This window comes from Anticarsia gemmatalis, chromosome 11, assembly GCF_050436995.1.
Source record: "Anticarsia gemmatalis isolate Benzon Research Colony breed Stoneville strain chromosome 11, ilAntGemm2 primary, whole genome shotgun sequence".
NCBI lineage: Eukaryota > Metazoa > Arthropoda > Insecta > Lepidoptera > Erebidae > Anticarsia > Anticarsia gemmatalis.
In genome coordinates this window covers 4318938-5472370 of record NC_134755.1, presented here as the reverse complement: position 1 = coordinate 5472370, position 1153433 = coordinate 4318938, and the positions used below count along the sequence as shown (strand labels likewise).

General features: G+C 33.9%; 24 protein-coding genes across 39 annotated transcripts; 12 read left to right on the top strand and 12 right to left on the bottom strand.

Annotated features, from left to right (window-relative positions):
- Nucleotides 1-71773: 71773 nt before the first annotated feature.
- Nucleotides 71774-73085, top strand: LOC142976807 (uncharacterized). Its single transcript, XM_076120375.1, has 4 exons — nucleotides 71774-71836; nucleotides 71910-71984; nucleotides 72333-72492; nucleotides 72892-73085. The coding sequence occupies exons 1-4, from the start codon at nucleotides 71774-71776 to the stop codon at nucleotides 73083-73085; spliced, it is 492 nt and encodes a 163-aa protein (XP_075976490.1).
- A 108815-nt stretch (nucleotides 73086-181900) lies between these two features.
- LOC142976717 (uncharacterized) lies at nucleotides 181901-188275 on the top strand. The gene is made up of 6 exons (XM_076120233.1): nucleotides 181901-182121; nucleotides 183344-183549; nucleotides 183825-183960; nucleotides 184608-184741; nucleotides 187205-187364; nucleotides 188177-188275. The coding sequence occupies exons 1-6, from the start codon at nucleotides 182073-182075 to the stop codon at nucleotides 188257-188259; spliced, it is 768 nt and encodes a 255-aa protein (XP_075976348.1). The 5' UTR covers nucleotides 181901-182072; the 3' UTR covers nucleotides 188260-188275.
- An 85-nt stretch (nucleotides 188276-188360) lies between these two features.
- Vps4 (vacuolar protein sorting 4) lies at nucleotides 188361-192768 on the bottom strand. The gene is made up of 2 exons (XM_076119849.1): nucleotides 192632-192768; nucleotides 188361-190677 (listed from the first exon to the last, which is right to left on the bottom strand). Exon 2 carries the CDS (start codon nucleotides 190657-190659, stop codon nucleotides 189337-189339), a length of 1323 nt encoding a protein of 440 aa, XP_075975964.1. The 5' UTR covers nucleotides 190660-190677; nucleotides 192632-192768; the 3' UTR covers nucleotides 188361-189336.
- Nucleotides 192769-193560: 792 nt separating this feature from the next.
- Nucleotides 193561-196786, bottom strand: LOC142976655 (saccharopine dehydrogenase-like oxidoreductase). Its single transcript, XM_076120145.1, has 7 exons — nucleotides 196532-196786; nucleotides 195593-195780; nucleotides 195260-195389; nucleotides 194836-195022; nucleotides 194097-194496; nucleotides 193809-193900; nucleotides 193561-193684 (listed from the first exon to the last, which is right to left on the bottom strand). Exons 1-7 carry the CDS (start codon nucleotides 196701-196703, stop codon nucleotides 193585-193587), a joined length of 1269 nt encoding a protein of 422 aa, XP_075976260.1. The 5' UTR covers nucleotides 196704-196786; the 3' UTR covers nucleotides 193561-193584.
- Nucleotides 196787-197758: 972 nt separating this feature from the next.
- On the bottom strand, nucleotides 197759-206483 carry LOC142976669 (saccharopine dehydrogenase-like oxidoreductase). The gene is made up of 7 exons (XM_076120163.1): nucleotides 206163-206483; nucleotides 202016-202203; nucleotides 200544-200673; nucleotides 200042-200225; nucleotides 199404-199785; nucleotides 198596-198687; nucleotides 197759-198225 (listed from the first exon to the last, which is right to left on the bottom strand). Exons 1-7 carry the CDS (start codon nucleotides 206332-206334, stop codon nucleotides 198126-198128), a joined length of 1248 nt encoding a protein of 415 aa, XP_075976278.1. The 5' UTR covers nucleotides 206335-206483; the 3' UTR covers nucleotides 197759-198125.
- Nucleotides 206484-214319: 7836 nt separating this feature from the next.
- On the bottom strand, nucleotides 214320-215261 carry LOC142976554 (putative peptidyl-tRNA hydrolase PTRHD1). The gene is made up of 2 exons (XM_076119985.1): nucleotides 214870-215261; nucleotides 214320-214582 (listed from the first exon to the last, which is right to left on the bottom strand). The coding sequence occupies exons 1-2, from the start codon at nucleotides 215056-215058 to the stop codon at nucleotides 214391-214393; spliced, it is 381 nt and encodes a 126-aa protein (XP_075976100.1). The 5' UTR covers nucleotides 215059-215261; the 3' UTR covers nucleotides 214320-214390.
- A 232-nt stretch (nucleotides 215262-215493) lies between these two features.
- Nucleotides 215494-215973, top strand: LOC142976508 (U6 snRNA-associated Sm-like protein LSm8). The gene has a single exon (XM_076119917.1). It carries the CDS (start codon nucleotides 215640-215642, stop codon nucleotides 215928-215930), a length of 291 nt encoding a protein of 96 aa, XP_075976032.1. The 5' UTR covers nucleotides 215494-215639; the 3' UTR covers nucleotides 215931-215973.
- Nucleotides 215974-216498: 525 nt separating this feature from the next.
- On the bottom strand, nucleotides 216499-227694 carry LOC142976630 (solute carrier family 25 protein Shawn-like). 2 transcript variants are annotated; one of them, XM_076120101.1, is made up of 9 exons: nucleotides 227495-227694; nucleotides 227254-227414; nucleotides 226997-227159; nucleotides 222763-222885; nucleotides 221847-221945; nucleotides 221372-221478; nucleotides 219253-219334; nucleotides 218354-218564; nucleotides 216499-217263 (listed from the first exon to the last, which is right to left on the bottom strand). In XM_076120101.1, the coding sequence occupies exons 1-9, from the start codon at nucleotides 227586-227588 to the stop codon at nucleotides 217209-217211; spliced, it is 1095 nt and encodes a 364-aa protein (XP_075976216.1). In that variant the 5' UTR covers nucleotides 227589-227694; the 3' UTR covers nucleotides 216499-217208. The 2 variants fall into 2 exon arrangements, with proteins under 2 accessions (XP_075976216.1, XP_075976217.1); XM_076120102.1 differs by having other exon boundaries at nucleotides 218354-218552.
- Nucleotides 227695-228176: 482 nt separating this feature from the next.
- On the top strand, nucleotides 228177-253914 carry Men-b (NADP-dependent malic enzyme b, mitochondrial). The gene is made up of 12 exons (XM_076119699.1): nucleotides 228177-228380; nucleotides 237374-237548; nucleotides 238300-238458; nucleotides 239488-239669; nucleotides 241630-241810; nucleotides 242708-242836; nucleotides 248721-248903; nucleotides 249211-249433; nucleotides 249704-249846; nucleotides 250222-250392; nucleotides 250750-250873; nucleotides 251738-253914. The coding sequence occupies exons 1-12, from the start codon at nucleotides 228352-228354 to the stop codon at nucleotides 251896-251898; spliced, it is 1860 nt and encodes a 619-aa protein (XP_075975814.1). The 5' UTR covers nucleotides 228177-228351; the 3' UTR covers nucleotides 251899-253914.
- A 449-nt stretch (nucleotides 253915-254363) lies between these two features.
- On the top strand, nucleotides 254364-261448 carry LOC142976385 (NADP-dependent malic enzyme-like). 7 transcript variants are annotated; one of them, XM_076119693.1, is made up of 14 exons: nucleotides 254364-254561; nucleotides 255857-256010; nucleotides 256383-256541; nucleotides 257046-257227; nucleotides 257364-257544; nucleotides 258094-258222; nucleotides 258635-258817; nucleotides 258924-259146; nucleotides 259419-259561; nucleotides 259793-259963; nucleotides 260316-260439; nucleotides 260565-260721; nucleotides 261129-261180; nucleotides 261309-261425. In XM_076119693.1, the coding sequence occupies exons 1-13, from the start codon at nucleotides 254533-254535 to the stop codon at nucleotides 261145-261147; spliced, it is 1854 nt and encodes a 617-aa protein (XP_075975808.1). In that variant the 5' UTR covers nucleotides 254364-254532; the 3' UTR covers nucleotides 261148-261180; nucleotides 261309-261425. The 7 variants fall into 7 exon arrangements, with proteins under 7 accessions (XP_075975808.1, XP_075975806.1, XP_075975807.1 ...); XM_076119691.1 differs by having other exon boundaries at nucleotides 255848-256010; XM_076119696.1 differs by having other exon boundaries at nucleotides 254386-254477.
- Nucleotides 261449-284384: 22936 nt separating this feature from the next.
- Nucleotides 284385-669163, top strand: Sol1. 2 transcript variants are annotated; one of them, XM_076119660.1, is made up of 15 exons: nucleotides 284385-284652; nucleotides 340015-340073; nucleotides 403105-403177; nucleotides 437544-437724; nucleotides 514063-514289; nucleotides 552443-552599; nucleotides 555686-555745; nucleotides 563037-563125; nucleotides 568752-568874; nucleotides 569785-569856; nucleotides 666754-666940; nucleotides 667271-667461; nucleotides 667787-667994; nucleotides 668314-668561; nucleotides 668877-669163. In XM_076119660.1, exons 2-15 carry the CDS (start codon nucleotides 340047-340049, stop codon nucleotides 668942-668944), a joined length of 1911 nt encoding a protein of 636 aa, XP_075975775.1. In that variant the 5' UTR covers nucleotides 284385-284652; nucleotides 340015-340046; the 3' UTR covers nucleotides 668945-669163. The 2 variants fall into 2 exon arrangements, with proteins under 2 accessions (XP_075975775.1, XP_075975776.1); XM_076119661.1 differs by lacking the exon at nucleotides 284385-284652 and adding an exon at nucleotides 307699-307836.
- Nucleotides 438686-453215, bottom strand: LOC142976376 (myosin regulatory light chain, smooth muscle). Its single transcript, XM_076119662.1, has 6 exons — nucleotides 452831-453215; nucleotides 452070-452170; nucleotides 450719-450863; nucleotides 449523-449642; nucleotides 447064-447203; nucleotides 438686-438889 (listed from the first exon to the last, which is right to left on the bottom strand). Exons 1-6 carry the CDS (start codon nucleotides 452864-452866, stop codon nucleotides 438718-438720), a joined length of 714 nt encoding a protein of 237 aa, XP_075975777.1. The 5' UTR covers nucleotides 452867-453215; the 3' UTR covers nucleotides 438686-438717.
- On the bottom strand, nucleotides 530385-532419 carry LOC142976583 (uncharacterized). Its single transcript, XM_076120013.1, has 3 exons — nucleotides 532288-532419; nucleotides 530937-531131; nucleotides 530385-530525 (listed from the first exon to the last, which is right to left on the bottom strand). Exons 1-3 carry the CDS (start codon nucleotides 532336-532338, stop codon nucleotides 530475-530477), a joined length of 297 nt encoding a protein of 98 aa, XP_075976128.1. The 5' UTR covers nucleotides 532339-532419; the 3' UTR covers nucleotides 530385-530474.
- LOC142976730 (uncharacterized) lies at nucleotides 535211-539556 on the bottom strand. The gene is made up of 3 exons (XM_076120253.1): nucleotides 539429-539556; nucleotides 538331-538612; nucleotides 535211-536494 (listed from the first exon to the last, which is right to left on the bottom strand). Exons 1-3 carry the CDS (start codon nucleotides 539471-539473, stop codon nucleotides 536294-536296), a joined length of 528 nt encoding a protein of 175 aa, XP_075976368.1. The 5' UTR covers nucleotides 539474-539556; the 3' UTR covers nucleotides 535211-536293.
- Nucleotides 661232-666065, bottom strand: DNAlig3 (DNA ligase 3). Its single transcript, XM_076119659.1, has 5 exons — nucleotides 665994-666065; nucleotides 664187-665911; nucleotides 663723-663876; nucleotides 663072-663335; nucleotides 661232-662090 (listed from the first exon to the last, which is right to left on the bottom strand). The coding sequence occupies exons 2-5, from the start codon at nucleotides 665783-665785 to the stop codon at nucleotides 661345-661347; spliced, it is 2763 nt and encodes a 920-aa protein (XP_075975774.1). The 5' UTR covers nucleotides 665786-665911; nucleotides 665994-666065; the 3' UTR covers nucleotides 661232-661344.
- A 1619-nt stretch (nucleotides 669164-670782) lies between the features above and the next one.
- On the top strand, nucleotides 670783-834127 carry Cad99C (cadherin 99C). 5 transcript variants are annotated; one of them, XM_076119701.1, is made up of 32 exons: nucleotides 670783-671095; nucleotides 716314-716350; nucleotides 739001-739050; nucleotides 774927-774985; nucleotides 813396-813487; nucleotides 816547-816612; nucleotides 816801-816979; nucleotides 818198-818320; nucleotides 818651-818890; nucleotides 819242-819391; nucleotides 819718-819936; nucleotides 820198-820392; nucleotides 820717-820854; nucleotides 820984-821133; nucleotides 821625-821739; nucleotides 822788-822990; nucleotides 823320-823460; nucleotides 823640-823763; nucleotides 824051-824211; nucleotides 824637-824810; nucleotides 825255-825464; nucleotides 825823-826071; nucleotides 826370-826465; nucleotides 826726-826879; nucleotides 827206-827501; nucleotides 828623-828850; nucleotides 829242-829504; nucleotides 829902-830120; nucleotides 830451-830598; nucleotides 831243-831345; nucleotides 831670-832009; nucleotides 832646-834127. In XM_076119701.1, the coding sequence occupies exons 5-32, from the start codon at nucleotides 813400-813402 to the stop codon at nucleotides 832734-832736; spliced, it is 4863 nt and encodes a 1620-aa protein (XP_075975816.1). In that variant the 5' UTR covers nucleotides 670783-671095; nucleotides 716314-716350; nucleotides 739001-739050; nucleotides 774927-774985; nucleotides 813396-813399; the 3' UTR covers nucleotides 832737-834127. The 5 variants fall into 5 exon arrangements, with proteins under 5 accessions (XP_075975816.1, XP_075975817.1, XP_075975819.1 ...); XM_076119702.1 differs by lacking the exon at nucleotides 716314-716350 and adding an exon at nucleotides 697462-697514; XM_076119704.1 differs by lacking the exon at nucleotides 716314-716350 and having other exon boundaries at nucleotides 821625-821649.
- Nucleotides 834128-838551: 4424 nt separating this feature from the next.
- LOC142976363 (zonadhesin-like) lies at nucleotides 838552-868082 on the top strand. 2 transcript variants are annotated; one of them, XM_076119645.1, is made up of 42 exons: nucleotides 838552-838683; nucleotides 840635-840826; nucleotides 841352-841546; nucleotides 841974-842168; nucleotides 842406-842600; nucleotides 842900-843094; nucleotides 843463-843657; nucleotides 843901-844101; nucleotides 844321-844503; nucleotides 844751-844942; nucleotides 845284-845475; nucleotides 845707-845898; nucleotides 846178-846378; nucleotides 846634-846816; nucleotides 847134-847325; nucleotides 847679-847879; nucleotides 848216-848398; nucleotides 848686-848880; nucleotides 849052-849252; nucleotides 849531-849713; nucleotides 849987-850181; nucleotides 850537-850728; nucleotides 850903-851106; nucleotides 851323-851508; nucleotides 851840-852016; nucleotides 852362-852553; nucleotides 852853-853056; nucleotides 853373-853564; nucleotides 853865-854056; nucleotides 854817-855017; nucleotides 856014-856196; nucleotides 862248-862442; nucleotides 862782-862985; nucleotides 863934-864101; nucleotides 864408-864593; nucleotides 864878-865072; nucleotides 865406-865600; nucleotides 865931-866098; nucleotides 866471-866659; nucleotides 866932-867129; nucleotides 867472-867666; nucleotides 867978-868082. In XM_076119645.1, exons 1-42 carry the CDS (start codon nucleotides 838611-838613, stop codon nucleotides 867983-867985), a joined length of 7758 nt encoding a protein of 2585 aa, XP_075975760.1. In that variant the 5' UTR covers nucleotides 838552-838610; the 3' UTR covers nucleotides 867986-868082. The 2 variants fall into 2 exon arrangements, with proteins under 2 accessions (XP_075975760.1, XP_075975761.1); XM_076119646.1 differs by lacking the exon at nucleotides 840635-840826 and having other exon boundaries at nucleotides 838564-838683.
- Nucleotides 868083-869023: 941 nt separating this feature from the next.
- LOC142976364 (SCO-spondin-like) lies at nucleotides 869024-872673 on the top strand. Of its 2 annotated transcripts, XM_076119647.1 has the most exons (6): nucleotides 869024-869138; nucleotides 869416-869604; nucleotides 870231-870425; nucleotides 871415-871615; nucleotides 871838-872005; nucleotides 872174-872673. In XM_076119647.1, the coding sequence occupies exons 1-6, from the start codon at nucleotides 869069-869071 to the stop codon at nucleotides 872368-872370; spliced, it is 1020 nt and encodes a 339-aa protein (XP_075975762.1). In that variant the 5' UTR covers nucleotides 869024-869068; the 3' UTR covers nucleotides 872371-872673. The 2 variants fall into 2 exon arrangements, with proteins under 2 accessions (XP_075975762.1, XP_075975763.1); XM_076119648.1 differs by lacking the exon at nucleotides 870231-870425.
- A 7913-nt stretch (nucleotides 872674-880586) lies between these two features.
- LOC142976367 (serine protease inhibitor swm-1-like) lies at nucleotides 880587-890069 on the bottom strand. Its single transcript, XM_076119650.1, has 4 exons — nucleotides 889892-890069; nucleotides 886732-886911; nucleotides 882729-882913; nucleotides 880587-880814 (listed from the first exon to the last, which is right to left on the bottom strand). Exons 1-3 carry the CDS (start codon nucleotides 889953-889955, stop codon nucleotides 882729-882731), a joined length of 429 nt encoding a protein of 142 aa, XP_075975765.1. The 5' UTR covers nucleotides 889956-890069; the 3' UTR covers nucleotides 880587-880814.
- A 5000-nt stretch (nucleotides 890070-895069) lies between these two features.
- On the bottom strand, nucleotides 895070-901081 carry LOC142976365 (uncharacterized). Its single transcript, XM_076119649.1, has 6 exons — nucleotides 900951-901081; nucleotides 899283-899468; nucleotides 897734-897931; nucleotides 897141-897365; nucleotides 895818-896015; nucleotides 895070-895245 (listed from the first exon to the last, which is right to left on the bottom strand). The coding sequence occupies exons 1-6, from the start codon at nucleotides 901051-901053 to the stop codon at nucleotides 895229-895231; spliced, it is 927 nt and encodes a 308-aa protein (XP_075975764.1). The 5' UTR covers nucleotides 901054-901081; the 3' UTR covers nucleotides 895070-895228.
- Nucleotides 901082-914216: 13135 nt separating this feature from the next.
- On the top strand, nucleotides 914217-920389 carry LOC142976368 (venom serine protease inhibitor-like). 2 transcript variants are annotated; one of them, XM_076119652.1, is made up of 4 exons: nucleotides 914217-914376; nucleotides 916923-917105; nucleotides 917913-919066; nucleotides 919416-919598. In XM_076119652.1, exons 1-3 carry the CDS (start codon nucleotides 914295-914297, stop codon nucleotides 917915-917917), a joined length of 270 nt encoding a protein of 89 aa, XP_075975767.1. In that variant the 5' UTR covers nucleotides 914217-914294; the 3' UTR covers nucleotides 917918-919066; nucleotides 919416-919598. The 2 variants fall into 2 exon arrangements, with proteins under 2 accessions (XP_075975767.1, XP_075975766.1); XM_076119651.1 differs by lacking the exons at nucleotides 914217-914376; nucleotides 916923-917105 and adding an exon at nucleotides 920056-920389 and having other exon boundaries at nucleotides 918916-919066.
- Nucleotides 920390-924280: 3891 nt separating this feature from the next.
- LOC142976747 (venom peptide CtAPI-like) lies at nucleotides 924281-925296 on the bottom strand. Its single transcript, XM_076120277.1, has 3 exons — nucleotides 925180-925296; nucleotides 924662-924850; nucleotides 924281-924342 (listed from the first exon to the last, which is right to left on the bottom strand). Exons 1-3 carry the CDS (start codon nucleotides 925256-925258, stop codon nucleotides 924317-924319), a joined length of 294 nt encoding a protein of 97 aa, XP_075976392.1. The 5' UTR covers nucleotides 925259-925296; the 3' UTR covers nucleotides 924281-924316.
- A 27143-nt stretch (nucleotides 925297-952439) lies between these two features.
- On the top strand, nucleotides 952440-1010245 carry LOC142976706 (suppressor of lurcher protein 1-like). Its single transcript, XM_076120216.1, has 15 exons — nucleotides 952440-952660; nucleotides 961816-961855; nucleotides 979769-979841; nucleotides 984334-984514; nucleotides 1002812-1003041; nucleotides 1004018-1004174; nucleotides 1004458-1004517; nucleotides 1004732-1004820; nucleotides 1005281-1005400; nucleotides 1006412-1006483; nucleotides 1007009-1007195; nucleotides 1007723-1007913; nucleotides 1008448-1008655; nucleotides 1009411-1009646; nucleotides 1010117-1010245. Exons 2-15 carry the CDS (start codon nucleotides 961823-961825, stop codon nucleotides 1010185-1010187), a joined length of 1908 nt encoding a protein of 635 aa, XP_075976331.1. The 5' UTR covers nucleotides 952440-952660; nucleotides 961816-961822; the 3' UTR covers nucleotides 1010188-1010245.
- Nucleotides 1010246-1014207: 3962 nt separating this feature from the next.
- Nucleotides 1014208-1063989, top strand: LOC142976397 (uncharacterized). The gene is made up of 86 exons (XM_076119728.1): nucleotides 1014208-1014297; nucleotides 1015560-1015591; nucleotides 1016183-1016210; nucleotides 1016425-1016492; nucleotides 1016972-1017013; nucleotides 1017110-1017145; nucleotides 1017655-1017690; nucleotides 1017934-1017960; nucleotides 1018475-1018510; nucleotides 1019248-1019274; nucleotides 1019485-1019520; nucleotides 1019948-1019980; nucleotides 1020469-1020495; nucleotides 1021277-1021312; nucleotides 1021584-1021619; nucleotides 1022102-1022128; nucleotides 1022632-1022664; nucleotides 1022842-1022877; nucleotides 1023486-1023512; nucleotides 1023963-1023998; nucleotides 1024231-1024266; nucleotides 1024603-1024629; nucleotides 1025354-1025389; nucleotides 1025743-1025775; nucleotides 1026307-1026333; nucleotides 1026699-1026734; nucleotides 1027106-1027141; nucleotides 1027671-1027706; nucleotides 1028228-1028254; nucleotides 1029339-1029374; nucleotides 1030015-1030050; nucleotides 1030299-1030334; nucleotides 1030816-1030851; nucleotides 1031507-1031530; nucleotides 1032002-1032037; nucleotides 1033053-1033088; nucleotides 1033417-1033443; nucleotides 1034510-1034545; nucleotides 1034865-1034900; nucleotides 1035291-1035317; nucleotides 1035876-1035911; nucleotides 1036330-1036356; nucleotides 1037023-1037058; nucleotides 1037394-1037409; nucleotides 1037725-1037792; nucleotides 1038132-1038173; nucleotides 1038581-1038616; nucleotides 1038898-1038933; nucleotides 1039153-1039179; nucleotides 1039748-1039783; nucleotides 1040424-1040459; nucleotides 1040874-1040900; nucleotides 1041395-1041430; nucleotides 1042079-1042114; nucleotides 1043085-1043111; nucleotides 1043869-1043904; nucleotides 1044290-1044325; nucleotides 1044983-1045009; nucleotides 1045567-1045602; nucleotides 1045797-1045832; nucleotides 1048661-1048687; nucleotides 1049243-1049278; nucleotides 1049734-1049769; nucleotides 1050119-1050154; nucleotides 1051069-1051095; nucleotides 1051239-1051274; nucleotides 1051381-1051407; nucleotides 1051626-1051661; nucleotides 1052284-1052310; nucleotides 1052539-1052574; nucleotides 1053214-1053249; nucleotides 1054155-1054181; nucleotides 1054491-1054526; nucleotides 1055117-1055152; nucleotides 1055498-1055524; nucleotides 1055813-1055848; nucleotides 1057482-1057517; nucleotides 1058123-1058149; nucleotides 1058332-1058367; nucleotides 1058819-1058854; nucleotides 1060967-1060993; nucleotides 1061632-1061667; nucleotides 1062209-1062244; nucleotides 1062760-1062795; nucleotides 1063126-1063152; nucleotides 1063480-1063989. Exons 1-86 carry the CDS (start codon nucleotides 1014231-1014233, stop codon nucleotides 1063522-1063524), a joined length of 2943 nt encoding a protein of 980 aa, XP_075975843.1. The 5' UTR covers nucleotides 1014208-1014230; the 3' UTR covers nucleotides 1063525-1063989.
- Nucleotides 1063990-1153433: the final 89444 nt, after the last annotated feature.

Below are 1153433 nucleotides of genomic sequence, written 5' to 3'. Positions count from 1 at the left end.
TTATATCGTTTATTGTTTGTTTTTTGCGGGAGATTTAAGGGATGAACGTTTGTAGAATGGGTTATTACTTTAAAAGCGGACCTGATAGTGGGACAGGGAACAGTGAATTGACTATTAAAACGAATTGAAGTTGTAAAACATTCCAGTGGAGTTTCGATTACGAGCAAAAAAAATCTGACACAATAAAAAATTGTCACACGAAATTTCTGTACAAAAGTCATTGCATTGAAATATTTTTTGTGTTCAAACAACACGTATTTCTGTGTATCCTCGTGGAGATTGACTGTGCGAGCATTTTAACAACAAATGGCGGGGTTCATTTTGAATGCAACGTTCCCCTCGTGAGCATCAGGGTGGCTCTTATGTAGTGATTTCATCTGACTCGCTGTCACGTCTAAGGCACGCTCCGAGTTACAGACGGAAACTTATTGTGTTGGAAGGATCATGTCGCTTAAAAAATGTATATGCTACGTCAAAATTTGGAAGGCATAAAGACTTGGAGGTTTTATGCATGGTAGCTGCGAGTTAATGGTTTGAAAAGTGTTTTTTCATTTGGTGTGCATTCATATCTGTTTCTAATAAATTTGACTGTACTGTTAGACAAATCATTGTTGGAACACTATAATAAACATTCATTTAATTTTGAATACAATTCTTTTTATAAGTATAAATGGTTTAGTTAGTTACGTGTACTTTCATTAAACATTCAATATAACGATGTTAATATCACACAATGTCATCTATTTAAAGCTATCAACATCTAAAACAAAACTATAAAAGTAAAAAGCGTCTTTGCACCTATTTGAACGAACCACTTGGAGTAAAAGTCTACGAGGCATGAAGGCGATAGACTAATAACGAGCCGGCACATTTGCGCCATGCCAATATCACTTTAAGCTTACTTGTGAGTGCAATAATACTGCACAACTTAGATATTTTTGTTACGTGCCCAATGCAATGTGCCTTTGAGCATTTCATAATGTCTTGAATACACATGCTTTGTTGAAACACGAAAATACAGTGAAGCAAACAATTAGCACGTGTAAATGAAAGCGTTTAGAAAATGTTATTTTGCTGGGAAATATCATGGTTTAGTTAACTTGATACTAAAATAAATACCACCCAGAATTTTTCCGTGAGACCGTTTATTAAACCTACATTTCCAAATGGAAAAAGGCAAAATTATACTTTAAATATGTATTAACAGTAACATTTCCCAATTAATTTCAAGTATTTTTTTTTAAATACATATCAGTATTTACAATAATTTCTCGAAGTTATGATTCGAAGATATACGCATCACAGCGTGTACACTAAGTTTTAGAACATTTAGAACGTCTTTGCAATGACTTTGTATTGTCTTTCCAAATAATTGGTTTACGATAACCATTTTCAATGTTAGTCACGTCTCAAGACCAAACAATATACAGAACATTAATAAAATACGCCGAATTTCGAACCAATAAAGTTGTACATGTTAGAAAAAAAGGCTGAATAATCACAAGTCGTGAACGTGTTTCTCTCCATATTGATGGCCCAGCGATTTTTCTAAAATGGCAACATTTCTCTGAAATAACGTTTAACGATATTTTTTACCTTTACCTATTTATTCACCCTGGCAGCACAGAGCAGTCTCACCACCCACTATTGGTTTGAAATATATTCTAAGCCGGTTAATAAAGTTGCTGAGACAAGCATCTCTTTGAATTATAAAATAATGGCTTTCGTTCGTACCGTTATAAAAATATAAAATACTGGTTGGTGCGACTGCACCGTGTAAAGAGATTTTACGCCGTAAAACTCGGTTAGTTCAGCTTGGAGTGGCAACTTTGTAAGGTTAAGTACTAACACAATAATATTCCACACTATAACTATTTCTAACAAATAAGACCTTTCTCTAATTGACTTATACACAAATTATTTAAATCAACCGTTTCCATTTTGACCTTCGTTATCCCCACAATAAAGCGTCAGTTCAAACTACTCAAAATATTTTACACACATTAGCTATTTAGCTGCGAGTCCCTCGTTAACTCTTTCAACGTGGGACAATTGAATTAGAACCGCAGAATACCCCCATATCCTTTGGGCACAATACCTGCCACCTATAAGGCATCCACCGCAATTATTCTGTATGAGAGGCGGAAAATACACATCGCTTCCATTAGTACGACAATACGCTCTCAGTATGGACCCTAACCGTGACTACACTCGCTTTAATTATTTATATAGAGAAGAGTGCCTACCTGTGTTCGCCCGACACTTGAATGACGCGCTTCATTCAAATTATCGTCCGTCTCACAATTTATGTAATATTCCAGTTTAGACGTAATATGGTTTGTTGAAATGTTTGATGTTACATTGGCTTGTTGATTACACTGAATTCTGAAATAGCGTTAATCGATTTTCTGTCTCAATGTTTAGAGCTTCTGTAGGGTTGATCACTGATATATTATTTTGCTTTTATTTATACCATACACAATATTCACTTAACCCATTGCTTTTATATATAAATTTATTATGGAAATTAGTTCAATGCGTCAAGGTACTGTCAATACGTTTTAAAATAGATTGTCAATTGTTTTGCTAAAGCGCTACTTGAAATAAACAAACATTGCCTTGATTCTCTACTGCCTTCGACTACCGAGAACCGAACTGTCATCGAGAAATTTTGTGTGAAAATCTGATCAGCGCCTCTGACGGGTGTCGTAGGAAACATTTTGGCAGTACATTCTAAATGTCAAAATGTCGATAGCTAGCCGGTTGTTGGTAGTCGATAGTGGTAGAGAATCGAGGTACATAAACAAACACGTAAAGAAAAGTACTGTCAAACAACTGTCAGCATAAACTAGCGACGTCACGCGAACTCATTTAATATACACCATACATGTTCGAACACATGCATATTTGTACATAACTCTCGACGTGACAGTGACGAAGAGCAAAATAGATGTTTCCACATGACACTCCATCTCGTGACGTCGGCGCTTTGTGTCTGAATCTAATAATACCATGCAGTGGCCCACATTGTGGCCTCCTCACCACAAATAGTTTGTCAACCGAATCTATCGGAGGCCGTTGTTGTGCACCATTTATTTCGACAGATTATTTCAGATTGTCATATATGGGTCGTGCTAATTGGCAGCTTTGATTTGAATATTTAACTTAAAATTTTAGTTTGTAGTCTAATATAGATCGGTAATATTTCTGTTATTATTCGATATTTTTCAAGTACTACTTTATCGGAAAGATAAATAGAAAATACTAGTCACTTCTTCAATTTTAAATATGGCTGACGTAAGCATAGATCAATAACAACCCTGAGTAAGATCTCTGCAGTGAATGGTTATATCGTAAGACTAACACTTCAAAAAAGGCTGCTAAATAATTCCCAAGTATTCAGTAGTAGATCATGTTGAAGTTTTGCGTTTAACAGCTACATAAATTCCAGATCCTTGGGCTATCTCCGGAGCTGCCGACGTCGAGAGTCCTTCATCTGAATTTAATGCTTACACATAAAATCTTATAGGCAAACTAGGACCAAGCTTGGAATAGAAATTGTGACTTTAGTTTGACTTCCGAGAATCTATGAGGCGTTTTTTGGATCTGACTTTAACAGCAATAAATATTATATCGCCAGACATCCTTGAGTAATACGCTTTATGCCAGAACGCACAGTGAATAAATAAATAAATCGAATTTAGTACACAAATTAGGTAAAGAAAAATTTTATCGGTTTTTCTACGAATATAGCCAAAAGTGTAGGACTACGCATGGACTTGTTTTTAAATTGTTATTGTAATAGAATTAAATAAAACCACTGCCTCTGTATTTCGCATTTTTCAAATGTCGACCTTATTCATCCAAGACATTATTTAGCTTCTATGGTATAGGAATAGCAAATACCGGAGGACAAAATTAAATAGGGTCCCTAACCGTCCTCACAAAAACAAAGGCCTATTCTTGACAAAATTATACATACGAGAATTTGTTATAATGTATTGCGACGCCTACGCTTCTCGACTTATTTCCCTACTGTATAAAGTCAACTAACAGACCCACAAAATAGTTCAAAACTATAATTTTATACCAAGCAAGAGCAAGCTTATCACCATTGTGTTAAACAAAATATGGAAATACTTGAAGGAACTGCTGAATGTCACCAAACTAAAAGCCTCGTAACTATACGTGTATATATAAATTAATGTTGTTCCCCAGACGATGCGTAGTAGAATTATCAACTACACTTGTTAAACTAGCCGGGAACTAGGCCTTTGTATAATCTGTCCTATTAACGTCAAAATAAGGTTTAATTTAGGTCGTCTTTCTCGCAGATCCGTCTTACCATTTTGTGAACAAAACGTCACACGTTTCCCTTGTTATCACATGATACTTTTCTGTAAAGAGAGCGTCAACTTCGCTGCTCTTCACTTTAATAACTTCCAAACAAATTGGTTTAAGTAGAATCTTTGAAATAAAATTTTCTTGGATAATAACATTAATGTAAACGAAGGGACGTCCAAATGATTAGGGTTATTGAAGATGCGACCCTCATTATGTGTAATAATGTTAGTATTATATTAAATCTGCTAAGGGATGTGTTTGCAATTGGAAATTACGTTTATTAGCTTTGAAAGGTCATGCGTATCGTAGTGGGAAAACAGTATTAGTTATGTCACCCAATTTGTCTAGGCTCCGAGCCTGCGGGCATTAGAAAATAACGTTCCATGTTGATGTTTAATATTCCAATATTTCTGCCATTTTCAGAACTTTTGCCGATGCGATGCTGTGATTACGTAATTTGTTTTTAATGTAGATATTGAGATACGTTGATAACGCCATTTGAATTTTAGTAAAATAATTGGCATCTGGAATTCTGGACAAATCCAATTTTAAGACGGAAACGTGTAATAAGATGATAAATGATAAGAACAAATGCAACTAATGCACGTTTCAAGACAGGTAAATCAAGATCTCTTTTCTAAGAACAAATTGGTGGATTTCGTTATCAATTGTTTTATTGTAGCGTGCTTGTATTTCCCTTAGTTTCCACTGTAGTACTAACAAGTGAACACATGTTTCTAAGTATAATCAAATCTTGTATTCAACGTTTACAATCGGTCCACATGCTCCCGGGTATCCGGTACATTCTCAAAGAAACAAAACGGCTCTAGAGCCGGATGTGCCGTGATAAGGAAACCGGATGCCGATCCCTGGCTAACGAACAACTAGTAACGACCGACCAGAAACACTTGACCTCCACCCGTCTCTCCAAGTGGCCTGTAATTTCCTCCTTAACCAGCATTAAGAACGGCAGGGCGGCTCAAGGTAAATTGGTTAGCTCTATCTACATGCTAATATAGTGTAGACATGGCAAAGTGACGTGAAAGCAAACTTCCTTTGATACTTCACCCCCTTAAGAGTGCTCGGCTCTATAATGCAAAAGTTATTTGAGAGTTAGAATATTTTATGGAAATAAAACACTACGTGGAGTGATAATCGAAAACTTTGTTGACAATACTTTATCGCAAGGAGTACAGTGGCGTTTTTACCGGAACTCTTCCATCGACAAAATATAGTCTTGTTTTGCAATCGTTAATCGCAGCCATAAATGTAAAAAATGCAATTTCAGAGTTATTTGGCATTACCTAGAACTGCAATTTAATGGCCAATACATCGCCTTCAAGCACCAATTTGGGCTATTTTGCTCTGCGCACTTCAACAAATTGCACACGCGAATAAAAATAAAATATTTTATACGGTCCATATTCAACGTGGTTCCTTCATCGCATGTTTTACACAAAATCTAATACTTCTTACTTAAGAATTAACGATAAAATATTCTTGTCCAAGTCAACCGTTTGTGACTTAAAAATAAAGATTACACGGGATAAAACGACTTTTGATAAAAAAAGCCCGCTTACTCTTTAGAAAAACCATTTGCGTGGGAATTTCGTCTTTAGCTATTGAATATTAAGGTCTATTTTATTAGGGGACCTTCATTAAGTAGTTTGCATACGGATGCAGTTCATTACACGTAAGTACTGTGTAATGAAAATGGAATCTCTCGGGGAAAGAAACTGGAAAGTAGCGTAATGAATCTGTAATTACCGAGCTATATTGTGTTGGGGTTTGTATTTTATATACCTTCGGGGGTTGTACAGCAATTCAAGTAATCAAATGTGATAATAAAATTAACCGTTACAAAGCATATTAATATAGCTTTTGTGTCCTGATAACGTCTTTCATGTTTTGGACGCAGAAATTTTGCATAAATATGAAAATAACTCCATGATGCGTTTAATAAATCCCGGATATAGTGCAGCTTATACACATGTGGTTATTAATCACACCAGTTTTTTATGAGTAGTCTAATGAAGGCGGAAACCAGGTTTCATTGAACCGTCCAGTTATCATTTCTCTATCTTAAAGAGAAAGTGAAAAATTTACAGTGTGACGGTTCAGTTTCCTTTTATTTATTCGTTTGAAGGTACAAAAAATGTATGGCTAAAGTTGGGACATTTATTTACCGAACACATTTACAAATTTGAAACTGGCTGATAAATTGAGATGAGAAAGAATCGGACGCAGCTGTCTGGTTCAATAAAAATTGCGAAGGTCACTGAACTCGTAAATTGAATGCTTTTACGGTGATTGATGATCTATTAATTAAACGTTTGACAGTTTGTATTTTTTTCATGGATGGAAACCAATTCAAATTCAAATGGAGCTTTACAAAAACGCTCGGACAGTGTTCCAATAGAAAAGGTTGAAATACGTTGGTTATATCAACCAATACTCACCAATTTTAAGAACGATACACATACTATACTGATGTCATTTTAAGTCGACTTTTTGTATTTTCAGGTTTTGGCACGAATGCCAAAATGTAAAAACATTTTTGTTTCTTGGAATCCTGAAGGTGAAATAAAACTGTTTGCCGAATTCTGTATCAAATGTTTCAAAGTCTGGAAAGTTATCAAATTTAGCCGAAGTTTTTTACCATTGCAGTGGCTAAATCTAAAGTAAACATGAGAACAAAACATCTCAAAGTTTTTGTATAAAAGAGCGTTTTATTAAAATATAATATTTGGCCGGCGGGGGAGTCGAAATGAGATGATTTAAAAACTGAGCAGAAACAAAAGATATAAAAACATAAGGACTATTGAAGAGGAAATAATCAAAGGGTGGGTCTCAGTCCAACCCGTGGGAAATTACACATGAAAGGCAAACCAAAATGTCTTGCGATTAAATCTGTCTGTACCCGCATTTCTGTCCCATCGAGTCATTTAATTGAGTGGAAATACTGAACGTTTGGGGTCGTGTTCCAATTTAGTATAAATTCAGTGAACACGTGTTTATAAATTGCAGTCTATTTATTTAATATGAGAAAGCTAATGTTTCGGTACTAAAATATGTGGGGTCTTATGGTATTGTCCACTTATAAGTAAATTGAATGGGATAGCCTTAATGTTAATATGCTACCCGGCTCTCTCTTAATCACGCATATTTAATTATTTTATCTCGAATGTAATACTCTATTTAGGATAAGCTTCTTTAACTTTGGTTCGTTTAATATCGAGTACCTTGCGCCTAACGCTTAGTTCTCGATTATCTCAGAATAACTAGATAACTTTCTAAGGAAATCCCACAAAATCCCTGTTCACGAAACTTGCTAATTAAAAGCACTACATTCCGTTTACCTAAAAACTTTCCATTCAAGTTCAAACCAAAGTTTTGGGATTAAACTTGTACTTTTGCGAACAGACAACACACGTCTGTGTTTGTCTAAAAACTTACTAGACTTAGTTTGAAACTAAGAACAAGGTTTTTTATGTTCGAGACCCAAATTGGCAAAACGGAGTTCACAAACTAGGTATAATATGTTTCGTAATTTATTACGATGTTTTTTCGTCAGTCCGTAAAAGAAAATTAGATGATACGAGTTTATGTTTCACGTTAGAACAGGCAAGCTAGAAAGTTTACCGTTATCGACTTAGAATAGCGAAGCTTGGTAACTAGTAAACGTAGGTTTTCTTTTTATCATAACGCAACAACACTGGTAGGAGCGGATTGATCAGGCTGTTTGCAATTAATTTGGATAAACGTAAAATATCAACCTTTTATTTTAAACACATGATTAAGTATCCTCCTTTTCTACACTACGTTTTCTATGGAAGAACGGTTAATATAAATTTCCACAACTGTGACTTGATATGAATTATGTACTGGAAAAGTCAAAATGACGTTTATGGCTACCATTCATTAAAATAGTAGTTACGTGGTTTTAACTACATTATCTTTACACCGTCGTTATATGACTTAATAGAAAACATATAAAGCAGAGATAAACATAACTCTTGTGGATACTTAGTTTAGTCTAAAGCGAAGTTTTAACGAGTTCATACATATCGTAAACTAAAACATCTTCATTGTTTAAAGGTATTATAAAATAAATCAGACTTGAAAGACATGAATGTCACTTAAGCAATTATTTTTAACGTATAGTTTAATAGAGTTTGTCGTTTGAGAATAGCCTTTGTTTTTAACCATACATCTAAATATCTTGTTAACTGAACTCAGGTTTTTGGGAATTAAACTCAATACTGAAAAGCTTTAAGATTAATTTTAAATCCATTTATTGGAGAATTGTGGTCCATTGTAATGTTTTGCACATTCCTCTGCAGTAATGTTTTTATTTCTACTTTAAACTCACATCCTTTTGAGTTTGTACATTAATTATCAAAACTTTTGTCACATAGCTGACACACGCATATCAATCTATACTAATATTATAAAGCTGAAGAGTTTGTTTGTTTGTTTGTTTGTTTGTTTGTTTGTTTGTTTGTTTGTTTGAACGCACTAATCTCAGGAACTACGGGTCCGATTTGAAAAATTCTTTCAGTGTTAGATAGCCCATTTATCGAGGAAGGTTATAGGCTATATATCATCACGCTACGACCAATAGGAGCAGAGCAGCAGTAAAAAATGTAACAAAAACGGGAAAGTTTTGACCCATTCTCTCTTTTGTGACGCAAGCGAAGTTGCGCGGGTCAGCTAGTACTTTATATTATTCAGAAGATAATAAAACGGACTAAAAAAACGACACACATGTTGACGAGGGCGATACAATAAAATAGTTTGATTAGATTTAATACTTTTTTAGCATTCAAATTTCCGATCGAGGGCGGCGCTTTGACGAAAAGTTTCTTAGAAAAGGAACGTCTTCACTATTGTATAAGAAAGGATGCCCTAACAATGTGTTAGACCTTGAGGTAGACTTCTGAAGAGAATAATTTTAATAAGGACCACGTCTGGAGGTTAGATCTTAGATTTGTACGTGTGTCGCACTTTTTACCTCATGAATATGTAAAACTGCAATAAAATACATAATCAACGTGAAATTGGTATCATAACTTGTTTTTCTAGTACATTTAATATAACGCGCTCTGACACAAATATAAAGAAAGTTGCTGCAAGGACTTTAACAATGTCAGAAGGGTTATGTGAGATCAAATTCAGCCAATCTTTTTACAAATTACATGAATATTTTTTAATGAAAGATGTGCACGAAAAAAGCTAATTAAAATGTTTATCAAAGTCAAGTATTCAGTTTTCAATGAGAACATAAATTCATGCAATATAATGGAAAGCATTCTCTCGGAACATGCTGAATACGAATTACAATTTCGATGTAAATAGCTATAAGAACGAAACATTCATTAAAGGGACTGGCATTTCCGCGTCCTTTCCCAGTGAACTGAGGAGACACTTATTACTTTTGCCAGATCAGCACAATAGATAAAGAAGAAATATTTACGTATTTTGCAAGGAGCGCAAAGTAAAAGCTTTCCGACTCGTATTGACAAACCACTCTAAGTGAACGTTTATTCGGTGGTAAGACGCCAGGTAACATGTATCTGCGAAATACGCTTTCAATGCGCCCTTGGGATCTTTTCCAACAATTTGTACAGCGTTTTCAATACACAAGCACTTTTGTATTGAAAGCAAAAACATTTCCATCTCCGAAAGACCACCCCGAGGTAACATTTATTTTGGAGAAACATTTTATGTTCGAGTAAAAGTACTATTAAAGAGTAGTCTTAGGAAACAAGTTGCGGCATAAGTTTGGTCTAGAGATTACCAACACGTTTCTGAAGAAAGATATTAAAAATCAATCTATTTTAATTTCCATGAAACACGAAAAAGGAAAATTAATATTTTTCCTCGTCCCTAATTGCTTCTGACCGTGTAAAAAGAGCAGATGGAGTGCACGAAGTGTAATATAAAATGAATTTCAATATTTACCCGACGAGCACTCGGAATGCGTTTGACTTTATCGCAGATTATGGATGTGAATTTTAAATAAATTGGATTCAAGCTTCGCCTACTGATACGGCGGGAGAGATATTTTTAATTTCATGTTGGTGTTTATTTTCACAGCAATATTTGTCGCAGTCATTACGATTCAATATCATGCTGATGATGGAATTTTTGTTGAGTACACTTTTCATGCTCGGTTCGTGAGCTTGCCTGTATTTGAGACGCATCTTGATTATTTTTATAATGATTCAAGTTTGAAACTTTCATTTATTTTTGAAAAATATTGAAGTTACTTACGTCTCTAGTCCATACTTAAGTACGAAATTAAAGTGCAATTTTGAACGTTTTTCTTTTCATCGGAAGCTTCACTTCAGGACCGAGCGAAAAAAGGTAGTAAAGATGAACAAATAAAGCTATTAAGCGGTCTTGTATGCCTTTTAATTTTGAATAGATCGTTACGAACTGGGGAACACAAAACGCAAGGGGACCTACAGAATAGAGCTTTTCATGCACAGGCACACCATTTAGAGCGTGATTTATTAAAATAGTCACTGTACTGATTTCTGAATTTTAATTTATAATTTTTATATTGTTAACTTTTAATAGCTTAAAGTTCGTTGCTAACCTTGCGTTTCTATGCTAAAGAAGTGTTAGTTTTCACAATGCTTTGAGAGTTCGGTCTTTAATAATTTATTTATTCTTTATTGCCAATATCAATATTACAACACGAAAATGTCACTAAAAGTTGAAACTTCAAATTACGTTGCTCCAAACAGTAAAATCAACTTTGAAGCCAATCTAAATTCGAAAAGACAAAAATGCATTTCAATAACCTAATTCCTGCAATCTCCCGTACATTTGAATTTCTACGTGAAAGGGGAATTGGAGCGATTTAATATTACGTTCTATAATAGAATTCCGTTTCCCATATCCGTAGGCCAATTGTCTAAATCCTTATTTCCTCTCGTCCGTTCTCACAATTGAGGTTCTAATTAGAAAGTCCTTACTGGCTGAGTTTACCTGGATTATCTTCTGCCTCAATGTTCTGTTTCGTCTGGGCCATTGTATAAAACGCCTTGGGTGTTTGCCAGATTAATGAGATATGCTGATCCTTTTAAAGAGAAACCGTTGATGCTTATTTTTTCTGACGAGGTTTTTTTATGTTTGTATTCCAGATAGTGTTACGAATAACCAGATTTTTGTATCTGAATATAAAATTTGCTTTTATTTACTAAGTGACTCGACGAATACAAATTTTGTACTTACAAGTATATTAAATTTTGTCGAGCGCAGTTTCTGAAAATAATAAATATATAATGTACAGTACAGTGTACAAGCTTACAGTTGTTTGACCTTGGAGCAACGTACGAGAACATTTGTCGCATAGACAGATTCGCGGCGAGAAAGTAATACCACAGAATACTTTATGAAATATGCTGATACTCACTAAGGGTTCTTACTTATTAAAATATTTATGTTATTATAGAAGCAAAAGCTGTTGGTTGTATTTATTTATTTATTGAAATACTAGATTGTTTAAAGATTAAACTAGTTGAATAAAAAATATTTTGACCATAATTTTAAACTCAATTTGTATTCGCAAATATCCTTGGCACAACAGTCACGACTAATCTAATCAATAATCAAAATACAAACACAAATTCGCCATCACACGTAGTTTCAAACAAAACAGAAGAAAATGGAGTCGGGATTTCACAAATCGTTACACTTACTAGAAATTGAAACGAATGAAGCAATAAAAGCTTCTACGGACTGTAGCAATAGACGATAAATTCTCGTGTACCCACTCACCAGGAAGACTAACGTGACTAAACTTAAAAAATATACATCACGCCGATAATCCACTAAAAGGGTATACCTACGTTTATAGCTTTTGTATTACCATACAAATGATTCTGTCGACAGGGAATTGGTACTTTGTTGTGCTGTAAGGTGTAACCGTAGCGGACGATGGTTATCGAAAGTTGACATTATTTTATGTAATGTTCTCCTTTTTGGTTAATATAATATTTTTTATCGTGTCTAAAATAGCAGATTAAGTAATGAATCATCGAACGAAATTATATCCGTCACCAACATAATAATATTAGGTCGGGGAAAAAGTCTTTTCGCATTATAGTATGTATGAACTTATAAAATCTCTTTGGCTTCAAGAATCACTAATGAGTACACGGTTCATTAGGTTTCTTTCAGTGAGCTCGTGAGGTACCTACCCAAATATCGAGCTTTTTTGTTTAGAGAAAAGATTTTAAGTTCGTACCTACATAAGTACTATAGTGCGAAAAGACTTTTTCCCCGACCTAGCGTGTACATTATCATATAGGGTACAAGATATTAAATGTTGTCTTGCAATGATTAAATCAATTGTAGGTACATATCAACAAATACAATATTACATTGGAATATTGATGTGTTTAAACTGTGTATTTCTGTTACAGCAAAAGCTCTCACGAATTTGACGTTCAATATTCGATATACACCTATGAAACACGGTCCATTTGTACTGTGTCCAGTACATCCTACGAGTAACAAATATTTGTGGTTACGAAGCACTGCACCACTTTGTCTGATTCACAGGATTTGAACCCGGGCTTTTAGAAGCTTAAGCGTTTCTAAGCGAACCAAGTCCGAAGAGGTAGGATTAAGATGGCTACCTTTACTCGTAGGTATCTACTTCTTTGTAGGTATGTACCTACAGAAGTTAATTATAAACATTCATATAATAGTGTCATTAAACATTCATATAATTCATATAATTGTCTTAATTATGTTTTCTGTGTTACCTACAATGACAAAATTTCGTTCTATTTAATTTCAAAAAACTTTGAATGCTTAGTAATATAATATAGCTACTTACGAACTAATGATTGATCTTTCCCAAAACAAAAAGCAATTTACCATACAAATCATGGCACAAATATCTTTGGAAGATAGCCAATGTTTACTGGATCGATAATAAAGAGTTTGATCTCCTCGAAAAGACCGCCGGTGAAAGTTTAATAGCAGACTCAACAACACACTGAGCCGAACCGCAAGCATTAAAAGTTTCATAATAACACTGATTGCCGAGTTCCGTAAAGGAATTTAGACAAAGGCGAATTTAATCTCAAGTATTGATCAAAATTGTAAACAGATACAAGCGTACATTCCTCTGCAACGTTTGCTCTGAACATACTCTCTGAGAGTACGTTCTAGTGATGCGGTACAACTTTTGATTTAACTGTAGTAGTTTTTGTTACGTGCATTTAATTCATTAACAATGCATCTAAATACCGGTTACTAAGGAAATTATTTAAACGTAGGCGTTGTTTACTAAGTTAGTGTAAAAGACAGTAATTAATGATGTAAGTAGTAGTAGTCACAAAAGTAGTCGCTTTGATATAAAAGAGATGTCATCTTAAAAAAAAACATCGCATCACAAAGTCGATTCGATAAAAAGACAATCGATTTGAGTGCTCGTAGAATCGATTCGGTACCACGGTAATTGCGCATCGCTTAGAGAACGTTGTTCCCGACGTGTAATGCGATAAGCTGGCCCTCGCTTCAGGATTCCCCGCACGTTTCGAAGCACATTTTCACATACATCTCGATAAACGATAAGGCAAATAACGAGTTACGATACACGTGACAACAAACGATACAAAAGACAAATAGCCGTTTTATTGTTACTGGGAATCGAAAACAATGAACGAATACGATTAAATGAAAATGTCCTCCAAAATAATATCTGACAATACACCACCTTTCTATATTTACCTATCTTTACAATAATATTTTGGGCCTAGGGCCTATTTTGCAGTTAATGGATAAGTGTTTAAATAATTATCCAATAGTTAAGTGACAGCAATTATATATTATGAAAACAACCGTCGAAATTCCACTTAAGTATCCGAAACTTCAGATCGATCAAGACTCAAGATTGTTGCTATTTCTAAAATTATGTATATGAACATCATGAAACAATAGTACATTCTAATTAAAAACATTATTCTTTGTTGACTCCTAAAAACTATCAATAAAATTTATACATAACAAGCTGATCCGGCAAACGTTGTTATGCCATAAAAATTTTAAAAAAAGTGTCACTTAGGGGCATGCAACATAGATGTTGGCCGATTCTCAGACCTACTCAATATGCTCACAAAGTTTCATGAGAATCGGTCAAGCCGTTTCGGAGGAGTACGGTAACGAAAACTGTGACGTGAGAATTTTATATAATTAGATATTGTAGTCTCTACTTACCCCTATCAAATAAACATTTCAATGACTACTGACTTTAAAAACATATTAAAAAAGAGTGGTTTTACATAACTAATTACGTTAAGTCTCAGGCGGCCTGAATATTGGAAAATGTAACCATACTTTTGCAGTAGATACGCGGTAGTGTAATAACGTTGCCGCCCCAAAATTAATTAAGAATTATGGATAATTAATATAGTTTAATATTGCACCAGCGTATAATGTTTTGTTTTACAGAAATTAATAACTGCTGCATGATACGTTATTAATAATAAATAAGAGAGTTTTATTACGGAATAACTACAAAAATGTATGAAATAAAAAACTATCTCGTGCTTTTTTAAGTGCTCAATTCTCAATTTACCGCTAAAGAAGCTGGATATAGTTTTGCCATTATTTATTTGTTGAAAGCCGTCTATTTCTTGAACTAACGACCGGTCTTAACTAAGACTGTTTGTGTATGATAACCCGTAAAATAAGAATGCCATTATTTAACATCGCGCTTCTGCCAAATGTACTTAACTTCAATACGAACTTTTTACCCTAATCTCTTTGATAGTTTTTAATATATTATTATTTGATACCGCTTCTAACTATCAAGGAATCTGTCAATAAATCAATTTCTAAAATTCAATAATAAATAATATACTTTTCTACAAAGCAGGCATTTGCCCAAAACTTTATACGAAACCCATTTGTTATTCGAAAGGAAAACGAAAAATAATTTGATTCGAAGAATGTTCCACCTTTTTTGGTTACTTAACAAGCTTGTATTGATTTATGATAATGTCCAATTTTATTACGGGATTTTGTTTAACGTGAGTTGTTTATTGTAGGAAATAAATATTATCAAAAGCGAATTAAGTCTCAAGTAGCAAAAGGTGTGGTTGAATTAATCCTTGAGGACACATTCTCCGTGACTATCCCGACTCTGGAATTGTGCTCATTCTATATCAAATAGGAACATTCATTTTCCACAAAATGCAGGTTCATGAATAAATAAATTAGATTTAACGATTATACCTCTTTTTCTGCATTATCTAAAAAAGCCTTCTTTGTTTTCTGGTTAGTGGTCAACGTAATGTCAAAGTTGTTTAAACAACCCGAAGGTCTTTGACAATTTTATGTTCGAAAATGGAAAGGCCACCCATCTAAGGAAAGTCCGCTGTAAAGATTGCTTAACCCACAATCGTTTACTAACCGGTGAGTGCAACTACTCTGTACTTAGATAAAAAGGTGTGATAATAGTTATGCAAACTTCTTAGCGGCTATTTAAGATATTATACGAGGACAGTGTGTACTATTTTGCAGTAAGACCGCAATAAATTGAGTTTATCGGTTTGCTAGCGCGCCCTCTAACGGAAATGCGTTTTTCTAGACATAAATGCAAATCCTTGTAGCATTTTTTATTCTATGCATTTATTTGTAGTTTACAAGTTAAACAAGGTACGTAAAATAAGACTTATAAATTATTTAAAATTCAAGCAAACGAACATAAAAACTAATTAATTATCACGTGTCTTTGAAGCACGATTGAATGAGGATGTTTCTAATAGTTTAATTAGTTCTCAGTTGTGATCACATACCCGAGATCCTAATTATGTCAGAACAATACCAATTTGAGTTATAAACAAAAAAATACGACGTCTTTCGAACGGTTCTCATATTAACGAAATTATATACTTCAAAATAAGATATATTCCAAACACTTTGTCTGTCAAGCATATTCTCTCAGCTGAAGATATGTTATCTGCCGTCAGTCAAGTTGATAAATGCCTAGCACTCGTGTATCCAGTAGTTACTGTTAATCGTATCGCTGGCCCCAGGACACAACATTTTAACGTCAGACTATGATATTTTTCGCTAAAAAATATACGGCAAAATCATTCTTCTGTCCTGGTTTACGCTGAAAATGAGATATAAAGTATTGTGAAATTTTGAAATGCTTCTGTTTGTTTCGTCTAATTGATTAAGTTTATAAACCATACTAAAATAATTATACTATAAAATCTACCTGTAGCGAAAGTTATACACAAACAAGAAATACAAGTACAATGGAGATATCTAAGTACTTTTTAATAAACAGAGCATCTAGTTTACAGTTTCTAGCAACAACAAACGAGCACCTAATTAATTAGCTAGCTTGAAATAAAGAACTAAAATGGCGGAGGTTCTACAATAACAGAACAGATAGAAATTATTCCGCTGACTGATCTGCAGCTAGCATTCGCAAACGATGAGCAGTCGGGAGCTAATTAGAATAATTATCCGACTCATCGATTAACCGGTTGGAATATTTCATAGTGCTGAAATTAATGTTTGGAATCCAATGAATAATGTTTGTTTAAAATATTATCAGGAGTTATAATTAGGGGAGCATTTTTTAAATGGCAAATGTAAATAAACGGTTTAATCAAGGCTTGTTATTAGCAAAATTAAACACATGGTAGTACGTATGGTTAATTATAAAATGTATGGAAGTGTTGGAATAACATTTCAGAGACAGTAAATTCAAATAGCGTTACCTAGTGTAAAATAGCGAGATGCTTGTTTCGGTTGGACGATATTATTTGGAATTACGGTGGGTAGGAAATGATTTTGCATCCCATTACAGCGAAGAGTAAATATGTTTCGGTTAATAATCTACACATTACTCATAGAAACAAATACATTTATGTCATAGGAATATAATTTATTTATAAACTAGTACAATTATGAAAAGTGACTCAGTATTTTTTATTTCTGTTTTAGACACAGAAATATTTTCTCTAAAAATATCGAAACGACTGTTAAAAATATAATGCAAATGAAACAACAAGGTTTAAAACCCTACATGTTTTAAAAGAGGCACTCTGCATTGTTAAGGAGGTACTTTAAAAGTCCTTTTAACGGTCTTTATACTCCAGTAAACATAATATAATATATGCTAACTCACGGAAGCACGCATAATAAATCCTATTTTGAAAACGCCAAGCTTAACTGAAAGTAGATTAGAGCAAAAAGTAGAGTAATGGGTTTCGCTTCAACTTCAGGTTTTATCAACACGCAAGTTAAAACAAACAATACTAGAGTTGGTTGATTTCGTTCTATTTGTAATTTGTGTTAGCCAAATTCTAGAAAAATCATACATTATTTTAAAATTTTATTTACACTATACACGCACTGTAATATAAAAGCTTAGTGTGTTATAAGAATCATAATAATTTAGAATATCATGCTGTAGTTTCTGCCTACATCATACCACAACACGAATTAAACAAAACCTATCGCAGCATTATCAGTAATTTAACTAATCTCACTATGGATAGTGTGTTCTATCCATATTCGATTACTACAGGATGAAATCACATATATCACAAGATTTCTACGAATTTGATTCATACATTTGACAAAATTAACAGAAAACAAGTCTATTAACAACATTTGTAAAACGCAATGAATGTGTCCAGCGGGCTTATCACGTATCTCAGTTGACAGCTAGTGTACGTCAAATTGATGGTCACTATACAATACATTGCTGCTCTGATGTTACGTGTTAATCGCTATATTCTAAGAGAGAAAACAATGTACAGCATAGTGGCTGTCAAATGTTTGACAACTGAGATACGTGATAGCCCCCCAGCTTCCCCAAGGCTATAAACAAGGTCTGACAATAAAACCGTTCAATTGTGAGGTCACGAATGCAGTGAGGCTTTAAATCCTTATCCAAACGTCAATGCTGTTGCCGGATTTGTCACTTTCGTGGACGTCTGTTGGGCCACGAGGGAAAATCGTAAACATTCGCTATTCGTGATGGAAACCAAAGATCATAGGTTACAAAGTGAGTTTGGAAATGGATTTAAAGTAACGATAAATACTTATTTTAGTAATAAACGAGGAAAAAGGCAATGTTCTATCATAACATGTGGTCACTTGTACCGTTCAACTAATGATAATGATAACTGAATCTCTCAGACCGATTTCAGTTATGGCGACCACTTCAACTCCTAATTACTTGAGGCTGAGGCGCCCGGCGATTGTAAATATAGGTAGCCAATTTAGCTGAACATTTTTTTTAAAGAATTCGAGATATATAAATTGACTGTATCCGAACAATGCTGTAAAACATCACAAGGAACCTGCATCCCTGAGAGTTCTTTACACAGTTCTTGAAAGAGTATCAAGTCTATCCGAATTCGTTACTCGACTCAATCTCGCAGTGTATTTACTACTTCAATTCAATTCTTCCTAAACAAAATAGAATAGAATAGCACGGCAATAACAGTAATACAAAACGAACTTTTGGCTCAACGATTTACAATAATTTGTCCTAAACGACCACTTACGAAGCTACTCACCCATACATTTACACAAAATAGTTACATTACTTTTGCCAAATAATTTCTTTGGGTATATTCCGTAATCCGAAATACGTTTGTAAATCGTTTCGATTACTTTTACGTCTGACTGCAGATGATATCAAGTATTGAATATTATACCAATAGGTACTTTTTTCTAAGGCAGTGTCTAAAATGTTAGTCAAAACTATTTGTTTCAAAGAATTAAATTTAAGAACTTTGCATACTTCTGAAACAAAGTCCTTTAAACGCCGTCAAGAAGAAATACACACAAAAGGAGATTGTATTTAAAAAGTTTCATAGATATAAAACTTTTGAATAATGTGTATATGGAAGGTGTCATCGGTACTCAAATGAAACCAAGTTCTATATCCATAGGTGTGTGATACCATTATTTACCTGTCAGATTAAACAGTACTATAAATTAATTAAAACACATTAATTTTACCACGAGTATTAAAATATTTAAACACATCGGTATAAAATAACCTAATTAAAATGATTCAACTATTTTTATCGGTAGTAAATCGTACAGGGAATTAATTATACTAGTTCCCGTAATTGCAGCCGTTAGGTAATTCCATTGTGCAGTTGCCATGAAATATTGAATCGATTAAGGTGGCATGCGATAGGTGTTCCCGTAAACTATTAATTTGTCAACAAGCAGGCCTATGTGTCTTTGTTTAACCAGTTTATGCTTCAGGTTTGCTTTAAGGATTTCTTTCCAGAAAGAGTTTAATAACATAATTTGATGCTGAAAATTAAGTAAGGTTTTATGTTTAGAAAACTTTAAATTAACACTGACTTACTGAAATACATAACACTATTTTTAGTTTTTATATTGCATAGATTGTTGTTTTATTATTAGATCTATACTAATATTATAAAGCTGAAGAGTTTGTTTGTTTGTTTGAACGCGCTAATCTCAGGAACTACTGGTCCGATTTGAAAAATTCTTTCAGTGTTAGATAGTCCATTTATCGAGGAAGGCTATAAGCTATATATCATTACGCTACAACCAATAGGAGCAGAGTAGCAATAACGTTAGTGTTACAAAAACGGGGAAAATTTTGACCCATTCTCTCTTATGTCACGCAAGCGAAGTTGCGCGGGTCAGCTAGTAATTAATAAAGCTTCAAGCTTAGTATCCAATAACTATTAGACAAAACTATTATTACAAAAAATAATTTAAATCTAGAAAAACTATAATCACTAAGGTAGTTAAATACTAAAGCAAACTATTCATTTAGGTGTTTGTTACGAAGCCGATCTATCACGGGCAATACGGCGAGGCACGTCATTCCACTCTAACCTGACGTGCAACGGACCTTGATTGCGGTTTTGACGCAGATGACGTATATCCGAAAAGCAAATGAATCAACCTCTAGTTTGTATCAGCGATCTTTCAAAGTAACCGGAGATACGACGTTTTGTTTGCTATCCAGTATCGCAATTTTCTATCGTCGGAACTAACGAGTATCAAAAATTTTACATTTATAATGTACTGTGTAATTAGTTCCTGCGGCACTCACTAGGGGCGCTGATCGGATTTCGTACAGAAATTATTGATGGTTGGCGATAATCGATATCGCGTTACACATAGCCTTGCGTTTCGATATTTTTTATTGTAATTACTTATGAATTTGATAACAAAATGTCTCAAAACATCAAGTGTTTTGCAATTTTATTATATCTTATTGATTATTTAAAATAAAACTTAAATTACTTTATTACCCACTTATTCACGCAGCGTATCTATATAAAGGGTCATATAATTTTACATAATTCAATGGAAAGACAATTTAATCAAGCTTTAACACGAGCTGCGCTTTTCACAGAATAGAAGTTATAACTAGAACTCAATTATTTTAATAGACCGGAATCAATTTTCACATTAATAAAGTATTTTAAAACAGACACGCTTCATAAAAAAAACAAACGAGTGATCAAATAGAACATTTTTTCTATAGCATGCCTCTAGTTAACCACGCCTTTGTCGGCACTAACTACAGTTTTTCAACGTTATAGCTTTGTAATATCCCCAACACCAATATTATCACATTAGCGTGAACACGCAAAAACCACCATCCGCGGTTTTAATACCGTAATGGCGTCTGGACACCACCCTTAATTCAGTTTTCTACTAGTCAATTACTAACCGAGCATTGCACTGGATATCTGAATAAAACATTTTTAATTAGCCATTCATTTGCAAAGTAACTGTACTCGGGCTTATTAATGTAAGTCATAATTCGGGGTAATTTTAAGATGAGTCCGTCGTTTGCTTCTGTTTGCTCTGAGACTTTTACAGTTGTTAGTCGGATAATAAATGTCGCTTTTTGTAAATTTGTAAAGTAGAAATACAAATACCTTTGTTTAAAAAAATATTTTACAAAAATGGAGATACAAATCGTAAAAGTGTTAGTAAAAAGTTTCTATCATCACTGAAAATGGAACAAATATCTATTCAGCACAATGCTTTATATAAACAACATATAATTGCCCCGTTAATAGATATGCGCTAGTCAACATCGATACGGCGTGCCAATAAAACTACACGACCTGATAAAATCTGTGCCTACCAATATATCCACGTGAATGGAACACAAACATACCGTCCATTGTGTTTTGCCTTTGTTCCTCTGCCGTTAAAGGAGATCCTTCACAGCAGTAATTGATACAGACACACCATTCCTATGCACAAAATCCAAGTACCCTACCTATTATAGGCAGATAACTTCTCATTACTATCAGATAAATTGTTTCCTAGTTTCCATTGTTCTAATAATTGCCGACCGGGAACCGCGGGCAAACAATGCCGACGATTATTATCACGATACTCGTGAAAATCTCATTATCTCCAGATATCTCGCGTTATTCTTCTACGCCCTTTGTCTATATGTGCGCATCACAAACAAACGGGAACTAATGGTAGGCGATGCGGTTTTATTACTGTTTGGACGATCAATGTGAACACGGAACCGCTGTCTTGCATAAAACTAAATAGATAACATGCTTTGTTTTCGTTTAGAATATCTCTTTAACACTACTTGTTTAATACTTATGGGCAGAGAAAACGTTATCATTTCTTTCAGAGAATTTTCTATTAACAGTAACTCATAATGCCATCAAAAACATTCTGTAAAAACCTCAAGTCTCGCCGTAAAAAGTTGTGAGATCTGTATAATACCAAGTCGATTAATCTATTTAGTCTCTACTTAAAGGACCTTCTGTCTTAAGTTATTACGTATGTTATTATCATGCCAATTTAAAAAAAAATACCTCTAAAACAAATAGACCGACCTGGCCATCGCATGATTTGATTATTAGTATGTATCACACTAGACAGCACGACGAGAAGTTAATGCTCCTGAAATGTTAATGGCGAATTTGTGTTTTCTTGCGATGACCAAGTCGATCTATGTATTTGTTTTAAAGGTATTTTTTTTAAATTGGCATGATAATAACATACGTAATAACTTAAGACAGAAGGTCCTTTAAGTAGAGACTAAATAGATTAATCGACTTGGTATTATACAGATCTCACAACTTTTTACGGCGAGACTTGAGGTTTTTACAGAATGTTTTTGATGGCATCTCACTTCTTTTTGTAGAGCGAACATAAGTCCAATTTGTATGGAAAGACGTTATATTTTTTCATAATTCAACATATTTTCCTATGGGAATGTTGTTCAGTTTCATGGGCTAAACACCCTTACCCACCCTATACCCCCTCCCGTTATGCCTCATATAGTATGTACCTATTTACACCTATTTATTTTATTTTCTACAGTAATAATAATTCATTAACTGCAAATGTAACCTTGTAATCTTATACATTTATATGGGATTACAAAGTTATTGTTGCAGTTGGTGTATTTAGAAAACTGGACCGAAATTAGAAAATATTGGATTTTTCCCATGATTAAGACACTAAACCCTATTTGTATTCTAAATTTTAAGCTTCTAAGTCTGCTAGAAGTACCTTAGACTTTTGATGATCGGTGAGTCAGTGAGTCAGTGAGTCAGTGAATCAGTGAATCAGTGAGTGACAAAATTCAAAATTTTAACAAGTTGTCATTCTTAAACTACTGGTTCAAATTGACTGAAATTTTAAACATACCGTATTTATACAATGACTGATTAGTTGCTGAAAATCCAGGCTTCTTGTTTTATCTACAACGAAATTATAGGGGTGTCAAAAATAGCCCGAATTGCTTCGAGAAAAGGATGTTACGGCCGTGCCGCTTTTTTTTTGCTCGACTTGCGGGGGCACTTCCGTGCCCCCAGATTTATCGAAGGGTATTTTTAGATACAGCCATCTAAATCCTTTTAAAATTCTATATTTCTTCAAATGTACTCGAGACGGGGCCTGACCATCTAGATATTTCTATTTCAAACAGTAATTTCATTTTGTACGGGATACCTACTATATCCACTCAAAGATGGCAATTTGAATTCCTAATGGATCAATAACTATCTGAGTTTTGTCTTTGTCCTACAAAGCAAGTCTCAAAGGAATTTGCTGTATTTGCCTTCAATTCCCTACAAAGAAAATGAAGAGAATTTCTGAGGAATTCTCAATTGAAATTGACAATTTAGATAAATGCCTCGACTTGCTTAATTGCGATTAAAACGGGGCGTTTAGGAAATAAAATTAATGGCATCAAGGTGTCAGGGTTTACTGCAACTTTAAAACATAATGGCGTGGGCATTACGACATTTCATGTCCACTAAAACGTTTCTATTAAATTGAAGACTTTAAATAAATTCCTTTTGTATCATACTAACGTTTATAAAGATATGAAATGCTTTCAGAATCACTATAAAAGTTCAAAGTAGTTGGCTCCACTATCGATCAGAGCCCCGGGGCAGTTACCGCATAAACCCTTCCGAGCAAGTCATGCAAAAACGCTTTCAAATCGCCAACTTAGATATGACGAGAGCAATTTCCCTACTGACATAAAACACAGGAATAGCTTGAGTCTTTTTTCACGCTAAATTGAACTAAAAGGCTTTCAGTAGCAGACAGAGCAGGATGCGGCCGTCGCCGGACTTCCGGCTTTACGTGCCTCAGACTTTACATGCAGTTTTTCTCTCGTCCACTCTTATTTATGGTCCTCTTGAACGTTCCTAGTGGTGAAATTTTGTTGAATCTTGTCTAGTAACTTTAATATAAAGCGGTCGACTTTTTGCGTTGAATTGACCTTCTAAGAGAACAAAGAAGGCGGATTGAAGCTGGCTTAACTGGATCGAGAGGAAGAGAAGAAAGAGATGGAAAAAAGAAACTGCGGTTAGTGATGACGATCCTCAAATAATGTACCAGCTTCATGTACCGTTTATGAGCGCCATTAATGAGTGGAGATATAACAATATGACGTTAACTTTTTATATAACCTGTTAAATATTAAAATTTTGCGTCGCACGATGGTAAAATTAATATGATACAGAATATCATTGCCACGGGTCGGCTGGTGCTGCCAGGCCGAAACGTCATACAATCAAAAGTAAACACCATTATGCACGATCTGTGAATATTTTTTTATCTTACATTTTTGGTGGTTTTTAATTTTATTTGTTTTTATTTTTACGTTGCATAAGATAACTTTTATTTTTTATTGTTTTTCATAATGGTAATGTTATGTTATAATAACCTTTTATAATAATAATATTTTATAATAACATTAGTACATAAAATTCGTTTCAAGGTTTGAAAATATAAGTGGGTACACTATTCGGTGTTTAACAATTGATGTAAGTATAATGAATACCGGTACTTTAATTATATTATTAAGCTTGCTTTGCTCATTAATTTAGATTTTTAGTTTTATAGTCATGTCCGTTTAAGTACATTATTATATTTCAATCTATATGTATATGAATGTATATTATTATAACTTACTCTTGTTTAGCACATTAATTTCTGTCTTTATCAATACAGATTTAGCAACTACTGGCTAGTTGTTTTGTTTGCATTTGCGCTAACTAACGGCTAAGTCTAACAAACAATCTGTTCGGTGCACTTCAAGACGAAGTTGCTGTTGCTTCATCGGACTTATGCCGTCTATTGATAATCTACGATTTAATGTTTGCTCCAAATAGATATTGATGACAATTATTTTTATAATAATAAAATAAAACAAAATCTGTTAAATAGTTGATTATTTAAAGATGTCAATTAGCTTACGCACTGTTATTGTATTAGTAAGTTTAAATATTCAGAACATAAAAAAAGTTAAATTATACAATTCTCAATCTATTAAGTCTCTATTATCTATAATATCTCTCAAATCCTCTTCCTTTAAATAATACCCGCAATAAATTATACCACGGTGTCAGTTGCAATGAAATTCTGATGCCTATAAATAATACACGTACCAAACGATACTCATCTGCCCAACTCCTCGGGGAAATAAAACCGCGATGTTACGTTCACCCTTCGCAAAATATGAACATGTTTATATCCGACCCTTTATACGAAACCAAATATTACAAATTAACCTTCGCTATATTGTAATAACCCAACAAAATTTAACTAACATAAAACTGAAGCAAATGCAAAGTTATAATAATACGGTTCGAATGGAGTTCGTAACAAGTTGGAAACGACTGGCATGAGCCTTGTCTGTTTTAGGCAAATTGATGTCATAATGAAAACGTAGGCAATCCAACTATAGTAATTGCACAAACTCATAATTGGGCCTTCAGTTAATATGTAGGGGTGCAGGAAACTTTCCGATTCGTGGTTCCGATTGAACAGATAATGATAGGCTTTATGTGTAGGAAAATGTACCTTTTTATTTTGTTCGCTCGTTATCACAAATTGTGGTCACGAACAAATACTATACGATAATTGTAGGTGCTTTGACAGCAGACGTGCAACGGCTGACATACTGCTGATATGCAAATCGCTTGGCTAAAAGTCAATGACGAGCTTCAAATGAGTGCCCGTTAAGTTTATCTACTAAAAATATAAGACATGGAAACCGTCTTTGTTACTTTGACAATATATGTAACACGTGCTATGACGTAAATAAAAACTTGTGTCTTTATATTCTTTCAGATGGCCAAAGAAAAACAAAACAGTGAAGCGTGTAATCAATTTCGTACAGAATGCTTATATTTTTAGCCTAGATGCAGTAGAGGGCGCTCAGTAGCGCTCGATAAAATCGTCTGAGTGGACTCTAATTAGACTGGAAAATAAAAGTCTTGTAACGTGAAAGTTTTTCGTGTGTTACAAAATACAGTGTAACATCTGTCTTCATAGAATCGCTTGTAGATCGTTACGCTACATAAAACTAATTTCCCGTGAAGCCCACGAAACGACACATTCCGGGAGAAATATGTTGTCTTGAAATATATTACCTTCACTTCGATGATCTTTATCTTGTAAGGAATTGTCGCCTGATATTTTACTGTTCGCATTGAATAACTGAAAAATCTGGATTTTATACCGTAAGTTCTAGGTCAATAATAAATATGAGGCGCCCATAGCCAGTTGCGCTTACCGGATATGGGTTAAGCAGCCACGGTCATTCCATAGATGGTTAACTGCTCAGTAATATTTAACTTGATTAACTTTGACACTAGGTTGACCACCAACCAATAACATAGAACAAAATAAAAGAAAAAAGAGCTTTTCCATAGAGAACTGTCAATTCTTTCAATAAGATTTATTATTTTTCGACTATATTATAGAGCATAATTATATAGCCACCATCGAGATCGTTGACATTTATTCATAATATTAACCAGAGCATTGACATTTATTTGTATTGTTGAAACCCTGAAACTAAACGATTTTTATTTTCTACGAACCTATTTGGAACAAAACAAAAGTGAGCCTAAAATATATTTTGGTGACAGCTTAATTGGTAAAACTTTTATAACATGTTTTAGTAACTTCCATGAAATGTTAAATTGCTTGTCTAAACATGATAAAGTAATTTTGATGTTTGTCCCATATTGTTTTAAATTCGCTACTGAACATTGGTTCTGAATTATTATTGGACTCCCTCCATTTCTACCTGTATTAAAGATCTAGAATGATATATTTTTTGTTATTTTTTTCAGGATTGCGTTATGCATATTATACAGAAAATGAGAAAACCATATTGCTTAATTCTAACAAACATGTTTCTGCGCTTTAGTTAGGACTAGAATATTTTGTAAGAATGCAACTGGCATGAGTGTCTAACTGTCTACAACAATAAGCAATCTTCCACCCTTCTTACTAATACAAAGGCCGTATTATATTCCGTAACCCCAAACGCAATACATTACAATCTTTCCTCGACAATAACGCGTAACAATACACGTGAATGTTTTTGGCGGCTCCCTATTTTCCCGAGAACAATTAGTATTCCGTTACTGCTTCGTAGCTAATTGGATTGTTAGTTAAATTGACGTCCAAACACTGACAGTACCGTCAGCAAACGAGCCATTAAACAACGCACACTTTAGCGGATAGTTTAATATACGCACAATAAACTAAAATTGTTTTTATGCATAATGAATGTGAATTACTTTGTGGCGTTCAAATATTAGATTACGGAATATAAATTTTGATTTAGTTTGGTTGTTTTGCAAACCTTTTGCAAATATTCGCAGAATAAACATGGATAGTATTATTTTTGATGCGTCTGAATTTCGAGAACTGGCCCTTCTCATAGTTTGATTTCTGCAGAATCAATAATTGGAAATTCTCAGTAAGAGTTTTATCAACATTATTTAATAGTACTCAAACCTCGGTTCTGTCTGTTTTGTGAAAGCTGGAGAATCTATAAGAAAATGATTGAAAAACGTGTAATTTAATTAAAGAGACCATTGTTCGCTGTACCGCGTATTATATTACATCACTTTGATATTACTGCAGCAATATTTATTGTATACACTCAGGCGAAATAATGCACGCTGTCGGATTTTGAGTGAAAAACGCATGGTGTTAGGGCCATTGGGAGAGCAGGCGTTAGTTAGCTAGGTTTAGTTTGGCGCTCGTAATGGATATTTAGCTTAACGTTAAAGTATCAGTGGCTATTCAGTCTAAACGGCTATCAGTACTAGTGACTAAACCACAGACTGTTATTATAAGCTTCCACGTGCAGATAATTACCATAACGCCATTCAGGCCGTTACGCTTTTGGCTTGCAACTTAATTATCTTACTGGCCGAAATTTCCAACGAAACTAATATTTAGTCATTATCAGTCTTATACAATTGACAACCATGTTATGTTTAAATAATCGAGATTTGATATTGATAATTTATATTCGCCACTTTCATTTTGTTTTTGGTGTCTTCATCGTCATTCCTCTTTACACCACTCAACTAGCTAGTCGACCTTGATAAGTAAAGTATAGATAGTAACATTTTTATGCTGAGAATTTACATTTTCAGAATTCCTAAACAATACTTACTATGAAACTTATATTTTATTGATTAAACTTTAAAATAACTATATACTGAAATGTTCGTTTTCTATATGTCCTACCAAGGCTTTTCACAGAATTCTCATCGCATAATATACAGGCTTCCTAAAAACTTTGTAGCTATATATTCTAAGCCAACCGTTAGTCAATGTCACAAGTTTGAGGCGACATCTAACGACGTTATTAACAAACATACCTCACAAAGTTACAGCTTCTGTAAATTATCCAAACACTAATTTTCTCTGTCTAAAGGGGCTTAAATTATGTGTCTGTTTATATGAAATTGATGGAGAGGCGTCAAAGGATTGTGTTCACGGTCGGTAAAGTTGGCAACGTCGGTGTATCCACACAGGCAATTTAATAAGAAACATATACGCACAAATAAGACGTTTTCAAGCAAGTTTATGGGAAGTTAGTTGTTGTTTCACTGAATAATTATGGCTAGAGGATGTATGTTTGTATTTGTTAAGTTTTAATAGGTACGGAAGATCAATATAAGCACCAATACTTGGCTTGCTTCATGTAAACTGGATGAGAAGAAATGAAAATAACGAAAGTATAATTAACAAATCACAAAGCAATTGCCACACAGTAGGGTACACTGTACGGCAGTAGTAGGTTTAGTACTGATTTGATAAACATTTATTTGTATATAAGAGTCAGTACATTGACATCATTTTGATCTGTCCATATCCACGAATTATTGAAAATAAGTTCAAAGCAAAAGTTAAAATAAACTTCCAAACAACAATATCTATTCAACAAAGGCAAACAAACAAACACTAACTCCACAAATTGGCGCTTAAAAATAAATTTCAAAGCAAAAGACGCAAACGCTAAACGTTTAGAAAGTTTTTCTGTTGGCAGCACTGTCGGCTCAGTAACAAAAGCGGATAAATCGGTCGAGAATACCATGCATTGTATTCGTATTAAGTGTGAATAGACGCCGTTGCTCGGGACGACAAAAGCATCTCTGCGATACCCCGATGTAGGAAACATAGATAGTGCACACAATGAGACAATGGTTTGTAGAAATTTCGAAGTGTAGCTCTAGTGATCTTGTTAAACGTTTGTATCATTGATCTAAGTGTAGCGACGCACCGAAAGTTCGGCTACGATAAGTCCGGCGCTACGCTTAATGCTACGTAATTTTGGCTGCTGTGATCGTGTGCATATAAGCGTGTTAAACCGAGCTCTGGCTAAACTAAAGGTATACTAAGGTAGGTAAAATTGGGATAGCTTAAAAAAAACACTTTTATTTGAAAACGCCCCATTTTCGATATTGGTTTATTCACCTACGCTTTCTGTCCAAAATGATAGTAATAGGCAATTAAAAGTAAACTCGGTTAATTTCAGCTCGTATTCAAAACTTTAATTGTTATTTTCATGTAGGCATCCTAACAGTTTTTATACGCCTACTCTCGTATATTTAAAGAATACATATAACTACCAGTCTGCTAAAACAATCAAATGCTAAAACAAAACATTTTAGTTCGTAGAAAGACAAAAATAAACCACTTTATTTTCTCTTCAATGTTATCAGAGCTCTAAAAATAGTACACAAGGTTGAAAGCCTTATAACGATCCGACAATCTCTTGTTATGGATTCTAATTTGAGTTCGTTAAGCCAATAACTCTACAGGCAATCTAAGAGGCTGCTTTGCCGATAGCTCTTAGACTTAAGTTGTACACTAATAAGACTGGGAATGTCGTTCAAGTGTTTTGACTTCTGAGTGCTTTGGTTCACGAGCTCGTTTGCGTTAAACTGTCTATGTTTGAGTCTTTCCTAGAATATTCACATCGGTTTAGGTAGGGTAAGATGGTTGATGGATGTAACGGTGGGTAAAGTAACAACTGACATTAGGATGTTGGCAACTTATTTGGGCTAATTAAAACCAATACTTATCTCCGATTTCAACAACAGACCAATTGTTGTAATAGATCTAATCTTATAGATAACTAGCTGACCCGCGCAACTTCGCTTGCGTCGCATAAGAGAATGGGTCAAAATTTTCCCCGTTTTGTAAGATTTTTACTGGTATTCTGCTCCTATTGGTCGTAGCGTGATGATATATAGCCTATAGCCTTCCTCGATAAATGGGATATCTAACGGTGAAAGAATTTTTCTTATCGGACCAGTAGTTCCTGAGATTAGCGCGTTCAAACAAACAAACTCTTCAGCTTTATAATATTAGAATAGATTAGTATAGATGTAGAATGTTTACTGTCATAATTTTATTCTCACTCATATTGAAAATTTCAAACGAGCGCAATTATTAGCATTCCTGTTTTTTATGAGTTCTTTTAATGCCATTATTCAATTAGAGCCTACAAACACAAGGCATTTAAACAATTACGAACTATAAACATAAAAAAATAAATATCCATTTACCTCAGTTTACGACTGCTGCAGCGTTTATTTTCTATTCAAATTTTGCAATGAAAACAACGGGTTAAGTGAGGGTAATAAATTACTATGTTTGTGCACGAGTCATAAGAGTCAAATAGCGGAAACTGTTATGGCTCTGGTAGTCAGACTAAACGATAGGTTTACTCTTTACCTTCATGAGCACTGGATTTCAACGGAGCGGAAAACAAACGTACTGCACTGGTGGTTATAAAAAAATATGATACCTAAGTGTATTTTCACTGGGTAGTAATTGCTTAGAGCTTTTTCATTAAATGGCAACCAACTATTTTAATAAGTATATTTTTATCGCTAATGATCATCCCGTTTCAAAGTTTAGACTCCTAATTGCTCGTAAGCCTTAATAACAGTTGTTTTAATCGGCATCAACCGAAGCCGACTTTTGACTGTCTCGGAAGCATGAAGAAGCAGTTCTATGAAGTTCGCGCACCAAGAGTTGCTTAACCTACCGATCGTTTGCCGAACGGTCACTGCATTTGCGCTATTTAAAAATAGAACTAGGTTTCCATAGAAAAATACTATAGCAAAAATGTTGATCAGTTAAAAAATGTTTAAAACCTTTTCCAGTTAATCTTTCTCCTTGTAGTCTACGTAGTGAGAGGAGCGGTGAAACCCTGGAGGATTTCCTGCTAATGCAGTCGATGCTGGCTACTGGGATAGCTCTAACACGACAAAATCACCCGTTCGCAGGCAGGCCAAGTGAGGATCACGCTAAAGCTCTTGGAGAACAATTTGATGGATTCTCGAAGCCATTTTGGATCTTCGGTTAAATGGAGGATCTTAAGCAAATTGATGATTTAACTTGGGCGCATTTGAATGGACCATAGTTTGAATCAGAAATATATATTTCATTGCTTATTACTACGTATTACAGCGTAACAAAGAAATAATGTGTTTTAATAAAAATATATATAATAGTGTTCTGAGAACATTTTTGATATTGACAATAGAATGTGGCGCTAATATGAATCACAACATTAACGCATTACTTCATTTTGTTTCAAGACAATCAATTAAAGCTCTATTGCTATACGTAAAGATAGTTTTAGCATTACACCAAACATATTCCATTATCTAGTATTTACTTCCATTTAGACAAACGTAAACTCAATGTACGTTCGAACAGACTGGCTTCTGTACTTTGTGACACTCGAGTAGTCAAACAGTTACACTGTACATTGTGTATTAATATCAATCTATTGAACATTCAACCGGCAATTTGGTAAAGTAGATGCAAGATACAACTATAATTGCTAGGAATGTTTGTAGTAATCTAAGAACGTTGGGAGCCTTTTAGGGTAAAAGGGTCAAAATCACCCGCTCAAAATCTTGCTTAATATGGCTTGATACGAGTACAGTCCACTGTCATTTGAATAACATCAGCTACAAAGATTGAGATCAAAATTACATTGTGAAAAGATCAAATTGAGGTCATTACTACAGTATAAAAAATATACAAGTCACTCTTTAATGCGACATAACCGGCAAGAATAGGGTTTTAATCGCTACATGGAGTAATCTTGAAGAACGGCCGATAATAATTAAAACAAAAACCGATTCTCCACAGTGTCAAGTATCAAGTCTATCATTTAAAATGTATCGCGAAAATAGTTCCTGTGGCGCCCGCTAGAAGTGCTCATCAGATACTCATACAGAGTGTCTCGATAGCCGTTGTCGATAGTGTTCGCGCCACTGAAAGGCCATGCCAATATAATATTCAGTACAATATCTTGCTAAGATAAATGAATTATCACAGTCCTCACCGAATTCCCTTCGATCCCATAACTTCATCAAACTGTAACGAGATACCCACAAAAGCGATTTACAATAAACAGTACAATAACTCCACGAACGATTAATAATAGTTGGCACTTTACCAACTTGCAAAACGGTCGATACGAACCACTTTAGGTCCAAAGCCATGCTCTAGTTTGTTGTCTTAAAGCCATAAGACAACTTAAGACATTTCAAAGTGCTCTCAGGGTGAACGCTGGACTTAAGACCGATCTTACCGACGATACGAAGTCGAAATTGTAGGGTACGTGAATATAATGAAGGTATTTTTGAGACTATAAATTAAAAGGATCGTTTCTTGGTGGACATTCATATCCGAGCCAGCAATTGAATCGGCAGTTTTTATAGCGAATTAATCAAATGGAGATATTCATCTAATTTTTTTTTACCCGTTACCATCCCACTGCTGGCCAAGAGTCTTCCCCAAACAAGGGAATGTTTAGACGTTGAATCCACCAGAAGCCACCTGCGCTGGCTAAGTGCAGGTTGGGGTCTTTGCATGCCCCCAAGAAATGCTTTAAACTAATTTTAGGTAAGCAAGGTTTCATTACGAAGTTTTCCTTCACCGTAAAAGCAAGTCATCATTATTTCTAACTTCCGAGTATTTGTATTTAGATATAGCCTTTTTATTCAAACTTAAGTAAGATGAACATAGTAATTACAGTGTTAGTAATTGCAAACCATAAAACTACTTTATTTATAACTAATTAAATAAAATATTAAAGGTTAAAATAACAAGGAATATTTCAATACACAGTTTAAAAAAATCTCATTCAAAAGACGCTTAGTAAAAACAAAAAACATTGAACTTTTCCAATATCAAACTGTATTACTGAAGTAATAACAGTTTATACTACTTTCTGTGGGAGTATTATAGTTAAATTAAGTTTAAAAGAAAACTTGTCAGCCTTCGCGTAGGCTTTGTTTAAACAAACAACATTTAATTTTCTGTATCGAATATAGAGAGGGTTTCTTTGTAAGGATCTGTTTTGTTTGTGATTTTTTGCAACATATACATGCATACTGCATAGTATCAAAAGTAGGGAATAGTTGTATACAACATTTTATAAATAAGACAAAAAAGATCTAACGATTTTATTTCATTTGGCACATTACGTAAGCATTTAGAAATTTAAGACACAAGACATATTTTTAGCTCAATTAAATTGATTATAAGACAATGCGTCTAAAATATTTACCTTTGTTACGAGCTCAAAGAACAGACTTTCCTTCAAATAAAACGAAATGATTGTGTTTTTTTGTGGTAGTCTCTTTTTGACAGCTAATTAGATCATTAGTACCTATTTATTACACTAGAACAAAACTAAAATGCTGCATAATCGTAGGCATACTAATAGTGATTCACTAAATTCATTTCGAGTGGACGTTGTCGGCTCCATATTCGGTCCGATTTGGAATCTCATCAAGTGCTTAAATTCAAATTATGACGTATTTCGGCTTTTTAATGTTAATGAAGTTGCGGGAGAGGCTTAGTTGTCTGAACATCATAATCTACGTATATTTTATGAATGTGTGCGTGGAAATAATTAAATGAATGGCGGCCGTGGTCATTATTTTCAGTAATGCGACCCGAGTATGCATTTATTTCCGCTTTAAATCTGATTTATTTGTATACGCAGCGATAAAACATTTATTTTGGACTAGTGGATTCAGCAGGCATGGTTCTATGCTGCTTGATTCCTGTGCAATAAACTTTTTCTACACATTATGATTATTTACTCAAGCTAGTTCACTCACCTTTAATAAAACCATCATTATTCATCATTATATTATGCCTAGTAGAGGAAACGCATAAAAATGTGTAAAGCAGTGTTTGAGTTTGACGCGACGTTTAAAAGTTATAGTAAAAGCAAGACGCGATAGGTGACCATGGTTAATGTGAGTTTTTTTTATACAGAGCAATAATAATATAACTAAAATCTGACGCCAAAGGATTAGTGAATGCGTACCAAGACTTGGCACTTGCCTGTTCTTCAAAGACAGATAATATCAGCAGTTTAACAACACTGCCAAGTGTGAAAACGACTATACTAAAATCTCCTGCCTAATTACAAAGCATGTTTAAAACACAAACATATAAAATAGTACGAAGATTAAAGATTATATAAGAAACTCTTTAAGTTATGACAGTACCTAACTTACAATTTATGGCTGCATTTGAAGATTCAAATGACAAATTCTTGAGATCTAGCGATAGGGACTAAGTCATAATAACTAGTGAATACGCTACCAGTCAGAGACGGTACTTTAAATTGATTTATAAGCTCCATTACCATATTACTCGAAGTCTCAACTAACATATTACAAATTTCATATTAGAACTATGAATTAATGTGACAGTTGAAAAGCAGTTTGCTTTGTTAAATATAACAGTTGTATTTTAACTCTTTGCAGAAAACGCATGAACAAACATTGCACTACTTTCGTAATAAAATCTCGTAATCTCGGAAAAAGAAGGCATGCACCTTTTTTAATTACAAACGCTTTAGCACACGCTCCACGCTTCCCGAGTGCGGGGAGAAAATTCACAATGCGATTTAAAACTAAAAGTACTATGGAGGTGCCACCAGGGTTTAGTCTACTAAAACACATTTTAAAGATAATTGCCATGATAGTGCCAATCCCAGTTATTTAACTGTAATCTAGATTTAATTTTATGTAAGATTTTCATTTCGCTTATCTCTCAGGAGCTGGAAAAAATGTTCGGAGAGACTGAGTTTCTTCCCTTAGCTCAGATCTGCTTCGAAAAATTCTTCGTTAATCTGCGTTATCGCAATGTTGATACAACTTTTATCAGATACCCTTTTCACTTCTATTTTATTCTGGGCGGGTAAGGTAAAATAAAAGATTCGTTCTACAAGGAAATATGTTCTTCAAAAAACAATTTAAGGTCGTCGGTCCCGGATATTATGAACCTCAATGACAGTTGAAACGGGGAGTCAGTGCCCTCAAATGTCATGTCATATAAAGTACATCGTTATCCCTTTGGTTTTGCGCGGATAAAATGTGTGTTGACTAAAAACGACCGAAAAGAGAAAGTGCTATCCCATAGATTGCGCTGTCGAAAAGATAGCACAATCCGAAATCATTCATAGGAATCTTTTTACATGCAACACTTATGTCGTATCATAAATTCACCACACAATATTTAGTGGCCATAAAATAAATTTTGCGTATCGAAAACTGCGGACTTTTCTAGTTATGTGTCGGTTTACTCGGTGGGGTGGCCATTAGGAGATTAAAACAGAGACACACCTGTAACGCGGTGCAACGAAACCGCAACTCGACTGCGCCTGTATCCTGCCGTAAAATATGAATACCCTCCGCTTACATTTGGCGGGTAGGCTCAAATGTACCGAATTATTTTGTATGCTGCTTTAAACTCGTGTATAATTTGTTTTTAGGATGTGGTAATATGCTACTCGGAAGTAATTTGGCTAATTTGCGGTAACGTTCTGCTGGAAATTGTAGAACATAAGAATTAGAAATTAGGACTAGTAAAGATTAGTAATTGTCAGATTAATATTTCATGGGAGTCTGAATTAATAGATTGTCCCTGTTGATTATTTTCACCTACTCTTAAACAGCGTCATAAGGAAATATCTTTATTTTTAAAGCCACTGTTGCGTGAATTGACATGTTATTGTTAAAGTTTGACAATTTAACGTTTAGAAACAAATGCTAACAGAACGCGCTAGGGGCGCGATTTGTATACGAATATAATATCGATAGCGCCTATCTAACACACTCACTAGGAGTTCGTAATCGATACAATAGTGCCGAAAGTTGGTAGTCGCGCTACAATTTACAGCAAAACTGATTAAACGCGTACTAGTTTACACTTCACTGAGTGTAAATAAACACACAGATTCGTTAATAGAACACCATTTACCGCCAGATTATGCTCGAAGGCAGTGTAAAATCGAATCTAATTCAAAAGCTATAATTAAGCCACAAATTGAGTCGTAAAGAGATAACTTGGTAGATAGCTAGTATACATTACGGTGACTACACACCGCAGGCACTAAAATAACGTTTTGAAACATCGATAGTATCAACCTCTAGTTTAACGAGTAAAATAGTGTTGTTCGACATTGTTATAATGTTAGAGAATTGATTGTTATCACAATTAGGTGCCATTTCCAATAATCACTGTTGTGATTCCAATCGTAACAACTGTGTTTACGATAGTGATTATAGAATTTGTTTAAATAATTAACTTGCGCAAATATCAAACACAAAATAACAGCAATAAAAAAATAATTTCTAAATAAAACACTGAAAAGTCCAAGACTTGTTCCGTGTAGTGTCGTGTTATCAAAATCGTAGTGATTTTATTTTCTGATCATAGGAAATTGAATCTTTCGTATCTATACTACACATATATAAATGTCTTAAATTCTAACTAAATATTGACCGGCGTGTTTGGTACATGTCTGCACTTACTCGCAAAATACCAAGCAATTTAAAAACATTATAATTGCTAATATCCTACTGAGCGATGTGTAAGCATCATAACGTACTAACATGGTGTTACCACACAAGACCAGGGTACATATTTAATCAAGCCGTAAAGTTAACTACGTCAATAAAATCGCGTTATCTGACGCATGTAAAATTGAGTGCCACGTAAATAATATATTCTGTATATGCGTGTTAGCTGTATTTTGAATTGGTTTTGAAGGTATATTGTGATATAAGAGTTTACCCTGCTACATACAAATCTCTGGTGAATTGTCAAACTTACCAACGGGTAGACGGTTCAGTAGCACGATTCTGTACCGTCAAGACTATTGAGTATCAAGAGTTTGCCATTTAAAATTTACTTTAAAAAATATTGCTAATAGGGCCTGCAAGAAGTGCTGATCAAATTTACATACATAAATTCTTGATAGCTGGTTATGGATAGCTGATAGTGTAAGAAAATCGCATTACAGAAGTCTTGGCTAAACGACTGCTGCTTATATAACTTTTTTTTAATTCACTGTTTGTAATATAAAGGTATATTTCTCGTAAGTATATTATTCCCATGAAAGTCAGGTTTAAAATATACCCCCAATTCACGGCATACAATATAGCTGTCGCCAATATTGCAGTATTACAACATTAATCAAGAAATAAAGTCTAAGTTTCCATTGTTCCGGACGGTAGAAGTTGTATAAACCAAGAAGTCAATATAAAAACGCCTGTGACCTCGTAAAAGTTAATTGAAGGAAGTGGCCCATTTCATGACGAGAACAAGGCAAGTATCCAATTTAGTTTTAGAAAATTTATGTTTGACCTATAATTACTAGTTCCACTACAAATATAGATAACTCCATGAGTTGGCAACTTCTGCTGCAATCATAATAGCTTGAGGGGTGCCAAAAGCAATACACATTAGAGAAATGTTAATATTCTTACTCGATACCTTGGATCGGGGTCTGGAAAATGTAGCGTTAATTTAAAAAATAACTCGCAAATTAATGAATAACAAATAACTTGAAATAAAAAAGATACTCACCGAAAAGCTAGCGATGAGGTTAATTATCCGGTACTTGATAATAAACGCCACTTGTCTGTATACAAAATTGTATCATATAAAATAACGTAATTGACCTTTTACATAACCATTTGTTGCCGTTTTAAAGTAGTGTTAAAAAGGCACTCCATTTCACTATGAATTGTAATAACCTTTAGAACTTTAACCCATAAATAGGAAGGTTTAAAATCAATACCACGTTTTTTCCAGATTTTACGAAGTCACAAAACGATAGGTTTTATTTTGCTTCGACGCAGTATATTACAATCTGGAGTAGGTCTGGAACGGAAACCTTCATTTGGGTAAAAGTTTTTGCCTTGAACCTTTTTCGCGTTTTACCCATGTCTATAAACTTATAAAACAAGTAAGTTATCAGCAGAATATTTAGTTAGAATATTTTTTTTATATTCTTAAACATTTATTTCCATAAATTAATCAACAATAAAGTTATTGCACTATATAACAATTAAGTAACCCTTATTATTAAGCCAGTTTCATATTGAGCATGTGCTTGATAGGTGATAGATAAAAAGATAACAAATGTATAAACAAAGCTTTTTAATATTCAGCTTAAGAATCTTATACTAAAGAGGAGTGGGAAAACAGGACATTAACATTAATTTTAATAAGACGGCATAAATATCTTAACTGAATTCTTTGACTACGTATCATTATCAAATAAACAATGAAATTAGTATCAATTGGCCAGTATAGTGGTACTTTTTTATTTCGAGCACAAAAAAGAAAAACTAGTTGCTATCAATAACCATTAATAACAATCAGGCTGGCAAGTGACAGAGGTTTTCCATTATGCCCTATTCTATGCCAAGTTTGTACTCACACCTAAATAGTTTCCTAGAGTGCTCTATACTTGCTTGCACTTATTTTAGAAACTAGATATATGGATTATATGGAGCATCGGCTTATAGGATCGAGTTGCTACCGAGAATTTTTATCATCCATACGAAGAACCTAATATTCATAAGCGTTAATCGGTCTATAAGTGTCGTATATAGACAATTTTTGTTTATTTTAGAAATGGCTTATTTTCTACCAATTAACTGCGAATGAACTCTTTTATTGTGGCAAATTCTAAACATTATTTTGACATCCAGCAGAATTGCATAAAAGAAACTTAACATCGAACAAAACCCGCAATTGAACAACTATTGATGAAACATTCGTCGCAATTAAAAAACATAATTTATTTAGATCAACACTAGACTTAAATCTGCCTAATTAGTAACAGCATTAATACTCAAGTTCTCGACAGACATGCCCCTAAACATCACCTAGTACCACACACGTAAAGTCATACACGATATCACTTACGTATGTAGGAATACAATTAGTAATTGGGCTTGTGCCTAGTACCTGCTAACGACCAATACCAACTGTAGTTGTTTACGTGATCAGCACAATGTCGTAAGCGACACACAGTTGACAAGCACAACACACATTTTGGAACTACGATTATTGCTCGCTGTGGTTTGTTGATAAAAAGTTATTTATGAACCATTGTTTTTTTGCAGATTTATTTAGCTTAGTTGTCAATTTATTACCGGATGGGTAATATTTTGAATGTTTTGTCATAGCAAAATATGGTTTATTGCATAGACTAGTATAAATCTAAAATAACGATATTTGATTCGTAAAATATTTTATAGTGATATAGCGTATAGCCGATGCAGGCTAAAATAAAGTGGGATTAGGGACATAGCAGGTGCCAGAAGATAGTCGGCGGTGACGCAGAAGGCCATAACGGAGATAGCAGGATGCTTTGAATGTGTTCCTGGATAAATGGCCAGACGCAACAATCGACCGAGGGGATTGGAAATCCAAGGGAGAGGCTAAATGTTTTAATATTTTACAGATATTTTAGTGTAAATATATCAATTTTCAATTGTCTGTTCTAAATATAGGTTTTTGAATGAATGAGTTTTAGAAACTTTCGCAGAGACTTTTAAAAGCCATTCACAATTAATTTTAGAATGATAATATAATTAACTTCTAATTAGTATTTTGTTAAACCAAATCATGTTGGCTAACTTTAGAGACAATGTGTCAGAAAATGAGAACGTTAGGGATTAGGTCCCAGTGTCAATCAGTGGTGGCTTTGGTAATCTTGCTTCGTAATTGTGCCAGAAATCCAATTACCATGCGATTCAGGATTAATCAGACGCCGACATTAATATGTCTGACGTTCTGACTGGCTCCAAATCGAGTGTGCTGTCAAGCTAAAATCACTGACAATTACACGAAATGAACAACAAACTGTAGTACATTTTTTTAGTTTATTTTTTAAAATAATTTAAAAAATTGCAGCTCAAAATGTTATTGCGTTCAGTTTTAAAGTGATATTGCTTGTTTATTTCCCTTGAGAGTGGAGCAGAGTGTTTCTTTTTTGAACTTTAAAAGTATATTGTTCAGGTGTATTATGTGTAGTGCTTTTTATTAAACTTGATAAGTTAGTAATGTAATTGGTTTTATAAATTTGTTTCAAATTTTAAGCTAAATTTTACCTTGCGTCTCACTAAGTTATTACTTAGTGAAAGCATTGATTATTGCCTACTAAGGCATGAAATTGAAATTATTATTTACAGTAGACATTTATCATCCACAGCAGTAAAATAAAAACGTGCATTAGTTTACATTCGTTAAACAGCAACGACGAACGACTTAATTATAATGTTTTTTAATTCAGCGAAGCAAAAACAAAACGTAACTTATTTCTAATTAAATTTACATACGTTATCATTATTTGTAAGAACACTACAGATTCGTCTTCAAATAAAAATATTGGTTCTTATATTTCTTCGATTCGTCTCGACCAAAGAAAAATCACTTTGAAAATCCTTAATGATCTTCTTATAATCTGCCAACATTATTTCGAGTGTACAATAAGAGTGTTTCAATATTTTTCGAGACTGAAAAGGACCTTGTTCCAATTTCTTTGGAGAGCTTAGCAGTCATCAACGTCTGTGAGTGGCAAATGAGAGCAAATTCAACGTAGATGTCAAACAAGCCGACTCAAAGAGGCACTAATGAGTCCCCAATTCAAGTGTTTCGGTATTCAACGTCTTTGTTGAGTGAATGTACCTGCGACGTTCCCAATCAGTCTGCCATCGTTACCTAATTAGTGTTTTCATGTGGAAATAATGTTGTAAGATTCTCTATTTACCTTTATTTTGTAAGAAAACATCTTTCTTTTCTAAGAATTCTCAAGTCAGTGCGCTGTGTGTAATTAAAGGTTTTGTAGCTTTCAATAGATAAATGTTAATATTTTGTTTTATTCTTGTATCTGTACTTTTTAATTAGGAATACTCGGAATTGAATCTTTTGAACTTATAGTCGCTTATATTCATTAGACATGAAGCCGACAAAAGAACGAGGTAAAGATAATTTTGAGAAACAGAGTACAAAAGTTCCTTGCTTGAATTATTCAATTCTATCTAACGAGCGATTTTAATTATTATATAAGAAAACTGTAGGCTTTATTAGACGTTATATTTTAATTCGATTATCAAATACAAAGAACAAAACACTTAAAATAATAACAATCCTAAAAACAAAGCGGAAAAATTCAAACAAACAACAGACACCGTGTTAAATAGAATTTGATGAAAAGCTTAGAATAAACAGGACACAAGTGCAGGCGGAAATTAAAGGGACCCGACCGTGTCCGGCCGTTGTTCGTTGTACACAATCGCTATAGAAAAACAACAATATCCCGAACAAACAATCCTGATTAATGTTTTGGATGGAACACGATGAAATATAAAATAATGGTTTATTAAAAACTATTGCCTGAGGTTAGTTTGCTATGAGATCCACCGAGAACGTTTGTTTAGGACTAACGATGATAACACTGTTGTATGACGGAAATATGTTGTTAATTAAAACAGTTTTAAACTTTGCTTGTATATTTGGTATAACATCATTGGGGATTTTCCCTCGAGAGGTGTGCAATGCAGACGCTTTGGTACTATATTATGTTGGAAACCTCATGCATACCTCACGCGAAGATTACTAATCTGGAGTAATAAGCAGTTGTAATAATTACACTTAAATCATTTTGGATAGTTTGGTTTCTATATGATTTTTAGCCCTATTCGAGTCAATATTCGTCAATTCTTATAAGACATTCTTGTCATGAACGCTGTAGACGGTTCGGAATTTTCTATACAAAATCTGGCGTCAAATACTCGTAAACAAACCTTTATGGCTTTTATGGTCTCATACTAATTTCAATATGTCATCGAAACATGGTACGCTAAACAAAAATAATAGCTACAGAAATTGTGCTAAGCTCTAGTAAACATATGTGTCAAACATATATTACTATGATTCATAGTTTGGCTGCGGCAAAATTGCTTTAACGTTTAATAGGAATAGCGTAAACTATAGCCCTCTAGCTGTAGCCAAATACTGTGTGAAACAATATTTATTTGAAATTCGTCTCTTCCAAAATGACAAATAATAAAATCAGTATATACCGAAACGGGACATTGTGTCAATATTTTTCAGGAAAATTCGCAATAATAAATTTAATACACCATTTTTCGTGCGGTACAGTCCTTAAGCATCTAGTTGCGTTTAAACTAGACGATACATTAGGTACTGACTTGGGCTCCAAAACAAATATTGTCTCTTGCTAGTCTACGCACCCAATTCATTATCATAACCGGTCATACGGTTTATAGATCGCATTCCTTTCTAAAACTCGCGAATAAACACAGGCTATATATTTCCAAGTACCACAATAACAGCGATCAGAATGATACCAATAATGTGTAAAGGTTACCGCACTAACCATCTGATGATTAGTTTTCCGGAGGTCGAAGTGACCCGAATACCCTTATGTATTGTGATACACATTCTCTTGTAATTAATTTAGAACACTTCACATAGCCATAAATACATAGATCCTATTCAAGGAACTGCGAGAGTGGGTACACTGAAGGCTTTTAAAAGGCACTTAATCAAACGCACGTAAGTACACACGCCGCTAATCACGCTAAATGAATTTCCCCGCCGCCTCCCTCCAAGTATATAATGTAATATCTCAAAGTAGGTTATGTGTTCTACTAAAGCGTATTTTGGCCGGTCTTACAGTTCCTTGAAAATATTTTTTGAGATAGAGTAGTCAGAGTAAAATATAATGTAGATCTCAGATTCGCAATTGGCATATGGTGTTAGGTGCACAGTAATTTTCTGTCAGCACGAGAAACTGTATCTTTCTAACTCATTTCTTAATGAAGAATATTTAATGAAAAATTTATAAATGAGGCGGTTTGAATAATGAGCTTACAATGTCTAGACAGGGGATAAAGACGGATTATTTCAAAAAGCAAAAATTATTTCAAACTTAATCCTTTATTCTTGATTTCCACCTTAAAACCCGTCTACAGCAACAATTTCTTTAAAATCTCTGCGACAATTTGTTTTCATTTTCAGAAGTACAGACGCTTTCAGTAAGGAACGCATACAATGCACTTAAATCAAGAGATTGGAATCTTTAACACGTTATACAGCCAGTAATGGTATGCACTGAGAACGTAAGGCAACAATGTCGTAACAGTTTATGACGTAATCATGCTTTATCAGGACTCGCAAACGCGGCCTGCAATAAGCATAGCAACTACCTACAAGATACATGTATGCCGGTAATTGCGGACCGTGTTACTATGAATCTGTTACACTGCTTGTGCATAATTGATGCATTTACGGCTGTTCGTTATAATGTGATGCTATGTACATGTAGGTATATATGTAAGGAAATCGTAACGTAATAAATAGATTATGTTAACCTATTATATTATTTCTATTCAAATTGCAGTTTTCATTGCTAATATTTATCTTCTAGGTGAGAGTTTATTGACTTTTTAGCCTTTTACATCACGCATCCGAAGAATACCGTTTTTATCGTTTAAGTTGAGAATAAAGCCTGCTTTATGATAAGTACCTTCATCAAACAATCACAATGAAATTTAATCCGAACCAACAACTACATACCAAAAGCTTCCTTTCAACTGAAAAATCAATCGCAAATTTTCAGCGCGCCGCTGCACGCAGTAAAACAAACTGAAAAAGCAATACGTCCAACACCTCGACCAATTTCAAAACGACTCTTGACTTTTTTGACGTAGGCCAGACACATCATTCGACTATCATAGCCTGCAAAATTGAACTGACGTTAAAAAAAGCCAGAGCCAGTACTAGAGGCAATATTTTTTCCAGTGCGTCGGGCTTTCCGGGAATTATTCGTTCGTCACAAAAACACAACAGACAGGATTAGCTATAAAAATAGGTATGGATAAATCCTTTTATAGGTTTGCACAATGATATCGAAATCCCGAAAATGTCATGCATCATTCATCTGACGAATTCCGATTTGTTGTTTATATTTCGCGCAAAACATAGAATTTTATGTAGGTAATCTTTTAGTTAGCATAAATTATTCTTTTCTTGCATTTAAAAATATTCTTAATAGCGGATAGTATCAAAATACCTGGGACGTTTTACTTTCAGATCGCATGGATATTTTGTTATGCAAATTCATATAAAAGAATCTCGAATTACGTGCACTATTCGAGTAGATTTTATTAATGTTCATATTACTTGTATCAAAATTACACATATTACTGACGCACACTCAAAGCACAAGATTGAAATTACCTTAGAACAGCTATGCAGATATTACCACATATTAGGCTCGCAATTTAGTATAATACCACAAGGTTAATATTAGCGCAATATGGCTAGATAGTCCAGTCATTATAGTAAGTTCACCTCGGAATTCGAGATACCCAGCTGTAAGTCTGTAAATACTTGTATATTGACACCCTAAAAGTTGTCTCAAAACCTACATATGGTAGGGTGTACGCAACTATAAAATTTCAAGGTCCAAAGTCCCAAAAACCGGTTTTTTGAGCTTTTTTTGTAAATATCTCATTTCCTATGGAATTTTTGCATTCGTATTCATTACCAATATTGTACAGTATAAAATTCTCTACAAATTTTGTTTGAATTTTTTTTTTTACGGTGAACCGTTTTCGTGATAGAGGGCGGAGAGCGCGCGGTCACAGGATCATTTCAAGTCAACCGGTGCCTCCGGTCGAAGATGCGCCATATAATAATATAGTTGATGAACTATCGATAAATCAATGATTATAATAATAAATAAATTTAACCCATTACTGTCCCACTGCTGAGCAAGGGTCTTCTCCCGTAATGAGGGAGGGGTTAGGCCTTGAGTCCACCACGCTGGCCAAGTGCGGGTTGGGGACTTTGCATGCCCTCAATAAATGTATTTAACAAATTTTATTCATGCAAGGTTTCCTCACGATGTTTTCCTTCACCGTTGGAGCATGTGACAATTATTTCTAATACACACATAACTTCGAAAAGTCATTGGTGTCATCATTTTCTTCATAATTATATTAAATCTATATCTTTTCAATAATACTGATTTATTTGTTTTTTTTTCATCATGTAAGAAGTTATTAATATTAATTAGGTTAAAATTAAAATATAGTGCCTATATTTTCATGAAAAATTCTGCAATTACATGGGCAGGTAAGTGTTGATAAGTTAATTAATACTGAATAAAAAGTGGATAGGTTATGAAAAAAATGATAAAAAATAATGTAATAGTTAATAGAAATTGACAAATATTTATTAATCATTGATTTATCGATAGTTCATCAACTATAATATATATGGCGCATCTTCGACCGGAGGCACCGGTTGACTTGAAATGATCCTGTGACCGCGCGCTCTCCCCCCTCTATCTCGAAAACGGTTCACCGTAAAAAAAAAAATTCAAACAAAATTTGTAGAGAATTTTATACTGTACATTATTGGTAATGAATACGAATGCAAAAATTCCATAGGAAATGAGATATTTACAAAAAAAGCTCAAAAAACCGGTTTTTGGGACTTTGGGCCTTGAAATTTTATAGTTGCGTACACCCTACCATATGTAGGTTTTGAGACAACTTTTAGGGTGTCAATATACAAGTATTTACAGACTTACAGCTGGGTATCTCGAATTCCGAGATTCTTACCTAATTTAAGCTTAATTGACTGCACTAAGATAATATTGTGATTCAATAAGTGATATTTAAATATCTCAATGTTCGCTGATCGGCTGCTTCATATTCAACGGCTCGGCTCCTAGCAATCATGGACACTCGTAAAACCTAACGATATCAGATTTTATCCCTCCACAGAGCTTTAATAATAATCTCCAAAAGATTTAGGGTAAACGCTTGATCTTGTCAAGTCGAAGCTTAGCGCCCTATTGAGAATGTAATACTTTGGATTTTGCGGTAAATTGGACCGAGTAATTTTGTTACGCCTACGTGTAAAAACGTTCCTCAGAAAGAAGTTCTGCATTATGCGACAAAAAATCTAGAAAATTATATTATTCAGGTGAATACTTTTAGAGAAAATTATTATTAGCAATGGAGAGCCCAAAAATAATGGTGTATTTTAAAAACTTTTATCATTACGGTTGTTGAAAAAAACCTAGGGTGGCGCCTAACGAATTAACTTTTTACATTAAATCTTTTTATTAACAAAACTTTTTATTTTCTGCCTCAATTTTTGTACTTTGAATGTACAAAGTCGTTAGTAGTGAGTAGCTTCCCTCTAATTTTACTTTTGGAAATTCTAAAAGTTTCTACATGGGTCTAAAGTAGGCTTTCTATTTAGCGTAGGCACCACTCTTAATTTTAGTCACCAAAATTGAATTACCTTCGAAAGATTACTGGGTTGGGACAAACATCCTTTGAATTAAGATTAATCGCTCAGTTCCAGAGTACATGTAAACACTTTCAACGATTCACCTTTTTCAGGGCCTAATTTATAAATGTCTAAACTGGGGACCTCTTGAAATGTCGCAGCTCACGAGTCTATTGAATACACCCACTCGAAGTCACGAGCATAAATAGGTTGGGTTTATCACTCGCTTCACGAACGTGTGATTTTAATCCTCGGAAAATAAAAATTGGTTACAACGAATGTGGAATATAAAATTGTCGGCGGCGCGAGAGCTCATTGCCCGGGATATCACATTTCATTCGCAGGATATTCACTCGAGGGCTATTCGGAACTCTCTTGGCTGAAATAACTGTCGCATAATGTTGATATAAAACGGTGCCGCGACTTCAAGGTAAGTGACTCGAATTCTGCAACGCCTTTGCTTTGATTTAACTAGTTTCTATGACACCTCGGAAGCCTTTACCGTGGGATTTGAGCGCGTTGTTTATTTTAGCTATTCAGCTTTGAGTTCCTTTTTCGCTTGGATGGAGAGGAATAGTGGTGTTGGAAAGATATTGCGCTCAATGGCTTTTACGAGGACTCTTGATGCATTTTCTGAAATGAAACTGTTATCTGATGGGTTTATTCGTGAACTGTTTCGCACTACGTTATGTGTCGGTACTGTTTGCTATCTACTTCATTATCAACAATGTGACTATGTACTTTCCTGCATCTCCTTATTTTAACTGTGATGTGTTCTGAAAAAGTGAAAATATTGACGCTCAAGCAAATTACAAAATTTAAATACAGTTTACCCTCACGCAACTAATAAACATAAAAAACACATTCCTACATGCTGTTTTTACAAAATTATACAATCGGGAGCCACTAATTATTGAAAACATCTGCCCCGACAAAGGCAAATTAACATGAAACGTGCCCATAATTATTTGGGGCACGATTAAAAAAACTTTCACGAACGTTCAGATTCTGTTTACCGTTAAACAGTAACAATAAATACATTCGGGCAGGTGTAGAATTGTACTCAGGGTGGCCATTCACAAAATTGCTTTCTACCAATTTGCTGTCTAGTCCCGTGTCTCATTAGGGTAAACTAGGATGTTGTTCTTTTAAATGGCAACATTTCGTTGCCAGAAAGAACTAAGCAAGAAGTGATTTAGCAAAAAATCGCATATCCTAAAAATACATTATATTTACAGTTTGCCATAAATAAACTATTAAGACTGTCATGACAATAATATGTAATTTTCCACATTATAAATATAGCCTAACACTCTTTCCTAGAATTCTTCCTTTATGTATAGGGTCGACCTGCCTAGCGTACATCAAATTGTCAATATCAATTTGTAAGACGCGTGACGATTGACTAATTGCATAATTAGCAGATCTAATCAGTAATCCTGTCATCATTTAGATGGAATCCATTAATATCGAATTGGTCTAAATTGAAGATTAGCAGTGATCTTAATAGTGTCCTGGAAGCTATCAAGAGGCTTGTTGTGCATTATATATTATATGTTCTTTACATATTATTATAGGCATTGAGCATTATACTTGGAAGGGATTGCAAAGTGTAATTGTCGAAAATTGTAAAGTAAAAAAAATTATACTACATTTAATTTAGTTGAGCAATCCACAGATATCTTGGGAATTACCACTTTCTAAATTATATCCAGGAGTTCCAGACTGAAACTCAATTTATTCTAGAAAATTCAATTTAATCTAGTGAAGCCTCACAGTAATATTTCTCAGCCAGAAGACATCAATCGAAGGGTTGTAAAGTAAAGGTGAACGGAGTCGGAACGATAATGAAGCCATCTATTGCTAAATGATACGGAAAAACGAGATTAGAATTCGCCTTTGATACCAATAAAAAATAAAGCTTTCTTGTGCAACGGCCCAACTCGGACGATTGTAATCGATATAGCGAAATAAAAAACCTTTTAACTGAACGTTCGCTTATGGCTCCGCGATGAAGCGTTATACATTTCATTTTATTATTCTCGTGAAATTCATTTTCACCTTAAATAATATTGCCGAATATTCCGGGTGAAATTCTGCATAAAATTTTCTACCACCATCAATTAAAAGGTCCCCTTCATATTTTTATAGTAAAGTGAAAAATGTTTATCTTAGGCTACGAGGCCACCAGCCACAATGTTGATAATGTATTTGTTGCTACCTGCTCTTTAATGAATGCCATACAATTTACTCGCAGTATATATGCCTGTTCGAACGAAATAGACATCATCAGGAACAATATTGCGCCTTGAGTAATTAAACCGCGCAACATAGCGCTGCAACAGAGTTTCGACACAGGTTTTATGTAACCAAAGCTAACAGGTGAGAGTCTTCCAACCTCTCAGGAATTACAACTGACGGAACAATTCGGAACTGGCCCCCGACATGCATAGTTTAGGACACAACTTGTTCGTGCCCATGTCTGAATTTTGAAGTGCCAACTATCCGGGCGTGAATAGTGGAAGCGGTTATCCGCTTTTAGTTACGCCATTCTTATGGATCGTGTGGTTGCTCGTAAAGTTTGTGAGCCACTTTATTGCGGTAAACATAGAGCGCGTAATCCCTAGAGGAGCAATGAGCAGGTAACTGCGGTGGCCAACTTTAAAGCTAATATTAGTTCAGCTAGGGCACCGGAAAATGGGTAGTGCAGTGATTGGCCGTGGCACAGAACGGACTCTCAAATGTCCAATCAGAGAGCGGCATCGACTCCAATTAAATTCGATTGAATGGGAAAATTCTAGCGCCGTCAGGCATTCTGTTATTTGTAAACTTATAGAATGACGCAATCAAAACGTTGTTGTGCTCGGCAATACAAACAAGCCAGTTGAACTTGTTATAAGCATTTATTGGTACAAGTATTCGCTTAATTGTGTTTTTGTTCAGTTTATACCTGTACGAGTAGATGATTTATACACGCTTCTGATCGTATACAAATATGGCGTTAGGAGAAATATCTAATAGAGAGAAATAATAATGACAGCACAGTTTATCAGGACAAGATTCAAAACTCCATGGAAACTTTTATCTCAGAACATTGTTTTACCTTCTTCTGGGTTATTTTTCTCAAAAACTACTATTCCACAACCTATAAACAGCTCTCACTCCATTAAACTTTCACGAGTCATATTAAAACGCATACACACTTAGGCAACAACACTTCAGAATTACTTTAACCCGAAAACAAATTCCAGAACTATTTCCGTGCACAATTAACAACATTCTGGGAACAGAACGAATTACTTTTTTCACCATTCCGGTAATCGTTACATTTATTAGGTGTGTGTGCAGGTCTCGACGCCGCTATAATTACGCGACCACAATTGGAGGAAGGGGGCGACGCAATTAGCCATTTCAGTGGAGGAGGGTCGTTGTCACTCCAACTCTAATGACTTCAACTAGTTCCACTGCACGCTGGGCTGAAACGACTTTTTCCAACCGTTCTTCAGCTACAGAAATGTAATTTAAAACAGAGATTCCAACTTTGATATAATTGACTGTTGAGACTTCCGCCGCTCATAAAGTTAAGGTTTTTTGTAGTTGTGAAATGTTTTACAAAATGTACATTTTATTGCTTGCCTGTTTATTAAAAAGAAAACTAGTGGGATGAGTTATAAAGCTAGCGTATGATTTAAGCTAAAACCAATTAGTTTCGTGTATAATTTAGAAACTGCCAACGGTTGTAATAATTATTATTGATTATTAAACAAACAAATAATTTTAAACGTTACACATAATATTATGGAGAACCTCATCGTATGTAAAATACATCAGATTTTATGAACGTTTATTGGATTTTTTATCGCACCAATAACGCGAGTTTAATAAAATAGACGTTAAAAAGAGCAACAAGGGAAAACAAAACAGAACCCTTCCAGCAACTCCCTTTATGAGGTTTAATATAAAAATACAATATTATGAACACAAAAACTGATCGACAATGTTCCTAAATTGTTTTTTGTTCGTTACGTTATTTAACTCGTTAAAACCTTCGGGGCGATCATTAGTCTTTATCATGTTGCGTCTGTGCTCGTTTGGGTAAAAAAAAATATTTCCACCGTACATTGTTCCAACTGAAATTGCCTCTGGAAATTGAACAAACGAGTTTGGAACTACCTTCACGGATGTTGGTGAACACAAATTAAGCAACATTTCAGATGCCATTTTTGTTGTTGAAAGTACAAACTGGGGGTTGAGCTAACGTCCAGAAGTTAGTTTACGACTGTTCGGAACAAAGGTAAAGTTGTTGGCTGTTGCTATCTCGATTCTACAGTTGTTTTCACTTTTCCTGCTATCGACGAGTTCGCACACATGAGAATTTGTATTGGCCAATAAAACTTATTCCAACTCAAATATACAAGCCACGTATCGTTTTGCTGCTACTGCTTTTATAATTTGCCTATCTGAGTTAATGAACAAAAGTTAAGAACTCAGCAGTCGGTATCATGTTTGCGAATGTGCTCCAAAAGTTATATTTAGGTAAGTTTTTTTCTTTTTGTATGTATAAATTAAACGAGTTTATCCGTCACGATTTTTTGGTACTGTAGTTTTAATTCAACAAAAACGAACCCAAAATATAAAAGTTAAATATTACAATTTCACCTCACGCTCCAAAACTAAAGCGACAGAGCACAAATTGTGTTAGTACCTCTTAAAACAACAGACAGCAATAAAGTTTTGGGTCGCGTGCTAACTTGTTCTCCCACTATTTAGGATAAGTAGTGACAAATTGTTAGTCTGCCCTCTATGATCGCCGCAACTATTCATTATCCCGAGCCTACCTCACATTCCATAAGATAAATGAACGCCAGGTGCACAATAATCATGCTTTAATATTCTCAAAGGTAGGTACAATCCCCTGTCTGTGTCAATATTAGGCCTGATATAGGCGAGCTCTCGGCAGTTTCAGTCAGTAAAACTGTCTAAAACCCTTTGTAGCCAACATTTGCAATACGCGGTAAAAGCAAACACTAGCTGCAACGAAAACAAAAAACGAACGTTCGAACACTTTTCGAGAATAATTGTAACACAAACATTCCGTTTACCGAAGAGTGCGGTCTATAGACCACCAGAGTGAATATTTATGGGAACACTATGGACAATCAATGATACGTTGAGTTGATTTATTTAAATCTCATTCAATTCTCCAGTGAGCTACAACAGTGCACATGTTGCAAAGTAAACCCCTTACTACTCGTAGAGCCAGTCTGATTGCCAATTTATTGAGTCGTAGAGGTCCTTTATCTTGGATGTCCACAACCTGGATCAAGTTGACACAAAGACAAATTGTGACCATTCGGTAATCCGAGCTTATTGCCCATTGATGGTCGTTGCTAATGCCTCTGTAAAAAATGAGGTTCGTGAGAGGAAATATGTGGACGAAGTTAAGGGTCTTTTAATGTCGCGTGTGAATTAGGCTTTATTTTTAGAACCGCCTTTATGATATCGCTAAAGATTTACTGGGGATATTTTCGACTGTTTCTTATTATATTTCATGTAAAAGGTTGGATATAGAATACAAAACAGAATCATTTCCTTTGTTCTGACTTAAAATAATTTTGACTCTTTATTGCAATTAAGCTTACAGTTACGCCAATAATAATAAACCCTAAAAAAACATAAAACAGAAATAATAGAAAAATTTAAAATAAGTGTTACATCTCCCTTGGGTTATTGTCACCTCCCTTGGGTCAAAAAGCTTTCGCTTGGCTTAGATCTTCATAAACAATATGTATACACTCTCAAATAGAAATAAAACTATGACGTCACTAACCGCAAACATGTAAAACGTGTTGGCTGTCTGATAAGCTAATGCACATGTTATTGATGATTTAAACTACGCCAGTGGTAAAAATACATTGTTTTTTACAACTCTCGCAAATACACATACTCGAAGAAAAGTACATAGTAAGTGTAAAAGTCGTTCAAAGTTGTATACTACTACATAGTAGGGCTACAATTTTGTATGCAATATGTGAGGTGTGTTTACTAGACCATTTCTATGCGGAATAAATTAGGTATATATGTTACTGTAAAAGCCCGGACTGTGGTAAATCCTAAGATTTTCCGGTAAAACCTAAGATTTACCAACTCTCAATGGTAAAAGCCCGAACAATTCTTTTATTTCGAACTTTTACCTCTATTCACTTGATAAATCTTAGGATATACCTCAAGGGCAGGTAAATGTAGCTAATATAAAATAATTTAATAGTTATAAAGAAGGATTTTTGGGCAAACCGACATTGATAGGTTAGGTTAGAAGGCTGAGGTGGGAGCGAGCGAAGCGAAGCTCCCACCTCAGCCTTCGTGGTTATTTTTTTTTTAAACCACCCAGAAGGAGGAGCCCCGCGAAGCGGGGCTCCGGCGACATCTTCAAACTCTCATCATAACTATGTTACGGCATATAATTATATCCCTAGCAATATCATTATATTACGGCTCAAACACATTATAATATGACTTTATCAACTTTTACCGTGTCATTATGTAACTCCTAAGATTTGCCAATTAAATGGTGGTAAAAGTTCGAAATAAAAGAACGTTCGGACTTTTACCATTGAGAGTTGGTAAATCTTAGGTTTTACCGGAAAATCTTAGGATTTACCACAGTTCGGGCTTTTACAGTAACATATATAACTGTATCCGTCTTCTAGGCGAGTCAAAAGTTAACGAATAATTTTAAACTTTATAGTTCAAAGCGTTTCAATGTAGATTGCCATAGTAAACTTACATTACGTTTGTCGACCAATAGTGATAAGGCTTCAATATAACAATTTGATAAACAAAAATGCCTTTAAAAATGAAATCATTTTTTGAATGATGATGATGATTGATGATTGATGCAGTAAAACCCATATAACATTATGTAATGGGTAATAATGTCTTTCCCCGCATGTCTAACGATTGTAGCTTAAAATATTTGAATATTGCGTATAGGTATAATTCAAGCGCAAATTTAATTAGTGTATTAGATTAAGATTGTTGTCACATATTTCCTAATCTGCAGTCTGTTGCTATGTCTATTCAATAAATTAAAATAATTATCCGCATATCTTCACATATGGTAAAGCTAATTCGTAATATTGATGAAACTACTTAGGTTTCAAGTTACGTCACGTTTACCGTGTTCAACTCCAACACAATCACAAGATATTCCGAACTCTAGTTATAAACCTATACAAGTTTCTCTCAATAGGCATAGAAATCTAAATTGGATTAGTTAACTGCTGTTGGAAAGTCATACACGTAGTTGGAATACGTACAATTTGGACTAATATTGAAACTAGTCATTGTTTTGCGATTATGCTCGCTTCGGGATTCGTGGACCGAGCTATTCGCATATTTTGTAACAGTTTCGTCACTGTGCTTGGATCAAACAGAGGTGACGATAAAGATTTATTGCGTGACTGTGTACATACGACGTTCCAATTAGTGGTGGATTAACATCCATTTGTAACTATATTATGAGGCTAAAACATTTTTGTTAACGATTTTTTGGAATTATTAGATCTAAAGTAATGATTTTTAGTAATGAACAATAAATACATTTTAATTTCCCTTCTTGAATCGCGAGTTCCTTAACTGAGTTCTCTGGTTCATTCAGAGTTTTATTGTACTCAAAATTATTGTATTTTCACACGGTCAGTAAAATATACTTGTTACTGCTATTTCGGAGCCCTGAACTTTAAGTAATCTAAATTGGAGGCCGCTATAAAACTGAAGCGCGTACGTGTTTCGTTTTTAAAACCCGCGGAGCCTATTTAAAGACCAAACTACCGAACCTTACAAAGCCTTGCCATCTAACTTATTTAATCTGTAGTAGCCTCTATCCCATGTTCATTATTTATTTTGCCTCGAGCCTCGCTTACCCTCGGGTTACTTTGTTATTACGTGCACAACGGAATAAGCCTTCATGTAGACAACTTTGGTATTTTTATATTCAAGTATAGTATTCATTCATTCATCGTATGGTTAGTTAGCTCATTGTCAAAGTAGTTTAAGCCGCCAGAAGATTAAGCTACTGTCTTCTTAATTGATACTTACCTGGACCGATTTCTACGTAACCTCCAAAGCATTCACATACAATTTCCCACACATAGCATGCCCGCTCTAAGGTTGCTTAGCCCACGGATCGTTTACCAACCAGTGAGCATAACTAGCTATGCGCCTCAAGCTCTTATAGTTAACAATTGGCTTTGTATGCAAGCAGCTAGGGATTAAAGGCTATAATTTATGAATATTGGATCTTGAAACAATTAATCTATTATGTACGAATCTATAAAAGCCGTTGATCGAGCAGGATAACAAGATTTTTTATAAATATAAACATTTGTCAAGACCCTAAGCATGTAGAAAAATAACTATCGTAAAGTAAGTTCCGAATATTTGATGTGAGAGGATGAATTTCGCAACTACACACAATTAATTCTTTTACGGAAAAATCAGGTAAGAGTTCTTCAGACTTTTATCCAATTTCCCATATTTTAATACATATAGAAGCGTATTTCTCAGTTTATTGAAAAATATTCTATTCCTAGAACCCTTATCATTTCCGCCGCCTACATGCAAGATATTTATAAATAATAAGCATAATAGTCTGAAAATAGTAAGGAGACATCAATAAGTTCAGTATTTCCTGTATCTTTTGAAAGCTTTCTCTTTATAATATAAGACAAAGAGTTCTGACTTACTCTTGGGTATTCTGAATATATCTATTCTTGGATTTAGATTGTTCAAGTGATTTCTTCTTTGTTGAATGTATGAAGGCAATTCTTAAGTGATATATAAAAGCAACGAGTTTGTTCTAAAGCATTTCAAATGTTTTATATAACATACAATACAATTGTGTAATACCCAGTTTAATATCACTGTTAAGATGGTTTTTTGTCATTAGAGTACAAAGTAAAGTGGTTTAGACACCTTTTAAATTGAATACATACATTTTAAATTTATTTATTTGGCGAAAAATATTTAATTGCAGGGTACAAGTATCAAAAATCAACACTTAAAAATAACTGCGAAAATATTAGCCCAAAAAAAACCTTTTACGTTAATCCTAAAATGTACCATTTTAATTTAACCCTAATACTATGAAACACAATATTAATTAAATTCTAATACTAACACAATGAAACTCCAAAAGCAAAAGTTTTCCAATTAAAATGTGAACAAAATTACCGGCCGCAATATTTTCCTAGAACACTGACAATAAAGAAAGGTTATACCTGAACATTAATACACGAACTCAATTAACGGAATGTACACAAATATACAAACAAGTCGTGAAGAATGAAATGAAGTTTCTCCATCGTATAGGTAATTAGAGAGTAATAATTGAAGCGCCGGGCTCCATATCATTATAATGAAAACTAGTGTTGTACTCTCAAACGAGCTTCGTTAGTGAGATCGTGAACGAATTAATGATGTAACATCGTTGCTGTCTACATCGTTTTAATGCGGTCTAATTATGTTCCTGTCACTGAATATTGCTGTAATCTTAAGGCGTATGTACACCCACTATGTCTACATACAACGTTAAATTGAGAAGCTTGAGAAAGATACTTGTAGTGTTTCTGTTGAATGATTGTTTTTAAGATCATGATCATTGGCAAAAACTGGCGTTTGTAATAGTTATAGCAAAGAGTACGAGAAAGTTTTACGTGTACCGAATTAAAATTGTGTTTTGTTTCGTGTACATCGCTCATATCTTAACTACAACAATGTTTACCTAAAAGAGAAGTGTTTCTGTGTTAAAGTTAATTTTTTTGCATTTGAATGTGTCGTAACGAAAACAGGACACTAACAAAAATACAACAGAAAATATTAATAGCACAACTTCGTGATACAATCTATCTTCACCTTTGTATCGTTTTGTTAATTGTTGCGTGTGGAAGCAATTTTTATCATAATCCGCCGCAATATGAAGTAATAAAGAGATAATTAATGAAAGGTGTTTATGTTTCCGTTATGTTGGCTAGAATATGTCGGCCATTTATCCGCCCATGTAGCCGAGGAATACGAACAATATTATTGTGACGTTTGTACGAAGTGACGCTATAATCTGTTAACCTTTGTCGTACATTCTTGTATGACACCTATTCCGCTAAATTATATTATTTCTTCTTCAATGCTCATGTACCTATTATATTATATAAATATAAAATTTTGTTACTGAATTAAATTTTCTGTCTGAGTTCTGTCTAAAATGGTAGACTATTATTTCTGTAAGTCACTAAATGGTTAAGTTACTAGTTACTGGAACAAAAATAGCTATGACCTTTACAAATACCTTTTTAGCGCAAAAACAGAATACTTCAAAGAATTCGTTTATCTTCCACGTCTAACTCTTTTACACAGTTATTTCTAGGTAAAACGACTTTTCGAATAAAATTACGTCTGACTTTAACTCCGGTCATAACAGTAAACAATTGTAGAGAACAGTGCTTTTTATTTACAACCAAATGCGCATAATTTAACTATAAGTTTTCGTACATGCCGCATCTCTAGTAACCCTGCAATGCGGACCACGTCACTTGAACATCGTCCCTGCCCTCCGGCTATTTGCGTCCTTGGCGATTGTACCAAGTTTCGGTACACTTTTGAACTTTGCCAACTATAAGCAAGTTCCTTCATGTGAACACATTATAAAATTATGTTTGTGTGTTATACTGTTACTTTCAACTATAGAAACTATCGATGTACTAGGGTTTAGTTGAGAGGTTGTTGATATTTATTTATTTTGACTTATTTTTACTTACGATTTTGTATAATAGTACTTATGTTTTATGTAACGATGTATACGAGCTTTTATTTTCTTCTACTAAAAATATTTTTTGTAAGAGTAAAATGAGAAAAAAAACATAATTTTCTACGCAGTGGAAATATCTACGTATCTTTCAACTGGTAATCTAACTTGGCTTAGTAGACGTTAGCACTAAGAGTTACATTCCACGAGATTAAATCAAATCTAGCAAAGTACCGCCATATTTCGCGACCGAGGCTCTACAATTCTGAGAAATTGATAAACTTTTTCAGTTCCAACAGAAAATCTCATTACGTAGAGGAAAATGTATTAAATTTAACCAACATTTTTTTGTCATTCTCAGTAAAGTGATAGTTTGTTGATCATTATAAAATTCTACTTCGCCCTATTCACAGACACCTGCGGAATATCAACAGAAATGTTTATTGAAAAAGTTATATCCTGTCTGCAGAGCTCACGATGCTCCTCCATATTGGAAAAGTTATGAAACATCAAAATATAGAACATCTTCATATTGTTGTGCCTTTAAATTTTGCATGTTATCTGAGTACGAAAGAATAGGAACAACTGGTACATGTTATGATGGATTCTGGGAATAACTTACTTTGCAAATGTTGAGTTGCAAAAGGAATCAAATTTTGAAATACGACTCGGATTTTGTGCAGTACATTTTATGGTTTTATTTGATATACAATCTCGTATGATGACAATTATTTTGTAAATTGCTCTGCTATATTATTGTCAAAGCATATATTGGGCTGCTTAAATCATCATTTTATAAACTCATATTTGTATACCCGTATTGAAATACTATAGGCTGCTATAGTAATAATGAAAATTATTTAAGGACTATAACAAGATACATGAGTCTAAACACGTACAAATTGAATTACGTGCTGGCAAAAGAAGACTCGACGACAACTCTCAAACGATCTTATTGTAATCGAAGCACGCGTAAAACGTTGTTTTTCGGTAAATATTTTCTTTCACATTCGTCGCCATAAGCAGCATATCTACTAAAAGCTTTTTAACTTCTCCTGACAGATAAACGATTCGAGGAATCGCAAATCGTTACGTTTTATCATTCAAAGAAACATCTGCCCCTTGATCGTCCCAATTTCCGAGGGAAAGTTACTTTTTTATTTGAAACTTTCAGGAACTTTTAGGCAACGGTTGGTATTTTATGATGGCTTAATTTCTTACGATGAGATTAGTATTTACATAATGCTTTATGTTTCGTTTTTGTGAAAGATTTACACCCGTATTACATTTTATTATTAGGCTTTTTAGAATTTTGTTTGAATAACAAGTGGAGGTTAAGAATGTTGTGAGAGAAGAGTGGTAAAATGGCGCATTATAACTATTTACTAATACGAAATATTGTTTATTCGGTTGATAAGTACATATTCTGTTGCAAATGTTCTACTTATGTCACAATCCGAGGCCCAGCAGACAGGCGTAACTAACTCTACTCAACTTAAAAGTAGCAAATTACTATATAGTCGTCACACAGTAACGACAAGATCGGAAGTAACTAAATAATATAGATTTCAAAAAATATAAAAATAAATTCTTTCCACGTGACAATTACCAAAAAAGTATTTTCCAATTTGAATATTTACATATTCGTATGTATCTGGCCTCAAGCAATCTGTTCATGCATAATATTCATGACAAACTCAATTAAGCGGAGTGCAGACAAGCCAATTGCAAGTGTCTGTCCTATGCTTAACACTGTAATGGACATTACGTCGCGATGTTATAATTGTATTAAGGCTGCTATGGAGTATTGTTTGGGCTCTAATATTATTTGAAATAAAACTTATTATAGAGCTACGAGCTCTTGTTTTTTGTCATTTACCGACATTTCACTGGGTTTGTGAAATTTTGTTTATAATCATGTTACAAAATTAAGTCTTCACCAACTCGGAAACAAATTAAATAAAACGCATAAAGTATGAGAACGCATTACTATTGTAAGTTAAGTACTTACATTTATGTCTGCACATAAAAGTAAAAAAGTTCTTTCAGAAATCGGAGTGCATAATAAAAGAATAAAAGAAGTGCTTGGCAAAGAAATTTTTTCTGCATAATTTGATTGATAGCAAACTTTAGCAGCCTTTTTATATCAGATCTGCCATCACCAGATTCATTAAGCATCCATACTCAGTTGAACATCGGCGGCTAATCGAGCGCAACGGTATTAATCGACTAACGATGAGTAAAATTAAGAGAACTTTTACACGATCCGTTTATCCGACTTTTGGTCATAAAAGGGTTATCTCAGTAATTTATTATTATTCAACAGAAACCCATTAAATCAAGTAAGTTTTTCAACAAACTGATATGCCACAATGATCTTTAAAACATAGAAAAAGCAATGTCTCTTGTATGTCATCGTAAAACTACAATACAAGAAACTCGTAGCTCAAATGCTACGCCGTAGCACGATCTACAAGGTGCTACGAATATCGTAGAGAATTCAATTACTTCGTATTTGCTATTTCTTTTCAGTTAACCCGTAAATTATTCGCAGCCTCAGACAATAAAGACAGTCTTTTGTAATAAATATAAAGAGAATTTTCTAATAGAAAAATGTCAGTAACCATATTTTGTGGGTGAAAAAGTCCCTCGTGGCATAATAAGTATGACATAGCACGATATAATAAATAATATTACTGTCTGGGTCTTTGTTGGGAATTTTTTGGTCTGAAACGTGACTAATATGTTGATGTTATACTATTCATAAGTGATATTATTAACTGAGTTGGATAAAACATACGCACTAGCGAACGGTCATTCGAGCGATTAATTGCCTGAGAGAATTCTAGAGAAAAACCTTATCGCATTTAGTTCTTACAAAATTATTTTATTTGTATTGAATACCACGCTGTAAACTATGAGTACATTGAATACACATTATTTTCTTGAAAGTTGCTTAGTATTACTTTCACATAAGAAAAATATTGTTATTCTTCATAACATTACGTATTTTTTTGGACCAAAAGACTACATTCAGATTTTTCGTGATGCAGGCGAAATAACTGCAATTTCAAATTCTTTGAATATCTCGCTGTCCTGCCAAAATCTTTGTGTTTTTGAAAGCTAGTGCGTAGACTAGTTAATCTGTACGTGCTTATATTAACAATGGATTTGTCTGAGCCCCTCAAACTGATTGAATTCTGGCTCAGTGCTTTATTAAAGATAAGAACCTTATTCTCAATTTTAAGCCGTTATTCTGATGAACATTTTCAAAATTAATATCTATTTAAATACAAATTATATTTTTCATATATCCAATATAATATGACTTTAAATTGATTTTATATTCAAAGCTCTTTTCCTGAAATTAAACCTTGTTCATTAACATGTCACGGATATAAAGTTAAAAATATTTATGATAATAATTGAACTTACATCATTTCTGTTTGTCAAACTAGACCTAATTCCATACACTTAAGCTCCTGTAGAAAAAAATAACCATATGACTATTTTGTTACGGCAAGGCAACATTGTAATAATATGCCTGTATCACTCCCCGCGCTTAATCAGATAACACATTTTTACGACATACGCGGGTAGTTCTAATATTTTCAGGATCGCTTACGTGTTTTATCTTTTATCGCTATAATTGAATCTGTCGCAGGTCTACGTAATCCCTTATTGTTTTTCTCGAACAATCACCAAACTGAATCTAATTTCTACTCGATAAATAAGATATTTGTAATGGAATCTTCTAACTAATGAAATATTTTTCTATCACAAGTATCCTTTCTAAATATAGAATCCAATTCATATTGTCAAAGTAAAGCGAGGAACATCTGAAATACGTTGGGTTTCAATCCAATTTTATTTCAATTTATAGTGATGGAGTCTAAACCGGTTACATTTTTGCTCTATTGCTATTTGTTGTGTCAAAGATAGTCGCGTTGTCAATGTGATAATTGACGGCAAAAGTATCTTAAGGTAAATAATTTATACACAAGGAAAAAAGCCCGGTTTCACTATTTTTTGATGGCTATTAGCTTATCAAGTGAAATTTTCCGAGTGGTATTCACATCTATTTCTTGGTCACTTTACTTAGTAATTACAAGATCAAGCACGCATGCCTGAATGGGCTCTAAAAGGTTATAAATATTTAAAAAAAACGGAAAAATAAACTCATAAACAATACAAAATTAAAAATCTTGTAAAAACACATCATTTCGTAAACATAAAGCTTTCCCTCATCAAACAAACTAGTAATAAAATAAAAATTTAATCGAAGGAAAAAGTAATTACATTATGAAAATATATTCTAAAAATGGGTGTATATTTTCTAAGCGCTGTACGCTTCAACTACTACATAGCGCGTCACTGGGTTTTAATAAAATTTCACATTTTATTTTCACTCTAATATTTTGAACTGATATTGCGGTATACTTGTTTTGACACTACAAACTACTGACGCAATTTCAATACATATTCGTGTAGTCTGGTTAAAACAGAACTAACATAAAAACCTATTACTAACCCACTAAAAGTCACGGGTCTTCTCCCGTGATGATAGACCTTTAAAGACGTCTCTCATACTAACCACCTGGAACACAATAAAAAAAAACTATTCGCGTGTCAATGTTTCGTTTCCAGAAACTTCAAAACACAATTTGCTTAGTCATTTGCTCCACACTAGCCTTCGTAACCTTGTTAGATTATAATCTGACACCAGTATACGTGGGAATAGTAAGGTTAGAAGGATAAACTCCGAAATACCAGTCATAAATCTGTTCCGCGCCTTAAATGATGTTCCCTAGAGCAGCCCCAAACATAACACCTTACTTTAACATCATAATATGGGGTTATAAAGTGTAACACACAGTATGATGATATTTATTATTATAATACGCGTATAAAGTCACGAGGTATTCTATTACTGTAGGAAACCAAAACTTGTACTATACAAAAACAGTTCTTGTCCGTCTTGTATGATACTAATATAGTTTCTGCCAGCTTTTAACCTAAAAAAAGACTTCTTTTCCAAGTTAATAATGTAGATTTCTATTTCGAAAACATTTTTTCATATCGTGTAAGTATATTTAGACATTTTATTTAATACATCGGCTTAAGATCTATAAATAAAACATTTATGTAGGAATTACATCTGTATTCATATTTATGTATAGCTCCACCAACGCATGTTTCAAAATTACAACGAATTACTGGAATAAAACAACAATCACAACTCAAGATACAAACAGTAAACAAAGTGATCAAGATAAAAATAAGGACACGATAAAATAAAAGCAAGGATTTAAAACACTACAAAAGCATAACACAGCCACAGAATAACAGTGGAAATAATAGTTCAATACTCTCCGGACAGTATTGGATGACTCGAGACCAAACCTTCAATCGCAGTTGACAAGCAAACCTTTGTGAATGTCATTAGCGCAGCAGGGAGCCGAAAGCTTTGACAACTGACCCTAACCTCAGCTTACCTGTTACACTCGCTGTATAAATCAAACTTCTATTCGGTATTGTTAGTGTGGTACGAAATTTAGTGCGTTGTTAGTATTACCAGTGGCTAATGCTCTTCATGTATTTGATAATTATTTATTATCCAGGAGGCTGATAAGGCACCATCTAGTATCGCAATGAAATCTGAATAGCTGGCAAATAAGTGAAATTCAACTATGATAAAAAGCATTTTTTATTGATTTAAATTAAGTGCAATATGAAGAGGAAAGGCCAAATCACCAAAATGCTATCGAAGATATAAATCCACAGGATAATTTTTTCGTCTCTAACACTTAACGGTAATTGATCGAGTATCTAGAATCAAAACTTGAAGATTTGTATGCGAGCCAAGTGGATATTTATGGTAATTTATGTCACCGATCCGGTGTTCAACTTTTAGAAGCTCCAAATCGTATTTAGAACAGTTGAATGGAGCCATCGTTATAGATCTGCAGACAAAAAGTCTTCAACCCTCACAAATTTTATCTACAAAGTTCGAGCTCAGCCGTTAATGGCTTGTGACTCTGATACCTGCATTTACGAAGTGTTGTGATGGATTCAATATCCATTAGTTTCATATTACTTTATTTTCCCGGATTTCGACAAATAAATTCTGTATGATGTTGCTTCGATTTGACGATTTATTTCTGGAGAATGGGTGCTTTTAAGGGTTTACCCGTCAATTACAGTACAACAATAGAAAGAATGTGAATATATGTATATTTTATTGATTTACAGATAGAGATAGGCAAGTAGGTGGGACTGGTGTAATGACGCGAGAATTGCTATTAATTCTGTCAATGTTAATTGAATGATTAAGCATTTTTCTTACTGCAGATTCAATTCAACATCAACGTAAAACAACTCCAATTGTAATAAGATCTGAACAAACTTACGTTTCAAAATGTCGTGTCGATTTCATTGAAATGCAATCGCTTAAAGTCAAAGTCACCTCGAGTAAACTTTATCGATGTCAATACGTTTTTCTGAAATGGAAATCGTAACCGCCAGCCACCATTGTGTCAATAGTATCCAACGTCCAAACACAAATGAATTAAATCAACTCGTAACAAAGGAAAACCTTTTCCCATTAGGCGAAAGTAAACTCTAGTAATTGAGTTTGAATTGCTTTAAAGATTTATTCCCACTATGTTTGTGTACCGGCCTATATCGAAAAATTAAACGGTCCCCCACATTTTAATTGAATTCTAATTGAAAAAGGGCGACCTTACCGGTGAAGAGTGAATTTAATTTACGAATATAAAAGTGTAAAGAATAATGAAAACGCCCAGAGTTTGCGTTTGCCGATAATCGATAAACTGTCTTTTGATAGCCACTTTTTATTTTGAGAAAATAGGAAGCGTTCTCGGAGTGTTGGCAGCGAAAATTGCTGTTGTATTTTTAATTAAAATTTAAAGAAGAATCGTTCCAAAATAAATAAAGTCCATTGTTAACATACGGCCTTACCCAAACTTTGAATGTTGTAGCTACAAGACGTAGTACCAAAATATTCTCAAAGGGACCTTATTTCAAAACTGTAAGTAAACTCAATTTCACAATATATCAAGAGTGTCTTGAATTACGTTACTTATTTAAACAAGCCTTAATTAATTTCGAAACAGTACACCTGATGAAGGAAACAGGAAGGCCGCCCGCTTTAAGCTAATTCGACTAAGGAAATTACTTGATAGAATTTCCCTAGGCAACTACTGGCTACTGGCAACCGATAAAGCAATCTATGCGGTATGTACTATAACCACTGATGCAAACGAGGGGTCGTTGAATTGCAACCGCGAACCGGAAAACGCAGTGTAGACGTAGTTAATCCAACGTCTAGGTGCCAAGAAGCTGGCTTCAAATAATGTAGCTTTAGAACTAGAACGTAGTAAGTAGTCTCGTGTTAATTAATCCTTACGTCTTTTAATTGTGAGGTTCACGTTTAAAATGATAAAATACATGTTTTTAACAGAAGTGTGTGTTTTTTACACAATGCGTGCCAAGTTTTTGGCTTTTAGAGCTAGTTGATTGAAAACACGTCAATCTTAATCTTAGAATACCGAGATTTTCGTCAACACACTAGCGAAAGTAAGACGATGATAAATCTAGCAACTGCTCGACTTCTACAACTTTTAGGCAAATAATGATAAACTTTGTTTGTGCCTACCCTTACGAACAAACTTGACTACTTATAAAATTAGTTTGATTGATGGACACTTTACTAATGTCCAGAGTTAGTAATTCGTCGTCAAGACTGTTAGCTCAGCGCAAATTGTACGAAAACATTTTACTATAATTGAAATAGATTTGTCAGAGCACATGAGTTTTCCAAATATGATTTATAAAATTATTTCATTTTAGCAAAACGTAACGTAAGTTACGTAAACATATTTATTACCTCTACACACGCATACTAACGCATAGGCTATAATTGTCTGTTAACTAAATAATTTTACGTAATTTGATTAAGACTGAACACTTTAATGTAAGTACTAAATAAATCCACATGATTCATTAAAACTCTTATCCAAACTTGTAATAAAATTTATCATTTCGCAACCACTCATAAGTTTGTTTGCACGGACACAAATCACGGTAAAAGCGCATTCCCGTTTGGATTTTTCAAGCACCGTGATCTATCATTTAAAAGCTGCACTAAACCAGTCAGTCTTAATAATTAAGTGGTAAACTCAAAGAGGGGAGCTTGGAACGTATTTTCTTCTATCTAATTGTTCACGTATGTCTAATAAGGTTCTTTAACGTGGGTATAAAATCCGTCTGTAGCCATGGTATACGTACAATTTTCCCCTCACGCTTCGTCTAACCGAACAATCAGTGTAAAAGCTTTTATCTCTTCTCTATAAATATAAATCATGTCTGTCTGGCTCTCCTATTACTTTAGAACTTGCATACGCTTAACGTCTCGTGATACGTTTAGTTTGACGAATGCCAAAGTTTGAATATTGTTAAAACTTCTTGATGTATTCTGTGTGCGTTGCGTCAGAAGTTGTGATGTGGATTTTGATTTACTGCTCAGTAAACAGGTCTATATTATAAGTATGAAATAGTATTACTTACAAGCAAAATAAAGTAATTACGCTATCTGAGATGATAATTTAAAGAAACAATGTGAGGTACTTAATTAAAAATAGTACACCCATTCACCAATCTACCTACCTAACCTTTTTATACCCAGAATCCAAACAGTATGACTGTTTCATTAAAATTGAATCAGAACATTTTCAATATTTCGTACATCAATCCCCGAATTCTTATTAATTCATCGAAGTCTTTGTGGGATTTGTCTGATGGATGTCAGTCATTTCAAAATAAACTCAAAAGCTATGAATCCGAGTGGTTCTATTCTTAACCACAAACCTTTGCTGCGAATAAACAGGTCCCATTAAACCTTTGTTCGTAATGTTTATGCCAAACAAAGGAAATAAAATACTGAAAGGTTTCGACCCAGTAAAAATAATGAGTGGTATTATTAGAGCATCATACAGGTACCTTTTTAATAGAAGTATGTTTCTATCTGTTATAAAACATTGTTTAATATTACTGGAAAAGATTTTCTAGAAAGGTTTTTCTTTTCACCTCACTTAAAATAATGATGTTGAAATGGGTTTTTGAGACAATAATTCGTGGGAGTAGTTTCTTACGTAGAGCAACTACTAATTAGGGCGCCTCTGATATTTCTATTCTCCAGGCTCCAAGTTAAAAAAAATTTGCCTCTAGATGAAATAAAAAAAAATTTAACCCATTAATGTCCCACTGATGGGCAAGGGTCTCCTCCCGTAATGAGGGAGGGGTTAGGCCTTGAGTCCACCACGCTGGCCGAGTGCGGGTTGGGGACTTTGCATGCCCTCAATAAATGTTTTAAACAAATTTTTAGGCATGCAAGGTTTCCTCACGATGTTTTCCTTCACCTTTGGAGCATGTGATAATTATTTCTCATACACACATAACTTCGAAAAGTCATTGGTGTGTTGCCTCGGGTTTGAACCTGCGACCACTTGCGTGGGAGGTGTCAACTTATACCACTCGGCTATCACTGCTCTATAGAGGAAAACATGTTTTTTCTTAATGATGTCAAAGAAATAAACACGGGCGCCTAACTAGTCGTTGATGAGCAAAACCAAAGTTCAGAGTCTAAAACGCTCAAAAAAAAATTGCAAAATTAAAACTTCTCTTCAAACAAAACAAAAAGTATACTTACGTATGTGTATTATACAGTATACACGCGTGTATACTCACATAATGACTGTACATCTAACCACAATGAGTTCCTAATAGATGTTTACCAGACGACATTACCTCTCAAATCTGAATTAATTGAAAGGGTCGATACTCAGCGTAGCAACGAACAGAAATCGTACTGATTTATTATGTAAGCAAAGTTGTACGGAATTTGAACAGGATTTGCATATGTAACGTGAAATTTTGTTGGTAAAGTACCGACCTCTGTAGATTCTATGTTATTTATTGCTATTTGGAAGTATAACATTACCTAAGTTTTATTTGGAGCGTAAAGTACGTAGTATTGGAATTAAATTACTTTTGCTGTTCGCGGTTTACGTTATATTTGTACACATGTTCGAACTTATTTAAATTGGAGGTAACATTACTGAGGAACCGTATTGCAAATTGAATGTCTTGTTTGACTAATAGAAGTATAATGACTATACTTGTTTTAAACTTACATGATCAATTTCCCCAAAATTAGTAACGAAGGGTCCCATTTTACGACTGTTATAGCTAATAAGACATATTTTTCGCCAAAGTACAGAGAAAATAAATGAACATTTTAAAGTAAAGTGTAGGCGAGTTCTATGTTTTTATCAGTGCAGATATTTTTGTAGATATGTGATTGATTAATTTATATGTTAAGCAAAACTTTTGAAATTACAATTCAACCCATTTACCATTTTCTATGTTTTCTATTTCCCTAGTTTACTTCCGTACAAAACTAGCACAATAATCTTATAAAGAATCCATAAACTAACACTGGGATTGTGTCGACTGCCCGTGAATCATAAATATCGAATGGTTTGTGGAGATTTACGACGTGAATCGGGGAAATTTACTTCATTTTCTGTATAGTCACGGAAACAAAATATAAACAAAGGATTTCTAGGTTTTACCTTTCTCAACGCTAGGAAAATAATCTGATTAGACATTAAAGAAAACTGTTCATGTATTAATCTTGAAACTCATAATCAGTATATGAGATAGTCATAAGAGATAAGATAGTCAAAAGACCTTAAATTACTTATGTTGCTCCATGATCTACAAAATAGAACTATGGATTGACACAAAGTATTCTTCAACCCTAAAGTTACATGACGTTCGAAAACTAAGTTATTTAAATGGGCATCTATGTGGCATTTTAGTCTATATTACTTTATAATTAGTTACACGGAATTGGTAAGACAAAAAAAATCCATAATCTAGTTCTTTAACTATTTAGTAACCACAGACCACAAACCTATATTAACATTTTTAAGATGGTCTTGTCAAATACACTACTCTTACAAAAAAATAAATAAATTGTATTAACAATCTTATCAAGAAATCCAGTTGTCATGAATAATAAACATTTATTTATCAGTTTACTTCATTTAGTAAACATAATTTAAACTTGGCTATAAACGGCAGCATATTAAATGGTTGAAATGCTGTCACAGTGATAAACGATATAATTCAGAGATAGTAAATGAAATTCACTCAAATCAAAATTATTTGTATTTCAGAATATATTAACTGCTAATTTATAACATTAAATTAATATATACAGAAGATAAACAGTTTTATATCCATCTACTTGTTATTCATATGAGACTAGCTGATATTACGAACATGGAATGAACATTAGCAGGTTTCAAATATACCAGAGTAGAAGCAAAACATATCGACGACATTTGTTATAACATGTCTATTCAAATCAGAGCGCTTCGACATCGTAAATTCTCATTGCTGAAACAAGAAAACATAAAACATTTTTCTTTTTTTCAACAAAATTCAGAATGATGTATGCGATAAGTATAATATTCTTTCAGCATTATTATGAAAAGATAAAAATCTAGCTCCGAGCCTGATTTCAGAAATCATAAAATATCTAGATACCAAAGTAAGATACACGGCTATTTGCAGTTTATCATTTATGCAAAAGCTTAAAGTCTACTGAATAGGATTGGAGTATCACGGTATTCATAAGCTACGGGCTTACAATATTTTGCCGTCGCTGCATATGCATTTCTGCAATTTTTAAACATTTTACATTAGTGTTCACATAGAGCTCGGACTCAAAAGTAATAACTTTTTCACTCGTAATAGAACATAATAAACCGCGCGTAGTTAAAATTTTGAAAATATAATTTAATTAGCTGCTACTTGTTTAAATAAAGTCATGGTATTTTCTGTTGCCCTCAGACATTTAAATACATAAAAACATACCCGCAATCATGATGACTGTATTACATATATGCGGTATTATGTACTACATGTAAAACAAATGTTCAACGCGTGTTTCGGCATATTTTTGTACTGAAAACATGTGATTTTATAGCAACAAGGAAAATGTTTAACCTTTTCATAGCCATACAAATAGTAATAACAAAAATGCTTATTAATGAGTTCTTCATTCACAGAAACTATTAATATTTTTCTTAGTGGTGCATTACTGATAATTTTTTTAAGATTGTTATTGGCCAAACTTGTATTTAAATTACTCAAGCTACTGAAATACCTTTTTAAAGCGACTGTTAATTAATAACAATTAGAGAGGCGATATCCTACTACCATAAATATTGTATAAAAATCTGATCTGCGCCTTTACGTTTTAATATAAATCTCTTGATACTTAATATTACTGACTGTAGAGAATCGCTCTACAGTACTTACAACCAAATAACTAAACCCAAGTGATGAAATCCAAGCAGTAACGTTATACAATCGGGGCCCACGCCTTTTGCAGCGACGTTTGATGAATGCGTCTGCTCGTCTGTACGTCGCGTTGTGTGAATATCAAACATCATATAATTGCACACGGTCCTATACGCGATACAACTATTAAAGTGATATTGATTTCTGCGGTATTGAGTCTGTAATACGGTTTGATGTTTACAGAATTGCATGTAATATCCTGTATTGATATTGATATTGTGAAGTATTGATTTATTGCCTTAATAATATTTATTTGCAATGTTCAATAAATGCCTCGAGATATATGCATAGTTATTGAAACAGAGATAAAGGTTCATGATCTTACTAATATGTTGTTTGTCACGCAAATAGTTGACGATAAAAAGCACTTTGAGATAAGATTGATACAATATATTATTATGTATATGTTCTTTACCTATATCATAGAGTACATTTTCTACAAAAAGTGTAGTTTCATGAAACCCACAATTTTAGAGGGAACTTACTTGTAATATGACCTCTTCAATATTTCAATTCATTCACGTAATTAACCTCATCAAACAAATGAAATGAGAAATTCATGTCTGATCGTATCAAATCAAATCAAAAACCAGTCAGTCTTCAAACAACTTTTCTGCTATAACAACATGTTCTACGTCAACGATTTTAAAATATCACCAGCAGTTAAACCTAACAAATATACAAAACCTGAGTTTATTAATATGCTAAAACCGAAAACACCGTCAATTGATTTGCAATACTCCTTAGTTGTCGCTGCAAAGCCGTTAATAATCTTCGCATCTTTTTTCGGAACACAAGTTATTCGATACGAGAAAAACGACATTAGTAAGACAAAATGGTTGAACAAGTTCTACAGTTTGTTAGCTGTTGTAGCGTATCTTGCCATCGCTTTATTAGTGAGACCTGCAAGCTGGCGATACACAAGGGTAGATCACCCATTAAACATCCTGACCAAAACTTTCGGAGTTGTCAATATCTTACAAGCAATTTATTCTACTTTTATTATTTCATTGTTTTATTCCAACGATTTAGTTCGTTTATACAAAAAGATTGACGAAATTGATAATCATTTTCGCTCCGCTAAATATGTTTTTAAAAGGAGACGGATAATATCAGTGTTGTTTCTCCTACTACCTATTATTCAAGCGCAAGGCACATTCTGGATGAACAAGTTTCAAGTACAAAATCTTGGAGGACTTTTAACGTTGTTTTTAGTAACGCTTCAAGGAGCGGAAATTTCTTTCATTAGCTTAAATATTTTTATAAAACATCTGAACCTGAATAAGATATTGAGGAAAAGAGTTGAGTTGACGATATCGCATCATAAGGACGTCGTGTTTCGAGAAACTGCTGGCAACTATATTATTAACGTAAGTGCACTCTGAAATGGTAATAATTATAAAATTAGCTGTCTATAGCTAATTTTATAATCCTGCGCCAAAATGTCTTAATTCTAAGGTAAAATGCGTGTCCGCGTTTATTCCTGTATTCTATTATTATAACTACATCTGATAAACAGATAAGTATACCAAAGGTTTTAAGGAACCTCCGCAGATAGATAGATACTTTACTTATTCTTTTTTTATATTACAGGTTATCACTAAAGAGCCAGTCATTATACAAAGGAATAATCAGAAGTACTGTTGGTTTGAATTAATGCAAATATACGACAAATTAGCTGACTCCGTTCAACTTTTTAATAAAATATATAGTGGTCAGGTAAGTTTATTATTCAGACAACATTAACAACATTTGATATGAATAGTATACTAAATCATTTTTCCTTTTCTAGGTATTTATGATGTTCTTCGCCTGGCTGCTGTGTACGTTACTTATATTTTGTCGAATAGTTTCACCCTTTATTAAGGTAAGTTAACAGTATATGTTCAATGCTACAAGGACTTATTTATTTTCACTCATATTTTTTCCTTCAAACTGACACAATGGTAAAGCGATTGCCATGTTTACACATAATTCATAGGAGTTAAAAAATCATGATTGAAAAGACTTCGTTAGAACACGCTTGTGCGAAAGATTTTTTGTTTAAAATTATATCGTTCCCGTGACAAACGAAAAATACATATTATGATCGATGTCTATGAAATTGTATTTGTGACATAGGTACAAACGTATTTCACTAAAATAATACAGTTACAAAAGTACCGATAGTATCTTATTTTTGTTATCATTATTTTAATAATGTTCTTTATTTCAGAACACAAATGGCTTTGTATATTCATTCCACAGTGACATCTACGTGTACGCGTGTTTTAACTATCGCCCACTGTTCTTGGCAATACTTTGCCAGATGTTCATCATAGAAAGGAACAAGACTTTATCATTGCTGTTACAAGTTTTATTGGTGCCAGGAAAAGGTAAGATATTTAAATTTATTTAATGATTTTAAATGATTAATTAATTTGTTATTGATAATAATAATATTCAGATTTTTAGATCCTGTTCGTGAACGTTCTTAGGTCTTTCTACGTAGGTAATTGTAGCTTAATGTTTTACTTATAGCACTAATCGTATCCATCTACTATTTTCAATAGCTACAACTTTTTCTACTTTTGAAGCGATCTGATCTTACACATTGTTTATATCATAAATTACTTGATCGTAAGAAAACGGATGACATAAAATACAAAAAAATAGACATTCAAGTATATCGAACTTTGAAAGCTTAGATCCAGTATGAAGCCGTACAAGGTCATTAAGAAGATAGGTCACATGGCTGCCAAAATACATTACATTTACTAACGCTTTTTTTTCAGACGGCGCGTACTTTAACCAAGTGGAAACAATGATAATGTTAGTCAAAGCCCGAAAACTAGAGATTTATGCAACAGAATTCACAATAAACATACCAACTGTCATGAAATATGGAGGTCAAATAATATCGTTTACATTAGTAATGATACAGTTTTTCTATAAGAATGTATTATTCGAGAAAGCCCACACTAATTAGGAGGAGTATTGTTCAATTTCTGTGAATTATTCATTCAAGGCAATTGTGCTTCGACTTCAGACGAGTGGTTTGACCTTGACCTTGTATTGTTTGGGCTTATCTTATTCAAAGCCGGTGTTTTCTTAACTTAAACAAGGATATAAACAGATTTTTGACAAACATTTTAAGTTTCTGGAAGTGCGCTAGTTAATAAACGTTAACCGTTTAAACAGTTTTTTTGTTTTAAGATACTACCAACAGTTAAATTCAACGTTGATCAATTTTAAGTAAATGGTTCTAAAATATATGAAAAACAAGTCAATCAAAACGTTATATTCTTTTACCAGAGATTATTTTTTTATGAAAAAATGTAAGACGACTGCACTTAAAAACTTAAAAGGTTACTAATAACAAACCTGTGTAAAAATATTTTCTCTACAAAGATTAGACTTCGTATTGAGTATCATAATCATAACACAAAGCAACAATAATGTTATCCAATTAAAATTCAACCATCTCAGTAAGTTGGTTTGGGTAACTGACCCCGTCAGTATTTTACGTACAATTCTCGAATTGCTTGTCATTGACAATGACAGCTAAGCAAATAATTGACCTTCAGGCATCTCATAAATTTTCATAGTCGCTCAAGTGGTGAGATACTTTGCAAATTTCCACGAACACTTTCGCAAGTGACAGCCTAGAAATATGATTTAGTCGAAACCACGCCTTTTGATGTTCAACTCATTGAACATTATAATAGTTAGACGTACCGCGCTTGATTAATTATAATAATATTCGATAATTATTAATCAAACGTAATTATAGCTACTGTCTTAGTTCTAATCAATGATAGTTACGTTCATTTGTGGATGAAACGACAATAAAAGATTTTTTATTTTATTTATTTCTGCAATAAAAAAATAATGGTGTGGTTTTTACTTTGCTAATAATAATTTAACATTGCGACGCATGATAGCGGTAAAAATATTTTTTAAATAAAATTACTTAGCCTTGAAATATAAGCCCCAAAAATTTCTGTGATAATAAACATTGGCCAGAAACACCAAAGTTAACTCAAATTGATGAATATTATAGTAACACTCAAAAATGTAATTATTAATATGAAAAATCCGAGTTAGATTGTATCAGTGAATCAACTAATATTTTATAGAAAAGTCGGGTCTATCGAACAAGATGATAATGCGTGTTGCTAATCTTTTATTAAAATATCTTTTGATAACGAGGACATTTTTTAATTCTGTGTCTGTTCTAAATAATAAAAAAGTATAATATTAACGACAACTTAAACTTCTCTGTACTAAATAATAAATAATTAAATATTAGTTATTGGATATATTATGAAGACGTATTTAATCAAATAGCTCGCTGTATCCATCTCAAAACTATAGTTAATTTAATTGCATACTTGCAAACTAATTAGCAGTTTGAAGACTAATTAGCGCAATCGATTGTGTTACCTACTGAATTGTGGTCAGTTTTGAATAAATTAGGATCAGCCAATTATTTGCGGTTATAACTATACACACAGTAAACCTTTGTTATAATACAATAGATTAATTATTTTATCATCACTTCATTATTTATAGTAAGAGAAAGATAGTATCTTTAGTATTTTATAGTTTTAGTAAATATTTCTATATCTTTAGTTTTAGTAGAAAAGTTTGTTTAACAAAAGTAGTTTCGTTACGGATTTTTATTTCACATTCAGCATTTTCCATCCTACTCGAGGCAAACTTATTTCCAGTCAAACATTCCCGTGTACTTTTTGTATTTTTAAATATAATATGCCAAATGACATATAAAAGAATCACTGCTAAAATTGCTTGCGTACACAGCCAATATAACTTACGTCGAAACGTCAAGAAATTGCAATTAAATAAAACTCATATTATTAGCATTAATTTTAATATGAGAAAATAATCACGCACAATCATAATTAAAAGATCTTTATTAAGCATTCAATTGAATTCAATGTTAAGCTAATGTAACACAACGTAACTTCGAAAACCAGTGAAATGTTACCTGACTACCGTTTTTTCCACAGCTCACATTCTGCAGCCAAGTGGAAACCATGATAATGCTCGTAGTGTCCCGAAAACTGGAGATATTAACGTGTTCACGTTAACGTACCGACTTTCGTAAACCACGCCATCGAATTATATCTGATATTTTTTTATCAAACTGTTTTTATGTGATCAATAACAAACTTGATTGCTTTCCATTGTTCATTTCTAAAATATTAGAAGATAATTGTTAAACTTTCACACATATTGATGCCTTAAATCAAAGTTTACCATTAAAATTAACAAAGACAGAGACCAAACCCTGGTTTCTATTTAGTATTTTATTATAAAGCATTACCATTACAACTAAAAGAATAGATGAAAAATAACGTACGTATTAAGCTTCAAGATTATAGACAATTTACCTCCATAAGTAGCTTAAATAATAAACTACAGGCTCATATAAAACAGTTATTACGAGTACGTCAGTGTCTTGTCTATTTAAAGTTACTTAAGTTGTTACTTGAACATGACACAACGCAGTTTAACTTCCTATTTTACTTCATGTTATAAACAACAGCGTTCTACTTTATTTTTTATCCATAAAACATGTTGAATTAATTATGTAGAGCGTAAATTATGCGGTTATTGTGTGTAATAACGATTTAATCGACGGTTATGACTTTAAACATCTACATTATTAATACCACTTCCACGGGTTACTGTCGCCACTATACACGGGTCCCAGAGCGTCGGGTGATTGATGGCCTGTAAAATATAAAGTACGTTATCCTCTAAACATGGGAACATACTTAACTAAATTGAAAAATTGTGAAAAATGACACCAGTAATTCGCATTTATGATGTTCTTTTTCCTTAAAGGGTAGGGTGTCGATGTATGTTCTTGCATATTTGATAAAACTCTAAGATATTGCACTCAAGTTTTTAACATAGCAACATTTTTTAAGGATAAAAGTTGCCGTAGTAATTTTGTTAATATCTAGCTAAGCCACCTAGCTAATTCTTCGTTCTTATCATATTCTTATTAACCGTACCTTAAAGACAAAAATAACAGAAATGATTAGCCAAATCAATTGAGCAACACATTTAGCAACTAAATTTTTATCCATGAAATTAAATGGGCTGGTATGAGTCAAAGTTAGAATATACAGGCATTTTCTATATCACTGAAATCGCTTTATTTTGCGTGCATCGGACATCCCTTTTCATATTATTAATTTAGCATATATATAATCGGTCTTTGACAGCCACAAATATTATTATTATACTTCTAGTTTTACCACAAAACATGGTAATATTTTGCATTCAAATTAATTTAATCGACGCTCTGTGGTTTCATGCGATAGCAGAAATAATTAATATAAAATTTATTTTCACGTTGAATTACTGAACTGTTCGGTGAATTATTGCTAATAGTGCTTTGTGGTGGACCTACATCTACGATATTGATATTAGTACACGCTTAATTGCTTTGTTAATTAAATAAAAGATTTGATATACTTTGCTTTTTGCAGGGAATTTTCCATTTCCCTCAATCTTGAATACTCTGTATATAGAAACAAAAATGTATATAAAAAAACAGTATGAATTGTATATTTTTTATTTCTTTCCTTTTGCTTGCAACGTACTGTTGAAAACTTTAAAGTAATGTGTCTTTAAACTACATTTCTCTAGTCTTATTCTACCCACCAGCTTATTAGCTAAAAAGAATACCCACAAACAGTCTAATATTATGTCACGTTAAAATACCCAAATAAAAAAGATGTTGGTGGAAAATAACTATTGTCATGCACAGTGCATAGGGCACTTGTTAGAATCACTTAAGTTTACCACGGCATTTACTTTCAAATAAAATACGTTACTTATTGCTACATCACAGACTGAGTTCTCAGTTTAAAACCCAGCCATTCAAAACGAAATATGTTTCATAATAACTTGTAAATACTCTTCCACACTTGCGGCTTTGCGGATTTTCCACATTCAACTTCACATTGTGCATTCTCACAAGCTCTGGTATTTTAACTTACATTCACAAAAAGTATTTGTACGTGTACTAACAAAACAGTATTGTTTAAAGGTCTATAACTAACTATATACTTGTTGCAAGGAAACGTGGAAATTTACGCTTTGTGAATATTTCGAATGCCATTTGAAACGAGTTCTAAAATTCGTTAAAACGTTTGTTGTTACTACTCTTTGTGCTCGAATTAATTAATTAATGAGATAAGTGGAAATAAATTTCACTGTTCGCCTTTCCTTCACTGGAACGACTGAAATGTTAGAAGCATAATTTTGCAACTGTTTATCTTGCTCTCAACAATGTCGCTTGCGTAACTATCGCTGGGGTAATTAGTAAAACCTTGTCTAAACGGCTAAGTAGAAGTAAAAGAATTGTGGAGTGGAATTGCATCATTATGCAATAGGTATTCAATGCATTGCTTTAAAGATTAAAATATGTCAAATGATCTTAATTTGTATTTCAGCGCAAGTAATATTAGTTTTTTCGCAAAAAAAATAACATAACATCGACGTTTATTCTTTAAGCAAATAATATAGTTGCTTTTTTCTACATTTTCTTTTGGAGTAACTTCTATTCCATCAACCAAGGTAACGAAACGATCACTCAAATATAAGACAAGAGGTAATTCTGTACATGAAACATATACATAACAATACATCTGAACGCGTCAGACTATCGCCTGCGAAACGTATGGTAATCGGATGACGTATTCAATTCTTCGTAAGTGATGAACGATCCGTTCCGAGCTCATGATTCAATGAATGAAAGCGATTCATCTTCGAGCTAACACCGTAAAGGCGTTTGTGTTTAGATCAAACAGACGATACATACATATACCTTTAACCTATATGGTAACGTTCACAGGTGTATATCAAATAGAATATTGTGTTAATTTTTTTATAGAATCACGTTTGTCAATCACCAAAAGACGGAGGCAGAAATATATTATTGTCTTGTCGTAGACAATAGACTACAAACACTATATACTATGAACAAAATTAATTATGAATATGATGTCATGTAAGTACAAGAGGCCACGTACGTTACAGTAAAATTCTTAAAGTTCGGGCTCCTTCTTAAAACCTTTATTAAACCGAGATTATCGATATATTAGAAAATCTATATCACACCCAACCACTAACCCTTGTAGTTGTTAGCTCTCGCATACACTTACATACTGCCATAGACTTACATAAATAGTAGTCTACTAATACTAAAATTAAATATTCAACGCAGTGTGCGTGCAATAATTGATCATTATTATTTTAGTTCCAGGTATAATGGGCACAAAGAGATTTTGTAATTATACTCGTAATTAGTTTGCCAGTAATTTTAGTACACAAATATTATTAATAGGTAACTGGGTGGTAATTCCTTAATTAGATTATACCATGGCTAAAAACTATTATTTCTATAGACTACATAATATAATGTTTTATCCAGGAAAACCTACAACACCGCCAAGTTTCATTTAAACCTGTTCAGGAGTTTAGATGTGATTAAGTAACAAAAAAGAATCCAAGCATCCAATCTTTCGCGATCATCATGTTATTAGTATAGAATTAGACATGGCGAAGAAAACTTGCAGTGAAACCATTTCTAATCAACTTTGTCACATCATCGATGGCAGGTAGCTTCAGGTTAGATATGAACGTTCTTCGGCAAATAAAAATTAAACTTAGACTAAATTCTCGGATAAGAATGTAAAACCGGGGACATTTTAAAGCTCATGGATTGATGTTATATGAGTAAATGACGTCTCATTTACTCATATAACATCAAAATAATATGTATGTACCTTAAAACGTGACGCTAGACAGGCGTTATATTACAACCTTACGAACACGACTGTGTATCGAAAGTAGGAATATAGAGTGAAAGGCATGTAAAGTAATTAAAAAGAAAATGTCTATACAACTTAAACTCTTTTCTAAATCGTAACAAAATACAACCTTAATTAGCTTTACGCATGAGCATCGATTAGCTTATCAGTTGTTTTAATAATTATTTCCGATCATTTGTCTATCAAATATGTTATGCAACACTCAGCCATTAGCTATGGTGACTGGCACAAAATTTTCTAAAACGTTTATTTCGCTACTGATAAGCTTATAAAAGTCTCCTAGCAACCAATTCTAACCTCTAGCAAGGCAGACTTAAAAGAATTTCAATTACATTACCCATTTCAGAAAAAAAAGGTTCCATGAATAGATTGCCTATGCGAAAATTTGATAAGATGTAGAAAATGTCGGTCCTCTAGACAATGTAGGCATATTTCTGAATAGTGTAAATATTTTTCAAATAACTTTTTATTGTATAACTAAAATAAATAACAATAAAGTTACAATATTTTTCCAATTTACAGTTTTCACAAAGACTTATTACAAAACTTTGTTTATTGAGTAAATAATTTTTACTACAGGCTTTTGAAATTGAATCATTTTAATATAAAAAAATTGTGGTTTGGAAAAAACAATAACTGCTGATAAACGATCGCAAGCATCAAAGCCGATGACTTTTCTATACTTCAATCTGATATTAGAATACTTTTATACATTTCTTTAAAATTTATATTTAGTATAACTTTATCTATCTATTTTTTAAGAATCGTACCAATTGGCTTCTTTGGCCTGTGCCTACTCCTATGGGAAAAAGGTCTGATATTATTTATGTATGGTATTTCTATATTTACGATACCTTTGTAATTCTTTTAGATACTATAGTATAAATATCGTATTTATATCAACGCTATAATTAAATATACATTTGATGTTTCGTGCACACGTCAAAGGTAATTTTACGCCTTTCATTTCACTCCTATATTTATTCAGTCAGACGTGAATTTGATAAAATTACAAATTCATTCAAGAGGCTTTCACGTTTGGCTTGTTATGTGTCAAATCATAGTAACGAGATCGGTATTTATTTTTAAACAGATATAAATAGACGATAAAACAAAATGTCATTTCTAAATTTTGCTTTTAATTTATTGAGTGATATTCTCTGTGTACAAATGAATGAATATAGAAGAACTTATACAACTATCATAAACGCTGGGACGAGTCAAGAAACACTACAGAAAATGTCGATGGTGTCTTGCAAAATAGTCAGGTGTGTGGTACACGTAACCGGCAGTCTTGTATGACAAGATGTAGGTATGGATGTGAATGTGGCAAGTTTGTAAAGATCATACCAAGTGCCTTTCTTTGGTCGCTGATTAGATACCCCTAAGGGCTTAAAAGGTGTGATTTTGTGTATGTATATATGTATATCAGTGTCGTTTCTATATATTTAATTTCTAAATACATGATGTGTCATTATACGCAAAGGTACGATAGTACAATATTAGTATAACTTGTTACAACCATAATAGAACATTATGATGTCTCAGACGCTATTCTTGGGTCAGATATTATAATATTCTCAGAAGTAGCAGACACTCTTCTCGGTAAATCGCAGTGTAATTCTCGCTATTATATGATATCTGTCATGTGTATTCAATTCCCCACAAGAATTGCTATTGGTCTTCCGAGAAATGGTTCACCTACAAATCGTACTTAATAGGACCCGCAAAGAAAATAAGTTAGTTTCTAGAAAATCGTTTGAAAACTCTCAATCCAACATTGACACTAATAAAATAATAATAATTGTATTATTAAGGGGCTGATATTTACAACTAAGCGTTCTCCGATGTCGGTCTATCGCTAGCTATCTAATTAACAGTTTGATGTTAATATACCTGCAATAAAAATAACAAAAATTTGATAATCTAATCCTCAATTCCAATAAATACATTCAAAAGTCTACTTATTCTAAAACAGTTCCAAAAAACATCAGTCTATATTAAAAGCAGGTAAAGTGAATATGAATAAGGACGTAGGTAGGTGACGATCGCGATAGGTACAGTGTAGTGGATTGAAGCGATTCATCTTACTCGCGTGCCAATACTGACACCGGAGCTTACGGTAGCCAGGAATTGGGTGGAAATAAGAGACTAGATTTACGAATGATCGTAACTGATGGCCCAGTAACTGAATCATGCAGTGAAAAATTGAGTTTTTATACGACTGTGCAGGTGTGGGATGGATTTGAAGAGCAATTTGAGTGTCAGTGTGAGTAGTTTATTTATTGCTTGCATCGTATAGAAAATGGCAATTGTTTGTACGTACTTTTTCAGTAGGTATTTTACTGCTGGTTTACGATTTCTCTCTATTTACTGCGACCAACATAGAGAATAACATTATAGAGGTATGTATACTCGCTTCAAAATGTATAATATATTATTCCCAACATAAGTGAAAGCACAAGCCGTGTGTTCATTTTTAAGTACTTATTCCTATATCGTTATCTTTTAGTTATGAAACATTATAATCGTCTAGACACTTCTTGTAGCTGTATTATATGTGACCAATTTATTAAAATATATTAATTAAAGGACTAAAATACTTAAAATATTGTATCCAAAATCACATCCTTTAAGCCTCAGAACTAATTATAGAGATCAAAACCCATGCTCTAATCGTCAATGTATCGCTGTATTATACAGGTGTTCGTGTGCCTGTCAAACATAGTTCGCGATTACCAATTAACCTACCAATCAATCGGTATAATTGGAGCAATATCTCCTAATTAAGTAGTTTGGTTTCAATAGGATAGGTGCAGATTCCGGGTAATGATTGTATAGTTTCTACGTATAGAATATATCCCCCAAAACATTTGATTTCGAAATGCTATTAACTCATGGGACAGACATTTACGTAACTAAATAAAATCAGCAAAATTTTACTACAAATATTAAAATTAAGTATGTTAAAAATAAACGCGCAAGCAAATCCGGTAATGGAGGCTAGTAATTGTATAAAGCTTCTTTCCATTAAACTTTAAAAACCAGGATTTAAAGTCATTAAAAAAGACAAGCCGGCTGAGTTCCTTCCGCCGGATCTTTCCAGCCGAAGTCACGTTTCCGCACCGGGGAGGCTTAAAAAAATATTGTGTGCTTAAAAGAAAAATATACACAGAAACTTTTACAAGCATATGAATAAATAAACAACGTTATATTTGTAGAAATAAATGGGAATATATCGGTTCACCCCGCCTGTTGGCCACTCTACTACTGAATGGATACTCGTACCCACCTGCCAGCGCTACTGAATAGTCGACGGGTCAGAGTTCGCGCGGCGATCGACACAAGCCCCTGAATAGACACTGGATAACCCTTTCACGAACAACCAGTCAAATACGAGATAAAACCCTGTAAAGAATTGCCTCTCTTCGCCCCTATTAATCATTTCACTTGGGCTATAAAAATACGCTACAATTTTGTTGGTAATATTTTTTGTTTAAACATAAATGTAATTTATACTCCGTAATTTTTGGTTATGCTTGCTATTTTTCATTTGATGCCACTGGGGATTAAAGTTACTATGCTTTGAAAATATTTTGCCAACATTTTGTGAGAATATGTTTGATCTCAAGGAATGCTTATACATATGACAAAGACTAAACATATTTGAGTGATAGCGAAAGAAATATATTCATTTCACATCATACATATTACATATCCGCTACATATCACAAACGTATCCTGAAAATCAACTTGAAGTATTTCAGACAACACCCTTTGAGTCGTTTGAGAACGTAAAAATGAATAAATAAACAGACATCTACATGGAATGGAACAAATTTAATAAATTGGGATACAATACTTCAAAGAACTCAACTTTCGTATATTCCCTGCGGCTTAGTTGTTCAATATTTTGCTCGTTTTGTTTTCATATGCTTGGTATTTTTGTTTTGTAGTTTTAATAACTTTCTCTCGATATTCTTTTCTAGTTATAATAACGAATAATTTATAGGTATACAACTTGCAAACTATAAATGTATGCAAAGTAAAATTCATTGGAAACCTGTGTTGCTTGTATTACAGCACAATTTCTAAGCAATACAGGTTACAAAATATCTCTAAACCTTCCCTATAAATGTGGATTCATTGGAACTCCACCGGCGTACACATTAGAAAATAACCTTTAATTCCAAATACCGCGCAAAACATTTAATTACACCCTGTGCCTTATTGAAAAACATTAAGCGTGCCTACAGCACCGACGATTCCCTTTGCAATTCCAGAGATGTCATCAAATCATAATGAAAATTTACTTTTTAGCCCGAAACGGCAATCAATCCAAATTAATTCGGTGCGTGATTTGCTTGTCAAACAGATTTCGTTCAATATGACTCCACTCGACTTGCGAATTAATTGAAAGAGGGTGACCACAGATTTGATCCGGCTCCCTCCCACCGTACAAGCGATAAGACGTGAGCGAATGACTTGTAGTTTTACGAAACCAATCTCTTATCGTGCATTAGAGGGGGAACTTCCTTTGTTTGTGCGATAACAAGATCTTTTTGACGATTAGAGCAACGAAAAATTCGAACAAAGATTACTTAATTCCGATTGCATACTTCCGATTTCGTTTCACGCTTTTGTCATTATATATGTATGTACGTGGATTAAACTCGAGTACACTCAACAGATCTTACATCCTTTTCTTCAGTTCACAGTTAGATAGAGAGGTAAGTGCAAATGTAGCACAGCACCGGCATCAATTACGAACACTCGTAATTCGTCGCGCTTCCCACTTATCGCTTGTGAGAGCAATCCTCAAGTTCGTATTTCCTTTCACGTGTGATTTCCCCGGACGCTCCTTATAGGCTGTTACCTACTACAGGTAAAAGCGATTCCAACTTCATAAATACTTAGGTACATCTTACATTATTCGATTACTTTTTGATTTATCGAATTCTGCTCTCGTAAACCGAAGCCGATAAAACGGATGGTCGTGTTCGGGTAAAAGGAGGAAGAGTGATCCGTACATAAAAGATGTGCGTAAAATATTGGCTTTTAATAGGAAAAGTGTACATGCAAAGTGCTTTAGAATATTTGATAGTTGAGTTTTTATCATTTAGACTGAGGAATGTAAGAAACTTTGCTTGGGATCATTATTGTTTTTCAAAAAAAGATAACACATATTTATTGCACATTTTTATTGCCAAACCTCTGCCATAATTTTTATTTCGTACAGCGATAACTCGATACATCAATACCTATTCCCATTTACACGTATCACGTTACTATTATAGCAGTTCACCATGGTTGACTAGTTTATAAAGTTTTTATTGACTTAAAGCATGTTCATCATGAATATTATGCATAAAGCACGGAAATGACTTAACATAGTTTATGGACACAGTTTACTTTAACATGATGCTATTAACTGTGGGCCGCAAGGCATCAAGGCTCGCTCAAAAGTATTATCGGAAAATTATATGCCCAGTATCAATAGAGGTTGTTTCAGGTTCAATATTTTATTTTTACGCAACTACACCTATTGTGAAATATCAGAAATGCGATTTTCTTTATTATGGTTTTTCCGAAGGCTTTTTACTATTAAAATTTTAAAATACGCCTATAAATTCGTTCGCACAGCACCCGCTAGAGGGAGTCGATAAAGTTTTCTTACAAATTTTAATTTTATTGACACTTAGGCAGTTGTTGACTATCGATAGTGGAAGAAAATCGCACTACTGAGTGTTACCGCTTTAGATAAGGATGAAAATAGATATTCTATTACACGCTATCCGCTTTGCTCATGACTAAGAGCTACAACCTAAAACAGTTGGGCTAAGATAATGATCTCCGGAATGGAGGGGAGGGCTGTGGATTACTTTTCTCAATCAGCGCGTCGTAATAAATATTTGATGACTAATACGGAACAACATTAATATTTAACTAATTGCGTCTCTTTGTTCTCGTTTGTGTTCGGTTTTAATTTCAATTAATGATTTAATTCTTGAGATTGATTGTTGAAAACTTTTTAATGTTTTCATTTTATACTTAGAGGCATTTTGTAAGGCGTACCCATGAGACGTACACAGTTAAAGATGTTTTATTGTTCAAAGTTCATCGGGATTGTAAATAATACGACACAAAGTCAAGCAAACAAAGGTAAATAATGGTGATACAACACGAAAATTAATTAACCAAAGTTTCTGTAAAAACTTGAGGCTTTAAATGTTTTTTTCATTTAAACCACGTTAACTTCCTAAGAACGCTTACCAAAACGGTCAATAATCCATAGCTTCAAAAACACTTAAACCGTTGAATATTAAACGATCAGTTACTGCTATGAATATTTCTGTAAGCTAAAGTGGCAGTGGGTCGGTCAAGCCGGCTGAAGGAGCGATGGCCGTTAGCAGGCGGATCTTTAAGTGGACACTGCAGACCGTCAAATGCAATTCAAGATGTAGTGAGAAACGGCCAAGTTATTAATATTTCTCAGTCTGAGTTAACGTTAAAATACATACAGTCCGACCGTATTTACTTAGCTGAGATTTTTTTTCGTAAATATTTTGCTGGTGCACGGCTACGTAGGTAATAGATGTTTACTTTTGCCAAAATTATTTTTTTTGCAGATCATTAAAGCTTTCACATACTCCATCCCCAACAAGTATATGTTTTAGTCCCGACACAAAATGCTACTATTACAATATGTATTTTTTAAAATTGCGACTAATTGTTACGTAATTATTCTTCTAACTCTATAACAAATTCTAACCCTCCACTTAAATCTCACATCAGCATGAAAAGCGCATGGAACACATATTTTCCGGCGAAGTTTCTTGCTAATTATCTTCTCAACTTCTCGATTAACGAACTGCGGCACTCTTCGCAAAGGCGGGAGTAAATTACATACGTCTAACTTCATTACCGCACGCAAGAAACCCTCGCAAATCGACGTGTTACGTACTACGTGGTACTATGCCGCTAAGTTATTACGGTTGGCTCATCAACACTGAATTGAGTTCTTCTTTTAACACTTGACGAGACTAGGGTTAAAATTCGTATTGTTTTGCATGTATTTTAGGACGTTTAAATAGTTTTACAATTTCATGGCGCCTGAGTCTTGAAACTAGATGGCCACCCAATACCGATGAAGCATTATATAGCGACGCGTAAATTCAAGTTCAATATATTTTGTAATTACCTCTGTGATTTTAGGTTATAGCGATTTTATCTAGGATGATATCAATTATTGTTTTAAGTTCTACCTGGATTTAACCACCTTATTAATTTAATTAATTGCCGAACGAAGAAAAACTACCGATGTCCACATTAATTAAATTTTATAAAACACAAAAGGTCCGATGCATTTATTCAATAAACGAAGTGGTTTGTCAGTACAGCCTCGATACTTATTTAACAAAACATAAAAGACTGCAACAATAAATAATCAAAAATAATGAAACCACCTACAAATTAAAGTCATTTTTCACCAACTCCATCAGCATACGAAATAGCCTTTCCAATGAAACTTGTATTCCATTGTCATTCCAATTACTGTCGGGAAGTTAAACATATACAAAAACCAATTAAATTCATTCGTATCGAAAATTAATCCAATTAATGTATAACGAATGTTCGGGACTCGATGCACTTGATAAGTAAACTATTATAAGCACTGACGTGCCTCTTGTAACAATTCATATCGAAGTTTTTTACCCACTCATCCTACTGAAATAAAATAAATTGTTTTTGAATTTTATATTCGAGTATGTTTCAGATATATTGGGATTATTCGGTTTTTACGGCAACTGTAATACACATGTAAATGCTGACTAGAATATAAAAGAAGATTAATTGCTTGTAACAAATACAAATAAAATTTCTAACATTTAGAATTTTTTTTCGTTACAAGCTATTAATCTTTTATTATTTAAACTAAATGACCAACAATAAAAATCTATAACATAATTTTATATCCTTTGCTGACACCAATTAACGCTTATTCAGGTGTTGATGAAAAGCCTATCTGTATTTCGGCTTACATATTCCCAAACTCGCTGTTGACTAGCATCCCAGATTCAAGGCCTAACTTCTCTTTAATTCCGAGTAAAGATCTTTGCCCAGTAGTGGAACCATTTTAGGGAAATTTTATAATTTATTCGGAAATTGTGTTAAATATTCATTGTAGATTAAAAGTCATTTAGAAGATAAATACTTCAAAAGCCAAGACCTTAAAGCTTCTGTTGAACGTTCATTCTGTCACTTCAAACTGCAAGGCAGCCTCGATAGCCTTTTCACTAAGGACACTCGCTTTAATATTGTCTTACCGTGATAAAGATGTCGACCTGCAAGGTGACTTTATTCGCAGAGTCCATTCACTTAAAATGAAACTGTCCCGTCTTAATACTTGTTTTATCGATAAACTTAAGTTTAATGTGAGTAGTTCTATGGAATGTAACGTAAGTTACTACTTTAAAATGCGTTTCGTAAGATACATCGCCGACTATTATAGGTTTGGAAAGTTGTTCAGTATGTAATGGTTAATTCTTTGGTGGAGTTGCTGGCATTCAGGTATTTGATTCTGGTTTATTGATTTTTTTTTTACTAAAACGACTCCGCTATCAACAAAATATAGATGGTAGCTTTCTATATTCGTGGAATGTCCAATGCTTGATGCAATGCTTATGTTAACTTTATTTCAGCGATGATGATATCACCTGAAATGATTATGGACAATATTCTGTTGAAAATTGTCTTGTGTTGTCTGTTGAGAATTCTGTTGAAATGTCAGAATTGTATTTATTTTAATTCCCGCATTACCCTTTACAACAAGCACAGGACCAATCTTTTTTATTTCACAAAAACAGTAACTGCACTGAATAAGTAACAAACCAAAAAAATAACAATGCAGACACAGTGTCGTAGTTGGAAAACCCTTAAAAGTGAAAATAACGCGTCCTCCACGTAACCCCGCATTTTCAACTGGGCATCACATTACAAAGCACAAAAACCGTGCCATTTAAATAAAAGCTTTTACGTCGAATTCGGATGAAAATACCATTGTTTATTTTTAAAATGTAGTATATTTTGTTAGCCGTTAGTTACGTACATCAAAGTTGTAAAGGTACATTTTTCATAGCTATGAGGATCATCCACTCATGTTAGCGGAGGCAGAAATCATAACATATAGCCGGCACGCGAACATAGAGAACATCATTCATAACACACATTCCGCTGTAACCAAGCACTGTGTGCTTTACAGGATAATAAAACCCGTCAAGTGTGAGTGCAGATTGCGTGTTCCGCACTAAACATTTTTAGTCAAAATGACAGTTATTGTTCCAGCAACATTTTATATTTCACTTCTGACACTTTAATGATACTTATTCATTAAAAATGATGATGCATACGAATTGTACAAAAGAGCAATTAACACCATGTTATTTTGTATTGAAATATTTTCCTTTTAACCTATTTTTATCTATCTATACTAATATTATAAAACTGAAGAGTTTGTTTGTTTCTTTGTTTGTTTGTTTGAACGCGCTAATATCGGGAACCACTGGTTAGATTTGAAAAATTCTTTCAGTATTAGATAGCCCATTTATCGAGAAAGGCTATAGGCTATATATCATCACGCTACGACCAATAGGAGCAGAGTACCAGTAAAAAATGATACAAAAACGGGGAAAATTATGATTCTTTTATGTGACGCAAGCGAAGTTGCGCGGGTCAGCTAGTTCCTTATAATTTAGTTTCCCACAGCACACTGATCGCTCAATATAAGCATCAATGAATAGAAAAACAAACACGGGTAATTGTTTTTACCCAAACAGATTGTCCTAACAGAACTATACTAACTCCACATACAAGTGTATACTTAAAGAATTTAATCCGTTCTTGAAAGTATTCCGTGAATCTCTGCAACGCTTTATTTTTCTAGCGTTCCATTCAACGAGGTCCACGTCTCAGCTGTTTAGTTTCATTTCAACGAAAAGCTCAGTCGAATATAAAATTCAAAACAAAGAATGATACTGTAATGTAGTAGTATTTTAAATTGTATAAGCTCTCACCAACAACAAGAGTTCAGATTGAAAATATTATTCAACAATGTTTGAGCTGAAAGTCAAATACTCGTGGTAATTGAATGCAAGTGGTGGATTTTACTCTTGATTCATTGTTTTTAATACATTTTCGGTTGTATGAAATTTATTTTTCGTCCACGGCAAAGTGGCAAGAGTGTTCAACATACTGTTCTCTTTGCATATGAAGAAGATGGTATTGGTTTTTATGAACAGAAATAACATAATAATATTGGTCTAGCAAATGACTGTTTCAGATCTGGATGAACTTTGTATAGAAAATATAAAAAAACATAAGGCTAGCTAGACTCTTTACACAATTTTGTTAACATTTGTTCTCCTTAAATATTTCTTAAGACAAACTGGACAGGTTGAATTAGGTCAAGGCTTAAACGAGGTCCGCAAAACATAAACAATCCTTCTTCGAATCAGAACAATAAACAATCCAAACAAACACGATAAAACGATATCTCGAAGGCTGTTGTCTTACGAATCTCGCGTTCCGCGGCACTCTCCATATAATTCAAGGCTAATTAAGTCTTGAGAGGTTCTTACAGAGACCAAGTGAGTGGAAGGTGGTAATTACGGCCCCTTCCTCAGTGTTTCATTAAAATTTCACCTTTACGTCGAGTAATGAGTCGTTAGCAAAACTCTTTGATGCATACTAATTGTATTCGCTGAAAGTAATTGTAATTAAAGATGGACGGTGCTAACGATGCAGCTGTAGTTTGAACTTTATGCTCGCGATTGCTTGAGTGAATCTGGTAAGGCCAAGTTACAAAAGACAAGTCGCGTTACTATTGCTAAACGTAAAGTTTTAAATAGAAAAAAATATATCTTAACTATCACATATTAACCGACTTGTGTGATTAGAATAGCTGTAAACGAACGTAACACATGAATGAAATCGGATCTGTTCCAAATGTATGTTCCATAACATTATTATTCCCTAACAGATTTCCTAATAAATAATGTATGAAACGTTGACCCAAAAGCCCTTTAAAACCAGCGATGAATGTTCGCATAAATCGATAACTGGGCAAAACAAATGCAAAAAAGCTACACAAAAAACGGTGTACACGTCCAAAACACACACCCAAAGCGATATTTTCAACTGATAAATCCCCAAGGGTGACTTGTTCATCTTCCGCTTCACTAGTAACAGAGAAAACAACTCGCAAAAAATATATTTCAAAGCCCGAAATCTGCGCCATCAAAGAGTATTATCGCTGGCTCTATCATCCACATTTAAATATTCATTTAAAAGCTTTTTCTAGGGGATGTCACGCGTTTAACCCGAAAACTCACTCTAAATTTAATAACGCCCTTTATACTGAAATTTAAACGACAATTTCTACTCTCACCTGGCTCAAAGAACGTTAATTGCCCTTTTCTAACAAATTAATAATAGCAAGACAAAAAGAAAAAATCATAAAATATGCTTGATGTATTTAAAAAGGTTTCTTTCCTTGCTTCATAGCGAACTAAATACAAAGAAGAGTAAAAACGATTTCTAACAGTCATGGAGCTTCTTGAAGTCGTTATAATAAGAAAAGGTAATGGCCTCTGTTTAATAAAATGTTCTTAAGTACTGGAATTAGTATTTAAATTACTCTTGTCTTTATTGCTCTATTCGTTCAGGCACTTCGAAATAAAACGTTCATTCATTTAATAAAAGCTATAAATAAATATACTCTGTAGCTATAAATAGCAAGCCTGGTAAATATTCATACGAGAAGACCGAGTTATAAATGTTTAAGGTTTGATGTAATAATATGCGCAATCATCTTCGCAAGCTTCAGAACATATATTTTGTCTAGAAAAACGTAGTAAACGCATGAACAGTGAACAATGTAAACAAACTTTTCAAAAGTGGGTTGATTTCGTTTAACAAGTAAAAGCAGCCGGAAAACCAAGGCTGCAGGCGGCCGTATTTATTAAAATTCACCCAACGTTTCGCGATACACCTTGTTTAAGCGGGCAAACAAAAAGGCAATTCCTATTATCAAAGGAAATATCAAAGGGAAAGAAAACATTTTAATCTAAGAAATTCTTTCGATTCGACCCGTGGTAATACGATATCTACTCGAAACGATTATCAGAATACATACAAAGTGCAAACTTTGTTTGAAGTGGAATAGAATATAGCTCTTTGTTCTCCTTAACCCGATATCCGTTTACGTCGTCAGGCCACACTCTACTTCCGCGCCACTTAGTTTTCTCAGAAAATCCCATAACGAGTATTTCAGTAATACGATTCAGTTGCTTTTACTTTAAAAGCATTCAAATTGTCAAGCGAAGTAAACTGAATTTCATGGCTAATAAACTCATGAAATATAAACCAGTATTTTTGAAACATATTTTCAGAGTAGGAATTCTGAGATTTATCTTAGTGACGTTCGTTTGCTTGAGAAGGAAAAAAGAGAGGTATTTCGTCGTCATATTTAATGTAATTAAATAAATTGAAGAAAAGTTTATTACGGAGAAAGATGTTGAGATGTAAAACTTATTCTATTACCTAGTACGGGCCTGCTCATTATTCGAAACATGCTCAAAATTTTCCAAACTTTTACTTGGGCTCCTCAATAATGGACTTTCTACGACTGCGTCTACCTTTCAAAAAAGAAGAATCGCTGAATTTGGGCAACATTAGACGCTCCCGCACCATTAATTCCGAGCAGAAGTTAACTTAGTTGGAGCGTACAAATTACATCAGTCTTAGTTTAGTAACACGGAAATGTTGGCGGAATTCTTTAAGAGGCGTACGTATCTACATTATTCTGATGTCGAAATCCAAGAATCGAGTAAATCGAGTCTACAGATAATTCGTCTCGTAGGCCGTTCGATCGACCTAATTCGGGGAGATCTCATTCGGCTAATGGCCGTAATGTTTCACCTGAGCGCGTCTCCAGCAGTGGATTGAAGTATTTGTTCAGAGAATGATAGCCTTAGAATTAAGGTTAAGGAAAAGTAAGAAGCCAGTAGGACGACGATTTATGGTTAAGTACTTTATTGGCAGATGTTAGACATTGAAAGGTTACTTGAGTGGAAATCTTTTGACTGCATTTATATAAGAATAGTTAAAAAATTTCGAAAATAATAGAGTAAAAGTTGAGGATTGTTGTACGTATATAATGTAAAAGAGTTTTAATACAATATTCCTCAAACATATTTACCCCTTATTTATAAGCAACTTGCGCTAACTCAACAAAACCTAAATCAAAGCAACGGATATTTGGTTCGATAAAGAAAACGTCGAAAAACTAACTTAGAAGCAAATCTCGTACCGCTGAGGGCGGCAATAAACATTCTTGGGAAAACATGCCCCAATATGAAGGTATTGAACTTTCCCGTCTTGCTATAATAATTTACATGATTTTATGTTCACGTACATGAAACAACGCCCGCCGTCCGACGCCCGACAGTAGCGAAACCAAACAAAGGAATATCCCTTCATACGATAGTTTACTATGTTTGGGTTCCAGCTTTATGCACTGTACCATGAATATTTTATTTTACGTGACCAACATCTCTATTGCTTGTTTAAGCTATCGCGAGACGCGAAAATATTTGTTTATATAACTTTTGGCTGATTTATGTATTTATTGGGATTATGTTGCGGGCAGATGTTGTTGATGTTGAGATGAGTAGGCGGTTGTATTTGCATAGGATCGAGTGTAACGACCGTTTGATTCGAGTGGGCCACTTCCCACGCCCGCTGAAGCAAGCAAGGGTTCTATGAGTTTATATCTCAAGGTCAGTTTGCGTTGTACGAATATAATGTCCTTCTAAGATAACCATTTCCACGTAATGGGTCGTAGGGGTGTTTAAAGACACGGCCAATGTTCATTACAGAACGCTTACGAGGTAAGTACCTAACATAATGGTGTTGGCTAACGTTAGAGTATATTACTCTCTTGAGGAGTTATGGAGTGTCCACCTCTTTATACAATATTGAGGACGCAGGTGTAACGTTCTCTTCTTATATTAGTTTCAAGAAAATGTAAGTAAGACAATGTTAGCTACGTTCAAACTAACATCATGTAATGCATCTGTATTTCATCGAGTCATAACATTTTTGTTTTCCAAATGAAACAAAAATACAACGATAGAGTCCACAAGTACGGAGAGAACATCTCATCTCACCTCCGTTTATTTCTCTTCGTATTTTATTTCACTCGTGTAGTGTTAGTTTTCAGGTTTTATGTCTGTGGCAGGTTTACACTTAGCTTTACTAACAAGCACGTTGAAGTTATTGACTCAACAAAACCCAGGTATTCACTGTAGTAGTGAATTACGGCGTTGTCTGACACTGCAGTTCCTGTTAACGCGCAGATGACCACCGGAGTGGTTTAAGTGAGGTAAGTACTACAACCCCTCATCGTTACGTCAGTCAATGTCGACGGAAACGCTTATCCATTGAGCCTGAATTAGGTGTGCACGGGTTCCTAACACTTAATTGCTATCCAAATATTCACTTTAGCTGAAACAAAGCAGTTGAAAGCTCGCGTGATAACAAAACTAACCCAAACCAATGACCCAATAAATCGTCACCAGCCAGTTTTAATTACAAGCTAAACACACGTTAATTGTCATCGGGGATGTTAATACGTATTCTGATAGCGTCACAACTGAATATGAATGTATGTTGGTATAGAAATTCCTGTGGCTAACAATAGTCGTAATTCCGCCGTCGCTCGGACGCGGCCGGACGTGGGAGCGAATACGTAATGACATCCGATGGCCACATTTGTAATTTTATTACCACAGAGCCATTCTTGTTATGGTAATTCTAATGACTTGGCCCTGTTACAGCCGTGAGTTGGTGCAATATTGCACGTCGACGCTTCACCACCTAAATCTTTGCGTGTGAAAAGATGTTCTGCTTTTTGTGTAAGTGGTCGTTTCTTGAATGTTATGTTGGCAGTTTTATTCTTTGGCTTGCTTGTTCTATTCACTAGAGGGTTAAGACTACTTTACTAAGGTTAGGTAGAAGTCGTCTTTGTTATTTTAGTTTGGTCAACTTTCTGAATAGAAACATTATTTTAATTTGCGTTTATTTACACATAGTTTCTCAAAATATGGATAAGGATGTCATAACATAGTACAACGTGAAAGTGATAAATCATTGAGTTCTTAACTTTTATAAAAAATTACTGATTCGCATTTTAATTCTGGAGTCAAACATCTCTTAAAAAGTTTCACAGATATTTACACTTATAACAATACGCAGTAAATCCTGATTAGTGGCCGTACACTCTAACATTCTGGCTTTGGAATTAACATAATGCATTTGACCGACGTATGACCTTTTAGTAAACCAGTGAATAAGCTATTATCAGAGACCACAAAGCATTGTGTAGCGTAACGACTAGTAAATGGACAAAGGTTATTCCATATGAGCGTAAATGTAATTGTTTAGACGCATATTCGGTACAATATATTTTTTTATAAATAACAACAACAAATAAAAATACACTTCGTATTTTTTATAGGTGAATTTTTCCTTGAAATAATTTCCTTTGACGCTATACAAACCTTGTTAGAGCAATGCCACATACATTTTATTTTTTTGCTTTTGATTGCAGCTGTATTCGTGTCTTTGTACTAAAAAACTACTCTCGAATGATTTCTTCGTGACTCATTTATCTTATTCTAGAAATCTCTATACACAATTCCAAGTTTCTTAGTCCTGCGTTGATATTACGTAACTTACGCAAACATTCACTTTTCCAGGTTCCTCTTAAAATACACAAATAAATATACGAAGAAAATAAGAGACGTAGAAACTTGAAAGCAAACAGAATACAAAGCAGGTCTAGGTATAATCCGAATAATGACAGTAGGAAAACAATTTTATTATTCACAAACACTATCAAAGAAGTTCCGGCTCGCCGAAATTATTTGCATCAGAAAGAAGGTAGTGAGAACTACTTGTTTCCTTCAAGTACACTTTGCGAACTGAAAACATCCGAAAGGTATTTGGATGCAGATTGTATGTTTTTGTCTGGATAATGTATGTAAGTAGATTATTGTTTGTGAGGAATATTTTGTCCAGTTTACGCCCTGTTTGCGAGGCCCTCGCCCTCTTGGGATGTATGTAGGAATCTAAAAGGATTCAGTCAAGTATTTAGGAATGAATTATGCAGACGTGGACACGTAATGTATGTACATAATATTATTTTGATATAATAATTCTAAGCTACATATCTCAAGTAACTGAACATTTTCTTTTCTTAAAAATCAACCACTTTATTTGGAGTAAAACTTGGCTGCTTCGGCTTGCTAATATGCGAAAGCAGTAAAAATCAATATTTGGCAGATTTGCATTCAAAACCAGTCGTAAGTATTCACTATCGCGGTATAACATTCGATTTTGTATAAAAGAATTGGCAACAACTCAAATCTGGCGTCGGTCCCAGGATAAATCTTCAAATGTACAATATTAATATAGGAGTAAATGGAGAAATTTATTATGGATGAGCTATGAACCTTTGCGGTGTTACCGTCGGATTTTTTTCATTACCAACGGTTTTAATTTTCAACGAGCACGCCTTTTGAATCGCGATTCTATTTGATAAATATGAAACCATTTTTATTCAATTTGAACGTACCTTTATTACAAAACCTACCAAGATTCATTCTTTGTTTAATTCAATTCTATTTTCGAGTTACTACAATTTTATTTCGACGTCATTACTTTACAATATTTAGGGTGATTCACAAAAGCCGTTGAACGTAAAAGATCAAATAAGCTTACCAAATTGGTGATTAGTCTATGCAATAACTTGATAAAAGCTCAATGAACTGAAATATTAAATTTAATATTATTTCTCACTTAATTCTGATGAAAATACTATTTCAAAGGATTAATCTTACAAGCTTGACCTTTGCAATTTCATCTAAATTATTAAGGTATTTCAGGCGTCTAGGTAGTTATTCTAGTGCAGAGAATTAATGAAGTCTCAAATTGAATTCAAAATACTGCATACATTTTAGCTGGACTTTATTTTCAAATTCATCTTTCAATTTACATTTTACAGACAACTGCATTGTTATGAATAATTTCTTCAGTCTTCAGAGCGCCGTACAACTATTATTGTATTCGGGTTTTGTTAAAATTTTAACGATGAATCGCGCTTTCATCAACTTGTCAACTACATCTTTACGTTGATCGGCTTTCTAGAAAATGGGAGTAAATGTGACAGTGTGATCGCAATCCCAAATAATCCTAATTCGCCACGCGTTCGTTTAACTTAGATCACAGTTTCGTAGAATTTTACATTCATTTTTAACGTAGTACAAAATGAGGAGCCTCTCCACAAAGCCATCAACTGTATTTTGTAGCTCAGCCGTTTCCAAGAAACTTAGTAACGAGTTGAAGTGTTTTCAACCGCAGATTGTTTATGCTGAGGTTGTCAGGTTACTACTAGTAGTCTATCACAAGTTACTTAGCTGGTAATCCACTAACATTTTTTTGCAATCTTTTTCTCTATTATGAAAGGAAAATTCGATTTATTTCGGTTTTTTTTTTCCCGTAGCGTGATGACAAACTTTCGATATTAACACGTCACCTGTGTGGAGTGTTGGACATTTAGACAGGCTTGAAAAAAACAGTTTGTCATATAGGGGCGCTGTATATTTTCTAAATAAAATTGCAGTAGTGACCCGATAAATATAGTATGTCCAAAATGTATTTGTTAACGTTGTATTTGAGTATTTCAAAAGTCGTATGAAATAAAATAAATAGTTAACATTTACCAAACACTAAATAAATAAATGTATTCTTACCTGTTTTCGGCATAAAGACGCGAAAGACGCCTCAATTCTCTTAAGAGACTAGTTTTGTTTATACCAAACCTGTGATAAACAAACATCAACACAGCGATCAAAATATAAGCTCCTTATTTGTACTAAAACATAGAGGAAAATATTCCCTCAAAACGTAATCCTACCAAAACACACTCCACTCACTAAAGTATGTTTCCATGAGATGATGTTACCATAAAGTAACATTAAACAAATCTACGTAAATAGCAGAGAGTAAGCCACTTACATTTTATGGGCCACCATCCACATCACAGTAAATAGTTGACAGTTCGGCTGTTAGTTGAGACTCAAGTTAGTTGTGGAACTTATTTGAAATGAGTGTCTCATCATAACCAGCGGAAGAATCAAAGATGAAAGGTCGGCCGCTCGTTCTCGAGGGATACATTGAGACGTTTCCAATTTGTAATAAACTTGATCGTAACAAATCTGAAATATTAGAAGGCATTGTAAATTGGATCACGTTTTACGTCTTAGAGGAAAAATCTTTGGGGATTTGTGTTCCATTTCTTGTATTAAATCTGTATAACTTCTGATAGACATTTAGCGAACTTTTTTTGTAACAAAGTGTATCCATAAAAGCCGTGGAATAATTTAAGTACTGACGGGCCCGGCTCTAACTATCGACATTTGAGCAAAGTATCTCGGTGAACCCAAACAAATTCCTGCGCGACTTCTTATTGAGGGCTGAAACGACGATCGCTATCGACTTATTATACAAATGGCCGATATCTGAGCAACAGTAACAATATCTTACCATGAAAAATTACGACTCAATAGTGTTGCGGTCTCTCTTGGCTCCGTTTTGCAATAAAATCGGTGCCTCATAGACCATTCCCTATATTTGTGATTCTCGACGTGAACTCACACTGATCTTTTACACACGAACCAATTTTGTTGAACACAGTTTTGGGGGAGAGATGATGTATTGTGAGAATATTTTTGCTCGGGGCAAGCGCCAATATTTGATATTGTTTGATATTGAGTTGACAAAAATATGCGTTTAATATTCGACCGCTGCTATGGATGTAAGTGTCTGTTATTATAGTAATGGTCTGCTGTAGAATATTTTGATCGGTATTTATATGGAGGTCTTTGCTCTGCAGTACACTGACCTGTGCTGTGTTTAAGTACGTAATATCAATAAAGGGTTTAGCGCTGTCGCTGACAGCAAAGAGATAAAATTGTAGCCTGAAGCGTATTATACACGACGCGGCAGAATGTACTATATACCACTGATTGAACTCTAAAATTACATAAAAGGTTTTACAGCAAACAATTTTCCGCTATACAAGAGAAAATACCTATAGCGTTGTATTATGAAACAATACATGGTTGAGAAGGAACTATTTTAATTTCTAAACTCGACTTCAATGATACTGTTAACACGGTTGTCCAAATGGATTCAGAGGTCAAAGTTATATCGTTAGCCTGCGTGTTCATTGTGCAGTAGTGGTAAGCAGTTAAAATAAATACGTCGCATTTAGAGCGAGCACAAATGTTTGCACTTGTCTAAAGAGGTTATGCCGCTAAAGCTCTTATATAAAAATGTATGATATTTTGCTGCTATAGCAAATCAAAACGGGAAATAATTAAATATATTTAGGTAAACCTATCTCTCACTACTTTCCACTTGATTTCATATCTGTATGAAAGTATCGTAGCCATAGTAGTTACGCGGTTATAAAGCCTTATGGATTGACTACTCTCATGTGGTTTGTGCACATCTCATGGCTGTGCACAAACCGTGAGAAGCATTCGTTTTAACAGCACTTGTTCATGATAGTTTCAAACCTAAAAGTGGACTTGAAAATACAAAAACATTTTCGAACACAACAGCGAAAAATAGAGTTAAAAAATACACAGCGAATTTCCAAAACCAATAAACACTTTGCTCAAGTATTCACTAAAATCCCGTTCCGAAACCAAAACCCTTTCAATCAAGCGAAAGTCTGTTGGAACTTTTAAAAGTAATCTATTGAGAGCTCCCACTTATCAATTAATAGCAGTGGAAAGCGATGACTGAGCACAGCTTAATCTCTTTCTGCCGTCTCACTGCTCATCTATTAGCCTAATGGACCGGCGAACCTCGACGACGTAACGAATCCAATATAGTTCTGCTGAGTATTAAAACAAAAACAATCCCATCATTTTTTACTTCGAAAATATCAGGGACAAATCTACTTAATTTGTCCCCCCTTTTGGGGAAAAACTGCGACCCTTCTTACACGAATTTTGTTTCCTTTTTAGCGAATAACGTGATACTATTAGGTTGTCTAACTTTCGGTAAAGTTCTGCTATGAAATTAATTTCGTATGCGGCGTAAGTGTCTCGCGCGTTTTTATATTCAGTTTAGTTTCTGCTTTACAGTTTGTTTTAGCCTATATGTAATTAGGATTAAATGTTTTAGTCACGCAAAGTTTAAAGTGTCACCAATATTTTTTATTAACGGTGGGTTTATGCTATTTTAAATTTATGACGACACTTAAAACAAGTTTTATTAGCACTAAATAACAGAAACATAATGCGCTAAATCACGTGAATGTACATGATTCACGAGTCCAATTATAAGTAAGTACTTTGTTTTAGTAAACCTAAATAATTGTCCATAAACCAAATTTGTGTCTTAAAAAACACGAGTATACATTTACTTGAAAAGCTTATGATAAACGATCACACGTAAGTCATTTTCCCGGCCAACTATTTCCAAACACTATTTGAACAAACTCTCATTACGGGCGATGACACAGGCTATGGAAGTCGTGCGTAACGTAACTGGCGAAACAACGCCACTGATTCCAGACATCGCGTCCATACATCATCTCACTTCAGCGGCTTTGATTGATGTTCCCGCGCAAATACTCGCGTCATTGTTATCATTGAATACTCCGTCTAAGTTGTGTTTACATCTGCGCGTGATTTCATTTGTGATTTATTTCGTTCTTTCATTTTTGAATAAAGGGCGTTACGGCTCGTTTAACTCGCAACTCTAATCAGTTACGAAAACGATTCTTGCTATTTTATTTTTATGTTTTTACGAAAAAAAGAAAGTCTGTTCGAATCATTTCTTTAATCTATTACTGATATTATTATTTACGAATGAACATACATATTTACACATCGAAAATATGTTCAATATAATGCTGAAGAGGCATTTTCAATCAACGAGATAGGTTATACAACACTTAGCATTCATAAATCGTAAATTGGAATCTCGCTACTATTCTAAAATAATGTAGTGCAATTAAAAATATATTACAGACAAAGTATCCATTCCATAAACATGATTCCAAACGTTTTCCCCAGATATTTATTACAAACACACAATTACATACACAGCGCCTAATGGTCCCTATGAGAGTAATCACAATTACAATCCAGTGCCAAATACTCCTTCAGAACTCATTTGCTACAGTTACCAATAAAGTAGTACTTCTGTATAATAAAACTGGTATTCAGACGTATTTTGTTAGCTGGTAACCGACCCCTGTATGTTTGGGAATAACGAAGTAAGGCTAGCTCGAAATAGACACTTTTTCTACCGCCTTGAGCGACGTTTTTGTGTTAGAGAAAGTATATGAATAGAATTTTCGGTGACGCTTGAGCTTAATATAGAACCTTAAATTATTTTCATAAACCTTTTTTGTAATATTATGAGTAAAGACATCTTATTTATGTACAAAATTATTTTTGGGTTGGAGTACAATATTACATTAATAGCACCACGCCTATAATACTTGAAGGTATATGTATGTATAAATGTATGAAATACGTCAGCGTTTCATTATTTAGTATTTTAGCAAACATTTGTAATACAATTTAGGAAAACCTAAGAGCACTATCGCCGATCTATGAAGCGACCCCATCCCTTCGTGATCTGCAATGGTATACACTTTCACCTAAACATAGAAACAGAACATTGTAGACAATAATAGGTCCTACACTTTTTGGTTACAATTAAAACGTTCCATTCTTCTTCCATACGCTTTGTCTAAAACGATGGCGAGTAAACTTGGTAACATCAGAATCGGCACTCAAAACTTTACCTTTGAATTTCAATACCTTAATAGTTGCTTTGTGAGTACAGTTATTAGGACGACAAAGAAAATAAATTGCTCATTTGCAAGTTTATTTCCTTCTTTGAATATCTGCACATTGCACGTTGCAATTGAGAAATAAGAACGTTCGTTTGTGATAAATGTTGGTATAAGGAGGAAAAAGAAAATGGTTCTGTTTGCGAACTTTATACCTGAGTAGGACTTGTGTTGAAATTGTTGCTGTGATTTGCAACTTTGTATGTTGTTTCTTACGAACATACAAAGTAATATTTTGTGTTTATATTGATTTTCACCTAAACAGAAATTCTAAACTAAGATTTACTTACAGGTCAAGGGTGACCTGTAAGTAAATCTTATTTTTGAATTTCTTAAATTCCAAAAGCGAGGTAATACTCATTAAAAGGAGTGGTCAGAGCGACAATTATAATAGTTTTAGGGTCCAACAGCTTTTTGAATATTTCGGACCCATCAGAAAATATTAATAAGCCATATTCATTTTATGTTCTTATAACATCCACAACATCCTTAAAAAAAACATTTGCCATCTGTGTTACACCAAAATCTAATGATTTCACAAAAAAGGCAATGAAAATTAATCGCCCGTTTTTCCCCATAACTGGAAAAAAATACAAAAAGAGAGACATAAGCATTGATCGATTGATGAAACCCGCTGTCCGTTGCATATCCACGATTGGGCGGCATTTCACTCAAAAATCCAACTGGATAAGGAAAACATTCCACGTAGAAAATGCCTTTTCCCTATCCGCAACCTGATTCGTAGTTACCTATATTTCTTTGAACCCCACGAACTGTCATAACTAAAAGGTAAACTTTACGAAGTTACCCGAAGCAGTCACGCTATAATAAATAATTATAACTTGTCAACGTTCTGTTTGCTCGAGTTATTAGGTAGTAAATATCTACTTATATTTTACCCTGGCTAAAACGAAATTCTGAATTTATACACATATATGTATGTATAAAGGACAACAATTCTTTACCCACACAAAAGCATAAACTGCACAAAACTACTTTGTTGCACCTGCCGATGTTCGACCGAACTGAAACGTATGTCATTTGCGTGAATCTGATGACATTTCAATCGGACTAAGCTTGCACTGGTGGTGCCCATACACAGAATCAAAGTTCCGAGATTTGTGCATTAGCCAAATTCAGTAAGGAATGTGTTTCGTACAATCAATACCTATTTACTGCAAATGTAAACAAGTAACCGCTTTCGTATTTACTAACTGATCTTTATGAAATCGTAACTTTAATACATAATAATTGATATTACACAATAATTTGAATTTGAAATAGGAATAAGAAAATATGAAAATTGCAATTATAATATTTAAGCAATATAAATTTAGAATAATGTGTATATTATATAGAAGCTAGAAACTAGACATAATGTTAAAATTTAAATAACTTACCTTACTCTACCCTGTAAAAATTGCAATGCCTGAAAAAGGCTACTAAGTTTGTCACTACCCTAATATAAGATCCTTTTGTATACATATATAACTTAGTAAGCAATAAATAATTTGAATTTGAATTTGAATTTGAACATAATATGTACGTATTTATGTAATATCGTATGTAAGTATCTATTACAGTACTTTTACGACCATTCTACAAAACTTACATGAAATCGTTTCTTAAGAAAGAACACAGTCCACCGTTTTTTTAAAACATTTCACGTGCGCACACCTCTCGAGATAATACTAGAAAGAAGAGCCATCTGCCCTCAAAATAGTATAAAACACTACGAAATGCCGGAACTGCACATGCACTTTCAATATTTCGGCCTTCCCAAAGCCACTATATATCTCGTAAGTTAAATTAGGCCCGCCGTATACTACAGGGAAACATGAAATACGTATTTGTTTGTGCATAGCTTTATACGGACACCTGGCGTGTGAAGTATCGTTATCTGACTACGTTAGGTCCAAAGCGTGTTCACGCATAATAACACCGACACGTGATATTAGTAGCTTTTTTATTTTTAGCACGTTTTATCAAGCCTTTTTTTAATGAGGATGAACATTTACATTTTTAATTTCTTCCTGTACATTTCGTTCCATTTTGTAGGTGTAAAGAAAGTAAGTTTAAGTTAAAATGTTTTCCAACACATCTATTTTAAAAGACCTTTCGTCGCGACTGAAAAATATTGCAACGTGTAACTAAAATTGGTTTTAATCTCATAAGGATGGCCGCTCGAGAATGCCCCCGTTGGCCACATATGGGATTAACGCCGAACGTCCGACCCGCCCGTCGTATTACCCGGCCAGTTTACGATTATTACGATGCACTTACAACTCTTAGGGGCAGCCGGCCGCCTGTACATGGCCGCTTTATAGCAATCATTAGCCTGTGCCGATCAATGGTTCCCAAACTTATTGCTTCTTTTTTGCAGCTTAATTTTAAATCAACGTACTTTTCAGCTTAGGGGATTTAGCAGCCAGGATAGATTTTGGAACTGTTTTTTAAAAAATACTTGATTAATGCAGGCTGTTTGGTCATTATTTAACGAACGTATATAATGTAAGTTTGTAGATCGTATATTTATAACGATCTAAAGTTTTGATCAAACCATTTCGAAGTAGGTTAACTTACCAGGCAAAATTAATCACTCGTTGCTGCAGAATTGTGTTGACATTTAACACAACATTTATCATACGTGCCTGGTCAGTGACTCTACACCGCTTTGCATCAAATTCTTTCACAGGGTATGTACATAAATAAATTGAATACACCAAGTACTTCAAAATAAAATTTCTTATTAACACTTCTGCTGCCACAAGGCAACTGGTGTTTTTCACCATACAACTAAATAGATCACGTACCCAAAAGATACTCATACAAAGAGAGATTCAAAACTACCCTTATTCGTTGATTTCAGTATCGATTTTATAGAAACATCTTTGAGAACCACTGGAATTCAATACGCATCGATTCACAATAGTTATCGCTAGCTATTAAACGTGTGTGGACTAAGCCTGCCACAAGTGTACTAACTAAAGTTATATCATAAATATTAATAGGCGATCTCTATATTTAATCCTCAAACCGTGATCACTATGCGATAGGCTGGCTATTACGCAACACGTCTGCCAAACAAGCTCCCTATAGTAATAAAATTTAATAAGAAAAGTTTTACTGCTGATCTTAGATTGGCAGATGCTAGATAAATAATTTGTTGAGGGTGAATTTACTGTATTTTATTTATAAGAATAGATAAGAGTTATACTCGTAGCAGCATTATTTTTTGTTGAATATTTTGGACTCAAAAAAATTCGTTTTTCGATATGCAAACCAGGACTTTGCTTCAACTATGTCTAATTTCAAAGAGCTATATATTTTCTTGGAGAAATCTGACTAGAAAAAACTAGACTAGAGATTAAACGCATTGAGAATACAAACTCCTACCATAAAGGACCGATTACAATTTTATAAGAAAGGGATACATTGTTAAAAAAATTACCATTTACAAATGTTTAATCCTTTAAGTGGTTACAATTTAGACCCTACTCGATACAGAACCTACGACATCAAAACATGTTCAATCTACCAATGGTACCAATCGCAGCGCATCACCACCCTCACACACTTACTCGATATTCAATCATTAAAACATTACAAAAGAATTATTACTATTATAATACTCCGTACAATCGTTCTACAAGTCATGCTTCGCTTTATCCTTAGAAACGATAAATTACCGAGTGTCAGATATCATGGTCATTTGGCATGAGACTGACCTTATCGCGCCAAATATCATAAATTACTGTATCTTCTACTAACATTTATATCACTAGGATTATTGTGACATTGAAATAAAGCATAAATCAGCCTTGTCTAACACTTTTTGGCTACGCTTGACGCTCAATAAGAGGCTTACTACGATAACTCGAATTTCTAGGTTTGTTAGCAGATTGCGTATTCATCTCTGATCACAAGTCCTAGTTCCATAGACAGAGCGTTCGAGACCAATTTACTTTTCACCAGAATCGAGGTTCAAAGGTTTCTTTAGGGACGTAGATCACTGAAAACTGGGTCGTTGAATTCTGTATCCCATTTTCTCTTTCAAATACAAGTCGCCAGTCCGAATGTAATGTCCTACTGTATATACAGTACATGTATTATCATGCATATGGGTAATTCAGACAGTCAATGTATTCCAAACACGCATACAACGTATATAAAAAAGTATATAAAAAACCTAATAAAGTTTACCCACCAGTCATATATCACGCTGTATACGATGGCATAATCTATGAATAGCCGAAAGCACAACAGTAAAAATAACGAGCTGATAAATTTTACTTCGGAAAAATCAAAATAACAAAGTACAATAGCTTATTTTCCACTACGATCCATTAATCAAAGTAGGTAAACACGAAACGTCACGGGAACACACATTTATCACTATCAAAATCTGAAAGGAGTATACAAATATTGTATGTATTTGGAAAATATGACTAGTATATTGTATAAATAAATAATTATAAATCACGGTTCGTTTTGTACTTAAAACGGCCCACTTCTATTAGTTTTAGTGTCTGTCTGTCCGTCTGTGTTACGGACTATTTTCTCCGACACTGACTAAGCAAGTTTGGGACAGATTGAAGTGGTACGGTCACTAACCACTTATCGAAAAATAGAATGTTGGAGATTCAAAGGGAAGGTTAATGTGTGTCCGATAAGTTTTAGTCTATAATTATAGGCAGATTTTATAGATTTTATAGTGTGGGATTTGCCTTTGACAACTTGACTAAATATGTGCTACATACCTTATAAAAAGTGTAGGTTGCCAGTATTATTTTAAATTTTGTATTGCCAGTATTACACACAGTTTTCCTACCACTTCTGCAATGAAAGTAAAATAATAGTTTATAATACTAATTAGCTACTAAGCAAACATACGTAATATATGTATGTATTTACATGTTGGTAGTTTTATTTTTTGATTCATGTAGAACATGGATAGTGCAAAGCTCAAATTACACTTGACATTTTTTAACGCAGTGCACTCATAAATTCTAGCCGCGCAGAATAATTTGATAAAGTTTAGTTTTTCATCAGGTTTTCGCCGTAGTGCGTCATATGTATAAATTTTCATTTTGCAGTAAAAATGCTCATCTCTATTAAAAAATATATCATGTTATACATTCATAACATACGTATCACGCCTGTTATATCCAAAGGTGTAGACAGATGTTTATTAAATAGAAACGTTTTTTGCCTACTGCAATATTAGTACCATGAAGTAAGAGGGGAGCCTGTTGCCATGTAACGGGCATATACCCAAATTTTAGGCAGCTAGAAGAAAGATTCTAATATAAATTTTAAAAACCAGTCGCACTTTTTCATACCCGAGAATCAAACCACAGGTACCCGCAGTGGCAGCTATATATCATGTTAAATGATATTTTAATTGAAACTTTGTATTATAATCTGTTTTAGCAGTCAAAGGGATAATTACCCACATCAGGGTTGACCACATGACATAGGTTAAGAACCACTGTTTTGTGGTTTTGACCACACGCTTACAAACGATCAAATCCCATTCAACGATTTTATATATTCAGATACCTCTATATACTTTTGTAAACATCCAAAACCAATACACCAAAGTGCTTTACCGAAAGCGTTTTAAATCTACGACTTGATAAAAATATTTTTCTTTTTATTCTTTTTCAGGTAAAATATGATTCTTTTACCAAAGTTTGGGAACAAAGTTATTGAGCGTTTCTCGAAGAAAAGTATTAGATAACTGATTTAATTGAAAGTAGAACTCGAACGGTCTAAGAATTTTATATCTATAAAACTTGGACGCTTTTTTGGGCTAGGACGCTTAGGTAATAAAAAACGGGGCAGCAAAAGCTAGAAGAGTACCTAGAAAACAAGAAATATTTAATTAAATAACATCTTTTGTATCAATATTTCGGCATAGTATACACAATATGTATACTATGCAAAGCGATGAGCCGCAAGTGCGCCGGCAGATGCGTCGCACCGCGTTACATGCCTTTGGGCTCGCCGCAACTTCGTGACGCACTGATGAGGCCAGGCAGTGAAGCCGCAGCCTGGTTGATAAAAGCAAAAAAATTTAAAATATAGCCACAAATAGTGCATGCCACAAGCCTGCATGTTGTCTGTCTGTGTTTGTCTTGATGGCTTTATCTCGATTCTCTACTACTATCGACTACCGACGGCCGGCTTGTCTTTGAGAAAATTTGTATGAAAATCTGATCAGCGCCTCTGACGGGCGTCGTAGGAACTATGTTGGCAGTACATCCTAAATGTCAAACTTTTAATGCTCGATAGTACCGACTGTACAGAATCGCGCTACAGGTCTATAATAAACTTTTTTACTATAGGAAATCAACTCGACAATAATTATTGTAAAGATTATAATCTTTGACACGCTTTGTGGTAATGTGTAACCAAATCGATCAGTCTTTTTATATTTATTATCATATCAAGCTATTGTAATCTTTGCTTTAACTTTTAACCCTCGGAAAACATTTTTTTAAAGCATTCATAGATCTAGCATATCCTCATCTCTAAACTACGTTATCGGTAATATTACGGCACGGCTATGTATCCTCCCAGAGGAATGTTTTGTGATAATTACCTTGTATAACTAGCCATCGGCTAATCAAAGCAAAGCAAAGTTGATAAGTTTTTAAAAATAAATTGTAATCCATATCACAGAAGATAGAGAAAAAACTGTACATCAATGTTTATTAAAACTGAAATACGATTCCACGAAAATAGTAAAAACCACCAGTGAAATTACGTTTCATTTCATACAATCTTTTAAATTCGACGTATAACATTCGTTATTTAAAGCATTGAAACTGACCTGAATTACCTGCATTTGCTTTTCACCATTCAAAAGTTTTCAGTAACATTTTCGTTGGCCATTCAACATGTATCCCTATACACGGGTTTTTATCTTTCAAACTCCCAGCTTTTTTGTTGGCTGGCCTCGCAGGCTCGCACTCTGAAAATAACCAATGCATATAAAATGATTCATGGTCTCAGCGTAGCCGCACAGCGCTGCATATCTGCGCTCATACGGCCACATTAATTACAACACGTAAACTTTGTATTATGCAGCGTGGGGTTAGAGCTTTTGTTGTTTCAATTTTCAACGCGCCTCGTACCGTAAATATTGTTGTCGCGGTATTGAATACAACTTTATCTGTGTACGTTATTACTTGTGTAAATATATGCCTTCAATATACTCGTACTGAAGCTTAGTTGTGTGTTTTATGAGGATAGTCTACAATGAATGTTTTAAACTAGGCATTGTACATATAATATACTCTGTTTTAACTTGGATGTTGTTATCGTGAAAACAATTGAAGTAGTAATATTTAAGTTTGGTAGTATATTTTTTTTTATTAGGTTTCTAGACTATAACATACTAAAATAAGTACTTATGTATTTTCAGTAGGTACTGGTTATTTACATATCACTTAGGTACACGTATTACTGTTGGAAAATAATACACGTATTTTAAATACCTCACACACCTAACACGCTTAGAATAAGCCAAAAAATACGTTGTACGTACATAATTGAGCGTATCCTCGTAAATCCCCAATCAGTATGGAAACAGAATGTACGGATTATACCGGGGCAAAAACGTAATAGGATAACATTCCGAGATATAGGCAGTACAGAACGAACCTGTATGTAATATTCTGGGCTAAAAGCCTTAGCAAGACAACGTTTTCTTACAACAGTAGGCGAAATACTAAAAATCAGTGCGTGTACAGCCCTCTATAAAAATAAACGACTCCAATTTTCCTCGTGTGTTCCCAATAAAAACATTAGCGATCGTCGGCGCGTGAAATTTCCTTTTTACATGCGTGCCTACACCGAAGGAAATAAATCTACGTATGTACTTAATGATATGGTTTTGAGAATACGTATATTATTTTTATTACTGTATTTAATTTATTAGTTACGTGCTAGGTTATAATTAAAATAAAAACGAGTGGTTTGTAGTCAGTCAGCGGCAAGTGTTTTTATACGACTCCCTAAAAGGCCTGCGAGGTTATGAGCTCTCAAGAAAATGGGCCTCACTTTTATTTTATATTTTTCATTTTATTTTTTACGAAGTAATTCACTTTATTATCTAGATTATATATCATGTTGTCAACCGTGGAGCACTTAAAGTGTTTTTATTGACTTCTAATGTGATATTTGTTCAAAGAACATCAAACATTGCTTTTTTTCCAATCTCTCTTTCTTCTGACAAAAAATAGAATCAATGTTCTCAGTGTGCTGATGTTAAGTAGTTTAAAAAGTAAACTTTCTATTTCTTTGTTTATATCTAGTGTTGCAAACATTCATTGAACTCAAAGGCCTAACATCTCCTTTAATTCTAGGGGCCACCTCCCCGGCACTAAGACAATTATGAATTTCGTTTATTCTTACTATTTATTTACTCCCAACCAGTATTTATTCTATGTTTAATAAATACCGACTACTATAAATACATAGGTAAGCGATGTTCAAAGTTACACTCTCAATAAAATGAGCACTCTATTTCGTTTAATTTAAATCGATTTAACTGCAAATTGGAATTTGATTGGATGTGCCGATCGTGGCGAGTTTAAACGAATTTTTGGACTACCGGAAACCGTAATAGTACTCCCAAACGAAATGCTTGGTCGACGATTAATTTTCATTTATTTGTATTTAAATCACTTTTTCATTGCTTTAATTTAACTGATAAGTTATGAATTAATTATTTTGAAAGATGCATCAAAACTGCACTACTTCGAAATACTTATAGTGATATGTATTTCGTAGAAAAAAAATTCGGAGCTCAATGATAGTAACTAAATTCCCCAGGCGACATAAAATATTTTTCTTAGAAGCCCTGCTTGTGGAAATTTCACATGAAAAATTAATTTGTTGACCAACTGAAAACTGTGCTTAAAATTATACGAGGAATACCAATAAGACCACATTACCTTCATCGAAAACAAAAATATTTTAAAACAACTGCCATAAAACATTCTACTCACGTCAAAACCGTATAACGTTACGGCAATATATCGAGTTTTCCGTTTCATTAATATTCACAAAGTTATAAACATTAACGTTTCCACTCGAACAGAAATCCTTGCGAGCAAAGTTTTCACATTAAGAAATGACAAACATTTAAATTCGTACATAAACTATTCACAAACAAATGTCCACGTAAATCTACGTAAATTTGGGAAGGTTGATGGTAGGAGCGGAACTTCAAAGGATGTTATGCGGAGGGGCGTTTAGCGAGGCCAGATGGAAGTCGGGCCGCGGTCAGCTTCATTTCCGAACGCGGACCTAGATCAGTCGGCGCCCACAGGGTTGACGAGATCTTACTTCACTTATTTATGGGAGGCTTTCTCTGTGGTTTGTTTGGATGAAGTTGCAATGTACCGGATAGTTATAACACCGTTGAATTATTACTTTGTATTGAGGAAACGGAACCGCTTGCGTTGTTACTTAGTAAGTGAAATGTTATTTTGATTTCTTCTGAGTTGAGCCTTTAGGGGAACGGACCTGAAGTTTCAAAAGGGTTAGCCAAATCCGAAGACTTTCTTTAAGGTTGTGCACTATATCCATTTGAGTACCTATTAACCTATAATATTCCCATTACGTACAAAAAGCCTTTCAAGATTTTACTATTTTCAGCTTACTTACATTTATTTTATGAACGTAAACGGAATACTAACAACAACTCATAGTCTCATTCACTCTTTCACTCAAAAGTCTTTATTTTTACAGCGGCAAAGTTGGTTGTTAACAAAGCTAGTTTTAAAATAATTGCAATGGAAACTAAAGGTAGAAATTGTGTCTAACTCGCTCAAACTCCAGCGTAACACAAAATAGTTTTAAATTGAGTAATGCATATGACACCTCGTGTTGCTCTAAATATATTCCATTTATCATAAAACTAAAAAGGTAACTCCTTGATGTATAAGATTAGTCATTATTAATTATTTGTAATGCATTTAACTTATATTGGCCTATTAAAAACTAAAAACTAGTATTGATCACAGTGACCACGACTGGTGTAACTCGGTCAAAACGGCTAGTAAAAAATTAGGTAGTGTAAGCCTTGAAATATTAATTGTACTTAACAACTGTGTGGAACTTAATAATAATCCATAAAGACAGCTATCAAAAAGTCTCAGCATCATAATTTAACACGTCTTGACATTACACTTACAATTATACCTCTCGAAAATCAGCAATCAATCATTAACATACCACAAGCTTCAATTGTGTTGATTGGACAGCCCTAGGTAACTAAACTGGGATGTCACATTAGAGCCTAAACCCGTAACATATTGTAAGCTATCCGTCGACAAATGAAGCGTTGCGGTCAGCCCTGCGCCTACCGAATACGAGCTTCCCGCAAGAACCAATACTGAGACCTATTTGTGACTGGACTAATGTTTTTCGTGTGAACACGTATATGTAAATATGTTTATCTGTCTGTAGCTATATAGCGTGTATCGACAGGCAGAGTACAGGGTACTGGTGAATCTGCAGTATGTATGTCAACTAATCAATAAATACTATGTATTGTTAGGTAAGCGATTCTTATTCAGTACATAAGCCATAGGAAATAAGACAAAATTTAAGTACTTAAACCATAAGTGCTGTAAGAGTAATACTACTACTAATAAACATTGTATTATTGTAGCGATTCCTATTCAGTGCATCCTATTCCTATTCATGCTCTCTTTTTGTGTAGCAAGTGGTTAATTCCTTGTCAAAGTTGATCAAGCTGTTCAAAGGCATTTCATTTGGCTCATGTCCGCTGTTTTAATATGTTCCGATTAATTTTCCATGACGTGTGCGCACACGTTAACAATGATGGAAAATTAACAAATCGTGTTTATGTCTTTTATTAATCAATGTTTAAAATTTAACCAATGAAAGCTGGCTTTACAATTTATTATTTATTTCAATCGTAAAACTATATTATTTCTGCGCAATAAAAGAAAATATAAAGTAATAAATACAAGCGTAAAACAAAATAGATAAAGTAATGTGACAGAACTGTCACGTTTTATTTCTTCTCTTAGGCGCGTCTGTATCGTATCTCCTTTCTTATACAAAAATAATATCATTTTCACTAGCAAAAGTACAAAAGCCAAAGTCTGGGCAACAATTCGCACGTATCTAATATCAAGAACATCAATATAACTACGAACTTATTCGCCGTGCAAAACAGAAGTAATAAAACATTTTCCGTGGAATTCACGGCGTTACCTACAAAGAATTCACTCTAAATATCAGAAGAGCCAGGCGTCACCGTAGAAAAAGCTCGGTGCGAAATAATTTCACCCGTCGCCTCACTTGACCTCACTCAAGTCGATAGTGCTCGTTGACGGACTATCCCTCCTCTCCCCCTCGATGTACGCCATAAATAAATAAGTGTCTACCCCACGAACACTTGGAGGTGCTGCGGTTTATAACTCGTACTCCACTCCGCTATAAACTTTGTTACGATGCTGTCACTGTTACATCACTTCAACTATTTCTGAGCGATCGCGGTTCAAGTGTTGGGTGCGCTTCTTATTTTTAGATTACTGAATCGGAATGACTCGTTTTATTGCAGACCGGCGAGTGTAACTGCTCGCTCGTCGAACATATTTTTATTACCGTCCAGCTTTCGATGTACCTGTTTTTGAAATAATAAATCCTTTCGTGCCCACTATATTACCTAAACACGACGTTAAGAAAATCAACATCGCACTAAGACGTGTATTTTCTTACGAAGTTAGACAGAGCTTGAGCAGAATTTCTGTAGTTGTTTTAGGCATCAGAGGTCGAGCCTAGAGTACAAAGTCCAAACATTGAGTAACTAATGAGAAACGCCTGAGGCGTCTCAATAATATTTGTCTCGGGCCCTTTCAAGCAGTAGACACAACTATAGCAGCTTAATAATTCAAATTGAATGTAAAAAAAAACAAACTTGCGTCTAATTTTTATACCACAAAGCCGCTGATAAGAATTACTTATGCAAATTGTTAGTAATTTATATTTTCTGAAAAATAAATTGAAGTAGACGCACGTAATTAAGAACCCTCTTTGTTTAAATAAAATTCACTACATTTCTAGAAATATTATATTTTTAAACAAAACATTGAATGCTTAAGCTGTGTATTGAATCGTGAGAGCTTGTAGCTGAGTAGCACTCTCAGTTACCCACGGGATCGGCTACGAAAGAATCATACATACAACAAAGAACTTCCACTCGGCGTGTAAGTCATGAACAAGAAACATAATGTAATTTTATAAAAACGTTCGCCACGTCGTGAATGTGAGTCGAATAACAATGTTCAACTCCCTCATCACGAGTTCACAGCTTATCAAATTTGTTGGCCAGCACAGCCTTTATTAAGTCTCTAGAGATTTTCATTAACTTTATATCTCAGAAAGCACGATAGAGTAACATTACACTTCACATAAAATGTAATTGTTTTAGTCAGAAAAATATAACGGAAGTTATTGAGCCCCGTTGAACATTAAATTTAAATTATTCGAGAGCCTATTATGAACGTTGCCGTCCAGTGGTATTTTATTAAGTTAATAAGACTTAAGTTAGGAATAATTATCTTTATAAAGTTTTAATTTTAAACATTCCACTGAAGGATCGTTATGAATAATATATTCTGTAGTTTATTGCTGGCTGCTTTAATTATAAATAATGTTTCAGAGAAACAGATGAACATTGCAAACGATATAAACTAACTGTAATATCATCAATCGAATTTGGTTTTGCAATAAACTTGATTAACGTCGTTAAAATATTAAACCTGAATTCATGCAAACAAACCTATTCGTGTAGTAAAAACTTCTTTAACATGTAATTGATAAATATTTCATTTCATTTAAAACGTAAGTGCCTAAATGCCTGACTTATAAAATAAAATATCAGTTCATTCAAAAAACTAATTCGATTATATTAATAATAAAAAATTCTAAAAGCTGTTTTGGAAGCCTAATAACATTTATTAGAAATAAGTCATCTCAATTTGTTAAAAGCATTTACGAAAACATAATTTCATTACAAAATGTTTGAAAGAACTATTTATACCTTAATGTGTTTTTCTTTCGTAACAAAAACAACAAAACCACCAATTACTTACAACGTTTTACTAAATATAAGATTTTCAATTCATGCTAAAAACTAATTTGAACTATGTAAAATTTCTCATGTAAAACAATGCTATTCATTCAACTTCTCATAATTATATGCCAACATTTGAAACAAACAAAGGCAACTAGAGAGCCTGTTCTTATTATACTATACTAACACATTATTCAAGCAGGCGACGCGTGTAAGCCAATGTTCTTGTTCGTATAGATGCTTAATTAAATGTCTAGACAGTCGTTATTACGTAAACAGAGCAGCGAAACCAACCATTCAAACATTTGAAAGTATAAAATGGAGTTTGTACCGACAAAAGTAAGCCTGAATCAACATCGGCTGCCAATATAAATACAGTCGAAAAAGTTTCGAATAATTAATATTGCTTGTTGTTTTCCGATAAAAAGTTTTTATTTTTTCTCTTTTATCATCGTAATAACAGCTTTCTAAAATTCGTTGAAAGCCTTCGTTTCTTACTTTAATAAACAGACAGAGGGTGAATGTTGTACTTGCCCTGTGTAGGCGGATACGGTGATATCAATATAATTTAATTAGTATCTTACCGCCCCTCAAGGAAGCCCAGGGCAGTGATTGATTTCAATGTTGATTTCCGAAACCTTACCCTCTTTTTGCCTGGGGCAATCGACGGATGAAAGATACGATAACCATAGTAGGTATACCACTATACATACTGCGCAAAGACGCCGACGAATTATAAAGAAAAGCTTCCGAATATTGGAGACAATTTTTTAAGGATTTTGACCTTTGTAAGCTACAAAAAGTACTAAGATAATTAAAACAAAAAGCCTTTAACTGTCATGGAAGATGTGATATATTTTAAGAATTACTTTCAAACTATTTCATAAGATCTAAACAAGACTGTGATAAGGCATCTTATGTCACGCAGAGAGTTGATAAGGGAGACAAAAAACGTCATAAATCAGCCGTAGTCACTGATAAATGTGCGGAAAATACGTTTAATTTGCGTGTATGTGCGTTGTAGGCGATGAGCCAGCAAATTGTTAATATTTATAGTCGTACGTGTGCCAACAGACTGTGTCGCCGTCCGCTCCCCGACCAAAAGAAAAGAGTAATTAAACGGATATCCTCCGTTTAGAAATATAGTAGGGTTGCACTTATGATGCATTGGCTGGGTGAAGAGGTCGACTTCCACGTTCTTCAATTAATTCCGTTCGCTAACTTTAATGTATAGAACGTTGAATATGCTTCAGGTATCGTTGACTTGCTGAGATTTCGTTGCGTGAAACTGTTATTTTCTGTATACAAATAAGAACGAAAATGTAACTTCTAGTTGAAGATTGACCCGTAAATTTCAATGGAAAGTATAATAAATACATTAAGTCTGTTGTGTAATTTTGCTACGTAAAATATCGAATTTCTGATCAGAGATGAAGGTGAAAATTTAGAGTAATTGGACGTAGTTATGAAAGAACGTTCCAATCCACAAGGTGGTCAAAATTGAGTTTTTGAGCCCAAGCTAGGTATTTTGGATCGTCCTATCTAGTGGTGAAGACACTGACTCTTTTACGACAATAACTACTGAAATAATTACACGGTCTAAATGATAAAACGTACCAAAAGATCTAAATTGTAATCGTATAACGTGACATTACATATGGATCGTACTATTTTTATTTGTTTTGGACTGAATGCAATAGAAATAACGATCCAATCCATCTTGAAACGTTTTAAAATAAATATTTTTATAATAATTTTAAATCTTAAAAAGTGACATTCCATTTGGATCGTTATATTTTATTACATTTTGGACTGAATAAAATAAGAATAATGACTCAATCAACTTGGAACGTTTTTAAAAATAACAATTATAAATGAAAATTCATTTGGATCGTACTGTTTCAATACGTGTTGGACTGAATAACATAAAAATAATGATCCAATCATCTTGTTTGTTTTTCTTCTTCTTACTATCTATTTCTTCAAAACATTCCATGTAGGTACTTTATATATAACGTGACGATAATAAATTCATATTGGTAAAAGTACCGTAAAACGGGGTGAATAGAATTCGCGGGGTGAATAGAAAAAAAATCAGGAAAATTTTCAAGTTTTTTTTAATATTTGAGTACTTCTCGTTGAAGAATTTTGTTCAAATTTTAAATGATTACACGGCGATATTACTTCTCTGCGGTGTTATAATTGTTTAAATTGATATTTATACCCAAAAAATTGCTTCAAAGTCTACCGTCCTTGAATACCTTAATATCGACCCTCAAAACTTTGGATTTAAAGTGGGATTTCTTTTCTAATGAGTTGTTTGGAGTGTTTATGTCTTTAGGTGTATATTAATTTATAAAGATACAATATTGTTAATTGAAGAAACGTTTTTAAATCTAAAAAATATGTTTAAATCATGGAAATAGTATTTTTTTTGTATAAACGGGGTGAATAGAATCGTTTGAAGGGTGAATAGAACTACAGTATGGGGCAAATGGAAACATAGCAGGGTTCAATAGAAACGCGTAAGAGGTGAATAGAAACGAGTGAGGGGTCAATAGAGATTAATAAATAGGGTTGTCAAAAACTGTAAACAAAATTAACATAAACAATGAAAAATTAATAGTCATTAATCTTCTGAACTTCACAATTATCATTGTATCAAAGTTATAACGGCAAACTACTGCATATAGTATGAAAGTTAGTTAGGTTATCTTGCTTTATTTTTTCAGTTAAAGTAATTATCAACGGTTATTTAAATTTTTAAACACACAACCTCCCTTTTCAGTATGTTGGATAAGTCGTCTTTGGCAGCCCTAACAGTTTTTCCATTCACCCCTTTGGTCGTTTCGATTTACCCCTATCGCTGGGTGAATAGAAAATGACCATTTTTTAAGGAAAAATCGTAAAATTATGCATATTTTTGGACAAATATGGTTTTAGCTCTTTCTTCATGGCGCCGGACATGATATAAAAGAACCCGACAATAAAAATAACAAGTTATTCGCAACAAATTTTTAGGACAAAGTTGAAAATCGTTTCTATTCACCCCGTTTTACGGTAAACCTTAGTCTACCTATGACCCCAAACGCTGTGGGTTAGTCTCTGAGTACCCCGATCCCCGAAGCCCCCGTCCCGGAGTGCCCCAATTTATTTTCGTCTTGTGGAAAATCATCACAATAAAATTTACATTCACATATTTCACATACATCACATGTTATCTATATTAATATTATAAAGCTGAATGAAAAGAAGAGTTTGTTTGTACGAGCAAATCTCAGGAACTACTGGTCCGATTTGAAAAATTATTTCAGTGTTAGATAGTTAATTTATCGAGGAAGGCTATAGGCTATATATCATTACGCTACTACTAATAGGAGCAGAGTAGCAATAAAAAATGTTATCTATACTAATATTACAAAACTGAAGAGTTTGTTTGTTTGTTTGAACGCGCTAATCTCAGCAACTACAGGTCCGATTTGAAAAAATCATTCAGTGTAAGATAGCCCATTTATCGAGGAAGGCTGTAAGCTATATATCATCACGCTACGACGAGTAGAAGCAGAGTACCAGTAAAAAATGTTACTAAAACGGGGAAAATTTTGACCCATTCTCTCTTATATGACGCAAGCGAAGTTGCGTGGGTCCAGCTATGTATGAATATTTCTTAAAAAATATGTTTTAATAATGTTTCATTGTTTTACTTATGTTTTAGAAAATATATATATTAATTACCAAAATATAGCAATTGTAACATTTTGGAACGTTTTTGCAAATTAAGTTAAAATCTACTTCCATACATTAAGCCTTTTTTCAAAAACGTTCCAAGTGCATTTTTTTCATAATTTGTATGAGAAATATGAATAAATTTTAGTGACAAGTATATTTAAAAATAAAGTTTTTTTATATAGTTGCAGTGATACATACTACTTAGCTGTACTCGCTACCAAAAAAAAGCGTACCACAAAATTACAAAAACGCGATTTACTCATTTTGACCTGCGTGTGGATTGGAACGTTCTTTCATAACTACGTCCAGGACGTAGTTATGAAAGAACGTTCCAATCCACAAGGTGGTCAAAATTGAGTTTTTGAGCCCAAGCTAGGTATTTTGGATCGTCCTATCTAGTGGTGAAGACACTGACTCTTTTACGACAATAACTACTGAAATAATTACACGGTCTAAATGATAAAACGTACCAAAAGATCTAAATTGTAATCGTATAACGTGACATTACATATGGATCGTACTATTTTTATTTGTTTTGGACTGAATGCAATAGAAATAACGATCCAATCCATCTTGAAACGTTTTAAAATAAATATTTTTATAATAATTTTAAATCTTAAAAAGTGACATTCCATTTGGATCGTTATATTTTATTACATTTTGGACTGAATAAAATAAGAATAATGACTCAATCAACTTGGAACGTTTTTAAAAATAACAATTATAAATGAAAATTCATTTGGATCGTACTGTTTCAATACGTGTTGGACTGAATAACATAAAAATAATGATCCAATCATCTTGTTTGTTTTTCTTCTTCTTACTATCTATTTCTTCAAAACATTCCATGTAGGTACTTTATATATAACGTGACGATAATAAATTCATATTGGTAAAAGTACCGTAAAACGGGGTGAATAGAATTCGCGGGGTGAATAGAAAAAAAATCAGGAAAATTTTCAAGTTTTTTTTAATATTTGAGTACTTCTCGTTGAAGAATTTTGTTCAAATTTTAAATGATTACACGGCGATATTACTTCTCTGCGGTGTTATAATTGTTTAAATTGATATTTATACCCAAAAAATTGCTTCAAAGTCTACCGTCCTTGAATACCTTAATATCGACCCTCAAAACTTTGGATTTAAAGTGGGATTTCTTTTCTAATGAGTTGTTTGGAGTGTTTATGTCTTTAGGTGTATATTAATTTATAAAGATACAATATTGTTAATTGAAGAAACGTTTTTAAATCTAAAAAATATGTTTAAATCATGGAAATAGTATTTTTTTTGTATAAACGGGGTGAATAGAATCGTTTGAAGGGTGAATAGAACTACAGTATGGGGCAAATGGAAACATAGCAGGGTTCAATAGAAACGCGTAAGAGGTGAATAGAAACGAGTGAGGGGTCAATAGAGATTAATAAATAGGGTTGTCAAAAACTGTAAACAAAATTAACATAAACAATGAAAAATTAATAGTCATTAATCTTCTGAACTTCACAATTATCATTGTATCAAAGTTATAACGGCAAACTACTGCATATAGTATGAAAGTTAGTTAGGTTATCTTGCTTTATTTTTTCAGTTAAAGTAATTATCAACGGTTATTTAAATTTTTAAACACACAACCTCCCTTTTCAGTATGTTGGATAAGTCGTCTTTGGCAGCCCTAACAGTTTTTCCATTCACCCCTTTGGTCGTTTCGATTTACCCCTATCGCTGGGTGAATAGAAAATGACCATTTTTTAAGGAAAAATCGTAAAATTATGCATATTTTTGGACAAATATGGTTTTAGCTCTTTCTTCATGGCGCCGGACATGATATAAAAGAACCCGACAATAAAAATAACAAGTTATTCGCAACAAATTTTTAGGACAAAGTTGAAAATCGTTTCTATTCACCCCGTTTTACGGTAAACCTTAGTCTACCTATGACCCCAAACGCTGTGGGTTAGTCTCTGAGTACCCCGATCCCCGAAGCCCCCGTCCCGGAGTGCCCCAATTTATTTTCGTCTTGTGGAAAATCATCACAATAAAATTTACATTCACATATTTCACATACATCACATGTTATCTATATTAATATTATAAAGCTGAATGAAAAGAAGAGTTTGTTTGTACGAGCAAATCTCAGGAACTACTGGTCCGATTTGAAAAATTATTTCAGTGTTAGATAGTTAATTTATCGAGGAAGGCTATAGGCTATATATCATTACGCTACTACTAATAGGAGCAGAGTAGCAATAAAAAATGTTATCTATACTAATATTACAAAACTGAAGAGTTTGTTTGTTTGTTTGAACGCGCTAATCTCAGCAACTACAGGTCCGATTTGAAAAAATCATTCAGTGTAAGATAGCCCATTTATCGAGGAAGGCTGTAAGCTATATATCATCACGCTACGACGAGTAGAAGCAGAGTACCAGTAAAAAATGTTACTAAAACGGGGAAAATTTTGACCCATTCTCTCTTATATGACGCAAGCGAAGTTGCGTGGGTCCAGCTATGTATGAATATTTCTTAAAAAATATGTTTTAATAATGTTTCATTGTTTTACTTATGTTTTAGAAAATATATATATTAATTACCAAAATATAGCAATTGTAACATTTTGGAACGTTTTTGCAAATTAAGTTAAAATCTACTTCCATACATTAAGCCTTTTTTCAAAAACGTTCCAAGTGCATTTTTTTCATAATTTGTATGAGAAATATGAATAAATTTTAGTGACAAGTATATTTAAAAATAAAGTTTTTTTATATAGTTGCAGTGATACATACTACTTAGCTGTACTCGCTACCAAAAAAAAGCGTACCACAAAATTACAAAAACGCGATTTACTCATTTTGACCTGCGTGTGGATTGGAACGTTCTTTCATAACTACGTCCAATTTAGTAGTGCTATCACAAATCACCTTATACTTAGGGCACTACTTATATATTGAGCCTTGACGAATCTGATTGTTTTAGACCCCATTTGGTGTTTTCATCGTAAAGTTTGACCTTTTTGACTACTACATTCTGAAGAAAGTTTTTAAATCTGTAATGAAAATATTTTCAATATCGTCGATTTAAAATAGTAAGTGTGCGGGAAAATGGCATTAACATGTTAACATTTTCGTACAAATATTTTTTACGACTTTCGACGTGACTTATAGAAACAGTCGTGTCTATATCGACTTATTTATTATTTTAGTGATAAAGTCTGATCCTTTGAAAATTTATAACGCCAATAAATGGAGTTCTATCATGATTATTTTTCCCTCACCACTGAAATTCCTGAAGGTCGTCCAAGGTCACTAGTTGTGTCCGGAAAAATCGATGCTGTGCAAAAATTAATTATGCATTTTGGTTTCCTGACACATCAATAGATCGATACAATCCTAAACATTATTTCCACTCCTAAATATAAAATATTTTGAGAGAACATTTCCGATTAGAAGTTTTTTTCTAAATTAGCCAATTTTTTTTCTACAAGAATTCGCAAAGGTACTCGCGCCGATTAGTGCGAACAAATGCTTGAAAATTCTATCGTGTTGCTTCAAAATACATGTACCAAATTGTGATAGACCACAGATTTAGGATTTATGCGTATGAGCCGAAAAATAGACGCGAGTCGACTTTATGGATGCTTTAAGATGAACCAAATCCAAACAAGTTATTCGCGCTCGACTTCGAAACAAATAGTTCCTTGATTTTTTATAAAAACTTTGTCACGGCCCAAAGTGTCTTTAGAAAAATGCAGAATGGTTAATTCTTATTGATTTACAATCAAAAGTTTACCGAAAGACTGGTTTAAAATATGGAAAAATCACAAAATCCTACAGGTCGAGTTCCATAATGAAAATGCCCGCCCTAACGCATCTTGTTAAACAACCGGCTATTATGTGCACGAAAATAATCGAATAAATTAGTTTCTCGCCATACACTACAGTTTGACATCAAATAACTTTATTTAGTTCCAAAACGTCAAGAATAAATAGCATTAACTTTGATTTTTCATCGGCACAAGAAACAGGTTACGCTTTTAAACACCCTGTTTTTGAGAGGTCTTCGGGAAAGAAAAAAAAATTAAAAAAAAAAAATTCGATCGGTTAAAAATCTATCTAGATCATGCATAAGAATGCCCGAGAACACGATAAAGTAGTTTTCACTCACATATTTACCGTTTTTCATAGTTAGGCTCAAAATATAAGTAGTGGCCCACGTATTAAGAATTTATAAATTCATATAAAACTGGATACTTCTATGCACCACGCTAGCGGTAAATATAAAATAGTCAGAAACCTTTCAAGTGAACAGACCAACGAAATTGAATATTCAAATTGCATTACAATTCTTCGAGTCGCCAACCAAATTCAGTTGCATTAACCTCATAAATAATACAAACGCAACAAGCTCAAGTTCTAGTTAATTATTCCCCACATGATTACCGGCTGCCGTTTGCCGATGGAATTAGCTTGAATTTTCCATAACCTCCTACCATCTAATTATACCAAGAATTTACCTACCTTAATAGCTGTAATTTACCCTACTTAAATACCTTTTCCAGTATCGGTATTCCATTAATTCCGGTCTTATTCTGTTTGCATTAATTCACACAATTTTGTTCAGAATTAAACGCGAGGACAGTCGGCATTTCATTTCCATATAGACAAAAATTCCATTACTTCAACGATGACGAAGGCTCGGCGTAAGTAGGATTCTACTTATAATTAATAATTCCATCCAGCCTTTATATATTTTATATTTGTATTTATATGAAACACCCTCTAAGTATGCACAAAAACATTCAAAAGTAAAAAATACAGCATACTATGTTCTTTTCGTGTTTTAATTCACACTTTCGACCAATGAAATGTCTGATTGTCTCCAGATAAAATTACGTATAATTTTTTAACCATGAAGTTTTAATCCAATAACAAATTCAACTCAAGCTAAAAATTCAATTTCCCATCTAATTCTAGAAAGAGTTGTATAGCACCTGGTTTCTACAAATACGTGTTTAAAGTATAAATTCTTGGATGCATCGGGAAATTTTCTTGAGCAACATCAGGCAACACACGTACCACCTAGTTACAGAACTGGCACGATCAGAGAGCAAAGATAGAAGTGTTCTGTGAAGTTTAGTGCGTGACCAGCGATTTCTTACTAGCAAGTGTTGGCTTGCGCTAGAGTTCGAGAGAGTTCACCACCAATTGAACGAGAAACGTTGCACTTTGTAAACGTCAATTGCAAGCTAGTTCGACGTTATTTTGGAGGGATTAATATTACGAAGACGATGCTAGAATCGTCGTTTATTTGTGTTGTGCAAGTTAAATGAGTTTTGTTTATTTGTCTTGGTTTCGTTCAGACGAAATAGTTTGGTTTATTGCGTTTGCTATATTGGTCCTGAATCTTGCCGTATTGTTTAAATGCTGAGCATATGACCTATGCTGCACAAATAAAATGGAATTTGATGAATCCTAAGAAGGCAATAAAGAAAAATCGTATGTTTATATATTATTATGTATGCTTTAACTGCTGATACTATAATTTACGACTATACTGTAATATCATTTTCAGATGAGTACTCACAGTAAGTATAAAAATCACATGTAGAATGAGTTAAATATAGAATACTAGTCTTTTTTAATGTCATCGAAAGAAATATAACTGTAGCCGCCAGTATTTTGTTCCAGTAATAACTGTCATTATTATAAATACATGGATTGTTGACAATGTAGTGACATGATGACCTCAACGATACCCGGACAGTTATTGGTCTCATTCTGGAACATTAACACGCACTGTGGTCAGGTATTATTATAATTTATATACGATTTACGAAACCACTTTTTCACGTCTGTGGCTTGGCGGCTTCAGTATAAATCTTTCATGATACCAAACATTTAATAATTTATTAAAATTCTCACTTCTACTACTTTTTATATTATAAATTGTAGTTTTAATATTCATTATTTAGGTATCTCTGTGTAATTTAAGCATACGTTTTCATATAACTTAATGTCTTCATTTGATATCAATAATAATCGACACATCGATACATCGATACAAATCTATACTAATATTATAAAGCTGAAGAGTTTGTTTGTTTGTTTGTTTGAACGCGCTAATCTCAGGAACTACTGGTCCGATTTGAAAAATTCATTCATTTCAGTGTTAGATAGTTCATTTATCGAGGAAGGTTATAGGCTATATATCATCACGCTACTACCAATAGGAACAGAGTACCAGTGAAAAATGTTACAAAAATGGGGAAAATTTTAACCCATTCTCTCTTATGTGACGCAAGCGAAGTTGCGCGGGTCAGCTAGTATACAATAATTGACTTTATAGACAATCGAATCATGTCAAAATTTTGTTTCTACACAAGTACTATGGGCCTAAAGGAAAATGCTCGGAAAAGGCAGTAAAGAATTACAAAATGCATCCACGCAGTACGCATTCACAGTTCAAAAACGGCCTGCAAAAATTCTCAATCTAACGGCACCGGTCTATTGAATAATCACAAAGAGAGCAATTGAGTGCTGAACGCGACTGAATACAATTTGATTGACACTCACCCTTTCATATTCGTTGATAGACGTCACAGTCACGCATGCCAGTGACGTCACCGCGGCCATTTTGTGAACGTCCATTATGTCTGACAAATCATGTCCGTTGGAATTTAAAGCAATATTTGAATATTTCTATAACGATTTAGGTATGCGTGGCACTAGCGTTGAGTAAAAGACTGACGGTAGTGCGATTCTCTACAGTCGGTACTATCGACTATCAAGACTTTGACATCGAGAATGTACTGCAAATATAGTTCCCGCGGCCCTCGCTAGAGGCGCTGATCAGATTTTCGATTATTGATAGTGGATAGTGGTACAGAAGAAGAAAAAGACAATCGCGCTACGGTTCTTATAGGAAAATCGATTAAGTCATTTTAGATACGGGTAAATAATCTTGCGACATACGCACTGCAATTTACTGTGTACAACTTTAAGCTTAACATTTGTACTTTGCCTTGCATTTAACCGATAGCAGTTGCAGTCATTAATGTGATTTTGAACTTTCGATGTTAGAGTAGGTATCAAGTATTTATCTACTAAACGTCAATACAGTTGAACTGATTCGTCTGAAAGTGGTTTCTAAATCAGGTTAAATACCTGAGTACTAGCACTATGTGACTTTTCATACAAACATTTTAAGTACTTATTGGACAGAACTACTGAATAAATATTTCATTCGACATTTATATACGTAGCTACCTATGTAACAATGAAATCGCACCATTGAAAGACTTATAGTGGCGGCTGGCAGATTTTAATAAATGTGTGTAACTGCACTAAAAACTATATTTTAAATGCTTTATATCACCCATCCATTATACTCGCGGAGGCATATAGTGTAATCCGGCTGGCAGATATGCACAATGTGGTTTTCAATGTAATTAAACGTAGCTTTTTTTACTTAAATTCAATACTAGTATGGCGTCATAATAAGATTATCTTCATTTCATTAACCGTAGTACTGTAATCCCTCGCTATTAATTAAAACGAGCACAATTAAATTTAATATTTCTGATACATCCATTAACACTTATTACTGTTCTGTAATATTTACATTTCGCGTTTACGTTTGGTTAATACTGTTGATGTTGGATTTCGAAATATTCGTATTGGAGAGCAATATTATGAAGAGAGTTCGGTAATACGTTAGTGCTCTAGCGTCTAATTGTACATCGAAATAACATCGCACGAGTCTAGCGAAATGTACGATTTTATTGGATTGGATTTATACGCTGTAGTAGTAAAGTTCTGAAATTTGTATAGTAATTTACGCTGAATATAAAAAATACCTAGCTTCCTATGACATATAAAAATACAGGAATTAACGCAAACACGCATTTTAAGACGCGAGACAAAGCGCTGAAACCTCGGGCATTCTAAGCTATACAATAATAAACGTGCAACACGAAAGTTTAAAAGTTGTATAAGCCAGTATAAGCCATAATTACCTATTTCACAATTTCAACCACGCGAACGCAGTACTACGCCGCAATTATCTAGCTGCAATCTCTTTAAGAATACAAAAACTACGACATCTAAATTAAGATTTCACTTGCAGACCTTCACTCTAGAATTTCAAATAAAAAATTATAATAATAGAATAGCTGGCCGTATATTCTCAATGTTGGAGAGCTACTCAAGAGGTGGGTACTCACACGTCGGCTGTGCCAACGACCAGTGCTCCTTGAACCGGCCACTGGCCAACCCACTTCAACTTCCCAGAACTTATATGCCTTTGGGAATATTCTACTGTTATTTAAGTTATTCAAGCAATTTATCTTGTATATCTTGTTGTAATTTCTTCTGCTTAGTTTGTTTTATCTGCAATTATCGGATTTCTATTTCTATTAAAGTCTTGTGTGTATATTGCATGTGTAATTCGTTACTTAGAATACAGTATGAAATTAGTTCTGAAGTTTGGATTCTGTTTCTTAGCGTTTTTTTATGTATTGATAACAAACCTATCTATTACAGGTTTACACAAAGCAATTTAAAATACGGGACGTAAAAGGTAGAGAAAAGTTTGCTCTTTAACAACAAAAAATGAAAATCTGATCAGCACCTCTGACGAGTGTCGTAGGAAACATTTTGGCAGAACAGTCGATAGTAGTAGAGAATCGAGCTACAGATATTGAAAAACTTTCGGATGTAACATACATTAATACAAGTTCGATACTCAATGATACCGTTACATGTACGACAACTGAACAAATAGGAATCTTCGGTCGACACACATAGTTTATCTCCTACATTAATAAATAAACTACTTTTCGTTCCGGAAAATGCGCAGCTCCTTCGGGGATAGGCCCAACCGAAATCCTTGCGGATCAGCGGATAAGTTCCTCTAAACATTCCTGTTTGAAAATCATAATAGTGTACCTGACAACTAAAACATATAACACAACAAATTTTAATTAAAACCAATTATACGGTACAAAGTAACACAAAATAATCCCCTGTAATAGACAAATTTGTTTTGAAACAGCGAATATTGTAATAGTAAATGAATTATTTACTCAAACAATGATAGAGCTGAACGGAAAATCGGTAGTAATATTAATTTCGACTAAACGTCCATCGAAGATGTGTTTGACAGCACAATTTTGTTAGATATTACGCTGAATAATAGATAATTCAATATTGGTTTACGTCACAGGGGATTATATTGCTAACATGCTAACAATGTTTACACAGTACATACAATGTATAGAAAATTCTACAATTTAAATAGTCAATATTTTTCTATATAATGTGCCAAGCTACCTAAGGTGTTGGCTGTAATTTCCGAGCTCGCCAAGAGGCAATTGGCAATAACAGTTTAACGATATTTTTATGCAGATGAATTTTGCAGTCCATTACCTCGATATGAATCCCTAGCGGCCCCTAACATCTAGAATATCGTTCCGTTTTATTCGATCCCATTACTCAGCCATGGACGTAAACAAACATCAATTCAAAACGGCCTTACGAGCCAAAACAACCATAATACATCTTCCAAACAAAGGGATAATACTTTCGCTTTCAATCCAATCACAATTAGGTAAGTAACCCATGTAATTACTTAAAGTCGGTAGATCTATTCCCCCAACAAAAAGAACCTGGACGTTTCATCGGTTACAAAGGGAATTTCGCCAAACTTCATCAAGGGTCTAAAGGAAAAAGTTAGATTCGAGAAAAGGGAAAAAAGATTTGACCCTCTAAGTTGGGCCACCTGACGTCCAACAGGGAAATGTCTTTATCTTATTTGCTGTTACTTCGACTTACCTACATGTAACGATCGAAGGAGTTGGGATGTTGTCACTGATGTACCGTAACGCCCGAAACGTAATAGCATTGTTTGACCGTTATTCTAAAGCCCTCTTTTGGGATCTTTCTTGGACATCTCACGTTTTTTTCTATCCATCAAAGCTCAAGCTTAAAGAAAAAATGATAAAGGACCCGCTTCAACTTACGTCTTGCACTATGATCGATCTAATACTTTATTCCTCCTGCACCGCCATTCTGCACTGAATTATAAAATACAGAATTCTCACTTACTTTAGTGCAAGTGTAAAAAGTTGAAATGCCTGAGAGTTTTAAACAAGTTACGATTCAGATAAAAACAGACGTTTAAAATTCGCTATTATAACTAAAACCGTTCCCGGGAAGTAAGTTATAAACATACATAACAATAAAAAAATAATTACTTCAAAGTTATACTTATATTTTTTTTATATTGAAAATGTAGATTGAGTAGTATTTGGATTGATTGTTTAACATTTCAATCGTTTTATGGAAGAGCGCAGTCTTCAACTATAGATATTATTTGGTTAAAAGGAGATTGCAATCATAAACTTTGTAATTTCAACCATTTACTGCAATTAAATTATAACTTTTGTTAAAATTATAAGTTGACTCGTTACAGGGACCAAAATAATGCTAATTAACGGTGCGATAATTATCAATGAAATGTTACTAGAATAATTTTCCTATTTTCTAAAATTTCAAACGTTTATTAAACGGGCTTATTAAAACTAGCCTCAGTTCGATAATGGGAATGTTCTGGGAAAAGTAACGTTAGGAGTTAATTGCAGCGCTTTGTGCCACAATTCCTAGACTCGCAGTAATTGCGATGAAATAAATTATGGTAAATAGCATTCCCTAGAGTTTATTGCTCTATTACTGAAATTGGAAAAATTCTACTTTGGAACATGAGCGTGCTAGTATGTATTTTATTAAGCATATTGATGTTTTGTTGCAATATTATATAGTATGTTATTCAAAGGCGTGATTTAAGTACCTAAGTACTTTCAAAGTAAAATGATCATATCAGTCGAATATGAAATTATTGAAAGAAAAGCGTAATCTAAATGTTTTAATATCCGAGTGTTACGTCAGTCAACTGAATACTGCCAAAATATCAGTTACATTATATGACATCACACTAAATTTATTCACAGACACATAAATCAGTAACAGCCCCCTGTACACAAAGCAAAAAAAAAAAGAAAAAAAATTGAACATTATTCAAAACATTTTATCAATAAACGAGGCATTAACCGCAAACAGTATCTGTGCACAGTCCATCAGGCAAAGGAAAATAAGCATAAAGTAAAAGAAAATAAGTACAAAATACTTCCTAAAGCGGGCATAACGTAATTTATTTTGTTTTGATGTTGTTCGTATAGGTTCGCTTTGAGATAAGGGAAACTTTCGCTTGGTAAAAGTAAGCAATCAATGTGGTGTTATTAATGTCTTTTGTTGTACTCCATTGGTTACGTCGTTTGTAGCGTATTAAATATTGAAGTTACGCGTGCTGGTTTTCAATTTTTGGAGGAAAATTTGTATAGCACGCCAGCTGCAGATAATAGCAATATTTAAATCAGTCGCCTCTTCAACAGTAAATACGCTTACATGATAAACAAACACAATAGACGCGAAATAAAAAAAAAACACTATCACGCGTCTTTGTCACCTATTTCATTCTGTTGAAATAAGCTCTTTTGACAAAATTGATTTCTTTTTTAAAAAGACTCTGATAGAAACGTAATCATATAGGTGGAATGTGATAAAATGGGGTTACACTAGTACATTTACAGACATTAGAGTAGGTGTTGATTAAATTGGTGTAACACTTTGAGCTAAACTTTAAAAGGCTAATTTTATAAATCTTTGAACTTAAAATACCCACACACAGCTTTAGATCACTCAGCCATCGAAGAAGTTCATCTGAAATACTCCCACGGTGTCTGGCAAATTATAAAAACTACCTACGTAGCTCCTGCGAAATAAACATAAACAATTTTATAAATATTGGAGATCTTAAGGTAAATAATAAAATTAGAAAAACAGAAGGATTTTGATCTTTTGCCTGTCATACATTTACAATTGAAAAATCAGTTAGTCTGAAGTTTAGTGGGCATTTACTTTCGTTATATATTACAATAGGTATTAGGCCATGAAATTATTGATAATTAAGTTTGTTATACATAATCTGGATTCAATTTACTGGGTATAACAATTTGTCTAAATACTGTTTTACAAATAAACAAGTTTGTTGGTCCGTCTGTTACGGTTTAACGCCAAAGCCGCTGGGCCAAATATGATGAAATTGATCTGGTTAGGTTTGGGTTAAAATAAGCTTAATAATTGATGTTATTTTTTTCAAGAATCGACTTAAGTTGCAGGAATGGGGTCGATACATATATTAGCAGTGATACCTTTCGAAATTTAATCGTAATTCGTTAAAAGTTCTTTGCAAGGTCCTTCAGGTTGCGAAGTCTGGAAAATTTCGAATTAAAGTCTAGAGGTTATAGATTCCGTTTGTACTGAAAGTCTTCGCTAATAGTTGTTATTTGTTGTTGTTTAGATTTATCAGTTTCATTACTGGAACAGAGATAAGTTTATAATGCTAAGAGCTATGCCAGACACTACAAAACAAGCGAAGAAGTTCAATACTAGAAGAACGATATACTTAGTTACTAGTGCCCTCATCAAGAGGAATCTCAGCATTTTTTCATTTCACTTTAAATCGGACAATGATCCCTTCGGTCAACATCAAAATAGGGAAACGAATACTTTGTCTGACGAATACTAAATTTCTGACTGTCATATCATTATATGATGGTCAGAAATTTAGTCGGTGAACTGCAGGAAATCCAAGCAAGCAGTGAAAATATTTTGTTGGGATTTATTACTACTCTATAATAAGAGCCTAATAACATTTTGAAATCCATTTGATGATAATAATTTTGGGAATTAGATAATTCTGTTTATTTAGCTTTGACTAATATTAATTCTGGGTAAATGTTGAATGTCATTTCTGGCTTAGCAATTCCATCTATTGTCGCATTCCCAAAACTAATCTAATCCAACACACTCAATGTACTAAATATCGAAATTCTGATAATAAATCATGACAATTTATTGTACAACGAAAGCTAACAGTGATCACAGTATGTAAACGAAGTAAACAGTGTTTATAATATGCAAATGTAATCGATTTGCTGTTCATGTTAATACTGAATGCTAATTCTCATATTTGTAATAGTGTTCACGTTGCAGGGCTTATTGCGTTCGTGTATTAAACCAATATTGTAGACATAATGCACTGTATATGTCTTGGCTAATGGAAATACGATATGCAATAAGTACAGATACATAATAGATTACATTAGTCCACATTAGAACAAGATATTAATTTAACAGTATCGGTACTACATCGGAGCTTTTGGTAACTCACGTCTAATTGAAATGTATGAAACTAAGGCATGTGTTAGACCAGACTTAAGCATGTGGGCCTCAGAAATTTATTCTAAACGTGTATTTTTCATCATTTTGTTCTCTTTCCCTATCAAAGCAATCTTGACTACAGAAAAACAAAGCTGGAAAAATCTTCCATAATTTTATGGGCACATTCAAAGAAGTCTCGCACAGCGGTGCTTATAATAATATCGTTATACTAACTACATGTTTTATGGCTGCACCACACTGGAAGCAATAACATCATTAATTCAAAATCTCACGCGTAATGGATACATTTGTATGCGTGGTATAATACAACAGGATTGTAGGCACTGCAGTCAATGTATGGAAATTTATTTCACAGGCCTGTAAAGTTTTATAACCGCGGGGTTATGACTGAGTTTATTCGAGCAGATTTATTAGTGACCCACCTCGACCCAGGAATCGTAATCTGGAACGTTAATTCAGCTGTGACTGCGTGTCACTTTATGACGGTTAGATCCGCTGTCGTGTTGTCGTAAGCCGGAGGCGTTTTAGTGTTAACTCGTATTTGAGTGGCCGCTTTAAACGTGTGTTCGAGTTACCAATTAAGTTTATAGAGGTGATTCCCGTGTGGGTTTTGATTTAGTTTGATATTGGTCTCTTTGTGGTACGAAATTAATGTTTATGCAATAACTTTCAACTATATGTTAACGATGACTTGCTGTAGAGCAATCCCAAAGCGAAATAACCTGCCACGCTAACATGCCTAACTTTGAATTTGAAGTATATACTTAGGCAACAAATTTTCCAGTGCCCAAGATTCTCATCTATTTTCAGTAACAATTGCTAACGAACCAAAATATTCGCGGCATCCTTCAAACGAGCTACGAAATCAGTTTTCAAATATTCTCTGTTCTTTGTCGCATGAAAATGTCGATGCAATTACAAGCACCTATTGCCGCAATGACGCACACACACACAGACATATGTAAAATTGTTTCGAATTGTACTTTGTCTCGTACATTTAAATGTGTTTCCTCCAACCCTCTACGAAGGGGTCGAGATAATGTAAAGGACAAAGAAAAGGGAGAACAAATGGCATGCATTGTTGAAATTCTCAGTTTCGTATGAGTTACGGACCCAGTGCGAAACTGAGATGAGAAATTGCTGTCTTGAGAGTGGGAAATGTGCATCTGTTATATAATAAATGTCGTAGCTCCGGTCCCTTACTGCGTCACAAGTAATAGAGCTTTGAGGAATGTAAAGATATTTTATCAGTCGATAAATACAAAATTAATTTCTCGTGTGCGTTACAAAGCTGTGTACATGGAATATAAGTCAAATACTTCTCTAAGAAATGCCAGTATGAATAACTTGTAGATGTTTGCGATATATAGTGCAGTAAATAAACAAAGTTTTATATCACAAACTATGCATGCAACTGTGCATCATATTAGTACAAATTACTTACCTTATATTACCTTTGTTTACTTTAACTATACCAGTGTTTTAAATACTTTACGTGTATCATTCTCTTTGTAAAAGCTTGTTCGTAAAACATCACAGGTACTTACTTTTTTATCCTTTATGCTGCTTCCCAAAACAAACTAGATAAATGAAATAACATTATATTATTGTATTTCAGTGTTAAGAAAACCAACACTAAAAAAATAGTAGACGATTTTACTTTAATCAAGCGGTTTCCATGTTTGAGTTTGAATATGCGTGTGCGTGTGTCCGTGTGTATGATGCGTGTGTACAAGTTTCCCTTCACGTATGGGAGCAAATTAATGAATGAAGTAACTTCAGGGCGTAATTAGTGAGTAATATAGTGAAAAGTTACAGTTTCAAAACATCATTATATCTAACTAATTTGTTGCGCTTAGTGTGGATAATTTGAGGTTAGTTTATTTTTAGTATAACGTAGTCTTTTCGTGACTACAGCCTATAGCGTATTTAAGTTTTTCTATTTTTGTGTTTATTGGTCTATCCGTCAAAACTCATCAATACGAATATTCAAATTTATATTGTTTAGAATCCAAAAAAATATATATTTGGAAGCACATAGGTCCAAGAATTTTAACTAGTAAATACATCAATATATTCTATATCTATTTATATGTTATATGGCGTGTCTTTAATCGCATTCACATCAAAGTGCTTATTAAAAGTTCAAAGGGACGTATGTCAGTCGCGGTCGTGCCGTCAACTAATTACACAAGTACGTAGAGTCAATCGATGCAACGATGCGTGCACCGCCGTTTGATCGGTCCACCCCGTGGCTCCGTGTAATTGCTATTAAACGTGTATACAGCATTACTATAAATAAATGAAGTGTATAGAAATAGTGGTAGGCTCTGTAACTAAAGAGAGCTAGAAAATAGGTGTGTTTATTTAAATTGCATGTTTTTCCACGCTATTGTCTTTGTATTGGTTGTCGCAACTTCAGTTCTAATAGGAAGGAAATAATTGTTTCATAACTTATTTTTATAATAACTACATGTCATAGAATAAAGACCCCTCACTACGTCCGTCTATTTGTCTGCTCGCGATAGACTAAGGAAACAAATAAACGGATTTTGATGTCACCAATTTTATTTTAGTGGTCACCAATAAATAGTGTGAATCTTGAGGATGATTTTAGTGTTAATTTGTCAAGTTAAGCCCCCTTCAAAAATTTGTTTGCTAGTCTTAACTAAAACTTTGCCTTGCTAATCTTTACGGTTAAGTTAATGTTTTTTAGATTGGCAGTTGCTTTCGTTATAAAAACCACATAAATTTATTTCCGACGTTTAGTTGTTTCTAACAACGGAAAATTGAAAGCAATTGAATATACGACTCATAAATTATAATGTTATATGCATTAATAAAAGCCATGCTAGGTTTAACCTTTAGTATTATAAGCCTATAAAGGTGTTCGGGCCTTTGCCAAGTCAGCAGTATTGGGGCACATGCTACAACAGCTGTAAGAAATCCTTAAAAGAGTGTATAATCCAACGAGTTACTGGAGAACCTTGTAGGCAAGGTTCGCTGGTTGCGGAGGTCTTCAAAGTATAATATTTAGAGCAGCAGTGACCCGCAGGCTTATGCAGCTGATAGTGAACCGTTTGATATAGCTACTTGTGTTTATAAATGTACAGAATTATGAATAATATCGGTCATAAATTGTGCACGTCAAGGCTCTCTACTAAGTGGTTGGACTATAGTTTTGATACTACTCGTTTTCCCTTTATACTCCAGTCACAAATATCAAATTCATATCTTTTTAGTATACGTATGGGACTGTTTTGCAACGTGCATGCGTTCTGTTTTGTTTACCTATTCTGTTTCGTGACTGCCACCCTGTTCTCTTTGAAAAATAATAGGGACGATAAGATATCCCATTTTGTTTTTTATTTATGCTCTTTTCAAAAGTTTTGTATCAAACAAACGATACATGCAATAAAATGGTTGAATGATAAAGGAGTTTTCTTTTGAATTTTATTTGTTTATATTCCTATGCTACTTTTTATGTAAGAATGATTTATTTTGTAGTACGTCTATATTTCTTTTTATAAACTTAAGTGCACGTAGCATATTGGAAAATAATTTCTTTTATAATTCCAATCGAAACAGAAGACAGAAGATCACTTCCATAGCATTTACCACCAATGGATTTGGTGGGATTCTGCAGGAATTGCTGGCTCTAATCGAGTGGAACAATTGAAAGATAAACATGAAATACTGCAATGCAATGAGCCATGAGGAAACCGTTGCTCAGATTTATAAGAATGAAAGAGATTTTTGAAAAACAAGTCTGACGTTTTCATACAACTTCTCCAGCAACCAGTACTGAGCTGCATCCAGCGTTAAAATTATCTGGACTTCATTCATCTATTTTCTAGTGCCAATTGTAGCACCATACGTTTGTACGCATTACCTACGTATCTACATATGCAAAGCTCATAACACTTAATACTACTAAATCATTATTATAACATTGTTTCATGGAAATATTGTCAATTAAAAATTGCAAGCTGTGAGTTTCTTGCCGTTTCTTCTCACGAGCATAGCTATTCCGAAACGACGGTAGATTTAAAAAACTATGACAATTTCAAATACTTGTTAAAAGTTTATGAAATAAAACATATTTGGCTACAAAAGTTCTACTCAAAGCAAACGAAGAAATCCGGCAGCTCATAAAACTGTGAACTACAAGCCATAAAATCAAAACTGATAAAAACTCACAGTTAAATATTCGACTATAAAACTCTATGATTCAAATAAACTTGCCCATAAAAGCTAACTAGTCATCAGAATAAAGTTTTAATATTTATCGTGAACAAAGCAGAACCGAGTATCGCGTGTTTCAATTTCAATTGAATAAAAAATAAACTTTTACTGTTATTAGTTTTGTATGTATTAAAAGGTATTAGCTTCTCAATTACAAGTATTCAAAATGGATATATTGTTTTCGTTCATACATCAAAAATAATGGGCGTTAAATGAAATTTTGCCCCGGAGATGTTATCAATATATGAAATTAATTAATTTTTCCACGGTTATATTTCGCTACCCATTAAGTTTATGAGTGATTTTTAACGAGGCTTGAAAACTCAACTCAACCAAAATTTTAATTTTTTTAACTTTTTTTATGATAAATAATTGGGATGAAGTAGCTCATTTATCACATTTTTCTTACTGGCTATACTGGGTTTGACTTAACGAATTAACGATTTCAAACAAAACCATATGTCAAAGACTGATTTGTTTGGAATCTCTCATTGTACCTATATAGTATAGTCGAACCCTAAACACAACCACAAAACAATAGCATAGCACTTCATAAAGACAGATCATTTAGATACAAAAACATTTTCTCGCATAATTCAGTTCTATTATTCCGTACGTTATCAGAGTATCAAAACAGCGCACATAACACTACAGAACATTTATCTCTGCCATAGATCGTCCCAATAAACGATTAAGGAAGGATTTGTGTTTATCGCATAGTTTTTCCTCCCAAAAGTAAATAGGGGTCGTGAACTCCGCGTTTTACTATTTGTATCCGAACGTGTTCTTGTTAAAGTCACCCGAAGTAATAAAGTTTCGAGTTTAAAGAGCACATAAAATAAACCGCTCCTGTATTGGGTATAAAAACATTTGAACAACAGGGAGTTCATCATTTACTTTATTGTGCAAACTGATGAAAGTAATGAACGATTTCGACAACTTGTTTATGATTAGTGACAGAACCCAATGTTCGTATATTGTATCTTTCCAAGATTCAGAATAAGTATTCGTTTACACACTTTTTATCTTTATATAGAAAACCTTTTTCTTTCTTAGCCAAATACGTGTCCTACTGCTAAATAATATAATAATAAGCATCCACTTTATTGTTTAAAATTATCCCCATCGGCAAGATAACCTAAGAAATTGATTCAATCGAGTATGAAGAATCTAATCATACACACACATCAAGTAAACAAATCTAAAATATAACAGTAAACTTGAATCTAACTAAACGGTCTAGAGTTACGCTACCATCTTAGATTCATATCAAGTCATAAACGTCAGACGTGCAACACGGCATGTTATATGAGACATTGCAGTGAATTATCTCGAGAGGATATTACCATCATTACTCATTAGCCATTGTCGCTATTGTCTGCGCTGTCCGCAAATGTACGAACATAACTAGTTATGTCATATCTGGAACTTGAATGTCTTCAATGAATACAATAAATTACGTATCTACATGATATTTGTCAGTACACGAATCAAAGTATCTTGAAAATTATCATCATTATCATTTGTTGCAGATGATTAAGCGTCAGGCAAAATAAGTGCACTTTCGTTCGTGTCTCAAAAATGTCAGTAAAAGGTAAAGTATGTTGAAAATACTTCTACTTATGGTGAAAAATATCTTAGTAGATATGAGGATATTGATAGTAAGAAAATATTAGTTTGATGATTGCAGAAAACGACTGAATGCATTAGTAATGCATTTTGTTACACAACGTATATTAACTTTTGCGTTGCATGTTTATTACTACTAAATGCTAAATAACTAAAAGCATGTAGTTAGATATACTAGCCGAACATTTAACAAGCAATGTTAAAGTCCACGCAAACAAAAAAAAACCCAACAGTGTAAATTTCATTAAAAATCTACATCACTCTGGGTAAATAAGAAGAACTATAAAGATCTTTTAATCTTTCTTTCCCTATTTTCTTTTTAGTTTCTCTGACTTGACTTAACGACTGCTGTCTTAATTGACAACAACCGGGATCGAGTATTACGTGTCTTTCGAAGCTAGTGAGATCTTCAAATTCAGTTTTGATTTCAATTAGCATACTATTGAATACATATCCAACATTTTATTTCAGTATGAAAGTAATGTTTTATTCGTAAATACAATTTTGAAGTGGCTTTGTCAACTACAAAACACCCCTAAAACACTTTTTTACTTCATGCTAAAGCTTTCTTATGACAACCTTTTTAATTTAAAGTTAGAACAAGTGTTAATTATTACTAAGACACACATTATTTCGAAAAGTATTTCATTGGTGTGTTGCTTTGAGTTTCAATCCCCGACCAAGTTCATGAGGGGCAGAAAATGAGCAGTAGGTACTCAAAATTATAATACCATACATCAGCACACGTTAAGCAAAAACATTAACGAAACAGCCCACTTAGGTCACGTATTTCATCTATTTGAAACACGCCATTAGAACCGCGCTCTAACTGTATTAAGTAACCATTACCTCCCACTCATAACCGTAACGATCCGTTCTTCGAAAGTTATTAACATTGATTCTAAGTAAATGCCACAAAAAGGTCTAAAGTACGTAATAAAAAGGCCATCAAACTTAAAGCACGTGTGACGTAATACATTCGATACAAATGGGGTCGTTACCTGGTCTAAATTGCACACATTTTAGCGAGGACATACTGATATGAACGGTTCTTCATATCGTGCGCCTTTATCCACGCTATTTGCCTCGATGCTACGTTCAATGGTTTTTGAAGAGCGCGAGATAGTTTGTATAAGAAAGCTTGGGTCCTATTCACTTGTTGGCCTTTTCATTGAACTATCTTGAATGTAGGTTAAGTGGGTTGTGCTTAAAGAATATCGTTATATTATTCACGCGATCATTATGTCGTTCAAGGTTTCGGGATTGTATATTTATGCGTAAGTTTGCTTTGTAAGAATTAAATTTCTTACTATAATGTATTTAATTGATGTAAAACATGCTTTAGTATGTAAGTATTGTAGGTATCTGTGTATTGAAAGATATCTTTGTATTACTATGTCCATCACAATTTAAATTGTTGCCATTGTCACTTTAAAACTCAATTCAGGGAACAGAAAAATATAACACAGTATGTATTATCCGAGAACCGAACTCACGACGGCACCGCCATTGATTTACAACAGCGAACGGCAGCCAAGAAATACATGTTTGGCAAAACATACTTTAACTAAATCAAATTGGTTTATCATATCCATAACCATTGAACACAATCGGACTATGAACTGATGCAGTAAACCAGGACCACAGGCATCAAAATAAATTAATGTAATATGTTTTCAACCGCAATGATTTACTTCACGGCCTGATTAATCAACAGTTCCATTCATACAACAAGGAAAATCAACTTTAAAAAGTTAAATTTGCCATAAAGAGACAACTGTTTTAAGTTGTCAAATAAAAACTTAAGAAAGTACATACATAATAATATCACGCATGTTATACCCGAAGGTGTATGCAGAGGTGTATAAAATATATCCACATTTCGTCTTCAACCGTTTAATAAGGAGCTAGCTTGCTGCCATTATAACGGGCTCATTACCAATTTTCGGGCTACTATTAAAAAAAAATGGAAAATAACTTTGCCAAACCCGGGAAGAAACCTGAGATCTCATGAACAGCAGTCGGATACACTAAGAAAACACGCCACAGAACCAATCAAAGTTTAAAAAATGTTATCCATATGCAGTTAAAAATACAACAACTGTTATATTTTTATCATAAATAAACATAGGAAAAAGCCAGTTTATAAACGCATAAAAGTTGTGCGACAATATTGTAGTCACACCTCGGAGCGTATTGTGCTAACTCCCTCATTACCTGTATTTGCAACTAACACAACTTTTGTTATGGAAATGTTTACGATACCAACAGTCCGTAGTTTCCGCACAAATAAATATATTTACCGTCTGAGTTGGTAGACTAATCTGCAAGGAAGCTGGAACTTATTCTGATGTGTATTGCAACTGCAGTCTAAATTAGGGATGCAAACGATACGTCGATATTTCGAAAACGTTTCAACCGGAAAACCTCCATGCTTCAATTTGAAGACATCGGTGTATTGACGTCTTTCTAAATTATGTTACAATAACTATGTTTTTGGAAAGAATGGTAGGTTATCTACTTAAACTTTTGTTATTCAGCCACTCTTGGTATACAAATAATGAGTGGAAGTACCTTTTCTCGCTTGCTCGTGTCATTTGTTTTCATAATTGCTTTGATGCATTGATGTTATTTTCTACGACATTTCTCCTTAAAATGCCGATATATCGATACATCAATGTTTTTCATCCCTAGACCAAATAAACTTCGTGTAATCTAGATACCTGAGAATGTTGAGGATGTAAGGAATACAGCAACAGAGAAGCAACTGTCGATATGCTTCAGTAATGCACAAGGTAGGTATTTAGTGTATTGGTCGAAGAGAAATTTAGTTAGTGACACTATTTGGTGTGAAAGATCTTACGTAGTTCGGCAGATGCTGTATTTTGTACAGTGTGTATTCAGTAAGTGAAAATGCTCTCAGTTCTTGAGGTATATAAAGTAGGAAAACATAAATATGTGCAGAAAGTAAATGGTCTATTTAAAGTACCTATATCTTTTAAATTTATCCACGAACAATAAACATGGTGAAACCTTAAAAGAAACGAAAAAGAAGAAATTTATTCTAATTAACGAAAATGCAATTAACTTTGAATAAGGGCAACAGAATCTTAATGATGATCTAATTATTCTATATCTCGTGCACCTTTTATATCTCATTTTAAAAAGGAATTCTTTTACAAAAATAATGTCTTTGTTATAATTATCTATTCATTTGTACTTTTTATATTAAGTTGATGGCAACAATTTGACGGGATTAGGCGATATTAAGCTGAATTCTATAATTTATAGGTGACTAGTGGTGAGACTAAAAAGAAAACAAATGCCAAAAAAAACTACAAATGGAAACGCCGAAAGCGGACGCTCTAGAAATGCATACACATCTTATTGTCTTGCAAAAAGATCAGGTGCGTAGTACTCGTAACCGGCAGTCCTGTATGATAAGATGTATGAAGCTTAGGAAGTGTGTAAGAAGCGTACAAAATGGCGTTCTCTGATCTTTGCCTACCCCTATGGGAGGATTTTTTGTATGTTGTCTATAAGCTAAAAAACTGGCCATTAGTATCAAAATTAACACGATCAGGCACAATTTCAATTCAATATAATGTTAATGTCTAATTTTGTCTAAAGTATATTCAGTATTCTCTGATTTAAAATTCAACCCACGCCGTATTCTAAATGAATTACAAGCTAATCAAAACTTTCGCTCAATGTATTCTACCACATTGAAATTTTCCTGTAATTGTCAAACTTTTAATTGTTATTACCGCAATTAAAGTGGTAAAGTAAAGTAATTAAACTATCTTAACCGAAAAAATATTTTTTGTAATTTTGTTGTTTTAGGGCCACTATTATAATCCTCAATCAAGGATTGTTTTCCCGCGCAACAAATTTCTAAAAAAGTCCATCCACAAAACGTCTATATTTTCTTGGTATAGAATAAAAAGATCGCGGGCAACTAAGCTTTAATTATCATCTAAAATATTTTATCTCGTATTATAGAGTTTAAATGTATATTGCACAGAAAAGCATTGTTGTGTATGCTCTGATAATTATAGACCATATTAATAAACTTAACTTACGTAATGTTGCATAAAAATAAAATAAATATCTATAGAACCAATAGCACGATTCTCACATTTAAAATGTACTGGTTGTACATTTTTTTTCGGTAGCTAGCGGGTTGTCGATAGTAGTAGGAAATCGCGCTACTCGTCAAGCTATTAAGTTCTATACAAGCGGCAAGCGGTTTTTACTAGATTCAGTAAAACTGACAATTCCGTACCAACCTTTATTAAACTTTGAGCAACACAAGCTTTGCTTGGTAAAGCGTTATGCGTGAATAACTAAATGTATGCGTCCGGCAGAGTGTGAATACAAGCGCTATTTTTATACTAGCATACCGTTTTTCTACAACTACCCTATTTTATTAAACAATTTAAACCCAAGCCTACTTTTGTCCTTTTAAAATAAAGAGGTTATGCTTTAGGGATATAATTCAGAGAATCAAGTTATAAAGTTTGGACAATAGACGGTCCTACAATCTGCCTCCAGCCTAAATAAAACAAGACTTAATTATAATGTTTTTGTATGTTCTTACCTCATTATCATTTTGTTTGAAGCCTGTTATTCTTATAATAATTATAGAAAGTAGGAAACTTTAATAACTATTTACTTTAAATGAATCAGTTTCATTAAGATGTGTATGATCTTAACAGAGAGCCTTGCCATGCACGATCTATTAAATTATAATAATTGGTTTGAGTATTTCCAAAATAAAATAGCTTTATCATAAAGATCACAGTCAGCATAAGCCTAAGACTGACTGTTAGCCCTGAATCTTGCATACAAGGCGTTCCACCAAATTTTTGTCTACAGTATATTCAGCTTATCTTTTAAGCAAAGACCTTTAATGATTCGTCATACTTTTAAATAATGAAATATAAATACCAGAACTATTGAAATGTTGTATTCTTCAAAACTCAGTATACTACAGTCACCCCTCATTTCGCTCTTGAAAAACAATAGCCACTGCGGTAGAGCTATCAAATAAAAAAAAAACAAACCATTCTAACGATCGGAGAAAACAACAATTCTAAGAGAATACGAGCTCTTAGTAAGCTTCTCGCATTTCTAGAAACACTATTTGTAGTAATATAATATTTGCAGTAATGTGTATTGTTGTGGGTGTCGTGTTCCTTTATTCTCTAGCCAATAATGTGGGTGTATGTCAATAGAACGTTACGAGTACGAAGAAATTGTACACATAGCGCATTTTATATCGCATTTTTAGATGTTAAGCTTGGAAATTCTTCCTAACTTTGCTGCAACTAGTCTCAAGTGCCACTCCTGTATCGACAATGGGAGATATACAAAACGCACCTTAAGAACAAATTTCTGGTAAGCAAATTTAATTAACACCAAAAATCTGAATCGTACATTCAGTATACTAAGTATCTTTACTTTACAATGAAATACATGTATCACAAAATCTCAAACATATTATATTCAGCATGACACACAGAACTCCAACGACCCAATCTAGACAACGATCAGGTAAGCACCAACATAACACGAATCAAGCACCTAGCTCAGTGTTAGGCAAGTCTAAAGTCACCTTGGAATCCCAACGACGACGGTAGCTCTCGGTGACAATGTAGCGCTTACAGCAAAGGCCTAATCTACTCTCGCCTTGGACAATGTAGACGGCATTAATCAAGGCATATCTAAGCCTTTCCTATCGGACGGTGCCACGCTTTGATCTCCACAATCCAATACGTTTCCAATACTATTACAGATTCCTTGCTAATGGTAGACGGATAAGGAATATCCTTTGAACCCGAGACAGACGGATGTTTGAGGACTCCGCTCCCATTATGTTTCTAATCCTTTCTATTAGAAACGATCTGTTATCGTGTGTCGTTTGCAAGTTTCTCTAAGAATATCTTATATGGATACGTAATCTTGTTTGTTGGAGGTTGTGAGGGATTTTGTAGACACAACTTTGACAGGTTTATTTATTTTTCTGACGTCAACATTATAACGGTTTTTCGAAAAAAATATATAGATACGGCTGTAGCTTTTGCGATTACATTTTGTTTTGTGTAGCAATCCAGTTTATCAAGTTACTGCTGCTCAGCCTAGATCGTTAAAGGAACAGGAACTGCCATGATATCTCTTCATGCAACGATCAAATATTTGAGTGATCTACAACTGCTCTGCTGCTACTCGCATATTCAGTTTCAAATCTGAGTGCACCTGAGTTAAAACGGATTCAGAATCCTATTACATTGTTTATTTTCTTTGTTCAAATATTTACAAGAAAAGTATTAAAAATACTTTGAATAGAGTTTATCTACCCTAAGGATAATAATTTAAGGAGGCTTTGGTCAACTCATCCCGCTTGATCTCATCCCGCGGGATGAGTTGTCCTAGAACAATTTTTGAATCGGACGACTCATCCCGCTGATATATTTTACGATTTGTATAGACTTGAAAAAAAGTGGTTTACGCGCATTGGGGCTAATTCTCAGTGTGGCAACCGACTCGCTAATGAACTATAACTCATTATGGCCACTGCCCCTTTTGGCTACTTCTGAATAGAGCTACTTCTTAAAATGTGGAATTGATTACGGAAGTAAGTACTACTACTAAGTCTAGTCAACAAGTTTAAAAAAAATTACGTTTTATTTCTTAATGAGTGTCCCAACATATATAATAGTCACCGCGACACAAGAGCAATTCTTAGAGCGGGAGTTGTCCTTTCGAATCCCACCCGGGACAAATCTTTGTGATGAGCACGAGTATTATTTTGTTCTGAGCCTGGTTGTCAATTAATCTATATAAGTATATATTTAGAAGTATATGAGTATGTTTATCAGTTATTTGGTTACCATAGTACAAGCTCTGCTTAGTTTGGAATCGAATGACCGTGTGAGAGCCCAATGATATTTATTTATTCATTTATTTAAAAAGAAAGGAAATAAAATATATCGATATTATAAGTGAGTAATAATATTCATCAGACATTTATGAATATACAGCTTATAAACACAAAAAGAATATTTATTTAACCTCATCTCCTACTGTAATAAACTTAAGACCACATTTATAGCAACACTTTTGTTCACGAATGTACATATATTTCAAATAATACAGTACATTTTTACCTTTTCTTTAAAGCGGGATGAGTTGACTAAAGAAAAATAATAAAAATATTAATGTGGACAACTTATCCCGCGGGATAAGTTTTAAGTGGGATGAAATGACCAAAGCCTCAATTTAAGATATATGGGAAAGATTTCAAATACTAAATTCTCGATAAATGTAAGCAAAATATGATCAGGTCGATAATCTTAATGATTTGTATTGTACTGTATGTATTCATCGAAAATTTAATTTAATCATTGTCGGCCTTCGAAAAAGTAATCTAGTTACCAAGTGTTACATTGACCTGTGTTACGCAACCAAAAAAAGAATGTTCGCGGGAAGAAAACAAATTGTTACAAGCATTCCGTATGCCGCGGTGGATATTAAATTCTTTCTCTTTTGTTACTGTCGCTTCGCTTATTTTGTTTACAATTTGCGGAAAATTTTAGACGCAAGTCAACTTTTTGTCGAGTTTGTGGGATTTTAATTTGTGAAAATGCTTGCTTTGAATAAATTTCATTTTGGTAAAGTGCCTACAACTTTCGTAATGAGTCACTTTTCGCCGCAAACGTTTGTTAAGAATCTAATTATTTCATTCATTTAACTCGCCTTATTTGTCTTTCCATTTGAGAACTGCCCTTAAATGATTAGAATATCCAACTTCGTGTTTGTGAAATACCCGAAACATTTATATTTGTGAAATCGTAAATGTCGCTGATATTTTTACTTTTATGTGTTTGGTAAAATTCCATTTCCAGGGAACTGTATCTGGTACTAACTTTTTCTAATAACCGCGTACATTTATAGCGTATTTACGAATGGTGCGGAAGAAGTGAAATCGTAAAAACGGGCGAGTTGAAGTCAGTTCGCCGGTAAACTTTGATAAGTTCCATGTTGAATCCCACGTACCCGTTAGTAATAAGTTTACTAAGCATTTTCATCGAGAAAAAGCCAATTTTATCTGCACTATCGCGATTGGTATTTTTTGTTGAAATGATTTTATACAGTCAGGTTGTCAATACCGCTGGTGATATTTTAATCTGTGTATAGTATCATTTTAAAACTATATTTGTTTTCAAAAATAAAATACTATTATTTTCAGTACATAGTTGGTTGCTTGAACATACTTTAATTATATAATATACTCAGAGGTGATTGATGATAAAATAATTCTCCAAAGAATCAAAACATTACATTTTAAAAGACTCAAAACTTTTGAGAGCGATTTTATTCTTTCAAAACATCTGAATAAAAAAGCAGATGAATCGCTTTCTAAATGTAAAATTGTTTTAAAAAACTTTTACGCGGATCCCTCATCAAAACATTTATTACGCTGTGAAGGTTACTCGTACCTAATTGGTTTTTGAGAACTTTGTAATTCAATTTAATTTCTTAATCTAGAAATTTCTAAAAGAAATTAGCGTCTTAACGCACAAAGTTTTTACGAGTTAGCTAGATTTGCATACCTGAATACTAACTTAAATGTATAGGCATTTTAGTTTTAAATGGAATTTAATAACATTAATGCATCTCTGAGGCACCCAACTTAGATTTAAAATATTTTAATACTTCATAAAGCGATCGAGAATTTAATCTCTCAAGAAGATGGCCGTGACGGGTATATATTTTTATTATGAGCTTCCAACATTCTGTATAAATAAAAAAAGCCTAGTAGTACAGTAAAACTGCCAATAGGCTGTACAAACAAAACCTTTGTCCCATACAAACAAAGGTTGGCAGACATTTCCAGCCGTTCCCGGCCACTTTAATTTAAAAACAAAAAAGAAAATCCCCAAAATACAATTTCGTTTATTTTAAAGTAATTTCAATTATCGCACAAAACGGGTTATTGTTTATTTTACAAAATAATACAGTACGTGATCCTTTGTACAATCTGCTTTTAGAATTTCAGAATAAGCTTGTTGTTTCAAATAGATTAGAATAATTACTATTGTACAATTACTTAGGTACAGCTATCAGTCAAGCCGACGCCGACGCCACCGCCTCCCTTCGGCGTGTGACACCTGTCAAAACAAAAATGTGTTAGCGTTGTTACAATATGTAATGGGAAAGGGTGAACGCCTGTATAGAAATATAGGCAGAATAAAAAATTAATGCTTTAGCTGTCGCGATGTTTTTTTTTTTATTTCAGTACAACATTTAACGCTACCAAAGCCATTCAGTAGCGCGTTCTTTACAGCCAGTACTGTCGAGTATCGAAAGTTTGACATTTAAAATGCACTGCCAAAATAGTTCTTGCGACGCCCGCTAGAAGCACTGATCAGATTTTCATACAAAATTTCTCAATAGCCAGCCGGTTGTCGCTAATCGACATCGTCTTCTGATTAAGTCGTCAAAGCGAATTAATATCTTTCCTAAAGTATCGATAAAGTGAGTAAAAATATAAGTTAGAAATCGAATTCAAATAATCCAGAGGTCATCGCCTAACTGGTGCTGCAATCAATCATAGCCGTCACTGAGATTTACGTAAAGTATAAAATTCAATTTTGGCTTGACAGCACGCTCGCCGACATTTCGTCAGGCGAATATGATATCATGACCATTCGTTACGATATTGCACCAAGTTTAATGAAATGTGCGAGATACGATATTACGGATTTGTGGCTGCAACGTGCAAGGAAAATAAATGTTCCTGGAATATTTTATATTACTTATTGAATTTACGTATTCAAGGGTGATATGTGCGGTTACACGTTTTAAATCTCATAATATTTTATACCCTTGTACGGTTCACAATGTTTAATGTGTCAGCTCAACGTTCTGAATCGTAATTTTTAAGCTTCCACTTTTTGTTCCATTGTTCGTCACGGCTCATCTTATGTAATTTTCCAGTTTTTGAAATGTTAACTGAAAGCTAAACCCAAATAATCTTTAATTTTATAAAAATAATTCTTATTAAAAATTCTGCACTATTATTCAATAAACCTGAGGGAAAAAATGTCCCTAAAGATTTTGCATTTGATTAGAAATGTATTTGTGAAAAATTGTATGACATAGAACAAATAATGAAAACATTATTTCATTGGTCTCGCTTTCGTGCAGATTTCCCACGGGGAGGTGGGTGATACAATCACAAACCACTAGAGTGATGTGATGTATTTTTTCATTTTGTTGTTCTACCATCGACATTGTTTGTGCGAAACTACAAATTAATATTTTTAATGGATTTTTTTTATTTTGATTTCCCCGGCGATATGAGATTACGCATTTCAACTTTCAAGTGTCATTCAATATTTTTGTAAACTATTACAATTAAAATACGCAATTCATATCACCGGCTGCTGTAACTAATAAGGCTCTTAGTGCCAAAACTAAATTGCAACATGTACACCAAAATCGTATTTGATTATGAATTCAGCGTAATACGTAGAAATCGTAGACGCGTAGACCCGGTAGCACGCCTACGAAATTCGTAGACCATTCTCGTAGCACAAAATTATTATACTACAACTGAGCGTATATCACAGCAGGTATGCAGAGCAACATATTCCATTGGGTATGTATCAAACGAGTCGTAAATCTCCCCTTCAACACATCAAGCTTTACTACGCTCCATATGTTAATTATTACGCGTACGGCCCTATTATGAGTTATTAAAAGGATCGTCTGCATAATAACGGTAGAGAGCCGTTAATAGAGATTTCAGGCTCAGTTTGGACGAGATTTGATAACATTTATTTCATTTGCTTTTGAGTTGGATCACTTTGTTATCACCAGCCTGGATTCATCTATTGCAGATGATTAAGGTGGCGTGGGGGAGAATTAGTGCGACTTCGAATGCCTCCGTGGCGCAGTGGTTAGAGTCGGGAGGTCGTAGGTTCGATTCCCACACGGAACAATTATTTGTCCGATTCACAAACAATTATTGTTTCGGGTCTGGTTGTGCTTCAATTCGTGCGGGAGTTGTCTTTAAAAAAAAACCGAAAAAAATGTGCGCTTTCGTTTGTGGCTTAAAATGCCTACGCGTTGTTATACTAGTGTGTTTATTTTTACAATCATAATTGTTCTGGTATAATTTTGCTATAATATGTACATGTTTATATCTCAGCTAACAAGCACAGACGACATAAACATTCTGAGCTGATAGTAAAGGTATATGTAGCCAATACAAACACAGGGGTCAGTGGTCTGTCATAAAGACTGGCAGTAAAACCACTGACGTACGAAATGTAAGGTGTGGCTCCCAATATAGGTGACCCGTTTTTATTACCTATTGAGTTGTCTTGGTTATAGGAATTCTACTAACGCGTCTGGATTCTAGTAGTATCAACACTGTTTAAATCACATGGAACTATACCAATTTTTTTGGTGTAAACATTAAAAACTATAAAATTATTCTAAGCTTCAAGGTGTTTTACTTAACCTGCCCAATACTTAGCAACATCCGTGAACCCAGGACTGTTTTCTAGAATAGGCAAGCCCTTTTTTAACTGGGGGAACTCTTCTTGAAGATACACAACTCTCACAGGGGCTGAAAGTCGCGAGAATGGGCCTAGCTGATTAATAAAAAGTATTAAACAAATTACTTAGCATGTCCCCATTATTCACTATGACACGTTAACGACAAAGTTACTAAAAGTCGTGTCACTTCTGTCATATTTGTACTAACTTTATAGTGATGTTTGTAATAGAAGTGTTGTTTAAATAAAAAGGGTCGTTATAGAGTGGACACGCATGTCCGTAATCGGTTGCTAAGAAACATTATGGTTTTAATTTAAAACTTTTATTACTTTTTAACTGCGTGGTGTGTTAGGAATTTGTTTCTCACACAAATTTGTCTGATTTTACTTTGAAAACGTCAATTGTAGTTATTGTTATACCACAAAGCTAAATTAAAGTTTTTAGGAACCTCTTTGAAATCTTCATTAACAAAATCGATGGAGTGCTCGGAAATTAATAGCAAGGTATCTTACTAAAACGGTCGTCAATGATACCACATTACATTTATCTTAATTTGTAGACCACAATAACTTACAATAAGTTTCTCATGCGTCATATTCCATTAAAATACAGACGCGTTTACCTATATTACACAAAATTGATTATAACCGATTACAGTAGCGATAACAAATATTTTCATAGAAATGCTTTCATATAGTAATGAGTTAGTGTACGAGTGAGTCGATCTAACACGTAATGAATAATTGATGTAGGCTTTTGATCATCAAATCATTATTATGTACGTACAAGCAATATCGAATATGTAAATTCGGTGCGTGACTGATATTTACTTAAGCACGTACTCACATTGGTTATGACTTCGTTCGGGAATCTATTTTTGGAATTGGGTTATGCAAACCTTGTTTTGGGAAATGGTTAAACATTTGCATATTGGTTTTTAACTATTTTTTCTTTTCGTTGTACTTCTATAAACGCAGTATGGGCCTAATTTTAAGTTTAGTAGAAATTTTGCAATAAAAAAACACGGTATTCCGAAATAAACTTGAGTGACTTCTTTTTCTACAGTCACAAGAGAATCAAGTGACACCAAAAGTCCAAATCTCATTGAGAATTTCAACAGTTACTCAACTCTTCATCCAACCGCGAAATAAAACTCAAAACTCGAAACTTATCAGGCTCGCTCTCAGCCGCTGTTGAGCCAATTGGGAAGTCAAGCGTAAATTAATAAAATCATAAATAAAAGAACATTGCCCTTTAAAGTTATTCAGACACACAATAAATCTCCAAGTTGAAGGATCCTTATAAAATATCGTTTTAATCTCGGCCTTAATTTGCTCAACAAATCACATTTGGAATTTGTTAGGAAATTTAATATAACAGCATTCCCGATTAAAATTTAATTAATGCTGCTTCGAACCGCGTTGTTTTAACAGTAATTTGGTCTTCAATATTTTATTTTCGGTAAAAGATACACAAGCGAGGCCTTAAAGCAAAGCCTTTCAAGTACAATAATGTATTGAGTATTTTAAGCTACCGTCGACTGTACCACGCAAATGAATAATATTGGCATCATGAGAGAATTAATTGAATACCTTTGCCATTGATTCGATACAGAAGGTCGGATTATTTAGAAATTCATCAAACGCATTGGTCTAGTTGATACCGAAGAACCTCTTGATATTCTAGACATTGAGTTAAACAAGGTTATGGAAATAGACGTGCCGACCTAGCACAATTCTCTATCATTGGTAGGTACTATCAACTACCGAGAGTTTGACATTTAGTATGTCCTGCAAAAGTTGTTCCTTCGGCGCCCGCTAGAAGCGCTGATAAGATTTTCATACTAAATACATCGATAGCTAGCCGGTTGTCGGTAGTCGATATTGGTAGACAATCGCATTACTGAATCGTCAAACAATAAATGATAATCACTAATAAGAACATCATGAAACAAAACTATTTCAAGTAATTTATATGATATATGCTAACAAAGCCGAAGAAGTGAATAAAGAGCGATTTAATATAGAAGAAACTTTAGGTGTAGATGTCGAAACTGCAAACCATGTACAAGAACGCAGTTTAGGTATGGTTTCACGGATCTTAGTACGTTCACCGGTATACATTATGTATGTACTTAAGTGCTTTAGTGAAACTACTGCCACTTTTCACTAAACAACTCTGAAATTATATGCTAAACTGGTGCATAAACCTTATTTAACGGCACAAATATGGGCAAATAAATAAGCAACCCCAACTTCCAAGTTCGTATGGCAAGCAAAAAAACTTCAACATATTACCATACAAATGCCCAAGTTTATACATTTTTTACCCATTAACTGTAAAAAATTGGACATTTTACCCTCCTAAATAAGGAAGGCTGCGGTCAATGTTTGGTCCTTTTTTAAGGATTGCTATCATCAATAAAATTTCTACCCTCAAAAATATTAATAAACTTCGTCCCTTGATGCTTCACTGACCCCTTGTAAATTAAAATTACTCGAATGTTTGTAGAAGTTATCTTGTTGAACGTATCAAAAAGTTGATAACAACATATTTGTGTGAATGCCGAACATGACAACTTTCCTGAATTATAAATGTTGATGTGAAAATTTCCATCATTTGTAAATCGGTGAGCGTAAATAATATTTTCTTTACTTACAGTTGATGGTTTTTTGTGACTTCTCCTTCTTCCAAATTACTGTTTAGGTATACAAAATATATATAGTTTAGTGAAAATTTGCTCAACTCCTAATTATGTTTAATGAGTTTGCGACCGGTGTGCGTGAGTCCCGCAGATTACGCAGTAACCGATCTCTCATATTTAGCAGATTAATTAATTGGAAAACCGATTACGTATAATTTTAAATAAACACAACACGTGTTCACAGTTCTGGACACTTTAAATACATTGTGTACATTCCCCAAGGACTAAACTCTGTGCCATGCTGTTAGTTAACTACATAAATCAAAATTTTTAACACGAATTATTTTTGGATTGCACAATGGTTGCCAGCATATTTGAGGCAGCATACAATTTCTCAGATAAAATTATTTTACCACCGGGAACGTATAATTTTTAGCACCCGCATCTCGAACAATTCTCACATACGCGAGTCCACAATAAACTCGAAAAGTCATGTCTCAAGCGCTGTCAACGAAAGAAAAGTTTAGATTTAGAGGGGTCTCCAAGTTGGGGTGTTTTCAACTCGCACGCTACAGGAGTACTTGGAGAACTTAGCCAACTTCTGACACCTCCGTCGAGGCCTCTAACGTTATTTACAAGACGACTCGAAGAACCTATTCAAAGGATATTCTATTAAGGAGTTGTTGGAACTTTATTTTCCGCGCGAGGGAAGGTAATCAGTAAGATACGACAACGTTACGCCCGATCGCATTATTCCACGGATTCAGTTACCTTAAATGCCGAGAATTTACGTTTTTGATGTTATTAAGTGAGCAATTATAAGTTGCGAGGATTACGTCTAAGAGTTGCGAAGTAAAGACAAAGTTCACAAGTGGGATGAACTAGGCTTTTATGTACGACAATTTCTCTCGCCATTTTGTTTGTGAGCAAACAATTTGATAAGAATGGAAATGACGCGAGTGACAGCCCGCTTTAATTACTTTTCTTTTAAGAACAACTCGTGTAGAAGAAATTAATTATTCATGTTTAACTCACGATAATTCTATAAATATAAGTTAATGTTTGAACAAGAACAGGTTTAAGCTCCTTTTAAACAAAGGGATTAACGAAAATTCATCTTTGTAGAATAATATAATGACTGAAATATAAACTTGCCAGATATAATCGTTGGTAAAATTATTTATTTCACATTTTAAGGCGTGCGAAAGGATTCAGCGATCCAAACAAGTTCGATATCAAAATATGAATGCGAGAACAAGGTGGCCAGAAAGAAATGTGGAAACAGAATTTTCCCGAATAATCTGAGCTGCGTATTTTACTTATTTACTTTAGTTGCTGCTATTATTTCCGTCGGTCTTACAGAATACTAAAATACCAACAAAAAAAACGGGGGTTTACTTAGTATTTATTCAAAGCGGTCCTGTGGCGGGTTCTCGGTCGTAAAAAATGCTCTAAAATGGAAGAAAATGTACGGACTTAAATATTCACTTTATAGAATAAAACATTATTAAAACGTTGACTGAGGCTTGTTGCAAAAATTACACAGTACAACGTCTATTAAAAGCATCCGGCCCTCACATAAAGGAATACTTTAGTTAAATAGAATTAGTATTCGTGTAAGCACATTGTGGAATATATTAAAGCTCCACTTAAACGGGAACATCTTTCAGCTTACACTGTTCGGCAATTAATACGAGTACACAAAGTAGTGGTAACGTAAGCACTCTAACAAAGCATCGCTTCCTTGAACACGTTATTATCGTTCGGTATTTAGCTGAATCAGCCTCCTGTAACAAAAGTACAGACGCCGTTAAGGGCTAGGGCACACACACCTGATACGACAACCACTTAGTGAATAGACTGTACACAAAGCACACGTTCTGACTAAAATATTCAAACATAACACGCAGTGAAACCGCAGGTGCGAGCGGAATTTCATCAATTTTGTATGATTATGATACCTCTTCCCCTCTCATATATGGAAGCCGGTAAACACATATTTTACCGAGCGACGCCGTTTGCCTGGAAAAAAACTGAGAAAATGGGTTAATGTCGTAGACAATGAACAATTTGTGTCTACTTAGGCTCAATTGTGATTTAATACTTAATACTTTGGAAAATACTTCACGAGCAAACAGCCGTATAAAAGTATTTTATGTAGTGTGCTCTAAGGATATAATATTATTACCCCGATCGTTTTCTGCCGTCAATATCATGAGGCTATTTATCGTTAATCCGCCAATATCCATCTTTGTATTAATGATATCGATATCTCAGCAATAACATATCTGATGTATTTGATTGTGGCTATTTTCGTCTTTAATCAATAGCAAAATTCCTAGAGGCTTGAACACATATAATCAGTATATCAAGACTCACGTGACATGAGCACCCTGATCCCCTTACCTACAAAATTAAATGTCGACGAGACGTAGCCAATGCAGGAGCACTTAGTTATAAAAACTTCAGCAATATTTTACACTGCTTATACTTATACAAAGAAGTGTCTAGCACTTAACAGTGTAAGCCACGAAGCGGTATAATTCACAATTCTTGGCCAAGTTTTTCCACAATCCGTCACAACATCCCTGTGCGCGGCTCCTAACAATGCGACGGTAGCTGGTTGGCGTCTAGCCAGACACTCGACACATCTAGTGCCCACTTTACTGCGCCGGCGAAACTGTGTGACCGTAGTCATACGAACTGTGAGTGGTCGCCGTCCCAACCTTACAAATCACAAGATGGGGTTACGTTTTAACAAGATCTGAAGGCGAGTTGTTTACTAAAATGTACGGTCGAGTGGCTTGCCAAGCTAATTGGGAACATAAAACCTAAGCGGAAGAGCGCTTCGTGCTGAAAATACTTTTGTTTGCTAGAAAAGTTTTGACTAAGGTACCAGGTTATCATAGTCGGTAGCCAAACTTATTGTGCTGAATTTACAAGGAATGGAAATGCAAACTTTTTATTATCAACGTCATATACAATACTGCGACATATTGTCAGTAATTTCCAATAACGACAAAGAAATTTCTTCTGAATAATTCATTATTACATTATGAAGTTACAAAAGAATAAAGCGAATATCCAATTTGACGTTAAACTACCTACGAATTTCCGCACTCAATTATTCAGGAAAAAGAACGTAAGTGGGGAGGGAATTTTAAATTGCACATAATGCAATATCGTGTCGAATACTTCAAAAATCTCTCGTGGGGTGATAGTGAGGGGTACTGTGGTATTCCCAGTGACTAATCAAGTATGACGTGTTATAATATCATTAAATTGAACCCCCTACGTTGCGATATTATTAACTGCATTTACCATTGGATAATTACAATATTATGACGTCATCATGTGCCAGTGTTTGAGGAAGGATTTAAGTCAATATTTAATTTGTTATTAACTGCACTAGTTTCTAGTAAGCTAAGGCATAATTATCTTTCTTCCTAATAAGAGAAATTATCAATAAACTTGGGTACAGCATTCTGGATAAGTAGCTATATACTGTTAACTTTATGATTTATTTCATTATTTTGTAACTTTGTTTTGCTAGTTTTCACCCACCGCTTAGTTAACGAACATAACTCAATAAACATAAACCTAAACATGTTATAATGATTGTAACATAACAATGTAAATGGCTTTACAGTAATAATATTTTACTGATAATTGGATCTCGCAATCATCGCAAATACACAAACAGCCAAGTGGTCAGTGACCACGCCTAACTTGCCTAACAACACTGATCATTTACCGATCTGATAACGGTTCGCCGAACTAACAAAGTTAGCAAAACTGCGCAATAATATTATATCTATCTAAGTACTTATAACCAATACAAAGTTCTCTCTGAACGGATAGGCTTCTCAGAAAACTCCATGGAAACCTTTTACCCAAGCCCTTCATTATTCCGAAAATATTTTTTAATTTCAGCATCGCCGATCAAATTTTCGTTATGATTCGCTAAACGTTAACAATCTGTTTTCCTTGTGAATTTTCTGCGCCGAAGGACATTTTCATCACGTCCTAAGAAGCTTATCTTTAGTAACAGCGTACTGTAAAGGGACTCGGGTTTCATCCGAGATCACCAATTTCTTACTTGATTGGGCCGCTTGATGGCTTTTAGAACAAAGGACCCGATCAGAGCTGCAACAAAATATGTTATACATACGTCAAGCGGATCCCTATAAATCATGTTGGACGGACTCGCTTTATACTGCAGAGTCGCTTTTTACTCGTAGAATATTGAAGCAATATGAACATTTTGTAGAAGGTGGTTACCTCAATATATTTTATTAAGTTGAAGTAAATGTTGTTGGACGTACTAGTAGATGAAATAAAAAAATCAAAAACATTCGTTTGTATCCACACAACTTTGATTAACATACTCCGTTTTTTGCGTCGTAATAAACAAACTACATCCAGCACCAACGCTTTCTACAAAATAATCGAAATGGCCTCAAAAAAATAAACTTCACCGAAAACCACAAACCAGATACAGAGCCAAAAAAAAAACCAATCCGTTTCTATCAAAAATTGAGATTAACATTTTAATACGAATGCGGATAGACTAGTCCGTCGACGCGACCCCGCTTGCAATATTTTCAAATGAAAACTTGCAGGGATAGTGGACAGGCTGACATTCGTCAATGTACACAATGCCTTTTGTAAATTCCCCGCGTGCTTTACCAATCGCAAACGTATGTACATTTCACCATCCTAGATAAAAGAGAAATTGAAAATTCCGGTCAAAGTTTTTACTCAAGCACAACCTTTTGAACGTCTGACACGCGCTAGTTATATTTGTACGAGTCAAACAATATTTAATAAACATAATAGGATTTATTGTCTTTGATGTGGATGAATTAGTGTGTCATTACGCGCACTTTTCCAGTGGATATATCATAAGTGCGATTGATTTCACGATCAGTGATTTTGTCTCATAGTAAAGCCAGTTTTGGAATAATGTAACTATAGTAGGGCCGCTGAATAATTACCGATTTGACACATGACAAATTGACAATACTAGTGAAGTGACTGAACCAGTGACCCTAATATCATTTTGGATCAGTTTGTTTTTAAATATTCTAGTATAGAGTGTAATTAAATAAAAACAAAACCAATAATAGTTAAAGACACAAGTTCTTCATTAAGTGGAGTATCCTTGATGAAATAAAATAAATATCCATATTCCTTACTCCTATATTCCATCAATATTTCTTGAAATGAAAATCATACCTATTCCAATTAATTCGGACCGAATACTATTAAGCACATCACTATGAAAACAAGACGCACGAATCCGCACCATGTAACTTTGTGCAAGCGCGCCAAAGAACAAAAAATAAATGTTTTCACATTATTTACAAACTATTTTAAGTTTTGAAACAGTGTTTATTGGAAAATTACTTAATTCTGATATTTTGACATAAAGTTTTATATTAAAGAGGTATTCTAAATCATTCGCCAAATGTGTCGCTCGTGCAAGGTTATATCGATTAATCTATACTAATATTATAAAGCTGAAGACTTTGTTTGTTTGTTTGTTTGAACGCGATAATGTCAGGAACTACTGATCCGATTTGAAAAATTCTTTCAGTGTTAGATAGTCTATTTATTGAGGAAGGTTATAGGCTATATATCATCACGCTACGACCAAAAGGAGCGGAGTAGCAACGAGAAATGTAACAAAAACGGGAAAAAATATGACGCATTCTCTCTTATGTGACGCAAGCGAAGTTGCGCGGGTCAGCTATTTAAAGAATAATCTGTCAAATCGGTAATAACTCAGCGGCCGTACTATAACTTCATTACAAAAGTAAAACCAATAAAATATATTATTAAGCAATTTAACGCAAAATAACTACAGCATAAATTATACAATATACTTAGCATTCATGCACATAAAATGATAAATATTTGAATACTAACCCTTATCCGATCCAGAATAACATAAAAAAATAAACCTTTTAGCATAAACAATGCGAAAGGGGGACATCGATACATTTCTCTTACCCTATTCACGACCCATGTCACAGCGCCAAGCAATTTCTGCAGCCGAGTGAGAGAAGCCCTTAGGCGACACTATAAGTACTTCACATAATATAACAAAATTGAGCATTTCGCATAACAAGTGGGCTTGCTGAGGTACTTCTCTATTGTTACTTGACAGCTTCCCCCTCATAGTTGCAACTGAGGGAGCGGAGAGTAAGAAAAAACATCTGATATTCAAAGTATGACACGGAACTGCTGTCTAATTCCAAGGTGACACATTTGGGGTATTTTAGAGCTGCTGTAGAATAGCTGTTAGATAGTAAATAAATTAAGCCAAGACAAGTCCATAATTTTGTGTCACAAGAAGTACAAAACTAACAACTAAATAAAACTAGACGAAAATTAGTTCTGCGTTAACATATATTTCGGACACTCAACAAAATCAACTTTTAGAAAATTCCCAAGTGGAGCCGCGGGCAAAAGCCAGTATTTTTAGTAAAAAAACCACTCAGAGGGATAATAAAGTACGCGGTACTGGTATATTTCGCGCAATGCAGTTAAATTAAAGGCGATTAACACTGCACTCCGTCGTATTCGAAGCCTCACACGATATTTATACAGCTCACATATTGCTTGATTAAATTACACCGGCAAGGTAATACATTTTTATTTTGCTTTTAATACTAATGCTAATGAATTAGCATCTAATGTAACGAAGTTCTAGTTGTAGTCACGCTACCGTACTGCGATAATAGCAGCAGTACGGTTATTTATATGTAAATTATTTTAATATATTCTCGTATAATTCATACAGAGATTATATTTTTACATGAATATTTCCAATATACGGCACGTGTAGCGCATTAGTCGAAAGTAGGCACTACGTTACCGACGCTTTCGAATAAAAATCTCCATTTCAATTAAGTACCGAGATAAAAACAATTGAATTGATTATTTCTTACCCCGCGCCATAAAACCCACTTCGAGCCCATCAAAGGGTTAAGGAAACGCCATGAAAAACACTCCCTGACATGGGAACCGTAGATATCTTTTAGTACAATATGCACTTCATCTTTTTTATCAGAATACGTAAAAAGGTTCCACCGATATCGACGAAAAGGGGTTTTTACGATCCATGGGCGAACCTGTATACCACGACTAGTTTCATACACGCGTCTATGTATATCTATGACAATATAATAAAGAGGAAGACTTTTTGTATATACGAGGAAATCTCCGAAACTACTGAACCGATAGTAAAAAATATTTCACCAATAGAAAGCCATGTCCTCGAATACTGTACGCTACTTTTCAGGGGAAATAGTTGGCATACCACGGGATATTTCGCCATACAGTCGGAATAGTTGGGAGAATCTAGTATATTATACGGTGCACGTTTATGCGTCCCGACGTTTTATTTTGCACGCGTTTCAAACCTTTTAGAAACTCCGAATGTAGTGTGTCCGAGTGCAACGTTAGATTTTTCTACCTTTTTTATACAAACTGAAAGGCTACAGGACACTGTTATTTGTAAATATTTGATTTTTCCTTTCACATTTATTTCTATGTGAAAATTCCTGTGATTGCGAACCGTATAGTGCCAAAGTGGAAATTCGTTTGATTATTTTCTGAAAAAACGGAGTATTTGCATATACCGATTATGTTTACGTTGCTTGTTCCAAAGAGTTGTTGGTATTGTAAGCCTTCTTTTTTAAAATATATGTAATGAAGGTTTGCTTAAAATATAGTACGGACTCCGATATAGCAAAGGCGACTGTAGACATCATTTCCTTCCTACTCACGAACACAAAGAAGGACCTGAATCGGGAAGAATATTTTAAATCGAATTACAAGATTTACCACTTCACAGTAACATACATTTTAAGTGATTTTTCATAAATCCTTTCATCATTCTTTCCACGTGTCCCCGGGTAGTGGCGTGGCCTTTCATTTTTATATCGACCTTTTCTTTCACCCGAGCTCTCCTCATTCCTTATGCGGTCCGCGACCGTGACTCCACACATTTTTCTAAGCACTCCAATTTAAAATATGTTTTCGAATTCAAATATTTTTGTTACTAAATCTTTGCTCGCGACGATTTTACAGAAAAATAGTGATGAAAACGGTTTTCATATTTAAGTTTAGTTGAATCTTCGAAATGCTTATAAAAACTAACCGACTGCTACGTATGCTGTTCCTTATCTCTGAAACAGCATTAAAATACAAGTACACCTAGTCCTTAAGCATATTATATAAAAGTTAAAACCTATCTCGCATTACAAGCTCAATCTCACCGACACGGCGTATTCATAATCAAGATTTACATTTTCTTATGAAAACCGGTAATCTTCCAAAATTACCTCCCACGTTACCTTACATACAACGTTTCGTATCAACATAGGCGTTAGGAGTAATGAAAGACCACCGTTTCTAGATAATTGCCAAGATATGGGGACAATCCGCTTTATCGCAACAACTATCTGCAAAGATATATTACATCTGTTGATGAAGCGTATTTCCTTCGAAGCAAGGGGCCGCCTTCATTAGTACAAAGTTATATTTTATCTTGATTTAGGTTTGAATTCACCGAACTAGTTTGTGCCAGTACCTCGATCGCCGCTTTGATAATTTTGATCCTTGTGAATTCGCCTTAAAACATCAAACGTTCGAGCCTAATTGCTATCAAAATAAATCTCTACCGTTACCGTTTATATCAATTAAAAGCTTTGCGTTTCTTCGTCATTATGAATCTGTTTAATAGAGCTTTTACCGGATAATTAAGCATCTGAAGTGAATGGATATTAAAAGATATTGGATTGAATTTTGATATTCCTATTCAACACAGAAATTATTTTTAGAGATTAGCATTTTCTTGAATATTAGAAATACAAAGTGATTATATTTGATTGAAAATATTTTTTTATGTTATAAACGGCTTCAAATACTTACCTAACAACTAAAGACCTACACAGGCTTTAAAAAGCTGTTTATTTCCCTGCCAAGTATCGTCTACTATCGTAAAATCATAAAACAAAATTCAATACAGAGCCATAACATTCGATTGTTAGTTCATCAATAACAGTAAACAAACAACTGGCATCCTTAAAATAAAAGTACCAAAACCAAACAAGTGTACCACTTTGCCGTGTTTTGAACGATACGACGAAATACTAACGACGATTGGAGCGGATTTAAATTGAAATCAAACACGAGTTGCTCTGAATATAGCTGAGATCAGGTTGATCTGCAGTCAGACGCCAATTAACAATGTTGACGTAAGCATTGGTCCTCGATGCTCAAATACTCGCTCCAATGAACTATGTAATCTAGATTGGCTTATAAATGGTATATGATATTGAATTTATGTTTAAGCCCAGATTGGTTCTGCGTTGTGTTAATCGTATTAATTTTAAAACGCAATCAGTTTTGGAAATATCTGTTTTGCATTTTCGCCGGATTAGCGTCTCTTGATTAAGGTTTTGTCTGCTGGGGCTTGAATAAAAATAGAATATGATCAATTACACTTTGCACACCATTCAATTACAGCTTATATTAACCAATTCGTGATATAATTATGCAAAAGAGTACCAATTTACGTGGTGGTTAAAAAAACAGTAATAAGTATGAACAAATTCCTTGTAAATAACTTATAACTTCAGCGATTTTCTTGGCTAATAAATTTTGAACACGTAAGAACAAGTTTTCTTATTGGCGACAACAGTATTTTTTGTCTCATACATAGGCATTATCATAGACTTGTACACAAGCACAAAACAGCTAGAAGCAAATAACTTATATAACACATCAAAAAGTCACAAACATAGTCATCTATCATACTATCATCAAAGTAACTTCGAACTAACATCAGAACTGCAGGTTTATGCTTATTGGTTATAACATAAGCTATCTGGTGATCACATTTCTTGGATTATGACCGCGTAAAACTTAGTACGTATACCTTATTAAACTTACGTAGTTTCGTATGAAACGATATTCGTGTATTCAGTGATCGTAGTCGTAATAGTATTGGTATTATCAGATGGTACTAGATATTTAATGGTTGTATCTGCTATTCTATAAGTGGTACTTAGAAAATACGGCTTGCGTAACTGTTATGTTTTGTTTTTGCTTTTATTTTTCTTTTTTTGTTAATGTAATTTATTTGTTTGATGGTAACTCTGATCATTTATTTCGTTCAGGACCTTTATTACCACAGTTTAAAACCCTAATGCCAAGTTGCTATCTTAGTAAATACAGTTACAATTTAGGATTTTAGCCATTAAAAGTCTTTACTCGTAATAATAGAGTACTGTCAGACATCACAAAAAATGTTTATGACGCTTTCGAACTTTTCTTAGAATCATTATTTATATTTACTTCCGTATGTTTTGAAAGCTTTCGTCAACTTAAGGATGACAACACTTATCTCGAGAGGTCTTTTAATAAATTACGTAATAAATTGGAAGTAGGTATTCCCATAGCTACAAGAGCGAGAACGATACTCACAGAAAAACACCGAATAACAAAAAGAAAAATTATATTTAATGCGAAGCAGCCGTTTTCCATGACCTCCTTGAGCGCCAAAAAGCGTTAAGAGACCCTTTGTGAAAGCCTCCGATGTATTTTTTTTTTATTATTTTTCTTTGTCTCGAACCTTCAGAAGTACGCCTCGTCTGTTAAAATAAAATATTCGACCCGTGAAATAATTGCGGCAGTAATTTTTAGCCCTCATTTAGCAACGTTTTATTATTGCGGGAGACAAAAAATAAGTGGCTCTTCGTTAATTCGGGATAATTATTAGGCGGTCCGTTTTATGAAATGGCACGTGTAAGGAATATAATGGAAAGTAAAGAAAGAAAGCATTTTTTTGAAAAATGTTTTGCTTTCCAAATTGGCGTGATAATTAATGAGACGGAATAAAAAAACGTGGATAAAATTTACATAGGACGGCCAACCGGGGACGAAAAATATTGGATGACTCTATTTTGAATATTACAAAGGTGTTTTTTACGTATTCAATGCAAAAAAATTGGTTATTTTTTCAAGGTGTAGTTAAACACGTGAATTTTTCAGTTCTTGTACCAACTTTTTTGTTTTAGTGCGTGCAGTACGACAGTCCTTTTAACATTTTTTCCTGGGACTCAAGTATAGTTTTATTGTTTACTTGCCAAAAACATCCAGTATGATTTTGATGAATGCGCCATCTATGAACTGGCACTTGAACTATTGTCGGTTTTGAAGAGAGACTACAGTTGCATGAAAGAAAATGTTTGCTGTTGAACCCCCTCCTAGATGGCACTGACAGACACAGACTGTGGCATGCAACATTCAACGAGCCTACAAGTTAGGGAAAATCGTCAATAGATGTCGCTCATAGCCTGAAAAAAAATTGATGATTGAAAAATTTTGAGAATTTAATAAATTATGCTAGTACTTCTAAACAAATAAAAATTATCAAGCCATTCATAACCAATTATAGGTATTAGATTCAATAATAAAATATATTAAGTAACTTGATATATGTACCATAATAATGTTACAATTTATATCCAATCCTCTTTATATTCTACTATGATAGATCAGACAGCTTTGCGACATTGTCTTCGATTTTCTAATACAATAATTTTACAAAAATATTCATCACAAAAATGATCTAAGATAATCTCAAATTAATATCATTCCTATTCCCTAGTCTGGGTTGTTGAACCGCACAATGCAGTAACTTATTATTGAAATGTAGCGAGACGGACTGAAGGATATCTCAACTTTAATCGAGTTGTGCGAAGCATTATGCTTGCATTGCAATGCCTCCTAGCACACCACAATTGGATCCTTGATAGGATTACGTACTGCTCTTTGCTAAATGAAGCGTCTCTGTTCTGAATGCTTAGGTTACTGTGACCGTGTTATTACTGTTGTCTTCATTTGTAATTTACAGTAAGAAAAATACTGTAAGTAAAAAGATTAAGAGTAATGCCCAGTTTTAGATATACATTTAGTGGTAGTTTATGTATTCGATAGCCGTATTGGTTCAATTTCATCGTTTAATACGAAACCTTATTTTTGCGTCCTTTTAGGCCTTGCAACAAAAATTGCTAGACAATCAAATTTGAAAAATCTATAGATATAGGTATGTTTGTTTCTTATTCTTTGGTTTTTTAAAATTACGCGTGTGAAAGACCTTGTAAATAACGTTACGAACAACATATTAACGTTTATAAAAAGGCTACTCTTAACTCCGTCAGCGATACTAGCCAGTTTCAAAAAAGTAAAGCGCAAAAGACATACTTTATTCTCTTAAGAGCGTCGGCATGCAGTAGCTACATACATTTGGTGTAACTAACGAGTGGACACTGAACTTGTTCCCCGGAGGATCCCACAGGTCAGCTTCGTTTTAGCCCACACTTTGTGAAATTTTACTTTGTACTTAATTTCAGAAGCTCTTTGCTTTAATAGGAGCCGGGTCGAATGTTTAAGTGTAAAATAGTGCAGGATTTCTTATCCCCTTTCAGTTAAGTACCTTTGTTGCTAAGCTTGTTACTTTTTAACGCTGCCATTTATGTGTTAAGTTATTAACGGGGTCTAAATAAAAGCGTAGATAAGTACACATTTACACTCATATCCTGTTATGATAAATTGACACAAACATTAGATATTAGGAAAAAAATCATTTGAATTCTGGACTTCTAGTTTTCATACTGCATGCACCTATCGAATCTAAAACTCTGTCCTGCAAATCATAATATAATAAATAAGATATCCTAGACGAAACTGCGTTGAACAATAATGCGTATCGTCCAATTCAACAGCAAATTAAAAATAAAGAAAAATATTCTTGTACTTATACTTTTTAAAGAAAATTCCTCAACTACACCTTATTAGTAGTACAAACAGAAGTAACAGATACTTTACAGTTGTCGAGAGATCCTATTGAGAGTTGATTGGCCCTCAATACTCACAATAACAGTAATTGCAGCTCTCTGACAAAGAAAACAATGGGATTAACTTTGTTTACTTCAATATCAGTTCCTTGGAACACTTTCTTTGAGTTGTTTTTATAGTTTACATCGATTTAATCATGGTTTTGTACAAAACTATTTAGTAACTAGCCTTTGCCTTCGTGTTTTTACGATTAAGAGCAATATTTTGAATAATTAGAATATTTTTTAAGATTCAGAATTTCGGATTTTCGGTTGTCGGATTTTTTGAGATAGATAAGATTTTTACTTACCAAACTCGGACATTATTAGATTAAATCTACAGCTATTTGGTTCATTGTGCGACAATATTTTACATTTATCACAACAACAAAATAAATAGCAAAACAAAAAAATCTTATCGGCATCTTATTTCTTTGCAACTAAAGAATTCGTGTAAAAAAAATCTATAGAAAATATCAAATAAACTTTTAATATTAGAAACCGTATACAATCATGAAATTTCTTGGAAACATGTAACAACATACAAAATCGGGATTAAGTTCAACATCGTGGTATGACTACGAATATCATTTTATACTACGCGGAACCGGAATCCTGAACACACATCATGCAGTTATACAAGGATTTCCCTTAATATACTTATATGCATATAATATACACAATACCTGAATTTATGTACCTCTATGATAAAGTAATTAATGTTTAGTAATCAATAATTTGGCCGAGAAAAGAATATATGTACTTAATTATGTTTATACTTATTTATGATTCTATTATAAACGGTTAAATAGGTCTTAATGATTTAAGCGGTGTTGGAATTTAAAATGTTGAGTAAATCTCGCAGAAGGCTATACTCTCACTAATATGGTTCAAACAATTTCTTCAAAAGCTAATACTATATGCCTCCATAATTTCCATGCAAGCATTAATAATATTTCTCCTCGCTCACCTCACTTACAATGCAACACACAAAATGACATTACACAAGATTGGGTTTCCAACTAACAGCCCCCATTAAATATTACCGAGCACATATGCTTCCCTCCATAAACCAGGCGATATTTTCGAATACAACGTAAGCCGGTTGGTACACAGCGCTAAAACGAAAATGCGCTCACGTGGTCCTACGTAAACAAATTGCAATGTATGTAAACATAGGATGGTAGTGCTCGGGGCGCGCTACACCACCGCGATTTTCGTCAATCGCCTAAAACAAAGAGCCGGGGTGAATATTAAAGGGCCGGCGACACTCAAGCGAGTTTTTCATCAGGCGACGAGACACCACTGAGCCGCTTTCAAACCTTTCTTTTGAGATCCCGCGCAAGATTAGGCACTAGTTCTTATGGTGTGACCGTAGTGATGTGACTTTGTCACATCTAAGTATAGTTTGCGGTGTCGATATTAGTTTCAGTTTGAAATTACGTCTACAACATAGACTATTAGATCGACTAGCTTTTAGACTAATGCGTTTATTATGTGTATTTCAAATCGATTGTTAATTTATGCAATATTATGCTTACCACTAATCAGTTTCAAACTATCATTGTCGATCGTGGAACGTCGAAAGTCACGATCATATCATCAATACCAGAGGAGTGACATCAGTGTTTTTCGAAAATTTGGTAAAATATAGAAATTCTACTTTGACTGTCTCTGTGCTCTGAGCCGTATTATATACCAATTGCATCGATCAGGAGGTCCATACTATTTCACCACGCAACGTGCATTCTTCTAATTTCTATCAAAATATTTCATTCAGCTGTTGCAGCTCGGTAATGTGCCCGCCTGCCCGGTATATGGAAACCATTTGAAGTTTGAAATATGAAACTATCGATAATTCAATGTTCGCTTGGCCATCCCTGCCTCGTTATTGCACGTCATCACTAGTGTAGCTCGCGACGGCACTCGACACCGCGATGATTCAGCATGCTCAATCCAAAAGGCTTTTACGATTCCTCTTTCATTCTCACCCACTGAATTCGACTCTTCCCACGCAGTTTCAAACGTTTACAGTGACAAACCAACCTAGAAAATGTTAAAAAATGTCTTTTGAAATAATAGTAAAAATCATTTTTAGTATCTAAATTTTTTTAGGAACTCCAATCATAGCTTATACTATATTAACCAAATAAGTGATAAACGTACTTAAATAATTCAAAATACATAAGTACTTATAAATATAAATTTACAACTAGGTTCGTAACAAATACTCGTCCTTTTTACACAAATACATATTAGCATAGAATACATGCATTGCTGATCAATTAAAAACCAACTACAAAATTAGCTCAAAAGCAACAATTTCTTCAATATTGCCTATTTTATAAATAAATGCATTTTACGAAAATTTTATAACATATAATTTTAATTAAACCAAAATTGGGCAGACATTTTATCGAAAGTGCACTTAAATAAACTCGCACAAAGTTTAAATCGTAAAATAGTGGACGAAATGCAGTGTAGCAAAGAATAGCAGTGGTTTTGTACAAACTGACGCAAATTGGGTGAGTTGGGACCGTTTTGCAGTGCTAACTGAACTTTGTTACAACACAAAAGTTTCACACTGACCGACCAATTTAAGTTCGTGACTTACTATTGGGCAAATCCCTCTTAGTGGACCTTAAACGGTTTTTACGGTTCAGTTTGTTTAGTTCCAGAGATTTCGGGCTTTGTTTCCTTTATCGGATTTACCACGTTGAAAATCTATTGAAAATGGATGTAGATTTACCGTCTGGTTTTTAGCACTATACTGATTTAAGTCTATCAAATTGTCTATCACCTTACACCTATTTAAGATCTTGTTAAAAGTTAGGTACTTACTAGATTAACATCATACCATTTTGCTTATGCATTACCTATCTAACAGCTAGGTACTTCAAATCCAACCGTTTGTAGTCCCCAGAGTAAGATGCTCTGTAGCTTTATACGTAAACAGAAACACAAATATTTACACTCAACAAATTATGCCCACGCAAATTCCATATCAAGAAAAAATCTTAATAAATATAAACATCAATCAAGCGAGTGGTATGGGGCCAATGAAAAATGGCGATTGCCATTAAAATGTAAACGCACAATGAAACACGCGACGCTCTACGTAATTACAACGTTTAACTTGCATCAATCATCTGACGGATTTCTGTTTCGTATTTATTACTTTCTGTATTCTTGTACTGTTGAAACTGATTTTATTGTATTGTAGCTTGATAAAGGAGATCGGCAGATTTCGTACAGCTAAAAGTTTGTGTTGTTTCGTAACAGAATTTGTACCACTTATTAAGGGGACTAAGTCACTTATTTTTATTTGGGAGTATTATTTTTAGAAGTCCGGATTAATTAGAAAGTATTTGTTTATTTAAATAATAATTTTTGGTCCATGGCTTATATTTGTTGACAACTAAAGAAAAAGAAATGCGAACGGCAGGTTTATATGAAGAATTCGTACAGCTTATAAAATGTCATGTTTAGGTTTACTTTTTGTTTTTATTGGTAGCTAATATGATAGACAAGCTTATTTTAAAATTCTTATATTTTTAAAAGTTGGGAGGTAAAAGTTATGTCCATTTTTAGAAGCCCCGATAGTTCGCTAAATTGCTCACATGCTGTCAAAACCACAATTCAAAACAACAGCAAATTGGCGGATGCGTAGACGTCAGACGAAAAGTGACGTCTCATGAAAGGAGATCGGCAGATTTCGTACAGCTAAAAGTTTGTGTTGTTTCGTAACAGAATTTGTACCACTTATTAAGGGGACTAAGTCACTTATTTTTATTTGGGAGTATTATTTTTAGAAGTCCGGATTAATTAGAAAGTATTTGTTTATTTAAATAATAATTTTTGGTCCATGGCTTATATTTGTTGACAACTAAAGAAAAAGAAAATTTCATGAGACGTCACTTTTCGTCTGACGTCTACGCATCCGCCAATTTGCTGTTGTTTTGAATTGTGGTTTTGACAGCATGTGAGCAATTTAGCGAACTATCGGGGCTTCTAAAAATGGACATAACTTTTACCTCCCAACTTTTAAAAATATAAGAATTTTAAAATAAGCTTGTCTATCATATTAGCTACCAATAAAAACAAAAAATAAACCTAAACATGACATTTTATAAGCTGTACGAATTCTTCATATAAACCTGCCGTTCGCATTTTGTTAAAATAACAAGCGTCAAATATCACATTCGGTTCCAATTCGTTGCAGCAATGGTCATACGCAGTCTGCATGAGAATGATTTGGAGGTATCTACTGCTGCGGCTAAAGAGATTATATTAAGTTAATGCAATATTCTTCGTGAGTTTACAATTCGAAATATTTTTGTTATATCCAGTAATTAATTCGCTTTATATAATAATACATATATTATAATCACGTCACACGTCACAGGTCGATGCATCGTTGGGTAAACAAATAAGGTAAGATCACGTTTAATACCCGCTACTTTATAATATATATGTGTACAAGTCGCAAGAGATTAAAATCGCTTCACGTACACTACCTTTAATTACCTAATACCTATGTTAATCTAATTCTCATTTAAAACGGTTAGTGTATTTCTTATAATATCATATATCTTTGTTTTAATATAGAGTTACCTTACGCACGACATACAATTAAGCCCTTAGCTTTAACGATCGTTCAAACATTCAATAAAGTAAAATTTATTCATACTTACACAACTTTACAATAACACTATTATAAAATAAACAACGTAAAAAAACAGTAAATTTCCTTGAGAAATTACTACAGAACATACCTTAGTATAAATGGCAAACCACACGTTGAAATGTAGGTCAAACCATTGCATTGAATTAACGTAGGTGTTAGAGGTGCTGCACTAAAGAGCCTTTGACTTATGGCCTACCACGTCAAAGGAATGCACTACCTACTGTCAAGAGTGATTAATGTATGGAGCATTGATGCATTTGATGCCATGTATAGTAACTCGTCTTATAGTAATGATATACGATTAAAATCATCGCAATTAGTTATATTTTTTACATCTTTTAAGAGCACCAGCTCTAGGTTTCCAGGAAGCCTTCTCCGAACGAATTAGTCTGTGTAAAAAGATTTCCCGGTGTAAAAAGTATCCGTTGTGTTAATCCAGATTAAAGTCTGTATACCATTATCAATTATAATCCGCTTAGTACGTTTAGCGTAAAAATATGCAATCGTAGTGGATGTATCCTAGCTATGTTTAATTGAACGAAGATTCTATCGTTTTAAAGATTTTACTGTAACTGCTTTCGCAGAAGAGCTGGTCTCGTAGAGGACTTTTTGCAATCCTTTTGCAAAATTAATTTAATAAAAACTCACCACTGTAATCCGAGCAAACATTTTATTGAATATGTAATCCGATTGTAACTTTTAAACTGTAACGTTGCAAGATAATTTTATGGGGAGTGGAAGCGAACATGCATTTTTACTTGGAATGCTTGACGTTTCAGCGCAGGTTTTATTGGCCATCGTCGCAATTTGTACACACTGATTTATTATCTTTAAAAAATCAAGAAAATGAAAAGTTGAAAGGAGGAGGAGAGTATTTGATGGGTACATAAACAGCTTACTATGTATGTACTTATACAACACATAACTTAGGATTTTTTCCCCAGAAAATCATTTAGCGCGATCAAAGTCGCGGGCTCGTAAATGCAGAAAGTTCGTACTCAACAATTTAAATTCACATCCATCAAGACTTATCCAACGTATTGTAGCAAATCCTAAGCTGCACACGTAGTAGCAAAACTTGTTCTAGGCACGCAACTCAAACAGTATCACAGTCGGTATTAATGTACCGTGAAGCAGTCAAACTCCGACCTAAGTTATTCACCAGTTGGTGCAAGGGAGACATGTCTACCTTCGACAAGAACTCCTCAGAGAACGGAATCGTGATCATGAATTATGAATACCACGCGTAAGTCTTGTATAACTTGTGTTCTGTTAATATTAGCTGTGTATATTTGTATTTTGTAGGAAGTCATACTGAAATGATTGAGGTAGATGTCTACCTATTTCATTGTTTAAGACAATGGATTATTGACAGCTGGAGGTATCCGGTATCAGATTTCGGGTGGTTTGCCGGTGCTGTACACAATTAGAAGAAAATAGATTCATTAATTGCCGGCTCGAAATCGAACGCATATTTGTATTAACAGATTTTCTTTGTGAGGTACTCCGTTACTTACGTTTTATATATGAGTCAAAAATCTTTAGTAGGTATTCTTAACCATTTCGTTAGCCTGGATACCAATGAGACTAAACAGTCTTGGTTTTGTTTTGGTTTAAAATATACGGCTTTGAAAACTCAAAGCCGTAAATTTTCAACCAAAAACTTAACATTTAACCATCAAAAGGTACAAGCAGTATAATGAATAAACCGCGACAGTATACAAACACTCAAACAACGTCACGTCGAAATGAAAAGCGCTTAAATGCATCATTAAAATTAAACTGCATTTCAGGTAGTATTACCGGGGCTATTTAACGTGCACATTTGCACATCACACACATTGCATTGGAACATGACGGGCGCTTCTGTCGGACAAGCGATTTGTGAACAAAGAAGTTAGACGGCTACCTACGGTTCTTTTCAAGTATTCCTCTATTATGTGACACACGGTTGCAAAAAGTGCATGAGCTGAGACTGCATTTGTATTGTCTTTGAAACTCGTTCCTGTCTCTGAAATTTGATGATAGATTGGTAATAGAAATTGCTCCGATTTATAAAATTGCAGAAATGGAGCCATTTGAAAGTAGTTTAGTTTTCACAGCGGGTGTCATATTGCGCAAGTATTTGCTCTACAAGATAATTTGTTCAACTATAATTAGACTCAGAAATAACATTCATTCAAACCGACGATTGTCTGACGGTCATTCTGAATTCTTTCATAAATACTTCGTAGATTTTATTCTATGTAGGTCCACAATTCACACCTTAAAACAATAGCAGTATTTTACATACAAGTTTAAACGTCCGTCTGTATCCTACTGAGTGGCCGAGCGCCCGTACAAACTTCACCGCCAATTTGTTAGCACCTCACAAAGCAACCTCTTTTAATATTATTTCGAGAGCGAGCCTTCTCAAATTAAACGCTACAATATAACATTTGCGGTATTATGAAAGCTTGAAAACTGGATGCTATGCTGCGAGCATTTGATTCTACTTTTTTGTAAAGAACGCTGAGAGCCGTAATGCGTTTGTGTATTCAGTTTAACGTCGCTGATTCAATTCGTGATGTGAGTTTTTGAACTACGCTGAGAATATAGGCCAGATATACCTCTATAGTATTTGTTTAACGAGGTTTACTATCACTGTTTTGCCTGTGTAAGCCAATACTAGGTAGTTAGTTGTAGTGTTTAAGTTGCAAAACTTTAAGTCTTTAGTGCTCAGGTTAGAACTTAGCTGAATTCTCCTTAAACTAACTGGTTTTCCCCAACAAAATAGGCATAACTTTACTTACGCTTCAATGTTCTAAGGTCCGTTCTCAGGGTATTTGAAGATAGCTTCTAACTTCCCATTATAGACGGTTATTGGTGTTTATGACAGCATGAACGGGGATTTACGTGCTCCTCGAGGCGATCATTTATAATTCTCTCAGGATACTACAGAATCTACAGATAGCGAAAAATACTCTGTAACCATTATGAGTAAATAATGCTTCTACTTTTCTTTTTACTATTAATATAATGAGATAAGGTATTCTATTTCTATGTGCCTTTTTTACCAGGACTTCTTAAACACCACATTTTTAATCGCGTGAAACGACAGAAAATTGGGTTCTTTAGTAAGTCTCAGTAACAAAAACTAAGACAAAAGCGGCTAGTGAAAAATCGTTTCTATATCCAGTCTTTTGTCCGCTAACAAGTGTCTTCCGAAGTAGCTATTAAGTACTCCAGCTCTGAACAGAGTCGTCAACGAGGGCTCGTTCCTACTACTATCCAAAGGGTCGAGAGACCATGCAAGCTTTTGTGTTTTCAACATTCATTTTCCCTGAAATTATACCACTGTAAAATGCAGGAGTATTGTGGAACTTGATACGAAAATACAAGTGGCGGGTAGATGGAATAAACATGATGTAATTAGAGGTAGAATTGTTCTGTCGCGACAAAAACTGACAGTTTCTAGTGTAGTAAGCACAATGGAGGTGCTAAGTGCCGACCGACGCGACGCTGTAGTTTTGAACTCGATGAAAGCGTATCTTTTGGGATCGGTTTAATGTAGTTTGTTCTGCTATTCTTATATGCTATTTTGTTTCATCACTCACGAAATAGAAACCGTTATTTAATATAGTGAGAGTATATCGGAAAATCGATCCATTTGTTAAAGAAACCACTGCATATAAATTATACAGTGGTGACGAAACAGACACCTAACGTTGTGAGTATGTAACTGGCGAACATATTTGTAGAGATTTCGATTTTATACATTGTTTTATCAAAATTTGCTCCTATTTATCCCCGCAGCTACCATGGCAGGTATACCGGCTAAATGAAACCGCTAAAATCAAGCTGACGAAGCGCACTCAACGTGACCGCAGACGGACTAATGTTGATACAATTTAAATGTGTAGAGTAATATCAGGCTTCAATAATACTCGCACCATTAACTCCTGCGGGATAGGCAAAGTTAGCTTGTACGCATCTACAAAAACTACATGCATTCGAATAACCACTTTCTCTTGTATGACATACAGTTCATTTTTATTGGACACATCCTTTTTGTATCAAGTGTAGTACTCATCCAGAATATCATAACAACCTTTGGCTTTGTCATTAATATTCACCGCTGTAGGCTTTAAAATAGGGTCCAAAATCGTATGCGAGATTTACACAATATACCAAAACAATTTATTCTATTTCATGCGAGTACAAATTGCCGACAGTTAGGTTAACTGTTGCTCGCAGTGCTTTCTATCTCTGCTATTGTGTTTCCCTCTGATTTATTACAAAGCATATTAAAGCAAAAAATCTCAGATGTGAATTTATGAAACGCCAAAATTACTAGAGCATAATACATCATTCAGGACGAAACTTGTCAATATTTATTTTATTTGATTTATTAAACTGAATTGAGGTAAAATGAGTGTACCTTATATCTAAGTAGCTTATTATTTAAGTATGACTTCAAGTTAGATGCTTAACAGATTTTAACTCATGATTTCTTGATAGTCGACATGACGTAGAAAAATAAAAAATCGCCGCTCTCTATCATTTTGTGTCATGTCTGTCAATACATGTAATTTATCTCTTTATAACCATGGTCTATTGTTTAAAAATCAGTTCGACTCAACTTACAAAAACCCCTTTACATTTTATACTCAACTGAGATAAAATTGCTGAGTCTCTCAAACCTAAAAACTATCGGAACATGTATAAATCACTTGGCAAAACGCATCGATTGCGGCAACGTTCCGTAACACAAAGCTCCGTTGCTTTCAACTGTAATACACGAACAAGTACAATACACGGTCGAATAAACATTCATCAATGTTTGCATCCATTAATACCGGCACTACAACTCAGGATTCATCCTACGAATCGCATTCTACTAAACTGAGATTGTTCCCTCAGGGGTAAACATCGTATTGGCTGGTATATCCTTGCATGCGTCTTCTACGTTTTGATTACAGAAGATGTATCGATTTTTGTACTAGCTTACCTTGTAATTCCGTGCCTGAAAGTAAATCAACTCATTTTTTTTTTTTTTAAAGATGAAAAAACAAACCTTTTGAACTCCAAGTATCTGAACAAAAATGAAAAAATTCCACCAGAAAATTCTTCAAAAGTTTCTGTGAGTTGTTTGTTTCTGCAGATAAAAGTTTATATAAGTACAGCTATTAAAGGGCACGTAAATCTTTGAGAACTAAAGATAGCAAGTTAAATACATAACTGGCATTAAACTTGAAATTGACGACGTTTTCATTACCCTGTATCAATTCAAAAGTATCAATCAACATTTTATGCCGCGATATCCCGTTTATTGCATCGCTGGCCGTTGTGAACCAATAAAACGGCCTATTTTATGTTGAAATTTTATGAGCAATATTTTATAAAAATAAATAAAATACACAAGAAAAATTTATTCTCACGTAAATAGTGTTTATGGGCTTATTTAAAAATACTATTTATTGCTTTAATGGCTAATGGGAACGACTCATTTTCGTTAAAAAGAAATCGATTTTTGGGTCAATTACGAAAAAATTTCCTGTTTACTACTGGTACATTTTCATAATTACTGATTCACCTAGTGAAAAATAACGTGCAAAAATTCTAGCACAAAATATGATATTGGAAAGGAAGTAGAATTTTTTATGCATCATGTGACTTGCATTCATTTACATTAACGTGCCTAGCTTGCTAATGTTTATGGTTTGAAGTCACTCGATGCATTTTTAAACTAGTTTGTTTTCGTTAAATATGATTGGTTTAAGTAAGAAAGTAGGTAGGACAATGTAAAGACAAAATGTTAAAAATGAATACAAAACTTACAAAAACTAAAAAATCCATCAAACAAACATACAAACAAATAACGCCTTTTGCGTAGGTTATAGACCAAAGAACCAAACCAAATTATCCCATATTTTTCCATAGAACAGTTGTTTAAAACCAGTACACCTTGCTTAATCTACTAGAGCTCATACACAGTATACGTAAACATGCTAAACAATCGCACGCTGATAGGTGAAACCATTCAAAAAGCCATGTTGTACGGCACGTGAGGTTGCGCACGATGGGCTAAGTTTAATTGAAGTCGGTGTGCCGCAACGCACCACTCAACCGTTTACCTACTAAGTGTTGAGGTAATGCTGACAGTATGTACATGTATATACTTTGTGTACGTCTTTAACTAGTTAACAATGCAAATCTGAGACGGGTTTAGTGAACTATGCAATTTGAAGACGTAAAACTACTAACTAAAGAGATTTTAAAGATGGTTGTTCTTCTCTTAGTCGAATTTGACAGATATTAAACGTAAATAATACTGCATTATTGTCAATTCGGAAATGTTTTTGTTTTTCTGCGAATAAAATAACGATAGTTACCAATGCCCAATTACGGCATTTTTCGGAGAAAGAAATCGTCGAAATATTTGCAAACAAATAACGAAGTCATCATCTTTGTAACTTTATATTTATTCTGCCAGTTCCAATTGATTTAAATACGTAACGTGTAAAAAATATAATAATCTTAGAGTATTTAATTATTGATATGTTCTGTCCTGAAACGTAATACACTTAGTACTTTCAGATAGTTAACCTTAACTCAAGGATAGGCGTAACGGTTCACATTAGTCTTTTAAAGATCTTTTAGCTCTAAAGATATTTTACCTACAAGTGATTGAATGATAGTTGAGTGATATTTCATGAAACTGTTATTTTATACAATTTTACTTTTAGTCCTTTATTCGTAACCACCCTGTATATTAAGGCTGCTCTAACGACTTAAACCTCTAGATAAACGTCGTTTAACCAATTCGATCGATAAAGTGACGGCAAATGAATTAAAAATCTGTCAATAAGTTAACCGATACTTATTTGGAATTGGTGAGATCGCCCATACATCTTGCAATAATTAATTTCTAGTAGCAACTGACAAAAAAGAGTTGTCATCAAACAATAACACTGTCTAAACCTTTATTAACTTCAGCGATTTGTAAATGAGTTGTTTAAAGCAAATAATTTTATGTTGAAAATTATACAAACGGGAAAAATTCATCATGCGTTTCACGTTTGGTTAAATTGTCGACCACAGACCAATGTTTTGTGTGTTGGGGAAATAATTTCGACAATCAGTGAATGTTATTGGTTTGATTTGGGTTAAATTACGGAATACGTCGCATTTTTGTTAAACCTAAAATGAATATTTGTTTATATTAATGCGATTTCTATTTCATTGCCGGTATTTTACTATTCGGGGAGTTACGGGGTTAGAAAAAGCAGGAAATGATAACTATCGGCAATAACAAAAGTGTAGGAATAGGCCTATACATCTGAATAATTTGTACAAGTTGTCAATAATGTTTCCTTACATTAAGTATGCATTATCATCGCAACAATTTTTCTACCACAAAAGTATAAAAATAGATATTTCTATGTATTTTTTCAAGCTAAAAGTATTTTGATAAAGGTATAGCCCATGAGACTGATCTTCAACTCTTCCAATTCATCAACGGCTATGCGAAGAGTCCCTTCAATGTAGAACGAGTAATCCCGCAAAGTGGGACCCTACAATCACATTTATTTTTGCATCAACGAGATGTTGACTTTTTATTTTATTTCAGTCTACACTGTAGCCTTTACTTAATAGATCGTTTTATCAAGTGCACTTATTTATCTACTTGTTATGAGTCGTATCGTAATAAGGGCATTTTTTTATTTTGTTTGAGAAATTTTATATTTTATATAATCTTACGAAATTAAGATTTAAATACGAGCAATTGGCTCTTGTATGTTGAAGCTGTTTATAAATACGTTTAAGGAATAGTAAATACTCCCTTACATAACGAATTCTATGTGGATATTTTTGTTTCAAAAGTATTACAGATGTAAAAAACTTTAACCGAAAATCTGAAAGACAAAAAAATTTTACTTGGTTTACCAAAATTCGAGAACAAGATCCAAAACATGTTTTTTTGTACCCCAGCCTCATAACTTTGGAAATTCAATTGAGCGCCGTGCCAAAAGCGTGTGAATCTTCTTACTATGCGAGATCAAATTAACAGTGGTGATAAAGGCGAGGCCATACCAGCCTGTTACACCGCGAAGCACGAGGCATTCCTTTGTGTCGCGACACAAAGAACAAGTCAGCTTTATTGAAACTGCTGCTAGATAAACGGCTGCCTTTATAATTTTCTTACCGTTGCCTTTGAAGTAAGTTTGTTTACAATTATTTTGTTTTTTACTTTGTTTGTTGAAGAGAAATGGAATTTTAACTGTAATACGCTGTTATTGCATTGAAAGAAACCCTTTAAATAAAATAGTAGATATTATATGAGATATTGAAACACTGGCGCGTAGCACAGATAAGCTGTAAAGCCGCGTAGCATAAACGTATGGGCCTTGCACGTAGTAACGGCGCGCAGAGAGCCACATATTCAGCCGCTACAATACGAAACACTACACATATGAATATCAAAAATATAAATACAAAAAACATCACTGGTAAACTTAAATCTGGGATGCGAAGGCTGCTGTACAATAAAGTATTAAAAAAAAGCAATGAGGAATACAGTTACGTCACAGCATTAAGTAAGTCGTCCATTTTCCAAAATCTTTCTACATAATCGTTTACTATCAACGGTTTTTAAGTAGGAAACACAGATTCCGTATATACTGGCATGTATAATCCCATCAATAAATGTAGAACAACACGAAATCAACACAATAGGTTTCAATCAAAACACATGTACGGTCAATCCGGAGAGCACAAAGGTCGCATACGTTTATGTTATTAGTCGTTGATTACATTATACATTCATCGGAAGCCAGATTTACGTAAACAGCTTATTATGCGGTACCTCGCCCGAAATTGCATAGCACCATTCAAATACAGCGGGCCCCTGTGATATTCACGATTTAATTTACGCCCAAAACTCAGTTTCGGGCTTTATTTTTTGAACGTGTTTACGTGAAAAAGGTTTTAATCAATTTACATTATTAAAAATGTTAGGACGCATTATTAAAGTATGGTCGTGACATGAATTCGTGATCAGATTACACGATCCTATCAGGAAGTTGATTAATACAAATTAGGTGAAAGTTAACAGAGTATAGACTACGTGAAACGCTATTTTTTGTCCAAAATCCGTATACACGAAATCCAACAGCCAGCGCATAATTAATTTCATGTTATTTTGCAAACTGCACTTGAGTCTTATTGATAAAATATTACTCAAGGACTATTTTAGCAAGGTATGTTTAACAACTCGTTGGCAGTATCTAAATATAAAGGTAGATACAAAGGGATTTTATAGCTCAAAAGTACGTAAGAAACAAAGTCGGAAACGACATTCTCCAATCTTTCTACCCACATCAGTAACAATCGTGGTATTACTTACAATCTGCGTTTTATCGCTACGTAATAAATATAATATTTTATATCTATATTTTCAATTTAATCCATAAAATTTGATAAAGTACAACGCTCAGCTGCACTCCCCACGTCCATTAATCATTGGGCAATCTAACGACCACACAAATGTTTTGAATAAATGAATTCATATGAAATAGAGTACCAAACTATTTCGTATAGTGTTTATCTATGGTGCATGTAAAATAATACTTTGTTGACAAAGCTCGTCCCGTCTCAATGTAAATAATATATTTTTAGTGTTCACCTGTGACGTGATAAGTGGCGCCCTCTGTCTCGATATTGGTTCAGGACGTTCAACTCGGCACTCATTGGTCAGTAAGTGAGAAAAATATGAAAACTTTGGCGTTGACGATCGTATCATTCCTGTTAATAGTCTTCCAACAACTTGACTAATTATTCTACCATCCATAGGCTAGCAGAAGAATTCTATAAAAAAATACATAAATAGATAGATTCTCGCGTATTGGTTGAATATTGTGGAGTAAAGAGTATGCCATCAAAACATTCTGTAAAAACCTCAAGTCTCGCCGTAAAAAGTTGTGAGATCTATATAATACCAAGTCGATTAATCTATTTAGTCTCTACTTAAAAGACCTTCTGTCTTAAGTTATTACGTATGTTATTATCATGCCAATTTAAAAAAAAATACCTCTAAAACAAATAGACCGACCTGGCCATCGCATGATTTAATTATTAGTATGTATAACACTAATCAGCACGACGAGAAGTTAATGCTCTTGAAATGTTAATGGCGAATTTGTGTTTTCTTGCGATGACCAAGTCGATCTATTTGTTTTAAAGGTATTTTTTTTTAATTGGCATGATAATAACATACGTAATAACTTAAGACAGAAGGTCCTTTAAGTAGAGACTAAATAGATTAATCGACTTGGTATTATATAGATCTCACAACTTTTTACGGCGAGACTTGAGGTTTTTACAGAATGTTTTGATGGCATCTCACTTCTTTTTGTAGAGCGAACATAAGTCCAATTTGTATGGAAAGACGTTTTTTTTCATAATTCAATATATTTTCCTATGGGAATGTTGTTCAGTTTCATGGGCTAAACACCCTTACCCACCCTATATCCCCTCCCGTTATCCCTCATATAGTAGGTACCTATTTACACCTATTTATTTTATTTTCTACAGTAATAATAATTCATTAACTGCAAATGTAACCTTGTAATCTTATACATTTATATGGGATTACAAAGTTATTGTTGCAGTTTGTGTATTTAGAAAACTGGACCGAAATTAGAAAATATTACATTTTTCCCATGATTAAGACACTAAACCCTATTTGTATTCTAAATTTTAAGCGTCTAAGTCTGCTAGAAGTACCTTAGACTTTTGATGATCGGTGAGTCAGTGAGTCAGTGAATCAGTGAGTGACAAAATTCAAAATTTTAACAAGTTGTCATTCTTAAACTACTCGTTCAAATTGACTGAAATTTTAAATATACCGTGTTTATACAATGACTAATTAGTTGCTGAAAATCCAGGCTTCTTGTTTAATCCACAACGAAATTATAGGGGTGTCAAAAATAGCCCGAATTGCTTCGAGAAAAGGATGTTACGGCCGTGCCACTTTTTTTTTGCTCGACTTGCGGGGGCACTTCCGTGCCCCCAGATTTGCTTGCATTCAATCGTAGAATTTATCATAAATTATCCGTTTCTATCTAACAGAACATGAAGAAAGAAACAATGCTAAACGACTAAGCCTTCGAACGGTTCTACAAGAACAAAAAAGTCGCCTTGCAGCATACAATACGATTTCCATTGATATCCTATAAAACATAAAAGAAACTATATTCCAGCATTTATGTATCAAAAGGAGTTAAAATAACAAAGTCTGGTCCAATTTAAAAGTGCAGGCAGCAGTGGTAGAGGCAGAGCTTCAACTTGAATTTATTGGTGCCGAGAATTTTCCTTTGAACTCGGTAACGATCTCCTCGGATATATTTTTGCATAATTTTCTTATCTTTTTTATGTCAAATATGAAGATATTATTTTGCATTTCGGGATACTTAAGCTAACGGACTTTTTTGATTATGAATAAGATAATAATCTTCTGAAGAAACGAAGAGATATGCATAAGATTCTTAGAAGAAAAAATCTAATACTTTTCACAACTTTTATTATTCATTATACTCTACCAGTAATCTACGTAGTATTCGCCTACCAAATGGTCTACGGTTACGAAGAAGAAAGACTTTCAAACTGAAGTCTGTATTGCTGTAACGCTAAAGGAAAACATCGTAAGAATATCTTGGATAGCTGAGAGATCTATAGACCAAAAAGGAATGTAATATACCCAAATTAACGCCCGGTGAGCTTGTCTCTTAAACTAGGAGGAGAGCCAAGCAGTAGGACAGATGTGTGCTAGATTTACATAAACCTAATCTGTAATAATTAACTAATACCCAATTCACAGAAGCTTTAATTTTGAAACTTTGTCCCTACAGACGTCAACGACTTTTAAACAGTTTAAGTTTTTAATTACCGCTATAACTATCATAGTTTTATTATAATTAATATCGGCTAGTGTTCAGAATTTACTGTTCAAAATTAAAGAAGACATTTTAATTGTCAATTAATTTTAATTACCAACATATTACAATGGTAATTTTGCGGTCGCCATTTTCAGCCACAAACATTTTTAATTATGTTTATCCAACGCTTTATTACAATGGAATTAATGTTTAATTAAATTACGAGCAAAATTTTATGTTTTAATAACAGTCTCGGTGACGGCTTTATTCTCTGAGTTTGGTTTTAAAATCATTGTTAATCTTTTATTGCGTTTTATTAAATAAATTGAATGATTGACTATTTTGTTCATGGAAATAAGGCACGAATTGAACTGTCTGTATCGATTCATATCATTTTCATATCGTTTAGATATAAATAGTTAATTCCGAGGAAAATATACCAGGAAATGTTTGGTGCCCCCGCGGTCATGCAACAAATACATTAGCTATGTATTAGTAAACAAAATTAAATCGATTATGATAGATGACATTAAAGTCATTACTTATATGTTCAAATAAATATTGTAATCCTTTACATATTATCAAAATAGGAGCTTAAAATAATATTGCAATACAAATAATGTACCAATTGTATTGATCAAATAACTTGCGCAATCTAATATTCTCCAGTTTAAATATTCATCCTGTGATTTCTAATTGCAGCGAAAGGCTACAAAATGTATGCAGTCGTCGTCACGGGCTCGTTCATTGATCCCGGCGAGAAGAGAATATCAGTATTGCTATCATTGTACGGTGCATCGCTAAAACTGGCTTAAATCAATCGATTAGTTACTGCAATTAACCAAAGATTTATTTAAAACTTATATATTTTTTCTAATATCATAATTATGTGAAACACAATTATTATCATAATGGAAGTTAAAACTTTTAACGTAAAAATCACGAGAATAAGTTTTAGTCATCAAAATATGTATATCAAGCCAAAAACAAATTGCGAATTTCATTCTTTCTCTGCCGTAATGAGACCAAATATCTGTCTGAAATAACTTTACAGCGAGGATGTTAAAATTAATTTATTATTCCTGTATGGTACTACGGCAGCTCTACGTTCGTAGCCTCTCGTAGCTTCTCACGCGGCGTAGCAACAGTTGCATTCGGTACGTGCTACGAAACGGGCGTACACCAACGGAATACGAAATTCTACGAAAGTTGCAGATTAAAATGTGACCTACTTTAAATCGTAGTTAAAAATACTTCGTAAAAGTTCGCGAATAGATCTAAAGTTCAACGAACTCTAGTTATGGAGGCTTTTTCAATATCTGTCGTGATGAACAAGTGAAATATGAGGAATCTGCCTGTGTTTTGTTATTTTATTTTTGCTTACATAAAAGGTAAAAGTATACTACAGATCATAAAGTGTTATACGACTTATGAGTCCGTGTATATGTTTTATGATAAAAAATATAGGCTTATAGAAATATTTTCCTTCATAATGGATTATTTAGCAAGCACTACAAATGCAGACAAAATAACACTGTATTTAACTGTATTATCAATTCAGTCATCTGTGATGTATTCTCTTTTGTAATAAGTAGGTCTATTGCATTTTATGAGTTCGTTAATTCTTACTATCGACGAGTGGGTGCAATTAATTTTCTTTCAACAGTACGTTACAGTAACTATTTGAACCCTATGCAATTTAAATCACGTAATGTCCTCGCATGCATTCCAATGTATATTTTTACTTTACTTTTGGTCGTGCATGGATTTTGATGGTTCCATTTAATATAAATAATAATCTATCACTCAATATTATTAACGATGTCGCCCGTCCGTCTATCTGTTCTCGGCAAAAAAAACATGCGGCTTTTACCAATAGACAGAGCGATTTCCGAGAAAGATTTTATCATTCGTTAAGGTTACTTCGGTGTAACCCGGGGCAGGCCGCTAGCCTCTTATAAAATAAATTCGAATATGCGGTTCTTAAGATTATTTTCTATACAAAGCAAAGGCATTGTTAATACGGTTATTATTTATTCTATCCTTTGTTACGTTAGCTATAGTAAAACCTGAGACATTCACTGTACCTCGCTAGGGATTCAACGTAATCAACTTACATACCTGTTGTTTGCGATGTGCTAGTAAATGTTTTTTATATGCTTCGAGTTCGTGGTTATCTGCGAGTGTAAAAAATATATTTCGTATGAGCTCGCCTTATTATACGGTGCTGGAAATAAAGTCCGCTGTTTTGTGCGGCTTTTTAGATTTGCAACACAGAGGTATAATAATATGAAAGAAATCTTATTGGTATTTTTAAATAAGAACAATATTTCGCAGATTTTATAACCCTTGCGCTCGGTTCTTGTATCGTTAGTAAATGCGTACAGTTACTTATGTATTAAATTATAGTAACCGGAGTTCAACCTTAGGTTTGGAAGGAATACGAAGCGTTGTGTAAAATCGTATTTAGACATTATTGTCCCTAAGTACTAGGTTATTCAAATGTATAGCGGCCAGTCTGTTGTCCTTATTAAGCGACACTTTTCCTACTGGATTATTGTATACAGGTAATATTGTTAAGATTACAATTTTAACAAATAGTTTTATTGACAGTTTGCATATGTCTCCGCGTGGTCGGCATAGCAGTTCCTAACTTAAAGCAGCGAGGAGAATCAGCCACGTTGACTTGCGACTATGACCTGGAGGGAGGCAGGTTGTACTCAGTGAAATGGTACAGGGATAATGAGGAATTCTACAGATACATGCCTAAACTGAGGCCGCCGCAGCATGCACATAAGTTGGATGGAGTTAAAGTTGATGTGAGTCCTATATCTCTACTAATTTAGCGACTATATAATTATAATAATATGAGTACAAACATAAGCATTTCAGTGAAATGTCCCACAAATTACTGTACTTTCAGAAATGGCTGTTATTTCTCGTGGTGACAAATAAGGCATGATAGTGACGACTACTCTTTTTTAATCTTCCTTATTTATTACAACCATTAACCGTTTAAGAATGGGTCACACATTGTAAAATTATACTTAACTAAAGTCTTTTAATTTATTATGTATTTAATGTACCTACCCAGTTGGAAAAGTCCACGGCGAGACGCGTGCACCTCAGGGAGTTGACGTTGAAGTCGCGAGGGTTATACCGGTGTGAGGTGTCCGAAGAGGCGCCTTCCTTCCATTCCGCACAGGCCGAAGCTTTCATGGAAGTTTATTGTAAGTCTATAAACAGTATCTTTAATCTACCACAACACTATTTGCTTTTCTAATTTATGGGGCCTGAGGTTTACTACTCAATACTAAATTACTCTATGTATTACCTCGATACAAACTCGTATACCTAATTTATGCCGATTATACTAAGCAATCGTGAATTTAAGATCACCAAGGTTCACTGACGTAAAAAATATTGACCTGCGATTGGACCAAATTCCATTCAACCAAATTGAAACACAACGTTACGACTGGAAACGTCACATCTTATTATTCACCTGCGATAAAGTAATTCTCGTAAAACGATTCTTTAATGGGCGTTGACACAGGACCCCTTTTGGTTTCCCGTTAAAATGTTTACATAAAATCCTTAACACCTATCCAAATAAGGTTTGCTTACAAAAACAAAGAGCACCCACAGTCCAATTTGAAGGATTCTTTATTCTAATGGTGCTAAGTATGTTTCTAGGGGTGAAACAGATTGATGTAGATACGCAGATACTGTTTTACATTTAATTACACATAGACTACCTACGGAATTATTTCACGAAGTTTCAAGACATAAATAAATAATGACTTTTAAAATGCCTATCAGGCGTGATATTGTGTAAGTATGTTGTTAAATAATATTTTAATTGTTTATATTTCAGACTTTCCTCGAGAAACTCCACGCATCACGGGTCACGAACGTGCTTATCAAATGGCAGAGCCTTTGGACGTAAACTGCTCTTCAGCCAAGTCTTTTCCTGCGCCAGATCTGCAATGGCTTATTGATGGGCAAAAGGTATATCGTGTTATCTTTAAACTTATATTTGTTAACAAATGGTATGAATAAGTATTAGGTGCTCATTTACGTAGTTGACGAATTTCATACGATTTATGAATGAGTAGAAGTACCTACCTAAGTAGTGGTAATTAATGAGAGACGAAACCCAAATATATTTATATATTAACCAATAGATAAATCTGAAATTCGATCATTTATGAAGCGATGTGAGAATAACGTGCGAGTTAAAATAAAAAGCAATATTAGGAAATTGTAACCAACACAGAACAACTCTTGATATGGTTTTTTTATCGCCTCTTATGACGCCCGTGGGAAATCGAATGGTTTATTTGCAGCTGAGACCATAAACCCCCATATATTTACCCTGAAACCGTACCATTATTCATTATATGGCATTGGCGGCTATTCTTATTATGAAAATGATTGTGATAGTCTTTCACAATAACTATTATGAAGATGGGCATAGCACCTTGTTCACAAGCTCTTCTACTTTTGCCTTTTGGTGAAAATGCCGGAGGCGACGTGACGCTTTGATGGCTTTATTTACTTAAAATACATTTTTGGAACCCTTTGTCCTTAACCTTTTCACCGCCACGGACGTTAAGAGACGTAAAATTGAAAATCGCTCACGACGCCATCGACGTGATAGCACGTCAAAAATATCACTTTTTTATAGTTCAAAACAAACATACAACAATACGTTTCAAGTGTTTTCTTTCTCCTGTTATTATTACCTAAACATATTTATTACATTATTACACAAAGACATATAATAATTAGACAGTTGTACCTGAAAAAAAAACAAAGTAAATCATCATGCAAAATGTATAAATTTAGCCCGCAAATCCACGCCACAGACGTGAAGACGCGTCAACTAGTGATGTGCAAGGAAAAGGACTACAATCTAAACACTTTATGCAATATTTCGAAAACAAATTGAAATACTTCACTCCTTTCTGAAAAAAAAAATTTTTGTCTGATATGTTTTAAATTAGATTCAATACAAACCTAAATATGTAATAAAACTACCATATCTAGTGATAAACTCATGACTAAATAAGTGCAAATCGATCATTTTGTGGCAACTCTCGCGCATCTCTATTAGCGGAATCCCTTACAGTGCTTCGTACGCCACTGACGGAATCAGACGGCGCGCTCTGACGTCACCCGCGCTGCTGGACACTCGTAGTGTTGTTGCAATACGTTATTAATAATAGGTACATAAATTCTTGTGTATAATAAATTTTTCGTACACCATCTGCGCCACAAAAATGTCTTCAAGTCAAATGACGACAGAAGAGCTGTTGAGAGTGTTAGAAGGTGTAGAAGATGATGTTACATATTCTGAAGCAGAATCTTTAAGGAGTGACGATTTAGAGGTAAGTTATTGTTTGAATACATTAAACAAACAATAAAGGTATTATTAATGTTGTAGGACTAACAAAAAAACACAGTTATCATGCCAATACGTACTATCTATGTTTATTGTACCTTTTAGGTATAGTTACTACTTTTGTCGTTATTCAATATTAGAAATATGTTATCACTACATAGTATATTTGTATGCTTAAATCTTTAAAACTACGCAACAGATATTGATGCGTTTTTTTAATAGATAGAATGATTAAAAAGGAATGTTTTATGTATAATATTACATTCAAGAAATAGTGGAGAAATATTGTTATTAAATACCCGTGCTAAGCAGGAGCGGGTACGAAAATTACGAAATACGATAATAATAATATTACGAAAATTTTATTTCTACATTTATTAAAATCGTAAGATACGAGTACGAAACAATTGTGCAAAATTGAGTATTGATTATAATTTAACGTATTCAGATGAATGATTAAACGTAACGATATATTATACTTCACTCCGACTTGCCACACTGGTACATCTCTAATATAAGGCGGCAAAATTTGAAATCGCAGCGCTGACCACGCCACTGGCGTTTCTTAACGTCAAAAGGTGTCGTCACAACTGGGATTAGTGCTGTGACTTTTTGAATAAAATATTTGAATTAAGTACTTTTTTTATGCAAATTGTTCGTGTATATCATTGTTATTTTTGGGTAATGAGTACTGAGTAGTGTAAAGTTGACACATGGGAGAAATTCAATAAAATTTTGTGGTACTTTTATGCAATTTTTACTCATAATATAAGAACACGTAAAATTAATCGAAGTTTTATCGATATACACTTTTCCCGTGACTATTATTTTGTAGGTATAAACGAAGGAATTTATTGCTTGGCGTGGGGAACACCGATTTTCAATATTACTCTGGCGGTGAAAAGGTTAACAAAGTGCTCGTTGGCTAAAGCAACTGCAATCCAGGTTCGATTCCCCGCCGTCGTTATGTGACTTTATCAGCGATTCATAGTTCATCACTTTGTGGACAACTATGTCAACATGACAACTATGGATATACGATGAATTAATTTATTTTATTGTTTCAGATAACAGACAGGTCATGGCTGATCGCGTATGGAGCGAAGCCTGCGCCTCAAGGATTATTAGTGTCCACTCTTGGGCTCAGAGCTCCGACTAAACAACGCATGAGGTTGAAATGCGTCGCCACTATTGGAACACACAGACGGGAACGTACAGTTACTATAGGTAATTTAATACAGTCAAAACATAATATTATATTTAACAAACAAATATAGATAACAGCTGCTTACATCATTCAATCGTAATTGTTACGTGCAACTAAGAAAATCCGTAAGCGTATCAATAACTGAAAGACAAAAAGAGCCTTTTATACGCAGTTACGCTTCTTTAGTCTTAAGGCGTAATATCACACGACGGCCGTAACATTCTCCCATGATTTAAAGAGTAAAGCAACAAAATAATGTGTGATAAATCCATAGCACTTTATATGATTTATCGAGTAATAAAATATCACCGAGAAACGGGCAGTATATTGTAAAATGAAAAATAAGCCTTCCCTTGGGAACAGAGGCGCGTCACGCCATCTATATTACTTACCGTAAACAACATACAGTACGGCAAGCAGATAGCGGATGGTTTAAGAAGTACAGGACTGTGGTTCCTTTTTTTTTAACCTATAATTTTGTATTGAGTATTTGGGTATTAACAACTAAGTTAGCTACACTAGCCAAATAACTCGATGGATATCACACTCCAAAATGTACAGAAAACGATATCTTTTTTTTTTTCTTAAAAAGACAACTCGCGCACTAAGAATTGCTCTTGTGTCGCGGGGACTTTTACAAACATACAAGCAACGGACACAAAGCACAACCAGACCCGAAACAATTATTTGTGGATCGCACAAATAGTTGTCCCGTGTGGGAACCGAACCCACGACCTCCCGGCGCAATGGGTGCAGCGTGGTGACCTAAACCACTGCGCCACGGAGGCAGTCTATCTTCAAATTTTTTATGTCGATTTTTTATCTGTTTCAGAAATAAACTCTTCAAGCTGGAAGAACCCATTCAGTTTACTATTAGTGATAACAATGAACATTGTTTGTGTTAAGATATCGTGATAGTTCTTAATGTTATCTGCTCATTGCTCATGTAAATAAATATTCATTTTTACCTATCACTTTCATTACAGTCCTCTCAACACAATAAATAATAAACACAATATTTCAGAACATTATAATATGTAATCACTTATATTAACAATATACAAAAGAACGAACGAAAATATAGTTTAAACTATGTACGAAATTAAAAGTATATTAAGTTTTAAATCATAATAACTAAACTATTGTTTTGCAAAAATATTTTTTAAAACATGGAAGTAAAAATATCGAACATGTATGTACAGATACAAGCAATGATATAAATTAAAATGCGTGCCAATATCACAATAAAATGGTGGATCATTTTTATAATTTACGTAAAACTTGTATCAATGAGGATGTTGTAATTTACTAATGAAAATCTCTGTCTCATAACCCTGTTGCCTAATGAAATCAATGACGTTGCAATTTCTTTATTTTTTATACTTAACAATCTAAACATTACATCAATAAGAAATAATCATAGTTTGGGGGCATACATTTAAATAATTGAAATGTGAAAATCTTAGTAATTTTTTTGTCTAACTAGCGCTTGCTAATAAATACACGTAGATAAGAAAGATGAGTTACTTTTTTGTATAAATGATCAAACCAATTTAGACAAGGTTAAACATTTTCCAAGAAAATTTACGAAGGTTGCGACACGCTGTGTATATTTTACTAGTTACATGTTATCCAGTACTTTACAATATTATATTCCCTTGTCTACCTATCTTATTACTAAATTATTGCGACAAAGAAGGTGACAGCAAGATTACTCCTAGGCACTATCAGGATTATTGAATTCTTGATGCTACAAATCTGTGTAAAATTGATAAGTGACATTTCATCATAGAGTGTAAAGATTTAAGCTGGACTTTAAGAAGCGCATGAACACCAATCCACAATCGTGTAATATGTTTAGTCTACAATCTAGATTGAAAATGTTATAAAAATAAAAAGACTACATTTGCAACACATTAGGCACTGTGAATAAACTCTAATACAATACAGCCAATTAATTATTTATATTCAAATAAGTAAAATGCAATCAAGTTATCCTTCTTGGCCGAAATCGTCCATAAACTTCCTAAGCTTGACCATGTCGTCGTCATTCACAGTCGGTTTAGATATAGCTAGAGATCGGAGCATATCAGACATAGTGACGGGAGGTTCGTTGAGTTTGTCGCTCGGCACATCCATCCAGGTCATTTCAAGTGCTCCTGCATCTCCAGGTGAGCACGGAGTTAGCAGATCGTTACAAATAACAGTAGGATCAGTCGGGCTAGGGCCTGTTACTCTCTTGAAATGTGTAGCCGACTGTACTTTACGCACAGGCTGCATCAATGCATCACGGACAACGATACATATGTCAGCACCAGAATAACCTTCAGTTTTAGCAGCCAACACCTTCATATCCTGCTCAGTAAGTTGATGTGTCGTATTTCCCAAATGTAGTTTGAACATGTCCAATCGGGCGTGCTCTTCGGGCAAGGCAATGTAAATACGCTTCTCAAAACGTCTCCTGATGGCAGCGTCAAGTACCCACGGGATGTTGGTAGCGCCTAGTACTAAAATACCATCCATATCGTTGCCTACACCTTGCATCTGTACAAGAAATTCGGTCTTAATGCGCCGCGCGGACTCAGATTCGTTATCAGAACGTGACGAACAGAGGGAGTCAATCTCGTCAATGAATATGATACTGGGCTTGTGTTGACGAGCCAATTCAAAAAGATTCTTTACTAACTTCTCAGATTCACCCAGCCACTTGGAAACAAGATCAGAAGACGAAACAGAGAAGAATGTCGAATTGTTTGCTTCAGTTGCCACAGCTTTCGCTAAATAAGATTTACCAGTACCTGGAGGTCCAAAGAGTAGGATTCCCTTCCATGGTATCCTTTTGCCTGTGAATAAGTGAGGGAATTTGATGGGTAGAATAACAGCTTCCTTCAGCGCTTCTTTAGCAGCTTCGAGACCTGCAACATCACTCCACTTTACATGAGGTTTTTCTACAACAATAGCTCCTTCAAGTTTACCCTGAAGTTTTTTCTTCTCTGGATCATCAGAATCACTGTCGCTGTCACTCTTTTTGTCTTCACTCTTGGAGTTGGACTCTCCATCCTTAACTGGCTTCTTCTTCTTATCCTTTTTGAGGTATTCTTTGAGTTTCTCAGCTCTGTCTAAGTACTGTAGACACTTTGCTCTGATGCTTTCTTTAGCTCTCTCTCCCTGAGCTTCATATTTGACAGCATGAAGAAAGTATTCTACTCCATGCTCATAAAGTCTCAAGGCTTCTTCATAGTTTTTGTTCTTATCCTCTTCAGTGGCTTTGGTCACTAGGTCAATGGCCTTTTGCAGCGTATTGGATGACGCCATTGTGGACTACACAGTGACCTGAAAAGAAAATTCAGAAGGTTATAAATACCCTTTAGTAAAATCAAGGAAAAAATAATAAAGTACCCTGGCCTATGATATTTCAATAAGGCAATCTAGACTGAAATAATATTTCGGAGCCAATTTGGTAAACAACATAGGATTGACCCAGACTAAAATATAGCTCAGGTCACTGACTCATATTAGCTGCTGTAGTACACACGCCGTTGTGGCTTGTAAACACAATAAGTATGGCATGATAAGGTATGATTGTTCTTACTTCAATATTTTAGATAGGCCCCATTTAACTAAAACTTTCACATTATACAGTTGTTTTGTGCAGAGATTTTCATTGGTTATCCCAAATATAAATAAGAATCCATGACCTTGAATTAAAGGAAGGTTATCAATTTCATAAGGTTAAGCAACACTTATTTTTGTTTTTATCCATTATTTTAATGGATAACAAATTTTTATTTTATAAATCGGTTTACTTGTACTGCTTTAATGCTGGTAGCAGATACACTGACAGCGCACTAACTAGACCAATTACCAGCAATTAAATTATATGATGTCATATCACTATGTGTTTAAATGGCTAGATTAAAACCCACAAAAAACATTCTGTAAAAAATAGCCAAGGAGAGGAGCTCCTTGTTTAACTCTAAAAAGTCATGAAGTCCCTAAGCCAAGTCAAGCAGAGTCTAACCCTCTACACCGTGGACCCATATAATGCACTTTAGATGTCATCATTATAATTCCTAAACAAAGTATAATGACATGATTAAAACCCATTATTTGTAATACCACTATATGGGCCCATATTATGTGTTTGAGGGCAGCAATTTCTTTTTGATTATATTTAATGTTTAACATTTTATACACTTTCCAGTACAGGTAATTTCGAAGCGACTTTAGTTCGAAGAAACTTTAGTTAACAATCTTTAAGAAATACAATTATTAAGTTTTCTATGTGAAGCAATAAGACGTAACAAGTTAAAATTAGTATATAATTCCAGCTCTATGTTTTAACTGACTGAAGCGTAACAAACAAATACTTAAGTTGACTTTCACTTTAACAATTCTATTTAAGGAGTTACACTCTAGTGAATATCTATGTTACAATGACAATAAAAGGGATTTAACTGCATTTTGGGACATTTTCCCCACAGACCTTGAAAAATAAGACTTAATGATATTGCTGGGTGGCACCTAATTAATCCAAACATGCTTTATGATTCTAAATAATTTATAAACATAGGCTACTCACTATATACACCCAAAATTATAATTCAATCTAAAAAGGAGCTGTTAAAGTGTATATAATGGATTGGACAGCCTGTAAATTAAAGGATCAATTTGAATATGTGATAATTTTATTGATATCCGAATGTCTGATTTAAATTCATGGTAGGTGTTCGATAGTTAGATAAATTCTCAAACAGTAATGCACCAATGTGTCTAGACTGATATAAATAAACCTGTAAGTACACAAGAAATTATCTACTGAAGTCATATGAACTTGTATTGAGATTTAAAGAAAAAAATCCAAAGATGTTTTCTGTCTATTGCACTAGCTTCTGGGAAGTTACACTTATATATCAAATTTCAAGGAGAGTGAAGCAATATTTTAATGCAGTGTAATCAAAAACATAAAACTCTGGGTGTGCGATTCTGTCCTATTGTTGCGACGAAACGTGAGAATACTAATGACAAGGAGGAAAATCTGTTCAAATATTAAGAGTAAGTACATATGACCAACAAAACAAGACAGCAGATTACTCTTCCCCATCTCATTTTAAGGCTAGTTAACTAATTACTTTGCACAAGAATTCAAGGCAGATAACTGGTTCTCCTTTGCTATGTTGTTTGGCTTTAGCCAATGACGAATAAGTAGCCAAATGAGATCATGAACCAAACGGCGAAGGAATTTAGGCGTTAAAGGCAACAAAAATACGTAATGATCGTAACTCACCGTCCACAAGAGTTTTATCTTGCTTTATATAATGCAATTGTAAACCTTATTCTTTAGGAAAACACACAAATTACAACGAAAACTGAAAATTACGAAAAACTTCAATCGTTGTTAGTCATATAAAATGACAACTGGTGCTAATGTTGCCATTGTAAATTAAGTTAAAAAATATCGTATTATTTCTATGGTTAAAGATAATGGGCTACTTTGTTAACCGTCATGTATATTGCGTGATATATCGTATTTATCACGTTATTCCGTGGTATTTATAATAATAAATATATAAAGGTATAAACAAAATAATATTTTAAAATAGCAGCTTCTCATTGAAATAATATTGTAAGAATCAAAATCAATAAAATTAAACCATTTATTTAATATAAAATCAAATATAGACACTTATGATCAAGTATAAAATGTTCTGTGCTTATGATTGTCAAAAATACTGTAGGTACATTAATTTTACCGACAATTTGGAAAGAAGAAATAATCTGGCAGTCTATATAATCGCCAAATACTTATTTTTACAAATCTACTACACAACTAATTGATTAAGTAAGGAACTATATCAGCTATATCTAGCACCATTATTAACCAGCATGTATAAACGTGAGATAGCACAAAATCACATTGTGTATCCTAAGAATGTCAATATTTGTTACAAACAAGTACGTAAGTACAGTCAGCGCCAGAAATATATTTTCAGATTAATTTATTTTTCGGAAATACCTACTTTTTTGGTTTCAACGTATTTATTTATTAACATTTCGCTTTTGATTATCAAATAACACGCAGTGTTCGTATTTATTTGTGTGATGTATTTTCATTGATAAAAAATCTTTTAAAAGGTTACAAAGCAGGTTTCTGACTGTACCTAAATCAGTTCAGACATTAATTTTATTTTTTTATGACCTATAATGAAACAGCAATTCCTTTACCAAGAAGATCTAAATCTATTCATTTTGTACAACTTCAAATAAATAGCAGTCCGATGTAAGCCGATCCACTATGTCTGTCCTGTAGAAAGCAGCACCGGGCATAATGACTCCGCCACTGAAATAATTATAGTAGTAATCAGTCAATCGATTTTACTGGCAATCATTATTCAGGTTTGAACTCCGAAGCACATTATAACGTAAGCAGGTTTTTTGGGTAGCAGCCCCTAACAAATACTTACTTCGGCATTTGTGACTTTTCTTTTAAAATTGTGATTGCACACATAATGACAGCGATAGCAGTTGAATCGTATCCAGGATCTTGGCCTGAAACCTGAAAATGTAAAAAGTAGATAATTTATAATGATGAAATTTATTTTTAATTCCCCGAACTAGGACAAACTCACCTACTAAAAACTCTAAACTAATTTGTAGTTAAAGTAAAAAAACTTGGGTAATTAGTCGCTTCGCTCCCGCATAAACTTCGTGGTAAGGTGATTTACCTAGTTACCATTCTTGAGTCTACATACCTTTACTGTGATTTTCTTCGTAGGTTCACTCTTTGTATCCTGACCTATATCCCATCCTCTACCATTTAAAACAAATCTGAATTTCGTATCCTTTCTCATTTGCTCCGTAGGTCCTTTTTCCGATACTGATACGCTTCCAAGGGTCATTAACCTTGGATGGTTAATCAACAGTTTTCTGAAGCAGCTGAAGTAGCTCAAGTAATGATATAAGTACAAAACTAATATCCCAAATAGGACGCCAATTAACTGGAAAGAATATTGTACGGATGTGTAGGCCTTGAAATGCACTGGTTTCTTTTTAGTTTTCTCGTATAAATATCTTTGGGACATGTCTACTGAATCATTTTCTGTTGCAGGGTATGGAAACCATGTCCGCCCTTTGTGCCGGTGGAAAAGTGACCTGCAAACAAAATAGTTCTGGGATAAAAGTTCACCTTACCTGACTTGATTGTTTTAAGAACACAAAACTACGAGAAGTTGTTTGAAATGACTTATCTAAGAACACGTCATCATTAGACATATTAGAAGTTCTTTGATTTTTAGATTTGCTTTTGGTGAAATGTAATCTTTAGGTGAAAGGGATACAAATTATGTTCCTTAAGACTAAGTATAGGTTGAACGCTCACCACCTCACTTCGCCAGGTATATAAGAGTTACGAACAATGCGCTAAAACTTACGCCCAAAAGCTATTAATAACTAAATAAGTAGTAGTCTAGTTAATAACAATTGAGAATTTACTTATTCATCTCCTCCGGAACAAGTTCTATAGGTTTTGGAAATAATTCCTTCTTTAACGCTATGTGTTGTTTGAAGGTCTCCAGAACAGAAACCAGCGATGTCCAGGTTCCATTGTGTAATAAAAAAACTTTTGGTACAGCGGACTGCATTAACAGCTCTACGTAGCATTGTACTGTGTTTAAAGTGCCTGAAAATAATAATAAATACCAACACTCATTTTTTCTTTTCTTTTTTAAAGACAACTCCCGCATTAAGAATTGCTCTAGCGCGGGGACTTTTACAAACATACAAACATCGGACACAAGCAACCAGACCCAAAACAATTGTTTTTACTTGTACATTTAAGAAAGTACAGGTTTTGATTGGCTCTCTAGCAAAATTTACATTACCCTCGATGGCCTTTAATCCGAAGAAGGCTTCATACCTTTAAATTGTTTATCTAAGTAAATCATTCCAGCCTCCGCAGGGATGGCGACGAATCCACAAGACGGTATAATGAGAACGTTTGCATCTTCCGCAGCTTTGTGGTAGTTTTTATATAGGTTCAGGATATGCTGCACAAATAAACAAATTTCAATTAATATTATTATACTAGCATTAGGTATTTTATAACAAGGACAGCCCCCGACCTCGTCTATTGACGTCACAAAAAATGACTTTGATCAATGTTAAAACTGGTATTTGAGCGATTTAGTCATACCTACTTATATTTTGGAAAAACAACTTACAACTCCACGAGACACGAAATCGTACTTACAAACATTTCCGCCGAAATGTCCACATAGTGTGTTCCTGTTTCAATACAAGCTTTCACAATCGGTGGGCTCAGGACAGAATTGGGGCCAGTACAATTGATGACCACTTTGGCCACATCCAGCATTTTCTTCAATGACTCCTCATTCTCAATATCCACTTCTATGATCGTAAGGTTTTTAAACGCCAATCCTGTTACATATGACAAAATAAGTAGGTACTACACGTCCTCCTGGCCGATTTTCATTGAAACCGGCTAACTATGCAAAACTTTGTTTATAGTGTTTGCACAATACACAAGTACCTACACTTTTTATTGCCTCTCTCATAGCCTAAGTCGCCTAGATATAAAAATAAATTACGCGATCTCCGAGGCTTGGAGGTCTATATCCTCAACTTCCTAATTCCGTGCAAGCTGTTCAGCAAGAAATTCCTAACAGAAAAACTCTGGAAGGACTTTTTGGCCCTTCCGAGAATTCGAACCCGAGACTTCTGCGGGCCGTCCCATACAATACTGAATGCGGTACAGAGGCAAACTGGTCTGTCTGTTCATGAAAAACCATAAGGATTACCGCGCATTTTAATGGTGCACAACTGCACAGTCTAGGAATATATTTGGAAATTAATAGTTCGTATGCTTTACAAAAAGACGATTTTAACCCATTCTAGTTCAAATGCAGCCCTTGGGCCTCCTTCCGGACATAGACAGTGATTTTATTTTGTTTTGGAGCTATAGAGCGTATATTTACTCTAGCCTGTTCTAAAAAAGGCAAAAATAAAAATCAAAATGTATTAATAGGTCAATGTGACTATGGTCACATTCTGGGCAACAAACTAGTAATGTAGGGTTGAGAATTAAGTACACGAAGGACAAGGAATAATTTTTTAAATATTTATAACGCTCTTTTCTTAAAGAAAATCAACATTTTAAATTACTTATTACCCGTTTCATCTGAATTGGTGATTATTTTGTGTAACTTTTCTTTGGAACGTCCCGCAATGCCCCACGTAATATCACAATATTTTTCCTGAGTCAAACGAGCCAATTGTTGCACTGTACATTGTCCCGTGAATCCCGTCGCACCCAACACTATTATATCAACAGTTTTCTTCATCTTCGACAATATTAAACTTGATCTTGTTGACTATATTAATTTCTGTAATTAATTGTTTTTATTATTTGGCGCCTGTTGTTCGCTTGTTGATCAAATTCTAACTGGTTGTATGTTTATATATTTAATGCGGACGATCGCTGTAACCTCTGTAGAAGATTCGAAAAAAAATAACTAAGGTTCTCACACCAAGCTACCTACAACATAATACTTAAAAAAAACTCTATTTAAAGGTTCCGTACTAATTTATCAATAAAAAGTCACTTTTATTGTGTTCCCTATTAGGTATTTATTTCATTCTGTTAACATACTCTGCAAAAATAACTAAGTATAATGCTTTCACGGTTCATGAGATACCTAGAGCTTGCTCAGTCACAGACACACAGCGGAGTCTAAGTAATAGTTTTTACCCTCTGGATTCGAAACCCTAAAAATATAAAGGAAATCTTGCTCGACCAGGTTTTTAGGGTTCCATACCGAAAGGGTAAAACGGGACCCTATTACCAAGCCTGTCTGTCTTTGTCTGTCTGTCTTTCGCCAGGCTGTATCTCATAAATCGTGATAGCTAGATAGCTGAAATTTTCACAAATTATGTATTTCCACTGCCGCTATAACAAAATAAAGGGGTTCCCTTACAATAAACGTGATTTTTTTCTATTGTTTTCATCGTGCGCAAGTCCGTCTCGTACTTGGCCGTTTTTTTTAGGTTTTTGACCATAATCATTATCATATTTAATTAGGTAAATAAAAAAAAACCGACACTAATAAGTATGTGTTTCTCGCGGCCTTAAACATAAAATTATAAGGCTTTCTGTAACTTAATTAAAAATATTGTCAAATAAAAATAAGCTGTTGGACCTCTTTAAATAACTAAATAAATAATATTTATTTATTATTGTCGCAGAGAAATTATGAAAAAAGATATTTTATTATCTCTCTTTAGGAATTTGAGGAGGAGGGAACCGAGGGAGAGGGGTGTTTTTTTTATTTATATATACCTACATTATAAAGTTGTTGGAAAAATAAGCCGTTTATTTTCAGGAATCAAATAAAAAAACTTGTATAAAAATCCAAATATTATATTATATATGTAAGTATAACTACAAATAATTTCCATTGACTTATAATAGTATTTTTAACATAACTACAACATTCTCCTAAACATTAGACACTGTACATAATTGCGAAAGATGAATGAGGTACAATTTGTTTTATAGAAGGATTACAAAAATAGTTTACCTTCTCGTCATAACATTATATAAAGTTGTACATTTATTTAACTAAGAGGTATCACAAAATCACGAAACAATCCAGCTGCTGATGCTAGATTTTTTTAACACTTAAGTATAACATTAAATCACTTTTTCTTTGAGCTTTATTTTTTATCTATATTCGTATAAATTCCTCCACCAATAAGACTTGAACCTATTCATTTTGCACTACTTCAAATTTATAACCGTCATGCATTAACCGATCAACTATGTCTGTCCTGTAGAAAGCGGCGCCGGGCATAATGACTCCACCACTGAAACAAAAAACAAAGCATTAGTTGCACTATTTTCTACCATTCAAAACGGTAGGCAAACTATTAGTCAAATCAGCTACTTTATGAAATGACAAAAACACATTTTAGAATAGATATATGACATAGTAACGTCTGGTAACGTCACAGTGTCCTAATTTCGTTTGTATCAAATGAGTGCCTAATAAAATATTTCAGTCTGCAATGATTACAATTTCAACATTAATTATAAAAACAGTGCACAGCGTGAGCACTTTGAATGAACCTTTTAAGAGTACAAGTTTCATATTTTTTCGTTAACCCAGTCTTCAACTACCCAATTAGTAGGTACTTCTATGTATAAGGCATCTAGGTACCGATAAAAATTACTTACTTTGGCATGTTAGAGCCTTCCTTTAAAATTGTGATGGCACACATTATAATGGCAATACCGGTTGAATCGTATCCAGGATCTTGGCCTGAAACCTGAAATAAAATAAGAAAATTAGATTTTTGTTTATGTAATTTCAATTTCAAATTTTCCGAATTTCAGTCAGGATATGCCGTTTTTTTTAACCGCGCAGATACAAAACATTTGAACTATTTGAAACTATAGAGTCAGCAAGTCATATCTAAAAATTGTCTACCAAAAAACTAATTTAGTCATTTATATACATAAGTACATATATTTAAGTACATAAGTCCGGTAACAAGTCTTCGTAACATACACACGCGATGTGTGACGTGTATAACGTAACACCAGCCAAATGACTTTCCACTTATCAAACCATTAATTTTTCGGTGAGCGGTGTATGAAAGTAGACGTCTTCATTTTTTTATTAGTATTACAATCTACGTTAAGCAACATTTGCTAGGTATTAGTAATAAGGTTTTTACTTTTTTATAAATTGGAATCAGCTGTTACTTATGGTTAGTATAAAACTCTTATAAAAACAGTATTCAGACGTTTATTACTAGCATAATATGCTCCTAAATATGTACGTAAACTTTGCTTTACTTGTATCATGTAGTGTATAAGTTAATTAGTTTTCCGTGTAAAACAATGTTTACTTGTGTCTCAGTTAATTATCTTCGGTAAAATTTCACTGAAGGTAGGTTAGTTTTTAGATATTATACTTAATTGTATTTAAGAACTAGTAGGTAAGTGCTGAGAAGCTGCAAAAACTTTACGACCTACATACCTTTACTGTCATTTTTTTAGTAGGTTCGCTCTTTGTATCTTGATCTATATCCCATCCTTTACCATTTAAAACAAATCTGAATTTCGTATCCTGTCTCGTTTTATCCGTAGGCCCTTTTTCCGATACATAGCCGATGGTCATTAGCTTAGGAAAATTAATTAACAGTTTTCTGAAACAGCTGAAGTAGCTCAAGTAATAGTATAAGTACATTGCAGGGATTACTATAAACTGGAAGAAATATTGTACTGTGGTGTAGGCATTGAAATGCACTGGCTTCTTTTTGGTTTTTTCGTATAAATATCTTTGGGACATGTCTACTAAATCGTTCTCCGTTCCAGGGTATGGGAACCACGTCCGTCTATTGTGCCGGTGGAAGAAGGATCTGGAAGTAAAATAATTAAGTGAGATAATTATTAAAAACCCTTAACTGTTCCACTGCTGGGTAGATATTACCTCCCGGAATGATCAAAGGATTAGTCTTTGAGACCACTACGCTTGCCAAATGCGGGTTGGAAACTTTGCACGCCATCTAGATCGCTATTTAAGTACTCTCAAGCACATAAGATTTCATCAAGATGATTACTTCACGGTTAGAACAAGTGATAACCATTTCTTTCAAAGACTTCCAAACGACTTACTTATTCATCTCCTCTGGAACAGGCTCAATAGGTTTTGGAAATAGCTCCTTCTTTAACGCTATGTGTTGTTTGAAGGTCTCCAGAACGTAAACCAACGACGTCCATGTTCCATTGTGTATCACAACTTTGGGAAAAATGTTCGGTAATAACAGCTCTACGTAGCAGTGGACTGTGTTTAATGTACCTGTAAGAATTAATAAACAAATAATTAAAACTAACATACAGCATTTGCAGTTGTTCTTAGTTGCCTTTTCGTTTTCTTAGAATAAGTGTAAGGGACGAAATTGTTTTGATCAAGGGCAAGGTCTGGCGCCTTTTGACATTTGACATGTAGATACGCCACTACTTTAACGCTATCACGAAAGGTAATCATAGGATCTCGTTAAAAATTTTCGAGATTTAATTTTATTCTGGTAGATTTTTTTTTGTTTAGTAGGTTAAATAAATTTTTTAGCGACTATCTTAAACTTTATGGCCTGATACATAATCAAACGTTATTTACCTTTAAATTGTCTTTCTAAGTAAATCATTCCAGTTTCCGCGGGAATAGCAGCAAATCCACAAGACGGTATAATCAGAACATTCGCATCCTCCGCAGCTTTGTGGTAGTTTTTATACAGGTTCAGGATATGCTGCACAAACAATTATATTTTATTATTATTATGCTTACATTATCTCGTAACAAGGACAGCCTCCGACCTCGTCCGATATCGTCACAGAGAATGATTTTGATCAATGTTAAAACCGGTATTAATTAACCAACAAAGGAGTTATAATAACTTAAGGAGGTAATCTTATGTTACAACAGAGACAATTTAATAAAAAAATTGAAAATACTGGTCTAGCTGACTGACGTTTTTAATGATACCTTAATTATTATTAATCTCGTCTCGTATAAAGGCAAGGACCGCTTTAATATAACTCTGTTTTGAAACTAAAAGGAGATCCGCCTAAATCCGGTAATAGTCCATGTTTTTGACTTTGTAACTTCGATCGGTGCGTTTTGGCAGAACAAGAATGAAGCCAAAATAAATTGATATCTGAAACACCATATCGTGTTTTGGTTTTCTAAATGCGATGGTTACATCATTATCTCCAAGAAATTTGAAAGTTACGTAAAATAAAAATAACGATAACATCTTTGCAGACTTGTTTATCTAAAAACAAATAAATAAAAATGTTGTTACATAAATTGCATTCTAAAAGAATTCTTGAATAGAAACCAACTGACTGGAGGCCGACTCCAAAATAGTTGGAAAAAGACTAGGCTGATCATGAATCATGTGTTATAAACACTAAAAGTAATTTTAAGATATTTTGGCAGCTCTACTTATAAACAGCTGCAACGATAGAAATCGGATATGCCCAGCTTAGAAGTTAAAATAATTTATTAACACCGTCAGAACAGGGCTTTTGAATAGTTTACCCAGGTCAAAGACCTGATTTTTTTATATTTTGCTTTGCAATAAAGTATCAACTGTGAGCTAAAAGTCAGATAATTTTCGCAATCCAAAAACCAGTTGGCCTTCCTATAAAAAATCAGTGAAGCCCGCAATTTATTCATCTGACTGTTCTGACAGTCATTGTATGCTTATTGGTACCCATACCTTAAATAAGTGTTGCAAGCCATAAGGGCAGAATGCCTGATCAATTTTTTATTATTTGTTTTTGAAAGCGCAATAACATTTCAAAGTTTTTGACTTTGCTGACCTAGAAGTCCAAACGGTCAGTCTTTTTTTTTGGACAATTAAAACGCGGAAAATCTAAGTTCCTTAAGTTTTAATTGAGGTCTTAAGTCGTTGCTAAACAATATTATTATGCAGCTATAATAATCCATATTTTTGGCTTCCTAAATAAAAAAATATACTTACAACAAAGTTTCAAGACAAAGAAATTATATAAAGCAACTAATTGCATACTAAGTATCTAATTAATATAGTTTTTATGAGGAACAAATAATGAAATCGTACTTACAAACATTTCAGCCGAAATGTCCACATAGTGTGTTCCTGTTTCAATACAAGCTTTCACAATCGGTGGGCTCAGGATAGAATTGGGGCCAGTACAATTGATGACCACTTTGGCCACTTCAAGCATTTTCTTCAATGATTCTTCATTCTCAATATCCGCTTCTATGATCGTAAGGTCTTTAACCGCCAATCCTGAAACATGAAAGAGATAATCTACGTTAGAACAAAGATTTTAGGAATCATTTTGTTTGTTTTATCCATACACATCCACATAAATAATACATTAATGAAGAAGGCTTCTTCGAGATTTTTGGGTCACAATAAACGTAAGTAAAACTGCAAGTAACAAGTAAGTGGGTGGTAAGTACTCTCTGATTAGAATGTTACACACTTTAATCGACATTGAGGGCTCTGACCTACAATCAGACCGACAAAAAATATTGCAATCGAAACCTTCAAGACCATACGTAACGTGATTATAGTGATATTAATGTTTGGATAGAATAATTTCTCTGTGTAATTTTGTATTGTCCATTTCGTAAAAAAGTGCGTAACACATGCGTAGTTAGTTCGTCAATTTTGTCTGCGTAACGAAATGCTACACCTTCTTTACGCAATTCTGACAGTCGACTCTATTGGATGAGACAAAATTGCTGAATATATCGTCAGCTATCTGTACATTTTTACTAGAAAACTAGTTATTTCAAATAACTAAAGACCATGACACGGGCCCACGAAATTGGCTTTAGATTCTCTACTAAGTCTAACAAGTCTTTAGACTATAAATATGTATATTGTGTCCATCTATCGGTTTAACCTTTGTAGAGCTACAAATATATTATTATGTACGCCTGGGAAAGTAAATTTAGACTAACGAAGCTAATTATTAAGTAGGGTTAACAAGATATTGTGTCATGTGGTCAATAATCATTAATACAAATATAGAAAAAAAACTATTAATCAAATTGCGATAAAATATTGAAATTGTAGCAGACTCTAGATTCCTCTAGATATGGATGTTTATTCTGATAAAGTATTACTCAATTAGGAAAATTGTGTCGGTCGAGATATAAATTAATCAATGAGTAAATAAATTGCTTTTCGTAAATAGATATTGAAGAATTTTAACAAACGTATAATGTATAACTTAAAGTCACGTTTATCAAAACGAAAATATTTTAAAACGACTAAGTACCTATTACTAGTGTCTTTAGTTAGCATACAATGAATTAAATGTATTGTATCAACGTCAAACAAGTTTATAATTGTGAGGTCATTACAATTATCTCTTGTTATTTAAATTTGTTTTGATGATGCAGAGGAAACTCGCTGGCTTTAATGTGCAAGAGTTTTAAAGACAAAAAAATATTATTTTAAAGAAATATGTTATAACATAGCTTCCTGGATGGGTAAAATAATGTAATGAAAGGTAAAGATTAAATAATTTTCGTATTATAATTAAGCTGACTCAGCTTAATTAGAAACTGTATCTCAGCTCAGCTGAAACTAAAGACTGGATTGTTTTTGACACGATTAAAAAAGTTGAAAAACTAACTGAGAGCATCCACTTTTTTGAGGTCGGTTTAAAACGAGTTCTTCGCAATGGTCAAATATAAAAAGGTCTCATTGCTTAATTTTTAATCTCAACTTATTAATAACTAAATCCTGTTTTAAATTAGGTTTATGCAATCAAGAGAGTAATATTCAATGTTACACATCAATAACATTACGATCTCCTTTGCGTTTTTTATTTTATCATTATTATTGATTCCAATTTTTTTTCGATAATGCATCTCTATTTGTTTGTGACTGCAGATAAAAGAATTGTGTTAATTGCACACTAATAAATTATGTATTTAACCCACATGCCATAAATGCGGATGATAATATGAAGAATACAGAAACGTAGAGTTCTTATTTATAAATAATATATTATTATATGGACCTACTTTCATATAGGTACCTGCCATCTTTTATGAGCTTATTTTCTGTAGGTACATTTGGTGATAAGTTTTCGTGACTTCTATCAATTAGCTTGTCATGCATCATCTGGTATCGCTTATCGCGAAAGATATAAATTTATGAGGAACTAATAAAATATTAAATTTAACTTGTTTCTATTTATAGATGGGTGCTATAACTTTCAAGAGTTATAGCGCCCTTGACCGATAAAATTACTATAGGTACTATAGTAGGTGATGTATACTTGTTTACATCAAGTTGTGAATCGGTTTATAAGATAGTAGCTAATTGTGTAGCGTGTCGAACAATAGTATTACCTTGGCATTTATTGATATAATTACTCGGGTTACATTACAAGTACCACGCTTGTTTTGATTATGAAATGCTTTTAAAGTAATGTAAACAAGCGAAATTCGCTGAAAATAAAATTCGCGCGATTTCAATTCAAATAATTAACAAGATCTAAATAAAACGTGTTTCCAAATACATACAGAATAAAAAAGAATCGCTCATTATATCAGTTTCAACCGGTTTTGATCGATTTTGCGTTTAAAATACCTGATATATTATGTAGTGAAAGAGGTACCTACATGAGTTTCGTCTAGGGAAATCAGTTAAGCGATAGGGATTGAAATTACGATACCCTTTACCTATTTCCTCAACTTCTAAAAGCAAGCTGAAATTCAGTGCTGCTGCACCGAGAACGGAGCCGTTTATCTTAATAATTAATGATTTAATAAACTTTATTAACCGTAGTATTTGTTAAGTTTAATAAACGGTTATGTAAATGGTTTAAACAAATATAAGAAGAAAACAAAGTTTTTTCAGACAACGGACCGTATCCTTCGACGCAGATTTAATAAGTATCTAACGTCACAAAGTTCGAGGTGTTCTTGTTCAGAACTCGACAGTGTATGAAGCAACTAAATTACTTTTAATATGTACATTACATAAAGTAACATTGAGTACCGTTGCCAATCTATTGGTATAACTCGAAATTAATTACAAAATAATAGGCGTTACCCGTGAGAACTGAGAAGCGATTATTCTCTTATGCTTTCACTTTTTTAAACATAACGTAATTGTAGAATAAATAAGAGAGTTGGTTTTTTAGGAGCTTCTAGGGTTAATAAAATCTGATGATATGAGTTTATGCATCTTTACAAGTTCCGAAGACTTCGATTTTTGGAATGGACCTCTAGAGAACATGACATTAGTAGGAAGCACTCAAGCAGGACCGTAAAGTAATTAGTATCCTGACCTATACTACAATAAGATAAATGTTTCTTCTCACAAATATTTGTGAAACACTGCGAGAAATGCGTTTAAAAATTCCACTGACACGTGAGTGAGCGAATGAGTTCACTGACTATACCTTCTTAATTAACATGGGTACCAACCGGTTTTTTGGCGATGACCTGTTTTCAATTATAATATAAACTGTTTCCTCAAGGGTATTTAACGACATTCTTCACGTACGTGAGTATCTATAGATGATGAGAGAAAATTATGAGGATTCTTTAGGCGAAAGACATTTGTTGAAAAATACCACTTTAAAAACCTTAGACACTACATCATTAATATTTTTTATAGGTCTACTCGTAATATTAATCTAATCACGTTCGAATGCCAGATTCTTATTAATCTCGCCTCAGCCAAGGCTAACTCCCTACTTTGAATGGAACTTATTAAGTAGATATTTATCTAGCAAAACATTTTTAACATTAGGTATTATAGTTTTTGTTATTAAAAACAATTTAATTATGTAATTGCTTAACTTAAAAAACAGGTAGGTAAAGGCAAGCGAATTAAAACAACGAGTGTCTAGCACCTGGGTATGGGTTCCATTTAGTACAGATCGTTGTCTAAATACTTTTAAAAAGTTGTTGCTTTTTTATTTATAGCTACATTAAAACAAATTGTGAGGCTTTTGAGTTAAGTATTTTTATCAGATTTTTTGCGAACGAACCGACAACTTAAAATCTAGATTTTGATAAACAAAAGCCTTTTTTTGGGCATAAATTCCGTCCGTTTACAGTAAGTTACAGTGATAAATAATTAATGTTTCATACATATTAATGAGCACATACTACACTACGTAATTAGAAAGACACTTCTGATTTCAGAAAATATAGCGAATCAAAAAAGGGTATATTTATTACTCATAACAAAAGTAATTCGCGACTTACCATTCTTATTTAAATCGGCCACTACTTTTTGTAACTTTTCCTTGGAACGCCCCGCAATTCCCCACGTAACATCCCAATATTTTTCTTGAGTTAAACTAGCCAATTGTTGCACTGTACATTTTCCTGTATAACCCGTAGCACCCAACACTATTATGTCCACACTTTTTTTCATTTTTTAATCTGTAGATTTATTTTAATAATATTTAAATTGTTTATTTTTTTTATCACGCTTGTTGTTCCTTTGTGGATCACACTCGAACTGGTACGTGCGCCGTGCGTCGAATAAGTGCACGCGCGTCCAAGTTACGTGAGCGCCAGTGTCAGACAACTCCTTATAAAAAAAACTTTGTATAATACGAGTTTATTATTCCTTGACGTCAATCAGATTTACGTTTTTTTTATTTAGAAAATAGTCCCCTCTTATACTTTGGTATGTGTTTATCGTGCTAACAACTTTTAAAAACTAAATATTAGAAATGGTAGATCATATTTTGTATTTCTCTCGGTAAAGATAAGAAAGCGCATGGTGAATAAAAAATAATGTTTTTTAGAATTAAGTCGTTTTGAATTCATTGTGAGTAGATTTTATGTCTCCTTTTACTTTTACCAATTTAAATAAGCAGATAAATATATAAACAACTTGCAGGTGTGTGTCGTGAATAAAATATATTAGTGAGAAAAAATATTTGCAGATGTAAAAAGACAGGGTGTCCTATATTTTTTAATATAGAATTACAATCAACACATGTATATTCAATACCTGTTGTGCAGTAAGTTGGACCGAGAATACCTAAGTATGATATAATAAAGTAAGTGCATTGAACTATTGACTCTACTATGAAACTCTTAAAACTTCAAAAACATCGTTATACCATCTAGATGTGTCAAATATTACGTGAAATAATCCCTTACCTACTGGAACTAAAACATTTTCAAAGCCCTAACATCTAAGGGATACGGTCAGAAACGCTAGTGCTATAAGCAGTTTAAAGATTTCATCTATTCATAACATGACGCGTGAACTCCTTTAGCTAGTCTGGCCGTTACCATATCGGCACACTCACGGTCAATCACGGTTTTGTAGTAAGCCTTGAAATTCATTATGATTTAACATATAACTGAATTACTAACATAGAGTATAAAAATAACGATGTAATTGAAGGCTTGCACGCGTTTTACAACATAGAGACCTAATAGAGCTATTAGGTACATGAAACAACAATAATAACAGCTCATAATTTGTGTCTATTTTTCCAATTATGGATCTAGCTTAAGAAAAATTACACAAAACATATCAGGATCTTCATACTTAGTGACCTGCATCAGCAAACCTGGAGCAACTAGCGATAAACTTCTAGAATCCTGTGAAAATGTGTGTAAAGACTTTAGCAAACAAGACTTTGTAGTGATCTTATGTGGTAATAATGATAAAAACCCACTTCATTTACAATCATCTCTATATAACTGTATTGGTAGGCTATTACATACTAATGTTTTGCTATGTAGTGTAAAACGTAATAAGTTTCTAAATGAATCAAAATTAAATCAGTTACTTAACCATGTTGGCTCGCAGTTTTCCCACTGTACTTTTGTAAAATCAGATTATGAAGTACCTACTCAATTGTACAATGTTTCCATGTCAAGACACATAGTAAGGCACATACTACATGTTTACTACAATTATAAACATCAACAATATTTGCAGTCAAAGACACTAAACAATAGTAATTTATTATGTAATGCTAAAAAAATTAATGTTATTTCAGTGGGTACACAAACTGATTCATTCTGTCAACAAAATATTAGTACTTTAGATAATATTGGTGTTCAAACTGATCCTGATTCAGAGTTTTTTCGTTCCTAATAACAAATTCATAATATTTCATAACAATATACAGGGTTTAAGATCTAAACTGAATGAATTAGAAATTATTCTTTCTTTAAAAAATGTAGATGTACTATGTCTAAGTGAAACCTTTTTCAAAGATGATAACGCAGACAGCTTGAAATTGTCTGGTTACAGGGCAGCAGCACACTTTTCTAGAAGAAATAAACATAGGGGAGGAGTATGTATCTATGTAAAAAACTCCCTTTGTGCTCAGAAAATTGACTGGATTACAGAACTTTCGGTAGAACAGCACTTTGAATGTTGTGGTATTGCTATTCAAGAAATGAACTGGATCATTGTATGTCTATATAGAACACCAAACAGTAGTTTAGAAACATTTATGTATAAGCTAGAATTAATGTTATTAAAGTTAACTGTTAGATCTCGAAAGTTACACAAAAAAATATTTATTTTGGGAGATTTCAACATAGACACTTTAACTGTAAATACTAGAAGTATAGATTTCATAAACCTACTAAAAAAATACAATGTACACTTGACAATTGATAAGCCTACGAGGATTACCCATCACTCCGCTACCTGTATAGACAATATAATTACCAACCATAAAAAATGTAAATCTGAAGTTTGGGACTTAGGCCTTTCAGATCATACAGGCCAAGCTGTGATAATACCATGTAGTTTAAGCTTTAGAGAAAAATATTGGTACGTAGAAAAACGTATACTTAACAAGTATCACACTGAATTATTCTTAAAATATCTATCTCAAATAAGTTTTAGTGAAGTTTTCGAAGAGAATGACGCAAATTTAGCATACAATGAATTTAGCGAAATGTTTTGCATGTTATTTAATTTATGTTTTCCACTAGAACATATAAAAATTTGCCATAAAGCGAAAACAACATGGAAAACCAAAGGTATTGTAATCTCTAGTAAAAACAAAAGAAAACTTTACGTGCGTACTAAACTAAACAACAATCCTCCACTTAAACTTAATTATAAAAAGTACTGCAAAATATTTAAGCGAGTCACAAAACAATCTAAACAGCTTTCTAATATCAAATATGTCAATGACAGTGAAAATATCACAAAAGCAAGTTGGAACCTAATAAAAAGACAAACTCAGTCGACAAATGAAATTAGAACTACTATAGATAAAATAATTTACAATGAGAACACTATCACATCACCTGAGGATATAGCAACATCTTTCAACAATTTATACATAACTCAAAATTACAAGGTTTGCAGTCAGACAACATATACATCTGAGATAAATAATAATATAAATAGTATATTCTTATTCCCGGTAGATAGTGAAGAAATTATTACAATAGTAAGAAATTTAAAGAATAAGACTAGTACTGGTTACGATAACATTCCTATAAATATTATAAAAATAAGCATAGAATATACAGTGGATGCTCTAGTACATATAATAAATATCATGCTTGAAACAGGAGTTTATCCCGATAAATTAAAGACAGCCATTATAAAGCCACTATATAAAAAAGGCCCAAGGCACGACCTTAACAATTATAGGCCGATTGCTTTGTTGCCAGGTTTCTCAAAGATATTTGAAAAAGTAATTCATAATAGACTGAGCAATTTTTTATCTAGTAATGACATATTGAATGTCAACCAATTCGGGTTTCAAAAAAGAAAAACTACATCTCTAGCCATATTTAAACTTTTTCAGAATATATGGGATAGTATAAATAATAAACGGCGATGCTGCGCGCTGTTTCTAGATATGTCGAAAGCTTTCGACTGTGTGAAATATGATGTTTTATATAATCAGCTAGATAATATAGGTATACGAGGGATAGCATTAAAACTAATCGAATCATATCTAAGCAATCGATGGCAGGCTACAGAGATAGAATTCTACGATACTTCTACGAAAACAATGACTAAAACTCAGTCAAATTTTGAAAATATGTTATTAGGTGTACCACAAGGTAGTATCCTTGGTCCACTTTTATTCCTTATATATATCAATGAGCTCCCCAACATAACAAGACACCCATGTATCATGTACGCTGACGACGCCACTATTTTCATCTCTAATATCAACCTAAGCGATCAAGAATTCGAAAGCGAAATAAACAATACTCTATACACAGTAACAAATTGGCTTAGCACTATTAATCTCAAAGTTAACCTAACAAAAACCAAAATAATGCAATTTAGAAACTACAACACTAAATCAATATCCTTAAACATAAACGAACATGATACAAAAATAGAAGAAGTCAGTCAAATAAATTTCTTAGGGATCACACTAGATCAACACCTAAATTGGAAAGATCATCTCCATAAAATAAATAAAAAAATCTCCAGCTACTGCTACGTAATATCCATATTAATTGAAACTACATCTATTTCTATAGCTATGTCTGCTTATTTCGGTTATGTTTATCCGCTACTGACATACGGTGTAATATACTGGGCAAATTCCACCAGCATACAGTCGACATTTCTTTTGCAAAAAAAATGTTTAAGAATTATATATAATATTCAACCCACTGAGTCCCTTAGAACTGTATTTAAAGATAAGGGTCTACTTACACTTACAGGAATATATATATTAGAATTATGTCTATTTGTAAAAGGTAATACTGAAATATTTAATTTTAAGTCTAACACGAGAACAAACATAAGAAATAAATATAAATACAATATAAATTTGCCTATCATAAATAATGTTATATATCATAAGAGTACTTATATCACAGCTATTCGCGTCTTTAATCACCTTCCTGTGAGCATCAAAAGCTTAAACGGAAAGATGTTCAAAAATACTCTGAAGAGATGGCTAGTGTCACATGTTTTTTATACCCTTCGCGAGTTTTTCGAAACTGAAACAGTTTAAATAGTGTGTAACTTATTATAGTAATACAAAATATTATATTATATAAGATAGAATAATAAGTAAATGTACCCCTAAAAATTTGCAACACCCGAAATGGGTAACTGTTGAAACTATTATAATTATAATAATGTAACAACTATTGTACACAGTTTTTATGATGCAATAAATATATGTCTATGTCTATGTCTATGTCTATGTCTATGTCCGGGGATTTCAAGGCAAGATGGTAAGTTACTCTAGATTCAGAACACATTATTTTCCTGTTACCTTTTAAGATTGGTATTCAAAATAAAAGGATCGCGAGTAACATATTGATATTACGAGTATGTATATCCATTGTTTTAAAATACCACTACAGAGTTAAGCGGGTGTTTGCCAAGTGTCTTGGGTTCGATTTCCACACGTTATTATTGTAAGAATTATTGCGTTGCTTGGCGAACTTATGTCTGTCTGGTTATACTTACTTTTTACTGTAACCTAACTTATTGTCATATGACTAGCGACTATGTATAAGTAAGTAGGTATAGCTGTAGGTCAATTTACCTTGTCGTGTCTAATGATTGACAGATTGATAGACGTATACCTATACCTACTCTTATGTTTGACGTATCAAACCTGTAGCCCACCCTTGAACCCACACGCGTGAAGTCGTGTGCAGTTATAAGTACCTATCTAGATAATAGCTATAGCTTCTGTCTGTAGCGACTTCGTCCGCGTGAAAAGATTTCCCAGGTTAAAAAGTATGGTAACATAGGATAATTTTTACCCTACTATCCAGGTGGTTCTAAATTCCATCCAAGTCAGTCCAGTAGTTGTTTCGTGGAAGAATAACTAACAACATACATACATATTATTATCTAGGTTTATACATCCATCCACACTAACTTTCACTTAATGAATATTAGAAGGATTAAAATTTTACTTTTAATGTTCCATGCTCCTTAGCTCTGTAAGTTAGCAGACAGAAAAAGTTTCAACTCTAGTCTAATGACCTTCTATGAATGACGTATTAACTTAATTACTTTTTGCGCAGAAATAATTAGATATACCTACCTACCTGTAATTAAGTTGTTATAAAACTCAAACTAGTGGTATGCAGACTGGATTATATAGAGATTCCGTGATAAAAACAAGTATTGTTATTCGAACTTATGCTATAATAAATGATTTAAAAGTTTTGTTTAGTTTTTAACAGTACCTATTGTTATTTTCCGATTCGACAACCTGTGTAGTTTAATGTACCTACTTAATTATTGTACCTACTTTATCAATTACAAATGCTAATTGATGTGATGTGATGTGAATGTGATTTAATAGTATTTTTAGACTGAACACAGGCGGATAAAAACTTTCACCAAAATAAATAAAAAAATATCTATAATTAAATATCACGGAAATATTTAGGTATTGCTATTCTTAAAACAAGTTCTGTTTGGTCAAACCGCAAATATTTTGCCATGACTAAAAATATACATCGCTAATTACGTAAACCGCCATTTCGAAAGTAATCCGAATTAATTAGAGAAATCTAGTGCAAAAATCGAATAATGAATAACATCATCAAAAATCCTTGGTTGGTGAGGAAATTACGTTCTTAATAAGTTTTTACATTTATATTTGCTTGTTCTTATGTTTCCACTTGGATAGGTACTCCACGTTATACATCCTTATGCAGGTAGGTTTGGATATCCAAAAACGAATTACAGCGATGAGGCTGGACGTGCTGAAACGGTCTAGATTTTGCTGGAGCGCCATACAGCTCCTATTGAGCCGTCCTTGCTATCCGTGTGAGAGAAATACCACCACAATAAAGGGATAATTTGTGCTTCATTTTTAAAATATACCTACTTACATTACCTACAATTAAAGTTCATAAGCTGCATAGCGTGACTTCTGGTGGTCATCCAAACTGGATGATCATCAGTTTTCAACATTTTATATTTCAACAGGTAGGTAGGTACTAGGAGCTTGATGCGACCAGTCCTAAACATTTTTATGATTTACTAGATATTGGCCACGTATCAACCCGGAGGTCGAAGCTGTGCCAAACACGTAGTAATAGCTTGTAGAATGTAGATAGGTAGTATGTACCTAGGTACCTATTACATACATACATTACATTCATATATAGCTATGATAACTTATTTAAATGGTGCGTAAATAATATTAAGTTAAATAAAAATTAGGTTCTATTATTTATACAAGGAACGCTATAAAATAAAACTAGGTAGATAGGTAGGTCAACTACGCTAAGGAATACTAAGCGTAAATTTTGGCAGAGAACCTTTGGAGGTTCACGTACACATTGCCTTTGATGACTTTGAACTATTGAACTCTAAGGTGCGTCTTTTATTGACAAGTAAGGCAATATAATACCATACCGGAAACCTGTAACCTTCAACGAGGCACACTTAAACTTATTTGACTTCCTATTTTGTAACAACGCATCTCTTATTCTCAAGTTTATGGCCGCCAATTTCCAGCAATTAGTAAGTACCTACCACCAGATTTCGGACTATTAGTATGTAGGTACCTACCTACCTACCTATTGAGATTTTTTATATAAAATTTACGAAACAAATGCCTGACCAGGAAATCGAACCGAAAACCTCGTGATTATGTCCCAGACAGTGCTACTGTTGCTGTAAATACAGACGGGTCTTTATTATTCAAATATCGAAATATACTGAGTACGGTAACAGAAAATGGAAAGTGTCGAACTCTTTGTCGTTTCAAGGCGTAATTTAAATTCTAATGGCATTCGCAGTTCATCAGCCTATAGAATATAATGCTCTTTGTATTCAGTAGGTATTTGAAAAACAAAAGCCCGCATGAACCTGGCAAGTGGGTAGGTATTCCATTAAAATATTTTCCTTAAAATTAACAAATTTTGTGAAAGAGAGCTACGTATCTATGTACCTACCTATAGGTGCTTTCTAAGTAAGTAGGTAGTTTTTTCGCATCGACGAGTTTATTATGAACAACTAATCACTACTTGCTTATTAATGTTATACTGGGTAGGTATCGCGTATTAGGTAGGTAGGTACGCGTGAACCAATCATTTCGGCAGATTCAAGCTATTGTTAGATAACATCTGTACCTACTTATAATATCTTAAATAAATATGGTAAAAATGATGATAATTAGTTCCTTTTGTGGAGAATAAAATACATATAGGTACTTATGTCAGACATGATTTTTGTTGTCATCTGTAACAAACATATTCTAGACTTAACTCCAGAATATACCGACAATAGTAGGTACTATAACGGTTACACAATAACATTAGCATAGACAGCTTACATGTCATGATACCTACATGAAAATGTTCATACATAATATTGAATTGTTTAAATAAAAAAATAAGAAGACTATACTTGCACAATGCAGTCTAGTGTACCTAGTTTATAGTCCAAAGGAAGGAAAATCAACATTTCAATAATTATAAAAATGCATTTATTATTTTAATAAATAATTGTTACACTTAAAACTATAAATAGGAACTTATTTAGTTTCATTAATTTGAAGTTTCAATAGTTTAAATTTGCCTACATATTTTTTTACTTCTTCTTTAGGGTATGGTTTCATGGCTATACAAGTAGGTATGTTTTCAGGCTGTTCAATCCATAGTTTATGTGATATAAAATTTTCTTTTAGTTTTGCTGCTACTTTGTTTAAAGATGCTTCATCAGGTACCTGGAAACATGACACACTATAAAACAAACAGCAAGATATTTACTAAGTTCAAGAATAATTCAATTTTTTATTCAGTATTTACTCAGATACATAAGAAATACAGATATAAATGTTTTCAACACATTCATCAACGTCTCACAATAGTTATTGCTTACTGTAATACTGAGTAAGAACTGAACTGTTATGGTCCCCGCACCACTACGTCCACACTATTTCATTTAATTATAACTGTTACGTCCATAGTGATGAGAGAAAGTCAACATTATTTTTATAATTCCAATTCATACCTCTAAAACCACTTTGTGCATATTGTCCATATCATTTAGATATTGTATAGTGTGTTCATCATCCTTGTACAAGTGTAACACCGCTGTAGAAGCATGACACGCCTGAGCAACAACCGCTCCAATTGACCACCCTAATTCCTTCAGTAAATCTGTTCTTAACAGAATATACTGAACGATTGTATTCGTCATTTTAGAAATAGCAAGTTGAGAAAAGCTTTGAATTTAGAAAATTCTGAATGCACAAGAGTGTGTTTATAAGTAAACTAGTTAGAGGACGATTAGTTTATTGGAATCAAGTGGTATAATGGAAGCCCTTAGCATAATAACAATAAGTAAAAGAGTATTACAGAACAGCAGTTAGTAACTAACCTTAAAAACTAAAACGTCAACAAATCTACAAAATATCAGCTGGTCAAATTTCAACAGTAAGGACGATATTCTCGTAACTTCTACTTATTTATTGAAAGATAGAATATTTATTTGTTTGCGAAAAAAATGGTAAAAATATATTGATTCAACATATTATGTATGATTATTATGTAATTATTTCAAAATAAATACATCTATTTATGAAGTTTATGTTTTATCTATCGCAATTTCTGAACTCACAGTGTCATATCAAGTTGCTGTCACTTGTCTGGCCGGCGGTGTTGTTTTGTTTGACAGTTAAATCTCGTGAAACGCTTTTCGAAAAAGCAATCTTGTATCTGAACACAAATTGAACTAATTGGCGTTATTTTTTATTTACTGCATTTTCGTTTCGTTTGACAATGGCTTCTGGGCTCGAGAACTATGTGAATCAAACAGTGTCTGTGATAACTTCAGATGGCCGGAACTTCATTGGAACGTTAAAAGGTTTTGACCAGACAATAAATATAATATTAGACGAATCCCATGAGCGTGTGTTCTCATCATCGACTGGTGTGGCGCAGGTTGTTCTTGGACTCCACATAATTCGAGGCGATAATGTTGCAATCGTCGGACAAATTGATGAATCTATTGATAGCAGATTAGACCTTGGTAACATTAAAGCAGAGCCTTTGGGATCTATTGTACACTAGTCTATTTTAAGGATAATATGTAATAAATAAGTTTCATATACCAGTCATGTGTTTCTTTTCAATACAAAAACATTCACTAGTTGGTAAGTAAAATATGAAGTTATCTGAAAAGTAATTCCCAGTAATTGACTGAGTTAACTGGTTGTAGAACTCCTTATCTCAGAGAGCATGACTGTTGATGTGGTGTCTGACCTCTCACTGGCCAAGTTTGTTATCTGTCCTACCAGCCTATGTAAGATCTGTGCAGGTTGTGCACATGCATGGACCCTGCAAACAGTGTCCTGCACAGTGTAGTTGATTATTATGGAACTGGCCACCATGATTTTTGTCTTTTATATAATTTCATAATTACGTTATAAAAAAAAAATATTATAATTAGATATTGGATACCTCAAATTCCAAGTCATACCCATGGATATGTTATAAATTTAGCGGTAGCACCTTGTGTGGTTCAAGTGAGTCTTGAGCTTGCAAATATTCTAAAAATCATAAGGCCTGTCAAGGTATATTAAACAAATAATTGGTAAATTGTGACACAAAACCTTATCCAAAAATCAAAACTACAAAGTAATGTCAACATAAAACTTTTATTTCATTATTTACAAATTCATTGTTGAAATATTTACATACAATAATTTCTTATGTACACATCTCCAATGCTTAACAGCATTTCAGGTTCAGATACTACCACTAATATTTTAATTTTGTAACAATGCACAGTAATTAATATAACTAGGCAACTATGAGTGACAATATTAATTAGAGTAAATTTATGTGCTGAAATTGGGTGTCAAAATTGCAGCGTACATTTTTAAATACCTACTGATGTCAAGAGAGCGGTTTGCGCCGCGACAGGGACCACTACAAACAATACACGCAAGACAAAGACAGGAGACACTGGAACATTACCTTTAGTTATGTAATGGTTGAGGTCTACAGTGGCGGTCTCTTGTCTCTGTCGCGATGCAAACTGCCACCTTTAAGCACTATGAACTTCTGCCTTGTCAATTACAAAAGTGTATAAAAATTCTTATTATACCACAAAATTTTGCTACTTCTTTGTGTGTACTTTTGTCACTACATCATCTGAACATTGCTAAAAGCAATCAATTGCCCATTATCTTGATACGAATTTATTATTCTAGTGCATATTTGGTAACCATAAACAATACAAACAGCCATAAAATACTCATCAAGCTTCTTCACAGCTCTATCACATTTATTGTGTCCTAATCATCTAAAATACTAGAACTAGGTACCTAATCATTTAGGACGCGTTTAGGAATAATCGTTATTGCTTGATGTTTGTCCCATCAATATTATCTCTTGATGCCTGAAATGAAAAAAGAAACCAATAAGGGAACTTACACAATAAGATTACATGCAAATTTTGATGACATCAATTTGAAACATATGGGCATGATGCACTTAACTAAACAGGATACTTCTAAACACATAATTTACTTAACAACACTTGGGATCTTAAAACTAAATAATAATATTTTACAGTAAATATTACTAACTGTACAACTTATTTTGTGAACATATTGAAATTTTACAAATTATACAAAACTGTTTTACAATCTAACCAAGATAAAAGATACATATAAGGTAAGAGCTAGTTAGTTACTGATTGAAGATGGATAGGAACTGTACTTATTTAATATACTAGTTAAATATTAATTTTAAAGTTCTAACTATGTGTTGTATCATCTTAATACAGTTTCTACTGTATCACTTTGATTGCTTGAGGACATTATTATCAAAGTACTACAAAACTATGGAGATAAATATGGGTTTTATAAAATACCTTGACTTATTTGCCATCTGCTTTAGTTATTTCAATGGATATTCCTTGACTGAAATTAATTATAATCCATTCGAAAATGTAAAAATGCATAATAAAAAAACTGCTACGAATTACTTTTTAGAAACTTGGCAGACAACTTGCAGGCATTGAGCCAATTCTTTGAATATTAGACTGAATCTATTTTAATTTAATTTCTCTCATATAGACTAGGTTTGTTCCTTTCTTAATAACTAAAGCTTTCTAAAGCAAATTTAATGCAATATCATTGTCAAAAAAAATATTTTTCGGAAAGTCAATACTTATTTGTTTTCTTACTTTATTCATGAGCAAACAATGACGCAAATAACTAGAAACTAGATCAACAGATCAAATTAGTAATTAATTTATTATGTATAGAGTAAGTCTTTTTTTATAGTAGGCAACATTTTGCAAGTGGTCTATTGGTATTACCAACCTTTGCAATGTAGACAATATTTTTTCATATAGAAGCTTTGATATCCTGACACTGGGGTATGTGAAATCTCAGTTGTAGATGCGATGTAAACAAACCATAGCTTATATTTATTTAACTGATGATTTAGAAGCATGGTTTTGATGAATCTTGCCAAATTACCTTTGCATCTTTTCCTTGTACTTCTGTGTATTATATGTTCGGAAAAACTGCTTTCCGTATTCGAAGGTTGCGATCATAATCGCGCAGGCGGGTGCTACTTTGAATATTCTAGGTAGGAGACCTGTAAAGAGACCCCTAAACCCGTGGCTCGCGTATATAGTCCGAGCAATCTCCTTCATATTCGAGGCCCTCTGTTGAACTTTATTACCATCTGAAACAGTAACAAAATCAACAAAAACAGAAGTAGTTAGTAGGCCGATAATGAGCAGATAAGTTGTGGAGTGTGGTGATAGATATCGGCCAGTGAAATTACTATAGAAATAAATTTAAAATTTGAGACCAAAATTTTAAAATATTGAGCCAAGTCATTCCAAAGCGCAGGTTGGTTAATTTTGTTACTATTACTTTTGCTAGCATGATTTTGAAAACAGCCAATATGCATGAACAAATTAGAATATTAATATGCAGATTTTTTTGTAAATAAGAGACAAGCAGTCACTACATCAATTAGCTCAGAAAGAAAATGAGGTAGATAGACTAATGTTATGACTTTCAGTGATTCACTAGCAGAATGTTTACTAGCTGAAAACAATTAGTATAGCTGAGTGCAGAAAATTGCTTAAACTAGAATTGTTGAACATTCATTCTTTACCCCACATGGAAGAATGGTATTAGTAAGAAAAAAGTAAGCATATCTGAAACATATTTCTGATGAAGACAAATTATTAGATCAATTATAACAAGAGATATGTTTATTGTTATTGTAACAATGTTTAAAGAAATATCAAGTAATGTAGGGCTACCCTATTGTTATTGTGACGTTTAAAAAAGTTTAAAATCCCTGTTTCAAGCATAAGAGTAGCGAAAAGCTAACAAAATATTAATCGGACATTGCGCACCTGTGTATATTTCCTTTTCTCCTAATTCAATTTGTTGGTGTGTTTTCACCACGTCAAACGGAAGGGTCACGAAGGCCGCAATCTGAAACAACAAACAATCTAATCTGTATCTTATCTGTACACAAATAAAATTCAAAATACGTTTGTAAGAAAGACGGGTGAACCAATAACTGTGTCAGACGTGAAACAAACAAGATTAACACCTTTTGTCTTTAGGCGACATCTATTTTTGTACCAAGGAAATGGATCTGTTAATGCTAATCAGTGTCTTCTTCTTAATACGAAGCAGTCTTATCTCGCAGAGACTTAAAAACATACAAACAATGGACAAAAGTGCAGTCTAATCCGAAATAACTATAAATGGTTCAAATAAAAATTTAACCGAAAACAGACAATCAGACCCGTACTCACTTTGTGGATTATAATTTTTTTCTAGTGTGGGTAATGAACCAGCGACTGCCCGCGTGTTGGTAGCGTGGACATGAAGGTGATCACGCACATTTTCAACGATGATGCGACTGTTTTCCGGCCGGTATGAGTGGACCATAACATCATTAGATGATGCATTTAGTTTCCTAGCGTGATGATTCAGTTCAATTGCCATAGATACATCGGAAGTTCGGAAGTTGTTATTTGACTAGGTACTTAGACGTGGATGTGTAACACATGCAGGATGAATGACTGTGCTCAATATTTATGATCAGATTACTGTAGATAATAATATAGACCTACATTTTCCTGATTGAGGTAGGTAAGTAATAAATAGGTTCCTTTTCAAACATTTATCTGTACAATATACGACCGAAACATGGGAGGTTTATAGGGATCGTTGCAAGTGGCGTTATTTCATTTCTGCTAGCGCCTAAGGAAAAACGATGTGATTTTATGGAATACAGCCTTGTCAATCATAGTTCCGTATAACAAATATGTTGAATTTTCCTATGCATTAATAATAAGGAACTTCAATTTAAAAAAGTAATTTCTAAGAAACCACAGGAAAGTTATTCAATAACAATTAGGTAAGAATCATAATAACCTGATTCATTGACAACTTGACAAGTGAAAGGTTAAAAAACCCAGTTCCATCCTACCATCCTTATAAATATAGTGATGTCATTCATAACAACACTATATGTAGGTACCATTGTAAAATTGTTGAACATATTAAGATGAATCAGACAGATAATATATTAAGTACGGATATAAATCTTTAGAAAGGGGGCCAAAATCGTCACCAACTACGCCACAATTTAGTTTTATTATTGGAAAAGGACCAAACACTAAATTTACATGACTATAAACCTCAATTGATCAATGCCCCCCCAGTCATAAGTCTCACAAATGTCTTAGATAACTTAGATAAAGCCTTAGTAACACGTATCGTGTTATCTGCTCCGATATCTGTATTGTTTTTTACTGCTCGGATATAACTGATAAGAGTATGTTTTAGTTGCCCATAAACTTGTTGCCCTACATACTCGTAGTACAATTTGTGGATGCTTTTCAGATATTTTCTCTCCGAGTTTCTAGTGTTTGGACTACATTCGAGCAAGTATTTCAGCCAACAACTGCTGGGTGACAAATATGGGTATGCTTATGCTTATGGGTATTTTGCTATCAAATTAAGTATCACTTATTAAGTAGGTACCAGGTACCTACTCTCTGAATATTTTTATAAGCTGTAAAAGCATCAATAAAATTAAGATATTGAACAAAGGAATCTAAGATTTTGTATGTCCATATCCTTATGTAGGTACCTTTGTCAGTATGTACCTACTTACATACTGACAAAGGATCTTTATCCAGAAAAGGAACAACAAATGGACTTTTTGAAATATTTGTTTTGAATAAAATCTATACTAATATAATAAAGCTGAAGAGATTGTTTGTTTGTTTGTTTGAACACGCTAATCTCAGGAACTACTGGTCCGATTTGAAAAATTCTTTCAGTGTTAGAAAGCCCATTTATCGAGGAAGGCTATAGGCTATATAACATCACGCTACGGTCGTTAGGAGCGGAGTAGCAACGAAAAATGTTACAAAAATGGGGAAAATTTTGACCCATTCTCTTAAGTGACGCAAGCGAAGTTGCGCGGGTCAGCTAGTTATTTATACTTACGCTGCCAGCAACAGATCCACAGAAGAAATTAAACAAAAATGTATTCTTTTCCGAGTCTGGTTTATTAAATGCCTTCTTTGTTGATTCAAATGTCGTCCAATATATACCTGTAAGTATAACAAAGAACGATATGAATCACACATTTGTAATTTGGCAAATATTTCCGCTTTTGTAAATTTCGCCAGTCATGTTTATTTATAAAGAGCCTGAAAAACTGATGCTTCCGTGAAACTGAGGTCTTTGTCCATCAATGAACTACATTCTGTTATATTTATAACTAAGAGCTAATATTCTGAACATTATGAATCCTTACATTTTTTTTAAGTATTGGAAGGAAATATGATGGCAAAGGAAATGCATTATACATTTTTCCTTCCTTTAACTTTTTTTTTGCAAACAACAAAAGGACAATAGTGGCAAAGGAAATACAACATTCTTCCTATATGGTATTAACCGTTTTGAAGTGTATATTTACCTGAGAATGGTACATCTCTTAACAAAGTAGATCCTAATCCACGAAAGACTCCTCTGTAACCTTCGTTTTTGACAACCATACGTAAAGCTGTAGTAATTTCTGAAAACAAAAAATTTACACTGTCATACTTTCATGCTAATTATGAATAAAAAAATTCAAAATCATCTAGATACTAATTACTTGGTATATAACAATATCGAATATTCCTTTGTAATAACAATAATGTAATCCAGTAAACATAACTTTAAATGTGATGAACATCATTTGTTTTTCACTACTCTCTTGAGAAAGTAAAATAAATTTATCGCTAAACAAGTTTTCTTCAAGAAAACATTGCAAACTTCTTATCTAGGTAATAAATAATAGCTTCAATAGCAATAACTTGAAACTGTGAAAACTGCTATATCATTTCATATGTAGTCACAGTATCAACAATATGGAAATGATGCAATACTGAACACCTATTTCTTAATCATATTTTCTATTAGATAACTAGATCATGTACTATGATTATCATACAGTAGGTACAGATTTTAGTAACATGGGTAGTGAATGATGATGATGATGATGAGCAGATTTTTTGCATGATATTAAGACACACTTCTGAGCAAAGGTCTTATTTAATGTATTGGCATATTATTCTGTTACTATTACAATAAGTATAAAGTCATTGTAGGGTAGTCAATAACAATCTTGTACTAATGGTAAAGGAAAACATAGTGATGCAATCTTGCATGAATAAGGGTTCTTAAACTCATGTAAAGTCCTTGCTTGGTGAAACTGGAGGAATCAAGGCCTAATTCATTTCTCTTTTCAGGAAGAAACCTTTGCCAAGCAGTGGACATAAATAAACTTAAATTGTCATTTTTAAGTACAATTTCTATTTAATTTGGTACATAGAATTTGTTAGACATACCTGCATAAGTTAACTTTTTGGACTGCATCTTAGTTCTAATAAGTTCTAGGGGGCTGACTATGGTAACTGCTATTGTTCTGGCGGTTGCTCCTGATATCAATGGTATCCACATTGGCTGACCCACTGTAAATAAAAACAGAAACAATGGAGAATATTGATCAAGACAATACTAACTGAACTCCTGAATTGAAAAATGTATCATGCAGAACAAATAAAATTAACTGAAAGATATTTAAAGCAGATGGAACACAGTTTCTTTAAAGATTACACTTAACTATTACTTATTTAAAATAAAGAAAGTATGGTTAAAAATCTTAATTTTTTTTAAATTATTGTAATTAACTAGTATTAAGACTAGTGTCCTTTTTGGGGAAATAAGTAAAACAGTTTCCTATAAGAATCAAGTAAGTATTATAATATTCAATCCATTTAAGTACATGCATTATGTATAAGCCAAATCTCTTGTCAAAACATCATCTTCATAATAATAATCTCATATTCAACTAAACAAAGACTTATCTGACTGTCTGTATTTATTTTGTTAAAAAATAAACATCCTTTGTTTACATTAGGCACTTGAGAAATAATACAGATAAAAACCTGTATGACCTAATGACATTTTGATACCATTTGTTTTTATTTTTGAGAAGATAATAGTATTTTTCAAAGATTATTTCAGTTAAGGAAGTTTTTTTTGGATTTTTGAGTGTAGCTGCTTCTACAAAATTTTATTTAAAAATTATAACATGTAGGTATGAAGTTCAGAAACCAATGATTTTTTTTTCTATAAATTAAATTCCCTTTACAAGTAGAAAACATAACAAACAGGAAATCTTTCTATATAGACAATGTCAAGGGCGATAGTTAGTTCATGTTAAACTATGTAAATGAAAACAATTGGGCAGGGATTAATAGAATTCTGATCACTTCCTTTATAAGTTAACAAAGTCAAACTTTTTAAATGAAGGATTTTGATAAGTATTTTTTTGTAGCCTTTATTATTGTCCGTCTATAATCATTATTAATTCTGGTCAAGACACAATGAGGAAGTAGTTTTGAACACTTATGTATCAAAGATAAGATTTACAATATGTATGTCATTCATATTTCAAAGTAATTGGATTATACTTTTATAGAAATCTGTATAACAAGTCCAAATTATTGACACCCTATTTCACAAATCCCCAGATCACTTAGCTACATAACCATTTAAGTTTAAAACGTCTGCAACTAACCCCTATACTAAATCTTATTATAAACAAAGCAATAGATTTTTGCAACAGTAATTAATCATTTGGTACTGAAAACACAAGGATGATCTCTTTGCTACATTTGTATTGGCAATATTGAAATCATCTCCTAACATGACTCCTAAATGAAGGAAAAGTGAGTGAAATCAGACATCTAGTACAAATGCTAATATAATGAATCCCTTTTAGTAAAAACCTGTTATGTCATAAGTATTATGTTGGCAAAACTGCAACCTTGAATTCAAGGTAACAGATGTAAACAACTTTGAAAGATCTATGTATGTATGTGTACTTGCATGAATTTATACATTTTTGTATGTGTGTTGCGATAGTCTATTGTTATTTATAAATAATTGGTTATTAAATCAATGTTTAATGTTAGTAAGAAATAAATTGCATAAGTATTAAAAAATATCTAATAAGTTTTTAGTATTCTAAAAGGTATTTATTCCTTGTTTGAGTTGATGTTGTAAGAAGTGAAAGTTGATATGACATTTTACTTATAGACATATGAATATTCAAGTTATGTAATGGACCAAGATCCCAGAGCTGCCAGACCTACGTCATTTTAGCAAAGCTGAAATTTTGAGGATTGTTAGTATAAAGGGTCTGTTAAGAGGTATGCACATCCACTACCTTGAAAGCGGGGCCGTTTCTGAGGTAGCGCGGAGTGAAGGTGCGTAAAAAACGACCCAACCTACGTTATAGTAGCAAAGTTGGTTTTCAGATATGTTATTAATGATATTATGTAGAATTAAAATTGACTATTGCCAGACCGTTTCCCGGGGCCATTACTTCTGCCAGACGCCTTAAATGTTATTAAAAAATGAGGTCAACTACGTCATAGTAGCAAGCCTAAATTTTATATATGTTATTAAAGGCACAATTTTAAGACCCCCTGTATGCGGACAGACCATTCCGCAGTTCCCTTCGTCCCCTAGACGCCATTAAACTTTCCCTATGAGTGCGAGAGTAAGAGCATTAATAATACGCATAAATGAAAAACAATTGAATTAAAAAAATAAAAATTGAAAAATTATTGAATACTAGCTGACCCGCGCATCTTTGCTTGCGTCACTTAAGAGAAATAGGTCAAAATGTTACATAAACGGGTTATGTAACATTTTTCACTGGTACTCTGCTCCTATTGGTCGTAGCGTGATGATATATAGCTTATAGCTTTTCTCAATAAATAGGCTATCCAACAGTAACATATTTTTTTATTCGCACCAGTAGTTCCTGAGATTAGCGCGTTCACACAAACAAACAAACTTCTCAGCTTTATAAAATTAGTATAGATTAAAAGTACTTGGAATGTTTAGGAAGATAAGTAACATTATTTTGGGAATTATTTTAAAAATAGATATGGTTTACACTATTCACAAAAATTATGAAAAAAAAATTGTAGTCATTCATCATCATCATCATTATCTGAGCTCTTACTTCCCTCATCAAATTGAATATTTATCATCTCCACCATCGTCTTCATTGTTACTTGAATTCTCTGTAAAAAAAAATGTAGGTAATGATGTTGAAAACAGTTACAAGTAGGTATATTGAAATAATTTATAGTTAAAATAAAATACCTAATTCGTTTTCAAGTGATTCGCTTACGAAACTTGGCAATTGGTCACCATCAAACCACTTAAAATGATAATGGTTATCCTTTAGAACCCACCCTTTATTTGCTGGGCTTAAAATGCTAGGACGCTTTATATGAGCATTACTCCAGACACCCGCAATATAATTTGCTCGTCGAAATTGTTGAAGCAATTCAGATTTACAAGGAGGTAAGTTTTCAACATCATTACCTACATTTTTTTTTACAGAGAATTCAAGTAACAATGAAGACGATGGTGGAGATGATAAATATTCAATTTGATGAGGGAAGTAAGAGCTCAGATAATGATGATGATGATGAATGACTACAATTTTTTTTTCATAATTTTTGTGAATAGTGTAAACCATATCTATTTTTAAAATAATTCCCAAAATAATGTTACTTATCTTCCTAAACATTCCAAGTACTTTTAATCTATACTAATTTTATAAAGCTGAGAAGTTTGTTTGTTTGTGTGAACGCGCTAATCTCAGGAACTACTGGTGCGAATAAAAAAATATGTTACTGTTGGATAGCCTATTTATTGAGAAAAGCTATAAGCTATATATCATCACGCTACGACCAATAGGAGCAGAGTACCAGTGAAAAATGTTACATAACCCGTTTATGTAACATTTTGACCTATTTCTCTTAAGTGACGCAAGCAAAGATGCGCGGGTCAGCTAGTATTCAATAATTTTTCAATTTTTATTTTTTTAATTCAATTGTTTTTCATTTATGCGTATGAATAATGCTCTTAATCTCGCACTCATAGGGAAAGTTTAATGGCGTCTAGGGGACGAAGGGCCCTGCGGAATGGTCTGTCCGCATACAGGTGGTCTTAAAATTGTGCCTTTAATAACATATATAAAATTTAGGCTTGCTACTATGACGTAGTTGACCTCATTTTTTAATAACATTTAAGGCGTCTGGCAGAAGTAATGGCCCCGGGAAACGGTCTGGCAATAGTCAATTTTAATTCTACATAATATTATTAATAACATATCTGAAAACCAACTTTGCTACTATAACGTAGGTTGGGTCGTTTTTTACGCACCTTCACTCCGCGCTACCTCAGAAACGGCCCCGCTTTCAAGGTAGTGGATGTGCATACCTCTTAACAGACCCTATATACTAACAATCCTCAAAATTTCAGCTTTGCTAAAATGACGTAGGTCTGGCAGCTCTGGGATCTTACTCTAAAATGAATGTTTATATTGGCAGTAATAAATGTGAAATATTTCCAGGCTTAGCTTGTCAGAATATAAACATTGATAAGTACAATGCTTGTTTTAATACCAAGGTAGTACCTATACGTAATGAAACATAACAATAACAAATATTTCCTTTCACATTAAAATATGTAAACAATTTCAGTACTTACTGTCTTTGGTAGAATTATTATAATATGTTTTCATCCTAACTCTCAATTGTTCATAAGATACAAAGTAAATAACAGTACATGGAACAGCTAGAACTAGAGTAGGACTTAGACCAGACCATAACGCTGGAACACCTTCAATCTTCGCTATTTTATAAAATGCGTCCTGAAACCATACAAATCTTCTAGAGAAATCTGTTACATAAAATAGCTGATTATATACTACTGTTATATCAAGAAATAAAGTAAAGAAAACTTACAAATGTGCCATGAAAGTGCAAACGTGGTCGTGGTATCCACGCTGAGTCTCCACAGGGACATAGGTGTTCCATAAGACCATTGCAATAGAGGTAACATTTATTCGAGAGTAATGCCTTTTGCTGAGCTTGTAACCTGATTTTCACTACATCCAGAGGAGTCACTGTAAACACCACACATTGTTCTTAATTTTCCACTTCCGCATAACTCCTAAAGAAAAACATTAGACAAATTATGACTTACTGAACAACGAGGTTATAAGGGCACCGGAACATGCCGATGCCATTTGTTGGAAAGGGGTAATTCGAAACTGAGGGTCATCTTCACGAATCATCATGGCATCGGCTTCTTTTCTAACAATTAATTATAATCAAACACGACACACATCCGGATCGAAACGATATTTACACTACACTTCGGTAGCAAACCAATGTTTTTTTACGACTGACTGTCAGATGATTATGTCACTGTCAGTTATGTCAAAATATTCCATTCATAGACTTCAAAGACAATTCTATAAATAGGCTGTCGCTGAATTATCGACTAAACGAATAATGTAGTGAACAACTTCTTTCTTGATTAGTCGACTAAAACGGTAAAAATTGGACTTTAATGCAAGCTTAAAAGACACGCACAGTTTTGCACCTTGCTCAAAAATACATTTAAATTAAAGTATCTCTTTAAAGGCGACAGATGATGGAGATTTTTATTTTTATTATTAGTTTCAAGTTCAATAATAATACAAATGATAAAACTGTATTTGAAATTTAAATGATTGTAAAAAAAAAAGTGATTATCTGCCAATAAATTACGTAGGTACCTACTTTTTCATTTTCTCAAATCTCTTGTGAGTTAGAATCAATAGCGTGAAGCTAGCTGTGAGTCAAGTTCAGCTTAGTATGATGTCACAATTTTATCACAAATTATGTTTAGTAATATTCGTACAGCTCTAGCTTGAATCAGTCAAATCACTGCCACATGGATGGAGGGCGTTACTAAAATTATATAAAAATTAAAATAATATTCAGTAATTACACTTACACAAAAGCGGTGCGGTTTCCTAAAGGTTTCAGTTGTGTAGATGAGAAATATTTTTTGAAATGTTTTCCACCGCGTCCCGATCGTTATTGTGAGTACCTTTTCATTTATTTTTGGAGTTTACATAACGTGACAGCTGTTTTTTTTATATCGAATCTAAATACAAAATGTGAGTAACATAGTAATAAAATAGTTCTGTCTATGCCAGTTTAGTAAACTGTTTCATTAAGAAAAAATATGTATAGTGTTTTTAAAAATTGTAAAGCTCCGGAAGCCGCAAGATTGTTCTTGCGGCTTTCGTGTTCGTTTTCGATTTTCGATCGTTTTCTCATCCAGGAAGTGTCTCGTCGTTGCCGCGATCACCTCAAGGTCTCCCCGCTTTGTGGCATACCTGTCTTTTCATTATAAATACTGGCGTACCTATCCGCGTGACTTATTTTAAATTCGCGATACTGTATTATTGGCGTAATCGCGTTGTAACGGTAACTCCGGTAACTCCGATGTGTGCGGAAAAATAAAATATTAGCCTTTTTTTAAATGCACTTCTAGTCCCAAAACGTTAATAAAATATTCGTCACACCAAACTTTACTGTTGAGAATATATTATTTAATACAGCATTATAAAATTTCACAGACATTTGAATCTTATTATAAGCTTACTAAAATATGTAAAATTCCTTTAAATTTAACTGTGTGGGTCACAAACTTCCATTTGTTTAGCAGTTAATCATAATTTATATTTGTAATTTTGGTTTACAAATATAAATCCAGTAATAAACTTATCAGATAGTATAAAAACACCATTGCTCTATAACACACAGCTTTTTTTATGAAAGATGAATGAAAACATAGTCCATGACATATTTTCCCAGTGCAGATGTTATTATTGATTAAATAGTCACTATCTGCACCAGATTGCAGTATTGTTATAATTGAATAACTATTAAAATCAGCATACTATTATCTGAAGTACACTTCAGTTGAAATGTTCATATTTTAATAATCAAGTGTTTACTTACACATAACTAAGGAATTATAACTTGTGAAGTGTATTAGCTTGATAAATATTAAGAAAAAGCTCTTTCACATTTTGTGTGGATTTTATAATGCAATGCTTGAATGTTTCATTCAGGAACAGTGATGCTTATGTGAATTAGACAATAAATATGTACTAGTCTGTTGTTTTTTTTTTGCTGATAAGTTGCTAACATACTGTATTTTTTATTTGCTTGCAGTAATAGTCAGGAATGCCATTGTTCTAGCATTTATTTCAAAACATTATTATTTTCTAAACATCCCATACTCTGCAGTTAGCAGTATTCTTCAGAAAATTACAAGTACTTACTATTTTTAGTCTGTCCCATTATAATGTGAGTTGGCACAGTTGCAATGTGCCTTAAAATACTGTTAGTGGATTGCCAGAATAACAAAATATTTTTCAACTAAAAGCTATTATTCTGTTGTTATTTACCAACAAGACGTACCTGCTGCTGTAGACTGATTGATAAAGTCAAAACAGGTTTTTTCACCCCTAATTAATCACTCTGTCTGATAGCTGAGTTGTCTCTTGATAAGCATCTGTACAGAAATCAGTCACTGTTTGGATACTTGATTATGTGTAGGAATATACAAATCCTAGTCACAAATAACTGGTTTGGCATGGCAACAGCCAAAGATAAATTTCCTGTTTGAAATCTAATAATGTAATTCATATTTGTTAATCAGGCTAAAATATGTTGAAGCTGTTCCCAGTTTAAAATTATTTCATGCTTGTTAATGTCAGCCAATGTCAATGTTCTTTCATATTCTTTCATGAAATGTAATATTGTATCACATCATATTTTATTTATAATCCTCAGATTTTGGATAGACATATAAAAAAAGTTGTAGTTTCTCAGTGTTTGTATTGTTATTTTAAAAGTAAATGTACACATGTTGGTAGCAGACTGGTGGGCGTGGTAATTACGTGAATTACCTCACAGTGAAGATAAATTTAGATAGTTTCGCCTACATGCCATTGACAGTGTTGCTATAGACGATTTTTCATTGAGTTGTGTAGTGGGGCAGTTGATAGAGGATGCATTTTTAGCATCCTTATGCAGTAATAAATCGCCATCAGTCACTCTTCACGTATCTACTTTAATTATACATGTTCACGTTGCTCACGATGTCATTGTATAGAAGTACGTAATGGCCCAGTTTCAGGTGTTCCCCACGTATAGCCATTTGGCTAGCTTTGTTGATGATAGATTGCGGTACCTAGGTACCTGTAATAAATACATAGCCGACGTTGACGTATTTTAACTGTATCAAATCCGCTCCAGAATATGAATTCTCTTTATTCCGTGCTTCTTTAACCAGGTGGTCAGGTGCGTCGTAATCTATACTAATATTATATACTAATATTATAAAGCTGAAGAGTTTGTTTGTTTGTTTGTTTGTTTGAACGCGCTAATCTCGGGAACTACTGGTCCGATTTGAAAAATTCTTTCAGTGTTAGATAGCCCATTTATCGAGGAAGGCTATAGGCTATATATCATCACGCTACGACTAATAGGAGCAGAGTACCAGTGAAAAATGTTACAAAAACGGGGAAAATTATGATTCTCTTATGTGACGCAAGCGAAGTTGCGCGGGTCAGCTAGTTCTTAATATAACGAAAATACGAAATTGAAGTTCTTTACCGAGTTTACATCTTTTCATCTACTATAGGTGCTCAAGAATTACTTTACTATTGAATCAGCATCTGTGTATAGTTAAGGGAAATGCTTTATCACTAAATATTACGAAGACGTTGTCACTACGATACAGTTTCCTATTACAATATCGTGTTTCTTAAACTAAATGATTAGACCGTTTAGCGTGTCTGGGTGAATTATGAATGAAAACATCGTCCTGGTAGCGCGTGTGATGTTTGTATTTCACGAGGCGTCACGTAGAGAATGCTCAATCTGTGTCTATCCAGTTTGTGCCGCTATAGATTAGAGCTTATTTACAAGAGACGTGAAACGATCGAGGGGAGGCTGTCCAGTAGCAATCAAACATTTCGTCGGCACGTGAATGAATATTTGTCTGCTTATGGCAAATATTTGCAATGCTGTATGCTTCTTCTTCTTCTTAGCGTGTCGATGGCAAACAAATTATAATATTAATTTAAAATAGTGTATAACACTTTCTGTCTTGCTATACACTAAAAGAAGAAGAAGAAGCTGTATGCTATCATACGCTATGAGCAACATATAACTTTTCGAGAAGTTCGTAGTCCCAAACATACATAAAATCACGGCTTTTTTGGGTAGAGACCAGAGAACGCCCCTTGGTATGATCCTTACAAACTTGCCTTGCTTCATTCACATCCATACATCCTGTCATACAGGCCCTAAGGAGAAAAAAAATATGATACTTATGTTTGTTTAGAAAATAAACTAAAATAGGAACTATGGACTACATTGTTATGTGATGGCTAGATCGAAGTTGCAATTTGAAACTAGAGTTTACGTACACGTTATAATTATCAAGATGATCTAAGCGTTCTAAGAAATAATTTAGTAAATGTAAAGCTAACATTGAATGAGTATGGTAGGCAACGCCCCATGCGAGCTCCATATAATACACTTGCCATTTAAAACCAGTCCATTGCAAAACCGCCGCTTTGCGTAAAATAATAACTATGAGCGTTGTACATTATTTATAGCTCAAGAATCACATTAAAATCGTCCGCATCTTTGAGGAAAAAAGTTCTTCAACCAAAAAGGTCTTTAAAAGTAAGCTTTTAATATGACTCGATCCTATTATATAGTTCTGTCCTACTTGGATCCAAAATCAGATGATTTTGGGTCAATCAATACTCTACTTGTTGTAGTGTGCAGAACTTGCAAACTGCACTACCGATCGATCCTTCAAATTATGTAATGTGCCTTTTACAATAAATATCTACGATTAGAATATGCCTATAACCTAGTCAGATAACAATTTGCGGTAGGACAGAAGCCTCGTTGAATAGTAGTCTTGAACGTTGACATTGAGCACCTTCCTCAGTATCGATTACCATTGTTGCACGCCAATATCTAAGTATACCGATAATATGACGATTATAGTAGTTAGGTTTCGTATTTATAGTTCTTATCGAGTGTGTGACGTGATTTGAATGAGCTGTAGCTAATAGGCTTTGTTTTATGGCATTAGTATATGATTGGACTGTGCGTAAATTACTGGATGAACGTTGTAACTGTAGTAATTCATTGATCCGAAGTAAAAAGGAATGTTCTGAAGCATGATCAATACCTTTAAACGATTTCAATCTTTTTCCGGTCTAAAATTGGCAAAATGGAACATTTATCTTCATTTCAAGATTCAATTCAGCGTTCGGCTATTTGTTCAAAGTATTTTGACCTGTAATAACGCTGCTCCGGTTTGCTGACGTGAACCAGTATTTATCCTTCCCTTTATTATGGGATATATGATTGGTACTTTTTCCTAAGGGTCCGTTTATCGTAGTAGTAATCGCTATAGGGATGTCCAGTTTCGTTGATAGCAATACAATATCAATCGTTATTTTAAATCACTGGATTGCTACTCTCAACACATTAGTAGGGTGAAGCTACATGATTATTCACGGGCACGATTCTGATCGATAACGGCGAAGTGTTTAAGCATACTCTAGAATAAATTAGTCGCTGGAGGAAGACGCTTTTAAAACTTTGTGTCGTTGATGTATAATAAAGCAGCAAGCAAAATATGAGTACTTAGTAGATGTCGGTGTTTAGTTTTTAATTAGTTTATGTCACAGCATGAGCAAGGGCATGAAACAACGGAATGCACATTGCCATTCGACCGTGAAGGATAAAAGAATAATCATCGTTCTGTAAATCTGCAACACATTTGCGTACTCATTTGTCGTAGAATAGTTAATATAGGTATCGCAACAACTCGAACAATTTCGCTACATCATAACGAACGATTTTAAGGTCCGTTTGGAAGGCATTGCAGAGTGCGACAGCCAGGCCATTGTCCTTCAATCGTCCGATTAGTAGAATAGTCATTCGATAATCCTCTACATTTGGTCTACGTTCAGTTTGCTTTCCAAAACATCTTGTTGTGTTCGAATTGTTTGGCCACACCTATAGTTGATTCATTTGGCTTGTGTAGTAGTATGAGTTACAATGTATGGTTTGGCACGATAGTCATGTAGAGACCCAAGACGATGCACGAGATCCAAAGCATGCAATTTCGCATAGCACTGAACTTTAGATTGGCGTAGGTCGTGGTGCTAATGACACTATTGTAATATATTATTATTTTGTTTGTCTAGACACGGAATTGAATTTATGATTGAATAAATTGTTGATTCCAGCTGTCAAACAATATTTTATACGGAGTACTTTGTATGTGAGAAGACATTAAAATTCATGCCGGGATGAAAAAGCGGATCCTTCTTGGAACCCTGTTATACATACATATATAAAAGTTCAGATACGTGAAATACGCAAAATGCAACATAATTCTCTGTTATGTCCAATAAGTATCATGTGATCGGACAAAAATATCACGTGAATGCATTCAAACAATGCCTAAGAAAATTCCATTACTTTCTATATTGAGATCGTTAAATCTTCGCCTGGAACATTTCTTCTTAATTTATTTGATTTAGCTTCGTTGTTTCCACTTTGCAGCGCATTTTATCCTTCTGTTCAATGTAATAAAATTTGTCGTTAGCTGTCGGTGTGTTTTATGTGTCCAATGAAGTAAATTGGTAAATATTGGCCGAGTCTAGCTTTGTTGTTTAGTGTGAGGTCAATAGGCATTATTCTTTACTCGTAATTGCTAGTTCCTACCGTGACACAATCGCGTGACTGGAATTCGGCAGCTTTGATACATTTTTACAGCAATGGGAGTATGAGAATAACGTTTGAACTTGAAATAACACACGAAGTCTGAATGATTCAATAGATTCCATAAAATTATGAGGAATCATCAGATTATTATTGCATCTGAATTTGATTACAGAGCTATATCTAATCATTATAAATCCTAAATGCCAATGCCAGGAGGCATTGAGAACTGATAACAAAAGAGGCGTATGAAATAAGATGTTGTTATACTCTTGGCCATGCTTTTTGCGACTTAATACAGCAATAATATCTTTTCCGCCCTGATTGCAAAATGTGACTCAAAGAATAGGGTTAAATTCATTTGTTTTTTAAGAATGATTTCCATCTAAATTGTTTGTTACTTGTTACCTTTGGTGACCATACCGTTCTACTGAGGGTTATTTAATATTTAGGTCAAGGATAACAGCTACCCTTGCCAAGGGCCCTTACTTTGTTTTTGTTTTGTTCTCCCTGTCAAGTACTCCATCAAAACTTGACATCAGAATTATCTGGGATAAAAGCTGAGACCTAGATTTTAATATGCTGCTGTGTGTTTACTTTTACCGTTACAGGTATATTTCGCTCGAGTAATTTTGGTCATCTTATTACAGTTAGTTTCTCATCGAAGTAGCAAATATCGTTACTTATCTTGCTTTCCTCGCTATTAAATTCTTAAATTGAGTTAGTCTTACTGCTTAGTCCGTAGACATCTCTGCGGAATTCCTTTCTCAAGACGTCCGGTTAGTAAATGAATTCCAGCCCGGACTAAGTCTGACAGAGGTTATTTACTCTAGAGATTTTGGCATCAGTTACAATTTTTTGCGATAGTAATACGTATGTTAATTTCTCTTCGTGTTTCGTCACGGAAATATCCGAAGATCTCTTGAGAGTAGTTTTATGTTTCTACAGCCAATCATGTTGCCGAGTCAGTGGAATAACCATTAAAGGTTTATGGATAAGTGTAGATGCATTGGGCTCTAAAACAACGGAAAATTGTCTCCATAAACTGTGTCTTCCTTTAGCCCGTTTCTTGACATTTGGCTTATAATATGGGATCCGACTATTCTCTTTATTGTATTGTTTATTTCTGAGGACGTGAATGATAAAATAACTATAAGGGAATGCCTAATTGTTCGAGAATATAAAATACTATATTATTGTGCTGAATAGCGCATGAAACGAATACAATAAAAGGTAATACAAAGTAAACCACCATTTAACAGAAACTGAACATTGAAAACCGTTTCAAGAAATTGAATGTGTTATTATTGCGATATTTTATAGCCTACATACATTACTGTAAATGGCCATGTGTTTTGACTATAAAACTTATGAATGCCGGTTGTATGACAAAAGTCGATTTGTTTGAACATCTGCTGAATTACATGAAACAATACAAATGTGTAAATGATGATAGAGTTGTCAATTGAAATGATTTGATATTGACAGAAATAATTATGATATGAGTGCGTAGTACTCGTAACAAGTAGTCCTGTATTATAAGATTTTGATACATGGATGTGAATGAGGCAAGGGAAATAAGTAAGGATTGTACTTAGTGGCGTCCTCTGGTCTCGGTCTGCTATGGTTAAAGGCGTGATATTCTTGTATGATTAGGATATTCGTTTAATATTCAAGTTTCAAGATCATTTTGGTTAACCATAATTTGATGACGTCACAACGATAGAGTCACACGGTCCGATGACGTTACTCCGTGTAATGACATCACATGATTTAGTGATCACCTGTTTCTTTGGTTAGCAGTCGGGTTTATTAAAAAATAAATAGAAATAAAAGTATATATTTGTACAGAGTTGTAATTTTATTGTTTTATAACATTGATGATAATCGGATAGATAAAAAAACGGCTTTTTATTGACGTCTAGACATTAGGTAATTCGTGAAAATCTTATCAACATTACATATTGTTTTTATTGTAAGTGTGCAATTTTGCTTACTTACGCGATATGATCTTTTTAATAAATCGATCGAAATTTTGGAATAAAAATCAATGTATATTTGTCGATGATTTTCTTATGTTCTAAAACATAGACAGGCTTGAGACTGCAACTAAGTATTGAGTCATGCTAACGATTGACGCGAGAGTGATCGCTTTTGTATCTCAATACTTACTGTCACTGTTTTAAACTAATTGTCACTGAATGAGTTGACAGCAGCTACAAAAGCAATCGTTATAAACTTGGCATTGCTTTACAATAGATGGAAGCGGTTGTAGACAAGTGGTAGAGGATCAGATTTACAAAAGATCATTATATAAGCGTGGTCCAGAATCTCTGCTTACACAAACCTTTGAACTCTACTGAAGGGTGTTGATTTTTCCTACAAAATTCGTACTTTCAAGTTTTTTCTAATTGCTTTCATGGTATGTTCATTGTTCATACCCTTTTTGGTTCATGGCATCTTCATTTCTACTAAAATGCATAGCGACGATAGTTTGATTAGAATGTATTATGTTCATGTACGAAAATCGCTTGAGAACATAACAATAATATTCTTTGTGCTAAACCGTTCCAATAATATTTATTTTTATTACACTTGGCTTAGGTCCGATTGAGTTCAAACGCGATCTATTTTTGTCTAGTTTTAGTCTAGCTTTGATATCTATTTTTAAATATCGCTAAGTACATTTCTATATGTAAATATATGGACATTAATGAAAACTGATTGTGCGAAGTGTTATTGGAAAGCTTCAATTTTGATGTTATGTAATATTTCACGAACACACCGTGTCCATTTGAAGTGCAACTAAACTAAGCATTTTGATGTGTGAAAATAAACATTCATACCTACAGGTGCCTTTGATTCGGAAAAAGTAGCTGCGCAAGCGCATTCTTTAAAAGTTATTCATGCCTTGATATCGTAATCCGAGTTTGCTCGTATTTCACGAAACTGTCATTCAGCTAAAACAATGTAAAGTATAAACATTAATTCGTTTACGTGTCGAGGGGTTCAAAACCTTGGCAATTCACCAATGTCTTTTCGAATTTATGTATTTTAGAAATATGTCCTCACTTTAATGGTGACGAAAAACATTGAAAAGGAAGACTTATGTTTACAAAAAATATTTACATAGTTCCTAAATCAAGGAAAAAAACTGAATACCACATTTGAACTACGCTATTTCTTATTCCATTCAATGAGCTAAACTCAGTTTTACGTAAAGTCTTTATTTATGGTTTATCTTTTGTTTTAGATGTTGCACAAACGCTGTAGGCCCACACCGGGCGTTGGCGGCTATCCTAGCCAAGAGTTCCGCTCTCGAACCATCGTTGATGGTGTTCCGGGACTACCATGAAGTCACCGGCAACATAATCTGCCCCAATGTTGTGAGAGGCATCGACCATTTGAGAGATCCCCGGCTCAATAAGGTAAGGTTATAAACAAGCTAAAATCATTAAAGATTTAAAACTAAGAATGATTGATTGATTGAATGCAGAAATTATTTTATCTGTAAATCAGACCATGTCATTTAGCATTTTTCGCTTTCGATACGGCACAAGTAATTTGTGTGGAAATCGGAATGTAGATGCTAGTTGCCTATATACGAAAATAGCTACGTGGAATGCTCCATTTCGTTACTTTCACGTGCCCGGAATCTGATTATTTGTTTGTAATCATTTCGGTCGAAATTTTCCGAACAGCTGTTGCGAACGATAAATCACTGATAAGTGATACTGATAATAATATGCATTTTGTTCAGAGAATTTCAGTTCAAAGAATCTAGATTAAACTGGAACTAAACATGACAAGTTTTGTCACGATTATATTTAGGTTTGTAGGTGTTTTCCACTGATTTTCCTTAATGACGTTCTTGAGCGAAGTGTATAGAGGAAAACCTATCAACATACTCATTATTCGCCGTCTTTAAATCCAATTCGATTGGAACTAAAATTCAAGTCAAGATCTAGTTAAGACGTTAATAGTTTTGCCAATCAACTCTGAATTACAAATGGAATTATTCGCGCGGCGTCTGTTTCACTACCAGGCGTTTGAAAGCCGGCGTAAAGTTCCAACAATCAGACAATAATTTGTAAAAATACTGTTTCAATATTCAGAAGATCGCTTGTAATTTTTATTGTAATTATATGTAAAGGTCATTTTAATTTATGTTTGTTTTAGGGTCTCGCTTTTACGCTGGAAGAGCGCCAAGCGCTCGGCATTCACGGTCTATTAGCAGCCAAGTTCAAAACCCAGGAGGAACAACTGGATATTTGTAGGATATCCATTGACAGATACGAAGACAATCTGAACAAATATCTCTACCTCGTCGAGTTACAGGTGACTAAACATGATAAAGGTACCGTTGATTCTGTGAATCTATTTATAGAAGGGTTTGGATTCAGGGATTTTGGTGGGATAACTGGGGAATTAGACATCAAATATGTGTGGGTGGATCTGCATGGTCAATGGGTGTCAAAGGGATCCTTTACAGCGAGAGTTTTCACGGATTACTAACACTCGGACCTTGAATATGTTAAACTTGAAATGAGGATTGACACCAAACGGGTTTCCTATTTAAATTTCAATGGGAGTATTATTGATTTGGTCGACTAAGAAGACTATTTTAGCATGTTGAAGAAGTGAAATCGCTATAAATAATAAATAAACTTGATTTTAGTTTCTTAAAATAGTTTGTTGGATCATGAAACTATTAAGTGTGCAATTGGAGTAACACGGGCGTATTAAGCATGTTTATACCAATACAAATGGGTTATGTGGCTTACGAGCTATTCACAGGATAATATATGCCCATTATTCACAATTATGTAGTAAGCCTTGTTGTATATTTGCTACGTTTGACGCTGAACGTAATTTATAAATGGGCGCTATTACCTCGACAGCCATTGACATAATGTGTCTAACTTCTGTGCAAAGTTTACGGTAATTGGGACAGTTAGAGAGAATTTGCTGCTCTATTATGTATTTACATAATTTTACTAAACAAGATAAATGTTTAACAGTCAACCAAAGGATTCCCAAAGATATCATGCTATAATTTTATCGTGCATCAAAAACATTGTATTTTTTATTTTGAGTGGTTTTTTCTTATTCATTTTCACTGAACTAGATAATATGAATTCGATATATAACTGTAATTTTATTACCTGAATTAACTAAATCAATTGGGGAATAAAATCTCTTTTGAAAAAGAACAATGCAGTTATATTTTTATGCGCGTAAGCGTGACGATTGTGTAAATTGCCTTATTCATTGAAAAAGAGTACTCATCAGTATACTCTGTAGTATATTCTTAACTGTATGCTGTTGCAATAACGTCGATTTTACAGTGAAATTGAATTATTGCAGGACAGAAATGAGAAGTTGTTCTTCAGGCTGTTAGCGGAGAACATTGAGAAGTACCTTCCTATTGTGTACACACCTACCGTGGGCTTGGCGTGTCAGAGGTTCGGTCTTATCTACAGAAGACCTAGGGGTCTCTTCATCACCATCAACGATAAAGGACATATATTTAATATTCTTAAAAATTGGTAAGTGTTATCCACTTATTTGTATTAGTACTATGTGGAAATTAGATGATTTATGCGTTGAATTTATTCTGTTGTAAATATTTCCTATGTTTAAATATTTCCCTTACAGATTGAGTTCCTCTGAATTACCTGTTTGTCATTTTTAAAATTGCATAGTCAAGCCTAAAGTAAAAAAAAAAATCCTTTATTTGTTACCCGACGTATTATGTGTACAGACCGCAACCGTTTATAAACTTTTATCCTAGCAGTCCAGTCCTGAAGCATTAAGACAGAAAGTACTTCATACTTGCTTTTTTTATAATTACAATCGGCCTGTAAATTGTTCGGACGAAATTGACCAGCAAGACCTAACGTGAAATAAATTTCAACTCCACTTATTACATCCACAGGATGTAATGGGGTACTCTATTTCGAGCACTGACCGACATTTATGTTCTGTAATGGAAAAATACTAAAGTTGCACGTCTCATACTACCAAAATGTAATCAAAGAAAGAACATCTATTGACTCGAGAAGGTTCATCCAAACACATCCCTATGGTCAGATTGAAAATAGATTTAGATTTTCGGTTATCATTTATTCCATATGTTGTCATCTTTTTTGGTTGTATTAGGAATTTCTCCGAACTGTGTAGTTCTCAATAGCTTACTATATAATATATTTGCTTTCGTATTATATCCATATAATATTGAAGTAGTAATACGTAATGTGCCGCATGTTATTCTTCGATATTGAAACGTGTAAAAAAAATTCAATAACGTTATCTCAATAAAATATGATCCGCTTCACAGACTCATAAACTACCTGAAGCACCATTTTCCTATCATCTCGCGCAAGTAGAGAGCAATTGTTCAATACTTTAGCATAGTAAACACTTTTTACGATGAATGAACGTACAAGAGCTGTGTAATTCAAGTGTATTTACGAGTTCGTATCGTGTCTGCTGTTTTTTATTAGTCTCTCGATACGCCGGTTAGTCAGAAGTCAGTGCCCCAAATATTGGATTTTAAAGTATTAACGTGATGTATGTTGAGGAAAGTATATTTTTGGATTTTATTCGTGTAGTTTAAAAGATGTGTTTAGATTTTCGGTTTGGGAGTTAGTCAGTCAAAGTGACTAGAAAATCTTTTGCTTCTTCGGTAAAGTAGCAATTTAATAATTGCTTTACACTCTCCTGACAACATTATTATTCTATGCAATGTCAGGTTTACTGCAATTTACTTGTGGGCTTAAGGTTGCGCCTCCTGTATTTTGCTTAGGCGACCGCTGGTTGACGCTTCGCCGTCCACTAACGGTGGGTTGGTTGAGGCGATACGATATCATTACGACGATATGATTATTAGGGTGCGTTGAAACAAGGTGAATAATCCATTCATTAATAAACAATCTATTGAAATAATATTTTATTTGGTAACCGTTAACGTCTTATGAATGATTGTGAAGCCACCAATTCCAGTCCATTCAGCACTGAATTGAAACCGGTCTTTTAAATTAGGTTATGAAATGTTGTGCAATAGAATATTTTAGATTACACAATAATACTGATAATTGCACAATATTAATCTTTAGAAAAAAAAAGAACGAGATATTAGACGCATTACACTGACGTACATTTCTCCGATTTCATATCTACGATAATTCCGAGTATTTTTCCTAAATTAGTTAACCTGTGGCTTGATAAACTTTCCTTAAAAAAGACTCCTCCTGCACTGAGAATTTATTGCTCTTGTATCGTGGGGACTCAAACAACAAACAATGGATGCAAAGCACAACCAGACCCGAAACAATTATTTGTGGATTGCACAAAAAATTGGAATCGAACCAACAACCCCCCGACGCAATGGTAGCGGCGTGGCGACCTAAACCACTGCGCCACGGAGGCATCAATCTAAAGAATCTTCCAAAAAATGTATGGAAAATTAAATGAACATCTTATTTACAAATATACATTTTGTTATAGGCCGGAACCCGACGTCCGCGCTGTAGTATTCACCGATGGCGAGAGAATCTTGGGTCTCGGTGATCTTGGTGCTTACGGCATGGGCATTCCTGTAGGAAAGCTTTCATTGTACACCGCTTTGGCCGGCATCAAGCCGCACCAGTGTCTACCCATCACTCTGGACGTCGGCACTGACAATCAGGTAACATGATGCATTGTAACTTATCTTAATACGCGCAGTGTGGTTGCAGAGAGTGTGATTATAAGAATTTGTATGAACGAATTAGGTATTAGACTGCTTCAAAAACGATTTGTATCTTTTTATACTTTTATCTATCCTAGTATGTAGGGCTTAGGGATCGTACCAAGTAGCGTTATTTGGTCTCTGTGTATCCCTAAGGGGAAAGGGCGTGAAATAATGTATGTATGTATCCTACCGAATAACGCAAAGGAAGGTTTATTAGTTGGATTTTATGCAATATGAAGTCACAAGCTATTATTTTCATTAAGACTTATAATGTAACTGCATTGCATGCTATTTTAAACGAGGATAACTCTATTGGAGGGGTGTTATTGTAGGTAATTGTACTATCACAGGTATTCCCAATATAAAAGTAAAGGGGATTCTAATTTAAGGAAATAAAACTGGATTTTCCACTTAACATTGTCATTGGGACGGGTTTACGGATAATCCTTGAAACATTCACTGAGAGATTAGATTATCATCAATTCCACTATTTTTCCTCGTCAATTAGATACGTACGATAAGGATTTGCACGCACCATAACAAACGGGATTTATTAATATTTCCAACAGTATAAAATAGTACATAGAAACTTAGTGAGATAATTACAAGATCAATATTTTGTTCTGTAAACCTACTTTATTATTACCGTATCGTATTTACTCAATAATACGTCACAGCGACAACGAACCGCAAAATCAATGCCACATACCATTTGTAACTACAACTCAATTCGTCATACATACACGAAACTACTACTTAAAACATGTAAACAAAGTGTGAACATTTTTAGACAATTTCCTACATCATTTGATTTTAGACCTTGCTGTTTGATTAACAAGGTGCATTTTTCAGGATCTTCTGGAAGACCCATTGTATATTGGTCTGCGACAGAAGCGCGCTAGAGGAAAGGAGTACGATGATTTCATTGACGAGTTTATGGAGGCTTGCGTACAGAGATACGGACAGAATACTCTATTACAGGTGAGTTTCAAGCTAATTTCATGTTTATTTACTCATGTATTAAGATACTTGTGCGAATGCGATACTACTACTAACCAATATACGCTAGTATTAGGAGCAGAACGAATGACAGATAAAACGTGTAGCACGTTTTAGTACGTGCGTATATATTTGCGGTAACAAACACGTCATGCATAAAGTCGGTTTTTCGAATCTTCGTTTTGTGATCTTATTGTCATTACACCAGGTTTATTTCTTATAAGAACAGTGAAGTAGCTAGAGAGTCTGGGGCCCTGGATGCATAATATAAACTAGGGCCCTCTAAACTACAAAACATACTAAAAAAATGTGTCCTGAGACCCCCTGAGCTCTCTGGGGCTCCACACCACCTTAGTCATATTGAAACCACCGAATGAATCCGAAGAAGGACTACAAATCTAACAAAATTCGACAATTGTATTTTAATGTAATGATTCATATATAATTTCCTCAATTACATCGTAATGAATGAATCTTAATCGTAATAATTTACCAAGCCTATCATATCTATGTCAAAATCATATTTACCAAACAATATTCTGAGAAATATTTTTGTTCAAGTATTTACTATGACTAAATGAACATGTCACGGTATCATAATGAGTACCGTACACGTAACGTCCTCCGTATGGCAACGGATAAATATAACTTGAAGATTAACGTGCTAATGAATGATAATGCGCATTCGTGACGTATATGGTGTACGTACATTTGGTTATTGCGTGGTCAATGCGTTGCGGATTACGTATACCTTACCTACTTGATTTGAGGATTAGTTAATTTTCATTTTTAAAAATCATAATCATAATGTCAAAAAATCAAACGCAAGGCAACACACCACTGACTTTTTGAAGTTATAAATGAATCAATAATTTCTTTGTCTAACAAAGGAGTCCTTTAACGCAGTACTTGAAGGGATGCAATATGTCCAACTAACATATTTGGCCGTTTCGCCTAGCCTCTTACCGAGCAGTCATACAGTAATGGAATAAATTTATTTACCATAAAATAAGCCTATTCTCTGTAGAAGTAACAGACACAGGTTTTTTTTATCTACTGATAAGAGAACGGGGTTTTCCGTTGTAATAATTTAATCCATTACTGCTACTGTATCCATTCGTGAAACAGCTAGCAACTGCAGTTTAGATGTAGGGACTCTTTGCGAAGCTATAACGTATATAAGTTTCTTCGACTATTCGTTGCTTTTTTAATTTTACGAAGAATACGTAGTATTACTGATGTAGTAGAAGTTATTGATTGGATTACTTTACTATGCATTTTTAAAGTATTCTGATTTAATGTTATCTTTTTCCGGACTCATATGCTATTATGCAGTAATTATTTCCTAATAATAAAGTACCTAATGTTTGTTATCATTCGTTATTGTTTATCTTCCTTATCTTTTTATTGGCGTCTGTTGGTTTTTTAATGCAGATGTTATACAACAGTAAAATACCTATTGATGTAATACGCTATCTTATCGCATTTGCGTAAATAGGTGATTATTTGTATTTAAAAATGGGCAGACATTGATTTATTATTTATTTGTTTATTGTTATTAACTCGTATACATTTTACACTATGTTATTGTCTGTTATTGAGAATTGTTTTTTGTTTAAGTCATTTGAATAAGTGTTTGACTGCTTCCTTGTCGCAGTGGTTAACCACCCAAGTAGCATGGTTAACCACCCAAGTAGCACAATGGTAGAGGGAGGTCGTGGGTTAGATTCCCACACGGGAAGATTACTTGTGCCGTCCATAAATAGTGTCTGGTTGTACTTTGTGTTCGTTGTTTGTAAAAGTTTCCGCGACACGAGAGCAATTCAATTTAGATAAATAAAAAAAAATGTACAGTGAACACACAATGCATTTATATAGACGATATGTAATGCTATTAGGTCATATGACATCCGTACCGTACTGTTTAGTTAAGCACTTTTTATCATAAAGGAAAATCATGACATCCAGTCGCATGATCGAAGTTAAGAATCAGTATCCTTCTTACTTCTTAATACCCTAAAGATCACGCTGCGTATTACTCATCATGGTCATATCCGATTGTTATCATCAAAACACATGATCGATTTTCGACAATGACAGATAAGCGTTACAAGTGATTACACCATCGATAAGAAATCGATAAATCGTAATCGTTATCTTGGGATTTAACCCACTCGATATTTTCACGCCATTACTTATTTATAGAATCGATAGTTTGTTTTGAATGAACAGCTGTGAATTAGTATTCTATTCGTTTGAATGCCAAGGTCGATGTAAAACGTTACGAATCGTTTCTTTGGACTTAGATGAGATGTTTCTTTTTTAATAGTATTTTACTAGATACATTAACGTCAGAAAATTTAGGAGTTGAAGTGGTCGCCATGACTGAAATAGGTCGAAGAGCATCATCATTGCGAGATGTATTCTAGTTTTCCTTCATTCATTTATATAACTTAAAACTCTTTTTTTCTATTGTATTGAAACGTTGAGTATGTATGCTTATATGAGTTGCTTCTAAGTTAATATCTTGCAGGAAATCAAAAGCCGGCCGGATTTAATTAAATACATTTAAGACAAAAATTTAAATTAAAAAACAAAAATAGACTCGTATTTCAAAAGGAAAAAAGCTCGTAAAAATTACGAACATTTTTAATGAAAGGCTCTAAAGGACTCTGGTATTGAGACTTTGAAACAAATTAAACTTCAGTTACATGATTGCGTCACTCTTAAAACGAAAGAATGGATGAAATCTTTTTACTTTCTGTTTTGAAAGAACATAGTTAATAATTATATAATTATGAGTCAGTTGTTATATTTTCCAGTAGCTACTTTTTTTAAAAATAATATTTATTTTTTGCTAAAAGAAAATGCTGTATTTATTAATAGTATATTTTTGTGGTCGCAGACAGTTTTATCTCGTATATTTTATCAACGGAAATCAGTCGATTGACGCACTGAGGTGTGATTTCGATTACTCAAAGCACGTTTGTCTTAAGTGTATAGATAAAGTATTCCACGATATTGCTGTTGCTAATTTGATACACGTGTTTATGTCATAATATGGTAAAACGGTCGAAGAATTATTCTGTGTAGGAGTGAATAATGTAGTAGTTCTTTGTTATGAAGAGTTAAGACAATATGTAGTAAAATATTTGAATTATTCTACATTTTGAAGTATGAGACAATTTTATTTGGTTCTCAATTGCATCTCAACGTTTGTTTTGACTAGCATATAAACCTTTTGAACTTTTAAGATGTCGTGCGATGTTTTCAATAGCTTCTTTAGATTGTTTTTGTTTTGGATCTGCGGTCAGACTATCAGACAATTTTGCAGTAAGATGATTTAAATTAATCAGGAACAAAAAGCCTTTGTCTGGCATTAGACTTTGAATAATAATCCCTTTCTCTGCTTTCGTATACTGAACTCCCTAAACAGAGAAGAAAGAACTACGTCAATTTCACCAATTTCCAAATGAAAAGAAACCAAAGTAATTGTTATATGACGCACCGCTTACATAATATTGTAACAATTAATCAAGTGACATAAGTACATAGCAGGTTGGAGGCGCGCGGTGACGTAAGAACGCCGTCTGACGTCACTATGAGTACTAGGTACGGCTTCGTTTCAAGTACTCAATGAAAATATATCAGCTGCTTTTTATATGAGCATGTAATTTGTTTGAAATTTCTATTCTTTTTTCTATTTCTATGGTTAAAACGGGTATTGTCTGTTAGTCTCGCATCTCGACGTCTCATATTGTTATATTGGATTGTTTCTTAGCCACTCACGTTGAAACATTTCGTACACAGCTTGTAGACAATGTACCACACATAAGGAAAAACTTGTGTAAAATAAACTTGTCGATAAAACACATTTGTATTATAATTCGACAGCTATAGCTATTTATAAATTCGCATTTTTATTTATGGATATTGACGTAATCGTAACAAGTTTTCATTGAATAAATATCTAAATTTGTCAAACGTAAAATACCGTTGACCGCATAAGGAAAATTCTGAGCGTATAATTAAATGAACATTACACCTACGTGATCAAACTCATGCAAATGGGATAAATCTGGGAGCTTTAAGTTATAAATCGGGTCAGAAATAATCATGATTCATAAGCTGGTAATTCCCGGTAAAACGAATATAAAAACGAACTCCATCCGTTTGCGGGTATGTTGCTTGATTCGTATTAGTCATAGGTGGTTTTACTACTAGTGATTACGCAATTTAACTGTTTGTGGTAAACGCGTTGCTAATAGATTATACAATACACTATTTTAAAACATTGTTTTAGTACGCTTATGGGAAATATTGTTGTCCTCGTAGTTGTGATATTTTAATGCTTTGAATTTTAGTATCGTATTTTTTGTGATTAGGTACATATTATTGAGATTAAGTTGACATACTCTAGTCCCATAAAACGCGAGCAAACGTAATGACTGTGTCAGGGCACTATAATAAAATCTGTGTAGATATATGCTGCGAATACTTTAGTCTTACAAACATCAGGAATTCCAATACTACTTTCTTCGACATAGCAATAGAACCAAAGGCGCATAAATTACCGCTCAGACAACTGAGACCTTCTCGTATCGCCTAATTACCTGTTTCCCGACTAACTTCGAAGCTATACACATTAAAGTACTACGTAGATAGTATACCTGCGACGCGGGGGGCCATTAAGCTAGGTGCTTGGCATTTTGCCAGTTCAGCAAACTTACACTAACGTTGAAGCGAGATTTGTTTGGGACGTACCTATACATAGTTTCTAGACCCCTGTTCGTGAATTCCTAAGATATTACTGACCTTATTACAAAACTGTTTGCAAACTTGTCGGAATTTGACTTATAAAGCTGATGTAAGCTGGGGTTTATTGAATAGTAAAGCTAGATTTTAACTTTTTGAAGTCAATATTAAAGACTTTGATTTTTTTAAGCCATGACTTCCTCATTGCCGAGCAAGAGTTTCCTCCCGATCTGAGGAGGGAATAGCCTTAAGTCCACTACGTGAATTAAGTGCAAGTTAAAGGAAATGTGTTAAATTAAAGGACTTTTAGGCAAGCCCAAATTGTGATGAAACCTTGCATTCTCAATAATTTACAGACAAGCATTTTTAAAGTCAAGAAAAGTGGGCATAATGTTGCTATGCTGTGTAAATATGACATTGAATTTTAATAAGAACATTGTAAACGGTATTATAGTTAATATTGACATGAACGAATTAATTATATTACTGCAGTTCTTATTTTGCATTTTACATAGGTACTATCCAAGGATAGTGGATAGTGTTATCAATTAAGCTTAGTGACATATTTTACCTTGAATTTACATTGTATAATTACGTTTAATGACTCTAATGGACACGGCCTTTCAACTAAAATTGTTTTTATCTAGAAATGAATTGCTTCATAAACATTGTAGGGATTAACTACTTTATAACATGCTTAATCTTTTATGCTAGAACTTGTCTATCTATATGTATTAAGGATTTGAAGGATTTGTGTATACCAATTTATTTAATATTAATTTCTTTATCACAGTTTGGCATAAATGCATAACTTTTTCAGTCATTCTCAGTTCATTTTCGTTTATTTTTCGATATTGTATTGACTGTTACAAATTAAACATAAAATATTCTTTGATTTCGAAGGTTAAGCAAACGTTTCGGTTAAAAAACAAGCAACATAGATCTTAAAAATATGTTTACGAACACGCATTTAAATGTTTACGTATATTGAGTGCAGAGTGTACGTATACATACGTGAAACTTATACGCACTGTGCTATTTTGAATGATTAAGATATAAGCTCTTACAAAATGTACCCAATTATTAATTACTTACGTGTTATTGTCTACAGTTTGAGGACTTTGCGCTGATCAACGCCGGTCGTTTGCTGAAGAAGTACAGGAACAAATATTGCACGTTCAATGATGACATCCAAGGTACCGCTAGTGTCGCCGTCGCTGGTCTCATGGCCGCCGTCAGAGTCACCAAGAGGAAGCTTAGTGAAAACATCTATTTGTTCCTTGGCGCTGGATCTGTAAGTAATACACTTGCTTTCCTTATTTATATCTGCATAATATTTGAATCAAGGAAATTCATATAAATTTCTTTTCTTTTAAAATACTAGTCTTCATAACGATTCTCTCATTAAACAAAATGAAATACCTAAATAAGATTTACTGTATCAAGTGGAATTGTTTACGGATTGTTAAATGAAGGCGCTGAATATCTGAAGTCGAACCCTCGTCTTACATGCCAAACTGAAACCTTACGTAAATGAAGTCCATAGTCAGTTCTCTTAACCTGCATGCATATAATGTTAACATTTATTCAAATATTTTCAGGCCGCCAACGGTATCGCGAACCTGACAGTAGCCGCCATGGTAGCCGAAGGTCTATCAGAGAAGCAGGCGCAAGAGCGAGTGTACATGTTCGACGTTGACGGTCTATTGTCCACGAGGCGTGAGGGCGGAGTGCCCGAACACGCTAAAGTGTTTGGAAAGAACATCGAACCTGAGAAGGATTTCGAAGCCTGCGTTGCTAAGATTAAGCCCAGTTGTCTTATTGGTAAGTTAAATTAATGAAATAATACGATTAGTTATGTGGTAAGATTGGTGTAGAAGTACATCGAGGCACATCAATAATACTGACGAACTAATGCAAGCTTTACTAGCAATTGGAAAGACCTTTCATATAGAGCGTTAGTAACGTTCTGGTTATGTCGAAAAAATAATAATTGAACCTAGCACTCAATTTCGGTATTAATCATTGAATTTTACGTGGTTAATCCAGTTTACCTATTGATGAAATTTAAACAATGTTTATTTTGTTGTCTAGGTTGCTCGACAGTGGGCGGCGCGTTCACCACGAACGTTCTGAAGCAAATGGCCCAGAACACGGAGCGGCCTGTTATCTTCGCTCTCTCTAACCCCACCAGCAAAGCCGAGTGCACGGCGCAGGATGCCTATGATCATACTGAGGTGAGTTTCTGTTATAAATCAACTGCTTTAGTGCTACCATTTTAAAAATGGCCAGAAAATACATTATAATCCTTAGTATGTATGTAGGTGTAAATACCGTATTATTAGTATATATTTCTTGCCCGTTTAAACTGGATAATTTCGTTTTTATGTAACGCATTAAGACTTAACGTATTGTTTAAACAGCCAAATATTGCTTATGAGTTGGACAGCAGGGTCAGTCGGTAAAGATCTCTAAAGCTTTGTATACAGTTTTACTTGATCATGCTGCGATAGGTCTTGCGTTCCGTACGTTAAACTTTAAACCCACAGCAGAAACTAGCTTAGCGTCCAATGTTTGAGCAGTATCTGATCCTCTTTTTTATAATATTCTAGGGCCGCTGTATCTTCGCGTCCGGCTCCCCCTTCCCGCCTGTAAAGTACAACGGTAAGGAGTACCACACGGGACAAGGCAACAATTCGTACATTTTCCCCGGCGTCGCGCTCGGCGTCATCGCAACAGCCACGCATCATATACCCGAGACTATGTTCTTGACTGCCGCTAGGGTAAGTTTATTTCTTATTTTCAAGTATTTTTACATTCGCTTTCACACAGAAAATGATGATGATGCGTTTGAGGTATAGTTATTGAAATGGGTTACCATAAATCCACGATATACCTACAAAAATAATATCACGTTTATTATACCTGAAGCTGTAGGCTAAGGTGTATGAAATACGTTTCGCCAAAAACATCGTTAGTCCCATGTAATAGGGAGCGAGCCTACTGACACGTTACCAAACTCAGGGAAAACTTGAAAAGACCAATAGCACTTAGCGAAAAAATTGTGCTAAGTGCAGTAATTTATGTGTAACAAACATAATACTTGATCGATCTATCATAAATGTGTTTTGTCCTTACAGACTTTAGCTCACTACGTAAGTGAAGAGGATCTTGCCATCGGCCGCATCTACCCATCATTGGCTGAACTCAAAGAGGTGTCGGTCGCCATCGCTATCGAAGTCGCCAAAATGGCTTACGATGAAGGTATGTTCGTTATAACTTCGTTATAGTGTATGAATAGTTTTCGATGTAAACTATTTTTCTTTTCATATACTTATCAGAATTAACGTAGGCATATGAAATGCGTACGAACTCCTCTCAAAATAACATATCATTGGGAACGCAGTCCAGAACAAACTTCCTTGGTTAGTTCTGAATCGAAGAATGAAAATGTAGTAGCAAAAGAAAACCAATTTCGCCTTCGCAAACAGCACAGTATGCACTTAAGAATGTTGGTATTAGTATAAACCAATCGTAGTACCCACGGTATTGCGAGCGTTCCCTGTTTCACTGATAGCCTTTCTCTTTTGTTTATTGTTATTATTTATTATAGATCTTGCTTCAAAACTAAATGCGTCATGTCTGAATGCGGGAGCGGGCGGTAAAATGTTAATCGGATGTCAGTTATTTTATTTTTAGTATACATTTTGTTCTTTAGTTTTATTTTTTCATTTATAATTTGCATTTACACATCTGACCATCTATGCTCGATGAATGCGAGTACTTTATACAGCGAATTTTTATCTGATAGATTCCATATATTTCTCAGTTGTTACTTTTCAGTATATCAGAGATTTTCATTTTGTTAGTCTTCTTTTATTCGCTCTCACCACTTAACTGCATTAGATTATTTTGGTTTTTAGATACGGTATTGAGTTAGTGAAATAGGTAAAAATGTTGTAAAATTTACATATTATGTAGTGTTTTAATAGTTTTATATAGGTAGGAAGTAATCCAACATTGCTAGACGTAAATATGTATCTAGTAAGTATAGCCCGTTACTAGATGATCATCCTCTGCGTAATTTCCAGCAAGCATCTTCTTAAGTGACTTATTTATTTTTTCCAGGTTTGGCTTCAGTATACCCTGAACCTAAAGATCTGAAGAAACACGTACACAACCAAATGTACAGCTATTACTACGAGAGCTCCATGCCTGTGGTCTGGGATTGGAAACCTGAGGAGAAATTCAACGTCAGACCCATTCAACCAGTACCCAAGAACATCTAAATCAGTATTAGTTTTATGTTTATGTGTCAAAGGAAAAGTGTGTTGGTGTCAATCGTTTAAATACAGGACAAAATTTTAGTCACAAAACGATTTCGATAACATCTGTTCAACTAACCCGTAACTTGAAATACTAATTCAAATTAAATGGGATACTAAATCAGCCATCTAACTCAACAATTTTTACGATTGGCAACCACAACGCATAAGTTAATTTAAAAATCAAACGTTCATTTTGGAATGTTGGTAAACAATGCAATAAAGACGCGTACAGTGCACAACGCCTTTACATTTTAAATGGGAGTGTTCATGTTGTCCACTTATTATTACTGTTACAATAATTACACAAAGTATTTTATACCTCCTTATATACCTAATAATATGTATTTATTATCTGTTTCAAATTAGAAAAATGTAATGGCAGTTAGGTTTAAGGTCCAGTTACTCGAATCTCGTGTATTATTAGAATTTTAGTATGTTTCTTCAGTAGTTATAGCTTTTCGTAGATATATTTAAAATGTTAAAGTATTTCGACATAGTATTTCTACAAAAAAATCTCATCCCTTTCTCTGCCTGTCAGATATGAAGTATTTTTCTACAAAAATCACTTCTTTAATCAAATCGGAAGTGTCTTGCATGCATACTTGTATTGTAACCAGTATTTCTATACTTGTTGATAACAAATCGTTGAGTAGCTGGACTTATCCCATTTCATGTAGTGTTTCGACTGTCATAATGTGTATGTGCAAGTAGAGGGTAGTAGAGCATTTTAATGTTATAACAATGTTATCGTCTTCAGTGTGAAATAATAATTACGGTGGCCTTTTAATGTTATTTTAGCTTTGCTCACTAAATGTTAGGCACGGTTTCATTTCAGATTATTCAATGTTCGATGTCAATAGAATTTCTTTTGCACATAGTTCCGGATTAATTGAATCACAATACCAAAATATTGTATTCTACGAAATTAAAAACTAAAGATTTATTTACATACAACTGAAATTTAATTTGTCGTGCGGCGAGTTATTTATTTAGTACCATAATTTTTTTCACTAACATTATTTTTAAGTTGTAAATGATTTTTAACAGAACGAAACGTACCTACTTAAACGTTGTGAATATTTGAAATAATTACAATTATGTATACTGTAATATACGGGATGAAAGTTAAGAAAAAGTCTAGTCACCGCATTAAAATGCAGGTCATCTATTTAATATGCATTTCACATCATTATAATATATTTTAAGCATTAAAAAGGAAAAATATTAACGTGAATATTATAAAGACATTTAGAAAGTATTCGGTTAGAATGTCTAGAAACTATTGTGGAAATGTAATTAGTGCCACCATTTGAATATTTTCGATGAAGTATGTTTTTTTTTTATTTTGACGACCATTATTATTTTTTCGAGCATTTATTTTATGTTGTAATCAACCTTTTCTGTATCAATGTTTGTTGAAACCTGATTCCAAAACCCAAGATGTGGCCGAAGAACACAATGAAATATAAATCAAAGCTACAAATAACTCCAGTGTTAACTACGTACGACTATAAAATGTTAAATTTCGCATTAGTTTAATCTTGTACATTTGACTATAAATCGTTTTAGTATTATTTTTGAGTTCAGTATTTTAATAATAGTGAGACATTTTTCGCTGAGCGAAATAAATGCAATGTTTTTTTTTATTTTAAGTAGTTTTATCAGTTATTACATAACGTATCTGGTGATATTATGTGATTTACTTTGCTGTGACGATATATAGTAAAATTTATCAGTTGGTACATGTGTTGACCGAACGTTGGAATTGATGCATCTATACAAAGTTGGTCAAGTAAAGCAATATTCAATAATCAGGGCTTAATTTGTTTTACAGTGTTTTATTACGTCAATTACAATTTGTTTCACCTTGTTGATGTATTGCAGCTTTCGAGAATAACGATTACATTATTGTGTACTAGTTAATTCGATTGTTGAAGCGAAAATTATAGATGTTACTAATTAAACATGTTCCAAAGATATTGTCGTTTTAATTATTATCCTACGTATCATTCATAATAAACGACCACGCAGGAAGCAAGTTCATCTGTTACAAGTTGCAGCTGCAGATTGGATGTTGCAAGGTTCTTTGAAAGGTTCTCCTGTTACAAAAAAGTGTGGCCTACTAAACTCTATGCTGTATTTTCATTTTGAATGGGTAATGTAATACTTGCTGATGGTATATTGCATACGTAATATCTACCTATCCACGTACATTGACTAAAATTAAAAATACAATCTGTAAAAATGTATTAAGTACTATGTAGGACGATTGTTTAGACGTGTAAATTAATTTCTACGAATATTTTTGGTCTTCGTTAGTGGTAAATCGACTACAATCGAATAACTGCTACTGGCAGTAAATACACGGTCAACATTTTTTATTTTTCTAAATAAAACATATTGAAAGTCGTAAAAATGACATTTCATCAAACAAAAGGCTGAAACATCGTAATATTTTTAGTCTAATTTATAATATTTAAATTTTTATTAAGTACATACTGATTCTTCATAAATCACAGAATAAATGGATTATTGATGAGGTACTGAAAACAAGAAATTTTAATGGGAATTCTTGTGTAATGTCAGTTTCAAAAAATGTTGAGTATAATTCATAAGTTTGTCATGTAAGTACATTCTACAATCACAGTAAAATCAGTTATTCAACCACAGCAAAGTCTTTTTTCTTAGTTATCTAGAATCTAGGCTGTCTTCAGCTACCTTATTATTGTAAAAATACTTAGTAAGGAAAGCAAATAGAACTCTTATTGATACTTACTTTTCTACTCTGTTACAAAAGTTGCTACCCTAATTATAAGTTCACGGATATTTATGGGCAATAAACATTTGTAATTAGAAACGTCAATGTTTCCAGACGTCGTTAAAGCTTAGTACCTACTGTATAGGAAGTTAGGACTCTTACTGCTTTACTATTCTCGATATTTCCTGTCCTACTTGACCAACATTGAAATCCCATGTGGTAATCGATTTGGCCGTTCCTGAGACATTAAAAATCACATTTATCTTAGTTTGTATTTATGAAGTATTTAGTTTATTGTGTGTCTTTAATATCATCTATTTATATAATATATTGAATTATTCGTATTTAATATTTTTGTAACTGTAAATAATTATGTATGTATATGTTACTGTAAAAGCCCGAACGGTGGTATATCCTAAGATTTTCCGGTATAACCTAAGATTTACCAACTCGCAATGGTAAAAGTCCGAACAATTCTTTTATTTCGAACTTTTACCTATATTCACTTGATGATATCGAGATGTCGCCGGAGCCCCGCTTCGCGGGGCTCCTCCTTCTGGGTGGTTAAAAAAAAATAACCACGAAGGCTAAGGTGGGAGCTTCGCTTCGCTCGCTCCCACCTTAGCCTTCGTACCCAACCTACCCATGTCGCTATGCCCAAAACTCCTTCTTTATAACTATGTCACAGTATATAATTATACCGTGAAATAGTTATAAACATAGTTATGAAGGAGGATTTTTTTATATATCGTAACATAGTTTTTAAACTCTGGCTTGTTCGGACTTTTACCATTGAGAGTTGGTAAATCTTAGGTTTTACCGGAAAATCTTAGGATTTACCACAGTTCGGGCTTTTACAGTAACATATATACTCATCTATATTTATGTATAGTCACATGACCACATTGTTATTTATTTATAAACCTTTTTTTCAACTAAATTTTCCTCCTTGATAATTTAAACACCTACTTCATTTAATCTCTGCATCACCCCAAGGTAGACTGGCAGAAAATGCCTTAGGCATTAAGTCCGCCTTTATACAAATTGTATAAGAAGTTTAAATAAATAAATAAATAAACTAATGGACCCACTTAATTGTAGAGTTAGTTCAAGCTGTCATTTATGATACTTAGATACACATTGTTATATTAGTTGTTGCAGATGTACAAATACTCTCGCTTTTATTCGTCTGGCGCTACAATCCAGACAAAACAAAGAACAACGTGCACAGTTTTCTGCCAGTGCCGTTTATTGGGTTTTATGTCCTAACTTAGAGAGAGGTATAGACTATCTAAGAGACGCCCATCTTCACAAGGTACATATTATTATATTTATAAATGAAACCGTTGTTGAACAACGACGGCGACCAATAATTACGTAACCTGCAATTTGTCACACACAAAGTTTTTGGCGCGTGTTACTTAAATGCTGTTTTTATCTAACATTTTGGACTTACTGTTTTTCGTTAGATCGTCCGACTAAATGTAGGTACCCTCCCCTAAGGCATCCGGATTGGTCACACTCTTCTCAAAACATCCTGGGTAAAGCCGCATTCCAGTCTCCCAGAAAACAAGATTTGCTTCTCCTCTACAGTCAAATTATGGATTAAATAATATTATTTTGCCCAAAAGTTTAAACATTCACTTTGAATAGCAAACAAATTAGGTACCTACCTAAACTTTTTCAGGGTCTTGCGTTCACTTTGCAAGAGCGTCAAGTGCTTGGCTTGCAAGGGCTTCTATCAGGCGGAGTTAAGACGCAAGAAGAACAAGTGGCGATTTGTAAATACTCATTTGACAGATTCGACAGTCCTCTAAACAAATATCTTTATTTGAGCGAGTTACTAGTAAATATGATTTATATATTTTCATACATCTAATTGCTATTATTGTTTACATAGCTAAGTTGCAGTGATAGCTTTCTACGCATAGTTAGCCAAAAAGTATAGTCTGAAATATGGACAGTCGGTTTACAAACGCATTTATGTAGGTAAGTCGTTGGCTTCAGGGCCCTTATGGCAGTTTAGGTTGGACCTTATTTTGCTCACGCAGAACCGCCTACGCCTTATTTTACGTTTGTTGTTGATTTCCTAAAATGGGAAAATTCAAAAATATGCTATATATCTATTCCTAAGCCCCGATTTTGCGATTTCAGCCCACTGCGCGGCGGCGTGCATATTATGAACAAAAGGCAGATGTGTGAGCGGCGCGGCCAAGAGTGGGCAAAATCATTCACGAAAAAGCGGTTCTGCGCGATCAGGTGGGGTCCAACCCTTAAGTTCTTTGACGTAGTTGAGAGGGACTTAGTTTACCTATGTTATTATTATAGGATCTACATGTGTACATTACAGGAAATGAATGAAAGACTATTCTTCAGTTTGGTGGCTACAGACGTGGAAAAGTTCCTTCCAATATTGTACACACCGACAGTTGGTCTTGCATGTCAGAGGTTTGGACTCGTATACAGAAAACCTAGGGGTCTCTTTGTTAATATATTTGACAAAGGACATGTTTACGCAGTCATGAAAAATTGGTAAGTGCACGTTATTATGCCTATTTTCAGTTGATCCACACAAACTCTACAAATATTACGACGACCGTGTAGCGATTGCCCACGCTCTGTAAAAGTTATGAAAATAGGTTTCTCTGATTAATATTGATGATTTCAGGCCCATTCATGACGTTCGAGCCATTTGTGTTACGGATGGAGAAAGAATATTGGGTCTGGGAGACTTGGGCGCGTACGGAATGGGGATCCCGATAGGCAAGCTCAGCCTTTACACTGCGCTTGCTGGTATCAAGCCGCATCAATGTCTACCTATTGTTTTGGACGTTGGTACTGACAATGAGGTTAGTGCCACCAGTTCTTTTGTATACTGCCCAGTTGTTGGTTAAGTGCGGATGCCTTTTACTATTCGTTAATATTCTCTCTATTCGTTGCGTTAATCGAGTATGGACATTACAAAGTAGAAGAGAATTACAAATGCAAAGCATAAAAAACGTATTATTATTTATCACTTTTTAACAGACAGCAGTTCTCCTCTGACTTAATTTAATATCCCATATCTTATAGAATCAAAAGAGTGGTGATAGCCGAGTGGTATAAGTTGTCACGTCCCATGCAAGTGGTCGCAGGTTCGAACCCACGGCAACACACCAATGACTTTTCGAAGTTATGTGTGTATTAGAAATAATTATCACATGCTTCAACGGTGAAGGAAAACATCGTGAGGAAACCTTGCATGCCTAAAATTTGTTTAATACATTGAGAGCATGCGAAGTCCCCAACCCGCACTTGGCCAGCGTGGTGGACTCAAGGCCTAACCCCACCCCCCCATTAATGGGTTAAATTTATTTATTTATTTTAAAGAATGCTTGACGAACATAGCTCTGTTTCAGGAGTTATTAGTAGACCCGTTGTACATTGGTATACGGCACAAACGTGTACGTGGTGAAGAATATCACGAATTTGTCGAAGAGTTCATGCAAGCCTGCGTTAAAAGATACGGGCGAACCACGCTCATACAGGTAAAATTACAGTCATACTCTTTCATTTATCACATACATACCTATATTTCATGTACATAATATCATTAAACATAATATTTCCCGAATGACTCAGCAACGCCGTGGTCCTAGGCTGAGTCAGCCTGGGACCACGGCGAGTGCAACCTGCGCCGAAAAGTTAGGCATTTGAAGGTAAAATGCGTGTTCGCGTTAATTCCCGTATTCTATTATACATTAAACATGCAACGCGAGAGTTAAAAGTTATGAATATTTCCCGAAATCATGATTTAACTTAAAAGAGTAATTTCAACTTCCTAAGTCCAGTTCTCCGACTGGCTTACGCAGAAACTGATGATATGTGTTTGAGTTTATTTTCCTTCTCAGGCAAAAAACATGTTTTAGTATGGCTTGCTTCATGAAACAATGTTTACAGTTCGAAGATTTTGCTTTACCAAACGCGGGAACCCTGTTAAATAGGTACAGAGAGAGATTCTGTACGTTTAACGACGACATACAAGGGACTGCAGGAGTGGTAGTTGCCGGAGTTTTTGGTGCTGCTAGAATTACCAAGAAAAAAGTATCTGAAAACAAATTCCTTTTCCTTGGAGCGGGCTCTGTAAGTTGACAATTAATTTCTTTGCCATATTCATTTGAGCAGAGTAGTTACAGAAATGAGGATTTCGTACAGACAACATAAACAAATTATCGTTTATATTTTTCAGGCTGGTGTGGGCATCGCAGACTTGCTAGTCGATGCCATGGTCGAAGAGGGTCTGGATAAGAAGGCCGCTCAAGACAAAATCTATTTATTTGATATTGATGGCCTACTAACATCTAAACGGCAAAGCGGATTGCCTGCACATGCAAAACATTTTGGAAAAGACTTGGAGCCGACGAAGGACTTTGCGAAAGCTGTTGAAACTTTGAAACCAACTTGTTTGATCGGTAACATGAATTTCTAATTGTAAACCTAGGATCCCGCTGTCGACGACTGTTGCCGGCAACAGTCGCACCTAGTGTCGCGGCTTACGAATAAGTTTTGTTTGGCTATCTGACTGAAAGTGACTGGATGTGGAGTATGGACAAATGTATCAAAAATAAATAAATAAATAAAATCTTTGGTTTGTCTAATCTCTTTAAGTCAAATCTTTCGTCCCATTGTTTTTCGTTATAGTATTTTTAGCACGATTTTATAGTGTCATTGTTCTTAATTCTAGGTGCGTCTACGCAAGGCGGTGCGTTCACACCAGCTATATTGAAACAAATGGCTAAGAATACAGAACGACCAATTATTTTTGCTTTGTCAAACCCAACTGATAAGGCGGAATGTACGGCTCAAGCTGCTTATGATAATACGGAGGTAAAGGCCTTATGTTATAAAGTAAACTTAAAACGATGAAACTTTCCAAAACAAACTCCAATATGTAGCTTATTGATTTCCTAATCGATACAGGCTTATAACCTATCCAGTAGCTGAATATGATACATTTATAAAAAAGAATTGTGCCGTCCGTCTAATGTTTGGTATCTAAATAGTTTGATTTGAAAATATTTTTATTATTCATCAGCTTCAAAGTGTGTACTTTATCAGGGCCGCTGCGTCTACTCGTCAGGATCTCCTTTTCCGCCTGTGAAGTACAACAATAAAACGTATTACACGGGACAAGGCAACAATTCGTACGTGTTCCCCGGAATAGCTCTCGGAGTAATAGCAGCAGAAGTCACTAAAATACCTGATAGCTTGTTCTTAACGGCTGCCAGAGTAAGTAAAAATGATGTGTGTAAAAATAGATTCTTAAGGAAAAAAATACTGCTGAGATGATTCCATGTGTTACCTTCAAATTAAAAAAGTTTAAGCTTTTTAGACTTATTGTTGTGTTCCTATGTAGGTATTAGAGTGAAAATGTTTGACTACATCTCTTGTTTCGGAGATAGGGCTGACATTCGAATAATGAATTTTTCATAGAATTACTATAAGACAGAACTTAAAACTCTCTAAGTAGGTTGTCCGAATCTGGCTAAGGTATATTCGCTAGACGTTGGATAAGACTAAAGAGGAAGACTCGTTTTTTATTAATGTTACCATTTTTGTTAAATTAACTTTATTATTTCAGTCTGTGGCAGATATGTGTACGGCAGAAGATATCGATGTTGGTCGTGTATATCCACCGCTCAGTAACATACGTAAAATATCTTTCGAAATCGCAAAAAAGATCGTAGAAAGAGCATATAAACTAAGTTGGTACATTTTTAGTAATCAATTCAATTGTGTTCTTGTTATTTAAATGTACATATTCTATACAGTGTTTGCTCTTATTTAAAAAAGTTTTCAATGTCGTTTGACAGACTTCATCTTTTTACAGATATAGCGAGTGTTTATCCGACGCCAACAGATCTTGATGCCTTCATTCAGCATCATATTTACAAGACGAAATATTTACAATACGTCCCTGAATTATACACTTACCCTCCGAGTGAATACAAAACGAAATCCATTGAACAAATCTCTGAAGAACACAAGTTAGTATATTAATATAAGGCATTAATACACGTAGTACAATCTTAAAGTTCGTCAAAACGCCGTCTGATTTTTGTTGTCGCGCACGACCATGAAAAAAATGGAGTGTGTATGGCAGTCTGTCTGCGGCTAGCCGCTAAGACAATAGGAAAACAAGCAGCTCGTGTTTTTTTTAATTTATGCTGTCTGTTTGCTTAAAGTATGGTGGATCCATCGTTCTAGCTTATGCTTTCGAAGAAAGCTGACGTGTTATGGTAGACTATCGGCAACATTTTACCTTTTAATAGAGCCGGCCCAGTTTTCACAATCTACAGATGTAAAATAATAATTAACTTGCATGTTTAAAGTTGCTAGGCACTCCTTTAATTTGAAATAGGTATAAGAGTATTAAATAACTCCGTACTTTCAGGAAGAAATTTAGCCAATGAACCCGTGCTTGGCTATTCACGGACTGAAATGAGGTATTTTCTTTTTTATTTCTTTTCTTTTTTTTAAATACATTATATTTATTAAATTATTACTTCTTTTACCAAAAATTTATTACCATAATAATAATTTATTGATCTATAATTTATACTTTTCTTTACAGATTACTGATAAAATAAATTACATTGGAAAACGCTGTCATTTTGTGTGTTATATTACGATTATATTTGTTTTGTGATTTGTTTTATACTAACGTTTTGTCTCTTTAACAATTTCTAGTATAATTTATTCTATTGATTGAAAAAGTGCCTTTTATTTTAAAACCCCTTTTATGTTACATACACTTAAGTGTACCTCCAATAAAATAACCGTCTGAATTCTCGAACAAGCTGTAATAAAGAGTACCTACTTCGTAGTCGCCCTAAAGGAGTTGTTACCACACCAATTGACAGAAAAACACAAAGTGGGGATGTCAATCGTTTTTTTTTACCTTACTGGTAATAAAATTGACTGTAGTTGGTTATATACCGCATCCATATAATTCTAATGGATCGATAATTACTGAATTGATTATTATAGACTCGAGATAAAATATAGGTAACTTTGTTTTTTTTTTCCAAATCACACGTGAGCCACGGAACCCCATGGGCCAGCCCGGTTGTTAGACGGTACCAGCACAACATGAAATTGATTGTTATTACTTTAATGGCAGAGTTTCTTTAAAGCTCGGAAAGGTAATTTGATCCAATGAAAATCTATCTTCCATTTGCTTAAGCGTTATAAATTGATATCACGTAAAGTGAATCTAAAAGGAACTTCATCTATTCCTGTAAGATCGATTGGTAGAAAGCTGAGATTAGACTAAGGTGCAATCACCTATAGTGCAATCGATCTCACGCTCATGTCTGAGAAGGTTTCTATTATTAAAACGTTTTATTCGCGAGTGACTAGACTGTGTTGATCTTAGTCCAGACTTTGACAAACGTTGGTATATTATCTATATGTATTAGTAATAATTCATCACCGAAATGTAAGTACTCGCTTAACTTTTGAACAAACTGGGACCAGGTTATCATGGGATCGAGGCGAAAGTACTCACGGAAATGGACTCCAGGTCCGTGAAACTATTAAACGGGATAGACTTGACTAAACCCGGACGAAGTCGGGCCAGTAAGCTAGTAAAGGCTACAAAGTATCTGAGGTTAAGGTACCTACACAAAGAATTTAATCTTTGTATCTTCCAAAATAAAGCTCTAACAATTGTCTATTTTCCACCATTTAGATAAAATACGATTTAGTACAGATATTTACTTTGAACTGAATTCCACGTTCAATCGACGTATAGACGGGAATGAAAAAACCCATCAATCAATTTATTTTTGAATGAAAGTGCATCCAGCGCGGAGACAGGTCGCATCGGGAGGACGAAATATGAATAGCGAGGGTTTAGCAACTGAACCCGAATAGCGGAATATAAGCTTCCTAGCTGGCTTAGTAGTAAAACAATGCTGTAAATAATCTTTAACAGTGCCTCGCTTCGGTATAATGGTTACGGGGACTGCAACTGCGGCACTCAATCGTAAACTTTTACTTCATTGTCATATAAATTTTAAACACAACATTCTTTTGTTGAAACTTCTCCTTTTACCGTAATAAAGATTTATGGCGGCCAAATATTAAATATCTCTCTTTGTCTCTCTTAATTTCGGTAATACTTTTGCCATGCAGCAAGTTTCAACTCCAACCACATCTGTGGTCACCATTGGCCAGCAAGTGCATTGAAATAAAGTGTATTGGCTAAACGGAACACTCGTTGCGGCGAGGCTTAATGCCCTATTACCAATGAAACACCAAATATGGCGTTACATTTTAGAATAAGCAGGATTTTTTTCGATTAAATATATTTAGTTTATACCCACAGTGACAGCACCGCTTATTTCAATAAAATAAAACAACCAGCAGACACGACAATGTAACAGAATAATCTCGTGAGCACTTACATCAAAATATTCGCGAGGTATAATGCGCTGCAACTGTCCTAAATCATCATATCCAAAGGTTTTGTGTTCGTAGAGTGAAATAAACGTTACTAGCACGTACACCACGAGACAGGTGGAAAGTGATATATGAGTATTACACATTCTTTGTTCAGGTGAACTCGCGAATTCAATTTTTGCATAACAATCCCTTATATGCAGCCCGTTTATTAGAAATAAATGTTACTGTACGAAACAGTTTCACAGTTGTCGAGTTGTTTTTCGAATTGTGTAATTTTGTTACCTTGGCTCCATAAATGGAGAACCGTAGCAGACACGGTGTTATTATGTGTCAACGGCAATGCATTTAAAACAAAAATGTAACAAAGTGTTTGCACTACCTAACTCTCTAGTTAGTATTCATTTTAGTGTATTCCTATTACACTGAAGTGAATACCGAGTAAATTATATTACCAATTCGATACCTGTATCTAAACAGCTTTGCATACAATGACACATACACACTACCTATACATTATCATAGTAATAAAATATAGAAAAATAATTTGAGCATACACCGCACGTACCGCCAACAGATTGACAATTTAAAAACTTGCAAAATTCGAATTGGCCAGCTTCATAATCGAACAACCCAAAAGTTTGTGGCGCCAATTTGTACGAACAGTGGAACAAGCTTACACACTGCAAGTATAGAACATGTGGTATGTGTATATGGCATACGTTTTCGGTGGCAACGGTCCAGTGTAATGGTCTCGGCAGCAGCTGGCGCGTCACGTGATAACCGCCGGATATTGTGCCAGTTAGACGACCGACTTTGAGCCGTTCGTTGATACATGACAACTATCTAATACGACATGTTTTATTTGAGGACGTGGTTTTAGGGCCCGATCACACGTGTGGATGTAGTTTCCTAAAGAGTAACAAGTAACGACGCAGCCTGTTCCCATTTAGCACATTGCCTTATAATTAACATAGGAATTAACACGATGAATAAAACTGCATTTTTACCTCGACATGTATGTCATTTCTGCCAAGTTGCGCTGGTCAGGGTTGTAATCTGATTCAGTCATTCAACGCTAAAATTTAAGTTACGACCTAAGTAAGAACATATTAGGAGACACAGGTCTTAAACGAAAGTTAAAGGCCGCGACTAAACAATTTAAAAATACATTTATTATAATCTTGTTTAACATACTTTTCTAAAACAAATTATATTTAAACGTCACGACATCGTAAATCTCGTCACAGTTGTTGGCGAGGCGCCGGTATTTGCCCCTTATCTGTTTGAAAAGAAAATTATTGCTTTAAAACCCTTGCTGAAAAACCTATTGTTTATAAGGCAACTGGTAAATATAAAAAGCTGTATTACTCACACAAGTGGTTATAAACAGACTTGGGAATAAAACTCGGTGTAGCACGTTCTCGTTAGTAGTTATACTCCATCAAACTGAAATGAAAATTTAATCAATGAAAACTGTTACTTACACAACAAACCGAAGTTTAAGCGCCTTGAATAACATTTTCTCTTTATATTCAGTAAAGGCGAACGGCAGGTTTATATGAAGAATTCGTACAGCTTATAAAATGTCATGTTTAGGTTTACTTTTTGTTTTAATTGATAGCTAATATGATAGACAAGCTTATTTTAAAATTCTTATATTTTTAAAAGTTGGGAGGTAAAAGTTATGTCCATTTTTAGAAGCCCCGGTAGTTCGCTAAATTGCTCCGATGCTGTCAAAACCACAATCCAAAACAACAGCAAATTAGCAGATGCGTAGACGTCAGACGAAAAGTGACGTCTCATGAGATTTTCTTTTTCTTTAGTTGTCAACAAATATAAGCCATAGACCAAAAAATATTATTTAAATAAACAAATACTTTCTAATTAATCCGGACTTCTAAAAATAATACTCCCAAATAAAAATAAGTGACTTAGTCCCCTTAATAAGTGGTACAAATTCTGTTACGAAACAACACAAAGTTTAAGCTGTACGAAATCTGCCGATCTCCTTTGTGTATCATTTAACTTGACATTTGGGCTTTGTTTTGTGGTGAGGAGTTGTCACAATCTCATAAATCGGAAGATAGACCATTGATAACCTTTAAGTATAACGGCATGGGCACTAAAAATACAGGGAAACTAGGGGGCCATGAACATAAACGGTACTACAGCTATGACAAACAAGTTATTAAATAGAATCCTCCATCGTTATCTTGCACCATTTCTATGATACCCTTCGCTATTCGAGACGTACAATATTCTTTATGTTATTGACGTGCGGATATATGCGCAACTTAAATCTGAATCGCTAACAATTTTCGATAGCTTCCGTAGCGATAAAAACAAAATATCCAAATAAAACGAGTCAAATGCCGTGGAGGCGGAATAAACCGACTTCCGTAGCGGCGTAATTCTCGCACGGAATAAATATTTTTCGGAATAGATTGTTCTAGCGAAACCTGTGGTGGAGCGAAATTGAAGGTTTTTGTAACGTTTGATGCAGTAAAAAGAAAAGCTTTACACTGGAACAAAAGTACGGCATTCACTGACTTTATTCTTTGAATCTTTACCAATAATTTTAATGTGGAGGCTTTGCAGAAAACACGCATAATAATGGTAGATTTTACAAATTCTAGATTGTTATAAGCTAACCTTACAGATAGAAGCTTATATTTCATATCTATTAAGTCTCTTTCCGTAAGTGGCTAAGCTAACTCTCACTTATAATTTTCTTCTTATAGCATTTAATCGTGGTACTAATATCGCCTGCAGCTCGAAGCAGTGAAACGTCCAACGTGGCGTGGATATCGCCATGCATACTACTGTACTAAACACGGCCCCAGGGCTCGTCCAGTTCAAAATCATGTTGCGTTAAACATTGTTCAAGTACAGTGCGCTTAACGTACTTGCTTGGTAATCTATTCAAGTTAGTACGGAACTTGGTGCATTCTGTACCGTTTTTGGTAATTAATTCGGCATCATATTATCTCCCATGCATAAGATGTCTTTTACGTAGCTTTAAATAAGCAGAAATAGTATTGGATAAAAATAGACCATTTTGAGACTAAACTTATTAACATTATTCCGAAAATTTCTTTATCTCGAAAACTTGCGTATTTTTTCTTTCGAAACTTTGTGGTATGTAAATTCAGTTTATATTAAGTTGAACAGCGGTTGCTAAACTAAACTTTTGCGTACAAACAAAAACTTGAACTTTAATTTCTGTTTAACCAATTTTTACGAGTCTAATAATGTTTCTCGATAGTATGCCTGACCAGTGACCAGTACAAGCTGCAATACTTCGTCGAACTTGTAAATTGCTCCTGGTTTTGCGGTCAGTATCGTTCAGGCCGACGGCAACGGTTCAACACGTTTGCCTACAGGTACCGCGGAAACCATAAAAAATATTTCGACCAAAATGGATTTAATTATAGCTGAAAATAGTGAATTTGACTTACTCTGAGTGCCGAGTATCCTTTAACTGTCTCCTTATTCTTAAGTGTCAGTCAAATTAGCTCTATCACCGTATTATAAGCCTATGAAACATGGAGCATGCATTCTTACGGCGCAGTCTTCAAACTGGAAATAATCATAAACATAAAGTGAGTTTACAATATACATAGGCCAGACAAAAAATGTCAAGGGCACGATTGCAGAGTCTAAAGATAGCGCGTAAACGTAAGTGCAAGAAACCGCCTCTACGACTTGATCTCGAATCAATCCCTTCTCATTATAAGATTATCAAGTGTTCTAAGGGACGACAGAGGTTTTCGTAGTATTAGCCCAACTAGCACACAAGCTGCTTATACAGTCGTTATACAGCCTGATAGTTGCATAAGAGTCGTTCAAATGCTGTACAATTCTCTATAAGTTGTATACTAGCTATTTAAAAAACCCTTTAACAGCTAGGCGGGACAGTAGCCGTTTAGTAGGAAACTAATGACTTATAGTGATATATGAGCATGTAATTGCATCGCTAGACAGCCTAGGGAAGTATAACTGAGTTAATGGAATCTTCTATAACACCGTTAACTGTATAAGGGGACTTTAGGAGATAAAGGAGTTTAAACGGAGTTATGCGTTGCGCTTATAGCGCTCAAGAGCGTAAATAAGCTTTTTGTAATGCCTTAGGTTCTATAACAGTTTTTTTTAGGGCTAGTGTATTACTCATCTATAAAAGAGTTGCGTAGGTCTTTAATAGCGCCTTGAGCGTTATATCAGATATTTATATGGCTTCTGTACGGCAAATAGATGTATAAGGTATCATTCGAAACATTTTTACAGCCATGGGGATTACAGAATTATGTTAAGCACCTAAAGCGCTATAACCGAGTAATATACCTTTATACAAAAGCTTAAAATTATTATCATAATATATTTACATAGGTGCAGTGGTGGTTCAGTCTGTCAACTGTTTTTAAAGAATAAATAAAATAAAATAAAATAAAATAAATAAAATAAATAAAATAAATAAAATAAATAAAATAAATAAAATAAATAAAATAAATAAAATAAATAAAATAAATAAAATAAATAAAATAAATAAAATAAATAAAATAAATAAAATAAATAAAATAAATAAAATAAATAAAATAAATAAAATAAATAAAATAAATAAAATAAATAAAATAAATAAAATAAATAAAATAAATAAAATAAATAAAATAAATAAAATAAATAAAATAAATAAAATAAATAAAATAAATAATATAAATAAAATAAATAAAATAAATAAGATAAATAAAATAAATAAAATAAATAAAATAAATAAAATAAATAAAATAAATAAAATAAATAAAATAAATAAAATAAAATAAAATAAAATAAAATAAAATAAAATAAAATAAAATAAAATAAAATAAAATAAAATAAAATAAAATAAAATAAAACAATATATATAAATTAAAAAAAAAATCAAACTATTTTAATATTCAACGACTGACCCCTAAAAGTACGAGTAAAATGCTGGTGTGCGACCAAAACAATTATATTGAAGCACTCCTATGCCACAACTGCAGAACCTTGAGGTCTACAACAGCAAACACTAGAGCCTTTGTACAGCTTAAGCCGCTAGAGCAGATGTAACCAACTCTGAGAGGTGCTTGATCGAGACGCCATTACAGCATTTGGTAAACATATTTTTTGAGGTTATTACGATCTTTTGAAGATCATATAAATGTATAGCCTGGTAACGTTAACATTATTAAAATCATTTTTTATTACCTATAACCCTAATTAAACTATCTGTAACACTCGAAGTCTTATTTATGTTCAAAATACAATTTTCAAATCCACATATCTATATAATTTTTGCATTTAAAACTGAATATTTTGAGGGCGCATGAAAATATTGACGATAATATACATATATATTGACAGCAAACTGGAACTCGCACTTTCATATCACGTACACAAAGAAATAAAAGCGATAGACTACTTGTTATTTTCATAATCCAATCCGTAAAAATAAAATGTCTCCTCATTTGTCACTGATGATTCATTTTAATACAATATATTTAGTTTACACCATAATAAACCGACCATATTACTAATATAGAGCGTTAGCATTTATAACCGTTACACAGTAGCGCTAAAATAAGGTAAAGGTGGTATAATCGCGCTGCAAGAGCTTTTTCGAACGCTCGTGGCGCTAACCACCTCTGTACAACAGCTGGTAAGCGCCACGAAGCTGCGAAAAAGCTCTTGTAGCGCAATTATACCACCTTCATCGTATTTTAGCGCTCCTGTATTACTACTATACTACGTACTATTATAATTACTATTTACGACCACTGTAGATCCAATGTCGAGCTATAAGCTGGACAGTATGGGCCTATTTGACGCTACAAGTGATCTGTAGCCGCTTATAGAACCACTATACTTCTTACTAAGGAGCCTAAGGCGTTATAAAAATCCTTTAACCGGCCATTGTACAGCTTGTTATACCGCTTGTGTGCTAGTTGGGAGTAAACAAGCGATCTTAAAACATCTTACACAAGTGTATTAGGTCCATATTTTTGAACGCATGCATCCATGAATTCGTCTATAAAGTCAAAGTATTCTTCTCCACGTACACGCCTTTGTTTTATACCGACATACGTTGGATCTTCTAGTAGCGACTGGAAATAAAGTTTCCTATTTTATACAGAACCAAGAACTACTGCACTATTACCTGAACCTAGTATTACTTACATATCTCAATGGTCTATTTAAGCATTTTAACTGTCGACATATTAATACCAAACAACGACATTGATGTTATATTGTTCGTTTATCGCGTCATCGTAGCAGAAAACATAATGCTCTTGTAGAATTACATTCAATTAGGAACTTCGACAGCACGGGTTAAAAAGTATCATAGGTAATAAATTTATTTACCAAATCATCAGTGCCAACATCCAAGGTAATTGGCAGACACTGGTGTGGTTTAATCCCGGCTAAAGCAGTGTAGAGTGCGAGCTTGCTCATTGGTATGCCCATACCGAAGGCGCCGCGATCAGCAGGGTTTTCACGACTCAAGATCCTTCCGGTTTCGGTCACTATTATAGCTCTGATGTCACGTTCCGGCCTGTTATGTACGAGGTTTTTTATTGACCAAGAATCAAAGGAATCGTGTAGGAAGTAGTAGCTCGTAATGCAACAAAGTGGTATACTAAGATACTAGACGGATTTTATTTGTTTCCGATGATGTAATCTGGCACTCAGTATGTTTATGCTGCTCATATGTGCTGGCTATCAACTCTGCTAGTCATATACTAATTTATTACTAACTTAAGATTTATATCAAGGCTCGATACTTCTAATGCTTTGTAAAGTAATCTTATGAAAAACGATTTATCAAAGAGCTTTTAATAATATGAATCTAAAAGAAACTAAAGTACAACTACATTTTACCATTTCTTTATAAGATCGTAAACTTGTCCCTTATCGTGAATATTTATGAAGTGTCCTTTAGGCTTCTTGTAAACAAGGCCGTAGTCCTTGCAGGGTGTCGGGACAGCTGGCGTTTTAATAATAGGCAAGTATTGGTCAATATATTGACCCAGTAATGTGAAGTATAATCTTTCGTTTGCGTCCTAGAAAAAGAGAATTTATTACCAAAAATAACATAGGAAACAGGCAAGCTTAGAGCTCATCACTAGATCTAAATCAGGATAAGTCTAGAAGTCAAGAATGTCAAAATCTAAATTACAATAACGTACAAAGGTTTTATTGTTCTTTGGTCTCTGTCTAAGTGCCTACCCCTATGGGAAAAGGCGTGATTTAATGTACGTACAAAGATTCTACTTATAAAATAAAGTAAAACGCGTAAAAGTTAATATTCAAACACGTGGTACCTGTATTTCCCCCAAGTAAAGATAAGGTCGGTCTACAAACTCATTGTAGTAATCATCCGACTTGCAAATCTCCAGCTGTCGCTCTTGAGTACTGGGGTCTATTTTTAAGATCTTTTGTAATATTCTCAGAGGCTCATTGGGTTCAATAGGTACAGCGACTGCCGCTGCAGCTGCAGTCGCCGGCGGCTTCTAAAAGCAGTAGACAAATAGACCATTGACGAAGATCCCGTATTGCTGATCTTATAAAAATCTTAAGGCTCTAAATAGGATGTGGAAGTGTGGAAAAACGAGTAAGCAGTCTTTTTTCAAAAGCATGGTGTGGAAGCAATAAGTAGTTAAGAGAGGTTGTTATTCCTTTCAAGTATCTTTGTTTAACCTTCCATTCAAGTTAGCAATGTCATTACCCAGAAATGTGGTTTTCATTTGATTTACTTAACGCTAACGTGTAACTACCTCACAGTTTAAAATAGCTACAAAGTCACTATTTACCTTAGTAAGCCGTGGCTCTTTGAAATGATCGATGCCTCGTACCGCCTTCGGGCTTATAACAGGACTCAAACAAGGGGTGACACTTCTTGGACCAACCGTAGAAAAGAAAATTTGCGAAGGCTTCTGTTATATAGAACAAAGTTTAAGTTTTATAAATAAATTTTGGAGTTTCTATATATTTGTTACGTTTTTTCTTAATATCTACTTACTCTTATTTGTTGTTTTTGGTTCCGCCCTCGATTACTCTTGCCGTTGTAGCCGTATCTATATCATACGTAAACCATATTAGTAGAAATCAGATACAAGGACTTAAATATTTCGATTATAATTATAGCTCCATACAAAAAGGTTGGGGAAAAATGTCATTTTACGTTCAAACATAGTGAAAAAATTTAAACATGTTAATCATAGTTATACAACTTATAATTCTTTCTAGATAGAAAATAAAAGGAACTTACACAAGTATTCTGTGCAAAAAAGTAAACATTATCTAAAAATATATATTTACAGAAATTAAGTAAAAGACACAGCAAAATTATCTTTTGACAACTTCAATGTGATTTCATTTTCTTTGAAAAAGAACATTGTGGAAAAAAATATTGCAAGAGTTTTCTACGTCTACAAACTCTTTACTGAATTCTAATAGATAGAGAAAAGAGGAACTTTGCTCAGTAGTTAGTTGGACAATTTCTCTGTGACTGCAAACTGCTTAACAAACTACCTTTTTAATTTGCCTCATCAAACCTACTGACTTAATACTATAAATAATGAATTGTGTAGTTCAACACAATACAAGCTTATTGAGCAGGTAGTAGAGGTTTCGACCGTTACGTAAAATCATAAACATTTAAACACATCGAATTATGTAGCACTATTGATTTTATAAGTGGTTCCAAGTAACTCCTACTCAATTTATAAAACCATTCACCGATACCACTTTAGTTAATAGCTGTAAGTCCTCAACAATATCTTATAAACCTTGGGAACCATAAAACAGAAATAATTACACGGACTCAGTTGCATATGATTTTTTCGTTAAAAGTCAATCTCATGCCTATACTTAAAATAAATTAACGAATTTGGGCGATGATCTTTAACTTAATAACAAACTGCATAAAGAACAATGGAACATTACTCTGATTTGAAGTATGTGCAAATATTCCTGCTGTATAAAGATCAGAATGATTAATGTCCTAGGAGCGATGTCGGAGGATTCGCAAACCCACATGCACACGAAGATTGATGAAAGTATGAAAGGGCAGGAATACAAAGTGTGTTTAGGGCGGCATTACTCGAACATCGTCGACATATGGTGTTCTGTCCCGCGCCTAAACATCTTTTCATATGCCATAATCCGAAATAAACAGAGTTGCTGTTTTGTTTGTAACGTTTTTGCTAAACGTCTGCATTTGTTGCGGTTTATTTTCGAGCGAAATGTTTTTACCACGGAACGAAACAAAAAGTGTTACTTTCACGATGCTGTTTTGGTTTAGATGTTCTTTTTGGCATATGAATATGCAGAGTGATTGTAAAGCGTCTAGCGATGCATGGATTGAATAATCAATTGCTAACGCTGGAATGTCTGCAGACGTTTTCCACCAATACACTGTTCTTACACTATTTTTGGTTAATTCGAACTGAGGATATATTCGCCGTTAGAGCAATAAAAGACAAGATAAATAGCTAATGAATTAACCCTCAAGTGCTCATGTCCACTCCATTATCATTTAACCTTACTATTTGTTCACGACAGGTTCTCCGATTAGATTTAATACTTACGCCGAGGCCTGCAGGGTTCTGGCCTAGGGTCGACCCGAAATTTCACATACCAAATTAGTATTCCAAACTGCACCTTATCCCAACGATGTAGAATTCTAAGTCGAGTGCGGTGAATTCGTTTGAGATATAAAACCGATATCGAGAAATTTTCAGTCACGCAAACATTCCCATGTAATTAGACAAGTTGGAAAAGGAATAAGACCACCTTTTGAGAGAGCGGTTCCTGAACTTTGTGTGTTATTATAATTTGTTTGAAACCGTAGCATACGTATTTAATTTTGTGAGCAATTTATATAATTATCGGAAACTCCGTTCTGTATGCAAAATTAATTATATTAATCTGTTTGAGTATTAAATTATTTCGCTGCCTTTTACATACGTGAGTAATTTGTTTCGGAGTTGTTTAAGTCGCGTGACAGCTTTTTAATTAGCTTTTCTTGCTTTTGTTGCCTGATGTCAACAATGAAGACAGGCCGTTTTACGTGCTCCTCAAAGGATGGAGAAGCTTAACTGAAATGCCATCTAACGAGAACAAGTACAAGTTTCTTCTAGACATAATTTCTTCAGCTCAAAATATTAGTTGTAACATTAGGTCAACTATCTTACTTATAATACAGATAAGCTGGTAGCTACAATAATACAATCTGACTGGATTATATGAACCTAGACCCAGTTACCATTTTTGTTAAAGTCATTCTTTATTTTACTTTGGCCAACCGTTGTTATTTGCTTTATATCTTCCCGAGTAAAAATCTAGACCGGTTTTAAAACAAACAGCAGCAGCATTTAATTTATTTTTACATACTGAAAACCTAAAATTCTAAACTCAATAACAATTACGGGCGGGTCAACATCCAACAGGACAGTTCTTAACACCCACATCAAAAAAGTTAGTACGTAACACTAAATTATGTAACAGCTAGACAACGAACATGTATTTTTTGAAAAGTTTTCTCTGTCACGCACACACCCTACGGAATAATTAAAAGGTGGCTATGCCCCGACCAGTGGTTGCGTCCATATTAAACTTTAAAATTAATGCTTCGGTCTCCCCGGCGTAGTGTATCAACACAGAATCTCACTCAAACGTTGGGAACCCTCCGCTACCTTCATAGATGTACCATGACCGCATTACTCCCGTGGCGACTGGTGAACACTTGGATTCTTCGCATAAAGATAATATTGTAATCAGTGATTCCAGTTTGAGAACTTCTAGCAGATTGCATGACTTGTGAAGAGGTACACTCGGTGAAAGAAATGTTACAATCTGAAGGCTATGACTGGTGAACTCTTGTTATTTGGTTATCTTGTTTATCTATCTTGGTTATCTTGGTTATTGTAACACTGCGCAAAAATAAGAAAAATATTCCTTAAGAAAGTACGTACTATCGCGCTACTAATGAGAAAAGCAGTTCCTTGCTGTATTTAACTAAAGTATATAGTTAGTATACAGTACAGTTTCGAATTAGCTTAATATTACCCTAATTTTAAGTCAGTGCATGTTATTTTGTAATGTAGTCACTGCACACAACGGACGAGGCAATTTCCTTAAATAAAAATGTATTACGCGAACGCAGGAAAAGCACAAACCGTGAAAGTGAATGTTCCTTTTACATGTTTAAAATTAAACTATTGCTATGTTAAAGTCGAACAAGTCTTTATTCGAGACTGAAAAACGGAATGCTTATATATAATTACAAACAAAATCTATTACAAAAATGAGATTAAAGTATGTATCTATATCAATAATGTATCTGAATTAATTCATAAACTAAGTCCTCATTGGCTATTGCCATTTATATTATCTATTTATTCACAGAAAACTAAATATCGTAAGTGTTTTAATAAGGTAGCAACTTTCACATATTACCTTATTTTTAATGTTGTTACAGTAAAGTAAAGTAAAGTAAAAGTCAAACCTACTTTAGAATGACTACACAAAAGCCTCCCTAAAAAGAAAAGACAGCGTGTGAAAACCTAAAGGCTTAATAAACCGGCATACAAGTAGAAAGAGCTAACAAAACCTTGTTAAATTAACATTTTGTATAGTCACTGTCCGTACGTGCACGTTGAAATAATGGCGAATGCAAAATAACCTAAAACTCGAAGCTCATGGCTACGGGCAGTGTAATTATTTCCCACTAATTTGAGCTCACACGCTATTCTAGACTAAGCGAACTCGTGTTTGTAATTCGTTAACTTTATACCGTTTATACTACTATCTATGCGTGTCTTGTTCTGAGGTAATGAGGTGGTTGTAATTGTTGTACGGAGTTAGTTTCACAAACTAAATGCATTCTGAACGCATTGTCTTGTTAGTTCTAGCACCTTATCTTTCAGCGAAATATGTACCTACTGTCTTTAGGACTATTACTTAAAGTTAAGTATATTCCAAAAAATATGTCCTTGTATTTATAGAATTAAACATGACTGTGAAATGAGTATTTATTTATGCACATTTCTTATTGTAACACTACACACTACTACTTACGGGAGTTCGTTTTTTTCTCAACCAGAACTACAGGAATGCAGCCAATTTTAAGAGTTAAACACATTTTTCCCTCAGTTGGTCTTGGTCGGAAAATACCACGAATACTACTTAACGGTGCTAGAAAAGCAGTTGTTACGTTACTTTAACGAATGAAAACATTCAGGGCTAGTTTCACATTTTATGTTTAAAAGTCAAATAAGATAATATTTGCTAAATATACTGACAGCAAATGTATGAAAACCACTGTCAAAATGCAATCCGATATTTAGAAGAAGTGAAACTGGGCCTTAATGCGATAAAGCGTCGATCAGCATTGCTTTTCAAAGCTTGGTCGTCATAATCCAACTGATTTTCGTCCACTGCGAGTTTTTCTAGTTACACTAATCGGATAATCTCCATAAAGCCGATTCCAGATACTATTTTAAATGAGCCAGTGGCTTATTTAAAGTTGATGTAACTTTAAGGATTTTTCCAATTTGTTCGTTTTGAAAATCCGATCTGGGTTTGAGTTCTGCGAATTCTACAATAGTATTACAGAACGACATTCAGTTACCCACTTTATGACCAGACTATATTTTAAAGGCGATGTTTTGCAAAAACTCAGACGATCCCGTATGACAACATGTCATTGTATCTATGGATGTGAATGTGGCTAGAGAAGTTTGTAAGAATCAAATCGAATAAGTTGCGTACTTTGGTCTCTGTTTATCCCTATGAGAAAAAGGCATGATTTTATGTATGTGTATGGTACGTATAATTTAAAGAACAAACTCATATCCACATCAATTAGATCTGCAAATTATTCCTCAAGTCTCATATAAAAAGGAATAAAGACATTACAGTCAGCAAATTCACTCCTTGCTGCATTTACATTAGACAACACCAGTACTAGAGTAAGTACGGTATAGTTTCAAGCCTTCGCGTAGACTCCTCACACGTAATATAATTCAGCTAATGAAGCTCTATTTCACCACATAGTTTATGCCGCGGTTCACTCGAGTTTGCGGTTCATTTACTAACTTGCTGTCATGGGGGCTCTGTGGGGTCCGAAGAGGGTTTGATGGGTTGTAGTTAAAATTCTTTGAACCTTGAAAGTTTAAGGTGTGAAGTCTTTTAATATACATTATCTATTGAGCTGTCCACATAATGTTTTTTAAGACATCCTTTATTAATGTAGGCTTTCATTTTAGAAACTTGATTGTTTCGAGTCCTGACAAAATTCTTAGTGCAACTAATTTTAATTGTCATCATATAGCTTTTATGGTTTGCTAATTCTACAGTGATATGCTTGTTTTTGACCTATCGAGTGTCCTCTTTCGATAGGTTTACTACCAAACTTACAAAGAAAGAAACAACAAATCGAAACCACAACGTAGAACTTTAATCTTTAAAGTAATCAAAACAGAATAAGCAAAGAGCATATAAAAAGATGTTTAAACGCGAGCACACCATATGTTGATGACGGCCAAGTAATAGCGTCCTAAACACACTTTGTACTGCTGCCCTTACATACTTTCATTTATCTTAACACTTATGCATGGGCCACGAGTTTACGTCATGGGGTACTAATTATGTTGGTCTTTAGAACGTTTTTATTACTCTGGGAGCGTGTGAAGTCTTTAAACGTATGTTAATTTGGTGTGTTTCATTCGGAAACAGATTGTCACTGTATCTTCTTTTTGTCATTTCTGCAACATGACCTCAACCCAATGCAAATATCGAAGCTCTCTGTTCAAACAAATACCTTTTTACTATACCCCAAAAATAACTCGTGAACATCTGCGTATGAACAGTACCTCGATTCTCTACCACTATCGACTACCGACAACTGGGTAGCCATAGAAAAATGTTGTATAACAATCGGTTTTGCGCCTCTAGAGGGCGTCGTAGAAACTATTTGTGCAGTACATTTTAAATGTCAAACTCTAGATACATGGAAGTACCGATTGTACAGAATCGCGCTACAGTTCCGGCTCATCAACTTCTAAGCTAAGCGATATTAAACCTACGCGAGCAGTTGGTCAACCGCTGGTGGACTTCCCGCTGGCTGACGATTACCGTTGGAAAATATGATGCGACGCTGACGGTGACTGATTTGTGCTACAAGCCCTTAAATTAAGTACAATGTTAGCAAGAGTTCAGTTAAGAAATAACGTTGTGTACTCTTATTATGCATTACTCATTAGCCACCTCAATGAATTATTTTTGATGCCTCTACACCCATCATTTATATTTATTATTCTCTTTGCTATATCATAAATTATAATTAGTCTAGACATTAATACGGCGGCACATATGTAATAACTAATTAGGAATTTCAGAGTAAGATTTCTTTTTTCCACTCATGATAAATTATGTTAAAAGAAAATGAATAATTACGTACCATTAAATAATTAACTTTGAAGCAAAAGTAATATTTACTAAATATTTATTTAACTTTGCTTTTAATCCAATCATTTTAAGACAGTTGAAGGATATTTTGATACTTCGACTTACGTTGTAACGCCCTGAAATATATAGTATAAATATGTTACATAGATAGGTACCACATGTTTATAAGTTATGGTCCGATTTAAGTTTTATTAACAAGTACTTCAATATTTTACTTTGGAATGATATTTACGTTTTGGCGCTGATGTATATCGGCCGTGTCCGATCGCGTCAGGCCATCTTGAGTCGTGTTCATTCCTTTTTAAAATAATAGAGAAAAACCAAGGAACTTCAAAGTTTCAAAGAGAGTGGCAAAATTTTGTGTCCGTAGACTAACTTACAAGAGTTACTAGTCTTAAACAAATAGCTTCTTCTTCTTCTTCTGTAGTGTCAACGACTCACCATAATGCATAAATACATTTATTTATATACATATATACTCGTATTTATATATGTAGTTATACAGTTGTTGACCAGAACTTGGCGACTTCAATTGCGTTATCCGTCGCCAAGTTCAGGTCCTCAGTTGTGCAGGTTGTGGGACACAGAGGGCACTGGATCAAAGGCTTCTAAAACTGTGCTTGGCTCGTGCTTAGTTCGTTTTCGTTTGACTCCTCTAACAAAGATCCACCTTATAACTGCTAAAAATATAGGTAAGTGTAACCACTTCAATATTCTTGTCAAATCTATAGTGGGAGATACTAGACGGGCTATTTACAAACTCTATCTAGGGATACAACGTTATGCATGGCTTCAAATGTTGCTATTTCTGCTGCTGCAGGTGAGGGAGTTTACACTATGAATAGCATTCTAATCATAGACTGAAACTATGATGTTCAGTGGATATTTTATTTACGTTGCGTTTACGTCGTTGTAGTAGTAGTTAAGAATTTTGTATAAAAAAATCGCGTAGTACCTGACTCGTAAACCGAACTCGGAACGTCAGAAACGAGACAAAAAAAGCATAACAACGACCTTATAACTAATAACAAGTAATAAGAACTTTAAAATTAATGTTCTAACATCGAAATTTTGCCTCTACTGCATATCTATGCTTTTCATTCAAATCATACTTAAAGTGCTAGTTTTAAGGCTAACTTCCTCTTACGTTAACATCAGTCGCGTAATCGGTCGAGCGTATGAATATACACGCTGTTCAATGGGACACCGCACAGCGACGATGACGTGCGCGGCATATTCTATGCAATACGCGACCGACCGTGAGCTCGACCGACGTCAGCTTAGGAAAAAATCATCCTTATACTTTACCTATAGAGATTTATTTTGTAACACTTAAAAACGTTCTCTCAAGTCTGAAATGTAGGTAAGTCGTTCGAGCCCAGCCTCAGATTTCAAACATTTCAGAGTACGTGTTAAGCTGTCGACCTGACTGTTATAGAATATTTGGTACAATAGATACAGGTAGTGAAATGCCTAAGTCATTCTGACGGCTGCTTTGTGTACGGCTTTTGTTAAGCTGTTTAAGCGACAGAGGGTTCGAGTGCCAGAAATATAGAAACTACTATTCGTAACACTGGTAAAATTATATTTGAAATATTAGTTCAGTGAATTTATAGTATCTAAGTCAGACTTTTTTACGAGATGATCGATAAAAAATATTCTTTAAAAAAAGAAATGAATTCTTTAAAAAAAACAGAATAACAGGAATTGGTGAATAAAAACCATAAAATATGTTCACCTTATGTACGAAATTATGATGCCAATCGGAATAATAGTAAAAACAGATAGGTAGCTTTTATTTTTAATTCGTCTTATATTAACTTTCAACTAGTAAGAGATGTTACAATACTTGTAACTTGAAGAAAAAATCACAATTCTCCTCTAGCAGAAGATTAGCCAGTAATGACATAATCACAGAAGCAATCAACTTATTTACGATGTACTAAAATCACTTATTTATTCGACAACCCGAAATTGAACCAATACTTTACGAAATGGGTCCGAAATTAACTCATATGTTGGTTATTATTAGGCTCCATTTATGAAAATGAAACCGTCCAATTAGGGCTTATAAGTGTTTTGATATTTGTCACGAATAGGCCGGTCGTGAGTTCTTTTTGCCATAATTATGGTAAAATATTCGTGACTTGGCAACATAAAACGATGGCGTTACATAGTATAAAGGATATGTACTGCTTTGTATAGTTTATAGCTTTGATGTTAATGCTCGTATTTTAGTAGGTACTTTATGTCTTTAGTGGTAGTTATTATTTCTTTGTAACAAGCAGTGATAGTAGACAGGAATAGCCATTAGCTGTTCATGCAGAAGGTAAAGTTTCGATCCAAACTCTAATAGAAAAAAACAAGTCCAATCGTCATAGGTATTAAGTTTTAATTTTTAAATTAAATTTTTGATCCATTTTAATAAGTTTGTCAAAATCTGTGAATTCTGTTAGACCGTAGTTTGTCAGAGAAGGGACTTACCTTCTATTACTCAGAAAATATACCCATGCCCATGACCAATCTGCATGCAGCTACAAAACCCTAATATAATTGAGCTTATGAAGAAATAGTACCTAGAACAATATTTGAATCGACGTTTCAAATCAGTATCCAGTACAGGGTCGGCCTTTATTTCATGAGACGTGACATTTACGTCACGTCGCCGTCGTGGTAAATACGAGAACTTTAAGCTACAATTAACAAAGGTAGCAAAACAAATCGACTTTCAACGCTTTCTGTTTGAAATTCATGAAGATCACAATCTCAAGTAAATATTTTGATTCCTAAACAAAATTTCCAGAGAATTGTGTATCTTAACCAAAACTTATTGAGTATTTATATTCATAGTATTGTTTTGCATATTTACTATCTCAATTATTAACTGTACGAGCTGTTTACAAAATTATTCAGATTTATATTTTCTATGGGTATTCTCTACGGACTCTCTATTTTGTGCATTTACGTTTAAGGGGTGTTTAGGTCCTTATTTTCAAATTATGAATCACTAGTTTCTGCCCGCGACTTCGTCCGCGTGAAAAGATTTCCAGGGGAAAAAAGTATCCAATGTGTTAATCTAAATAATAAACAATCTGTGTCTATCCAAATCCGTCAAGCTTTTTCATTAAAGAGTAACAAATATCCTGTATGTTATAAGACTGCGTGAAGTAAATACACATGGTTTTACCTAAGGACCACACACACTCGACAACTCATACCCATCTTCAATATAGAACCGCGACAACCGAGGCAACTCACGGTAATATTACTGTATACTCATTATCAAAATATTGTTGATCAAATCGTAAATATTTTAATTAATTTACACAATAGTTGTTTATTTCGCAACCGTTTACATTGTTCAAATACAACGTTCATAATTAAACGGGACGATTCTAATTTTAAAGTTAATTTGAAATTTAATATTGTACGTACAGTTGTTTTACTTGGATTTTACCTTTAATTGCATTTTAAACATAATTAATTTTGTAAACGTTGATATTGTTCTGAAGTGTTGACGTTTTATTTGTTGGCATTTAGGATATTTGCAGAGATTTGATTTGAAAGCTACAAGATCAGAGTATCTTCCTTATTTTATCGCCGCGACTGTTCTTTAGCGTTAAATCAAGGTTACATGACGTTATGCCGTGGTACGGAAGTCGTGTAGGTACCTACTTTATTCTTTGAGGTGATTGACAGATAGTTGTTTTAAATCTAGACGGTTGTCTTCACGATAATAATAATATACTTTGCATACTCCCTCTAGAAAACCTGTCGATAAATCAATACTTGTGAAATTTCTGGACGCCGCCGTTAACATTAGTTTGACTTGCCAATGATCTGAGAAAACAATTTTTTTTTAAGTTAAAATATTATTTATGCACATATTTTTTGGTCTCTTTATTAAGCTTGTATCGATTATACCCCGTAAAGTATATAGTACATTAGTCTCAACATTATTTTTACTAACGTACAGTTAGCTTGGACTCCATAGTTTGTAATTTTTATTTTTCAAGCAAATTTAAAACTATGTACCAGTTTAAAAGATATTATACATCAACTACTTCGAGATTACGCAGTGTTTATTAATAAAGCAGTATGTTTATAAAAAATGAGCTCCCTCAGTGCACATTTTCGGTCACAGGTGATAGGGTCAGGTCAGCTAATATTAATTAGTCAGTGTTTGCGGTCAATGCATGGCTGCGTGACAAAGTGTTCGCACGAACAGCGCTGTGTTTCATATATACGTTATCATAATAGACACGCAATATATAAAATAGTAGATAAAATATAGAAAATTAATTGGTCTTTACAACAATGCTAATATTATTTTGGATAAAAAAAGAGTTATTATGAGCAATTTAATGGTTTTAATTGCGGTCGCTGGTAATTTATTTTTATCTAAAATTACGTTACATGAAAGTACCTAAATTACATTTAATTACAATTAAATGTAAAAACTGGACTATAAAAATAAGTTTTTATATTATGTTATTATGCAGTAGGCTTACTTAACTAGGATATTTCGTCAACGAAAATAGTTCGGTGATTAAGAAACACGACATTTAATTAAGTATTTGTTTTTGAAATAAGGATCCATTTTTAGTAAGACTAATTGTCTGTTTTTAAGCGAAGTAACTATTTAACCAAGTATTGCCTATTCTCGTCTGATTTACTCAGTCAGTTAAGCTTATTGGCTATAATACTCACTCTTAAAGCGGTATAAGTGGCCTTTATTCAACAACAGTTAATAAACGCGGCCTAAAACTTTAAAGGTTAATAAATATAAAATTTATAACACGAAAATTTTCCTGTTTTCCTTTTGTATAATTACCAAAATTACTGAGATTACGGTTTTAACACTAAAACGTTCGTGAACGTAGACTTTGACTTTAGTCTGTAATTTTATGGAAATGTTTTGAAATAGGCTTTTGTTCCACGTGTAAAATATTTATGAAGTTGAACGAAAATAGCGACTATTATAAATGGTTCCGATGTTACAATGTACAGGGTATTTGGGTATTTATTGTGAGAATACTTTAAAATTCTATGTATTTTATACCCAATACGTGTTTTATACTAATTATTGTTACAATTTTTTGTTTTATTAGTATCGATAACTTAATATGAAAAGTATAAACGATGATGTCAACTACTTATCTAAAGTATAAATAATGACGTCCGTGTCGTAATTACTGATGTAGTTATCACACCGCTGCCTGTGAGCGCTAGAATCTTGGGTAACCAATGATTGAATTTAAAAATAGGATGAATGTAGGATATAGAATTCCGGACCACTATCTGCACGATTGTAAACAACCTTGTAATAACACAAAATTAATCCTTAGCAGACACTGTACCTACAAAAAGCTTTTACTCCCTTCAAGACTCGAACACGGTGTCACGTACTGCCATAGCAACCACTTCAGCCATTGCGCCACATGTCACACTATCAACAAAATCACATTACTATAGTAATTTAGTACTGTACTAATGTTGTTAATTATATTCGTTGCGCTAGAAATGGATACGCCCCATGGTTAGAATTTCAGCTTATGGTCGGCTAACACGATTTAATGGTACGGCTATACCGGTCGGCTATTGTATAAAATTCCATTCAAACTTTTTATTCTATAGTGCTGTGAATTCGAATATTCACTGCGATAGTGTATGAAAAGTTTATTAGGAATTTCTGCCGAGCCTTTCTGAAATGGCCAGTGTTATATTTGAAGTTTTTTTTTATAGATATTTAAATATATTCGTTTATTAAATTCTTAGTACTTGTTGGAATTTTGGTAATGTATCCAGTAAAATACAAAATGATAGCTTCAATTAACTTAGAAAGTAAACATTTTTATATTGGAGAAAACGTGTGAGCATATTACTTTTTATGGTAAAAATGTAAAACAATTCAGACTCGTTAACCAATGTACCTTGAGACTCAATTAAATATTTACCTAATTCGGAAATCAACAACAACGGTTTCGCGATCCCCAGTTATGTACCTTAGAACAATATAAAACAGCAAATATTGAACCAAAGAGACGCGACAAAATGGTAATATATCTTATAATATATTCTTAGTCAAAACTATATACAGAGTAACATGACCTTCATCTTTCAACGAATAACTCGGTAACCTTCCTCAAGCTTTCATGACCCGTGTTCACAGTACTTAGGAAGCTTAACCCATAACGACAACTCACAGTTCACGATTCATGAGGAAAAATCCTTCAGCGACGAACAAATTGGACCATACACAGACAGGCATTTCCAAACGTAATGTGCATGTATGTACCCAAAATAAATTATATCACTCAAGCTCGGATTTGCCTACTGTAATCCAAGACGCAACTTTAAATTTCAATTCTATGCCCACTAAATACGGTGTAAAATCAAACAGCTGATGTTATGACGGATCAGGCCTGTTTGAAAATTTATCACGTTCCCTCAAGGTTAACAAAAGTCCTGTACGAATAGTTGTGATTTTTCAAACACAATAGTAGTGAAATATCTCTGAATCTAAAATCACGACTTTAGGGAATTGTAAATAAAAAGTTCGTAACACATTTCGTCCTACGCCTTTACTTTATCGATTCCGAATAGATTTAGCACTTATTTCTTTCTACTCAACTAAATTACACATAAGTCATTACTAGGTATTCCATTAGTAACCTTCATTACGCGGCTCAAATAGAAAATAAGTACTTAAAAGCCTACTAAAAGGAATGCTTGTGGAAACTCATTCAGTTCGACTCGGTCGTAGCCAGCGCACGGTCGCCTACGGCGTAGCCGCACTTCGCCGTAGCACGCTCTACGTATCGCGTGATAACTTCGTTCGATTGTTAAAATAACTGTAGTTCACGTTAATTGTTTTGGATTTATTTGTAGTGAAATAAAAAATGTAGCGGGTTAATTTTTGAGTGAATTTTTAATGAAACAATGTTGAGTGACATTAGAGGAGGGCAGTGACTGAATAGTGCACACGGTAACCTACTTAAATGCTTCGTCATAAGGGGGAGGTGAGTAATGACTTCTATATTTAGTTGCAAAATTAAATAAGTAATTGAGATTGCGCTTAAAGCGCAAAATAAGTCAGCTTAAAATTTTTAAACATTTTTAAAGTTATACTGCACCGATGTAACTATCGCCAAATATAAACTACGTACTTGGAAACGAATAAATAAAATAACATTTAATTAACGTAAATATTCAACGTCTTTCCTCATAATTAATTTTCATTTTAAAACGTGTTTTATTTCAAAGCATTTCAGCTAATGTGAAGATAAATGGCTTTAAGTAATTACTCGGATATTATACTCGCTACGAAATGAAAAAAAAAACGTCTTTTAGCGCGTTTTTGTAATAGGTTTCTCATGTATATTTTTCGGCATTTCTTTTAAATATAGACAAATACTTTTACTTTAACATTAAAGACTATTTATTCATTTAAGTCAATCTAATTTTAATGTGGCTGTCAGTGCATCCAAATGTAATTAGTAGTTTCAGTTTGCAATTGGAACAAAAAAAAATATCTGTGCCGTGATTTTTCGTAGTCTACTCATTTGCAAAAAGGAGGAATGGAAAGGTTATGTAGGCATTGGCAGTGCTAATATTTTATATCTAGCACTACCTTATAGTAATGTTTGAGTACTACGATTACTATACAACATTTGTATGAATATTTTTAACTTGAAGTATTTCTAACATTAATGTGATAGTTAAAAAATGTAATTTTAAGTGATCATGAATGATGATGAATCAACTGATGTCAATGTAGACGCAATCATATAAAACTTAACTAATGACGTTTAAAAATACAGGCTTTAAGTTTAGCTACAGTCCAAAAATAAACGTCGCTAAAGTTATAATTATTGTAAATACATTTGCCGGTAACTTATTAGTGGCATAGTACAAATGTTTTCACAATAATATGTATTACTGGTAACAACTAAAATTTCTATAAAAGCTACGTAATATAAATGTTATGAAACAGTGCTATTCATCGTAAGTAGTACCTAAGAAATAGCGATTACTACTTACAAATAGTTCTGTATACAAATGACTTGATCAACTAATGTAGAGTATATTTTATTTATTTAAACCAAAATGTATGGCTATCACAATCAGATAATTTTGTAATAACGTTTAGTACATTCTGTTGGTATTACCTTTGCGGCCAACCAATATTGTGTTTTAGTATTGTTTCATATTAATGCTCATTACATTAATATGTCAAGTTGATATTATGGATAGTGGTAATTATCTGTAAATATTGACTTTCTAATTTTGGTATCGGTTTGGTTGTCAGTTTGTTACACTAGTTATATGTAGATTGTCCGATAAATAAAATATTCTATATATTATATAATATAAATTGCTGTTCGTTAGTATTGCGTATAGTAAGAAATGCTGATTATTAGTATTATTTGTGGAAGTTCAGAGGAGGTGTGAAAGGTGAATAAATTTGAAGATGCGTGGTATTAAATTAAAACAAGAAAGCGTGAGCGGACCTGCGCGGGTCAGCTAGTGTTTCATATTATATTACAAAGTTTTATGTAATTCGTAAATTTAACTAATGTGAATAGGTAGTAGCTATAATTTTCATTTGATTATTATTTTGTCTACAGGAATACAAATAGTGATATAACCAGGACTTATCGGTTAAAATAAATACCAACTCAATGATACCGTAAATTCACAGTAGAAACTATTTTCCACACTTCATTACTATAGCTATAGAAACCTATGTCTGTTTCACTTCTATTAAACTTATGGTTTATTTGAAACTTGGCATATACTTATTATATTAACTTGTTATTAGTGTATTATTTTCTTCAATGTATACGGACTAGTATTTTTCAAAAACCTCAAAGACAAAAGCTAGCAGTACCCATAGTCTGTTGTGCCATATATTTAACAAAAGACTAGCGAATGTACGTTCGTATAACGTGTCTATAATTTCCACAGTAGTTACCACCGGTGAGTCAGCAACGCGGCGTGTAATCACGTACCTAGTACATTGTACAGACTGAAAAACTAATCAGTAATGCAGACAAACTCGTATACGATGACAGTGTGTTATATTATTAAGGGTAACGTGATGGTCGAGTTGTGAACATGTTATGACAAAGTGGTAGTTGCGTATCGCGTTTAAGTTTGATTCTTGGGTGAAGTAAAGTGTTGTTCAGATTTTCTGTTAAACTATGTATTTTTATGTAAACGACGAAGGTAGTCGCAATGTTACCAACGTTGCTTGTATGAGTCAAAGGTTCGATTTCTACGTGGGAAAATGTTTGTATGATAAAAAAAAATAGATTTTTTGACACTAACTGTGCATTGTGTGTATGTTTGTGTGTTTGTTGAAACGAGACAAAACACATTTTTAGTGAACAAGTTATTGCTTTTCAGTTTCAATCCAGGTTTAAGTTTAGCACAGGTTTCTATAGGAAGTCACGTTTTCTAAATTTATGGAGTCTACATATGTTGGAGCCAGTTCAACAGTTCAATACGGTATCACATCATAGATTAGCGCATTATGACAAACTACAATATATTACTTATACCTATATCAGAGCACTAACTCCTCAGGACCGTTTTATGATTTAACTTTATGACTAAATTCATGTCTTGGTGAAGCCATTAAAGTCAATTCCAGTTTCTATTGAGAATATGAATATAGGACGTCTAAGCACTAAAATACTTTTTATTGAGATTTTGCTAATTTTTAATGGACTTTGTAGAAATAACCAACCAATTTGTTAGTATTAAATAGCACTTGGTGAAACCGTGTTATACGATTTCTCGATATGGGAACTTTTCTCAAACCTAGTAACACATTTTTAATGCGACTCCGCCCTCTTATAGATTGTTTCAGGCAATTTTTAAACTCAGTTAGGTACACATTTTTACAAAAAGCAACAGACAACAATAGTATTCTGTTTTATGTTATAGTCATAAGTTTATGTGTGCGAAATACCTATATCTTTTATGTACTAGACTCAATATTCGAATGATATTCATCTTTAAATCTAACCAGAAACAATACAATTAACTAAACAATTGTTTGAGATACCTTAATTGTTTAATCAAAGTGAAAGCTAGATTTCTCTGCCTAACTCTTTGAATAAACAGTATTGTATTTGTATGTTGATCACAATGAAGCAATTAAGTCACCTTTGATAAATTGATTGTGAAAGACATCGACAGTTAAATTAAATTCCGAAGATCGTAAAGTGAAATCAAAGATTTTTTCCAAGTTAAGAAAGGTTTTTTAATTAACGTTTCCTCATTTTGTTTCAAATAAAAAGTTCCTCCGAGATTGAATTTCTATAGATAATTTCTGTAAAGTGGGTAGAAATATTATTTTTGAACACAAAGATCTTGAAAGTATGATATTGTACTTCGTGCTTTCGTAAGTCTCAAAAGTACACGTAACCTAATTTACTTTTGCGATGCACGTGTCAACTAATGAAGTAACCCCAAGAAATTGTACCTCGGTCTGTTATCTCGACAATCGTGACTGCTTTATTTTAAACCTGTAGGGGCTGCAGATTAAGGCAATGCAATTTATAAGAGCAAATAACTTTGTCACTTCAACAATGCCTTTTTGTCAAATAAGTCAGTTACTAACCTTTCATGACACCACTAAAATCTAAAAAGAAAAATATTTGAAAAATAAAAATGTTTTCATCGCGAAATACATTCGTTTATAATATGATCCAAGTCCTCAGACAATAGCTTCTATTGCGGCAGTAACATGTTATTTTATACTTCTAGCCCACTATAATTATGCAAAGCATCGTTTCAAGTGGTGCCGTCATACTAATTGTAAGTTTTAAACGCTCTCTAAGGTATCATAACCGTATATTATGTAGTAGTGGGCTTACAAATTGTACGTAGAAGGTACACTGGCATAGTTAACTCGATTTAACTACAGAATTGTATTAAAATCTAAGCAATTTTCTCTAACAACGATACAGTTGAAAGTACATAGTAGAGTCTGGATAATGCATTATTTCATGTTCATTAACGGTTGGGTAGGTATATGATTAGATATGTAGGTTACAGATGGCGCAATGAATGTGTAGATACTACTTGGCCTTGTATGTGTGGGGTGTAAGAAGGGAAGCGTCTCCATGCTTCGAAAGACACGTCAAATGCCAAGGTTTCAAACAAGTTACAGGAATATAAAAAAGTCAAACAACACACACTAAGTTTTTTATACATTATGTGATAATCTTTACTTTTCTTCTTACATGTAATTTTGAATTATGCTTTGATAAGAACGCGAAAAGAAAGCTGGAGCCCGTAGATTCCATTATTATACGTTTCTTAAAAATGGGTTAAATCGATAGTCGTTATGATTTATTTTCCCTACGCTAATGATATAACTGAAATGGTTTAACGAATTTCAATATAGGACGATAGATTTAATCAATAGTTTAAGAAATATGAGCGTCTGGAGACACGTATAAAGGGACATGAGTAGTCTTCAGGGAGCAGTTATCTAAATTGACATGATATACATAAGTATAAGGAAGTTTATGATTGCAAATATCAAATAAAAAAAGACATTTTGATTTAGGAATAAATGTAAGGTCACTAACAAACTACGTAAATACAAAAAAATACACTTTAGGTTTCCAAAAGAAATCGAATCCTCGATGCATTCATGGCAGTCGTGGCCAATACTCTAACTGTTGCCCTTTTTACCATATATATTTATTTATTAAAAGCGTGTGAAAATAATTAAAGAAAATCTTGTATTTTAGAATGGTCATTCCTCGAATGAGTAGACTTAAAATTTACCGATGTGATATTCGAATATGATTTTTTAACTTTTTGACAGTATTTCTAAAAATATATTATAAAAAAATATTTGAATAACAGACTCGTAGAATTAAAGAATCGAATTAATAAATGCTTTAAACTTTAGCTACATATATTTGTTTAATTAGTGCAATCTATTTGAATAAAAGTTTTTAGAAAAAACTTACGTACTTTTTAAAAGGTCAACTTGTGGCTAAGATTTTTTATTATTTTTATATCTCCTTGAAATATTTATATCACGAACGACGACACAAATGTTTATTGGCGGCATGTGTTGTTTTTAAAAAGACAACTCCCGCATTAAGGATTGCTCTTGTGACGCTCTGACATTTACAAACATAAAAACAACGGAAACAAAGTACAACCAGACCTGAATCAACTACTTGAGGTTGCGCTAATAATTGTTCCGTGTGGGAATCGAACCCACGACCTCCCAATGTAACCACTACGTCACAAAGTTTGTCATGATGGAAACTCATGCACACAAATTGCGTGGTGACCACCTAAATTATTGTGTCCCTACAGTTAGTAACCCATCATATATTATGTATAACAATCACGCATTATGCCACACACCCGAAGCCTGGACTATAAACAATAGTTATTACTGACAGACACGTTTCAAGGTTCTCTGACGTAATGCTTTTACTTCCAAACAAAAGGTAAACATAGAATATAAACGAAGCACGAAAGCATTAAAATAATATCCGGTGGCTGAAGGCTAAAACTAAATGCATAACTACTGCATAGTTTCTTTTGCGGAATCTTTGAACATACATTGTGAACCGTCGATGAAATACGTTTACAGAATTATTTACGACTATACACGCGATATGGCCACTTAAAAAGAAATCTATGTGAACGTTTTCTGTGTCTGGGAGGAGTATATAAAGACAGATTTTCGTATTTGCAAAAAAAGAGAGGTGTGATTGGTTTGGTTTAACAGTATCTAGTTTAAGAAAAACAATGCTTTTTAATCTAGCTTCAGGGAAGTTATTATATATTAAGCACTATTCTCTTCTTCTATCGACTGTGGTTATCAATGTAAATGATTATTATGTGACTTGTAAAGTAAAATTGTGCTTGGAACAAAATTAATAAAAAATGAAAAATAATAATATTGTGTTTGTGTAAGTGTATGCTCGTGTGAGTGCGTGTCCGTGTGTGCATGTGTTAATTGACCGAGTGTTGCAACAAAAACATTCAACAAAATAAATTCAACAAATAAAAACTGACCTAACTAACAAATTAGCACCAAAAACAATTCAGTAACAACATTACGAAGAGCACACAAAGCGACAATCAAATCATCCGGCCTGAGTGCTGCAAAATATTTACAACACCCCACATCGATAAGTGTTTGAACACCCTGTTCATTGAATGTTCGTTCACATTAAGTGCATGTAGCGGCACACTTTTATCACAAATCAAGAGAGACATGGACACAATGTGAGTGGTGAAACACCGTTGCAACTTGAATACAAAGGAGTTATGTTGGCACAAGCGTCTGTTATACCGAGGTGATATGGCGAATCCGGAACTGTGTTCGATATAAGCTTTTGTTGATGTGTTTATTGATGAACTTTGACTTCCGTATGTGAATAGCTAAACTAGAGTATATTAGCCAGGGATTTGCCAACCCAATAACGTCAACTAATCCAACATATTGTAAATTTTATTTTACCTTTATAGATTTCGCAGTTGAGTAACGGAGAAACAGAGATATTCGGCTGCAAATAAAATATAGTTCGTAACGTAATGTATAGGTAAATATTGAAATGTTTTGTGTCACTTTTTGTACAGATTTTGTTAATTTTACGCATTGGTAACTAGTCCACGCCAGCTGTCGCTAGGGATATGGAACACGATCGGAATTGTTTGATGACTTTATACTTCATCAGTTAAATAAACTTTTTTTTATTACAAGCTCAAATTGCAAAAAATATAAACATTACTAAGCTTTTCTAATTTCTTATAATCTTTCGTTAAATTAAATAGTGAAACAAGAATTTTTCTGCCGATTCAGCGGCCATTACGCCCCGTGGAACAGACACCCGTCTATCCTCATTCAGTGGGATCCAGACATTGCCAACGGTGCTTTTACATTGTTGATTGTTCCTGATTAAGCATTCCTTGTTTTGATATCCGCGGTACAAACTCCAGGAACCCCATTCTCGGGCAATTAACACTGTATACACATCCGTGCAATGTTTAAGATAATTTAGTCTGCCGGTTTATGGTTTATCCTATTTTATCGTATTCGCCTCAGGTCCCTCCGTTCTGTTTACTTTAGAATATTTGCTATGAAATATTCTACAATAATAAACTTCAAAGGTATACATATATTTGGGGTCGCTTTATGAATTTTGTATTGGTATAGTTGTTGTTATAACTTTGTTTTCGAAAGGTAAATGCCTAACTAGTGTGTCCGTTTTGTAAGACTATAGTTTCTGTGACCCGTAAAATTTTGTTAGTATAATAGAATGTAGGAGTAATATGATTCAAACAGAACCTGATTATTCTACTCAGCTGGGAAGGATAGGTTAGGTTACAGATTCCTTCGTTAGTTACAATTTTGTTCGAATTACGTTTGGCAGTATGTTAGTTCTCTTACAATATAAGTTCCTTTTCTTCTCTTCGTGGCAAGTTCTTTCAATAAAAATTGCAATATGTTCCATACGAATTCACACATAACTTTATCTCGTTACAGAACTACATTGAAGCAAGTTATGAGTATTACCTCAAGTCGTTGAAAACGTTGACACGTTGAATAAGTACCGCGTGTGCACCGCGAGAAAAATTTTATTTCGCATAAAAACTTTTTAACTCGTAGCTTATTATGTAAGTCGGTGGAAAAGTCGGTAGGAAAGTTGGTAAAAGCGCAGGCGTCAGTTACCTGCCAATTATGTTGCCACGATACATAAAGAGAGCGAGGTATTAGGAACTTGATACCTACTGTATATTATCTATAATTTGTACTAGGTATGCTAATGTCTTTTATGGCGTCGTCTTACAAGTTCCCTACATGTTTTTATTGGTTGTGAAATGGTAGTAAAGGTGTATGAAATGGTTTATGATTGGATGATAAACAAAGTGGTTATGAGGATGATAACTGCCGGGTATGTGACAATATATTTGATTGTTTGTTGAGAACAGTAATAGATAGAAGATACAAGACTTTTCTGCTTTACAAAGTTATGCTCTGTTACATAAATCTACTGTAATTTATCAGTTTAGTTTTGCCTTTAAATTTTAACACCTTTTATGATCTATTCAATGATTGTTAGTATAAAACAATACGCGGCCTAAAATTCAGAAAGGCAGACTTCATAAGTACAGTCTCAATTGCCACGCCGACAAAGATATCAATATCAGATACTTAACGAAGCTTTCATCACGTAAGGCTTAAAGCCTAACGATAAAAGACGTCTCATATATTAGTATAGAATTTATTTGTGAAGGGCTTTTATTATTTAGAAACAGCAAAATTATTCGTAAAATTCTATCTTCAATTCAAATGTTGCCTAGCGATTTCTTATTGATATTTATGTATATTTTTTTATTCTTACGCCTATTGTATTTTTATTGTAATTTATCAATAAATTGTTGCTGACTGCTGTAGTGCGAATCTCTACCACTATCAACAATAAACCACTGTATATCTATCGAGAAGTTTTGTATGAAAATCTAGTAAGCGCCTCTAGCGGGCGTCGTGGGAACTATTTTTGCAGTACATTTTAAATGTCAAGCTCTCTGTACTCGGTAGAAAATTGCTCTACTAAAGACAAGCCACAGTAGAATACAGGCTTTCGGTCAGCTATGGAAAGACGAAAGCTAGTATTAATTAAGCCTACAGTACACATCGCGTTCTACCCAAGAAGCGCGCAAGTTTCTACAACGGGGCGTTTATGACATTTTTTAAACTATATAGTTTACGTTTCCGACCTGCAAAATTCTAGGAACTTGTATAGTGACTCACGTATTCTATAAAGTATCAAATATCGATTGTAGGTCAACTTCGAGTTAACTCACTTAACAAGTAATAGTTTAACGAGTTGTAATTGGGCTTGCATTATTGAGATCTTATACCAGCCTCGGTATTGCAGTGCTTTGTTCCAACTACCAATCGCGTATAGCCTGGAGGTTTTAATGTAAACCTTTGTGGAACATGGATTATTTGCGAACAAAACATGGTGTGTTTTTGTGGTATGGATTGAGTTGCTCTGGTTTGTTAGTGGCAATACCATGATTTATACAGTGTAAAGTCAGCGAATAAATGTTGAGGTTATTGTATAGTAAAAACGATCATAATGAGTTATTAATTTACCCAAGAGAATTTCCCTACAAACTGAAAAACTTAGATGAAAACCTGTAAGTTTGTAGTTACTACAAAAAAGTGTAAACTCATTTCTCAAATCATATAATTAGGAAGATTTACAAGCTTATCGTTACTTCTTACTTTCAATCGGTAATTTAGTTACCAAAAAGACTACATCTTACCAATGCGGCAAAATTTTTTTAAAATAAAAATAATAAAATTGAATTTAAAAATATCAATTCGTTACCAAACACTAAAAGACGAATGAAATGAAAGAAGTTCAAAGCAAGAATATGAATAACACATAAAGAGTGCTTAGTACACAGACAACGTGAACTGCTGACCATTTAGGTAATTGTTCAACTTGTTCTATCATTTGTTTAGTTAGTACGTGGGTGGTTGGTTTAATGGCGTGTTTCCGACGATAGAATTATGTGTCTGCCTACGTAATACACGAACTTATGGATAGAGGAAATTGTGGAGTTTACACCATCGTTTCAGTGTACTACTACTGTCTAGTAGATGCTAGTGTGATTGATAACATCGTGTACAATGAATATTGTCAAACCTTTCTTAGTGAAATTTACAATATCTTGAATGAAAACTGGACTTGACTATCTCTGTGGCGCGGTTGGTAATGTTTCCGACAGCTAAACACGGGGTCCTGGGTTGGATTTCCGGGTCAGGCAAAGCGCTATTGGTATTTTCTAATTTATATGAGAATATTTCGTTATAGTAATCCGGACTTTGGTGACGTGCTTGGTATATGGCTAGTGACTTAGGGACTTACTATGTTAAATGTGAAAAGTGTTAAGGTATGACGAAATTATTCGATACACCTCTGCCTAAACCTTCGGGTGCAACAAGCATAATATTATCTATTTATTATGATACGTATAAAGCAAAGTTGTTACTATATGCAGTGTAATTTAGGACAGTAAATGTAGTCCAGGATTTGACTGTCATTACATTAGTATGCACACAATTAGTAGCACGTAACATGCAACGTTCGCAGGAAGCAACAAAACTTGCAAACGATCCCTTGCCGTCGTCGCTTTTGCTTACGTTACTTTCGACACTTTTAGCTAAGTATACTGTTTATACAGCTATAGCACCTTCACAAGGAAATAGTAATTATGTTTCTCAGTTGTAAAATTCTTATCGATTTTAAAATTATTATTCTCTTAGCAATCATTCTCATTTTACTTTTAGCAATCTTTTGGTTTTGTAAATTCAATGCAGGGAATTCTGCAAAAATGAGTCAAAAAATCATATTAATATACGTAAATTGTTTAATCTATCAGTTAAGTAGAAAGGATGGTGTTATTCGTAGAAGTGAGTTCACTTCCGTAGAGTGCAACTTTTGTGAAAGTCCGATGTCCTTAATTTGGGCTTTTGTTGTTTTAGCTTATGATTGTGATGGATTTTTAATTATTTTGGGCATAAATCGCTCGGCACAAGTGTGTACTCTCAGTAAAATTTTACGTAAATATTATACTCAATTTTTCTACAACTATCTATGCTACTTCAGTATTAATACTACTTCTCAGTCACTTGAGACTAGACCAGTTCTTTTGTTTGTCTGCCGTCGAACATTCCAAGTAGTTTATTTATAAACGCTCCCTAGAAATTACTGTTCATTGTTTCAGTTAGAAAATTATTCGTTTCGTTTCATTAGAACATTTCTTTTATTTGTTTGTATTGTGTGTTGAAGTAGTTTGTTAGCTTCTGGTTTTTGTTATCTGGCTTTTGATATTTGAATGAATAAAAGTTTTTTTGATTACAATAGGGAATTTGATATGTGCGGTAACCGAACGGCTACTGGTTGCGTAGGTTTTGAGTGAGTTGGATATAGTTTTACCTGTAGTTTTTACTATTTCTTTTTTTATAATATACAATTTAATAAAGTTATTTGATAGAAACTACGTGGAGTAATGTAATGACTCTCCGTAATAGGTGAATAATAACAGTATTTATTTATTTTATATTTCTGTTAATATGTTTATGTAATCTATGCTAATTATAATTTTACTTAAACAATTTTTTCGTTGATTCAATTACTCACGATTCACTTTCACTGTGAATAATTTGAGTGGAACTAAATGAAACTTTTCATAAAACAACTTGTCGTGTTTGCTATTTAGCAAAAAACAGAAGCAAACGGATTCAGTAAATTAAAAGAACCAACTAATTAAACAGTTTACGAAGCATTTCCTTAATGAATGAAAAACTAGGGCTGCATTTGTAACTAGAGGTAGGTAGTAGTCATGTCCATATTGTATTGACTACGCATTGTCTACGTTCGACGTTCAGTGACATCGAAAGTCGTTTACTTGTGTTAGTAGGTGTATGTATATGTGTCATGTGTGTGTATTTCGGTCGGTTTAATTTGAATTTATGTATTTGTCAGTTAGTTTGATATTCGTGTGCAGTGAATGAAATACATTGAGTGGTTTTAGAATATATACTACTAATCTATGTCGTTCCAAGGTTTACTTTTGTGCCTGTTTTATGAGATATGCATTGATTTAATTCGGTTCTACTCTAGGTTTGTGACAGCAAATGCTTGAAGACTACAGATGGACGGCAGCCACCTTTTCTTGGTTGAACCCGACATATAAAACTATTAAAGTGTATAAAACTAGAAAATGCTCAACGGCTAAAGAATATATTTATAGAGATAGAGATTTGCTCCTATTGTTTCATGAAGAAAACGTATTTTACTCAAGAATTGATAAGCGAGTATAATTAACTTTAAAAACTAAACTTTTACTTAACTTTAAGTCATATATCATTATACGTAAAGCAGGATTACATAAATTCACAAACGACTAACAAGTATAAAGTATGTGGAAGTCACTTCTTGATTCCAACATTTATATTAAACTTTCAAGACTCGAACTTTAAACAAACGAAATTATCTAAATTCAATGACTAAGTCCAAAGGAAATAAGATCCTTGAATAAATTCTAACTTTAAGATTCCTTTCTGTCTAGAGTTTTAAACAATTTTTCCTCGAGGGTTTTGGAGTATAAATTATTATTTTCTTCTTAAACAATTTGTTTTTGATTGTACATTTTGACCTTTAAAAAGGGATTTATTTACTGCTATTCTTTTTGTGAATGAATAAGGGTGTTAACACACCAATGAATCAATCGGTTTTCGATGGTAAATTGCGACACTATCAATCCATAGTTTTTACTGCGACAATGTACAATCGATTGTTGAAAGATATCAACCGATGACTTCAATCAAATAATATGGTAGTATCGCAATTACGAGTCGGTATAGTATTGTTTTAGTAATTCGCTTTACGCTAACATAAATGAGGTATTCAAGGGACCATGTTAATGAAAAGGTTTTGTTTCATACAGACAATGCACCCTAAACAAACTTATTCATTATGAGATATGAATGTTTATTCATCAATAAATTGTTCTAATAAATGATCGGCGCAAATTCGGAGAAATACTAATTGCGTGTGAACATTTATTAGAAATATTGTCTTTGTGTTCATGAAATATTTCGCAGATTCAATTGATGTATGTGCAGTGTGATATTGAAATTAATGTTCGAGTCGACAAAGAGATATTTAGAATTGTTATTATTGTATTTTGCCAAACAAAGCAATATGCATTCATCTTTAGATTTATATCAATTAAACTTTAGAAACGTCTATATTATTAATATGAATGTGAGTTTGTTTGTTCTTATTTCACGTCTAAATAATTGGACTAATATAGACATACTTTGGCACTGTTAAAAGGTTATATCCTAGGAGACGAGGTACTAACTGGTTTGGTATTAAAAATATTATTAAATATACATTTGCCTGAATTAAGGTCAAATAGATATCACCAAATAGAAGAGGGGAGATGCAACAATAACTCAATCTAAAGACCACGCCCTCAGTTGGCACTGTAATCAATCTGTGCCGTAATCACCCAAGGAGTCTTGAAGAATGCACATCTTATATTAAATCTCTCACAGTCCAACGAATCTATTGATTTTCTTACTACGGTAAAGGAAAAAAGAGGGTTTGATATTAATTTATGCTAGTTCTCTTTTTAAGTGTCATTTATGCTATCAAAAATATATCTCAGCACGGTTTGGTAACGATGACCCGTTAAGGAAAAAAAATGCAAATATGATAAGAAAAAGTGCGATTGAAAATTAAAGCTTACGATACATGTACGATACCTCATTTCTTTACCCTACGTTTCATCAACATAGAATCCGTGTTATCAGCAAGTGCAGCCGACGCTGGCATAAAGTAACGCGCCAGTGTGAAGATGTCGTGAGTGTTATTTCAAAGTACCGAAAATTTTGATTAATATGAAATAAGTAAAGACCAAGAGAGGGTAGGCAAAAAAACTCACGCAATAAGGAGACGATATTAGCAGCTACATCAGTCAACCCGTGATTACGATCTGTGTGACTTGATCGAAATGTTGGGTAAACAAAATAATAAGGTATCATAATCTTTAATTGTTCAGTCGCGCTTATGCCCCGCTGCATTTTTGTATTATGTGTACAAGATGTGAGAGTTTAAAAGTTGTTACTTTTATTAGGTATTTTATGAAGTGTACAGAGACTTAACGAAGAAATAAACGTCGGTTCCAAAAGTGAAAAACGACTTCAAGAAATCTCTTACATTCAAAAAGTAAGTAGTTTGAGTTCTGTGCATTGGTTCATGTATCTCGGTTTATTCTGTAACTCAAATAAGTAAAAATTGGATTTATTTGTTGCCAGACTTGTACAAACTTACTTGTAGTTTTATTTAAGTCTCAATACAAACTGACCGAATCGTGATTCTTAAGACAGTGCTATTGATTGGGCTAGATATGTGAGTAAAATGAAAACATTTTTGCCCGTAAAATTCTTTAACAATGTGTTTCTATTATCAATTCCAGCCACAATTTTCCCTAAGCCTATCATAAAGGCTAGGCAAGGTTTTAAAGTATTTTTTGTATTCCGTTCCATTGATTTGTTATTTAAAAATAATCTGTTTCAAAAGACAGCAGGATTAGAAAACCCCATTATTTTATCAGACTAACTGTGAATTTAGTACAAACACACACAGATATAAATGTTCCGTTTATCGATGTACAGGCTCTTAAAACAGCTACACTAACAAAGTAACTCCCCATAAAAATCCCAAGTGCTCGGCGGGGCTCTACTTAAAATTTTTAATGTAATCTCACGGATGGCATCGAATGTTGCACTCTTGGCGACTGCTGGTGGAGTACCGTGTCGCGAATATTATTAATGGATTCTAAATTGCCTTTAGAGCATACTTCCGTAGCCGCACGTGTCAATGGCGTTACTCGGCGAATGTGTTCAATTAATGTTGGTTAATACCGTCACCTGAGGGATACATTGGGTTTATGTGTACCCGTATTTTTATTGGAGTACGTATTTGAACTCAACGTTTGATTCGTAAAGCAGCTCCTTCTTAAGGAGCTGCTTTACGAATCAAACGTTGAGCCGTAAAGAAACGTTGATTCGTAAAGCAGCTCCTTCTTAAGGAGCTGCTTTACGAATCAAACGTTGAGTTGATTCGTAAAGCAGCTCTTTCTCCTTCTCTTCAGATGCTTATTCAGTTATTGCAGCTTTTTAGTGAAGCGAAGTGTATGAATTCTTGCAATCTATCTTGCTACATTGTACGAAAAATAGCATTTTTGGTTATGTCCCCTTAATAAAGGTTGTAGATCGATATTTTTCTCAATTGTTATTTGCCTTTTACTAGTTTTGATTGCACAGTAAAATGTATTTTTCTTCCATGAACCATCTCTCTATAATATGCATAACAGTGACCAGTGACGTTGTGTAAGAACTAATCGTTGCTTCGCTGGATCAAAATCGCAAACCACCAAGAACATAACACATACCGTACATACATACAATATCGCACCATATTCCGCCAATTTACCTCAATACTATAATAGACAGGTGACACATCACGATAACAGTTTATTAACTAAACGTGTACATTAAGGGCGACAGTAATTGCTATAATCATTCGCGTATATCATGATCATAACATAATAACATATAATAACGGGTGATGTGGAGTAACAACGCAGTTTGAATCGCTTGATGTGGGTGAATGGTGTCATTTGACAAATATAAACAGTTGTCGAAATTTATGCGGGTGTACTACTATACGGATGTTTTTTGGCAAAGTTTGCATTTAAATATTTATGTGAAATAAATAGTAAAATGTATGACAGGTTGCTGTGCGAAAAACAGTTTTCAAGGACTTTAAGTGTCTTTCATTTATCGTTGTCTACTTCATTAGAATTAAAACATGATTCTGACTATTGAAATGAATCACATAAAATGAATGATAGAACTAGGGGCGATTTAAGTACTGAAGATTTAACATTGCAACATTTAACACAATACTGTGTAGCGTAGTCTCTACACACGATTTCTATCTCTTGCCTCCTACTGTCCTATTACGGAGCAAAGGCCTCCAAATATGATAACAATAATATAATGTTCGCTACAAAGAAAATCGTTCAACGTAAATAACGCCAAATCAAATAATGGATCAAAACTTGTTCCAATATTGGCACAAACTTGAGCCAAAACTAAAATCAAATAATATCCGAGTATTGAGTGTTAGAATTGAATTGGAATCAAACCACGAATTCGATTTAGTTTCAAGTATTGACGTGACAATACATTAGAAACTTTCAAATAAGCAATTAAAATTTAAATTTCGGGTTGGTTTTGATTGAATAAACTCCTAAATAAATTTTCATTCAACCGGTTAACTAAACTTGAAGTATGAATTATTGGATATTTAAATTTTGTTTGAATATATTAAGGAAGTTTGTAACTAAATAATATAAGTATTTTCAGTTAATGGTTTTAATACTATTGTTTGCTTATAATGACAGCTGGATAAGTGTTACTGTTGATTAATTTTAGCCATTGATATTTGTCCTTCAAAAATGCCGATGCCACTTTACCTGATACAGTCTAAAACACATTATGTTAGAAGATTTCTAACTTGATACTTGGCAATCCCCAAGCAGACGAGACAAATCGAATTTATACACGTCGAGTCACTGTAAAAGCAAGTTTTCTTCAAGCCAACCTTTTGAAATGTAAGTACTAAACTAGTTAAAGCTCTTGAGAGTCCAGTGCAGCGAAATATTTAACATCTTTCATCCCATTGTTCGTCGGGAGACATAACCCTATGCCTTCGCAGGCAGCCTGCCAAATGCACTAAAGACACCGTTGGCGATTCTGCTCTGTCTAAATAAATTATTGTTATGTGCTCCGTTTTAATCCAATTTTACATGTACAGATTCTACGACGAAATCGTTGTTTAAAATCGGACTTTCCAATGAAATGGTTATCTGAACAGCGTTTCACCACTAACGCTTACTTAGAAGAGTATATTCTATATAGTAAATGAAAAGTTGTTGGATAGGAACGAATTAAAATTCGTAGTTATAATCATTTCTTACTTAAATAGAGATCTTTTTTGGAACAATTATTTTCAGAGTTACTCTACGAATCTATGAACAATGGACATACTTTCGTCGGTAGTAAATTGTAAAAGTATTGGTAAAACCTAACTTTGAAGGTTAGCTTTAACCTTTTCTCGACTGTTTGTTGTACATTAGAAAGAACATTGCGTCTGTAGTTGCGTAAGTGTAAACAATACTTTAATACAATTACAATTTACTACCAACATAAATAAGCATTAATACATGAGAAAAATAACATAATAAACATTTGAATAACTGTAGATAATATTTTTCGAATATAAAACGAAAATTCGTTATTCGTATAACCTACACCAGATATTTCGAAAAAATATTACCGCGTATTTTCGTTGCGTGTTAAACAAACAGTGTAGTGCGATGTCCACCTTTTGCAGTCAGCATCACGAGTTTTATTTACGCACAGGGACAAAACTAGTAGGGCCGTAATGTTTGTTCCGAATCTGAGTGTTTGTACAAGTGATTTATGTATGTAATAGCACCCGCGACACGGACTCCTACAGAGGGCGTGTGTAGTGTTTACTCACGGATATTTACTATTTATCTTTTGTTTTTATATATTTTTGTTGTTGGATTCTGTTACTAAGTACCTGTTACTACAATGTACTTAGGTACAAGTATTGTAATTGTTCTCGTTTTGGTACGCTATACGGATATATTGTTAATGTAAGTTTATGTTAAGAGTTGATAGGATCTTTGAAATTTAACTAAATACGTTCTTCAATAAAAAGTTTTGATAGAGCATAATATTATTTTTAAATAACTTTTACTACTTTATAGCCTAAAAATAAAAAAAGTTTCATTTCAAACCACTAAATGACTAAACAGTCGTCACTATTGGATTCTACGAACCGCCATATTTCAGTAAAATCTCAATGAAAAATATAACTGCGCGGTTATTGACCGAGTTCTTGGCAATCTTTATTTTCTATTTCTGTATTCAAAAGACTGTTCTTTTTTAATCGCAATCTGTCTGAATATGGTTTAATTTTTATTCATATTTAGATAATTTGAATAAGTTTTGTAAGTTTAACTAACTACCTATTCAAAATGTGTGTTCTATTTCAAATGTGTTGTCGCAAGAGTGAGAAACTGTATGTTAATATTTAATCGATTTGTATGTATTTATTATATTTCAATTAATAATTATTGAGCGCAGTTTGCGCAAAATTCGTAGGTAGTCAGTGGAAAAATGCTAGTAAACATATAATTGGGTTGAATTTTAAATATTTCTTCGACATAAAGTGAGTCACTGTTAATAAATCAGGTGTACACTTTCCCACATACTTGTAAAGTAATAAGTGGAACAGATTATAGGATGAATAAAGCAGTAAGACTTCATACAATTTCTACGTAAGAAGGCGTGTACTATGTCCATTAGTTTGGACACTTGAGTTTCATTTGAACCTGTATTCGAAATATTGAAAACATTGCTCTTAGTTTAATTCATATTTGAACATTGATTTCGTAAGCTTTAACGCTTTGGTAAGGGAAGACGAATTTCTTGATAGCACAAATAAAAAAATGCACTATTTACTTGTAACAGTGGGTTCAAGTGCAGATTTGGATTGACTTTTCTACGGCAGAGGAGAGGTTACAGAGACAATAAATACAAGTACGAAAGACGTTTGCTTCTACTCATATTATTGACGGTGAATATATCAGACTATCAGCCCCTCACAAAACCTTTTTTACAAATTCGAGGAGCTTAATACATACTTATATGAATGGAAAGAATAACAGCAGCTTACTCGAATTATTAAATTTCAAATCATATCCGACAAAAAATCTCCACGGCCTGTTACAACGTTGTATGAATGAATTCAAAATTTTCTTTTTGTGATTTTTGTAAAGCAAACGAAATCACGAATCATCAAATCCACATGGGCCGGCACAAAAGCTACTCTCACATAAACGAATACAAAAATCTTCACATCCTTTGTCGTAACGCAATCATATTCCTTTGTTTGCAAATATGCAAATTATTTTTATTCAACAGAGCAGGAGGGAGCTTTCAAACCTTCATTTGCGTGTTCCATTAATCAAAGAAATTCGACAGAATTGGATTTCTGTGTTCGTATTCTTTATCTAACGTGTCGTGTTCTGGTGTACCAAAAGTTAAGGTGTGCACAGATTTGGTGTCAAAAAAAGTTCCTGTGGCCAAAATAAAAAAGCAAAGATCTTACGCGTGAGGCCTTAGCACATAATGACTGATAAAGGTTATGCAAAAAAACCTCGTCAATAAATATAATTAAAGTATTAACTACATAAATAAATTAGAGTATTAATTATTTTTACAAAGTTGAGGAGCCACGGGAACTCTTTCTTAACGCACATATGAAGACTGCTAAACTGTTTAGTTAATCACTGACCACTAAACGTTTATCTAATTTGCGACGATGTAATCAAATCAATTGATTACAACATCACAATACCTCATCGTGGCACGTGGTCAATTGCTTCTGATTAGAGACTGCCTTCACATTACAGACGCGGAACCGCGCGTGTCGAGCTACAAGAGCTAATATGTCTTTGACTTTACGTGTCGTGTTCTTACCAACGCGTAATTACAGGAAATGCGTACGTAAATAATAAACCTCGAGTCGGGTTTCACGTTCTTTTGAGTCGAATATGTTTTTAATGGTATTCCGATATAGGTGCGTTCTTGATCTTGTTTGACGATAAGAAATATGGAAACACTCACGGAATTATTTCATTGTCCCCTTATTCTGAAGTGTTAATGGCTTTCGTGACTGTGTTTAAATATATCCGTTCCTTTCTAATATTTTATTCGAGATATATGCTTTATTCGTGCTGTAAATTACTTATCAATTTTAGATTATTCCAGAAGCCATGGAACTGGTAGATATCGTATTTTAAAATACAAATTCACATGAAAATAGACTGTGAAATGATAAGTGGCTTATGCGGCCGATGTGTGGGCTTACAATCGAAATAAATATATCATGAAGCGTTTTCGAAACCTTTGATGTGGTATTTTTCCAGTTAATATTTCGACTACATCTATGCTCAATATTGATTCCCCTTTGTCTTCAATTGAAAACTTTTTTCTGCCACTGTTGTATGAATTGAATGGCAGAACCACAAAGCAAATGAATGCGGAGCTCGCGGAACAAATTGAAAGAAAAAATACGATTCGATATTGAAACAGGGAACAAAAATATGCGCTACCGACGATTACGAACAACGAGACCATGGACTGGTTTAGTTTTTGTAAATTGCGCTTTACGCGTACATGTAGGGCGTCTTCAAGCAATACACTGGTGTAAAACTTGAAAGGCTATTCATTACAACTTTATTTATTTCTTTATTCAATTCTACAAACTTTCTTAGTAATAGGTGTACACTACACATCGGTGAATACTACTTTATACTAATGCAGTCAGATGAGTTATTCGACTGCAATTTAAACGTCTAAAGGCAATTAAACTCCAAATGTTAAATGATGTAAAAAAAATACTTAAATGACAAACAATAAAGTTATCACCTTTCATTAATTTCTGTCTTGTGCAATTGTGTAGCGCTTCAACTTCAACATAAAATAAAAACTTTCAACATATGAATAAAGAAATATTTTCATAACAACATGAGCGTCGTCACGTTTGCCAAACGCAATGAACATTTCCTTTGATACTTATTCGAAGACTACGAGTGTAGTGCATTTCGCGTCCCAACTCGACGCAAATAAATTTTCAAAGCGGCACACTTGACATTGCCGGAGGTATGCGGAATGTTGGCAGTACATTAATTAAATAAAAACTTCCTTGTATTGACCGTGTCTCGAAGGAATGTTTTGTTTTTAAGAGAGAATTCTTTCGGAGACATTCTGTGTTTCGTCTTGTAAAATGATAATATGAATCTTAAAATAAAATGTCTTTCTGAGATTTTTTGCGCAACATTGCATATAATTTTGAGTGCAATGAAATGATGTCTGCAATGGTAGGCATTTATAGAAAAACCGTTAAGAAAATTTTAGATATTTGTTTTATGGATTACCAAAGATGCGATTTGTTCAGAAAGAAATACACTGACGATGGTGACTTATTAAGAGTTGTAAAATAATATTCGTTGTACAACTGAATCCAACCAACCAAGTTGAATAACAAGGCCTTGCATGTTTAGTTTCAAAAGTAAAACTTTTAATACAATTTTTGCGGTGGTCACCATATTTTATTTGTTAAAATCAATTTGCAAGTTGTACAAACATTTTGTAAGGGAATATTCGAAATAATAATATTGTATGTGTCACATTTATAACGTTAATTGAACGCGGCTACTGATGTATTTTATGCGGTTTCGGTTAGTTATTAATTTTGCAGTCATTATTTTGTATGTTCGATATTTTGGAAACTATTTTAGTTTAGTCATTTATTTTTTGTACGTGTTTTATTGCATTTTGTGTGTTAATTGTACAGTTTATTACTCAGAATTTACTCGATTTAATCCTGTGAATTTCTGAATCAGAATATTTTGTTTTATTTGGGGACTATTTGCAATGTATGACAATGTCACCGGTTGAAGTTTACAATACAACACAAATACATTGTTTTCTATAAAATAAATAAATTAACTCCTCGATGACTCGTGACGAGTAGGGTAGAAATTATTATTAAAAATATCCTCACGAATCAATATTTGTTACTCACTTTAACCTTTAGGTCAAATATTATCTGACGGCTAGAACAACTTTGACAGTAGGTTAATCACTCACTATATAAAAAGAACAAGACCAACAATAAACGAAATCAACACACTTCCCCTGATTTCTCATACAGTGCTAAAATCACTGATTAATAAATCCTATTGTACGTAGGCGTCCACACATTCCACTTGAACAATGTTCTACTCATCGAAGAGACAGGAAAAGGTCACTACCCATTAGTACTTAGTACTGACACTACGCCTACACTTATGACGTCACGTGTCAGCCAAGGCTTATACCCTGATCAGGCAGGATTATTATTAGAACGTGACAAAGTAATTGTTGGTATAGTTTGCGATCTTTTGCCGGTTGCTCTATACACGTGGAGCTAGTATAATATTGAAAAAAACATACATCTGTACTATATGAAAATCCTTTCTTATTTAAACTGTTGTTGTACATAAATCGGATATTAACTCATAATTTTATTTTTATTTTCTTGAATTAAAGGATCAGTAGCGGGATTCTTCACCACTATCGACTAGCGGCAACCGGCTATCGAGTAGTTTTGTATGAAAATCTGATTAGCACCTCTAGCGGGCTTTGTGAGAACTATTTTTGCAGCACATTTGAAATGTCGAACTCTTGATACTCTATAGTAGGTATCAACAGTAGAGAATCTCTATCGCTACGGGTTATACTTCATAGATATATAGTATTGCGTGTCTATTTTTGACTAATGATATAAAATGCTATTTAGTAAATGAACGGAAAGTTACCACACAATATTGTTATTATATTTTACATAATTTAGTAAGGGAAATATTGACAGTATCTTTTATGAGGTAAATGTTTGAAGGTCAAACAGAATATAAGAACTGAGTAGCTCTTAAAATGTATAAGAAAAAACCGTTCAAGAGTCAGTAGGAGAAAGTACTAGCAGTCAAGTACTTCCCCCATACTTTGTTTATAAGAAAATACATATTACAGTCGTACAACATAGAAACAACAATAATTATTCGTATGGTCAAAGTCGAAGAGATTCAAACTACTCAGTAGCGATGGACATTGGACATGCCTAAGATACTCTCTAAAAACTGTTCTCATGACCTCTATTCTTCCAAACATCTTCAGTAAACCAACAAAACTTTTCTATCAAATGTATTGGATGGGTTTCTTGATAGCCAAGTTGGAAACTATGTATTCAAGCAGTTTTGGCGTAATACCCGTTTGTCTTCTTACTCTTTAAAGACATCATCACTACATGCTTAGTAGACACTTAGTAGTAGCGGTATTTAGCATAAAGATTGAAGATTGCGATGCAACGTGGCAATGCTGCTAGCATTCTAAGAATATTCCGAGTAGTCAGTGATGTAGAGAAGTACTACGATGTAAGACGCTGGCATGATGTAACGCGCCTGTGTGTAGATGTCGTTAGTGTTATGTGGCGAAAAGTGGCAATTCCGAAAAATATAAAATAAGTGAGGGTAGGTGTAGAAACTCGCGCGCTAAGGAAATGACGTTTAGCGGGTACATCAGTCTGCTCGTGAACACGACCAGTGTAAATCATCGGGTATTAATAAGGTACCGTAAACTTAATATATTAATCGCGTAATGATTAAATAATATAAATTCGATAAGTGTCTTGATTCACTCTCGAATAACGACGGTTAGCGTTTGCGTTCTTCCACTACTGACAATAAAATGCATTGCAAGGAGCTAACGTGGCCATTTAAGTTCTTTCACACACCTCACGCGCGTAATGTCTGAGAAATACTTTATATTTGTTCAGATTAATTGGAATACTATGTCCCTGCGTTCGTTCAAGTGGCTTCCGAACACGAGGTGTTAGTAAAAAAGTTTGGGAGAGGTAAGTTGCTATTATTAATTATATATTTTACTTTACTGTATTTGAGAGATAAACGATATTAGGTCATTTTCTGATACTAATAGGTGTAATTTAAAATATTTTTTTCTTGAGTTTAATTTACCTGATACGTTATCTAAATAAGTCTACTTATCAGAGAAACCATAGTCAATGATGAATTAAAACTAATAAACTTAGCGCTGAGCCATGGCATTTTGGAAATATAGTTATATCCAATAAAGTATGCATGTAAAGCATTAGAAGAGACTTGAAGCAATACACACATATTTGCAAAGGCCATAAGTAAATGAATACCAGAATTTGTGTCATGTAATGTGTGTGTGTTTGTGCAACTTAATAAAATATATAATTTGATATAGTCATGTTTGTATAATCATCATGTATGTAATAATGTTTTGTTAATTATGTAAATTGTATTATTAAAAGCATTCGTATTGCATACGGTATAAATTATAATTTAATGCTCTATGTAAATGTGACAAACCTGGGAATTTTGCAAAATTAATTAATTATTTAACTAACATCATATTATAATTGCCGGGTACATTAATTTAGGAAATTATATTAATTAGCTCCAAACTACATTGTTTGTAATAAATACATGATATTGTGGACAAAGTAATATTTAGTATTTAGTTGACGGATTTTGATATAGTTCGTTGTATAATTACTGTCATGTAGTTCAATTTTCTACTACTATCGGCTACTAACAACCGGCTGTCGAGAAATTTTCGTAAGAACTATTTTAGCAGTACATTTTAAATGTCAAATATACTATACTATCTCGATACTCGACATTATAGACCGTTCAGATTTACACTAATGAGCACCACATTTGTACCTATTTAGTAAGTTTTCAGATGGTAAGTTACGAATCTACTAAACCAAATGAAAAAGTAACTGGATTATAACAAACATCAATATACCAAGCTGTCACAATTCTTTAAGAGTAAAATATAAAATCCTTTTAAGTAGCCTTTAACGGAAGGTAAATTGGGAGCGATGCATGCACCCCTCTTACAGGGATTAAAACCTTTTTCGGTACCCAGTCCTCAATCTCGCCCATTACGGCGGAGATCCCATTGACAGCAGGGATTAAACCAAATGAAGGAGCGTATTTCCAAAAAAGGGCTCACATTTGTCCGATTCCTTCTTTAAAACAATACCAAATTTTCGTTCAGGGTCGTATCGAATGGTATTCTCGTAGAAATTGATATGTAATATTGTTGTGAGAGGTTCTCACAAACAAGATTAGAGTCGGGTACGTGCCTTGGGCCGTCAGTAAATCTAATTGTGACTCCTCGTGCCGCCCGCCGGGCGTCGATCGACGGATGAATTCACCAATGTACCCGCCTGTTATTATTTACATTTTATTTTTGATTGGAGCCTTTTCATAGATTTTGGCCTGATTCGTAAGGACATTGAACTGTTTCAGTCGTGTCACGTATTACAAATTCTGTTACTTCTAACTAGATACATTCTCAGCTTGGCAAATCTAACTCTATTTTATAAATATCTTCGTAAATTGAACATTGCATTTGTATTTTTCAATTCTATTATGATTTCTTTCACAGTGTTTATTGAATGAAATAAATACTATCTTTTAACGGTTCGTTGCTCACGGCTTTACGATATATCGGTCGCAGTTGCGATTGTAGATTATATTTTACAGTCGCACGAAAAATATTTTGAAACTACAATTACGAGGATTATAAATAAAAGCAGCCTTTGACAATTATTATTTCGGACTGTTAGCAAAATTATTTATGGCTGTTGTTAATATAGTACTTCATTTAAATGGAACTAATTTACTTGCAAACGCTGTTTAGTAGTCACTAATCTCTGTTTTGCCACTTTCCACTTTACTTTTAATGGACTCAGGGTGAAACAACATAGTGATTTAACAGCTTATAGTTTGGGGTGACAAATTTGCCGGTGAGCAGTGAGGATTATTGTTGTATAGAATTAGAAATTCTGAATAATGTATGTTAACCACAAAAAAAACTATGAGTAAATAAAATATAGTGAAAAGCGGCTTAGTAGTTGAGGTTGTTGACACGTTATGGTGGTTGTGGGGGCAATTTATAGGAAAATAATAATATTTGATTAATCTACAAAATAAGATCAAAGTTTGGATTTTACAGTTTTTCGTATCTGTTGTTTGTATAAAGTAGTGATGCAAGGTAATAATGTGTCGAAGTTGTCAAATTTAAAAGAAATATCCACAAACCTTTTTCAGCGGTTTATCCATTAGGTAGTGACTGCAGCAAATCATCACAAACTTACACATCTATAATACTACCAAAATCACCTCACCTTCCAATCAAACACATGATACGTTAAAAATGAAGTCCCTAAAAAGGTCCTAAACAAACATGCCCCTAGTTTTATGACGTATAGATTTCTTTGGCACTGGTAGGGGACGGTTGACTTACCCAGGTCACGTGATATGTGAGAACGAATGTTACAGACTAATACTCGGTGCCAAGAGGGCGGAATAAGCCTTTGGCAGTATCTGGAGATACTAGAAATAATGTGCTTGAAACTTTTGATGTACTCGTATTTAGAGGAGATTTTATTGCAATGCAACTGATTTGACTGATGTGAAGAGTCTAAATTTTGGAACAGCTGTTTTCCGATACTTTATTTCAATTGATGTATTTTCAATAATTTGTGAGCATTTTATTTGTGATTCTTAGGTCTATTAATGACAGTTTTTTATGCTGCAAAAGTTTGCCTTATTTAGAATATTTGTAACAAGATGTTAAAGTGAATAATAAATAAGTTTTCTCAGTTTTCACTACTAAGTTTGTAACTTCTAAAGTATTACTACATGATACCCATATAAGTAAGTTGCTTGATGTAGCCTAGAAAAAAAGGGTCTTATACGTGTGTTATTAATATAAAACAAACACGAAAAAACTTGTTATCTTCTTCGCCACATAACATGTTTTAGAACTTATTTAATATCCAAGCAAAAAATCTGGAAAACTTCCAAACCTAAGTTCTGAATAGATGATAACAAGATAAAAATATCCTTTTGTGGTCAGCCCTCGGGGCAGAGGTTTACAAGGTCCTTTAAAAAACTCCCGAGGGGAAAGTTCAAATGAGCGATTTTAGTACTTCACAAAGATTTGAAGGGGAGAAATATTTAAAATATAATAAAAATAATCTGCTAAAGTTACGAAGGGGGATAAATTTATGGCTTCCAATAGGCTGCTCGCGCTCGTTCCAGTTTTTCACGTGTTTAATCTTTTGTAGGTCACTTAGAGCCTAACATGGATTTGTTCAGAACGCGAGTGCTTTACGATAGACACAGATTAGACGAGGGTATTATGTTTTGTGGGCGGGTTGAAAAGTGTTCTTATTTATGGTACAAGAAACAAACAGTATTCTTGGATAAGATATTTTAAACAGACCTTTTTCTATTATTTGCCTTATCTATTTAAGTGTGCAAACCAATATTCTACTTAAGATAACTTTTGATGTTGTACACCAATATACACAAAACTCTTATCACAAAAAGCCGTTAAAAAACTGAGAATTTACTCGATACACTTGTAGTCTTAAACGTTTACACAATTTATCATCACAAAATGACATAAACGTCGTCTTTTAACTCCTCAACTAATGAAGTCTTCCCCTTTGCCACATCTAACGAAGCGACAATTCCTTCAAAATATGAACTGCGAAAGAGTTGTCACGTAGAGACTGCGTAATGTATGAAATTAATCTTAACAGTTACGCTCTCAAGTGAATTACTGAACTGCAGTGTTAAACTCGACTGTACAAAGTTAAAGTACCGTCTTTATTGTAAGACTTACTAGGTGCTGAGTGAAATAATGGTTAATGTATAATAGGAGTACTTAAAGTTTTAGTTTCATTGTAGAAGTATGATAATGTTTAACATAGTTATTTTAAACTTTTGGAAGAAGTCTTTCGACTTTATTCTCAGGTTAAAAATGTAAATGAACTTCATTAAATGAATGTTGAATGTTTCCTACTTGTAGTCGTGCAATCCATACTAATAATATAAATTGAAAAAGTTGTCTGTCTGTAACGTTTTTATGCATAAACTACTAAACCGATGTTTATATATCAAGGTATTTCAGTCAGTCAAACAAAGCGACTATTTCTATTTAAAATAACCACGACGATATAAGTCAGTACATAAATAAAAACAGATCAGATGAAAAATAGAAGCAATACATTTATCATAGAAGAACGTGATGAAAACACAACGACATTCATTTTTGTTAGTTAGTATGTATAGAATAAGAGCAAATAATATATGAATAGTATTAGATCGGTGGACTCGACCAATCAGTCAAGGAAGCCTTGCCATAGTCGGATAATCTTGTCATTTTTCCGCTGATACCTCATGTCATGGACAGGTATTATTTACTTATGGTAAAGCCCGTATTACCTACGTGATAACTCAAAGGGAAAACCTACCCAAGATGTAATCAATAAAAGGAATCCTCGATGGATGTATTGAGTCCGGATGGACGATTAGACTGTACTGGGAAATTTCACGGTAATGTGGAAATAATATAGGCAAAGTATTATATGATAGAAGAAGATTCCATATTGTTAGGTCTTTTAGGACTTTTACTATACAATTGATTACTATTTTTCTCTGAATTTCTTCTATGAAGCTTGATTGTATAGAAGTTGAATACCTTAGGTACGATGATGCGAAAATAAATACCAAAAATCAAGTCTGTTTTGTTACGCAATTTTTTTCTGTCGTATTTATTTTATTTAAAAAAGTAGCTTATATACTCGCTTGTCTTTTGACATAACACAAGATGATGTACATGTAAATACAACATATACAGCCTTCGTTGCCGTCTTTGTGTCTCTAGTCTTACAGGAAAATAATAATAATTAAAAAAAATACTTTGAAAGAGCGTTATTATTCTATTTTTATCTTTTCCACCTTTATATTGATGCCATGTTTCTATGTGATGTGCTAAATTTATACTAACAAAGATAGGTAATATTGTTATAAGTATGTACGTACGTTACCGGTCTAATAGTAGATATGGAACTAAAATAATGTTTTCCATGAACTACGAGTTTATTTAGCTTGAATACGATTTGTAGGGCGGAATATGTTAAATTGTCTGGCATGTACTGTGTTGGATGCTGTTATTTTGGTCGATAAAACTCAAAATTTATTTTTGAAACGGTTAAACAAAGTCCAATTATTACGTCATGTTACATTTTAAAAATACTCTAAAACATGCGTTGAACTGATAACTTTTTAGGAATAGAGTGGTTTGTGTTACTATAATAATGTATGTTCCAAAACTATTTTCGTAATTGTACGGTATTTAAAAATTGTAACATTTAAAATTCTATTTCAACACAGTTTGAAATGTGAGTAACATTCTAACAACTAACAATTAATTTCCATCCATGAAAATATATATCTGCAATTTCAGTCGCAAATAAAATCAATTTAATTACACACCCCATATATCTGGTTGGCTGTATAGCGAACACATTTGTTTAGCAACACGCATCGGTTCGATCAGGGCTGCAGTTAATCTCCTTAATGAATTTTCATAGACGATTCCAGTTCATGCACAATCCATTCGTGACGAACGTTCAGTGTCACTGAACAATGGGGCCGCGTATTTCAACGTGCCAGCCCTATTCTACATCGAGGGTAGAGGGTGTATTTTAATTTTAAAATTGGGGGACGATTTATTTTTATGACTTTTTTGTTTATGGTCGTGTAACTTCAGATTGAAAATAGAACTGTCTACGTGAGTTGTTGTATGTGGATTAAGATTGCAGATTGTACATATTTTTGGGGTAAAATTGTTTTTGTTTTGGAGTGGCAATTTCAGATTTCGATTGAAAGACACCATTTTTTAAAGAATATATAGGGATGTTTATTACGAAAAATGTAAGTTCTTCTGTAATCAACATTTAAAACCAGCCTTATTTTTATTACATTACATTATTATTTTTCAAACAAATAAAAAAACAAGATAAAGCGAGAATACAGTTTTGCAACCGTGATACCAATTTCTTACGCTTCCCTTGAAATTACAATATTATTACACGTGCGAACATAACGTAATGTAGGTAATGTTTATGCCATCAAAAACATTCTGTAAAAACCTCAAGTCTCGCCGTAAAAAGTTGTGAGATCTATATAATACCAAGTCGATTAATCTATTTAGTCTCTACTTAAAGGACCTTCTGTCTTAAGTTATTACGTATGTTATTATCATGCCATTTAAAAAAAATACCTTTAAAACAAATAGACCGACCTGGCCATCGCATGATTTGATTATTAGTATGTATCACACTACACAGCACGACGAGAAGTTAATGCTCCTGAAATGTTAATGGCGAATTTGTGTTTTCTTGCGATGACCAAGTCGATCTATTTGTTTTAAAGGTATTTTTTTAAATGGCATGATAATCACATACGTAATAACTTAAGACAGAAGGTCCTTTAAGTAGAGACTAAATAGATTAATCGACTTGGTATTATATAGATCTCACAACTTTTTACGGCGAGACTTGAGGTTTTTACAGAATGTTTTTGATGGCATCTCACTTCTTTTTGTAGAGCGAACATAAGTCCAATTTGTATGGAAAGACGTTTTTTTTTCATAATTCAACATATTTTCCTATGGGAATGTTGTTCAGTTTCATGGGCTAAACACCCTTACCCACCCTATACCCCCTCCCGTTATGCCTCATATAGTAGGTACCTAATTACACCTATTTATTTTATTTTCTACAGTAATAATAATTCAGTAACTGCAAATGTAACCTTGTAATCTTATACATTTATATGGGATTACAAAGTTATTGTTGCAGTTGGTGTATTTAGAAAACTGGACCGAAATTAGAAAATATTAAATTTTTCCCATGATTAAGACACTAAACCCTATTTGTATTCTAAATTTTAAGCTTCTAAGTCTGCTAGAAGTACCTTAGACTTTTGATGATCGGTGAGTCAGTGAGTCAGTGAGTCAGTGAATCAGTGAGTGACAAAATTAAAAATTTTAACAAGTTGTCATTCTTAAACTACTGGTTCAAATTGACTGAAATTTGAAATATACCGTGTTTATACAATGACTGATTAGTTGCTGAAAATCCAGGCTTCTTGTTTTATCCACAACGAAATTATAGGGGTGTCAAAAATGGCCCGAATTGCTTCGAGAAAAGGATGTTACGGCCGTGCCGCTTTTTTTTGCTCGACTTGCGGGGGCACTTCCGTGCCCCCAGATAAAGAAAACAGGTAATAACTTCGTGACCGCTGAATTTTTCCCTAATAATTCGTTTCTATCTCACAAAAGATTTTACCTTTGTGAAGATAACGAAATTTTTTATCTGATGTTTTGATATAGGGTCTTACTTAAGGGTCCTATATTGAAAATATCTCACGATACATTCGTTGCGAAACCCTAATCCTTTATAAGACTCGGAAACGATTTATCGTTGAGAATTCTCTGTAAATATTTCCCTCCAACATTCCACTACAGCGGCCTACTATAAAAACCCGTATTCACAATTCACGTTAATTTATAATCCATTGCTCTACTTCTTTAAGATTTAAAGTTACGATTGCTTCAAAAACGAAATTGGATTTGAAACTTCACTATATCTACATTTTCTTATTTTTGTTGAGCTGAGAATAGGCCGTCTGGTTCATGTTTACGTATTCAGATACAACTTGACGGTTGACGTAAAATTTGCGGGTAAGCGATTTTGAACCGTAATGCTCGAGAAATAAGGGTGTCTTAGAACTAGGGGATATTAATATCATAGTCGAGGTATGCAGACAGAGCTATTAGTGTAAATCCTTTGTTTACGTTATTTAGCACGTGAGTGTCTCTCCAATGACAATTTATCCAGATTTACGATACATACAGCTATTATTATAATTGTGCTGTTATTAAGACTTCTTACTTCTCTTTTGTTGATTTCAACTCCTTTGTTTCGAGGACCTCATTCTTTGTTCTTTTACTGTACCTATTTAATTTAGTTTACACAATACGAAGAAACGTTTTATAACTGCTTATACTCGGCACCTGTAGCACAAGAGTAATTTCGAGTGCAGTTTATTTTATTTATTAAGTGTGCTATAATTACTGAATACCTTATACTCATCTTATGCTACGGTTTTCCGTGGTTGTCATAAATGTTAACAGGACTCAATAAATCGAAGGTTGATATAAAAGACTTGCGGTTTTTAGATATTTTTTGGATTTGTCCAGAAGATTAACGAATAAATAACATAGAAAATAAACTATAATTTGAAAGACATGTGACACGGCTTACAGCTACGGCAAATGTGTCAAAACATCTGTCAAACAAGATTCCACGCGAGAAGCTAAACACTACTTACTCAGAAGAACCCAACTTCGGGGCTTAATAAGGTTTTCTTTCTGAATATTTATGTAGAATATTACACACTTATAGTCACTAGTAAAAAAGGCTCGAATTTGCTATGTATATAAACGCAAATAATATCCTTTCCTTCTACGTGAACACTATCGTGACATTTCAGTCGTATTTGCGCATCTGTACCTAAACACCTTCTTAGTATTTGAGACTCGCCTTGAATGAGAACACTTTACCTTCATCATCGCATTCCGCGCTAACCTTGAGGCATTCAGATTGTTCGAATCGTTTTCCGGCTAAGATGGCTACATGAGTACTCAGTGCTTATTTAGTGCCTTAATGTATAGTAAGAAAATCCAAGTTGTGATTTATATTGTTACTTCTTAAGAGTCTGTTAGGATTATACAAAGTCAACTGAGAACCTTATTTGCAATCGGAATATCTGAGTTAAACCTTATGTCATAATTGCAGCCTTTTTTCCAACTATGTAGGAGTTGGCTACTAGTCTTATGCAGCTGAATACAAGTATTTAACAAGGAGCGACTGGATATAGCTTTATGTACATGTCTCAAATTTCAAGGGGTACGCAGGTAGGACATTATTTAGCGGCTTGCGAGTATCTGTCGTATAGATTTATTTCGTTTTAATATTTTGCCATTTATATAATGGCACCACTCATCAGTCATAAGCAATGTTGGCAACTTGCATAAAGTCGTTAGTGTTTTCAGATCTTTATGCCTGAAGCGTATGTTGTTCGTATTACAATCTAGTCGACTGGTATTAACAATATTCTTGAACAAACAAACATGTACACAACGATTTTCGTAGTTATCATAACTGAGTTAATTTTTCGTCGGTACAGAGTAGTACATACAAATTGTCTGCTTGAAAACTTTCATCAACGTATACAGCAAGAGCATTTTCTTCTTAATTAGCGTCGGCGAGTCCATTGTTTTAACGTTCAAGGCACTTTCCATTCGCGTTCGCCTCTGTTCTCTGCCAAATGGTTTTAATTTTTTGTTTTTATTGCTATTCAGCTAATTTCTCGTTCTTAAGTTTTATGATATAATATTTCAAGTTTTTGTTAACTCTATTAAAATTATGTGAATGTTATTGCTTGGATGATTACACTAGTTTTTTCATGTTTTTCAGGTAAGTGTTTTAGTTTAGTACTTATTAAGTTACTTTTGTTGTATGCAGTTGAATTTAAATAGCAGTTCCAAGTTTTCTAGCACGTAAACAAAGTTCATAAACGTAAAGCATTTACATTGAATAGTTAAAATATAAGTGTACTAGCTGACCCGCGCAACTTCGCTTGCGTCACATAAGAGAATCATAATTTTCCCCGTTTTTGTAACATTGTTCACTGGTACTCTGCTCCTATTGGTCGTAGCGTGATGATATATAGCCTATAGCCTTCCTCGATAAATGGGCTATCTAACACTGAAAGAATTTTTCAAATCGGACCTGTAGTTCCCGAGATTAGCGCGTTCAAACAAACAAACAAACAAACAAACAAACAAACAAACAAACAAACTCTTCAGCTTTATAATATTAGTATAGATTATTAAGTATATACTATTTATACTTAAGTTTATTTATACTAGTTTTGCAGGCTCACAGAGCAAAGCTTATACGACATTCGTTTGGAAGATAAAAAACTACTAAGCACAAAAAGAAACGAATAAGGCCATGATCTACATCTGAAAGATACATCAAGCTCGAACAACGGCCAGTTACTGTCGTCCTACTTAGAAGCCACAAAACACGCACTTAAACAAATTCCTCTTAAATTTCAACAGAAAAACTTGGCTATACAAATAGAAGAGTGAGTGCAGTGCATCAGCTTCGTTTTTAGGTCGCAGGCATAGTGTGTCAACAATAGGATGCCGGGAGATTAAGAACGTAGCAAGAAATGCTCGTAGCACTTGCTACGAACATTACTACGAGGCTACGAGTAAACTTACGTGATATCCGTTGCTACGCGTGTAATGAAAGGAGTTTTTATGTCGGTTGTTGTAAGGTGTTGGTTCAATATCGTTAAAGAATTTGTAGACTATTGTGTCTGGATGTATAGGAAGCTGGTAAGGATTTCGCGAAAAGCCTAGCAGGATTAAAATAAATTATTACACTTTCTTAGGAATAGCGTAGTTTCCACAAGTGATCCTCACTTTTGACTTTGATTAGCAGTAAGCGTTTCACAAAATAATACACGCACGGCTATTTTGGTGTAAAGGTTACATACTAACTAGCCGTAATTGATAAAGGCACGAGTTACCTCTCGATACGAAAAGGGTTGAACGATAGTTTATGCTACACTTAATAATTAACTTCAAAGTAAAACAATTCATACCCAATTATTCTAGAATCAAGACTAAAACATCTATCGTACGGCCCACAACATAACCAATTAAAATATTCCGCTCGAACAATAACATAAGAACAAACTTGTCTACGTAATTTGAAACACAAACGACAGAAAATAAATAAAGGAAACAAATAAAGTGGTTTGGCAAGTCTGGTAAGCTTACAGTGGATGGGGCAATAAAATGTAAATAGCTACAGAAGTGTTAAAAGGAGTCGCGGTAAAAGTTTAGCTCACGCGAACTTAGCACTCGATAGCGTCCCTCTGAAACCGGGTAGGGCCGAAGGCGAGAGAGGCCGCGGATGAGTTTTGAGTTCGCGCTTCAATACAGTACAATGTTTTGCTTCTTAGTTGCAGTAACTGTGACGTAGTTGTTTAAATTATTATTGGTTAAATAACTGGAATCAATTGAGACGCTTCGCTGGTTATTTCTACTTGTGAATTTTTATAACATTTAGACATTATTGTTTTTTGTTTGTTTTTATTTAACTGGGAAACACAATGCATTCTTGTTTCAAGATGAATATATTGAACTTCTTGGACTTAACCAAAAATACTTTTATTTCCTCTCTTGTTATTGAATAAATATTAAAAAATCAAGGAAAAATTCCTTTCTCAATTGATAATGAACAATATTTTTTGGACTATAAATAGATCATCAAATATAGCAATTATAAGTCAAGCGTACGGTATATTAATATTATGAGACAGAATGTTTTCAACTACCTTGAAATTGAAAAGGACTTTATAAACGTTGTTGTTTCTTTGTTTTATTCATACAAAAACCTTATAAATTGCTGTTAATTGCTTTCAAAGAGAACTTTCAACATCAAAAGAAATATTTTGCTTTTGAACTCGTCAATATGTTTGTAAAATTTCTTCTCAGAGCTAAGATTGAACGGAATCTTTTACTTCAGATCAAGGGAGTTGAACTTCTAGGATTCCTTGAACCGTAATATGGAACTATGTTTAAGTTTGTTTTAGTTAGACGAAATTGAGTTTGTGTGAAAGTAAACACACCTATCTATCTATCCGACCGATTTCGGCCATGGCGACCACTTCACCTCCTAATTAAGTCGGCGCTGATGCGCACGCAGATGGCTTATATAGCCAATTTTATTAGAAAATTCACGTGTGCAGTGCGGACACGTGAGTTTACCGCTAATATAATTGTAAGCAATGGCAGCAGGTGGGCGAGCCTTTAAATCGTCGCGTTTTGTGTCGAGGTCTTTTTTGCGCCTCTCTTCGAATTCGTGGATCTGTTGTTGTACCAACCCGCGCCATTCAGGCCGCTGTGCTGCCAAACCTTCCCATCGAGAAGGATCAATGTTGCATCTCTTCATATGGCGCTTCTGCACATCTTTATACCGCAGGAGTTGTCCGCCATGCTTACGCTTACCCTCCACGAGTTCAGAATAAAAGATGCGCTTCGCCACTCTCTCCTCCTTCATTCGTGATACATGACCGCACCACCGAAGTTGTCGACGCATTAAGTAGGCCTCAATGCCACCGACATTGGCTCGTCTCAATACTTCGGTATTACGCACTCGGTCAAACCATCTAATCTGCATGATGGTACGAAGGCATTTGAGGTGGAAACGATCTAGAGTGCGTAAGTGGTTGCGGTGCACACACCACGTCTCAGAAGAGTAGAGAAGGTTTGGCAGCACAATTGCCATATAAACCGATACCTTGGTAGCCAGCTTAAGGTCGTGAGAGCAGAAGACCTTCAAACGCAACTTTCCAAATGCTGCAGCCGCAGCACTGATCCTGGAGTTGATTTCAGCATCAAGGTCACACTTTGTTGTTACTGTGCTCCCCAGATACCGGAACATATCGACCTGCTTCAGCACATCCTCACCAAGGTTAATAGTGAGTGTCTCACGTCCATGTATGTCTAGCGACATCACCTCTGTCTTTTTGACGCTGATCTTAAGGCCGAACTTACAGCATGCTTGGTGAAAAACGGACATAAGCCGTTGCAGGCCATCTGGAGATTCTGACAAAAAGCATAGATCATCCGCATACATGATCTCTGATATTACTGTATACGATACTTTACTACGCGCCTTAAGTCTGGCTAAGTTAAAAACATTACCGTCAGTGCGAAAGCGGATGCGGACTCCCTCGGAAACAGCATTCAGCACTTCTTTGACTACTACCGCAAAGTATATGACGAACAGTGTAGGTGCTAAAACGCACCCTTGTTTCACCCCACAGGTAACAGGGAAGAAATCTGACTGTTCACCGTCTACGGACACGCAGCAGTGCATATCATCATGCAGGAGCCGTAGAAGCCGCACAAACTTCTCCGTACATCCTAACTTTCCTAGCACGATCCAGAGAGCTTCACGAGGCACACTATCGAATGCTTTCTCTAGGTCAACAAAGCAGAGGTACAAGTGGCGACCCTGCTCTCTACTTTTTTCCTGTAGTTGACGCACCGAGAAAATAGCTTCGCACGTGCCTCGGTCAGGTCGGAAGCCAAACTGGGTTTCGGGCAGAACTTTTTCTGAAAGATTTTTAAGGCGGTTCAGAAGAACTCTAGCAAAGGCCTTTCCGGGAGCAGACAGTAATGATATACCGCGATATGAATTGCAGTCGGATCGGTCACCCTTGTTCTTATATAGGGCAATAATGCGAGACACTTTAAATTCGTCCGGGACTCTCTCCTCTTCCCACATACGAACAAATAGTTTCCAAACCGACATGTGCAACTTCTCGCCACCATACTTCAGCAGCTCACCAGGAACAAGGTCAATGCCAACCGCCCGCTTATTTTTCTGCTGTTTGATGGCTATGACAACCTCGTCACATGACAGGGGCTCGTCAAGCTCAGTAGCCAGAGGAAGTTGAGGTATTGTGCTGATACTATGTAGGTCGGCTGATCGGTCTACGTTGAGCAGAGTATTAAAATGTTCAGCCCAACGCTTTAATACATCCTCCTTGTTAGTCAGGAAGCATACACCATCTAAAGACCTCAAAGGCACTTTTGTTCGGATGGATGAACCAATCAGCTTGCGAACCTCGGAGTAAAACTCCCCAAGCTGGTTTGTGTCGGCAAGCAGCTGCATTTGACGGGCTTTGTCTTGCCACCACTTGTCTTTTAATTGCCGAGACAGCCTACGCAATTCTTGGTCACTTTGTTTGACCGCCGCAACACTTTCACCTCTTCGATGATATCGTTGCAAAAGCTTTCGATGTCTATCAAATGCTGCTCTGAGAGCCTCGCTATTGTCATCGAACCAGTCTTCGCTAGGCCGGTCTTTGGTACCCAATATAGCTGAAGCGGATTCCATTACATGACAAGAAATGTCTCCCCAAGCAGCATTGACCTCGCCTGTTTCATTTATGTGCAACAATTTCTCTGTTAAAGCGTCGGCATATTTCTCTCTAACCTCGCGATATTTTAGCTTATCCACGTTTAAACTCGTAGGTTTTTTGTCAGTGGATCTACGCGGTCGTCGGAGACGGAGTTTCAACTTAGTGACAATAAGTCGATGGTCAGTCCAACAGTGGGCACCGCGCATTACACGGGTGACTTGGACTTGACTGATATCTCTTTGCCGTACGATGGCATAGTCAATCAGATGCCAGTGTTTAGATCGTGGGTGCATCCATGTTGTCTTGTGCTTGGCGGCAATTCGGAACATAGTGTTCGTTATCGCAAGGTCGTATTGAGCACAGAGACTGAGTAGCAAGCGACCATTGCTGTTCATATTGCCGACCCCGTGTCTTCCTAGAACCCCAGGCCAAGCATCATAGTCCCGACCAACTCTGGCATTGAAATCGCCTAGCAACAAGATTTGCTCTCTGGTGTTTATGCTGTCAAGACATTGAGACAATTCCTCATAGAATTTGTCCTTAATATCATCCGACTTGTCTAGCGTTGGAGCATAAACGCTGATGACATTAAGGAAGTTGTCTGTATCCAGTTGAAGGCGCAGTGTGGTCACGCGGTCCGAGATGTGTACAGGACATTCAAGTCGTTTTACTAAGTGATTCTTGATGGCATACCCTACACCTGATCGACGAGGTTCAGAGGAAGGGGTACCTTTCCAAAAGAACGTATAACCACCTCCATCTTCCACCAGCTCTCCTTCATCAGCAAGATGTGTTTCGCTAAGCGCAGCCACATCCACATTATAGCGACGAAGTTCACGAGCTACTATAGCAGTTTTACGTTCAGGACAGCTATTGCCATCACGATCAATTAGCGTTCTCACGTTCCACGCTGCAAAGGTCATGAAAGTTGGGTTCATATTTTTATTTACTCTGTTACGTCGACCACGAATTAAGTGATGCGATGGCAGCCGTGGTTACTACCACCCTCCAGGTAAGGACGAACATTTTTTTAGAGCACCTTTTCTAGCTCCCTCCTCGGCTGAGCGAGGAAAGCGGTGTCTCCCTAAATAGGGCTGCTTTGTCATCCCAGGTGTTGCCGAAACCGCATTGTCGTCCCCAATTTGCAATGCGAAAGCGACCACGGCACGTACTCATGCCCCTAGGACCGCCTATGTGCAGGAATCAGACAAAGCCCAGCTTGCATCACGCCAGACCTCTCTACTTCATCCCATCGCCATAGGGCTTAACGACAACGGAGTCCATTAATCGGAAGCGGTCAGTTGCGCAGGAGATATTATAGTGCTCAGACGTACGCGCTAACGCAAGAGCACTCTCTCGTCCAACAAATCTTGATCCAATGGAACGGGGAGCCGTTACGATCGGAGAAATGTCAGATGCAGCAGTATGGCGAACAATAACAAGATCCCTATTGTCACCTTAAGGCATTCCTGCGGTTGCCTAGGTATCTTGCCACCAAAGGTGGACTGCTGTGGAGCCAAGACACAAGTTCGGGAGACGACCGAACAAGCTCAGGTGACGTTGCTCCTGAGCCCCCTCCTCCGGGTTTAGCCCACGAGCCGACGTGGTTTCCAGGGTGTGGCCGCTGCATAACAGCTTCTTGGAGCCACCGGAAGAGAGTTTGCGAGCTGTCGACGAGTTATTTACACTTGGTCACCTGGGAAGGTCGACTGACAAAGTGCAACGCAGACCGCCCACTACACCCCAACACAACAAACTAAAGGAAACTTCTGTATTCGTTCGTTAGTTGTTGATATAATATAGCTTATGGTTTCTGGTTAGTGTTAACTTAAATGTTATTACTTCTACTATAAAGGCTTTGACCAGTAGGGAGTACTTCAGAGGCAATTGATAACCAACAATTGAGTAACTTGCGATAAACTTTGCATAAAACACTTACCTACCAGCACCTCTAGTGTATTTTGCAATCTTATCTTTTCAAGTGTTTCTAATTGTCAAACACTATAATAGGTAATCAAGAAGCGATTCTTGATACTTATTGTAAATGTTCGCAGTTTTGTCAATTCGCTTGCTTGACAATTATTTTATTGTCACTTAGGAGACCATTGAAGCGGTGTATTAGAATAATTCGATGACCGGCTTGAAAGTAACTTAAACACGACGCCTAGAAAAAAGTGAACGACTTAACTCTCTACATATCATAAAGTATGCTTAAGATCTTAATAAATGATGGAATAAAGAGATTTCTAACCTAAAAATAACTCAAATTACTACAACGTTAACATTGTTCCTCAGACTGACAGGCTTTTAAACCTTTTGTCTACAAACGCTTTGTAACAATAACTTAAGCCAACACGTAAACGGTTCTCCCTTGCCGAGGAAATCCGACCACAAATGGCCTCAGAAATATAACTATAACACTTATATAAAGTCACAAATTACGAGGATCGTATTAATAAACGCTCATTATGTTATTGGATTTTATGTGTAAACTTTCCTTTATATGGTTTTGATTATTATTGCTTATAATAACTAGTTATTTATATTATTAAATGTTTTTCAAACACAGCTCGTGTTTGTATAGTTTTTGTGGCGAGATCCGTTTTTTTATGTTTAGAGGATCGCAATATGCAGCATTTGTTGGTCGTTTTAGGCCCTTTGTAAACAAGGCTACGTAAATGTTCAATATTAAACGGTTTAAGTCTTCAAGTAATTAAGTATGTTCTTTTGTTCGATAAGTTTAAAGTTCTACATCAAATTAACCTAAATGGTCAGACTGACATCGCAAAGTAAAGTCCAACCTCAAAAAACATTTAGAAATCGATCATAAACAGTCCTTATAAAAGATTCCGAACGTTTAGAGTAAAGCGTATAAAAAGTAGGAATGTAGTCTCTATTATTATTATGCGGTGTAGAAGCACAAAGCTACTGACCAACAATAATCATTTTAGTGTGTGTATAATAAATTATGTAAAACCTATGGTAAAACGTGTATTTCGGAAACACGTATTTTGTGGTTAGTGTGTATTACACCATTTGACAGCATTTTAAACCATATCATTCGCAACTGGTCAGTATTAATGTATAATACATTCGTTTAGCAGTCTGAAGCCCAAATATCCTGATAACTATCCGAACCAGAGGTTACCGGCATTCCCATTAATTGAGTAGCGGATTAAACACTAAGTACTGTTCTAGTAATTAACAGTATTAGCTAGCTACCACGATTGTTCATAGTTGCGGTATAAAGCTACTTCAAATTCATTATGAAATACAAGGTATCAAAACCAAACGTTTGTCATGAATACTGCTATTAAAATTGACACACGTGCTCTGTATAATCCCCCATTTATGAAATAAATATTCGATATAATGATCTGGTTTTTGCAATATCGATGACTATTAAATTCTGATAATAGACAGCTGAATTTAAATTATATATCCGTATCTGCAATTTTAAAAGTCAGTAATTTCTTAAAAAAGTTCCTACTTAAAGATGGGAAGATTGCATAACCTTGTATACTTAATATCAAACCGATTAAAAAAACTGACTACCCGTTCAAGTTTCAGAGCCAGTTTCACGGTGCATTGATAACCTATACGTCAGATGACCTATCTGCTAAATAAAAAAATAGCAAACATGCAAAGAACTGTTACAATTCCACTTCATGATAATATGTATCTGATTAGAAGTGGTGGAACTGGGCTTAAGTTACACGTGCTGTATTTCGCAAAGCCGTATCAATATTAAATGCAAAAACAAAGCTCATTTGACCTGATGACGTCACAGTGTATATATTTCGCCGTAAATTATACGAGGTTTAGCTCTGAGCGACGGTGTCCGTAGAAATAGTGTTGGTATATCTAAGCTTGGTAGTTTCGATACGATTCCCTTTGGAATAAGAGATGGAACTTACACGGGTTGAGTCTCGAGTTTTCTGTGAACTTTCCACGAATGTAATGTTTCGAGTTTTCCTGCTTAGATAAGCACAACTTTCGGTTATGTGTTTGCTGCTTTTTTGTTTTAGTTTCAGTTGTTTCTTGTAGTTTTTTAGATACATTAATGAGTTACGTGAGTGTTCGCAAGTTGCATTTAATTATTGAGGCTTATCGGCATATAGTTAACTCTTTTTACGAGCGTGTTGTAAATAATGCTTTCTCTGTAAATTCTAGTAGGTTTTCATATATTTTTTTATCTATACTAATCTATACTAATATTATAAAGCTGAAGAGTTTGTTTGTTTGTTTGTTTGAACGCGCTAATCTCTTGAAAAATTCTTTCAGTGTTAGATAGCCTATTTATCGAGGAAGGCTATAGGCTATATAACATCACGCTGTTATTCGGTCATTAGGAGCGGAGTAGCAACGAAAAATGTTACAAAAACGGGGAAAATTTTGACTTATTCTCTTAGGTGACGCAAGCGAAGTTGCGCGGGTCAGCTAGTATTATAATATAGCTACTTAGTTGTCGATAGTTTATAATGTTAAAAAATCGTCATTCAGTTCTTCAATGAATTTTGAGAATCACGACACATGCTTGTGACTTCATTTACGAATCGCGTTATTTAATACGATCAGCATCAAAATAACTACAAAATACCAACTATAAACTGTAAACCCATAATCAAGGATAACTAACAAAATGTCCGCGTGCACTTTCTAGTCAATTAACTCCGTTGACACAAAGCGGAGTAATGAAAATGCTAACTAAGTGAAATGTCAGGCGCATGATATATTGACGTTCAGTCCCTGTCGGCTAAAGCCTCACTATTGTTCAAAATGTAGCCGCTGATTCTGTTGTCAACTAAATTACTTTTTATTTTGTCTACTTTATTACCTAGATTTTTTGCCAGTTAGTGGCATTTTTGGATTACCTACCGACTTTTTGGGCTAACTCACTGAAAAAAATAATTCTATGTGGTATATTTTTAGCGTACACTGTTGTAAAATTCTCTTTTCCTTTAAATAAAATATACGGGTGAAAGTTACTGTTAATTGCATCTTAGACTATAGCTTGTTGCGAGAAATACCGATATGAGACGTGACAATGAGGTACAGTTTTTAACGCCATATTATTTTAAAGTAATCTCCCGTACTCTCATATCTGGAGTATTTGTGTAAGTAAAGAAACAACGAACAGTAATTACAAACAAATACATGGCAACTACTTGTGTACATAACAAATACAGTAATATGAAAAAGACTGCACCAATTTAACCACTACAGCTGTCGGTATTTCAATAAAGCTCTTTGTAAGAGTTACGCTGAAATTAAAACTAGTATAGTGCTACGAACAACAAAATCACTTCACTACCGCGCTAAAATGCCGAACGAAATGTCCCTACATATTTTGCTTTCAATTTTCCACCCGATAAAAATCGTTGCTATTGATTCGTTTCGGTATTTACGATTATGTCCGCGATATGAAAATCGTGTTTGTTTCAAAAGTATTGCTATGAATATGTTCTGTTAAACCCCTACAAATTGGAATTACTAATTCCTGCAAACAAAGTATTTATTGTAAAATAATATTTATCGTTTCGTATTGAATTGATGTTGCGATATAATATATTCAACTACGAACATTCGTTCCATTAGGCCCGACTATTTATTCGTTTACACAAACAGGTTTTTGGATAGTATTTTCGTAATTGCTTTTTTATGTATCCACGTACTCGTAGTACAGATGTTTTTTGCTAGAGTTTGAAGCGACATGTTTTGAAATATCTCAACCAGAAATAAAACAAATAAAATACAATTTTCTACTCCGGTTTGGCTATTGAACAGTAATTTTTAGAGTGATTTTTGTGATAGTAGTTATTGTATTATCAGCAAAACGGTTGCTTTATTCGAGTAATATTTTTAAACAAGATAACCGTCTACTGACAAACAAACCATACGTGCAAAAGCGTTAAACATTTATTGTTATGAATATGCCGTTTGTGTCCTTTGAATCATTTCCTTAATGGAGTGGATACAGATCAAACGATAATGATATGAGGAAAACTGCTTCTAATCTTCCGATAGAAAACACATTATATTCCTTTGTTTTCTAACTCAACCGCCAGTTAAAGCTTTACTAGCGTATGGTGCGTTTGATGCCTGTAAAGGCTATTTCAGACGTACCTTGCGACTTCAACCACACTACAATAACAACACTGGGTCGAGTGCATATTTTCTTATTAAAATGAAATACAATTTACACGTACCACATTTTGCACGTGTTTCATACTACCAAATCGCGACCACATCGCAACCACATTTTGTTGCTGCGTCTGGTTGTGGTATGGGAAAAGAAATCCTTGTGTTTGTAACGATGATGTCCACGCTGCGACAATGTTATGCGTACACGTTTACCCAACGCCAATGCATTCAGTACATTTAGCATGCATGAAAATTATCTTTTAAACTTCAAACGATTTTATAATAGTGTTTGTTCCTCTCGTACACAAGCTTAGTTTATGTTCTACTACGGATAATAAAGTATCATGACATATAGCTAAGCTAAAGTTACTTCAACATTTACAATAAAAGTATGACTGCAATTTTATCTAACGTAGTAAATGGACTACAATCGTGAACCAAATCCAATTCAACATAATCTAGCTTGGATGGCATTATAATACATGATAATATTCTCTCGAAGCAGACGAAGCAATTCAGAAAATAGAGTAGAATGGAGAAATTTCATATTGAAACTACCAACTGGATATCCAAACGGAGTTTTCTCATTTCCTATAGAATAACTAAATTATACATCGAAAATTACGTTGGCGTTCTGTTCTCAATAATGGTAATCAGATAAAACTCGTTTTGTTTGTGACATTAATTTTCAGGTTATGTATAAATGTAGAGATATTTACGAGTCTGTTGTATCCATACTTTTATCAGTTCGTAATTACATACCTATCGATATATGAAAGCGTATATTTTAAAGGCCTTAAAAAATTGAGTTTTTGCAGATTTTAATGTATTTGTCTTTAATTTTAATATGTCCTCAGTGGTTTCGTCAAAAAATCGTCTTCGTCCCTAGTGATATTTTTATATAATGTGGTCAAGTAGTTAATCCAGAATTACATATGACGATTTAAGATTCTTATATTAAAGGGCCTTTGGATAGAACTCACGGTACCCTAAAACAAATAATAGTAACTAACTAACGTGAACTTCGGTTAGCTACCGAGAAATCCCTGGCTTTTAGGTTGACTGTCTGTTAATCCTACAATCTTGGCAAAGACAATGCCTACAGATTATAACAAGTTTCCTGAAATACTGAAATATTAACAACTAAACATTTGTCTTAGAAATTAACCCGAGTTAAGTCCTCAAAGGTGTTGTATTTGAATGTAGGTCGCTTAAGTGAGGTAGTAGACGTTATTAATAATGTTGAACACCTGAGACATTTGAAAACCGTAAGCTCTTTTAGGTTTGTACTTTTATAAAAGGGATGATAGATGTGCGAGCAAGTTCGTGAACTTGTGTCTGGAAGAGCTAATATGCGTTTGCAGGAGCTACAAAATCCGGAGTAGGCCCGTCAACGGTCAAACTATCTTCGAAATCAGACGACAAGTGAGACCACTTGAAATGGTTTTGTTGTTACTAGTTATAATGTACGATTAGCTTAAGTATGTAAGTAATATGTAATAGTCGCTTAAAAATCTCCCATACAAAGCATTCACCGCTCAAAGCATTCTTTTTTAATCTAGTATATCTAACACATTGCTATACTCATAACTTTTAAACTTTCGCGTTGAATGTTCATTATACTATAGAATACGGGAATCAACGCAAAAATGCATATGGCCTCTTTTCACGCAAGTTACACTGGCCATGGACTTAAGCTGGCTGTAGGTTGAGTAGGACATTGCGATAGGAACTATAAAGACTATCACCAGTACCTACACTTTTACAACACATTGTAGATATAAATAATAAAATATTATGTCTTGGCTATTGGCTGACCAAAAAGGTCACCCTGTCATAAGTTTCAGCCGACTCAAAACAACCTAGTTTAAACTGGACCAAGGTTTTCATATTAAAGTGATGGAACGCAACTTACTGCTATGAGTAATAACACTCTAAACAAAAAACTATGCAACGTTAATATGATAGAGTGAAATTGCGTTTGTGTGTTTTTTTTGCCATATTGCCATATACCCTTAATTCATAAATACGGAATTATATATTGCGTAAAGTCTCCAACCCGCAATTTTGTAGCGTGTTCTACTCAAGGTCTATTTCCCTCCCTAGAAGAGCCCTAGCCTAGCAGTGGGACAGCCGCTGTTTAAAAAAATATTGAGTACACCTTAATTAAGGCCTAGCTGCGTCTATTTCCACAAGAAGAAAAATCGAATTGTATCCTCTCAAAGGCCTTGTCAGAATCAGATTTTGTTGCTACTTTTATTTGTTACCTCAGTTCGCCACCTATGACGAAACAAACGAAACTAGAACATACTCGTTAATTACTAATGGCTGGCGTACACCTGAGCCAGTAGGCCAGTACTATAAATAAGTCGCTCTATGTCCATTTCTGTGGAAGCGTGGCGGTGAAACGGCTTGGCTCGCAATCGGAAGGTCGCAATTATATCCACTCGTTGAGTATAACACCCTACGCTGTTACTATGGGTTTTAAGCTTTTTTGTTTTTAAAGACCAATGCAATGTTGTTGAAAATTTGTTCGCGCTCAAAATGTAATTGGTTAACAGTAATCCTTTCCGCTTATTTACTTTTCCTTTTGTGAACGGATGTATTTTTTAATTTGTTTGTGTATTGTCTAGATATAGTTTAATTGATATCCAGTTGAAAATACCTCATAATTTGAATGACGTGCGTTTTGGTAAGGTTACACGTGTCGTAATCGCAAGCCGAGCAAAAAACGGACCTTTCGTGATATTAACGCTCTGAAATCACGTCATGTTAATTAATTATCGACTAAAATGTCAAAATTCCAAGGAATATGCTCGCCTCAAATTATTCAATGAGGAAGTAAAATTTCTTAAAGAAATATTATCAGGACGGAGAGTTCCGAGAAAAGTTTCGGAACGCTTCAAATTTTTAAAAGTTTCGTGTTGACTCAACACTATGTTTAAAAATTCGAGATACATACTCTATTATTCCGAAGTTTGTAGAACCTATCGAGTTGGAACGACCAATACACTCAAACATAGAGGTAAAATTGCAGAATGCTCTTTATACAGTTCTCGTTTTCTTTTCACGTGAATAAAATCGTATCGGAAAGTTTAAATGGGCTTTATAGTAGGGGTATTGTTATGCCTGAATGAACTTTCGCACCCTCAGTATAGACCGACCGAAATAACTATGCACATGAAAAATAGCTAGTTGGATTTTATGCTTTAAACCTTTGACTTAGATCCTAAATTTATTTACGCTTTATAAGTGCTTGTCGTAGGTATACAACTGATTGGCAGACCGTAATGGCTTCGCATTTCAGTCATTATTCAGTTTTTTGATTCAGAATAAAATTGTTCTGCTATGTTTTCGTAGACAGAATTTGTTTTACAATACAAAATATCTCTGTGAAAATATAGTACATTTTACAAGTTCATACATATAAAAATGTGGTGATATATTCCTTTTATCTTGTAAATTTTGTTGTCTAAAATAATTCACTTCAATTCCCGTAGAATTTCGTATCAAAAGTAAATAAATTCTAATGGCGTGCTCTTACAGGCAGACCTTAAATTATCTGAGTAGCAGCTGAACATTTAATATGCTAATTGAAATCACTTTTAGACGGTGGAAGGCCCATAAAAAAGGTTGTAAAGCTTGTTTGAAATTCTTTGTGAGGTATAAACTTATACGTTACTATAGAAAAGAGAGTGTTTCACGTTTCCGTTTAAAACTGGAAAATGCGATGGACTTGTAATGGGCTTTAGCTGTATTACTTTACTCTTTTGTACGTTGATCACTGTATATTATACTTTAATTTATTTATTGAAAGACAAAACGTCGAACTACTTTATGGTCGCTAATTACAAAAAGTTGATGAACTATGACTGTCTATTATTAAAATATTATAATTATAAAAAATATACTTACAATTTTTTTATTGCTTAAAGACAGCATTATCGTTCTCCATATAGCCAGTAAAACAAGCGTAATCAATCAAAAATTAAAAAAAAAGGTGATACATAAAATAATCTTCATTCGAGAAACAACGAACTAAAAAAGTATTGTTCCCGAAATGATTAACCGAATCTTTTTTATTGATGGCAAACATTCAATAGGACGTTCCCTCGTAATGTATTTTACAGAGCTAACTTTTTTACCAACAACAATAAGAACTAAACTTGTTTACGATACAAACCTCTTTTGATTTTGTTTTCTTTTGCTATGTATCTTATAGTTGATTAAATCAAGCCACTGTTCTTGAGTATTTATTTGCTAGACTTATTTTTTATTGGATTCGAATTACATGGATTGTGCCTGATTATGCCTTGGAGAATCAAATATAATTCATGCAATTTGTACACCTCACTCACGGTAAATCTGATTTCAAACTAAGCTGAGCTTGTACTATTTAATATTGTTCATTATTAGTATAAATTAATGATGTCAAATATTATCCACATAAAGCGAACTACTGCTACTGTTTTAATAATATTTTATAATGAACTAAATATAACCGCTCTAATACGGTTACCAAGTCACTACAATTTACTATCAAAGTACTGTTCAAAGCAAAAAGTCAACGTTTTTGCAATGTAAGGGCGGAATACTAATATTTTATCCAAATAAAATCACTTATGTGCTAATTAACTAGCTTTTATAGAACACTGCTTCAAACACGCGACCTTTTGTCAAGAATACAAAAGATTAATTACAGTATTTATAGCAAGTGTAATTGCATATTGTTACCTATCCATCCATTCCAGTTACTTATTATTTTCTTAATGAACAAGACCTAGTTAATTAGTTTCAAGATATAAAACCGGGTAATATAAAAGGTTTGTGTAATAACATAGTTTCATTTACCCGTGTAGCTAACACGCGATCGCCACCCAACACTTTGGCCAAAGTGCGTGCTTATTATACGAAAATGGGTAGGACCAAGTGAATTTCTACGTATTCCGTTATAATGAAAGTTCTCACGCAACGATTCATCGACATTAGCAAACCTAGCCTTTAGAGCACACGATCCAACGGTGGCTATAATGTTTTAAATTGCTCTATTCTGTTCGTAATGTGGGCACTCATAAAGGCCCGTGTTGTGATTGATGTTCCTCCCTGCAAAAACTTCTTCGTTCACGATTTATCGAGTGTCGTTTGTATTAGCAATTTTCTAAAGCTTGGCCTAATTATATTTTTGGCTTTCAATGGCCGACCTAGATCTTTTTCGTGAAGTTTTATTAATGTAATTAGTTTTATTTTGCCTGATATTTTTTAGTACTTTGGTTCTGCGTCAGGGCTTAGCGACGACTTATAGTCATTCTGGTTCCGTCTAAACGACATTATAAATTAGAATATTTAAATCTTAATTTGCAGCGAAAGTGAAAAATAAACGAAATTAGCTTTACCGTTAACTTGGCGCAAAGTCGACCCTGTTAAAAGCGGACGCGAAAGGACGGGGTGTGTATAAAGGTTGGTACACATCTCTGGTGGCGGTGCGGTGAGGATTTACAATGGCACACGACACGCCTGGCTCGTTTTGCATAGGTTTAAACCTACAGAATACGAGAAAAGCATGTAAATTACGTTTACCGAGTCAAACGAAAATATTTTTGCTTTCGACGACATTATCGACGTAACTCCAATATTTGCATGCCCATTTTACTCTTTAACGCGTGTTTGGTATTCAATATTGACATAAAATGAATATTATTGAATAGTAGAAAAACTTTTGTCGTGTAGAGTAAACTTTAGGTATTCAGATACTTTGTAAAAGTTTATTCGTATTACGTTTTGCTTGGTGCTAAATATGTCGTGACTTTTGCATTGAGTGCCGTGACCGCGCGAGTCCAGTGTATAAATCCCTTAAGGTGTAAAGGAAAATCTACTAGCGACACACTAATTGGGTGCTAAAGTAAATATTTAAAAAGGTGAGCGGGAAAACGTGAGGTCTTAACTTTTCAATTACGTCAATTAAGAGTGCCGTGCGCAGCTGCGAACGGAATTATTAGGTGTAGCAATTTTTATAAAAACAATTCATTTCACATAACGAACGTTGCGATCGTGATCGTTTAATTAAGTGGCAGTTCTTAAATAACGATTCAATGCCTCGAAATATTTTTATTGCTTTATTTATTGTTCCTAGAATTTTGTTAAAAATGTATTTTGAGTTATTTTTGCACCGCGTTTTATTAAGTGCCGTAATGTAGCATGAAATAAGTTATTAAAATAATGGAACGATTAAGTAATTTTATTTAAAATTTACTACTTTTAATTAAGACCTCATTCGACCGTTAATAAAGGGGGTGGATATTTGAAAATCACGTGCAGTGGGTTCTTCTACTGCAGTGCACTTTATAAAAGCACAAAAAAGTAAATATTTCATACTTTGTTAACATAAAGTTCAAGTTCATTCCCCTTTTAAGAAATAAAGGTACTATACGTACCGTAGAACATTACAAGTAAAAATCTGATCATTTACATCAACAAAAGGCTTATTATTCACTGTCGTTCACACGTCAGCGATTGATACGAACCAATATTAAACGTTTTACCGTGATTACATTGTGTACGCACCTTTATTACTCTTCCAATGAGCCGTGAAAACATCGCTTTAGAATGTATGTACATTTTTGTTGCTGTATCCAAGGTGAAACGATTTTTTTCTATAATGGCGTATTTAGGTAATAATAGAACTGAAAATTGTAATCACTTTAATGGAGTTTTGAAGACTCAGAGAGAGTTAATTTAAAGAACGGTGTATCTGTCAATGCAACTTAATCAAAGAATCTATTTGTACAGTTATTAAACAAAAAATTCAGTACACTTTAAATTTTTTAATACTTAAGTATTTTTCCAAGTGTACTCTGCTTATACGAGTAATGTGTTTATTTGACTTACAGCAATAATTAGTATTGCATTTTCGTACAAAAAAGTATGCTTGAAACTGAGATCGTCTATACGTATTTGTGCTCGTGAATACAAGCCGGCATTGATGTTATACGCTTATTTCGCCCTAACAACTGAAATAATCCTTACAATATCGGTAATCCTTATTACAGTAATAGTTTCGTGGAAACACTGGTATTAAAGCCTAAACTGGTAACACTAAAAGCCGTTTCCATTTGACTGCGAATAAGAAAAGGATCAAGAATGATATGGTTACTACATTTTGGAGGGATTAGTTCTCTAGAGTTACTTTCTTACGAGCTTTGCTTAGTTATGTACATACATATATAAAATCACGATTTCTGCCCAGCGATCCTGCACAGCGGCAAGCAGAGGCGAGTACGATCTTTACAAACTTATTCAGATCCATACACCTTGTCATACAGGTTTGTGTCATTTAGTTATACAGTGTTTTGTCACTTTCAATTTTGATACTATTTATGAGTGGAAAAGACAAAACACAGTTAGAATCAAATCTATTGCTTGAAGCGTTGCTAAAGTAAAGCTATAGGAAAAATACATACGTAGACAATCCTCCCTTCCTTGATATCGATACCTTATAGAATTGCTATGTGCACGTACGCCTGTCAGCACTGTTCACGCAAGCAATTTGTCAGATTTGCACCCCTGCGGGAATATGCGCAAATACGATTTTTCTAGAATGAACCAACTGATTGTTTTGAATCTCTATGCATTTTTCTGATACTATTTTATAAGTAGAGTTTAATTGAGATTATTGTAAGAAAAACGAAAAGGGAAGAGTTTGGTATTCCTGGAGAATATCTTGGGATTTTTACGTTCTATGGAAAAAAGATTGAGAGTTTCTGCTGGCGTTATGATAAAACCTACGTGCAAGCAAAGACCTGAGTAGTTGAAAATAGGGTAATTTGATGTCACGATAACCCAACTAAGATATTACCAAATTTTCTGGAGAAAACACTCTAGGATGGGAGGATCCTATGATGCGTCTATATTTTTGTAAGTCCTTGTCCACTATCAGACGTAGCCTACACACCGCTATAACAAGCAGCCTAAGAGGAGGTTGCCTGTAATCACTATCAAGGGATTACAACCGGCTCGTAAAAGTGCCTAAAGAGTCTCATTTTACGACACATCTATGGAGCTTTACCACAAACTGGTAACCACAACCATTCAGGGTCACTAACCTTAGATAAGGTCGCGAGGTAAGTATACTCGTAGGCTCGTAAGGCGACGTTCATACGTTTGCCGTTTATGGCTAAGTGTTGTACTGAAAAAAGGAATGTGTGATGGCGAAGCAGCTCTCGTAACTCTTACGACACCTATACTAGAATCTAGATAATGTAGGGTTTTATATAGATTTTATGTAGAAATAAAGTTTGCTATACTTTTTACCTCGCACACAAACTTTATTACTTATTATTTTACTTATTTACTCGTCCAAAACCTAATTGTCAATGAGCTAGTCTTACACGTTTTTCTAGAATTGGACAAAATAACCAATCGTCAAACTTTGTCGCGGTTTTCTTATCACTTGAGACCATACTTTTTCGGGAAGCTTTAAGGCAGTTTTGGTACTGTAATCAAGTGCGCGTATATTAAACTGTTTACTGGCCATAAATGAGGGCCAACCCCTAGATGTTAAAAGAAACTTTGCGACAGTTTGACTGCGCCCTTAAAACCCCGTAAAATGCTTCCTTTACGTCAAAAATATCAATCTATGAACAGAACAAGTGCTTGAAGCTCGTGGCAGTTTAATCTACATCGTATTTAAGTTTCAAACAAGACTTTATAGTCAGACACGCTATTTCTTCGAAATGAAGCTTTTTACCTACTTTTGTGTACCTTGCAGTTCTGCGGTTATGTTTTTATACCTTTTATAATCTAGTGCAGAATACTAGATAGTGTTATAAGAAAGAATTTCGTTTGTACCCCGTTGAATTGCTATGTCGTTAATTACACTAATTCCGATCTCTTTTATAATATTCATTATTAGTCCGTTAAAGTTCAATTATCTTAGCAACAATGTATTTATTATTCTACTATTTTTTTTACTAACTGTATACCAAAAACAAAATTAGTTTACTGTTTCGGGAATAAAGTTATAAAAGTTCAGAATTATTTTCTGATAAATAAATTATTCGAACAATATCACAAAGCAAACAAATCCTTGAAACTTCGAACAAATATCGAAAATATAACAAGTCCTTTCCGACCTATTAAAAACAGTGACTTGATAATTTGTGGTGCTTTTGTCTTTGGAGCAACAAGCGATTAACGGAGAGAAAGGGCGTAATGACCTTTGACATTTTTCCAAATCCCCTTTTGATTAAACGTTTTCATTGTGAACCGCAACATTGTTCGTTTTATATGAAGTGATTTACCAAATTTCCTCAATCGTTAGGGCTTTCATGTCGATCGCAATTTGCGGCGGTTGCTCTGGACACGCAATACCATTGGGTTTTTATTATTTTTTAAGTGAGTTTCTTTTTGTGAAGTTACAAGTTCAAGTACGGTGTTCATTTTCAAAAGCTGTGTCGATAGCGTGTGTAGTTACTTCATAGAAGGAGTCAATGTTGATAGGTTAGGTGTTTAACAAACAATAAGTGTTATGTTTGTTATATACGAATTAAAGATTCTGAGTAGATATAGCCTACTGTATGTGGAACTTTGCAATTTTAATTAAGACCGCTAAGCTATATTTGTTGCAATAAATAGTTTGGATTTGAATAAGGACTTAGGAGGTATTTATCTAGCAAATATTATATGTTAAACACGTAAAAAGTCGGTCCCGGTTGTTGTTTACTAAGATAACAGTCGTTGAGCCATGTCAAAAGCTTTTCGGGCGGCTTAAACATTTTTAACTCTATGTTGAAAAATCTGAATAAAATAAATACAGGTAAATAATGACATCGTAATTACTTTCAATATTAAAACTTGCCGATTGCCGAGATATATCAATTGTAAAACAAGTGACTTTTAATTCAAAATAATTTTGGTGTATTTGAAAAATATTACGATTTATTCAATAAAGTATTTTGAGTTGATGACGTAGCGTTTTTGTAGGCATACGAGTATTTTATTTTCTTTCATAAATAATGGTGTCTGAGTGTTTACATATGAATGGCGTAAATGGTATTGCTTATGATAAATGATTGAATAAATGTGATTTAAAAAGTGTGCATGTGATAGAAATAATAAATGATGTTGAATATTGAGACGGGAAAGTGTTAGTGTTAGAATAAATTTACAGTACTGTGGAATTACAAAATAATAAAATGATGTACATTAACAATATACGCTTGGGTAGAAACAACTTGTGTTTACTCAACCTACCTATAAATACGAACGTATGTTCAGGCTCAATAGGTAGACGTTTGTTATTCTTTTGAACTAAAATCTATTGAATGGTTAAGTAGAACTGTGAAATGTCTGGTATTAGGATTATTACTCAGCGGAAGGTAGTAGCCATAAATTTGTAATACAAAAAAAAAATAGCAAGGTATTATCATTGTTACGGTACAGTACAGTAGATACTAATTGCTTGTCCCGGGGCTTTTTACAGAAACACCCACTCAAACCTATTAAAGGTTACAATCGGAATAACTATTACGAATAAAAATTATTCCATTTTAGCATTTATCGGTATAAGCCAACAATATCAAAAAGAGAATTTTCTAATTAACTTTTATGCAAAAAAAGGTTGTTATCGTTGTATGAAACGACGCTGGAATATAATCCAACTAATGGACGCCTGAAAAAGTAAACAGCTTACCAATTAGACGTAGGTCACAAAAATGAAAGGGGATATTATTTTAACATTTCATTCAGACTAAATCATCATTTTATATATTCTTTTGAAGGTGTTTGTACTATTTTTAGACTTCCACAAAAGACGTTTTTATAAGGCAAAGATATCTTTCCTTTTGTAGTAATTGCTCCAGATGTTTATTTTTATACTGATAATCAGCTTGTATGAATAAGCGTGTTGCAGCGGAGGCGTTAGTAGTGGGATGCCTATGTGCTTTTAGATTAAAGTGAAATGATCATTATATTTAAATAGTACATATTATTCAAAACATGACAAAATAAGCAGCTATAATTTCTTTGTAATGCAACAAGATAAACATTTGTGTAAGAAATAAACGAGTCAAAATAGAGTGCAGAGTCTGACGCTCCATAGTTACAGTCCGCCCCTCGGGAGAAAAGTAATATTAATTACGCTCGTATATCCATTAAATCATTAATAACACATAACGCGGCGTATAATTGAAATAAATCGAGTTAATAAATAAAGATAAACACAGTAATCGGTGGGTACAATATTAAGACCGTATGAAAATCATCGATACATTTTAAAAACAGATGGTAAACAATGCGAAGTAATTGTGCGATATCTGTTCGGCTGATCGCAAATAATGTCGGCCGTTTGTCATTTTTCCATTAAAATAAACGCTTCACGGTTATAAACTCTGAACATTTATTATATGTAATTTACGACCATTTTATGGTATTGGTAAATCTGCTACCTGTTCCTGTTGTAAACCTCAATGATTGGTTCCGATTTCGTAATAATCTGCGCTTTGTGTGAACGAAATTACTTTGGTAAATTATATAATTATTGCTTTTATTCATCGCTGACCCAGTTTTGGTCAGGAGTTTAAAAGAGTGAAAAGGGTTAGTTCCTAAGGGAAGTCTTAGTGCGGGTTGAAGACTAAACACTAATTAAAAACTGTTTAAACCTTTAAGATTTGTAAGATTTTATTTAACGGTTTTTAGCAGTTTATATGTTAGTATATTTTATTATTAACCCTCTACTTTGAAACACGGCTGTCTCTCAGCAAGAGAGTGCTTATGACGTAGACTGCAGACGATAAAGTGACCGTTTTATTTAACTTTGAGAACTAGCTCTTCACATTTCTTATTTTGCCATCAATTACCTAAATTACTTGATTTTGAAAAACAATAAGAGTTCTTATCTCCTATAAAAAGTCAATGTAATAAATTGTATTACAATAAGTTTATTTTTGTTCCAGGATTGGACTGTTTGAGGAGATGTTGGAACGCCATGGGGCGAAGTGGTAGTGCAATGGAGGTATGTAGCCTAAGCTTTTACAATTTAGTTATTCCTGTACCGTGATAGTTTAATTAACTTACGAAGTCGCTTTAGTAACGCGGTGGCTTTGGTTACGGTTTGTGACAAAGAATATGAAGTAAGATATGTATTTTCGTAGTGCCAGACGTGATTGTTCTAAGTCCCTCTTTTGGCTAGCTCCATTGTGTGTAGGTGATTCTCTGCACCGTTAAGCAAGTATTCCTAAGTGAGTATACTATTAAGTAAACAATATTTTGACAGCTAGCAGATTTTTGCGACTGATCTTATTTATAACTCGTCCATAATTTCTGCATATCTTTTTTATATTCTGAACTAAGAGAAATAAGATCATTATATACATTTTATAGTATAATGTACACGTGGTTTCGCCCTTAACGAGTAATATTACATTTCATTCATTCATACAAGTTTATTTCAATTACCATACAATACGTATGAAAGATGTGTCAAAGATACGACACGTAATTGGCTCCACGTGTTCTTTATTGATTCCATAGCAAGTCCTCAATTACCGATACATATACATGAACGATAATTATACGCAATGAATTCGTATCTTTTGATCTTTGATCGAGCATAATCTTTTTACAATAATTTATGAAAGTACGATGAATATAATGATTCAATAACATTTTATCAGTTGAGTTTTTACGTAATTTAGTTATCAACATACAAGTTTCACATTTATAGCATAATAGCCGCCGCTGGCTTCGTCCGCGTGAAAAAAAATCCGAGGTAAAAAGTATCCTACGTGTTAATTCATTACATGAAACTATATTAACTATAAACTACCCGTTTATCAAGTAATATCAAAATCCGTTTTATCCTTTTTGCGTGAAAGAGTAACAAACAGACACATATATCATACACACATTCGCACTAAACTGTCGTATTTATAATATAAGGTTTAGTAGAATATTATACTGCGAAAGTACAATGTTGACTTAGTAAGAGAAATTACAAATAACAAATAGTAGCAGAGCGTGAGATACTGAGAAATTAAATAAATATTTTTGATATTTAAGGTTTTCTGGAAGTTTTGAAAGAGATTCCGATAGGCGAGGGAAACCGTATGTCACAGCTAGTTATCATAAAGGTAACATCTGATAACTTCCCACGAGTATTGAAAGAGGACTGTTGCTATGTAAATAAGAAAAGATAAAAGAAAATCTAAGTAAATACTTATTGTACGGAGTGTTTGCAAATGGACTGGAAATGTGAAAAACTAACAGCTAACACCTACTAAGAATTTGGGAACTGTTACTATGCAAAAAGACGGATATTATTTGTTGTTTGGATAACTTCTAAGAAACCTTTCTTATCCTGTTTCAAAAATAATTTAATTTCCATGAAAATCAGTTACAGAGTGATTGTTTTTTTTTGGTCGAAGTATTTATGTAACCATTGATGAACATTGTTTGGTTCGTAAGATCTCAATCAAATGAAAAGATTTATACAACTTTTTTTTAACTAGAAAAAGTAGATAGGTCTTTTTATAAATAGCCTTTAATTACTGCGCGTTGCGTCCAAAGTCAGATAAAAAAAAACTGTTACGTCATTAAAAAACATAGTTATTTGAGGGCAGGTACAGTCTGCCACCCATATTAGAGAGCGTGGTGAAATCTAGCCAAATTTAACACGTACCCAGAAATGTGATAGCAATAGGTTAAATATACTATATAATCTTTTGTTTTATGCATTTTAAAATGCACTGACAGTCCTTTTATGACGACAGAAATAAGTAATTACACACAAAATGCACAAAGCAATGGAAGTCATACCTGTTACGTACAAACGACTGATGTAAAGTATATTGTTAAGTTTCACTCGCAGGCGTTCAACGTGTCTGTTGTCTTTGTAAGGAAATGAAGTCTAGCTGCACGTTATATTACGCCAAGTTCTCAAACAATGTTACCTACGCGGTTAAATGACACACGGTTTAGACTTTACTAAGAGAATGTAGTGTTTCATTTATGCATGCTTAGTCGTAGTCAAAATTGTGATCGTGTGTTTTGGAATGATGTTATTATAATTGTTGTCTACTAGATATTATCATAAAAAGAAATATGAAGACTGAACATTATAGCTCTAGAGGTTATCTTGTACTGCGCGTTGCGTCCAAAGTCAGATAAAAAAAACTGTTACGTCATTAAAAAACATAGTTATTTGAGGGCAGGTACAGTCTGCCACCCATATTAGAGAGCGTGGTGAAATCTAGCCAAATTTAACACGTACCCAGAAATGTGATAGCAATAGGTTAAATATACTACTTATATAATCTTTTGTTTTATGCATTTTAAAATGCACTGACAGTCCTTTTATGACGACAGAAATAAGTAATTACACACAAAATGCACAAAGCAATGGAAGTCATACCTGTTACGTACAAACGACTGATGTAAAGTATATTGTTAAGTTTCACTCGCAGGCGTTCAACGTGTCTGTTGTCTTTGTAAGGAAATGAAGTCTAGCTGCACGTTATATTACCGCCAAGTTCTCAAACAATGTTACCTACGCGGTTAAATGACACACGTTTTAGACTTTACTAAGAGAATGTAGTGTTTCATTTATGCATGCTTTCTATTAGTCGTAGTCAAAATTGTGATCGTGTGTTTTGAAATGAAGTAAGATTGTCATCGTCTACGTTTTTCTTTTTTCCTCTGGATATTACTGTAATAAGAAATGTTATGAATGAAGACTGAAATTTAAAGCTATCGATGTTATCTTGTATTTGAAGTATATTTCCGAAATAGAGTTCGATGCGGTTGAAAGCGACTTCCATTTAAATATTAATTTTTTCGTGCTCTCGTTTTGGCCGAAAGTTGTTTTATTTGTAACTTAATAAATGTATGAGCATGAAATAAGTATATTTTGCTCATATATGCACAATCCTTTCTGTCCATCTTGTTTTATGATTCACGATGGAAGCACCTCATTTCTCATATCATTCGGAAAACAGTAGCACGACACAATACTTCCGTAAGCACCCATAAAGTTTTACCCACAAAATGGTTTATTATCTGTAAAAGTAATACAGCATTATAGCTTTCCCCACTGTTAATTTTCTTCACATCCACTTATTCACTAGTTCGCTATTATTTTTCGACGAACACGACTGACATAAAAGTGGTCGTTACTGGCCCATTAAATGCATAACGTTGTCCGGTATACGATTTTCATAGATACGACAATAACATTCAACTTTTATGGTGTAAACACTGTGTTCAACAAAGCGAATGGATTCTGAATTTAGAATGTAGGTAGATATGATGCGGTTCGGTTTTGTTTTATTGTTTTGGAAGGGTAGGATTTCCAGCTGACTGGTCCATGATACGGAATTAATATTTTATGTCGTATCCATTTGGAAATCAACGTGCTTTTGTGGTTTGAATTTGACGTGTATAGGAGGCGCGGCTGTTTTGTTGCTATTTTATTTTGTTTTAGATACGGAAAATGCGATACGTGGGAAATCGTAGCTTAGTATTTTTAGTAGTGCTTTGAGAAGGAGATTTGAAAAAATGCTTATGAACTTTCGTGACTTTTACGTATAATTCTAGTACAACCGGTTCTTTGTGATTAATTTATTAAAATTTGCTGTGATCATATTTATTAGTATAAAATCTCAATTAATGATACCATCGATTAATCAATCTAATCTATTAATTAATGTACCAAAATTAAAGGTCCACATCTATCTTTGGAGCGGTAACACATTAATAAGAAAAAACTATCAAGAATAGCAGCAAAAAAAAGCAAATCTTAACAAATGAAAGCAGTGTAACTCGTATCAAAATATACAGTAAAGATAAAATCATAATTGAATACATCACTATCCAAAATACCAACAAAATAATCCGTTCTCTCACAAAAACATAGCTAATATGTAAGTATAATAAACTGGTGCCATTATTAAAATGTCCGCACATATTGAAATGAAAATAAAAAACAACATTACTGAGCGTACAGCAGCTTGTTCGTTGGAATAACGCCAGTTACTTATAACAAGTTTAAATGCAGTTCTGATGGGTTTTCCACTATGTTGAGAACTTGGCCGTATCTTTGCTATTCACATTCTTTTTTTACCGAAATTAGCTGGGGAGCACATCGTTTTTGGACGATATCGCTTAATCTAAAACCGATGAGTGATATTTATGTTAATTTTTTTATTATTTCTAAAATCGATTCTGATTTGCGAACTAGTCTAAACTTAAAAAGTACAATAAAATCTATACTAATATTATAAAGCTGAAGAGTTTGTTTGTTTGTTTGTTTGTTTGAACGCGCTAATCTCGGGAACTACTGGTCCGATTTGAAAAATTCTTTCAGTGTTAGATAGCCCATTTATTGAGTAAGGCTATAGGCTATATATCATCACGCTACGACCAATAGGAGCAGAGTAACAGCGGAAAATGTTACAAAAACGGGGAAAATTATGATTATCTTAAGTGACGCAAGCGAAGTTGCGCGGGTCAGCTAGTGTATAATAAGAATAACAGAACGTACGAGTATTCATAAAATATGTAGAACTCGATCGAAACGTCGACTCGGGCAAACAAATAAGTAACCGTTAATTTTTTACCGTGTTTAAGACCCTTTGCATTGTAATACTGCAACAATACTTGAAACAAAAACAGTTAAAAAAAATTGCAAAAGAATCATATCTTGATTAGTAACTATTTAATTTAATGAGATATCTTCCACAGTCTTCCGGGTAAGAGTGAAGTCGTCGTGCACCCAAACTCATTTCGACCACTTAAACTTTTCTTGTCCTTCGTAAATTTCTTCGATAGGTAGTAAGTAGAATGGACTTAAGTAAATAAAAAAAATGTTTGGGGAACATTCCTGAGATAAAATTACTCTTGAGAACTTTCGATTGGACGAAAAACTTTTTTAATATTCAACTTTAATGATCACGGTTTTCGTACGATTTTAATAGGAACGTGTACGTTTCGACGAATTCACTTTTAACATTGATGTGCAAATATGCCGAAACACGGAGGTACTCGGTATTTTTAGTATGGTTCACCAATCCATAGACAAACCTCGGCAAACGTAGCTTGCCTTGGAAATCGATCGAGTGCGGTCGTTGTAGGCCTACTTACTTAGCCACAGATTCCTCTGGAATAAAGACGGGGCTGATGATGAGCAAATATAGAAATGGTGTTTATTTGGTAACAAATTCAAATTAATATTATTTTCCGAATATAATTTATATTCAAAATAATGAAATACTTGGAAATTATTATTCGTAAGCATTGGTCCAGGAAATGTATTTACTGTAACTGTAAATCAATTTTCGTACAAAATTAAATTTATACGTAAAATTAAGCTCGATATTAATGAAAATAAACAAAGTTTACCGTGAAATCTAAATTATGCACCAACTAAGCACAATTTATTCAAACTTGACTAGTTTTAATTCATTCTTCCATAAATGGATGATGACAGGCATTGAATGTTTGAGTAATTACTCTATTATTATTTATGGATGGCAAAATCAAATGCAACAATCAGTATAAAACAAAAATGATTGCAGTGTATGCTGAATGAAGACTCATGCTTTCTTGAAAATGGCAGCGTAAATTATAATCCAGCTAATATTATCCAAAACCTTTGAAGTTGGTAAAAAGGTAAAATGTATTATTTTTGTCAAAATTCTGAGTCGAATTGTGTTGAATATTTAGGCCACACAATATATTGTGTTTACTTAAAAATATCTAGCTAGCCTTAACTGGATAGATCACTAAGTGTCCTGTTTCTATCTGAAGATATGATATTGAAACCAGCGGTTAAACTACTACAGAAACTGACTAACAGCATGCACAAAGCCGTTTTAAACTAGGTATAGTAACCCACAGTGGCTTCCATTCAACAGTGTGTAATGACTTCAAATTGGATTATCCAAGTCAGTAGAACTGAATTCGATATTTTACGCGTTACATACGAACGAAGAGCACTTAACCTAAAATCTCATATTCACGTGAAGCTTAATTGTCGGATTAATTGAGGAAAGGATTCTGTTGCGTATGTGCGTATTTGTTCCATTACTCTACGTTTAAGAGTGATGTTGTAAATAAGATTATTTACTGAGTCTTCCTGGTATATAAATATATTTGTTATTACGTAGTTTATTTGTAACGGTAGTTTACTTGTTTAATACCTATATATAAATGTATAACATTTATTTATCCATTACATTACATTACTATTATAATAATAAACCTTTATTTCGTAACGATTGATGTACTATTGGAACAAACGAACAAGTTATGCATTTAAAACTTGAAATAAAGTCTAGTCTAACACTTCTTAACACTATTGTAATCACAGTGACTGAAAGACAAAGAATCATAAATAATAAAAAAGAAACCAAAATACAGCTAATAAAGAACAACGACAGGCCTTCATAATTGAGTTGTCTATTTGGAAAAACAAAAGTACGCTGTAAGCGTGGACACGGCGCTTCTGAATTCAAAAGTTTATAAAAAGTGCTATAAAATAATGGCGTAGAGCGGTTGTCAGTGCGACATCCTCGGGCTCTAGTTATGAAACTGTGCTGAGGAAAGGAACACAGATACTACGCTGTTCCAGACACAAGTTATAGGAGAAAGATAGTATCGCAAAAAAGCAAAAGTGTTTTGTTGCTCGATTCTTTACTACTATCGACTACAGACAACCGGCTAGCTAACGAGAAATTTTACTCGAATATATGTTTAACGCCTCTACCGAGCTCCGTAAGAACTATTTTGGCAGTACATTCTAAATGTCAAAGTCTCGATACTGGATAGCATAGACTATACTGAATAGTGCTACCGCAGTCTGCAAGGTTAAAATTCTATCGTGTACCGAAGCATCGATCACGTGAATATTGAATATTGTTATTATTATGGAAAAAATAGACTACAGCAACTCAGTCAAGTCCATCTTGTTTACGTCTTTGATTGTCTGTCATGCTGCACTTAGTTTAGAAGCATTAGACATAATAAGATTTAGTATAGCTTTATTCTGATTTATTATTACACTTCAAGAACTTGTTTTAAATATAAGGATAAAATGAAATGAGGCATACGAAAAAACTCAAACTTATTTAATTTGCACCACACAGCTAAAGCACGGCAGCACAGTTCAACGTTCGACAAACGATACTCCAAGTTCCAAACTCGGTCTCGTCTCGTTTTGTTTGTCGTTAAAAAAATACCAGACCAGATGAAATTGTTGCAAAAATACTCAAGAATTTAATATTTTCCATCATGTTTCTGAGTTTGTGGAACAGTTTTCATTCTTGGTATGTTCAAGGAGTTGGTGCATTCTTCGCTGTTTATTTGCAAGACGCTTCTAGACAGTAGAGCTCACCGCTCGGAACAAGATCAGTGAGATAAGCAGCCTTTTGCGGGAGTATATTAGTTTATAGATGGCCGCTTAGTGGTATTCGAACGTATCTAACTGGAAGCTTGTTTAGACATAAGCGGTTTTAGTCAATATGATAGGACCCGTTAAGATAGCATACTAAAACAATAGTAGCAAGTATTATCTATACTTATAATAAATCAGTAGAGAGTTCAAGGTCAGGTTTTTTCCTGTCTGTATGTTACGCTGCCACGTAAAAAATACAGATTAGAATGCACTGAAATTTGGTATATGCATAGAATAAGTAGTGGAGCAACTTATAGGATACTTTTTATCGCATAAAATTTCATAGATTTTTAGAAAATTGAAAAAAAAATCGTAAAAATCGTTTTGAACCTGCGTTTCCCTATGGAGACCATAGATGGCGTTGCAATCCATTTCACAATATTCGCATAGTGAATGCGGCGCCGGCCGTATCGATAACTGTTGTCGCACCAACCAATAGATGGCGTTATAGTCTGCGACAAAGCATGTTTTTCCTTATTAATTTATTTTGATGGCTTAATTGTAAAAAAAATACTTTTGAAACAGGCTATCCATTTATTAGATTTTCAAACATAAATTTTGTATGATATATATGTTACTGTAAAAGCCCGAACTGTGGTAAATCCTAAGATTTTCCGGTAAATCCTAAGATTTACCAAGTCTCAATGGTAAAAGTCCGAACGTTCTTTTATTTCGAACTTTTACCACCATTTAATTGGCAAATCTTAGGATTTACATAATGACACTGTAAAAGTTGATAAAGTCATATTATAATGTGTTTGAGCCGTAATATAATGATGTTGCTAGGGATATAATTATATACCGTAACATAGTTATAATGAGAGTTTGAAGATGTCGCCGGAGCCCCGCTTCGCGGGGCTCCTCCTTCTGGGTGGTTTAAAAACAAATAACCACGAAGGCTGAGGTGGGAGCTTCGCTTCGCTCGCTCCCACCTCAGCCTTCTAACCTAACCTACCCATGTCGGTTTGCCCAAAACTCCTTCTTTATAACTATTAAATTATTTTATATTAGCTACATTTACCTGCCCTTGAGGTATATCCTAAGATTTACCAAGTGAATAGAGGTAAAAGTTCGAAATAAAAGAATTGTTCGGACTTTTACCATTGAGAGTTGGTGAATCTCAGGTTTTACCGGAAAATCTTAGGATTTACCACAGTCCGGGCTTTTACAGTAACATATATATTACACAAAAATGTTGTTTTACGTGGGTCCGGTGCGGTCGGGATATCCTAGATGGCAAACCGAGTAATTTCGTTCGTTGTCGTTGTTCGCCGCAACTAGCAGATGGCGTTGTAGTTTGTAACACATAACCAAATTAATTGGTTGCATTAAGGAAATAAATTGGATAGCTATGAAACAGACTATGTGGTAAGTTTTAAAAAATAAACAACGGATGATATTTAAAAAATAATTACGGGTTACGCGGTTTCGGACGTATCATCGCAAGTATACATTATTACGCGTGTGAAGAGCTCCGGCGCAGATAGGTCTGTCTGTACGTATAATAATATTCTGAATCCAGACGGGTAAGCAATGGTCAGTCTATAATAAGGTATTATATTTTACACTGTAAACTGCTACGGATACAGACGAGAGAGGAAAAGAAGGTTACCACAGGAGTTCAGGCCTGCCTGAGCCTGTGTCACATTATGTGCTCTTCGGGTCCCTTTCGTAAATAACCATTAGTTGACAAAAGAGTTGTTAGCATTTTTATGTGTAGGTGTATGAAGTGCTTCGCAATTCGCGTGCTCAAACGAATAAGCAACAGTACGAAATTCACGCGAGCGGAGCCGCACGGGTCAGCTAGTTATTCATACGCCGATTTCCCAAAGACTACTTAAGTTTGTATTTTAGTTGTACAAAAAAGACAGTACGCACATAGTATTGAACTGAACATATAAAAGTAGAAACACTTAATAAACCATTGTTTAATAATATAATAATGAGATGATTTGAAAGAGGGAATCGAACGCAAATTCTTGCAATCTAAAGTCACAGTCGCCTAAGAAAGTACAAGTAAAGTAAAGGAAATGTTCGTTGAATTTGGGTGCCTTACCGTAGGCACTCGAAAGAAGGAGTTCTTCAGTCGTCAAGAGGTGGAGACAAAATGTTGTTGAATTTGTCAGCCGACGTTTGAGTAGGGTGTTTCGTACGGGTCGCTGTTTCAATATGTATGCAGCTACTCTTAGTTATTCGTTTCACTCGACGTATCTCGCCTTTCTTGAGTGTTTTATGACCCCTCGCGAATAAATTTGGAATTTTTAGATTAATTAAAAAATAAGTCATACGCCACATTCAATTGGATACATTGTTATGAACGATGTTAGATATTCTAGCTAATTTGTATTAGTAGAAGGTGTAAAAACATAAATATGTACCGCAGTTCTCTACCACTATCGACTAGAAGCGGCTAACTATCGAAAAAAAATGTATGACAATCGGTTCAGCGCCTCTAGCAAACGTCGTAAAAACTATTTTGGCAGTACATTTTAAATGTCAAACTCTCGATATTCAATGGTTCCAATTGTGGAGAATCGAGCTACAGTTCACTATTATACTAGCAGTTGTTTACGAGTAGTTAAATTGCAGTCAACGTTATGGTACACTTACAAAGATACAAAAAAATAACACCTTTTATAACATTTTTAAAATATTAAATCAACCACATTTCATTCGATACTCGGCATATCGATGTTAAAATCGATAATAGTGTTTTAATAAAAAGGATCGTTCGAATTTTGTACTGTTTTTATTTTGGTTCCTTTGTTAGCATCAATGATTGATCAAAGCGAATCCGTGTTGTGTTTAATTGATTTTCCAATGTGTCCATTGTTCAATGGCTGGACAACGGGTTAGGATTTAACGCACTTTATAAAGGGTGGATTTTAATTTTACTGTTTTTTTAGTTCTGCGGTGATTTCAGAATAAAAATCGTTTTATTTTTCTTTACATACGTGTACTTAAATAATTCGCAAACCGAGTGCATCAGAGTTTAATTTTATACATTAAGATTATTCTAAATCAAACTACATGACTGTGTAATATGTGCTTTGTTTGCTGGTATTACTATAGTATTTGTTAAAAATACAAATTGTTCCTATTCACAACATGAATTGGACGAAGGTTTTTTGTATTATACTTACCCGCTGCGGCCGCTGCCCCTATCAACAACAGTGTTATCATAAAAAAATCTTATCCAACTCATTTTTGTAGGATAAAATCAGCATTGTACTCAACAAAACAAAAAGTAATTACAAACCCCAAAGTTCAGACTCAATGCCAGCAGCGAAAAACAAAGCACTTTTCTATATAGGTCAATAGCAGCTAATTATAACAACAATTTTCCAAAAGGGAATTACTCAAATCCACGTCAAAATTAACATAAGTGGGTACCCACTCAAACCACAAGTCCCAATTGTAGCAACAAAGGAAAAAGTTAGCCCACCCAGGGATTGCCAGCCGAGACAATTCGTCCCAATTTTGAATTCAACAGAATTACGACACTTACACAGTTTATTGTAGAGTTCTGTTTTAAGACGTTTTAGGATCATATTCGTAAGGCGGATGATTTGCTGCAAATATTATGCTCGTTATATTTCGTAATATTATACTTAATTGCAATTATTATTTTTAGATTTTGCGTTGTATGCTTATTGCCGCAACATCCGGTATTAAGGAAAAATACATGTAAAATGCATGTTCACGTTCATTTCTGTATAATATTAGTTAATTACGATTGCAGCCACATTATTCGGTCTTCGTAAAAGTGGGTCTGTCTGTTGGATGGACTTTGTCAGTTTGATTCCAGTTCATTTGATCCAGTACATAAATAAAATAAAAAAAATGCATTCCATTTGATAGGGAGAATTGAGTTAGATAGTTTCTAGGGTCAAAAACTATCTAAACCATTACGAAACAACGTCGCCTGTTGATGATTTCTTTGTCCGATGAGAATAAATCCTTATAGAGTTTATCTCAAAACTCTGTATGTAGACACTTTAAGTACAGATTTTACGATGAACGTATTACATTCAAAAGTTTACGGGAGATGTAACTTTGTCTATTTTCATATTCTGTTTATTGCTACAACATGTACAGTCATGAGCAAAAATATGTACAAACTGTTACAATTTCCATCGTACTTATTTTGTATGAAAATAAAAATTGAACTATTATTACTAGTCAACAATTAATTCACAGTGGTAATAAACAACAAATTTAATAAGCAGTAGTAATGTTACTTACCCAACCCGCACTTAGCCTAGCCTAGTGGACTGAAGGCCTAACTCCCACGTTACGTGAGAAGACTCTTGTACAGCAGTAGGGCAGTAATATTTTTTCTATAGCCATTAGTAAAAACCCTGTATCAAATGTGACATCTTTTTGCTTTTGACTGTACTATGGTGTTGTAATGTCGGACGAGCTGTTTGTTGTTTTCGTCTCGAAACCGTAATAGTTTGTGAAATACTGGCTCCCAGGATAAGTTTACAAAGTTGTGTGAAACCGTGCGTGTTTTCCCTCAGTGACTCTATTAGAAATGATTTCTCAAATACTTTTTTTGGTTGTAAATATTATTTATTGCCTGAGCGGTTGAAATAGGGCTTTGTCGGTGTTAATATTTTTTCTTTGATCCGCATTAGTTGGGAAAATATTTTATTTGTCTTGTGTTAAAATGAAGTATCTATTGACAATGAATTTACACAGCTATTAGTATACTAGCTTATAACTAAGTTGGCTAATATTATTTTATCACGATGGCAGAGTTAGAAACGAACATTCATCAGCTTTCCCAAACCATCGCATTCACACTTATAATATTATTCTTAATTTACTTATCATTTGCGTTCTCAATATAGTCCTTTAAATATTATTAGTAGCCAATAAAGGTATATTGCTAACGACAAAGTCGACAAATAATTTTTATCAGCAAAAGCAACTCGATAATAACTAGCAAATTTCGTTGAGTGAATATTCATGAAGACTGATTCAAACCAGCTGAGTCACAGCCACCTATAAAATACGGGATATATACGAACAAAAATGTGAGTTACTACCGCTATCAATTTTACCTGCAGGTATTAGGAACGAAGAACGCTCATTTCAACAGCTTTTATGGAACAAGTTATAAAATATTCCGTAGAATAAGAGAGAGAGATTTTAAAAAGGATTGTTTAGTAAGAATTTTCTATATTGATTGTATTCGATTAGAAATTTGCCGTGTAAGAACTTTAATCAATTTTACAATTTTAGATTTGCAATCATATTGTGTGGGTGCATCAATTTAGAGGCAAAAGATTGACAACAATGCGACCATAAAGTTTCGAAATCAATCTGATAATATTATCACTCATTAAGGACTAGAACCGAGTTATTTGTTTTGGTCCAAGCATTTAAGTCATCCAAGTCTTTTCATAGAACTTGAAACATTAAAAGCCTCTACAGCAAAGACAATTTAAAATTTTAATTTCGGTTTTTTAATTCACCAAAGTAAGGCTCTAGTACCATAAAATTTGATCTTGTTTTTATTACATAAACACCAGATGTTGGCATCAGTTTATGTTTTTAATTTCTTAGAGTACAATCAGTTGATGCAGACGCCATTTCTCAGATGGAAGAAGCAAATAACTTTGGAGACTTGGCGCACAGATTAATTTCCTCTACGCGATTTCCGTCTTGACTCTGCGTTGAGACTTGTTAAAACGAATAAGCTGTATTTAAATGGATAAAATTGGTTGAATCGAATTTAAAATGTTTAGTTTAAAATACAACAAAAGCATTGTAATCAAAAGTATATTTTACTAACTTTACAAAACTGCTTCACTGTTTGTGTTATCGAATTCGTTATACCGAAGTATAGTGGACAAAAATGTGTTAGTAACCATACAGAACTTTTTTGCTCGGTACTAATGAGTATCGATGATTTGACATTTAAAATGTATTGCTTTCTCCCGGCGCCCGCTAGAGGCGCCTATTCATATTTTCAGTCGATAGTGGAGGAGAATCGCGCTAGTGCTTCAGTTGTCCAGTGCTTGCGTAAGCGAAATCTCAAAACTTAAATAAAAAACGTCTCATTTTTAAAGTAATCGATACGTACAGCATTTATCCTGCGTTAGTCACACCAAGTTAAGGGATCAGGTGGCTCAAAAGTATCCACCTGTTTTAGAGAACGATATTAGTTTTGCTGGCAAACGAATAGGCAGTGCAACGTTTGCCAAATTGCAGATGACTATAAAGGACGTTCCCCTTAGACCTCGTGCACATTTTACAAACAATGTTTGTGTCTAAGCTGTATTCACGATCACTTATCCTATTTGAAGTGTCTCGAGCTGTAGTTTGTTTGGACTAGTCATATTTATTCACTGGTACTTATCAATACACGAAAAATTTGCATATATATTTGGAAATTTATTTAGGCAATGCACTGTGGGTCTACCAATGTCTTTACTTTTAAATATTACTGCTATAACTGTAAAAGTAAGTCAGAGAAGTTTAAAAACGGAGAGAAAATAAGTTAATGGACAAATTTCGTGGTGCTTGTTTTTAGATAATGCGTAGTATACATACTACACCATATACATACATACTACACGTCATTGCACAATTGCAATCACTTCCAAGCATAGTACCTTAAATAAACATAATATATTGGTTCTATATAATACCTTCTAAGGGCGTTGACTTGTGCACAGTAACATTTTCCTTATACCTACTTAATTAAGTAGCTATTTATAACACTTCTTGTAGCATTAAGTAGCGACTCAAATTAGAGTCTAATTTGGACAATGATTGGCTTTCACAAAAGCACTTAATTCTGACTTTATGTAATTAAATTAGATTTCTTCCTTTATCGTCTAAATTTTTTTATCGAAACAATTACTACTACTCGTGTTTGATATTTAGTTGTTTCTGGGAACATCTGAAGGAGTGTTATAAAGTCATATGGTTAATAATAATCTTTAGAGGCAAAATGTCAAAGATAGATTAGGAGAAAACAATCTTATTTTCTTAGTTTTACTACTACTATTATACTTACTTTGAAATAAATATAACAGTAATAATGTAACAAACAAATAATGTTACAACACTTTTCTCGCTAAACTCTGAACTGTAAAGCTACTCAACGTGCCTACTACTATACCTCTAAACTCTAAAAGATGTTTGCTGCAAAACCTATTTTGTTCATCAAACAAACTACGATGCCTATCTTTCTAACAGGCATATGAAACTTAACACACTAACCTTACTTCCTCACACAAGTAGCCTTGATGCAAGCATTAAAGCCCCAAATTGACAATCATTATTAACAAAGGATGTTGTTCGCGCTATAGACAACGGTCATTCAATTTAGTTGTTCGGAATTAAACTAGATAATATCTCAGCTTAATGGGTAAAGGAAAAGCATAAAATGTTATGGTACAACTCTGGGTGTTTGTAGGAAAGAGGATAGGTATCTTCCTGTATTAGGTATGTTGGACCATTTGGCCAGTTTCTTCAGATTGGGTTTGGTTCTCTGTACTTATGTAAGACACTTAATGTTAGTAATGCAATATAATAAGAAAAGTATTAAGCAACATTATTAATATTAGCTTTAAAATATTTTTATAGTATTTTTAACTTAAGCTAGTTTTATTTTTTTATGAAATTCCTAGCCCTATATTAATTGCGTTTCTTTAATACTTCAGAAGCTGTTTGTAAAAATAAAGGTGAACTAAATTATGGCATATATAGTTCAAAAATATTTTTATTTTTTAAACAACATCTGGTAAAAGTCGTATTGAAGTTCTTAACCCAAGATTATACAGGCCTGTCCAAAAACAAGACATAAGTTTTAGACGAACACCATCGTTGGCGGAAACTAGACGCCTCGGGCTGTTAAAACATTCAGCTTGCATGCAAATAACTTCACACTTAAGGCCGGTTGCACTGACTAACTAGAACAATAATGGATAATAAACTAAATGTCAAATTTCTTTAGCATGACGATATTATAACAATCGTTTATGGCTATCTAATATGATATGAGCATTAACGCAAAATGTACAAATTATATTATTACAATGCAAACAGATTTGAAATGTTGTGAGTATTGAAGGGTACCATGCGCTTTTATTTTTTGACGTTTCAATTTATTTACATTGAAACAATTAATTTTCAGTCAAAATTTAATTTATTTATTTAAAGGAACACCAGTTACAATTATTAAGATGTTACATGTCATAGAAACGTGAAAAAAAAAGATCGATGTCATTAAATTGCTCAATGCAGATCAGTATATTTACAATCTTAATCGCGTTACGTAAGCCAATTATTAGAACAATAACAAATTATTAACTAAAGGCCAGATTTTTAAGCCACGAAGATTTCAAATCGACTTTAAAATTATAGTTATATGGTGCAACCAACCCTTAACTGGGAATGTGCTAAGAATTCCAGTTCCAATTTTCAAACGTGGTGGCATCAGACAAAAGATTCGAGATATGAAATTTCGAGGATCCGTCTACCCTTCGATAAAGTGACTACGAATATAGCTTGGGCATTTGAGGTATTTGTCTTTCAGTCTACGGCAAATTCGAATTGTACTAGCAATTTTTCTGCCGCACGAAAGTTACAGAAGTATGAACGGAATTGTTTAAAATTGGAAAGATGGTGATAACATTTTGTAGGCACTAGAATTCTTTCTTTTTTGACGCTGAATTTGTTTTGAGGTTTGCTTTCATTCGATGAAAGTTTTTGTTTAGTATAACTCGTGTAGGTTTTCTTATATACAACGTTTCTTAGAAGTAGTCGTCATCCACGAGAAGAGAAACATTCTCTTTTTAGTTTACTAATATTTATTTATTTATTTTATATATTTTACTTTATATACAAACGTTGTATAATGGCGGACTTAATGCCAATGGCATTCTCTACCAGTCAACCTACGGGTGATGCAGAGATAAGAAGATAATATAAGATAATATCTAGTGATGTAAGCTTAGCAGTGTGTCCATCACCAAATAATAAATGTTCGGGCGATTTAATAGAATATTTACTATAACAAATGGTAACATGTAAATTGCAAGGGTTCAAGAGGGTTGCGGTTTTGGGGTAGAGCGCATAAAGTGGCGGTCAGGCGATACTGGATTCGGGTAAAATACTGGTTATAAAACCCCATGGGTTTTCACTGGTTGTACCGGACATGTTGATCATTGATTTATCAATCAGTAATTGCATAATATATGAACTAAGAAGTATATACTTGTATATTGATAAATTTTATTGCTTATATTACATTTATTTAGCGGATGTGAAACGTCCAAATTATACTAATTGCTAAGCTAGTACAGAATACATAACCCAATAATTGAGCTGAAGAGTCTCAGGCTAAGGAAAACGACAAACAAAATAAAACAATGTTTATTTCAGTCTAAAAGTACCAAAACAATAAAAAAACTCATAAAAATATTTTTAAATATTCTTCTGTCCAAAATATTATATTTCACAATACTAAAATCCAAATACGAGCTGAAAATATTTCATCTAAAATAGTGTTGAGCGTTTTAAACAGGTGAAAATTTTATGATACCCAGTAGATATAAAAGTTGGAATAAATAATAAACGTTTATTGAACAAAATATGAGCTTTACTTTTCAAACGAGCTGTTAAACTATATTTAAATTTATTGGACGATGTGAAGAGTTTATCTGCGTTGTTGTATTCGGATTTCACTAATTACTATTGTCAATTGGGAATTTTATTGTGAACAAGCGTTAAATAATATTTAATAACTATGTTAATAATCTACATAAATGTATAAAACAGGAAATAAATGAATAAATTCACGCGTTTTTCTCATAGGGTAGGTACAGATCAAGGAACGCTCCTTCCTACGATATCATACAGTAATATCAGTTAAATACGTGCCTAAATTGTTTTGCTGAATAGCGGACCTACCTGATAACCGTTGACAAACATTTGCTAATGCGTTTGCAAATTAGCCTATGTCCAAAACATTTTCACAAAAATATTCTGGAGTACACTATCGTAATACACTTCACCCTGTACTTACCTTATCAGATGGTTTCCGAAGACCATAAAAACTTCTGTACATACGTACAGTTGGTACAAATGTACGGCTCTTGGCCCACTTATCTTGGGCCATCGCTGCGAGAAGGAGAAAGTTAAATGAGGAAGAAAATCTATGGGTTGTTTAGTTGATTCCGGCTTTAGCGCTAATTCACAAACTACTTAATCTTGTTTCGTACGAACAAGTTTAAGCTGGACGGCATTAAGATCGACTCTAGATTCGACGTCGTCCGATCTCGAACGGAATGGCAATTAATTTGTTGAATGCCGTATTGCTTGCTACGATTTAAACTTGCTTCATATTTCTGCTGACTAAGTTTAAGATCAGTTTATAACTTGGACTGGATTATTTTGTTGCGAAATCGTCTTTGCTCGATAGTTTATCAATTTGGAATGTTAATAATTGTGAACTAACTTTTGTTAAAACGCAAATAGAAATTGCTTATTTAATTCTGTTTTATTGAATTTTATTAATACGTTAACGGAAGGGTTTGATAATCGCGGACCGTTGATAAAGCACACTTGTTTCATCTGTTCCATTCTTAATCCCAAGGATTACACATAGGTGCTTTGCTCCCGTTCCTCCATAGCTGAGCTTTAAGACTTGTGATGAAGACTTCTTAGGTACAAGCCTAACGGCGAGAACCCACTTCTAATACATAACTCATATCTCTAGTAAGATGTGATAAAATCAGATCCTTTCTTTTGGTCGGATATACACCACAGTTGAACCAAACACTACATGCATTACTATTCAATACAGAACATTTATGTCAGCTTAGAACTAGATTCAAGGGACATAACGTGTGCTCACCGAGTCCCATTAACGCAACTGAGCCTCGGCTTACATTACCAACTGTGGACGGCCCTACAGTCCGACGGACTAATCCCCTCTTGCCTTGAAGAGCACGTTAAGCGGTTGATACTGGTTGCTTGCTATTGGTTAAGCGTAGGCTTGTCTACAAGACCAATGAGATGTGATATTGCATTGGATTTAGTATCATTGCTAACTTAGATTTCTGAGAAATCTCTTGCATTTGATTCTCGTGTTTACACCTAATTAAATTCACATTTTTATACCACAATATTATTAAAACTAGGACCTTTGCTCGACAATAATTAAGATGAGATTAAAAAAAACTCTGGCTACTGTATCCCTATCGGGAAGACCGACTTCTTCATCTGAGGGGCAGATGAAATTGAAAAAGCTCTATAGCACATTGTGTGGCTACGGTAAACGAACCCGAAATCTCGTTAGCTGTAGTCGCAAGCCATACTCATAGAGGCATATTTATGAAATTATTGATCATCTAAAATTAACTCTAATGCTTAATTCCATAGTAAAAGCTAGTTAGCAAGTATCATAGCTAACTAGTAACCGAGCCACGTTTCAGCTTATATCGTTATCAAAGCAGGATTTAATTGGTTAATTTCCTCCCCGGAAATTGTTTGTCAATCATAAATAAGTTATACCTGGTAAGTTTTAGTCGAGTGATATGACACGATTAGATTGCTGCTTCGTGAAAGTTTTTAACGGTATCAGAGGTTTATTTATAATACATCCGTATCATATTACTAGGAGTATGAATTTCTTGGATAGTTGCATATAGATAGTGTAGTTTATAAAAATGTATATTCATTTGTAGAGCATAGTATAGTATTATAATATCATTTTCTTGAAATATTATGATTTTGATTCAGCCTGTCGCGTTTATCGTAAGTTTATTTTTGGTTTAGAAAAGAGAGAATCACATTTTTCCTTATATGAAAGGCAGAGACTAAAGAACATCACACTTACTGTGATCCATGCTTACTTCATGCTCATAACGTCCTCCGAAAATCAATGGAACGTTCAAATGAACTGCCTACTGGTAATTCAATTTCAACCAACCAAGTATATGTACTAGAACAATTCGAATGGAAAATGTAAGTCAGTGAATCATCAATTGCTGCTTGTCTTGCTTCGTATTGCTCACAAGTTCATTGAGCCACAACTCAACTGAGGAAAATTGGTTATACGAAGCACTGTGTTCGCGTGCACTGTGATTGCTTACTGAGTTATTGAGATTGCCAGTCATATCTGATGTAGTTTACCTATATCATATGGGTAAATATAGTAGGCCAAGTTGAGGCTAGATTTGCGCTATGATCGAGATTACAGTGGCTATGTATGCGTAAGCGGTTTGTCGTTTACGTGTCGAGGAATGGTGCCGTTTGAAGGCAGGTTTGCGTATTGACTGTTTGGTGCACCTGTACCTGCAGCTAGTGTAATAGCGAATATGTTTGCTGACTTGAAACTTGTTAGAACCTTTGGAGAAATCGACATTTTGACACTAAGCACGTTTTCAGAACAAGTACACATCTATCCATTTAGACAATTTACGTTACTCTTATGTTAATCGCTTGGTAGTTGAAGCAAGTAAGTAGAAAGTAGAAATTTCTTTCTAATTAATTTAAATAATCGACGGTTTTGTATAAATAGATATATGGTTGTGTATGAAGGAAAGGGAGTATGTAAGGATACGTTACCTCTAGGAAAAAAAGGCGTAATTCATGTTTGTATTTATGTATCATCTTAAATATATGCAGCCAATGGTCCAAAGTCTTACCATTCTTCCAGTTTCTTCGAGAACAAGTCTAACAAGCTAGCAACATATATTTTACCGCTGTAGTTAAACTTTGAAGTCAAGCCAAGTTATGAGTACGACACTGAAGAACATCATAAGAGTATGCTCTTCAAACTAACAACAAATAGTAGTAAATCAGGCTCGGTATATTCCAGTCTCGTCCGTGCAAAGTTTAAAGCTAACATGACGACCGGTGTTAACCAAGGAGATGTTATCGTGCCGTAAACCGCACATTTAACGGCAGGTGACAAACTTGTATTATATTACTGAAAAGTTAATTATAAAATGTAAGTTTTGGTACGATATTGTGTTGGGAAACGATCTAGTACGTATCAAATGAGCATCAGTAGATTAAAGAACGCAAAGCGAATTCACTAAACTCTGTCAATTTTTAAATTTATAAGCGTTTCTCGTAATCGAAAATGCTTTATTTTATATTAATAATTTTAAATACATTAAACGCAATTATTGTTTCATTGTCTCGAAAGTTAAAACTTATAATCGAGTAAAAATACAAGTTACTTTTTAATTAAAAAACCAGTAAAATCTCGACGAAACAAATTGCAGTGTTCTTTTAAAAAGTCGCTCTGATTGTACTCTATGGAGAAAGAGTAATAAATTGCGGTCCACTTTGTTCTTTATCTGGTCCGAGATGGCGGCTTCAAAAGGCTGCGTAATAAGGAAACGACAAAACAAGTACACATCCGGATTAATAGATTGGCTCGTTTCTACGCTTCAGTAACAATGGCCAATATCGTTCATAGGCACAATGAAGAAAGGCTTTTTGTAATTTCTTTGATTTGGTTTTACATTAATGCTTGATTAAAAAGCCTTTTAAGTTAGTTAAAAGCCAGTGTGCTGCATTTGTATCGAGTGAAGTTATTAAGAACTTTAGGCCAGTTTACAAATTATTTCTGTATAGTAGATTTATTGAATTTGAAACTGGCTTTGCTTTTTTGAGTGGCAGCTTGGTCGGTAGAGCAATTTTTGAAATTATAACCTGCAACCTCTCGATCGTAACCTTTGGATTACTAAACGCTTTTAATGTAACTATAGAAAATATTGTTGACGATGTATCTTGATAGATCCCTAAGAGGTTTATAGATGCCCTACTTGAATTTGAAAACCGTATTCGTAAAACAAAGCTCCTCAGAAATATTAAACAATTCTTTACTGTGTATCTAAAGTAAAAACGGTTTTTGAGACGAATAAGTAGCTTTTAAAAAGTGCTATTTTGTATTGAAAAATGATTTGTGAATCTGATTGATATTGGCTTTGCTTTTAGTCTGAGACAGTGTTTTGTAAGTAGATTCTAGTAATACGTAATAACTGATTCAGTTTACGACATCAAAGCGAAAACTACTTGCAATAGTAAAAGGTTTGTGAATAAAGAAAACTAATATATTTAATGTATTCTAAAACAAGAATGCTCGAATAGAATTCGCTTCGTTCTCTTTCATGATTTACTTAGTTTTTAAAGTTATTTGGTTATATGAAGATGATGATTTAGTAATTTATTAAGGCGCTTAATTTTTTTTCTAATGAAATGCTAAAAACAAGATTAGACGAGATTAATTTTAGTTTCAATATTCCCAATAAATCGAATGCTATATATAAAAAAAAGCTGATTAAATCCAAACTTTCTTAACGGATTAGTTGAAAAAATTACTTTGCATTTTTATAACAATAAGATTTAAATTAAATCAGTAATAAAAAGAATGATGATAAAGTATAATAGCGAGAATTGAATCAACTCACGTCTCGTTTAATTTGGATTGTCTTAGAAAAAGAGAATGATGAATTCGCGAACAGTCTTGCAATAAGAGGTTGTATAACGAGCATAAATTTATGAGACAGCCTTCACAAAATTACTTCCGCCCGCATTTGAAATGTTCGTATTATTGAAATTTCCCGTACAGATTGACGTTGGAATACCTGAGATTTATACTTTGATCTTTTAAGATACGCCTACGTCGAGATTGAATGTATAGAGCGAAGTTCACGTGAACAATAGTTCCCTCAAAGCCTTTCAGAGGTCACATGACAACTGATATCGTTGCCATATTATTGTCATGCGTTATTTTCTTTGAATAGATCTCTGTGGCCTATTTGTACCAGATTTCCTTTTATAAAGTGATTGTGTGTTTAAAAATAACCGCGTTGTTGCTAAGGAGAATTGTTATAGCCAAATCTTAACTCAAATTATACTTTACTAAAAATAAGGACACATCAATCTCAATAAACAAAGACTGGTTGAAAGATAATTGGTGGAAAACATTCAAAAGATCTAAAATCTAATCGGAAAGAAGGTCGAGTTGTACAAAAACAAAGTCATATCTATCATTGGACTTATAGTTTTAATTGATTCAGTCCAACATTTTTCAATAGCGAGTCGAAGTAACGAGATATAAACGCTAGGCTGACGTGACGAGGTCTCTAAGGCCTTACCTAAAAGTATACCTAAAAGAGTATAAATAATAAATTGCCGTTGGGTCTGTAATCTAGCGAAGTGGAGCCTCGAAGGAATAGCCAGAAACCTCTCATCGATGACAGTTTGAGAGGTAGCGACATTTTTAAATTGGGGCACTGTAAAATTATGCAACGGTTTTTACAAGAGAATTTCTGCGAATTATATTATGTATAAATATACGTATGTTTATCATACATAGTTATAAAAAAATGTCAATTAGACAGAGATAGATTAAGTATGAAATGATGTAAGAATGCTAGTCTGTATTTAGAAAGATAATAGTTATGTAATTCATCAACACAAATTAAAATCGAATCGAAACAGTAATTAACCGCAAAAGCGTTACAGATATAGTTAGTTTTCAAAATTTCAAACAGAAAATATGCCTTGTGACTATTTTCTCGGGCACGATGCCAAGCTTGAATTTGTACAGAGATGTTTTTTTACTTCTTTAATTTCAATTTGGATGTAAAAATCTAGCTGTAATAATTATAGCAAGTTTCAAATCTGGTAGCCGGGTCACAAAACACTGTGGCGCGGTCGGTAGTCATTTGGTAGAGTCGAATCCCGGATCGGGCAAATTAATATTGGTCTTTTTTTGTTAAAATATGGCAATAGGCTTGCCTTCTATTACATGAGACTAATATGTTTAATGACGAAACGTGGGCGTATTCCATACATGGTTTATAACTTCATGAGTAACAAGCGCGATATTGCGTGTGTATTTTTGAAAACACTTTTTATGAAATAACCTCCCTGCTACTGATCTCTAACCTTGAAATAAACTACGTAGTTTTAAAATTAATTCAGTATCCTATACAAGATTTACACCTCAGGATCTCTTTAATCCTTCATTATAACGCTCTGAGAGCGGCTGTATAAAGAATTCATACTTTTTGTACCTAATCCATCACCGTGGATTATTTTATGAACACCACTGAATTATTGAGACCGTTCTATTAATCTTAAATACGTATGCTTTTAGTAAATAAAAATGATTATTTGAACGTTTGTATGTTTTATGAAGACAATCACGTAATGTTGCGGTGTTCTGATGTACAATATTAATCGTAGATGTAGGTTTTTTAAACCAATTTTATATATTAGTTAGACTTTTATTTATCTATTATGAAGTTAAGGATTCAAGTATTCGATTTTGAGAAATTATTTTATTGGAAGGAAACTTATTGTTTCCTCAATTTGTTATCAGGTTTGTCGTTTTTGATTATTACTCGAACAGAAAACAAAATTATGAAATTATTATGACACTACATTAATTTCAAAAACGACTTTATACAAATTTTGTTTTACTAACACTCTGTATCTATACAAATAAATATACACATACCTACATTTAAATCGTGTTTCAGTTCTAATATTTAAATACATTAAACTTGGTTTCATCAAAATGTTATTTACTATATTCAGTATTAATGGTATTTCGTGTTTTCTGTTTGTTTTCTCTCAAGTAAGCTAGGCTTAAAGCCTACATAACGTTTAAAGTGAAAAGCCCGGGTTCACGAGTTATGAGAATTAATTTTCGTTTCAACACTATTACCAATGTATTCTGATTTTATGTAGAGAAATCTAAATGTTCGTGTATTTCTTGAAATGTAATTTGTATTGTTGAATTTTCGCGTTTCGACTTCGTGGTAATAAAACAAGTACAGCAGTAATATTCATCAGAATCTGGAAGACATTGTTCTTCCCGAGTTCGGAGCAAAACCATAGTGCAGAAATTTTTCGTAATCTTTATTATATTCTAGCCAATTAGCACGTAAACCTTCTTATAGATTAATGACTTGAGCTTCAACAGGCAGTAGAAATCTCAAATTTATATTTACAAATTCAAAGTTTCTTCTATAAAACCAGGCCTTCTGCATGAGGCAATGTAACAAAGAGTACTATAGTCAGATTATCTGCATAAAACAAAGCCCGAGGTAATGAATTCAGCTGAGATTCAGTGTAGCAACGATCGATATCCTTTTTGTTTATCCTTGCACGATCTACGAAACAATGTAGCCGTGATTTAGTTAGCAGCTTGCTTCGTTGCAATGTCAATGAAGTTTTGGTCTTATTGCTAGTTCGGTAATTTATATATTTAGTTTCGTGTTTTGCCTCTACCGTGTTATTGTTGTAAACAATGTAGAGTTAAGGCTATAAAATGTAGTGATGTTTTATTTTAAATTATTGTTTTTACGTTAGTTAATAGGTATATATTTTTATTGTTTTATAGCTTCACGCACTTCATGTCCGAAGGTATAATATATGTCAGAGATATGCCGTAATCTTACATACCCGAGTAGATCTTTTAATTACTTCAAGAAAAGAGAGTGGGAGTCGTAGCCTAACACCGTAGGGAAGGGGCCCTTGACGTAAATGGTTTATTATTAATTAAGTATGGATTATTGCCATAAAAACATAAAGTATTTTTTTTTTAATTAAATTTGTTCAAAAATGTATATAAAAATGAAAGTATACGTGGTATATCTACTAAAATGAAACGTAGGTCGAACAGACACTAAAGCCTCGACGTGCACCGGCGCACTGCAACAGGAATCCATTTGTCATAATTTAACCAAAATGGATTGCAACAATATATCTTCGGTAATAAATAATAGTATATTATGCATTTACACTATGAATAAACGCATCGATATTTAAAGCTTACAACAAATTTATCGTTGTAACTACGGTTATTCATTATTTTCTTGTTATTAGTAAGAATGCCCCACTAAATCACTTGTCTTTTTGGTTATTACTCCGTTACCGTCATAGCGTGATCTTAGTAATCCTATAATTTTTTTAAGGATATGACTTAGTAACGAAGTAGTAACAGACGTATGGAAGTACGGATTTCAATAATAAAAATATATAGCATAAAACCCGTGAACAGAGAAGGGAAATGCCGTAATGAATTATTAGAAACAATTATTCTTTAATTTCAAGTCCTTTCGTATGAAAATTAAATTCAAAAGCCAGTATTAGGGCGCTTACCGAGAAACGTATTACAGTACATATCTAAGCTTTATGAATCTAAGTAAGCCGTCATTATTAAGAGACGTATGTATGTTACCGCGGGTGCCCTCTAAGGGCTTGAACTGACTTGCTCAGGTAAGGGTACTTTAAAATTTTTGTTATTTATCTTCGAAGAGAATTGGATGAAACAGTGCAACTTTTTAGTGGCATGATGGCTGTAGATTGTCAATTGGGTTTAAAGGAAAGTTTTCGGGATTGTATGTTAAGATTCTGATCTTACACTTACTAGTGCTTAAGTTTAATTTTCAAAGTTTTAAATGATAATCAATATTTGGAGCAAAGAAATGAATTATGAAATGTAGGTTAAATATTAAATAATTTACTGTCAAAATTGTTCTTCAAACCCTTGCATTGATGAAGTGTAGGTACTGTAAACCGGCAAAACAACGTAAATGGTTACTATTTAAATAAATAAACTAGGCGACTTTTACCCTCCAACTATTGTCAGCACGTAAGACTAATTTAAGGATTAAATAATGCCATATGAATTGCGCAGATTTTCTACATAGTAACTAGTCTGTCCGTACCCTAAGTCTGTAACTGGGGTAAGTGTGGACTCATTAAGTCGCCTAATGATGTGCCGCTGTCTTAACTTAACCCCTTTAGTATTCTATTAAATCAACTCTGCGGGTTTTGAGTGAGAAATGCGACGTCGTTCCGTTTGCACTTTACTTGAGTTTGTTTATTGATAACTTGGATTATTTGAAGGATAAAATCTTTGAATCTATTCGCTAAATCTAGCTGCCTTTGTGCAAGGTCTGGAGTTTATTCTCGGCTCGTGATGGAATAGTTCACAGTAAATCAACTCGTAGATTGGTCATGTGTTGATGGATAGCATATATAATAAGAGGTACGATACGTAATTAACGAACTAATTATAAATGAAAAATGTTTGTTACTCGATAGTACCGACTGTTTAATATCGTGTAATAGTTCAAACTATATCAAAACTGAAACGTGGATGTATATATGAAATATCATACATACATCTCTGCTGATCATCAAGTATATCAAAATTTATGTTACAACAACCTACAAAAAAGCGACTTGTTTTGTTATTTTTCACACCGGCTAAAGGACTTTGAGTGTCACTTTATAAGCTTTAATCTAACACATTTTCCATTTACATCGACGCTGTTAATCTCTTTTATCAATCTCCTCTCATCCTTTTACGTGACCAAAGGAATCTAATTAATATGTAAATACGGCTAGCACTTAGCTGTGAATTTAGGGGTGGGTATGACCTAGAACCCTTCTGAAACCTTAATCGTGAGAGTATCCTAGACTCTCATGTTATTTTAGAAAATAAATTTTCAAGTATTTGTTACACGTGTCTAAATGTTTGTAATACAATTTAATAATCTATAACCCTGTACAGGTTAGCGCGATTTTCTACAATTGGTACTATCGAGTCACGTTAGTGTGACATTTAAAATTTATTGCAAAAATAGTTTTTACGGCGTCCGCTAGAGGCGCTGGTAAATTTTTAATACAATATTTAGTCGATCAAAATCGACCAAGGGAATATTGTATGTAGAAGAATAAATCCTGAAGAAGGTAAATTGTTGTGCATTGAAACATTTTCGTATCCGATTCATAACATTATATTTATATCATGAACAACAAACAATTCAAAACTACTCTAAACTTTAAAATAAAAGCGTAACATATAACTATCTACATGGTATAACACCTGCGTACATTTTACACGAGCTCGTGTGTGAAGTGCTAAGGGACAGAAACATTGTTGGCTTGTCCGAACTTGTTGAGTAACATAACGATATTCTACGTGAGACACCGTGCAGGGGAAATATTGTAGTCATTCGTAAAAGGACAAGTTTTATATTATTTAGAACAATGGCTTTGTCTATGGTTAAAGTGGTAAATCGGCTACGAGAATCGCGGGTTTGGTTTATACAAGGATTCTAAACCTAGTGCGGGCATCAAACCAGAGGTCTTATTATTGCTGTCGACTATCGAAAATCGGCAAGTTAATGACATTTTTTTTATTACAGTTTAATCAGCTCGACAAGCGAGGGCACTATGTACTATTTTCACAGTTATCATCATAATATGATCACTTTCAAATTTCAAACTGTGGACACTCGATAGTACCGAGTGTTGAAAATCGCGCAACATTCAAGCATACGTTTTGTTAAGAAAACTAATGAGCCGTTTTATTGAAAACTTATTTCTAATATTATATCCAAATAGTGAAAAAAACTTACTTGACGTAATATTAACAAATACTATTTAAAAACGTTACTTTGATTTATTATCATTTTTAAATAAATCAAATCTCAACTTCAAACAAACGATCCCTCAACGCACTCACATTACAATATGCGATAATGCGCATCACGATTTAAATTCACGAGCACCGAAATGATCCATTTATTATGACCATTAACAACCGTATCTCAGTGAGAATGGAAATGACGCTAGTTGCCACCAGACTACTCGTATTTATGGACTCACATCACCAGAGGTTACGAGATAATGAAGATTTAATTTTCGGTATTAACCTTTGTATGCGAGCTTATTGGACATGCGTTTATTTATTGCAAGGATTTATTGGGGTGTTGCGGAACGTTTAAAATTCTTTTGGGATTTGTCGTGGGAAATTACTGGGTAGGAAAAATAAGTGCTCAACGATCTGCTCTCGAGCTGCAACAATTTTTTGAAAGTGGGTGTCATATATTCACTTTTATGTGATCTTCAAATTTTAACCAAGAACATCCCATTTGCTATATCAATTCGTTTTGATAATCATGTTACGTTCTCGTAATTTTTTTTGTAGGACTTCTCTCGATTACTGAAGTAGCTGATACCTTCTTTCGTCGTTTGGAACTGGTGGCAGCGTTATCTTAATGATTATTTTTTACAGCCGGTACTATCAAGCATCGAGGGTTTGACGTTTAAATGTACTGCAAAAATAGTTCTTACGGCACCCGATAGAGGCGCTGTTCAGATATGTATAAGGAAAATTGTCGAAAGTAAGCCAGTTTCCGATAATCGATAATAGTAGAAAATCGCCCTTTTCAACACAAACAGCTACGTGAACTTAGCTTACAGCGTCAAAATATTTCATTCGATTGACATGTACACCGTAGAGGTAAGCTTTGTGCATAAAATAGTATCACTATATCGCACTTGAAAATATATGTCTATTGAAACAAGTCCCAGTTATATCAATATTCGAGGTAACATAGTCTTTTATTTGGTCACCGAGTATATACAGGTACCTTTTGTATTTATTTTCTGCGCGATTTTTTCCACACACATTGTACTGGGCATCTGTTATGTTTGTTAGTTATGGTTTGTTTAGACTAGCTATGTTGAAAGTCAATACTATGACACATGCGGTAGTCTCAAATGTTAAAGAAAGTTTCTTACTTTGCCATGATCAAGATTCGAGATGTTTAAAAAGCCCTTAAATAATTTGGAAATCGAACCTGAGACCGATGAGCAGTTGCGTAAATTTCGGAACAAATCACCGAGGGCTTAAAAATCGTGCCCTATTAAAACGTTTTATTCTATACCAACCTTAGGTGTCTAATTTTGATGTACTTGGTACAAGAGAAGCGATTTTCTACATATTTCTATCAGCTATTGAAAAAATGTAATCAGCTCCTGTAGCGAGCGCCGCAGGAACTATCTTTGCACAAGTACATTTTAAGTATCGGACTTTCGGTACTCGATAGTACCGACTGTATAGAATTGGGAAAGAGTAAATTTCGTAAAACAAATGTATGCCTATGTATATAAAGCTTATGAAGCAACTGCAATACTGGTTGTGGTGAGATATAGCCACAATATCTTGGTTAGCGAGCGGTTTGATACTCGTATATTATGACATTAGTACAGTAATGCAAGCTAGCCAGTGGAGTTACCTATTACAGTCTATATGGCTGTGTACAGCAACGACCGGTTCTACATAAGGCCAAATTTGGTTTAAAAACTAAAACGTAACCTGTATGTTATTCAAACGGTTGTAATTGTAAAATTGAGAGATTAATTAAAAATCAATTAGTTCCTATTAACTCAATTCAGTATTGAAGCTAAACAAGTGCCTAAAAATTCCTTCGTGATTTGGAAACAAAGATTTTAATAGTATTTTTTTTTGTATTTTTTGGAGCAACTAATCCACTTTCCATCTGCCCAGCAACTTAACTTAGTTTAATAAAATCAAGCGCCACCAATTTATATATTACGATATCGCAAACCTCGATCAAAACAGTGGTTACAAGCTAATACCTAATATATTATTATTACAAGTAAGGAAACCGTTATAACACAAACATATATTACATCCTCAAGCTTCACTTTCACATACAACCCGTTGTAAGTACGATAATTCCAAAATGAAAATACCATCTTCATGGTTCAAAGGGTCTCGTAGCTCAATGATATTAAATTCGTATAATTTATTTTATGCACGATACGTGTATTGAGTACCAAGTACCTTTTCCATTATTTATTTTTACATATTTTATCCTTTTCCGCATCACTCTTTGATTTTTGAGGAAGTAATAACCAATATGCTTAGGAGATATGATAGGGATTTTTTCAATGCTTTTCACGTTCAAAGGGATTTTCCCGTAGATTTAGGTTACACAGTTACCATACCATAAAATACATATTAATGCGAGTGAAATGTATGATTGATTTTTGAAATTGGCCTGGCCACCTCTTACTTAACTATCATATAAATATGTAGGCGTTACTGAAGCTCTAGATGGAGTTTCTCCGCGGCAATATCATATTTTACCAATAGTTTGACGTTTGGACTTATATGTATTCCTTGAAGTACATGATATTGAAAACTGTATTCTACAGAAAAATAAAAACATAATGTGGCATAATTTATCAAAAATGGTTTATGACTTCACATTGAATATGTCATTGTGTATAAATTATTACTATTAGTATAAAACGAATATTATTACATGTTACTTAGTTGTTGAAAAAAATTGTCTGCAAAAACGCGTCACGGATAAGATATCCAAAAAAAGAAACATTTACAGAACGTCACACTAGCAGAAACAGAACTGAGCTGAAAAAGCCGTTATTTGTAATTATGAAGCGTAACGAAACTGCACTGCATGTACCGGGACATTCAAAATAGAAAAACAAGTCGAACATCGTTAGGATGCGGTTACAAAGAGAGTCATAAGCTGGCATTATATTCTACATCAACAACAGTAAAATCTCAGATGCAATCAAGTCAGGGTTAAACGAGTAATGCAAAATAGCTATGAATACAACACTGAAACTACAATTTCAAATTTAGTTCATATTATGACGTAGTGACACTCAAGCTCATTAAATACTGCACTTCTAAGACTATAAGTTTTTGTTTTAAACAGAAATGATAATAAATATATCAAACATTTTACCTTAATACTTCTAGATCTACTATACATTTGCTATACTATACCATTGCTGTGTGTAGACTTTGGTATACATATAATATTCATACACAATAATCTTCCAATTTTTTGCCTAACGATTGACCGCGCCTTTATGTAGCTTGATGGAGATGTACAAAGTATAATAAAGTTCTTTCAGTAGAACTATAATTATGTTGCTCACGCGTCCACGTTTGTTTGATGACCTAAATGCGCTTTTGGATAGTTTAATTCGTATTGTGTCAACAGAGACATTAAATCCTCTATTATATTCTAAACAGGTTTTGTTTACACCCACACGTCACGTAGAACGGTCGGACAAAGATGTATGAAAATGCGCGATTTAGCTGCTTAATTTTGCAAACAAAACTACTGTACAAAATTGATCTTCAAAGGAAACCAGACTTCGAGTTTCTATGGAGAATGTATTGATGCTATATATACGTTTAGTTTTAGATCATCGAAATCACTAACTTTCGGGATTAATTGAATGCAATGTCGCTGGATTCTAAAGTTTCACTATACTATAATAAGATCAGTCGATTGGCGAACCAAGAACTAATACCGTTAATAGGTCACTTGTGGTACACTAATTAAATGGTCGATCCGTCGAGCCAAATTCGTACGATAGGGCTAAAGATACAAAGACGTCTTGAAATACAGCCTCAATATAACAAATCCATTACCAGGGAATAGTTAAATTAATCCCGGATTCCGTGTCCGATACACGGCTATTACGACCGCTTAATACTCCCAAAGTATTCTAGTTGTTTGGGCCACTTTGACTCACTGCAACTTGTCTCATTATCTTGGATTTACTTACTAGAAACACAATGAACTTTGCTAAGAACACTGTAAGTTTCCGTTCCGTATAAATAGTGTTATTATACTGTTTGTTTCGTGGTTGTGCTTTATTAGGTTTTTTAGGGATGTTTGAGATTAGTGTTATAAATGTACTGTATTCTGATGTTGAAGTGATCAGTTGAGATCATGGCATTAGATATTTTTATTATGGAACAACTAGGTGCACACTCGTTAAAAGCGATAACTTTTACAAATATACAAATAACTAACACCGACGAACCAGTACCACCACATAAACATTAGTTTCGAATGGAAATCGAACCCGTGACCTCCACGGGTAGATACGCAGTGACTAGTCAACGAGAAAATAAATAATTTATTCAACTTCATAAATTAAATTACCTCTATATTATAAAGTGACTGTTTCGTAGACTTGATAAAATATTGAATAACAACTTTGAGTACATTTAACGACACGTGTAGTGTTATAAATAGCTTTGATTAAATTCCTAATGAAAACGCCGCTTGTAATTTAAAATGGCACATTAAATAAATTAGAGAAATGTTTCGCATTACTGGAACTACTTATGCCTCTGGCAACACCTACGTAGAAATTTGTCCATAGGTACGAAGGAAAAAACCTTACATGTCATTTTTTCTTTCAAAATTCGCATGTAACTCGCTTTTATTTGTATACTACTTTAACACATTTTAATTTTTACATGATCTAATTAGGTATAATTCTAAAAACAAAAATACGCGATATATAAAACGAAAATACACGCCTTGCACAAACTATTTTTTTTTTTATAAACACGACTTTAGTTATGTTGAGAACCAGTACATACTCTATTATATTTACATAACTTGATATTTTTATTAGTTTTATTCAAAAAACAAAGATTTTTTTTCATTGATTTCTTTCTATCGATTTTCCTCTTTTAGTGATGAAATAGCATACTTTATTATAGTGATGATGTGACATTATTTAGTCATATTTTAATATATGACTAAATAATGTCACGAGTTTGGGTCACTGAACTATACAATTAATTTGTGAATGAAAAGTCTCGGCATTTAATTCTAAAGGCTATTTGTCATCATATCTCATTAGTATTTTCTTCTGAACGTAAAATCTTACCTTTTTTCTAAGGCAAAAGCATAAAAAATAGTCCTTACCTGAACCTCGAACGTCAAAACTAGACCTTTTTTATGTACACTCAGACTTCTTAAAATGTACATAACAAACCTTTTATAAGCTCCATCAAAACCCAACATTAAAGTGAAAATACTCAACAAAATGTAATCTATATTCTATGCTAAATATTACGTATTCATGAATTTTATTTTTCACCTTTACGATGTTTGCATCTCGCCTCGCAACTTTTGCTCGCTTTAAAACGACGGCGGAGAGAGAAAAAAACACAAAATCACAAACGATGCCACCCATTTCCGAGCTCTTAGGTACACCGGCCGCATTAAGAAGCATTAGTTCAGTAACAAAAGGTGGTATGACAAAGTGCCTTCCCTTCGGGGTGGGGTTGGCGACTGGCGACAATAGAGGTGTCGCTTGTTGTACCTCGAAGACCGTGTCGCACGCCACGGCATTGAACGACCTTAACGACTTAATGCATCGTCTCGTTATTTCTAGAAATGAAAGTATTCCTTGTACACCTAAAGCTTTTACTTACATTTTTGCCGCTGGTTTTCTCAGTACCTTCATTTAGGCCATGTAGTGAGATGTGTTTTGCAAGAAAAAGTTTTAGAAATATAAGGTTGAAAGATGATTCTGACAGAATATTACGAAAATGTTTTAAGGTGAGCGAGAAAAATTATTCAAAAAAATAAACACATTTATTATTGTTTTTCGAAACATGTTTTCTATGTAACGTATGTGAGTGAGTGAGGAAAAAATTCCATATAAATCAAGGTAAGTCCATCCACCAATTGCTTTTATTTCAATCGTATTGTTTCCATTTGATGAGGACTCACAGTATTGCGTTTTCCTGTTAGGTTCGAACAGAAATCAGCTTACAGTAAGTGCTCTTGAAATTATTCAGATCACTACAAAAACATCTTAAGAAACCCTACTTACATACAGAACACGATTTTTTACGTTTGGATAACATTGGTTACGAAAAAACGTTTATTTTCGAGAGAACAGGATGGACAAGGAATACTAATCTGTTCCGATGTGAGCAAACGGATCGCAAGGGCACCGGCTAGCTTGAGGCACGACAACCCATGATTAGAAATCCGGTCCGGACACCGGACGAAATGTGCGTTATTTGAATATTCTGCGGCACAGTTTTATAGCTCTCAATTCACTGTGAAATTGCAACTATCGTGGTAATTAAACCAAATCATTTATATTTGCTGCTGTTAAAAAATAAATATTAAATCATAAAATATAAATGGTTTACTCTTTTGTAATACAAACAGTCTATTGTTTTCAAAATTCACTTATGATTCAAAACAGAAACCATATAGAACGCGTAAACAAAACTTCTCTGCATTCTTTTAAAAATCGTAGCAGCCGTTCCATTTGGTATCACCTTGAGTTAATATATCATGTCCGCGAGGCACTTTCAAGTTTTTGTTTTCAATAACATACGAGCGAAGTAGACAGCTTGAAAACAAAGATATAGCTTTCACCCACATTCGCAGAAGTTTCAGGCATCGCCCAGTTTAGGACAAGTCTATGTCAAAAGTTCTTTGCCGTATTTCACAATTGGGTATTTCTAGTGTGGATCTATTCTCTTTTGTTTTAAATGTCAGTGTTTTATACGAGCCTTTGTTTCAACTTTAGATAGAGGTTGCGAAATTAATTTTATGAAACGTTAATGACACCGTTATTATTTTTAAGATAGTGTTGATAAATGTTTTCTTATTGAAATGAATTAAGTTTTATTGTGCTCTCTTTTGTTATGGGAGCGATAATATATTTTGGTATTATTTCCAAGACAATTAAATTAACTTCTATTATTACTGTGATTCAATTTTCTGGCGAAACTTAATAGTTTCGCCAGAAAATTGAATCACAGTAACTGTATTATTATACCTAGAAATAAACCAAAATTAATTCTTTCTAACTGCAAAGATTGAGTTATTCGTTAACCATGACTTAAAATATTCAATAAATAAATATGGTTACTAATCCAATAAACTCCAGTTTATTTATTATTTTACATTTTCAGTATATTTACATGCATATTTCAATAGCATAGCAGTTCGTCGTATTGAGCTGCAATATCTATATTAAAATATTTGACAAAATAAATTTATAAAATCTACTAAAAATATATGTACGTAAAGCCGCTTTGCAGCATTCTAGGAAACTAAATTGGAATTTCGGAAAATAGGATTATCGTCAAAAAAGATTAAAAATATAGACAAAACAATTAATTTATTACAGCTCTTTTTCAACTAAGCTCACATAAGCCTGATCTCATGTCATTTCACTATGTTCTATGTCACACTTGTCTTTTCTCTCCAACACACATCACAACGTCAACATCTTGGTACAACAAAAAGGCCGAATACGAAATTCCCACTCTCGACATCAATCCATCAAACATTAACCGCAACTGCCAAAGAAAGAACGTCCCAAAACCAAGAAGGCAGTTAGAACTAATTCCAGCGGTCTTGGCTAATATGTTAGTGACAATAAATAGTTATACAAGTTCCACTATTCCTTTCAGCTGAATGTTAGCGGCAGAGAGAATTATTCACAAAGTTGGCTCGTTAAACCCCCGAGACAAGGATAACTTTCTACACTGAAACAAGAAGAGTACCTACTCTTATTGTTTTGTGGATTAAAAACAGAGCTCATTATTTAATTATATAAATGTGTGTGTTTTCTGTACATATATGTCGGAGGGATAGTATCTAATGTGGCCATATTTTATTCAATCTACTCATTTTATTTGGCTTTTACTCGTACATAAAGGAAAATAGTGGAGGGCAAAGCTATTGGCAATAACAAAGCAAAATTACGAATATGCATTTTCGCATACATAGTAGTCAATTCCAATTTAGCTTCGAAAAGATTTTAACAATTCTCTTTACACAAACCGCTGAAAATATCAAATGCGCAAACAAAATGGATTACAAAGGCAATAACGAAATTGATTTTTGCATTATGACAGGCCATAATCAAAGTTTAGTCGAGCGTAAAAGCCTGCCTCTTTATTTTTCAAGAAATAAATTTCTATTCGATTTAACTGACAGTCAAGATACCCTTTCGTTTGTAAAAGATGAATGCTAACAGTGGAATTTAAACGGAACACTGTCCTTTATAAAACAGCGCAATTAATCTAGACAAAGTTGGCGACAGTGTAACACAATTATTATCCTTTTTAAGGTCCATGAAAAATTGTTCGTAATTTATTTTCGTCTAAAGTGAAAAAGTTACATTTGTTCATTGTGAAGATTATGATATAGAGCTCTATTGTTGGCCGGGGACAATATAAAAGAATTGTGTCACTGGGACGTGAAATAAATTAAGCCCTTGGCATCAAACTCTATTCTATGTACACATAAAAATAAAACTTAATTATTACTTATTTAGTTTGACGTGCTGACTTAAATAGTTCTTGATTACAAAAGTTTTCTTTGAACTGTTTCTTTTAATGGATTTTACTCGTATTGCAGATTGAAGTTAGTCAAAGTCCCATTTATATTGCAAATGTTTGGTTAAATAGGAAAAACTGCTAGAAATTGCTCTCGAGATCAGGGGTTCTGCCTTCTTAACGTTCAACCCCTTTGCACCCTCTTACCTGTTCGATTTTGATCTTCGCAGTAAAGTAAGATCAAATAAAGATTATTTATTTATATCTACTTTACGTTTGCAATCGAAAAGAATCACTATTTTATTTTCTAACTGATTTAGTACCGGAAGTTATAAAAACAGGCATTGAGATAGTAAAATGAAATATTTTGTTATACAATAAATAGGATATAGTTAAAGACACTCAAACTGCAAAAATACAAAGAAAAATATAAAGCAAAATACTTCTTTTGTCCAAAGAGCTTTTAGCTCGGAAAGTTTCAACCGAAAAGATTTCCGAGTTAGAGATTAGATTAGAAGGCTAAAACGCGGACACATTGAGAGTTTTCGCAACTAGTGACGTCAGAACAAATACATACATATACCGCTGGGGATATAGCAATGATACATTCCTAGCTTTAGTTTCTTTGGCGTCTTACTTAAAAAAAACTTAATGCAAAACCTATTATAATGTAACGTGTCTTAAACGCGATTAAAAATTAAAGGTTAGGATACCTTATTTGTAGTTGCGGGCTGACAGTTAGCCCGTGACCACGGTCGGTGCAATTCGATCGAAACGTCGGGTAAACAATTAAGGTATCCTTTAACTTTCTATTGCATTTACTACTCGTTACATTATAATATCATGTGTACAAGTCGCAGGAGTTTGAAATTGTTAATGTAAACCTATTACAAAGTTAAACGAAACGTGAGAATATTTCATGTACTTCTGCCTGAACCTTCGGCGATTACAGGCGATATACCATGAATGTCTGTACGTATGTATGTAATCTTACGTCGTTAATAGTTGTATAGCTAAAACGAAAAATATTTCGATTTATATTCGTTAGATGCTATTGTCAAAAATTCAGTCGCCAATGTTAATGGTTTATCGTAAATGTAGTCTAGCTTTGGTCGTTACTTCATATTAAATTGTAGGCACATTGAACCAAGAATCGATAGAAAAAAAGCACATCTGGGGGCACGGAAGTGCCCCCGCAAGTCGAGCAAAAAAAAGCGGCACGGCCGTAACATCCTTTTCTCGAAGCAATTCGGGCTATTTTTGACACCCCTATAATTTCGTTGTGGATGAAAGAAGAAGCCTGAATTTTCAGCAACTAATCAGTCATTGTATAAACACGGTATATTTAAAATTTCAGTCAATTTGAACCAGTAGTTTAAGAATGACAACTTGTTAAAGTTTCTGAATTTTGTCACTCACTGATTCACTGACTCACTGACTCACTGACTCACCGATCATCAAAAGTCTAAGGTACTTCTAGCAGACTTAGAAGCTTAAAATTTAGAATACAAATAGGGTTAAGTGTCTTAATCATGGGAAAAATTAAATATTTTCTAATTTCGGTCCAGTTTTCTAAATACACCAACTGCAACAATAACTTTGTAATCTCATATAAATGTATAAGATTAAAAGGTTACATTTGCAGTTAATGAATTATTATTACTGTAGAAAATAAAATAAATAGGTGTAAATAGGTACCTACTATATGAGGCATAACGGGAGGGGGTATAGGGTGGGTAAGGGTGTTTAGCCCATGAAATTGAACAACATTCCCATAGGAAAATATGTTGAATTATGAAAAAAAACGTCTTTCCATACAAATTGGACTTATGTTCGCTCTACAAAAAGAAGTGAGATGCCATCAAAAACATTCTGTAAAACCTCAAGTCTCGCCGTAAAAAGTTGTGAGATCTATATAATGCCAAGTCGTTTAATCTATTTAGTCTCTACTTAAAGGACCTTCTGTTTTAAGTTATTACGTATGTTATTATCATGCCAATTTAAAAAATTATACCTTTAAAACAAATAGATCGACTTGGTCATCGCAAGAAAACACAAATTCGCCATATACATTTCAGGACCATTCACTTCTTGTCGTGCTGTGTAGTGTGGTACATACTAATAATCGAATCATGCGATGGCCAGGTCGGTCTATTTGTTTAAGAGGAATTTTTTTTTAAATTGGCATGATAATAACATACGTAATAACTTAAAACAGAAGGTCCTTTAAGTAGAGACTAAATAGATTAAACGACTTGGCATTATATAGATCTCACAACTTTTTACGGCGAGACTTGAGGTTTTACAGAATGTTTTTGATGGCATTTTATTTTCTGTTTTCCAATATACATCATATCTAAATCTAGCTTTTAAAATTCGAATACAATTTCATTATAATCTAATTTTCGTAAATTCACAACATTTTTCTTTCATCTTTCTTCAGTTCAACGCTTGAAGTCTTTTGAAAATTGTCGTACAGGTTTACTAAAACTGTCACGTACTTAAATTCAATACAGGCGCCGTATATATTATATTAGCGCGGTTTGTACGCCCGGTTCGCGCCATCTGTCGTCCGCTTAACGAAGATTTAGTGATCCAAGCGTTGTGTTCCCAGTTATCTGCGGTTGGTTACCCTACTGTTAGGGATGAGAGGTCATGATTTTAGCATTGTGTGACGTCATCAAATTCTAATAACGGTGTCGACTGCCGCTGGAACCGGCATAGGTTATTGTTTCTTTTTAAAATTGTATGGATTCGAGTTCATATTCGTGTGCGTTATAATGTATAGGTAATATATTAATGAATTGAGCAATGTATCTTCACAAATGATGTGCTACGGATCGTTTATCTTTATGATGTGTATCAAATTTGTATTAATTATGTTCAGTGCTTCATGGACAGGTTGTATTCATGGTAGTAAATCATTTCCTCAGACATCAAGCTTTATGATAGGAATTAGTATTTAGTGAGGAGACGTCACTTGCTAACTTAAAAATAACACCAGCAGCGCGATTCTTTACATTTGAAACCAACGTACATTATTTTTTGTTAAAATAGTTGCCGGTTGCCGATAGTCATTAGTGGTGTAGTGAGAATCGCGCTACTAAAGGTTTGCCGAAAGTAGTCTGTTTCTCGAGTTTCGATTTTGTACGAGTTGAATGAAGTCTAAAAATAATGACGTTCCAAATCATAACTTCATAATATCTTTGTAAAGTCGTTGTTAACAAATGCATAAATATTTCTCGAAAGGCGAATGAATAATTACTGCGAAACCATTGTAAAACAAAACAATTCAAAGAACCATTTCCATACATTTTCATATGACTCTATAATCACTAGAAGAGATCTTACATTTTCATACAATAACACAATTATACAAAGAACAACTTCAACGCTTTCTTTGAATTTCAATTTGCTTACATTTTAGTGAAATCATTCTGAATATTTGAGTGCATACAAAACATTAATATTTACATTTGATTATACCAATTAAACGCATACACGGTTCATGAACAGTGTTTATTTTCAATTTCATAGCACATTTTATTGGAAACTAAATACAGATCGCATTTGTGAACATTCATTACGCTCGTAGTACAGTGTATAAGGCTTTGTTGATGATTGGAAATGATAGTTGCGCAACATTGTATTGCTTGCAACTATTACTGAATAACAGGAATTAGTTACCTATCTTTGTAATGGGTGACAGGTCACCAAAACAAAAGTCTGCCTTCTGCCTCAAAGTAGAACTTTCATAATAAACAGAAATTTACAAGAAAAAAATAGATTTTTATTTTTATTTGACTTGTTTTCTAATTTGATTAACATGTTATAAACTGACACTATTGAATGCATTTAAAACGCATAAGTTGACCATAGACCAAGACCATAAAGATGTGGTCTTAAATAGGATTTTGAAAGTTAAGGTACACTCACATAGAGCAAAAAAATTCTGTAAATTTTAAATTTATTTTATAATTGTACTACCAGGGTGAAATAAAATTTACCCACGTTACGTTACACAAAGTTGCTTCGTCAAAACTAAACCTAATTGTTCGCAATGTAAATGAAACTCCATAACGATTAATCAAACGGGAGTTACATAATTCGTGGCTTATAGGCATTATATCGCAATTAAGAGTTGCCGAGGCCTGTTAATCATGACGTCACGTTGTAGCTTTATTGTACCGACATTACGGCTTACGGATATACGCCAGATAATTATACTGGTAAATGCTTTGTAAATAAAGCACCTTTTTGTTTGAATTTCAGTGCAAATGAGATACTATAGAAATGTTTTGGATATCACGTATAACTACTATGTGTATGGTATGAAAATAATATGAATATTTGTTATAAAAGTGTTCTTCGTGTGAGATGCATGTATATTCTTTTGTTTTCTTTGTCATAAAGAGTAATTCTCGGGGAACACATAAAATTTATGTTTCAGAAGTATTCTACGGTAGTGTTTTGAAATCTAAAAGAACGCAACGCTTACTTAAAACCACATCATTTAGTATGAGGGAACAAAAATATCCCCTGGGAAGACTAAAAGGGAGGGTTACGGCGGAGATTTCGAGTATTTCCAAATCCTATGAAACCTCTTTCATGCATAGAAAATGAATGGAAAACACAAACAGAATAATCCTTTTCAACTGCAGTATTTAAAGATAACAAAAATAGTGCACAAAGCAATCTACAGCGCAGTAAAATTGTAGATCTTGCTACATTGTTCCACAGTCTACGCAAATCTTCACTTTGAGACGGCGCTACGCCGTAGCAGCGTAGCGTGGCTTATCAAAAAGCTGCGGATAGCAGTGTGGCAAGCCCCGGCCTCGTGTTTGCCGTAGCGTTTCCTTTGTCGCTCACTACAGATAAGCTACGAAGTTGATACAATTTCTATACAAGCGTTGTCAATGCAGTTTGTAGTTGTTTCCTTTTGACGGGCGAGTGCTTCCAAATTTAATTTGCTTGTTCATGTTTTTGCAGCCGCTGCAAGTTTTAGTGCACTTTCGTAACGAACGGAATTACTCTTTTTATTTTGTGTTAGAAGTTACGAAATAAAGTATGAGTTGGTTTTTATGACCGTACTAGTTTCTAACGAGATAAATGGTTATGATATGTAAATTATTTCACTTTAAAGTTAATATTCAGTGTTAATTGCCCTACAGCGACCTAAATTATCCAATAAAATTAAGGGCCCGTTTGCTTTTAGCACAATACGAACAAATGAAATATTTATCATATTAATAGCCTATATATCAACACGTAAACTACAGAAAAACCCTTAAATCAGTTCAGTTTTCCCACTGAAGTAATTTCACACACCGCACGCGTAAATCAAATTATTATATTCCAATAAACGTACCAAACTGTTCATAATAGCTCATGATTTCATCGTAAAACCTCACTTTATATTTGTGAGAAAAAATGTTGGGCTAAAGTCTAAAAAATGTTTCAGCTTAAGTTCCTCACGGGGTCAATAAATCCCGTTTTGTGTCTCGCCAGAACCTATTAGCTTCACTCGGTTTATAGCCAGTGTTTGGTCACTCACTGTGATAAACATACTCTTTTGTTACGTCGACATGACGTTATCTACGTTTATTTTAGAGCAAATCTGGGGGCACGGCAGTGCCCCCGCAAGTCGAGCAAAAAAAAGCGGCACGGCCGTACCATCTTTTCTCGAAGCAATTCAGGCCATTTTCGACCCCCTATAATTTCGTTGTGGATAAACCAAGAAGCCTGAATTTTTAGCGACTTATCAGTCATTGTATGAACACGGTACATTGAAAATTTCAGTCAATTTGAACCAGTACTTTAAGAATGACAACTTGTTAAAGTTTTGAATTTTGTCACTCACTGATTCACTGACTCACTGACTCACCGATCATCAAAAGTCTAAGGCATTTCTAGCAGACTTAGAAGCTTCAAATTTAGAATACAAATAGAATTTAGTATCTTAATCATGGGAAAATTTCAATATTTTCTAATTTCAGTCCAGTTTTCTAAATACATTAACTGCAAGAATAACTTTGTAATCTTATACATTTATATAGGATTACAAGGTTACATTTGCAGTTAATGAATTAACTATTACTGTAGTATAATAGAAAATAATAGGTGTACATAGGTACCTACTGTATGAGGCATAACTTAAGGGTGTTTAGCCCATGAAACTGAACAACATTTCAATAGGAAAATATGTTGAATTATGAAAAAAATAACCGTCTTTCCATACAAATTGGACTTATGTTCGCTTTACAAAAAGAAGTGAGATGCCATCAAAAACATCCTGTAAAAAACCTCAAGTCTCGCAGCGTAAAAAGTGGTGAGATCTATGTAATACCAAGTCGATTAATCTATTTAGTCTCTACTGAAAGGACCTTCTGTCTTAAGTTATTACACAAGTTATTATCATGCCAATATTAAAAATATTTCACGTTTAAAACAAATAAATCGACTTGGTCATCGCATGAAAACACAAATTCGCCATTAAAATTTCAGGAGCATTAATTTCTTTAAGATACTCATCTCAATCATTATATTCGGAAGGACCCTAGTGAGGAATTCGGTTGCTGGCCCGTCGTGCTGTGCAGTGTGGTACATACTAATAATCAAATCATGCGATGGCCAGGTCGATTTATTTGTTTTAAACGTGAAATATTTTTAATATTGGCATGATAATAACTTGTGTAATAACTTAAGACAGAAGGTCCTTTCAGTAGAGACTAAATAGATTAATCGACTTGGTATTACATAGATCTCACCACTTTTTACGCTGCGAGACTTGAGGTTTTTTACAGGATGTTTTTGATGGCATTTATTTATTTGGCGCGGTTTTGTGCTTTATGGCGTGGTTTTGAGTTAGAAATATCGATAAATTTAGATTGATGATGTTTTAGCTGTGTATTCAACTAGCGATTTAAAAGTGATGCAATTGCTTTTAACTTAAAACATACAAAGCACCATAATATAATACCAACTACAAAAGAGAAAAGGATATAACAATACCGCCTATTCGCTAAGGCTTTGACGTCAAGCCAAAAGTATTTATTTCCGCGTTGCGTTGACTAATCTCGAAGCACAAAAAGGTCTGTGATGCTCACAAATTATAGGGAGTAAATGCAATCACTCAAAGGATAACAAGGAAGGATACTCGCGCCTTCAATCACATAGAAGAAACACAATTTAGCACAACAATTTATTTGAGCATAAAATAAAATGGATAAAATAAATTCAATGTCACATTCTCTTGCCAATTTTCTGCGTGACTGGTAATCTTTGTAGACTTTTAGCACCGCTCGTGAGCTGAACTTCATATTTCTTCGTAAAGTTGTCAGTGACGATTACTCCTAAGTTCACATATGAGCTTGAACTAAAAAGATCTAATATTTTGCAAGTAGCACAACTTCACGCCATAAACGTTCACTGTTCACCTCGACTTTTACTTTATTTAGGAGTTTTTATAACCCGCTTTGACGCTGACGTGTCTTTATAAGTGTTATGGTCTGACTTTTACACGCCGTGATTTAAGTACAAAGTGATGTTGGCGTAAATTCTTTTGAAAAATATTTCTTTATAAAATGTTACCTATGAATCTAGCGTAGGTATTTATAACCGTACAAATAAAATAACGTTTGATTTGTTTATCTAGACATTTATTATACTTACCATACCATATTACTAACATTTTGTTTTCAATCCTAGAATAGAGGCGTCAATAGTATAACGTTAATTTAACTATAACAACCATTCTGTTTCTAATCGTGCGCGTAAATCAAACGGTATATTATACTAGATCTTTGCTAATGGGAAATTCAGTTTGACTTTTATTGTAAAGAGAGCGAAAACACATCCTCTAATATAGGCTACGAACAAAAAAAGAAATTTTAATTGAACGCAAAGATTGGATCTTTCCAGCTGATTCTGACATGGACTGAAATAAAATCAGATATTGGTAATCAGGCCTGTCATACCGACAAAACCTATGTAGGGCGTATTCCACGATATCGCAGAAAACTTATTTCTTTTTGCCAAGACTTAGGATTGCTGGAGACGTCTGTCGTCTCTAGGGCTTTAGTAGGACACATCTAAGGTAGTTTTTTTTGAAAAATGTTGTTCAAGGGAGCAATTTTAGCTATCCTTGAAGTTACTGTCTCGCGTTTTGCTTTATTTTTACGTTTAAAAGTAAAATATGTTGTCTGTATGACAAGTCTCTACAGATGATACTGTCAAGTTTCGAGATTTTGATATTAACAATGTACTACAAAATTAGTTCTTACGGCTGCCGCTAGAGGCGCACTTTAGATTTTGACAAATAATATCGCGGTAGCTAGCCGATTGTCGATAGTCAATAGAGATAGAAAATAGCGCTTCTTGTAACCATAGTGCAAACTTCGTTTAGTTTAGAATCAGTATAACTACGACAATATAATGTATTTAGTAGTCCAAGGAAATACTCAAAATAAATATGTGTATGTTTAATTAAAATACAAAACTGCTATAAATTATTAACCAAAATTTATTTTTGAATATCTTAATTTGTTGCTGCACTGACTTTTGAAGTTAATTTAAATTTCAATTACGTGTTCTCAGTATCCATTTCTGTGTTAACGTATCATTTAATTTCAATTAAAATTTAATTATACGTATAAAGCGTATATTTGTTTGCATTAAGAGCTGTTCATGGAAAAGATGTTTCCCGAAGTCGATTTTGTAGTTGGAATTATAAAATTTAATCTATTCATTGCACATAATATATAAAGACGGTTTGCCTTTCTATGGTGTTTCTATGAACATTTTTATGTTATTATTTCATAGTAAGGAGACACAATAATAGATAGTTCCTCAGTAGATTCAAAATTTGTTGGTGATATTTATTATTGTGCCTTTGTCTGTTTTTACTTGTTTAAATGAGAATGACGACAGGTGTGCATTTTAAGTATGTACTTTAAAACGCATCTGCTAAATCGATAACAAAGTAATGAGCTATGAACGCATGTCTATACACACGATAAAATCTTTACAATCTTGCAACTTTTCGTAGCCAACAAAAAGTGAAGATGTTTTAAACTATATTCCTAATGCAGTTAAATCGCATTGATAATAATACTCGTTCATCTATAATAGACGTTTATGTACTCACAAATTCCCACAGATGTCGTCAAGCATACATACTACGAATAACCTTTGCGCTTCAAAACAAAGCTACAATTTATCGTCACTCACTCCACTGCAGGCCACAAAAAGTGGCCAGTCATTAAACATTCATCTAAACAAGTGCACAGAACATTTTGTAAATCGGCGGCGTTTTAGAAAGATGGTAGTCATTTGTTAAATTCAACAGATCTAGGGTTCGTTGGAGTGAAGCACGCTCATACGATTATATGGTCCGTCTGCTTCAATATGGTAAGTGGCAATCGCTTTGATTCAGGTCAATGGGTACGAATAGTTTTAAGTGTTTGAGTTGCTGAGAAAGTGTTGCGGATTAATAGCCCGCAGCCGACTACTTAATGAGTGAGAAAGGCACTGAAGGCATATAGATAGACTGATTTCGTTCTTGTTAATCGTGGAATATAATAAATTATAAGGTCGTTATTTTAAATCATGACCGTTTTGCTACCAGGTGAAGCTCTGTTTCCGAACAAAAGAGACGTTTGGGAATAGGTCCTCATTGACTAAATATCGTTTTAATTGATAATGATTTCAAAGCACACTTATAATATAGTCTGTAAACTGCACAGTACATGAATAAATAAGTAATAAATTTAGCCACGAAATTGATAATATTATTACAGATATATATTTGGTACAAGTATCTCGATTCTACATAAGATCATTATACGCTAGAAGCCAGACAAAAGTACTATCAAGTAATAATATTAAGCTTCAAACTAAACAGACACACATCCAATTTACTTAGTTGTATGGTAAACTTACAAATCATGAAAGCAGTAAAGCAGCCAAGTTCAGCAATAAAAGGGACACAATATGGCGCTCAGCAAATGGCCAAATGATGATAACGTATGAACAGATTAGCGCGGTGACCTCCAAACTTTCCCACAGATATTACTAAGATATACTTCTAAACGAATGGCCGTTTATCATCCATGTAGTCACCAACGTTTCCTTTCAAGAAAATCCCTAAGTAATAAAACCACCTGAAAAATATTACTGCTCTTTTAGAAATAGTTTTTCTTAGAAATGTAAGCCGAATGGTCTTTTTTCAGACGGCCACTCGAAAAGTTAATTACGTCTGCGCCCAAATTATCCACTTGTTTCTCAAAATTGTGTTTTAATACTTATTGTAATGAAAAAAAATCAAAGAAAAATGTAATGAAAATGCTGATTCAGAGCTGTTATTGCTTGCGATATTTAAAACTTGTGAGCTTGTAGAAGAATAAGCGGCATCATTCCTTTATATATAAAGATTTATTATTGCTCTGTCGAAATAACGCGCTTTGAATTCAAGACAAATCAAATTTTCTAGTGTCTGCTTTTGAAAAAGTGCGTTTGAAATATTACATGATGTGTCTGTAGTATAAGCTATAGAGACAAATTTGTACATTAAGATTTATTGGTTCAAAATGAGCAGTGAAAGGTTCGCTGTTGAGTGGTGAAATATGTACAAAAATTCAATGGACTAAAACTTTTTTTTTCGGTTACTTGACAGTGTAGGTTTCAAAGTAAATAACTGGACTTTATAACGAATTAGTATAACAAAATCTTCTGTTTTTTTTATTCTTAAGAATTATTATTTTTAAGAGATCTTCAATACCAAATTAAACGTATATTCAAATTTTAAACAGCCTGGTATTGTATAACAAACATCCTGTTACCAACATTAAACAACAATCTAAATGACAACCAAGTTAATTTAAAATCGATGATACTAAGGAGTGAATATAACAATGGTACCAACTGTCGAGTTCGAACTTTACTCTATAACTAAGTTCGATTAACTTAGGCGCGTGTTTCGCAAGCTATAAAGCTGAGCTCCGTAGTAGCGTTTTGCTGAACTATGCCTATTATTACACAAGATTTAATATGAGGATATGCAGTGTATCAATGTAAGTGAGTGATATATACGGTGACTTTATGGCTCGTAAATTGACAATGTTTGAAGGAACGTTGTTTGGTTATGAAAGGTGTTACTTGCAAAATGATCTTTATAAATAGATTTTCGTACATAGAAGGGAGTTTTTTTTATAATGAAGGCTTCTAAAAAAATATGATTATTCAGTATAAGAAATAATATTATCGGACTTCTAACACCAGAACTGTAAAGGAAATATTGCCATATTTTTTAGAAAATACATCAATTCTGTTTGAAAACAAGCACAGCATCACAAAGCAACCCACAAAATACAACCCCATATTTCTTTCCATTACCTTTCATATTATTAACCTCGCAGAAAGTAATGGCAGGCACACCGCGCCTTTAAATCTTCGTTACGCTGACTTTCCTGCCCACATGCTGAATCCGTAAGTGTCTGAACAGCCGTCAACACTCCTAATAGTGATTAAATAACCTCGATCCACCACCGACTGAAACAAATGAGATTATTTATAGAACAAACCTTATGAGTTCAGTTGGAAAATACCAGAACAATTTTCTACGAACTTTTAATGTTCGTGTTTATTCAGGCTGTACTAGTTTTTGGGTTTAAAGCTTTAGGAAATGTTAGGCTATTAATTCAAGCGATAATGGAAGGTCTAATTGGTCTCGTTTGTTCGGGGTTGAGTAAATATTCTTTGAAATCGGATTACACGCGTTTTAAAGTTACTGGGTTTTCGAATGCTGGTCTTTAGGAAATAAGTGTAAGGACATGAATTTATCAAACAGTGACTCCCAAAGACAGCCTTTGTAACACAATTACGATGGTATAATGCTTGAAAATATAATATGAGTTAAACATTAAGAATCGCAGATTTGTGAAATATTCGAGTACCACCGCCAACAAAATAAGACAAACCTAAAGCGCGATTCTTTAGTAGTGCTGTGTATCGAAAACCGGCAATCCATTGATACATTTTGTATTAAAATTCGTTCAGCGCTCCGAGTGGGTGCCATAGGAACTTATCTTGCAGCAAAATATATTTTAAAAGTCTTAAGAGTACCGCACATCGCTTACCTAATTTAGAATTATTATGTACCTAAATTGTTATGTAATTATTAATTATTATGTAACATGTCATACGTTTAGTTTTAAAAGCATTGAGGTTTCCATTAATTTATGTTTTCATCAATCAACTATTCTAAAAGGCAGTAATCCAAACCGCAAACTATTTGTTAATCCTATTGTTTTAATCTACATGATAATGTATTATTTTATGTCGCTAATTAAATTGGTCACCGAATAAATTATTTGTAATAATAATTAGGTAAGCAAACAATATTAATTATAGTTTATTTATTCAACTTTATAATGTAGTTGTGTTGTAAATTAAATAAACATGAAATTCCAAATATTATTTCGAGTTTGTCTATTGATGCCGATTTGAACGCTGATATACAATTTAATTAGTCAGGTTTTTCACAATATGTGACATTCAGATTATTATTAAACTGATTTTATATTTGAGTGATACACAATTGCTTCGACGGTTTGCGCTCATCGTAACTGGCATATACTTAGAAAGACTTTCGCCAGTTACAATATTAGTATGTTCCAATACATTGTATTTTGGTGTTAGTCTGCCTCAGCCATATACAATTATTTTGTAGAACAATATGCAGTCTGTAGGCAGTATATTTTCTACAGCTATACGCCCTAATGTTATTCAGTGAAACCCGTTTAAAACTTTAACGTATAGTGACCGGGTGTAGAACAAAGGTTTTGATGCAATTTTAACACGAGCATGCTTAACAAATAAATTAAACTGGTGTAACCCAGTTTGTATGAAGTTTTGGTTAAAAACAGATTAAATCAGCAAAAATTACAATTGTTATTTTTATACAAACACTTTTACAATAGGTACGTGTATATTAATTGTTTTTAAATTCTGACTGTTAGCACAATGGATTAGCAAGCGTTTGACAATCATATTAAATTGCTTAAAAACAGTACCTCTAAAACACTTTAGGGGCACTGATCAGCGAATAAAAACAACATATTTTGACAGTTTTTAGTCTGTAGTAATAGGAAATCTCTACACATTATTCCTAATTTGAAGCAAATCTGAAACGAGTTTAGGAAAGTTTTCGAACACATTTCGATTCCCACACGGAACAAATATTTGTGTGAGGCTTTGAGCTTCATACCGTCGTTTCCGGTTCTTTGTGCTCTTTGTTTGTATGTTTGCCAAGTACCGCAAAACAAGATTAATTCTTAGTGCGGGTATTATCTATGAAACAAAGATTATTAATTTGAAATAATCATCACATATTGCTAGGCTAATAAATGATAATGACAAAAACTGATAGGCGATTTCATACCAACGAACCTCGAACATCTTATGCAAAATTTATCAATATATATCATACTTTAGGATCGAGTTTTTCAAGTAAAATTTAAATATCCATAATTCCATGGCCTATAAGGCCGAGCGTTGATAATCGCGCTTCTGGTAACTTTAATACTATATTATTTTCTACGATTCCTATATTCAAATTATTTACTTTTCCTAAATAGTCTTCGTTTTATATTTGTAAATTAAAAGCTTTCAATATAACGTTACAGCGAAGAAAAGTTTACAGTCCCCTTCAAGGTAATTTGAATAACTGGCAACTGGAATATCATTTCAAAGTAGCGTTAATTAACTAGTTTCCATGACGTGCAACTCGCGTGACAATGTCAAAACTCATATTTCACGTAAGTTTGTGCAAAACTTAATTTAACTTAGCGAGAGATTTTAAGACGACTGTCCTGCGTTTTGTGATAAGCTGCTGAGAATCTAGAAGTTTAATGAATCTTAAGATGAATGACTAACGTAGGTATAGGACGTAAGCACATAATAATATTTTTATAGCATTGGTAAAATGAGACTGTATACTAGTGCAATGAACATTGCTATTCCGTTTGGTGGGTGGTATGAACAATTGTTTAGTTCTGTGATTCGTAATTAGTTGTTGACCGTGATTCATATTTATTGCATAAAATCTCGCGAGCAGCTTATACTTTGGTGTGGACACTTCTTGTTCTGTTGTCCATAAAAGCAATCTTGAGTTACTCGATAGTCGATAGCGGTAGAAAATCATCCAGTTCCAAAACAACCACAATGCGATCCACATTAATTCCGATCACTGCCAAATCAAAATGCAGAAATTCCGTCTATATTACAGAATTTGAATATTACGTCACGCGGCGAGATGTCACGTTTCATCTCAATTAAGTCGAAGATTGACGTGTTTGTCCCCAGTGTATTCTGACCATTATTCATCGAGCAGATACATTCATCTCCCGCGGGACGTATGCTAATATTGTTATGATTAATTAATACCGTTCAACTACCACTGAATTGAATATTTACTATCAGGATGCTTAACCAGATTTTGAAGGTGATTAACGGGTGGTATCGATAACCTAGATTCTGTAACGGCATGTTTTGTTACTGAATATGTTATTCAAAAACGTTTGAATTGAATGACTTTAAAGACGTCCAATATGGTCAATGTACTTTCATATTATTATTAGTGTAATACTTACATTGTACTACAGTATATTCTTAAAGCTCCTCGCTCACATAATAATTTCCTTCGCGACTGTTTTCATTATTTTAAATTATATACCTGATATAATATTTTACTCGTCTTTCAACACGATACGGGTTCCGTTACTGAAAAGGTGCCTTATAAAATTTTCACAAAAATATTTGAAAAATAAATACAACAACGAATAATATAGTTATTTAACGTAATACCGCAAATTAATATATGATATTTTATCATATATCTACTTTACATTCAATTGTTTACGCAGTTTGGTCTACATTGATTAAATATTTGTTTGCTTTACCAAATTCTCGTAGGAGTGCGTTACATTAGGTACACGTCATGACAATAACATTATAGTTTATGTAAGTACAGCAACCGCACGTATTAATGGATTAGTGGGATAAAGCAATGTCACAACAGATGGTTTACTCTCGTCAAGAGAAGGATACTCAGTCTATGACTGGCTTCTTGGCGGAGTGATAAAGGTCGCCACACTTCTTCACACTTCACACGGCTTCGATTTCCGCACGGAACAATTATTTGTGCGATCCACTAATAGTTGTTTCAGGTCTGGTTGCACTTTGTGTTCGTTGTTTGTATATTTGTATAAGTCTCTGCGACACAAGAGTGATTCTGAGTGCGAGAGTTGTTTTTTCAAATAATATAAAAATAACAGCACATTAAATTTTGTATTTATAAAGAATTTATAATTTATCTCGTATACAAGTATAATAACTTGATATTTCTCGCAAAATTTGGTAAAAGTGTTTCGTAGAACTAATATTATACCTACCTACTTATTCTACTCTAAAAGACTAAGTTTGATTTACTTAGAACCTTATACTTGATAAAATAATTCAAATACTAAGGTAGCATTTATTAATTACTTGAAATACTTATCAGTGCTGAGTGCCCTCAGGATATTAGCGCGTTCTGTCTCAAAAGTTTTATAAGGCTTCTCTTTATTTTAAATCCTCTATTTAACTTTGTCCTGACATAAGTCCCTAGGATTAATGGGAAGACACTGGCAGTGCTAATACTCTTTGCGTTTTTAATCGGGCTTAGTTTGCATTTGCCTTTAATTAAAATAATTCTAGCGACTCCCTCTTCAGTATTATGATCCATTGTCTAGCTTTCAAATTGTTCAGTCTTCAGTTTGGTGGAAATTTCATTATTGACGTCTCTTGTATATTGGGTTATCAAATTACTAGGCTTCTAAGTCTTGGAACGTATCATTAGGGAGATGAGGTTGTATTGTATTTGCACAGTCAGTAACTTAAGCCATTGAACTAAATTTCATACACTTTACATACAACTAGTACAAGTACATTTGTTGATATTGCGTATTACAACCACTTCTATATACGTTTTTCATATTAAACTGTTGCAGAGTAAAAAAAAATCCTGAATAATTGATAGTTAAGATTTTATTACTGTTTTTTGTGTGTTAATTTTTATTGAAAACATAGAAGTTGCTTAAAACTTATGATTTGATACGATGCTTTAATGGTTGACATACTTTACCTCTTCAACGATTTATTCAAATTTGTTTTATAGGAACACAAAATCTTTTCAAACATTTCATGAGTTTGCGGATACGTTATTTATAACCGCGGAGAAAAGTTAAACTTCTCTTATACTTGAATAGCTATAAAACGGAATATTAAACACTTAGTTAAGATAAGGAAGTGAGCCATATCCCGCGGGACCACCTCATCCTGATAACTGAGGCTAAATGGCTAAAGTTTTTGTTTTAAGAACCTATTATTAATTTAAACAGTTCTTGTGCGTAAGCCAAAATTATGTCGAAGACTCAAATATGCTTTATTAAATGAGTCTAATGAAGTCCACTTTATTTATTTATTATTAACTTAATATACAGAGCTGTATAAAAGCGGACATGATACCAGGGGCATTCTTTGCCAGTCTAAGATAGGAAAATGCAGAAATAGCTTGAAGGTGTTTAAAAGAGGAATAAGAGTAAGTTCAAAGAAGATGTAAGGGTGCTTTAATATGTTATTTCCTAGTGATAATATGATGAGTATCTGTGAAATGCACATATCAATCAGAATTGAAACTAAACACACAACACGCACTCATGAAATATACATGTTGTTGTAATGTAAAGCCTTATAAATATGAGTGTTGCTATAAAGAATTTTGTAGTTGATTGCACTTATTTACTCTACAAAATACGTACATCTCAGAATGAAAAAGAATAGCAAGGTATTTTAAACCAATTTTATAGTTGCAAAAATGACTTTCCACCACAAACAAAGCAAAGATTGTCTTTGTAATATTATAAAAATCAGTAAACCGTGGATTCTTAAAACATTGTAATTTAACTTGTAAAGGGTTTGTGAACATTCTTAGCTGTTGTTCTACCCACATGTTAGATCTAAACTTAATCTAAACATATTAGCCTGAGGGTAAGTAATTTCTTTGCAAAAACTTGGAAAACGATGTGGGTATAGGTTTAGAAAATGTCTAGGTAATAATCTTAACTTCTTTCTACGAGATAGAAATATGAATATTTGGTAGAACACTTTGCGTCTAAAAAATCGAAGCACCTCGAAAAATTCTTAAAACGTAATTTTTCTTACGAAATGCTTATCAATATAACAAAACGTATGTACTATAAACCAGGAAATCCAAATTTGATCGAGAAAAAAGACGCAGGTCCTTTGTTGATTTATTTAGAAGTCAACGATCACACTCAACGAACCAAACATAATTCTCCAAGTACATTTAAAATGCTTTAAAACTTTTTACGTACATAAAATACAAAAGTACATTCCGGTATTGTAATGCACGAAGTGTTGCAGAATTCCGATATCGGATCTATTGAAATTGTGGATAGAAGAAATAACTCTACGACGTGCCAACAAAATGTTGCTTTGTAGCGTACTTTTAAGTCTTTGGCACTCATTGTAGTCTATTCTATTGAAATGTATTTTGCATAACATCGCGTCTGTATTATCTTGAGATAGTGCTTTTATTTGACAAGTTAAGTACTTAGTGCTATTCTTGTATCTCGTTAGTTCAAAACATCAAACTTGATCAGAACCAAAGCAAGGTTTGCTTTGGTTTGGTTTGCTTTGCAAATGTGGCTCAATTTTTTTCCCGAGTAGCAACATTTGTTTGGTACCTAATTTTGTAAATTGACAAACTTTCGCTTTCTACATATTTTTTTAAATATTGAGCTAGATAATTTGGTGATTACGTACCTAGTAGTCCTGCCATATTGTTTGGTTTAAGTTTTAAAATGATGTATGTGGGAAGAATTGGCTACAAACTGATTATAATTAGTTGATACAGCGAAAATATTCAGGTTATAGTGACCGGCATTCGCAATAACCAACTCAGAACTTGGCTTGATATTCTCAGAATTCTGTTGTACCGCAGTGTAGGACCGTCGATCGTAATTTGATTGTATATGGGTGACGTTCTATTCAAGTATGAACCGAGATACGTTTAACTACCTTTGCTCACTGAATAGAATTGCCTCTACGGATATACTGTTGAAATGCTGTAGTCTCAGTTCTAGTGAGGCGAATAATATATTATGAATTCAGTTGCTTCACTAAATTCACTGGTCGGTGATACCTGAGTGAAAGGGTAGTAAACAAATGAATAATCTTTTATTTTTTTATCGCGTTAAAGACATGTTTCCCGCATAAGCTAAATAAATAATCGGCATCTTTAAAAACCTTTTTAAAATAATAGATATTTGAGACAAGAAAATCGTTGATATTTTTATTGATAGAAATTATCTATATTGATGTTACTTTAAAAGGCCGAAGTGTGGTAAATCCGTATGATTTATAATCAACTAAAGATCATCAAATTTCCCATCTTGCGTTGATCTATGTCGGATTCCTAAATAATGGTGTAAAGTGTTATTATAAATTCTATGAGTTTCAAAGAATATTATATTATTATTCTCACACGTGTAAGAAAATCCAAACACAAAGAACTTTGATTAGACATACAATTTTTATGTAAACAATGTCTGTTCCAGGCTTTTGAGTAATTACGAATTTAATTATTACTCTTACTCGTAAAACCCTTACGACTTTCGGTGAATTAAATAAAGCAGCATTGTTTTATGATTCCCTGAATTTAGTCGGTTTATATAGAAAACGTTATTGTTTTTTATCTACGCAGTCAATTGATCTACCGTTTACACGTGATACGACTATGGGTGTTCGTATTTATTTAGTGTTGTTATGACTGACGCACGATTTAGCGGCTGGCTCTGTGTGTGTGCTATTTTCTTTAGGATGAAATCACTGAACCAAGTTTGATGCAATATGACATGGAGATAGTTGCAATATACTCGTACGCTGCTTGTTTTTAAAATACAGCTCCACTTCTAATTTTATATTTTAGCAATAGGTTTTCAGTTTGTAAGTATTTAGGTCCGCTAACAGTCAATCGAGCAATATCCTAAATGGTATCTTTGTCACAAATAAACAAAATAAAAATACAAAACACAAAGCAAACTAATTATCACGAACGCATTTCCTATACGATGCGCGATGTGATGAAAATGTGTTCGGAGTTCTCGTATTAGTACGACTCTTGTTCCAACTGTTACCCAAAACTTCGTATTTTGTTCGTCGATTCCCGAAATTGAAATCCATTTAAGTCACAGCGGTCTCTCATCATATGGACGTTGTTGGGATCAGTTAGCTATTGTCTTTTTCGTATTTCCGAGTGGGAATTTCGACAAGATTCGTATTTCAAGGGGTTTATTTCATTGGTGAAAATTAGTTGCAAGAAAACAGTTAGTTGTGGGTGTTTTGTAATAATTTGGGAATAAATGTAGGAAGAATATTCCCAGTTGTCACCCCGGCGTAGAGGGGAGAACTGAGAATATACCAGTTTTTTTATTAGAATGGCTGGATGGAATGACCTTGTAATCCGTCAGTCCACATTATTTGCAAACAATAAAAATAAACATGGTTTCCGCGATACAATCCTGGTCCAAAATATGGCGCGTTATATCGGTTTATGTAATCCTACACATCAATAAATAGTAAAGTAAATTACCAATATCTCCAGAAAACTTATTAGGTGATACTTAATTTAAAAAAACCATACACGATGAAAAAGATTTTTCAAGAGCTTAATAGTCTTGAACTATTTTTAAACTGTATTTTCTGTTCACGTAGGTGGAGGACAGAGAATGTATTTTTAGAATCACAATTAACATTTGAAACCGATTCCAATCTCGTTCCGTGCTGATTGAATTTATCTAGGATAATTCTCTTCCCACATCTCTTTGCGTTTAAGAATAATTGTTTGTCGTAGTTAAAGCACTGAAACTGATCGCTTTGGAGAAATTAATTTGAATTACTTTGACTTTTTATTCTCATTTAGCTGATATACAATTTGTTTTATACTATAAAACTAGGAATTACACATTGCGTCGCAAATATTTAACCTTTAAGGACACAAAATACAATCACAATCGAAATAATTATTTCTTCATAACTCAAAGTAGTAGAATTCAAATCGCCCAAAAGCGATTTCCTTCGCCTTAGCTCTAGTGTCGAGTTGAGAGAAACATAATGTATACGTCTTATAAGGTTTATTACAAATCCAACTAACTTCTGTGACGTAACCTCGTAAGATCCTTAGTAAGATCCTAGTCTTGAAAACAATCTCTTGATGCATGACAGCACTTGTCTCCAGTATAACTTTTTAAAGTTTGGCTTCCTATACTAAATAGTACACAACAATACACATTCTAGTCAAAAAACACAAGTATCACAGCAAAAAGCACTTCACATTAATTTGTCGGTCTCTCGTGAGTTTTCAGCTTTGGTAATAGAATTTAAACATAAAATAATTTTACAGCTGTGTTTTACAAAAGCGATTTGCATAACACCCCTGCATCACATTCAGTTTTGGTAATAAACGGAATAATATATGTAGGAAATCAAGACTTTATTATGAGCAAGATTTTTTGTTCCGCTTTTTTAGCTTCCTTTTTCAGAACAAGTTGTTCGTTGATTACGCGATTCTACCAATATCGACTATCGACAACCGACTAGCTGTCGACAAAATTGTATGAAAATCAGATCAGCGCCTCTAGCAGGGGGCTCAGGAACTGATTAAATGTCAAATTCTTGTCACTCGATAGTACCGACTTTAGAGAACCGCCTATGTGTGTGATTAGTCATTTAAATAAATTTTCCCATGTAACCAATATTTACGTAGAACGTACACTTTTGTTACTTTTACTTTCAAAAGCCTTCCGTATAAAAAAACCTAAACCTATGCGTTAATAAAAACTATAAACTTTAACAAAGTTTAGTATAAAACTAAAATTTTCCCCGGCAGCTGTTCACCAGTGCATTTGAAGCACACCACACGTTCTGGAAGTTTGTTTAGAACTAGTACGGCGCACTAAAAACGGACAAGATAAAATATTACCTCAACCCAATGTTTTATGCGCTTTCCAAGTGCATGTTTTGTTTTCTTCGGTCTTTCCAATATTTACACAGCCGGCGTATCGACGGTGCTAGTTTTACAAGTGCTTTTGCTAGTTTCGGATGCAAAGGTCTTATTAATGATATGCCAAAAATGTTTATCGACTTTTTAATATTATCGGACGAACTGTATGGTTTGTGGTGAACCTACTTTTCCTGACAAAGTCGTTGAAGTGGCAAATTTCACGACTGTTTAGTCTTTTGCAAGTTGCGGTGGACGTATTTTTATCTCATTTAATAAACTCGTATCATAAAAATCTGACTTGCATCTGAATAGAGTTTCTGTCAGCAAGGAATCATCTACAATACATAAGTAAATGTCACTGACTCCAGTAGAATACACTACTTTTACGAAAAGTATTTAAGATTCAGGAGGATTATGTAAAAGAATACTCCTTATTTATTATCACATATTTTACGTTACACACGAACATAGGTTTTGTTGTTAAAGTTTTCAACAAATCTTTTTGGTACGTTCCTTCAAATCTAAACCAAAACAAACGTATCTACGATTCGCAACACGTGTCCAAAGCCTTTGTTTGTCGGTTTATTAGCCGTTTGTAGCAAAACAATGTTTCAATTTATACTCTTTTGTTTGTTCTTTTAAATCTCACAACAAATACGGGCTGGTTCAATAACAGAACGTGTACTGTTGAATGTCAGAGCCTTTGCTATGATCACTATGTTCAGTTGTAAAGAGATCTTTGTTACAAAGTTGTCTGTTGTTTAACGTTGTACTAGTTTTAATCTCAGTGATAACAAAAGGAGAGAGACAGATGATTTTAAAGATATAAAAATAGTTTTTGATTTAAGACTTAAGATTTTAAGTGGATAAACGTTGATTGTATAGTGCCTAAATGCCTTCATTAGACAAAATACAAATTATTTTATTGTGATACTAGAAGAAAGGGTCTTCCATAGCAAACATTTATATGTTATGTCGATTACGAATAATGTGAACGTTATTCGGAGAGCTAATGTGTAGAAGTAGGAGAGCAGTGTAGGTATTTAAGCGTCAAAGGGAAAGGTGGTATTATATAATTAGTAATATATGAGGTACCTAATAATATAGGGCAATTATCATTTTAGATTGCGACTGTATTTTACTGGTGGTCATAAAAGCGTGGTCGTAGCATCTTTGCAAAACTTTCTGAACGACGTGCCATAAACCAAGACTCAAGACGTTTCGTCTCAATTTACCGTAACAACGGACGTAAAGCTATGACGTCACGACTAGTCCATCAATAACCCTCCACCTGGCACGGTATAAATGAGAAAAAGATTAATGTGAACTGTTGGTCCCAATAAATCATGAAATTCTTACCCCTTACTTATAAACGACGCTTAGTAAAGCAGCATAATAAATCCTTATTTTTCGCTCACGCCCTAATTTTCGGGTCAACATTTTTTGTTTTCCATTCAAACGCAAAACAGAGGGAAGCCACGTATTCTGTGTTTCGTACTTTGCAGATTTTAAAGTTTGAATAGAGATATTTTCGTAATATCGTTTATTATTCCTGCAGGATTTTAATTCAAAAGTAAGGCCCTTTCGGATAAATAAGTACCTTATATTCAAAGCGAGTATGCTTACCTACATATCATATCATAGCTGGTACTTTGCCTATCTAGCGTCTTCTTGCCTTGATATGGGAACTTAGCAAATTTATGGGGATCTCCGGACACGAAGAGCATCAAAGTAGACCTGAAATAATTTTTCCTAGAATGTGGGTGTAATTAACAAACTCTGTTTACATTGAAGTAATACGGCATCTTAAATGTATTCGTAATCAATTCTATTTTTAACATTATTACAGCAGTTGCTGGTACTCACATTCAATTTACATTACTAAATATAGAAATGAGCACTTAAAATATCAGTTAATTAATTCAATGTTCAGTAAGAACTCCTTAAATAGACTTCGTCACAACCTCTCCGAAATTAGTCTGAGTAAACATTTTAACTTTTCCTTAAAAATAGAAAGGTTTTTTTAAACTGTATCGTATGATTATTATAGTACTGTACCATTATTTTCTACAGTCAGTACTATTGATTTTTTGACAGTTTGACATGTAAGATGTATTTCAGAAATAGTTCCTATAGCGCCCAATAAAGGCGCTGATCACATTCTCATACAAATTATCGATAACCAGCCGATTGTAAATCGCCCACCTTTAGATAACGGTTGGATCACGCAAGTTGTTTCTAAAAAGAAGTCAACTAAACTTCAAGTGCCTGTACTTACATAAGTTTCAACACAAAGTGAATTCTATTAAAGCGTGTGTTAGGAACTTTTACTAGAAGTCGATTAACAACTTTAATTCCTGGATGTAGTGAGCCTAACTAGTTTCTATGAGAGACTTATGTTTGTGAAAGACACCGCAATTGAAACTTTTATCAAGCTGATCAGCCCTTCATATCCCATCATAGGGGGCTTTGGAGGATCTTGCGATCCTCAGTGGTGAAAACAGAGTTTTTATATGCTTCGACCATACAACTGAAGCGATTTCTCTCACTAAAGCACACACAAAAGTCGTAAATACATAAGGATAACGTAACTTCAGCGTTGCTTAAAAAAAAAAACATGTTCGCGACTGAAACTCTAACTTCGAAATAAAACCACTGACACGTGTCAGCGGGTTGGCGACTTGGTTTGTAGACAAGCAAAGTTATTAAACTTATGATGAACCAGAAATAGTAATTCAAAGCAAATTATTACCCTTGACTCTCAAAGGCTGATGTAGCCAATTACAGCAATTAACGTTTGTTTGCGACTTGTTCTAAATTGATAAACGACTCTAATATTGTGACTGTCTGGTGCGATGAAAACTTTCACCCAACTGCTATTAGCTGTGAATTCTGACGCTGTACTGATTATACGTTTGTACTTACTTTTATTGTATAGCTATGATGATAGCGGAGCGTTTTGTATGTTTTGGTATTCATATTTTTTGTCTGTTATAGAAACAAAATGTTACCGATACCCAGAGAAAAAGGTTTTCCATAATGTGACTCTAAAAAATATATTATAATTTAGTCGTAAGAAACAAAGATTGGAGACACAACGAAAGCTTTTAATCTAATTGGCATATTCAAGCATAAAACAGAATTAAACTTGCCCTATTACATATTTATATTTTAACGGCATACATGCATTCCTAAAATACACTACCATAAAATAAAATTAATTTATTCCACAAAAGCAAGGTTACCCATATTCAGAAGCGAGCAGGCCTTTATTAATGTCGTATTAATTTTACAGCACACCAACCCCTTCAACGATATCGTGATAAAGTCGTTGTTAAAATACACGAATACTAATTCACCCTCACGCGACCATTGATATTATAATAAGGCTGTCGTGTGCTGTTTTAATTACTCATAAGTGAAAAATTTTACAAGGAATCATGACGTTGATGTAGCACTTTGATTTTTGTTCTACATTAGTTTGATTGGGACTTTGTGTGGTAGGCATTTTATGAGTAGATTCTTATTGTCGGTTATATATAGATAATAATTTATAGACTGTATTTAATAGTTTTACCAAAAAGGTTACCCTAAATAATGTTTCGAACTTATTATTAGCTCATATGAGTGTATCATTTGTATTTAAAATATGATTCAATTAAAATTAATCAAATATATAGTGGAATAAATATTATTATTATGATTGAATATGATGAATTCAAACTGAATCTTTAATTAGAAGTAAGCTCAAAGTGAAATGTGTATAAATAGATCGTAATATTTGTTTTAATAAATCCACTAGGTAAATTACAAATTCACTTCAAAGGAGAAACATCGTTCATTTTTTATTATAATTTAAAAGTATCATTCATTCATTTTGTGTCAATGTAAAATATAATTATGAGCACGTCTCGAAAAATGGCAACTACGAACGTATCGCAAATTAAAAAATAATTCAGGTAAATTGTTATTCATAAAATTAATCCAGTTTTGCAGCAAACTTTAATATTAAATAGCGGAGGTGGCTAAAAAATACTTGGAACATTATTTACAGAAAATCACGAGGATATTCAACAAGAGCGGGTTTGCAGGTATAAATACAATTTTTCATTTTGCCCCGAGGTACTGAACAAAGAGGAATTTTAATGCAATTTAGTAGTCGCATTGTGACCGTAGAGCTGCTCACATTTTTGCAGAAACACGGCTTACGAAAGGTGTCATGGAGAGAAAGGACCTGAAAATAATTACTCACCCGTGTTACTGATATAAGTAAGGTGTGCATTTTTAAAGGGTAAAAGCGCCCACGTTTGTACTCTACTGTTTTTATATGACATGAAATATTTATAGCTTGAGCCTTGCCTGTTATGTTGTAATTTTTACCTCAGTTTTATGAGATTTTTTACCTTCACAGAAAAGGTGTCGTGTACGTTTGTGTTTAAAAATTGTTGGTTATATTCATGTTTTGTGCTTTAAAACCTTGCGTAACACTTAACTTTAATCTTATGGGACGTAAAAAAAACCCATTTTATGAGATACTAGCTGACCCGCGCAACTTCGCTTGCGTCACACAAGATAATATGGCCATAATTTCTCCCGTTTTTGTAACATTTTTTACTGGTACTCTGCTCCTGTTGGTAGTAGCGTGATAATATATAGCCTATAGCCTTTCACAATAAATGGGCTATCTAACACTGAAATAATTTTTCAAATCGGACTGGTAGTTCCTGAGGTTAGCGCGTTCAAACAAACAAACAAACAAACAAACAAACAAACTCTTCAGCTTTATAATATTAGTATAGATTATGGGAGAATAAATAAGTACAAGCAAGGAACAACTGTTGATATGGTGGGTTTCTGTAGCGCAATTTTACACGGTCGGCACTATCGAGTATCGAGAATTAGCCAGTAAAATGTGATTAAATAAAATATTTTTAGTTGCTCATTAAAATTGCGGAAATTGCGCTCCTGACAAAACGTCAATAGTATTGTTTGTGATAAAATCACAAACAATACTATTTTATTTTACACTAGCTGACCCGCGCAACTTCGCTTGCGTCACATAAGAAAGAATGAAAAAAATTTTCGCCGTTTTTGTAACATTTTTCGTTGCTACTCCGCTCCTAATAGCCGTAGCGTGATATTATATAGCTTAAAACCTTTCTCGATAAATGGTCTATCTAACACTGAAAGAATTTTTCAAATCGGACTAGTAGTTCCTGAGATTAGCGCGTTCAAACAAACAAACAATCAAACAAACTCTTCAGCTTTATAATATTAGTATAGATTTCAAATTGGACCAGTAGTTCCTGAGATTAGCGCGTTCAAACAAACAAACAAACAAACAAACTCTTCAGCTTTATAATATTAGTATAGATTAACATTATCGACTTACAAACAGATTTTGTAATGTCGATGCAACAGTATCAATAAATTTCTTTTAACTATATGCTTTTATAAAATGTAACTAATTTGTCTTTGTATTGTTTCAGTTGTCAGCAACGTTGCTGGTGCTCCTTCACCTTTCGATGCACGTGGTCGACGAGGGGCATGCTGTTAACCCTAGTAAGTGAAACAATTTTTGTATAAGTAATAACACATTGTATAGGTAATAACATCATAAGTACAGGTTTTTTAAACAGTTAAATAGTAAGAATACACGCATACGTAAGCCAGAAATGTGAACTATACTACCGATACCTTTACATGCCTTTTAAAGGTATAGTATGCTCTTGTAATAGAGACAATACCTATGTGCCTTGGAGTGCACAATGTATCTGAAATATGTTTACAATTGAGGTATAGGTCAATCATCAAAAAAGTCGGAGCAAACAGGCCACTGTCTAATACATAAGTCTGGTCTGAGGCTGATATTCTTAATGGCTTACAGACTGGCTCGACTTCAATTTACGCGTTGATAAAATACGTCCCAAGAAAGATTGCCTAATGTCAACACAATAACAATCGCGAGCGGAGCAATAAATAAATTATTACGTAAACAACTTCTATTAAAAGAAAATAGCAGTTCAGATTGAGCAATCTCTGAAAGATGAATATCACCGACACGTGTAAATGTTACTTTATTATCTAAAGATCCAATTTCAGGTGCGAAGTAGAATCTAATTTACTCTATAGAAGTGTAGTATACTAAGGACAAAGAATATTATGTTAATGTCCTGAACACAAAAGGCAACGCGAATAACCTAGTATACGAACCTAGGCTTACGATATAAATGTTAAAGTGTGCAATAAAATCTAGAAATGGAATAGTAAAAAATTAAATAATAAGGGTACTGTGAATTATGTGCGACTTATATTTCTAAGACCATGACTTAATAGGTTTATATCCATAATAATAGTTAATAATCATAGTTTCTAAGTATTAATGGCAATATAGATTTTACGAGGTTTTGCACTGTGCAGCCGTGATAACGTGCACAACAAGATGCTCAATTATGGTATAGGTGTACACCCACGTTCGGCCATTAAAAATGTTAGCCCTATATTAAAGTTGGCGAAATAAAAATAGAATAAAATAAAATTAAAATACAAATAGCACTTTCCCCGACATGGGAATCGAATCCACAAGATTCAAACAATATAATATATACTCGTTTATGTACAGATGTCACAGTGTTAATAGATATCTTGCCAAATTATATTATCATTCACGTAAACTAATTGTACTCAATTTGGTGAGAGAGTACACGTGTCGAGAGCTCATTAATCATTATCGACGTCAATCTTAATTTAATTCAAAATCTTATTCTTATTTGCTCAATTTCGAACAAAAGTTACATCAAAAAGTTTGAAAGTAAACTTTTAGATTTACTTCTAGTTTGATCCAATTAACAGTCTTTGTAATTTATTATACAAAGAGATTAAGATGGATGTTATTTCTTGACTCTCCACGTGTATCCTAATCTCTAAAAAAATACAGTTTTATCAAGTTTTGATACAGGTTTTTTATGTATGTGAGAAAATGTTATCTAAATGTAAGTTTTTGTAAACGTTTTAATATATATAATATTATAATGCAACGGCTCTTATACGCGATTGAAAATTTAAAGGTTAGGGTACCTTATAATATAGTTTATGTTACTGTTATAAATTAAATCGAAATATTTTATGGTTCAGCTAAAGATGATAAAACTTAGAACGGCGTCAACAATGGGGCAGAGGATTCTTGCCACGAATATACCGGAATTTTATGGGTTATTGCAAGCAAGCATTACAAAATTGTTTATTTACTCGCTTACTTTTCATCGGTTATACTTTTAAACATGGCAACTTAAATAAAAAAGAGTAAAAAATTCAAGCCCAAGAAATCATTTCAATCTTAATTTCCATACAACGCTTCCTCGAACCTTGACATATAAATATATTATCAAAACAGCGGTAGATTAGATCCCTAACCCCGCTCTTTGATACTCAAATCCCGGCTGAGCCGTGCATTTGACACAGAAACCCAGACTAGGGCAAACGCAATCATCGGGCTTAACTCAACTCCTCGCCGCGAGTAATTTTCCCTGCACAAGTACTGCGAATGTACTAGAAAGAATAATAAACAAACAAATTATAAGCGTTTTGTTTAGAACTTTCTGTTCGTTGAATATTATAATGCAGAATAAAATGTTTTTGGTTCAGACTACAAATTATTATTTGAAAAACATGTTTAAAAAGCATTTTGAAGTTTTCGTTGAATAAGAGCAGTAAAATTTATGTATTATTTGTTTATTTTTACCTCCAGTTTGCTGCGCAGTTATGCATTCAAAAATATTTTGTTTCGGGGGTTGCCTATTAGTTTTCGCAAACTATTCCTTAGGGTAATAGAAAGTTAGTTGTATTAGGCGACAACATAGCCTCAAAATTTTTTCAACGATTGTTGCACAACTTATTTCATAACCGTGGCGTCACAAACACTAGTAGACTAAAATTTCCAGTAATACACTAAACGCTTGACGTTTTGGCCAGTGTAACCTGCGCCAAAACGTCACGCATTAGGTACAATCATGTTCGCGTTAATTGTCGTTTACTATGATATAATAATATACCAACTTTAAAGTAACATTCAAGTAATTACTGTAAAGCGTTACAGCCACGGTTTAACCTAATACAAGCAAGCCGGTCTAGTTCTAATGTAGATACATAAAGCAAGCACACTCGGGAGAACCACGAAGTAAATACGCCAAATGTACAACCGTGTGAATTCAGCTCCCCAAACATTTGGGATAATAGTAAACTTAGCTGGCTTTGTATAGCCTAAGTTAAGTGAGAAGGCTTATATCTATAAGCTCGTATATGGTAGTAGTGTGAGATTTCCTCAAAGGATTTGCAGTTGTAGTGTTTGGAATAAGATGAATTGAAGTACATGTTACCAGAACTCGATTGGATTACAATGTAGATGTAAGCAATGAATGTCCAAAATGTTATAGTGAAGTAAATTCAACACATTGTTGTCCTACTGTAATAGTTGGGCACGTGTTTGTTACCGGTATACAGTTGGTGTTAGGCCTCAAGTTCTTTACGATAGTATGCTGCTAAAGCAGTTATAGTCGTTACATAGTCCTAATAATTTCATGGTACATTTGGTCACAAGCTTTAACCTTCTTTACTTATTTAGGTCTTTATTTGATTAACATTAAGGTAGTCGAACTAGCTATGGACTGCACATAACAGTCCATAGCTATTCTGCCTATCTTATGGTTCAAGGTGAATACGTAGTGTTATACTACGTCGAGTTATAAACTAATTTCACCTAATTTACCATAACAATACATTCTAGCTACTGTTCTTCCCACATTAAGCGAGGTTAATACCCGATTACATCATTAGGAAATCCGGCATACGACGGCATAAGTCTTTTTCCCTGTCAGCCTTCAGACAAGAGAATAAATATTATTATATTCCTTCCTTGTACCATGACGAGGAAATTCGTATTAAACGACGCTAAACGCCTCCCTTAAGTGGTTCTATTTTATTTTCTGTGTCGTAATAGCAATTATTTCAAGTGTTGATTTGCCCTTTTCAAGTAAGTTCGGGAATATATTGGTTGATTTCTCAACCAATGTATTTTAGGCTGAGTGGGTATTTCATGATCGCGAGCGTTTTTGATTTGATGTTTGCGATGTTTTGTTACAAAAATAAATTGTATAAATCGTCAAAGTCAAATATATTGTTATGTTTTATTTCATAAAATAACATTTTGACAAGTATTTGCAATTATCCAACTATGTATTTTGACATCTACTACAGCTTTCAAGAATCCTAAAAAAGATTTTCCGAGATTTTGTCCAACCTAAATCAGAAAAGTTATTATAAGAACACTAATAAAACTTTTCTTCATACATCGTATTACATGTTTGGAAAAAAAAAATTGACAGAATTATAAAGATAACTAAAGTTCCCTTTGAAGTCGTTTGTTTAAAAAAATATTTACGGCCAGTCTGTTTCACCGACGTTCTGTGGTAAAATAAACTGCTCACTTCTACCGCGAACAGTCAGCTGGGGGAAATGGCTTGTAGTTTTAGAGGATACCCGGTTATAAGGTTGTCGGGCCACTTATGATAACTGCGGAGTTCGATATTACTTGGAAAAATTGCGATGGCTATTACAGTTCAGTTTTCTCGTTAAAACTTCAACGGAATGCAGGTTATATCGATTTGGAACGTCTACAATTTTTGAAGTTTGATATTGTTACGATTTTTAAAGTTCGTGCTAGTTTTGTTTCATCTTATTTCAATTTTGTTTTCTATGTGTCGTCTTCGTGTAGTTATTTGATGACAAACCAAGGTGCAAAAGCTTTTTAAGTCTGTAATAAAAAGTTGTGGTGTGTTATTTTACTTTTACCGCTCTTTATTTTAATTTTACCTTTTACATTGTTGAATTTTATATAAAAGATTTTAATTTAACATTACAATTTTATGTTAATGCATTTTCACGAGACGTGTCATCAGTGATAATGGACAATGTATGGAATCCAGGACGCGACGGTCTACGCTCAAATTAATTTATGTCAAGGTTTTAATATCACGTTTTCCTGCTGTGAAAATACAAAATAATTGATTGAAACATCTCATTTCAATATACTCTGTCTTATATACTTACCTATATATTAACATGTTCCAAACAATTTAATGTTATAGCCTAATATTGTACACGTAATTCAATATCTAATCATCCATCAAATACCGACAATAATAGTCTCTAATAATATCTAATGTATCAAGTGTATTAACAGTTCGTTAAACAATATTTAACGGTATCTTACGTACACTGTTTCTGTATATATCAACAGATATTGTAAACTAATCAACGCTTCGGTGACGCAATCACTACACATTACGTATAACCCAGTAGACAGAGGGTGCCCACAACCCTATATTTCCATACAGATTAATCTTAAACAGCTTCTAGCGTTTGACTACTACACTTGAACGATTTTAGCGCCAAAACACACAAGTTAATGGATAAATTCGATAAACCTTTATCGATACGCACTGCCACTACTCTATGTTTGCTTTCTCGATGGCAGTGTTGAGCCCGTAAACAGCGTGGGCGAAGCTGAACTCGCACAGCCAGCCACTACAAACAAAATTCTCTCTTATTACACACCTCATAAAGTTCATAATGGAATATTGTGAAGTCATAATTCGACTACCATTGGTTATTACGATGCCACGTATAGAGTAAAGAAACCCTTTGCAACGTCGCATTTGCTCTGCGGTTTGTTCGAGGACCACGGTTTGCGAATTGTCGTGTCGGCATGACCTCGTGTGAATTATGGTCAGGGAAATTAAATGCTGTATTAGTAAACGAACTTGTATGGAGATCAAGAGCCGATGCACGGTTATTAACGAGCTGTTTAAGTAAGCCAATGATTTGAGCAATAATTAGTGCTGAGTTCAGTTTGGATTTCATAGCTTTGGTGAAATTGGTAAATCTATTTATCAGTAAAATTAATTCTGATTATATTAAAAGCTTTTGATATTTATTATTTGAATAGGTACGTTGATTCTTTTTATTCTTTTGATTGGCAATATCACCATGCTCTATCAACAGGAGCTCAGAGCTGTCGTTTCGTTAAAAATAATGAACAAGTATCCAATATTGTTTCCAAAAAAATTAAATAGGTCGCAACATAATTGCACTCGGTGTGTCGAAATGGGTCGTGTGCATTTTTAGTGGTGGAAAAACAAAAGTTTTATTTGAGTGGAGCGTTGAACGCAGCGAAGCCGTTTCAGCTTTTGAGCAGGTTAATGTACATCACAGAAAACAAGGGGTGCGGATAAAAAATACGAAGTGCGCTTTGTAAATGCACCGGTTATTTTGGTACAACTGCCGGTTTAGGGAGGCTTTTTCAATCGTTTTGTTACGAATGAAATAGGCTGGCGGTTTTATTGGCCAGTTTAAGTTTGAAACAAATAGATTGGAATATTTTGATGGTTTCTAGTTTTGGTTAGTTGGATATTTGGTAACATATTTATTTCGCAGTTTTGAAACCTATATTGGTATTTTATTTCATAGTCTTTTCAAGCCGTTAAAAAGACACGGGGACGAAAAAGCTATCAAACTGATAACATCTATACGTATGCCTCAAATCTTCGCTAAACAAGTCGAGACGTTATATAAATATAACTCCCCAAAATGTGGGTCAAATTTCACACACCAAAATCTATCATTTTTATAATAAACATTCTTACGTACATAACATCACGCCTGTTATACCCGAAGGTGCGTGGAGAGGTGTAATACACCCCCGTTTCGCCATTGGCAAAATCAATCCTTTGTAATAATGGGCGAGCATTATTGTCATATACCGATATAAAATTAAATAAATATCTATACTAATATTATAAAGCTGAAGAGTTTGTTTGTTTGAACGCGCTAATCTCAGGAACTACAGGTCCGATTTGAAAAAAATTTTTAGTGTTAGTTAGCCCATTTATCGAGGAAGGCTATAGGCTATATATTATAACATCACGCTACGGCCATTAAGAGCGGAGTAGTAACGAAAAATGTTACAAAAACGGGGAAAATTTTGACCCAGTCTCTCTTGACGCAAGCGAAGTTGCGCGGGTCAGCTAGTACGAAATACAAATTAAATAGAAAAGTTTTTAATACTTTGTCATCCGGGAATTAAACCCGAGACCTCACGATCGGCAGTCGAACAAACGATAGATGACGCAACAGAGGCAGACATTATATAATATTTCGGGGAGAAAAATAAAGCAATATAAGGTATAGTGTACATTCGCCGATATGGCTGTATGATGAGCGGGTCACGCTGAATAATTTATGAAGGAGAGGGTATACCGTCAGATAACCTTGTGGGCGATAAACAAAGAACTAGTAAAAGTTAGAGGGGAATAATGGATATTTGTTTATCATAACTGTACCATTTCTGAGCAATAAAAGAAAGTTACGTGGATCCTTGTGATTAATTGTGAAGGGGAGCTGATTTTGTTGTTATGTTAGTTTCAGATTAGTTTAAGGACTGTTCTGCTTCAGATTTTATGGCTGAAGAAGGTATATTTGCAACAAATCTGCTATGCTAGCTTTTCAAATGTATGGAACAGCCTTTGTGGCGCAGTGGTAAAAGCGAACGCCACGCCACTACGTCGTAAAATTGTGTGTTTAATTCCGACTCGGAACAAATATTTTTGCATTCCACATGTAGAGTAAGTTACGGGTCTGTACTTTCCGTCTGTTGTTATATGTTTGTTAAAGACACCGCTACTTAAGAACTTACTTAGAATTTTTAGCCCGGGAGGTTTCTTTTTCAGAAAAATATGCGTCAAAAGCAGATTGAACAAAACTAATTGAACTCTATTATTCGTCAATAAGCAAACAACATTCAAGTTATTGATATCGCCAAGATAGTAGATAAATATTTTGATAGCTACATTAATGAAGAGGTTTACGATACATAAACTGTCTGAGCATACTTCCCCAATAAGGGATTATGTATTTAATCCGCTGTTATATTAGTGTAACCAATACGTTGTATCTCGATCTTTGAGATATTAGAGGCTGTAAATGTGGATAATAGGTATGATAACAGGTTACTATGAATATATAGTTTTGTTCTATATTAAGCTACAGTAACGATGGTCAATAACCTTCTTGTATATGTATATGCCATCAAAAACATTCTGTAAAAACCTCAAGTCTCGCCGTAAAAAGTTGTGAGATCTATATAATATCAAGTCGATTAATCTATTTAGTCTCTACTTAAAGGACCTTCTGTCTTAAGTTATTACGTATGTTATTATCATGCCAATTAAAAAAAATACCTTTAAAACAAATAGACCGACCTGGCCATCGCATGATTTAATTATTAGTATCACACTAATCAGCACGACGAGAAGACAAGTTAATGCTCCTGAAATGTTAATGGCGAATTTGTGTTTTCTTGCGATGACCAAGTCGATCTATTTGTTTTAAAGGTATTTTTTTTAATTGGCATGATAATAACATACGTAATAACTTAAGACAGAAGGTCCTTTAAGTAGAGACTAAATAGATTAATCGACTTGATATTATATAGATCTCACAACTTTTTACGGCGAGACTTGAGGTTTTTACAGAATGTTTTTGATGGCATCTCACTTCTTTTTGTAGAACGAACATAAGTCCAATTTGTATGGAAAGACGTTTTTTTTCCATAATTCAACATCTTTTCCTATGAATGTTGTTCAGTTTCATGGGCTAAACACCCTTAGTTATGCCTCATATAGTAGGTACCTATCTAGACCTATTATTATTATTTTCTATTACTACAGTGATAATGATTTACTAACTGCAAATGTAACCTTGTAATCCTATACATTTATATCGGATTACAAAGTTATTTATGCAGTTAATGTATTTAGAAAACTGGACCGAAATTAGAAAATATTTGAATTTTCCCATGATTAAGACACTAAACCCTATTTGTATTCTAAATTTGAAGCTTCTATGTCTGCTAGAAGTACCTTATACTTTTGATGATCGGTGAGTCAGTGAGTCAGTGAATCAGTGAGTGACAAAATGCAGAAACTTTAACAAGTTGTTATTCTTAAACTACTGGTTCAAATTGACTGAAATTTTAAATATACCGTGTTTATACAATGACTGATTAGTTGCTGCAAATTCAGGCTTCTTGTTTTATCCACAACGAAATTATAGGGGTGTCAAAAATAGCCCGAATTGCTTCGAGAAAAGGATGTTACGGCCGTGCCGCTTTTTTTTTGCTCGACTTGCGGGGGCACTTCCGTGCCCCCAGATATATGTAGATAATCGGTAATACATGGTATCTAAATATAGACATATACATAGTAGATAATCCTAAGTAACGATAGTGTCACACTGTGGTTACTAAAATATACTCTTAGTTATTTTTGAATAACAGTTGTTGACAACCTCTATACATATTCTTTTTAACAATCAATACGCTGTCTAGGTTCTGGTTATAAAAAGATTATAATTATGTATAAAAGAGAGAGTTTGGTGAGATTTGTATTCTGTTCTGTACGAATGTTACAATATTGTTTCTAATGGGGGCCAGTAATAAGAGTTGCGAAGTCTCTAATTGCATTACATGCAGCGAACATAACATCTCTACACTTGTTTACGGAACGAAACTTTAAAGTGTATCGCAACAAAATTTCGTGCTCGAAACTATACAGATATTCTTAAGAAACTGCTATGGATTGCCGTCGCTTACTTTGCATATAAATTATGTTAACCCTGTTCCTTTAAAAGGATAACCAGAGGCATTCAATCAAGCGCCACCGCGGCAAACGCTTAGCTTGCAGTGCATATACTGTCGCCTCGCCTTTCTAGACGGTACTTAAGTTAAGACGGGAAACTTATCCTCCAAGAATAGCTGCTTTGTCTAAAATGTGTGGCTTTTGCACTATAATGTGATGAAATATTTCATGGTTATATTGTAAACAAATTACAATAGTGTAAGTACTTAGTTTCGAGTGATGTTTTCGTGACAATACAGCGTGTCGACTGGATGGTTAAAACAAAAAGCTGATTTTGATTTTCTAAAACAAATAACACATTTAATATTCATTAAAATGTCTCCGTCAATAATAATAATGTGTGGAAAAAACAAGTATTTTTGTTTGTTATCGGTAGTAATTTACCTTTCTGCGCAACACATTTGGGAACTTTCTTTAAAAGAGTTAATAGAATTAATCAATTCAAAACATTTACATTTCAATTAAACAAAATCAATAAAATTACTATGTAAATAAAATCTTCAGTGAGACCTTAATTCTCTGCAATTAAAGCGAAAAATCTTCAAGGAAACTGCTGATAAAAAGTCTTTTAACCGTGCTTAATTATTTAAAAAAAGGCAGGCTTATCTGCATCGAGATGGTGATGATTCTAATTACTTGGTTTCTTAAGCCTTCTAGATGTCTTAAGCGACGGTTTCTGAGCTCAACAATTAATCAGCCCACAAAATAATGGTATTGTTATGCGCTCAATTTATTATCGCTTTAAAGTATCTCCAAGCAATTCCGTTTCCTTTGTTCTTAAATATTACAAAAGGGTAAGATATTTTTTTCTTTGTCTTTTTTTAATTTAATTTACGAAGATTTTTGTTTTATTTAACGTAAATTTTGGGACGTATTTTTATTTTGTCACCTCCTAAGCTAAGTATAAACACCATATTATATTCTTGACACAAATATTTGGTTTTGTGCTGTTAGGTTCTACGATACCATTAATATAGAAAATAGATAATATATGTCCAGCTTATCGTTTGATTGCACAAAGAACATTCATTTGGTGTTTTAGTTGTTCTAGTCAATCGCATACACATCAAACAATCGCATACCACGGACATACCTTTTGCTCAACTTACACAGAAACCTAATCATTTGCGTCGGAGTAGATATTAATTCAACAACAACAATTACAGCTAGGGTGATTCAGGTAGTTTAGAGGTATATAGCGTAAAGGTACGCATACAAAATAAAGTTTTGCTTAAATCCTTTCAAGTTAATCCTGATCATATTAACAAATACATCCGTTTCTATCCCACTGCTGGGCAGGGGTCTTCCCCAAACGAGGGAAGGGGTTAGGCCTCGAGCCCACCACGCTGGCCAAGTGCGTGTTGGGGACTTTTGCACGCCCTCAATAAATCTATTAAACAAATTTTAGGCACGCAAGGTTTCATCACGAAGTTTTCTTCTACCGTTAGAGCATGTGATAATAATTTCTAATACACATAACTTCGAAAAGTCATTGATGTGTTGCCTCGGGTTACTAAAATATGATCACAATATAAAATAACAGTTTAACCCCAACATTCGCTTATCCGTTTTTAACACAAATCTGAGTTTAAGCAGCGTATATAATTAGAAATCTGGACGATATTCACCGTTATAACTCGCTAACGGTGCGCCGTCGCGTGATAATCATTAAGCTAAAAGCCTGCGGTGCTTTCGCTAATGTGTCTTCAATTTAGACTAAAGTAATCTTTATCGTGTCATTAGATTGTATTAAAATGCTTACGGAAGAATTGTATTTTTAGAAATATTTTTTCGTCTAAGTGAAATTAGCTGTAGGTTTTACTTAGCCGTCCTTTGATAATTTGTTTTTGTAATGCGATGTTAAGCTTCTTTGTTTTATGTAAAATTGCAATTTACTTTTGCTTGAATTTGTTTATGAGTAAAGACAATTTGGCTGATATACTCTCACTCGCCAAGTTTGCTGCGATCAGTCATATACTTTTATCATAAACTGCAAATGTTCTGCAGAAAGTAGCATAAAAGTATACCCACTCATCTTCGAGGGCTAAAAATAAATCGTTCACAGATCAGTGAAGCTACAAACTTCGTTCATCGAAGCTGCGTTACGCACAGTTTGGCAAAAACGTGATCAAAATATTTGCGCAACAGCAGGACGCGGATTGGCACGATTTCCTCAATCTCTGAATTGAGCAGTTAATTGGATTACGAATTTCAAGGCGAAAAGGGTAGTTCTGCAACTATTGCGAGATTGTTACATTGTCTTTGAGGATTATATTTGCATCAGAATAGAGGGGATAGACTGGTGAAACTGTAGCAGAGGTTTGTTCTGGTTCTGACATGAATTAAATGCTTTAAAGTACAAGTAAGTTGTTTGAATTCTTAATCACTGCCTCATTTTTAAAGGTCCTCCATCTGCAATAATCAAGAGCTTATTTCTGTTCCTTTTTTTTAAATACAATTCGATAGCTGAATCCCGTAATTAGCAATGTGGGATCTATTCAAATGGTTTTTGTTCCTTAAGGCGTGGTTTGTGTTGACAAATTGCGCCACAAAACCACGTGGCTGTACAATTTTTTTTGCAAGATTATGGTTTTTAGTAAAACGCGTGATCATATTGCACGTTTTTCAACCACGATTGAATTTTTGTGGCTTTGATTGACGCACGAGATAAAGGGTGACAGTTGATTTGTAAAAAATACTTCAATTTATTTTTTAATTTCAAGACTTAAATAATAAATTTATCTATGTGGTATCCCCCGATCCATAAATTCACTTTTTACTATTTTGTTACCTGCTGTTAGTACAAAGAGGCAACTAGATATAATTTCAAACGAATATTTCGAGTGACAATCAAGCAAACTTATAGATTTATTTACTCTTAGTATCAAAATGGGTACTCAAGGATACAATACCAACATTTCTACCAGCATAATCGTTGACCTGGATCGTCAATGTCAAAAGACTAAACAACAAAACAGTTTCTAAGAACACCCACTGGAACTAAAGAATACGTAATTCAAAGGTCACATCTGCGGAACTTAGCTACTTCAAGGCGGAACTACGTGACTGAAAAATAAATAAGTAAAAAGTACACAGAAAGTAACATCCTAAGTACCCGCAATTGTTTTGAGATTTACTTTATCTTTGAGGGAAAAGCTCTCAGCCACAGTGACCTGCTCGCTTAGACAAGATAACACTAAGCGGAGCAAGATTAATTGTCTAAAACAAAATAGAGCATTTCAACAGACCAATCCGTGCAAATCCTACAGTTTAACAATCATTTTAATTACACCTTCCTTTATTTTATGGCTGATTACAGTAACAATTCTTGTGAACTCGTTATACCTAATTACGTTTTCCAGTAACGAATTACTGTGGCAATTGAATACGCCGATTTCCCTCGGGATCACGAACACCGTTGAAAAAAACCGCTTGTAACAATTTCAAAATGTGAAGAGTTGGATAATGGGTGGAACTTTTTTTAATTAGGTACTTTACGTCTTTAGGGGTAATAAAAAAGGAATAAAAGTTACCTACAGCTTGTTTTGTTACGTACAAATGAATTCAGATCACTATTGTAGATAGCCTAGTTTTATTAAGTCTCTTTGCGGATAGTTGTTGTTGGTCAAAATAAGATCATAATTTCTCTTATATCTGAGAAGAATCTGTTTTAGTACTAGAACTGTGGAAGTAACTTGTGTTTGTTTCACGAAAAACTATAGGTACTATTTTATTTGTAGTATATAAGATTTTACGTTATAACGTAGAAGTAACCAAATTTTTACGACATTATAGGCTACAACGTTTTTTGAATTTTAACGTTGCTGATAGTTATGTGTATTATTATATAATAATAACATTTTTTACACTAAAAACTTTCATTCGTGTTAAAATAGGATACTCGATATAGATTAATTTATGTAATCATCAGCTGGTGAATCGAATCGAACCCTTATTTGCAAAAAAATGAATGAACGATACCAAATCTTAAAAAGTTTATTTTAGGTTTCTTACTTCAGTTCACAGTACCCTAGAAAGCGAGTAACTGCCTGTGAAGTTCGTCCACTATGAAACATTTTCAGTCCTTAGGCTGCTTAAGAATATTACTCGGTGTAAACTTTTACACCGTTTTAAAAACGCTCTGGGGCGGGAAATTAAAATATGTCAACGTTTATTTATCTATAACCTTTTAAGAAAACATGCTTGATATATTTCTTATTAATGTTAAGCTTTAATTATCCTGAAAATATTTTTTTTTGAAGAATCAAATATATAGAAATAATAATTTATTTAAATAATGGAGAGGTAAAAATTTAGAGCTCTATACTGTTTGTAACGTTGGCATTCCATAAAATTGGACATAGAGTACAATTAAATCTGGGACTAACATTTGTTTTTAGGATTCTATCATACGGCTTACATGAACAGAATCACTACGTAATAATACACGGTAATATTTAAAAATGAAATAAGTGCAACTCGTTACATCAAACCCGTCACTGCCCCATTCATTCTGCTGACATAATCCCTTCGGGCGTTGCAACAGCAAAGAAAAATATTCTACGTTTTATAGGAGGAAATAGCAAAGCGTACTTGCCTTGTTCAGTTCTTAGTAATCGATAAAAGATCGGTATCAATAGAATTTGCAATATTGCAATAAAATTCCACAAATTGTTCGGTCATGATAATGAGTGTCAAATGTATTTGCACTATTTCAACTAAAAGTGTATCCTCTGAGAATACCACATTCTAATTTATTAGTCATGTATTGTAATTTATTCGTAATTTTACTAGTCGCGAGAGTTTAAAGACAGTTAGTAGTTGTCAGTTTGACCTACGAAGCGCGTGTTCAGTACGTTACACATGAATATTTATTATTAATGATCTTATTTGTAATGTTTTCTTTATATTCCTAGACCAGTGGGTGTGTACAAAATTGTGTATTGAAGCAGATGATTGAAGTATGCCCACGGTGTTTCTGTACATATATTATGTGGGAGGCTCACTGTTTGCAGAATATATCCTGTTTTGCGTAATAATTCTGAGAACATCGACGTTATATTACCCATGAATGTTTATTTATATTATGTTCAATAACTATCAATTCGATCGTTTTGGGAATAATTTGATAGTATACATATAATTATGTTAACAAATTGATTGAAAGTAGACCTAATAATTCTCATTTTCTATTGGTAAGGTAAATTTGAGTAGCTTTGAATCATTTGGGTAACATTGAACACAACAACAAAAGTTTGCAAAACTAAAATAAATCTTTATCAATTGCGTTGGTTTCATATGAAAAAATAATCGAAACTAGCTCAAATTCCCACGATCAATGTTACCCAAATGATTGAAAGTTACCCAGGTAGACTGTACATTTGTCTTTTACTTACTTATTAGATCGTTTCGGTAATAATTTAGTAGGATACATATAATTATGTTGCCAAATTCATTGAATGTAGACCCAAGAAATCTTATTTTCTATTGTTACATCGTATTGTCCATAACACTTACATACATTTTTTATTGAATGAATTAATTCATTCTGTGATGTGTTTCTAGGTCTTATTTTAGACATTCGCAAATGCGGTTGTTGTCTTGCAAAAGATCAGGTTCGTAGTACTCGTTACCGGCGGCGGTCCTGTATGACAAGATGTATGTTAGGGAAGCAAAAAAATATATGTATTTATACACTACCACTACCGGGTACAACTAACAAAATTATTTCAGTAAGAAATTCAGAAAAATCTTTCGAATTTCGAATCTATTACCTAAAACAATACCTAGAGAAACTTTCTACCAATCAAATTGAAAATAAAAGGCAGACGGCGCCAACATAAATACGATAGTTAAAATAATCTCAAGGTTTCTGTAAAAAGTTCCTACGTTTCTAAAGGCAATGAACCCAATTAGGAACTTAAAGGGTCGCCTATAACAACCTTGGAGTCAGTGGGGCGTGAAATGTAGGGGCTCGCGAGTTAGACAACCCTGTTCTTACACAACATGTTTAAAGGTATAGACGTATCTGGGGATCACGAAGTCTATGACGGTACTTCTGCAGCGCAACTTTTTAATATAATTGAGTTATTTTTCTAAAATCCCAACCACTTCATTTTTATCAAATTCAATGACTTGAAGAAATGTAGTTATAATACGATTATGAGGTTGTCGATACTTAGTAGAGGAAAAAGAATGGCGCAGCTGTACCTCGTATTCATTACCACTATCGAATACCGACAACTGGCCGGCTATCGAATTATTTTGTATGAAAATCTGATCAGCGCTTCTAGCGAGTGTCATAGGAACAATTTTTGAAGTACTTTTAAAATGTCAGTCTCTCAGAAATCCATGGTACCGACTGTAGAGAATCGCGCTACTGTACATAGTGTACAAATAAATTGTTGTAGCTTGGACAAATACAGTCCCCTTTTTCATCGATTTTAAACAGGAGGGTCTCAATCCGTCGCTTTTTATTTAACAGTAGTCGCGAAAAACTTGTTAGTCGAACTGTCCACAATCAAAATCCTTTTCATTTTTAAACGACAAACTTTTCAACTGGTACAGTCATGTCGGCTCCCCCAACAGGCTCAATGCAAGTCAATTATTTTTCAGTACAACATAAACGTCATTTACGATAAAACGAATGGACAGCGAGTGGCTGTATGATAAATGACCCGCTGTGTTCGACGGCTGTCCTGTCATGTCTGACTTGAAGTTTTCGAATTACCCCAGAATGAGTGACGGGTTTGATAAACTACTGCTTCTTTCTTGGGGTTGTTGAACTTTTTGAAGTTTTTTTTATGACTTGTTATGTCTTTTGTTTGAGAGAAAGAGACGTGATTTTATTAATGTGTGTAGTGGTAAAATTCATCCGGAAAATCACGCCTTTCCTCTTATGGAGTTGACTTTTAACTATTTACCCATTAGGTCAACAACCTAGTTGAAATTACAGTCATTTACATAATGAAGAATGTTACACACGATGATTAAAATGTATGATATAATATTTGATCACACACGGTGAAAATACGAATTATATCGTTAAACATTGTAGCTCCTGAATAATGACCTACATTTTGTATTTCAGTCATAATATTACTAAAGTTAGTAAGCGTAGTTAGCGTATACAAAATAAAACATTCAAAGAGCTCATTTCTCTTTGAAACTAAAATAATATACAATTTATACGCGGTAACAAAACCGCGAAGGCAAAGAAAAAAAACAGCATAAATATTTTATCTAAAGCAAAGTGTACACAATAACAAACGTAACAATTCGTAATTCGCCGCAAAATTAACCGTGTACCCGCCGCGTTCTTTTAATACCCGAGCGGAACATTCTTCACCAAAAAAAACTAACTGAAATACTCCAGTGAAACAAGGACACAGAAATCCTGTAGGCACAGGTAATAAGTGAAAGTGCCTCCGCACCGCCAAATTAAATATGAATGCCCTTGTAACAGTACTCTTTCGTAGTTGAAATATAATCCCGTACCTTTTCCAGTTCATGCTGTTTTTATTGTAGTTTTTACGAGCGACGCGACAGTGATAGTGACGTGGGAGGGTTAATAATAATGCTTATAAATTTTGTATAGAGTTATACTGGTTTTTGTCGGTAGTTTATAAGTTTTGTGTCCTATTTAGTTTTGATAAGGCATACTGCGGATACGCTCTGCGATTTACTAACACTATAGTCTGGTTGACAAAATTTGACCGCAAAAAATGAGTTGACTGATTTTTCGATATCGACAACTATTTTTCAAAATGTCATAATTATAGTTGTGGTACTTTTTACTAGGTTTCGTAAATAGAAAAGGAGAGATTTCATTATTTTTTTAGAATCTAAATTTCGAAGCGTTGTTGTTAAAGTGGTTACTTTTCCGCTGCTGAATTGGATATCGCACTAAGTTTTGGTTTACACACGATATAATATTTGACTGCTTCCCCGTATCTTCTCTAAAATACTAGTGTATTGCTTTGAGCATGGCCTTGTGAAGCAAAGCGATGACGTATATTGTTAACCCGTTAGCACAACGTTTACTCAGAAACGGTTAGAATATCTCCTTTCAACTAAATATTCGGCTTCAAAAAGGGCACATCTCACATCACAAAGACAAGACATAAGCTCTTTTGAAAATTATACATAACACGTCTTCGCTTCAGTAAGTTCTTTGTTAGTATTTCCCAGAATGAGTATAATAGGAATATGATAATGTAATAGATAGTCATTCACTACTGACAAGCCAGGACCAGGAACAATACTTGTTTTACCAGGAAACATTACATTGTTATGACTAACCTAAAAATAAATACATAAATAGTCATGTTGAAAACCTGTGAATACAAATGAATGCTACTAAAAACATAATGGTTAATAATATCACGATAGGTCACTGCTTATGGTCGATTATTCTTCGTTTTATAAGAGCTCTTCTACAGTGCTGGATAGTTAGTAACGGTCTCGATAAATCTCCATACAATAAAATGGCAATTCATACTAAACCCATACTATGCTAAATAATGTCTGACTAACCTTTGCGCCTTCAAGGCGTAATCACTAATTGATTTTAACGAATTAAGGACAGTTAAAGACCCGAACTTAGGCATAGGCATTTAATTTTTTAAAACCAAAACTTATAGGTACACAATTGGAGCCACGAGAGTCAGATAATTGAATAATATAACAATCGTAATTAAAGTATATTTAAATATACTCAACTATTTTTTATATAAAAAGTAATAGGCCATAGGTATCGGGAACTGAGTCCAATGTACGGTTAGGTTAGGGCTCCAGAGCGAGGAATCTCCTGAAGATTTGGGCCGTGCCATATTATTATAATTATGTACAGTCTATATCTTCGGTATTGTTCAAACATAAAACCAAGTTCTCTCAAACACACTCATACTATTACATTCAACACAAACTTTTATTATTTCCTTAATTTCAGTCCCAAACATAGAAGACATACATTGTACGTCAAATAAACTGTTTGAATGTACCGTAATGGACAATTACATAATACGTTGTATGGCCCACCATAATTGTATGGGGGTCGTTTCAGAGCATATTATGTGTCGTCTAATGTGAACAAGTAAATATGAATGTTGTAGCGTATGGTGGTGTATTTTTATGTGACGTTTAAGTATAGGAGTGTTTTGTTAATAGAATTTAAGATGAATGTGTATTACCTATGTTTCTTAAATGTTGTGTGTGTTAGTGCCAAGCACTTTCATTCGTCTATAAGTTTTTGATGCTAAAATGATTAGTTATAACTCTTGTAATACCAAAAATAAGTCTGTGAAATAATAATAAAAACGTAGCCCGATAATGGTTTATTACCTTAGAACAAATGAAATTGAAAAAATAGTTGTGATTTATTGCGTTTTAAAATAGTATTACAAAACAAGCGATACCTAAAATATCTGTGATTCCGTAGCGGAAATACACACATCAAAGCTAAGGACATAAATCGAGAGCTATGACGACCTCTTGTAAACCAGAAACTACACAGGCTATAAAAACTTTACAACTTTACATTTAAATGTAGCTCGGAAACTTATCTTTATTATTTTACATAAAATATAATCGGTAAAACTGAAACAACGTGTAGGTACACTGTACAGTATTGTACAGCGTGTACACCTCCTAATTCCGCCACCCTTTCAAACAAATGAATGTAAAATTTTGTTACCCCACTCACAAACAAAATAAATTATGCAAGCCGTGTCCATTACATACTTTATCTCTGAGACACCCCACTGATACAAATGTACTAGAAAGAATTGCATTATGTATGGATTGACCTCGTTTTGTAACGTATATGCTCAATCTAAAACGCAATAAAAATATAGCAATTTTAGCGCGGGAACAAACAAAGTGTTTATGGCCCCCATCACCTGTAGAAAAGAAACAAGCTTACTTTTAAACGTGACTGTGTGGCTAACAGAAAATGAAACGAAAGTAAAGTTTGCGTCTATTAAGAAAATGCATACATATACATTTTAATATGTTGCAAGACCTTACACGTTAACTAACTACTATACGCCAGTAAATGTCTGTTGTACTCTTGCATACAACACTAACAGGAATAGGAAACAATAATACAAAATAAATCAACTACGCTCAACCACCCATCTAGTAAAGGAAACATCCCCGCTCGTCCAGACTGATGAATGGCCGAATGGTCCCTAATTGAATATTAAATGTGGCTGTCCACAGCCGGTCTGACAGCGGCTCAGGTCGCAAAGAGCCGCCCTAATCACGGATTACTTACCGACTTTGTGAAAAGTCATCGTCGTAGTGCGTGTTAGCACCGCCTCAACGCTTCTCGAGAAATTGGATCCATTGAAAATGACGTTGCCGGTTTTTTGGTGTTACTTTTTCGTTGTCGTTTTCTTTGTTGAGTGACGTGTGTTTTTGATTTGATCGCGATTTGTGGACGATTTTTGCTATAGTATTTTAGGTTTACTTTTTTAACGATGATACTTTATAATTATATTTAAGGAAAATATAAAAGTAATAAACTAATAGCAGGAGTTTAGAAGTAGAAATTACCTATCTGGGGGCACGGAAGTGCCCCCGCAAGTCGAGCAAAAAAAAAGCGGCACGGCCGTAACATCCTTTTCTCGAAGCAATTCGGGCTATTTTTGACACCCCTATAATTTCGTTGTGGATAAAACAAGAAGCCTGGATTTTCAGCAACTAATCAGTCATTGTATAAACACGGTATATTTAAAATTTCAGTCAATTTGAACCAGTAGTTTAAGAATGACAACTTGTTAAAATTTTGAATTTTGTCACTCACTGATTCACTGACTCACTGACTCACCGATCATCAAAAGTCTAAGGTACTTCTAGCAGACTTAGAAGCTTAAAATTTAGAATACAAGTAGGGTTTAGTGTCTTAATCATGGGAAAAATTTAATATTTTCTAATTTCGGTCCAGTTTTCTAAATACACCAACTGCAACAATAACTTTGTAATCCCATATAAATGTATAAGATTACAAGGTTACATTTGCAGTTAATGAATTATTATTACTGTAGAAAATAAAATAATAAATAGGTGTAAATAGGTACCTACTATATGAGGCATAACGGGAGGGGGTAAAGGGTGGGTAAGGGTGTTTAGCCCATGAAACTGAACAACATTCCCATAAGAAAATATGTTGAATTATGAAAAAAAAACGTCTTTCCATACAAATTGGACTTATGTTCGCTCTACAAAAAGAAGTGAGATGCCATCAAAAACATTCTGTAAAAACCTCAAGTCTCGCCGTTAAAAGTTGTGAGATCTATATAATACCAAGTCGATTAATCTATTTAGTCTCTACTTAAAGGACCTTCTGTCTTAAGTTAATTCGTATGTTATTATCATGCCAATTTTAAAAAATACCTTTAAAACAAATAGATCGACTTGGTCATCGCAAGAAAACACAAATTCGCCATTATTAACATTTCAGGAGCATTAACTTCTTGTCGTGCTGTGTAGTGTGATATATACTAATAATCAAATCATGCGATGGCCAGGTCGGTCTATTTGTTTTAAAGGTATTTTTTAAAATTGGCATGATAATAACATACGAATTAACTTAAGACAGAAGGTCCTTTAAGTAGAGACTAAATAGATTAATCGACTTGGTATTATATAGATCTCACAACTTTTAACGGCGAGACTTGAGGTTTTTACAGAATGTTTTTGATGGCATTATGTTTTCATGTCGAATGTGAATAGTATCGATGATACTATGTCATTTCAACTTATGTATTTTCCTTATTTATTAAAGAAAAACTAATAAATAACTAAGAAGGGATATATAGTATAGATATAGATAGTAGAATCGGCCTTTAACTTGACAACAGAGTCGCAAGAGTTCTTAATCAGTGAGAATAACGCGTTTCGATGCCTTAGTAACAAAAAAGCTTTAGCCCCAGTACTTTTATCATACAACTTTTAATAACCTACAAAAGAAAACGTTTCCGATAGTAAAAACTTTCTAATCAATCGGATGACCTGTTTTTACGTGCACTAACAAGATAAACTTTTTCTAATTTTAGTATGAAAGCAAGGACAGGTGTTGTTTGCCTTTATGAAAAATAATATGGCCTCGTATATTTTCTATATTAAGTTATAATAAGGATAGTGCTTTTGCCTTTTATGATCGTCGCGAGTTTCGGCCCGGGATCGTATCTCCTCTTGTTTATTGAATCTTGATACAGATGGGGAACAATAGGATTTTCAGGTCACGCTTGTTATGTTGTTATCTCCTGTCCTGTTAATCTTACATTTTGTCTTGTTATTTTGGGATAAAAATATTTAACTTTACTTGTGATATTTATCGTCGTTTTGTTATCAAAGGCTTTTTAATTATCGTAGATTAATTTTAATAACAAGGCTTAAATATTTTCGTTTGTTTCAGCTGAATTCTAAATCATGATTTTTGGTTTACTAAAACAATTATATCTAAAAAAAAAATATATGATGAGAAACTAACCATAATTAGTTTAGATACGAAGCATTTTGAATAGTTATCAGACAAATTACATTCCTGTCAAAAAAAGCAAGTTGTTGAGCAAAGGGCTCAAATGTCAGAGGAAAGGAAAGGTCAAAAAGTTTAAGTGATTACTTCAAGTAGTCTACTGAATCAGAGATATCAATTAAAATCATATTACAAATTCTAAATAAAACCTTTTCATAGTATACTTGAATAAAACATAATTATTTCGAAAATAAAACGAATGTCTCATATTATTGCGAGACTTTTCACATTAATCTAAACCTAAGATTGATGTTCTAAGAAATTTTAAATTAATTTCAATCAAAATATCCTTTGATAATGAGGTATGAAATAAAATATTACGACATAATGTTGTTTAAAAGAATACCCTATTTATGATTCAAAACAAATAACTTGAATTACTTTAAATATTGTTTTGTATAGTATTACAACTTCAAATGGTTTAGTTATAATTAATGACATTGAACTGTATAAAATAAGGTCAACTCTTACTTTGTATCAAATTGGATTACAATCTTATAAAACCCACCGATATTAAATATGCCTTTATAAAACTGTGTACTCTTATTTTTAAATTAAAAAAACAATTTACAGATACTTAAACATATTCAGCAGATAAACGAACGTTCAAACATATTTGATTGTAATAATATATCTAAATTACACTCCAATATATTTTCTAATTTTAAAATATCTGAATGATAATTCTACCCAACACCTGACGAATCAAACACAATGTTCTTCCTGATAATATTAAAGTCTTCAAATAAGTTTCGTTTCACGTGTTATCGAATTACGCAGCTTTCATTTCCAAACTTGTCGGAAAATGTGTACAAGTTGTTTAATGAGTTCGTTAATCTGACATTTCGCACTCAAAGAGAACTTTTGAAAACGTCACTTTTGAATTATCGTTGCTGAGGGCCGATTTTCCATTGTTAGATATTTTTATTGTAGGGATCAATTTTAGGTATCAAATAGACTCATTACAATTCGGTATTCATTTGATACGAATAAATGATTGGTATTTCTAATTTGTCTAATTATAGATAAATAAACTTTAGTCAGATTTTTTTTAGGGAATCGAACCCATGACCTCTCGACCATTGGTACTGGCATGGTGACCAGCAGTTCCTGATGTTTACGGGTTGGATAATATTTAATGCTCCGAATTTGCATTCAATAATAGAAAATTACCATGAATGTTATTATTCTCTTTCACATTATAAAACCAAATTAAAGGTTTAAACATTCATCTCACAGACTTATTAAAATAGTTAGTAAAGGCATCAATCCATTTAATGGGTAATATCTCTTGTCTTAGTACATTGCACATAGTCTCAGATTATAGAGATTTATCTTAAGCACCTTATCATTTCAGATTACATTAAATAAGAAGCTAAGATAATAGGGCACCTGCAAGATGGATACCTATAATTTATTAAGACAATATTATGACTTAACAAACAGTAATATTTCTTATTATCTTATACCTGGGATCCTAATTGCAAATCGTTTTTCACGTAAAGAAAGTTTAGACAAGAGAATATAATTTACTTAAGTAAATTACTTGGACTATAAATCTTACAGAATAACATCAAACTTTTACTAATTCCTTTCACTGCTGTTTGCTCGATGAAACTTAGAATTGATCACCGTACGTTGCGGTCCATTTACTTTCAGACTCTCAAATTGATATGAGACAGTAATATGCTATTACTAGATTAGCAACTTCGGCATTAGCTCCAAACGTCCTCTCTTTCACTTGCCCAGACATCGCAGAAAACTTAACGAATTCATCAAGAGAATTTGTTCAAGTCTCTCTCTCTAATCGTTACGTCCAAGATCGTGAACTACGGTCGTCGTTTATGACCAAACTTTCGGTGTTTGTGCACCGCAGACAATGCGACCCTTAAGAACACATTAACTCTGCCCCCGACGACTTTAAAACAATATGGGTCTGTGTAATGTTAATTATTTACGTGACACTCCTTAGAATGTACTGAAATTGTTATCAGCCCAACAAATTAGGGAATGATTTACGATAAGAGGTCCTGACGGATTATATGTTCAAACTACACTAATAATTTAGTTAGAGAAGTTGTTTGTTAGTCTAATTGTATGAACTAAGTTCATCAAAATGCTTCGTCTGAAACAGGTCAATTGGAATACTGACAAAAAAGTCACCCCACTTTAAAAGAAAAATATAAAGCATTTAGATTATACGCTGTAATTTAAATTGGGGTTTAGAGCAAATTAAATTGGCTTCAAAGTAAGAAGAAAGTTAATTTTATTTGTTATTTCAGACAATATGAATTACCAAGATTTGTTTTTAAGTGTAAGCGTTTCAAATGTTTGAGGAGGATGACTTATGACTGTCGCTTTTTATTTCAGTATTACAATTTACTTATCTTTGTTCAGTAGCTGAAATAAAACTAACAAATTAAAAGTGTTCCAATACAAATATAAGAAAGGGCTGCGAACGACAAAATTGTGTCGACTTTTAGAATTGTCTAATGAATATGAAAAACCTCTAAAATGTCCTGTTTTATGAATTATTTTATAAAACAGTACATTTGAACTCAATATTAATTTATCATGTCATATGATATCGCAGTTACTAGAAAGAGAGGTAGTTTAAGTCCTAATGTATTCCACTAAATTCCCAAGTCAGAATATTTTAACGTACTAAAGCGTTTTCTTCAAAACCTTGTAACAATTAATCCAGCATCGTGTATAGAGAACGATTAATAATAAAGCTGGCGAACTCACTCCAAACTGAATTTGTGTTCGAAACTAACTAAAATATAGGGATTTGGGCCACTGTAATCCTACCACGAAAGTGGTTCTGCTTGAAGATTAAGTGGTAACTTAGTTTTAAACATAACTCACTTATTGTATTAAAGGTTGTTAAGTCGATATTGTAAGTGAAAAGTTGTGTAGTCAACTGTGATAAATAATTTACATACGTTTCTTCAAGTGATTAAGGTAGGGCTTAGTTAAGTTGCAAGTTACTATCGGCGACAAATTAGTGTATTAATTTACTATTCTCTGGAGCGTGTTTAACTTTAAATATTACTTTGGTTATTTTAATAATGATATAAACTTACTAATTAATCCATAAAATAATACTTTAAGTGTGTGTATGTATGGAAGTTTTGTATCAACAAAGTGAACCATGGCAATAATAAAACACAAATTCTTTAAACCATTTTATAATTCAATCAAACCATTCTTTTAATACGGACGGTGACAATTTTTACTGAACGCCGACACAATATCACCAAGCAAATAATCATCAGGCACTACCGAGGCATCAGCAAAAGGATCCGAGTTAGTTGTTCCCGAATCACCCGAAAGACCACCACTAGATGGATAAGAATGAGACTGAGTAGGATGTACATAATTCTCTTCATATGTTACTTCTCCATTAGAATTCCAAGTCATTCTCTGTATTTGTCCATGCCACCTCACTACAACGGACGGATAAGCATCCCCTCCTTGCAAAGTCCTGAATCTGCATGGATAATTCAAAGCTGGTCTATCTTTCACATCACTAGTTGGCAACGGAATCACATCAGCCTCTTTTATCGCCACTCTCCCTTCACACAACTCACTAACTAATAGTAAAAGTAAAGGGAATAAGTACTTCATGTTGTCGGTTCAAAGTATCACTGAATAGTGTCTGGATTTAATACGGCTCGATTTCGATGACCGTTTTTAAGCATGAGATAACGAGGGTAAGAGTCAATTAACGTGTTTGTTTTAGATAAAACTATCTCTTCATACGGTCTCGGATAATGACTTTGTTTTTGTTGTGATAAAAGTATAGGTGTTGAGCTCAAATTGACACTCCAAAGCAAAAATTTCGCTGGTCTTTATTAGAAATATAACTGATAAACAAAGAAAAAGGTCTGTTACATTCCTTAATTTACTTTTACTGAATATCAAAACTTACCAAAATTATGAAAACGACTTACGAAATTGTGGCATAAAATAATGCAAGCGCACTCAGTCGTAACCTTATTGAAAATCACCCAAGTTCTATAATTCAGGCTACAGAAAATTCATCCACACCCGAGAGATTAAGCGCAGTGAGCTTGCCCCAATAGCGTGCGATATCCAATGAAACTTTAGATCGTGACTTACTATAATTCAGCCCATAAAGCATCGTGGTTCAGCAGCTAAGTTCGCCAAGCGAGAGATCAAAAGGAATCCTCCGAATGTTCGGGAAATAGTTTCAATTAGCTACGGTTTGTGCGCGAGTAAAACGCGAGATTACTGACTCAAACGGCTATGTTACAAGTTATATTGCTTTGAAGACCGACGGTATGTGGATTACTTTGTGGCAAGAACAATTGTGTTAACGCTTTGGCGTGTGGAACATAGTTATGGCGTTTCCAGAACGTAACGTAATCGCTGCAATATCTTCTAATGCTCAATTAACTTTTCACTTTCAAATGCACTCTAATATAATTTATGCCTTGAGTCTCAGATTTATGCAGCACTGTAAAATTCTAGCTCTAAAAGCAAAAACTGAAATTGCTTCTAAAACGTGCAAAAATATAAAATGGCTAATAATACGGTGCTATTGCACTTAAGATGAAAAGTTGTGGTAAGGCCAAAATATAAATCTAACGCCCTGAGGCCATTCTTCTGGCATTAACTTACCATTACACTTTTATCAGAAATCTCAAAGCTCTTTCTATGCCAAGAGCGAAAATCGCCGACTATGCAAACAAATAACCTCGTAAAATCGAAATCGATAAATATTAAATTTTATCGACACTTCGTGTCTGCAAGTGCGGGGAGTATTGACGTTGGCTTATACGTTTACTCGGCTGTCAAAAAAACAAACATATAAACCTGTATGATGACATAAAGGCCGTCCGTCTTAGTTTAAGCTCTGATCAAGATCACACTAAACGTAAAGGAACCATCAAATCCTGCAATCCCAGTACGATTGGCCAATACAATGGAACAGTACCCATAGGAACTAAGAGGCCTGAAAGCAAATAATATTTTATCTTATTTTCTCTACATTCACCAGCTTTATTCGTCATTCATTTATCGGAAAACTTTCAGAGATAACGCTTAGAAAAACGTTACGCATTGTACGGATCAGATTTTCCCTGTTTGTTTCGTCGATGTCCTTGATATTTAATTGCTCCACCGTTCGATCTTGATTAAACACTTAAGTTTGTTTGTCGGCGCTTCGCTGAATAATTGAAGACAAAGTATCTCTAGTACTTCAAATTAGTACTTCGTCACTCTAAGAAAATTGTTTTGCACTTCGAACAGTGAAATGTTCCAGTTTAAGAAAAGTTTATCCAAATTAATTTTTGATTAATTTCCTTCATTAAATTTGTATTATGTTTGTAGAATGTTTGTTTAGTCTAAATTATGTTTTATTTTGACATTAATTAACTTTATAAAACCTACCAAATTAATTTTACTAAAGAAAAGAATTTGAAAGACACTGTCTGAAAATCGGTAGCACTAAAACAATATTATTTCTTTTGTTAGAACTTCTTACCGGCAGAGAGAAAAATAAGTACTTAGAATTATGTCCGTACTAAAAGATAGGTATTATTAATTCATCGCGAACAAATAGTCCATACCATTTATGACTGCGTAGAAATATGTTTATTTTACGCAAAGAAAAAATACTTGAAAAGACCTACTGTCGAAACAATATAAAATAGACTTATTTACACTACTTCCAAGAATCCTTACATTATACTTAAAAGCTTTACTTTACCCATATTATGTTTTGTACACACATTGTACTTTAAACCAAAAACAATTGCAAAACTTGACCACATGTCGAACAGATTCTCAGCGTTAACACAAAACAGAAATGCATTTCATATACGTGCATTCAAATACATTGTATCACCGATACTCAACAATAGGATAAACTAGAGGCTGTGAACAACAACAGTACATGTTAACTTGAAACCCAATCCCACAGTTTGAAACTAACGTGTCTATGTTGTTGGACTTTGTATTGCTAAGGTAAATGTTGAACCTAGAACACCGCAATCAGGATAGCGTTATTGTTGAAGGTAAAGGAAAACATCAGGGTAGGTAAGAACAACTTTAGAGCAATTAAGGTATGTGTTAATGCCTGTATAAACAGGTAGTGGAGCCCTTATGCTCTCTGAAGATGTTATTGCAGTCAAATTATTCGGAGGATCTAATAAGTAACAAGGATCTTGAGATATGAATAAATGTTCAGTGCATTTGTTATTTATTCTATTATAGTACATTCGTTACTATTTACGAAGTAACATTAAATTATTTCGTTTTACTTACCGATTGTAATGATTAGTCACGCGGAATAATGTAATTTGCTTGTGTTGTATAAGATGATTATACAGTCTCAAGTAGCCAAAATTAATATGTGTGGGAGTTCACTTCATTAAAAGAAAATTGAATCAACCATTCATAATAAGAAAATTAAATAAAGAATTCGATACGCGTCCCAAAATACTTAATGAAACTAATAAACCAACAGAAGAGACAAACAGGAAACCATTTCGCTAAATATTGATAGATAATGATAATATTATACAAGATAGCAAAACGCTAAGGCCAGACATTTATCTTCCTAAAACATCCCCTCAGGAAGGAATTGCCGCAATTCACTAGATGGATGGAAATTCTTAATTGGACCAGTTAACTAATTGAACTAATTATGACAAGACATTTGGATAAATAATGGATAAGGCCACTTCAATCTTCAGAGGCCAGACCCCGTTGTCTCTGTTATAAACTGAGCCTTTCGAGTAATTATCTATACGTTCACGATAATTAGGAAATTGGAATCGTGTTTGGTTTATTTGATTTCAAAATTGTGGGATTCTGGTAATTGAATTTTCAAATGGGTTGTTACATTTGAAGCACGTTTTTGGGCGTAGAATTTTTTGTGTAATCCAAGCAATTAATTTCTTTGTTTTTTTTTTATCTATTTACATCATTGCCTTGCAATACGAATATAGGGAATTCGGGTTACCGTCAGAAGGTTACTGCTTGCTATTGACACTTTTAACAAGAAAATCGGCAGTTCTTTAAATTTGTTCAGTGTAATGTAATATTGTTGCGAACGTGCGGCTGAAAGGAAATTGTTTCACCTTTTATGTAGCCAAGTGGAATCAAACAGAGTTCAAGACCAAGGTCAGACGTATTTCTTAGAAATTGTTACTTTTACTTTTGGAATTTTATAGTAAACATTTTTTTTATGATTACGTTGAACGCGGAAATATCTTTAATTGTTATTACTGTATTTTTTTTAATTATATCTTTTTTAACTTTCTTACTAAGTTTACTGACTGTCTAAACAGGATTACCAGGATTATTATGTTTCTAGCAATTAAAAGAGGAATTTCTCACAAACATTTGATAATTTATGTTAAGAATGTTCTGTCCTTCATTAAATATAGGAAGCGGAAAGTAAATATTGAAAATTATTTTTACATTGCACATGGTGACTTTACGTTGCCTCACGTGTTAATAAATTAAGTAATATACTATTTACTAAACTAAATTACTAACATTAAAATTAATTCCACCATTAATTTCTAACCAAATTATTACCGCCAAGTTTATCTTGGCAGCGTGGCACCGTGAGCAACTCCGTCCGGGACGGGCCGGTGTCCGGCCAAGCGGTGCCAATTTCCGGACACAGCGCAGACCAATGATTGCGGACAGTCCGATCCGAATCACATAGAAATAGATCGCTAGTTGTAATACCTATCTGTGTGCACTAAATAAAGGAGTCTTTGGACGTGAACTAGGAATTTATTTGTGAAAATAAGACAAGATTTTTAATAGGATATGACTATAGCAAATTTATTTCGGTACAATTAATTCAATAAAAAACGTTAAATTTAAATAGATATTATGTTCTTATTGTACCAAACTTAGCGCAAATATTTACTTTAATTTTACGAATTGAAAATTTAAATACTAACCTACAACAGAGAATGGGTTTTGATGAAAATGGCTGACAGATACTTTATAAACCCTGGAATAACTAGGATTTTATTACATGCGGACGATATCGCGGTCCTCAAATGAAATGATTTTCCTTTGATGAATTTAATTTGGTCAAAACAAATATTGAATACGATCGATTATTACAAACTTCTTTCGATGATAGTTATTTCAATGAACAATACACCATATCTGGGGGCACGGAAGTGCCCCCGCAAGTCGAGCAAAAAAAAGCGGCACGGCCGTAACATCCTTTTCTCGAAGCAATTCGGGCTATTTTTGACACCCCAATAATTTCGTTGTGGATAAAACAAGAAGCCTGGATTTTCAGCTTATTAGTCATTGTATAAACACGGTATATTTAAAATTTCAGTCAATTTGAACCAGTGGTTTAAGAATGACAACTTGTTAAAATTTTGAATTTTGTCACTCACTGATTCACTGACTCACTGACTCACCGATCATCAAAAGTCTAAGGTACTTCTAGCAGACTTAGAAGCTTAAAATTTAGAATACAAATAGGGTTTAGTGTCTTAATCATGGGAAAAATGTAATATTTTCTAATTTCGGTCCAGTTTTCTAAATACACCAACTGCAACAATAACTTTGTAATCCCATATAAATGTATAAGATTACAAGGTTACATTTGCAGTTAATGAATTATTATTAATGTAGAAAATAAAATAAATAGGTACCTACTATATGAGGCATAACGGGAGGGGGTATAGAGTGTGTAAGGGTGTTTAGCCCATGAAACTGAACAACATTCCCATAGGAAAATATGTTGAATTATGAAAAAAAAACGTCTTTCCATACAAATTGGACTTATGTTCGCTCTACAAAAAGAAGTGAGATGCCATCAAAAACATTCTGTAAAAACCTCAAGTCTCGCCGTAAAAAGTTGTGAGATCTATATAATACCAAGTCGATTAATCTATTTAGTCTCTACTTAAAGGACCTTCTGTCTTAAGTTATTACGTATGTTATTATCATGCCAATTAAAAAAAATACCTTTAAAACAAATAGATCGACTTGGTCATCGCAAGAAAACACAAATTCGCCATTAACATTTCAGGAGCATTAACTTCTCGTCGCGTCGTGCTGATTAGTGTGATACATACTAATAATTAAATCATGCGATGGCCAGGTCGGTCTATTTGTTTTAAAGGTATTTTTTTTAATTGGCATGATAATAACATACGTAATAACTTAAGACAGAAGGTCCTTTAAGTAGAGACTAAATAGATTAATCGACTTGGTATTATATAGATCTCACAACTTTTTACGGCGAGACTTGAGGTTTTTACAGAATGTTTTTGATGGCATGTTTATTTACCCATTGTTAAAACTAACTACTAGTTCGAACTATAAAGAACAGTCCTTGGAGAGTCAAGGTTGTTGCGGAAGCTATTCAGTAGTAGATATTTACAGACATGACCTCGAACTTCACTCACCCTCTAGAGAAAACGAAAGGCAAAGAAGTCAAACTACTTTCATTTGAAACACCAAACAATGGGAGAAACCGGAAAACTTTTTCAATAGGTATTTATTGAAGGATACCTTTATTTACTATTGTAATCAATAGGTAGAATGTTTCTTTAATATTAGATATGTTGTTATTAAAAGGGTAGGTAGAAGTATGCCACCTATAGCTGTAGCTAAAATTCGGATACATTACGATATTCGGGTCTGCTGCTGTGAATATCCTAATAGGAGAATATAAGTTAATTTCTACCCAAACATTAAAACTGGGCCTTTGAGATAATTTGCAACATCTACGCATGTTAGTCTAACTTAATTAATTATTCATTTTTATTCTTGTACGAGTAGGTACTGGCTAAAGAGAAAACTGTTACTTGTTAAGAATGAAACGAGTAACAATTTTCTCCATAACAGACTTATCTTATACACAAAGGTACGGGCGTGTTATTTACTGATAGTATTTAATAAGAATAAGAATTTCAGGGTCGCTTGAACCGATCTGATAGGATCGTAGGGCCTGAACCGTATTCTATGAGGGCTACACGTGTTAAGATTTCGATATTTCGTAGAAAATGGCTTTTTCATTATGCGTCGTAAAACTCTTCAGAAATAATAAAAACATACCGCTAATTTAAAACTAGCTGTGAGCGTAATATACTCTTAAAATTGTATATTTTAGAAGATGTTTTATTTTTAGAAGAATTATGCTTTAATTTTCATAAATAGAAAAAATAATAAACTGTTTGCATTGAATCATACTAGAGGTGAACTTTTTGGCATTCATACATAAAAAAAAAATTAATAATCCATAGTGTTAAATCTATGGAAACATAAAATATGTGACCAGTTCGAATTTGTGGATTTAATAGTAATTGGTATCTTGATTTTCTACCAAACGAAATAATCTTCAAATGGTTTGGACTGATTGGTTAGACAGTCGTCGCACAGTTTCGTTCATCTCCGTGGCTGCTCGTGTCACCGCTTTGTCCGTTCATTTAAACTTTAATTAAGAAATGAGATTCAAAAGTAAATTATGCTATGCTACCGCTCCAGTTTTTACCAGGATATTGTGCTTCTAATATGTTACAAAGCAAATAACATGTTCTATTTACAAAAGCGATTATGTTCCTAATTGAAATGTTAAACGGGAAGCACGGATTTTCCGCATTGTCTAAACAATCAACGTATGCCTTTCGCCATTAAAATTCCTGTATGTAATCGAACAATATTGTATGTGGGGAGCTTTGTTCAAATAATTGGAACAGGAACACGATTCCAAATAGCCTTTGTTTCATTATGCGTGCATACATAACATACAATCATCAATCAGCCGAACAAAATGTCAGACGTGGCTTTCATGCTTTACCCAAACAGTCAATAATAGGTGAACTAAGTCGACTCACAATAATATCCCATCAATTCCAAAACGCTCTGTAATCAAGAAAGGAAACATTCAAACTAAATTGGAATAGTTAACTGAAACTGTTCAAGGGGTTAGTAATTTACTAACTAAAGGAGTTAACCATGTTAATGAAAATTGCTTCCGATAAGATCTGATGCCTTGAGTTATTGAATATGAGCTCTATGATGCGGATAAGAGATAGGAAGGCCAAGGGATAAGTTATGAGGAATATTTGGCGAATGAAATTAAATTTTATTAGGCACTTGGGCCGGGTACTGGCTATTGTATGCGGTCTTAACAGCTTTCAGTTTCGAAGTTGGCTTTTGATATTCGTGATTATGATGTTATAGTTTCTTGTTTTAGCACATCGACGTTATTCAAATGATTGTAACTATTATTATTCTAGTTTACTTTTACGTTAGCTCTTTCTTGTTCTCACAAAATAATTAACAAGTGTAATTTTAATTGCAACTGTTCAGCTTAAGATGCTTAAATTCGTAATACAAATTTCGTCTAGGGATCTACTCAATATACAATTTTGAACAAAATTGCACAATAGCAATTTCGTAAGTCGAAGGACTTAAATGTTCTAACTTCGCAGTTCTCGAAGAAATAGTTTAGCAGCCTCAGTGGGTGTTAGACTAACAGAAAGGTCTAGAATTTCTCACGAGTGTAAACTTACTAGTTTCTTAGATAATTACCTTTCACGTCTCAGGAGTAATCGAATGTGGGCGAATAATTTACCGCCTACCTTAGTGAATTACCACCACGATCTACGAGTATATTTGCGTCTTAAGACCTATATACTTTGGACAGTTCAATAGAAAACATGGCCACTTAATTAATGTGCTCCTTACAATATCCAATCAGGATTGCTTGTTTTCTTATTCGTAGGAAACGTTTCGTTACCTTGAATATAATTGCGTCACGGTTAACATCGATTAGTACACAAATCGGTATTTTTTTATACATTTGGTTAAGTAAACAATGCTTCTGCTACTTAAATCGTAAACTTCCCTCAGTAGGTACCTACTGTGTTTAACACTCGTCAAAGTGTTTCCATTATTTCTTGTTTTTTGTTATTCTACTGACTAATGTCTTTTGAAACAAGCTATGCATATAATCTATTACGAAACCTATAATTATTGCAACAATTTAAAATCCAGATGAGCAGAGGTTCAAATAAAAAATATTTACCGACAAAATTGCCTCTCGCTTTTATTTATCGACATTAATTTCACAAAATAACAAAGCGTAACAACTAATAAACATTCATTTTAATAACACCCACTTGTAGAGTGCTATCGGATTAACTCTCAACTAAAATCCCCCGGCTCGTTTGCGTTTATTCACTAAATCGTACAAAATCTTAATGTAAAATTGTTCTCACATTTTATGCTACAGTGGTTTTGTACATGTACATATAGCAGAATGTAAATAAACCTCAGAGAGCAATAAAGGGCGCATTCCTTACCAAACATGTCGGGATTATGTTATAACCGTATTATTCTGATATTTCACGATGATTTTTTATATAGGAGTATTGTGTATTTTACCATCTTTATTTAAGCAACAATTTTGTTGGTTCGTATTGTTTGTATACGCAATTAAAATATAGCTATACCTACCTACCTTAAACGTATCGAATCGAAGTATAATTTAATTCACAGGGATTTTTCCATCGACAAATTCACCATCCATAATAAAAATTTCGGTGTTACATCTGTCCATATTCGTATTCATATGTGGTTTGGTTTGATAAGTCATATTGTTATGCAGGTTGTACGTGCATCCGCTTCACGTCGACGTACGGCAAGGAGCGCGGCACGTTCAGCAGCCCCGACTACCCGCGCCCCTATCCGCCGCGCGTCGACTGCCTGCTCTACACGTTCGTCGCCGCGCCGCACGAGATTGTCGAACTCGTCTTCACAGACTTCGATATACACAAGGAACATCTCGAGTAAGTAATTTATGGACGTTTTCTTCAGCGAACTGTCATTACCATACCTACGTTATTATCCAACGAATATAGGAGAAGGAAGGACGATCGTTTTCGTCGTATTATTTACGCGTCGTACCTCAATTGTGTGGAAGCCTGAGTACTTTTATCATGAATTCGTTTTTTATGGTACTCGGGCATTTGGACGAATTTCTATATAAATCTTCTGTCTGGTAAATAAGTATTAATAAATATCGTAGACACTTAAAGGATAACTTATTTATAGACACTAGAGGTATTATACAGTTTTAGTAATTGATATTTAATTTACACTTAAATATTCATTAACACTTGAAACGATTTCGTAATTACTAAGATATTTAATCAATTCATTCGAACTTGGTCTGAGAGCATTTAAATGAAATATGGAAACTAACTATTTAAAGATAATGAACTATTACAATTTAACTGAAAGCTTTATTAATAGTTTCTACAAATAATTGACGTACGTCTTTAAATACTCCAAATTCATGGCGAAGTCTACAAAGTTTAATTCTACACTTGGAAACTTCTCTATTTAGCGAAATCCTGTTTGAAATTGGTTCATTACGAAGAACTTTAACTTTGCTTTCGGAACAGTTGACTGGGAATATAAATCCTTTGTGCCGTATAATGTACGATTTATCTGATATATTTAACTTATTCTTTTAAGCTTCTGGTCTACTTATATATCATAAGCTTGTGTTGAGCTGAAATTAGACAGATTCCACTCAATGTTTTAATACAATGTTTAAGATAAAACACATCAATATTTTAATAGGAGAGCATGAAAATAGCAGGACTGTAACTTTATAGATATTATTTGACTTGATAGATACAAGACATCACAAAAAAGATTTCATGCTAGCAAATAATAGCAATTGTTTCAAACATACTTGTGGAAAAGACTTTACAACATTTACAATGAAACACACTTTATAACAAACATCATTTATTTTCAAATCATTACTTTCATTATTCATTAAACTTAGACGGCTTCCTCAAGCCGGCCAGTTTGTTGCAGAATTTCACGTAGTCAATCATAGTAGAGCCGTCGTTTTGTACAATCAGTGGGGCTTCATCTAAAGCGTAGTCGGCCTCTTTAGCTGTGAACTTGTCTCCGAAGGTCATAAGGTCATGTCGGATCCTAGAAAAAGATAATATGTTAGTTGATACAAATGGAAAATATTAGAAGCAGAGATGAAATGAGATACTTGGAATACTTATGATATCTAAAACGTTAAAATGTCCTAAATATTGAAGTCTGTTGTTTGGCTCAGGAAGATATCAATTTAACAACTTATTAACTATTGAAGATGGCTTGATGATGAAAAATGTCTTATGAGCAAAATACTGGTCATAGCTACAGCATTGTGGCATAAAATTAAGTTATAGTGAAGGTTTTATATAGTTTTACTGCAATGTTGTTGATACACAGTTAGGCTTATTTTCGCCATCCATGATGATCATTCTATGATGAAACATTAGAATATAACAAACCTAAACTTTACGCACAGACAATCGATGAACACAAATAACTAGAAAAAAGCTATCAAAAAAGAGTTTCCAATATCAGAAAACAATATCTAGCTCTCAAGTAATTCGTTTCATTAAATAAACCAAGGGAAATAGCCAATCTCAACAAGCTTGGCCAGCAGAATTGCAATCGTAGTAACTTTGTTAGTTGACTAAAGCATTTTTGTACCGCTACCTACGAACCTTAATTCTCTTTTACAACTTAGTTCTTACATTCAGTCTTAACTTCTTAAGAAAATAAAGCTTACGGCTTCTAAATGAAGGTTTCACGTGAATTTACTGCTTTTGAAAGTTGCGATAACTGATTACTGAGCAGAATGTTCTGTTAATGGTTTAGAACTTTTGATGGAAGAAATTGTAAAATATTTATTGTACGTGATATTAAACCGTTGAACACAAACTATCCAATCTAATACACATTGTTCTGTTAAAGCGTTGAACCCAAATCCAGTGCTATATTTTTAATAACTTTGTCGTGATCCCTTTGAATCACTATGCAAATCCTTGATTTTTTTGTAGCAAGCAGACCGACAAACACATCAGGGAACTTAATTTACAGTCAAAATTCCTTCATTCTTATGAACTCATCTTATAAGTTTTATAAAAACTACGATCATAAAATTTAAGTTTCATCATTTCGAAATCAGTAAAACGTAAATAAAAGTAAAGTACCACAGCAATTTCTTTTCCAATCTTCATAATAATCACGAGCAAATAAAATGTATGTCGGTGAGACATTTATATAGGCCCATTGTTTATAAAACAGACAAAGAGATACGACAAAGACAGATTTGAATAATAGAAGCCGAAAAAATAAATTATATTTGTCGGAGATAAACAACTCTTCGAGACACGGAAAAATATTACCTTAAGTATATAAATTAGATAAAACAATGTATGCTTTCTTTGTAAGGGTTTGTTTATCAACGTCGTATGATAAAGAGAGTGTTTCGTTTCGCGGCTTATCCACTCGTTATCAATTTGAGTTTATCGCTATTCCGTGAGCTTTGTATGGAAAACAATTTCATCTTAATTATTTAGAGCTTAGGTACACACTTATGTTCAAGGGCCAAATTTAAAGGGGTATTGAATTTAAAATTTACAATTTAACCTACATCATATAACTGACATAGTGATCTATCAACGCACAGCCCAAACCACTGATAGATTGTGCTGAAATTTGGCATGCAGATAGATGTTATGACGCTAAGTAAGGATTTTGATCATTTTTACCCCCGAGGGGATAAAGTACGGGGTGAAATTGTATGAAAATTCTATCCTAAGTCACAAACTACGCGGACGAATTCGCGGGCAAAAATTAGTTTAACGTATACAATATCTTCGGCATATTTATTTCTAAAATAATAATGTTTGGTTTTAACGGTTTTATTCCCCGTAGAGAAGCCACCGCCGGCGCCGCTGCCCGTGCCAACCATTGTAACGGTAGTCGGTTAAAAATAAGCAAAAAGAACGATAAGAGAAGTAGATTTCAGAGATCGTTAGGCACAGATTTTAGCCGATATTTGGTGTTAAGCTTTTGTGTATAAAGGCGATATAAAAAAAAGATTATTAAACAAACAAACAAAAATTCGGTTACTAGTAAATCGAGGAATAATAATAATATATGAGATTAAGTTCGCTTTAAAAAGCTACGCTCTACCATTTTCAGTCAAAAGTTAACATGTTAAGAGGTGTTGGTTCCGCTTACATACATAAAAGTTAGAATTGTTTACTTCATACATTTTCAAGCGGATGAATTTTAGCGAAGCTTACAGTAAGAATCTGTACAACCATAGCAACCGAATAAAATATTGCTCCACGTTTAGACGTGACTGAGCAATAAACCTTTTTCCAGGTCCCGAAGGTCGGAGAACGAAACCGTGGGAAACAGCTAGTATGTAATAAATTTTATTTTAGCGTTTCACATTATCTCCTTATTGATCGGGAATAAAAGAAAACACTGTAATGGTATAAAAAGCAACGATTGTGTTCGTTTATAGTTCGGAAGTCAAAATATTTTTACGAATACAAGAGAAAATGTAGTGACATCCTCGACTTTTATGCATCTCCAATACAGAGGCTGGTTAAACGAAACTTATGTATTTTTTATAAGAATTTTAATGTGAAAATAACGATTAATTATGCAGAAAACCATACACTATATTGGTTTTCAAAAAAATTACAACTGAAATACGTAATAGCCCTCCAGGAATTTTTTTAAAAATACTCAGAAAATCTATAGAATTTTATATCTCTAGATACTAAGTTACAGGAGCTTAGTTACTCACTATTTTATTGTCACAATAGTCACAATTTGTATATCATTTATAAAGTACCTAAATAAACTATTAAAACTAAGATTGGAGCTCTAAATCCAAGCCTATAATTTGCCCTAAGAATAGCGTATAATTTAAAAAGTTCCGAAATTACGTGCCTCTTCAAAACTTTCACGTGATCAATATGATAAAGTTGGAACATTCAGATTCAGCATAATTATAGCAAAACGTTTCGATGAATAACAAACTTGTATCATTTTTATTTGCTAATTATATGTCTTTAAAAACTTTCTTCGTAAGATTTTTTTCTAAGAATATGTAAATAGTATTTTTTTAGGCTTTTCACACTACTGTAAATTATTAGTGTCGTTTTAAAAGCCCTAATGGCGTTACTTATTCGTCTTTTGGGGCACAGACTCCCAAACAGACAAGTACAAAACGTAAGAACACATAATTTTATTTTACGATCTTTTGTACGACGTACAAATGTTTTCGTATACGTTTTCTCGTCAAATTCTCCCTTAGAATTATACAAAAGCCTATCCGAGGGTTGTCGTAAAACACAGATTGCACTGAGAATTTTAATAAACCTTCGCGGTGTTCCCTCTCAAGTTTATACTCTTTTGAATTAAGTAACGTACTTACATATTAAATTATTTATCTTTTTCATTATTAGGGTACGGAATTTAATTATCAAGGCCGTTGATTTTTCACTTCGTTTTAGTAAAGCACTGAAATTATTGTTTATATACCTGTGATAGACTTAAACGGATGGACGATGACCTTAAAAAATCGATGCTGGTATTTGAAACTTTATCTATGCCTATATTTTGTCCAGTTCAAAGACGCTGTTCAAAGAGTCAAGATAATATACAGAACTACAAATAAAATCAAATTGCTTCAATAACAAATCTCAGTTCTATTTTTAACTCTAAATACTTTTCCATTCAGTAGATTGGTAAGGTCCTTTAACATTGTAACGGGAAACCCCTATTAGAGGCCCATGGTGTACAATAGTGAATTCCCATCTGTCCCCTTAACGGCGAAGTTAATCAAGTTACTTACCTGAGGGAGCACGATTTATTTCAATTTCACCAGACAATGTATTAAGGTAAATAAAATTGAATCAAGTCTCTCTTATAAATCATTTTTACTGATCTCTTACGCAATTGGAATTTGAATTTCTTAAGTGAAAAATATTGTTGTCTGAAAGACAACTGGCGGGGTAAATTGATAGCAGCTATGAGACGCTTCTCCTTTATATAATTTTATTTAACAAGGATGCTTGTTCCTTTTTGGCTTGTGTATTTTATTGTGGTATTATTTGACTTCTTCTTTTAACGTGACGAAACCATATTATTCTGTTTAGTGACTGATTGTAGATTGATGTTGAATAACAGAACTTCAAAATTTGCTTGTAAGAGTCATCTTTTACTAAGATGGTGTGCTAAATCTGGTACCTCAAAGCTATTACGTGTCACGTGACGTTATTTCTTTCGTTTCCTTTTCAGATTTGATTTATAACAGATAACAATATTGCAAGCAGGTAAATGAAACATCGGAAATAGCTCATTAATTAGGTATCCAGAAGGTACAGTTAATCTCAAAACAACGTCATACATTTGGCTACTGCCCCAGGACCGGTTTAAATCACAGCCTATCAGGTACCTTACCCCTGAATACATCATGCGAATATCTGAAAATGTAATTTAAATCTTGATTCGCAATATTTATGATTCCCCAACGTAATGTGTAATTTAAACGCTACCTTTTTATGGCCATTAAGATATAATTGTGTTATTCATTTGGGCCTAATTAAAATTTCGATGGTAAAGGAAGTTTCGCAACTGTCCATCGAGTGTGTAATTTACTGATTTTAAAATGTTCATTAATGGACGAAACAAATTATGGGTAGAGAAATTATTACCTTCTGCTAGTCGAAAAGTAAACAAAAATGCCCATCTCAGTCATTTTCAATATAAGCAAATAATTACGGTAAAAAATCTTCGAGCAGCTTGAATTACTTCTTCATTATATCACACGAAAATAGAATATTGGAATATGGAAATGTAAATAATGTAATAAATACGGTTCTGAGAAAATATTGTTTCCAGCATATAACTGATCAATTCCAAGAAGAAAGATAGTGAAATTATACTTGTTTTATTGCGTGTATGTTCCTGGCAATTTAGAATATAATAACTCATGCCTACTTCTACGATTTTGTTATTAAGATATTACAAAACTTTGGAAGTCAATGAACCTGAGTCAACCTGATGCCGTGATTCCGGCAATTTAATAACTCTATGCATACAACGTGGGTACTAGGCCGATGTGAATATGATGTTCTCTGGTAGCGTTATCGTTCACAACAAATAAGCAATGATATTAAAATTGCTTTTTGTAGTGAATGACGAGACGGCTTCCTCGCTTTGTTCCATTGTAGTTGTTTATAATAATAAACATTTAAAATAACACCCGCCGTACTCCTATATCTCGATTCTCTACTATTATCGACTATCGACTACCGGCCTGTCATCGAGAAATTCTGTATGAAATTCTGATCAGTAGCTCAATTCTCTACAACTATCGACTACTGACAATCGAACTGTCATCGAGAAATTTTGTATGAAAATCGGATCAGCGCCTCTGACGGGTGTCGTAATAAACATTTTGGCAGTACATTCTAAATGTCAAAATGTCGATAGCTAGCCGGTTGTCGGTAGTCGATAGTGGTAGAGAATCGAGGTACTGCACCTCTGACGGGCGTCGTAGGGTAGGTAACTATTTTGGCAGTACATTCTAAATGTCAAACTTTCCATACTCGACAGTACCGACTGTACAGAATCGCGCTGCTGTTCCATCCCGCGCCCTTCTCGCAACCGCGTAATATGTGTTTTTCCCTTTACTCCTATTAGTATTCGAACATTCGAAGTGGGCGGATATTATCGTACGCAATATACAAAGTTGTTTCGGGCTGAAGTTTTCTTAGTAAGTGATCGGTCAGTGTGTTTGATGTTTCCCCTGAACTTAAGGTTAATCGCGATACGCCTACATGTTTCCTAAGTAGTTAACTTGTATGACAGGCTTGTTATTTTTTGCTGTAATACTTATAAGCTCTTTGTGTTTTTACAACTAGTTGCATATCAGCACGTTCTGTTATTGGTTCTTCATTGCCTAAAAGCAGAAGTGTGTAGCCTTTCTGTAAATAAATAATCATCAGCAATACGTTTCGATACAAATTAGTTTCGATTTTCAGGTCTACAGATCCAACAGTGGATTATTGTAAGTTTTACATCAACAATAATATAAGTATTCTAAGGATTCATTCCTAAACGTAAAGCTGAAAATCCGGTCTGCGCACATTCCACTTCTGTTTGTTTAATTTTAAATTCTATACATATTATTATTGTTCTACAGTAAACAAATTTAACATAAATCAGAAGCAAAACATCAACAAACAAGACAATACCTACATATTCAAAGGCAGACGAAAATGTTTGAAAAATAAGGTAAAAAAAACTAACCTATTGTTTGTCCTAGGCAACAACAAAGCACAGTCGCTTCTGTTTTTCGATAACGAAGGAAAATAACATATGGAGATATTCGGTCACCATCACAGATGTTGGATAGACTGGATACGACAAGTTTGGTAAAGGCGTATCTTTTATTTACATAACCTAACTTTTTCGAAGAATTACGGTGAAGTTTTAGGATATTACTTTGTCTTTCCTTTTTCTATCGAAACATCGATATCGTTTCTGAAATGAAGTCGTATACTAGAAAATCGACCCTTAATCGTATGAAAATGGAATATAAACACAACCTACTCACTTTTACAATAATGTTATATTACTATGCAAAAATGTACGTGATCTTTGGCCGTTATAAGCGTCATGATTTATTAATTACTTAATAACTTTGTTTTTTTCCAAACTCTACGCAAACTGAATGCGCATTTTGATTTTCTCTCGGTAAAGGCATAGAATTTTTTTACAAAATTTGTCAACAACTGGTTTTGTAAAGTCAATCCCCCATTCATATTTCATTGCGAAGAGTTTAATCACTTTCTGTTTGTAGGTATATCTAGATATATTATTCGATATCTGTGTTGACGTCAAACAATTCAGAGGATGTAGCGCAGGTTTTCATTTTACCTTTGAGAAATTGTATCCTAAAAGACAGACGTATACAAAATATGAGTTACAAAGGTTGGATAATGTGCTTACAACTTACAGAAGACCGTATTTGGAGATAAGAAATAAGTATGTTTGTACCACACTGGTTTGTATTGATGTACCTTAATGTATTTCTTTTACTTTATTTTTATCAATATTAAGTGCAGATATCGCTAGTTCAATTGCCTATATTTAATTGCTTTATTGCAATATCCAAGGTTTTCTTTTAACCTTAGCTATTGAATTGACGTTAAGGAAAATCTTATTCATACAATAAAAAGTTTTTTAACCAATCTAATAATTTTCTATCAAAAGTGTATACCTAAAATATTTAGTAACAACATCACTACAGGTTTTGAATTTATTAACCCTCAAAAAGGTAGCAGTTACTGTTTTAATAGCGATTAACGTTTCAACTCGTTGGCGTCACTGAATTTACAAGCAGATTTTGTTATGTAAACCTAATATTTTGAAGCTATAGTGAATATTTGAAATTCATAGTAGATATTTGTTGACATTGTAAAATTAAGGTTTTATTTGAACTAAACGAATGAGAAACCTAGGCTACGTACAGTTTTGTTTGTGAGATTTATGCTTGGATTCCTACTGTATACCTGTGAAAGTTTTCAGTCCCCTACCACGCGTAGCATTCTAACTTACGGTAAAACTTATTAACTAAATACGAAACAAAGCAAGCTTGAAATCAACGTTCCCTCAGTCCCCAAGGTTCCGGCACTACGACATTTAAGTCGTCTAATCTTGTGTATCTTCAAAGTCAATGTTTGCCACACATAACTTCAAACTAACAGTTCGCATTGTTTCCGCACCGAAACCTATTCAACCCATGTGCAGGAAAAGGATAGCATATCTATATAAATTATTCAACACACAAGCGCGAAAGAGATAGATACGTTTAATCTGTGTATGTAGTTTAAGTTTCAAGTCGAACTTTATTAGCGGCCTCAATACACTGTGGATTACACAAGTTAGCCCATTCTCATAGTTGCTAAGTTATTAGTTGCGCGATGATGTAAATTCATTATTGGTTAGCTCATATAAATATTCTGGATAGTAAGCAAGTTTAGGATTTATGTTGTACTAAGGAATAACAAAGTTCTGCATGCTTAAAATAAATTAGGTTTCCTAAGATTTACTACACTACTATTGAAATTTACAGAACTAGACACGAGATAGAAACAGTTAAAAAGAAGAACGTTATGCTTACTATAAACTCTTAGAGCCAATGTCCATGATAAATCGCTCTTAGCAATCAACAATATCAATTTAATTTAATGCATTCAATACCCATGAAACGAATAAATTATAATTACCTTTCTTCAGATATGAGTCCTTTCTTATCATTATCCTCCCAACGTGATAGAGCAGACAGCAACGTTTCTTCCGAGTCCAATTCAATGGACTTGTAGCCAAGCAAGTTGACGAAACCATCAAAATCTAATGGATTTGGAGCCTAAAATAATGAAATAATATCATATTATTATACAGAAATAATTAAAATGACTCTTTTAGGAATAGTTGTTCCCTAGTTTCACCAAAAAATAAATGAAATGAACCTGAAAATGGTATTCTTAGTTATTTTATTCTCAACCGCAATGTTCCTTCATCTAGATTTCTAACAAGATTCTAGACATTTGTATCGTAACCAGAAAGTCCGTATTACCTAATTTTAATAAGGCTTTATCGAGCCGGACCTCAGTTAAAACAAATTGAACACCTTATCTGATGTTTACTGAATGTTAGGCGTATTTAATACAAAATTTAAAAATGTTTTCGACAAATATGAGGAAGGAAAATATTTACTTGAATAGAAATTATTGGGATCCTGCTTGCTGGGTGAAAATTTAATGAAATAATTAACTTGTACCAGATAATACTGGACGGAGTTTGTGAAAGCCTCTTTTTTAATCAAAAAATGTTCAAGTAAAAATGAATTACCTGTTAAATATTAGAAATACTTTGGGAAAGTTGGACTATATTACAATTGTGATCCAATACTAGTTGCTTGACTCTTGTAGTTTTGGGCAACGTTTATATCGGTAAAAGTTAAAAAAGGACTCTGCTTTGCTGTAAATAGAACTTTATATAACAAACAATGGTTAAAATATCGATTGAATAACTTTATTAAGATTCTTTGTCGTCAAATCACTTTAAGTATTGCAAAATGATGTTGATCATTCTTATTTATTTAAAGGAAACTACACAATACCTTCATGTCACATCAAACAGTTGTATAAACAAGCATAATGTATTACGACGACATACATTCATGTTCGCCAGTGACAATGTTAGCCGAATGTAATAAGGGACGATCCTGTCGCCATTTGTTATCAAACACGTGCGTGTTCCACACACATTCAGTCGCTCGAGCTTTCACTGCAGAATTAGCATTGAAGATTCATTCCCATACCAACGTAAAATTATACATACTTAAAATGTTTAATGTGTGCTCTCCACATGAAAGCGGTAATCTAATTTCAATTTCCCGAAAGGAAGCTAGCAAATAAGCTCCAAATAATCTCGACGATACGCGGAAAATGTACGGTAATATCAAAAAATCTGCAGACAGTATCCTAGACACGAGAATTTAAATTTGATCCGCAAAAACAGTAAGGGCAAATCCCTGTGACCTCGTCAGTGCGGTGGATTGACACGGGCTTAGAGGCCTCTTTCGTCAGGACCCACAAACTTCCCTAACAATACTTAAGCGGAATTAAAAGAAAAGCAAAGTTTGTATCTGTTTTAAGGCCGCCGCCTTCAGCGAATAGACTTCGTTGTTTTATTCTTATTGGATGAATTATTTTGGTGTTTGCGTTCGAGATTGTTGGCTTAGTAAATTGTCTTTCATTTTATATTTGCGTGTTCTTATTTGTTTTAGTTGGTGCTGTCGCTTTGTATATTGTGAACGAGTCAATTGAAGTCGAGTCTTTTATGAGAAAAGTTTTATGAAGATAAGTAGGTAAATATCACTCCGACAGAAAAACGAAAGTAAATGTTTGATTTATGTTTTCAAATTCACATTTTGTTTTTGATCTTTGATTTAAATTACGATATTCAAATTAGATGCGATGTACTAATCAATAGTGCCTGTACAAATAATAGCAAGAAATAAACGTAGATTCTATCAATTTGATTCTCTAAGTCGAAATCAAAATTCTGCGAACGTCTGGAACGCAATTTCAAATTAAATCTTGCGTAAGATTAGTCAATGTTCTTGAAACTTTTAGTTTGAGTTTGGTCACCTGACGGATCATTTGAAGTGGATTCAACTCAGAGATTGCTTAGTAACACAGATGTTAGCTGGCTAATAGGCTATGAACTTAGAATTTATGGATAGTTTGAGAATATTCGAACTACTAACCGCTTATAAAGCCAGATGTTGCTTAATACACACATTTCCATATAGATGTGTTGTATTACTACTGGTGTTAATTTCACTGCATTGAAATTAGGGCATGTTGTTGGTATATGTAGTGTTTGTTGCTTGGTTCATCAGTGAGACAATATCGGAATACATTGATAAATGATGAGGTGTCTGATATCACACTGATAGCATGTTGTGTGATGAGGACATAATGAGGTATGAGTGAATAATGAGAAATTGTTTAGGCTGGACATTATTTTTTTAGTTATTTATGCCTATTCGATTTTCTGTTGGACTAAGAGACTAAAATATTAGGTATAAATTCCAAATAAACAATGAAACACCTTCTTGGATGGATTTTTCTTTGGTTTTGGTTATGTAAGTTTTAGATTCGTAAATAAGCATCACCTCTGCTAACATGTTCCGAATTGCATTTTCATCAACTTTGTCACCAAGACTGACGAGGGTAGCTCGAAGATCATCAAAATCAATGCAGCCGTCGCCATCCATGTCAAATAGTAAGAACGCCTGGAAAATACAAAAAGTACATCATAAAATACAATACAAAAAATATCATTATAAAAAGTAGGCTCGAGCTAATATTTATAGGTGCCTGTTACCTATTAATAGAATACCGTATGTTTTTTACGTAAAAATATTTATACATCTTGGAACTCCATATTTTGTATTATCAGAGCGATTTATCGAATAAGTATCGAGAATTTGACATTTAAAATGTATCGACCATTTAGTCCTTACGACACGCTAGGACCGCTGATCAAGTTTCCATATAAAATTACTAGTAACGAATCGCTTCTCTTGATGGAACTCGAACCCAGAGTACCAATTATTATTGCAGGTCAGAACGTGTCTTATTTATGCTATCGTATTTGCGTTATATCGTATAGTTTATAAAGTAATTATCTCTTTTACCAACAGTCTATTATTAGCCAATACAATAAAACTAGGACTCATTAATAATGACTCTTCTAATACAATATTAGTCGTCTTTGTGACAGACATGTAATTACACTGTATGGTTTATTTTCTTTCTATTTATTGTTTCTTATTTGTTGAATAACTTATGGGTTAATTGTACCTCCGTACTGTAAAATCGAAAGAAAAGACTAAAATATTCTACGTATTGTCCACTTCGAAGCTTATTAAAATAATTAGAAGTGACTTTATGATATTGTTTCTTATGTTTGGTGTATCGTGGAGTTATGACATTTACAGCTTGATACACATACACATACTTGTACATACCAATCGTGATTTTCTAAAGAAAAGTATTTCGGTAACAAATATTCAATTGATGACGTGCAAGGTGCAGTGATTCAGATTTTAACCATACCGCTACCACAACGTTCGATTCCCACATTGAAATGAGTATTTATTTATGTAATGAAGTCTTGAAAATAAATAAGTATGTAAATTATTTAGGTTGCATTATACCCGACCACTAATTATATTTTAGACAAATATATTAAGCATAATAACGGTTGCTAACCAATAACCCTTTTTATTATTCTCCGCTTGTTTTAATAACATATATTATTATGTACGCAATACAACCAAGTACACTTCTATCCAAAAGTATTTACCTCTTTTAGTTCAAATATCTTTTGCTCGTCGAGTTCAGCTTGAACGTTAGCTGGAATGCAAAGAGCTTCCCTTGCTCTCGACGCAGAGCGAGATCTCGATGGCTGCGGCACTGTCAAATCGTTCCCACTTTCCGATATTATGGAGCTGTTGAATATATAAAACGATAATATTATGCTGAGTCAACTTCTAGAAGACTTTATTGATATCAAATACAAGGAGTACTGACTGGACATGTCATGATATTATTGTTTGTTCTACATCGAACAAACAATAATATCATGTTAAAAGTTAATTAATAATGTTGAAATTTGACCAAACGACTGTCAGATAAAATCTAGTAATTAATTTGAAAGATAAAACAGTCTCAATAGAAGTGACTTACTATAATCAAAAATGGGATTGCTTCTAAAAATTGTCTTAAGCAAGAAAAATAAACAAAACGGCCATTACAAACTCATTTGCCAATCGCGACATTTCAAAAAAAGAAACACGATTCTTAATTAAACAACAGAAATAACTTGCGGAAGTTCAAAAGTTCAGTCTCTTGCCAATTCATTCAAAAACAAAAATAGAATAAAAATAATTGACAACAAAAAAGTCGGTGTTTTCATTCAACCTAACGCGTTTTCAATCAGTCCGCAATAAAGACATTTTACGACCTCGCCAAAGCTTTTGTACGCGAATGTACGCAACGGAAATTAAAAATTACGAAATAAAAAAAGAGTGAATTTTGATGGTAGCCGTTCTATGTTAACAAAGGAGTGATTATTCAACCGAGTAATTAATATATTCAAATTGAGAATGTTGAAATTAAATGTGGTATTACCGAATAATGTTAATGGATCTTTTTTCTCGGTAATTCAATTTGAAAAAGAGGATTAAAGAACGCTCCTGAATTTTAAAATAATGTACTGATAGTGATTATTATGAACAAAATGAGAGAAAAATGTATTAATGGAATGAAATACTGAAATACGCTTTTGTTATTCATAAAGTTACTTTTAAAGGCTGTGTCCCGTTTTGTACTCGTACGCTGATAGTCGATGTAATGCCAAACATAGCCATACCGACCGCAAACATTTACTGGTTAAGCTGTCAACGTACCAATTTTACAATGAATAACACTACAGTGATATTTCGATATTTCCGCAAGTCTCGTTGACACACATAATTTTGATTAATTTATTTAATTTGATAAATAGTCCATCATATGATATCATGGATCGATGGCTTGAGAAAACCTATAAAATATTTAGACAGTTTAAATATTAAATAATAGTTTAGAGAAAAGCTATGAGAGTTTTAGTTAACTTAAGATAATAATTAATATAAAAACATTAAAAAACTTACTCTCCAGGGGTAAGTGATTGGAGGAGATTTTCTTTAAATTTCTTTATCTCTTCTTTACCATCATCAGGTTTACTGCGGCGACGCTCACCCTTTGATTTACTCTAGAAAAAATAATCGAATACTTAATGTATGAAACAAGATATAATATTAGGTACATTCAACCGTTTTAATTAAATCGGGAGAAACTTAGCGGCATCGTAAGATTGACAATGAATACGGCAATCGATACTTCTTTTAAGTTATTTATTGTCAATAGTAAAATTTCACAAAACAGTCCATAAAATAAAAGTGGGTAGCTTTTATTTTATACGAAATAATGTTTCCAACACTATAGAAGAAAATTCTTCGAAAAGTTCCTGTAACCACTGAAAAATTCCGTCGGAGGAATATCAAATGTTATGTTACTGCTTGATCGTTTAAGCTCATAAAAATAAACTTGAGTACCTACTTTATATTAAGTATCACAGTATTTCACCTCTATTACCAATATTAAACGGTTTTCTTTTGATAAAATCAGCCATTTGCTATCGGCAATAAAATATTAATTCAGCGCTCGAAATGACCGGAAAAGATAACACTGGCGACTTTTCAAACTCTCGAGTCAACTCTCAAATTTGAGAAGGGAAATTACTTACCTGTCAAAAGTTTGCTCACAGTTTAATTTACAAGGCCTCAAACCTTCCATTCACTTTGCTTACAATGTTATTAAAAATGTATTATATTTCAGTTTCAAGTAATCAGATAACTTTGAAGTGACTTACTTTTTTGGCAGAACCATTAGTATCTTGTTCTTCCATATTATAAAAAATCTAAGTCTTTTTTAATTTTGAAAGTGCGTGTGCTTCTTCTCGCGACCGAACCGACTAGAGCAAGAGTTGTTACTACATACAGATTAAGAATATTAAATTTACATTGCATTTTCCGTCAGCCGAGATAATTATTTATTTCGGACGGATGCACGCAGATTTCGAGATTAGTGCGTGATGTTTGCTTCAACTAATTAATCTTTGGGGTAAAACTGCTCTAAGATTTCCAGGTCAACGAATTGTTTGTGCAACGTTTACATGTTTCCACCTGTATGAAGCTGAGAAGGGTTGACTGCTTGTTAATGTTTGTGTTGATTGTGGCGAACGCGGCGGCAGACTGCTCGAAAATTTAACGCAATCGACGAAATGTGATATAGAAATTATTAATTCACTACGCGTATTTACTTTCGTAGTATACTGTTTGACATCTCTATGAATTCTAGAACTCAATTTTCATTAGCAATAGCAATATTGTTGTAAGTAAACACCTTATCTCGTTTAGTATTCATATTAAATTTCGTGGAGTGCGGTGTAAATCTAATCTTATCTAATCTTGTATGGATATACACGTTGGCAGGAGATCAAAAATGAATGGAGGCTATTAATCTCGGTGATATGACCAGGATAGTCAATTAAATAATATTTTACGATCCAGAGGGAAGCGTAATGATGTCAAAAATAATTTTTGACAGATGTTTTAAGCTTGACTCAAAATTTGACGTTAAACAACCTGTCTCAAATGATATGGTATCAAAGTAGAGTGGTGACAATCATAACGTATAAATTATAATTAAAATAAAATTAGAAAGTGTCCGCGTCACGAACTAAAATAAACGAGTGGATTAAATGTACGAATATAACGTTGGAGGATTGAGGATGGTACAGGTATGTTGTGAGGGATGACGTCATACATACGTCGCGGTGTTTATGGCTCTTAACGATAATCATCTGGCTGATTTTAGTGCTTGCAACTGGGTGGGCTTCCGTCTGTCACAACATTTTTACGACTCAAATATTTATTTTACATAACATTAAAAAATATTTTGGTAATCATTGCCTAAGCGCTTTGTATCGATAAATTGTGACCACTATCAAGTACAACATCGTCTAAATATTAATTTGACTTTTAAGTAAGAGTTTGGAAATTGTAACTTTTTTTCGAGAAATTTGCTTAAACGCAGACAACCATAATTTGTTTTCTTTTAACCGTTGTTAACTAATAAGTTTACAGATTATTCCAGCTGATGAAACTTGTTAAAAGTTTTTCCTTTACTAAATAACTTTGCTAAAGTTACATGTCAAGAACAAAATATTTAGAAGAAACAATAATATCATAGTCAGTTAAGCTATCAGTTAGAGAAATTGAAGTTATAAGTAATTTAACAAAGTTTGAGTAATATTCTTGGTTTCAATATACTTTTTGTTTTTGAATTCTTTTTTAAACAAAGCTGGTATGCAATCCGCGCTATGTCAGGCTATGTCTCACAAATGATTCGTACATTTTTTTTTACTTCGATAGCAGTAAAATTATAACGTTCATTTGGTTTGAAACCACAGCCAATGTAATTTAATACACTAGATTTATAAGCATACATACACATAAATCACGACTTCTTCTCATAGGGGTAGTCAGACACCGGAGAAATATAAGCACTTCTCTAATCTAACATTGTATGCAAAACCTGCATCCTAAGTGAGCTGTAATGAGAGCGAAATGTTACCACAGCATTTAAATTCCTTCCCCAAGACTTGCTAAGTAAACACGATCATCTAAATAAGGTCTGCAAAGTAAATCAACTGGCACTAGGTAATCCGCATCTCGAACAGGTGTAAGTGGGTTTTTAATCAACTACAAATGCAACGGTTTAGGGGAGTCTAAATGAGATTCTTGCAGGGCTGCACGATACCTAGACGTTAGTATTTATTTTCATTGAAATTCAAGAGGTAAAATCTAAATCTTACTTAATACAATATCATCATTGATTACTTCTATTGCAGATGATTTAAGTGGCCTCGGTCATGATTTGAACAATTTCTTTCGTGACTGAATACATAGATAAATTCACGCTTCCTTTCCCTTTGGGGTACGTAGAGACTAAAAAACTTGTTTTTCTATAATGTCTACAAACTTCTTTTGCTTCATTCTTCTTACATAGGACCACCGAATTTAATTAGTACTAAATGTTAATCAAGTTAATCAAGTTAATGTTTTTCTGTAAACATTAAATACACTGATTTGAAGTGTATTTTCTCAACGTAGTTGACTATTTATTTATATTGCGTTAGGTTAATAAATGTAATGAGAAATAGCATTCATATTAGTTTCATCTATTCATATTTTAACGCATAAAACTTGAACAGTTTTAAATACATTATGTTTTAGAAAAATGTTTTATATTAAAGCAGTAAAATATGTGCTGAAAGCTTTATTAAAATATATTACACGTATTTACAAACTATTTTAATAAGGCTATATTATGATGTATATTATGTAGGTACATTTGATTATTATAAAAACAAAATAAAAATTCATCATATTCTTTATTGTTTGTGTCAACGACAACCCTATATAAGAAGGTAACCGGTACGGCAAGGAATTGGGATTGCACTTAAGTTTCCGTGGAGTTCGAACACCGCAATTTATTTTTGTAGGACGATTGAGGGTTCTTGATATTTGCTTTCTTTGGCATCGGGATGGATGAAAATTTATACTTATTTTCTACCCTTACTCTCTTTGTGGGTTTAAGTATAATCTTTTATAATCATACGTGCGTCATTAGAACAAAAATAAGTGGCAATTAAAATACTTTTCTCATTAACAAGTATCAAAATTGTGTCAGCGTAAGTTTTAGTACTCGTTTCCTCGAATTAGTGGTGATTGAAGAACTCACGTCAGATGTGTGTCACTCAATAATCATTACTGTCCGTATGGAAACATATCTAAAACTGGAACATTTAGGTCATTCATAGGTGAAAAAAATGTTGCGTAAGGGCGATACTTGACTGATGACAGCAAAAAAATATTTGGCAATTAATAAAATCGGGCTATTATTACTAGTGCTACATTCAAACTTGAACATGTGAACCAAATATTTTAAACCTGCAAAAGTTCACATTCTTGTTTAATATATTAACCTATGATTTTCTTTTTGTTATGTATTAAATATAATTATCATTTCCTTAAACGGTGACGGAAAACATCGTGACGAAAGCTTGCACGCCTAAATATTGCTTTTTTGAGGGCATGCAACAAAAAGTTCCCATGTCGCATTAATCCAGCGTGGCGGACTCTAGGCATAGGCCCTCCCTCGCGTTTGGAGACAGTTGCCTAGAAGAGGAACAGGAACGAAGTAAAAAAAATGTAGGTCATATCATAAATATTCCTGTACCCACGTCAGTGTAACCTCATCTTTATTCACTTGCGTAGTTGGACAGGTGATTCCTAGTTTAAAATAGCATTTCTCTATTTTCTCCAGCGAGTTACATCATGCGGATATAATTAGTTGATCTTATAAATGATAGGCATTCCTCATGAAATATTTTAACAAAATTATCTTGTAAATGAACAGTGAATTGGGAATTCTTCAAGCGAGTTGCTAAGGACGATTACTGGGCTATTTTTAGTTTTATCTGTATAAATGACAGGTGACAATTTGGAAGTAATAGACCTCTTGCGCGATTCTCTTCAATTGGAACCATCGAGTATCAAAAGTTTGACATTTAAAATGTGCTGCGAAAATAGTTTCTACGATGTCCGCTAGAGGCGCTGAACCGAATGTCACACAAAACTCATCGATAGCTAGCCAATTGCCGGTAGTCGATAGTGGTATAGCGGGGGCCGGTGAATAATATTTTTTTCTTAGATGATCAATAAAATTGAACGGAGCTTTTGAGGTTAACTGTTGTAGTATTTCTGGCTATGTTAAGAAAATATCCCATAAGAAAATTATATGGGCTAATGCACCATGCAAACTTAATGGATGTTCCAAAAAATCTCGGTAAATATGTGCATGATAAGTAACAATCTTTACATGCTACTTAAATATATTATGGTAATGTTCGTCATTTTAACAAGTAAATAAATCTGACAGTAGGTACTCGTATGCGAGTGCAAGTGCTTATTTATATTGTGATATTCTTGTACGTTACAAATTTGAAAATCCGTCCTCAGAATGCGAAATAGTCAAAGAACATACATAAAAAAAAATACATTTGAATCTTTAAGAAGTCGGTGAAAATGATTATATTATAGTCTCGGTAACATTTAAGGATAATCCAAGCAAATTACTACAAAACCACTATATTTATTTCAAAGAACGATGAAAGACAAGATGTGATTGCGATAAAAATTACCAGCAGGTTAGAATTTCAATTTAGACAAGTCTTAAAACCAGCAAAATTTTAATTATTTAGTGGTAAACTGCGTGTATTACGTACACTTCAAACCAAATTTACTCACAACTTTAAACAAAATAATCACTTAATCTTCTTGCAAACATTTCTAGTTACGCAAATGCTTTTAGTTCGATGTCTTAAGTCCTCTATTTTGGCATACAACGACACTCAGAGGCATTGATGCCGTGTAATCTTATGTACTTTGCGGATTATTTAGTACTACATGTTGATATGTTGGATCCAGTACATTTTACGATGTTGCTTTTAGAATATTTACAGTGTCATCAAGAGCTTAATTGAAAATTAATGGGTGCAATGTTATGGTAAAAGGTTGGTCTTAATATACGAAGTGGTTTTTTTAGTGAATTATTCGTGAACGCTAAATTAAAACTTATACCTACACTTTATTACTAGCATGGTACTGGTCCCTAAAATAGTCAATACAGTGTACACTTTTTAATACTTATAAATCAACGATAATGGTGTATTAAATTCATTTAAACAACTCGTCTACTCCATAAAAGCTAATAATATTTTCTTCCTACAATTTGAATACGCTCGTAACCATAGCACACACATTCTCTCCCCTACCTTCCGGGTTAGGATGGAGTACCAAATGTTCCAGCTTCATGAAAAATTCCTACAATTTACTTAAGGGCAAGGTGTTGTATCGGTTACAAAGATGGCCAGGTATTCTGAACCGATCGTTTGAGGTACATCGTTCCACCCCATTGGGCAGACAATTTTGCATCAAATATTCAACACATCCGTAAAAGGACGGTACACAGTATCTCATGTAAAGGCAACGAAGCGGTTTCGTAAATAAATGAAAAACGTTTTATGAAAACACAACCTGCTTCGGAGCGATGGATACCACCTCTTTGTAGCTTCAAGGGTTCTTGTTTTCGAAATTCGAACGACATATTCCAGTGTAATGAAATAATTTGCATTGGTTTACTTTGGACATAATTAAAAGTTGATGAATGGGGCGAATGTTACGACGAAATTAATTTGCACGCAAAATTTTTATGTCGAAAATTATTTTGAAGTCAAAATTGTTTAACTTTTTTAATATAGCATATTTTGAATATTTCATATCATAAACAAACAAAAAATGCAATTAAAAAAAACCGTTCGAATACAATAAAAATTATGCAGCGAAGTAAACACCGTTCACATAAAAGAGCGTCGATTGGCGGTTTGATTACACTGGGAGCGTCGACACTGGAATCACCAGCTGTTAAATACAATTACAAACACTAACAGACACCGTAAACTGCGGAGATGTATGACACAGACGAAATTGTCCCATTTGCACTTTAGTACCGCTTAAACTTTTGTTAAAGTACACGCTCGCTCCAAACTAAATGTGTTTTCCAATATTCGTCCGTGGTGTTCGGAAAGGCGCTGCCGTGTCATTTGCCGTAATTGTACTAGTAACAGCCGCTTCGAGGCCTACCATTTCGCTTGCAACTGCTGTCCATTTACGTTAGAGCCGCAACATTCGTACAAATATTTTCCTTCTTCAACTAATTTGCTTTAACGGTAAAAGGATAGGGGCCTACCGACGCTGGTGGAATGACATTCCGTTTTGGGACGAAACCGTTCCCGGGCTCATTATCGTTAACGAAAGGATTATACCCAATTTACATTTCATCGTAGTGTTCCTTGACTATTATGTCTTTTGGCGTTGATTTCCGCGTGTCGCTCACACGATAAAGTCTTTGTTTGGATCACTGTATACGTAAGTTCCATAGCTTCTATTCATATCGGCTGTGGTACACGAGGAATTGTATATTAGGAAGCGGGTACCGTGAATGCTATTCGGTAGACAAACACCCAGCCGTATGAGAATCAATGTTTTATTATGACTCGTGTAATATCCGAGGGCTTATTCGTATTGACAGAAGAGATGTATTACGTTTCTCCAATTATGCAAAAGGTCGTTCAATGTAAAGCATAGAACGAAAGAAACGGTGATATTTCGACGTTTCCGTGATTTTGAATAAGAAATTTCGTTTTTCGTTTCAATCTGACCGGAATATCAACCCGTCTACGGTTCTTCATAAAGCACTTCATATTTGACAAGACAAGACTATTATATCATTGTGAAGAAAATATATTTTGTATTGCCTCTCCCGCTATCGATATATTTCGTAACATACAGTTTTTCATACACCCAAAAAGTTGTTATTGTGAGCCACCGGTTCTAGGTAATAAATTGACTTTTCCTTTATATATATTCACAGTTTCGTATTTCGTTCAATTTGAGTTTATTTTTTAATTCGACAAAAGACTCTCTGGTATTTCGTTTGCCCTATCTACTGCAGTTCCAAGAGATATATCACGGCATTTAACGCCAACGCTCCCTCGTGTGTCCTCTATAAGAGCGTACCTATGTACGGTATACATCGAGCTGCATAAAGCTTACCTGCGCCTTTACACCCGGTGTAAAATATTTGACGCTGCAAGCTCCAAATTTCATAAAATAAAATAGAAAAATGTTCTTGTGCTTGGGAGTCAAATTGTTTTGCTAGCTAATGCGAGAAAGCCTTTGATATGCTCAGCAGAGTTTAAAATACCTCAACTTACGGTAGAATTGAGCGTCTTTGTATTGATGCATTAAAATAGTGCATGCTCACTTGCTTATTTGCTTCAAACGAATCTTAGATAACAATAGTGAGTAACGCTATTCTATTTGTTACGGCAACAACTATATTATAAATAAACTTAAATTTAGTTACACATAACTGGACTTGGAATTAAAAAAGAAACAGGTTTCAATCAGACCATTTTTCCAGGTACGTAATAATCATAATTTTAGCTTTTTTACTGTTCAACTGTACAGTTTACAACACACAAAGGTTTTAATGTTGGAATGTCCGGGTACGGCCTCATGGGCGCAATTTTTCCTCTTACGACGACACGAGACGACGATTACTCGAGCTTAGTAATCCCTACACACGAATTTAATCTTTATTCCTACCGCTGTCTTTATTCACAGTTCATTAATTTTATCTACAACATTATTCTCTTCAAGAAAAGTACACATACAGAATTAATTAGTTACTTTGATCCTTACATTCTTTCCGGAAAAATTTAGTGTTATAGCTTAAATATAAATTCTCTACGCTCCATGGTCTATCGTTCCGCTGCAGAAATAATATAAAAAATCTCGCTTTGCTAGCGCCATTTTTCTTTGGCCGGCGCTTATTTAGCTTTAATATGTTCCTTTCTTGCTGAACCTAAAGTTTTATGAGGCTTCGTGTTTGATTCTCATGATGAAAACTTTTGAGATAGCCCGCTTAGTATTTTTGTTGGAGTTTTCGCATACACTTAGTCACTGCTTTGAAGGCAGTTTCTTCTAGTTTGTTTTCTACCTTGTTAAATTCGCACTTAAGTTTAAGATCAGAAGATAAATTTTCTTGCCAGAATGCATTAGAGTTGAAATATTTTATTTGTTCTCTTGTAGCTGTTGTACAATTTATTAGTTTAGCATCGCTAGTGAAAAGACTTCAAAGCTACCAGACCGAATTAAATGTCCCTGTTGTAGCAATAGATTCAACGTTATAGTTCAACAGGGTCACATTAACCTCCAATGCAATTTTTATCTGCTCCTAAACAAGCGACTCGTGCTTTTAAATGAAGGCAATAAAACCTGTGTATGTCACGAATGTATATCATTTTTGAAGGCTGTTCATAATGTTTTGTCTCGTATGGATTCATAAGTCAAAGTAAACATTTAATAATGTATTATAGATTTTTGCTGTCCGTGATAAATTTTATTTTGGGCAGTGGTATTCCAACAACAAACAAAATCACATATAAAAACAAAAGACATACTAGACATGTTCAAAAACAGAATTTAAGACAGACAGAAGCAATATCAAGAAAACTTGAAATCAGACATTAGATTTTGTCGGCTAATGACAAAGTCGTATAATGACAACCAAAAAATATGAGCAGCCGCAGCCCATTAGTTACACTCACTGGATGAAGTTGGTGATCGAATCGGGTTCGAATCTCATCTGATACGACAACCAAAAACACACCAGTAAAAACAAGTGTCTGTTGCATAGACGTTGCAATAACAACTAGCATAGCTCGAAAAAATCTTTTTTGGGGCCTGTCGCTTGCCAGTTGTCGTACATGAGTGACGGACGAAACGTAGCGCGTTACGACGCAGCAAACGTGACAAACTCGGTCAAAACAAACAGCCTTTCTAAAGGGCGATTTACTACCACTGTTGACTGTCTAGTACCGAGTACCTATCTAGAATTTTTTGATGGAAAACTGATAAAAATATGATCTACTACCGTATTCCAAGGAAACCATTTTTTCAAGTTCTCATATTAACATCAAACGGTCTATATAAAACAATCGTTCAGAATTTAGATCACGAAAATCACATATCAATGATGAGACTTTAGAGATAAGACTAGATTCCTGTTACGATGCATCTCATCGCACCGCATTCGCCGGTACCCAGGACAACGCCTCAGAGTGTAAACAGAATCAAAGATTTCTTCCTGTAGTTCACGCTTACTTCCAACTATGGGTGACTAACAGATTTCTCGCGTTAGATGACAATAGACGCTCCATTAATATCATGACGATGCTCCGTCCGCCTCATCACACCTCGTTAATCAAAACTAATGACAGAGATAAAAATATTTCCACGAGGATTCGAGGCGATAAATGATTACAAATAGTTTTTGCTCTGCAATTGATACCTGGATTAGAAACGTTGCGTGTTCGATTGAAATGTAGGGCTGATTGCTTTCTTTTGTTTATCGAAAGTATTTATTTAGGTTTCAAAGATTTATCGCTAGCTTTCTCTAATTGGAATAGGTGTGCAAAAATGCTAACAATTTCAAATAAGTACACCTCATTCTTGCAGAGTAACGTGTTTTATTTTGGTGAGCAGCTATTTATATTTGTTCTACAAAAATTCAACGTCTAATGATTTGTGAATTGACCGTAATAACCTAAATAGAATGATGGGTAGATTATGATACGTCAGAGTACAATTCTGAATGTACAATATTACCTTATTCAGGCCAAATATATCTAAAATCTGTGGATCTTTGGGTCCGATGGCTGGTATCCTCGCTACGAGCGGAACCGCTGTGATATAGGTTTGACAACCTTTCTTACGCCTTTCCGTTATAACTACGTAAAAAGTTCTCGGTAAAAAACCCATCTATCTTCTCAAAAAATAAAGTGATTACAGAAAGTGGATAAAACAAAAAAGAAACTTACGATCTATCCCGTTGAAATTTATTTGCCTTTCAAAAGATTTGTCGATGTTTTTGATCAGCATCGACGATCAATTTAGGAGATTCTCTATTTCAATGGTTAGAATATGATGATATAATTAAAAGGTTAGGTGTTATGTATCTGGGGGCACGGAAGTGCCCCCGCAAGTCGAGCAAAAAAAAGCGGCACGGCCGTAACATCCTTTTCTCGAAGCAATTCGGGCTATTTTTGACACCCCTATAATTTCGTTGTGGATAAAACAAGAAGCCTGGATTTTCAGCAACTAATCAGTCATTGTATAAACACGGTATATTTAAAATTTCAGTCAATTTGAACCAGTAGTTTAAGAATGACAACTTGTTAAAATTTTGAATTTTGTCACTCACTGATTCACTGACTCACTGACTCACTGACTCACCGATCATCAAAAGTCTAAGGTACTTCTAGCAGACTTAGAAGCTTAAAATTTAGAATACAAATAGGGTTTAGTGTCTTAATCATGGGAAAAATTTAATATTTTCTAATTTCAGTCCAGTTTTCTAAATACACCAACTGCAACAATAACTTTGTAATCCCATATAAATGTATAAGATTACAAGGTTACATTTGTAGTTAATGAATTATTATTACTGTAGAAAATAAAATAAATAGGTTTAAATAGGTACCTACTATATAAGGCATAACGGGAGGGGGTAAAGGGTGGGTAAGGGTGTTTGGCCCATGAAACTGAACAACATTCCCATAAGAAAATATGTTGAATTATGAAAAAAAAACGTCTTTCCATACAAATTGGACTAATGTTCGCTCTACAAAAAGAAGTGAGATGCCATCAAAAACATTCTGTAAAACCTTCAAGTCTCGCCGTAAAAAGTTGTGAGATCTATATAATACCAAGTCGATTAATCTTTTTAGTCTCTACTTAAAGGACCTTCTGTCTTAAGTTATTACGTATGTTATTATCATGCCAATTTAAAAAAAATACCCTTAAAACAAATAGGTCGACTTGGTCATCGCAAGAAAACACAAATTCGCCATTATTAACATTTCAGGAGCATTAACTTCTCGTCGTGCTGTGTAGTGTGATACATACTAATAATCAAATCATGCGATGGCCAGGTCGGTCTATTTGTTTTAAGGGTATTTTTTTTAAATTGGCATGATAATAACATACGTAATAACTTAAGACAGAAGGTCCTTTAAGTAGAGACTAAAAAGATTAATCGACTTGGTATTATATAGATCTCACAACTTTTTACGGCGAGACTTGAAGGTTTTACAGAATGTTTTTGATGGCATAACATATTTTCACATTACGCTTAGTTCTATTATTTATCATTAAATAGAAAACTTAACTTCTGAATGTATAAGACATTCAGAAGTTAAAATATTTATTTAATTTCATTAGCCAAATATAAAACAATGTCTTTACTACATGAATAATATATATTATTCCGATATAAATCTATACAATATTTTGACACACCGACCGACATTTTGTCTTCAATAATACACAAAAGAAGACACAAAATAATATAAATTTCAATAAAACAGCATTGTGAAAATACCAACAGAAGTTATTTTGATATTTCCAATTAACCAACAATAAGACGGGGGATTCACCAAAAGCGGGTTGAGAATGTTTTATTAGAGTTCCACTCGACAGAAATATTTTATTAAATATATTATTATTCCTTAACGTGACTCCATTGTGGACTAAGGAAATAAGGTTAAGCTGAATTATTTATTAGTAGCCCTGAATGATATTCAAAATAGAATAAACGCTTTTATTTAGAAACGTGTTGGTATGTAAGTAAATTTAATTTGAGAGCAAATATATAAACTTTCATAATAATGAGGATGCTTGTTCTTCAACAGAGATTTTAATTAAATATTTTGAAGTCACTATTTTTCTTTAAAATAAACGAATATAAAGAACATACTAGCTGAAAATCTGTTGGACACAGTCTTTTTTAGCGACACATCTGCGCAACGTGCGGCGCCGAACATTTCCTTTAATACGCTCGCTCTGTTATTTAAGTCACCTGACATATCTCATCACACTAATCCCACCAATATCGCGTCGTGCTCAGCGTAACACCGAATCTTCCACCGCTTGCGTTCGAAGCGCTCGCGCCGAATATACGGCAGGTGTGTCACAACATTGCAGAATCAAAACAATCAGCTCTTTTTTTTCTTTCTCCATTCTCTATTTCAATTTTGAGCTCAATAAAGCTCAGTAATTGGAAATTCATTTGATATGTATTGACAATACATTGCAATTACGAATTGTTTCACAGACTATCGAAAACAACGCAAATAACTTTCTAACACTGGATAGAAATATACAGCTTTCTAGATTTTAGTTGGCTGTTATTTTAGTTTGATTGATATGTTTTCTTCAATGCTTTAACAAGGGCAGACAGTCACAATTAGATTCGTATTATTTAAAGTCTGATTTGAAAGCAAAAGTAGTAGTTTTGGTTTAATTGTTTGTTTTAAACAGTGACGACTGTAATGTGCGTCTTAAGCGATACAGTGTCGAAAAAATTGTACACAAGGCGTCAAACGCGACATTCAACGCAAATCTTAAGAGAAAAATTAAGAAATATTTCTCATGTCAACTCAAACGTTGCAAATAAAGAAAATACATCTTGAAGGTACAGTCGGGATCAAAACAAGAACAAAACGTGAGCTTGTAAGTTACGTAAACATATGTTACGTAGTTCAGGATATTAAAACTGTTCAATTCTGTTCTCCGGTTGAAAACATTCCAACTAATATGATACGCCTTGCTGTTTTGACTTCTGTGTATTGTTTGACCGTAGCTTTACTCGGGGTTTAATTAAATCTGTTTGCTTTACAATCTAATGTGTTTGATTTGGTTAATGTTATGTTATTATTAAACGCGTTTTTCCGGTTTTGTAGCGTGTACTTTTTTGTAAATCTCTCTTCCATGCTATGAAACTCATATTATGGTAGTGGGGTCAGCCTTTTTAATCTTTGTCCTCTACTTTGTTCTGTCCTGGACATCGTTTTCCGAAACCTCACTCTCACTAATGTCTTTTAGAAATACAGTTTCTTTTATTGTTTTGAACGTCCTTTGGATCTACGATTTTTTGTAACGTAATAATACACTCAAAGTATAGAGAGATGATTACAATACTTACGTGTATTAATTAAGCGCTGTTTGTATTTCTATTCCACAACCTTGAAAATTATTGACAGTTTTCGTGACGAGTTGCTACAGAAAATATTCGAATGAGAATCGCCTTTTAAAGACAGTCTCTTTGACTACCATTGCTTGGACTACGCTAAATTGAATACCGAAATCTTAATTAAACTAGAATAAACGGACGTGTCAGTCAATATCTAAAGCTGTACACAGCAATCGTTAACGTGGTTATACTAGTCATGTTACTAACGTTGTACTGGATTTCATGGATACGGTTTCTAAAAGGAAAAAGCATGTGATCCACTGATAGTGGTTTCTAGTGGTTGTAAGCTCCACTCGCCCTACTCTATTACACAGTATTCATTTAATTTGTTTACTACCGGAATTTAATTTTAAATATAATGTATGTGCTCTAAAGCACTAGTTAAGGAGATTAGTACGCCACTACTTCTGAATATCGTATATTGCTTTTACGCAGAATGGGTTCTGTTTTTTTGAGCATGATTATACGTTATGTCCATTGTGCGAATGTTTATCGAATACTGCAATACATAAACTACAAATCATTGCGTAAGAGTTCCCTTTGAAAAATTAAAGACAACTTTACGTGTATAGAGTACGGATTTAATAACAACAATATACGTGACTTTTCTAAATAATTTCACTACTAACTAAACAAAAACAATTTCACTAAAACATTTACATCCAAATTTAATCAGCTCACCTCGTGAATAAAGCAAGCGTACCATACATTACAAGTAATTGCTTTTTCTTGACTTATGTAAAGAAATATCAAGTGAAAATGGACTTCATTTTTACCCTCAGTGTTTATGGCTCTCTAGGGATTGACAACGCGAAATATTACTCGTTTTAATACTCATCCGACTGCGTGGTAGCGTCTTACATAGATATACTTATAGTATAGATTTAATAGCGTATTTTCCTATTCCAAATCGTTTTATTTTTAAAGGGTTAGGAAATGTACCTAATCGTTTTCGAAGTATTATCTTAAGTAATGCAAGGTAGGTATATACTACTTAGCCTGGAAATGTCGTTGTTTTTAACCTATCTGAAGACTTAAGACACCAATAGTTTGACACCGCATACTTTATGAACCAAAATAAATTATTTTAAAGACAAGCTTGATAATATTATAATTATGGTCAACGCATTTTACTCTAAAGTTCCGGCTGCCATTATCTACTTTTTACTACGTTTTCTCAGTGTCTATATTTATGAGAGTGCATCAACGTTTTAAATTAATCCTGTGTGGTGCGCTAGATATTTCCTTCCTCCGATATTTTAGTTTCACAGTTTATGTTTCATCACAAGAGGTTATAACCGTATATTAGGTCCTGCTGCGTTAAGCCTAGGAGTCGGAGACTTGCCTTTTTCATAAAGATTTATTATATGAAAGCTTCCAAATTTAGGTTAAGAGTTAAGTGAGTAAAATACAATTATAAAATGCACTATACTTATTTGTAAAGTTTTGGAAGACACGAAACAAATAATCTGGATTACCCGAATGATTGTTACGTATGCCAGTTGAATGTCCATTTATAGCACTCTGTGAATTGTAAAATAGTAAAACTACGAATAGCTCTTTAACAAATGCGCCAGCCACAATCAGACTCACGTTCCAAAATATGCATTAAATTTTGTTATTACCTCTATAGGGCTCTCGAGGCTATATGAAGTTAGCTACGCATACTCTGCTTGAGCCTTAAATACAAAATTCTTGTAGTTATCATAGTAGCACTGATTGAAGCATGTCAGACACTCTTGTCCAACCATGGTCTACGGAACATTCGGTTCGATATTTTCAAAGTTCAAATTAGTTTAAACTTAGTATTCTACCCGTTTCGCCTTCAATAAAGGCCTTAACTCCATCAAATTCAAACATTTCTAGCTTCCGTTCATTCCTCACTCCAATCGTAGTGTCCCAACTTTGCAGGGTTTACGTAAGGGACAGTCCGTGACGGCTGACTGATTCCTGTTGAGAACTGGGAAATGTCGGCTTGTGTGGAGAAATATGAATTTGAACAAATATTTCGTGTATTTACTTTCGAGGCAACCCTCGAGGGACTAGATGAATGTGGCGAAGAGCTACGTAAAATGTTTTGTAGTTCCTTTTGTATACGTGTTGGTGATTTGGTTGACATTTGTGATAGTGAGACATACTTCTGTTTAACTTAGAGCTATGGGAGTACTGATTGAAGTTTTACTTAGCAGTTTTATAACATTCAAGTATATATTTAAATATTTGATAAGGTCGTGTAAAGAAAATTCATCTGCAGTAGAAAATTCAACCCCTTAATTAATAGCCTCATAGGATACCCACTTATTCCTTTAGAACGATCAACTCAAGGTATTGAGAGTATCTCATCACACTATCTAAAGGATATAACTTAGATCATGTTTGTAAATAGTAATAATATTCTTTGAAATAAATAAAAACGTAACAGTGGATGGTATATCGAATATTTCCTAAACAAAAACCGTCTCCATTCTTGCATCTCGACGAAATTAATCATAGCCACCACAAATCCTAACTATTTCCACGCAAACAAAAACAAGGCGAGCGTTTTCATAGCAACAATAACATTCAGTTTATGTAAATCACAGAGCGAGTGACTGCTAATATCCGGAGAATAAATAATGTTCTGGCGGTTTCCACAAATCCTTTTCTCGTCCTACCATAATGGCGTAATTCTGCAAGATTGTCGGTCTGCTGAAAGCGAGATGTCTGTGAATTATTGATTCAACGTCTCGTCCATTGTTTATTGCTTCAACTTATTATTATTTATACAAACAGAATTTTACCCTAAAGTGTAGGCAGAGGTATATGAAATACAGCCACGTTTTACCATAAAGTTATCTGTCCTATGTAATAGGGGGCGAGCATATAGCCACATACGTAACCTACCCGACGTTACCGAATTCCAGACTACTACTAGTATAAATTAGAAAAATACCAATAGCATTTTGCATGACCTAAGAATATACTACACTACTTAGCGGTCGGATAGTCAGATATATAAATACTACCGACCGCGCCACATATGCTGTTATTATTAATCTTTATTATTTAAAATGCTTTTGGGTAAATAAACCTTCGTCACTTGTTCTCGTTCTCGTTCTCTTCGTCACTTCGGCACCATGCGGATTTCATCATAGCTTTCGCGTTGTTTCAAAATTTCAAGTTGTCTGTGGTAAATAAAATAATAAATTTAACCCATTACTGTCCCACTGCTGGGCAAGGGTCTCCTCCCTTAATGAGGGAGAGGTTAGGCCTTAAGTCCACCACGCTGGCCAAGTGCAGGTTGGGGCCTTTCCATGCCCTCAATAAATGTATTAAACAAATTTTAGGCATGCAAGGTTTCCTCACGATGTTTTCCTTCACCGTTGGAGCATGTGATAATTATTTCTAATACACACATATCTTCGAAAAGTCATTGGTGTGTTGCCTCGGATTCGAACCTGCAACCACTGGCGTGGGAGGTGTCAACTTATACCACTCGGCTATCACTGCTCTCTTCTCTCTCTTGTCTTTAGTTTTAGTCTGTGGTAACCACATATTTATTTGAGAAGACAGGAAACAGGTTTAGATAAAGAAAATTTTATTATTTTGCTTCATTTATTACAATAATGTTTGCGATCTTCACGATCTAAACGGATTTTAATTTTTGTAGTAGAAAATAATCTCAGATTTTATACGCAAAAGAAAAAGCGTGAATCAAATTACTATAACAAAATATATAAAAATAGTGTAGCGTAGCATTCACGTAGGCTCTAGAAAAAGTACTCTGTTCAATTTAGTGGATATTGGAAGGAGGAGCCAATCGATCGCAAATTGCGAGCTAGTCGTGATAAATAGTTTTAACGTCTACTTTTCTTAAAGCTTTTCTAGAAAATGTTGTTATGCTCAATGCTTCGTACTATTGAATGTACTGAAACAGAAAGAACTGAAACGCTGCAGTGTACTGATATAACGAATGAGGTAGCTAGGTAACGAAACCAAAACCAAAAGCCGAATCTTAGATGGGTAACCATTAAACTGAAAGTCAAAAAGTGCGAAACTTGTTTACCATATCAATTGGTTATGACGACCGATTAAGGCCCATGAATGTCCACTTACGACTACCGTTTCTTATCAGTAGCGAAGATTCTGTCGTCCAGCTTAAACAAGCAAAAGCCAGATGCAATAATAAAATTGTTTATTACTAAGCCTTTTATTCTCGTCACGCAGATTTTTATAATAGTTTTTTATATTAGTTCAACCTTTGTGTATTTATACAAAGGATCACTGCCTTTATAAATGTCCCAGTGCCAATTAAATTAAATGTAATCCCTCCCTGCTTTAAAGTTTTTAAATCAAAAGACTGCAAATTAAATTCATTTTGAAAACTAATTCAATTTGGTATTCATATTTTTATATTTAAACTCAGTTTGAATTCAATTTGCATTTGAGATTTTGAGAAAACAAATAGTGAAAGCGATATGTAGGATTATTTTTCATAAAATTAATTTATTTTTTAATGACCAGTTCAAGTTCTTTGGAAGAATCCAATTCTTTTTCTTATTTTTTTAAAAGGTCAAATATAGTTATAACGTTTCAAACATTAAGCGTTCTGAAAAACAGAGAGTAAGTACCTCCAAAAAGTTTGTTGTAACTCATTACGATGCATGTGATGTATTTAATTATAATTATGTTTTGAATAGCTTTACCCCTCTCTCATATAATTAATCTTTGCATCACTGATGGTGTGTATCCAACTGGTCTAAAAAAAGTAGTAATTAAACCCCTTTTTAAGAAAAATGATAAAACAGACGTAAAAAATTATAGACCAATAGCGAAAGTACCTGTTTTTTCAAAAATCTTTGAGAAAGTTATATATAACTCCATTTATAATTATTTTGAAAAATTCAGTCTCTTTTGTAATGAACAGAAAGGGTTCCGAAAAAATACTAATATTAACATGGCACTCTATGACTTACTCTCTAATGTTATGACTTCTGTTGACAAAAGAAATCCCGTATGCGTTATCTATGCTGATATGACAAAAGCTTTTGATTACGTAGATCATAAAATTATGTTACAAAAACTGTATGGATATGGCATCAGAGGAAATATTCTAAAACTCCTTAAATCATATTTAAGTAATAGAGTCCAATGTACAGAAATATCACGAATTTGTCCTAGTACCAAAATAGAAAAAAATTACACCTCTATAGAAAGAGATTTACACTATGGTGTGCCACAAGGCAGTGTCTTAGGACCTCTTCTTTTCTTAATTTATATTAATGATCTGCCCAAAAACATCAGTAAAAAAATGATACTTTTTGCAGATGACAGCACAGCTATTATAGAGTGCACTGATCCAGATAATTATCAAAACGACATCAACAATTCCCTTACTGATATAATAAACTGGCTTAATAATAATAATCTTGTAATTAATTTAAATAAAACAAATATAATGCACTTCCATCAGCGTCTTGAGGCTCCACCAGTCAACATCACATATAATGACTGTCAAATAGAAGAGGCTACTACTACAAAATTCCTTGGAATAACAATAGATAGTAAACTTACCTGGAAACCACATCTTGAAGAAATATGTAAACGATTAAATAAAGCATCTTACCTACTATTTCAAATTTCAAAGACAGTAAACACTGAGACGCTAGTTACAGCATACCATGGACTTGTTGCCTCTATTCTCCGTTACGGCATCATTTTTTGGGGACAATCGACCAATAGAGAGCTAATATTTAAGATGCAGAAAAGATGTTTAAGGGCAATGTGCAATTTAAAATCAACAGACAGTTGTGTTCCTTTGTTCAAAAAACTTAAATTGTTAACTCTACCATGTTTATATATTCTAGAGACAGCACTTTTTGTAAAAACTAACACAAATTTATTTAAAAAGAAATCAGAAGTTAACAAAAACCCAATACGCTCTCAATATTTAAATCAACTGTGTAGTATAATACAGTGCAGGACTTCACTTCTAAAAAAAAGCTTTTTTGGTATTGCTCCTCAAATTTATAATAAAATTCCAGAACAAATAAAAGTGTTGCCTCTAAAAAAATTTAAAAAGTCGCTTCATGACTTTTTACTAAATAAATGTTATTACACCATTGATGAATTTCTAAATGATAAAATTATGTAAACTTAAGAATTTCTATTCATCAACCACTGTCACTAGTATAGGCACCTGTACCTACCCTATAGTTAATATATTATTGTCATTGTTAACACGTAAATTATTTGTTTATATAAAAATAATATTTATTATAATTAAGTTACTAATATGTTATGTGTAAAATAATTTCATTTTAAAGATTTGTATGTCATTTATGACAAAACATAGCGGACTATTTACATGTAAGATCATATATAAAATACCTATGTTTGACAAATAAACAATTTTGATTTGATTTGATTTGATTTGAAAAATGTGAAAACTTTATTTTAGGCTACATGCTTATGATTAAATTAGTATGTGAGTTTACTCTACTATGTGCTGATAGAACAAGAATTTTATTTTATTTATTGTGTATCGTTTCGACAGCGAACGTGGCATACAAACCTTTCTATTAAGTTTAGGTGTATACGTACAATAATTCACACAAAAATATATTTAAATAGTATAAGGTGATTCTCTCTAGTTCTGCATATAACAGCACTATAAAGCATTTCAACTTGTCACATTTAACCTCAAGACGTCATTTAAATCCCTTCAAACCGTAAACCGAATCCCTTTTGTAATATGCATGAGTAATTTCACTTAGAACCGAGACGGTTGCACTTGATTAATGTTTCATTACTATTGCGTTAACACTACGGTATAAACGGTATTCTGTAAGTGAATTTTGCATGCAATGCGATATTTTGTGTTGATTTGTGTGCACGGAGTTAGGTACTGCTGGCAGTGAAATGTTGATCGGACTTTGATCGGAGTGAATAATGTTTGATCTGTGTTGTATGTTTACAAATAGGATAATGGTTAGTTTATTGTACTGATTAATTCTAGATAAATCATGATATGAGGTATTTCATACTGCTGAATAATCTTTTTGTAATAATATTCGACGGAAATTCGCTTTTTTTAATTTTAGGAGCGCAATAAAACCATGACGTGATAAGCTTGAGTCAGGTCGCACTGAAGGTAACTGCAGTTACGAGTATACTTTTATATAAATTTACGTTTTGTAGTTCTTTTACCTTTAAGTATCGAATTCAGCTTATTGAATTTAATTGTTGACCGTACCCCCAACGGGAGAGTCTCAATTTTCGTGTCCAGTTCGACGTGTAGATTGTGTTGAGGTAAACCTTTTATCACTTGCTGTCGCACAAATAAGTAGTTTGACTCCAAACTGCACGATACTTTCACGATTGACTTCGTTATATCGTTTGAATCGAGTAAAGTCATCTAGCACTGAAGTATATAAAAGGGACTATCGAAGCAATAAAAAAGCTCTTTTCAAGCCACCGAAACTGTCATAAATCGCCGCTCCGGTCAATACGCTATGAAAAATCTTTTCTTTTTGCCTTTCGCCGCATGCAAATCAGAACGAAGATTATTTCACCCAAACGTCAGCCCACAACACATATCTCATATCAATGTATTACTCTGAAATTGGCTAGGAACGAGACGTTCATATTTTTATATTTCTTGTCCAACGTACTGCATAATAAATCCGTAAGATGGCAGTAGTGTGCTTCGCCTAGAGGCTGAATTGTGTGCGGCGTTATTGTATTATTAATGCCGTCTCGGCTTACGAGTCGCAGACATGTATTACGGATGAATATGAGACGAATAAAAACGGACAATGTCAATTGAACTGACGTCTAGGTGACACAGCGGTCAATCCTAATTTGAGATTTAAAGGAAACGTTTACCTTTTCGCTAAGTAAGTTGTAGTGGGTGTTTGAAACGCTTATACTTTTTATGGGAGATTCGACTCGCAAGTTTGTAACGATCATGAAACGATGTCATGCTTACTATGTTAAAAGTGAATTAAAATGATTTTGCGTGCCAGTAGCCTAATATCATGTTACTGTACCTCGATTCTCTACCACTATCGACTACCGACAACCGGCTAGCTATCGACATTTGACATTTAGAATGTACTCCCAAAATGTTTCCTACGACACCCGTCAGAGGCGCTGATCAGATTTTCATACAAAATTTCTCGATGACAGTTCGGTTGTCGGTAGTCGATAGTAGTAGAGAATTGAGCTACTGTCAGCCAGATTTTATAGTTAGCCTATGTAGGACCAGCGCTAGTACTAGACAATAAAATAAAAAAAAAGAATCTTCCTTCCGATTGTTAAAAACATCACACAAAAAGAACAAATCCCAGTACAATCAAATCCAAATAATTACTTCTTTATAATATTTACAAGGAATTATACTTATTTTCGTAGATACAAACAAACGTTTGTTTCCTCAAACATTTTATCCCGTGATTAAGCTTAGTCATAATAACATCGTACATTTCTCTAGGGATCGCCTCGGTTCCGTTCTTAAACCGAGATTGGTTCATGCACTGAATTTAAGATGCAGCCTTCGAGTTATACCTACATGAATTTTCAAAATCAATCACCGTTAATACTTTGTGACTCTCACCTGAAAGTGGTTTAGCTTACAGCGTGTCAATATTTGCTAAATTGTGCTGAGTAGATATGAAACTTTAAAGCGAATAATATTTTCTTTTTTAAATAGACTGTTTCACCCTAAGGTGCAGGGAGAGCTGTATTGAGAGAGCCTTATTGGGGTTTCGTATCCAAAGTGTATGTCAAACGGGACTCTACTACTTAGATTCCGCAAAATACCGAAGACAGCAACGACCTCGAAAAACATTAACACTATATGAGTTATAGCTACGAAAGAAAAAAAATACATTATAGAAAATAATAAAATACTTGTAACTGAACAAAGTTAAAAATAACCTTTAATTGTCATGATCCAATGTGAAGATCACAAATACGTCACGATACCTTTATTCATTGAAGCATAATTGATTCTATTGAAGGACCCAAATTATTGAACTGACTGTGCGATACGCTACTGGTATTTATACTGTATTGTAAATAAATCTTATTTCATCAGACTGTCAATTCGTGATACCTGTCTAAGAAGTTTTAATAATATTTCTATTCAAGTCTATTATTACTCTGTCGATTCATTTACGTTTGTTTTGTATTCTTTTAATGTCCTCCTAGCCGATATACGGCTACGGCGGTCAGTTTCATTGAAACTGGCCATCTGTGCAGGACTTTGTTTATAGTGTCCAAGTGTGTGCACAATACACAGGTACACTCTCTATTCCATCACTCACAGTGGATAGATGGACGGATAACCGACACGACCAGTGAGAAGTCAGGCGCAGGACCGACGGTTTTACGTGCTCTCCGAGGCACGGAGGTTTTCGACCTCAACTTCCCAACTCCGGGCAATTTGTAAGAAATTCTTGACAGAAAATCTCAGAAAAGACTTTTTGGCCCGACCCAGGATTCGAACGCGAGACCTCTCGCACGGCAGTCGCATACACTCAAACCGCGCCACAGAGGCAGTTTTTGTATTCTTTTATCAATAATATGGCTATAGACGGCAAGGAATAAAAGCAGTGCAATTTCAGAGATCAGGATGCTGAAACAAACAACCCGAAAATCTTTTCAGCTTTGCTATATCAGTGTATTTCGTTGTCTTTTAATTTTGAATCTAACCGATAGCTTTTATTCAATCAACAAAGGCGATAAAACTTACTCATAAAGAGTAATTAAAGTTAAGTATAAAATATTTTAGTATTTTTTTCTTCTTTTCTGTTCCAAAGGTAATGTTTGTTGCCTAGTCACCTAAATTCAGTGTAATCAATAATTAGTAAATCACCACATGTTTGTTTGCCACAAAGCTTACGGTAGCTAAAACCTGCCATGAATATCAAAACCAGCAATTCAAGGCGTAAGTCAGATAGTACATAGATCAATGTCAGTCCGTACACAAACATTTAGCTTCAACATATCTGTCTGAACTGTATTGAATTCGAAGCACCGACCATTCGATCAAAACTCCATTTCAAATCTAAGTTTCAATGAAATAAAAAAGAAACAATCACGATAACTAAAAACTGTATTTTTTTTCAACCCAGTTTATATAAGTCCCATTTAAGCAAAGAAAACTAAACTATTATATCACCAATGGCCTATGAAATTAAACAAAGAAAAAAAAACTACTATTTCCAATCTCTTGTAAAAGTATCCATTAGAGTCTCAAAAATTTTGCGAATTCAATTTGCAAATGCCCTCTAAACTTTAATTTAATCGTTCGGACACTACATTGCATACCAACAAAATGTCATAAAATGAGACGGTACAGAAGGAATTTTTGTATTTGTTGTGTTATGATTAAATACGCTCACGGTACACTGCCCGTTTCAAAAGTATGTGAAGCGATACAACGCAGCATTTGCCTGACCTACTCCGAAATTTTGTACGAATGTGTCTTGTGCAGACATGCATTCCTTCGCTTTCATTATTTATGTTCAAATACGCAATCTTTTACAGTTCAGTTTTGCATTTAACAACTTTTGTTCAATTTATTCCTTTATAGGTCATTCGATAGTTTTATTTGGTTTCACAAGGGTCTGTTTCTTGCTTTATTTTTATCGCGAGTAATGTTACAAAACTAAGCTATTTAGTGCATTATTTCTATGTATTGCTATACTTTTAACAAAGTTAATTTAAAAAATACGTTGTAAGTAAACAGTAAATAGATTTCTTTATACTGCATCTAAAATTGCAAATTCATATAATAAACGATCAACCCTTTCGCCACGAACAAATGAAGCGGACGTAAAAAAATACTCCGACAAACAAAGGAATTATTAGGACCCTTTTCTTGACCACATAATTTCCTTTGGCGTAATTTCTGGGCAACCGGAACAATGAAGGCGACCACATAATTAGGGAAAAGCACATAACTTGACTTATATGACTGCTTCGTAAAGTATTTGGCGTGAAGGTACTATTTTTGTCATGTCTTTCTTCATACCGGAGAGAATTAATACATTTAAGTACAACTGAAAAATAAGAAACGTATCAATTCGAGTGCCAATGGCAGTAATGGTTTTAAATTCCGAAGATGCATATAATTATCTTGGTACTCTCCTTTATTTACAAACTAGCTGGCCCGCGCAACTTCGCTTGCGTCACATAAGAGAGAATGGGTCAAAATTTTTCCCGTTTTTGTAACACTTTTTACTGTTAGGTAACAAAATTCCGTTACCATGGCAACTGTTTTAATGGCGGATATGCCTTAGCGCGACTTCGTTATAATAAGAGATATAAATAATTTTGAGAATATTTTTCGTGAAAAAAAAGCATATTTTATATCATCACGCTACGACCAATAGGAGCAGAGTAACAGCAAAAAGTGTTACAAAAACGTGGAAAATTCTGACACATTCTCTCTTACGTGACGCAAGCGAAGTTGCGCGGGTCAGCTAGTTATTTATATCTCTTATTATAACGAAGTCGCGCTAAGGCATACGCCATTAAAACAGTTGCCATGGTAACGGAACTTTGTTAATTCAATGTCATTATAATATTGATGTTTCGCGACTTCGTTGAATTTTCTGAATTTTCCCGGGAAATGCGTCATTTTCCCGGGGTAAAAAGTAGCCTATGTCCTTTCTCGGATATCAAAATATCTCCATACCAAATTTCATGCAAATTGGTTCAGTAGTTTAGACGTGATTGAGTAGCAGACAGACAGACAGACAGACAGACAGACAGACAGACAGACAGACAGACAGACAGACAGACAGACAGACAGAGTTACTTTCGCATTTATAATATTAGTATGGATTAAAGCCTAGGAATTGATCACAAAATTAACATACACTTTTTGAAACACATTAAAATTTAAATTAAGTCTAACAGTTTTCGATAAATTACTTTGATAAACGTAATCAAAATTAATCCAACGGCGTTCCAATTTAATTTCTCTAATGGCAATCTGAACATTCCCTAGGCGGTAGACACCGAGGTATTTTTTATTCTACCCACATCACAATTTCAGATAGAAAATTAATCCTCTAGGATTTCCTGGATTTCATATTTATCGCTACTTCGCCACTTTGGCCTTACGAAGGCGCCAATGTTTGGGCATCTTAGAAAAGAAATACCAACATTCGTCCGTGTTTCGTTCATATTAGTTTCTTGTCTCTGGTACAATTTATCAAGTTATGCTATAACTAATTTCAAGGGAATCGAACCATAAATAACAAAACACATTATCGGATTCCCTTGAGTCGTTTGTTTGTTTACTTTATCATTGGTAGCGTCGAATTTGATATGTGTCGGTATTATTTCATCTTCTTCTCATATTTTCTACTACATATAAATACGAGTAATATTTAGTCGATACGTTTCTTAATTTTAGCAAATGTTTGTCTTTAAATATATCCTATAGTACTGACAATAAAGTCTTTTACTTTCATAGTTTTCGACTGCATTTAGAATTGCTGCTCCTTTATTTATTTTTAAAACTTTAAACTATTCCGTATTTTCAAGAATAAACCTTTTTCTGTAAAAAATATTTTCTCAACGCGAGTAGTAAACAAGAGCGTTATAGCGGGTAGCTAATTTTTGTTTTCTTTTTTTACTAAAGTATTTCTAAGTGAAACTGGCCAATATTTTTTTTATTACTAAACTAATATATCCAGGGTTTTTTTAGTGACCTTCTGCTACGAGCTCTAAACGGATTGATACATGGACCCATTAAAATTCTGATATTAAAATATATATAAGGAAATGACGTCATAAACCATATCTTGTACATCGATCTGTCATTGTTAGATCCTCCATAGGGACCCGAAAAGGATCTCAATTTACTGAACTTTCTATAAAGAGCTCATTGATTTCAATAGACCATAATACCCATCCATAATATCTATGACTTTATCGTAGGCTTCTCTCATATTTTCCCCAATTTATACGGGTTCGCCTTTTGCGGTTTTCTGACAGTTCTTTCGCATATTCCGATTGGATTGAATTTATTTGACTCAACCCACTGAGATATTGGATCGCTGAAGCTTTAACATTTCACTTCTATTTTTAATGCTTCCGAGTTCGAGTAACGAATTCAAACCCGTATGTATGTTATAATGAAAGTCTTATTTATAAGTTTATAAAAAACATCCATGCCAAGTAACTTTGGCTAAGCCGACAAATATGAGCTTGTAATAATGGTAGAAGTTACATAGAAACCTACATTTGATTGGCTGTATATATGCCTTATATCCAAGAACTACAAAACAAGATTAAACACAATCTCACCTACTCTCTAGTACGAGTAAGTAAAATAACATACAATAAAATAAAAAAAATATACGTTTCCAGCATACCCAATTTTATGCAAAAATTTATTATAACCTTAAATTGTCAGCGTATACCCAGATTGTTTCCAAAAGCCAACACACCTACACGCTAACGTTTCAGCTGTAGCCGGATCTGTGGAATGCGCTAGCAGCAAGGGAATGCTCGCCTCGCGTCAATGGGTGCCGACAATTGGAATGTTTGTACCAACAAGCTGGATGCGGAACAGAATACACCGAGATTTTTAGTGTTCCAAACTCGAACAATGAGGAACCAATACTTTTTGTTTCACTCATTATTTTTCCTTCAAAATATTTCGACGAAATATCTGCGCAACTGAAAAGAAAGTTGTACTAACATGCTACGTGCCAAAAGATGTAGGTATAGAAAACGTGTACTAAAAGTGCGGCAAAATCGAAATGTTAGGTCTTAAAGCAGAGACCACATCTGATAAACTAAAGTTTAAAGCATTACCAAATTTAGTTAGAAAAGTTGTTTAAAGACATATTTTCACGTAACAGCGGTTTCAAATAAACTTAAAAAAATATTCTTTCTTTCCATCTAGCTCTAAAAACTTGTGAAAAAAGAATGGGTTCAACGTACATTTGCGTGATGAGATTCGCGTTGAAGGCAATTTGTCGTAGTGACGAATTTCCTTGGCAGAAAATACGAGTAGTTTTTTCCACACCTGTTCATAAAAAAGATTTGTTTACAAAGTTTCTTCTGTGTAATACAAGGTGTTATTTGCCCCTGGTGACTGACAAGATATTCCGAGACAAGTTGTTTTATATTTTATGCCGTATGTACACGAAAACTTTGTTTTTTCATACGATATGTCTGCTACATGCAGTCGACCTACATGATTATATCAAAGGAATGTCACAAATTCGCAAAGAGGATCTCTTTGGCCTTTTTTGTGACATTTTCCTTGACCGGTAAAGGAAGTGAAAATAAACATAATATTTTTACTAACACTTCATAAAGGATTCCGGCAATGTAAGGATGTATTTTGTGACAGTGTACATGTGTACACACTGAGTGCACTTGTTTTTCAGACATGATCTCTCTTTACTATAACATCTGGGGACTTAAACTTATAAAACCATGATATGTTCATTTGAGGTCATCTAAGTGACATCTATTCTTAATTGTTATTAAAGCTATACTCTCGTGCTAAATACACAATTATTTGTATAAAAACTTTAGGTCATTTTCTATTTTGATAAATTTACCAGTCCCTCGAAACGAGGATTGCTCACAAACCATAAGCCTCAAATTTGTGACAATTTGTGCTAAGTACATTTGTAAAAATACTTTTGGCCATTTTGCCTTCTTTTATCCCTACGGAAAGCGAGGCTTAAGTCTGGAAATAAGCGTTGATTTGGGTTCTAATCTCTATTACTGAATGTAATACATTTATTCATGGAAGTTTTATTTAAGTACAAAATAATATTCGAAATAGCTCATAAATATCGATAACCTTGCTCATTAAATGTTTGTTATTGATAAGTTTAGGGACATCAAACAAAACAATGTTTTTGTGTTTCAAACTTCCCTAATGAAACAAAGCTTTGTTTTTCGTAATGTGTATTTAATTTACTTACAATTTCATGAAAACCATAATAGCCTTGACCGTTTTACGCATTTTCATTTACATCAAAGGTACTTAATTTTCATTTATTAAACTTAATTCATTAGTTGAAGGTCATGGTATATTTAATTTAATACTACACCAGAAATAAAGATCTCGAGATTCCTCATATAAAATTAGCTGTTGTATGTATGAAAATGTTTGTAATTCAATAATTATATCTCCATCTGAATCCTTTTTAAATTAAACGTGCAGTCGAGGTTTACAGATTTTAGTTCCAATATTATTTAAATAGTTTTGTTATCTATGACCTATGACTATCAAATAATGCCAAGATGAATTTCACATTGCAAAACTAATCTTCAGAACTAAACGTTAAATCCATTGCAAACACGAATTGAATTACAAGTGCTAGGAATCGTGTAACACTTGTTCACTAAATGTCTAAGACACGTAGCTTCACGGGAATCTCTTAGTTATTTGACGAATGTGACTTGGAGCTGAACCAAACGGATGTGGTATACTATTTGGAGCAGCTATTCAACAGCCATTGGATCGTGCATGGCATTACATCGAGATAGGTTGTGAGAATTTAGTGTTGTTTATTGAACCGTTAGAATCTGCAAAGGCCTAGGTGTTGTGTGGAGGATGGTCACTAAGACATGTGACGATAAGTTATACATTGAAGAAATGCTTGAAATTTTATAAAATAGTCTGAAATAAACTAGATTAAACGTTCTTTAAACCAATGCTTTGCCGAGGAATAGTAATGGGATAAATAGATCCTACAGAATACAAGTGTATTTTCACCCGTCCGTGTGAGATGTTTTTTACTAATTCCTTAGCACTTTTCGTTTTTTCTTTCTACAAAACCCGTCCACAAGATTTCAAATGAAATGATAAAGAAGTTTTATTTGCGTAGATAATGATTAAAAATACTGCACAATTTGAACCAAAACATTTCGTCTTTTTGTATCATGATTCATGAATAAACTCGTATTGGTGCCATATTTTCATTAATAATACTCGTGATACCGTCTTTATCCAATATTTGTCTTTTCGCGACCAAATCAATTACATTAGCCGTCTTCCCATTTCTTTCAGTAAGTGCTCCAATCAACAGAAATTCATCGTCATTAATAAAAGTGACATTACCTCCATTATATTTCCAATATATCCTTTTGTCTTTATTACGGAAACGATTTAGATTAACGTTGAGTTCGGCTCCTCGACTATACGATTCCCGGTTTCCATGACTGTAAATTGCATTATTAATACTTGAATGAAACGACGAACTCGATCATTGTGTTATGATTGATACGCGAGAATTAGACATTAGACTTTGGATCTTTTGGGATTAGTCTTGTTAAGGTCTTGGATGTTTTTTTTTTGTGAATAAAAGCAAGGTCCTTAATTTTGGCTTGATTTTTTAGAATGTCGAAAATATTCTAAGAAAATCTTTTTGCATGCTGATTGAAAAAAAAACTGAGCAACATTTAAAAAAGTTTAAGGGTTAATTTTATGAAAATTTTATAGCGTATCACTAAAACTTCATAACTTTTATCGTGTCAACATAATAAACGATTCTTACAAAATGCGCTTTTCCGCAGTTACTAAGTTCCATGAAAAGGTTCATTTACTTTTCATTAGTACTAAAACTTCTAGAATCTAACGATCAGAAGTCCGGGCACTATATCACCCTCGGGATAAACTTGCTTCTAGGGTTCCGTCGGCAAACACGGCACTGCGGAACCGCGATAGCAGTATGAATGACGTATGACCGCGTTAGCGTTGGCTTCTCACCGTCTAGTTATTACCTACCAGCCATTCTCCACGATGATTTGAATTTCTACGTCGTAATCCAAATTGTCGCAGGGTAACATACCAGTGCATTGCTCAATTTATGCTATCCTTTGTTCACCTTTGTTTATGAAACCACTAGAATAATAAAGTCCCGTGGTTTATACAACAGAAGCATTAACTTCAGGGTGATTGTGTGCAGCACAGTTTCGACGACTTTCCGGTTTTTGCTGCAAAGTTCAAGAACTGTTTCTTAGTAGAAGATAGTTATATTTAGATTGCAAATATTCCCTTTAGCATGTTAATATATGCAGTTTTTAGCTACCACGAAACTAAAGTCCTTGGTATGTGTAAACTTCGCAAGAAATATATTTTAAAATGTCCTTTCAAACCAAGTTCGTGAAACCGATGCTCGAACATCAAAACAAACTGAAAGAAATGTATCTCGGTAATATCGAACATACATCTTAAATCTTACTTCGTAAACTTCCAAATTGAAAACATCTGGAACATTTCCAAACAAAAAAGAAAAGTGGTCGTTTCACAAGATTGCAATCTAATAATTTTGCCAAGAACCCTTCAAGCGCGGGTGGGCGACATATGTGAAATTAATTCAATGGACATTACTAATTCTTACCTGCGCAGGCGACGATAAATTTATCTGTAATAAATTCCTTGTGAACTGATTTATGTTATGTGATCTAGTATAACATAAACTATGTATATTGCTTAATGCCCTTACTAATAGAGCTGATTTATGTATTAACTGCTTGTGTTGGCGTGTGTTGGGCCAAGGTTTTGTATGAGATATTATTAGTAGGGAAATTGATTACCTGCGTAAATATTAGGCAAACATCACTCAGTGTGACTGATGATCCTCATTAATTGGGCTAACAATGTTGTTTTAAATAGCTTAGATTTATTGTTATGTGTCTTTTAACTAAGTTACAAATATTTGGAAGATCAGTTTATATCTTTCTCTTTAGTGATTGCAGTCCTTAATATTTTGAAAAAACGTGAGGACCAATGTATACCAATCGTACGTGGCCAATAATATTATACATTACAACCTTGTAAGATTTGATAAGTCAAAGTAAAAACATATAAAAAGTTTCACTTAATAAGTTTTTGATACACTTACAAATACGAATAAATACATAATCATGTTTCTGTTTTTCTATCGCTGTAATTCTACTTACAAATTTAATCCGTATTTACTCAACAAGCCGTTTACAATTTAACAGAGTTTGCAGGTCTTCGGTTTTTAAAGAAGACTTTTAACTGTTTCAAAACTTAGTAAAACTTTAACATCGTTTAACTCGTCTCTGATTTTTCAATTACAGCCGCTTTATCAGGAAATTAAGTCTTTCACGCTTGAACTGGCACCTTCGAAATTAGATTCCATTATTTAGTGCAATATTTTAAAGCAATCCTTTTATCTTTTTGAATGAAAAGGGGTTAATTGTTTCATAGTCAAACTATTATAGTGCGTCTGGTGTCAGTAAATATGTTCTTTTTACTAAAAACTACTTATATTATTAAACATGAAGCGCAGTCAAATAAAATTTTATTTACGGAAACACCACCATAGCATTAACATTAAGCACATTTTTTTTTAAATATTACAAGCAATTTTCATTGTGGGTCGTATACATGAATTCTGGTCATATCAGCTATAATATAATAAATTAGTCTTTTGTTCTATATTTAGTACAACATTTTTATTGAAACAATTTACTAAATTCCTCAAAAATATTGCACGAATAATTTATAATCGACGCTATTCTATCGCGAACGTTTTGATCCGATATTTTACGCCCCGAAAGCCTTTGAAACATTGATTAATATTAATGATTTCCTTTGGGAACTAATTTGAGTGGATAATGGATCTTTTGTATATTATGAAAAAGTAATTTGTTGGGCTGTCCGACCTACCAATTAGAATACAAAAAGCACGTGCCGGTTTTGCGATTAATCATCACATTCAGGAGCCAGTATTGAGATATCGCGTGTTTCGCTTCTATTTGAGCAGGATATTTAGGCACCGTACTGTATATAGGTATATTACGACGAAGGAAGCGTTATTATGATTACATTACTCCGTCTTAGATGATCAAGATGATGATGTGCTGTCAATATTAGCTAATTAATTGAATTTAGTTGCACCTTACGTCTCACATTTCTCTTCTATACGATTTTCTTTATACTGTACAATTTTCATGGATAACTGATATTTAAATAAGAAAATAAACCTAAGCAATAAGTCTAAATATTTCTTAAGATTAAAAGTTTTCTTTTCCTTATTCGTCCGGAGTAAAACTTACAAGCGCTCATAAAATCACAATCTCCAATCATATCTTATTGGATAAACAAAAATACATCACAAGAATTGATTGAACCGATGAGCATTAGGGAAAATGAAGTACTACAGAAAATATTTCCGATCCCATAACTAAAGAAACATTCAAGACATATTTCCCTTTTTCGTTTGTACAAATTACAAGTCAATTTCTTTAGTCCTTTTATTTGAAAGTGAAGGAAAAAACGTAAGTTGTTCGGAAAGCAGTATATCTAATCTAGATTAGTCGAACGCAGGAACCGAACCGACATACGTTAGTAAATCAAACTAAATCCATTTTCAGTAGCGAAGGATAAAGTTGGATCTCCAGAACGTTTGTATTAGATAGACTTCAAAGGACTTTTGTCGGAATAAATAGAAATTATTTCTACGCTATTTGTTCCATTGTAAGTATAATAATATAAGAGAAGAGTAATGAGTCTTATTGTGAAGCTTTGTGATTACCGTATTCTAATCAGCTTATTTCAAAATAAACGTTGACTCGTGCTAATGTAGAAATGCAAAAATGTTTGCCTTTGACGTAAATTAGTAGGGTATACGGAAAGCAGCAGCAAGTTTACACACGCTATTTTTCTACAAAACAACTGTAACTACAGCCAGTAGCGTACTCGTTCCAATCCAAAAGTTTCGTACTTATAATACGTAGCAGGAGATCACGATTGAAAACTTCGTCAATACAAACTTTTCCTTATTTATCCTCCAGGATCCTAAGGCAAAATGTTCTTACGGGAAAACGTTCACAACATTCAATTATCTAGCGTTTAAATTATACGTGGTCAAGAATCCGTAAAGTGAAGAAACTCTCAACAATTAAACTTTAGGGCACTTCTTTGAAAGTGATTTAAGTTAGAAGAATCCTTAAGAAAGCCGGTATCCCTCGCAGTGTAAAGATCCCCCCTCTGTGTTAATGAAGGAATTCCGTTTTTATTATACTGGAGTGCTCGCTGTCACATCCATCTTGCCCTTTAAAGGTCTAAGAAAAGACAAAAAGGTAAATCGACAATAGATTCCTATAAATATAGGCCTCCTTCACATTTATGGAAATATTCTTTTTGCTCCACTTTTATGTTCAGTGCTCTCGGTCTAGACTTTGATTTTATTGTTATCTAAGGACCCTGTAATAAAAGGAAAATTATTTATTATCAAAAATAGCTTGTCTCTGGCATTTTATTTGCATATTTATTGAAATACAAGGTTAGACGAATATGTTAGCAAGTTGTAAATTATTATTAAAATATTTTGAAATGTTTTATGTTGAAGACTTATATACAAACTACATTTTAAGAATTTTTGATAGCGATTTTGTAGATTTTTTACTTTATATTAAATGACCTAGATTTAGAAGTTGTGCACCGTTTATATGTCTGGTTAATCGAAATACTATCCACTTAACTAGTTCTTCAAAGTAAACGATTTATAAATACTTCCAACACAGATGCAGTGAGGGTAGACCAACTAAATTCATAATAAAGTTTACCAACTCTTAGAAAAGACGGACGAGGCTAGAGGGAAATATCTCTAGTAACCTCAACTTCAGCACAGCATAAAATATCTGACAGAATTGAAAATTGTGTTTCATTTTCAAGAAACTTTTAGAACTAAAATCTCTAGAAATCTGAAAGCTTTTCGTTATAGCTTATTGGTTGTTAGTTGTTAAACTAAATCGAATTCACCTTCGTATTTTCAGTAAGAGTTTATAAAGATAATATTTTATGAAATAGTCTGCAATTCAATCAAAAAACTTGGGTCGTCGACTCTTTGGATTGGCATTAAACGATGAAAAAACTAATAATATCAAGCTTCTGAAGGCAGACGAGATACTTACTGAAATTAAATTGGAAATAAAAAAGCCATCACGAAAAGAGCAGTGAGATTAAAGGGGAAAATTAAGAATATTTAGACGGCTACATGATTACACACAACTTTATTAATATTGCGCAACTCTGTCTAACGAACTGCATAACTACGGGTCCATTACAAACTCATCAATATGATATCTCTTTAACAATTCAAGCGCAAATCTATACCAAACCAATACACTAACAGACCCAATGATTAGAAATCCGTACGGTTAACCATTCTCTTATTAGAGCCGACCACAAATTTCGGCGCCCGACCCAGTCGACTGTTGCGAACGTCTGCAAATAGCTATGACTAACTGAGCGGCAGGTATGTGCGGCTTATTTGTGCTTGTACTGCTTGTACGGAATTAAGTAGGGATAAAGACTTACATTGCTGTTAGTCAAAATGCCAGACCAATAGATAATCGAATTGTTAGGATGTCTTAAAAAAAGGATATATTTGGAGCTGAAAAAAATATTTTAACAATAAAACTATTTTAAAGGTTTCTTTTTTCTTTGCAAGCAAATGTTTATTTTTCTGTTTGAAGTGACAATGTACATACATAGAAATATCATACTGCAAGGTAACATAAATATCATCAAGATTTTATTTTTATTTTGATCTACATGAAACGACTCTATCAAACTAATCGCATTTTGGAAACCGGTACGATCCGATATTCAGTAAATTATTCTATTGCTACTATTCTACATACTAGATAGTTAAGACGCTATTAAATTACAGCTTATGCAGTAGATAAACACCAAATAGGTAATAGGTAATGCTAAGTTAGTTCTAGGTTTCAAACAGCTGGTGCCGGACGATCCAACTAGAACCATTTGTATGTTTAATCTGACGTCTCATCCATCCTGTCAGCTTAGATGGATGTTCGTCATTCAATCATACTGCAACGTAACGAATAAACGGATTTTGTTCCTACTGGTTTCTACAAAACATCTAGCTCATGGGAGATTTATTATACCTACCGAAAAAAATGGTTACACGAAAACGAATAGTGTCTAATAAAATGCACTGCAGTGTTTTTAAAAGGCTGTTTGGAAATGATAAAATTCAGCAGTTGTATAGTTCGCTTGTAAACACTATGAATAAAAACTGTTTATATTTTTAGTCTATTTTTGGAAAGATGTTAGCTCTTTAATAAATTAGGTCGTCACTTCTAGACCGGATCTAGAGAAAACTTTATAAGATGAAGAAGATGCTTGTAATTCGATGTAAAAGTTACAAGCCACATTAAATAATTCAGCTTCCTTTTTAAATACTTTATTTTATTTTAAACAAAAAAAATGTTGAAGACTTAATAAACAAATTAGAAAAAACCCAATATTACTTTAGCCAATCCGGGAATCAGAGCCGAGACGTGGTCAGTGGTTGCATACAATAACTCTGAGACCATAGGGGCAGTATATGGGTAGGTTTTAAATGAAAGTCACGCAACGTGCAAGTCTAAAGTTAGACCTTTAGACTTTCTTTAATTGGTACAACGCTTTGAAAGCAAGCAATTCTTTTTTAAGGACCCCTAAAAGCCGTTACATTGTTTCACGGTAGCTCACTTCCAACTTTATTTCTCGTTATAAAGTTACTCCTTTCCAGTGCATTGTCAAGGATGCTTTTGTTGTTCGAAGTCGAAAGATTTTACAGAAACAAAAAACACGTAATATCTCTTAATGTTTCGTCTTTTCAGAAGGAATAAAGAGACTTAAAGCGAAGTTTCATCTTTTAGCCCTTTCTTAAAAAGTTCAAACAGAATTTATGATTGATCTATTTAACTAGCTTACTACTATTTTCTACACATAAAAACACAACAGTTTGGGAAGATGAGTATATATCATGGAGCGATATTATCCTGTCACACAAATCTATATTTAACATCGTACACTTAACAGTATTGTATGTAAGAAAGTGCGATGTCAAACAATACATAAGATTAATTTAAGTAAGATTAATATTATTTGGAAACATAATATTCAGGCAAGCCATTTGCCAGACCATTAGCCATACATAAGAAAAAAATGAATCGGTGCATTATTTTCAATGGAAATATTTTTTTTCAAATCTACAGGTGGCGAAGTAAGAATCGTTGATATATATACATACAAAAAAAAACAATAATCCGAACACAGTACCTACTCTTTTTTAAACCGTATAAATTAAAGAAAAGTGCGCGAAGTCAGTTGTTTGTTTTTGTAAAGCTCTCTAAACGTATTCATTTCTAAAGCAGTCTCTCCGTCTGCATGCCTTCGGGTTATTGGCTCTATGTAGGCCTTTCGCTGCCTCAAATGACTGCCTTGACGGTAGTCGTATGAGAAACACGCTATGGCTGCACGTCTACACCGATTTAATTAGCTTTCAAAGGTTTCAGCTCTAAGTCGTGATAGTTGATTGTACTTTTTCAAATTATTTAAAATTTTCTTAGCTTCAACTTGTGTTTGTAATGTTTCTGTTGCCTAGTTTAGGTTATAGAAGTCACTAGTCTTTTTAGACTGAGAAACCACCAAAAATGACATCTATCCCTGCTTGTAAATTGAGTTGTATCGAATAAATAAAATAAAATAGCAAGCAACTAGTTTATCTAGAAAATGTAATATTTTGCTGATAATAATGGAAAAAACTACCTAAGAAATTAATATACCAGCCAAAAAAACGAACATTTAGAAAAAATATATATTTTGAAAGGTTGCAAAGGTATCAGTAGATATAATCTACAGATAGATTATAACATCAATACATCGAGCTTGTATCCTAACACATTAATATGCGGCATTCGGCGCAATGCAATGTTCAGCAAATACACTACGGTTTGAATTAGTGTCGCTGTGCTATCCATGTATATCTGTTTAGTGTGCGCTAGTGAATTTGTACCCAGATCTGTTGCAGTTTCAGATTATTGGTTTGATTGTCTTGTACAGTGAAGGTGTTGAATATCGAGTATCTGCGGTACTGTTTGAAGAAGCGATTAAATTGTGCATCGTTTTTAGAACTGTAGTTGATGTTGTTAGATTTATTCTTCTATTCAAAATGTTCATAGTAAGGACTGTTTGGTTAAGGACTTCGTTGCATTACTTGCGTCAATTATATCTAGTTGCTTTAGCAAAAGTTACATCGTTCAGTTAGCGCAATATCCTTCCCATAGTGTAGCAAAGATCGGTGCATAAAATTATAAACGACACAAACTGGTCATCACTCATTCTTTCTAGTATGTTTTATAAGGTCGCTTTTCTTTCTAATTTTAAGTGTGATACGCTTTTCACTCGGAAGTACCGTGTAGTTATTGTCGTTGTGTATAAAAATCTTACGTAATCACTAAATAGTTAATTCAAAACATCTTCCTAATGATAAACAGATTCAGATATTCAAATTCAGAGCACACTCATTGCAGTAATGAAATGACTCACAACTAGATGTTCAGCGGTGTATTTCCGTTTCCATGTCAATCGGCCGCTCATTAGAACGAACATTAATATTCACTTGCAACGGAACCGTGTCAATGTAGATACTGTAATGATTTAATGTCTTGTATTTACCGGTGCAAGCATTTGAATTAGGAATACTATTATGATAAGCAGGCAGCTAATAAACTCACAGAGATTTTTTTTTAACTTGAATACGTTAACTTGCCCAAATAGTTCGAGCCCAAACAATAAGTAATGTATTATGTATGCACTATTAGGTAGAATTACGACTCGCAAAGTCTCGTTTTAAATTCACTCCCAAACTAGTTCATGTTCTTAGAAAAGTCAAAGTTAACTATTTACGTGTGAAAAAAAGTGAACAATTTATTGCAGATAACTTTTTGCTTTACCATCGATTGAAAACTTAGACGTGTTAAATATTTTTTACGTAACTAAAAGCCTTTATCCCGCTTTTAAAGCTATAATCCAATTCACTCCACCTTTGTATCGAAAAACCTCCATAAAAATTCTAAATAAAATGGATCACTTTTTAAAAGTGTTACATAGGAAACGATGTAGCTGAATACAGAATTTGTCGGCCATACATTTTATAGTGGAAAAAATACCAACTTCTATTCTGGCGTTTTAACGAAACTATCCGGTCAAACCAAAAGCCAGGGATATTTTTTAACATCGTTTGACCATGAAAGAACATTTATTGAAAGTTGAAGTCAAATAGTGTATTTTTTTGTATCTAGCTTCATACCAATTTTTCGAGACCTTTCAAACTTCAGACTAATAAGCGAGCGTATTGAATGTGTTTTTTAGTTGAAAGCTGGTGTTCTTTAGTTTAATAGACAATTTGCAGCATATTGTTATCAAGGCAGCAATGTATAGTGGCTAACAAAAAAAGTACACTAGTAGCGCGATTTCTTACAGTTGATACTATCGATTCGCAAACGTTTGACATTTAAAATTACTACAGCCCAATTTTCTACAACTAATTACTATCAAAAAGCTATCGACACATTTTGTATGAAAACCTGATCACTGCCACTAACTGAAATTAAAGTACATTTTTAATATCGAACTCTCCATACTCTATAGTACTGTCTATAGAAAATCGCACTTCAGATCAGATCAAATACCTGCCACTAAAAGGCCACCTGACATGCATCTCGCCTGAGGGTACTTATGTAACTAATTGTTTACCGACAGATTAGATCGATTAGTTAACCGATATTATACGAGGAATAGCAAGCTGACTCTGAAATAATGGCCCGTACGACCTGTTTGACGTGTGAAACAAACCGATGTTAATCACTATTATTATAAAATAAAGTCGCCTCGCCACGTCTGTCTTGTCACAATAATCTCAAAATCTACGAGTACTTAACAGTTTTTCATGCGGTTTTCGTAATCAATGCTGTATATAGTTAAGATTAACCCGGTAACCCGGTAACTCCCCAGCAGGTTGCTACTAACTAATGCATAATTACAGCTATCCCTAGACTATACTAGAATTTTTTTACCTCTCTAAAACAGAACTTCGATCATGGCTTATAATGATAACAATCCTTACAGAACAATTTAACGTTTATTAGCCGTTATGCATCTTGAATCATCCTCATACATTTTCCATTTACCACAGAATTAAGGGAACTATCCCTAAAGCATGCCAAAGCATACATCCTGAGAATAAATGTCTTACGTAGCTAATCCTAACAAATTGCACTACATAAATTCTCTTTGAGAAAAATGCACCGCTTTTTCTCAAATACATTCAAGTAGATTATCAAGATTGATACGTATCTATTCAAGTACAAGAGCTAAGTATGAAAGAACTAGCTTTCATTGAAACTATTCAGTATTCATAAAATGGATTTAAAAGGGAAGCTTCTAAATTGTTGTTTATTTTGTTTTCTTTAAATTGTTTCATTTTGGGATTTTTGTAATGCAGGGGGGCATCTTTTAAACGGACGAAGGGAAATCGTGTTATATAGATAGTTTTTTAGTATTATAACTCTTATTTTAAGTGACGAACACGTAAGCATTTTCATACATTTTAAATATTTATTAAAGTACGTGCTTCCATGCATGCTCCGTGTATCCATGGTGTGTTAAACATATTTTAGTAATTTCAAAGGAACTACCAAACAAAAAACTGTTTACTAAGTAAAGTACACGATTCTGTGAAATTACTCAGTAATTGCTAGCTCCAATATGACGTTAATAACATGATTTGTCCCATTCTAGGAAATGAGGAATCGATTTAATGATGGGCACCCTGACAGTCCATCTATATTTTATTGGTTCCATTCTTTATTGCGGGTTCAATGACACTCGTCACGGCACTAAAAAAGACTTATTTTTTTAATCTGTGGCCGTAGTTTAGCGTGTATCATTCCATCTTTTCATATTATTTTATCTCTTTATTTGATCTTTTATTTTTAATTTTTTTGAAAGTATTAACTCATATCGTCGCTGTAAAGTGGTGCAATAAGTGTTCGCCTGATTTAAATATCTTCAGATAGGCCTAAACTGTCTTCAATTTTACCACAATCGATAATATCACTTCACTACATAGCACCTATAAAGCAAAATCACTTCCTGCGTCTTTCGTATGTCTGTTAGTATGCTTCTGTTTAAAACAGGCAAAGCCGGTCGGGTCGCTAGTAGTTCATATTTAAATATCAATTGTTTAGAATGTAAAAATATTTTACAAGTACATTGTCATCGCAAGCTCATCGCCGGCGTTTCACATAACCATCAATGTATTGTTTTATTTATTTCGCAGCAATAATTTTCAAACGTGTTGTACCAAAAACAAACCGGCCAGTCATCTTTCATCTATGAAAAAAGAATGTCGAACTGTCACAAGGCATGACCTCACAGATGGTGGGACAACTGATTGATGGAAGTTGTCGGCCAGTGAGGACAGTCCCGATTCGATTGCTGATCAATCACAATCGAATATCCAGTTATTCTTATGGATAGTCTTTTCGTGCGTATATGTTGAGTCTTATCGATGTTCCAGTTTGTGATTTATTTGCATATCGCTTTTCGTTTACTTTTTCAAGTATAAGTAAGTAATGATTATGTTCAACGTCCATCAGTAAGTTTATAAATTGGAGTAAATTGATATCAACTGTTTTTAGAGATTCACGACTTAAAAGACGAGTCATTTTGTAGTCACTACCAATTTTAAATATTGCTATTTTAGGCAGATTTGAGCCATTGTTCTAAACTACTACTAATACACTACCATACCATACGCAGGCTTAACGAATAAAACGTATTTACTTTCAGGGCTTTACATCTCTAGTCTACGATGTACAAAAGTAATTAAATTCACAACTTTGAAATTTAATACCATCAACAACCAACTAGAAGGCCGAAAACGTAGTTACAGTAAAAGTGTTGCAACGGCACTGCAAATTGAAAACACAACTAGTGAAAACTCAACCATAACGAGATTTTGGACGAGTCGCAAAACATTTTAACGATACGAGTTCGCTTTTGAGGTAACACGTGATATACGATATTGTTAGTTACTACATTTTATTGACTATTCTCATAAAAGGTAGTTTTTTACACAGTTTTATTTGCTTCATGACCAGTACGGGGCTGGTAACGAAAAATTTGTATTCAAATAGTAGGTAAAAGGCGATGATTGAAATATAACAAACAAGCTATGCGAATACGATCACAACATCTTAAAATTGGTTTTGTGCTTATATCTACTCAGAAAATTAAATAACTTTTATTGCATACTTTTTTTAAACCAATACTCTCCCACTGCTGGGCATGGGTCTCCTCCCAACCGAGGGAGGAGTTATGCCTTGAGTCTATTACGCTGGCCAAGTGCATTGACTTTACATGCCCTCAATAAATAAACATACATACTTATGGGACTATAAACATACGAAACTGCGAGAATACAATCTGTTTATTTACAAACTCCTATTTTGGCAAGTTAGTCATTTATTCTTATTCAAATTTGTTTCATAAAAAATCTAATAATAATAATATAATTACTGCGACAAATCAATGTACCAAAATATAAAAAGAATAACTTATCAAAGTCAAAGAAAAATAAAGTTGATATACCTAACTTTGCAACGTTGTATTTGGAGACAAAGAGCCAATTACGAATATTTTTTATACATTCAATAAATTCACTTTTGGTTGAAGAAATACAGATTGCCTTTCAGCAATTATATTTTTATTGACAGACTCAGTCTGTATTATTACTCGTTGCAAAGTAAAATTTGAAATTGATATCTTATAACGACTTTAATAGGTTATTAATTTACGTTATTTTTAATATAATTAGGGCTTTATTTTAATATGTAATTTATGATCTAAGATCTTTATTTTAAGATAAAAAAGCATGGTGATCGCTAATAAGCTGTTATAACTTAACATCAACTTTAATGACTTTGTATTTTACTGTGCTGATACCGAAAGAATGACTTTTAGAATTACGATATTCAGTCCAAGATCAATCCATCATTGATACAACAATTTTCAAAAACAACACGATCGATCCTAAAACTTTGATTTCAACTACAAAATCTTTGCACATGTCGAACTTTACAGCTATCTACCAAGTACTTTCGTTGTACCGATTGTTCTACTTGAAAACTCGAAGCTAGAATTCGAGATTCAGTTGGAAAAGCAAACACCGTTTATCAGGGCGTTGATAGCAAACTTGCTTTGCAAATCTCTTGCGCTCACGATACTCAACCAGTTTCCATTCTGTTTTCAGCACTACAGATTTCCCAGTTGCATCGTTTGTCCCCAGTTTAAGAGGCAAATACCTATTCCCGAACGCATAGACGACACTGAAACTACGCTTTTAGGAATCTTATAAAGTTCTGTCTTTTAGATGGCGTCTATAAGTAAGAATAGAGAGAAGGAATCTAATTAAATTGATGTTAGAGGTTGTTTGTTGCCTTTTATTTAATAGGAAATTGTTCAGATAAGATATGATAGCTGGTTGTCAGCGGTCAATAGCTGTAGGGAATCGCACTGATGTAATGTTTGATGAACAAAATTTTGTTCCGAGAGACTAATGTCAACTAATATTTTATGCAGTGCTTTATTTTAAAAAGAAAAGAGAATAAAACTAAACTACACAATCTTTATAGTAGATATTTTTTATACCATACGAACTATCTCTCACAGTTTTCAATTTTATTCATCAAACAGAAACTTTGAACGAAACTTAAATAAGTTTGCTCACTAGACTGTAGTTAATATTGAAAGGCAATTGTCGATCTTCTATTACTTTCACACATACCTTCGTAGAAGTAATACTAAGTTTTGAAATACACACGTATTATCCACTAGTAATACTACACATATTTATGTGAGCTCATGTTTGAAACACTATGTCACTTTGCCGTGACAATAGATCGCTCCTTGAATACAAAAGGGCCACAAATCGAAATCTATAAATTTTACAGGAGAGCCAAAACAAATTTTTGAAACTGTTTTTTTATAACATTTCATATATTTATTTATTAAATATAAGATGTTAATATATCATTAGATGCGTATTTTTTAGCTCTATCTTTCTACAAAATAAACTTTGTAATAGCTGTTACCTATTATGAGAAAAAAGCATATAAGTCCCTTTTGCATTCAAAATTTGAACCAATATTATGAGAAATATGTCAAAAATTAAACACAGTTTTACAAATAAAAATGGTTAATTGTACTTTTTTGGTAAAAAAACCGTATCAAAAAGTTTAATAATAATTACTAAGTAAAACCATAACTGAATAGACCGGGAAAACATTGTATTAAACAATCTAAATGAAAAAATCTTAACTTTTTATTAAGTAAGTATAATTATTGAGATCAACTTTGTGCGTATCTTTCATTATTTAGTAAAATTAAACATCAATCATCATCATCAATCAATGGGTAACGTGACGAGTAGACAGAGTGCAGCAGGAGTATTAAAGAAATAAGATAATAGAAAAGGTTTTTGAGGTTTATAAGCCTTTATATTTAGCATTCGTGGATTATTCCAAAGCTTTTGACAGCATTACTCATTCCGCCATAGAATCATCACTCCATCCAAGTCCTACTTAAAGATATTATGTAGAATTGAACCTTCATACATCAAACTCATCAAAGCAATAGACAACAATATCATTCCAAGCGTGAAACAGGGAGACCCGCTATCTCCCAAATCATTTACCAGCACCCTCAGAGAAATTTTCAGGAGCCTGGCGGTGTTATGGCAATCAAAAGCATAGTTGTAAGTGGTAAACAGTTAACAAACCATTGTTTTGTAGATGACATAGTCCTCTTCTCTTTTTCGGCATCGGAACTCGAATCAATGCTCAAAGATCTGAGCACGGCAAACCTTCAGATTGGACTGAGTAAGAACCGTACAAAAACCCAGGTTATGACCAACAACACAAAACGTAGGGTCGAGGTAGACGGGCACGTCATAGACTATGTCGAGGAGTACACTTGCTAGGGCCAGATAACCTCTTTTAACAACCGACGGGACAAAGAGTTGGACAAACGTGTCACAAGTGCCTGAAAGAGATCCTGGTCCAGGAAAGAGCTAATGAAGGGTAACCTTCCACTGTCACTGAAGTGAAAGCTCGTCGACATGTTTATACCTACTACCCGTCCTTACCTACGCTGCCCAAACATGGTCCCTCACTAAAAACCAGAAAGAGCCAGAGAGCGATGGAGCATAGTATATTATGCATCACAAGAACAGATCACGTCCGAAATTCTATACTGCGCTCCCAAACTCGCATAGCCGATGTAAGGGAGAAGACCGCCTGGCTGAAATGGAACTGAGCCGGCCACATCCATACTAATATTATAAAGCTGAACAGTTTGTTTGTTTGAACGCGCTAATCTCAGAAACTACTGGTCCGATTTGAAAAATTCTTTCAGTGTTAGATAGCCCATTTATCGAGGAAGGCTATAGGCTATATATCATCACGCTACGACCAATAGGAGCAGAGTACCAGTAAAAAATGTTACAATAACGGGGAAAATATGACTCTTACGTGACGTAAGCGAAGTTGCGCGGGTCAGCTAGTTATCCATATGCATTCGGAAAGGTGGACCCGCATATCTACCAACTGGATGCCAGAAGATGGTCATAGCAGACGCGGGAGACTTAAATGGAGATGGCGGGATGACCTAGACGCATTTGAAAAGGACTGGTCGGATCTTGCCCCTGAAAGAGGAATTTGAAAGGAAAGGGTGCCTCTTTACTTTGCCTGCATCAAAATGTATTATTTTATTTTTAAAATTGTAACGAAAACTAAAATTATTATCATACCAAACGGTCATATTTCTGGCCTTCCCACTCTAGCACGCTAAAAATGATTATTTATTCCACACTAATTTAATGCAAAAGGGACGTATTTCAAAATATGCTACTGTTATATTACAAAATATAATAACAAATACTAGTGTTTGAATGCAAAACGGTAGTTTTCAGAAATATGGCACTTTTGTATTACAAAATATGGTAACAAATACTATAGTTAGAATGCAAAAAGGACGTTTCCCAAAATATGGCAGTTTTGTATTGTAAAATATAATCACATTAACTTGAAATTTTGCACCCAACACAGACATAACTTGGATTGTGGCACTTTTTCATGCAACTGACGAGCATTTGCGTTGAATCTCCGGGCGCATCTCACAAAGTGGCTGTTTTGCACTGACATTACCTGTCAAAGTGAGCTAATGCAAAAAGGGCAGTAAGTCAGTGCAGCCATAATATAAGCAAAAATGATGGGGGTTTTTTTTTTACTATAAAATATAGTCGGTTCAGGTGTCATTTTTGCAATAAAACGATTTTCATTTTTTTTGAGTTGTGGCCCTTTTGCATTGAAGGAGCGAGATAGGCGTTCGACCATACTGAATATTGAAATAACCGTTTCATTTAGTTCTATTACAGAATGTCTTAACTGTACTTACTGTAAAATATGTATGTAATAGTTACATGCTTGCATGATTTTGTTTTCGCAAACCTGCTTTTTATTTGATTGATTTACAACAAACGCAACAATAACCAATAACGCAAATATTAATATCACAAGCTTGTAAATACAACGATGCGTCTGTTCCATTCTTCCGTTAACCGCACGTCTTCACGGTGCAATGTAATGCAAATTCACTATAGGCTTCTGAAGGCGTATGAATAGTGGAGTTGAAGCTTCTACCATCGTCTGTCGATATTTGCTCGAAGCACGAACACAAAGGGTTTCACGTACGTCTTACGACGCTTACACGTTCCTGCGGTGTGAAATAGATATTATAATTGATTTAGTACTGAGATCGGTGGAGAACATATTAACTAATATGAAATATAACTTGGAGTAAAATTAAATGTTTTCGTGGCACATTGGTATTAAGTGATCACCATGCATGCCGCAACAAATAAAGAATGGTACATGAATTTTTGTGTTCTACAATAATAGTTATTTTGAGTCTATTTAAATCATGTGTCCGTTATTTACATGATAATATGTTTGTAATCATCCCCGTAAAATAGGACAATTCTTTAATACGTATTTTTGCTTTTTAAGTCAATAAGTAAAGAATTTTACGGTTCTAAACTGCCAAATTCATCAACGTAGTTAATCCGATATTACGCAAAATTTTAAGATCTCTCCTCAAAAATCTTCTTAGAAATCAGGGTCAGAGCCCATTCGTCCCCTAAGATTCGCACCCTGTGCCCACTCGTCCCCTGGAACTTTTGAGGGGCCCATTCGTCCCCTGAAGAATATTTATTTTTATTCATTCTTCTAATATAAGTACATGTATATGTGTAACTTAAATCTAATAAATTGTAACTAGAAGTAACCTACATAAAAATTGGCTAAAATCACCGTATTTTTTGTATATTTACCAACTACATGCAAAATCATAATAACTTAAATCTAACAAACTATAACTACAATAACAAAAAATGACTAAAATCACAATAATTATTGAAGATTAAACAAATCAACATTATTTTAGTACAAAACTAATCTTATATTTGTTTTTTCATTTTAAATTAATAATATATGCATAGCTTTTCCATGCAGTGGCCTAGTGAAATCTGATTTTCAAAAAAATGGCTAATTATGCGATTTATTTTCGCTTCATTTTCAATCGATTCAGGATTCATCATAGCTCTTTTTTCAATGATCTGTTATGATTTATTAAATTAATTCCGTTAATAAACTGTTCACAAGTGTATTATGTTAACAGTTTCTTATGTAAAATATAGCTAATTTTATCTCAGGGGACCAATAGGCACCTGAATAGGTGCCGAATCTTTAACTTATGTTGTATATATATTGGAGGGGACGAATGGGTACCTTAAAAATAATATTTTTTATTAAAATATTAATTGGTCCCCACCAGGAGACCAATGGGCACCTATGTAGGGGCCGAATCTACAACTTTTATACTAGGGGACGAATTTTAGGGGACGAATGGGCTCTGACCCGAAATCATGTGCAGAATTAGTTGAAATAATAATATGTTCTAATGTAAACTCTCTAAAAGGAGCCCGCATCTTGTCACGTGACTCGATAACCGTTTGTTCTATTAAGCTTACATCCAGATTATATTATCGTCTTAGTACGTACTCTATATCAAGATTATTATAGTATACATTCTCTATAATCGTATACCATCGATAATCAACGTTTTTCAATAGCTGCTGTATTGCTATGTATTGAAAGGTATGAAGTTCTTGAAAAGAGCATAACTTTAAGTTTGTTGCCAGTTATTTTCATTGAGCACTGCTTTCCAAACGAGTGATAGTTTAGTAAATAATCTACAATATTATATTGGCAATTCAAAATGTAAATGACTGACATTTTGAATTGTCAGTATAATAAATTCATAACGTCATGACAAACTATCTATATCTGAAAGTCTATTTGTTGAACACGATTTGCCTGTTTAATGACTGATCAAATTCAGGAAAAGTTTGGTACGGTCATTTATAAGGTTATGGGAAAGACTAGATTACGTTTTACATAAGCGTGAACAGCTTGTATTCATAATGATTTGAAGCTACATAAATATATTTTATAGAATATGGATAGCCGACTTAAACGCTATAGTATCATAATATATTTGATAAAAATCTTTACCTATTACCATCATTTCACTACTACTCATATAAAACCACGTTTATTGTAAGTGTAAAATATAAAATACATTCCTAAAGCCATTCACTCTAGTGCTTAAAGTAGAAATGGCCCGTATTTTATGGTCTCTTAATAATTTTCCTTTATTACATCACAATAGGTACTGAAGTATTTCAGCACTCGTGAACTTATTAAAATATTTATGAAGAACGGTTTTCCGTCTCTTTCTTTCATTTTTACGTCTTTAGCGAATCTTTTGATGAGAGTTTGTAACTTAGTGTTGAATTACCACCTCTTAATAGTAAAGAACAATTGCAAGTTTTTACCTAAGTGTTATATGAAGCGTCTACAAATGGGACACGTGCAAAAGTTAGTAATTAATTTAGCCCTTTTTTATGATGAAATTAACTTTTTCGGTAAAAGCCTAGCTTAAAATATTTACAAAATAAACTTTTACTTGAATACGTCCACATCCAGTGGACATAATCTTTTAGTCAGTATTACCACTTACAAAATGTTTCAAAATTATTATTTTGTTTTTAAATATCAAAATACGATTATTAAGTGAACGTTAAAAACAAATCACATAGGTTTTGCTAAAAAAAAATAACAAATATAATTGATAGGTGTTTTAGTTACATATTTTATTATTAATGTTGTGATTAATAGTCAGGTATTATTAGATGAAAGTGTAATGGCAGCACTAAAAAAAATTTTTTTTTCCTTCCGTTGTTTAGAGTGATGTTGATAATCAATTATTTTCACAATCGATTGATCGATTATGACAAATATATAATATGAAAAGAATAATCCATTTATAATAGCTTATTATTTTAAGCAATTTTATTAGCATATTTGATTTGTTTGCAATAATAATATGTACTTAAATATATAAAATAAAACCTCAAATAGCATTACAGTAATCACTGACGTTATCATTACAGCATCCACAAAAACTTCCTTAATCAAAAATATTTTTAATAGTAAGTCGCAATATAACAGTAGTTTTTTTGGTTTTTAATCTTAATAATATCGTTTAAAAAATAATTAATTCGATTATATTCTATAATCGATTATGACTTCAATTATTTCAATAATCGATTAACTGATGATTGATTATCAGCATCACTAGTTGTTTACTTTGTTGTGAACTTGTTAGTTAGCTTTGCTTGCTACTGGTGTTACGATTGCTTTCTTGGTTTATCTTCAGTTTTGACTTGCATTGCCCCCGGACTCATTGCTCTCACGTAATCTAAATCTGTTTTTTAGACATAAATAATGTAGAACAGCAATTTACATAAGTTTTTTCATGATATAACCTCAAAATATAAAATTGATCATATTTTTTTCTTGTGGCCCTCTCAAACCAAAAATCTTAATGATTCTGTTTAAGTTAAAGAAACTCTATAGTTTTAATATTTTTTCATTCATAGACGCTCCAAAACGATGTCAGGTAAAACTTTGTATGGAGACTTGCTCTTTAAATTATTATCGCATGTGAATTTAATTTTGTTGAACATTTTAGATAATAATACGTTGCGACAGTTGCATATTCTTTTTATTAAGTAACATTTATCTATGCATCATAAATCGGTTTTTAACACGTCTTCAATGAAAAAAAATTTGCGGTAAATATGTCCGACAAAAAGTGTATTGTAATTTGACTAAGACTGTTCAGATTTTGCGTAAGTTTTATTAATAAGCATTGTAGTGGCAAAGCATCACAGGCTATTCATATGTTACACCAGTCTGTTGCATACATTTTAAACCATAACATAATCGTCAGCGACCCGAGTTGAATATTGAAATTCAATCAAAATAATATTAAATATCATCGAAACAAAGCCGATCCTATTCTCAGTATAATACAAACTGTATGAACAGTGCTGCGACGATACATTAATATGCATCAAGTGCAAACTATCGCCGACCGCGATCGCAGCGCTAACGGCAAACACGAATACATCCACTATAATACCACTACTATGAAACAATAGTTACAAACTACCATACTTATTAAAATTAATAATAAAATTCGTGGTAAATAATTATAAGTATAGTATTAATAATATAATAATTTCATTTTGATTATATTTAGTTTTTAATTATACGTGAACCTCAACGTCATTTTGGTAGTCCTTTTATTATGGTTGTTTACAATTAGAGTCAAGGACTCACAAAAAAAATGTGAGTGGTTTTTAACAATATTGATTACAATTAGATACTCACTCAGAAAAGAGATTAGGTTTCTAAAACTTTCAGCTAACATATTAAATAAATTAAGTTTTTTTTTATGATGGAACAAAAATGGACAAGCGAAGTCATTTATTAACCATACAAAAATATCTTAATAAGTATACAAATTAATCTACTAATAATATTTCTAAGTTGTTTATGTTTACATTTCTCGCTTATGAACCCAATTAGCAATGAAGCGTATTTACGTCTGGTTTATTAAAGATATCTCGGAATCTATTTACGTTCTGTGTTCAAAGTAATAAATAATTAGTACTTAGGGAATGAGTTCAAAACAACATATTTTGATTCCTCGAAACAGATTGAAGACACTTAATATTATATTCTATTTAGAAATGAGTGATCGATTTAGGCTAAATTCCAATGTGTTTACTGTGTTCTATCGCAAATATTTGTTCTTTACGCTTTTTTAAATCACACTTAAGTTGACTGAAATACGCTCCAGGACCACAACAGAAAAACCGGTTACGTCGGTTATATCAACGTGAATGTGTCAATAATACTGCTTCAAATAAACTAACCAAATTCCTAGCGTTTTATACAACAGATTTATCAATAACAAACATAATACTCGAAGTAATTCAACTACAATAGTAAACGCATCGCAAACCCATAGTACCGGTTCACCGGTTGCTTTCCAATTGGAGACACGGCAGTACTATGTTACAATAGACTGGTTTACAGCTGAATTATTTCGTTCCTAGTTCGGGATTGAGGAAACAGTGTGTCGGCACCTTATCTAAGTGTCTAGACATCTGTCGGAAATGAGCGACTTAACACTGTTGTTACCTGTAAGGGTTTAAACGAATTTAAGTATTAGATAACTTGGTATTTTGTTTTAGTTTATCTCTTTTACTGTTTCGGCTTACTTGATGTAAAAGACATTATCTGATTCTACTTTTGTGGACATGTTAGTTTCGGTCAAACAAGTCTTAAATATTTTTAGAGAGCAACAACAAAATTTATCACAGTAGCATTACTGTGATAAATTTTCTACTATTCTTATAAATAATGATAAATCATCGTTTAATTTAAAAACACTCATACATAAATGCAACATTATACAAAAAGTTTGGGAAGGCCAACATGGAGAACAACAAAAAATTCTGTACGTCTTCATCTTCCTACTTTGTTGTTCTTAAGACCAAACTTTCAAAATTTTTACCTAAGATACATTTTTTACAGAAGACTTTGACTTTTTATAGAGAAGCTAAAACAGCGTGAGTTATATTTGTTTAACAAATACAAAATAGCCAAAAATAATAAGTCAAGTCGAGCCATTCTCTAGTTTGGCGCTAAGCAATGCATTGGCAACTAATTTAATATATATAAATATAGTAATTAAGTGAAATAAACACATTCATAAACTGACCGTTTGGAAGTGAACTAGGCTTGTTTTACCGAACAGTGATTACTGTTTACGAATTTTAAACGCATTGCCATTAACATAGCTAATGGTTGTTTGTTTACCCAACAATGTATATTTTGGTTGTATTACTAATTCTGTGCATGTTACAGAAACTATTATCCGAGCAATCAATCAAACAGTTGGTAATTATCGGCCACTGAACACGGCTTCGTGATGAAGCGATATACTGAGAAGTTTTGGTTGTATAGAATATGATGATCATTGTGTGGCTAAATTAGGAGTGTATCTAATCACATGACAAAGTGCGTGGATGTTTAAAACGATGTAATGAATAATAGTCTACAATTTAATATATCGAGCTGTTTTCGTCAAATTAAAAACAAACATAGAAATACCGAAGAAACGTATCAATAATAAAGGGTAGAATCTATCGCGTCGTTTTAAATTTACCATGGAACATACGATTTTAAAGTTTCTTTTTTCTAATAAACAATGCTTCTGGCTCATGCTCGTGTAAAAATCTAATTACCTTACACCATTTGTACTTTGAAATTTTCAGATATTCATTTTTATTTTTTTTAGTGCTTGCTATAAATTCATTTTTTGCTGTCGACAGCAGAATTGAATAAAAGTCATACCGGAATATTCTGATTCAATATAGTGTATGTATTTCAGGAAAAATCTAAAAATCAAATGCGTGGTACATTTTGTATTCGATCCTAACAATTTTGATTTCGGTGGGAGTATATTCACTCTTCAAAAATATTGAAAACCGTTTGAAAGGAAATCTATTATTGTTCGGAATATTCCATATCTCAATTAATACACGACCTGCGCGTGTATGTACTGTATTGTTATATCGGAGTACGATAAAAGGTGTATAAAAAGCCAATTCTCTAACACATATTACATGGTAGCTGGTTTATTAATCCCAAAGTATATCAACCTATCAAAGTCAGTTCAAACCTTTGTATATAAATGCTTTTGACATTCAAGAGCAACAAATGTTGCTAAAAAATAAATAACAAACTATCCGACTTACATTTTTTTGGCTAGTAGTAAGAAGCTATCGGTATCATTCGTAAGCACTATAGGCTAGGTACATATTCATTACTGAAAAAGCACGTGAAAATAAGTCTGTTCGGATTCATTAAATGAAGATACATAGTCATAGTATCTATTGCAATGCACATCGTTTACAAACCAATATCCACAACTAGTACATTCACAAAACTTTGTTCGCTTCCATACTTCGATAACATCCGTATTCTGCAACTTTGGCAGCACTTCTTATTAATATGCAGCAGCTGACGACGAACAGATTCAATAATAAGAAACTGATGGACGGTTACGCTTTTAGTATCGAGTTTGTTGTTCGAACGCTTGCGAATTATCGATGCAGAATATGGAGTAAAAAATATTGGCGCTTTTTGCCGTTGATGTAAATTTATTGGACGTTGGATTTCGACAAGAAATCAGAGGGATTAGAAGGTACTATCTTATCTAGGTTTTGGCCAATGCTACAGTAAATACGACCTGGATTTTATGTTTTTGTTGAAAATTTTCAAAGTAGCAACTGGGAGGTTTGTCGAGCCGATGGTCGTAGTCTCGCTATGCTTTGTACAATAAAATAATATAATGTAATAAATGATATGTTTGCCTTGTATTCTTTTTTTAAAATTTTGTACGTATAATAATTATGCTCGGCTTTCTCTTTGTTATACTGTCACTATATTCTTTATTTAATAATGTTTAAATCAACATACTAAATGAACAACTAATATACATATTTATATAATAAACAGTGCAGGTATTTAATAAATTACGCTATTAAGCTTGATCGTAGCCGTTTAAATTCTGATATCGTTATTTTGCCATTAAACTCTTCAGTGTTAAGGCCGTTCATTGTCTCCTTATCTCGTTATTTATGGAAATTGTTTTGGGCTCCCTACTATTGTTGTTCTTATGTGATGATTGTATCTGTTAAGTATCCTTTATCTCGCAGATATCTCACGTCGCGATTAAATGAACATGTTTTTAGTAGTATTATGTCGGCCTCCGTGGCGCAATGGTTTAGGTCACCACGCCGCTACCATTGCGTCGGGAGTTCGTGGGTCCGAATCCCACACAGAACAATTATTTGTGCGATTCACAAAAAATTGTTCTGGGTCTGGTTGTACTTAGTGCCCGTTGTTTGTACGTTTGTAAAAGTCCCCGCGACACAAGAGCAATTCTTAGCGTAGAAGTTGGAAAAAACATCTGAAGCGCAAATTGCCATTTGCCAATCCGAAATTATCGAGTCATTTACAAAACATACAAAATAACATGTATTTTTTATACAGAATATTATATCAAAATATTTAATTACGTGTGATTGCATTTAAGGTGCGACACGCGGCTAGATTTTTTTGCATTTGTATGCAACTCTAGCACTACAGTTGCTGTGCAGTCTAGTTCTAATTCCAAACCTTATTTCTACTTTAGGTTCTAAAAATCTCCATTATATTTTAAGAATTTTATTCGACATTGTGTTTTAGCTTTATTTTGCACAATGAACTAATATTTACCCTTTACCGGAATCCATTTAATATACAACATCATATAGTACCATATCGAAAACATACCGTCAATATTTATTTAAACAAGTAGCCTGATACTTCATAAAATTCTCTCAAAACCGTGTTACAATCCACTCACGCAATATGTCACTTTGCGTTTCAAAGCGTTAAAAGTAGAGTAGGCGTATATCAATACTTATTACGAAAAGGTTACAGGAGCCTTACATTTCTTAAAATCCTCACCCGCGTGGGCGGAACATTCTGTAGATCAAAGCTATGCTTAAAACCCCAAACAGACACGCTATTTATGTACAAAATATACGTTAGTAAATAACACATTAAGGAATATATTGCTTTCGTAAATGGAAGGAAAATTTTAGTTGTTGAAGTAGTTATATATAAAAGGTCAGGCGTGGGTATCTAATTTATTCAGACTAAAAGACAAAAACATAGAAGAATAGTTAAAAAGCTATTATCACAAAGTTCAATTTTATAGAACGTTAAACAAAATAATAAAGAAAGCTGCTATAACTGGGAAGCTATCATGTGTCTCAGTTGACAATTATTAGGAAGCCACTGCTATGCTGTACATTGTTATCCCCTTAGATTATATGCAGCCAGCTATCGAAAAAAAGTGCACTAAAATCTGATCAGCGCCTCTAGCGGGCTCCGTAGGTATTACTCTGGCAGTAAATTAGAATGCCGAAACCCCAATTATTGATTATGACAACAACTATAAGTATCTTGTTCTCTTAATATAATATCATCACCAATATAATCTCCACTCAACTGTCGATGTCATTTCCCAATATTCAAGTTCCATTTCAAAGCAATGTACGAGAAGATATGCCGTCGTGTCAAACTCACGATAATTAACTAAGCTGCTAAAGTGACCACCGCAGTAAACCAACTACATATCGAATAAAGGCCGTTAGAACCCATTTGCATCCGATATCATTTGACCATGCCGTTTGAAATTTCACAGCAGCACGGGCTTTGAAAAGGAATTGTAAATTTCGTATTATGCTAATACGTGTGCGGTGGCATTAAATAAAGCATGGATGTATGAAGCAAAAAGCGAGACTTGGAGTATGTTTCTAGTTTTCGACTATTTAGGCTACAGTTTGGACATTTCAGAGTAGATTTTGTACATATGAATACTACAATATAAATCACTTTCAATGACACATAGTATTGAACTTTTTAGGACCCATATCGATAAAATGCCAGTACCATCTATTAGCACCATAAGAAAAGTGTTTCTAACTAGTAATTACGATCTTTTGTGAAAGACAGACATTATTGAACTAATCAAATATTATTAAAAACATATTTGTTTGCAATGGATCTTGCCAAGGATACAGGAGGATTCAGCACATTTGCACTTGCGATAAAATACATTGAAAGCCTACTGGATTGCCTTTTACCACACATAACATCGTATTAAAACTGAATCTCAAAATTCCACGTAACCGATTTGCACAATATCGTACGTAAAAAAATATTATATAATTATTTCGTACTACAGATTGGTAGATAAATTAACATTATATTCCCATTAGCGATATTCAATACAACGGGCACGTATCCCGCACAGATCGATCACTGTTTGAATCTCACTCGTGGGAACACGGTACTAAGACAAATCTTTTCCGAACTCTCCACAAACTTCGTACGGACTTCGTTACATCTTGACCACGTAAGTATACGATACTTGAGGAGATTTTATTCTCTTATAATGACTGTGTGTTGTGCAATAAACAAATTAGATTTTTGTTTATGTGCGTAAATAGTTATTATTTTTTAGGACTTTAATTTGGAGTCAGTTGAAATTGTTTTGCTTCTTTTCTATTATTAATAGAGTACAATATTCTCTTAAACGGCTACACCTCTATAAACATCACTGAATGTTAATAAAAAAAATAGTTTGTGATTTAAAAAAATGTGATTTGGTACAGGAAATCATACTTTTATATATTTTGTTTAAATCCAACAAGATAAAAGTATCGAAATAGCCGCTGTCATTTACAATATTCGACGCTAACTAACTCAATGATAAGATTTGTCATACCTTCCGGAACTGCATGTGGAAGTTTCGAGCCACTTATAAGCGTTTGAGGTGTATGGCAATTAATTTCTGATACTCGGATCACTTCGAAAGTTAGAAGAGCAAACCTTGTATTTAAGCTAGGCAAAGGTATTTTAAAGTATTTACTTGCATTGTTTTATCTACATAATTCTTTATTCCTTAAAAATGCAACCAGTACCGAAATTCTCTGTCGCTATCGACTACCGACGACCGGCTAGCTATAAAAAAAAACATTTCTGACATATATACATACACATACCGCCTATACCGGGCTCCGTAAGAACTATTTGGCAGAACATTTAAATGTCAAACTCTCGACACTCAACAGTACAGACTACACATAATTACGCTACAGTAATGGTAAACTCTGTATCACGAGGACCTTCCCGGATTACTGAGGCTGAAATAAATATTGATTGTTTAAATCCGCGAAATCCAAACACAATGGCAGTAGAACAGCAACCACTACATACATTAGATTTGTTTAACTTCTATGTCTAAATGTTTAGTTTCCTCAACTCTTTTTCGCAGCTCAAATTCAGTTAATTTATGCGCCAATGTTACAACTCACCTGGCAAACTTTTAGTTAAAATTTAGCACTTTCACAACGGAAATAAAATAAAACTAAAACCTTGTTCCTAATTTATAGTTGCATGGTAGTTCATACAAACTTTAGGATGCAAGTTGGTACAACTTTATGTTCTGCGAAATTGAATGTATCCTATTCAGAAGCATGATTTTACAGTTAGGTTTATTTCTAGCCATAAGGTAATATCTTGTATTACAGTAAAGTTTGATTTAGTTCTATTTTATGCTCCAGAGTGCAGACGATGCGTGCGATTTTCATACAATTACAATCATGTTACTAGAAATACAGATTTAAATTAATACAGGAGTTATCTATAAAACTATTTTAGATGGGCATAACCATGATTATCTAAGTATATAACCCAAAGGTGACTTACTGACTGACATAGTGATCTATAAATGCGCATCCTAAACCACTGGGCGGATCGGGCTGAACTTTGGAATGCAGGTAGATGTTATGGTAATTCTACCCCCAAGGGGATAAAATAGTACATAAAAGTTTGTATGCATATTCTGTCCTAAATCACAAACCATGCGGACGACGTCGCTGGCAAAAGCTAGTCGAAAATAAAGCTTGCGGTCAATATGGTTCCTTACTTTTCGAACACGGTACTAACAGACTTACCTATTCTGAAAGCATGTAAAACGTCCAGCCATCCAACAGGCCCATGTATTGTCATGAAAATCGAGGTGGCCGTGCACCACAGACATGAGATTTGCAATTCACAGTGCATCGTGCTGGCAAATAGCCGAACGTTTGACGACTCGTGTTTGTAATCGAAGGCTTAACATGTTGTTCGGTACAACGATTAGTGTTGACGATGGTTTCCGATACAGTTGGCGCGGGGGAACTGTCCACGAAAATTGACAAAATTGTTCACGCTTTTGTTGCGTTCCGGACGGTCGCTGTTCGAAGGGCTGCATGCTACATACTAAGTGGCCGTTTGAACTCGACTGAAATTAGTTTTAGTTTGCTGTTTTTATATTTACAGAATGAAAAATTGTTCATTCTAATTTTAGTTAAAATTACATATTCATCTTCAATAAATTGATCCTAAAATATTACACTCTTATAATCATGACCATCACAAAAACATAGCACATTCATCAAATTCGATAAAATAAACAAAGTAGCACAAATATTCTCTTGTAAAAACACTCTATCTTAACGTTCTAAACAAAAATAATATTTTTCAAAGCGACATGTTTACCTCGAGCTGCTGACAGCGTATAATTTTCCTTAAGCTCGTCGCTAATCGATTCACAATAACAAAAGAAACCGTCTTGCCGTCCAGATATCCAGTTAGTTAAGTCCATTGTTTGTTTGACTCTCTCTGCCAACTAAATGTAGGTCAAAAGGATACATTTCAAACGGGAACTAAGCTGTTTTTGCTTTTAGTTCACCCCTTTCTTTGCATTCAACTGATATCGACACATTTGATTTATTATAGGGAATGGTAAATGAAAGATGAAGCGGACGTTTGCAGTTAATAGAAAATATTTACTGGTTATTCGGATGAAGGATTGTCGGAACGTTCTTTGGTGAAATGCAGTCGTGTTATATAAATTTTCTGTTGATATTTTGCGGTAATGTTTGCATTGAATTTTGAAAGCATTTTTTTTTAATTATTGGGAGCTTAAACGAAAAAAACGGCTGCCCGTAGGCTATAAGATAAACTTGTGTATGCTTGTAGAGTATTAACTGTTAATCCGATCTTTATGTAATTATTTAGCTTGTTCGTAGGACTAGGTATACACAAAGTTGTTTTGTCAGTAAGATGTAGCCTCTAGTCTAGTAGAGAAAGAAAGAAAAGCTTTATTTTATAAAGCCTTTCACCCAAACTGAAATATTAGATACTAAGAAAGAATAAAAAATATATTCTCAAAACATTAATTACTTGAAGTCTTTGAGCTTTCTACTAACAAAATCGTCACTGAATACATTGATTTCGGAAATATTTCTCTCTTTGACAGGAGATAATCTTTTATCTCCCATTTCTATTATCCGAAAAGGCAAGTTTGTATCAAAAACTTTCACCGTTATTACATTTATCGGAAGCCACAAGTGAAAGCGTTATGGACAGTTGGCGTTGACATAAAAACTATGAAATAAGAACAAAATTTTCTCACCTCAGTAAATGGTAGGAAACTTGTCATTTCTGTCCAATTGAGTTAGGTAGGGGTTCTGCCAAAAACCTGTCAACTTCAATACCGGTGAAGACATAAGAAGATTGTACTTACCTATCTGATAATACTTTTCTTCGATACGAATGGACTTTCTTGGAAAATGTGTTACTGGAGTATATTTTAAAATTAAATACAACACACTAATAAATTGTGACGTAAATAAGAATACTGCTATATCCTTATGAAAGTTAGAACATATTACAAGTCACATTTTAAGTAACATCATGCCTGCTATTCGAGAAAATGGCTACTTCCCATTTGGCATTTCTGGGAGCTTTTTCAAAATCCAAGGTAATAACTTCTGCTTTCCACTTGGGTAAATGAAATTTTTGTTTGGAAATTGACAGAATTACGTTTATCTTTACTGCTCCTTGATAAGCCGTACTTTTTGATGGTCGAGATTTTATCTCAAGACTTTGAAACTTTTAAAAACTTCAACATTAATTTCACACCGACTGTACCGTACAAAAATAACAATACTTATTACGAAATGTTTACCAAGCGCAACTTTTTAGTAGGTATTTGTTGAGGTTTACCAAATGGGAAGTAGCCGAGAAAATGCAAGCAGAGGTATACAATACTCACTTTATCAATGCCATTTATAAACATGCTAATTTCACAATAATTTTGCTGCTACACCAAAAATGTAACTTAAGGCTACTAGTAAACACTATCCCGTGAGCCAGAATGGAAATCGAGAGAAAAATATTTACTGTTAGTTTCGGCATAATTTTGCATTGCGATATGTATGTAACTATATTTTAAAGCAAATAACTATTAATAGTAAATTCTATGCATGAAATGCATGAACTATTTGTATGCACCATTTGTTCATGAATTATTGATGTTAATGAGAATTTAATTTTGGTATAACCATCCACTTGTTTGAACAACAATGTGTGTGAATAATACGACAGTGTTTGTATTGACCTAAGTACTGTAATACATATTTTATTGGTACTGGAGATTCTGTACTTACTGTATTATATTAAGTTGTGGGATAATGTATTGCTTATTTCAACTATATAGAATTGTTTTATATAAACAGACATGATTTTCTGTTACATACAATTTTAAAAGTAAAGTCCAAAGGAAACCTTGTCGGAATAATAGCTATAACCTTTGCTTTATTCAGATTCATACAATGACAGCTTGTCATACGTAACCACTTATTACGAGAACCCTGCATTTGAAATCTAAAAAAAAAGGAACAAACCACCGATATGTTCAGAATCCATGCATGTCTGATGGAGTTAAGTCACCGACTGGCCAGAACATATTGACGACATAACGGCACATATTTCCTATTTTACAATAAACATAACGGTTGAGTCTAATTTCCAAATCGCTTCTTATTTTCTCTTTCTACAATATGTTTTTAATGTTACGGGTATTAGCACAAAGAAAACTGCATATCAAAATGTAATCGCTGGTTTATAACTAAAGTTGCGATTAAATAGAAATCCTTTGTACCTCAGTCAGATTAGATATAAAACGTTTGATCAGCGTTCAACCAGACTATCTTAAGCCCTTTGCATTTCACAAGAGAAAAGAGCTTTAGTAAATAAACTGCGAATAAACTTAACTATGACTAAATAAAATATAATAATAATTTGATTTAGATATTGTTATCATATATTTTTTATTTGTTCGTTTGAAGATTGGTGTTGACTACTGAATACTCGAAATTCTTTGAATAAAATTCCGTAATTGCCAAGGTATATTTATGAAAGAATTCAGAAAAAATACTTATAAATATCCGGGCTTAAATTAGCCCAGCGGCAAACGACAGAAATGACGCGATGACACAATAACTTGCTAAAGAATAAATTCCGAGAATTTAATAACATTGTTTACCGTAAAAAATAGTACACTGAATTAATTTTTGCTTTACGGCACCTCGGTGATATTTTTCTTCTTTAAACGTTTTCTCCAAAGACCATCGATACTAAGAACTTAAAGTAAAACAGCATCGTATTTTCATTTTCTCGATATTAATATCAACACAGAAACCACATAATTTTCCCGATAACACGACTCTACGGCTTTTAATAAAGACTTGTTTTAGAACAACGTGAAAGGCCGGCTAACATTTATTTCATAAAATTGAGACACTAAAACTTCCCGGCACTTAACTTTCAATAAACGACCGTTACATAGTATTGGTTGCTCTTTTAAAATATTGCGCCCACATAGCGGTTTTCAGTTTTGCTACCTCGTTGCAGCTTTTAAACGATGTTTTTGATAGCACATTTTATTTTTATTAGCAACTGTATTTTTGAAATAGTATAACAGCCATTTTGCTCTTCATTTCTCGTGCATTCAGAAATAGTGAAATAAAATTTTGTATTTTTCAAATACTGCGAACACGTTTTTATAAAACGTTTAAATTGAGAAAATTGGTTACGATCCATCCTTTCAATATAGAAAATATGTTTGCAGCCGGAAAATAAAATAGGCTATTGAAAATGCTGACTGGTTTGTTGTTAAATTGTTTAACTTTGGGTTAATAGCAATTACGAATTTGATTAAAATTTTCATTATTAAAACAAGTATTTCACTTCTTACTATTGTCATCACTGTAGGTACTAACTACTCAGAAGGTACTAATTATGGATTCAGAGCATATCTATTTAAGCCTCTGAAATATGCCAGCAAGCTGTTTCAACTGTTTATAAACCTGACACATTATAAGGCGACACTTAAAAAAAAAAGATTTCCTACATCTTCTCTTAACCTGTTCTTCCTCTAACTTGCCATTCTCTTTGTTACAGTTGCACTCGAGGCGATTATTTGAAGGTGTACTGGGAAGTCCAGGGCCCTGGGCCGCCTGGGGCCATCAACGAGAGATCAGCATGGGCCCGAGAGCTCTGCGGGAGTAGGGCTGATGCACCTCCAGCGCTGTACTCTCCGGGCCCGTCTCTAGTGCTCGAGTTTCATAGCGGCCCGAAGCAGAATAATGCTACCGGCTTCGTGGGAACCTACAGTTTTATAGATAGAAGTAAGTTTTATCTTAATTTTATAACCGTGGACCATTAAGAGCTAGTATCACAGTTTATATTTAGGATTCACCACTTCTAAATATCTATCAGATAGTTTATCCGACGGAGCAATGAGTGATTTTTTCATATATGTATATGCTGTCACTTCAAGTAATTAACTGTGAAACTGGATTCAAATCTTCTACGAACTTATCAACTACTAGATAATAAAAGACTTTGACGAAGCGGATTAATACGTAACAAATTAAGAGTGATAATTACTATAAGATAAAGAATAATACTCGCTACTTTTAACAATATTTTAATTTCAAATAATTTTCTTCTGATGCAACAAAGCTTTATACAGTTTCTTTGTTTAATACAAAGTATAATTTATATTCCATCGGGAACACGGATATAATTTAATTCGAATGCACGGAAGAAATTCCTTTGAGTGCATTATTAACTGTTGATATTGAACGTCAATATTTGATTACGTATGGGAATTAAGCGTATTTGCGCGTTTCATTAATTCTCTGTAACCCTCGAAAGGTTTTATTGACAATTTGAAAAAAACCTATAATTTTGTCTACTGTTTCGAAACTATATAGTTATTAGCAAGTGTGAGAAAAGCGTTGAATAGTATAGTGCTTTATATTCATAATGAAGAAACCAAGACAGTAAAATTCTAAATAGTTGATACTGCCTAGTGTAGGAAATCGCGCTGTTAGCGTGCGGCTTTTGGGACGAAATGTCCAACAAAATATGCTTAATCGCATAAATTTTTGGTCATGGACATGTACGATACCATGTTAAACACATTGGAATAAGTAACTTAACCTTAGGTACGTACTAATAGACTGATAATAGGAAAACGTGAGAGGGCGTGCTTTTAGGTATGCCCTAAAAATAAAAAAAATATGTAAAACATTTCGAGTATTTCGAAATATACTGCGCCATAAGCTGTAGAGAAATTTCAATTTCCTCTTAATAAGGTCTGCAGGTAACAGAAGCCTGTCCATCGCTCCACGTCCAATCTGTTTTTAAAGCGCCGCTGACGTCACTATCGGCACTAACAAACCGACTCGCAAATCGGATAATGAAGATTTTCGCTTTGCCAATCACGGCACGCGTTTCCGTGACACGTGAATTCGTCGTTTATATCCCGTCCAAAATGCGATAAGCATGGATTAAGTTGAAGTACGGATTGCACTTCTGTTCGTAGTGTTGAAGCATAATTAGGGATACTAAAGCATAATTATCATGCATTGAAGACCTAGCTGGCTTGGCTTGAACTGAACGTCAAGCATAAACACTTATGTAAACCGAGACACGTCAGTTAAAGATGAATAACGTTAAATCTCATACGTTCTTTTAAACTTTAAGTGTAGTTACTTTAGGCAACGGAAGGACTTAGTTTTACTCAAAGTTTAATCAAATTTTTATATGCGGCCATAGTGCGAAATCAATGAATATACATAGATGATCATATAGACACACAAGTTCTATTATCAAACGAACAGTAGTCGCAACTACAAAATGTTTCGAATAAGCATCGCGACTGTAATGTCCATTTTGTGACGGCCAGCAGCTATATTGATCAAAGCAACACAGTCCGTTATTAAAATCCAATATTTATGCAAAGTGCGTGAATAATTTGTGACGCTTTTTTGTTTGTGGACCACGCAAATTGATGCGTCGGCGTGGGCTTCCCTGGAGAGTGTGTTTTCACAGCGGTCAAAGGAGACATGAAAATTTAAATACTTCCTGTTTATTTTGGTGAAGGAGTTTAATATGTGATGGCAATCTCACAGGATTTGAAGCGGAGAATAATATGCGTTAGATTATAATACATTTACATGTTTATTTGATTTATGTATGCGATGTATAGCGTAGTTTGTGAGTTGTGATTGAAGTTTATTCGTCTATACATTGTACGTCCTACTGGTATCGCCTACGAGAGGTGTGGAACAATGTTTTGAGGAATTTAGATTCATTAACTATGATGAAATAACTAAAAATAATAAAAATAGAGAAAACGTTAGTAATATATGTAGGTAATTTTAAATGTAACTACTGTTCTATTTGTTTAAAAAAAAATTAACGTCATCCAATGCAATGTTTTCATTAAGCTAATAGTTATGGTTACATTTTATGCTACAGCAATGGCGTAGAGACAAAACTAACTTTCATATAGGGGTCGCCAGCTTTAACATAAATAAAAACCAGTTAAATTGTTTGATATTTTTCCAACGGCTTCTAGTAGTTAATTAATAAAACCAGACTCACACTATCCTAAGTACAAACACAAAGTAAACATCAAACATTTCTGTCTCTGTTATATTTATACACCCTAATTTGTAATTTCTATACTCTACGTCAACGTCGAGCTACTGAGGCAGACGCCTTTACACTTAAATGCGTGTGTTAATGTTTAAAATATCAAGCCTTTGTCTTACGGTGTAAGACATTTTATAGAAGATTGCATATGTGAATCTGTGTTGAAGTGATTTTGTATTGCGGAGTTCAAATATATCTTAAGTAGAAAAGTATATACTTCACATTTATGTGAAAGACTTACATTAAAAACAACCGTTCAAAGCATGTTTAAAAACATAGACTTGTGATTTCCTACTACTATGTAATACCTTGTAGCTATCGACACATTTTATATGAAAAAGTGATCAACGCCCCTAGCGTAATACGTGAGAACTATTTTAGTAAGTCGTTTTAAATGTCAAACAGTCGCTACAAGATAGTACCGAGAGTAGGAAATTGCACTACTCTAATACATTCAAATTCGTCTTAACTATTGTCATCGATCATCCGTAGTCTATAACTCAAAGAGTATTCACCTGGCAGCCTTCACTCGCATCTTGTCATCCATCTTAGAACAGACGTCGTGACGTCACGATCGAGCCTGCAGTTGACAAGGTGCGGTGTGTCGTCGCTTTGGTTCTGCTTAGGGTGTTGACTTTCCCGGAGCAGAATCAAAGCGACCGCGTACTACACTTACGACATCAGTTGAAGATCTTCCGACGTATTTTATATGTATAGATATAAGGTGGTTATTGAAAAAAATATATTATTAAGAATGTGTACTGAAGCGCGATTCTCTACAGCCGGTACTCTCGAGTATGACAATGTGCTGTACTGCAAAAAATAGTTCATTCGCTCCCCGCTAGAGGCGTTGATCGGATCTTCATACAAAATATCCCGAAAGCAGGTTGTCGATAGTGGTAGAGAATCGCGCTAATGTAAAATTGAAGAAATTTAATAATTTTTGTAAATGTTCTTTCTTTTTAGAGATAAATTATGGTGACATCTCTACATATCTAAGTTTTGAATTTGATTGACAAGTATGAGATTTGTATGTGTGTGATAGTTCTGATTTTGTGTACCAACATCATGTATGTATATCTAAAATTTGTATTAGCGTATTATTGTTAATATTAAGTACACTAAACAAGGAAGTGTTTCAAGGTTAGACGAAAACAACCAAAATTTCTGTTCAACATAAACATTTCTAAGAAAATGTAGTATGCGAAGCAGAATTGCTGAAATTCGTAAAATACATAATGTATTAGGTGAGAGGTTACGCAATCCACCGTAATGATCGGAATAATTACCATGGCCGTTAGTATGTAAATACATGTATGGAAATGAGTAACAACTTGTGTAGAACGCTAATCTACCGTTGGCTCAGCTTAAAATAATGTCTGATATATGATCAAGAAGTATAAATCGGAATAATGAATATACAAATTAATGTGTTTCTTCGGCAGAAGCTTACTATTTGGCCACTTTTATATTAAACCCGGTTTATTTACAGTTGTCAAACCACACACAAAGTAAAGAACAATCAATATTCTTTGGATTCAAGAGCTCTAAGTAACGTTTCATACTGCACCTAGCCGCTACAAATACGTATGTAGCAAAATGTGCAAATTTTATGTCTGAGTGTACCTCTATCATATGCCTACATCTATCATGTAATTTTCAGATAGCTTAAACACATTTCGCTTTAACATAAATATAGTAAGTAAAAAGGTATAAATCCTGGCGTTTCAATTAATTCTGTCTACAAATAAAAAACAAAAACATGCCTCAAAAATGTAAAATTTCTTTACCAAATTAACTGCTGAGTTTTAATTACGTCTGACTTTAATTAATGTCCGCATGAATGTCAACAAAAGAGAAGCAACTAGTACCAGAACAACGAGACAAGAGTCACCTGAGACCTTAATTACCTGTATAATTATTTTTTAAGCACTCTTCATGATGAATAAGCTTGAAATGAGACAATAAATTGATCTCCACATAATAAAAAGTTTAATCTTGGGGCCTTTAATGTAAGGAACGTATGGACGACAAAAACCGATTTTAAATTGATAATTTTATTATCAATATCTAAATTTAAAAAGCTATCAAGACTTACTTTTCTTACCTTCTGAGACAGAAATAGCCAACTGTCTACTCGGAATATTTACGCAAAGGATGCTGAACTCAATAATCCTTCAATAAACAGCGAGCAACTCGGTTTCCCTTGCGTTTTTATATTACACTTAAACGTTTACTCTGGGCACAAAGTCATTAAAAAGTAAGCCTAACTTTCTGCAACACAGCAATATTATCTAAAAAATAACTATTGAAACATTCAAAACTGTAAACGAAGGATTGTTCAGCATTTCAAGCCTTTTTCTGAAGGATTTCTATCGAACAACGGCCTCTCTTCGCCGCAATCTCGCGACTCAATGTGAAAACAAAAGGCAGAGTGAAACGACTAAGTCCTTCCATTGTTTGAGTAATAGGGCTCCTATCGAGATGCAAATAAGAGATTTTTTATCAACTGACCCTGTGTTTGTCGGTTAAATAAAATGCTTAGTAATTGTTTATTGAAAATTTCAAACGGCTAGTTACTGTAACTGATAGTAAACCTCAATTTATAGTTTGCAGGAATGACCTCGATAAATCCACTTTTAGCACAAAATAAGGTACGTGTAAAACTAAACAGTGCAGTTGCAATTACCTATAACAAATATTATCCAAATTAAACAACGCTTCATCACATATTACATTACAACATCATTTGTAGTAACCTTACAGGCAAGGAGTCAAAAAGTACAGAAGAATAAATCTACTTATCATACAAAACGCAGAATCAGATTCATACAATACGTAATCATTGTTAACATATAACACTGAAAAGCTTTCGGTACTTCGTAATAAAATCTTACAGTAAGTATATTTCTGTACTTTCCAATGTTTTAAAGCTGAGTGAGTCCAAATTTATGAGTGGAAATTCTCAGTGAACACAGTTGTAAGCACTGCACGTATCTTTGTTACAGTTTAATGAGCTGGTTTTATATGGATTTCCTATCCGAAGCTCGTAAATACGGCGACTTTTGTACTTACTTTTGTTCTCAATACATTGTTTGAAATATATTCTTTGAGGATTATGAGTTCCGCGTATAAAAGAGTTAATCCAGATCTAATGACCAATCGTTAAGTTCTTTTGTACATGAATCGGTATTGCAGTTTTCATATTTGTTTGACAAATTTTCTTTTGTGTCATATCCGTTGAATTGCTAATTATTTGAGAGAAACAAGCATTTTTATTTGTTTTATGGTCATTAGTATTAAGTATTTTTCCAATATACATATTGTTAAGACATATCATATTTTAAGTATTTTTGAAAGCTGTGTCTGTACCAAGTACTGGTCACTCGAATGAATTTAAAGAGCACTATTTTTTATGTTATTTAACAATGTATAAAGCACAAGAAGCAGTAATCGTAAGCCATTAAATTTAGTATTACTGTTAAACATAATATTACAATGTAAATTTCTATAATAATATGTTGGTCACCTACATCAGTAAAATACACTATAGGATATTTTAAATTTACCCAGCGCGTCTAAAGTAATGTCCATTGTTCGGTCCAAACTAATCACATTAGTACATCGCAACATAATTATTCCATTAGTATTGTATCTACTAATAGTTCTGCATTTGAAGAACCACTATTTCGTATTTCATTTTTCATTTAAACCTTTACGTATTTTAGAATCGCATTTATGGATTTACTCGTCGGTGTGTAAATATGGACTGAATATCGACTGTAGCTTACCACTATTGTGTATTATTGTTATTTCTATTCGATATTTCGTGTTCATTTTATATTGTTTCTCTGTATCTACATTTACTATTTGAAACGAAATGTTTTATCACAATAGGGTCGAACAAAATAAAGAGTTTAAATTCGAAAATCAATTACAAAAAGATAGGAGCAGAAAATGTCTATATAAATAAAAATGAATCACCGAAACCTGTGTAGGTACATTCTACGGGTATAACTTTTGAACAAGTTTAATGTTTAATTTTTTTTTGTAATGATCGTGACAACGTTTTTATGGGATCGATGAGATCAAAATTCCAATCATCAACGAGATAAATATGTACTATTATCAAGACGAAATCTTGCCAGTCCGCTAGTTTATAATAAAATATTATAAGTAATCAAACACATCTCCATTCCCTCATACAACTCTGTCCCTGCAAAACTTTGATGAACTTCCAAATAAAAATCCTAACAACGAAAGATCTTTAGATAACGCAATCGCTCAGCAAATCTTCCCGGGCCTTTTGCCAGTCATTACTTAAGACGTCCCGTCATTCCTGGCTTCCTTTATCTCAAAGGGGCTCAATGAGCCCGCATCCTTATAGCCCTTCATTGCCAGTACTTTTGTTGGTTCCTCTACAACTTCCTGAACTTCTATACTTTTCAATCCGTTGCCTTAATGAGTTGGCTTCGGAACGTGGTTTGCTTCACCCATTATGTTAGTTTGCCGTCTCGATAACATTGTACGGGTTTCGGTCTGAAACTAGAATTCTTATTTACAGTTCAGTACGTTGTGTTATTTTATTTCTTTCTTTTAATTGTTGCACTTTGCTTAATGGCTCTTGCACTCTGTCATTCTTGGTTCTTGTTTACTGACATTTAATTTTAGACGATTAGTGTGATTTGAACCATATCAAATGAATTACGGCAATTTGATAGATAAAAAGTTACGCTTTTTCATAATTCTAAGTGGAAAGTACCCTGGCAGTCCTGTTTTACTAGAACTTATGACTAAAATTGTAGAAATAAAATCAAAGAAATATAAAACACTTTTGTAAAATATGATTCTTTAAATCTCTTGGACACTTTTCTTGTTCGTCCGTTGAAACGGAGCAGTAGAATCGTTTAACTGTTTAAAACAATTAGTCAGACGCTAACGAAGGTGTCTTGATAGTTGTCCGAGATGCCTTGAAAACCTTCGCTTTGTTATTTAATTAGCAGATAATTATGAAATTCTTTAAATATGAATTTTATTCGCAAATCTTATTAAGACAGTGATGTACAGTATTGGACTTGTTTTGTTGATAGAATTTGATACCTGTCAACAATGTTTAATTAAATACATAAAATAAAACACGATAAAATCATTTTTTAAGATAACTGAAAAATTAAGACATTTTTAATCAAGCGCTATGATTCACACAATAGCCTGAACAGTGTTCTGAAAGTGATAAAAACTTTAGATTTTTTCTTCGAATTTTATTGTGCTTCCACTCTCACACCATACTAGGAAAGAGTAGAAAATCTTTTCTTGATGTGTTTGGTGAGCTCCTTTTAAAGTTTGTAATAAAAGTTATCGAATCGAACATCGAATTAAATAAATAATTTTGTCGATTTTTTTATCCCAATTTTTATCATTATTACAATTATTTCTTCTTCAACCATTAATTTACTTTATCTTCAACCAGAATCTAGTACGAGCAGTATTTAAGTGAACGTAACAAATTGCCCGGCGATTCGTCAACAACACCGACCGTTTCGTCAGTTGCTCGTAGAAATACATCCAATATTAACATAAGTAATACAATATAATTTGCTTTTATTCCTTGTTGGGATACGGATCATGATTAAAGCTTCGCTTTTAGACACATATTAAGTCCGGCACATAACAGTATAGACAATTACGATTACTGCGTAGTCTTTTGCTGAGACAACGAATTGAGAAATGTAAGGAAATAAAAAAATTCTGAAGTGCTGTTTTGTGTCCAATATTTTCATAAGTATATGTATGATTGGTGGCCCAAAGCGCGATTTGATAGTTATTACTATCAAGTAGCTAGCGATTGATTTTATTTTCAAAGAACTTAATAGAAATAGTTTTTCCAAAATGCCCATATTACTTTCTATAGCTACTCGGCTATCAAAAGCTAGCTAGCAATAAGATGATGTAGCCAGTTGAGCACGCTATATGTTAATTTGGCGTTTTAATGGAATTTAATTTGCCATTTTTTCAATTAACAATTTTCTAGCTATGTGTGTAGATGAGAGTTAATAAAGTTATGCCCCATTCGATCGTAGCTTATTATTTCTTAAATGAGCTGCTAATAAAACTAAGCAGTTAAATAAATTGCCTGTACTTCAAGTTTATGGAAATAAGATTGTTTTGCTGTGTATATACTATAAGTATAGATTTATAGGACACATTAAGTTAGTTTACAAAAAATATGTTTTAACTCCCATACCCACACTCGGTCAGCATAGTGAACTCAAGGCCTAACCACCTCTGTACAGACGAGAGACCCTTGCCCAGCAGTGGAACAGTAATGAGTTCAATTAATTCTATGTTTTAATCTCCAAATAATTGTTCTTCAAAATTACAACATACCAAAACTTTTTGTCAATTTTATTGTACTAAAAGTCATAAAAAAACCTTCTGTGTTTCCTTTCAAGAAACATTTACAAATAACTTTATGCACCTCTTGTAATGAATAACAGTGCGCCATTTGAATAATATTTTCTTAGGAACTTTATAAAACGAGTGCACTATGAATACATGAAATGGTTTAGTCGCCTCCATCTATATGATAATCCAACAATCACTGGGTACAGTTTGTATGAAAATCTCGAACGAAAGCAGCCATACAGTGTAATGGATTTAAAAAGCATTTTGAATTTAAGATTTTGTCATTTTGTTAACATCTATTTTAATATGTAATGTTATCATTAACTATGCTATAAACCATACACAACACGCGGTCGTCTGATCCCTTACTAAGCACAATTTGTACTATGGTAACCTTTTTGTTTTTTTTTTACTTGGTTAATGCATGAAATTGCATCCCCAACGCCCGGGGGAGCGCTGGGGTATGTGGGGCTCTCCGAACCAGAAGGGCAAGGCCTACCCACTAAACCAATTTACTTAAACCAAAGCTTCTAATACTTTAGTATAATTTGTATAAATAACACTCTAACACACATACATCTGTCTATCATGTAAGCATTAACTGTAATCATTAATCACTAGTCCCTTTATGTTCAGTGTAGCGTACGAGAAACTCAACTTTCCACTTAGGCTAATTCACTAAATCCTATTAAATAATACCTATTAAGTTTCAACTTGCCATATATCTCAATATTGACTTATACCGATCTAATATAACGAAAAATAAATATGTGGATGCTTGTTACTAGATAATAAGTTTGATTACAATGAATATAAGGATACATTACTTGTAGGTAATGCTTCATTTGAAAAGACTCCCGCATTAAGAATTGCTCTTACGTCGCGGGGAATTTTACGAATATACAAACAAAGGACACATAGTACAACCAGACCTTTCGACACAGTGGTAGCAGCTCGGTGACCTAACCGTGACACCCACGGAGGCAAATTGAGCAAAATGGTAGTAAATACATGACGCACTCTTAAGAAGATGTATTGGGATAAAATGTTGATTCATCAAACAGCAACCTACTTTAAGAAACGTTCTGCTAGACTTCAGAATGTCTCATCTCGAATTACCCGTTTGTCTGCCATCTGTGTCCTTGTATTTGTTCTAATAAGCACTCGTAACTTATCACAGTATGGTTAAGACTTATTTCTTCGAGCTGGGAACTATGCGACGGACTTTCTGCCAACTTTGTAATGCACCCAGCAATGCCATATTGAATTCTACATGTATGGTAATAAGGTGTATTATTGTGTTTGGCAATCGCGAATTGGGCCGCTCTCGAGTCAACTTAGACAAATGTTTGTTGAGGAGTTTCCGCACCTGTGTCCGTGCTATATGTCTCTGTCGTGAGATTGCCGTGAGCTTCACTGACAATGATCGAAGGTATCACGGATTTGACCTGGCGTGTCTTCAACTTGGAGTATATGAGTGATGTTTGTTGCACCAAGTTTGACGCCGCGATTTGTTTGTTTGTAAACATTGGATTGGAAACTCTTGGGATATGTACAATTTGTAGTATGCATATAAAATTCTGAGTGACACTTATCACAAAAATATTACTAAGAAACGACGCAAGATATCAATATGCCATTTTCCAGGAAAGATACGCGACCCCACGGGGAATATTACTAATGGGGGCCGCAGTTACGTTTTTGTGTTTCAAAATTAACCATAATTTCAAAACTATCGTTCTAAAAATATTTATCTATCATGGAACGTAGGTAATTATTTTTTTACTTTCTTTCTCAAATAGTGCGGAACCGTCACTCAGCTATGTGTTCTGTCATATGAACGAGTATAAACGCTCTAAATCGATTGTTAGTTCTAATCGATGGTTATTTTCTAAATATTGGATGACTATATCTGTTCAAAATTGAAGTAACTAGTAAAAAACAAAAAAAAAAACATTTTAAAAAATGCTCTACTCAACCTAGTCAATACCCATTGCTACACAGAATTACTGATCTAAAACCATGCCTTTATTAGACAGTCATACTAATAACAAACAAAAATCATTGCATTTTCGTATTCACAGAACATTATCGCAAATCTGGTGTAAATCTATGAAAAGCCGTCGCTGGTCGATTCAAGACGCTCAAATAGGATCAGGTCAGGCTTTGTAAGGACAGCTTATCGGCAGCTGGGCTCCATGAATATTAAAACCACCTGGAGAACCCGCAACTTCAGACACAGAGAATATTCTATTAGTTTCGAAAGAATTCATCTTGTTTATTGAAGACTAAGTTCTCAAAAGCGCGAGTAATTTAAAGTGATGTATGAACCTGACGTGCTTAATCTATCGTGGCTTGTACACGATATACTAAGAAAGTGAACTATTCAGTATTTAAGTACCTTCTTACTTACGTTATTTACTTCTGATGCATTATTGTAAACAATAAAATCTTTAAGTAAAATAACTTGATTCCATTGTCTTACAAAATTTCAGTTAACTTTTTTAAGTTTTCCTCCATAGTGTGACAAAGAACGTTTTCCTTTGAAAGTGTTTAAACTAAGAAATTAATTGAGCCTTTCTGGGTCGGAGTTTTAAAGTGCTGTAAAAAGGATAAAAATCAGCCTTAAGGTTCTTGAAAGCTATATACGTAACAAATAAAAGCCTGTTAGTATGGAGTTCTCTTTCTTGTACGTAAAGAACTTCAGGACTACTTAGCACATTAGCTGACTTTATACAGATAAAATTATCAATGATCACATCATAATCCCTTGCAGCATCATTTTTGTATCTTACATAAGTTTAGCGGTGAAAGGGTTTTTAAATTTCCGTTAAATTTCAAAATTTTCAAGAACGTTCTCTTTATAAGGAGGTATCTAGAAAGTGCCTCTTTATATGCTAAGTGATGAAACTCAGCAATACGAGACTGCACTTCTCTATACATTATGTAGTGTGTTTGGTAGATACATGCTCTCCTTAGTTATGAAATATAATGTTTAGATTTACAATATTTTGTATGGTTTTTAGGATTTCACTGTTTTTATTATTATCATTTACAATAATTTTAAACTTAAAATTTTTAGCTGACCAACGCGGGGACAGTCGCATGAGAAAAAAATATTTTATCCGCGTCTTCAACTTTCCATACACAATTTTTTCAAAGTCAGTTAAATGGCTTAGCCATGAAAGCGTAACATATGGACAAACTTTAGCAGTCAGTTGCAAGATTCTCTACGTTTGGAACCATCGAGTATCAAAATAGTATCAACGATGCCCGCTAGAGGCACTGAACCGAATGTCATACAGCATTTTTCGATAGCTAGTCGGTTGTCGGTAGTCTATAGTGGTAGAAAATCGCGGTGCAATAGTATGAGTAGCGTGAGATACCTAATAAAATATATGCATAACTACAATGTTACCTAGATGGCAGCACAATGCTAGGAATGAATTATTGTACACGTAGTTATTAAGACAATAACATCCAACAATCGAGAGTGAATGAGATATCAAATCGTAATTGCAGTCACTGCTTTGATGACTTCAAATCATTATAAAAATCCTTGGTGAGATAGTTAGGTCAAGAATACTGTATGTTTTCATCAGTACCAACTTGTAATTGGTAAAATTATTGAATATAGAGGCGTATGTTTCTATTGCCATTATGCTGTTCACGTTACCAGAATCTAGGTATTTAGAAATATTCTAATACATAAAAGACCAATAGCACTTTGCTCGACCCGGGAATCTAAGCCGAGACTATGTGGTCAGCAGTTGTATACAAAAACCACCAAGCAACAGAGGGTAGATCTAACTTTAAGTAATTACTTGAAGTCGGCGAAATTATACACATGTAAAAAAAATGTCGGATGTAATCGTAGGCACTGTTCTAACTTTATCAAACGTTTGTATTATTTATCATTATTCAACTTTGAACTTGAACTAGCGTTGAGGTCACATCAAACAGATAAACGTTGTATCGTTATCAATTTGCAAATAATGTGCGTAATGGCTCACGGCGTATTTTAGTTCAATATGATAATATATAGTTACTAGCTGACCCGGCAAACGTTGTTTTGCCATAAAAAATAAATAAAAAATGTGAGTCTAAACCATTCTCAGATCCCTTTGAACACACACAAAAATTTTTATCAAAATCGGTCCAGTCGTTTAAGAGAAGTTCAGTGACATACACACTTACAGATGAATTATGTATATAAAGATTACAGACCATTTTAAGCAACTTCAAAAAGAAGAAGGCTCTCAATTCCGTCATTACCTTTTTTAATGTTCGTTCCTATTAAAATTTACGGGTATCTTCGTTTGAGTTTCACACATACACATTGAAATTAAATACTTTTGCAATATTGCGCGATAATTTTACTCAAACATGAGAAAAAATCACTGTATTCACTGCATAACTTAAAGGTGCTCATCCCAGCCGCACCCGATGTCAAAAGCAAGTCGTGACACGGAACACACAATTTTAACCATTTTGTATCCTTAGCTTAATATTTGGTGTGATGGTGAGTACCGTATGGTCGAAATAAAAAGTTGGTAATAGCAAGTCAGACCAATAAAATCACCCTGACCAAAATAGGCATAGGAATGATAAGGAAAAATTAAAAAACCACAGTATTTTAAAGAATTGAGTCTATTTTATATAAAAATATTGTTGCATTAGTTTAACTCGACTCGAGTATATAATTATTTGCATATTGTATCTAGATATGTATGGAACATTGTCTTGTTACGCAACGTTAGGCAGCTTTTTCCTTTGGTTTGAAGTTTTCGAGCTGGAACCAAAAAAAGTAATAATTAGAAATATTCTTTCATACTTAGTAGATTTACCTTATGTACAAGAGCTCGCATGTTTTAAGAGTTCTTGCACAGGTAGGTATTAAGATGATGCCAAGTGACATACATTTAGGCAGTGTGATGAACTCAAAGCCTAGCAGGTCCATCATTTAGAAAATATCCTAGCCCAGCAGTCGGGCAATAATATGTTGAATTTATTTTACTTCATGATTATTCAAGCATTGGGTCGTAAGTCAAATAAAAAATTACAGTGATATATGTATGTACCTATATATTTTATTTACCTACTACTGTAATTCTCGCTAAGTGCGGGTCGGGAACTTTGCACGCCCTCAATAAATATATTACACAAATTTTAGGCATGGGAGGTTTCATCGCAATGTTTTTTCTGTACCATTAGACCAAGTCATAATTATTTCTAACTCACACAATACTTCGAAAAGACATTGATGTATTGCCTCGGGTTCGAACCGTTGACTACTTATATGGGAGGTACCAACTTATACCACTCAAATACACTGCCTTAAGATATAAATATTTCCACTTACGGCTTTCTTTGCACTCTCCGCAAAATCATCAAAATTCTTCTTAAGGGCCTCGGGGTTTAAAGTTTTCGAAAGATTATCCATTACATTATTGAATGTATTTTTAATTTGATCCGCAACATCGGAATCGCCTCCTGGAGCGGCGGCTGGAGCATCACGTTTCACGAAAGCGTGAGCCTGCAACGAATAAATATAGATTTTATTTTAAGAGATAAAAAAAGAAGAAGATGTTAAATAAATTATTTTAAACAATATCCACCGTATCAAAAATATTGTCGCTTTCTTTTGAAGGCGTTTCAAAAGAAGTTGCTTTCCTAAAACCTTAGGGGGCTGCTCCTAAACTAACACAAATAGTCTAATAAATGCAAGTAAGGTCCCCAACGCCACTTATTTTTTTAGAATAAAAATATTATAAAAATACTCACGCTGATAACGCACAGAGCAAAAAGTAAGAACAAAGTAAGCTTTTGCATTTTGTATGAATTAAGAATCCGTATGACTTCACAGTAGAACAACACACAATGTACTGAAGCTTGCTCCCCAGAAATTTCCTTTATCTTGGCGCAGACCGGGACGCGATGTTTGCTTAACTTATCGTAATGACCGACGATCGTTCGTTCAACAAGCTAATTAATAAATGAGTTTGCAACAATCACTAATTGTCGAAGACTTCGGACTCGATCGGGTGAACGAATCTTTGTTTAATACAAGGAAAGCAAATACATTAAATATTTGTAATCTTTGTGGTTATATCATTTTAGTGTATTCGTATCAACTATTAACACTTACTACTAATACTAACAACAAAACCCATAGGATTAGTCACGTTTTTTATTGAATGAAATTCAAAGTTTTATTGCAAGGGATTTTGCCGAATCCCGTAAAAAGGGTTACCTAAAGCAACGCATGTACAGACTTAAAAAAGTATCTAAGATAATATTATTTTCAATAAGAACATAATAATACGGAGCGCTTCTCTGATTTTGGCAATGAAATTGTTAAGATCTTGATTTGGACCACTTCAAGTGAGCGCAGTCTCAATATAGTTTTATATAAGTAATTACTTCTTAACTAGTTATTAATAAATGATCACACAAATAATATCATTCCAGATTCTTTTTTTACTAGATACAACGACTCCAAATATATATTTTTCTTCGTCAGCTTTCTAATATTAAAGAAATGATCCAAAGTACCTTATGTGTAATATCACGAATCAATACAAAAAATAAGAATAGTTTATTCTTTCAAATGATATATTAGATTCGTACGTGAATGGCTTTTGTTTGTAAATTGTTCAACAGTGCATATTTATTGTTGAAGTCATTGACTGTTCAAGGTTCGAACTTCGGAACAAGATAAACTAACATCCGTCAGCTGCATATTTTATAATAATATTGTCGATATAATATATAATTTGTAATTTCTAATAAACAAATGCATTAACGTCATTCAAATTTGAGTGATGCTCAAAAGTATTTCGGTAGCCACGATACACACCAAAGTGACAAAGAAAGCAAGGTACTTATGAATTTAATATATTAAACTTGATGTGTCTGTACACTGGCAGTTCAATCCCGAGTAAAAAAAGTCTTCCTAACAACTAACTTCATAAATGAAAATAACAATTTAAAGAAATTTTAGTTATCGTTATTAAAACTCAGAACATTAATTTTTCCATTGGAAAATAAACAATGATTTGAATAACATTCTATTAGCGGCCTATTAATAGTGATTCTTGGTAGATAAAAGATGACACATCGATTCTTGTTTAATTATTGATAAATATAATTATACAGGGAAATCTGTAGAATTCCATTGCATAAGTCCGCACTCTACACTTGCTAAATTCGCAATTTCTTGCACAATAATATTTAACGTCACGTTTTATCTAAATCGTCGAAAATAATACACAAAACATACCTTAAACGGTCAAAGATGTTGTGAAATACACGTTATACTAAAAAGTCTTTAAAGATACAATTCGGGTTTTAAAAGAATTTGTACAAAGTAACCAACGAATATTTTATTCAATGTGTATGTTGCTTTATTAGGTAAACAGTACATGTAATCGTCTTCATTAAAAACTTTTATTTCTTGTTTAGTCAGCCGCTGGAGCAGGGTTGGAGATCGGTGCTGTTAAATCTTCAAACTGAAAATAAAAATACAAACAATAATTAGACTGTAAGCAGTAGTTCTTAAAGCGTAGGCTGTACTGAGTAGTCAGTAGCGCAAAATTCTACAATATCGCCATCGCTAACCATCGAAAAATTTTGTATGAAAACCAAATCAACGCCTCCAGCGGATATTTTTTTTAAATACATTTTAAATTCTCTCAATACTCGATAGTACTGACTGTAGAATCTAGCTATAGATGCCTGATTTGGTCGGTATTAAATCTTTTTGGACGGAAAGTTCCATGTTTAAGTAGCCAGCTTACTGTTAACAGTAGCATTAGTGCGTAACTGAGCAATTCTCGCTACAGTAGCTAGTAGCGAAAAACGCTTATATCTAAACACATTTTTAACTAATGATCACAATATGATTATAGCCAAACACTTACCGCCTTAGAGACTCTGTTCAAATGATCTCCTATGACATGAATCACAGGCTGCAGATGCTTTTCAAGGTTTATCTCACTGGCCATCTTCGCTAAGCTCTGGTCGATACAACCTGTCAGTGCGTCCACGTTCTTCTTCAAAGAATCTATAGGATCCGGTGGTGGGGTCTTCACCTCTCTTTTGACGAAGGCATTTGACTGTAAGAACCAATAAGCTTTTTTACTTTATTTTTTTTACTCAGAGGGAATATTATAAGACCGTATTCCTAGTACACCTAATAATGTTGTAGATTTGATTGTTAGTTGTTGAAAGATATGTATACATATCTATCTTTTTAATTTGAAAATTAAAAATCAAATTTTGCTGTAACATTACAGCACTACCGAACTCACATTTGAACAACATTGTCAATGTTGTCTGGTCGTTAACCACACAAAGAAAACGTCTCAAATTATATCCTAAGCCTCTTAAAGCAGTTTCCTACAACCCTATTCTACGAGCCCGTTTGCATTCTTTCGGCATCATGTCGTTGGCAATAACCCTAAAAGACCCGTGATAATTAACTCGGAATGACTATTAGGCGGGTTGTAGAGATGAGACCATTTCCAATGCGATCCTACGACTATTTCCATTTGAGTCCCTAGCGATCCACAAAGGGAATTTCTTTTACATCTTTTTCGAATTAGATTTGGTAATTTATATTTAACCTCTAAATTTTCGAGAGTTTGTATGTTTGAATCATACTCAATCACACAAAATGCTTAAAGGAATTATTTACCTATAATAATAGTTGTTATTAATGCGAAAATTTATCTGTTTCTTAGGCTTTTGCTTACAGTAACAGTTGCTATTACTTAAAAAAAATGACATAATTTAAGCAGTTTGCAATATGAATGAATCCATTGGATAATCTGAGAATTTTTTCATCTCAGACAATGTTAGGCAGGAAGTAATTTTGTATGTATAATAAGTTACAATGTCTTCAATTTATTTACGATGTGGTCATCTTCAATACTCAGAATAAATGTTGTTATACAACACGACTTCTCCATCACTTTTCCGAGAATCTTATCTATACTAATATTATAAAGCTGAAGAGTTTGTTTGTTTGTTTTTTTGAACGCGCTAATCTCAGGAACTACTGGTCCGATTTGAAAAATTCTTTCAATGTTAGATAGCCTATTTATCGAGGAAGGCTATAGGCTATATATCATCACGCTACGACCAATAGGAGCAGAGCAGCAGTAATTAGTTATAAGTAGTAAAATTTGCGATACTTGTATAAGAACAATATTTTCACACTAATTATTAAAATATACAATAAAGTTAGAAGAAAAGTAAACGTATACTTACATCAACAAATAATAGAACGACACAGAACAAAATTGCGTATTTTAAGAACATTTTTAAGGTAAACAGTGTCTTTACGGAGATGATCTTACTCTGGCCTTAAAGACAATAATCGCAACTGTTTATGTATGTACATGTTGACATAGGTACAGTTGTGGACAAAGTTTTTAGAAAATGATCATGCAAAGTTTCCACTTGGCAATTATAATGTACTAGAAGCCGCCCGCGACTTGGTCCGGGTGGACATCCTTCCCGTGTAAATCCCGATCCCTCGGGAACTCCGAAATAAAGAGTAGTCTATATGTTATTCTGAATCTTCAGCGACCTACATACCAAATTTCTTTGTAATCGATTAAGTAGTATTTGCGTGAAAGAGTAACAAACATCCTTACATACATACATTCTCACAAACAATCACGAATAATCTTGAAGGGAACATAACTACTTCTCAAAACATTATATTACTGTAAAATACACATAGGAGTTAGGTACCCCTTGATTTTTTTTATATAGGCTAGTTTCTTTTGGCTTCTAGGTAAGGGAACTACCCTAGTTTATTTTAGAGTTCCATTATAAACATGGACAGCAAACATGGTTATTTAAAACTAATAATGTTCATTTGCTACACCTAAAATGGTGTCTGTTACAACCTTATTAAAAACGTATATCCTGCAAATAATATATCTTTGATGAGTTTGATAACCAGTAAACATTATCGGTATTAAAATTTTTACTTATAGGCATCAAAAATATTTGAAAAATCTTCGTAATCATTTTCAAGTATTGTGCAACAAGTGTACCTACTCATTGCCTATAAGAACATTTGATACACCTTTTATGTATGACGTGTGTGAAACGAAAAAAAAACACAATCGCGAATTATGTGACTCAATAATTGTGGTGAATAATAAGACTGTTGGGAACTTGTTTATTGTGACTGGTGTTTACTAAAATAGTGTAGATTATAGTAAATATCACAGCTACATACTTCTGCTTCACATTTGCAATAATAAATCTTTTGATAGTTCCACTTATGTTTCATAACTTTTTTAACTATTTTTTTGTAATATTATTAATAATATTACAAAAAAATATTCTAATAATTAAATTACGTTGATTTGCTTCAAGTTTGATTAAATAACTTGTTCTTTATTGATATTTTTTGTATATTACATCTATCAATCAAAGCAAATTCTAGCGCATTTATAAAGAGAAAGTTACAAAATAGTTTAGTTGCCCAAAAAATTACCTTGTTTTTAGGTGTCTTGAAGTCACTTGTGTAAGAATAAGTACTTTTCATAACTCATGGTGTTAGAATTGATGTGTTTTCTGTCCTTGAACTTGCTACTGTACTTTGAACAGTAAATATTATATGTCAGCACTTTTTACTTCAATATTTATATTTTATGAGTTTGTATTTATTGTATGACTATTTGTTTAAATGTTGACGCTGCAACAGAAGTCATTCAGGCATTCAAACGTAAATAAAATATAAGACAGGATCTGTTAAAGCGAGAAAGTTGACTACAGTCTATATCTATTGTGTAATAAAAGCATAAATATTAAACAAAATGTACCAAAAACATTATATCCATGAAACTAGGGTACAGTTTAGGATTTGCATTTAAAACAATCATAATTTTCTATTCACTATAATAAGTTCGACGACGTAGAAAAGTTTCTACAAAACCCTAAACACTAGTGGCATAGAACAGGGATGATCAGAGCTGATGGAGGGAGACTTATGCCCTGCAGTGGCCACAGATAAGCTGTAGACAATAATAACGAGAACCTCTTATTTCCATAGAAACAAGCCGTGACAATAACAATCCATGTATTTAATAAAAGAAATTATAAATATCACAATGATTAAATTTCAAACGAAACGGATCGTATTCAGAAGGTATCCGTCAAATATCGTACCTATTCAGTACATTTTATTAGAAATTTTTGAGTCAATAATAAGGGAAGCAATTCAATGAGTACTTTTTATGTATGATTGTATACAATGGTAGCTACCCAGAGCTTTTTAGAAGAAAAAAATGTTGTACTTAAATAAAATTTGCTGTTTATAGTAGGATTCATTTTATACTGAAAATAATACGTTACTATTTTAAGATATCTCATTTCGAATCTGTACTGTACTAATATATATAATAGCGAAGATATCGGATCAATCATGGAATTTACGAACCTTGATGATAAAAATATGTGATTCTTTTTGTCAGCAGCACGCGCGTTTTTAAGTATCTTAGGTTTTCCTTACAGGCTAAAACTGCAATCAAAGTTTGTACACGAGCGAGCATGGATAACCCAGTCTTGATTATTAAAAAAAATTACTTTTACAACCAAAAGCTATCTTCATTGACCGTAGATTCGTGGTAAAATTAAGATACATTTTAGTCTATGCGGATTGTCGGTGACTGTTCCTCATTAATGTTCATAATAGACAAAGTGCCCTGTGGTAATTGAACAAAGGACCGGTGCGTTTAGATATTGTCGATACGAACCGAACTTAAATAGATCATGTAATAGTGATGTAACGTGATCAATAGCTATCGGTATAAGATAGGTAACTAATTGCTTCTTAATTCCTTTATGGAGTTCAAGGGACTGATATGCGTACTAAACTAGTGTGCTAGGTTCTAAAAAGTTGATGTTACGCTATTTTCTAAAACGGCTTAAAGGGCATATTTAATGCCATAGTTGTAATAATAAAAAAAGAGTCAAAAGTATATTTTTACTCTTCAGAGTATCAAGTGTTCTATAAACCAGCAGATAAAATGATATTAATTTAGGAAATACCGAACAACAATCCAAAGGAAAAGGAATCAAAATAAAGGAAATAAAGCAGCTAAAACCAAAACTAAGTTCTTGAAAGTTCAAATGAAGTAACGTCAAAAACCTCTAAAATAATAACAAAGGGTCAAGTTAACAAATATATTATTTACAATAAGTACAATTAACAAAACGACAAACATTAAGTCGAACAAAGAAATTAAATATAAGATAAATACAAGCCTTTATCTCTGCGTAAATAATATATTATAATTAGTGACAATATTAATGATGTTACCAAAAAATCTTTGACAGTCGTTTTCTCTCTCAACAATACATTATCGTATGTGCGAAGTTCAATATTAATAAACTAATTGACAACTGTTTGTATCTGCATTATTTGACATTTTATTATTGATACTAAAAGATTCATTTTTTTTCTATCAATACAATAAATAACATATTTTTTGTCTTTGTTAGAGACAGTATTTAATGTAAGAAAATATCAGGTCAGTTGTACAATATGAAATTCAATTTCAATTACAATTGTGTGCACTGCATGACATGTGCTAGTGCGGTTAGTCTTTCTAATCTTTATTCTTCACCTCAATCTATCGTTGATATTAGGAAAATTTATACTCGCTCGCGTTTTTCTAAAGTTTTGCACACAAATATGCTAATTCAAATTAATAAGCAATAAAATGTTTTAATTCTTGATTATTAAAAAATACAATATCAAATTTTAAAGCTCTCAAAGTAAACAAAAGTTCTACGTCATCAGACCACACATTTGGCCAATTATTACAATTAGAAGAGATAACATATAATAATAAGGTAAAGATAATTTTTCATTCATTGTAATACTGAAAGATAAGAGGATACAAATTTATCTAAACATAAATATTTCTTCTTAATTTTTATTTATCTGTAGATATAGTTTTATGTTAACTGTATTACTCATTAACATCGTATGAACTCTGATTAGTAACTCTAGGTTTATCTTTTTTAGTCGAAACAGTTTTAGAAATTACAATAAACTGACTTACAAATCAGTAGCGCAATTCTCTACACACGGTACTATCGAGTATCAAAAGTTTGATATTTAAATTTACTAAAAAAAATAGTTCTCCGGACAGACGCCAGGGGTGCAGATTTTTATACAAAATTTATCGTTAGCAAGCCAGAGTTATTCAGAGTTTAAAGCAGTTATTCTTTAAATTAGTTCGTTAGATTATGCAACTACGGCCTCAGATTCCGCTGTTGGCACATTTCCTTTAGCTGGTGAGGGAATAGGTATAGCTGCTATCAACCCTGGGTTATCTATAGACTCCAATGTTTCAAATTCAAGAATAATATCATCTCTGTCTAAATCAAAGCCACTGTTAGCATCATCTAAACCTCTGGCACCATCTTCTTCTTGAAGCATCATCATCTGAAAACAATGAAATTTTATTTTGCTATCTACATAGTGGTTCCAGTTCTATTATAAAAGTTGAAAAAAAAAAACAATTTTAGGCAAAGGGCCGGAGAGGGAAGTTGATCTTGGGACCTTGATATCAGCATTTTTATACACTGCCGACTGAGTCACAGAGACAGTAATATAGTAAATATTTTTCAATACCGCTTCAAAATTCCCGGAATAATGTATATTCATGTTAGTAAACAATTTTGTTATAATCAAAATACACGTATATTATAGACAATGACGATTTCCGACTAAGTTCCGATTTCTCGGAAATGATTAACTACTGTGAATGTTTATTTGTCGTCTTATACAAACATACTTACAGTACATACTTATTACCTACAAACGACAGGATTATACTCATATTTATTTCTTCTCTTATCAAACAACGTTATTAGTAAGTAAGCAAGAGTTAAACGAAGCTTTAAAATTTTGCCGTTATGGTCTAAAAAATCGTATACAGTTGCTTAATTCTTCAATCTTTACTGTCAAATACCGAAAGTTTTACATTTAAAATGTACTGCCAAAACAGTTTTTACGGAGCCCGGCAGAGCTGGTGCTAAACAGATTTTCGTGTAAAATGTCTCGATAGCTAGCCGGTTGTCGGCAGTCGATAGTAGTAGAAAATCGAGCTACAGACCTACCAATATAGTTGTCAAAACTACAAAAACATCAATCATGAGTCTTAACTCTGTGCCTAATAAATTTAACAATAAAGGTACACCGAAAGCCGAGGCAAGCCGGGAGAATGAAGCAGGGAGCTACTATACAAATTCAAATGAAGGGACTTTAACGGAGCCTGTAGTAAATTCCGAGCGTTTTATTACCGAGGTACTGGTTGACATTTATAAGCCTGCTACCAAACGTGTGCTTAATTATTTCCGTACCGGCTTCAAAGTATTGTCTTTGATGTATCTCTTGTACTACAGAAGGTTTTATCCATTGTTATGATTTTAAATTCATCGTTGGATAGAGCAAAAGTCGTTGCGGATGATCAAATGTAATTATTTTTAAAATATCTATTTACGCTGAATTATTTTTGTATATTTTTCCCTATAATTGTACCAAGACAATCATTTTAACGATGAAAAAATAACTCCTCCTTATCTATTCTAAACTTAACCTTTCACTTTTATTATTAAGCAGTTGTTTATAATAATAGAACACGACACAACAACAATTCTTTCTAAGAATTATCACCAAAATAAAGTGGGTATTGTTTTAACGACAACATTTTCAATGATTATTTCACGTACGAATAATTCAAGCTGAGTTTAAAGGGAACTACAAATAGAATAAACTGCTATTATGTGTTCTGGAAGTACAAATAAACCTTCAGTTGGTTAGCAAATAATCTCACAGGTATGTGAGTTACATCATGTATGTAGACAATAGTTTTGTTTGCTTTAAACGTTTAAGCAACTCACGTACATATTCTTCTTACAAGATTAAGCAAAATTTTACTTAATACTTTGTTTAGCACTATAGTTATTGTCTTTAACTTTCTAAACGAAAAAATAATTACACGCTCGTTAATATCTTATATTTTTGTGTTATCCAATTTTTTTTTGCGCACAACTACTATTAGGATCACTGATTCTAAAGACAGAATCCTAACTCCTATCATCACGCCGCTACAGCATTTTAATTTCCTAATAGTAATTCATATACTAGCATTCACAAACAGAAATCTAATTTACCCAATTTTTGAAATTCTTAAGACCAAAGAATATTTCAAGAAAAAATGCGTTATTGTCTACCCAATTAAAATAACTAAACTCAAATAAAACAAGCAACACTTACCATATAGTTAGCATAACTAGCAAATCCATTCATGCCCATAGTCATCATTTTCTGTTGCTTCTCCTCACTCAGCTTAGACATTATGGGAGATAGATACTTCACCATGGCCTTCTGCATTTCTTCCATAAAACCACTGAGAGCCTGTTCATAATTTGGCACGGATATATTAGGAACAGCTGAGTCGTCTGCGGATGGGGTAGCTGCTTCAGCTGTGGCGATGGCCTCTGGACCTGCTTGTGCCTGAGCAATTGCTATTGCACCAGCATCGGGTCGTGCTTGTGCCTAGAAATAAGCAAAATTAAATATTAGTAGTGTATTTACTTCATCAGCAACAATTGGGAAGAACTAATATATACTATAGTTATCGTCGCTATATTAGAATTTCATTGCTAGTTAAATAGTAGGTGTCAATATCATTATTAAAACTACAGAATTATAAGATTTTTTTTTTTTCACTTAGAAAATTTACAAACATATTTTAAAAGCACTTCCGGATTTACTAATAAGTAATATTAAAAATTATAAACAAATTTGACAGTCAGACGTACCTCTTGTAGACAAGAAGTAATGTTGAGCCACGGTATGGGACCTATTTAATCTGATTTTATATGTAGCTATATTAATTCTAATTAGTGTAATCGAATACCTAATTATATGCAATCCTATTAACCAGGATGATGGTATTATTTCATTTTTAGTATGAATAGTAATTATGGATATTGATATAGAATAATATATTACAGGGCTATGATTAACTAACTAAAGAGAGACTGCCGATTAAAACTAGATTTTTTTTATAACTATATTCTAAGAACAGTACAATAACGATCAATGCTATAATCTTTCACTTTTTTGAAGTAGGTATTTCTTTACTTCAAAAAAAGCCTTGAAAAATCTAATTTTCAGATTAGCTTTATGGAAATAAACATGACTTTTACCATCTTTTTATGGTTGGCTCACTTATTTTAAAAAGTGATGAAACTACGCAATTAAAACTTTTCCGAACTGGACTAAATATACCAACAACAAAATACGAATAGGATGACCTCTATGCGGTGAATTTAAAAACACATATGATATTACAGTCAAAATACTCACAAAATAAAATGCAGAAATAAACAACAATACTGTGAGAAACGACATCTTTGTGTTAAAGACTAAAAGAATATAAAAAATAAGGTTCCGGTGGCTCTTTATAAGTTAAAATATTATCCTTTATTACCTTCCGTGAATAAGAATAGTCACGTCTTAAATTGATAACTCTAATCTTTTATATGCGGAAATACATAGTCTCTGTTTATTGTCTGTAATTAGAGCACCTATTCTACTCTTCTTTTTATCATAGTAAAACGACGAAGTAACGACCTGAATGAGGTCTGCTTTTCATTAGATAAAGATCATTATTGTCAGTGCCAATTTCTATATGAAATGTACAGATTTTCCAAAGAAATTTGTGTACTGATTTTCTTTTTATTATCCTTTTGTTGAACATGATAATCTTATTATGAATTTTACATAGGGTCACCATTTTTTTTATGACAGGTTATGCTTTTAAACAAAAATAAATTTTCAAAATATTTTGCATTTTTTATTCGTAAAATATGGACACACGATTGAGGGCTACCTAAAACAACAAGTCGTTTTATAAACCGCAGAATGTTTCGAAACAATGATGGAAAAATATTTGTCAATGCCCAGGATATTACGAAAGTTGTTTTACGAGTACAAAAATATATAATATACATACTGGCTGTTCCATATTACATGAATAAATTATTTTAAATAATCCAAAAAGCTTTATATTTGCTTTTTCGATTTTTATATGCTAGCCACTTCAGAATCATAAATCAATCAAATGGCGCGGGGACTTTAAAAATGCAGTTGGACAATACAGTCCATTGGATGGGATTAAAACCTCTGAATAAAGGTATGGAAGCTGGCTTTTGATATCAGACGAATTAATAATTTTACGGTATTTACGTATTACGCATTGGCGTAATTTCCAGACCAGATAAATATAAATAATTTACCAATACATATTTTGGGTAATTTGTTATTGGTATTTGTATGCTTGTGAAAATTCCCGTGATATTGCTTCCCTACGCTGCGAGTTTTTAATGATAATTATTTATATTATCGATAGTGATTTCTCGCCCCAGTCCGGCGGGCTAGCGTATAGCGTGGACCCACCAGTGGAACAGATCGAAGGGTTCACAGGTTCTTCACCAATAATTTTCTTCATAATGATATAATATTTCCACTTTGCTTTAATTAATAATATACAAACACCTCGTAAGATACAAAACGTGACCGTATGGCATGTTCTTAATAACACCACGCGATAATTTAAACACGTGATTTTGATAAACATATCGCACCTTCAGAGGAAGAATGACTTATCATTAGACTTACATCACGTCGCTTGTGCCTTTATTCTACTAGACTAAGTACTTCTATTGCTTTATTTATCTTTACAATTACACGTTCTTTGTCAGTGTGTGATGTTTTCCTTAATATAAAAGACAGAGGTTGGAAGTCATTTGCTTCTTCTTACCTTATACTAGCACTCGTGTTCTCTCAGATTTTTAAATACGTTTTACGTGTTTAGGATAATATATTTTCCTTTTCGTTATTTTCGTTAAAAACATTATAATTCAGGCTTTTGCACAACTGATTAAACTGATTTGATTTTACTGTTTTCTTAAACGTATACTCTACGATAATACAATTCATTTGTATTTTTAAAATTAAAATAAACATAAACATCATGCTTTAAGCTACAATTGACTTTGAAATAAATGTCTAGAGTTGGGTTATTGTGTATCTTACTTTACTAGTAATTTATTTCAATATAAACATTGAATACCTATAATTCTACCTAATTATTTACAGACAATAAAATATAGTATACTAAGTAACGAAAAAATAAGGCCAAGTTCGTAAATAAAAGATTTCTGATCGTAACCTTGGCAGTTATACTGCGCTGGCCTGAATAACTGAGAATCGAAAATCGAAAAGTGGCTTCAAATGGCTCGTGTAAATATTTCCCGAGCTCGCTGTTGCTCGTACTTGACTTTTTTACTGACCAGCGATTTTGATTTCAAGTAGCCTGAAAAACGTCCGAGAATATTAGTTTTACGATGAACTGCCTTCGTGATTGAAATGGTTTCGAATTTGGTTCTCAAGTCAAGTTTAGGACAATTAAAATAGCAAGACATCTTCTTGGTGTGAATGGATCTTGAAATATAATTATCTGTTGCTCCCTAACTTAAGTGTGTAAATAAACTACCTCATTACAGTCGCCTAGTATCCGAAAGTTGACCGATAGTCTTGTTTCGGATTCTGTGGTCCAATATATTATGAACTTTAATTATGTCGATCTTTTTACTAGTTATTCCACGCAATGCGTGTGCAAATAAAGATGAGTACAAAGATTCCAATTCATGTAATACTACTTAGTAGTAGCAGTAAAATTGTTAAGTTATACAGCTAGTAGATATTAGTTCGTACTAGAGGTAGGTACGAACTAATATCTGTCAGATAATATAAGTATGTAAAAATACGAAGAGCAAAATACGGGAAAAACAATAATACGATACTTAAATATTGAATATCATGTCTTATTATGATTTGTGTTAGAAAAGTTTTATCCTACGAGCAATAACTCCCGAATTGAAACGACGAGTTTAATTGAACTAGCTCATAAAAGTAGAAATAATCTAGACCGAACTGTACTGAATACTATCCAGTGCTATAAAATTAGTTTTCTTTTTTGACGACCGTAAAACTGAAACGAACAAATGAGAAAGGATACTAAAACTTATATTGTGTGTTGATTTATTACTTTCTTGAATTTAAACAGATGAACTTTTCGTCATAATATGATTTTGTTTATGACCGAACTCATCATGTATAGAAAAGATATTAAATTAACAGTTATTCGTCACAATCACACGTCAACATTATTTTAATTTATACGAAGAAACAATTGACTTCACCGAAGACGCAATTTAAACTATCTCTAGAATGGTTCTTTTTCACGTTATTTTATGGGTTCCATCATTTTTAGCAGCTTACAACACGTTTATTTCAACATTTTGCAGTGCTATATTATTTGCGCTGGGACACGGTATAACCCGTTTTACAACCTCTAATTTATATTGGTAGGTAACGAAGACAAGTTCGACGTTCCGTTTAACAAAGCAATGTGCAAGCTAATACTATAATGAGACTCATCCGTAATCCAATAAAGTAAACATCAATAAACAACAAAACACCAAGCATTTATCCCGAACATTTGCGCCCACTAAAGCGCAAAATCGTGAGCAAACACTAACATAGATACACAGGCATTACTAGTTACGTAGACACTGATAGCACACGTACACTTTATTAAATTAAACCCTCTTAATATTTCAGCCGGCTCTGTATTTATTTAGGACGACTTGTTACGCCATCTACCGGTATAATTTAGTGGGAGCTGTGATTATGTGACAACTTGTATATACGACACTTCATAAAGTTGGGAAGATAAATAAATAATATAAGGTTAAGTATCTATTTTCTTGCTTGTTTTTAGGTGTCAAGTGTGACTCCACATACGTATGAGTAAAAATGTGCTGACGTACTTTTGGGCTAATAAATGTCTCAGTGTATATGCCAATAGGCTCTAGACAGAAAGCTGGTCTGAAATACGAAAATGTCCCAACATTGTTAGGACAAATACTAGAATACACTAGATTACACTGGTAGTCAGCCTGCGACTACGGTCTCGTGTTACTTATGCCGAAACGTCTGGTATTCTAAGGCAAAATGCGTGTTCGAGTTAATTCCCGTATTCTAATATCATGATAAACTATTACTGTCAGGACAACACAATGACATAACAACCAGAAGTTTGATAATATCTAATAAATAACAATTAAATCGACACTAATTACCTAACAAATGATCCACTTATAAATATACGACAATACAAATATAAGAACATAATTAAAATGTTGTGTATAATATGCAGGTTCCACCTTCATCGTACACTTATGAAAGTCCCTATTACAAACTTACCTCCACCAACCTTTTCAATGATGCATAGCCCAACATTAATGTAAACGAAACCTCCTATCTAACTATCCTCAACAAACATATCCTTACATTACACAAACTACACACCATTCCCTATATCAATACAAACAATTTACTTTTACGCACTATGGATGTAACAGATCAAAATTAATGTGGGCCTTAGCAACATTGCCACGTATTCAATATAGGCGGTACAACGGGTACAGCATCATGAAATGCTCATTAGTCGTCATTGCCAACCCTGAAATAGGTTAGGCGCGTTGTCTAAATTTGTAGGTGTTTGCGTTTGTAAGATGCGGGACTGTCTTGGTTTGAATAAGATCGTCACTTAAGTAGGATAGTAAGTGCGTAAACTGATTTTTCAATACAAAAGTCATATTATGTTTTTGTATTCATATAAATAAATGTACGAGATTAAATGGCTTATTTATTATTTAAATGCGATCAAAATCGCATAGAACTGCAGTCAGTTACCAATTTAGTATCGATATTCAAGATTGCTGATATTCCATTAACGCTTATACACATCGAACATATTTCTTTGCAATATAATGTATATCCTAGAACTTTTTTTAACATTGAAATGAAGCGCCCTTAGTCGTTATAATTCATTTCCATCTCAGAGGAGTTAAGTTGATTAAGCAGTTAAAGCAGCGGTTTTTTTCATTTATTGCTTTTTCTCGCGTTTAAATGTTTCATGGTCACGGAAGTAGCAACTAAATAAACATAGTGTTAAATGGTTTGTAAACTAATACCCTTATTCGTAACATCATTCCTTTTCTAATATTCGACAACTATAATATAACGTAATTAAATACATTGAAATCTTGCCACCAAATAAAAGTATTGTCTGTATTGTCTTTACAACATGATAATATTCTAATAACACACCTAACAAACTCATACACAAAAACTCTTTTTGTCTTTATACTTTACCGCAACTACACGTAAAAATCGGCAACAACACACAATAAAAATATTAAGTCCATCTTTTTCCCAACTCCATGGCCACCTTACATCATCATCACGTGTATCACGTACGCATAACGGATCCGATACCATATTCGAAGAGAAACGATGTTAAAACAAACTCCTTTAAGGTTGGGACGGCATGAGACATAAAATTGTGCCCGGTTTTCTTTCAAGAAAATTGAATATTCATGTACGAGATAGAAGCTATCTATCGTACAACGTTTCTTAAAGCGTTATACCGAAGCTCAATTTTATTTTAAAAGCCCCTACTTGTGGTTTAGTTATAGTTTCAATTAACTTTTTCGCGTAATCGCTTGAAGAACAATGTTCTTAATTTTTTATTTATGAACGAAAGTTATAAACGCGATTCATAATTTTTTTTCAACCTATTTTTAAAGAGTTTTTTTATCGTATATTGTAGACAAAGGCGAATCAAACAGTATATTTTACAAACTTAAATATTTAAAACGTAAATAAGTCTAAGTATTATGTTTATATTCTATGTAAACCTGGTAATTTTGAGTTCTAGAAAAATGTATTATAAGACGACAGCTCTCTTGCAAAATATCTAATAAAAACTAAAGCAATAAAATTAAAGTCGAAACATTAGTAGGGGCTTTAAACTTTCAACAACGCTAAGTCATTCATAAGGATTTAAAAATGTATTTATTTACAAGTCTTGACTCAGAATATTGATAACCCCAGTTGAGTTAAAGAATTGTTACTGTTCTAAGTTTCAGATAAGTGATTATTTATTCACAAACAATTTAGATTTGCTGAATTTAAGCCAGAAAGTTTTGATAGAAATAGATAGCACTTATAATTTCATTAAACTTTCAACGCAATATTGTATTAAGAATAACAAAGCTGCCAGTAAATTGTGTTTATTTAAGTAGATTAAAACACAATAATTATAAAATAGTCAATGCATTTCAATTTCATAATTAAATTATTTCAACTAAAGTGTAGTAAATAATTGATGTAGCTACAATTAACTAGGTACAATAAATTAAATTAGATTTAAAATTTTGCAATTAAACCAAGCAGTTAAATGATCATCAAAAATACAGGTAAAATGAACTCTGAAATCAATAGATAATGGAACAGAATTTTCCGACGCAATCAATGTTGCATTGCTATGAAAGTGGCTCCACTTCAACAAATTGTGTCGACGCGAGTCTCAATTAACTCGCAGTCATACACAGGTGTTTTATTTTAAAACTCCTATATTTTGATATTTTCCTCTGCAATTACGATACTCTGGGGAAATTACATTCCAGTATTGACTGGTTCTAATATAAGTTTCAAGAAGCACAGTAATGTATTAGATGTCGAGATTCCTGGAAGTAGATTCGGAAGTCTGAGGTTTAAATTTATTCCTCTGAGGAAAACCAGTTCGTTGAAATTCTTTTTTGAGTGTTACAGAGTTGTTTTGTGGTAATGTTACTACCACAAAGATTTCTTCCGTGTAAAATCGTTCAACTTGTTTTAATTGCAAATGTCAATAATTCGATGGAAATATCAGCCGATTGCTGATGTTTTCATTCGTAACTGGAACAGTTTTATGCCTTACGAAGCTCATATCATCAATTTAATTAATTTACTGCACGTAGCATAGCAGAGGTTAACTATAACAAAATGTTCACCTGATTTCTTCGTCAGAAGCAAAAATCGATTGCAATATTGCACTTTATCTTAACCCAACACAGACCACACTATACGTAAATTAAATTAAATCCAAAATTAAAACAAAGGAAAATTGGACATTAATCTTCATAATGAACAGCGATGGTATAAATCTGGGAGCACGTACTAGATTCGTATCATGTCGTCGCGAGCGCATCGAAGCAAACAACTCCGAGTGTCTTGAACAGGTGTGTTTGCGTTTCATTACCTCACACCGTATTGTGTTTACACTGTGTTTATTGTCGCTCTATAAAATGCACTTGATGTACACCGGTGATCTTTTTGAAATTACTCTCTCACTTGCAGGCTTTGCGTCTTTGTAGGTAGTTTAAGTTCTACTTTGTTGTTGTTTTGTACTTTGTCTCAGTTGCGGTACTTAATTTCAAGTCTTTTTTTTACTCGTTACTGTTCCACTGCTATTCAAGGGTCTTCTCCCGAACGAGGCAGGGGTTAGGCCTTGAGTCCACTGCGCTGACCAACTGCGGGATGAGGACTATGCATGTTCTTTACAAATTTGTTTGGTTAGAGCGCTAGAAGTTTTAAAATAATTGTTATTTTTTAAGTTTTGATACAGTGCAGCAGTGATATAAAGGTCAATCATTTGTCATTTATCATGATTTTGTCATTCTACTTGATACTAACAAGCAACGAAAATATAGAACACAATTGAACTACACTAAGGTACGCGATATATAATAATATAGTCTACAATTAAAATTTTAGATCAAAACATTGTCGAATTTAACATAAATATGTATTGTGGAATAAATTCACCAATTCCGTCACAAATAATTAAAATCGTTCAGAAGATAAACGCATTATAAAAGTTACAAATCGCGCTCATTAAGTCGTTTTAAAAGTAAGCAATACAAGCTCGTTACGTACAATATCGAAGTAAATAGAATATAATAACTTTCTCTTCGAATCAACAACTTCATTTATAAAGTCCATTACAAACTCTTAGATTAATGGAGCTTTGTTTTATTTCGTATCAATATTTAATGCAATTTTCAACTTGTAATAGATCTTAAGCATTTGATAATTATGGATGATATTATAGCTTGGCAGGTGTATTTTCTTATTTATTTTCTTAAAAAAAATAGCCATATACTAGCAGGAATTGAATCTAATCATTTCCTTGTTCCCTTTATTTTCATTGATGCAATCAAATCATCTTTATGTATGCTAAATATGAATAGTTTTGGCTTACATATTTATGTAATTTATTTGTATCAACAACGATCATTTATGACTATGCGCCAGCTTACTCTCCTTCTTTTTTATACACTTAATCGTTTAATCGTTGCATCACCCCAAGGTGGGGAGAAAATACCTTTCAAATTGAGTTCGCCGTTACACTACTGAAAATATAAATAAATTAGTACATTTCAACTTCAATAGCCTGCAGTAAATATTTATTACATTAGTTCAAAATGTTTCAAACTAAAAACGTTTATAATTACTTGAACATAACATGCGACGAGTGTAAAACTTTTGCATATAATTTAAAATGTTCTGTATTTAGTACACAGATAGTGTCGGCGTCAACGTTTGCTTGCTATATTGAAAAAGTAATGAAAACTCTCCCAACTCGACTCAAAACTGTGTCGGTTATTGAAAAACTATTTTTATTTTAAGCAACAGTTTTGTAAACTCAGTGTGTCTTCGGCGGCGAAAATTGTTTATGTAACTACAGATGTTATATAAAGTGTTGTTTCAGAATATTAGAGCTATTTTACGTTAAAAATTAAGCAGAAACGCGCTCTTCTTTATTTGCGTCTAGGTATTTGGAAAACGCTCTAGTTCGAAATAGGACATAATTTATTCTTGATTACAAGCTACAGTCTCAAATTTCTTTTGTCTATACTTCTTCTTCTTGTCGTATGGTTAGTGGTCAACCTAGTGTCAAAGTTGTTCAAGCCGCCCGAAGGCCTTTGACCTGGCTTAGCGACTATTATCTTATTGACAATAACCGGGACCGACTTTTTTACGTGCCCTCCGAAGCACGGAGACGCCCTGTTCAAATACCACTATGTGGTCACCCATCTATGGAATGACCGCGCCAAGGTTTGCTAAACCCACAGATCGTTTACCGGCCAGTGAGCGCAATACTTAAATTGTATGAAAAGGCACAAAAATTGCCTTTACGATGAATACCTAAAGCATAAAAAAACAAACACATTATTTTCACAAAAAATTACGATAAAAAATCTGCATTAACAATTTAAATCATACTTATTACAATGGCTACCGGCTATAAATACAAAATCGAGATAATAACATTATGCAGATATCAAAATGGTTATTTTATAAAATGGTATGGTAATCAGGAATCCAATCTCTATTCTCGTCCAATCAACTATCGTTGCATTTTAAAAAGTACAGCGTCAGCATTGCCTTTCAATGTAATATAGAAATAGTTTTCCCTAAAAATTTGTAAGATAATCATTTTTTTTTCTCCATGACAATTTTAGCTCTTGACGACAAATATTTTCAAATTTATCTGAATTAAAACAATAATCATCCTGTCGTTCTTTACTAAATTAACGGGTAAACGTTTGTTTTAAAATACTATATTGATTGATACAAATCATTAAATCATCAACAATGACCTAGAATGAAGTCTCTACTATCTTCCCTATAACGAATGTTATATTCTTTGTCTTACTCTACATCGGACGTGCTATCAAAATATGCTTTTAAGGTAGCACTCAAACATTCAGCTTAACACTTATCCTCATGCACTCTAAAAAACAAGACTAACAAAAATTGCAGCATTCGTTCAAACACTTGCGACCACTTAAAGGCGCTGCACTTATTGTACATCTTCAATAACTCAACGTCCTATGTATTTCGATTCTTTGAAGGCTCTATTTGTTCTAGAGTAAATCTCACAAAGCGATGCAACGAGAGCACTTGAGCCTGTCTCCGAAGAGCGCTTGAACTCCTACATGCACGATGTCAAATGCCGCGAAATACTTAACTATGATTTGAAATAGTGAAAAGTTGAATTTTTGTATTGGAATGGCGTGAATTTTGCAATCGGTAAAGCTGGAATACAAATTGCATACAACATGTCTTTATAATCGTCGAAATAATTCAGGTGGCAACGGATAAAGATTATTTTGGGTCGTAGATCAAGAATGACAATGGCGACATCATTTTTGGCAGAAAGATGTTCAAGTAAAGTTTGGAACTGGTTATTTTACTATCTAACACACAATTATAACGAGACAATCTGTAACAAAGTACAAAGTGGTAAGATATTTTAAATACACAATTGTCACGTATTGTGAGAAGTGAAGCAATTCATGACGCATTTGGAGGTCGCTATGATAACACCAATGCGTCACTGCAAAATAATTGCCCAATATCATATCAATCCACGACGTCATACAGTGCAATGAACTGTAGTGACATTAAAATTGATACTTATGAAATAATCGTACTCTTGAATCTTTATAACGTAAATTTGTTGAAAAATAATGAATAATACTTTTTAAGGGATCAAAGTGTTACTAAGACCTAGCTTAAACTTAACACCTAGATATGCTAAAAGGGTATTAGTTTCAATATTCAGAAAAAAGACCCTGAAGGTATTAAATAAATTTTCACGCTCCACGCAATTTCTTAAGACTTGGAATTTTTAAGAAAGGTCCCAATTTATTTGTGAAAAACGTCTGTTAAAATTATTATATCCCAGTTGATCCCTTATAAGCTGAAATATCTTAGTGAAATGGTGGGTCGCCGCAAAGATTCGTACACTTCAACGACCTTGTACGAACTTAGCTAGTTTATTCCATCAGTCCCTTCGAACCTCTGCGATAATTTTCCTTAGACTGTTCAGTAAATAGAAAATAAATTACGTACGCTATTTTTTGTTTTCGGGATTTTGATTTTCTTATAAATGACTCTGAAGAGCAAACTAATCGTAAACTTGCCGAATTTATTTTCGAGCACTTTCTAGGGAATCAACTTGTTTAGTTGTAATAGAATTTACTAATCTCATACTTACGTATATTTTTATACAGTGTAAATAGAAATAATAATTCATTGGCTTAAATAATGGCAATTGACTCACCCTATTACATGGATCTAACTTTGTTCATGGCGAATGTGGGCGTATTTTATACACCTCTGCATATATTTTATACACATCTTCGGGTATAACAGGCTTTATACAATGTATGTACATTATGTATGAATGTATGTACAATATATAACCAATAATTATCTCTTTCTGTATTTTTCATTCTTCGCTCTGCTAATAAATAATTAAACCCGAAACATTCGTAAATAATTTTCTAACAAATGCTATATAACAATGAACATTAAATAGATTACGACTTCTATTCACGTAATTTAGCTCAGCATCGACTTCGAGAACTGAAATCTGTCTTTAAATGATAAATAGTAAGAATTATCTAGAACCAAGTTTTAGTACTTTATTACAATTAACTGCTAACTTTGGTTTTGAAGTTTAGACGCATTTATAAGACGAGGTGTGGAAATTATTTATTACTTAGAAGCTGAATATTGTGCAAAGCTTCTCAAGTAAATGATTAGTATTTACTTGAGAAACATGACTTATGTTTTATAGTGATTAATAGGTATAATATAGAATCACATTTCAATCGTGGCTACTTACGTTTTTTTTGCGTTTTGCTTTTTCAACACTTAATGTTTAGATCAACAAAGTTTGAAAGTTGATGCGGTTAGTTAGATATTATTCACTTTTTTAACTTTACAGCCGCAAAAATTAATTAAAACAAGGTACAACGTATAAAAACTATTTGCTCCACGTGGGAATCGAACCCGGCGAGGTAGACAATGTCAAATTAAAAATGTCATGTATTTCGCTCAGACAACGACAAACACTCTTTGGGGACGGCTGACGAGAGCCGGCGAGAGAAAAATAACAATGTCACTGAACTTTGTATAGTTGGGAATTGAATTCAACAAGACCTGTAATTGAAAGTTGTAAATATTACATACAGACTTTTAGTCGCGGCTCTACCTCGTGGTGGTGTTTATATAAAGTGGACACTGTGGAAAGTCCACTTACTAAGGACTCTGTGAAAAGTCTACTTACTAAGGTCACTGTGGACTATAAACTTCTAGATTATGAGACTTCCAAAATGTTGTATACATTGGTATAATAGTTTATATTTAAAACGAATATTGCGACACGAATTTGTTCTCAATTGTAATTCATCTCTTTGTTCGAGAAGGTAATAAATAAGGTAAGTGTACACATGCGAACTCAATATTCGATAAGGCGTGGCCGTTGAGTGAATAAGCTGCTCCGTGACATGCCTAATCCGCCACGCGCGTGTGTACACGCACTATATTGAAACGTATTTTCTAGTAAAACATTTTTGTACCGATCAATTTATTTGAAAAATGTGTTTTGATGACGTTAAGTATAATTATCTTTTAGCTTGAAACTTTTGTTTTTAATTTAATATTTCTTAAAAATTTTCTACTCACGAAGAGTTGCCACCTAGCCTTCAGACTAATCATGAAAATTATCATTTTTTTAATTATTTCGTAAACTACTAAACGCCTTTGGTTCATGAAAAGGCTTTAGTTAGTTCGAGCAAAGAATACCTGCCAGACTTTTATATTCTTGGTATTCAATCGCAACAAATATATTTTTAGTGACCGGCAAAACATAAATGATGATTTAAATTATTCTTAAATATGTGGTGGCCTTAAGTTTAAGATTTAAACGCGAACCTTAAAATGTAGGAACTCGACATTTTTCTTCAAAATTTCTACATACAAGATTATTACATATTAAGTCGAGTGTTATGTTAGCAGTTAGACGTGCCTTAGTACGTATTAACAAAGACGACTGGTTGCCCATAATTTAATATTACTTAGTACGTTTTATACGGCGGTAAAACGTTACATTGAAATGAATAAAGAGAGAAAATTACGAGAGGAATGAAAAGTATTACTTAAGTGTTAATATTCTTTAGCTTTTGAGAAGGGTCTTTAAAGCATTTTTACTAGCTCTGGTTATAATAATATGTACTGAGAAAGTTTTTGCTCTACTAAAGTGCTTGGTTTTTTATTAAGGTAGAATATTATTTTGCTTTGAACCTGCACAATATTTCCGTGAATGGCTGAAATATCTTTCTCTGTCACAGCAGTTATAGTTATGTAAAGTAATGTTTAGGCCAATAAAACAACTTTAACAATAAACCAGAAGGAAATATTAGGTCATAATATTATGTCAGTCATTCATTTTGGTTTATACATTCAAAATTCCTGGATTATGTCGGAATCTTGGTCGTTTGGCGTCTTTAACTACTAGAAATTGTTCATATTATAATAGTTGGATTAATTTATTACCTTTTTTCCCAGGAATATTTGACACAGACGGGGTGCAGCTACCGGGCACGGACTGCGACTACCAGTTCAGTCGGTCCGGCAACCGGCCGACGCACGGCCGACTATACAGCCCGCGGTACCCGTCCATCTATCCTAACAATGTGCGCTGTTCCTATCACTTTCACGCAAGGTGAGTTGACAATGGTCCTTTTTTTTCGTTTTGAATTGATAGGATTCAGCTATAGTCATAACTTGGTCATCTTATGAGGTCTTCTACGCTGCAGAACATTTAAGACACTTCATGGTGACTTGAAATTTATCATCACTAACTATTGGCTTTTAAGACATTTCATACTTTTTTTATTCTATGCAATGTGAGCAGGAGTGGTGGGTGCTTGGTCTAACATTATTTTACTCAGAATATAATACATATACGTATTAATTATTGATACGTCGCATGGCTAAAAAACCAGTAGAGCCCTATTAATTCGGAAGACGGCTATCAAAGCTGTGAATTTACTTCGGCATTCATACCTTCATACTAAAAGTCAAAACATATGCCATAGTAGTCCCTACCACTAGCTTACATTTAATATAGGCTTTACAAAAGCCGTTATATACTATGACAGGCCAGCGCCCGTTCTACCTACAATGTAAGTTTCCCTTATCATTTACACGTCAAGTAAGTTTAGCGGGAGTCATAACAGTAAAGTGTAATGTTTACCCTTGACTTAGTGTTAGACGTAGTAGTCAGTTTGTGACCTATAAGTGGTTATGGAAGTTTTGTTCGGGTATAAACGCAGAGAGCGAAATGATTGCTTCCATACGAACGTTTTAGATAGAGATCAGACTTCGAATGTGTAGTAGTTTTGATATGTTTATGAGAGTACGTGCTGAATATTTTTTTGTCAACTTTATACGGAGATTTCCATTGATATTAAGTAGTTATTAGTAGTGAAAACAAGGGAAAATACCTTTTTTTTTTAGAAAAGACAACTCCCGCACTTGGAATTGCTCTTGTGTCGTGGGGATTTTTACAAACATACAAACAACTGACACAAAGTACAACCAGACCCGATACAATTATTTGTGCACATAAATTGTCTCGTATGGGAATCGAACCCACGACCTCCCGACGCAATGGTAGCGGCGTGGTGACCTACACTACCAACTTTATCAACGTAATGCTTGATGGTGGATTTGAGTAGAATTTTCGCGAACGCTACAAAATATCAAGCTGCTGTTTAGAAGATTCTCACTGAAATACTTCCCAGAATCTTTAAATCTGTTAATCCTGACGGTATTTTAGAGTAAAATATTTCTATTTATTTCCATTTCATTTTGTATCTTCAGTTTGTCTCATTACAGTGGTCACGTAGTAGTACAAGTGTAATCCTCTCTCTGGGTCTGCTTTTACGACGTGCCTCGTGTCTTAAACAGTCGGTACTCTACCTTTGGATAAGTACTAGGAATACTGGATTGTACTAACAATATTAGGAAAACGTTACTACGCAACTCTTCAATGATATATTACTACTATGTATTGTATTACGCAAAAAAATGGAAAAATGTTTTCAATGTTTTATAGTTGAATGAAACCTGACCATTTTCCATCATTTTATTAGTGTTTTACATCATTTTAAATTAGAATCTTTCGTACATACTTTTGGTTATTAACATAGAACCACGTAGAACAATAACAGTTAATGTCTTAAGAAAAGTTCTAAATACAACAAAAAAGCCTTAAACTTCTAAGTTTATAGTTACTTTCTATATTTATGTAGAACGTAGTTTTGCTTGTATTCTAAACTTAAACTTAGCTTTGCAAGAAAATGCAAAAGTCAGCAAGAGACTCTGTAGAGGGTATACTTGGAGTCCTAAGAGCAAAATATTTTAATTAAACCTCCCTAATTTACGTTAGAGGGGTGGGACCTGCACTATATTCTGAGTAGGTATGTTGGAAAAAGTCACGACTTGGTTTACTCGCATGAGCAAAATAATTTCGTAGACACGTAGACAAAGGTGCTGAATAAAATGTTTACAAAAAACTTACCTATCAGAAGAAATGTTGCATTGATCTTATTACTACAGGAATTTCTTTTTTATAGCAAACATGAAACATGTGCATGAGGGGAGGCTATCACGAATCTCAGTCGACTGCTATTTGAAAGCCGCCATGCTGTACATTGTTTTCTGATTTAGATTATTGTTATTAACACGTTACGTCAAAGAAGCAATATATTGAAAAGTGACCATCAATTTGATGTAAACTAGTTGTCGATAGTTGTAGGTACGTGATAGCCCCCCAAAGAAACGCGAAACATGAATTTGATGTTTCACGTTTCAAAAAGGATCTTTGGTTAACATTACAAGATATTTTGTCAAAATAAAAATTACAGTACACTTTGGACGCCCTCAAAAGTCACAACACAGACATGGTCTACTGAAAATTGCCTCCAAACCAGTCCTCAACAATAAGCCAGCAAAAACCCGACAATAACTTACTAGGTTTAAAGACCACATGTCAAGCGTAATCGCGACATGCCATAACAGAGCTGCGTCCCGTTTCCCTTGCTTGACAGTTATAACTTAGTCGTGTGATAAGCTACATGAACGTATGGATGTAATACGTTTATTGTTAATGGTGACTGTTGTATTCAAGTATATTTGCTAATGTATTTATTATTTACTAGAATTACTAGGTTCTGCACAGGAATTGGTTTAAGTATACGGTACTTAGCGCGATACTCTACAGTCGGCATTAAAAAGTATCGAATGTTTGACATTTAAAATGTACTGTATGAGTTTAAATTGACTATGTAACATTGCATTCCCCCAAGCTAAAAACATCCGTTTAACTCCTCAAAGCTTTAAATCTAAATTTACTGCAATGCATTTTTTAACAACTATGTTTTTAAAAGTAACAATACAGTAGCGCGATTCTGTACAGTCGGTACTGTCGAATATTCGAAAGTTGGACGTTTGGAACTGCCAAAATAATTCCTATGACGCCCGTCAGAGGCGCTGATCAGATTTTCATACCAATTTTCTCGATGACAAGCCGGTTGTCGGTAGTTGAAAGTAGTAAAGAATCGCGCTACTGTTCGAGAGTTCTGTAAGATTCGATTTACCTTTATACTCGGAATTTTTCCGTCCAAGCTTATTATGTTCGTAATAGAGTGCAAATATTATTATACTTTATTTTCTCTAAAATATATGTCTGTTATTTTCACAGAATCAGCACGTTGGTATTCATTTGTTACCGTTTTCTTTCAGACCAAAGGAACGTGTGAAGGTGGTCTTCGAGGAAGTGTCGCTACAGAAAGGCGATGTTAGGTATGTATCACAAAGAAATTGTTCTTGTTCGTCGAAAGCATAAAACATTTATTCATTTTATGTTATTTAGTTTAAATTGGTATATTTTTTTAAATTACTTTAATGAATTAGCTTCTGTGAACCCACAAAAAATTTATAGAATAATGACTGAATACATTTACAGCGAACAATATATTTTGACACGGTATTGAAATCAAATCAAATCTATCAAAACAGAGTTATTTCAGTAGTTAAAAATAAAACAGTATTATTCTCTGGTTTTCATTTGAACTCTAAAATACAATTGACCTCACAAATTTAAAAATAACAAAATATTTTCATATCTACCGAAATAAAAATAATTTCATACACACGTTTATTATACTAGTTGCGGTCTCGGCAACACATAAAACGAAAAGAACTCTGACATAAAACTGTGAAAACAAACTGGTGACAAATATAAATGCAGACATCAGTACCGTAGCTACTCAAATTACACTAAAAAAATTTGACTGTACATAAAACTCAGCATAAACCAACCGTTGAAAACACTCGGAAAAACATAATTCTTCAGCTAAAAATCCATCTATAAAGATAAAATTGCACGTAAAATTATTCCATAAAGTCACCGTCAATATCGGAAGACTGAGTGATAAAACTGTAGAGGTATGCGTCATAATCGAATCTTTGATCGAAAATATTGAATACGAGGACGAGCGTGCAACGTGGAGCCTGGTGTCGCCATAATAGCTCATATTTGCGAGACTTTGTAAAGAAAACTGCTCTCTAGTCGGTGTTTTATTGTTTCGTTTAATATGTTCCACGTATGCTGAATATTTCCCGGTAGAAAAACGCAATAACGCTGTCTGACTAAAGAATAGTAACCTTTATGATTCACGAAACCAATAAAGTCGAGTTTTATTTTGATACGTCACATAAAAAGTGTAAGTAATAGATTTTTTTTTGTAACAAAAAATTTAATATGCTGTGTTAATGCATTACTAATTATGTTACAGCTACAGTCAGTGAGTAGGTATGTCATTTAATCTCAATGATCACAAAATCTATTTGCAAAAATAAATGAACAAGAAATCAACAACTCATTAAAATTCACCTTTATGACCACAAATATTGTACGACCATTATATAAAATTTTACCTTCACGAGTCCTGTAAACGATTTTAAAATCCATGGTAGCAGTAATACATTGGCACGGCGAATTTTACATTAAAAACAGATGTATGAACAATGTTGTGTTAATGCACAAAAGAGTAAATTATGCAACACTCGCCACCAACCGATTACGGTTTTGGTTTTTGGCTGGTTCGTTACTACACGATTTTATTTTTTACCCGGGTTTTTGGAAGCAGGATTTAAATAGGATTGCGTGGAATAAAAAGTCGTAAGCTATGTGGTGCTATTGTATAATGCGTTCTGTTTTGTAATATACATTCTGCTTGCACGTTATTTGTCTTCCTAAAAATGCTTTGTGTAAACACCGATTAGTTATGCAGTACTTTGTCAGTTTTAATCAAATTTGAAACCGTATTTTATATGTGTAAAAAAGACAAAACACTGTATCTGGCCATCAGAGTTTATTCGACGTTTATTGGAAAGACACCTATCTTTGTAATAAAAAGGTGTAAGTACGGGTATATTAGTTTAAATAAAAAGGGGGGAAAATTTATTTGATAGAGGGCAGGATTGTCGACTTTATGAAGTTGCTATATTTTGGACTTTTGACTTGTACAGCCTAGGTTTAACTAGACAATCCGGGTGGCTTTGGGGGTTACCTATGCACTAACTAAGCTCTGTTCACAAAATTAGACGTAGAATATCTGCAGAAATTTCTGTTAGAAATTGCATTCATGGTTAAAACCTTGCGGTGGGGTCCCGGTTTCAATTTCCACAGATCGTGAAATGTTGCTTTAGCTGTGGTGTCACTTCGGCCTTACGCTTTGTTAAACTCATTCTTAGTTTTAGTCACGCTAAAATATAGAAAATTAAGCTAGACCCCAATTAGATGGTCGAATTTCATCGAACGTGTAGGGCTACAGTGAATAAGTAAGGGCATTATCGTTTAAAATGGGGTATTGAGTGGGATGCTCCGTAGCGCTATTTCCTTGGGTCAGTATTCTCGAAAATCGAGAGTTTGGCATTTGAAATTAACTAATGTACCTAACATTAGTTACTGCAGATCCGGCAAGGGGCGCTGATCAATTTTTTTATATAAAAGTCGATATTTAGCGATTGTCGATAGTCGATAATGACAGAAATTCAACATAGCAGTGCTTAAAAGTGAGCTTAATGAAATATGATGGATTCATAAATTTTTGAAACGCGATCATCTATATCGGCCTCATTATTCACTGCATATGTAAACAACTTCGGAGAATCACCGGACCATAACCAATCCCTAAAGCGAGTAACAACAGAGTTGGCGTAATTAAATTATGGTTATAACGACCGTCCAGCGCTGCCATTAATGAGTTCACCTCATAAACTATACTTGTTTCATTAACCGGATAATGCATGAATGCGCCGCTTTAGGACTCTCGTATAGGGATGAAAACTATACATCGATATTTTCCGAAAAGTATTGTTGCAATGTTTACATTTTAGCTTCGGTTTTTCTCATAAAAAAATTGTCAATAGCTAGCCATAAGTGGATGTTATAGAAGTAGGAATTCGCCCTTCTGATGACTCTATGACTACAATAAAACATAGACGTATCCATGGGATTAACTAAGATCGTAGTCCTAGTTGGTCCTATAGGGTTAACATGAAAGTATACCCTTGAAACAAAAAAAAAATACTATCCGTCCACGCATTTTAAGTAATCAGCGAACATAAAATAAAAGAAACTTCGATATAAATTGAGACTCTACTCCTATTTTTGTTGTAGCTTACAACGTGCAAGATATTTCGATACATCGATATTTTCTTTCCGATTTTTTTATCTGAAGCATCGATATTTTCGCTTCAATGTTTTTCATCCCTACTATCATAAAGCCGCAGGCTACAGGTATTTTGCATAATGTTTCGGTCAAGTGGTTAAAGTAAGTGAATTTGCTAAGTTTGTTACATGTTTACTTTGTTAAGCAGTATTTACTTGGCCTGGTTTGAGATTGTTTTAGTATGCCATAAGTCAAGGGAACCTGACCATAGCCACTATAAATATGAGAACATCGAACAAACATTGTAAATGGCAAAACGTGGGTATACTTTATGCACTTCTGCTGACAATTTCGAATATTACATGCTTGATTGCATGACATAAAATCTTTAGAACCAATTTGATGACTATTGGACTGATAAGCATCAGCGATTCCTCCATATCGCTCTATCGCGTATTTTATCAAATAGGTATCCCGACGAAAAGTAGCAGCAAAATGATGGAAAACTCTATCAGTATACTACTTATTCAATAGTTAATCCTACCAAAATGCTATGATTATACAACTTATTCAGTGGTTAACCTTAAGGAAACCGACACGATAGTTATACAGCAGAATTGTAAGAATTTAGTTTCAAAATGTAAATAAAATTATATTAATGTGACTAAAAACTCTTATAAAAGTGTGTCAAAAAGTGTGTGTGAAAGGTTTTTTAAAAACAAGCAGGATATATAGCAGTAGTAGATATACATCCTTCGATGAGCTGGCTCGCTTTACTAAGTCCATTACACGAATATACATGAAACACGGCAATATCATCTATCTAGGTATTGCCGACCGGGACGTTGAAAGGGAAATTGCTCAAACTAATCCATTTACATAGGGGACCGTAAACGAATTTAGTGGAAAACTAGGTAAAGGCTTCGAAGGTTTACAAGGTGGTGTACTTGCATACCTATTCGACATTATATGGACATCTTTGATGTAAACTGGGTACATTGGTCTTTACTAGTCATAAATGTGTCAGATAATTATTCAGAAACATAAAGAAACCTTAAGTAGGGATTCCAAGGTGGTGCTGTACTACTGCAGTTTTAGCCGCTTGGTTAACGTCTGAGTAACTCGTCACACTTAGGAAAAGTCTCAGATGATTGTCTGAGATCCCACTTTGCCTTTTATGCTTATGCAGCGCTGATTGTATACAACTACTGATTTTTATGTGGCCTAATGTTACTGCCTAACACGACTTATAATGCCTTTTATTACTTCTCTAGTGTTTAACTGAACATGTAAATGAACAAATCGATTTATCTGATAGAACCAAAATTATCTTTCAAGTACAATTTTAAAAAATACCTACCCCATTAAAATAAAAACTTGATCTAACAAAAACACTTGCCATGAATTTCCTTTTAAACGGTTTGCTGCACAAACTGCCCTGAAAATCGCAGTCCAGAGCCAAAATTGTAGGTAGTAACGACATACGGGATACTCTTGGACAGGTTAGATTACACAGATAGTGCTTGTAACTCCCCCCATTTACCTTAGCCCCTTCGTTAGTGTTACAAACACGAGTTCTAGCTCCCCGACTAAAATCCGGATAGAAAAAGAATTATTGAACGTTTTAATTGCACTCTAGAGGTAGCGTTGAAAGAACTTGCTTGTTCTTTAGGTGTGATGTAAGTGATCGGTCAAATTATATTGAGATTCTTGGTTATATTTTATATTTTTTGTTTAAGTGCTAACAGTATTACAATTTAGCATTCAAATATACATATTAACACGCTGACCCGTCGGTGTAGGTAAAAGTGTATTTGATACACCACACACTTTTCACCACAAAATTAGGAATGGAAATAAACTTTACATGTACCTACTGTTCGACGTAAACAAAAGATTTTGTAGTAATAATTAGGAGTAGTTCTTATCGCATGATTGTATGATTTGGTTGTCTGACGACAATTCATAAAAAGCATATAAGATGGAATAGACATGCACTTTTCCCAGACGGGATTCGAACTGCGAATCTTAACATATTTATTACCGATTGCACAGACGCCTTCGCTATGCCAATTTGTAAAAATATACAATTTTCTGCAGCTTCTTTAAGCTTATAATGTCAGAGCCCCACTCCAACGATACTATTTCAATATAATTTCAGAATTCCGAGTATAAATTCCAAGTCCTTATAACAACTCGGTCAAACTACGTTCATTTCTGTGCAGGAATTCAGTAAGTGCGCTACAAACTCTACTAACTGAATTAACTATAACAGGATTATTCACAGTAATATTACGTGGACTGTGTTAATAAACGGCATCTTTGATATAGAAGTAATCAGTGGAAATATTTGTTTAATTGATTGTGAGAAAGCGAATGAAAGATTATAGAAAAGCTATGGCAATTTGAATGACTTTGGTCAAAATACATGGGGCGATATTTATTTATTACATCTCTCATGTTATACCCGAAGGTAGGCAAAGGTGTATGATGTACAACTGCTTTTTTTTTTTTGTTGATTTTTTTTTTTTTTTTTTTAAAGACAACTCCCGCACTAAGAATTGCTCTTGTGACGCGGGGACTTTTACAAACATACAAACAACGGACACAAAGCACAACCAGACCCGAAGCAATTATTTGTGGATCGCACAAATAATTGCTCCGTGTGGGAATCGAACCCACGACCTCCCGTTGCAGTGGTATCGGCGTGGCGACCTAAACCACTGCGCCACGGAGACAGTCAAAACTGCGTTTGGATATTTACTATATTAGTGTCTTGTAACAAAGGGCGAGCCTGCTGCCATATACCTGGCTAATAATTGAACTTCGGGCTACTATATGTATATCTTGTCTTAGTCTAGAATAAATACATATAGTCTGTATGCCCCTGTTTAGATAAAATGGCTAGCTACAGTAACGACGATGAAAGACCATATCAATGATCTACTTCGAATATACTATCCGAAAGATAAAAGGACAATTACACGTTTAAAACACAAAACCCTCTTTTGTCTCCTAAGTCGGATAACATACGAAACACGACAACTTACTTTAACGAACGCCTCATAAAATGTACGGAGGTATGGTACTAATGCATGTCAAGAGCAGAAGTGGGCCTATTGCGTTCTCTGAAGGTTTACGCGGAAACTTGGTCCCACGCAAATATTTATGGGTACAACAATCTTGAGGAAGAAAACATGAGTATTTTTTGCTGAGATTTTCTGTTTCTATGAATATCTCTTTAAATATTACGTGGAACAGTGTAGAATTAAAAATACTGCATGGGAAATTTTACTCGGGAGATTGTAAACTATTTATATTATGGATCACCGCTTTATTTACTATCTTTTTTATATTGACTTCTTGATCATACTTATATATTCGGGAAAACTCGTCGCTTAGTAATACATTATAGCATATCCGTTATAAAACAATGTCTATAACACAAAGTAGACAGAAGAGTCATCGCAGATAGCTTATATTGTACGACGGAAGGTCTGATCTGAGTCGTTTATCCTAACTTTATGCCCTTCTTGTTGAACTTGCCCTATAACATCTAATGATTTTGCTAGCATTTTATACTTCCACGTAGTAAAGCTGACAGCATTAAATATTCTCAAACGCAGAAATTAAATTAAATCCGATAATATCGTGTTAATTATATCGCTACTTGCAACAGCAAGCCGCGGCCGCCGCACACGCTCGTCCACCGCAACCATATAAACTATTTGTGGTCACAATAATGGTTACAAAACGCTTCGGTAACAATATAAAACGTAGCGAGCTAATCTGCGGTGCTATGCTGTTAGTCGACAACGGGATTAGTGTTCGAAACTGAAAAACTGTTTTTAGGATTGTTATGTTATTTTTACTACAATCGTCGGTATTGCGTAGCAAGCCTAAGGCGTGATTTTATGGATATGTATGTTATATCCATAAAATCACGCCTTAGGCTTGCTACGCACGTATTCGGTTCGGCACGTTCGGTTCGGCAATATTTATCGTTAAACAAAACTGACTCGACTAGTTTCTTCGGCTTGTACCGATTGAGTTCATCTACACATATTCCGATTAATGCCGAACCGAATATGCTTGTCGTAAGCCTTTCTTCTATATGAGTAGACAGCGGTTTCAGTATTATATCTTCTAAACATTACAGCACCTAACTTGATGTGCTTAGGTCCGGTTTCACTTCTTCTAAGTAACTATCAGAAAACTTTTAGATGGAATTTTGTCAATTGTTTTTATATGTCATGTATTATTATCTAACAGAGTTTATACAACACTTATTAATTAACTGTAAAACTGGCCTTAAGTTGAAAAGGCGCATCAATCGTTCCTACATTATATTCGTTAAACTAAATATAACTATATTATAACTGTATTGTATTAAAATTTTTTGTGTTATGTTTCAGTTGCCTGAGACGCGCGGATATCATCAAAGTGTTCGACGGCAGAGACACCAATGCACCGACTATATCCATGCTGTGCAACGAGCTTACAGGTAATAAATAAAAATCTTCTTTACTGACAATATACAATTACTATCATATTGTAGTTTTGAGGTATAGAAAAAACATATAAATCACCTTAAAACTTAAGGTGTCACGTCCATCTAGTTCACTTCCTAAAAATAAATCAAACAAATGGCACATTTTTAGAAGTCTTTTTGAATTATCACAAATGTGTCAAGATTAGAGTAAGATATAAGTCTGACTGCATTAAATACCAATAATGTGATTAAAAACAAAAGTCACACAGAGGAGAGAAAAAACTAACATTCCATTCATCCAATTTTACTGCTCTCAATTGATAAACAAAAACAGTAGCTCAGATATCTACGTTACGTGTCAGATAGTATCCATCCAATAACCCAGCTCGTAATACAAACAATAGGTACACGTAAAGATAATTACTTTTCATTCAGCTCTACGTCAATTACAAATATTGCATTCACACACCCAAAGCGCAATTATTTTCTGAACTCGTTTTATCATTAACTGGTTTTCGTAATTATTTTTTGGAAAAATGAAGTAACACTTATCTATACATACGTATAAAATGAGATTAAATACAGAAAATTTTGACTTAAATGAAAAGTATCTCCACAAAGTTTATTTTCTATTCAATGTGATTGAATAAAAACAAACAAAAAAATGTGTAATGATTGCTATCGCATCAATCCAATTAATGTTTAACAACTGTGGATTATTTTATTATTTTAGCTTTCAAAATATCTGTTATTCAGATTCCATAATTGTTCGTTTACATTTAGGCTCATCTTTACTATTACCGACAAAATTCATAGAAGCTGGTATTTGTATACAATTCTTAGGCAATAAAAAAATACTTCACAACAGTCAGTTTTCCTATTCATAGTATTTGCATATTCGAATGGAATAAAATATTTTTACATTAAATATATCTTCAATAACAAGAAATACTGAAAGTTTTCCTTCATTTTATCACAACTATAATACGATTGTCGTTTGAAAATCCGTTTGAAGATCTAATTTCACGCGATGCGACGACGCGTGACATTGTATTGCACTCGCCGTGGCAACAATAGATTCTTCGTCTTTTTAATTTCAAACTGCATTCCAAAACCTTGGCTTTAGGTCGTTGCAATTCTATAATTTTATCTCTGTCAGTATATTGCTGTTATTCTTTTTTAATACATTTTTGAAACATTTAATGTACCTCTCTCCGTTACACGTGTAGTTTACATACTGTTACCGTAAGAGAATAAACAAAAAAACCCTTTCTGCATGTTAAGAACAGGACTTTTGTATCTATGCATATGCAATACTTTTTAGTACAACAGTAAACCATGGCATTACAATTTCAAAGAAATCATTTCAAAATATCATACTTTTATAGACTCACGATTTGCCTCGTCGCTATTCTTTTTCTTCGAGTTCTTTTTGATGATTTTAGTAGCTTTATGGATCCATGAGAACAACTTATATGGGATCTCTTACTGACTCTGCACAGACCTTATAACTATCACTCTCAAATGACTTCTACAGAGAACATTCCGTAGATCACTTTATCTATACTTCCTGAAATCTTTAAATGAAAAATACGATAACATAATGAGAAGTTATTTTAGTACGAATCCTTAAATAAAACGATAGCTTAATAGATTACTACGTATGCATTACCCCATTATTCTTGTTAATGGTGCTGGCATGAGACCAAACGGTTAAGGATGCCATAAAAATATAAGGCAACAGTTAAGGACATCGTATTTCTAATCTCCTTGAATGATGGAGACGTGCTTACAAGTTGTCACGTAAATTAGGTTTATCTAACACTCTTTGCATTTAATACAAGCCGTTTAAATGTATTTGATTGGTTAAGGTTACGTGTAACAAACAAACGCTCAAACGCAGAAATGTTCCTCAAATAATAACACTTAATAATCGCAAAATTCTTTTGTCACAATGACGTGATCCGTAGACATCACTTTCAATTGATTCAATTGTGTTTTATTTTAAATTGTTTTCCTACAGTAGATATCGTTATGCTTTGTATAGGGATACAAATGAAATTATTATAATAACAAAGGAATATTTCAAACGCTCTATAAAGTGTTTGCAAAATGTAAAGTTAGGTCATACCCGTACATACGTTCGGCAGCTTGCCATAAAAATGAAAAGCATGAAGAAAATTTTCTAAGCGAGCTCATATCATGGAGGCCTCAAGAGATTATGTGACACAGCTCGTTTGGTAGGGAAATTGCAATATTAGTTCCAAAGGTAGAGGCTATAATCATTTTTTTTTTAATTTTGTCGATCGCTAGCCAGTTTCGATAGTCAATAGTAGGAAGAAATCGCCTCTCTGGCCTAATCCTAAGGAATCGATTTAATCTATCCGAGTATATTCTACTCACAATCGTATCGACTCCGTCACCTCGACGACGTCCAACAGTTCCCTTTTTGAATGAATAATGCCACGTCAAAGCACTGACTTGAGGTAGGGTTGCCTCAGACTATTTATAGAAAAACTAAAGGACTCTACACGCGCGAGCAATTAAGGTGAAATAAATATTGATTTTATATAAAAAAGTAGCCTATGTTTAACGCTGATCTTCAGTGACAAACGATTCAGGGGTTTTGACATGAAAGCGGAACATATAGATAGACTTTAGCATTTGTAATAAATATGTACATATATATTTGTACTGCCTAATATTTACTTGTGAGAGACACATAAATATTATTTGTAGAAAAGGCAGCTAAATGTATGGACTTAATATTTAATATTACATTTTAGCGTTTCTGGTTCATACGTTTAGAAAATGTTCACTGTTATTTCATCTTAGTATTGTTTAATTTAACTTAAAAAATACTTAGCTAATTATAGCTTACCTAAGTATCTTTTATTTAAATTATGTTCTTATTTAAAAAATCTACTTAGTAGTAAAGACCTTTGCAATTAATAAATACGTATTTAATAGTTTATGTCGCATTATAATGTTACCTTAATTTAAGAGTACGTAGTTGTTAAGCCGTATTACCAAAAGTCGAAGCTATTCTTAGACATCCTTGCACATAACCTACTCGCTTCAGTTGCGCAGTGCCGTGAATGCCGTGATTCCTTCCCCGTCTGCCTAATTTACAGGTTTTATGTATTCAAACAATGGTGTTCCTTTCTTTGAAGAAGACTATAGTAAAATACCCTTTGTTTTAAATATGAAAGGTAATTAATCTTGTGAAACTGTACAGGTAATGTTGTCGAATATTGAAAGCTAATATCTCCTGCAAACAATATTAAAGAATTTATCGAGGTAAGAAACTAAATCTATATACTAATATTATAAAGCTGAAGAGTTTGTTTGTTTGTTTGTTTGTTTGAACGCGCTAATCTCAGGAACTACCAATAGACCATTTATCGAGGAAGGCTTTAGGCTATATAACATCACGCTACGGCCATTAAGAGCGGAGTAGCAACGAAAAATGTTACAAAAACGGGGAATTTTTTTTTCATTCTTTCTTATGTGACGCAAGCGAAGTTGCGCGGGTCAGCTAGTTCTTTATACATATGTAACGACTGTTATATCCGATAGTGTAGACGAAGACGTGTATGAAATAAACCTACGTTTTGTCATTACCAATTAAGTGTCATATAGAGAATTCTGCCATGTACAGGTACATTACCAAACTCCTTGCTAATATCGAAAATTATTCTAATATAAATTCAAATATAGCCGAGTGGTCGCAGGTTTGAACCCGGGGCAACACACCAGTGACTTTTCGAAGTAATGTGTATTAGAATGAACCATCACTTGCTCTAACGGTGAAAGAAAACATCGTGATTGAAGGTATGCAAAGTCAAAGTCCCCAACCCGCACTTGGCCAGTGTGGTGGACTCAAGGCCTGACCCTTGCCTAGCAGTGGGACAGTAACGGGTTAAAATTAAAAAGAAAATAATAATAAAATAGACCAATACTACTTTACTCGATCCGGGAACACACTAAATACACACAGTCCTATAATAATGTCCTCCTAGCCGATATACGGCTACGGCGGTCAGTTTCATTGAAACTGGCCATCTGTGCAGGACTTTGTTTATAGTGTCCAAGTGTGTGCACAATACACAGGTACACTCTCTATTCCATCACTCTCAAAGTCTGGTGGGACGGATAACCGACACGACCAGAGAGATGTCAGGCGCAGGACCGACGGCTTTACGTGCTCTCCGAGGCACGGAGGTCTTCGACCTCAACTTCCCAACTCCGGGCAATCTCTAAGAAATTCTTAACAGAAAATCTCAGAAAAGACTTTTTGGCCCGACCCAGGATTCGAACCCGAGACCTCTCGCACAGCAGCCGCATATACTACCGACCGCGCCACAGAGGCAGTTAAATAGTCATATATTATTATACTATCACTAAGACTTAATTAAACATTATTTCATTATCTCGATAAATTAAACAGATTATACTAATTAAATGTATTTACTATATCAACTACTATCGACAACATTTGCAATTATACAAGACCTTGACCGTTTGAAACAGTTATCTTAGCAATTAATTTGTAGTCAAGTAATCATAACATTGCGTGATTAACACTTCGTTATATTGCATGAGGTAAGACACTAATAATAATAATATACAGATAAATCTATATATTCAATCTATTCTAAATTTCGTAAGCCGGTTTTGTTTCATAGCTGCGCCCTCATAAAGCCGTATAAATGTCGATGGCCAATATAAAAAAAATAGTACCCAGTTTTTTTTATTAACAATTTTATGAAATAAAACTTAAGGCTACTGTCTGGAGTTTATGAAAAAAAACATTAACTACATGATAACCCCAAATGGTAGCTTTAAGTTAATATTTTAAGCCCTTCAAACATACCACGAAGCTACCCTATACAAGGTCACAATCAGACAAAGAAATATTAGCCGTAAGGTCAGAGAAACCTATACGAATTATTGAGTATCCACAATACATAAGTAATAAGACAGTCATACATTTATGTTTGTATAGGTCCTAATCCGATGTTCTTATTCCCTTTCATTAAGCTTTTTTCTGTTCCGAATTTACTCAACCCAAAAGTCAGTAACAATGGTTTGGGATCAACTTAGTCGGTTCATCTTTTCAATACCCCCTCTCAAAAACCCTTAGCAACAATAGAACAGCCTCGAAGTTATTCAGAACATGTTACGTACAGCTGTTTCCGTCTACAACGCAGGAACTGACGTACAAGAGAATTTCGCATCTCAAATTTCGATGTCTTTGATGCCGAATCTGGTAAATCTTTACGTAACGTGCGTTTTTGGGAATCAACACTGATCTTTTGTTGTGCTTGCTGAGAAATTGGAATTACGTGTTTAGCATAAAATCAATAGGAGAGTTGACGATTTTCAGTGCGACTCCGGGTTGTAATTTCTGTAAATAAACTAGAGCTTTATTTTGATTTTTATTTGATTTTCATATTTTATATTTACAGAGTTACCAAAAGGCAAACCACAGATTTTTTCATAATTTATAGGAGTGCCATACCAACTGCCGTAGAATTAGAAAATTCTGCGATTTGTGATAGATCAATTAGACAATCTTGATGCACTATATACTTACTTTGTTTTTACGAAACCTTAAAGGTTAATTTTGTTCCAGGATACGAGGTGCTGTCAACAGGACCGGCGCTGCTGATCCAGTTCACGGCCAACTCCGCAACGCCGGGACAAGGGTTTGCAGCTACGTTCCTCTTTCAGCCACCTCCAGATTCCACCGCTGCTGGTTTGTATGACCTAATATGAGATTGTAAAGTAAAAGGTAATAGACTAAATATGGAAATAATTCAGGCTTGGTCAAAATTAAAGGTATAAAGGACCTAACAACGGTAGGTAACTAGCAACAGTAAGAAAACGATGTTTCAATAATTTTATGTATTTGTTAGATAAATAATCTTGTTAATTCCCGCGTACATCCGTCAATACTTTAAGCATTCATTATAATACTGCAATAAGGAATATGGCGAGTAAACCTATGATTAACTAAACGCCTGACTTTAATTCCGAACTATTAAGAACTAGCTTTAATCCAAGAAATTTTGCATAGAAAATGATATTATAATTTCATCCAAGAAATTCTTCGACCAACTCCCCTTTGTATAGTAAGTGAAGAAAGAATTTCTACTTTATACATTCAGTGGAATTGGAGTGAAATTGTGACCAGCGCGTTGTAATAAGCGTCGGATCCAGTTAAATTGCGAGTGCCGCTAACATTATATGAATAGAAATGTTGGCGGAAGTCCAGCCCACCTGAGGTGTTTGCTTATTTGGAGAACGTATCTAGGAAATTACACACTAGAGATAGCAGAAAACGTTAGACTCTATTTAGCGTTTAATTTTAAAACTAAAATTGTTAAACTATCTATTCGTTTAATGCTTCTCAAGTGATTTTCAAAATCACGCACAGAAATAAAAACACTGTTTGTTTAGAGTCGAGACTAAAGCACTAGCTTTAAAAAGTTTGGATTCAACGCCATCTAGCGGAATTTTCCCAAAATGCTTAATGACACAGTGGTGCAGAAGCTGAAAATTTTCTCTGTATGAGCCAAATAGGATTGCACGAACGTAGAAGTCTTCATACTGAAAACACAGAGGGCGCTATACGCAAAATTGCTAAACTATACTATTTGTTACAGATTCAGATCGACTACTTAAGCTGAGTTTTGGAAAAGCTTTCGAGTCTCTTGGGCCCGAAGTAAGCGCCACAAGTAAGTAGAACCTTCTTTGCTATTATTAATTCAGCGGTGTTCAATATTTGATAGGTAACTGCGTGCAAACAGCGCACCTACGTAAAATAGGCAGCTATCTAATCTTGTACCGTGAACAGTTTTATGTTAGCAACCTCCAGTATTTTCTTTAGGTGTTATTCATTATGTACCCAAAGAGCGTCTTTAAAGACTCATTTTATCAAGGAGCATTTAGCAATTTTGAAACTGTTAGGCAGTCAGTAGCAAGTTTGAAACATACTATTGAAATGTTTTGCGTTTTGCTCACCAATTGCAAGATCGCCAATTTAGGTATATACTGGAAGATTAGAAAAAGAAGAGCCATTTTCAGCTTGTCGTTTGATGAAAACTGTATGTACTGTAATGGGTAAGTATTATAATTATGATTATGAAACATATTTACAACAAAACCTCGCTCCTCCAAGTTTTATTTCTCAAACCGAAAAACAATACACTTGAAACAAATGTAAGGCTAAAATTTCTTCTTTAGTTAGTAACCACAAAATCGGTAACACTTTAAGAGTTTTATAGGATCCCATTGGCTACTATCGGCCTCTTTAGGATCTAATAAAAAAGGTATTACTACAAAAGTGGTCTGCTGTGAATAAGCCAGACTTTACGAACTGATTAGGTACTTTTTTTGGTTACGAGTTACCTTGGAACATGTTGTTAAACAAAGTGACTATCGATCATCTGAAGAAAGCAAACGCACAATTCATCAAAAATAAATGAGAATAATGATGGTCAGTGGTAGTTTATGATTTCAAAATTTTGTCATTCTAATTAATTACTAACAATTATGATACCCAAAATCAAGAACGTTTTTAACGGCGAACAAGGCAAAGCAAGTTTTACTCAAAACCCTTACCTAATTATAAAACTAAGCACTCATGATTCAAAAGCGCTACTCGCAGAAACTCACAACATTTCTTCCGTCATATAAAACTAAAAGAAACTGAACATTTCTTAAATAAGTAACTGGTTCCGTGTTAAGTGAGTCTTCATAATTATCGCTGCGAAGAGCACGGCTACAAATAAAGTTTGTACAGTCATGAGCACAGGTATGGGATACACTATAAATAAATATGCGAGAGCTAAATAACCGTAAAGATACCATGGTAAAATGTTTAGGCGAGCAAAATATTGCCGTCTTTCTTAAACTTACTTTTTATTTTTTATGGCAAGATAATTTAATATTTGTAGGGATTGACTATTTTACAGAAATAAATACAGACTAATTATTATTTAATTCTACAACCAACAAAATAAACAATACAAAAGACCTTCGTTCGGATACTAAACTTTTTGTGTTTCTTGTTCGAATGCATCAAAAATTTAACTAGAACATCAGATAACTTGATGTTTTCGATCTTAAACATTGCGTTCAAAAATGTGTTGCTTTCATTTTGCTCATAACTGTACAAGAAACAAGTGGAATAAAGCTGGAACTAAAAGGTATCTTGCACATTCGGAGCGTCTTTTACAAGTTGTGTTTCGATCCTTGATGTTTTAGTTTAATGAACTGTTTACTATGAACTGTGATACTGATATTTTCGTTAGAGTTTGCTGGTAACTTTTAGCTTTTGGCTGAATTTTAACTTCTACTTCATATACAAAAATGTTATTACATGTAAATTTATTATGGTTGAAAATAATATCATAAAGGTTTTTGCCAGCTCTAATTGAAGGACTGGCTTTAACTTCTCAACTAGCGAGATCAAACTGAATCTTTCATAATCTATACTTTAGATTACGAATTATTCAATGATGGTTTAGTTTCTCCGAATAATTGATACCTCAGAGTCTAAAGTATCAATATTTTAATAAAATAAACAAAAAATGGTCTGACTTGAATTTAAGATATGATTACTATTGGCAACCTTCATTCCTGGTCACTTGCTTAAAAAATACAGTTATGGAGTTTCCTCCATAACTGTATTTTTTGCGCATTATTTAATTGCGGATAAAGATTTTAGTTAAACAAAGCACTTTTGATTCGAGATTAATGTGTAGAGTATTTTTGCAAGTGAGAGTAATTTTACGCTCTAACACAAGCTTCCACGTGAAACGATAATCGTACAAAGGCTAGGTTGGATTAATTGTACCAGCAAAGCCAATTGTATGGCTGCTGCAAGCTGCTTTTAACTCAATTGAAATTGGCTTTCTAGTAATTGTTACATTAGTCTATTAGTAAGAGCTTTTTCAAAGCGCAGCTGCAATCTGTTACAAATAAATTTTGTTTGAATGGAATGTATAGAAAAATTATCATGACCATCACAATTTTGTGTTCTGAAGTCATTGACTTCAGAACACAATCATAGTCAACGCACCTTTATATATAATTACGTGATAATACGTACATACATATAAGTATACATATTATTATTTACATAGAGTATTGCTAATAAGCATCTATTGCATTCATAAAACACGCCCATAGGAGCATTCTTGAACCAAAATAATGTTAGCGACATAAACGAAACTAATCACAGATTTTGGTTTTATTAAACTATATCATTTTTTATAGTCACATAATTTCCGCACTACATGGTTGTAAGGGTGATGACATTTCAAACATCCAGTTCAAATACCAGTGTCACATATCAATCACTCTAATATTCCGACGATTTCATAAATAAGGATTCCCGAGTTCTTCAGACGATATCAATAAGTGTGTGAAAATTTTGCAATAGGATGGAAAATTACAATATATGCCGTAGTAGAATTATAAAGATAGATTTGATGAAAAATATAGAAATATGAGAACTACACACCAACTACTGAGTGTTACATAACGATGAATTGTTTGTAACGCAAGAATTGTTTATAGTAGGATACGAAAATTAACGCGAAATAAAGCATTTTACCTTTGAATGCCTGATACCAGACAGATCAATGTAACATGCGTTGAAGGCATTCGAAGATAAAATTGTTCGCATTAAGTGTCCCATGATATAAACATGCAAGGTAAAAGTTTATAAGTTAAGACTAGATTTGTAATAAAAAACAAAATATTATTCAATAAAATTTCTCACGAGAAATGCTTTGCTTGTCCGAAAAATTCATAGGAGCATATCCTCTAGATAAAAGTCCAGGTAATTCTCAATTCCCAACGAATAAACATGAGCGTGTGACGTCAGAACTGGAAATGCAACTCCGAATACTTCTGTGCAAGTAACTGCGGTGCATGAAGTATACATAGCTTTAATAAATAATCAAACGGGCTGCAGTGGTCGTACTATCTCACACCCGGAATGGAGGCCAAGGATTTGTGGCACAACAAAATGTTTGAATTTTTAAAATGGACACTTTTAGATTTTCAAATTTAAGTTCGGATTTGGATTAGTGAGTGGTATAGATACTGACGTTCGCGATATAGCATTCGGTTTTTCGATTTGTGAATATTTTAACTAGTTTGCGGTTTAAGTATGTAGAGAAGCGATAGTAGCTATCGATAAATTTTGTATGAAAACTGATACGCTACAGCAATACTAATTGCTAGCATGGTAATACAGCACTACAGAGATCGAAGTCTAGAGCTTAAAATCTAGGCTTTTTTAAATTTCATTTGGCTTTTCGGTATTGAATAATGAAATAAAGTCAAAAACATATAAATATTGTATTTCCGCGGAGCGTATTATTACACAAAACTAAGCAATAATTTTCTTTGTTTCGTTAACTGTATATCGTTTTATTCCCCATTAGTTGAAAAAAGATACTAAAATACCAAGTCCTCCGTCAAACGAGTGTTGTCATAATTAAATTAAAATTTCGACGCGACTTGCCTCGGGGGAACACGACTAAACACACACTGCAGACTCCGTATAATGGGAATAGCGAGGAATTTAGAAAACTCTATGTATTATGTTTAAAATGCAGGTAATGTTTACTGTTTAGTTTCAAATATGTTCTAAAATATTAAATGCTCAATTTACTCATTGCTAAAATACTTTTTGACTTCTAACACTGAACTTGTCCTCTCCTTTTACTGAGTGTAGCTGTAGTGAAAGAGACTCCATATTTATACTATCGTGGATTTTACGTCGAGCATTTATTATATTTGAAATTCCTTAAAATAATTAGTTCCTTTTCAATGCGCTAAATCCTTAATGAAATTGTAAAACGCAATTCTATCAGCTCATAGTCTCTTTATTTAAATTATATTCTAATTAGCAATTTGTTCTAAGAATTTTGTAAAGTCAATGGTAATAGATTTTTCTCTCACAATTTTCTTTGAAGTAAGATATTAAAGAAATCTTCAGTGAAATGTCTGAGCTACTCTCCGGGATTTGAACTCTGAAGCCACCTGGGTTTTCGACTAATCTTTTGAAATCTGTTCTTTTGTTTTGCTCTTATATTTGTCTGGTTTTCTAGTATGACAAGTCATTGTTATTGTTGCGATGTTACGAGTGAAATGCCCTCTAGGATTGGTGTAAAATAAATTTATGAAACTTAAGTGTCATTGAACTATAATAACGCATTTTATAGTTTGTTTGTTCTTTTCAATATAAAGTTTTCATTTATAAATTGGCAATAAGCTCGCCCCCTACTACATGGTAGCACCCTTGTTAATGGCGAAACGTTGATGTATTTCATACACCTCTGCCTAAATCTTCGGGTATAACCAATGTGATATTACGTATGCAGTATGTGTGTATATTTATTTAATCAGGATTTACTTATATTTATAATCAGGCTTGCTTTAGGCATGTATTTATGGAACAATCAAAGAAATACACTGTTTACCATTGATATCGCTTCAAATTATTTTCATCGGTAAGCATAACATTGCCGTAACACAAAACTTATCACGAGATACATACATAATACATATGAATTTATATAATAATAAAATCCGGAAATAACTAGTTATTCGTCTTCATTTGTGTTATCCGCCCACTGATTAATATATCTGTTATGTTCCGTATTCGTAGTGTTGTGATACGTATCCGAAAAGTAGCCGAGTATGAGGATTAATTAGATTATATACTTTTATGTCGAAGTTCGTAATGTATTTTTAGAAATGCAATAACAGTTCTCTATTTGATGTTATTCAAAGCTTTTTCGAGATATGTAGAATAGTAAATAGTGCAATTATAAGTTGAAATTCACATTACAATACAAAGTTTCGAAACGGCGATTGACATATGGACGACCTTACACAATATTTTTTGTAACAGCAATATTTATTTTATAATTTTGCCTTAAAAATCACAAAATCACAAGATTATTGAAGTGGTGGTTTCGTGAAATCTTGTATTTAAAAATACTATAACGAATTGCAGCCCATTTTAGTTAATTTAAAACGTAGAAAAAAATGTAGAGAGCTTCAATTTGTATCTTATTTTTAATAGAAAACAAACAAAAAACAGGAGCTTAAATCAACCATCAAATGTGTAACAAAACATACATGCAGTACGTTTTATAAAGGGTTAAGAAGATATAACAGCGCCCGTGAACCTCAAGCAGAATAACGATTATTACCGGACAGACTGTAATCGGCTTTTCCTCGTTAAGATCTTTAGCGACCCGGAAATTGAATATCGTATGGAACGAACATAATTATAACGTTTTTGTTTATAAAGTTATCTTAAAGTAGACTGTTTTTGGTGAGTATATTTTTTTCATGTTGAATATTAATTAATCCTATCCTACTAATAATATAAATGCGAAAGGTTATGAGTATGTATGGATGTTTGTTACTCTTTCACGCAAATACTACTGAATCGATAACGAAGAAATTGGGTATCTAGGTAGCTGAAGACCCAGAATAACACATAGGCTTCTTTTTATCTCGTAGTTCCCGAGGGATCAGGATTTCCACGGGAAGAGTTTCCAAGCGGACGAAGTCGCGGGCGGCCTCAAGTGATAAATAAGTATGAATGGATATTGTTATCAGTATTTGAAATAACATTACGGTGAATATAGGTAGAGCTTAACAAGTTAAACTTTTGTTTTAAATAATGTTTTTGAATATCCCTTGCCACATTTCAACTAAATTTAAGCGTGTAACTGATACAAATAAATATAAATTAGAATTATTTTGAATAGTAATATTATTAAAATTATGCATTCTCTAATATGCAAGTTTACCCGTTTTAGAAACCAGCAATCAATATTGAATTAGTTACTGTTTTTATTTGCATTAACATAATAGTTTATACAGCAGCCGTTGTGGTATAAATAATAACGAATTTTGTGCTCCAATTTTGTTGAAATGATTCCTTTCAATTACAATTGTAGGTCAATTAATAATGGTTCAATTAAAACGGCTAATTATCTGTCGGTAGCATTAAATGAGGAGAATTTTATTGCAGTTAATAACAAAGTGACATTGTTCAGTGGAAGTAATACTGTTTATTGTTGCAGAGACCAACGTAATTATGTGAAACGATACTTACGTGGAGCGGTTTTGTTGCAAATTATAAAAGGTTATTTATAACCTTTATCTTAAATTTACTTTCTCATATTGATGTCCTGAACACTTTTTTTGTGTAAGGGCTAAAAGACTAAACTATAAACTCCCGGCAAAATAAAGGCAGCCTTGTAATGACCTTCAAGACTTCCAAATATTCACTAATTAACATACTTACTATTTAGCAAAGACATTTTTTAAGACCTTTCCGTTTCTATGCTTTTAAACAATATCAAGACAAGTACTTCTATTTTCAAAAAAATCAACCAAGTTCTTTACAGTGGCTATTTTTATCCGAAAAATCTAAGACGCGTCACTAGACCACATAACAAGAGATATCACAGCCAACACTTTACTTTGTTCTATTTACCATTTCGTACATAAAACGGAACATCTGACTGTCGGTCCGTTTACGACCAACAGATCCTATTTTTATTATTCGGAATCTTTTACGAAACCACAATATATGTATCAAGGCTGGTTTTGCTTTATTACCTACTTGAAAGTTTCTAGAAAAGTTTACAACTCCAGAGAAACATTTTGCTCATACAGTTTTCAACTTCGAAGACGGCAAATTAAGTCATTTTCCAAGTGTAAACGAGTACTTCTTTGAAACAAGAATTAACTTGCGCTGTGGAGTAGGCGAAGCCTAAATATGGAGTGCAACATAAAGTAAATATTTTTTTTAATTAAGTTGTAAAATTCTCACTTACTCTAATATAAACCTGGAGAATTTTATGTGATTAAACTACCTCTTGGACTGATTTTTTGAAACGATGTAAGCTATATTAATTGAAAAAGCCATCTACAATCTGAGACAGCGAAATTATCACCATAAAAACAAAAGTACATAGAAATTTGTTATTGATGGTAATAGCAAAAAAACCATCAATACCTAGCAAACATACATAGGTATATCACAGTAATTTCAATGCAAAATCAAGCCCTAGAGAACTACAACCAAACACGTTCCCAAAAAGATACGCAACAATACTGAAACCTAAACAAACTGAAAACTAGGTACGAACTACAAATCAAACAACACGCCATTGTTTTTTGAAAAACTCTTCCACCTCTAGTAATTATAACTGAAGTTGTAACAACTGTTAACACAATCATAATGTTGGCATGTTTTGTTAGCAAAAACTAGCGCATAGCAATCGCGACTTGTTGACAAAAGTTCCCGTACGGCAAAGCCACGTACACAATCACGATTTGTTACTCTGAACTTTGAATGTTTAAACAAAATGGAAATTGTTATGTTTGTTTTCGTTTGCTGTTATTAACTATGTTATTTTACTGATTGATTATTAGTTTCTAGGCGATTAAGTGCCGGTTTTTTGCATTGTCAGTTAATGTGTGCCATGTATAGCTTTAACAATTCGACTCTGATTGTGTGTAAAGCTACGGAGATTAAAAAAACGAGACGACAAAATGATTTGTCAAATAAACCATTGTACCTAATTACAGGGTGATTTTTTATTACAATCATTATTAACCCACATTCATCTATTGCAAACGATTGAAGTTCATTCATAAAACAACTAACAACTGGTTAAACGTCAAGGATCTGCTATGCAATGCAACTGTCAGACTACAAAGGTCAAGATATTTCGAGAAATTATCTTGGGAACTAGATAGGAATCTAGTACAGATAGTTTAAACCAGGTCATATGGAAAACAAAGAGAGGGTTCTCTGAGTCTAAGCGATTTTCGATATTAAGCCTACATTAAAAGCGGACGAAAATTATGGCGTAGTGATTGGGACGTAGGTTCCATTTATATTCACAACGTGTGTATGATCTGTGAAGTACTTAAATTGCTACATTTATATATCATGCCTGTTATACCAGGAAGTGTAGGTAGAGTTGTAATATATCCACGTTTCTTCGTTAACAATATCAGTCCGATGTAATAGGGCGAGTAATAATTCTGAATATACCTTGTGCCCCTTGTTTTAATGTATAAAAGTCTTCGTATCGAAAAATTCATTATTGTTCGGGACTTCTTTAAAAAAACCTTTGGTGATGGTTGTTCTAATCGTAATAATAGCTTACATGCTTAGAAGTATATCTTCGTAAATAGTAACATAATATACAACAGTAGCAACAGTGGAAGTTTGTTAGAACCGTTTGAGATACTCTTACAAAGGAACGTCTGATCTCGACAGGTCATGCAAAACTAACTCGCCAACTTGAGAAATGTTCCTCGAAAGATATTTTACTAGCAGTGCCAATTTATACCGGACACAATGAATATCATACAGTCACTTACATTTTGAAACGGAGAAACGTATGTTTTCTTTACATGGTTTTGATATACAATCATCAGTTTTTATGAATCTATTATTCGATTTTAGAAATAGGTCTATCAGCTATCGTCTTAATGATTAAGTAAGTCAAAGAATTGAAGATTTTCTGACACTACTAAGTTAAACTAATTTCCACATAATATTGGTTTCCTGAATTCGCAGAAATACGTGTACTTATTTTTCATTAACAAGAGGCCATTTACGACGAAAAAAACAATATTCAAAGGTTCTTACCTCATTTCTCCGTTCTTATACGTTTAATTTTGACGACAAAATAAATGCAAAAATGAGGAGCTTTGGATTACATTCGCGGTGTGATGGGCGGAAAACTAATTCCCACATTGTGGAAATTTTGTACATGATCTTAGATAGTCATTCGATTTTAAAAAAGTAAAATACTGTTTATACTAAACTAGTTGACCCGCGCAACTTCGCTTGCGTCACATAAGAGAATCATAATTTTCCCCGTTTTTGTAACATTTTTCACTGGTACTCTGCTCCTATTAGTCGTAGCGTGATGATATATAGCCTGTAGCCTTCCTCGATAAATAGGCTATCTAACACTGAAAGAATTTTTCAAATTGGACCAGTAGTTCCCGAGATTAGCGCGTTCAAACAAACAAACAAACAAACAATCAAACAAACAAACTCTTCAGCTTTATAATATTAGTATAGATACACAGAAAATTACATAGTTATTCTGCCTACAAAAAGTTAGAAATAAAACACTAAGATCTCTTCTCTAGTTAACAAAGCATTTGTTCTTTACATTAAAATACTCTTAACAATTAAGACAAGGCACAGACAGATAGCCAGATTCAGATTCCAAATTAATTACGACAAACTTCAATTTCACGAACTGTTTACTCCAACTTTTAAAGACTTATAAGTCTGAAAATAAATTGAAATTACTTTCAAAGCAACGACAAAGTTAGAACTTACAACTTAGGTAATATTAGACCTCAGTCAATAACTTATCCCTAGATAAAAACAAGTTGAACTCTTAATCATAAAGTTTTGTTTGGCTACGGCTGCCAAAATTGCCTTAAGCCAAACTTGGTTTAACCCTACGCGTATTTTTGGAACGGTTCGGTTGAATATGGAAAAATACAGTTCACGTGAAACATGAAAATTGAGCTTGCAATATTTTGTTTTATTCAAAAGTGACGAATGTTATGTGGAATCAACTGCACATTTCGATTTCGATTGGATAACCGCACAATGAATAGATATGAATCTCAATCAGAAGTCATTCGATGGTACAAGCCTGGAGGCTCTGCAGCTGACATTTATTGCCGTTTTCCGTGTGTCATATTCTCTTAACCGCTGCATTTCAATTAAGTGTATTTCGGATGAAGAGAACCGCAAAATTCACGTCTTAATCCTCACTGCAGTGTTTTTGGAAGTCTGACAGCTCTAGAACACTTTATAATTCGTGCAATACATTTGACTATAAGCCAAATTCGAGTCTTTAGGGTAAAGATCAGTAAAAACTCTATCGAGTCATTTTGTTTTTTATCCAAAAACTTTATTTTGAATGCAGGTCACTGTAAGTAAAAGACTCAAAAGAAACCTTTAATACAAGAATATTTCTTTGTGGGACAAAACGCACGTTGCATTTTTCAAAGATGTCGTTCCAAAGACTTTTTCATTACACAATTAACGCTGTCTTTTGATCAAGCCTGTACCTAAGTATAATTTCCAGGTACTTCATCTTCAAGTAAAAGACTTAGTTTAAAGCAACTAAAAAGCTTATTATTGTCCGTGAAGTAAAAGAAAATGCTTCTGGAACTTTCTCCGAGGTAATATTTTTGCAAGATAATTTATGTTACCGTACAATTTTAATTGGACTTACTTTCAAGTAATTTTGAGAAGAATAAAATATTTAATTTTGATTACAAAGTTTCTTTTTATAATTAAAACCATTAGAAAAATTAACTGTAACTAATTTCGTTAAAGCTCTAGAGATTGTTTCATCAAAATTGTATATATATATTAAGTTAGTAATTCAATGACGAATAGTGAAACACTTTCAGTTTTTAAATGAACGAGATCTTAATTTGATTCACTCATTTGCACAACCAATCCATTTACTCCGACTAGCTATTTTGAAATTAAATCTAAATCAAAACTGACAAGAGCGGCCTCTCTCTTATAGAGAACGATTATGAGTTAAATACCAACAAATTAGTACAATACTTAAGTTTTAACTTTTAAAGTGGCCTTGGTTTATGGTTTTTCTGCCTCTTAAATTGTATGATATGAATTAGAAACTACTATTCTCTTTTAATCATACTCTGAAACTTCGACTTTTCACCCGCATATATGTATATAATCACGGATTTTTAGCCAGAGATAAAAAACAGTGATTAAAATACTATATTTTTAAAACAATGTTACCGTATTTTTAACATCGTTACACTGTTCCAAACTCATAATATCCTAGTACCCTAGTTATTAAGAATTGAGATAAACTTGCTAGCAATTATCTGAACGTAGCGCACATCATTAAGTTTTTCAACCAATACCAAAGAAGTAATTAATGCTTATTGCTCTCAATAGAATTCTGCTCCTTTTTGTATTGAACGATTGAAAAGTGCTTTTAATTACTCAATGGAATGAAACGTATGTAATTCTGAATGCAAAAGGCTATAATGAAAAAGGTATATGTAATTGAAAAACCTTTTTCGTGTAGTATAATGTGAAGAAACGAGGAAGTGAGTAATAAATCAGTATTTTGCGTAAGTCCGAATAGAGTACGGGTAGAAATGGTAAATAAACAGAGAAGAAGTTGGTATAAATCAATCAAAACTGTTTGTAACTGTCCTTCTCATGTATATGTTGATATTCGATTAACATAAACTGCAAGGATGATTTGAAGCACGAGATACCGTCAATGCTTTTGGGATTTATCATAATATACCGCTGGTTCCTAGCCTTGTAAGTATGATAGAAAATTAGTAGGTTAACACATATATAGCTTATGAAATTTACCAACACTCTGACTGACTGAGTATTTATTTGTCGAGAATGCACGAAGTCAAATATTTGACTTTGTAGCCCCTATCATTTCACTTGCTAATTAATAGGGGTTTGCACAACCTCATTACATTTAGGAAGAGCTTTAAAGCAATTTGAACGGAGAATACAATTGTTTATATCGTCAAATGTCAACCAACTTAGGCTTCGACTTGGGCCTAAATTAGACAATATTTTGGTCAGTTTTGATGGGAAGCGACGCGCATTGAGCGATATGATTCCGCAAATTTATTGTGCAATAACCTTGCAGGTGTAAAGACGGACTTAGTTGCGATAGGACAAGATTCATTTGGTTATTCCATACAAATGAAATGCCTAAAGTCAAAAAAGTACGATACTACATTTGTTTCATTTTGCCAAGCGGCTTCAAGGTGCTTCTTAATAACATAGTAGAAGTAGAACATTCACGTACCAGCCCTACAGTTACAAACACGAGAATCGCAACAAACTTCCATACTCATACATACCCACTTTGTTTATGAGCGTGCCTAGTTTGTTTAAAAGTATATAACTTTAACTTCAAAGTAGGATGCATGATTGTGGCGTTTATTTACAACCATTGAGTGTAACTGTTTTATGTGTATACTGCTTTATACGTGGTTTTGTCTGTGCTTTTGCACTATTTGAGAATAGGAGGAGAGGTACAACATATTCGTGAAATCATGTTTGTTTAATTTGACTATAACTAATTAAATCCAGTAGTTACTAATTGTAAAATATAATGTTTCTTATTGAGTAAGTTTTATCTTTATATAATTTTATTCATTTAAATATATTAGGGCGCAGATCGGCCTTATACTAATCATGAAAGCAAAAAAATATTTTGTGTCAGTTTGTCAATACAACTAACTAGGTTTTTAATATAACACAGAAACGACTCTATGCAAATGAATTTTCATGTCATAAAAGCTTTACGACTAGCTTAAAAACTGCAATATTATTTTCTATATTAATCGTCTATATGCAAATATTGTTCACAAGGAAAGTTGCGGGCGATGGCTAGCGTCGAATAATACCATTCGTTTGAGCGAGAGTTTGTATAGTGGCTTGCAAATCATGGTAATGTATGGGCGATAAGTGACAGTGTTAGAGTCAAGCTTTGTGAAGGTCATAGGGAAAATAAATGGGTTTGTGTATTTACTGAAGCGAAGAAAAATGTTTTTTGTATTTTCTGCGTGAAACAGTTTTTGGGATTAGATGGAAGTGAGATTTGAGATAAGGTTTTGAAATGACGTTGCTATTAAGTAGCTTAGACTAACATATGTTGAATATGCATATCTATTATGTATACAATTATACATGCATACATATTATGCAATTGTTTGGCTGCATTGTGGTATACTCTTTGGTCGATAGCCCGGATTGAGTAAATCTTCCCTTCCTAGTTTTTTTTACGAAAAACGTCCGAATCTTTATTTACGATACAATACCGGTTCACATTACAGCTTTAGTAATACAATTTGATTGATTATTATATCCAACCAAAATAAACTCAATTTTATAAAATAACGTCCATACAAAGATGTTGCTTCAATTCGTTCTATTTGAAAATAAATTAACATTAGACCTACTTATTTATCTTTAGTAATATTTTGGTAAATACACGTAAGCAAAGCAAAACGGATGCCAGTTAGCCAACAATATCGCTCACGGATCCTCAGTTTACCTACCTATCTATCAGCAGTTCAGCGCATCAGTTATCTAGGTCAAACTGCCGCAGACAAGTTAAATAATTGAAATCACTTTATCGAACATCGATATTGTGGTAGCTTTGTATAGGCGGCAACTGCTAAATGTCAAAAGGTATCTCGCTGTTGTAGGTATCACGCTTTGTATTATGGAACAGAAAGCAGAAATGAAAGAAAAGTAAAGTATATATGATTCAAATTAGATAGCAGTGTTTTATAGTGAGCGATGTTGTTTTGTTTTTTGATTGTAAACAGTTTCGATGTACTCATAGTCAGCATGCATGAGCAGAGCGTGTTCATATTTCGGCGTTACTTCTCTTAGCCATTTAAAAATGTTTATACCTTCTAACCGGCATGACTCTCTCCCCACATAATTCTTACACTACTTTAATCTAATTAAAAACACTAAATATGGATTATGGAACTTTCAAGTATATCTACCGCTTATCTGAAAACCCCTTACTTATGATTATTACAACCACCGATATCATATAAAGCGATTAAGGTTAGATATACGTTGATAGGATGACAGGAGCCCTCTCGTTTATTGATTAAAAACGTAATCTTAGCTCGATCACCTACGCGTCAGGCGTATGGCAATTTCCAATATCCTGATCGCTTATTGTATCCGTATTGTATTGTACCCATCTGTTAGAGACAGTGTGTTGTTGAGTGTTACACAATGGTACGTTTTGGCACTGTTATAATTATACGTGTACAAGTTCAATGGTTCGCTGTTTCTAGGAGGTTATGGAATTGCAATGGAGAAATCGGTATAGAAATTTGTAAGCAGTCAAGGACCTCTATCTTCCCTTGTCTAATAATATTTTTTTGTATTTATGTTACTCATGTAGGAAGTTAATTATGCGTAATCTACGAAAATCTGTCATGAATAGATGACTGCATAATGTGTGTGACATTATGCTATTTAAACCACTACCGAACTTTTTTTCAAGAAAACTTGGTACCCACAATTTGACACCATCATGAGATAGTAAATGCATAGAAGAATAAATCTTTGGAAAAAATACAATCCTGTTGTTTTGATTGAACAAATATAATATTCCACGTTCCCTGTCTTGTTGATTTATTGCTGGAATCCCATTTCGAAGCAAGCCTTTGTACCTGCGAAAATGCATTCTGGAACTTTCCACTGTTCGTTTTCCATTTCGTATTCCATTTGTCTCTTTGTCGGAGTCCGTCGTATAAAAACAGCGATGGATGTGGCGCAGTCGTATTATTGGCATTACTTTGACCGTCCAATACGTAATTATGCATGGAGATTGATGGAGTGCTCTTATAGCAATCGTATTTGTAAGTGGGATTAATATTCATAAGATGGATTGTTTGGGAAATTCGTCATGGTGGTCGGTAGAAGCACATATCTCGTAGGGTATAAAGGCTATCATAGCTAAGAGGCTCTCTGAATTGAATGGCTTTGCACATATTGTTCGTATATGCATTCTATAGAGAAGGCAGTCTATCGGTACCTGAAACTATGAGCTTTGATACTTCGTTAGAAAATGGTTAACCCAAAATTGAAAAATAACTGAGCCTTTCAGGTGAAAATGCATCTAGATTTCATTTTTTTCTTCGTGTTATTATTCGCCACGAAATTATTAATAGATTAATTGCTCTAAACAAAACAAATATTTTTGTAAAGCTTCAACAAAAGTAATGAATTTATTCAAAAGAAGCCAAAAATGAACTCCCAAAATAATATAACTTTGCAACGGGAAGAAACAATAGAGACTTCCGAAAAACATTCTCATTCAAACATCTCTTTCATGTTTAAGGCGTTTGTTTATTAAAGACTTTTCAGGAGGAGATATTTTATTAATTAATCCTTTGCTGCTTCTGTGGTCTGAGTTGTGTGGTTTATATCGTCTATAACGAGGCATCAGGTTTGATTTCGAAGCTCACACACCTATAACATAGGAGTTTGTTTGTTGTAATTGCTGAAACATAGGTGTATTTCATACATCTCTAACGAGACCTACGGGATGGTTATTGTTGTTCTAAATAAATAGAACTAAACAGTAATATGCAGGCATTTCAAAACCGCAAAACATAAAAAAATATTGCAACTTTATTCCAAACAAAATTATGAAAGTTCAAATAAGTCCAACAAAAATTCCTTGACTCGATTTATTTATTTTCACTCAGCATCCTCTAGCGGATTGATAAAAACTGCAATTCTCGCCAATTTCCCTGACACCGTTCAAACCTTGTAACAGTTTCTGTATTTGGTTTGTTTTAAAATCGATGGACTGTAAATATGCAGGAGGCCTTGTGAACCAAGCTCGCAAATAGCAGGCGACTATTCTTGGGTACCGAAATATGACGTCACGGCTTTTGTCAAACGTTTGTTAATATTAAGTCACCAGAGCTTGTTTAACTATTTTGTTAGTTTCTATGTAATAGCCCGCAAATCTATTAAGATTCATAGGGTTTTCTTCAAACAAATTACACTACTTAGAATTGCTGAATAACTTAAAACATTCCTCTCCCTTTTCCTCTCTTTAAACGTAAACAAATTATTTATTTAAATGGGAAATATGCTGTTACATGTTTTGAATAATTCTCAATTTACAAAGATTATATTCATATATTATGTTTTGGAAATATTCCTTGTATTTATATGAGATACTCCCTATTCCGTATAGTTAGGGAACTGATCCTTTGCTTATAATCTTTCCCTTTCATCCACATCAAAGTATCGAAGACGTTATTAAATCTGTAAGGAAGAATGTATTAATATTGTCATACAAAGAGTATGTACATATGATCTTTTATAGATTTCAGCTGACGTTTAGTCGTGTGATGACGGAAATACACGCTTCAAAATAACTTGCATAACGTGTGGTAACAGCAGATAAAGTAGATTGGCTCCCGCGAAACACGAAGTACCTATTGAAAAAATCGTGGCAAAACTATTTATCATACTATTAGTGGTCAATATACAGTCAAAATTATGTCACGACACGGTTTAACGACTGTGACATATTATGTATAGATGGCATTGCGAAAGTCCAAAAGACCTAGAAAACAAAATGTTCATGGGAACACAGATACACAGCATTGAAAAGTTGCCATGAATTTATTGTCACCAGCGTCCATTTTTTTTTTCTCCGTTGCCTATTTTGCTGTTTGATTTCGTCACATTTCGTCTCCCCTTTGATGGAAAGCGGCCTTTACTTGTGTTCTCTTCAAAGAAACTGTGGGCTAAATCTAGAAGTAGACAAACAAATGGTATAGTGGCCGGTCCTAAACAAATGAAATGGTAATTAAAATTTAATCTCTGTCAAACGGCGCAATCGCTGGGACGTTTGAAGCCTTTTGTCGAGTGGAATATTTTACGGGCCAAGTAGTTGCTGTGCATTTGGCATCGGGACTTGTGTGCTAATATTCATCTATCTACTTGTATTATTCAATATCATTTATATAGAATGGGTTTAGTCTCGCAAAATTGGTACTAGATAAAATAAAATAAGATAACATAATACTTAATATAATGCGTAATTTTGTTTATATTCTAGAATGTGGATGATTCCAAGGTAACAAACAGAAATAATTTCATTCGATGTCATTCGATCGAAACGTTGAGTGAACAAACAAGGTATTCTTACCTTATTTTCAATCACGTTTAAGACCCGTTGCGTTATATTATTATTATTAATTTGTACTAGTCGCGAGAGTTTAAAAACGTTAATCATCCCTAATGATAAAAAATTAAATCTACTAAGAACATTGCGCGAATCTCTACAGTCGGTGCTGTCGAGACGTCGAGTATCGAAAGTTTGACATATAAAATGTACTGCCTAAATAGTTCCTACAACGCCCGTCAGAGGTACTGATCGATTTTCATTTAAAAAAAACTAGATAACTAGCCAGTTGTAGTTAGTCGATAGTAGCAGATAATCGAGCTTCAAGTCACTACACTTCCTTACCTCTTACTACGTTCACATTATACAATTGCGATGGAGTTCAGCCTTTCCGTATTTCAAGTTATATGACGCCTTCTGTGAGAATTCACAATACCTGCCAAGATTGCCAAGAATGTTGAATACGTCAGTACGTTTTATGCGACATTTACCACCACTTCTGTCTCCTTAATTCCGTCTGGTAAACATTTGTGAATGACGTCATAAGTTCAAAACTTAAATCACATGACCCCGCCTGTAAAATAAATCAAAACATGGCTCTCTTCCAAGTAACGTCGTTAGTTCTAATTTTAGAAGAAAATAAATGTTTTGGATGTAATTTTAGCGACATAATGACAGTAGTGAATATTGTGAGTAAGAGATTCGACTGTGACATTTGAAATTATTTAAACTGTGGATCTGTGGCCTTGTACGCGTGGTTTTCGCTTTATACCCGTGGTTTGAGGTATGTTTTCGGATATTCCAACTATGTCTTGGTATGTCGGGTATATCGGAACCAATGTAATTCTCTAATAGTGTATCTTGTCTTTAGGATTTCTTATTTATATTACTTTCTGCCTCTGTCAGCATTAAAAATAATGTAGAAAATAGTCGTCGTTAGTCAGTCGATTAGTTTGATAAAAAAAATACAGATCCACAACATTTTCTTTTATTTTTCTTTCCTTTTGTTGTTTCATATGACTATACATACTTGGCAACCATTCCCAGCTTAGTCTAAATATCTATTATTTTTGAAAATTCTTTCAAAAGCTATCACTAAATGAGTAGAGATATCTTGACATCTACAAAGTTTAATTAATTTCGGATGAGTCGCGCACCGTCTGATTGTGCTAGGTTAGTTACGGAACAGAGATTTTGAAAAGTATAAATGAATTTTTCTTCTTTTATTTTCACGCTAGTTATACACACTACTTTAAGATTATTTGGTAGAGGTGTATAAATGCATATAAGTGGCAAGTTTTTTCGCCAAATTCTAAACAACAAAGCCATTTTCTACTGTTGACCAAATTGCAACAGAAATTGGAAAAAGTCGGCAATACATTTCTCTAAATTCGAATTTGTGACTTGGTAATCTGCAGTTGCATTCACTTCGACAAAAAAAACAATAAGAATTTTAAATAATAATAAAAAATAAATAATAATACAAGTAGTAATAGTTCCGTTTTAAAGTTTTTTATTACGCCAACCAATCACAGAAAACATACCGGAGAGTAAAAAACTTGCCAACTTAACGTCTAGTGTGAAAAATAGCTTGAAATTTTTCTTGTAAATTCTGTACCTGCTGCGTTGTTGCGGTTTCTTTGTAGCACTGAAACTTATCTTGAAAAAAATATATGTATGCTGGTTTTATCATTCGTATGTGATATCATAAACTACTTACAGTCACATAATATTAATTTATTTGAAGGTAAACGGAATAAAACAGTAGTTTACTGCACAAGAAGCACTTAGTTTATGATAGCCTTACCCCCTGGAAGATGGACAAAATATTTTCGACTTTGAATGTACTTAATACAACAATTCCTATGCCTGCACCTTACGGCATAACACACACGAACTTATATAAAACTATACTTATTGTTCGCGACTAAAACTCCGAACCCCATACAGAAAACTACATGCAGCTATTATTCAAAGTTCATAAAGCACGCTACAAAAATAATACTCTCCTACCAGTGTCAACGCCTTAAAAAAACACATGCGACCAGCTTTGAGTGCAAATAGACTCATTAAAAAAAATCACAAACCCACTATAGGCCGCGAAGTAGAAATGAAAATGCATGAAGCACGCTTAATTTTGCGCACACTTTTATTTGTTTCACTTGTGGCTGCAGTGACATAACAGTGGTAGACCGAGGCTAGTCGAGAATACGTAACCCTGCACCGTTTTAGAATAAGCTAGTGGAGTGGCACTATGCATTGTAGACTGCCGTTTGGAGACTGAAAAGTTGAATAGATATTTAGTCATTTTTTTTTAATTTTTGTGGATATTAATGTGCGTAATTTGCGTAAAAAATAGGAACTACTGGGTGTTAACATGCTTGACTGCATTTATTTATCGCATGAATTAGTAAGCAACCATATGCCTTACTTAAATACGATTTAGATGCTTACATACATTGGACTAATCAATGTTCGGAGTATTTTAAAGCAGTAGATGCTGATCCTATCTACTTATTAAGAAACAAACGTGAAGGCGAAGAATTTAGTGTGCAATGGTGTCAACATTCTATTTATCAGAGTTTAGAGTGTCGAAAGTGCATTACAGCTTTTAGAATTAGCAAGGTTTAGTTTGCAGTTTCGCCTGTGGAATAGGAATGTAGACGATAACTCGATAAATCGTGCATCCCTTTTGTCACTGTTTGTTCGAAATCGATGTTTGTGTGGAGGATTCAAGAGTACAGTTGTGCACTTTAGAACTACTGTAGTATTGGGTTCAGGAGGTTTACATTGAATCAACGATAAACGAGTATTCGTGGAAATTTTAGATTCAATTCAAATATACGTTCTTAATTGTTTTTTATTTGATGAACAACAAAATTTTTACTGCAATAAATAACAATAACTTCATATTACGTGAATCTAATGCCATTCTTCCATTGAAATACTGTCGCTACGGTAAGCTAGATTATCAGTCGAAGTAGGGTATAAGCTAATCAAAATATCCAGGAAAGCTCAATATTACTTGCACAGTTTCTTGGAAAAGCTACCTGATCTGAAAGGCTCTATATTGCAGCTAAGATTATCTAAACAGTAAACTTTAAACTCGAGAACAATATTCAAGTATTAGTACCAAGAAAATAATTTTAAAAATGTGAATAATACATTCATTGCCTGTAGTGCGATTCTCTACAGACGATACTGTCGAGTATCGAAAGTTTGACATTTAAAATGTTCTGCCACAAAAGTTCCTACGCCGCTCGTTAGAGGCGCTGATCAGATTTTCATACAAAATTTCTCGATTTCTACTACTGATAATTCAGATGTAGTCAGACAGAGGAATATTTGTTGCAAAGAAACATCTTCATTCGTGGCTAAAAAGGCCCGTAAATCATTAAAAAAATCCTGATAAAACACACCTGAAACTTTTCCCTATCGCTTCATAGTCATAACTATCTCTCACTATAAAAGTCTAGAACATTCTCTAAGATGGCCGGTGCAGCGCCTCCTGGCTAAGTATCTGCATAATGACCAGGTGTAATATAGTATATGATTTGCACACGTGCTAACGTTGCAGTTCACTTTTAATAGCTTTTTACATCATATACGACCTTTTAAGAGTTTACTAGCTGACCTGCGGAAAATCACCCTTTGCAGCTTCTTTGGGGTAGATTTTCGAAAAAATAATACGCCTCAATTAGATAACTAACTTTTTAGCAATAATCGGTTTTGCCGCTAAGGCGCACCAGACATATACTGTCACATTTATAATATTAGAATGGAGTATTTCGGTAGCCTATTTAGGTAAATTACAGACAGTTTTTAAGAATAACAATAATAAGAAAATAGTAAATAATGAATTCTGTTAGTATAATATTCTTTAGACAAACCAGCCAATACCTAACAGAATACTGAAACTGTACATAACATACATAATATCATAACTGTAGGCAAAAAGGTGTAGGCAGAGGTTTATGAAACCCACGTTGAAAAGAAAACCAGTTACAAATTAATATCGATCTATTTTCTAGACAGCATTTACTTACCTTCAGATATCTTCTGCACCAAGCAACCTTCTTAATATTGAAACTTCACAGAAATTCGAGCGCAACAGCTATTTAACAAAACAATGAATTTCAAACGAAGCTCTGCTCAATGCTTGCAGATTATAGTGAGGCCAATTAGACATTTAAATAATTGTTTGTTTTATAAGTAGGCTATCGCTTAAGTATAATTACGTATTTAATATTGAATAACCTAAAAAAATCTTGTAGATTTAGTTTGTACGTCTATTTTGACTGTATTCTTGCTATCTATTTCTTAAGGAGAAACTAGTTTAACTATCTCTTGAACGAATGGAAGATCTTCTCACAACTTAATAGCATTGCATCACTCGAAACAAAAATGACTAGGAAATGAAGGCAATCATGTATTTTTACTTCAGTTTTTTCGACGTTACGGCACAAATAGACTATATCAGTGTCATGTCGTCTCTATCACTACAGTATCGAGTGTCGCACATTTGAGTTCAATCAAAATATATTTTGAACAATTTTAAAACTCATATTTATGACTGAAAGCATTTATAACTGCGGCATATTCACTTTAAATTAAATAAACGATCACTGCATGAACGTTATTCAATTAAAACTACAAACAGTTATTTAAATGTTTTCATTAGTATAAATAGTTTGAATTTATAAAATTGTATATATCTGACTGTCTTTTTGTTTGAAAGGTATTTTTTTTAAGACAGAAGGTCCTTTAAATAGAGACTAAATAGATTAATCGACTTGGTATTATATAGATCTCACAACTTTTTACGGCGAGACTTGACGTTTTTACAGAATGTTTTTGATGGCATATTTTTTACTCTCGGTAGAACCTGGGAAAATGTGATTTTGTTTGCAGTGATAATCAGTTCATATTATAGCAGTAGCGCGATTTTCTACAGCCGATGCTATCGAGTATCGAGAGTTTGACATTTACAATGTACTGCAACAATAGTGCTTATGTCACCCGCTAGAGGCGCTGATCAGATATTCATAGATTTTTTTCTAATCGTTTGTCGTAAGTCGTAAGTATTAGGATATCGCCCTTTATTTCTAAGTCTGGAAAATTAAGAATAATTATTTGAATTATAACCTTATATGTTCTCCTTCCAAAAACACCACTACCTATTGCTTTATTTTCGAGTTTCGCTATAGGACGACAATCTCGTCTATGCTCGGGTTCGATGCAAATCCATGTTCCCTATCGGTTGACAAAACTTCGTTTGTCAACTGCACTTACATCGAATCTTACCGTAGTGCGGCACATTTGCGGCCAACCATTCATATAGCAGCATAACATATCAACAATAGCAAATATACCTCGTTCATACTGCATACGTATTACGCAAACAAACAGTGAATTTTAAACGAATGGCTTTTGCCCGAGGCTGGATTAAATTTTACTCTACTTTTACATGCATAGCGCGATGCTTTAAGTAATTAACGTATCTTTATCATATTTGTCCTTTTCCACAAAATATGCAGTCGCGCAACTCGTGAATTCGAGATAAATATACTCCGGAATATATAAATTAAAATATTTTAGTTTGTCTGCTCTGTGAGGAAGTCGAAATCTGCCAAATTTTCAACGACTTAGTCGAGCTGTAGGTTCTATACTATTTAAAAATTTCAAAGAAATTCTACTAGCATGTGAGTTGCGCTATAGATGGAAGACATTTTTTTTTCTTTTTAGGCAACTATCACGTTTCCTTTGGCCTTTCTGCTTTATGCCCGAAAAAGCTTCACCGTCAGCAATCACAATGAATTCCTAGGTATTGGTGAATTCGAAGCTCACAGTTCAGTATTCGCGTGTAGAGAATATTGCTTTTTCTGTGAATTTTAGCCGCATCTAATAGACTCGCTCATACAGTAAACCATGGTACAAATGAAAATCTAGTCTTTGTATAATATTTTGCCATTTTGTGCAAGATAATATCCGCTGAGAACTTCTTTTAAAATAATGTCGAAATCTCTTCTAGTTTTTGAAACCAGTGGGTGGAAAATGCTGAATAGATTTCATAAACTAAACGAACATTCTGTTGAAAACTTGTGAGCATAGTTTTTGTTTGCTTAACCATGCTTAACACTGAAAAACTTGTTTCAAAGTTACACCCTCGTACACTGAGTGCCATAATTCTTTGAGTGGTAAAATTATCACGAAAAGCATTTTAAACGAAGCTATTAAAATAAATATTATGTATTGAAGGTAAACAACGAATTGAATCTACGTTATTCTTATTACCGTTACTGTTATGTTTTTAAGGATTTAAGTCTATACTTTGATGTTATAGCTACCCTAATTTCGATTGATCAAGGACTGTAAACATAGAATCTATGTATTTGAATAGAATGAAAAACCATTTTTTAGTTCTCGTAAGGGGCAATGGCCTTAAATACTGCCTTGTTAGGCTCTAGAACTAAACTCAAAAGTCATCCTTTAAACCCTGAACATTTTCAGTCCGCCAGATGGTATCTCAATCATTTAGTTTGTGAATATTAGCCCGAAAAGAGACTGCAAACTGTAATCTATTCCATTTATTAGTCCCATTTAATAGGGAGTTTGGCGTCATAATTATGCATGAGAGAGTTGATCAGTTAAACTGATAAGACTGTAAGACAGTTGTCACTACTCAAAGCGTTGATAAACTGCATTATGCATATTGTTTTGATAGACAATTTGTGTCTCTAATTTAATACACGTAAGTGCTATTTTTTCCTGAATTTATACGCTTTTAATTTTGTTTTAATCTGGTCTAAGTGGTTATTTTTAAATGTGATTAATGGTTATCCTTATGTTGGAATAGGAGCCCTCATTTTGGTGTTTATGCTGTCCCGAGAGAAGGTTGATTCAGGTGTAATGATATATTTTATAATGTCACAGAGTACGAACTTGTACATATTGCGTTTTTGTTTTTAATTCCAAAAAGCCAGTGCCAGACTATATTTAAATTTATTGAAATAAGTTACAGAAGAGAATTATGGAATGAAAATAACGTTTACTTAATTGATACGTAAGTATCCCATGCATCATTTACCTAAGCTTGCTTGACGTTCTGAACAAGGACTGATTGCACTGAACCTTATTTATAAGTTATATGTCCCGGGCTGCTGTAAACTATCCAAGGAAATTATTACAATTAACTCAGTTTTCTTATAAGTTATGTAAATTAAAAGGTTCAAAATGATATCAATTTCATCAAACAAAATCCAGTCTAAAAGAGATTACCCGTAGATGCCCATCACAAAAAAACTTTCTAAAAGCTTTCAGAACTAAACCAGAGGCATAAAAAATTCGATAACAATTTTATAGATCCACCATTCCATTATTTTTGTTCACACACTGTAAAATAAATCCGATGACAGAGTGCTAAATCGAAAATCTTACATCGGCAATAGATCAACAATTGTACCGCTCACGATCGATCCTTCAACAGAACCTTAGTCTGTATTGTGTGAAAGGAACCTAACATTAATAATAAATTTCAATCGGGGCCTTCTCATAATTTCGCAAAGTTGCTAAAATTCATAACTTGGGTGTATTTTTTGTAGGGGCATCTGCTTTGCGTATCGATTTTTTGTACAAAATGTTAATACAGGTGAACCCTTGTTCAGCAAATTGTAAAGCAAATTCTATGGCGAACAATGAAAATTCAGAGTATTGTTTTCCAATTGGCTGTTAATTACGAAAAAGTACGTCAGGCGGAAAAAAGTTTCTCCTCTCGTATTCATACATCGTTCATTAAATCAACGAAATTGTTTAATATCCATTATTGTAGCTATGTATTTCAACTACAAACCGATTGTACTAAAATAAATTCATTATTATCTATTTGTAGTAACTAATGTTATATCTCCAATACTATCTAAACGCAGTAAAGTTTGATCTATATAATCCGGTTACAGAGTTTAGGCACTCGAAATAATTTATATTATCAGAAGCGAGAGATCGTTACCAATTAATATTGGTTTCACCGCTAGAATACACATAGATCCAAACTCGATTCCTAAATAAAACATCAACGGAGAGTATACAAGTTACGGGGTACCTTCATCAACTCTAAATCGATCTTTCCTCAAGCGCACCTGACCTTTAAAACCAATGCAAGTATTGCATGCAAGAATCCGAATTCAATTTAGTATATAACAAAAAAATCTCCCGCGTGAACGTAAAAAAGTCACTCAACGAAATTGTAAATATTGAGTTAACAAACTTTTTAATTTCAACCACTCAAAGCATTTTATGCATATAAAGCCCGCGTGAACCTAACGAAATTCCTGCACCAACCTTGTTTAAAATAAAAAATACACAGCTGAACGCTAAGCCGGTACTGCGCAGTGGTCCATTTCTCCCGTTCTAGTTAGAGGGACCTTGCTCAGTCGGTGCTCACGTGTCGAGTGCTCTCGACCTTTGCCGAAGCAGTAATCGACACTGTTCTCCCAAAGCGCTTTCTTACTCGCATACATCAAACTAACAACCCACGTAAACAAATATATCATGTGAAAAGTGAAGTTAAGTTATTAAAATATTTTTTTGAATAAAAATGCAAGAGTTCTCAATTTAGTTTCCGAGCGAAAAAAGTGCGAAGAAATGATCAAGAAAACTTATCAAGGCGTGTTTTTAAGCTTCGTCTCTATATCCTTCTGCTGTCAAATCACCGAAACCATAGCGAAGAGTGCAAGTAGATTTATCGGTGAGTTTTCCATTAACTTTTTTTAAGTAATTTTCCGAACATCGTAAAAGTGTATTGACAGGGTTTACGTTACAAAAGTAACATAAATCGTGTCAATACATGAATAATAAATGATAAGGCGTTTTACACTTAGGTCTCAGAAGTGTAAATTATTTATTTACGAGCTCCCCGTGCGAGACCTAAACCTTGAATCGTATACTTAAAGCCAAGATTTAACTACTAAGCCCTCGGAGAATTTGTTTTATACAACAAGTTTTAGTAGCGCGTGAAAACGTTAGAAGGGTGAAAAACGGTAAAACCTACGTCAGTATCCCACATGGAGCATTGAATACATAATGCATACTGCACTACCCACTTACATAATATAATATCGTCTCACAAAATTTCCTGTACTGCGAATACAAAATATTTATTCTTGAACATTTGCAGCAAAATTGAACTTTGCCTACTCTGGTCATACTTTATCCTTTTAGCTTTGCACCGGCTTACTTGAAAATTGTTGAATATTGCAACGTACAAGAGCACTGCTAACACTCTTATCTCTTTGGGGAATAGACAGCAGTGGAGGCGTCGACACGACACTGCGTGCTGAAACCCAACGAATAATTTATAAGGTTTAATGAATCGTGCATAAATGTGATGGATGATTACACTAACATTTAACTTTTACTACTCACGAACGATGACGTGGAACAAAATGTAATTACATTTTCAATTCTATATTAATTAAGGAGCGAAAAGAGTTTTATGATCTTTAGATAACATTATTTATCTTCAGTTAATTAGAGCGAACGAATCTTTGTATTCTGTCGGTTTACCTACACGAAACTTTATCGTAATTATCTAAACATACCCTAAATAAATTTAGGCTAGACAACATTATAATCTCGTAACACACTAACATCAAACCTTAATGCGAAAATTCTTCCTAAATTCTCTCACTAAAAAATCCCTAATTTTAATAAACTGCCTACCTTTGAAGACACTTGACAAATGATAGGGATTTAATGAAAACATAATCAAAATAGTCGGGAGCAAGTGACGTCATCAAAGGCCGTGTTACATTATTATTTCAAATATAAGGTACAGACTCGGAGAGTTGATTTCCATGACATTTTAATTACCACCGGGAGCATCGCCACTTCATTTATAATTTACACTTTTGCATATCATGCAGTGTACGTTTCAGTGTATCATTTGTATGCTGACCGAGGGATTAAAGATGAATGTTGAATTTATACGGTTTTAGTACAATGAAACTGAATATTTCAGATTTGGTTGCGTCACAGTGATCGTTAATTGAATTAGTGTTCATTTAATTAAGTGTTTTTGATGGAAATACAAACGTTCAATTATGGAGTTTATGAATTTAGTTCCACTGTTTTGATTATGACAATGTTTTATTTAGTTTGTTGATTAATAATAATTAGTAAAATATAAATTTCAGTCCTAAATAATGAGTCAATGGTTTTCAACTAAATTGACAAAACATTTAAAGGTCTAAAATTTAAATTATGGTATTGTTTCGGTTTCGATTAGCAAAATAATTTAAACAAACACCTTTCGGGAATAAACTCAGTCTGTTTCTTAAAGTAAAGTTTCTGATATATATATCAATAAAATTCTCCGTAGTTCTACGTTAAAATAAAACAAAACTATGCATTGAAAAATAATAAAAACAAACAACGCCTTACATTTTCTATTACAAAACGATTTTATAACAAAACCATTTTCAAAGTACACCTTCAGTTAAAGTTGTTCCTATACCGGGAAATGGAAAATGTGGGATAATTTTATTCTCCATACATTACGTATATGTTTCTACGAAATCCTTGTTTTTAATTAACACTGTATATTCCATCCATACACAGGATGTGCATGAATATATTGAATGTAAATATTTAATAGTTTTGATTTTATTGACGCATACTTCGAAAGCTGAAAGCTGAATCGACTATAATTTATTTTCATATATTTTCGTATATAACTACATCTTTTTTTTCATATATTAGTTTTTAAAAGCGTCAAAGTTTGCTATTTTCAATAGTTTTTTACTTATTTCATCATGTTCTTTTTAAATTTCGTAAAAAACATTCCGCTATTCGTTTTTTACGTATTGAATTGAGTGCAATTAATTGAGCCTTAAAGTAAAATATACAACGCTATAAAAGCTTTCAGGTTTTAAAGAGGTTTTTAACGAAATATATAAAAAGGATGAACTGTTTTGACTCAATGCAGTAGTAAAGGTATAAGACTGAGACTAGTGATAACTAAGTCTCTAGGTTTGATGTTCTGTCGACCATAAGTGCTATTCAGCTAATATTCTATAATGCAATAAATCTTAAGGGTGAATGAGAATTAAAATATACAATTTCTCATCGGTTACTTGACGTTTCGACCGAGTTACACCAGTCGTGGTCGTGGTATCCCAGTGTTTAGTAAATTCTAGTTATTTGGCTATAAACTTGCCTAATGTTACATGGAACTAACACTGTAACTAACGAAACGTAGGTATATTTAAAACACCTTTTCACCATCGAGTATACCAAGAGATGATACAAAAAAATATGTGAACTAAATTGTTACTAATATTTACATAGAACCTAGAAAATACCACTCCTATTTAATTTAACTTAGCCTAATAAATACGCATTGTTATTGATTTTGGGCAATTGCGGTCAATTACATTGAAACGAAACATAATTAACAATACATACTGGTGCTTAAAATTACATCATCACGTATATGATCCAATTATTATTAATTAAATGGAGTTCTGGCATACATTGTGTGAATATCGCTTATTATTTTTGTATTTCTGTATCTTCGCTACATCGTAGTCACATCGTCTGTTCGCAATTAACTCAAAAACGGCTGAACGGATTCTCATGCGGGATTGATTTTAAACAAGGTGAATCGTCCGAACTATTTTATAGTGCAATTGAATGAGATTTATTGGATTTTTATAGATATTTTTTATTATATTACAGAATCAAGTATAATAACGTCAGATAATGTTATTTTACTATGCTTATAATTATTACTATATTTTATAGTATTTCTTCATGGAAGTTTTAAAATCGTAGTTTTCAGGTAGCTACTTTTATAGACTTTCAATTCATAGCGGGTATATTTTTGAAATAAATTTCTCTATCCAGCAAAATAGTCGGAGACATTTCTCATTCTACATTATCTGATAAATTTTATTGGAAGACTGCAGCTGTCGAACAAAAGCATTCAAGTGGAATCTGTCTCTGTAAGCTTGAACATTCAACTTATTACAATTCAAATCTTATCTTTCACTAGCTATGTGGAGCTTTGAGCGGAGTTTTTGCTACGATCGGATAATATGCATGTAATCACATACATGTATAAAATCCTAACGTGTCTTATGCGCGGTGAAAATTTGGAAAGTGTAAAAATGCTAAGTGTCGAAGTTTTGTGTGCATTAAAAATAATTATCACTTGCTCTAACGGTGAAGGAAAACATCGTGATGAAACCTTGCAAGACTAAAATTTATTTAAGGCATGCAAAGTCCCCAACCCCGCACTAGACCAGCGTGGTGGACTCAAAGATAGCTCCCTACTTCGAGAGGAGGCCGTTGCCCAGCTGTGGGACAATAACTGACGAGTTAAAAAAACGGTAATACATGTACGCTACGGTAGATATATGCAATAACATGTTGTATGCGCGCCAAATAGCAATACTTCGTATATTTTTTGTTTCTCAGATTTAAATCATAAGTATGTCTAGACTAGTAAAATATACGGCAAAGTATGCATATATTTTATGGCGATACATTTTTAAGAAAGGCCATTAATCGTACAACTAGACGAGCATAGAGACTTTGTTTATAGCTAACAATCGGTAGTTTTATAGATTTACTGGTATTTGGCTCCTTCCTGAACATTTTACATGGGAATCCTGGTGATGGATTTAGCGGCATCCGTTTGGACTGTCTCCAACTCACGTAGTAGGGGAAAGAATAGCCTGACAAAGAGAAAATTGACCGAATCGTGCAATCTTTGGGTCGATAGAATTTATCTCTAGTGTGCTTTAGTTAGTTCTAATGAAGTAAAAGGAACAATTGGTACTTAAGTATTTAGTTTTAGAAATGGTGTGTGACAGTAGAATAGCTGCAGCTGGGAGAAAGGAAGTGCTGCTGTGGCTTGAATAGGTCGGGATCTCGTGCCTAAATGTATGATCGGACAAATCCATTCGTAGAGACACTTATTGTACGTATTATGAGTATCTGACTTCGTATTCTGAGGATCTGATAGCTTATAATGAGTACTACAGGGCATTTATAGCCAATTGAGATTGCTGATCATCTAACGATGTAAACTAAGCATCCACTAAACGAAAATGGGAATTATTGGACAGGCTTTCAGTGTTTCTATATTTACAAGAATCCGCTTATATTACCAATCATTATCTAATTGGTCACTATAAGCTTCTTAGCTATTATTACTTCATTGAAAACATTCAGTAATAGAATCTTCCACATTAATATCACATTACAGACAATTATGTAGAAGATCTGATGTTAAGGATCTCATTACCGAATTATGAAAGTATCGAATTTCTCTTACTGCACATAAACATTTGATGATTTATAGTTTCTGTCAGTAAATGCATTGTAGCAAAAGTACTAAAAATCAATTAATGAAAATTGAAAGCCAAAATGATTTAGAATTGCCTTCAGTCCACCACGTTGGCCAAGTGTAGTATATTCAATAAATTTCAATAATGCAAAAGCCCTTTGCTTAAACCGGGAACCGAACTCGATATCTCCTTATCGGCAGATACCGATATGTAGAGGTTTCAATATTCCCATGCATAAATGAAAGCACTAATAGACGCCTGCCAAATAACCCGTAAAAGTATCGACATAATGTTTCGCTTACGTCAGTGTTTCAGCGCTGTAATATTAATGTAGTTTCCTAAAGTTCTAGCACCACTAGAACAAAAAGGCCTAAGTCTCAATAAGTTATTATGGAACCACGCCAGCGAAACTACTAATATTAATGCAGTTATAATGTGTTTATGCCTAAATAGGTCTTTGGCCATTTACGACCGTCTTCCTTCCTAACTACAGAGCCTGCACTGTGGTACATAGACCACTAGAATGAGATATTTTTATTTTAACCTGTAATGTTAAAAAAGCTAGAAATAGTCAATTAAAAATTTACCCACGGTTCTAAGTAAACAATGATAACGCCACTCAAAGAAATCATCAAATCCGTAGAATCATGTGTAGTAAATACCGAAAATAGTGAATGTGTAGAAATATATGACATACATCATCCTTCAAATATACTTGTTAAAACATATATAATAGATCAAGTGCCTAAACAACTACTAAATGCAGAAACATTATTCAATTTTAAATTATGCCTAAAAATATCCCACTCTCACAACACACCGCGTTTTTGATAGCGCCCGCGCCGGTCACAATTTTGCATCAAACGTGCCGTCCAGATTCTGTTTAGTGTACCGTCACTTCAAGCCAACTTAGTGTACCACATTGCTTAATGGTGCACATGATTGTCGAGTAACCGACTTACGGCGACTGCAATATTGCACTTTAATACTTATACGGCTTAACTACAAGCTGTAGTGTTTATAACTTCGGTGATAATTGTACGTCGTAATATTTCAAGTTTTAAACAGTATGAACCACGGAGTTGTGGAATTGCATTCTGTTGGGAATCGTGCAGATGATGTTAGGAGTTTGAGATTTGTATACGGGATTTGGATTGGCCTTGGTTGGAACATAAGTTTATGGAAGGCTCTATTATACATATACCCTCTTATTCATAAACACACTATTAACCTATTCTAGTTGAAACTACTATAATATGTTTTTTCTTTTTCATTTTGCTAAGGAGTTAACGAAACAAAACTCTTTATAAGCCTTCACAACTTCATATATTTTTATTAATAAGAGGGAAAATCTTTAAGTTAACATTAAATTATAATCAAATTTATTAAGCGTCTTTTTCGCTTCAAAGCCTACAAAGCAGGCGTAGCAGTTGTTCAATACAGATATTTTCACAGTATCCAATTTTAAATCATTATCACGAATTTTATTTTCGCTTCTTCTAATAATGTTTTGCATATCTAAATCGGTGGTAAACGCAGTAACTTTGATGATTCAAAACTTTATAAAAAGATTCATGAATTTGTATTTTTAAGTAATTAAAATTGAAACAAGGAAATTAAGAATTTAATTGTTGCTTTTATGTCAATTGCCTTTTTAGTGCTATTAATATTAAACTGTTACGATCTTAACACATGCATTTACAAAACACATGTTTTAAAAGTAAATCTTCCGTAGAATACATGAAACTAAAAGCAGGTATGTAGTAGTGAGTGCCCACACCTATGGCCGCCCCTTTGGGCATTCCTTCAGTGAATTACAGCCCGTACAGTTATTTATTCATTACATTTTAACTTTTGTAATCTCATTTCGTGTCTTTTTGTTTCTCTAAACATTGTGCGTTTACGATTGAATCTTTTATTTATTAGGGACTCGTGTGCTTTAGATTTAGATTTTATATCACGCCTGTAATTAAGTGAGGTATTAAACAGAAATATTAAGCAACAAAAAGAAATAATCGTTTTGCTGATCATCGTACCTTACTAAATTGTTCTTTGTCTTCGGCCTACTCCTATAAAAGCAAGTCGTGATTCAATGTGTGAAGTAACAAACCAGACTAATCACAATTTGTTGTTTTATTTTTAGAGGCCCTTAACTTTTCTAAGCAGAAATGCAAATTCCTAGTTACTATTGAGACTTTTCCAAATGGAATAGGTAACCGCAATTCCAATACCGGTATTGAGTGGCAATCGTTATCAGGAATAGCAGCTCTATACATAAAGTATCTTCACTCGATCTGTGAACCACTAGTTACTTTTTATTTTGTAAATACATCAATTGCATGAAAAGCTAATCTTATGTCTCCGGGAATTTAGAAAAAGTACAAGGCAAATGACTGTGACTATCAATTTGAGTTCCACTAGTTGTCAACTCATGTAAAAAATGCACTGCACGCATGCAGATTCAAAAACCGCAACTGTATATTGTGTGGAAATCGAACCTTTCATTTTTGAGTATAATGATAGCAGCTTGTGTGCCCTTTAACCCTAGAGCCAAGGAAAGATTAAAAGAAAAAATACTCAAATAGTCCAAATTTTAAAACTTAACACGAAGATTACTTATATCAAAGCTCGCAATCGCGATGCTATAAACCTTTGACTCTTACACTGTTAAGTAGCCCACGGCGCTACGGTAATATGAATCGAACTTGAATAATACTTTGTGCAAATCCGCAAAACCAATATTAACATGTTCATTTTAACCTCTGCGTAATAGAATTTGTACGCAAATATTTGCTATAGTGATTCAGCAAGAATATTTGTAGCACAAACAAACTTTAATCCAATAAATGGAACCGACCTTTTTGACATTGAATTGTTTTTACAAATCTAAAATGGCAGTTATTTTAGACCAGTTTTTGGCATGTGATGTTGGTTAAATGGCTTTAGTGTTATTAGAGATATTGGATTCGCTGATTACTGATTCACCGCAAATATATGCTGTTTGGTTTCAAGCGAGCTTTTTCATACATGCGGTTTCGTTTATTCAGTTCTTGATATTTTTAATATAAATCGCAATTAAAGTGTAACTTATAACCTTTTCTACATTCATGTGGTTTATATATGAACCCAAATCACCACGAGCACCTATTAACTGCCTTATAAAAGCGCTATTAACATTCAGAGATGTTAAACTGCTCTTAGATACTGTCAAACTAGAACTAAACTTACACATACGTCAACTCTAGCTCATTTAAATTACGTAGGTACAGTCGAATTCTCCGAAGATTATTTCTTAGTACACCACATTACACTGCATTCACAACTTAACATGACATGAACACAGTACACCAAAATACGCGGAACAGCGAACATAATTACTTAGTTGCCTTTTACAAGACCAACTAAAGGCTTTTGGTACATTCTGTCGGCACAGTCATTATTTCGCTCAGATGTCGTATTAATTGTGCTACGTGTTGTCGTGACAATGTGACTCTGAATGCAGGTCGCAGGTTGACATTCGTTTGTTGTTATTAATTAGCCGTTTGAAATTAAGGTTAAGCTATTATTCTTCATCAATAAAGATCTCTTCCTTTACTATAAGTAAATGATCTTACATGACGGTGATATCAATAGAGATATTGGTTAATGGTATCGTTTCTCGTCTGTAGATAAACTAAATAACAATACGACAAGTATGTATTTGTACGTTAAAAATGACATAAAATTATAAGAGATTTACTGAATTAACAAAAGCCAAATGACGTCACAGCGTCGCAAAATTCACAGCTAGGACTCGGAGTCGTGCCATGATTGTCTTATATAAACTACAGAAGAGATCCAGCCAATACTGAAAATAAATACTGACTGCCTCAAAAAGAAGGTATAGTGGAGGCGTTACACAGTATTGCGACCCTGGACCAAAACAAATGAAAATGAAAATTTGTATATAATTCTAGGTAACATTGAACAAATATTCTGACTTAAATAAAGCTTAAATACACGTATTTACGTAGAACTACAACTAGTTTAGGTAATTAACATACAACGTACCTAAAATGTTACTGACGAAAACTGAGTAAATTAATACTCTTTACTCACTTCTGAGAAAAGACGATACGTAGTACGTGGAACATGCAGCTTGAAGCCGTTTACACTAGCTTTGGTTGCACTAAGCTTTGCTTATACTAATTCAAAACACCAACTCCGAGTACACAGATGAACACTGTTGGTTTTTGTCGAGAATAATATCCGTACATACTCAAAATTCATACATCAAAAACTTATAGAAGCACTTTTCGTAGAAATGTAATCTCCGAAAGTAAATGAAAGATAACGGAATTATTTTCGAGTAAGGAGGATTAGATGTTAAGGCTCATCCAAAATACCACTCTAAATGTCATACGAATAAACGTTGTGCAAGCTCTGATAAACTTTAAAATGTTTTGTCACTTTCAATTAATTTTGAAACAGTACATGGGGTAAAAGAGAGAGAGAGAGAGAGAGAGAGAGAACTGACACGACGCTTATTTGTAAGACAGTATTTGTTTTAACATTCGCAAAAGGAGCACTGTCTGTCTAGTACACCCGCTTAAGCAGCAGAGCCAAATTTGACGATATTTGACTGGAATAGTCTGTATTTCAAGACACAAAAAAAATTAACATTCAGAGGAAACCGCGGGTGCAAGTAACTTCAAATATAATCCGGTAAATTAATACGCAGTGATGGATATTTTAATCCTGACTGGACAGTAACGATACAGTTGAACTGTTATTACGGCCCTTACCGTTACTGTCCGGCGAAGGGTTGATATTGCTAATTACAGTGATATAACTATTTCTTAGTAACGTTATAGCAACCGTTAACAGTAGTTCCGACAAGTTCCACACATCCCTTACTTTACGCAAGCGTTACTGAATGTTATTGAAACTTTTGTGGTGCATGAATATAATGTTACTATATAGCATTATTTTGTCTTCGTCGTTTGATAACCATTTCGGCCAGACTGCAACGGCATCGTTTTACCGAAATTGAGACCATAACCTTAATATTATCATCATCATTCAAAGCTTTTCTGTAGCGTTAGCTACTATAAAGTTAGGGTAATCTCCCATTTTGTTCAGTCGCCCGTGCTCCGTTCCAATCGTATGCAGGTGTACCAACAATCTTCATTATGTTATCGACCGGTTTTACCACAGGCTAACTGAAAACAAGATAGCCCAAATTTGACAGTTACCTACCTACCTATACAATAAGAAGATAATCAACTATCGATTTCCACGTCTATGAAACTCCAACAACCTGATAACCAGAACATAATACATATTATTAAACGAGTAATCAAATAACAAAGGAATAACAAAGTTTATTGAGACTAACAAAGCTCGAACTGCATTTGTACATTAAACAAAGCAAATACCGAAGATGAAGCAAAGTAAATAGACAACAAAGATTTATGAGTTAACTCGTACGAAGTTCTAAACTGTAAACCGTAGCATCCTGCTTAAATAATTCTGTGAAAAATGGGCTAACTTCCCTAAGGTTTGGGACACTCAAACATTTTGCAATGCAAATGTTGCAGAGTTTTCTAATGCTATTCATATACGACTATTCACTGCACTCGTTTGAAGATGAATGGTTTTAATGGAATTTGACTGCCTCTATGGCGTCGGTAGTATATCCTACTGTTGACTACGTGATCCCGGTTTTGATTCCCAAGTCAGATAAAGTGCTAGTGGTATTGTTTAGTTTATATTATTGTATATTTTCAAAAATAGTCCGCTATGTGGTTAAGTGATCTAATATAATTTATAGCTGTTTGAATACATGATACATGTATGATCAGATAAGATTACTTCACTGATGGTTAAACTGATCCTAGGTCAATTTTATTTAATGCAGCTTAATTATCGTTGTTTTGTAACAAATTTATTATATTAGTACAATAAATTATGACTCAAATATAATATGTACCTAACGATTTTAACTATATGCCTGATGATTTGCAACGTGAAATTCTCATCTGATTTAATGAAATCCCCCACAGACCTCGCTTGCAGCAATATAGCAATCACTAATTCACCATAAACAAAATAAATACATATCCTGAACGAAGCTCATAAAATTATTTACGTTATTTACCTCAGTTACCTGGGAAACTTTTTAAAAGCATTAATTATGGACAGGAATTAATCGCGGGAGAGACTGAAGCTGACTTAATTGCCACTACGAACTTACAAGCGATCGATAAAGTTGCTTTATAAAGTACTTGAGAATCCGTCAGACATTGTTTTGCCTAAACACGGAGGTTCGGAGCAGAAAAGCGGAGAGTATCTGCAGAGAAGTGCTTCATTGTGAACTTTTGCGTCATCTTCAGCACACATATTTCACACAATATCGTCATATTCGTAATAAATTATACATTGGAACGTTCCTAGTATTTTTTCTATCTGTTGATGGAAGCCGCATGCAAATTTGGTCCGCAGATTTTGAGTTTATTGCAAATAGAAAGACAGACTGAGGTGACTCGTTTTTATAAATTTAGCTTTATAACAATATAGTAACAATGGGGTAAGCAACTGACGGTAGCCTGTTTAATACAGCTTTCTTATCTTTGAATTACACAGAATTATTAATTATTGCTTGCGTCACGTAAGAGAGAATGTCAAAAGTTTCCCCGTTTTTGTAACATTTTTTACTGGTACTCTTCTCCTATTCGTCGTAGCGTGATGATATATAGCCTATAGCCTTCCTCGATAAATGGGCAATGAAAGAATTTTTCAAATCGGATCAGTAGTTCCTGAGATTAGCGCGTTCAGACAAACAAACAAACTCTTCAGCTTTATAATATTAGTATAGATAATCAAAATAAATCGTACATGCCAAAGCTAAATACACAGTTTTTGAGGGTTGTAGTGCCAAGTATTTTCCAAAATTAAATTGTCTGTACAACGTTACACTTTAGAATAACTAAGTGAAATTATATTATACTTAAAGAGAAAACTACTTGAAGGTATACAAACTATTTAAACTTTTGTATTTGAATATGCAAATGCAATGTTTGCATTGTATTTGCATTTTCATATTAGTATATTTAAAATTATCTCAGTCTCTTGTTTGTTGTACTAATTTTATCTTTTAACATAATTGTTGAAATTCTTTCTTACGTTCGTGAAATAATAAATAGCTGTGTAGTTTTGGTAGATAATGAAGGTACAGAATGATATAGGACAAGATTACTGGACAAAGATTGAGGCTCAATTTTGAAGTTCTATAAAGTCTTCTAAGAGCCAATGGTCTTAGCCATATAGTCGTTTACAGAAGCAATTTTCTCTTGCAAGGTTTTTTTCGAATAGAAAATCCCAATTAACGTATAATTGCAATAATAAACAATAATACTAATAAGCATTTTTATAAGCAGTAACAAATTTGAATGACTTTAAATTAATAGAGGAACACGATAAAAAGCTTTAGAAAAATGGTCAGATGATCAGTTAAAAGGACATCAATAGTGAACAGTACAGTTTAGCTTATCATTTATGTAGTACACAAATACACAATGTTCATCATCCGACAATTTACGGTCGATCTAATTGATGGATTGGAGCTGTTGCATAATTACACAATCATGTTTAATGAACTAACATAACAGACTCGCTAAACAACTGCTCACTATCATTTGTTATAGGTTTTGATAATCAGTTTTTACATGCTTTCAGTTACAAAATAACAGAGTGTGTACTTACATACAACCACGCATTTTTGCCTTTTTTCATTGGCCCTTTTAAAGCAAGCCTTCTGCTTTTCTTCAAGTAGGATGTGGTTGCTCATAGGTTAGTTAAAATAAACAAAATTTAGTTTAGTTACGCCCACCATCTACCTATTTTGTGACTGCAGTGCCTAATCATTATAGTCATATGATACACATCATTTGTATATGCGATGAAGAAAACTTACACAATTAATTTTGGAATATTTTTTACTTATAATAAAAATCTGTTTCAAAAAATTCAACTTCATCAACAAATGTCACAAACTCGGTACTCGTACCACACAAACAACTGAAATAAAAGCCTATGGAAGCAGGGCATTCCGCCGCTGCGACCTAAATTACTATGATCTACGAGTATTGGCTGCGATCCTCAGTATTTGTGCATGCAATTAGTATGCGAAACGGATCCGTGATACCGAATATAAGAACAAAAGATTCAGTTCCGTTTTCCTTATATATTCAGTTGATTTTGAGATGCTCGTCGCCAATTATTTTATTTAATAAGTAGGTTAAGCATCCTTTAGCTTGGATATCCCAGAAAAGGATAGATAAATTTTGGTTTTTGACCTTAGCATCCACGTGCTTTGAATGTGAAGCTATATTAAAGGTAGCTTGAACTTCTTTGACACTGGGTTGACTAATAGCAATGAATAAATAAACTGACAGTAAAGAACAAGCTCTTTTAAAAAGCTCCAAAAGAGAGAAAAGAGGAATAAGCAAACGAGATATCATTGAAAACTGAAAAAAAATCTCGTATACCTTACTAACATTATGATAAATATGTTGATTTTGTTCAAATATTTTCGAGTTGTTGAGTTAACAGCCGTATGTACGTTATGTTCCAATTAGGATAACTACATGTTGCGCTAAAAAGCTATTTCAGTTGCATAAAGGAGAATATTTTTACTTTTTAAGCCATATTCGAAATTATATGACGGTACCAACGACGAACTGACTTTTAACTAATGGTTTATATGTACCCAGTTTTCTTTTGGTAATTTGTCAAATACCGTTTTAAGAGAAAGCCATTGTCGATAACACAAATACTTTATTCCCCTTTTCCGTGATGGGCCAGGTAGTTTAAAAAGGGTATAAGAAAGACCAAACAAGTGACACTTGCTACGGTCCCAAAAACCTTCTTTCGCTACATTCGCATTTATATAATTTGTCACAGTAAGACGATATAATTGTGCTATCATTTCCGAGTATTCTAAATACCATTTATAATATCAATAAAATCAGCCGACAATTGTACTACAACTACTTATAAAAAAATAATTCTTTAGCAGAATTATTAGAGAAACTATTCAGCGTGATACCTTTTCTGAAGAAAATCCTTATACAGAGGGCAAAATAACTTCAGCAATCCTATTCCTTGAATGCCTTCTTGAACACGTTATATCTATGACAAATCACAGAAAGCACCTTTGAAATATTTCACGCCGTACTATCTGCATCCATATCTTGCATGCGAACCAATTTCGCATCTTTGACGTCAATACGTCTCGCTCTCTGGTTCCCAACCTCAAAGTCGTATGCGGCATCGACTTGATTGATTGAATTGCGACGTCATAACCCCCTTATCTTCGCTCCGTTTCGGAAAACTTCCTTCATACGTTCGATGTGAAGCAAATTAATGTACTGATGATATTGGTTTTAAATTTGTTTTTATTGGGTTTTTCATTGCTACAAGAATATGCTCAATAGTAGCCCAAAGTTTTGTAACATCCTCGGTGGACGACACAACCTCGGTTAGTTGAAACTAAGATTATAATTGTCGAAACGCGAATTACAAAAGATAATTATGGTATAAATTAAATCAATCCGAAAACTTTTCATGTTTTTAGATACATAATATCACAAACATACCGAGGTAGAGATGTAATACCCACGTTTCACAATTTAACAATGTTATAACCCATGTAATACTGGGCTTTATGATTAACTTATGTTGGTTAATATCAGATGACATTTTCTATCAGTGTGCGTGACAATAAAGATTTCTTTTGTGTGTAATCATAGTATCGTGCTCTTGGGGCTCTTGGGGTAGCAAACCACTTACGGCTCAATAACCAGTAGCTATCGACTTTACAAAATCTGCCTCTGGTGTATATCGAACACCAATTTTCTTCGTCCCAAGTGCTAAATATTCCAAACAAAAGCCAAACTACAGTATTGGAAGTTAGTAAAAGCGGCACTGGCTAGAAGAAAACTTAAGTTCTAGGTTCAAAGAAATTTCATAATAAAGACGTACACTTGAGTTTGTTCAACGTTAAGAAATGCTATCGAAGTGTAAAAACGGTCTCTGAAATTCACTATCGGCGAAGTATTTCACGGACCGTGAGAGCAATTTTGTGAAAATTTACAGTCCCGCTATAAATATTATCGTACAGGTTCCGTTTTTAATTTGTGTTACATATTACATTTTATGCTCGGTTGTTTTCTTTTAACCTGCGAAATGTCATGTGCAATAATATCATTTTAAACAAAGCATTTTAATTATTCATGCCCATAACGTCGTAAGCAACAAACCTGAGAGATTTTAAACAGTTTTTTTTAAAGTAATACTTAGTCCTCCCCTGTCCTATTTTGGAAATAAGAAAGTAACGTGTTAACTGAACGTTTAACGCAGTTATAGCGTCGCATGTGTTGATTCCGAGTATCTATTATGAACATGGTTTTACAATTCACAATACACATTTACATGTATAGGAGTTAGAGGTTTGAAAGTGTGACGGCCAGTCTTACCGAGGGATATCATGTTAAAGCCCAGGTAATTGGGTGTGGATGTCTGACAGGCAGTCGCTCCATGTAAAATACTGGTAATCAGCTCTAGCCATCTAGAGTCATAGTTGGAAGAAAGGCTAGTATGGTGATGAAGCTCTACTCAGTTTATGAGATTAATCTATTTATATATTTCACTGTTATTTTGTAAACGGTTCCGTATCATACATTACTTACTAGTTAGCTTTTTTGATGGGCCATGTAACAAAGAGTGAGCCAACTCCATTCGGGCACTGTGTCAAGTGTCAAGCGACAAACAGGACAGAAGTCGGTAACATTTTTTTGGCACAATTGTACAGCAACAGTTTTATCAGTGACAGTATTTATCAGGGCTCACAAACTCTTTTGAAATTATTAATATATTTTGCACGCTTATTTTTACGGAATGGAAAAATGATAATGTGCATGACATATTTTACGCTTTTCAAAATGATTTGTACCGTGTAAAATTATGACAAATCTAACAAGTAACATTTCCAAAATTAAGATAAGGATCGTTTTGACAAAAATAATCCAAAAATATATCCCATAATAGAATATAACTCTTTATAGTAAACTTTACAATAATAATCCACGATACCCGAACGTATCATAGAAGTTGGTAAAATTTCGATTGTTTATTAGGGTCATACCCACAAAACGACTTGGCTGATTAATATTGGAATCTCGCTATAGGGGAGCCCATGGTGTCCTGATATTTATGGCCTTAGGAATGAACTTCTGGGGATTTTCAGTTATTTATTACTTACCATGGTACACTCAGAGTGGATAAATTGACCTCACCATGTAATCAATAATGTCTGCAAGTTGATGTAACATACAATTTGATAAATAAAATCATAGTTGAATTTTATTAACCGAATAATATCAATTTTACCGTTAATATTATCAATATTTGTTGCCAAAAATGAACACGGTTTACTTTCAAAAACAAACAATTTTGCAATATAATATTACTCGGTAAATTCATTGTATTAATAACTAATTCTATGCGATAATAAATCGATCAATCTATTACGCGCGGAAAGCAGGACAAACTAACTTTCAATAATTTTGCTACGGACTAGTTTTCCCAATAGTATACCTACGATAGGTAGAAAATCTACCGGGTTACTATTTTAAGGTGAAATGTGGCTAGTTTCTCTCGGGTAAAGTTCACCTGACCGCGGTCGGCGCTGTCGGCCGAAACGTCGACAAATAAACGTTATTTCACCTGCAGTTTTGCCAAATGTGACGTATGGAATTTGTATTTTTTACGACTAGTTTTGTAAAATAAAATTGCTGAAATATTTTGTGTATAAAAATGTGTTATTTTTCTATCTGAAAAAGGGTAAATATTTCGCATGGTTTAAATTGTTCCGTGATATTATTTTTTGTTTACCATTACTAATATCGTAAATCGGTCAATTTATTTTATTTCATATCAAAAACGAGCTTTTTAGCAGACCTAAGGAGCGAAGAGACCGATCTATATTTCTAAGCTTTTTAACAGCAAGTACTCCGAATATAACGGGCCACTGTTTATTTAAAAAGCCACGAGAACTAAGCCACACAGTTCAGCTTCAAGTTAAGTTTAGAACATATTATATTTATAACACAACAGCCAGACATGCCTAAAACAAGTACTAAAGCTAAAGTTAAAACCTCCAATATAAATAAACATCGTCGAAATATCACAACGATATTGAATAACTTTTACGCAACAAAACCTCTTTACGAAAAAGTATTACTCGACAACAACAGTCTTGCGAAAGATCTTGTAAAGAGAGAGTCGTTACCAACTCATGTCTTCGTAATAATTCTAACTAATATCATGTAAATCCAGTACACGCATGTTGAACGCACTGTTTCCTTTCCTCGTTGATATTTCTCCTTTTATTCTGATCGTAGATTCTTATTTGATTTGGTTGTTAAAGGAAAATTGTAGTGTTGTAGCCTCGATGTAATGGAGACAATGTTTTGTATTAATAACTACTTGATGACGTCAAATATTCTTCTATTTTTGTAACCAATAGTCAAATAAACGTATATTTTTTAATTTCGCTCTAATAGACTTAATTTAAGTTATATCAGACCAAATTAAGTCCTGCGGAAAAAAAATGACTAATTTCGATGTTTAAGTTATATCCATAAATTATACAATAATAATAAAAAATGACAATGACTCTGATCAATATTGACTGTATAAGGTAATCCGATCCAAGGCGACTGGCTTATTTTCTTAAAAACTGTAATATTAAAGACTCGTGTTAAACCGAAAAAAAACGGGTTAACAAAACACAGATTAGGTTTTTCTCAAACCGTACAATCAGACGAGTCAATTGCGGCAAGAGCAGTTAGTTCGTGATGCAATTAGTTACGAGTAACGTACTGTTAATCTGTTTGGACGTAATACATTGCCTGCTAAACGCATCCTTAGTAATACTGCACTGGCCTAGTGGTCAACCGAGACTTGGATGTTATGTTTCACTCACGAGGCAAGCATAAGTTAACTATGCATCTTGCTTGCGGGAATAGTAAGATGCTCTGTAGTAGAGAAGACGGTTGCATGCAAATCAAGAGGCGCGACGCGAGTCATGTTCTTGAAGTGGGAGATGTCTTAAGAACAGACACCGCCTTCTGTCGCCTACAGGAAAAAAATACCGGTAGATAAAAGTGAAGTGAAGTCCTCATCCCACACCTGGCAAGCGGGGTGGACTCAAGGCCTAATCCCTCTCTCGTCCGGGAGGGGACCTTTGCCCAGAAGCGGGAGAGTATTAGGTTAAAAAAAATACAGGAATATTGCAACAGTAACACTTTTTATAAGAGTGATATCACTCAGGGCGCGAACAGAGTAGGGCTACAAAATTACATCAGCGCCGCCAAGATGCTGTTGTAGGCTAGTAAATTTTATTATATCTTAGACGTTAACTACTTAATTGCTTGATTTAGTTCTCCTCCGATTTTATGGTTATAAAGATTTGCTTAAGATAAATATTTACGTCTAGACTAAAAACAAACACAGCAATCCCTATAAAGTGTTTTCGCTTTTTTACGTTCATATCAGTCGCCTTACGTGTCCAAACCCAAACTAACAAGCACTCGACGGAGGCAAGGCTTATAAACAGTATTTTAAAAGGAATATTTGCGCTAAACCTATGATCATAAGTCTGAGAAATAATATCAAAAGTGCGACAAGTCTTTCTATTGTTCTCTTTAAAGCCTTAGAAGTTACGTATAAAGTTCAGCCAAAAGTGTAACTTTTAATAAAAAAGGACCGAAAAAATCTGGAGTCTTTAATGAGAGTAACAGTGATAAGAACTTTAGAGCCTTTAGAAGATAAGCCTTAAACTACTTAAGACGTCGGTCGGATTGGCCATTAGTTTAACTTTCATTGCTCCTATTGGACTCGTGTGGGTCATTTCCTTACAATAATTGTCTTGCTATGGACACTGAAGTAAATGTTACATCTTAAATGTACCGTGTACTCTAATCACTCGGAAAAAAAAAAACAAAAACATTACTTCAAACTGGATGTTATTATATACCACTCCGTCCTAATGTTCCCAAAATCCTAGACAAGCAGAGCCTTTTAGAGGCTGTTAAATCTCATAAAACATTCTCCCAAATAAATTCACTGCTAAAACCCCTGAAAAATATCTTACAATACAAATAAACACTCCGATTTGACAAATCGAAGGCCATATATTCTATTCTAGGATGGTCTCGACTGTCTGGAGAAATTCCATTTATATCAGATATTGTAACAAAGCATCATAGAGACCTAGACACTATTCCAGTTAGCAACGTTACTGTTACGAGCGCCACAAATCCTTGTCTTTTGCATCGAACTGTATTTCAAAGACAAAAGGAAGCGTTATTATTAAATGGCTGGTTGCGGCGGAACCAATTACGATTATTCTGAATGCGATTTGCGGTAACGAGTGTAAGCTCCGATGGGTATAAATGTCGGTTGTCTCTAATGGACTTTTTTGTGTTGCTATCTTTCGTTTAATCTTTGAATGCTTCTTTAGATAAGTACAAATTTAGATTAACAGCCATTAGACCACCTCTGGGTAAGTACCTACGGGTTAGTTTAAAAATTGTCGTACATTAGCTGTCACTTTATCCGAGAGATAGGTTATACGAAACTTGTTCATAAGTCGTTAAACTGATTGTAAATTATCGCCGCTGTTCATGTGTACCTAAATCGATGGTTGATTCATGGTTTTTTATTAAGTGGACCACGAATGTAAAAAACAAGGACCTGTTCTACTCTGTTGGCTTAATAACATTATAAAATCGCATTGTTTAAAGGCCCCAAAGCCTCAAAGTGCTGTAATAACGAGTTTTTACCTCTTTTGTTTTCTATAATTTTATTTCTAGATAATAAAATCTAAGGTAAACATAACACGTTTCGCAGTTCACGTAAACCAGTGTTCGCGTGATTACCTAATTCCGCACGGAGGACTGCGTTTTCAACCTGTTTACCCTAACAGGGTAAATATAGTTTCTGCACACGCTGCGTTTACCCCGCAGAGGTGGATGCTGAGTAAGCAAAGCCGCAGTAACTAAAATAGTGTAATGAAGTTATTAAATTTGTACGCTTGTTAATTATGTTAAGGAAAACTGCAAAATAAAAATGGTGTCCTAAATTTTTTTAAGTTTTTTGTATTTTAAACCACGTGGTAAACGGAAATGAAGTAAAGTTATTGGGGTTTCCCGGTAGAAAATGTTCAGTAGAAGTCCGTAGTTTGATAATGTACCTTACAAATAGCAGAAAGCTCGCTCCTTATTACATGGTGCGATACAAATATACAATACTGCGCGCAGTAATATTCTTGTGTAGGTTCCTTGCCACTTTCTACTCAGTATTTTAAGGAATTGAATTAGTGCTATTACATACAAAATGCTAGCACAGTCGTATTGTTGCATTTGTAAAATATTTTTTGAATTTTGGACTTCTAAAAATCGGTTTGACTAAATAAAATATGAGAATTGTAGAGGTACCATTTATTTCGAATTTTATTATCAAAATATGTGTACATTTTGCACCGAAATTCTTGAGAATTTCCATCCGACCGTGCCAACAATATCATTTATATAAGGTAACTGGCATGCTGCAAAAATACGACTAGTATTTTTCTCTTACGTTTTGAGACACAGTTGCGTTATGGGAGATTGGACGAAACGAACAATGGACGTCAAATAGAATGTACGAAATCTGATTCATTGAAGTGTACAAAAGAATAACTTCTTTCTTCAGACGGGATTCGGCTTGAAGTGCAAAAAACGTGACGCTTGAACGCTTAGACAGTACCAGTTTTGATTTTCTTCATATAAAAGCTAGTGGATTTGTTAAAGCACCTCTCGACGAACGAAACTTAACAAACCTACATTTTCTTTCTCATATTTATTCGATTTGCTTATCGACATTCTGCTTTGTCATACCTACTTTCTGTCAATCATAAGAAGAAGTAAAGAAATAAGCTATTTTAGGGCTGATTCTCCCACCATCGGATAAGTGCTTAAAGGGTAATTTTGTCTTTTAAACTAATTCTCCTAAATTTTAATGTCAAAATGTCATAGTAATTTCTAGGAATAAGTTTTCTGTAGCGCGTACTACGCCAGACGGTACTGTACCAAGAAATGTTCATTTGAATAGTTTATAAAAATTTGTTCCTTCGCCACCCGCCAGAGGCGCCGATCATTTTCCAAATAACCTTTGCCAGTCTATAGTCGAAAGTAGTTGGAAACCGCTCCTATTATGATGAAAATATCGAGTCTTAATTGAATTGACCACTAGTCCCATAGTATTCATTATTAGCAGCACACTTCATTTGGACAATAGTTCATTATGTGTGTGCCACGCTAGTCTAGTTAATGATTTGTTAATTAATCACCCGTATTGTGTGGTAGACAGTGTCCTTATGTATAATGAAGATAACGATATCTGTGTGTGGAGTGTATATACATTGAATACACGAACGTATTATTGTATGGTTATTGTGATAAGTGTCCATTGAAATTGTTTTACCAAAGAAGAGTGGCTTTTAAAGGATTTTTAAATCATAGCGTCTACTTGGTTTCTGTTACTAGTCGAGTATTACTGAATTCATACATTTTCTTCGTAAGACTTGACATTTTGACGCAGGTTACACTGACTTTCGTAGCAGCCTACGCCACGCTTAAGCAATGCCAACTGTTTCAAATCTTTTTGAGGGAAAAATACATTCCCAATTTTAGTGTTAATTTATTCTGTTCATAAACTTTTATGCCTCAATAACTCAAATTTATTTTGTAAATTAAATATTTTTGCATTCAAATAAATATTGACAAAATTATGTTAAATTTGTTTTCGAGATAAATTACCGTTTGAACATTAATCAAATCATGAAATAAATATATTATAACGTTTAAAGTTCTAAATAAATTGATGCTGCCTGAAAACATTTTAAACTAAAACGGGAGATAGAATTAACGCAAAACTAATTACGTTTTGTACAAATATCTAATTGGCGTTATCGATTTGATTTGAATAATTTATTGAAGCGTTATATAATTTCGCTATGTTATATAGCTTAAGCTAGGTATTGATTAAAATTAAATGTTCAAAATATTGTTGTGCGTGTAGGGAACTCAAGGCCATCTCATTACTTGAAGTGACCTTTGCCCAACAGTGGGACAGTAATGGGTTAAAGGAATAAATCATATTTTATGTTAATTGGTGGTATCTCTGGTACAATATAGAACAATTCTGACCAGGAAATCAAAATAAATATTCAAAGAAAAGTTTGCTTCTGGTAATCTTTTGGAAAAGTAAAAATAATGAGAGTTTTCGTGAAAACATTCTGAGGTAAAATTATTAAAACAGAATGCCTATAAAGATAACAGGTTTGGCAGTGGTAGTCTTTGATGTTTATTTTAATTATATAATTTACATTATTTTTTCGTGAATGTTAAGTTACGATATAAATGTTAATGTTCGAGACCGGAGTTTGCCGTAACAAAAACAAAAATTTTGGATATTGTCTTCGTAAAAATATCCAAGTTTCAGCTAAATAAATACGAAACGGTTTGTTATCTACACGAATTGTATTTTTCTGGCATAAGTCATATAATGGATAAAGTTCAAAACCCGGAATCAAACACAGACTTCTTAATAAGATCAGCCTAAAAGTAGCTGAAATAGCGACCGAGACTGTGTATTTTGATTCGGTTACAAAACCAATATTGTGTAAAATGCACAATGTGATTGAAAACGAAAATCAATCAGTAACAATCGTGCAAACCAGATTTACATATTAAAACAGATTTCCTACGTAGATACTAAAACATTTTAAAATTTAACCAATTCTAGACCAGTTCAAGTTATTTGCAGAAAGTCTATATCGATGTACGGTCTATAGTTGTATAGTTTACAGAGGTCGTAGGGTGGCGTTTTAGTTATGCATGGGCCGGTGTCCCAAACCTTTGTTAATTATGACTTGGTCGTACACTTGAAAATTGGATATTTAGGACTGAATAACAGATTTCGCGTTATTTTGTAGTGTTGCTGTATGGCTAAGGGTAGACTTCTATTGATATTGCGCAATATATTGTCACAAATTTATTGCCCATTATCAAATTGACACTGAAACTGTCACCGATATTATCTAGACACGCAGTAGCGTGTCAGCCAAGTTGAAAAAAGAGTAAAAATATTACCCAAAATAAACCTTCAACGTACCTTAACTAACCTTCTTTCGAATAATAATATAAAAAGTGCAGCAAGCCATATTGTGCAATAAGATTGTCAAAACGGCCGTAATTTATAAACAGAAATCTCGAAAAAATTATTCTGCTTTGTGAACAAAGTAATTTGCATGATAATATGATGTGCGGACTAGGCATAACGTCGGCAACTACCATATAAACTACACAACACTGAACACCGGTCAAGGGGACGGTTTTGTACTACTATCGTTTACTGCTACCGGTTAGCCATCGACAAATTTTGCGGGCGCCGCCTGAACTATTTTAAGAACAAAACTTGACAACTTCTCGAAACTAAGTAGTCACGACGACAGAAAATCGCACTACAGTCGCGCGATCCTCTACCACTATTGACTATCAATAATCGGCAAGTTATCGACAAGTTATGTATTAAAATCTAACTAGCGCCTCTAGCGGGCGCCCAAGAAACTATTTTTGCAGTACATTTGAAATGTTAAACTCTCGATACTCGAAAGTAGTAAATCGCGCTTCAATTTACAAAAGCTAACGCGAAGTAAGGTATTTTAAACGCAACGATTATTTAAAGTTAAACCTACTTCTCTTCTCCACCCATACTTCTCGTTTAAATTCGTTGCAAGTTTTAAGACAATTTAACTTTCCCTAAGATTCTGTTGGCGATTTTTTCGTTTTACTCGGAACATTAGTAGCGTTGTTTAGGCTTAACTATGTTATATTTTCAGCAGTAGTGTTTAGTAAAATGGAAAGTAGGGTCTCCTAATTTTTTAAAAGCTACTAATCTGAAAGACTCCATTTTTATTTTCTGATTCACTCTTATACTTAAACACACTAATTTACGTGTTACACTTAAAAGGGTCAACGAATGCTCTGATTCTCCTTTAAGAGCATCCTTTGCATATTCAAATATTCTTGCAGCACTCATTGGCATATTCACTATCCAACGACAGGCCATCACAAGTAATAAACTTGACATTACACTTGGTTATTTCACTTGCTAGTTGTCATCATATAACTAAATGGGTCAGCATAAAGAATTTGCAAATAAACATAAGAAAGTAATATTACAAGTTTTAAATGATTGCATTTCATAATTATTTCGATCAACCATTTTGCCTTAGAATTTTACATGTATCGTGGTCCTTGGCTGACGTGATTGTGATAGCGTAGTCACTTGGTGGCAGGTCAGTCTGCAACCAAGGCTATTGTAACTAGCGCCGAAACATCAAGCATGTCAAGGTTAAATGCGTGTTGGCGTCGACTCCCATATTCTATTAAAGACACGAAACGAGAAAGTTTAAAAGTTATGACTATAACCTGTACCGAAACGTTCAACAATCCACGCATATATTAAAATCGCTGCGTTACTAAGTCCGGTTGCAACCATTGCCAATAAAACCCACAAAACTTGTGCCGAAACGTCAAACAATCCATTGTAAATTGCATATCCGTATCCCATGGTTAATATTAGTTAACAAGGTAAGACGTTTCTATTACAAACTAACCACATCGTGTATCAATCAGCTACCAAGCAACGTATCAAAGTATCGAATATCTCGATACTCAAATATTAGGAGCTAATGCACATTGCTGCTACAATTACGTTCTATTAGCGCATGCCATTAGCAAGGTAACGTGAACAAGCCGATCTCAAAAGCATCTCAGTCGTGGTTAATAATAGATTAGGTATGAGATGCATCGCGTATAATGTAATTATTAAACTGCATGTTGGGAGAATTTTGTCAATAATTTGTGTGTAAGGTTAGAGTAAAACGAATTAAAGAAAACTGAAAAAAGTTTCTTGTCGAGAAATCTTTCTCTAAAAAGCTTTTTGGGGATATTTTTTCGTAATTAGTCGTTTCATAATAGTACTTATAAGTAATACGAAGAATAGTACGAACGGATTCTGATTACGCGGTTTTGGGTCCGGTACTTGGATCAAGGAAAATACTATTGAAATTTTAAAATCCCATTGGACTGTTCGCAGAAGTAGTTGATTTCAGAGCTTGATTACGTACCCAATAGGCTTGCCTACTTTGATATGGGACACACGTTGCAATCGGCTAAAAGTGGGCAAATGCACCTTCAAGCATACCTGGCGTATAATTATAATATTATCCAATGCCACATGCACTGCCCGTAATTTCAGTAGATGTTTACTGTAAGTATATACAAGTATTCATATACTTACGGCCAGTTTCTTCCTACATATCTTAAGTTACAGCAAAAGTATTGACTTCTATTTGACATTTATTTAAATTCGTGTAAGTATGTAACAAATTTGGCTGATATTTTTTATACCCCCATACTTTGGCTGTTACTTTTGATGAAGAAACTGGCCGTAAGAGTGAAACTATTGCAGTTTATTTAACATGACATCGTTATTTTTTCATGGGACCAATCTATAAACGCAAAAGTTAACGAGATGAATTTTAATGCATTAATTTTCAGCTTTCATATAAGCTTCCAAAGGTATCAATATCAATGCCAATCAACAAAGCTGGTCGGAATCACTCGGTGTAACGATTGTCGCCCACATCACAGCAGGTGACAGTCACAATCGCGACGTCATATCACAGATGACGGCGTTCGTGACGTCATCCGATGCACATTGTGCTTTAATGTAAACTCAATATTCTATAGAAGTTGTAGAATTATGCAAATTTTAACGGGCACATGTCTTATATAATTAGATGAACTAGTTTCTGCTCTCTAGCTTAGCTTGAGCAAAAGATTTTCCTACGATGAAAAAAATTCTTATGCTTTTTTCTTTTCTGTGTAAAAAATGTAGTCATCTGTTCAGTAGCTTTTGCGTGAAAAAATAACAAACATACATACGTCACCAACTGTTGAATTTATACACTTAAAACTTTACCTCTTGGCTCAAAAATTCCAGTATATTCTATGTAATTTCGTGTATTTGGAGACCTAAACCGCCGAAGACTTTCTAATTAATGACTTAAAAAAATACTCAAAAATCACGCAATCTAGATATCAGATTTAAATAATATTACAAGTTTGTACTACAAGTTCTAACAATGTACAAATATTCGTTTAGAACGGCCCAAGGCTAAGCTTTTTAATTTAAATTAAAAAGTCCTACCTATAAAGTTAAAGAACAGTATGAAAAACGGTAAACTAGCCCGAAGACATAAAAGAGTGCTTTTAAATTTATTTTCAAATTAGCTTTAGTTTGCAGCTCCGCCTGCTTAGTAAACCTAAGCAGGCGGCTATGATTTTTCTTGGAATGTATCTAAGAGTTAAAATCTACCTGTCTACCAATTTCTTCGAATTCAGATTAGCAGAGTTGACGTTAAAAATAGATTAACGTTCACATTTAGCTATATAGCCGGCTTCTCTTGTGTTAACAATATTATTATGTGTCTTCCTAGCACATAATCTATCTCTAAGCAAAATTTTATCAAAATCGGTTCAGCCGTTTTGTTGTAATATAAGAACAAACAAACTACAAAGTACGGATTGACCTGGTTCATACAACGATCATTTCAATAACTGCAACACTAGGCCACTGACCATTAAACAGCCAAAAATGTACTCCGGTTACATTCGTAATACTCTTCTGTCTTAGTAATCTTGCAGGTTCATTTACGTCAAAGGTATCCGCACTCGTAAGCCGAGGTAATACATTTTCAACTGGAAAAATGTCTCTAAACTGGCTTCGCCTTACCTAGAGGTATCGTAGCACTCGATTTACGTATAAATCGCTAGCTAGTCTTAGTAAACGACTATCTTACTTTATAGGCTGAATATTGAGTCTCGAGGAATTGATCGAGAACTGAATTTACGTGTGATGTTCCATTTCTTAGGTTTTATTTTTGAGTGTATCGAATTACGTGTTTATTTATACTGGGTGAAGATCTTTGACACCTCTTACATATTGGGACTTACGCTAATGATTACTTCTTTAATTTAAGCCTGGGCTTATTATTTACTTAGCATCAAACTTGTAATATAAAAGTATATTTTTAACTTAAAATTTTTTTTTATTAACTTCCATGATAAGTTGAGCTAATGACTCCCTATCCATAAATTAATCGCGTAAAAGTCTACTTAACCTCAACGATCTCTGACGTAAAACAGATTGTATCTAGACACAATTTAATAAAAGAATGTAAAAATACCCAGTATTAAAGTAAACGAATACATTTTTAAAGACACTTAAAAACATTGTATTTTTATGCTCTCTGTCGTATTTACGCCTGAATTCGAAAAATAAATATAGACCGTCCTTATCTTTGCGCGCAAATTGTACCGGCAAAAGAAAAATGTTTTATTATTCCACTCGGCAATGGAAAGGCGTATCATTAGTCGCTTTACGTAATAATCCACTGTATACAAAATTAAGTTTATATAATTCAACTCAATATAGGATTTGCATAGGTTTATACGGAATTTGCATGGGTTTTGCAGACCTATGTAAATCTAGATTGAACCTGATTGAACTTTACATTAACCCGTATAGTGGAATTACATTAACAGTGTATTAGAGGTGAATTATTCAGTTTTAGAGATTGAAATATGGGATAAAATGTACTAGAGAATGTCCAAGAACATACTTACATGGTCTTTTAATTTGTTAGTCTAAATTCTTATATTATTGAGACCACGCGGGAAAAATGCAATTGATTTTTCTTCTTTGATTTATGCTTCTTCTTCCCATAGGGGTGTGGTAGGCAGAGACCAGAGAAAACATTCAATGTTTCTCAATGGTAGCCTGGAGTTTGGTTATGTTCCCGTCAAATGGCAATAGGCTCGTCCGAGTTTATAAATGGGGAAATGTGGGTGTATGTTCATACACCTCTGCCTAAAAGGATAAATTAACCTGAAGCTCGTATTCCATCCTATTTTATATGTAATAGGCGTAGTGTCTTGTATTATTTTTCTCTGTCCAAAAAATTCTCAGCAGTAACTTAGAGATTGGAACTGTGCCATAAAGTGAAAATAGTGGCAATAAGTTTACCTTCTAACAAATGGGCTTAGCACAGACGTAAAAGTGGTTTCACACTGGGCAAATCTTTATACTTCATTTATATAATTGACATTGTACATATAGCATGGACTTAAAAATACTTGATAATTGTGCGTGAAATTCTTTTTTTATGTTGTAACGCTTAAACACTGACCAAAGTCATAAGTTTGACACAACTTATGACTTTGGTCAGTCTTGAACTTACGATCTTTCAGTTCCACCTGAACCGAACCGTCAAGCAGTTTAATGAATAAAAGTTCGCGTTAATTACTGTAAAATTTTAAATCAGTTTTTCATTTTCATAGATATATTTATAGGGATTTTCAGTATCTAAGGTACTTACAAAGTCACATCAATCTTTTTTTTCTAACCTATACTGTTCTATTGTAGGGCAAAGGTATGTTCTTCGTATTATTCCAATTAAATTTTATTCACTTGCAGCAGTAGCTTTGTGGACTTTGTGGTTTCTGTAGCTCGCCAAAATACCTGGTGCGTTTCTACAGCCTTGTGGGTACCCATATTTAGTGGAGGACGACCGCAGGCTGTTTACTTGATTTATAGCTTAACCTGGATGCAATTCTCCTTAATACCACAACACGTGTGCTTATAACATTTGCATTGCTACTTCAAGAATACGAAAATATTTGTCTCGGTAACACATTGCTGATGTTTATGAATGCAGAAATTTGTAAGGATATACGTTTGTCACTTTTTCACCCAAAAAGAAACGAATGGATTTTGATGAACGGATAGCCCATATAATGTACCTCTATAATCTGGTTAAACACGGATTATTTCCACGCGAACGAAACTGTGATTTTTAATCGGATATATAAATTCTATAAGATAAATAATCATTTACGGATTCAAAATCAATCACTCCATCTATGTGTTGTTGACTGAAAGATATGGACATGTGTGTAGCAACAAGTAGATTAAAGATAACAAAAAACCTCAAAGGTTTACAGCATTAAGCACAAGTCTGACAAAAGGGTTAAGGGTTTGATATTCAAACAATTTCCTGGTAAACTTGTAACAACTCAAGATAATATTAAAACGCTCTTCAAAGAATTGCAAATACTTTATTATTCACACCTAAATAGACTTTCTCAAGTTTACAAAGAGCTGCTAAAACGAATACGTTTAAACAAGCAAGGTAAATGAAATAAGTATTGTTTAGCCGTCTATTGAATGGTTGTGGGGAAATTAGGCTCTTTTATAATGGAACGAAAACGGTGAAAGGTCACATGAACACCTTGGTGTTACCGATCGGCGTGACTTAGCAACTGAAGGTTTCCTGCATTTATACTGTTTTTAGATGAGCTTTATCATTATTGAATCGTGTACTATGCGTGAGATATAGAATCTTATGATTAGCAAATGTAGAAGGAAAATGCTTGACTAATATGATTGACTTTAAGAATTTAAAGGAAATTTGAATACTGAACATACATTATTACATCTAAGATTTCGTTTAAAGCGTTCCTATTATGTTGTGAGATCAGATAAGCATGCAGATTAGTGCGCTGAATGCTTTCAAATAGGAACGCGACAGTACAATTAAATATCGTTCACGATTCGCTTTGTCAATAATTATTAAGGTTCGTTGGGTATAACGACAGATTTTGCCAAGACACTGGGAATAGCGCAATTCTGTACTACTGTCGAGTATCTACAACCGGCCAGCTATCGAAACATTCGGTTCAGCGCCTCTAGCGGGCGTCGTAAAAACTATTTTGACAGTACATTTTAAATGTCTCAAACTCTCGATACTCGATGATTCCAATTGTAAAGAACCGTGCTATAGTAGCGCGATTGTCTACCATTATCGACTATCAACGACTGGTTAGCTATCGAGCATTTTGTATAAAAATAAGAATCTAGCGGACGCCATAGGATCTATTTTTACAGTACACTTCAAAAGCAAACATTTTTGATACCCGATAGCACCGTCTGAAGGTAATTGCACTGCTGTAAACATAACAGAACGGCCAGAGTCGATATTCTTCCAACGATTAATTAGTAGGTGTGTCTTAATGAAAACACACCCTAAGTCTCAACTCCTACGCCGTTTACCCATTCTTTTCCATTCCCATGGGTTATTTAACTTCGCGCTGTAAATGAAAACCTCTGAATCAAAGGTTTCTTTTACAGTAGATTGTTACAGTACTCTTATTCACAATAGTGTGCGTTTTTAATTAGCACTTCGTATGAATATGAATGGATTTAATTAAAATTTTATAGAGATGAGAATATGAGTTTTTATGATGACATTAAATTTGAAAATAGTGGTATTGTGGTGTATTGTTTGCGGTTTCATGCCACATTAAAAAGCTATCAAAATACCTGTATATCTGAAGGTATATGATATATGTACGATGATTAAAATGTTTAGTATTATATGGTTTTATCTAGTGGAATTTTATGGTCAACAGGTCTTGCCAAAGTTTCTATAGAATAATGTCACACACTTATAAAGAATATCCGGCGATTTGAAAAGAGCCAGCTCTAGTTTTACCAATTTTCATTTTTGCAAATATAGAATTTTTTATTGAGTCAAGTTTCTTACTTAGAAAAGTATTTAGTTTTCTACCGAGGTTAATCTACTGACTCAATTTGAAGAGTCGGCTAACCGTCTGAGAGAAATTATTGAATTCACTGAATTAAATAACAGGTAGTCTTCAATATTCTGCAAGTAAATCGATGGGGCAAAGTACCAAGTTATTCATGTACATTGTACACCTCTCATGATTCTCAACATTTCATTATCAACACTCCCTTGTTACGTACTTCGGACCTCACCTTCGCAAGTACGATATTATTTATGTATGTTGTCCTTCAACACCCAGCCTTCTCATTTACATCCACTCTGTAAATTCTTTTTGTTAATACGTATATCTCACGAAATCTTCCTTTTTTGTTATAGACTTAAAAACGCGAGCAACGTTGATGCAAAACGCAAAAATTAAGCAGGATATAGTCAATTTTGATGACAAGAGATATTTTACATACGTAAAAATCATGTCTTTTTCTCACAGGGGTAGGCAAAGACCAAAGAATATCAGTTTGTGCTATCGCTACAACTTTTTCTTGCCTCAAACACATCCATACTTACCAACTTATCATACAGGACGGTCAGCTATTTTATAATGTCTCAAATGTGAGCCATACTCATATCGGTTATTATAAAATTAATTAAAATATCAAATAAAAAAAAGACTTAACTAGACTCGCTTACCACTAATCCGTTTGACTTCCAATACGACAGTATTTGAATAACGTTTCATTAAAAAAACATCATCACCTTACGTTACGCCACGTCCATTAACGAATAAATGCAAGAATAACATAAAACTAATTCTATATCAAACATTTCCTTTGTAAAACAACTGGGGTGTGTTGTTTTTACGTATGATTACATACATTTATATTGGAAGTATCCCCTTAGCAGCAGGTACGGGTACGGTATATGTAGGTCGGGTTTATAGATTGTAATAACGAACAGGTGACATGTTGCTAGGCCGGTGCTTCCGAACACGAGATTGACTTGTTCCTAGTTGACAGCTAGTGGGTATTCACATGCGAATGTTTACACCTAAATGCGTTTTGTTTTCTTCGAGATATTTTCCTTATTTTTGTTATTATAGGATTTCGATTACACTCTACTAATTCATATTTTGGAATATGAAAAGTACTATTCTAGTATTGATGTTTACATTAAATAAGCATTGTGAAGGTTTTGTGTCTAGCTATCTAGGTATCTACGTGACCTGCCCATAGTATGAGTGGCAGTTCTTGCTCACTGCCTTTTGATCCTTTGATCCTTCAATAACACTCATAAAATAAACCCATAGGTCCTCAAACAAATGTGTCGCAAAAAACACAAGAACGACAAAGAGAAAAAGAAAGTTATAAGTGGCCGTTGCTTTTCATTCCAAGACTTCCGTGTCTCGAAGGGCACGTTATGCCTTTGACCCCAATTGTCATGCAAACATCAGCATCGTTATGTACCGTTGAAAATAACAAAAATTCTGACAACTGCCTTAATCTTAAGTTACGACCTTGGCCAGTAGTTGTACTGTTTGCCAGTCAGTTAAAAATATAGTCGTAAAATATTTCACAAACATCCTAGACTTTTTTCAGCAACAGAGAGCAATACTTCACTCAAAACTGCCAGTCATAAAAAATTCACGCTGCCAACTGAAAAAATCTTAAAACATTTCATGTAAAGTGCACATTAACCTTTCAGCATGCATGTAAAACACCAAATATGAATGATACATAAGGGCTGCTATTTCTGACGATGTTTTGAATAAGTTCAAATGTGGAATGGTTAACAGGACGAGAGCAGTACAAATAAATAATGAACTAAAGACACAGTGAGGGCTCGTTAATTCAATTTATACGTGCCGTCCACGTGAATGTCTGCCAGTGAAGCCGGACTCCATCATGTTTGGAGTAGCACCCTGAGTGGCCGTAATTTATTTAATTACCACTAGGAAGAGGAAAATGTAGTAGCGTAACGTATATGTGTTATAAAAATATTCTGTATTTTAAAACGCGGAAGTTTGTTTCAGGTTATAGGTGTGTGTGCCATAGCGATGTATGGTATGTTTGGATTCGTCTGTTATCGGTTTATTTTTTTCACTTTTAATGGCTCTCGCGGACTTTTGCGACATTTTTAACATGCCTGTACTACAAAGCGGTCGCCGCGCTAAAGTGTCGGGGATTTTAGGCTCTTCATTCTTTTTGCCGGATCTAAAATGTTCTATCACTTTGAATTAGGACGGAGGAAAATGTGAAGTTTTATCGCTTCACGTAATTTATTAGAATGGCTTTTTGACTTAAGACATCCTTGGCCCTGATTATAAACGTCGTTGTAAATAGTTAATTAAGTCGTTCATTACCTCCCTTATTCTTTCGTAATTTAATCGACTAGAAGACGGTAGACATTTTACTTGATCACATACTACCATAACTACCAGGTAATGGTTGAAACATTATACAATACATGAGAGTAATATTAGTAAATCTATGTGTTTCTTAGAGATTCTTATGTACCATAACGTGATCTCCAATTGTCTAAACAACTTCTTAAATAAATAATAGTAACGGACGTATCCAGTTATTGATAATCATGGCAATTTCTTCAAAGACGTTGATTGGCAATTGTCACGACAATCCTATGGTTAACAAGCTATTAGCACTGTTAGCGCGTTTAGACTTTCGTAACTAGTATCACGCACTTAGGAAGACGCCGAGTCTAAACGTTTTGCAGTTATCAAGCCACTCACAGCTAGTTAAAACTGACTACGTTTCTTCGTTATATACGTGAGATAGCAAGTACGCGAAGAGAAATTTCACCAAGAAAATTGTTTTATTACATAGCAGCGTTTAGCATGACCAATTCTATTAGTGGAGTTTTTCGCCACTCATCGCTTCGCCATATGTATGAGTGCGAACATTCAACTTAGTAATTTGAATGATTACGAATTACCTGTACATTATGTATTCAATGTATACTACTATTATACAGAAAGTGGGAGGGTAGGTAATATTGTGGGTCTGTATTTATGTAAACATTTTTTTAAATAAGGCAACAAGCCATCAGTTTTTTTAACCTTAAAATTATATATAAAAGTATTCTAAACTCAAAATGTTCACAGTACTACGAAATAATTCTAAAAGCGATCGAGGGATGCGTAATTTTATCTCCGTTGACCTCCAACTTACCTTTGTATATTTTAACTTTGTTCAAACAACAGACAATTCCCGGTACTACAAAGGTCACTGCTTTCGCTTAGATTAGCCCAAAACTTGGCTATTAGCAGTACACTAGTTTTGACTTTCGGCTATCAACGCGTTTCGGAGTTTCAGTTACCTACCTACTGTAATTATCTAATTCGAATATCAGAAATTATACGGTAAACCTTATACACTAGGGTAAGCACCTTTGCTTCGGTCGTTGCTGCTGCCATTTTAGATGCTCTTTACCAAAATCAAAAGGTTTTGTAAGAACCTAAAGCTCCGTTGATTATCCCTCGTCAAATATAAGTCCCAAATAATCATTTATAAACATAATATCCTGTAGTCTCAAAAACAGTATTAAAGACTCTTACGACCTTACTTATCCCCGGTTTCTGAGGTACATTTAGCGGTAGTTTATCTACTCAATAGCGTTTAAGCTCATATAAACATGACAGTTTGAATAGATAAACAACCGCTAAATTTGCCTCAAAAACCGGGTATTTAATGCATCAGATTCAACTTTTTTCAATTACATAGAACAAAATACAACCAGCGTTTTCATACCTAGCGTAACGTAAAACTACTAAACAGGGGTCGAGAAGAAAATAGCACATTCTTTAAAATGTTAGTCGTAAATTCATAAAGTGCACTCGAGTTTCATAAATCATAATAAAGTATACGACGTACATTATATTAGTCTTCCTTAACAGTAAAACGTGAAGAGAATGAAGAAATAGTGTTTCCTCGCCTATTATTAACAACTTGTTGAGATAATATTAAATTATAAGTGTAGATTGGAAATGGACGAAGTGTATGAAAATACTTTAGTAGTTTTCAATAATTAAAATACTTAGTAAAAAAATCAGATATTCATACCAAATCTTTCGAATGTTCGTAAAAGTAATATACCTCATTTCTTTTTGACAAAGTGCCTTGTAATTATACTTATGTAATATTATGTACTTTACGTTAAACAAATAGTTCATCTACTTTTATTCTTCAAATAAACTTTGGAGCCATGATACAATTCGTTTGTTATTCCAGATATCTTTTGTCTGAGTAGGTAATTGTCTACATAAAGATTTCTTGCGATAATAATTTCACGCCAATGCAATCAGCCATTATGCAAGAAAAACATATGAAACTGCTGTAAAGGTAGGTAGGCTTCACAATACACATGCACTTATAGCACAATATTAAGCAACTACAAGTTTCGAAATACAAGACAAAACTTTAACCACATGCCATTAAAGTTCCCAGTATAATCTTACACTAACCAGTGGTATCATAGTAACAATACCATACTGCAAACGTAGCCCACAAACCGCACACCTAACTTCCTTCTTGAATTGTCACACACTATTCTCTGTACTAAGGAAAAGTTCAAACTTGTGCCAAAGTTTCCCAACTCGTTTGTGCCAATTGTAGAAGCGGCCAGTATTACGTAGAGATACGACCCAAACGTGAGCCTATTAGGCTATTGAAAGAATTATTCGCTCAATACAGTTAGTAGTTATTTAGTAATGTTTTGGATTTCGGTGGAAGTTTACTGAAAGTTTTTCGGCGCAATCTTATAAGTGAGGTTGGCGATTAGACATTGTGCACAAAATATACGAACTTAGTAAAAAAAAAATAAAGGAATGAAATATTGATAGGGATACTTAAGTACATTCTCTTTGGTCTTTTCATCTTTGATTTCCATCGACGTTGCAATTTATATTTATGATCGAATTCAAACAATCGTTCATCGGAGTAAAAAAAATATCAGAACTACATTCTTCACAAATTCTTAGAAATAACCTCATTGTTCGCAGTCAGACAACGAACACAGTTTTACTTCAACTTTTTCTAACGAGAAATAAACATCTCTGTTATTTCTTTACAATTTCCTTTACAAATTGTCCACTCAAAGCATTGCAAAAGGGGTAATATTCGCCCGGTTTAGCAATGCCTGCAGTTTGCAGCACTCACAAATGAACGTAACGCAATCCCTCCCCGTCCGTTGTGACTGAACAAGAAAGTAGATTTTCAATACGTTTTCAGACTATTGATGAATGGAATTCTACTTGAATCTTATACAATACAGCTGACTGTAAAAGTTGTACTGTATTCGCAATGGAATCGATTAAATAGCCTCTCAAGGGAAATGATTATTACGAAATGATACTTTCATGTCGGGCTGCAATAATGGACCATGTCAGTATAAATGAAATGCCCTGAGGAACTTGGCAATATATATTTTTTATGTACGAATTTAATAACTCCATTAGCGTATTAACAGTTTTCACAAATTTAGGTACAAAGTCGGCTGAAGTAGATATTTGTCACGATGTAAACTTCGTACAATGTAAAAATTCTGTAGAAAATCATAAAACAACCTCCAAAATCTTTGTTGTAAAATATACGTACGTGATAAAGTTCCAACTGTTTGAATATGACGTAAACTATTTACGATTTCAGCAGTCTTTGATATTTGAACTTACGATTTATAGTTTAAGAGCTAACCGCAACAAAACGGCGGAGGTCGCGCATCGCTAGTTACAATCCAGTCACGTATCTGACACGCGCTCAGTAATGGAAAATGTTTACTATTATTAATGTGCGGATAGTGGGGGAACTCACTTTAATGGCATAATTAACTGTAAACATGCAGCCACATTAATAATGCCTACAAATAGGCACCCAGCACCGCTTGCGGTGTCACCTGCTAAAATATTTTAATAGTTTGCAAAACATTACTGCGGTACTTTGATGACGTGATAATCTCACTGTAACTAACCGCGTGGCCTTGGTTTACCAAATTCAACAAACAATTGAAGTGTTTTGAGAAATATGTGTTTGTTGAGTGTTTAGACTCTAGAACATAGAGAATACTTGGAATAGACCAGTGATAGTAATGATAAACAGAGTTTGGAAAAGCATATTATAGACTATTAGATTAAGATAGTCCTAGAGATTTCTACGGACATATGAATATCACTATATTATGAATGGAAGGTGACAGGCATTTATTTATAAAAATCGCCACTTATAACAATAACTGATTCCTCGTTACATAACTACGTTTCCCCACACGTTAGCGTAAAAACCCGGTAGAATATAAATTTTACACGAACAATATAATCCATAATTCCCGCTGCGTACGTCCTCAATTGATGGAGGATGATATTTACTTTAGTGACAACAGTTTGTGCTCGAAAGCCACCCTTTTATTTTCAATTGTTAGAGCGCAGCCAGCATGCAAATTCGTTCCGGGATTTCGTGATTTCACACAGATGCTAGAAAATAATTAAAGAGAAAAATGCTTTTTGAAGTGATTTAAATTGCTGTTATTTTGGACAAGCTGCGTTTTAAATCTTTATTGGATACGTAATTTAACATTTTCAGTTAATGACTTTTATTTATTATTTTACGACATTCATTTCAAATCAATGAAATATTTTCAATAATGGTTATACCTATGGATAACTGATTCTAGCAATAATCATGTTATTTTTTTAAATTGGATTTCACTTCGTTCATTACTTTTATAAAGAAATACTACTGCTATCTCCTTTACTAAATTCAAACACCTTATGGGACTAATATCGAATCCAAATTGTGACGAGTGCGGCGTTGTAGATGATATTTATCATTTTTTGGTGGAATGCGTCAGGACGGAGGCTATGAGACAAGTTTTATTACGAAAATTTGATTTTAACCTAAAAAATACAGGTATATTTCAAAGCATATTATCGGAACCATTGTCAGATGCCGCCATTACTATGTTTAGAATGCTAAAGTAAGTTTATAGATGTAACTAGATTATAGCTTAGGTTACGATGGGGCTGACATGGTCTTGTATGTGACCCCAAGCCTCTAAATAAATAAAGATATAAAAAAAAAGAAAAATCTCCTTTACAAACACGATATACACACTAGATTTAATTAACTACGTATATCAAACCATATTAAGCATAACAGTGTCACGAGCACTAATATCAATTGTAATATGCAAATTTTTACTGCATGAGCTCTTTGACTATGTAAGTAATATGAAACGTACTGCAATTTTACAGACTAGACCAGTTTTTGTCGGCAACGACTTATGCACAGCTGTTGTTTCAACTCGAGTGCATATTTTCAAACAAATCCGGCTGAAATTTTTAAATCTGGGGGCACGGAAGTGCCCCCGCAAGTCGAGCAAAAAAAAAGCGGCACGGCCGTAACATCCTTTTCTCGAAGCAATTCGGGCTATTTTGACACCCCTATAATTTCGTAGTGGATAAAACAAGAAGCCTGGATTTTCAGCAACTAATCAGTCATTGTATAAACACGGTATATTTCAAATTTCAGTCAATTTGAACCAGTAGTTTAAGAATGACAACTTGTTAAAATTTTGAATTTTGTCACTCACTGATTCACTGACTCACTGACTCACCGATCATCAAAAGTCTAAGGTACTTCTAGCAGACTGAGAAGCTTAAAATTTAGAATGCAAATAGGGTTTAGTGTCTTAATCATGGGAAAAATTCAATATTTTCTAATTTCGGTCAAGTTTTCTAAATACACTAACTGCAACAATAACTTTGTAATCCCATATAAATGTATAAGATTACAAGGTTACATTTGCAGTTAATGAATTTAATTATTATTTCTGTAGAAAATAAAATAAATAGGTGTAAATATGTATCTACTATATGAGACATAACGGGAGGGGGTATAGGGTGGGTAAGGGTGTTTAGCCCATGAAACTGAACAACATTCCCATAGGAAAATATGTTGAATTATGAAAAAAATACGGCTTTCCATACAAATTGGACTTATGTTTGCTCTATTCGCTCTACAAAAAGAAGTGAGATGCCATCAAAAACATTCTGTAAAAACCTCAAGTCTCGCCGTAAAAAGTTGTGAGATCTATATAATACCAAGTCGATTAATCTATTTAGTCTCTACTTAAAGGACCTTCTGTCTTAAGTTATTACGTATGTTATTATCATGCCCATTTAAAAAAAAATACCTTTAAAACAAATAGATCGACTTGGTCATCGCAAGAAAACACAAATTCGCCATTAACATTTCAGGAGCATTAACTTCTCGTCGTGCTGTGTAGTGTGATACATACTAATAATCAAATCATGCGATGGCCAGGTCGGTCTGTTTGTTTTAGAGGTATTTTTTTTTAATTGGCATGATAATAACATACGTAATAACTTAAGACAGAAGGTCCTTTAAGTAGAGACTAAATAGATTAATCGACTTGGTATTATATAGATCTCACAACTTTTTACGGCGAGACTTGAGGTTTTTACAGAATGTTTTTGATGGCATAGTTCTTTTATCGTAATTGAAAAGAAAAAAAAAATTTCTACTCTCAATTGTTTTTGTTTGTGTGTCGAATAAAAAATATATAATTAAAAGAAAAAACCGTGAATAATTTAATCAAGAATCATATTGTTTTTTAAATAGTTTTTTAAATAATTTTTAAATAGTTCTTTTATCGTAATTGAAAAGAAAAAAAAATTTTTCTACTCTCAATTGTTTTTGTTTGTGTGTCGAATAAAAAATATATAATTAAAAGAAAAAACCGTGAATAATTTAATCAAGAATCATATTGTTTTTTTTATACAATTAAACTGTATGAATAATATTTGGGCAATATATATTTTTTATTTTGTTGATATTTTTGAAATACAAAAAAGGATTTTTCATGAGAATTCGTTAAGACTCTAATTGACTATTTCAGTCGTACGTCAATGCAATTTGATTTCAAACTTTTCACGAATTTATTTATTAAATAAAATGGAATATATTGACTGGAAAAATATATGAACATTATATTTTTTTAAAGTCAAAAGCAACAAAATACAAACAAAAAAAATGCAAAGCTTGTTTTGAATTATTTCAATACTTTTATTCGACTTTCTTTAAAAACTAAATAAATAAAAACGAAGATATGAAAATCATTGAATAATCAAATTATTCAATACAGCCTAAAACAATATTTACAGTAAAACTGAGTTCGACTAGTAATTAAACATTTCGGCTTCGATTTTAGAATTTCGAATCTAGATTTCGAAGTTTGTAGCCACGGACTTACACCCAATGCCGGTAATGGGCTGAAAACCGATATAGGCATAAAATATCTGTGGTAAATTATGAGAAATCCATTTCAAACACAAAACTATCTAGACTTTGTTCTTACACGTGCTAGTTATTATTAAAATAGGCGTAAGGGATCACCGCCCGACAGTGTTCCTTCTACTACAGATCAACGTAATAGGCACATAACACGCAACTCGACATACTACAAAAACAACGAAACTAAGGCTTTTTATCTAATTATACACCCTCAGAACTTCTCATCGTAGTCACCGTATTGTACCGCTACTTAAGTGAACAACTTCAAAAAAAGTAGTTCAGCTCTCGGTCTATTAGTTGTCAACTAGCCAGGGAGAGCGATGGTGCGAGTAATCCAATTTGAAAGTTGTGCCCGACCGACCTCGCCTCGTCATAATTAACTGGTAGCCGGGGACAATGGCCATGAATAACTAAACCCCTCTGACAGCCAAGCGAAACAACTGCCCAACGTTGCATACGTTTTGTTCAGACACCTCTATGATTTGAATGAAAAATACAACAGGTTATATCATAAAAGATACTGAGTTAGCCGTTTCATTTGTGCCGACTTCTGGGAAGTAGTTATTGTTTGAGCTTATCGGGATTCCTGCTCGTGGCTGCGGGTTTCAGAGTCACGCTTTTATAATGCGCCAACCCTACATAATGTAGTCGATTTCGATAGCGAAGCTTTGATATCAATATGGCGCAATCTCTTGCCGTTTATCACAGCCCTCGTGCTAGAGAAGAATTTTTCTAGGGAATATTTTTAGTCATGAATATTTTAGACCCATTCAGCCTTAGTTTCGGAGATGTCAGTTTAATGTTCCTTGGAAGATAGGAAAAATCATATTTTATTGAAGACGTTCACACTGTAAAATATAGGTATGTCTAGATCGATACTGAAGTGTATTTGAGTTGAGCGTCTTCGCGCTTCGAAAGTCACGTTGACATGTAGTTGGCGTTCACAGCCAACAGTTGTTCAGTTAAGTCAATCTCGTCGAGTGGCTTGAATCTATTTGACGCAACTGCATAAAGCAGGTCACTGACTAAATGCTACGGAAAAAGTTTTATGTGAGAAGACTTAATTTGCGATTATTAATTTTTTCTCCGTTTTGGCATTAACTTCTTCATATTTAGGCGTTAATCAAACTTTACCTTATACCTTAATATATAACCAACGTGCTCTCTTTTTCTCGAGCACACATTCTGCCACTACATAATTCGATAACCTGAAATCCCATTCGGATAGTAACGTTATACCTACACTGGGCTACGTAATGTCTGAAGCCCGTATAGACGATAGCAGCAAAATTTCAATACAGTACCTCTCAATCACTTGCTCATTACACTACAAACTGCAATGATAGATGCCTCAATGTTCTCCAAACACTGATTTGTATTACGCAATGGAAACTCCCAAATGACTGTTAGCACTGAATCTCGTTATATCTATGTAGGTTAAACTGAAATTTGCGAAAATGTTCCTACCATTGCAACTGTATGTTAGGACGCGATAATTTTACTACCAGTTTACTGTGCTTGAATTAATATGGAGTGCATGCGAATTGCCAGTTGAAACTGTCTTGTGTGAAATTAATGCAGATATGAATGCTTACATTTTGTTGAAAATGTATTTTATTATACATACGACAAAATACAAGAAGCACTTTGTAGTAGACCACAAACTGCAGCTGAAATGTTTTGCAAATAAAATTATGTAGCCTGTTGTAAACGGTAGAGCACTTTTTTATGAAAACTTTTCAGCATAATCTTCGTCAGTATGTCGTTTAATATCTATTTAATTCTTTTAATTACATCTCAAGATTATTTAAACTAAAGTTTAACAAACATTAAGAATTAATTTCGGTATAGGAAGTCCTAATTGTGAAGTAAAATTGAACCAAAGTATTTTGCAACACGACCACGCGATAACGATACATTTTATCTCCTCACACCTAAGGCCTTATTCCATTGAAAAGGGAACATTTTGGGCACTGATTTTGGCAATAAATCATTACCTGTAAGCCCGTTACGAGTCCCAAAGGAGTAATATACTTCCTCTGCTTATTGGTGCTAGATATAAAGCCAAAGGTTTGAATATTCACCACTACAGTTGAGACACTATAACGTAACACGGTTGTGTGAGTGCACCTTTACCGAGACTATGTACTTGCGGTACTAATAAATAAGTACAAACAAAGTGCTTCAATGTAAATACGGAACAATATAGGTAATGCAGACATATTATCTTTTGTTGCAAACAGTTTCTTGTCGGTCCTGTTCAGTAGCTCAACTTTAAACAGGTAGTAAATTCACAAACTTAAATTTCCCATGATTTTTCATTAAACATTTTGTAACAAATAGTTACTTTTTAATGGAAAACCACTTTCTTAATGCCTTCTCAATCAGTAAAATAAACAAATAAACTAGTATTTGCATGGCTATTTCGGAAAATGAAAACATCGCTAAGAAACCCTGCATGCCTAAAAGTTCTTCAGCAGATTACTTAAGACATTTTCGCACTTGGCGAACGTGGTGGACTCAAAGCCTAACTCTTCCTTCGTTCGGGAAGCGACCATTACAAGGCAGCGGGACCGTCAGTTTTAAAAAAATCCATAGTAATAACTAATTATTTAATCATAAGCCCTGCCTATATTCTCCTATACGATAGTTCTTACAAGTACCAGTCATGCGAAGACTCATGCTTAACGAAACATCCCATAGTGAAGTTGACAAGGCCACCCTATTACGTCATCACTTTCCGCTTCGATAACCAATGTGGGGAGATTTGTTGATGTAGGTTAGGGGCTTTTCAGTTTGATGTTCAAGCAGATGGGTGTTCGATAATTATTTGAGATAGTTATGGGATTGCTTACAGTTCATTGGTAATAGAATTATGATGCGTGCATGGTTTAAATAATACAATCATAGGATGTAAGACGATGTACTAGAATATGCGTTATTTTATCGTTTTACCAAATGATCGGTATCCGAATCAATTCAGCCGTTTTAAAAAAGTTAACCAAACCCAAACACTTTCAATTTAAATTGGTATGAATATTTGAAAGTTACTAAAATTGTATTAACTTTTTTCTATGAATTTTTCACTCTTAATTCAAAATTACATTCTCTACAAAGTAATTTCTCTTTACTCTAAGATTTATAACAAGTTATTTATTTAAGAAGAATGACTATATTTTTCCACAGACACTCTGGCTTTAGTTTTACAGTTCTGAAATAAAAGTTATATTGGTTGCGTAAAACTGTGGAGCCTTGTTAAATCTCTACCAACTTTATTAACTAATTCAATTTGTTACCAGGCTTTTTCTATATAACTGAGCTCGAACAGAGTGATACACTAAAATCATATAAATACTGGCTTTTTAACCTGCACTCTCCCGATATCAATCGATTTTGATCGAAGAATCGCGGTTACAAATAGTTCAGTTTGCAGAAAACACAACAACACTCGAATCCTTGTAACCACTCCTGTTAATCTATACTACAGGCAGTACAGCCTTTGAACGTGTGGGCATCGAACCTGCAACCTCCGTCGCAGTACTTGAATAACACTTTAGCCAATGTACTACAAGTGCCAAATACAGTGAAACGTAATATCCTTCTTATATTTCGTCTCTTCAGCAAATAGTAGGTACATTTGTTTGATCACAAACTTCTAGTCTATAGGGAAATCGTAACTCAATCCTTCGAACACACGCAACATCCTGTTGCCTTTCAGCCCGTCAATACTCAAATTACAGTTTCCCATTAGCTGACAAGATCAACACTGCGACATACATGTATACAATCATGAACTAACAGCTTACATACGCAGTTTACATACATACATACTAGACTGAAAAACTTGCATTGAAAATACCAACCTTTATATCACATATTTTTATTGTTATGATATTTTTTTATATCTTAGAAATTTTTGGTGCTATTTTTTTTCGTTAGCAGTGTTATTCAAGATTATAATATACATCTTTTATTTTACACTAGTCTGAAACAGATAACAAAAACTTCTAAATCATATAGCTTTGGATAGACAGCAATTGCGGGATCATAAGCCAAGGAATTTATATCATTCCGACACAAATACTACTATTGTAGTTTTCATAGTTATATTTGGTACAAACAAATATTCGTTTCTAAAATACCAACGCTACATTTTCTGTAAAGTCTCTATGTAACTGTTCTACAAAATCACCATTTGACAGACATGTTAAACTTCGAACATTCAGATATTGGACTGGTATGAACATCGTATTTTTCCACTCCTCGTATAACCTAGGTTCTAGAGCGATGTAAATGTCGCTCTCGAAATTGATGGCGGGCCAATGGGATCGAGAGTGACGCCGACGAATTTCGCGATTCAGTTCACCAACTAACACATTGACTGTAAAATTGGAAAGGATTTGAGCAAAGGTTTGGATATTTCAAACGGTTGAAATCAAATTATTTGAGTAACCTAGAAACGTCTTTAAAATTAAAGTGTTGCTTTAGAATACTTTTGGTAAAGTCGAGTCTCACTTTATTTTGTCGCTAAATAACACAATTCAGCCTGCGACCACGGCGAGTACAGCCTGTGCCGAAACGTTTGGCATTTTTTAAAGTAAAATGCATGTTCCCGTTAATGTTCGTTTTCTATTATAGTTATACAATATATGTTATTAATATTAAACATGCAACGCGAGAGTTTAAAAGTTATGAAATAACACAATTTTGAGCCACTTATTTTTGTACTGTTATTGGTCAATCTATAATCAAAACTGTTCTAGTCATCTAAAGCCCTTCAATAACACGACAACTGATATCTTAATCGTCAAACCAGAAGCAACTCTTAACACGCCTTTATAGGGACGCCCAGCCAGCCCAAATACCATAAAGCGGCCACCTATCAATGAATTGTCTGCGCCAAAGGGTGTATATATAACTCAATTGTCGTTTTCCAACCGGTGAGCGCAACTGGCTATGAGGGTTCTCTTGCCTGTTGTAACAATATGTGAGTGGTTCAAACAAGCTGCGAGTGCTTGCACGAATGCAGGTAAAACTGGAGGTCAAATAAAAGTTCCTGTACACAGTGCAAAAAACCACAAGGGTAGTTAATGTAGTTAGAAATCGAGACCTTAATTAATATTATATATGCGAAATTTTCTGTCAATCAAATTTTCTCGGCTAAACAGCTGCACTGGTTATAATGAGCCTGGACAGCAACCAAAAGCTTTTCTTTATGAATCATCCTTTAAAAGGTTGATATGAGGATAAGGAATTACAACATTATGAGTTCAAAAGTACAATATAATTTTAGCAAGTTTCTGATATATTTAAGTGCGTGTCTGACTAACATTAGGACTATTAGTGTTGTGAAACACATTAATGTCATGGGTCTGAAAAAATATTGGGCTTCTTTTTTAATGTTCGGGTTGCTAGCTAAATGTGTCCTCAAGAATGATATAAGGAGCTCTTTTTAGCATCAAATAAATCGTAACTAGACTGGCAATTCATTGTAATTTTTTTCATATTTTATAATTTGAATGCTTTCTTTAAAGGAACACTTTTATTTCTATTTAGATATTCATGATTTCAATTAATACGTTATGACTAGATTTGTTACCAGTTTCTCAAGAGAAAAGGCGGCGATATTATTCAAACATACTAAGTGTTTATATCAATATTCCACTACTGAACCCAAAAAATATCTTCCCGATCTCACGAAATCCATAAGAAAATTGCATCGCAGTATTTTAGAATACAGTTCGGCAATTTAAAATAATGTTGGCTCACTATGTGTATCTCGCATGCAGACGTGAACGGGAATCTCTTATAAATATTTGATACAGTTGAGCCGGGATATTTGCGTGTGCCAAGCAACAGCTCGAAGTAATAACGTTGAAATTTCAGAATCCGCCTTCTGCTAATAGAATTTTCATTTCTATAGCAAATCGTTGAGGACGCAGGTATAAACGGTAGACAAAAGTACTCGGAACAATGTCGGAAAGGATCGCCGATAAGATTGTTGTACCGCTTGTTCTACGCCTCACGTCTGCGGAACGTAAACGGGGTTTCAATGGACATATGGCTACTGATAACCTCGTATTTACTTTATTGTTTTATACTCTAAGTAAACATTTAAACAGCCTGCTTTTCGGCAAAGGTAATGTTTAATTAAAATCCTCGGAATTGTATAAAAAGGGTTTATTTACACTTTACCCGTTTGCGATCGTAAATGTGGAGGCAATTAATAAAAATCTCAGAGCGTACTATATTTTGCAGGCAAATGTAGGTACGTAATTAATATTTAAGCTTGTCACCAAGTTGAGCAAACAACCAAGGAAGGAAACCCACACGGTGAATAATAAATTTTGAACATGTGTGGTCCTAAGGCGCAGTGTGTTGTTTGTGAAAAGTGAACTGTGACGAAATAAACACTTTTGTTGTAAATTTGTTCCTATCCCATTCCGATCCGCAGCCATTTAGAGTCAAAAGGTCATAAGTAACTTAATTAGAATTTTACTTTTTACCTATATTCCGCTGGATTTAAAGATAGCTTTCCTTCATTGAAGCGCGTCAGACTTTCAGGGAAAGAAGGTCTCAAGTATTCTCACACTTATGTTTCCTTATGCTTTTCTTCAAATAGTTTCGATATTCACTATCTTCTATCTTTTTAAATCTAGGTCTAGTTTTCCCCTTCAATATTGGCTGATATACAAGCACCTATGACAGTTTTCGATAACATTCAGTCCAATGTTATATTCTGAGCTCGTTTATATTTATTCCATTCCCTTTCAGTTGTAAAGGTCGACGTCTCTCTATTGCCCAGATTTAGACGTTTTGTAAGGGACGCCGTAAGCACCAACGCTTTGAATAAATCAACGACGTAACGTAGAACAACAACAATATTCTCAAATTATGCCATCAAGGGTTTCATAATTGAACAAACTCACACATAAATATAAAGCGTTCATAAAACATTTACACGCTAACTTCAGGTAAGGAAGCGGAAAGTCTCTTTCCGTTATCACTGCAAAATATCAGTCGCGAGAGACTTGAACGCTCATTAAATTTTATGGCAAAATGTAAATTATTTTGTATGTTTTACAGATAATATTCAAAATATGCAAACATTCCCAACTCAGTTCATTTGAACGAGAAAAGCTCCACGCGGGTATAAATAATTAATTTGTTTTTGCACACACAAAGAGCTGTGTACTTGAGGGTTTGGAGCCTAGCTGTTGAAATTTTAAAAGGGAACATACGATAAGGCCTAAAGGCGTTTTCAGTGGTTATGAGCCATGTTTGGCGTGTTTAAAGGCGGCCTGTGATACCGTACTGCACGGCGCACTCGTTTAATACATTTTTCAAGTCGCCCTTACATGTTAACTGCGAACCTTCGCTTTGTTACTAGGTACCTTTACTACGGACATGTAACAAAACCGGTCTTGAAACGTCCACTATTTCATGAGTTAAAAATAATATTGTGTTATACAAAACACGTGACTTAGTGGGCTATTTATAAGGAACTCTCACAATAGATGTTTATTTTTAACTTTAATATTTTGATCCACAAGTACGTATCACGCTACCAACAAATATTATAATGAAGTTTAGAAAAAGTGACAAAAATCTTTCACAACCACAAATAACCGTACAAACTAAGAATAGAGATGTATCTTAATCTGAATAGAGTACCGTCAAGAGTCTAATAATATAATTAGTCGCGTAATATACTCTATTACTGTACTAGCGATTAAGGTTGGCGCCGAGACACAACACTAATTGCCAATCCATCAATATATACATCGAGAGTATGTACGAAGTATAGACACAGGTTTATTGTCAGTCGGGCTGACTAATCAGTTAGGCAACAGCATGTGACATCAATCTATCAGTTGATGACAGTTTACAATCCAGCGAGATTGTAGATTGAGTGTATTTGTACTACAATGGTGCCATAACGCTTCATAGGATACGTACATAATATTATAGTAGTTAAGGTTGATCCATTCGTCTGTTTAATATCTTATGTAGTGGGTATATGGGAATTACCGCGGAGATGCATTTTAATTTGGAACGCTGACGTTAACTATTCATGATCGCAGGATGGTGTGCGTCTTGCTGAACAGCTGAAGTGATTAAAATTATTTTATGTGCTTCTTTAACCTTGCTATTTTATAATACTTCCTTTATATATTCCATGCGAAAATAACAATAATACACGTTTTATTGAGATAGGAAGATACTTATAATGAATTCAAAACTTAACGATAAAGTCGTCATGATACTTTGTTTCTACAATCACATTCAAGAATTTTGAATATTTGGTTTGTGTCTCACAGACATAACGATAAACTTAATAAAACTTATCTAATTATAACTTCAGTCTATCTCAAAGTAATTGGGAATTCTTCAAACAACATTAGATTAAAGTGCATAAAACACACTCACGAAAACGTGCTTCCATTGAAGTTTGCTTTCTATCTCAGAACTGGGGAACTGCGTCTATCACAATCCATATTAGATTAGCCTTAATCTCAGTTGAATCGAATAAGACATTAAAAGATAAAACGCAGGTAAATTCTACGAGTATTCAGCTTTATTCAAGCGCCACCTACATGGAATTGAAGGAAAATGTACCCATAGGACGCTTTAATAATTCTGTTGTCCAACTGAATGCTTTGTTTTGAAGAGCAGGCAAATAAAAAATAATTCACTGGCTGTATTCTTATCATTATAATTACTTTTGGTTTCTTCTTAGCGTGTTCTCTGTTTATCAGTGTGATATCATATCCATGTGATACGACATTCATTTCCAACTGCGGTTGGTGGGTATTACCTACACTCATATATCGACTATCAGTACCTATTATTCTTATGAAAAAATAACAGTAGATTCCAGTTACAGCATTCCACATTGTAAAGCGCACCGATTTTGCTTTCCTACGCACCTCGTTAAATAACTCCTTTTTATGTAGTTTAATTTTTGATTGCGCTTACATGTTCGACTTCGTGAAATTGGCTAACTTCGAACGCTTCAAGCGCTTTCAACTTTCAACAAACTATTTTTCTTAGTAAAACGAAAAGCTTACGTACCTTACTGCTTTTTTCTGAACCTTTGAATGTAGACAATTGATTTTTATAGTTATAAGTTTGCTGGCAAAGCTAGTAGCGGAATGGGTAACTATTAACTATAAAAATGAAGCAGGGTCGCCGTGTGGTTTTCTCATAGAAACGCGATATAGCGATGAGAACTTTTAAAGTGAGCACACGTTCATATTAATACCCAATTTTGGAGCTAGATATTGAAACTAGAATGAAGTTTTCCGTTTTGCGGCTTGAAAACTGTGGAAATACAAAATCTAGTCAGGTATTTACCCGTATACGTTTCAAATTATTCAAGTGAGTTCGAGATCTCCTTTATCGACCTGGCATTACTATAAGGCCACAGGTGTTCTGACCTTTCTAAGACGGAATCACAATACATGTATTTATTGTACTACTTGTATATCAAGAATATTTTATAGAAAGTCTAGGTACTGAAATCTCTCCTCAGCTTAATAGATGACGAGTATGGTAGTTATTATAATTATATACTACTAACAAACATAGTAACTTACCTTCCAATTTGAAAAAAACAGCTAATTGATTTCGCATTGGTGGCGCTTGTTATGTACTTAATTTTTGTAGAAAAAAATAGGGTGAACTGTTACCTTTTCCAAAATGATTGTAACAAGGAAATAATAAAAGAATCAGCTATTACGTATAAATAAAGCACCATAATATTGTTTCCAGTCCACTTCCTAACAAGATAACGAGACTAATACACTTTATATTTATTTGTTACATTCAGGAAACATATAACCCTTTTTTAGAAGACTTTGTATGTAATCTAAGACATCCCTTCCTGTAATAATAGTTTCAACGAACGACTTCGCCATCTCGGACGGAACTTTTAATACAATGTTTGTAAAGTTCCTTTTATGTGTTAGCGTGTTAAAGAATTTCTTGAAAATGCATTTGTTCTGTATATTCTTCTTGTTTACCGTGAACGTGGATATTTGTATAAAAAATGATTCACTAAAAGTTTTCCTAAGCACAAAACTCGAGAATAGCTAGACATATTGCACATTTTAATCGTAATTACATAGGAAACAAGTACAACATTTTAACATTGATTTAAAACAAGTACTGATTACAGTCTGTAATCACGTAGTGTTGAGCAAAAGTATTGCAAAGTATTAAATACTTATTAAGAAGCAAATAAAATTAAGTATTTGTATAAATCTAAATGTCTTTTAACTTAATTACCTTCCTTTCCGTGCAACTTTCCGCCCGTAACGCAAACGACATTGATGACACTCCTTATTTAACGTTTCTATAATCAATTTCACCAATTAGATCCCGATTACTTGATCTTACGATTTCATAATTGTAAAATTGAAATGGCAGTAGGAGTGGTTTTCCACTTAGGTACTATCTAATAATGTTATGGGTAGACACAATTTGGACACAGGACACGAACACGATAAGTACAAAATATATATGAATGAAACTTAACCTCACCTGGAACATTTCTACCAACAGTTTTTACAGTTCACCGTAACCAACCGTACACTTCCACATAAATATTATAACAGCACAACTCTGCGAGTTTCCACTCGATAAAGTAGCGAGCATCATTAATCACCCTTTTCTTTACGCTTTATTTCGATCAACGATAAACAAATCACTGTGTTTTCTTGTCCAGTGTTATAAAAAAAGAAATGTGACAGACATTTTTGGAAGGAAGGCCAAGTCCTTGAAAATATTATTGTTATACCTTCCATTGGTATTAAGGCATAGTTCAATAAATTCGCTTCATTCAATGATAATGTCGAATGTATGTTATCGCCTAATATTTTCGTTTTAAGATACTAACGCCTTAATACACAAAATGACTGCGGGCATACTAGCACAGTCATAAATTGCAAACTTCAACGGCACCTTAAAATTTCTAAAAGCTTTCTTATGTATGTCGCATATTTAGAAAATATTCACATCGTTCATTCACATCAAGTTGTACTCATTCTGAGTTATTATATGCCAATAATTTTGTAAGAACCGTGTGTAAAAGTTTCAACCGACTTGTTCTTTTACGTAAAACCTAGATAAAAACTTATGACCTAGTTCCTAAAACATCCGAATTCATACCACTCCGAAATATAGATTGCAACAAGTGCTATCGACACCAGCTGTTCAACTGCACTTGTTTTAAAAGATTATAACTACACAGTCCATTCTCAACACTACCCATATTGCATGGCTATAAAATATTAACGACTTTTACGCTAGTCACTTTCGCGTTCCAGAGCGCTGGTTAGCTAAGCGGCCGATTGTTTGATCATACATTTATAGGTAGCGATATGACCACTCCGGGCCAGGCGCGCAATTAGCGGTTCAATATTGTAGTTCGAAATTTCACTCTCGTTTTGTTCTGGGACCAATTGTGAATGTTCGGAGGTGGGTCTGACCTGTATTATTGCTGTTAAAGCTCGAAAATATTGTATTATCTGTTCGAAAGTAGTGTAATGTTATAAACGACAAAGTAGGGAAGTCTACATAAATACGCAAAATGACTTCATAATTAGATATTCCTATTACTCGTGTTTTGAATACTTACGTTTATAAATTTACTTTTATCATTTAACTATGCGTTTAATAATATCTCCACATCGCCGTCTACGGCATACATGAACTTGACGAGCTTAATCTTTCGGTGCATCAGACCGTAAAATACTAGATCATATTCACAAAATACGAAAGTTTTAAGATACGTAGTTCTGAAGTAACATGTATGTTCTTCGAGTCTTTATAATTGGTATGTGCTTGTTATAGACTGCAAGAGTTTCTTCAATAATGAGACGCATACTGCAAACATACACGCTAGTTATCATAAAGATCTTTGCCATTCGTAAACATTTGCCTTTTATTTTCTTTTCCGAACCTACACAACAGTACTAACCATTAAATAATAAGAAGGTTGTGTAGGACATAAACTTGAACGGATATACAGTTTCAGGCCACAGTTCTAAACTCTCATCGAATCTTGAGAGATACTAATCGTAAATAGTAACTATTCGAACCGCATACGTCTTCACTTTGACTTGTCGTTATATTGGAACTGTGAATCAATTCAATTCCTCTTGCTATGTATCTAGTACATCACTTAATACAATATGACAAGATATATGAATACCTTGATCATATATTATTTTATGATATGATAACTTATAACCGATTTCACAGAATTATAATAATTTAAATGAATTTCTCAGAACATACGTCGTCACCTTAAGAGCTCTAGATGCTTTATAGTGTTTGTTGAATTATGAATTCAGCTCCGTTTGCTAAGATTAAAGTATGTTCCATAAAGCCTTATTTTGAGACCCATGACAGCCACTGTTGGGGGTTTCTCCCAGAATAAGAAAGGGGCTTGATTCTATCACACTGGCCAAGTGCGGGTCGGGGACTTTGCAGACCTCAAAGTCTTACATTCTCTCAGGAAATGTAGTAAAGACTTTTAGGCATGCAATAATATGTTCCTTCTTTCTGCAGTATCTAGAGACTTTAAAATCTCAAAAAGTATGGTATTTGTAGTCTATATTGTTTGTTAAGTGTGTGTAAGATTAAATTACGTTTTCACCAGTGAATATTAAATGGTAGGTAAAAAATGGTATATAAAATCTGTTTATTGCCTATAAAATGAGTTGACAGTATCATAAATACTGGCCATGCACCGCCTGTCGTGGTTGTCGCACGAAAATAAAATAAAGAATAACACATATTGCGCTGACCCAACATAACTTGGAATAAGGACACGATGGTGGTAATTATAATATGACTTAGTTATAGTATGATTTATCCCTTACAATTCCAGTTTTATAGCGGCAGTAGAAGAGCAACGTTTAAAATAGGGCGATAATAAACTCGGCTTTTTGTTTTAGAAATATATTATCAAATCATACATGCAGTTGAAATACGAAAGTTTTTTAATGTTTCAGTCAGATGGTACTGGACGCGGCTTACAGCTAGCTTTCTTGGTAAAATTATTCTAATCTTCATATTACATTTTATATTAAACATGCGAAATTGATTGATTAAAGAGTGCATCTATTCTACATACGATTTCTTTAAAAGTAGGTCCCTCAATCGCTTTTTGACCACAGCGTCAACATAGTTTATGGCTCACCTCTACTCTGAACTCTGATCTTTAAACCGTTTGCCATGCGCCCGATGCCTCTGGCGGCTAGCGTCATTGCCTTTTTACTTCACCGAACTAAAGATTGTCCCAAGGCAATATTCTCAGTGCCGCGCCAGGTGGAATCTTCAACTTATAGCGCTTTTTTAATTTAATATAAAAAATATGCTAAGATTATTCCTGTAATATTTCCATAGTTTCTGAGCTAGGTGCGGACAAACGTAATTTTATGGAGTAACAAAGGAATTAGATTACTTTTATTAGACTGGCTAGGACTTAATATAATTTTGAATTGTTCGTTTTATAATGGATAAAACCTTGTTAAGAAAATGTTTTACACTGAAGCTACATTATTTACTTAATGTTAGATCTCGAATTGAGGTACTAAGTTCGTTAATAGAAGTTTTTTTTTCTAAAAAGAAATTCTTGCTTGGTTCTTAGACAAATATTTTATTATGTTGAGATCAAATACATCACTTTCTTCTAACGTAATACAGCCGGTATTATGTTCCATTTACAGTGATACATCCACATGCGAATATCTCAGGCCTGCCGAACGCCAAAACAAAAGGACTCCACATCTTAGGCGTACACGATACAACACCGGGAACACAATAGCACGTTCTATTTCGCCTACAATTACAGTGTTCGTGTTCCTTTTAGATATTATCGGGAACTACAATAGGCACCCTTCGGTTGACATGTTCTATCGAGTGTCAACCAGATCTTTGTGTCTATTTATATCGAGTTTCAATGGTTACGTGTTTGGACAGGGAATGAAAAGCAAAGATCTCACTACCGAATTTCTCGGAAATTCTCATACTTCAAGTAGTTATTGTTGAAGGATCCGTCAAGCGTTATTCTGTAGAGTTTGTACTGTTAGCTTGATGTTTAATTTTCAGTGTAATTCGAGATTTAATATACTGTTGAAATACTTGTTATGTCTTACTTCTCATTGTTGGTTTCATTTGCTACTCGAGTTTGGTTAAGTTTGTTACGTTTATTTTGTGGAACATTGTTTGGAATTGGGTTCTCTTTGAAAATATAGGCTTACGTGGGAGATTGTACCATAATTCTTGTATGATATTATGTAAACTTTAACATAAAAAGTTTAAATTACAAAATTACTAGGTTCGCACAGGGAAGAATGCCAAATCATTAGAAATGCAAAATGAAAATCGCGGAACATAGTTTGAATTTTAACTGTCATAGTGAGAAACCGAGAATAAAATGCTTTCTTTGAAATGAATATAAACTGTTCTATTATATTGTTAGTAAACAATATTAATAGCTACATCAACAGCTTAAAGTTAAAAGCATTAAGGGTCGTTTCTGCGAAGCAAGCAATTAAATAGCGCTTATTGCTACCATTGTGATTGTAACAGGCAATTCAAACAACACTAACATTTTGACTGAGCATTGTTTGATAGCAGTTTGTAATTAAGTGAAATGATTCGCATCTCATTGTTTTGGGCTGCATCGTATACGAAAGGCTAAAAAGACGTTGAAGGAATTTGTATTATGTATTGCGAGAGTTGCAGCTGAGAACAATTTCGGAATGTTTTAAAAGATAGTATTGGTTGTTAATCTCAACGGTAAATGTGCTCTTCCCCATCTTCTGATTCGCCAGTTATAAGATACGCAAAATATACTTACTATGTTTGGAAAATGTCATACACGTAGTAACTACACAATATATTATAGACATCTACAATTACACCACAGGTGCCCATTTCATGTAGCCGTTGAGGTTTCCAGCCGTTGACGAAAATTTGATGTTTTTGTACGTAAAATACCCACAGAAATTTGGGCGTAGCATAAATTCCCTTGCGAACCAAATTAACAAGCTGTTTTTCTTTCATTTTAGTTCCCCAGTATTTTGACAGGATGTAGTTGAAAAATGTTCACGGAGAAATCACTATCTCGACGAACTCGAGACGTGAAATGTGGCGAAAAATTCGGAGTTCGTGTAATACTCGTCAGGCCTTGAGGAAAATTTTATATTCGGACAGCAAAAAGAGGAGCACGCCTACACATACCTTCACCATCATGTTCTAAACATCTAATTTAGTTGTCAAAACTTAGCGAATAATGAAAAGAGATATCAAATTGTATTATTATAAAACTTTAAAATTTTGGGATTGAAGTAGATAGATCAATCAAATCAAATCTCATCGCATGACCAGTTATTAAGTGGAAGTACTTTATTTTTAATATCTACAGTTAAACACAAAGTGAGTTAGCTCTACAAATAAATAAATATTTTGTTGAAACCAATCCTCAGATTTTAGTTTTAGCTAATTCCAATTGTTTTTCGTAGACTATTGTGATCTAGCAATAAAGCTCAGTAGCCAATTTGCTAATTGGGTTCAGGCTTTTGAGAATACCAATTTGGCTGGATTGCATGTCGCTGGCGATGGTTACCCACAGTACGATATTGGAAGCTGAGAGAGACAAACCAATTACAAATATCTAAAATCTGTACTAGTTTTAAGGATTCACTAATTTAAGAAGCACTGTTGCGTGTTTGGTTTTACGTTTTAAACATTTCATTTAAACAATCATTTGGTCATGATAAAAGGATAGTGATTGAGGTGGACACTATGGCGCTACATACTAGTACCTACATATCAAGAACGCACACTACGGTCGTGGGTTCTGTTCCCACACGACACAATATTAAGTATGTGTTTTACAACAAGTCCAGTCCAATTTTTTATTTGATTTTGTGACCATTATTTGTAAGTAAAAGTCACCATGACAAACGACTTGGCATAATAACATCTTTATAAAGTAAAACTAAGTCTCAATACAAACTCGTGCAAACGACTTTTAGCTACCTACAGATTTTCATAGTTTCACAATAGTTCAAGTATTTCAGTTAAAAAGTAATCAAGCTATTTTAACTTAAAACCGTTCGTATAACATATTCAATAACTAAGTGAGCTTAAAAGCAAGACTGTGCAAAACTTTCCCCGTTTTCCTAACTTGACGCCAGAATCCAATTTTTCTTTATTCCGTACGATCTTACGATGGTCATATTTTTCACTTTTAATTCAATATAGCAACATCGGAGCGGCATTAAAGTATTCCGCCGCTATTCCCAAATATTCTGTTCTTTCGCAATTATATTTGAATCTCCTGTTATTTAGTGTCCGTTGTTTTTGTTTTCTAAGGAGCGTTCATATTGTTTCTATTTGAATATTAGGGAACGCAATTGTAACAGAAATAAGAACACATATTTTTAAACAGCACAAAAATATAATAAATTGTAAATTTTGCCTCCGTGTCTATTCACATGTTACTGCTATCCATTCTAAGAGCATATGCAGTGACAGTGACTATCTCTCTCCAAAATGTCATCTAATATGATTTAGCAAATTAACTCGAAACCGTAATAGACAGAGTACTTAATTCACTGTATTAATCTATAATCTGCATTCGATGAATACTGGGCAATAATGATGACTTACTCTGTCTATCAGCCTTTGAAAATCACCGAAGGAATCCACATACGTAGCACTTAGAAACAAATGAATTGCTATAAACTTAATTCAACCATTACAAACATATCGCGTTCGTAAGTTAGTTGAAGTTCGCCCTCTTTGTGCAGTGCACACACGTCTTAAGACTTGAGGCCAACTTCCGAATGAATGAACACCACAATGAGGACTTAGTTCAATTGAACAGACTTTTGTAATGCGGATCTTAAATAGACGCATACTAATTAGAGGCTGTAGCTCTCTAGTTTTGTGGAACTAAATAAATAAGTTAAACTATTATAAATAGGCTGTATTTAAAAGCGTGCTTAATTGTGGTATAATAATACCTATATTATTATGAGTTAACCAATTTTTCATGAATATGATCTTAGCATTCGTGTATCCATAATATCATTTCTCTTAGGGAGAATTGAACTGCGCGTAATAATAATCCACCACTTACGGTATACTTTCTGAAAACACTAAACAACAACTACCTACAAAACTGATCGATGATCTTGAAACCCACAGTCGCGCTACGAACGACGCAATATATGACAACTAAAGTTATATACTTACCCAATTCAGTAATAAGCCAAGTGGGAATTTGGCCCTAGGTCAGCACATCGGGTCAGTGTAACTCAGAGTTCTATATAGCGGGAAAATTGGCACGATATACACTACTCTATCACTAGAGATAAATTGTCCTTAAAAGTATCGTAACACAGCATTGTAATACTAACTCGTGTATAATTGTATATGTTTATTGTTGAAGTAGTTGACCCATATAACTCTTATTTGCAACGCAAACTATCGATTTCTGTTGATAAGCGACGTGATAATGTGTACAACTGTGTTACAAAGATATTTTGAGGACGATATATTTTATACTTTACAGCTTGTTTCACTATCCCTTCATAGGCATTTGATTTTAATTCGTTTTATGTATAGATAATGTACCATAAATAGAAGTCATAAATGAATTGTGACAATGCATGTTACGTAGTCTCTGCCTACATAAATGATAGCATAATATTTTTGAGGTTTTAACAACTTATGATTATATATAATTTACCGACAATCGATTATATTACCCTTTCTTCGCCCTTAACCCTTGGCACCAAGTTCATTCCCAACATATGCAACATAAAACATAACAGGCCAATAAAGAAAGAAATTCTCTTACTATTCCTACCTATATTTACAACGATGCTCTAGAATTTTTATAACCCAATTAGGTACATTGCCAAAGCTGTTTACAAATCATTTGAGCGTAAACTCAGGAGAGATATGTACACGACCTATGCATATTGATAAGTGAAGTTATGAGTTACAGTTTTGAGTGCGCACTTGACTACTAATGAAGGAGAAACAAGTCATATTTGCCAATTTTATAGTACCTATTCGTATAATGTATATTTATTATGAAGGATATTGTGTTCTTTATTAATTAGAAACTCCTGTAACTAACCATTACTGGTAGATAAAACAAAACAGGGATAATGTAATACAATACAATGTAATATAATATTACCTATCTTATAAATAACACAGTTATTTAGTCGATGCTCCACAAAACTACGGACGCAGTTTGACTGTAAAATTTTAATATTAATATGAGAGTAACAGTTAACGAATCGTTGGTATTTTCAAACAAAATCGGTCCATATTTGTTGTAAAAATATGTGTCTACATTCTTTATTAACTTAATTATCAGGTCATAACCTTGCTTCTCTATCCGTAATCGCAAAGTAAAAAATTAGCATCAGCTTTTGGTGCATTTTTTTTGGTGATAAAGGGTAAAAACGGGACAGTATTACTGAGACTTTACTATCTGTCTATCTCTCTGTGACCAGGCTTGATTTCATGAACCGACATAGACAGTTAAAATTTTCAGATATGATGTATTTCTAGTGCCGCCACCAAACAGAATAAAATAATTGTATTAGGGGGTTCCCTTTACAGCAAATGTGATTTAGTTGCTGATTTTAAAAGTAATAACAAAGAACCTTTCCTGCGCGCATTTAATTTTATAACCATAACAAATGAGATCTAAAACATTTCTATTTTCTATTCATAACCGACATATTATTATTATACCTTAAGCTCATAACTAAGCCCGAAAACGTGTTCAGTTGGTTTTGTCTAATTATTCATAATTATTTCTAATTATAGAATGTCCGAACACTTCAACATTCAAAATATTTCAATTATTTTATTCATAGTAACTCATTTTTAATCTCCTTTTTGTGATTCCATCTAATTTCGTTTTATAAATATATCCGTTTCACCGTTTTTATCTCTGTGTTATTTTTTCTTCGTATCCGAAATTCTGAGCGGACGGTTTCTCATTACGGATATTCTGTAGTAATTAAAATGAATGCTTATTGTTATGAAATAGTTTGGAATGAAAATACATATTTTAAGGAAAAAATCTACCCTAAGTATTGTATTATAAATGCGAAAGTTTGCGTGGATGGATGAACGTTTGTATGTTTGCTACTCCTTCAAGAAAAAACTATTGGACGGATTTTAATTAAAATTGGTACATTGAGAGTTTTAAACACATTAATACAAACCGGAAAAATTGTACATTAGCGCGATTCTCTACTACTATCGACTATTAAACGGAAAATCAGCGCCTCTAGCGGGAGCAATAGGAACTATTTTTACAGTACATTTAAAATCTAAAATTGTAGATGCTCGTTGGAACCAACTGTAGAGAATGTCGCTAAAGTTTCCACAAATCCACTTTCCTCTTCAGGAACTACGCATTATGGCGTGTCTCTATTAAATTTTAACACTTCACTCAAACTTTAGTTATACAGTTAGTTAGCTCGTATAGCTGTAATGATGCATATCTTTGATCCTCAGTTGAGGATAGTTATCCTTCATCCATTAACTAGTCTCTATTATATGTCTCTCCCAATTTGTGCTTATGAATATTTGATGACAGTATTAAAAGGCCAGTCACCGGAATATATAAGGAGTTACATGAACTTCCACGAATTTGGCATACTTTTGTTAAAGATGGAAGTTATGGTTCTTGGAGTTTTAAGAGTTTTGTGGAGACGTTGGGTAGTTTTGGGTTGACATAATTTGTTGAACACCCGTTAATATTTGTTAAAGTGTTTTTGACAGTTTGACTTGAAGAGTTTACAAAAATGGTAGAGCTTGAAATTAAAAAAAAATAAAACACCCCCGTCCCAAAAACCTTAATCTCTTTTTAAAAGTGAACATGTTATATATTTACTTATAATTATTATTTATCTTAAAAAATAATTCTAATTAATTATTCTAGCGTTTCCATACAATTTAATCAAAATTAATTTTGGTTATAATGCATCAATTTATATAGAATTCAAACCTCAACTGTTAAACGCGTAACGATTAGAAATCTAATCGCAAATTGCGATGTTAGAACACAATTAGTAATTAATTGAATAAAACAGATTACATTAATTAGGTAGAGGCCGGCTACCGCGGTCGGGCTGTTGTGTGAAATGGACCGGGAAACGATACAAATTGATACTCGATACGTACACGTACACCTTTACCTAATAATAGAATTATAGATACTATGTAAGGAAGAGGAGATTGTGGCTAAGTAACAACAACCGCACAGATCGATCTCACAGGTAGAGCTATGCTTGCCAAGATTGATCTGTCGATGGGTGAACATATTATACATACAGTATTCATCCGTGTTTCGGAAGCTACGTTAACTTGTGGATCCCGGCTATAATTTTTAAAGATCTTTGAAAGTCATTACCAGTAGTCAGAAGCTTGAAAAACTGACAACCAAACTTACAAAGAGGCATCTGCGTGTTATAACCCAAGTGAGTTGTGGAGGTGCGATAAGCAGGCGCTCCATACTGGTATTCAGCTGCATCCAGTGAGACTGGAAGAAGACTCCAACATATGTAGTTGGAAGTAAGGATAAGCCGATATATACTGTGCATATAGGTATGATACGTACTAGGAGTTAAGTACGTATCGTAAGTGGTTGTGTGCTAAAAAATTTCTTATATTAATTTGATTGAGGACTAAATGGGCCACAGTTTTTCAAGTTATTGACAGTCTAAATAAATCTATATAAACTACATGACTTTATCATATATCAATTACTATTATCTATAATGTGTAAATACCCATGACGTAATTTTGTTGTCGTGTTACATCAAGCTAGGATTAAATGACATCCACGTGGTGTACCGGTATTAGTTCTCTATCACATGGCGTATTGAGCTTTATCGCTCTGACCGTTAGTTTATACATGATCACATAAATAATCACCCCTAGGGGCTAATGTCCGCAGATCTATTGCCTGGATACATGTAGGTACGTAACATACTTACTTTTATAAAACTGGAACGATCCAGGAAGTTGTGGTCACGCCGTTATCGAAGAATACCAAAATGAAATATCTAAATTTCAACAAAATATTTAAGTATCCGTTTTCCGTAACCTAGCCTTGTGTTAAGGATAAGGTTAGTTTAAAGGATAAGAAATTAGTAACCAGACTACTGAACTTTTCTTATAGCTTATTAGAACTAGAAATTCTATCGAATCTTCATCATTATTCAATGAGAGCTAGATAGAACAAGCTGTTTAACATTTGGAATATCAGACCCAGAGATGGTGTGTTAAACCCTTAGAAATCTTTGCAGAAAATACCTGCATTGCATTGCAAGTAAAGTTACATTTTTGCATGTCTTCAATTGTTTTTTTTTAGAATTCTGGCCCAGAGATTGATGTAAAGTATCAAACAAATCAAATTCAGTAATTACCTCACCCGCGCGGTTCTGCTCGTGTAGAAAGTTATATAACCTCATTTCAGCCGCTAAGTATAATTATGATTTTTGAAAAATATTGGTTTATTAAACAAGGCTGTTGCTAAATTACAAATCATATAAACTGACTCATTACAGACGGCCTAGACAGACTTTCGCATTTCTTTATAATGTTCTTGCCCGGAATTTGGTCAAGCACCTGCATCGTCAAATTTACAGAGATCTCTGGGCAGAGTTTGCTAAGATCAATTAAATATTAGCACGCTGCCGACTCACAATAGGCACTACAGAACTACCTACCAACAATGACGAATTGTTTCACTTATTTGCGAACTCGCGTCTAACTTTATGTTAAAGCAGTCTATTGTACGTATCATTGTGTGTTCTTCTGTAAAATTATAACAAGCAAAGTATCTCTGTGATTGATAAATAGGAACTGTGAGCTAGTGTTGAAGGTAATTGGCCATTAAATAAGTGCATTGCAGTTATTAGTCCCTGTTCGCACACCTGCTGCTCCGTATAGGAATATGAAGATGCTTGTTAAACTGAGGTCATAAACTACCTTTGGACCAAACTTGACTGAATTTGTTTAACAGATTTTGCTTAAAAGATAAACAAACTTTAATGCACTAATCCAAAGTAAAGAAGACTGACATGAAAGTAAAACGAAAACGTTTTGAAAAAAAATGTAATAAATCTATATAATTTTGAAGATCTGACCTACCCCCTGTTTACTTAGGTACCTATCACGTCGCCTGAAAATAACTTTTTAATATGGCATCTAAGAAGGATCCATTAATAAAAAATACTGAAGTTCCAAGCAATCCAATTCACGAACATCAAAATAAGTAATTTCTGTAAGTACCTAAAGTGTAGATAATTATAGAACTTGGCAAAATATTTGGAAACTTTTTCCAATAAACGAATATCCTCGTCTAGATACAGACAGGTAATTAAAGTTGTAAACTTTCGATCAAAAAGTACACTCAAAGGTCCATCAACGATCATTTTACGAGAGTTCTGTAAAACCAAGCTTCCTAGAATGGTAGAAAAGCCGGGATTATCATACGAGATCTTAATGTTTCGGATTCCGTACATCGACTTACTTCTCTTTTTAGTTACGGGATTTTCTATACTCGGTACTTTCAAAAGACTACTTGAAAAAACTGTGTTTGCGAAATATTCTAGGAGCGCAGACTGATAAGAGGGGCAATTTCTAACTGCTATTTTTGTCAAATCAAATTTCGTATAAATCTGATAGCAGGTGCCGTAAACTATTTCAGCACTATACTCTAAATGTCTGCAGTCTCTCTATACTCGATGGTACCGACTAAAGAAAACCACGCTATAAATTGACAACTTTTTTTAGGTTCTCATTTGTCAATAGCTAATAGGAAATGACATAATTCGCTCTAAGTCCGTTTTGTTCGAAAAATATAAGTCTGTACGCAACCCTAAGTAAAACCCATCGCGTGAATTTTATAGCAAAAGTGTAGTGTAGTCGGCAATCGTCATGTTACTCCCGAGGGTGTTACAGTCCGTTTTCAGTGTGAACGAGTCAAAAGCCGTGTCAAAGACATACGTTTGACGGCGATTACTAGCCTAGTATTTGCACGGAGGGACTTGTTATAGACTTTCGTTCGCTGTTGAAGAAAAATCACATTCACGTGTAAGATAACATACTCACTTATTACTTAGAAACGAGATATTACGTATGTAACTACTTGAATACTATAAATAACAAAAATAGCAAGCAATACCACTTATCTATGTAAAAAGAAAACGAAGGGATCATAAAATAAATATAATGTTAATTGCAAAATAATATCTGGGGGCACGGAAGTGCCCCCGCAAGTCGAGCAAAAAAAAAGCGGCACGGCCGTAACATCCTTTTCTCGAAGCAATTCGGGCTACTTTTGACACCCCTGTAATTTCGTTGTGGATAAAACAAGAAGCCTGGATTTTCAGCAACTAATCAGTCATTGTATAAACACGGTATATTTCAAATTTCAGTCAATTTGAACCAGTAGTTTAAGAATGACAACTCGTTAAAATTTTGAATTTTGTCACTCACTGATTCACTGACTCACTGACTCACCGATCATCAAAAGTCTAAGGTACTTCTAGCAGACTTAGAAGCTTAAAATTTAGAATACAAATAGAGTTTAGTGTCTTAATCATGGGAAAAATTTAATATTTTCTAATTTCGATCCAGTTTTCTAAATACACCAACTGCAACAATAACTTTGTAATCTCATATAAATGTATAAGATTACAAGGTTACATTTGCAGTTAATGAATTATTATTACTGTAGAAAATAAAATAAATAGGTGTAAATGGTAACTACTATATGAGGCATAACGGGAGGAGGTATAGGGTGGGTAAGGGTGTTTAGCCCATGAAACTGAACAACATTCCCATAAGAAAATATGTTGATTTATGAAAAAAAAACGTCGTTCCATACAAATTGGACCTATGTTCGCTCTACAAAAAGAAGTGAGATGCCATCAAAAACATTCTGTAAAAACCTCAAGTCTCGCCGTAAAAAGTTGTAAGATCTATATAATACCAAGTCGATTAATCTATTTAGTCTCTACTTAAAAGACCTTCTGTCTTAAGTTATTACGTATGTTATTATCATGCCAATTTAAAAAAAAATACCTCTAAAACAAATAGATCGACTTGGTCATCGCAAGAAAATACAAATTCGCCATTAACATTTCAGGAGCATTAACTTCTCGCCATGCTGTGTAGTGTGATACATACTAATAATAATCAAATCATGCGATGGCCAGGTCGGTCTATTTGTTTTAGAGGTTTTTTTTTTAAATTGGCATGATAATAACATACGTAATAACTTAAGACAGAAGGTCTTTTAAGTAGAGACTAAATAGATTAATCGACTTGGTATTATATAGATCTTACAACTTTTTACGGCGAGACTTGAGGTTTTTACAGAATGTTTTTGATGGCATTTATATATTTTTTACACACTCAAATGTACTTTCCGTGACCTTTAAACGATTTTCCGAATAAAAGATAGCAACTTCGCTTAGCCGTTTCGGAAATTAAACCCTAAGCAATTTTCTTTATAATATCCTAAGGTAACAAAATCCCTACACAGAAACCCGTTTCCTAGCAATTTTAGTAGAAACGTGGTGCATTCAACAAAACGGCTAGTAAATGCAATCAAATATTAAATTATCGCCTAAGGTCTCGGGCTCTGCAGCTCGGGAATATTAAGCTCCCAGTAGTATTAAGCTGACAGTTAACTGCGATTGTCAACTACATAAAGCCAAGTAACTTTGACCTGTATGTGGCATTATCTAGTTGTGCAGTTGCAGTTACAACGTCGATGATAATCACTTTGCTACTAAAACTTAGTATAATTTTAGCACACCTGCCGAAGTAATTAAAACCTTTTAACGAACATTTTGTACTTATGTAGTATGTACCTACCTATTGCAATAGTTATTTTTAATTCGAAAAAATGCGCATGAATTATGTTTTACTATATAATTATGTGTATAGATAAATACGGATAATCTGAAAATAAAGATTCATATGACGTTTTTTTGTGCAAATTTCGAATATTATAAAATTGGTAACTATTGAATAGATCTCTAGTAATTACAACACAAATAAAGAACTTTACTTACTTGACAAAAACCAATTAATCACACTTAATCAAAACCGTTTCAAGTATCAAAAACGGAATTTAATGAATAGACACTCCAACTAAACTATCAAGAACATAATTGAATTTGATTTTGAGATCCGACCTCATTAATCACTTTTACGACAGTGGTTCTATCTATTTGAAACACTGGCGCTTCGAAGCCACCTGTTTGAGCTCCTAAATGAGTTTTCACGAGATAAAACTTTCTCTTGTAATTCTCCGGGATTATTTTGTTACAAAATATTAAATTTTGGTAGCATTTATTTAATTTTAGTTAGGCTATACGAATTAATTATGTAATGAGTTCATTACACTAAATGTATTACGGTTATGATACATTTACACGAGACCGAATCTAATGTATTAAGGTTTGATTGGTTTGCTTTAATGGTAGTCCGTAAAAAGTATGGTCATGGATCCCACGAGAAGAGCACAAAGACAGGTGTCAAAAAGCATCTAATTTGCATCATATTACACAGTAATTGGGATATCTCTATCTCGTATAGCACATTTCATTGTGCTAGGCAGGTACAATAGATATAGGAATGTATTGTGTCTGCCTATTACAAAGTATGTACTAATTGCACTCGCATGCAACACTAGCAGCTAGTAAAGAAAAGCCTAGATAACAGCAAGATTTCAATAAAAACTAAACTTGTAAGTAAATATGCTTTTATTAACATGTTAGGTACATGATACATAAAGTAAAAAACAGTGATTTCATCTCCATAAATAAAGAATCAACGGTATACGCGGTATATCACAATTTCAAGGCTTAACACGGACAGGGAACTTCGCTGTATCACACAACGTTACATCATTTATACATTTCATCAACCAATCTTTGTACACATGCCTTACATCTTCAGGTAATTTTCGCTTCAACTCTCTCATTTTATCAAACGCAATAGTCCTATTTTTGTGTATTAGGAAGTCAACGTTTAATGCACGTACAGCCTTAATTACGGCGCCGCCATAAGCTATCCAATGTCGTTCGAAATGTTTCCGTTCTTCTTCAGAAAAACTTATAAAATCTGGATAGAAGCCAATCTTCTTGTTTTTAAATACATCTGGTAATGGTTTCTCAGGTACAAATAGGTATTCCTTGCTGTCTACTTCATCAATACTCATATTACTTTCTTCCTTGATTTTGAAGTCTGTTTTATCAGAAGCATCTGATGTATTTAATTTAATTTTAGGTTTTTTATCTACCTTTGTAAAAAAATCATCTAGTTTAGGTGCTTTCGGACTAGTTTTAGCCTTACGTGGACTATCGTTTACTTTGGGCGGGTTGAGTTTGTTTTTCTTAGCCGGTGGTTCGTCGTTAGCCGTCTCGGCTAATTTGTTCAACAAAGACACGTCTGTTTTTTCTTTAGATGTTTTGTATAAGTGTTTAAGTTCATCCAGATTAGTTGCTGTTTTCCAATCTTTGTCATTACGTATTCTTGTTACTCTTGGAAATCGCACTGATATCCCATCTGCTGTGTGGAGGTTTGCTTTCGTCAATTCAGTGCCTGGAAAGTAAAGGAAATATTTATATAATTAAAAGTTCACTTTGTTAACTGTCGTACTAATAAACGTCGTATGACTATTAAATTAGTTATAAAAGATTTTATCTCGTTCAATCAAATTTACAAAGTGCATATTGTATTTGAAAAAGAGAAAACACTGATTGCTAATAAGAGCTTACGCGACATATATTAGTAAGACAGATTACGTATAATCAAAAGGAATAAAAATCTATATTCTATTAATGTCCCAGTAGTAAAATATAATTGCATCATTGTCACGACTGCCCGTAAGATCGTGGGTTTCGTTTCACTGACAAAAATAACTATGTTATAAATATTTACGATACATAGTTTATCTGTTATGATAAAAAATACTGTGACTAATAATATAATTCGATTACTCATATATAATTTCTAATTACGCATTAAAATAACCATCAGAGCAGTGTTGATAACTTATGACCTTTATAATAATATAGGTATACCTAATGCATTAGCAAAGCCTACGCCCCTAGAGTGTAGACATTATTAATGCAATTTACTTAACACCATATTATTATTTAGTAGTTATGAATCATACATGGCTTGATTTCCTACTGTAAGTACTATTGAGGAACTAATGTTTTAAAAATTAAATCACTTGAAAGATATTCATGCAAAATTGCGCCGATAGCTCTATTACCCGTAGTCGTTATAAGTAGTTTTTTTTAAAGACAACTCCCGCACTAAGTATTGCTCTAGTGTTGCGGGGACCTCTACAAACATACAAACAACGGCAACAAAGACACCAGACCCGAAACAATTATTTGTGAATCACACAAATATTTGTTCCGTGTGGGAATCGAACCCACGACCTCCCGACACAATGGTATCGGCGTGGTGACCTAAACCACTGCGCCACGGAGTCAGTCGTGCAAAGGTAGTGCTTGTCTAGTACTGTTTTAAAAAGCATTATGTTATATCATAGTGAAATATCCTACTAACCAGTGATCTCCCAAACAGGTTGACTTTTAGGATCAGCAGCAACGAAATCGGGTACCATTCCTTTATTACAGTCCAGCCATGAAGGGACTTTATTACTGTCCTGGGATATCTTCACCATAAGTGGAGCTAGTTCCTTCTGTAGCCTTTCCAATGTACTGTCGTCGTGTCCCGTGTGAACTTTGGTAACGGTCACCCATTTGTTTCGGCGAGTGTCGAGACAACCCATTAGGAATACTGACATCATGCCTCCTTTCTTGCCAGTGCCTGAAAACATACAGTATATTTTATTAGTATTTATTTTCAACAGTTCATTGTGACCTTTATTATTCTTTTAAGAGTAATTTTGTGTAGTTAACTTTGACAAAACAAAGGTAATGGCCATATAAGAAGCACAAAAATAATGGTTTAGGTATAAGATGAAACTCTTGAGGTTAGAATTCTATTTAACAAATATTTGTATGATCCATAGATTGTAGTTACATGTTTGCTTTTAGCATGTTTGTATAATACAATGTGCTACATTATACATACCTAATTATTTCAATTGGGAGTCTTTTTTTCGCCCATTACCTGAGCATGTCTCAACAAATAATACTTTTTGCTTGAAAAGATGCATGAAAAGAAAGAGAGCATGATTTAATGAATACCTACCAAACCAAGCTCCTAGGACCACAAGGTCTGCTGTATCAGCCATAGCTCCATCAAAAAGATAGTCTTTTTTCACCTTCAACCAATGTCTTTTGCCCGGCTCATAGGTAGATTCTAAGTCCTTCAGTACTAGGCCCTCCAGGCCGAGCTGTAGTACCTAGAAATATAGGGAAAAACAGTTATGAAATTTTTATCCTCAGTTATTTACATTTAATATCAATTTTTTCTAGGTTTTCCCTCTGACCTTATTTGTTTAAGATAAGAATTCACTATAAATAAAATAATATAATTCTGTTACTAATTGGATGAAAACATTGAGAGTGTAATAAAATATTATTATAATTTATGTTTGTACTCAGAAAAAGGATTCTTTAGAATGCTTGAGTAATTATGGAATTAAGTATTAGTATGTTTAGTATCTAGTTATATTAAATTCAAGTTTCAAGAATAAAAAAATACAAACATACCTCAGCAATCATTTTAGCCAAGTCCGATGGTTTCTCTATCAACTTTTGTTCAGAAAACATTACATGGTTTGTCACTTCAACCATGTTTTCATATAAAATCTGCCTCCTTTTTCTTATAGGTAAATCAATCAGTACTTTTCCATTATAAAAAAGGCAATCAAACACAAACAGGCACACTTGAGCATCTTTAAACTCAGATTGCTTGTGAATACCTAATGTACCAAAAGGCAAAGGTTTTCCAGTGTTTACATCCACCATTAACACTTCAGCATCTAGTATTAAGTCCGTACCTTTAGGAAATGCCTGCGGTAAATAGTCCTTAAAGTGACTGACTTTGTGAGCCATCACAGGCTTCAGAGCTCTAGAGAAATATTTAAATTCATTACCCTTTTTATGGACTTGTACTCTTTCCCCATCGTATTTTATCTCTGAAAACATTCCATTAGGACATTTTTTCATAGCCATTTCCACGGACTTACATGCTTCGGCCAACATTGGTAGAACTGGAGTCATGATGGTCAGTTTAGCTACCACTCCTTTCTGTATTGCGTCTTTATGTTTTACAGTACTATTCTCAGACATAATCCTATCCAAAACCATATCCAGATCTCGGGATGTTTGAAAGACACTATAAGCATCAGGATGGACTCCTTCAAGAATATGTTTTGGACCTGCATTTATTCTCAAGTCACCTTTAATTAAACGAATAAGCATTTTCAAGTCATCTTCAGTGCATTTCTTAACAATTTTATTGAAATGATGTATTTGTTCCTCCTCTTTGGTCAGTTTTGATAGGTCTTCTAAGAACTGTTCTACTTTTTGTATAGTCAGTGTACTTTCAGCTGCGGGCTCAACCACTTTTGACCTTAAGAAGAATTTTTGTATAGTGTCTGCAATGTCTCCTTGTTCTAAGTGTGTTAACATATCATCATGATCTGTTCTGAAGATTTTAGAAAACAATTTGACCAGCTGCTTGCTTTTTAAATTGTAAACTCTTTTTAATACCTGCGGTAAAAGTAGCTTACACCAAAGAGTTAAGTCACCTTTAAAAGAGACATCATCTGTACCTTTTCTAAAGAAATTATTAACAACAGCCGTCTTTTCTGTGTAAGCATCTACTTTAGATATCTTTTTACACAATTTAAAGAAGGTTTCAAACTTGTCATCATCAGTTTCAACCTCTTTAGAACTGTCAATACTATCCTTACTTGTATTTAAAGTGTCTGTTGTACTAGGCTTTGGCACTGAGACATTTTTAATAACTTTAGCTGTATACTTTCCATTATTTTTTGTCGCATACAACTTCTCCATATCATTAAGCTTTTTTAGAATTAATTCTTGGTCTTCTTTACTTATGTTATCCCAGTTGCCGATGTCGTCAATAGAATCTACGCGTTTAGTCGCAGGTCGTTGTTTTAACAAAACATTCATGAAACAATCGACATGGTGCCAGGATTTCATATGCTGACCTTCGCCATAGGGACTCGCAACAAGTTTTGCCATACGTAATTCACCGCTAGGACAGTTAGCTTTACATCCTTTACACGCAGCTCTGCCCCCCTTAGCCCTCTCCACGAAGAAAGGTGCTGATTCCGTCATATTTATGCGCGTGTTTATTTACAAGCCGTCACCGTTTCACCATAGCTTTACTATTAATACACTCAAATATTTGACGCAAATAGGCCGGGAATTACACCATAACTTTGTTTCCTGTACACTGAAAATCTACGAAATTTATAAATAAATTTTAAGTCTCATTTAAAAAATACGAATAATTATATACACTTGAACTAGTTGTTACGTTTACCTACGACTTGTTTTAACTTGATTTCATCACTGAACTCGAAACGAAACTACATAACAATAATTGACATGACAAGTATGACAAATGTGACAAATATAGAGATGTACCTCAATGTAAAATAACGTCGACCTGCGATCGATAATAACAGCTTGTATACATAAAACAAATAAATTTACTCACCATTACTAAAACAATATTTGTTTACAACAATTGTAAGCGGTGCAGAGATAGTGATGAATGTAAAATATGTCCAAGATGGATAACTAACCTTGTTGTAACAGCTACGATCACTGTTCTCTCTAGCGGCTAACGTTATGACAAAATAACTAACGTTGGGCCACCACTATCGACGTTTCGTTTTACGCATGCGCAAATGTTTATTTGACACAGTGTTTATTTACGCGATAGAATTGTACAAAGAAGTGCGGCATTGTTGAAAATAGTGGAATGAAGCAATTTTAATTAATTTTAATGATACACAACTAATTGACACTAAATTATTATTCAGAGCGGCAAGCAATACCTATAGTTAACGCTCAGGTACAAGCATAAAACAAAGCTACTGATGCATTTTTAGTTGAATCACAATTGATTTGAAATAACTCTCTGTTACCTCTAGTTATGTTTATTAAAACTGTTCACGGTGCTAAATTGAGACTAGCCTTTCGTCATAATATAAAACAAAATCTTACAAATGAAGTATGTAAGTACCTATTAAACTTACTTCATCATGATGTTTAATTTGGATTTTCACTGATTCCAGCTTCATCATGTCACCAAGAGTTCAGCAGCGATGGCACGAAGCACGGCACTCTGACGTCACCGCACTACCCTTCGCAGTATCCTCCAAACACGCATTGCCATTACGAATTCTTCGGGAGAGGCAAGGAGCGGGTTAGATTAATATTTCAAGATTTCTACTTGTACAAATCTCCAGATGGATCTACAGAGTAAGTGCGGCCTATATTTCTTTTTTACGTTTTGAGATAAGTAGGTAGGAACTTGCTTATTTTCAAATGTACTTAGTTGTGGGGGAGTTTAACTACAAACTCATTAAAAAATAACATGTTTCGTCAAATGACGTACTTCGCCATACAAAGCCGTTTTTTTACTATTTCGAAAACAAATATGACTTACCGAATAATTCAAATTTGTAAAAAAATGTTTAGCACGATTTTAGATTTTCTTACAAAAATGCGTTAGGAAACCTAAATGGTTGTGTGTGCAAATAATATATGGAAGCGAAAAGAAATAAACATTTTTTTCTTAACAATTTACAGTTGCACCAACGTGGATTCGCTGCAAGCATTCGTCAACGTGGACGGACGATTAGAAATAGTGGCAACGTACTGCGGAATCGACCTCCCCAAGCCCATAATGTCGAATGGACCGAAACTAATGCTGGAATTCCGAGGAACACAATCATCAAGATATTCTAGAGGATTCAAAATATCATATTCGTTTGTAGAAAGTGAGTATTATTATTACTTCCACGTTTGAAGAGAAGTTAAAGAAATTGGAGAAATAAGTGTCTCTATAATAAGCACCTTACTATGAGCTGTTTTAAACATTCCTAATGTAATTAAGTGTTTGAACGAAAATTTCGGACCTTTAATAAAAAAAAACAGAATTAAATACAGAAGTTAAATCTAAGCCTTGTTCTAAGTAGTCTTAACAATTTAAATTTTTATTCACTACTTAATTTTTCCCAAAACATCCCAATAGTAATATACGTTTCATAATTTTACACCAATATTAATTTATTTTACTAAAAAAGCTGTTTTTCTGCTTTTCAGATTTTGGTATAACCACAGGGAGGCAGCTAAAGGAGTTTCCATGCGCGTTCGTCTATAATAGTAGTGAGGCGCGTAATGGTACATTTGCTTCTCCCAATTCGCCAGGACCTTATCCCAGGGATACGGAGTGTACATACTTTTTCCATGGCGGCGAGACTGAAAAAGTGCACCTGCACTTCACCAATTTTGATGTCGAAGGAGTTTCGCCGTAAGTTCATTAGCGTACCTACCTACTATTTTATTGTCTTGAAACGCCTCTCGATGAGCAAAATGCACAGAGTTACGAGCTAAATGAAACTGATTTGCTGATGACTTTTTAGTGATATCTGCATGCAGTTGAAAGCGTTTAACAACTTAGATGAAAATCGGTATTTTATATGAGTTTTAACGCTATTGAATAGATAAACTACCGTTAAATGTAGCTCAGAAACCGGGGGTTAGACGTTCTTACAATATTTTTACTATATGAGCTATATTAACATTAATTGTTCTGTTACATAACTGATTGAATATTTCTTTTATTACAGATGCGAAGCAGTATCGGCGAGTGATTATGTCGAATTTTCAAACTATATGACTGAAGACAATAGGTTTGGTAGATATTGTGGACAATGGAAAGATTTCCACGTAGAGTCTGAGAGAAATTTCTTCAAAGTTACTTTTAGGTCGAACGACCGCTTAGATGGTACTGGGTTTAAGGCTATGTACCAATTTTTAGAAGCCACCGACGAGTATCGAGCCCCTCCGGTACAAGATAAGGCTTCAAGTTCTCTGTGTAAGTATTTAATCATTGCAACCTCGTGAAACATCCGTAACGAACACAAAGAAGAGAGCTGGCTTATACTATTAAAGATTATTGATTTCAAACCAGTTTCAAATAAAAGACATCAGGCTCTCCTATAAAATTCAGTTCCTTTTTACCTTAGCGAATATTGTTTTAATAATTTTGTTCCATTTCTAATAAGGGCGAAGGAATTGGCGGTGGCCAATTTAATTAAACTCAATGTCGTTTTGTCGTTTGATTTTAGTAAAAGTATAGTCTTTCGCTATTATTGAATGTTTTGTTTAAGATGTTTCTTCTTTTTTTCAGGTATATCTGAACATTTTCTAATGCTGATCATCCTCGCAATACCGCTGCATCATCAACTATATCATTAAATAAAGTGATATTAGATTAAATATTATAAATAGTCTAATCCTGTATATTTTGTATAATAGTATGTGCCATTCACCTGTAATTACGTAGATATGCAATATTTTCTATAAAATCGCATTTTATGTTTTCCTCTATTACTTACCAACTAAAGCAATACCATGCGGAACACAATAAAGATTTATTCATAAAGGCACGTTGTAATGATAAAAATAAATTATTTGAATTTATTTTGACTTTTATTACTATAGTACTTATTATTCTGTGCTTTTATTACTACAGCTCAATGCTCTTAACTCAGTGTTGGAAAGAGAAATCTATAGAAATTTTAGTCGAGGCTACAAAAAGCCATTATTTTTACCTTAAAGTCATGTGTATACATAAAAATGTTTAAGATTGCTATCACCGAATCTTGGCATCGAAAATATAATTAAAACTAATCGCAATAAGGATACCTTAGTTCACTATGGCCGTATGGCCTTACCTCTCACACCTGCCTCTGTCGTTAGAGTATTCAACTGCCGCGCAAGAGGTATTGGGTTCGAATCCCGGGTTAAGAAACGTCATTTCTGAGAAATTTGTTACAAAAAAACTAGAGATTGCCCGGAGATAGGAAATTGAGGTCGTAGTATGGGTAATGAATTTTATTTATCTAACTAACATTTTTATGTAAATTGGAATGTCGTGTCAAGTCTGGGACTAAAACCAGCAACACCAATATCAGTGGTTTCGAGCTATTTACTCCTCAATCAAACATTATCCTAAATACATCAGATTTCATTATTTGTTTACTTATGTAGGTACCTATCTTTATTTTCAGCTGGATATGAATAAAAAGTCGAAACTTAACAAATTACACTCACCAATTTAGCAAGGTGCTTATTACATAATAATATGGGTATTTTGATAGCAAGATTGTACCTACATCACTTTTCGCAATTACACAAATGAAAAGACCTCAGCAACACCACGTTTGAATATAATTTAACTACAATAACACTCGTTATGTAAAATTGTCAATTCGTTAAATTAAACGTTGCTTACCTGACATCATAACGGAGAATTTCAATTAGCTTCGTATTGTGGTGAATAATTCTCGAAGACATTTTCTTCCTACTAGCACCCGGTTAAAGTTTGCCGTCGCTTAGTTGCATAATCGAGGAAATGAATAGGTTCTAACTCCTATGGCTATAGTGATGCGATTAACACGGTGGGTGTTAAAATAAATTGCGATTAAGATATTTTACACTGAGATTATTAGGTAAGTAAGTTAAGTTTGTTTAATATTTTATGTAGTAGGTACCTAAAGTTGCTGACATGTAAACAGTTACATGTCAACTACTTTACTACAAACTACTAGGTACTATGACAGCATAAGCAGTTTTTTAAGGTAGGTATCGTGGGTTCGATTCCCATAAAAGACTACAGCTAAACGTTTGTGTTAGTCTTATGGATAAAACGGAACATTTTGTCTGAGCAGTGCGCTGTAGGTTCGAAGTTTTGCTTTGTTTATTTAAGATTTGGAGAAATGCAATTAGGGAAATAAGTCATTAAAAATGCGAAACCATTAAAAAAACGGATATTGAGAGAAGCAGGCTGCAATTAACCAAATAAAATTATAATCTTAGCTATCATCTATGTCAGTCAATAATAATACTGAGTAATACATTTGCTTTACAAAAAAAAACATCTAAAATTCGATAAAAGCACTGAGGTTGCACCACTACTTTCGCCTCGGTTCATTGCTTGTCGCAAAGTTGTACGCGGCGCGTTGACAGGTGTGGCGGCGCCACCGTCGCTTCGTTTAGCTCGCTATTCACACGCGCCGTCCCCACTCCGCCTTTACGTCAATTTGAGTTCGTTCGCCGCTCTCTTCGGTGCCGGTCAGTAGGCTGTACTTTGTTATTCTCCGAGTCCGCGAAACTTTTTATCGAAGTTTTTGTAAAGTGACAGAAAAGGGAGTTACTTTGTTGTATTTTGTGAATTATACTGTGTGAAAAACGTTGCGTATTCGTTGTGACTTTGAAAAGTGTTAGGTCGGAGTGGTACTGTGAGTGTGATTGTGGTCACAGGTGTCGCATTCCTGGGGGGACGCCGACGCAGCCTCCGTGCCCGATACAGTAGGCAGGTGGACCGCTAGACAACCCTACTTATTTGTAAGTATTTCTCAGTTTCTCTACGTTTATGACAGGCTATATTTCGCGCCTGTAAGTTTTAACCCGTACAATCTACCTCCGTAGTAAGTTTATTGAAGTTAGTTTTTACTTATCAGTAAATACCTACCTAGTAAATTGGAAATCAACTAGTATCAACTAAATGCAAAACGCATTCGCTAACTTTATGTAGGTAAATATTGTCGTTAACTGGAGGTAAGTAAACAAAAACTTGATACGTAAGCATAACAATTACATCGTATAATGGTAACGATTAATAAGAATACTGCAAGCACAGCTATAACTAATGAGAATTCCGTTTTAAATTGAAATCCAGTACCTAAATCGTTGGCACAATGTTCGTAAGCCTTACTAAGAATCGCTCAGTTTGTATGCCACTCGGCCTAGTCTAGTATCTAAACCACCTAAGCCGGCTTGAGCCTACGTATCTATCTAGACAACGCAGATAATTCCAACCAGTAAATAAGACCGCAAGCCTGTTTAACACTAGATAGGTAGGTATATTCTATCGTAAACAGAGGAACAACTTTTATTAGGCCTAAACTACCTACCAGCTTTTGCCCGCATCTTCATTCGCGTTAAAAGATTTCTCGGGGAGATGTTTTTTATCCCGGGAAACCCTTTTAGATATTAAAAGTAGTAGGTACCTAACTACCTAGATAGTTTTTAAGTTATCAGTGTAGGTATCTACCTTCCTACCTAATTACCAAATTTCATTAAAATCCATCCAGTAGTTTTTTCGTGAAAGAGTTACATACGTGCCTACCTAGGTACATACTAGGTACCTACTTACATGCAACCTCTAAAACTCGCATTTATAATATTAAGTAGGAATAAGATTAGATTAAAAATGCCTCATAATGATCTGTATTAATAATAGTGTCACATCGCATCTCCTGCTTCTATGCACGCTCTTTTGACCCTATAGAAAGTGTGTTACTGTCCTCAATGTACTGTATTCATCTTAGCATAAACAGGTCTGAACTGCACTAAACGCAGTGAAAATGCAATTAAACTTTGTGTTCTGATTTAAATCCTGTAGGATAATAAAGAATGTTCTCATCGCTTTCATGTTTGAGTCCACAAGACTCCATCATCATCACATAAAGCCTAATTATTCTGCCTTTTATCTCCTGACTTACTATAGTAGGAATAGAACATTGGCTTACCTATATCGCACTTTCCGATCCTATGTCACTCTCGCCCTGCCAAGTACCGCGGACTTCCCAACATCATCCATTTGGGATAGATAGGTAGATGCTACAATATGTCCGGTACTTATTTTATAGTGTTATTTGAAGGACAAATTCGATTAAAAAATGTGCCTATAGCGCGATAATTGATAAAAAATCCGGAATGGTTTGATTCGTGGAGTACGCACGTGACGAATGTCAGCGCTCTTTAAATAAATCCTTACGTTGTTTAACCAGATTATAAGCACCTATCTCTTAAGTATACAGCTACCTATATAATTTAATCTCAAACCAGTATAATATTAATGACTGGTAGTAGGTAAATATGTAAGTTGAGGCAAACTAATAAAATCAATAGGTATCATTTGGAACTGGTTATCATTTTCGCTTTGGTAAAAACCAGGTACAGGTAGGGGACTGGCAAGTTTAAATACGTTCTACACATCTCTATCTCTCTTATTTAAAAATACAAGTTCTCTTCATATACCTACTTAGGTAGGTAGTATTATTATGAATATTATACATTTCATTTGGCGTACTCGTACGTTCTTAACTTTTATGGCACCTAGGTAGGTTCCTAACCTACCTAATTAATGTATTTGTAGAAGCTGTTTCGATAGTAGTTGTTTTTCGTGAACCAAAATGTATCTTAAACATGTTAATCTTCGACATAGGGTACCTAGGTACCTTCCTACCACCAATAGGTACGTTAGTCCAAAAAAAATCTGCTAATATTCCTTACAAAGATGGTCAATTCTTCCATTTCAAAGATTATTTTCGTGTTAATATTGCTTCAATACTCAGCAGTAGGTAATCTAAAAGGTCCCGTATTGTTATCTTGCGAAATGTTAGCACAAAGCCTTCGGCGCCAAAAGGTTACGAGTTAGACTACAAACAATTTGGTACCTACATAATTGTCTAGAGATCATAGCGTAAATATCACTATTAGTTCCCGTTCGGTTGCTATTATAGCGACACCGTAAAGGAATAGCAAAAAAAGGTAGAAAAATAGTAGGATGGTAGAAAGGCAGATACGGAGAAGAAATCAAAAAATCGTCGACTAAAATAGACCTTTCGTCACCATGTTGTCGTTTTTTTGAGGTTTGATTATGTGCAAAAACCGGTAAGCAGTTTAATTAAATTGACCGGTTGACTGATCAGAACATTACGATACTCAATCCGGACAATTAGCAGCTCTATTTTTAAGCAAGTCGAAATAAATTTATTCTTCTAAAGACTAATGAAGGAAAACATCGTAATGAAATCTTGCATGCCTAAAATTTGTTTAATATATTAATTGAGGGCATGCAAAAGTGCTCGAACTTGGCCAGTGTGGTGGGCTCAAGGCCTAAACCCTCCCTCGTTTGGAAGGAGGCCCTCGCCCTGCAGTTAGACAGTAATTGATTTAAAAAAAGACTAATAGCAGCATTGCTATTACATGCATGCAAATTCATAACTACCAATTTGTAATATATCAAAAGGTTTCTAATAGTTATTCCCGCGTGTACTCGTAGCTAACCAACGTTACGAATTACTAAGGAGAAAGTCAGAATCGTTGGATATCATAAATTTATGCAGGATTTATGTCTAAAGCTTAACGGTATAATGCTTGGGATGTCTTTATAACTAGATACTGAAATAGCAATAGTAAAGCAGACAAGATATTCGAAGCATTAGATCATATTGGTTACTTTAGGCTTACTTAGTATTAGGTTAGGTTAGGTATTTCTAATACTCATTTGTCAGTATCTTGCTTATATTGTAACTACAAACGTTATTCTATGTCAAAGGTCTTCGGGCATTGAGTTAAGATTGAAGGGCCGTGGATTTTGTGTGCGAAATGGTAATTACTTTATTGTAGAAAATACAATCTTCTGCAATTGTATTCTTTTTCTCGTAACTACCTAGGTAGGTATTTAAAGTACTAGTATTTGTACTAAACAAATAAATAAGTACAACTTATATAGATACTATCGTTTATGTCCCTTCCATTAAAAATCTTATTACGACCAATGAATTACTTTCGCGTATTGTTGAATTAATGAACCAATCTAATTAACCGTACCGATACCTAAAGGCCTAATATCTAATAGAAAGGCAATCGAAACCATAGTCAGGTGTTTAATAATTTTCGAAGGTAATTAGCATTATTTGTTCCTGTCAATTTATTAGTTGGCATAAATAAATAAATGTCAAAACTTTATCTTGTACTGGCCATTTATTGACAGGTGTAACTTATTTTAACGAATTTAATAGAGCCAGTAACTGGAATTTTATACAAACCAGCCTCCGGTTGTCGATTTGTAATTTAGTAGGGAACGGGAGCAACTAATATAGTTAGTTCTAACTTCTATAGAAGTGTATTACAAAACCACTCATTACTTCAACTGGATTGATAAAACAATGTAATGACTACAAATATTTATCTTGTCTAGGTGAATTTTCTTCAGCAAATAATATCCAGGAAACTTTGTTTTATACCAGTTGTACATAGTTAGGCAGGATAGTGTATGAAAAGTCATTTCTTTAACTTCAATACTTAGTAGATGAGTCTCGAAATATCAGAACGAATGTTTTTGTATGTTTTAAATGACAATATTTGCTACTGTTTGACATTTTGACGTCTGTACTAAATGAGTTCCTGCAGATCGGCAGCCGGCAGGTCCTATTTAGTTTTCGATACAAAAAACATTTATCGCTACTAAATTGTTGATTCAGCTGTTTTCGTTATCCCTCTCTATCTTCCGAGAATTCTTTATATTTAAAGAAAGCTCTTCGGTATGTGTATTACGTATCTCAATCGACAACTACCTCTAGTATATGTAAAATTGACGGACACTTCGTATTTTCGTAACATAATTCTGCTTTAATGCAGGTTACGTGTTCATCACTATATTCTAAGGTACATGCACAACGTACAGCATAGTGGCTTCGAAATAGTTGTCAACTAAGATGCGGGATAGCCCCCCCTTTTTTTTCGTCAGGAAAATGCATTACTGCATGTCCCGCTCCAGGGAGGAAGCGCGGGTCTGTATCGCTCGAGATGTTAGAATGTCGATGGCCCTGATGGGCTACCAACTAACTATCTTCAAAAATTAATCTATTCCATACTAATCGTTGATCGTATCATAAATTCTTAACGTTTGTTTATTACCATTATTCACGATTGTTTGCATTTGTAAACGATAAGTAAACCACGTATTACGTATATACAATAAAACAACAGTTGAATAGATCATTCTTTCAGATCACAAATGAACAATATTCTATTATGATACGTTATGTATCGTACTCCTAATTGTTTAAGAATATAATACACGTACTAAGAACCAATTCAAATTAATTAAACTGTCGTTTATAACACGATAGAACTTTAAAACATACTTTCACAATAAACAACTGAAATACGACAGTGGTTGCTAAAAGATATCTATGGCCAAGAGATTATGATCTAATCCCTGTCAACACTTCTGTCAACCATGACGCGAATCTCACGATTTAAAACAAAAATTGCCAATTAATTGATACAATCATTGCCTTCATCAATATCACGTCATTGTTTTTATAAATTTTGAAACAATGAGTATCTGTTTAAGTCTATTGTGTAAGATATAAGGTTTACACACGATCTTATCGTATAGTATTGTTGTAGTTTTTGTCCCGTGCAACTGCATTCTTACTATAAGCGTGGTGTCAAGTGTCTTTGCAAATCCTTGTAACGGTTTAGAAGTGCCATAGTTCAGTGTTGTATTAACATATTCAATTAGGATGCGGTTTGTTTTCTCAGCTGTGCAAAGAACAATAGTGAGGTTCTAACTGCTAACGAAGAAAGATTCCGTTTTTAATAAGAGGAGTATATTTAGAAGGTACTACTTTTCACTTTGTAGGTTGTACACTTTGTACACTTAAAGCTAAACAGCTTTAAGTGTATTTACCTCAACTAACCCTTAAGTGATATATTTTCTAAATTAGGAAGGCCAATGTTTGACTCTACACCAATAGTTATACTATACATGCTCAGCATTATTGCAGACGCTAGAATAAATCGAAGAATACCGTCAAAGGACACTGCTTTCTATTCTTCGCCTTAAAGAAATGTCCGCAATTTTAATTAAACAAATAAAAGTGTGTTATATTCTCACGGCGAGAATTCCTTATCTAAATACGGACAATTCTGCAAAATGTATACCCATTCGTCTCGCCTGATAAATATTTATTTCGGACCGTGTACCTGTTAAGGTACTTAATGGTTTATCAATATGCAAGTGGGATATATTTAGCTAGCGTTTCTTATGTTTGTTGTTCTGTAGATGTATTCAGGTTCCGGATTTAGTCAGGCATGACCAGATTTTCATTGTGTTGTCGAAATTAATAGTGTTTATTATAAATCAGTTTGTTAATTCGGTTATTCAAATGCCTAAACTAATCCTTGTGATATCCAGAACAATCCTAGTTATTTTAATGTTTATGACTACTGGTTTCTAAAAGTTGTATGGGATAAATTATCGCAAAGTTGACGCTCTGATAGCTTAGTCTAAATATTTTGATTCGGTCAATTTCAATTCAGTTTACGGCAATTTTGGCTAGGCTATAGCCAACGTTATGGATGGAAGTACCCGAATAGAATATTTCCATTTGAACTCAGGCACTTGGTAGTTTTTCACAGCTAAAATTGCAATATGTTTTAAGCCTCACTAAATTATTGTTAAAACAAAATTAAACTTTTTAGTACATCCCTAATCATTAGACGTTACGCGGGTAGGTAATTTAAGTAATTACTAATTAAATGGATACGTAAGCTATCTCTCGTTATTAACTTTATTGTATGCGTGTATCCAAGACTATTCAGGTAAGTTTTCTTGCATTTACACTTCAATATAGGTACTATTAAATAAATCAAATACAAATTAAATGGTTTCTCTGCGTTTGCTCCAAGACATGAGAGTTACTAATTTCTAATATCTATCTTTAAACTAAATTAGGAATTTGATGAAGAAAGTGCACATAAAATAATAAAGAAAACGTAATCTTATAGCATAAATAACTTCAGTTTTACGATCAATCTTCGTGTTTTAGAAAAACAAATAAGTGCGAGTTGGATGCCGAAAGGGTTTCGTACTCTTGTCTAAAAAATAGTTCACATAATATTATAATGCAACGGGTCTTAAACGCGATTTGATTCGTCTTTATGTACTAGTATTACTACATAACTGCATATGTGCCTTATAAATTGCATCTACCTATTACGGAGTACAGTTTTTATCATTCAGTACGGAACTCTAAAAATGTAATTAACGTTTTAATCTAAAACCTCTTACGTATTATAATAATTACTCCCATATAGCGAACAGAGACTAATAATACGCAACACTAGAATTACGTAAATGGTTTTGCAATCGCCTTCGCATCTAACAAGGGATGACCATACACCATAAAATCTAGTTATGATGCTCTCTCCCCTATCATTAGTATCCTACTGCGGATTGCACCTATCCGCACAATTAACCGGCGGAAGTACCTATACTGTAAAAGAAACTGATAGCTTTTATTGGAAACCAGTACTTTAAGTTCACTTAATCTGTAGAAGACGGGAATTTTAACTAACTAGGCTGGTAATTTTTGCTTTTGTTTATCTGAGATGATTTAGTCTTGGAGTGAGATAAGGATAGAAAAATGATGTCTAGAGCTTCCTAAGCAATACATTATTTGTGCTACTTTTAGATGCTCCTTTATTATCTCTCGTATCTGAAATTGTTTGGATACATACTTAGTGGTGGAAAGAAACTTCTAATTCTAATCTTGCGATGGTAGTTTTCCAAACTTAATATTTTGGACTTCTATCCAGTTACTTTTTATGGCAAAGCAATTTGTTTTTTGTTTCCTCAGAAAATATTACTGACACCTTCTAAAAACCATATTTGTCACCAATTTGATACAAAATTGAGTAATCTATTGCGAAAAAATCTAAAAGAAGACATCATCGTAGGTCTATTACTTTGGCCGTTGGCCCGAACAAGAAATTTGTCGCTACTCGGTTTTTTGTTGAAACAACTGTGTTTGCCAACCGGCTTCAGAAATATCTTTCGAAGTTCTTTATAAGTCAATATTGTGAACACCATAGCTAACACGTTTTTTGTAGGGACTTTGATTTTTGTACGTTATTACTTGAGTACTTTATGTGGGCATGTCAGATGCGTGGCCAATGCATTCCTCACGGATGTCGGGAATAAGAAATGGTCAATGTGGTTCGCGGTTTTTTAGTCTCGCAATGTTTCGAGGTTAGTATTACTCACGATTTAGTTCCTTGATGGTTTGGTGTGTACGTGCGTCAAAATAAATGCTATTTATTTGCCATGAGTATTATCGAATTGTTGTTATCACAAAACGCCAACTAAGAATCACACAATTTTTAAGAATACTGCTAGAATGTTCTTTAACTGTTTTTGTAGCAACAACCATAATATTATTGAATAAAAGATTCCATCTAAAGATTCATACCATAAATAATTCTAGGTCAAACCACAGATGCGAATACACATCAAAATATTTTCATAAACCCACACAAAAGTCGTGATGTGTTCATTTTTGTCGATAATGACCTCATCGCCTCATCATTTCGATTTTTAATTCCAATGATAATGATTAGACAAGAGATCTTCATCATACAGACACGTAATTATTTGATAAATTACTCCAATCAATACATGCCATAATATTACTTCATCAATTAAAGTTGTATCACACGTCTTCGGTGCGTCATTGTTCTGTCATGTTAAGGCCAATACAGACTTCGCCCTTGCACTATATACGGAGCTTCGCAACGCAAACAAGTTTCGTGATAAATAACAATAGTGATTATAAATTCGTTACTAACATTTACGAATTAGGTACGCGTAGTAATGTTCGATTGGTCTGTGGTTATTTGAGAGTTGACCGTGAGCGAAAATCTTGGTGAGAGGTAGAAATTGCTGTACCTACCTTAAAACTCGTGGAATGAATTTCTATAAAAACAGATTTTTTAGTTGTTCATGTTTGTATTTATTCTGTTTCATTTTTGACCGAAATCAAGCCACTTTACAGCGAAGGAAGAAGCTACTGTAGAATTGCGTATGGCGTAACGCTAAAAATAATTCTAATCTGTAATTCCATCGGTAGCAAGTAAAAAATAAAATATGATAGGTCAAGTTGAAACGGATCTATAACTGTAACAAATGAATCCTCTAGTTTTAAATTGAAAAGTTCGAAATACCATCTTCGTTTTCTTACTGGCTATTTATTTTTTTGTTATTATCTTTTTTATGATTTAGATATCTGACTGGCCAGAGTTATACGGTATACGACCTTTTTGTCTCTGTTAAGGCCTTGTTAAAGCGGTACTTTGGTATAGTGGTATTTCTATTGAGAAACGTTGAAGTAAAAGCAAAGGTTAATAAACAGGGCTTAACTACTAGAAACGGAATTTTTACTGCATAGAAATAAACGGGAGTTAAATTTCCATTGTTTTTGGAACTTCAAAATGACTAAAACCTCTTTGTCGTAGGAATAAACATATTTCATGACATAATTATTGGTCCATCATAAATATCAGTATAATCGACTAATAATATCTATTATTGTGATTTAGTTTACATAGATGATTTAAAGACATTCTTGAATTGAACACGGTAACAGAATAATTCCGTTAGTTCGTGCAATATCTAAGCGACAGATATCAGCAATGCATCATTAGTAAAATCGCATGCAAATCCACCGCAAAATCACGTCGTACACAAATACCTTAGCATTGACAATATATTATCTTCTCTCAGGCAAACGTCACGGAATGCAACTCGCAATCACATTGTTTTATCTGAGCTTGAAGCTTGAAGTAATCTAACCTGTCGAGGAATGTTAGGGTAGAGGCCGGCTTTTGTGGTGCTAGGAGCTCATTTATCTCACGAGACAGCTATGAGAATTGAGCATGACGTTGTGCATGTTTAGACACGCGAATCATGAGGATAGAGGGTGACAAATTAGATAATTAGTTCGTAATCACGATGTTGGTCTCCCCTACCGTTTGCGTTGTGAAATTCTTGAAAGTTAGACCTCAGCTTATAAGGGATTTTATCTTGTCGTGTTAGGTTTTGAAATTGTTAATGTTTTAGTCGGTAGTAGAGGTTGTGTGATTTAAGTGCCTGTCTGATTGGACTAAAATATTGTCACCCACGGGATTACATATATGCATTTGATTGTGATTATTATTTGATAAATTGCTTGTAATCGTGACATAGGAATTACGATCCTCGCATAGTTTTTATTGTCGACAAAAAACTAAGTCTACTTTGTCTTGATTAATTTAAACAGAAACTTGTATGCAAGAAATTTATATCCCTTGAATAATTAATAATGACTTTTAAAGTAAACTTATGCGGGGTACCAATAAACTTAAACAGTTCTAAGGTTAAAATTTCTCTTTACAAAAAATTTCTCTACACGACTATTTTAATCTTTCCATTAAGAATTATCAATAGAGAATTAACGTTAAGCTGAATAATGCCTTGAGAGACACGACTTCTGATTTCAATTGTAAACTATAAATCTAATACGACTTCGGCGTGTGTCGACCCGTTATAGACCAACAAGTTAGTAGAGAGCTTTGGATGCAAGGTTCGCGGCTTTCGACAATATACTAAATTCAGGATTTAGAACATCAGTGACCCGCAGACTTATGCAGCTGACAAAAGCCTGTTACAGTTACTGTATTTCGGAAGTAACGAGTAGCGCGATTCTCTACAGTCGGTACTGTCGAGAATCGACAGTGTGACAAGTGACAAGTGTGATTAACATGTAGTGCAAAATAGTTCCTACGGCGCCCGTTAGAGGCGCTGGTCTAATTTTTATACAACATTTCTCGATAGCTAGTCTGTTGTCGGAAGCCAAAAGTGGTAAAGAATCTATCTATAGAATGATGTCTTATAACCTAGATAAATCGTGCATGCCAGAGCTCTCTAGTAACTAGTCGGAGTATAGTAGGAGCGGCTTACCTATAAGTCCTATACTGACGGGGTCGGCTAATGTTAATATCTCTACTCTCGCCATTATTTATTTCGAAGTGAACATTTGCATTTATAAACCATTTGCTATTAGGGTTAGTTATTTTGCTCCGTTGATTGTCCCGTTGGTTTAGAACTTGAGAACGGTTGCAAGTTCTCACTAGCTCCATTTTTAACTTAATAAATTGTTATATCGGCAATCGTTGATTCAATTTTGAAACAGTTATATGTAGACTACCATCTTAATGATTCTTCTGTTAGAATATATAATAAAGATTTCTATAGCTTCTTTATGCTTTTTGTAGGTATCTTGTGTTGCTTTTAAAGTGATAATTTCTTTTTAATTACCTATCTGTTCTTAGTTCTGTTCTTTGATGCTTGTGTTTAAATTTGACTGCACTCAAACAAAACAAATTTCCCGCTTAGTTGAGCTTGAATTTCATTCGTAAAACAAACAAACCATTATTCACACGTCACCCAAATGCAGCACGATGTATTGACCTTAAGCTATTAAATAATGACTGAAATGTGGCCGTAGAAAGCAGTAAAAGGTAAATGAATGGCTTGTAAGATACGCAATCGGATGTCAGCGTCCATGAATGATGGGCGTACGACTAACCATGTACAGAGTTCATGCATTGCATGTTTACCTTGACAGGTGGTTCATATGTAACAGTCTATTTTCTTATTAGTTTCTTGTACCGTATTAGTTACAGTTGTAGCTATGCATTTAGATCTGTTTCTTGAGCTTTGCAGCTGTTGATCTGCTTCAAGATTGCTTGTGAATGTTAGCAGTTGTCATTGTAACGGTGTTATATTAACGGCGTATCCGGTGTAATAGCACCGAGGGCTATCTGTTATGAATAGTGCAAAATTTATTTTCATTAGAACCAGCAGTGTTCGTTTTTACCTGAAGATATCTAAAATAATCATTTTTGTGGTAATTACTAAGTAGTCTAGTCTTTCTACTTATCTTTCATACTTTCAAGGCTAAATGGCTGATCCAACTTAGATGAGATTTCTCAATGGGAATAGTTTTATCTCGGGAAATGGGTAGGTTTCTTATTCTTAAGACGAGTAGCCCCGCGAAGTTGCTGGAAAAAATGTAGTTCTAAACATTTAAAATTAAACTTATTAAAAACCGATGTTAATGGCCATTCTCAGGAAGTTTACTTTGCTTTCCCATAACAGTAGAAGTAGTAGTTTATGACCATTAAGTCAACACGTGTTGTTCTATTACAGTAATGTCAGCAATTTGCATCAAACCGTGTCGTAGTGACAACACGAGCGCAGTATACGTCACCTCTCTCAAAACGGTTGTCGTGACTCGAACTTAAATATTAGTTTACGTCTCTGTTTCTCAACTTACAAGCTTACAGGCTATCGGTAAGATGTCTGTAACTAGACTGGTTTTAATATATTCTATTGTGTTTATGTGTGTGCTAAATTGTAGATATTTGTTTGATTTGTGCTAAGCTTTCTTAAGTCGTCGATTATACCTGAGTAAAGTTGCCTGCTAACTAATCCGCGCTGACTCGCATTTGAATTGGAATAAAATGAAAAATAGGAAACAAAAATTTCATAAAATGCGTCTTCAACTATATCCATGATAAATTTTCTACAATCGATTTAGCGGGTAAATATGTAGTTGACAGTCAAACAGGCTTTCCTAGTTTATTAACTAGTTACTAGTATTCAAGTATAGAATTTGCTAATCCGACTAAGAGAGATGACCATTTTCCATGTAATTAATGCAACGGGAATAGTTATTTATCAAATCTAGATGAGATTTATAGTCGTACACATCGGCCTCAATCCGCATTGCTCTTAGCCATGCCTAGACATGACAACTTGTAAAGTGATTTGACTAAGTAAGGCTTATTAGAGATTCTGCCCACGCTTTCATCCACGTGGTAAGATTTCCCGGCATAAAAAGAATAATAATATGTAACATATATGTGTTACTTCAGATTCTATAACCTGTGTTCCAATTCCAATCTAACTATTCAGCAGCTTCTAAATTTAACAAAATCGTCCACACCCGTTTCTTTTTTTACTTATATGGTATAATTTCCAAGAAAAAGACTACCTTTTCCTTGAGAATGTAGGTACCTAGTGCTTACATTAATTGCGTTGTGCATTAATAACTATCGAGAAATACCGATCCATCGGAATGTGAATCATAATCATTACCGAGGGTCGCATAGTTCTCAGGGATGACAAGCAACATTGAGAAACGGTGCTACGTAATCCTAATACAGAAACAATAGCCAGTTTACCAGATAAATTATATTTAACTTATAGGGTCATAATCACAAGTCGACTTCGTAGGTGGCAAGTCTTCGATATCGTTATGTCAAGCCGTGTTATGAAATGTAGTATACGGTAAAGTACGCTTGTATTTTCTTAACTTTCTCATAGTGTACTAGTTAAATAAGCTTTCGCAGTTGATGAATTATTCATTGGTTTGCTTTTAAACGAGTGTTATGTTCTATTTAATGTTGACTTGTTGAGAATTCTTGTTATCACCTGCCAACCATTAACCAATCATTAGGTAATCGTAATATCTTAACTTCTGAGATATATTTTGTTAAGCTTGGTCATAACTAATTTAAATGTTTAGTTACATTAAAAAATATAATTTAAATTATCAAAAAAATATATGTATGTAGTAGTTTATATGAACATATAGCTGATATGAGTTTTCAAAAGATTTATTGAACTGAATTCGCAAATCAATCCACCGTGTGATGATGAAAAAAAGATGAATGAAAAAGCTCGTTGATTTGGAATTTAAAACGATGAGTAAAATCAACGGAATAATAAATCTGTTTAATAGGAAAGGAAGAAAACACAATAATCTCATGATACGCAATCAACGATGTAATATTTCATTTAATGATAGAGACGCAAATAAACCCAGAACAGCAGATAGCGAACATGTTTTTCCATCATTTGATTCCCACTGGAGTTATTTATTCACTATACTTGTTTCAGAATGACACTTTAATGGTATGCTTGGGATGATAATCGATTTCCTCTGTCATTTGTGCTGGAAAGTCACTATGATGAGTGGTCTATCTAGACGTAAATAAGTAGTTTCGGTTCTGACCATTTTGTTGTGAGACTTGCTGGCGTGTGAAGTTTTGGATAATGAAGTCGCCCTAAGACTTCTTATTTGCGAATAAGAATTAACAATTTAAATCAATCAACCGTGTGATGATTAAAAAGCTGCTCAAAATACTTCAAGTTCTTAAGTAAAAGTAGTAATACTTAAGGTTCTTAACTATTTTGTTGTGAGACTTGATAGCGAGTGTGGTTTTGAAGCACGATGTCATAGGCGATGGAAGGAATACAGAAGACTTATCCTGCTACTATCTGGAACAAATAGCAGAGAAGAAACGGAGAAAAAAGTAAGGTTTTAGGTATATTATGGGGCCATGTGTTTAGTTTGTATAAAGTTTTCAATTAACACAGTTATGGATAGGCTTGTCTATGTCAATGATTTTTGCCAGCATAGAATGTGAATCTTTAAATATGTTAAGGCATATATTCTCTCGTTAGTAAAAATATAAAGTCATTTTTTCTTTAGTCAGGTTTTTAGTGAACAGGTTAATTTAATAAGTACCCAGTTACTGTGATGTTCTCCATTAGCTTTCTACAAATTGTAAAACTTCCATCTATTTTCTTTGTCAAGCATTTGGTATTTTAATTGCAACGGATGTAATCTGTCCACAAATGCATGAAAAGCAGACACGTCGTTACTCCACAGGGTGTTATTTTAATTGGTTATAAAGTATTTTTAATTCCCATGGCTTTTTTACTTGACAATTAGGTAGTGTTATATAATTAACGTAATCAAGTAAATAAACGAGAGAGTTAGAGAAAAGGTATTTATAACAGGGGCTAAGTAGACTCTTGCATAATCTATTATGACTCCTGGATTGTATTGTGTCATAAACATTGTAATAACACAAACATCTTTACAGAAATGATTAACAAACAAACAAGAGAACACTAATCAATAGTTACTATTGAAATTAAATAGAACTCTTATGTTGGCACTGTGACATTAGATCCTAATCATCGATGTTGCTTACGGCGCGGCGGGATATTATGTTTATCCTACTCAAAAACATTTTAAAACATACATCGGAGTATTCTCAAAACATGTTCTTTCATTGTATAAACGATTTAAAATTAGGTTTATGTAGATAATACCCAATAGTACATGTGACTTAGATAAAAATACATCCTGTTATGAATTTATATAAAACGAGTCTTGTACCGTAGTTTTTATTACCTACTACGTTGGCGGAACATTGTTTTCTATAAAGCCTACTGTCTAAAATTAATTGTCAGCCTCTAAGTTCCACGTAACGTTTAACGTTTAATACTCGGAATGCACTCGATAGTAGTCGACCTCAACACCGACCGAGGACACCTTGACGATTGTACTTTTACCTATCAAATAATGCCCGTAATTTTATTATTGTTTTATACTGACGTTTGATAAATAACATGTTATTAGAACTTAAGCTGTTAGAACATGATTGTGTTTGAGATTTGTTTGTTATTAATTAATCAATCAATTATTGGCACGGCAACCTACGGCGCAGACATTCTTTGGTTAGGTAGCCGGCAGCAACTGAATAGTTACTTTGTGACTGCTTAGTGTAGTTGGTGTGTTCAGTCCCTCCGTGCTTCGAAGGGTACTAGTAGTCAATCCCTTTAGACTGAGCTATTATTTAATTCAGCCTTGTCAAAGACCTTCGAGCAGTTTGAATATTTTGAATAGATAATAAATAAATAATGATAATTGGATAGCTTATTACTTCGGTTTTGGTTATATTGGGTTAGTGTTTTAGACGGTCAAGGTGTTATTGTAAAAAGGAATACATAATGAACACACAAGTGTTAAGAAATTCGAATACACAGAATCGTTTATTTATTCACAAAAATAGCTGAATCATTATTTTATTACAACAACTGTATTAGTTTAAAATACAAACGTTTATAAAGACAGAATAATTTATTCGACCTTTTCTCATTAAATGTCAAATGTAATTTTATTTATTACATAACTTCTATCTCAGCTGCATACGTGAGAATTTCGACCTTGTCCCTGTCACACACGGTGCCTGCAAGTGTTTTTTTTGTAAGACAATCGCGCTCATTTAATTCCTATAAATAAATTCACTTTATTTCTTTCTTGCTACAGAATGGACGTTCACTAGTCACGATAAAGTATTGTTGCTAATGTTGTTAGCGGAAAAAAGGCTAGACTAAAAATAGATCAGGCTGTATTGTTGGATTCCGTTGCCAAATATTTTTTGTACCAATTGACCTTTCTGATTCAAGCTGCAATTTTTTTTGATAGGCTCTGACATGGTTAGGAAATGAGATCGATTTTTAAAATCATTTTCGCCCGAGATTTGAATAGTTTGTTTGAGTTTATTTTTAGACTTCTAGCGATTTGCCAAGTTTGAAGAATGAAATCCAGTGTCAAATTTAAACCGACTTTAATACGATGCAAATAAAAGTATATCGAATAATAACTTAGTCGATCGAAAAAATAAAATGGAGACGTCAATTCCTTTGTATTTTTTAAATAGCGAGCAACTCACGCGGCGCTATTGTGCACTATGTTTTGAACGGGTATTTTTTGCTGCGAAATAATCTCGCAGCCTCGGGGAATGTTCCATTATTGGTTTAAAATCATTAACCGCGGTATTAAGAACGAAAAAGTATTTAAGTTTCATTGGACACATTAAACCTTACTGAGCGCTTTATTTCTGCCGCTCCATAAAAAAAACTTGAACTGTCCGTTTGGATCGTGAAGCGACGGATGCTATCACTGTTGCTTCAGCAATATTCGCTGTCCTTTTTCTTCTTGTTGCATTTATTATAGTTCTCTTTCTTGCTTTGTAAGCGGTCTATGTTGATTGGGCCGTCAACCTGTTTGTATAGGTGTTCCATCAGAGACTGAATCGACACAAAGTATCCTGTGGACATTAATTAAGGGCCGCAATACTGAAGTTTAGTGAATAGGAAACGGGACGATACTAATGACAGTCTGAGACATGTTTAGTTGGAAAGCTTTTGTTGAAATTTTGTGTGGGAATGCTGGGCATAATGACATTTTTGTGGCTCAATTAATGTGTTGAGCTCGGTCGTGTTGCGCCCTTTGTTCCCAAGCATTCAACTCCACTTTCAAAGGTAAATTATGTCCATTGCTCATGTTTATAACCTAAACATGTGTTATTAATAACGTTTTATTATATATTTCGGGTTATAAAGCTTACCTTTTCATTAAAAGGGTAACATTTTAAAAGACATAATATAACCAGCCTTAAAATATTCGACTCGGAACAGACAGACATTTGCAAGAAAAAAGAGATCAAAATGTCAAACATTCTCTACACCTGACTTTAATACACCTTTTAAATTTCATTTGCTCTCAGAATGCAATTAGACCGTGTTCCGGCCCATCGATCTTTGTTTTGGGATGCCGAAGTTTTTTATCTTTAAACGTCTTTATTACAAGTCATTAGAGCTTAAACGGAGTAAAACAAGGGGGAATCTTTCAATTAACACTGACGACAAATGACGTTCGCGGCTCAACGAACAGCAACGATGATTCGGCGAGAAGGCTCACGGTATTTTATAGAGCTTCGAAAAGTGTAGAGTAGGTGTTAAATAAAAAAAACATAGGTACTTTTATTTTTTATGATTTTTTTACTTCTCGGACTATTATTTACGAAACATAAGTTAAAACGAGTACACCAGAAGTATAACATTTCAAAGCAAGTGAGTTTAAAGATTATAATAGACCTTAAAGTTCACAACAAAGCTGCAGGAACATGTTCGTTGGTCTTACACATGTCAAGAAATTCAACGTTACGTTATCTTGTCAATCATTCAAACCCTTTCTTTGAATCAAAAACATCTGCCGCATATTTTTTTACGAATCTCAAAGACGTAAGTAGCTTCAGATCTTCACTAATGATACCTCAAAATCATAAACAACAGTTTTTGTTTTGAAGCGAGACAATCGAATTTCCTGTGCCGTCGCATCTGACCGCAGAGGCTCTATCCTGCGGCTTCTTTGAATGCGCCTGCGCACCGTGTCGTATTCTCTCCCGTACCCCCCTCTCCATTCTCTCACCTACCCCCCGAATCCTCGCAACCACGGTCAACCTTTTGTTTGTTAAACGCGGTACAAAACCAACACGTACACGGAATAAGGCCTTCAATTTTTTTCTTTTTATTCTCGGCTTGTGGGCCAGCGTTCGGTGTTCCAGATCGATATTTATGTATGAGCAATGAACAACGATTACTACCTCTTATGTTGCAATTGTGACTTGCTGCAGAACTTATGCAATCCTTTATAGCTAAAACATGACGAATACATTATAATGGCTTATTATAGTGTCCAATCTGGAATGGGATCTTATTTTATCAATGTTTACTTTGTCGTAAAGTTACAAGTTAATTTTATACAGGTACTCTATACTGGTGAAGTAACTTTCAGATTGAAATATGCGCTTGTTCGAAACTATGAAACTGTCTGATCAATAGTCAAGTAATTTCATAATAATAAACATTCAACGTGTACCGATTGACGCCTTGTCAATCTATCGAGAGATTGCAAATCTCATGTTTGAATTGTTTCTTAAGCTTACGTGATTCGAGGCTATAATTTTTTGCTAGAATTATCTGGTAATTTGTAGTAAGTAGTTTCTTCTGATGAAAAGGTGTTACATTTTTATTATGATCAGAGAGTGCTGTTTAGCCTATAAATAATGGCGACAAAAACTGTTATTATGATCACTCTTCCATAGCATAACAAGTTTAATTTTGTCCAAACACTTCCCATTTCGAAATGATTAAATTATCCAGTCCGATCAACCTTTAAGCAGTCGGCTTTAGCAATAGTTACAGTTAAGATTTTTTGTAGAAAAATATTTACCGGTGTCCATTAACGGGGTTCGGTCAAAGCGGGCGACGAAGCGAATAATCGATCTGAAATAACCAACCAATTGATTGCACTTAACAATACTTATCTATCTTTCGGGACATAATTGCGACAATAAGTTATCTAAGTTATAAAGCTAGACTGGTCTATCGATAAAGCTACAAAAGATATAGAATCTAGGTCACAAACTTTTTCGTCTGGTGACCAAAATTACGCTTTGAATTTGCCTGTCAAGACCGGTTGTTATTAAATCAAGAGTCCAAATGATCGATTATATTATAGATACGAAGATTACCTTCGTGTATGACATGACATGAGTAGAAAATTATAACCACAATCTTTTAAAGGAGAATCATTGAGTTGGGAAAGTAGCACTTTCTTTCGGTATTCTATTTTTCCAAGGTTTTCTTATTACTTTGAATGCAAGATTAACCATTACTACTCGACCTCGACATTACTCTCAGATAAATGCACGCGCGCGTTCAAACTGATGATTGCTTCTGATACAATTCCGTCTATTTTCGAACTATGTTGGTCTTGAATTGCGAACTATTCTCTGCCGGAACTATCGGTTAAATCACTTCCTGTAGTTACATAAAGTCCAATTTTTTGTTACGTCTTCAATCGGTATTGTTTAAGAATTCCAACAACGCGTTCTAAATCACGACTCTTTTTGGGTGTTACATTAAAATATTAAGGCGCCTACAAATTAGTCATTTTATGACATTACCTCAGTGTCTTGAATCAGTAAGCATTCTCTCACGATTTAAATGACGTCATTTGAAATATTTTGCCGTCTGCACCAAGCCTTTATGAATGTGTTGTTTCATGCTTAGAGTAATTGCTTAGATCCCTATCATTATTGCTTCGGACGGTGGGATGGCTCCCGGCGAGTCCCAATCTCTTTTCGTGTTTTGGGTTGTATAAAAAACACGGGTCTCTGTAATCGTGGGAAGGCCTGATGACTCTGTTCCGATCACCCGCATTGTTTGAAATAACTCTATTAGATCGAAGTGTGAGTCGTTGTTCCGTAGCGCGTAGTGTTTTGATTTGAAAATATTTGTTTTGTTTGAGCTTCATCTTGCGTGATTGTATTGAGCGTACGTCATAATGAGTAGTCTACAATTTATTTGTAAATCGTTTCTCTTTACTATTCTTTCTAACTGAACATATTTGTACATTCAAAAGTTAATTTAATACTTCGGACTTGTACAACTGTACGCGTATCCAATTGCTATGCACTTTTGACTGAGCCACCGTCACAGGCAACACGCACAAGTCACCCGATCTGTGCGTCATCCGGATGTGGGTTGTACTCCATACATCTGCGGAACCTGTTTGAGACAAGCAACTTTTTGTCTCGTATCGCGACCATTTGTTTGCCATCGCGCTGGCCATTAGCTGCCTGTTAGATGTATGATAGAGGAATGGGTGGGGTTCATATAACCTTGGTATTTCGGAGAACTAAGTATGTGGTAAAAAAGGAGACTCGTGTGTGCTTAATGAGTTTGATGATTTTGATAAAAACAGTTTTAACTTTGCCATTTTAGGATTTCAACAGAATATGCTTTTTGAATGGGCGCTGCTGAGTATAAAATGTAATAAAGTCAGGGTTAATCACCAAAAACCCTGCAAGGGCCGGTGCTCGTCGAAACGAGATCAATGCAGGTAGAAACGAAAAAAAAAAACCGCTCATCTTGTACTATTCCTCTTCTGCCTTTAAATTTCATCAAACTTGAAACCGAATCGAACCACTGCCGTAACCAGCCAATCATTACGCTACACTTTCTCTGATACACATTGAAATGACAGCAGAATATCAGCTAATGAATTCTATCAAGCCTAAGATTGATGATACTACATTTTGCAACAGTCTGATCTATTCAACGATTAAGTAGTACGTAGACATCTTACTGTATTCACTATGGGAACGTTAATAGCAAAGATATCAAGTTAAATACTATTTAAAGTACTGTTCACATGTTCTATATTCCCAGTTCTCCCACGAGCTACCATTACGAGTACTACATGAACATCAATCTCCGGAACAATGGGCTTCATCGTGTATGCTAGGGTTATCGTATGCTAAATATTTGAAGTTTGAAAGAAAAATGAGAATGTGCTCTCGATTTTAACTAGCTTGTTTGTAGTAAACTTTTCGATACGATAAGATCTCCTATTCTATTTATATTTGTATCCATTATGTTAAATTTACGTCTCCATAACTTCTTAAATCTGATAATGCAGATTTCATTTTTACTTTTCTTAGATTTCGGTGCTTAGTCATAGTCATCTATACTAATATAATAAAGCTGAAGAGTTTGTTTGTTTGTTTGATTGTTTGTTTGTTTGTTTGTTTGTTTGAACGCGCTAATCTCAGGAACTACTGGGCCGATTTGAAAAATTCTTTCAGTGTTAGATAGCCCATTTATCGAGGAAGGCTATAGGCTATATAACATCACGCTACGGTCATTAGGAGCGGAGTAGCAACGAAAAATGTTACAAAAACGGGGAAAATTTTGACCCATTCTCTTAGGTGACGCAAGCGAAGTTGCGCGGGTCAGCTAGTTAGTCCTTTGAAATCATAAATCCTTTACAACTGAAAAGAAGGAAAAAGTAACGTCCAAAGAACTTTGTATGGCGGCCCTGTGCTTGATGCCGTCGCGAATTTTTCAAACCAAATCCGCTCCACGTGTGAAATAGCGTTCAGAATCGCTGATGCGTATGACTTTCGATTTTTATTGTGAAAGCTCCGTGCCGTATCGTTAATGGGTGTTTTGTTTGAATAACGAGGGTGTGCATTATTAGCACTCAGCTATTGTTTATAGTAATAGTACGTTATGTAAAATATTGCGGCCATTTAAGGTAGTCGAAGACGGTTGTGTTCAGTAGAAAGTGAAAAATACTTACATACATACTTTATTAATATCTTTCCTATTTGTTCCTCTGTGTAGAACATCAGAAACTATCTCATCAAATTATTCTACCTAAGAATAATATAATTCTAGTCACATGATTATATTTTCCAATGCTGGCGACGGTTCGTCCTTAAAGTATTTGTGCCTTATTCTTGATGGGAAAAGATTCAAACCACTTGTCGTTCAAAAGCGTATTTGTAATCCGATCGACCTATTCGACTAACATTGTAGTGCAATCGTTTCTTCACTATTGAAGATCAGATTATAGATATATTTCGATGTACTTACTATCTAACTTTGAGGATCTGTTTAAATGGCAAGTATAAAATAATCTTCTCTGTCGTCTATATTTAACTAATGTTGTAATTAAATCTGACTTCCAGAGGTCAAAATAGTAATATATTTTGATTGTATATTAAAATCTACATAATAAAAAGAATAAACAATTAAACATTCAGACACTTAAAATGGAGGTCAGGAAACGAACAAAAAATAAGTTTTTATGTTAAAAGCGTGCGCTATTGTGTTTGCTAATCAGTTTTTTCAACGGATTCTCAACTGCTAATATTAAAATTCAATGTTTTCTTTTTTGTTTAATATGCAATTCTATAAAGTTCAGCCAGTTTGATAGACGGCGTTGAAAAAACGCTCTGTCTGATGTCATTCACCGAATATAATTACTCGCAGATTTGGTAAAACCCTAATGGAGAGCAAAGCGAAGTTAGAGATATAATTTTTGTTGTTCACTGTTTTAACTTTTATAAGAAGAGAACGATTTTTTTAAAGATATATATACATTTCGACTCTCTTTTCCATATAAAAATATATTTATATTTTGCCTCGGTAGTTAGACTAGTACACATAGGTAGGTAGGTATTTCATGCTAGATCATTGCCAAGTGAATTATAAGTAGGTATGTTTAATAAGCATACAAAACTTTACTGTGTATAAAATATCGCTAAAGAAAAGATTTAAAATGCAATATTTCTTTGAATATCCTACTGTTTGTATATTCCACAACGGTGTTCATGTAAAAAGCGGGACATCGTCAACGACCGTATCTTCCATCAGTTTAAGCAAAAACGTCAAGTAAAATACAAAGTATTGACATATTAAACGGTAATAAGTTGAATTTACATAACCCATGCATATGCTAACAAGGCATTTTGTACCAACATTTGAATAGATTGTCTTTGTTTAGTTCTCCCACGAATTGCGTGTAACGGAACTGCACTAAATGGTAGGAGATGTCTCTACGTGCGAATACTCGAGTTGTTCGTGAGAGATTGAAAATGTCGAATGGTTAAGTGAGTCATTTTCCTGAGAAACAGTGTCATTGAGACTTGTGAGGCTTTTATAGTTTCTAATTGTAGGTATTGGAATAAAGTAAGGAAAAACGTAAGATGGCGTATTCTTCGAATTGCCTGGCCGTCTATAATGTGACTGCGAATCACAAGTTCCTGAGTGTATTTTTTGGGGCCAAATGTTATGAAATATTTTTGAGATTACTTCGGTGACGCACGGCTGCGAATTACCAAGTCTCGTGTTCAACTTCCAGTTTACCTTAGTTGATTTTTGTCTGTTGCAGAATCTAGAGCTCTTTAGCCACTTATTAACAGTGGTTTGATTAAGTAAACTTGCTAGTAGCAGTGAAAAATAGAAAACTTTAACAAAGTAAAGTTTGCCCTTTAGTCACGAAATGGCGAAATTTTGTTACAAAAAATCTGTATCGAATGATAAAATGAACCAAAACCGATAAAACTACTTTCTTTAAATGCCCTTGGTACGGACTTGTTTGTTAAACGACTTACTTTTTCGTATTTCTTTATTGATTTTATAATACGCGATATTACGGAAACACACACATACACATACACAACCTATATCGATATCGGTGTTTGTTTGTTCAAACACATCTGTCTAAGGAACTGTAACACCGATTCGGGAAATCCTTTTACCAATAAGTAGTTTTATAATTCCCAATTGCATAAAGTTATTTTAATTCGCAGTAGAAAACGATTTATGATATAAAGAATACAGTACCACCTACTCGAGTTCACGTTATGTATGACACCGCCTTATCAGATTTACCTCTTTCATATTTCCTAAAAATAAATGTATTTCTCCTTTATGTAAGTCTCCAGAACAAGAAATCACCCAATCCTTGACATTTGCATAAAGATTAACAAAATACACGATTTCTAAGAAATCATCAGCTATTTTGTTGTTAAATTGATAGCATCTAAAGGCTTTTAATTCTTATTCGTGAACAATGAAATGAAAGATGTTTTGAAATGAGAAAGTCAAGAAATGGCCTTGTCATTTTTGATCTAAGTAAATAATAAAGTGTTAAGAGATTTGAATGATTTCTCACAACTATCTGAGCTACTTTTGAACTGTATGTTTGTTTCGGAAATACGCAAGTATTTGGTGTTACACTTTGGCGATAGAAGGAATTCAAAATCTGTTCATACGTATTTGATCGTCCTGCCTCTAATTTTTACCACAATAAGGCAAAGAAGTTGTTAAAAATACTTATTTTTAAAATAAATCGTGCATACGTTGTGCGGAAGTCGCGGGCATAGCTAGTTGTATAAAAATGTCCATTATAAAGTAATGTTGCATAAATCTTTTCGACCTTTTTATTCATTCTCTTTTCACTTTTCATAACTCAAGTGGCATTTTACTGTTGAGTAATTTTATTTGGTTATTTATTTATTGACCTGTTTAAGCGGGCAAGGTATTTTATTATTCTTTTCTTTAAATAATATACCGCTATTGCTGGAGGTCTTGCGCGACTACGAGATTTTACAGTGGTTTTATCACTTATAGATTTTTGTGATAGATAATATACAAGTAAGTTATTATATACTTAATTTGCTTGATAAGGTCATTAGATCAAATTGTTTTGTAGCGCTGCAAGTTTGGTATATTAAAAGCTTGAAGTCGCTTTGTAATAATGAAATTATGTAACCCAAGTTTTTAAAGCCCCGGCTTACAAACGTTAATATATCTCTTTTCATGGGTCCCATGATCAATACATATTGGGTCATACATTATTACGATACTACAGGTTCAATAAACGCATCATGATCTTCAAAATAACCGTGACCAATCAAAGTACTGTTCATATACAGATATTATTAAACATCATTTACGTACAATGTTGCGACGCGTAATGATCGGTTGTTTCCATACAAAATTATTGTTTCCATGGCGCCTTTCGTAAGACCTCTATCGCTGTCATTTTGATACATACGTTAGTATGCGTATCAAGAACTTTTACTTATGTTCAAATGATATTTGATATTGATCCTTATTAACACAAAAAATTGCCTTCAACCCCAGTTCTAGACTTGAATATTTTTTAACCAGTAGCGCGATTCTTTAGAGTCGTTACTATCGAGTTTCGAGAGTGACATTGAAAATGTACTGCGAAAACAGTTCCTACGCCACTCGCTACAGGCGCTGATCAGATTTTCGTATAATATTTGTGACAGTTACCAGTGCTAAAGAATGGCGTTCCTGTAGTATAAAGTCTCCCCTAAACTTCCCCAACGGCCTCAATTTCTTTATCGTTTCCTGTCAATCATTCAAAAACTTAATTAAGTGTATCGGCAATTCCGTTTTATATTACGACCGTATTTAATGATAAGCTGATTTTGTCCATTATAGTCCATTACTAGTGCTGATTGTTTCCCTAAATATCCACCTATTGAAAGTAAAAAGTACAAACAAAAAATACAGTAAATTCTTACCTCAAGTTTGCATCGTCACTGCTTATTGGAATACGCTCTCAATATATGCTGTGCTCACATGAACCTACTTAAGTCATTTCTACGGCTTATATTTTTCGCATACAGTTAAACGGTTTAGCGTGAAAGGAAACCGGTTCAATCTGATATTGACGAAAGGGCGAAAAGAAAGGCATGGAGCATAAAACTGGGTGCATTAAATAAAAGATATGATTGTGTTTAATTTAGTTAGCAATATTTTTACGAATGCTTTGTTTATTGGGGACAAGTTTTTAAATACGATTGTCACGATAGATTCCGTGCGTTATATAACGTCTTTATTTTAGGTAAAATAGACTCGAGTAGGTACACTATGTATTGATTAGTTAAACATTTAGTACGTACGTAGTTTAACATTTCGGATAAGGGTAAGGTTCATATTTAAAAGGATAATTTCAATTAGATCCAAATAGCATCCCCACTGATGAGCTGATAGTAACAGTAGTTTTAATTACTCAGTGACTATATCTAATCGAATAAATCAGTGTACCTACCTAGTTGCATAAATCTATAAAGGTCAGTCCCTGTCAAAACAATATTAATAACTACTGCGTGTCTAAACTAATGATATCATTAATTAACTAGAGAATAAAATCTAATAAGTATTAATGAAGTTCTAAGACACGACTTCAATTATATAAAGAGGAAGTGTACCTTTTGATTCTATACTTTTTATATCCCTTGCCTTCGTTCTTAAAATGTCCCTCTAAAGAAACTATAAAACATAGAACTATTTATGTTTCTGATTAATATAACAGTACTAAAAAAATGTACTCTAGAAAAATAAACACAATATGCAGCTTCAATGATCAGGCTTTAGTATGTAGGGGATACCACACATACTCATTTAGTTTACATTTAAGGCAAAGGAAATTCATTCAGCCTCCAGTATGTTATTCTTCATGTCACTATTGCTCCATTCTCGTGCCAATAGATGGGGTGACGCCACCAATCTGATTCCCTCACGGCTGGCAACTTTATCGCTTCCGCCTCGGCACACCGCAAACGCGAGTAATAGCAGCCTTATCTGAAACAAAAGGGCCGACTACACTGTCGTGTTTTGGTGCGTTTACCCTATTTTATAGGATGTGATACTAGGAACGTTATGTTTGAATGGTCCTTGGTGTTTCGATAACAGTATCCATATTTACGATAGGCCTATGTCGGTGGAGTCGTTTTTGGTACTTATTAGAACCTTATCTTGTGTTGTCTGAGAATGTTATTTGTAACTGGACGTTTGTATGTACTGCTAGATCAAATAACAAGAGATATAACACGCTGTCTCTATCCGTTGATACATTTTTATGGTTGTAAAAATAGGGAAACGATGTACTTTTGAAATCATCATGTAGATGAATCTCGGAAGCCTTCTACAAATTCTATTATTATAATGTTGACATAATATATGTATGTTTACGGTTTCTTCTTTTCAGGTAAGTTCCTGATCAACCAATATTGACCATCACACGTCATAGTTTAAGCTTTGGTAAGTCACCATACAGCAATATTGTCCGTTATAAGAGTCAGGTTCCGTTGTAAAAATCCCACGGTTACTGAAGAAAATCCATTACGTTATTACGATGTATTATGCAAGCAGAAACAAAGTCACATCATCGAACAATGTCAAGTGTTCGCATTATAAGCGTTTACCGTTCATTGAGCTTTTACTATTAGACGGTACGATACCGACACGTACCCGACGCGCATTCCATATCGCACGGCACTTACCTTCAATAGGATAGAATTAAATCTGCAACATGCACCTTCATTTCAAGGTACCTATTTATTTTACTTGATATATTAGTAAAACCTTTATTTAGCCGCAGAATAACAGTAAGTGAGCTATTGAGAACAGTTTTTTCTCCCACTCTTTCCATATTAATTAATAACGTATTTTTTTTATTGAATAATAGATTTTGTAATGATTCAAGTTACATTGTCTTTGTCGTTTCATATAAAAACCCTTTTATCATTACGTCTAGCGATTCACCTTCTAATGTTTTTATGCATCGCGATTGGTGCATAATACTTCCATATATTACATCTCTTACATATATTACATACTTATGCATTCACAGCGTGATTTTTAGCGTTTAGATTATATGCAATTTGAATAGCTGATCGTCTGATCGTGTTTCTTTGTGGTGTGGTAAGCAATGTATAATATTGTATAATCAAGGCTTTAAACCTTTTTGTTCGGAATCTACCGTATCGTAAATCTAAAGAAAAACGAGGTAGGTGCCAGCGGGTGCCTAAATATTTCCGCGTCAAAAAATGTGTTTTGCTGGAAACTTTGAAATCTCGATAACTCATGAATAATTTTCGGTAATTATTTAGTTTTTGTGCTGACGAAACATTCAAATATTACAGCTTATTTACATATGTAATTACAAACGGCAAAGAGAAGTTCTACTACGACTTAAATTATTACATACAATAACAAACATAAACAGACTAAGACAAATCGAACACTATATCAGACCAAATTGACAAATGCATAAGAAATGCAACATCTCATCTACATTACCATACCAATCCCAAAACAGGCCTAGCAATAATTCATCCACAAATCATTCCTTAGAATCTACATCGAATATGTCACCGTTTGCATCACACATTTGTCTTTCAACAACATAATCTTGTCCAACTGGCATGTGGAGTGCTTGTGATGCATTCCACGCTCGTTGGATAGTTGGATACCATCGCGAACATTGGTCCTTCGTGTTTACAACCTTTATCTGATACTGGCTTGTTATCTTTACTATGTTTAGTTGATTTGGTTCTAAAGCTTTACATATTAAGAGAACATTACCGTAATTGTCATCTGAAGTGCAATTTGTGCATGTATTGATTGAAATTGATGGTTCGGCAATCATTCTAGTTTCAATGCTAATATTGTACTCGCGAGTCAGCAGTATTGAAACTTTGTATTCATTTTATAGTTGTAGATAAAAAGTTTGCCTTGCGTTCTTCGAAGAATTTAGGCATCATCACAATCTTTCTTTTAGTTTGAGCATCGAACGTGTTTTTTCTTTGGTGATGTCATTTGTCTTGTCATGTCTCATGCTTACTGAAGTGTGACGTGCATACCTACATTTTTGACATCGTCCAGTCGAGTTCGTTTGGTTTATTACGTCTTGTACAAAGTCCCAACGAGGGGTCGTTGCCGTTGTGATAAATAACTATGTGCGGCAAACCTGGTGGAATAAAACTAGCTATTACACCGTTTATCATACCGTCTCAGTAACTATATTAAGTCGACTGCAAGTAACTGACGCTTGCAGGCAATTCGATACAATCTATTACTATTTATGCTTGGTTAATTCTAAGCCCTACTGTTTTTATCCTCCCTCCGAACGCCTTACGTATCCATATCTTGGTAATCTATTCATCCCTAAGGGATACTTTACAAGATCTCGATCTTCATACACTTTCTCTTCTGTGATTTAATAAACCTGATTCCGAATATAACATACGGTCAATTCTTTTGTTCAATGTAGATTATCTGATAAACATGCCAAAATATACGTCAATCAGGCGATTTTGCTTCGATCTAGTTGCGTCAAACCGTGTTTCTAAATCGTGTTAGTCAATTTCATATTGTGTTTATTTGAGTTAAAATACCGTGAACCGTATGGTTAGAAGATGCCTTATAAAGCTTAACGGGCAAACACCAAAGATCGTGGCATATAAATCAGTTTCCAATATCCTTGATCTCCATTGCTGAACTAGTGACACCTCACGTTTAGAGCGCATCTGGGCAAAATGTATTATAAATATTCTATGGAAGAACAAGAACCGGTGCTTTGTGTCTAGTGATGTTTTGATCCTGATAAAAGCACAACAGTTCATAACAAATTAAGGTAGTTTTCTAACAAAATTGGCGCTTTTAAGTAAATTTGAATAACAACAATTACGTATTGTTAAATGTTTTATAACAAACCTTTTGATTATTCATGAAGGTTCGTTCAAATCAAGGTTTATCGTCGTAAATTACGATAGTTAAATCCGTCAAACAACACATATTATTTGAAATCTTCCGCATTCCTATTCAAAATAGCAATTATGGTGCGAGCACTTACTTTCAAAAACTTCTTAGAGATCCCTAAACATTTACGAAACTGAATTCCGTTGCCATTTTTGGTCCTTTCGCCTCTAAATGACGTATTTCAAAAGCAGTTTAGATGAAATCGTATGGCAGTGGCGATCCGACGTCACGGTGCCTGACGGTTGCTCGGGTCACTGCCCCTGAACTCGTCTGCATTTCCTCTATTTACTGGTTTACTGGTGTACTAACCTCATGTTCGGGCTTATTTGGGGCGTGAATTGAATGAACGTGCATTGTTTAAGTCAGCGTGTAACAAAAAGTGAAATAATGCGAAGAATATGTATTTACGATGTAGACTATTACAATGGGAACCAGTTCCTTCAGTTAAGCCTGTTTTTCGAGGACAGGCTTTATTTGTGCTAAGCTATTATTTAATCGAATGAAATTTATTTCCATTCGGCATGAAGAGTCATCACGATTTGTACTTTCAAGAAATCTGGTATTATGTTATTAGCTAGCTGTGCCGTGTAATGTTCGTGTGCGAAATAACCCATCTGCTTGTGGAGAAACTTGCGCGCGCGCGACCTTTGACACTAAATCCAAGATGGCCGCTAGCTGTCAAACTAAATGCTCTTACTTTCCTTATCTACTAACGAATCATATTTACAGTTTCGTAGCCGCTTTTGTACATCCATTGTGTCTTCGATTCACAGATACAATTGTGTAAAATCATTTAAAAAGAATTAGCAACTGTATCGCGAGATAAATTGATTTACAATTGTTGACTAGAATGAACATGTCGTAAGTACACAAAGTATCGTAATGTATTTAAGATTAGTACGTTTTGATAAGCACTTCTAATTCGCAAATAATATTGAATCAGTTACGGATAATCTTGGTTAAGATATGGCGTATTATTCAGGATCGTAAACGATAAGTGGCGCTACAAATTTTGTGGCGTGCGTATTTGAATTATTTTATTTATGTTGGCCATTTCATGTATTTGTGTATATTGGTCAAACATTGCATAGCAAATTATAATCTCGAGTTACTTGACTATCACCATCAATTCAATTCGGGACAAATTTCTTACAATCTTAGCTATCTTTGCTTTTGTAATGGTTACAATATATGTACATACATACATGTCACAATTTGTTCCTAATAAGTTTTTCTGCTAAATCACTTTATCAAACATAGTTTTAGAGGTGTGGTTCCCTCATTCATTTCGCTTTCACACAAAAGTATGAATGAAAGAGCACCAAATAACAACTCCCCACGCGAATAGTAAACAAAGTTGACTGTTTATAAACAATGGGCCAGTAACTTGTCGTTATTCCTATTGTATCTTGGACTTCAATAAGTCATCTGTTTGTATTTAGGTCAGGAAATGATTTGATTGTTAAATGAAAATCTGTTCTAGTTACGAGACAAGTTTGTTAGCTCTTACTTTTCTTGCGTAAATTTTGATTTATGGCCTTATAATATTACTGCAAAGACGACGCAAGATGCTTTGGTCAAATTCTGACTTAAACTTTTGTGTAACTTTGTTTAAGATCATTGAATATTGTGTCCGTCATTAATGATAGTAAATTACCTGCTATATTATTTGTTGTACTTTTCGTTGTCTTAACGTTAATATTCTGGGCATTCCGCTTAGATTTTTAAGAGTATACACCCGATTTATTAGTTAGAGTGATTTAAAAGAAAGGTACATGTGTAAACATTGTAAAGGCATTAAAAGGTGGTAAACGAAATTCCGTCCGTTAGTAAGTTACAGAATAAAAAAAAACCTTTCAATAGGCATCTAACGAACCTCGTGGTATGCGAGTAATATAATGTGGCCAAGCGCATAGTATAATAAATGTGTTGACAGTTGACACTTCATCCTGTGTGCAGTTATTGTAACTAATGATCAAATAATTTGCTAAGTAGTAGCGTTTCCGTTAATGGAGTTTATAGAAAACATCCTGGCTTTACGAGTGCAATCAGTGTGTGAATTTTATACGATATACGTTAATATTAATGTTACGATGATTTTAGGCTATCACCTTATTTAAACCGCGAGCATGTCATGTGGAAACGATAAATTCGTTAATGACCAAACCGTGACATTTCTAGTCTTTCTAAAGCTTTTTAACCCCGTTTTTAACCTGAGGCGTGTAGTTTTTGTAAGTCCGTTCTTGCGTCTCTTTTATAATTAAGGTTTCTAAAAATGCAGGAGATATAAGTAGCTGTATTATTCACTAATTATGCAAGATTCGTTTGTTATTAGTAGGTAATGGATAGTACAGTCTGTTGTATTTACTTACCCGTGTACATTACCGATCCATCGGATATTCGCAATCGTATAAATCCGCTTAAGCAACACCGTCACGATACCCATATAATTTTACAAGACACTTTACCGGAAGAATAAACACTTTCGTGCGAACGATAAGTGAGGCTTTAGAGGAGTGGGAGTCACTTTCTACGGTAAACCGATAAACAAATATAAGTTTTACATACATTTTGGTTCACGAAAACATTATTGAAGCAGTTTTTCGATATTATTTTTAATTGTTTTGGTTATTTTATTGACTTATACTGAATTATTTCACGTTAATGTATGTTAACATAATGATACAAATAATGATTCTTCTATCGACGCAGTCGAATGATAGCAAGAGGGGTGGTTTATTGCCGTCACACTACCATAGACGACATTACCCAATAATCCTGCATCGAAAAAATCCAGTACCCAAGTATATAAATATCTATAGGTACAAATCTTTTTTTCTATTTTCAGTGAACAATACTTCTGCTTTTTGTTGCAAAAGAAAACGTAAGTCTCTCTGATTTAGGTATAACGGTATAAGTTTTTTGTTTTAATCTGTAATGACTAGAAATCGAAGTAGATTGACCTTGTTGGGTTTGCAATTTTGGCGAACGGTTTAGCGGTCAGACAGTATGCAATAAAACCGAGAGTGTACCAATGATCGTTGGGATTCGAATCATTTGTCATTTTTTAAAAAAGATTTAAAAAATGCATTCAAAAGCTATGAGAGGTATTTGTGTCTGAAAAATGTAGGCGTGGTATAAAAAAAAGAATCGTGATGCACCGGAAAGCAAGCACTGTACCTAAATCTGTTTCCTAAATTATTAATTTCTGTTGGAGAAGTAAAAAAAACTTAGGTTTGGCACTTCAGAATTACAGATTATTTTTTCATACTGAACATTTAAGAATTTATTATTGATTTCAAATTATCTGAGAGACTACTGTCAAACAATAGCAATATATAATTAACGTATTTTATTATTCAGTTAAAAAATAAAGAGATAGTCAGATTTCAAGTAATATAAGATCTTATAAGAGATTGTAGCGATAGTTCCAGGCCTATTATTATTATATCTCTATTATCACAGTGTATTTCACATACAAGCTACTTGTCCCACAAGCCTGTCTCGTGCTATTGTGAACTATGTGCAAGTAGGCCTCACTTTCTACCTCGTGTTAATAGCGTAATAGCGGTGTTTTACTGATAAGAATATCGTTTATGTTTTTTATGAACCGCTTAGAGCGGATAAGATTTTGAGTTTAGTTAAAGTACATTGTAGCTTTTGCTGTGCGTAATAGTGGTGTGCCGTATCTGGAGGAACAAACTATTAACAATTTTTTTTTTACTACGCAATAGTAAATCCCTTACTAAATCACGTAGCACTATAAAGTTTTATGAAAAACCAGCGACCCGCCCCGGTTTCGCCCGGCTTAAACAGTTATTTTGCAAAAAAAACCTTTGTAACTTTTACACATAAACCTTCCTCTTAAAAGTAAACCACATCAAAATCCGTTGCGTAGTTTTAAAGATGTAGGCATACATATATACAGACATGAGCACAGACGAGGAAAGCGACTATGCTTTATACGATGTCGGATGTAGTATCTTTTGACGTTTTTGTTTGAAGAGTCTAGCCTGTGCAGGAATGAAAGGAATGCGTAAATTGATTAAGTCAAATGTCAACGAGCAGTGGAAGTTAGTTGAGATGGCTTATGTTGACAAGATTTCTGATCTTTCCGGTTGCTAGCTGCCGGTAATCTGGTAATAGCGTCAATCGTTTGTAAACCAAAATCTGTCTAAATACACGTGACTCTTGTATAGTATTGTGAAATATTAGATTATAACTAGGTACCTAAGTACTTAACTTTCAAAACAATAAGCTAGTATTACTAATGTTCTGAAATCAATAGAATAATGAACACTGTCAGTTCTTAAACGATACATTATTAATATTTCTTGTATGCACTCAATCTTACTGATAATGTTAGGATAAATGTAACAAAACTACACCAAATAAGGCTTTAGTAGGAAGGCAGATAATAAATAATCTAGTTCTAGTTAACATGTGCCATAAATAAGGTATTTAATATTGTAATCAGAGATAAATATTCTACAACAAGGCTATTATTCAGTTATGGTACATTGATACTTTAAAATGTATTACAGTACTATACACTTGTAGGCTTGAGTACACCTATCGACTACCAAACATTCGTTATTGACATACCTGTGATTAAATCATATTTGATTAACTAGCTTTAAATTCAATAATAACATCGTAAGTGATCGTAACTTTTAGGTTATCACTAGCTGACCCGCGCAACCTCGCTTGCGTCACATAAGAGAGAATGGGACAAAATTTTCTCCGTTTTTGTAACATTTTTTACTCGTACTCTGCTCCTATTGGTCGTAGCGTGATGATATATAGCCTATAGCCTTCCTCGATAAATGGGCTATCTAACACTGAAATCATTTTTAAATCGGACCAGTATTTCCTGAGATTAGCGCGTTCAAACAAACAAACAAACTCTTCAGCTTTATAATACTAGTATAGATTTGGTATTTAACAGTTGTCTTCATACATAATATGTACCATCAAAAACATTCTGTAAAAACCTCAAGTCTCGCCGTAAAAAGTTGTGAGATCTGTATAATACCAAGTCGATTAATCTATTTAGTCTCTACTTAAAGGACCTTCTGTCTTAAGTTATTACGTATGTTATTATCATGCCAATTTAAAAAAATATACCTTTAAAACAAATAGACCGACCTGGCCATCGCATGATTTAATTATTAGTATACTACACAGCACGACGAGAAGTTAATGCTCCTGAAATGTTAATAATGGCGAATTTGTGTTCTCTTGCGATGACCAAGTCGATCTATTTGTTTTAAAGGTATTTTTTTTAAATTGGCATGATAATAACATACGTAATAACTTAAGACAGAAGGTCCTTTAAGTAGAGACTAAATAGATTAATCGACTTGGTATTATACAGATCTCACAACTTTTTACGGCGAGACTTGAGGTTTTTACAGAATGTTTTTGATGGCATCTCACTTCTTTTTGTAGAGCGAACATAAGTCCAATTTGAATGGAAAGACGTTTTTTTTATAATTCAACATATTTTCCTATGGAAATGTTGTTCAGTTTCATGGGCAAAACACCCTTACCCACCCTATACCCCCTCCCGTTATGCCTCATATAGTAGGTACTCATTTACACCTATTTATTTTATTTTCTACAGTAATAATAATTCATTAACTGCAAATGTAACCTTGTAATCTTATACATTTATATGGGAATACAAAGTTATTGTTGCAGTTGGTGTATTTAGAAAACTGGACCGAAATTAGAAAATATTACATTTTTCCCATGATTAAGACACTAAACCCTATATGTATTCTAAATTTTAAGCTTCTAAGTCTGCTAGAAGTACCTTAGACTTTTGATGATCGGTGAGTCAGTGAGTCAGTGAATCAGTGAGTGACAAAATTCAAAATTTTAACAAGTTGTCATTCTTAAACTACTGGTTCAAATTGACTGAAATTTTAAATATATCGTGTTTATACAATGACTAATTAGTTGCTGAAAATCCAGGCTTCTTGTTTTATCCACAACGAAATTATAGGGGTGTCAAAAATAGCCCGAATTGCTTCGAGAAAAGGATGTTACGGCCGTGCCGCTTTTTTTTGGCTCGACTTGCGGGGGCACTTCCGTGCCCCCAGATAATATAAAGCTACAGCAAGTCGCTGTTTAAGTTCTATGACCACGTAAGTAACTTTTTGGCAGTTTTGACATTCTGATGTCATTGGCTAGAGAATCGAAAGACGATTTTTTTTTTTAATTTATAGAAATTAAACGACGCGACGGAATGTCGATTTATTTTAGAGATAGGGTTTAGGCCCCAAAACGATCTTCTTACCATATTAATAAGATTAAAAATGTAAAGGACGATGCTCGCGATCGACTTCATCACCATAATTACGTTCTACATCATCACAATGAATAATTCACATCCAGGTAAAATGTCACACTTAACGTTTTCAATCAAGTCCATAAGTAGGTAAATCTTATAACTTAACCTGTTCATTACGTCACCATAAAGTTAACTTATGAAATGCAATTCTTGAATAATATGCATGTGACATTTTCGCAGTAAAAATTACAATTTATATTCATAAAAACTTCACGTGCGTATAAAATATGCGAAACATGTCGTTCTGTCATCATTAATTTCTTTGCCAGAATTCTTCAACTATCTTGGTTTAAAAGGTTATTTTTCCAACATATTGTCTTTTAAATAATACTTTAAGGTAAAGTTCTGCGTTTTATTTTATTACTTTTCACTGTCAGTAAAAAGATTAAGACAGGTTATGGATGGCATAACTTTAAGTTCAATTTCAATAAGGGCACATCTCACACATTAATAACATAATTAAATGTCCTTTCCGAAATTGCTTATTCTATTAACATGACCGTTTACTCAGCTACGGCTATTTGGCTTAGCTTAGCTTTAGTGCAAAGACGCTGTACTTTCTAACTACAATTGCAAAATAAAATAACAAAGTAAAAGTCAGCTAAATACCTTGTAAAGCTTCGAGTTCGGTGTAAAACAAGCGACTTGCTTAAGGCAAACAGTTCGGGAAATTACGAATGTTTAAACTGCCTTGCTTAGAAGGGCAGGGATGTGTAACTTATTTGTTATCAGTCACCTTTCAACCAAATTTTGTTTGTTGAAGAATAAGATTGATACTACATACAAAAAAGTTGATTAACCAAGTATACATATTTTTATAGCTGATTATACCTCTGTCAAATCTGAAATAGTAAAAATATGACATAATTTTCAACACATGCTTCGTATTTTTTTAATAAGTAAGTTCAAGACGGTATGTTCAATATGATAAAGTGGAAAAAAACCGAAAAATTAACGGACTATCAATTACTTTGACAACGACATCTTATCTGGTTTTATAGCAAACACAATCTCCAATATTTAACACATTATAAGAAACAAAAATAAATGCATATCAACAAACGATAATCCTCAATCATATGTAAAAGTAATCAACTATGTAACATAATCACTTATCGATAAACTCGGAAATAATCGATCAACTCGTAAGGTGTTTTACAAGAACATCGATTATATTAATATAAGAAACCGAGGGAAGAAACGCGGGTGGTCTTTAACCACCCAACAGATTACATTACCCGGGATTGCCTTTACGCAACTAACACGCATAATATTCTCCATGGTTATAATAAAATTTTCTATTGTGTAACCGGTTTAAAAAAGGCAAAAACGTCACGCAATTGAAGCATTAAGTGTGTAATCATGTCATTGTTCCAATGCTATTTTCTTTAAGTTTTGCAAGCAGTATATTCCGACGACTTAGTAAAGAGCTTCAGCACGCACGATGTTTATTGATTATAGCTAATAATTCTGTGTATGTCCAAAATAAAGTAGCTGTTTCAAATAGTCACGGTTTGCTGCATAAGCCACTGATGTTCTCAACTCTCTGTTTTGTGTACGTTGGCCATCCGCGGGCCTCACCTAACTTGCTCTCTCCTAAGTTGGCAGACTATAGGTGCTTTGATAAGTCCATTATGTTATCGGACATTAGGTTGAGAAACTCGGGCTTAGTACGTAATAAATTGTCTTGTCGATGTTAAAGCGACTTTCTGATATGCATAAACATCTTTGTTGTACTTAGGGTTACTCAAAAGTTTAGAGAAGATGATTTGTACCAAGTTCATTGCTTATGTTGGTTTAACCTTTTTTTTTAAATAACACAAAGAATTTATACTGTCTGTCTCGTTCTTTCGTCTAAATTGCTGAATTGAATTTGACGACATTGAGCAGGAAAATAAATGAAGACTTGGAATTTAAATCAAAACATGCAACGAACGTCAATGTTAATGTAAATTTTACACTACTCTGTTTATGGAAAGCCAGGGTAAGCTTAGTTGGTTATGAATTCTTTGATAATTATAACCAAATATTCGTATTCTGTAATGAAACAGCAACAACCCTGATTCCGATACAAGAAGCGTGTGATTTACTACAAGACAGGCCGCAGGCGACAGAGTTTCTAAGAAGATCTACAGATTACGCCGTTCTGTAATACACAATACATTTAGTACATATACCTTTATTTACCTAATACAGCATGAGAACCGTGCTAAAGTCGAAATTTCTAACAGTAATTGGCGATTGTTCGGTTCATTCGAATTCAATTTCGTGATATTTATAGCATTTAAGTGACCATACAACGGTTCAAAAGTCACTAGCTGAGATAGCAATAAAGTAGCTCGTTATTTCAAAATGTTTAACAGAACCTTATTAGCGGAACGTATTTTACTTTCATCCATAAACATTGGTAGGTACATTTCAATACGAGTTAACTTCCATATAGGTTGCTTACGCAAAATCTAAAACCATTTATCCTGAAGACGATTATGCAAAAGAATATGTACTTATAAATTTTGCGGAAAGGTCATACAATAAGTTAATAATCTTAATTGTTTTTGCAAGAGCTGCAAGAGCAACACGCGAAGATTTTCAAAACCATTTGCGATAATAGACACGCGTTCTATTGTACTGCCTACTTCCCAGTGCATGTTGTGAAAGTACTAAAGTACTGTTAAAATAGGTTACTGTTACTTTAAGCATAGGCTAACTACTTGTCACTGTGTGCTTGTAACAATCTTTGCCCTTTGCTCGAACATGGGGGCGAACAATCGTATAGTTATTTGATTATCTGTGCTACTGAATTGTAATTGTAAATGCAAGATGCATGTGAATATAACTGTAGTTTTGGGATGTTAATACAAGACAAGTAGACAAAGAAAGCAAGAAAAGAAGATACAAGATAGTACAAATTACATTCTGTTCTAGATTAACTGAATCCGTCCTCAAATTTCAGTTACTGAATATAAAGGTTAGCACAGTTAAGCTGTTATAACTACTTAAGTTAAGGTTCACTTTAATTTCAAATGTATGGGGCAATTGAGTTAAAGAGCTTATGAATGAAAATTATTCAGATATTACTATCTGAATAATTTTCATAACTTTTAAACTCTCGCGTTGCATGTTTAATGTATAATAGAATACGGGAATTAACGCGAACACGCATTTTACCTTAAAATGCCTAACGTTTCGGCGCAGGTTGCACTCGCCGTGGTCCCAGGCAGACTGAGAGTCTGCCTGGGACCACGGCAAAGTTAATTCCCGTATTCTATTATACACTGAATAATTTTCTTGAAGTGAATGCAAAATTTCCTCGATGGTGTAGTCGTAGTTGTGTCAATTAGCACCCAAGCTTATTTATGTCATATTATGTTACACAGCTAGCATGATATTTAGAATTTTCTAGCACACATAAGGAAAACGGCGAACATTATTAATTTATATCAGATTCTTACCTCCACGGTTCTCAGCAAGCCTTCCTTACACTAGTCGGAACATATCAGCTATCATGTTATTTGACAGCACACTACAATCTCCGGCCTTCATACAACTAAACTGTTTTATAACATCCTATAATATGCTTCTCACGATGCGATTAATATGAGTTTTACATCAAAATAACTGCTTTTATAGAATTTATGACTGTTATTTCGGGCCTTTATGGTTCCACGCATAATTTTTTGATGGGATTTCAATAAATATTCGGCCGATGATGGCCGTAAATAAATATTCTAGCTTTGCTTCACTTTAGTGACCCTTGCTTTTCTAATGTACTTATACTTTTTAATTCAGAACACCTCCATGTTTAAATTATGGTAATTGTCAGGATATTTTTTTTATAACTAGTTTTCTATAAAAGAGTAGACTTGTTTTGGTTCAGCTAAGTTAGCATACTAAATAATGACGAACAAATCGTGTCCACCGCTGTTTACACGCATCGGTGTGCTAAAGTAGGTACTTTAGTTTCAATTTTCACCCACGTTTCCCTCATACGAGTACAACTCATTGAATATGTAAATTTCATTGACCATCCACTTCCTTTTGCTGACTAATGAGGTGTTAATACCTCTGAATGTCGAAGCCAATGACTCAAAAACTAGATCCTTGTGTATAGCAATATATTATGAAATATAATAATTGATTTTTAAATAAATTCCTAACTGTTTATAAATAGTGATACATTCAGAAAGCTTTTAATCAAGTGCTCTCTAAAGAGTAAGCAGAAACCGATTTGCTTCTGTATGGACGTATTTGAATAGTGATTGCAAAATGTGTCATTAAATCGAATTCTATGGTTTACCTCCAACTTCTAGTCATATTATAATAATCTAAGTACTCGTATTGAAAGGATTACGACCTGCCATAAAATTAATTACAACACTTCTTGAATTTATAGACCCTGCCGTACTTAAGTTTTTCATACTTAATTGATGACGTAAAAACTGCAGCGCGATTCTTTACCACTCTATTGACGATCGACAACCGACTAGTTATCAAAAAACTTTGTATGAAAACCTGGTCAGCGCTTCTAGCGGGGGCTGAAGGAATTCTTGTTTGCAGCACATTCAAAATGTCAAACACTCGTCACTCGATAGCACCGACTGTCAAGAATCGCGCTACAGTTCAAACAAAGAATTTATTTAAAGTCAAATTGATTTGTTGACATCAAGGCCGACATTGCGTATTACTTTTTCGAATTGACACATGTCTATATGATATAGTTTAGTACTGATCAATTATAATAATCGCTATTCTGCAATATTTAAATGGTATTATTGGCAATATCCTTTGGCCGAAACCAGTATAACTGGCCCAGTCATGGTTTGAGTTCCCGTTAGGGAGTAAATCACATTAATGCTTTCCTACGCGTTGTAGCCGTCATACTGCCAGTGTAACATGTGGATAATTATGTGTATAATCCATTTTCGATGGGCTAAGGGCCGGTTTTACTCTGCAAATAATCCTGAATAGTTTCTCTATGGGTTTTGGTAATTTGCGCGGGATTAGAAAACTCATAAGTTGGTCAAAAAAGACGTAATCAGTATATTAAGAAAAAAATGCCAATATGCAAGGCACGCCTTTTCGCTACCAAATATGTTGATATGGTCTCTTCGTTAGTGTTCAGTGAGTTCTGCTTATGCGTTTCTACCTAATTAGAATATGATTGGATGTAAATTTTAAATTAAATATTTCAATGCAGTTATATGACTCATCGAAGTAGGTTATTGGCTGTTCCAATCAAAATCAGTATATTTTATTCACTATTATTATAAGTCATAATAATACCGTTAACATAAATCTAGAAGAACATTATTCATTCCGTCTAATATTCATCGAATGACAGCTCACAAATTGCATTGCTATCGAACAAGTGCCAAAGTCCAAGCTATAAAGGTTGTCCTAATCTTCTTGAAATGTTCAGGTAAATCAATAGATATCAGTATATGAGGTTTTGTTTAGCGCAGCAGGTGAACATGGCTGGCGACAGTAAAACACGGTGTTCTGTGAACATCGTTCGCTCTATGCCATAAATTATCCTTGTGCTCCCATACGACGTTCCGTGCGCTTGCGGTTTGGATGTAAGTTACAGGTGAAAAGCGGTGTTTATTTGACTACATCAATGGAACATACAGTTTGTTGCGTATCGCGTTTTTTGGTAAAGATGTTAGGTACATGTAAGTTAGGTTACAATTTTAAACACGTCAATAAATGTTTCCCAGTCACTGGAATATTACCCTTGGCTTTTTGTCGAGAACTATTTGAAAAAAAAAGTTAAATAAACGCATATAACGAATAGCATGGAAAAATAACCACCTGTGATTGTAGTCGTGTTGTAAGTGGTGAGACGAGATATCAGTTAGATACCGAAATTACTGAGGGGACGCTTACCCAATTGCTAGATGACAGTTGAAAAATGCTTCCCATTTATAACCCAACGTAACCGAGGCCAAAGCTATAAGGGCGTGAGAAATTTGCAACCGTTATTGCATAAAAACATATTCTAAACATTTTCAAGCAATAAATAACCCAAATCGAATTCTTTCAATTGGTTGTTAATTAGATATTTTATCTATCAGATTTTTATCGCCACCCACTTATGAATTGTGGCATAAATAAAATAACTAATGTACGCCCATTCGCTGTCAAGCGGTACATTGGAAGAGGTGTGCAGATACCGAACTGGTTGACGTATGTTCTAAGTTATTAATTATAGTCCGAATGTAGGAGTATTTTCACATCCGTGTGGCTTGGGAAATTGATTGTGCGCTGAAGCTCGCTCTCTGGTAAGGGTAATTTAATTAAAAACTTCCTTGAGAGGATAACAGGTATGCTTACAGTTTAGTTCAATGCTATTATACATTGTTGCACATGTCGTTTCTTGAGTAACTAATAGTAAGCTACCAGTTTGTAAATTTGTATTATCGGTCTGATATATTCAATTATAAGTATTACCTATGAGTAACGATCGAACGAAGAATGGACTGAGGTTCTTCAGTCATAATCTAATCCTTAACAAATCGTTTGAATAGATATTCTCATATAATTTAACAAAGTTATTGCTTGATTGCGCTTACTATTACCCTACAATTTTCTCTCATCTACCTACTAGTTATTAAGAAGTTCATAGTTTACTTTGACAAGTAACATTTTATGCGAAATCTGAAAAGAAATTCTCTCTTTCTGAATGAACTACACTTTACCGTTATCGAATGTTGAGAATTACGTTACTGATCTACATAAGCTTTCTTTCATCATTACCAAGAATAAAGGCACCAACGCCTACTACTAATTCAAAGCTACATGTACTACGAATGGGTTCAGTATGATTGGCCAACATCGTGAACTCGTGACCTTTCGATCGTAAATCCACGCCCTATCTCTCCCAGCACCGTTCTGTCGCTTTAATGTAAATATCTTAAAGACATTTTAAGTGATTTCGCTCGATATGCACGATTTAGGAATTGTTTCCTAAAAGTTCAGGGATTTATAACCACAGGTTATAGGAACGTTTAGATTACTAAAGATCTAGTGTTTCGACTATAAATCAGATTAGCGTATTGATTAAGTATGTGAACGAGCCAAGGGAAATTTGTAAGGATTTTAGTTGTGTTCTTTGATCTCTGCCTACCCCTATGGGAGAAGGGCGTGTTAATGTAAATATCCCATACCTTGTTAAAGAAAGAACTTTATGTCCAACTAATGTCAATGATTTTTAGATTTAGATTGAACAGTGAATACTCAGCATTTGAATATACAACTCTCTATAACTCTTCTCTCAACTTAGATATCGATTCTCAACTACGCGATTAGATAAAGCGTACAACTGTAGTTAAACAATTCAAGAGCCATAACTTCTTATTATTTAATCTGTACTATAACTCAGATGCGGAATAAATCCGACTGCCTACAACTTTGTATCTGTAAAGGCTCATTGAAGTCTAAAACATTCTTATTAGAATGAAATATGCGAGGGAACGACGGTAATAGTAATGTAGGTTACTACAGTCTGCAACAATGTAGCGCATAGAAACAGGATCAAAATCGCAAATTGAATTCCTAAGCTTGTGTATTGTGGGACTTCAGATAATTGTTCTTGATTTAAACTAGTTCATCTTTCTCTTCGTTATTCTGTTTTAATTAAATAGATCAATATTGATCGCAAGTTCCACGGCTTAAAAGCAAGTGACGGATTACCTATCTGAGAGCAATGAAAAGCTGTTAAAATTCTACCTGATAAGCTAACTAGTACTTACTAATTAATAAGTAATGGATTATTTCCAAAGCAATTCATGCTACTATATAAAATAGGTAAAATGCGTGTTCGCGTTAGTTCCCGCATCCTATTACATATTAAACATGCAACACGAGAGTTTAAAAGTTATGAATTCATGCTACTATGGTATTCTTTTGTCGGTTACTAAGATGAATATTTACTGTTTAGATTATTATCTTCCCCTTAGAAAAAGCAGTCTAGTAGCAGTCTCCTTGTATTGGTTCTCTTGTCTGCCGAAAAAGTACTTGATGTATATATTACGTTAAAAGTCTGTCCGTAAAGAAAACTAAACAAATAACATTTCACTATTGTTTACTATAATGCAAAACGGTTTCAATAAACTTGGAATCATGGGTAAACGAACTCATTACAGTAGCAACAGTATATTGGCATATTGCCAACCACCACTACTAGTGTTTACTTTAGATGAACAAGAAATATGAATCTATTCATGAATAAGACAAAGTGCTGGAGAATTTGTTTGAATATCAATGTGAAGGTGAAGATTTCGTTTGCATTTTACTTAAGTAAATAAATTGATGTCTACTTAAGTAACTAACTATTGTAAACCTTTGATACTCGTTTTGTTTATTGTCAACGGTAGTGTTTGATGCGTTATTGTCTGAACAATTGTAATTAGACTGCCTCCGTGCCACAGTGGTTCAGGTCACCAGGCTGCTACCATTGCGTCGGAAGGTCGTGGGTTCAATTCCCACACGGGACAATGATTTGTGCGATCCACAAATAATTGTTTCGGGTCTGGTTGTACTTTGTGTCCGTTGTTTGTACGTTTGTAAAAGTCCCCGCGACACAAGAGCAATTCTTAGTGCAGTAGTTGTTTTAAAAAAATAGTGTTATTAAGAGAACATGCTTAAGTCACGTCTCAATATGTAACTCCACTGCACATTTAAACATCATTAAACCATAGTTTTTATAACTTTAGCTCTATATTTACTCCACATTTCGGGGAATACAGAATCCTCGTAAAACTACCTGTGTGGTCTTTAATGATAGACCTCAATCATTTCATGATGTCATATCTGCGTAGGTACATGTCATTATACATCAAGATCTACGGGAGTGGCTCTCGGCGGTAGTTTTGTCCATCGATTGCGATATTATATTGCAATTTTCTCGGACATTTCGCACAAATTATTTCAGTATGCACGGTCACGCACTTCCCTTTTGTACCGATTGCGAAGTTCAAAGGCACCGGCTTTACAATTTTATTGTTGACACGTTGTCTTTTAACACTAACTTATGCTATTCATTACACAAGGTTGTGTTATTGTTCATCAATTCGCTTTTACAATCAGACGTGGTGTTAAGTGGTCATGCTCTTATTGTTTGGGTAAAGTTTCACTGATAGGACAATTGGTACGACAGTATCACGTATCTTTTTGTCGATATTTCTATACAATTACAACATTTCATGCGCTACCTTTTATTGCTGCCCTCTAGAAACTAAAGTAAGGTCTCAAGAACTATTTGCTTGGGTTTTAAAACTGCACATTGATATAACGAAAAGCCTTCGTCGAAGACCTGCTATCTACTTAGCAGTGTTGCTTATATTGCATCAATTTTATTGTTGAAAGGAGTTAACTAACAGCTTAGCGTAGACTGTTAGTCAACAACATAGAGAGACATCGTAATGCCAATATACCCGACTTGATGTCCATAAAATACGTTTTCTCGACAACCGTCTGGGTGCCACAAACATCGTAATCCTGAGAATGTTCTAAACCAATGAAATTTTAACGATCCACACATCTAATAGTAATAAAATATACACGCGACTGAAATGATTGCGTATAATATTCGAGCGTTTGACATAAATAAGTAATTAAACTAACCTCGTCGTACTAAGTTTGAGAAGACTTTTATGTTACTGGTATAGAATTATAATCGTGTAGAACATAGCTATAATGTTTATTACTATTTTATTGCTGATCACGTATAAAGTACTGTTGTTTTAGAATGTAGTTAAACACAGTACTGTTTGTCCATATTTTGTTGAAAGTTACGTAGACAATAATTTTGCTATATAATTTAGATACGAAGTTATGATCATAACTTTTTGAAATATGGATTAAAAGAGTAAAAAAGCTCAAATCCTTGACGTTGTACGAGTCGTGTTGTAGCAGTTACATACAAACCTTTATTTGCAGATTTGGAGAAAACCAGCTGCATGGTAAAAGTAAGCAAGTAAGTTTTGCAGGCAATCCTTTTAAAACTCATACATAATCATTTCATATAGTAATTGAGGATAATTCGTGGTTTCATTAATTGACTCTATTCAACTTTCACCGATCATTTTAGTATGTGTCTGCAAAATGTTTGCCATCAATTTGCGTACTCCATATGTTTTGAGGTGTGCAAATACACAGATTCGATACAAGCGTTAGTGGGTTATACAAACTTACAGGTAGTTGAACTCTTGAACAAATGTTGTTTGGAAAAACATCCGAATATGATAGAATACTGGTATTTTGTGACTAGTTAGTGTGTGAAAGGTGTGTAACAAAGAATATTTTCAAGGCACTATTTTCGTCTTCGAGGGCACGTGACAAGCGATAAGTGAGTTTACATGTGCGCGGCCTGATTTAAATGTTTTAAATTGAAAACTCGTGTTCAACGCCTTTTATTTGAACGGTCTCTAAAACTTAGTTGCTAAAGAAATCATACGTGTTGATTTTCAATTATTTCTTTCGACATAACTACGCGATGTATATATATACGCGAATATTGTTATCTTAACAAAATTACTGTTATTTATTTATTTGAAACTCTAGTGTTTATAGTAAAGAACCTTTTCAGCTTTATTATATTGGTATAGATATTATATAGATATAAATCCGTTCCCAGAGTGTTCTTGTTACCGCATACTTCATTCGTTATAACAAGACGTACAACATAGTATAAACCTGGATTGTATAGTAAACCTAGTTTGCTCCCATTATAACTGTACCGACCGAGGTGGTGTAAAATCAAATAACTATGATACTTGACCACAAAACAAGCAATAATTTAAACTGTATTTGTTATTAGTCTAATAAATGGATACTGTTAGTCACGGGATCTGAAGTAAGTGTTGTTCTGTAACTTCAGAGATTGCCTTTCAAATACAGATTAAAATACATAATGTATAGTTTAAATTAGAGTATAGCATTAATAGAGCTGACACTCTGATAAATCATATGATTCCGGTACTTTTAAAGACATTAGAAACAATCCAGCAAATTCACAGTCCCGAAAAAAATATTTGTGTACGTCACATACATTTTACAAGGAATAGGAATCGAACCTGCGGGCCCCGAGTATAACCCGTGCATATTGTATCAGATATCATACGGTATCTCTGATATGATCGATCAAACACCTACAGTTAAGTGATAAACAGTGACTCCCACTTAAGAACTGTTTTGTTCATATCGGTTTAGGACACCGCTACTGCACTTGTTGTTGCGCGGGGGATGCAACATGGCAAGGGAGACAGTGGATTATTTGTGTGGGTTATAGTTATTTAAGTTGACAAAGAGGTCGAGAAAACATTGAACTACGACTGGCGGTCGCCCGTGATTTCGCCCGTTTGGACTTTAGTTTTCCTGCTTACAAAAAAAATTGAGCTGATCTTTCATATAAAAGCTTTTCCCCATTTTTACCCCCTTCAGAGGAGAATTTCTAAAAATCTCTTAGTGCTCCTCTACGCTTCCTAAGGAATCTTATCACCATATTTCAACTTTCCGCGCTCAGTTTGGCTGTGGGTTGTTTATCAGTCAGTCAGATACTCAGTAACGGAAGACTTTTATATATATGTATGTATTGATTGATTACTGTATTATCTGTTTTCCTAAGCATGTTGATAGCTCATTTTTAAAGTACTGCCAACTGAAATGTGCGAGCACAGCTTATTGCTTCTGTTGATAATATCGCGTATGACATTACTGATACATACATCTAATTTGCATATCAAGGTTCCTCAATCAGCTTGTCACTTCCATAGTGTACTTATGCAGCTCACTTAGCTTCTGTTGATATAATAAAAGATAAAATTGTCAGTGATAACAGTTTGTTACCATTGGACAGTAAGGTCTTAAGATATACTGGCGTTACTTCAATGATTCATATTCAAACAAAAGTAAGGCACTCAAAAAGCAAACCAACTTTCATTTTTGCAACAGTTCACACCGACCGAAGATGTTCAACAAATTACTTATGAAAGTTGATCTTTAGACAAATACTCAGTTGTTTGTAACCTAGTTTTACATCACTCACATCACCATAAATCTAGATTACAGCATCCGTGACATAACCCAGGTCATCTTATTTTCGCGTGTAAAATTCGATACAGTCTATTTCAAAAGCAATATGTTTTGATTTACTGTATTTGTACGTGAGGAAGATACATATATTCCGCGTTCTCGAAAATTACTCGCTCGTGACAACGTGTTTCTTGTTCATTGTGATGTTTGATTTACTGTGATGGCTTTAAACTGTCGTTGCGTGAAGATTACCGTATGGGTCATATATCAATACAAAAGTGTCTGTTCGAATAGGACTTTTAAGATGACTCACTAAGAGCATCGGTGTGTAATGGGACAATACTCCTACGTTCGAATGTTACGCCAGCTCAGTGCACTATTAATTGAAAAAACAATTGAAGTAGAATCTTCAGTCACGCAGTTCGAGAAAACTTCTCCCTCCCTCTCCAGAAGAAAATGTAGTTGAACTGTAGCGCAGTACAGTCGGCTATCAATCAATCGAGCTTAACATTTAAAATGTTCTGAAAGACTAATTCGATCGGCGCTTATTAGGTTTTCATTCAATATTTGTCCACAAGGTTATCAATAGTCAGCGATGATTAATTTTGTATGATACCTTTATACTACGCGGCTTAAAGACCATAATCTTAATATGGTATCTCATGAGAGGAAGAACTAGAATAATCAAAGATTATTTAATAAAACGGGAATGAGAACCGACTAGTTGTTACTGAAGATTACTATAAATTCACAACAAATTGCTTAGATCGCTGTAGGCTGATAAAACAAACTTAATTAGCAACTTTCTCAGTGACAAATATCTTCTTTCAAAGGCTTCCTGGTTTCATGTTTCATTTCTTCATATCTGTGGTAGTATAAATAGCACGTACTTAATGAAAAGGCTGAATGGGCAGAGAATTCCGGGGAACTAACCTCCCTCGCAACGCCTCTGCAATTCATAGTCCTGTGTTCAAGAGCTGTGCGTGACTCATTTATTTGATTTATATTATGTGTGTAACTGTGTACCGTAGAGCTGGGTTATAGTAGCTACGATCGTAAATTATGTGCTTAGATCTAATTTAAAAAGAGTACTTTTACTGCATACATATAATTTTCATTAAGATCAGTCTATTACTTCTAGCTACGCTATTATGAATAGATAGATAATCATTTCAGCGGTTTAATCGTGAAAGCTTAAAAAGCTAACCGATAGATTTTCGCAATTATAATATTGCTTTGGATTACAGTATGGCACCACAAAATATGAGTAATTCTAAGGATAGTTGGAGAACATAACGAAGTGCAATAAATTTTTCCGCCTATTTTTTTTTTTAATTTTAAAACGCTTAATTAATACACAAATAGAGCAATCAAGTCGTATCAACTGTTATAAATCTATTTTCTCTTTTACGGTCACAAATTTACGAAGTTTATTGATTATTGAAGTGAAAACAACAATTAACTGTGACTTTCTTAATTACTCTTAAAACAATTACCTACGAAAACGGCTCTTGTATGCAAAATAATTCTGTAATTCAACGTAATGTAGGTGATTTATACTGCGTGGGTTCAAAAGGTCAAGTATGTGATCAAACTGAATAACCCCTTTTAGCCTTTAGGCACTGATACAAACTACAAACAGCCTCTCCCGCCAAACTGTCTAACCGCGTGGCCTTTAAACATGCGCTTGTAAAATATTACCAAAGCAAATACAAACGTAGCGAACCGTATCCATAACTGTGTCATACGCTGATCTCTGATCTTTAATATTACCGCCAATATCCATTCACACACCTGTTTTCAAATATTGAATAACTTACGAACTTAAAATACACCGATAAGCCTATTATAAGATAAGCCCGATACATAAACTATGCAGATAATCAAATGAATTGTGGTGTTAGTGCCATTTAATTACAGTATACCAGGCCGGTTGCATGAATGCAAAAACGCAATAGCATTTCAATATGCCGGTTACCATAAGCGTTCGTTTATTCCGTAATAGGAATAAACATTACATACATTAGTCATGGTGATATATGCCGCGTAAGAATCGTTTCGCTTTCAGAATCACGAGTTTTGCTCTCGAAACGACGGTAAAGGCGCATTATGTATAGGCCAACAGGCCAACACACTTCGCCGCTTGTGAATTAGACTGTAAATATGTAAACAAATGCGCGCGAATGAAAAACAACGTAGTAAATTAGTCTTTCGTCGGCCTCTTTTCACTACAGTTATCGTTAAAGATAGACGAAAATAATTCTCAATGTACTAAAGAGAAATAGATTTCTAATCAGTATGCCGTGTCCATACGTCTTGTTTGTACTTCTCATTTTATCAATAAAATAAATCACACGCAAGGCTCGCTATGCAAAGAGACCGCGAAACTTTTTATTATGCCAGTTGTAAAGGCTATAACCATACAATACATTGTGATGCGCTAATCTGTTTGACACAGCCCCGAGCGTTGTCTCTCGGATTTGTAGACTGAACCCGACAATAAATTAAAATGACTTCAAAGTGTATAACGATAGTTGAAAATAGATTCAAAATCAATAGTTATAAAGTTGAAATTGGAATGAGTAAAAGTTAATAGATGCGTCGTCGATATACTCATGCGGTGTTCCGTTAGCCGCTCACCTGCGCCCGCGCTTCTCTAGTTATGCTAATGGTTGAACGCGGCTCGCTCTCAGTACTAAGTACTGAGAACCATGGAAATAAGTTCACTAGAAGATTTAACTGTCTTATTCCCTTGTATGTAGATGTGTACTCGCAATATTTTCCTACCAAAACGGTTCTTACACTCCAAATTGAAGTCTAGTATCATTACGCAGTTATACGTATTCAAATGAGGCAGTCGTTTGGATAAGAATTTAGCTCAGTGCAGTATATTGTCGGAGTATAGTGATAACAGTTTGAATTTTCAATAGATTTGAGGATAATATTGAAATTATTAAAACGTGTAGAAACTGGGCTTATTAGATGATGTTCCATATCTACGTGCATTTATGTCGGGGTATGGAAATATTCTGTTCTGTGAACGAGACCGTGGGTGGACGCGAAACTTTAAAGGAAATCGATTCCGCGGTACGTGTTTGAATCGAATTCTCGACACCGGGGTTAAGTGTGCGCGAATCGAATAAGATGTTCCCTGGTTTCATTTACGGTCTCGACGCGACCGGCGCGACTTTATTCGAATGTGACGTGGATACGAGAGCGTGAGTCATGCTTGGCAATTAAATTGTGCAATCTAAGTGTTGTGTTACATAAAATTGCAGTAAATTGCGCATTTTTTGTAATTCTGCACGTCATTCGTGTCTCATGTTTGACTTATATTTATTATTGTAGTATATCATAGCGTTACTAATAAATAATAGTAACGTGAGAGTTTTCTCTACATTTTCTTTATTATTAGCAGTCAAATAAAAGTGTTTTATTGCTTAGAAAACTAATCAGTGTCGTTACAAATTAATACTTGAACATGATTTATATGATACAATACAATTTCTTTACATTACTCTACAATAGTTCAAGAGAATAACAAACGAATCGTGAAATCACCTCAATGAAGCATGTAGAAATAAGTGACTACAACAAATATACCGTTAACAAGGCCTACACTGACGAAATATCACACATTGTTAACTTTACGAAAGCCTAACCAACCATCACAATAGTAAATTCCCAATAATTACTGTCAATTTTCTGTTTCATCACTACACAACAACAAATTGCGTTCGTAATGAACACTTAAAGATTGACAGTAGACTTCATTACGGAGCACAAAAGCCGACTATTGTAGACTAACAGAAGCTGTTGCAAGTACCCAACGTCTCAATGCGTCGATTCGGATTACTTCGTCGCTCATATCGAGTACATCGACTCGTAAAACGATCACTGCCACGATTCGATTTGTGACGTAACTTCACACTGTTCGAGATCTGCACTACTAAATCATCGTGTTACAAATTGTGCCGTTATTAATCATTGTTATTGAAGGTGTAACATGTGACAGCAATGTGTTAGTAAATAATAGAGTTTAGACGATTGTAGTAGAATATTTTGCTTTACGATATGAAACGCATTATATTATTAGGCTGATTTGTTTTGTGTTTACGCGATGCTTTACTCATGTGGAAGCCAGCTTCATATGTGACAAGTAAATGTGAGAGATCCAGCGTGCAGGACGTGATTAAAATATTGTTTTTTTTTTTCGTTAAATACCATGGTGTCCGGTCAAATCGATGAAGAGATGTACGCCGTTGAATACGTGCCTCCCCGTACCCGTGTAATAGCGTTCCGATCACAGCGAAAATCTATTAAGCTTGAAGGTTTCGACACTCCTCGTGTCTGTAGTGTCACAGAATATAGTAGTTCTATTTTTAGACTGTTTACTCTTTATTTACGGCCATCGATCAATGCAACAAAAACGTGACAGTTTGTATGAATACATTTACAATTTTTTAAGGAACCAATCCCACAGTCACGGTTGTCGTCCGTTCCAGTTTCCGCCACCCATTTTTCACTTTCCATTCGATGCTTTCGTCCGTAATTCGATTAGCGGTGTTATGTTTCGTGAACTGATATTTGTACCGTTTGGGCCGCTAGCTCACGAGCATTGAGCAAATTTCGTGGTTCGTGCATGCATTTCATAATGGGGAAATAGTTAGAATGCTTGGTGATCCGTAAGTTTTACACAAAAAGTGTTTCAATAATCGACGGAAACGGTAACCGACTTGATTTTGGAACGTGATGATGTCATGTCTCGGTGTGTCACAGAATGGTGGGAAAAAAAGAAAGGTGCGCCTTCGAAATCACCAATTTATGATTACTTAAAAGTTCAGTGCTCGATATCCCACCGCTTTATTGAGCATTCAATTTATCCGTTAATGCCGTTTTCAGTATTTATTAAAACCGCTGCAGATATATCTTGTAAATGTTTTTGCTTTACCAACTGGAAGCTATTAGCGATACCGGAGTTTTTATCGGTCGGTTTAACTATCTATTACGATGGTTTATATGTAGTGGGCGTGGTTAGTTTTTATTCGAGTCCAACGCCGGTTGCGCTAGATCATGTCGGGAATTCTTGCAAATGGTTTTCTAAGAAAACATTACTTAGTATCACAAAGTATGTTGATTTACAAGTCGCATTAGTTCATGTGTTTACTATTTTGTAGCGGTGATATGTCAAATGCGTTCGTTGCGTGGTTTTTCTGCGAAAGTTGCCAGAGTAAGGTTGTTTACGTTTAGTTTAGTATGCAAATAAGCTACGCATCACATGTTAACTTCTTCGTATGGTAATTTTATTTCAACTTTTGTAAGAGAATCGTAGATTTCTTTATCGAATGAAGTAACATTATGTACGCCTTATCCTTTCAACAACTCTATTGACCAAATTACCGTTAAACGTCAAGCTTTCATTGTCGGAAAATATCTTGTAACAATGTTGACCTAATTACCGTTCACAAAACACGATAGACTCATCTCAACGTCTAATCATTTATGTTCCTAGTTCATGAGCGAGACGTACCCAGCAGCCCTTCGGCTATGTCCGGCACCGGCAGGTAGTCGTCAATCATCGTGACTCGTTCGGGATGTCGTGTCGTGATCACGGCCCACCCAACCGGCGCGCGCATATAACTGTTACAACGGCCCGGCGCAAGCTATGAATAATCTTCATCTCCGCTCCCTATATATTTTTAATTATCTTTAAACTAATATCGTATGAATATGTATTATGTGAACTAGGAAGAAATAATGTCGTATATATTAAGTGTTACGTTGAGGGAAAATCAATACTTTCTATTTTATAGTTGTCAAGAATTAAATAAGCTGGTCCCATATATTGCATAATTTGCGATGGAATGCGAATAAACTTGAGGCATGAGTAGCACATTCATCTTCTTCGAACAACATTAACTCCTGGCGTCTTTCCGCAGTTGACACTTACACGTGCGTGGGAAGATAAGCAATTTGTGCTTTAACTTGCCAGGTTTTGCCCACGGCTTCACCGGTTTATCGCAGTTATCCCGTTGTCTGAATATCTGTTATGCATTGTCATGGATACAGTATTGATTTTTTAAACAGAAATATTTTACTATTCTTCTTTTCTTAACTATTGTTTGAAAGGCGGTCCTTTCAAATAATACTTAAGAAACATAAGTCATTCATATGCCATTCAATTTTAAAAGTTCTTAAACAAGACAACACTCTATAGAACTCTCAGATTATACGAGAGTAGTTATTTGAGCGTTGACATCATCGACTGTTAGAACTTACAAACCTCCAGACGAAGCTGATTATAGCAATTATCTCAAAATTTGTCGCAATATGCCTTTACCTAATATTTGTTCCCTTCTGGGAGAACAAAGCGCAAACCAGTGGGTACATAATTGCCTTACCTGTTTTACTTCGAATCACTTTAGTAATTGAGTACTGGTATAAAGGCAACGGCAGCGCGTAGGTTGCGACAGGTTGGTCTATAACCTGTAGGCAACAAAAGCAAATTTCCTTCTGCCAACTTTGGATCGACTAAACTTTGACAGACGGTTGCGCCCACGCTGATCTATTGAAAGCAAGACTTGCTATTACGGTCAAATGTTAGATCTAATCGTTTATATTCTTAATAAATCGAATAGAAATAAAAACTGTGCTAAGCTGAAGATGATGTAATAATTCATTAGATATCGAGTCTATTTACTCAAGTCTATTCTATAGTTATATCTTACGACCGACTTCGTAGTTCTTGCTTGGCTATAAATGTTAGATAGTATAGCTTTCAGTTCAAGCCAGACAGATGATTGTTATTAAGAACACTCGGTAAGAGAAAATGAAAGCTTGTAATCAAAGCCATCATGCAATCAAACGATAGCCATGTAGCTATCATTATTATCATTTCTATACAAATTGCAGGACGCTAATTTCATTATGATAATGGCAGTCGTCCATGCTCAATACCTGACCAGCCATGCCCAGTCTTTTACTGCACGCTGTTCCATGTCACTTGTGTCTTGGGGGGCTATCACGTATCTAAGTTGACAACTTTTTGAAATTCACTATGCTACATTGTTTTCTTCCTTAGAATATAGTGATTAACACGTTACGTCAAAGCAGAAATGTACTGAATAGTGACCATCAATTTGACGTACTCTAACTGTCAACTTAGATACGCGATAAGTCCGCAAATATTTTTTATATATCAAGAATATTGCTTGTTGATCTAGGACTTATTATATCTCGATTCATAATCTGTAACTTTATAAAGTATTATTTGAAAAGAAAGTTCGTAATCTTACTGCCTGGATCATTTAATGCTCAGTAATAAACGAGGAAGTTACTCAATCAAGCTGTACCAATGTAGGGATTTAGATGTGTCATAGATTAGCTAGGGATTAATTCTACAAGTATGTTAACTGCAGCGTTGCTTAATAAGTGGTACGTTTACGGTATTTAGAAGAACACATTAATTAAAATTGCGACGCGAAGTTTACTGCGGCATGTTGTATTCCGTTTGTTTCTCAATCCTATAACGTAAATGCGAAAGTGATTCTGACTGTTATAATTTCACGATTACACTACTGAATCGATGTATTTAAATTTGTCGAGATGAAAGTCATCATGTCGAATTAGAAAATTGTATTTTGCTTTAGAAAAAATACATAAAACAGGGCTTTCTATATTTTGAAGAGTATTCGTTAAAATAACATAAACAACGACAGATTAATGATTTTTGTTTAGAGACATATATTTTAGTGTAAAGCGCAAACTGTTAAATGTTTTAAGCTTCACACGGTACGTTTTTGGGGTTGTCACTGGGCATAGACGTGTCTATACGCCCCCTAGATCATTCTGTGTACACTAGTATTTACAGCTGGAGGCAAGTTTAGTAAATAATAATATACTGTTAGATACGTTTTTAAAAGTCCAAGTAAAAATTTTTAACGAAAAAAAATTTTCTCTACAGCTTTTCTGCATGAAGGAGATTTTAAGCTAATATTTTTATTAATAGTCTCAAGATTCGCCATAAAAATAGGAATATTGTTAACCATCAGTTGATAAACAGAGACACATCCGAAACATAGGCGTTAAGTGGAAAATCGTGTTTCTCATGCAATTATTAGTTGCACAGAACTTTAGCACGAACATTCAAGTAAATATTTCTGAGACTTCATTTATCAAAAGTATGTCGTACAGCTTAGTACATCGTTTCTCAATCTGTGGTCTGTAAACACAGGTTTTGTAGATATATACTTACACACTAATATTATAAATACGAAAGTATGTGCGTTACGCTTTTACGGACAAACTGCTGAACCGATTTTCATAAAATACAGCATGTGAATAGTAAAAGTCCCGGAATCAAATAGAGAAAACTTTTTCCTTAAAGTCAACCCCGTAAGGGCTAAACAAGGAATGAAAGATTATTTATATGGGAGAGTATAGCTACGCGAATCAGCTAGTCAAGCATAAAGCAATAATTGGAGGATTTTGTACGACGTTAATTGGCACTAAATTTTACTAGTTAATTTATTGTGCTTTTAGTTTAATCGGGAAAATATAACCTGTATCTAGGACAAGGGTGTACAATACACTAAAAGTAATTTATGAACACGATCTCCCATTTTAGTGGAAATACTAATATTATATTATAAATTTACATGACATTAATAACTGTTCGTATTTGATAATCATATGAATGCTAAATATTAAACTGCTATTTCTAGAATATGTAGTGCGATTTCCCATTCTCCCTACCAGCGTATCGTTGCTTTGCATTGTTTCCTTCATCTGTTTAGGTCTCCTACTGTTAAGCAAAGGCTTTTTTCCTTTCTTTTTAAATTACATTATCTTTTCGTTTACTAAAAATATTTTTTCGGTACGTTTGAATTATTCGGAACGAAGATGAGTCTTCGTAATGAAAATCTCTAGAGTTAATCGTGTCTATAGTCGATAGTGATGCATAATTTTTTTCTTGAGATTCTTCGATAGCAAAAATAATTGCAAACATTATGAAATCGAGAAAATATATACGCAGTCACCTTTTCTTTATTTTTCTTCTGTATTACAAAACTTTGGGAACCAGTCTCTTTCTGTATTTATATTTTCCTTCAACAGACAGACAGATTTAACACTCAGTGTATTAGACCGGTCAAGTGCCCTCGTTTCGTACAGTACGAAACGATTTGACGGATTTGTTCGTAATAAATTCATTATTTTATGACTACGACTGTTTGTGAGTTTATGTTCTATTAATTATGAGTTATTGGTGCTGTTCTAGTCGTGTGAAAACTTTATCTTCAAGATATGATAGTTGTAAAAATATGACTATAACAGTCAATTCTATGACATGTTTGTGGTGTGATATGATAATAGTTTTAAATGAAGCGATACATCGCTGTTAGGGATGGGACTGTAGCGTTGGGAAGATAGTGTCTACTGTCTCAATACCTGTATGATGAAGTCATATGTATAGTCATTACATTTAGAATATTTACCGAGATTAAAATGTCCTACCATTCATTTGTTTTCATGAATTAATTTACATACAAGTGTATCATTAAAAATAATGGGTTTATAGAAAAGATTACAATTCTTACTTAGAATCTGTTTAGAATTATTTCACGTAAACACATCTATATCATCATTAATTGTTCTATTTTACTGCAGTCATCTTAACAGAATCTATTCATAATAACATACAATTCTAGTATTTGTTTACCATAACTATTGTGTTCTGTTATTTATAAATCAAATACAAATGCTTTTGAATAACTGACTGTGAAATTCACTGAATAGCAATTATAAAATCAACAATTAAGACAATGAAGGCATTCAATTTTATTGTCCTATTGAAGACCACACGGGGTTTTATCTTTAAAAATAAATATTAAAATAGCTCACGTGTTAATTCCAGGCTATAATTATGTTTTAAGATTAGACTTAACCAGGGACAGGTTTAATAAATTTTAGTTGGCGTTCCCAAGATAATTTCGTTATTTATTTATAACCATAATTACTATATATATAACACTCCATGTTGCATATTTAGTCGATGACTTAGTTTTGCTGAAGAATTTATATCGTTCATTTTCATTCTGTGCGTTGCTGTTGCATTGCACGGAATAAAAAAAAAAACATGAAATTTCTCCTTGTTGGAAATGCTTCATCCGCCGTTTCCCATCCGGGCTGAGCGGGGACTCTCAGCGGTCGAGCTAGACTTATCGTCTAAAACAACTTGACTGTAACTTCAAAGTGCTTGTGTAGAACTACTTAAGGCTTTAAATTAAAACTCCCTGGCAGTACATCGCATAATATAACCGACATCACTGCTCTGTAACTAGTATATTGTATCGAGTATATTTCTAGTATTTATGAAGGAAGTCAATAAAGCTGTCACTTCCATCCACATAATTTATCACCGTCGAAATTGCATCACACACGTACTATGCTCTAATTTGGTTTACATAATTTTATAGGAAGTTGCCATAAAACTATAAACGAATTGGCTAATTTGACATACCGTGCTATCATTCACAAGGCCGCATTCTGAACTAATTAGTCAATACTACACTCATTGTACTCTCATGATGTAGGCCGTTGTATTCATCACATCTATTCATAAATAACTGGCATAGTTTTAATGTTTACAAATAATATAGTAAGTGGTTCAACAATGCTTTTATTTTTATATGTAAATTGCCATATTGTATCGAGTTCGCTCCCCCCGTTTGCTAAACGCAAGTTGATTCGTATAAAATATTCTTGTCGTGTTTCGCGATGGATTTACATTTTAAATTTGTATTGATGTGTGTTGTTTTTGACAGTTTACGCGGTATTTTTATGTGGCTTTGGGTGTGGTCGTTTGAAGTGAAAAATATTTTTAGATTGCATTAAAATCTGTACACAAGTGACGTCATTACAGTGCTAAAATTTGTAAGTAACTCTGTTACGGTCATTGGCCCTTATTCAAATTTTAATATCTTTATAATTATTTAGAGGATCAACCTTTGTTATTCACTTTTATGCGTTCACGTTGTTTATATTTTAGGAAATAAATAAACGATCTTTAATCGCCATCCGCCTATGACACCGTGTCGCAATCAATTTGAAATGCAAAAAAAGATTTACTCGTCAACCGCGCACTCGAGTCAACACGACGCGCCTCGCTGTGCCATTGACCCACTACAGGTTTTACGCGCATAACGGTCCGGCACACTTTATCTTTTATTGATTATAAAACTAATGATCAAACTATACATGCTGTGTGTATTTTTAATTTTCCTACAGTTGCATAATCAGTAAAAACGGCACTTAATTGGTGTCTTTTATACCAAAGTTCGGGTTAAAAATAGTCGTTTAATGACTTAACATAAGGCATCGACGATTCTGATTAATTAAATATAATTAATAACATTTTAAAAGGTATAAGTTATAATATTTTTATTTATTGTGATGTTTAAGACATGTCAATAGAACTTAATAATGATTTATTTAATGTGGTTGGGATGTGAAATGTTTATCAAAATTCATGCGTTACACACGGGTACCAAAGTGTATTATAAAAAAAAAATTAGGAAAAACAAAATACTCTGTAATTTTACGCTACTTGTCTAATGAAAAGTGAAGGTTATTTTCTAGAACTTATTTAGGAACTCACTGAAAAAACAAAACCTGAAAATGATTTAAATATAAAATAGCTGATGAAAACCAAGTCAAAGTAATCCAATTGTGGAGTCCCTTAACATTATTATTGTTAAAGATATCGTGCCCATTAAGCCAATAATTGATAAATAAAACATTTAAATAAGTGAAATCTACGTAAATAATGCTTAATTGTTACCATATAAGATACCCTTTCATATTATTTGCGTCATTCGGGACGGTAGCAATAAACACGAATATGGCTTTCAATCGGAAAATCTCATTCTGTTGGTAACGATATCGCCATATAATATTTATAACGATAATAAACACCATATTTGTATTAATTGCGCGTTGGTGTGACTGACGTCCATTTTTAGATAAATCAGTTAATAGATTTTCTATGTGTGATTGATTATTTTAGATGTATTGACTGCAGTTTAAGTATAAATTATTAGCATAGATATAATATTATACTAGGCTTAATACGTATTTATCAGATTTATTAATATTTTTATTATATTTTGTGAAATATGTAAGTTAAAGATATTCTATACATATTATTATATTCGTTTTGATAACGTAACCTCTTTACCCATACTTACTGACCATACCATATATACTGACATATGAACACGTTTCTGTCACTGTTTACACTGAAGGTTAAAAGTTGTATGCATATTAGGAATAATACAGTACATTTATTCTATAGATGAGCGAATATATTAGATAAAGATGATAAGATAACAGCAAAATATACAAGATATTAAATCAGATAGCAAAGTATTTGAGTGTCTAACAATCTATCACAAAACCAGTACGAAAGAATTAAACGCGCTCTGCCGAAACCGGTCTCAAATATGATACATTAGAATTTGATTTCTTACATGTTTAGTTAGAGGTAAAAGTCTTGATAGCTGTTCTTGCTGTTTTAAATTATCATGGTGCTCATTATTTTTGTAAAATCGGTATTTATTTCAATATAATACTACCAAATATATTTACCAAATGTTTGATTATTATAAAATGACTGTTAGTAGTAACCGCACTTGTCGGGAACTATGCGATTCGCTATCACTATCGACTATCGACCGCGGACTAGCTGTAAATTAGCGCCTCTAGCGAAAGCCGCAGGAACTATTGTGTAGTACATTTTAAATGTCAAAATCTCGTTACTACTACATTCTACTATCTCGTTACTAAGACCGACTGACGAGAATCGAAATGAATTATGAGAAGTCATTTTCTATCTAAAAACGCCTCTTAAAATATGGACAATGTAAGATAATTACATATTATTGAAATACTTAATACGCTGATATTACAAACTATTCATAATATCAATAGCCGTATTAATCCAAACTTTCGTATTACATCACTAAAATATTGTAACTATTCCTTTAATACATGTACTAGTAAAGTGTGTGTCTCATGTTTCGTGAACAGTTAAGTATTAATATTGTATAATGTATCATGTTGCTTATTCAAATGAAGTCCCGCATTCACTTGTACGGGTTATGTTAATGTCTTGTATTTAATTAAGTATTCTTACTACTCTTGTTTACGGCTTTTGGGATAGTATTTAGTTCGTTTTATTATTTAAAATATTAGCGAGAGTTTAATATGTTGATATTTTTATTTGCATCAGTGATCAGAAGTTCATGATAGTGGGTATCTAACTAACAAACAAGGTAGTAACTGAAATTTTATAAAAATATATGAGTGTTGTCCTTTTAGGATTGATAAATGTTGCAATATTTGGCTTTCATCCTGCTAATACGCCTCTAAAAAAACTTTTTTTATTAACCTAACTTATACCGAAAATTTAAATATCATCATAATCGTACGTGTAGCTGACGGTTTTTAATAGAATATTCTTTGATTTGATTGTTTATTTAAATAGATTATTGTGTTTACATCCTGAAGTATATATTAAATGCGCGATTCATAGATAAAACGACTACTAAAAGTTGACAAGAAATGTTCTGCCTACTCTTCAATGCACAGTTATTCTATTATATTTACCGTTAAATGGTAAAACAAACAGTGGCTCAAGCGCACTTCGCTTCTTCACGCAGTCTTTGTTTTCTAAGTAATTCTCACTTTTGTCGCAATCTGTATACTGAATGTACCCCAGCCAGTTGCGTAGCCGGGAAACCTGACCACGACAATCGCACCCACATCACACCAAAACGCCTTAACAACCACCTTATGACAATCAAAATCCCACTTTACGTCCCCTATATAGCGTCTATTTTCCATTGACACATTAACCTTTGATATCTCGATCACGTGTACACAAAATTGCATGTTATTACAAAGCACGAAGACCTATTTTTAAACGTAGATGTTCACAGTTGATAATAGAACTGTGAGAAAGAGACGCTCTAAAAACTGCAGATTTATACTACAATGTATAGGAAAAATCTTGGTATGTAATAACAGTCCACTAAGTAAGGTCGCTGTATGAAAATTAAAACCTTTAGAACGGCCATTGTTATCGATTATCAGGAAACGTAATACGGGGATAAGAATTTTTCTCTTGTGAAATGCCTTTTTGTTGTTTATTGTTCATCGATAAGGATTTGTTCTGTGGAGTATAAAAAGTACGGCGCTCGGTTGGTATTTATGCTTTTGTTTTTACTGAAATACGAGACTGCATTGTAGTGCTTTCTCTAGAAGTAGTTTAAAGTCTCGATAGAAACGATAAATGGACAGTGTTGTTGTAAATAATTGCGTACTGGAGATAAAAACAGCCTTTCTTCTGGAGCAGTTATCTTAAAACCCAGCTACGTATTTTAATTATTGGTGCACACTAGCAAAACTGTAGCGCGATTCTCTACAGTCGGTACTGTCGAGTATCGAAAGTTTGACATTTAAAATGTTCTGCCAAAAAAGTTCCTACGACGAGGTGCTAATCAGATTTTCACACAAGATATCTGGATAGCTAGCCGGTTGTCAAAAGTCGATAGTCGAGAAACGAGCTACATATTATTATGTGAAAATCTCATGTCTCCAAATATCAAATAAATATAAAAATCCGCTAACTTCTTGTTTTTATACTTAAAACGATGTAATAAATTTGGGCATACGTATTGTCTTATAACATAGGGTTACGAAACCAATTTCGTCATCCAAAAGAACTCCTATCCATACTTATATGAACTACAAAAGTTAAACGTAGCAATATATCTTACACAATTTCCTCTTGAAGAAAAATTACATACGTTCACAAATAGCCTACACCATCTATCTCAGCAGTCACTTAAGAGCTTGTGCTATATTCAATTCACATGTAATTAATGACAGCATGATGTATATTGCAAAAGTATTTAATGTAACATCTTTAAACCATTAACACGTCTATCTTTAAGATAAATATCTGCAAGTAATATACCACCATCGTTAGTACACTTTTACGTAACACTGCTTTTATAATTAAATGGACAAATCTTTGTGTGATGAACACGAGTATTTGTTTTGAGCCTGGTTGTCAAATTATCTATATGAGTATATATTTAGAAGTATATAAGTATGTTTATAAGTTATTTGATTACCATAGGACAGGCTTTGCTTAGTTTGGAATTAAATGACCGTGTGTGAGATGTCATTTTTTTTTTATTATTATTATACTATAATACACCTCTGTCCACCTGAAGGTTTATTATGAGGTGTATCAAATACACCTCGTTACGCCATAAACAATGTTAGCCCCATGTGAAAGGGGCGAGCCTATTGGAATTCCGAGCACGTTACTACTATTGTATATCTTCTTATTTATAAAAATGAATCGCCAAATGTGTTGCTAATCGCAAATCTCGAGAACTGCTCAACCAATCTGGGTAATTCTTTTTAACATATTTTATGAATAGCACAGAAGTAAAAGATAGTAAGAAAGTAGGTACGAAGATAGTAGAGTAAAAAAGAACAATTTGTTTGAGCGAAGCCGCTAGTTATCTAAAATAAATGAGAAAAAGACCAATAGCACTATGTTCGACCTGCGAATCGAGCCTGGGACCTTGTGGTCAGCAATCGGATACACAACCAACCGCGCCACAGATATGATAGCAGTTATAATTATTAGTAACATTGATTTATCGATCGTTATTATAAAGACCTAGAACAAAGGATAATATCGGGTCTAATGGAAGCTAAATAAATAGCTAAGTTAAATTCCGTGCTGGATGTTAAAGTGAAAACAATTAAAATGAAAGATAAAGAATATTAAAAGGCACGCCGCTAGAAATAGCAATAAAATATAAATCGATAAACATTATCTATTACTTTCTCATGATTTTTCAAAGTTTGTTTGTTTATAAATATTACTAGCTTCTGCCTGTGGCTTCGTTCATGTGAAAAGATTTCCCGAAGTTAGCAGTAGTAAGTAAAGTATTCGATGTTAATTCAAGTAACAAAATAAATTTTGAATTTTTTTTTTGGGAAATAATTACATGCATACTTACAGTAATACATACATCCATAACCTCAAACTTTCGCATTTATTATATTAGCAGAATTGTCTAGAGTCTCGACGGTTGTCAGCGAAATATTTATATGTTGACTGCACATATTCGGCAGGCGTGATATTTACTACAACACTCGTAAATCGCTCGATCGAAAAGCTTGGTAGGAGTACACAACATAATAGACATTAATTATTACTATATTCTCTCTATACCTACGCATTCAAAACCATGTATTATTATTCAAACATGATAATCACACGCGTATCTTCATGATATTACCAAAGATATTCAATTCGTACACCCAAAAGCCAACATTGAATACATAAAGGTTAAAATTTAAATGAAAAATACATAACATAGATGTAAATTAATTTTACAAAGTTTCAAGCTGAGAGTTGTACCATCAAAATTACGAAGACGAATAAAACGTAATGTATGATTGACATTTACATGCCTAGAATACCGAATACAAGCTAAGCAATGTAATTACGGTCGTTTAAGATTTTGGTTCATCAACACCATGTTGTTATCTGTTTACCATTGCTAATTAAATTGTAGGCTTCACTGACCTTTTAGGATAAATTCTAAATCGAGATGGTCGGTTAAATCGGTCAAGTAGTTTTGTGTACTCGAATGTGAAGTGAAGAAAATGATGCGTGAAGAAAATAATTAATTATACTGTCAATTCTTTTCATGGCCATTGGTTTGGAATTTAATTACATTTTAAACATTTTATTTTGACCAAACCTTTTGGAGATATTGTCAGTGTCATGACAAGATGACGTATGGATGTGAACGAGGCAAGGGAAGTTTGTAACAAGTGACGTTCTTTGGACTCTTCTTACCCCTGTAGGAAAAGGCATGATATTACGTATACATGTATGTTTGTATATAATTATAAGTATGTGAATTATGCCCTCGAAAATCCTAATTCAAATTAAAATTACTGTGTATTTCATAAATAAATGTCACCAAGAATGTTTTAGAAATTTTAATCTATGTTTGCTCTTAATTCAGCGTTCTGCTGTACAGTTATAGTAACAACGAAGGCACGAACCACCGTCACGTCAAACATTCATCAACGCCAACTTAATTTCTTCCTGCTTCGAGTTTTATTAACGGCGTGGAATTAAGAGAATTTGTTTGATACTTTAACATCTCTCTTGAGAATATGAGGCTAGGATTATTTCCGCAATTAAACACGTTGATAGACGGTTGAGGTGGCAGCTAAATCATGCTGAACATTATGTTTACTTTGCACTAGTTGTAATTGCAACATTGAAAGTTGTGCTTTTGAAATTTAAGTTTTCGTTTAAGTTTACGAATCAAAGAGTCCGGTGACATTAGGACTTTAAGACGTAACTTAACTTACGGCTTAATTACAATAATACACATGTTTATTTAACCAGTTATAGGTAGATTAATTGTTTGGTAAAATAAATAAAATTAATTACAATATTTATAGTATTCGACTACATCTTCTGGACACTTCCATCTCTGTCTTAAAAAAATATATATTTTGGAACTGGTTTCATTCGGTACTAAAATTTGGAATCTAATCAGAAGCACGGAAAATTCAAGGTTTGAATAGTCAATGTAAACTTACCAATTTGATTTTTCGTCTTAGTCGGAACAAACTAAATAGCAGCTAAAGGTTAAGACTAGCGAATCAAAATTTTCGTGCAGTAGCCACTGACACTAATGCAATTGGTTACGTTGATCAACGGAGTACAGTTATGAGTCATTGATCACTGATAGAAATAATCGTGGATTTATAGACAGTGAATAACGAGTGTAGGTACACGATAGAACACGATTCAATGATGACATTGGGAAGGCTATCTGATTGTGAAGGGCTCAAATCGTCTAACGAGTAATAAATATTGGAATCTTGTAGGTGTCTGCAATACACATATCGCGACATTGTGGAATAAACTAATGTTATAGCTATTGATAGTGATAGTCTAATAATAATTATTTATCATTTTTTATTCAAATAAATATAAATTTATCAGTCAATGAAAAAGCACCTTAAGCGAAGAAACAACTGAATTTGAATGTGTAGGGGTCAAAGAAGATGCTTACACAAAAACAGAATGTTTACAAAATATGTACTTTAAAGAGGATGTCCGAAGGGCTGGTGAGGACTGGTGGATTCCGGTGAAGACGGGTGGTCCTGAACCAGTCATTGTGGCGCCCAATACGGAAGGCCTTTGTCCAGCAGTGAACGTCTCCTGGCTGATATGTTGATAATGATAGGATGAACCTCCCTTCTATAATCTTTTCTAAGATTATTAAACAACCGCAAAGATATTTATTCTACTGTACTCAAAATCTGAGAAACCGTTTCGTATAATTGTTGACAATAGTTCGTTAGTCACGTAATTGCGATTACTAACACACGAGCCACCTATTTTGCGGTAACGTTGCAATATGCAATTTGTGCACGTTTTAGGTTAAGATATTATCTCGTCTTGGTGTTTTTAGAATAACTTTATCTTTGTCTGAAGATGGTATAATGAGGTGTCTCATTATATGAATTATATATTATGAATTTCGATTCGGTAGTTCGCTAGCTCGATTCTCTACAACTATCGACTACCGACAAGCGGCTAGCCATCGAGAAATTGTACACGAAAATCTGTTTAGCGCCTCTACCGGGATCCCTCAGAACTATTATGGCAGTACATTTTAAATGTCAAACTCTAGATACTCGACATTACCGACTCTAGAGAATATTATACTATTGTCAATTCGAAGCGTATAGCTTTTATTTTATAGCCCTGACTTTCGGACAAAGGCTTAGGCGTTGCATTTGACTATTTTTAAAATAAACATATCTTTGTTTTTTCTTCGTATTGTTCCTGTATATAATATAACTGTCTATTTCTTTGCAATATTGTCTAATTTCTCTTCTATATTCATGAAGATAGGTAGGAAATAAAAGTACTGTAGTCTAGCAAACCAGTTATTTTAACGAGAAGTGAACTTATATTACTATTGGTCAGTGTGAGTCACAGTAGTTACTGTTTCGAACTCGTTTTATGTGTTTTGTTTATAGCTAAAGTAGACCTTAAAGAAGACTTATACTATATAATAAATAGCTTCCGAAAGAGTTAACTTTAGCTTATTATATCCGTTTAGTAAATGATTACCGTTTGCGGTATATTTAAGTAGTTGATCCAAATTGGTATTGACGTAAGTTGATACTTTAATGTGCCAATAGGGAAAACGTTAATTTATGCTCTGTATTTAAAGTTACTTTTAATATATCATAACAATATATCTTTAAACTAGTCCATCTAGTTCCAAATTAAGCATAATGTACTATGTCATCAGACAATTGACAAACATACTTATATTTCTGTCGTAAAACCATCTCATTAGTATAAATTTCTTGTAAGAAATGAGAGAGTATTAGATCGAAATGTAACATGCGGCAAAGCAATAGCTATAAAGTAAAACGTTCTCAAAACGACGTGGAAATAACGCTTGTTTGTCATAAAAAATATTTTTACGACGTACATACTTATTAAGTAAATTAACTTGTTTCGCAAAAGGTCACGGGTATGCGTGGGAGTTGAAATATTCACAATTATTGTCAAAATTCCGCCTTATTCTTTTAAAAACAATTCTTTATTCATACAGAGTAAGGTCCTTATATCAACCCGCAGATATATTGCAACTGATAGGAACAACAATGTCCGTACTCCGTATTTAATTCCACATTAGATTGAATATTAACCTCTATTGCAATTGCTTAGGATGTATAATAGCCTGAAGTGTTGCGAAAACCCTTTGAAAATGTAAAAACGAACTCACGTGTCGGCGTCGAAGACGTGATCGGCAAATGAAAGAGACATCCTTATATTCCGTCTGTATTTCTTGGAAATCGTCCGTCGTTTCTCAATCGTAAATAAAAAACAGTAAAAGTGTTTTGCTATGTCGGTGATTACGTAAAATCTATTGCCGCCATTACTCAGAATAAACACAAGTATTAATATTATATTTCCTAGATGGGTTATGAAAAGATGGCAGACACCCAAGTACGGATGGTGGAAACGATTGATTTATTCCATAATCGTCTTTCTAATGGTAGGACGTTTATTCTCACTAATTTCAGCGGCTTTTATGGCGTCAGTAATGCCTTTATGCCTGATCTTTCAATATCGCACCAATAAAACTGACTTACGTACTTCAAGTGTATGTTTTTTTAAACAATAACGTTTGCTTTAGGCGCGGTTACGATCTCTCATGCCTATAACATATTTAAGGGCACCCGCATACGCAAGCGAAGATATGTTAATCTTAGGAATGTTTATTACTAAGATTTGCATTAGAATTTATTTTCGGAACAGAACGTCTGACATATATTGCATAGAATTTAGAGTTTTGCAAGGTTCAAAGACCCAATTTACATCCACGACAACGAATTATTCGAATACTTGAACGCCCATACTTACCATATATTTATTTATTGTTCACAGATTCAATGATGGCGGAGCGATTATGAGGTCGAACTGCGAACGACTTTTAGGTGAGTCCAGAATGTAAATGTATTATGCAAACAAACATGTTTATGGCATAAGCACATAATGGGCCTATTCTGACGGTTAATCGACTATCTATATGGATAAATGCCCTCTCGGCAAAGTGAAGGGTGTGGCTCAAACCGCGAGGAATTAGTCTGCTGCCCACGCTTCTTTGGGTGACAAAATAAAGTCATTAAATTTATTTTGACAAGACTCTGTACCGACGATGATTTAGGAGTGCCCCACATTCCGAGTAAAGGCAGGTTAGAAATAATATTTATGACTTAAGTCATAGACTTGAGTCTGAGACGCAAGATACGAGACTGATACCGTCACTTGACCTACGGGTGTAGATAAATATTTGTTTATTGTCATTGCTTATGTATAACAGTTTGCTCTGTCTTTTGTGCTGCAGTTTTACGATTGCTTGTCTAGTGCGACGCGACAAGTCTTAAGTAATCTGAAATACCCGTAGCGGCTATAAAGTGCTTACTTTATGGATGTATGCTCACTTGCTCAGTTATAACATGTGTTCATTGCGTTGTTTCATAAATATTATATTTATATATTTTCCGGCATTGAACATCAACTTAGTTCCTTAATAACACTCTCAGACCTAGACAGACGTAAGTATACTTATTTTACTATTATCTTATGTCTTTCTTCTGCTGAGTTTCTGGTGTTTTAGCCATACAACAATTTATGTGTTCGCCGTGTCGTCATAAAGTCTTCATGTCGATTTCGAACAATTCCGACCGAGCCTGCGTCGAGATTAAGCAACTGACTCGTATAAAACGTTTCAAACTTTGCAACAACAGGTTGTTCATGTATAATCGGCAGTCATTATAGTTAAATTCCTAGTATCACAGATTTAACAAAGATAACGACTTATTTCAGTTCGCTACTGGGTTTGTGTTGTAGTTGTGAGAAATGTTAAACCTCCTGTAACATTTCAATTCTTAGTAGTTATGCTTTCTTAGTAAATAGATGCTTCTATTGTGTTTTGACATGAACATGCACGTAGCCGCTCTCTCTGTTTTCCTGATACCAGAAGTAAAATCATCTGTATATTACAATTCTGTATTTCTTTGCATAGGTGTATTAAATATATCCCTATTTTAGCTGCGTGTAGTACGTAGATCGGCAAGTGAATAACTGATGTACCTGTTTCGATTACTTAAAGATAAACTGACAACAGTACACACAACAGACTTGATATTTAGCCCAAAAAGAACAACAATCTATTGCTTGGTCTTTCTATTCCATACTGATAAGATACATATATCTTCACTAGCTGACCCGCGCAACTTCGCTTGCGTCACTTAAGAGAGACTGGGTCAAAGTTTTCCCCGTTTTTGTAACATTTTTCGTTACTACTCCGCTCCTAATGGCCATAGTGTGATGTTCTATAGCCTATAGCCTTCCTCGATAAATGGGCTAACTAATACTGAAAGAATTTTTTAAATCGGACAAGTAGTTCCTGAGATTAGCGCGTTCAAACAAACAAACAAACATTGTATAGATTACAATGTATCTGTAGTAGTGATGGTTGAATACATAATTTAGATATGGAAGATTCAGAGAGCATGAGCAAAAGTATATTGTTCACGTACTTTGCGTTACTAGTTTGTATATTTTATAAATCAAGTAATTTCGTCACCTCTCTTTTCTGTAACACATTAAAATATGCAAATAGACTCATATCTTAGCATCAAAATAGTTTCCTTTGCAGTTGCCGAAGGGAACACACCTACATGTCGTTAAATTATTGGGTCTCTTGACCTATCCAATCGGGTTCAGATCTAAACAGAATTTAGAATTCTACACATATTTTATAGATTATTCAGTAAATTCTTAGCTCAAGTTTACATGAGATTGTAGTTGTGATATCTGTTGATATTTGTTTATTTATTCGTATTCTAACGCTTTTTTTACACTGACATCTGTCCTTTAGTTATTTTGCTTCTAGAGTCCATGATAAGTTTCCACATTCATAGTTTACTTCTATTGTTAACCTAAGTTGGTGGTGATGGTCGGGCAGCCGTCTATCCCAAAATTCGCCACCGGTTCCCATTCCTTGCCTAACACTTTTCTATGTATGAATAGTTTAAGCCAATTTTTATTAAAATGAATCATCGTACTTCTTCCTTTAAGTTATTTTCTTTCAATGATACACGTTACCTTCTACAAAATGAATGTTAAATAACCAATAAAGTACTTCAATCTTGACTCTCATAACTCCTTTGTTTGTTAAACCGGCATTCTCGCACCTATTTTCTTTGGACTATTTTGTGAGGTGTTACAAATTCTGCCTGAGGCGGGCTAACAATACAACGTGTACGATCTTGTACCTGCAGTGTATGGTATAAATTGGTTACGCCAGTTCGCTTACGTATACTGAATAAGTAATATTGGTTACCGAGGATTCTATTACGGAATGTTTGGCTTAGGAAATTAATGGTAGCATAATCAATTGTTGGATAAATACCGTTACTTCGTTTTTAAGATTCGATTTCTTTTGTGCGGTTACCTTTTTTTATTTTTATCAAAAGTTCTCTCTGTTATATTATGAGATCAATCGGGGCGAAACAGGAGTGTATTCATTTGCCTCTATTTACATATAGAGATAAGACTATTCAAACCGTTTCAAAGGAAAAATCTTTGAAGGTTAAAATATGTTTCTTTATAACCAAATATGTTAAGTAATCTCAAAATTTTGTAAATATTATGCTTAAAAAATGCGCTTCAATACTTGCTTCATTTTGTCGTTTACCATGAACTTAATATTACCGTATAATACCTATACTGTCTGCTTACTCAAATAACGCTGATTTTAGCAAGACAATGAGTAACAGTCATGGAGTAAGAATTTAGTCTGTTTGTATAAGGTGTTTTGTTACATTTTCTTGCAATAACGTGGGAACTATGGAAAAACTTGTACACTTGGCATTTGTTTGTCTTCGAAGTTTATACAGGAATTTGATATACCGCTGTTTCTTTGAACATATGAATTCATAATTATTCTTATAAATCACAATATCTGCACGAAAAAAAAAGTCATTGTTAAGCAATTAATTAGTGCAATAAGCAATTTCAATTTAATTTCATACAAATAGTTTAACATCACCTGATGTAGTTTGTAATGTCGAAAGAAGCCTTCAAAGCATACCTACTAAAAGTTTTGTTAACGCAATCACATTTGAGTTTTGTGGTAAAAGTAAGATTCTAACGATAAACGCTCATTATCCTAATGATTTGCCCAATTATGGAGTCACAAGTAATTAGTTACCGTAATTTTGAATACGAAACATTTCCCAGTCTAATTCCACCGAAACAAAAACTACAACAGATTCAATAACGCACGCAAAATTTGAAAGCTCCCGACCACACAAGATTACAAGAATTCATTATAAACAATTACAGTCGGCCGCAATTAAACGTACTCATCACAATAACATTAGTGATGCTCACGATCCGTTACTCCATTCCCAAAGAAACCACGCTAAGATCAAAGTTCAGCCGATACGTGTACATACATATGTATGTTAATAAAGAAATTGTTTAATTTATTGTAATCAAGTTTGTTACGGTATTGTGATTGGATTGCGAACATTGTTTTTGATCTGTAACGGTGTTTGATAGAATATAAGTAGCTTGTTTTTTATGAGTTCTCTGTTGAGACATCCAGTGATGTACTTGCATCTATATCTCGTCTGGTCTTAACAGGTCTTTATAATAATAGTCTCGAGTTTAGTTACGTGCTCGGAATTTTACAAAAGACACCAATTACTTAAAACCAACATTAGTACTACATGTAGTAGAAATTATTTCGCCTATAGCCAGATCATTATCGTAACGTTCATAATTTAGAATAAGCCTTGTAACATTTTTGTCTTTATTGAATCGAACTGTAGTAGTATTTACGAGATAAAAGTATAATTTGTAATTTTAACAAGTTGTTCATGGCGTGTCTTAGATGATCACTACATGTGAACATTACCATATCATTGCATCGGTATGTGTTTGCTAAAAGCTCAATAGAAAATCGGTATGTAGGCTAATACGGGCTTGCACGTACTTGTCATTCACACAATAGATTAAGGCGTCTTCAAAGACATATTTAAAATACTTTAAAACCTCTATGACATTTGCTCGCTAAAAACGAATTTAGTTTAATTATGCTCATATATTTGTAATTTGACTTTCTTCCTTTCAGAGGAAAAATCCTCTCCTCTGAACTAATTTTGAAAAAAGATTTTGCTAAACTATTTTGCTATTTTACTACCGTACGTATTTCCCTCATAAATTGAAGAATAATAATGTTGAAATCTTATTTGTTTAAAAACTTGATTTAAGTGTAATGTATGTGTGTTGCTATTCCAAAAATCGTCCAAGCATAATCTTTGGTTTATGCGTGTAGTAAGATTAGAAATTTCCAATAAACATTTATTTTATGGTTTTATCAAAGAACTTTATTTTGTCAACGTAATCTGTACATTCCTGCGCTCGCTTTAACATGTAGATAGCGTAATATGAGATCATTAAACCCGTCTCGAATTTCGTTCCCATGACGTAAGAATACTCTACTTTTAAAGCTCACCATAAAATCTAGTGGATATCAGATTGTAAGATTGTAACCACATTATGCAATTCTTGTCTTGCAATGTGGATACATAGTGACAAATGAGACAGTATATTTGTAAATACATTGCATTAAATAAGTCCACTTGCCTCTCTGGCGCAATGAAATAAACTGTCTGAAGTTGATGTTATTTACTGAAAAAGTGACAGTTCATGAGTCTGAAATACGGCTAGTAGGTCGTTGACTTAAGTAGATAATTCTTATAGTAGTGTACCTAGCTGTTGACGATTCTTATACTAGTTTGTTCGGTTATAAGACTTTACACAATCATAGCACAACATTTACGAGACTGTGAAGCTTGGAAGACAATGGGACCTCGAGCCTCTTCAGGTTTACGCAAAGTATACAAGCTTTTTAGATTCACTCAATGATCGTACACGCACAATACGCATATCAATGAGAAAGTACGCTATGTTCAGTCTAAAGATTAAGTACAACCAAATCATGAGTCATATCTAATTCAAAGCTGCGTGTAAAAGTGGGTTATCATAACAAATTCAATACAAAATCTATAGTCCTGGTTCTCTTCTAAATACCTCATAGAATACCAAATGGCGTTAGACCACACGTACCGACCGTTCCGCACGCTACTCCGAAATCGCATTAAGTAAATCTTAGGCTGGAACACGAACCTTTAAAGCTAATAAGGTCTTTACAATGGCGGCACGGCTTACCGAACTCTCCACTTACGAAACATATGGATTTCATTTACGCGCGTCCACGCTTACTGACAATTTAAAATTAATAGGATTGAAATATATTATATTGTACGTAAAAGGGTACTGCACAAACCTGTGTGATTGAGAAACGGAATTGGACATAGTGAAGTGCTTTGTTGATGGCGACTTGAAACTACTGTTTAACTTGTGTGTTAAGTCCTTAGACTTACGTAACTTGTTTTTCTCACACGGTTTCTATTTTAGAAATATGATTGTACTCATAAAATTAAATTTCCTTTCATTAGGGACTTGCGTAATAAAAGACAACAATGTATATGTAATGGTGTTTGCTTATCAATGCATTTAAAAAATGGGTGTTTAGACCAAGATTTTGATAACATAATTTTTAAATGTATATGTAACTAGCTGACCCGCGCAACTTCGCTTGCGTCACATAAGAGAGAATGGGGCATTATTTTCCCCGTTTTTGTAACATTTTTACTGGTACTCTGCTCCTATTGGTCGTAGCTTGATGATATACATATAGCCTATAGCCTTCCTCGATAAACGGGCTATCTAACATTGAAATAATTTTTCAAATCGGACCCTTAATTTTTAGCTTTATAATATAAGTATAGATTATTTGTGCGATCCACAAATAATTGTTTTGTGTCTGGTTTTATATTATTAGTAGGATCTGTCTACCAAATTTCATCAAAGTTTTTCAATAGTTCTTGTGTGAAGGTATAGTTTGGAAGAAACAATCATGAGGAATGACATGTCCGACAGTTGTTTAACACAGCTCGTTAAAGAATGTTGCATTTAAGTTAATAAAAACTTGGTATGATACGTTTGTGGGGTTTTCTCTAAAACTACTGAATTATTTCACGATTTTTTTTACTAATACAAAGCTTAATTATTCCTTAACAACAAAATATGCTTTTTTTCACGAAAAATGTTCTCAAAATTATTTATGTCTCTTAATATAACGAAGTCGCGCTAAGGCATATCCGCCATTAAAACAGTTGCCATGACAACGGATTTTTGTTATTTCAATGTCATTATAATATTGATTATTCGCGATTTCTTGACTTCACTTGAATTTTCCCGAAAAATGCGTCATTTTCACGGGGTAAAAAGTAGCCTATGTCCTTTCTCGGGTATCAAAATATCTCCATAGCAAATTTCATGCAAATTGGTTCAGTAGTTTAGGCGTGATTGAGTAGCAGACAGACAGACAGACAGACAGACAGACAGAGTTACTTTCGAATTTATAATATTAGTATGGATTTGCTAAAATCTCAATTTATGAAAAATAAACGTGGACACGCAAGAGTTTCTTGTACCTACCAAAATAACCGTAAAATGCACTGCTACAAAGTTGAACATTCATCCATCTACGTACTACAGTCAAACATAAATAACCACTAAGGAAACACAATTCACAGTATGTAAACTAACGTTTGACTGACCGTCGACGCCTGCAATTTGTTTCCCTATGTTTTCTACACAAGTTCTCGCTATAACGGTACGAGGCTCGCGCCCTCGTTCCAAAGTGATAATGCTTCTGTAACAGATAGCTGATTGGTGCAAGGAGCAAAGGGAATTTATAATTGGAAAGATACGACGAAAATTGACCGTACCAAATTGCTGATCACGTAACCATTATTATCTATTGCGAAACATAATTGAATATCAAACCGAGTATTGAAATTGGACGCTGTTCACTTACAAAAAGAATGATGCTAATAGATCTACGTGCAATGAAAGTTACCGGAATTTAAATTGTAAAATATCTGCTAACTATTTCCTAAGTATTTTTATTCTTTTATATTGCTGAAAAAATGTTAGATAAAAACTTCCATTGTTTACTTTTTACGTGCCAATAATTTCAAAATCAATTGTAACAACAAGTTAAGTTTCATTGGCTACTGAGGTCAGCGCAGATGTTAATACAACAGCAATACGAAATGTCGTTTAATACAGATTCCAAGCTTCAAGAATCTCGTTGATTTATGTCTTTCCGCTTGGTTGAACATAAAATGTTATTGTTCCTTTAACTTTCTTTGATTAAGATTAGAACAAAGCTTCCTGCAGCTTTTTGTCTCTTTATTCTCATTCCCAAGCTCCATTACAATATTGTAATCTAATGCATGTACACACACGTAATATACGTCAGTGTATGTGCCCGTTTGTAATTCACAATCGTATCTTCGTCTACGGCGTCTTAAATCTTTAGTTCCCTAACGGTCCCTTTATCCTCTTGCGCATCGGTCTTCGTTTCTCAGGCATTTATAAGTTCGCCTTTATTTGCTTCCTATTTAGTTTCTAATGAATATGTATCTGTATCGCCCTGTTTTGCATTTTGTGTTGTGCGAAATTCTTGCGTTATCAAATTGTTCCTAAGTACAGAACTAATGTAGGCTTTAAAGAATTACTAGCTTATTGTTAAATCTAGTTTATCGAACACATGTTTTGACTTTTCATTGTATTTAATTCAGTCATTGATATTCCACGTGCGCTTATGCTAAGCATCGATATCTCATACGCTTTATTACATATCAACAGTTAGTTTATATTGAAATTTATACGTTTTCAACCATTGATCAAAGCGGATCATCTTCCAAATCCATCGTAAGTTTAACCTTAATACTTTATTTATGCAACATTATCGATTCTATTTTTCTCGGACAAAATTTGAAACGCAAAGCAGCAGAATCTGCTGTGTCATAAGTTACGTCAGTTTTGTGAATCATTATCGTCAAAGTAATGATTTTATTATGCGGGTATTGTCGATTGTCGGTATGTGGTCTGAATCTGGGCTCTTACTTGTTATTCGAAGAAATCTGTCTGAAGGTAGTAGAAGCGCCTTATACGAAATTAAATGGATTTTATTATTTTATAAATTGTAATAAAATCTCGTCTGCTTCTCCCGTTACGACTACGATCTTCGTCCGTTATAGATTCGCAGGTCTACCAGTTTTTAATTGAGATAGTTTGATAGCCTTTCCGAAATTAGCTCTTACAGTTAGGCATTAAAATTCAGTAGATATTGCCATAATCTTATCGCATTTAACTGTTTATACACTTATAACTGTATAGACCTACAGTTTATTCATTTTCGTAATATTTTGCATATTCGCATGCATAATACCTGTAGTAATTTATGTAAGTTTATTCAAATCGTATTTGATTACAGAATCTTGTACATTGTAGCGTCATTTTCGCTAACATAATGCCTTTCAGAATTAGTCACTAATATCAAAAGATACTTTAACCAGCGTAAAATAAATTAATCAAAATTTCACAAACGAAGTGGGCAATTTATCTAATATTTATTCAAAACATATAATATATCTTCACAATCAAAGCCATCTGCTTTCTCTATATTATCACTCAGTACTCCCACTAGCCTCACATTGTATAATAAATGACATTTTATCTCCGGCAAAAAATAGTTTTTCAATTCAAGATGCTCGAATAAAAGTCATCGAAAGTATCATTTATTTTATTCACAGCCAGATAATTATTAAGCTTGCTTCACAAAGACATGAAAATAGAAATTAATGTTTGCAATTATAAGTGGGTATCGTTACATAAGACCTGGACCATACTGTGCATAAAATTTGCTTCTTCGATACTGATAATTGCATAATCTTAAAGTGATTGGATATGTATTTAATAAACTTTCACTAGAGTGGTTCATTTTGTGCTGAATTCGCGGTGCAACGTTAATTTATGTATTGAAATGCGCTCGCTTACATAAAATCAACTGATCACTCATGTTTTTCATGTTTGGACCCGCTGTATAGGCGTTCATTGGCACAGAACTAGTATCTTCAATCTTCGCAGACTTGCTTCTGGTTATTGCAATCACTCGATAATACCGCCTGCAGGGATCGAGGCAATCCATATCTCTCCGCTGACTTTGTAACTCACTTGAAATGACAAGTAAATAGTACGTTGCCTTCTTAGGGACTATAATATATTTTAACTTTAGTTTCTACTTCTAGTCTCTTACTTTGCAACTTTCTTTGCGTGCGTAAAAGTATTTTGATATTAGATTCAACAATATTTGCTTCGAGGTTCTTAACTAGCGAAAGTTATGATTGCGCCGTAATCACTTTAAAAGCACTATCTTATATGATTAATTTTAAAACCGGAGTCCAAAATTGACGGACGGGTTCACCCGTTGCTTCAATGTAGGCTCTCCAAGTAATTAATGTGTGTAAACTGGTTGGGCAACTTGTCACTAAACTGGTCAACCTGTTCAGAACTTTTGGCACAAACATCACCGCTATATCGTACCATCTTTGGTAACCGACACGTGTTTCCATACTCTGCCTTTTGAATTATGAATGGTTTTTTCGTCTTGAATTTTATTATCAAGAAATATTGCTACGTGTTTTGAATTTATTTTGGGTACCGTTTTGATTTTTGAGTGTTAATGGTTTTTGTAAGAAGTTGTTAGCAATAATTTAGCTCTTAAAGTTGCAAATTAATTTGTACTCGATTTATTAAATAATTAAAAATTTCAGCATATTCATGAGCGATGATGTCCATATTTAGTCGTCGTAAACGATACAATCGCTCAATCGCCTCGTACGAAGCGGTTGTACTGTTCAATGTATAATACGGCCAATACTTTGTGTATTTGATTCCAAAAGATTATATTATTCATCTCAAAGGCCACAGTAAAAGGGTCATCTTGCCTACTTGACAAAGAAAATATCTCTATCAAACTTGATCGCCAATCGCCGATATACAGAGTATACCGACCCTAAATTCCAATCGTGGCGATTCTCGATAAGCGATACGTAAACGTTCTCGATTGTCTAGTACCGTTCTATGGGACTATCGTTAAATTATCGCTCACGATTCGCTACTGAGCCGGCGCCCTACTATTACGGTATTGCGAGGAATTGCGATGGTTTTAACGGCAGACTATGACACTGGCGCGAATCTAGTGTATTGTGACGTCATAGCCACGCATTGTAAGTTTATTGCCTTACTAGCGCGAGCTTACGATGCAACACACAATAGAACACAATGTTGGACCACTTTTAGAGTGTGAGTTTGTATGAATTGTATTTGTAGAGTCTGTGTGGTCTAAACAACGACTGTTGTCATTTATGACAACGTTGTCTGAATCATAGGCTGTAAAATACTTGTGTTATTATGTGGAACATTGAAATATACCTACTGCTGAAATACTGACCACCGGGATTGATTTCGAAACAAAACCTATTTCTCTAGACTTTTTTATCGATGTACCAGAAATAAATTGTTAGCATTTACTAAAAGACATGTCTATCTTCAACGATTATTCTATTCCTATCATAATCCCGTTCCTATCTTTCCATTTTATACAATACAACAAGTCTTTCTTTGCCAACTTTAAGCGAACTTTAATGACATCTAGTAAGAGCAATTATCAAATGCTCGTGCTACAGGACTATGTGTTGTTACTATACTAAATCCTGCATTACGAACTATCTTAGTTTTCGAACGTTAACATATCATTGTAAAGGGCTTTCACTACTTCATTGGAGTCATTTATTTTGACTATCTTTTTACTTTCATTTCGAAGCCTCGGGAATATCCGATAGATGGTCGAAAAAGGAGATCATTTGTAAACGGCTTTCGCTAGCTATTTCAATGGAGGAGTTATTTCCCGTTTTAGGGAGACTTTAGACATGTGGTCTGTGAGATAGCCGTTTTCTGTAAAATATATTAGTGTTCAGTATGTTTTATAACATCCGATTCATTAAATTGATGAAATTTGTAGTTCTTCCTCTACATTTTTCTTCACAATCGCCATGTGAGGCAAATTTGGTGGAACTGGATGTAATTCTTCTCTCGTTATCACTAGTCCCCCCTGTTGTTTGTCTACTCTAAGCAATGTTCTTGGTAAATCGGAGCAATATTTTCCACGATCTCAGAGTATAAGAAGCCGTGGCAGGAAATACTATAACCTAATTTGTTCCTTCATAAAAACAATAGCTAAGCAAATAACTTCGACACTATTATAATATGTTTAACTTAAACATTGCTATTTCGTAACCGTCTCCCATATAGTATAATTTATATTCAGTGTTTCTACGAAACATCGACCACATTACCAATCTATTTATTGCAAGTATTATGTATTCTCAATTCGCAATGCTCTGATTTCGTAACTTTATTAGCAATCGAAACAGTATTTACATCTCAGTACTGACGCTTCAAGGAGTATATTATTAAGAAACCGTGAAGACAAACTCCAAATTATTTGCCTACAATCAATACTTAGATCTCACGTACTTTCTAAATTATTCAAAATTAAATTACACTACCCAATTACATTGACATCGCCAACAAAATGAAGACATTGATTCTAGTTAATGTTCGAATTATGTAAACTATGCATTAGTTATATAAGAAATCGGGTGTTGGCTCTTACACTATAAATCTTCTGCGCTAATGGGTTTCCCATGTTAGTGGTCACTGCGACGGTGTAACACGCGGCCTCTTATAACTCGAGTAACAATGTTTGTTGACTTTTCATTTGTGGGCGTGTGCGCTGAAATTGGCCGTCTAAGACACCGTTACATTATCGACGTCACTGTGGGCTTCGTGTATACGGAGTTTTATTATATAGATAGGTAATTTGATGGGCCCGCTATGTGTGCAATCGGAAATTATTTGAACGAGTATGGCAGCCATGAGAATTCCATCGTAACTAGAACACTTGATAACCAAAATTGAGTATAGTAATTAGATGTTACTCGATGCGCTGTTCTAAAGAACATAGTGCAATGAAGGTATCTAACAGGTTACGATGAATGAGTGGTTTGCAGTGCCTGATAAGCGACGGTGATATATACAATATGGATAGAGCTTTATAGTGAACGTAGTGATTGTAAATATATGTAGATAATAGAGACTACTAATCAATGAGATTTCATAGGAAAATGGTAACTCGGTCTTCAGAGGAGCGATTGACTACTACTGTCGAACAACTGATAAACACCTCTAGCGGGCGCCGTAGGAACTAACTTATGAGTACAGTTTAAATGTCAAACTCTTGATACTCGATAATACTGAACGCGACAGTAGAAAATGGCGCTACAGTTGTGTAGGCAATGACATTAACCATATTTCTATGGACAACTTAGATCTACCGTCAGTTTCTTGCAAGATGTCTTAGATTAGAAAATTATACCTTTTTAAATTTATTACTGTGTAAGGGATAGGTTGGTAGTATCTTTGCCATTATTCGACACAAGTTTATGGTCTGTGATCGTATTACCGCAGGCTATGCGGGAGCCGATACCTACCAATTAAGTCTTGTTTATGACTTACAATAAGTACTTTTACCAGTGATTGGATACGTTAATCGTTCATCAACGTACGTGAGATCGGATCATTGGACGTTAAGCAGGCAGTGGCAGTTACTTCCAGTTGGTTACGTCAAAACGAGGCATAAATAGTAAATGATGTATAAGGTACTATGTATTTAGTGCAGTTCAATCCAGTCGACTGATTCAGCCGTTTAGATATGATTATTATACTGTGATTTTTGACCAAAATCAAGTAGAGAAATTAAAGTTAAAGTAAAGGACCTAATGTTATGCTTGTTTAAAAGTCAAACTGCATTTTTGTGATTATACACACTTACGAAGTTAGACAAGTGTACGTTTGTAGAAAGTAATTTATTGTGATACTTAAAAATTGTTTTGAATTTGAATATACATTCGTGAATTTATGTAACACATCTTCGAGTCACATACTTCTCAAGATTGCTTAATGAGCCTATGTATCCCATCGGAGAATCGGTGTCTGAAAACAGCTTGCGGTTATATGTGAATACGGCGCCGTATTTTATACCTGTTGTATAATGTGTGCTATTTGTACTAGTATATTGGGGTCAGCTCTCCGACTGACCTGATGCAGCGGATTACTTTGACCCGCGCGCCACATCTAGTGCTGATATCTTAGATTAATATTATGGGCCGTTAACTAGCTTAGGGATTTATCTTTGGACTTATCTATTGCATTCCTTCGTTTATATTTAGACCTTTACCGCGGCTATAAAAGCCGTGTTTAGCTAACGGTGTTATCGATAAATCGAAAATGCTGTAATTTTATTTCTGGAAAATGATTTTAGTCCGATTGAAACAGCATATTTAAAGCAATAAAACTGCTTATATATTTGATAGTACAAAAATGTATTACAGTTCAAAGTCAGTTGGAAATAAATCAATAGATAAGCCATGAATATGAAAATCATAACTGCATTTATTACTAGTAACCGAGTCGCGTACCACTCGTTTCTTATACAAACATTTATTGTCAATGCTCTAAGTAGCTAACATTGTCTGACCCACTTCTTAGAAATGTATTTATACATCTGTATAATTGATCTATCGAAACGACATTACAAAATTAACAATTCAATTGTGTCTCGATATACCAATACTAACTAATAAAAACTTATTACGCTCAGTAACGTGTGGAATGAAAAAAAAGTTTGAATCGATTTTAAAACGAGTTAGACAGTAGCGATTACAATCGATTGGTTACGATGCAGTTTTCTAGTTGCGATTCCGTGTCGTTCGAAACTTGAAGTGAATTTTAAACACTCATTTGGACTATTACGCAAACTTTTTTAGAATGGTTTTGTTTGTTTTTTTTTGTGAAGTAGTTTGTTTGAATTTTATAATTACACTCTTTGAACACAATTTGAAGACTTGTTTATTTGATCCAAGTATTCTTGTTAAGCGGTAAACAACAATTCAAGCCTGCATTGTATTTGAATTTAGATAATACTTTGGTAACTTTAGAATGTAACTAAGCTTCAATAATATCATACAATTTAAATGCTTTAAAAATCAGAATAATTTCCCAAACTACGCATATTATTATGCCGACAGATGTTGCAAAAGTCTTCATTCCCATACTTAAGTATCGGAATATCGCATAAATAGCCGAGTTTGTCACGAACACACCATCAAATCATAAGCATGACTCGTAAAACGTATGTGGGTCAACATCTTCGCTGTCGAACCTATCAAGAGTTTCTCTATAACGTTTTAGTTCAAGTGCCTTTTTGTATGGAGATTGGAGCCCTTGCTTTTAAAACGCCTTTTAGCTCCCCTCCTACATTTTTACGCTGATAGTCCCTCTTGATTCTCGATGACTCTTTTACACATATGCTGTAAAACTTTCCTTAAATACTCTTAGTAGAGTATGCTGAAAAGTTGATGATATCCTGAAGAGTAGATGACAAAGTAAGGGCAATAGAAATTGTTAGGTACATAGATGCAACAGAACCAAAATTCAAAAGATTTTTTGGACTTTTAGGACTGTTGTAACTGTTCAATGCTTTAATACTTTGAAATAGGAACATTGACCATCTCTCTTCAGCAAAGCATAAAAAAATACTTACGGAAACGCGTTTCTGTCAGTTCAGATACGTTTTATAACTTCTGAACTTAGCTTCTTATAACTGGTGAAGAATGTTAACTAGCGTAGACGAGTTCCGTGTAGGCTTCACGAAACCACTACTAAAGAAGCGACGCACCAAACCAGTAATGAAATCACCCATTGTTCAGCAACCGCTTGTACTTATAAACCTCAGCAATTTACACCACGACTAGGATTCTCCTTGTCCCGTTACATAGCCCAAGTTCCAGTTGAGTTTATAGGCCATGCAAATATTTGTCCCCTTGTGTCGCACTCACGACTGCATAGAAAGCAGGCGCCATTAGCTTCATTAAAAAACCAAAGTACTGAGGGACACCGTTAAGCTTATGTATTATTTAGGTGTGATGTTATATTTATGTCTTCTTTGTTACACGTATACGCTAAGGGACAGATGTTCTATACTATATGTATATGACGTCGGACAGTGATGCGATGTCGCCGGATTTCGCTTGGCTTGCTACGCTACGGTTATATTATAAGTCGCGCGATGTTTAGCTAATTCGCCTAGCTTTATTTAAAATTGTGTCTGAATGTAACTACAAGTGTCTAAGCAGAAGAAAATAACTAAATGAACAAGTAATTCAATTTACGAAGTATTTGTAACATTTCCGCTTGTATCGTACTATCAGGATAGTGTCACATACATGCTATAAACTTTATACGTTAGTTCCACACACAGGCCGACAAGGAACAAGACTACACATTAATTGCACTATGCGGTCACAAGCTGACCGTACGCAGAAAATAGATGCCGATTGTAATTGCCATCGTAAAACCTATTTTATGCTTAGAATTCGTGTTATAAGAAATCATGAAAATAGCGTAAAATTATCTGTATCGTACAATAATATAAAAAAATGTTACAGTCTCTATTTGTGATTCATAAAGAAAATGCTTTACTTAAACCTAGTTCTTACTGACGTTTAAGATCTTTATAGTAGCAGCCGAACGTTTACTTAGTAAACTGTACGTTTAAGAGAATAAATCATTCGCTTACGAAGAGGAACAGTATATTATACTATCGCATTTACAATATCAGAAAGGATTGCATACCCGATATCGTACTTTGTAACAACAGAATCGACACCAATACCTACTTTAAGTAGATAAAGTACATACGTACAAGCATTCTCAGCGATATCGCGTCTTGTTTTGCATATCGTTCATGAATATCGGAGTACGGGGGTTAATCAAATATCTAATGAATCAATTGGCGATCTAACGTTTTCCTAGTGGCCATTTGCGTTGCGACTCGTACTACGAGATACGAGTAACTGATGTGTGATAACAGTAATTGAATGGTAGACGACATTGGTAGATAGCTTTTGTTCAAGGTATTGCAAAAAATAGGTAAATAATATACTGACTGTAAGTAGAACTCAGAATTAGTGGTACTGGTTGAAGAAGGTCTTAAGTAACCTGTATTTTGCTAATCAAGCGACACCTACCGAGGTTTAAAGGTCTTGAACAAACTTTCGAACAGACATTATAGGATGTTTGTTGCCGTCCACTGGTAGTAGACAAAGACTAACACTATTTTAGTTTTGCTGATTCTAGAGTCAAATATAAAGTATGACAGTCAAAGCAGCTATTAAACGTTTAGTCATGTTATTGTAGGTATCTCTACAAAGCATATTTTATTAGTTGGCCTCAAGGATAACATGAGCATGTCGAACACCGGCTAAACTTTAGGCGGTTGACTTCGACTTATATGAGCGCATCAATTGACACTCTCTACTAAAATAAAATAAATATAACCCATTACACTCCGATTGCTGGGGACCTCTCTTCCCCCGAAATGAGGGAGGGGTAAGACCTTGAGTCTACCAAGCTAGCCAGGTGTAGCTTGGGGTTCGTTCTACAACATTTTCACTTTAAAGCCCACCAACATCTATTACAAAACCAGTAACACGAACGAGAATAAAGTTCGAACACCAAGTTGCCATAACATTACATCAAGTTACCTGTTGAAATAAAACCACACTTTTCTCTGTAATGTCCTCGCCCGTTCCAGAATAGCTTTTATAGACGACTAAACACCGCCTACGTAGTTAGTAATGTAGTCCTATAAATTGCACTTCGTTATGCTAAGTCGATAGGCAGGTGGTCCGAGTATTTTCCAGCTAGAGATAGATGGAGCTGTGTGCTCGTGTTACGGAAGTTCAACTGTTTTAGAAATTTTCCCTTTTAGTGGAAAGTAAAACGCTATTTTACTAGGTATGAGCGCCTATCTATATGGGCGCAAATGTCGTAACGTAAAAGAAGGTATACCTAAATTTATTCATTAGATAATAATGTAAAACACTGAAAATCCAGATCGCTTGTGCTGTTACTAATAGAAAGTTGTGTAAGGTTTTTGAAAATCTTTCTGTAGTATTGAAGGCTACCCACAATTTTGTTAAATGTCTGCATTGAATTCACACAGAACGCTACATCTTTTATGCATTTCGCAAAAATACTCCCCATCTAGCAAAGAAGCAGCGTAATATAGATAACGATATTCTCAACCAATTGGAATCCCTACGAATAGTTAAAAGATGATAACCAAGTAGTACCTACGGTTTATGTAGTTGTAAACCGTAGGTACTACTTAGCTATCATCTAAGTTTTTTACTTTACCTACCTGGAAATTACATGTAAATGTCAGGGCAATCAGTAGGTAAGTTATGTACAGCGGTTTATGCCTGTGGTTATGCCCGCATCGGTAAACGCACAATGCCCTGACTAAATAATACGTATAATTTATTATTTATTTCCGCGATTAGAAGCGGAGACGTCTCCAGCTATAACTGTAGAGGAAGAGCAAATAGGCCGTTGTAAAGTATTGTGGGAATATTTATAACTGTCTGGATTCATAAATATCCCTGAGCAACGCTATGGAAAATGAAATAATATTACTTGCAGTTAAGGTCCTTGTAAAGTTCACAATAGCACTACGCTTTTACAGGTGACGTCGTCTAAAAGCGAATATAATGTTCTCGGGATAAAATGTTTTATGTGTCGAATCATTTGTCATCACAATATGTAGCGTGATTCTGTACAATCGGTACTATCGTGTATCGAAAGTTTGACTTTGAAAATATGCTGCCAAAATAGTTCCAACGACGACCGTTAGAGGCGCTGCGCGCTGATCAGAATTTCATACAAAATATCTTGATGACTAGCCGGCTGTCGGTAGTTGATAGTTGTAAAGAATCGAGCACTGTACATCAATTTGTGACGTGAACAACAGGCACCCAACCTTTTGCAATTTGTAATACTAGTGTAAATCAGCCTTTACTTAAATGTGCCTGCTCATCAATACCTACCTTTTATAATAGTAGCCCATAAAACTATACAGTGTCTCAGCATAATCTAATCTCCTGCATTAATTAGCATCATAACAGAAATAATGGAAAACCAGTCACTATTTAATGCTGTTAACGACAAACTAAAGCTTTACTACAAAATATTGCACAACAAAGCAAACACCTGTCTTTTTTACATAAGCACCAGTTCCATTGAATATTCATTTCCGCGAGTCGCTTCTAGTATTCGTATTCGTAATAGGGTTGTGAGATATAAATTTATGATTATGATTTCCCGGACACTGCCATCCTCTAATAAAGTCTAATAGATAGGTTCCCAACCTTTTATGAATCGCCGCCTCAAGGAAAAAATCGGCGCCCCCTTTTCTATAACAGTTAAACCATTTTTTTCTTATTAATCGTTTGTCATGGGATCTGCTACAGCCCCAAGGCATCAACGCCCGCTAGGAGACGGTATCACTTTATAGGAAACTATGCTCTTATAAGTATTAAGGGCTGAAATCTCTCATTTTCGGGAGCCGTCCTATGGTTATGTTTTAGAACCATCTATGAGTGCTAGAGTAAGTTTACAGCCCCTGCATTCTCATCGGTAAAAATAACCCGGGATATTTAATTTATATAACAGATAATATAATCGGGACTAGCGTACGATTCCGGGTAATTGACGATTTCCCGGGATAATCGCTGATTTACTGGTCATCTAGCAGCCCTAATTCGTCCTATGATTTATAAGTAACCAGTTACCATGTTTGGATATTCGTTCTCGATATTAAAGCAACTGATTTAGTACCATTGTACGAGTCCAGCTTATTACCATAGGTTCTTCTTTAATATACACATGACGTATACGCGTTAGTATGAAGAATTATGTTAATCACCTACAAGCAATTATAAACTCTTTGCTTAAGTGTCAAGGTTCATATTACTATATAGGGTGTTGAAAGTATTTAGCAGGGCTAAAAATACTACTGTCTGTTCGTTATGAATTATGTGCGAGCTTTGAGGTTTATACATTTATTTTGTATCGGATACACGGTTACTTCTTTAATCATAAATTATGAACTATTATTAGAAAAACATAACTGGTATTAACTAGTTATATGCGATGAAGAGTTTGTCAGTTGGCATCCGAAGGCATATCTTCCACCGTAAAAAAAAGGATTTTGTACCTTAACCTGAATCAAGAAAATTAACACCGTTAAACATTGTAAAGAGATATTTTACTTGCATAAGTAGTATAAACAAGGTCCTGTATGTGTGGATTTGAATGAAGCAAGGGAAGTTTGTAAGGATCGTACCAAGTTGTGTTCTCCGGTCTCTGTCTACCCTTTTGGGAAGAAGGCGTGATTTTATGTTTGTATGTATGTATTATAAACAATAATTAATTTCGCTTTACATTATATTAAAGGTCAATAAAATCGATAAAGAACACTATTTCTCGTATCATATGATCGATTCAGCGTCAATTTGAAAGCGAAGTTACCTAATTTATTGTAGACTATTTTTTGTTAGCAATTTCACAAGATTTGAATAGATTAGACTTAGTAATATTGCTAAAGTAGTTTTTTAAAACGCTATTGTATTTCAGAAGTAATTACGGGACCGAGTGCTCTCGTTGATTGCGGTTAGCGATTTGGTTCTATAAAGGTGCTTATAGATTAGAACATTTCTCAAATATAACGGGTATATAAAATTCCATACAAAAATAATCTTGTATTCCCACAATGTTGATGTCTAAGTATTCTCCATTAACTTGCTTTATTAACTGGTCGACAGTCAACGGAAAAAAAATGTCTGATATTATTCTTTATTAACATTGCTTGCAAATTTTTGGCCGTTCCTGTGACTAAAGAGCATCAAATTCCTCGTGCTATTTTATTCACATAGCCTGCTTACCATTTATTTCGATAAAGTATTTGTTTTTCTTTTCGCCCGTTACGCCGCATCTAATTTCATACAGATAGTTGTAGACTTGATTCGTCAAAGCGTGTCAAAAACTTTCTGTAGTAAGAGCTCTAATCTATTTGAACCTTTGTCTTACCATTGTTATAGTTGACCAAGTATCACGTATACTTCGGTTAGCTCTAGGTAATGTGTATTGAGGCAGGTTATATTGACGTGATTACGAACAACTGTGTAATTTTTGTAATCATTCTCATTTTTACTCACGTACTTTAGTTTTGGTGTACTAAGTACCTATTAGGGAATGGCTTCATAATAATTATTTGACACTCATATTTCGCTTGCTTGGTAATAATTACTTGACTCTCATATTTCGCTTGCTTTTTAGATACAATAAGGATTGACTGAGATTCCGTAACACCAAAACTTTTTATTGTTTTTACAACTCGGTTTCACTTCAGATATACCTACAATAATCATCTCTAGTACCTTATGACCTTATTTAATACCTGTGTTATTTATTACATTTGTAATACAAAACAGAATAGTATCACTCGTAAAATGAAAAGTGCAAACACTTAATTACCCAGACAGTTGAAACTACAGTGAATATTATGTTTTACTGTCAGTAGTAGCTAATGTCCATGCAGTGCTATTAATTAAAACATCGTAAAATCTGTTCAAGTGCTACATTAATTACGTTTTACAATACAGCCTGATAAATCGAAGAAGTAAAGCTGCAATAAAATTAGTAAAGGTACTTTTTGTTAGGGCTTGCGTATTGAAACTAAGTGAATATATTTTTAATGTCACTATCAACAGTTTTTAGTAGAAACTATCAAGATTTTGACACTTAAAATGTACTGCAGAAGTTCCTACGACGCCTGCTGGAGGCGCTGATTAAATTTTAATACATTTTTTTTGTACAGCTAAACGTTGGTAGCGATAAGAAATCGCCCCTCTGTTGGTGAGATTCTAGAAAAGAAATGTGTTTTGCATATGTTTCAGCGCTAGAATTAGCAAATTTACAAAAAATACTTTCAACTTATTGAACCGAATAATAAATAGTACCTAACTATCCATATTTCTGATCTAAACCTCTTAGCACTATTGCGATGTAAGTTATTGTGTCGTGGTGAAAGGCTATAAGTCTGTTTGTAAATAGGTGTGATTAGATTTATTTAATTCAATAATAATAAACGAACAAAGCTTTGTTTGTTTGAAACGTAGTTTTACTTAAAATAAATAATATTCTCTTAATACCTACTAAGATGACAGATAGCCGGCGCCTATTCCAGTAGCCATTACCGTTATTAGGAACAAACAAGGCAGGTATTTAGATCAACAGATACATAGACCTAAAAAGCGAAATACTAACTTGATTGAAGTAACAACCCTACAAATACTGCATTAACACAGCAGGGGGCTGTTTCAAATAGCCTAGCAGTTAAGCTTCTTTCACAATTGTAAAATGGATCAGTACTAACGATTAGAAACTTGATACAGCGAGCCCACGTTTTGGGTGCTAGTAATTATAGCTATCGATTGAAAATGCTTCGGGGTTTTATTGAAAATTGCAATAGATCTGATTGTTTTGGCACTTTTGCTGTTTGATGTAGGAGTCTGTAGTGTGATAGTAGTAATTAATTTAGTGAGATATTTTCATAAGAAATGAGTTATTAGGCACATATATTCAAATACACATATATTCAAATACACATATATTCGGTTCGGCATTAATTGTCCTAGCCGCGCGGGAAAACCGAATATGTGTAAAGAAACTTATCGGCACAAGCCGAACAAGTGAGTCGTGTCGGTTTTGTTGTTCGATAAGTATTGCCGAACTGAATATGCGTGTAGCCAGTCAAAGTTGCATCGTAGGCATAAAGTTGAGTAAAATTACAGTCAAGCTATCACATACACATTATCTGCTATAGTTTTAAACGATTAATAGCTTATAGGTTTTAAGGATTTAAGCAACAAAAAGCCACAATAAATAAGTACCTAGACTAATGTGATCATTAAAGACGTGTTCAGCGAGATAGCAAACAAAATGTTTTAATTCCTCTCAAATCAATTCACTAAGAGCCATAATATAAGAGCTAAGTATCTGCTATTAAATAATAACATCATACTAAACTATTCTCGTTAGTAACTATTGCATTTGTGGTACTTTATTTGAATAATAACTTTGGCTTCGGCCGTCGCGATAGGATGCTTAACCCCTGATCGAGTACCGCATTCGGCTTATGTTGACCGTTAATCCTGAACTTAAATGTGATTTAAACCATAGGTTTATAAATACGCAGCTTTGTGGTTAAGTCGTATGACTTGTTCCGTGTGCTTAGCGTCTTTTCGCGACGTTTTTATGATGGTTGCGTATTTTAAACGAGATTTGGTATAACGCTACTTACTATCTCCTTTCTGTGGGTCTACTTTATTATGAAGGACGGCAAAGTATAGCATTGGCAATCGTAGGCTATTATTTAAAGTTATGAACTAAATCAATGATGGTGAGTGAGAGTGGTTGTTGTGTGTGACTGTTGTTTGTATGTTTGTCAAAGTCCCCGCGACATAAGAGCAATTCTTAGTGCGGAAGTTGTAAAAAAAGAAACAAAAGATTACTACTTGAATCGTCTTCTTCAATGTCTAAAGTATACACGGCCAATTATTTCTTTCAAATGCTTGGAGCTATTGACTTTAAAATACTTATTAATTACAGCCGCTTGTTTAGGATGTATTTCTATATGTATTAATTTAGTCAAATTAAATATAATAAATGTTAATTATTTTCGCCTTGATATGCCATTTGCGTAGGAGCATCGTTTTGGCAATATCGATCTGCAATTGCTTTGACCTTCTATAAGACTGTAATTATATTTCACTTTGTATAATTATGGCGCTATAGAAACCTGTTCAAGCCTAATTACCTATGTTAAATACCTATTAATCATAGAATTTCTGCTTAAATATTTGTTAAGCGAATAATTTGTACGGTACGATTGTTGCAAAAGTGACATTCGTTTTCTTTTGATAAACATTTTCAAAGAGATCTTCTTCAAAGAAGATATTTTTATTGTTTCCTCATTGGTATAAAAAGTATATAGTAAGAGTACAACTTTCTCATCGAATTTACCACCGTAACTCGATTAAGGTTGCAACAAATCGATCAGAAATTATCACTTGGCGAAATTCTGTGAATTTTCCGAATCACATGTGTGAGTAATAAGCATGAAAGCGTAAACTCGAAAGCGAATCATCATCGAGTCATTAATTAGTTCCAGTGACATCCGCTACTATTGACAACTTTCTTGCTAAAGTAGATGTAACGCAAAATTGATGTAGGCTTTGAAAAGTGCGTATCAATGAAGCGCGTGGGTGAATTACTTCGATTCAAAAGGTGAATAATGTAAGTTGTGTCTTCCATGTTAGTTTTATGCATTGTCATCATTAATTATTATTATTTTGAAAATAATTCATAGCTTAAGAACTTTTGTTTGCTCCTTAAAAATAACCTAATATTTAATGGCTTCTGGATTTATGACATTCCTTCTTCACTTATCAAAATTTAGTAAGTACGACAAAAAGTGGCTAGAAGTTTCTTGCCAGCTCTTCTCATTGGCCCTACCTTCCAAACTAGTGGTAAGGTCCCTCGCCGTATCATTTACTATTACGAGTGCCAGTCTTTGATCTAAGTGATTAAATGATTTTGACTATCCGTTACCACTGCGTTTATATTCATAGTACACACTACTACACTGAATGCAGTTACAGTATAGATGCATAACGCCTAGCCTAATAAACTGTGAAAAGTGTGTGGGTGAAGACGTGTTAGATGAGTTCATAAATTGCAACGGCACTTGAGGTCACACCAATGTTTATGTTATGTTCATGATTCTCTTACATTGTTTCCGTTGTACCATTTACGATTATAATGCGGATCTTTGTTTAAAACTAACTATCTAAATAATGAGAGTTTATTGTCAACACTATTTGAAGGCGTTTACGATTTCCTTTCGAGCATAAATAAATATAGGATGTAATTATTATCCTCAAGATTTTACGATAGTGATGTTTGTTTCATGACTTTGTTTGCCCTCTGTACTTGATATGAAACTTTCTCTATACGCATGGGAAGGTCCTTTGTGAAATATTATTTTGCTAGTATACTTATTGTGCATACAAAATGTATAACAACATCATCGTATATAAGACAAAAATGTCAAACAATAACAGACATCGATTGAAAGTTAAGGATTATAGTTATCGAGATTCAAGGCTCCTTCACAGTCAATGAACACTTGCCAAAGACATTGCTATACGCACTCTGACCCCAATGCACCGTGCCAGCGTAACAAGCGAAATTGTAACAAAAACTCACGAATTTCCGAATTTCACCATCAAGTAATTGTTACGAATCGAATTATCCGGGTAATTTCGGTCGGCTTTGCCCGCGAATGTGATTTGGCGCGGCGCGTGACTTTCGCAATCGTTGACATTATCGTGTCGTGTCTGGCCAAAAGTTAAATGTCTAGGACTGACCTCACGGATTTGGCTGTCCGAATAACTTGATACGTTTTTTGCTCGAAAGAAACCGAGTTTGCTAATAGAAATCGGGTTTTATCTGCGAAATAATCCTTCAAGTTGTAGGTTTCATTGGTTTATTTAAACTACCTAAAGTAAGTATTTCAATGAAAACGATCCGATAATAGATACCTACATATGTTGGTGATCTGTAATCGACTATTTATTTGTAATAAAAATATTGATTAATGATAAAACCGACATCGTATTCTGTTAAGAACCCAAAAAAAATCAAAACATTTTCTATAGCAGCAGATCCAAAAGCTCTCCGTACAATCGTTTACACGCCGTATAATCAATGTAAATGTTTATCAATGCTCTAATATAATATTCCATAGCACTCTAATCGTCACTGCCCGATATGGAAACGACCGGTCGCCGTCCATTACTTACGATTTCATTCGAAAAAGATCTTAATCTTAGCCCATTATCGTCTGTACTTCGACGAGAAAGGCTATCCGATCTATGTTAGCTTTATTCGGCTGGTAAAATCGAAATTAACTACGTAGACTAAAGTTTTGAGATGTTTTCGGGATAGTTTGTATGTTAACATGTATTAAATTTAAACATCTAGTCGTCTTATCTCGGAGTCGATAAACATGTATGCCATACGAATGTCAAAGGGGAATTGCAATTATTTTCTTGGTAGTTTCTTAGTAGTACCTTCATCAACAAACAATTTGTTTGCGTCACCTTTAATTTGTTTTACTTACACAAATTCATATTCGTATATGCAGCACATTAATTCTTACTACATTTTAATCATACATTGGCACTGAAACCAGCCGGCAGTCGTACATCTAACTAAACGTCACAAATAAATATCATCTCCCCTAATATTGGCAACTGCTTCAATAATAATTAAAATCCGCTCACGGCTTTTGATTTCACGATCCTTATACGGTAGATACAATTATTTCTAGGCGATCCTAATTTATATCTCAGCGGTGCACTAGCTACTCGGTACAATCAGCCAATTCTTAGCTCCAATACTAAGTAAACGTTGTTCGTGACGCCAGACGAGTTTCCATTTGTGAACGAATTTTGATAAAGGTTTTGTAAGATTTATTTGAAATCTAAGAGATGAAGATATTGAGAGCTATTGTGGTAATATTACGGAATGCATCGCTTACTTGTAGATTGCTTAGAAATAAAACAGTTCATGAGAAAACTTTGTGAAAGTAAATCTTTATATTTTATTCTTCAAAAGAAGCACACACAGATAAATACTTAATAAACTATCATTGAACAACAATGCTTAACAAAAATGTTTGCCGATTCTATTTGCTATACTTACTTGAACAGGTGTAATAACGTCGAACTTTGCCGATCGTCTAATTCAAATCTATAGCGCAAAATAAAACCAAAACTGAATAATTGAAATGCATCGAATACAGAATACAAGTTTGACGCCACTTAACGTAGCACTTGTATTCCCATGCGCCGAAGATTTAATCGAGTGACAATCATCGTGAATTGACGTCGAAGAGAAAGCAATTATCGTGGTTTCTATAGACGAGACCCTAAATCAACGTCGACCTTACAATGGAAACCAGTCGTGGATCTGAAATCACTGAATAAGTAGGTGTAGAGTTGGGAATGCACCGAGTGACATTTGACGTAAATCATGACACGAACATCACTCTAAGGTAAAAAGAGTGTTACACTGAGACCATGATTTCGGTCATATAAATGGCTTTAACTTTCGTTTTACTTTAGTCAATAAGCAGCCTGTGTTATACGATTGTTTACAATTTTCTAATAATATAATGACTTAGCAATTAACACGATAATGTACGTAATATTTGCATACTTTCTGTTTGAAGTTTTGGCACGGGTTTTGCGATCACAGACGGATACATCATGCAACACAAAGATTTAAAGGTTAAACTCACATTTTGAAGTCCAATAAATGATCAAGTATTGACTTAAGCATCTGAGGTAATAAAAAAGCTATAGAAAACTTGTTTACTTAATCTGTAAGTTATTATTTAAGGTATTTAAGGTATGCCAACGTCCATTATACTTCGATCTAGTATCGGAAATGATCTAATATTCTAAAGCCTATGAACAAATTAAGTCAGCTATTGCGTTCGACAGACAATAGTGACGTTTGTAACCCAATTATAGGAATGCAGTAAGCCCAGTACATTATGTAATCACACATTGAATTTAGATAAAGACAAGTGCTCTGGAACTGTAACAGGTTAATTGATTGATCTTTGAATAAAAGCTTGCAAATTGCTGCTATTTCGTTTGTTTGGATCTAAAACGAACTGCGTGGCTATAACTTATAGACTAACTTTTGCATATATTTTATAGCTGACGCCTGCAGCATCTCATAGAGGAAAACTAATTACAAATAATTAAAAAATAAGGAACCTATGTTTGACGCAAGGTTGTCAATACCTTCATTTTATATTTTTATGTGAATCAGTTTAGCGGTTAAAGCAAAACAGACAAACTTTTACATTTAAAATATTAATGTAGAAATAACACTATAAAACATCAGATGACGCCATCACAAAATAATTCCAAGTAATAAATATACTCGAATGTTTTTTATCGCCTAGTACACACCTAACTTAACAGCAACTTTGTACTGAAGTGCAAAAAGCACCGCTCGTCTCGTGACGACGTTGTTCCGATAACGGCATCATTGAGACCTTGACTGGTCGAAGCCTGAACTTTTATAGTCCCGCGATCATTTACCATGCTTTTGTACGAAGATGGGACTTTTAATTGTTTGGAATTGTTGTTTTTGTGGTGCGATTTGTAATTATCGGACCCTTTACTGTGTTTCTTGAGTTTTATTGACGTTTACAGCTATGTTAAGTTACAGTTTAGTGTTGGTGTGAGTTCCGTTAGCCGGTGTTGTTTGATGGTACGCGCATAATAGATTCAAATGAAAAGATTAGGCAAAATTTTATCGTCTTTTAGACATTTTTTGTAATTAAAATAGACTTTTAGTTATAATAATAAAATGCCCTTTTTATCGTGCGAGTTTACGTCGATCAATTCATAAGTGGTGCTTATAAAATTTATTTAATAAAAAGGATAAACAAGTATAATCTTGGAAATTGATTTGAATAATCGTTATTACATATTGCAAGTTAAGTATTTTATCGCTGTAAAGTGTTTAACCTTACATAAAATTAATAGAAAATTAATTTTAAAAATAAACTACCTATTTATATTCTCATACTATGCTAGAATTTATTATAACAGTTACTAAGTATGACGATAAATAATAAACGCTATCGTAATTTTTCCATTACTCCATCATTCTAGACAAAGATCTCTTCCTACGTTCAACTTAAGTTCTTAAAGTAAATAAAATGTCAATAGTACCATAATTCCGTAGAAAGTAATGGTGTTCCTATTCGTGCAAATGCCTTTAGGTTTCAAATGTCATTGCGAAGCATCTCTACGTGAGAGGTTCACATTTTAACTGGAAAACCTTTTCCCTTATATAACGTGAAACTAGGAATACAGCTATTTGTTCGCTTAATTTATTACTTTGAATTTACCGTATTTATTGGAAGGTGAATGATTATAAAACAGTAAAATGAATGCTGATCGTGAGTCCTATATTGATATCATGTTCCTGCATTTATTTACTATGAATAGTGTATGTTACAAATATGATTAGTGTATGTTACTGTCCGTTCGAGGTTTTGTCAATATTATTGGGTTTTTCCAATTTCAGTCAAATATCCTCAGTAACGATTCGAAGCTTGGCAAAGTGCCCGGTGTATTGCAATTTGCTCACCCTATGTTACGGCAGCGATACTTGGGCTTAACACATTTTTTCATTGTATTTCTTTAATTGCCAGTCGTTAACAACATTCATTGACAAACACTTGAAACTTTGTGATTTCTTATAAGTAACGTGACGACAAAATGAATCTGAACAGATTATCTTTAAGATATCTCTAACTCATTAAAAACTCAACCATTATTCTTTAATTTGACCCGAACTTAAACTGTCTTTTAAAATCAACACACACTACCGGCTACATGAGCATCTTTCCAACGTTACAGTCTTCGGTAAAATAGCAACCTATTTTCACCCTGTTATTCCAATATAGCTAAAAGCTCTTTAACATCGTCACAGCATGTTTTCTAGTAAAAATAGACTCCCCTTTATCTTTAATGGATAGTTTCATAGCACATTACCCGTCGGGAAAGTGCTGTAATTACGTAAGTGATTTTTGCAATTCACTTTACTACGTTCCCCGTTATTATAGAGAGTTTCTTGACTGCATTGAAAATAGTACTAAAATGTAAGACCAGTGTTAAGCTTGGTGAATATTTAAAAGTGACGATACTTTATTTATTACCTAATATTTCGGAAAATATATTTTGGTTTTGTAAAAAATAATACGCGCCACTGTACTACTACTGTACGTAGCGCGGTTTGACATTTAAATTGACTTAAAAAATAAGGTTCTTGCTAAATACGGTAGGTGCGCTGATTAGTATTTCATGTAATATTTTGTCGATAGTGAATAGAGAATTAGGTAAGAGGTAGAAATTTTGTTAGGTTTCGTCACTTATGACGTCATTATGACACATATTTGACAGACGCGACTTTTTAAGTTAACCGATATTTATCTAGAAGTAGTGGGACCGACGGGTAATATTGCATACGTATTTTTTTTTGTGAAATGATTCTTTGTACTGCATTTGCTTCCTCATATTTTTTCCTAGAATCATGCCCCGGGCAAGTAGCGCTTTCCCGACTTTTTCTTGAATAATTATGTCTTAAATGTGTGAAGCAATCTTATCGGACGCTGCTTCCCCTGGAATCACATCTTTAAACTCGACCCTAATAGGGTTTATTAGTAACACAATGCAACTGCAATTATTTTGAAGAAAACAACATATTTGCCAGAAGGTTATTTCTTGCTAGCTATTCAGCTAGCTCTGCTTGTCGAACTGGCGGGTAATAATTTGACTGTTACGTTAACAATCTTATGTATCAACATAAGTAAATGATCTTGATTTTATCCAGTGCAAAAAATAAAGTTAAGTACATCTAGTCAGTTATTCATTGGATAATATTTTTTGCAGAAACTCCAGTTTCTTGTTTTCAGAACCGGTCTAAAGTGAGTACTTTTTTTCTGGCATCGAAATATAAAGAAGAGTTTTTCGACTTCAAATACTGGACACTAGCTCATTGAAGGCAAAAAGTACGATTTTATTCCAACTTCATACCGATATGTATTTTTTTCTTTATAAAGTCACTACGTAGCTTTACGCAATTCAAACTGGATACTGTTACATGCTTTTTAACGATGTATGACATAGAGTCACTGCGGCTAGTCAATTAAATACATCGACAATTACATTAAAAAAAAGTACGTGTTAGAATTTCTTACTCGTTGTATGGCATGTTATTTTAAACTTGTTTTTATTTTGTAGTGTACTTTGTACTTGTATAAATAAAAAGTATCATGGTAGGAACTTCATACTATGTTTAGAAAAATAATTATTTTATTTATCCAAAGTAAACAAAAAATGATGAATGCCAACTAATAGCGTATTTTTAATCTTTTTGGATTAAATGTCAGATAGCAGTATTCTGATAAAAAAAGTAAAAATTTAAAAGGAAGTAATTCCTAATACTACTGAATAGTTATAAAATATATTATGCTAGCGGCAAATTTCTTTCATACTATTCTTTAGTAGGTTCTATAATATAAATAAATATGACAAAGGTATCTCAAAGTGTACATGTTTTTGCACGTTCACTATATCAGCCGTATGTCACAGTATTGTCTGTGCTTGTTAAAAAACTGCGTGCCTTGTAAGACCAACTAAAGGACAAGAGAATGGCTCGATAAAATTCCATTTGAAGGAAATGTCAATTGGCCACATACAGTATTCAGTATTTTTTTATTGTTCTATTTTGTCCAAGTATGATTTGCCGGCATTTCGAAACATCCTATAAACGACCAACCCTATTTCTTTTACGGGAATGTACCTGTATGCGGTATCAATACAAATATTGAACGTAAGTATATAGTCGGAGTTGTGGTTTATTTATTTGTAGGGGATAGTCGCTAAAACTTCCAGTTTGTTTCGCCAATAGAATGTTTAATCCCTTCTTGACAAAGGCTAGTTTTTATTCGGAGAAATTTAAAATCACGGGGACTTTCCGGAAATCAAAGTCGGAGGCAAAATTAGTGTTTTATTTCGTGCCTCGTTAGATAATAGCATATTATCTTTCCTAAAGCAAAATTAGAACAATTTATAAGACAATATCGTGGGTTAAACAGTAGTTTGCGTAGTTTTAATATCAAGTTGCTAAATTGAATCGTGTCTGAGCAATCGGGGCGTAAGTGTTTATCGTAAAACTGTCGATACATCGACCTATCTGGCTTGTGGTATTAAGAAGATAGTGGTACTTTATTGTTAATGGAGTGTGTTGCTTTCATATTCCATTTTTAATGTCGTGCCATTACTACGATAAATAAAATGTGAAGAGTAGAATATATAAATATGCATTTTATAAAAGGGGATAGAAATGGTCCTGTTCGTGTTGTTTTATTAGTAATGAGGTAGTACGGAATAACGTTATGCGTAAGTGTAAACATATAATAAGAATTTACTCTATCTTCTGCTACCTCACTCGTAAATATTTATGTAATTTAGTCTGACATCTTAAGATCGTGAGTAATAATTCTGAGTATTTTCATAATAAAGTATCAAACAGGCCATGGTTCGCTGTCGTAACTGATGATCTAAAATCAGATTTTTTATATCTTCACGGGCCGCGAACCTTGCATACAAGGCTCTCTACTAAGTAATTGGACTATAGGTACCACGATCATCAGTTTCTTAAGAAACCTCTTAACCACAAAGACGCTCAAAAAATCTAATTAAAGACAGCTCGTTCAAGTTTTCGTCTGTGTAAAGACATCTTAGTGAGTTTTGAGTCAATATTTTCGATTCGAATACTCAAGTTTAAAACGTCTCATTCGGTCCCGTTATACACTTCTCAGCTTGTTTATTCTTTTGAAATTTCGTATTAAGCTTCTCGGATTACAGCTGTTACGATTTCAACATTCAAATCTAAATCGTTTCGAACCAGACGGTAAAATATGAATGTTTTTGCAATGAAATAAAAACTGATGGAATTTTGCTATCATGGAATCAATAGTCTGTTAAAGAAATAGTTTATCGTGATAACAGAAATGTAATGTGATTCTTTTTATAGCTATAGATTATTACCTGGGAATAGTATTATTTAATATATTACTTTCAATAAGAATACGAGAATAATTTATAAAGCATCTATACATGTCCATGATATACATAATTTATGTATGTATATAATATTTACTTCTTTCAAAGAACTATTTCTGCTCGATTTACGTAACATGCCTCAACTTTTTCTATTTCATCACTGACTTTTTGAAAACTGAAAGCGCATAACTGCCTTCATTAACTTGAAAACATCTTTGTTGTACTGAAAAAAGAAACTGGCTCTATTTTCACTCGTTTCCAACTTTTGTGTAAGTTAATTGACTTTCATAACTATGTATTTATGCAAGGTAATGCTTGCTGTTTCTTTTGATGGCGCGTATTTACGAAAAGTGGTTTTTGAACTATTAGAAAAATGTAAGTAGTTGTTTTAAATGACAGACATTGTTATTTTCTCAATGTGTTGATTGTTTGATATTTAGACGATATCCATTTACTTGTGAAATATTAAAACCTTGATATACGCTAATGCGAGCGTCTCAGTATGATTTTATATTGAGAAAATGGTAGTATTTATGTAGCAAGTTGAGCTTGTTAAGATTTAAACTTAACATTATCAGTAGTCTGAGCAAGCTTAGGTCTTCAAATACAAACCAAAAACCTTTTCAATTTCTAATCACAAACATCTTTTGTTCTTAAAACTTAACATATTCCGTACAACAAAAATCGACCTACCAAATAAAAATATAATAATTTAAACACAGTGTAAATTAAGTTCATTGTTTATGTTCGACCGTGCTATATCCTAAGTGGGTCGTTTGGCAACATGACAATAGACTTGAAAACAATGATGAGAATAACATAACCGTTGCTCAGTCTCGTTAACTGACGAACGTAATAGTATTTGTGTTAATACTTTTTTCAGTAAATATTCTAAACCCGATTATGAGAAATTTTTGTGTAAAATCCATACATATTAATAATAGTCGAAGATCCAGAGGACAGACTAAGACAAGATAGGCAAATGTAGTGTAAATAGGCATGAGCGAGTGTCAGAGTTCCGAACGATGTCGAGGATAAAGCGAAGTGGTGAAGAGAGATTAGAAAGGCTGACTCCATTACGAGTGAGTCCCTAAAATGCCATAGAGTAGCTCTTCTTAGAGTTTGAGTTTCTTATTATTGGCAGAACATTTATTCTTGTTCAGGTTTCTATGAAAATAGTCGATATGTCAAAGATTACATTTTTGTATGCAAAGTTAGGTGTTTGTAGTTAAACAACGTACGTTAAAACGCTTCTTCATTTACCAGGCACTTTCGGACCTTATCTCTATCAAAGTAGCTATATTAATACCGGGGACGTCATATTAAGTAACGTCCAAGCAAAATTGTCGAGATGGATCGTTATCATCGTCGTAGAATAATGTAATATTCCTTTACAAATAAAGACATTAATATCACGTTTATTATAAATTGTCACAGATATACCATTGGCCAATACAGAGATCTCAATAAAGCCTCTAAATACATTGTTGCCGGCTATCCGTGTGGCATAAATAAATCTTGTTTTGTGATCAAAATTCCTATTATATTCTACGCTTATTTATTCAACCTGTTCGTGTTTGTTTGAATGATTTCATTCGAAGTCACTCCCATCAACCCACGCGAACGAAAGCCGAAAAGAAACGTAACTTTTTTTTTGTTCCGTGTTGTACGTCCCCTACATCTCAACTCATAACTCGATCGCATAAATCGATTTCGTATACAGTTACATCGATTACGAAAGATCGATCCAATTGTTGCGATTCTTACGGCGATATACGGGTGGTCTTATTTTCGGTAACTGGGTAACTAGGTATGTGTTTAGTGTGGTGAATTGCTATTGTTTTGAATAACACGTAAAGGCAATTTTCTATAAATAATTGAATCGAAACGAGAGAAGGCTCAACAAAAATTGAAATTGTAATTGGTTGATAGCAGTCGTAGTAAATTGCACGGGTAAATGATACTACTTGAGTCTCGGAGCTTTTTTCTCATATACAATTCATTTCGAAGCCGTATATTTCTTGGTGTATAAAACTATCACTATATCATGTGAGTGCAGGTTGAAGTTATGTTGGCCTCATAAGGAAAAAGGCCGTAACGATACACGTTACAATTCAAGCGTTTCCTGTCGATATGTTCACGATCGATCAACAGGTTTGATTCCTGGTCGAGCGGGTTGTGGCAAGTTTATAGTGACGAGACGCAACACACGGAAACTATTGATCAAGATTTAGATGCTCGACATCGTTAATCAATCATCGATGACCAAAAAGTGGTAATAAAATCATCACTAATTGGTAATAATGACTTCGAGGCGCTAAAAGTGTGCTTTCGAATTCAAATTGATCGTATTCCTATCAATAAAAATGTATCGTATATTCTAACAGGCTAACTAATTTTAATTAACAAAAAGTAGTTTAGTGCCGTACGCGGTTAGGTTTAACTAAATTATGGTTATCAAATCATTCCTTAAATATTCCGACCGTTTAATTGCTGACATAAATTCTCGACACAGATTTTAATGTCCGTTGTAAGTTGCAAAATTTTAATGTAATTAAGAAATATTTAAACCGATTTCAGATATTATGTCTGGCGGGGCTTCACTGTCCATTCTTCTAGATTGAATTATTGGTTCATAAATTCACAACCCATTTTTGAAATCGCCTCTTTCTCACTCCGAAATAAGTTCACTCGATAATAATCTCTCCTAGCGCAACAGTTTCTTTTTCGCGTCGATGTCCTACCAACTTTTTGAAGGCCAGGCAACATTTTAAGTAGTACAAGTACTAGTAGTAGTCTTTTCGCAATGTCATCGTCATTTCCAAAACTGAGAAATAAACGAAACAATATTCCGTTAATCGCCACATTTGACCTGTAAACCGTAAAAGCGAGCCCAAACAAGTCAGTATTTCTATTAACTTCCTGACGCAAGTGTCGGTCTACCAAAATTATCGTCGGACAAGTGAGTCACATGGGACCGGTTCCCACACCTACATTGCACCCACGCACAGAAACATTGACATCACTTATGTAAGGGTTGTTACGTATATACTTTATTTTTTTGCATTTCGATCGTAATACTGTCGTAAGTGGTTATTGATTTTATGCTTTCTGTGTAGTTTTTTATTCTTTAAAAATATGAACATCTCTCGTATTATTTTGACTTAACTCTCTTATTATCTTGTTTCGGGGACTTTTACATAATGTGCAAATATTTGTTTGAATTTGTTTCGCCTAGAAAATACCTCAGCCAGTGCAAATTTTAAAATTGTATTGTCATAAATTCACATTAATATTTAAATTTAGTATTCTTCATTGTCTTCATCATAAATGAATTCGTGGTACGAAAAATACAGAATATATTCCAATGCTAAAGAGATTTTATTAGCAAACTAATCAAATGAGGCTTAACTTGTACTCCTTACCAGGAAATCCTGAAACACAAGCTAACCAAAATCGTCTGCTAATCAAATTACGAACAATCGTTCCGATTTCAAGGCATTCATTGAGCAGCAAATCGAACAAACATTATCTCTAAACAAATATTTAATTGGCATTGCTAATTGCTGAGTCGGTGCTATTGTTCCGCTGGCAATTCTTTCTCACAATTGCCATTGTGGTCGAACAATGTTGGGAGCTGACCCCAAGGATCATGATGCAACGGACGACAGAGATCGAACTTGAGGGGAAGCGATGGGTTCTAAGAACACTTACTTCTGGTGGGGTATACAAAGACCAATAATTATAATTAACTTTAATCTTAATATGTTACCAAGTGCAAGTTAGTTATTGTTCAAGTGAATGCGTTTGTTTTGTTTACAATTGAAGTGACATTTACTTTATACCAGTTGAAATAATTCAAGCGTTATACACACATTTTGTAAATACATTTTAGCAGTTATAATCGGACTATTAGGTTGATCTATGATGATACGATCGATTTATTTCTATTATAATTGTGTGAGTTATATAAATTTCTCTTATATCCATTGAAAACTATTTATTTTAAGTTAACGATTAAATCATTGAGTCAAAAACTAAATACAATTTGTTCATTGTTACAGGTGTGAGAGACGGCGACATAATTTAAGTAATGCGAACACATAGGTGTCACAATTGTTGCGTAAGTACCAACTTTTATAAAAATACAAATAAGATTTTTTGTGAGACAACCATTTTCTACTATATTTACCTAATTCTAAAGTATTTAGTATCGTGCTTTAAAATAGTCCATTTCGATTTATTTGGATTGGATATCGCTATTTTCTGTAGCTCTATTTGGTGATAGAATATCTTAACGTACTCCAGATATAGCTATGAGTGTGACTGCGATAATTACTTCAAAAAACTAAATTTCTATAATACCATTTGATTGATCTAGGGGCGGCTCCTTAGTGCAAATCTAATAAGCCTTCGCCCATTCATTTGCAATTCGCCACGCGTACTTTACAAGCATTAATAATATAGCAGTTATAGCTTGATTTATATCGACTTAAAAAGATAAGCCCAAAATGTAATCTGATCAAAACTTGTATACGAAAATTGGTCTGCTTTTTCTGTAGCAGTTTGCAAATGGCTCAATTAAAAGTTGCGAAATAAACTTGCATTTGAATAAAAAATACGTATTATCTACTGCAAATATCAGTTTCGCCTGAGGCTTCTTAAAACTGATAAATGGGTTTAGTTTCTTCTTTATACTCCTACGGTCAATGTATTCGTTTGAAATTTGTAGGTGGCCAGTAGTGAACTTTCTAATAAGTAGTCTAGTCTGCTGTTTGCGTTGCAGAATTATGATCTTATGTAAGTCTATGCAAATATCTTTAGTACTTGTTGTTACACACGTGATAATAAATAGTGTCCTAGTCGGCACTAAACAATGAAAGGCACATTGTCGTAGCAATAAAATGGCTATTTTTTTACGAACTTTTCTGGTGCTAACTGTGAGTTTAATGGCCTTTTCGCTCTTTGATGTCACACTACTCAGACCTTCGGGAATAACACAATTATATTGAGAAATGGAATAAAAAAAGCCGTTCCTATTTTATTTGTCTTAATTTTAATTAATTTCCAAAGTCCACCTGCCAGTGACAATTTTGTTTATTTAACCACTATTACCAGGATCAGGTTTTATTGGATTATGACCGTGAAATTTGATGAAGTCAGATCTATAAAGATTGTTTGGCTTTGAAATTAAGTTGTTAAAGTATGGCATTGATTTAAACTTTTATGTCTTTATTTTATAGATGCAATCGTCGACGCCGGCGTTCCTTTGACTCTCTTGCCTTAGGCTTATACTTATGTATTATATTCCACGTATCTCCATGAGAAAATGCTTTACTTTATGATAAATAATTAGATTATTCTGGTGGTATAAGGGTCTTATTACCCGTATAAAAAATCTATAAACAAATTACATCGTGTTGAAACCTTGCGTGTCAAAAAGTTATTTAATGCATTTTTTGAGGTCATACAAATTCCTCACCGTGCTCTTGGCCAGCGTGGTGGATTTAAGGCTTAACGCCTCTCTCGTTCGGGAGGAAACCCTTGTGCAGCAGTGGGACAGTCAGTTGTTTTTTATTTAGTGTGTTTAAATTTCTCCCAACTTTCTATCTTTCTATTACGTGTGTATAAAAATAAATTTCTTCTAAGTAACAAGGGTTTAGTACTCCCATTTTTCTTTCTAACAAACAATGGGCATATGTATTTCATATCTATAACATAGTATGTTCCTAAACTCGCTTCACAAGAATGCCACAACCTCGGCCATATTCAGCAGTGGACATTCACAGAGAAATATGATGATGATTAAATCTGGTTTTATGGGCCATAAATATCTTTGTCTAAGCTCGTTAAATAACCTAAAGTGGGCGACTTCTGTTTACACAACTTATTAAGAGAACGAGTAATTGTTTCGCTAATTAATAGAACAGGTTATGGGCTTGATTAAATTCCAATAATTGTGTTTAAAGGTTGCCACTGTAGAAACGAATATATTTTGTGGTTATTACCTGTGCTAAATGGTTAAACGAAGGCCGTTCTTGTCTTAAGGCTTTATTAGCAACTATTTTTAGAAAAGCTTAAATAATAGAAAGTCAGAAACGGAATTAGAGTAAATCCAAATTAATTAATTTTGAACGTATTTTTTTTCTGTCCGCAACTTAGTCAGCTTTAAAACTATTATCGTAATATTATTAGGTTGAATGATTTATTTAAATGACTAATAATAAATGGGTTACTGTATATAGCATCGACCAATTAAGCAAAAAAATAAATAAACGAGCGAATTATATTTTTTATCTCCATACAAAAAAAAAATAGACAAATTCAACACCAACAATTTAGCAATAAAATAACTGCACTCATTTAATAATCGTACAGATTGCTAAAAAGATACAGTTACGTTAATATTTCATTGCAAAATCGTCAAACAGCATTTCGCTCCACTTCCAGATTAATCTTTGGTCATAAAACCGTTTGTTTTATTGAGTGGTTTCAGTAAATGTATAAGCGAAATCATTATACCACTTTAACGACATGCCTCACGATTGTGTATGATTTTATGAGCCTTTATTTCATTATAAAGGCTTTTAGTTTTATCAATATTTATGTGATATATCAAAGGAGTGTGTGGGATGCTTGTGTGAATTTGTTGAAAACACAAGACTATAGATAGTATTTTTGTAACTAAATGAAAATTTAAGCGAATCACTTATTTGTCTTTTAAAGTACGATTTTTTTGACATTACCTGATGAAGTATGTACTTATAAAAAAGTAATGTACTTATTGTTCATAAAAATGTAAAACAAACGTATCAGACGACTTGATTGCTAGTAGTGGGCAGAAGTGTCCAATCCGATATTACGACTCGGTTTCTATATAGAGATAAAAGTCAAAGTGTTATAGGAAATGCATATTCTATCCCACATTATAGGTGATACTCCCAAGAGAAATTACAGAATACATTTATGTTCAACATAAAATTACTAATTTTATTGACTACTGACAAAGCTTCTACGTTCCAAAGCGCTACTGGTATGCGATAAGTAATTGGTCTTTAGCATAACAGCTAAGAAAATATCCCAACAGGTTTTTGTTCTTGGCAGACCCTGTCAATATCATATCAATGTATAATCCAATATCGGATAACTGGACCACAAATATTCGCTGTTTACCTAACAATTTTATGTCAATCTTTAATGTAATTCAATTGCAATCGCATAACGAAATCGATTCATTAAACCGCCCACCTACTTTGACAAAATGTTTCTGTTGTAATATTATAATTATACTCGTACCAACAATTTGCTAAGTTAACTATGTTTTATAACAGTTTAGATAATTTTGTTAAGCCAAAGCTTAAGTAGCTATTTATTTATTATTGTTTAACTGCAGTCTTGGATAAAACTAATAATTTGGTATCATTAAACTTAATGGCTGCTGGTTCTGCAATCTATCTGTGTAGAAAGTTACGCATAAGATAAACGATTTGCAAGCTTAAAAAAGGTATGTAATACTTTTTTCATGAAAACCATTATTTGCCACTTTGTCCGTACGCTCAAACGTCTTCAATATTTTTGTACGAAGGGGTTTCCAAAATAGCATAAATTCGACTTTGTAAGCAATCGAAAAGAAAATAGTTTCCTGCCAAAATCGATCACAAGAAATCGTTTGATAAAAATACCATGACAATTGTCTTAAGCATTCACAGAAATCAAATATTAATACTATTTAAACGACCGGTAGCAATTCCATCTTTCTCTTTAATCATAATCAATATTCATCGGCAAGCGATTATTCTCGGCTAATTTATCTACTACTGGGTGGTATCGCCTTAACTAATGTAGTATTAATTCATAGATGTATTCCAAAGCATTTCCTTTTATAATCCCTAAGTAACCGTTTGCGATAAACCTCTGAGACGCATGGGAACCGGGAAGTGTGTGACCACAACGCGGTATTCATCAATATGAAATAACGAATGGAAGACTAGATTTTATTGTGTTCTGTTATTTCTTGCGTGAAGTTGTGAATGGGTTGGCTGTAAGGTAGTGCGTTGCAAGGAAATGTGTGTAGGTATGTAACAAACATTATAACTCGATTTACATTCTAGACTGCGCTTTTTGCAAATGCTACTGTTGTAATTTAAAATGTACGGAAATTTTATACATGATAAACTGACGATTGGTAAAATTGAGTTAACCCTAAAGAAATAATTGCTTCTTTTGCTTTAAGTCTCCTTTAAGTCCATAGATGGCGTATCCAACTTGAGTCGAAGTTAAAAATAAACAGCATTAAATTGAATATAACATTAATATAACATGTAAATTAATAACCAAAATTGAGTAGTCAATATTTCAATTGACTTATAATTTCGTCATAAAAACATTCGCATTCGTTAATTCAGTGTGATTGATTAACAAACAGACTGACAGACGTTTAACCTTTCTTATAGTGTTTTTTAATACTCAATTAAGTTCAAAGTGGATTGATAGGCAGTTTACTTTAAGATTTTTTTGCAGTTGATTATGAAAGTTCAATGTGATTGACAGTAACCTCTCGTCTTAAACATCTACTACATACAACACTTATATTCTTATAGAAAGGTCATAAGCTCATTTGTAGTGCCTTCTGTATGGTATATGTACATATACCATACAGAAGGCACTACAAATACATACTTATCATACTTGTGTATGTTTACCTGTACACACTTGCCGTCAATTTTTTTAAATCTAAATAAGTTCTGAACATAGACTCAAGACATATGCACTTGTTTTTGGAGCAATATAACATGTTTTGTTCTCTTATTAAGCGTGGCGTAGAAAAGGCTTCGCTATACAAGTCTGTATCTCACGTTTTACTTGATTTGGCTAAGTCAAACGGCTTTAAGTATAAAGTCGTTTGAGCTAGCTGGCGTTATTCTAGCTACTGAATACATCGGATAATTTGTACAGTTATTGTGTACGAAAATATCGTCAAAACCTGTTACAGTAGTGCAGCAGATGTTAATATATAACTGCAGACTTATAGCTATATGTAAATGTAGAAATATAAAGGGAGGAAACGCACGCACCTGTCTTCCGTAGGCGGTGCGTTTGCGCATCGGTCGCCTTTGCTGAGTAAAAAAGGATTAAAAATAAAGCATTACAAGTGTCCAGCTTGTTTTCGAGCACTTAATTTAATGTTAGTGAATATTTTTTCCTTTAGTGTCGTTATTTTTTGTCAGTATTTTTTTAAGTTTGCAAAACACCTGTTGTTTTGAAAGCAGAAGGCTAATGAACTTAGTACTTAAGTCTATGCTTTAAAATGTTAAATTCCATTGATGTATACTTGCAATTTAATGGTCAATTATAGGTATCTTACCAATCAAGTACTAAATATTAACTTTACGAAACCTATCCTAGCATTAGAACAACCACAAAAATACATTTAACCATCATACATTTCAGAACGGATTGCTTTATAGGTGCACATTACGTTTAATACCAAGATACTAAGGCACTTGAAGTGGCCGCTCGCACCCAACACGGTACGGCCTTTGCGTTTCGTCACAGCCACATTCCTTTATCTAGCGTCGACTTGTCTCACTTGCCGACAAACACGTTGATTTATGTCCCAAGTTATTCTAGTTTTGGGAACGTCCAATTAAAGTAAGACGAATTTGTACAAAAGATTTAAGGTGCGCTTCGATTGTAAATAAAACGGGATTTTTAGAAAAAGATATAAAACGTCAAACTGGACCGGTTCAATTCATTAAGTATTTTATTAGGTGTGGACTGACTGCATTTGAATATGTAAGTTGGCGTAATTTATACACACACTTTTGATAACGTTCAAATAAAAAAATGGTGATAAAAATGTTTTTACGCAGCAGTATCAAAACATTGTATATGGAAATACTTATGCTTACATAATATAGTATTTTAATGTCTTCTAGATATACTTTCCCTACAAAACTCCCCTAAAGCTTCTTCACACTTAGTCAAATAACAAACAAACATTCTCTCTTTACAAATGCAACATTATCATGATAATGCATTGTATCCCTTTTACTTTCCAATGACAGCCACGTATAAAGTGCGCAGCATATGGCTACCATAGTTTGTTACTTCATCGAATACCGAAGTGAAGCCTACTAAAGGTAACAGTTGTTAGATAGTAGAAGCTCACTTTAGTGCACTTCATTGACTACTTTCTTCATTCTTTTCTCTCTTCCTGGCTATTCGTCTCACATAGTGGTAGGGTCAGCCTACCTTAAACTCTTCCTCCACTTCGCCATATCCTTGACGACGTCATCCTTAATCTCACATGCTTCATATCTCGCCTCCTGGTCTTGGGTCTCCTTCTTGGTCTAAGCTGAGCTAAATATTAAAAAAAAATAACTATTTTTTTAAATAAAATTACAAATATAACTAACTATTGAGTGTACTAGGAGATATTTCTCCTAGTGCAAGAAATCGCGCTGCAGTTGCGACACTTACGTATTTATTCTATTTGCTGTAACGCCTATAAAGGCGAAAAAAGTTATCTATTACAGTCAAAATAGGCGCAAAAAGTAAGCCAACTAAATAGTTACGGTCAGTTTTTGCATACAAGTCGGTTCGCTCTGTTTCTGTTGATTTCTTACGGACGAAAGCGAAATTCTGCGTACACAGTATGTAGGGTTGGTAGTTACAAAAGAATTGTTGAATTGGTATATTTTTTATTTACATTACGTTAAAGTTACTCTATCTATTCTGTACACACGTTCTAGTTAACTATATCAGTGTGAAATCTGATTTTTTTTTTAAAGTTTTGTGTAGTTTGAGGTTTATAAAGTTGTTATGTAATTCTTTAAATATAATTTTATTCTTTACTAGCTGACCCGCGCAACTTCGCTTGCGTCACATAAGAGAGAATGGGTCAATTTTTTCCCCGTTTATGTAACATTTTTTACTGGTACTCTGCTCCTACTGGTCGTAGCGTGATGATATATAGCCTATAACCTTCCTCGATAAATGGGCTATCTAACACTGAAAGCATTTTTTAAATCGAACCAGTAGTTCCTGAGATTAGCGCGTTCAAACAAACAAACAAACAAACAAACAAACTCTTCAGCTTTATAATATTAGTATAGATTGAAGGGACTTTGTCAACATTGACGTCTCTTTAAATATCTTAAGCAATAGTTCACGACTTATTTATTAAAAGTAATCATTACCTAAGGCACTCGTTTTTACTTGATTATAATCAATTCAAGCGCCTATCAAAAGAACTTTGTAATTCATCTAGTTAGTTCAAATGTCAAACACAACCACTTCGCAATAGCGCTACTAATATTTATTATACCTACGGGTTTCAATAAATTAAACTATCTATGTCCACAAACGTAGGTTGTATCAGTCCATATACTTAATACTAGATTGGGTACTGTGGCCTCGTGAAAGGCAATCTCTAGCTTAATGTAACTGTTATGATTATGAAGTCCATATTTTACAGCGCTAATAGCTATCTAGCTATTCCAATTACGATTAAATTATATATGTATGGATTTGACCTTTGAGGCTCGATTAAGTGTCCTTCTATATAGAACTAAGGCAGCATTCGATGAGGTACTTTTGCAATCATTAGTTTTCTATTCCACTTCTGTTTTTGGTAAAATTAACGATTTATCGTTGTTAGATATTCTTATTAGAGAAAATTTCAATAGATTTAATGTTTATAAAGTATAATTGACGAAATAAAACACATAAGTGAAAACAATGTGTCAAAATTATGCAAATTTTGCAAACTGTTATTCTCTCTCCTATTATTGCCTTGAAGCTTTCCTTTACTTTTGAAAGAAAAAATCAAGATCTTAAGGTAATCAAGAAATAAACCGTTAAATTTTATTGAAATGTCTATCGTCTACATTTTGGAAAGGGCTGTTAAATCAAAACAACGCAACGCTTCTACCTAAACAAGTACATACATGCTTAACTAACCCACAAACAATTTTAATTGTGCTTTGTTAACTACCGTTAATTACTTACCTTAAGATAAGACTTCAACAATTACCTTCTATATCGTACAACACGTAGACCATTATTTTACCGGTATATTAAAATATTGCAGTCAGCAGCCCTAACTAAAGCGGTCCGACCTCTTGACCACAATTCCATTGTTTTGTGTGATGAAAAATGATCACACAGTCTATTATAAAGCTATTATTATAATCAGTTTCGTTTTTGTATAATGTATACGGAGTTATGAATAAAACTTACTTGTTTTACTTTTATGCCTCAAGCTATGTTTTGTTAGTTTTCTTTTTTTTTTTCGTTTGAGAGATTGAACTCTTGTGCTTTATAGCCTATTGTGCAAATATTGAAGTTGCAATAAATAGTTATAGTATATTTTGTTCAATAATATTATGTTTTTTAAAGAAAATCTTTAACGCGCAAATAGAACCTTGGCTATCGAGTAAAATCTAAGTTTGCGAAGTTCATAAATAATATAGTAATGGGACAAATAATGAACTACTTAAATTAAATGTCAGATACTATAAATGGACTATCTTGGCATCAGACTATTATTAAGTAGGTAAGTACTCGAATCAGAACGTCACCTAAAAAAATATTCACGAAAAAAATGCGGTACGGTACATAGGTATTCTATATAGGTAACTTTAATGTACCTACCGATTTTAGTCATTAAACAATCACCGTGTCTTCTACCGGCCAAACATAACTACCATTAGTACATCTTGAAGATCAGTAAACGATACATGTAGGCAATCAGAAAACGATACGACGATATTGAATATTTATGAGCAATAGTTTCATAACAAAAGAGGAAGATTACTTAGATTGCTCAATTAAATAGTTGCGACATAGAATGGGACTGTCAATTTATTGGAGTGACAAAGCTGTTTAATATTTTCTGTTACGCCTACTGCGTCGGTCAACGGTTGATATTTGTATTGTGTTAGTATATGTGTAATTATGTATTCATTCACGATAAACTTTTGCCGTTCAAGTTTGTATTGAATTGCGATGTGTGCTCCCACTGGCTGGTAAACAATCAGTAGCGCAATTCTGTAAAGTGTGTACTATCGAATATCGAGTTTGAAATTTAAAATGTACTGCCAAAATAGTAGAGACGCTACACCGATAATCGTGTAAAATTTCTCGATAGCTAGCCGTTTGTCGGTAGTTGATAGTAGTAGAGAATCGAGCTATAATAGGTGAAGCAACTCTAGCACTTTATCCTATAGATGATTGGCCGCATAGCACTTGATCTGAGCGTCTCCGTGCTTTGGGATGGCACATAAAATGTCGGACCCGGTTCTCGTCAAATGCCACAAGGCGGCTTGAACAACGTTGACACAAAGTTGACCACAAACTAACCATACGATGAATCACATCAGATTTTTTTTTTGTAGCACAGTAATAATTAATTTTCAAATTTGCATTGACCCAGTCAAAATTTGTAATCAACACTTCAAACACTGACATACTTGCATAGTAAATTGTTATCTTCAACGGTGTGAACTGTTACAGTACAAACTGTTTACAAAACTACTACTTTCGCACAAAAGCACTCTTGTTAATTTTATAGCGTGTAGAGGGCGTTGTTTCGCTATTGTACTGTTTTCAATTCCGTTTTATGAATATTGAACATGGACTTTATGACTCGTACTCATGTCTTCACTACAAATAAGGGTACTTAGAACTAGTGAGTAAGCTCATGTCGTAAATTTAAGTACTTATTTTATTTATTTTGCTGTCACTTAGCTCTTCTTTAAGTGTGTTGTCTTAACTTGGTGCTAATTTAATACGAAGGTTCAATACTGACTTTAAAAAGCCTGCTGACATTTTATTACTTTTTCGTCGAAATCAAAGCAGTTAATGTTGAAATTATGAAACTTGTAGGTAGGTAAACGTGTAAGTGTTGTTCTCTAATCTCTGTCTACCCCTATAGTAAGAAGGCGTGATTTTATGTATGTATGTGTGCATGTGTCAATTCAATGCTTAGTAATCAACATAGAACATACAATAGTGTAATATGCGTCGAAAACATTTATCATACCTTTTCAAACGCGTAAAAATCGCGTCTACGAAAATATGAGCAGTAGGTAAGGCAACTAACAGTCAAACTGACAACTGCTAACTTACTTGCTTTAACTTCAGTAATTATGCATTCGTCATCACCCGAATTAATTCGTCACCGTACAAACAAATCAATCACAAACATTGCATTTGACACTGCATAACTGAATTTTATCATAATAAATTACTCGAAGATAATTGAGCACGACTAAGCATAGATCATTACGTCTCCAGTTTCGGTATTGCTCGGAGCTTTACTAATCTAATCTGTTGTTGTTTCAATATTATCCAATAAGATTTGGTTATGCATAATTAATGTTTTCTACCGTTTATTCGATAGTATTGAAATTGGTCTAGTATTTTGCAATGGTTTGGGACACTAGTGGCTTATCATGACAAGGAACGATAAAGTTTCTAATAGATGTAGCATACGTAATGTTGTACATGAGATCTTGCAAAAGATACGGCGTACAGCATATCCGAAAGAAACGTATGGATAGGAAATGCATTTACGATGATATTTTTCTTTTAAACTTGTCTTTCCATCTTCTTAGCATCATTGTCGATTATTCTCATTATCCTTACTTAAAGCATATTCATTAATGAAAAGAAATACGTGTAAAGAATTTATCACTAATCTAGCCCTCTTAAAGCCAGCCACAATCAATCCGTAATAGAGACACGTCTAGCCACGCATTCCAGACATTTTCACCAAAGGAAGCATTCACTTTAAACGTTCTAACTTCCATTATACAGACGTGAGGTGTAAGAACCACACATTCGCAATTCGCCAACAATATTTCACAACACGTTTGTTACGTAATAAATACTACATTATAGGAAATAATAATGTTTCGTGTACCGTGAGACGGTGAGATACGGGCATGGTTCTTCGAGGTCGCACAATCTCTACTTTCTATGCGAAGTGGAAAAGCTTTGACTAATCACTGAACTATCTTGTAGTTAACCAGCTTCTGTTTGCTGTTTGACTCTCTTTTAAAGGAGTGCCGTTGCCGTTTACTTTATTGTATTGGCCAAAGTCACGAATAGTCTAGTGTGATGAGGTCACTAGTTACCGTTTAAAATATTCCTATATAATATTTGGTCCTTAGTATAGACATAGTAATGTCTATTACTATCATAAGTATAATAATATTTATAGTCTAAATAGTCTTAATAATCCTTCTAATTAGGCTTTACATTAAAGAGTTATCATTATTGCTTAAGTGCATACATAACGTAACTGTCAATCAATGTTTGAAAGCTATGCAGCGTCGTAGAAAACCTCTTGTAAACAGACTGAATAACAATATCTGTTATAATATTAACATAAGTACAAAAGAAAGTATTTCTGTAAGGGATTCCACTACTTGTCTTATTTATATGCAAACGTATGAGATTAATTTATATATTGAATGTCAGCTTCTACTGGCAAGCGATGGTTTATGCCTTGTCAATATCTTTTCCTGGTTGACTGGTTGTATTGTAAAGGAATATTCGTGCGCTGCCAATTTATATGTAAACGCACGCGGCGCTTTGGCCACTACCTTTTAAATATCAACCCTTTAAGCCTATTAAATCAACTGCACTCATTGCTCGAAGTATTATGGTTTAGTTTTACACTTCATAAATTAATATTTGTAACATTCTGTAATAGCTGTTCCTGCCCTTAGGCCTGTTGACTTAATCTCGCTTGACACTTGAACTTAAATTCTATCGTTTCTAATTCGAGCTCATGTTAAATTGTGCTTTTAAATTCTAAACTAACACTTTATTAAACGCAAATTTTTAATACAACTAATTGAATTCTGAGTGATGAGTTTCGTTGAGAAACTCAAATTTAATCAGTATCTGATCATGCGCTAGTTTGGAATTTAAGAGAACTATTTTGATAATGACTCGAATCCAATACGCATTTCACCATTAACAGTGTTAGTCCTATTTAATAAGGGGCGACCTATTGCTATTTAATATTAGTTAATTTTCCACTATATTCCGAACTAAAAAGACATGGACAAATAAGATAATTTGCTTAACATTTACGCCTACTTAATGCTAAGCGACCAGTTAGCCACAAAACCCATAAAGAAACAAGCTCTAACATTAATGTTGAAAGTAGGGAAAGGCTTTCTGGTCAGACAAGTGATGAGCAATATTTGTACATGTCATTAAGGTTTTTAGGTCACTACCTCAGATCACATTTTGCTACTGTTATAAGAGAAATATAATGTAAAAATGTGGTTAAAAATGTAGCTAATAATGAGTGTAATAAAAGTACCTCTTTAATATCATATAATGTTTTTTTAGTTCTATGTATATTTTTTATAATGTACTTACTGTTAAAACTATAAATTATGGGAGGTGTACAAAATTCGGAATTTAGTACTTCTGTGGTCCGTAGCCTTACGCAGCTGACTATAGCCTGTTTGATACAGCTACTTTATTTTGAATATACACAAAATCATTGATTATAATCTAGATAAATTGTACATGCCAAAGTTCTATACTAAGTTGTCGGAAAACTTATTTGTCTGTGTTGACCGAATATATCCAAAACGCTAAATCTTCATAAAACATATTCTATAACTTTCGACTAGTAATATTTTAAAGCTGTCACATTAGCAACATTCGTCTTAAACCTTTCGTCCAGATGTCCAAATAGCGTAAAATTTATAGCAGTATTATAGTGGGACAAGCAGTTATAACCATTTATGGACAGCAATATTTGTATGTGGACGTAAACAAATTGTTCATGAATTATTGCTCTGTTGTTACATCAAACGTTTGGATATGAATACAATAATTTGTTTCCATCAAAAGGTTTTGTCCTTAATACCGCATAGCAAGTAAAGTTACACATAGACTATACTTTTGCAGTGGTCTACCGGAGTTGAGGAAACTATTTTTCAGATTGTAATTAGTCATCTCTGAAGGATCCGTGACCTTTTAAACTTGGCTTATATCTAATCTTGGCGGTGCGTGCAGAGAATAAATTAATATTATTTTTGTATGAAAATAACATCGAAGAAATTATGAAAACTCGTAGAACGATACCCAACTAGCACACAAGCGCTATAACAAGCTGCACAATGGCCGGTTAAAGGTTTTTTATAACGCCTTAGGCTCCTTAGTAAGAAGTATAGTGGTTCTATAAGCGGCTACAGATCTCTTGTAGCGTCAAATAGGCCCATACTGTCCAGCTTATAGCTCGACATTGGATCTACAGTGGTCGTAAATAGTAATTATAATAGTACGTAGTATAGTAGTAATACAGGAGCGCTAAAATAAGATGAAGGTGGTATAATCGCGCTACAAGAGCTTTTTCGCAGCTTCGTGGCGCTTACCAGCTGTTGTACAGAGGTGGTTAGCGCCACGAGCGTTCGAAAAAGCTCTTGCAGCGCGATTATACCACCTTTACCTTATTTTAGCGCTACTGTGTAACGGTTATAAATGCTAACGCTCTAAATTAGTAATATAGTCGGTTTATTATGGTGTAAACTAAATATATTTTTTTAAAATGAATCATCAGTGACAAATGAGGAGACATTTTATTTTTACGGATTGGATTACTAAAATAACAAGTAGTCTATCGCTTTTATTTCTTTGTGTACGTGATATGAAAGTGCGAGTTCCAGTTTGCTGTCAATATATATGTATATTATCGTCAATATTTTCATGCGCCCTCAAAATATTCAGTTTTAAGTGCAAAAATTATATAGATATGTGGATTTGGAAATTGTATTTTGAACATAAATAAGACTTTGAGGGTTACCGATAGTTTAATTAGGGTTATACGTAATAAAAAATGATTTTAATTATGTTAACGTTACCAGGCTATAGATTTATATGATCTTCAAAAGATCGTAATAACCTCAAAAAATATGTTTACCAAATGCTATAATGGCGTCTCGATCAAGCAGCTCTCAGAGTTGGTTACATCTGCTCTAGCGCCTTAAGCTGTACAAAGGCTCTAGTGTTTGCTGTTGTAGACCTCAAGCTTTTGCAGTTGTGGCATAGGAGTGCTTCAATATAACTGTTTTGGTCGCACACCAGCATTTTACTCGTACTTTTAGGGGTCAGTCGTTGAATATTAAAATAGTTTGAAAATCTTTTTTTTTTTTATTTTATTTTATTTTATTTTATTTTATTTTATTTTATTTTATTTTATTTTATTTTATTTTATTTTATTTTATTTTATTTTATTTTATTTTATTTTATTTTATTTTATTTTATTTTATTTTATTTTATTTTATTTTATTTATTCTTTAAAAACAGTTGACAGACTGAACCACCAGTGCACCTATGTAAAAATATTATGATAATAATTTTAAGCTTTAGTATAAAGGTATATTACTCGGTTATAGCGCTTTAGGTGCTTAACATAATTCTGAAATCCCCATGGCTGTAAAAATGTTTCGAATGATACCTTATACATCTATTTGCCGTACAGAAGCCTTACAAATATCTGATATAACGCTCAAGGCGCTATTAAAGACCTACGCAACTCTTTTATAGATGAGTAATACACTAGCCCTAAAAAAATCTGTTATAGAACCTAAGGCATTACAAAAAGCTTATTTACGCTCTTGAGCGCTATACGCGCAACGCATAACTCCGTTTAAACTCCTTTATCTCCTAAAGTCCCCTTATACAGTTAACGGTGTTATAGAAGATTCCATTAACTCAGTTATACTTCCCTAGGCTGTCTAGCGATGCAATTACATGCTCATATATCACTATAAGTCATTAGTTTCCTACTAAACGGCTACTGTCCCGCCTAGCTGTTAAAGGGTTTTTTAAATAGCTAGTATAGAACTTATAGAGAATTGTACAGCATTTGAACGACTCTTATGCAACTATCAGGCTGTATAACGACTGTATAAGCAGCTTGTGTGCTAGTTGGGTAGTTGTTGATTATGATTTTAGCTATCGAGTCCTGCGAGGTCTTTGGTGTTTTGAATAAACCTGTGTAAAAGATCAGATCTAAACGACTAGAAAATAGTTTTTTTTTACTAAAAGTCACGAGATAAGAAAAATCTCTTGATGCATTCCTTGCAATTAACATCCACGCAGTAGATTCCCATTTACCAAGTTTTTATTGCTTCATTAAAGCGTAAGGCGCGTAAGAAACTTTACTAGGATTTCCTTACGGCCTCTAAACAGTAATGTGTGTAAAGTTACCGTTTTAGACATGATTCATTGAAGAGAAACTTGGTTTTAGACACGTTTGCTTAGAACTTTACATTAGCCATTTGTGTATTTTGTATGTATAAATTCAAGTTCCTAATACGGTTGTTACTTAAATGGTAACCAACTATTTTATCGAAATTCGAATGGCTGTTCTTTTACTAAAGCGTGTATGATATTTTTGGAGTGATTTACCGAATCAAAATACATTGCACTATTGTCGAACGTACAATTTTTGTTTAATATAAAACTCAGCAATGGATATCGGCTCACCAATGTACTCACCAGTAATAAACCGTTCATTCCTTCACATTAATGTTCTTTATAAAATGACAGGAGTTGAAACAACAAGGATGCGTTTAACAAATGAAAAACAAACAACATTTGTATGTCAACGATACTCTACGTGATAGACCGTTGCGTTCGTTGCCGCAACTCTCAGTATTGAGGCCAAAAGTATTAGCACTTATTATCAGCAGCCACGCACACCCAACTTCCTATAGAAAGCTTGAACAAATAACAACTAAAGAGTTCCTCTAATGAACCTATTGACAATTAATGATATATTTATAAGAGTTGCAACAGGTTTTGATGATACGTTCTTATTTATATTTGTGTAGTTATATAATTTTGTTGACAAAGTAATATAATAGACTAGCGGACCCGACGGCCGACAGACGTTGTCCTGTCTACACGTTACTAATAAACTAAAAATTAATTTAAAAAAAACACTGTCCAGCGGACAAAATTGTGAATCTAAACCATTCTGAGATCCCCTTGAACACATACAAAAAAATTAATCAAAATCGGTCCAGTCGTTTAAGAGAAGTTCAGTGACATACACACTTACAGAAGAATTATATATATAAAGATTTGTTTATACAGTTGTTCACATAAGCTGTAGCAATATTTATCATACGTCATGTAGCTGTTAAGTTCGTTTCTTCTTATTTATAAACTAAATCATACGGAGGAATCGGGCTTGTTTATCGAACTTCCGATGTACAATGGTATAAAGAAACTAAGAAAGAAATATAAAATATATGATTTGCTTTTCCTATACACAATTTCAACTGCGATTGCCGTAAAATTTCAAGGAAAATTTACTTAACCAATTGTATTCTAGAAATGGCATTTAATACCGTATTAAAGGCAATAACAAAACAAACCATTTAATTAATATTTAGCCTTTAGGCCACGATTTCTCACAACTATTGTACAGTCATTAGTTTTCCAGACATTATTGCAGGTGTATTGAACAGGAACATGCTTCTTGTTGACACTGATTGGAGTTCCGTTCACGCGTCGAGTGAAAAGTCTCCTATTACAATCACATGAAGGTATTACTTTACAGACAGCAGACAGACGGATGTACGTGTGAGATGCGTACAAGTTTTGTAAAGGAGAAGCGATATTTTACATGTCGAAACTAATGGCTGACTAGAACTTCCTGTGGTTTCGGTCATTAATAAGTATATTTGAATTGTGTTTGCCTAAATGGTCGAATGTTTTGATGAAAAAAGAAAGGCTTTATAGGGATAAAGCCAACGCTTGTCAAATCAAGCCGTTTTTTCCATCGTAGAAAATGTATTTTATCTAAAATGTTTTGATAAAAACTAAAAGCTTCAAACTCAGCCGCTGTCATACCAACTCACTTCTTACACAGAAGAAAATGCATTTAATGTGAGCAAAGTCGATAAAAATCTATTTTGAGCTGTTGATTTAATTGAAACGTAGACTTATAACGCTATGATCCCTTCTTATGACTACACCTACCTGAAACACGTTGTATTACGTCATAGGTTCTATCTCCGAAGCGTCAAGTTATACCTGTTTCTATCAGACGCGGAAAACAATTAACAGAAAATAACGAACAACTTCACTCGACAAGTGTTTAAAGATACCGATCATCCAATCAACTGTCAGTTTGAAAAAGTGCTGGCCCTGATTGCATTTTATCGATACTATTACTACACTATGCAAAGCGTGTGCAAACTAATTGAAGTTGGTAATAAATTAAATATAGTTGTAAATAAAGCTGCAGCCCCAGATAAATTATTATAGAAATTTGTATCGATATATCTATAATGGAAAAGAAAATGAACAAATTCCACTTCGCGCAAAGGAAAAAAGTCGTTTTTTTAAAGGACTCGATATCGATGCCTTTGCCAGTAACATAGCACGAAGTTCAATCAAACCTGAAACAATTATTTGTAGAAGGCATGGATGTTTCGTTAGGGAATCGTATCTACGACTTACAGAAGCACTATTCTTATTAGTTTTACTAACTTAGATGCGAGTGGCCACTGCGCCGCGAAAGCCGTTTTGAGTTTAATAACTAAGACAAATCTGTCACTTTTGTGAATGTGTTATCGGTGGGAAACATTAACATGTATGTTAAAGGAAATTTATTCATGAAGATGCGAATACTACTTATCTAAGGAATAAACAACCGTTATCTATCTAACTAACGTGTATGCGTAATGGTTATTATAACATGTGTAGTTCAATGTCCGAACAAATAATTAAAATCGTGAGGCGAATATCATTACGCTTCAGTAAGTTCATGACGAATCATGTTCACGCATACGAACTATATTAACATTTTATTACATTACATCATAATTACTTGCCAATACCGATAATACTGTTGTAAAGCACCAATAAATATGTGCTAACAACACTATTAGGTGCTGTAAAATGTTTCCATTAAGTTATTGTTAGGCGTTGTTGTAAAAATATTGCATGATTGTAATTAACTTTCTAGTTATCGTGTTGGTTTATTTCACGTTCTAATTTCAGGCTATGATTGACAAGTTTGGTATCGCGGTTGAAAAATAATTTATAATAAAATATACTTAACGTAATTTACGTTTAGTGCGAATCAAAAATTAAGGTTAAGGTTAATATTCTATCATTAAAGTCACATAGTTTGTGATCTACGGTCTTTGTTAATTATTATCAATATCAACTATAGAATTAAAAGCTATGTAAAAATGAGTACATCTCAGTTAACTTTTCCCATAGAACCTGCTTGCCCGCAAGGTTCTAAGGATATTTTTCATATGTCCTAAACACAATAATTATTGTTGAAGGAAAAGTGCAGCAGAGATCGCTGTTGGCGGTAAATTGTTACATAAGAAACTGGCATTTGTACAACATGCTATGAAATAATTTCTATGTTTGCCTCCATTGATGCTCAGATAATATCTTTGTTATTTAAAACACTCACATTGCGTAGGAGAACGCCAAGCGACGGTAGAACGATAAATTCTCTGTCAAGTAGCAAGATTATCGATAATTTTGACATCCAACACTACACTGCTAAAGTTTGGACAAGTCGTCTTTAGGAAATATAAATTTTAGATTTAAAACTTGAATATTGTATACAAGAAAGCTGTTTAATATTAATGTTCGCGAAACACCTGGTCGGACTCGTATTTCTAAAAACTCATAAATACAATGTTATGTGATACGATGGAAGTGCATGGTAACACTGTATTTTACTGCTGAGACGGTCGGCGTTAGAACTCGTTCTAGCAAATTATACATGTCGCTTTGTATCCGGTGCCTCTTCTCCGCAATAATTTATAGAATCTGCTTTCTAAACCCTACGGTTAGCTTCGACGTTTACATGTTTTAATTCAGAGACGGTATCGGCTGAGGGATATTTTCTTTATAAATTTTAAAGAGTATTGTGATGTTATTTGTGATATGTCTCGTTAGTGTATCTGTAGATCTGAAAGCAATTTATTGCTTCTGAGTATCAGATATAATTGAGTTTATTATATTGATTATTGGTTTGTTTTGTCAACCGCCTTTATGTTTCTTGGTATTCTATTCTTGAAGTTACGAGAAGTTTGTAGTTGCTAATTATACACGATTTCCTTTAGTCTTGATGTGCGTGTTAGCACCTGGCTCAGGTGCATTATTTTTTAATGTGATAATTCACACCATTGCACTATGTGAATGTGCAACTTTTATAACACAACACCGGTTTCTAACTTTTCTTCGAAAGTTAGACTTTAGAAGAAGCGTTATAATTTTACAAATACTACAAATCTCAGTTTATACCGAGTTTCCTACCAATTTTGAAGTCAAGTACATTTTAACGACAAACTTAAGCTTTCTTAGTAGCTTCGGGCTACCGTCAGACTTCTATTTCTGCAAAACTAGTCTTACTACCGTTGTATCTTCAAGATTTATCTCGTACTAAAGGAATTTTTACGATCTTTCTGCGGTTACCGCGGTAAATCTTTTGTCTAGTGTCGGTCTAGAGACACCGAATCGTAAGGATCGTACGTGTGAAGATTGTTTCGTGCGATGCGTACGAAGTAATTTGTACTGAGTTTATCTCTTTAGGAACAGAATTCTGTGTGTAGATCTTTGACTTCTTGCCATTGCTTTTACACATGTAATGTTGTTGTTTGCTATTTCGAGTTGATTCTACTTTATCTCGTTTCAATATAGTTTCCAAAATCTTTTTGATATATGTAATCGTATTTGATAGATTTCAAGGCTTCGTTAACATTGCATTTAATCTAGGCGAAATTGCTTTTTGCTTACCACCTACTATTACCGTTTATAGTATTTGACTAAATGATCTGCCTTCTTCATTAGTGTTACGCAAATGCTTTTAACGTTAGAACCCACCCATCATTCCTTATCAAACAGACTGTCTATTAACTGTATGTTTTTATATCAATTATATGTGCATATTAATTAAACCTTAATGAATGTTGTTTTTACATAAAATAAGATTGCTTGATGTTTTCTTTTATGGCTTTAATTGATCGTTTACATTAATTTTTATATTTTAATTGCCATTTTGGTGTATGCTAATCATAGATGAAGTAAAAATTGTCGTGTGAAGTATTTGGTACAAATATAAAACCTGTTTATATTAGACCACACCTGCAAGCTACTTAGGGTCATGCAGCGTGACGGTTGGTAACATTTATCATCTCCGGTTTCTTGAATCATCTAATCATTTTTAAGCAAACAAGATTAGGAAGTGGGATCACCAACTGCCTAGCTTTTCACAGCATAGCATTTAAGTGGCGTATTGTCAAACTGTAAGCTTATATTGATTTCAAATAAATAAATGTATAAATAAAATTGTCACGACAACCTTTGTCGTAACTCACTTCGAGATGTATTCGCTCTAAGATCATGGCTGAATGCTGTGAGATCAGCAAGTTATAAAAATATTGACCACAATGTCGAGCATAATAGAGTAAGAATCAACCCTACCAAAAGATAAAAACAAAGCTTTAGCCTATAAAAAGCTAAAATATAGCATCTTAATTATTATTACGGCAGTAAACACCGGCTAACGTGCATACCCGCATTCTGCAACGAAATTACAAGACGCTATGCATATCTGTTCATCCCATAGAATGCGCCACAGACTGCCAGTTCCTTACTATAATGACTGGACTAACTGGAGCTTCGTGTTAAGGAATGCTATTAAGTTTGCTAGGCTGTGGTTGTACGAGGTAAATGTCTCGGTCTACCGGAATGATCGGATCAGAGTAATTGATGAGTTTTATTTGTTATCGGTTTCTTGTATATTCCTCGCTTTTGTAGAACACGGGTTTACTTGAAATTGTTTAAACCATATTGCTTTTTGTAGCGGCAGTTTCATTAGTTTGTAAAAAAAACTAAATATATTATTGCATTGATTACTTTCATTCTCACACGTAAGTTGTTATATTCGTGTGATTGTGTTCAATAAATTAATATCTTGAACCGGATCCACGTGCTTTTGATTTGCATTTGAAAAACAACCTACGTCCGCTTGTTAATTAACTAGGTGTTGATGCAAAATAAAATAAACGGCAATGACAACTTGGTAATAAGTGTTCATTTCTATACAACATTCACAAGTAATTCGAATTGAAATTGCAGCAGTGTTTTAATAATATGTTCTCGCAGAATAATATAAAGCTATAAATATTTGTAGTAGTCATACATATGTACATAAAATCACGCCTTTTTCTCATTAGTATAGGAGACAAGACAACGCCACTTGCTACGATCCCTACAAACTTATCTTGCTTATCACGTGCATACATCTTGTCATACAGGACCGCCGGTTACCAGTAATAATCTGTTAGCAATACTAATTTCGTATACCGTCCTCCCTAGCAATTTGTTGCAAACGAAACAAAATGCTGCTATTTTATCCGCACATTATTAGGAACATAGCACTTACACCTAAGCGCGAGTCCCGTTCCGATCCACGTAATAACACTTATTCTGGTGACTAGAAAATAGCTAACTCGGCTTTCATTGCCGACGAATTAAATGTTTAATTACACGTACATTGCGGTATTACGCTGACGTTCTGATATGTAGCTACGAGTTAAAGTAGTAATGGATTGTTACCATAAGTGGAATATGTCTAGTCGTAGTATATTGGTGCTCTTGGAAAACGGGACCGTATTGATATTCGAGTTTGACAGAAAAATTGGGTTCTGTAATTCAGTTAATGGTCTCTAGCAATTATTTGCTGTTTCAATTCGTATTTGGGATTTAGGATTTCAACTCATAGTTTTTGTTGATCATTAGAAGTTTTTGTTTTTAGCCAGATAGTAAAGTATCTTTATGTAGCTTTGCCGTAGTGTATTCTTCTAAAATTGAATTTGTCAATTTTTCTTAGTGAAGAGAATGGTTTAGCATTAGCAATAGAATTAATGCTGGTCTTATGATATTCTAGTAGCAGCACTTATAATGAAAAATTGCCTTTTTCATTCCAATAGGTAGCTACTACAAATAAATGTCTGTCAATGCTATTTTATGCAAGAAGTGCTCCAAGATCTTTAACCTTTATATTCTGCTTCCCAGTACTTTAAATCCCTTGATTTAATCTCTATATCTTGAGTACCTATAAAACGTAATCTACCATAAATCTACCGAACCGTTGATTGCTGTTGAAATCTTCAATAAATTTTGCACAATATACAACACGGTAATAAATTCTCTATATAATTCTGCTTCCTCTTTCATATTCTTTACGTAAAGGGAGCTCATTAACAATTTATGATCGTAGTTCATTAATTCTTTGACATTTCGTGTGTAATGTGCAAAATGAACTTTAACCCGTAGTAGTAAAGTAGGTTTTACATAATGCTATTCACAAGCTGATGGTTATCCGATATCTATGAGTATGCTAAATCGCAGATGTCGTATGTATGTGATGAATATTGCAGTAACTGTTACTTTGATCACATGATTGTTGGTTCTTAGATGAGACAAGATTCCTTAGTGAACAAGGAATATTGTAAGTAAGTACTGGACTTGTACTCTTATATCTATTCAGTGGTATTATAGCCCACCAACTTTGTACATAGCTTTGTATGCAAGTTTTCTGGCTGGCAGAGGAATATGAAAATTTGTAATTTTGGACATCGGTATCCCTTACGCACCCTCGTTTACGCTGCTGACGTTGGCACGTTTGATACTACTGTCTTTTTGGAAGCATCTAAAACGAATTCTAGGTAAATTTTTAAACTCTTTGCTAAATAGTCAGACATTATAAAGTTCCTAGTCCTCCATTTCTTGTGTAGAAGGGTTGCAAGTTTAAGGGTATTTTATGTGTCAATCCAGGCTATAAACTATCTCATTGCTGTTTAAAATGTATGATCCATTAAGTAGTTTTTGTTCGAATACGGTGTATTTATATCTCCTCATAAAATGCGTTTATAATATAAGCAGGATATGAAGGCACCATGTGGCCAAACACTTACTATGCGTTACTTTGCAAAATAAAAACAAATAGGTCATATTCGTACACCTGTTCCATTACAATGTAGTTTTAATTCCTATTGTATTACGCTCGCTTATCTTTACAATCACCACGTTTACGTGCTCAGTTTAGGTACCTTTAATATGGAATAATCAGGAAAGTTATAGTCGTTATTAAATTTCATTCTATATGTGTTGGTGCCTGGGGTTTTGACTACTTTTAAGTAGCCGATGTAAATCCACGAGATGTAATCTATCACTTTGCCAAATATGGGTGAGATTGATTGTAGTTAGGTGTTACGGCGTAACGGTCGGACATTTACTTTCGCATTTATAATAACCGTGTGAATTACTCGGGCCTTTTTAGGTACTATTTTTACTATGATAATGGATTTTTTAATTAAAGCAGACTATAGGCAATAGTGTTCTGTCTAGTGAATGCAATCCCGATCTCGCGGGATCCCGATCTCGCGAGATCCCGTGTATTTTTTCGGGATCAATCCCGAAGCATAATATGACGAGATCCCGTTCGGGATTGTCGGAGAGGGCATTTTCAGCAGCTGGCTACATTGCAATAGACTTAAGATGCCGATTAGAAGCTCGTACTATTGATACACTTTGTATTTTAAGAGGCTACTTTCGAAATGCCATGTGATTACTTTTTATTTTGATCTCCTGGAGCTACACCTACTTTTTTGATTATGTTCATGTTATTACACCTGTTAATTATGTTACGTTGTTAGTAATATTCAAAAATAAAGGCTTTTATTTTCTTTCAAATAATAATTTATTGCATTCACCACACTATCACACACATATTACATTAAACAAGCCGTTCGAATTGTATTATTTTTACTAACTAGACGGGATCCCGAAAATCTCGGGATCCCGCGGGATTGATATTTCTGATCGCGAGGGATCTCGAGTTGACGATCTCGAGTCGGGATTGCATTCCCTAGTTCTGTCCCATAATTCTTATTCAAATCCATTAAAGTTACAAACGTCGGTACTAGATTTATTCCAGGGGTTTCGGTGGCGTTGTCCTCTCGATAGCATCTAGATCGCATCTCGCTCGCGTGGCGATCGCATCTTCGCGTACTGCTTTAATGAGCCCGATTCAACGTCCCGTGGGAGTGGCTAGTGGATATCCGTTTTTATTATTCATGCGATGTCGTTTTGTAATCTTCTGATTATGATGAGGCATTGTAAGCTCGATGTGGTTAGGTTTCCTGGATTTATCGCTGTGGTTTGTCTTTGTTTAAGTTTTTACTAAGTTAACGTCTCATAAGTTGAAGTCTTAACTCATAAATGAGGATGTTAGCGAGTTATTATATTGTGTCCACTGAGTTACAAAGTTTCATTTCTAGCACATTTTTTCAGCATAATAATTTACACAGCAAAAGTGTGAAAATAATCAGAGACTAATCTAATCAAAAAGAGAGAGAGAATCTAAAAATTAAGAGTGCATAATATTACGTAAAGAATGTAGAATCACGATGGTAAATTAAGTTCTTTACTGGCCTAATAAACACTTATCTTGACTGTACCAATAAAACGAAAGCAAAGTGCAACATAAACTAGTTTCTCTGTTTATATCGCGATTTATTCACTGTTGACATTTCCCGTTTCGTGAAATGGTCATTAAATTGTAATTAACATAAGTATCATAATACATATCGACCACGTTAATATTGTAAATGGGTGGTCCCTTGTAAATAAAGATATCGTTTCCTGTAGCGTGATTCTCAACACTCGGAACTATCGAGTATCGAAAGTTTGATATTAATGTACTATAAAAATAGTTCTTAGGGCGACTGATCAGATTTTCAGACAAATAGCTAGCCAGTTTTCGATTGTTGATAGCAATAAGAAATTGGCCCTCTGAGAATTCGTCAATCAAAAGACTTTGGTCGAAGTAAAACTAGAAAACTTTTGTAGTTTACGCTGGGGAGTCCATTCTCATTCGTTCTTACAACTGGATTAAATAGTTTTAAACTAGATTACGTATCATTTATGTTATTACAACTTTACAATTATCAAGCAATTTAAAAACTGCTTTGAACATCCTTTATCTCGTTACCACATCAAATCAATCTTTCAAATAAGCACAAACTAAAAGTAATTATTAATTTCCTTTGTATTCTATATTGCGTCCGGTTTTGCAACGTCTCATCTTGTATGTTTATCATTTGCATTTCATTATCTAACTGTGTGATATAACTTTTAAATGAGAAATTAAACATGCAAGATCTTGTCGTTTTTATATAGAAGTTGCTTTATCTTATATCAAAGAATCGTAATATGACTAAAATTGTATAATTTATTGGTGGTAAAATAAAAATTTGTGTGACAGAATGACACAAGTGGTCCGTGTGATACTTTTGTAAAGGTTTGTGGTTTATGCGCTTTTTGTGACATCTGGTCAACACAAATCTTTATGCATTTACGCTAATTTTATTCACATTTTGTTACAAAATAAACAATCTAAATGCATAAGTCGAGAAGTGTCACTAACCTAGTTGCGGATTTTAAGATTCGGAGTGTGTTTTGTTACAATAAAAAAATATCCGAAATTCAGGGCGTGACTTTTTGTGAGAAATATCGTAACTTAGAATCTAAAAAAATACAAATATAAAAGTCTGCAAGTGGAAATGCATAATCGTTTAGTAACGAGCAAAAATATGTAGCTACCAAGTCTATTTACCTGACTATAGCAATATAAAGTTTTATCAAAAAAAACTGTTTATATTTTTTGTTTGATTGCACATGTTGGAAATTATACTCATAATGAATTACAAATATTTTTCTTCACAGGCAATCATAAATTGAACCACTACCTCAAAACCGTTACTAAGACGATAAAATCTGCTTTTTCTTTTATAAACCTAATAAATTACTCAACTATTTCATATTGCACTGAAATAAACGACATAACGAGCTCAGCACTAATTACAACATCTTACTTAGACTTGCCCCCTGAACTTTGCGATATTTAGTTCATTAGCTAGTACGAACATTATGTTTCACAAGCAATCTATCATGTGTTTGCAGTGTATTACGAAGTCTATCACGCAAATGCATTATGATTGAGAAATATTTATGTTTAGTAATTAAATTATTCTCACGCTTCAGACCCAAAATAGATGGACTAGGAAGTGATTTCAACCTTATTACTCGTGTACGCCGTGTCAGACACTAAAATAAAATAAAAAATAACAAAATTAAATTGATTAGTGATAAATTAATTGGCGAAAGACAAAATTAAAATATACTTTTGTGTAGGTATTTTATGAATAAAGTGGTAGGACGCGTTCCTACAGTAAGATCGATCATTCCGTAACATATACACGTAAAATCACGCGTTCTTCCCATAGGGGTAGGCCTCTGCCAGTGATCGCCACTAGGTAACATTCTTACAATCTTCCTTTCCTTTACATTCCGTATCAATATATGCTTATTTCTCTTATCGGTTATGAATATACATATCAAAATATATAATATAATATTTACTGGTATTCTCAAGGTGAAGAAAGTGTGTTCTTCTCCTGTAACTTTCGACCTAATCTCCACATATCGCCCTAGTTGTTGCAATCTGCGCATCTTAAGTGCATCGCTTAACCAAAGGTTTTTGATCTAGGCTAGATATGTGAACATGAAATGAATTATGTACGTAAACACTGCTACACTGACCTCATTTCTCTTGAGGTCAAAATGTATATGAGGATAATTTTCTTAGAGGAAATTTAACTAACTTCTGGCCTGTAGCCTTACATTATCACAAGCTGCGTTGAAGAGAAATAGTTGGTAAACATCGTAGCAACTGGTGTTCTTTGGTCCCTTACTTATTTGAATCGGAAAAACGTGATTTTATGTATGTACTTAAGGTTAGATTTACTAGCTAACTATTAATCAGAATAACGAGTGGAATTACATTAAATATTATTTTATACAGTTCTTGTCTTACTTTACTAATCATACAGTCTAATTTATAAGTGATTTATTACGTATTTTGCATTCAAACGGCAAGATTACAATTTATTCTGCCTTTAATATTAACAAGCCAGATGAAATCGTATTCATAATTTCCTACGCAAATAAACAAAACTCAATTCAAACCGCACTAATACATCACATCAGAGAAGTGACGCGAATACAGTTAATTTACAAGAGTCACGACCGCGCGCATTAACTCGACCCATTGAACTTTGAATGAAGATGTTACGTAAACTTATGCAAAACACCAGAGGATGCACCACGCTTTATGTAAACACTTTCACGTTACTGCTAATAAATTGTTTTCTTAGGAATAGACGGTTTAATACGAATAGATTGTATGGAAACGTGGCTTAATCATTTTTAATGGTAGCGGAGGTGAAGTCTGATTGACGATCTTTGACACTTAAGTGAATAGAAACAGTGTATGCAGTTTTTAAGTAAAATACTACTAATTATCACTTGTTGCAACGGTGAAGGAAAACATCGTGTTGCATCCTTCCATGCTTGAGAGTTTTTCAGAACAGTTCTTGAAGGTGTGCAAAGTCCCTAAACTGCTCATGAGCAATCTGTTGCACTTAAAACTTACGGGAGGAGACACTAACCCAGCAGTGGGACATCTATGAGTTAAATATATTTATTTATAACTAGCTGACCCGCGCAACTTCGCTTGCGTCACATAAGAGAATCAAAATTTTCCCCGTTTTTTGTAACATTTTTCACTGGTACTCTGCTCCTATTAGTCGTAGCGTGATGATATATAAGCCTATAACCTTCATCGATAAATGGACTATCTAACACTGAAAGAATTTTTGAAATCGGACCAGTAGTTCCTGAGATTAGCGCGTTCAAACAAACAAACAAACAACAAACTCTTCAGCTTTATAATATTAGTATAGATGTAAACGTAAGAAAACATGTTGTATAAGCATGTTCAGTGACAAAATATACGATAGTTGACGGAGTTCGAATTTAGAGTTAAATAATGAATTTCAAAATCAAGAATGCAGATTGACGTTATGCATGCAACAATAAAATTCCTTTACACGTTCTAAGAAATATTTTAGAAATGTTTTACCTTATACAAGTATTTTATAGCATGTTTTCAAAGCATTAATACTCGTAAATTGAAGCAAGGAATTTTCCGAAATTGGTAAAGCAGTAATAAAATTATGCAAATAGTGTACAGAAGTATGGAATTATCTAAGTTGTCCGTTTTGAAAGCTAAGAGCGAGTAAACATTACGATTGCTTGCGCTGTAGGCACTCAGGCACAAAGTACCGATTGAAGATTAGCTAATTTCTCCGGAAGGTGGCTATTTTACCAGGTTTCTGGAGGTACTACAATAGAAATAATAGTATATAACCAAACAAATAAAATACTTTTGAATGTATTTCTATCGCATGGAGACCTTACCTTCTTTGACCTTACCTGGATATACTCTTAAACAATGCCAAATTGTTCTATATCGGTGAAATCATTTGGCCGTTATTGTGGACACGTTATAGTCAATTTAGTCCAAATTTCAAAATATAACGAATATTTTAATGCAATAAATTCGCGTTTAATGTTTTAAGTGCATTCTCGCTATTCTGAATCATCTATAGAAAAAAACAATATTCCGCAGCACTACGACCATTCAAACAGTGTTCGTATGAACGAACAATGCACACTAAAATAACTTTCAATAACATTGCGATTATCCTTAAAAGGCCCATATACTTATACGTGTTAGGAATTTATGTCGTTTGTCGCATGTGTAGATAATATCAATCCGGAGATAGGCGATAGGAACCAACAAGTTCAAATAACCCGACCCCGTGCGAGGTTCCATATTTATTGGTGTCCTTTCGCATTGTGTGGGCTCGCCCAACAAATTTTACACTTCCACATATAGCACTATGATGCGACCAATTATAAAGCAAAAACATTTCCACATTTTTATTGAGAAACGTTCAAGTCGAAGCGAATTCTGACGAAATCGCTCGGGAGTTTGCTAATAAAAGGGAACTTAAATCGTGTCAAAACTATACCAACTTAATATCGACCTTATTCTCACGGGTTAAAGCACGATATTCGGTGCAATAACAGGCGTGTTCTACACCTGTCTCGAGGATCAAGAAACTTAAATCTAGCTCATTACTGTTCAGTTTGAAAACGGCTTATGTTCGTTTAAAAGGCCGTCTACTTAAGGCGTTAGTCGTATAATTTAATTAGATCGGTTGGAGATAAAAGTAAATGCCACGTTACACGATACTTGTTTCTGCGTTCGACACTTTGGTTCATATCACGTCTTTATTTTACGTTTGCTTTTTAGTAGCTGCTACACGTGTTTTACTTTAATACATCCGATTCACTAGATATTTAAAAAGATAAAATTACACGTTCAAGAAAACCAGCTTGTTTAACGATTTTATTTATATTTAATGTTATTTCTTTGGATTTCATTTTAAATGTCTGTATTTATCCTTAATATTAATGACTGTGCTATTAAAAAATAAGGTTGGTTTTTAATATGGTTATTACTTATTATTAACAGGATATCGTTAAACGTTCATTTAAATAGATCAGATAGTTACTTCGCGAATAACGAGGGTTAATACGATCTCTGGTATTAAATATTGATCTTAAACAAGTTATAAGTAAACTATATTGCGTAGCTATGTAGTCAATATTTATATTTTCCTCTATACTGAATTATATTATTATGTACATGTCTGTCCCTGGTTTGGGAGTAGACGTTTGCCCAGTAGTGGGACAGTAACGGGTTAGTAAAAAAACAAGATTAATCGTGCGTGTCAAGGCTTTTAAGTACGTTAGTACGTTTTTAGTAAGTTTTAGTTCAAGTAAATCAATATTTACATATTAATCCCGATATTATCAAGCAATTGCAGTACCATGCATATTTAATCCTTTAATAGATTCAAACGCGTGTGGGCTTGCAATAAAGCATCGATCATTGGTTGCGCCGGCGCCGTTAGCGGAGTAAATCGATGGGAGGACACGGAAGGATGTACCGCGATATTGCCGATCTAACGGTTTGATTATGAAAACGTTTTTCGATTCGAATTGTAAATTTCCTTTGAAATCGCTTTGTGATAGCCCGGTTAGTTTATAGGGTGTACTGTTATTGAATGCCAGTTCAGCTGAAGTTAGCTATGATTGTAAGATATTGTGTTTCAGTTGATTGTTTTTGTAGATTAGATACCCTGACTTGTTTTATTTAATTACGAGTATGCATCTGTATCAATTCGTCAGCTTCGTAGTTAGAAAAAAACTACCTTTTAAGCTCTACAGTGGTGCAATTCTCCACAGTCGGTACTATCGAGTATCGAGAGATTGACATTTAAAACGTACTGCCTAAATTGTTCTTACTGAGCTCGATAGAGGCGCTGATCAGATTTTGGTGCAAAATTACTAGATAGCCAGCCGGTTATCGGTAGACGATAGTAGTAAAGAATCGAGCTACAGTACTGGTGTTCCCTGTAACGTCGGTCAAGTCGCATATTCTTACGTTCGAAGCTCATATATTTTACACTTTACAAGTAAAATTCCAATTAATAATATAATCTGTTTATAAATCACTTCAACACCGCCCACAATCTAAAGCCTTCAAGCAAAAAATACTCCGAGTAATTTGTAAAAAGCACGTGTACAATTTTATTCATCTATCATCTGATGTCAAAATGTTTATAATGATACAATTTATTGGGTGTTATCTTTGACAGACGTTGATTGTATATTCATTAGAGTATTTTATTCTTTTAATAAGAAGACATTCAACTTATTTACATGTTATTTATTTCATCGGTGTTTAATGTCTTCTATTTACTGAAAGTTACGTGAAATTTGGGATTGGATTAACATCAGTAAAATTGCAACTACATTTGGCCTGAAAGAAGTTTTTTTACATTCACTTTTCTCAATGTGACGAATAAGCGTAGAAAAATCGACTTAATTGCATAGACAGAGATTGAGGCTTTTCTAACCGTACATCCGACATTTTATAAGCCTGTTTACTATGCATATGTACCCAACACACAAAGCGACAACAAATACTTGCATGCATAAATACGACCATATGCGGCACAAGCCAAAGAAAATGCATGAAAAGAACCCATCAGCATTCATCGATGTAAGACATAACATTGGAACATGCGCGGGAGTGCTCAACCACAATCCGTTAAGACAATGGGCTATAGGTTACAGCAGTTCTGTATTACAATACAAATTCCTAACACAAATTACATGTATACAGATTTCCGTGCCCGCCTCTCAATCGTTTTTCATTGTTCCGTGTGCAAATTGCCGATAGGCTGTTGAACGATGTTTCAGTTGGAGTAAGCGGTGAAAATAATATACGTATTCAATAAAATACTTGTATTCAATCTATTCGCATTTCTATAGAGAAACGTTAGTGAAACTTATACGAGAGAAAATGCGGAGTTCAAAGAGCGAAGTCAAGATAGAGGTGTTTCAATTATTTGATGTTTGTTGGAAAATGTTGATAATAAGAAAAATGAAAATTCGTTTCGATAGTAGCCCAGTGTTGGGTTAAAGGCTTGCGCACTATTACATGGGACTGATACTGGTCAAAGCAAACTTGGGTGCTTCATACGCCTCTGTTTTCTGTATTAAGGAATATAATTCTGTATTATTCTTCTGTATTAATAGCCCTTAGTTAAAAATAGTTATTTAGAAATAGTTATTTTTGTGATTTAACCGTAGTAATTCTACGAGAACCATAATGTAATTATTATGTCGGTTTCCATTAAAGTTTTCCACATGTGTATAAAACTATTGACAGGATGTTGCAACTTTTCGCACATACGTGCGAATTCCCTTTAGTAATCATTATACCGTCCCCTTATGCCTCCTCCGTTAGTTGTGGAATCACCTCGCCGTCTAGCCGTAACTTAATTGTTTTATAGTTTTAGTGATCGAGTATGTATATTCTATACAATGCTGAGATAGTTTTATGAATAGCCCTTACCGTTTTTGTCATTAACCAATAATGACAAGAATGGTAAATTTCATGTAACTTTGTCAAATACAAAGTTTTATAAGATTATTATGGAGAATAGTAATAAGTGTTCTTGAGTCTTTGCTGTCTCCTTGGGAACGAATAATGTAATATATTCCACTAATTCATTAATCCAATTCACGCTACATAACTTAAAAACCAGACTTCAAATCTCCCCAAAACCGAACAGTCTAAATCCAAAACAAATGTAATTTATTCATGAATGACATACTCAATAATACTTTGAATGATACCGTAAAAATGTAGTTCCATACACAAAGCGACGCGATTAGAGGATGCCGTAGAGGATAATAGGATTACTACAAACGTAATGTGGTTGGTTCGTAATTCATATTAATACCGTTAACGAATTATACGCTATAATCAACGGTTAGCTGTAATCGTAGCCTAAATCTGTTATTTATTTTGAATTATTTATGTTAGGATGTTGATTGGATTATTTCTGGTAAATTGTGTAGGTTTCGCATATTTTTGGAATTTTGTATTCGTATAGCTGTGACTACATGGGTAACAAACTGAAGTAAAGTTAGATGATACAATAACTTTGATGTTCCTTTCTCAAATTCAGTTTTTATCGATTGAGTAGTTTTTGTGTTCAACTTTAGGTTGGATATACATATATAACCTTTTTGCGCTTATATATAAGTCTATAATTCCCTTTAGCGAGATTGACTAGCCGTGCCTTTTCAGTTATATCCTTGCTTCTCAAATACATGACAATACTCAATAAATCTAGTACTCATTGTTAATCGTACATTATTACGACAAAACTTAATTTAAATTCCATACACATCCTAAGGGCGGAGTCGTATACGACTTTACCCACGAGCCACGTCAAATTTTATGTCTCGACGCCAGGGGGTCTAGGCATCCCTTTCTAATGCTAATAAGACTGTGACAAACGAATGCACACTACGACTGAAGGCATCTTTTACACCGTACCGAAACATAAATGTACCGAACAAAAATAAAATACCTATGAAGTATAAAGACCGTGTGACTGAGCCATAATCGGCCAACTTCGCTTACCATGCGTGGACTGTTGGCAAACGTCGGCGAGAATATTACGTTTCGTTATATAGTGTAACCACTTATGTTAAAATAAAACAGCAAACAGGCACCGTCTGCGGCGTTAGACACCGGGTGGCTGTCGTTCAAACTTCTAAGTTTTGTATACCTCCTCCTCCACCCCTCACTTGTCATACGAGGCTCTCTACTGTTGTGGGACTACAGTGATCATGTTATGCTATGGTGTAATAGGCAGACTGTTTAGAATAAATTCTATGCCTAATCATACAGTCGCTATAATTACAAATTCATAGTAACAGGTGGAGCTGAATTTGTAGTGTCGTATGTTATTATTCTCATTTGCATGCTGTCGCATTCTTGCTGAGTTGTTGCGCACTTTCTTGAAGCATTGTTATCATTTTGTGCAGCCTGCACTCTGCACTTTAAGCTTATAAACCTTATAAAAGGGTGAGAGTTTTACTAACATTTAGGTGTCATTAGAATAAAGAAAAAAATAGAGAATCTTCTGAAGACTAATCGCAAATCATGTTATCACAGGGGCGTAGTAGTCATTTATCTCAAAGTGGTGAACCTTAACCTTCAGAATCATTTTTCCTTTAACATACTCTATCTTTAGAAACGACATAAAAGTCAACTTGGAGCTAGCGAGAGTCAGCTTAGTCTTATCAAAATATGAAATGTGATCGTTTTGCTTCATTAGCAGAATTTTACTCTTTGGCAAACAGTTCCAGTTTCGGCTCACAATCAAATACCTTCACAATCAAGTACTATTTATCAGCTTTACCGATAACAAAGCAATGCCTCTCCATACTTTGTAACTAACTCGACTGAGCTAACTGTCGATTTGCAGCGGAATGTGAACTCGCTATCGACAAAGTAACAGTTTCATGGATGAAGGTGCCGTTTCGTCTGAGTAAGCCCTTAAATTGTAGATGTGTATTGAAGATAGCATAGGGTACTCTTTGGAATTCTTTAGATGTTTAGAGCCTTATGAGAATCGAACTGCGAGGTCAGATTATGTGATTTGTACGTTGATAAAAAAATACTGGTAAAAATCCCAGGGGAATTAAATATGTAACTTTTTTAGTACTTATTGGGTTTATTAATAGCATGCAACTTAAAAATATATTATTGTTTTAGCTTTCCTCTCAATAGTGAAGTGAAAACTTAGTTCCAAAATTGTTTCTACTTCATGCTGACTTTTTGTAACGAGTATTCAATGGTGAAATAGGTCCAATGCGTAATAATCAACTGAAAACTATAAATGCAAAGAAAAAATCGAACGGTAACAGTTTAGCACTGTTTCAATTCTTTCAAGACTGTTGATGGTCTATAAAGTGCCTTGTGTCAGATAAATAAAACTATCACCGTTCATTCGATGTCATTGTTTCATCGGGTTCTAGTGGTACATATCTCATACATTCGTGACTGGCTGACGATGCGTTCGTTTATTTATATTATTCTGCAACTACCACCAGCTAGCTGCTAGCTTTATCAAATATTAACCACTACGTCACTCTAGGTATCCCGGTTTATATGGTGCCTAGTATGTGTATCTCTAGTTGGTCACACTATAATTACACCGCTCCAGTGCAATTTGTTTAAGGAAGCAATCCGAATTTCACTGTGCTGAAAGAATGGTTGTTGATTTCGAATGGCATGAATTTGATGAACAGTAGGCGATATTCTATCTCTCTTGACGTTCGCGCTGTTAAGTATATTTGCATGAAAGCTCTCATCTCTCTATTAAGGAGGGGTCTATTTCGAATTAAATTTTAAATTTCAAACTAACGACAGGCAGGTCCAAGTGAAAAATGATTATCAGTATTCAGTAGTGACAATCCACAAACGCGAGGGCGAATTCACGTCAGCAAAGCTCTTCTCACCGCACTTACACAAAAGGCATAAAAGAAAAATTATCCGCTAGCCGTATCACTGTTTTATCTTATTTATTGTCGACTACGCCTACAAACTTAGACGTTATGTTAGAGTTTTAACGATTTCACATGATTTACCTCGTCTTCGGGATAGGTTGTTAATCTAAACTACTTTTTGCGCCATCGTGCAACCGGTCAGGACTATTCTTGTTTTATTGCACCTATAAACTACCTATAAATAATTTCACTTAACAGCTAACGCGCACTTATGTCGAGCTATAAAGCTTTTTGCGCTACATGCTTATTTTTTATGAGGGAAAAATGTGTGATTCTTATCGCTATTTAAAATCGTAATTGAAATACGCCTTTAAAACTAATTCTTCGTTAATTAGGATTAGCTAGATAGAAATACATAATAGATTTTTCGTTTGAAAAATAAGCTAGGACATAAAAATAAGGACTTATTTAAATAAATAATAAACTATATTTTGAACAACTCACATAATATAGTCATCTGATTCCAAACTAAGCAGAGCTTGTACAGAATGTACAATATAAATTTACAGAGCGTGTTACGTGTTCATTACGTTATTATAATAAGTAGACGTGTTAATTTTATTCACCTATTCCAAAACCCATTAGTCTGTCATTTTACAATCATTAGACGATGTAAGAACCAAGGACGTATCCACAATTATCAGCTTTGATTTTCACAAACCACTTAGTCTAATATTGTAAACATAATATCGTTTGCAATTCATATTGTAAGTGTAAGATAAATCCAATCACATAATGTCGTATTCACTATCCATACTTAATATTATAAATGCGAAAGTAACTCTGTCTGTCTGTCTGTCTGTCTGTCTGTCTGTCTGCTACTCAATCACGTCTAAACTACTGAACCAATTTGCATGAAATTTGGTATGGAGATATTTTGATACCCGAGAAAGGACATAGGCTACTTTTTACCCCGGGAAAATGACGCATTTCCCGGGAAAATTCAGAAAATTCAACGAAGTCGCGAAAAATCAATATTATAATGACATTGAATTAACAAAATTCCGTTGCCATGGCAACTGTTTTAATGGCGGATATGCCTTAGCGCGACTTCGTTATACTAAGAGATATAAATAATTTTGAGAATATTTTTCGTGAAAAAAAAGCATATTTTATATCATCACGCTACGACCAATAAGAGCAGAGTAGGTAACAGTAAAAAGTGTTACAAAAACATGGAAAATTCTGACCCATTCTCTCTTATGTGACGCAAGCGAAGTTGCGCGGGTCAGCTAGTTAAGAATAAACGTGCATTCGCTCTCAAATGTATCAATGCATATTATTATAACTGAGACAGCAACGTTGGTCTTTCAATTTAAGTGCACGTGAGTTAAAAGGGTTTATGCATACTTAATTTTTTTTTATAATACTGTTTATACTGCACAGGTAATACGCCGTTTATAATTATCGGTTAAAGGGTGGCGAGTCTATAGCTATAAACGGGACATGATTACAATCACTTGCTAGTCCTGTAGAGCGATTCTCTATAGCTACATTGTCGACAAAAATATTGTATTAAAACGTAAGCAGCGCCCCTAGCGTATGCGATAGAAACTAATTTTAATTACATTTTAAATGTTAAGCTTTCGATACTTGATAGTACTGACTGTAGGATATCGAGCAACTAGCTATTATTAACATTATTGTTATAAAAAAAATTAAGCAACCAATATTCTGGTAAAAATTGATATTAAAACGATATGCGTTACCTGACTCGGGTATTGGCAGTCGCAGATCTTGTGATTGGCAGTCGCTTATTTATACTACCGTTCAGATTATATACAGTCAAATAGTAATATTTACTTCTTAGTTTGAAATGCGATTGATTCATAGTACACTTAGCATTATAACAATTTACTATGATAATAATATTACTCCTTTGTTAAATTTCCTAAATTTTGCCGGATTTAGTATACTGTATTGTATTACTTGTGGCCTACAAAATGCAATAATATAAATAACATACTTTATGTGTGTTCAGATTTGTACTGTGAGTTACTGAACAAATCTTACTTTGATATCCTTTGTTGTTCAGTAACAGGGAGTGGTCGTATTTTAGGATCGAAAATTGCGTCACATAGGTTTATAAGCAGCAAAAATAAAACATACAGTTTTGAAATAAATTGGCATGAAAAAAATTATGAAGACTTATATTGATTTTTATGTGCCTTCTTTATTTATTTACAGACCGTTTTATGATATATTATGGGTCCTATTTCTTGTTAAAGAAAAGCTGAGTAAAGATAACGATATCATCATTTGACAGGTGCGTTTGTTGCTTAAGTCGTAATAACGTCCAACCTTCAAAGTAAAAAGGACATAAGATGCAACTAACATAATAAAACTTAAGTTTTTCTTGCACTGCAGTTACATACAATGTATGAGCAACTTTCTTAATCTCCAAGCCGGTGCCCATAAACAGAAATATCTTTTCAAAATAAACAAATAATTCGTTCCAGTTATCATATTACAAAAATATATGGTACATTTTCTTGTATCAAGGTGTCTGCCAATAAATTCTTCTCTAATGTAGACCCCTAGGCATGAATACTTAAGCTGGATATATTGAGTAGGGTATCCACATACAAGTAATTTATACGACACTGTTCATTTTTCTGCCGTAGCTTGTAGGATTTCAATGATTGTAAATTGCATTAGGATATAAACGGATTTGTAAAGCGTTCCCAAGGTTGCGCCCGCGCCGTTTGCTTAATCGTGAGAATTGGTGGCACGATAACTATGTTGTTTGTAATCCGATTAATGTTATACCTCACTTTGATATTTTAAGTTAATTTGTAATTTACTTTAAGGGCGAATCAGATTACAAAAATACCACCACTTAAGTACTTAATATCGATAGTTTAACGCTGCCCTTGTCTTTCTCCTGTAACTAAAGAAATACCAATTAAAAATTATTACTTGCTTTTGGTTGTATGATATGTGTATTCTGTGTAAAAGTTGCTAATTCAATAAATACTAGAAGCTAGAGCTAGGATAAATAATGGCAAACCAATATTCGGGACCTCGAACGGCATTTAATGTTGCGTGATTTCAGTATTGAGTTGTTAGCTTCTTTCTTTTATATCAAGCTGGAATAACCTGGATTGCTGATATACGTAAGATATGATACCCCTGAGAACGTTCAAGATAAAAACCTTCTGTGGGTCTCGTTTCGCTGAGTATTAGAATATTATCAGCTTTTATACTAAGTTTCAGTACCATTTATGCTCTACATTGTGGCAGTTGATTAACGTGCGGTAATGAAACAAATACGTCAGTGCTATCAACTCCTTCAGGAACAGTCAGTGCTTGTGTTAAATCATTTATTAGAGTCCATTGGCCTGTTTCAAGCTAGAAATACATATGTTTATGAGCGCATGGTGCGAAGAAGAGTCTGAGCAGTGGTCACCTCGCTTATCAGATTTTAATATCTGCAGACATTTGTTCACAAACAAATTCAAAGTTTTTGTGTGTGATGATCAAATTGTCTTTGGTGAATCCTTTTAATATTTGCTTTTGTGTTGTTACAGTGAGATGGCGCGGTGGCGAGCGCTTCAGCATGGCCGATCCACAGCTTGGCTTCTATTCTTCAGCCTTCTGCAAGTGGCGAGAGGAACGCCCGGTAAGTTATCATAACACATTATTTTATTTTGCGTTTTGTCCTAAAAGTTTGGATTATAAGTTCTATCATTACTGAAATTACCATATTAGTATTGGATTTAGAAATTATTTGCTGAAGCTCTTGAAAAAAGAAAAGAAAAAGTCATACCAAGTGAATGAGATTAGTCAGACAAACTAAAAGCCCTAGAAGACTGAAAATTTTACAGAGAGGCTTTTGGGACACGGATATTAACTATAAAAAAAAATGTTAGTCACCGAAGCGCTTTCTCACGATACCATAATGTGTTAATCATCAATTAGCAACAATAAAGAGGCAGCGACCGCCCTGCCTAATTTAATTTCATTTAGCCATCCATTGTCGGTTATCGTTTCCAACATAATTAAATTCTCCACAATGTAACAGCCATGAATGCATTATGATGCGATTAGTTTGATTCAATGTTGAGTTCAACGATGTTTGTAAACAGATTACAATGGAACAGTATTGATCTATACAAACACGATTGATGATATGATCTTGTTAGCGTCAATGTTTTATGTTGACACATGTTTTTATGCTACTTTGTTATTTGTGATATTAGTAATGTTAGAAATACCCCGGTATCCCCCAGACTCTGATATTATGTGTTTGTAAAGTTAACCCCTGCCTTGTCTCGACAGGAGACAGTTGTCCAGCAGTGAGTCAGGGGTTAAAAAAAAGATTTTCTACGGGAGTTGTCCTCATATGTTTGTAATCGTTGTTTCATCAATTTAGCAAAATCACACACATTATAATTTTGAAAATGTTGCTTTTGACATATGATCTCTAGTCCCGTTTATAATTTCACTTTTCAAAAAATCGTTCAACCTGCATCAAACGGCATTAAACAGCCTCTTCTAACTTTTGACTTTAACTTTATATGAGTTATTACATTCACATAACAAACGAAAAATCTATATACCTCTAAGTCTTTCGCTGTACAAGAGCCTACTTCTAAGTACAGTTTACATGTTAGGCAAACTCAACTTACCAAACAACGACAAAAACATACAATTAGGAAACTATTTGTCATAACAGTACATTCCATGATATAAACCAACAGGTTAAGCCATAAAAGCCTGTGTTAATTAGTACACGTGAACTTAATAAGCACATATATTCCGATACCCTTAAAGGAGAGACCCTTATAAGTATTTGTTCCAATTAGAAAACAGCACGAGACGTGTTTTCGTACAACGGTGGATTCTTGTGGGTCGTTCGTTCAGGCTTTTAGGCAATTAATTTGATGTTTGGTCCATATAAATTAGCTGGAACTAGTTTCCTAGTGAAGCTATTGGCCCATTAGCGAAACATTCCTTTGTAGGGAGGTAGCAGTTTCTGTGAAATGCAAATCCATTGGCTTTTAAAGTAAATTAAAATAAAGGTCAGGTGCGTAGTACTCGTAACCGCTGCCTGTATGACAAGATGTATAGATGTGAACAAGGGAAGTTTGTAAGGATCGTAACAAGTAACGTCCACCGGTCTTTGGAACGAAAGGGTGATTTTAAACATTAATGTATTTAAATAAAATGTATCTATAGTTGTACACAATATCGAGGCAATTAAGAATCTTTGCGATAATATGAAAAGGTTCGATAACGATTTATTTCCGCTTACCTGTGAACAATTAATCTAAGATGTCCGCTGCGTTCTAGATACCATTTATCTACTCCTGTGACATAGGTAGTTATAAATCGCCTATAACAGATTGTAGTGTAATCTATCTTTATATTTGATACCTTAACCGCCTTATAAACTAACGTGAAATAAGCTCGGACTAAGACAGTTCATGTTTTGTCCCTTTCAATAAAGTATGTAACTACCTGTCAATGAGAAAGACAAAATACGGACTAATCACTCCGAGTTTAATCCACGCTTATGTATAAGGCAGTAGGAACCTAGTTCTAATATCTGGCATACAAAATACCAGTATAGATGATTCAACCTATCTCAATGAATAATTTGTAAACATTCAAATCAATGATGCCATCTGTTACCATATGTAGTCATATATTGATGTCAATACGATAATACAACAAACTATCATTGATTAGTTCAATGTAGGCAGTCAGTCGTTTGAGCAGTTCCTTCGGTACTAAACCTCTGTGTGAAATATAACAAATTCTTCATGACTCTAAAAGAGTTGTTGGCTCTTAGTCTACCTCTTGCGGTACCTTTGTTAATCGCCATTATTCGCTTCTTTCCTGGTAAGTGTGAAATATTATTATTTGACCGTGGTTTAGGAGTGCTCAATTTAAACTATATTTAAAAGTATGTTTCTGAGTTTTTGTTAAGGATAAAAAACTCTGATACTAGTCCTTCATTACTTATAATCATAAAGTATCACAAAATCCTGTTTTAGTGTTAAGTACATAATCCTCCCCGTATAAGTTGTTTAAACCTTAATAGCATGGCTATGTTGCAAAGTTATCTTGGAAAATATTCGATACGGACTAAAATAAATTTATTTATTCTAAAGCTCAGAAATACCATTGCGTTTCAACAAAACAATACCGCCAGCTATTCAGTAAGCACGATTCACAGTTAACGTTATCGCAAACAATTTAATGGGAAAAGGAACGGCAACGTTTGCAAAACTTAATTAATTGTGCAGAGGCCTAACAAGCTAAGGTCTCTTGCACCTGTCGATTCTCTTATTTATTGCCGTTTGTTCATGTGAGAGTGTCTATCTGTACAGGCCTTTATCTGAGCACAATGTTACCGGAGTGATTAACTACTGTTCTATTCTATAGTTCTTGGTTTCATTATTGTCAATATTTGAAGTAGATATCCGTGTGAAATTTAGCGTTCGCTTAGGAGTTAATTGTTAGGTGAACAAAAAATGTTATCTCGAAAATGTACACAAATTCACTGCGTGTGCTGGAATCTTGTGCAAATGATTACTTGTATCTTGTGTGTTTTTGTATATTCGAGACTTTCTATTAGGTTCCTTGCCACAGCGTTGTTATTGCAGGAATTAGCTGGTGGGTGCTACTTTGTGTTTATGACGTAAATAATAATTTGATTTTTCTTCTTTGCAGGCCCATGTGAAGTGGAGACAGGGCAGTCGAGCATTATAGTTGATATTGAAGAAAGTAGAGGACTTCGTAAGTACAAAGTTATTTTCTGGTAAGACAAGGAATCGCTTGCGGATCGGAACGAATGAGAAGATATACATATATAGTGGTCCTTAGATTTATGAAGTTGAAGGCCTTTGAAAAGTCTGAGAACATGTTTAACTTTTTATCCCAGATTTTCAACTGATAAATTATTCAAAAAATGACTTATTTTGCAGAAGTGAACCAAAGCACAGTACCAGCGGTACTACCAATAGTGGGAGAGCCTGGTGTGGACGTGGTGTTATCCACGGTGTTCCCCAAGGGACCGACGTTGTTCCAGCTCGATGGAAAGCGTTTACAATTACTGCAGCCCCTCGACAGGGATGCGGATAACTTGTCGCATATGGTGTTTCAGGTAAAAATATATTAATATTTCTGCACTAAGTATGGCTTAGGATTTAAGGTAACATGTTTAACGTAAAGTTTGGATAGTAAAAACTGCTAAGGTTTTTGAAGACAAGAAGGTCAAATATTATTAGACCTGTAAATGTGGGTGGCGGTATTTTCCCGGAAATAATATGATAATAATATGATTAGAGTAAAAAAAAATCTCATAGTTAGGGCTCTAATGTTTTGATTTAAGCTTTTTCAGTGACGTGGTAGGTAGTGAAACTTAGTTTAAATATAACAAATGTCTCGTAATATACGGATTGCTATTATATTCTGAACTTTGCTTTGTCTTTGTGCCTTTTATCTAAATATCATCTAATACACACAGCTATTCGATAGTGTAGGTTTAATAACAATCAGATAAAGAGCTTTAAGAGAGAGCTTCACTTTCCATTCCATCTTTAGTTACTGATATGAGGAGTTTAAATCTAAAATGTCAATCATTGTTGTATGATTGACTTGAAAGAAACTGATATTTATTTGTTGTATTGTTAGAGCGTGTTAATACTGGGCTTGTTACGGCGCAAATAACGTTGCTTTTGTTTGCTGTGATATCTTTTTTGTGACATTTTTCGACGCTTCTGACCTTAATTTTTTAAAAGATCCTGTGCCATGGAGATATTTTTTGTCGAATTTTTCGAAATTTAATTTATAAATAAAACAATTTCTTAACAAAGCCTGGCGATATGACCTTAATTTCCTTATATATTTATAATAATAAAGTGGTATTAACCATGAACACCAATTTAATAGCCACGATAAAAAATAATGTCACTAAAATCCCTTTGTCAGACATACATTAGCTAACTATTACACAACAGATACTCATCATTCCGTATGTAGTTCTCACGGCCAAATATGTAATGTGTTTCCTAATTCATAAGTATATAATCTCAACCAGCCATTATTTATCAATGTAAAAACATATTATCTAACTAAAACGTCTTACGGTTATTTGTCATATAATTTATTAAGATCTTATAAAACGTCGCGGGCAGTAGCACTTTCTCTTCTACAAAAATCAACCTTATGATTTCAACTTTAGAATTGAAATTGGTTTGATTGTGGTTGAGTGAGACGAATATATCCGCTAACCAAATTAAAATAACCCCTCAGGCTAATAAGGTTGTTATTAATCGTCGGTCAAAGTAATTTGGTCGGTAATTAATGTGTCGTTTTGCAGCTGGTGTGTCAGGTGAAAGCCACGAAGAAGCGGCGGACGATACCGGTGATAGTGAGGGTGTCTGATATCAATGATAATGCGCCTGTGTTCCAAGGGACGCCATACGAAACCAGTGTTTCCGAGGTAAGTTCATTACATTGTTGATTTTTTACATTTTTTTTAAAGGTTCAGTAAATAAAAGTTTTTAATTAGAAAGAAAATACGAATCGTGGTATATGTAATCGTAGAGTAAAATGATTCTGGTGTTTTCTGGGTTTGATTTTCGGATCTTGGGGACACTTTTTTAAGATCGACACACAAGAATTGGTCACGAATCCTCCCTTACTTTTAAAACTCATAACTTTGATGTTGATGTTACCATTTTGCACTCCTAAGTTGAAGTCTGGATATAAATTTTCTGAGTATCTTTTTAAACAACGACCCGCATTAACCAATTTCACTATCTGCTTTCAGCTGGTACCCCTCGGTACAACAATCTTCGACAACATCAGAGCAGTAGACATCGACGCCGGGGTCAACGGCCTAGCGGAATACTTCATAATACCGGGAGATAATACGACACTGGAAGAAAAGAACGCAGTCGATGGATACGGCTACTTCGCAATACCGCTGCCCCATCAAGGGCAGGTTACTGTAAATAGAACCCTGGATTATGAGCGCACGCAGAAGTATCTAGTCACTATTCTTGCTTCTGTAAGTATACATTAGAATAAATATTTTATTTTTATCTATTCCTATCATGGTACTATGCTAATTAAAATTTTGTTGTTTTGCTGTTTGATGTAATCCATCAAACAGCTGGACACCTGTGCCCTTTTTTCAATACACTACCGTATAAGGTGATAAAAAAGAATTGTGGTTTGTATGTTCAATTACAAAACTTTATACGTGTAGTTAATTTTGTTTTACGTCACTGTGTCCTAATCAACTCAATGTTTCTTCAAACACTTTCAATTCTAGATAGGCTAATTGTATTTAACTTTTGTTCTACTCTTAAGTCTTTCTTCCATTAAGGTGCATCTACAACTGTATTGTGTGTTTCAGGATCGTGCCCGTGATACAAAACGTCGTCTATCCAGTACTACGACGTTGTTGGTGAATGTACAAGATGATGATGACCAGGACCCCTCGTTTATTTACAAGGGATGCACGCTGCATGAAGGAGCTTGCTTCAACCCGGAGTATAGTAGTTTTGTAAGTAAAATATACTGAAAACAAGTATATTTATATTTTAAAGATTCCTGTCAAAAGCCAGTATGATATTAATAAAGACAAGAAGTATGTGACAAGAAATCTAGTAGAATTAAGCGTGCTATGACGTGTAATAAAAAAAGAATAATACCTTTACTATTTCATGCTTGTCACGACGTTAGGCTTTATCGACGGCTTGAAGTAGTGGTATAGAGGTGGTTTAAGTATATAAACAGGGTTGTATATTGAAAGCTGATGAAGCTGAAGCTGTCAGCATTTAAAATTCTTCAATATTTATTTAAAACCTAATCAAAATATTTCCAAACCAGGTCAACAGTGGAGTCCTCGCCGGCATTCTATCAATCGAGCCTGAAAAGATCCAAGCAGTTGACATGGATACTTTAGACGCGCGCATACGATACAGTATAGAGAGCGGCGAGCCTGATTCCTACGCCACGTACTTCGCGATAGACCAGAACACTGGCGCTGTGAGGCAACTGGTTCCAGTCGATACTAGCATTGCGAAGAGGTTTCAACTGGTTATAAAGGTATGTGTAACGAAAGTTCATAGTATCGCGCATTTTTATTCTTGGAGGTTGTATCACCATTTTATGTTTTATATTGATAGTTCTATGCGATATAAAAAAAAATACCCTTAAAATATCCAAAAACATACTCGGAACCGAAATACAATGTCAGACATAAGTGTTGGCATGATGAACAATAATGTGAAGCATTAATAAATCTTTTAGTATGTTCTGATATAATAATATATATTTAAATTGTATATTATATCTTTCTTTTTATAGGCGGAAGAAGCAACCGAAGCCCGTCGTTTCACGACAGCTAAACTAACGATCACCGTACGACCGGTAGACGCAAGTCCTCCTGTGGTAGAAGCGACGTCCGATGAAGGTTTCGTAGAAGAAAACTCGGCTAAAGGCACTAAAGTACTGGATTCAGCAGGAGCACCTATCAGATTGACGGTGTCTGATCCTGACCTGGTAAGTAGAGTACCTAAACTTTTTATATTAGGCATTAATTGTCATTTTATGTTCCATCGCAAAATAAAGAAGATTTTTTTGGTTCTCTGAGTTTCGAAAAATAATGTTTCATTCTTATGTTTATAAGAACCCAAAAACCGTAGGGCTTAGAAATCCAATGGAGAGGCTTTTGCCCAGTGCTGTGACTAGAAACTGGGCTAAGAAATATTATTACATGACATACGATTACTAAATGAAGAAATATGTAGGAGAACGATTTGGCCGGATTTATTTTACCAAATGCTCAATGTATACTTACTTCATGAAAATATTTTATCCTTTCAGGGCCCAGGCGATCCAATACCAAAATACACGTTCGAGTTAACGACAAACTTCTTTGACATCGACGACGATGGCCATCTAGTGGTCAGCGACGAGAAACTCGATCGAGATCCTCCCAATCCTGGCAAATTTAGATTCCAGGTAAGCAACGATTAAATTATTTTACACATAATTTCACTCAGCAATTAGTTTGTTTTGGGTGAAATAAGTACTTCGTTCTACCCAATATAAATCCTCAAATGAAATTCTAACATAAAATCATCCTGATAGGTGGTCGCCCGAGAAGCGAATGGTGGAGCAGCATCGGCACCTTATTCATTGGCAGTGCAGCTGTTGGACCAGAATGACAACGCGCCCGTTATTCCGAAGACTCAACCGATAATTGTACCAGCCAGCTTGGAACCGACCGCTGTGCATAAGGTTAGTTCGAAAACAAAAGCAATATTGAACGTCTACTAAACCTGATAACTACTCTCTAAATCTAAAAATAACGTATGCTATGGAATTAATTTCTGAGTAACAAATAAAGTTAATACATTGTGGAAATATAAAAGTAATTTCTCCAAAAAGTTTTGGAATTCTAATATTTTCTCTCTTTAGTTTTACTTCCGCTGCTTCACGGACTAAAATATTATTGTTGTGTCTTCTAAAGTTAAATATGGAGTCAATAACAGCTACAATAATGCCAAAAAAACAGCACAAATTTCATCAGTAAGCACTTGAGTAGTAATAGTAGACAATTTGAATACAACGTCTTTTTACTGAAGGTAAATCATATTCACTCACTGAAGGCCCATTGATTAAGAGTCTTAAGTAACCAATGTAACCATGCGTCACAGAACATTACGACTTTCTTCATCTGACGCTTTCTGTTTTATTCAGGTAATAACAGTTCCATTTTGAATTTGCAGGTGGAGGCGATAGACATCGATGAGGGTGAGAACGCACGCGTTACGTACGCGATATATCACGTGTCTAATAATGGCGGGAACAAGTTCACAATTGATCCTAACACGGGAGTTATATGTAAGTTGCACTGTCTTTATTTATATGTACGATGATTATGTTCAAGGTATTTCTGTGGTCTATCGATATGGCATTGTTAGTTAGGTGTATATTTGAGATGTTTAGAGCTGTGCGCGTTATTAGGAACAGAAGTTACTTAAATTGATTTCTAAATAAAATATGCTGTGATTATGATCCGTGTAGATGTTCCTTTTTATGGCATTACGTAATAATTCGATAATAACCGTTATTATTGCTTAAGCAGTTTTAAAACCCTTTTTTTAATAAACAAATGTATGTGAATAAATTTCTTAGTGTAAATAACAATCTTATTATAAAGATTCATAGATTTTTAGTATATAGTCTTTGATATCTCTTGTATGTATATATTTGTGAATTTAATCAAAACACCCACAAAAATAGTTATACAGATTTATATTTTGAACTTAATATCAATAAAAATGTCTTTAGTCTTTTTAAACCAATAACTTTAGATAATTTCAATGTCATAACGCATAAAGGCCTAATTTATATGTCTACGTGTTCTTCACTGTTTTAGCATGAATAGCACTGAGAATGATACTTCTGTTCACAAAAATCACGATTTTATTAGATTTTTTACAACGATTTTCTACGCACGTCTCTTTAGATCTCTATCTTTGTGTGAAGCATGATCTCAAAATGGTTTTCTTCAAAATCTGTTTCACTGTGTTCTTTTATTTCAATTGGTATAATAACAGCATTATTATATTCTTTATTCTGCCTGCCTTTAGGGAGAAGGCATGATTTTATGTATAATGTATGTAAGTTCAACTCACGTCGTAACTTGAAATTGTCTTTAACAAAACTGATTGAGCAACGCTTGTATTCTTAAGTAATCGACAAACAGTGCCTTATTTTTTTATTGTTCCAGTGGAGAGAAAGATACTAAAATAAATTGTTGGTCGAAATGATTTGAACAACCCCAAACCCAAGTAGCTCAATGTCAATAACAGTTCCTTTACAAACATACCTGCTCAATCCCCTACCATTTGTCCAAAAACTCACGCACCAACTCTCGTTTCCATAGCAAGTACGGGTCGTCTACAAACAGGAGAACAGTACAGTGTGACTGTCCGAGCGACAGACGCACAAGGGCTCAGTTCTCAAGGTATCGTGGAGCTGTCAGTCGCGCCGGGACCTAATACGAGACCACCGCAGTTCTCGTCGAGGGATTACTCCGCGCCCGTGTCTGAAGGCGCTGCTATTAATTCTACAGTTACCACTGTTACTGTAAGTGCTTTCGATAACTACTATAAATTATGTTATTCTGACGTTTTCTTTCATGGTTCCTGTATTAAAACATACTAAAATTAAAATTTAATACAAAAAATAACCATTTTTGTATAAAATTTTAGTTCGGCAATCAAATGCAAACGCATCGCATTTGATTGCCCAACTAAAATTACAAGCTGTTTACAAGTCTTATTGCTGGGAAAGAAACATAATTTAACAATACGTTCCACTTACATTTTTCTTCCCCCGAATATTATGAAAGCAATATAGATTTCCATATTTTCTTAAATTTAGTTATACAATCAAAACTCTTTCTTATTTTACAGGCCAAAGACCCCGAGAATGAACCAGTGTCGTACTCCATAGTATCGGGTAATGATCTACGCCAATTCGCAATTGGTGCCAATACAGGCATCATCACTGTCATCAGAAGTTTGGATAGAGAAGTGCTGACAAGATATCAACTTGTAAGTATTCTTACCAGGCAGAATTCTCCACTTTTGTTAGACAGGCCATATGGGAACGGGGAATTTACAGCCTTTAAAAATTATAATTATAAAAGATATTAAGAAAAAAATATGATCCTTATTGCCTATACTTTTGAAAATTTACGCTAACTTATGTATATGTACTTGTCATATTTAAGATGGTGAAAGCTGAAGATCCAGGACGTCTGGCGAGCACTGCAACAGTCAACATCAAAGTTACAGACATCAACGATAACAATCCCAAGTTTGACGAAGATTCATACCTGTTCCACGTTAAAGAAGGTATTACTGACTACTGAATTTTGTTGAATTAACAATTACGGTCGGTTTAATTTGCTTTCACAGTATTCCACAGTATAGAAAATCTGAAGTTTAAAATAAAACACGAATCTCTTTTGTAGCGTTAGCCTTGCTGTCGAACTAAACTTTCTTAATGGTTAGTTAGTTTGCTCAATCTTAGTAATTAAAATTTGCATTTGCAAGATTTTATTTATTATGTATATCGACAGAACATTCTAGACACACTTTGTGTATAACTTATCAACCTTAACTCAATTTTTAAATTCTAGGTGCACCCAACGAGCTCGTAGGCTACGTGCACGCAACAGACACGGATGAAGGAGTCAACGCTATGGTCAGCTACAGCATTCCTACACATCTACCGTTTAGTATCGACAACTCTACTGGCATGATTACTACTAAGACAGCACTGGATTATGAACAAACTAAGGTAAAGATTTTATCATTTAATCTTCAGCTATCTGATTTGATACCGAAATGGAGAATGTTAACAAATTTTGATTATTAGCATATATCTACTCCATATTCTCTGTTAAAAATAAAAAATACTATTGAAAGAATTACTTTGATACGTCAATTAGTTTCCGATTTATACCTACCATACCTAGTAACATTCTCCATTAGTTTTTTGACTATATTACCTTCAACATGTACCTACCTTAAATCTTCGTACGTTATGATAATATACATTTTAATACTAGACTACGAAATAAATGCACCTCTAACCTACCTAACAAAAGCCCAATGAAACAAAGTTTATATAAGTAAAAATGAAGATCATAATTTTAATACACGCCCTTAGTTTGCGCAGTCGGTTAATAAAGTATCTAATAATAATTCATATTATGTTTCCAGGATTACGCATTCGTAGTGACAGCAACAGACGGTGCAATAGACAAACGTCTCGGCACAGCATCAGTGACTGTACAAGTGCAGGACATTCCAGACGAAGTGCCCGTATTCCACAAGTCATTGTACTCCGTGCACGTGCCCGAGAATACACCTAATTATCCTGTTGTTACTGTTCAGGTTTGTATAACTTTTTGTGGTAATTATCGGCATGATTGTACATTATAGGTTTTTAAAGACTTGTATGAGTAAGAGGACATTGGATGTATACATAAATAACATTAGTAAAATTGTTCTACTAGAAAATATGGAAACTATAAAATATGTGGGACTTTTGGGTAAGTATACCGATCTTTAAACTATTAAGTTAACCATGATGATTACAAGCTGAAAATTATATTAATTGCATCAATCTTATATGCCCAATGTTCTTTAAGCACTTCTTGAAAGGATGAATAGCAGAGAGTATTGAACGTACGAACGAAGTCACCAACGTGCACATGAATAGCGTGGTGAACACTGCCTCTCAAATCAATCGATATGGAGAAGCGAGAATAGACAATTTTCAAGGAATGGCACATTGGTTGAACGGTTAATTAAACAACCGCTTTTTATTTTTTCCAGGCGGAAGACCCCGACACAGTTCCAGAGATAACCTACATAATCCTAATGGGAGATACGGATCTATTCTCAATAGATCGTAAGAACGGTCTCATACGTACTCTCAAGCCGCTAGACAGAGAGCTGACGGCGCGACATGAGCTTGTTGTAGGCACTGAAGAGAATAACGGACAAGGCATGGGCGCTACTACTATGGTTGAAATTTTTGTTGATGTGAGTTGAACTTTAATTAATACGTATGTATGTAATTTCATTTGCTTTTGTAAGCAAAACAATGTAAGCTTGTATGCTTAGTGAAACAACGTGGACGTTGTTAACAAGTGTTGAAAATAAATACGGATTTAAATGTAGAAATTATTGTCAACGAAAATTTGAAGCCTTATCTCTTAATGATATTAAGCGCTTGTGCAGTGGCGATAATCGTCGCAAGATATTAATAACCATTTCAAACCTAAATATTCGTAAATGTTTTACGCAGTTGCATTACAAAATTTTGGAAATGGTATATGTATGTGTATAGTTGTCGATTAACAATAAATAAATATTATAAATACGTTATCTTTATTTTCAGGACAAAAACGACAACGCCCCTATTTTCACATCAGTAGTCCGTCCAGTGACTATAGAAGATTCATCATCGATCGGCAGTCTGGTACAAACTGTAGTAGCAGTGGACAACGACGCGACGCCGCCGAACAACCGAGTGCGATACAAGCTAGTGGGCAGGGGTAAAGCTTCGATATACTTCCACGTTGAACCTGATACCGGCGCTGTGAGGGTCCGAGATGATCTGAGAAAGGAGACTGATAGTGAATATACGGTGAGTTTTATATTAAGTTGTGTATACGCAGTTATCCGTTGATACGATTAAGGACCTTTATTATTAAAACTTAAAGGAGAATTTAATGTTAAACGTGAAGTAATGTTACACGGATCATTTACTTTAACCCTTGTTATCTTTTACGTAAGTTTGTAATTTTTTTAAAAATTAAATAGTTAATAATTTCACAATTCCTTGAGATAGCAATTTCGTCATTCTTGCAGCTTAGTTACGGTTTTATTTGTATGTTTTTAATCAAGGTAAAATATAATTTAATATCTTTAACTTAACATTTAAGGTGGACGTGCAAGCTTACGATCAAGGAGAGCCCGTGATGTCATCAGTTAGTAGCCTGACAGTTTACGTCAGCCATTCAGCTACCGTGCCACCTGATGTAAGTATTACTTTTGTAAAATTGCCTTAAACCACCTATCGCTACTGAATTACTCAATAGAAACTTACAATCGATATTGTTCTTCTTTGTGTTGTCTTTATCGGGTCTTCTTTCATTCCATGTATTCTTTCTAATGACTATGGTTCCTTCCTTGAGATTTCTATCATGCTTATGTAATCATATTATGGTCGAAATAATATTATATTCTTGATTATTTTGATTAACAACATATTACATATTAACACATGTTTTTTCTTCAGGTTGGCCTCGGCTTCGCAGACACAGTGTACACAGAACACGTAGCAGAAAACTCTCCTAACGGCACGCTTGTTCGTGTCTTGCCATTACTCAACAAGAGGGAACATTCCCCCGATACCCCGCTCAAGTGTAAACTTACTGACTCTTCACAAAAAGGTAAGAATCCATAAGATTATTTGTTCGTTGGAGTAGTTCCTCATGCGCAGCTCCTCATGCCATAATCCAACCGCCTCGGATTTCTTTTAATGGCGCATTGGGGTTTTCAACTACTGTTAATAAGTTTAATAGTTCAGCCGCAAAAACGTAACAGACATTCGCAATTATAACATTAGTACGAATACCGTACACTTATCCCTTATTAATGGTCATGCAAACCTCCAACGGAAAATTAAGAAATGGAAATCTATAGTCAGTTTCGCAACTAACTAATTGCTTTTGATATTATTCTTGACACATCCACTAAAACTAATAATTTCTTACAGGAGTGTTCTACGTAAAACTGACTGAAGATAGAGACTGCGCAATCTACCTCAACACAAGTTCTTTAGACTATGAAACTCTTGGCGAATACTCATTAGAAGTCCAGTTAGAATCTATACAAGGACTCATCAACCCTGAAAGCAGTAGGGCGAAGATCAAAGTGCATGTAACGGACGCGAATGACAACGCCCCAGTGTTTACGTTCCCTGAACAATCGACTATTGTAGGCGCTAAAGGAAAATACTTCGCGATTGTTACCAAAGATATGCTTTTGGGGACTAATGTTTTGCAAGTTATGGTAAGTTTATTCTTGACCTTATTATCAGGCTTGTAAGATTCGATTTACATTAAATTTTGCTCCATATTCCGTAGACAAATTTTGTGTAGGCAATTGATCTGCGCCTCTGGCGTATACTCATCGTTGTCTTACCTTTATCCCACGATAAGTAGATATGGTATATGTTCTCATCTTCCACTTCTATCAATCAATCCTCAACTGTACATTTCAAGCTGTACCTCGATTCTGTACATTCGATACTAACGTCACGCTATCGAATACCATACATTGCTATCGAGCAACTCGTTAGGAAATCGGCAGCAATCCGGCAGAGAATCGCGACCTATCGAGTATCGAAAACTTGACATTTAAAGTGAGGAAAAGATTCGTTCTGAAAATTTTTTCTTTAAATAAAATTTTATTGGCAATAATTGTGTATAAACTAATTTTAAATATATTATATAGTGGATAAAAAATAATCATGAAAGGTATTATATCTCATAAATAATAATTATAGTCTACTTTAAACGGTATTAGTAAAAATAAATCAATAATATAAAAATATCATAATTAATGTTGTTCAACGAAACATTATCAACACAAAAAAATAATCAGCGTCTTTTTTTTCTACGTTGAAGCAGGCAAAGGAGACAATACTTTTTCAGCCTCGTTGGCATCGTCTTCCTAAAATTATCTAATATAGAATATTTAAATAATTTATGAAAATTAAAAATGGAAAGAATATTTTATTTCGAAATTCGAATTTCGAATTGCCCTTAAGTGCGCTCCGGCAAAAAAAAATATTTAATTTTATTTTATTTTAATGTTTGGTGGAAAATGGCGCCATTGAAGAACATAGTACTTGCAAAAATCCGCTAGGGGCGCTGATCAATTTTTCATACAAAATTTTTCGATAGCGAGTCGATAGTCGATAGTTGTACAGAATCGCGGTACTGATACATTATTAAATGCAATATGTGCAAAGGAGACAACAATAATCCTAACGCATACTTACTTACATTGCTAACAGCAAAATAATTTAAACTGACTCACCCTATCATTAATCCATACTTCTATTCTAATTACATCATTTATACTACATTCTTAAGAACGAACATCACTAATCACTATTCATATCACAGGCAAAGGACAAAGACAGCGGTGACTTCGGTAAAATAGAATATCATAAGAACTCTTGGACTAAAGCAGCCGAGGAATACTTCAGTTTGGACTCAGATACTGGTGTTATAAGTAACTTGAAGACGTTCGAGAATGTTCCCAAAGAAGTGCTGCCGTTCAAGTTCAGTGTGACTGCAAGAGATAACCCTAATTCTGCGCAGGATTATAATATTGCGAGAGCTTCGGTTGTGGTGAGTATTATGCTTAGATTTACGAAGAATATTAATGTTATAGAATTTTATTTATTCTGGTTGCGCAATGGTATTTTAATTACATTTTCATACAATGAAGAATTGTTTGCATAGTGTTATTGACTCGAGATTTAGTGCATATAATCTGATATGTGATTTGTAAGCAAATGCCACAATGTCTCTCCATTGATTGTGTCATATAATAATTATTTTTAACTTAGATAAAAGAATACTAGAATGTACATATATATTTCAGTAATTAAATTAAGGATATTATTGTCTACATCATCAATACATTATTTCCATCTCAGGCAGATGTTAATTTAGTAACATCATACTTGTGGTGCCATCTAGCATACAACCAAGCAACTAACTTTTTGTTCCTTTTCAGATTAACCTTCTACAAAAAGAAAACCAGCTTATCGTGGAAGTATCAGTCAACCCGGACACAATGCGTCGTCGGGCCCGAAGTCTTTTAACCGCTATCGAAGAAAAGACCGGCCTCGTCGCAGGCTTAGAGAAGTTAACTGCAAGGCATTATTTAGGAGAGAATGGAACATTGGAAACGGATCCTACTGGGACTGATGTGTGGTTGTATTTGATTGATCCTGTCAGTGGACAGATACTGACTAGAGAATCTCAGCCGGTTAAGAGGTAAGTGTTTTTAACACATAAATTAGTGTGACAGTTTGAGAGATAAGTTCTTTAGAAAGGTTTTGAGTAGTGGTTACAATTTTACTCTGAAAATACCTTTAAAATTATTTCATTTTGACAATTTTGTTTTTAACGGGTACACGTTTATGTTGGCTAAGTACAAGTCTGCGGATTAGACATTGTTTAAAAAACAATTAACGAACTTTGTTTCTGAACTGTGTTTCATATTTCAAGCAGGATTAGTGTGTTTTTGGATTATTATTAGTATTTTACCCTCAGGTGATTGATACCTAAAGTCTCGTCAAATTAGTGTTCGACGTTTGTTAGTCTTGCGTTGGCGGCGTTAATATAAAATCAATTTATAACTGACTAACCTACTCTTAATGTCATCTTCCAGTGCGATAGATTCTGGCATCCACAAGGTGGTGGCGTCTCGGCTGCAGGCGGGCGTGAGCGCGGTGCGCGGGCCGCTGGTGTCGGTGTCTCCGCCGCGCAAGCCGCACGTGGCCGCCGCGCCGCTCGCCACCGCGCTGCCCGCCGCGCTCATCGCACTCGCCGCTGTGGTACTCGTGGCGGCCATCGCTGCTACTATCTATATATGCGCTTCTTGGAATAGGTGAGTTTAGCTTTATACTGTTTGTCAAGACTTTGACTTATAAAAAGCTACAATACTGATAATATTAACTTGTCTGGTTGCTAATTCAATAGAATTACAACCCAATAGAATCACCGGTTGGACTATAGTCTGTTTCATCACTGGTAGTGACGATAAATAAAAATAAAAAAATTTAGAAACGATAGAACTAGAAATATTGTTTCTAAAAATATTTTTTTAGATCCGCGATGATGCAAATTTTAGAACTTCACCTAGAACCATGTAAAACCCATGTAAAATAGTAAAAACATAATTAAGTTTAGTTACAAAAGTCTTTATATCTCTTTCCAGATACAAAAAGCACAAAGAGCAAGCTATACAACAATACGGCACACTGAGCATGAGCATGCCTCCTCCTCGGCCACCGTCCGGCTACGAGTCGAGCGAAGACGAGCCCGCGCCGCGATATGAGACACAGGTCAATAATTATCGCAATTGGGTTTGTTTATGTTACCATTTAACTTATGTTTAAGAACATTACATATGCCCTGTTTCTGAGACACATTTAGCGGTAGTTTATCTATTCAAATTGTCAGATTTATATGAACTTTAACGCTATTGAATAGATAAACTACCGCTAAATGTACCTCAGACACCGGGGGTTAATACTTTCTATTGAAGGTTTCCCGTTTCTTTACCCACCAGTCTTTTCTGATTTTTAACCTACATAATTCTACCCTGTGGGTTCGTATACTTAAAATAGAATATACCTTTACTAAGAATTAATTCTTTGCATTGAACGCTAATAATATGTTTGGTTGTTGCTTCTGACACTCATAGGTGTTCATAAAATGCTTCTTATGTTACTCATACACTACATCAGTAAAACACATCACCCTTATTTTTTCTACATTAATATTTTCATTGAGCTTATCATAATTAGTCGATTATGAATGTTTAGCCCACTAAAGATGGCGTCGTAATTTGTTCCTAATAGTATTCATTTGAATGACTAACTGTTGTGAAGCTATGTAAATTGTACATTTGTGTTGTCATATCCCGTTCCACATATTAACATTTTCGTGTTTTCATGAGAATCAAACTTTAAGTGATTACTATATTAATGTATTAATCGTGTTACAGGTTCTAAATATGGCAGTTGATGACGCAGATTTGCAGTTAGACTTCAGTCCAAACAACCATGCATTCAACATACACAGTGTGCAATACATGTCCAAAGATAATGGTAAGAAACCTTTTATCACTTTAGTAACTAGATAATATTTCAAAATTAGTGTCGTTGAGACGTTTAGATACTATCGAAATGTATCGAGTGTTTGACATTTGAACGATGGTCGTAGTTTAGTTTATTTTGATGCACGAATAAGCATAGAATTTCTCAAAGAGTGGATTATTATATTTTCGGATCCAGTATTTTATTATTATCTCAGTCAGTGGTGACCTAAAAATGTTCTGTTTTGAGAATTGAAACATAAATTCTATTTAGAAACTGAACTTGTGATAGCTTTCATAGACTGAAAAGTTTATTAATACGATTGTAATGTTTCAGGTGAACGTAGTCCAACGCTTTCAGAAACCGCGACCACCGCCCGCGCATCAAGCGTCAATGAAAATGGCGGCACTCTGAACAATCACCACAACAGCCAGTTATTTGAGCCCATCGCGAACAACGCATCCATTGCGCGGAACACTCAGACACTCAACCGACGAATCCCTAACGCGCATCCATTGAACAACGCGCTGGGCACTTTACCTCGAGTCAATAACAATAATGTTGGTGGAGGATTACTGGCTACAACTTTAGGAAGGAAAATCAATGCGGGGAATAATCATAAGAAGAAAATAACTCAGCCTATTATGGCGTATGATGAAATACCCGGATTACAAAGGTTTGTTATGTCCGTTAAGTAGTTTATTAGAATTTAAATCTTTACTTATAATGGTCACTTAGTCACTATTTTAGTTCCTTAAATTAGAATAATATTTTTTCAGAAGTTACTTTGTTGCTTTAGTTTTAAACCGTTATTTAGTGTTATAGGTATAATAATAAGATAAAAAGCTGTACATGTTGCTTTTAGAAAAAAAGTAGTTTATACGACTTAAAGAATTAACTTAGCCAGTAGTAAAATAATTATATTATATTTTATGACATGGTGAACTAGATGTTTAACCTCTCCCATATTTCGGGAGATAACACTTGTTAGCGGTACTGTCCGTAATGGGTTAAATGAACTATATTTTTTTACTTACGAGTGTACATCTTATAATAAATGAAGACTTCTATTATCTTAGAATAGATGAAGTAGCAGCACAGTAGACTATTTTAAATATTTACTCCCGGTTTCAACGCTTCTCAATAAGTGTCGTTTAGCTTATCAGAAGAAATTTTGATTTCTAACACTTTTTCCTAAACTGTAAAACTGGCCCTTTTAACTGTGTAGCTCATTAGTCAAAGCACAAACCTAACCTTACTAACAAATATAAAACAAAAACGTGTGATTAATATATTAAATTTCAATTCACAGGGCGTCGGACAACGACAATGTCACCTTTGGTAAAAGAAACTTCACTGGTTACTACGACCAATCACCAGTAGAGACCACTACAGAACTTTAAGCACCGAGAACTTTAACACATTAGTAGTGATTAACTAAATGTTTCTTCTAAGTGATAACAAGGAATCAGTGACGGCAAAGGTATATGCGTAAGCATCAGTTCAGGAGTATGATAGTCTATCACGTAATATTTTATTATACCATACGAGAATTGACGCGAACATGCATACTATCCCGGAACTCCTGACGTTCCAAGGTTTGGATGTTCATATTGATTCCCGTATAATAAACATGCAACGTGAGAATTTAAGAGGCGGTCAATTTTCTATTGATGTATTTGATGTGAGCGTCTACGTGCCCGTATAAGCTCTTTGTGTGCGTGTGCGTGTACGAGTATTATGATGAACTCTTACGAATCAATTGTACTTATTCTTAAATTTTAATTGATTGATGCTTATGTATGTGCCTTTAAAGTGATAACTCAAAGGACTTGTGATAACTCAAAGGACTTGAATTCAGCGAGAGCCTTGAAGTGAGAGACCGAAGTGAATTCCGTCCGATTTATTTTTAACGTTTGTGTTCAACGAATTAATTTCTTCGTCTTTAAGGATACGACTGAGAGACTTTCGAATAATTTTATAAATGTGAATAACGAATTTTTAGATAATTATATTTTTGTACTTATTAATGTATTTTCTTAGCCAAGGCTAGTCCCGTTTATATGAACAAATGTGCATAATAAATAATGTAAATATGGCATTACATGGTGATGTATATTTTAAGGTACCTGAATTGTAAATGCAGGTACAAAACTACTATTTTATGAATCTCTTTTTGTCTTCGATTTGGCCAAAAACGTGCCATCCATCGATTTTTATAGAAACTCATACGTAAATGTATTATTATAATGGAGCCAACGTTTGACCAAAAACCAAAGGTTGGCTCCAATATAATGAGTATTCTCATTTTAAAAATTGAAATTTGAATAATTTCATTTTAATCATAAACTTCTCTTATTATTTCTTTACGATATTCTTTACGAATTTTGTGCCAGTTACTGTTAAAAATGTAATATAAGGTTTTACTACGTCTACACTTGCCTCTGAAAAGCAATTTAATAAGTGGTTTTATATGAAATACATTTTAGTCTGTTTGTAATTGTGGGCGTAGTTTTTAAAGTAAATAAATTAGCATAATGAATGAAAATGCTCAGTTTTTTATATGATTTTAATTTTAAATCTGGCCTCAAAATGTGATTTGTGCCAAACTGAACTAACATTTTTAATTTATTTTGTATTGGAGAGTAAAATGTTACCTAATGTAATATCACTGTATATCTTGTAAAATAATAAAATGTTTATTTTGATTGTGAAAAGTAAATTTGTATTATATAATTTTTGTGGTAAAATTGTTAATATAATTTTTGTAATAAATTAATTTTTATTATCAATACTGTTTTTGTATCAATTCACCGAACCAAACTATAACTCTGCAAACTTTAAAATTCACGACATTCCCACATATGCCGAAACCCTATTTTATATTTTATTTTAATTTAAACAAATCACAAACTATCAACAAAAAACTTCAAACAATTCCATATAATTGAAACCACACATCGTAAATAATAGAGCCCGACCCAAACGCGGTCAAACATCTGTTTAAAAATGTATTCTACGTTACTTTACACTCGAAGTAACAATGTAGTGAAGTAATATAGTCCAACGAGTTAGTAGAAAGCCTTGAATGCACGTTACGCGTCTGGCGGAGGTATACAAAATATAGAATTTAGAACATCAGTAACGGGCAGGCTTATGCAGTTGACGGTGGGGAGAATGTTAACATATTTTGATAATTAGCACTCCATATTCTCTGTTAAAAATAAAAAATACTAGTGAAAGAATTACTTCGATACGTCAATTAGTTTCTGATTTATAAGTAAAACAAGTTGTAACCGTCAATTTGCGTGTGACGTCATTGTACACCACGCTCAGTCTAGCTCACACGGTCCTTAATAATAATATTTACTATTATTACACTATAAATGTAATAAGGGGACAAATACACAACAAAATACTGCATAAGCTATTACATCTAGGGCTGGAGACTTGATATTAAGCGGGACGCGGCTCGCGCAGCACGGTGTAATATGACGTCACGCTGTTAGCGGGACTCGATATTTTTCGAAACTTTGAATGCTTGTAAAATAAAAACTACTTGGTATTTTTGACTAAAACAAAAACTAGTTTGCATGTACATGTACAGGCTTTACTGAGTCAAAATTTGAAGCGATTTGGCATACCTAGTAACATTGTCCCATGCCACAGCTCTCTACTAAATTGTCAGACTACATAGTCCAACAACGTAATGCACAATGTATCTAGATTATAATTCATAATCCCAGGTATATCCAAAATTAAGCAGCTGCAATCTGCATCGAACAGGCCGACATGAGGCGCATAATATGCGTGCGTGTCATTTATATTCTAAATTTTGAGTTTTGCAAACCATGCATACAAGGCTTTCTACTAAGTTGTTAGACTACAGTAACCGATCCTAATGGGAACGTAAAAGCGTTTTATAGGGTAACAGGTAAGAACGAAAACCCCTTTAAACCATTTTGAATGGTCGTGTCAAATTGAATTTTAATGATCAAGTGAATCCTTTTCCCCGAACCCCTCTATGACTTATTCGGTTGGAAACATCTAAATCTGTTTAAGTTGTGTTCCTTGTAAATTATTTTAAACTAATCCTTTATACGGGTCTACTTTTAGAGGGTTTTAAATGAAAATGAGTGTTACCTTTCGAAAATAGACGTAACTTAGTAAACGGTATCGGTTTAGTTTTCTTGGAAGGTCTTTGAATTTGGTTTACGATCCGTTTTAATGCTAAGTTATCTGGAACAGTAGATATTGACAGATTTTTACTATCTTTATTCACGACCTTAGCAAAAATCATAGGTTGTTGCACCATTTTCTTATGATTTTTGCTAAGGTCGTGAACAAAACAGCATTATCATGCTGTTTAAAATAGTAAAACTTGGTTTAGAATGACAATGTGACTGTAGTGAAGAGAAGTCCTTTCTTCATCATGGTCACGTCAAAATTATGGATTTGATATCAAATAAAACTTAAAAGGTAACTGTTAAACGGTGCATAAGTTATTAAATTACCCGACGTACGCGTGTGTTCAAACTGTTCAACCCTTCGCGGCGTATCCCCAAATATTTGCACAGTACGCCTCGCCACGTATTCGCCGAGCAATCTCGTCTGCGTACATTTTTAAATTTAATATCTCTTTGTGCCGCGGTCCCCTGCGAGCATTACGTCGTACGAAATTACAGAAACGTCGAATAATATAAAATTCTATGTTGCCTCACCTAATGGCTTATTCCGACCCGTTCGTACGTTTGAAAGACGTCTGGCTTCACGTTTTAATGGACGGAAAATTCAGTTTTTTGAGTTACGCTTTGTAGTTGAATGTTTTAGTTCGTTCAGGGTTTTTAGGTAGGTACAAGTTTTATGACTATTTAAATAAGACGATACGTCATATTTTTTATAATATGCCTGACTGAAAAGTCATTTTCGAAACGTTAAACACGAGTAAGTATACCCACGTACTCATATTACGAATGATAGATACGTTTTAAGCCTATTATTATGTAGATGGGATTTCTAAATTTAATATAGCAGCAAACCTGAACACTTAAGTACTATGTTTAGCGTAGTAGGTACACCCGTACCTACTGCACTGCTTCTTTCACTCTAGGCTTATAAAATACTCGGACTGTACGCGAGATATCATGATTATGTAGTTGTATTAAACAAATTTTCATCCAGAAATAGGTCTTTTAAGATTTACTGCATTACCTAAGATAAGAACTGTTCAATGCCTAGATTATCACTAGTACTACAGTCTACATAGTTAGTACATTGTAACACTACAATATTGTTCGTCCTGCAAACTTGTTAATTATGATAAATTCTCTCGGGGCCGTTCGTTCTAGTCACAGCTCTGTACATTGTCTTCGCTAAAAGAGGTAGTATACAATGGAGCCTGTGTTCGGATATGGATAGATATTGGTGGTAAAGTATGACCTACTTTAATTACCGTCGAGAATTATGTTCACACGTAATTTGATCAAAGCGTAACTTGGTTTATACATTTAAGATTCAGATCTTTCATAAATCAGATTTTAAGATGATTTATCACTGTTGATTCGATTTTGTCACAAGACGATTGCAAAAGATTGTAAATTATTTGTGGTAAATTACTTTGTTCACATAAAAAACATACGGATGAAAATTGAAAAAATATCCATGATTTCTGTTCAAAAATTGGCACATTTCGTAAAACTATACTTTAAGACCATTCGCACAACGTCTAGCCATATGTTATTTCTTCACACAATAATTTACACTTCTAATCCATGTGCAATATGCTAGGTACCGTCTTACCCAAACTTCCCTGCAAGATGGACACCACTGTCAAATTAATGTTCGTGAAATTACTTCCAGTTGCACATAGTTGGTGGTAACTTGGGAGACATTAACTTAACTTGTTCGAAGTAAAGGTCTGTTAATACGTTATTGAGGGCTCTGTCGTTAGCCACATGTCTCTGATGAGTTTCTAATTGAGTTACGAGATCATGATATGGGTGACGTGTTTTAATGAAAATTGTTTGGCGCCTCTGAAGTTACCAGTCGTGGTATATTTAAATTACCTATATATTTAGCACGTATATACATAGTATATTGTAAATAATATACGTTATATACAAGTAAAATATATTATTTAATATTAGAGCAAAGTATAATTCGGAAGTCTCACGCATTTTAATACATTTTCACAAATTTTCGAATGTTAAATTATAAAGTTAAATCTGAAAACTTGACCCTGTTATTCTTAACAACAAAATGATTCCTAATACACATTTCAACAATATAGCGATCTCATAAACTTTATACAAATAAGTATCTGTAGAAGAATTCAATTTTAGCAGTCTTACAGGTAGCCGGTGAACAAACACAGTATAAAACACATGTACCTTTGAAATCTCCGACATCGCCTAAAAGGTCACGCAAGCTTTCATTATCAAACCCTTTTAAAACTAAAAGCTTTACTGTATCTATGTACTGTTTCTTGTTAATGTATTCTTACATGATTACCGAATTTCATTTTAGATTGGTGATTGAAGGCTGGATGTGGTGTTAAGAAAAATCTCAAAAAATGTATTGCTTTTTTTCTCGTATACCTACCTAAGGCTACATTAATGAAATGTTATGAACATAATATAATATCATTAATGTAAAATATCTAATATCACGATTGTTGTACCTGAAGGTGTAGACAGAGGGTGTATGAAATACATCGACATTTCTCCATTAACAATGTCAATCCTATCTAAGAGGGGCTAGAATATTGTTATTTACCGAGCAGAATACCAGACTACTCGATAAATATTCTAATATTATAAGATCTATTGTTAACCTATTTTGCCCGGCCCGGTAATCGAATTAGAGACCTTATGGTCTTATAGCAATGCTCTACAGTGGTAATTTCCTCAAAATCGGTTTTATTTATACTTCAATCTTATTTGAGACACCATAAATACTTATGACTAGTAAATTCGACGCTATTATTTGCATGTACAAGAGGACCTTTAAGTACCTACTTTTTAAATAAATAAAAAGTGAAAGTTTTTATTGTTTACGTAAAAACAATAAAAAACATTTCACAATAAAAAGAGTCAATAAAATTATTATTTATTAATCGTGCAGTGTTTTTGATGTGTAAATAATAAAGGTTTTTTTTATTTGTACAATTGGTGGATAAGTAATCTTACTTTTTATTATGTTTAAATAGTTATTGTACAATTAGTTGCTTGATATATTTGCCAGTTGTTTCGGTACACAGTTGCAGTTGGGTAGACGTTATGTTGGTGATATATTTATTTTTATTGACATTTTCCGATGGAGTATTTTGCAAAAGACCTCCGGCTTGTGGATGTATGTATAAGTTAATTGTATTTTCTGTATAAATCCTGATTTTAATTACAATTTGGAATTTGTATTTAATTGATCGGATTAGTAGACTTCATTGACAATAATCATAAATTTACCGATTAAACACACTGCAGCAAAAAAAAGGTATAGTACATTTATTCGTCATAATGGTTAGTAGCCAACCTAGTGTTAAAGTGGTCAAAGCCGCCCGAAAGCCTTTTTACGAGCCCTCTGAAGCACGGAGATGGTTCAAATACCAAATTTAATTAATGTAAAACTAAAGTAAAAAAATAATTGTAAAATGTACCGTTCCGTAGTAATTTGCGAAAATATAAAGTAATTGCAATTACAAAGACCTTTACTTTATATCTTTGTCTGTCCTATTGATGGAGTTTACTTTTTAAGAAAATATAATTAAACCATTTATTTTGTTTTTCAAATAAAGATATATCATAAAATTGAAACATAGTTAAACTTCAACTCTATTTTACAGACATCTGAAGGTTGTGATAACGTTTTTTAATATTTTCTATACGGTTAATTAAAATAATTTAAAAAAAAATTAAAGAAGAGTTGGGTGTTTACATTTTATTTTTATTTGTTTGAAGGCTAGTGTACCTTTATCTATTTGTTTTGTATTCAATTTTATTAATCATCTAAGTTATAGTAATATCTAACGTAAAACTTATTGTAGATCAATCCTTTTTTATCCGAGCTATCTGGATTTTGGAAGCATTTAGTTCTTATTCAACATCATTTCGTTGGACTGTGTAATGCCTTGCCATGCCTTTGCCCAACAGTGGGCTATTAACAGGTTTGATGATTTAACAATACCTATGTAGAGGTGAGGTAGAAGCAGAGATGAAACAACTCGAGGCTTTTAAGTCTTTAAAAAGGAACTCGACTCGGTTATGACGGTTTGCAACTCAATCGAGTCCTTAAACCCTAAACCTTCACCGTTATGAGAGGCTTCGACTCAGAACTCGAGGCTTAATTTTAAGATAGTCGTTTTAAAAAGACTCATATTTTTAAACGACTCATACTCAACAAAAAGGTTCGAGGTTTTTTAAAAACGATTTGGTTCGTGAGTTGTGTGAGTCGTCAGTCGCGAAAAGTACGCGTCATCAATAAGTTGCAACTTGAGAACTTGAACCTAACCTAATCACCAAAAAAAGGAACAGATTAGGAAACAAAACTATTAGAGCCTCAATGTGCCTACCATCTTGACTCGACATATTATAAATAGGTACATAATTTAAGTTATCCGGGCAAAAGAAACCGAAGAAGAACGGTTAACATCTTTACTATTATTACTTAGTACATAATGGTCTGTAATAAATATTTGAAATATACACTGAAGTTTATCTTATTACAGTCTCATATTAAAAGACTCTTATTATGAAACGACTTGAGTTTTTAGTTAAAAGACTCACGACTAAACCTTGAACCTCGTAGTAAAGACTTCGAGTCGTTTTATTGATTCGAGTTTCTTTCTATGACTCGAGTTCTTAAACATTAGCAACAAGTCTCAAGTCGTATTTTTAGAGTCGAGTCTTAAAAATTGAGATTAGTCTTAATTATAAAGGTTTAAAAGACTCGAGTCGTTTCATCTCTAGGTAGAAGTGAAAAACATTACAGTCATATAAGACTAGACAAACTGAGCTGCATTATTTTATTCAACATTTAAAAAAATGTTTTTGATATATGTATAAGTTTGTGTAAGCTTACAATATATTGTCTATAAAAACAGTTACTATGTTAGATCAAGTGTTAAACGTGACAATTGTATGCATCATGTTCTTTTTATTGAAGGCGTGACTAATTAAATCGTGATTTACTAGCATGTGTTTCTATTTTATTTGTTTATTTGCCTTTCTTTTATTCGTGAACATTATCTATTTATTTAATTGTATTATTCACTATTATCTATTCATTATTATGTTTTCTTTTCTAGCCTTTTCTTTTATATCGAAACCTGGACTTAAGCGAGGGAGCATATTGTCTAGGGACGGGACTTCTTTAAGCGTTGTTTATGCTGAAACTCATGGTCCTAAATCATCACGCCATCATCATTTCAGTTCATCCACTTCTAGTTCGTCATCATCTTCTGCTTCTGAAGTATCAGCTCGATCTTCTTCTACTTGTGGTGGGTCTTTTTCTTCAGCATCTCTTTTTCTGAATAAAATTTAAGGGCCGGTGATAATTATTAATATTAGTTATGCAAGCGTAAACTATGCTAAGGCATGCTGCAACTCACTGCAGAATGCTGAGGAAGAGTTTGCGATGGTGATAATAATGGCCGCCGGGTCTAAATTACACATTACTTATATGACTACCAGTATTCATACACTTTTCTTTTAATACAAGCATTGTTTATAATATCATGGATCATCTCTGGCTGTAATTGCAATAGAAGGGTGGTTATCAACCATTTTAAGTTACTGAAGCAATAATAATGATGTTTTACAGCCGATTCTGATGAAAGTAACTGTATGCTGAATTTATTGAGATAACATGGGATGATGAGTATTCAGGTGCACTTTTGACATGGATTATATAGCACGTCCACTCACACTCACATATCGTACTGTCACAGTCCATCTTTGAATTAGGCTTTAAAATACCTTGCGAAAATGTTCAACGAAGACATCATTTGAATGAATATTTCTAGGTGAGGAAGAAGGATGCAATGGGGACAGAAACGCCGTGCCCAAGTCATGTCCAAACCCTTGTCCATCGACATGTGCTAAACAAGAACCCGTTCCATGTCCCGCAACTTGCCCCGAATTTGGATGCGAATGCAAAACAGGATATATCCTCAACGAGGTCGGAGGAAAATGTGTTCCTAGGAAAAGCTGCCCAAAAGGTACGGTACCGTGTAGCAAAGTTATCTTAAAAAAAACATGTCATTAAGTTGAATTAGGACCGAAGATAAGAATTAAATGGAAAACGGATAAAGAAATTCTAGTTACAAAATCCAAAATAAAAAACTGCTATTATTTAGTTTTATAAGGTTGAAATAAAGTTAAATAAGAGTCGGCCACTCGAACCGCAAGCAGCATACCAATTTTTCGAAGATACGTGTGCATTAGAATTAAATATCACTTATTCGAACGTAAAGGAAAATATTGTGATGAAATCATACCTTATCTAAAAGTTTCTAGAGGATATGGAAAGGTGGTGAACTTTAGGCTTAAACCTCTCCCTTGTTTGGTCAGGGACCCTTGCCCATTAGCCAGCCATGGTTTAAAAATACGAGAACGCAAATCCTAACATGAATTGATTGCTTCTAGAACCGTTAAATCCTTGTGGGGAAAATGAACGTTATGCGGAAGGCGATGTAAATTGTGTGAGGACGTGTGGAAATCGACTGTTGCCGTGGGAGACGATGGGAGCTTGTGCCCCGTACACCGGATGCATTTGTCAATCTGGTTATTACAGGAAATATGACAATTCTACTGGGCCTTGTATCCCTGAAGAAGAATGCCGTAAGAGAATATTATTTTTTTCAGAACATTTTAATATTTTGGGCCTCTTTACAAGCATAGCATTTTGTGTTCAGGCGATGTTTTGGCAAGATCAAAATAAATTAGCTCATCAGCTTGTTAACCAGAATCTTTCAAATGACTAGTTCTCATTGGGTTAGGCAGAGATTGCTTAACACAACGTATAAAGTAATCTACCTATAAATAAATAAATCACTTATTTCTGTCTACTATTTTCAGCGCCATTACCAGAATCATGTGGCATAAATGAAGTACGTTCAAGCTGTAGAATCGTTTGTCCTCCACAATCTTGCGAAAGCATCTATACTTTATACTCTTGTTTGTATTCTGATTGTGAGCCTGGCTGTAACTGTAGGGACGGTTATCTTAGAGATTTCGATGGAGAGTGCATACCATCTGAAGAATGTCCTCCACGTAAGTATCCGTACTTATAAAAACATTCACAAAAACTGGTTTACTACTTTGTTCTAGGTTATTCTTATTAATGTATTTCTAGTTTTATTTACTTCGCACAAACTTATGTTGAATTACGAAGATTTTTAGAAGGGTTACCTCATCAAGATTGACCAACAATTTATAATACATTAACAAAAACTTATTTTTGACAATAATAATCACCGGCGCGTAAACTGTCTTCATAAATATCCTTAATATACGATTTTAGAATCAAAATGATATCTACTAAGCTAAAGCTTGTTTCATCTAAATTGTAGCAAAGCCCATAGGATGCAATGGAGATCCGAACGCTTCACCAAACCCATGTCCAAGAATTTGCCCAGCTACCTGCGCTCAACCAGACGGTGACATATCATGTGGGGAAGGCTGTGGTGATAGTGGCTGTGAGTGCAACCCTGGATATGTTCTCGATGTTGTTGGAGGAACCTGCGTTACATTCGAGGAATGTCCAGGTTAGTATAGTACAATTGTATAAATAGAAAGAGACTAGCTTTTTTTGATGAAAAGCTGTCTTGATCGAGTATTAATACAGCTGGCACGGTAAAACAAATGTCTGCTTTTGTGGTTTGGATGGTAACATATACGACTGCTGATCACAAGGTTCTGATTCCCGTGCTGGGCTAAGAGCTATTTATCTTTTCTTATTGATGATAGAATGTTTCTTAATAGTTGCTCAGGGTTTGGGAACTTGGTTTAAGGGGCTCCTCATTGAACTAGCACCTCAAGTGGCCAAACGTGGGTTTCTTTCATCCACTTCTACTTTCAGCTTCTAGTATAATTTGTGTTCTGTATACATATGTATTATGTTGTTTTATTTTAGGAAACCAAGGTTGTAACGGGGATCCAAACGCTGAACCTAAAGACTGTCCAACTAACTGTCCAGCTACTTGCGCACAACCAGATGTTAGGAACATAGGATGTAACAAAATGTGTAATCTTAACCGCTGCGTTTGCAAAGACGGTTACATACTATCGAAGAAAGGAGGACGTTGTATTGAACCAGACGAATGTCCTGGTAAGTAAACATCTTTATGTGAACCAAGCTTAGGACTAACTCATCTGATTGTAATGTTCTAAAGCCGACTAAAGTTGTACCAATGCTATCAAACCTTTTTGGTATTGAGTATTACTACATCGAAAATTAATAGAAATGGTGAAATATTCATAGTCAAATAATCTTGAAGATCTGATCGCTGATTCGATAATGACGAAATCGTCATTTTATTTGAATTGATGTGAATACTTCTGTTTTGCAAAGGTGGATCTCCAACATGTCCTGCAAATAGAACATACGTGGACTGTGCCATCGACTGCCCAGAAAGTTACTGTCCAGTAGATGATAGTCTCGACGAAATACTTTGTGATCCTCCGTACTCTTGTGCCGGCGGCTGTTCGTGTATTGAAGGGTATTTGTTGTTGAGTTATGAAGATCCTAAATGTGTTTTGTCTTCGGAATGTCGTGAGTAGCTACATTTACTGTTTTTATTTTTCTACAATATTTTTTTTACGTCAACTTTGTTTTTAGACTAGAAGTAAAATTAAGCGAATTTTCACTCTTTCTACGTTCGTGCAAAGATCCCAAAAATGTCTTCTTTATCTGATTTAAAGCCAATAGTTTTCTCCTGTGATTAATTTCGTCGTAATCAAAAGAATATCAAAGAGTTTTAATTTTATTTAGCACCGGTACCCTGTACGAGACCAAATGAAGTATGGGATCCTGCACCGTCAACTAATTACCGAGAGCGGTGTGAAGACATCGGCAGTGACTGCGATGGCTCGACTACTGGTCCGCCAAGATGCGTCTGTGAACCTGGTTACTATAGAAACCAGAGTGATATTTGTGTTCCTGCTTCTGAATGTAGTGAGTATATAAAAACTAGAAGTATTACTCAAGGTTCCAACATATTGTTTTACTTCTTTCTTAACATTAAATTAATACAAAATGGAGTTGAAACTGAATATAAATCAGGGTATTTTTATAATAATAATTAACAATGGGACCTCAATACATAAGACATATCTATTGATTGATAATCACTTTTTGGAAGTACAACAAGTATTATGTATACAGTATAAGTATAATGTCCTCATTATTTTTTTTATTTTAGATATCGGTTGCAATGGAGATCCTAATGCTGTATTTAATGACTGTCCCAGTTCATGTCCACCAACTTGCGCACAGCCAGATACTAGCAATATTAACTGCATCCAATTATGTGATCCGAGCAAATGCGTGTGCAAAGACGGATACATTTTAACGAAAAAAGGAGGAAAATGTGTTAAACGTGATGAATGTCCAGGTAGATTATTTTGTATGCACTATAATAATATACCAAAAATTAATGGTGATTGTTAAATATACATATAAAAAAATATTTAGTCTTGTTTTGGGCAGAGTTAGAATTAGGTTAATACATTTTTGTTTTGTATCAAAAACCGATTAACACTTTTTGCGAAAATTCCTCACCAATAAACGGATCACTTAAAGTAAACGGATTAATGCTTGATAATTTTATATCGTTGAAAGTTATCAGATAAATAAAAATATAAAAAGTCCAAAAGAAAGTAAATTAAAACTGCAGAGTTGAAAATTAATGTTATATTAGATGAAATATCAAAAAGCTCGATTTTGATATTCTAGAAATAGGCTGTAATGGAGACCCAAATGCAGTAGCCAACGACTGTCCCAGTTCTTGCCCAGCTACATGTGCGCAGCAAGATACCAGTGATATATTTTGTATTGATCTATGTGATCCCAGCGGTTGTGAGTGCAAACCTGGATACATACTGGACGATTATGGAGGCAAATGTATTTTACCTAGTGAATGCCCGAGTAAGTTAAATTAAAAATATTACTTTTGGACACCTCGAAACAAAAAACTCCTAAAGAAAACTTAAAGCTCAGTAAGAAAACGTTATATCATTCACAGTACGCAGCATCATGGTTGTTATACCCTAAGGTGTAGGTGGAGGTGTTTGAAATGCAACCACTTTTCGCCGTTAGCAATGTCAGTCCCATGTAATAGAGGGCGAGCTTATTACAATACTATATTTGTTTCACTAGATGTGGGTTGCAAAGGAGATCCAAATGCGGAACCAAATGAATGTCCCAGTGCGTGCCCCCCAACTTGCGCGCTAGCAGATACTAGTGGAACGATATGTACATTTAATTGCGATCCTAGTGGCTGCGTGTGCAAAGAAGGATATATTTTGTCAGAAAAACGTGGAAGGTGTATAGATCCATATGATTGTCCAGGTTAGTTGACATTGTTTAATTCTTACGAAAATGTCTTTTATTGTAGGAATGTCTTGAAAAACATTTTGATAGGCAAAGTTTAGAAGTTTAAGATAAGTTGTTCTGTAGTCTTTCGCTGCTTGATATCTTCATTGGAAAAGCGCTGGGGTTTGTATATTTAATTTTATACCTACTATTTTAAAAATTGAGCACGAATTTGTGATTTATAAATGGTTTAACGCAATTTGTCATAATAAATAGTTTTAACAAGATTAAAAGTTGCTTAATTTTTGTATGCAGGTGGATCTCCAATCTGCCCAGCCAATAAGACATTCGTATTCTGTTCCGTGAACTGCCCTTCAAGCTACTGTCCAGTAGATGATAGTCGCGATATTTTTGCTTGTGATCCGCCGTACCCTTGTCCATCTAGATGTTCATGTAGTGAAGGGTACTTGATAGCAAGTTACGATGACCCACGATGTATATTGTCTTCTGAATGTCGTAAGTATACAAAAAGGTCACTTATTTGAAAAACAGAAAAAAAAATGTGCTATAATATACTGTCCTACTACTGGGCAAGAGTCTCTTCCCAAAAGGGGGAGTGGATAGGCCTTGAGTCCACCATGCTTATCAAGTCGGAATTGAGTTGATAAAATACTTAAATTGCTACTTAATTTGATGCACACTGCACCTGCACATTTATTTCACCATTGTGCTTTGCCAACTGAAAGGATTAAAATTATAAATTTTCTCCAGCACCGGTCACCTGTACAAGGCCAAACGAGATCTGGGATCCTGCGCCCCTATATTGTAACACAGAGCGATGTGAAGACATTAACACTGAATGCTTCGACTCGTCTACTGGCCCACCAAGATGCGTGTGTGAACCTGGATACTATAGGAACCAGAGTGATATTTGTGTTCCAGCTTCGGAATGTGGTAAGCATTTATTGAGCAAATCACATCTCAAGAGTGAATTATTACGTTTTCGGGAAATTTCGTTGTTTAGTATGGTACATACTCAGTGTTAGCTAATAACTCTGATTTTGTGCATAAGCGTCTCTAGAATAACGCGATAAAAATACCTCTAGATGGTTGCGGCAAATAAAGATTTGAACAAGGTTTGCAGAGATTTCTAGATTCGCAGATTCCGACAAGTCAATGCCCAACAGGATTTTCGTAGGCCGTAGATTGATAGAGCATAAAACATCTTTGTCAAAGACATACAAATAGGATACATCTTTGTTTGTTTGTAGTTGTCGGATGCAATGGAGATCCTAATGCAGAGCCAAACGAATGTCCTAGCGCGTGCCCACCAACTTGCGCGCTAGCTGATACTAGTGGAATACCTTGTACTGCCAATTGTGATTTGAGTCGCTGTGTTTGCAAACAGGGTTACATCTTGTCTAGAGAAGGAGGGAAATGTGTTGATCCATATGAATGTCCAGGTTTGTAAACTATTTTTATGGCTTTATATATTCGCGCATTTCATGTCTATTGTAAAATATGTAGTGTACGGAAATTAGCGTGAATAAGCAGTTTATCTTGAAGTGCCCATCTTTGCGGCGCACTTTTTCATCGTCTCAAGCTGAGTTGTAAACAAAGATAATTGTAGTATGGAATTTATAGAAATCTTTATGACGATGCTTCTTTTATTCATTAATCTTAATGACGAGACACGTATGGTAACATTGTAATCTTTCTTGTTACACCCTCTCTAATCTCTATTTGTCTTCACATTAAGCAGGATGTACCAGGAGCAACTATTGTTTGTACTATATCATCTTTCTTTTGTTTTTAGGGGGAGCTCCAACATGTCCCGCCAATCAAACCTACGTGGACTGCTTAGTCGGTTGCCAGAAAAATTACTGTCCCATATCTGATAGCCTTATAATTATAGACTGTGCCCTTCCATACCCTTGCCCATCAGGCTGTACGTGTAAGGACGGGTATTTGCTGTTAAGTTATGAAGACCCTCGATGTGTGTTATCTTCGGAATGTCGTAAGTACAAAGAATCACAATAGTATATGACTTCTTTATATTTAGTAATTTTTTATATTTAATAGTATTTAAATACCTACGAGGCCCAGTGGTTTGGCAAGCTACGTCGCTCCCACCGCATCGGTCGTAAGTTCGTTTCTCAAAAGAAACCAATAAAGACTTACGATCCACAAATAATCTTTTCGGTTCTGGTTGTACTTTGCTTCCGTGGTTTGTATGTTAAGTCCCCCCAACACAACAGGAATTCTTAGTGCACGAGTTGTCTTAAAAAATAATATAGGGTTTTGTTATATGTTTAGTTATTTCCATTACTGAATCATGTTTGTATCTTTTTAGCTCCAGTTGACTGCACGAAACCAAATGAGGTATGGGATCCTGCTCCTTTGAATTGTAGAGCAGAAAGATGTGAAGATATTGACATCGTATGCTTTGATGACTCAACTGGGCCACCAAGATGCGTTTGTGAAGCAGGGTATTATAGAAACCAGAGTAATATTTGTGTTCCTGCTTTTGAATGTGGTACGTATTTATTGAATAAGAATTATTATTGTGTTTGATTCAAAGTTATTTCGTTTTGTAAACGAAATATTAGCCCACAATTGATTATTACCTATTTTTTTTCGTATTGTTCCGCGAATTTCGTATTGTTATCATTTTGAAGAACGTGTTTTAAGTTGATTTGATTAGATTTGTGAGTCAAACGTTTCTAATATTATTTACCTTTGCCTACACCTTCCAGTGAAATACCACTCCATAAAATGACATAATAATATTTAATGTACCGTATAATTTTTTTGTTCCCATAGACGCGGGTTGCAATGGTGATCCTAATGCAATACCATACGAATGTCCCAGTGCGTGCCCACCAACTTGCGCGCTAGCAGATACTAGTGGAACGATATGTACTGCCAATTGCGATCCAAGCGGTTGCGTGTGCAAACCGGGCTATATTTTGTCCAAAAAGCCAGGAGGTCAATGTATTGATCCTTATTCATGTCCAGGTATGTTACAATTATTTTTGTTTCGAGGTAGACAGAGATCTAAGAACAATGTTTTACTTGCAGGTTACTGGAAAAAATATGAAAGACGCTTCGGAGGCCTGCTAGGCGTAGATTTGCAACTTATAAATACAATAATTGATTTACAATGGTCTATTGTTTTCTTTTTTTTAGGTGGATCACCAAAATGTCCTGCCAATAAAACCTATGTGAGTTGTTTCGTCGGCTGTCCGTCAGACTACTGTCCGACGGATGATAGTCTAGCGATCTACGCGTGTGATCCCCCGTACCCTTGTTCAGGTGGTTGCAATTGTAAAGAAGATTATTTGATGTTGAGCTATGACGATCCTCGATGTATAAGGTCTTCTGAATGTCGTAAGTATACATTTAAATACTGAATTCATTGGTTTATCAAGATTTATCTTCTACAGAATATGTTTCATTTTTGATTTTCATATTCAATTTCGATATTATGTATAGTTTGCTATAAGATAGCCAACTTATTTTTAACATATTTTATGATACATATGTATATTTTTTATTATCTATCAGAATCACATCTCTTCACTTACAAATGCACTATAAAAAAAGCGGAAAGCATATTAATAGTACTGCTACTATAATATAATTACTAATGTACGACTTTTATTTAGCACCCGTTACTTGCACTCGACCAAATGAAATATGGGATCCAGCTCCTCCAAACTGTAATCCAGAACGATGTGAAGATATCTACTCCGAATGTTTCGACTCATCTACGGGTCCACCAAGATGCGTTTGTGAACCTGGATACTATAGAAACCAGAGCGACATTTGCGTTCCCGCTTCAGAATGTAGTAAGTAGACATATTTAATTACAGCATCATCATCATCAGCCTAACCTTTCTTCCCACTACGTTAGAGTCGGCTTCCAGTCTCACCTGATGCAGCTGACCTCCAAAAAATTTTGAAAATGATATTAAACAACAGAACGTTACTGTACGTACGTAGTTTCTTCCAGGGTACATAATAAACGCAGTATGTCAAATTGTTTATAAAATCTACTTGTCCTAAGACTAAACTAGTTCGATAATTTCGTTCTGTGTATGAGAGAAACTTATCTCTTCTAGATAACGTTGGATGTGACGGTGATATAAACGCTTCCCGAAATCCTTGTGCTACGTATTGTCCGGCAACTTGCGCACAACTAGATGCAAGTGGAATAATATGTATAGATGCATGCAACGTAGACGCCTGCGAGTGTAATGCAGGATATGTTTTATCAGAACCAGGAGGAAAATGTATAAGGATAGAAGATTGTCCAGGTTTGTTAAAAATTCTTCGTATTGATTCATATGTTTTTTTTAATTTCTGGATGATGTACATATTTACTACTGGATGATGGTTTGAAGAACACCAAAAAGTGTTTTTACAAACAACCATCAGTGTCCCGGTAGATGGGAATACGGAATATGACTTCGACGCATTTAGTAGAAGTTTAGTTTAGTTAAAGTACCTTTCGTAAAAGTGTAAATAATGAGGTAAAAGTAAGTAGAAAAACTCAATTGATTTGTTATTTTTTTTTTCGATTACTGACCTTAACGGTAATTAATACCTTCCATCTATGCTGTAATGCGCTTTTCGAGCTTATAATATATAATATTTTACATGTTATTTTAGATAATGTCCAATGTAACGGTGACGTGAACGCAACTCGTGTGACATGTCCTAGTGCTTGCCCAGCCACGTGTGATGATGCCAATACGCGTGGATTTTGTCCCGAAGTATGTCTTGAATCAGGCTGTCAATGCAAAACTGGTTATATCTTAAATGAGATAGGAGGACAGTGTATTCAACCGGGAGACTGCCCAGGTACGTTAACTTTATAAGAACCTTTGCTTTAGTGATATTGGTTAAAATAAAAAATGTTTTTTTTGTATTATTCCATTGATGAATATTATTTACTCTAAAACTTAGTGGCAATTTAAACTGTACAACGGTACAATTTATTTTACGATTTAGAACTTGAACGAATATTTTTTGCAGGAGGTGTTCCAGTTTGTGGTGAGAATAAAACATTCGTAGACTGTTTCGTCGGTTGTCCACCAAGTTACTGCCCAATCGACGACAGTCGTGGAATCATAGCGTGTTCTATTGCCTTCCCGTGTCCTCCCGGCTGTGCCTGCGCTGGTCCTGATTATTTGATGTTGAGTTATGAAGATCCAAGGTGTATTTTATCTTTAGAATGTCGTAAGTGCATAATTTAATATACCTGTTCCCTATAAATTAAAGAATGACTTCAGCTCTTTTTATACTGGCTTTATTGAACACTGTAACATTTTTTTTAGCCCTTTATGTGTCCCGCCCTCTTTGCTTCTAAACCTGCCTGTCCTGTGCCAAGCTCCGCCACGATAGACCCACAATTGCCAAACACTGTAACATACAAAGAAATTTTCTAAATTTCAGCTCCAGTTACTTGTACAAGACCAAACGAAGTGTGGGATCCAAATCCCAAAGTTTGTTATTTCGAAACTTGTGACGATATAGGTAAAGACTGTAGTATCGACTATCTCAATAATTCACCAAGATGCGTCTGCAAACCTGGCTTCTATAGAAACCAGAGCGACATTTGTGTTCCTGCTTCAGAATGTGGTAAGTACTTATCATAGATTATTTATACACAAATATTGTTGGCACTTAAACAACAATATATTTAACTACTGCCTGTTTAGTGTCTGTTGGAAGCTATAATATTAAAGTTTATAAACTTTTGTTTGGGGGTTTGCACACATAAAACCAATTGCTAACGGGTCTTAAACGCGATGAGAATTTTAAGGTTTACGATACCTTATTTGCTGCATGATGTTTTGATTGAATTAAATCTACCGTAGTCAGTCAGCCCGTTAAGGTATCGTAAACAGTTAGGAAGAACTACATGTGGATTTTAGAATAAAAATTGTTATACATGAATTCAACATTTTAGGATGCGGCGGCGATCCAAATGCCGTAGAGTCGAGTTGTACCAGCTTTTGTCCAGCGACTTGCGATGATCCCGATCCTACATGCATCCAAGCATGTGATTCGGCCGGCTGTGTGTGCAAACCTGGATACATACTGACGGAGAAGGGAGGGAGGTGTGTTAAACCAGAAGAATGTCCGAGTAAGTAACTACTGCAGTAGATGGTATGCTGATATAATTATAAATAACATTTATTGGGAATAAATTTCACACGGTGATTTTTTTACAAACGTTTTCTAAAAGTCGTAAGTTTTTACTGTATCGTTTGAAATAGAGATAATAGTGTTGACTGAGGAAGACAGTCCATGAACTTTGTATCTGTTACAATTTCGTTGTATAGCAAATTATGAGGTAATATGAGAAGCTTTTCGAAATGTCAACTTTCTACGCTCAGTAGTCTCGGCTTCTCGTTGTAAATCAATCATTCAGTAGAAGAGTTTTATTTACATACATTGATTAATATATTGTGGTTCATTTGAATTTTAGATTATCAACAATGCAACGGCGATTTGAACGCAACTCGTAAATCATGTCCTAATCCTTGCCCGCCTACTTGTGATAATGCGGAGGGAAGCAAACCATGTACTAAGGCATGTCTTGTGTCAGGCTGTGAATGCAAAACAGGGTATATTCTAAACAAGCTTGGAGGACAATGTGTTCTACCGGAGAATTGTCCAGGTCCGTCATGTGTTAATTCATTAATTAAGTATATTGCAAATTAGCTTTTAAGTAATGCAGGTATTTGTGAGAGATACAGAGAATTGCTACAATTGTAATTTATGATAAAATTTGATTACGCAATAAATTACATAGGTCGAGTAGACATGGACAATTTTAAAATGGCGATGCAAATTGCGTTGAAATTTCTATTTTATTTATAGTAAAATATCAACTTGAAGCAACAAAGTTCTAGACGTTATTATTGTTAATAACAACCATACAGAATTACTGATTTCTAAAAAAAAATATCCTTATAGGTGGATTCCCAACTTGTGGCGAGAATAAAACGTATGTGGAATGCTTCGTCGGTTGTCCACCGAGCTACTGTCCAAACGAGTATAATACAGGCTTTGTAGACTGCGTCGTAGCCTATCCTTGTAATCCGGGTTGCGCCTGCGCTCGTTCAGACTATTTGATGATAAGCTACGAAGATCCACGGTGTGTTTTAGCTTCGGATTGTCGTAAGTATTACTGTAATCTTGATGATTGTAATAAATATGTCGACTTTAATCAAAGCTTTGTAAGAAATCGAGTTGTGCCAAAGTTAACAATGTAAAATGTTTTACAATAATTTAGAAGAACCATGAATAATTGCGTGGATGTTTCGGAATTAACGTTAAGTATGAACTTTTCTATAGTCAGGTAGTTTTATTTTGCCAATAAATAGTAAATCGCATTTTTTATTTGGCAATACTGATATAAGCTAACTACATATCTAAACTATACTACTACATGTGTAGATCTCAATCTTACTAACCATTTTTGGTACCTCTTCAGCTCCAGTGACCTGTTCAAATCCAAACGAAGTATGGAATCCTAATCCACCAAGCTGTCCGTCTGAGAGCTGCGATGACATAGGCAGAGAATGCAATGACGATTTCGCCATTTCCCTTAGTTTTCCACGATGTGTCTGCAAGCCTGGATATTATAGAAACCAGCTCGGTGTCTGTGTTCCGGCTTCAGAATGTGGTAAGTGCAATAAATAAAAACATTTAATAGTAGGTTTTACCACGGCGTAGGTGCCACAACCTGAAGATGATTTCCTCAACGACTTGGTGGCAAAAATTTTTTTGGTTGTTTTGGTGGTTTTCTGGTTGTACTTTTGTCCCTTCATTGTTAAGTCCACGCTATGCTGTCTTTATAGAGCTACGCTATCCTTCAATGCCAAGTAATAAATTAATCAAAGGAGATGATGTGGTAATTAATTTTCATACTGTATGGATAACCGTTGCTTGACGAAACTTTCCCTAAAATTATTTCTTTTTTTAGGATGCAATGGAGATCCTAACGCTAGGCGGAATGTGAACGATTGTCCAAGCGCTTGCCAACCAACTTGTGCTGATCCAGACACTAGTCAGGCACCTTGTCCAGCAGTGTGTGATGAAAGTGGTTGTGAGTGCAAACCAGGCTTCATTCGCGAGAGCAGCGGAGGAAAGTGCATTGAACCTGACCAGTGCCCAGGTAAATTGAGGTTCTAGTTTACTGTTATAGTCCTGAGATAATAAATTTGCTCTTTCTCGATTTAGATAAAATACGGCAGCGACCTAAATTGTGCTCTTGATAAGGTCATAAGCGTCTTGTAGAATGGCTAACTGACAATTTTCCTGTATTTTTCATTCAAAATTGAAATTTTATGTTTATGTAAATTATGAATCTAATAATCTGTACTATGAACTTATTACCTCCTATAATTTATTTTTCATTGTGGATTTGCTCAGCATGTCTTTTTGGTCAAACTTTTGCGATGTTTTAAAGGTCAACCACGAGTTTCAATCTGATTATAAACATGACTCGGAAATTTTGTATTCTATTTAAATATCTCTTTGACATTATCATTGCAACTGTTAGCCGCACGAACGCACAGGATTAGACAAATTCGTTTGTTATTAGTAATTTATTTCATTGTGGATGACTAAGCGGTAACTGGAGTTTTTGATAACGTTATTGTGACAGTCTCATTTAAATTCAGCGAGAATTTAGCTTTTCATGTCAACGAGTATGATAACGAAAATAACAGACTAAAGGTAATCGTATTAACATTAATTTTGGAAATTATTATATATGTTTTAGAATTGTTGTTTCCTGTGAATAGTATTTCGGCTAGTATCAGAAATTATTAAACCGTTACACAGTGCCAAGGCTTTCACATGATAAATCGACTGTTACTATTGTGTGGACCCACATTACTATTCTATACAATTCAAGATAATATTTATTTAAGGTGGATCTCCATCATGCGGTGCCAATAAAACCTACGTTCCTTGTCAATTTGGATGCCCAACAAACTACTGCCCTCAGTCCGACACTCGAGCGATTGTAGCTTGTTCTCCACCTTTCTTTTGTCAACCGGGCTGTGCTTGTAAACCTGGCTATCTGATAGCGAGCTATGACGACCCACGATGTGTACTGTCTTCCGAATGTCGTAAGTATTGTTGAAAAACTAATTGAGCTTGTATGATATATGTTCAGTTAATAAGTTTTGATTGTTTAAGAACACAAAATTTAGCTTATCTACCTTATTCCATAACGATTAACATTTAGTTTTTAACAGTTCCATAAATATTTTTCAGAATTCATACATCCAAAAAAACTGTCTGTACAAAAAATATCAGCAAACATGTTTCATTCCGGTACAAATATCATCTCTTAATCTTATTTTTTTAGCAGCCACTGGAATCACGTTGCTCTAATGTCGAGAAATTTCATAAAACAATTATTGTTTGTAATAAAACGCTTTTGTGTAACTGGTAATATAAAACCAAGGCGAATAAAAGAAAAATGTTTTACGGAATTATCCGGGACAAATAAATAACACCAAAAATAGAATGTCTAGTATCAACTTTCTGGAATATTATTTTCCTGTTTTCGAATATTTCGCAAAAACCTTGTAATGATATATTGGTTTCTTAAGCAAAGTTTCGTCATCCCAGTTTTTCTGAGGTGCCGGTATCTGTTGGGGATCAGACTAAAGTTTATTGCGGCTAAAAGCTTATACGAGTATTTGCACTGTCGTACGAAATATTTGGTAAAATAATAGTAGGTATGTTTTCTTTTACGCTTTCCTTAACCAAAAAATATAACCTTATGTACTAAAAGTGTGTGATAAAATTATTTTGTTCTAGTGGTAACATTTTGCACCTGTGACGCGATTATCTTTTATTCGTTTAAACGATATTGATGTTTGGAATAAATTTTAATACGCTGCACTGGTTTTTCCCTTGTCTGAAAATACGCTAGTTGTAAGCTACTTAACAGTCTACCGTGATAGTATATGATAGTCTGATTGCTATATTTGGAGCAGAAGGCCATTTCGTGAAGACTAAGTATAATTTGTTTGATCTAACTATACTTTGTTTTGCCGACATTCGAGGATTGCAAGACATACATTTTACTAATAACAATCTTTCTTTGCCCGTAGCTCCAGTAGAATGCACTCGACCCAACGAAGTATGGGAACCATCTCCTTCAAACTGTTACTCAGAAAGATGTGAAGATATATACGTCGTGTGTGACTACGCGTACCCGAGTCCACCGAGATGTGTCTGCGAACCTGACTACTATAGAAACCAGAGCGACATTTGTATACCTGCTTCGGAATGCCGTAAGTGATTTTATTATAAAGATTTTTGTGTAGTTTTGAAGAGGCAAACAAATCGAATTGTGCATGCTGGAAACGTTAATAATAGGTTATTTTGATTTTTTCAACATTATCAAAGCGACTAATGAATATTACGGTGAATGAGCAGATTTAACGATTTTAACGATCTCTTTACGGCATAATAATATAATTATTTTGAATAGTCATATGCATTGAAGTCTAGAGTAAAGATTATTTGTTAGAGCTGAGCTAATTCAAAGTTAACGATTTTATAAATATTGCAATATTTACTCGTAATATCACTCAAAACTTATTTTCTAAAAGTTTTATACAACAACGTTACAAATATTGATTCCCGAAAGACTGAAATTAGTCTGACCGCAAGTCACTGTAGAAAAAAAAATTAAGGTGATGTTTCATTAACGAAGCAATTTAAAGCGATCTATTGCGAGGTTTAATTACAAAAGAAAAACAACCCTTTATGTAAAACAGAAGTAAACAAAGGTAAAAACACAAATTCTCTGTTGACAAGAACTGAGGAAGATTTATAGCGCTTGCATTTCAAAGATATTGCAATAGAATAACCGCTACGCTCGGACAGTAAACCTTATTTCCATATTTTTCATTTGAATTTTGTCGTGATATACGAGAACGGGATCATAAATCTATTCTGATAAAAACTGACTACTGAAGGAAGGGAAATATTAACATAATGTGCTGACAAACTGTTGAAATAAAATGAGGTTTTACGAAAGGGTCTGGCTGTCTTCTAAGTACAGTCAGCGTCAGAAATACATAGTCGCATTTTCAAAATCATTTTTGTTACTACCTCCTACATAATAATATATTATGCACTACGGAGTCTCCGATCACGGTGTCATGTCTCGGTCTCCTGTCTTTGTCGCGGCGCGAACAGCCACCTTTAGTAATCTTCTTAACACTGCACATTGTTTATTCACTAATACAATGTAATTAAACCTTATATATAAAATTTCCATGTCACAATGTTAGTTACTCTACTCCTCCGAAACGGCTTCACCGAATCTCATGAAATTTTGTGAGCATATTAAGTAGGTCTGAGAATCTGCCAACTTCTATTTTTCATACTCCTAAGTGATACTTTTTTTTTTTCATTATATGCTAAAACGATGTTTGCCGGATCAGCTAGTAGATATAAAAAGTAGATAATTTATACGGGAGAGAGTACAAAAAGTACGACTGAAAAAGTGACAATTTATACATGGTTTTAATGCTGACTGTACAATCAGGAAATGATAAGTATTTTACATTGATGGCGATATTTACACGATAAGCAATACCAACCCTTTACTAAACATACTTAACTCAGTTTAGGTATAACAATAAGATAATAATTACCTGTCTAGGTCACGAGCTATAATTCAGTTTAACGCTCTAACTTAGTATACCGTAATTAATGTCCTAAACCCTAATCTTAATTAAATCATCCCAGAATATAGTTCATCTGATAAATTAATATTACAGTGCAAAACTTTACATTAAAATTTCAAGTTGTTTGCCATTTTAACAGCAAAATGAGTACCCATTAAAATAGATTTGTTGCTTCCGCGTCCAGTATTAAATGAGAATTGCGTTCCATCTAACTATTGTTTGGTGAATTTCGAATCCCGGGCCGTACCTATGTATATCGGGGTCTTTGTTCGAATGCCTTTGAGCGAATAACACGAAACTGAAAAGTGGAAATAAATCCCGGCTTTTTGGAAGGAAATTCGATGGCTTAGCTGGAAACCCAAGTGAAACAGGTTTCGGCGACTTAAGTAAATCTAATAGAAAATATTTCTAACTTGGATTACGTTATGTCATCGTTTTCCTTTTATATGTTGATCGACGGTTGTATCGTCGGTTTGATGTGCGAGAGTTATGATGATTGCAATGGCTTTAGTCGTAAAGCGGCGGAAGGGGTTTCTTAGTTCCCGCTCTAAAAAGATTAAGGTGGATAGATCTAACTGATTTGTCCTGTCTATGATCTAAGCAAGTAAAGTTTTTAGTCTCTGCTTGTCTGTATGGTAAAAAGCGAGATTTTATGAAATTATACTTTGTATGTAGGTAGGTAAAACTAATTGATGAAGTAGGTACTTTTTATTTTCCTGCTGTCTCTTCAAAAATATATATTAAATACTGTACTGTACTGAGTATGTGAACATAAACGCACTACAATATGTCGAGTGGTACGTCGACCAAGACAAATGTCTTGGCCTTCTTGTGGTGTAATTAAGGACCAACGAATAAAATACGACTGACCTCTGACCAGTGGCTACAATGTGGGGCACCCAATAAGCATTCCCTTCTTTCAGTTCTCTGACTCTATTAGATATTTTTTACTAAGACAGCCTTGAAAGAAAATTAGCCTAGATAATTTTGTTATGAAATTAAATACCCAATTAATTATTTTCGTAGTATCAGCCTGCATCTTCAATAGTAACGCACACACTTCTTCACATATACGTACATTGGCGGCAATCGAAACGGCGAAGCGGGAAATTTAAGAAACAGCCTTACTAGGACATAGGTCTTATTTGGGTTTCTTACCTTAGAAAAGTATTACATAGATTAGACGGATTATTTAAAGCAAGATAAAACTTTATAATATTAATTTATTTCGTTCCATTATCTTTAAAAAAGTGTTACCATTAAACACTAATAACTTTTAACATAATTTTGTTGTCAGCTAAATTAAAGCCGTTACGAATTTATTGCTGTTGATACTAATCAATTAAGAAAAAAGTTTTCCATCAATAACGAATATTTTTTCTTTAATGTTAGTAATTTAAAGAAGGAAATGCTTTTAGTAATATAAAACATAATTGGGTCCCAAACTGGATGATTCAAATTTGATGGTAAATGGTAGTGATAACACTTATCTCAAAAAACATTATCCTTATGGTACTTACTACTATGCTTCCTTTCTTGTGTTTTTCTATAATAGTAATTAAAACCTATATTAGTGGATACAATGATTAAGGTGGTCATTTCGCAACGATCAGACACAAAAGAGTCTCACCAAGAAAAAAAAATGCGGTATTAGATTATTGTAATTTTAAGCTTTGAACTATGTTTTTCAATAGTCTGGTAACCGAAAGACTTGGTCTAGTTTTAAATTAAATTAAGTACAAGTTACCAAAAAAATACATATTATTATATCGTTATAACATTACTAGTAAGGATAGGATTAAATAATACAAAGAAGACTAATTAACATAATTAACGTACAAAACGTTATCAAATAGCCAGTGAGTTATAACTACAAAGTAAGTTTATGTGCACATTACTGCACCTCTACATTTCTCTTCATAATTAAGTGTTAGTGCTGGCTAAGGGTACGTTTATGTAGACGTAGATGTATATTCTGAAATGTTTATATACCTCTTTATTTTACCTCTTAGAACCTACGAATAAGCAGTTGTGTAGCAACAGGATACCTGCAGTGACCCGTGATTGTAAGCCAAGTGATGATGAATGTGATGTTCTCCCACCGATTTTGACCATAGCAACTATTTCAACACCTTAACTATCTGACGTTGATGCGCTTTGACATGGCTTAGACTTGGCTTGAGTTTTTCTTTCTTTAAGAGCTTTCAATCTACGAGCAACTGTTAATCTTATGCCACAGAAATCAAACAGTAAAATATTTTAGTACAGCAAAATCCCTGATGTTGGCCTGTTGTATACAGAACCATAAGTAAATATTTGGATCAATTGCCATTTATTATACTTACACAGTGAGTGTTTTTGTACCATAATTAATTTCTTCTACGAAGTCTCGGGTCTATGAAAAACTAGTGAACTATTACTTTACTAATGATCTATCTCATTAAACGAAGCCTGGTTCAATCAACAGCACTTCGCAACGCGTTTTAACCGTTGAAAATAATTATATCTTTTGCAAGCTACAGAATTGTTCAACAGCAGTTATAGTTTAGTATACTACTTGTAGTAAAGAGCTATGTATTGATGTTCTGAATTCTAAATTTTATCATCACCTTTAGGTATTAAACACAAACGAAATTAGTTCCTTTAATCTAAGCTAGAGGCGCTGTCAGTCTTGAAACGAAAAAAATCGGCTTTACTATCGACAGACGTACGAACTAACAAGTTGTTGATGTTCTCTCAGCTGATACAATATTAACAAATGTTTTAAAATGATGACGTCATATGCACGGGTGAATAAAAATCCCCGTTTTCGAAACATCTCTATAGTACAGCGTGAGTCATGACGCCGTATAGTTTATAGTATTTTTTATCCTCAATTTGTTGACAAGCCAGTTTGTAGTGTTCGTTTAGAGTACAATGTTGTTGTTGCTTTATCTGTCTGTATTTTGTTTTGGTAGTGTATTTGCGAAATGTGGAAAACACGGTAATATATTAATATAATTTTTAAAATTTCAGATACTCGAGACCAGCCGCTTCCATGATTTTTTATTTTATTTGTAATATTTTTTTTTATTACAGTTTTGTTAGTTAATTTTTAAAACGAAATAATTTTTTACGACTTATATCTACTAAATAATAGCTAGATATTATTTTATTTGCAAAAACGAAGCAGGTAAAATCGAAAGACAATTGTTTTTGTTTGTCGCGGTCGTGATCCAACCACAATAAATGAAAAAAAAACGATGAAATAAAAAAGCATACATTTATTCACATAATAAAAATTAAACAGTGTGTAGATGTGATTCGACTCAAAACTAAATTTGCACAAAAATCTACTCAAAATTATTCTACATCAAATTGCCATACGAATAATAAACAGCAAAAAAATCTTTGACAATACGCAAACGTAAAATCAATTTTCAAGATGACTATACCAAATCCTTGCTCACAGGGCACGTTAAGCCCTCTAAGCCCGGCTATCATCCACAGAGGCTGTCATTAAGGCATTTGGAAGGTCCATAAAGGCAGGCTGATAACAACGAAAATAATAGAAACCCAGGCACTGATACGTTTTTGACTTTTATAGTCTCGCAGTTAGGGTCCAAGCTGAATAAATGATTCTCCGATGTTGATCAAATGGCGGACTTAGTAAACAATTTGGAGATTAGCTTTAGTATTTGAAAAATGTTTGTGCTTGTAATTGTTATTTCTTTTTGAAGCCGTTGAACTTAACAACTAAGTCTAATTGATATAACATACTCAATTGGCCTATGGTAAGATGACCACTAAACTTTTTGGTTATTCAAGACGTATATCATTTTAATAAAGTAATTGTAAAAATATAGTACAGGAAAAAATATTCTATATGTATAAAAATGAATTTCTGTTCGTTAGTCTCGCTAAAACTCGTGAACGGCTGGACAGATTTGGCTAATTTTGGTCTTGAATTATTTGTGGAAGTCCAGAGAAGGTGTAAAGGGCGAATAAATTGGAAAATGCGCGGTATCAAACAAAAACAATAAAGCGTGAGCAGAGCTGCGCGGGTCAGCTAGTACTTAATAATTCATATATTTTTCAGAATAACAGAAGAATACAGTTACTCCTGTATATTATTAAAACAATTATTGGTCGACATTCCTAAATTGCAGCTGTTCTAACATATAATTAACTGTTTATGCACATAATAATTTACGAAAAACCAAGAACAAATAATTATTTAGCTGTTATGAAAAAGATGAAGTTGTTTTTTGTTTTAAATTGGCGTACTTGTGACGAAACAGACAGGTATTTAGGTAGACAGTCAAATAAACAATTTTGTTTATCGATTATGTTTTTTATAAAAATGTTAGTATGGTGGGTATGGAATTAATGATTATGCGGTTGTCGTAATGCAGATCATGGTTGAAATTTTATAATTATTCAAGAAAAATAGTAAGTTCTTTGAATTAAAGGTTTTGTTTTCATGTACGCCTAATATTAGTCGTTAGTGCAAAGCTCGCGTTCGTCGGTTCGATTCCTCAAAGTTTTTTTAACAAGATACATTTTAATAGCCCACAAGTAGCAAGTTAAGGTTTAGCTGTGTTTTTGTTCGTTGTGCACGTATATTTATGAATGTCCATGAAAATCTTTTTACTTTCATTCCAGCACAACCCTTGAACTGCGGTGCCAATGAGACTGAAGTTGCGTGCAGAACGATTTGTCCCCCTCAAAATTGTGAAATAGCATATACGGATTATGCCTGTGATAAATATCAAGGCATATGTGAAAGAGGGTGTGACTGTCTTCCAGACTATTTGAGAAACGGCAGCGGTGTATGCGTGTTCAACAATGACTGTCCTTGTAAGCAGGTTTCAAATATTTTTTGTTGTAATTGAAGGAATAAATTGCAAATGTTTATTTTGTTTGATTAGGTTTGTTTAATTTTAGACAAATGTAATTTGAAAGTACGCTGTAATAAAACTATATGTGTTAGTAGTGTAACTAAAAAAACTTTGCTGATTTGCTCTTTTTAAAGTAAAAGTAAGTAAAACTTGTTGGAATTCTTGTTAAAATAAGTAAAACTACAAAATAAAATAAGTGTCAACGAATTTCGACGCAAAAATACTTAAATAAAATGTTGACTAAAAATACTACACGCTTTTACGTAACCATTTCGTTATTTTCCTACTTATGTTTTAGATCCATCTACACCGATATGTGGTATAAACGAAATAGCAAGAGACTGCCGTAGAATTTGTCCCCCACAGACTTGTGAGAGCAGATATGCGTTGTACAAATGTGCCAGCAATATTCGTTGTGAGCCTGGATGCGACTGCGTGGCTAATTACTTGAGAAATAGTCGTGGAGAATGTGTACCGGCGGATAAGTGTGATAGCAATGAACGTAAGTATATAATGTAGTGCTCTGCTCTAGTATTATTACTAAGGTTTCTTTTATGAAGAAGAAGTTAAAGGTGGGCCTTGGCACAAAAAAAAAAACAAAAAATTATGTATGAAATGAAATGAAATGAAATGAAATGAAATGAAATGAAATGAAATGAAATGAAATGAAATGAAAACTCTTTATTGTACATAAAGGAAACACGAACAAACTTAAAATAAACTTAAAATAAAAGTACAATTGGCGGCCTTATCGCACAGTGGCAATCTCTTCCAGGCAACCATTGGATGGAGAGATATTAAAGCAGTTGAATGAAGGAGGGCAGTACAATTGAGTGTAGATAGTGAATATATAAATATTGACATATACGTATATAAAAGAGTAATATAAACATACATATATATAAATGATACACAAATAATATATTTAAAATACATACTTAATAAATACATAAAATAAATAATTAATTTTGTAGCGAAAGGTAGTGTTCCTTAACTTGTTTTTTAAAAATGGGTAAGGATTGAGCACGTCGTATTGACACTGGTAGTGCATTCCACAATCGTACAGCTTCAACAGAAAATGATCTATCAACAAACTTTGTGGAATGCACTGGCATCTTCAATCTTAAATTTTCTGATGATCGCAGGAGTCTTGAATGCGTGTCATGCAAGAAATCGAAACGTTCTTTAAGGTATGGGGGCGCTAAGGGATTAAACAATATATTGTACAAAAGAGAGAGAATGTATGTTTGAAAGTAGTTTTTCCTACATAGCCTTATTGTAAAATTGTTACTTATCTACCGTTTTAGTTGTGAGATTATTTTTTATTTATTTAATGGCATAATTATCTTGGACGTCACGAGTAGTTTTTACAAAGTTTTATGGAACAAGTTTATTGATGCTAGTAAAAAATGCACGTCAATATTTTCTAATCAGTATATTGGTTTCACAGCACAAATATGTTCGGTTCCTAATCAATGCATCAGAACCTGCGCTACACCAAATCCTCCCAATTGTCCTTACAAACCAGCTGAGAGTAACATAGACGGATGTGAATGTATGGAGGGCTACATACTTTCTGAGGTTGGTGGCAAGTGTATCAGGATTGAAGAATGTCCAAGTAAGTATTCCTACACTTCAATAATCACGAATAGTAACGATTGTTCAGTCCTATAAGATTGAGTTTAATTCATCTGTAAAGTGCATTTAAGGTATGCCAGTACAGCTCTAATATTGCGAGCATAACCCACACGAGAAATAAACTACTGCTGGGCAAGGGTCTCCTCCTAAACGAGGGAGGGATTAGGCTTTGAGTCCGTCATGCTGGCCGAGTGCGAGTTGGGTATTTTAAACTCGCACGTTTTGGGAAACGCGTTCTTGGTAGAAGGATTTTTTTTAAATATTTTATGTAATCTGAATATTTTAGATGGCTGTAACGGTGATCCCAATGCTAAAGCAATGCGCTGTCCTCTCGCGTGTCCGTCTACTTGTGCCTCACCGAACGCCGATCCTTCCTGCAAGAAGTTATGTGAACCAATTGCTTGTCAGTGCACTGGCGGCTACCTGCTTTCTAATGATATTGGAACATGTATTTTACCGGATAAATGCCCAGGTAAGTCAGTTTATTTGTTTGTTCAGTAAAGAAAAAATGTCTGTCAAATTACCAAGTCAATTAGTCAAGGAAATTTATGTACCTAGGTTTTTTAGTTCCTAAAGTTTCATTTTCATTACTGTAGTATTTTTCTTTCGTAGATAATAAATAAATTAGTATTTTGCATCCTTTGATTGACATAAGGATAACTAAATCCTTGCGAAAATGTGTTTGATTAAATAAGATTAAGTTAGAAAAAAATCTTGCTTTCCCGTTTAAAAGTCTAATATTATGAGTAATTTCAGGAGGTAACCCATGTCGCAAGAATGAAGAATTTCGCGAATGCAAATACAATTGTCCAGAAGACTACTGCCCGGTAGATGATGGACCACAACCTGTTTGTGACCCCTTGCCTTTTTGTGTCTCAGGATGTACTTGTAAACAAAATAATAGGAGATTAAGCTATGAAGATGATAGATGTATTGAAGCTTCTGAATGCCGTGAGTATATTCTTTACATTATTCTTGATAGGTATTCGCTTTCCTGTATGACGAGATATGTTGATGTGAATGAGACAAGGGAAGTTTCTATGAATCGTGCCAAGTAGCATTAATTTGCCTGAAATGTTTATATTTTACCAAGAATTCATGAGAATAAGGCTGTCCGTAGCACCATCAAGCGAGACAGATCAGAAAAACATTACTCTACAGGCAATCTACCGGTCAACTTACAACTAGGATAATGATAATACGTTGCTTGATGAATGCCAATTTAGTACTAGTCTTCGCTACTGATTCACAATTTTTTATACCGTGTCTTTTCTTGCATTTCAGCTCCAGTCAAATGTACCAGGCAGAATGAGGTGTGGGACCCATGTCCCAACGTATGCTTCTCAGGATACTGTGCCGACAAGGAATATCAGGACGTACCATGCAACACTTTGCTACCAGACTGCCGGCCCCAATGTGTTTGTGAGAGAGATACCTTCCGAAATTATAGTGGCATTTGTGTTCCAGCTTCTGAATGTCGTAAGTCCCTAGGTTCAGTTTATTTCATTTTCTACCTTTAGGGTTACATTTAGGCTTTAAGATGGGCCCCATTGTTCGATACGTGTCACTTCCCTAAATTGGACAAGAGTTATTAGGCCTTGAGAACACCATGGTTGCCGGTTATTTTGAGACTGGAGCTTTAGCCTCTGCTGGGGACTTTTTAAGGTCGTGGTAAGGTTATAGTCACACGCAGAAAAGTGATACACAATAAGGTTTTTGACGACACGAATAGTAAATTTTCACTAATGCGTTGTAGAAATCAGGATAGTGCTTTAAGAATACCAATTAATACTTATATGTGTCTTTCAGCACCGACTTGCCCGGTTTCCAGTGATTGTTTCCGTACCTGTGCTTCACCAAACCCTCCGTATTGTCCTTACGAACCGTCTGAAACAAATGAAGATGGGTGTCAATGTATGGAAGGATACATTCTCTCAGAAGTTGGAGGAAAGTGCATCAGAATTGGAGAATGTCCAGGTAAGTTTTCATTGTACTAAGACAATATATAGAAGATAATTAAACACTACATAGATCTAGTTTCACGATTTCTAGATAGGTAGGTGTCGGAAAATATATCTACGACGTAGTGACGACAAACGTACAAAAGAATCCGACAGTTTTCCCCTCTATACGGAAGCTGGTACTAGAAAAAAATAAAAAAAATATTACAGTACTTATTCTGTTAAAATAATGAAATAATATACCTGATTAAGGAAGTAAACTGTGTCAAGTGATTTTATTTTAAAATATTATCAAGTTTCTGTTTACGTAAGTAGTCAGTTGTCATCATAAAATTTGTAATGAATATCCAATGATGATCAAATATACAAAAATTTGGTGTTATTTTAGATAACTCAGGTTGCGATGGAGATCCAAACGCAAGGGCCAAGAGATGTCCAGCTCCTTGCCCGTCCACTTGTGGTTCACCTGATGCTATACCATGTAAAATGAAGTGTGACGATATAGGCTGCGAATGCAAGCCAGGATTCATGCGGTTCAATTTAACTGGACCATGTGTAACACCAGATGAATGCCCAGGTAAACCATCTTACTGAAATTTCCTCGATGTTATAATCGGTAAGAGAAAAATGCATAAAACAAATACTAACCAATAACTAAAAGAAATAAAGAAAATATGTTTTATTGTTTTGTTTGGTTTTGATTGTCATAAATTTAAATTCAACTGGTTTTTGACATTCTTGCCAAATGTCACATTTGGACTAACATTAGTACCTACATATTTCGGGGAGAAACAAGAAGGTTATCTCGAAATACCCAGAAGATTATAATATGTGTAAATGGTGTTTCAGGTGGAAATCCGTGCGGCCCTAATGGTAGATTTGTAGAGTGCAAGAATGACTGTACTTCAGACTATTGTCCAGTAGATGACAGTAGAGATCCAGCCGTTTGTAGTTCAAGCAGCGACTGTCTCTCTGGTTGTATTTGCCGACCGAATAACAAGAAGCTAAGTCGTGAAGATAGGAGATGTATTACTTCTTCAGACTGCCGTACGTTTAATAATGAATACACTGCGTTATCTGATTCTAAACTAAACAGAGCTTATTTATGATGACCAGACATAGGTATACTTCTTCTTACTAAAATAGATCACACCGATACTTATCCTCGGTATGATTTGAGCCCACCACACGAGATTCGGGTCATTAAAGCGAGGTGTCTGCGTTCGCTACTCCGCGAAATGTGCAGTTAATTAAATATATTAGTCAGGTTATGCGAAATAAATATATATTATGGTTACCGTTCCTTGCTGCAAATTGTTTCTGGTCCCTTATTTTTCCTCCGTTCTGCGTCATGTTTATGTTTTTCTCAAAGTATTGTCTCTTCTTCAGCTCCAGTCAAATGCACTAGGCCCAATGAAGTTTGGAGCAAGTGTCCCTCAGCATGTCTAGCTGAGAAATGTGAAGACGCTGGCAAAAAGCCACCGCGGTGCCAAACGCTGCTGCTAAATTGTGAGCCGAGATGCATCTGTAAGAAGAACCACTACAGGAATGATGATGATATTTGCGTTCCAGCAGATGAATGTGGTAAGAATCTTAAATAAATAATAATATCTTATTTTCTTCTTTGGTTCTCTTACTAAACAATATAGCGATAGACCTAAGTCTTTTAGTTTCGAAGCGATAATAGTGTTTTTTGTATGGAAATTTACCAGTTTGTTATTTTACAAATTCTCTATTGCTTTAAGTGTCCAGTATATTGTTGGAGACTCTTGTGTTTCGTTTTTTTCTCTTTGTAGCTATTTTTTTCATAGAAGTCTATTATTATTATATTCTTGTATTTTCCTATATTTTTGCCGAGCGTTGTTTTAACTGTATTTTACTTTTTCTATTTCCAGGTTGCTGAGAAAATATCTCAATATGAAAAACACAATGTTGGATTACCATTCCTTTTATTTGGTTGCTTTTATTTGTTAAAAAAATACATTTCTTCCTTTATACAATGTTGTGGTTTCCTTTACCTTCCTTAAATAATAAGTATGAATTAGTTTATCCTAGTTTCAAGACAGTTCGGTTTCGTGATAAATGAACCCAGTTTTTCAAATCTTTGTATTTTACCACTTATTGTTTTTCTATAGCAATGAATCATAGATGAACATTTGCCACAGTATTTAACATGGTCACCTCGCCGCAATAACCGTAGCGCCGCGTGTGGTGGGTTCGAATCTCATTCGGGATTAATATTTGTGTGATGAGCACGAGTATCTGTTCTGAAGCTGATTGTTAATGTATTTAGAAGTATATAAGTATGGTTATCAGTTATTTAGTTACCATAGTTTGCTCTGCTTGGTTTGGAGTCCAACGAGAGTACGATATTGATTATTTGTGCCTCTAGATCCGATCAAAAACTACCAAGGTCTTATATTTCAAAGCTTTTCTTGAACGAAATAAATGCAATCTATTAGCCTAACTACAGTACCTATTTATTTTTTAGTTCCCATCACCGGCATGTGCGATGACCTCACAAAAACTTATTTACACGCTAAAAACACTTGAACTCGGCCTCTATTATATTTAGCTGTGAGTCATAAACAAAGATGTTGCGGAGTTCCCGTAACCGTGACTGAATCTATCGGATATCCGAAATATAATTTATCCGTACCATATTTGTTTACGAAACCAATATAATTTTTAAGCCGTTTTCGGATTAAAGCAGAGTAAAAACAATTAAATATTTGTTTTTTTTTACTTTAACTATTTAGTATTATTCGAATTAAAATTCGTACAGTTGTAACCAAAACTATCTGGAACTAACGGATAAATTGTTTTTTTTTGTATCTGAATCTGTATCCGAAACCGATGTAATGTTTCATATATCCGTATCCATATCCGAATCTAAAACTCAATATCTATAACATCCTTATACGAGTAGTTTTGAGCCTCTGTTTACAATCAGTGTATGACTTATCATTGAGCTTACAGTACTACAATGTGGTTTCAATTTTATCTATTAATACTTGGTTTGGCAAGCGTTCTTACGCAGGAATTCAACGAAACAGGTATTGTTACATATTCTTCATAAAAATCTGATTGCTTTTGCATTATAATGTATAACAAAATCTAGTTATATTGTCATTGAATATACTTGTATACATGGTTATTTTTTAATATTTAAACTTATAAGTTAGGTTAAATTATACAAATACTAAAATATAAAGCGGAAATATTATTAAAAATAAATATATTATTATTACACTTGGAAGACATAGTTTTGGGTACTAATAGTAGGTACGTTATGATACTAAAATCACAAAAGGTTTGTTATATACTTTCCAGGCAGCGTAGGATGCAATGGAGATCCCCGTGCTATAGAAAAGCGGTGTCCTAACCCTTGTCCATCTACGTGCGATTCACCAGAAACTATTCCCTGTGATAAAGAGTGTGAACCACTCGGATGTGAGTGCGAACCGGGCTTATTAATAAATCCCGAAACTGGAAAATGTGTTTATGCTGAAGATTGTCCAGGTAAGTTTAGAAAAAAAAGGAATAAGTTTATTTCGCTTGAAGCTAGTTTATTTAAATTGTCATATCAATTTGTTTAAGGGGACGTAAACAACATATCTATTAATGTTATAAAAAATAGGAATCATAGGCGAGATGAAAATTAGCTACGCAAATTAGTGCGATACGATGACGTGTGGCAAGGCTTAAGCGTTGGCATACCCATAAGAGTTAGGCCACAACACTTCGTTGCGTCACTGGCCTATGAATCTTGTATTGACGAGTGACGTTGTTTTAGCGTCTTTGCTGTTGCGTCTATTTGAACTATGTTTAGTTCAAATAGGTCGTTGTGGCCTCGCCCTATAAGCGAGGACACATGTCATCTCTTACATTTACCACGCTTGTCAATTAATCTTGTATTGCTGTTTTTGTGTTTTGCGACGCATCGACGCAACGCTTTTTTGTGGCTCAACGCTTTCCCTTCCATAGTTCAAACCATTCTTTCGACAACTATCAATCGTAAAATAGCACGAATGCCCAAAGCGAATGAATTCACAAATTCATACGATGCGTCGCGCAAGTCCGTAGATTTCTACAATGCGTTGTCGCATCGCAGTTTTACTTAACTTTCAAACTCTTATTATTTTTAGGGGGATACCCATGTAAAGAAAACGAAGGGTTTGTTAATTGCAAAATCGATTGCCCTCAATTCTTTTGCCCAGTGGATGAAAGCAGAAACGTTTACTGCAACGCTTCGTTGCCCTGCAGATCAGGCTGCGCATGTAAAATAAATTACAGACGAGTGAGCCTTGAAAATGATACGTGTATTCTGGCTTCTGATTGCCGTAAGCATAAATATTAATTACTCACATATAGATAAAGACTAGCTGACCCGCGCAACTTCGCTTGCGTCACATAAGAGAATGGGTCAAAATTTTCCCCGTTTTTGTAACATTTTTTATTGCTACTCTGCTCCTATTGGTCGTACCGTGATGATATATAGCCTTCCTCGATAAATGGTCTATCTAACACTTAAAGAATTTTTCAAATCGGACCAGTAGTTCCTGAGATTAGCGCGTTCAAACAAACAAACAAACAAACTCTTCAGCTTTATAATATTAGTATAGATATAAAAAGTACTTATTAATTGAAATTTATATTGTAAATGAAGTAGAACGAAAGGCATCATGCGATGTACCTGTTTATTTCAGTTTAGGAGTCAGTACTGCGGGATTATAAATTTAACCATTAATGTCCCACTGCTGGGCAAGGGTCTCCTCCCGTAATGAGGGAGGGGTTAGGCCTTGAGTCCACCCCGCTGGCCAAGTGCGGGTTGGGGACTTTGCATGCCCTCAATAATGTTTTAAACAAATTTTTAGGCATGCAAGGTTTCCTCACGATGTTTTCCTTCACCGTTGGAGCATGTGATAATTATTTCTAATACACACAAAACTTCGAAAAGTCATTGGTGTGTTGCCTCGGGTTCGAACCTGCGACCACTTACGTGGGAGGTGTCAACTTAAACCACTCGGCTATCACTGCACTTTAATTTCATATCTTCAATATTGTTATCTGTACAATGATTGAACAAATGCGATCTACTAAAATAGCATAATTTGTACAAAATTCCGAGCGATAGTACAAAAGTGCATGGTTTTGTCAATAATTTCGAGGAGAAGATTGGTCTGGATGGCGTCAGCGTCAGGTAGAACTAATGCACTTTCGCTAAAGAGTCAAAGCAGGAGTGGCAGCCGCGACCACATTTACGACAAACAAAAGTGCAAGAAAATATAATTAAAATGATTCGTTGTTTAAAAAATAATCTTTATTTTAGCACCTGTTGAATGTACAAGACCTAACGAAGTATGGGACGAATGTCCTAATTTGTCACAATGTTTCTTTGGAAAGTGTGCCGACAGAATGCTTCAAGATTATGACTGCAAACCACTCCTGCAGAACTGCCAGCCTCAATGCGTCTGTAAGAGAGACACGTTTCGGAACTTCAGTGACATTTGTGTACCGGCTTCAGAATGTCGTAAGTGACCCTTTAAAGTTTCACCACCACTAGCGAATTTTTTGACATTTAAAATTACTAAAAAATAGTTCTTTTGACATTCGCAAGCAGGCTGACTAAAACTACAGGCTGCACAGGCAGCAAGTGCCAATATGTCAAAACAAATTCAAATGTTCTTCATGATTCGAAAGATAAATAGTTGCTATTTTTTGTAATAATAATCAAGAGTTTAACTTATTTCAGCTCCATATTGTACAACTCCTGATGATTGTCTTCGTACTTGCGCTTCGCCAAGTCCTCCTAGCTGCTATTACCATCCCGCAGAAACTAATGAGTTTGGGTGTAATTGTATAGATGGATATCTCCTAGCTCATTATGGTGGAGAGTGTATCAAAGTTGAAGATTGTCCAGGTAACATGTTCCTTCTACAATGTTGATAAAATTTAACTGTGCCACAAATTTTGGACAGTTATTAAAAATTAAAGGTGACGTAATTAGTATAAACAAATAATAACTTTACGAAAAACAAATATTACCAAGTAATCTAATTATGTTTTTTTTATTATATTATTATTCCAGATGATGTACCTTGCAATGGAGATCCAAATGCGAGACCAAAGCAATGTCCTCCGACTAGGCCTGCGTCGTGCAAATCACCAAATGCTTTTTGGGGTGAAGAAAAATGTGAAGCGTTAGGATGCGAATGCAAGCCTGGGTACATTATTTCTGATAAAACTGGCAAATGCATTCTGATAAAGGAATGTCCGGATCAGTAGGACTGCTATGTCTCTTCAATCTTAACTTTTTCGATAACAATTATGACTTTATGACATACGACAACAAATAGCTCGATTTGCTGCTACTATCGACTACCGACAACTGGCTGTCATCGAGAAATTTTGTATGAAAATCTGATCAGCGCCTCTGACGGACATCGTAGGAATTATTTTGGTAGTACATTCTAAATGACAAACTTTCGATACTCGACATTACCGACTGTACAGAATCGCGCTAAAGTGCCAATCAATAAATTTTTGTTTTGTATCTGAATTATGACAATAAATCTGGCTAAAAACTCAGTTTTCGATTTGTTATTTCGTCTGTAATAAATGAAAGGTATAATTAATTAAACAAATTATAGTGCTAACAACGGTGACGATTGGGTTTGTCAATACATTCTAAAATGCTTTAAGGGAGACAATCCTTTGTCTTGTACAAATAGCTATCTAACTCGTCAAAACTGGAGGCTGAAAGGGTTTGTGTAACCCAAATTAAACGGTAAATTGCGGGTGTCTTGCGATAATATTTTTTTAAGAACATTTAGTTTCAATTCTCGCTTCTGTTTGCGCTGGAATCTAATTATACAGCCTTGCTTGGCTATTTACTTAAGTGTATCTCCTTCTTAAGTATCTGTTGAACAAAATAGTGTTTGATTCACTGAAACTTATAACATGTAACGCATGTTATAAGTCAGAATAAAGAGTATATGTCAAAAGGAGCCTCATGACGGTCTTGGATGTCATTATCCATTTGGGAACTTCCACATAACGACAGGAATTTTCAAATAAAAGCACACTGTATTGTTCAGTGACTTGTTATTTCATTGAATAACAATTTTACGCAGAATCACATACAATCAACAAGATGTAACAGGATATTGAGGATATGTGCTCCTGCAACTGTTAACCGAATCCAAAAACAGTCAGCATTGCTCGCCGTGACACTCATTACCCTATTGTAGGTTACGGAGTTTATAGTTGGAACTTTTTTGCCATCAGCGCGTCGTATATATTTTTATTGATTGCAAACCAAGTATTTTAATGTAAAACAATCAACGGGAGACATGAGTTTTCACTCTATTCCACAAAGATTTAATCTTTGCATACGCATCACACAATCACTTGATAACAATCAGCTAATAATAAATCATTATAAGCACCCTAATCATAACAAAAGCCGAACATTGGAACTTCTTCGTAAAGTAACGAAAGTGTACTTTAAGTAATTAAAGTTAACGTCTATAATTTCTTGAGCTATCAAGTTACACAAAAGTACAGTCAGTTAGTTGAATTCGTGCCATCAAACGCAGTTTACTTACAAATTGAAACCAAACCTGTTTGATGTGAACTTTGCGAGTTTCCCGATGACACCTCTATTCTTGGACAAAATAACTCTCGAATTTCAAAGTTATAAAACTTTCGGTACAAAGTGAGAACAAACTTCGTCGGACGTTAAGGCGTAAAATTGATATTTTAATATTCCCTTGTTGTCAGTTTGAATCAAATTTTAAACTAATCTTCGTATTATTTAAGTTTGTTCATGGACTTACAATGATTCGATGTTCTATGTTTATCTGTTCATGTATTATTTAGAAAGAGAAAGGTGCTTAGTACAGCTGGTAACTGGAATAATGATAATAATATGTGGCCATATTTTTCGGTTGACCATATTTGACCCAGGTACCTTACGAGTATAAGATTTGTTGTAAGACTATTATTTAGTCTTCCTTTCGATGAGCTATGAGATATATAAATATCATGCAGAAATGAAAATATCTAATAAAATATAGTAACACACTTATTTACCGTCTCGTTGAAAATAAACTACAAACTTCTGCATAAACGTTTACGAACAGAAAAGTTGTTGCTGTAAATGTAAGGCAATAAAAATACATGTCAATGAAATAAAATCGTAGTTTTAACATATTGAAGTGCGCTCTCATACACTCGCAGTGCTTCTTGTGTTATTGGAAAACGCTCACGAACTTTCTCTTGCAGTTATTATTGATTTAACGGCTTTTAAAACCACACTTTAATGTGTTTTTATTTCTTCATACACTTTAGATCTGCGATATTTCAATAGCTGTTAATTTTCTGTGTTTTATCTAAGATTGTTGTTTTTAATTGGTCAAACCATTTTTTTATGAATAAACACATTGTATTAATAAAGTGAAATATATCAATTGAACAAATAAGGTAAGAAACTACATTAATTTTAAAACGATAAAAGATGTCAAGATATTTATATTTGCTGTAAAAACACAAAAGGTGATCATCAAATAAGTTTTATATTCTCACTTTTCAATAAGATATTTGCTGACAGTAAGAATATAAATGCGGGGAAAACGATTGCAAACCAACTCGATTGTAAGTAGAAATGCTACGAACCAAAAGGAGGTTTTGTGTGACTCATAAATCAATCTGAGAGATACCCCTTAAAGTTTTTGTTACAATCCTTGTCTGGCTACAGATAGTGAGTTTTTTAAACACGAATAAATTTACTTTGGTGATACAACCTTGAGAAGAAGCCTTTTTGTCGAATAGAAAAATAACGTTACAGACTTTTGGTACAAACGGCAAAAATGTTTTTAAAATATTGAAGAATTGGTAGAAAGTATTTCACGAAGAAATATGATTTTTTGTGTACCGAAAATTCGTAACCGAATACTAATAAGTAATTATACCATGTAAATATTTATTTAGGCGTTCCAAACCTATCGAAAAATCAGCAAAATTCTAGATCGACATGCGTGAATCATACATAAAATATACAACACAGAACATTTGTGAGACAACTGACCTATATCACATTTACGAACTCTAAAGAAACCGACTCCACTTTGTTTGCACCGACCTCATCAACGTCCGATGGATCGATTAATTAGTAATATTAGTTCCCCGCTGAAACTCTAACTAAATAATTGGTTACGATAAATGTTATTCTGCCAACTGTAATTGGTTTTCGTCTATTTGTTTGTTCACGTTGATTTTACTTTTATTTCTTTGTTTGGCTTGTGTGTGTACGTATGTGTGTTTCAAAGTGTGTGTCAGTTAATTTTGTTTGTGTTCGTCTCGTTTCTTTTGGTTGTTGATTGAGTGGTGTGAAACTGTTTGATGAGTTTATTTTATTTCAGTATGTTAGATAGAGAATTGGCAAATAGATTACTGATGTATCTCTCAGTTTGTAATTCCATTAACTGTTTGTTGCCAACCTCATTAGTAGCTACAATTACTTTGAATATGCTGTGTAAGATACTAGTAGTTTGGCAAGCAAGATATTTTTGTTATCAAATCTAAAGCTCGATGATAATTCTCTAATATTTATATATCTTTTCATAACCAGTAGTTTATAGATCATCCTATAACAAACCTTTCCTCCTTTCACAACAATTTCAAAGATAAAAGCCACTGATAGTAATAAATAAAACAAAACATTTACAATACACTAACAACTACTCGCGTTAATCTGTGTAGAAGCAACATTCTCTAATGGCTTTTGGTCGGGCCTAACGATAAAAGATTTCATACGAATCTCTAAAACAGGAGGCCTACTATTTTTCGGCGATACTCATACTCGATCGAAATGAAATTTTCTCATTATTTGTGTCTACAATATAATTTTCTTCCAGTCCGAATTACAGTTTGTTTAATCCAAAAAAAGCTCGTCCCGTTGTACATTAGTTACATAGGTATTCGTACCAATAGAAGAATAGGTAAATCACTGTATATTTAATATGTTTATATACTTAACAAATTTGTAGCGAATAACTTGGTTTGCAATATAATAAACGATATCATTAAATGCTAATTTAAAAGTTTCGAAAACCGAGAGTAGACCTAAGCTTTTCTGTATACAACCATTCTAATTACTAAAGTGTCATGCTGAATGTGACTCGGTTTTAAATGAAAACGTTGTAATATGTAATTGTTTTTATTTATCACGATGGAGGGTAAAATAAAGTAATTTTAGAAATGTGTCGTACTTGTAATAATTTAGAGTGTGTTTTAATGGCCAATGCTTCTTTTTCTCATCTACTTTTACGAACTGATTATCTTGCTTTGATTTGAAGGGTTTTAAAAAAGCAAAAACTTATAGTGATATGATCTGAAAAAGGTACAATTTTAGAAAAATAGATCATGTTTTAGTAAGGCTTCGCTAATGTTCTCATGGAATTGACTTCACGTAAGACAAGCTGGTTAATCATTCGGGACTTAAAAATGTAGTAAATAGTATGATGATCACTTTAAGTCTGACCGAAAGCGTAAGATATTCTGTCTCATATTGAATTTAAATATAAAATACTTCTATTATTCAGTTTTACAGAATCTAGCAATACAAATTCCATTACATTTCTCAAGAAAATACTATATAAGAAAATCTTAATTAAACGGTTTAACAGCCGAGTTTAATTCTTAACGGCTAGAAACAAATTTATTGGCGCAAATAGATATTGTAGATTAACTTATCTTAATTTATTAGATGGCAATTAAGAGGGGATGTTAACAACCGTTTTATTGCTAACCGTTTCGTCTTTCTACTATTGTATAGTCTTGGCAGAAATTATTTCTTATTTAGGAAGTTCGATTGCCCATTTAAGTTTAGGCGTGGTCCACTGTTACGAAGGTTTGCAAAATGGAAATTTACTTTCTAAGTCGGTTTTTTGAAAATTATGCTAATTATTTTTAACTTATTGTGATGTAGAAAGTTTATTATTTCTTAACTTAAGGTTTACGAGTGTTCGGTAAATTAGTTAATTCGTATTTAGGAATTAATATTGTAAATAGTTGCGTGTTTTAATCTAAAACATGCCAGATTCACTTGAACATTCTTTAACTCTTTGTTTTAAAATACCTGTATTAAGCAGTGAGTCTTTGAGTATATTTATTTTGTCAGTAACCATAACGTGACACGTTCTCTATATGATGTAGAACTTGGAATATTTATTTACAAATCTGTAAACACAGAACAGAAATATAAATACGCCAATATAAGCATAATTTTTTCCCATACTTCAACCTTCTAAAATGAATAAGGACACGTCACAGTTACCAAAGAACTCTGAAATATATCGTATCATACGAACAATCTATAACATACAGAAAAATCCTCGTCACGTCACCTCCAACCTGTCGGAAATAACAGTCGAAATGAAATGTTTTATTTTCACTGTACAGTTGTTAGCAAAAATATGTACTATCGAACCAACTGAATCATGACCCATTTTGCCGATAATTCGCTTGACACCGTCAAAACAGTAAGAATTTCATCTTTATCGTCAAAGCTGCACTTAGGACATTTTAAACATGCATACGACTGTGTTATGACGTATTACGACTACAGACAACTTTGACCTTTGTTATCACAGTACGTAGATACGTTTTCGATAAATCACTCTTAATTTGAATCTAGAATGTAAATAGTCTAAACTCTTTTCACTACAAAAAAAACCTATTTGTGTCAAATATCAAATAGCACGTCATTTAGAAATCTGTGAAACGATTAGGGTAACCACTATAGTCATTGCCCATCATACAGTGATTGCCAATGTTAAGGAATAATATGTTTATTTTAATTTCTAAATAAACCAGTTCAAATGTCACATTTTTAATTTATAGAACTCATGTCCGACGTTTGTGCGACAGGTGTGTAGTTCGAAAAGAAAAAGTAAGTTTGTTGCAATATTTGTTAAGGGTAACACATTTGAATTAACAGTATTTGCTAGTATTTCTTGTTTTTAAGTGTTTTATATTGAATTAGTATAAAGTTATTGAAACAAACGACTGATGTTCTTCTAGAAAGAATATTTAAGTTGTTGTTATAATAGAGTTTAAGTCAATGTTTTACTAATTAAAGATACTATTGACCAAAATTGTGTATCAATTCCTTAACCGGGTAATAACTATGCTGGTTACCCTATATTATTTTAATGATTATAGTTACAGTTACATTTTTTCCTATACTGGCCGAATAAACCATGTCCTGAGTGGGTATCGAACCCACCCCTGACGCGTCGCAGTCGTAACATCAACCCACTACGCCACGGAGCCTGTTGAAAACGGTAGCAAAGCATTATTGTATTGACACACAAAGATTTGTCACTATAATGACAGATAACAAATTCATCACCAAGGAAACGTAGGTTCAAGCCAATTTCGACCTACGCGTATATAGACGTGTTTTAGAAAATGAGCACATGGTGGGTCATGATTCAGTTTGTTCGATAGTACACCGAATCTTTCAATTCATTGTTCGTGAATGAAACAGTAAAATTATTATTAAGTCTTAAGTACAACAATTGGGTTATTATTTGTTAATAAAATTTCCAAACGGTCACTTTACATGTTTATCCTCTAATATTATACGAGATATATGTACTTCACTTCGGATTGCTTGAGGTGTTGGTACAGGTAACACTAGCCTGCTATCAAAATAAGATATTAGCGATGACAGGACTTAGAACCTATGTGTAGCGAATTGGTGTAACTGTGGTAATACAGTTAAATTATAGGGACGACTAGAGGCCGCCCGCGACTTTATCCGCGTGGAAACCCTCCCCGTGTAAATCTCGATCCCCCGGGAAATCCGGGATAAAAAAAATAGCCTGTGTTATTCTGGGTCTTCAGCTACCAATATACCAAATTTCATCGTAATCGATTCAGTAGTAGCAAACATCCATACATACAAACATCCATCCATACATACACATACGAGTACATTCTCACAAATTTTTGCATTTATAACATAAGTAGAGCTATATTGCTGCTTTTCTTAAATATAAGTTCAAGAAGTGCAAAATGTTATACGTATTTTTGCTCCTAAATGTACAGTGTAGTCACAGTTAACATGTTGCCTAAGTGATTTCCACTTGAAGATTTCTCATTTATCGCTTGAAAACACGCGAAGAAAATTCTAGTCGTTTGATAATAAAGAAGGTACTTATTCATTTCTGTTAATTGCTGTAATGGACTTTTTGAAGTGCTTTAACAATAGACGCGCGAAAGAAAATTGTCTTGGATTTTTTGTACCGTATTTTTTATTGTACCTACCTAATATGGAAAATTAGGTCGCTTTTAGTTGTAGAATTGAGATATGAGCTTTCTTATTACAATTTGTTTATTAAACGTTTTTATTAATATTATAATTGTTACTTAAGGTCTTATTAGGAAAAAATTGTTAGGTTAACTTTATTCTTTTTGTGCTTATTAATGTATTTAGTTAGTAAGGAAATACAAAATCCTCGTAAATATAACAAAGATTTTATTACGGGGCATAAATAAATTATAAGGCTTGTTTTACTATAACCGCTCAGACTGCTGCTAAAGATATGAACTCATTACCCCTATAAATGTTCAACATAGAAGAAAACAATAATCCTACTATATAATGCGTCATTACATTGTCAATAGGCAACGAAAAGAAAGGCATATGAATACGTGGTACTAATTTACAGAAAAAATAATAAGTAATGAATACAATTCTTAGTTAAAATATGAATAATTGAATAGAAAAAAAAATAGGTTTCTTATTTTTTAAAACCACAGGCTCTGACTTCAATAGAATTACCGCTTGCAGTGCAATCTTGAGCGTCATTCATTACGTATAGTAAATATTATTTAGTTTACCTTATTTATTATAACTTGTGTAGTAAATGTATTTGTGTAAATACAAGTAAAACTTGTGCAATTTATTAATTTAATTTCCATAAAAACAAACCACATTAAGTGACTGGGTTTCGTTTAGATAGTTTTTCGAGGATCAATACAAGTGAAATTGTCGATACAGCTAGTGACTTATATTATGTCTCTTGCAATATGAATAATAGGTGACTAGTGCGGTTTCTCTTGCGTTGTAATTCAGTAGAATTCCTATGCATTAACTTTCCATTACAGATAATATAGAAGTTTATTCAAACCTCATTAGAACAACATTTCATATGAAATTGTGAAAATCGGTACATATATTTGTACAAAATTTCCTTTTAAAAAAATCGATCAGAAGTAGATTTTTGCGTTCAAACAAGGGTATTTATGTAAGTTCTAGATTATTATCTAGTACTAGTAGTAGTAGTAGTATTTTGTTGTCGGATTCAGTGCGTATTGTGGAACGGATCCATCGTTTAGACGCACTAAACAACAGTTGTTGTTGACTCAGGAAGAGTCAAGCTACTCATTTATTTACAGCTATTAATGGGGACTATAAATAAAACACAATATAAAAATAAAATATTCATTTTATTTCCCTATTTTATTTAAAAATCTTGGCCAATTTTTGACTTAAAATAAACTAGAATGTTTAGAATACTTAGTTAGCAGGTCAGTCTTCGTTACAATGCCACTCATAATTATCTCAGAGGGTAAAAGTTGTTTATTCTTTCAATTTTTTTTTCTTAAAATCTTCAAGTTCTTAGAATTCCGTTCTCCGAGTTCGCAACAAATTTTTCCTGTAAATTAAATAAGGTCGTGTAATGAGAAAAATACTTGTTTAAGTTTTTTAGGTTCTGTGAAAGTTGGGCACGTTTTGTTTACTTTTTGTAAGACACTGGGATATTTTGCATAAAAGTGCTTATTATAAACATTATCTAAAGTGATCTGAGTCTAAATCATATGAACTATATGAAAAACGAGTTCAGGGCTTTCAATCATTTTGAGCCCCCTTTAGCCTCAATCGTTTTTAAAAATGTATTTATCACATTTTAATTGAAGAAAATTGTATTCGTATAAAAAAAAACTTTGAAAATAACTAGATTCTCACGATAAATATAAATCTCACGACAATTGGATTCCTAAGCTTATTACTTACTACCGTTTACCTTATTACCGTCACTGAAAATACCATTAAATATGTTACACAAACAAAGTATCGCAATCGACTTATATCGTCAAACAAAACTTTGCATACGCGTTTGAAAGTCAAGTTCGCACATAACCGCTTGCTTATAATTGTTACAGCAACAATTAGAAAGGTCGTAACTGCTTCGAAGCAATTCCGCTTCGAGGCTGTTCATTAAAACAAGCGAGATTTTACTCGTTATATTGTTTACTTATAACAATCGGTGTCGAGTTTAGAACATTTGGTTATTAAGATTGATGATAATGCGCGGGTTTCGTTACGCTAATTTTGTTTCGTATTCTATGTTGGAATCAATATTAAGATTTATTATTCTCTTAATGATTTGATTTGGAAGCTTCTAATGATGGTAATTTCCATAGCTTTGATTATCTTGTAGGTGGTCGATTTTCTAACTCATCTTTGTACTTTCTTGGCGAGCAATCATCTTTTTCCAGAATCAAACTACCTCTAAGTAATAAAATAAAGTCTGCTATTTTAATGTTAAAAAACAATAAACTGCCTAGTGATTGTTTTTTAGAAGTGGACAGATTCACAATTTTAGCGGGAGAAGGCTATAAGATGGCATGACATTTAGGTCACTTGAGACAATTTTTTTAAAAGTTTAAAGCTTAAGCTAAAGCTAACATTGCATTGTAGAGAATGAATAGCATAAAATTAGGTTACAGTAATACTACTTAAGACCTTCTTGCACTAAACGTGAGCATTGCAGTACAACAAGACGTCTTTGTATGCATCCCTTGAGATCTTTCAGCAAGGACAACTTCGGAAAGTAAAACCTAATCCCAAATGAGTGCTTCACTGTAATTACAAAACTAAGGATGTTTTTGAAAATACTGTTATTATACTTTAAAGCCATAGTTTCGTTTAACAACTTTAGTCTGACAACGTAAGAAAGAACCTTCGGCATGCATGATTCGCCTAGATTACAATTCAAAATTCAATGTAGTTCTAAAATAAAGTAACATTATTATACAGGCCATCGTAAGCTGAATAATCTTGCAGTTCACTGATGCTCTAAACTCTAAATTCTGTAATTTCTTTAAAAAAAAATTCTTATACCTTCTCCAGCCGCGGACCTTGCATGCAAGACTTTTACAAAGTTGTCGGTATATACAGTAATCAGGGTAGGTAATGGTATAATTTTCAGAAATACTTTTTGTCTAAAGTAACATTTACCTTTATTTTACTACAAGACTACTGTAAAATGTTTGCCGAAGTTGTAACCACGAATTACTTTTGGTGATTATGTAAACAGGCTTTTGAATATTAGGTGTTGTTGAAAAAGAAATATTAACCTATCCTAGTATAGCAAAGTTAAAAGTTTTCCCTACATTATTCTAATTAGTGAACGTTTTGCCTCTAATTTAGCTAATTTTGTTATCACAATTGTAAGTATGTACATAGTAAAACATTATGACGTTTCTGCGCTGAAAGATCACTACAATAAAACATCCTACAGTGTCTTAGCACAAAATTTTATAAAGGTATTAAGTGCCATACTTACTCAACAGTCCACTGGCAGTACACATTTCCTCAGACTGTCATGGAAGACATATCCCTTTTTGCAATCGCAGCTGTTGTACCGACAACCGCTCAGACATGTCTTGTTTACTTCTTTATAATCTGAACAAGAGTTGCTGCAATGATTGCCGCAACCTGTTGTGGCGTTCACGTCCCCTCCGCAGCTAGCTGTAAATAATATTCTAAGTTATTAAAGCTCGAAAGCAATAGAGCTCAGATAGTAGATTCTATTTAAAAAATTAGGAACATTATTTGACCGCAATGTGTGTATATATTTTTTAATCTAATACAAATATTTATTAGTAATGGTTTATGACTTTGCCTGTCCGTGAACCCATAAAATGCCGTTTTAGAACATGCATTATTTATTATACTAATCAGCGCTTAAGTAGTTGAAAGGTTGAACATACATATGCATGTGAATTACAAAAAATATCATTTATATTGTAGGATACGTCTATATATGTAGACTAATCTGTCTTCTAAATAGTAATCTATCAATGTATCAACTTTCGCACACGATCACAATTACCTGAAATAGATTCTGGAACCGAACTATTTTCGGACTGTAATAGGAAATCAACAAACCGGTATGCTTTGATCAATCGGGATTGATATTCAATAGTCGCACGTGTAGCATTTCTATTAAATCACGGTATAATGCGCGTTAGTGACAATGGCTCTTGAGTATTTGGGTCACGTGATATATTGTAAACAGTTGTCATCGAAGTGTTTCACTGTGGGAATGTGAGCGTGAGATGTATCAACGCATTTCACGGAAATGTAATGTGGGCAATTAGGTTAACGTGGTCAATAAAAAATTAAGAGTAAATAAAAATTGTTGTAAAACATTTATGATCACAACAATATATACATTTTTCATTTGAATTCTAATAAGCTACTAGCTCGTGACGTCAGACTATTGTACTTGTTTTCAGAAATAAACATTAGTTACAGTAACAAAAGTACCCAACTAGACTAGTAGTCATTTCACCGAGTATAGTATGTATTCATTTATCAAAAAATATTGTTTTTTTTTGATTAACCAAGTCTTGCTAAAATATCGTCTGGAATAAGATGAATATGATAAAATATGGAACAATAGAGCACGTGTAAGTTTAAGATATCTTTGTCAACCTTTTCTTGGAAAATATACGACAAAAGCAAAAAGAAGTTGAACAAAAGGAACTCTTGTGAATGTACTCAATTATAAGTTAGAGGCAGTGTCAGTCGCCCGCATGTTCGAGACAATACCACGAAGCTTCAACCTGTATTCTCATATATTCTAAACCTGAGAGTCGTATGCGTGACTTGTTAAAGGCCAAAATACACAGGCTACAATTAAAGCAATTATTACCAGACACATCGCTATAGAACTATTACGACAGTAGTTACTTATCATTTGTGCGAAGCTTTTTTTGTACAGATATGGACTATCGAATATGATAATACACGGAAATGGAAATTTTTATTTTCTGTTACTTTCCGTGTTGTATGCTCAACTGCTTTGTTCAAAGGATAGACTAACGATAGCACGGTGCTTGTTTACAAGGTGCCCATGACGATGGTGTATCTTTTTGTATAGCCGGTCAACAATTTAGCAGTATGTTAAGTTTAGCGAAGTCAGTTGGTGGATATAGAACGGGTCAGTTTATGGACTCATAACGTTCAGTTAACGAAAATTAAGTTAAAAATCGCACTACATATTAGAAAGTTTCAAAAACGATTACGCATATTCAGAAAAACGCGCCATTAATTTTAACCTGTCTGCTATGTCCCTTAACGCTTATTGTATGGAGCTAGCGATCCGTTCTCAAACTTACTCAGTGATGATAATGCTGTGTGAATGTTCTAAGCTTCGCGTTTGTAGTTAGTATGACTTTAAACAACAGGTAAACACTGGAACTACTTGAACAAGCGGTAGTGAATCTGACTGCTATAGCGTGATAACTAACTTTGATATTATTATTTAGTTGCTATGTCAAGAAAAATTATATTATTTAGTAGAATATAGAAAAAGACCCAAGTGGAGATGATGGTATTGTTACTTAAGTCTTTTTATAACTGAAGGTACGATTAGGACTTTGACGATGAAATAGTTTTTTGATGTAGATGTACGCTATAGTTGAATTACTTTCTATAGTTATTTCTTCTCGTGATTGTTATTCTGATCCCATTTATTACAGTCGGTTCTAGTGACTACCGAGCATTTAATATTTCAAATTACTTGATGTGGTATAGTTTTCTCGTGAGTGGTATTACTTATTAAAATTCCTTACAGTCACAAGACTCTTAGTTCGACGGCTGGTTTTGGTAAAGTATCATAATCAAGTAAGTATATGGCATGCCATTTGATAAGTAAGGCCAGGAAACGAAACACGCTATTCGAACAAAAATCTTACCGAGAGCAGGTAAGTATAAATATTCAATAACATCTTCGGGATAAACAGAACAGCAAAACAAACCGATTGCTAGCACTACAAAGCAATTTCCTTCCTTCCTCTATTTAAGATTTCTACGCACAACTCAAACGGTGATATTGACCGCATACATTGAGGCCCACTTCACAGCACTATAACAATATTTCATACATCTTGTACCGTAATAACTTGTACGAAAATCTGTAAATGTATAGTTTATATTTGGACTTGATATAAATAGTGGAAATACAGCCTTTGCCGTCAGAAAAGTATTTAAGTTAGTATTTATCGTGCTCGTCGGTAACTTGATTGAGTGTTTGGCACTTCACGAAAGTAGTATAGTACTAGTATAGACTTGCTATATTTGTGGAGCAGGGTATGTGTAGTTTATAACGTGTTTGTCGATTTCTACAATATTTTAAATAGATTTTGGTTAGAACTCGGCCTTAAAACGTGTTTTATTCATGGTGTTCAAATAGGACTTTAGAAATGTTATATTATTTTATCATTAATCAAAGTCCAAAAAGTCTGTGGATTGGTAGATATTATGTGCATTTGTAAAAACATGTAGCGATTTAAGATATCATTAGCCACACTCTTAGTGGTCATTACTGTATAATAATATATGTATCTTACTGTCGTGTTTCATAAGATTTGAGTAAATATTGCACGAACACTTTAACTTTTACAATATTTGTATGACATATATGTTATTTTTACAAAATATTGTCAAGCAAATATAGTTCTTATTACTTTGTGGTTGTACTTCCACAACGTTTCGTAATACCCGCACCCGCAAACCACAAACTTGAGTCAGATCTTACTTCTTACGGACTTTGAGAGACTTCAAATAACAAACTTATCCCGGTGTTCCATTTGTATTCTACGTTTCGACTTCTATTGAGTATTGTCTGTTCCAGTTCTGCTGATAATACGTAGATGACATTTACCGAATAAGTTTTATAGAGTATGAAATGTTTTACGTATAATGTATGGGTTTGTGGTCGAATTGTGTCGTGTTCACTCGTTGTTTCCAATGAAATGAGAAGAGATTTTTTTTTTTGGACGGATTACTGTATTTTGTGTAGTTGGTATAAAGACTATTTCGTTTTATATGTTCTATATTTTTGAAACTAATACAAAATTTGATTTAACAAATCCAATTTATGTTATATTAATGTTTTTTGCTTTAGAGCTATATTTTCGATCGGATGTTCTAGATTGCCGTAGATGTTTAACAATTAAATCTCGCATGACTTAAATATAAGTCCAGACAATGCAATTCAATTCAATATCGTATAAGGTATCAAAGCAACATTTTTCTCATTACACAATCATCAATAACCAGCTCCTTTGTTAGATTAAAAATATATCTTTTTTCCTTACAATGCCACTGCTGGGCAAGGTCTTACTATTGAATGAGGAGAGGTTAGGTCTTGAATCCACCACGCTGGCCAAGTACGGATAGAGGACTTTGAAAATATATCTCACCAAAACTAAATTTCCTTCAAAATAATATTCATACGAATACCGACGCAACAAATGTAAGCATAAATATGTACTCACGGCACTCAGTCTTAGGTATGCAGGTGCCATTAGTGTTCCTCACATAACCGTCAATGCACACACACTCCGGCTTGCAGAGTGACGTCGCTCCTCCACAGCGGATCGGATGTCCTAGGTCTTCGCATCGCTTCGGCCCGCAGTGAGCGCATTCTACTGTCGTTTCGTTTTCTTTACACGTCACTGTAAGATGAAAGGTTCGTTTTAATTGATTAAGAAAATTGTGATTTGCATGGTGATTGGAAGTTTGGGACTGTAATTTCTACGTACTCCACACTTAAATATGTATATAATAGAAGAGTGTTAAGTCAACCTATTAGGATGATTTAGCAGACTCATTATAATTATATTCTAGGGAATAATAGGGCCTTTCTTTTCGGGAGATGCGGGTTGAGTTGGTTAGGTGTAACAACTGAAAGACAGAGCTACTTTCTCTGTTTATATAAGTATGAATAGTTTGTTAATGTTCCGAATAAATAAGAATACCTTTCTATTGTTACTTTTGAAGATTAAAAACTTAAACACGTAATGTTTAAAATACCTATTTGCTTTGTAACTATCTCGCTGCATCTTTGAGGGAAAACAAGTAAGATATTGTAGAAAAAGACCACGTCTAAAAACCCACACAAACAGGGATAGCATTCAGATAGAATAATCCCAATGATGTCTATCCACTCTGAATTAAATCAGTATTCTATGCATGTCTGTTTCATGTTTTTCCTCATAAAAATGCACCAGGATACATCCAACGCGATATTGCAACTAAAATTTTGTACCTGCAGTTTACTTTGAAACGTGATTTTCATACAAATTATTATTCATAATGTTTGTAGCGAACGTGTGGTCTACAGAGGCCTTATTTAGGCGGTTTTGATGTAGTGTTATTGCTAGTCTATATTTGAAATCGTGATTAGGCAGTATAGCGGTGACTAGTGCACGTATAGCGTGTAGGACATTAGCCAGATAATGTTAGACATTTTGTTATGAGCAAGAAGAATGTCGTAATATTAATCATCCGAAATCTATTTGGATTTAGTGGTGAGTAAATTTGTTGTTATCGTCTTCAAAAAAATATGCAATTTGATTGGAACGACGGTTAGAAACTGCTCGTGTAGTAAAACTCAATTAAATCTGATCAGAAGTTTTAACAATAATAGGTAACAAATAAAATAATAAGTAATGTATTGTTTCAGCTTATAGGTACTCGAAGTTGCAACAAGAGATTTCGAAAATACAGCTATTTTACTCGTCTATATTGAAATTGCCATGTATCGGATGCGCTACCCAACTCCAGGATGTTTCTTGGAATATTCCAACAGAATTCAAAATAGCAACGTACTAGTGCAACCGAGAACTGAACAAGATTGGCAGTCGTATTCACTGCCTCTCAGGCATCAAATAAATACTTTTGATACAACATACACCATGAAGTGTTACCGTACAGTTTAGCTAGTAGAGAGCCCGGTATGCCAAGTGTGTGAGTGGCGGAGGTGGACAAAATTTTGGCTTCGTCTTCTAGAGAGACTGTCGGATAACCTATCTGATACATATAGTGACAGATAACCGATACTCTTTTTTGTTTGTCGTATGGTTAGTGGTCAACCTAGTGTCAAAGTTGTTCAAGCCGCCCGAGAGGCCTTTGTCAAGGCTTAACAACAGCCGGGCCCGACTTTTTACGTACCCTCCGAAGCACGGAGACGCCCAGTTCAAATACCACTATGCGATCACCCATCTATGGAATGATAAAGATCGTTTACCGACCGGTGAGCGCAACTGGTTATGGGCGCATGGATGAAAAGCGATATATATGAAACTGGCTTATAATTGCATCGAACCGTTGCCTGATTACTACGGCTACCTTAACCATACATGGAATTATTAATTATACTCTAGATACACATACATGCTGAGAGTCTCTACTTAGTTGTTGGACTATAGACGGTGTATTTGAGGTGTGAGAATCAATATATAAAGTCAACAGTACAGAGTACTGGAAGGTTCTAGATATAATTTGATCTACAAGTCTAAACCGATACGAGGAATGTCCAATATTTACTTAAAGCGATTGCCGACCTCCTTCAACGTAACGTGAGGGAACTGATCTTAGTTCAAAGCACGGTTCAAAGACATTCTAGTAGGTATACTATTATTCTGGTAAAGGCTAGTTACATGGCCGATGCCTGTTTCGAAAAAACTGGGAGCGGTCCTTCGTACTTAAATTTTTTACACCCCCCTATTTTTTACGTAAGTATTAGTATCGCATCGCAATCATAAAGATACCAACAAAGTTAAATAAAGCATCGTAACAAATATTGAAACTTAATATTTAATTATGTTTTGTATCGGAATTGAACCTGCTGCCCTTCGCGCAGTTACAGTCCGAGCTTTGGCGCAAGATACAACAATAAGGCTGTATTCTCGATCCCAATTCCATGGGATTGTTGAACGGTAAAACGGTAAAACGTTGTATTCAATGAATAAACCTACGTGTTTCACCTTCGAGTATAACTAGCATTATACTAGAAAAATGTCGAAGCAATATTTTACTTAAAAATACAAAAACATCTAGGAAACTACACTGTAGGTGTATCCCTTACTGATAGTAATTAAAACGCTCTTTTTAATGAGCACCGTTAGAAACGTTTTTTACTAAAAGAGTATTCTTTTTTTTGGTAATATTCGTTAAAGCTTTTCTCTTTCATCTGAGCGAATAGTGCTAATACTTTTTTAGTAAAATTTTCCGGTTAATCAAGATTATAAACGGTTGATGTGTAAATTTTATGTAAATCTATTCAGTCGTCTATGAGCTTTAACTGAACATTTTCCGTGGTTTTTGTTTTAGTTGATCAGTTTTTGTAGTAGAGGTAAAGTATTTTTTCGCAAGAACGCTTCCCACCCAAAACAAATATTTGTATATCCAAAAGATAATAATTTGTTCCGCGTGAACACAATTTGTATAATATAAAATATATATTTAATTCAATTGAAAGAAACCAATCAAGCGAAACATTTATTTATTAATATATTGTTTTTTTTTATCGCGCGTAAATTGATTTTCACTACACCGAACACAATAATTATAATTATCATCCAATTATACACACATGAATACAATAAGTTCAAGGTGCTTAAAATAACATTAAAATAAAATGCATAAACTTACATTGACTATGAATAAAATACACCCAATAAGTAGAAATTAAAACGGTCACAATCCACTTAGCCATTTTGTAAAACGTCCACTACTGACTGCTGTCACAACACAAATGACATTTCTTCGAAATTTAAATTCAATCCAGAGACTATATGACATTCAGTTTTTTCCTTTTATATCAATCGTTGGGATTACTCAATGGCCAGTTTTCCTTAAACTAATAGGCAAATGAATGACGTGGCCATTTAAAAGTTTTAAGATTCAATTATTTCTCTTTAATTAAAATATCAATTTGTTTGTCATTGTATGGTTAAGGAAAAACCTTGCAAAGCACGTGATAGATTCGTTCTAAACATATTTTTGTTTTGATGTCTTGCTGTGCAAGCCTTCAAGGCTAATTTAGTTCGTACTGATCTACAAATAAGAAACATTATTGCGTGACAGTTTCTCAAGAATAATCGCATTGTATCACAGTGATCTATTTCCGATAATAACAGTTATGAGATATTTATAACTATGACTTTGAAATATTTTGCAATATCAAGGCATGTTAATGTGATAAAAAATATACTTACGTATCGTGTTTTTATCTATGTTCTTTAACGAAGCCTGGTAGAAGACTCCCCCTTATTACTAAAAGCATAATGTGAAGAAAAATGCGTATTGCTGGGTCTGTACCTAGCTCTTTAGCAAATTCTGGCACAATTTAAAGGCTGAGTATTTTACATTTTTGTCCTCATTTTGAACTAAAATATACTCCTTTGAGATAAATATCTCGATTCCAACAAACGATAAATCGGGGCAGCCCCTATCAAAATAAACTTTCAATACTTTACGAACCTTTTTTATTGCTTTTGTTTTATTTAAGAATACCTAACACAATAATACCTTTTTGTTACTGTTGCTATGCGATTTTATCTTCTCTTTTTTGTAAATTTACTTGTCTATCGTACATAAGCACATAATACCAAGCTTTTTACAACCAAAGCTATAGACAGAAGTGTATGAAAATAAACCCATATTTTGCCATTAACAATGTAAGTCCAATGTAATAGGGCGAGCCCATAACCATTTTGCTATTTAAATTCCACATTGCTGAACTCAGTAAAACAACCTGAGACATCGAGTGTAGCAGTCGGATACACTACCGATCGCTCCACAGATACATATATATGTATGTATATATGTAAAAAAAATTAACCCATTAATGTCCCACTGCTGGGCAAGGGTCTCCTCCCGTAATGAGGGAGGGGTAAGACCTCGAGTCTACCACGCTGACCAAGTGCGGGTTGGGGACTTTGCATGTCTTCAATTAATGTATTAAACAAATTTTAGGCATGCAATGTTTCCTCACGATGTTTTCCTTCACCGTTGGAGCATGTGTTAATTATTTCTAATACACACATAACTTCGAAAAGTCATTGGTGTGTTGCCTCGGGTTCGAACCTGCGACCACTTGCGTGGGAGGTGTCAACTTATATATATGTATACACATATATTATATTATGAACTGATATAGTTATTAGCATTACGTACCAGTAGCAGGTGTCGTGTTTACATCAATTGAAAGTAATAAATAAAGAATGATGACTAATTTGATGAGCACATGCATTGTTTATCTCAGTTGACGATAGTATACGTCATTTCAATAGCCACTATGCAGTACATTGCTTCTTTGACGTAACATATTAGTTACTATATTTATGTGAAAAACAGTGTATTACGCAATGGCTATCAAAAAGTTGTTTATTGAAACAGACAATACGCCTGCTGGTGACTAATACAACTACAATGGAGTTAATTTATGACCTTCTAGTAATGAAGCCAGCATCATACAATGATAGGAATATGATCATTGAGTACAGACTAGTGGTCTCAACATAATAATTATATCTTCCATTGTTTTTGTAGCATCACGTCAGTTATACTCGAAGGTGCTTAGTTGTATCAAATTGTCCCATTTACAGTCTTAGTCTAAGTAATACGATGTGTTCCTATTGCTGTACACAGTGGAACTTACCAAACTAAGGGCTACTATAAAACTAATAAAAATATGAATCTTAAATGCCCATTAGCACTTTGACCAACCCGGGAACGAATATAGACTACAGCTCGCAATTCGCTCCTTGAATACAAAAGGGCCACAAATCGAAATCTATAAATTTTACAGGAGAGCCAAAACAAATTTTTGAAACTGTTTTTTTATAACATTTCATATATTTATTTATTAAATATAAGATGTTAATATATCATTAGATGCGTATTTTTTAGCTCTATCTTTCTACAAAATAAACTTTGTAATAGCTGTTACCTATTAAGAGAAAAAAGCATATAAGTCCCTTTTGCATTCAAAATTTGAACCAATATTATGAGAAATATGTCAAAAATTAAACACAGTTTTACAAATAAAAATGGTTAATTGTACTTTTTTGGTAAAAAAACCGTATCAAAATTTTAATAATAATTACTAAGTAAAACCATAACTGAATAGACCAGGAAAACATTGTATTAAACAATCTAAATGAAAAAATCTTAACTTTTTATTAAGTAAGTAAAATTATTGAGATCAACTTTGTGCGTAACTTTCATTATTTAGTAAAATTAAACATCAATCATCATCATCAATCAATGGGTAACGTGACGAGTAGACTGAGTGCAGCAGGAGTATTAAAGAAATAAGATAATAGAAAAGGTTTTTGAGTTTTATAAGCCTTTATATTGAGCATTCGTGGATTATTCCAAAGCTTTTGACAGCATTACTCATTCCGCCATAGAATCATCACTCCATCCAAGTCCTACTTAAAGATACTATGTAGTATCGAACCTTCATACATCAAAGTCATCAAAGCAATAGACAACAATATCATTCCAAATCCAAAGAAGCATGAAACAGGGAGACCCGCTATCTCCCAAATTATTTACCAGCACCCTCAGAGAAATTTTCAGGAGCCTGGCGGTGTTATGGCAATCAAAAGCATAGTTGTAACTTGTAAGTGGTAAACAGTTAACAAACCATTGTTTTGTAGATGACATAGTCCTCTTCTCTTTTTCGGCATCGGAACTCGAATCAATGCTCAAAGATCTGAGCACGGCAAACCTTCAGATTGAACTGATTAAGAACCGTACAAAAACACAGGTTATGACCAACAACACAAAACGTAGGGTCGAGGTAGACGGGCACGTCATAGACTATGTCGACGAGTACACTTGCTAGGGCCAGATAACCTCTTTTAACAACCGACGGGACAAAGAGTTGGACAAACGTGTCACAAGTGCCTGAAAGAGATCCTGGTCCAGGAAAGAGCTAATGAAGGGTAACCTTCCACTGTCACTGAAGTGAAAGCTCGTCGACATGTTTATACCTACTACCCGTCCTTACCTACGCTGCCCAAACATGGTCCCTTACGGAAAACCAGAAAGAGCCAGAGAGCGATGGAGCATAGTATATTATGCATCAAAAGAACAGATCACGTCCGAAATTCTATACTGCGCTTCCAAACTCGCATAGCCGATGTAAGGGAGAAGACCGCCTGGCTGAAATGGAACTGAGCCGGCCACATTATCCATATGCATTCGGAAAGGTGGACCCGCATATCTACCAACTGGATGCCAGAAGATGGTCATAGCAGACGCGGGAGACTTAAATGGAGATGGCGGGATGATCTAGACGCATTTGAAAAGGACTGGTCGGATCTAGCCCCTGAAAGAGGAATTTGAAAGGAAAGGGTGCCTCTTTACTTTGCCTGCATCAAAATCTATTATTTTATTTTTAAAGTTGTAACGAAAACTAAAATTATTATCATACCAAACGGTCATATTTCTGGCCTTCCCATTCTAGCACGCTAAAAATGATTATTAATTTCCACAATAATTTAATGCAAAAGTGACGTATTTCAAAATATGCTACTGTTATATTACAAAATATAATAACAAATACTAGTGTTTGAATGCAAAACGGTCGTTTTCAGAAATATGGCACTTTTGTATTACGAAATATGGTAACAAATACTATAGTTAGAATGCAAAAAGGACGTTTTCCAAAATATGGCAGTTTTGTATTGTAAAATATAATCACATTAACTTGAAATTTTGCACCCAACACAGACATATTTTGGATTGTGGCACTTTTTCATGCAACTGACGAGCATTTGCGTTGAATCTCCGGGCGCAACTCACAAAGTGGCTGTTTTGCACTGACATTACCTGTCAAAGTGAGCTAATGCAAAAAGGGCAGTAAGTCAGTGCAGCCATAATATAAGCAAAAATGATGGGGGTTTTTTTTTTACTATAAAATATAGTCGGTTCAGGTGTCATTTTTGCAATAAAACGATTTTCATTTTTTTTTTAGTTGTGGCCCTTTTGCATTGAAGGAGCGAATTGTACAGTGAACTAGCATTCCACGTATAGCAGACTAGATCGAGTTCCTATTCCTAAAATCCTTCAAAATTGGACCGTGATTCGAAACCATAAACTCACCATTAGTTGCGAAAATAAATTTCAAATATGAAATTGTCAAAAAACGTCCAGCGAAGCGTCGCAACAATATCCCCGGGCATAGACAGTTTCCCCTTTCCTTCTATTTGTCTTTATATAGTCTTAGCGTCGATCGGATTTCTTCTCAAAAGCCTCTTATCCCGTTTTCACAATGTTTATAGTTTTTGTACGGGTTGTGGAGTGTTTGAGTGCTTATAACAATTCAATTTTTCTTCCATCGGTTGTTCGATTGTGATTTTATGTGTGTAAGGAGCTTTTGAGAATGTTATATATTGTTTCGGATTTGTTACTGTTGAAATAAAGTACTTAACGTATTTTTTTAATAGAACTTTATCATTTCATTGTTTTATACCATAACATATATATATCATCATTAATTTTATGTAATAAGCTGATGTCAATTGCTTGAGTCACATTACCAAACTTCGGACTGCTTGATTAATTGAGAACATTGTAGTAGCGATTAGAGTAAACAATCGTAATTGAAACTTGAACCTCTACTTAACTCTCTACGAGTCAGTTATTTTATATTACCTACTGCTAAAACTCTCAATACAAATAAGGTAGGTATTTTCATGAATCATAATAATGTGGTTTATCCCTTCACGAGGAAGTAAAATGATGGAATTTCACGTCATTAATTAAAACTCCAGACTCTAGGAAGTAAGATGATAGAATTTCAACAATAATATAAACGATGACTGATATTTACAAAAGTAAATGTGATGTTAATTATTCGTCATAGGAAAATAAAACCGCAGTAAAATACAGATTGTTTATTACAAATATTTGATAGTAAATAATTAACATAATAAAACACCGTCCGTACAAAATTACCAATTCATCGAGAGCTTAATATTCATAGTAAGCTGGAAACAAAAGAAAATGGAGCATCATTTCACAGTTTCAAAAGCGTTTTACATAATTGAGTGTATACAGTTTTATTGGTTAACGACTGGCCTTATTTTTGAAACAGATATGAATGTATATGAATATAATATAATATATATGAATGTTGTAAATTATGGATATCTGATGGTAGATGTATATTGTATAATGACGATGTCCATGTCCTGTCATGTCGATGTCCTGTATACATCAGTTAATATTATTATGTGTGACCCGCACACAGTGGTAGTAATGTAGTGAACATTACTACCACTGTGTGCCGGTTACGGATTCAACTCTGTCACGGAAGCAGATATTTGTGATTTACAAAAATGAGTAATCGGTTAATCTCACGGGTATATAAATAAATATATAAATATAAAATAAAGTAGTGCCCATAAAACACGCTAGGGGCGCTGATCTACTGATAACTACTGCTGTTGATACTGGTAGATAATCGCTCTTTTGCACAATTGCTTTTTATTAAAACTGGATATCATAGCAGGATATCGGCTAAGGAAAAAATACTTTATAGAATAATTCATATACTTACGACAATCATCCACATAAATACAAATACCACTGGCGTTTCTATAGTGATTTTCTTTACAAATGCATCGCGGTTGACATATTGTTTGTTTTTTTGTACATATAACTGGTGGGCAATCTACGTCACCGCAGTATTCTATCAGGCATACTGGAGGACACGCATGCCAAATTTCATTGGGCTTATTGCAAACGGATTTAATGACTGAAAATTAAAAATAAAAGTATTTAAGATTTATGGAACAACCTAGTAGGTGTGTGCTTGATTTTTTTTTTAATCTTCTAAAATTAATAAACCGTAAATTAAATTTAACACAGTTATTCATTGTTACTTAGTTAACTTTACTATTTCTCACAAAATGCACTGGTCGTTGATTAAATAACGCACATAGCTGTCTTTTACGTCGAATAATTATCTAGAATCTAGAATTTCAATACAAATTAGCACAGTATACCTACTTCTACCGCAGCTCTAAATACAGTTTAACCAACATCGAGCATTAAAAGTTTGCAAACTTGCAGATTTCAAATACGTATCTCCTGCAGTTTGCAAAAAGTCGGTCTTAAAAACCAGAAGCAATCCAAACCTACAAAATAAATAACCCTAGAAGCCGACGTTGTAGCAAACTACTTAAGTTTTTAGGTCGATGTAATCTATTTTAGCTGTATGAAGTAGCTAAGTGTAGTCAAGAAACTTTAAGCGAAATAAATATAGACGAATAAGAGTTGTTCCTACTAACTTCTGAGTACGGAAGTAGTTGGAAATGTATGTGTGTACGTTTAGTGAAAACAGGTACACTATTCTCATGTGCAAAGAGCTTTCCGATCTAGTTTTGTGTATGTTTAAAACATTTGTGGAAGTCTGTCTAAAGTTTTCTGTTTGAACGATGGTTTATATACCTATGAAGTGAGTTGAGTCAGAACCGTATACTTTAGTGGAGAAATACTTTGTTGTGAAATGCACTTACAGATTATAATCTGGCTGATGGACTTTATTGATCGGTTCTTAAATGATAATAAACTTGGAAATAAAAAATCTACCAGAGTAATTGCGTTAAATGTGAGTGTTAATTCAAATGTCTTGAGGGAAACTTGAACTAAGAGTAGAAAAACCATAAATAAAAGAAATACTCGATACAAAACAAGATAATTAGAACACATCAAAAATATTTTTCAAAGAATTTTACCATTAACTTCGTCACTAGTTGCCATCTAATTCTAAGCGTATGTAATTTAGCTTCTTCAATCCATAATTTGAGTAACTCTTAGAACTACTTACAAGAGAACTAGAATTCGTAAAGTCCTAAATGTAAATTTACAATTGACTTACCACCACTTGTGCTCAAAGTTTTAGAATGGCTGAAAGTTTTACTAGAATTTTGCATAGAAGATGACGAATGTGATTTTCTTCTAGAACTGGATGCACTACGGGCCGCTGATTGATTTCTAGATGAAAATGTTTCTCTGTAGGTATTCAGTGGTGCAAAATATTCTGCGTCGTGATTATGAGGAGATAGTGCACTATAGGACGGTGAGTGTGGATTACCGTAGAACTCTGAAAATAATAAATAAATATGGATACAATATACGATGCTATATAGTCAGTTCCCAGTTATAAAGAATTCGTAAATCCTGCGACACTAAAGTAAAGAATACTTTGATAAATGTTTTCCAGTATTTGTATGATCAATGTGACGAGCAGAATGTAGACTCGTCGTAAATAGAATTAAAAAACATACCTGCATACCTGTACATAAACCTAATGCAATGGAGAGTACCTTCTCGTAAATCCCCAATTTAAATTACCTGGAGATCATAGATCAACTTGCAAGCGCTTCTTAGACTTTGCTTGTAAACTCCTTACAAGCTTTCACTGTTAAGTACTATATTATTATACTTCTAATAGAATAAAACACAACTTACGTGTAGGACAAAACATTTTCGGTATGCACATTCCTAAAGGATTTCTTAAATATCCTTTCGCACAATCGCATCCTGGACGACAGAGCTTCGGTCCTTCGCAAATGTATTTGATGTACAAGCTGTCGCAAGTCTGTGGAGGGCAGATAGTTTCACAGCCAGTTTGTACTTCGTTTGGAACACACCATATAGGTTCTGGAGCTGAAAAAAATATTAAACGCAATAAAATTAATTACAGTAACAAAAAAAAAACACTTTTTTTGTAATACTCTAATTAAGAAATTACTATTGTTTACCTATATTGTCTCCATATCATTAAATGATTTAGTTACTTCCTTAGATTACGTCATTTTATGTATGACTACTGTAAACTCTATTATTCTACTTCAAAAATATATTAATAATATAACAGTTTACAAAAACAACAAAAACTAAAAGTTATATTCGCAGCTAACCCCGTGAGAGACCATTTCGCTAACTGATTACCTATTTGTATAAAAGCTTGCACTACTCTTGTATTAGCTTGCACCTAAAACGTTTGCGGAATAAGCATTAAAATTCAATAGGTACAAAGTGGAGTTGCTGAGGTTACTACTAACGTATTCCATTTTATGAATAGCACTTCTGATTTTATGATTTGATTTGTTTAACTTTGTTGAAATTTGATTTATCTGAAATATTTTCAAGTGATAGAGTTTTTGGTTATTTTTTATGACAATATACGTCTAACGAACTTGAAAATATGAATATTAACTACATATAAGTTTCCCAATTCATATTTTTGTTACCAGATGCTAGCTGTATGTGAGCAATGAGTTAGCATGTCGTTTGACATTGAACATGATTCGATTCTTGGTTATAGCAAAAAAATATTTAAACATCGGTTAGAAATTGGATCGGAATGCCATTTCCGTCCCGCGCACTCTGTGCCTATGCCTTTTGTTATTTTTTCTATGTACCGTCTTTGACTTCTATGTAGCGTCTTGTAGCTTGATTCTCTACCACTATCAAGTACCTACAACCAGCTAGCTATCGATACATTTTGCACGAAAATCTGATCAGCGCCTTTAGCGGGCTCCATAGGAACTAATTTGGTCGTACATTTGAAATGTCAAACTATCGATACTTGCCCGCACCGAATGTAGAGAAATGCGCTATTGCTATTTAAATATAATATAGACTTAGTTAATAAGCGTGTATGTACTATGGCGATGAGTTACTACAGATACAGTCATAATTATGACAATGTATATATATCTGAGGTTATATAAAGCGTTATGTCATATAATAAACTCATTTAATTTATCTGCTTCACCGGTCAAAGTGTATGTTACAGTAGTTTAATCATGCAAAGGCTTGGGTGCTCATTCGTAATCGGTAATTGGTTGCAGCTCATTACGTGTTCAATTATTGAAAACATTTATTTTTTAATTAAAAAGAGTAGCCTTGAATTTACGTTTCATATTGGAAATTTTACTTCATTAAATAATGAAATTCAATAAAGTCGAATTATGAAAACATGGAACTTTTATTATCAGATCATTATACTTACGACATTCATCTTCTGAGATGCAAGGTCCTGTTCCATTCTCATATAATCTCACGTATCCGTTGTCACAAACGCATCCAGTGTAAGGAACGCACAAACTTTCTGGACTAAGTTCTACACGATTGTCACATGTTATTCGACAATATGGAGTTTCAAACTCATAGTGTTCATGATGACCGCATTTGTATTCTGAAAACAAAATTATTTGAATGCCATTTGTTTTAATTTTAATAGAGATGAAGTTTGGGACGTAATTTAAAGGGCGTCTGACGTGCATAGTGGGGGTAAACTTGCAGTCACTTGGAAGCTGCCAGCCATACAAAGCGGACGTGTAACGGGTGCAATTGTTTTAGAAAAGTATCCAAAATTTTACTGTTTAGAGTTTCACAGCATACTTTTTAACAAGGTTAACAAATTAATATTCATTAATAACAGTTTTTTTTTTAATTTGGGCAAATATGTAGTTGAAATATTTACCAGCCTAGAGAGAGAGAGATGATGAAAAATACTTCCATATTGTTATTAGAGTGTCATCAGGCTAATTCTTTTGAAAGCATGATACGTTTCTGCTCACTCCTACGTATTGGCGATGAAGTGATAATGAATTGAAAATCACATGTAACTTTGAGTTTGAAAGCAAGCCACTTGTGCGGAAAGCTAATGATTAAACCATTACCTACTCCGAGCAGAAGATATGTACATATGGAATTGTTTCTTAAGTCTTGGTTAGGAGTTGAATACGTTATTACATTCCTTCGCCGGCATACATAAAGGCGAATTATAATTTGCATAGTGGCTGACAGTTATCGCTACTGTAATCAGTTTCCTGTCGACGAGTGGAATTCCTTTGAAAGTACTATACGAGATGACAAATTAACAAACGCTTCTGAATACATTCCAGAATATTAACGTTTTATATGATGTAGGTGCTGAAATATGACTCATGTACTTTACGTAAGAAAATAGTTTTAGGGAAAAGTTATGTTTTGTAATACTTTTTGTTACTATACGTTCACGTGGCTAGTGTCTTAAATAGAGGTAAACATTTATTTAAATTAGGTAGCGTAAATTTGACATGGCGTTAACGACTTTAATGTCTAAGTTTCATGTCAAAATTGGATTCATATTATGCCTTAGAGATTGACTTAAATAGCTTTAGTATTAATACAGATTTCATTTAGTAATTTTTAATCAGCCGTATGTGTTCCAATGCGACACAAGAGTTTACGATCTTTTGAATTTAAATTGCAACTTTGTTGGCTCTAGTCTAACCAAATTAGTTTCTGTTAAGCGACTGCCATGAAACTTCATTTGCGCAACCCAAGGGACTAATCTGGAGCACGAAATATCCACTTTTTAAACTAAGTCTATTTTCATCATTTTCTTAATGTAATATTTTTTTTCTGAATTTAACTTTCCGAACAATTATTGTTTGTCTAACAAGTATATTCACCCCTTTTAGATTAATTATCGCTTAAAAAGTTACCCTTAGGCATCCACCCTAACAAGATAATAATAAAATTAAAAATATTATATAAAATTTCGTAGCTGTGAAAGGAATCAACGCGAATAACTTTAGGATCAGAGATTCTTTCGAACAAAAAATATTTGTTGAAAAGTTTCAAGGAAATTTCTTTAGATTAAGAAAATATTTTAAAAAAGAATACCTACTTGAAGGGCATCCTGGGCGGTCTATTGTAGCAGAATTTGAGGAAACACTGACTGTTAAAAAAGATAACACTTTTGCTAAAATTATATATTTATTTGCGTACATTTTTCTAAGAAATAGATTTAAAACAGAGGTGTATAGTGAAGAGTCTATGACTTTTATAAGTTGTGTTTTCATTTGCATAAATAATGGTAAACAATCAATATGTCACAACAACACGTTTGGTGAAAAGAATTCACTTGTTCAAATAGATACTGAACAAGTCAATCGTCGGCTCCATACGTCGACAGTCTATATCATAATTAATCTTATATAGGCTTCGATCCCCGTTTTATTCATATTAATAAGTTTAACGTTTTTTTCATCAGAATTTCGTCTGTGTCATATTTCTTCGTACATTTTATCTTTGACATAGTTTATTCATAAGTAATGAAAATTTGAACTTGGCGTTATAGGGGCTACTAAGATATTGAATAAAATCTAATTTTAATGATTATTATGAATTATAGTTTAGTATTAAAAATATCTTGTCACGTAAAGGCAAATAAAGAAAGAATTTAGTGCTCTGTTAGTAAGCATCCTTATTTATTGCTATACCATAGAACTGTAATGTAAGTGATCAAACCAACAAACTGCAATAACGTAACTATGATAATTATAATATATCATGCGTAGGTTTCACGTATACGTCTTTGTGGTCTGAGGCTTAGCGTCATAGGAAAACCACAGAAACTAGCATAAAGTCACAAGGGGAAACCGCTAATTTAATAACTCTAACTTTCGACTTCCCTATTGAAAACTGCTCCGGTTACAAAATTGCATAACTTGATGCAATTAAAGATGACTCGTGCTGTAAAAAATCCAACTCAGCTCTTTCAATATGAAACTTTATTATGAAGGATGGAAAGTTTTAATAATCCCTAGCGACAAGCGACGAGGACGTCCAAATCGAGATGGTGTAACCTCATTTCACACCGGCTGAGTTTTATTTCATTCATTTTTAAGGTGATAACTAAGTTTATTATTAATGTGCTCATCTATTTTACATCTCACAGACTGAGGAGTGGATTGTATAGATCAATTTTTTAGAAGGGAGTGATAAATTAGTTATTTTAATTTGAAAGGAACATCTGAGGTGTATCTGTGAGATTGATATTGAGTCGATTACGCTAGTCAACAGCAGGTTGGGGATATTGCATCCCTTCAGCAATAATTTTCAGGAACCTTTACACAGGCATCAGATTTTATCACGACGATCAATGACCAACGGTTTTTGGTAAAGATTTTTCATTTCATATGCCCGTAAGTATTAGTTTAGTTATTTTTGTTTTAATTTGATTTCATAATAGTAATTATAATCAATATGTCGTTATACTAAGTACCTCTATATGACCAACACGAGTAATCAATCTTTTATTTCAAATAAAACTTAAACACCTAATAAAACAATATTAGCATAAAACAATCTAAAACTTAGTGACTATATATCCTACAAAGTAACAGAACGATGGACCTCACTCCGTTAATAACTATAACTAGCTTCGAGCTCGGACTTTCACTCGACTGGGAAAAGATATTATACTTGTTAGAGGCGTTTTTATAAGTTAGTAGTTTCTTTCTAAGTTAGTGAAGAAAAGAACGTACTATTATGTAATATAGTGTTGAAGACTGAAGCCAGGGCTTTCTTCTATCGCGTAGATGATGTACTAATAGTCGTTTCTTTAGCAGAAGGAGCAAGTTCCTAGAGTAAAAGAGTAATAAAGGCATTGAAAACTGTAAAATCTTGTAGCTAATAGTTGTTAATAATCAATCAAAATAAACAATGGTAAGAACATCAGAATGTGTTCGTGCGCCCTCAGCAATGGAATAAACGACACGACTACTTGGACACTAGGCTAACCGTTAACTATTTACAAATAAAGAGAGCCTTAGAAGTTGATTGTCTACCACTTACCACTATCGACCTCTTTTATGAGGATGACCGATCGACGCTCATAACGTATTTCGCATTGCATACAGAATACGTCAGGAGCGCTGATTGTGATCCTATTTTCTAAAATTAAATGCCTAACGTTCGCTAGGCGATAGTACCGATTGTAGAAAATACAATACCGAAACATTTTGGGAAATGTTTCTGAGGTAGAGTTTACGAACGCTCGCATAGTTAAGAGACCTTGTTTATACTCTAGTGGTCCTCATGCCACTACTATTATTGCACACAGGTGTCGTAGGTAAAACAAATATTTGCAAAATACTCAGATCACTGTTTCGTATGTGCGTTGTGTGACTGTGGTTTGTATGTTTGTAAGGTTTCCCACGAGGTCATGACACAAATATCGGTGTGAGTACGAATTTAAAACAAATTCCTGTTGTAAGATTAAATTTTTAAAGAAAGAATCCTAAAACTTGAAATCTATAACGACGATTTTTTCGAACGTCGCTTTGTTAGTCATTATGTGAAACGATATTTTAACTAAACTGTTTCCTCAATTTTGATGAAATTAAGAGAGATTCATGTTTACCTGCTTATTAGAAAAACAAAGTTGCTATTTTTTTTATTATACATTCACGCGGTCAGAGTCAAATGGGACAACTCAGTAACTTTGACATAGACACAAAACTAGTACTGCTGTATTTAATATGTTTTTCAATCTTAGCATTACAGTGCTATTGCAATACTAACAAGCAGCTAACTAATACAACTACAATATATTAATTACTTCCTCGGACTATCACTTAGATTCACCAAGTGTCCACTCGCACCATGTTGACCGACTCCAATTGTTGACGTAAATCGAACTCAACATTGTATCGACTTGATTGAATTATCAAATATATGTACAATGTACATAACTCGAGAGCTTTTGACTGTATTGTATGACGATATCGATAACTGACAGTGCTTATAGAATTGAGATACAAGCATTGAAGCGATAGCTTCAGATATCGGATTTCGAAACTGCATTGTTGATGTGAAATAAGTTTCACAAGGTATGATAAAAAATAAAAAAATACTTTTATTCGTACCAGTTACATACAATAATAATTGATTAATAAATAGCTCTGTTAAATATGTGTGTGTTCGATTGTTATTCTTTAACGCCATAACAGTTTAGCCGAATTAAGTAAGATTTGCTAGTGTGACCAATGTTATGCCGTGGGCACATCATGGGCAATTTTATCTCAGAATTTAATATGCGTTAGGTATATTGTTATTTTAGGTCTCTGTTAAACAGTGCCACAAAAACGTTTTCATTCTCCCAGAAAAACAATTTAACCTTACCAAAGGATTAATATAATTGAATTAATTAATCATCAGCAATGATAATTAATGATCTAACGGAATTCCGTCGACGCCCATTGATCTGATTTCCAATTAAAATTAAATATATACTTGTGAATAAACTTCAGAGTATTAAGTAGAATTTAATGAAAATTCACAATTTCATTCTACTTTTATTTATTTTTAGCAACTCGATTTAGCGAGGATTGCTGTTCTATTAATATAATATTATTTTGCCTGTTGAGCATAAACATCAACAAACGCTTGTTCTATCAGAATGAATTGCTAAGTATGTATCGTAATTCTCTTCACTTTAAGATAATTATAATATTGAGCCTGTGTAATAAAGGACGAGTCTACTGCTAAATACCGGGTACAAAACCAAACTCCAGACTACTACTGGGAGCACCCAGTTCCTAGTAACGATATTAGTAGTACGATTTACTAAAGTTCCTTCTAAGAACCAAAATCAAATAGTTTTATAGAATAATTTTAGCTCAAAATTTTTCAAAAGTGTTCGTATTTTTTTATCGAGTAAAGTGCATGAACACAAACGATACGCATTGTATACAAAGAAAAAAATACACAACAAAACAAAATGGCCGCTGTCTCAGTTTTTATTTACGTTATACTTGCGTCCGTATGACTAAGTGAACGTTGTTATGGTTTCCTGCGATAAGAAAACACAGTTAGCCAAAGGTGACAGAAATGTATTACGGTTACCACCCACGGCTTTTAGTCATAACTTATTTCACGTATATCCTATGGCAATTTGGACAATTTTCTGCCATTTTGTCTTCATTTACTTCGGGAAAGAAGACAGTAAGGATAGACTGGGGACTTTGACGGTCAGAGGTTTTCAATCCATTAGAAATTGTGTTTTTTTTATCGAAAAAGTAAGAATATAAAACGAGTTGACGAAACATAATATTATACAATAGTAAACTAGGACAAGATGAGAAGAAACAATCGGTCGGCGATTGTAAACAATCGGTACTATTGAATAACAAGAGTTTGACGTTTAAAATATACTGCAAAATTTTTCCTATGGCGCTTGTTAGAGGTGTTGATCAGATTTTGATACGAAAGTTCTCGATGGCTAGCCGGTTATCAATAGTCGATAGTGGCAGAGAATCGCATGGTTAACCTATAATGAAGTGACTTATATTTCTAATGTTTGTACATACAAGAAAATACCAATTTTTAATGTAATTTATATTAGTTAATACTATTGCTCTAGGAACAAAATTTACTTCAACCTCAATAAATTAAGTCACAAAATGTAACTACAACAACCAAAACCGGCAGGTCGTACGAGAGCTCTTGCATTTTAAATTACGCATTAGCCGTAGTAATAAGCGAACAAAATGAGTAGTTCATAATAACTGAATGCACGCGCACAGGTCGAGGGTACACTACAGTTGGCCGGGTAATTGCCTCATTACAGTTAAATACATCCTCCAAAATATTCCTTCGCGTTTCGTTGCTCTCTGAAAATTGTGGTTTTAGTAGAGTAATGGTGTTGTTAAATAAAGAGAGATTTTTGGTTTATATTTTGCTGTAATCATAACGTACCTTTTCTTACTTCTCTGCAGGTAGAATAACAGGAAACTTGATCTTAGGTTGTAATAGTACCTACTACTAGCTAGAGTTGGTCTCAGACGGATAATTGTCCAAGAGTTGAATTGAAAGATGTATTATCGAAAAGCATGATGCAAGATGGGTCAATGACGTTATCTGTGGTAAGGTTCAGAACAAATAGTCGCGAGTGACATGAAATAATGATCACTGGCGTAACTAATCGAACATGACGTGTGCCCTAGAATGGGTGAAGAAAATATTATGTGATGATAACGCGAACAACTGTTTTTTTTTCAAATTGAGAAGTGTCTAACCTCAAAAAGAACTCATAGTGTTACCTAATATTAGGAAGAGTTGAAGTAATCTCTGGCATTATAATATAATCGCTTTGAACCAAGTTTTATTTATCTTAACAAACATTTACTGAATATAGAACAAATAATAGTCGTAGAAACTAAATAACAATGGAATAAGCAAATATCCGCATGGTATATTTGCATTATACAAGAGGGATTTCGAATGTCTCTCGCGGTAATGTGTAAATAAGTTGTTTGCTACCAGTAATGTGTAAATTTCGCGTTTGTTCTATGGTAATTGGTAAATAAATTGGCATTACAAATGAGTTGCAGGGAAATAACTGAAACCAAATGAACGAATAAGAAAGATCTTTTTACCAGAATATCGGAGACGTAAAATTCTATTTTTATTTTGTGAAATAAAGACATTTTATTGATCTGAATAAAATTTTAAGAAGGACGTTATGTGAACTCCAGATTATATGACTCAAGTCGTTCTTCTGTTGAAGTCGTTCTTCTGTTCGTATGTTTGGCAATGGAGAACTTATAAAATGTTTGCTAGATGTTGATACCACTGGAATGGCGATGAGAAACGTATCTCAATGGAAAAACTTAGCTATTTGGTAGAGAAACGACACCTGAACTAATTCTTCTTCCTCTTAAAATACTATAAAAAAGCTGTAAATTCGTGTTTGTTTGTTCAAACAAGTTAAAAACCGACTTTATTTTTAATCAAACGACTTTGTCAGCGGGATCATAAAAAATCCAGTCCTCATTTTCTGAGTAAACAGTTTCTTATTTACTTAGGATGTTTTAGCAAGGGAAATTGTGATCTATTGTGTGTGTATGTAGGGTGAGAATTGATTGAACGGCATACCCTGAGGTATTGTTTCATTTTGATTAAGCGGAAAGGATAAATAAACAGGGGAGCATGGCGGTTGATTTGATGTAAGATATGCAGAATATATGGTTCTGAAGATAGAGGATGCTTAGTTAGTGGTGTTTTTATTGGTATAAAGGAACTATTTTATTTAGAGGTATTCGCGATCTGTTTTAGATAATAAAAACGAAACCATTGTTTACGCTCTATATAACCGAACGAATATCATAGACATTGAACATATGTTTTTCGGATATTGAACTGGCTTAAGAAAAAAAACCCGTAAATCACGGTATGAGAATTATTAGTGTTTATTAGGGCAAAAAATGGAATATCTCAGTCGTGAGTCGGACTTTTGAACTCTGAAGTCACTTGAAAAGCCAAAACAAAAATATATATGCGCTATTTTCATTCCAAAATATGTTTTTATTATATTAACGTAAGGAATAAACTGCTGTCCTAGGAGTTATTTACGCTACTAAATGAAAACTGTAAATGTCCAACGGTTTTTATCTAGGACATATGGCTTTGATCTCAAGATTCATCTAATGAGGATATTACCAAGGCTTTTAGTTTTATTAGAATAAAAAATTTCAGTAATTATTGAATGGAATTATTAAATAAAATCTTCTAAATATATAAGTTTTTGAATTAGTTATTTACATTTCATTATAGTCTTCATATAACTTGGTGACTCAATTTAATTCTTATAATATTATGTTACAAGCTTCCGCCCTGGATCGTGATCTCCAATTGCGGAAAAAGATTTCCCAAAATAAAAAGTATCCTTTCTGTTCTATCTATGCACCATTTTACCTGTGAGCCCTTCACATTTTAATTTTTGCGTGCTTGAGCAACCAATACACATCTTGCCTGATGTTTTCAGTACTGTTAGATTCGATCACGTTATTTGAAAATCAGTCCTAAAAAAAGTGGTTCCTTGGAATAACCGTCATTTAAGTATTCTCGAGATAGTAGGTAATGGGATAGTTAAAGTAATAGTATAGTTTATTGGTACTACTTTGCTGACTTGAAGTGGAGTATGGTACATTAAGTACATTATTATCTGTAGAATAATAGTATGTTGAATTTGTGTCTATATAATAATATTACCCGTCAGCGCACTGTCACGGCGATTTGATTGCGTAAACAAATGCAACGTCAGGGATTCCCCTCTGATTTTACTCCGGTTATTTACAATTTTGCAGTCAATTTGTTAGATCAACAGATAGTAATGATTATAATAACATATTGTTATCGCATTTGGAAAATCCTATTGTACCGGAAGATTGCTTGTTTATAAAAACTACATCATCAACCAAAGATATTTGTAATCCAAAATGTAGAGTTAGGAAGTAGAGTTGATAGACTTTCGTGCTTCGGACAGCACGTAAAGCCGTCGGTCCAGCGGCTTACCTCTCTCTAGTTTTGTCTGTTATCCGTCCCGCCGAGCTATTAGAGTGAAATAAATTTCAATACATATAATCAAAGTCTTGCACAGTTGGCTGGTTTAAAAAAATCTGACCGCCGTAGAAATAAATATCGGCCTTGAAGACATTATTTGAATTCAATTTATGTCGATTTAATTTGTATCCATTAAAATAAATTTGCTCAGACCCCTAAAATTGACTCAGTAAACGAAATCACACCTTTCAATTATGACCATCTTTAAGATAAAATACTCCAGACAAGTTCTCCCAAATACATTTTGGCCCTATAATCAAAATTATAAATCATCTTTATCTTGCGTTTTGTCGATTTCCTCCGTCTATTGTTTGCGAACACCGAGGCTTTGTCGACTATGAAATGGTTGTGATTTCCTTTAGAACTCCCAACAAACAATATTATACTTTATGTGTCTAAAAATAGAGTCGAAATTTGCTCGTGTTGGTAGTTTACCACGACTTTTGTGCCTGAAATGCGAGGATTCACCGAAAAGTATTTTGTGACGTATGTCATTACATTCATTACCATAACTTGATGCCATTTTTATTCTTTTGGAAGACGGCTTTACAAATAGATATGGGAAATATTATGTTATGGCTTCTTTCTTAAATTAGTTGAACTAGTAAAAAAGTTTTTTGTGTCAGCATTTTAACTATAAACAATTGTAAATTGACTCTAAACGTAATTACTTTAAAGTACATAAATATGTACTTAATTGGTTCTTAATTATTTATATAAAAATAAGTATATTACTAGAGTGCCACAAAGTAACTTCCATTAATAAATAATGATCAGAGTGTTATAAAATATTTAAATCACGAAAAAACTGCGTTCAATCAATAACGACTACTTAGTTTCATTTATTTTAACTAGATGGCGTTGCTATTTAGTAAAAACGATCATGTATATTATGAGAAACGTTTAAAGGTTATCATTAAAACGTTTTACATACATTTAGAAAAAAGTTCCCGTTATGATAACCTCTTGATGTTATTATTATTGATTTTCAGGGTCATAAGAGTAACTTCCAGTTATTTTAAAGATATCTCTTTTAGGTCCCATGATAAGGTGACCTATGATAAGTTTCTTTATAATTAATTGGGGTTTCCCATATTTTGTTTACATATCATTGGTATAATTAGTTTATACGCTGATAACTTCATGGAGTTGTTAATTATAATGAGGAATCATTTCTGTTAATACTAAATCTTTGACCTTACCTACGACAAACGCTACCAGAAGTCAAAGTCTTCAAACGCTTCAGCAGTTTGACGTGACAGAAACACAAACATACCCACTCATATATTCAAATTCAAATATTATAATAATTTGTACCATCAATCACCAAATTAACTCTATCTTATATTTTCATATCCAACCACACAGTTTCCGTATATAATCAGCATAATATTGTAAAAACAACTCGAGTTAGCAACATAGCTCACGATCGGTTAATTACGAACTGGTTCAGACGTACTACTTGATTATGGTAGTTTTTTTTACCGAGATGTATGATCAAAGGATTATTAAATTATTTAATAACATCTGAGTCGTGGGACTGTCCCGGAACTTGTTTGATTTGTTTACTTCATTAAGGATTGATTTTACATCGTCAGATAAGATTTATATTATTATATAGATCTTGATTAAAAATGTTGATTAATTTTGACTAGATGGATATATAGAGGGACTCAAACTTGGTAATCCGTCCGTAAAAAGGTAGTGCAGTAAAAATGCTTTATAATAAAACTTCACAAATAAAATTCTAAGAATATATGAATGCTAGTTTTAAGCTTAAATTATCCTATAGATTAAACCAGGTTATAAAATATAAACTACCTCTTCGTTTATCATTCGTCATTATCCATTCAGTAGTTTATTCGTTTATTAGAGATTCTGGTGTGAATTTGATAGCTATTTTGTTTTGCTTTGGTTGGCTAGAGATTCTGAACTTCGGAAAATAATATAATAATTCCTTAAGGTTTTGGCCCACTCTCTGCCAAAGCTCGCGTCGCTTGACGATGTAATATGGACTAGTCTTTACATAATGTATGTAACAGATAATCCGCTGTTATCTGGGGGCACGGAAGTGCCCCCGCAAGTCGAGCAAAAAAAAAGCGGCACGGCCGTAACATCCTTTTCTCGAAGCAATTCGGGCTATTTTTGACACCCCTATAATTTCGTTGTGGATAAAACAAGAAGCCTGGATTTTCGGCAACTAATTAGTCATTGTATAAACACGGTATATTTAAAATTTCAGTCAATTAGAACCAGTAGTTTAGGAATGACAACTTGTTAAAATTTTGAATTTTGTCACTCACTGATTCACTGACTCACTGACTCACCGATCATCAAAAGTCTAAGGTACTTCTAGCAGACTTAGAAGCTTCAAATTTAGAATACAAATAGGGTTTAGTGTCTTAATCATGGGAAAATTTTAATATTTTCTAATTTCGGTCCAGTTTTCTAAATACACCAACTGCAACAATAACTTTGTAATCCCATATAAATGTATAAGATTACAAGGTTACATTTGCAGTTAATGAATTATTATTACAGTAGAAAATAAAATAAATAGGTGTAAATAGGTACCTACTATATGAGACATAACGGGGGAGGGGGTATAGGGTGGATAAAGGTGTTTAGCCCATGAAACTGAACAACATTCCCATAGGAAATATGTTGAATTATGAAAAAAAAACGTCTTTCCATACAAATTGGACTTATGTTCGCTCTACAAAAAGAAGTGAGATGCCATCAAAAACATTCTGTAAAAACCTCAAGTCTCGCCGTAAAAAGTTGTGAGATCGATATAATACCAAGTCGATTAATCTATTTAGTCTCTACTTAAAGGACCTTCTGTCTTAAGTTATTACGTATGTTATTATCATGCCAATTTAAAAAAAAATACCTTTAAAACAATTAGATCGACTTGGTCATCGCAAGAAAACACAAATTCGCCATTAACATTTCAGGAGCATTAACTTCTCGTCGTGCTGTGTAGTGTGATACATACTAATAAATTAAATCATGCGATGGCCAGGTCGGTCTATTTGTTTTAAAGGTATATTTTTTAAATTGGCATGATAATAACATACGTGATAACTTAAGACAGAAGGTCCTTTAAGTAGAGACTAAATAGATTAATCGACTTGGTATTATATCGATCTCACAACTTTTTACGGCGAGACTTGAGGTTTTTACAGAATGTTTTTGATGGCATGAATATTATCCTTCACGTAGACAACACGTTGTTCTGATTAATGCTTTAGATTCAAATTTAGTACATTAATGCCTCTGTGGTCTAGACGGAAGTATAATAGACTGAACATGATGACCTGGGTTTAATTCCAATTAAACAAAAAAACCCCAAAAGCCCGTATGTTACCTTTTCTCGGGTCAAGTATAATGCAATTCGAAATTTCCCGGGTATGTGCCCCACAGATGGCAATAGCCCACTATTACACTAGAGACTAAAAAATAAAAGGGTAATAAGTTTATTTATTCTATTTTTCACAGCGTACACTTTTGCGTAACTATAAAATACATATATCAATGCAATAACTAAAATAAATCAATACATTTAAATCCTTTCTTTTCAAACGATAAAAACTTGAGGTACCTATATGGTACATCTACTGTTTCTACAGTAATAAACGTAACAGGTTACGATATTTTGAGCTAAATTTTACAGCTCTCTTTTACGTCGCTGTAATAAAACGAAAACCATATTGTCGAAGAAAAAGTTGCAATCTTGGAGTGATGACACAGTAATGTAGAATCTTAGGTATCACTTCGCAATTTCTTCAGCAAATCCATTAGTGTTATGACGATCTTATAAAATGTTATGCTAGAAGTACCCGGTCAACTAAAAAAATAGGGTGAGTAAAATTAATAATTGTACATTACGAAGTCCAAATGCTGTGTGTGCCGTGTTTTTTTTTGTTATGTTACAGGACGGAAAAAATATGTTGCCTAATAACTCATTATTTTGATTCAACAAAAAAAAATGTACCAAAGACGATTATTAACCCAGTATATTTATGTTTAATGTTATTATTTTTATTTAACATTATTTTTTTTAATTTCATGGCATCCGTAGTCCGAGCAGACATGATAATACTGCAATTAAAAAGGCTTAATGCGGATGCTGGCATTTTCTTGGGACAAAGATTGAGCATTGCCATACAACGTGGCAATGCTGCCAGCATTCTGGGAACGTTCCCGATTGATAGCGATGTGGAAGAGTACTACGACGCGTAGTGCGCTTCCCATGTTTTTTTTTTCTTTTTTCTATTTTAATACTTGTTTCTTTTATTTATTTTTTATCTATTTGTATATATAGTAAGTTTATTGATGTTAAATTAAAAAGGCTTGAAACTTCTTGCTGTCCTTTTTCAAGGCACGGCACAAGAATAATGATGTAATTGCCAATGTATTCTTTTTGTAAGTTTACGTCATAGCTCTTCCAGTGAACCAGCATCCACCGTCCATATGCTACAATTTGTCGCCCCATGGACACATTAAGAGGAATATCATTTCACTAATGGACCGTTGTTTATATGTAGGTGTATAAAAAACGGCACAAAAACATTCCCGAGGGTGCTAGTTCAATATACGTGTGTGTTGACGTGTGAAATATCATCATTATCATACATTTTACGTTGAAGGTCTCAATTGTGCGGTAAATGAACGTTCCTCGCAAGTGGTTCATTTTCGATGCCATGTTTTTGTATGCAGATGTGATTGAATGCGTGGCCTTTCGTTTCCGAATTTAAATCAAGCTGTAATAGTAGGGTGTGAGATGATCAATTTCAGTTTAATTTGATGGTGTTTTTGAAGAGACTGTTATTGTAGCAAGGAATAATACAGAGTGTTTTTATTACGATTGTAAAAATGGTTTATTATAGTAAAATAATATTGTTTTGAAAATGTTCTACTAAAATTTTTAATACTTGTCTGATTGAGTCTAGACTTCTAAAGTTCGTTGACTGCATACATCATCATATGTATAAAAAAACCTAAGAAGATCAAATAATTTGTATTAGGATTTTATTCACATTTTGCCTGTGGTATAAATATCCGCAACCTACAGCCTTTTCCGGATTATAGTAGTGTTTTCTTCACGTGTCTTGAAATAAATTTCTATTACTTTATATCCAACACTATGAATTCTTCTTAACGGTTTAAGAAACTTTCTAGACTGACACTTGACAGTCTGGAAAGTCTTTACAATGATTTCTTTCACCGTTGAAGCAAGCAATGAGTATCTAACGGTCGGTTTGTATTTAAATGTAAATTTATTTAAATACCAACCAAATAAGGATAACAGAACACATGCAAACACTTTTGACTTCAGTAATAATAATGGTAGTTATGTGCATACATGGACAACAGATGTTATAATTATATGCTTAAAACATTAATTTACAGTACAGGTACAGACATAAGCAAAACATGAGCTCACTGTCGCACTTTCAAGGGTTTTTTTATCTGCGAAAATAGTAAATTTACCACTATTCTAACTTCAAGATGCTTGGACAATAATTGTGAATTTATTGTTGATTAATAGCAATCTTGTAAGTTATATAATGAATATATCATATAGCAAGAAATAACGATTGAAAACGACAGTGTTACCACATTTTTACTCATCACTGTACTTGTACAGACAAACAAATTACCAAAGTTTATTTTTACAACGTCAGTACAAACAGATCCTGTATAATTATTTCTCACGTTGTATTCTAACTAGTCGTAGTCGTTGACTCATCTAACGACTAGTCAAACGACTAGTTTATAAAACCGAGGTGTTGTGTTGTTGAGGCATTATTTGTAAATAAGTTGTGTAGCGATCAACATGGTTTCTCGTGTGGTTATTTCCTTGTTCGTGGTTGTTATAGCGTATGCTGTTGCTACGCCTGTTGATGAGAAACCATTAGGTAAGAAGTGTCTTTATATATTTTCATAATACATACATAATATCGAGGCTGTTGTACCCGAAGATATAGGCAAAGGTGTATGCAATACATTTACGTTTCCATTGATAATTTTAATGTTATTGTCTTGTTATTGACTAAGCGGAACTTATGTTTTGTGTAAATGGATTTCTATGTTTGGTCAGAGTGTTGGAATCATAACCGATTTCCAACCTCATTCCGGACGGAGATCCTCGTGAAACAATAAGATAATAACTGGTTAAACTCATCATTAGACTTATAAATTGACATTTATGTAACCAAATGTACACATTTGGATAAAATTTCATTTTGTTCTGTACGTTCGTACGTTTTTGCTCCATTTTATTTCAACTAGTACAAGCGACATAGTAAAATAAACAAAAAAATATATTAAGGCTAATTACCCAATATTGTTAAGTTTCGAAGTCAACAATTACGCAATATGAATAAACATCACCCAACTAGCACACAAGCTGCTTATACAGTCGTTATACAGCCTGATAGTTGCATAAGAGTCGTTCAAATGCTGTACAATTCTCTATAAGTTGTATACTAGCTATTAAAAAAACCCTTTAACAGCTAGGCGGGACAGTAGCCGTTTAGTAGGAAACTAATGACTTATAGTGATATATGAGCATGTAATTGCATCGCTAGACAGCCTAGGGAAGTATAACTGAGTTAATGGAATCTTCTATAACACCGTAAACTGTATAAGGGGAATTTAGGAGATAAAGGAGTTTAAACGGAGTTATGCGTTGCGCTTATAGCGCTCAAGAGCGTAAATAAGCTTTTTGTAATGCCTTAGGTTCTATAACAGATTTTTTTAGGGCTAGTGTATTACTCATCTATAAAAGAGTTGCGTAGGTCTTTAATAGCGCCTTGAGCGTTATATCAGATATTTATATGGCTTCTGTACGGCAAATAGATGTATAAGGTATCATTCGAAACATTTTTACAGCCATGGGGATTACAGAATTATGTTAAGCACCTAAAGCGCTATAACCGAGTAATATACCTTTATACTAAAGCTTAAAATTATTATCATAATATATTTACATAGGTGCAGTGGTGGTTCAGTCTGTCAACTGTTTTTAAAGAAAAAAAAAATAAAAAAAAAAAAATAAAACAAAATGAAATGAAATAAAATAAAATAAAATAAAATAAAATAAAATAAAATAAAATAAAATAAAATAAAATAAAATAAAATAAAATAAAATAAAATAAAATAAAATAAAATAAAATAAAATAAAATAAAATAAAATAAAATAAAATAAAATAAAATAAAATAAAATAAAATAAAATAAAATAAAATAAAATAAAATAAAATAAAATAAAATAAAATAAAATAAAATAAAATAAAATAAAATAAAATACTATTTTAATATTCAACGACTGACCCCTAAAAGTACGAGTAAAATGCTGGTGTGCGACCAAAACAGTTATATTGAAGCACTCCTATGCCACAACTGCAAAACCTTGACGTCTACAACAGCAAACACTAGAGCCTTTGTACAGCTTAAGGCGCTAGAGCAGATGTAACCAACTCTGAGAGCTGCTTGATCGAGACGACATTATAGCATTTGGTAAACATAGTTTTTGAGGTTATTACGATCTTTTGAAGATCATATAAATCTATAGCCTGGTAACGTTAACATAATTAAAATCATTTTTTATTACCTATAACCCTAATTAAATTATCTGTAACCCTCAAAGTCTTATTTATGTTCAAAATACAATTTCCAAATCCACATATCTATATAATTTTTGCACTTAAAACTGAATATTTTGAGGGCGCATGAAAATATTGACGATTATATACATATATATTGACAGCAAACTTGAACTCGCACTTTCATATCACGTACACAAAGAAATAAAAGCGATAGACTACTTAACTTGTTATTTTAATAATCCAATCCGTAAAAATAAAATGTCTCCTCATTTGTCACTGATGATTCATTTTAAAAAAATATATTTAGTTTACACCATAATAAACCGACTATATTACTAATTTAGAGCGTTAGCATTTATAACCGTTACACAGTAGCGCTAAAATAAGGTAAAGGTGGTATAATCGCGCTGCAAGAGCTTTTTCGAACGCTCGTGGCGCTAACCACCTCTGTACAACAGCTGGTAAGTGCCACGAAGCTGCGAAAAAGCTCTTGTAGCGCGATTATACCACCTTCATCTTATTTTAGCGCTCCTGTATTACTACTATACTACGTACTATTATAATTACTATTTACGACCACTGTAGATCCAATGTCGAGCTATAAGCTGGACAGTATGGGCCTATTTGACGCTACAAGAGCTCTGTAGCCGCTTATAGAACCACTATACTTCTTACTAAGGAGCCTAAGGCGTTATAAAAATCCTTTAACCGGCCATTGTACAGCTTCTTATAGCGCTTGTGTGCTAGTTGGGCAAATACCCACGTAATCTACGGCTTTGCAGAACGATTTGGACTGTTCGCCAACATATGAGTGGTGTATTTAAAAAATTAATAATACATTTTTTTCTTATTTCAGACTGCCCCGAACATGAAGAATACTACAAGTGTTCTCTAGAACAATGCTTCAAGACGTGTGCAGACTTGAAGAATTTCCCACCTTGTCCATCAATAGCTGCAGGTTGCTACAAACCGGCTTGCTTGTGCTCAGCTGGCTACCTCAGGAATTCTGAAGGAGTCTGTGTGCCCTCTGATAAGTGCTGTAAGTATTATTATTCTTATGTTCCTAAAATGGAATATACCACTTAGAAATAATGTAAGATCCTATTTAATCCTGTTAAATTGACTACTCGTTTACCAAGAATAGTCTACTATTTTCAGGGCGACTTTCACAACCATACCTACCATAAATTATTTGTAGATCACATGTATGTATGTATGTTAAACTGTAGATTTACATTATTGCTCAAACAAGACAGATTTTATAATGATTTTAAATGTCAAATGATCCCTATTTAATCGAATTGAGTGTAGGAAATCGCGCTACTCGTGGTTGTTGCACTGACGGAGTATGTTTCACAAAAAAACCTTTTTGTAATGAAAATTATGGCGACGGCCCAGAAATAAACCTTTATAAAATCAATTTAGATATATAAACAAACTAGATTACATACTCAAAGAAAGACAACTCAAAACTCAAAGAAAAAAAAATACCTTTAAAACAAATAGATCGACTTGGTCATCGCAAGAAAACACAAATTCGCCATAAACATTTCGGGACCATTAACTTCTTGTCGTGCTGTGTAGTGTGATACATACTAATAATCAAATCATGCGATGGCCAGGTCGGTCTATTTGTTTTAGAGGTACTTTTTTTTAAATTGGCATGATAATAACATACGTAATAACTTAAGACAGAAGTTCCTTTAAGTAGAGACTAAATAGATTAAACGACTTGGTATTATATAGATCTCACAACTTTTTACGGCGAGACTTGAGGTTTTTACAGAATGTTTTTGATGGCATTTATTTTTACACCTTGACATAATTACTTGTATTTCTTTTTCAGCATAGAAAATCGGTTCAACGGGCGACAAAACAATGAACAATACGTAAACATCGAATAAATAAATCATAATACAAAAAATATATCGTTTTATTTCATCATCCCGATAACAAAAGGCTATTTGTATGACGTACAAAATATTCGTGGAATCAATTATTCAGAAAACATATGCTCGACTGTTGGTCCGTTATTTTGGCATGGGAACAATTTATTACCTTGCCATATGTTCTTAGTTATTACTATACCTGCTACTTATCTAAAATATACAAGACGTATTAAAAAATCGAAAGTAACTCTTCAAATCAGATGATTGAATTAAATCAATTATTAGACAGAAAATTGAAATCAGTTTTTTGCTCTTCCGACATATGCCATATTTTCTATAATAGGTAACTATAAACTTCATCTTCTATAATAAGAAGATGCGATGCATTTTAATGTTTACTTACATAACAGGACGCCTAGGAAACGAAAGTGTAACCAGAGGTATGTGAAATTAACCCGCATTTATTAATTGCAATGTTAGCACTATGGAATAGGGGACGAGTTATAAACCGGGCATTTTGTTGAACTCCGGGCTAATATTGAGAATATTTTTATACCAATTACCCTCGTAGCATTTTGCAAGTTAGAAAATACTATTTAGGCTTAAGAAACAATGTCTGCATATCGACTACCGCAGTGACATTATTGGTTTGTATGCATGTAAAATAAAATGTAACGCTTTACTGTCACTCTGAAATATCTCCACCCGAAATAAGAAGTTGCAAGTTTGGTTCGTATCAACAATATCAAAAATATCTATGAATGAAATACTGTATTTTCTGTAATATTACCCTCTCGTTTAGTCTTTCACATTGCTGGTCTTAGACACGGGGTCAATGTTTTGCAACATATTGAGTACCTAACTTCCTAACTATATAAAATACTGCCTTTATTCTTATCTTCCTTAAACTCCGAACTTTAACTGGAATTAGCTTAAAATATATAAGTCTGACTCATAAGTACTGTATAAAATACAGAATTTTGATAGCCAAGGCATTATTTGCTAAAACGTTGTGAAGCAAACATCATGGCTTATCGAGTATTGTTAGTTTCCTTGTTCATATTCGCGGTAAGCTTTGCTTTACCGTCTCCGAATGAACCTGAACCGATGAGTAAGTTTTTGTTTGTTATACTTTAATCTACTAAATTCATTTACAAAACCATTTTACCAGTAATTTTCGAAGATTAAGGTGATGCACCCACATTTTATTAATAACTTTAGTCCCATGTATATTGACCGAGCCTGTTGTGATATACTGGGCACGTGCCCAAACTCCATTGATAGATATTTAAATTATAAAACACCGATAGCACTTTTATAAATGTTACGAAAAATTTAATTAAACCCGAGATTTAATTAAGATCTTGTGATCTGCAGTGATATACACTCAGACCAAATACAAAATGTTTTAAATGTATGTTTCATAAACCATTAATTTAATCCAATATTATTTATTTCAGAATGCCCAGAAAATGAGCAATATACCAAATGTTCCCTGATGTACTGTTTCAAGAGCTGCGAAGATTTAAATACTGTAAAATCGTGTCCATCGATTGACATGAACTGCTATCTACCAGCTTGCGTGTGTAAAAATGACTATCTCAGAGATGCTAATGGCATTTGTATTCCTGAAAAGAATTGTAGTAAGTAAAAAAACAGTTTACTATTTTTTTTTTAAATATATGATTTAATTGTCCCTTACGGTTTGTTTGTTGTTTGTTGTCGTATGGTTAGTGGTCAACCTAGTGCCAAAGTTGTTTCCTTACGGTGAAGAAATTGAATCGATAAAATGCTCGTTTTATCTGAGTTGAGTTGATTAAATATAAGTAATTTTAAAATTGTTGTCATCTAATGTATTTTTGAAATCAGTTAAACAAGACTATTCATAAAAAAAATGATGATTGAGAATTTAATGGCGTTACTCTATCTGTTTCAAAATATTAAATCTAAAATAGTTAGATCACTAATCGCATTTCGGAAATAAATATATAATATTTAATGAAATATATTTAAAAAATGCATTTAATTGTTAAAATATATGTATATACTTCACTATCGTAATTCGGATTTTGTTGAGTAAATATTCTACTTTACTTACAGAAAGAAAATCACAGAATCAAGTGGAATGGGAAACGGTGAATCGCGAAATTGAGAAACCGGTAAAAGAACGGTTCTGAAAATCCATACCAGGCTATTTACCTCAAGAATAAGCAATACCCGAAGACTTTTCGTATTTTCCATAAAAATGTGTAACGATATGACAGAGAGGCTCCTGCTACTCCTTCAGGTGATAGCTATTATTGAAATATGTATGTACCCCGTTCTGACTGAATGCTGAAGTGGCTCACAATTAAGAAGAATGTTATTTTTTAAGTTCCATGACACTTATAATAACTAATCTTAATTCATTTTAACATCCAAATAAACAATTTATTTTAAAATAAGTTTTTTTTCTGAAGTATACCTAATTGCATGATGAAGTAAACTTGAACCCAGTTTGTACTACAGTTGGGTCGTCCGTATAGTGCCGGATTCCTTTGAGTTCCATGACCTAGGGCGCGATTGTAGTACATACAATACGATCGATAAAAATAATACTCCATGGTAGATTGATAATATATAGATGATAACGCAGTATTATTAGGTTCAAAATTATATGAAATTTTGTCAGAAAATGGGGATCATTAATTTCTGTATGCTTTTGTAGTGATTGGCATGCCGCGTATCTTTTACAGTCTCTAAGATGTCCTGTTCTGAATAATGTTTGTAAAATACTGAACCATATCTAGGAGAGCGACTACATACAGTCCCTACATTCTATTTCATAGAAATAACAGTGCAGTCGCGTGGTGTTGACATAAACAAATGCATAACGTCTGCGATTCAGACAAGAATACCAGCTGTCTTCATTTTCTCAAGCAAATAGTTGGTTGATTACTGAAATATGATGGCATGGTCTACAACTGACGTGCTTTTAGTAATAAAATATGATTCTTTAGAGAAGTAATTTTTTATGGGTATTTGTTTTTATGACTAAAAGGCACTAAATGTATTTCAATGACGGTCAGATAGTTTAAAAACTTAAAAACGCATAGGATACTTTTTAATCATGGAAATATTTTTCACGCGGATAGCAGTAAGTATTATTATAAATAAATACATATTTCACAAAACAAGTCTGTCATTTCCAAACAGATTTCTACGTAATATCAATATCACAGTATCAACAACCAAATTAAAATAATGACAAAGCAATTAGTCCACTCAAATAAATATACCAACGACAAAATATACAAGCAACAATTGAAATTAATAACAAATAACCGTTCAAACATTTATTCAAACAGTTGCGTGAGTAAACACAATTTGTAGAACTTTTGTATCCACCTGAATATAATAAAGCAAAGGCCAAATTATGAGCAATAAAGCTTTAAACACCCCATGACTTGTACCGGAACTTTAAAACCGAATAATGCAATCCATTGTTCCTAAAATTTCAACGTTGCTAATGCAAATTTCACCACTCTATTGAAGCTCTACAATGGAAAGTCGTAAGTTCGTAGTGAGAACTGCTGAACGGTATGAATCAAATAGGCCAAATAATATTTCATTATAACTGCGCGTTTGGCACAGTGGCTGACGTGGTTACCTCGCCTAAATAACCACAGCGCCAAGTGTGGTGTATTCGAATCACACACCGGTCAAATATTTGTATAATGAGCACGAGTGTCTAATAAAAGCTTATAAATTTATCATTTTTTTAGCCAGCCTCAACGGATACAACTTATTATCAGTATTTTACATGGAGCCTATCTAATCCCTACCTGACCTTCACAACGCGATTATAACACGGTACAATCGGTAGGACTGGTTGTCAGAATTTCAAGCTTCTGACTACGGTGAACGACTGTCAAAGATCTTCGAAAATCACAGCCGGGATCCACAATTTAACGTGCCTTTCGAAACATGGAGGAACTCGATATGTTTAAGATGGTCACCCATCTTAGTTAACTGCTGGACCAAGGTAGTTGAGGGTTGTAGACCTGCGTGCTTCGGCGAGCACGTAAACTGACAGAGACATTTGACTGGTCGTGTCGGTTATCCATCCCACATGGCTATGAGAATAAGGGACGAGAGTGTGTTTCTGTGTATTGTGCACACACTTCGAAGATATAAACTAAGTCCCACACCACTGCGCTGGCTGGTTTCCATGAAACTGGCCGCCGCTGCACCTTAACCGAATATCGGCTGGGAGGATATTATAATTATAATACTTATCAAACTAAACAGCCTAAGTATAATAAAGTGTTGTTTATATTTTGTATGTTATGTTTGGCAATAACATCGTAATAATCAGTGAAGCTATTTTAGCCATATAGATGGAATTTTCCGTGTTTTGCATACATAACAAAATAATTATAGCAATTTTTTCCTGTATTGATTAGAATTAGGTTTGGTCTAATTGAATTAATCATACATAGCTGGTTAACTAACAACATAATAATAATATAGTTACAAGTAAGGCACAGTCCCGTATTTATTTTGTCATTTAAGGGTTAGTTTTACCGCTTATGGATAAACCTTTATTACAAACTAAGGGAAAGACAACGTATGAAAACAACTCTCAAAATTCCACTTGATAAGTTCACCGACACTTATTCAGCCGTGGTGAAAAGGGGGATTGAAGTTCAAAATCAAGTTAATAGTCAAGGAACGGTTCTGAATGTGACACTTAAATTCTCTCAAATACAAGATAGCCATGCGACAATTCTAAAACGCAATTCCGTTTCGCAAACTTACCTTTTCTATTCATGAAGCAATTTAAAATATCTCAACCGTTACAACTGTTTATGAATATCACGAAATATTTAAACGGCCCACTCACAAATGTACACAAAAATTCGTGTTCCCGTTGAAATTCCAGCGAAACGCTGTTAATGTTGCCGGCCGGCGGTTTTTCGAAAAAGTTGTTTTTCCTGCGGTTATGTTGGAAAATTAATATGAACGGAATTGTTGATATTTGCAAAGTAAATACAGTTTTTAGGATGAAAGTATATCTTTTGTAGGTTGAAGGAAGCCTCGTGGCCGATTTCTCAGACCTCTTATAATAAATCCCGGTTTTTATGAATTTTCTGTTAATTTAATTTAGTACCTCGTAAGTAATTTCACACATAAACATATCACGGTCATCAATGGCGCATGTGACTCCTGATTTTTAATTAACTAATATAGAATATGTACTACGTATAACAGTGAACCAACATCGACGGTACTGAGTAGCCAAATGTATTGTTAAAAGCAAAACGTCCTTTTGTAAGAAACTGAAAACAAATATTCTGTACAATATGATAACTCTTTACGTAGCTGGAATTAGGTACTGTCAGCCACAGGCCTTATCCACATAATAGAGTGAGATTGTTTACTTTGTCCTCGCATACTTACGCGAAAATTCGTTATTTTCTCCAACGAATGTAACAAACATTGCTTGGACAGAACAGTGTTTTTAGGGTTCCGTTTTCAAGGATAAAAACGGCGCACTATTACTAAGACTCCGCTGTCCAATTGTCTATCACTAGATCGCAGCTTACGAACCGTGACAGTTACACAGTTGACATTTTTACCGATGATGTATTTTTGTTGCTACTATGAGGAGCAAAAAATTTTGAAAATAAATTCAACAAAGGGCTCCCGTTCAAACAAATTGTACTCTTTGCCGTTTTTTTCAGGAAAATAGTACGGAACCGTTCGAATGCGAGTCCAAGTCGTATTTGTTTTTTTTTATGTTGTCGGTAGACATTGTAGTTATAAATTAACTGTAATTTGGACAACGAACATGTGTGAGGCAGCTTAGAAATTGCCGCAAAATGTTTGCTTGCACATTATGCACACAAACGTAGTCTAGTCGTGAAGGCTGCATTATGCTGTGTTATTTATGTGACCCAGTGAGGAAATAAACGCAGCGCTTAATTAATATGAATATGAACAGTTGTTTTTGTTGGTAATGTAATTAAGTTCAAAAACAAATAACTCGTATGCTATTTTATTGTTAACGTATTAAAAAAGGAGTAAAGCATTGTTGGGATATGAAAATACCAATGTAGATTCACGTTTATGAGTATATTTGGGTAGTAAAAATATAAGTTTTATGTGTTTTTACCTCAACGCCGTTCCACATGAAAATAACTACTGTAGTTATTATGATACAAGGTATGATCACTGGACATCGATAGAACTAATAAAAGTAAGGTCTTGGATAAACTATGTTGTTTTGAATTAAGGTAGAGACCTGGTGTTTAATAGGGTAAATAAATAAAAAGACATAAAATTTTATTTTATTAATTTATTTGTCTTATCACCTAATTCAACCATAATGCGGATATCTCCGAACTGAAAACAATATGAAACAATTATATTTTTTGTTGTATGGCGGAACTATAATTAGATCAGTAAAATTATTACTGGGAGTAAAAATATATTGTTGGTATTTTTTTATCTGAACTCAGTGCTTAAAAACTGTTCGGCTATAATATAAGATACTAGCAGTATTTTGCGGCTTCGCCTCCCTGTCTCGATTCGGTAGGAGACCCTTGCCCAGCAGTGGGATAGTAATGGATTTTAAAAAAGAGTAGAATATAAGTTTAAATAAAGTTCAGAAAATCGCGTTACTTGTCTAATGCAATAAAAAAAGATGTATTTGTATACTCACAGCACATATGTCTTGAGACACATTTGCCTTGATCATTTCTGAAATAATTATTCTTGCATACACAGTCAGGATCAAAGCAGTTCGCTGCTACTTGTGGACAGCGTGTGGGTACTACCAAGGATCTACAGGTTTGATGGCAACGTGCTATTGAACACCTGGCGTACTCTTCGTTCCGAGGGCATCTCGGTTCTAAAAAATATATTTGAACATCCAGTTATTTATTCGTATAGGCCTATCACATTTATTCACTTATAACTGTCCACTATAGTCCATGTACTTAGTAAAGAGCCCCGAAAGTAAGTTTCGTGGCTGGTGTTTTCATCGTTTAGGATTTAAACAATTCATCGCTTAGAACATTTGTGAATCTCAGGTTTATTTAGCTGATGGTGCCCTGTTTGCTAAACCTATTTACTACTTTAATATGTAAATACATATAGATATTTATTCTAATCTAGATAAATCATGCATGCCAAGGTTTTCTACTTTATACTTTTACACATAACAAATCACAAACTTACGCCACAAAGGTTCAAACGGCGAGCCCAAAACAAATGTGATTCCACAAATTAATAAGGCAACTAACACACGGGTATCCATGATTTTCACTGTACACTGTATTTGTAAATAATACCTGATCCACTAATACCTTGTTTTATAAAGCAATATATGAGTCAAAATACCTATTAATACAAGGAATGTTACAATTATTATCAATTAACCTATATTATTGTTAATTAAATATCGGTTTAATCAAATTAATGAAGTACAGTATAATAATATAAGGATGACGATTTTTTCCTGAAACGGTACTATTTATATTCTATGCTGTTAACGGCGAGAACGGTTGGCGTTTCTAGTTAAACAGAAAGGCAACCTACAAGTATTCCAAGCACTTCCAATCCTACAATTATCTAGATAACTTTCGAGTAAAAAGCTAGGAAATTATATGTGAAAAGTGATCAAAACCCCTAATTCAATAATAATGGTTGAACACATATTTTTAACTAATCCCACTCCCCACCCGTCCCATTTTCTAGCATTTCTGAATAAAAAATGCGAATTTGAAAAGATAATTACTCGATACTAGGCGTTGGCGATATTTAAAGCTATTGTTCCACTAACATGTTAACGTGTTTACTAAGAAAAACATTAAAACGTTACTTAGATTAAAAATAATATCTGTGACTAAATAATATTAATATTATTTCAGTAGTAATTCGTCGTTGGTTCAGGCTGTTTACTAACGAGGTCAAAAACTTTCTGTACACCAAATTTCAACTGCTTTTTTGTGAGTGAGCAGCAAATATGATCACAATTTTTTATTCAAACATTAACAATTAAATGGTTCCATAAGTTCTTAAAGTTCTATCTGTTCATTGTTATGAAGATGACGCAAACTTTATTTCGGAAAATTAATTAATTTTATGCAGAAAGGATCCCATTTCTTAGTAAGAAACTGTCGAGAAATCATTAAGTTGCAGCCAGTCTTATAATACTGCACGGCATTGATAAGCTCAGTAATATTTTATGCATATTGAAGAATGACATAAGAAAGGCTTAGCGGATACGCCCAGCTTTAAAAAGATGTTTTTTTATATAGCGAAATTGTGATGATAAAGTATATTTATTGTTCGCCGGTACATAGATGAAAAATCACGGTTATTTTAACCTATGTCTCGGGACTCACGACTCACGCTTTTTATTTTATTCGAATAAATAGTGTTATCAAACCGTTAAATTATAAAATTACGTATAAAACCTTCAAAGATTAATGTAATCTATAAGTAAGACTGTACACTAACAGCAATTCAATTATTGTAACAGTAATACAAAACGCATACATTCAAAGTCAACTTGACAACGCAAACATTTTAGACACACTCAACTCCGACTGCACTTATTCCTTGTTATTAAGTTACGTTGATATTACTTGATATATTATTTCCATAAATTTGCCTACAAACAAACCAAGGTTCAATTGGTATAGCAAATATTGATATATTGATGTAATTTCCTCTTGACATTCTCTAATAGGTATATGTACTAAATGGACTAGAATAAAATCCATACTAATATTATAAATGCGAAAGTAACTCTGTCTGTCTGTCTGTCTGTCTGCTACTCAATCACGCCTAAACTACTGAACCAATTTGCATGAAATTTGGTATGGAGATATTTTGATACCCGAGAAAGGACATAGGCTACTTTCTACCCCGGGAAAATGACGCATTTCCCGGGAAAATTCAGGTGGCGAACGAAGTCGCGAATAATATAATCAATATAATAATGACATTAAATTAACAAAATTCCGTTGTCATGGCAACTGTTTTAATGGCGGATATGCCTTAGCGCGACTTCGTTATATGAGATATAAATAATTTTAAGAATATTTTTCGTGAAAAAAAAGCATATTTTATATCATCACGCTACGACCAATAGAAGCAGAGTAACAGAAAAAAAGTGTTACAAAAACGTGGAAAATTCTGACCCATTCTCTCTTATAAAACGCAAGCGAAGTTGCGCGGGTCAGCTAGTATAATATATGTTGTAGGTAAGTAGTTATTATAATTAAACATTAAATAGTTATCCTGCCTATTATGAGGATAAGCTAAAAATAGGTGTAGTACGTAAATAATAACGTTATGACCTCACGTAACCTTAAAAATATATTATTATTTTCAAGTTGGTTTAACGAACTGGCATAAAATGTAAGGCACCTAATATATTAAAGAAGAAGTATTTACGATTTTGCAAATACAGTCTACGGTTTCATACTATTAATTCGAGTATAAACATTTCGTTACACTACTTTTGTCTGGTAAAATATGTCCAGTGCGTATGAAAACAATAATTTTGACAAAAACAATTGAAACAATAAATTGAATACAGTTGGGCAAATTTACGCCAATACTCACGCGTAATAAAGATACCTTTTGAAAGGGAACCTTTCGCACACTACTTCTAACACCAATTTGTTCAAGACCATCGTTCTACAGTGCTGTACATTGCAGTTTTGTTCGAGCAATTTGTACGAACTTTTTTATAGACCACGCAATGTACATCGATGTTAGTGATAGAATCGTGTAACTGGCGAGACAATGAGACACAAGGGGTGAAGATCTTTATTACCCAGTCGTTATAAGTTTCTCCTTTAGTGCTGAGAGGTTTTCTTTTAAAATTAGTGCTTTAATATTTGAGCACGTGGAAAGGGGCGATAAACTGTTGGCAAGAGAATTATTCGTATACATAAATTCTTTACTGCTCCTATTTAAACATATCTTTGATTTTATTTCTTTAGTTTTATATTCTAGTTTTATTTTAGATCTTTTTGTGCTCTGAATTTTAATTCGAGGAAATTCGGCGGCGCTGTAAAGCGTGTAACATCCTGCCTTGTTAATGGGTTTCATGTCATATGGGAAATATACATACCAAATATACATTTAAATAGAGTAGGACTCCTCTTAAAACACATGGAAGAAAATGCACCCTCTTGGGCAGCCCTTGATCTATGTAAAATTTTATGAAAATCGATTTATTAAAAAAAGCCATAAAAGCTTTACAAACAGACAGAAAAACTCATTTATTGAAAAAAAAAATACTGAAAGCTAACTGAGGTTAACCGCTAAGGAATAGTTCTGATTGTTACAAAGATAAAGGGATTAAGTACCTACGTTTCATTTTATTTGGAAAACGTATGGAATTACTTCCATACACTTACTTTTGTTTACAAAAATATGGTTATGATGTTCGGTATAATATTATGCTTATTTTTTAGGTGCGCATGATATCAAAAGTTTATTAAGAAGACCTGTAATAAAACCGGAGCTCTACGGATTCCAGGTTTCGTACAAATATATTCATGACATAATATAAAATAAATAAACTAAATATTTGAGTTTATTTGCTGTCTCTACAATAAATGTTTTTAAGCTTTAACCACCAGTAAAGATATCTAGCTGCTTGCACCCAAGCATTTGGGCAATGATCATGAAAATTTAATTCGATTCCCGGGTCAGATAAAATGCAGTTGCGTTTTGAAAATTTCTGTCGGAATATTCGTCATAGCAGCCTAGTGTTAAAAGCAACGTACCTGGAACGTGATGCGATAAAATTATAGAAGCTGTAATTTTAGTGTACTATTGTTGCGTTTAAGGTGTAAGTGGCGTTCTTTGGTCTCTGCCTATCCCTGTGTCAAAAAGACGTGATTTGATATAATTATGTATGGAAGTTAAAACATCTTGTTACAGTCACTACGCTGTGAGTATTTTAGGAATTCTAATAGTAAACATTGGGCTTTAATATAAAATTTTAAAAAAATCCTTCACACCCTAACCCATTTTTTTCCATACTAAGCTTACAAATGTACCTATATTAAAACTAAAACTTTCAATGAATAAAACTCATTAAAATATTAAAACGAAATAATATCAAAACCTTTTGTAGTACCAAACTAAAATTACTTACACATTTTATATGTAATTTCAATTAAAACAATTAAGGTAATTGGTTAATGTGATATTATGAGGCTGTTTGTATTCAGATCACGTACAGGATTCAACGTCTTGTCGGGACCCTTCCATAATGTAGGCAAATGGAATCCTGCCCTATTTATATATCGATTGTTGGAGGAAATTGTGAATTTGTATGGTCTATTTATGTTTTAATTGGGGCATATCGGCTTAATACAACACTGTTAAACAATGTTTTTCGATAGAGCTCTACTTATATTTACTTTTGGCAAACATGTAAAAAGAGTTTGTTCATTCATATCTTTACACAACATTATATCTGTAAATTTATACTATTTTGTTTGGAAACCTTTGCGGTAGTAGTGGTTATTATTTGCAAATCTAGTATATCTAGTGTCTGTCAAAATCGTGAAAGTCTTGTGAAGACTGCCGTCGGTTTTATAACTTTGGGAATTGCGAAAGTACATAGAAGCCTTTCTATTCCTTCAAGGTTTATATATTCAAATGATACCAGCTTCATAATCAACAAATATAAAGCATGCCACAACAAGCTGTAATTGTGAATAAAATATTAACGAAAAATAATTACTCTCTGAAAATAATTTATAGACACGCTTCGCAATAAACTTGACGGGAGCCACCAAAAATCAGTACACTGAAACCTGCACCCGACACAACTGAGAACAGAATAAAGTTAATTATTCATTCAAAGTGTTCTGTGTGAAGCAAAACCGCATTTTAAACGTGCAGCCAGTGTTAAAGGGAGGAAACGGTGAAAGAGTTTCAAACAAATTAGCAACTTAATCTGTGTTCGGGCTTGTTTGGGTACGTTTTCAACTGATAGTTATAAATGCGGTGTTGAACAACAATTATAAAGCGCTTTTGAGGGTCCGAGGTGGATGTGGGCGTCGCTTCAGGCGTTTTCGTATTGAAAAACGTTTAACTAAAATCATAATCATGTTATGATAGTGATATTCTTTCGAGAGCTTGTAGTTTCTTGTTACTTATATCTTACTGTAAAACTTTTAATTTGAAAGCAATAGACTTGCCACCCACCACGGTGAACTAACGTTAAAAACGGCGAAACCTTCTTGTCTTACAGGTGTGATGTCACTAATACTTCCATGTATGTAAAGATAAAAGTAGATATAGCCTGCCATAAAGCAAGACATCTATTCTGTGTTTCCAAAATAAAATATATGGAGCCTTTTTTAGAATAGAATAGAATAGAATAGAATATTATTTATTACAAGTAACAATGACTCATTTTTTTTTGTTAGTAAAACTTAATATCTATATTAGTACATACCATAATTAAAGTACATGGCTGGCTCACTGTCGCTTCATTCCATGTGAAATGGCACTACAATGAACCAGGTAAGGACAGTCCATTCTTTTTGCAATCATGCTTAGAATGCTGTTGGAGCTGGTCCGCACCCTGCGCATCAGAGACTCGCATCTTCTACGCATCGTTGCAAAGAAACAATGAACCTGCGCATCCGCAAACATCCCTGATGCGCTACAGAAGCGAGGCAGCCCCATCAGAACCCTAAACGCGTTGTTGAACTGAACACGGAGAGCGCTGTACGCCCTTTGAGTATATCTAGCCCATAGGCTGCACGTGTAAAAGGTTGTACAGTAAGCGCGGAAAAGCGTGATCTTAACTTCTAGCGAACAGCGTGCGAACCTACGAGCCAGCATATTCGCTCTGACCGACAGCGCCCTCCGCTCCCGCTCGATGTCAGAATCGTCTTTAAGATCAGGGGTCAATATATGACCTAGATATTTAAATATATGTACTCTCTGTAATAGCATCCCGTTAAGGGTTACAGGCGGTACCACATTCGGACTTTTACCTCCAGACTCAAAAACCATTAACTCTGACTTCTTACAATTATAGGTCAATCCATGTGACTTTGCGTATTCCTCACATTTCTTAATAAGTTTTCGTAAACCACAGACAGACGCACTAAGCAGCACCATGTCATCTGCATAACTAATATTGTTGAGGCAGACATCATCAATATAACAGCCGACCCTAGTGCTACTGAGCTCGTCAATCAGCTCATTCACGTATAGGTTGAAGAGCGTAGGCGAGCTCAATCCTCCCTGCCTCACCCCGCACTCCAACCCATACGGATGAGACAAGGCTCCAGCCCACCGTACATGATTGATCTGATTTCTATACCAGAACTTAAAGGTGTTAATTAGCTCTTTAGGTAACTTAGATTCCTCTAATTTTCTCCATAACCTGTCATAGGAAACCAGATCAAAAGCCCTTGATAGGTCGAGGAAGCAAGCATAAATAGGCGTACCGCGCCGTGTGTAGTACGTGACAGCCTGCTTAAGACACAACACTGCACTCTCCGTTGACAGGCCAGGTCTAAACCCGAACTGGTTGTCATGTAGTTTTACTGACTTGTTCAGTTGTGTATTAAGCATGCCGTCAAACACTTTCGACACTACCGTAGCCAGTGATATGGGCCTATAGTTACCCGGGTCCGAGAGGTCACCCGTCTTATTTTTAGTTATGGGTACAACTACCGTTCGTATCATCTCTGCCGGCAGGTAACTATGGCTCACACAGAAGCTGTACAACATGGCGAGAACTCTTGGTAAGTGTGGGCCAGCGTATCGGAGGTGCTCGATGCTGAGTCCATCATGACCTGGAGATTTGCCTTTAGTCATGCGATTAATAGTGAGAGCAACATCTTTTGCATTAAATTTGATCCCCAACTCTTTACCGGTCTCAACATCGATCACCGACGTTGATTGTCCTAGAGGGGATTTTACAATAAAGAGATCCCTAAATATATTGGCGATCTCTCCTGGTTCAGACACGCCGCTGACGCTCACCGGGAGTCCCGGTTTCGTTTGCATTTTATTGGTGTGCTTCCAGAAATTACGAAAATCATTTGAGGAATGATATGAGGCCAGAATGTCCATTTTGATTTGATCCTCATGATCCTGACACCATTTAAGTCTGGATTTAAAGACCTTCCTGGTCTCACTCATTTCCTCATACGCACGCCCGTCCGTAGGTTTACCACTCCATGTCCATAGAAAAAATTTTTCCTTCGCCAACCTATGCGCCTCAGCAACGTGTCTGTTCCAGCCTACAACCACCCTCCTAGAACGCTTATTGCCACTTCCTCGACCCATCATAGCTGAACTTTTTATTGCATGTACGACGTCCGAGTATAATTTGTCAATAACAATTTTGTGACCATCATCGCAACACATTCTATCACAACAGGCCTCAAGTTCTCGTGGGAAGTCGATAAGTCTCAATTTGTCGTGACATTCTTTTTGATAACATTCTATCTGTTTTTGACTTCTCTCCCCCCACACAACCTTACTTGCGTTAGCGCCTGGTATACATATCTTAGGCATAATAGACTCAAGATTACATTCCACTACCAACGGAAAGTGGTCAGACCACAATACGTTATATAAATTTTTTTGCTTTTAATAAATAAAAAATACTACAGCGCTATTAACACCGAATGTCTTATTACCTTTTCAGTAATGATATGATCTTTGCTCAGCTGTGCATCTATTGTTCATCGTGTTGCACCAGTATGCAGTATACCGCAATAACGTAGGTGCGTGACAATACATACACACGGATAATTGGCTAGAATAGGTATGCATTCTATAGTGTGAAACAATGTAAGATAACTTTCATGTTATAGTCAGACGCCTTACATTTATGAATTAGCAATCAGTTCGAAACGTCAGTAGGTGTGTTTGGTTTAAAGTAAATAATTTTAAAACTATACGTTTTTGCGTGAATGTTTAAATCTTAAGTGAAGCTGATTTAAAGACAGCTTTAAGCTAAATTTCTGTAGGTAGGTACCTGTTTAGTTTAAATCATTAAAATAATATGCAATGTTTTTATTACTTCTCCTACAAAGCACAATATTTTTTATACTTTTGACTTATCAAAATCTAATCAATCATTGTTTCTCCCAAAATTAACTTGAAGCCAATTCATTAAAGCTTCATAGTTGAGTTCATTACTAATTCAAGTGTTAATAAACAATTCGATGTATTTCTCTAAAGCGCTTGAACCCTCTCGAGCTTAGGCCTTTAAAGTGAAATCCAGGCAATGGTTATTCGCAAAGGGTACTTAGAGAGCAAGTACACAGATTTTGATAAATATATAATAGTCTTGCTGTTATGAATAAAAGAACAGGGTTGGATGAAACATTGGCCGATGTTTGGCAAACACGCCAACACGTTTGCTTCATTGAACACAATTACGGGACAGTGGTGCTTAATAATACATTTGGCGCCTTATTCTGAATATGCAAATTTGAAAAATGTTTTGCGGGATTCGTTGCTCGTTCAAATGAGTAATTACTTAGTTTGAGGATTGCTTTTTGCCCAATTATGCATATTTTCAGTTGTAGAATACTCTTGTCAATGTGTTTTGCGCTAGGATTGCGAATAAAATAGAACAAATGTGAATTTAAAATTACGTGATTTGAATGGAAAATATCATATAAAAATTTTTTGGTCCATTATTAATTGTATTTAGCATTCACTTTTTATAATAATCAGTAATCTAAAAATATGGACGTTTTGTTTATTTTCTTAATAAAATATAAAAAAATACAAACTACAACAAAGTTTAGTACATTTTAATCGATTTACACTGCTTCAACGTAACTTCGGACGGTTTTCAGCGAAGCATTAAGCTCACCTCATTTAGACGGGTAATTGATATTTCTTCTAAGAAACCTTCAACAGAATAATCCCTCAGATCCCTATCAAAAACGCAATAAAGTGATTTCCTGGTCAATAAGGGTGGACATAAAATCGCCGTAGACAAAAGAACTCGATGGTAAGATGCAATTTTTATTATCTTTCATTCTGATCGAGTGTTTGTTTAGACGCGTAATGTGGGTGAACCCTTATTTTAGTGACGGGTAAGTGTCGATACGACTCATTGTTATTTTATTTCTAGGGAGTTTTATATTGGTGGTTGTTACTGAATTGCATTTACTTCCATTTGTGTACCGTAGATAGTTGTAAAACAGTCGTGAATTTGGTTCAGGGTCCGTAAAACATACGAGAAATGATGATAAAATTGAGGATTTTTTTTTTCACCCATTGATTTCACTGGAGCAAAAGAGATTTCATTGAAACCGGTAAACGATGCATTTTGTTTATACTGTCCAAGTGTGTGCTATAATATACAGTATCAGTACGCTCTCTAGTAACCCATAAAGTTAAACACTATCAAACTATCTACATAAACTATCCTCGCATGTAATTATTTGTCTACAGCAAACCTTTGTGGCGGACATTTTTGTTTCCGTCCCAGTAATCCTGTTGTAGGATTATCGTAAACCCATTACTAGCAAAAAGCTCTCAAAGATTATCGGACCAACTACGTAGTACCACGAATATTTAATAAGTTTTCTGTGCCCAAAATTACCATGATATGAAATGTTAGGTAAAAATTAATGTAAACCTGGAACATTCATTGTGTGCAGGTTTTGTTTTTACTAATGTTTTTTTACACGCACTTTGCTGTTAAGCAAGACTATAAAATTATGATAGATCAAGAAAGAATAATTTCAAAATCAGAAGGAAAGAGAACCAAATAAAAATATGCGTAAAATGTGTTAAATTACAAATACAATAAATTCAGAAGAACTTCAAAATTTTATTATATAGGAGTCGAAGCCATTGTAAAATATTTTAATATCAAATAAAGTTTATGACTCAAACGCTCATGATTCCTAAAACCTTTCAACAATATTTAGCTTCTTTCTATTCGCAATGTTGTCTCAGACGTGAGTACTAAAACATTTTATAATCGATCAAGGACCTCTGTTTGTTTGGGACTGTCCTGAACGTGATTGACATACAACCTTCTTTGAAGGGAGGTTCTAATATCCATCGAGTCATAAGTACACCCTTAGAATTTTTGAGACGAAAAAGGTTTATCACACCCTCTGAAATTTTAAATGTGAAAATCTGCAAATATTTCCCCTCTCGCGTTTTGACAATTAAAATTACGAAACAGTACTAGGTTAAAGTATTAGATTTACGATTGGAAGGATTGGATTTGAATTTTACCCTACTCGATATCCGCCAACATACCACTAATTCAAAACTTTAAGTGTACGTACCAATCCACCTAAACTCAAACCCTAAATTCATAAAAATATAAGAAGTTATGAAAGGCTTATAAAGAGTTTTGTTTCTTTCACTCCTTAGTGAAATGACAAAGAGAAAACATATTTTAGTAGTTTTTAACTAAAATAGGTTTATAGTGTGATTATGAATAAGCGGGTAAGTTTATAAGAGTTAGTTAATAAGAGAATTGCTAAGTATTTTGTAATGTAGAGTAGCAGCAATCTTCAATAAAGAGTCGAGAGTTGAAAGTGTCTGCGTTTCGGAGAACACCACCAGTCACTGTCGTGTCATTACTGAGGAACAATATATCCGCAAAGAACTATAAATATTCAGATGATTTTAAAGCAAAACTATTACTAAAAATACGTATAATAAAGCAAAATACATGTGACAGTTCTAATTTGTGGACGTGAAATGAATGCTTTACTCTGTATGCACCGTAATACACCCGGTTAGATGCCGCGTTGTTGGCACGCATAATTACGTCACCATGTCAGTAAAATGAACACTGACATGGTGCACAACACAACAGCATATTGAAAATAATTAGAAACTTGAATGACATCAGAAAACAAATAACCATAATTTAAAAGCAAACCTTACAGTACCTGCTACCAAAGTCATTGCTTAATTTTTTTAAGTATATTGTGACAATGTGTCTCGCAAATTATTATGGTTAACTCAAAACAAAAATAATTTGTCATTTTCTATAATCCACAACACGTATTTACTCGTTGTGATTCTAAGAGAGGGGCAGTAATTGGTAAAATGCATTTATTTAGGCTAACATAAGGTAATTGCAAATACACCTCAAAACTAAATTTGTTAGTAGCTAACACGTCGATTTCTGATTGCAAAGAATGCACAAAGAAACGTGACAATAACAGAAACTTTTCAGTTTAACACTTGTACAAAATCTGTTCCCAACGGAGAGTCATGGGTATCCCACTATATTTCGCTATTAAGGTCTCGATATCGACATAATACCGAGGGTAAGTAAGACCCTACTCATACTTTGTGACCTTTTACGATTGTTTGTGGACGGAAATAGAAAACCATAACTATATTGAATCCATTTCCTGCTCAAGATTGGCTGTAGACATCGGAATTACTTTAGATTCCTATAAAATATAACCCTATTTGTTATGTATGGGCTTGTGTTATCGTAGAAAAGAGCTTCTATTTGCCATTTTGATTTGTGTGTTTAGTAATATGATTTACCTAATATAAGAGGTAGTTGGGATATACATTTTTTCTGCTAAGACTTTTATTCGTATTGTGTATGTTATTGTGCTTCAAATGTTATTTCTGTAGTTGACCTCTCTAAAATATTTACTTCTTGAATTTGAATACGATGTGTTATTCCATTATTTACTATGCAACGACTTGAACTTGGTGTAATAGAAACAAAGAGGCATTTCACAAGATATAATAATATGTGTTGAATCATGCAATCGTACCATTAAATTGGCTTTCAATAACATTATTTTCTTATTCTATATTATCCGTATTGTGACGCAACTCTCAAAATGTAAATACAGCCTGCTTAAACTTTCGCGGAAACACATACTTTAATGCAAGCTTACGTGTCATTTTGCAGCATACTTCGATAAATATTGCATTTTGCTTAGTACAAAGTTTGCTAAAATTTCCACCTACAATTTGAATTTATGTCTTTGCACATTACTATAGTAACGACATTACGCCAACGTGTAGCAACTACAAGCACCCTGCCATTAAAATTTATGTTAAACGTATACAGGAGGGATTTACATACGAAAAATGTGCATAACCGTGCGTAATGTCATAATGTGACGTCATCGTGCAAATTTTATACGTCATTTTGCAAAATTACACGTCGTTCGGGGAAATTTTGTATATGAACGTTTTCTCTGTTTGCTGACGGTTTGCGGCTTACTGTACGCCTGTTTGACGGCTGTGTTTTATGGCTTCTCACTAAGTGCTTCTTTGTATATTCATTGTAAATTGCACCGCGTGTAAAGTTTTATGGGATGAGGTAAATTAGCTTTATCGTCGTCATTAGTGCATTACTGTTTTATTACTGGCATGCGGTTCTTAATACTGTAAGCCATGAATTATTAGAGATCGCTTTATTATTTTTGTATAAGTGTTATAAGTTATTAACATTAGGAACAAGTTTCACATATAATTTCTAAGCAATTGAACAGTATGAAGAAACAAATAATTTTATATCAGGACCGCGGTTAGTTAGCCGCTCATTCCAAACAATTAGTAACAAACTATCTGCTGTATAAAATCTGTACTAAAATGTAAATTTTCTCGGAGGTGTGACCGTTTTAATACAATGGAGACATTTGGATCAAGGACCTTCAGTAATGACGTTATTACGGTGGCTCGTTCTTTACTTTTTTGTTACAGTTTTCACAATGAAGCCTCGATGGAAATAACTTTGACGTAAAAGGGATGTTTAATTTAACGTGCGGTTACACTTCCATCTTTAAGTTAATGGTGCTTAAGATTATTTCGAGATGACATTATTTTAGGACTGCCCTGATTTGAGGATTAGGTCACTGTTATAGGAAAGTATTGTGAACTAGCCTAACTAATGTAACGCTTTGAAACAAGATTTATATAATTGAACTTGATGTGATAAGTAATATGACAGAAAATGCATCGTGTTATTAATATACGACACATACATAAGACGTATAATTTCAGACTAAAAAATACTTTACCAGTTTGAGAAACGCAGCTAATAGTAATACCATCTTAAATAATACATTTTATGATAAATTAGAGCAACTAATCACTTAAATAAATAGCGCGCCACTCAAAAGAAAATACAACTCAAAAGTTAAACCAATGTATAAAGTAAATTGGTCAATTTATGAAACTTCCTCAAGCTAACCTTGGCGTTGGCACCTAGGGAGGAGTAAAACCTAACAGAAAAGATAAACGTAACAACCTAGCCATCGAGATCTCAACATCCCAAGCGATAAGCATAGGATTACGTCTAACGCCGTCAAGGGAAGATTGCTTAAAAACCTACCAAGAGCGAGTCGGAGTCGAACACGGAATGTTCAAACGGACAAATATTAAAGTTTTTTCTTCAGTTCTAGTTAAATATTTATTCAATTATGTTTTGTTTATTGGTCCCTACCCTTTGAAAAAGAAAAAAGGAAGGAAAAAGGAAAAGGGCGTCGTTTTATGTATGCATGTTTTTAAAGTGTTGTTATAGCGTTAGCAGAAATACATCGTTAGTAAAGTAATCTCTAGGCAGTTACACAATAGCTATAAATAGCTAAATAAGTAGATATCTTGGTTGCTGAGATACAAGCCTGCTAAAAAACAGAGAGAAGGATGGACAACGGAGTAGTTAGTAGAAAGGGTACCGTTTTTACGGAATCCAAAAAAAGGGCTCGGAATTATTCCGATGAGGCTGTAGCGAACATTAGAGTATATCGACCTGACGAGTATCGTGATTCCGTGATGGCATTCGTTAAAATCCGTCGCGTCGTTTCACACTGTAAATTGCATCAAAAGAATTCCGATATCAACTTCAACTCAATCGTTAGTGAGTGTTTCGAATATACAACTGTCCTGTAACTACGAATTCAATTTAGATTTAACTGTGACATTTATTGGGTTTTATCTTTAAAAACATTTTTAAAGATTGTGATTTACAGAGTCAAAATTATTAATTTTCATTAAAGAAATTTCGTAGCTATTTTAATTGAATGTTTTTTAAAATCTGTATTAATATGATAAATATGTGAAAGTTTGGATTGATATTTGTTATCTAATCACGCCAAAATTACCGAATTGACTTTTATGAAATTCGGCACTCATGTACTGGATTAGCACACAGAATACTTTTTAACTCGAAAAAGTTTCCCATGAAGATAAAGTCGCAGGCAAGAGCTAGTTCAGATTGCAAATGACTGTTTGTAATATTCATATTGAAACTAGTTGCAAAGATAAATGAAAGCCCAGTTTTTATATTTATACTGCCATTTTAGCTTGAGGTTTTGCGGCTACAAAGTTGTTTCGTTCAGCGTGCTTTGACGGCAAAGTCGATGACAATCTACTTCGTCAAGATATTGCGGTCTATTCACTTTGTAAGTTTTACTCTAACTTGTTACTGGAATCCAAAGGAGTTTTGCTCCTTACGCTGCAGAAATTTACACATTCTTCAACTCAACCTACATAAACTTTGAAGATATTAGACTAACTTAGATTTCTGCTTTGACTGGCTTCTGATAATATTGTTTTTGTGACATTCCCAATGCGTTTTACAGAATATTAAAGCCATTAAAAATATGCAGCTATTTGGAACATGATTTAATAGATAGAGGATTTCTGTCTACTAATTAATTTAGTTTTTTTCATGTCTAGACATCGTGCATAATCGTCCAAAATCTTTTATTAGTCTATATGCATTTTATGAAAGACGAATATCGTTGTGAAAAATTCAACATTATAATTCAATATTGTACAAGTATGATTAATTTAATAGAGAGCTCACAAAAAGTTGGTGTGATGAGAATACATGCATATTTTGATATACAGTTGACCAAATAAAACCACTACCTCATATTGTTTCCAATTTTATATTCCACTGCAGTGTAACTTCACCATAGGTAAGTTATACTGAAAAATAAAGTTCCCAAAAACAATGGATTCAATAACGTGAGTTTCCGGTGTTGAGTTATGATACAGCCTTATGAAGTTGCCAATGGTAATCGAAATTGACTCCATAAATAATTGAAACAATAAAAGTGTCCGACAGATCGTTTTTCGATATCATTTCAAGGTACGCTTATAGACAACTGGATAGCAATTGATCAACCAAAAATTGAATTAAGACCCACATCGATGAAAATCCGGTGAACCCAAGTGATTAAGACCACTGCCCCGATGACCGCTCTGTCGGGACGGCGAAACTTTTTTAATAAAACCTACTTTTTCAACCCACCGGAATAAATTTGGATAGGGGATGGACGAAAAATTCGGCTTTTTCAAATAATTTATGTTTACAAAGGACGGAGTTTACGATAATTAAAGGGTTCAGTAAACAATTTGATAAAATTATTCAAACTTAACGTAGGTACTTACACAAATAATGTGTAACCTTTTGTCAAGGGGATTTTAATGTAAATTCATGGTTGGGTTGAGGTTAAAGCTCACGTCACATCGTCCGTGTTAGTTTATTTAGCGATTAAACAACTTTGTGTTATAAAACCTAATACTTATTATGTGATGGGGCATTAATTTCAATAAAATATTATTCTAAATCCAAATTTGTTTGTATGGATAGGATATCATAGTGAGCAAACTTTTAATAATTTACATTAAACCAATGTTTGACTTTGTGTTTGTGAAAGGAGAATAATAGAATTATTTAAATAAGATTGTCTATTCGTATGTTTGACTCAAGTTGGTCTTGCTCAGATTTTATATGCACAAATTGGACCGCGGTCAGAAATCTTTCTTAATATCATTCGAAGTTTGATTCAGGTAAAGGTGCGGGAATGAAACATACTTAGGTCATTTTTGACCTCCGAAAAGATTACCTTGAGTTGCGTTGGGCACTCAGGTACTCGAATACCTTTTAAATATTATTGTATATTGATGAATTTATTTTCCGTTTTAATGAATTTAACAAGTATAATTACGCCTTGTGTAATAAAAAAATATATTTTTTAAAGAAAACCTCGTTAATAGTAATGGTAGCAAACAAGTAAATGAACAGTGAAACTAAATAATCTGGCACGACTGCAAATTCTTAGATAGCTGTTCGTATTCCCTCATGGGTGAAATACATTTATATTAATCTTATTACTCCAACCAAAGTATACGAAACAATTTAAATGCCTCAACATTCTAAAGTATAATTATATCTCTCTTTGCGAACATTCATTAACAAAAGTTTTTGTTTCGATGAAAACGATATTTCAAAATAAACTTATTAATTAGAGTTGGATAAAGTTTGCTTAATATTTTAGGAGGTTCGTTTCCTTGATCAATTTTCAAGTGTAGAACTTTGGATTGCGAGTGTAAATAAGATTATTGTTATCGAGTGTTTCTGCAGTTCCGGAGTTTTGAATAGATCTGTTTGTTTCCCCGCGGGCTTTTGACAGGTGTTAATGGATTAGCGGGCGCTAATTGAAATTGTAATATTAAAAGCATAGCCGTGATTGCTTCGAGGTGCCTAGTGTTTTGGTTACCGAAATTATTCGGGGGATTAAATATGGTTTTGTGTTTGTTATTTGATTTCAATAGGATAAGCGGGCGATGGAATTCAAAACCTCACTTTACAATAATGAAATAGCTCTCTTTTTGTGAGGCCATGAAGAAAATGGGAGAAAAACCTTTTTAGTCAGCAATTATACGACATGTTTTATAAGCGTATTCAGTTAACAGGCAACGAGCATCGAAATAGTCAAGCAATATTTTAAAAAAAATGTACTCCATCATAAAACAGGATCGTGTTAAATATTGTTGACACACGGAACGCAGTCTGCGCATATACTACAGCAACACTTTCAAAAGATATTTGCCTGCCAAGCTTTCGAAGTTTGGAAGTTTTCGCACACCTAAGGAAACAATGTGGGTGCATAACTTGTGAATTGCATTAACAAAATGAGTTAGTAAAGTACACATACTTTCCTGCAACTGTCTAAGTTTGATCAATTACCCTCGGGCAACAAAGTTCCCGTACTATCCCGCGATATTCAAAGTTATGACGCTGGAATTATAGTGAAGTATTCCTATGTGATTCTTGTATAATGTTGTTTATTTCATAAACAGATTGAATGAAACATGTTTAACAAATAAAAACTGTAAACTTGAATCAAAGAATGTCTTTAAATTTAGTACAGGATGACATAAAAGTTGCTCGATTTTTTTTGTATTTATAATACGTGCTTTTTTATTGATTTTCAAAAAAAATCAAGGGTATGAATTCGCAATTTCTTGAGTTCTTTTGATAAGTCAATTTGATTAGTTTTTTTTTGCAAGAAAATTTTGTAATCTATACTAATATTATAAAGCTGAAGAGTTTGTTTGTTTGTTTGTTTGAACGCGCTAATCTCAGGAACTACTAGTCCGATTTGAAAAATTCTTTCAGTGTTAGATAGTCCATTTATCGAGGAAGGTTATAGGCTTTATATCATCACGCTACTACCAATAGGAGCAGTGAAAAATGTTACAAAAACGGGGAAAATTTTTAACGCTTATGTAACGCAAGCGAAGTTGCGCGGTCAGCTAGTTAGATAATATAATAAATGTGCAATTTATAAGAACACCACACTAAATCGAACGGCTGTTCGATATTTAATAGATAGCATAATAAAATTATATTATGCTTTTTTCAACAATAGATTGGTGCGTTAACTTGTCTGTTAGTCCCGGTCTGGATTTTATTGAGGTAAATTAAGGGCTCATTACATTACTTTTAGTTTCTTTTTGAGTTCTTAAGTAATGTGTTTCTGATTACACTTTAAAAACAGTTTACTGGAAGCTTTGATTTGTATATTTTGTACGAAAATGATTATCTAATGGTTGCAAAAACAATACTTAACGTCAAATAATACGACTTTTCACTAAAAGCACAAAACACTAACTGATGGCAAAAAGCAATCCTTGCATAGAAAAAGTTTTGGGCTGTAAGTTATTTTGTTTGGACACCGAATCCTTTTTGTAAATTACACATTTGAAATGAAAAATCCTTTGTTCTTTCGAAAACGTCTGTTTTTCTAAATAGATAAAAAGCCTAAGTTTTTGTCATATATCTTCTTTCACGATAGTCATAAATTACGTCTTGTATGTCCTTCAAGGATTAATTAACCTCTACTATAATTGTTTGGGCTATTGAGACGTTCTTTTGACAAACAAAAACTCGTAAGGTCAATAGTTTCTGGCAATATCGTATTTCTCTAGACTTATTCTATAAATTTAATTACTTTAAGAGGGCTATCATATAAATCGGTCAATTGTATTATTATAAAAGACCAGCTTTTACCCGCGAGTTCCTAAGCGTGTAAAGATTTCCCGGGTATCTTATGTATTCATCCCAGTTGTGAGCTTTATGTACCAAGTGTTATTAAAATCCGTCCAGTAGCTTTTTCGTGAAAAATTAATAAACATACATCCATCCATATTTACAAACTTTCGGATTTATAATATAAAAAGGTTGATCGACATTGATAGATAGTTGCAGATAACAATGGGTCGACTGGTGTTAAACTACCATAAAAAAATATATAAGTATACATTAATAACATTTCAAAACATGTCACCATACGAGATAAAAAATATCGTTCTATCAGACAAAAAAGCCTCAATTCAAATATCAATTTCCATAATTTAAGATAACAAAATTATGTTCACAAGATCTCAAGTCGCTGACAGACATTTCATAACTGCACTCATTTTAATCTTATCGGGAAAAAGTTTGAGAACTGGCGATGAGCATCCGATAATCCAATTAACGAAGTAGAAAAAAAAAGCTAATTTTAATAAAGTGCTCGAACAACTTTCAAACATTGTCCGTAGAATTGAAAAGTATACTTTCCACTCAGACTAATTGGCGATTCCATAGATCTTGAGATTAACATGACATCACTTTTAATTCTGAAGGATTTTAGATGTAATGGAATGGCGATTTTTTTCTTTATTTAAATTGTAACGTTAAGTTTAAAAATGTACACACACAATATCACGCCTGGTACACACAAGACTAACCCAGAGAAGAGTACGTATACATAATAACTAAATTACATTTTGTAGTATAATGTTTATGTGGTGGACTCAAGACCTAAAACCTTCCCTCAAATTAGTACCGCTGTAGGACATTACCGAAAAACAATAGTATGACGTTATACACATGTAAATAAAATTTATTAAAATGATTGCAAATAAATTCTTAGTTAAAAGACGTAATCTCAATTGTACCTATCAATAATTTTATAACAATAGTAAGCTAATTTATATCATCTATACTATACTAATATTATAAAGCTGAAGAGTTTGTTTGTTTGTTTGTTTGAACACGCTAATCTCGGGAACTACTGGTCCGATTTGAAAAAATCTTAGATAGTCCATTTATCGAGGAAGGTTATAGGCTATATATCATCACGCTACTACCAATAGGAGCAGAGTACCAGTGAAAAATGTTATAAAAATGGGGAAAATTTTGATCCATTCTCTCTTATGTGAAGCAAGCGTAGTTGCGCGGGTCAGCTAGTCTTTGATATATCTGTCTCTTTTTTCTTCTCGAAACAATATTGGTTCTCCAATTAATTGATATTGATGGCCTGTATTATTTCTTAATCCATATCAGTCTTTGAGTATTTATTTTGATTTTCATTTGAAAAGATTGAATGAAAGAGCTTTATTTGAAAAAGTAACCATATTATTATTCGTAACAAAAGATGCTTTTAAATTGTGGGTTTATATGAGAAACTATATAATTAAAGTATCCAATATAATGATGGATGAGATTAAAATCTTTTGAAAGATGTTTCAATAAAAATAATTTATTTTGTGAAAATGAAATAGACGCTACTAATTAATAATGTTTGCATTACTTTTCTCAATACGATATTTTAGTGTATTCATACATTATTAATATTAAAATTGTGTGACGATCAGCTAGTAAGTTTTATAAACAATTTATGGAATCCACAAATAAAGGAAATCTTCCGCTGTCTGAGAGTCCCGTGCAAGTCCTTATTCGTCGCACGGGCTACCATAGTTGAACAATGAAGTACTAGTTATCTTAACAGATGCAATTTTGACATTTATTTTCATACAATTCCACTTTGTTAGTTTTAAGGCCACTTTTAGGAGCCTTAAATCTCGTAATTAATTTCAGTAATAACAAAATATTATTATGCAAACAATCCAATAGATTTATTGGTCTATAAAACAAATCTGTATCATAATTTATTTTTGATATATCAGTGCGTTGATTATATTATTGTTAATTAAAATATTTTAGCGCTCGTGTGGCCCAACGGATCGAGAGGCTTAATTGGCAGCTTTTTATTGCTCAGTTATTGGGTTAAAATTCAGGTCAAGAATTTGTATATTTCTATATTTGTGACGTTATTTGTTGAGGGCATGAAAGAGAAATGTTAATTTAATGTATTTTAACAAGGCAGTGGAAAAGAGTGTTTTTTATTATAACAATATGATACAGTGTGACTTTTGAGATGCATAATCGTGGTGTTTTATTATGAAATCATCATCAGTAATAGATTTAGTTTATTTATTGACTTATATATTTATTTTATTTTTTTTCCCTTTGATTAGAAGATGTGACATAACCATTACACATGTAAAAGGCCGTAATGTTTATTATTGCTTGAATAAATACTGAAATTTACATTCGAAACAAATACGAAATCAGGACAATGAGAGATGTTTTATTGCGACTCACATCATAATATTTTAGACTACCAAAATAATCATACAATGCACATTCATTGACAATAATACAAGTAATCTGATTGAATTACATTTTGTCATATTGACGTGCCATCATTCGATAAGTCGCCGGTCACGGAATTCATCTCAATACGCTCTCGGAATAATTCCCGTCTCGTGAGGATTGGGCGTCGACAATATGACAATATCGTGAGATGTACCTGTGAATACGCCTCGGGGATCGATCGAGCTAAAAGGATAGAAGTCTATTCAGCCTCATAATTACGGTATTATTGCAATTTTACATATTTATGACGCGAATTTTGGGTTTGTAAATAATGTTTGTGTTGAAAATTTCGTTTGTTTTGAAACAATTATCTGGTGATTTATTTGGTATTAACGTAATCAGCATTTGACTGCACCATATAAGCCTAGTATAATTAAGATAAAATGCATAGAAAGTAAGTTTCCACTATGTTTTAATAGAATGCCCGAACTCGTCTTTGTGGTTTCGTAATATCCGTTCTAAAAAACCTCTTCTAAAAATAGTCTTACATTCTCTTGAGCTATCTTCTAATATTAATTAATCCGCACCCCTGTCAGACTGTAACAGAATGTGGTTGCGGAACCGCGGAACTTACATTTCTAGTTACCTTATGAAACGGAAACATGAATAAACTGTTCCCATAAATTCATTATCCAACGGAACAAACCACCGTGGCACCACAAAAATATACTAATGAAAACGTAATTAGGGTTAATGTTGGTCAGATTCCACCCGGCTCCGTCTGCGGTCAACCTGTACCAACTACCCGTTTAGATTTATAGAGTTTTCATACAAGATTTATGAATGTCATTTATTATTCACTATCTGCGGTACAATCAGGATTTATGACACACTTTTCGGTATGGTTTTATACGAATAAATAAACTATTTCATTGTAATATCTTCGCGCTGGATGATAAGTGTTTTTTGTGAACAAAGGTATATGAATATTTAAAAATGTTTGTTTTTTCATGTGTAATATGAATAATGTCCAGTACGATATGTTGGGGCTTTACAAATTTTGTGTAAAAAGACTAGGTGTGTTTTCGCTGTCTGTGTTTTTTCAGGTTAAATGATGAGCGCTTTGAGGCCTATGAAATTGGGCGCGTAATGAACAATAATATTGTGAAATAACCGCTACCCACGGTAAGTCCTTCAAACAATTGAACGTATATACAGGTATGAATACTTTTTATAAGACCGTCCGGTTTTCTCGGAAGGGTTAACAACGGTATAAAGAAGTTTGTTTTATTATGGCAGGGTATATTTCAATAGATTTTAGAAATTATTTCGCATAGAAAGCGTAAGTAGAGTATTTCAAATATATAATTCCATCTACCTTAAATGAAATCATTTCACAATGATTTCATCATATAATTTTTTTTTGTGACCGGACCAACCAAATTTTTTACCATACAATTTAAACCTCTTATCCCCCAAATGCTATGTGCTTTTCAATTTCAATAGTACAATTTTATTTACTCTGTTTAAAGTTACATATTCCATTCTCTTCAAAACCTAATTGCATTAAGCATCGTTACGCCACACTTTTGATCTCTAATGAACGATGCAAAAGAAATTTGCATCTCATAATTCGTAAACGAGCGGTCTATTTTGTAAAAATGAAACACAGCACCTATCTATCTATCTATATACGACATAACTTCGTTAACGTGTTGCAGTTCCAATTTGCTCAGTTTCAAGTCATTTTTCATATTTGATGGCATTTTTTACTACTGCGCTCGGTATTCGTAGTTTTGCTGTGTTGTAATTCAATATCTGTTAATGAGTAATGTGTGTTTTTAATAATTTTTGAATACTTTTATACCAAAATGTATTAAACAATGATACCTATTTTGTGATGAGCTTTATTTTAGTTTTCGTTTTTTTGTTTAAAGTTCTTTTTCTAGTAACTTTTTCACATGCCTTACGTTTTTTTTATTTATAAGTGAATGCCCACATAATCAAACTGTCTTATATAGCATTCAAACAGTTTTTTAGGAACCACCTTATGATTGTTCAAAAAGTAGATTTATGAAACAAGTAATTATAGTGACTTTTTAAACTCTTCTAGAAATAAGTTTACCTACAATTTTCAGAGTTTCGTAACATTTTTGTACATTATCCGTCACGTGACCTTACTGTCAAAATGATTTTAAGCCGTCAGTGCAATCATGTGTACTACGCAAAAACTATTATTGAAGTATTGGAAAAAGGCTTTCAAGAAGAAATTCTAGGGCAATGACAGTGAAAACTATTAATCTTGTTCATCTGTCTGTTGGCGACCTCTGACTTTTTATCTTTTAGATATTAGATAGTTTGAAAAAAGAGGAGCTAAAGATTCATCGGCACTAGATTATGAAAGTCACCACTGACGTAGACGTACGTTAAATGTTAAAAACGATGTCGCCAACATTTTATAATTGCATTTTTAACATAGTTACATGTAACACATTCCGTATTTTTATATTGTGAAATTACTTTTTTACTTAGAGCAATTTGATATCATACCGTCTTTAACCTAGGAAACAATTTAATACAATGTTCATTTTTATTTTTATTCAGTCAGTGACCTACCGCAAGTGTATCGTCTCTCGAATACTCAAAAAGACAAACACAAGCATCACCCATTCATAACCAAAACAAAATTTCGTATCACACGCGCAGGTGATAAAATAAATATTTATAGTAAATAAAAATGTTCGTATCTCGCAAGATCCCAACGGAGAGGAAGGAAATCAATTGATAAAGTTGGAATACACAGTATTCCCTCGCAGACGATACGTTTTCATTTGCTTGTCGCATCTAGATTCTGTGATTGGACCAAACCGGGGCGTAAATTCAAGGGAAACATAAAAGTGGGAGAATGGTAGAAGGTTTCTGAGTGTTGAATACAAGAAGTGCTGTTCACACTCGTAATATAAATGTCAAAGTTACTTTGTTTTTGCGGTCTAATATTTTGACAAAAAAATCTCGACATACTGTACAAAAAACATTTCACTTTTAGCTTTTTGTCCCACAGTGTAATGAACAAAGGACGTACATTAAATTGTGTGCCAACATCTAGGTTAAGTGAAGATTGTCATATAGACAGCTGTAAGACATAGGATAGCTAGCTGGTAACCTACGACAGATATAAGTGTCTGTGAACCTGTGCTAGCCTTTGTTTCACAGCGGCATACTAGTGACATCAAAGACTCATTTTTGTATTGTCATGAACATTACGAAACATATTCAATAATTTTGCCTCTATGTTCGTTAACAGAACCAAAGCTATTACGACTACTTCCAATACTTTTACATTGCAGGTACTTTGTCTGCTTAAACTCTTCAGTTTGTCTGATATTCTTCTATTTATATCCCGAAAAAGTGTTCGTAAACAAAAAAAAAACATCTCCACTTCCCAACAAACCAATACAAGCACTCAATCTTTGTTATCTTAACTTTATTACACCATCAATTGGCTTTTTCTATCCACCCTCAAGTCGATCTTAATGTATACTAAATGCAATTATTAGATTCGTTCACACGTACGCTTTTTACTGCAAGAGGCGGATCGAACGTGAGATACATTAGTAATATCTGGGATTTGCGGACGGATGGTGGTTTAATTCTCTCACGTAATATGTTCAAGTTTACATGGAAGACTATTGAAGGGGACTGTTTCATTCAATATGTGGTTTTCTTTATGTAGCGTGCATTTGCGGTCCCGTATAACAAGTTGTATGCATGTGAATGAAGTAAGATTAGTTTATAAGGGTCGTAGTATGTGACGTTCTTTCGTGTCTGCATACCACCTATGGAAAACTTTGTGACAATAGGTAAGTAGGAGTAATGCTGTAATATTACCAGAGTACAAGTGATATGCCACTTGTACTCTGGTATATCTGGTATATCATAGCCATTCTGGCCTAATCAAGCCTACACTAGTAATTGGCGTGACCTTAATAGTTAGCTTGATAATGGCACTCAGACCACCGTTGTTTGACGCGACAACTAGCGACTGGCTCACTGGCTCATTGCTCCTTATGATAGTCTGTCTGCGTTGCAGGAGAATTTTAATACAATATATTCAATAATGATTCGAGTTGCTAAAGGGTTATTCGTTTATGTGTGCTGCAAGCCCAAAAGCGCGTATTAGCTGGCCATTCATCTTCAACGACAGTCATAATCCCTGCGATCTGCGCAACCGCCACTCAACCAGAACGTGCAATGTATCAAAGTTTGTTGCTATACATTTTATTCGGAACTAGCCAACCGTTCCTATAATTGAATCGTTGCGGTAGACACAAATGAGTGACGTAGTACAGTCATTAGCTCAAAAGGGTCTCATTTTGAACTGTGTGACTGTACCCAAAAAAATATGTAGGTGGAAGGAGCTCGCGAATGTCGCGGGCTCGCTAATCGCTTGAGTTAAGACTATAACCATATTATATCTAGTAACAATGTCCAGGTTTTCGCGAAAAAATCAAATCCGAAAATACACGACGACCTGCAAGAGGTTGGTGTAATTTTATAGTTATACCACAGTGATTGTATGACTAGTTGAAAGCAAAAAAAACATAGAACTCAATTAATTACAATAACGATATAAAAAAATAGACAAGTATTAAATATACATAAATACGTAGTCACGACTGTACTAAAAATAAAGCTTCCTAACAAATATGAATACGCAGTGAAATCCGTGGTCAGCCAAACTATCGACAAATGACTCGAACAGATTGGTCTTATAAGGACCAATCTAGCTGGCCGGGATAGATAAGATCGGTAGCCAAATAAACGCATCAAGGGTAATAAGACCGTTTACGAGAGAAGTATAATAATACATCTTGTTTTTCTTTTGGTTGAAAATTCTTGTGCAAAAATTGATGTGAGCTTTTGTGTTGTATTTTCTTTGTTTTTTTGTGACTTTGTTATTTGGATATAGAAATAATAAAGTATTATAAGTTTAAGGCTAAGCGTAAATAATTATTACGCAGAGTCGTCAGTTTGATTTTCGGTATTTTATATCACCTACAATAAAATGTGAACAGGTGCTTACAGGCGTTAACAGCATTTAAATAAGTACAAGTTGAAACAAATAAATTTAAATCCAGAAGAGAGCCTTGCCCGCTATTAAAAAATAATTGGTTTAAAAAAACAACTTTACCATGTCGATTGCAAGATTGATTCGTCGATTGCACCTGTATACTTTAAATACCTAAAAAGATAAATAATTTTGTAAATGATAATACGATAATTTACGGATTAGCACACAGCTCCGGACCCGAGTCAGAGAGTGCGTCTAAATGCCGTTTATTTATACAAAAATAGCCAGAGAGACCACAAATAAACAAAGCTGAATATAAATAATGACAAATTGCTTCCACAAACATAATTAGCCGACCAATTTTCCTCTATTGACTCTTGCGATTCCCGCAAATAAAAACAATGTTTTTTTATTCGCTAATCCATATAACAGAGAAGGAAAATAAACAAGAGTACAGTGTTAATAGGAATCCCCATGGAATCTTGTGAAAGTGTTGTGAGGATTTTCTCACCACTTATCTACTGCCCCTTAGTTGTGGTCGCAAAATAATAAAAAATATTTATTCCTTTAACTGTAAAGTGCCATATACATATATTTGAATCGAATCAAGTACATATACCAAGACGTCGCCATGTGTGCAAACTCTATTAACCGTATTGCGTTCTGTAGGAATATACATTTTTAATTACATTTTAAATGTCGATCTCTCGATACTCGATAGTATCGACTGTAAATAATCCTGCAGTTCTAACAAATACATTTTTTTTAATCACAGCAAAAAAATATAAAATACTTTGAACTTGAAACAATGCAAAGGTCAAAAAACAGCCTTGAATTTAAAAAGTTCTCAAACATAACTCTTTTTGACACCGCAATGGTTAAAAAGTCAAGGAAATTAATCCTTCTTTTATCTTTCCGCTCGCACAGGCGTGTTATTTTAAGAAATTAGTAATTCGTATTTTTTTAAAAAGATTGCGCCCCTTTTTCAGCTCCTAACCAAATTAATTTATTATTTACGGAGAAAAAATATTCATCTGATTTTCTTTACTCTATTTCATTATCATTTAAATCTTGTATAGGTACATAGGATATCGTTGTTTATGATTAACCCAAAAATATTATAGAGTGAATTGCTACTCTTCTCGAGCTTGACCGCAGGAATATTGCTTAACCCAGCTGACCAATCACTCAACACGACAGCCAATCCATCACAGGTCTTTCACCCCAATTTAATATTATATTTAATACACTCCGTATTTTCAAATTACTATAAGAAAAAGACCACCTGCACGAAGAAATCTCCCACTTATACGTTCTCGAGCTCAAGTAGTATAAAATACGATTAGAGAGCTCATATAATACCTAGGTTTTAGTCTGAGCTTAAGCCGCGAGAACAACGAGAAATTCTCACGACTAGCGCACAAAGCCTACAAAATGTACTCGTAAAGTTTCTTACTAACTCGCTACACCGCTATGTGCACAATAAACTTAGCATTTTTATCCAGAAAAAAATACGTTACACTTGACCCCAATAAGAATAATTTCATGACTAAATATTATTTTTTACTCTCCATATTCGCATATTCAGGGCTAAAATATGCTCACGTTAGTAACAAAATGTAAAATTTACGCCTAACGTCACCACTTTGCTTGGTAATGTAGCAGTATACGTACGTAGAGACTGCAGTCAGTGTAGCGTTAATGCTTTCGGGAGCGGACGTCTACGACGTAGCGCGTAGGCGCGCGTAGCTACGTAGATCGTTCTACGAAACAGTGACGGACATTTCAATTTAAATATTTATTACTATATATTTTCATTCGATACTTATGTGTTATTTAGAGGGTGTTGTGTTAACTGTCCGAGTTTTCCTCGAATGTCGATAAACGTAAGTATTTAATGAGTTTTCGCAAAGTTTTTATTAATCCAAGTTTAGTTAGTAAGAAAAGTTATTTCGTTATTCGATTTAGTGAGGCTTTGTTTATCTGTTTCTGAGGAAATTCCCTGTATATTATGTGCTTTATTTTATAAACAAAATTAGGTTTTAACGATGGGAGGATTTTACGGCGAAACTTCTTGCAGAATTTTAGCATGAACCAGTTAATTTTTAATAAGCTGCTGCAATTTTTAAAACATCCTCATCCTACTTAACTTTCACGATAATGAGAAAGTTTTTGCCAAAAACAAAGCCTTTTAATTGCTTGTTAATTTGCGATACGACTTTATATGATAGCGATTTTTTATTGCATGCACATTGTAACCACAAATTCCATAATATAGAAATAAAAATGAGAAATCTATGACATAAAATTCAATTAACACATTTTTTGTAATCATTAACAAATTCATTGCCCTTGTTAGTAAAATCAAGGAAGTAAGCAGTATTTTACGTTCCACAATATTAAAATACTTTGCAACATAAAAACCTCAACCTAGTGTCGACTGCCTCAATCTGGAGAGGTGAAATTTTCTTGCAGAAATGATATAGGGATTCCGCCTTATTGCTAAACCCTATTCCCAATACTTTTCTACTTGACATTGACGGTGAAGACGGGTGAAAATGCAAAAGCCCGTCCTGCATCCTTTTAACAAATGTTCAAAAAAAATTTTCGGCCCAAATTGCCTCATTTAGTTTGGTATTTAGCTGCACATTTGGAAAATCCAAATATACCGTTGAGTTTTGAGCCTTCAATCAATAAAATTAGAAACGTTTTGACCCTCGATTACTTGCTTAGAAATAAATGATTTTTCCACTCGTCGGTACAGCCTTCGCACTTCCACCGTACAACACTTACAGTAAATTAAATTAACGGTAAGTAACACGTTACAAGCAATCGATCTACCGTTCGAGAAGGTTACTTCACATACGTTTTAATTGAGACTCGTTGCTCGAAAGATCGGATAAACGAGTTTACGAGGTAACAGATTTTTAAAACATATATATCATATAAATACATTTTGACCATTAATAAGTCAATTATCAAGTGAAGTGCCAATAGCCTCGCCCTCTATTACATGGGACTAAGATGAAGAAATGTGAATGTATTTTTTAACACCTTCGGGTATAACAGGCGTGTTATTACGAATGTATGTATATGTAACACACACAATTGAATATAATTTATTGGAAATCTCAAACGCATACTTGCCTAGTTTAATAGACTCAAGGCAAAATCTATTTCGCAGTTCTGGAGGAGAGATGTGCTCGACAGTAGGACAGTGAAGAGTAATAATAAGATTCTACTTTGAATGGTCGTAATATTTAAGGTTCATAAGTCACTATTTCATCTGATGCAGTGCATAATGCATGTAATTTCATTTCAACTAGTTTGAAAAATAAGGTTCCTTTGCTTTTTATCCCAGGATTTTAAATATCACCTTGGTCAATTTTAGCTAGATTAGTCTAGCCGTGAAAGCATTATAGACTCTTATCGCATTTATTTTTTGGTATAGTATAGATTTTAAACGGTTACCATTAACCTTTTTCGCAATTTATTAATTAAAGCAGCTCTCCGCTTCATGTAGAACAAAGAAAACACTTAAACATTTTCAAAAGACTTTCTTTACTGTTTTCCGACTTTTCTATAACACGGAATAGAAGTCTTTTAAAAGTAGATTGTAGTGGAAGAAAGTTTTAACAACCAGTTGAAAGGAACTACGGATCTGAGTTAAAGATTAAGGTATTAGATTGGTAATTGAGACGATGCGAGATCGATTTCAATGTATTGATTTATCTTAGATAACTCCTTTAGGTGAGATGAATTTCACATGCTTATATACGAACAGAATGAAGTCCGTCGTTGTTGAATTGAATAGTTAAACCTATAATGCTTTGAAAATTATTGCTGTTATAAGGCTCTCTTTAATCCATGATTTTTTTGTAGCTTAGATGGTGATTACTTATAAAAGTATTCATATTCAGTAATTGTTGAGGACTTAAAAATCCATAAAACCTACCTAACTAGATAGTTTCGGTTTAGAATATCAATAAGTTTGAGTATTAATCATATATACATAGGTAAGTTGAGAGCAAATTACAGCATTAATACCTAACGGACACTACATTCACATTCGTGTACATATTTTGTTCTATACAACGTGTCCCAAAACTCAACGTCAAAACGAAAACCTGAGCTAGGCCGAGTTGTGTTGGCTCTCAAAAAGTAATTTTAAAAAATCTATCTCGTGTAGTTTAAAAATGACAACCATTTTTGTAAAATTGCCACCCTCTGATGAGTTTAGTCTACTGAGGCAACAAATGATTTCCTTTCTAGTTCTTTTTTTATGTGGAGTATTCTTAAGTAACGCTCCTACAAAATTCAATTCATTATTTGCACACTACTTCATTGGAATATCAGAAAATTTCCCTTTTAATGCGAACTATGCCGTGAAAATAATTTCATCACTCAACTTTGACAGTCTGTCCTGAAAAATTATTGTACTACGCTTTTTCGGCATGTACCTTCAAAAGTTGGCGCATTTAATGGGCTTTCGAAAATGGTATAACACTTACTAAGTTATATCATAGACGATGAGAAAATAAAAAAAATCTTAAGATAGTCGATATTTAACGTATTATTAGTTCGTCATAAAACTTTCCCAAAATTATTCTAATGTCATCTAGGCGTTCTGTGAGATGTAATTAAAGAGAAGTAATGTTTAATAATTGATGATTAAGAAAAGGTTCATTTAAATAATCATTAGATTTTTAATAATAATTGATCTTCATTTAAACAATCCCAAGAACAATAAATGTCACTAACACCATGACAGTAGCGTCACTATCCGTTGCACTCAACGCACAAAGGCCCATTTAAGAGGCTAAGTGCGGAAAAAGCCCAGGAAACCTAACCTATCCGTTGCACTCTTAAATTACTTCTGCCGCCCAAGAGGTCTCGGGTTCGAATCCCTGGTCGAACCAAAAAGTAATTTTAGAGATTTTCTGTTATAAAATTCTCAGAGATTGCCCGCAGGTAGGAAGTTGAGGTTATGGACTTCCGTGCCTCGGAGAGCACGTAAAGCCGTCGGTCCTGTGCCTGACCTCTCTCTGGTCGTGACGGTTTAGCCGTCCCACCAGACTATGAGAGTGTACCTGTGTATTGTGCACACACTTGGCCACTATAAACAAAAACCTGCACTGTTGGCTGGTTTCAATGAAACTGACCGCCGTATCTGAAATCTACCAGGACAACATCATCACAGAACGCTTAGGTGACATTAGAATAATTTTGAGAAAGTTTTATGACGAACTAATAATACGTTAAATATCGACTATCCTAAGATTTTTTTTATTTTCTCATCGCCTATGAAATAATTTAGTAAGTGTTATACCATTTTCGAAAGCCCATTAAATGCGCCAACTTTTGAAGGTACATGCCGAAAAAGCGTAGTACAATAATTTTTCAGGACAGACTGTCAAAGTTGAGTGATGAAATTATTTTCACGGCATAGTTCGCATTAAAAGGGAAATTTTCTGATATTCCAATGAAGTAGTGTGCAAATAATGAATTGAATTTTGTAGGAGCGTTACTTAAGAATACTCCACATAAAAAAAGAACTAGAAAGGAAGTCATTTGTTGCCTCAGTAGACTAAACTCATCAGAGGGTGGCAATTTTACAAAAATGGTTGTCATTTTTAAACTACACGAGATAGATTTTTTAAAATTACTTTTTGAGAGCCAACACAACTCGGCCTAGCTCAGGTTTTCGTTTTGACGTTGAGTTTTGGGACACGTTGTATAAGATAGCTAACATTCTTGCTATTCTACTATGTATGTGTTACATTTTGAGATATATCTAAAACATGCAATTACTCAATTCAGAGTAAAATACATAGTACCTACATCACAATCTAATCAAGGCACCGAATACGGCGTTCCATTTAATCACTATAAGGTCCTCGGCTAATCTTGTTCATGACTTTTTAACGCGGAACTTCTCAGTAGCATTAATTTAATACAGCTCAGTACATTGGCTATACAAATGTCAATGAATGGTGATTCGAAACTAATTGCGTTTGACTTTTGGAATAAAATCTCGAAGTGATATGATTAGCCTAATGGAACGGAGAAACGTCGGATCAAATTGAGATTATGGAAATATATTGTTTCTGATTTGATCAAATCTCTTGGAAGTGGTGTTATGTGCTTCTTTATTTCAATGTAGACTATATAGAGTGGGTGTTTTGTTTTCACTTAATAGCAATATAATTTCTGTCTTTCTTATTCTATGGTTAGTGGCCAACCCAAAGGCCTTTGACGTGGCTCATCGATTGTTATCTTAATTGACAAGACAGACTTTTTTGTTCGTTAATTTTATTATTTCTTTATTTAATTAAAATAAAAGCCAGCTGTAGTGTTGATTTCAAAATAGTTTTATTATTTAAATGGGGTTCTAAATAATGTAATTAAATAATGGCCCCACTGCTGAACGAAGGCCCTCTTCCTGGAATGAGATTAAAAATTTAAAAAAAACATGCGAATTGGGAACCTCCACCTTTTTTGAAGTCAGTTAATATTCTGTCAATAATAATTGACAAGTATTATGATATCATCTTACAACAGTTGTTGTCGCTACATCTACAGTATCTTCCCCACATTGCGGTTGTTACCGCTATGTGCGGGTTATCATAGTACGGGAATGGCATGTAGAATAGGCAAGTTAACAATGTGTTGATACAATAACATAATAACAGCAATGAGTAAAGGTTGTTTCACGGAATTGTATCGACGCGTTTGTTCGCTATAAAGTCAAATAAAAATCTATCTATCTGAACGGATTTTAATGCGGATTTTACCACTATATTGAACGATTCCAAGGGAATATCTAATGGTATGATTGTTACGTTTTTGTGCAAGTTACTTATTGACCTGGACAAGGGCAGGGCGGCCGCTAGTATACTATAGTATTCTAAAGGTAAAACATTGTCTGTCTACTGCGGTTGAAATAGCTAAACAAGTGAACTAATTTTGCCTGGAAATAAGGCAACTATTTTTTTCAAAGAACGTTAAGCTGATGAAATAGGGATTCAAACTTTGCCTGCGAGTGGAGTCGCGTGGATCAGCTAGTATCATTAACGTAATTATTATCAATCTGCTTCAGTAGGCTTATGGTATGTGGTATGTGGACCTTCAATTCTGACAAAGCACAGTTCTTAGTAACGGCTTCAAATTTGGTATGTCTAGTAAATAGTATCAGTGGTGTATTTCGTTTCTCAGTATAGATAGTTTAAGGTACGGTATTACATTATGATCCCTTTTAATAGAAAGGAAACATGTAACAACATCAACTTGATTTAAGTGTTCTTCAAAATAAACAAGCCTTTTGTTTCAATAGTCGGAACAAGTGATCATGCTGTTTTGGTAACGAAGCACTATCTGAAAGTGATAGCAAATGTGTGAACGAAATTGACAAAATTTTACTTATAATTATATGTATATGAAATAAGGAAATATATTTTTATCAATAGATGCAATATTAAAATATTGCAGGTTTTTTAAGAACTTGTAAATATGCTGCCATGTAAAATTATCCAGTCATAAAAGTAATGAACATACAATTATAATTATACAGAACGTTAAACAAAAATAATATTCATGATTAAAAAAATACATGATCGAAAAGGACAGATTCGATATCCTGTCAATCTTCATCAGTTAGGCCGCTGAAAGGACCTATCCATTTAGCAATTTTCTTCCCTATAATACGAATAAATGAAAATGTGAGTCGACGTGTTTCGGCCCTTTAACGTATTCTTGTGAATGTTATACCCGATTTAATAGGTTTTAAGAATATGGATTGAGTTGTAGAAGAAAGAAAAAAGAAATTGTCGCTGCGCGTACGAAAATCGTCTTTTTTGCATATTATACAGCAGACACAAAAAACTACTTTTGTTAGAAAATAACCAGATATTATTTTTTTATTCACGAATTTGAATATAAGCTCTTTAAGCATTTAATGAATGATTTAGCTGTTTTACAGTACGGTGCCTATCGAAATAACAATAAAAACTGTATCACGGTCGAAAATATTAACTATGAAATAGCATGTAGCGACTCCTGCAAGCGCGGGGACGAAATGTAAATTTTTATATTATTATTCAATGTTAAAGACTTTTCAAGAAGACCGACAACTTTAATCTTTCTATTAAAGAAAACACCTTTTCATCGAAATTACATATGATACACAGAATCACACTTCCTTCTCATAGGGGCAGTGGGCAAAAGCAATAAATTCAAATACTACATGACTTACCATGATAAATAAAATTATCATTGAAATTATTAATGTTCCTTCTAATCTTTTAATATAACACAATATTCAAAAATATGAATGCAAATGTCAAACCGAAACGTACATTTCATGCATTTCATTGAGTACAACATAAGTATACATAGGGACATGAGTCTGTACACCGACAGGATAAAGAGTACTCTAGGGAACCTTCACCATTCGTACTTATCAGCCATTTGTCTGATATTTAAAGTACAGGCTGATAATTCTTGTTCACTGTACTTATTTCTCGTTAATTTTGAGTTGGTTTTTTAAAATATGTAATACTTTAACTTGACAGACCTTTACAAAGGTAATCTTATAGACTAAAGTAATTAAAGATGTTGTATTACCATTTTACACAATATTATGGATTTTGCTACATACTGAGAAAATAAATTACTATATGCATGTGTGAAGTTTCTTTTTAATTTAAAACTAGAATTAACTTAACTTAGAATACGCAGTATTAATAAACTATAAAGTTCTACTAACTCAAAGAACCCCGTAAATAATACTCGCATTCGAATAAATAAATTCCGAATGAAAATATTTCCCGTTTGGAATTATGGAATCCACAAAAATTTCTCCATTTACGTAAATATGGCCGAGTCACGGTGAAATTAGGCGCACCCTGTAACGTTATTAATGACTTTCCGATATTGCCTTCACTCTGCCTCTGAATTTAATAACCTACCCCAAATTTTAGAAATCGGCGTCTTTTTATTATCAGCCTTGGACGCTGACTTAATTTCGGGATTGAATTCAGTTCTCGGAAGTCTATTTTTGTGGTTTTGATAGGTGTTTATTATGGAGATTTTTAAGAAAACCATTGATTCAGATGAAAATTATTTTAATTTTAGAACAAGACGTTTTGGCTCTAGAAAGTTTGACATTAAATTAATTGTAAACAAGTTTTAAAATTGATTATTGTTAAAATTGATGCCTTATTGTTATGTTTAAAGTAATTAATTTTCGTTTTCATTGCATCAAAAAATAGATTGTGTAGGTTCCATTGTATAGTTTTGTAATTTCTCATAATCCATAACAAAACATAATCTATGTATGTGGCTTTTTGGTGTTGTCTGTATGTCCGCTGTATACTAAGCTTGAAATAAACAAACAAATATATTTTAAAAGTTTTCTGTAATGTTATTTACTGATACAAAAGTTCATCCATTAAAAGAAATAATTAAAAGGTAGCCAGTATTGATGTAACTTTGTAGTGAAACGTACTTTACGGCTCTCAAGCCAGATTGAGTTGTTCCCTCGTTGCGGTCGAGGAATCTTTTGTTCCCCCTTTCCGAACCATCAAATACACCTTGTTGCGGCTTGGAAAGGACCCTTATGGGTTTCCATTAAGACCGTATGGTGTAAATGTTTCGGAGATACTTTGTTTATGTTCCATGTAACATCGGGCACATTAGGTGCAGGTTTTATTTATCGTTAAAGCACATTAGTGACCATAATTTAGAAAGTGTATTTGTTTTATTTTTATGCAAAATCATTTAGAAAAGTATTATTGTGGTAGAATACTTGATGAATCAAATTTTTTTAATCATTTTGGTTACCAAATGACGTTTTAAAATTTGTTTCACACGAAGTCGTTGCATTGAACTTTAAAAACTAAAATATAACTATAATAATATGATTATTATTTTCTAATAGAAAATAGTGAAAGCAAAGTTCACAATCACTTCAAATTAGTGTCATCTAATCTTAGTTTTCTATTGAGTAAATCACTAAAACTTTCTAAATGACGTATATTCATTGCGACGTAAATCTCCCACTGAAAGTGTTCGAAACAGCTCAATTTAAAACTAAATAGACCGTTAGCCAACAACTTAGAAACATCCATTAACTTTGAGATTAATATAAGACGTAAGACAGTGTCCGACCCCTATCCAAACTTACTACGTTGGTCAAAGGCCTTCGATTAATGAGACGCTTTAAAGCCTAAAGACGGGTTTACGAAACACAAACACTATGAAATATACATGCAACAAGTTTCTTGATAACATCGCACGTAATAAAAAACGATCTTTTCAACATTGTTGTGTATTCAATCAAATGTGAGATTGAATAAAACTGCAATGTTTAAATTCTAAATACACGAATATTTTTTTACAGCTATTTATACAAAGTCTACGATTCATTCAAAAGAATCTGTTGCAAATCGAGCGTGAAAATATGTGTTTTGAATATGATAGCAGTATTTTTCTAAGCTTTAGCATTTATTTTTTGATACAGAATATTTTTTGAGACAACATTTTTAGTAAAATCTACTAAGATTAATAAAATCTTAAACTCTACGTATTATATATGGACGCTGTATTTTATTGATGGAGACAATGTAAGACATTTATTAAAATTTAGACAGAACTGCTTTGATTAAATTATTTTATAATTAGATATAACAATACATAATATTGTTCAACAAACATTTCCTAGTGAGAAGAAACTTTACTGTCAAATCTCTCAGGACTTCATAAATCCAAAATATCCTTGAACATTCTTAACTTAATTTCCTAAGGTCATTTATTGAGAGCTAACTTTATGACGGATGTAAAGTTTCAGTGTCAAAGGTCGCTGAGAATTTATTGTTCAATGTTTTAGGACAGATTTAGATAATTGCTACAAACATCAAGGGTGTAGATTATTTACAATACTGTTCATTATTTGGTGATTTGAAAGATGTATCACCTATGGGATAAAATTAATTAACTATAATTTTAATACTATTTCTATTTATCTATTTCTATTTTGTTTCAGGAGCGGAATGCAACAGAATCCTAATTACAAAAATATGAAGGTAAGGTTTTGTTATTACCTAACTTTTTATTCGTATTGAATTTAATGATTCAACAAAACATAGCGCTTTCTATGTCTTAAAGACTATTATGCTGTTTATTTGTATGACTATTGACAAATATATGAAAGAAATAAGGAAACAAAGATGTTCCTTATAACCGTACAACTCTTACATTAAGACGTATGTTGTGTTGTCTAAACTTAACAAAATCTTAAAATCCGGAACTAAATCACTAAAGAGACATTCAGGGAGTACTTTCAACACATTTCTTCAGACCATGTGACTCAACATTACTTAAATGTACGGCAAAGTAGAGTGCTATGCCTTAACTTATTAAGAAGACACGGGTGTTATAATTACAACAGCCTTTTACATTAAATAATTAAATATACGAAAGACGCATAAATTTGAAACAAGACAAACGTAAATTTGTACTAATACCTATATTATTAAATTATCTTAATTAGACGCTTCGTGCTTCCAGGATGTTTAACTTTCACGCTTCGAAAATACTTCACGGAACTGCCAAAGAAAATATTGACTTATGTTCCTTAATTTTTGATACAAATAAATAAAGTGAAGAAATAATTAACAGAATCGTTTTTGGAAATTTTAGTGAGAAATCAATTTTGGTGGTTTTTTATAATTGATTAGAAAGCATAAGATCCGATTATATAATTTGCCATGTTATATTTTTATGTCCCAGATTTAACATGAGATTAATATGAGCTGCTACATAAGTATGTTTTTTTAGTATATTGTCATATAATAATAGTTTTGCACAATATAAGTTGTAAAATTAAATAGTGAGACCTTTCCAACGACGGGACAGTGTAGGTTATATAAAAAGAAATGTTAAGCTATTACTATCCCAATTTCCATTCCATAAAATACATACTTAAGTTCACAAAAGATCGTATTCTTCTTAAAGTTAAAAACAAAATATATCATTATAAAACACTCATTAAAATTTTAAACGAACCATAGCGCATGCTTTTACGCGAAGTAATGTAAGACTACCATAATTAACTATAGTGCACTCCAGAGTGCTTACTATTAAGTAGTTAGAACCACGTTGTTGCGATAAATAACCCTTAAACTTTGGTTTTAGCAACTTCGTAATGCCTTCGAAGTGATCGAGAATCACTTAAACAATCATGAGGAAGGATACAGTTTTTGTTTGAGGTTACGTACGTGGTGAATTTTGAATTAGTTACATGAGTGTTGTGAAGTAGTTGGAGTAGAGGGTACTTCATTAATCTATGTATTATTGAGAAGTGTTAAAGTGTGTTTTACTGTTTTTTGATCACTTTGGTATATACTTTAGCTTTCATGAAACTATTTCCGTGAATTTATAAAACTGAAATGACAAGCAGACAGGAAGACAGGCAAACAGACAGACAAATACACTTTTGCATTCGTAAATAATAGGGATAAATATGACAGTAAGATTAATACCTACCAAATTTTTCATCAATAAGATGAAGACTATTATCGCAAATAATATCAAGAAACTGTAGAATATCCGTAGACGTTCTATTGAACCATTGTTCATAAGATAGAGCAAGTTACGAGTCTCCAGTCCGATAAATGGGGACGCTTCCATCAAGTGTTTACTTTGAATTCTCATCAAAATTTGTTGAGTGACTTGTACAATGTTCCGGGTGTTTGATATCAACTTCTAAAGCCTCCTTACCTGTGCCTATCAAATTTTAGCGCTGAAGTTACGATTCGGAAACGTTTAGGCCAGTTTGAATTTTTGAATTGTTCTCTAACTTTCTGGTTGGATGGACAATTAGGAATGGTTGATATAAAGTTTCTTTTCGGTTGGATAAAAGCGTTAAAATTGGATTGTTATTGTAATTTCTGTTTAAAACGAGTCTTTATATTTGAGAGAGTGTGTTTGATTTATGTTGAGCCCAAAATAGTTCATCAACAACTTTCACATTGCCTGACTAGTATTGACTGTAACGTAATATTTCACGAGAATTACCGCATAATTCTGTGTTGAAGGTAAATAGTGCAGGATTGCGTTTTATACCGAATTTCTGTACGATATTAGTTTGTCTATGATTGAAATGTAGTTGATTTTGCAGATGTTATGGGAGTTGAGGCTATTTTTGGTCTTGGTGTTGTATTAAATTTACTAAAGCTATTTATAACAGATTTTCTTGGTAATTTCTCCTCTAAATTTCTTCTTCGTGAGAAATATTCGACTTGTACTAAGTAAATGTTAAGTTTCAGTTTATAGACATTTAGGACATCACACTAAAGTACATGGCGAACGAAACGTCTGAACATTTTTTTAATACTTTGTTAGTCCCCATGATAAGTGCTCTAAAAAGAAGTACATCTTCTACGGACAATTAATACACATAATTAAGTTTTTGTCACTAACCATACTCATATAAAAACGTGTTTATATACGCGTAAGTATGACTCAACCGATTTGGAAAAAAATATGGAATGATAGATAAAATTTCGAAAAAGAATATAAAGTAGTCATTTTTACAAACAGGGCGAAGCTTGCAGAGCAATAATGTAAAAAAAAAACTTACGTAATCAGAAGTATTATAGGTAAATTAGGAATAAAAATATACAAACCTCAGAAAGTAATTTCCTGTTTCATTGTAAAACTAAAAAGAACTAGCTCTTTAAACCTACTAAGCGATTGCAAAATCCCACGCCGGATTATCAACACGACAGATATTTACTTTTAACGGATTACTCTACATTTTTTGCGTTTTTACGCTCGCGATATGAACGGTGAAAAGTCAACTTGTCAGATTAAAAAAGTGAAATAATAATCCACGATGTATAAACCTCGGTTTAATTTACGACGCGTAACATATTTTATTCGAGAAAATCTTTGGGTAAAATGTAAATTTACATACTTGCTTTCAAATTATCTTTGAGGACGGGTGTATCGAAATACCAGTTAATACGATCTCTAGATCACTTCATTCGTAAGATATACTTTTCCATTATTTTATATTTATCCGCACGTTTGTTATACACGTCAGTATAATAAATGTAGAGGTGTGTGTGAAGTGTACCCGTCCACGTTTCTCAGTTTAATAGTTTCATATAGCGAACAAGTTTCTTGTCATATAATTTGAACATAAAATTTCGTTCTAAGAATGCAGAAAAATCTTTTGAAAGTAAACTATTACAAATAATTAAACAAAATAAAAAGCTAAAACTACTTTCAGAAACCTGTGAATCTTACCAAATAGCATTGATCAGCAATCATAAGCAATGCGGTGCGCGCGGTGGTGCAATTCTCTATCACTATCGACTACCGATAGCCGGTTAGCTATAGTGATATGTTGTACGAAAATCTGATCAGCGCCCCCAACGGGCGCCTTGGCAACTAGATTTGCAGCACATTTTACCTATCAAACGTTCGATACTCGATAGTACTGACCATAAAGAATCGCGCTACTGATAGCTAGACGGGTCAAATCTTCTACTCATTTCCTTTTACACAGTCAAGATCAGTGACACAAAGAAGTGAGCTAATTTACATAGACTGAATAGGGTTGGGTCTTGGGATAGATTGAGGCCTATATTTAGAAGTGTATTCTGTACAGTACAAACAATAGTGAAAAGCGAGTTGTAGGACAATAGACTCGCTTTCCATTACGTGATGTATGTACGGCTAATTTTCTTCTATGCTTTTTCTGCTCGAGTATATAATCTTCAGTCAATGTTTTCCAAGTCTTTGTTTACCTATTCTTTATAAATGATGACTAGGATCAATGTGTAATTAGTTTTTTAACCACATAAATTCTTAGATATACTCTTGCTTATAAAATTATATCAAAACGTGTAAGCGTCTGAAAGTTGGTTTAAATGTGCAAGGTTTGTTCAGTAAGGACGAGAGTGTCTCTGCTCTGAGGTATTTCTGGCTGAAATGCGGCTTTTTAATTGGTTTATCTAAATTTTAATTGGTTTGTCTTCTTAATGCGTGAACAATAATTAATAATCATATCGCATACACTAATGGCCTATTTGTATCAAAACTGTAAATACCCATTCCCGCGGCCTCTCAGGAAACGGTGGTCGGCTTAATACATTGCTTGATTTATGAGTCATGCTCAACTCATGCCGAACTTCTAACTTAATACACCCACTAAATATTTCAGACCGTTTTACATAAACTAACCACAAATGTCTACCAATGTACTTACTAACATCTTTAGTATCTAGAAGCAACCGAACTTAGGGTATTTATTCACTCCAACTTTACTTGCGAGAACTTTTAAAGTACTCAACTACTGTTCGCTTCGTGTAACAAAGGTAGTTGGGCTGAGTCGAGTCTAACAAATGGGCATTGGACGGAATTAAATGGTGGGGAAACTGATGGTCCCTGATCTTTTGTTATGCTAATATTTGCCCTCCGGAGATGACAAATTGTGATGCATTCAAAAACCCTACGGGCGTAGGACGACGAACCGTGACGGATGTAGTTGGCCTCGAATAAAAACTTCCTATCTTAGAAATATAGCCCTTTGGGAGTCGTGAGGGTGTTTTTCTTTTTTAGCTGTGTTTAAGGTTTTTGTGTTGATGCAAAACATGTGTGGTGTGCCAGTAGCAATAGGGTAGTTGACTACCAGTCAAATCATCTCTTTATGAAATGTCAAAATCGATTTTAGTATAGAACTACAGTAACGTCACGATATAGTATTTTAGTTGGGATCAAATGAGTGCCGATTATAATGTTTCAGTTTGTAATTAATTTAAACTTTATTAAGAAATAAAAATTACATACTACCTTACATATTACTTATCTTGGATAAACCTTTAAGTACGTTTCGTACGTAAGTACAAAATTAATAATTTTCTGTTAACTCATTCAACTACCTAATTGTGTATTGTGTAGGAGTCCTAGATCCTGACCAATGTCATTCAGTGATGTCACACTTGGTTAGATTGAAGTAGGGATTACGGGTGGAAATTCACCGTTATATTGAACGTAAATAGGGTACGCGGAAGGTAATACAGTATTGTGTATGCGTGGGTGTGCCGTGATTACAGTGTACAGATTAAATTTGTTACGAAAATAGATTAAATAATGGATTGAGGGCCAGTTTCAAGACTGATAAGAAACGGATAACCTATATAAATGTATGTACACCAAATTTCCAATAAAAAGTGAAGTGTTAAAGATAGCGACATTCCGTTTTTTACGAATCACTGACTCCTCAAAGAAGTAATAAAACATGTTTCTTTAACATATTATTATGCATGTAATTACTTGTTAATTAGAACTTAAAGATAACCTCGCGAGGTCAGTATTGTCAATTGACTGATATAAGTCAGAATTATTTAATAGTCAATTGACGAGTTCAGGTTTAAAACAATAAAATATATTAACATCGTAACATTATGTATATTATCATAATAAATCAAAAGACAGATTATTTTGTTTCTTAGCAATTTAAGCAACTCGTAAGTCCTTTTTTATGCGAAGTGATTCAGTATCATTCACAGTTACTAAAAACTTAACATAACACGAGGTCGGCTACTATGTAAGAGTAGATTGACGCCACAAAGAAAATTTATTAGCTAATAATATTTTGCAACTACAACTACTTATAATATTTTGCAGGATATATTTAAGACCTTCGGCAATTTACACTTAAATTATTCTAGTCAATTTGCTCTATAAATGTCACAAAAAGACAAATCCAGCTTCTTATGCTTTGATACTTGCAATATTAGATTGCACTCCTTTGATATAAACATAGGTAAGCGTATATTCCATAACACAATTCCATTTACATATCGGCTTGGAAACCCGTACAGGGTTTTGTGGTATGAACTATTCACATAGCCGCGCGTTTTACAACTACGTGATAGTATTGGAAGCCGTGCAAAACCGCACTTGGATTAGGTAACACCCTACCTTAGATGTCCTGTATAAAAAGTTCTGCGTTTAACTGCAATACTAATAATTAAAAGGTAGGTAAGTAGTAGGTAGAAGTAATCAAAAGGTACGACCCCTTTTTTACAAAAACTCAATGACGTTAAATGAGCGTTTGACATTTGGAAGAACTAGAAAAATAGTTCTTGCGGAAAACACTAGAGGCCTTGTTAAATTGTATGTTTTTTAATAATTTTAAAAAATAAGAATTTTTTGATAGGGAACCGATCGATAGGCAATCGTAAAAGTTTACACCCTGCTTGTTAATGCATCTAAAATTAAACAGTAACCTACGATGGCAACTCTTTAAAAAGTTCAGTACAGATCAAAATTGCCCGTTAATCCATTAAAATACAGAAATATAACTCAACACCTCGATTTAATTATAGCTCAAATCAAAGATTAACCTTTACTCAATTAAACTAAGCTTTAAATTGCTGTTCTACAGAGGTTTCATTAAAAGGATAATATAGAATCTGAATTTTCATTAACTGGCTATAAAAGCTTGTCTTGATAATCCTCTATTTGTCTCTTAGTTCCCGAAACTAATGGATTTTCATTCTCCGAACATTTTATGAGTGAAGGCCTACAAAGGAAGTTATCTTCAAAGTGATCATTGCTATTGACAATGTTTCTATTTCTAGCTTTCGCTCGCAATTTCACTCGTTTTGAAAGGTTTTACCGGGTTCACTGGTGAAATAAAAAGTACTAGTGAAATATAAGCATATTTTAGAATGAAAAAAATAAATAAACACCGTCATTTGTTTCAAATATCTTTACCTATTCTGTAAACCTAAAATAATTGTTGTTAATTTTAACGGTTTTTTAGTTGCTACGAGTCAAATTAAGAAAATAATTAAGCAACCAATTTCACATATAGCCGTAGTTGAAGTAGACGTTACTAATTTACGTTACAAACTAATTCAATCTTGTAACACAGAAACATTTATAGAATAAAACATTTATTTAAAGAAAGTAAAATGATTACCTTTGTACACTATCTACACGTTTTCGTAAATACAAATCCCTATATCCAAATCTATGTGACGATCTGAAATATTCTACAAAATGAACTTTCTACATTTTGGTACAGTACGTGGCCGCGTGGGCGAGTCTTCTGAACTTTGTCGTCGGCTTTTATAAAGTCATAGGGGCGCCAAATGTACACTGAATCCTGTTTGTGGTCCCACAAGAATAATACATGCGGGTTAGTACCATACTGCCAACTTAGCTCGCCTAAGTGCAAGCCATATCTGTGCTTGTATTTTCTTGTTCAATTTCTTCTAACTTTGTAGGAAAGAGGAAAGAATTTGTCTTCAAGTTTTATATATCGTATGAGATTATTATTTGATTCAATTGCAAAAAGGTTATTTGTAATACTTTTCACTTTACTATTTATTTGTACGTATCTGTTTCTCAATAACACATAAAATAAATTTAAAGCGGGCTCTAGCGGGCTTCGCCGGAACAATTTTTGCAGTACATTATAACTGTCAAACTCTCGACATTCGATGATACTGACTGCAGTGAATCAAACTAATATGGACCGTGTACCAAGGTATGGTACCATGATACTGTCTCGAGTATTTGACGTTAATTAAAACTATTTGACGTCAATAAGTTCTTTAAACCTGCACTATCTATAGGTCTGATATAGGTATATCTATAGGTGCTAATCGCGGGACAGCCATTTAAAGTAAGAGAATGCTACTGCACTAAATCTACGCCGTATATGACTTTTCATGCAACACAAACAAAGTATTGTTAGCTAGTAACAATAAAAGTTCACGAGGTAGCGATCAGGTGTGTTGAGAGTAAAACTATCGTTTCAAGCCATTTGCTTAACGGTTTTTCAAAAGTATTGGTTGTTGAGTCACTACACTCACTACTGACAATGTACGTAGTTCAAAAACTAAAGGGATTATGGTTTTATATGGCTCTTTCACGTTTGTTTGTGTGAAAGCAATTATTCAACTGCAATATATTCTTCTAGTTATTCTTATCATTGTTGATGTTGATATTTGATGCTTTTAGGCAAAGCTGTCGTTTTGTCAAAATTAAATGTAAAAACCGTAAAGGTCACATAATATTTTTATGTTTTCATTATGTGTTATTAATGTTTGCTTGATAATAATAACAAATAAAGCGATAAGCGTCTGTAGTTAAGTAATCCACTTAATGTTTCCAAAATTCAATAAACGAAAAATCTTATGTGTGTAAGTGACATCCACTCACATATATCTTTCAGAATGTTCGACCTTTCGCAACGCATCATTTTCTGAGTAACATTTCTCAGTATCTTGTAGTGTCCGTGAGTAGGAGTGCCTAAATTCTCTTAAGTCCTACTGAGACGTGTCAGTGTTAATAAAAAAGGAATATGTGAAGGCGGCCTGAATCAAGACGCAGGGAGAGAACGCAACTCGACACCAAAATAATCCTCTTATCCTAATATGAGATGGAAACCTTTTTATATGAGTAGACACATAACGTACTAGCTTTTGCGAGTGACTTCGGCCGGATCACGTAGAAAATACGATGTTTCGTACAATAAGTATTCTTCTAACATAATTTCCGCTTTAAGGGATTAATTTTTGGGAATACAAAAGTACAATGACCACATATAAGTCAACATACATTTTTGTTTTATTGTTCACATATAATTGCGCTAGTGTCTGTATCATAATTAGGAAACTAACTGAGATGCGGACGTTCCAGAAACGGACTGCCGCTTTGTAGCATAAGACATGAGCTAGAACAACGTTGGCATTACATCGAGCTTAAGAAAGATATTTAAAGAGAGATACACGCAAAAGAATCTATGGACAATACTTTAATCGAATTTGACGCTTCACGAATGCAATGTTAATTCGGCATTTTAACCAAAAGCTAAACAAAACCGACGGACTTTTTTCAGTATATAGAAATGTTGTGAGTATGAGTGCAATGTGCTTCGTATGTCACGAGAGAATGTATGTATTTTCTGAGGCATTTTAAGCCAGGCCTTAGGTTGGTTTTCTTCGCTATGTTTTTAGTAACGACGTTCTTGAGTGATTGCTTTTTGTTTTGCTGTTCACCTTTTTGGATGTCGCCATGTTATATGGTATGATGATTTATTAGGTACTGTATTTTGCGACTAAGTATAGTTTGAGTGTGTCATGTCAGGTTTTTTAAGATAAGTATTATTAAAATTTGATGATCTTATCATTTATACACTTGCTTTTTAGATGCACGAGTTGTGATTAATAATTTCATGCTAGTGATAAAGGTACCAGAGTTCCATAGACCTAAAATGCTTGACATTATGAGTCGTTTCCAAATGATTACTTATTTTAGAAACAACAACGTGTTTTGAAACAAAATGTAACATGAAATATACTCACAAAGTGAATTCTAAATGACAATAATGAAAGAACACGTTGCACCAAATGAGCAAAGGAACAAGTTTCTTTCAGTGAAAATGCCGAGCATTTCTGAAACTAATATTCTTCAAACAGAAAACTCTCAATTACCTTCACTTTGCTAGACTAGTTATTGAAGTTTCCTTGCCAGATAACCGTAAGGTTGCCTTTCCAACGGGGATGTGCGAGGATGCGTACCAAGGAATGTGTTGATTAAAAACCACTAGAATCAATTACGTTCATAGCTTCTCGGTGCAGTTCTAGCAGAAACAGTTTGGCAGAGTTAGGTTCTATTAGCTCATCATTTTATTAGCGCAGCATTTATTCAATGCATGGTTAGTGATCAACGTAGTGTCAATATTGTTCAGCCGTCCGAAAACCTTCGAATGTCTGAAGTCGTTAAAAATCATCCTTATTGACAAGAACTGAGACCGACTTTCTCGTGCCCTCGGAACCACGAAAACGTTCAGCTAAAATAACCCTATTCAACCATTATTCACCCATCTTATGGTAGTACGCGTTAAAGTTGTCTAGCCTAATTAATGGTCGGCAAATGTGCGTCAAGTTGCGATCGTAATCAAGCGATCGGGAAATGTGTAAGGGAGTACATTTGCCTACATTTCTGAGCTTGGTAACACATCCTCGTGCCGTATATTTCTCGCACACCGTTCACCACTAGCACATTTCTTGATGGAAACACTACCACAGTTTTACAGCTCTTATAGTGCATCCTCGCGCCACCCAGCTAACTCATACATCTCCGGTAAGCCTTAGACAACCAGCCTTAAACAATCTCAATTGGTTAAGAAAATGTTCCATTAATAGTACTCCCAATTAACAGTAAATTGTCAACATTGATCTGATTCGGTCTACCGTTTATAATAGACCTCTTGATCTATCAAATTGGCAATTATGCTTACACAATTGATGGAACCCTTTGAAATATCTTTTTGTAATTGGGAATGCCCAATATTGGTATTGTTACGTTTATATTGAAATATATTTTGCAATAACGTTGAGCAGGTATCTATTTGGAAAATTAAAACCTTTTTTTACTAATGATGTTTACCTTGTAACAAAAGTGCGAGTGCAGTAGGAATGGGACCAGCTGTAGAAATAATGCTTGGCAAAAACAATTGGCAAAAGTGTACAGTAGCGTGATTCTGTACAGTCGGTACTGTCGAGTATCGAAATTTTGACAAAATATTTCCTACGACACCCGTCAGAGGCGCTGATCAGATTTTCATACAAAATTTCTCGATGACAGGTCGGTTGTCGGTAGTCAATAGTAGTAGAGAATCAAGCTACAGTACCTCGATTGTCTATCACTATCGACTACCTACAACCGGCTAGCTATCGAAATTATGACATTTAGAATGTACTACCAAAAATGTTTCCTACGACACCCGTCAGAGGCGCTGATGAGATTTTCATACAAAATTTCTCGATGACAGTTCGGTTGTCGGTAGTCGATAGTAGTAGAGAATCGAGGCACAGTATCCGTAAAATTGCAAGAGAGATTTTCAAGTAAACTAGTAAGAAGACCTTTATCTATCAACTAGCCGATCCGTGCAACTTCGCTTGCGTCACATAAAAGAGCCATGCTTTTTCCCGTTCTTGTAACATTTTTCACTGGTGCTCTGCTCCTATTGGTTGTAGCGTGATGATATATAGCCTATAGCCTGCTTCGATAAATGGGCTATCTAACACTGAAAGAAATTTTCAAATCGGACCTGTAGTTACTGAGATTAGCGCGTTCAAACAAACAAACAATCAAACAAACAAACTCTTCAGCTTTATAATATTAGTATAGATTTATAGGACAAACTACAAAAATATCCAACAAATTTAGTCACTGACATTCTGACAAATACACACACCCAAAAGCTCTTATTCATAAATGTTTGCAATCTAGTATGCATTTCAATAAATAAAGCCAGTCAAACAATGCCCCATTCATTGGTATGGACATTTCAGCCAACCATTTGTTCGTTATAAACAGTGTATTATTCAATACTAATTTAGCGCCACTGATTTGTTAGTGTGTTATAATTTGACATGGTATAGTGAATGTTGTACGATTCGAGCATTGGGAATATAATTTACTGTTGAAATGATGTAATGTTTAAGCAATATATGCATAGGATAATTATTATTCAAAGAATTAGTAATTGGTCGTTATTGATATTTCTTATAGAGAAAGTTTAAATAGCCTTGTATAGAAAACCGATGTTTAAAGAAGTTTTAAAAGCTATACGTTTGCAACAAAAAAAAGAAATTAAAATGTTAGCCATGTTGCTACAAAGTCTAAGATGTGTACTTGTAAAGTGAAAAGTTCAGACTATAGTTTAACAAAATGTAACAATGAGTGAATTTTCAATAGAGCAGCTATTGCTGCGCGTTACTACTTGTTAAGAAATACGAGAAACATTTTGTTACTACAGACGTTATACAATCACTGAACATAAAAAGGAGCACCTTCTAGTAAAATCTCAGAGAAAATAAAAACGAAATCCCGCACATAAACACGAATTCTATACAGTAATAAACACGACACAAAACTTTCACCCGCAAACTTCTTTAAGTCCCTAAACCGGAGAAAATCAAGGAATCCACACGCGTTTCCTTGCCTTTCGTATTCATGTCATATTGAAGACGCGACAATGTGTTAGTTAGACCCTCCGACCTGCAAGGGATCCCATACCGCGGTCGTCCCTTATCTAATAAGAATGAAAAATTGTTCCCGACCATGATTGAGAGGTGAAGTTTTTTTTTTATTTACGATAGATTCCTTCCTTGTATCGTGTAGAATGACGTATTAGGATCCCGATTTGGTATTGTGGGTAGCCTGATATTGATTGCGCGGTCGGTCAAGATCGCTTATTTTCGGAAATGGGGAGGTTATTGCAGTGTCCATGAGTTATACGCTCCCACCCGCTGTTTTGCTCTAGTGGTATAAAGATGATAAGTTACATATTATCTTGTTAAAGTGTTTCATATTTTATGAAGAAAGGCACTAATAAAAGGCCAATTACATGAAGCGTAATGTATATATACATTACGCTTCATACAGTATCATCTTTGTGTTTACTTTAAGCACATTGTTGGCACGAAGTAGTGGGGACATAATCAGAAGTCCATGTAGAGACATTCATGCCAAAATATAGATTAAAAATATATATAAAATGTAAAAGAAATTGCGATTTCTGGCTGAACTTTAAATAGCTAATAATAGAGCTTATTTCTAATTTTATATCTTATTTACAGAAATATATTATTAGAACATTTTGTTCCTAATCATTTTCCAGCTAAAAACAACAATAAGTATAAAAATACCAACCAAACGTATTCCGAAAACTGGTCAACAACATTACGTAGCTATTTTCCATCGAAGAGCGATACAAATGGTCTAATTGCCATCGGAATTGCTTCAAGCAAATTACAGCAACGGCACGTTGAATTTAAATGTGCTTAGCCGTGATGTATAGCCTAAGCTTCAACAACGGACCAAACAAATGTCTGAGTAAATTAGGCCTGATTTACACTTACTATGTAGACACGTTTCACCAAGGGGATAATTCTTAATTTCCGTTCATACATATTACATTATGTTTGCAGGATATCTACATTATTCACTTCTAGTTAGAAGTGTAGATATAGTTAGGAATGGCGTTCTGTGTAATTCTCTGCAGTCGCTATCGACCGTTTGACATTTAAAATGTACTGCCAAAGTAGTTTCAACGGAACCCACTAGAGGCGCTGATAAAATTTTGCTGCAGTAGAGAATCGAGCTACCGTAACGCTGGTTTTGATACTTTCTTAATAACTTTTTAGAGTGTTGCGTGATGCAAAGAAAGGTATTTTCATACTGTAGGAAGAGTAGATTCAAGTTTAGCTTCTAACTGATACCGTCATAGCCTGAATACTTGTGTTATAATTGTAGAAAACATCAACTTTAAAATATATGAATGTTAATGACCATGTTTAAATGATCAACGAATATTATGTTTGCTTTTCGACAATATCACGGGGAAATGAATTTCTATGGAAATGAGCACGTTCTACGTAGATATTTAAATAAACACGTGTAGCAAGCTTAATAATAATAAATGATTATACTGAGCAGCGTAATTATTGGAGACTTTAAAAAGGATACGATGAACTGAGAAAACGTGTTAAAAACAGCTAAAATAAAAAGAACTGAAGACGAATTTTAATCACCTCTCTGCTCCTTGTATAATGAAATTTCCAGATAAAACACCTTAACGCTCATAAAAAAATATATAACAGGTAAATTAAACTTCTATTTCTTCGTAATTTCGTGGAATATATGAAGGAAAAGCCATGTACAGACTTTACGTTGATTTGTAAGCGGTAAGCTGTGTAATCTAATATTTACAGTAGAAACCACGGGCGGTCTGTAATTATGACGAACAAGGTAACGTTATTTGCAAAACGTGACGTCGGTGTAACATAAATGTATTTATTCGTATGGAAATTCGGGGAGTAATGGTCTGATGTTTTTTATTTTTTGTTGGAAAACGATTGTACGGGTGATGTTTCGTTCCTACCGCGCTTAATTGATACTTCTTTTATATTTGTTTGTATACAAGCTTCTGTTTGCGACTTTGTCCATAAGAAATCGCGAAATAAAAAGTATGATGATATATTTCGGTAGTATAATTCTAGTTAATTGGTTGGAATAATGAATAATTAGTAGATAATAAAATATTGGTACTGCATTACTATCATTAAAATAAAAAACAAATAGTCTAGATTTTAAGAATGTATTTTTGGTCTCGCAGTATTTAAAACTATTCTTAACGAATTGAATTCCTCATGGCTATGCCTCAGATTTACTGCAGTTAGTTAGTCGCGCGGAAAGCCGTTATGCAGATCCATGCTTAGTATTCAAGTCTCTCTGTTCCACCCATCGATCATATTCCGTCGTTCTTAAAAGATGGATTGGTGTCTAGGTTTAAGTCACAATCAAACTACTATTCCATAATAAAAGAATTTATCTTAAATATACCTAACTATATTTTGTCCTTTAGTTCAAAACTTACTTAAACTCTTAATTGTTACATTTTTAATTAAGTTAACAAAAACTATTTAAAAAATTAGGTGGATACCAGTATTTTTAACAGTGTCCAGAAGTACACAATACGGGTTAAGGTTATATATAATACGATATAATGTATTACGATATATTGCATTATACCGTTAGGCAAAAGCCTCTACCATGACTTACCACTGGCTAAATATTAGTTAACTATAATATTGATATTATATAGTATCCTGTGTACTTGAATATTAAGCAAGTTCTTGAACATACTAGAGATAACGATAGTCTATTAAGCCAGTCAATCGCGGGTAAGATGATAATTCGTCTCCTAGATCTGTTAAGTGATTTTAGATGTAATAACTAAGTTAACACTTAGCTTCGACATCTATGACATATCGTATATGACAAGTTTGTCACAGTTTTCCAAGCATAATAAAGACGTTATTATTTTATCGTATGGTTAATGGTCACTCAAAGTTGCCAAAAAAGTCACCCAAACGGCCTTGAACATCGTTGAGCCATTGTCATCTTTAAAAAAACCGGGAAGTACTTTTTACTTATCCTCATAAATACGGAGATGCCGAGTTCAAATACCACAAATCGGGCACCCATCTATAGAACGCCCGCGACAATAGTTGCTTAACCCACAGATCAACTGTGAAACAATAAGCGCAACTGGCTAGAGGCGTAAAACGCGTTATAAAGAAAAAGTTAGAGGTATATTATGCTTTGGTATACTGAGAACAATGTTCAAAACCACTTTAGACTACCGTTTTCTTATTCTCGTTGCATTAGGGAAGTGAAAAAAGCGTATTTTTTCACCGTAATTTTCGGCCACAGATTCAATCAAGCAAATTTATTGTCGTCCTCTTTTACTGGGAAGAAAATGTAAATTTTTGAATAGAGCTTTCATTTTGCCACGGGCCATTTCATCTTTTTACTTTTCTTTAATGTCAGAAAAGTAATGTAAACTGAGAATTTGTTACGAGACTTAAGATATGGACCGCATTGAGGACTATTATTACGCAGGATACAAACTAAACCAACGACAAATAGTGTAAAAACTATCATATAAGAACATGGTTTTTGTTTTCATTTAGTCTCAGTTTCTTGGTAACAGATAGCTTATCAGACGGAATGTTGACAGTTATCTTCATAGATTTGTTGTCACTTTAGCACATACTCTGACGCCTATTGTCAACTGTAAAACAAGCAGTTAGCACTTATTGCAATATTGTCAGAAAAGAGAAGAACGAAGGCCAACTTACGTAAGATCTACAGCCATCCATTGAGGTATATTTTCTGGACATGATTTTTCCTTAATAATAGGATCCAATTCTAAAGTTTCTATTCTATGTATAAGCAAACGTTACTGTCTAAAATTTTGTCAATACTTACTTCAAAGATCAGCCTAAATCCTATATCTATTATTCTATAACAGAGACCCGTACTGTATGCAAATGATTCTAATGCAAGGCATTTATACCTCGTCTCATATAATACATGTAGGATTCATGCTTAAGCAAAAGGATTTACGTAATAGAGGATCAGGCTCGTCCTTAATATGACGAACTTAATCCTTCACACAATCTATTCAGGTTTGTTATTAATTAACTGATTTAATTAACCATTGTTATGTTGTAATTTTGGAACGTGTACTGGTATTAATTGAATGTAGTTTTGCAACAGCAGTTTGTGTATTCTTGTTGCTTAATTTAGCAATTTTCTTTGATGAGGTATTGAAGCGTGTTGTTATTTAGGTCGATTGCGCAGAAACTTAAAATTATATTGTCACTACGATATTTTTTACAGCTATGTATATAGAATAATAAATCTGAGAATCATCATTCTTGTAATAAAATATAATTCTTAATTAAAATATCAGTCTACGCTTGTTTTAAGTTGATGCGTGTCAAGAATAGGCTTAATCAAAACTGTAGATCTGCTTACAACAGAAAACATTCATTGAGAAATACTGAAACTAACTTAAGAAAAATACGTATGAGAAGCTACTAGTTACGATGAGATGTCTAAAAATCGATAAACACCTACTCATATTTAATATCTAGTTTTACATAACCATTCTAAGCAGTTAACTCAATAAGTATATTTAAACGACCTCACACGTCACTTCAAATTCCACTAAATAATAATCCTATTAGACTAAAGGTACAAACAACGTATGTATTTGTAAGGTTTCGAAGCGAAGTAATGCATTAGTCGTGTCACAGCGCTGTTATCGGCCCATTGATATAGTAGGGTTATGCGACCTAAATGCCAAAGGTAGTTAGGTAATGGTCCTATATTTCAGCAATGAAAGATATTTGCATTGATTAAATTGTGAAGGGGATATTTATCGCGTATTTTTGGATCACTTGCAATATTTTACAGCAATCAACCATATGGATTTTTTTAAGTTCATTAAATCATGTTTTGATCTAAATGTAATTTTAAAAATAATATAATTTAATTTAATATTTAGAGCCCTATGGACAGATTTTTTTATCAGTTTAAAAATGGATAGAGAGTATGTATTCTATTTGTGAAACTGATTTCTGGTTCTTTCCACGTCAGTACTGATTGTCTCAAAGTCGTAAGGCTCCGTGGTTTGACACACATCGATCTTATGCGTCCAAATAAATATATATAAAGTATAATTCTCCACGTCGTTAAAAGTTAGTAGTTGTTTCAAAACTCAAAGCACGCGTTGCATGACGGTACAGAGATACTATAACGAATACTGACTGAAAATCTATTCCGAGTAGGACCATTGTGCTCGTTGATGTGAAATGAGCTTTGTGAGATAGGAAACCCAATATGCCCAAGTCATGGCAGCTACATTTAAAAAAGAGCCGTTTGAATGCAGAGTGCTACCGATGAAGTAGATAAGTCAGCGCATTGGATTTCAAATGAAGCACTTCGTATTCTTTCGGATGCGTTCGGATCCATTCGGCACTCACAGGTTCACTGTGGACAAAAACTGTCAATGCTTACGAAAGGATTATGTTTTCAAACGCTTTTTCGATTTGAAAGGGTCCTTTTGTTTCCAAGTGCCGTTGTCCGACGCTCGGGTGCGTGTGTCAACTTGTTTAGAAGGATTTTCATGTTTGAATCTGTATAAATTTGATTATGCGGCGACTGTTTCCCAAGTCCCTTTTGGGGCGAAATAAGACACATTTAGATAGAGTGTAACGTAATTAAGCTTATTTATTTTGTCTAAATTTTCAAATTCAATTTGTATTAATTGACTTTCAATTTGGCCAAGTCAAAATAATTTCCAGTGCTAACCAAATACTAGACTCAAAAATGCACTATTGCGGTATCTTCATATGACTTTTCATGCTCTTTCCTTTACTCTAAGCTTAGCAAAACTAAAAGCAAAAATGCACTTTTGTTCCCTTCTCGCATTTTCACATAATAAAATTCTTTTACGATGCCAAAAGTGATAGGATAATACGTAAGGCGGTAGTCATGAGCTAATAAATTTCCTGTTTATAAACCCATTTAATTTTATATTTCAGACGTCAACCACGCTTATCCTGCTCCTCCACTTATCTCTTCACACAGTCGACGAAGGCCACGCAGTAAATCCAAGTGAGTATAAAAGTGTTCTCATTTTGTTAGCTTAATATCATTTTGTTTACTGCGACCGTAATTTGTAACTTTTGTAGCATAATAAAGGGGATTTTCGCTTCTTTGAATGTTTTGAACCTTAATCTTAAGCGACCTCCAGTGTCCGTTGCCATCGGCGTTCAGCTTAAGTTTTTCTTTGATATTATTATTAGTTGGAAACAAAGGGCAAGAACAAAGTGAAGCTAAAGATCAAATAGGATGTGAACTTTCGAGGTCAAGGGGAAGGCAATTAGGTGACTGTAATCTTTTAGTTGTTGCTAAGTTTTGGGGGTTATGGAAAGACAAAGAATGGACGGAACTGAAAGAAAGTTATTACGTAATTGACATCGAAAAGTGTTCAGTACAGTTGATAAACTTCTAGGTGACCGTACAATAGTAAAATTTGATAATACCACACTAGAATTATTATTTATAGCCAAGATTTCCATGATCAAGTCAATTTATTCTTCAATGTTAACGCTTTTGATAGATTCTGTATACATTTTTGTCGACCAATATCTCTTTGAATATAGTTATCTGGTGGAGAGAGAATGGTTTTCAAAGGAATTGTTAGATTTTTGTCATTGCCTTCATATCATACATTCTCCTTCAGATCTTACTTGGTCATGAATGAAATTGTAGTGGCTTTGCTTCTACCCACAGTACGTAAGGAGGTTTTATTTTAAACACACCCCTAATTGCTAATTTAATGACATAGGAGGTTTCAAGATGAACTCGTTAACGTCATGAAAGATTATCTTTTGAGTGTACACTCATTATAACATGTTAATATCACGGAATTTTAATGCGAAAATTCGTATTCTGTCGTCTTAAAACGTAGGTGACAAGTTTAGCTAAAGATGGAAATTTGGTAAAAGTCTAAACTGTTCTGAGAACTCATTGTCACCTTATCTCATCGTAGAGTATAAACCCTTTGTTAAGGTATTTCTTAATAACCGAACTGCAGCTGTGCACTGAAAATATGCCGTTTATTGAATCCCATTGATTTCTATTATTATTACATTATCTTCAAGTCAATTTATTATTATTTTCTGTTAAGTTTTATTCTAACCCATTACTGTCTCACGGCAGGGACTCCTTCCAAACAAGGGAGAGGTTAGGCCTTAAGTACTGGTTATCATTTAAAAACGTAAAAACAATAAATGAAGATTAAAACACTGCGGAAGATTCTTATAACGTTTCTTTTTGGCATCGTTATAACATATTACAATCTTCAGGTGTGCTCATAAATTATGACTAACATTTGGCCATGCCGACTTGTGAAAACATATTCGGAGAATGTTCTCGTATGTTTCAACCTTATTATGTTTGGATTACGTATTCCCATAGGACGGGCTTAAAAGTTGACATAGTGGTGACGGGTTGCCATCCCTTCTAACCCTTTGGCATCAAACGACATTCACAAATCTCGAGGGACTAGATAGCTATTAGCTTCGATGTCTTCCTCTGATTCTAAGATTAGTTTTAAAACGTTTGGATTTCTGGGAAATGTTAAGATGGTAAAACTAGAAATATGTTTTGTTGAAATTAGTACTTTTGAGTGCTTACCTACATAAAATCAAGCCTTCTCCCCTAGAGATAGGCAGATACCAGATGGCGCCACTTGGTACAATCCTTTCAAACTTCCTTTGCTTCGTCCATCTTCATACATCTTCAAATACAGGACAGCCGGTTACGAGTTGGTAGAGGGTTAGCTTTGCAGCTATGGCACTGAGTATTTATACCAGTTTTGCAGGATAGGAAATGGATTTGCTTCTCAAAGTATTCGTATGACTAACAAATATTTGTACTAAATTATATTTGGTTTCAACTAGGGAATTATCGAATCGCAAAAGATATTATTTTGTACATTACATAAGTTGAAACGATTCTGATATCTTTTTAAGCATGAAAAGTTCTTTAAAACGCGTATAACTAATTAAAATTAATCTGTTTGAATGAGTTTAACTTTTAAATCATTATTATTAAGAACAAAAACTTACATATTAAATATTAATGATCCATATTGAATAACCTTCTTCATTATTTATAAAACAATGGGTATAATGAATATTTCTTTTGTAATTTAAATTGGTTCGCAGCAAAAGGTAACACAAATTGATTAAAAAGTATTCGAGTTTCTTTTTGTGAGCAATATTGACTTTTGAATTATACCGGCACTTCATAAAAGTATTCAGTTACTATATTGAAATTACATTAAGATATTAATTTTGTATTTTAATTACCGAGGAAAATATAAGTACATCTTTTTTATTGTTTCAGTTATTTTGGAGAAAGTCATTCTTATATTCACATTCACCGCTTTCATATTCACCACTTTTTTTCCCATAATAATTATCTAAGATTTTTTTTAGCGCTAACTTAATTTATTGCTTGTACAAATCATAGAGAGAGCTTAAAATAGAACCTACTCTATTCTTTTGTACAGGCTCTATTCTCTGAACCTGAATAAAATGGAATGCAGCATCGTATAAGTTTGTATGAACTGTTTGAATTTAAAGCTAAGTCGACTCAAGTTGCAAAAGTTTTTATACATTTCTGTCCATGTATCAATAAAGTTTATATAACCTGTATTAGAAAAACATCAAACATTCATTATTTCAAACTGCTTCTTCAATATATTTTGTGATGTCAAACAAGATTTTACGATCCAATTTTGTCTGGATTATACTCACGTCAATGTGAACTCTTTTATTGACGACATAAAAGTCTCGTTGGAATCTTTCAATATGATACATGATGTATTACAGATATTATGACTTGGATTACAAATAACTCATTTATTGCCAAGATACCAATATCTTCTGTACGTCTCATCATTTTCTTTGACTGGTCTTGTTTACTATTGGTTTTAGGTATATCTGAAAATCTTATTTATCTTATGACAAGTGATTTAAATCGTAGATAGCTTTGACATTAGCGACTGGAATTTACTACGTTAAATAAATAGTTACGTAGACATAATAAAATATTCATTTTGATAACCACATATTACAGTCTTAAATTAAATAGAATGTGACTAATATTAAATAGAACTTATTCAAAATATTCTATTTATTTTCTGAGCTTAAAATCCTTTAAAGCCCTTTGTCAAAAGTGTTAAAAGAATGTTCTCGAAACACCACCATCTCCAACCAAACAATATCAAAATGTATTAAAATTAATCCCGTAACAAACACGTCACAAAGAAGAAACGCGAGAGCCGAAACCGTCGTGATATTATATTCAAAATTATCATTTGTTCCCAAGCCATTATACCGTCGGTAGGGCGTCAAAACATCAGCGAGATGTTTTCCCCAAAAATTATACCGCAAATAAAATTTGGTGTAACGCAAGTTTATCTACAATTTCGTTCAAAATAACGTCTTGAATATCTCATTTGACGCCGTTGAAGATTACGGTGAACTCAAACTCGGCGCCTGAGGATTTTTACATAAAATATTCATCATTGCTAAAGCCCCGAATCGCGTGCTATGTTCGTCACCTCTTTTTTCTGACGTTTTATTTGTTCCCTCTGTTTCATTAAGCATTGCCGTTATAGCTTTTATTATATCGTTGAAAGGTAATTACGGTGTACAATGAGGGCCTTTGTGTTTTTTGTTGTTTTATTTTTGAGGTGGCGAAATGTCACATGTTTAGGACAATGGATTAATATTTTTCGGTTATGTGTTATTACTTTGCAATTTTGTGGGTTTCTATGAACGCAAGGGTCGACGTTGTCGGACTAATTTAGGCTTTCGTAAACATTGCTTTTTGCTTTTTTTCGTAAAGTAATTTATTCATTAAGGTGTTAATAGTATTAAGTGTAATTAAATCATTCCTCATTTTAGATGATTGAATTATTAAAAATAAAACAATATTATCGAGTTAAATAGTGCTTGCATCTACTCCTATATTTATATCTACGTGTTCTAAAATAATAATACACGTATTCGAAACGCTGTCAAGCAAAATTGTTTTGAAATGAGTTATTTATAGTTATGACTTTTATTACAAAACTTATTCTATTAATAAAACGAAACCTATATCAACATTTTCTTAAAGAAATATTGACCTAAAATCTGGCTACGCAATAAACTAAGTTCAGTAACATAATTTACTAAGTTTTAAAGATATGATTTTCATTGATTTGCTAACTTTTACTTTTTAATATCATTGACTTCGCCTATTTCAACATTTTCGAAGTGTTTCCATCAGAATTAATTATTTAATTAACTGTTTGCGGAAATGTAAAAAAAATAATAACTCAAGTGTCTTCTTTGAAGCAACTTTTTTGAATGACCATACCGTACCATGCGGCCAAATCTGGCTGCACTGGTTTTTTTTAAGCATTACGCAATGAACCCTGTTTTTCTGTATTGATATTGTCATTCACGATCAGCTGCAGCTACTATTTAATTACTAGGATGTGTATAAAGTGTACAAAAATCACTTAATTTCATTCAATTACCAGGTTGTACGTGCATCCGCTTCACGTCGACGTACGGCAAGGAGCGCGGCACGTTCAGCAGCCCCGACTACCCGCGCCCCTATCCGCCGCGCGTCGACTGCCTGCTCTACACGTTCGTCGCCGCGCCGCACGAGATTGTCGAACTCGTCTTCACAGACTTCGATATCTACAAAGGACACCTCGAGTAAGTGGTTCGAATTTTAATCACGAACCTACAGCTGCTACACTTGCTTATTGTAACATTAAAAGTACAGGAATTATTTGCTATTGTCGGAATATTACGTTCAGTGAAATCTATTTTCAAAATTCAATCATTTAAATCTTCTTCGAGGAGGTCAGAATCATTAATTTAAACGTCTTTGATATAAATTTAGATCCCGAAAATCTATTAGAAGTGGGCTTCTGTGAAATATCTTTTGAATGGTTATAAATAGCGTTTTAATTTTATTGATATCGCAAAACAATTTTAACATATATACTTCATGGAATATTTCAATTTTTCAATTTCGTGGTAATCTTAAGCCGGTATTAGGACTGGCTTTTGAAAGCAATTTATGGTCAAAATAGCGTCCAGCGTATATTGAACTCTTAAATCTCACCTCCAATATAATAATCAAGATTATTTGTATCTGGTTTTACGTTAAAATGAACACTTTGATGACGTGTAATCATTTCGTCAATCTTGGATCAAAATTATTATATTTCTGTTAATTTGGAAACATTTCCGCAGTGTTCGGCATTTACCGATCTGGTTTCAACTTGAGGCCACAATCTTGGCTTAATTCATAGCAGGAAATTGACGTGTCTATAGCAGCAACAGTACAACGGTGTCGGATTTAAGACATTGTTATCCTTATAGTAGCCAAAGAATGTTGGTTAGAATTATGTTCTGCTTGATGGCTAGTAGTCGTGAATATAAGAGAGGGTGATAATACTGTTTTTAGGGAGTTTTTCCGGACTTCTAAATCTTCGAACTACACAAATTTAAAAAATAGAAATTCAATGTTTTATCGAACTTATGGACTAAAGTTCAGTCTATTTTAATACATGTTTATGTAATAATTAAATTACTAATTAATTGTAATACGCAGAAATAGAGACCGAAGAAAATGCGGATGTAGGCTCGTATGTTAATATGGGCGTAACTTTCCACTTATCATTTTCGAATTACCTTCACACGCACCGAGAGTCCTCATTAAACAAATGAAAGGGGTACAAACAGAGAATATTACTGCCCTTTAACGTGACAATAACCAGTCTGAGAGTTCAAGAAATGTACGTAAGGACGCATTTACATTTTCGTCACATTTGTACACATAAAGTTGGCGATGTAAACGTTTGAAGACAGCAGTTTGTGAGCGCAATAATGCTCATTTAAGTGTAAGGAATCCCTGAATACGCGACTTTCAAATTATACGACTCAGTTTATTGTTCTGTGTTTTTCTGGCAATTTATGTGAAAAGTAAAAGGGTTGGATGAAAAATATTGAACATTTAACATCACTAAAAGCCCTAATCTTAAATTTGTCTGAACCTTTTTCTACAAGAAATTAACCTAATGGATGTGAAAAAAAATCTTAAAGCAAGAGACTACAATAGGAATAAATTAATTAGGAGAAAGCTGTAACTAAAGTCTTTACACCAAAAGAACAAACCTCAGTAAGGCAAATAAAAACCCCAAAGAATTTCCTTTCCCGTAAATGAATTCAGAATCCAACTCCTAATTTCGATAATGACCCAATATCTAAAAGTAAGGCAATCAATGTAATTGCAGACGGAGAAGGAAAAAAAATCCCACACTTAAATACTTTTACTGGCGTTATTTCAATCTCACCTTACAATAGATACATCGGGAGCAAAAAATCTCATCTCGGAATTGCTCTATTCACTTCCTATCCTGAACCAATTACGACGAAATTAATGTTCCCTATACCGTGCCGGGAGGGTACTACCGTTTCTCACTCGTTTATTATTTCAAAATTAATCTGTAAAATAAAGGGAAGTAAGGTTCGGGAGGGTTAATATGACCCATAGGAATATATTATTATGAGATGTAAAAGACCTTAATGACCTCTTTGTCGCAAGCTCGTACAAAAAATTGGCTATTTGTTACGTTGTAATGCTTGAAAACCAGGTTGGTTTTAATTCATGAAATTTGTTAATGCTCTTGTTATGATTGTAGTTTATTGTAAAGAATGGTCAGAAGTAATTGTTATTAGGAATTACTTACTTCTTCGTCGAGAATTTGTTGTTAATCTTACTTCAGTAAATAAATTACAAAATATCTTTAATATGATATTGCCGAGCAATATAGTAATTGAAATTGAATCCCCAGTCGATCCATTTTGCTCATCAGAAAAATGAAATAAATATTTTTTCATTTTAATGAAACCAGTATCAGATAATCTTCCGTTATCGAAAAAATAATATCAAAAGCTATTTTCCAAGAAAATGAGTTAAGGAAATTATGGAATTACAACTCGGGGTAGTTCTCTAGTGCTTAGATACAAACTATCTTTTGTTTGGCCATCGTTTGTCTCTGTCCCAGAGCTACTATTGTTGGCCATAAATATGACGCTTTCACGTGAAAGTAAGTGGAAATTGTTCAATATGTAGGCGACGGGACGATATTTTATGCTGACGTATCTTGCTTTAACGCTCATTCTTACAAGCGGTATCTTTTCTATGATTTTTCTTTAGTTAAATAAAATATACACGAGTTAGATTAAAAACAACCTGTATCTTGTTTGTTGGAACAGGGTGTAATTTTTTCCTGGTCGGAACTACAAAAACGGTGTTTATGTTTTTCCTCTCATGAAAACAGCGTTTGCAACAACCTGCAATGTTAGTCTTTGTAAATTGATTTTGCTTCCCGCAGATTAATAAAAAAATATTATTTGATGTAAATAATTTCATATCGAATTAATTTGATAGAGATTGTATGAGATAGTAAGGGGGTTGTCGGAATTTAAGCGACTGATTGAATGCTAATCAGACCAAAGATACCTCTGTATCAGCATGCTTGGGCCGTGTCTCGGCTTTCATGTCACGTCCAATAACATTTCTTTACGGGGCATTCTGAATAATAATATCTATTTACGTTTTGGTTTGTTTGGAATTCAAAATAAACTACAGACGAGGTAGTAATTGGTTGTTGAAGGTTGATGTAATTATTTTGGTCTCATGGTTTTTCATAAAATTCAAGTAGTCATTTGTATTGTTACTCGTTTTTCTTTTGAACTATTTCATTTTTTAATTAAACCAACTATATTATCTCCTCACACTAATAAGATTTTAATTACTTTAAAACGCTAGAAGACTAAAATTAAGTCAACGAGTACCTAAAACTGGACTTTTGTTCAGAATACGTTCACTATTATTACATAGAAGCCAGCAGCGAAAGCTCGACCAACCGATTCTATTTCGCTTCCAATGCGCGTACTGCATATGACGCGAAAGGATAAAGACCACGTTCCGCTGTACTGTTACTGAATTGACCTGGTTTTGTACAATACTACGGCTGCAAAGGACAAAAGGAGGGAATGTGCTAGATATTAGTGTTACGTTTTTACTTTCTACTCTAGCTTTGGGATGTTTTGCTAAGAAATTAACGTAGCAGTTAACCTTATACTATAAACGACACAGATATAGGATAACAAATCATAGGAGATAGTGTTTTAATGGTGATGATAATTTATACAACGACTTCAATACGACCTCCGGTCTTTTTACATTTTTTGTTAGCTCTTTGAACATGAGCTCGGCTGAGCAACAGTTTATCTTATAACATTTCCGTTTCTGTGCAGTCTCTATTCCAGAACTAAAAAAAACCGTTCTTCATTATTCATTAGAGGAAACTTGAAAATATTTCAGAACAGAATATACGCTGTCAGAAGTTCGAAACAAAAAAAAACAATCATACAACTCGGCAGAAATGTTTCGCGTCCTTACAAACTGTTCTGTATTTTTTGCGGAAACTTTTTACTTTAATAAACTATCGGTGCCTCTGTCCCGCGTAGTTTTTGGTACAAAAAAAGTATTTTCACAACTTTGTCTGTCATCAGTTGAAAGATTTACTGTTCCTTTGTTTTATTCGTTTGAAATAAGAAGTATCGCGAGATGAATTGCGAAGCAACAATTGCTACAACTTTTTCCGTATTGGATGGAAAAGGAAAAACAAATTTATCGGCTGTCTGTCTTCAAGATAATACCGTAAAGGCAATTGGATAAACTAGTTACATGGTACATTCATTTCCCAGAGTTTATGATGTACTAAAGAAGACGAACTACATGAAAGAGAAATGTAAGACAGAACACGATAGACAGTGTTTGTTTTGTAAAGTACATGTTTGAGAAGAAAAAAACAGTATTCATGATAAGCGAAAATACAAATACTTTGATAAATCTCACGTTAAAATTGTACCATCTCATGATATTATGATGAATCTTATCAAATATTTTTACACGTATGATCTATCTAAAACAATGGCGTCGCTAATTTACATTCTGTTAACAACAATAATATGAAAACGGCCAAAGACAAACGTTCTAAATTTCAATTAGACCACGTCCGGTACACACCGGTTTAACATGTAAACAAAATTCCGTGCCAGAATTTCATATTTGAAATTCAAAAGAAATAAAATGGATTCACAGTCAAATGCGTACGGAGCCCTGCTCAAGCGGCTAACACCAAGATTGCCAAAAGCCCTCTTTCTTTTTGTATAATTTTGACGAATTCGCTTAGAACCGTGCCATTAGGGATTTAAATTGCTTTTATCGGTTCAACATTATCTTTCCGAACATAATTTCTAACCAGAGTTTTGTTAAGCTCGTCGTTAGCTTACTGGCCGGTTAGATTCTTTTCATAATTTCGTCCCTGTTATACCCGAAGGTATGTAGAGATATGTACAAAAAAAATACTTTTCATCCTTTATGACTGTTCTCTCACTTTGTGGGGGCAAGCCTATTACAATATATCGGGCATAATACCAAACTCTGGTCTACTAAGAAGAACATTTAAAAATTATTGGAAAAAACCAAATAGCGTTTGATTCGGGAAATGAAACGTCGTGGTCTGCACTCGCGTACACTACCGCTCGGAACGGCTCGGACCACAGAAACTCAAGCAGTGAGTACGTAATATTTTTTGTGCCTGTATCATGGTGTATGTAGACCTCTGATAAACTTTATGTCCGAGACACTTCTAGAGATATTACTACAGTATATCTTCTACGACTCAAGAGAATGACAGGTCATTACAACTAATTGAATTATTGGAGCCACGTCGTGGCACGTAGCTTAACGTAGTATAATAGTGCGGTAGAACTTTATAGCGTCTAGATATCTGTATAGTCAAATCATTCATTCAAGTCAGTCAAAATCATGATTGCAAACATATTCTAATTCTACTATTGAAAACATATTCTATTTGAATTTGGTCAATATAACCTTATATTGACCAAATTCAAATATAATATGTTTAGTACCTTCAAAGTTCATTGACCTAATCATTGACTTAATCTTAAAAAAATAACAATTATCAAAGATTTTACTTATATTTGATATTATTGTTGAAAATAAAGAAGCGAATTTAAACTATGATATTAATCACATAATACTTTATATGCCATTACCATACAACAGTCAACAATACATGCACCATAAATTATCAAATTAGCGTGTACGTTCATAGATCATGGCATGTTGCTGTGACGTCACAGTCGTGACGTCATCGCGACTAATCGTGTGTAAACAAACGACGTGAAAACGTACGTTCAACGGTTTTGTGAGCTTGCCTTTACGCGCATGAAATATTAGCAGTGTTTAAATCATTCGGGTGAATTTATTAGAGAAGGTATTTGTTTAGTATTAAATAGAAATCGTGCAACTGACTGAAGATTTGGTTTGATAATTTTCTGATAAACAAAGAGAGAAATAGGATGTATTGATTTACTTTAACAATAAAACTGGAAAGTTTCAATTGCTTAAACTCAATCTTAAACTTATTCACGAGGAAAGCTAAAAAGAAGCTACCTTATATCAAGCTAAGGCGAGAAAAGAGTAATCATTCATCAAACCAGAACGATACCGTGCAGGCCAGTTACGTTATAATTGTAGTATTAAAGCCGCGCTTGTATGTCATTATAGGTCACACCAGCGCTAACAACATCTTCAGCGTAATGCTTTAGTCAATTTCAGTGGAACATAAATGTTTTTTTTTTTTTTTTTTTTTTAATAACCCATTTCTTTCCCACTGCAGGGCAAGGGTCTCCTCCCAAACGAGGGGGAGGGGTTAGGCCTTGAGTCCACCACGCTGGCCAAGTGCGGGTTGGGGATTAGTATTGAGTAACATAAATGTTACTCAATACTAATTTTATGATAGAAAGAAGTTCATTAATTCTCCAAAAACGTAAACCATTGATCACTTTAATCGAATATGGACGGTCATGATCGTCCTTGAACTATACTAAACAAATTACTGGACTATTACCAGTGATTGATGACGGCTCCGATATCTTTATTTAGTTCTTTACAAGTCGATGAACGCAAATATTTAAGTGGGTAGGCGTGAAAAGGAACGGACGAAAAAATGCTACCCAATTCGTGGAAAAAATGCTTTTCTTTATCAAATTATTTTTATATTACGTTTCATTTACAACACATTATAATTCTTCTTTTTATGTGATTTTAAAATATTTTAATTTCGGCTAACTAGTAACTAGTAAACTTTATTTCAGGATTTCATTAGCCATAGACACGTATGTGGTATAATATCAGCATCAGTATACGATACTGGTAATAACGAAGAATAATAAAAGGAAAAACTCTTTCCAAAACATGGACTTTAGAGCACAAACGACAAGACCTAATTGACAGCTTTACTGACGATCAAATGACGTCACACGTGAAAATTAAAAACGATATAAAAATCCTCAACCGAAACCACTGGCCACGGGTGAGCCATTAAACGTGTGAAACAAAAACTACCTTTCAAAAGGCACGGCCGTATTGCATACGCTGTCAAAAGCTTCATGTAGAGCGAGAGTGCAAACCCATTCTACTGTCAGTCGCCCGTCCACTTTTACACTCGGAGTTTTTTATTCCCCTTTACCGTGTTGGATTGTTTGACGGCAGTCAATATTAGCTGGGATTGATGTTGTTTCGAATTTTTACATTCAATATTTCATAAATATTTTATTACTAACTTATGATCGTGACTCCAACCGCGGAAAAGAGCGTTTGCTCATCTACGAGATGTAATGTGACAAGATAAAAAAAATCATTCCTCCTCCTCAAATTTCATTTGAATTGGTTTAGCCATTATAACTTTCTTCCTCATTGATAATATTAGTATGGATTCTCAACTTATCTTTTTCAACCAATTCGATTAAAAATACTTTCCGATTTCAATCGTTTTTTCCGTATAGTTTCGCGATTAAACTAGAATTTTACAACGAAACCATTCCAAGTAAATTTTTAACAAAAAATAGTTAGAGCATTCGGGATTTAAAGAAGCATTACCTAATGGTATAACATCGGCAACGGCCTTTATCTAGCCGGCAAAGAAAATAAAAGCAAACCGCAGTTTAGGGAAACCGGCAAAACCATGGCCAGAGTCCGTATTCCGAACATTAATTCTGTAGTTTTAAAACGACGTACGAAGCATAAACGCTTTTTATTTTTCGCTTCGTTTTATTGCGCGTTTCAGAAATAATAAATGAATAATTAAAACGAGAATACAGTTTTTTGTAGTGTAATGTTTTGTCATAACATACGAACATAGATGTGACTCCTGTTTTTTTGCTAAGTGCGCTATAATAGCTGCGGCGAGTGTACGCAGAATAATTTTAATACAAAAAAAATGTGTGTGTGTGTTATTTTAAATTTATGTTGGCGTGTTATCCTAAATTTATTTTGCTTTGTTTGCCTATTTTTTGTATTGTTAGTTTCAGTGCATAAAACACTACAAAGTTATTTATGTACGAACGATTCAAAAGACCAGCTTTCAATAAATCTCTTTAAAGTGTTTTCGCCTATGACTTTTGAAAATTTATAAGCATTTTGGAGGATCCATATATTGAGTCGAGTAGTAGAGCAGACTAACAATATTGATAGGATTTGGACGTGTGATTTATAACATAGTACTATGATCAGTAATAGTTTGGCTTAGCTTTATGCCAATATATTTATTTTAGCTGACCGCTTTTAGATAAATAAGAAACAATTTTTTTAGCAATGGGCGTCTCATATTATAAATGCTTTCATCCGAAACCAAAGGCCATTACCCAAATAATCGATTTTATAGCACATTTTTGTACACGAAAAGGGACGCACATGAATAATTTGTAAGCGATACCGAGCGTGCGTCATGCCCGTGATCAATCATCGTCATACACAGGATACACCTGCGGCTGTAACATGACAAAACATGGCGTCATTTCGAAACTTAATTGTTGATAGATTTTAGATATATTACTTAACAGTTTTGAATTTGATTTGAGTTATGATTATGGCTTATTGATGAGAAAATAAACTATTTGGTAATTGAAGCTGAAAAGTTCCCTCATGATATTCAGTGGCCAATATTAATATTAAGTAAGGGGATGGTTTTTACGCAGTTAAGAAAAAAAGAAAATTCACGTACTTAACTACAATTTTAAGTACTTTTACGAGAGCTCAACATTTATGGCCTATTTATTATTTTTCAGATCAACATTCATAACAACATTGTTTTTTTAACCGAGACGTTACTTAAAAATGTTCTTCTTTCATTTGCATGAACTACTTAACACAATGCTATTTAAATTTCTCATTGGCTTTTCTTTTAGACGATTTAACAGCTTCTAAATAGGTATTTGCTAGTAAACAGTCGATGCGCCTCATTGGATAAATGCTAATTCGATTTTTCGTTTTCCGTTGTCTCTTGATTCTTATCCTGTAGGTTTATCTGCCAAAATGATCTTTTCTTTCGCAAATAACTGCTCAAAGTATCAACAATTCTTTTTTGTTGTATATACGTGAGCTGTGGACTTAATCTTATTTTTAAGATAACAGAAGTACTAGGAAAGATTCTTGTATTTGCCTTTGTTAGTACAAATATCGTCGTTAACAGTAGTATAGTATAGTATTTATCTTATTATTATAAGTATCAATCTTAATCGCATTAAGTTATAATTTAGATTGTAAAGAAGTTTGACATAAAATTCAAAACCTACTGGAATAACAGTCTCAACGGCGCTTGCTAGAACCGCTGATCATATTTTCTTTAAAAAAATCTGGTAGCAAGCGGTTGTCGAAAGTAGAAATAGCTCCTGTAATTCTTAAACAGCCATTTCCAACCGTTTCCACACAAAACCTAAACGTATTTCTCTCCGGGTTCTCTAGATACCTAAATAGCCGTCCGATTGTATTGTGCACATTTGCTGCTACAAATTATTCCCAAACAAGAGTATGTGGCGTGCATTGTTCGAGCACCGAACCATTTATATTTTTTCCAAACTCGAATTGTTTTCTGGTATTGTTTAAAAAAGTGCCTCTTTATCTTTTTAATGTTATATGGATTAAATCGCCCGTACAGTGTCGCTGCGAGGTTTATTCAACAAAATGGCTTCAAAGCTCCAATTAATTTTGGAATTTCGCGTGGGTTCTTTTCAGTTACTTCTTCATATTTTTAAGTGCTAATGCTGCATTGGGGTACTTACTTAGATTAAGATGTTAATACTTGTCTTGAAAGTATCAAATTTCTCTTGGTAGCTTGAATTATGTTTATTTAATTTTTACGGTTCCATAATACCACGGAAAAGATAATAGCACAAGTATAATACTAGTTCATTCATATCTACAGACACTATGTGTGGTTTGTATTAAGCAATTCTAAGAAACACTACCAAACTTATTTTTGGCTTCCATATCGTCTGTATAAAACTACGTACTCAAAGACTCTTATTTGGCGAATAAAAGTCCCAAAATTACTTCCACAAACGTACATTTTCATATCGACAAAGTAAAGTGTGAGAGCAAAGACAAAACATTACCGAGCACGGAAAAACCACAATAGCTAAGAGTTTCCAAACATTGATAGGGTAAACAAAAGCACTTGTAAGTAGTCTTCCGGGAAAAGTTTCCTATTATTAGATTCCTAGAGAGCTCTTACGTTACTTGACAATGGGAACCCAGATCTGATAATTGCGTACGTAAACAAAACGTTGAAAACCTTCCCGGTTTACTTTCAAGACTCTTGAGAAGCGAAGAATGTAGTGGAACTTGAATTGACGTTAATAGTTTCTATCGGATTTTTTCGACTTCATGGCAGAATAATACGAATAGACTTGCTATAAAATTATTATGTGATATCAGACGATGACGAGGAGATTATGATTTTCGGTATAGGTACTTAAAATAGAAACACCCAGTCGTCTCTCCATTTATTTTATTAAGTAACTTTTTTATTTAGAAGAGTTAAGTAACTGATTTATGAAGAGTAATAGTGATTTTTTGTGTAGCTACTGGGTTAGCAGTACGAAGTGAGATTTTCTTACGTTCTGCTATTATATAAAGGTGAATATGACATAAAAAATTTAAACTGTCTAACCTTCATCTAGATAACTCAATAAAAAGTCTCAAAAACTAAAAAATCCAAGCAAGAAAACTTTTGATCAAGATTGATATGTTTGGTCCTTCCAATATTTCTGCGAAAATATTACTCCACCGCTATCTATTCGCCAGTCCCTAGATGCCTACCGCGAAAGGAATCAATATACCGATAGCTATATTAGGAAACTTTCTAAATAGTTCTTTTCCACTAACTCCAAATACACATCAACGTCGCCTTTATAAGTGACAGTTCATGAATGATTCAGTACATATATGTTTAGTGCCACAAAATATATTCAGCAGTAAATAAGTTTTGTCGATAAATTCGTCAAAGGTATTTCAGTATGTAAATATTCTTTATTGTGTTGCTGTCGTTCGAAATTTTATGAGCGTGTACTATTCATAAGTGGAGTAAAACGCACGTGTCAAATATTAAGCTTAATATCTTTAAGGGTACGATCACATGGTAGGTCTAGTTACGCTGCTCATAGTTTTAGGATTTCACTCAAGTTGATGGGAGAAATAGACTGATTCTATAGTGTGAGTAGGGTGGTAATGTACATAATATATTATACTGATGGCTGATCACGATGTATCAGGTTAGTTTGCCATGTCGGAAAAAAGATTTGGTTTGTTTTTTTCAATTTCAATACTATGGTTACATGATATTCGGAATAATAATAGATAATTTCAATAGAGATATAAAAAGCAAGCTGGTAGAATTATTAACGCATCGATCACTATTTAGAAAACGTTCAAAGAAGTAAGGCCTTTTGACGAAATGGCGGAAAACGAAATTGCCAAAAATGGCGAATTCGCAATAGTTACTAGAAGTAACTACAATCAGTCGTTAAATAAAAGTTAAATAAATTTCACGTAATAGTAAGCACCAGGTTCTCCCAAATTATCACTTGGTTCTATGAGAGGATCCTGTATGCAATATAATATAAATATATCTTTAAATATCTGGGGGCACGGAAGTGCCCCCGCAAGTCGAGCAAAAAAAAGCGGCACGGCCGTAACATCCTTTTCTCGAAGCAATTCGGGCTATTTTTGACACCCCTATAATTTCGTTGTGGATAAAACAAGAAGCCTGGATTTTCAGCAACTAATCAGTCATTGTATAAACACGGTATATTTAAAATTTCAGTCAATTTGAACCAGTCGTTTAAGAATGACAACTTGTTGAAATTTTGAATTTTGTCACTCACTGATTCACTGACTCACTGACTCACCGATCATCAAAAGTCTAAGGTACTTCTAGCAGACTTAGAAGCTTAAAATTTAGAATACAAATAGGGTTTGTTGTCATAATCATGGGAAACATTTAATATTTTCTAATTTCGGTCCAGTTTTCTAAATACACCAACTGCAACAATAACTTTGTAATCCCATATAAATGTATAAGATTACAAGGTTACATTTGCAGTTAATGAATTATTATTACTGTAGAAAATAAAATAAATAGGTTTAAATAGGTACCTACTATATGAGGCATAACGGGAGGGGGTAAAGGGTGGGTAAGGGTGTTTAGCCCATGAAACTTAACAACATTCCCATAGGAAAATATGTTGAATTATGAAAAAAAAACGTCTTTCCATACAAATTGGACTTATGTTCGCTCTACAAAAAGAAGTGAGATGCCATCAAAAACATTCTGTAAAAACCTCAAGTCTCGCCGTAAAAAGTTGTGAGATCTATATAATACCAAGTCGATTAATCTATTTAGTCTCTACTTAAAGGACCTTCTGTCTTAAGTTATTACGTATGTTATTATCATGCCAATTTAAAAAAAAAAAACCTTTAAAACAAATAGATCGACTTGGTCATCGCAAGAAAACACAAATTCGCCATTAACATTTCAGGAGCATTAACTTCTCGTCGTGCTGTGTAGTGTGATACATACTAATAATCAAATCATGCGATGGCCAGGTCGGTCTATTTGTTTAAGAGGTATTTTTTTAAAATTGGCATGATAATAACATACGTTATAACTTAAGACAGAAGGTCCTTTAAGTAGAGACTAAATAGATTAATCGACTTGGTATTATATAGATCTCACAACTTTTTACGGCGAGACTTGAGGTTTTTACAGAATGTTTTTGATGGCATAACTTATACAATAACAAAGCCAAGTAATATATAGTAAATCCCATATCTAAGACATCCTATCGCCAATTACGTTGCTGCAACAATGAAACTATATTCAGTTCATAGTTCACTACCTACATATCCGGAGCTTTGCAACTGTACTTCGGAGTCGGCTATCGATATGACATACGGTCTCATAAATTTACACGGAAACTGTATCTGAACAAGACGTGTATTCGTGTTTACATTCATAAAACCTTGTATCTACATAGTTTAGTATTGTAATTTGTAAGTTATGGGATTGCGGTATTCTGCATTCACAAGTATGTTTTGGATAATAGATTTTGCCTCGTTTTTGTTATTTAATGTAAGACGTAATATGGATTAGTATTTGCATTATTGGAAACTAATGCAAACAGTTTTTGTGATAAAATAGAAGACTGTTTGGAAGCGCTTAGGCGCTTATAGTGCGATTGTTTTTATTTGGTGTTATTAAAAAAGCGGCCTGTAACCAGTATGTGTGATTTCGGGCATTGAAAATGCACGCTTAGAGAATTGGTCAAATGATAAAAGATTTTTGATAAGTATGAGTGTAAGTTTATTTTTTAAATCTTAGCTATAGATGCAATTTGGTTACTGTAATACAGGGTCAGCTAAGTTTAAAATTGGATAACTCAGTGCCATTTGTCTAATTTCTCGTAAATATTTATTCAGTTTGCCATTACCAAAGATAGATAATTATGTTAGTACATCTATACTACTTATAAAGCAGAAGAGTTTGTTTGTTTGTTTGAACGCGCTAGCTAATCTCAGGAACTACTGGTACGATTTGAAAAAATATATATCATCACGCTACGACCAATAGGAGCAGCGTACCAGTAAAAAATGTTCCAAAAACGGGGTAAAAATTTACCCATTCTCTCTTACGTGACGCAAGCTAAGTTGCGCGAGTCAGCTAGTAAAAACATTAAATCAGGCCCCGTTATTCTCATTGGGGTAAGCAGAAACCAGACATATATTATGTTAGTGTACACTAAACATAATAAACGATTCTCCTCAGAACGACCTACAATTTCAATCTCTACATTTCACTGGAATGAATTAATACACTATTTAGTCCCTTCAGAATGATAAATCACAAGCGATATAAAATATTCACAAAGAGGAGCACGGACAATGAGCTTTGTATCTTTTCATTGTGGAGTGACACAAAATAATGGGAATAATGAATAACATGCTGAATAGAACAGTTGTAGATGAAAATTCATACAATGCTTGTATGGCCGGTCCATTGCCAGGAAATGGTAATGTCGAACGCCAACAGTCGTGTTGGCCGTTGGCAATGTAATGTATACAATTAAATAGAACATCTGCATAAACAATATTTATTTAAATTGTACTTTTGCTTTTTGGCAATTGCATTATGTTTATTGTGATTTAAAATCTGTTTTCAACGATTCCAGGTTTGGGCTTATGGTGGTTATTATAATGGCAAATGATAATACGTGATTTGGTATATTATAAAGTAAATTTGTATCCTTTTCTGAACTGGTAGATTCGATAATTGTAGCGACTATCAATTATCATAAACATGAACTTTGGTCCTAATATAGCTAAATGTAATTAGTTTCGAAGCGGGTCGTCGAGTATTCCAAAAAACAACACAAGTAGTAAAAATAAAAACTGATATTTTTGTTGCTGCATAGTTTTTGTTATATTTTGTAAAATAATATCACTAATTTTATCTCAGATTGTCTATAATTGCGGCAGTATCTGAAAGCTAGCAGCATATTGTTTTCAAAATTGGTTGCACATAGGAAAATCCAGGTTTAAAACACAAACTACAAAGCGCGACTAATACAAAAGCATCGTTAAATGCGACACCCGCAAAGGTCAACGCAATCCGTTAATTATGTGACACACAGGCAGTTGCAAACTGACTTCCTCTTTTTAATTAGGCTATTTTTGCGTCCCACCGTTGAGCAAGGACTTACAGTCTCCTAGGTTCCTCTACAAAGTCATTAAGTAAGCTTTAATGAAATTCTTCAACTACAATTGTTTTTTTTATTATATAACAGTAATAATGCATAATGCACAACGGAACTTGTAGATCGTTTTTCTTTTTGCACTTGAGCTTTTCCTGATCTATGCAACTCATATTTAAGATTATTAGATTGCCCCGCTTTCAAACTGGAATTCAAAATACATGTTCAAGGATTGTTTGATTATATTTTAGAGCATTTGAAGTCGCTGCTGAATTTACTAACTTTGACACATCAACTGTCATTTCCTTGATCAATTGCAATTGCCATGTGTTCTTCACATTCACATCTCCTATGTTTGTCTCTTTCCCTCTCACAAGTTTTAAAATCGCGCTTCGTATCTTATCGACATAGGAGTCAAAGACAAAACTTATTACGACTTAAAATTATTCCTGTCGTAAAATATAAAGTGTTTCTCAAGTTGAAATATTTCATTTTATGTTTGGATCCATGCGCTGAAGTATCCGTATGTCACAGAACTCACAGATGAAACCGGCAATCTGAGATTATGCGATGTCGAGGATGTTCAAAGTAAACTGCCATAAAGAATAATGATTTGTTCCAAGTAACTTTATTACTGTCAACTTAACGTTAAAGTGGTGCAGTAAAAGTTGACGTCTTGACTCTCTTAGCGGAGGTTTTAGTACCCACTTTGCAGGTACTTACTGAAGACTATGCGAATAAATCTAGTTGGATTTCTGTAAGTTTGTCTTTGCTGGTTTGTGCGATTTTAAATGAGGTATTCGTTGTATTTTTTTTCATAGCAAGTAAAAGTGTTCGTTTCGTAAGATTTCAAAACATGAACTATTATTTGAATTGGATCCAAGGCCTAACCCTTCCCTCATTACGGGAAGAGATCCTTACCCAACAGTGGGACAATAACGGGTTTAATTTATTTTTATATTTATTATTATTTGAATTATTATAAATTTAGATATTTAACTTGATTATTGGTCTCGATAGAAATATAATTGGTAAGTACATTTTGTGCTATTGTACTCATGAGTCTATAAATAGAATATGATTGTAAACTTCCTGCCTTTCCAACATTACACTTGATTGCATGTTTTTATAGTTCAAACACAATCAAATGCAAACAATCAAAACAATGGAAAATGTATCAATGGCCAGTAATTACGAAAGCAAAACCCAAGGGGCGTATCGATGTTGATATCTGTTTTTCACTACGTTAACGAAATCACGAAAACGGATAAATGTTGGCAGCATCAACATCCCAACCGTTATAATTGAATGCTGAACTGAAAGGGACAAAAAGAAACTCATTTGTGCCGGACATGTTATGAGATTAAACCGCATGTGTTCGGGTATGTTCGGGTGTTTTCGTAATGTTTCGTTGTTTTACGTCTACGTATGCCAGTCTCTAATTAACTTGAACTTGGTCGGGTATCATTGTCGCTAGTCGGGTTAATTCGCCGCTGTCCCCGTGTTCAAACATGACACGTTGATTTATTGGCCGTAAAAAAATTCGCAGACAAATAGGGGTAGGTAATAAAACCGCAAAAATGAAAAGTTTGGGACATGTAAAGCTTTACGTCATGTTTTTTTTTTTTTATTAATTAAAAATATGTTTAGGTTATTATAAGTACTAACAACCGTTTATTTTGTGCTCATGTATATGTACGACGTAATATTTATAGAACTACCTAGTTAGTATTGATATATCAGACTATTTTAATGTTAAAAAATAATCTGCATAGCAACTGCTTATTAACAAAAACTAAGAGTAAAAATTTTATACAAAACAATAACAGTTTAAAACTTCCCAGCCGATTAGCAAATATATAAAATGAGGCGCCAAATATCAAATTCAGATTTCAAACATCAACTGGGTATCGACAACAAAATTCATTAAAACTACTGCTGCGACCAAATGTTTCGAACTCTAAACTCGGCTCGCACAAAATTTTTATACCAAAATTATTTTGCTTCTACGTCCCATTATAACTATTGTTATAAGGTCAGACTATATCACATGCTATACTTTTTGTAAACACATCGACACAAAAAATGCAAGCAATTTTCGTTCCATTGATTGACATGCACCCACTTCGTTGTATCTCTGCTCCACTCTAAGGTAGACTGGCAGAGAATGCCTTAGGCATTACGTGCGCCCATATACATTGTACTACACGTATATGAAATGAAGTCTTAGGAAAATAACCTTATTAATTTTGATGTCTAATCCATTTTGTTACAGAATCCTAACTCATAGCTTAGAATCCAAAAGAAAGTCAATTAGTTTTCTTCAATTTCTTGATTTTTTTTAGTTTCACAGTCTATAGATATCCAAAGAATGAAGTAGTATTTTAAAAATTACTAGTGATATGATCAAGATCTGTCATCGACTCACTTCGAAATACTTCACCGGCCATAAGAAGTACGTTCTTATAAAGTTCTACATTAATCCTTAATGTAAGAAGCGTCATTCAAGTTTCTAACTCTTACATTATGCTAACGTTTTAGCTTAGTTGAGAATATTTCACCAAGCACTAAACGGTTTAGCGGTCAAACGTGTCCAGCTATACTGTGCGCGTAACTTTTATGTTAAAAGTTGTACACGCTCTCAAGTAATGACATTTTGTCGGCACTCACTGGCTACAATGTTCTGTTCTAAGCATAGTTGTAGTACTCACTGCATTAGAGTAAGAGATTACTGTTGTTATCTCAGAAATAATGTGGGTAGCAATAGCTACGTGTTACTCGGGAATGATGTCAAGGAATTATTCTTATACGGTCAAAATCTAGGACAAAACAGGGCTTTTTATTTCTGAAATGTGAATGAGCAACCCACTTTTTCCCGATCAAGTATACACAAGTGTAGATCTGATGTCCGTAATAATTGTGCTTTTGTACGCACGGTCGTGCCTAAACAATTGGCGCTTGTTCTATCAACAATAGTTTATACCTACTTCGGCTCATCTATTCATCAATCTCATAATGTGAAACCAATGTATACGTAAACTACGGGAAAGAGTGATGTAGAATACATAATAATACAACCACTTGGATTGCAGTGTACTTGGATCGTAAGTTTATATAGTGTGTAATCGCTCTAAGCTATTCTATTTTATAGCAAAACTATCGCAATAAACGAAACATGTTTGCTAGCTTTTGGTGTAACTTCACCATTATGTGGGCATTTCTGCTAATGTATATCATTTGTCTAGTAGTTTTCCACTCGACCTGCAATGCCTCAGGGGCTTTAATTAATCCGGTTCCCTTTATTACTGTTTCATAATGTATGAATTCTCTTTGTACAATCATAAGTCTGAAAAGTTGATATTCATTGTTGGGACAGTGTTTAATTAATATTGGATATTTTGTATTACTTTTGTTGCTAGTACTCAAATCTAATAATGCAAGGACTTGTATAATTAGATACTTAAATATCAAATATAATATTTTTAGTAATAATGTCTTATCGACATATTACATGGCATATATTTTAATTCTTCCATGAAGAAATACGGTCCGAAGATTTTGTCCAACCTAATGTAAGAGAAAATACTAGGATGCGGTTACCCTAAACCAGAAGACTACAGGCTGCTTCCGCTGGGGTGCATAGCAAAACTGAAAAGTTTTGCCCTGGCCCCCAACGACTAGAGTACCGAAGGAGGGGGCGACACAAAGGATCAGGAATGGTCAAAGTGTCAGCCAGGCATTAACTGGCACCCCCGCCTTCTAAAATAAGATAATATAAGAGAAAATACTAATTTTACTTATTTTTCACAGTTGCGCTCAAGGCGACTACCTGAAGGTCTACTCAGAGGGTGGGGTCCACGGGCCAGGTCCACCTGGCGTGAACGAATACTCGGCATGGTCCAGGGTCTTGTGCGGCAGTCGAGCTGACGCGCCACCAGCTTTGTACTCCCATGGACCTCTGCTAGTGTTGGAGTTCCATACTGCTGCTAAAGCAACCAACGCTACAGGTTTTGTGGGCAACTACAGGTTTATAGACAGAAGTAAGTTGATTCATGTAACGAAGCTTGACGTGTACGTATTATATGTGTAATTTCATAATTTTAGATATTGTATTATTTTTGTACTTGTAAATTTATTAAGACGTTGAATCTAAGGCTTTATGCAAACAGTATGATCGTAAAATAATAAGATGGCCAATTTCTTCGTTAATTTAAAATGTAATGAAATATTATTATAAAGAAAAAATACAGCAACAAAAACTACGCTAAAATTTCCTATTCCCCTTTCGACTTTATTATAATTTCAATTTCGTCCAACATTTTTTCTTTAGTGGTATCATCAATTCTTATTCACTCAATTTGAGTCTGATCCCCCTCTGTCTATCTCTGTCCAATCCAATCAGCGTCTGCCACGGTTGCCGTAAATATATCAATTAATTTTGCTAATGCCCCAAACGACTTGAGTGATGCTGGAACGAAACAAATGTTCCAAGTCCCCAAGTCTGTATTGACAAATGGATTCATTCTACATTTCTTTTAGCTTCTGTTTATAAAGAAATTATTTTCGTCTCTACAATATTCAATCGGATATAATTCAAGAATTAACTGGTACAATAGATTTCAAACGGCAAGGTTCATACATGCAGCTAATATCTGAAAGTGAGGATTTAAGTTTAATTGCGACTATGATCTTCCATCAACTGGAATTACTAGTCAGACTTAACTAATCTACTAGTATCGTACCTTTTTTACCTATGTTTCACCTGAAGATTCCAACAATTTTAATCGTGTTTTTAATAGCTCTCGAGTTTTGCGCTTCTGCCAAGAATACGTTGTATTCGTTAAAATCTACATTGGAGTCAATGCAGAAGACATATAATCTCAAATAATATAGCACATTTCTAAGGTATCAATGCGACATTCAAAGCAAATATTTCACTCACGTAACAAACGAGACACATCTATCTACCGATATGTGAAGTTTTCCAATTTATACAACTTGTGTCTTGTTTCCTAGGAAATTTCGAGACAGATGGTGTGCGGGTGCCTGAGACGTGGTGTGATTACATGTTCCACTCGCAGCCAAACAGGCCGGCTCATGGACGACTGTATAGTCCAAGATATCCGTCTAGTTACCCCAGTAATGTGAGGTGTACTTATCATTTTAGCGGAAGGTATGTTAATACAATTTGGCATAAGCTGAGTTTATTTACACATGCCATAAAAGCATGATGATACGGATTTGTGATTCAATGATAACGTAAAGGTTAAATTTTATATGGTATTTACTCGATAAAATAGATAAATAATTATAGAAAAACCTATATCTACGAATTAGATGAATCGTCAAATAATACAAAGTACAAGTGCAATTTATCAGGAGTAACAACAGTAAACCACCTTTAGCAGTAATATTGTGATGTGAAGATACTATTAATATCGAATTTTCTATTTTAGGCACAGCGAACGGATCAAGTTAGTTTTCGAAGAGTCATTTCTGCAGAAAGGCGACGAAAGGTATTTTTACCAGAGTTATTAATTACTATATAGTCTCTCGAGAGAAAAATATGTTTGTTATTTATCAATACCTTCAACGTTTCGAATTAAATATTGGTATAAAAGAGTTCAATTAAATACTTTCTATAACTCTGATGGGTCTTGAATTAAAGACAATGGTTTTGTTAATAATATTACTTCGATCTTGATATCATTTTCGTTTTTAATTTTTCAGTTGCCTCAATCGCGCAGACATTATAAAAGTATTTGACGGGCGGACATCATCGTCGCCCGTGCTGGCCTTATTATGCAACGAAGTTGTAGGTAAGCATTTAACACAAGCTAATGGAATAAAAAAAAATGTTTTTGTAATGTAAATCTAGTTTGTTTTGAAAAATAAATTTATTAGGTTCAGTGTCTAAGGTTAAAAACGTAGATTAGTTTCCAGATTCGACTCACTTTTCAGATTGAACCTAGAAATTATTTGGGTAACGTTATTAGTGTATTTAACTCTAAATAATATTTATTTGATTAAACCTAATTATACATAATAAATTACTATACTATACACTATATTCTCTTACATTTGAGTTCACGTTCAGAGATTACGTTTTTCCATCATCCCTGTTACCGATCCGTTGCTGGTGCTGTAACAATATATTCTTCAAACCAATCGCCATTGTTGGTTCTAATAACTGAAATTCATAGCGATACAACGTCCCAGTAGCTATGTTAGTGCAATAACTCCAAAAATGTTGGCTCCAATATTGGTCAAATTATACAGGTTACGAGATACTATCAACGGGACCGGATTTGTTTGTGCAATTCACGGCCAACTCCAACACACCAGGCCAAGGTTTCAAAGCGAGCTACCAGTTTCAAATTGAGGACGACACTGAATCAGGTTTAGTAAGCATGTTATGTTAATGTTTAATGAATTTTCAGCTTTTCAGCACATAATATATTTCAAGACTCAACGTCATATGTAATAACCATATTTAATTCTGCTGTCTTTACAGACCAGCAATTATACAAAAGCACTACGTAATTAAGGATTTTATTGGTGATGGGAACAAAAAGCATGTATAATTTAATTAGCACCAGTTACTTTATGTGCCATGTGCTTTTTTGATCTTCGAATGTTAATATATTTCTAAAGTTGAGGTGTGTTACATTCTGTTATCGTTTGTATTTGAGAAAGATGTTCCACTCTCCTAAAAAATGTCCCTTGTTGTCTGTATTATGAATTCAACACTATTAACAATATCCAATATCTTACCAATGACCTACAAAATGTAAGGGACAATTGCGGCTACCCTTGTGATTTCCCAACAGGCAGCTATTGTCTGAATAGAACACTAAGAACATTAAAATGAATGCGATGTTTGACTACAAATTGGTCCATCGCTTCAGCTGTGATAATATTAAATGTATTAAAGTTTAATCATTGATGATTTCGAGCAAAGATCAAAATTATTATTGATTGTAATTTCTAATTTTTTTCTTTGAATTATAGTTAAAAATGATACGGGTATTAAATTGCTTTACCTTAAGTTGATTGACGTTTCAGCGCAGTTAAAGTCGTATCCGTAGCCGCCAGTTCGTTTCATTTCCGGTATTAGTATTAGATTTAAAAAATATATTTACTTATAATTTTGACTAATAGCTGTGCTACACGAAAGTTTAAGTAAAATAACACGGATAATTGAACAGAATATAGTATTGTTAGTTATAAATTAGTGCAAGACAAAAAAAGGAATCAATTATAGCCAACATTCGTTAAGAACAAATTATTCCCCGAAATAAAAATACAATTACGACTAACACTCAAAATGATGATTACACAGCAAAAGCTTTTATTGTAAGCCAATTTAATTTTCATAGCGGTAAAATGGAACAATAATCTTCTTCTCAGATGGAGATATTAATAAGAAATCAAGCACAGCGGACGGAATCTCCGGCTTAGGACCGGCTGTAAGCGCGGCCAGTAAGTATTAAAATAATGCGACCATTTAAAAACACTGCTTTAGCGTTTTCGTAAGCAATCACCTCATATATTAAAATTGGAGGGCTATTTTTACATGAAAATGGTTACTCTACTTTTGCGGTTTTTGAAGAAGTTTTTTTATGCAAAGTATCGATTATAGTAAGAATAAAAAGGTATATTCTTACACACATTTTTGATGTGTAAGTGGTAAAGAAATAAAAAAAAGCTTGTAGTGATCAACCTAAAGACTCACTTATTAATTAATTTATAATTGCCGTGAAGTTAGCATTAAGGTGTAGCAGCAATAAAGATCACACGAGTTTTTTTTTCTAACAAGTTGCTACCAAAAGCCTAGATTTTGTAATTACACAGACGGAACTACTGCACTACTTTCCCTCTACACATTATATGTAGACAATATCATAATCCTGATAGAAAGTCACTCGATAACAAAGTCACAAACGTCACATGCTTTTGAGAAACCAAACTAAAAAATCTTATAAATATTATTATTTCCAATTCCAGCGTCATCATGCCATCAAGTATTTAGCAGTGATAAGAGCAAGACGGGTAAACTGACTTCACCTTTGTACCCAGCTCCGTATCCTCAGAAGACGCAGTGTCACTACGACTTTCTAGCCAGAGGACGGGAGCGGGTCCGGCTTGTGTTCGAAGACTTCAGCTTGCAACGAATATCGGAGAATATCATTGAGTAAGTAAACAAATATAAGACTAACAACCGAATACGGTTGCTAGTCACAAGTAATATAGCATTAGCAATAGAGATAAAAAATGAAAAACTGGACCATATTACTTGAATACACAACAGGTCTTATGTGCAGTGATTACTTTAAAGACTACGATACCTTTATAATATATGTACATGCGATGTTTTAGGCAGTCTACCGGTGTGCACAATAAGATATCGTCACTACTAAAATGTTCACCATGCAAAAGACCCGATAGTTTAAAAACTTTAAAATGGACCATGTTTACTCCGAAGGCACATGAAACTCCGCCAGATTCACGATTTTACCAAATTTAATAAACATATTTGCAAGCTAACTAACATATTTCTACCACCCAAAAGTTTTCTTTATCCCTACCGGTACCGAGTAGCGAGAGCTATCAGTGATTCAACATAAATATACTACTACAGCATTACCTCAAAATCGTACTCGAACAAAGAAAATAAAGCACTCCAAATGATATAGAGTAAGCAAATTCACTTTGTTACAGTTGCGAGAGTATGGATTCTTTCGACGTATTTTTGTATGTAGATGGTCGTCTTGAAAAGATGGCATCATTTTGCGGCAACGATATACCAAAGCCAATAATGTCGAATGGACCGAAGTTATCTATCGAATTCCGTGGAATATACTCCTCGAGACATGCTAGGGGTTTTAAGATATCATATTCTTTTGTTGAAGGTACGTATTTCTTTTTATCTTTATCTTAATTTTGTATGTGCGGTCATGCATTGTTGTGGACTGTATGTGATCGGTACAATGTTTGGGTTTAAAGATTGGGTAAGTTGTTACAATTTTGCCGTCATCTGCAAGTAGTATAAGAATATGTTTTCCTTATTTCGTATAGGTTCAATCGTATTTTTTGCTTCACTTGTTAGGCTTTTTTGTTCCTATATATTTTTGTTTAGGACGTTTGTATTTTTACCACCACCTCTTGTTTTGTAATAAATGGGGATATTTATGCAACTTTGTAGTGCCTACCTTTTGCGGTCACTTACAAAAAATTATCTATTAGTCGAGCTTATTGCCTAGTTACCAAACTCCAGGCTACGATTTAGAATATTGTAATGGAAATAATAATAATCTCAAAAATCTTTTGCATGCACTTTACCCTACCCGGGCATCGAACCCGAGACGTCATGAATCACAAACGTACACACTACTACTCAGTCCTCAGACAGAAGTTAAGATAAAAGTATTTTTTTCTATTTTCAGATTACGGGATCGCAACGGGAAGACAGCTTTTCGAATTTCCATGTGCCTTCGTATTTAATAGCAGTGAAAGAGCGAGGGGTGTTCTAACTTCACCAAATCATCCCGGCCTATATCCCAGGGACACAGAATGCAATTACTTTTTCTACGGGAATGAAAATGAGAGAGTACATTTGCATTTCACTTACTTCGACGTCGAAGGTGTGGTTCCGTAAGTATATTTAAATGCTTTTCGATGAAGATTTCCCCGCTTTTTCAAAAAGCGGGAATTCGTTAAGATAAAGGGCTTTTACATCTGGACATAGATCTCTTCTTCGCGAGAGGTTATTCGTTTAGGAAATGGTATTCCAAACCTGAAATATTACTAAAAAGTTCGACATACTACGTACATACATTTTCGCAAATACTTTCAATGATTTTATAGCTGCGCTGTTGGTCACTCCCAAAAACATATTATTATTTAGAAATCCCTGTAATAATAATATTATTTTACGTTGCCTAGTAACCAAACAATCCATCCCCATTTCAAGATGTTTGCTACGCAAAGGTCAGTCTACCAATACTTGAAGGTTCAGAGTGCCGCCGCTAGATGGCGCTTATTATAACTTTTGATAAGTAAGTCATTCAGTATGATGGGAACGGACTTCTGGAGTCATTGTCTAATATTTCACAACATTGATAATGAAAGATATATGTATAATCTATGTACAACTTAATAAAAGTTGCATTGCTGTAGGCTTCAATATGGCTGAACAATGTTAAATATTTAAGTAACACCTGTAACATATTTTGTACCCATATTTTCAAAATAAAACAGAAAATAATAACATAAAAATTGTTCAAATGGAAATCAGAAATATATTAATTTCGATACCCAATTTTCAACATCATCTTAACGCTAGAAATTGTGTCCGTCAAATCCGAATATAAAATACATTTCAAATATTATTATGTTTCTTTTTCCAGATGTGAAGCAGTTTCAGCCAGTGACTACCTAAAATTTTCCCATCAGATGATCGAAGCCCAAAGTCACAGGTACTGCGGTCAAATAAAAGAGCTGCAAGTGACGTCACTGAAGAACTTCCTTAGAATCACCTTCAGATCTAATGACAGATTGGACGGTACAGGATTCAAAGCGAACTACATATTCTTAAGGGATTCCGAAATGAATAGTATGATTATGCCAAATTCTATTGACGAAGGTGCGTAAAACTTTAGTATAATCTGTTTTACTCATAGACGTCGCGTAAGCTTTGGCTAGTTATACCGTATAACCTATCAGAGCTTAGTTTAATACTGAGATAGTTTTAATGGCAAAATATACCTCATTTCTCTTCAACTCTGTGCTGTCTTCAATTAGTTAAGTTAATATCTTGAAGTACCGTTTTAAATAAGTCTTACTGCAAGGTTTCTCCACAAGGTTAATTTTTACGTGAGTTCTAAACGCCTCTAGTGTTCCGAGTTGGGTTTGAACCCTCGATGATCTATTTTAGAGCTTAAGGCATGAAGTACTGATTTTTCTCCAAAATCAGCGCCTCTAGCGTGCGTTGCAGGAACTATTTGCAAGGTATTTTATATAATATGCCAAACGCTAGCTAGACGATAGTACCAACTGCACACCAACACCAAATGTCGCCACAAAAATATATACTATTTTTCCATTTTCTTTCAGGGTCTTCAAGCTGTTTATCCAAATTCTTGATACTGGCATCCATATGTGAGGCGCTAAGGAACATCAGATAGGAAAAAATGTTTATACTATCAAAACAATGATTAAGAAATAAAATATCAGTGTTACAAAGACTATGTTTTATTTACCTAATAGCAAAAAATACCTATTTCAGACATTTGAAAGGTTGCTGGTCAAGGATGCAAGTATCGCGTATCTCATTGATTGGACTTTGTATATTTTTTAGAGCACGAGAGATCCCGGGAAAATGAAAGGGCCTCATTTAAATCAAGTCAACTTAGATAATTATAATTGTATTATTTTTGCAATATTAATGTGTCTGCCTAGTCCACATTGGAATGGACGTTAGTTCTACAGCAACCAGCGAACTTCAAAGGTTTGATCATAGTATCCAAGTGCGTACACCACATGTACTGGTGGGATAGACAACCACCAAAACCAATGAAAGACCGAAGGATTTACGTGCTCTCCTAGGCACAGATGACCGCAATAAGCATAATGCTGCGCAAACTACATACTTCCGAGAAATGACTAAAAATTACTCGCCAAAAAAAAATAGGTAACGAAAAACTTTTTACCCCGGCCGAAATTCGAACGCAACCTCTCTACATGACAATCGCATACACTACAAACACCAAAAAGGCAGTTCGTAATATTATTTACAGTAAATTAACGCGGGTGATTCGGTGTTAGCCCCAAACGCCCGAGGGGGACCTTTGTTCCGCAAGCAGGTCAGACTTCAAAGTTTGCATATAATTACGTCGGACATTTCAGCTCACGTTTGAGAATGTTCCAGTATTTAGCTTCATGAATAATTAACGTACAGTTCAACTAACGTCAATAGAATATGAATAAAACAGACTTATACTGGTGTATGGCAATAGGCGCGCCAACTTTTTACATGGGACTATCATCGTTAATGGCGAAACGCTGTTGTATTTCGCACACCTGTGCTTTCACCTTCGGGTAAAACAGGCGTTATGTATGTATGTAAAATAAACGTATTGCAAAAAAATCTCTTATTGATTATCCCTCCAATTTCTGCTCTAACTTAAATAAAAGTGTTTCTTTGTTTGAAGTAAACGTTGTAATTTGATTATTTTTTAAGATCCTAGTTTAGTAACAGTCGTTTGAAGAGCAGATTCAACGCCAATCGGCTAATCCTAATATTTTTGTCCTAAAACTAAAATTTCGGCAGTTATTTAAAGGACCGGCAAGTATAGTCAATTTCGGAAAATTTGGGGTGAATTAGATTGTAAAAATAAGTAAATAGCTCCCACTAAAAGCTAGCGAAGCATTCATTTTTGCGGTTCTTGGAACAAAATATCGCTATGAATAAAACTGTAGCATTTCAAATAGTGTAATTGCCTTTAAACATGTCTTTTTATTTCCATTTTAACCGGTATATAAAGTTTCTCAATGAGAGTGAAAACTTGTTTGCCTTATTTATTTTTGGCGTTAACGTAGGTAAAATATAAAAAACGCAAGTCATTAATGTGGAGATAAGAATGTTTTGTTTTCTCGACTATCGGAAGTCACATTTGACCTAAATAAGTGAGTTGATTAATATTTTTTCAAATTATTAGGCGTTCGCTAACTTACAAGGTCATTTTATTTCCAACTAAGCGGAGTGTTGTAATTAGATAACTGATAAAATACTTATTTTCTTTTAAATTCTTACTTACAAATTTATGGGTAGGATACGCGATAGGTATATATTAATATAATATATCACGCAAATATTTGTCCAGGGTGGGATTCGAACCCACTACGCACAAGTGCGGGATTGTGGCGAGGCGGCCACGATCATCACTGCAAACAACGTGAACAATAATGCCTATTATACTACAATTATTATTTCTTACACATATTATAGATTAGCCAGCTAATACATAATTATCATCTTATCATATATTAATAATAGCTACAAAATTATTCTATTTCAAAATAGCCCAGAACAGCACTAAAATTGTTGCCGGAATTTTGCTAGTTGACTCTATATAGTGTCGTATAAACTGCTGTATATTTCTGTTTTTACCGAAAACGCTATTTTCTTCATTAAATTTTAAACTTTCGCCTTGCATTTTAATATATAGCAAGATTCTTCAGACTTGACGTGAACTCACATTTCACTTAGAAATGCCTGGCGTTTTGATGCAGACTGGCCGTAGTCACAGTCAAACGTAAATTCCAAGATAAAATGCGTGTTCGCGTTAGTTCCCGTATCCTATTCTACAATAAACGCTCTGTCAGTTTGAGCTTAATAGCATTTCCTTCAATCAGTGTAGAACACCTATGTTCCAGTATTTCGTACACGTTGCTCGGTAGTTCTTTTTTAGATATTAAAGTATGGATTAATATAAGTTTTAGAAATATGTAGATTAGATACGCTTAATGCGTGCTTAATATTTGCATGTCATCTTCATGACAAAATATATTATGTGATACCAACTATATATTGTAAACCACTTCTTGTACCATATTTTCTGCAAATAAATATAATTTGAATTTTGAATTTGAATTTGAATTCTAAATTATTCATGGCACGAGTTGCCGACCTCTGTCGTAGTCAACTTTAGTATTCCTCTGTGTATTGCGCTTAAAGAATAATGTATAATGATGCGACATACTACATAATATGTGGACCGGCAAACCGAGAAAAGATAGGTTTTAAATCTATTATCCTAACAGTCTAAACTTGGGTTAACCAAAACCTAACAGCCTGGCGTAGGGCAAGTAGGCGGGCTGTCTGTTGACCTCCGGATGTTTACTCCGTTTCGTGATCCTGTTCCTTCGTCGACTTACGTGATATCCGTTCATTCGTAGTACCTCCTGAACATGTTCGTGAAGCGATCGAAATCAAGAAACATTCAAATTTCAATCGGGAAGACGGCTTCAAATTATCGGCGACGTGGAATCCAGTGATTACTTTTACAAAACCTCGCTATGTTTCGCAATCGGTTAGCTCACAGAATAGGGACACGGTTAGTGTAGTGTGTGATGACGGTTGGAAAAATCAAAATATGAGGGTGGATGGACACTCGTCCGCCTCATATACACGAAGTCCTGTCATCGCTGCTCCAGTCAGCCTTCGACCACGGCGAGTGCAACCTGCGCCGAAACGTCAGGCATTTTAAGGTAAAATGCGTGTTCGCGTTAATTCCCGTATTCTATTATACATTAATGTTTAATTTGTAGATATAAATGTTTAGGAAATATGAATAAAACAGTTTACACTCTTATCTAGTAGGTTAAAGGCCAGTTTTCTAGTAAATTATTATGCTCGTGTGTGTTTGTCCCAAAGACCGAAATACATTTTTTATAAAATAAGGCTAGATACACGTGGAACATATGCTATTTATCTCTTCGTAAACTAACTAAACTGAACATTTCCTTAGGTTAGTTAGTATGAACATGAACCAACAGTGACAAAAGTGAATTTGGAAAACAGTTTGTTTACTAAGTTACTTTTACTAACTATAGATCAATCAATATTCATAATTTCATAGTAATGATTGGAGGAGTCACTTACATCTAGGTGTCCGGCAATACTCGAAACAACGCCGATTTTGTGTTAATAAATTAGTTGATATCATCGCTAAAAATTGTTTGTTAGACCGCCTTGTATCGAAAACATTAAAGTATAATCATGACAAATTCTTAAAAGAGAATAGTTTTATGATCAATGGAGCACGGGGGCCCCATACTTTGAAAATAGATTAATACTACTTGGTCGAGAACTTTTTAATGAAGAGTTTATGTCCAGTATGTCATGTGTTGATATACATCCTTTATTTTGCCGTTTACTCTGCATATTGGTTCTATAAGGAACTCAGATTGGGTTCACGTTTTAAATGATAGATTAAACACGTGTTTCAACAATCTTTGACTGTCTAAGTGGGTCGGGTGAACATTATTAAATTGTAAAGATTATTATGATAAAGAAGTATCTAATAATTATTTAACTTAAAATGAAATAAATTGTGATTGTACAATTGGTAGTATCATAGTTTTATTTAGGTATCGACCCTTGACATAAAAACTTGCTATAAAGGCACGTATCTTGAATTTATAATTACTTCAAGTTTATTCTGGCATGAAAATGGACGCAAACATATTTATATTGTGTTTGCTAGTTACTGCTGTTTGTCACCAAACATCAGGTATGGCTTTTTTATATTATCAGGATAAATACGATAACGGAATGGTATTAATTATTTAGTTTGTCGGAAATAAATTTTCGAAATTCTTTATTGAAAGTTGCATCCTCATAAGCGAAACGCACCCATTAAAATCTTTTAAAATCGCAAACTGTATACTTTGGTATTCCATTTTTTTACAATGAAAAAAAATATCACAGTTAGGTCTGTCAGAATAATATCATTTGATAATACATTATTTTAGTATAAGCTAAAATATGCAATTAGTTCTGCGTATATTAAACCTAACTAACAACGGGCTGTAAGTTATAAACAATATTGTACAATTTTAAGCACTTTAAGAGCCAGTATTCTAATTTCTTACGATATCGTTTAAGGCTATAGCGATAATGACGAGGGTAAATAAGAAGATAATATTTCGATCATTTTATTGGTTCACGGCTATCAAATATTATACAGCCCGATACAAAAACAATTTGATTATTTGAAGTGTTGCTCAAAAGTAATGCTGTAGCACGATTCTCTAGGATTGGTACCATCGAGTATCGATAGATTGACATTTAAAATGTACTGCAAGAATAGTTTCTAGGCTAAGAGTTGCATTTACGGAAGTTTCTGCATTCGGCAGCAAGGAATTGATATGAGAAAAGACAGGTTTCATGATACAATGAAAATTTTTATTTTAACTTAGTACAATCAATCTTAAGTTTGTTAGATTAAGAAATAATTTTGATTCCCATTTTTTTTGATACAATGCATGCCTGCTTGCGAAATAATAGTAAAGAATCATGGCATGCGCGATGTATTTATATTATTATAATTTTAAATTATAAATTATCAATGAGTGACGGCCGAATTCCACCAAAAATTACCGAAGTATTTTGCAATTATTTTATCGTTTATATTATTAGTGAGTTAAAACCCGAATGCAAAAGAAGGCCGCTTTAACATTTCTTTTTAACGAGAACTTGTACCATTTAGTAACGTCAATACAATTATTTGTTTTGATTTCGATAAGCCAATAAAAGATGACCCCAGATGACACGTGAATGAACGTAATGCGTGGGAATTCCGTATAATTAAATCAGTGTTGTTTGTTAAAAACGTGATAATGACGTTATCTTCACTACACTTTAAATAAAAACCGCAAAATTATAAGAAATGTTATTGTTATTATTATTCATTTATTTTTAACTTCATCTATTCTCTCTCAGTCAAATGAATATGAAACAGTTTTATAAAATGCATTTACGGTTACGTTTCAGGGAGAGCTACCAGGTCCACGACACCAGCAAAGGTGAGGTTAAAAACTCTAGTTATTGCAAAACAGCTGCACGTTCCATACAAGCTAAGTATTGCCTAGTACTTGTTATTTCAAATCACATAAATGGAACTGCGTGGCACCACTATACGCCAACAACTTACTAAAAAAAAGAAATAATAGCTATTAATTTATTTCCATTATACCATTATCATGTGCCCACTAAAGTCAATATAATGTCAAAGTGGTTCAAGCCACCTGAAAAGCCTTTGTTTGGCATACCTTTAACGACCGTCAACTTAATTGACAACAACCAGGATTAACGTTTTACGCATTCTGAATCACGGAAGCACTAAGATCGAATATCTTTAAGCGGACACCTATCTATGAAATAACCGCGCCTAATGTTGGTTGACCCACTGATTATTATCCAAAATGATGTAGCTGTTAGTTGGCTGGATAAGTTGGTCAATGGTTTTCCACACTTCTCAATAGTACCATTACGCAACCTGCGAACCTAGCGTATAAGGTTCTTTATTAAGTTGTTGGAAAATAGCTAACAAATCTAACAATGTGTAATTTTATTGGTTTGCTAAAATTGTAAATAATGATTTATTTTTGTCTTAGGTTTCCTGTCTTTCAACTAAGAAACCATGTAAGTGTTATGTTAATACTGTATTTTTAAACCGACTTCTAAAGAAAGGAAGATTACCTCATAATCTTTTAAAGTATCATATACTACCAACCACGTCACCGAGGCAGACGAATTACGAAATGAAGATGTTTTTCATGAGGAATCTTTATTGTATTTGTATTATTAATTCATTTTAGTGTTTTACCTTATTTAGCAGAAACACATTATTCCACAGGTGAACTCTATCAGCCTCTCGTCGCCCAACTCGCAGAAAAGATCGGTAGACTGGAAGAATCAATAACGGTAATTATTTATTTAATTATATCAGTGTAAACCTTGAGATATTGTTGAGAATATAACCCGGGAAGCGAACATATGAAAAATAATAACGAAAATAATTTGGTTTTCAATTTACGAGCATTCAATTAGACGCAGATATTTTGATGAATGAAGAATGATAAAAAATATATATTATTTACCCCATTTAGCCCCATTACTGTTCCCCTGCTGGCCAAGCGTTTCCTCCCGTAATGAGAGCGGGGTTAGGCCTTGAGTCCACTATGCTAGCCCAGTGTGGGTTGGGGACTTTGTATTCAACTTGCACCTTTAAAATCTGTGTTAAAGATCTCTCAGGCATGACAGGTTGCATCCCGATGTTTTCCTTCACGGTTAAAATAAGTGATAATTATTTATAATTCACACACTTCAAAGATCATCGGTGTCTTTGTTTCGAACCAGTTGCGTGGGAGATGCAATCGACTAATGCACTTAATTTATTTCAGGACCTTGGAAAAAATGGGCCAGCTGGAGCTCCAGGATCATGGGTTTGCAAATTATAGATAAATTAATACATGCTTGAACAATTCCTTTAAGTATTTGCTATTATATTTGTTTACTAATCACTATAATACCGTTTTCAGGGTCCAGAGGGTGAAAAAGGCTATAGAGGAGAGCCGGTAAGAAATAAGTTTAAATATAACTGTAAAAAATTAGTTTTCGATTGTCAGTTTGTTTTTTTTACATTTGCAAATTATGCTAAAAGGCTTAAAATGGGTACACCGATAGTTTAGAACTTGAATGATTAACACTGGAAAATTGTCATCATGTTAAATTTATTTACAATGGTCGAAAAATTTCTAATTAGTTGGCGCGATAAGATCATTACTTAGCTGGAAGTAAAATATTAAATTAGAACCAATTAGAGCCTTAGAAATTGGAATATAATATGTCTTTCGCAGCCTTATACTGTATACAGCTGACAGTTGCCTGTGTATTAAGTCGTAGGAGACAGACAGCTGTCTCCGGAAACTATTCTATTAAAAAGAAAGATACATATCCTTTACATAGGTAGAGGATAAGATAAGAGAGAATCAGTTGGGCTAAAGGGCGAAAGCCCATCTCTCTTAGACAACAGAACATTTTGCTTAAAACTACTATTTGTTAATAATTTCCATTATATTTTCAGGGCGAACCGGGTGATATGGGACTCAAAGGGATACAAGTAAGTAATATCCTAATCTCGTATTTTACTTTGGTTTATGTTTTAGTGCTGGATGTTATATAGTCGTGAGTTGCTAGCTAGCTTTTCTCTTATGGTTCTACCTTTCGAGGTAAAGATTCAGTAATTGTAACGGCTATCATAAGTTTCAAAGTTTAATTCATACCTAAATAAATAAAATAATTGATTTTGATTTTATACAAGCAGCACTTTTTTTTATCACTAATGAAAATATTAAATTTTCAGGGAGCTGTGGGATATGATGGTATACGGGTGAGTGATAAAATCTAACAAATTAGAAACTTTAGTGGTGTCGAGGTTATGGACTTCAATCATAATTTACATAACATTATAGAAATGTGGTTAATATGTCTACATTTAAATCTAAACTATTGTAAATATACTTGCAGTAGTGAGACGTGAATCTTCACTTCTTAAAAACAAAACAAGGCTAGGTTTTGTTTTAATTTTATTTTTAAAGTAATATGTGCTGTCATTTTCAAAGTTTTTCACTTAACCGATTTTGATCAAGTTAAGCGTAGAGATAGAAGACTTGGTATTTAGTCTAAAGTATACATCTGCTTTTTGTTGATCGGCCCCTAAGCAGAAATGCCCATGCCTTCGAGTGAAGGCACGTGAGTCAAATTATCTCTAATCTAATCTAAATCTAATGTTTAGTCCGATACACTATAATGGAATGTCGATAAACTGACAGATTTTTTATTAAAATTTTAACTTTACTTATGAATGCATTTACTATGGTCTTTTTATATTTATTTATTTTCAGGGCTATTTCGGTGAGAAGGGGGACATTGGGTGGACAGTAAGTACCTAAATTATTATATATATATATATATAACAACTAGTCTTATATATATATATATATATATAAACAACTAGTCTATTGACAATGTTAGAAAGTGGACAGATTTTCGTATTTTTGTACTATACCAATAGAGAAACTGCACACTAGCTACTTTTAACATCAGTGATCGGCGGTTTAAATTATTTTTAGTAGCTAGATGCAGCAACAAATCTCTACACCCCAATCAATAGCAGATGACGATCGCTGCGTTTTGTCAGCTTTCAAACACAGTATGGAAAACTATGCATCGGAGCTGCAGTCAAAGAACTGCGTGCTATAAAGCGCAAGCGAAAAAACGTACGATTCTGCCGCCGCATCGGAACAGGCGCGTTCAGCAATGCATTATGCGTCACTTCGGTCGCTAAAGGATAAATTTTAAAGTAGCATCTATATTATCATATTAGGGCTTACACATAATAATCACATATGTTATTTAGGAAGCTTCTGCACTTAGCTTTTCAGATTAAAGTAAAATATATTTCAATGGGCTATAGATTGAGGCTAACTGCTCAAGTATCGTGACTTGTGATAGACGCAAACAATTTGGGGAAAATGGGAAAATCCAAGCCAATTAGTACTTGCCTACAAGATATATATACTTTAGATACTGTACTCTTATTGTTGGTTTATCATCTTGTCATAGAAAGATGTCATAAATTTTATTTAATAATAATATTAAAAAATATTACTTTCAGGGTATTCCGGGTGCACCAGGAGAACCGGTAAGTTATCACTAAACGAATTTTGTATTTTTTTTTCATTTACGTTTTATTACCTATGTTTATATTATAATACTATTTACAATGATATTGTATATGTATATTTAAATATAATTTTAGGACAAGACATATTATGAAAAATAAATCATTAGTAAATTGACAGTGGCTACTTATTTGTTAATTATGTTTTTTTATTTAAAAAATATGTTCTAGGGTCTTAAAGGGTCTAGAGGCGATCCGGGAATACCAGTAAGTGTACACATTATGCAGTTAAACCTATTACATGTAACATTTCAATGTTTGATAGTGTAACATATCATAAAACGTTGTTTTAAATACTGGGGGGTTGCGTTAACCGCTGTTCCTTAAGGGGGGATTATGACGCATTGTGACCAACAATTCATACAATAGGAAAAGAATTTGCAATGCAGTGATCATTCGAATCCAATGCTTTATACAATAGAGTTTGATTTATAATTTTAGTATCATAGAAAGACCTTCATTGTATTTTGTTTACGTTTACGAAATCGGGACGTTAAATATCGGTGCCGGTCAATTATCTTAACAGCTGTAAAGCCAAAACCCTCGAGTCGCTTGAACCTTTGACACTAGGCTGATCACAATAACACAAATAAAATAAATTATTAATTATTGTATATATATATTTTATTTTCAGGGCGTTCGAGGTGATAGCCCGAGAGGACCGCCAGTAAGTTTTGTGATTATATGAAGAACATTTCAAAAGTTTAAGAAATAAATAATCTCAACATAGATAATAACATAGCTGCCCTTTTTAAGTTGGAAATATTACACACGTCATAATCGAGTCGGCAATAAAATACCGTATCAAATATGTGATGAAAATGAATGTTCGGAAATTACAAACACTGGGCAGCCGCATTCGGCTTGACAAATTCTAACATTATGTCGATAGGCTTTTTTTGGAAGCCTTTTATAGAGTATATGTCAAATTATGCCCTTCGGTTTTGTTTTTCGAAAATAGTCCCGAACCGACAATTCCGTCCAAAATATGGATGTAACTACCAAAGCTAAACCTCATAGCCTATGCGCTGCCAAATAATTAAAATAAATGTTTTAGTGCACATCTAGATCTAGAATAGCCTTTTTGCCAAAGAATGCCTGTTCTGAATTGTCGTTTAAGCATTCAGCGTAATATTCTTTTTCTTTTATTTTCAGGGAGATCGAGGAGACCTCGGAGTGCCAGTAAGTTATCATTAAAGTCTGCAAAGTATGTACAGATTGCTCAACGTGTGCTGCTACTACTTATATATCAGGCACATTAGATAATCTATACTAATACTAATATTATAAAGCTGAAGAGTTTGTTTGTTTTGAAAAAATATTTCAGTGTTAGATAGCCTATTTATTGAGGAAGGCTATAGGCTATATATCATCACGCTATGACCAGTAGGAGCGGAGTAGCAACGAGAAATGTTACAAAAACGGGGAAAATTATGACGCATTCTCTCTTATGTGACGCAAGCGAAGTTGCGCGGGTATAATAATATCCGACGCAACTTGCGCACTTCGACACTGAGTAAAGTCATCCCCAGGTTCTTTTATAGAATGTTATTAAATGAATAATGAGCTGTAAACGTATTGCAGTAGATGAAAACAAGCTAGGACTGATAATAATAAGAAAAATGTAGTTAATATCCATTATTTCGATCCAACAGACAGAGACTCCCTTGGAGACTGAGATGACTGAGAGGCAAAACACTAAATATTTTAGTAGCACAAGTTGCCACCTTCAGTACAATCCAGTATCGAGAATTTCACATTTAAATGAACATAATAATTAGTTTTTACAGCAACCGCTAGGGACGCCAATCGGGATTTTACACAAAATTTCTCGATAGCTAGCCAGTATTTGACAGTCAATTATAGTAAACAATCGCGCTACAGAACTATTTGTCTGATTTTTTTAATTATGATAAATAAGTAAAATAAGTTACCTTATTTTTTCTCTTTCATCGTCTTTCAGGGCAGAAAAGGTGCAAGGGGTGACCAAGGATTTCCAGTAAGTAATCAGAATAAATTATTTGGAACAAATGTCTCTGTAGAAAACCCACGCATTATTTGAATTGGTTGCATTTGTCATATTATGTAGAATGTAGATGGAAACGAGCTGATAAAAATAATAGAAATTATAGACTACATAAGGATATTTTTTTCCAAAGGCGTATCCAAGAGACGGGCCTATCCAGAGAGGCCGTGTTTTTGTTTGATTTGATATTTTTATATTCTAACACTTTAATGAAATAAAATAATAACTTTGATAAAACCTCCAGGGCGCATACGGAGAAAACGGTTCAACTGGGATGAAGGTAAGTAAATCGTCTTATTTACATCATCTACATGTAACGCAACGCACTTTCATTTCATAAATAAATGTCATAGGACAACGGACATACTGTCATCTGATTCCAAAATAAGCAGAGTTAGCATAGTGCAAGCACTATGATAACAAAATAACTGATAAACATACTTATATACTTGTAAATATATACTGATATAGATACATTTCCCAACCAAACTTGGAATTAGACTACTGCTTATTACACAAATATTTGTTTCGGCGTGGTGACCACGTGAACCACCGATAACGAAACCTCGCATGCCTAAAATTTATTCATATTTCTTGAGGGCATGCTAAGTTCCCAACCTGCACTTGGCCAGCGTGGTGGACACTCAAAGCCTATCTACTTCCTTCCTCGTTCGGGACTTAGAGTGCCTTAATCTCCAATGGTACAGTAACGGGTAAAAAAAGTTACAAAAACACTAATTAATAATTATTTTATATTTTCAGGGTATCAGGGGGTACCAAGGAATGGAAGTGAGTTGTCATCAAATTACTTAAAAAGTCTTTTAAATCTGTGTAAAAATCACTGTAGTTGGGATGTTGACTAATTAAGATGTTTAGTTCGTCTTCTAGATTGTGAAAAAATATTATACTTAGACATATGTTTTCTTTTTGTACATAATCAAATAATAACGGCAATAGATAGAGTACGGTGACTTCATGCAACTATGTATAAGCCCAAATTCTTAAGATAAGTCACTTTTTATTGCTTTTGATGACAAACCAAATTACACGTCTAGTATTTTCAATAATCTTGGACTTATAAGAATTACTGTTTTGTTACCTTGAATCTGTTCTCGAATAATTTATTTTGATATTACGAATACATACATAATGTTGAGCCTGCTATACCCAAAATACACCCGCGTTTTGCCATTAGCATTGTTAATCCCATGTAGTAGAGGGCGAGCCTATTGCTTTTGGACACGTTAACAGTATAAAAATTATATTAATTAAGAATTTTATGTTATTTTCAGGGCCGTCAAGGTAACAGAGGTGAAGAAGGAATGGTAAGTAATATATTAAGTTATTATAGTTCAATTATTTTTCTCAACATGTAGTATGGATATTCGTTCAAACTTGTATTATGCAGGTCCATTTTGTTATTCGGTTTCATGATTTGATCGAACTGTTGCGCGAATGTATGCCATTTCTTACATAATTTTTTGACTTTAAAAATCTTTCAGGTCAGGCCAGGTTTTGAGGGTGACCGCGGAATGCCTGTAAGTAAACGTTTAATTTAAAAAAAGCACAACTAGATTTTTTCATCGATGATTTTTTAGTTTCAATCAATTCCGGCTGTTGTAAATTAAAATCGAAACCATAATAACTACAATTTATCACATACATATATGTATTTATAGTCCAACAACTTAATAGACAGCCAGCTAGTGCAAGGTTCACGGCGTGCGGAGCTAAACAAAGTTCAGAATTTAGAACATCGTAAACCGGCACAAACTGTAGCTCATTTCTCTACTACTATCGACTACCGACAACCGAACTGTCATCGAGAAATTTTGTATGAAAATATGATCAGCGCCTCTGACGGGTGTCGTAGGAAACATTTTGGCAGTACATTCTAAATGTCAAATGTCGATAGCTAGCCGGTTTTCGGTAGTCGATAGTGGTAGAGAATCGAGGTACTGGTGACTGTGGCCTATTTGGGACAGCTTCTTTATTTCGGAAAAACCAATAATTATTACTTATAATCGTTGGTCGTGCCAAGACTCTCAGTCTACTAAGTTGTTGGGCTAAATAAATACTTGAAGCTCCGTGTGTGTATTTAATTTACTTATAAGATAATACATTAAACTTTACATTTTACTTTCAGGGTTCCCCAGGCGTCGTAGGACTTCCCGTAAGTTATTAAGTTATTATTATTAGGGTTTTAGGTTAATAATGTTTAGCTAACGAATGAGTGGTTTTCGTCATATTATTAAGATACACTAAATAGCTGGCACGGCAACCCGTGTCATCTTTTATTTTTATCCTACTAATACTATAAATGCGAAAGTTTTTGAGAATGTATGTGTGTATGTACGCATGGATGTTTGTTACTCTTTCACGCAAATACTACTGAACCGATCTGCTAAAGCTGGTAGCTGAAGACCCAGAATAACTCATAGACTACTTTTTATCCCGGATTTCCCGATGGATCGGGATTTTTATAAACTGCTTATTACTTACTTACATTAGACTACTGGGTAGATTACGTTATTTTACTCGTACTTGTCCCGGAGCTTAGTCAGTGACAGTAATGATATTTATGATCATTTTTAAAATAAAATAAACACAAATAAACTTTCAGGGTGAAGAAGGTGTAATAGGCGTAACTGGAATAACTGTAAGTATTAATAATATATAGTTTTTTTACACTACAACAAAGATTTGTATGAGTTGAAATACTCTTATTACATTTCTTTTTAATTTGCAATTCTCAAAAAACAATCGTTATCGTTAAACTTGTTTTTAGTTATAATAAAAAAATATACTACAAAAATAATAATATACCAAGTTTAAAATTAATGCACAGGTTCCTCGTGTAAAGTGTCAATAAATATCCTTTTAATTTTCAGGGCCAACCCGGTAGCAAGGGTTTTAAGGGACAAATGGTAATTTATCAATTTGATTAATAATAATTACAATAAAAATATCAAAATTTGCTTACTGGAGGAAGAAAAAGACATAAAAAATTTCTTTTTCTTCCTCGTGAACGTTAAAAATATTATTATAGCAGAATGTTTTAGTTCTTATTATATATACCTTTTTAATATTTTTACCTTTGTATGTAATAACTTGCGATGCTTTATAATGTTACGTTAGTCAAACTAATATTTTTTGAATATATTATTAATATTTAATAAAAATTACTGATGCTTTAGTTGTTTTTCACCGTCACTCTGAGTCCATACCAATTCATAACACTAAAAGCGACATTACATTTTCAGGGTTGCCCGGGAGGCGATGGACCTCAAGTAAGTTATCATCAAAGTGTTAAAAGACCTTTGACTTCAAAATCTAGTCCTTGAGGCTAAAACACTCTGTGGAATATATTGTAAGATAAGTATTAAACACACCGATGACTTTCCGAAGTCATTTTTTTATTACCTCTCACAAAAGTCATCTTACAAGAAAGAATCCGTGGTTGTTTTTTCTCGTAGTGCTTCTGTTTTTAGAACAGTTTCGTGGTAGCAGACAAAATTAGTGCTCGATTAACATTTATAAACGGCCGTGTCATGACATGTATGACGATTGCTTTTCACAAAAATGCGCGAGGTGGTGTGTGTATCATTTCAATTTATGATGTAGATTGCTCTCCAGCTAGTTCAATATTATAATGTTTAATATACACAAAATAATTACCGACAGTGCCAAAGTAATTGCCGAAAGAGTTTGTTCGTTTGTTTGAACGCGCTAATCTCAGCAACTACTGGTCCGATTTGAAAAATTCTTTCAGTGTTAGATAGCCTATTTATCGAAAAAGGCTATATGCTTTATATCATCAGGCTACGAGCAATAAGAGCAAAGTTCCAGTAAAAAATGTTACAAAAACGGGGAAAACTTTGTCGTTGCGCAAGTCAGCTAGTAATATATAATTATCATCTGCCAAATTAGCTCCTTTTCTATGTTAAAGGTAGTAAAGATTTATTGATTGCGAGTCAGTCTGAGAGAATAATAACTGTTTCGTTTAACTTTCAGGGTCCACCAGGTGCTAAGGGCGAATCGGGTTGGCCGGTAAGTGATTTTTCAAATTATTGATAAAAGATCATTTGACTATTTGTCGTAGAATTTTCGTATGTAATTTTACTTCTAAAATTGTATGAATTCAACATCAGTTCGTTTAAAATCGCTGATAGCCACTAAGATGTTATCAGTTTGATCTTACTAGTAATGAGATGAGTCTAGAACTATCGAATGATTTTGTATAAAAGCCTAAAAAGCGCTGCCATCGGGCGCCGTACGAACTATTTTTTCAGTACATTTTAAATGTCAAACTTTCGATATTTGATTATAGACTGTATGACTGAGAATCGCACTGGTGAAACCTAATGTTGATACCTTTATCAAGAATTTATTTATACTTTCAGGGCTTAATGGGTCCTAAAGGCGAGCCGGGATGGGTGAGTAATTCATTACATCATGAAGATTTTCATGCAGTTTCTGTTAAATATTGTTGCGACATATTCTACTTGATAAGCTTGGCGATACTTATCAAAAATATTAAACTATCACTTATTCAGAAGTGGCGGAACATGCCATAAATCATATCTTTATGTATATAATTCTTCTGTAAGCGTGTATGTCACTGAACTTCTCTTAAACGACTGGACCGATTTTGATGAAATTTTTTGTGTGTGTTCAAGGGGATCTGAGAATGGTTTAGATTCACAATTTTGCCCGCTGGCCAATGTTTTTTTAATTAATTTTCAATCTATTAGACAGGACAACGTCTGTCGGGTCCGCTAGTAGGTTAATAAATTAGAAAAAATCACACATTGTAATATGTATTTCCATGGAATCAAGGACGAGGTATATAGAAAACGTTATACGTTTGTGATGCTCAAAAAAATTTAAAAATAAAATTAAATTAGATCTCCCACCATCAGATATCATGCACTGATTCCTAAAACAAAAAATACTTTAATTTTCAGAGTCCAATGGGAGAGCCGGGCTTAAGGGTAAGTTGTAATTATTTTGTACTTAAATATATTATAACAAATGAGTTTTTTTTAATAATGAGGACACATGGCATTTGGTCACGGTTCTTATTATATATAAATTTTCTTACAAATCGTTATAAGGATTTTAACTCACGGTTTTTATTTTCAAAACCAGATTATTGCATGTCTTCCCTTGTTTCCCGCTCCCATATCTCCTATTATTATTAATTTCTGTTTTGGCAGAAATTTCCAACACACGTTTGGCACGAGTCAGAGAGCATACGTCTGGCTAGCTGCGAAGGATGTCGGATTATCACCACTATTTCCCAATGATTTGTTGACTAGAAGGCTTTAAATATGTTTAAATGTTAATATGTTTTCAGGGCCCGAAAGGTGGAGCAGGCGATCGGGGAATTCAAGTAAATATTAAGTTTAAATTTTAAGAGTAAATAATCTTCTTATTCCTATTAATTGTATCATTTCAAAATCGTATAAAGCAGTTGTTTCAGTATTTTCAACGTCGAAATTATAAAATTTAGGGTCCCTTTAGGGTCAACTTACACTGAAACGCGACGCAGCGCTTTTGAATAACAATTAAAAATATAATTTAATTAGTAGAAACTAGAGGGATGAGATGATGCACTTTTCGTTGTGAGAATTCGGAATTCACCGCGCGGCGTATAGCGAAATCACTGGCCTCTTCAAGTATCGTTGCGTTGCATCGCATCGCGTCTCGGTGTGAGCTAACCCTTGTATATGACATTTATTAACGAGTTTATTACAATTTTAGGGCCCAATGGGTGATAGAGGATACGATGGACCGATGGTGAGTACCAAATTTATTTTAACAGTACCAACATGCATATTGTGTTTCTCAGTGAACAACAAATGTACGTAAAATTGAAAGTTACTATTCAGTACATTGTTGCTTTGATCTATATAAAATAAAAAAAGATACAACGTACAGCATGGTGTCTTTCAAATAGTTGTAAACTAAGATACACAATAGCCACCCTGATCTTTTTATAATAGCTATAGCACGCGCAGTCGCGAGTGAATGTGCGCTACGGATCGACCAGTCAGCTTGGTCGAATATTTTTTACATCTGTGACGCGGTCTGACCCTGTTAGATGGCAATAGACCTGACCCTTTTTTGAGGCTAACATTGTTAACATAGATGTAGTCCTTGCACCCCTTCATACACCTTTGTTTATAATTTGAGAATTTGAGAAAATAATTTACTACACGAAAAAACGTGCGGATCAGCTTTACAAATCAATTGTGTATTCAATAAATTGCGTCATATTTAAATTATTTTTTCCGTAATATAATAAAATAGCCTCTTATGTTTTTAGGGTGAACCGGGTTTCCCAGGCAGGCAGGGAGAGGAAGTAAGTTATGAGATGAATCTAATAGTATATTTGTTTTTTTTTGTTACTCACCGCTAGATAATTGTTACCTAATATACAATGAAAATAATCCCAGACAATTTTTAACATTTAGATATTAATTTTATATTTATTTACATCTAATTAATATCTATAAAAAGAACATTAAAATTTAATCCAGACATTTATTAATTGTGACCCATACACAATTACTCACAATGTACTTACGAAAGTACTTCACCTGAGGTACAATATTGTGAATAGCATAGAATAATTTAATACCTCAAATAATATTATAGAATTTTATTACATTTTATACAGTACAAAACTTATATAACTAAATATTTACATTAAATTATTAAAATTAAAACTATATATACACATTGACGAAAAAAAAACAAATATATAAAAAAAAAATAAGAATAATAATATTATTAATGATTTTAAACCAACTTCAAAAAGAAGGCGGTGTCCAATATATCTGTTTCTTTTTTTGTTAATAATACATTGTTTTAAACTTTTAGGGTGAAGAAGGACCTGATGGATGGGGAGTAAGTTGTAATTTATAATTTGAGTACTTAAAAAACTCATCAGAAATTCAGTTTCCGTAATATAGCGGATAATGTGATCTCGATTGCTGGTTCAGGTAAGTATATTAGAAAGTCCTCAGAATGAATTTACAGATTTATTTTTCAAACAGTGGTATGGCTTTTTAATTATGATATTATTGATGTTCTTCTTCTTTTTTTTGGTTTGGTTAGGGGATAACCTAGTGTCAACAACCAGGGCCGACTCTTTACGTGCCTTCCGAAACACGTAGAAGAAAAATTTATATTTAGACGATCAGACCTAAATTAACTACCCGAACGGCACAAGCCGAATCGGTTTTATTGTCGTTTGTTGACGGCACGAAATAAATACTGCCGCACTGATCGTCCAGCCCCGAATATGTGTGTAATAACCACACTGTGATTTATTTATTTATTAGATTAACCAACAATTTTTAAACTATTTATATGTTATGTCAAATTTAAAGTGACATGCTCATCAATTGATCTCTATTTAATACTAGCTGACCCGCACAACTTCGCTTGCGTCACGAAAGAGAGAATGGGTCAAGATTTTTCTCGTTTTCGTTACATTTTTTATTGCTACTCTGCTCTTATTGGTCGTAGCGTGATGATATATAGCCTATAGCCTTCCTCGATAAATGGGCTATCTAACACTGAAATAATTTTTCAAATGGGACCAGTGGTTCCTGAGATTAGCGCGTTCAAACAAACAAACTCTTCAGCTTTATAATATTAGTATAGATTTGAACATAACAGGTATGACAACTATTTTTATTTTCTTTTTGTCCGCTTGGTAGATTGTAAAACAGTATTATACATAAATCATTTCTTTTTCCACAAAATTAAATATTTACGGCGATACATAGAGTTGAACTTGGCATGACGTCACAGTATAGTAGAAAAACTCTGTAACTTTTATGCTTTTACCTAAGCCATTTAATATTATTGTTTGATGAAGATAACGTGTATTATAACTCTACATTGTACAATCTACCAGACGTACAAAAAAAAAATCATCATCCCTATTAGCTAGGTACCGAATAAAAAAAAATTAAACTTCCAGGGTCCTCAAGGTTTACCAGGCAAGGTAGGACTGCAAGTAAGTTCAACATAATAAAATAATAAATAAACTAATATCATAATTTAAAAAAATGTATTTATAACCGGTTCTGATGCAATTTTGCATTGACAAAGTTGAGGACCTGAGGTCTAAGTAGTAAAAAAAAACCTGAAGGGTCTGATAGAATAATACCTAAATTTGTATAGCTACTTTCCTTGGCATCTTAAGTGTACTTGATCTTAAATAATAAATGATTACATTTGTTTTGACAAAGAAATTCAAGTGTGACTTTTTGGTCTAACGAAAGGTTCAACCCGGTGGTCAAACTGTATGAACTAGTAGTGATGTAAATGATTTTCATGACCCAAACAACTATTATATTTAAACGCCTTTATAGCGCGGCCAGTAGTAATGCTTTATAAATATTATTGACTATTTATTTGATATTATTTTGCTGTAGCGCAATTATCAACAATCCGTATTATCGACTATCAAGAGTTTGAGACAAGATAAAATGTTCTGCAAAAGTAGTTCCTATTGCGTCCGCTAGAGGCGCTGAACAGATTTTCATACAAAAATTATTGAAAGCTAGCCGGTTATTGATACTCGATACCAGTAGAGAATCGCGCTACTGCTGAATTATGCCCTGATCTTGTTTAAAAAAATATTAAACTTTTAGGGTCCGCCAGGTATACCGGGCTGGGAAGGAGAGAAAGTAAGTAATTAGTCATTATTTTAAAACTTATGAAGTCTTTCTTAACTTTTCTAACACTTCTAGTATTAGAAATGCGAATGTTTGTTTTAGTGTATGTAGTCGTAAATATTTCATACAAAACCTATTCAAAAAAAGTGTACGGATATCAAATTTTCTATAATGAATAGGGTAGTTAGAAAATTTGTTTAAACGGAAAATGTCGCGGGCAAAAGCCAGTGGTTATTAATTTTGATATTTTTTATTTTCAGGGCGACAAGGGGACTAAGGGCTATAGAGGAATGGAAGTAAGTATATTTTTTATTTTTACAAAAGCTACCAAAAAAGCATTGTTAAACCATTTTGTGTTCAAAAGCGTTAATTCCTATTACTACCTAGTATCAGATTAAGGCCGCTAGTGAACGCCGTAAGAACTCTTTTAGCATTTCACTTTAAATATCTAGCTGTAGATACTTTGCCCCTTGATTAATGTTTCTAACCCCCAGTTTCTGAGTACATCCAGCGTTAGTTTATCTATTCAATAGCGTTTTTTTGTAAGAGTTTTGACGCTATTGAATAATAAACTACCGTTAAGAGATTAAAGTTTGTCTTATTGCTCTGATATGGATATGTATACATTTATTATATCCAGGAACACATTAAAAATATTGGTGAAATTGTCGTAATACCAACACTATACTAACATGGATAATTGGCTAAATATGAGTAGGTACTCGGCCTTGGTGTCAAGCGCGAAAAAGAAATATTAAAAAATCAACAAACTTTCAGGGTCCGCGAGGTTTGGCGGGTAAACAAGGAGATTCAGTAAGTAGATATTTGAAACCTTTATAAAAATTATATTCAAAGAGGATCTTGTGGTAACATATTTTTGCAATGGCGCTATTATGCTTGTTTTAATAATTTAAATATTCTGTTCAGAATCCAAAATTGTTTCTTTCCGCACTTAGTTCTATATATATTTTTAGGATAACCAGAAGTGGAAGCAAATAAAAGAAAAAACTAATCACATAGAACAGTTTTACTATAAGTCACAATCTTTAGCAAATTAACAAGCTCTTTACACATACAAACTGAATCACTTCAAAAATCAACTACAGACAAATGAATTGTGAGAAAAATACAGCATGACCATTCAAACGGGCAGAGGTACCCCTTAGCTAGTGAATCCTATGGAAAAGAGAGCTCAGAATGAGCTCGCAGCCCTTTTATGGACTCGGTCACGTGACTAACGTCATTTTATTTTACTTCCTCTAATACATATGGCATTTCTTTTTCTGATATGTGATTTTTAAAAATGCAGAAAAGACAGAAGTGGTTTAACAAAGTCGACCCATTTTTGATCGCTGGAAATTTTTGAAACTGATCAGCCATAAAAAATGCCCTAGTTGACTTCACCTTCAACTATATAGTTACGTAGCCAAACTATTATAAGATTTTAATGCTTTGGTTTAACTTGCAGGGTGATATGGGAGACATGGGATGGGTAAGTAATATTCAAATAAATTTAGTGCCTCACTGCCCGGAGGTTAGGTCTAAGACCCGCTACACAAGTGCTCAGAATAAACTACATTTCACCATGAATCATTATAAACAATCTTACCCCCGGTTTCGGAGTACATTTAGCGGAAGTTTATAAATTCAATAGTATATTATTATATTGTAGTTTTTTTAATGAATTTTACCGTTAAATGTACCCTAGAAACCGGGGGTTAGTCATGCAACGTTTACTAAGACGCTTCCTTTCACTGCTAAACAAGTCATAATTAAATTATTTTAATAGACCCACGCCTCCAATTTGAACCTATTGCAACAAAAGTAAATATAAATATCACCCAGTTTTCACTGACATTAAATATGAATTTATTTTAAGTTTTTGTAACATCGCAAAGCACTTTCGTAAATATGATACACCCCTTACAACGCCTTAAAATAAATTGTATATTTTTAATTACAGCTGATAGAAGGTCCTCGGGGTGATCCAGGACGTTCAGTGAGTAGTTGGTTATATTATAATAATATGTACGGTCAGCGTCAAAAATAATAATATATAACACGAGGCGAGGTAAAAACTTTAACCAATGCGCGTTAAAGTTGTTACCTCGCCGCAATAACCGTGGGCGCGTGTGGTGGTTCCGAATCCCACCAGGGACAAATCTTTGTGAGATGAGCACGAGTATTTGTTCTGAGCCTAGTTGTCAATTTATCTATACAAGTATGTATTAAGAAGTAAATAAGTATATTTATCAGTTATTTAGTTCCCATAGTAGAAGCTAGGCTTCGTTTTGAATCTTGGAAAAATTACCATGTGTGAGTGGTCCAATGATATTTATATATATTTATTTATTTGTATATGTTACTGTAAAAGCCCGAACTGTGGTAAATCCTAAGATTTTCCGGTAAAACCTAAGATTTACCAACTCTCAATGGTAAAAGTCCGAACAAGCCAGAGTTTAAAAACTATGTTACGATATATAAAAAAATCCTCCTTCATAACTATGTTTATAACTATTTCACGGTATAATTATATACTGTGACATAGTTATAAAGCAGGAGTTTTGGGCATAGCGACATGGGTAGGTTAGGTTAGAAGGCTAAGGTGGGAGCGAGCGAAGCGAAGCTCCCACCTTAGCCTTCGTGGTTATTTTTTTTTAATCACCCAGAAGGAGGAGCCCCGCGAAGCGGGGCTCCGGCGACATCTCGATATAATCAAGTGAATATAGGTAAAAGTTCGAAATAAAAGAATTGTTCGGACTTTTACCATTGCGAGTTGGTAAATCTTAGGTTATACCGGAAAATCTTAGGATTTACCACCGTTCGGGCTTTTACAGTAACATATATATTTCCCACTGCTATTTAATGCTAGAAATAAATATTACTGCTTTAATGTAAAATGTTTGGCTCTAAAAGTAAGAGATTCTTGACGGTCGTATCAATACCAAATAGTTATTTAGCCGTTAAATTGATATAAAATTTACCACGATTAAAAACTGTGTTTTCATTTTCAGGGTGTACCGGGTAAAATGGGCGCTAAAGGAATGCCAGTAAGTAATTTATCTAATTTAAAAAACGATGTTACGATGTCTTTCCTCGACTGATAGCGATTCTGTATCAAAATATTTCGTACTCTTGCATAGAGTAGTCGAAATAAGTAATAAAAATGGCATACAATAATATAAAGCTTAGTTTCACCACTGTTTTCATATATTTGCTGACACTATCATGAAATATCATGTGTTATCTGATACTTATTCATAACTCCAATAAGTCGTTTTAATAACCAAAAATACAGAAAGACAAGAAATAATATTATTAAGATTTGAAAGCAAATTCTGAACATTCCGTGACATTAATAGTAATATTTCTTTTTAGGGCGATCCGGGAGAAGAAGCGTTCAAAGTAAGTACAAACAAAATTTGCTATGAATTCAAAACTTGGTGGTATAGAAGTTATCAGCTTAAACGAATTAACATATTTGAGAGCCTGACAGGCGCATCGACTAAGTAAGCAACTGAATTCAGTGAGGCGAATTTTTACTACTATCAACTATTATTATCATCAACCGGTTGGCTATCGAGAAATGTTGAATGAAAATCTGATCAGCGCCTCTAGCGGGAGCGGTAGGAATTCGGTATTCTAAACATCATTTAAAGATTACATTCTAAGTGTCAAAAACTCGTTACTTTTTTAAACCGACTATAGAGAATCCCGTTATAGGCCCCAACCCAAATTCTAGGTTAGTCTCAAAAGTCCTAAGTTTCTGTCAGTGATTGTCCGAAACGCAAGTTGAAATTGCCCAACTCTGTACTTACCCGCTCAGTTTGGATTACATCCCATCGGACTATAAATAAAAAATAAATTCCTATACAGAGAGAGTACATTACATTATTGTATTGTCAACACACTTGCACAGTCTTATGGTTTCAATGAAACTTTCCGCCGTAGCCAAATATCAGAGAACTTGTATGTTATAATAGCTTTTATCCATTAACTAATTCAATAATAGGGTCCATAACGTTTTACTGATATTTAGCCATTATACGTCCAAAACTAGATGCTGACAAAAAAATTGACGGTCTCCGTGGCGCAGTGGTTAAGATGGTCACCACGCCAGTGCATCCAGAGGTTGTGAGTTCGATTCCTACACGGAAAAAAATATTTGTGTTCGTTCGTTTCACAAATAGTTGTTTCGGGTGTGGTTGTACTTTGTGTCTGTTTTGTGTGTTCTGTTTTGTGTGTTCGTCAACCCGCGTACCCGCGGCACAAGAGCAATTCTTACCCCCGACGTTTGAGGTGCTTTTAGTGGTAGTTTATCCATTTAATAGATTATGCTCATGTAAACATGACAGTTTTACCGGGCATTAGTGCGAGCGTTGTCTTTTTAAGAAAAAAAAGAAATGAATAAAGACTAGGAGTAAATAATTAACTGTTTCTTAACCTAAATTGAAATTTTGTGGCATTCCAGGGCCCAACTGGTGATCAGGGTTACCCAGGATATCCAGTAAGTAGCTTGTTTTATGACAACTGTATGGAAAATACCTAGTTGAAATTAAATAAAAAGGAAGTAATAGTAGACATCGTATCGCATCATATTATAAATGAGAAAATTTGTGAGGATGGATAATATATGCATGTTTAGTTACAAACTTCAGATTACATTACTACTTAAGAAAAAAATATGCAGTATAATAACTGATTTGAGTAATAAAAATAATACTGTAATTAAAAATATATATTGGATTATAATATTTGTAAAGAGGCTTTTATATACTTTATTTTTATTATTATCATCTCTATTATAAATTTTATTATTCTTTAAGGGCCCAATGGGTCGACCGGGTGAAAGTGGATTATGGGTACGTATTTTTAAAATGTTGCTTAGTTTTTCTTCCAATTTTGGATTGAACTAGGATTGTTAAGATGTAAGAGGGAATTCTAAAAATTACGTGACATGACTGATTATAAAATTGGGACTTTTTTAAAACATGATTCGTTAAAATGAATACTAGTTACTTATTCAGTTTTTAACAAGTGGGTTCAGTTAGACTAATCACTAAATAATAACATTAAGGGTAATAAGGACAATTTATGATACTTCTACAACGTATATGATAATAATCGCGAACTCAACGTTGATGACATAATAACCATAATTGTTTTTAAATTATTTAGTGATATAACAAATAATAATATGCTGGTAGCCTTTAGAAATACTTTTAAAATTTTAATTTAACATTTTTTTACAGGGTGAACTTGGAGAAGACGGGCTGGATGTAAGTATCCAAACCAAATCTACAACAAATGCGTTTGATCATGAGAAAGTCATTGAACTGCCACTACAACCATCAGTGATTATTATTATTATTTATAATCACCCCGTATAGCTACCTATACGGGGTGATTATAAATAATAAGTAGTCCTACTGCAGGGAAAAGGCCTCACTTTCCTTTTTCCACTTATTCTATCTATAGCTATTTCATGCCAATCTTTAGTATGAGAGTCCAACTCATATTTTCATCTCTTTCGGGGCCTTCCGCCAACCATTAGTTAAGAATACAAAATATGTATTCACACAGTGGCACAAGGGTACTGTAGTAGGTAGTGTCTGGTCTCGGGCTCAAATCCCTGAATCTTGAGTTTCTTTGTCAAGATTTATTTTCTTGCTGATTGTCCGAAGTTCGCAAGATCAAATCAAGGACTCTCGCGCTTTACAGCACCCGCACCGTACGTGAAATGAATATGGGACGCTCAGTAACGGGTACTGTAATACTATAAATGGCGATAAACTTTTCATTTTGTATAATATTTTTATATTTTATGAAATTTACAGGGCCCAAAAGGTGATATGGGCCAGAAAGGACAGCGTGTAAGTATTTTTTTTTGTTTTTTATAGTTCGAGGTTTTTTTTAAATAACAGTGTCATCATATTTAAATTATTCAATATCATTACCGTGCATACCAGGCAGACGCATGCCAATGCATGTGGCATAGTAAAAGTCTTTATTCACCTAGCCACAAAACGCACACTGTGCTAGGTTATGAAGGACAGATACGAAGTACTCAATTTTAAGCATAAAAATAGGTGAACATTAAATATACACATTTCCGAGGATATATATGAATTGACTTATTCAAAAATCAAAACCAATCAGTTTTTAAAACCGCATTTAATACATTTCCTAAAGAATACATTTCCTAGGAGTTGTTTACAATTCTTCGAGTTCATCCATTTCCGGTAACATATTATTATGTATATAAAAATAGTACCTGCATTATTTTTTCAGGGCGACAAGGGTGTAATGGGTCAGCGGGTAAGTTATCATATTTTAAATTCTTGAAAAACCTTTTATCTGTGTTTGTCTACAACAACGAGATCTTCATCATCGAGATAATTATTTTGGTCACACAGAGAGTACGGTACACTGGTTTTATGGGTAGTGTTTTCCTTCAGATAGGTTTTTAGCTTTAGTTTACTCCTAAGATTCACTCTAAAACTTTAGAGAAGTCTAAACCTAAGATGTATGAATTCAACGAGATTTGTAATCAGTTCTATTCATCATCATCATCATCTCAGCCGGGAATCGTCCACTGCTGGACAAAGGCCTCCCCCATCGAGCGCCAATAGGACCGGTCCTGGGCCGCCCTCATCCATCGGACTCCGGCAACCCTTACCAGGTCGTCGGTCTATCTTGTGGGGGGCCTGCCAACACTACGTTCCAGTTCTATTGATTTATAAATATTTATATTTAAAACTAATAAATGCTATGCCGCAATACGCACACAAAATCGTCCCAGTTTTTGACATTTGCACGATAGATTTGCCGCTGGCACGTGCACGGTTTTATACAACGAGACAATCCGTAGCAGATTGTGTTTTAAAAGTTATAGTAGTAAAACCATAAGTTTGGCCAACCACTAAGTTTTGCTGACATTTTTGCATACTGCATTATTGTTAAAAGAAAATATAATACTTTCAGGGTCCAAGAGGCGACAGAGGCCAAAAGGGACTAAAAGTAAGTAATTCCATTATCATCTGTATTAATATAACAAGTTTTTTGATATTACTACCTAAGCTCTATAATAACGTCATTTAGCTATACAAAGATAGTTAAAAATGTTATTATTGAAATGCAAAAAATATTTTTCAATTTTCTTTTATTCACTATTTAGCAATAATTAAATTGATATTTTCCTAAAAAACGATTGAAAACGCAACAGTGCTGGCAAATTTTTGACACTGACTGAACTAAATATTTATATTGGGAAAACCAGCTTTTGCTTGCAGTTTTATCTGTAGTCCGAACGGAGTAACAATAACAAATGTTTCAATGTTTATTTATTGTTCTAGGGATCGCGGGATAATTGTAAGTATTATTAATAATTTATAAAAGCAAAGTATAAATATAAATATGTATTATAATCTGCGAAGGTTTGTAGCTCGATTCTCTGTAGCCGATAGAATCGACTAGCGAGTGTTTAAAATAAATCAATCAGCCTTTCCTCTAACTATGTCCTGGCGTCATTATACTAGTAGTTTTGTTTAAAGAAGCGTTTTGGACATTTCACAATAGAGTAACTCATTTGACCTAAATTAAAATACCCTATCATAACAACCTAATTGAAATGTAAAGAATATTATGTGAACATATTAAGGGACACCTGATTAATATTTTATTAAGGTAACGAATTACTGGATTCCATCCAACAACTAGAGGAGAGAATCGATCTTCTGGAAGAAACAATAAAGGTAAACGCATAATTTCTAATCTATGTTATTACGTGAAGCAAAAACTTTGGACCCCTTTTTACGAAAAACGTGCGGACGCAGGACGTACGTTTAGTAGTCTTGCTGAATGTCATAAATTTTAATATTGAGTAATTTATAATTTAAAATAATTAATTAGAGTGGAAATTCGACTATAATTAATTCTTTTTTATGCCTTAATCGCAAACAAAAATTAATTATTACACCTAATAAAATAAATTCAATCAATACTGGTCATGTTGAACGTCTCAGTCTCGATTCCCGAGTCAGGCATTAGACAGGCAAATTGCTACTACACCAATAAAATTTTATTAATTTTAGGCTATGTCTCATGATGTCCCAGCTGGTCCACCAGGATTACCAGTAAGTTGAAGAAAAATCAATTTCTTTTATATCGCGTAGCATGATTACTGTCACTACGTAGTATTAAGCAAAGTCATTTAGCGCGTATGCATCAATGTATGTATAGATATGATGATTCAAGAACAAGGTTTATGTGTAAAAGTTATAACGTTTTTAAGAAAATTTGTTGAAAAAAATGAGTTTTTGGCCCTACTTTTCAAAATAGCGGTAAATTCACCTACTGCATTTTACTATCATAAGTATTTGTACGTACAGACACATATACAGATAGATCAAAATAATATTAGTTTTATTCATTTAGGTCATGTGACCTAAATGTATTTGATATAATAATATGATGATTTGATTTTGAATAAACTTTATTTTAAAAAAATTGTTATCATTAAGGCATGACATAAAATTTTCAGGGTCCACGCGGACCTCGAGGCCAACTTGGAGAGAAAGTAAGTAGCTAATCCAAGGTTTAAAAAAAAGTATTAGTATTTCATTTAATTAAAATTTACATTAATTTAGTAAAGAGTTGATGAAATGGGTGTGGTCGCCACGCCCATTTCATCTTTCGAAAACGAAAGAAAAATATTACTCGGCTCATTTCTATTACATTATTTTTATTAGACAATAATCATTCTCGTCTAAGCAAAATTACGACTTTGATAAGTCGAACAATTAACTGACTGAATCAATAGGTATAGATTATGGACTTAAAACTTATTCTTTTTTTCAGGGAGTAAAGGGTGATCTTGGTCTTCCCGGTGAAAAAGTAAGTATTTTTTTTTATATTTTTATTTAATACAATTTGATTTTACCAAGTGGTCTAAGCTTGCACTTTCCTCGCAAGTGGTCGACGTTTTAAACTCGGGACTTACTAACTTTTCGAACTTGTGTGTAGAAAGAATTATTATTATTATTTTCTCTAATTTTGACAGAAAATATTGTGATGAAACTTTGCATGCCTAAAAACCGTTTATTCTTGTTTCAGGGCGACCAAGGTTTTACAGGACGAATCGTGAGTTTTTGTAATAGTACGAGTATATTATAATATGATCTGGTGAAAATCGTAGGTCTAACATAAGCGTGGGGTACCTTGTATAAATTATGAAAAGTGAAATGTTTTACAATAGTCTCGCAACAGCGGTGATACCTCCCCCAAGTGGGAACTGGAATTTTTCATGCAGAAACAAATGATAAATAACAAAAAAAATATACGATTAGCATAACTAGTATGTAAAAGGGTTTTATATTCCTGGTTGGGAACCTATGGTTTAATTTGTATTTGCTTGAAGTTTAGGTAGGTAATTATGATACATTTTTAAGAAATGAATATTAGAACTTTTCTTATTTTGTTATGGAAATTAGTTTGCCGCCTTAACTTTTAAATTTTTGCGTTGCGTGTTTGCGTTAGTCCCTGTATTGTATCATTTAATTTACCCCAACATTATGTGATGACAATAAGCTTCTAAATACATGATGGCTAAAAATAAAACTAATAGTCTAAAAATACCCAACTTTTTTCGTGTATTACTTAATAATAATATGTTAGCCTAGATAGCGTTAAATATTTTTCAAACTTTCAGGGTATGCCAGGTCATAAAGGTGATAGAGGAGAGAACGTAAGTATTTACCGACCTTATCTATATATATAAACGAAAGTGATGTTTGTTACAACATATAAAACTCAAGAACGGCTGAACAGATTGGGTTGAAAATTGATGGAGGGGTAGCTTAGATCCGGGAGACGGGCATAGGATTTTTTTTCATTCATTTTTATCCCGCTAAACCGTGTTTGTATAAGGTGGAAGAACAGGGTATGAAAACAACGACACCAAGTAATCATGATATACTGATAACTGTGATAAGGTTTTTATAGGGATAAAAAAAGCGAGAGCGGAGCTGTGCGGGTCAGCTAGTTCTTAATAATAATAAGTTGATAATATAAAGCATTGTCTTGTCAAAAAAATATTCAAGCAATTATTATTCTTAAGCAATTGCTATGGTATTAGACTTAGGCAAACCCAAATAATTATGTACTTCGGTGAACCACACAGTATCAGCATAAGTAAAGCTAGTAATTCAAGTTGGTTTTATTGTTTGATAAATATTTCCCGAACGATACCTACGAACCCTAAGTTATAAGCTTAAAATAATCACTGAAGAATATGTGTATTACCTAACTGTGATACTAAGAACATACTCTTTGTTCAACCACCCACTCACAGAAGTGACTAACTAACTTTTATTAATAACTTTCAGGGTATGCCAGGTGTTCCAGGCTCTCGGGGATCATACGTAAGCTATTTCTATTACATGACATATTATTGATTACTCCTATGTTATTTATAAATCAATAATAATACAATTGCTTTTTGGCTGCCTCTGTGGCACAGTGGTTAAGGTCGCCACGCCACTGCTATTACATCGGGAGGTCCTGGGTTCAATTTCCACACGGAACAGTTAATTTTTCCATCCACAAATGTTGTTTCGGGTCTGGTTGCACTTTGTGTCTGTTGTTTGTATGTTTGTAAAAGTCTTCGCAAGACAAGAGCAAATTTTAGTTCGGGAGTTGTCTTTTTAAACTAAAATAATTCCTAAATTTGCATACATTTGTGAGGAATAAAACTTTATTTCAATCTTACCGTTGTCACAGTGATCTGTCTTCGCAATTATCTATGGTTAATATATTGATAATTTGTTCTTTTCCAGGGTCCGGAAGGTGATAGGGGCGAAGAAGTAAGTTATAATTTTCAGAATTTAAATAATTAACAATCATACTTGATTATCATAGATGAGCAAATTGAATGTAAGCTTACATAATATTTGTTGTCCGACAGTTATCGTGCTAATATATCGGATTAGTAAAGAAAATAAAATAAAATAAAATATAATGTCCTACTGCTCGGTAAGGTTAGGCCTTGAGTCCAATGATTAAGGAAACTAGCAGACTTTATTTTACCTATCTCTCATCTAGACACTCTGCAGCGAGTCAAGCCAAGTTCAAGCAAAGCAAGAACTGGCTGGCAATTCTATCTATTCAGCCTACTTCTACCCATTATTGAGTACAGGCCTCCCCCACAGCACGTTATTTTTACGATCCAGCGTTAGGCTCATCCATTGTAGTCCTACACATTTCACGAATTCGTCCGACCATTTAGTTGTAGGCCTTCCTTGCGATTTTAAATGTTTTTGTTTACTTTATATTGAGCCTTTATTTTTTTTACTTCCAGGGCGTTAAAGGTGAAGCCGGTACTCCGGGGGAAAAAGTAAGTAATATAGGTATTCATATAGGAAAAACATATAAATATAATATTTGACTATGTAAATCAACGAATATCCTCAGACACTGATACAGTCAAGATAAGTGTGTTTCCATAAGAACTTATGTGTTTTTATATCTGATCTGATTTATATATCTTTATATGTATAATTCTTCTGTAAGTGTGTATGCCACTGAACTTCTCTTAAACGACTGGACCGATTTTGATGATTTTTTTTGTGTGTGTTCAAGGGGATCTGAGAATGGTTTAGATTCCCAACTTTGTCCGCTGGACAATGTTTTTTTTATTAATTTTTAATTTATTAGTAATGTGTAGACAAGACAACGTCTGTCGGGTCCGCTAGTTATTATATAAAAATTAATTGCTGTTCGTTAGTCTCGCTAAAACTCGTAAACGGCTGGACTGATTTGCCTAATTTTGGTCTTGAATTATTTGTGGAAGTCCAGAGAAGGTGTAAAAGGAGTGTAAAAGGTGAATAAATAAAAAAATGCGCGGTTTTAAATAAAAACAAGAAAGCATGAACGGAGCTGCGCGGGTCAGCTAGTTTATAGCTATATTTATTCTCATAAATTGAACTGACTCACTCGACTAGAGTTCTAGAACATTTTTTAAAATATTTCATTTGCTTTTCAGGGTGAAAAAGGCTTCGTGGGCTATCCAGGAATTTCCGTGAGTAACACTTTTAGCTAGCAATTATAGTCAATGTTAACTGCCTCTGTGGCGCGGTCGGTAGTATATGCGGCTGCCGTGCCAGAGGTCTTGGGTTCGAATCCTGGGTCGAGCTAAAAAGTCTTTTCTGAGATATTCTGTTAAGAATTAATTAGAGATTGCCCGGAGTTGGGAAGTTGAGGTCGAAGACCTCCGTGCCTCGGAGAGCACGTAAAGCCGTCGGTCCTGCGCCTGACCTCTCACTGGTTGTGTCGGTTATCCGTCCCACCAGACTATGAGAGTGATGGAATAGAGAGTACCTGTGTACTGTGCACACACTTGGACACTATAAACAAAGTCCTGCACAGATGGCCAGTTTCAATGAAACTGACCGCCGTAGCCGTATCGGCTAGACGGACATTATTATTATAGTCAATGTGATAATTATAGGCAATGTGGTAATTGTATTAATATCTACACTTCTACACTAATATTATAAAGCTGAAGAGTTAGTTTGTTTGAACGCGCTAATCTCAGAAACTACTGGTCCGATTTGAAAAATTCTTTCAGTGTTAGATAGCCAATTTATCGAGAAAGGTTAAAGGCAATATAGCAATATAGGAGCAGAGTAGCAGTAAAAAATGTTACAAAAGCGGGGAAAACTTTTACCCATTCCCTCTTACGAGTATGTGACGCAAGGGAAGTTGCGCGAGTCAGCTAGTAGCAAAATATAAAAGAGTCAACTTTATATCTGACTCGCGATATTGCGATGGCGGGCAATCACATATCTCAGATGACACCTATTTGAAGACTATGCTGTACATTATTCCTCTCGTGATTGCAGTGATTAACACGTTACGTCAAAGCAGCAGTGTAAAATGTAATACTGACCATCAATTTGAAGTACAATAGTTGTCAACTGAGTATCACATAACGTATACAGGTATTTGTACTGATTGTGTATTTATGTTTTGGTTTATTAAACTTTCAGGGTGCCAAAGGTGCCCGGGGCTTAACAGTAAGTAATGCAACTTTGGTATACTTTTGTCAAAAACCACTCGAATATAGGGCCACACCCTCAGTTGTGTGCAACTAACAAACCATCGTCTAAGTAAGAGGTCCTCTAGAGTGTTGCTGTTGGGTTGTTATGTCCGACTCATCGGCTTGTGGAACAATATTTTGTGCTTAGGGCACCATTTGTGATGAGGGCCCTTGTTATGAGGACACATGTTGCGGTTTAGTGGGTATGCCCGCCCTTCTAACGGCACTCCACCCTGGATGCTGGTGTATGCATAATGCGCATACGCACCACTCCCATTGTCGTGAGCCGGGGCGATCACATAACGATTCCGATAAGTGTGTTACAGTAGGGAATTACATACAAATAATACTGATGAGCTCGAGTTGATACGGTGACGACCCGTTTCCGAGTTGATACGTGTGCTTACGACCTTAAATCAACTTCAGAGTGGTCCCTTCACAATGAAAATGGCTTTAGATAGTTAATTCTAGCAAAATCAATCATTATTTTATGTATCACAGCACTTTCAGAAATGAATTAATGTTTGAATATTATGAATCTTCAAACCTGTATAACTCGGTTCAAAGCGATCCTACCGGTTTCGTGCCATACTAACTATTGCTTCAAATGGCTAGCTCTATTGATACAAGTAACTTTTTTTGTTGGCCGGCATTTTGAAAAAAGGCCCAAAAATGTATGGAGCCTGGATGATCTCCTTTGACCACGGCTTAACCTTTTATTTCTTGACATACAGGGCCTGAAAGGCGAGGAGGGTCTTCCAGGAATTGAAGTAAGTAAATAACAATATGTAATTTTAAATATAAACTAAAACTGATCTTAATACATAAGTTACGTTGCGCTGGTGTTGTGCATAGTAGAGCATTTGCATTTCTGTAGAACTCTTAGGCGTGCAAGGTTTCCGCAATAGTTTCCTTCATCGTAAATCATATTTGTTGGAACCTCTGACCTAACCGAATAATAAAAATGAGTATCAGAATAACGGGAAAATGATTAAACTAATAATGATCATACAAAAAAGGTTTTGTACTGTTTATTACCTTCACCAAAATTACTATGCTAATCTAAGAGACCATTATTAGGTATGTAGAATGCCAAGAACATAGATGCTAAATTATCTTGGTACAATTTACTAAACGATAACGTTTTACTTTCAGGGACCAAAGGGCGATACAGGCTATTCAGGACCACCTGTAAGTGATAATTTACATACTTAATAAAACAAAATTAAACATATGCCACCTCATAAACAGACCGGGAATAAGTTGGTAAGTGTTAAATGCTATAGCGCGATTCTCTACAACTATCGACTAGCAACAACCGGCTAGTTATCGAGAAATTTTGTAGCGCCTCTAGCGGGAGGCGTAGGAACTATTTTTCCAGTACATTTTATGTGTCAAACTCTCGATATTTGATAATACCGGCTGTAGAGAATCGCGCTACTAGAAAGGACCTGCCAACTGAGCTCGTTGTACGCTTCAAATGTCTTTATGAAAGACGTTCTATGCACTATTACACATTACAAATCAGTATTTTATTTGTAATGCATATTAAAAAGATGAAGACAAACTAAATTGACTATTTTTATGGCAAATATTTTTAATTGGTATGTTATTTATGTCAACAAAAAAATCATAGTATTAATAGACATTTTATTGAGTTAAATAATAATGAATTAAAAATGTAATCTTTGTAAATTAGTACATTTAACATAAAATTTAATCTATTTTAATTAGAAAAATAGAAGTGCGCAAATACGTCATGGTACAATTCCACAATGCTGTCTACCGGTAACTTTTTTGAAATGCTGGCAGTATATGATTCTAATTATTTTTTTATTTATCTTGCAGGGTATTAAAGGTGATAGAGGCTTCCCAGTAAGTAATAACGTGTAACCTTTAATTAATGTTGCTGTGATATTAACTCAATGACCTACTCAGATTCTTATCATGTTTTAACCTGCACTTATGGGTGCAGTGTAAGTTAACGTGGTCACCTCACCTCAATAAACGTAACGCCGCGTGTAATGGGTCCGAATTCCACCCAGAACAATCTTTTTTCGTGATGAGCACATGAGTATCGGTGCTGAGCCTACTTGTAAGTTTGTGTATTGTATGTTTATCAGTTTTCTGGTTACCATAGTACAGTAAGCTATGCTTGGTTTGAAGTCAGATGACCGTGTGTGTTATACAAAGATATTTATTTTTAGAACCAATTATAATTAAGATGTTTAGATAGAAGTTTGTAAGCAGAGTTAGCAAGTACCAATGAACCAGTGAGAATATAATGAAACGGTAGCAAAATTATATTTTTTTGACTACGTAGTATGTCTGCTTTGTTACCTAACGTTCCTATTGTTTAGAGTGAATGAACCCCTAAAGAGACAGCTATTTTTGTCTTGTATATTGTGTTTAAAATATTATTACACTTTCAGGGTAAAAGGGGTCCTAAGGGCGATAAAGGAATGACGGCAAGTTAACTTTTAATTTTATAAATTTCATACCTATAAACCATATATGAAAGACACCCACTTTTCACAATTTACAATGTTAGTACTATGTAAAAGAGGGCAACCTCAATGCCTTGTAGCGCACATGTTTCAATAATAATTTCAATTAAGATTTTATATTCCGATCTTAATTACGACTTTCATTACATTTTCAGGGCTTTACAGGACCTGCAGGCCCTCCGGGACTTATAGTAAGTTAATTTGCCATTCAATTTATTTTCAATCAAGGCATTCTCTTATAATATAACTACTTATTTTAATAACATTCTTATGGCTGTTCTGACTCTTTTTACATATTCAGCGCAATAACTAAGTTTAATTTGAATAGGATACGGAATTTAATTAATAAACGCATTACGAGTATACCACGGAATGCCCAAAGTTTCGGCGCAGGTTTCAATCGCTGTGGTCGCAAGCTGATAGTCTGAGTCAGTCTGCGACCACGCCCGTATCATAATATATGTATATTAAGGCCACAGTAATTTAATAACCTGATATTTAATGCCACGCTGGTTGCCTGATTGCTACGATAGTTTTCCTGCCACGCCTTGTGTCTAGACTTATAGGATCCCACGGATTTCTTTTGTGAGGGCACAAGTTTATGTGTACATATCGCTCCTTGAATACAAAAGGGACACAAATCGAAAACTATAAATTTTACGGGACAGCCAAAACAAATTTTTGAAACTGTTTTTTTATAATATTTTATATATTTATTAATTAAATATAAGATGTTAATATATCATTAGATGCGTATTTTTTAGCTCTACCTATCTACAATATAAACTTTGTAATAGCTGTTACCTATTAAGAAAAAAAAGCATATAAGTCCGTTTTGCATTCAAATTTTGAACCAATATCATGAAAAATATGTCAAAAATTAAACACAGTTTTGCAAATAAAAATGGTTTATTGTACATTTTTTGGCAAAAAACCGTATCAAAAAGTTAAATCTTATTAGTAAATAAAACCATAAGTGAATAGACACCAGGAAAACATTGTATTTAACAATCTAAATTAAAAAATCTTTACTTATTATTAAGTAAGTAATATAATAGAGATCAACTTTATGCGTAACTTTCATTATTCAGTAAAATTAAACATCAATCATCATCATCAATCAATAGGTAACGTGACGAGTAGACTGAGTGCAGCAGGAGTATTAAAGAAATAAGACAATAGAAAAGTTTTATGAGTTTAATAAACCTTTATAAGCTTTTGGCAGCATCAGTCATTCCGACATAGAATCATCACTCCATAACCAAGACCTTCTTAAAGATACTATGTAGAATCGAAGCTACATACATCAAACTCATCAAAGCAATATACAACAATCTCTCTAAATCCAAAGAAGCTTAAAACAGGAAGACCCGCTATCTCCCAAATTACTTACCAACACCCTCGAAGAAATTTTCAGGAGCCTGGCGGCAGTCAAAAGGCATTGTTGTTAGAAGCAAACAGTTAACAAACCTTCGTTTTGCAGACGACATTATCCTCTTCTCTTCCTTTGCATTGGAACTCGAATCAATGCTCAAAGATCTGAGCACGGCAAGCCTTCAGACTGGACTAAGTAAGAACCGTACAAAAACCCAGGTTATGACCAACAATACAAAACGTAGGGTCGAGGTAGGCGGGCACGTCATACACTATGTCGACGAGTACACTTACTTGAGCCAGATAACCTCTTTTAACAACCGACGACGGGACAAAGAGTTGGACAAACGTGTCACAAGTGCCTGGAAGAGCTCCTGGTCCATGAAAGAGCTAATGAAAGGTAACCTTCCACTGTCACTAAAGCGGAAGCTCGTCGAAATGTTTATACTACCCGTCCTAACCTACGGTGCCCAAACATGGTCCCTTACGGAAAACCCAAAGTAGAAACCGAAGGTTTGCCAGAGAGAAATGGAGCGTAGTATATCAGATGTAAAAAGAACAGATCACGTCCAAAATTCTATACTGCGCTCCCAAACTCGCATAGCCGATTTAGGAAAGAAAACCGCCAGGTTGAAATGGAACTGGGCCGGCCACATTATCCGCATGCATCCGGAAAGGTGCCCAGTTGTAGGGCATATCTACCAACTGGATGCCAGAGGATGGTCATCGCAGACGCGGGAGACTTAAACGGAGATGGCGGGATGACCTAGACGCATTTGAAAAGGACTAGTCGGATCTTGCCGCTAAAAGGGCGATTTGAAAGGGAAGGGTCCCCCCTTGCCTTTCCCTGCATCAAAATGTTAAATTTTATTTCGAAAATTTTAACGAAAACTAAAATTATTATCATGCCAAACAGCCATATTTATGGCCTTCCCATTCTAGCATGCTAAAAATAATTATTTATTCCACAATAATTTAATGCAAAAGGGACGTATTTCAAAATATGCTACTGTTATATTACAAAATATAATAACAAATACTAGTGTTTGAATGCAAAACGGTCGTTTTCAGAAATATGGCACTTTTGTATTACAAAATATGGTAACAAATACTATAGTTAGAATGCAAAAAGGACGTTTTCCAAAATATGGCAGTTTGGTATTGTAAAATATAATCACATTAACTTGAAATTTTGCACCCAACACAGACGTATTTTGGATTGTGGCACTTTTTCACGCAACCGACGTGCGTTTGCGTAAAATTTTCGGGCGTAACTCATAAAGTGGCTTTTTTGCACTGACGTTACCTGTCAAAGTGAGCTAATGCAAAAAGGGCAGTAAGTCAGTGCAGCCATAATATAAGCAAAAATGATGGGGGTTTTTTTTTACTATAAAATATAGGCGGTTCAGGTGTCATTTTTGCAATAAAACGATTTTCATTTTTTTTTGAGTTGTGGCCCTTTTGCATTGAAGGAGCGATATATGGTACGCCTTAAGTCTTAAGCTTCCTTGCGCCGAAACGTCAGACATTCTAAGGAAAAATGCGTGTTCGCGTTTATTCCCCCATTCTAATAGGTATATAAAAAACATGCAACGCAATATGTTAAGAAGTAGTACTAATGTTATTATTTTTATTGTATTTTCAGGGCGCTCCAGGTATCCCAGGACCACCAGTAAGTAACTAGAAATACAAAAATATAACTACAAATTTTGTTTACTTGTCCAGTACTTATAGAATGGTTACTTGCATGACCGACTATTTATTACACACATTACACTGACGCATTTTGGTCTGATTATAATTATCGATTAAGTCGGTACAAATCTTTGTTAGCTAAATACAACATAAAATACAACTGAATGAAATATGGTTGGATTCAGTGATACTATTTCTAATTACGCAATGACAATCATCATCATCATCATCATCATCATCTCAGCCGGGAATCGTCCATTGCTGGACAAAGGCCTCCCCCATCGAGCAAAAATAACAATATAAACATATTAATATAATATTTTAGTAATTAACTATTTGCTATCAAAAAGCTCCACTAAATACCTCGAGAAACATAAAAGTTAAAAATGTATGATTCCTTTGGAGTCGGTGTCAGCCGATAATTATGGATACTGAGAAATAAAGTAACCTGCTTACCTTTTTCTTTTGACCACCATTGATAAGTACTTTGACGTATATTCTGACTGTTATAAAGATATATTTAAACTTTCAGGGTTCTGATGGCGCTCGAGGCCAAAAAGGAGATAAAGTAAGTTTCAGTTTCAAATTATTAGGTCAACAACATATTATTGGTATAAATTGCGACGTTATTGTCTAACCTTTCGCTGGTATAAAAAAAACCGGCTAAGTGCGAGCTGGATTCAAACACGATGTGTTTCGTATCATTACCCATAAACACGTCAAGAAAACACGTTTGTTGCCTGTCCTTAAATATTTATTTTGTTCTGATTATTACTATATTTTGTTAGAGCCGCAAGAGAAATACATCATCTGTGAAAATTTTAACAGTTTGACTATCACGGTTCGTAATTTACAGCCAAGTAACACACAGACTAACTCACAGTAATAGGGTCCCGTTTTACCCTTTGGTTACGCAACACTAGAAAATTTCAAATTATTATTTATTTTAAGTTAAGACACTTCGTTTACCTACTTGGTTATATTCATGTACAAAACTCGTTTAAAATGTCCATTTATTTTCAGGGCCTAGATGGCGTATGGGGCGAGAAAGGGAATAGAGTAAGTATCATTACTTAACAAATATATATAAATAACTTAACTTCATGAGTTTCATTATTTGCGAAAAAAAATGTAATTACCAAATGTGTAGCTAAGCGTAACTTTACCGAAATTCAACTCATTGCTTTTGTAAATCTGTCTTTAAGTACAGGTTTTTATGGAGTAAAATAAACAAAAAACTTCATATAAAAAGCTGCAAGAGTCAGCTAGTTTTTAATTAATAATTGAACCAACAAAAAACAATACAGAATTGTTTAGATTCTTAGAACAGGCTACTTATGACAATTAGTTTTACTACTTCTTGGTATTTTATTTACTTTCTATCATAAGCTTACTATAACACTTTCAGGGTGAAAAAGGTGATCGCGGTGAGGACGGAAGACCAGTAAGTAACCGATAAAGATTAACACTAATTAAAAGACCACTTAAGTATCTAGAATAGAATAATTTATATGAATAGCTTACATCTAATAGCGAGCTCTTTTTTGATACATCTCTCGCCATAATTACTGTATTTAGCTCGGAAATTGCATTAAGCGGACGCCCGCGATAGGCACCCGTTGCGTGAACTCGTACGTGCCCATGCGTATGTGCACGCGGACGATTTCCGTGGGACCGCAGTAGTGCCCGTCGTGGAGACTAGAAGGCGTCCGCTTATCGTTTTTAGCTTCAGGCCTTTTAATAGTACAAAGTATAAAATACTGTGTTTTATTACTTAAGGGACCGTGTTTTGATAAAACACTATTTAGTTTGATCTTGTACAGTCAGCTCTTTAATAAATAACTGATCAAAATTAGGTAGAATGAGTTAGAATTAAACATGTCAATCAATGGCAAATGTTTTTTTCCACGGAATAATTTGCACACTTCAGTATTATAGGGTTTCAAAAGATTGAGTATGATCAGCTACTTTTGGAGCTTACTGTTCTGCTTTGTTCCGTGCCAAAATTAGCTTTCATCTGAAATCAACTTTATTCAATAAACTACAGTAGAGCGATTCTTTGTTATCGGTACTATCTAGTAACGAGAGTTTGACGTTTAAAATGTACTACAAAAATAGTTTCTACAGCACCCGCTTGAGGCGCTGATCAGATTTTCATACAACATATCTCGATAGTAAGCCGGTTGTTGATAGACGATAGTCGAGAGTGATAGAGAATCGCGATGCTGATTTTAAGTAAACAAATATGAGGTTTTGTTGTTAGAATTACGTTTTTTATAAATTATATTATTTGTTAATATACTCCGTAAGCGATAAATAATGTTCAAAATAAAATATTATCTAATCTTAAACTTTCAGGGTGATAAGGGTGACTCGGGCACACCAGTAAGTAAATCCTTTTATTCTTAAATTTGGTCCTGACCAGGGCAACTGACTGCACACTACAAGTCATGATAATAATAGTTATACATACATACTCGTAGTTCATTTTGTTGACAAAATTTGACCATTAATTTTTAAATTTCCAGGGAGAGAAAGGTTACAGAGGTTTTGATGGGGAAAAAGTGAGTAACTATTTTGCAATTTTCTAACAAACATTTTTATGATCTGAAACATTTTATTTCATTCAAAGTCTATGTATATGTTTTAACATTCTTAATAAACTTTCAGGGCGAGAAAGGTGATCGGGGCCCAGTAGTAAGTTGTTACTTTTTATTCTTTTTAAATGATGTGAAACTAAGTTCAATAGCATTATAAGTAGAACGCTAACGTTCAATGTTAAATTTGTGACGTTTATTACAATGTTTAGAGTGGTATGTAGCCTGTACAAGTCTGCTAAGCTAAGATCAAATGACGATGACATAGTGTGAGGTAATTGTCTTGTGGAACTCACTAAACTTTCATTAAACTTCCAGGGCGATAAAGGCGCTATGGGCTTTGTTGGACTTACCGTAAGTAATAACCAATATTTTCATGTTTTTAATAGTCAAGATCCTAACTGTATAATAATATGGATTTATAAATATTTTAATCCGGATTGAATTTGAAATAACTGGCATCTAATTACAAAAAAATATGCAGACCATAGTCTAGAGAGGTCCATTCGTAGAAACCTGGCCAGCGTCTATATATAATTTTTTTTTATATAGTCCGCGCTGTTCTTTATCTAAACCGGTTTAGCTGTTTTCACGTTAAGAAACTGAACATGCAATTAAACATACTACGTTTATAGCGTTGATATGAGTCATTACTCTGCTTTTGGAGGCCGTAGCGTAGTTCACCTTTACATAAGTGAAGATATACAGTGTTATTTCTCCAACTGTAATTTAAAGTCCGCAACGTAGTGGACTCCAGGCCTAACTTTGCCCTCGTTGCACGCCGAGACACGAAATGCAGCAGAAGTATAAGAATTAAAATTATTTTACATAACTGAAAAAAAAACTTTCTGTTCATTATTATAGGTAGTTCAATTGGTTTTAGATTTCATTTAAAGATGAAATATTTTTATGAAACATGTCAAGGTTTTATTTGTTATAATACTTTCCATTATTCACACTATATTTAAATTTACAGGGCCCTAAAGGTGATCGTGGTTCTCCAGTAAGTTATTACTTTTCTTCTACTTAGTCTATAATGATGCTGTTTAAACTCTTAACCAGTTAAAAGTACTATTACTAAATCTAGCTGTCATCGTATGTAGTTTTTTTTCCATTGCAATCAATACAAAGAAAATATACACTTAAAAATCATTAAAATAGGTAATCAGAAAAATGGTTAAAAAAATAACCACGAATTAAATTATCATTAATCATTTTATTTTATTTTCAGGGCCCAACAGGCGAAAGCGGCCCACGAGGAGAATCTGTAAGTAGCTGAATTAATATTTAGAATACTAGAACGCAACAGAATAAATTGATACAATGGTTATTGTACATAAGCCATAAAAACACGTCACGAATAAGTACCTTTTATGGTATTTTTGTTAACAAAATAGATCTTTTAGTATTGAATGTTATAGTGGCAACAGAAATATGTTGCTGTCTACTCATGAGCGGGCATGGTGGCTCATGAACAGACAGTCACAAATAAACAGATTGACGAATGAACATAATGTCTAAGTGATTCTGTTTTGCCCTTTGGATACAAAACCAAAAAAAAAAACTGATGACTTTCTCCGTGGCGCAGCTGTGGTGTAGGTTGCCACGCTTCTACATTGCGTCCGGAGGATGTGGGTTCGATATCCACACGGAAATAATAATTTGTGCTATCCACAATTAGTTGTATCGCGTTTGGTTTTACTTTGTATCCGTTGTTTGTATGTTTGTAAAAGTCCCCGCGACACAAGAACAATTTTATTAGTGCGAGAGTTGTCTTTTTAAAGAGAAAGAAAATATGTGGATGACGAATGCACTTGTAATTTTTATTGACGTTTGTTAAAACTCTGCTTAGAAGCTTAATACATACATATTGCTGACTGTAATAAAACAATCTTTAAACTTTCAGGGTCCACCTGGTCCACAAGGCTTAAAAGGAACTATAGTAAGTAATTAGTTGTAGATTGTAAAACAACATTATTAGGGAACGTTTTGAAACTTGGCCAAGGAAAAGCCAAACTTGGAAAGGAATGGTCGTTTGATAAAAAAAATTGGATTACTAGTCAAGTTTCAAAACGTTTATTGTATAATCATGCCATCGGTAGTGATATGCATTTGTTGTTTGTAGTGATGGGCAGGTATTTTAACAATAATGAAAGTGGCCCAAATGTAAGTGGTACTGAGAACATGTATTTAGTAGAAAAACGATAGTAGATAGAGTCAAGCCGCAATCGAATAGCTACCATTGAACGTTAAAAGAAGTGTGACGCGTCTTGTAGTGGGTGGACAATATTACCTATAAGAACCTTTATACCTAGAAGAGCAACTAGATGGATGCATGAAAAGTAAGGTATCTGGGTCAAATATCTATATAATAATATGTCTATAATCTATATCTATCTATAATATACTAGTAAGGCCCTGGAAGGCTTAACATGTACGCTGTTCGGGTATGCGATACTAGCGACAATTTACAATATTTCGTGTTTCTAAAAATGGTATGTGGCCATATTTTTCGGCTGGCCATATTCGACCAAAGTACCTTAATTTTATCAAAAGTAAGTTAAAACAATTGGTCGCCTTCGAGGCGCAGTGGTTAATGTCGCCACGCTGCGAACTTTGCGTCGTAAAGTCATTGGTTCGATTACCACACAAAACAATTACTTGGGCGATCTGCAAATAGTCGTTTCGCGTCTGGCTGTCTTTCGTGTCCGTTGATAATGTCCCCACAGAACAAGAGTAATTCTTATTGTGGGAGCTGGCTGTTTTTTTTTTAAATAATGTATATTGTGAGCTAGTTCAAGAAATCCGTTATAATATGTATTATAATGTTTTGTTTTCAACTTGCAGGGGATGATGGGTGTGCGTGGTCGTCCGGTGAGTGTTTTTTTTTAGAATTCTGAGTAATTTATTTCATTATTTCTATAAATTTTAACCCTATTTTTACAGCGAATTGAACTTGCATATGATATCATATTATTGACAGTATGTCTGTTATGAGGTTTACCTGCTCTATTTGTGAATAAGAATCAGTTTTATAAAATAGTCTGTACTGTAGTTTTGAAAACCCTACTTGTTACAGTGAAGTTGTACTTAATTTTTTTAAAAATCTGAAATATCTCCTGTAAAGTCCTAAAGCACTCTCTTATATATATATTTACTCAAAAGCACATAACTCGTTTTCAGGGCATGAAGGGTATACAAGGCGACATGGGAGACAAGGTAAGTATATAAGTATATACATGGTTATTTACAAAACACCAAAAAGCCTTATAATTATACCTTATTTATATTATATTATATATATATATATATATATATATATAATATAGCTAACATCATAAGCAACATCTTTAGTTCTACCAGCTTTTACATACTAGAAATTGATTGAAGCGCAATTCTTGAGTAATCGTCGCAAGTTAAGTATGGAAAGTTTGACATTTAAAATGTACTGCCAAAATTGTGCTTGCGACGGCCACTAGTAGCGCGGATCAGATTTTCATACAAAATTTTTCGATAGGTTGTCGGTACTCGATAGTTATATAAAATCGCGCTACGATAGATCGATTTTCGACAACCGGCTTGTCATCGAGAAATTTCGTATGAAAATCTGATCAGCGCCTCTGACTGGCGGCGTAGGAACAATTTTGGCATTACATTCAAAATGACAAAATTTCGATACTCAACAGTACCGACTGTACAGAATCGCGACTACTCACTCTATTATATAATCACTATTATATTAATAACACTAGTAGCCTCTTTGTTCGCTGCTTAATTATAATTTGACATTGTCTTTTTTTTACTTTCAGGGTGACACTGGTCCTGTTGGCCCAGAAGGCTCGTATGTAAGTATTGATTTTCACATAGCTTGCAAAACAACAACGTATGTTATTTGTCTAAAGAATGTACCCAAAACATCTTAAAAGATAAATAAAAAATCTTTGTCTTTACAGTTTTTACTTATTTATAACTTGAGTAACTATTGTATAAATTGGTAAATTTTAATTTAATATACTATTACTTATATAATACGAAAGTTTTTCAGGACACATGAAGTGCAAAGTCATTTAAAATTTTAAATTGCCTTAAAGGTTCTTTAAAATGTTGATGCAGGCACGATTTAGAAATAATAATATTTCACATTTTCATTATTCGTGTAGACTTTCTACTGAAGTTTATAAATATTTCAGGGCCCGAAGGGTGACAAGGGAAATACGGTAAGTAAAGCTTTCAGTGATGAAATTAATACTACTATAAATTCTATATTTATTTTGAACACTATACACATATATTATATTATAATAGTACTATACATATATATTACACACTAAAACAGAGGTACATAACGAAATTATGATAAACTACTGCAAGAAAGCCTAGGATTTTCAAAAAGTTTGACACAATATTATCTAATAAACCTTTAATTTGCCTCAAGAAAATGTAAATGCTAGTTTATTGACTATTCAAAGTTTGCGTATTATAAAGAAAAAAACATGTATTTTCAGGGCCCACACGGTGGTCCAGGCCTGAAAGGAAACCCGGTAAGTAATAAGACAACGATAATGTTCATTTACGCTTAGATTCTGTAAAAATCAAATCATTAAAAGCTTAGTGACAAAGTCTATGCCATCAAAAACATTCTGTAAAAACCTCAAGTCTCGCCGTAAAAAGTTGTGAGATCTATATAATACCAAGTCGATTAATCTATTTAGTCTCTACTTAAAGGACCTTCTGTCTTAAGTTATTACGTATGTTATTATCATGCCAATTAAAAAAAATACCTTTAAAACAAATAGACCGACCCGGCCATCGCATGATCTGATTATTAGTATGTATCACACTAATCAGCACGAGGAGAAGTTAATGCTCCTGAAATGTTAATGGCGAATTTGTGTTTTCTTGCGATGACCAAGTCGATCTATTTGTTTTAAAGGTATTTTTTTTAATTGGCATGATAATAACATACGTAATAACTTAAGACAGAAGGTCCTTTAAGTAGAGACTAAATAGATTAATCGACTTGGTATTATATAGATCTCACAACTTTTTACGGCGAGACTTGAGGTTTTTACAGAATGTTTTTGATGGCATCTCACTTCTTTTTGTAGAGCGAACATAAGTCCAATTTGTATGGAAAGACGTTTTTTTTTCATAATTCTACATATTTTCCTATGGGAATGTTTTTCAGTTTCATGGGCTAAACACCCTTACCCACCCTATACCGTTTTGCCTCATATAGTAGGTACCTATTTACACCTATTTATTTTATTTTCTACAGTAATAATAATTCATTAACTGCAAATGTAACCTTGTAATCTTATACATTTATATGGGATTACAAAGTTATTGTTGCAGTTGGTGTATTTAGAAAACTAGACCGAAATTAGAAAATATTACAGTTTTCCCATGATTAAGACACTAAACCCTATTTGTATTCTAAATTTTAAGCTTCTAAGTCTGCTAGAAGTACCTTAGACTTTTGATGATCGGTGAGTCAGTGAGTCAGTGAATCAGTGAGTGACAAAATTCAAAATTTTAACAAGTTGTCATTCTTAAACTACTGGTTCAAATTGACTGAAATTTTAAATATACCGTGTTTATACAATGACTAATTAGTTGCTGAAAATCCAGGCTTCTTATTGTATCCACAACGAAATTATAGGGGTGTCAAAAATAGCCCGAATTGCTTCGAGAAAAGGATGTTACGGCCGTGCCGCTTTTTTTTTGCTCGACTTGCGGGGGCACTTCCGTGCCCCCAGATAAAAGCCCGTTTTAATGACAAGCTTAGAACGTGTGTTTTATTCAAATATACGTTTTATCATCGCGTTTGTATAAGTATAGACTCTTAGTGGGTGATAAAACGTACTAGTGTTTATTGGCCCACAATATTTTATACCTAGCAAACTAAAATAATTAAGCATTAATTTACGTACTACACATAATATATTTAAATCTAAATTTTCACGGAATTTTACTACTTGTCCCGAGTCCGGCCATGAGTGTTTCATGCCCTAGATTTTGAACATCTAGTAAATGAGCAACGACTGTACATAAAGCACCGTTACTTTAATATCAAGGGTCAACAGTTCTAATAAATTAATTACCATCCTATGTTTGATCACTACTTGTAATTTATTTTATGATACAGAACAACATTTTTTTTTTTACTTGCAGGGCAGGAATGGATTTGATGGCATTGATGGACCACCAGTAAGTTAATAGTTGAAGATGGTAAACAAATTAAATAACATTGAACACGCTTTTTAACATTTAGGCCTGAAACTGTGTAAAGCGGACAACCGCGCGGTTCCACACAAAAGTGCTCCGTTGCGGACACCCGCGTAGGCACCCGTCGCGGGGGGCTGCGCCCTGCGCTCCTGCACCGATGCCCGCTTCCGTGCTATGCAAGCTCGTGAGGTGTCCGCTAGCGCTTTGAACTGGTAACATCGTAATTATCTGGTCCCCGCGACGGGTGCTGTTGCGGTTCCACGGGAGGAGCCCGGGTGCACATACCCGTGTGCTCGTATGTGTACACGCAACGGGCGTCCGCTTAATGCAGTTTCGGTTCTAAGATGTTTAATATATACGTTGCATTTGATTGTAATAATACATTTACAATTTTATTTAACCGTCATTTTTAATTAGATACTAATATCGGAATACTTTAAACTATTTCAGGATAAACTCAATCAAATTGCAAAAAGTTGTTCATGCGGAGTACAAATACCTTCTCTGCTATAAACTTTATAATTAATAGTTCACTCTGTTGTTATTTGTATAAATTTTGTATTCATAATTCTATATTGCTTTTTCAGGGTGAAAAGGGGGACAAGGGGCGTATGGTAAGAAATTATTTTATTATGGTGCAAAATACAATAAAAGTTGTTTCTAAATGAAAAAAAAAACGACAACACAGCGACGCTGTTTCAATGACGTGTTAGATAAAAATAAATATATAAGATCAGTTGAATTTTGATTAAATTGTTGACCGTTATGTTTAAATTAAAATATATTTAACTTTCAGGGCAACCATGGACCTAAAGGCGAGCGAGGACCTAGAGTAAGTAACAACAAAATGATGTATTTATAATTAATTATTATTATGCTGCTGTTTGACGTATTGAAAGTTTGATATTCAGACATATTATAGCAGAAAAATGGGCAATGAAATTTGTTTAATCAACTTAGTTACACGACATGATAGTTTTATGCTACGCGACATCATCGGCGCATTAAATAGTTTTCTAGTTCACCTTAAAAAAAATCCACACTTCATACTTTTTTCTCTTGTAACCTGCAAAGCCTAAAAAAGAGTTATAAACATATTGTCTTCTGATGTCAAAAAGCCATTGCCAGCCATTGAACCGTAGGTATATGCAGCTGGCAATAACGTGTTAAATAAAGCTCTTTTATTTTGTAATATACATGGCTAACTACTCCCTATATGTTGTCGAAGTATAATAATAATTTGTTTACTTTATGTCCTTTAACTTTTGTGTATGTCTTTCTAGGGTAGACCTGGTGTATATGGCCCACCAGGAATGATGGTAAGTTGCAGATAGCACCACTACGCAGTAGCGATTAACCGCGATAACGGCTAGCCACGCGGTTGCAGATTAATATGCAACTGCTTGAAAATCTATGGTGAACTAGCTTTTACCCGCGACTTCGTCCGCCACCTGAATTTTCCCATGGAAATGCGTCATTTTCCGAGGATAAAAAGTAGCCTATGTCCTTTTTCGGGTATCAAAATATGTCTATACCAATTTTCATGCAATTTGGTTCCGTAGTTAAGGCGTGATTGAGTAACAGACAGACAGACTGAGTTACTTTCGCATTTATAATATTAGTATAGATATGTGCGTACAAACACATCAAAACTACTACATATAAAAACTGTAAAGGTGCGGCAAGTCGTTTTATATTTTCTTTCTGGGGGGCTATCACGTATCTCAGTTGACAGCTATTTGAAAGCCACTATGCTGTCCATTGTTTTCTCCCTTAGATTATAGTGATTAATACGTTACGTCAAAGCAGCAATGCACTGAATAGTGACCATAGATTTGACGTATACTAGCTGTCAACTGAGATACGTGATAAGCCCGCTGATAGGTAGTACGAAAAGTACTCCGGTCAATTTAGACATTTGACCCACGACAAATTCAGGGGAAGCTGAAAATTCTTAAAATTGTTTAAATTATAATTATAAACATTGTCTTAAAAGTCCCAACCGATCCCATGTAAGGAAAAAATTTTAGCGGGGTAATAAGGTCCAAAAAATGAGTTTTTCGCGATTTTCTTGAAAACGGTAAGTTTTATCGCAAAATTACCCCAGACATAATTTGTAGATCAGGAAATTTCCTATTAAAAAGGTATCAATATTTTTTTCCCTAAAAGCCACCGCTTCTGAGATATAACGATGCAAAACCTCTGGAAAAGGATTATGTATTGAGAACCATTCCAAAAGTTTTCGTAAGTCTTTAGCATCTTTTTTTACTCGTGAATCACTTGCATCAACATGCTGCTCGGTCGTATCCATCCTAACATTAGCCAGATCTTCTAATTTTTCACAAACTGTATTCATTGCATGCATACTATAAACCCATTTACTTATGACACTCTGTTTTGTGCTTCTTCCTCGAGCAATACCTCCATCTGTCTTCATAGCTTTCATCATAGACTGCTCAATTACCATGTCCGTTGAAGTGCCACAGCTTAATTTGTCTGAACGTCTCACAGTGAAGAATCCTTCTGAAATTTTTTTATAGACTTCAGGATCTATGAAATTCTCTAATTGTAGCATATCCTGCAAGTATAGGTGTGCAGACTTAGCATACGGAAAATGTCCAGACGCGTGAAAGTAAGGAAGCATTTCTTTGACGCAGTTTAAATGAGCTTTCCAATCCCCCATACGTTCAGCTCTTAAAAACTCTTTAAGAATTGAAACCATATAAAAATATTGAATCCAAAGTTTCGCTGTTGGTCCTCGTTCCTCATAATCCTTAAGTTTTTGATTCAGTTTATTAAGTAAAGCTCCAGATATTTCATCATTTTCAATATCATTGTATGAAAAAATTTTATCTACTATATTTTCGATATTAATTATTAAATCAACATCCATGATGTCATCGATTTCAACTTCTTTTAATATTATAATTGCTAAAGCAAGTTGAAGTAGTGTATGAGTGTATTATGACGCTCGCAATTTTTTGCATCGTTATATCTCAGAAGCGGTGGCTTTTAGGGAAAAAATTATTGATACCTTTTTTATAGGAAATTCCCTGATCTACAAATTATGTCGGGGTAATTTTGCGATAAAACTTACCGTTTTCAAGAAAATCGCGAAAAACTCATTTTTTGGACCTTATTACCCCGCTAAAATTTTTTCCTTACATGGGATCGGTTGGGACTTTTAAGACAATGTTTATAATTATAATTTAAACAATTTTAAGAATTTTCAGCTTCCCCTGAATTTGTCGTGGGTTTACTGATTTTTTGGTCTAATTTGACCGGACTAAAGCATGGTTGTTTTCACGAGAATATTATTATACTCGATGTACCTAGTTTCTTCACCTAAACAATTCTTAGACCATGTTTCTAAAATTACTTTTGAATTTCAATAGAATATGTATTTAACATAAATATGTGTAAACTTTCAGGGTGAAAAAGGTTCTCAAGGAGTAGATGTAAGTACTCACTTTTTTAACCCTTACTGTCCCACTGCTGGGCAAGAGTTCGAACGAGGTAGGGGGTTAGGTCTCCCGTCCACTAGGGTAGCCAAGTGCGGTTTCGGAACTTTGCTCGTCCTCAAGAAATGTATTAAATAGATCTTAGGTATGCAATGTTTCATCACGATGTTTTTCTTCGCCATTATAAGTGATAATTATTTCTAACATATACATATCCTTGTGGGGGAGGTGCCAACTTGTACCAGCTATCAAGACTTGTATAATTAGTATTGTCTGGTTAATGATAAAAAATAATCATTCAAATAAAATGGCAGGTCCCGCTGTCTAAAGTGTCTACTAATAGTAATATTAATTGTGACGCAGCAGCATTTAATGCAACTGCATTAAACTACGAAGAAATTTTGGGTTCAAATCCCGAGTTGGTGCCAAAACAAAAATCATATCTGAGTTTATCGGTCAATAAAATCTTGTGTCATTGACAAAACAAGCTAGCTACTCGATTAGCTTGATACCAGCCTATGATAGAATAGAGATAAACATACTCTTACAGCCAGCGAATTTCAGTGAAGCGGAATAGATAATTTAGCTAACCAATTAGTTAATTGTATGTTCTAAACTACTATGTAAACTTCCAGGGCCGACCGGGTGAGAAAGGCGAGAAAGGAGATGCAGTAAGTAATAAAATATAACGCAACGAGAATTAAAAATTCCTACTCTCCGATGCACAAAGACTGAGCTGTAGACCTATGTATATTATATTCAATGAAAACGAATATTTGTTGTTCTATATCTGTAACGTACGTTATAATTATCGTACAAGAATATAAAGCATGCTTATTCGAAACTGCCTACTATGTGTCAAAATTAAGAAGAGAGAACCTTTTATAATTTACGATTTTCGTTTTCAAAATCACAGTAGGCCTGCAAGTAGCAGCGGTTGAAATTAAAGAGTGATCAAATTCAGATCAGTAAACAAGTTTATTCAAAGGTCCATAACAGTCTATTTAAAGCTCTGTCTGTCTATTTGTGTGCTTGCTCCAACTAAACCATCAAACAAATTATGATGGAATTTTGATTTAAGCATAGAAATTGAAAAATATTAAAATCTGTTTACATTTTCGTGTATAACTTTATTCTAAACGTATATTTTATAAGGAAAAGATAATTAATTGTAATTATGTGATGAATGTTTATTTTATATAATGTTTACAGGGACCCAAGGGAGATCAGGGCTCCCAAGGTGGACGAGTAAGTAATAACTTTACTATTTATAATTATTTTCCTATTTTTTTTTTACCAAATAAGTTAATACAATAATAGTCAACCTAATTTATTAGTATCAAAGCTTTTGTACTTATCCGAAATTTATGTAGCTTACATGCTTTACGATGGGAACAACTAGAACAAATCTTTTAACGTGCCATAGAGACACTCAGTTTAAATACCACTAAGCCGTCACGCCTTTTAAAGAACTGCTATAAGAGTTGAAATCAAATTATCTATTAGGTTCTATTACTAAGGACCAGTTTCTCGATTTATATTTAAATATAACAAAATTACAGCAAATGTTTTTAAATAATCGTCAAAAATTCTATGTAAAAGATATATTTAGAATTGGTGAAACTGGGCTTGATCTAGGTACTTTTCGTACTGGCGGTAAATTCATCCAATGTAACACCACGACAACACAATCGTTAATGTGAATAGGATTCAACGAAAAACATGATTGATAAACCGTCTAAAGCAAAAAAAAATGTTTACAGGGCCAAAAAGGTGAAGAGGGTCTCCCAGGAATACCTGTAAGTAATTTTAAATAATTGTAATAAAGTTTAATACACTATTTTATATGAATGGGGGCGATACCAACAGCTGTCATTTGGTTTATGAGGAGAAAGCTAAGATATGAGAATACAACTGCATGCATGTATTTAGTAGCGCGATTTAGTGCAGTCCGTAATATAGAGTATCGAAAATTTTCCGTTCAAAATGTACCTAAAAATTGTTGCCCCGAATGGATTTTGCTATAAAAATTTCCAATTAACTTTTTTGAATTATATACCAATGATCTCTTCTAAGTTGTTGGTCTGAAGGTTAAGCACTAATAATATATTTGTTTATCAAACTTTCAGGGTGATAAAGGTGACAGCGACTCTTATGTAAGTATTTACTTCCAGACTTTCAGACAGACCAAATTCATTATCAACTCGAAATTAATATTAGGCATATGCCGATCGGGTTTATCTACACATATTCGGTTTTGCCGCCCGGCTAGGCCGATCTTTGCCGAACCACTTACGTGTAAAGCAAGCCTTATACCCTGTCAGTCAGTAAAAATTCCTGTATTTTTTTCCATATTGACAGCTTCGAGAAAATCTCGGACAGTTTGTTTCATTGTTTTCTTTTACTCATCAATTTCCATAGAGTGACAATATTTAAACATGAAGTTAAACACGAAATTATAAGTAATAATTGTATTTTTACAGGATTTAAGCCTCGAAAACATCGGATCGCAGCGGAGCAGTTTCTAGACATCAAGTTAGCAGTTTCAAGGGGCCATTTCCTACCACTATCGATTGTCTAAGCTATTGAGATGATGACGAGCGCAATTTTTGCGAACTATGTTTTTTACAAGAAATTTATAATATTATTATGCTTACTAGTCGATAAAGCGGACTGTAAAAAATCGCGCTACTGATTACCTATGTTTTAAATATAAAGACTTTCTACAATTTTGAGATTATATACCTATTGTATAGATGCCTATTGCACGCAGGGTTCGAAGTGTCTGATTGTTATTTAATTGTTTAGAAAATATCGATGACAAGAAAATAATTGTACTGATCATTTCTGATTCAATGTTTTACTTTTACATTATTGAATAAAGTGCACAATATACGTACAGTAAATACACAGTTGAAAGTACAAATCTTATTTATTTTAATTTATAAAATAATTATTGTTCAATGTAATTCATTTTTAATAGTTCAAATAAATCTGACCAAAAACTTTGTTTAAGTTATTTATTTCCTTTAATCCTATAATACTATGTTATTATATATTGTATACAATTTTATTAAAACCTTGTAAGTCGTTTTTTTAAGCCGAAGAGTGGCAACCATATTTTTTGAATTACAAACTTTCACCTTCATAATATTCAAAAGTCATTTTATTAACATATTTTACTCAACCAGGCCATCTGTTGGATCACACAAGAACTAATTCCTGTAAAGGATGAACATCAAAGAATTTACCGACGACTATGCGGTGAAGTACACATGTCGACCAGAAGATGGCGCTTATACGTTACGCATAACGTTAAATAAATTAGTTATTTCAGGACAGTATCCTAAAAAATAATATTTTGTTTTTGTATTCAAAAAATAATTGATCACTTTTTTATACCACTTTTCATTTTTTACTTTACAAAAGTACTTTTCGAAACCATAATGTACATTTCAAATGAAACTTTTAACTGGCCCGGGAAACGAGGTTGTCACTTGCATGTAACGCACATTTCAGTAGCAGTATTTGGAAATTCGTAGTAAAAAGTAGGGCAGGATATAGTAGCTTATACATAAAATTAAACTACATAGGTTTTAACAGCTTGGGTCTACCCACCTTACGACTGACTAAGCTGCCACTAGGCAGTTAGCTAGTCAGTTGTAAGTCAGTCATTCACATAAGTATGATTTTATTTATCTAACATCACTTGTAATGCTAAAAATACTTAAGATTTTCTACCACTCTCGCCTATGACTAACCAAGGACCAATAATTAAGAAATGTATGGAAATCAGCATCCGTAGCGTATTTCGAATGAACAATTTTTCAGATAGGTAATTTTTAAATCCAAGCTAGCTTGGATTTGGCCGGTAGACAGGCCTACAATCTGATTAAGGTACGATTCAGACCAACCGGCTCGCGTCGGGCCGGGCCGGACGGCATTTTACAATGCGGTAAAGAACATTGAAATGTATTAACAGTAAATACAGTTCATATTTGCAAGCAACTTACGCATAGCTATCTCCGTCGGCATCCCGCGACGCGTCGCGACCTGTCGCGACCTGTTGCAGAATGCATTCGGCTGTCGCGACGGCCGACCGGCCCCGACCGGCTCCGAACGGCGCCGTCGGCATCCAATCGGCTGCCGTCGGGTCCGTTCGGAGCCGGTCAGCTGTGCGTCGTGAAATACGAACGGAGATTACGGTGCAGCAACTAGCGAATCATTGAAGTTGTGCTCTTCAAGCGACAGTTAACATATTAAAATCAAAAATGGATACGGAAGAAAAACTAATTTCTTTAGTCCAGACATATGATTGGATTCCAGCGGACGCTGTCGGCTGCCGCGGCACGCGTGCGGCTACCGCGGCAGCCGTACGCATACCGCAGTAGCGGTACAGCTCCGACGGACGCGTTCGGCTGCCGCGGCACGCGTACGGCTCCGTTCCGAGGCGGCGCGACGCTAGCCGGTTGGTCTGAATCGTACCTTTAAGTGACCTTAATTAATTTAATGAATAAACAATGAAAAATCGTCAGTAGGGTATTTAAATATACTGCAAATTGGTTACGTTTGCTTGAAAAATATATTTTCTATTCAATGACTTTTTTCTTTCTATCCATTAAACAGATTAAGGTCACTCTAAATCCGTTTCCCAACCAATCCATTTAATTTAGAGCTCGTCATGCAGCTGCACTGCTATTTTTTTTTTCAGATAAAACCTCTTAAGTGAATAAATGGAAATAAAACTTTATAGTAAACGGAAGCCAGTCAGTAAAAGGTCGTTACTTGCACTTCATTTAACTGAACGTTAGAAGAATTTTATTCTTGGAAACTTATCTAGAACACTAGGAAGCATTATGATCCATTCGTATTTATTTATGCAAAAAATAAAAGATAAAATGATCACAGTATCAGAATCGAATGATCGCAACATGTAAGTTTATCTCAAACTTGATTGGATTTACTATAGTTTTATTTTTGCAGGCAAAAGTAATTTTTAACAGCACAGATAAAGGGTTATATTCATGTTTATATCTTTACTTTATGCCAAGATGTATGGGTGTGAATGAAGCAACTGAGATTTGGAAGGATTGAACCAAGTGGCATGCTCTGCCTACCCCTATAGGAAGAAGGCATAATTTTATGTACATATTTTATATATCTGCTTTCTCTACAATTTTGCATTAACCAACACAACAACAATTAACATACAGTTTCATACTAAAATACATCCTTGGCACACTAAAGCAGACATAATAGAACTTGAAACCTAATGTCACAAAAGGCGATAAAAGCGCAAAGCGAGGCATACGCTGGATGTATCGTTAAGACTTGGAACTTTTCGCAAAGTTAGCTAGTTTGAACAAGCTAAGAACCAGTTAAAATAAGTATCATAAAATATTCGAAACATAAAACTGCTCTAAAACTGGACTCAATGGACGCTTTTAGATGTATTGTTTATATGCTGTATTTCCATTTTTGGATTGATAAAATCACAGTATTTGTAGTTAAAGAAGAAATTTACCACTTGAAAAAAATTGGAGGGTGGTTGCGTTTGTTGTAATTGGTAAATTCTGTTTGTATAATAATATACAAGTAGATGCAGATAAAGAATACAATACGCTGGAGTTGAAATATTTAAAAGTAAATTTCTATTTTCTTTAAAAACATTTCAACCTCAAAAAAATATAATTGAATCTGAACACAAAATGTTTCTATTGGCACAAATCCGTTACCAACCTATTCGTTTTGTAAACCACCACGAAAACTGCAAGAGAATTCTTAAGTAAAAGTTGGTGTTAAAGTTTATTTTACTCACGTGCCAAAAGAGAATGGGCAACATATGAGCACACGTTGGCAATGCGGTCACGGATACACCTGAAGGCGCTGTAGAAAATTTCCTTTGTCTTGTAAACTTATTGAAGAGGAATTGGACCTGGCACGCTAGAACCGACATCAAACATACAGCTTGGAGTTGTAACTTTCCCACTGATAGAAAATAAAAACATATGTATTTTTTTGTTAAGAATTTGTTATTACATTCGATATGTTACTGTAAAAGCCCGAACGGTGGTAAATCCTAAGATTTTCCGGTATAACCTAAGATTTACCAACTCGCAATGGTAAAAGTCCGAATAATTATTTTATTTCGAACTTTTACCTATATTCACTTGATGATATCGAGATGTCGCCGGAGCCCCGCTTCGCGGGGCTCCTCCTTCTGGGTGGTTAAAAAAAAATAACCACGAAGTCTAAGGTGGGAGCTTCGCTTCGCTCGCTCCCACCTTAGCCTTCTAACCTAACCTACCCACGTCGCTATGCCCAAAACTCCTTCTTTATAACAATGTCACAGTATATAATTACACCGTGAAATAGTTATAAACATAGTTATGAAGGAGGATTTTTTTATATATCGTAACATAGTTTTTAAACTCTGGCATGTTCGGACTTTTACCATTGAGAGTTGGTAAATCTTAGGTTATACCGGAAAATCTTAGGATTTACCACAGTTCGGGCTTTTACAGTAACAGATATAATTAAAATCTTGTTAATCTATTGAATCTTGATTCAATAGATTATAAATTTAATGCGTTAAATTTATAATCTATTAAATCAAGTAGATAATCAAAATTTTGATTAAAACGTGTTATAAATTTAACCGCTAACAGGTAGGAATATGCGATAGTCAAGCCTTGTACCTATAAAAAAATTACAGCAAAAGAAAACCATGAGATGATTGGAACTTCAAAACCTCCCATTTTTTACAGAAACGATACGATATAGTAATTATAGCTTCGATAGTTTCCGTAATATCAGTCCGTATGTTTCAAATATCTCGCCTTATTTTCACACTTGACAAAGCAACGCCTGATTCCATTCACGTAATACAGTCTCGTTTATATTGACATTTTATATCCTAACCCCGTATCTTTCTTTGTAATACTTATTTTTATGGGAATAAAAAAATATAAGCTTCTGATTTTTTTCTCAGCAAAAACTTAGTTGAAGTAGCAAATTGATAAGTTTAATATAACTATAAAATGAGCGAGGCACTTGATAATTGCAATTTCAAAAGGGGCAAATCTTATCCGAAGGCAAGACACGTGTTCTTACCGAAATTTCATAATTCTATACAATTACATAATTATTTTACGAATTTCGATATACCCTACTTTACGTTATATCTTTTACAGAAAAATTATGTGACTTTAATAACATTCTAAAGCTTCATATGATCGCTTTTATAAAGACAAATGAGGTGTGGAATATATTGCGAATAGACGGCCTGGAGCTCTCGGCACGTATTGTTTAAGGTTGCCTTTAAACCGTTGAATTATGAGGGTAGCAAGAATGCGTTGAAGGTATTGAATAGACGACTACGTCTAGTAATTGTAGTGAAAACTATCGTTGGCGACATAGTTTTTAATTAAATAATTTTAATCTTCTATAGTATTACTTAGTTCTAGATTTGTTACACTTATAACTAATTATTATATTGCTCTTGGTAAAGCACACTTTAAAGTAAAAAAAAAGCATAAGTTTTATGGATGACTTAGAGTTGGGTGGAATTTAAATTTTCGTCCGTTAGCCTAAAATATTCCGAATTTGTTTCCTGTAATATATGAGATTACTCATCAAAACTTCACTTAAACTAAGTTTAAAACTTACTTATAACATGTTTAAAAGTTGAAGTTTTCAACTAAAACTAATTGGAATCCAAAAATCATTTCTTTTTGTAGATTTGCTTGTTTAATACTTTTTAGAAATATAATCACACAAATATTTTAGTGCAGTACAGGTATACATATATATAGGTATATGTTATTAAGAATAGCTATTAGTAGCAGTATATGATTAGCATATCCTTTCAATCCTTTGACAGTATCCATATACGCGATGTAAGTGAATAGAAGGACTAACTTCAGGAGTCTTGTTCAGCAGCGAAATTTACACACAAACGTACCTACAGAAACTTAGTTTGTGTTACAAACACAATGCTCTCTGGGACGCCGAGTAAACAATGAACTAGAAACTATGTTATTGTTACAAGAATTATTCTATTTAGGATTTGATGCAAGTGCATATATTGTGAACATAATCAAAATATGAAAGTATTGATTGTGAGGATGTTTTAACGGATGCCTGTTACATAATCACTGTGACCGTGTGAAAAGATTTTCAGGGGTATAATGCATTTTCTGCGTTAAATGGGGTTTTGAGCTATATCCTTGATTCTCTAGCACTATCGACTACCGGCAATCGGCTAGCTATCAAAAATGTTATCTGACAATTGGTTCAGCGCCTTTAGTAGACGCCGTAGAAACTATTTTTGCAGTACAGTATAAATGTCAAACTCTCGATACTCTCGACTCGAAAGTATCGACTATACAGAATCGTGCTACGTGCTACTAGTTCTGTAGCTTTGGCGTGATAAAATAAGTTACATCCATCAAAACATCTTCTCACATTCGTAATATTAATTTAGATTATTATTTTCCTTTCTAATTCAAAAACAAAGCATGTTGCTCGAATACCAGTACGTGGTTCTTTAATTTTGAAGCAAGTTTATCAACAAGAACGAAACGGTTCATCAATCAACGTCCGATCCGAATCAGACGTTTCTCGTCTTAATCCTTAAGCTGTTCAAGTAATTCGTTCACGGTTTAACACTCGGGACTTTTGTTTACTTGCAACTAATGAACGTTAGTTTGTTCCTTAGAAGTTGGACTACCGTAAAATATATCTGAAAACTAAACCTGTGGTCCGCGAGTTGTGATCACGAACTTTCGAGGTCTATTCAGTCAGTAAATTTCTGGTTAGATGAAATCGGGTTTTGGGCCAATGTCGAAAAATAAGAACTGGGTCCATGACATGTGATAGACTATTCTTTTTTGGAATAATGTAATTAGTAGCAAATTGCACTTAGGTGGTAACTGGTTTGCTATAGTATCATGACAGTGTGTGCGCGATCTGAGTGCTGAATGGATAAAAGGCACTACTGCCGACGTATCTTCCAAACATATTTCAATTTCGATTCACAATTTAGCGAGACTACGGAACCTTGTAAATCATTTCAAATAATTCTGATTTAAATTGATATGTTCGTAGCGTAAAGAAATCAGTCTCATCCCGTTAGTTTAGTTACTGACATCCATCACGCGTGTTTTACTTTTTTCCTCTACATATTTTCTCCTGGCGACACTTGATATAAAAAGCTTCGAAAACGTACTCTCTATTTCTTTACAGTGAAAAAGTGTGAAACTCGAAGTAAGCCTGCGTTCACATGAACTTCAAAACGTTTATTACACAGGACAACAAAATCGCACTTTTTTTTTGTTGCATGAAGTTTTTCTACTGTTGTTTACTAATTTGGGCGTGCTGATTACGAATCTACCCTCAGATTTTTTGCAGCAGCTCTAGTTAGTGAGATTCAGACACCGTCTCAAATTGACCTAAGTTGTCGACAATTTCTATCAACAGCGGTGTAACTAATATTTTGTTCCAAAGTTTCTCATTATCTCTACCTCAAGAAGAACGTGTTTGAATACTCCTGATTATTTTTGTGTGATATGTGGAGAATATATGTTCAAAAAATTTCGTCTTAACGTGTCGGACTTTGTGAAAAAAGCATATTTAGACTACTTCGGGTTTCCATTGCCGTCAAATACCAAGCCCTGGATACCTAGTTTGGTGCGTAAAAGTTGTGTTGAGTCTTTGCGATTATAAGCAAACAAAAAATACCCTTTTCTAAGTACAAAGCTCCCATAATTAGGCATGAACATCATGATGACTGTTATTTCTGTGTAACGAAAATCATAGGAATAAACAGTAAAAATTGCTCGAAGCGGATATATCCCAAATTAAAATCTGCAATAAGACCAGTTTTGAATACTAGTGACACACTAGCACCACAGCAGCCCAGTATGTCTTCAGAAAATTCAGCAGAGTGCAGCCAACCAACCCATAACGACGAAGATTCTGGCGACAGTGATTTTGTTTGCTCCGATGATCCCCGACCACTAAATCAAAATGATTTAAACGACTTGATGCCTCTGATCAAGTCAATCTTGGACTATATATGACAGATATCGAGAAATGTGCATGGGAAGAATTAGTTTGGGTAGTAAGATTTTTTTTGGGAAATAGAAAGTATGATGGCTACATTGAGCATGTTGAACAGTTACTGAAACACTACCAGCGGCTTGGATGCAACATGAGTATCTAGCTTCACTACCTTCACAGCCATCTAGACCGTTTCCCCGAAAATCTCGGAGACCTAAGCGAAGAACAAGGGGAGCGCTTCCACCAGGATATTCGTACCATTTAAGAGAGATATCAGGGATAGTGGAACGTAAATATGATGTCAGACTATTGTTGTAGGATCCTAAGTAGTACTCCTAAAACACCTCACGCAAGAAAATCATATAAAAGAAAATTTGAATTAATAATAATTGCAAATATCCCTTAAACTATGTGTATTTTTTGTGAAAATCCTGTCATTTCATACTAAAAAAACTAGAGCTGCTACATAAAAACGGCAATTATTTTTGAATTTAGCGTAAAAAAACTATTCTGATTCATGTAAAAAACCTTATGCAACAAACATGCTGTTTTCCTGTGTTATTTATTCGTATGAGTTGCTGCCATTTACGATATTTTTTTCGATCACTAAACAATAATACATGCATATACAACCTAGTCTCATTCGCTCTATTCAGGACGTCAGATTTGAGTTCCATTTTCATATCACTTTTTACAACCAATTACAAATTTGGTCTCCCTCTTCTTTGCTGATCTGAGGTACATAATAATATTATTATGTTGAGATTGCGCGTTGTACTAACTTAGGTGATCTCTTCTTCAAGTTGTTGTGTTTCAATAGGTTTGATCCCTCGTCTTCGTTTGAGTGCAAGCTAAAGACGTTTCAAGAAGCTTTACTCAATACTTTCTAATGTCATTAACGATAAAATATTTTACAAAGTCCATTTTTCGCATAAAACTGGTCATCATCCCAACTGTAGAATAAGTTGCAAAAATGCTCCACCATGTGGACGTCGAGTTAGGTAATTCATTAGCATTCCATTCTCATCAAGCGGTCCAGTATTTTTAGATAAGCTTGGCTATTTTTCATTTTAATGTGTCCTGCTTTCGTTCCCTTTGTACGCTGCCCTCTGGATTGTGCTGTGAATGTTGGCGTTAAATATGTAAGTTAAATATTTTTTTGTACTCATTACGTGACAGGAAAATCTCACTTCCTGAATTAAGTATATTTTTTACAAACTGATAGAAGAATATAACAAATGTTTGAATACTTTAACTACGCTTTACTGTAGCACAACTTTCACCGATCAGTAGTATTTGATATTTAAAATATTGTTTCATCAACATTGATACTAAATCATAGCCCACTAGAGACGTTTTGTCTATAATAGCCGATGATGAAGCTGTCCGTTCACCGTTAGACGACAGAAACAGAAAATCGTTCCATAGATTGTTCGTATTGAATATTTGCCATTTAGTATATTCTTGACGGTAGGGACGAATAATTCATCTCCAGTATTCTCTTTCCTTATTAGTACAGTACAATAATTACAAGGAACCACAACAGAGACATAAACTCACAAGTCAATTTGTTCGCAATTCGTGTAAACACAAGTGGGGTGAACTAGACGGTCAAAGTTATACAATAGAAACTATTCTATCCATTGTTGTGGCGTTCACAGACGGCAACGGATTGGACTTCTTGGTGTAGTCTTTAACATTGTTAATTAAAACGTTTAATTGAATATTCTTACAAGTTTAATAGATATTAAAGCACGTTAATAAAACCTCTATTATATGAGTATTGTCCTTTTTTTTTTTTTTTTTTTTTTTTTTTTTTTTTCGTCAGGGAAACCAATCGGGGTCGCTGTAAAGGTCGACCCACCGGCTAGGTCCCCGCCGCACTGGGAATGCGCAAACGGGGTATGTGGTCCGCCGTAGAGCCCACTAAAAACCTGACGAGTGTCCAACCGCTTCCGCAAAGACGTGCGCCGGGATAACCGCAATAAGCTAGTACCGCAAGACGCACGCCATGCGCGGCTCGCCGGGGGGCCCTACCTTGGGTGATGCCGCCTGGGTGGATAGTGACGGCATCAAACACCATAGACGATGGACGTGACACCACCCGCCCATCACCTATCTTGGGAACCTCACCTCTCCTGTGGGCGGCGGAAGTCCCGATTCCGTCACCCGGAGGTTCCACTTAAGGAGGAAGGCGGCGCAGATGCGCCACCCGCCTGCGCCCGACGCGGCGTCGGCGGTTTGGGTCAGCGAGGGGATCGAGCTCCCTGACCCGCTCCGCTTCCTCCTTGCGCTTGATCACCTCCTCACAGAAGGTGACCATGGCGCTCCATACCTCGCCACTGTCGACCATGGCCCGGCACACGGTCGAGAGTGACAAATCGGCTCCGATGGCGTCAACAAGCGCCGCGCGCGGCTCCGACCACGCCGAGCACACGGCGAGTGTGTGTTCCGCCGTGTCCTCGGCACAGCCGCAGTGATGGCAAGCCATCGTCGACTCCCTGCCGATCCGGCACAGGTATCTCCCGAAGCAACCGTGCCCGGAGAGGACCTGCGTCAGCCGGAAGGTCATCGACCCGTGTCGCCTATTGACCCATCGATCCAGGACCGGTCGGATAGCGCCGATGGTCAAAACACCGGCGCTTGGCTCTACCAACCGCTCGGACCACTGCCGGAGGATCCCGTCGCGGCACTCACGCCGTGCGAGTGCCCCCGTTGGCAGTAATCCGGTCCCCGTGTTCCTCTCTGCTCTCGCCTGACGGTAACGTTCCGCCAAGGCACGAGCCTCGAGATCCCATGAGGGAGTCCCGGCGAGGACACATGCCGCTCCAAAGCTGACGGTCACGTATCCCCGTATGGCCCTGTTCGCCATCACTCGTTGCGGTCTCTGAAGGACCGCAGTGTTCCGGCGATTCAGGGCATCCACCCAGATGGGCGCCCCGTAAAGAGCCATCGAGCGCACAACTCCGGTGTATAGCCGGCGGCATGCACCCAAGGGCCCCCTCAGGTTCGGAAGCAATCTTCCCAGTGCCCCAGCAGCTCCAACAAGTTTGGGTGCAAGGCGAAGGAAGTGCTCCCGAAAGTTCCACCTGCTGTCGAGGACGATGCCTAGGTACCGCATCGACCTACCAACGCTGATGGAAACTCCGCCCACCACTAGCTGCGCTCCGACCGGCGGCGCCTGCCGAGGCCCATGAAAACAAATGGCCTCGGATTTGTCTAGGGCAACCACGAGTCCCAGGCGCCGAATACGGCTGACGACTTCGGCGACGCCGGTCGTGGCCAAGAGAGCCGCCTCTGGGTATGTATGGCCGCGGGCCGTGACGAGGGTATCGTCGGCGTAACAAGTCACGTCGACCCCCGCCACGAGTGGTTCCCGCAGCACCCAGTCGTAGCCGATGTTCCACAGCGTCGGACCAAGTACCGACCCCTGTGGAACACCGCACTTGACGATCCTCTGGCGCCACCCGTCCCTCGTGGGATACGCTACGGACCTGTCGGAGAGATAAGATGTTAACACTCTCCGCAGGTACTCCGGCACGCGGTGGTGGCTGAGCGCAGCGAGGATGCAGCTCCAGGGAAGCGAGTTAAAGGCGTTGGCGATGTCAAGAGACACCGCCACGACCACCCCTCGCCCTTTCACTGCGTCCCCAATCAGGGATCTCACCCGCGAGATCGCGTCAATGGTGGACCGGCCCCGGCGAAACCCGAACTGCGAGTCACAGAGGTCCGGTCCCGGTCCCATTAAGTGCTCGGTGAGACGGGCTGCCAAAAGGCGCTCAAAGAGCTTGCCCGCCTCATCGAGCAAGACGATGGGACGAAATGCCGATGCAGAATCTGGCGGGCGTCCCTCCTTCTTGATCAGGGTCAATTTTCCCGTCTTCCACCTACGGGGAAAATGACCCTGTGCCAGGCACGAGGAGAACAGCCATGTCACCCTGGATTCGAGCGCGTTGGGCAGAGCCAATGTCCATGCCCGTCCGGGAATTCCGTCGGGCCCCGGAGCGGTGTTACGGCCCTTCAGCCTGTCCACCGCCCGGTGCAACTCGTCCAAGGTGACTTCGGGCGCGACTGCTTCCTCAAACTCCTCACTGTTGGTACTGCTCCCCGAATCCACCGCCGCCGCAACCGCAAACGGGGGAGGATGTTCCCCCCGGTCCGGAAACAGGCCTGCTAGTACCTGTTCCAGAAACTCGGGTTGGAGACTCTCCGTCACTGGGGGCTCCCAGGGGCGCAATTTGGCACGCACCATCCTGTAGGGCCGCCCCCAGGGGTCCCGGTCTAACGTGTCCAGGAACTCCTCCCAGGCCTTGTGTTTCGCGTCCACAATAGCCGCCGACAGGGCTCTACGACAGTCCCTATAGGCGGCATATAATTCGGCCTCGCGGGCTTCGTTGCGGCGACGACGCCGGCTTCGGGCGTATCGACGTCTGGCGATCACGCAGTTCTGTCGAATCTGCGCGATCTCCGGTGACCACCAATACACCTGACGTCTGGGGAGGCAGGGGCGGGCCCGCGGCATGGACGCGTCGCATACACGTGACATCGCGTCCACGAGCCACTCAGCCTCTACCTCCACGTCCACCGGGCCCTCAGGCGCTGGACTCCAGGACTGCACCAAGGCCGCCTCGACCAGCAGCTCTCGGTCGAGACGTCCCAGCACCCACCGCGGGCCGGCCCCACCCGGGGCCCGACCCGGCCTGTTCGGAGCGGCCGGAGAAGGCAGAATCCGATACCGGATATACCGGTGGTCGGATGCCGTCTCAACCTCCTCTAGCACGCTCCAGTCCTGGACACGGCGTGCCAGGGCGGCGCTAGTGAACGTGAGGTCCACTATCGAGCTGCCCTGTTGACGCACGCACGTGTTTACCGAGCCCCGGTTGGTCAGAACCAACCCAAGCGATACAGCCCATTCTTCCAACGCCTGACCCCTGGCATTAGTTGCCGGAGATCCCCACGCCACAGACTTGGCGTTGAAATCCCCAGCCACGAGAACGGATATGAGTATTGTCCTACAAATAAATAGACAGCCTTGTATGCACCACACCAGTGATTTGCAGGCGTAAGTAGATGATGGTGGTTTGTTTGATACAGCTACTTTATTTCGGAAATGTATAGAATATATTGGTAATAATTCAGATAAATCATGCATACCAAGGCTAAAACTCCCTACTAAGTTGGCTATTGCATTGTAAATAGAAAATGCGGGAGTAATTTATACACTTCTACTAACGCATTTATGACGTCATAAATAAAAAAAATATGTTATGTTAAAATCACGCCCTATTTATAAATAATTAAGAAACATTATTCATAAACATAAGCACCAACACCAACTCTATAGTATTAGATTTCCATATTTGCGCTAAAGTATATCCCTGAACAACTTACCTGAGTATCATTTTCGTGTCAGTTATTCCGCTACAGTGTTTCTAATCAATCATTTTACGTCAGATGTATCTAGTTTCTTCCCACGTACTAGGGATATCAAGAAGCGCTTATTTCACGATCAAAATATATTGCTGTTAGGAAAATCGTTAATACATACGTTCATGAGTTTACTTTCAAGCTACGGGTACACTATGATACAAATAACCCTCGATACGTAACAGTGAGTTTATGTAAATACACAAACGATTTATGCACATGTATAATTAAATTTAATTGGTGTTTTGAAATGATACGTAAATATACATTTTTTGAAGGTACTCATTGAATTTGATTTTTTTTTATGTGAAGCCAAAATAGACGGTGTATTCCTGTACAGATAATTTATTAGAATTATAAATGAGTTAGTATATTTGGCTATACAATATTATTTTAAGTCTTTTTAGCAACTTTACTGATAAAATCAGAAAGACTATCCACCATCACGCTACGACTGAACATGTAGACAATTGCACGTTTGGTGCGGTGGCTAACGTTGTCGAGTCACCACAACAACCGCCACGTCGTGAGTGGTGGCTTCGAATCCCATTAAGGACAAACATTCGGGTGATGAGCAAGCGTGTTTGCTCTGAGTTTGGATGCTAATTTATCTATATATGTAAGTATTTATAGAGAACAAGCTGTACTTAGTTCTGCAATCAAAATCTTTGTGGGTAAGTAGCCTAAAGACAATTTTATTTATATATTTCAACTAACATTTCTTTTATAACTGTGTGAACTCTAAATAAAGCAAAGAAAACTTGCGATTGAAGAATAAAATTTCTCTTTTTACGCAGAGTAACTTAAATTATTGCTGAGATGGCTAGACGGATGACTGTCGTTTTTATAAGAGCCTTTCATAATGATAAATTACGGACTCACTTGGTTAAAATGCGTTAGTGGTTCAACGGGAAGAATGTGCTATGATTCATGTTATTGGATGTTTCTGTTTGTCAGTGTGTATAATGTTGCATGTTTGTAGTCTTAGTATCTTCATTGGCAAGGATTTATTAAAATAAATGTTTCGAGTGGAGATAATTGAGGCCCTAGAAAAAAACCTAAACTTCATATCCGAACAGTTTGTTATACAAGACCGCCGGTTACGAGTACAAATGACATCACTGATATGATGCATGCATCTAGTCTTTCTAGGGTGTCTTCTCCCGGCGTTTTCATTTATTATATTTATACAAAGTAAAGGGCTACTCTGTACTTAATACAGAGTTAAATTATGACAAACTGAATTTTAAAAAGAAATATTCATCATATTCACGTCGCAGACGAAAGAAAATGGCGGTTAAAAATTGCGAGAAAACTTTTATTTGATCTTCTAAATAAGTTTGCCAGTCGTCAAAATGTTTAACTTTCAAACACGATTAAATATTTATGAATCTAAATATATATTCTATCTGTATATTTTAAGTATATTTTGCTAGTATGCTAGTATTTTTTTCCGTTCGTTATATTTTGTAGATGGCAGTGATAGCCGAGTGGTATAAGTTGACACCTCCTACGCAAGTGGTCGCAGGTTCGAACCCAAGGCAACACACCAATGACTTTTTGAAGTTACGTGTGTATTAGAAATAATTGTCACGTGCTCCAACGGTGAAGGAAAACATCGTGAGGAAACCTTGCATGCCTAAAATTTGTTTAATACATTTATTGAGGGCATGTAAAGTCCCCAACCCGCACTTGGCCAGCGTGGTGGACTCAAGGCCTAACCCCTCCCTCATTACGGGAGGAGACCCTTGCCCAGCAGTGGGACAGTAATGGGTTAAATTTATTTATTTATATTTTGTAAGAAAAGATTAAAACAACTCACAACAGTTGCGTTTTAAGAGGATGCAATTATTTTTTAATGTGTACAATGAGGTGTCAATAAAAGCTAAGTTCAAAATTGCGTCTGCTGGAACACGCAACCCTAAATGTAACTTTTCAATTGCCAATAGAGCGATTTTCAACAGTCGGTAAAACAATTTTCAACAGTCAAAATTTCGATAGCTAGCCGGTTGTCGGTAATCGATAGTAGTAGAGAATCGAGGTACCGATTATCGAGACTGACATTTAAACTGCATTTAAAAAAAATACCCTATGTCATCAACCTGTCATACAAAATTTGTCAATAGTTAGTCAGTTGTCGACAGTGCAGTGGTAGAAAATTGAGCTACAGTGAAAATGAAATTTTATACTAATAAATAAATATAGGGCTATATATTTAAGCGGTCACCTTGCCGCGACCACCATAGCGCCGCGTGTGGTAGATTCGAATCCCACCCGGGACAAATCTTTGTGTGATGAACACGAGTATTTGTTCTGAGCCTGGATGTTAATGTATCTATATGAGTATGTATTTAGAAGTATATAAGTATGTTTATCAGTTATTTGGTTACCATAGTACAAGCTCTGCTTAGTTTGGAATCAAATGACCGTGTGTGAGATGTCCCAAAATATTTACATATTTAATTATGAATTCAGGAATGTGTACTGTTTAGAAATTAATATTTATGTCAAAAGGTAGAAGATCCAATCACCCAATCTTTGCATTGACACGATCGCGACGAGTAGCAACGTAGCTGAACTTCAACTTAAAAAATTTCCAAATTAATACGAATCTGAAACCACAGAAATCTAGTTCACGAACAAGTTTTCAAAATATTTTCGTATTTTACCAGCGTAATTATTATCGTTAGTAGAAATAACGAGGCAAGGCCGGACCTTTTAAAAATGTTAAGTATTATGAATACAGAATTAAAGGCCTGGTTTAAAAAATCATGAATAATCATGGAGTTCTCCCAAAATAACATTGGATTTACTGCATGACTCGAAACAGATACTACCTACATATTACTATACGGATGCGGTTTACAAAATAATGTTTGCTTCATTTCTTATAGGTGAATATATTCACATAGGTGCAATAATAACTTGTATTGATTTTGAGACACAAGAATATTTAGTATGAATAATTGAAATCCATACGTACCTACATCAGAATATGTTTAAGTATACCCAGCATTATTTATTCAAAGATAAAGTATAGTCACTGTACTCCGTAAAACGTAGACCAAACCTTTTACTGAGCCCAAAAACTTTTACAAAAGAATTTAAATTTGATACTTAAAGAACAATTTAAATTCACTACATGAACGTTTATTACGAAGGAACACGGAACATTCCCGCAAACACCAACCCTTCTCATGTAATACGGTTAAAAGAGATAGCGGCCAAGTATTCATGTTTCAAAAAATTTAATTCTTACAACGCAGTCATGTTGTTAAGTAAACCAGTAAAAAGCGGTTCTAGCTGGTAAATAGCTTCAGGAAAGAGGATTTTCACTTCCACGACACAACTCTGGAAAGCAACTTCAAAAATACCACAAACAAAATTCGACCTTCCGTCTTATACAATAGAGCCTGATAATAGAAAATATGATTTCTCGTAAATGAAATTCACTTTGTTAGTTGTATACAGGGTGTAAGTAAGTTTCACGACATGCAGTCCACAGTGGTGTTAATTTTAAAAGTTGGAAAAAATGTCGCCTCCGAGAAATGTTACATTGCTAGGAAAATATACGGAGTTTCAAGGAAATTGCATGTCCACGATTAAACACGGGCTTTTGAGGAAAAAGTGCAGGAGAAATATTTATTTCTTGCAATTTATCAAATGTCGGCTTGAACTTTTTCTTGCTTTTTATTGTTCGGTGCGAGATATCTAAGGACTGATTTATTGTTATGCGAGGGTTTATAGCGGTATATATCATTATGACTGTTCAGACTACAAGATGTCATTTTACAGCTTGTTGCTTCGTTTGAGCCTGTTTCGGGATAGAGGATTATGCTATTTTAGTTATCAAAATCTATTTCACAAAGACCTAAGTTTGTCAAGTGCAAGCGAAAGTTTAACTCAACTTAAAAATACAGTAGCATACTACTATACCTTTATTAACTATTTATGTAAAATGAGCATAAAATATAGATTCGCGAAAATACAGCAAGTCGCAGAAGCTACAGCGAAAATAATTTGAACACTTACAAAGATTAAGTAATGTAAATCGTTTTAAAAATACAATCGTGGATCTATTAGACATTAATTTAGAAAATTTATCATCATTGAAGTACAAAGCAAAGTCGCAAACTTTTTGAACTTATTTAATAATCAAATATTATTTATATTATTGTTTCAAAGATTAAACTAAATGTTTATTCTAAAAGTTTTAATTGTTATCAATTTATGATGATCAAACTTTGTGTCAATCTAATAAAGTTTATGTTTTGCTTTTTATTTATTTGTTTTTTAATAGAACGGAGATTTACGCGTTTAATTATAGTTGTCTAAGAGGTGACCTCAGTAAATTTCAATGAGAGTTTCTTAATCGACTTTAAAATAAGACATAGGTTCTCAAGTCGTCAATATTTTTACATATAGCTTTGATGATAATTATTTTGTTTAAATTATTGCACGAGTCTAAATGGTATATACCTACGGTCTAAATAGTTTGACGAGTGAAAGGTGTAACTGTCGTAAACTCTCTTTTGTGTCCCACTGCTGGGCAAAAGGACCTTCCCTATTTCTTCCACGCTGGTCCTACAAAGGCACTAAGATCGTCGTGCCGTCTGCGAAGTAGTCGATCTTGATTCCGGTGCCCGTTTATTGGTGGTTTAAAAAAAAATAACCACGAAGGCTGAGGTGGGAGCGAGCGAAGCGAAGCTCCCACCTCAGCCTTCTAACCTAACCTAACCTAACCTAACCTACCCATGTCGGTTTGCCCAAAACTTCTTCTTTATAACTATATTACGGTATATAATTATATCCCTAGGGATATAACTATGTTACGGCTTTATCTATCTTACTGCGACATCTATTCCGTCACGTTCCATTGGTCATTGTATTGAAAGTTTTTTTTTTGGTTTCACATTGTATTACTGTTTTATTACAGGTAATGATTTCCAAAAAGGACACCAAGCAATCACATTATATTATTTTTGCAGCGTCCGCAATTAAAGGGATTAATTAAAAAATCAATATGTAAATAGCCTTTCGATCCGTCCTCGTTCGTCCATCCAATGACACGATTAAGTAAAATAAATTACTTTCAATTTGATTTGGTGATGCTTGTACTTTACTTAGTATTACCATTGTTATGTTTAAAACGACTTTTAGTAAATAAATTTCTAGACTTGTTAAAATTTGTATCAATAGATATAATTTAAAATATGTTTCCTGAATGTTTTCACTATTCAGTCTTAGATCTGAATCTAAAGACTCGCCTTTTACTATAATTAAAAGTGTCTTTTTGTAACTGAGGTAGTATTAAAACAAAATACTTATCAATAAGTCTTATAACAAAATATCAACCTCTTTACGCTCACGCTGAGTGAACTGTCTGTGTTTTAGGACTGTTACAATTTATAACAAATACTGTTTATCTTACTTTAGTAATCACCTGTAAAATACACAACAATACTCGAAGGATAAAGTGTCCGCGCATCGAAAATAAAACGTGCTCCCCAAGATACGGAAGTCAATGACCTCAACTTATCACGGAATACCTATACAACATTTTAGGAACAAAGCACTACAAAGGTCAAGTAACTTCATACTTTAATTAAGCACTTCTATTTACTTTTATGAGGCAACGGCATGATACAACGGCAAACTTTAGTAACTTTTTTAATAGCATAAATCATGAGAGGTGAATTAAGGCGTTAAATAGTGTTCTTATTTAAGAATTTAAATACAAATGTGATAAATGAGCTTATTATTAAGGGGATATTATGTATCTCAGTTGACAAAAAGTGTACGTCAAATTAATGGTCACTTTTTTCAGTACATTGCTGATTTGGCGAAATATTTTAATCACTTTAGTCTAAGGGAGGAAACAATGTACAGCAAAGTAGCTTTCATACCTTTGGCAACTGAAATACATAAAAACAATAAGAAGTAATTGTAATGAAAATACAGCAACATGACAAGTAACTAGTGGCTCATTGCTGCACAACAAGCACTATTCGGTGAGAACCACCAAGCATGCTTAACGTCGCCACTAAACTGAGCCGCAACCACCTTTTTTATGTCGACATCAAAAATTTACTTAACAACGTGAAATTCCCGAGTCTTATTTCCAACCGTCGGGAAATATTCAAATGACTACACTACTCAGAGTTCAATAGAATCGCAATCACGATGTTATGGAACAATTACAATCTAGACCAAAATACTGCTGTCTGTCCGTCTGTCTCTCTGTCTATCTACCTGTTTGTCTGTCTGTCTTTCTGCCGGCCTGCTCGTTTGCCCCTCTATCCAACTACCCGGCTGTCTGTTCGACTATATTAAATAGATAATAGGATACGAGAACAAACGCAAGTACGCATTTTACCTTGGAATGCCTAAAGTTTCGGCACAAGTTACACTCGCCCTAGTCGCAGGCCATGGGTCCGCGATGACAGGACTCGCGTACATGAGGCGGAAGATATATCAACATGCAACGCGAAAGTAAAAGTTCTGTATTTAATAGTAGAAATTTGAGGCTCGAGGCGCCCATAGCCAGTTGCGCTCACCGGTCGGTAAAACGATCTGTGGGATAAGCAACTGTGATAGGTGACCGCATAGTGGTATTTGAGCTGGGCATCTTCGTGCTTCGGAGGGCACGTAAAAAGTCGGTCCCGGCTGTTGTCTACTAAGATATAGTCGTTAAGCCATGTCAAAGGCCTCTCGGGTGGCTCGAACAACTTTGACACTAGGTTGACCACTAAACATACGACAAACAAACAACAGTAGTAATTTATGGTAGTAATGTGTATTTTTTATGTTTTAAGATCCAACAAATTGGTAAATGAAGTGCTCGACGAATTTGAGTTTGCTGAATCACAAGAGCTAAGCTCGTCTGCATCACCAACAGGAATTCCTGAATTTTTAACACTGATACTGCGATTTTAACACTGAGACAAATTACCCTTACAGTTGCCAAGATCTTTGGTTGTATAATCTGATGTGGTTTAACACACCAAACAGCGATACAGCATCGCACCGTACACATGCGTAGACAAATGCATTAGTAGACTTTGAGAGCATGAACTTTTGACAAAATACGCCCGGACACAAGTAAGTCACGACATACCAACCGTACTTTCGGCGGCGAACAATCGGCGATGGAATAGTTGGCAATTTGTTATACTTAACGTAATTTTGACTTGTATGTCATAGCTGTCTTTAAGAACACAGCAAACATCTTGTACGGAACGTTCGGCACCGAACATTGGGCAGGTGTGACGTTACATTAACAAGACAAACCATTTTTTTTGCGTTAAGTATTCCCACCGTTTTGCCTCTTTGTGTTTTAAGCGTATTATAATGCAATAAAAGAAAGAATTAGGAAATTCCTCAGGTTGATCAACAAGATAATATTCGAAGGTTGTTTGTCTAAATTTCTACCAAAACTTAAACAAGAATTTTCCCACAAAATTTGCTTTTTACTGTAATTAATAAGCTCTTTAATTTTGTTTCTTTGAACAAACCTTTAAGTTTTATGATATCGGTTATTTTGCTTACTTAAATATACGATTAATTAATACTTTTCATAAATACTCAGAAAGTTTCTATCTGTTTGTATTAAGATTTTTATTTATTTTTGTAAAATATACTGCAGTTCAAATTACAATTTCAAAATTATAAACCAGTTAAACATAAGTCTTTTTATCGTAAAATCTACACAACAACTAGAAGTTTTTCTGAAATGAGAAGATATTGTTCAAGGTACTCTGTCTTATAACAAAAGTGTATAGAAGGCACTTGTTTGTTAATGACACATGCATAAAATAGCACCTTTAATAGCAATTTGTCCGTTAGCAAAGACCGCCTCTTGTTACGTTCCCTGCAAACTTATGTTGCTTCATTCACATTTTTACATCTTCGATCCGAATACTTCTAAGTAACGTGTATAAATAACACATACATACGTATTAATTAATTATTCATAACCCGCAGTTATGTTCCATAGATAAGATAGCCACAACTCTCCTCTCGACATTACAATGTGTCCTATTATCCAGATGACTTAGCTAGCTAAGAATAATGTCACAAGTTACCAACGCTAGGCATCCCATTAAAAGTTCGTGCCGACACTACAGAAAGTGCAAACTTAATTATGTCAAGTTAAATTTACTAGACACCGCTAATTTCCTTTGAAATTTTCTTTGCTTAATTTCAAGTAATTTAATTACTCTTTGTTGGAAACCGTTTGGGTGTAAATAGATTTTAAAAGAGATAATGTGATTAAACGCTTGTATTTTGTTGTGCCTAAGCGAACTACGATCATACGAAATGAAAAGCTTTATACTTACAACGAAAGAATAACTTAAAATTTATTTAGGCTCAACTTGCTGGTGATTTGAGGGATACAAAGTCAATCATTAACATTTTTTTTAGTTTAAAGCCAAAGTTAAGTATTTGTAATCACATTATTAAACTGCTTCTTCAAGCGTTTACAGTAAAAAACGCACTTGCACTTCCCATTGAGATGTAAAAAAAATATATGTAAAAAAATGCTCCAAAAAAGCAATAATTTATTAGTCTCTACCTCATTTTTCGTATCATTATAATCTGCCGCTTATAACTCCAGACTACAAAATCACCGCGACCCTTTCATTGTGTAACACGTTTTCCATAAATGGTGCGAAGGGCTCACTAAAGTGGTCTAAACGGCGAAAATTTGTCAAGAAGTTAGAATGTAAGTTATGATATCCATTGTCACGAGAATCGCGGGGCGTAAGGCGTACTTATCAAACCTTAACGAAGATTTATACCGTGACGTCATTATTCTTGTCCCCCCATGATATCTTTTTATGTTGAAAATATTTTTTATCCCCCGGAAATGTGTGTTTGGGATGAGTAATATGTTTGTTTGTTGGCATTTTTCGGGAATGGAGTGATTTCCATGTGGTCTGATGGTTGATAGAAATATTTATCTGTCAATTTTTTACGTATTTTATTCACCGGAATGAGTGGCATAAACACATGTGTGGTATCAAAAAAAAGGATCAAAAAGGGTATAAAATATGCTATTTTAAGTATTTTTTATTTTTTCTAGGATATATTTATATACACTGGCATTATTTGTGACATGTCATTGTGTATGTATAGGTATCATAGAATTCAATTTAGGTGTAACAAAAATGCTCATAAGATAACAGCTACATCTCCAATATGTTAAAAAAAAAAAACTCCCCACCTACGTTCATAATTATCGCGCGAGAAAAGGTTATGGCTTATACCTATAGAAGTACCAAGTGCAGGTGTCCTCATAGTGTTATTGCTCTCGTTAACTTAACAATCAACATGAAATATCTGAAATCTTCGTATAATTAATTTTACAATAAATAATAGCAACTACGTATTTACAACAAAAGGATGTCACAAACTTCTCAAGTCAAAGCTATTCGAGCTGAATTCGAACTGAAACTTGTACAAATCAACTATAAAGTTTCGAATGGAGCAAATTAACAAATCTATTTGCAAAGACCGTTGTAAAGTTGAGACATCAACGTCGCAAGGAGAATAAATTGCTTGAGTTGTTGCTTGCCTAAAACCCCTCCGAAGGGTAGGGTGAGAGTGCTTTTACACTGACAAAAACGTACCCTTAATAAAATTCGCATAAATTGTTAGAAATAATAAAAACAACGAGACTAAAAGCTTCAAATTTTAAAATATTTCTTACGTGTTGCATTGGTGACTGTTAATTAATAGATAATCGTTTTATACACATTTTATACATAACATATTTGCAACTAAAAGATGATTCCAACATGTACATTTAATTGATATTGTATCATTAAACTTTTAACAGTACTATCACACGATTAATCAAAAGGGGATTACAAATATATGACCCAAGTATGCATACTCATTTACATCCATAAGTTACAATGCACTTAAGTTCTCACACCCAAAACGCGTAGAACCCCAAATATCTCCTAATTTCTAAGATTTATTTGAACAATTTATTATTTTAGCTTCGAATTTTGTGAAAGTTTTTTTTTTAAACAAGGATATTTGGTGAAAAACAATAACAAACTCTGACTCATTATACTGTTTTTAAATCTATGTAGCTTCTGCCCCAAAATTAGTCCGTGTCAAAAGATTGCTCATGATTAAGTTATTCTATGTCAAAGTCATAAACTCTCTGTGTATGAATTTCATACAATTCGTCAAGTATTTTAGTGCATCCAGACTCATACGCATTTATTATATTTAGTACGTTTTGTCACAAAACTTCACCAAAAGCTATCATCATTAATTGAAAATAAGTAAAATTTCCTCCTTTAAGTATCCTTTGACTCTTCACCACTGAATATTCTAGAAGCAATCAAGTTGAAACCTTTACGTTATTAGTGTCTTTAGAAAGTATTCAATAGAGTTGTTCGATGCGTTAATTAATATTTTGCTGAGGTCCCTAGTCGATGTGAGACTTAAAATAAGGAGGGGATTGTCATTTCATCTGTATTTTTTTATGTTTGTTACCTTACGACTGATTGGTCGGTGGACCGCTTTTGACGATTTTTTTCATTAAATTTGGTTTTTCCCATTTAAAATTGATTCAGTTTTAACTAGTAGCTTCCGAGATATCCTTAGTTATCCTTCATTATAAAAGAAATTTTCAGACTTCGAGTAAGACGCGTATGTCTTTTAAGCTGTTTTTTCTTATAAATCTGACTTCTTACTTGACAATTTAACTTTGTTAGCTGGATTTGTGTTGTTACAACGCAAGCTTAAGTATAATTATTTTCAACGTATATTTTATTTTTCTACCTTTTTTCACCCTTGACTTTCCCTCTGCTATGCAAAGGTCTCCTAACTAACGACGGAGATCAGGTGACCTTCATTGTCATTTTTTATAATTTTTATTGAATTACTCCAATAAATTTATATTCAATTCCACGCGTCAATATCACATTCCTTTATCCCGTTATTGCCATGGAGAGATTTTGTATCCCAAACAAACATCACAACCAAGTTATGAGCCTCAAAATGAAAAGTAAAATGCGTATATTTTTTATGGCGTACACGAATAAGCTCATATTGCAGCTTCCAAAATAGAATCGCTTTAGCATAAACCTGTATTAAAGGTTGATATCGTTTTAATCAAACAGAAAGCCATACATTAACATTCAAATTAATCACTAATCCTACATGGATTTGTCATACAATATGTAACACAATACGTACTTTTGAATGAAACCGCATTAGCAAATAAATGGAAATGCATTTAACTTTTTGTGTGGTTATTTAATGACACTATTCTATTCTATTCTCTATCACACTGGCAGCTGTTACAAGTTTTTTTATCCATAACTCTCCCACTGCTGGGTAAAAGCCCCTTCCCAAACGAGGGTGTCCACCACGGTGGCCAGGTTTGTATGTCCTCAAGAAATGTGTCCAAGATGTTTTAGGCTCAGGCATGCAAGGTTTCATCACGATATTTTCATAATCGTCAGAATAAGTGATAAATGTATTCATTTGAATACATTTATTTGAATACATTTCATTGAAGTAATGCGTATTTACGCATTACTTCGAAAAGTCATTGATGTTTTGTCTCAGGTTGAAGCATATCGTATCGTGTATCTCTTACGTAAGAGGTGCATATTTAGACTACTCGGCTATTATTGCTACATTGAAACTTTTTTATTCTTGATAATAAAAATATATTTGTTCCGTGCACGTGAAAATAAAAGGTCATGGTGGTGCACCTGACAGCAGAGTACGCTCGTAACGCTTATCAATTTTGCTCATAAAATTTCTCAATAGCTCATCCATAGCTGGCTTGGTATTGTTAGGGAATCGGCCCTCTTTTATATGGGTTGATTTTAGTCTCACTTTATTTACGAGACAAGGTTTCCACTTAATTGTGGGTAACAAAACTGACTAGTAATGCGAACAAGCGTTACCGAATGTAATTTGTAACTTTGTTACGTCCAAGAGGAGAATTCTATGGAAAATCTGGTGTAATATGTAATACACGTGTTGAAAGCCGGCACCAAAAGCTAATACAACGTAAACCCTTCTTTGAAACTGTTCTTCACTTTGCAACTAACATATTACCTCTTTTATTTACCCCATGGAGCGTTTGAAGTGAGCACAAACAATTTCGTCCGTACATAATCACATTCAGTGGTTTGCGTAATAGCTGAAGTTTTTGCGCCAAACTCCGGAACCCCGTTTCAGAGATGAACGTACTGTAGAGGTATAAACAGGATATTCTAGGAATTTTACTATCATTAGTTACTTGACGTGCAATCGAGAAATATTTACGGAAAATATGTCTTAAGTTTTAAAGCTTTTGATTGAAGATTGAAATCCGCGAACAGTATACACGCATATGCGCGTTAAATTAGTTCTAATTTGTATAACGAATTCCAGTGTAACCGTTTTCATTATGGCAACCGTGTATAGAAGTAAGAACTTTAAAAACTTACAATTTAAATCTTCTCACTGCTCTCGCTAGTTGAAAGGTTTCCTGGAATAAAAAAGAAAATTTGATTTCGTGTAAAAGAGCAGCACATCCAATAATCCTCCTAAACTTTTATGTTTATAACATCGGGCTACAGTGTGACCTTTGACATAGAAGTAAGTTCACAAACAGCATTCAATATTAGGTTTCTCCGATATTAGTAAAGAGATTGACAATTCAAACACTATTTGTTTGCGGCTTCTAAATCAAATATGTAACGATCAACCTTTTGATGGGTACCCTTATACGGATATCAAATAACTTGTCTATATCTAACCCTGCGGTTTTTGGATCAAAATTGAATAATCTGCTTCGTTTTAGATAAGTTTCAGCTTAGTGGTATAACCTTTGGCCTTTTGGTCTGAATATTAAAGCTGACTTTTTGATCAGTTAGCAATCATAATGTTTAATTATTCTGAATTAGATTACGTGGATTTTCGGCTGAGTTTAAAGCGTTTTTAAGTCGCCGGTACTACCGAGTATCGAGAGTTGGTAATTTAAAACGTACTGAAAAAATAGATCCCACGGCACCTGATTAAGGCGCAGATCGGATTTTCTTACAAAATTCCACGATAATTAACCGATTGGCAATAGGCGACAGTAGTAGAGAATCGCGCTACTGCTTCCTCCAGATATTAGGATAATAGCGAATAAAAATGTATCTTTAGTAAATAAATAAATAAATATTTTTTTGTTTTACCATCTTAGCTTTGAGTATATTCTTAAAAAATAATATCTCATTTTCCCCACAACAAATTAACTAGATAATTTTGATAATAACATCATTAGAACCATGCTAAATAATGATAAATTATGAATTTACTCCCATTTCAATTCAAGATAAAATTATGCGACGCGGAAATATCGTAGCTCATTACAGGTGTTTATCAGGCCGCTGAAAATTAGCAGTATTGTTCGTACCATTCTAAAGATACGCAATTTTCAAACCACAGAGAAATTAACAGGCCTGTAGGGCTGTTTGAATAATATTTTAATTTCAAGACTTTCACAACTCGGTTTATATTTTCTTAGAAAATTTAATTTCGGTTCATACGACAGCTGTTCAGTAAAAATTATAATAGTTTAGTATTCAGTGCTTGTTTTAATGAAATATTACTTTTGAAAGTAGTTTCTTATTAAAAATATATTTGATAGTGGCGAGATAAAACACGCAGAGGATTTTTATTGTACTTTTTAATTGGAATCTCGCATCATTTTGTTCAATAGTAACATTTTATCTTTAAAAGCATAGTTAATTTAATTTACTTTAAAATATATGATAAAATATTTTGCGAATGTTGATAAATATGTAATTAATGGTTCATGAATATCACTGTACCTACTTACCATAAGGGATCATTTGAAACCTTGGAATGGAATCGCAGGTCGGTAAATTAATTAGTGCCTTAATGTCTAGGAATATTTCGATCAGTCAAGTATTTAAAAAGTACTTAATATTCAAAGCGCTATAATGGAATCTAAAACTGGTATAGCGTAAACATGTTTGTCAAAAAACTGTACGGATATATTTTTATAATAATTTTAACGTAAACACAGTGTAAAGGAGTCATAAAGATAAGGACACGGAAACCTACCTGAAACTCACATATATTATTATATATCTAACAAAGAACATTCTCATCAAAACGAGTTATTTACTCTACAACAATGAAAACCTTTTGAAACTGACACAGTTATGCCATAAAACAAAGCATTCACCACACACTAGTCGTTTAAAACTGACTGCAGATAAGTTATTACTAAAGCAATACCAAGATTTTATGTTTGAACCAACTATAATAGACAGTGGTCATAAAAAGTAGTCGTAAAAGGATAAAACAATGGTTTGTCACTGATACCGGGACTTTTACTACGACACATTGGACCGTGCTGCGTTTAAACTCGAGTGGATGGTAAACAAGTGAGGAATGATTGGATGTAGGAAACTGAAGTCGATACTGATAAAACTTCTGTCCGTTCTGGGTTTAAAGCTTTTGATCGCAGTTATCTAGGTTTTGTATTGGAATTGATGATAGGTAGCTAATGGTTTCGTTTACTCTTTAAGGAAGTGATTATTAGGCACGTATTTCACAAAAATGGATGGAAGATTGAAGCTCATTATCGCCAAAACTATTAAACAGATTTCGAAAAATTTGGTTCATAAAAGTTAATTAGGAATAAGTACGTACATTGTGATACTTTTACGACGGAAAATATTTTCCCTGAAACGAAATTGTTGGCCTTAGGTACCTTAAAATGATGTTACGATTTCTGTGCAAATAGCAGTGTTTTGTTTGATGCTTTATTGGCGTAGCCTTAATTTGATTATCGCATGTCTGTATTTAATTAATGGGACGGTGTACACTATGCTTATCATGCTAGCTTTTTATTCACGCTTTTTCCGCATATTAGCTAAATATAGAGATGTTATTTTATGTCTGTAATATTATTATTATCAAAAGATATAAATCGATTTTAAGATTCATAATTTACTTTCGTAGTTTCTACGGAAATAAATCTCAACATAACCAATGCCATGCAATTTTTTACTTACGGGTTTTGATTAAACTACGTAAAAAACCTAAAAGAGGTTTTCCGACTCAGTAAGGAAAAAATACTGCATCGACGCAACATTAAATATCATCTTGTTATCTCATCCTTGGAAAAAGTTAAGTTACGGTGTTATATTATCAAATGTATTTTTGGCCAGTCCCAAAGGAATTTTCCTCTTTATAGATTTACTTATACTTTTTACCCTTCACAATGTGTGGTCAAACAATTACTATGTTTGTTCAATAAATCACACAACTATACCTATTTGCGAACACAAGTTACAGGTAATAATTTCTCAAACAAAAAACTGCGTAACTTTGATCACAGATAGATAAAAGTTTGTCGAACACTTTACTTATTTTTCTCGAAGGCTTGTTGACATTGAACTTGGACCGATATTGGTCTCATTTTGTTTATGTCTCAAGAGATTGTAAGTATCTAGATTACTCACTTAAACTTTTCTATCTAAATTTGAAAGTTTTCTAGACACGTTTGATCAAATCCTCTACGTGTGTCGTTGAGCTATCTCTAAGATTATCAAATCACCTATTGCTTAACATATTAGTCAGCAGTCCCGTATGCGAACCGAGTGGGTCGTAGAGGTAAACAAAATTTATAATTTAGATCGTCAGTCGCTCGCTAACTTATGCAGCGGACGGTTGTAGGTTTGTTAGAACTACTCCATTTTGGACAAACTCCGATCTTTCATTATACTCTCGATACACCGTACATTCGGTTCTCTACTAAATTGTTAGACTGTAATAAGTGGCCATTAAATTCACCTGCAAGGACTTCTGTGAAAAACCGTCGGTACTACATTATTATTCTGTATGGCATTTTACTGAGGAAACGTAGGTAACCACAGACATTGTTGCTTTGGGTTTCGTGAAAGTAGTAAAGTTACTTTGAAATACAAACCTTTGTATATTTATCTACTATAAAACAGTATTGATAACAGCAGGTGGTTTAATTTCATGGGTCAATAGTTCCATCCTTCAATGTAGGCCGTAGGCCCAAGGCTTAAGTTCTACCTAAAGTTTATTATTATCCGTTTCCAGACAGACCGTGAACCGGCTCCTCGTTTAATCAATGCTTTGATATTTAGCTACGTTTCTGATAAAGCGTCGAAACCAGACTCAAAGCTTGTAATTTCATACATCGGTTGGTCTGCGGCTGAATTTAATTTAAATTCAATTTAGTTACTACTAGCATAGATAGTTTTTTCTTAGAGGATTAGAAGGCCACGTCGTAGTTACGAGTGAGAATAAAAAATGTACAATGTTTCTAATTAGTTATTAAATTTGTCGTTCTATTAGTAGTTCCGGTATGACATTGGTAAATGGAATTATCAATCAAACAAGCTCTAACAATTAACATTCCTTATCCTGACTCCAAACTTTTCAATAGATTTACTATATCGTTCTCCATTGGTCTAACTTATCTCACCTGAACGAAAAGTAGAAAAAATGCAACGTACGTTACCATTTGCGGAAATCGAAATAAAATCCATTTTTACAACAAATTATACAACACAAGTATCATTACGTGCGTAGCATTAAAGCCGAATAAATAACGCTAAGACACTGGCCTTACAATTATGCCACAAGCAAATCAGTGGCAATCCGCAAACCAGAATGATCTTCCACAAAAGAAATTAAATAAGTAAATGTTTCGGGTCCCTGGGTATTAATTTTCGAGAGTATCGAAGTTTGAATGCCTTTGATGTACGAGGTAATCTTGGGGTAGATTCAGTTGAATGTTTAGATATTTTCTTTGTTGTCACAGTTATTGTTTTGTAGACTTCCATTGTGTCATTTGACGTTGCTGATGGATTAATTTACAATAGATAAAGTGCCCTTTCATTTTCTATATTAACAATTTTGATATTGATAGCCATTTTGTTTACTGTTAAATTAAGTATGACGTCATATTTTCTGGAATTTTCATTGAATTTGTGCTCAACAAAGACGTCAACAAGAAGCTTATTAGTGTGCTTTAAAATACAAGCAAGTAGTGAGCGAGTAGTGAGGTGTATAATATCAGCAACCACTAAACAATACTGCATGATAGCCATGTCCGCTCTGATGAGAGCGAAACGGAACAGAAGAAGGAGACAATTAATTAACCAGTCCTCCCTTTTTGAACTCAGTTAAGATCAGAGGCTAAGATAAATTCTGCTTATATACAGAATGGCAAACATCTACTAAGATTGTCGCTATGGCATATTCAAGCAGCAAGCAAAAATTAACCATTTTCATAAAATATTTCACAATTTTCACCTTCTCAAAAAATATCTGAAAGTTTTAAAACTAATTTTTGTAGTAGATACTTGGACTTTTATTCGTTCGTCGAATCATTCTAGCCAGTAAATTGACTCTACGTGACTAGAACATTTTAACCAACCTTTTGGGTTCCGGAAAATTAGGCTGATGTAGAAAAATTGAGGTCTTAACTAAATAGGTCAGGTGAGATTTTGGACTTGAAACAGATTTAGAAAAAATGCTATGAATTTTGTTTAAATATACTGAAAATTAATACGTTATAAAATACATGGAAAAAGTAAAGTAAAACGAAAGCAAACTTCAATATACTTTATAATGCACGTCATGGTAGTTCACAAGAACAAAAGAGGAAAACCTCTTCTTTGCCTAATAGCAAAAAATGACTTAAATCCGTTAGTATTATATTATTATGTCTTTCATACTGCTACACAATTATTAAATTTCGAAACTAACAACTTTGAGAGTTTGGTAAAAAGCTGTACATAATTTATAATTAAATCTAATAACATTTATACCACCAAGATCTGTATCACGTCGTATCGAGTTGTAAGTAATACGTCGTTCCTCGAAACCAATGAGCTCCAAGTCCACGCTTTCAGGAAATTAACGGATACGATTGAGTAACTTCTGTAACAAGTTGCCAGTCGCCTAATGGCCATGTCAACACTTTGAGCGCCAATGAAGACAGACAAAGATTTAGTTATCGCTGTATCGAGTTTGGGTTAGTCACGGTTCGAAGAGTACCTAGGTAAGAGGATTTCGTGTTACGAAGGTGTAAAAATTAATTTATACTATGTTTATAGATAGGTTATAATGTATGTGCATAAAAATTCTCATACCGAAATGCTCGAGCTTCAGATCCAAAACACAACAAAAAATGTAGAGCCAATACTAAGAAGAAAAGAAAATACATAATATATATTCCGTTAGCTTCCAATTTTGTAACAAAATACACTTCAGTTTTTTTTTAAATCCAAACCGAGAAATTGGTAAATACATAATAACAAAATGTGTTAAAATGTTGTCATAGGTAGAGACTAATGAGATGAAGAAGTGAGACAATACAGAATACAAATCATAATTAGACTTTTATAACATGCGCCAAATAACTTTGTATATCTGCAAGTTGCAGTAGAACCTAACAAAAATATCCACTCACCAAACAACACTAGGAACATGATAATAGTATTATATTATTTGCATGGCCTGCAGCAAAGAGTCTCGTACAACTAATACACTTATGAAACTCGGTTGTCGCTCCAAATCTTGCTAAGTCCACAAAGAGATGCAATACTCAGCTTGACTTACTTCGGCTTGTTTGGGATTCGTCTCTTGGGATTTCTTGGTTTGCTATAGAACTTATGTAGGAAGTATTGGTATGAGATCGTCTTTGAATTAAAGTAGAGGAGCAATGTTGAATGGGACGTGTGCTGTGTTATTTTCGAATATAAAACATTGATCACATCACGGCACTTATAAGTTAAGTTAAAAAGAAAAAGTTTTTTACTCGTGTTTTACGTTTCGTTTAAGAAGATCATCGTTGCCTTTTACTTAACAAAAAATGGGAATTCTAGAGATATACATATTTCTATTATTTCAATATGAACAAAAAAACACACAGCTGGTTAGATTTTTACCTCAACCACTGAAACCTAAAATACAGGAAGCTTACGCAATTAGGCTTCAATTATATTTTGCAAGAAAACTTGTCCAATTTTCCACATGTACGAGAGATACAAATAAGTATAAACACGTAGGTAGCAGGTGCGAAGAGGTCACATCGCGGTTGCCGACCGACTCCAGTATATTAATAATTTCATGAAATATGTTAGCAGCACCGTGGTAGAGTTCCACAAATTCTAATATCAGTATCTTGTTGAAGGAAAATGTGTGCTATCATATTAAAAATGTTATTAAGTTTTTTTCGTGTAGAAATTCGAGATTATAATAGCATAGTTAGTTACGCAATGTTTCAATCGTCACATGTTGTTCTATAAAAAAATAACCCACCGAACTATTCACATCTGTACATAACACCATTTTACAAATATTGTATACAATGCTTAAATTGTGCCCCAATCAAACCGTTGCATTATGCAAAATAAACCGTATAAAATATTTTGAAATAAATGAATTTAGTTCCAGTTTTGCTCACTAGAGGGCAATACTGAGCAGCAAACAGAATCGTAAACAACAGCAAGTCGTTTAAACCTAATTATAGCGAGTAATTAATCTCAGCATTCCACAGTTACTTTTTTCTCAAATATTTTTCTTCGGAGGGAAGAAACTTTACTGCGTGTTCGCATTAAAAGAACCGTAATAAAATAAAAAGTCTTAGAGAAAGGCCACAATTTTAGTTCTACAACTGTTATCTGCAATTAAATAGTGGTCGTTTATTTGAACTCGTACTCTAACATTAAGTATGTGTACGTGTAGATTTATGTCTTTAGATTTAAGAGTACATTGGAAGGGAATAAAAAGTTTGTTAGTAGTAAATGGTGCGATGAAATCTTGTTTGTACTTATCGGTGAAATACTGAAACAGTATCAGTTTCAATGAAATGGAGGAACTTGTTCTAAATATTAAGCTTTTGTAACTGTAAAATTGTCTAAAAAGGAATCATGTACTATAATAATACCGGTTTATGTAGTAACGTTTATGAGGAGGGGTGACGAGAAGAATATGACTGGTGAAGAATATATATAGCAGAATAGAAGATCTGATGCAGAATCGATGAATAACTTTAAATAGAGAGATAGCCAATACTCTTTACTTTAAAACGTTAAAGTGTCGTATGAAATTCCTTGACAAAATCATCCGTTCCGTCACACTCAATGCCACGTTGCCACCAAACCCATTAGTAATAAATTAATACTACCTAAAAATTAACACTGCAGCAATGCTTTAAATCACGTTCCTCTGTTCATAAAACGTAAGTTCAAAAAGTAAGGTATCTTTAATAAAAGAAATTCCCATGAGTGCCGTAAGCATTAATTTTAGGCCGAAATAACAGACTGAAATTACTTGAAAACGACGCTGGCCTAAGTAATGAGATGAATAGCAAACGTTGAAATGTGAAACCTGAGGTGTCACGGGGGAACCTTTGTTTAAAGATGAAATAAAAATGAAGGTAAAATCTTCAGAAATTATGTTATTTTACTTGAAATTATAATGTTTAGGGCTGCATTAAAGTAAAGCACCGAAAGAAGACGCTAAAGGAGTTCTTCGTTTTGTTTACGTCGACAAATATTGCAGAATTTGTTGTTGAACTCATATTATCGGGAGGGGTACAAACAGACGCCAGGTCTTGCGATCATCTTGTACAATTTAAGGCATTAGTGCACACGTGTCAATTAAACTCGTATCTTGCCTTTAGTCTTAATTACTTGGCTTTAGCCTTTCAGTTACTCTCACTATCGAGTGCCACTAGCAAGGGGAAAAGTGTCACATGTCGAATAAATTACACACAAGAGCCAAAACGTAAAGAAAAACATTATCATAAAATTAAAAATCGTTGAATAGTTTTTTATTGTTGAACAAAACAGAACCAAAATATTTTTTGGGACCCTAAACAAACATCGAAAAATCAACGCTATCTCGAAAATAATTAACCATACCGCTATGGCTAAAGGGGCTGCAAAATACCATTCCTACGTGAATCGCATGAATATTACGGTTTACGAACAATGCAGGCTATAAATAGCAGGCTGTCATAGCAACAACTTGTCTTCATACCGTATCTACGTGATTTAGTTCCACAAGAGAGATCTGTAAACACTGTTTTACACTTAAGCATTTACATGTCTAGTCTAGGACGGCGTAAGTCCTAAGTTAGTGGAAGTTTTATTTATGTTTTCTGTGAATTTGAGATTTAGGTGTAAAGCGTCTAACACCAGCGTCCTAATCAAAAAAAATCTTAAATACTATTTGGCATTGGAATGAAAATGGAAAAAAAAGCATCTTCACTTCGCGCAACTCGAGTATTAGAACTCCAACTGTTTAAACCACAAAGTTGCATAGTGACAGTTATGATCATAATATGTGTAATATTTATTTTAAATTACTCTTGGAAAAAGATCACCGTAAAGAACATCGATACACTTTCCTACATTCCTATCATATTTTCTGCAGATCCGTCAAGTTGATTGATATAAGATTTTTAGGATACCAACCCAAAAAAATGTGAAAAGGGACCCTTCCTCTTCATTTCCCAATAGACTTCCCTGTTTCTTTGCCTTGATTGCAATATATATTTTTATACGGCTTTATCGTCAAAACAAATGAAAAGTAACTTTCAGCCGGCGACTGAAACGGTGAAAATGGAAGAAAACTTGGTTATATCGCAACTACAACCAAGAGGTATATCAGAACTAATCCGTACAATGTACGGATAAGAATTTAGTGAACACGACACGGTAACGATACGACAATTTTATGAAATTTTGTTGGTATAAAATCGTATCAATCATATTTGAAACCTGTAGCGCGCTTATTTACTTATAAGGTACATAATCGGAAAAAAAATGTGAGTTGCAACGTCGTAAAAGATAGTTTAGCTTTTCAATATGACAATCAAATATGTAAGTTGAGGTCGTAGTTAATAGTGTTTGTATTCTTAAAACACAAAACATAACAAAGCATTCCGTTATAATACTCGAATTCCATATTTATATTCAAACTAGCAATGTTATTTCAACGTTAAGTCAGCAGTAACAAAACTCTCAGATATTAAAATATCCGGATGCTTGAAACTACAAAATAAATTGTTGCTTAACTCTAGCGAAGGTTTATAAAAATGTAGCGAATTGTGGGAACTACACGCAACATTGTAGCCTTTCTTATATCTGCTAAGAGACAGTAAATAAACTGCAGCAAAACTGTCGTAAACGTCGAATCTGAGATTAATGAGCTAGTCGGTTACAGTAAAGATATACGTTTTTTACATGGTTGCTGTAAATAGCCGGATCGGTAGTTTCGATACGGACGCTGCTACTTGAGTTTACTTTTATTGCTAGTGTTATTTTGTTTGTTTTTTAAATTGAAATAACAATGTCTAATAAGTCTATGATTATATTATTGTGCTAACAAATTTGAACGATTTGGAAGGGTCGTTTCCCAAACTCTGAAACTTATTAAAGTAGCTTCGATAGTTTATTATTTTTTCATAGAATAAAATATATTGTAATCTCAAAAAAATCTTCGCGAAAATAATGCAGTGGATACGTCAAAATAATTAAATGTGGAAATACACAGTTTGCTTTTAATACAGGGTTATAGAAGTCCTAAGTCGTTCCCTTTCCGTTCCGTATAAATCGCAGTGCAAAGTTTTTCTTTATAACTCAATTTTTGCGCGAACAACATTATCTGTCCTATAATAGTAGAAATATAGAGTCGGTTTAGAACATTATTTCCTTATGGTGAATACATTCGACGTGGAAATGATATGGATGTGTTATTTCCTTTGGTACATAACAAAGTGATAACCGTAACTGTTGATGACGTCATTTTGATGGAACCGATAGCAATAATAGGCGATAAGTGAATATTTTTAGTCATATATATATTTTTATACATATATTATCAGGAATTTTATAGAGTCCAAGTGTCAATATATGTGATTGTACATCACGAGATCTCGGCTACAATTATTAAGTAGCAAGAGCTTAGGTTATTTTGGAAGGAGAATTTAATAGTAGTTCAAAGTTTTGGCTAAATTAAAAAAGTTAGGAAGAGACTGGATCTTTATCTAACGAAATCAATAATATAACCTAAAAAACGTACAAGATTTACACGAATACGTAAAAGAAGAAACAAAGTTTTGCAACGCAATCTTCTACAAAAACACAAATTGCACAACAGCATTTTGTTAATTGAACACACAGGATACACTCCTTTTATACAGTGTGTTTTCTCTAAGAAAACTGTTGACTCCAAAAGGATCAAAATTGGTTCGTAAGCAAAATATTTATATTGCTTACAAAAGCTTACCCTTGACAGACACGTTTAAGACCCTCGGTTGGAAGTTTCAATGGAGTAAAAAAGGCAATCGTAAAAATATTTTTGACTAAACGTGAGGTGCATTAGAAAAATAACAAATTCGATACAAACCGGTGTGAAACGGATTGAGTAGCGCGATTCTGTACAGTCAGTACTTTCGAGTATCGAGATTATGACATATCAAATGTACTGCCAAAATAGTTTCTACGATGCCCGCTAGAAGCGCTGAACCGATTGTCATACAATTTGTCGATAGTGGTAGAGAATTGAAAAAAAGAAATAAATATTTTTTTTAGTTTTCCATTTTGTTTTGTAATCATTTTAATAAAACAAAAAATCTGTATTTGCAGTCAAGCAACTACAACTTTGTGAGACCCTGCTTGCGACACATATACAAAACAATAATACCCATATAAAACAATATAATTCCGTCAAAACAAAACTTTACGCAGAGAAAAATTACGCTAATGCACAACAAAACAAACATGTCACCAATGAACACAGAGTTAAGAAAATAAAAAAGAATACTTGCTAAATCTAAATCAAGCCACATGGGAAGCACCTTTCATAAAAAACGAATCTTCAAAATTATTTTAAAACACAGTAAAAAGAATAAAACAACGAAAAAAAATCTGACGAATGGAGGATCTCCACCGGTACCGTTTTTGTACTCAGTAGAATAAATAAAACTAAATTTTATATCAAGAGTTTAATTGTTGAGAAGCACATAGCATGTACAAAACATGTAAAATAAATTATATATCGTGGGGAAAGTCACGTTTAATTTTCAGATAAATATCGCACGTTGGCTTCGAGCCTCACACGATGAAATATTCATGAAGACAATGTAATTTGTTACCGATATTGCCCCTGTATGTGCCCGTAATTCTTCTTTGTATATGCAACGATGACAAACAAACGAGTTTTTTTAAAATAAAACAACCGTAGACGCAACTCGCAATGCTTTTGATAGCAATGAAAAAAAAAAACATTTTAGTGGTAATACGTACCTACTTATTCGGTTTTGAAATTGAATAATATCGAAACAATAAATTGTGCGTGAGTTTTACACGAATAACATAATCTATTACAGGTTATGTTATTCATAGAAAAACTTTCACATTTACAGGTTTAATCATTCACTGTAAGGTGAAGGCAAAGAGATATAAAATAGACTCATGTTTCACCTAACGATGCGAGTCCGATGTACTAAGGAATTATCAAATTGCACGTGCACTAACAAACGCCGGGCTGCTATTCAAAATCTTATAAAAACAGAAAAGCCCAATAGCACCTTGCCCGATGCGGGAATAGAACTCGTGATTAGCAGTTGTATACACTACTGCCTAGATTAGGGAAGCGGTTAAGACATAATCACGTTAGTCTCCGTTTCATATCAAATTTCTACTTGTGGATAAACGTCAAGAGATTTTCGTGGTAATTATATTACTCGTACGACCAAACTTGGATGCATATTCTCGCACTAAGCGTGACGTGTTCAAGATTTGAATTAATCAGTGCCTTATGTGTTACACGAATGTGTGAATGCGTAATGAAGACAAGATGCTAAGTGGTAAGTGGTAATAAGATGAAGGTAGGATTACTATTAGAGCTGTAGGATTAGGTACAGATCCATACTAGTGTTAAGTTAGACAGTAGCTTCAGCCGATCTTTCCGACTGCTGAACTAGCTCCCAAGTTCGATTATCGAGTCTGGCAAAGTGCTATTGTTCTTTTCTAATTTAACGGGGATTGGTAACGTGCTCCACCTATTAAGTGGGATTAACATTGTTAATAGCGAATCGTGGGTGTATCCCATGCACCACACAATGCAAACAAACAATACGATTTCCTAAATTAATTAAGAAATAAGACAATCCTTTTTGAACAATATAATATTTCAGAATTGACCTCGGTTATCAAAATGCCTTGTCGGATTCATTGAATGAAGGAATTGGGTTAATGAACGTGAATCAAGGGCGGCACTCCGACTGATTGCAGACGCAGCATGACACAGACTTACGACAGATCTAGGTTGAACTTAAAAATGATCTGGAAAATGTTTTGTTATTATTTGGATTCAAAAGTGATGGCTTTTTGTTTAAAACTTCTTTGACTAACATTTATGTCGTGAATTTGTTTGTAAAATTGAACAAATTTGTAAAACACGTGTAAAAAAACGGACGCTGCTCTAACGCAGAAAGTTGTGGGTTGCGGATTTTGAAGTGACGGCAAAGAAAATATGCCGTCTAATACTTTTATAATATAAGCTTCAGGCTTTCGTCCACGTGCAGAGATTTAGCAGGGTAAAGGTCATGTTGTTTTATCCAGGTTATGAACTATCTGTATACGCGTTCAGTGGTTTTGCCGTTATTGAGCAACAAACATCCAATCTTGCGCATTTATGATTATATAACTTGGTTTAGTAAAATTAAACCTGAAATAAAAACTTTTACAAAAATTGCAGACACAAATAAGACCAACAATACGAAATCAGTGTATTTCTTGTTGGAGATCCATAATAAATAAATAAATCAAATCTTTTTAACATAAAAGTATGTTAACACAAAAGTGACTTAACCGTTTCACAATCGCAAATTGTGGCACAATGTAAATTTCTGTACGCGAAAAAGAAAAAAGGCTACCAAAATTTTCGTTAACAAGCTTGTAAAATGTTTAACAATCTACTCTAGAGATCGGCTTTATGTATTTAAGGGGAGTTTTGGTATCGAACAAGTGACATTCTTATCGAATTACGTCACCTACTAAATGCTCGAACATATTTAAGCAGCTTTTTCCATTGTAATACATCCTTAGTATCAATATTCAGGAAGATATTCGTGTGATATTTTTAGAATAAAGGATTAAAAAAAAGCGATAAAATCGTGAGATTTCAATACTTTGTTGAATTCTAATCAAGTTTTTGACACATTAACGATACAAAAAAAAGTAGAGCAATTTAAATTTACTTTTCTTTACGCTTCGCTTGACTTGAATTTTTCTTTAAGAAACAAGTTTGTTCGACTCTAACGCTATTTATATAAAATACCTATAAATCATAAAACTACCAAAAGAATAGAAATCACCGAATAACTCTTATAGCAACTCTATATAATAAAATGATAAACGAAATGACCCGTACGACAAAGGGAGCATATTAATTTTGGAGACCGAGCCCCGCCATTCAATGCTTGCTTTGATGTCAGTTTATCAGAAAAGAAACAAGTTATCAAAGACTCCATTAACTAATAGTTTACTAGAATATTACTTTACGTTAGAGACTATTTTGCCATCTGATTAAATTAGTTTTGACTACGAGTTATTTTATCCTAATTTTGTTTTATGTTAAAATGCAATAATCCTCCCACCACTGCTTTGGCTTTAAATAAAGCTGGATTAATAGGCACTTGTTGAGTTAGAATATAATTTTGGTAGCAAGTCTAGCGACACACCTGTACAACGTTCGGCATCGGGCGTTCGGTTGAACTCGCTGGTTGTGTTATTACTTGCCATACATTGAGTTTTCCGTCGCCTAGAATTGGTGCTAATACGAACGAGGAACAAGGCGCTCATAGCCAGTTGTGCTCACCGGTCGGTAAACGATCTGTGAGTTAAGCAACCGTTGGCGCGGTCATTCTATAGATGGGTGACCGCAAAGTGGTATTTGAAATGAGCGTCTCCGTGCTTCGGAGGGCACGTAAAAAGTCGATCTCGGTTGTTGCCAATTAGGACAACAGTCGTTAAGTCATGTCAAAGGCCTTTCGGGCGGCTTGAACAATTTTGACACTAGGTTGACCACTGACCATACGATAGATAGATAGATAGGTGCTGAAAGTGTGTTCTGTGACACATACATTTTTTAAAAGTCAACTTTCATACATATCTTGTTTAATAAAAGAACGAAGAAGAGCGAACTGAAGTCACATCGAAAACGGCTACTTATAGAACAACAAAATCTATTTTGTTTAGTGAGAGAATTGAGCACGACCTCGCCGTCTATCCGATACGTTTCTGCGGCCAAAAGGCTGAGGCTATGAATCGATTGAGCTGATATTATACATACACTAGTATATACTTATACTAGTATTATGTATCCGAAAGTTTGAATATTTGGGTACTTGGATCACGCTAAAACTACTGAACAGATTTTGATGAAACTTGACAGTGATAGTTTATACGTCAGAATAATATGTAGGTTATAGAAATATAATAACCCATTGTGGACAGTATCTCAGGCAACAGATAGTGAGTATGTTATGTTCCGGGAAAGGAGAGAGAGAACTCTTTAAAGTAATGAAAATCTAAGTAGATGAAACTACTAAGTACACAAAATCGTGTAAATATTTAGTGATTTTTGTTTTGTCTAGTACAAACATTAGTCAGGTAAATAGCCATGTAAAATTGATGAGGGTTGTTAGTTCAGCGAACCGCAACAATCAGAAAATATGTGAACAATTCATTGTTCGTAATGACTGCGAATAAATATCTATAGAACAAAGAGATATTTGAATTTAGTACTTCATTAGTCACATTATTTAGGACTAGTACCACAGAGGTTGTTGGTTTTTGGTTGGATCAAAATTGCCTTTGACCTCAGTACAATACCTATTTAGGGTTTCAAATAATTATTATCCTCGTATTGTTCTAGACTACCGTTGCCATGCAAACGTTTATTTGTTACGTATAACATCTGAGCCAATTATAAAAAAAAATGTGCATGGAAATAGTTGGAGACTCCAAACAACAATAGCCTATTTTTTTTAAATACATTTATTAGAGGCTGAAAAGACGAGCAAAGCCGCGTGTCAGCTAGAGTATAGAGTATGAATCATCAAATAAAATGTCAAACATTAGTCCAATAATATCGATTGTCTCAAAAGTTTCTGATAGAAACTCTATAGATAATACCTACAACAATAATATTCTCATCGTCCTTTAACCCTAAACTGTACTGTAATATTCGTAGTCAATTACCTAAATTTCAATCGAGTTTGTTCAGTGACGTCACAACCCTTAGGCCTTCTCGTCTCTGTGACCGACGTATGGGTAATGGAACGCCAAGACGCAGTGTGACTTTAATCTACAATGCTAGGGAATGGGAACGAATATTTATTTATAAAGATTCACTTGTGTTATCTTTGGTTTGTTTAAAAATTTAAGTTATAGATAGATATATTTTTGCAAGTTTTATTTGTTTAAAACAGTTTTACGTGGTAGTTTTTTTTCATTTATTGAATGCAGTAAGTAGTATTTACTAGAAAACGGACTTGAATGTTTTGAAACAAGAAGTGACTAATGAATACTAACAAATACTTAAAACGATCACAATAACACAAATACTCACTATAAATAAAACCTAAATAACTAGCTATTCATCACAAAGGTGACGAATAGCATCCGTTTTATCCTTAAAGCCACAGCATCACGCGTCATCAAAACTTTATCAAGCAAAATAATAAAACGGTGCAACATTACTTAAATAGTATTAAATACTTAAGTAAATTCTTCATAGTCAACTTAAAAGAGCTAAGTTATTACTTAGAAGCCTGGTTCGTCCGATAAGCGAGTATTTTTACGCCACTCTCTTAGGGAGACCGCAGACTAGCTACATTTAGCAACGGCGATCGGCGATTGAGTCACTTTTCGAAAGCTTGATGTCGCGACTAACATCTCTTATTACATGAATCTATGTAGTCGCTCGTCGGTTGTCAAGTTCGGCCTGCGATTGCTACATCTATATATACATATAACATTATTCCGTATATTAACAGATGCCCATCACTGCATGTTAACCAAATACGGGCAGTCGGCAAAACATGGTGCAGCATCAATGCAGCCGCTAAAATTTACTGACTGATTCTACCGCCGCGACCGCTCGGAGTAATTGCTGAACTGCCGAACACCGATGCGAAAAGTAGCCGGTCTGCGGTGTCCCTTAGGATTAAAGCGTAGCAATAATTCGCTACTGTCCGTCCACTTTTACGAGTTGCGGAGAAATGAGAAAGACTAGACATTTGTTGGTCAGTCTTACGCTTTTGTTCTAGGATTAATATGTGGAATTACTATAAGACTGGTTTATTGTAGCTATTAGTAATAGACATCTTTCTGTTAATTTTGTGCGACAATATTTATCATAATATTTTAAATACCAAATTAATTGTGTTATGGTATTTAAAGTACTGTTACACTAATCATACAAACAATCGATCTACACTAATCATGCAAACAGTCGTTATCAAAAGTGTCAGAATTTCATTCCGGTTCAACATAGTTTGTAAAAATAGCTCCCAGGTTCATTAAAACTAAAAAAGATCATGCATATATTTACTCCGTGCAAGAATCGAATCCACGGTCCTATGTATCAGTAACGGCCTGATGATTACCTTAACCACTGTGTCACGTCGTTAAACTATAACTTAACTGTAATTCATAGGTTTATTGTGATCCGTTTTAGTTTTGACGTCTTATCTAATATGAGATAGTCTCCAGGGAAATCATAGAGCTTCAATACAGATATTGTATGGGAGCGAAGCCAAGGAACAAAATATCCTAAATGTGATTATAATAAACGAATTTGTTAACACTTTGTACCGTATTTAAAAAGTCTGGTATTTAAAAAATGAATACACGTATAAATTAGTTCTTATGTACCTATGTCTTTATTAATAGGTGCAAATTGTATGTTATTTTGTGCTTTACTTTACGTAGCTGCTTACTCCATTTTATGTTATTTTCAATAGTAATATTTTTATGACATTACGTCTGTACCAGTGACCTTGGTAAATACTTGTTTCAAGGTCTTGGAAGTGGAAGTTTCCGAAGACGATGTTGAAGATAGAGCGAGGTGGAGTAGAAATATTAGGAAGACTGACCCCATTACCATATGAGATGAATAGCGAGATAGAGCGATATAGCGGCACGATTTAAATTAAAAGGTCGTCATACTGTTCAGTCGGAAGGAATACTATCATTGAAACCGTCATTTCTAAGTAACATCGCTTTTTCTATACCAAAGCAAGGAAAACATTTTCTATTTCGATTGATTCCAATAATAATTCTTCTCTGGGAGGGAAATTATGATTGAACAGTAATTCATTCACCTCCTTTTTCTATTGGTATTGGTATTCGGATCTTACCTTTTGCCAATTGTTTTTGGGTTCGAAAGTAATCGAAGATGGGGACAAAATTGGAAAAGTGGGCGCACCGGTTATAGTCAAAGGTAATGTGATTGAATTGGAGGTTTTCCGTGAGAAACCAATTAGTTCACCATTGCTGAACATGGTGTTTACTTAGGCAAAAGTATAAATGATTCCTGATATTAAATTGAGTTAATTAAATAGATTGAATAACTAAGCACTTTACCTGTACTCTGACTCTATGTACCTCTCTTTACCAGTCTTCTTCTTCTTCTTATCGTATGGTTAGTGGTCAACCTAGTGTCAAAGTTGTTCAAGCAAAGGTATGATCACCTTAGCCAGAGCCAGAAATATAATAAGTCTCGTTTAGAAAACTCCCACTAAACCATCATCATAAATCGTTGCGAATAGTTTGCTGTTAAAAGATCGCCCACCTATCTAATCAGTAAAACAAACAACAGTATAAAATTAAAACCATCTTTTTTACATTCCCGACGGCTTTAGTTGCAGTTTCGGATGTATATTAATCAATACCAATATATAATTATTACTGAAGCGTTATTCTCGTATATTCACGACCGGTATAACGTTAACGGTCATCGCGGGACTCAGAGATACAAGTTTCATTATACGATAAGATAACGTAATACGTGTTGTAAATATAAAATTTATGATACTATTGTTACAGGTGGGCTGTAGTAAAATCTATTTTATTGGACGTTTTTTCTTTTGGGAGGATGGCTAATAGTAATTCTTGGTAGTATAAAAGTTAGGTGAAAGAAAAAGGATACCGGTTGGCCTTCGGAAGTAAGCTCGTATGCGTGTATGCTCCCATTTTCTTGGTGGGTGACCGTCTTCGGAGTAAAGCGTAAAAATTGTTTTCAAAAAGAAGTAAGGACTGAATTTTCGAAACATTTAATTATAGACTGCATTAACAATTTTTAGAAAGCTTATAAACCGATTTGATTTTAGATAATGTTTAAGATATTATAATGTAAAGGTTTAAGAATATAAATAAACAATCAATAAAATGAAAAGATAGCTGCAATATTGTAATCCTGTTTCAGCCTTTCGTGTTTTCTTATCGTGAGAAAGTATTTAACAGTGCGCGAGGGATGAATCAACAGCATATTGTGACGACCGATGATTTAACTGCAACGGAAACTTTAGCGGGCATTTCCATGGCGTATTTTTACGGTAAAGATTATTTTGATATACATTTTGTATCGTTGGCTTCATCAACGATTTGTGAATGATATAAATTATTGTTTTGTGTCGCAACTTTCGGTTTCTACACAAAACAAGGGAACTCACGCACAATAGTAGCTGAGTGTCCAGATCATTATCACCACTATGGACTATGACGCTGAGAAAAGATTCCAAAACTGTGTATTTTCCCTCGTGGATCTTCAACTACAAAATATCTCTATTCTAAATTCGTTCGGAATTTGTTAAATGGTTTAACCCTGAATGTATAAATAACAATCAAGCTATTGTATTCAGAATATTAGTTGTTTACTATCAAAGAAATAATCTAAAAACAATGTAGAATCGTACACAAAGTCGCTACGGCTAGTTCATTTGGATGTTTTAGAACGCAATGTCAAACGGTTTTCACAAAAATATACGTCCAACTTTAGACAACCGAAATATTTCGAAATACGGGAAACGTTTCTCTTCTCTAGAAATGTCGTTTTACTGTTGTAGAGTTACCATACATCTAAATGTAGTCGGATTGTTTTTATAGCAATCAAATATTTTTTTTTACGCAAACATATCTTAACTACAGATAGGTTATACTTTAAAGATAGTTTATTAATCTTATAGTACCCAAACGTTTTTCTTACATTGGTTGTATGTAAAAAGGGACATTATAGGTATTATATCAGAAAAGTCTGCATCACACGCAGTGTCTACCCCACATAATAAGTTAGATCATATTAATATGGTTAATTAACTTTGCTCAGTTAAAATCAAAATAGGTGAACGATTACAAGGTCAAGTTCTCTTGTACCTTGTATGAAGATACGGACTCTATTTTTGCTTAAAGAAATAAATCATGATTTAAAGTTTAGGAACCCGATACTTATAATGTCCTAGTTGTGGAAAGGTTTAAGCTCACCCTATACATGGATCACGATTCACGGGTTCACAAGCGTAACTATGAATAAAAGTCTTTTGCGAACCTCAGTATGCAGGCTACCTAAATACAATGGAAGCAAATGTCACAATATGAATATGACAGTTTCTGTGGTCTGGGCGGTAGTGTTTATGGTTGCTGATTACGTCGTGGTTTCGGGCAAAGTGATATTACAAATTTCTAATTAATATTTAAATATTCTCAATCCCAACACGCACTTGACTAGCGTGGTGGAATTAAGATTAACCGCTTCTCCCCCGCTCATTGCGCTACTAGACCCTTGCCCAACAGTGGGACGACATCAATGGGTTAAATTAATTTATTTGAATATTCTCAATAGAAGTTAGAGTCTGGTAATATATCAGTGCTGTAAGCAATTATAATCACCTTAATCATCTGCAATATATGTATTCAGGCCAATGATGATGATGATGATGAAGCAATAAGCATGCTTCCTGTTACATAGGAGTATTATTTATGGCTAAACGTGGATGTACTCCTGACATTTATGTTTCCTCAATAGAATATTACAGGTGTGATACTATGTATAGAAATATCACGGCACATGGGTTAAGAATAAAGTGAAAACTACTGCGTGCCTACAGAGTTGTTCTCACCGGTCCGTAAGCGATTTATGGCACAAGCAACCTTTGGCGCAACTAGTGCATAGATTTATGCATTCACTTACTCCTGCCAGTGACCGTGTGGTTTTCAAAGATACAAGAGAAGATATATTTGTTTTAATGTGGCTTATAAAATAGTTGTGTGTCTTAATCTAGGTGATAAAGTAATTTGTTGAGTGTATTTACTTTTTAGTTAAGCTTCTATCAAAATTAGTTTTAAAAGCCGGTAGATAGCAACAGGATATGAATATGTATAATATATGAACTCCGAAATGAGCTAAATGTTGACTGCTCATAGCCCATGCTCATGTCTGCTAATAATCCCATAAATTGTTAAATTGAATTAACAAATACAAACATGAAAGATAGAAAATATAATAATAATAATATATTTTATTTGCAAAAAATGTGGTGGTATACAGGTATACAGGTGTTAATTATATTATTTTAAAGAACAATCACATTTTGCCATTATTGGCATGCAAAAACTTAAAGACTAACATTTTAGTTTGATGTCTTAAACTCTAGAAAACTTTTAACATCATAAAAGTTGTTGCTAAGTAACCAATTATACAATTTTTTCTTAAATGCCATTGAATTTAAAGATTTTAAACAAGTAGGTAATTTATTGTACAATTTTACTGACATGGCTATGCAACTTTTATTATATTTTGTTAATCTGGGTATTTCATTTAAAATTAACATATTTGGATATCTCCTATTCCTAGAATTAACCGAAGAGGCGGTTTTGAACAATGCTTTATTTTTGTGTACAAACATAGCACATTCATAGATGTAGAGCGATGGTAATGGTAACAAACCAAGCTTACGAAATACTGGCTCGCAGGACTCCGGTTGCAGTCCATATAACGCCCGAATACACTTTTTTTGCGCGATGAATGCTCTTTTAATATCCACGCTATTACCCCACATCATAAGTCCATATCGCAATAAGGACTCAACATAGGCATGGTAAGATGTTACTGCTGTTTTTATGTTTGTTACATTTTTTACCTTTTTTAACGCATAAACAAATTTATTTATCCTGCTACACACACTGTCTATTTGTGCTTTCCAATTTAGGTTTTCATCAATATGTATTCCAAGAAATTTTACATGTGCTACTTCTTTAATTTTTGGTATGTTTAGCTTTAAGTTATGTTTAGTATTATTTGATTTATTGAATTGTATATATACGGATTTATCAAGATTAATTTTTAAGTGATTTGAGTCTAGCCAGTGTATCAATTTGTCAATAGTGTTGTTAATTTCATCTTCGTGATCATGAATTGTGTTCCATTTTTTATCTGAGGAAACAACTATTGAGATGTCATCGGCAAACAAGACACATTTATGACCAGTAATATTAACAATATCATTAATATATAGAATAAAAAGTATAGGTCCAAGGACACTTCCTTGCGGAACGCCATATTTATTACATTGAAATTCAGATGAATACGGTACCATATCTCGATTTTCGTTAATTTTATTGATTGTGACACATTGTTGTCTATTGCTGAGATATGAAGAAATCCACTGAAGAGTCGGTCCTCGAATGCCAATCGATTGAAGTTTTTGTAGCAGCAAGTCATGAGAAACAAGATCGAAAGCTTTGGAAAGATCAAAAAATAAGCCTGTTGTCATATTGTTATTATTGATATTAACTATAATATCCTTGATTAATGAGAAAGTAGCTGATGTTGTTGATTTTTGTTTCTGAAAACCACATTGCTCATCTTTAATAATATTGAATTTACTGCAGAAATCTATAATTCTCTTATACATGCACTTTTCATATATTTTAGATATAATAGGTATAAGTGTAATAGGACGGTAGTTATTAAGATCAGATCTATCTCCTTTTTTAAATAGTGGCTTAATTATAGAAAATTTCAAAGCGTCAGGAAAAGTTCCACATGAGAATGACAGATTAATTAGATGCGTTAATATCTTAGATAATTCTACAGAAGATGCCTTTATTATTTTTGTATTTATTTCATCATAGCCCTCAGATGATGTGTTATTTAGTGCTTTAATTTCCATTAGTACTTCATTTTCTGACATAGGTATTAGAAACATTGAGTTTGCATTGTATTTTTGTATTATGTGTACTTTGTTTTTCTGATGATTTATGTATGGAGTTAATATAGTAATTATTAAAAGCTGTGGCCATATCTGTTGGATTTGATACAACTGTGTTATTTATTTTAATATTATCTATATTATCCTTAATATTGCAGTTATTTATTTCGTCTTTAATCACAGCCCACGTAGCTTTACATTTGTTATCATTTTTATTTATAAATCGAATGTTTGAGTTCTTTTTTGAGTTATATATACATTTTTTTAAAGTATTTGAATACGTTATATATTTTTTCCTATTATCTAGAGTCTTATTTTTATAATAATTATATCTCAGTATCCGCTTTGTTTTAGAACTTTGTCTTAAACCCTTACTAATCCAATTAAGTTTTTTATTATTATTTACATTTACTTTTATTCTTATTTTAGGGAAACAAAGATTATAAAATAAACACAACAATTCATGAAAACTATTGAACGCTGTATTGGCGTCGTTTTCTATATACACTTCCGACCAAGACAGGTTTTGAATGCATTCCTTAAACTTAGAAATGTTATCTAAGTTATAATCTCTTTTATAAATATAGTGTGTAATTGGTTTAAGGTTTTTATGTTTAATCGGAAAATGTATCATTTGCGCTGTTTCATGGTCTGAGAGATGCAGTGGTAAAACAGTAGCAGTTGCGTCGGGAATATTGCTTAGAATATGATCGATACAAGACATTTTACTAAAAAATATATGTATATTTAATAGATGTTTACAAATATTAAACAAAAAATGTTTTCCTCAAATCAAAATGTATACAGATTGCACCGGTCAAAATGAATTTCATAGAGCCGCCGTTTAATAAAAAAGAGTAAGTTGAATGAGGGTCAAGAGTATAAGTGCCAAGTATATTTTCAACGTTCGCAAGATTAAATGTAGCGTGTAATGTAACGACTTCGCCATGGGAAACAACTTTTTCTTTAAGAACTTCATAAAAACACGATATTTATTGAACATTTTGTTTACTTACTGTACTTTATTAGTATTGTTTCTTTTACAATTTCTTTGATAATCTCGAAGAGTAAGTCGGTGCATCGTCAGTTTATAGATAATGTCGCTGCTGAAATCTTCTTCCTGCTATTAACTTTTACGTACAATAAAATATTACTCATACGATTAAACAAATAGGTACTTTTTTTGGCTCTAGCCATACATTTTGCTTTCTTTATTTTATTCGTTATAAAGTTACCGTAATACAAAATTCGTAACTTTTGAGAAAATGAAGTATATATTTTAAGATTAAAAGAGGATAATACCATAAATAACAAATACAAATGCCTTAAGAGCTCGTCGGTATATGTCAAGACACTCGTGTTCTAACTTAATATGCATCAATCTTACGGCATGATTTATCAGGGAACTTTTTGAACTTAACCCAGAACAATTTACTTCCAACCTCAGCAGTCGCAAACAATAAACAAATCGAATCGGACTGCTCTGGAGACAGTCACTTACTGAGAGCATCCGAATATTTACTTTTAGACTTCAAAGTTAAACTTAGTACCACGAAAATGAAGTATGAAAAAAAAACTGATTTTGTTACAATCAACCACTTCAAAATTAATGGAATTCCGCACGATGACTGGTGTCCAGTTAGAAAGAAGAAGCTGTCGTATCGTAAGAAAGGTAAGTACTATTGAATCACCTTCGTTTCATTAGAGATTCTCCGTTTGGATATCGGCAATTTTGACCATGTCAAAAGTGAAGAGATGCGTACGCGGGATTTGCTTAGAATGATCTCTACTTTTTAGATACTGCATTTATAACTACTTCTAACGTACAAAACCACAACGTAGTTCTAAATGTAGTCTTAGTATTAGCTTAAATTTATTAGAATAAATTATTAATTTAATTACCCCAAATAAGGTTGAAAGTCGTCAAATAAAGCTAATTGAATCCTCTCAGTAAGTGTCAACCTCAAACCAAAACATCATATGGCTGGACGTTATTCACACAAGTTCGTTGGGTCAGTGTGTCAATAGTGTTTGTATGTAGAGAGAACGACACACCAAAACAAACTGTTGTTTGTGACGGACGTTCACAATAGAATGTAAATAAATAAAAAATTCGCTGTGCTGTTAAAAGATCAAAGATTGTAGATTGTTTTCCTTTTTCTCCACAATTAACTTCAAATATGATTCGGCAGGTATATCTAGAGCATTTTGATGAACGCAAAATATATGTTTAATAAAATCAATAACTGGTTTACTTTTATATGTTCCTCGATTTAAATATATTTCTTTAAGTAGTAAAATTTGCTGCAATAATATGTTTAGTACAAAATTAAGTAATTGTACGAAGTTTTATATTTTTGATTGGCAACTTTCAATTTTTATAAAGAACGTTCGGAAAGTAATTTGTACTAGATTAGTCAATACCCTCACGTCGATACTAGGAGACAGCACTTTAAAAACACAGAAACGAAACAATTTCCAAATGAAGTCCTTAAAATGCCGTTCAGGTTCTATTAGAACTCCAAATGCAAATTAGGAATTAGAATTAAAAAATTCAAAGCCAATAGGGGTCCTCGAAGGCCGAATGGCAATTAAAAAGCGCTGCACATAACGAAATAATGATCATTTTACTCTCGGGTCAGTTTCGTAAATATTTAGGGTACGGGTTCACAAACAAACCATGTTGTTCCCGAGCGTGACTTGTCCGCACCAAAACGTCGGAAGGTAAACATTGTAACAGGCATAGTTCTTTGATTTGCTCTCTTTATACAAAGGTTAAATAAACGTGTTTCCCTTTATTCGAACATAAAATTCGTAGCTGTAGATTTTTACATAAAACATATATTTTTTTAAATTGGAAAGCATTTTTTCCATTGTTCTGATAGGTTTGACTTATTGAGCGATCTATTTTTAACAGTCAACTTTAGAAAAATGGGACAATATTAAAGTTCTGGATAACGATGATTACAGTTGTTATTTCTGAGTACTTCTAAAATAAGAATTTCGCTTTGCCCAGGGCATCAGACACAAGACCTAAAATTTTACGCGTGACAATAATTGACTAAATATTACAATCTTCCTATTACAAGATTAATTGAAACTTAGTCTTTAACGCACAAATATTATTCTAATCCCAAAAACCAAGCTAAGCAGATCACATTGTAATTTAATTCACAAAATATTTTGTAAATAAGGCAATGACGACTTGTTTACGTTTGTTGGAGGCTTTCAGGCTCACGGCTTCGCTTTGAATAAACAAGGCGTTACTTAAAAATCTTGAACAAACACTGTTTGTAAAATCCAGGCAAGATTGTTTGCTGCCAAGGTCTCTGTCTCGATATTAAAGATTTACATAATCAGAAGAAAGGGCAACCGAACCAGAAAGGTATTATTTGGTCTAAGTTTAGAAATGTAAATTAGTGAGATTGTTAAGAATTTTGTTTTATACTGGCGTGTTGCCTTGGGTTCGAACCATCGACCACTTACGGACGAGCATACTGTCGGTTATCGCTACTATTTAATATAAGAAATAATATTAGACAAATAAACAATATAATAAAATATATTCTCGAGTTCTGCCACGTAATGCAGAAAAATGAGTTCCGTAATAATATATTTGGGTCGTCATAAAGAATTCAGCAGACTTAAACGGAATTGTGCACTTCAAGTGAAGATGAAAAAGCACTGCATATCTGCAAAAAGCAGGCGGGTTAGTATCGTATGAAAATATAAATGTATTTGGGTCACCGAGCAATGCAAAACCTATTTACTAAATGGGTTTGACATAGATTACATTAAACTTATTGAATTTGCTGATTATGCTAATGTGGATTATTAATTATTACTAGTTGTTCAGTATAATAAAATATTTAATTATATTTTTTTACTCCTATTTATTTTTCAATAATGGAAAATAACCAAGATCACTGATTCATATATTTTCTCTAACTATGTTAGTTTTGTTTCAGATAATCTGCTTGAGAGTGTTTCCTGACTTGCTTCAGTCATCACTAATGGAATATGTATAATAAAAATCCTATTCAATTTGATTATATTTTCGGAGACGTGCTTTTATTTTGTAGAAAGACTTGCAGCAAAAGTGGTCGATTTAAACACGTAAATAGAATTAGTGTGGAAGTGAAGTTACGTGGACGCAAAGTTGATCAGGCGCTGAAATACTTTTCTAAAAATTCTCTTACTTACATACACAACTTTACTACTACTTTATCTATGAATATTTATCTTTTTCGTTCTGCTAGTTTCTGTTTATCTTCTATAGTAACTCGATTACTCTTCGTTTAATCCACCAATTGATTCTGGTGTCTCACGTTAACGACCCGTAACCGTGTTTAATGGTCCCAAGAGATGTATCTCCTTTTTTGAAAAGAAACCCTTTTTTAGACTTTTATCGTACTGACTTTTTTCTTCAAATAATAGGGAACATGCAAATACGATATTTATGAAAATTTTATGATTAAAATGTTAAAAAAATATAAAACAAGGACTACTTCAACATTTTTATTTTAAATTATGTTGATTTTTAACAATAATTACGAATTAAAATTATGTAAAACGAAACGCATTTCAAAACACCAATCAGCGTTCAGTGACGTCACTTCTGCTATGTCAACTTTTGAGAGGTTAACTTTGCGTGTGAAATTGATTATTAGCAGTGAATATTATTTACGTTTTTAATAAAAATGGAAGTTGGGTTTATCAAAGCAGACTCCAGGAATTTACCAAAAGTTAGTGTCGACATGGTAGTAACTTTTTTTGTCGTGAGTCCAGAGTTTTCAAGTGTAGAAATGAAGGGGACAAAATTACTACGGTATGCATGAATCATAGTTTTTAAACTTTGTTTGCATTTTATTCAGCGATTTCTAAACATAGCAGTTATATTTTAATTTTCGACGTCGTTCTCCAACTGTCAAATTAAAAATATGTTATTGAGAAGTTTTGTAAATACTTAGGTACAGTACCAGCAATAATAACAAGTATTCGCCAACTTACGTCAAAGTGGTCTTCACAGCAACGAATAATAGTCTTTGGAGAATAATAGTCATTCCTCTTTGCAGCTTGAAACCACTTTCTTCTCAGTTTTGGGTCAGAAGGTCCAGTCAAAAACAATTTATTTGGAAACTTTGTTGAAGTAGATGGACACATTGGCACAAAACATGAGTCAACACGACTTTTTATCGGAATTTTATGGGTATTATTGTGATCACCTGATGTTGATGGATACTCCATTTTAAATTATTACAAAAAAATAAGTAGAAAGTCGAGAAAATTTGCAATTTATGATAACCGACGAAGGCAAGCACGACCAGTGACAGACAGGAGTGACGTCATCGTGAGTGTAGGTCTGTTTTGGCGCGAAAATTTAAACGATCCGTTTAAAACCGCATTTTTTTACGATAAATTAGATTGTTTTAGTTTTTTAATATGGTTATGACCTATTTTACATGGAATTCTTTCAAATGAAATCAAAACTAAAAATATTGCATGTTCCCTATTATGCTGAAGAAAAAATGGAATAGCAAAAATTATAATAATATTATGATTAATATTTTTGAAAACGATAAGTAAAAAACATTTTATAAATCGTTAATAATTGATATCAAATCACATTCAATATTATTCTAATGAAAAATTTAAGAACTGCCGATGAGATGTTCTTAGCAAGAATTGTTGTATAGTCTATTAGAGTTTTTATTTCCGTTAGTGTCTGCTGAACAGACTTTTTGGTAAAAAGCAGATAATCCCGACAATATCAGAACTAAGTCTCCTAAAATCACATGACCCGGAAAATCCTTGAAACTTATAATCAAAACTAACAAACAATACAAAAGTAAACGTAATTGTATCAAAATATGATTTTCGTAGCAACATCTGAATATAATAAATCCGTTTCATCGTGACAAAAGGACCGTCCTCGAGGCTCCATTCAACATGACGGGTGAATTTATAACTGATTTCCTTCTATTGTACAAAGATTTCTTTCACATTAAGCACATAACGTATCTACCGTGACAGACATAATGCTTTGGAAATCGTTGAAGATGTCGCCCCACTTTTTTGTTAAGTTATTTTTAGCTTCCCTGCAGTATCTATTTGGAAATAACAATATGTTATAGTCGAATAGTATAAGCGCTTGCTGGCCACACGAGTCGGATTTCAACACCCGAGGCGCAAAGCAATAACTTTTTCAAGTTGTTAAAATCACTTTTCCTCATACGTTTTAGCTCGTCTTCTTATGTTTACTTCCTCGTCACTAGCCCTTGCACGTTTGTAAGTCAGTTCGCGTCCACGTAGCCACTATGCAGCCCATCAACAGAAGACAATAATGGACTTAGTTTATTATATTCTTCTCTTCAAATATACTTTATTTCACTTTCAAACCGACATTATAACAAAAATTTCATTATGCAAATTTGTAGCGTACTTGTCGGAAACTTATAAAAAACCATGCAAACTAGGAAACTGCAACGACATTTAATAGCCAACCTCCAACGATGGACGATGGCGCCCAAATTAAAATGAACTGCCTGGACTTAAAACACTTGCAATGTGCAACACATTTTTACTCACTCCTGATGTTTTCCGAGGTTCAAGTTATGTTGGTCGAATTGAACTATTTTATTTCGGAGTTGTCAGCTCGTGTGCGACGGAAAGTGTAGCTCTAAGCACCCAAAAGAAAAAGTTGTCGAAAAAGGGTGGACATTTGGCGAATTTCCCACTCCCTCCATAATTACCCGATAGTGGTTATGCTTCTCTTACTTTAGTGAAGTTTTTTCAGCGTTTTCACGTGAACCATAGCATTTCACAGCCTTCTCAGATTAATTTTATAATAAAATAAAATAAATAAATCTACAATTTGGCAAACGTTATGTTCAATGAATATTACGCTTATACACTACGCTTTAAAACAAAATAACCTTCAATCAGTTGACTTATTTCTATTCATTCAACTAACTACCACAGAGTAGTTCAACGGTCGAAATAATTCAAACATACTCACGTTAAGATTTACCTACTTCAACGCAAACAATACTAAATCCCGGACATTTTGGACGAGAACCAAAACATCGTCATCCGTAATAATTAAAATCGGTGTTCCCAATGGACTCATTAACAACAGGCTGAAATTCGTAGAAGTTGAAAATGTTACTTCCATTGTTAGAATAAAGTATGAGAATAATAGTCGTGTATTCGCCCTCTGAGACAAATAAAAGTGATTAATATATTTCGTTTGCAAATAAATCCTGTACTGATTAGAAACTTGGCAGGGTCTGCGGAAGTAAGTTTATAACAAACGTATCGTTGTAAACGGAACCTGAATTGAAGTTGTCAACATGTAAAATAGTAGGCACGTTGAATGCACATCTTAGCAGGCATTCTTGAAGCAAACTGATTTTGATATTTTTTTATTATTTTAGCTAACCCGAAAATGGCTTGGCGAAAACTTAATAATTGGCAGCGCAAAAGCTTTTCTTCATGTAAATGTTTTGTTCCCAGCACTTCCATAGAAGCTTACCAAATCAACAGATTTCAATAATGAAACATACGACAAAGAAGAAGACATGTTATGGTAACATTCAAACAAGCCGCCTAATCTGCCAAACTTTTCACTTAAGATTGAACTGTAAAGGTTAAGGGTCTCCGATTTCCTAAAGCACCAGAATACAGTCATTGTATTTTATTACAATTGCGGTCGAATAGTTCAATGCCCAATATTACTTTTTATAGTAGAACCCACAAACAGTAGTTATCTATACTAATATTATAAAGCTGAAGAGTTTGTTTGTTTGTTTGTTTGTTTGTTTGTTTGTTTGTTTGTTTGAACGCGCTAATCTCAGGAACTACTGGTCCGATTTGAAAAATTCTTTCAGTGTTAGTTAGCCCATTTATCGAGGAAGGCTATAGGCATCACGCTACGGTCATTAGGAGCGGAGTAGCAACGAAAAATGTTACAAAAACGGGGAAAATTTTGACCCATTCTCTTAGATGACGCAAGCGAAGTTGCGCGGGTCAGCTAGTCGCACATACTTAGAATCATGGATGAAGTTTCCTCAGGTTGATTCTTATATCATACGTGTAGAAACGCTAAAGGCTTATTTGCACCAGGATTACTATTTACCCCTGAATTTCGACGCAAGTCAAAATTTTCTAAATACAACACATATTTGTTATACAAATGCCAATTGAAGAATGTGTTGACTTTACACAGGGTTTAACAAATTAGATACCACCTCCCTAAATGATAAGTGAAACATTTTGAATTATGCTGTCAACAACTCAAACTCTTAATGGTAGGATGAAGCTACTACTACAGCCAACCGGAACGTAACATAGGCCAATTAGTATTAAGACTAGGTAAGATGGACTGAGCCAGGATTTACTTTTGAACAACAATCTAGAACTTTAAAAAGTCAAACTGATTAGCAGACACAAATGTGCAACGTGCAGTGACAAATGCCAGACAATCAACCAGCCACGTAACTAATTTGAATATTCTATTACAAAAACATGCACTTTGACCTACTACAGAGTTAAAATTTACTTTACCATTTGAATCAGAAAGGCAATTATAATGCCACAAACTAATTGCCTAATACAAACATGTCCTAAAGCCTGAGACATTATTGCTGTACGTGACTTTCAGCGATAAAAGCACATAATGATGATAGCGGTTGAGTTTTCCTCACGCCATGGAAAGAGCAATGTCATCTATGAACAACTTAGAACAAAATGTTTGTATTAAAAAAATATATCAACACTAGTATCTTTTTGGTATTTTAATGTGCGGACGTTTAATTTTACCGATAAATTAAATCAGCTGGGAATTTTACAAGTGGTTTGTAGCTACTATAGTGCGATTCTAAGCAACCGGCTGGTTATCGAGAAATGTTGTAAAAAATCTGAACCGCGCCTCTAGCAGGCGCCGTAGGAACTAATTTTGTAGTACTTACATTTATAATGACAAAGTCTCGCTACTGACTGACAAAGTTGAATGAAAAACCTATACGCACTCTTAAGTTATTACCTTAACGTAGTTTTTAAATGTCTGTCAAACTCTAAACTTAATAGCACCAGTGGCTTTATTATTTTACTATCAATAAATTGGTAAAGTTTTGTCTATAAATAGATTACCTAAAGTTGGAGTTGCAGTACCAGTACCCGAGTGTTCTTTGTGCGATGTGCAACCAGCTTAATCTAGTCAGTTTATCCGCCGCAGTATTCAAGTTAGGCCATATTTCAGCTGAAATTAAAGGCCGTAGCTCCGTTCACACGAAGCTAATCTCATTTGAAAATGGCTGCAAAACCAATAACTGCGGCTGCCTGAGGCGATCTGCTCTCGATTTGCACTCGCTGTACTTCAAATTAGGGTAAACTTTAATACTATATAATCTACGTATTATAAAACGAACATAGTAATGGCACTTTTCGAAAATTAAATACTGAGAATCGGCTAAATCAATGTATGTTAATAACGGATTTTGTTTTACAAAAACAGCTATTTAGGATAGAGCTGAGTTGACTTTGTTGGGTAAATGATTTTGCTTTTGGCTAGTAGAGATATACAAGCACAACAAACGTAGGTCCTAATCAACATTAACCTAAATCCGTGATGAAAAACCATTTGTTATAATGTACACAAAATTCCTATTCATCCATTTTTACGAACGTCTAATTTCGGGAACATTTCCTACTGTTTCTACAAAATGGTGCAGGAATTACCGAGTTAAAAAGTGCAAAGGCTCTTACATCGAACGAGGACTGGATGCAATTTGTTGAATTTAATGACCATTGTTGACTACACGAGTGAACGGTGAACAGTAAAGCTATTGTTTTGTTCCCGCAATTGTGAATTCCGAAGAATAAAATTGTTGAGGGTCTCATTTCAAATTGAATTTAAATGTTGGCCGTTTGTTTTATTGTTTAAGTAATGTTCATTAGATTAGCGTGTTTGGTAAAGTTTTGATTTGTAGTTATTCGTGCAGAAATGTACAGTTACGATGACATGAATACGCCAACTCAATTTAGAAAAGTTTATGCGACTTACATTCAATTTATTTTTGTGAGATGTTAATAATGTTATTTTTGGTAATACAAAACTCGTCTAATTTTCGCGGGCCCGTTATGGCCGGATATCGCACAGAAGATAAAAGAGAGAACTGTAACAAAAGAGTTTTTGCCTTCGCCCAGCAATGCAATAATATGAAATTCAGATAAACATTCACCTCATTAATTAATTCATCAAATTGATATCATTCAATCATACTTTGGTATCAAAAATCAAATTTAAAAAATCCGGTCCAAAATGTTGTTCACCCAATGTTTGTTTTTTTATCTCGTCATTGGCTTTACTTTTTGCGATGATTTATTAGTGTCAATGTAAATCATGACGGAGGAGCCGTCGCCTTATCGATCCATACGTCAAGTGACGTCACATCGACACTCGACACGGTGCCATACTGCGCTCCGCCATTAGAAATGATTTGATTGATGTTTTGATTGTGAATGCGTAATGCTGTATTGATTGATAGAGCCTACAAGAGTTTATCGTAGTTTGGATTGAATTACTTCGCTTTTATTGGCCGATGTTCCGTTTACGTTTGCTGTGTTTGATCGCGGAATTTTGGGCTAATTATTCAATGTTAAATTATTTTATGTTTTTTCAAATTTGTTTGAAAAATACTTTTGGCAAATTACGTTTACAACAAATCTGTTTATTAAGATTAGTGCAAGTATGAGTGAGTTGAATGTTTGTATACAAGTTCGAAATATTAACTAACAATTAATGTTATCGATATTATCATTTTCCCAATGAAAAGCCCTTTATCATGTTAAAAAAGTGAGTTCATATTTGGCATTTTTTAAAGAAACATCTTACATAAGGTTTCTATTGTCCGTAAACTTTGTAAAGTCAAGTACCTTAGCCTTTTCGTTAAAATCCATGATCAGGACAAAATTACAATACACAAAAGGGTATTGTTGGAGAAGTGGTCAAAATTCAGGTTGAGTGTTAGTGCGTGCTTAAGCATTCATCTTCAAATTGATGACCGACGCAAGCTCTATTGGCACGTGAGGTTACAACTAAGCTTTGTACTGAATTCGAGGGTATTTTAGGTGTCTCATATTTACGTGATGCGGTTAGCGAACTTCTGTTATAAGGTCGAAGCTAATGCGGTGATTACTTATTGACAATATGGCATGATTGAGTTGGAATACTTTAAAGATAGAGATACTACAAGTAAATAGCTTCTGTGACAAACATAAACTAGTTTCTAAGAAAAGATTAAGCACAATGAATACCAGTAACTAGTTGTCAAGAAGTGATAACTTTTAAACTCTCGCGTTGCATCATTAATATATAATAGCATACGGGAATTAGGCATTTTAAGGTAAAATGCGTGTTCGCGTTATTTCCCGTATCCTATTATGTCAAGAAATGGTGTTGCAAGTGTATAATTTCGTTCACGTGTAATAAAGAACGTAAGAACAAAACAAAAAATTGAGCTACTGCTGAGAATGTCTTGATTAGAAGGTATCATTTAAAAAAACAACACTTGGTTTCTGAAGCTTCTTTTAGCTTTTTCTCTATTGTCTATCGTCTGTATAGGAGATAGAACCTAGAGTGGTTCAGCTCAAAGGCATACATAATAACCAATATGCCTGTGAGTTCTAACTAAGGGCTCGCGGTCTCAATGAGTGACCGCGCGTGCTCAAGTAGACATCTCACATCGGAATACATGGTTGAAGTGAAACTGTCACGGATATAAAAGTTTTCTTGGACATTTTAAATATTCTATCACTTCTGTCCACGTTGTTTCGTTAGATTATATGCCATGATGCCGCACACTTAATATTTTCCTTTTATTTATCGTTCAGCCAAAGCTAGGCTCCGACTTTGTCAAATTTCACCAAAAATTAGAAAAAGTTGAAGAATAATAAAGTTCTCGTAAATGGAAATCACGTTATTTGCAAATCATAAATGATATGTCTTGATGTATATTATTATATTATAAATAATTATAAATAAATAAAAATAAAAATTAATTGCTTTAAACTATAATTAAAAAACTTTCATAAAAAGCATTTAAACATAAAACAAATAAACTACACTGTTTGACGGAACAATCGAGATGAACAAACAAGTTCCTCCACTTGTAAATACAGCAATGAGAGTTGTAAACAAAGTCTTGAAGCCAGAAGCCACATTTGCTTGCAATTCCACTCATTAACAAGAGACTGTAACAGTGTCGGAAAAGGTATGCGTTTTGTTCCTTTGTAGTACTTACTCTTAGTTTTGAACTGTTGTTTTATTATTGTTCTAGTTTATACTCGTGGTTTCACTAGAATAGACTAAGATTAATTCATTGTGCAAGATATTCGTAATATAAAAAACAATAATTTTTCATAGTCGACAGTAAATTTTCTAAGTTGGATTGATGGGTTAAAAATCATTCATTTAAAAGTCATTTTTTGAATTTATTTCATCTGCCTCAATGGTTTAAAGCAACTGAAAAAGATATTTCGCACACACCCGAGCCGAATCGGCTAAAGTTTTATTTTGGACAAAATTGATTGAGATCCTAACCCAAATTTCACGCCCTACATTTACAAAACCTCACGTTTGTTAAAAAATCAAAGCATAAAGCTTGCACACGCTAACACATACTATTTGTTAAAGTAAGTTACAATACTTTATTTCACATTGTATAGGCTCTATTATACTCAAAACTTTACTAAAAAGTCTGATACAGTTAAGCTGATTTAGACCTATTGTTGAGTCTTTCAATACAATTGTTAGAACTTTTAGTCAGACAAAGACTTAGTTCTAAACAATCGTAAAAGTTTCATTCTTAAACTTCAGTAAAAATTGGGGATTTAAATAGTTTTCATATTAGACATATTTTTGTTGATAAGTATTTTATATGTTTTGACTGCTTCTGTGGCGTGTAGGCTATCGGACAGCTGATTTGAAGGTCTCGGGTTCAATTTCCAAGTAGTGCAAAAGTACAGTAGGTATTTTCTAACTTATAATAGAATATTATAATTATCTGGCTCTACATTTTTAATGGTGAAATGTCGAAATATTAAAGCTCTGCATACAGCTTCGGGAAAAAAAATACATGGGAAGTAATATGTCGAAACTGTAATAATATATGATAGCAGTACTAGTGTAGATATTAGTACCCAGTGTAGAAAATCGCTTTCTATTGAAACCTAGATAATTTGATGTAAGAGCACACTGTAATACTGGACTTTTGTACATTACCGATTATTGAAACCATTCAAATATATATCTGACTACAAAACTGCTTGCTTAACTCTTCATCTCAAACAAATTCCAGCTGTATTACTACAACCATAAGGCTTAAAATATAATACCAAAATATTCATTGCTGCTCTTTTACTGCGCCTTGACTCTTGTATGACAAGCACTTTGCATAAAATTGCTTTGAACTGTTTTAATATACAACGAATGAATGTAGATATTCAGTCTATCTATCAAATATCGAATAAAACCTAGATAACGTTATGACAGCATAATGTATATTGTTATTTGTAAATGTATTACAGTGATCGATCATTTGGTATTCTTATTGCCTTTATTTGATAGTAACTAAGTTTACAATAGATAAGAATGAGATTTAAATATAAGGGTAATAAAAGAATATTTAATGATGTGCATATGTTCGATTGATAAGTGAGATTTTATATAATAAAGGGAAATAAATATTCAATTCTTATATGAAGATTTATCCTGTGTCGCGTAAACCTAAATAAAAAAACAAAGCCCAGCCTTTACAAAACATCTATAACATCAAGCAAAAATATGCTGCGTATAAAATCGATGAACAATTTTTTTGTCCGTTTCGGTCTTGAGTACAAAAGATGACGTTTAATTCTGTCGTAAGTTGGGGTATATTGTACAATAAAATTGTTTAAACTCATAGCGCAATATTATTGTAAGTTTAAGTGCCGCCTTAGAACGTTATGGCAAATTAATTTACATTGCATTCGCCTTTTGATTAGTAAACTACATAAATCAGAAACCAAAATGACTTATCACCAATAAAAGACATGTTTTTAAATCCACCTTCGTTAGAAATCAGTATTAATAACCACAGAAGGTATAAATCCATGATATAACCTCCAACTAATCTGTAACGACTAGTACAAAACTAATTTAGATGGCTAGACTGTGACCTCCAAAGTGTATAAGATTAGCAAACCAATAAACTAATACACTTATACTGTATATAAAAATATAACTAATAAAATAGAGAGTTGTATTCGACGTTGATATAAAAATGCTGTCGTTAAGTGCCAAGAAAATATAGTCTTAAGTCACTAACTTAGATTTTTAAACGACTTTTCTTTAAGTAAAAAATTGTTCACTAAATTATTTTACGGAATTTGTGATTCGGTTGAATGAGTTGTGTGATGTGTTTTGATTAATAAATAAATTTATTGTTGTTGAAAATTAAATTCTACACTTTTGAAACTTTAAACGGCATTTGTAACTACAAGAAATATGACGCCATTAAACACCACAAAACTAAAAAAATCAATAAAAGTAACATTTTACATTTGGCTTTTAACTAAATATCCTTTTTACAATATTCCCATAATTCTTTATCCTTGTTTGATCCGCAATAATGGAGAGAAGGGAAATATTATTCTTCGATGGTTATTTTTTGAATAAGTAAATGGGTATGAAAGGTTTTAAGCATTATGTTAAGATAATCTTATTGTATTTCTTTCAATGGGATCTTGAGTACTAGCAAAATTGGGCAAATACGGAGATGGTTATTTTAAACAATCGACAGTCGAATTCATCGAATAAAACATACGCAATTCCGCCAGCTTGTTAGTTGCCTGGTAAAGAATTATTTTATTTCTACGTGTGGTATGCATTACAACTGCACCATGGGTGGAGTGCAGTGTTATGTGGGACTCTCCCGCCAAAAGGGAGGGCATAACACTAAAATACTACGTTTGTTCTCTTGGCTGTTTGCGGCGGGATAACTGCCGTAACTAGTGTTAAAGCAAAACTGTTTGTGCAAAATTGTATCAAAATTGCTACAATAGTTTTTCTATAACAACGTAACAGATTGATATATACCTACACTTTTGCGTAGATGTAAAACGTAGAGATAGATTATCCTGTTGAGTTTTAAAAGTTCGACATTCGAAATTTTATTATTCTTAAAAAAATAACATATTGAATTGTACTGATTTATTGTATAAAATGTCAATAGCTCGTGCTTGTATGTGGTTTGTAAAATAATTTTTGGCCCGATCACTGAGGTTTTAAAAAATAACAGATTTATCGGTTCATGTTCTTGTACGAGACAGGCATGGCAATTTATTTTATAGTCGGTCGGCCAATGACAGCTGTGTACTTTTAACACAGAATTCAATTATTGATGTTTAAATAAAAAATAAATAATTTAATATTACTTACATATATTATGATATTTTATTTTCCCACTCATTATTTAAAAAATCCGTAAAATTCAACTTTCGGTCATGAATACTGTCATCGTATTTTCATACCAAGCGGTTGTCCGGTAAATTATTTCAAATAATTAGAAATAAGCACTCAAACTGAGTACACTTAAAACCTAAAAACCACAAGAATAGTTAATTTTTTTACATACTATTATGGATGAGACCCTCCGCCATTGCTCAATACCCATATCTGTAATCTCATACGTATATAGCTATAATGAAGTTCTACTCATACTATTATAATTACAAATAGAAACAAGCTCGAACCCATCACCGTGACGGTATATCACGCACGCATGTGATGCCGTCCCATGTCACTACAGTACATTATAGTTTGTCAGACAAGTATTTCCGACCCATCGGCCCTTCTTGACAGCATAAATAAATCATGCCCTTTCATTTCCCATTTGGGGACGATATTGGATAATTTTAGTTGCAATAATTGAGAAACAAATGGAGGATTTCTTTTACTAAGAAAGGTAGCGTAGAGAGGCTTTTCAGTCCAGAATTCAAAGTGTAAATTGCAAAAGAAAATAGTGTAAAGCTGCTTTGATCGTCAAAAATGCTAAGCGTGCATTCACTTTAGAATAATAATGTCAAGCCTAGTTCAATCAATCTGTAAGAAGTTGTGTTCCAATTTTGTACAGCGCCTGCACCATGTTCTCTTAAAGCCCTTCAAATGAACTTCTAAGGCAACACATCAAAGAACAAGTCAACAAATAATCGCTTTGACAGACGGAAATCCTCTACAACTTATAATAAACCAATTTCTATACCGACGGCGAAAACAGTGGCAAATTGTAGACTTTAAACTGAAAATTTATGTTTTCAGTATAATTTATTCCGATCGCATAAGACATAAATGAATCCGAAAAGTTTATTAATGGGCATTCCGAAGGTGGACGCTTGCTCTCCTGAAATTCGTGTACTGAATTTATAATAATACTTTGATTTATTCCCGTTGCTGTTTGTGGTTTGGGTATTTATGGTACTTAATTTGTTTGTGTTTATCTCACGATTCCGGGAAATGAATGCATTTCCTTTGTAAAGGAGAGTTTCGTGTTTGTAGCAATTATCCAATGCCACCAATGGAATTATTCAACATTTTAATTATTATGGTAACTATATACTTACGATAATATTCGCTTAATGATGTTTGAAGACACTACTATGCAGCTTTAGGTACATATATTTTTACGAAAAAAGTATAACAAATAGATCAACTTAAATGTGTTATATTTTTACCCAAATCCACCATAAGTAGAAGGTAGGTAAATATCTATTGGTTAACAGAGAATAATTCTGAAGTGCTTTGTATAATTTTAATTGTCTTACACTAGAGAGTTTTAATAATGAACCAATGTTTTTTAAATATGCCTATCAAAATAGGCACACCACATTGGCAAAATGTTAATCATATCTCTATAATAGGCATGTTTGATACCTGTATCACACCCAAATGACCCGGTCATTCGTAATGATTACATACGATACAGACTGGCCTGCCAAAAGCCTGTATTGGGAATGTGGCCCATTGTGGATATTAATGTGCAATAATGTTTCATGCATGTGTCTACGAGAGGCCTCTTTGTACAATTCCAAAGGGTGTGATTGGTATTCGTGTTGGAATTTGAAAGCGTAGTTTTCAAAACAAGTTATATTTAGTAGTTTTATTAAGCCAGCGATGGAAGAAGTCATTGTTGTTGTTTGTTAATGGACATTGGTCTACATAAACCCTAAGTTTGGGTTTAAAAATTATGAAACTTTCGATGCATGATAATTTAAATATGAAAACATATTTTCTAATTTCAATCTTTTAAAAAACAGCTATTCGCTTAGAGCTCGGATTTTTAAAAATATGCAACGGACGCAATATACGGCCATCACACAAAAATATGAACGTCAAATATTTTTACTAATTGAAAAGATTCTACATGCTTTTAAACGGTAAATTTAGACTCAACTTTTCCTTGCAAAAACTTAGCTCAGAGCTAAAGCAAGCTAGTCCACAGAACGCACGACACAAGCCCACATTTGTAGTTAACTATGATTAACACGTTAAATCGTGTCAAATACGACAACCCTAACAAAAGTTCTAATCTTATTCCCGTCATGTATGAGCCAGATGAAATAGCTCTTGAATCTCATATTTTCTTCAAATATAAACTACAAGCGAGGCAAGTTATGACTTTATACTTTTATCCAGATTACTACACTTTGTCCTTTTTGGCCAGACCCTCGTCACTTTAGCTACAACTACAAGACTGATGAAATGGAACAAAAATTTCTTCATTACGTTTTATGGTTGATTCAGGTAAGTTTTTACAAGATTACACACGTTTCACCGAGGTAATATAACTTTTGTTTAGTACATGATGACACGGCAAGACACCTGTAACGATGAATACGTTATATTAGGCCGTGAAAATATGTTATTTTTAGGCGAGACGCTCGTAAGGCGTGCGATTTATGTTCAAATGTCACGACAAATTCACCGCTTCTATTAAATTTATTAATCAAAATGAATGATATTCCAACCTGAGTACAGAAAACGTTATCTTACTACAACAAAAACACACTAACTGTTCCGGTTATTCACTCGCATGAAAAAAAAAGCGTTCAAAGTGAGTAGCTACGACCACCGTAGCTTTAACGCATTGTACTCATATTTTTCCGATTCGACTAGCAGCACCAAAGATAAGCGCGTTCAAATAAATAAAATCAGCAGCTTTATTCTATTTCTATAAAAAACCAACAATACAAAATAATTTTATCAATATTTCTAGCGAAGAATTTGAACCACAATCAACAATATCGATACAAAATTTAATTTCAGTCCATTATACGTGCACAGTGTTCGAGTTTGTTTACTGTCTGGACAAAATAAAAATGTATTAAGAAAATTCTCAGTGGTTTTTATATCGTTGGTTTGTGAGCACTCTCTTTGCTCAGATGCTAGTGACACGCCACGGATATGAGCAACAGTCGTGTTCTACGGATATGAACTTTTGTCCAGGCTTTGGCATTTTTAACCACTTTGCTTGAAATTTTATAAGTCTTTTTGGTTTGCTAGATTTCATTTATATTGTAGTTATTTCTAGAGTTTTTGAAAGAAAATGATACAATATTGTTTTGTTACATTGCCTTTAGAAATAGCTGTATCAGTTGCGCTACCGTTTTGTGCATATACAAATCTATGGAATGACCCCAAAGTAAAAAAGTGCTGCGAAACTGTGCGGTAGTATACCTCAGACCATCTTGTTGTGTGACTGTAATGTAAATTCATTAATACGAGTACATATAAACTTAAGGCGCAGAAAGCATATTCGTAGATTTTTGAGGAATAATTTCGATTCCTCTCAAACCAATTTTTCGTACGTTTACATTCTTTATTTCATTTTTTTTTATCAAAAGGCAAAAAATTTAGGGCAACAATAGGCTATGTCGGCCTTTTAGGAAAACTCAAACTACCTACATACGATATAATACAAAAAAGAACAACCAGAGTCCAAAACTAAAGCGTTCAAAATTCGTGTACCAACTGCGTATTTTTATACCAAATTCTTAAAAAGTCTTTTAGACAGACGATAAACGTCTTGTTTATTCGTTTCAAATGACTCCTTTATATCGAGCATCGTTAGCTACAACAAACATCGCTAGTTTGTTTTGTTGCGAGAATGAGTGCAGTGCTCAAGTATTGAGTTGCTATTGAGAAAAATGCACTTCGTTAGTTCAACACTAACAGGCTGCTTCTTCAAACGTTTCGCCTTTAACTTCTATTTGTGCGATGTTTATAAAACAGTTTAATGTTGTAGAGTTCTTGTTCGAAAGTGACACTTCAAATGTCCCATTATTTTTTTCCAGGAAGCAAGTTGATGAGCTTTTTCTTAGATAATTTCTGTTTAACTTGTAAATAAAAAGATATGGTGTAATTTTCAAGTAAGTTATTTGTACTGCTCGTTTTTTGGTCGTGTATGTTTTGACAATTGGTACACGTTAACTCTAACATTCTTCTTAAATGATCACTACAACCAGTCTGAGTAAAATATTTTCGCAGTGGACGAGTTCGTCTGTATTTCATTCCAAAATATGCCACAGATAAACCAACACAACTTTCCATCCACGTTGTCGAACAATATTTGAGCCAACATTGGCCCCAACATGAACCAATATAATAATTCACTGCTGCCATCAGTGACCTTGGTAGACATATAATAAGAACTTTCTTTACCTTTGGCATTTTCTCTTATTTCAAAAACAAACTTTGGCATAACGCTTTTCCTAACATTTCAATTCCGAATAATTTCTGTGTCACGATGCTAATTAAAACTTTAGCAAATAAGGCCCCGGTAAGGGACAAATGAAGCAATAAATAAACAAACAGCCGACACGCGCTGTGAAGTTTATAAAACGTTATTGTGTAGTCGTGACCTTATTATTAAATCGGCATAAAATTGGTGTCGAACTCCCTCTACGAGAATTTGTTGGACTTTGTACAATGTCAATGAAAATTTTATAAGTTTAAAGATTTATTAACTGCATAACAGAAAATATACCTAACGCGAAAATATCAAGCCTAATTTATTACTAAGGGATTTGATAAACTCTTAATTTTCAATTGAAGATGTTTATCAAATCCTTAATAGGCAAGAGTTATTTTCAACGCGGAGTTTATAATAAATCTTGTCTATTAGGGATGTGCGGTTAATAAAACAACTTACCTATTTTGGTAAAAGTTAGTTCAATATTATTTTAATCTGTTTTTTACCTATTTTTAAAAAAATTAAGATTCATTGCACTGGACCCGGCTTTGAGCAAATACCAAGTATTCTGTATCTCCCCTTCGATATTTTAGTAAAACTTCTCCAAACAAATATTTTCCAACTTTAATAAATACAAACGCTGTATTCGACATATAAACGACAATATTTCTATTTTCTAGTTCGCGTTCGAGTAAAAATTTCGTATTTCTTTATAGAAAGTAAACGTTGTGTACGATAAAGACGATGTCTGACTATTTTCCGTGTTCCCTTGAGTAAAACTTGCTGAATTGGGGTTGACAAGATAAAAGTATTATCGCTATGTGTGCGACATGATTTTATTTGAATCTTTGGGCGTTACGGGATGTAGTTAGCGATCAGCTACATCGATTTGAATTGTGTATTTGTTATGTTTACGATATTTGTTAAGCTTTTTACCGTTAACGCAAATTTGGCTCATTTAAATTATGCATAATATAGTTTTTTTTTTGCGATAACCTAAAATAAAATGTATAGCAATAGAATTCGGGAAGAACATAATTGTGTTCATGTTCTATGCTAAGATTTAGTTTTGGATTTATTTTGTATTAAATTGATGTTAAGTAAACAACACCTATTAATAAAATTTGTTTTTTATGTTTGGAAATTTAAACATAACAAAAAAAATACTAGGAATTCAGAACACTGATCCTTTACCTTCAGAAACACTCATTGTAATAATAATCCTAGTTTAATTAAAAGCATTAATTGAACGAACAAACACAATAAGCAAGGATCTCCTTTACTGCCTTTATTGAAAAGAGGATATTGACCACTGGAATGGCGACTGAGATTTTCTGATAGTAAAACAAATACGCTTCAATACCGTTCTGTGTTTGCTTTATCGTGTTGCTTTCTTAATAAAGGATTAACGATATAAAGTAGCGCTCCGGAGCGCTGATTACTTTTTCATATGAAAATATAAATTGAAAACCGAAACGCGTAAACCATGAACTTTATAAAAACTGATGATTAGAAATTGACAAAAAGTCTACAATAATTGTTGTTTTTTACATTTAGACAATAAATAATTTAATTTAATTTCTATATCTAGACTATATTTCTACGTACTACGTAATTCACGTAACATCTCGATGGATCCAAATGAATTCCTTTACGTCACGTATTTCGATTAAAAATATAGGTACTGTTGTGGTCTTATTTTTTAAACCTGCACCTTCATAATATCTAGTACCATAATGATTGCAAGACACCTGTGCACCCTTGATGAAAAACCAGCACGAAGTAATAAAAAATGGCGCATTTTAATTTTGCTTCGATCAGTTTTTTAGTAACCTTTTTATGTTGAGTAGATGCTTTGATGCAGCTGCCAGTGTCGGTTTTCTTTTAAGGTAATCGAACTTTATTTATTCCTGCTGCTTATTATCAGCTCCTTCGTTGCTGCTTTTAAGCGTTTTTGTTTTGAAAATGCTATTAGTAATTTTAATGCCTCATGATGTCAAATGTAACTAGATTTAAAAAGTAAAATAAAGTAAAATCGTTTAATCAAGTAAAACCTAAGTGTGACAACCTTTTATTCTGCAATGACCATATAAACCAACTTAATTCAGCCATACCTTATTAGCGTTAAACGATTGAACAAACTGAGATATAATGTAGATTAGGTCTATCCCTAACAAAGAAATATCTGCATTTTTTTCAAGAAGTCTTCTAGACATAAGTTACTGTAAAATATGAATGACCTTAAACAACTCTCGATATAAAAAGCGAAAAAATACCACGTGTATCTATAACCGACCGAAAAAAGGAGGAGGTACTCAAATCGACGGTATTTTTTTTTCTGCAGTGGGTGTAGTAAATTTATCGAGCCGCACCGCAGTGATACGTTTTCCTCCACAGTATGTTTGAATTTCCCCGACAAAATATACCAGGTTTCGATTAAACCAAGTTTCGTTACAAGGCATTTAATATTTGAGGTAAATATATACAGTTGAGGCTATTATGTGAGGTACCATTCTCCCACATATTACGAGTCGTTATTGAAAACCCACGCGGCAATAAAAGGGATCATAAGGTTCTATTTATAGGTAAATCTCACGTGGCCATTGCTGTAATTATATTCGCATGTTTACACTAAACTTAGATACGGTAAGTTGTCTTTTGTTACTTAGCTTACAGCCCAAGGCTAATTACTCTAAAATTGGGACTAAATATATACACATTAAATTACGAAAATCAAGTAATTCTAAACTCTCTTCTCATTATTTAGTTTGATATAAGCATATTTGTCGTGCGTTAGTTGATTTGTTACCAAAACGATGTACTCAAATATGCTTATGTGATACAAACATATTTCCGTGGCTTAATTGATATTATTGCGAAAATATCATAGCGTATATTAAATTTAAAAATAAAAAAAGTTAATCTACATAAACCAAATTCAAACATATCGCGATAAATGACCCTCTTTTCATTAATTTAAAGCCTTTCAGTAATTAATCGCAGAAACATTAAACCTTAAAACATAAAGAGGCTTTCATATCATAAAGTACGCTAAAACTAAACAGACTTAATTCATATTTCATCATATAATTGTGTGTTAAAGTTCTATAAGTACATAGGCCTAAGCCTTAGTTAAATCGTTCGTGAAATTCACCTTACTATACACATTTTCGACTTTAAAACACGGTGCTAAGGTTGATTTTTCGATGAAGATTTAAGGCACGCTGATTACGCCACTATACATATTAATGACAGCAGTATAATATTTAACGATAACATGAATATGGATGAAACATATTTTTGAATTCTGCATGAAATATGAATATTTTATTTCGAGTTATTTCTTTTGCATCTAGAACAGTGCCAGAATGAAAGATAAATAGAAGCAATGTTCTAAATACAAGTACTTTATGCAAATGGATTGCAAAGAATAATGGATTCAACCGTATAGAAACAAAAAAAAATAATACATACTATTTGTATTTCAATGTTTGTTAATAAATTTTATATTGTCTCCGATAAATACACATTTCTTTGCTTTAGTATGTATATGTTACTGTAAAAGCCCGAACGGTGGTAAATCCTAAGATTTTCCGGTATAACCTAAGATTTACCAACTCGCAATGGTAAAAGTCCGAACAATTATTTTATTTCGAACTTTTACCTATATTTACTTGATGATGTCGAGATGTCGCCGGAGCCCCGCTTCGCGGTGCTCCTCCTTCTGGGTGGTTAAAAAAAAATAACCACGAAGGCTAAGGTGGGAGCTTCGCTTCGCTCGCTCCCACCTTAGCCTTCTAACCTAACCTACCCATGTCGCTTTGCCCAAAACTCCTTCTTTATAAGTATGTCACAGTGTATAATTATACCGTGAAATAGTTATAAACATAGTTATGAAGGAGGATTTTTTTATATATCGTAACATAGTTTTTAAACTCTGGCTTGTTCGGACTTTTACCATTGAGAGTTGGTAAATCTTAGGTTTTACCGGCAAATCTTAGGATTTACCACAGTTCGGGCTTTTACAGTAACATATACACTATTTGCCGGTGAAAAGCAATTTGAATTTAACACTATAGGTAAAATCTCAAATATCGGGCAGAAATGTTTTGTTTTATCTTCAGATAGCTGCATCACTTTATAAAGAGACTTTTATCACTTTATAAAGAGATGAGATAAATGATTACTGCAATAAGATTGCCGCTTGAGGGCTCGCAAATGCACACTACTGGCTTCAAATATAGCTTTGATATACGTAAAAATGTTCTAACTTTTCGTTCAATCGGACTTTCTAAGTCAAATAGTGAGAGAAACAAAAAGAGTTTCTACTATAAGGAGGTATTAACCTCTCTAAGAAGCTTAAGTCTATTTTTAGACTACCGATATAGGGTAAAAGGGTGTCCGAGAATATTCGAGTTGTCTTTGTATCGATAAAGGATGTAGCGTTGTTTATTCATGCTATTGCTTATTAATGAACGCGGGAAGTTTCGTTGACGTACAGACTATTCTGTGCCCTATGGCTGTGATCAGTAGCGTAATTCTGTATAGTCTATAAAGCCAAGTATCGAGTATTTGACATTTAAAATGTATTGCCAAAATAGTTCTTGCGGAGCCCGGTAGAGGCGCTAATCAGATTCTTATACACAATTTCTCGATGACGAGCCGGTTGTCGGTAGTCGGTAGTGGTAAAGAATCAAGCTCGAAAGCAGAATCGTGATCATAAAAAGCTTTCACCTTGTAGATATTAAATTAATTAAAAGTGAAGACTTTAAAACCAAATGACTTTTATAAATCTGAATAGCTACTCAAAATAAGATAGAACAGTCGTTGATAGCAGTTGGCATATGAACGACTGTTCGCTACGTCTATTCTTACGACTTTTACCAACTGACCGGGTGACTATTTTTGCTACAGGCACTCATGGAGCCTGCAAATCGTAAAATGTTTTAAGACTAACCAAAGTATAAAGCTCGGATACAACTAGTACTTAAACTTAAAGCGAGCTATGGACTTTATAGCAAACAACGAACAATCCTTGAAAAATGCAGTCGAACCAATTTTATTAGCCGTAAATAAAGCGTCAATCGCCTGAAGCGAAACTTTACGGACATCGTAAGTCCATAATACTGCGTATGAACAAAAACGTATAGTACATTAACGGCTAGTTACTTGTGTATGAACCATTAAAGAGGTCCATTGAATAGCTGGAGGAAAAGGTTTTCTTTCATTTTACGACATTAGTTGTCGGGTAAATGGCCGTATGTATTTTGTTGGTTACTTACAACTGTAACAGATTGCGCTAGAATTTATTTATTTAGATTGTCGTTGCACTTAAATATAATGTTTACGTACGGCTCGGCCGTGGTCGTACGCTCGCTATGAAAACAAAATTCACCTTCACTAAATAACGTTAAAAATGTGATAATAAGGTACTCTGAGACACGGTCTATTATTATACTTACTCGTGCACATGCATGTGTGTACTAACATGCTAACATAGCATGTTAGTAAATTTCTATCTGCGAAATTACTTTATGGAGTTGTATACAGGTACTGCATCATAAAGTAGCATCGTGTCATAAACTACTACCTAGCACTAAAACAAAACAAACACATACATTTATAGAGTGCATTAAAAGGTAAGACTTACATGAAGCAAACGAGCATCGTAAGCAAACTAAGACTTGGATACCATCCAAATATAAAAGAACCCATAGCCTTGAGTAGCGGAAAGATATGGGAAATAGTTTTGCGTTACAGCAGATTTTTATCAACCTGTGAAATGTATGATAAATGGGGAAGATGCAGAAAAATATTGTACCAATATTTAAAAAAAAAACAATTACCTCTCACACACAGCACACAAATATTATTGGTAATTTTTAAGAGTAACTTAAACAGTTAGTAATGTTTAAGGCATATTTGTGTATTTTGTACTTGTTGTATGAAAATAAACGTTTTTCATTTAATTTTTCATAATATAATAACAATGAAAATATAATATAATAGGTATATTTATGCTAATGTTAAAGTTCGATGTGTATATTAACAGGAAATTCCCCTGGATCTACAAGCTGCATCACCTAAATATTTTACAAGACTGAAGAATAAGGCAATTACGTACAACAAATCCACGAGATTAAAGAAGAAGAAACTGGAGTAAACTATAGTAATATAGCCCCTTTATTACATTAACACCAATTGATAGGTTTGGGGAAAAAACGCATGATAACAAAAAAAACTTATTTTTTTTAAACAGCAATTTCATTTTCAATTTCGCACCAATTGTATTAGTATCGGAACAGCAACACTACGAAGTCAAATAAACACTCATTAACGATTTCCCAAAACAAAAGTCTCCAGAACATTTCTATTTAATCCCGTATTCCTTGTAACACCCTTGATACTACTTTTCTTAATTCGGCTAGCGAACAAATGTCGATTTGACACCCCAATAGGGATGTTGCCTAATTTTTATTTTAGACAGCCTGGTAGAATGTGAAGCAATATTTTAGGTAGGTACAAGTAATTTTTGTACGTACCTAATTATAAAAATACGGCGATAAATAGGTCTGTATTAATAGACTAGTATTAACTTGGAAGCACGATTATAAGAAACATAAAATATGATAAACATAAATAGATTCTTAAAACCGTGTTTCCAAATTGATATCAGTCGAATAATACAGACCATATAGTCAAAAAGTCACGTCGCGGTTTCATAATTTTGTAGGAAAACACTGCGTCAGCCCACGTATGTCTCTTCAATTATTTTTAATTACCCGTATTTAGTATAAGTGTATTCTATAAATGAATAGATGTCTTATAATATTCTATTGTCTGATTGACAGATTAATCTGGGGGCACGGAAGTGCCCCCGCAAGTCGAGCAAAAAAAAGCGGCACGGCCGTACCATCCTTTTCTCGAAGCAATTCGGGCTATTTTCGACCCCCCTATAATGTCGTTGTGGATAAAACAAGAAGCCTGAATTTTCAGCTACTAATTATTCATTGTATAAACACGGTATATTTAAAATTTCAGCCAATTTGAACCAGTAGTTTAAGAATGACAACTTGTTAAAATTTTGAATTTTGTCACTCACTGATTCACTGATTCACTGACTCACTGACTCACCGATCATCAAAAGTATAAGGTACTTCTAGCAGACTTAGAAGCTTAAAATTTAGAATACAAATAGGGTTAAGTGTCTTAATCATGGGAAAAATTCAATATTTTCTAATTTCGGTCCAGTTTTCTAAATACACTAACTGCAACATTAACTTTGTAATCCCATATAAATGTATAAGATTACAAGATTACATTTGCAGTTAAGAATCATTATTACTGTAGAAAATAATAAATAATAGGTGTAGATAGGTACATACTATATGAGGCATAACGGGAGGGGATATAAGGTGGGTAAGGGTGCTTAGCCCATGAAACTGAAAAACATTCCCATAGGAAAATATGTTGAATTATAAGAAAAAACGTCTTTCCATACAAATTGGACTTATGTTCGTTCTACAAAAAGAAGTGAGATGCCACCAAAAACATTCTGTAAAACCTCAAGTCTCGCAGCTCAGTCTTTCTGGCGTAAAAAGTGGTGAGATCTATATAATACCAAGTCGATTAATCTATTTCGTCTCTACTTAAAGGACCTTCTGTCTTAAGTTATTACATAAGTTATTATCATGCCAATATTACAAATATTTTACGTTTAAAACAAAAAGATCGACTTGGTCATCGCATGAAAACACAAATTCGCCATTAAAATTTCAGGAGCATTAACTTCTCGTCGTGCTGTGTAGTGTAATACATACAAATCATGCGATGGCCAGGTCGGTCTATTTGTTTTAAACGTAAAATATTTGTAATATTGGCATGATAATAACTTATGTAATAACTTAAGACAGAAGGTCCTTTAAGTAGAGACGAAATAGATTAATCGACTTGGTATTATATAGATCTCACCACTTTTTACGCCAGAAAGACTGAGCTGCGAGACTTGAGGTTTTACAGAATGTTTTTGGTGGCATAAGAATTTCGGTTTCGGAAACATTTCTACTCTGTAAGGATCAATTTACATTACAATTAAGAATACACCCCGCGCTAATGTATTCTATTACGATTTAGTATAATTACTAAAACTGGTTTGAGAACTATTAACTAATACTGTAGCAATTTAGATACCAGCATGGCTGTAATTAGACGATTTTGCACGCTGTCTCTTAGTGTAAGTTAATTATAATCGAAGCCGAAGACAGTTATCGGGTTAGGTTGGAGTGTTCCTTGCGTAATTCCATTTATTCTCACAGTTATAGCAGTGAGCACGTTAAGGAATACGCGCGTAACGGTGATGAAGACAGAACGATGGTTTTACGTTAAAGTGATATATATATTTTTTTTATTTCGTCATTTTATAACTTCAGGTACAAATTATAAAACTGATAGTGTAATATAAAGTAAATCAAAATATATATAAAAAAGTTTTACGATAACGTTTACGTTAAGTTTTTTAAAAATGATGAATGTGGAATCGAATAAACTTTCAGATCAGGTCAGTTTTAGGTTGCTTCGGCATATTTGACCTATAATTTATAGTAATTTCAATGTGTTTTAAGATACCGAATTATTAGTGTAATCATCAATTAGTCCTTTATTTCTCTTCAGCATCTTTCTTTCCTAGTTTTTGTCAGATTTGAAACAAGGAATATTAATTTCATTAAATTACTAAAGCTTATTTCAGAAAACCTAATAATGTTTTCTACAATAACTTAATATAAAATTTTCAGATTTTTCCGTCATAAATTGAATCAATTCGTATTTTTGGCTTCTATAATTAATCTAAAAATATAATATTCTAAAACAACGATCATATCTTGGAAAGCACCACCCACGTAATATGAAAAGGAAATGTCAATCTTTATTTATTAGTTGGTAAGAAAATGGTATGAGGAAAGTTATGGACATTTTGTCATATTAGTTAATTCATCACTTGTAATAAATTAATTAACAGGCAAGTATTATTCTAGTTATTTTATCAAATTTTCTACGAATAACTGACCAACTTATCCGTCTATTGCAAAAAACTATCTATCTTCAAGGATCAATTCAAAAGCAAGCGCAGATAGTACCGACTTTAGAAATTCGAGTACTAGCTGACCACAGGACTTGTTGTATAAAATATGATCAAGTGGTTATTTAATAACCAAGGATAACATAGAGTTAGACGCAATAGTCGAAACAAATAATATGTGAAATTAAATAATAATTTTTAATAAGATCAAAATCACATACTTAAGGAACTTTGTTGATATCGTTGCACATTACATGCTATTACCTACAAAGATTTTTATAGTCATTCTGTTTTCAGCAGTCATCGGAATATGTTATCCACATATAACTGCGCAGGTTGCCGATTTTATCTTATCACACATCGGAACTTTTACTAATAAAGAAAGAAACATGTAGGCTTTTATTCGTACAATGAAGGATTCATAAAACTGGTAGGTTGATGAGATGACGCGAATGAGAGTGGTATAAACAAAATGTCGGACTGTTATTGCTTGTTCGTGACAAGACTCACTTCTTGCGGATTCAACGTTTGAACATGCCTAGATCACAAATTGTCACCAAAATGTTTGTTTGTCAAAGGGAAGTACCGCAAAGAGAAACGTCGATAGTTCTGTAGCGTGATTTACTGGTCTTGATCCTATCTGCTTTCGCTGCCTTTTAATTATTTTGACACTTTAAAATACTAGATTGTTACTAGAAATGTTCTTAATTTGAATTAAAAGGTTCCATTATCACCTGGATCAGTGTTAAAGGTGCGTGCGTTAAACTAACACATTAGTACGGTACGTAAGCAAAACAAGTTTCATGTGCGTTGCCTTAACTGAAATATACCGATCAATGTAAAGAACCGGTTCTTTCTTAGGAAATCAAAATCAAATCATTTATTCATATATACATAGATCAATTAAACGATACGATACGATCAATTATTGACGATAGACAAAATTAAGTTATACTTTTTCATTTTAAAGTTGGATTTGCGACATGATTAAGTCGGTTACGATGTACATTTTAAACTGAAAATGTTTAAAAATATATTTTCGACTTTTAGCGCAGTTAAAATAAGAACCAAATTGGTTTTTGATTATTATATCATAAAATATTTCGAAACTTTCCATTTTATTGTGCCTAAAGCTACATAAATATAACTTTTTAAGTCCTACAGCTTTAGTACTAAACAAACTTTGTTCAAAAAACGGATTGTGTGGGTGTAGTGTGGCTTATTTATAGCAACGCGTAGGCTAAGTTGCGTAGTACAGTGCTACGTAACGTCTACAACGTCTACGGCGTAGACACTAATATATGTAAAGTAAAAACGGACTATTTTCTACAAGCGATTTGACTTTTTAATAATTGACTCGCGTTTGCGAGGGTTTAAGCTTGAAATCCGAAATTTATGCAATAATACATATATGATATAATAAATTTAACCCATTACTGTCCCACTGCTGGGCAAGGGTCTCCTCCCGTAATGAGGGAGGGTTTAGGCCTTGAGTCCACCACGCTGGCCAAGTGCGGGTTGGGGACTTTGCATGCCCTCATTAAATGTTTTAAACAAATTTTAGACATGCAAGGTTTCCTCACGATGTTTTCCTTCACCGTTGGAGCATGTGATAATTATTTCTAATACACACATAACTTCGAAAAGTCATTGGTGTGTTGCCTCGGGTTCGAACCTGCGATCACTTGAGTGGGAGGTGTCAACGTATACCACTCGGCTATCACTGCTTACAATAAAATATTATAGTTTAGAATAAAATTAGATTTGAGGTTTCCGTCCAATCAATTCACGTTCAATTGACAAACACTACGTACTTTTCTTTAAATCGTAGCAGTCCCATGTTATTTATTATCAACAACAATACTCTCTTTGTAGAAACTTCTGGTGTTATACAAATGAAATAAGATATTCTTCATCTAAAACAGGCTTAACTACTTCTTTGACTGACGAGCTTTTATAATTGTTTGACCGACATCCAACAATAAATATTGAAACGTAACAAGAGAATGAAAAGTTGTTCATAAAAGACAAAGTAAAATAACATCCTGTTTTGTAAGGCGTTATTCCGTTTAGATTTTGTTTATAATATAGCGACAATATAAGTTATGTGACTTTAAATCTTGGCTATTGAACAAAATTAACTATCTGGTATTTGGTATTAGTTTTATAAACAAAGAACTTTATACATATAACTATCTTAATAAACGTCGAGAGAGGGTGTAGTTTGACACATGTCTGCTGCAACAAGAGTAAAACCTTCCGGGGAGAATAAGTGGTACGCAATAAAAATTTTCACAATATTTATCTGAAAATAATAATTATTTTAAAATTATTTTAGTAGTTACATAATATGTTTATGGTCACAAATTCAAACAAAACTAACATAATGACAAAGCCAAAAAGACACTACCATCCGAAATAAACTTACACAGAAACCGTTTACTATTCAAATTAAAATTCGAACCGTATTAAAATCTCCTCAGAAATCCTAATCCCGGATCACAGTGCGAGTGACAGGACAATCAGCGTCAAATCTCATCTTTGGACTTCAAATGGACAGCCTTATTCCCTAGAATTTACAGGCCAGTATTACTTGTTCCAGGAATATTGAAATCAGGTGAAACTTATTGGATTATGTAAAGTGACTGGCTCTTTACTCTGGGTTGTAGTGAATACGACTGTGAATCATGAGGTTCAATTCCCGAGTCGAGCAAAGTGCTATTGGTATTTTTCTAATCTATATAAGAACATTTCTCAATTGCAACACGAAGTTTGATTACCCACCCCGAATTTGGTATCTGGGTATATGGCAATAGGATCGCCTAATATCACAAAGCCTTAAAAAGAAAATGGTGAAAAATGTGTGTAACACAACCTGTGCCCACACCTAAGAATAGAACTGTTGTTATGACTTTATGTAGGCATACATGAAAATATTTACATATTTAGTTAAATCACTTATTCAGTGCTTCAATTTGATTTCACAATAAACTTGACTTAACTTGAACGGTTAAGATTTTCGTAGTTGGCTAGTGTAATGAACGGCATTCGTACGGCTGTTACGTCAAGACGCGGTCAAACTTATGGGGTAGCGAGCTGTATTTACACCGTATAATTGTTTTGGTTAATGACGGATAAGGCAGCCAACTTAAAAAACAATCTGGCTTAAAAACGTTGGAGAATTTGTAATCTTAATTTGTAGCATTAATACGAGAGTAATATCGAGAAAGCTGTAGTCAAGAACAATTAAGAGGTTTACTCTATTTTGTCTTCGAAAAAGTGAAAAAAAAATCGAAATGAATAAAATTCTTAATTCCTTAATTAAAATCGCACATAAGTCCGATTCAAATGGTGTCGATTTAAACACAAATTCGCAATTTGATTTATATTATGTAGTAGGTACGAACATTTACAATTTATTCCTTTTTTCCTTTTGTTATACGGTACCCTGAAAAGCAGCTTGGTTTTTCCTTGTTTTTTTCGTTACGTTTTGGTGTGATACGCAGTGCGTTTTAAGGGTTTCCTTATAAATCTCACTTAAGCATTGACCCACTCGAATAAATTGAATGTTACAGCCTCCATATTGCATTCCATATGGTGTCGACTTTAGTAAATAACCCTCCTTTTACTTTCGCGTAGTTAAGTAAAAAAATCTCGAAAGTTTTTTTGTTGTTGAACATTTTTTTCCTTTAAAACATCCCTGTATTCGTTTGGTATAGGTAGCTCTGGTACTGTTTGTTGAAAAACTGACCCATAAATGTTTAAAACAGTTTTATTTTTTCGTTATCGACATATTATCAGGTAATTATTTCTTTTTTGACGATTCTTTGTACCATTATATCTTTCAATTGTACTTGTATTCAACTTTCATTTTACTCTAGGGGCTTTATCAGTCTGTCATCTTAAAGATATTTAATCGGGATTGTAGAAAGTATGTCTCAATTGTTGCAAATTTATATGTAAATCTTTAAGCCCTGTTAAAGGGTGGTTTGAAATTTAACACTAACAAAATGACAAAATAAATAAAAAGCGTTGTAATTAATCAAACAAATATAAAGCATTTTCTTAACACGCAAGCTTTCTTAAACCACCCATTAAGAATTCCATTTTACATTTTAAAGTTTTTACAAACTACGTTTTAATGAAAAGTGCTTTGTTTTACGAAGAGAAACTGAACACAAGAAGCCAATTTAATCGTTTGCAAGTTTCATTATAGGGAGCATATACTAACTGGGTTACTGAGCTAAATAGAAGCAAGCTGAGACTAACTACGATATACTTTCATTAACGTTCAAAGAGTGAGTTTAGTTTTATATTGAGTTAATATTAACATTAAGGAACTTTTAAAAATAACGTTTTAAATTGAATTTTCGAAATAATGTCGTAAACCGTTCGATGCATATAGTGAAATAATAAAAACAAACGCATAATATTTTTTGGTACTGAATAAACCTGGAGTACTCCTGACACGATCAAAGGACTTGACCGCAACCACGTAATTCTCTTTTGTTTTTTCATAGCATACAACCGGCCTTGTTGAAGAGATTGTTGTGATGTAGGTACACATGAAATATTATTTTTGTGAAAATCAGCGGAGTCATTGTATTTTATAACAAGTCGACTTCAAATTGTATTAAACATAAATACCGTTTCAGATTTAAGATAAAGCAAAGTAAACGTATTTTCAAATATCAGTTTCCATCACACGAGTAATCCTTCAACTACAGTTTGACGCACCTGTGTTACCTGTTACACGTAATTTCTACCCCCATTGTTGCCTACAAGATAATTAATGTTGCCATAATAATATAAATTTAAATTTCCCGCGACGTGAAATTGCGTACCGGAAACAACGGTGAAAATGTGATATTAAGGTGAAACGCAACACTCAGTAATAGGAAATTATTACGCAGAGATATATCATTATATAATGGGGTATTTTGTCTGTATGGGTGCGCTTATCCCATAAAAGACTTCACAGATTTCATTGAAATCTTTAACAATAATAACAATGTAATGCGCAGTGTAATACAACATTGGTATTCTGTAGCTGATACAATGATTAATAAATTGGTAACAACATGGAAACCCTGTTTCAAGAATCTATTTTAGAATGAAAAACGAGTTTTAGAATCATACTTTCAAGTTAATACCAATCTATTAATATAGATCTAAGACACATGAAACATGCTAACACTTAAAATCCTAATGCAGTACTTAATGTTCCTTGACTTTAAACAATATGTATCATGCTGTCTTTGTCACTTTGACGTAAAATGCAAGCGACAGACATACATGCAGGGATCACAATGTTGTTTCTGCTTTCAGCCGTAAGACATCAAAAGTATATTTTATATAAAAATTCATATGCTTTATAAAGTACGAGCCCAAAAGTCTTACAATTTCTGTTTATTCTTCCTTCATTTCAAACAAGTGTTATAGCGTATTCCACAGAGACAGTTATTTCAATAAATTCAGTGGAAAACCGCGTAATATTTTTCTTTACGGGGCAAATATGTCTGTTCATTCCCTTCTCCGTTTATTTTGCGGTCTTGATTATACGCAGTAATATTTTAGACTGAATTAAAGTTTATACTCTGAAGATTCTGAGAGAAGTCTTGAACTGTGGCTCTCAACTTTACCAAACAAACAATTCTAGAAAAATAAAGACACTGAAACTTATAAATGATTGACTTTATAAACTTATAAATATTTAGACTTTCAGATGTCACTGTATTATAATACTAACAGCGTCAAATTGAAATTGAAACATTACATATTATTATTATCCTTTGACAATATTTTTCAAGTGTACAGCACAAAAAATAATAAAACAAACAACAAAACAGATCAGACACAAATATCACATTTGTAACAAGTGTAATATTGAATATAACAAATACTAAAAAACTTGAGAAACATTGATCTTAAAGATGAGTCAAGCTAGAACGCAGGCGTAACATTGAGCCTAGGCCCAGCTTTCACGTTCATGGTTCAGTGACCTCAAATAGACTCGTTTTGGCTCGACACGGACCGGAAAGCAAACCTTCTGTTGCATTTATAATGGGGACTTTTACAATAACAACCGCCCGCCATTGCAATTTCTTTTGATTATGAAATATCTTCTATAGAAATGTACAAAGAAAATTGGTTCTGTTTTTTTTATAACAAAAATGATTCTCGAAATATTTTTTTAATAATTCATTGACATGCCATGATAAATGCCTTTTGTAATTTTTTTGTTATGTTGTTTACTAGTATGTTTGCCATATAAAACAAAATAAAAAATATATTCATGGTAAAGAAGGTCTGCCAACAGGAGGTAGTAAGCATTGTAAAGGTTTAAAATAAACAGTTACTTTGGCACCATTTTCTCTTTCAGTTTTCAGAGTTTTCATTAACCCGCCCTAAATACTATACTCGATGTTTTCTTATTTCGACCAAAAAAGGATTCAGCAAAAATTGGACCAAGAGTTACTACCATGTTTTCGCACTGGCAACACCAACTTTTTTAATAACGCTCCATTATGCGAGTTGGGTAACACTTTCGATTCCATATCAGACCACTCTGCGCGTTTATAACTTTTCCAAACGATTTTCGCTTAAATTTACTTACTCCATAATATATTTGGACGAGATTTGTTTACGTACTACATATAAGAGTAAATTTGATGTGTAAAATACACAGTTTAGAAGATTCTGAATTAATTTAAAAACTATGCAAATTAGGACAGCCAATAAAATTACCAAAAATAAATCACGTAAGCTTTCACATAAACAATTTTTAATCGAATTCATCGTTAAATTAACTTGAAATAAACGTACCGGTATCACGTAGCAAGCGACAGCTTTGAAAATCACGACAGCTAAAACACACAAGCCCGTAGAACAAATATCCGTAAGCAATACAAATATTTGTACAACTAGGGCTCGAACTGCAACTCTTATCACAAGGAACAGGCGGACGCTACATCATTTATGTCCATTACATAGCAGAATTGTTTGCAAAGTGACAAAGACGAATAGTTTTGAAGTGAAAAAATAATGAGAAACAAAAGTAGGACAGTGTTTGATTAATAACACAACACTCGGATGAACTCGATAATCTTCGCTGAAATAAGCTCTTGTTTTAAGTTTCCTGCGCTCTTTTTAACGGAAAACTGTGGACGAGGTCTACTTTTTGTTTCATTTTGCATCGAAAATGTAACGGTGATAAATGCACGTAAGAGCTTTTCCTGGTTCCCGGATTCAAACCAATACAAAAAGAGGGTTATGTTTTTTATAAAAGACAATTTGTATGCTGTAAAATTATACTTGTTATTTAGCATTTATTTATACGTCCTTTATTATTCACGACTTCATTCCGTTTTTTTTTTGTCAGACAGTGTAATTCATTTTGTGATACCTTAACTAAAAATAGGTGTAAGTTGTTTCACACTCAGGTTACCGCCACTTTAGTCTTATCAGGCAAGCCATGCAAACAGACGGACAGTCATGAAAAATCTTCATAATGATTGTATAGTTATATTATAAAAATTACTGATAAGGACCAAGTAGGATATAGTCTCAATATTTCGTTAATCGAATTAGAGTAATATGAGTCATTTTTAAAACTAAAAATTATACCATCCACAGAAAATGTTGAAAAAATCAATATCGTAAAAACCTATAACGCTTTTTAAATGAAAATATAAGCCAATGCTAAAAATAGAAGCCATTTTAAAACGACTTCGCAAAAACGTCTTGCCGTGTTGATGTTTCTTTTTCTAATCCTCCCATTTTGATTCTTATCTGTTTACTGAAGCGAAAGTCAGCGAAACCATCTCAAAGAATAATGCCCAATCCCTTGAGAGTTAACGGAAATGCGTTCATACGATCTTCCTTAATCGCGAGCAAAATGTACTTTATATTTTGTTATGCAAATGTTAATAAGCTGCTGCATTCCATTTGATTTTATTTGCAAATCTCTTGATACCAAAAAAGTAAAAAAGGTCTGTTTTTGAACAAGAACAATATGATTAAGCTATCAAACCACTTTGACTATTAAATCCAGCTAATGTTTGCCTTTTAGCTTAATTCGCATTTTCCCTAATTTCAATTAGGAGAACAATATGAGAACTTTATAGTTCTTGCATGTTTCATAACACGATTATGAATTTGACATTGTAGAATGTGTCAACATGCTTGCAAAATTTATTTTATTTCAAAAAATTGTCTTTATATTTTCATTCACAAACATTCGTTTGAAAATAACACGTAACTATGTTCGTGTGCTAACTCCAAAATGTTATATTATTAATATCGCGTTTAAATTGTTGTTATAAATAATTCGAACTGACATAAGTTAAGCCTTATGAAAATACAAAATGCGCAACTAAAACAATACAGAACTTAAATTAAAACAGACCATTTGTAAAGTTCCTGAATAGCCGAGGTCAAAAATGATAACATAAATTGTTCTTGTAGTGCCCGAGGTTATTCCGGCCAGTAATTACTTCTCACTAATATAATAAAGTGTGAAGAAATAGTAGTCCGGTTTTGTGCCCTAGGAAATACGAAAGCCGTAGGTTTAATTTGAATAGTATTTCAAAAGCTTTCGTGCCCAAAATAAAGAATCAGTCACGTCATGTAACTTTCTTATAAATTATTTAATTACGTTTATTTGTTCATTTCGATAGTCACTGGGCTGACAAGACTTTTTATTAGAGCATGATAACACTATAATCAACATTTTATAATGTTTAATATACGTGTTATTATAACGAGTTTCTCTAGTCTTTCGCAATACATCAAATCTAGCCTTTAACCCTGAATCGTCGCAGTTGCCCACTGGCGTGTTTTTGACGTTTATAATGACTTATAGAACATCTTTTTTTGCGAAATGTCATTTACGATTCTCTACAGTCGGTATTTTCGAGTATTGAGAGTTTGACATTTAAAATGTACTGCAAAAATAGTTTCTAGGATGCCCGCTAGAGACACACAACCGATTGTCATACACAATTTGTCGATAACTAGCCGAATGCCGGTAGTCGATAATGGTAAAAAATCGCGGTACTGATACCAAAAAATTGTTTACCTAACTTTCTGCACATTCAACTTCGTGCCCTGTACTTATTACTCAAGTCATGGTAAATTAGCTTTCCTGCAGTGAAACTTATTACCAACGAATGTTTACTTTAGTACTTAGTTTCATATTGTTTCGTGTCCTTTAAAGCCGTAATAGAACAATCTGAGCTTTTTGAAGTAACTACCTGAATAATAACCTTTAAAAAAAGCCACGGCTTTTAGTGTTTAAAGTTAGAAGAGGTATTTTTACATTGAATTGAGGCATTTTTTCTTACTAGTTGTTCTTTTTAAAATGTTTTAATGTGATGTTTGATATTGAAATTGACAGAGTGTATCCGCATACGTGAGCAAGTGTAAATTAAGTTATAAAGTTGGCTGTTCTTTCGTATTTGCGAGGAATTGGGTTTGACTCCCGGTCTGGTAAAGGAACGTCAGCATATATGTCGATTACTATCGAGCTATCTAGACCCGAGTTTTGGGTATATCAAGCGATGTTATTACCTAATAAAATAAAACTAAATATTGGCACTGTTGAGGTTACTAGCACCCCTATCTCAAAGTAAGGACAAAAACATCAAGCTTTCGGGCCAATTATTACTAATTAATAATAAATCAAGCAATTTATCACTGCTTATAAAACTAAAAATCTCAAACTATTTATCTACGAAACTAATTACGAAGCTTTCTCATTTCCAATAAATAGATAAATTTATTAGAAATGATAACTTTAGAAACTTATAATCCATCAATAATTGTACAAACTTATTGTAATACAAACTGTCTGAAAGTATTTAGTGCATAGTTGCGTTAAAGTTATTATAGTATAAAGCTTTTTGCACAGAAATTGATGTCAATTTAGAAGAACTTTTGAAGTAATTAATAATTTGAGATAATAAGTATTTATCAAGTTAGTAATAATCTGTCTTTTATTGATATATGTGTAAAACTATATTATATTTTGTGTTTAGTTATCAATGATGAATTCATTTTCCATGGGTTCTTTTTGCATTTGCACATAAAACGAATTTATTGATCGCTTACTGGACATTAATATTTACTTTGCAATTATTACATTTGTAATATGATACCCACTATGATTCAGGGTTTCATAGAATCCTGAAAAATAAAAATGTCACATTTTGTAGAAAAAAACCCATTCCAATAAAATTCATTAACCAAGACTAAAACTGAATACCTGGAATCAGTATTTCGAACAAAAAGACTGTATGTTACATATTCCGGCCACTTTTTTTACAAACGAGACCCACTTTGGAATTCCTGGGAGCGAAAAATCTCGTATGTTAATAACGCTGCCCGTGTCAACCTTTTTATAATTTCACAAAAATTAATTACAGACTTTATGGTTTGATATGAGCACGAAATTGAAACCCGAAATAGGCTTTATCCTAATTAAGCATACCTTCATACCTCCATTAAATTTTGGGAAAATAAAACGCGAAAGTAACGAGCCTTAATAGGATTTTGGTAATTATTTTAAGTTGGACAATGAAACCATAATATATTTTTTTGATAGAATTAATTAGGGCCTTGTAAATTCTGAATAAAGAAAAACTTAGGCCGTATTATTTTAAGTCAGCCTATACTTATAAATGTGCTAGACAAGTCAATTGCCCCATGACCTCAGTTATTGTGTTAGTCACTACGAATTCAAAACGTATGATGCGTTTAAATCTTAAGTTTATCACAACGCATACATCCTTTATCATAACCATCTATTCGCAGCTTTTAATAGTTCTTATTTAAATAAAAACTACAAAAAACATAATTACATATCCAACCAACAATTTAAAATAAAAATAAAATACTGCTGCAGCCCTAAAGTATAATTACGGTGTTCTAGTAACAAGTCTACGCTTACGCCGCATAAAAACTTTCATCACGAACAAACAAAGAGCAACTTTGAACAAAAATGTAATTCGCGACAAACATGATGTATGAGAACTAAATTGCATTAATTTGTGCACTTCTTAATTAAAACAAGCGATCCACAGTTAAACCTATGCCGTCGTTAAGATGAAGTAATAAAGTCAAGTTTACCGACTGCGCCAGATGTCGCATAGTTATGAGTTTGAGTTATTACTTCCTTCGTGATTTCATTATTACTTGTAATAAATACGGATTCAGGAATCCGTGAGATGTTCGGGATTTTACATCTTCGGTGATGTACATGATCGCCGTGTGGCTTTCACCTCTCACGCAAGTGATTGAGATTTGAAATCTAAGACAAAACTAACGGCGAGTGTACTAGTAGTGTCTAGTTTTTAATCTCTCTAATCTTTATTTTTTTCAAATTATTAAACCCTAAAGGAACTCATGTATACCTTTTTTTTTAATAGTTAAAAATACGAGTAGTTGGCCGCATAATCGATTGAAAGTTCAAAGTTTAAAATCAGATTCGTGTACTGTATATTAATTTCTGGATTTATAATAATAATTATTAAAAAACTCTCCCTAACCTCTACATTATGCTATTGTCGGAATTTTGAGAAATTATTTAAGATCATTCGTTACTGGTTTCTGAATCTGTTATTGGATAAAGGTCTAAAAGTCCGCAAAGATGGACAGTACGCGTCATATGCAGTACTCAGTATTATCAGTAATGGAAGTCCATTATTTCCATAGGGGAGCCATCTCCGAGCTGGTATTTAACCAAAAATGTAAAACTAGGCCTTATGGCATTCAGGTTGCCAAGTTTATATCACAACAGCATCTGAAGCTATCGTACTTTGAATGTGATTCTAGATATTCATGGAAGATAACTCGGTCATTAGTTTCCAGTTCCCACACCAAAAATGTCATAAAAATTATGTAATTTCGAAACATTTTCTAAGAATAAAATAAAAATAACAGCATGAGCATTACAGCAAGCATTACATTGTAATTACTATGATAAAGTAATAACGATGTTTCTACAAAAATATATAAGAATATTTTTACATGTCACAAAGAACCTCATTTCCATGTATTGAGTTTACTAACTCGTGTGAGACTCGACGTGATAAAATGAGACTGTGTAGTCTCATTAAGTACTTTACGCTAACTTGTTTCTACAGCGACTGGAGCTAAACAAACGTGCGTGTAGCAGTCTTTCTAAACGATTTTCTGCATTGTAAACACTAAGTTCTACTTACTCGAATGAAAATCCTTTAAGTAAAAGATAAAAGGTCCCAAAGGATGTTCAATAAAGACAAAAGGAAACATCTTACTTTGCTTAAATCCCTGTATTTACATATCGTTAGCGCCAAATGACAAGGAACTAAGTGACGTAAAAAGTGAGCACATACGGTTTATCTGTGAATATGTTTGTATGTCGCAGTGCAAATATATTTTAAGGATATACTGAGCCTCTAGTAATTCAATCATTATAATATTTTAAAAACCTGACTAACTTTTTTGTCTGTCGCTTTCACGTTGACCTACATTAATAAAATGACATATTAATTATTAAATAATCTCTACGGGGACATAAAACGTAGCTTTCATGAAAAACTAAAGCTGGGTAAATTAAAGTTTTGTATTAAAATCCTGGACACAATCGCCTGGTCCATAAGTGTATTATTATCTGTTAATAAGTAATTTAGTATGAAGAGTGTAATATATTAGAAATACCTAGCATATCCCGAATTGACAGTTTCACGGCAACGGTAACATTGTTTTTAAGTCCTTTCAAGAGAG

What these genes read in the sequence shown, in the direction of transcription:
- LOC142976807 (XM_076120375.1), top strand. Translation starts at nt 71,774, where the DNA reads ATGCAAATATACGACAAATTAGCTGACTCCGTTCAACTTTTTAATAAA. An exon ending in TAGTTTCACCCTTTATTAAG is followed by an intron (nt 71,985 to 72,332) that starts GTAAGTTAACAG and finishes TCTTTATTTCAG; the next exon opens with AACACAAATGGCTTTGTATA. An exon ending in TTTATTGGTGCCAGGAAAAG is followed by an intron (nt 72,493 to 72,891) that starts GTAAGATATTTA and finishes CTTTTTTTTCAG; the next exon opens with ACGGCGCGTACTTTAACCAA.
- LOC142976717 (XM_076120233.1), top strand. Translation starts at nt 182,073, where the DNA reads ATGAGGAATCTGCCTGTGTTTTGTTATTTTATTTTTGCTTACATAAAA. An exon ending in TGGATGGAGTTAAAGTTGAT is followed by an intron (nt 183,550 to 183,824) that starts GTGAGTCCTATA and finishes GTACCTACCCAG; the next exon opens with TTGGAAAAGTCCACGGCGAG. An exon ending in GGAACGTACAGTTACTATAG is followed by an intron (nt 187,365 to 188,176) that starts GTAATTTAATAC and finishes TATCTGTTTCAG; the next exon opens with AAATAAACTCTTCAAGCTGG.
- Vps4 (XM_076119849.1), bottom strand. Translation starts at nt 190,659, where the DNA reads ATGGCGTCATCCAATACGCTGCAAAAGGCCATTGACCTAGTGACCAAA.
- LOC142976655 (XM_076120145.1), bottom strand. Translation starts at nt 196,703, where the DNA reads ATGAAGAAAACTGTTGATATAATAGTGTTGGGTGCGACGGGATTCACG. An exon ending in ACATTTCGGCGGAAATGTTT is followed by an intron (nt 195,390 to 195,592) that starts GTAAGTACGATT and finishes TTATTTGTGCAG; the next exon opens with CATATCCTGAACCTATATAA. An exon ending in GAAAAGTCACAAATGCCGAA is followed by an intron (nt 193,685 to 193,808) that starts GTAAGTATTTGT and finishes TAATTATTTCAG; the next exon opens with TGGCGGAGTCATTATGCCCG.
- LOC142976669 (XM_076120163.1), bottom strand. Translation starts at nt 206,334, where the DNA reads ATGAAAAAAAGTGTGGACATAATAGTGTTGGGTGCTACGGGTTATACA. An exon ending in GGCCGATTTAAATAAGAATG is followed by an intron (nt 202,204 to 206,162) that starts GTAAGTCGCGAA and finishes TTCATGTTTCAG; the next exon opens with GATTGGCGGTTAAAGACCTT. An exon ending in CTTAGAAAGACAATTTAAAG is followed by an intron (nt 200,226 to 200,543) that starts GTAAATAACGTT and finishes TAATTCTTACAG; the next exon opens with GTACATTAAACACAGTCCAC.
- LOC142976554 (XM_076119985.1), bottom strand. Translation starts at nt 215,058, where the DNA reads ATGACGAATACAATCGTTCAGTATATTCTGTTAAGAACAGATTTACTG. An exon ending in TGCACAAAGTGGTTTTAGAG is followed by an intron (nt 214,583 to 214,869) that starts GTATGAATTGGA and finishes TCATGTTTCCAG; the next exon opens with GTACCTGATGAAGCATCTTT.
- LOC142976508 (XM_076119917.1), top strand. Translation starts at nt 215,640, where the DNA reads ATGGCTTCTGGGCTCGAGAACTATGTGAATCAAACAGTGTCTGTGATA.
- LOC142976630 (XM_076120101.1), bottom strand. Translation starts at nt 227,588, where the DNA reads ATGATGATTCGTGAAGATGACCCTCAGTTTCGAATTACCCCTTTCCAA. An exon ending in TGCACTTTCATGGCACATTT is followed by an intron (nt 227,160 to 227,253) that starts GTAAGTTTTCTT and finishes GTATGGTTTCAG; the next exon opens with GACGCATTTTATAAAATAGC. An exon ending in TACAAGGAAAAGATGCAAAG is followed by an intron (nt 217,264 to 218,353) that starts GTAATTTGGCAA and finishes TTTTCATTTCAG; the next exon opens with GCATCAAGAGATAATATTGA.
- Men-b (XM_076119699.1), top strand. Translation starts at nt 228,352, where the DNA reads ATGTTTTCCACCGCGTCCCGATCGTTATT. An exon ending in TCTACCTCGTCGAGTTACAG is followed by an intron (nt 238,459 to 239,487) that starts GTGACTAAACAT and finishes GAATTATTGCAG; the next exon opens with GACAGAAATGAGAAGTTGTT. An exon ending in TGTTCTTGACTGCCGCTAGG is followed by an intron (nt 250,393 to 250,749) that starts GTAAGTTTATTT and finishes TTGTCCTTACAG; the next exon opens with ACTTTAGCTCACTACGTAAG.
- LOC142976385 (XM_076119691.1), top strand. Translation starts at nt 254,533, where the DNA reads ATGTTGAGTATAATTCATAAGTTTGTCAT. An exon ending in ACGTTGGTACTGACAATGAG is followed by an intron (nt 257,545 to 258,093) that starts GTTAGTGCCACC and finishes GCTCTGTTTCAG; the next exon opens with GAGTTATTAGTAGACCCGTT. An exon ending in GAAACCAACTTGTTTGATCG is followed by an intron (nt 259,147 to 259,418) that starts GTAACATGAATT and finishes TCTTAATTCTAG; the next exon opens with GTGCGTCTACGCAAGGCGGT.
- Sol1 (XM_076119660.1), top strand. Translation starts at nt 340,047, where the DNA reads ATGGGGCGAAGTGGTAGTGCAATGGAG. An exon ending in TCCTATCACTTTCACGCAAG is followed by an intron (nt 552,600 to 555,685) that starts GTGAGTTGACAA and finishes GTTTTCTTTCAG; the next exon opens with ACCAAAGGAACGTGTGAAGG. An exon ending in CTACAGAAAGGCGATGTTAG is followed by an intron (nt 555,746 to 563,036) that starts GTATGTATCACA and finishes GTTATGTTTCAG; the next exon opens with TTGCCTGAGACGCGCGGATA.
- LOC142976376 (XM_076119662.1), bottom strand. Translation starts at nt 452,866, where the DNA reads ATGGAAGAACAAGATACTAATGGTTCTGCCAAAAAA. An exon ending in CAATCACTTACCCCTGGAGA is followed by an intron (nt 450,864 to 452,069) that starts GTAAGTTTTTTA and finishes TATATTCAACAG; the next exon opens with CTCCATAATATCGGAAAGTG. An exon ending in AGATATTTGAACTAAAAGAG is followed by an intron (nt 449,643 to 450,718) that starts GTAAATACTTTT and finishes TGTATTTTCCAG; the next exon opens with GCGTTCTTACTATTTGACAT.
- LOC142976583 (XM_076120013.1), bottom strand. Translation starts at nt 532,338, where the DNA reads ATGTTCTTAAAATACGCAATTTTGTTCTGTGTCGTTCTATTATTTGTT. An exon ending in TCGTTCTATTATTTGTTGAT is followed by an intron (nt 531,132 to 532,287) that starts GTAAGTATACGT and finishes TGGTTCTTACAG; the next exon opens with TCAAATGCCTTCGTCAAAAG. An exon ending in TGAACAGAGTCTCTAAGGCG is followed by an intron (nt 530,526 to 530,936) that starts GTAAGTGTTTGG and finishes TTTTATTTTCAG; the next exon opens with TTTGAAGATTTAACAGCACC.
- LOC142976730 (XM_076120253.1), bottom strand. Translation starts at nt 539,473, where the DNA reads ATGTCGTTTCTCACAGTATTGTTGTTTATTTCTGCATTTTATTTT. An exon ending in TTATTTCTGCATTTTATTTT is followed by an intron (nt 538,613 to 539,428) that starts GTGAGTATTTTG and finishes GCTTATTTCTAG; the next exon opens with GCACAAGCACGACCCGATGC. An exon ending in CTAGTTATGCTAACTATATG is followed by an intron (nt 536,495 to 538,330) that starts GTAAGTGTTGCT and finishes CATTGTTTTCAG; the next exon opens with ATGATGATGCTTCAAGAAGA.
- DNAlig3 (XM_076119659.1), bottom strand. Translation starts at nt 665,785, where the DNA reads ATGACGGAATCAGCACCTTTCTTCGTGGAGAGGGCTAAGGGGGGCAGA. An exon ending in TGGCTAAAATGATTGCTGAG is followed by an intron (nt 663,877 to 664,186) that starts GTATGTTTGTAT and finishes CTATATTTCTAG; the next exon opens with GTACTACAGCTCGGCCTGGA. An exon ending in ACCTGTTTGGGAGATCACTG is followed by an intron (nt 662,091 to 663,071) that starts GTTAGTAGGATA and finishes TTTACTTTCCAG; the next exon opens with GCACTGAATTGACGAAAGCA.
- Cad99C (XM_076119700.1), top strand. Translation starts at nt 813,400, where the DNA reads ATGGCGCGGTGGCGAGCGCTTCAGCATGGCCGATCCACAGCTTGGCTT. An exon ending in ATATGCGCTTCTTGGAATAG is followed by an intron (nt 830,121 to 830,450) that starts GTGAGTTTAGCT and finishes ATCTCTTTCCAG; the next exon opens with ATACAAAAAGCACAAAGAGC. An exon ending in GAAATACCCGGATTACAAAG is followed by an intron (nt 832,010 to 832,645) that starts GTTTGTTATGTC and finishes TTCAATTCACAG; the next exon opens with GGCGTCGGACAACGACAATG.
- LOC142976363 (XM_076119645.1), top strand. Translation starts at nt 838,611, where the DNA reads ATGTTGGTGATATATTTATTTTTATTGACATTTTCCGATGGAGTATTT. An exon ending in TGAACCAGACGAATGTCCTG is followed by an intron (nt 843,658 to 843,900) that starts GTAAGTAAACAT and finishes TGTTTTGCAAAG; the next exon opens with GTGGATCTCCAACATGTCCT. An exon ending in TGTTCCTGCTTCTGAATGTA is followed by an intron (nt 844,504 to 844,750) that starts GTGAGTATATAA and finishes TTTTTATTTTAG; the next exon opens with ATATCGGTTGCAATGGAGAT.
- LOC142976364 (XM_076119647.1), top strand. Translation starts at nt 869,069, where the DNA reads ATGTGGTTTCAATTTTATCTATTAATACTTGGTTTGGCAAGCGTTCTT. An exon ending in TATTCTGGCTTCTGATTGCC is followed by an intron (nt 870,426 to 871,414) that starts GTAAGCATAAAT and finishes TCTTTATTTTAG; the next exon opens with CACCTGTTGAATGTACAAGA. An exon ending in CAAAGTTGAAGATTGTCCAG is followed by an intron (nt 872,006 to 872,173) that starts GTAACATGTTCC and finishes TTATTATTCCAG; the next exon opens with ATGATGTACCTTGCAATGGA.
- LOC142976367 (XM_076119650.1), bottom strand. Translation starts at nt 889,955, where the DNA reads ATGGCTAAGTGGATTGTGACCGTTTTAATTTCTACTTATTGGGTGTAT. An exon ending in GTATTTTATTCATAGTCAAT is followed by an intron (nt 886,912 to 889,891) that starts GTAAGTTTATGC and finishes TTCATCTTACAG; the next exon opens with TGACGTGTAAAGAAAACGAA. An exon ending in CATACCTAAGACTGAGTGCC is followed by an intron (nt 882,914 to 886,731) that starts GTGAGTACATAT and finishes TATTATTTACAG; the next exon opens with CTAGCTGCGGAGGGGACGTG.
- LOC142976365 (XM_076119649.1), bottom strand. Translation starts at nt 901,053, where the DNA reads ATGTACGCAAATAAATATATAATTTTAGCAAAAGTGTTATCTTTTTTA. An exon ending in CATCTCAGAAGATGAATGTC is followed by an intron (nt 897,932 to 899,282) that starts GTAAGTATAATG and finishes TATTTTTTTCAG; the next exon opens with CTCCAGAACCTATATGGTGT. An exon ending in AACTTTGAGCACAAGTGGTG is followed by an intron (nt 896,016 to 897,140) that starts GTAAGTCAATTG and finishes TTTAATTTTCAG; the next exon opens with TCATTAAATCCGTTTGCAAT.
- LOC142976368 (XM_076119651.1), top strand. Translation starts at nt 918,982, where the DNA reads ATGGCTTATCGAGTATTGTTAGTTTCCTTGTTCATATTCGCGGTAAGC. An exon ending in GAATGAACCTGAACCGATGA is followed by an intron (nt 919,067 to 919,415) that starts GTAAGTTTTTGT and finishes TATTTATTTCAG; the next exon opens with AATGCCCAGAAAATGAGCAA. An exon ending in TATTCCTGAAAAGAATTGTA is followed by an intron (nt 919,599 to 920,055) that starts GTAAGTAAAAAA and finishes CTTTACTTACAG; the next exon opens with AAAGAAAATCACAGAATCAA.
- LOC142976747 (XM_076120277.1), bottom strand. Translation starts at nt 925,258, where the DNA reads ATGGATACCCGTGTGTTAGTTGCCTTATTAATTTGTGGAATCACATTT. An exon ending in GCCGTTTGAACCTTTGTGGC is followed by an intron (nt 924,851 to 925,179) that starts GTAAGTTTGTGA and finishes TATATTTTTTAG; the next exon opens with AACCGAGATGCCCTCGGAAC. An exon ending in TGTCTCAAGACATATGTGCT is followed by an intron (nt 924,343 to 924,661) that starts GTGAGTATACAA and finishes TATTGTTTTCAG; the next exon opens with TTCGGAGATATCCGCATTAT.
- LOC142976706 (XM_076120216.1), top strand. Translation starts at nt 961,823, where the DNA reads ATGCAACAGAATCCTAATTACAAAAATATGAAG. An exon ending in CTACAGGTTTATAGACAGAA is followed by an intron (nt 1,003,042 to 1,004,017) that starts GTAAGTTGATTC and finishes CTTGTTTCCTAG; the next exon opens with GAAATTTCGAGACAGATGGT. An exon ending in ACCGGCTGTAAGCGCGGCCA is followed by an intron (nt 1,006,484 to 1,007,008) that starts GTAAGTATTAAA and finishes TTCCAATTCCAG; the next exon opens with CGTCATCATGCCATCAAGTA.
- LOC142976397 (XM_076119728.1), top strand. Translation starts at nt 1,014,231, where the DNA reads ATGAAAATGGACGCAAACATATTTATATTGTGTTTGCTAGTTACTGCT. An exon ending in AAGGACCTGATGGATGGGGA is followed by an intron (nt 1,028,255 to 1,029,338) that starts GTAAGTTGTAAT and finishes TTAAACTTCCAG; the next exon opens with GGTCCTCAAGGTTTACCAGG. An exon ending in AGGGCTCCCAAGGTGGACGA is followed by an intron (nt 1,062,245 to 1,062,759) that starts GTAAGTAATAAC and finishes AAATGTTTACAG; the next exon opens with GGCCAAAAAGGTGAAGAGGG.